We start from the raw sequence: 1,153,433 nt of genomic DNA, 5'->3' as shown, positions 1-1,153,433 counted from the left end.
AAGGTCAAGGTCACAACCATCCAAGATGGCCGCCGTGACGTCACAATCCAAGATGGTGGTCGCGCCCACAGGCTCCACACCCAGGACCCTTGTCCCCGGAGCCCCTAAACTATACTACTATTATACTTTTTTAAATATAAATTATTCATTTATTTTTCAATTGTTTACACATGATAGTTAAGCAAATGATTATTATTTGTAGCCAGCTTTCCGCAGTCTTTAAGTATATGTATGGACGATACTTCCTCGATATGCGAGTAGTTTCCTCTACGAACAGATGTCACAATCAGTCTTAGCCTGACAACCAATACGTTTGGATCTTTCCCAGATATGTAATCAATCTCTTCTGCTACCATCTTCCTTGCACGTTTATAATAAATATAATTATCTCCGTTGTCTTCCGTTTTAACACCAACCTCAGGGTTACTTTCATTATCGAGCCAGAGATCATCACAAGCTTGATCAGATTTATTTATTATAACACATCATTTCCATCGTTTCCATCGTTTCGGTCTCAGTACACTATCACAGTCTTCGATCTTGTCTGCTTTAGATACTTCAGCACAGTCTTCGATCACGTCGAAAGTTTCAGAGTCACTGTAGCAATCACCACAGAAGCATCGTCTTCAACCAGATTTCCGTAAGAACTCGAAATCGTTGATGTTGAAGTGTCTTCATCTTCTTTATGCTTCCCTTTCATGTGTCCATCATTTTTACAAAGTATGAAAGATCTACTGAATATAGGCTTGAATGTATTCTCACATTTCACAGTGTTGTTACTTCCATTAGTTTCAGTCTTCCCGAAGCCATCATAATCCTTCAATTTATGTTCTTCGTCACGATCGGGTGAGATAATACCATCACGCTCAGGACAAGGAAAATTATTGTCATAATGCAGATCACTCTTCTTTAGTCTAGTGGCATCCATCATGTCCTCTATGCCGTAAGTAGGCTTGACTTTACATGTTCTACCATGTCTTTTTAAGCTGTCAATTCGTGTTATCAACCTGCTACATCGATTACAGCTTAACATTTTGCGTAGTGAGTTTTTAGCACAATCATTCTTCTCATGACATCTAAAAATCCTTCTCATTTCAAAATCCTTACCACAGTATCTACAGCGGCTTCCTTCCGATTCAGCTGCAGATAAAAAACCATGATCCATGATAGCTTCTTTGACTAATGTTAGATACAACTGTCAGTTTTTCTAATTGGAACCATTTCTAAATAGAATTGTTTAAATATTTCATCAGCGAGAGTTAAGTTATCTAATGCAAAACAAATTGATGCAAGTAGTTCTGGCTGTCATCAAATGATGTCGACACATTTAGCTTGCAGTTAAATATTATTTTATTTGGGATGCGGGATGCTCACTAACGATCGCAAAAGAAGGAAGGCTTCGCTAGACATTAACGAGCAGGAAGTTCGTCCTTCGTGATAGTGTTTCTCAACCGTATTATCAGATATTTTTGGACTGAGTAATGTATTTTTTTAAATCTACATTGTGATAATGTTGACAGTTCTGATTTAATACCAGCAATTATCAATTTAATTGCATCACAGGATAAAATGGCATAACTCATTAGGTAAAAAGTCCTTCATGCAGTGTTCTTCAAGAGATGTGGTTTACTACCAGTTATACACATACAAATCCGTCCTATCAATAATTTGTTTACACATTAGGGAAAAAAACCTTCACGTTATTTTTACGTGTTTTACTAAAATATCACTTCGACTAAAATAATTACCACACATAGTAATTTCTACAAAGGACTCTTTACCCATGTCATTTTAACCAACATCTGTGAAAAAATCCATGACCCATCTATATCTCATAGTAAAAGAGGGTTAGAGGAGATATGTCAAACGACAAGTGCTAGTCACCCAAAGGGTAATAACCATGAGTTCGATACCTACCTCAGTCAATGTAGCATCTATGTATTTTTCTTACCTCGTGTAGAAAAATGTCTTATAATGCATACGTATTTAAACTTATTCACGTACGACTAGGCAAAGAATTTAAATTAAAGCTCGTTAACTCCAAAGATTTTTAAAAATTCTCGAGACTAGAGACAGAAGTTGTCGAATGAATTATTGAGACAAGCACCTGCAAATTAACATTGAAACTTTGCGTGCGGGGAGAGACTTGCAAGCCAGCAGACTGTCACGGCAGGCAGATGTTCGCACGAGACACACAGCCCTACTCGCCTAGACATGACGCCATTCCGTAAAATAAACACATGGTCGAAATCATAATCATGCTCATGTAAAGTACTTGTCGGAATCAGTTTTAAGTGCAAATCACGTCACAAGTCTGTTAGTTTTATTTCAGGGAGTAATAAATTATTTCTCAGAAATAATAAATCAAGTTTCTATCAGATATTCTCTAATGTTACGGTATTACATGCACCAGCACTTTACCAAAACCTCTCCCATAAAAAATCCTAAGAATGCAGATGTCATACTCATTCAAAAATAATTTTAGCAAAATAAACTGTCTTCAGCATTATTGGTAAAAAAAATAATACACACAAACAAGGCAAAACGTGCATTCAAACTCCATCCCAAATTTTGTGACACATGTAGTTTATTACATTAAGTTATAGCGATGTAGGTTAAGAAAAATAAATAAAAAATTCTTTAATTCTATAATTTATTTAAAATTGTATATTTTTACACATAGAAATCTGACACTGTATAGATATATATCGTATACATTTCTCAGTCCAAGCGACATTCAATTTTATTAAAATAAATTATTAAAGTTTGTTTAAAGAGTGAAAAAATACAAATAATTCATACAGATCCCAATACATCAGTTAAGGAGTGTAACACCTTAGAGGACCAGAGATGTTGATGCTAGAAACCTTCCTTTACAAAATTTTTAATGTTTTTTTCAAGTAAATTTTCGTGTAACCTGTACACCGCACTTCTGACACAGAAATTTTACACGGTCAAGATTTCTTCTGCATCCATGCTTTTAATGGATGCATGTACTTCGTAACCGTTCAAATCGTTTACCACAGTAGCGGCACTGATACAGATATTCATCACAATTACCATCGTTTCCCCGCTGTACAACATGCAAATGAACTTTGCTTTTAAAATGCCTAATCAAATTACTTTTGTTTGTGAAATGTACACCACATGGGTCACACGCAAATGTCACACGATTAGCGTTTCTTCTACAGACATGATTTTCATGTCTTCGTGCATGTTGACGGTATTTAAAACTTTTGTCACAGTACGTACACAAATGTCTCGTCGTTAGACCATGAGTCACTGACGGCTCGGAAAGTATATTACTTTCATTGTACACTGCTGTTGTAGGCAACGAAGTCCCGTATGTTGCATCAGCTGGAGATTTCCAAGTCGTCATTAACAGATCATCTGTACTGGATGTCAAAGAATCTGAAGTACACACGACTGATGCAGAAGCTGGGAATTGCTCACAAAATGTTTTATTTACCAAATGCGGTGTAGTTGCAGGTATCGGAGTCTCCTCTGCTGTCGATGATGCACACATTGAAGTCTCTTGGAGTGAAGAGACAGTAGATACAGCCATCATCGGGATCTCTGGAGATGGTAGTCTCGTTACCATTGGAATCTCTGGAGCTGTCCTCATCGTTGTCATCGGGATCTGCTTCGTCATCATCGCCTCCGTCGTCAGGGACCCCGGTGAAGACGCGAGACCCTCCGCCAAGATCTTTGCAGCCGTTGACTCCACCGCCATTGGGATTTGTACCGATGTCGACGTTGCTACCATTGAGTTCGGATACACATGAATATTCATATACCAGACTTATATGCACTCAACTCAATCCATCAGATCTGCACTGTACCACTACAAGAGGTGGACTGAGGGACCTGCTGTCCAAGACTCGCTTAAATAACAGTGTCCGCTTGTATAGTACGCAAGTAAATACATCATCCATTGTTATTACTTAAAAAAATTAGGTCTTTCAAGGAATACAAGTAGTTTCACTACCCACCTTCATATATCCTCATGCGATGTGTTGTAAAAGCAACCGATGTTGGTCGTAGGTTGTGGAATGATCACTCACGAACTGTTGAAAAGGTGTGCTTCCCTAGATCTCAAAAGGAAGAACATTTATCTTATTTGTAAATTAGTGAATAATATCAAGAACCTGCGAGAATAACAAGATAATCTTTTCACATTTAAGCATCCAGCATGTATCAGTTGTCTGTATAAGCAGTCTCTGTTGTCTGTATAAGAAGTCAATGTTTTGTGTGTGATGCGGGATGCTCCCTAACGATCGCAACAGAAGGAGGGCTTCGCTAGAACTCAAGGGGAAGGGAAACCTTCGTGTGTGATAGCGTTTCTCAGTTGTTTCATGACGCAGTATTCGTCTGATTAATGAACTTTTGTTTTTGCCTGATTTCCACCTGATAAAAAAAAAAATTTAAGTACTGATTTGATAATATGAATTCGGAAATTTATACGAAACTCTGATTAAAATTACCTGTCTTATACACCAAGGACAATGCAGTTTGTCTTACATGTTAATGCTTCTAAGCTGTCTCATAGCATATTATTTGTCTGAGCAAGGTTATTTTTTTAAAATCCACCTAATAAAAATATTGTAAGTGCCAATTTATTAGCACAATTTCACCTATTAAATGTAACTCTGAATAAAATGACATGACTCATTTAGTAAAAAAAAATCCTTCATGCAGAGATCGATTTCTCACAAATAATCAGGAGCACTCGGAGAAAACCATCAGATGTCTAGCCATAAATAATCAGAAGTATTTGGAGATAACCATTAAAATATTGACAAGAATAAACAGGAGCACACGGAGAAAACCACCATAATATTGACAAGAATAGTCATAAGCACACGGAGAAAACCAGCAAACGTTTCCTTGATATCATAAAATTACAGAAAAAAATATTTTAAATAAAAATAAATTATTAAAAAAATATATAAACAATTCTGGCTTGTACTAGAACTCTATCTTTGCTCAACAATGAGAAGTTCACAAGCTAACAGAACATATTTATGTACATAAATCGAATGCTATTGCTCTGATAATATTTTGGGTTATTTACGAAGATAGTTATCGATGTGTGTTATTACATGCATAAAAATGTCCAGTAAACTTATTGAGTAGGTCTCTTGTTTCGGAGACTATTGTCGTAAGGCTTAGGATTTTGAAAATGCGTGGAACTGAGCATGTCTTGGTTGTATATATCAGGACTGAAGGACCCTTGAACTGTAGATGAGAGTTACAAAAAATAATTGTCTTTGGACATAGCCTGGTTCGGATAAAATATTTTAGTCGTGTGTTGTAGACATTTGGAGTCAGTTGGAGGATATGTGTAGCTGTACATAATAAAATTCATTTTTGAGTAGTTTAAAATTTATGTTTGAATTCTGAAAGTTCCATTGATCATCGACTCTTGGTCCTCTAGTAAGTTTAAATGAACCGTGTATGTATGTATAATGTGCGATTAGTTGTTAGAATATGTATTTTAAACTTGTATTCCTTGAAAGACCTAATTTTTTTAAGTAATAACAATGGATGATGTATTTACTTGCGTACTATACAAGCGGACACTGTTATTTAAGCGAGTCTTGGACAGCAGGTCCCTCAGTCCGCCTCTAACGAGGCTACCATCTCCAGAGATCACGATGATGGCTGTATCTACTGTCTCTTCACTCCAAGAGACTTCAATGTGTGCATCATAGACAGCAGAGGAGACTCCGATACCTGCAACTACACCGCATTTGGTAAATAAAACATTTTGTGAGCAATTCCCAGCTTCTGCATCAGTCGTGTATACTTCAGATTCTTTGACATCCAGTACAGATGATCTGTTAATGACGACTGGGAAATCTCCGGCTGATGCAACATACGGGACTTCGTTGCCTACAACAGCAGTGTACAATGAAAGTAATATACTTTCCAAGCCGTCGGTGACTCATGGTCTAACGACGAGACATTTGTGTACGTATTGTGACAAAAGTTTTAAATACCGTCAACATGCACGAAGACATGAAAATCATGTCTGTAGAAGAAACGCTAATCGTGTGACATTTGCGTGTGACCCATGTGGTGTACATTTCAGAAACAAAAGTAATTTGATTAGGCATTTTAAAAGCAAAGTTCATTTGCATGTTGTACAGCGGAAAACGATGGTAATTGTGATGAATATCTGTATCAGTGCCGCTACTCTGGTAAACGATTTGAACGGTTACGAAGTACGTGCATCCATTAAAAGCATGGATGCAGAAGAAATCTTGACCGTGTAAAATTTCTGTGTCAGAAGTGCGGTGTACAGGTTACACGAAAATTTACTTGAAAAAAACATTAAAAATTTTGTAAAGGAAGGTTTCTAGCATCAACATCTCTGGTCCTCTAAGGTGTTACACTCCTTAACTGATGTATTGGGATCTGTATGAATTATTTGTATTTTTTCACTCTTTAAACAAACTTTAATAATTTATTTTAATAAAATTGAATGTCGCTTGGACTGAGAAATGTATACGATATATATCTATACAGTGTCAGATTTCTATGTGTAAAAATATACAATTTTAAATAAATTATAGAATTAAATAATTTTTTATTTATTTTTCTTAACCTACATCGCTATAACTTAATGTAATAAACTACATGTGTCACAAAATTTGGGATGGAGTTTGAATGCACGTTTTGCCTTGTTTGTGTGTATTATTTTTTTTACCAATAATGCTGAAGACAGTTTATTTTGCTAAAATTATTTTTGAATGAGTATGACATCTGCATTTTTAGGATTTTTTATGGGAGAGGTTTTGGTAAAGTGCTGGTGCATGTAATACCGTAACATTAGAGAATATCTGATAGAAACTTGATTTATTATTTCTGAGAAATAATTTATTACTCCCTGAAATAAAACTAACAGACTTGTGACGTGTTTTGCACTTAAAACTGATTCCGACAAGTACTTTACATGAGCATGATTATGATTTCGACCATGTGTTTATTTTACGGAATGGCGTCATGTCTAGGCGAGTAGGGCTGTGTGTCTCGTGCGAACATCTGCCTGCCGTGACAGTCTGCTGGCTTGCAAGTCTCTCCCCGCACGCAAAGTTTCAATGTTAATTTGCAGGTGCTTGTCTCAATAATTCATTCGACAACTTCTGTCTCTAGTCTCGAGAATTTTTAAAAATCTTTGGAGTTAACGAGCTTTAATTTAAATTCTTTGCCTAGTCGTACGTGAATAAGTTTAAATACGTATGCATTATAAGACATTTTTCTACACGAGGTAAGAAAAATACATAGATGCTACATTGACTGAGGTAGGTATCGAACTCATGGTTATTACCCTATGGGTGACCAGCACTTGTCGTTTGACATATCTCCTCTAACCCTCTTTTACTATGTGATATAGATGGGCCATGGATGTTTTCAGAGATGTTGGTTAAAATGACTTGGGTAAAGAGTCCTTTGTAGAAATTACTATGTGTGGTAATTATTTTAGTCGAAGTGATAATTTAGTAAAACACGTAAACATAACGTGAAGGTTTTTTTCCCTAATGTGTAAACAAATTATTGATAGGACGGATTTGTATGTGGAACTGGTAGTAAACCACATCTCTTGAAGAAAACTGCATGAAGGACTTTTTACCTAATGAGTTATGCCATTTTATCCTGTGATGAAATTCAATTGATAATTGCTGGTATTAAATAAGAACTGTCAACATTATCATAACGTGGATTTAAAAAAATATATTACTCAGTCCAAAAATATCTGATAAGACGGTTGAGAAACACTATCACGAAGGACGAACTTCCTGCTCGTTAATGTCTAGCGAAGCCTTCCTTCTTTTGCGATCGTTAGTGAGCATCCCGCATCCCAAATAAAATAATATTTAACTGCAAGCTAAATGTGTCGACATCATTTGATGACAGCCCGAACTACTTGCATCAATTTTTTTTGCATTAGATAACTTAACTCTCGCTGATGAAATATTTAAACAATTCTATTTAGAAATGGTTCCAATTAGAAAAACTGACAGTTGTATCTAACATTAGTCAAAGAAGCTATCATGGATCATGGTTTTTTATCTGCAGCTGAATCGGAAGGAAGCCGCTGTAGATACTGTGGTAAGGATTTTGAAATGAGAAGGATTTCTAGACGTCATGAGAAGAATGATTGTGCTAAAAACTCACTACGCAAAATGTTAAGCTGTAATCGATGTAGCAGGTTGATAACACGAATATACAGCTTAAAAAGACATGGTAGACATGTAAAGTCAAGCCTACTTACGGCATAGAGGACAACGATGGAACCACTAGACTAAAGAAGAGTGATCTGCATTACGACAATAATTTTCCTTGTCCTGAGCGTGATCGTATTATCTCACCCGATCGTGACGAAGAACATAAATTGAAGGATTATGATGGCTTCGGGAAGACTGAAACTAATGGAAGTAACAACACCGTGAAAAGTGAGAATACATTCAAGCCTATATTCAGTAGATCTTTCATACTTTGTAAAAATGATGGACACATGAAAGGGAAGCATAAAGAAGATGAAGACACTTCAACATCAACGATTTCGAGTTCTTACGGAAATCTGGGTAAAGACGATGCCTTCTGCGGTGATTGCTACAGTGACTCTGAAACTGTCGACGTGATCGAAGACTGTGCTGAAGCATCTAAAGCAGACAAGATCGAAGACTGTGATGGTGTACTGAGACCGAAACGACAGAAACGAAGTGTTATAATAAATAAATCTGATCAAGCTTGTGATGATCGCTGGCTTGATGATGAAAGTACCCCTGAGGTTGGTGTTAAAACGGAAGACAACGGAGATAATAATATTTATTATAAACGTGCAAGGAAAATTGTAGCAGAAGAAATTGATTACACATCTTGGAAATATCAAACGTTTTGGTTGTCAGGCTAAGACTGATTGTGACATCTGTTCGTAGAGGATACTACTCGCATATCGAGGAAGTATCGTCCATACTTATACTTAAAGACTGCGGAAAGCTGGCTACATACAATAATCATTTGTTTAACTGTCATGTGTGAACAATTGAAAAATAAATGAATTATTTATATTTAAAAAAGTATGATTTATTTATTTCATTCTGATTTCCAACTAAGCATTGTGTTTCCGCTACTGTATGTGTGATCATTCCGTTTTTTCCTGTGTGTACCATGTGTATGTTCCGATTTCCTGTGTGTACATTACATTTTCCTGTGTGTACATTCCGTTTTCCTGTGTGTACATTCCGTTTTTCTGTGTGTCAATTTCGTTTTACTGTATGTACTGTGTGTAAATTCCGTTTTCCTGTGTGTACTGTGTTCTTGGACTATATGACTGACTTTGTTCATGACCCGGTCTTGTGGTCCGAAGACGTTTGGTGTATATGTATGTATGGTTTTGTACATGAACATTTTAAAGGTTTTTCTAAATTACAAAAAACTAGACTTTCATTTTATGCATAGTGGCACTGTATTTATTTAGATGGTCAGGTATATTGACTTGAGTTGTTTTTCGTAGAGTGAATGATTAATAAACTCCACGAAAGGTAATAGAAAACAGAATCTAAAATTTATTTAATATTTAGTTACAACTGTTACTGTTCAAGAATCGAACCAAGGACAGGAACTGATAAATCAATTTGTAAATTAATTATTTGTTTTTTTGTGACTTTTGGAATTTTTCCCGCATTTCTAGCTAAATAATTACATGATTTCTAGTTGGCGTTCAAATTTCAAGATGGTAGGCACCTCAGTAATATATTATTACTGCACTGTATCGGGTAAGAATAAAACTAGCAAGATGGTAAGACGAGTACAAAACAAGATGGTGTTCTCCAGCAGACGAAAACAAAATGGTGGCAATGACCACTAGCAGGTGGTAGCTCCTGGTAGCATGTACTGAACATAAAATGATGTATTCAAAATGTACGTCAAGGTCAAAGTCAAAGATCAAGGTCAAGGTCAAATTTCAAGGTCAGGGGTCAAATTTCAAGGTCAGGGGTCAAATTTCAAGGTCAGGGGTCAAATTTCAAGGTCAATGTCAAATTTCAAGATCAAGGTCAAAATTCATTTTCAAGGTCAAATTTCATGGTCAAGGTCAAAGTTCAATGTCAAGGTCAAAGTTCACGGTCAAGGTCATTGACAAAGTTTAATGCCAACAGTCGAGGTTAAAGGTACGGTGAACAGAAAATTATATTAACATGTTGCCAGCACACTTTAGCAGACTTCATCAAGATGACTGTCTTCTGCAGACGAAGACAAGGTGGCGGACATGACGTCATACCAGATGACGATGTATACCTTGGTATTGGTGGTGTGAGGTCGGTCTAGGTAGCTTCTGTGGAGGAAGGATCAGTTGTTTGCTCTTAACGGTTTCGAACCAAGGACGGGAATCGTTTGAATCAATCAGAATTCAATAAGATAATTTTTTGATGAATTTTGGAATTTTTTCCCGATTTTCTAACATAAAAATTACAGATTTCCAAGATGGCGTCTAAATTTCAAAATGGCGACCATAATGGTTATTGCAATATTAAAGGATCAAATATGACGGACGCAACATAAAGTGTAACGATGACACTGTACTCAACCGAGATGACGGGCGTAATAAAACATACATCATTTATATAATCCAAGATAGCGACCGTACCGATCAGTGCAACAGTGGTTTTTAGATTTTTATTATTTAATTCGATTATTTAATTTCTTAAATTATTTTTAAAAAATTTCCTGATTTTCTAACATGAAAATTGCGAATTTTAAAAATGGCGACCGTAACATTATTGCAACAGTGACCTCATACTCCATTATGGCGGTTCTGTCTCGAACAGGCAGTGCTATTACTTAAAATTAAAAAAATTTGAAGTACGGATTTGCATGTTATTTTTTTATATACCTTATTTAATTCTCAGTCTGGTAAATGTTTCGATAGCCGAGCGGTTAAAGGTGTATGTTTTCCAACCTATCGATCAGAGATGCGCTGGTTCGAATCACAGCGCTTTCAATGTATTTTGCATAAAAAAGTTAAAATTAATATGTCGATAAGGATCATAATAGCTATGGTAGGTAATTGAACATCGACGCTATGTGATGAGACAGAGCGACGTTGGTGCTTTCTAGGAACAAAAAGCAGAAACAAAGTCGACGGTATCCAATATGGCGGCCTCCAGTGGAACAGAAAAAAATCAAGAGCGACGCTGTCGCTATCTTGGAACAAACAACAGAAACAAAGTCTGCGGTATCCAAGATGGCGGCCTCCAGTGGAACAGTAAAAAATCAAGAGCGACGCTGGTGCTATCTAGGAACAAACAACAGAAACAAAGTCGACGGTATCCAAGATGGCGGCCTCCAGCGGTACAGAAAAAATCAATATGGCGACAGAGACGAAAATTTCATCGTAATGAGTGGGGCGCTCGATTTTAAGATGGCGGATCCAAGATGGCCAGTGTGATCTACTTGTCCCATTATGCTGTGTCGTTACGCCGTGTCCCGTTACGCTGCATCCAAGATGGCGGATTTAAGATTGTGAATCCAAGATGGCGGATCCAAAATGGCCGCTGGGGTCAAGGTCAAGGGTCAAGGTCAAGGGTCATCCAAGATGGCCGCCGTGACGTCACACTCCTATATGGCGGACCGATACCACAACCACCGCCTGGCACCTGGCGCCGGAGCCCCTATTACATACTACTGATTTATTTTAAATTTTCATCAGCGAGAGTTATTTATCTCATACAATAAACTTTTCGCAAGTAGTTCTGCTTTTCAACAACCGATGGCGCAAAATGTTGCATAGTGGCAAATATTGTTCTTTTTTATGTGTGATGTGGGATGCTCTCTCTCGACTGCAAGAGAAGGAGGGGTTTGCTAGACATCAAGGAGAAGGAAGTTCCTCTTGCATTATAGTGTTTCTCAGCCATCTTATCACATATTATTTGACTGAGTAATGATAATTTTGTTTGAATTCCTCCTGATAAAAATATAATAAGTGCTGATTTAGTAGCAGAAATTCACTAATTAAATGTAACACTAAATAAAATTGCATATCTCATTGAGTTAAAACTTTTCATGCAGAGATCTATTCCTCACAAATAACCAGAAGCACTCGGAGAACATCGACGTATGTCTAGCTATGAATATTCAGGAGCACTAGTAGAAAACCAATAATATATTGGCTGGAATAATCAGGAGCGCACAGAGAAAACTAAAGAACGTTTTCCTTAATATATTAAAATCGCAGAAAAACAGAAAATAATAAAAAATTAAAAAAATAATAAAACATTACAAACATGTTTTTGCCAGCTTGTTATCTTCTCCTTGCTTAGCAACAATAGAGTTCTAGTACAAGGCGGAATCTACTAGAAAAGTTTTTAAAGAGGGTTTTTATCATTACAGTTTTTACGACAAGATTATACATAACTAAAAGTATAAAGTAAAAAGGAGACATTCTCAGGATGCACTGTTGAGGAAAATACTCAAAACGTAAGGATACAGAGAAATAGTTGAATTTGGGCTAAACATGGACCAACTGCATCACAAATAATGCAGTATCATTAGCAACAACAAACACCAAATGATCTTCGAATCAAGGTCACAACTTTACAAATATTTAAAATGGCATAGAGGTTTATAAAAAAATTTAACTTACCAATTATGTAGGTAGCTTAAGAGTGATCAAGATATGATGAGAAGACGAAGAAACACCACCAGAGTCCATGCTCAACCTTGTAGCATGACACATGGGTAGAATACCCAATAACAAACTTAACAGAGACAAGTTAAAGGAAACTACATTTTGAAATAGATGTAAATTTTGGGAGTTAATACCGTAGTTTTCCGACAACATATCGTACGTGAAGAGCAATTCAAACCATAGCAGCGGTAACATGTAATCACACGTTAGGCGCGGACGAATCTCCCTGAAATCAATGAGAGGGCCGATAGGAATAGCGGGCCTTGCGTATCACTTCAACTGAAGGCGAAAGCAGTTCTGGAGTGCAGGACCTACACGCATTGCCAGTTAGTAGGCCCCAAAAAAAGGGTGAGGCCAATTTACATAGAAGTTAGTCCAAAAATGTATATAAAGTGTGCTGGCCAGAAGAATGTCGAGTAGCGAAAAGGAAAATTATGTGTCAGAATAAGAGGGGATTTGTGGTACCAAGAAGCTCAATGTCATAAGAGCATTTTTGGGGGGTTAACCGAAGGAATGTCTGTGAAGTGGTGCTCGGTGTCAGAGAATTTGAACTAAAATTAGTAGCGCCAACTGTATTTGGCTACAGTGCTGCTAGAGAATGCTTAGAGATGTCATGGTATATCATACTGCTGGAACATGGGATCTAGGGAATGGTACTGCCAGCGAAGTTACATTCTGCCACAGCCCGAGAGTTAGCACAAGATGGGGCTGCACTCAGGGGAAAATTTGGGCGGAGGTAAAACCCACCTACGGAGAGGAAAGTTGGGGAGGGTTGTAACGCCCCTCGTGCCCAAAAACTATATTATTTTAAATTAATTAAAAACACCTTGGAAACTGCTGGGCAAAATATTAAAGAAATTAAAGTTAATTAATTACCAGAGGGGACACGAGGCGGTGAACAAGACAAAATTTACACTCCCTGCACACTAGTAACTTGGGAGTTCGTGGATCGTTATGTAGAAGCAGGTATATGATAAATAAATACGCTTTATAAACAGCTTGGTCTATAGGTTTTTCTGGTTTACTTTTAGGAGGTGTTGTTTTAGCATTATTTCGACATGAAAATAAAAATCTTAGTAATTAACAAAGATAAGGGGGCGCCCCTACATTATTTAAAACAATACATATTACACCTTGACAAACAAATGATTACATAACAAAATTTCAGCTATACCACCAAAATTTGATTCTCTCAACGAACACATAAATATTAGTTAGCTTGATTTTACATGTTCTTGAGGATTACGTTCTTAAAGCACTGCTCGCTGGTATCTTTTTTAATGAATTTAGTTCCTTCTATGCAAGCGGAAAATATATATAGCTCATATCACCCGGGTCTTCCCAGGATGACGTCGGACAGAGAGGAAAAATCTTCTAAAGGGGGAAATCAACCGGAGGTCCCGTAGATCATGCGGGGAGCAATTTCTCTCCCCAGAAACTTGGACCCTGTCTGCGAACAGTCCGAATCAAAACTGATCAGAACTAGAACACATACAGTATAAACTGGGCAGAGAATACCAACAAAAGTTAAGGGGAGGTTGGGGAAAGTCGCGGATCGTCACTCACCAGACAGGGAAGTTGGCTTCTATTTGCCAATGCGTCGCCAGCCAGGAACTGGATCCCGCGAATACGCGGCTGGGCGCGGATTTTTCTCCAATTTCAAAAAAAAAGATTTAAAAGAATACTAACTATTATGTTTCTTATTGTGCAGACGGGCTAAACTACATAAAGAAGATTTCAGGGATAGCATCCCTTATTTAAGCGACTACATAGTCGGTTGCGGCCGGATGGAAGTCTTGCAGTGTCTCGTCGACACGCCGATAATCACACACGGTCCGTCTGCCGTCGCGACGCGAAGTGTCTCGCAAAGAACCGCGTCTCGTAATTAAAAGTAAATGCTTTATCAAAAGTGGAGGGGGGACGAGGGAGACTGGAAGGTTCGGATCGAAAGGTTCCGAAGTTCCCCGAGTGGGCGTCATAAAAAACTCTGACTTCGATGTCTCGAAGTTGGTAGCACTGGCCGACCATAGCGCTACCTGTTGAGGGGTGTCTGAAATAAAACAGAATCGACTCGCCCAAGGCATCTGCTTAAACCAGGGGTTAAAGGGCGCAGTCAGGAGCTGCACTCTGGCGGCCAAGATAATAAGTTACTGTTTCTGCCGCTAGATGTCGTGGGGTGGTCCATCTTTGCACACACATTTTTGATGGAAGTCGTTCTTGACGCCGGCCAACACTTGGCGGGGTTAACGGCAAACAATGCTCCGAACCTGAATTCTCAGAACTGTAGGGGGGGAGTGAAGTAAGTGGGGGGCAGAAAATGCAACGACGCTGGGAACGCGCTTCCATGACGTGCTTTTCGAGGAGAGAACCTAAGACGTTTGCGTGACGGTAAAGGCTACGGTCAGCTCGTCTCTGAGAAATGGTATCAACTCGTCCAGAGTGTTTGTATGCAGTTTTAGTCATGAAGTGAAGTAACGTTACAGGCCTGGGACGTGCCTGTAAGCGAGGGAAATTTCAACCGGGCTGCCCACTTCTCCATTAGACAGCAAAATATCAGATAGGCCCCCTGAGAAAAGGGGCTTCGGTCCACTGGCACAAAGTTTAAACACGTGGCGTACACCGGCCTAACAAAAAGTATCTCACCCCCTTAACAACCAGATAAATAAAAAAAATAAGACTTCCAAAAAAAATTTAAAATTATAGAAAAATTAAAAAGGTAACGAAATGCATAATTTCCGCACATACTCCCCCACTTGAATGCGGAGCATATAGGGAAAATAAAAAACAACACTTACATTTCTTAGTACAACTAGTACCAGTTTCGCCTGTATCCTACTACTTATAATAAAAAAATATTTTGATCAAATCGTAGGTATATTATAATTGTCTAAATTACCCTTAATGGTGAATGATGTAATGAGGAAAGTTGATCTCAGATGTTGGGAATGGTGTCACGTGACAAAACTCTAAACATGGGCGCTGTGAGGCGGGCCGAAACACTGGGCCGAAACCGGAACTTGGTCCTTTGGGGGCCAGTAAGGAAAGGTGGGGATTTGTGAACCCCTGGAAATAATGAAAGTGGGAATGTTAACCCTTGTACAATAGTCTTTCCATAAGAAGCAGAAGGCGTTGGAACTCAGCCCTGCATAGCCAGGCGATGGAGAAGACGGTTGAATTTGCTGCTTGCCCGAAGGCGAAACAGAACTTCAGTCCCAGAGTGACACAGGACCTAGGGGTGGAATTCCCTTGGCGTAATTTTAATTGACTGGGGATGAAAACCCCAAAAGATCAACAATCCGTGGAATGAATGAATTAAAAAATATTAAATATTCGATAAATTAAGATATTTCAGCGCATACCACTCTGATGTTTAATATAATTAACTAATATTTATTTTTAAAAGTTTTCTGCAAACAAAACGATAAATTAACGACTCTTCGCACTCATATTTAAATTATTTAAAGACATGTAAAATGCAATAAACCTACTGTTCTAAATCAAAAAGGGGATAAATTATAATGGAGCGGTTAGATCTTTCATGACTGCTGATAGGCTTCGCACTGCCTGAGAGGGGGTTTGAACATAGGCCGTCCAAAGATGAGTGTTGGGAATGTAACCCAAAGAAAACTCGAAAATGGTCATGAGATATTTCACCCAGAGGACATGGTCATGGCTCGTTGGCTCAGATGACCCTTAGTTTTGCGCCGCTCGTCGGCTAGCTTGACCTAGCTCCTATTTTAGAAAAACACATAAAAGAAACCAATTTGCCGTCTGGAAGTCATGTAGCTCTTACTTAAATAAAGCATCTCATCGATAACGATGTAAAAGAAATACAAGTTTGGGGTAGAATGCAAAAGAAAAAAGAAAAATGGCTAGATGTGACAGCTTCTGTGCTCAGAATCTATGTACGTCGCTGTACATCACCTTTACATACGAGGAAAATAAAAGAATAAACAAGTAAAAGTACTAACGCAAAATCAATACAAAAAAACTACAAACATTATGCTTGCTTACTTTACGAATTATGATTATTAAGAAAAATTAATGTAATCAGAAATTAAATAGATAAAATCGTCAAACAAAATTCATGAAGATTCAAATAAAAAACATCAGAGAGGTATTATTACGTAAAAAATTAAAACTATTTGCGTCAATTAGCTAGTTAAAGACTGAACTTACGTATGTAAAAATTAAAAATTAAAGTATTTTAAATTACCTAGAGTGTGCTAGCTTAGAAACGGGATGCTTAAACAACCAAATTAATTCAGTGGACCTCTCGTTGGAGGTTGAAAGTATTTCACCACTCTCGGTGATTGCTATAAATATTAAAATGAGAATAGTCACCTCGTAGGTGCTTAATTTCGGAGAAATGCTATTTTAGTATGCTTGATTATATTATTATTATTAATGAGCGAAAAGAAAAGAAAGATACCTGTTGCCCTACTACTTGTAATAAAAGCAGAATTAATTCCATGACCTTTGACTGTAACCCCTTATGAGTCAAACACAAGGTTTATAATTAAATAGGGTCCATTTAAACTTGGTTTGAATTATTTGAAATAAATCCTTAAAATCATTTAATAAATAAAAAAAAATTCAAAACTTAAATTAAAAGTACCTGTATGCTTACAACTATTTATGTCGTTGCTATATTAATGAAATGAAATTCATCCCGTTGATCTCAGATTTTGGATATCGTGTAGGAACACAAAATGGGCGCTATGAGGGAAGCCGAAAAGCACTGAGGCCGAAACAAGGGAAATGCGTCCTTGAGCACTCAGTGACGAATGGGGACTGTAACCCCTGTAAATGGGTATGGTAACCCGTAACTTACAAAACTAAATTGGGAATACAACCCCTGTACATAATTGTTTCGCTGTCCATAAGAAGTCGAAGGCATTGAGTCATAGCTCTGCACAATCTGACGATGGATCAGACGAAATTCATGAATTTGATACTTTCTTAAAAAGCGAAGTACACCTCGGTCCCGGATACCTACATTTATTAACTTACACAGGCTCAATATGTTCAAGCTCTGACGGTTGATCAGACTATCAGGCTGAAGCAGAGAGACCTATGAGGGAATTTCACTCCTGAGTTAGTTCGGGTTCGAAACCCGAAAGATCAACAAATTTGGATGAAAAATGGATAATGAAAACAGATTTAGATTATAAGAAATAGACTGATATTGTAACACCCCTCGTGCCTCAAAATTGAATTATTTTGAATTAATTAAAAGGAGCCTTGGAAACTTGCTGGATAAAAACAAATAAGTTAAATAAATTGATTTACCAGAGGCGACACGAGGTGGGGAACAAACAAATTTAGGAACTTCCTGTAACAAGCAAGGAGGAAGTTGGGGGATCGTTAAAATCAATAAATAAAAACTACACGATTAACTTGATCTATAGTTTCCCTGTTTTATTTGCCCTGATGAAGTATTTTGTTTCCATTATTTTACACACAAGAGGTTTTAACAAGTTTCAAAGATTAACAAAAAGAGAAACGAAAATGGGCTAGCCCGCGATTATTTGAAACAATTTACATTCTTAGTTTGAAGTATAAACATTTGCATTATGAGTTTCACACTCAAAATTGGAAGGATGCGATGATTACATTGATAGTTAGTTCTATTCGTTCTTGAGAAAAACACTGGTCGCTGGTGGGTTGGTCATCCGCTTAAGATAGTTCGTAGCTAGGTGAAGGGGAAATGTTGAATTTACATTACCACCCGGGGTTTACAAACGATCACGTCGGGTAGTCGAAACGTTTCTTCTAATGTGACCCACGGAACAGAAGGGGGAAGGGGTGGGGCCACGAGATGGGAGCAATCAATCTCTCCCCGTCATCGACCCTGTCTGCAACAGTCCAAATCAAAACTGATTAGAACTTGTATACAGGCAGTCTATGGGGCAGAAAATGCCCAAAAAAAATTTAAGGAAAAAAAAGGGGGGTCGCGAATTATCACTCACCAAAACAGGGGAGTTGCCCAGCACGCTGTAGTCGTGGAGTCAGCCAGGGTCTGGAGCTCGCGAATTGCGCGGCAGGACGCGGATGATTTCTTCATTTCAAAAAGAAATTAAAAGCTAAAAAAAATAACTATTACATTGCAGACGGACTAAATTACTTGAAAAAGATTATAGGGATAGCATCCCTCAATTAGGCGAATACATAGTCGGTTGCGGCCGGATGGAAGTTTTGCAAAGTCTCGTCGACTCGCCGATAATCCAACTGTCCGTCTGCAGTCGCGGCACGAAGTGTCCCGCGGAGAAACGCGTCTCGTAATTAAAAGTAAAACTTGAATCAAAAGTGGAGGGGAGGACTGGGAGTCCGGACCGAAAGGTCCCGAAGTTCCCCGAGTGAGGGCCATAAAAAAAAAACTCTGATTGAAGTCTCGAAGCTGGTAGCATTGCGTCGACTTTAGCGCTACCTGTTGGGGGCTGTCTGAAATAAAAAAGAATCGACTCGCCCAAGGCGTCTGCTTAAACCAAGGGTTAAAGGGCGCAGTCTAGTGCTACACTCTGGCGGCCTACAGGGCAAGTTGGCTGGGTGGTTAGCGAGTTTGCCGCTAGGTGTCGCGGGGTGGTCCATCCTGGCACACACATTTTTTTATGCAAGGCATCCTGGGAGACGGTCGCTGTCTGCTGGGGTTTCTGACCTGTCATTGGCCTTAGGCGAATTCTTAGAACCGAAAGAGAGGGGGGGGGGAGGAAAGTGCATCGACGCAGAAAACAAGCGTCCATGACGTGCTTTTCGAGGAGAGAACCTAATACGTATTCGTGACCAGACTTACTTCTCTCAGCAGCTCTCTGAGAAGTAGCGGCTTGCAGCCCAGAAGCTGCTCTATGCAGTTAGGGTCACGAAGAGAAATGATATTACAGGCTTGGGGCGTGACTGAAGGCGGGGGAAAAGGTACGCTGTCTGCCAGTCAGGGATTAGGCCAGCAAAATATCCGATACGCCGATGGGAAAGGTGCTTCAGAGCACTGAGACAAAGTTTAACTCAGAGGAGTACACCAGACTAACAAATTAAAATTACACTATAGTAGAGCAAATAAAATTTCCACACAAAATAAATTTAAAATCATAATAAAAATTTAAAATATATCGTGTCGAATTTACTAATTAACGGCACAATAGAATATTATAGTTATAATATAATTTTAATGAATCATAATTCTTGCACTCAAATTTAACAAAAACAACTATAAGTAAAATCATAAAATGCTATACTATATCCTAAAAAAGCTAATTTTAAATTAATTATAATTTAGTTGTCGGATCTTCCATGGCGGGCACAAAAGTTCACATTGCCTGAGAGGGGGTTTGAACATAGGTCGTCCAAAGGGTGAGTGTTGGGGATCTAACCCAGTGACACTCGGTGGTCATAGGATATTTCACCTACAGGAGCAGGTCATGGCTCGTTGGCTCAGAGGACCTCTCGCGATTTAACGCCTGAATTTAGTGCTGCACTGTGACTAGCTTGACCTAGCTTGACTTTAGAAATACACGAAATTAAACCTTAATGCCACCTTGGAAGTCACAGTTGCAAAACACTGTAAAATAATAATGAACATTAAACTAATAATTTTAGGTAGAGAGCAAGAAAACAATCAAATTTAGGTGTACGGTGATGTACGAACTACTGTGCTCTGTTTTAAATACGTAGCTGTACACCACGTTATAAAGGAAATTAATACCGATCCAAAAAAATATTAAAGTTATTAAATTGTTTACTCAAAATTCATAATTACAAAAAATATTATTTATCCTTTCATTGCATTCTTAGATTAATTGGTAAATTGCTCATAGAAAACTCGATGTTAAAAAAGTGTATAGTACTCTATCATAAAATAAATTCCTCACCTCATGGCTAGCGTAAATGTATTGGGGATTCAACCCGTGTATATAAACAATTTAATTCAGTAACCTTTCCTTAAAGGCACGAGTGATTGCACCTCTCGTTGGGTTATCACGAAATAAATCTAAGCAAAAGCTAGGCACATGGGTGTGTATGGTAACACACTGAAATGATACGCCGAAGAATATTCACGTTGCTTGTGAATGACGCAATTGGATTAGAGTACTAGTTAATTTTACTTAGGAGCATATTCTTATTTTATATTGCTTAATGAATGGACCCTTTTTAAATTTATTATATGTTCTATTAAAAAAAATTAAACGTTAATTTTAAGATACTTAGAAAATGTAAACAATGGCAGTTTCTTAGCATTAGCTAAAACAAAAGGTTTATATTATCATATTATTTGTATAGTTAATATTATTATAAGGTATATATAAAATTATTATGTTATATTTTAGTACCCCTAGATTAGAGAAATACTTTGCTGCTAGATTTAAAGCAGTATAGATTATTTATAGTGCGTGTCTTGTGACATAAAAATTATATTATTAGGACATACGAAGCATGGGTAGTTTGTTTACAAAATACGTGGCACGTGGGTGGAGTAGAGAAGAGTTCCGCCCGATTGGCGGCCCTGTCATGTGGAGAGATAACATGACGGCGCGCGCAGGCGCCGTGAGACAAAAAATACAACAATGTCCGAAAGGACTTCTATGATCTGTTTTCACAAATATGGCCTGGTTTGCAGGCGGATGTGTTATAAAAAACACAGATAAAGGGAGGAATTTAGACAAACTCAGGGCACTGTCGGCCATGAGGAACAAACTATATTGCAATGCTTTATTTACGCTGCTGGACAGGGGTCAATGGCATGACCTTGCCTCCTACAGCCGGTGAGGCGTGAATGGGAGGGGCGAGGTGGTGACAGTGAGAATGACACGCGCCACTGATAAGGCACGCTACCTCCACGGATGTAGCGCCGACGGGGCCGTGCGGTGTCTCACCGCGCGCGAACACAAGTCACAGCGGGACGTAAAACTCAATATAAATTTTAAAATAGAAAAGCAATATAACTACAGGATGTACCAGCGATCAGTTTACAATGTTAAAATTACAAAATTAGTTTCACAAAAAAATTAATGAATTTTTTTTTATATTATATTTTAGGTATGCCTACTTGATTTAGATATGCCTATAGATCAAACCACGCTCTGCTACCAATTGTAACGCCCCTCGTGCCCAAAAACTATATTATTTTTAATTAATTAAAAACACCTTGGAAACTGCTGGGCAAAACATTAAAGAAATTAAAGTTAATTACCAGAGGGGACACGAGGCGGTGAACAAGACAAAATTTACACTCCCTGCACACTAGTAACTTGGGAGTTCGTGGATCGTTATTTAGAAGCAGGTATATGATAAATAAATACGCTATATAAACAGCTTGGTCTAAAGGTTTTTCTGGTTTATTTTTAGGAGGTGTTGTTTTAGCATTATTTCGACATGATAATAAAAATCTTAGTAATTAACAAAGATAAGGGGGCGCCCCTACATTATTTAAAACAATACATATTGCACCTTAACAAACAAATGATTACATAACAAAATTTCAGCTATAACAACAGAATATGATTCTCTTAACGATTACATATATATTAGTTTGCTTGATTTTACATGTTCTTGAGGATTATGTTCTTAAATCACTGCTCGCTGGTATCTTTTTTAATGACTTTAGTTCCTTCTATGCAAGCGGAAAATATATATAGCTCATATCACCCGGGTCTTCCCAGGATGACGTCGGACAGAGAGGAAAAATCTTCTAAAGGGGGAAATCAGCCGGAGGTCCCGTAGATCATGCGGGGAGCAATTTCTCTCCCCAGAAACTTGGACCCTGTCTGCGAACAGTCCGAATCAAAACTGATCAGAACCAGAACACAGACAATATAAACTGGGCAGAGAATACCCACAATAGTTAATGGGAGGTTGGGGAAAGTCGCGGATCGTCACTCACCAGACAGGGAAGTTGGCTTCTATTTGCCAATGGGTCGCCAGCCAGGAACTGGATCCCGCGAATACGCGGCTGGGCGCGGATTTTTCTTCCAATTTAAAAAAAAAGATTTAAATGAATACTAACTATTATGTTTCATACTGTGCAGACGGGCTAAACTACATAAAGAAGATTTCAGGGATAGCATCCCTTATTTAAGCGACTACATAGTTAGTTGCGGCTGGATGGAAGTCTTGCAGTGTCTCGTCGACACGCCGATAATCACACACGGTCCGTCTGCAGTCGCGACGCGAAGTGTCTCGCAAAGAACCGTGTCTCGTAATTAAAAGTAAATGCTCTATCAAAAGTGAAGGGGGGGGGGGAGACTGGAAGGTTCGGACAGAAAGGTTCCGAAGTTCCCCGAGTGGGCGTCATAAAAAACTCTGACTTCGATGTCTCGAAGTTGGTAGCACTGGCCGACCATAGCGCTACCTGTTGAGGGGTGTCTGAAATAAAACAGAATCAACTCGCCCAAGTCATCTGCTTAAACCAGGGGTTAAAGGGCGCAGTCAGGAGCTGCACTCTGGCGGGCAAGATAATAAGTTACTGTTTCTGCCGCAAGATGTCGTGGGTTGGTCCATCTTTGCACACACATTTTTTATGCAAGTCGTCCTTGACGCCGGCCAACACTTGGCGGGGTTAACGGCAGGGCAATGCTCCGAACCTGAATTCTCAGAACTGAAGGGGGGTAGTGAAGTAAGTGGGGGACATAAAACGCAATGACGCTGGGAACGCGCTTCCATGACGTGCTTTTCGAGGAGAGAACCTAAGACGTTTGCGTGACGGTAAAGGCTACGGTCAGCTCGTCTCTGAGAAATGGTATCAACTCGTCCAGAGCTGTTGTATGCAGTTTTAGTCATGAAGTGAAGTAATGTTACAGGCCTGGGACGTGCCTGTAAGCGAGGGAAATTTCAACCAGGCTGCCCACGTCTACATTAGACAGCAAAATATCAGATAGGCCCCCTGAGAAAAGGGGCTTCGGTCCACTGGCACAAAGTTTAAACACCTGGCGTACACCGGCCTAACAAAAAGTAACTTTCCCCCTTAACAACCAGATAAATAAAAAAAATAAGACTTCCAAAAAAAATTTAGAATTATAGAAAAATTAAAAAAGGTGACGAAATGCCTAATTTCTGGCACAGCGTAACCAGTCATTGGATGAATCTGGGTTCCGAAAAGAACAGCGAAAAACAGTGTTGTTAAATAGGTGTTGGGAAAATGCTGGCACCGACTGACACATTATGCTTGATATGTTCTGGCAGTCTGACAGGAAATCCATGCGCATGATGAAGATTGCTGAGATCAGCCAATACCTTAACGACGCCCATGTTATGGGTGCACTGAAGGTCATAGGGTTAGAATAGAGGAGCGTGCTGCTGGTACATAGGATGGGAGTAATTAAATGCTGGGATGTGTAGAAAGATGTGACAACGAAAAATAAATAGTTATCCCAGTCTGTAAATATGAAATCTCAGTCCCACAGGCTGAAGTATAAATATATGGTCCCCTTAGTATACCAAAGTTAGAAAAAATTTCATTATGAGTCTTTTTTAAAGAGCATCAAACAAACAAATATATGACTTTTCATGTTGCCAAGAAAAATGCCTAATTTGCAGCACATACTCACCCACTGAAAGGTAAAGCCTAGTTCAGTACATATACCCTGATCACATGGTAAGATAGTAAAACTCTTACATAGTAACAAAACAGCATAACCCTAATTTATATGGAGTAGTATATGAATGTATGTCCGGAAACAGGTAGTGGAGCCGAGAGCCGAGCCACATCTCTGACGTCACGTCCATCTCGCACGTCATGGCGGCCATCTTGGATGAGCGTAACAGGACACAGTGTAACGGGACATAACGTAACGGGACAAGTAGATCATGGCGGCCATCTTGGATCTGCCATTATGGATGACGTCATTGTGTTCTCGAAAATTCAGGCATTTTGTTTTTGGCCATTTTTAATTATGACGTCACCGTTGCAGTTTCCGTTAGAGCCGCCATCTTTAAAATCTTTATTTATTATCCGATTTTAATGAATTTTTTTTTTAAATTATAAAAAAATTCAAATAATAAAAATTTAATAAAAAATATTTAAAAACAAACATTTACGACACGGAGCTCGGAGTCCTCGGTTCGAACCCAGTGAGGGCAAAAAAAATGGCGACCGATCCTTCCCTCGTGGTGGATGCTGGCAGAATGACTCCCACCACTTTTTTTCAAAGCATATATATCACCAGTGAGCATGACGCCACGTCCGCCATCTTGAAATTTAGACGCCATCTTGAAAATCCGCAATTTTTATGTTAGAAAATCGGGATGGATTCCAAAATTCATCAAAAAATTAACTTATTCGAATTCTGATTGTTTATATCAATCACCATCCTAACCCGGTGAGTGCAAAAAAAAACTAAAAATGGCGACAGGCTCCTTCCTCAATGGTGGATGCAGGCAGACTGACTCCTACCACTTTTTTCAAAGCATATACATCGTCAGCTGGTATGACGACACGTCCGCCATCTTGTCTTCGTCCGCTGGAGATCACCATCTGGTTTTCGTCTGCTAGAGTGTGCTGATACCATGTTAGTATAATTATCTGGTCACCACACCTTTGACCTTGACCTTGAAATTTGACCTTGACATTGAAATTTGATCTTGACCTTGAAATTTGACCCTGACCTTGAAATTTGATCTTGACCATAAAATTTGACCTTGACCTTGAAATTTTACCCTGACCTTGAAATTTGACCCTGACCTTGAAATTTGACCCTGACCTTGAAATTTGACGTTGTCCTTGAAATTTGACTTTGTCCTTGTCGACCATCATGGATCCGACATTTTATGTTCAGTACATGCTACCAAGAGCCACCACCTGCCAGAGTACGCCATCCTGTGTGTGTGTACTTGTATTATAGAGTACATTTCCATCTGAATAATTTTATTCTAACCCGCTACAGTGCAGTAATCATTTATTATATAGGTGCCCCCACCATCTTGAAATTCGGCCGCCATCTTGAAATCATGTAATAATGTAGCTAGAAAAGCGGGAAAAAATCCAAAATTCATTAAATAAATCACTCATTAACTTACATATTGATTCGATCGATTCCTGTCTTCGGTTCGATACCCGATCGATGCAATAATGTTTAATTTTATGTAAAAAATAATAATTTCAATAAACCATGTTCAACATTCGTAAAGAGACTTTAAATCATCTACTACCATCATCCTATTAGACATCAAGACCACCATCTTGAAATCATGTAATAATGTAGCTAGAAAAGCGGGGAAAAATCCAAAATTCATTAAATAAATTTGTAATCCATATAATGATTGATTGGATCGACTAAGGTCCTTGGTTCGATCCCTGGCCGATACAAAACAACTTTAATTAAAAAAATACTAAAAAAGTGTTAGGTTTGAGAAAATAAAAACACCACAAGTTCTTTTAAAAAAAATTTAATACATAAATTCAATACACTACTACAAGTACAAAAAAAAACACTGACAAATTACCAAAGCCTTTTGGATTCCTCGATTCAAACAGTCTTCTTATTGTTCGGACTAAGCCTTTTACATGACTTTAAATGTCTATCCGATCCGGTCATCACCGCAGCCAGAGACGGACTAAAGTTCATTTCACTTACATAGTCTCGTTAGCAGGTACAACACATGAGTCAAATCAATAACCATGTAAATGATACGTCTCGGAGCATTTTTTATAATGACGATGTAAGCTATCGAGACGTGAAATTATTTATTGCACTTATTGCACTGAAATTTTTTTTTTTGAACATTATTAGAACAACCGCTTCTTTCATGTCTGCGAGCATTTGAGGTGATAGTAAATGATGCACCACAGTATTTGCACTGATGCGAAGTACGCTCTTCATTTATTGAAGTATTCAAAGCTGATGAAACTTCAGCTGATGGTGGAACAGCACATATCCAAGTCTCCTCCAGTGTTGTCAGAGGCGTTGCCAACGGGATCTGCTCCAACATCGTCGGCGCCGACGTCATGGTTCCCGTAGTCAATGGTACATCCTCCATCGAGTACGACGTTAAAGTCGGTAAAGATGCAATCGAAGTCTCAAGAACAGGCAATTACACGACATATGCACCAAAAGAAACAAACTAGGTGATCCGTACACCGTCGATGGCAGTAACAAACTGAGCGTCCTGCTGTCTAGGACTCGTTTATATACATTAACCGGTTTGAATAATACGCTAGTCAAATCAAGAACCATTTACAATAATACTAGAGTCAAATCTACAAATTAAAAAAGAGGATCATTTGATCGAAAAAAAAAATTCGATCTCTCCAATATATGCCAGGCTCCAAGAGCTACAATTTACGTCATCAGATCCATCTACATCTTGCTCCTATGCTTCAATTGACCATTAGCTCAAGTGCTCCAACAGCTCCATCAGCTCCAACACGTAATGTACGCAATGTACGCACAATACATGCAATTTACGTGCAATAAATGTAATGATCACACAGTACACACAGGAAACGGAACGTACACACAGTACACACAGGAAACGGAACGTACACACAGTACACACAGGAAACGAAACGTACACACAGTACACACACACAGAAACGAAACGTATACACACAGTACACACACAGGAAACGTAACGTACACACAGTACAAACAGGAAACGAAACGTACACACAGTAAACACAGGAAACGAAACGTATACACACATTACACACAGGAAACGGAATGATCACACATACAGTAGCGGAAACACACAGGCTTAGTTGGAAATCAGAATACAAGAAATAAAAACTTAAAATTTTTACTTTCAATATTTAATTACTTCTCAACATTACACAAATACAAGTAAAAGAAGCCATTAGTGTATGTAGCCAGCTTTTCTCAGTTCTTTGAGTATGAAGGATATTTCTTTGATGCACGAATAGTTTCCTGCACAAAGCGAGCCATGTAGAAGTCTTAGCCGGTCAACCAATATGTTTGGATCTTTCAATGTTGTTTAATCAATATCTTCTACCACCATCTTACTTGCTTGTTTATTATAAATACTTTTAATATTACAATCGCCCCGGTGATCATAATAAGCATTATCAGATTTATTTATTATAACACGACGTTTCCATCGTTTCGGTCTCAGGACATCGCCACATTCTTCGATTTTGTCAGCTCTAGGTGCTTCATCACAGTCTATGCCTTTGTCAACAGCCTCAGAGTCACTGTAACAATCACTGTAGAAGACATCCACTTCACCCAGATTACCGTATGAATTCGCTATCGATGATTTCGAAGTGTCTTCATCGTCTTCATGCTTCCTTTTTAGGAGTCCATCATTTTTACAAAGAATGGAGGATCTACTGAATATAGGCTTGAATGTATTCTCACTTTTCACTGTGTTGATACTTCCATTAGTTTCAGTCTTCCCGAAGCCATTAGCTTCCTTCAATTTATGTTCTTCCTCACGACCGGGTGAGCTAATACCATCACGCTCAGGACAAGGAAAATTATTGTCGTAATGTAGATCACTCTTCTTTAGTCTAGTGGATCCATCGGTGTCCTCTATGCCGTAAGTAGTCTTGACTTTACATGTTCTACCATGTCTTTTTAAGCTGTCAATTCGTGTTAACAACCTGCTACAACGATTACAGCTCAACATGATGCGTAGTGGGTTTCTAGCACAATTATTCTTCTCATGACGTCTAGCATTCCTTCTCATGGCAATATCCTTGCTACAGTATCTACAGCGGCTTTCTTCCGATTCAGCTGCAGATAACAAACCACGATAAATGGTAGCTTCTGTGACTAATGTTAGGTACAAACTGACAGTTTTCTCCAATTGGAACCATTTCTTAAATAGAGTTTTTGATTTATTTCATCAGCGAGAGTTAAGTTATCTAATGCAAAGCAAATTGATGCAAGTAGTTCCGGCTGTCGTCAACAGATGGCGCCACGTGTTGCTTGCAGGTAATTAATATATATTTCATTGATGTGGGATGCGGAACGCTCACTATCGATCGCAAAGGGAGTTTGTCTTCGATAGTCTCCAAGGAGAAAAAAGTTTGTCCTTCCTGATAGTGCTTCTCAGATTTCTCACGATCCGCCATCTTGGATTGCTACGTCATAGCGGCCATCTTGGATGGGTGTGACCTTGACCTTTGACCGAAACCGCAGGAATGATCGCAAGCACACCGATTAACCATCAAAATATTGATAAGAATTCTCAGGAGCACACGGAGAAAACCCTCATAATATTGGCAAGAATAATCAGGAGCACACGATGAAAACTGCCACAAGTTTTCTTTGATTTCATAAAAATACAAAAAAAATAATAAAAAATTAAAAATAAAAACGAAAAAAATTCAAACATTCTGGCTTGTACTAGAACTCTATCTTTGCTCAACAATGAGAAGTTCACAAGCTAGCAGAATGTTTGAATTATTTTCGTTTTTATTTTTAATTTTTTATAGATTTTTTTAATGTATTTTTATGATATCAAAGAAAACTTGAGGCGGTTTTCTCCGTGTGCTCCTGATTATTCTTGCCAATATTATGATGGTTTTTCTCCGTGTGCTCCTGATTATTCATATCAATATTTTGATGGTTAATCCGTGTGCTTGCGATCATTCCTGCGGTTTCGGTCAAAGGTCAAGGTCACACCCATCCAAGATGGCCGCCGTGACGTCTCAATCCAAGATGGCGGACCGTGAGAAATCTGAAAAGCACTAGTTAAAGGACGAACATTTTTCTCCTTGGAAACTATCGAAGCCAACCTTCCTTTGCGATCGATAGTGAGCGTTCCGCATCCCACATTAATGAAATATATATGATTTACCTGCAAGCAACACGTGGCGACATCTGTTGACGACAGCCAGAACTACTTGCATCAATTTGCTTTGCATTAGATAACTTAACTCTCGCTGATGAAATAATTCAAAAACTCTATTTAAGAAATGGTTCCAATTGGAGAAAACTGACAGTTTGTATCTAACATTAGTCACAGAAGCTACCATGGATCGTGGTTTGTTATCTGCAGCTGAATCGGAAGGAAGCCGCTGTAGATACTGTGGCAAGGATTTTGCCATGAGAAGGAATGCTAGACATCATGAGAAGAATGATTGTGCTAGAAACCCACTACGCATCATGTTAAGCTGTAATCGTTGTAGCAGGTTGTTAACACGAATTGACAGCTTAAAAAGACATGGTAGAACATGTAAAGTCAAGACTACTTACGGCATAGAGGACACCGATGGATCCACTAGACTAAAGAAGAGTGATCTGCATTACGACAATAATTTTCCTTGTCCTGAGCGTGATGGTATTAGCTCACCCGGTCGTGAGGAAGAACATAAATTGAAGGATGCTAATGGCTTCGGGAAGACTGAAACTAATGGAAGTATCAACACAGTGAAAAGTGAGAATACATTCAAGCCTATATTCAGTAGATCCTCCATTCTTTGTAAAAATGATGGACTCCTAAAAAGGAAGCATGAAGACGATGAAGACACTTCGAAATCATCGATAGCGAATTCATACGGTAATCTGGGTGAAGAGGATGTCTTCTACAGTGATTGTTACAGTGACTCTGAGGCTGTTGACAAAGGCATAGACTGTGATGAAGCACCTAGAGCTGACAAGATCGAAGAATTTGGCGATGTCCTGAGACCGAAACGATGGAAACGTCGTGTTATAATAAATAAATCTGATAATGCTTATTATGATCACCGGGACGATTGTGATATTAACAGTATTTATAATAAACAAGCAAGTAAGATGGTGGTAGAAAAGATTGATTACACAACATTGAAAGATCCAAACATATTGGTTGACCGGCTAAGACTTCTACATGGCTCGCTTTGTGCAGGAAACTATTCGTGCATCAAAGAAATATCCTTCATACTTAAAGAACTGAGAAAAGCTGGCTACATACAATAATGGCTTCTTTTACTTGTATTTGTGTAATGTTGAGAAGTAATTAAATATTGAAAGTAAAAATTAAATTTTTTATTTCTTGTATTCTGATTTCCAACTAAGCCTGTGTGTTTCCGCTACTGCATGTGTGATCATTCCGTTTCCTGTGTGTACTGTGTGTATACGTTTCGTTTCCTGTGTTTACTGTGTGTACGTTTCGTTTCCTGTGTGTACTGTGTGTACGTTCCGTTTCCTGTGTGTGTACTGTGTGTATACGTTTCGTTTCCTGTGTGTGTGTACTGTGTGTACGTTTCGTTTCCTGTGTGTACTGTGTGTACGTTCCGTTTCCTGTGTGTACTGTGTGTACGTTTCTTTTCCTGTGTGTGCTGTGTGTACGTTCCGTTTCCTGTGTGTAGGGGAGACCGGGGCAAGTTTACACACATTTATGTTAATGAATTTTCCTTTTTCCCCTAAATATTATTTTTACTCCGAAACTATTTACTAATATTGAGTGGTTCCTTAAGTTTGTATAGACAAATTTAGAATTTCATAAAATACAATCTGTTATAGAGAAATTTAATAAATGTATGCCTACGTCGTGTGTGTAAATGTGCCCCGCTTACTGGGCAAGTGTACACACATCGCGGGGCTTGTTTACACAACATTTCAGGCCTAATTTGGAAGTGTAAAAATAATATAAAATTTCTACATAACTGGTTTATTATGAACAGATGGCATGGTTTAGTGGTAGAACACCTTACATGTGAAACAAAATGTTTAGAAAATTTCAAAAAGTTATTCTCAACCATCCACCCGGATGGGTTGGCATCACCTTCACAGCCTACTGGGCCATCCCTCAAAAAGTGTGGCTGAAACCTGACTCTTGGAAATACAATAAACGGGGGGAAAAAAGTTCCCGGCAGCACTTACTGACAGAGCTACGGTAACTAATGATACTCGTTCTGCCGATGTCATTTTCCCAATCTGCCTAAATCCTCTGCGTGCTATAACTCTGTCCGGTCTTTGCACAGTTGTGATGCCAGTTTCGTTAACATTCCAAATATCCGCAGGACCTACCTTCAGTCTGTTTATGACAGTTGTAAGATTGTTAAAAAACACTAAGACATTTGTGTAGTTGAAACTTGTTGCCCGAGCTAAGACAGTTTATTATGTCTTTTTAAAAAACCAGTTAACCAGTCAGGACCTGTCATTTCATTTTCTGCTCATGATAGGGGAATCTTCCTGTTACAAGAAACTGCATATGTGTAAGCAAACCGCCTTACTTCTTTAGGTGTAAGATCAAAATATGTGTCGGATGCTTTCATGAGGTATTGTTTCAGCTTTTCCTCTTGGTCAGGCTCAAAAACCTACACAAATCTAACCAGTATGAAGGCTATTAGTTTTTTTTTTTACAGAAACTTAACAGACGTTAATTTAATTTAGAAAACTTGAATAAATTTTATAAAAACTTAGTACTTTGTTTAAAAATGCCAAAAGATGCAGCATAAAAATAAATATCGCTCAATGTTATGGGGTTAATTAAATTTTTCCAATTAATTTGCTATGATAAATTACAGCCAATCCCAAATAATAGCCTACCTACTATGGGAAATGTATCCGTAATGAAATAAAACGTTTTTAATAATGCTTACCTACATTTCGAGGTTTAGCATAGCCAAACATAGCCCAAGGAAGCGACTTTGGTGTCGTGGGGTGTGGTACCGCCTCAGTATGTGGTGTCGCCGCAGGATGTGGCGCCGCTTGAATATGTGGTTCCGCTTCAGGATGTGCTGGCACCTCAAGATGTGCTGCCACCTCAAGATGTGGTGAAGGTTCAAGATGTGGTGTTGGCTTAAGATGTGCTGTCTCAGGATATGGTGCCACCTCAAGGTGTGATGCAGTCACAGGATGTGGTTCTGCTTCTCGATGTTGTGCTGCTTCTGGATGTGTTGCTACCTCAAGATGTGGTGCCACCTCAATATGTCGTAGTGCCTCAGGATATGGTTCTGCTTCGTGTTGAAGTGCCGCCATGCATACTGGCACTGTACCAGATTCCCGAGTAGATTGGCTCATATTCTCACATTCCTGATATTGTTGTGCTTCAAATTTTTTTGCAATATTTAGCCACGGTTTTGAAGTTCAGGCCGAAAGCCTTGGCAGCCCCTCTGATCGAGTTATCGCCGTTTTTTACTTGCATAACAGCTTGTTCCATTATTTGGGGATCTAATTTGCATCGATCATATTTCCTTTTGTACTTCCTCACCATCATGTAAAAAGAATTTCAATTATAATTAAAATGCAGCGCTTGAAGCAAAATTTAGTCTTATACAACCGGTAATTGCTAACATACCTACTCGTTTGCCTATTGTCATTTGAAAAACACTATTGTTGAGTCTGTTGAACACAAAATGTAAATAGTTTTTTTTTAATTCTTAGATTTATGTAAGGTTTATACAATCGTTACACATTGGCCTAAAGTTTCTTTGAAAAAGGTACCTATATTAAAATAAACAAAATGAAAATCATACATCGTGCATGAAGAAAGTGCCGGGGCAAGTTCACACAGTGTGTAAACCTACCCCAATGAAGGTGTGCAAACATGCCCCGTCACCATATTTGAAGTTTAACTCATGTTACAAAAAATTCTAGGAAGTTCACAATTAATACAAGTATTGCGATTTGTTGATAAATAACAACTCTTCCAATATACATAATTACTTTTTATATTCTCTTACAGTTACAGTTATTACAATTGATGAAACTTACAAAAAAAAAATTCTTAAGTTGACAAAAAATGTAGTTATCCTTCTGAAACGAAGACGCTAACTGCGACAGCGCTGTAAAAGGTGTTATGGCATCTGCAAGGAGGCAGCACTACACTGGGCTACCGGGTAGTGCGCTCTACCGAATTCATTTGGAATTAAGGCCAGTGTGTAAACATGCCCCGTGTGTAAACGTGCCCCGGTCTCCCCTACTGTGTGTATACGTTCCGTTTCCTGTGAATACTGTGTGTACGTTCCGTTTCCTGTGTGTACTGTGTGTACGTTCCGTTTCCTGTGTGTACTGTGTGATCATTACATTTATTGCACGTAAATTACATGTATTGTGCGTACATTGCGTACATTACGTGTTGGAGCTGATGGAGCTATTGGAGCACTTGAAGCTAATGGTCAATTGAAGCATAGGAGCAAAATGTAGATGGATCTGATGACGTGAATTGTAGCTCTTGGAGCCTGGTGTATATTGGAGTGATCGAATTTTTTTTTCGATCAAATGATCCTCTTTTTTAATTTGTAGATTTGACTCTAGTATTATTGTATATGGTTCTTGATTTGACTAGCGTATTATTCAAACCGGTTAATGTATATAAACGAGTCCTAGACAGCAGGACGCTCAGTTTGTTACTGCCGTCGACGGTGTACGGATCACCTAGTTTGTTTCTTCTGGTGCATATGTCGTGTAATTGCCTGTTCTTGAGACTTCGATGGCATCTTTACCGACTTTAACGTCGTACTCGATGGAGGATGTACCATCGACTACGGGAACCATGACGTCGGCGCCGACAATGTTGGAGCAGATCCCGTTGGCAACGCCTCTGACAACACTGGAGGAGACTTCGATATGTGCTGTTCCACCATCAGCTGAAGTTTCATCAGCTTTGAATACTTCAATAAATGAAGAGCGTACTTCGCATCAGTGCAAATACTGTGGTGCATCATTTACTATCACCTCAAATGCTCGCAGACATGAAAGAAGCGGTTGTTCTAATAATGTTCAAAGAATACAATTTTAGTGCAATAAGTGCAATAAACTAATTTCACGTCTCGATAGCTTACATCGTCATTATAAAAAATGCTCCGAGACGTATAATTTACATGGTTATTGATTTGACTCATGTGTTGTATCGGCTAACGAGACTATGTAAGTGAAATGAACTTTAATCCGTCTCTGGCTGCGGTGATGACCGGATCGGATAGACATTTAAAGTCATGTAAAAGGCTTAGTCCGAACAATAAGAAGACTGTTTGAATCGAGGAATCCAAAAGGCTTTGGTAATTTGTCAGTGTTTTTTTTGTACTTGTAGTAGTGTATTGAATTTATGTATTAAATTTTTTTTAAAAGAACTTGTGGTGTTTTTATTTTCTCAAACCTAACACTTTTTTAGTATTTTTTTAATTAAAGTTGTTTTGTATCGGCCAGGGATCGAACCAATGACCTTAGTCGATCCAATCAATCATTATATTGATTGCAAATTTATTTAATGAATTTTGGAATTTAGCCCGCTTTTCTAGCTACATTATTACATGATTTCAAGATGGTGGTCTTGATGTCTGATAGGATGATGGTGATAGATTATTTAAAGTCTCTTTACGAATGTTGAACATGGTTTATTGAAATTATTATTTTTTAAATAAAATTAAACATTATTGCATCGATCGGGTATCGAACCGAGGACAGGAATCGATCGAATCAATATGTAAGTTAATAAGTGATTTATTTAATGAATTTTGGATTTTTTCCCGCTTTTCTAGCTACATTATTACATGATTTCAAGATGGCGGCCGAATTTCAAGATGGCGGGGGCACCTCCTTAATAAATGATTACTGCACTGTAGCGGGTTAGAATAAAATTATCCAGATGGAAATGTACTCTATAATACAAGTACACACACACACAGGATGGCGTACTCCATCAGGTGGTGGCTCCTGGTAGCATGTACTGAACATAAAATGTCGGATCCATGATGGTCGACAAGGACAAAGTCAAATTTCAAGGACAACGTCAAATTCCAAGGTCAAAGTCAAATTTCAAGGTCAAGGTCAAATTTAAATGTCAGGGTAAAATTTCAAGGTCAATGTCAAATTTCAAGGTCAAGGTTAAATTTCAAGGTCAGGGTCAAATTTCAAGGTCAAGGTCAAATTTCAAGATCAAGGTCAAAGGTGTGGTGACCAGATAATTATACAAACATGGTATCAGCACACTCTAGCGGACGAAAACAAGATGGTGATCTCCAGCGGACGAAGACAAGATGGCGGACGTGTCGTCATACCAGCTGACGATGTATATGCTTTGAAAAAAGTGGTAGGAGTCAGTCTGCCTGCATCCACCATTGAGGAAGGAGCCTGTCGCCATTTTTAGTTTTTTTTTGCACTCACCGGGTTCGAACCGAGGACGGTGATTGATATAATCAATCAGAATTCGAATAAGTTAATTTTTTGATGAATTTTGGAATTCATCCCGATTTTCTAACATAAAAATTGCGGATTTTCAATATGGCGTCCAAATTTCAAGATGGCGGACGTGGCGTCATGCTCACTGGCGATATATATGCTTTGAAAAAAAGTGGTGGGAGTCAGTCTGCCAGCATCCACCACGAGGGAAGGATCGGTCGCCATTTTTTTTGTTTGCCCTTACCGGGTTCGAACCGAGGACTTTGAGTTCCATGTCGTCAATGATTGTTTTTAAATATTTTTTATTAAATTTTTATTATTTGAATTTTTGTATAATTTTTAAAAAAATCTTGTTAAAATCGGATAATAAATAAAGATTTTAAAGATGGCGGCTGTAACGGAAACTGTAACGGTGACGTCATAATTCAAAATTGCGGAAAACAAAATGCCGGAATTTTTGAGATCACAATGACGTCATCCAAAATGGCGGATCCAAGATGGTCGCCTTGATCTACTTGTCCTGTTACTTTATGTCCTGTTACACTGTGTCCCGTTATGCTGTGTCCCGTTATGCTCATTCAAAATGGCCGCCTTGACGTGCGAGATGGACGTGACGTCAGAGATGTTGCTCGGCTCTCGGCTCCACTACCTGCATCCTGTTTCCGGACATACATTCATATACTACTATATGGGAAAAGTACAACAAACACTTATATGCAAACTTATATCTATAGTGGCACCTCATAAAACTAAGAAAATTCATGGTAGCATGTTTATATTTGGTACCATTGTTTTGTTTGAATTTAAGTCTATGACCTAGGATTTTTTCTGGGTAAATATCTTCTTGATGTTTAGGCATGCCAAAACTTACAATAACGTACAATAACTCATTTGGTAAGGAATGGTGGAAAGTACTTCTACTTCATGTTCGGATGCATTTTCTTTGGGTGGGATAAGTGAGATTTTGTAACATTATATCCACAACTTGTGTCTGCTAGTCCTGCAGTAACTGGTGATCAAAAATTCTGGACTTGTAATGTGTGAATACAGCAATATGTGAGCTTGGCGGACTTGTTGCCTATGGCCTTGCTCTAGGGATGTGCCTTGCACATCACATGGTCACCTCCCCTGTAAGGAGAATGTTATTTATCATACTTTTCGTGAGCATGTTTAATATATCTGTAAACTCTTTTCCAAAACTTCCATATGTACTTTGGATCATCAGGCAGAAGGTTTTGCAAAGATCAGAGGTTGGAAAGAGGGTTGTTGGGTCGATACCTGGAAATTATTTGAAAAAGGGTTTGTTTTGTCCTTAATGGTGAGGATAGTTAATTGTCATTTGTAACAACACCAGGTTGGAATCCCATGTATCCTATGTGTGCCCATGATATTCTAGGAGTGCAGAAGTAAGGTTTCTGTTGAAATGCTCTGCATGAGATGGCTTTAGGTAGGTAATAGAAGGATTTGGTGAAATTTTGGATACCATGCGAAGAACAATAATTTTTTACAGATTAAGAGGTGAATTTTGCAACATTATTCAAGACGATTATAGATGGGAAGCCAGCATTCTTAAAGATATGGTTATGGAGAGCAGAAATGGTGGTGATTGCTGTAGTTTTCCTTAAAGGACAAAAAAATTTGAATAAAAGGGTTTGTGTACATCAGTAACATGGTGAGATCATTTTTGGAGTGTGGAAATGGTCCTACAAAATTAATGAAAAGTTTTTGCTTGGGTCAATCTACCAAATTGGAAGATAATAAACCTAACTGAATTTTCTAAGCGGGTTTGCTGAGGGCACAGACTATGCAAAGCTTAACTTATTCAGCAATAATTTGATGCGTGCTGTCCCAAATAAAATGCCGGCATATACCTTGCATTGTTTTGTAGGTGCTTAAATGAGCATCAGTGGAGAGGTGTGTTAATATTGTAAAATCGTAAACTTCAAATTTTGAGATTAGGCAGTTCAATATATTTTGACTGTTTTGTATGCTGATAAAACAGTCCTTTAAATTTTGGAAAATTTTGGATCAGATCCTGATTAAACATATTCGATAATATTTTAAAAGTGGTGGTCCGATTGTTTGTGCGACTAAATATTTTAAGTGGCAAAGGAAACTGTGTTAACAAGCATTACACCAAAATTAAAAGTGCTCTGGAGATGTTTGGTCCAACAATTTCACGAACATTCAAGAAATTTTGTCTGTTACAGGTTTTTGAGAGTCTTGGATGTGATGAATTTTGAACTTGAGTGAAGAAATTTAGGCAAATTCAATGTCCGAGTTTGCCTAATTGTTTAGAAATCGCTTAAAACCACTAAAATGCTTGGTTATCTGTTTTTAGAAGAAATTTTCTATGTACTATAAAACACCTGAATTTATTATTCCAAACACAACTGCAAAGAATTCTTATTCATATAAGGAGGAAGCCTTCCTTTTTTGGTAGGTTAGTGTACGAGTGGCGAATGCGATTGGTTGGCGACAACCATTGAATTCCTGAGACAAGATGGCCCCTAAAGCTATGCTATATGCATCAGTCTGCAGGATAAATGGTTTCGTGAAACCTGCCATTCTGAGAATTTAAAAAAAGGAAAACCCTCTTCCGATTTAGGTCCCTAGTGTAATTTAATATTTTTCTTGCACAATGCATTTAGTGTGGCTGCATTTTCAGCAAAATTTGGTATATATTTAGAATAGAAATTAACCATGCCGCTGAAGCGAGCAATATCTTTCACGTCTTTTGGGGTTTGAATTCTATGATCCCCTGAGTACGCTTGGGATCAATTGTTACTCCCTTGCTGAAAACCCAAAATTGCCTAAGAAGGATATCTCTTGGACTGCAAGTATGACATTTTTAATGTTTATGGTCCGACCAGCACTATGATATTTGTGTAATACTTATATAAGTTGAGAAAAGTGATCCTCAAAAGTTTCTGAATACACCACATTTTTGTCCAAATAATTAAAAGAATTCATTTGTTTTAAATATCCCAAAATTTGGTCGAGCAAGCGATTCAGTACCTGTGCACCGGTGCCCAAACCAAAGGTACAACTTTATATAGGTAGAGGTTTCAAGGTACACAACATCTGGTAATGTGTTATGATTATTGGCAGAGAGTAATTTAATGATAAGCTGAATTTAGGTCAAACAAACTTAAATATTATGCCTTACTGCACCGTTGAAAGGCAAAATTATGATCTGGTAATGGTACAATTTCTACGTCAATCTGATGATTGACCTTCCGTAGGTCAACCCCAACGCGATGTTCGTTCCTTTTTAGAACCAAAAAGGCAGGTGAACTGAAAGAAGAAGAGGAAGTTTAAATAAATTTGTTGAACAAAATTGGTTGTGTTTTCGCATAATTTCCATCTTGCAGCCGAACAGCTGGTATGGGTGACATCTTACAAGTGTAGGGTCCAATTCATACATCATATTCAATTAAATTTGTGCATTCCAAATTTTTGTTAAAACATTAGAAAATATATTTCACAGAATATTAATGGCTGAGATGGACCAAAGTTAAGGTTTTTCCATCCTCAGTACTTGTTCTTATTGTGATGATTTTACAATGAAAAATTTATTATGCCACCACAAATGAGGTAAAAAAATATTTAAATTTAATTTTAAAAATTCTTTGTTTTAGGTCAATACTAATCTTGTTTTGGTCATAAAATCTGAGCCAAAAATGAGATCAGTGGTTTTATCATTTCACACTAAAAATTGGAATGTCCATGAAAAAAATTCAATTTTGGAGTTGTTTTAATTTTCAAAGGCTGCTCTGGGGCAGTGAACAATTTAAAATTTGTGGTTCTGTTTTCTTAATTAAATAATATATATTTGCAATATATTAAAAAGTTCTCCTGAAATAAGGCTCCGAATTGATCTAGTATCATTTAATCCTGGTATATCGTGCATACCTATTAGTGTGGATGCATATAAAGCTGTTGGGATGCTTCCAAAAATATTGTGACATTTCCGTTTGCCTGTAGTCTTATGACATAAGCAGGTTTTACATTGCCTACTGAATTTCATCGGGTAATTGATAACAGCAAAATCTATAACTCTTTTTCAAAATTTAGTTGTATTTTATTAATTTTTATGATTTCCTATATTTATTGTTTTTTGCATTTTTATGGATTTTGATCTTGTGTAATTGTACTGTTGATTCGGCTAGATAGCTGAGTGAAACGATTGAGTATAGGAAATATTCCTGATGTTTGGTGAGTGTGGTGGCACAGAAAAAAATTTTCTCGCCTTTGTTTTTAATGTTTTTGCTTTGTAATATTTTAATTCATTGTGTTTCGCGTGACATTGTTCAATTACATGGTCCTATTTTCTGCAATACCTGCAGAATTGTGTCTGCTTGTGCAGGTATTTATATCTGAACTGGGAATTACTAGGGTAATTATGTTTGGTTTAAAGGAGTTAGCTGCTTTTTGGTTAATGCGTTTTTGTTGTTTTATTAAAAAAATAAGGGTCAGTTTCTCTGATATTCTGCGAACTCAACCTTTGTGACATGTATACACAAACGGACAAGTTCGGCGAAATTATGAGGATGAGTTTGGAAAACAGAGTGATATTGCTTCGGCAAGATTAATACCAACACGTAAGTTGGTTACAATCTCACTTTCCAAAACACCTAAACATAAGACGTGAGCTTATTCTTTAATGTCAACAATCTAATGGGATAAAGCTTCGATTCTCTTTTGTAACTGGTTCACCATTCCAGTCTCATGTTTGTTAGCATTTTGGAAGGCATAAAAAAATTAAAACATCTGCATGGTACTCATCAAAAGACAAATTATTTGCTATGGCCAATGATGTATGTTCACTTATGGGGGATAGGTTATTGGTAAGATTATCTGAAACAACAATCTATCAGGTATATAACTTTTCTGGTGCGATTTGAGAAGATGCCTAAAACATTCAACCAATTTCTTGGGGTCCAACTGTTAGTTTTAGGCAGGCCTTACAATGGGCGCTCAATGGGATAGGAAATTTACCCATAAAATTGGTAATCATACCCATGTCTTGAGGTGGAATGGAGAGAGTGTAGTTGATTTTGCGGTGGATATAATTGTCGTGTGTGATGGGGTAGATTTTGTGAGCACGGAGCAGGAAAACCTGGAGGATGATAGGCGGTTGAAATTCAGGTTGAAGGGGGGGGGGGGGGAGGGGTGCAAATTGTTATTTGTTGGACGTATGGTAGTTTTCCAGTAGGGAAACACAAAATGAAACTGTTGATAAGGTTTGTAACTGGCCATAGTGCTCATGAATGGAAAATACATTGCTAGTAGCCTAGGATGAAAATGGTGTGGGGCGACTTCAGGGAATTTCTGTGAGCAGGTCAGACTGGTAACCGGTAGGTTGGTAGGGGCCATGACAGTTGCGGTAGTAAATAGCATGTGGCTGGATGGTAATGTTATGGCAAATGATAAGGGGAGAAGTATATAATAGTTCCTCCGGGGAAAGGCGCCAGGCGCTGGAGCCGGGAGCCGGTCAGCCATATTGGATTTCTGACGTCACAGGCGGCAAAAATTCCTCAAAATTCCTCAAAAAAGACTCAAAATGACTCAAAAATTCCCGTTTAAAGAAAAAAAATTCCCGTTTTCGAGGGAAAAATTCCCGTTTCGAGGGAAAATTTCCCGTTTTAGTCCTTAAAAATCCCAGCGGCTAGAAATGTCCTGATAGAGGCTTAAGCATCCTTAACTCAAGCCTCAGTTAAGCCTCTATCAGGACGTGACCTTTGACCTTGACCTTGACCCCGGCGGCCATTTTGGATCCGCCATTTCGGATGACGTCATTTCGTTTTCTCGAACATTCCGGCGTTGTGTTTTCCGCCATTTTGAATTATGACGTCACCGTTGCAATTTTCGTTACGCCCGCCATCTTTAACTTTTTTTTTATTATCCGATTTTAATGAAAAAAAATTTAAAATTTACAAAAAAATTCAAAATATAAAAATTTAATAAAATATTTAAAAAACCATACATTTTTGACACGGAGCTCGGAGTCCTCGGTATGAAACCAGTGAGGGCAAAAAAATTGAAAATGGCCACAGGCTCCTTCCTCAATGGTGGATGCAGGCAGACTGACTCCCACCACTTTTTTTCAAAGCATATATAACGTCATCTAGTATGACGTGATATCCGCCATCTTGTCTTCGTTGCTGGAAGTCATCATCATTGTCTCGTCGGCTAGAGTGCGCCGACGCCATGTTAGTTTAATTCTTACCCGCTAGAGTGCAGTAATAATTTATTATTACTGTGACACCTGCCATCTTTAAATGTAGGCGCCATCTTGAAAATCCGTAATTTTTATGCTAGAAATTCGGGTAAAGTCCCAAAATTCATTAAATAAATCACTAATTAATTAACATATTGATTCGATCCGCTCCTGTCCTCGGTTCGATACCCGATCTATGCAATAATGTTTAATTTTATGAAAAAATAATAATTTCAATAAACCATGTTCAAAATTCTTAAAGAGAATTTAAATCCTCTACTACCATCATACTATCAGACATCAAGACCACCATATTGGAAATTCGTAATTGTAATGCTAGAGATTCAGGAAAAAGTTCAAAATTCATTAAATAAATTTGTAATCTCTATACTGATTGATTAGATCGACTAAGTTCTTTAGTTCTATCCCTGGCCGATACAAAACAACTTTATTTTTAAAAAAGTACCAGAAAAGTGTAAGGTTCGAGAAATAAAACACCACAAAGTCTTTTACAAACATTATATTTATTACACAATTTCTATCCTACTACAGAATCACTTGCGAAAGCCAGCAATCTTATAAACATTATCCCTGCATAAACGCGCAACGACTACTTCTTAGCTCCAACAGCTCCAAATGCTCCAAATGGCTCCAACAGCTGCAGATGGCTCCAAATGCTTCAAACGGCCTCCAAATGGCTCCAACAGAACCAACAGCCTCCAAATGCTTAACACAGCTCCAAATGGCTCCAAATGCTCCAAACGGCCTCCAAATTCTTGACAGCTCCAAATGCTTAACACAGCTCCAAATGCTTCAAAAGGCTCCAAATGCTCCAACAGCCTCCAAATGCTCCAACAGCCTCCAAATGCTTAAGACAGCTCCAAATGCTCCAAAAGGCTCCAACAGCTCCAAATGCTCCAAAAGGCTCCAAATGCTACAACAGCCTCCAAATGCTCCAAAGGCTCCAAATGCTCAAAATGGCTCCAAATGCTCCAAACGGCCTCCAAATGGCTCCAAAAGCTCCAAATGTATCCAGCAGCTCCAAATTCTCCAAATGCTTGACAGCTCCAAATGCTTTAAAAGGCTCCAAATGCTCCAAATGACTCCAAAAGGCTCCAAATGCTTCAAAAGGCTCCAAATGCTCCAACAGCTCCAAATGGCTCCAACAGCTCCAACAGCTCCAAAAAAAAGGCTCAAAATTCTCCAACAGCCTCCAAATGCTCCAACAGCCTCAAAATGCTTAAGACAGCTCCAAATGCTACAAACGGTGAATACCACCATAATATTGACAAGAATAATCGGAAGCATACGGAGAAAACCGCCACAAGTTTTCTTTGATATCATAAAATTACAAAAAAAAATTAATAAAAAAAATTAAAAAAAAAAAAACGAAAAATATTCAAAAACTGATTCTGGCTTGTACTAGAACTCTAACTTTGCATATCAAAGAGAAGTTCACAAGCTAGCAGAATGTTTGAATTTTTTTTTTTTTTTAATTTTTTTTATTAATTTTTTTTTGTAATTTTATGATATCAAAGAAAACTTGTGGCGGTTTTCTCCGTGTGCTTTCGATTATTCTTGTCAATATTATAGTGGTTTTCTCCGTGTGCTCCTGATTATTATTGTCAATATTTTGATGGTTTTCGCCGTGTGCTTCCGATTATTCTTGACAATATTATGGTGGTTTTCTCCGTGTGCTCCTGATTATTCTTGACAATATTTTGATGGTTTTCTCCGAGTGCTTATGGTTACAGATGAGATATTGATCTCTGCATGAAGGATTTTTTTACTTAATGAGGCATGTCATTTTTTTTCAAGGTTACATGTAATTAGCGAATTTCTGCTACTTAATCAACACTTGTAACATTTTTATCAGGTGGAAATTAAAAAAAATATCATTCCTCAGTCAAATAATAATCTCTGAGAAATCTAAGAAGCACTAACAGGAAGGACGAACATCCTTCTCCTTGGAGTCTAGCGAAGCCATCCTTCTTTTGCGATCGTTGGTGAGCATCCCGCATCCCGCATCCCGCATAAAAGAACTAAATTTTATTTACCTGCAAGTAACATGTGGCGACATCTGTTGTTGAAAAGCAGAACTACTTGCAACAAGTACCTTTGAATGAGATAAATTAATTCTCACTGATGAAATAATTAAAAAATTCTATTTAAGTAATATATCTAATTTAAAACTCTTAGTTTGCGTCTGGCATTAGTCTCAGTAACTAATATGAATCCTGATTCGGGATTAGTTGCTGTATCAAAACGTCATCACTGTAGATACTGTAGCGAGGTGTTTACCTTGAGAAAGAATGCTAAACGACATGAGAGAAGTGAGTGTAATTTGGGTCCTTGTCAAAAACCATTTCATTGCAGTCAGTGTCAGAAATCCTTTGGTAAAAGATATTACTTGGATAGACATTACAAGACCTGTACAATTAAGATGAATAAAGATAACGAAGACTGGGCTACAACATCGCGGAAGAGGAACGAAGGCGAAAAAGCTAATGCTAAAATTACTGATCTAGATCAAGATAATAATTTAAAATTTAAAACAAACGAAGGAAGTTGTAACCACATTAAAAATGAAAATATATTTACTCCAATATCTAGTCGTCTCCATGAAAATGTGAAAGACGGAGAACCACCTGAAGCTTAAAAGGTCGAAGACTTTGATGAATCATCTGAAGCTGGCATGATTGAAGATTGTGGTGACACATCTGAGGCTGACATGATTGAGTACTGTACTGAAGCACCTAAAGCAGGCAAGATCGAAGACTGTGATGGCGGTCTGAGACCAAAACGATGGAAACGACGTAATAAAATAAATTATCCTGATCAAGTTTGTGATGCTGACATGATTGAAGACTGTGGTGACACAACAGAAGCTGGCATGAACGAAGACTGTGCTGACACAATTAAGATAACATGATTGAGTACTGTACTGAAGCACCTAAAGCAGGCAAGATCGAAGACTGTGATGGTGGCCTGAGACCAAAACGATGGAAACGTCGTAATAAAATAAATTATCCTGATTAAGCTTGTGATGCTGACATGATTGAGTACTGTGCTAAAGAACCTAAAGCAGAGAAGATTGAAGACTGTGATGGTGGTTTGAGACCAAAACGATGGAAACGTCGTAATAAAATAAAATATCCTGATCAAGCTTGTGATAATCACTGGCACGATGACAAAAGTGACCTTGTGGTTGGTGTTAAAACGATAGACACCAGAGATAATGATATTTATTATAAACATGCATAGATGATGATGAACGCAGCAGAAGAGATTGATTATACCTCATGGGAAGATCCTAACATATTGGTTGACAGGCTACGACTACTACATGGATCGCTTTGTGCAGGAAACTATTCGAACATTAAAGAAATATCCTTCATACTCAAATAACTGAGGGAAGCTGGCTACATACAATAATGGCTCAAATTAAATGTATGTGTATAAATTTGAAGATAAATTAATATATTTTCTTTCCAAATGGTATCTACCATTTATCGAAATCTGATTTCTAAATAAAACTTATAACTTAAAGGTGCAAAATAAGTTACCACTGCCAGTCAAAATGTATACTAATAAAGACATGTTAGTAATTATGCCAAGTTCGATAAGAAAAGTAATTAGAATCAGTTGGAACCAATTGAAGATGGAGCTGTTGGAGCAATTGGAGCCTTTTGAAACATTTGGAGCCTTTTGGAGCTGTTGGAGCCATTTGGAGCATTTGGAGCCTTTGGAGCATTTGGAGGCTGTTGTAGCATTTGGAGCCTTTTGGAGCATTTGGAGCTGTTGGAGCCATTTGTAGCATTTGGAGCTGTCTTAAGCATTTGGAGGCTGTTGGAGCATTTGGAGGCTGTTGGAGCATTTGGAGCCTTTTGAAGCATTTGGAGCTGTGTTAAGCATTTGGAGGCTGTTGGAGCATTTGGAGCTGTTGGAGCATTTGGAGCCTTTTGAAGCATTTGGAGCCATTTTGAGTTGTTTTAAGCATTTGGAGGCTGTTGGAGCTGTTGGAGCTTTTTGGAGGTCGTTTGGAGCATTTGGAGCCATTTGGAGCATTTAGAGCCTTTGGAGCGTTTAGAGGCTGTTGTAGCATTTAGAGCCTTTTGGGGCATTTGGAGCTGTTGGAGCCATTTGGAGCATTTGGAACTGTCTTAAGCATTTGGAGGCTGTTGGAGAATTTGGAGCCTTTTTTTTTGGAGCTGTTGGAGCTGTTGGTGTCATTTGGAGCTGTTGGAGCATTTGGAGCTGTCAAGCATTTGAAGACCGTTTGGAGCATTTGGAGACATTTGGAGCTGTGTTAAGCATTTGGAGGCTGTTGGATCTGTTAGAGCCATTTGGAGGCCGTTTGGAGCATTTGGAGCCATTTGGAGCTGTTGGAGCCATTTGGAGCATTTGGAGATGTTGGAGCTAAGAAGTAGTCGTTGCGTGTCTATGCAGGGCTAAATGTTTATAAGATTGCTGGCTTTCGCAAGTGATTCTGTAGTAGGATAGAAATTGTATAGTAAATATTATGTTTGTAAAAGACTTTGTGGTGTTTTATTTCTCGAAACTTACACTTTTCTGGTACTTTTTTAAAATTTAAGTTGTTTTGTATCGGCCAGGGATTGAACCAAAGACCTTAGTCGATCTAATCAATCAGTATATAGATTACAAATTTATTTAATGAATTTTGAACTTTTTCCCGAATATCTAGCATTACAATTACGAATTTCCAATATGCTGTCTTAATATCTGATAGGATGATGGTAGTAGAGAATATAAAGTCTCTTTAAGAATTTTGAACATCGTTTATTGAAATTATTATTTTTTCATAAAATTAAACATTATTGCATCGATCGGGTATCGAACCGAGGATAGGAGCGGATCGAATCAATATGTAAATTAATGAGTGATTTATTTAATGAATTTTGGGACTTTACCCGAATTTCTAGCATAAAAATTACGGATTTTCAAGATGGCGCCTACATTTAAAGATGGCAGGTGTCACAGTGATAATAAATTATAACTGCACTCTAGCGGGTAAGAATTAAACTAACATGGCGTCGGCGCACTCTAGCCGACGAGACAATGATGATGGCTTCCAGCAACGAAGACAAGATGGCGGATATGATGTCATACTATATGACGTTATATATGCTTTGAAAAAAAGTGGTGGGAGTCAGTCTGCCTGCATCCACCATTGAGGAAGAAGCCTGTCGCCATTTTTAATTTTTTTGCCCTCACTGGGTTCAAACCGAGGACTCCGAGCTCCGTGTCAAAAATGTATGTTTTTTAAATATTTTATTAAATTTTTATTATTTGAATGTTTTTGTAAATTTTAAATTTTTTTTCATTAAAATCGGATAATAAAAAAAAGTTAAAGATGGCGGGCGTAACGAAAATTGCAACGGGACGTCATAATTCAAAATGGCGGAAAACACAACGCCGGAATGTTCGAGAAAACGAAATGACGTCATCCGAAATGGCGGATCCAAAATGGCCGCCGGGGTCAAGGTCAAGGTCAAAGGTCACGTCCTGATAGAGGCTTAACTGAGGCTTGAGTTAAGGATGCTTAAGCCTCTATCAGGACATTTCTAGCCGCTGGGATTTTTAAGGACTAAAACGGGAAATTTTCCCTCGAAACGGGAATTTTTCCCTCGAAAACGGGAAATTTTTTTTTAAAACGGGAATTTTTGAGTCATTTTGAGTCATTTTTGAGGAATTTTGAGGAATTTTTGCCGCCCGTGACGTCACAAATCCAATATGGCTGACCGGCTCCCGGCTCCAGCGCCTGGCGCCTGTCCCCGGAGGAACTATTATATACTACTAAGGGGGCAGTTGAAATGTTGATGAATGGTAGATTGCTGAAGTCAAGGAAAGTGGGGAGGTTTAAAATGGCGACAGTAATGTAAAAGTGGTATGAATGTTCAGCAGCTTTAGTTCAAATGATGACAATACTAGTGGTGGATTTTTTAAAGATAATATATACAGTGGTTGTTCCTGGCATGCTACCTGCCAGGGAAGTCATTTTTATTGTATTAATAGGTCCGCATCTAACGAGGCTAACCTTTTTCTAAACTTGGAAAAAATGGCCAGAGCTTGTTGCGAACATTTGTCGATTTATTTCTGATATACTTTGTTCAGCTTTTAGCCAAAACCAACTACCGGAAAATAAATCGGCCTGTAACATGACTAAGCCGAACAAGATAGCATTAGAGATTGGTTTGAATTATTACACTTTTAATGGTACTTGCAAAAGCTATGATATCCTGATACTTTAAACAAAAAACGTTAAATTACAAGATAATATACAATTCTTATTCGTGGAGAGATGTTGATATGCTGTCTTGAACAGCTACACTTAGGCATTTTCTAAGTGCCTGTGCAATCCCTTTTTATCCAGACCCCTCAAAGATAATTCATATTAGATCTCATCTTTTCTAAAAAAAAATTACGGCTATTCATTGTGAAAGTTAATGATAAGCTATATTTATTAATTCAAAGAAACATCATGCATGACTAAAGTATCTTTAAAACCGTAATTTGTATGCTATATATATATATTTGGAAAAAAATTACAATTTATAAATAATAATTAATAAAATTTTAGTAAAATATTAATTAAAACACGCACTTACGTCCTTGGTTCGAACCTGGTGAGGTCCAAAATAAAACAAATTACATTAGATCCTTCCTCCACAGAAGCCACTGACCGACTGACCTCCCACCAAGGTATATGTATATCGCCAGCTAGAATGATGTCATGTCCGCCATCTTGTTTTCGTCTGCTAGAGTGTGCTACCACCATATTAATGAAAATTTTTATCTGCTAGAGTGCAGTTTTCATTTATTATTACTAAGGCGCCCGCCATCTTTAAATTTGTTCGCCATCTTGTATGTTTGTAATTATTCAGCTAGAAATTAAGTAAAATTTCAAAAATTCATTAAATAAATTTTAAATTAAATTACTGAATGATTCGATTGATTTTGTCCTTGGTTCGATCCCTGGATGATGTAAACAAATTAATTTTATGTAAAAAATAGCAATATCAAAAAATTATGTTCAAAATTTTAAAAGTGCTTTAAGTTCTTTATATAGAAGCCCCCATAAAGCCTAAATGTCCGACACCTTGAAAATTCGTAAATTTCTACCTATAATTAAGGAAATTTTAAAAACTCATAAAAAATTCAGTTATTAAAATATTAATAGGTGCCAAGGATTTCCGTCCTTGGTTTGATACTTGGCCAGTGATAAGGTTAACTAAATCTTAAAATCATTTTTTTATTCTATTTCCCATTATCTTTCGTGGAGTTTATTAATCATTCACCCTAAGAAAAACAACTCTAGATAAAATACCTGTCCAACGAATTAAACACAGTGTCTCTATGCCCAACATGGAAGTATAATTTACGATACTTAGACAACAGTACGACCCGTCTATTTAAAATGCTATATGTATAGGCCAAGTGCCTACGGACCACGAGACCAGATCATGAACAATGTCATGCGTATAGACCAGATATTTCCAAACCTCATGACCATATTCGTCGACAGCTAATATAACATATTTCAGCCAGTACAAAGTCAATGAACTGTCAGACATAAAGTATCGATAAAATAAATTACAAGCATTTTGACCAACGGATCATGTTTAATGCTTACAAACGGACCGAGAATACCTGAAAAATGTTTTATCAAGTAAAAGAGGTTTTTGACAAGTAAATATTCAGAGCTACTACAGATTTGTCTACGCGCGTTTAACTAAACGACACACATTCAAAAAACATAAAAGATCACAATGAAAATACAGTACACACTGTACGCACGGTACATACAGGGAACGAAATGTACACACAGTACACACCCAGGACACGGAATGAACACACAATACACACTGTACACATGATATAAACATACAGTACACACAGGAAACGGAATGAACACACAATACACACTGTACACACGATATAAACACACAGTACATGCAGGAAACGGAATGAACACACAGTACACACACAGGAAAAAGAATGAACACTCAGTAAACATGGAATGAACATGCAGTACATATACAGGAAACGGAACGAACACACAGTACACAGAGGAAACGGATTGAACACACAGTACACACGGAATGAACACACAGTACACTCAGTAAAGGGAATGAACACACAGTACACACGGGAAATTGAACGAAAAACTTAACACACAGGAAATGGAATAAACACATAGAACTCACGAAATGAACACACAGTAAACACAGTATACACAGAATGAACCCACAGTACATACAGTACGCACAGGAAACGGAATGAAATCTCAGTACACACAGCAGACACGGATTGTACACACAGTACCTACACACAATACACACACACAAAAAGGACATGCAATGGGCATGTAATGCAGACATTGAACATGCAGTAGCGTGAACTCAGGCCAAGAAATCATAATTCATGAAATAACAATTACTTTTAAAAATCTTTTAATATTATATATTATTTTTATTTAGAGAAATGCATGTAAAACTAACCATTATCAATTCTTTGAGTATTAGGGAAACTTCTTTAATGTGCGAATAGTTTCCTGCACAAAGCGAAGCAAGTAGAAGTCATAACCTGTCAACCAATATGTTAGGATCTTCCCATGACGAGTAATTAATCTATTTTACTGCCATATTCCATGCACCAGCTTCAGAGTCACTATCGCCATTTCCATAGAAGTCAGCGTCTTCACATGAATTACTGTAAGAACTCGAAATCGTATACGTAGAAGCTTCTTTACCATCTAAAAAATTAAATTTTAAGTGTCCATCATTATTCCAAAGTATGGAGGATCCACCCAATATGAGCTTCGTTGTACTCTCATTTTTCACGGTGGTTATACTTCCATTAGTTTCAATCTTCCTTCAATTTAAGTTATTCGTCACGATCGGGAGAGCTAATTATATCACTCTTCCTTATTGTAGTATCTTTATCAATGTTCTCTATCCCGTAAGTGGTTTTGGCTTTACATGTTCTACGTGTCTTTTTAAGATGTCAATTCGTGTTAAGGGGGTGTGGGGCTCCCATTTCAGGTCCAGATTTTATATTTACAGTAATTACAGATAAACTTGTAGACTTTTACAATTGTTTTACTTTCACGAAATTAAAAATATATAGAGCGCGTACGTTTTGCATAATTAGCTACCAAAGTTATATTTTTAACGTTTTTGGGGTGTGCAAATAAGGATAATTTAATTTATTTAAAAAATAAAACTTTAGGTTTAACTGCAATGCCACAGGCTACTTCAAGAAATGGTTTATATTTATTTCAGAAAATATTAATTAATTTTACCTGGCATTTCAGAAATTCTGAAATTTGTTACGATTTTGACAGCCAAGAAACACGAAATGAGTTTTTGTGATAGAAATGCAAACCATATCATGAAGCAGCCAGTGACATTGCAGTTAAACTTAAAAAGTTTAAGTTCTGCAATAAATTAAATTCTCCTTATTGGTACAACCCATAGTCCAGTCGGTATAGGGTTTGGACCTGGCATTAAATCGAAACTTAATGAAACTTGGAGGAGTTATTTATGTGTGCCATGTAGAGCTATACTCAAGTTTTCTACCAAAAAAATCCTTGTAGAAAATTGGTGGCGTCCGAAAAACTGCAAAATTTTGGCACTCGTTTCAGTTTTTTACTTATTACTTAAAAACAGTGGTTCTTAAAAAAAATTATACTCTTACCAAAATAAAAGAAAATAATATTTAACGTCGAATAAATTCTTTAAACGTCAAAATCGGTGCAGCCGTTTAGCCGCAATTGATCGTCAAATTTCAGAAATCTTGACTAAATTGGCTAAAAAGTGGGTTATGCTCAATTTACAATACCTGTATCTCAATAATAGCTACTCAAAATGAAGAATGTCACATAATGAAAGTTTTAAAGCACCAAATTCCATGTAAGAAAAGCTCCTACCGTTTCATTACGCTTACCCCAGCATTGAGCTAAAATAAAAACCCAAAAACACCCTTCTTAAAGTTGAAATAATGTGGGTTAGAAAAAGAAAAACATTAAAGAACAGTGTTTATGTTTTAACCACGTAACCATTTATTATGTGCAATAAATATATTTAAGTAAATGAAATAAAATGAAATAATTATGTACAAACTACAAAGTTTATGCTTTTAGACGTTTTGCGCCTAATGGAGTTTCCTCCTCTTCTTTTTCTTCTTCAAATAGGGATTCCACATTCCATTCCTCATCAGAATGTACATCGGCATCCTCATCTTGTAATTCTAGTTCACAATTCTCACAGGCAAGGCCTGTGCAGCTCTTGCAAAGGGTGGAGTACAGTAGTCCTGCTTTCTTGCAGCTGCAGGCTGCACTACTACAACCTTTCTTGCATTTACAAGAGATTATGGTTAGAATGTGGTCCGGGGCTGCATTCTGCGTACATAGTTCTGGTGGGGACCACCCAGCGTCTGGTCAGTGACCACCCCCACTCTGATGGGACAATATAATTCCCCAGCCATGTTTGGACCTGGAGATAAGTTCTAAAAATGTGATGTGTAGCTGCTTCTGTAGTCGGTGGCAGTCTTGCCAGTTGAAATTTGGGTTTGGGCCACTGATTTTTGGAAGAGCTGGAACCTCAGATTGTCCAGGGAATCGGTTTCGATGATCCCTCCATACAAGGCCACAAGAAACTTTATACCAGCCTCAGCAATCTGCGAGGTGGTGGCTTCAGCGTCTGTAAAAACGGCTGCGATATTTTGAATGTATGGGGTCTTATCATATATCTTGCAGACCTTCTTCTTTTCTTGGCCAAATGGTGTTGATGTCGTATCGCATCCACTCACAGCGTGTAGGAAGAGAATATCTCTTCGGTTTATGATGTTGCATGATGCTGCTGAATACAACAATGATGGTGCTTTGCCTCTACCACTCTTCTCAAAATAGATGTTTTGGGGCATATTTGTTTTTGAGGATAGACCTGTCAATATCACTAGAAGATCAAAATCTTCACCCATTATGACTATACTGTCATATTCAGAAGCTTTTGTGATTGCTGTGCGAACGACCATTACATCTGCATCTTCAGCAGCCTGTTTCACTGCAACCCCATTGGCTGTCAGTTCTGTCATCAGCATTGTTATGAGGTTCTTTTTGTTTTCATCATTTGATAAAAAATTATCTTGGGCTATTTTGACTGCAGTAGTTCCTGAAAAGATAAATTTGGTGGCTGTGTGAAGTACAGCTCGGCGAGATCTTTCTGCTGCTTTAGTGCTTTGATAGGTAATGTCGTCAGGATACCCATCGAACACTGTTGTGGTATTACGTCCAAAGTATTTCAGCACATAGTCTACATAAGTCTGGCACACTGATTGAAAAGTAGGGGTTGTGTATTTACTCCATAAAACTTTATGGAGTAGAAATCTTCCATAAATTACAGCATACAATGCTGATTTGGTTCTTTTACGCATTCCTTCCTCAGTAAAGAGTGACATGGGGTATGGTGCAAGTTCATATGCGAACAATTCCTTGAGGTCTTCCTCAGACTGCTTGGTAGTGCAGACTCTCTGAAACAATGTCAGTGGATCCACTGTGAATTTCTTATCTGCAATTTTAATGGAACAGGAAATGGATGCGAGAGTTGTCACCTTGTCCTTTCGTTTCAGCTTTAAATTGTCAAACGGTTGTCCCACAATTTCGTTCATACAGTTGATTACAATTTCCCGCGCAGTGTGACAGTTAATTTCTTCATGGCCAATTTCACCTGTGCTTTAAGACACAATCTCCTTGGTTTATAGGAATGGAGGGTGTGAAGCTAATAAAAGGGTACTTAAAATATTATACGAGCATAATAATGATCAGGGCTTTTCAGGCTGTCCGGATGTATATTGAAAAAAAAAATTTTTTGCTCGATTCCGATACACTTAAGAGGTTGATATTTAATTTAAATTTAAAACTATATTAAACTTTTGTTTTTGTCAGACATTTGTGAGGCTGTTTTAAAACGATTTCAATTATGTTTATGCCTACGGAAACCTACAAAACAGACCTTTTAAACAATAAATAAAAAATGTTAAGATCGGAGCTTTAGACGAAAACCTATAATGTTACATATACAGAGGATCGAATTTTGGCAGCTCATTTAGTCCAAAAAAAGGGGGAGGAAAACCAAAATTTATATTCAAATTGCTCAAAAACCCATAAAATTTATGAATTTTAAAATAATTGAATAATAACCTGCCAAACTCCTTTCACAGATAAAACACTGTTCTGGCCCGCTGGACGAGGAAGCCATTGCGGGTCACGCGTTCGCGTATTGACTATTATTTTGAAAAATGTCACTTCGAAACGAACGAGACCGCACCAGAAACACAACTGAAAGATATTTGAAGCTAGGATCTCATGGGGGTGGTGAAAGGAACAGTTCAGTGCTCCCGAGGGTCTGAAATGTCCCGTTAGGAATAATACAATAAGAAGGGGCTGGAGGGAACCCTCTGGCACCCCACCCTCCTTCCGACCCCCACAAAACATTATACCTACTTCATATTTACTACTCCACAAAATTGTAGGAGTTTTTCTAATATGGAATTTTATTCTCTAAAACTTTTATTATGTTACATACTTCATTTTGAGTAGCTATTATTGAGATACAGGTATTGTAACTTGAGCATAACCCACTTTTTAGCCAAATTAGTCAAGATTTCTGAACTTTGACGATCAATTGCGGCTAAACGGCTGCACCGATTTTGACGTTTAAAGAAGTTATTCGACGTAAAATATTATTTTATTTTATTTTGGTAAGAGTATAATTATTTTTAAGAACCACTGTTTTTAAGTAATAAGTAAAAAACTGAAACGAGTGCCAAAATTTTGCAGTTTTTCGGACGCCACCAATTTTCCACAAGGATTTTTTGGTAGAAAACTTGAGTAAAGCTCTACATGGCACACATAAATAACCCCTTCAAGTTTCATTAAGTTCTGATTTAATGCAAGGTACCCCCCCAAATTGCACCTCTGCCGACTGGACTACCAAAAACGTTAAAAATGTAACTTTGGCAGCTAATCATGCAAAAGGTTTGCGCTGTATAGAATTTCATTTTGTGAAAGTTAAACAATTGTAAAAGTCTAAAAGTTGATCAGTGATTAATATAAATTTATAATTATGACCTGAAATGGGAGGCACGCCCTTAACAACCTGCTACACCGATTACAGCATAACATTTTGCGTAGTGGGTTTTTAACACAATCATTCTTCTCATGACGTCTAGCATCCCTTCTCAGGTCAAAAGCCTTGCTGCAGTATCTACATCGGCGTCCTTCCTATTCAGCCGCATACATCAAACCATAATCCATTTTAGTTTCTGTGAGTAATGTTAGATGCAAATTGAGAGTTTTCAATTGGAACAATTACTTAAATAGGATTTTTTTATATGTTTTACAAGCGAGAGTTATTTATCTCATACAAGAAACTTGTCGCGACTAGTTCAGCCTTTCAACAACAGATAACGTCACATGTTGCGTAGTTTTCATTATATTTTTTTTATGTGGTTTGTAGGATGCCATTTTGCGATCGCATAAGAAGGAGGGCTTCGCTAGACATCAAGGAGAAGGAATTTCGTCCTGCATTTGTTTATCATTCGTCTTACACACATTATTGGACTGCGTAATGATATTTTTATCTACATCCCAACGAATAAAAAATTGTAAGTGCTTATTTAGTAGCAGAAATAAACTAAATTAATATAACTCTGAATTAAATTTAATGACTCATTAAGTAAAAAATATTTCATGCAGAGAACGATTTCAAACAAATAACATGATGCACTCGGAGATCATCAGCAGATATCTAGTCAGGAATAATCAGGAGCACTCGCAGAAATTCAACAATATATTGGCAGAAAAAATCAGGAGCACACGGAGAAAACTGTCGTTCTCCTTTGTTCGGCAAGGATAGAGGTCTTGTACAAGACAGAATTTTTTGTAATTTTTCATTCATTTTTTTTTTTTTGGTATTTTTGTCATTATTTTTTTCTGTAATTTTATGATATTGAAGAAAATGAGGAATCTTTTTATTTTTAAATTTTTATTTTTATTATTTTTAAATTTATTTCTGTGACTTTTTTGTTATTAAGGAAAACTTACGATAGTTTTCTCCATGTGATCCAGATTTTTTCTTACAATATATGTATGAATAGGTAAAGATGTTTTTCTCAAAGTGCTTCTGATTAAACGTGTCCTGAAATCTGATAGTGATCTCCGAGTGCTTCTCGTTATTTGTGAGGAATAAATCTCAGCATTTAGTATTTTTTACTTAATGAGTCATACCATTTTATTCAGAGTAACATTTAATTAGTGAATTTGTGCTACTAAAACTGCACTTACAATTTTTTTATCAGGTGGAATTTAAAAAAATATATAACCTTACTCAGTCCAATAATATGTGATAAGACGGATGAGAAACACTATCACGAAATATGAACTTCTTTCTCCTTGTTGTCCAGCGAAGCCTTCCTTCTTTTGCGATCGTTAGTGAGCATCCGGCATCCCACATAAAAGAAAAAAAATAATATTTACCTGTAAGCAACACATGACGACATCTGATGTTGAAAAGCAGAACTACCTACAACAAGTTGCTTTGCATGAGATAACTTAACTCTCACTGATGAAATATATAAAAAAAATACTTTTTAAGTGATGGTTTTAATTTAAAACTCTCAGTTTGCATCTGAAATTAGACACAGAAGCTAACATGTATCCTGATTCATTGTCTGTAGCTGTATCAAAACGACATCACTGTAGATACTGCAGTAAAGTTTTTACCTTGAGAAAAAATGCTAAACTACATGAGAGAGGCGAGTGTATTTTGGGTCCTTGTCAAAAAAAATTTAGTTGCAGTCAGTGTAAGAAATCCTTTGGTAGAAGATATTTATTGAATAGACATTGCAAGACCTGTTCAACTAAAGTGAATAAAGATAACGAACTGGGCTACAACATCGGGGAAGAGAAACGAAGGCGAAATATTAGGCGACAATAATGATTACGAAGTATGTAAAAAAGCTTATACTAAAAATACTGTTCTTGATCACAATAATAATTTAAAGTTTAAAACATACGAAGAAAGTAGCAACCTCATTAGAAATGAAAATATATTTACACCAATATCTAGTCTCCATGAAAATGTGAAAGTCGGAGAACCCCCTGAAGCTGACAAGGCTGAAGACTGTGATGAATAATCTGAAGCTGACATGATTGAATACTGTGGTGACCCATCTGAGGCTGACATGATCGATGACTGTGCTGACACATCTAAGGCTGACATGATTGAGTACTATGCTGAAGCACCTAAAGCAGGCAAGATCGAAGACTGTGATGGTGGCCTGAGACCAAAACGATGGATACGTCGTAATAAAATAAATAATCCTGATTAAGCTTGTGATGCTGACATGATTGAGTACTGTGCTGAAGAACCTAAAGCAGGGAAGATCGAAGACTGTGATGGTGGCCTGAGACCAAAACGATGGAAACGTCGTAATAAAATAAATTATCCTGATTAAGCTTGTGATAATTACTGGCTCGATGACGAAAGTGACCTTGTGATTAGTGTTAAAACGTAAGACACCAGAGATCATAACATTTATTATAAACATGCAAGGATGATGAACGTAGCAGAAGACATTGATTATAATACGTGGGAAGATCCTAACATATTGGTTGGCAGGCTAAGACTTCTACATGCTTCGCTTTGTGCAGGAAACTATTCGTCCATCAAAGAAATATCCTTCATACTCAAAGAACTGAGGGAAGTTGGCTATATACAATAATATTTAAAAATACATACATTTACGACATGGAACTCGGAGTCCTCGGTTCGAACCCGGTGAGGACAAAAAAATAAAAATGGCATCCGAACCTTCCCCCAAGGAAGCCACTGGCAGATTGACTCCCCCCACCACTTATGTTAAAATATATATCGTCAGGTAGTATGACGTCATGTCCGCCATCTTGAAAATCTGTAATTTTAATGCTATATATTCGGGAAAAATTCCAAAATTCATTAAATAAATATTTAATCAATATTCAGATTGATTAGATCGATTCCCGTCCTTGGTTCGAAACCGGTAAGAGCAGAAAAAAACGCCGCATTCTTCGCTCTGGTCAGCTTTAGGTGCTTCATCACAGTGTATGCCTTTGTCAACAGCCTCAGAGTCACTGTAGCAATCACCATAGAAAGCATCGTCTTCACCCAGATTACCCTAAGAATTCGATATCGATGATGTCGAAGTGTCTTCATCGTCTTCTTGCTTCCTTTTTAGGAGTCCATCATTTTTACAAAGTAGGAAAGATCTACTTGAATTCGGCTGGAATGTATTCTCACTTTTCACGTTAAGAATTCTTCCATTGTCTTCATTCTTCCATAGATCATCAATGTCCTTCAATTTAAGTTCTTTGTCGAGATTGGAAGAGCCACGAACACAATCTCTCTTAAGATAAGGAAAATTATTGTCGTAATGCAGATCACTCTTCTTTAGTCTAGTAGATCAATCGATGTCCCCTATGCCGTAAGTGGGCTTAGCTTTACATGTTCTACCATGTCTTTTTAAACTGTCAATTCGTGTTAACAACCTGCTACACCGATTACAGCTTAACATTTTGCGTAGTGGGTTTTTAACACAATCATTCTTCTCATGACGTCTAGCATTCCTTCGCATGACAAAATCTTTGCTAGAGTATCTACAGCGGCTTCCTTCCGATTCAGCTGCAGATAACAAACCTTTATCCATGGTAGTTTCTGTGACTAATGTTAGATGCATACTGACAGTTTTCCAATTGGAAACATTACTTAAATAGAATTTTTTAAATATTTCATCAGCGAGAGTTAAGTTATCTTATGCAAAGCACTTGTAAGTAGTTCTGCTTGTCAACAACATACGACACCACATGTTGCTTACAGGTAAATATTATTTAGTTGTTTTATGTGGGATGTAGGATGCTCACTAACGATCGCAAAAGAAGGTTTGGCTTCGTTAGACACCAAGGAGAAGGAAGTTTGTCCAGCATGTTAGTGCTTCACAGATGTCTCATGGTATATGTATTATTTGACTGAGTAATGATTGTTTATTTTTTGAATCCCACCTGGTAAAAAAATATTACAAGTGCTGATTTAGTAGCAGAAATTAACGAATTAAATGTAACTCCAAATAAAATGTCATGACTCATTAGGTAAGAAATCCTTCATGCAGAGATCGGTTTCTCAGAATAGACAGAAGCACTTGAAGATACCACAGGAATAATCAGGAGCACACGGAGAAATTCAACATATTGACAAGAATAATCAGGAGGAAACGATTTGACAAGAATAATCGGGAGCACACGGGGAAAACAATGACACTTTTAATTGATATAAAATAACAGAAAATAAATTTAATAAAAATAAATTAATAAAAAAAAATTACAAAAAATACATAAAATTCTGCCTCTGGCGTCATCATGAATTATAACGTCACCGTTGAAATTTCCGTTACGGCCGCCATCTTGAAAATCTTTATTTATTATACGATTTTAAAGATATTAAAGAAAAAAACTTAAAATTTATAAAAAATTAAATTACAAAATTTTAATAAAAATATTAAAAAAAACATATTTCTACTCAGAGTCCTCCGTTCGAACCGGGTGAGGGCGAAAAAAAAATTGCGATCGAACCTTCCTCCATTGAAGCTGTGGGCAGACTGACTCCCCCCACCACTTATGTCAAAGTATATATATCGTCACCTAGTATGATGTCATGTCCGTCATCTTGAAAATCCGTAATTTTAATGCGAGAAAATCGGGAAAAAATATTAAAAATCATTAATAAAATTTTTTATAAAATATTACTTAAAAACCACTGTTGCACTCATCGTTACAGTCGCCATCTTGGATTATATAAATGTGGCATGTTTCGTTACGCCCGCCATCTTGGCTGAGTACGATCTCATCGTTACACTTTACGTTACGACCGCCACATTGGATCCTATTATTGTTGTATGTTTCGTTAAGGCCGCCATCTTGAAAATCCGCAATTTTAATGATAGTAATTCCGAAAAAAAACAAAAAAAAATTAAAAAATTGCATACTACAAATGTTTAGTTACTTAATTGTTTTCGGTCCTCGGTTCGATACCCGGCGAGAGTAAACCAGTAATTTATTTATATATTTAAGAAATTCTCATTAAAACGAAATAAAAATGTCTTACGTCTTATGTCTTATGTCGTTGTTTTGAATTATGTCACCACTGTATCAATTATTGTTACGGACGCCGTCTTTAAAATCTTTATTTATTATCCGATTTTAAAAAAAAATTTCAAAATTCATAAATATTACTTTTTAGAACACTGACTGATAAGATCGATTCCCGTCCTTGTTTCGAAACTGGTAAGATCAAAAAATAAAAAACGACAGATCCTACCTCTACGGAAGCCACCTAGACTGACCTCTCACCACCAATACCAAGGTATGTATCTACAACTGGTATGACGTCATTTCCGCCACCTTGTCTTCGTCCGCTGGAGGCCACCATCTTGTTTTTGTCTGCTAGAGTGTGCGAATGCCATGTTAGTATAATTTTCTGTTCACCATACCTTTTACCTCAACTGTTAGCATTAAACTTTTACATTGACCATAAACTTTAACTTTGACCTTGACCTTGAAATTTGACCTTTACCTTCATCTTTAACCTTAACCATGCAATTTGACCTTGCCCTTGAAATTTGACTTTGAACTTAAACTTTGACCTTGACCTTGATATTTGATCTTGACCTTGAAATTTGACCTTGACCTTGATATTTGACCTTGACCTTCACATTTGACCTTGAATATAAACTTTGGCCTTGACCTTGAAATTTGAATTTGACCTTGACGACCATCATGGATCCATTATTTTGTGTTTAGTGCATGCTACCAGGAGCTACCACCTGCTAGAGGACATTGCCACTATCTTGTTTTCGTCTGCTGGAGGACTCCATCTTGTGTTTGTACTTGTCTTACCATCATTACCATCATTACCATCATGCTAGTTTTATTTAACCCGCTAGAGTGCAGTTATCATTTATTATTACTGAGGTACCCATTATCTTGAAATTTGGGCACCATCTTGGTATCGTGTAATTATTTAGCTACAAATTCGGGAAATATCCAAAATTCATTAAATAAATTTGCAATTAATATACCTATTGATTCGACGAATCCTGTTCTTGGTTCGATCCCTGGACGATGCGAAACATCTTAATTTTATGTAAAAAATATCAATTTCAATAAACAATTATCAAAGTCCTAAAAGAAGCATAGTATCCAAATCAAACATCATCCTATAAGCCATTACGGCCACCATCTTGGATATTTGTATTTATTGACCTAGAAATTCGGGAAAGATTCCAAAATTCACAGAAAAAATAACTTATTACTTTACATATTGAATCGATACTTGGATCACTCTATGGACACAGCTAAAATTAAATTTAATTAAATAGCAGTAAAGGGTCACATTCTAGAAACAAAACACCGCAAGTTCTTTTACAAACATAATATTTATTACATAATTTCTATTCTACTACAGGAACATTTACGACAGCCAGCAATCATATAATCATTTAGACCTGCATAGGCGTGAAATGACTAATTCTTAGCTCCAATCGGTTTATACTAGACGGAGACCAACCAGATCCTTTACAGACATAGTCCTCCTCTTCTTGACAGAGTTTCTGGATACCGTGTTTAACAGTTTGCTTCACATCGTCAGAAATGTAAATTACTGCAGCCGATGTCTTGAATGCACACTTCTTCACTTTGTCATCGAACGGATATAGCTTTCCATATAAACAGTCCATCCAAAAGTTTCATTTTAAAGGTCCGTTTGTTGCTACGCCATCGGTAAGCTGATTGATTATGTTCTGTCTGATATCTTCAAGAAAAATACAAATGTCTTTCGACTCACTAAGCGTATTTAGATAAAAGTAGTCTTTCAATGTTCCACGAAATGCAGACTACGCCAAGTAGAAGCCATTATCATTCACCTGTAGAGCACCGATCACAGTCTTAGGTTTAGTTTCATGTCCAGATGCCATTGCAATCGGTTGCTGCGCATCTGTTTTCTTTTGCTTGTACGCTTTTAAGTCTCCAATCTAAAGCAAGGAGTCGTAATATCTGCTGGTATTTGAGCAGTAGGCGCACGGACTTCACATTTTCAGTTTTATGCATGTCGACGCAAATTATCAATTCGAGTAAACTATTCATGACACTCATCACAGCAAAACTTCTTGCGAGAAGGATTCTTCGTACATTTACTCCTCTCATGTCTCCGTACATCATGAGCAAATGCAAACGTCATATCGCAGTAGCTGCAAGGATACCGCGGTGATGAAGACGAGCCTTTCAGACCCGATCTAGATGGCGATGTTACTGCAATTGTACCATTTCCAGGCATACTCTTATGCACATAAATCATCCGCTGTTCTATAGAAACCTTCCCTTTCTGCCGCGCAACAGGTCCTTTGCATGTCTCCAAGTGTTGCTGCAAATTAACATTTCTTGTAAATTGCTTGCGACATTTCTCACAGCCAAACATTTTTCGATAAAGGTTCTTAGCACATTCTCTCTTCACGTGTCGTCAAGCATGCCTGTTGTTTGAGAAAATCTTGTCGCAGTAACGGCACCGATGTTCGTTGGTTGTTGACGAATCACCCCACATTGAAGTCTCCATTGAGGACGAAACGAAGTTCGATGAGTTTTCCTGTGCAGCCAGCACTACCGGCATTAAAGTCTCTTCTTCTGGTGGTACCGCGTCTGTTGAAGTCTCCTCCAATGTTGATGTCATCGTTGCCAACGGGATCTGCTCCTTATTCGTCGTCGCTGGCATCAGGGTTCCCGTAGACGATGGTACAACCTCCATCGAGTTCGACGTTAAAGACGGTAAAGATGCCATAGAGTTCACAAGAACAGGTAATTACGCGACTTATGCACCAGAAGAAACAAACTAGGTGATCCTTGCTCCGTTGACGACAGTAACAAACTGAGTGGTCTGCTGTCAAGGACTAGCTTATATACATGCACCCGATAGAATAATATGCTAGTCATATAAAGAACCATTTACTATAATACAAGAGTCAAAACATCATTAAAAAAAGAAGCACATATGATCGAAAAAATTTGATGCAGAGTGATACTTTCTCGTCTCATTAATTCGATCTCACCAATATACACTAGGCTCCAAGAGCTCAAAAGCTCCAACAGCTCCAAGGCTCCAACAGCTCCAAATTTTCCAAAGCTCCATTGCTCCAATGCCACAATGCTGAAACAAACAGCTCAAACAGCTCCAAATACTTCAACAGCTCTAAAGTTCCAAATGCTCCTACAGTTCCAAAGCTCCAACGACTCCAAATGTTCCAAAGGTCCATAGCTCCAAAGCTTCAACAGCTCCAACAGCTACTAATGCTCCAACGTTTCAATGCTACAATGCTCCAACAGCTCCAAATGCTCCACCAGCTCCAAATACTCCATCAGCTCCAAATGCTCCAAATGCACCAAAGAGGGGAGAGAAGAGAGAGATGACAACGCTCTTGCCTCTGTACCTGTGATGAGAGGGGAGAGAATAGAGAGATGACCACGCTCTTGCCTCTGTACCTGGGATGAGAGGGGAGAGAATAGAGAGATAACCATGCTCTTGCCTCGCTGTACCCGGGACGAGAGAGGACAAAATATATGACCACGCTCTTGCCTCGCTGTACCCGGGTACAAATTTTAAGGTCAAGGTTAAAGTTCAAGGTCAAGGTCCAATTTCAAGGTAAAGGTTAAAGGTCAATGCCAACAGTCGAGGTCAAAGGTATGGTGAACAGAAAATTATACTAATATGGTGTCGGCACACTCTAGCAGACGAAAACAAGATGGCGGCCTCCAGCGGACGAAGACAAGGTGGTGGACATGACGTCATACCAGTTGATATATACCTTGGTATTGGTGGTGAGAGGTCAGTCTAGGTGGCTTCCGTGGAGGAGGGATATGTCGTTTTTTATTTTTTGCTCTTACCGGTTTCGAAACAAGGACGGGAATCGATCTAAACAATCATTGTTCTAATAAGTATTTTTTTGTATAAATTTTGAACTTTTTTTCATTAAAATCGGATAATAAATAAATATTTTCAAGATGGCATCCATAACAATAAATGATACAGTGGTGACATAATTCAAAACAACTGGTGTGTTGTAAGACATTTTTATTTCGTTTTAATGAGAATTTCTTCCCGAGAATCAAACTGAGTACAGAAAACAATCAAGTAACTAAATGTTTGTAGTATGCAATTTTTTAATTTTTTTCGTTTTTTTTTTTCGGAATTACTATAATTAAAATTGCGGTTTTTCAAGATGGCGGCCGTAACGAAACATGCAACAATAATAGGATCCAATATTTCGGTCGTAACGTAAAGTGTAACGATGAGATCGTACTCAGCCAAGATGGCGGGCGTAACGAAACATGCAACATTTATATAATCTAAGATGGCGACAATTACGATGAGTGCAACAGTGGTTTTAAAGTAATATTTTATTAAATTTTTGCTAATGATTTTTAATATTTTTTCCCGATTTTCTCGCATTAAAATTACGGATTTTCAAGATGGCGGATATGACATCACACTAGTGGACGATATATAGGCCTCTATACTTTGACATGAGTGGTGGGGGGAGTCAGTCTGGCAGCAGCTTCCTTGGAGGAAGGTTCGGTCGCCATTTTTTTCCCTCACCGGGTTCGAACGGAGGACTCTGAGCTCCATGTCGTAAAAGTATGTTTTTAAAATATTTTTATTAAAATTTTATTAATTTAATTTTTTTATAAGTTTAAATTTTTTTCTTTAAAATTGGATGATAAATAAATATTTTCAAGATGGCGACAGTAACGGAAATTGAAACAATGACGTCATAATCCATAATGATGTCAGAGGCTTATCGGAGCGTTTAGACATGGATGCTTAAGCCTCAATATGGACATTTCTTGCTGCTGTTATTTTTAAGGACTAAAACGAGAAATTTTTCCTTGAAACAGGAATTTTTCCCTCGAAAACGGGAAAATTTTCCTCAAAACGTTGATTTTTGAGTCATTTTTAGTCATTTTTGAGGAATTTGTGAGTCCAAGATGGCCGTCGTGACATCAAAATCCAAGACGGTGGACCGACAATCACATTCCACGTGCCAGCGCCAGGGCTAGGAGCCCCCAATACACACTACTGGCACAACTGCAGCAACGTCAGTATCTGGATCCGGACTGAAAGGCCCGTCTTCATCACCGCGGTATCCTAGTAACTAGTGCGATATGTCGTTCGAAATTCACCATGTAGTACGAAGACATGGACGGTTTAAATGCAAGAATAATCCTTTTCGTATAATGTTTCGCTCCGATGAGTGTCATGTTAGGTTTACACATACTGACAGTTTGCGATGACATGCGAAAAAATGTGAAGGTGAAGTCCGTGTGCCTACTACTGAACTACCTGCAGAAATTTCGGCTCCTCGCTTTAAATTTGAGTCACTTGAGAGTACAAGAAAAAAAACAGATGAGCAGCAACCGATTGCTATGACGTGTGGACATGAAGCTAAACCCAAGACTGCGTTCGGTGCATTATAGGTGAATGATAATGGGTTCTACTTGGATCAGTGTGCATTTCATGGAGCATTGAAAGACTACTATTATATAAATACATTCGGTGAGTCGAAGGATAATTGTATTTTTCTTGACGATATCAGGCAGAACATAATCAGCTTACTGATGACGTAGCAACAAATGGACCTTTAAAATAGAACTTGTGGTTAGACTGTATATATGGAAAGCCATGTTCGTTCATTGAAAAAGTAAAGAAGTGTGCATTCAAGATATCGGCTGCAGTAATTTACATTTCTGACGATGTGAAACAAACAGTTAAACACTGTGTCCAGAAAATCTGTCAGAAGAGGAAGACTATGCCAGTACAGGATCTGGCTGGTCTCTGTCTAGTATGAACCGATTGGAGCTACGAATCAGTCATTTCACGTCTATGCAGGACTAAATGTTCATAGGATTAATAACTTTTGCAAATATTCCTGTAGTAAAATAGAATTTATATAATCCTTTTTATTTTGTAAAAGAACTTGCGGTGTTTTATTTCTCAAACCTGTCACTTTTGTGGTATTTTTAATTACATTTAATTTTTTTGCATCATCCAGGGATCGAACCATGGACAGGAACTGCTCGAATAAATCAGTATATTAATTGATAATTTATTTAACATATTTTGAACTTTTTCCTTATATTCGTGGTTAAATATTACGAGTTTTCAAGATGGTGGCCATAACGACTTATATTATGATGGTTGGCTTGGAGACTATGCATCTTTTATGGCTTACGACCTTATTTATTGAAATTGATTAATTTTAAATTAAATTAATTTTTTTGCATCCTCCAGGGATCGAACCAAGGACAGGAAACGATTGAATCAATCAGTATATTGATTTCAGATTTGTTGGTGAATTTCGGATTTTTTCCTGAATTTCTAGCTAAATAATTACAAATTTCCAAATTGGCGCCCAAATGTCAAGATGGCGGGTGCAACAGTAATAATAAATGATTCCTGCACTTTTGCGGGTAAGAATTAAACGAACATGGCATCAGTGCACTCTAGCAGACGAAAACAAGATGGTGGTATCCAGCATACGAACAAATGATTGTGTACTTGATATAATACTAGCTGGCGGTATATATACCTTGGTATTAAAGGTGGGAGGTCAGTCTGCTAATGGCTTCTTTGGAACGAGGATCTATGGACATGTTATTTTTTTATTTTTGATCGTACAGGGTCCGTACCGAGGACTTCAAGGCATAAGTACATTTTAAAATAGTATTTTATTAAATATTTATAAATGATTTTTTTATAGTTGTTTAAAATTTTTCTTCAATTTCTACCATTAAATTTATGGTTTATCATGATTGCAGCTGTAACGAAGATTGCAACGTTCTAGAATCCAATATGGTGGATGTAATGTAAAGTGTAACGATGACATCATAGTCATCCAAGACGGCGTGCATAACGAAACATGCAAAATTTCTAGAATTCAAGATGGTGAACGTAACAATATGTTAAATGGTGTACTTTAAATATTTATTATTCTTAAATTGATTAATTTTTTTATTTCTTTTAATTTTTTCATTAAAATCGGATAATAAAAAGATTTTCAAAATGGCGGACATGACGTCATACTAGCTGGGAATATATATGTATTAGTCAAAGTTGTAAATTCCAAGAAAAATATTTTTGGTTAAGGGGTGGGAGAGGTGGAAAATTCTTAGAAACGAATATTTAGGGGAGTGGGAAAATTCCAAGAAAACTATTTTTTGGGAAAGGGGGGGTTGGGGGTCGGGAAATTCCGAGAAACAAATTTTTTTTGGGGGGGGAGGTGGATTTAAATTCCAAGAAAAAAATTGGGTAAGGGGTAGTGGTGAGAGATTGGCGAGGTGGTGAGGGGTGGGAGATATATGCATTGGTCAAAGTTGTGTGGGGGGGGGGGGGGTCAGTCTGCTGGTGGCATATGTGGGGGAATGTCCCGTCGCCATATTTTTTTGACCTCACAGGGTTCAAACCGAGCACTCCGAGCTCCATTGTGTAAGTTTACATTTTTTTCATAAATTTTTAAATATTTTTTTAAAATTTTTATTATTAAATTCAATAGATTCTAATTTTTTTATTAATTATAAATTTTTCCTGATTTTCTTACATAAAAATTATAGGTTTTAAAGATGGCGGCTGTAACAAAAATTTCAATGGAATTTTTTAAAATATTTTCAGTTAAAATTTAATTATTTAATTTTTTCATTAATTTAAAATTGTTTCAGTAAATTTGGATTATAAATAAAGATTTTCAAAATGGCAGTCGTAACAGAAATCGAAACGCTGACGTCATAATTCAAAATGGCGTAATGTTTAAGAAAACAATATGAAGGTTATGTCATCCAAGATAGCAGAAAACAAAATGGCGTATCTAAGATGGCAGCCAATGTCAAGTTCAAGGTAAAGGTCAACCACGTTGGGTGCCGTGGCTTTATAATCCAATATGGCGGTCAGCACTACGGCATCACACCCGGAACCCAGTGCCGGGAGCCCCATTCCTACACTACTTTTATATTTCACGCAAAAAACTGATTTATTACTCAGGCGATTACCATGTATTGAGACAGTTGTGAAACGCTAACATGCAGGACTAACTTCTTTCTCCGTGATGTCTAGCAGGCTTCTAGCTTCGTATCCAAGTCGCCTTTCAACCAAAGGTTGCTGGATGAGTTAAGTCTAAGACGGTAGGAGCCGATAACGTTTAGAGCCAATGATATTGGGAGTCAAAGACTGTTGAAGCCAATGATTTTTGGAGTCAATGGCTTTTGAAGCCAATGACTTCTGAAGCCAAAGACTATTTGGAGCCAAAGACTTTTGAAGCCAAAGACAGTTGGCGTCATTGTAGCCTACCATAAATAGATGATTGCATACTATTGAGTTGAAATGTCGTGCAAACGTACATCAATTCGTTAAATGTATGTAGTCAAGCTGTATTATCGAATCCAACTAATGAGATAATATCCCTCCATCGAGATCGTATCCCTGTGGTAAGGTCGTATCCTACTGAGTTAAATTAACGTCCAAAACTGCGTCCTTTTGGTTAATAATGTGCTTCCTTTTTGTTGATTAAACTTCCTTATTTTAATGTACTTTCTTTTTGATGAATGTGCTTTCTTTTTAGAATGTTCATCCTTTTTGACGAATTTTCATTGACAAGACTGTACTCAGGACATGATTGGTCTCGTGGATAGGAAACGACAGGTCTGTACGCCTAACATTGAATATAATTTTTTCAAATTTTGCTCACATATGGGCGAATAGCACATCTTGGTTCGGAGGCGCTTGGGTAATGCGCATGATTTTGTACATGATCTGTTTTTAATGTTCAACGAGTAGTAACGAAAAATACATCTTGGCTACTGACTGGATGTGTTTGACTACCAACATTCTGTGGTTGGCCACCTACTGAACATGCGTTTCTGACCAATGAATAGACGTTTCTGGCTACCAACTTGGCGTACCTTGCAACTAACTGGACGTGATAGTATTTCCAAACGACTGTTCATGCTTGTCTTTCCAACCATCTGATGTGCATGGTCACCGACTGGAAGGTAGCTGGTTAATCTACTTACATGTGGAAATGCTTGGAGAACACATGTAAAGGCATGCAAAGGACTCGCTTTGACTTCTAAGAGGAGTGTAGACATCGTAAAAGGTAATTAATTTGTTTTTCGTGTTTGTAGAATTTCTGTAATAATTTTTTTTTTTGTAATTTTGTGGTTTTTTCTCGAACCTGGCATTTTTGGTTATTTTAATAATATTATTATTTAGTATATCAAGCAAAGATCGAACCAAGGACAATAATGAATCGAATCAATATTTTAACGTGTGATTTTGTTAATGATTTTTTTTTTTTCGAATTTGTAGCTTAATAATGAGAGAATTTCAAGACTTTAGCTTAAATGACATAATTTAGGACGCTACACTAAAAAATTATTCCTGCACACTAGCAGGTAAAATTTAATATAATATGTCGGTAGCGCACTCAAACAGATGAAAACTATATTTCGGATCCAAGATGACTGCCTCCAATAGGCGAAAACAATGTGACTGTCAATATGTCATACTGACTGAGGTAATATCTGCCTTGGCATTAGTGGTGTGAGGTAAGTCTGCCATTGTCTTGTGTGGAGGAAGGATTCGTCATTTTCAATCGATCACCCTCGCCGGGTTTGAACCGAGGATGACCCGAAACAAGTACGTATTTGTATTAACATTTAATCAAATACATTTAGAAATAATTTGAAAAATTGTTTTTTTAAAATTGATTAATAATTATGGATATTGAATATGGCGATCATAACGAAAATTGCAACGATGACGTCATACACACACAAGATGGTGACCGTGACGAAAAGTGTAGCGCTCTTGAATCCACATAGCGTGCGTAACGAAACGTGCAATGTTTCTATAATTCATGATGGTGATCGTGACGTCATTATCTAAGATGGCGACCGTGACGTCAAAATCCAAGATGGCGGAATGATTTTAGTTACATTTATATTACTTAATTTGTTTTTTATAAATTTTAGAATTCCTCCAGATTTTCTAACATAATAATTACTGATTTTGAAAATGGCGTCCGTAACGCAAAGTGCCACAATGGCTGTCGAGGTGAAGGTCTAGATCAAAGCTTCCCACCAGAGGCTTATTTATGGCTTGCACAGTAGAATTTTATTCCTGAATGGGGACATTTAAATATGTTTTTTGGAATAAAAATGTAAAATTTTCCTTAAAAACTGGATTTTTTCCCTCGAAATAAGTAAATGTTTCGAAATTTTCATTTTGTTTTAGGAATTTTGATGATCTATGACACCAAAAATGGCCGCCTTGACGTCAGAGATCATTTGGTCGTTGTCACCATTACATACCACACTCCAGCTCCAGTCCCAGCTCCGTTATTTACATATTAGTTACTGATTTATATTGTTTCAAAAAATGTGTGAAATATATTTTTTATTTTAAAAAATAATTTTATTACGTTAGTAAACTTATCTTCAAGATTTGTAGATCTTGGTATTCTGCTAAATGAATTTTTGCCATTGTAAATTTAGATTAATATTCTTTTAAAAAAATAAAAAAATCAACGTATCCTATTTGTGAAAAGCATCGTGAATTTGAAGTAACGGTAGTTCATTTGTATTTTACCAGCTAATTATTTTTCAGTTCGCTGAATTTTAATTAGGAAATTTACTTTCCAGAAAAATATGTAAAGTTAAAATAAAAAGCTTCGCAGAAAATAGACTTATGAGTTAAAGCGGCGAGTACTTGTTTTATTCTAGTTACAACGTTTAATACAATATTCACTGAAAGTTAATTACCAACTTGCTTACTTCTTATCACTTTATTGCCTTCTAATTAAAATATTCAACGGTTAGTAATTCCAACATCAAACATAATCGCACACCATGAAACTACGAAACATGTACTCGTATATATATTGGCTTCAGTACATTACAATTTCTACATTTGTAATTATTCACTCAAGAGAGATTCAAGCTGAGAAAAATTTGGCCGTGGTAAAACACTGCCCACGCATGTGGCAGGAACCGGGTTACATTCCTGGTTTTGATTTTCCATGGTTTCAAAAAATCTAAAAAAAAAAAAAAATAATAATAAAAAGTTTTGTTGTTCATTTACGCAAAATGAATGTGGCAGCTGGATTTCCATCCATGTTAGTGTAATTACTAGGGGTATGCAGATTTCGCGAAAAGATTTCGAGACTAGATGAAAGTTAAAACACAGTAGCATCGTCTGTGTTTCGTGATTGGGCGAGTTTCTCCCAGGTACATATCGATTGTTACTACACCAATCACAGTGATTAAGTGCGAAAGTAAACGCGTCCTGAGTGGCACGGTCAAATAAGGCAACGACTTCTCTCGCAGACGGCCATCAATCACAAGGAAGAAACCACAGGTGCGGGTATACCTTGTTGCAGTCTAATAAGGGTTTAACGGGAAGGAAAAACATTTGCCCGAAAATTTAACTTGATAGGAAATTGCCTCGTTGGAGAGATACGATCTCATCGCGTGTCATTTGCGTGTCCAGTGTGTGTATTGTGTGTTCATTGCGTGTACTGTATGTGTATTGCGTGTTCGTTGTGTGTTTATTGCATGTGCAATGGGTGTATTTTGTTTTCATTGCGTGTTCATTACGTGTCCTATTTGTGTGTACTGTATGTCCATTGCATGTCCTTTTCTTTTGTAGATTATGCTTTACTTGTGATTCCTTTTCGTTGTTTGTGCTTTAGATTGTGCTTCCATTTATTTTATAGTACTTTCGATTAAAATGTGCTTTCTGTTATTTGAATGTGCATCGATAATTCTCTAGTCGGGCCATACTTTACCTGGTGGTTCGGAGATTCCTGGACTAAACATCTGACATTGAAAATGACCTGTTTATTATGTAGGTTGAGTATTTATATTTTCTTTTAGTTCGGAGACACGCATGATTTTGTAAATTAACTGTTTTAAATGTTCGCCGAGTACCGTGAAGAATATCACTTGTCTTCTGACAATGTGCTTGACCACCTACTGAATGCGCTTGGCTAACAACTGGAGTATATAGCTGGCTCCCTACTGGACATGCGTTAGTGACTACTGAATCGATATGTCTGGCTTACATCAAGATGTGGTCGCTGGTCAAAGACTATATGTGTCAGACCACTGACCGGAGGTGTCAACAACTCGGTGTGCCTGGTTAATCGATTGACACGTAGAAATGCCCTGAAAACACATGTCAAGGCATGTAGATGTCTCGCTTCACTTTCTAAGAATACTGTAGAAAACGAAAAAAAAAAAAAGCTTTTAATCTGCTTCCTTATTTGTACTCATAGAAATTAGATAAGAAATGTTTTTAAGACGTTATTTTGTTGTTTTATTTCTTGAACCAGTCACTTACTAGTAATTTTAATTAAAATACATTTTGTTTGCATCCTTTTAGGTTTGAACCGAGGTGATCGAATAAATAGTATATTTAATAAGTAATTTTATTTAGTATTTTTCCCGAATTTCTAGCTTAATAAAGACAGATATACAATATGGCGGATAAGACAGCCGAAAAGATTGCGGATGCTCTGGCAGTAAAGTTTTACTGCACTCTAGCGGGTAATAATTAAATCAATATGGCAGAGGCACTCTCTAGCAGATAGCATGTGTACAACATGACACTAACGGTCCTTGTATCAATTACTGAAAACAAGATGGCGGTAGTACTATCTAGTAGGTAATGTGTATTATCTATCACTCCTTTCAGCATGCATTTTAAAACAATAAAAAAAGGCAGCTCTGTCTGAAACAGGTGATGATATTTAATAATCCTTAAAATTAAAAAAATTGAAATTCCAAATGTGGGTGTTATTGTTTACATCCCTTATTTAATTCTCGTTCCGGTAATTGTCTCGTTGGTCATGCGGTTAAAGACGAAAGTTTTGCAACCCAGAGGTCTTAGCTGTGATGGATGGTTCGAATCACAGTGCTTCCAATGTATTTTGTATAAAAAATTAAATTTAATATGATGTAAAGGACCACAACATTAGCAAGTAATAAATTATTGACATAATGTAAATAAAATACAGCAATTCTGGCACTCTCTAGGAACAAACAGCAGAATCAAAGATGTTGGAATCCAAGATGGCAGCCTTAAGCAGAACAGAAAAAAACCTTGTTAGCGGCCATAACATAATCCAAGATGATGGCATTGAGCAGATGAGCTAAGAAGTCGTTTGTGACTCTAGTCGCGAAAGCCTACGATCTGCAATAAAGTAAAGTAGATATGCGTGGCTGCAAGTAAGTAACTGTGCACTTTAATTTGGACACAACCCCAATGTGTGCGTTTATCTGCAGTAACATACGATAAAGCCAAATAAGAAAATAAGTTATTAAAGAGTGCTATTCATTCCACCCCTGAGTCAGAGTAAGGAGAAACGGGTGCAAACTGCACACTTTTGGGCAATACTTGATGAGAGCGGAGGTGACAGCTATTTGACGCGCGGGGCACGCGTTACTGCTTGGTGAAACGTGATGCCGTTAAGGCCGGGAAAGGGAGGAAAGCACTTTGCCTCGTCCCTCGCTGCCGAAGAGCAGGCAAAGTGCTACCCTCGCGGGGCAAAAGCACGGCTTTCGATAACTTTTAGCTGTGTGGAACCTGTTTTTATTGTTTGTATTGTGTGACAAAACATTAAATTTCACTAAAACTTTCACGAAATTAAATTTTTCTTTGTAACCTCGGTCATTAATACTTCATGTCCACGTGACAAGGTCTTGGTTTAAATCCCAATGTCCCGTAATGACTCAGATTTATAAGCACTGAGTCTGTAACCAAGTGGTTCTGAGCCCACTAAAATTTTGGAGGTTACTTTGCTTTAAGCCTCTGTGAATTACCATAAAAAATAGAGAAAACAAAAAAAAATATATACCTAGGATAAGTATACATCAGTGGCACTCACGATACGCAGACATCTGCCAAGTGTTACAAATGCTTCAAGCTTCAAGGGTAGAAAGTTTTATGAGAAAAAACTTCTGTCGGGAAAGATGGTACAGTAAATAACTTGCTTTTAGAAGTTTAGCCGCGTCGCGGTGGGAGTTTGTACCTATGCTCTGCAATGCAGTACTCATCTTCAGGACTAAAAATCAACCGAGAACTGAAGGGGGTAGGGCTCTGATTATATATATATATATACATATATATATACATATATATATATATATATATATATATATATATATGTATATATATATATACATATATACTAAAAAAACACACAAATATTAGTAGTATAGAAATGATGTTCCTGCGCCTGGTACTGGTTCATGGAGCCAGAGCCGATGTCCACCATATTGTATTGTGACATTATGGAGGCCATCTTGTATGACCTTGACCTTCACCTTCAAATTTGCCGAAATTAACAAAAACATTACACATAATTTGCCAAAATTTGTTAAAAGTTTGCCAAAATGTACAGTTTTTTGGAAATAAATATCATCAAATATATATATATATATTTAAATAATAGGAAAAATAAGCAATTTCTTATTTCAAGGGACAAGTTCCCATTTTGAGGGTAAAATTTTCCATTTGGATCCTCAAAGATGCCAGATGCTTGAAAATTCCCCACTTTGGCATAAAATCCTCGTCGTCAAAACTCCATAAGCAACTGGTGGGGAGCTTTGACCTTAATCTTGACAACCATCGATGAAATTTTTGTTATAGCTGCCCTCTTAAATTCCATAATTTTTAATTGCTGAATTCAGAAAAAATTAATCACTAACACTAATAAAAGTACCTTTTACCATCTTGAAAAATCGTGGATATTACCAATTTTAATGGTTGTATTTGTAAAAATTTATGAAAAATTTAAATAATCAGATTTTAATAAGAAAGTTTGAGTCATCTGTTTGAACCCGGCATAGTCATTCGATTAAAAATGGCAACGGATCCTTTATCAGGGAAACCATTGGCATACGGACTTTTCACCACTAATGCATCAGGCATGTTGACATCATGGCGGCCATCTTGGATCCGACATAATGTTTTCGTCTGCTAGAGTGCGCTGTTTCCATTTTGTTAATTTTTTTACCTGCTAGAGTGAAACAGTTTTAGTTGCCTTGATGTTCACCATAATTTCGGCCTTTTTGGTTGCCATCGTGAAAATCTGTAATTATTGACCTAGAAATTGGGAAAAATTCTAAAATTAAAAAATTATCGTATACTAAAATAATTAATGATTCGATCGATTCCAGCGCATGCTTCGATCCTTGACTTATGCAAAAAAAAAAAGTTTATTCTAGGTAAAAACCACTTACTTAATGTATCATGTTCAAAATACTAAAATCAGCTTATCTTCCTCATATACCAGCCTCCAGTAAGCCAAAATGGCCGCCAAATTGTTAATTCGTAATTATTGACATAGAATATCTTAAAAAATATATAAATACTATCTAAACCCGGCCACGCTTTGCTGTGGCACAGTTTAATATTAATTCATTGTTTAATTTAATATTTTACTGTGCATGGCTGTGGAATGTAATAGAAGAAATAAAAATGTGTTAAGCTTAAATATTTTTATTGTAAAGCTAATGGAAGGACTACATTCCTTGTTTTCCCATTTTTTGCATACACATATAGATCAGATGGTTTACCGACTCTGGAGCACCCGACATATAACTGTCCATGAGAGAAGCATTCATTTTCTAAATTCAAACCGCACACTTGCAAAGATTGTCCTTGTGCTTTATTGATGGTCATAGCGAACGCAAGGCGTATTGGAAATTGAAGTCGTTTGAACTCGAACGCCATATCTGTCGGAATAAGTGGCATTCGTGGAAGTAATACGTCTTCACCTTTATGAAGTCCAATCAAAATTGTTGCTTCAATAAGATTATCCATTAATTTTTTAACTACTAATCGTGTACCATTACATAATTTAGGCTGACAGATATTTCGAAGCAATATAATTGGCACACCAATTTTCAAATTCAAAATATGTGGTGGTAATCCTGGAACATCGAGTGAATTGAGAAATTCCGTTGGAAAGTTCACTGCTTTATTTTGGTGCACTACTGAATCAATAGATTTGTATGTCATTGTTTCACCTTCGATTCTGTTTATAATACTATTGTTAATATCGTGTACGTCAACATTTTTAGCTGCTAGAATGGCTCTTTCGCTCAACCATGCATGATTTTTGAATTTTGTTTCGATGTTTTGGAATACCTTGTTTACTAATTCCTCTTTTGAATCTACGATGTTGCATAAATCAGATGATAAGCTGATTTTTCCTGTTTCTGGATTTGTAGGTACAGTGCCGTTACCAACTTCAATTAATTGTCTTGAAAATATGACTGCTGTTGGATCGTTCTGAAGTTTAACTCCCATATTCGTGGTTAAATGCATTTTTTTTACTGTGCTCCAAAAATTTGAATATTTTAAGCAGGCATGCAATTCATCAGCAGGTGTTGAGCGAGGTATCACTGGGAGCGTTTGCCTGAAATCACTGGATAGTAACACCAACACTCCCCCAAATGGATCTGGATTATTTCGCAAATATTTCAGTGTATGGTCTAATGCTTCCAATGACTTTTTGTGAGCCATTGTACACTCATCCCATACAATGATTTTGCACGTCTGAAGAACTTTTCCCATTCCTGATGTTTTTGAAATGTTACATGTTGGACTTTCTGTGCATTGCATGTTTAGTGATAGTTTAAGAGCTGAATGCGCTGTTCTACCTCCTTCCATTAATGTTGCAGCAATACCCGAGGAAGCAAGAGCTAATGCAATATGGCCATTTGAACGGATCGTAGCAAGGATTAAGGAAATTAAGAATGTTTTACCAGTTCCACCTGGAGCATCCAAAAAGTACAATCCACCGGATTGGTTGGCCACAGCTTGTATGATAGTATTATATACTATATTTTGTTCTTGAAGGAGTCTCGGTGTATTTTCCTGGACGAACAGCTGTAAGTCATTTCTGTTGTATGATTGTTCTCTAAGTAGTTCTCTGTCAAATGTCGCATTGATGGACCGGTTCGGTGCCGTCACTCCCAATTGAGTCAACGACTTACCACATATTGTCAGACAAAGATCCTCAATGAATATCAGCGCTTCATTGTATACTTCTTCTGTGAAATCCAAGTCATGATTATTTGTTTCTTGGCGAATTTTGTACAGAATATCTTCAGCCATGTAGTCTTTGTATTTCTCCCACAATTGCGCTGGTTGTGATGGGAAACATGCGGACAAAATAGTTGCGAACAGCATACGTATTTGAGATGGATGAGAAGTAGCACATGAATCTTCAATTGACTTGTCCCAATGATCGTCGTTTTCCAACAAATTAAGTGCCTCGCACGCACTCCGATACGTAGTATGTACTATTCCATTCACTGTTCGCAAGTGCATAAATGATGTTGGACCACGACATGTAATTAGAAGCAAATGTAAATAAAAGCATTCTGCATTGTTCGGATGTACAGTGTATATCCTTCCTAAAGCATTTGATGAAAATATTCCAGGTTGTCCAGTTACTGCCTTCCCTCTCTTTCTTCTTTCAAAATTCTTTTTGGTCACATTCCAAGTAAAATAAGTTGGAACATCTGCAAACCTCAAAGATTTTGCAAAATCATCTGTTTGACATAAATGAAAAAATGCTGTTAATGTTGTGTTCGGTGGATTTATTGCAATGTCTTGTAGGTTTTTCTCTGTGAAATATACCCTTTGTCCGTTTTCGAGATGAACAGCAAGGTGAATGACAGTTGGATCCCTCTCATGGATTTGAAATCCTAAAATGCGCCATACAGCTTCATTGCTGTTAATATATCTGCCGATTTGGTATTGTGAGATCTCATTTAAGTTACTTGTTGATGAAACTCCAAACACGGCCATGTCGCTGCCTTTGTTGACGTATTTACAGATGTATTTTATGGATTTCACAGAATTGCAATACTCCACATTGATATGTGCTTTAAACGTTTTTGATAAAAGTGGCGAATATGGAACAACCCAACGATTATCAACTTCAATGTCATTTCCTCTCACTTTCATAACAATTGCTTTCCCATTGTCTTCTGTACTTCTTCGTCGATATAGTGGGTAACCATCACTGCCAGTGATTGTATCTTTTAAAAACTCTCGAGGATAACGTTTAGAGCATTTTCCATCTATCATACATGGTGAATTTGTATTGATTGACCCACATGGTCCATGTATCATGTTCTTGGTCACAACATCATACAACTCATTGTCAGTTGTAGTATCTGGTATTTCAGCGGATATGACTTTATCGATTTCATTAGGCATGATCTTCATAGTAAGCCATATTAAAATGTGTGCATGTGGCAGTCCTCTTTTTTGCCACTCCACAGAGTACATCCAGCATTGTGTTTCTCCGAAAACGTGCAGTGAAGTGATGAAATTAATTAACATCTTTAGCTTTTGTTTGAAAACACGTGCTGTTATGTCGTGGCGATCAGCAGGAGATTGTCCAGGAAAAAGTAACTCTTTTATTTCATCCCATGCTGGATTACATGTAAATGTAATGAAAAGATCAGGACGACCATATTTTCGCACATATGTAAGAGCGTCCTGCGCATATTCGTGCATATGTCGTGGACTACCAGTATATGTTGCAGGCAATATTGTCATCTTGCCTATGTTACTTATATCACCATCATTTATAACAGCATCTCTCAAATGTACATATTCTTCTGATCTCAGCTTTGTTTGATTGAGCCTAATGAATAGTAGTCGTTCCGACTCTATTTTCGCGTACATGTCGACGATGTACTGGTGGAAGAGCAGACGGCATTTCAGAATATGGTTTTCTTCATTTTCACGTAACATAATTCTATAGGAATAATAATTCATAGAACTAACTTTTTTGTCAGTGTATTCGCCTGTGACTGTGTTTATCATTTTAATGTTAAAATGATAACCGTCTTGACCACTTGGAAACATAATTGGATATTGCAATGGATCGTAGCACCTATGAGTGTCAGCAATTCGTTGTAGTTGCTCATTTCTGCACTGCAAAACGATATCGCGATGATGAAATTCTTCTCCAACCATGACAATCGCTACCTCATCAATTGTTGGCGCATTATATCGCCTGACATGCTCACTTGCTGGTGTATAATCAGCATGAATAACAATTCTATGACTGTCTGATGGCATAAGATCAATCGCATTTTTGAACAATCGAATCAAACTATTATCGTCATGTAACAACTGTTGCAACGACTCAACAATGTCCCTTCTTACTCCAGCGTAGATTTGACATCGTGCATTCAACTGAGCACTTTGATCTCCCATGAAATATATTTGTAGAAATTTATGGTGATTATTGTGGAAATGAAGTAAAGAACCAGCTTTGTGGTAAATTTTACCCTGAACTTTAAATGTCGGCATATAATGCTCCGTTATAATGTTAGCGCCAAATAAAGTCATCTGAAAACATGAATTATATTTTCTAATATTTTGGAGAAAATGTTTAGAATCATCAGTAATTCCATTTAACAAATTTTTCAGTGGTTCTTTTGGCTGTTCAAGTTCAGGTAGCTTCACTTTACCGCTTGCACAACACATTTCTGGAGTTTCTCCTTTGAATTTAATTGCTCTGCAATGAGGACAAACTTTATCCATTTTTCAGATTTGAACAAATGTACATGAGGTATTGTATTGTATATCCGGTTCATATGAAAAAGCCATTCGGTGGTATGAAGCTTGGTTATTAAGATGTTGTAACTGCATTCGTCTTCGCCGTTGATCTATTTCTTCTTGGCGTTGTTGAGACGAATATGCTGCTCTTCTTCTTCTCGCTTCTTCTCGTAAGAGTTGAAGTCTCTCTTCCCTTTGATCGGCCAATTCTTCTGCTCGCCTTTGAATACTTCGTTCTCTAAGATGTTCATTATATTCTAAACGTTGTTGATCAGTGCGATTTGATAATCTCTGACGCTCTGCGTTTGCACGTCGAGTATGGCGGCCAATGTTTGAACGTGGGCGAGGCATCACACGAACGGTGATGAACTGTAAAAAATGACAATATAAATTAACCATAACAATTATTTTATAACTCATTCATTAGATATTCATAATTTTTAACGCTAATAAATAAACTCTAATTTTTTGGCATTTCTTAAGTAAAAATATACAATTTTTATCCCATTTTTACGTTAATATTTTTAATATTGTAATTAAAATTAATATTTTTATGTACAAAATGAGGAGTGGACGTAGTTATAAAATAATATTCATGGATTTTATTTTTTAAATCTTAAATTTTTTCTTAATACAATGAAATATTAGTTCTGTAATTATTGTTCCGTTCATAATTGTTTACACAGAATGTATTGAAAAAAAATTAAGTCAATTTATATAAAACCTTCTATGAAAGTTATACTGACTGTTTCATTGATAAAATTACTAAGAAATATATAAAAACATATAAGTTTTAAAAGCGAATAAAAATTTATAATTAACCAAAATAAACTCAAAATAAACAAATGTATACTTTTAAAACATGTAATTAAATTAATTAAAATGTGAAGTTTTTATTGTAAACAAATAAATATGAAAAACACATTTCCAGTGTCACATGCTGTGCGATGCCCAGAAACATAAAACTTCTGCAATATTTTATGAGAAAAAGCAGCTAATAATAGGGTAGCTCAACTCACAACGATAGAATGTGGTTAAGTGTCGAAAAACGTGTCTTAGTTAATATATATACTTTAAGAGGATTTTTCGGCCTTGACAATTTTCGCACAACACAGAAAACACGATTTTTCATACTTTGGCACCATAAGGTTTAATGATAGTAGCCTACATAATTCATATTTCCAGTGAAAAAATAAAGTTAAATTATTTCCAAGATAAAAAAACTATATGAATACAAAATTCTGAAAATATTGTTTCATTAAATCACAATTTTTTTATAAAACATAAGTTTACTCACTTTACAGATGAAATCCAACCAATTCCATTCTTTAATTAAACATTTATAAATGATACCATACACATAAACTGGTCACAGTGACACATTTTGTGCTTAATCAATATTTGGCTTATTAGAAAACAAAACAAAAGTGTTAAAAGATTATTGTTGGAAAAATCAACAAACACATTTTGCTATGACAACAGGGTTGATATGACAACCGGTTTGATATATCAACAATTATCATAACAACGTACGTGATTATAACAAATTAAAATAGCAATATATAAGATATAAGCTATAAGATAAGAATTATTTAATTTTCAAATGTATTGTACGAAATGTATTTTTTAATTTAAACGTATTTTTATCAATAGAGTCGAAAGAATATACTTTCAAATTAAATAAAGTTTTTTATTCTTTCTTGAAATATATATATATATATATATATATATATATATATATATATATATACATATTTGTGTAAATTATAGTCGTCAAGGCACAATGGTCGAGTAGCCTGATGTGCTTGAACTTCGATAATATGGTACAGCATCGTCGAGCGTGGTCACAACTAAGTTGGGTGACCATGATATTTAGTTATAGAAACTTTTTTTTCCGACTTTTCCGGTGGATTTTCCCAAACTTTTATTTCATATAAACACTCAACTGTTAAGATGCAATGTTCTGTAAAAATTTCAATACAAACCATCGTATACTTTCCGAGTTTTGCGGCCAAATACATACGGAAGCTAAATTTTTATATATATAGATTATCAAAATATCACTTATTTAAATAATAATCAAATAATTTCCGCAATTTGATAACAATTAGTACAAAGTTAATTAAATTTATTAGTTATATTAACCACTCTAAGGTCCGGAATACAATAACAAAAAAAAATATCAACATCACATAAAACAACAGAACAAAGAAGAAAAAAGTTAGCATATACAAATTGCCAGCAACTCATGGGGTAAGGGTCATGTGTTTGATACCCACCCATCAACTTTTGTATTTTTTTTTTGCCGTGCATATAAAATAATTTCCAGTACATGTGAAGTTAAAAGCATTCACGTATGACTAGTCAAAATACTAAAATTAAAGCTCGTCAACCATAAAATCTTTAAAAACTTCTCAAGCCTAGAGACAGAGGCTGCCCTGGCGAGACCCGACTGTCGCTACGTTCCGCACGCTAGGAAATATTTGCAAACTTGCAGAGGTGTCGAGTGGCAGTCCACCTGGCCGCTCGCTCGAGCCTTCGCTTCCCAGCCATCACTGCAATATTTAAAAACAAGGTTGAAATCATGGTACGGTACACGTAAAGTGCGTGTTGGAATGGCTTCAAAGTACGAAATACGGAACAAGCATATAAAACTAGCCTGCGAATGAAATATTTGTACCCCAAAAATTTTGTAGTGCTTTGACCAGAGTTTAACCCAGGCCACATGCAACCAAAAAAGACATCGCCACGAATAATATAATCAACAAATCTTCTTACTGGACAAGCGTCTACGAAACTACAGGTATTTTAGACAATGTTAGGCGAACATTTTAAAAAGACAATGTCTAATGTCAAGCGTTTAGACAACACACTACTAGCCACGAAACCAATATTGTCTTGCATACAGTCTTTAAAACGCACATTTAAAGAAACAACACAAATTAAACAAAAGAAAAGAACCAACCCACAATACAATACTGGATACCCAATTAACACATAATACAAACAATGGACAACAAGGACACGAAATACAAACAAAATAAAAATGTAATAAACAAGCAATACACACACAGAACATGCAATGAAAATGTACACGCTGGAAACACAAAGAACACACAACGAACAGGCAATGCAGACAGGACATGCAATAAAGTAGTATAGGAATGTATTTCCGGGCGCAGGGTTCAGGGTGTGGTGCTTGGTGCTAGTCAGCCATGTTGAATTCTGACGTCACGGTGGCCATCTTGGATGAGCGTAACGGGACACAGCGTAACGGGACAAGTAGGACATTGACCTTTCACCCTCAAAATTTGCCAAAATTGGGCAAAAATTGCTCAAAATTCCTCAAAAATCGCCAACATTTACATTTTTGTGGAAAAAAAGTTCGCCAAAAAAATCTCAAACATTTTGATAAATTAAAAATTACCGTTTTCAAAGGAAAAATTTCCCGTTTCGAGGGAAATTTTCCCGTTTTATTCCTTAAAAATACCAGCAGCTAGAAATGTCCATATAGAGGCTTAAGCAGCCATGTCTACAGCCTCAGATAAGACTTTGACGTCATCATGGATTATGGACGTCACCGTTGCAATTTCCGTTACGACCGCCATCTTTTAACTTTTTAATTTATTATCCGATTTTAATGAATTTTTTTTTAAATTATAAAAAAAATTCAATTAATAAAATTTTAATAAAACTATTTTAAAAACATACACTTACGACACGGAGCTCGGAGTCCTCGGTTCGAACATGACGAGGGCAAAAAAAATAAAAATGGCGACCGATCCTTCCCCCCGTGGTGGCTGCTGGCAGACTGACTCCCACCACTTATGTCAAAGTATATATATCTTCACCTAGTATGATGTCATGTCCGCCATCTTGAAACTCCGTAATTTTAATGCTAGAGATTCGAAAAAAAATTTAAAAATCATTAAAAAAATTAGTTTAATTATCTGGTCACCACACCTTTGACCTTGACCTTGAAATTTGACCTTGACCTTGAACTTTGACCATGACCTTGACCTTGAACTTTGACCTTGAAATTTGCCCTTGACCTTGAATTTTTGACCTTGACCTTGACCTTGAAATTTGACTTTGTCCTTGTAAACCATCATGGATACGACATTTTATGTTCAGTACATGCTACCAGGAGCTACCACCTGCTGGAGTACGACATCTTGTGTGTGTACTTGTATTATAGAGTACATTTCCATCTGTATAATTTTATTCTAACCCGCTACAGTGCAGTAATCATTTATTACGGAGGTGCCCCCGACATTTTGAAATTAGGCCGCCATCTTGAAATCATGTAATAATGTAGCTACAAAAGCGGGAAAAAATCCAAAATTCATCAAAAAAATCACTCATTAACTTACATATTGATTCGATCCGCTCCAGTCCTTGGTTCGATCCTCGATCGATGCAATAATGTTTCATTTTATAAAAAAAATAATAATTTCAATAAACCATGTTCAACATTCTTAAAGAGACTTTAAATCCTCTACTACCACCATCCTATCAGACATCAAGACTACCATATTGGAAATTCGTAATTGTAACGCTAGAGATTCGGGAAAAAGTTCAAAATTCATTAAATAAATTTGTAATCTATATACTGATTGATTAGATCGACTAAGGTCCTTGGTTAGATCCCTGGCCGATACAAAACAACTTTAATTTAAGTAACAGAAATGTGTAAGGTTCGAGAAATAAAACACCACAAAGTCTTTTATAAACATAATATTTATCACACAATTTCTATCCTACTACAGAATCACTTGCGAAAGCCAGCAATCTTATAAACATTTAACCCTGCATAGACGTGCAACGACTACTTCTTAGCTCCAACAGCTCCAAATGCTTCAAAAGGCTCCAACAGCTCCAACAGCTCCAAATGGCTCCAACAGCTCCAAAAAGGCTCCAAATTCTCCAACAGCCTCCAAATGCTTAACACACAGCTCCAAATGCTCCAAATGGCTCCAACAGCTCCAAATGCTCCAAATGCTCCAAAAGGCTCCAAATGCTACAATAGCCTCCAAATGCTCCAAAGGCTCCAAATGCTCCAAATGGCTGCAACAGCTCCAAAAGGCTGTAAATGCTTCAAAAGGCTCAAATAGCTCCAAAAAGGCTCCAAATGCTCCAACAGCACCATCTTCAATTGGTTCCAAATGATTCCAATTACTTATCTTATCAAACGTGGCATGATTACTGACATGACTTTATTAGTATACATTTTGATTGGCTTGTACTAGAACTCTAACTTTGCACATCAAAGAAAAGTTCACAAGCTAGCTTTTGTTTTTGTATTTTTTTTCGTTTTTAATTTTAATTTTTTTATTATTTCTTTTTGTAATTTTATGATATCAAAGAAAATATGTGGTTGTTTTCTCCGTGTGCTTCCGATTATTCTTGTCAATATTATGGTGGTTTTCTCCGTGTGCTGCCGTTTATTCTTGACAATATTTTGATGGTTTTCTCCGAGTGCTTCTGATTATTCCTGACTAGACATCTGATGGTTTTCTCCGAGTGCTTAAGATTATTCCTGACTCGAAATCTTATAGTTTTCTCCGAGTGCTTCTGGTTACAGATGATAAATTTATCTCTGCATGAAGGATTATTTTACTTAATGAGACATGTCATTTTATTCAAGGTTACATGTAATTAGTGAATTTCTGCTACTTAATCAAAATTGTAATATTTTTATCAGGTGGAAATTAAAAAAATATATTTAATTAATCAGTCAAATAATAATAATCTCTAAGAAATCTAAGAAGCACTAACAGGAAGGACGAACTTCCTTCTCCTTGGATTCTAGCGAAGCCATCTTTCTTTTGCGATCGTAATTGAGCATCCCGCATCCCGCATAAAAGAACTAAATAATATTTACCTGCAAGTAACATGTGGCGACATCTGATGTTGAAAAGCAGAACTACCTGCTTCAATTTGCTTTGCATTAGATAACTTAATTTTCGCTGATGAAATTATTAAAAAATTCTTTTTAAGTAATATATCTAATTTAAAACTCTTAGTTTGCATCTGGCATTAGTCTCAGTAACTAATATGAATCCTGATTCGAAATTTGTTGCTGTATCACAAGTCATCACTGTAGATACTGTAGCAAGGTGTTTACCTTGAGAAAGAATACTAAACGACATGAGAGAAGCGAGTGTAATTTGGGTCCTTGTCAAAAACCATTTCATTGCAGTCAGTGTCAGAAATCCTTTGGTAGAAGATATTACTTGGATAGACATTGCAAGACCTGTACAATTAAGATGAATAAAGATAACGAAGACTGGGCTACAACATCGCGGAAGAGGAACGAAGGCGAAAAAGCTAATGCTAAAATTACTGATCTAGATCAAGATAATAATTTAAATTTTAAAACAAACGAAGGAAGTTTTAACCACATTAGAAATGAAAAGATATTAACTCCAATATCTAGTCATCTCCATGAAAATGTGAAAGATGGAGAACCACCTGAAGCTTACAAGGACGAAGACTTTGATGAATCATCTGAAGCGGGCATGATTGAAGATTGTGGTGACACATCTGAGGCTGACATGATTGAGTACTGTACTGAAGCACCTACAGCAGGCAAGATCAAAGACTGTGATGGCGGTCTGAGACCAAAACTAAGGAAACGACGTAATAAAATAAATTATCCTGATCAAGTTTGTGATGCTGACATGATTGAAGACTGTGGTGACACATTAGAAGCTGGCATGAACGAAGACTGTGCTGACACATCTAAGGCTGACATGATTGAGTACTGTGCTGAAGCACCAAAAGCATGCAAGAGCGAAGACTGTGATGGTGGCTTGAGACCAAAACGATGGAAACGTCGTAATAAAATAAATTATCCAGATCAAGCTTGTAATAATCACTGGCAAGATGACGAAAGTGACCTCGTGGTTGGTGTTGAAACGATAGACATCAGAGATAATATTATTTATTATAAACATGCAAGGATGATGAACGCAGCAGAAGAGATTGATTATACCACATGGGAAGATCCTAACATATTGGTTGACAGGCTACGACTACTACATGGATCGCTTTTTGCAGGAAACTATTCGAACATTAAAGAAATATCCTTCATACTCAAAGAACTGAGGGAAGCTGTCTACATACAAAAATGGCTTAAATTAAATGTATGTGTATAAACTTGAAGATAAATTAATGTATTTTCTTTCCAGATGGTATTTACCATTTATCGAAATCTTATTTCTAAATAAAACTTATAACTGAAAGGTGTAAAAAACGTTACCACTGCCAGTCGAAATGTATACTAATAAAGTCATGTCAGTAATCATGCCACGTTCGATAAGATAAGTAATTGGAATCAGTTGGAACCAATTGAAGATGGTGCTGTTAGAGCATTTGGAGCCTTTTGAAGCATTGGGAGCCTTTTGGAGCTGTTGGAGCCATTTGGAGCATTTGGAGCCATTTGGAGCTGTTAGAGCCATTCGGAGCATTTGGAGTTGTGTGTTAAGCATTTGGAGGCTGTTTGAGCTGTGTTAAGCATTTGGAGGCTGTTGGAGCATTTGGAGCCTGTTTTGAGCTATTGGAGCCTTTTGAAGCATTTAGAGTCTTTTGGAGCTGTTGGAGCCTTTTGGAGCATTTGGAGCCTTTTGGAGCTGTTGGAGCCTTTTGGAGCATTTGGAGCCTTTGGATCATTTGGAGGCTATTGTAGCATTTGGAGCCTTTTGGAGCATTTGGAGAATTTGGAGCTGTTGGAGCCATTTGGAGCATTTGGAGCTGTGTGTTAAGCATTTGGAGGCTGTTGGAGCTGTGTTAAGCATTTGGAGGCTGTTGGAGCATTTGGAGCCTTTTTGGAGCTGTTGGAGCCATTTGGAGCTGTTGGAGCTGTTGGAGCCTTTTGAAGCATTTGGAGCTGTTGGAGCTAAGAAGTAGTCGTTGCACGTCTATGCAGGGTTAAATGTTTATAAGATTGCTGGTTTTCGCAAGTGATTCTGTAGTAGGATAGAAATTGTGTAATAAATATTATGTTTATAAAAGACTTTAAGGTGTTTTATTTCTCGAACCTTACACATTTCTGTTACTTAAATTAAAGTTGTTTTGTATCGGCCAGGGATCTAACCAAGGACCTTAGTCGATCTAATCAATCAGTATCTAGATTACAAATTTATTTAATGAATTTTGAACTTTTTCCCGAATCTCTAGCGTTACAATTACGAATTTCCAATATGGTAGTCTTGATGTCTGATAGGATGGTGGTAGTAGAGGATTTAAAGTCTCTTTAAGAATGTTGAACATGGTTTATTGAAATTATAATTTTTTTTATAAAATGAAACATTATTGCATCGATCGAGGATCGAACCAAGGACTGGAGCGGATCAAATCAATATGTAAGTTAATGAGTGATTTTTTTGATGAATTTTGGATTTTTTCCCGCTTTTCTAGCTACATTATTACATGATTTCAAGATGGCGGCCGAATTTCAAGATGTCGGGGGCACCTCCGTAATAAATGATTACTGCACTGTAGCGAGTTAGAATAAAATTATCCAGATGGAAATGTACTCTATAATAAAGTACACACACAAGATGTCGTACTCCAGCAGGTGGTAGCTCCTGGTAGCATGTACTGAACATAAAATTTCGGATCCATGATGGTTGACAAGGACAAAGTCAAATTTCAAGGTCAAGGTCAAATTTCAAGGTCAAGGTCAAAGTTCAAGGTCAAGGTCAAATTTAAAGGTCAAGGACAAAGTTCAAGGTCAAGGTCAAATTTCAAGGTCAAGATCAATTTTCAAGGTCAAGGTCAAATGTGTGGTGACCAGATAGTTATACTAACATGGTATCAGCACACTCTAGCAGACGAAAATAAGATGGTGGTCTCCTGCATCGAAGACAAGGTGGCGGTCATGACGTCATACTAGATGATATTATATATGCTTTGAAAAAAAGTGGTGGGAGTCAGTCTGCCAGCAGCCACCACGGGGGAAGGATCGGTCGCCATTTTTATTTGTTTTTGCCCTCACCGGGTTCGAACCGAGGACTCCGAACTCCGTGTCGCAAAAGTATATTTTTTATAAATAATTTATTAAAATTTTATTATTTAATTTTTTTTATAATTTTTAAAAAAAATTTCATTAAAATCGGATAATAAATAAAAAAGTAAAAGATGGCGGTCGTAACGGAAATTTCAACGGTGACGTCATAATCTATGATGACGTTCGAGGCTTATCTGAGGCTGTAGACATGGATGCTTAAGCCTCTATATGGACATTTCTAGCTGCTGGTATTTTTAAGGAATAAAACGGGAAATTTTCCCTCGGAACGGGAAATTTTTCCCTCGAAAACGAGAATTTTTAATTTATCAAAATTTTTGAGATTTTTTGGAGGAATTTTTTTTCCACAAAAATGTAAATTTTGGCGATTTGTGAGGAATTTTGGGCAATTTTGGCCCAATTTTGGCAAATTTTGAGGGTCAAAGGTCAATTTCCTACTTTCCCGTTACGCTGTGTCCCGTTACGCTCATCTAAGATGGCCGCCGTGACGTCAGAATTCAACATGGCTGACTAGCACCAAGCACCACACCCTGAACCCTGCGCCCGGAAATACATTCCTATACTACTCAATGAACATACAGTACACACACTGAACATACTATGGTCACACAGTACACACACAGGTCACGCAATGGACACACAGTTTACAATGGACACAAATAAAAAAACATGCAATGAAAACTTAATACACACATAGGACCCGCAATTTACACACCGAACTTGGACACACAGTATACACTGGACAAGCGATAAACATGAAACGAACATAAAAACACACACAAAATATGCAATTAACACACAATACACACACTAGACATGCAATAGACACAAGTAAAATAACAGAACATGCAATGGACACACAGTACACAATAAACACAAAATGGACACAGCAAACAATTGACAAACAATCAACATGTAATACACACACTGGACATGCCTTCTACACACCGAACGTGCAATGAACACGCAATGCACACATTGAACATGCAGTAGTGAGAACTCAGTCTCAGTTTAAAATATCAGCAATTGAGAAATAAAACATTCATTTTAAAATACAAAAGATAATTTTATTCTTATTACAAATGCAGGAAAAACAAGTCACTATTGTAAATAGCAACATTTTTTTCAGTTGTTTGAGTATGAAGGTTACTTCGTTGAGGTGCGAATAGTTTCCTCTCCTAACCGATGCCCTCATCAGTCTCAGGCGATCGACCAATATGTTAGGATGTTCCCATGACATATAATCAATCTCTACTGCTATCGTAATCTTCCTGGAAAGTTTGCAGTTAATATTTTTAAGAACACTATCATCCCAGAGATCCTGGTAAGCTTGATAAGAAAAAAAAATTATTTTTATCACCTCGTTCAATATCATTTTTTGTCTCAGGGCTTCATCACAGTCTTCGATCTTGCCAGTTTTAAGTGTTTTATCAAGTGGTTGGTCTTGTCACCAGTTTCACAGTCACTGTCGCCATTATCGTAGAAGTCAGTGTCTTCAACTGGATAACTGTAAGATTTTTAAATCGTTGATTTTGAAGCTTCTTCATTGTATAAAACTTCATTTTTAAGTGTACATCGTTATTGCAAACTGGTAGATCTACTGGCGATGGGATTGGATTTATTCTTACTTTCCCCAGTGATGATAGTTCCATTGGTTCAGTCTTCCTTAAACCGTCAGCATACTTCATTTAAATTTCTTTATCGAGATCAGCAGAGCTGTGAACATAATCACAACAAGGCAAGGAATTATTTTTACATTATGCAGCACACTCTTCCTAGTGTAGTGGCTTTATCAATGTCCTTTATCTCGTAAGTGGGCATGACTTTACAAGTTCTGCCACTTATTTTTAAGCTATAAAATTATATAAACAACTTGCTAAACCTATCAGAGCTTAAAATTTTGTGCAGTGGTTTTCTAAACAAAACCATTCTTCTCATGACATATAGCATTCCCTCTCAGAACAAATTTCTTGCTGCAGTATCTAAAGAGTGTCCTCCCAATACTTCTGCAGGCAATGTACCAGGATCCATGTTAGCTTCTGCGACTAATACCAGATGTAAACTGAGAGTTTTAAATTGGTTCAATTACTTAAATATAATTTTTAATATTTCTTCACAGAGATTAAAATTATCCCATACAAGAAACTTGTCCGAATTATTTCCTATTCGTGCCCACAGATCTCACCACTTGTTGTGTTGAGGTATATATTATTTATTTTTCATGTGGTATATGGGATGCTCACTCACGATCGCAAGAGAAGGAGGGATTCGCTAGACATCAAGGAAAAGGAAGTTTGTCTTTCATGAAAGTCTTTGTCAACTTTTTAAAAGCATAGTATTCAACTGAGTAATTATAATTTTTTGTTTGAATTTCACCAGATTAAATTATTGTAAGTGTTGATTTGGTACCAAAAATTCAATTAATAGGCGAAACTCTGAATGAAATTGCTTCTCTCATTACGAAAAAAAAATACATGTAGGGATTTTTTTCTCAGGAATAACCAGAAATACTCCGAGAAAACCAGTAGAAGTCTCTCTAGGAATGACCTGAAGCACACGGAGATAACCAACCAAATACACACTTAAAAATTAAGCTTTTAGACAATGAAGAAGCTTCAATGTGAACGATTACGAATTCTTACAGTTATCCCGTTTAAAACACTGACTTCTACGATAATGGCGACAGTGACTGTGAAACTGGTGACAAGACTAAACACTCTATAAAATACTTAAAGCTGGCAAGATCGGAGACTGTTTGAAGCCCTGAGACAAAAAAAATATATTGAACGAGGTCATAATATAATTTTTTTCTATCAAGTGTGGCCGGTGTGGCTACTTAGGTTTATTTATAATTTAAATTTTTGTTAAATCTCCTGTTTAAATTATTAAATTGTATTTCTTATTTAATTTCATATCCATTATAGGTTATTATTCTTTATTTGTTTTATATTAATTAGTATTACGATTTAGTGTTCAAGTTTTGCTACTTGTTTATTGCCGCTGGGGAGAGCGCTGGCGGGGAGAGGCCACCGAGGTGACGTCATGCGATGGCAGCGCCGCGCGATGTGTGGATGCACGGCGGACTGCTGAAGGCAGGGGAGTTCGTCTTGAAGTGCTGAGGGTGGAAGCACGGAGGCACGGCGGCGCCCGGCCGTGCCCAGCGCCGAGGACCTGAGTTGCGGCACCATGCACCAGAACGACCAACAGCAAAAAACTAAGGTACAGCCTTGTCCCCGAAACATTGTTTAAGGCCGAGAAGTGTGGCCCGAAGATGGTGCAAGCCTTTGTTGGTTAAACAAAAAAATTGCTAAAATTCTGAGAATGAAGCGACTGAATTTTTTGCCTTATTTGATTTGTGGTTCGGGTCCTCATTTGGGGGAACAGCGTGAGTTCATCGTGAGTCTCCTCTTGACGCTACACTGCGTATTAAGTGTGTAATTTCCGTCAGCCTTCGTTTTGACTTTATTTTGCTCAGAACTTTGTTGGTCACTTTAACTTTGAAGCGAGTTGAACATTTTGGTAGATACGCCAGCCTACATTATGCCCTTTTTGACCTGGATGGATTAGCGGGAATAGCATACGAAGTTTTAGCAGTCATTACAGTTTTCATGGACGTTTCACGAAACTGGAACATTGGAACTCTTATTGATAAACTTCATTAAATTGAAACCTCTCCCCAGCTACGCCTCTACGAAAGTATAAACCATTAATTGGTATATTATAAGCTGCGCAGCGTGTAAGTTATTCAGACATTTTAGTGGAATAGTATAAAATTTATTTATTTATATAGATATTTACTCTATTATTTTTTTTATAAAATATATTCTGTGTTTAGTTATATTAGATGTTGAGCGCCTTTTACTTGCTCTTTTGTATTATGTATTGTACACGATTACCGTACAAATAAATAAGAAGAATTTGGGGATTTTCAAAATCTTACATATTTCAAAAGCCCATTCCTTGAGGTCTGGTTTAACTTTAGTTTTAAACTTTATTTATTTTGTTTTTGTCCGACACTTCAACGGTGGACGGTGCCATCGTGCACGCCGATAAATACACGAATAAGATTTCATACTTTTTTTGCTGTTGTTTATTTTTATTTGACCGCCCACAGAGTGTCGGGGACGGGCTCTTTCCTTGCTCGCAGCGGACGGAAGATCTTCACAAGCTTATGAGGATCTCTGGGATGATAGTGTTCTTAAAATTGTTAACATAACTTTCCAGGAAGATGATGATAGCACAAGAGATTGATTATAGGTCATGGGAAGATCCTAACACATTAGTCGATCGCCTGGGACTGCTGATGGCATCGATTAGTGGAGGAAACCACTCGCAACTTAACGAAGTAAAATTCATACTCAAAGAACTGAAGAAATTTTGTTACATACAATAGTGGCTGGTTTTACCTGCATTTGTATGAAAATTAAAAAAGTTGTATTTTGAATCTTAAAATGATTGTTTTATTTATCGATTTTTGATTTCTAAGTCTGAGTTCTCAAGACTGAGATTTCAATGTGTGGATTGCATGGTCATTGCATGTTCGTTGTGTAAATTACATGTATAGTTTACTTAATGTTTATTGCATGTTATTTGCATGTACAGTATGTTCATTGCGTGTCCTGTGTGTGTCCTGTGTGTCTATTGCATGTCCATTGTATTTCAAGTGTGTTAATTACGCATCTATTGCGTGTCTTGGATGTGTGTATTGTGTGTTTATTGTGTGCTAACTCCTTTCTCGTCTGTCCGTTTGTTTCATGTGATGTTGATGTTTTATTAGTTATGTATTGTAGTGTTTAATATATAATTAATCAATTTAATTAACTCTGTTCTGCTTGGTATCAAACCAAAAACGTAAATCAATAATCAATTTAATAAGAGATTTTGATTATTCATGGAAAATTTCCCGATATTATATGTCAATAATTACGTATTTCCAAGATGGCGGCCATATAGGCTTACTGGAGGCTGGTATATGAGTATTTTAAGCAGCTTTTAGAATTTTGAACATGATTTATTAAATAAGTGTTTTTTTGCCTAGAATAAATATTTTGCATCTGTCAAGGATCGAAGCAATCACTGTAATCGGTTGACGCATTTATAATTTAACGGGTGATTTTTGATAAACTTTAGATTTTTTTCGAATTTATAGGTCAATTGTGACAGCACACTCTAGCAGACTAAAACAGTATGTTGGTACAAGATGGAGTTCTCCAGCATACAATAAAAAAAATGGCTGCCACGGTTACATACTGGCTGACCTATTAACTGCCTTGGCATTAGTGGTGGGAGGTTTTTCGGCTGGTGTCTGCACTGGAGGAAGGATCTGTCGCCCTTTCTATTCGAATGACCTCGCCGGTTTCCAACCAATGTCTATATTTTTTTTTTATTCAATTTTATCGTTTATTTTTTTATAAATAATACAACATTTCCTAAATTTGTAGCTTAAAAGGCATAGAATTTCAATATGGTGACCGTAACTAAAATTGCAACAATGTTGGTCACGGTCAAAGCTCCCTACGAGAGGGGAATTTAGACCTCAATGGAGAATTTTCAAGCCTCTGTCATTTTTTGTGGACTAAAACTGGAAATTTTCCCTCAATTAGGAATTCTTCAATCGAAATAGGTTAATTTATAGTTTTAATTTTTTGGCATATTTTTTTAAGCTGGAATTTTGGCGAATTTTGGCGAATTTTTGCCAAATTTCGAAGGTGAAGTTCTTCCAAGAATCCGCAATGATGTCATAATTCAAGATGGCGAACATCGGTTCCAGCTCCACGAATTAAAACCAGGCGCAGGACCACCATTTATATACTACTCACACTTATACACACACTTAACAGGCGTCTTCTGGTAGCAATCACGAGAGACCTACCACATTCCAAATTTCACTTAATTCTGAAACCTGAGGAAGCCTACTGCAACGCAGATAAGAAAACGTCAGTACTCACTACCTTTACTATGTGGTTCAGCATCAAAAAGCGGTCGCCTTTAAATGTTTAAGTTCTTTGTTACGATTTCCAGGAATAGTTGTCCACCTGTTCCTAGACTGGCATAGAAGCAGTCTCTGATGCCTGCAATAGCCGATAGTGGCCTACCTCTCAGGTTATCGTATATATTATAATCTTATTATTTTGAGCACAACTGGAAAATAAAAAACCGTAATTAAAATTATTAATGTAAAAAATTGGCACTCTTTAGCTTTAGGAGTGTGGGCATTAAATATTTATCCACCACTCTGTCCACCGATCTAGCGTTGCTTGCGATCAAGCTCATTATACTAGTTTTTACAGCTGATGTAAGATTTTGTAGGGAAATGTAGTTATATGCATATTTATAAGGTATAAAATCATTTCAAACATTACAGCATTGAGAATACCCGTCACTATAAATCTTCTTCTGTTTCCTACTTAAAATTGTCGTTACAACCTTAACAATAACAAATATAATTTTTTTTGGGAATGGCTGATACATATAAACATTTACACATACCGACTTAAATAACACTAATATACTAAAAAAATTAAATTAATATTGTCATATGCTGCAGTAAATACTTACGTATTGTTGGTAGAACTGGAGGCAGTAGCGAACTGTCAGACCCCCGACACTTCCTTACATTCCCGAGACAGGAACCCACTGCGCTGTGTTCTTTCTGTTTCGATGGCACGTGAGTTGGACTTTCAAAAGAATCCGGTGCCGAGTTCGTTTGTTTCCGCATGAAAAACCTTCGTCTCTTTTCAGCTGGCTTCAAAGGTATGGATATTCCCGTGTAAGAAGCTTCAGTCATTTGCCGACCCAAAGAATTTCTCACAGTTGCTGCACGGCTATCGTCCATAGACCACTGGTGCTTTAACTTCGGACGACTCCATATTTCAAACTGGGTTGGTCTCGTTGGTCCTTCAGTTATAGTATCACGATTTTCATCATTGTCGAATGATTCTGCTTGAGGTTTAGCCGTGTGCGTTGTGGCTGCATTACTAGTAGTCATCGATGTTATTTCTTTGTGTGGTGATATGGATGGTTCAGGAAAAATAAGTTCTCCTCTTATACTTAAATTATCTTTTGAAATGCATAATAAGTCGTCACTGGTTGCTGAGCATTCAACCCTCGTTCGGTTTTTTATTTGTGATAAAGATGTTTCAGGTAAGGCTAAGTCACCACAAACAATAGTCCTTTTACACTGATTTTCTAAAGATTTTGGAGAGAGAATAGGAAAATTTATAGCACTGCTGTAAGGATATGTATCTAGGAATAAATTGCTCGGCTGTTTATTTTTCGTTGGACAAGAAAGTTTTGGTGACAAAGGAGGTCCAGGAATTTTTGGGATTACTGAATTTTCAAGGAATGCATTTTCAAACTCTTTCGGTGATGATGGATTGGAAAATCCCGGGGAAACTGGAAGAACAAATAGCGAAGAATTGTTACAGAACATTGGCTCGAGAGTTCTAGGAGTAGTCGGTCTTGATGTCTTTGGAGATGGTGGTGGTCCAGGTATTTTTGGGATTATTGATATTTGGGATACACTTGGTGTCATACTTATCTGTATTGATTTCATTGGAGAAGCATCTTGAACATGAGAACCAGTTACACATGTTGTATTTGGTGTTACATTTGTAACAAAAACTGGGGAATATAAAGAATAGGTGGTTGAAGTTTCTGGTGTGGAAGGGGCAGAAACTCTAAATGTTTGTGGACCAGGTATTTTGGGAATTATGTCATTCGTTTGTAGAGTATTTTCTGAACAATACCTCTGCTCACTCACTAAAGCTGAACTAATTAACTGTGTGTTTTCTTGGCGTAACTTTGACACCATGGGGCGTGGTATTTTAACTGACAGAGAAACTTTCCTCTGAGTTTTTACGGTTGAAATTTGAAGGTCTTTCATCGTTGAAGAACTGTGTATGTTAAATGGAGCTGAGTTAAGAGAATCCAGTGATCGTGATCTCTGGGTCTGGAAGCACGTTTTCGTGTCCTTGCTGTCCCAAACCACTGAATTTTCTGATTCATCAAGTAACGAAAGCAACGACCCGCCCAAATCAGGCGAAGGCGGGTGGTCTTCATCAATGAACGCTCTTGTCGCATGGTCAGGCCAAGTGACAGAAAGCGATCTTTGGCTAGGAACAAATCGCTGTTTCAAAGCTTTCGCTCTTGAAGAAATGAATGACATAGTTCTCAGAAGTGTTCTTCCATCATGAGACTCCATTTTCTGTATCTGAAACTGAAAAAAAAATAAAAATTAATTTCGTCTTGAATTTTTCATTTTTAAAAGTGCTTCTTATAAACTAAATTCATGATTTACAATAATTTCATGGTCATATGTCATTGCTGGTTTACACTGGATGTCATATAAAAACCTCAAAAATGTGGTGATTTCTTGGAGATTTTCCTGTGACAATTGGTTTACACTAGTAATCTTGTTTCTCCATTAAATTATTTTTATTCAATATTTCGTATTACAATAATCATTCAAAGAAATGTTTTTAATACACCTTCACCAGATGGAAAATTCAGTTTTGACATGGGCCTGTAACTTGTATGCTTGCGTCAGACATGTTAAACATTTACACTGTCACAAACAAAAATATATTACTTTACATCAAACCTTACTCTAATATTCACAACAGAAAATAAGTATATTTCAGTGGTCAGCTATTTTGAAAGTAGAACGTTCAATAAGAGATTATGTCGAGGAGCGGCTTGTCTTTATTTTCTGGCTTGACAGGGTGTATGCGTTGAATTCTATGGAGTTACAGGCTATGACTTTTTTCCAAAGGTTTGTTTCAGAAATGTTTAGATAAGAATGAATGGATCGTGTAAAATTTTCATTAATCTAAATCTTCTTTGTTGCAAAAAATATTAAAATATGATTATATTTTTTGATAGATTTCAATAATGATGTTAAAAGTTTAAACAATTGGTATTTAATTCTTTTTGACTTATAGCTGTGAAAATGGTTTACCTTCATTTTAGGTTATAAGGAAATCTTATCTTTAATCAGATAATCTGCCAAAGTGGAGAAATTTGCATGTCTATTTGAAATTAAATGAAATCAATGGCCATAACACATCTCTTCTAGATCATTAATGACGATGACAGGCTATGAGATGTTAAGATAAGAATGGAGCATTGTCTGAATAAATTAGTTGGGGAGCCAGCAGTACCCCAAGAAAACCCACTTGCTGACGGAAATGTCCCCCGCGTATACCACTTGTCATTTCTAAGTTATGCAGATACCTAAGCCATGTGTTCTATACCATACTCGATTAGAGGGGGCGAGAATAAGGGTTTTAATGGTTGTCGTATATGGAAATTGTTCTGTATGGAATATAATCAGCTATTTTGGTTGCTATTTGTGGTGAAAATTGGTATGATTGATTGATATGTCCTTGATAATGAGACTCAAGTACACATATTGCCTTGCTTTAGGAGACATACTTAACTCAAGGCACAGGAATTATAATTGTAAATTTCATGACGATATGCACATCTCTCTGTATACATTTAATGACAATCTTGTGGTGAAAATACATTTTATTTGTATATTGTATCCTCTGTTGGCAGTGTATAACTAAGACATACCACAAAAACTGGTAAATAAGCTGTTGTATCACGGTGCTTTAAAGACCAATAACATTTCACCCTGGTTTCCAAGTGTAATAGTGATGTATAATTTAGACTCGGGTGATACCAGTTGTGTTAATGTATTCACAAGGACTGGGGACTACAGAGGACTCGAAATTAACAATACACAAGCTACAAAATAATAAAGATTATTATTTGCATTTATGTTACAGTACATAAACCTCTACGTTTGTTTGAAACTTCCATTCTGAACTTGCTGTCATGATCCTCCTATTTCCCCCTTATAGAGCCCACATTGTAGTTTCGTATGGCTCACATAACCTATCTACGAACCGACATCAAAAGGTCATTAATAGTAAACCCAGAATTATTTAAATATATCTAGCATTTAAAACATTTAAAAAATATATTTGAAACAAACACGCTTTGTTTTTTTTTATTAAATGATGTTACAGTTCAATTACTAGACCAAGAACAAGTAAAAGGTCTAACATAAAAGTTAAGACAAACACATTAAGTGCTCTTAAAACAGTCTCGATTAGACGATCCACAGGTTATGGCAGCACAAAGTCAAGATCAAATTCTTTCTATGGCAGTCTTCAACTAGTTTTCGGAAAATATGCCTCTTTAAAAAATAGTACCTGCTTAAAAGCGGATTTCCTCACGCCACTGGCAAATGTGGTTTAAATAAGAAATGTTACTCGCCTTTCAATGTCGTCGCCAATATGACGGATGGCTTGATAGCTTCTGCGGACATAGCGGGCAGCATCTCGAGTCGCTCGCTTCATGTGCGTAGCTTGAATCTCGTCGTGAAAGACCTACCTGGATCCTCATCGTTCCGCGGGCTAACATCTGGGCTCGCTCAGCGAGAAGTTACTTGCCCATCGAGCTGATACTTCTTTTTCAGGTAGTAGTATATAAATGTATGTATTGGTACTGGTTTCGGTGCATGGAGCTGGAGCCAATGTACACCATCATGGATTGTGATGTCATGGTGGCCATCTCGGATGACCGAAATCTTGACCCCAAATGCTATCATGGATGACCTTGACCCTGGCCACCATTTTGGATTCCACCAATATGAATTCTGATTTCATGGCCACTCATTTGTTTTCTAGAACTCGCCATTATTTTAAATTCTGCCATCTTAGATTTGTCATCATGGATTCTATCTTTTTGTTTGACAAAACTTTCCACCATTTTGAATTTCGCCAATTTGAATTATATCACATCAGCCATACTGAAGAGCCATGATTATTATCAAAAAATATAGTAAATTTTGAAAATATATACCAATTATTTTAATAGGTAACAATTTTGATAACATAAAAAAACACATTTAAGTTATTGACCTTGGAGATCTCGGTTTGAACATGGTGAGGGCAAAAATGCATAATCCTTCCATTATTGTGGGTCCTAGCAGATGAGGAATTTATATTATGCCAACCAGTATGACATAATTTCGGCCATTTTAGATCTGCCATAATGGTTTTGTCTTCTATAGTTCGCTGCCGTCATCGAGGTTTATTTTTTACTCACTAGAGTGCAGTATAGTCAATCACCAGCTCGTCAGATATCGTATCAACCACCATCATGTCGACAAACTTGACCACCATATTGAAAATCTGTAACTATCAATTAAAATATCTGGAGAGCTAATAAAAATCATCTCAAAAAGTTAACTTATAATATAAATATTGTATCGATCAATTTTAATTCCTTATTTTGGCCTTGGTCGATTCCAAAAAATGTTATTTTAGCTTTAAAATATTTATACATTTAACTTGCACTTCAGTTTCACATTTTACCACTAATTCAAAGTCCCAGGTTAAAAAATGAAACCCATTTTAAAACATATTTAATAAGATAAATTCTTCATTACTACAAGCATAAACAAAAAAAAAATTGTCATGTCCTGCGTTTGGCCTCAGCCCCTTGTGCGAGTGCTGCATGCACATCCCTGAAACGAACATGGCTGCCCCAGACACTGCAAGGTAATTTTACCTAATATCTATGCCCAAGTTAGTTATCCTGTAAGATGGTGATGCGCCCAGCACCAATAGATGGCGCCTGCTGCAGAATGTAAATAATTGGGATTCATTGTGGCATTACTCAGGGAAGGAGTGGGCTTCCGCTCGTGTTGGGAGAATCCCGAGATTCCGAAATCAGCATATTACCAGGACAGTCAGTGACATATTATAGAACATGTTACAAAGGCCAAATCTGTAAATATTGACTGTAATGATAATGTAACCGACTTGTATATAAGCGTGGCTTGCGCTGTACCATTCAGAGATCCTTACCCCAAAGAAATCTGGGGATTCAGGGTGCTATTGGTTGTGAAAGCTTATATTTACTTTTCTATTTCAGTGCGGTTTTCTGACAATTTTCTTTTGTTTCAGCATGCAGTGCAACTGCGGACTTTAGCTTAGCTGTGTTTTGTTCAGTGCTCTTGTAGTTTATTTAGGTTTAGTAGTGACTTTGTTTCTGGCGCCGAACCCTCTTCGGGTAAGGGGGCGGACTGCTTGAGGTTTGGAATGGACCCAAGCATTAGTCCGCGCCCATCCCGAGCAGGGGGAGGACCGAAGTCTTCGACCGAGGCCAGAGAATCGGATAGGTCGGGCAGATCGTCCAACCGTTCCGATAGTCGTAGTCGTAAGACCGGTGCTTTTGACCCCGCAAGTGCGCACTTGCAGTAGGGAAAAGCCTCCGCTCACAAACCCGACTAGACTCGAACCTTGTTTCACTTAATGTTCGGAAGCAACGCATGACCGGACTCTCCCCTAGTGGACACACCAGCTCTCCAGAGCTGACCAGTGACATAGATTCTGCTCGTCCGAAGCCCCAGGCTATACAGGATGCCCCTCCAGGCATATCTGCTGTGCGGCTCATCCCTGAGACGCCACCTACTCAAGTGATAGATGTCGCTCCCACCCAGGGTGATCGTACACTGCTAGATAAAACAATTTGTTGCGGGCTCGTATCCTCTCAGCCTCACCCTGTCGCTTAGTCTCACCTAGAGGAACAGATGGATGACTCCTCCCGACATTGCGCCCCCTCATCACGACTGTTCGACAGTCGGTTCAGCATCCTCACAGATTTTGATGATGGTGGCGATATGTCCACCGTAGGTTACGCAGCCGACTGGGCTTCCAGTCGTGACGATCTCAACACTGGCTCTCAGCACATCAAAAACCCCAAGCGCAAACCATCCCCCAGATAGTCATTCTCCGATGACTCTTACACGAGGGCTTCTGCCTCTCAGGGCACATCTCGTCCACTCAATCTCCAGAGGAACACCACCACTCAACCACCAAACCAAAGCCAGATAAGTCTTGGCCCTATTCGCACCGAGCCCCCTTCTCGTATTGGCCCTACTCGCACCAAGCACCCTTCTCGTCTTGGCCCTATTCGCACCGAGCACCATCATCGGCCACCGAAAATTCCCTCGATCTACTGTCGCGGGTCACTGGGCGACAAGCCCATGGTGTTCCTTCGCTCTTTGGAGCAACAGTCGGGAACTTTTCAGGTGCTCCAAGCAGGGAACAAGATCCGATTCGACCCCTCTACACCTGCAGTTCACACAAAACTTCTTCAGCTCCTTATTGATAAGGGAATGGAACCCTTTACCTATCCAATGATGTCGGCCCGAAATGTGAAGGCATTATTTCGGCTGCCCCAAGGACTCGACAGTCAAGACATTGCGGATAGCCTGGCCTCCCAGGGCTTCCGCGATGCCAAGATCCGGAAACTGGGTGACCCCAAAATCACCCGATCACCGAGATACATGCCGCTTTACTTAATAACCCTTGAGGGCCGCACACAGGAACGGGAACTACATGCCATTCGCCACATCGGCCCCTTTCTGGTGAAAATGGAGTGCTACACCCCAAACAGCCCTACTCAATGCTTCAACTGTCAGCGGTATAGTCACTCAGCCCGGGCTTGCTACAGGACGCCTCAATGTATGAAGTGTGCCGAATCCCTCCTTAGCAAGGACTGTCCTCACCCACCGGACTGCACCCCTAAGTGTCCTAACTGCAAGGGCCCTCATGTGGGTTGTGCCCTCGAAGACATGCTTGGAAACAGCCAAGCATTAAGACACCGCCACTTGCATCGAGCTCCCAAGCTTCTATCTTTAAGACCTCAGATTTTCCAGCCATACCATCAGCTTCATTCCCTGGCGAGGCACCTCTGATAACTCGCACTTCATCGCATTCTCGAACCACGGTCAAGGGACCTCCGCCACCTGAGTCTCCTGCGGTGCAACGACTTCCGTCGACTTCCGGTCTAGAGGCTCCGAAGACATTTGCCGCCAACCTTCGGCAGACCAGCAATGTACCTACCCTTGACACTACTCAATTGACTACTGCTCCGATCTCCGACATGTTTACCTTCATGCAGGAACAGTGTCAACTACTAGACACTTTCCATGTGTTCTTACCCATTGTGAGCGCGGCAGTCAACTGCCTGCACTGTGCGCGTACCACCGGCGAGAAATTCCAGATCTTGTTCGAAGTGCTGTGTTCGTTCTTTGATGGCAACACAGCTTAAGGTTGCCACCTGGAACATGTGCTCTCTCGCTTGTAAGATGGGGGATCTTCTCGAACTGCTACAAACTCGTCACCCCGACATCGTAGCCCTCACCGATACATGGCTCAGCCCACAACATCGACTGTCACTTCCCGGCTACACCATCTATCACAAGGACTGTATTGACCGAGGGGGTGGGGTCGCACTACTCGTGCGTTCCTCTCTCCGGTTGCCATGCCATTCGGCTGTCTCCTCTGGACACCGTCGAGGCTTTTGCCATCCGCCTGCTGGATGTGCACACTCCGATCACCGTCGTCACAGCCTATTTACCACCTGGGCATCGGTTTCCCATCGCGGACATGGAATCCATCCGGCACCTGGACCAGCATGTTCTTTGGATGGGGGATTTTAATCCCACACACCGCCACTGGGGCTGTCCCACAACCAACCGGAGAGGTGCCCATTTGTACTCCTACCTACGTCTCACACCGCTGTGCATATTTCCCCCGCAAGAGCACATATACTATCCAGCGGCTGTCACCCGCCGACCGAATATTCTTGACTTTTTCATTACCACCAGCAACCTCATGATCACTGATCTTACCGTTGTGCGTGTTGGTACTTCGGATCACTATCCAGCTATCGGCCACATCCACTTTCAACCTCTTTTTCATCATACACCCCCCAGGTTCAACTTCCAGCAAGCTAACTGGCGCCAATTCCAGCAGCTCATAACGCGCGAATTAATCCTGGACTTCTCCATCCGTACTCCCCGAGATCTGGACCTTCGGGTCTAACAGTTAGTGTCAGTGATCAAATCTGCAGCAGCGGCCTCCATCCCCCTGAAGGACTCTGCGGTGCACGACAACCCCCTCCCGCCTTATTTGCGAACACTACTGGACATTCGTAACTGCATTCGCAGACTCTGACAAGGCACATGGGACCTGCTCCACAAGCATGGTTACAAGATTTTGCGGTCACGCTGTCGAACTCTGTATAAGCGGTTGTGCGCTCTAGAAGAAGAACGCTGACTTCGTACTATCGCTCGCAGGGGCGATACAGTATGGGCCTTCGTTCGCCACCTCAAGGCCTCCACACCAGAGGTGCCCCCGCTTACCTCTGGCGGATGCACTGCAAACACTGCAGAAGAGAGGGCAGATGCGATTGCAGAGCATCTCGCAACCCCTTTCGTGCTGCACCCATGCCGCTTTTATAATCCTCATCATCATTGGATGATACACTGCATGCTGCCGAACCGGGGCTCTCACTTGCGCTTCCACCATTGGCCCCTACACCGGACATTAAGCTTGTCACCCCGCGCGAAGTTCAGATGGTCATTTCGGGCCTGTGCACTTCGATGGCCCCGGGTTGGGATGATATTCCCAATGCTCTTCTGGTGCATCTTCCACGGGCTGGGATTGTGTATCTCATGGAACTCTTGAACAGCCTGATAGTGCTCGCAGTGTACCCCGCTGCGTGGAGGACTGCCGTCGTTGTGCCAATCCCCAAACCGGGCAAACCCCCCGAACTACAGGACTCTAATATACCGATATCTCTTCTCTCGTGTCTCTCGAAGATCGCTAAATGGATTCTCTACAATCGTCTTTCCACCATGGTGCAAGAGAAACAATTACTGCCAAACTTTCAGTTTGGCTTCACGTCCAACCACTCCACGACCCATGCTCTCGCTCGTGTGAATAGAGTTATTCGTACCGCCTTCAACAAACAGCAGCGGTGCGGCTTAGTGCTGCTGGACCTCAAGCGTGCGTTTGATTCCGTTCACCACGGCATCCTCATTGCGAATCTGATGGCGGCAGCCATTCCCCACCACCTCCTAAGGCTTCTTCATTCTTTCCTCTACAGCCGCACCTTTTGCGTTCTAGTGGAGGACTGCATATCTCGACTGCGCCCCATTGCGGCCGGGGTCCCACAAGGATCACTGCTCAACCCGCTCCTATTTGCTCTTTTCATTCACCTCATCCCTGTCCCGAGGTTCACGACAATCACGTTGTATGCAGACGACACGGCCTTGATTGTGCGCAGCGACACAGGTGAGCAACTCAGTTATCGCCTACGCACTGCCTTCGGGACCGTCAGATGCTTCTTTATATCCATCGACATCACACTCAACACCAGCAAGTCAAAAGCTGTGTATTTCTGTCGCCTACGGGATGACCACATGCAATAGATTACACTCGGTGCTGCTGACATTCTTTGGCAGTCTACTGCCAAATACTTAGGAGTCATGCTGGACTCACACCTCCTCTACGACACCCACATCAGGATCGCAAGTGGTAAGGCGAAGGGCGCCCTCCACGCCCTCGCCCCGGTACTCAAGCCTGGCAAACCACTACCGTTGCCACTACGCGTGAACCTTCTTCTGCTTTACTTTGTACCGCTTCTCACTTACGCTGCCCACATTTGGACTACCGCCAGGCGAACTGCCTTTCACCCTCTCTACGTTTCTTTCTCTGCCACTTCGGCTTCTCCTCAGACTGCCCCAGCGAACTCCTCGGCGCATTTTGTTAGAAGAGGCGAACATCCAGTGCCTCCCATACTACCTTCGTCATCAAGTTGGCCGCTTCGCCCTCCAACTTCCTGCCCACCACAAACCCCTCATTAGGGCTTTATCCGTACCTATACCTGGCAGTAACATTACTCCGTTTACAGCGGACCACCTCCAAGAAGATTACCAGGTTCAACTACACGACTAGAAGATTGGCACTCAAAAAGCTGGAACCTCAGGTTTATCCCACTCATCAAGACACCTGATACCAGGAATATAGTGTTCACCCACGCCACCTAAAAAAGGATGAACACTGGAACCAATGAAAAATGGTCCCAATGAATTATTAAAGGATTTCCCCAACACTTTTTACAGTCCGTAGCACCATACCTTGTGGGAATGACTGACAATCCTATCAACCTTTAGTCTTAGACATAACATGCCTCGTACTAATGAAGGCAAGCCAAAACAAAAAAAGCAGAATTCTTGAATTTGGTGTGGTGCTTTCTTCTCTCCTCTCTCCTTCCTCTGGAGTGGCTTTCGGGATTACGCTCTGGAATCCTTTGCTGGAGTGGCCCAAGGGATTATGCTCTGGTATCCCTCTTCCCCTGGAGCGGCCTCTCAAGGATTATGCTCTAGGACCTTCCTCCTGGAGCAGCCTTTCGAGGATTACGCTCTAGGTCCTTTCCCCCCTCCTCTTCCTTGTTCCCTGTCCAGTAAGAGGGCAGGCTGCGGCCCCTCTTTGCCAGGCTGACTGCCCAACTACAGGAGCTGTTCGGCAGTGACGACTGAGGACGTCACACCCTGGGGGGAATTCACCCCACCTCAAGCCACTCCAGCACCAGATGCTGTTGTCGGGACACGTCAATTTTTGCGCCCAACGTGGGGCCTGTGTCAGTCGAGATAGGCTGAGGACTCCGACCTACCACAGCTAGATCTTCTCATCACAGCCATAGCAACTTCCACTTCCAGGAGTGCAGTTAACACCTGGTGGTGCCCAACCCATCTGAAAGATTTCTTCTGGATCCTGTGCAGCAACTCGCTGCAGTGCACCAGATGGACCAAGCATTCCTTGTGTATGCTGCAATGCCCAGTTTCACCTACAATGCCTTGGTTTCATGGAACAAGTCATTTAACAGGCATATATCTACATATGCCAGCCCTGCAGACAACTTATGGGGGAGAAGAAGCCAACAGTTCCAGCTCCCCGGTGCTGCATTGCGCCGAACTGCCCTGGGACAGCCCTAGTCCTCGTCATTAGCCAGGCCTGCCATCGCGACTACTATCTCGCCTGTCTAGGCTGGGAAGATACACCACTGAACCTTGCTGGGATGTCATTTACCTGCATCAAGTGTAGAGTTAATCCCACTGCACCTTCAAGTACAATATCTGCAAGTGCACCTCGGCCCTTTAGAGATCAGGTTCATGAGAACCAATGGGAGCAAGCCCTATGGGCATATGCAATCCACCCCACCGAATGGGTGGACCGGATAGGTCCATTACTACTTGGGGAAGCCTCTAGATGGTGGAATAACAATGAAGGGCTGTATGACACCTGGGAAGAGTTCACAGGGGGCTTCCTGAACTATTTTGGAAACCAGCCAAGACTGGAAAAGCTTACCGCCCAATTATATGGTACCAAACAATGGGAAGGAGAGGATGTTGAAAGTTTCTTACTACAGAAAAGGAAACTTTATAAGAGGCTACACCCAGGGAGGGACCCAAATGAATTTCTCCTTACCTTATTGGAGCTGGTGCGGCACAACCTACAGCCATTTCTGCGGCATCCGCCTCCCGAAAATTTATCCGAACTTATGGTTCAAGCCACTGCCGTGCAGCGAAACTGTCTCGAAACTAGGAGCACTGTAAAAAGTAAACCGTGGTCACCAACAACCCCGGTACAAGAATATGCTACCCCCAACAAAAGATTGCCAAAGTTTTGGCACTGTCCTAAACAACACTTTCACCAAGACTGCCCAGTGCTCCACTGCAAACAGTCTGAAAGAAATAGCCTCAACACAGTAGACCCATGGAAGGAAAAAGTGGTGCCAACGTGTCCTACCCCTACACCCAAGGTAGAAGACCTCAACTCCCAAGATCGGCACGAAAGTAGATCGACCTCGAGCATTATGTGCATACAGCACAACCCACAACAAGAACTGCCAAGAGTCAAGATGCAACTGGACTCACAGCCCCTTCAGGCCCTTGTAGACTCGGCCGCCACCACTAATTATGTGCGCGAGAGTGTTGTGCAGATACCAGGGACCCCTATTAAGTCCCAACCCCAAATGGCCCAGCTTGCCACCCAGGGATCCACCGTGACCTTACTGGGCAATGCCGTGGTACAATGCTGCATAGCCGATATGGAGATGGAGATCGCATGTCTAGTCGCAAAGGACCTTCAAGAAGAACTCGTGCTTGGCCAAGATTGGCTCATGTAGCAGCAGGTGACATTGGACTTCGAAGATAAAACAATACACTTCGGACGAATGTCCCGCCGAACTCTTAACTGGGACACCAAAGGAATGTGTGAGCCAAACGCCCCTAATCAAAGTGGTGTTAACCCTAATCCTGGAATCTGCACGGAACAACAAAGAGCCCACCCTAAGGCTGTGTTGGCGCAAGGGGACCAGCAACCCCAAGAAACTCCTTCCCCATGCTCTGCAACAACCAAGCTAAATCAAAATAACTCAGGCAGTGGTTTTCAGTGGTGCCAGAAAGGAGAATCCCCAAAGGGGAAATCGACCATGCAGTCATGGAGACAGCCTCTGAGCAGCGCCTTCATAAAGGCAAGATGCAACTTGAATAAAGAGTCCTTTCAAGACCGAGGAATATGGATTCCCCAGAACAGGATTCACCTGCAGCCATGGAGATGGAAAACTGACTTGTTCAAACCACCGAACCCCAGGAACCTACTAGCCCCTCTCCACCAGGACAAGACCTTACCTTTAGGACCCTACGACCATGGGAACAATTGGTCAGACCGGCCCGTTACCAGCTAACCTCAGCATAGTGCAGTGGCCAGTGTAGGGGGGTCAGCTCTGGGACTGAAGCCCAGGTTACTGACCTCTGGCAGGTGCGACGATCCAGGCCGAGGCCACAGAGGGAAGGGGCGAATTGTCATGTCCTGTGTTTGGCCTCGGCCCCTTGTGCGAGTGCTGCATGCCCATCCCTGAAACGAACATAGCTGCCCCAGACACCGCAGGGTAATTTTACCTAATATCTATGCCCAAGTTAGTTATCCTGTAAGATGGTGATGCGCCCAGCGCCAATAGATGGCGCCTGCTGCAGAATGTAAATAATTGGGATTCATTGTGGCATTACTCAGGGAAGGAGTGGGCTTCCGCTCGTGTTGGGAGCATCCCGAGATTCCGAAATCAGCATATTACCAGGACAGTCAGTGACATATTATAGAACATGTTACAAAGGCTAAATCTGTAAATATTGACTGTAATGATAATGTAACCGACTTGTATATAAGTTTGACTTGTGCTGTACCAGTCAGAGATCCTTACCCCAGAGAAATCTGGGGGAATAAAAGTAGAAGTCTTGAATTTGGTGTGGTACTTCCTGCTCTACTCTCTCCTCTCTCTCTTCTTCCTCTGGAGCGGCCTTCGCTGGAGCGGCCCTCGGGATTACGCTCTGGCATCCCTCTTCCCCTGGAGCGGCCTCTCAAGGATTATGCTCTAGGACCTTCCTCCTGGAGCAGCCTTTCGAGTATTACGCTCTAGGTCCTTTCCCCCCTCCGCTTCCTTGTTCCCTGTCCAGTAAGGGGGCAGGCTGCTGCCCCTCTCTGCCAGGCTGACTGCCCGACTACAGGAGCTGTTCGGCAGTGACGACTGAGGATGTCACACCCTGGGGGGAATTCACCCCACCTCAAGCCACTCCAGCACTGGACGCTGTTGTCGGGACACGTCAAATTATTGAAGTTTTTATCAATTATCGATTACTTCAGTCTTCCTGGTGTGTGATGCAAGGCCTAACTTTCCTTGGCTTTTTTTTCAGGACAGTTACACATGACAGTCTATCACCACTCATGTCACACAGCTGAGAGATTTCTTATTCGTTTAGAGGAAGTGATATTCTACACCATGTTTTGCACTAAACGTGTGCACATACATCATACAACAGAAGATACTTTTTGTTCCTATTGAATGTATAACCAGTCCTTCACAATTCTTGATATGCCTTTTCAAATTTCTGTAGTACATATACTGGCTACAACACACATTGCAATGTTATTTATCACATTTAGAGTTAGTACTAAAATCGTTTATGATACACCCACTAAATTTCAGGTTTCTGATGGTGTCACGGTAGTCACAGTAATATGATGGAACACCGCTTTATTTTCTTCCTTGGTTATCGATGTCACTACTGCTGCTGATGAAACTTTAGCTGTTCAAGTCTCCAGCACTGTTGAGATGGTAGGTTAGTTTTGAACTGTTACATGCAAGCAATCCATACTCGTCCACATCACTGACATCAGGAACTCTTTTGACGATGGAATCGACACAGACGTTGTTGTAGGAGATGGGTAAGGCTGAACCAAAGAATCTTCAATTGCTGATAGTACAGTTGCCATCGAGGTCTTCTTCGTTAATTCTACTGCAGCTATCAACTATGAATAACTGTCATGATGTCTAGCATGGACCACATTGGTAAAACGTTTTGCCGCAGAATTTACTATCTGGTAATTGCTTGCGAGTAACTGTGCCTAAATAGAGCCCAATGCATATTTCATTATTATCTTTTAAGTTATATTGGAATTCAAACATTCATGCATTTAAACAGTTTTCTTTGTAAATTATTCTAACTGTGGCATGTGCCACTTTGGTAAACATATTATTTATTTTTTTGCATTTAAATTTTTGCATGTTATTCTTCAAGATAGGCTACCATTAATTATGTTTATATTATGCAGGTTGTTTTTAATTGTATAATATTTTTATTGTTTAGTATGAACATTTAGTTTATTATTCTCGTAAATTTAGCTGTAAGACCTGGTTAGGCTGGCTATACAAATTTGAGAAAACTATAACATTCCAAAGACTTGTAGAGTTAGGATATAATTTTAGTTTATTTTAATCATTTTTATTGCTTTAGTTTTAAGTATTTTTTACCATTTTTTTAAATGGGCAACGTAAAACGTACTTTCTGGGTATGGCTTATAATACGTTGGTGTGTGGTTGAATAAAGCAAGACAGAGACTTCTTTCTGTGGCGCACGAATATAGTGCCGTGTGCAGACCGATCGGCGTGCCGTAACAGTCTTTAGTAGAGGTGGGTTGTTACAGCAATTTTCGGTATCTGTTCCAACCTGTTACTGATACAGTAATATACTAGTTACAAGTAGCTGATACTTCTGTATCAGCTAGACCAGTAAGCATTCTCGTTACAGGTTACACATCCTCCGTGCCGTCATCACCAGTGTTAAAAGGTATCGGCGTTCTCTTTCCCCATCTTACGTAATCTGCATCCCCCCTTCTCTTCGTAATTCTTCATTCCCCTCTTTTCGACGTTAAAGGAGTATTTCTCACTCTCTTCCAACCTCCCCTCCCTGTTCTTACTTCTCTCCAACAGTAAAAAAAAGCTCCGCGTACGCAGACCGTGTGACCGTAAGGAGAATCTGATACATTATTTATCACACCCGGTAATTCTCTACCTCTGTTACTCTCATGCCCGCCTAATACAGCCAGTATCAATCAGTTCAATATTCACTGCAGTTCGTCCTGGCCGTGTATTACCACCACGTTCATTGTTGCGGGCTGTCATGCTTTGTAGTTAGTATCTTTATAGTAAAATAAGGAATGGATAAGTGCAGGAAAAAGACTTTATTTGTGTGGAATTTTTTCACGGAAAATAATGAGTTTGCTAAGTGTAATAAGTTTAAACATTAACTGAGTTATAAAGCAATACTATTTGTTAAATAGTGACTGAACTTGCAAAGTGTTTGTTTTTTTATCGATATTGGCACTGCTATCTGCCTGATGTAACTCAAATGTATATTGATATAGTATGCTCACTAATGTACCTATCTGTATTTTTATTTTTAATTTTTGATCAAATTGTAATCTTTTAATGTATGAAAACACTAGTTACTAATTGTTTTCGAAAAAAGAAAGTCCATATGTTGATTACATCTGTTTTAGGGTCAACTGAGAATTTATTTGCATTTTCATTGTTGTTAGGTGCACAAATATAAATATTATATCTTTTATTAATGTACTTTTTAATATTAAAATTTCATTAGTTTTATTATTGAACGAGACGGTGTTTTAGCTTTGCTCCCTAGATCGTAGATCCACATTACTATCACCTAAGGATGATGGATCTAGAACCAGTGTCCTTGGTCTTGTATCGCTATTAGCGTACTAACTATAGTCTTCAGTCTTCGCAAGAAGCACGCACTGCGCACTGAGCGTACTTTGATTTGGGACAATAAACAAAACCCCTCGTAACAATTTCGCTCTGGGCCTCTCCTTCAACGCCTTCCCCTGCGCTTCCTCCCCTATATTCTTACCCTTCTTTATCCCTTATTCGTCGTGCCACTCCCTCCCCTTTCACAAGCTCCGCCCAAGTGACCGTCATCTGCGATCGGGTTCTGCGCACATTGGCCGTGGTGTTGTTCAAGGCGAATTCTAAACTGATACTAAAGTACTTGATACTTGTACTTGTACTTGTACTCGTTTGCAGTACCTGAAACAGGCGTGTATCAGTTACAAAGTAGCAAGTTGAGACTCTGCGACCCACCTCCAGTCTTTAGTCACCGGGAAGGCAGCAGTGAGGAAAGACCTCACGCGCGAATTGCGCGCGAATTATGACGCGTTTTATAGCCATTCCGCGGATGTATTGTTATTTTTACAGCACGTGAAGGGCCCGAGAATTACTTTGAAGTGTTTGAAGAAGTGCAGTAGATTTAAGATGTAAATACGATTTTACGAATGCACGAGGCATGTGGTGATCGGGCGTGCTACAGACAATTTGGTGGTTTGCAATTCGCTTGCAATTTCTGGGTCTGTTCGTCGTCAACCGTCAACTGTCAGCTACAAGATACTTCCTTTTATGTGAAAGGCAAGGCTGTGTTTTGTTCGGCAAGTAGTAAATTTTCGAGATGCAATTTTATGACCTACTGCATGGATCGTAAGCGCGGCACACAGCGCATTTTCAAGTAAGTCACCCGCCCAGTCGCGATAAAACATTTAGCACGACACCAGGCAGTGTGTTTATACGTCGGAATAAGAGTAACATTTTTTTACGCCCACCTATGTTCACGTAACAATCTTGTAGTGACATTTTGCCGAGGCGAACTGAGATGGTGGTTTTCGGCCGTATTATACTGCGGGACTCTTAAGTCAATTTTTAAAATGGTTATCTTTTTTACATTGACCAATGTTTGCGTAAATTTAAACAGGCTGCCCACGAAATGCATTTGAAACCATAAACTTTGTATAAGAATGATCTGAGAGGTACGTCGGAAAAAAACTATAATAAAATATTTTTTTCAATATTATTATATAATTATTGTGCTGTATGAAATGTTTAAATTTAAATTATTTTAATCATTGTATTATTTAATATATAGTTAGATAATATATATTAAGATTAGTTAAGAAACCATGCACGGAATATTTCATGGTATTTGTTAATAGTATAAAATAATAATTATTAATATTTTTTATTTCAAATGTTTGAATTTTTTTTAAATCATGGTAAAATCGTCAATTTGTAACAAACTGCAGGTTATTGCAATTTATGAAGTAAACGGTCATGTACGGAGTGAATTTAGTGACCATATTAAAAGCAGCAAAAAGTAAAACATATTTTCTTTCGCTAACACCTGTTACTTGGACCTCCTTAAATTTTGTCAGTACATTGTTTTTCTATGCTCACGGATTTGCAAAATAGTTAGCAGCTATCATGATATTCGCGATGTTTTACGAGTAGATGTTTATTGTGATTTAAGATTTCAATATTTTGGTTGCAGCGTGTAAATGTGACTGCTCCTAGCAATTCGTGGGGAATGTCACTGCTTTCTGAAATCGCGGGGGACAGTGGCTGCTTCTTTCGTGCCTGTGAGCATAAGTTGCTTTGGTAAAATAATTTCCACAGTGACTACACTGGTGTGCCAAACATGCCAGTGAACTTCCGTTGTTCACTGTTGTCACCAAGGTTGCTGTATTCGTTTCTGTTGCCGGAGACACTGCACAGTCCTCGAGCGACGGAACATGGTTGGCGATCTCTGCAGCTGGTGTCACCATTGCCATCGGGATTTCGGAAACCACTAGTGTTGCTGCCATCAAAGTTTCTCTAAAGAGATGTTAGATCTTCCATCAAAGTTGAGATTAGAAATACCAAACACCAACTAAATCTTAGGAAACATCTTAAGAAAGCCTTTCCACAATGCACAGCAGACAGTGGAGAACTCAGGGTCTTGTCATCGGGGCTCTACTTATACCTATACCTACAGTCGCTGGTGTTATATATAATTTAAAACTGTGCCTATTTTAAGAGCTATAGTTAAAAATAATTTTTAGGGTAGTTAAGACTCAAAAAATAAACATACAAAATCAAATTATTTAAATTAATAATAAACACTAGTCACACATAAATATTATATTAAGGACTTTAGCATTTTCATAAGCAGAGTATTAAACGCTGCATGGACTGTCTCGATGACTCTAGCTACTGCCTCGTCGACTCTAGCTACTGCCTTGTTGACTACAGTTACTGCTTTAAATACTTCTGTTCCAGCTGGTTTGCTGGCCTCGGGCTCAGGAACAGAGGTATCCGACTGGTCAACCTCGATAATAATATCGGTTATGACTACTTCGATGAGACATGGGCCACTATTTCTGCTACTTCTATGCGACATCGCTTTGACTCGGTGCTTCTTGGGACAGAAACACTGAGAGAGCACTCATAAAACGAATGTGTCCTCCGTCGTTTGGACATCTGTGTAGAGGCATCGCATGTCGTTGCAAAAACTCTTGACAGTACAGTTTTGTGTTTTACATGCAGACGAAACAAATTCTTCTACGATGTTTGCTGAAAGGATCGTATGTATTCTTATGTGATAAATGGCACAGTTTCCAGGTTCACATTCACAACAATCTTGCTGCTGCTGAGTTGGTTCGTTGGGCAGAGGAAAGTGCGAAAACCGCCAGTTCCCAGCGTCTCCATCGCAGGTTTCCGTATATGTGCATCAATATCAAGCATCCCATTAGCTGTACTCGACACTGTTAAAGCTAGGTCTTACGCTCACAGGCACGTTGCACGATGAAACGAAAACATATTCTTGCAGTTCGAACGACAACTTAAGACACGAACTGCTGCATGCATTTAGATATACAAGAACTGTGCAGGTTCAGACAAGTCTACTAGCACTCGGAGAACCATTTCCACATTAGCAGCGAGTTGCTTCAGGCACAGGTTCTTTCACATTTCATCCCTTCCCAAATGTGAGGTTGCTGGCCATACATTGCACTAATCTTGCGCAGGGAAGGCCAGCTTTAGTCAGTCTGCAAGTATAAAATTTATCCTGCTCCATCGCAAAACTTGTTATGTCATTTCTGTTGTTAGAGCCTGGTGATGTAATTGTTGCCACGGGGATTCTGCATTAGTCATTTTCAAGAGATTTTTCACGTGGTTGTATGGAAATTACCCTTATCCCACTTCAGTCTGTGATAATAAATACACAAAAATTCTTTGGACAGTTAAATATTTTCGTCTATTAGTTTCCCAGGATACACAGGACAGAAGGTTTGGGTTCGAGTTCTGCCATTTTTTTCGTAGGTGACAGTAATCTCCTTGAGCACAAATCTGTTTTGGCTCTGGAAATCTTGATAGTTACATTACATTAAGACACAATAAATACTAGGTAATAACTAAATTAAACTCGCAAATCAATATTTATGAGACAATTTTAACAAGTTTGTCTCAACAATTGTACAATGGAAGTCGTTTGTGAAGTATCAGAGAGAAAGCATAATTGTTTGGTGGAATATTTCCACTTGTCCATATCTCGATCCTACAGTCGATGATGTTTTAATTTATTCGATCATCCTGTTTGGAAACATCCAAAACCATTAGCGGAGCCTTCTTCTTGAAACTGTCTGAACTAGGTATCGGGACGTTTGTGACTATAGTACGTTTGCTGGAACTTGGTTAACATTTAATAGGCAAGAAGAAAAATTCTATTTTCAAAGTCCACGTTAATGCCAAATACGGGTTGCTTTCTCTGTTTAAAAATAATTTTACATTATTTTTGGCAGTTATCGAACAAAAGCAGCTCACTCCAGTCTGAAGCCCCAAGCAAAGCCTGAATTTACTAAACAGTTAAAATACTGGCTTTGAGGCAAGCCAGGATACAATTCCAGGCTCAAGGATCGGAATGGTACGTTAATGTTCTTGCCATTTTCTACGTTCAACATCTGTGTACCTTCGACTGCGCTCACTTGGAAGGAAAGTAGCTTGTAGTCTTCTGCGAATCCGAGCAGTATGGACAGTGGAACACATACTTCGAACTTTCATTCAGAGTATAGAGGTAGCTTACATTCTTTCTCGACGGCCCAGGAGATAGTTTATTTAGCGTGAGCAAAAGGTAATTTTCCATAGTGGATAATATGCTCACCTCTTTCATATTGGTTCACTCGACACCATTGAGTACATATGTAATGCGCTCGATTAGTTGAAGAATACCATTGCAGGATATTTTCCTTATAGTCGGGTGGTCTCAATCTCCCTTTTTCAGAATGCCTCTTATACATAGAAACAACTGCGAAGGCTGTACAGCGATGCATACTTGAGATGGTATCATGTACGGTCGGTGCAGGGAAGTCTGGTAGTCATGCAGTTCCATTTTCATAATAAGGTCACAAAAAATTACCAGTTCTTCCACATTGAGAATTTTGTCTTCCATACTTGTCCTATACTTATAAATAAACATTTCCTGTCAGATTGTGATGCACTGACATCTAGGATAGAACTAGTTCTATGCATACCAATGTGATTTAACATATAACTGTCGAATCTCACAAATTTAATGCCCGTAACATTAAGTGCAGATGCAACATTATGTCTTCATTTCTAAAATCAACCAAGTATGGTCATGGGTAAACAATTTTGATGACGATGCCATGTGCAATCTTCATGTCAACTGGAACATAAATGATACTTGTGGACACTTCAACCAGTTAATATCATGGTGGAACCATTTACGAAATTTTTTGTAGTATGTTGTTTAGTATTCAGTTGAGTTAGATTTTACTTGCCAAAATGCAACTTATACTTATAAAATTCACGGGTAATATATTTACTGCTCATGTATGTTTTCCTACAATGTACATCTTCGGTTCCATACTAACAATGTACCCATGGTCCCTGGTTTCATTGAGTTAACATTTACATTGCATGTTAGATTTTTTGGTGTTTGGATTTACATGCAGTTGAAAGTCTACGTGCGATGGGAACTTTTCCTTGATATGATTTTTAATGTTACCAATTTCGTAAGAGCCAATAGGTGACGTATCAATTCAGGGATCCCATCCCTTTACAGGAAGCATATCTTGGAGTTATCTTCATCGAAATTCAGCATGACATTACAAGTTTGAAAATCGGCGAGTCCAATACAACATTATCCTTCCAGTTTTAGGAGTGGGAAATGAACTGAAAAAAATTCCGAACTATGACCTCTCAAGGTAGGTGATTTAGATCCGATTGATAATTTCTCAATATTGCATATGTCTTTTTTTTTTAAGTACCCACATAATTGTAGTACAGCATAAACTTGCTAAGGTAACGACATACATCTGGCAGAGGCCTCAAATTACTGAAACTGTGGTAATACTAGGCCTTTCTTCCAGAGTTGATGAATGCCACCCAGTTCGTACTACAGCAAGCCAATGTGTCTAAATTAATAATGGCATATTCGCAAGTCTTAGGCTGTTTAGGTAAATTATCGCCCATAAACACACCTCGGAAATGTGGTGTTTTCAATTTGGAATCACATTTTACTCTATTTATATAGGTGAACAGCTCTTTTGTCAGAGAACTTAGGATCTTACCATTAGTTTCCTACCACTCGACCTATTATGTGCGGACGTCAGTAAAGTACTGTGCCATTTTTTTTACCTATCGCAATGGCTTTCATGTTGGCATTGTGTTTTTGTGCTTCCTGTAATGGCTTTCGCTCATTCTTATAAGTGTTGACTGCCCTCAATTTACCACTCATAGCATCGATGAGACAGCCGAGAACACAAAATGCAGCAAAAGTAAATGTATAAATCCACCAGTAATCTTCTTATTAAGAGTGTGTAATTTTTTCTTGTTCTTTCGCATGCCTGCACTAATATTGCGCAAGTGAGCTTTAGTATTGCTGGTCTTGACTTGATTCTGGGGAGTACTCATTCATAATTTAGTCTTGGACTTCAAGATCCATGTCGCGATTTTTTCTCCTAATTATGCATTTGGCGAGGCTCTTATATCTTCCACTTCGTGTGCCAGTATTCCATCAGCTTGGTGCCTAGATCCTTGCAATATTGTGCTGCTTGCACTTATCGTCAGGTTAATTAATGCCCACATCGTTACATTCTGGTCTTTTGGCTAATTTAGTTGTGGGACCACATAATCAGTAGCCGAAAATGTTCAGCTCAAAATGTAGTTTGTTTTTCAGTGAGTTTACTAGTCCTGTGGCGATGTATTTATTGTTCTTACCTCTTCGATAAGTAAGAACAATAAAAGAATAAATATGACTCCTTGTATAAAATTTGGTCAGTCAGTAGTAAGATTGTTTGCCTGTGCGCATTATGCAGGCCAACGAAGCTAGTGCATCCGAATCGCTACATTGATCTTTGCTGCCGTCTACCATACGAAGTAATCTCGCTGGCCTAACCAACTAAGGCAAAACATTTGTTTTACTGATTTTGCTAGAATAACCACACAGTCTTCGGTTCGAAAATGTGTACCTGAATTTCAAGCCACTGCAGCATTCAAAGTACCAATGCTTGGTTACGATTTTATGTTCGTTGGAAAGCCTGGAGTGTTTTGTAGGTATTTACTGACAATGCTGATGTAGCGTCTCCTAGCAAAGCAAGTGCCAATTCCATATTTATTTTCAAGACTGTGTGTGCGAGAAGCAAGGCCTGATTCGGGATTACTTTTCCATGGGAAAACACGCAAAAGTAGACTATGTTTACCTGTGTCAGACATACAGTAAAATAACTAATTATTTGTTGCGTGACAATGCAAATGTAATTGTGTTGTTTTGCATGAACGAACTAAATTTACATAATGCTTATGACGACCATTAGAATACCGACATTATATTTAAGGGATTCAAAATCATGAGTTCCTTTGGCTGATAAAAAGCACTGATTCCTAGTTACCATCAAGGACTGACCTTTACATAAGAACAGTTACCATCAAGGTTTCGATCAGTTTATCATCAAACATGAGTGAAAGCATTTCGAAATTTGGTCGTAGCAATCATGCTTCAAATACTTAAATGATCTGCATACTTTTCTCATGGCTCACGACACTAAAAACTGCAAAGAACATTTCGCTAATTGGCCGATAAGTAGAAAATTAAAAAAATAAATCAATACTTCTGTACCTTGTTGCCATCCAACAATGTAAGCATGGAGTTCCAGGATTCTCAAAGTCATGACATGATCGAAGTATTGAATGCGCAAAACCATGAAGATTTGAGGCTCTTCCAAATTAGCCTGAATGCGTCAAAATCTGACCTGTAAACGAAAACACATCTTGCTAAACACAGCCAGAATGTGATTGATTCGTGTATTGAAAAAAAACGATAAAGTTTATGGAGACAGATAAAAAGTCATGTCATTTTACCTATTTTTAGCTCGTTCAATGTCGGACTTGGCCAGTGACCTTCAGAGTGCTCTAGAGTAACTAATTTATAGAAGAGGCATACTTTCATGTGAAATGGAAAGTAAAAAAATTGTAAGCTAATCACGTCACCTTGAAAAACTTAACAAGAAGGAATAGGCCTAAACACCTATCACCATAAAGGAAGATAATGATGACGAGGAACCAACCACATAAAAGGGAAAATATAAACCAGCTCGAGGAAAAAACTTTACTAGTACCGAGTTTATGCATGAGAATAAACTTTGTAAACATGTACAGTAAGTTAATGTTATGGTGAGACCATACCTGACATCTTCCACAAGTCGAAATATTGACACGACCTATGCTGTATACAGAAAACATAATAAATATTTCCTTAGAAATAGAGAAATAGACTTAATACCAGGAAATGTGCAGTCAATTATTAGTGCTCTCTTAGCTCAAATTTTTATTTTTCATTTATTGGTGTTTCTGAATGTATTTAAGAGGTCCAAATTTAAATTTAGTTTTCTCCTTCTCTACTTTCTAGGGCCTTCTTGAACCTTGTCGGTTTAAACCTTTGTCTCAGCATTTCAGCCAGACACGTTACCAAGCACATGTAAAGTAGCTGCCCAATTCACATTGTTCCCGCTTCCTTGCATGATCCAGCATATTAATTCCCTCGATTAACGTAACTCCAGTGGTCCACCCATCTCGGGGCTACAGCTAACCTCAGCATGCCGAAGTCATGGGCGAAGTTGATTACAGGCTGGTCTCTGCAACTTTGGTCAGGCACGTGGCTCTAGTTTTTGTGTTCCAGAGCACACCCAGTGTAGTATGTCTGACTGCATTTGCACAGAACCGGAATGTTCGCCCGCTCCCAGCACGATCTGTCTTTCGTTGTCTCTCTGAGAACTTGGGGCATGGATAATGACCACCCCCACCCCGATCCCACCCCCTCTGGGGAATATCTCAAACCTATGCGCCCTGTCCACCCTGTCCACATGAGAGATTCCTCGATCGATTTTAGTACTATGGTCTGATTTCCCATAGGGAAATCCTCTAGGGAAATTATCCTGCTAGGGAGTGAGACCTATAAGAGCCCCTTGCTCTATGTTGCATATATTACCACCACCACTTTGCATGCTATCTAGCACCCCTCGCCGAAACTATAGCTTGGCGCAGTCCAAGATTTTTTATTTTTTTATTTTTGGTTTTGTGCCGAAATTAAGAAATTCGACACCTTTTTAAAAATTTTATTACAATTTTAAATTATTTTTGGAAATTTTATTATTTAAATTTATCTGGTTACTAAAAGGGCTATTTACACTTTGTTAGGCTGGTGTACTCTACGTACTTAAACTTTGTACCAGTGGACCGAAGCTCTTTTCTGAGGGACCTATCTGATATTTTGCTAGTCTAATGTGGACGTGGGCAGCCTGGTTGAAATTTCTCTCGCCTGCAGTCACGTCCCGGGTTTGTAATATTAATTCCCTGCATGACTAAAATCACATAGAGCAGCTTCTGGGCTGCAAGCTGCTACTTCTTAGAGGCCTGCTGAGAGTAGCGAGTCTCGGCACATACAAGTCTCCAATGGACCTCCGTTCCCAGCCTAGTGGCGTTTTCTGTCCACCCTCCCCTCTCTCTCCACCCCCCTTAGTTCTGAGAAATTAGCCTAGGAGCATTGACCTGACGTGGTCTCTGCCAGGCAGTGACCGACTCCAAGGACGACTTGCATAAAAAATATGGGTGCAAGGAAGAGCCCACCCACGACATCTAGTGGCAGAAACAGTAACTTTGGCCCTGGTGGCCAGCGAGCAGAGACAACGCCAGTGACACCTGATGGCGGTTCAGTTCACCGCCTCCCGTTTTAATTTGGAGCGTGGTCCTCCGTGAGAGGACTCTGACATTGGCTACTAACCGCGCAGCAGGTCGGGCAGGACTTCTCTCCGTCTCTTGTCGCGGCTACGACGGAAACACATTCTATTAAGAATGTAGTCAGCTGTCTTGGGGGATGTGATCCCAGTTGTACAGTAGCCAAGCAGAAGTAGTCATTAGAAAAAGTCATGCTTTAGTTAAATTTTATTATTTTTTTATTTTACTAAAAATTCGATTTCTGCCGTGTCTTCCGCGGATTTCTCGGTGCGCGCCATCCTGATGTCGACGCGAGACACCTCCTGAGCCCTGGACCTACACCCTGTTTGGTGAGTGACTTCGATTTTTTTCCTCCCCGAATTCCCGTTTGTTGGCCTTTCGCGCCGACTGTGTTTGACTGTCTGGAAGCAGGTCTAATTCGTTTTGAATTTTACTTGTGTTTCAGACAGGGTCCAAGTGCTGGGGAGACAATTTGCTACCCGCATATTCTTCGGGACCTCGAGCTCCGAGTCCCCTTAAGAAGAGAGTTTATCCCAGCCCGACGTCATATTTTTGAAGACCCGGGTGACCGCTCCGTAGCCGTGTTGTTTTCTTATGATGGCTAGAAGTTACCACCAGACTATTCTATATTATAGTGAGTAGGACCCACTAAATTCCCAAATTACACTGATTTTCAATCACTTTGCTTATTAGAACTTCCTCTTTTTTGCCCCGTTTCTTATTACTGCGCGATATTTGTTTTACAGTCGGGTCCTAGTGACAGGTCGTGACCCACTAATAAGTACCAGTTTCCGCTTCCAAATTTATTCGGGGCAGTCTTCGTATACTCTCTCTCTTTAGTGTAACCTTTGCTCCCATCACCTTGTGAAAGGTAATAATTTATCTGTCAACTCTTCAAATCTTCCAATATTAGTTTCGGACTTGTTTATAATTCAATGCACGAAATAAATATTCATATTGAGAGACTAGAAGCCAACACCATGTATATTATTTAATAATTATTATAGTTTTTGCTATTCTTAAATTATTATTGTTAAACTAATATGAAACAACTTTAACTGTGCTAATAAAGCTACTATTAAAGGTTTGTGTAGCTGGCCAATGTCCCATGATGTTCAATTTTAAATTCACTTTAACTGTTTGAATTATTGAGTATGTCATTTTAATTTCAGAAAATAACTTCTCATAAACTCATGTAAAACTGAATTGATAACCAAAAGATGCCTTCGATAAATTTGACCTCATAAAAGCAAAAGAAACAAATGTTTTTTTTTCCTTCTATTAAATGACATATCAGTAACTAGATTCCATGGTGTTTTTATTTCACTCTGACATAAAACAATCCACCTTGACAATCGGTTTTCCTAGATGATGTAAACCCAAAATTGTTTGTGATCCTTCGGTGCTCTGCCGTGTTTTTTTTTTTTTTTTTTTTTTTACCAATTTAGTGTTTGCTTCTAGTTTGTTTCCAGGACTTTTTCTTTAGTACTCAAATAAGTACTGTTGAAGGAGAACAGGGGTGGTTTCAATATGTAGCAGAATGTGGTTTATTTAATTTATAAATGCTGAATATTACTTCTATTAGCATATAAAGTGGTTCTTTTGTCTATCATAGCACATTTAGTGTAATTAAAAGTCACACATTTAACTTTTATAGCTATATAATAAGTCATAAGTATGCTATTCAAGCTGCATGCGAGCACATCTTCGTAATTTTGCAGTATGCAAGATTATTTTTTAGTCACAGAATAAATAACTAATTACACACAGTAAATATAACTACTTATTATCTCCAGTTGTGTATTTTCCCGTGGGGTTTTTTGATTAAAATTTATCCTTGGCCTTCCCCTTAAAAGTGCTGTCAACAAAACTTTTGTGTAGGTTTAGTTCCCGGACTAATGGGCGCAGCCATCTTGGCAGGGTTGACTATCATTCCACTTTCCTTTTCGGCCTGCTAGTACCGGGATAGTGGCACGCACACGAAGTTTCCCTGAGTCATTGGCCCTACTGCATTTCTGGATTTGGACCTTCTCCCCACGGCTCTTCCTGTAACCCTCGCTCGCAGACAGCCGGTCAGGCGTGTCTTGTCTACACCTCCCTCTTCTTGCTCACTCGCTACAGGCAAGCGGGTGATGACCTTAGATAGCACAGGCTGATGCTGCAGGTTGCTTGTGAAGTCAAACATAAGTGTGTTTGCAAACACAGCCGCTCGTTTACTTGCTAGCCTACTTCCAGACAATTCACGGATGCATCTATCCAGGTGTAGCATCAACTCTGTCTGCGCGATGAATAAAGTAACCTATGGTTTAATGTTAACTCAAAGAACTTGTAAAATAAAAAAATTATATTAAAATATTCCTTTCTAAACAATGGGAACAGGTGATTTCACTCAAAGCATACTCAGTATTATTATATTATATCGTAGTTTTAATATTTGACATATATTTTGTAATATTAAGAGGGTTGTGTTCATGTGTCTACCTTTAGTGTTAAGTTTAAGGCTCAGCACACACGGAGCAACGATTTGGTGACAACAGTTTGAAAACGGTTGAGCTCGAAACTGTTTTGTGACCTTGGCAGCGCATGGGGGCGGGGAACTGCACACGAGGCGATTGGTTTGAGATCAGTTTCAAACCAGTTGTATGCAATGGATCCGTGGTCGCAGTTGCATTGCAAACTTCAGTCAAACGAAACCGCGAGGTGATTATTATTTATTTCAAAGACATGAGAAATCAAGAATTTAATTTAAAATTCGTAGGAGAGGTGGAGAAACATAAAGTAATTTACAACTATAAACGTCCAAGATATTCATGAAAAGAAGTGACTGAGAAAGCATGGCAAGAGGTGGCCGCCCAATTGTAACCCCTTCTCTACCTATTACCCTTACAGCAGGGAGAACTTGGCCTAACAAATGGCCCAAGGGTACTAAATCAAAGGGAAAGAAAAGGTTACGTTAAACAAAACAAAGAGCAAAGCTCAGTGGTATAAATATATTTTAATTCTTTGCAAACAAGTTCTAATATGCGCATCTCAACAACGCTCAAATACAAACTTTACTACAACAATCAAAGTGAACTTAAAATCTCAAAATTCAGGTACAAGACAAAGACATTAGTAGAGGGGGGTAAAGTTTTCTTTTATAGTGTGGGTTCACAGGCTTCACCACAAGTTCACCATAAATGCGTGAACTCTTACTCCTATTTCATACCCTATAAACAATCACAATTTATTTTAAAATACTGTTCATTTCCATTTATCCCACCCCGAGAGTTCTCCTATAGCAAATCCCGACATTAAAAAAAAAAAATATAAATTAAATATAGAAATGTACCCACAGTATGCCTATATAGTTCTATAAAATTTAATATAAAACAGAACCAACAATATAAATATATAGTTAAATAAAAAAATTATAAAAATTCACTAAAACATCTAAATAATAATTTATATTTCACAAAAATTTATCTACACTTACAACTCATAAAGCTTCATACCACTCAAAATATCAACAAAATTAATGTATAGTTCTATGAAAAATTTATATATAATATCACTGATTAAGCATGGCAGGTTTTTCTCCAACCTACGGTGGCGGGCTGCATGCAAACAATAAAATGCCTAAAATATTTCCCACAAAACTTAAATCACCAAAAAAAGGTCTAGAAAATAGTTAAGGAATTATGTACGATTTATATCACAAAGTCACGCGGTTTCCCCTTTTTCACAACCCTTAGTCATAACCCTTTTTAATATCTCGATAATACTTTCTGGCTCTTCACCAACCACAGGAACTCAAAAAAAGTTTTCCAAGACTCACCCCTTCAGTTGCCATCGGGAACAGGACGACGCAAAGCATAAATAATTTAAAAAGGCCATTTAAAAGAAAAGATCACTACACCACCATTAACTGGACAGCTGGGACGCCGACTGCAACCACCGACTCTCGAACCAGCTGCATTCCATACGACGAACCATTAAACTTCGTGGAATTTCCTTCGCTCAGCTACTGACGAAACTTCATTTCTCCCCAAATTTCAATCCCAAAAAAAAAATTAATTCGTCGAGACGATCTGTTCTTTTCCTCCGCAATAAACAGGAAAAATCAAATCGTAGACCAAATTTAAGTTCATAACATGTTGTCCTCCTCCTGTGCCAGCTGCTCAAGTTGACTCGGAAAACTAGTCTCACACCTTCTCGCTCATTCCACAACCCACTATGTCGTGTCGAACTCCCAAAAAAAAATTACATAAAAAATTTCATAATTTCTTAAAATAATAAATTTCTCGCACGCACCGATGCTTACTCGTCTTTAGAAAAGAAAATACCACAATTATCTTGTTACAAAAATTTAACCACAGCTCATTCGTAGCTTCTTTTCTTCTCCTCGTAACTAGCCCGGGTCTATAGTGATATTTTCCTCGGCGATCGAGACCTCAACTGGGGGTTAACTCCATTCCATTTCCCCGCACGAGCCTCGCGTCGTGTTGTCCAGCATAACAGCGCCGCAATCTCTCTTCTCCCGTCGTCCACGATTGACACGTAAATCAAGTTAAGTCACAATCATTTCTTGAAGCCGTGAAGTGCATTATTCACCGGAGATACCTATCATAGACCCACTCTGACCGTCTGCTTCCACAGCTAACTCACTAGACACCTCTGTCCAGCGCAGAGCTCGACTCTCTCGCTTACCGCGCATGCGCGGTAGCTAATTCCAACAGTCACCGCCCGCAGCGCTACACGGATTAGCCCGTAGCTAGCGTACAACTCTCGACCCAAAACACTAATAGGTGGCGCGATAAGTCACACCTTCCGACAACGCGCGGACACGATCAAAACAAAAAAAAATTATTTGTGACGCCGTCACAGGCGTCACAGCCACCCCTCCTAAACCGTCCCCCCCGGCGGGACAAAAAAAAGGATGAAAACACAACATATGATCACCTTCAACAACCAGAAGAAAACTCAAACACCAGGAGAGAACAACTGCTAGGACATCAGAAGGAAAACCCTACCCTAACAACAAACACAAAAGCAAGAATCCAAAACATTGTCAAACACCAGTTACTGAGAAGAGACAAACTTCTTCACTGCAGAAACATGTGCCTTCTTAATAACGAACCCCTTATCAGGATCTCCCAAGCTCACAGTGACTGGTGTAAGGAAAGAAAGCACGCGGTAAGGACCATCATATGCAGGGCTCAACTTACTGCTAATAAAATCAACCTTTTTACTTAACACGACCTTCCTGCATACCACTAAATCGCCTTTCTTGATTTCTGACTCTATCCTTTCTTTGTTATACTTCTTCGCCATCACAGCGCGCGCCTTATCTAGAGCCTGATCCGTTTCCATCCAGATCTCTTCCAACTCCTTTCCCGAACTTTCCAAACACTCTGGGGGAATTCCCCAGATACTCAACAAGGGGTGTGGCAACTGCCGCCCAAACATCACCAAACTGGGTGATTTACTCGTAGCACCATGTATTACAGAGTTCAGGGAAACATTAAGAGAAGACAACTCTGAATCCCAGGCTCTTTGATTTCTATGGTGGAAAATGGTCAGCGCCACTTTCACCGCCTTGTTCACCCTCTCTACCAGGTTTGGACAAGGATAGTAGGGGCTTGTGTGCACCTGCTTTATCCCCCATCGGAAACACATATTTCTCATAGTTGAAGAGGTGAAGTATGTAGCATTATTTGAAACGAGAATCTCCGGAATCCCAAAAATTTTCCATACCTCATTTTCCAACTTAGTACTGACCGAAATGGCCTTCATGTCTCTTAATGCTAACAGGATCACGAACCGAGAAAAAGCATCCACCAGAATAAGTATGCAGTTCATCCCTTTGCTAGACCTAGGAAGGGGACCAAATATGTCGATAAACACCCGTTCCCAAACTCTTCGAGGGGTTTGCACGGAGTACTGCCCTACCTTGCTATTTAGCGGTTGTTTAGCTAACTGGCAGTGTTTACATTCCTTCACATACTTCCTCACCTCCTCGTGCATATCGTCCCAGAAAAACTCTTGCCTAATCTTGCTCTCAGTCTTTTTAATTCCCATGTGCGCTCCCACCACGGAATCATGAAAATAACGAAGAAGCATTTCCCTAATAGCCCTAGGTGCCCATACACTCTTCTTCCCCTTCCTATTCACATGGTGGATGATGTCTCTCTGTAAAATGTAATCATTTGTTTCTCCCTTCTCTATTTTTGATCTCAACTCTCGGCCTTCATCATCCTCCTGTTGCCATCTAGCTATATCCACAAAGGACTGGGGAATAGTATGAATTGCCAAGCACCTACCCTCTTCTTGCTTCTGCTGTTTCTTTTCCCAGACTGCACAGGCTTTCTCTACTTCTCCTTCCTCTTCCCCCTTTGTCTCAACTTTGAACTCCCCTGGATCATACATCCGTGAAATTGCATCGGCTACCCCGTTGTTACTACCCTTGACGTGTGCGATCTTAAACCGGAACCTGGATATCCGCATAATCCAGCGCCCAACTTTACCCAACTGTCTGGGGTGTGAGAATAACCAGGTAAGCGCTTGATTATCTGTAAGCAAGTGAAACTCTGTATGTTCGAGATAGTTTGAAAAACGTTCCATTCCGAAAATGCACGCGAGAGCTTCTTTTTCATAGCTACTATACATCTGTTCGCACCTGTTCAACGCTCTTCCAGCATAGGCAACTGGTCTTAAATTTCCATTCTCTTCTTGCAACAATACCGCCCCTAATGCTAAGCTACTAGCGTCTACTTGAAGCGTGAACGTCTGCTCGAAATCAGGCAGTCTGAGAACAGGAGGATGCGAAATAGCGTACTTCAAATCCTCAAAAGCCTTTTGCTGTTCACTACCCCACACGAAATCAACATCTTTTTTCTTTAATGAGTTTAAGGGAGCACATCGTTCCGCATAGTTTGAAATAAATTTCGAAAAATATCCTAGCATTCCCACAAAACGCATCACCCCTTTCACATTCTTGGGAACAGGAAAATTTATGATCGGCCCTATCTTTTCCGGATCCATCACCAGGTTACCACCTGTCACGAGAAAGCCCAGGAACCTCACCTGTTGTTTGGCCCAAACCACCTTCTCGGGGTTGACTGTAAATCCGGCAAACCGTAACTTCTTCAATACCTTCTCTACATGGACCAAATGCTGTTCAAAGGTCTCCGAAAATACCAAAATATCGTCTAGAAAAGATACAAGAAAGTCAAACTGGTACTCCTCTAGCAAGGAATGCAGAATTCTCGAGAGGCACTGTCCCCCGAAATTTACGCCAAAAGGCACCCTTTCCCATTCATAGTGTCCCCATGGAGTGACGAATCCTGTATACTTACAGCTTGCTTTATCCAAAACACATTGATGGAAGGCAAAGTTTAAATCGAAAATCGTAAAGTATCTCCCTTTACTGAGATACTGGAATAGAACTTCGATGTTGGGCAATGGGAACGGGTCTACCTTAATCTTTCGATTCAGGAGCCGGTAGTCGAGGACGAGTCTGTACTTTCCAGGCTCTTTCTTCTTGACCAAGAAGGCAGGCGATGCATACGGAGATAAAGTTCGTTTGATGATTTTCTGTTCTTCCAAATCACTGATTATTTTTTTAAAAGCCAACAACTTTGGAGGAGAACACTGGTATGGTTTGCATTTCACGGGTTCTTCGTCGCTGACTTTAATTTGGTATGGTAGCAATTCACACTTTCCTAACCTTGAAGTTAGAACATCAGGGAAAGCCTCAATAACTCTCTGGATTTGCTGTTCTTGTTTCTGGCTCAACCTTCCCTCCTCGACCTGTATTCGAGAACAATTTTCTTTCTTGGACCTCTTCTCCACGACCTCTATAACGAAATCCTTATCAAAATCAAATGTGAGCTGGTGGTTGCCGCAGTTGAGAATCGCTCGAGTCTCTTCAAGAAAATCTAGTCCCAAGATCACCTCACTAATCAGTTCAGGGAGAATCCAAAACCTCCGTGTCCAAGAGAATTTCGCGATTTTAAAATGCATTAAAAAGAAAACTTTGACTTGATAACTTTCCCCATTTGCAACCTGCAACTCGAACCCCTTTCCCACTTGCACCCGGGTCTTCAATTCCGGCATCATCCCCACAAGTTTGCTGACAAAATGTTGGCTGACAAAGCTGGCACTAGCCCCTGTGTCTACCATAGCTTGGAACTTATTCTCACCCACTTGAATATCTACCCAAAAACTTCTATACCTTTTCCCCCCAGACTTGGCTTTAATTACGGCGACTTGTCCTCCATTTTTCTTCTCCGAAGTTTTCTCTGCTTTACTTGGCTCCCTTACATTTCGATTTTGCCACCCCTTTACTACTTGCCCCTCTTGTCCACCCCGAAAGTCTCTCTTCACCTCTCCGTCCCTTCTCATACTCTCATCAGCAGACTTAATCCGACAATCCCTAACCAGATGCCCCATTTTTCCACAATGAAAACAGCTCTTAGTTTCACGTTTACGATTCCAACAGTCCCTCGAAGAATGCCCCAGTTTATAGCAATTACTACAAATTTCCCTTTTTGGATACCCAGCAACACTTTCCTGAGCACTCCTAACATCTCTTGTGGATGGAACCCTTCCCTCATTCATTCCACCAGTTTGCTCACCATAGACCCTACACGTATACACCAGGTTGTCGACTTGTATGGCCCAGGATCCCAATTCCTCATCATTTCTTGGGCGATTGAGGAAAGCACACTGTGGCCGCACCCCTGGATCCATATTATCTATAACCCACGCGATGAGATCCTCAGTACTCCTACTCACCCCCAAGGCTGTAGCATTTTCTTTAAGAGATTGGATGTACTCAACCATGCGCTCCCCCTTGCTTTGAAAGCGATGGATGCAACGATTGATGAGATCTTCTTTTTCTCTTACAGGACACATCACCCTCCATAACCTACTCTTCACCTCATTCCAAGACTCTTTCTTCTCAACCCCTTCTAGCATCAACTCCAGTACTAAACCGGAACATTTGGATAATAGACCTTGAAGCAGATCTATGTCCGACTCCCATAATAGACTGCGCTTCACCTTATCGACCTCTATGATGAACTGCAAAATGGTGGTTGGCTCGTAACTATGCAAGGAAGGAATATTTTTCATGGATGATAATGCTAACGCCAAATTTGCGTCCCCCCTCATGGACCTGCCACCCCTGTCTTCATCATCCTGCTCCCCCTTATTTCCCTTTAAATAATTAACAAACTTTTTCCTCAGTGAATCCATATCTTCTGACTCATCTACATCAAAACCCGCAGCTGTCAAATTTACCTTAAGCTCAGCCTTGCTTAACTTCTGAATCCACGCAGTAGGCATGGCGAGAGCTATGAATACCCACAACCGTAGGTCACAGAAATACCCAAAACGTTCACCACTAAGACTACTGCTCTTAAGCAGAGTGGCGCAGCCTGTAACCCCTTCTCTACCTATTACCCTTACAGCAGGGAGAACTTGGCCTAACAAATGGCCCAAGGGTACTAAATCAAAGGGAAAGAATATGTTACGTTAAACAAAACAAAGAGCAAAGCTCAGTGGTATAAATATATTTTAATTCTTTGCAAACAAGTACTAATATGCGCATCTCAACAACGCTCAAATACAAACTTTACTACAACAATCAAAGTGAACTTAAAATCTCAAAATTCAGGTACAAGACAAAGACATTAGTAGAGGGGGGTAAAGTTTTCTTTTATAGTGTGGGTTCACAGGCTTCACCACAAGTTCACCACAAATGCGTGAACTCTTACTCCTATTTCATACCCTATAAACAATCACAATTTATTTTAAAATACTGTTCATTTCCATTTATCCCACCCCGAGAGCTCTCCTATAGCAAATCCCGACATTCAAAAAAAAATATAAATTAAATATAGAAATGTACCCACAGTATGCCTATATAGTTCTATAAAATTTAATATAAAACAGAACCAACAATATAAATATATAGTTAAATAAAAAATTATAAAAATTCACTAAAACATCTAAATAATAATTTATATTTCACAAAAATTTATCTACACTTACAACTCATAAAGCTTCATACCACTCAAAATATCAACAAAATTAATGTATAGTTCTATGAAAAATTTATATATAATATCACTGATTAAGCATGGCAGGTTTTTCTCCAACCTACGGTGGCGGGCTGCATGCAAACAATAAAATGCCTAAAATATTTCCCACAAAACTTAAATCACCAAAAAAAGGTCTAGAAAATAGTTAAGGAATTATGTACGATTGATAACACAAAGTCACGCAGTTTCCCCTTTTTCACAACCCTTAGTCATAACCCTTTTTAATATCTCGATAATACTTTCTGGCTCTTCACCAACCACAGGAACTCAAAAAAAGTTTTCCAAGACTCACCCCTTCAGTTGCCATCGGGAACAGGACGACGCACAGCATAAATAATTTAAAAAGGGCATTTAAAAGAAAAGATCACTACACCACCATTAACTGGACAGCTGGGACGCCGACTGCAACCACCGACTCTCGAACCAGCTGCATTCCATACGACGAACCATTAAACTTCGTGGAATTTCCTTCGCACAGCTACTGACGAAACTTCATTTCTCCCCAAATTTCAATCCCAAAAAAAAAATTAATTCGTCGAGACGATCTGTTCTTTTCCTCCGCAATAAACAGGAAAAATCAAATCGTAGACCAAATTTAAGTTCATAACATGTTGTCCTCCTCCTGTGCCAGCTGCTCAAGTTGACTCGGAAAACTAGTCTCACACCTTCTCGCTCATTCCACAACCCACTATGTCGTGTCGAACTCCCAAAAAAAAAATTACATAAAAAATTTCATAATTTCTTAAAATAATAAATTTCTCGCACGCACCGATGCTTACTCGTCTTTAGAAAAGAAAATACCACAATTATCTTGTTACAAAAATTTAACCACAGCTCATTCGTAGCTTCTTTTCTTCTCCTCGTAACTAGCCCGGGTCTATAGTGATATTTTCCTCGGCGATCGAGACCTCAACTGGGGGTTAACTCCATTCCATTTCCCCGCACGAGCCTCGCGTCGTGTTGTCCAGCATAACAGCGCCGCAATCTCTCTTCTCCCGTCGTCCACGATTGACACGTTAATCAAGTTAAGTCACAATCATTTCTTGAAGCCGTGAAGTGCATTATTCACCGGAGATACCTATCATAGACCCACTCTGACCGTCTGCTTCCACAGCTAACTCACTAGACACCTCTTTCCAGCGCAGAGCTCGACTCTCTCGCTTACCGCGCATGCGCGGTAGCTAATTCCAACAGTCACCGCCCGCAGCGCTACACGGATTAGCCCGTAGCTAGCATACAACTCTCGACCCAAAACACTAATAGGTGGCGCGATAAGTCACACCTTCCGACAACGCGCGGACACGATCAAAACCAAAAAAATTTATTTGTGACGCCGTCACAGGCGTCACACAATTAAATATGTCAGGTTAGCAATGGTTATGTGTATCTACTATAATAAAGCTACAAGTATTACTGATTGAACTATCAAAATTTATAGGCACTTCTAGATGGGCTAGAATAGTGAAATATGGCACACTTATAAATTATTATCAAACCGCTCTACTAATAATTAATTATTAACTGTAACAGTTGGTAATAATTAACAATGTCCTCCACATCTGAATCTTAATTTGATATAGCAAACACCGGAAAACCAACTGCACTGCTCGAATTAACACCAACTGATCCACAATGTCTTTTAGGTGTGCGTACAGAAGTTTCGTTCTGGTTGAAAACTGGTTGCTACATCAACTGGTTTGCAACGTTCGTCTCAAAACAGTTGCTCCGTGTGCGCTGGGCCTAACAGTTAGGTTTATTTTTAACTCTCAGTAATTTTGCTTAGAGTATTCCCTAATGCCTATACTTTGTTTAGTTTACTTAGTTACCTAATTACTACTGCAGCTCGATCACTTAAAAGTTTTTACTTAAAGATTAATTAGTTTATATATTAGCATTTTATGGACTACCCTCATCAGCCCAGTCACTTAGGAAAATACTTACAACACCTATCAGGATGAAACACAAACATCTGTTCAGAAATCACCCTTGGATATTCTTGAGGAATTCAATGTATGTTGTGCCAAGTATCAAGACATCATAGTATTTACGAACATTGACAATGGAAATAATCAAGCTAACATTTCATGCAACCTCTTGGTGCTCGGACATGCCACTCATCAATTGAACAATCTCGCCATGCTTTCGTCAACCAAACAGAATTGTGTTCATTAAAGAGAAATTCAAATATGTCTACAACAATCATCTAGCTTAACTTATAAGTTGCGAGCCATGTTATCCTTGCTTTATGGGGTACCTCCAAATCAAGCCAAAATGATTTCCCTCCCCTAAGGGTAGATGCCAAGGATGAGTACAATATATTTTGCCAATCAAATAACCCCACCCCTGGAAGTGTCACCAGCAGGTTCAGGGCTGCTGAAAGTACACACCACAATCACCCCATGGTCGCCATTTATACAACCCCTTCTGCCATTAACCCCTACACCAGCCTCTCATCCCTCCATCACCATTGCAACTGCGATCTCATTATATGGCCCCACCTAACCCTCCAGCTCCATGCTCTTCACCACCACACCTAAATGTCCCCTACCACCCATTCCATCACCAGTGTGACCTATTCTCATCAATTTCCTGAAATCGCCAGACAACAATTCACCCTATCTTTCCAGCTATGTATTTTCCCTTCACGACCACCACGGCCAGCTTCAACCCATATTACTAATTTCACTCTGTTTTACCTTCCTGGAAACTGACCCCTATTCCCCCCTAGACCAATTCAAACCCCACCCTCCCCTAATCGATCGCCCACTGTCTTATACTTCAAATCATTTTACTCCCTCTCAGATCACCCTACAGGTCCTCTGGAATCTTTCTCTCAAAATCTACCACCTTAGCCACTACCATCACAACCACCACAAAATCAGCCACAGGCTCATCATCCCACCACAAACCATAGGTATGAATACAAATTTTATGGTCGGATTCCCCACCTCATTGAGCACCTACTGTCAGGGCTGCCCAAAACCAATAGTTTAGATTCCAAGAGAATGATTGATTTTTGTGACATCTACTCAAGTTGCATCAGAAGGTTGGTATACCCATAAACCATTTCTTTCAGTAATTTTCCCTGCAGGAAACTATTCGCACACCAATTAAATAGTCACCATACTGGAAGAACTGGGGGAAGCTGGTTACAAATTATGAGTTGAACCAGAATCGCTTGCGAACTTCACGCAAGATGGAAATACTTTAAATGCAAAGTTTCAGTGGGTAGACTTGATGATTAATTTAATATTTTACCATATCCCCGAATGAACAAAAGTTTTCTGTAAATGTTAACGGTCATCGATGTGTAAATAAAGTTCGCTAGGCAAGATGTGTAAAATTAAAGAAAAAAACTGATCTAAGCAAGGCCATGGCAGAAATTTTGCGCGATAGACTTGTACCATCTCACCTTCAAATGGATCTTGGTAAAAAATTATGCAATGTGACTTTCAAGTCTTTGATGAAGAAATTTTGCATCAAACACTACTCTACATTAAGTTATGTCAAAGCCTCTGTACTCGAAAGGTTTAACAGAACTTTGCGCACTTAGATGTAGCACCAATTAAGGGCTCATGGAATTTACAAATGGCTGGATATATTTCATAAACTAAACGGGGAATGCAATTACATGGTACACAAAGCCCAACAACATAATGGATAATCATATCCTTTGAACAGTGTTGACCAACAGGAAGAGGAAAAATCCAAGAAAGTGTAAAGATAAAATGGGTGACATTGTGTGGATCTCCAAGCAGAAATGTGTATTCTATAAAGGTTTCACTCCGAATCGAAGGCCCGAAATTTTCCATGTTACCCCGTTCGCGAATCTGAGCCTAGGACCTATCTCGAATAATTCTACCGGTGCCAATGCGTGGTGGCTTCTATGCCGAGGAGATTTCGCCTTTTATGTATCCCGACATGTATTTGGCGGAGAAGGTTCTCAAACTAAGAAATGGATGATCCTATGTCTACATGAAGGGCTTCCCACCTCACTTCAATTCATGCGTAGCATATGTGGGATCGAAAAATTCTAAAATATTTTAATAGTTTCCTTGTAGTGGTGTAGAATTTATATAATATTTTTCTACAAATTTGTGATTTTATTTTTTTAACTTGGAGTTTTAAAGTCAAATGTTAAGGTGATGGGAGATATAAGGAAATAAATATTTTAAAGCTAGTATACCTATGTTTTTTTTTCACCGAACAAAGAAATTACCAAGGACGGGAATCGATAGAATTAATCATTATTTCAAAAATTAATAGTTTTTAAAATTTGGAATTTTTTCTGAAATTTTTGGTTCATATTGAAAGATTTTCATATGGAAGTTAAATTGGTCGACAAGATGGCCTATGCTACAACAGCTGACGATCTGGTGATGGACACTACTGCACTCTAGCAGATGCGAACGATAGGAGTTTAAAACGAGATGGTGGTTCCAAGATGGCCACCACGAAGTCATACTAAATGGCATCATGTATTTTTCCTGGTAGTTGTGAAGTTGTGGTGAGGGACAGTCTGCTGGGTGCCACAGTGGGCGAAGGATTATTTATTTTTGCCCTTACTGTGTTTGTACTGAAGTGTCCCAAGTCTATGATATAAGATTTTCATTAAAAATGTATTACACTTTTTATTAAAATTTTTTTTAATGTTCTAGATATTTTGGACAGATTTTAAATATGGTGGATGTCAGATCAGATTTCTAAATGGCGATACCAAAAATAGTGGAAAGTTCTAGAAAACTAAAAGGTGGAATCCAAGATTGCGGAATAAAATATGGAAGAATTCAAAATAGAGGAAGTTTCTATAAAACCAAGTGGCGACCATTAAATCCACTATAACATGTCGTCTAATGCTTTTAGGTCGTCCGAATAATAATAGACAAAGTTCCGACCACTGTCTAGCTTTTTTAAACCTTCACCTTGTACTGATAGATCACTGAAGAGATTAGCGAGAATTTCGATTTTTTCAAGATCTTTGTATTTATATACGCCAATTTCTGGATCGTTAACGCGAAAATTTGCATTGGTTAGCTCTAGAAGTTGTTTTTTACTCTTGCACATTTTCGTTGGAATAGCCTTTAGGTTCCCTGCAAAACATCAATTCGTATAGACCTTGAGTCCCGTGTGTTTTGAACTCTTCTACACATACAATATATCCTGGGAGAAAGCATATTTCTTTAGTGATGAGGAACCACTTAGGTTTTCTGGTCGTATCATTATTCCTACACCGTGAAAGATCTCACGTATTGCCGGATCATTAAATTTACATAGTGTCCTCTTTTCTGTAAATTTGTCTTTTGCACAGACTCTGTACTTGTAGAGTCCTTTTCTTCTCTATCTGGTTCATATTTCCTAAACTTTACAGTTGACATTTCATCATCCAATTCTGTGTTCACGGTGATGGATGGTGTTTCCTTATTTTTAAATAAATTCGTTGAGACTACTAGTGATTGTTTTAAATATCTCTTAATTTTCCATTTCACGTGCTCTTCTAGCAAGTAGATATTTTTCATGAATAGACTGTATAGCACGATGATGGTCACTGGCCAAGTCAAAAATTGTTCTGGCTGAAAACGTATAGCAAGACTTCCTTTTATAATTTTTTATTCGTTCGCAGAAATGTCTTCCTTGTGGTTGGCAAAATCTGGTTTTGTTGTCAAGTGAGTAAGTAATGCATTCAGAATACTCTGGAAAGTCATTATATTATCACGCCTTTGTGCATTACATACTTGGATCATGTCACTAATTCGAGTATCCGAGGACTCCACTTGCTGGTCGATGGTAACGAGGTACACTAGTAATTCGTGTTTCGTAGTTTATACTTTTTGGCCAATTAGCAAAATGTATTTCCGGATATCGGCGTCGTCAGACTTGCGACTTCTGTGCAGTTCGGTAGCACGACTGCTACGACCGATTTTCAAATGCTATGATTTATGTTTAACTATAAACTGATCGAGACTTGTCTTTACCTGTATTTATATAGAGGCCAGTCATTGTCTATAACTAGGAATCCATGCTCTTTTTCCAGCACAAGAAAAATTGCCTTTGAATACTTGAAATGTCATGTCAATGCTTACATGATTGTCATAAGCATGACGTCAATTAAGTTCATCCATGTGAAAAGTACTGTGATGTTTGCATTGTCACGAAGCAAATGTTTGGGAATCCTGCTTGTACGTCTGATACAGGTATATGCAGTTTAGTGTGTCTGGCCATGGAAAATTACTCTTGTGTAATGACTAGCTTCTCACACACAACATCATCAAAAGCAAATAGGGAATCGGCTCTTGCAACGCTAGGAGGCATCACATCTGCATTTTCATTAAATGGAAAATACTCTAGGCCTTCCACCGATCGTAAAATCTGGGTCAGGCGCTGTTACTTTGGCTGCTGCAACCCCTTCAAATAGAGGTAAATGTTTTTGATGCTAAGACAGTTTGGTTCCTCCAGCAAACTCAGTAAAACGCATGTTTTGCCGCAAGTGGACGGGGCTGCATAATGGGGTACCCGCCAGTAGGCCTAAAATAATTTGGCCTAAAATTAGGCTAAATATTTTTAGGCCATGTGACTTTATGCCAAACAATATTATGTCAAATGACTTTAGGTCAAATATCTTTATGCCCAACGACTTTAGGCGAAATAATTTTAGGCCAAATGACTTTAAGCCAAACAAATTTATGTCAAATGGCTTTAGGCCAAATAATTTTAGGTCAAATAAGTTTCAGAAATTTATTTTATGTCACTTTATGCCAAACGCCTTTAGGCGAAATAATTTTAGGTCAAATGAATTTAGGCCAAACAAATTTATGTCAAGTGGCTTTAGGCCAAAACTGTTTAGGCCAAATGTCTTTAGGCCAAACGTCTTTAGGTCAAACGTCTTTAGGCCAAATAATTTTGGGTCAAATAAGTTTCCGAAAATTATTTTAGGTCAAATGATTTTAGGCAAAACAATTTTTGGTCATTTGGTGGAAAGTAACTTTATTTCTGGCAATAGGAATTGCTTACACATTTATCTCTCTCTATCCCTATCAATCTACCACACTCTTCGAACATACAACATGGCTAGATAACTTAAAATAAGTTTAGCTGATTAAACACTGATGAACTTTTCTGTTCGCAAGTTTTTTCTTTGCTTGTTATTTACATATTGCTTCTCTGGCGGTTATTTTAATAAGTGAAATCAGTGAATGATTATTTTATCATCTGGTTAATTCGTTTAATAAATACCCCGTCCCTGGAAAAGTTCAATAACGTGCACCAAATGTTTTATGTGAGTATCCTGTCATACTGTCATCACAATTGTGTGGTTCGAGTTGAGTGAACCAGAATAAATTAATAAATAACATGAGTAAGACTTGTTTAACTATATTTTACTTAGGTGATAGGTAAATTTCCCTAATAAAGAACTAACAGTATCAGTATCAATTTCCAGTACCTAACTGAATACATAAAACCAACTGTAAACATAACATTAATAAACAACACGGAAACTATCTTTGGTCTACCATCTGGCGATCTCGGGTTCGGTCCAGCGGGTGATCCTGTCAAGTTTAGAAGCGTATCAACTAGATGGCGTTGCAGCGCATCAACTTCTATCTTACACTGGCAGAACCATATCTACCGGGTTCTGCTAATTAGCCTAGCTATAAAATGCTCCAATCAGGCTTTAAAGCAGAAAAAATTTTTGCCACAGAAAAATGACATGCTGCAAAAAATATTTTTGAGATATCAAAAACATTTTCCAATACAAAGTCAGTAATTGTAGCCAACTTTTTTCCAAGTGAAATGCACCAACTTGTAAAAAAAACTTTCATTCATCCAGTATTTTTTTGTGTATTTCAATTTTTCGTCATACTGAGTGCATGCACTATTTGCTTAACTCGACTAATTATTTAACACCTAAATGGGAACCAGTTGTGACATGACTGGCGCTACTTTCTAAGCGACACATAGGTTTAATCAGTAGCGGTTGTTAAAATGCATGTTTCCATTATCAACTGCAGGGCACAGAAAATATATCTTGTTACTTTATGTCGGTAATCCAAATGTTCTGTGGTGCACACACTGTAACAACGATAATTGGAAGAATAAAAGACAACAGATAAGCGTAATAAAAGTCTCATCTAAATGACAGTACAATAATTAACTGCAAACATTACCAGCTATAATTTAACCCAAAGCATCTCGAAAATAATTTATTTTAGATTTATTGGAAATGTATTTTATGCACGAGCTAGTAATTTCACATCAATTTGTGTTTTCTTGTAACCAAAACAATAATAATCTATATAAACACAGTGTAGGATAGTACTTAAAAATAACAAAGAATTTGTGCAAAAAATTGCCTTCCAAAAACTGACTCAACTGTTTGCTAAATAAATTGCTTTTTGTTTAATTTATTGTTTAGTATAATTATAGTAGTTTACATACATTCTTTAATTCAAAACATAATGCTATGAGTCTGATTTATAAATGCCATTTTCCATTATCTCTACCAATATGCTATCACTTACATTGTTTTTTTTTGTAATTTTTTTTACAAACGCAAAACAAGTTTTATATAAGTGAGCAAATTTGCAATTTACAGCTATAATAATCTTGTAAACTGCAATTCTGTGTGCATTTTAGAAATTTTTGTATGTCTGAATAAAGGGTTGTATATTATTGCTCTATAAACGCTACAGCTCAACATATAGCATAGATGGAAGTAACTAAAACATTCTACTATTTGCTAGAATTACCTGTTAAAATATCAGAGTTAATTATTCTAAAAACAGTTTTAGGCAAAATACCTTCAACCTAAATTATTTATGCCAAACGACTTTAGAGGAAATAATTTAAGGTCAAATGACTTTAGGCCAAATACGTTTAGGCCAAACATATTTAGGCCAAATAATTTTAGGTCAAATAAGTGTCACAAAATTATTTTAGGCCAAGTGACTTTATGTCAAACAAGTTTAGGTCAAATGACTTTAGGCCAAATAATTTTATGCCAAACAAATTTAGGTAAAACTATTTTAGGCCAAATAATTTTAGGCCTAATGACTTTAGGTAAAAAAAGTTGAGGCCAAGTGAATGTTCTGAAACAGTTTTAGGCCAAATATTTAAGGCCAAACGACACGCTCTCTGTGTAATGAATCTAAAGCAATAACTAGTCGTGCCGCAATTCGCACTCAATGGCTTAATGGCATTGCATAATGCGCATGGGAAAACACACTTGCTGCTGGACAACTTGCATTTTACCGAATAAATTGTATAAAAGCAAACACGTTTATTCTTTCGGCTCAGATGTGCGTTATGACTCAAAGAGGTAAGAAAAAAAAAACACATCGGCGCAGTACTCTTAAACTCGCCGGTAAACAATCTGCCTTTCGGACCGCACATTCCCTGAAACATATTCTGTGGTCCAGGAACGAAACTAGCCAAAATAATGGCTCGAGGTGATGTGGGCATTAATTCCCTTGACAAAAGGTGCAAGCAGCTTGATATTGTTTATTCCTTCAGCAAGCATCTGTAATCGAAATACTAAGCTGACGAAACAGGAAAACAAGGCCATAAATGAATCACTAGACACAGGACTAGGAGAGAAAAAAGCGGCAGAGGGCCTTTTCAAAATTATGAAACCCAAGACTTAATTAGGAATAGGTACTCGTCGAACCAGGATACACAAGACCAACACTAATTTGTGCAAGACTGGTACAGGCATGCAAAAATCCAAGAAAAGTGCAGAATCTCGTCAGAAATATTAATGGAAATTTTTTTTCTTTCCTTTTTTTCTGCATTGGGTGCTCGCAGTGGCCTCATCTGGGGTACGAGTGGTATAGTGCGTGTAGTCAGCACTTTGAAAAACGAGTGCAAGCAGATAAAGGAAGCACAAAGACACAATTCCAGCATAGAAGCCATTGCATTGGTAAAAAATAAAGGCTCAGGACCCTACTTGTGGCCTCACAACATAGGTCAAAGCATGAGAAAGAAAAGAGTGAAAAAATTCCAAGTTCTCTGCCAAAATTCCGTTCATCAAAATTGATTTAATTAGTTATGCTCGCAAATTGAAAATTCCACATATCAGAGGTTGTGTTTATGATAGATAATTTACCAAGCGAACCAAAGATTCTTGAGTATGCCATTATTAATTTAGATCCGTTGACAGGTTATGGCACACCCTAGGTAGCATACATAAATTCTGGAAAAGGGCTGAGTAATACGACAGTTTCGAAAATTTGAGATTTCCGCCAGAACTACAACAATACTTGGTGGGACAACGCTGTGAACAAATACGAAATCGAACAGTTGCATATCCAAATAAACTGCTGTCAGTAGTATGTAAATGGGTCTACTGGCATATGGCTTCTGGCTGTGGTTGTGGTATCGGTGTCCGCCATATTGGATTGTGACGTCACGGCGGCCATTTATGACTAAAAAATTCCTCAAAATTCTTCTAAAATGGCTCAAAATGGCTCAAAAATTCCCGTTTCAAAAAAAAATTCCCTTTTCCAGGGAAAAATTCCCTTTTCGAGGGAAAAATTCCCGTTTTAGTCCTTAAAAATACCAGCAGCTAGAAATGTCCATATGTAGGCTTAGCATCCATGTCTACAGCATCCGATAGGCCTCTGACGTCATCATGGATAATGTCGTCACCGTTGCAGTTTCCGTTACGCCCGCCATCTTTAAATTTATTATCCGATTTTAATGGAAAAATATTAAAATTTATAATAAAATTCATTTAATAAAAACTTAATAAAAATATAAAAAACTAACTTTTACGACACGGAGCTCGAAATCCTCGGTTCGAACCCGGTGAGGGCAAAAAAAAAATAACAATAAAAAAGGTGAACAATCCTTCCTCCACAGAAGCCACCTAAAGACTGACCTACCACCAATAACAAGGTATGTATCATCAACTAGTATGATGTCATGTCCGCCATCTTGTCTTCGTCTGCTGGAAGACACCATCTTGTTATTGCCTGCTAGAGTGCGCTGACGACATGTTAGTTGAATTCTTACCCGCTAGAGTGCAGTAATCATTTATTATTACTGAGGCATCCGCCATCTAGGAATTTAGACGCCATCTTTGAATCGTGTGATTATTTAGCTAGAAATTCGGAAAAAATTCCAAAATTCACCAAACAAATTGGCAATCATTTTACAGGTCGATTCGATCAGTTCCAGTCCTTGGTTCGATACTCGATCAAAGTTATAATATTTAATTTTATGTAAAATATAATAATTTCAATAAATCATGTTCAAAATTCTTAAAGAGACTTTTAAACCTCTACTACCATCATCCTATAAGCCATCAAGACCACCATATTAGAAATTCGTAATAATTAACCTAGAAATTCAGGAAAAAGTTCAGAATTCATTAAATAAATTTCCAATAATAAACTGATTAATTAGATCGACAAAGGTCCTTGGTACGATCTTGGATGATCTGTTGAATTCTCCTCCAATGTTGACATCGTCGTTTCCAACGGGATCTGCTCTTCCATCGTCGTCACTGACATCAAGGTTCCCGTAGACAATGGTACAACTTCTATCGAGTTCGACGTTAAATTCGATAATGATGCCATCGAGTTCACAAGAACAGGTAATTACGCGACTTATGCACCAGATGATATAAACTAGGTGATCCTTACACCGTCGACGACAGTACCAAACTGAGCGACCTGCTGTCTAGAACTCGCTTATATACATGCACCGGATGGAATAATGCGCTAGTCAAATCAAGAACAATTAACTATAATACTAGAGTCAAAACAACATTAAAAATAGAAGCACCATCAAAAAGGCAACACATTTTGGACGAACTGTCAACAAAAAAACAGCACATTTGGAAGCACCGACAACGAAAAGGCAGCACATTTGGAAGCACCGACAACAAAAAGGCAGCACATTTGGAAGCATCATCATCGAAATGGCAGCACATTTGGAAGCACCGTCAACGAAAAGGCAGCACATGTGGAAGCACCGACACGAAATGGCAGCACATTAAGAAGCACCGTCATCGAAAAGGCAGCGACATCATCGAAAAAGCAGCACTTTTGGAATCACCGTCAACGAAAAGGCAGCACATTTGGAAGCACCGCCAACGAAAAGGCAGCACATTTGGAAGCACCGACAATGAAAAGGCAGCACATTTGGAAGCACCGATATCGAGAAGGCAGCACATTTGTCATTGGCTCCAATATTCATTTGGTGCCAATATTCATTGGCTCCAATATTCATTGGTTCCATCAGTCTATTGATTCCATCAGTCTAGTGACTCCATCAGTCATTGGCTCCTACAGTCATTGGCTCCAACTGTATTTTGTTTCATCAACTCCAAATATATTTGGAGAGAATTCTACGAGTCTTAGAAACTATGAGGCCAGAAGGCAACGAGTCTAAAAGGATCTAGCTGGTTACAAGTTATACATGGCTACGAGACTGCGTGGCTAAAAGAACGCGTGTCTACGTAACTACATGTCTTTGAAGCTACAAGAATACAAGTCTACTCAGCTCCTACTACTCCAGCAGCATTATGTTATTAGATTGCATGACTACTTGTTTACGTAGCTACAAGTCTACGAGTCTACTTGGCTACATAGCTACAATTCTACGAGCTCCCAAGACATCATGACTACGCAACTATGAGCCATGAGGTTACGAGACTACGCGACTACGAATCTTCATGTTTACGAGACTGCAAGGCTACAGAGATACGAAGCTTCTAGATCACAAGTTTAAATTATAATATTACAAGGCTACTTGCTTACATAGCTTCAAGTCTACGAGACTCCAATGCATCATGACTACGAGACTAGGAGCCATGAGGTTACGAGACTATGCGATTGCAAATCTTCAAGGTTATGTGATCGCGAGGTTATAGGACTATGAAGCTTACAGAACGCATGGTTACGAGACTGCTTGACTAATTGGCCGCGTTGCTTCGAATCTTCATGTCTCTAACTGACTAAAATAGCACCATTCAGTGGTGAGAGTTAATTTATCTCATGCAAAGGTACTTGTTGCATGTAGTTCCGCTTTTCAACAACATATGACGCAAAATGTTGCTCGCAGGTAAATATTATGTATTTCTTTTATGCGGGATGCAGGATGCTCACTATCGATCGCATAAGAAGTATGGCTTCGTTAGTGTCCAAGGAGAAGGAAGTTCGTCCTTCCTGTTAGTGCTTCTCAGATTTCTCACGGTCCTCCATCTTGGATTGTGACGTCACGGCGGCCATAATGGATGGGTGTGACCTTGACCTTTGACCGAAACCACAGGTATGGTCACAAGCACATGGAAAAAACCATCAAAGTATTGGTACTAATAATAAGTGCACTCGGAGAAAACCAGCATAATATTGGCAAGAATAATCAGAAGCATTTGGAGAAAACTATCAAAATATTAACAAGAATAATCGGGAGCACATGGAGAAAAACGCCATAATATTGACCAGGTTAATCAGAAGCACTCGGAGAAAACCGCCACACGTTTTCTTTGATATCATAACATTAAAAAAATTTAAAAATTAAAATATATTAATAAAAAATTTAAAACAAAATAAATTAACAAAAATTCCATAAATAGATTCTTGCTTGTACTAGAACTTTATCTTTGCTCAACAATGAAAAGTTCACAAGCTAGCAGAATCTATTTATGTAATTTTTGTAAAAAAATTATTGTTTTAAATTTTTTATTAATTTATTTTAATTTTTAATTTTTTTTTATTTTATGATATCAAAGAAAACTTGTGGCGGTTTTCTCCGAGTGCTCCTGATTAAACTGGTCAATATTATAATGGTTTTCTCCGTGTGCTCCTGATTATTCTTGTTAATATTTTGATAGTTTTCTCCAAATGCTTCTCATTATTCTTGCCAATATTATGCTGTTTTTCTCCGAGTGCTCCTGATTATTCTTATCAATTTTTTGATGATTTTTTCCGTGTGCTTGCGACCATACCTGTGGTTTCGGTCAAATGTCAAGGTCACCCCTATCCAATATGGCCGCCTGACGTCACAATCCAAGATGGCGGACCATGAGAAATCTGAGAAGCACTAACAGGAAGGATGAACTTCCTTCTCCTTGGAGACTAACGAAGCCATCCTTCTTATGCGATCGATAGTGAGCATCCTGCATCCCGCATAAAAGAAAGAAATAATATTTACCTGCCAGCAACATGTTGCGTCATCTGTTGTTGAAAAGCGGAACTACTTGCAACAAATACCTTTGCATGAGATAAATTAACACTCACCACTGAATGGTGCTATTTTAGTCAGTTAGAGACATGAAGTTTCGTAGCCACGCGGCCAATTAGTCAATCAGTCTCGTAACCATGCGTTCTGTAAGCTTCATAGTCCTATAGACTCGCGATCACGTAACCTTGAAAATTTGCAATCGCATAGTCTCATAACCTCATGGCTCGTAGTCTCGTAGTCATGATGCATTGGAGTCTCGTAGACTTGAAGCTATGTATGCAAGTAGTCTTGTAATCATACAACATAAAGCTGGTGGTGCAGTTGGAGCAAGAGAAACTTCAGTCGAAGAAAGATACGGCAATTGGAGCCTTGTAGACGAGTAGCTTCGTAGTCAAGAACTCATGCAGACTTAAAGTCATGTATCCTCGCAGTCACGTAAACTTGTGTTCTAGAAGCTTCAGAGCTCTGTAGCCTTGCAGTCACGTAAACATGAAGATTCGTAGTCGCGTAGTCTCGTAACCTCATGGCTCGTATTCGGGTAGTCATGATGTCTTGGGACCTCGTAGAATTGTAGCTATGCAGCCAAGTAGCCTCGTAGACTTGTAGCTACGTAAACAAGTAGTCATGCAATCTAATAACATAATGCTGCTCGAGTAGTTGGAGCCGAGTAGACTTGTATTCTTGTAGCTTCAAAGACATGTAGTTACGTAGACACGCGTTCTTTTAGCCATGCAGTCTCGTAACCATGTATAATTTGTAACCAGCTAGATCCTTTTAGACTCGTAGCCTTGTGGCCTCATAGTCTCTAAGACTCGTAGAATTCTAACCAAATATATTTGGAGTTGATGAAACAAAAGACAGTTGGTGCCAATGACTGTATGAGCCAATGACTGATGGAGTCACTAGACTGATGGAATCAATAGGCTGATGGAACCAATGAATATTGGAGCCAATGAATATTGTAACCAAATGAATATTGGATCCAATGACAAATGTGCTGCCTTTTCGATGATGGTGCTGCCTTTTCGATGTCGGTGCTTCCAAATGTGCTGCCTTTTCATTGTCGGTGCTTCCAAATGTGCTGCCTTTTCGTTAACGGTGCTTCCAAATGTGCTGCCTTTTCGTTGTCGGTGCTTCCAAATGTGCTGCCTTTTCGTTGTCGGTGCTTCCAAATGTGCTGCCTTTTCGTTGTCGGTGCTTCCAAATGTGCTGCCTTTTCGTCGGCGGTGCTTCCAAATGTGCTGTTTTTTTGTTGACAGTGCGTCCAAAATATGATGCCTTTTTGATGGTGCTTCTATTTTTAATGTAGTTTTGACTCTAGTATTATAGTAAATTGTTCTTGATTTGACTAGCGCATTTTTCCATCCGGTGCATGTATATAAGCGAGTCCTAGACAGCAGGTCGCTCAGTTTGGTACTGTCGTCGACGGTGTAAGGATCACCTAGTTTATTTCATATGGTGCATAAGTCGCGTAATTACCTGTTCTTGTGAACTCGATGGCATCTTTATCGACTTTAACGTCGAACTCGATAGACGTTGTACCATTGTCTACGGGAACCTTGACGTCAGCGACGACGATGGAGGAGCAGATCCCGTTGGCAACGACGACGTCAACATTGGAGGAGATTTCAACAGATGTGATACCACCAGCAGAAGAGAGCTTAATGACTAGAGAGCTGGTTGTGCAGGATACCACGACGATCGACGATACGACCTCGATGGAGAATTCAATGGATGCTGATTTGAAAACAACTAACGAACATCGGTGTTGTTACTGCGACAAGATTTTCTCAAACAAACCGCAATGCTCGACGACACGAGAAGAGCCAATGTGGCAAGAACCTATATTGGAAAATGTTTGTCTGTGAGAAATGTCATAAGCAGTTTGCCAGAAAAGATAATATGAAAACGCACATGAAGACATGCAAAGGTCCTGCTGTGCGGCAGAAAGTAAAGGTTTCGGTGCAACAACGATGTATTGATGTGCATAAGAGTATGCCTGGAAATGGTACTACTGTTACAACGCCAGTATCTCGATAAGGTCTGAAAGGCTCGTCTTCATCACCACGGTATCCTTGCATCTACTGTGATAAGACGTTCGCATTTTCCCATGATGCACGAAGACATGAGCGGAGCAAATGCATAAAGAATCCTTCTCGCATGAAGTTCCGCTGTGATGAGTGCCTTAAATGGTTTACTCGAATTGACAGTTTGCGACATCATTCGAAAAAATGTAAAGATGGAGTCTGTGCTCCTACTGCTGAACTACCTGCCTACATTTCGACTCCTCGCTTTAGATTGGAGAGCCGGAAGCGTACAACTAAAAAAAAAAAAACAGATGCGCAGCAACCGATTGCTATGACGTCTGAACATGGTACTAAACCTAAGGCTGTGTTTGGAGCATTACAAGTGAACGATAATGGCTTCTACTTGGTGCAGTCTGCATTTAGTGGAACGTTGAAAGACTACTATTATCTAAATACGTTTAGTGAGACGAAAGACATTTGTAATTTTCTTGACGATATCAGACATAAAATAATCAATCAGCTTACTGATGACGTAGCAACAAACGGACCTTTGAAGTATAACTTGTGGTTGGACTGCTTATATGGAAAGCCATATCCGGTCGATGACAAAGTGAAGAAGTGTACATTCATGATATCGGCTGCAGTAATTTACAGTTCTGGCGATGTGAAGCAAACTGTTAAAAACGGTATCCAGAAAATCTGTCAAGAAGAGGAAGACTATGTCTGTAAAGGTTCCGGTTGGTCTTTGGCTAGTATAAACCGATTGGAGCTAAGAATTAGTCATTTCACGCCTATTCAGGGCTAAATATTTATAAGATTGATGGCTTTCGCAAGTGATCCTGTAGTAAAATAGAAATTATGTAATAAATATTATGTTTGTGAAAGAACTTGCGGTGTTTTATTTTCGAACCTGTCACTATTATGTTAAATTGATGTGATATTTAATTTTTTTGCATCATCGTCGATCGTATAAAGGACCTTAGTCGATCTAATTAATCCGTATATTGGTTGGAAATTTATTTAATAAATTCTGAACTTTTTCTTGAATTTCTAGGTTAATTATTACGAATTTCTAATATGGTGGTCTTGATGGCTTATAGGATGATGGTAGTAGAGGATTAAAAGTCTCTTTAAGAATTTTGAACATGATTTATTGAAAATATTATTTTTTACATAAAATAAAACATTATTACATTGATCGAGTATCGAACCAAGGACTTGAACTGATCGAATCGATCTGTAAAATGATTGCCAATTTTTTTGGTGAATTTTGGAATTTTTTCCAAATTTCTAGCTAAATAATTACACGATTTAAAGATGGCGTCCAAATTACAAGATGGCGGATGCCTCAGTAATAATAAATGATTACTGCACTATAGCGGGTAAGAATTCAACTAACATGTCGTCAGCGCACTCTAGCAGGCGATAACAAGATGGTGTCTTCCAGCAGACGAAGACAAGATGGCGGACATGACATCATACTAGTTGATGATACATACTTTGTTTTTGGTGGTAGGTCAGTCTATAGGAGGCTTCTGTGGAGATGGATTGTTCGCTTTTTTTTTTTTGCCTTCACCGGATTCTAACTGAGGACTCTGATCTCCGTGTCGTAAAAGTTTGTTTTTCAAATATTTTTATTAAATTTTCATTAAGTGAATTTTATTATTAATTTTATATATTTTTCCATTAAAATCGGATGATAAATTTAAAGATGGCGGGCGTAATGGTAACTGCAACAATGACGACATTATTCATGATGATGTCAGAGGCTTATCGGAGGCTGTAGACATGGATGCTTAAGCCTACATATGGACATTTCTAGCTGCTGGTTTTTTTATGGACTAAAACGGGAATTTTTCCCTCGAAAACAGAATTTTTTTTCTTGAAACGGGAATTTTTGAGTTATTTTGAGCCATTTTTGAGGAATTTTGAGAAATTTTGGAGTCAAAAATGGCCACCGTGACGTCACAATCCAAGATGGCGGGGACCGATACCACAACCACAGCCAGAAGCCATGTGCCAGTAGCCCCATTTACATCCTACTGTTGTTACTTGTGCCTTCGCTTTTTACGTTAAAAAATTGTAGCTAACAAAAACCTTTTAGTGTTTAAAGACTCTAAAGTTATAAAAATAAGGCAGTCATGTCAATTGCACTTATGTTGACAGGTCACACATTAGAGCTGTGGGCAACACATTTCCTGCCTCTGGATTTAGTAGGTGAATAAAGTATTGATCTCGCAGATTTTCAAACGTATAATGCCATGACTTGATGTAAGCTTTTGGACGTACGCCATTGCTAAGCATATGTATGTCTATGTCTTCTACATACATACATGTGCTTAGCAATTGCGTATGTCCAAAAGCTTACATCAAGTCATGCACTCCCATTGCACAAATCTTTCAAAGATAGTATAATGCCATAGGTACCGAATATCGCTGAAGATATTGAAAGATCTGCTTCCTGAAAAGTAATTGGACAGCTTAAGATATACAGCTACCTGTTTTCTCTTACGAAACTGACCACTTGCAAATTACATCTGGGTAAAGTTACCAACAGATGTAGACTTTCAACTATATGGAAATCCAAACACTCGAAAAAGCATTCTAACATGTAAATGAAAATGTTGACTTTACGAAACCTTTGACCATATGTACAATTCTAGGATTAGAACCAAATGTATTTGATGCAGGAAGAATTTACGAATCTACACGTGGAGTAAACATATTGCCTGTAAATGTCATAAGGATAAACTTCAATTTGGCAAGTGAATCATACTTAAAAAAGCACTAAACAAAATGCTACACGAGTTTTCGCCAATGGTCCTGCCAGGATATACACTTGTTGAAGTGCCGCAAATTTTTATATACTTTCCAGTCGTTTTGATGTGCGCACACGAAGTCGTCGGCCAGAATCGTTGACTAGCGAGGATGCTTGGTGAGTTTTCGAAACGAATAATTTACATTACATCTTCACTTGAAGGGATGGGCATAACGTTTATGACACCAAACAATTATAAAAGAGTTCACATTGGCATGCATAAGACCATTTCCCTACCAGATGTCAGTGCATTATCACCTGACAGTGTAAAGTTTCTTCTTAGTTTAGGAAAAGTGCCGAATGAATATGGAAGACGAAATCCTTAATGTGGAAGACCAGTCGTTTTTTATGACAGCATTACGAAAGTAGAACTGCACGAGTACCAGCCTCTCCTGCTCGGTCTGTACGCTTAGCCTTCTGAAGTATGCATTGCTGTACAGCACCAACATATCTGTACTTTATGTTCGCAGTAATGTCTGTGTATAAAAAGTACGCTGATAAAGGCAGATGGCACACATACGGCACCGTCGACAATATCCTTCAATGGTATCCTTCACCTAATGGAGCATTTTACATATGTACTCAATGACGTCCAGTTAAACTAGACGAGAGATGTAAGCATACTATTCGCTGTGAAAAATTACATTTCACTGACCCCCAACGAACTTTTTGCTGCATAGATGGCTGGCTGGGGCCTGGAGTATGATTACAAGCTACCTGTTAATGCCGAAGGAAAATTCGAAGTGTGTGTTCCTCTGTCCATGCTTCTTGGAAACGATGAAGACTAAAATAATATAATCATTAATTAGAAACATGAGGTCGTACTCCTTCTAGCCATTACACACATAAATGGAAATGTCGCTGTTGCAGAAAATCAACGGTGCTAACACTACAGTCTATCGAGTGGATGTTGCTTCATGTCCAAGTCAGCACGGTCGAACGTATGAAGATGCTGAAGACCATAGAAAATGACATTGACACACCATTCCGATCCTGGAGCGTATAAATTTATCCTGGCTTGCCTCAAAGTCATCATATCAATTACATAGTTAAGTTCAGCTTCGCTTTTGAAGAACAAAGATACATCATCGTTGGAATTCAGACTAAAAGACAGCTCAATGTAGGAGTGAGCTGCTCCATGTACAATAACTACCAAATATATAACGTAAAAATATTTTTAAACGGCTAAACCAATCCATACGTTGATTTGTACATAGACTTTGAAAATGGGAGATTTGTTTCGCATATAAAATCTTTACCAAGTATTTGCAAGCATAATATGGCCGCTGTAATTTATATCGTCGATATTCAGTCCCAAATGTTTCAAGAACAAGGTTCTGTTAATGATATATGACATTTCCGAAAAGGACAATCGAATGAATTAAAAAATCAATGACTGTAGGATCGAGATTTCAACGAGTGGAAATTTTCCATCAAACAGTTATGCTTATAGTCTGATATGTCACGATCGGTTTCCATCGTACAATTGCTGGAACAAACTTGTGAAAATTATGTCATAAATATTGTTGCATTTAAGATATAGATTTATTAATGGTCCAAATTGTTAGCATCAAGATGTACTGCAAGCTGCAAGGTTTATAGAGCCAAAAATGATTCGTACTCAAGAAGATAGCCGTCACCTACAAGGATGATGGCAGAACACGAAACCGCTCCTTCCGAACACCGAATCACTTAAAAATACTAGACAAAAAAGGTAAATGCTCATATGAATGGCTAATCATATAATATCATGACTTGGAGTGAAACTAAGCTGAAATTCCATACTACCATGTAAATATTACTCTAGATGTTTTGCTACTGCATAATCCGCATGGCATCATTTATGTCGTCAGACCTGAGAAAAACATATATCTCAGCAAGTTTTGCGATGGATTCGCCGAAATTGTAGATCTGCAGACCATATATGGCTGTCCTTCCCAGCGCAAACTTAGTGCAATATATGGTGGACTGCCGCACTACAAGTTTGAACGAGTATCAGCCTGTACAAACTCACATATAAAGTGGAAATGGTTTTCTATATGTGAATAGCCCTTGTCTGAGCCTGCATATATAAAAGGCGTGCAACAGCTTGTGCCTTCAGTTGTCATCTGACCTGCAAGAAGATGTTTTCTTCATCCTGCCAACGAGTTAGCGAGCATAATACCTAGATTAAGCGGTGTTGAGTATGGCTACTGTGATGCTGGATATCTACACATGTGTATGGAAACCTGTTGACGACAGTCGTCATGCCCTCCTAGACGTAGAGGCCGTACCTGTCCACCGCCATGTGCCTAAGGGAGACACCTTCCCCACTGGTGCAGTGTAGTGGAGTGAAAAGGTCAGGGACACACCCACGTGTGTCAGACTACATGAATATAAGGACAACTCATGGGCGGCCACGTTTTAGTGTAAATATCGTATCTGTGTAATTCATGTATGCTTATTTAATAATTAACATTGTATTTGTATTTTGTAATTAATCTTATATCGTTATTCAGTGTTTGTGTAATTAATTTATAAGACCCGCCGCCTGGCCTGCCGCGAACACGTCTTCCGCGCCGTGAGTAGCAGCGCGCGCGGGCGGGCAGAGAGAGCAGTCGCAGTCGTCCAGACTCCTACTAGTCCTCCTCAGTCGGTCATCCGCCTGGAGGACCTTAGGCACAATGTCCCTGCGGAGCATGTCGATGCCATCAACAGTGTCCTCGCATCCCAACCTCAGGTATTTGCGGCTGTGGACCGGTTAAGATGCACGACTATGATGGAACACCAAATACCCATGGTAATGCACCGCCCCCCTTTTGAAAAGGTGCACGGGTTCGGGCCCCGAGAGCACGAGGCCAATCAGACCCAGGTAGACGAAATGTTGTGAGATGGGGTGATAGAACCCAGTACCTCTCCCTACAACTCGAGGGTGGTGTGGGCCACCAAAAAGGATGGGAGTTTACACTTTTGTGTAAACTTCAAAGCAATAAACAGACTGGGTATTCCCGCCCTGCCCCCTCAAATCAACATTACGGACGCTTTGGCCGAACTGGGGGACGCGACCATTTTCAAGACTCGACCTGAAATCAGGCTACTGGCAGGTGCCGGTATGCCACGCTGACCATCCGAAAACGTCGTTCACTGCGCCAGACAGACGGCAATACCAGTTCTGTGTCATGCCTTTTGGACTTATGAACGCTCCTGCCATGTTACAGACCCTGATGGTGCGTGTTCTGGATGGGTACATTGGCGTATTCGCCTGTGCCTATTTGGACGATGCCATCGTCTGGTCCAGGACATGGGAGGACCAGGTGGACGACCTGGCACTGGTCCTGGAGAGGATGGCCAGACATGGACTGACTTATGCTCCCAAAAAATGTCATATCGGGGCCACAGAGATTGAGTTCCTGGGCCACATAGTGACGGCGGAAGGGTGTCGTCCCCACCCCGAGCAGTTGGAGCTTATCGAGGGTAATGGGGTGCCGAGGACCAGGAAGCAGCTCCAGAAGCTTCTGGGCCTGCTTAACTGGCTGCGGTATTTCATCCCTGACTTCGCCATAGTCATGGCCCCGATGACGGATCTGCTGTCGCCGAAGACCAAGTTCCGGTGAACACCCGCCGCGGACGAGGCTCTGCGTCAGGTTAAGGACCGGTTCAGGAACTGTCAGACACTGTCGTGTCTGGTCCCCGACCATCCCATCTTCGTTCAGACAGATGCGAGTCAGGAGGGGATGGGTGCGATCTTGTACCAGGTGGATGACGATGGAGTGAGACGTGTGATCGAGTATGCCAGCGCAAAGTTTTGGCCAGGCTGAGCGGAAGTATCACTTGAATGAGCATGAGTGCCTTGCGGTGGTCTGGGCCCTGCAGCGCTACCGGTACCACATCGAGGGATGCTAATTCACACTGAGAACTGACAGCCAGTGCCTCTGCTGGCTGGACTCCGCTCAGGGCCGGAAGTCTAAGTTCACTCGCTGGGCCATGTTATTCAGGAATTCTCGTTCACAGTCGAACACATCCAGGGACGGGAGAATCAGTTGGCCGACGAGCTGTCCCAGAATCCAGACCCTATAAGTGAGTTCTGCGAATATCAGGGCTGTGAGGAGGTGCTCCTCCCAGAGCTTGAGCCCTGTTTAGAGGACTCGGGACCACGGCTGTGTGTGTTGTACTCACTGTCCAACTCCACTGCCCCTGAGCCAGACACTCAGCCAGAGACAATGATGGAACTGCTTGCGTGGGTCCATGCTGCGCAGCTCCGTGACCCTGACACCCAATCCCGGCAGACAGAATGTGGGGAAAAAGTGGTGCTGGGCTGCCAGAGTCTTAACGGCGTGCTCTTGACCAAGAGGGCTCACAGGTCGAGCAGGTGGCAGACTTACATGCTGCCAGTGGTTAGGCAATGGGTACTGGGTTACCTGCATAACCACCCCCTGGCGGGACACCCGGGTTCAGAGCAGACACTATGTGAGGTCCGACGGACGTTCCACTGGCCTGGCGACGCGGCAGAGGTACGGCGCTACGTAAGAGCCTTAAATGCTGCCAGCAGCGAAAGTGCAGGCGTCCCGATGGTACGGAGCAACAGGTCCCACTGCGGCCCCGAGATCCCTTCCACACTGTGGCGGTGGATATCATGGGGCCGTATCCTCGTACGTTCTGCAGCTGGCATTTTATCGTGGTGGTCATGGACATCTTCACCCGCTGGGATCCTCATAACAACAGCTGCAGAGATTCTGATGGCTACGGCGCTGAAAACTCCAGAGATCTCAATAGAAAGTGTACCATCGTCACCGGCAGCACTAGAGGAGACTTGAATGATTGAATTGTCTTTATCAGCAGTGAAATCAATAACCAAGGACGCAAGGGCTGACGGGTGTTCGATCACCAAACTGTACATACTTTGACGGCATAAAAATCTTGAATATTCGCGATTATGGAACACACTATTACAATAATAATAACTCTGAGCGCATTAAATATCAGTGCAACATGTGTCGTGTATATGCCACAGAACATTAAAAAGACACATCAGGAATTTTAGTAGATTGGTTGTGCATTATGCAGCCAAGGCATCATGAATCACTGTCCTTTTAACAAAACTGAGAACTTTGTGCTGTGTGGAAAATGTGGTAATCAACTCTCATGTGGAACTGGCCTGAATAGACATGTCAGGACATTCTTCATAAATTTATATATAAATATTTACGGATTTTCAAGATGGTGGATGTGTCATAATTTCAAATGCTGGCATTATATTCTACTGTGGAAATTGGGAAACACTAAAAACTCTATTAATTGCTTGTTTTTTGTACTTGTAGTAGTATAGAATTTATGTAATAAAGTTTTGTTTCTAAAATATCTTGTGGTGTTTCATTTCTTGAACATGTCACTATTTTGGTATTTTTAATTAAATTACCATTTTTGCATTGACAAAGGATTGGAGCAAAGACAGGAATCCATCGATTCAATCAGTAAATTAATGATTAAATTTTTTTATGATTTTTGGAATTTTTTCCGAATTTCTAGCTTAATAATTAGAGAGAATTAAGATGACAATTAAATTTAAAGAATGGCGGATGCCATAGTAATAAATTTTTCCTGCACTTTAGCGGATAAAATTTATACTAATAATGAGGCAGTGCCCTATAGCAGACGGACAAAATATGTCGGATCCAAGATGGCTGCCTCCAGCAGACGAATACAAGATGGCCGCCATGAAATCATACTATATGGCGATATATCTACCTTGGCATTAGTGGTGGCAGGTCAGTCTGCCTGTGGCTTCTGTGGAGGAAGGATTCATCGACATTTTTAATCGATTGCCCTCGCCGGGCTCAAACCGAGGTCTCCAAGCTCCGTGATGTAAGAGTGTTTTTTAGTTAAAATGTTATTGAAATTTTATTTAAATGATTTTTTATTATGTTAATTGTTTTCCTGGAATTCTAGCTAAATAATCACGCATTTTCAAGATGCTGGATGTTACCTAATAACTTTAAAATGACGGAATTGTTTTATTATAAATTTTTTTAAGTATATAATGTTTTTATTAATTTTAAAATTTTTCCCGATATTTTTGCATTAAAATACGGACTTTCAAGATGGCGGTCGTAACGAAAATTGCAACTGTTACGTAAAAATAAAATGGCTCGTATAACATCTTAATTTTCAAGGTAAAATGTCCTCACAGTATTGTTTCCGGCTTGTAGATGAGGATTTTAAGCCTCTTTTAGAACATTTCAAGCCTCTGGCATTTTTTGAGGACTAAAACTGTAAATTTTTCCTTAAAACGGAAATTTTTCCCTCTAAATACGTAAATAATTATTTTTCAGATTTTTTGAGGAATTATTTTTCTAAAAACTGGAAATTTTGTTGAATTTTGGCGAAAGTTTGGTAAATTTAAAGTAATTTTTGGCCATTTTTGACCAATTTCAAAGGTGAAGGTCAATTTCAATGTCAAGATGCTGGAGATCGCCACCACCATCACACTCAGAACCCAGTTTCCGGACATAATTTTGTATACTACTTACAGCATTAACAACTTTAAGAAAATAAGACACTAGCAGATCGATTAGAAGTGCAGTGTCGAAATGTTTTAAGATGAAGCGATGTGATGGAATGAAGGTTTATGAGGATCATAAAGAAACCCCAATTATGAGATCTAGGTTTTGAAGCCATTGGAGAAGCCTACGGAAAGATGAATTAATCACCTGGATAAGAAAAATGAAGGTACTAATGATGAAGTGTATAATAGCAAAGATTAATAAAAATGAGGAATATACATATTCGGCATATTAAATAGGTGAAAATAAAATATTGAGTAAAAACATCATAGATGTATTCAAAAATGCGTTATATTAACTGCAGTTGCAGTAGTTTTATTCTCGAGTAAAGTATAACAATAAGTGTTGAATAATATGAATTGAAGGCTTTAAAAATATAATGCCGTGACAGTTGATTAAAATCTCTCTTTCTATGTAAGCTATTATAGACATGCGCGAAAGCGTTTCATTGACTGAGGCAAGTAAACTTCCGTCCTCATAAACCGCATCACTCAGAATACGTACCTGTGACAGCAATGTGGTGGGTTCAGAGAAGCCAACAATGCTCAAAGGCGTGAAAAATGCGACTGTTCACCACCCCATTCATTGAGGAAAGTACTTTTGTGTATCGAATAAAAAAAAAGATAGCTTTAAAAAACGCGCAGCGTTACCGCTTCCTTTCTTCTTATCGACCATCCCCGGGAAACAACCTTTTTTCCAATCGGTTCTGTGGGATATTGGCATGTCTAGGTAAAAATCGTTCGTTGTCTAAAAAAAAAAAAAAAAAAAAAAAAAAAAAAAACTCAGAGCGCGCATTGATCTGCAACAGAATGTCAGATGGCATGCTCTATGCAAGCAGACAACAAAACGCGGGTAAATATATTTGCTGCTACCTACTGAAATGTCTAAAAACATCTGATAGCTTGAAAAGGCAAACTTTAATCTTAATCAAAGAGAGAACATACACTTACACCATTAACTACTCGTCACGAAATATATTAAAATTAAAATTGGTGCACCCACAACGAACAAGATCGAACGTGATAGGGTACTGACAACAAATAAATATAAACTACATAACATGATAGGCTAACATATAGATAATGTTAGTGCGAAAGATCGTATATAAAATGTTTCCTCATTTTTTTTTTTTTTTTTTTTACGTTTTTGCTAAAGGTGGTATTCTGTAGTCTGAAATCGCTACAAAAATGTCGATGTCATCATTTGTATTATAAATATTTTAAGAGAAATGTAAAAAAAGAGGTCGTATGTTTTTATAGACGATTTTTGTTATTGCAAAAAAAATATGTCGGGAGTGCACTCACGTGTATTGTTCACTGATTAGTTGATGTTTTAGAGGTTTGAATAGAACGATTCTGTAATTTTCTTTAAAAAAAAGTTATCTATGAAAGTTTTTAGGTTTGATTTGATTGTTCATACGGATTTTGTGTTAAAATTGAAATAAGCTATATTTCAATTATATTATAATATTCGCTACATACATATAAGAAAGAAATTCTAAACTCATCATACCTTTACAATTGGGCAAGAAGTTGAGGTTAGTTAAGTTTTCACAATATATGTATAATAAAATGAAAAAAAAAAAAAAACAGTCACGAAAGTTGCTAAAACTTACATCAAGGCCCAGTTTTATTAATGCATTAGAATTTCTTAAAAATTTGGGATGGGGAGGGATGGAGGGAAGTTGTCTGTGAAGGATTTAGTGCTTGTTGGTAAATGACACAAGTCATCTCACTTGGCGGTCTTGAACTATGTGCGTGCAATAAACTGAAGACTTTATTATATTCAAAATGTTTTCCATAAAGTATATTTTTTCCATCCCCGATTCACAGTTGAGATTACTTCCACAGTGAGTGTCTTTTTTATTCCGCCAGGGTGAGGGGAGTGGGGTGATCCACACCCATGTTGTTAGAGACGATTACACAGAACGACACGCACCAAAAATATTGAGTTAGGAATCGGAAATAGCCTGCAGTACGGAACCATCCCAGTGACTGGCTGGAGCGGTATTGGTGGACCACTGATAAACGAATCAGAATGACGGGTCCGTGAATACAACCTGGTAGTCTGGACTGCCAGTTCAGTGACCTACTACTGCGCCAACTCGCTCCTTCATTGCTTCTACAACAGCATTTCCTTCCAGGCATTACACGCTTGTTAAGGGGTAAACAATAGTCTTAATAGCAAGCAGTACGACCAGCTAACAGTTTTTTGATACAATTATAAAATACAACATAGTTACAATAATCATTTGACATTTAATATTGCCGGTAATACTTGGGTTTGAGTTTACAACACTCGCTCGCTTTCGTTGTGAACAAAAAAATAGTTACAATAATTTTCTTGCCGTTAGATTATCACAAATATTTCGTTAAAGACTGTTAGTAGATTATAATAGTATGTCTTGGAACGTGCGCAGGCGGTGGTGTGTGGTGTGGTCAAAGACCGACCGACCTCTGACGTCACGGCGGTCGTCTTGGATAACCGTGAACTTAACCCTTGACCTTGACCATTGCAGCCATTTTGGATCCGCCATCTTGGATCCGCCAACTTGGATGACGTCATTTTGTTTTCTCGAACATTCCGGCAATTGAATTTCACCATTTTGAATCATGGCGTCACCGTTGCAATTTCCGTTACGGCCGCTATCTTGAAAATCTTTATTTATTATCAAATTTTAAAGAAAAAAATTAAAAAATAAAAAAAATTCAATAAATAAATAAATGTTTAAAAATATTAAAAAATTCCGTTGCATTTTCCGTTGCGGCCGCCACCTTGAAAATCTTTATTTATTATCCGATTTTAATGAAAAAAAAAATTAAAATTTATGAAAAAATAAATAATTAATATTTAATTAAATATTAATTAAAAAACATACACCTACGACATGGAGCTCGGAGTCCTCGGTTCAAACCTGGTGAGGGCAAAAAAATAAAAATGGCACCCGATCCTTCCCACATGGTGGCTGCTGGGACACTGACCCCCACCACTTTGTTCATAGCATATATATCGTCAGCTAGTATGATATCATGTCCACCATTTTGAAAATCCATACTTTTTATGCTAGATATTCGGCAAACATTCCAAAATTAATTAAATAAATTTGTAATCAATATACTAATTGATTCGATTGATTCTTGTCCTTGGTTAGATCCATGGACGATGCAAAAAATTTAATTTAATGTAAAAAAATTATAATTTTCAATAAATCATGAACAAAATTATTAAAGAGGCTTAAAATCCTATACCACCACCTACAGTAAGCAGAAATATCCGCCATATTGGAAATTTGTATTTATTGACCCATAAAGTTAAAACAAAATTTTAAATTTATAAAAACAATTAATGATTAATCCACCTATTGAATCGATACATGCACAATGAACAAAATGAAGTAATTTCAGGTAAAGGTCACAGGTTTGAGGAAGTAAAAACACCACAAGTTCTTTTAAAAAACAAAAATTGTATTACATAAATTCTACACTACTACAAGTACAAAAAAAAACACAGGCAAATTACTAAAGTCTTGAAAATTTCTCGATTTAAACTGTCTTCATATTGTACGAAGTAAGTCCTTTACATGACTTTAAATGTCTATTGAGTTTACCAGGTTGACACATTGGTACACCGAATTTTTCACATAGAGAAGAATTATCGATTTCATTAATAGGACAGTGATATATTTCATGTTGTTTTGCACTTTTAATATTTTCTAATGTTTTGCCACAAAATATACAGTTTGATCCTGATGAATGCACAGCCATTCTATCACAATTCCTGAGGTGACGTTTTAGTCTTCCATAGTGTATAAAGTGGCTAAAACACCTGTTGCACTGATATTTAATTTGTTCTGGGTTAATATTGTCGCATTCCAGAATTTCTCGGTGTGGCCGAATTCAGATTTCTGTCTTTCATGGCGCGAGCTGTGGGCGGGTCGCTGCGCCCGTGCGAGAAGCGGCCTCGTTTCGTAGGCGACCAGCCGGCGGCTGCACATTCCTCATGAGTCGCGTGGGCCACTGGCCCTCGCGAAGCGGCGGTTTGCTGGCGTAGCCAGGTCGCAACGCGGTGCTCGTTCAGCGGGCTCGGGCCCTGATTGTGAAGTTTGGGGCGCCTGTGCCAGGACATACTATTATTTACTACTACTGTTCAGGCCTTGACATTAAAACAAGTGAGCCGTCACAAAAATATCAGACGTTATAAAAATATTACAATTCAACTAACCAGCTTCTTAATTTAAGCGCACTAAGCTTCAGGGTATGTTGGTACTAATAGGTTGGACTAGAACTCTATCTTTGCTCAACAATGAGAAGTTCACAAGCTAGTAGAATCTGTTTTTGTATTTTTTGTAACTTTTTTTTGTTTTTATTTTTAAAAAAAATTAATTTTTTTTTCCTGTAATTTTATGATATCAAAGAAAACGTATGGCGGTTTTCTCCGTGTGCTCCTGATTATTCTTGTCAATCTTATGGTGGTTTTCTCGTGTGCTCCTGATTATTCTTGACAATATTTTGATGGTTTTCTCCGTGTGCTCCTGGTTATTTATGAGAAACCGATCTCTGCATGAAGGATTGTTTACTTAATGATACATGTCTTTTTATTCAAGGTTTCATTTAATTAGTGAAATTCTGCTACTAAAACAGCACTTGCAATATTTTTATCATGTGGAATTAAAAAAAAAAACATTACTCAGTAAAGAAATAATAAACTCTGAGACACCTAAGAAACACTAACAGGAAGGACGATCTTCCTTTTCCTTGGTGATTATCGAAGCCCTCCTTCTTTTGCAAACGCTAGTGAGCATCCCGCATCCCACATAAAATAAATAAATAATATTTACCTGCCAACAACACGTGGTGTGATCTGTCGTTGAAAAGAACTACTTACAAGAAGTTCCTTTGCTTGAGATAACTTAACTCTCGCTGATGAAATATTTAAAAAATTATATTTAAGTAATGGTTTCGATTTAAATCTCTCAGTTTGCATATGACATTACTCTTAGAAGCTTACATGGATCCTCGTCTGTTGTCTGTAGCTGTATCAAAACGACATCACTGTAGATACTGTATCAAGGTGTTTACCTTGAGAAAAACTACTAAACGACACGAGAGAAGCGAGTGTATTTCGGGTCCATGTCAGAAACCATTTATTTGGAGTCAGTGTCAAAAGTCCTTTGGTAGAAGATATTCCTTGAATAGAAATTGCAAGACCTGTACAACTAAGGTGAATAAAAATAACGAAGACTGGGCTACAACATCGAGGAAGAGGACCGAAGGCGAAATAATAGACGACTATAATGATTACGAAGAATGTAAAAATGCTAATGCTAAATTTACTGCTCTAGATCACGATAATAATTTAAAATTTAAAGCAGAGAAAAAAATTAGCAACCTCATTAGAAGTGAAAAGATATTTACACCAATATCTAGTCATCTCCATGAAAATGTGAACGATAAAGAACCACCCCAAGCTGACAAGGATGAAGACTGTGATGAATCATCTGAAGCTGACATGATTGAAGACTGATGACACATCTGAGGCTGGCATGATCGAGGACTGTGCTGACATATCTGAGGCTGTGATGATTGAGGACTGTGCTGGAGCACCTTAAGCAGGCAACATCGAAGACTGAGATGGTGTCCTGAGACCAAGACGATAGATACGACGTAATAAAACAAATTATCCTGATCAAGCTTGTGATGATCACTGACTCGATGATGAAAGTGACCTTGTGGTTGGTGTTAAAACGGAAGACAAGATCATAATATTTATGAAAAACATTCAAGGAAGATGAATGTAGCAGAAGAGATTGATTATAATTAGTGGGAAGATCCTAACATATTGGTTGATAGACTAAGACTTCTACATGTTCCATTTTGTGCACGAAACTATACAAGCATCAAATAAATATCCTTCATACTCAAATAACTGAGGAAAGCTGGGTACATACAATAATGACTTGTTTTACCTGCATTTGTATAATTTTGAGAAATAAGTTAAATATTTAAAGTAAAAACTTAATGTTTCATTTTTTTGTTTTCTGATTTCTAAATAAAACTTATAACTTAACGGTGTAAAAATCATCACCATTGACACAAAATGTAGATAAATAAAGTCATACAAGTAATCATGTCAAATTCGATAAAGAAAGTAATTGAAATAAGTTGGAGTCAAATGTAGATGGATCACATGGAGCACTTTGAGAAATTGGAGCAAATGGAACATTGGAGCTTTGAAGCTTTGGAGCTGTTGGATCTTTGGAGATTTGGAACTTTGAAGCTGTTGGAGCTTTGGATCTTTGGAGCTCTTAGAGCTTAGGAGTTGTTGGAGCTTTGGAGCAATTGGAACATTAGAGCTTTTAGAGCTATTAGTGTCTTGGCGCTGTTGGAGCTTTGGAACATTTGGAGCTGTTCGAGTTTTGGAGCTGTTGGAGTTTTGGAGCTGTTGGATCTTCGGAGCCAAAGTCATGTGTACTTTCATTGGCGATATCAGGCAAAAAATTATAAATCAGCTACTAATGACGTAGCAACAAATGCTCCTTAACAATGTAACTCGTGTTTGTACTGTTTATATATGGAAAGCCATATCTGTTCTATGACAAAGTGAAGAAGAGTGCATTCAAGATATCGGCTGCAGTAATTTAATATTCTGACGATGTGAAGCAAACTGTTAAACACGGTATCCAGAAACTCTGTCAAGAAGAGGAAGATTATGTCAGTAAAGATACTGGCTGGTCTCTGTCTAGTATACACTGGTTGGAGCTAAAAATTAGTCATTTCAAGCCTATGCAGGTCTAAATGATTATAATATTGACATAAAATTTTTCAAAATTCTAATTTTTGAATTGTACAATTTTTGAGATTTTTCGGCAGGATTGTTTTCCAAAAAACTGTGATTTTGGGCGAATTTTGGCAAATTTTTAAGGTCAAAGGTGAAGGTCAAAGATCAAGGTCATCCAAGATGGCCACCGTGACGTCAAAATCCAAAATGGCGGATCGGCTCCCGGCTGCAACGCTTGGCGCTTGTCCCTGGCCCGCCATTTACATACTACTATTATAGTAGCGTCAATTATTTTGGTATGATATGACCCTAACATATTATTTATGTATCCATTTGTTGTACAAATATTCAATGGTTTACATAGTAGTACTTTCTTTTGTATAGAAAAAAGACTTTATTTTGATTTGAGCTTCAATGCACTCCTCAGTATCATTCCATACAATATTCAAATTAAAAGGTGGATCATCATATGTTTACTGAGACAAAGTCATCAATGATAAGCTTGATTCAGTTTCGTCTAATAACTCACATGCATCTGGAAGTGATTCATCTTCCAAAGGTGTTTCCTGCTCCTCATCATCAAGTTGTATTTTCTTATATTTTATTATACGGTAATATTGCACACAATATCAGCAACTACAATTGCAAATTCAAAGACAGTCGAAAACTCTTCAGCATCTTCATCTGATTCTATACTTTTTGGAGTACCCGATATTTTCTTTATCAATTTTGAACAAATTCAACACTTCGGATTGTTACTTTTAAACGTAGACATATTTTCATTCACTTAAAAAACCGTTAAATAAAAATAATTATTGAATCACGAAAAAAAATACGAACAAATCCTATTTTTACGTCAACGATTGATAATTAGGTTAGTGATCTAGCTGCTTGCTTCCAACTAGTAAACAATAAAAAGCAGAAGTTCTGATGGTTGTTCGTCGTAGATACAAAGTTACCAACATTAAATAACAATGCCATCTTATGGTTGCCGAACAAACTGATAATTGAGAGGAAATACTTATATACACTAAAATGTAGTTTTAATATATTAAAAAATTAAAAGTGATTTATTAAATATATTGAATAAAAATGTCTATATTGATGTTTTAAAATACAAAAAGATACTTTAAGTAAAATTCATATTTCAATATGTGTTATAATAAATTCTTGAATGTTTTTATATTTTCATAAAAAATGGTTTCCAAATTATTGTTTTGAATATTTCTTGTTATTTGCACTTATACATTAATCAGATATGCTTAGTTTCTTTTGTTTTAAATGTATAAACATTGAAATACACCCAGCCCTCGAAATAACGGCGTAATTCGTTCCATGAAAACAGAGCGCTAATCAAATACGTTTTTCTGATAATATGCCAACCAATTTTAACCAAAATAATTCGTTTTCCAATCGGTTAAATAATAGCTGACGGCGGAGAGTGGGCCTGACCCTGCCAGGAAGGTGATTGTCGTTTGAGGTGTCGGAGCTGTTGCCGGCTCTAGTATCTGAGACATGATCCTACAGGTTCACGAAATGGGTGCAAGGATGCGAACACATAGCCTCTCCGCACCAAGTGGCCATCCTCTGCCTCCACGGGGACACCACTGTTGGGGGAAAATCGTGGTGACTATGTTGGGATGGGTAGCCTCAGCCTCTAGTCATGGACTGCCTTAACTAAAAAGGACAATGCCGGGCGTAACCCTGCCGAAGTGCATATTCAATTGCATGTATGGGACCAGAAATGGTGAATTGGCTAAATATGCGAGCAACAGCAGATGCATTTGAAGCCTTTCTGGGGGGTTTGACTGCAGCTGGTCCCAAAGGGCCTCATAGTGAATGGATCAGGCCGATGGTAATGGAAACGACCGAGAATGGTGCCGGCGTGTTTGGGGGCACCCGGGATTAAAAAAGAGCTGTAAACTGCTCGACTAGGTGCGATACGTTCCCCTAGTCCAATGGTCAGGGAAGGTACCAAGGTAACCCCGAGGCCTAATTGGGCATGTCTAACCAGGGCTTTCTGCGGTCGCCGCCGGATGAGTCCAGGCACATCCGGGCCTTAACCGGCTGTAAACCTGTCGGGCCGATGTACGGCAGGTCGGAGGGTAGCCCGAAGAGACGAAGACATCCAGTGGAGTGATTCTGAAGAGCGGCGGTCGGCTAGCTTGTTTGCGAACGGTCTCATGCCGTATAGAAGCCAAGTTGGTAGTAGTACTGGAAGAATCCATGAAATATTGAATGGTGTTCCGTTGAGATTTCCTCTAGGCCCAGGATTATGATTGGGTAGAACTCGTACTTGGTAGTGGTGCTCCGACCGCTTGAAGCAGACTCCAAGGGTTCTCTAGACCTATCGACGTGGTGAGCGACGACACAGTTCCGGTACTGGCCTGGAAAGCTAGGAGAGGTTTGGATAGAACCTTCACCAGACCACGGGTTCACTAGGTGATTGAGGGGTCCCAGTGTGATGTAGTAGAACGAGGTAGGCGCCAGCAATGCTGATAACGTCTAAGGGCTAAGGACGCAGACAATTGTCTGGTTAGCTGATTGAGGCGGGGAGTTAAAGTGGTGTCTAGGCTGGGATGGGTAGCCTCAGCCTCTGGACATAGCTGGATCTCTAACACCTCTCATTTTTCGCGTATACGGCGTATTCCACATCCACGCCCGTGGGGGCCGCAGGCCGGTAGGGCTCAGGCTTAGAGGGCTGGGTCAACAAAACAAAAGGGGGAGAAATCCCTTAAGCAGTCATACAATTTCAAACAAGAGAATACTCCCGTTTAAATCAATTTATAGCACTAATAAATGTCTAAATACATTTGAAGTACATCTAGCTAAATTATAAACAATATTTTGAGATTAAATAACCTAAATAATTTTAAAAATTTACGAACCACATTGTTTACATTGTAGGGCTTTGGCATAACATTTCTAAGTAGGCGCTAACAACATTACTGAGTTACAAAATAATAATGTTAATTATATGGGAGTTATATTTCACTCTAAAAAATTAAAAAAATTAAACTTAAGATTTTCTATTATTATAAAGATTATTTAACCTAACGTAAACGTATCTGTTTTCTAAATGCGTGTCTGGATTGACATTCCACTAGTCGGCGCGAGGCAAAACAACTCTGAAAGCATCTTACTTTTCTCTCCAGAGCTGCTGCTGACATGCGGGATTGCGTAATATAAACATTGGCTGATCACTCGTCGTTGTCGTCGTCGTCGTCGACGGCGTCGTCGGAGATAAATACGAAATAAAAGAAGCGAATAGCTGTTACGGAAAGAGAAAAATATTGCTTGTTTATTTGTCACAATGGTAATCCCTTGCATTTCATTTAATGTTACAAGAAGTGCCATTGCCATTCTGCGCGCAATAAAAAATCACGTAAAAGAAAAATGTGCTTCTTCCAATATATGACCGCTCTACTTCAAATAATCCCGTTTAATGGCGTCGTTTCTTCTAAACTGCGCTATTCTTACAGCGTTATTTTGAAGGGCGCATGTAAATATATTTCTACCTAAAAAATCTGTTTTAATTTGTTTCAATATTGCGTACTTTTCAATCAAGTTATGGATTTGAGAGGTTGTTCAACATCGAAAAATATATATATAATAAAAATTATTTTTGATATTGTATGAAAACGTTATCATAAAGAATAATAATTTCGGAACAATTAATTTGTTTCAAATGGTTGATATGAAGATTATGAGCGATTATTTCTTCCGAGTATAGCGTTTATATCCCTCTATATTGTTTCCAAAATTTGCGTACTTACTTCAAAACCGCACTAATAGAACAGCGATATTTTGAGGGGTGGGTGTAAAACGATTTTTATATAAAAATATCCGTTTTTATTTTTCAATTTGGCGTACATTTTCGATCAAGTTATAGATTTGAGAGGTTATTCTACACCGAAAAAGACATTTAAAAAACTAGTTTCAAAATTATACGAAAACGTTATTATAAAAAAAAATTGTTTCGGAAAAAATAACCTGTTTTCAATGGTTATTATGAAGATACTGAGCTGCCATTTCTTACAAGTATAGCCTTTATATGCCTATATAATGTATCCAAATTTCATTAAAAACAGTCGAGCCGTTTTTAAACAAAAGATTATATTCTAATTTTTATTTTTTTTTATTTATTAAACAACCAAAATAGATAGCGTTCTAAGGATTGCACGATTAACGTATCTTATTAGTACCAAAATACTCTGAAAATATGTTCCAGATATCTTTCTGGGCCATTTAAATATGCTTCATCTTATGTCCTTTGTGTAAAAAGTGTGGCTGGCAGAATATCTCAATGGCTACCGGTGACATGGAAAAGTTTGCAAGCACAAAAAAAAAATTAAACTGTAAAACTTCTGTGAATAAGTTAAATGGCTGAAAACGCTATAAAAACTCCTCCATTAATAAATAACCTTTAACATGTACTATCGTATTTCACTATGTTGAAGCAGTTTTCATAGTAAAAAAAAACATAGTAGATATGTTATAAAATTTATTTTTCATTTGCAAGTACGTAGTACAGTTTTGTTGAACTAGAACGCTGAAAAGATAGTATATAATTGCTTTAAGAAATAATGGAGGTATAAAATAACAATACGAAACTATACAAACAAATAAATAGAGTTATATCGTAAAAAGTACTAAAGTATATAGAGTACTATATATATATGTCTATATACCAACTAGTGAAATATGCTATACTCACTAGTAAATACAGTACAATGTATGGTGTAATAAACCAGATAAATATTCATTTAAAACTTCCACAAAATTACATTTTTAAATTACGACGTTACGAGCGTCGTGAATTATTGGTTAATCTGGCAAACGACAAAATGTTTTTAACGAAATTTCAAGGCTTGTAAAAAAATAATATTTTGACAAACTATATAACAAACTTTGTATTAGCGTTAAGACGTTAATTAAAAATTTAAGTATAACATAATTATATATACTATAAAAACCCAATTATTATTTTATAGTTTAAACAGGAAGACAAGTGAATTATAAGACAAAATACATACAATAACGGAGGTCCATGGATAACTTTAACGTCTCTTTCCCACAATTTGACGGGGAACGTTTTTTACAGTGCGGGCGAACAACCAGGCTGTTTCAAAGCGTCAACGACGAATATAGAACGGCCTAGTGCAACAAGAGTTCAGGTCAGTTCTGCGAAGGGCAGCGCGGGGAACTCGTGTCGACAGACGGCTAGAGAACGCATGACTACGATCGCAGGAGACCAAGGCCGGTATTCCAAGACCCAAAAATAAGGGTTTAGGTGTTGAATATGCTACACCTGTACCCTAACCGTATTTCTAGTGCACGACAGGACACGACCAGTCCCTTATTTTTAGGGAGCGTATTTTGGTGTCCTATCCTTTGCCGTTCTGTTGCTAATATTCAGCGCAAGCAACGAGTTCACTTTCTCGTTCATTTCGTCCAGATATCGGACCAGCGTTGGGCGCCTTTAACTCGTATAGGTATAGTCATTTCTTTAATCATAGGGAAACGTTCCAAGCGTTTTGATGTGCCAAATGAAACTTTATGATAGTGAAACTATTCTGGAGTAAATTATGTACACTTTAATGGTCATAACAAGAAATAATCGCTACTTAAAAAGTACTTGAGAAAACTAGAAAAGCGGTTAAATTTTTGTGCGGTGGTGCTGTTATCTATAGTATTTTTGCCTTAAGAATTGTATTGCTGGATCTGAAACGTTCACTAGAATACGTTGAAACCAGTTTCTAGCCTCGCGCAGGTCACCGTTTATTAAAACGGTTGCCGATTTGTTCCCTTGCTGGAATTCTCTTTGGACACGTTCTGGAATACGGCCCGTAAGTTAGGTTACGGTTGTATCCTAACAAGGCAGTGCTCCCACCCTAACTGTATACGTCTCGTCAACGTAAGCTGGACTCAAATGATCCTTAGCATCCGTGCGTCACCCGTTCGTAGCCATCCGTCCGTCCGTCAACAAGCCGAGGGATTCACAATCATCCACACGTCCGTCATTAAATTTTTCTACTTGGATGCTGCCAAAAACTGTTAAGGCTTATATTTTTGAGGAAATTTATCTTTTAAAGGCTTATCAGCTCTGACGAATATGTAAGTAAGCACTTATTAATGATAAAACAAACTGCAATTTTTTTTTTCAAATATATTTTCACGAGTACCCGAGCATTATTTATTACTTTTGTGTCTCAGACAATTTTTGTTTTAAATATCAAAATTAAAACATGTTAATAAGCAAGTTAAAACATAATACAGAAGAAGCTTGACAAATAAACCAACTTAAAAACCTTTTAAACCAAGATATCCCTTTCAGACATTTTTGAGGTTATCATTTAATCCGTATGTCAAAAGTTAAAGCTTGGCAAGGTTTTGACAGACGGATTGAATTTTTCAGGCCATCTGGTTGGCTATGTGTTTCGTGATTCACGGACGGACGGGTGACTGACGGACGAGAAGGATTAATGTAAGTCCAGCAGTCGAGACGCACCTAGGAGCACACAACACAGGGTGGGGCTAGTTAAGACTCAGTCTCATTCGCCAAGTTAGTTGTTTTATTTTCTTGTCATCAATTTTACTTAAAACATATCTTGTTAATCTTCTACGATAACTATCTTGTATTTTATGTCCCAATTTATAACAGCGGTAAAAATGTCACGCAGATGTCAAAAAATATGAACACTTCCGTGACCCACTACAGTTCGACACGAACTTTTAAGTAAATATATATGGTGACCCAACAACAAATGAAACAAAGATATCTCGATAAATTTACAGGAAAGGTTTTCAAACAATAGTACTGATAGGAAATTGAAATAACTTAATTGGTATTTGAGGCCATGTCTTAAGATATAATAGGCCATAACTTACAGTACGTAACCATTCCAGAATCTGTCTAAAGCAGCGGCAGCCAACCCATTCCCAACTTGTCCTTTTAGGCCCGTCTAGGCTTGATCGGTGGCCAGCCTAACTGACACAAAACCACTACTGGTCTGCTGGTTAAATGGACCAAGCATAATGGCAAAATATACTAAATTTAAAAAGGCAAGTTTCAATATCCGATCGTAAATGTGGCCAACAGCCCACATTATGATGAAAAAACTTGCGTCCGCATGGAACCTCCATCTTGGATGTCCTAGTGTGTAATCTGCAGATATTCTGGTTGTCTGAGTTAAATTAATCTTGAAACCTTAATTGGATCGTGTTAGGCACAGTAACCTTACTGTAACGCCTGCTCATCCCGCAAAAGGTTATTTATTGTTGATACTTGAAGGCCACAAAATATGAAAAATGATCAGATATGATTTTTTATTCTAATTTTTGTAATTTGCTATAACGGTCCAGGTAGGTAAACCTTTACAAAGATTGTATTAGGGGATCTACAGGAAACAACAATCATGTCTTTCGGACTTTTACTCGAATCCTGGTTCCCCTAAATGCGATTCCATCGTCTTACATCTATACTATCTTGTTAGTTTTAAGTACTTTAAATTGTACTTCTATTCTAAATTATAAAAAAAATATATTTAAAAGTTATTTGGTTTCATTGATATTGATTAGGATGCACAGTTGTGTGTATGAAATTTTCAATATAATTTTCTAATATATATTACTTTGATCATTTTAGATATAATTTTAATCTAACGATTACCTCAATAGAACAGATACATAAAACAATTAATGTTTTTAACAATTCTTACGTGAAACAGTAGTGCTATTTATGTGTAAACATTTTCATGGACATGCAAGCATTTGAACTTAAGAACGAGTGGAATAATATTAAGTATATTTTTTAAGTTTTAAATCTTGCATGCATTCGAAAAACTGCAAAGAAATATTTTGTTACCATTTATGTGTAAACTATAAGAAATTTCAATATTTTAAAATTTTATGTATATGTGAGTTTATTAAATCAGAGTTGTATGCAAACAACTATACATTTATGTAGAAATATAAAAAAAAACCACTTGGTAAAAAAATATTACCGTCAATTGAGCTGTAACTATGAGTGAATAAAAATAATTTTTAAAATTCCTATTTTTTTCCATCCTTAAACCACTAGACGTATAAAATATCAATCGCATAAAATAATTGACTTTTAATGCTGGTCTGTATAAGAACTTTAAATTTATTTAGTGTAAGGTAAGTTTATATGCCATTCAATATAGCCAGGAACAGCATTCTTAAATTGTTGTATCTTAAAACATACCAACATTCATGAAAATGAATGTTGTGTTCAACATCGTACAGTTGCGCACAAGGCAACAGGAAGCCCCATTAATATTTCGTTCCAAATCTGCGCGCATAAAATTACGAGTCGTGCTGGGATCTGGGCTCAAACCATCGACGATCAGAGACGTATGCCTATACCATTTTGGTCATCGCTTCAAGTCCCGCAGTTCAACGCAGTGCAAGTAAAGATTTTCTACGCATTTTTTTTTTGCTCTGCTGCACACGCATACATATTACTGTCCATTAAATAACAAACGAAAAACGTAACAAATTATATGATTTAAGATATGGATTTTTGTCAGCTTTGTTCCTCGCGGGAGCGTGAATATCGGAGGGGGGAAACCTCTAATTTGTGATGGTTCTTTTTTAGCAAATAAAAGTCACGTATTGCATAGAAAACGAAGGTTGCCTCCTGGGTTCACGGTTCGTGTTTGTGTTTCGGGAAGCGTGATTGGGAAATTTGGCGTAAAACGAATCAGGCATTGAAATAAATTTGCTTGATGAAATAATACACGCGTATAAAAAATCACACCTTATGACATTTTTTACATGTCATTGTGTAAGAAAATAATAAAATAAGAGAATGAAGTATCATTTTTCTGTATTACACAGGGATCGTTTAAAACAGATGACTGAGTATTATTCCACTCTTTTCTAGTGAATCCCATTCAGAGATGCTTTATTCGATTTGGTGGCTGTGCGGTTGATGCTGTAGCGTCGTTTAAATGTGATCCAGATTCGAACTCTTTTTTTCACGATTCTGTGTTTGTCACGTGTGAGTCGTTCCCGATGATGAATGCGCTTGTTTGGGGGTTATTTGTTTGCCTTATCCTTGTGTATCTCATCGCTTGCACTGTGTGGCGTTAGTTACCATTCATTCTCTACTTGGAACCCGTGCGTTAAAGCTAAAAACGTACATACATCATGTCATTCTTTCATTTATCTCTAATCGTAACAAAAGAATTAATCTCTAGAATAATTTTGCACAGAACGCAAGAGGTGCAGGTTCAAATAAAAATATCAAATTATTTGCTAAAAATATAGATGCACATTATAGCGTGTTGGGTGTCATTTTTCAATTCTGTAAAGTTTGATGAGCAATGAAACAGTAAGTGAAAGTCCACCATTGTGTACTAACTTGTTTATGGTTTGATATAATTTATAACATGTAATTTTTTTAAGTAAATGTTTTCCTTAGTTCCCTTTTTTATTTATGATATGCCAATATGATATAACATTGTGTTTAATTTTGATAGTATATATATATATATATATACATATATATATAAATGTAAGCTACTGTATGTAAAAAAAATTTTAAACTGGTAATATTTTGTTTTAAGAATATAGAAATGAGCGTATGCAAATTATTTAATTAAAAATGCGTGAATAAATCGTTAGATTTCGTAAAATTTCGTTTTATTATTTTTAGTATATGTTTTACCGTGTTACTTAGTTATTTTTATTAGACTTTAAATCCATGTATTTAATTAATAAACTATGATATGCATATTAAAATTAGGTTTCATATCAAATTGTGTAGGCCAAAAAGTTAAATGTTTGTTTTTTTACATGTAGTCGTGGTTGTACGCCACCTAATAAAAAAATCTCTTTTTCAGCGATGTAGAATTTTACCAAAATTGGTTGACTTTATTATGTTGATTGTACAAGTGTGACGAAAATGTTAATTATGAATATTCTTAATTTTACTAAGTTTATTTTCTACCTTGTTTTAAAGCCACTGTGTTTATAAAATGAACTAAACTTTACACACAACATTGCGTATCTATGCTACGATCCTAGAACCACCTTACACCAACCATGGTTTACACTTTAGCCGTCTGCGCCATTTTTGAAAACTATTTTCTGTAGTGTTTTGCTCGTTGGTAATAAATATGATGTTATCCACATACAAATTGTTAATGTAACAATTTCATTAATTTTGTGGTTTTTTTGTGGCTAAATTTAAACGTTGCACATAGAGGTATTTGTATGATAAAACCGCTCAAAATTAATGTATGCCTTTTTTTTATAATTATTAAATAAAACACAATATATGATCAATATGCGTTGTTTATAAATATACAAATACAACCAAAATACATTTTTATAACTAATCAGAATAATCAGACTCGCTAGCTGAGAGATCTTCTTATGCTTCGACATCTCGCGTACTGTCGCTATCGCTGTCAGGAAGTAAATGTGTTGTGCTTAGAATCATAGGAGCAAGTGTATCGTGTGAAAAGGCCTTAGTTTTCTTGTGCTACCATTCCTTAAAGGCTATTTACTAATGACTGTATCGGAAATGAATAACAAAATGTTTAGTACGTCTCTGTTGTAATCAGCCCGTGAAAAATTTCGACCAAATTTTAATCGATATTCACGAAAATGTTTGTTAAGGACTTCAGCTGCCTCCTCCAATAACTGACCGATATGTACAATTGAGTCCTTTATAACTTTGGCGCCATGTATCAAAACTTTGTGTATAGTTGGTGACATGGGATACTAACCATGTAGATCGGGGGTCGGCAAGTAGTTTTAGGTGGTGTCCGGATACTGTGGGAAAATTTTAACGAGGTCCAGAAAAATCAACTTATAATAATTAAGTGCTACCTATTTATTTTATGGTTTCAAATAAATTCTGAATTATAAAACACAAGACCTAAGATTAATGTGAGAAACTGCATCGACGGTCTTGAGCCAGTTTTTTTAAAGTTTGGTTCTCGAGAAGAAAATCAAATTAGAAGTGTGTCTTCTAGGTGGGCGTCCGTTAATCTCGAACGATATTTGTTTTTCAAAAATTTCATCTTTGAGAAAGATAATTCACATACGTATGTCGAGTCAAACATAGTGGCCAAATTGATAGCTAGTGTTTTGCAATTTTCATATTTTTCTGGGACATGTTTGCCCCAAAGTTCTTCAGTGGATACAGTTTCATATATTTGCAACGACACATCTTCTTGCATATCAATTATTTCCATTTGAAGTGATGGCTTTGACATATTAAACAACTTGGCAGCCACATATGTCCATTCTGCCGCTACATCAATTTCAAATGGCGATTTAAGAAACGGAGATAGCTTGCCTATCTCTGCAAAGTCTTGGAATCTTGTAGCAAATTCGTTCCTAAGATCGGCCAAAAATTTTACTAACACTGCAATGTCTTCTTCAAAGTTATCATTTTTATATTCAAGAATTGCCCGAAAATGAATAAAGTCTTGTCTTGCAATATCTTTTTCAAAGATATCCAGCATACGTTAAACATCAGACACGCTTTGTATCAAATCACATATTAATTTTCCATTTCCTTGTATCTCTGTGTTAAGCGCATTTAAATATTTCAAAATATATTTTAGAAAAAACACAACCAGCACAATGCGCTTATTTGTTACGAACTCAAAGTGCTTACTGGCTCCCTGCGTATCTAAGTTTTGCAAGAAGGAGGTTACTTGTTCTTTTATTAGCCAGAAACGTTAAATAACTTGACCTTTACTTAGCCAACGAACATTGTTGTGTTTCAGTAAGTCAGAATACGCTGAATCACATTCAGAAAGAAACTGCCTGAAATGTTGGTGCTGAAGAGCAGAATGAGATCTCATAAAATTAATTAACTTGACCAAGCTGTCCATGACTTCTTTCAGTGTAGCACTAAGTTTTCCACAAAGGGCTGCCTGGTGAATTATGCACTGATACGATATTAGACCTGAATTTTTATCCCTGATTCTCTTTACTACACCTTTTTCTTTGCCAATCATTGCTGGGGCCCCGTCAGTTTAAAGTGACACAATTTTATCGTAACTGATGATATATTTAGTAATAAATTCATCAATGACCTTGAATAAATCTTCTCCTCGAGTGTTACCTTTCAACGGCAATATTGCTAGCAACTCTTCCCTAAATATTTGACACTCAATGTCAAGAAATCTTACGAAAATAGACATTTGTTCATCATCAACAATGTCACATGTTTCAAGTGATATGGCGTAGCCAGGTGCCTTTTGGAGAAGTTTGAGAAGAGTATCTTTAGTATCAGCAGACAAAATTTTCGTTTTCCTGTTTTACTTCTCGCTGACAATGGAATACTTTGAATTGCAGCGACATTTTTTTTTCTTCAAAAAGTGCCGTAACTATTGCCAACATACATTCCTTTACTATCTCAGAATCTGAAAATGGTTTCTGGTGTTTATTAAGCGTCCAGCACACACATAACGCTGTTTCTATGGATTTTTCTTGCTCGCTCATGCAAGGAACTAGTAATTTTGTGCTTTTATTGTAAGAACTTAGATATGCCTGAAGTTTTTCTTTACGAGCCTCACTGCCAAGAGGAAAGTTTTTGTGGAATTGCTGATGTGTTTATTCATAGTGTCACTTCAAATTTCCACTTTTAACAATAGCGACAGTTTTATTGCATATCAGGCACACTGAAACTGCTTGAGGCCTATCAGGCAACGTCAAACAATATTGTTCAGTCCATTCTGCCAGAAACCTCCTATTTTCACTGTCCACTTTTCGCTTTTCAGGATCCATATTAACGTAGGTTCAAAAAGATTTTTTAATAAACGAACGAAAACGCGACAAATCACAAAACAAATGAACGGTTGCCCCGCGGTTTGCGCTGCGACTGACAGACTGGCAGTCTGCTTTCCCCCGCCCACACGCCCGCACCACTGATTTCGATACTAGCTCGCGCTTGTTTCAACAAAACAAAACAGTCGCAAGCGCGCCGCAGTACGGTAAGTACGCGGGGCGCTGTGAAATGCTTCCGCACATATTTCCGTAAAAATGGTACGTAGTTCAATCTATGGATGTTTCGTGTGCATAACAAAGATTTAAAAATATTTACATCACATCAGTTATAACTAATTCGCACAAACACACACACTCACACACAGGCTAGATAAGAAACTAATGAAACCATATCAGTTGTAGGTACTTGTAAAACAGGTTACTAGGCAACTTAAAATAGAATAAGTACCAAGTTAAATTCTATGTGGCTTAAAATTATTATTTAAATTAATAAAGGTATAGTATACTTTATTTACATATTAATTTATACTGGGTATACAATACATTACAATATTTGGCGGTCCGAGGTTTGACCTTTCGCGGTCCACAAACGGACCGCGGTCCGCCTGTTGCTGACAGTTGATGTAGATGTACATACATTTTAGCGGTATCGTGAGCAAAAGCATTAAATTTGTCAGTATAAACGTTGTTTCTACTTCGATAAATACTTCCAGGATATTTTTAAACCGTTTTATTAAATCCAGATTGACACCAGTAATACGAGAAGAGCATTCCGTGTCAGCGAAAAATCTTCTGGACGTGTTACCATCATATTTATTGCTGACTCCGGTTTTGGGAATATCTACTAGAAGTCCCATTTGTTCTTTAAAGGCTTCTTGAAGCTTCTCTTTGGTTTCTTTTACAATATTCTTTTCTCCATCGATCGGACCTACCACTTTTACAAAGATAATTTATAAACCAAGTGAAGAAGTGATTCGAAAAAGCGAATCTTAGCATAAAGAATCGAGAGTCCAAACTTCATAGTTTCCACATTAACTTGCTGGGTTTCGATTTTGTAAAAATCTTGAGAAGTCGGTCCACAAATATAACGTATCATGGTAGAGGCAATCTCAATGGCAGAATTTCAGAGTTCCCTTTTATGATTGTTAACATCATGGCATGATTTATTTTTCCGTTTCCATTAGAAGCGGACACCTCTCTCTCTCTCTCTCTCTCTCTCTCTGAGGTGCACAATATGATCTTCAAAGTATGATATTTCATCTTTGGTTACTTATTTAGATTCACTAATAAATCGTATGTGTATCAGCCTACAGAACCTACAGTAAAAATGGAATGGGTTTTGCAGTATAAATGTTCTCTCTTCCCCATCAATAATAACTACGAGTCCCAGAGGAACAATCGAGCTTTAATAAATACTTGCGTCACTATCAGTGCTGTTTTGAAATTTTTGTTTGAATTGTGTCAGCTGTGATCAGTCACAGCACCATTTTGAAATTAAAAATATGTTTTGCTTCTCTTCCTTTGAAAACATCTCTACAACTTCTGCAATTTATTTATATAGACTTAATCAAGTGTGGTCAAAAAGTGCTTGAAGTTTTATTTCGGCGCAAGTTTCACTAAAGTGAATCGATTCCTTATCTGGATAACTTTCTTCTTTGGCCTTTTTTTATCAACCAGTAACAGGGGTAGACACTCTTGCTAGCATTTCGTATCACTTCCCATTGTCAATTGTAAAGTCACCTTCCACAAATATTGCAAATGCATATTGAGGTGTAAATATTTTAACTGTCACTTGCTTCACAGAAGAGGAAATTATTCTACGAAATTTCTTAGCTTTATTTGGCAAGCAGATAATTTCTTTTATTATTTTTGACGCATCAGAATTACCTGCAAACATCAAATCTTCGACAGGAACTTGCTTGCGTAGATCTTTAGTTCTCTGACACTTACTGCAGTCACTAAGCTGTTCAAACGATTTCGATGGTAGTCCCGGTTTCCGATCGCGATCCGTAAAGCAGTGAGGTATTTTTATACTTCATTTAAGACACTATTCATTGCATTTTATGAATCTCTAGTCTTTTTTTATTTGCAGCTTCCCTTTTTTTCTTGAAATGGCACTTGAAAATCTTCAAAACACTATTAATATCACTTTATTGCTAATTGGACGTTTTATAATTTTAATTAGTTTTTTTCCAATAAAGAATACTTTTAGTCCAGTTTCTTCAATTTGAAATCTTTTACTATATCATATAGTTCTCTTCGAGTATAAAACGTGAAATTAACTGAAGAATATGCAAAACAAACAGCAAAACATTACTGAATGGACATAATTCACGATTTTATACATAATATTTGAAATTGTGTATGCATGGGGATATTTTTTTTTTTGGTGGATATGATTTCCAATATACTGAGGTTAATACCCATGAAAGAGTCTTAGCTTAACCATACTTAACACATAAATAAAAACAATCCTATATAATAAGATTTTGATCCAAATTAATACTTATATCGTCCTCAATATACACCTTTAGTAAACACACTTTTAAAGCTGCAAAATAATTCAAATGTATATTAAAGCACAGGACGTAGGCCTACCTGTCACTTCCATAATCTAGCGTTTCGTTTTCAAAGTGTCACCACACAAAAACACAAAACTTACTCCAATCATTATAACCATCGACAACGGCGAGAACAAAGACACAACTGGCTTCCGTTGGCGTGAAATGCAACATTAGGAAAAATGGAGGGGATTTCTCGTGACGTCACGCGGCTATAATGTTATCAAGCCACTGGTTGTCAAGCTTGAAGAATAACTATTATAATGAGAGAATTTTTTTTGGTAACTTCATTTTTTTTAATTTTTAGTGGTTTTATCATACAAATAAATACCTCTATGTGTTGCAAAGTTCCACGCATGCTTTATTTGTGTCTAGAATCCAGAATACGCTTCACTGAATGCCGAAGTGCATTCAACTGTATTACGGATGTCGGCCAATGAGGCAGGCTCATTAGTAGGTATATGTGCTTTATGTACGCAAGAATTAGGTAAATATAGTGTATCTTTTAATTGGTAAGTATATTTTTTAAACAAAATATGTGTGCTACTTGTTTAAATTTAATTGACTAATAACGCAAGAAAGTTTACAGTTTTAAATCTCAAAATTTCCTACTTTTTCTTAAAAAATAATAGCTATATAAATTCATCAGCCTTAAAAATCACTTCCTAAGAAAACTCAGAAAACTCGGATTCACGTTATAAATGTTTCATCTAAATCCCTAGTTTTGAAGTTACCAACAATTTTAGTTACTTCGAAAACATTTACATACAGTTTTCAATACAAAATTTTGACCAATACAGTATTTAGACGGTATTGAGATCAGTTCGGTTCTCTATGTTCGCGCTTACGCTTGTTTTTGTCTGTTGTATATGCTTATGTGTTGGGCATTTAGTGATTTAAAATAAGGAATTATAATTTTTTTCTTTGCACGTGGGGAAATTTGGGTATTCAGAAACTGAATACCAGCGCCCGTCTGGTTGTTGAACTTCTTGTTGTCCCAACCCATCTCATTGAGTAACGCAAGAGTAAAGCCCGGTTTCCCGTTAATTCCTGATGATTGTTTTTTTATGTTTCGCTTACTCATGTAGTTTAAGGAAGGTTGTAAGAAAATTATAAATAAGTAAGTAATGTTTTCATTTATTTGTTATTGTAAAGATTATTGATCTGAAAACATTAGGTCAGTAATTGTTTTTATTTTTTTTATTTCTTGGTTTGTATGTGAAGTTGCCTAAGTAGAACCATCCCATATAGTTTCGCTTATCGTACAAGTACAATTAAGGCCACTACTAAAATAGGAGTCAGTAAAACACACGTTAATTGCAGTTCACGTAAAATTAATGTATGCTGTTTATAAAATAGGCCCACCTTTTAACCATAGATATTTCAAGCATTTAAAAAGTAGTTTCTGATTGATCTCGAGTTGAATGTTAAGCAGTTTCAGACTACCCAAATTGTATCTGAGATCTGCATTAAGTCTGCAACCATTCAAAACGCAAAAAAAAAAAAAAAGTATTACGTGCAAAAGTTTTATTATGCTTTTAGAATTTCAACGATAAATATTACATAATATTTTAATCTAACATTGCTATGTCAATTAGTCTAAAATATTTTGACATAGTATTAGCATCACTTTACTAAACATTTCGCCAAAAGCTGTTAAATAAACAGTTTCTTGCCTAGATTTTTGTCTTTAAGTTATTTGGCTTGAAAAATCATAGTGGCATAAAGCCTTTAAACTTTAAAACTAATGCAAACAAGTTATTAATCCAATTATTTGCTAAAACTGGTCCAAATTGTTTGGTTCTCAAATTATTTTGTCTAAACAGATTTTTTTCATAAGTTCTACTTTTAGCTCTTATCTTAGTCTTAAATTTTTTTTTTAATTAACTGACAAAACATATTGGGACTACAAACAATTTGGCATAATTATTTTGTCTAACTTAAGGCCAAATAATTTTAAGTAAATTGATGGTAAGTCAAAAATCTTTCGTGAGTATCTTCTTGTTTAAAAATTTTCCTTAGACGAAGACATTAATCTTCTCGTGGTAAAGACATGCCGTTCGTGCCAATGTTATTTCACGTGTGTCACGTAAATAAAATCATTTGAATTAATAATAAAGACTAAGATATACATAAAACAATGTTATAGTTCATACTGTGAATGCAGTATAAAATCTGTATTTTTTTTTTTGTAGATGTACAATTTACGACATCGCTGGTACAATTTAGGATACGGTTTTACTGTACGGGACCGATTAGAGCAAATAAAAAAATAATTGCTGCCAATAATTTCTGCCAACTATAAATGTTTATTTTACTATGCAACTCTAAAAGTATGATTTCTACGTGGATATGATATTTGTGCAGTCAGCTTATAAGTGAATCAAAAATTGAGAATGTTTTAAAAATGGTAGGCAACATTTCCTATATTCTTAGGCTTTATTTCAAAATTGTTTCAGATGTTTAGTTATAAGTCAATACTGGGTATTTTTATGTTTACCTTGACGTGTTTCATTTCTCACGTCGTATTCTGTGGCCATACGTGAATCGTTAGGTGCTTATGAGTTGCAATAAGATGCATGGCAATTTTATTTTAATCTCGTGATGTCAATGAGAAATTAGGTTTGGAGCGAATTTGCTAAAATATGTCACTATAAGTTCACATGACTACGGGTTCCTTGTTCGAATCCTTACAAGTCATTATTTTATGCGACGACTTCATGCGTAAGGCAAAGCAAAATTTGCAACTGCGTTACGTATGATATTTGCTTTTACTAGACATTTGAATATATAAAGAACCGAAAATTACAACATCGTTTTAAAAATAGAACGGCAAACATTATGAAATGATGTGCGCTGCACTACAATGCACGTAAATGCCTCAAGTCTCAAATATTTTACTCTGATTTACTTGCATGTTGACTAAGAGCTCGTGAAATAATATGCATAATAAATAATTAGCAACAAAACCATTAAAAATGTACACATTAATTTTTTGTGCTGTATTTTTATTTAGATCAGACTATATTCAGAAAATCCTAAAAACCAATTTCAGCACAATTATCATTCATTTTTACCCCAATAAATAATCTTTAATTTCCATTTTTTGCAAATCATAATTCGGTAAGCAATAAAACAAACACTTTCACAATACTTGCTTTCAGTAACAAGATAGTTGTAGACAAACGGATAAAAGACACTAGAAGTTTACCGTGCCCATTACCGAATATGATATAATTTTTACATAAATTTTGGGTAAAGGTGACGCAAATATTTAAACAAAAATTGTATTAATTTAAATAATTATAGTAAATGCAAACTTGTTGAATTAAATAAAATTTTAAAATAGGAAGCAAGGTATTTAGATAGGCAATTTACAATATACATGGTAATGATAAAATTAATAACTTTAGAGATATTAACTAAATTTTAAGTCTTTTACTAACTCAAAAAACAGTCCCTTGTATTTTTTGAGGTAAACATACGTATCTAAAAATATAAAACTTATACTATGAAAATATATTTTAATTGCTTAGAACCATAATAAAACTTAATTACATAAATCCTTTATAAGAGAATTATTTTAACAATCCAAACATATTATACATACATAGTGTATGTGGGTTATTTAACTGTTACGGAGTATAAAAATTGTAAATTATATTTGAATAATAGCCATTAAATTGTTATTTGTAAATCATGTTTGAATAACAGCCATTAAATTTTTATTTGTAAAAATAAAGTAGCTACCTAATTTGAAATAAGTAAAATTCAATGGGATCAACAATAAAAATTAAAATAATTGGAACGGTCTTTAAATATAAACAACACATTAAAAGTAGATATGCCGTTTTTGTATAAAGTTAAAATTATTCTTGGCCTGTCACTTCAATATACCATCGTCAACGAATGAATTTACATTTAATCCATTTCCGTGTTCTTTTACAAAGTAAACAAAATAATTAGACTAAATAATTGAAATTCCCTATCTGGTGAGGAATTGAAAAAGATAAATATATATTTACATTACTTACTTAGTTAGAACAAGACGATAGATGACATTCTCGACTACGATTGTTTATTTAGTTATTTTGGTGGGATACCACGAAATGAACAAAAGGACACGAGTGCTCAGCTGGGCTTAAAGACTTAGCAGCTACAGTGTGTCACGCGCCGAGGAATCAATAACACGCGCGCATAAACGGTTCGGCGAGCGCATTGATAAGCGGCGCTGCCCGGTGCGATAGCGCCCGCTGAGCTGTAATCCGGTGCCACAACTGAGGCTGCGGCGCCTCATCCTGGCGGGCCGACTGCGCAGTTCTGGCTGCGCCGAGGGTGTGGCGCCACCGCCGTGGAGGGGGAAGGGATGGTAGGGGCGGCGTGCCGCTTCGCGCAGGGAGATCCATAACACGCCGCCACGTGGGCGCTACACCTGGCCCGAGCTGCCGCGGACACACAAGGCCCTTCCCCCCCTAACACCTACCGACCCGTTAAGCCCACTATTCACTGAACCACGAGCAGTACCGAGCGCATCCGAAGTTCGCTGCTAGGCTCGTGCAACTTCACGGTCGCGATGTTGCGAAGATTCTTTACGTTATTCCGATTTTAAATTATTTTCCAATGACGCTCACCTAACCCAACCAAACTTTCCTTTAAGTTACGATCACATAGAGGTACGAAAACATTTCACCCAGGTGAAAAACATAAACTTGGGTGCGTGGTCGCCATGCGCGTTAGAAATGAAACTTCACAAGACAGAAGTATGAGAATGCGTAATACGTAAGTACGAAAGTAAACAAGTATGCAAGTAGCAATTATGCGATTTTGCAAGTGTACAAGTATGCATATGCTGGAAGTGCGCAAATATACAAGTGTGCTTTAATGGAAACATGCCATTCAGCACCCCACTCCAAACTTTTCCTTACGCTCTGATGATCTTATTTCCTTACCCTACCGGCTTACTTTCTGTAAATAAGTTTCACAAAATAAAAATCAGTCTTATTTGTGCCTAAATACTAGAAGATCTTAATTTTATAGAATATATGGTATTCGATTAAAAAATTGCCTAAAATTATATTTTTGAATACTTACCACTCGTCCAAAAAAAAACTTAAGTATTTTAAAATTAGCTAACTTTACTGTACCACTCTATCGCAACATTTAAAATAATTTTTGTTGAAGCCTACCTTACCTAACAAAACGTTCACGCAATTTAACTGAGCGTAGGAGAAGCATTTTAAAATAAGTATTTACCATATAAAGAATTCACACAGCCATACTTTATTGATGTGTAAAGATATTTGCTCTCGGTACGTAACATTTGGTACGAGTCATTTCGTGAAAATAAAAAGATAATCTTAATGGAAAAGTGACACAAAGATGGCGGATCAACGTGTAGTAACATAAACCCTTGCATAGTCTTTTTTAGTAAATATTAGGGTACATAAAAAGGTATTGGTGTGCCAAATGAAACTTTATAATAGTGAAAATACCCAAAGATATAATTGGTAAACGAAAATAGTCATAACAAAAAGAAATCAAGTTTTAAAAAACCTAATAAATCTGGAATTTAAAGATAATACAAATTATTATTCAACTGTGTCAACCGTCTCGGTAGTACAGTGGTAGAGCGCGCTAGTTATCCTCAAGGGACGTGGTTTAAATCTCGTTACCGGATTTTTTTTTTACCTTTCAATAACTTCACAATATATTAAATAATAATAACTTTGAAGTAGAACAAAAAGGTTAAAGTTTGTTTGAAGTAATTATTTGCATTCTGATTTCTGTAGTTTAAGCAAAAAAAAATATAAAAATGAAAACTTAATTTTATATGTGTTTTAAAAAGTTTCTGCTTAATATTTTAGAATTGTTATAGAAGTATAACATCTAACGTTGAGACACTTCGGGTGTCTCATGTGATTATGTTTAGTGTTTATTATGTTTAATTATAATTATTACATAGTTTTTTTAATGAATGATTTTATATTTATTTTTATATACGTCTTTACTAGTTTTAGTTAATATTTAATCAAGTACTGTGGTTTACCGTGCGGCCATTGACCCCTACTGAATGGACTTGTCCACGCATGAGAGAGGGGGAATTTAGCGGAGGGGGGTGGCTGACGTCACATGAGTGTGACGTATGCGGCGAGCGGACAGTTTGGACTGTGTGCAGTCGAAGTTGAGAGAAGCTTGCGGGCGGGTCAGTTGTGAATATGACATCCCAGGGTAACTCCGTGCTCGGGAGTTGGGACGCGACCCACACTTCGGTATGAACAGTTAACCATGGACACTGCTACGCGGAGTTATCGTTGCCGCGGCCCGCATCAGCTGCATTATATTTTGGATAACCTGTAATGTACGGCAAAGTATTTCGCATCAACGTTTTTAAACTTTTTCGCAAGTCGCGAGTGTTAATCCACTACGCCCCGAAGTGCGTCGACCGGCGCCATTTGACTGTGCAACATGGTCATCTACGCCCAGTCTACAGCCCGGGTACCCGAGGCGGTACAGTTTGGTAAATTTCTACGGCACGGCGAGCACCAATGTAAGTAAAACTTTAATTTTATTAATGGTGAAAGAAGAGGTTGTTTTTGGGACGCAAGCCGAGATTTCGTGTGGACTCTCCCTCCCCTCCCTCGCGCGGTGATGGACAAATTAGACTTACGCGATGGCAAGGTTTTTGTGCCGCAGCTAACGTGATCGCTACGGCCGGGCGTCACGTATAGCATTTGTAAATTTTATGTCGTTTTCTATATATTTTATTTCACTTGTTTGTACTTCATGAATTCTAATTTATCGGGAATAAATTTAAATGTTTGCATATAATGTAATTGTCTTGAACGCTGCAATAACCTACTGCACACCCAATCAAACTTGTAATTTAGTTTTGCGTCTCTACTGCGTTTACGCAAGTGACCTTGGCGAAGTCAAGGTTAGCGGGGTTGAAAAATAATGCTTGTAACTGGCGGTGCAGGTAGAGATGGACGTGGGCTGTTTGCCCCCGCACGGGGTAATTTTTTACACCCCACAAGTGCGCCACTCTGCTTTTAGAGTTGCAGTGGTTATTGCAGTTGCAGTAGTTTTACATTTATCATTGATTCGGTCCACCCTAGACATGGCGAACAGCTGGGTATTCAACTTAGAAAGGGAGCAGTTAATTGCCAATTTGCATGCCGCAGGGCGAATGGTAGAGAACGATGATGACGTGCACTTACTACGTCTTAAATTAGTCGAAAACCTAAACGGGAGAGACGAGTGGTCATTTGTGGAAAGCCCTGAGAATACTCGTGAACGGGATTTGGCAGCCGATGTACTGGCAACTATTGGTGTCAACATGTTGAAAAACTTGCCGCGATTAGAGGCAAATAATGGTGATGAGTTGAGGAAAATATGGCTTGAAGTCGAAATGTTGAATGATACAAAAAATTTTTGTGATGATTATAGTATGTTGAGGTGTCTTTTGGGGAAAAGTACTGGCATAATGAGGGAAATTATTGCGCGTGGATTGGTAGAAAAGCGTAGTTGGCCGCAAGTTCGTGAGATGTTGTGGGAGAATTTGTGCCCGAGGAGAGTTAAATTTGGTTTGATACACGAGTATGTGAGTCGTGGCGTGGAGCGTGGAGCGTGGAGCGTGGAGAAAGTACTGCGCAATTCGTGGTCGATGTCCTTAGGCACATAAAAATATTTGGAGTGAGATTTTTGGATCACGAAGTTATTTCTATGATTATTGAAAATATGGTCCCTGAAATACGAGTGGAATGTTCGTTTGTTAAGAGGCCGGCAAGTATTTCGGGATTAATGGACTGGGCGGTGAAAGTGGATAATGTAAATTATGCTAGCAGGAGGTCCAGCGAAGGGGAAGTTAGTGCGGCCGCTCAGGAAATAGAAACCGGGAATGCCTTAATGGAGGTGGGAGGCAAAAATGGTGGTGTAGAACTTTCTAGTGAAAGGTCCATTGAGGAAAATTCCCAGCTTAGGACGACGCCCTTAATATGCGATTTTTGTAAGAAAAAAGGTCATATAAGAGATACGTGTTTTCGTAGGAATGGTTATGTGGGTACTTCTAATAAAATTTGTTTTTGTTGTGGTAAGATGGGACATGTACAAAAATGGTGTAAGCAATGGAGGAGTGGTAAGAAGCGTTGCGGTTTTTGTGGTAAAAGTGGTCATTTAACGAGTAGATGTTGGCAGAAGATCAAACTTAATCATTTTCGATTTAAAGATAAGCACCATATGTTAGTGATGCGAAGTGGAAATAATTTATGTGTGGAGGTAGAAGTGGGTAAGAATACAGTCAAAGCCCTTGTAGACACCGGGGCGAGTAAGAGTTTCGTGAGCGAAGAATTTTTTGAGCAATGCCTGAAACAAGGGAAACGAGTTGGGCATATTGTAGAGAGAGGGGAAGGTATACAGGTGCAAACAGCTGACGGGAAAATTTATAAGAGTGTTGTGAAAGTAATTATGCATATAAAAGTGGATAAATTCTCGTGGGATCGGGAATTTTATGTGATTTCTAATTTGGTGTATAAAATGATATTGGGAATTGATTTTTTGAGTGATACTCGAGCGGTTATTGATTGCCGGACTCGTAGGTTAAGTTTCGGTTTTGCACCAAAGTATCGAATTGTATTGGAAAAACCCCAGGGTAGCGAACAGGTAATTTGTGGAGGGATAGAGGGGTGCCGAGAAAGATTGAGTATAAGCGAAGTTGAGAAAATTCAGGGAGTGATTGATGAATTTCAGGATTTCATTACCAAAAGGGTAGGTAAATGTGTTTTGGACCCCTATAAAATTCAGTTGACGGACGATATCCCCATTAAATGCGTACTGTACCAGTGTTCGCCCCCAAAAATGAAAGCCTTTAGGGAAATTATTCAGGATTTGCAAAAAGAAGGTATAATAACTGCCTCAAAGTCGAATTATGCATCACCCGCATTTTTAGTAAAGAAGAAGAAAGCTGGCGAATTTCGTATTGTTTTGGACTACCGTCTTTTGAATCAAAAGATTAAGCTTGATCCGTTCCCATTACCAAAAATAGATACTATTTTTCAATACCTAGGAAAGGCTAAGTTTTTTACCATCTTGGACCTAAATGCTGCATTCCATCAATGTATTTTAGATGAATCGAGCCGAAAATATACTGGTTTCGTCACCCCTTGGGGACATTATGAGTGGACCCGTGTGCCGTTTGGGGTGAATTTTGGAGCTCAATGTCTGTCAAGAATCTTAGGAAAAATTTTGCAGGACATGCAATACAAGTTTGCTCTGAATTTTTTGGATGATATTTGCGTATATTCAAATAGTTTGGAGGAGCACATTGAGCATTTACGCATAGTGTTAGGTAATTTGAGAGAGGCTGGGTTTACCCTAAATCCTGAAAAAATTTGTTGGGCAAAGCGGCAAATACATTTTTTAGGTTTCATTATAGGTGAGGGTAAATTAGTGATGCATCCTTTGAAAATCTCACCTATTGTGAGTTACCCTCCTCCAAAAAATGTTAAAGGGGTTATGAGATTTTTGGGGATGATTAAGTTTTTTAGCCGGTTCATCCCGAATTATTCGGAACTTTGTGCCCCCTTAAATAACTTAAAAAAGAAAGGGATACCCTTTGAGTGGGGGGAGGAACAAGAAAAGGCGTTTAAAGCACTCAAAATAGCAATTTCAAGCCCGCCTGTTTTATCCTTGCCCGATTTTTAAAAGAGGTTAGTGGTGCAGGTTAATGCCTCGAGTTTGGCTTTGGGAGGAGTATTATTGCAGGAAGGCCCCCTGGGAATGCAACCTATAATGTACATCAGTCGTACCCTAAACCAACATGAACAGAAGTACAGTGTGTATGAAAAGGAGGCGCTGGCCTGTATTTATGCCTTGGAGAGATTAGAGACGTTTTTTAGAGCACGCAGAGTTTGATTTGTGCACCGACAATCAGGCATTGACGTGGCTGTTTACCCACCCCCGTCAGTTGGGTAAGATTGGGAGGTGGGTAATGCGCTTAAGTAGATTTAATTTTAAAATCAAGCATGTCAAAGGATCGGAGAATGTTGTAGCGGATGCGCTATCGCGTATGTATAATGCCGAGGAGATTGAAGAAGTAGGTGAAAGGTCATACGAAGAGAGTGAGGAGAATTTTGATGTTTGTAATGTATTAGGAAATTTCCCAGAGGGTTTTGTTGATTTAAAGGAATGGCAAGATAAAGATGAGGAGGTAAGAAAAATCCGGGAAAATATTCAATCCCCCAATACAAAAATTTTGAGATTCACAATGAAAAACTGCACTACAGTAAAGGGGGAAAGAGGAGGTTGTATGTGCCACGTGCGTTGGTCAATATGTTGATGCGTTATTTTCATGACTCACAAGTTGGAGCTCACAACGGCGTCGAAAAAAACCTTAGACAAAATTTCTGATAATTTTTATTGGCCTACCATTAAAGAGGACGTAAGAAAATACGTTAAAGGATGTGTCTCCTGCCAGTTGGAGAAACAAACTCAAAATAGTAAAGTTGGGTACCATAGTGTGGAGAGTATTACGCGCCCCTGGCAGAGGGTATTTTTAGATGTTTTCGGTCCATTACCCAGGTCAACGAAAGGGAATAGTTGTTTGTTAATTTTGGTTGATGGTTTTAGCAAATATTGCGTATTTTGGCCGTTGAGGGATATGAAAAGTAGCCAGATTATAAAAGCCCTTGTGGAGAAGGTGTGGAGTTTGTTTGGTGGGCCCGAACAGGTTGTAACGGATAACGCCAGTTATTTTTGTAGTCAGCTGTTTCAAAGCATGTGTCTTAATTGGGGTATTAAACACATTAAAACGAGTCCTTATTATCCGAACCCAAATCTTGTTGAAAGGGTAAATAAAAATGTGAAAATAGCAATGACCATCTTTAGTGAGAAAGACCATCAAAAATGGGATGAGCCCTTAATTTTTTTAAATATGGCTTTTAATATGACCAAGCATGGGGCTACTGGATTTACGCCAGCATTAATATTCTTGGGGCGAGACATCTGCCATCCCCTATTAAATGTGTGGGGCATTTCGCCAGGGAATTTGTTAATTCATATCCCACGTAAGTTGGAAGAAGTGTGGGTAGATGTCGCCATGAATTTGGAAAAGAGTAAGGAAGTACTTAGGGGTCAGTATAATAAAGGGCGGTTGCCGAACCCGTTTACTGTAAACCAGGAAGTTTTGTGTAGGGAGCACCATATCAGCGATAAAGGAAAGCGTAAGACGGCGAAATTGATGTATGCCTTTGGGGGTCCTTATGTAACTAAGAAATTTTTGGGGCCCGTTACCGTTTTGTTAGAAGAATGCGGGAACCATTTCCGGGTGAGAAAAGCTCACCTTTCGCAGTTGAAGCCCTATTGTCGGGGGTAGTCCGAATGCAATTTGGTTTCCAATTGATATAAAAGAATTGTGATGTAAATAAGTGAGAAAATTTATATACTTTCATATTTATATTTATATTTAAATTATGATTGTAAGAATATATTTCGTAATTTTTGAAAGTGTTTTAGCGAGTTTTTTATATTTACATATTGTAATGTTTGCCGTGATTTTGGCAGGTAGCTGGATTTTTGGACTCTAATAAATTTAGTATGTATTAGACGTTTATCTAAGTTTCCTATAGCCATTTGTAGAAAATTTGTTTTGGATAGAAAGTTTCATGGTCGCTGTATTTTTTTTTAATGGTTAAATTTACATCCAGGATTAAATTATTTCAGTTTAGTTGAATTTTTTTTGTAAAACCTTTGGAGAGTTTAGCTATGGGTCGCGCTTTACAGTTAATGTTTGGTGCTATTTCGAGTTCGCTATCTGTGTCTTAGTTTTGTGTTTTTCTCTTTCGCGGCTCTTTTGAGTCTTTCTTACTTCGTCTTCTACGTGTTGCTTTTAGTGTTACTTACTTTACGCGGACCTAATAGTTAGATAACTCAAAGGGGTATTATATTTTTTTTTTATTTTTTTTTTGTCGGGGAGGTTGAGACACTTCGGGTGTCTCATGTGATTATGTTTAGTGTTTATTATGTTTAATTATAATTTTAACGTAATTTTTTTAATTAATGTTTTTATATTTATTTTTATATACGTCTTTACTAGTTTTAGTTAATATTTAATCAAGTACTGTGGTTTACCGTGCGGCCATTGACCCCTACTGAATGGACTTGTCCACGCATGAGAGAGGGGGAAATTAGCGGAGGGGGGTGGCTGACGTCACGTGAGTGTGACGTATGCGGCGAGCGGACAGTTTGGACTGTGTGCAGTCGAAGTTGAGAGAAGCTTGCGGGCGGGTCAGTTGTGAATATGACATCCCAGGGTAACTCCGTGCTCGGGAGTTGGGACGCGACCCACACTTCGGTATGAACAGTTAACCATGGACACTGCTACGCGGAGTTATCGTTGCCGCGGCCCGCATCAGCTGCATTATATTTTGGATAACCTGTAATGTACGGCAAAGTATTTCGCATCAACGTTTTTAAACTTTTTCGCAAGTCGCGAGTGTTAATCCACTACGCCCCGAAGTGCGTCGACCGGCGCCATTTGACTGTGCAACATGGTCATCTACGCCCAGTCTACAGCCCGGGTACCCGAGGCGGTACAGTTTGGTAAATTTCTACGGCACGGCGAGCACCAATGTAAGTAAAACTTTAATTTTAATAATGGTGAAAGAAGCGGTTGTTTTTGGGACGCAAGCCAAGATTTCGTGTGGACTCTCCCTCCCCTCCCTCGCGCGGTGATGGACAGATTAGACTTACGCGATGGCAAGGTTTTTGTGCCGCAGCTAACGTGATCGCTACGGCCGGGCGTCACGTATAGCATTTGTAAATTTTATGTCGTTTTCTATATATTTTATTTCACTTGTTTGTACTTCATGAATTCTATTTTATCGGGACTAAATTTAAATGTTTGCATATAATGTAATTGTCTTGAACGCTGCAATAACCTACTGCACACCCAATCAAACTTGTAATTTAGTTTTGCGTCTCTACTGCGTTTAAGCAAGTGACCTTGGCGAAGTCAAGGTTAGCGGGGTTGAAAAATAATGCTTGTAACTGGCGGTGCAGGTAGAGATGGACGTGGGCTGTTTGCCCCCGCACGGGGTAATTTTTTACACCCCACAACGTGTGCAGAAAATTTGTAGTTTTAACTCTTTAATGAATTTTCACATGATAGACATTATTTTAATATAATTACTTGTCGAAAATCTGGTCCAAAACTGTGGTTTGGAATTTTTTAAAGTTTTTTTCGATTTCATTGGAGCTGAATAGAAAAACATAAACATTTAAGTTTGTTTCGTGCTGCCATCTAGTTTGATGGTGGCAAGCAAAGTTTACAATTCAGGCAGCGAATTCTAGAGGATATTTAACACGTTCGGCGTTATTTTAAAGAATTCTACTCTAATGTCGTGTCCGAGTTTCGTATTATAAGTTTATTTTTGCAACAAGAACAACACAAGAACACATGCATTTTCTCATTACCAAGGTTAAATGTTTACACATCACTAGTGAGTACTGGAAGAATCACTCACAATTTTATTATTTTTGTCGTTTCTTGTACAGATTCCTGTCACACGTTAATTTTAACACTACTGCCATATGTGTTCCCAACTGTAAAAAAAAGAATAAATTAAAAATATTCAGATAGATAAAATTAAGGACGAAATTCTAAAAAAAAAGTAAGTTTACAATAGACGACAAATCACTGTTAGCGAGTAAGAAAAAGTTTCATTTCAAAATATTTAACTATTCAGTTGATCGATGAATTTAATACAATACATCATAAATGTATACAACTGTATTAAAAATGACGACGAAAAACCTGCAGATTTCCATATTTATCTTACAATCTATTTCGTTCGTTGTTCTCTCTACTCCCACCCCTTACCTTCTTCGGCCTCCCTAACCACTCAGCCTGCTTTTCAAACCCCGCTCCATCGAGCAACATCCGCTAACTCCGTTAACTCCGTTACCTCCGTTAGCTTACCTCCGTTAGCTACACTCGCTTCCGCTCAACTTACTCTACCGGCTGTAAAAACGTTTTGCTTCAAAACACAAAGTACACATTTTATGAAAGATAATTTTATGTAAGTATGTAAACACACGTAACATAACATGCCTTTTTATTTTACTGCAAAAAAAAAATCCGTTAATGCAATAACGCGGAGACACTGAGCTGAAATACCATTTGTAAATACAACTTCATTCCATTTAATTTCTTGTCCAAGATTCTGCAAGATAAACCAACAGACAATTTAAAGCAATCTTCGGCTAAATAAATTCTGTATAATGCAAGACTTGAGCCCTATAAGTAGTAGTATGTGAATGTAAGTCAGTTGCCAGGAGACAGGTAGTGGAGCTGTGGAGCCGACCGCTATATTGGATTGTGACATCACGGTAGCCATTTGGATGACGATGAACTTTGACCTGGACATTGACCTTCAAAACATGTCAATTGCCAAAAATTACTTAAAATTGACCAAAATAAGCCAACAATTCGCCTAAACACGTCCAAATTTCCAGTGTTTAAGAAAAAATTCCGCCAAAAAATCACGAAAAATTTAATAAAATTACCTTATTTCGAGGGAAAAATTTCTGTTTTGAGAAAAAATTTCTCGTTATAATCCTCAAAAAATCCAGGAGGCTTAGAATATTCTCAAAGAGTCTTAAATTTCTTATCTTCAAGCCTCCAATAAACTTTTGATACATTTGACCTAGACCAATAGGATTTCATGGCTGACATTGAGTAATTATGACGTCATCTTTTAGATTTCGCTAACGACCGCCATCTTGAAAATCCGTAATTATTAACGGAAAAATCTTAAAAAATTAAAAATTATAAAAAAATAAATAGTAAAAAAATCATAAAAAACATTCCGCCATTTTGAAATAATGATGTCACACCTGCAATATTGGAAATTCGTTGTTATTTAACTAGAAATACAAGAAAAATTAATTTAATATTAAATAATTATTTCAATTCAATTTTAATAAAATGTTAATTTAAAAACCTCTTATGTCATGGAGCTTAGAGTTCTCGGTACGATCTCGGCGAGAGAAAATAAAATGGCAATAGTAACTTCCTCTGAGATAGCCAATGACAGACTAATCTCCCACCACTAATGCCAAGGTAGATATATCGCCAACTTGTACGTCGTAAAGTCCGCCATCTTGTTTCTGTCTGCTGGCAGCCGCCAACTTGAATCCGAAATATGTTTTTCGTCCGCACGAGGCCACTACCGACATGGTCGTAATTTTTTTCCTACTAAAGTGCTGTAATTGTTTTTTTCTAGGGTACCAACCATGTAGTCGGTCATCTTGGCCGCCATCTTGAAAATCGGTTTTTATTAAGCTAGAATTTCACAGAAAATTCCAAAATTAATTTTATAAATCACTTATTAAACTAATTATTGATTCGATCGGTTTATGTCCTTGGATCAATACTTGACCAGTAGTGTAGAATAGGGCATCCGGGGAAATGGTGCTGGCTCGTGGCGCTGGTGCCGGTCCGCCATCTTGGATTTTGACGTCACGGCGGCCATCTTGAATGACTTTGACCTAAAACTTTGACCTTGACCTTGAACTTAGACCTTCAAAATTATCCAAAATTTGCCAAAATTCCTCAAAATTCTCCAATATTTCCATTTTTTTTGAAGAAAAAAAAATCCGCCCAAAAATCTCCAAAAATTCCACAACTCGAAAATTAGGATTTCGAAAACCTCAAAATACTTTTTGCCTTAGAAAGAACAAAATTTCCTAAATACGGCTTAAGAATCCATGTCTAAAGCCTCTGATAAGACGTTTCTAGGAATTAGGATGCCATGACCACCATATTGGATTATATCGTCACCGTTGCAATTTAATTTACGGCCGCCATCTTGAAAACCCGTAATTTTTATGTAAGAAAATCGTGGAAAATGTCAAAATTTATAAAATAATTAAAATATCCAATTTAATAAACAAATATTTAAAAAAATTAAATGTACACTTACGCCGTGGAGCTCGGAGTCCTCGGTTCGAAACCGACGAGGTCAAAAAAAAAGTCAGTTCCTTCCTCCACGGAAGTTACCGACAGACTTACCTCCCACCACTTATGTCAAGATATATATCGTCATCTAGCATGACGTCATGTCCGCCATCCTGAAAATCCACATTTCTTATGTTAGAATCCAGAAATAATATTGAAAAATTAAAAAAAATATATTTATTAAAATTTAATAAAATATTACCTAAAAACCACCGTTCCACATATCGTTACAGTCGCCATATTGGGTTATATAAATGTTGCATGTTTCGTTATGCCCGCCATCTTTGTTGAGTACAATGCCATCGTTACACTGTTCGTTATGTCCGCCATATTGGATTCTATTAATGTTGCGTGTTTCGTTATGGCCGCCATCTTTAAAATCCACAATTTTAATGCTAGAAATTCCGAAAAAATTCCAAAAAATATTTTAAAAATTGCCAACTTGAAATGTTAAGTTACTTAAACGATTTGCTCCGCAGTTCGATTCCCGGCGAGGGTAAACCAGTAATTTTTTAATATATATATACATAATAAATTCACAATAAAATGTAATAAAAATATCTTACGACACACCCGACATTTTTAATTATGTCACCACTGTATAAATTATCGTTTAAGGCGCCATCTTGGAGAATTCAATTTATTATCCGATTTTTATAAAGAAATTCAAAAAAACACCTAAAAGTAACTTATAAATTAATTGATTTATTAGGCTGATTCCCGTCCTTGGTTCGAAACCGGTAACAGCAAATAATAAAAAGACTGATCCTTCCTCCACAGAAGCCACCTACAGACTGAGCTACCATCACCAATAACAAGGTATATATCGTCAGCTGGTATGATGTCATGTCCGCCATCTTGTCTTCGTCAGATGGAGGCCACCATCTTGTTTTTGTCTGCTAGAGTGTGCTGATGCCATGTTATGTTAGTATAATTTTCTGTTCACCATACCTTTGACCTCGACTGTTGGCATTGAACTTTGACCTTGAACCTTGACCTTGAAATTTGACCTTGACCTTGAAATTTTACCTTGACCTTGAAATTTGATATTGATCTTGAAATTTGACCATGACCTTGAAAATTGACCTTGACCATGAAATTTGACTTGGACATTGACGACCATCATGGATCAGACATTTTGTGTTCAGTAAACACTACTAGGAGCCACCACCTGCTAGAGGACATTGCCACCATCTTGTTTCCATCTGCTGGAGGACACCATCTTGTGTGTGTACTCGTCTTATAGAGTACATTACCATCATGCTAATTTTATTCTAACCCACTAAAGTGCAGTAATCAATTATTATTATTGAGGTGCCCGCCATATTGAAATTTGAGTGCCATTTTGTAATCATGTAATTATTTAGCTATAAATTCGGGAAAAAAAAATTCATACAAAAATACACTCATTAAAGTAATGATTGATTCGAAACTTGGTTCGATCCCTGGTCGATACAAAAAATAATAATTTTATGTAAAAATACCTCAAAAATGACATGTTCGAAAATAAAACACCACACGTTCCTTTACAAACATAACATTTATTACTTAATTTCTAGTCTACTACAGGAACACTTGCAAAAGTTAGCGATCATAAAATAATTTAAGTCTGCATAGGTGTGAAATGACTAGTTCTTAGCTCCAACCGGTTTATACTAGACATAGACCAGCCAGAACCTTTACTGACATAGTTCTCCTCTTCGTGACAGAGTTTCTGGACACCATGGTTAACAGTTTGCTTAACATCGTTATAACTGTAAATTACTGCAGCCGACGTCTTGAATGCACACTTCTTTACTTTGACATCGAAAGGATATGGCTTTCCATATATACAGTCTAACCACCAGTTATATTTAATGGACCGTTTGTTGCTACGTCATCAGTAAGCTGATTGATTATGTCCTGTCTAATATAATCTAGAAAAGTACAAATGTCCTTCGACTCACTTATCTTATTTAGATAATAGTAGTCTTTCAATGTTCCACGAAATGCAGACTGTGCCAAGTAGAAGCCATTACACAGGGAAACTAAATTTTTGTTGCATTGGTAGAAACCATTGTTTTTTACTTATTTAGGAGTGCTGATTTCATATCTGAATTTATTTTTTCTCTGTACGGTACGGTTTTTTTAAAAACAGGTGTTAAAATATTTTCACATAAAATAAAATGTTCAAAATATTTAACTTTTTTTTAAACCTGCAAAGGTTTGCTATTATATTATAACACCATCATAGTGATTTATTTTGTACATTTGCGCACAAAAAACACGCAATTGCACACGGTTTTTAAATTTTTTTTACATAATGTAAAATTAAAAAAAATTATCTTTTAATTAAAACTACAAATGTTTGTTATTATCTTGGAACAACATCATAGTAATTTATTTGTTACATTTACACACAAAAAAATGCGATGGCATACGATTTTTTTACAAACAGTTTTTAAAATGTTTTTACATAATAGTATAAAATGTTCAAAATTTTTATCTTTCTTTTAAACCTACAAATGTTTCTTATTATCTTGGAACACAATCATAGTGATTTATTTTCACATTTACACACAAAAACATGTAATCGCATAAACACATGGATACAGTTTTGGAATGAAAATACATAAATACTCTTATTATAAGCATAAATATCGCATAAAGCACTGTCAGGTTCTAATCAGACAAGAGTTTGCGCTTGTAGCACTTGCGTTTGTGAATTTGCTTGGGACAATCTCGTTTGATACTCCAGCAGTAGTCAGCCATCATATTCCTGTCCCATCGCTCTTGGTAACGCTGTTCCATCGTCTTCAGGTCTTGATGGAAACGTTCTCCCTGCTCATCGCTAACAGCCCCAAGGTTTTCAGGGAATTGATTCAGGTGACTATTCAGGAAGTGTATCTTAATGCTCATTTTGCATCCAATATCTCGAAATACAATTAACATCCTTTGAACCAAAACTTCATAATTTTCTGTTTTTTTTTTACCAAGGAAGTTCTTCATAACTTCTACAAAAGACACCCATGCTGCTATCTCCTTTTCATCCATCTTCATGACAAATTCCTCGTCACGCACAAATGACCTAATTTAAGGTCCATCAAACACACCTGCTTTTATTTTCTCGAATGACAGACCAGGAAAATCAAAAACAATGTGTTTGAAACAATCACTTTCAGTTTGCAATGCCTTTACGAATTGCTTCATCAAACCAAGCTTGATGTGAAGCGGGGGGAAGACGATTCTGTCTTGGCTAACAATAGGTTCATTTATAATATTTGGCATACCTACTTTCAGAGTTTTATGTAGGGGCCACTCCTTTTGTTTCCAGTGTTTCTCTCGAGCACGGCTATCCCACATGCAAAGGTAGCAAGGATATTTTGTGAACCCTTTCTGTTGTCCAAGGAGGAAGTTTACCATTTTAAGATCCACACAAATGATCCTGTAATGGTCATGGTAGTTAAGTAAGCTGATCATAGATTTAACATCATTGTATTCTTCTCCCAAATGAACTGAATGACCAATTGTAACTGTTTCATAAATATTCCCATTGTGCAATAGAACACATTTCAGACTACGTTTAGATCTATCAAGAAAGAGGCGCCATTCTGTTAAACTATAAGAGGTAAAACCTAACAGACTAAGAAGACCTTTGATATCATGGCAGTACACAAATTGCTTGTCTTCAGAAAAGAATTAGACAAAAATTTGTTCCCGCTTTATGAAATAAGAAACTTTAGCTGAGCGTTGAATTAGATCCTTCTCTTGCAGCCTGGAAGCTAATAACTCAGCTGCTTTCTTAAAGAGGTCCAGATCATGCACTAAGTCGTTCAATTCAGATTGACTTAACAGCTGGGGGGTTGATGACTGTCTGGAGTCAGAAGAAGATCCATCAGATTCTGCAATCATTTTGTCATACATCTGATCAAAAGCCTCTTGATCACTTTCGCTTTCTTCGTCCTCAAAAGAAACAAATCCATTGAAAACTGGAACCGGGAGTGTGTGAGAGTGTCGGACAGGTCATATTGCTGACGGAATACTGGGATATAAAATACCATTCCTGTTTTTCTTGCCGACACCCTTAGTATTGGTAAGGCAAAAATAGCAATCACAGATGTGGTCTTTCGGTTCTCGCCAAACCATGAGAACACCAAAAGACATGCCAGTAGTATGTTTTGGGGGCTCCGGGCACAGGCGCTCGCAGGAGGAGCCAGAAGAGCCGTCCGCCATATTGGATTGTGACGTCACGGCGGCCATCTTGAACTCAAAAATTCCTCAAAATTCCTCAAAAATGACTCAAAATGACACAAAAATTCCTGTTTTGAGGAAAAAATTCCCGTTTTAGTCCTTAAAAATCCCAGCGGCTAGAAATGACCATATAGAGGCTAAAGCATCCATGTCTACAGCCTACGATAAGCCACTGACATCATCATTGAATATGTCATCTTGGATAATGATGTCACCATTGCAATTTCCGTTACGCCTGCCATCATTTATATCTTTAATTATTATCCGATTTTAATGAAAAAAAATTTCAAATTTATAAAAAAAATCAACTAATTATATTTTAATAAAAAAATTAAAAACATACATTTACGGCACGGAGCTCGGAGTCCTCGGTTCGAACACGGTGAGACCAAAAAAAATGGTGACCGTACCTTCTTCCAAGGAAGCCACCGGCAGACTGACCTCCCACCACTTTTTAATAGCATATATATAATCAGGTAATGTCCACCATCTTGAAAATCCGTAATTTTACTGCTAGAGATTCGGGAAAAATTTCAAAATCCATTAAATAAATTGGCAATAAATATACTGATTGATTCGATCGATTCTCATCCTTTGTTCGATCCTTGGAAGATGAAAATTAATCTTATGTAAAAATAATAATTATAATAAATTATGATCAAAGTCCTAAAAGACACTTAAAATCATCTACAACCATCATCCTTTAAACCATTACGACCGCCGTCTTGGAATCGTTTAATTATTTAGGTATAAATTGTACCTTTTTACCTAATGAGTTATTTCATTTTATCCTGTGATGCAACTGAATTGATAATTTCTGGTACTAAATCAGAACTGACAACATTTTTTTATTAGGTGGATTTCAAAAAAAAACATTACTCAGTCCAAAAATATCTGATAAGACGGATGAGAAACACTATCACGAAGGACGAACTTCATTCTCCTTAATGTATAGCGAAGCCTTCCTTTTTTGCGATCGTTAGTGACCATCCCTCATCCCACATAAAATAAATAATATTTACCTGCAAGAAAAAAGTGTCGACATCTGTTAATGACAGCCAGAACTACTTGCATCAATTTGCTTTGCATTAGATAACTTAACTCTCGCTGATGAAATATTTAAAAAATTATTTTTAAGAAATGGTTCCAATTGGAAAAACTGACAGTTGTATCTAACATTAGTCACAGAAGCTACCATGGATCATGGTTTGTTATCTGCAGCTGAATCGGAAGGAAGCCGCTGTAGATACTTTGGCAAGGATTTGGTCATGAGAAGGAATGCTAGACGTCATGAGAAGAATGATTGTGCCAAAAACCCACTACGCAAAATTATAATCTGTAATCGATGTAGCAGGTTGTTAACACGAATTGACAGCTTAAAAAGGCATGGTAGAACATGTAAAGCCAAGTCCACTTACGGCATAGAGGACATCGATGGATCCACTAAACTAAAGAATAGTGATCTGCATTACGACAATAATTTTCCTTTTCCTGAGCATGATGCTATTAGCTCACCCGATCGTGACGAAGAACATAAATTGAAAAGAGCTGATGGCTTCGGGAAGACTGAAACTAATGGAAGTATCAGCACCGTGAAAAGTGAGAATACATTCAAGTCTATATTTAGTAGATCCTCCATACTTTGTAAAAATGATGGACTCCTAAAAAGGAAGCATGAAGACAATGAAGACACTTCGACATCAACGATATCGAGTTCTTACAGAAATCTGGGTGAAGACGATGCCTTCTACGGTGATTGCTACAGTGACTCTGAAGCTGGCGACGTAATTGAAGACTGTGCTGAAGCATCTAAAGCAGGCAAGATCGAAGACTGTGATGGTGTACTGAGACCGAAACGATGGAAACAACGTGTTATACTAAATAAATCTGATCAAGCTTGTGATGATCGCTGGCTCGATGATGAAAGTTACCCTGAGGTTGGTGTTAAAACGGAAGACACCAGAGATCCTAATATTTACTATAAACGTGCAAGGAAGATGGTGGCAGAAGAGATTGATTACACACAAATAAATGTCCAAACATATTGGTTGACTGGCTAAGACTGTTGGTGGCATCTGTTCGTAGAAGAAACTACTCGCATATCGAGGAAGTATCGTCCATAATTAAACAACTGCGGAAAGCTGGCTACATACAATAATCAATTGTTTAACTGTCATGTGTGTACTATTGAGAAATAAATGAATTATTTATATTTAAAAAAAGTTTGTTTTATTTCTTGTATTCTGATTTCCAACTAAGCCTGTGTTTCCGCTACTGTATGTGTGATCATTTCGTTTCCTGTGTGTTCGTTCCGTTTCCTCTGTGTACTGTGTGTACATTCCGTTTCCTGAGTGTACGTTCCGTTTCCTGTGTGTACTGGTTGTACGTTCCGTTTCCTGTGTATACGTTCCGTTTCCTGTGTGTACCGTGTGTACATTCCGTTTTTTCCTGTGTGTACTATTTCTTCATTTCGTTTCCTGTGTGTACTGTGTGATCATTACATATATTGCACGTAAATTGCATGCATTGCGCGTACATTGCGTACATTGCGTGTTGGAGCTGACGGAGCTTTTGGAGCCGAGTAGACTTGTATCCTTGTAGCTTCAAAGACTTGTAGTTTCGTAGCCACGCGGTCTTTTAACCATGCAGTCTCGCAGCCATGTATAACTCGTAACCAGCTAGATCCATTTAGACTCATAGCCTTGTGACCTCATAGCTTCCATTTTATTGACGTTGCGTCCAAAATGTGCTGCCTTTTTGTTGATTGTGCTTCCAAATGTGCTGCCTTTTTGTTGATGGTGCTTCTAAATGTGCTGCCTTTTTGTTGATGTTGCTTCCAAATGTACTGCCTTTTCATTGATGGTTCTTCCAAATGTGCTGCCTTTTTGTTGATGGTGCTTCTATTTTTAATGTTGTTTTGACTCTAGTATTATAGTTAATTGTTATTGATTTGACTAGCGTAATATTCAATCCGGTGCATGTATATAAGCGAGTCCTAGACAGCAGGTCGCTCAGTTTGTTACTGTCGTCGATGGTGTACGGATCACCTAGTTTGTTTCTTCTGTTGCATAAGTCGCATAATTACCTGTTCTTGCGAACTCAGTGGCATCTTTACCGACTTTAACGACGAACTCGATGGAGGTTGTACCATCATTTACGAGAACCTTGACGACAGCTACGACGGAGAAGGAGCAGATCCCGTTGGCAACGACGACGTCAACATTGGAGGAGATTTTATAAGACGTGATACCACCAGCAGAAGAGACTTTAATTCCTGTAGTGCTGGCTGTACAGGAAACCTCGACGAATGCTGTTTCGCCCTCGATGGTGACTTCAATGGATGGTGATTCGTCAACAAACAACGAACATTGGTGCCTTACTGCAACAAGATTTTCTCAAACAACAGCAATGCTCGACGAACGAGAAGAGAGAATGTGCTAAGAACCTTTATCGAAAAATTTGGCTGTGAGAAATGTCGTAAGCAATTTACAAGAAATGCTTATTTGCAGTAACATTTGGAGACATGTAAAGGACCTGTTGCGCGGCAGAAAGTAAAGATGTATATACAACAGCGAACGATTGATGTGCATAAGAGTATGCCTGGAAATGGTACAACGGCCGAAACGTCAGTAACTGGATCGAGTCTGAAAGGCTCGTCTTCATCACCACGGTATCCTTGCAGCTACTGCGATATGACGTTTGCATTTGCTCATGATGTACGGAGACATGAGAGGAGTAAATATACAAAGAATCCTTCTCGCATGAACATAATCAATCAGCTTACTGATGATGTAGAAACAAACGGACCTTTAAAATATAACTTGTGGTTGGACTGTATATATGGAAAGCCATATCCGTTGGATTAAAAAGTGAAGAAGTGTGCATTCAAGACATCGGCTGCAGTAATTTACAATTCTGACGATGTGAAGCAAACTGTTAAACACGGTATCCAGAAACTCTGTCAAGAAGAGAAGGATTATGTCAGTAAAGGTTCTGGTTGGTCTCTGTCTAGTATAAACAGATTGAAGGTAAGAATTAGTCATTTCACACCGATGCGGAACTAAATGATTATAAGATTGCTGGCTTTCGCAAGTGTTCGTGTAGTAAAATATATATTTTGTAATAAATATTATGTTTGTAAAAGAACTTGTGGTGTTTAATTCCTCGGACCTGACACTTTTCTGATATTTAAAATAAATTTATTTTTAGCTTCGTTCAGAGATCGAACCAAGTATCTATTCAATAAGTAAAGTAATGTGTGATTGTGTGATTTCTTCGGTGAATTTTCGAATTTTTCCCGAATTTCTAGCTAAATAATTAAACGATTCCAAGATGGCGGTCGTAATGGTATAAAGGATGATGGTTGTAGATGATTTTAAGTCTCTGTTAGGACTTTGATCATAATTTATTATAATTATTATTTTTTACTTAAGATTAATACTTTTGCATCATCCAATGATCTAACCAAGGACGGGAATCGATCGAATTATCAGTATATATATTGCCAATTTATGTAATGAATTTTGAAATTTTTCCCGAATCTATACCATTAAAATTACGGATTTTCAAGATGGTGGACATTACATCATACTACCTGATGATATATATGCTATTAAAAAGTGGTGGGAGGTCAGTCTGCCGGTGGCTTCCGTGGAAGAAGGTACGGTCACCATTTTTTTTGTCTCACCGGTTTCTAACCGAGGACTCCGAGCTCCGTGCCGTAAATGTATGTTTTTTCAATTTTTTTATTAAAATTTTATTAGTTGAATTTGTTTATAAATTTCAAAAATTTTGTCATGAAAATCGGATAATAAATAAAGATTTTAATGATGGCAGGCTTAACGGAAATTGAAACGGTGACGTCATAATCCAAGATGACATATTCCATGATGACGTCAGAGGCTTATCGGAGGCTGTAGACATGAATGCTTTAGCCTCTATATGGACATTTCTAGCCGCTGGGATTTTTAAGGACTAAAACGGGAAATTTTTCCTCAAAACGGGAATTTTTGAGTCATTTTGAGTCATTTTTGAGGAATTTTGAGGAATTTTTGAGTTCAAGATGGCTGCCGTGACGTCACAATTCAATATGGCGGTCAGCTCCTCTGGCTTCTCCTGCGAGCGCATGTGCCCGGAGCCCCCAAAACATACTACTCATGCCTTTTCGTTTGCCTTTCGTCCAGTCACGTAGCATTTCTTCACAGTTATGACACACAATTTGCGAAGCCCATTTCTTGTCTTGATCGCCTAGTGGAACCTAAAAATATGTTGCGTACACACGTCTGACAAATGATGAAAAATTGCGTCTTTGACGTTTAAGTGTGTAACAGCCACATATGTAACAGAAGGCATTAGGACTATTTAAACTTTTATGCCGACTTGAGGAGGCCATTATCCAGTCGGAAAAGAACAACATAGTGATATATATTAATATTTAACAAAATATAATTATTAATTTTTCATAATTTAAAATTTTAATACAAATATAATATAATAATATTTGTGAACCATTAATTACCCTTGTAATTATGATAAATATACGAGTAGTAGTCCTCTAACTTGAAGGTAAGATCAGAAATCTACAAACAAAATTGTATTGCATGAAATATATAGCATGCACAAGAAAACGGATTTCATATTTGGATTAGGCAGGACATAAATACATAGAATCAGTTGAAAAATCTCATGCAACAGACAACAAAAAAATTTGCTTTGCAATTAATTTTTGTTTGTATTTTATTGTTTTATTTCTCGAACCTGTTACTTTTCTGGTATTTTAAATAATTTACATTTTTCGTATTGATCAAGGATCGATCCAAGGATGGATATCGATCGAGTCAATCATTATTCTAACAAGTAGTTTCTTTGATGATGTTTTTTCCTAATTTCAAGCTTAATAATTAGAGAATTTCAAGATATTTTCAATGCCAAGATTGTGGATTCCACTGTTATAATTGTTTCCTGCAATCTAACTGTTAAAAATTTAAAGTAAATCGCTGGTGACGGCACTCTAGCAGACGTAAGCAAAAGGAATATTGGAACTAATATGGCAGCCTCCAGCAGGCTAAAACACGATGTCTGTCATCATGTCATACTGTTTGGTTTAATATCTACCTTGGCATTAGCGATAGGTAAGCATGCGAGTGTTTTCCGTGGAGGAAGGATCTGTCGCCCCCCCCTTTTTTTGCCCTCACTTTGTTCAACCGAGGACTCAATGATGCAAGTACGGTTTTTAAATAAAATTTTATTAATTTTACTATTTTACAATTTTAAATTATTTCTATTTCAATTCGGATAAAAATTATGGTTTTCCAAGATGGCGGGTGTTACGAAATTTGCAATGTTTTTCAATCCAAAATGGTGCCTGTAAAGATCAGTGCAACTTAGACACCATGCACATCTAATATGGTGGGCATGACAAATAATGCATCGTCCAATATGGCTACAATAACAGAAAGTGAATCACTGACATCTTAATTCAAGGTGGCTGAAATAAATTTTTTTCTTAATTTTAATTTTTTTTTAAATCGCATAATTATTATGAATTTACAAGATGGTGGGCATAACGAAAATTGCAATGTTATAGAATCTAAGATGGTGGCCATATTGAAAAGTGCAACGATGACATCATTCACATCCAACATGGCGAGCGCAACTAAAAGTAGGTACAATATTTTTAGAATCTAAGATTGCGACCATATCGAAATTTGAAACGGTAACATGATAATTCAATATAGTAGAATTATTTAAATATTATTAAATCCATTTTTTATTAATTTTAATTTTTCCTATTAAAATCGTTTTATTATAACGGATTTTCAAGATGGAGTGCATAATGAAAACTGCAACATTTCTATAATCCAAGAGACAGATGTAATGTAAGCATTTTTTTATATTTGTTAAATTTTAAAAATTTTTATCAATAAATTAAACATTTTTTGTTTATGGTAAGGTCAAGGTCAATGGTTATGTTCAAAGTTAAGGTCCAAAATCAGCCTTTTGGAGGCTTATCCATTAGCAATTTAAACATCAAAGGGAGCATTTACAATTTTTTTATTTTTCTGGAATAAAGCGAGACAAATTCCATAAAAATGAGAATTTTTCCCTCAAAATAGGGAATATTTGAGACCTTTTGAGGAAGTTTAAAGGGATTTTGAGTAATTTTTATGAATTTTGACATGGAAAATGTCCGCTGTGATGTCAGATGTTTGTCGGTCACTGACCCCACCACACACCACACCCAAAACCCAGTCCCTGGAGCCCCTTTAACATACTACTAGTATAAGTTCCTTGTCTACCAGCCTCTAGTAAGCCGATTGATACATTTTGGAAATTCGAAATAAATAACATATATATTCGAAAAAATTCTAAATTTCAACAAACAAATCGTCGATTAATGTAAGATTCCGTCCTTGGTTTGATTCTTGACCGGTAATAAGAGTAACTCTAGTTTAAAACAAATTAAAATTCAGTTTCCATTACCTTTCGTGGTGTTTATTAATCTCTCTCCATGCGAAAAACGAATCTATACAATATACCTATCCGACGAAATAAATAAGTTTTTGCTGTCTTGCCATAGATGTAATTCTTTGATACATGGAATATTTTTCAAACAGGTATTGTACAACATTAGGCACTAGGCCAAGAATCTACGAACCACCAGATCAGGCCATGTGCAATGTCAGGCTCATAGACCAGTCATCTCCGAACAACGAGGCCAATCATGTCCTTAGGGATACAATTTCATCACAGGGATACGATATCATAAGAGGGATACGATATCATCGCAGGGATATGACCGCATCACAGAGATACGATCACATTAGAGGGATACAATTTCATCAGAGGGATACAATCTCTTCCAAGGATACCTCAGGATATAATCGGTAGGATCGTAGGTACGAGACGTTAAGATACTACAAGAACTAAGACTTAATTTAAAATCATATTACAAAAAAATTATTTTCAAATATTAATTATTTAATTATTTTTCAATATTAAACGTTTGCAAGTATGTATGTTGCTAGCTTCCCTCAGTTCTTAAACTATGGAGGCTACTTTATCAATGTGCCAGTAGTTTCTTCTTCTAACCGATGCCACAAAAAGTCTCTGATGATCGACCAATATGTTACGATCTTCACATTACTTGTAATCATTATCTTCTACTGCTGCTTCCATTTACTATGCACGTTTATTCTTTTTTAAAATTTCTGAACTCTCCTATTTTAACACCAGTCTCAAGTCACAATCATAATCGTTACAGTGACTATTATAAGCTTGATAAAACAATTTAGTTTAATGTATCGTCTCCATCTTTGGGCCTCAGTGCATTATAAAAACCTTCTGTTGTGGTAGCTTCAAATTCTTTTATATTATTCATATTTTCAAAAATTCTTTGTTGCTGTCAAGGTTTCCAATAATATAATTTAATCATTTAACCCGAGTAACACAGAATCCACCAGAAAATGATGTATGAAGATAAAAACTTTCCTGACTCTTCTTAAGAAACTTGTCATATTATTTTTCCTGTAATACGTTATCTTGTTTCCATTTATTCGATGCTGGGATCTCATTACATTTCAATGCAGGCAATGTAAAAGCCCAAGTGTGATTATATATGCCAACTTCACACACATTTCGACCAAACACTGACTGGTCTCAGTAGACGAAAAAATAGTAGCTTTACAGGTTTCGATGTGTTTTGTTTTTAATATAACACTTCGTCCAAACTGAAAGCCACTTTTTTCGCAATGTAATATTTTCCGCAAAGGAATCTATGCACAATTGATTTTCTCACTATGTATTTCAATGTTGGATTAAGTGAACAGAATTCACAGTTACGGTACATACATACCGACGATGACATTACTGCTTTTAGAACTACGCTGACAGTTCTTTATTTTAATCAGGTGGAATTCAAGCAAAAAATAATAATTTCTCAGTCCAATAGTTTGCCTTTAAAAAGATATGAAACACTACCATGCGAGACGAACTTCCTTCTCCTTGATTTCTAGCGAATTTTTCCTCTTGCGATCGTGAGAGAGCATCCCGCATTCCGCACTAAAGATAAATAATAAATACCTCAACACAACATGTTGCGACATCTGTTGGCAGGAATAGGAACTACTTGCAACAAGTTTCTTGTATGAGTAAAATTAATTCTCACTAATGAAATATTGAAATACATACACATAAGAGCCATAATATTAGTAGAACATGAAAATTCCTCCGGCACCAATGTTCAGGGTGTGAAGCCGTGAAGCCATCCGTCATATTGGATTTTGGCATCACAGTGGCCATATTGTATGACCTTGACTCCGACGGCCATCTTGGATCTGCCATCTTGGATACGTCATCTTGAATCCGCCATCTTGGATGATGTCATCGCCGCCATTTTGTTCTCTCGAACTTTCTGCCTTTTTGTTTTCTAGTACATTCCGCCATTTTGTTTTCTATAACTCTCCGCCATTATGTTTTCTACAACTTTCCGCCATTTTGAATCAGGATGCCACCTTATCCATTTCTGTTATAGCCGCCATCTTGAAAATTTTTATAATCTGATTTTAATAAAAAACATTTCTAAAAATTTATAAAAAAAATAAACAGATTTAAATAAACAATATTTTAAAAACGCACTTACGTCATGGAGCTCTAAGTCCTTGGTTCGACCACGGTGAAGGCAAAATAAAAAAAATTGCAACATGTCCTTCCCCCACGGAGGGTACCAGCAAACTGACCCCCCACCACTTTTACCAAGGTATATATATTCAGCTAGTATGGCATCATTTCGGCCATCTTGAAAATATATAATTATTATCCGATTTTAATAAAAAAATTCTAAAATGTATAAAGAAAATTAAATAATTAAATTTAAAAATTGAAAAACACTCCTACATGTTCGTTACGTTCGCCACCTTGAAAGACTGTAAATATTATTATATGTTATTGGAAAAAAATTAAAAATTTACAAAAAAATTATAAATCAAATTTATAAAAAAATATATTTAAAAACACTGTTGCACTTTTCGTTGTGGTTACCATAATATAAATCGGTAATTATTATCTTATATTTACGAGAAAAATTAAAAATGTATAAAAAATAGATTACCAAATATTAATAAACATTTATTCAAAACATGGAATTATGTATTTCGTTCGTACTCGGCGAGGGTAAAAAAAAAAGGATAACAGATCCTTCCTTCACGGAAGCCACTGGCAGACTGACCTGCCACTATTAATGCCAAGGTATATATTGACAGCTAGTATAACATCACTTCTGCCAAGTTGTTTTATCCTATTGACGGCACCATCTAATCATGTTAGTTTATTATTCGTTTACAAAACCTTTAGCCTTGACCTTGAACTTTTACCTGACCTAGTACCTTCAACCATGACCTTGACCTTTGACTCTGACATTGAAATTTGACCTCAAACTTGAACTATGACCTTGACCTATATCTTTGACCTTGACCTTGAACTTTGATCTTGACCATGCTGACCATCTTGGATACACCATTTTGAATTCAGTACTCACTACTGGGAACATTAGTTAACACATATGACATCTGCTAGACAGCACTGTCGACATCTTGTTTTCAGTAATCAATACAAGGAGCACTAGTGGCACGTAAAACATAATATGCTATCTGCAAGAGTGCGCTAGCATTCATATTAGTTTCATTTTTACTTACTAGAGTGCAATAATCATTTATTATTACTATGACATCAACATCTTGAAATCTGGACACTATCTTGGAAATTCGTTATTATTTAACTATAAACTCGGGACAAAATCCAAAGTTCATCAAATAATTCAATTATTAAAATAATGATTGGCGCGATAGAATTGCATCCTTATTTGATATTAGGTCGGTGATAAAAATAACTAAAGCTTGAAATAAATTTTATATTCTGTTTACCATTAACTTTCGTAGAGTTTATTGATCATTCACTCTACGAAAAACATCACTAGACAAAATACCTGTCCAACGAATTGAATACGTTGCCACTATGCCTTACATGGAAGTCTAATTTTTCGATAGTTAGATTATATTCCGTCAAGTTCATGTTAAATTATATGCATATGGGCCGAAATGCTACGTACCACGAGACCAGGTCATAAACTATGTCAGCAGTATAGACCAGACATTTACAAACTTCATGGCAGTTTTCGCCGATAGCTGATATAACATATTTCAGCCAGTTAAGACAAATTCTCCAACCTGTCATACCAAAAGTATCGATAAAATCAATTACAAGCATTTAGACCAACGGATCATGGTTTTATGCTTATAAGAGAACCAAGAATCCTTGAAAAATATTCTTCCCGTTCAACCCTTCCAGAAAAATACGTACGAGGGTACGGATTCTTTATTCTATAAACACTAAATAATTCAGCAGTCCAGTTTCCTTTATAGGGATATGAAATATTTCTCGATTTTTTTAAATGAGCAAAACGTCGGCGACATTGGCCTTCTTCTTTCTAGGATCCAGTCTCTTTACATCAAAGTACACGGTTCGAAGCAGGCGATTGTCCGTTACGTTCTTTGACATTATTTTCGTTGTATAATGCACTGTAGAATTGTACCCACTGTGCCGTTTCATGTTTCGGCACTCGTAAAATAGTAAAAATATTTTTGTTTTCTGTACCTAATAATTATTTTATATTGAGTCTTATAATGTTTACTTGTGTTTAATTACATTTTAAACCTAATTTAGTTTTTTTTAATTTAATTTTATTAATGATATTTACTTTAAATTTTTTTATTATATTCCATTAAGCACACAATTCTATTTTTCGTTTGGCTTCAGTCAAAGCCTTCCATTTGTTCGCCGGATGTTCTGTGCTAGCCTAAGAGTTTTTAGTAACGCCCGCCTGTCCGCCGTGTCCCGGCGTGCTGTCCACGTGATTGTCAGCAGTTGCTTGCAGTTTCTCCTCGCTTCTTCACGTGATTTCATATAAAAAATCTGTACTCTAGACCATTTTTTTTCCTAGAGCATTTTTTTTAGTACCATCCACGCAACCTGGTGGCAGTTCGGTAAGCTTCCGATGCTCCATTGTTTTAGAATTACTTACACGTTTCGTCCGTTGTTCTCGGCATTCGTCAAGATGGCTCCGGTCAGTGATGGTGGTTGATTAATGTACCTTTTCGCACCATAGTTTTTTTTTTGGTAGACATCTCACGTAGAAGTGGTGTTTTTATTTGGTTTTAAAAGATGACGTAAAGTCAGTGTAAATTTCTTCAGCCTCCGATTTCGGTAAGTCACGAGAAAGCATGAGAGAGAGTGAGAGTATTTTTTTGTTGTTGCCTTTTTGATATAATTTTTGTTTCTCTGCAACCTTATGTTGCAGGAGGTTAACGTTTTGGATCCTCTTCAAGTTCTTTAAGTTTGGGTTATTCTTTAACCTACCTTCAAACATTATGTATTGAATCTACGTCCTGTCGGCCCGGGAAGCACGGTTCTGCGCCGGCTGCTGTACAAGTTTTCGTCTTGAACATGTCACGGATATTTATCATCTTCAGCTAAGTCCGTTCTTTTTTAATGAATTATTATTATTGTTTGTCGTCTAAACGTTTCGTCACCTAACGCTTACAAAAGAAAAAGACTTTCGTCGCCTAATGTTGGGCAAAAGATTTTAATTACCTAATTTTTCCAAAAAAGGACTTAAATTACTTAAATGAAGTATTTTTGTATAATGTTTTGTTTTGTTCCTGAAGAAGTTTTTAATCTACATTTAAAGTTATAGACTCAATTAGTAAAATCTTAATTATGGATATAACATGATATTTAAATTTATTATAAAAACTAAATAACTAATATAAAGTAATTTTTAACATTATTAGCCTGTAATTTGGGTGCACCCTAGGTTTACTATTGATAACAAACATTCCATTTTAATGATAATTGTATGACTTTTGTTTACCTCTTCAGATGAGTCATTGTTTTTTTTGTTTAGCTTTAAATGTATTTTCTAGCTAAATATATCACCACTAATAGATGAAGATACGTATGTTGTTGTCATTTACTAAGCTAAGTTCCTCTGGACTTACGTAATTATAATTGATAAGGTGTATTCTGTTGTGAAACTGGTTTACCCTGACACGTTTCCAGTCAAACATTTTACTTACATAAACAAATAATTTTATAATATCAATATTTATTTAATTATAATTTGGTAGCAGTAACAAGTCAAAATCATCAAATAAATAAATAATAAACAAACAACCAGTTGTCACAAGATGGTAGCAGGAGCCTGGTTACTTTCTACGAGTCTATAGATAATATTATTATTTTGAAAGAAATAAGTTTTATGATGTGAGTTAATTGTTTTTTTTAATGTTTGATATGTTCTATTAACCTATAAACAAAAATTCATTATAATATATATTGACTTTATTTTTATTGATAATTGAAGGTTAAATGAGTTTTTTTTTTAAGTTATTGTTTTCCACATATATATATTCGTGTAAAGGTGACGAAATGACTCGTTAATTATGTCTTTATTAATTCAGTAGTATGTGGTACGAGTGCTTTGTCTTGCATGTTGAAGTGCTTTGGTGCAGGTGTTTATCTTGTGGCGTCACCAAGGTTGCGTCACGTCTTCGCACACGTTTTTTTTTTTTTATTCTTGTCAGTCTATGTTGCGTTTCAGTCGCTAGTGTAATGAGTTAATCGAGTAAGTTTATTATTTAAATTATGAGTTTTAGAACGATCGTTTGTATCTTGCGTTTGACACAGTAATATAACAGATTTTTCCTAGTGCTTCTCTCGTGACTTATTGTATCGGTGTTATTCCCAACTATTATGTGGATTTTAATATTGTTTTTTAAAAGAATTACAAGGTATGGTAGAGCCTCTTATTTTTCTCTCCAGTGCATATGTTGAGAGTTGTCATTTTTTTTATCTGTCTTGATACGTCGTTTTGTTTACAGTAAGCCATTTATTTAATAGGGGAACTATAATTATTTAATAGCTAATATTAAGATAATCTGTGATTTGGTCTTCGTTCAATATGAATTTTACTTTCGTTGTTTGAACTCCTGGAGTTTGTTTATAAAAAATTTCCCAGCCAAGATGGAGTCTTTCGTAGCACAGTGCTGCCAACTTTGAATGTAGTACTTTCATACTGACCCAATGTTGTGGTGTGTTTACTTCTGACATTATTAGTTCTCGATTCTTATTTGTCATTTTCATTTTTGTTTTGTTTTTGTCTTGACTTTGTTATCCAGGTTAGACATTTTCGGAAAATAAGTTTTCTTACTTTTTCGTGTTTTAGTAAATCATGAGTATATGTATTTTTTTTGGAGGGTTTTATATTTGTAGTTACCTAGTATGTTATTTAGGAGTTAAGGTGTGGAGAGTTATTTTGTTTTAACACTTTATTCCTGCTTTCAGTTGAAGGTCCACCATTCGGGTCCACTGTTAGCGAATTAGTGACTTTAGGGTCCTTGACTCAGTTGATCGTGGACTGATCACCCACGTGTCCTAGTCTTTGAGTCCCTCGTAACTTTTGTACTCGAGTCATAAGTAAATAAAAAACCATGGTACCTAGTTTTAAGTTGTCGCGACAAGTCTTAATTGTTTGTATGTTAAGTAGTTTTGGGAAGTAAGTTTGATTGTAGGGTTTTCCTAGTTGGAATTTTCATGTGGTTAGTAGTTTGAATTTGGGGTATGTATTTTCGTATATTTTTTTTTGGAGTCATTTGTTATCTTCATGTTTTATTTTCATCAGTTTTTTGTGTCCATTTCACATAATTTAGGGTTTGGTGTAACAACTAGATTAATTTCAACACTGATATATTTTGTTTTAGTTAACCATGTAAGATTGAGGTTAAGTTTGGTAATTGTCGTTTAATTTGTCGCAAGTTATTTTAGAGTTTTAAAAATTTTTATTCCTTTTAACCTATAAATTGTTATAATTTCATAATTTGCATATTCTTTATTAATATAATTCTAAATGATATTTCAATTTTATAAGATTGTAGGTTTTGTTCGTGAGAGAACTGTTTAAGCATTATTTCTCGTTTTCATAATAATTCCATTTTTCTGATTTTTTTTGCAGATTGCCATATGTTGAAAAGTCTGTGGTTTCTTCAGTAATATTTAATTGAGGTGATGTTTGTTTACTTTTCGTGTATCATCATTTGGGGCACGTTTTTCATAATCTAACCATGATAGGTATATTTTCTTGTTTTGTTGCCATCGTTTAATAAGTTCTTTTTTTTGTAGCAGGTGGTTTTAATAATTTTAATGTTGTTTCCTTGCCCATGTTTTGTTGTAGGTCATCTTTGGTACCGTATGTGTTTTATCTAATTTCTTACAAGAGACATTTTGCCGTTTTCCTAATAAGTTCATTTAATGTGTGTTCTAGTGCTTTTCATTGCACGATTTAATTATTGAGGTTATGGTAACCTAAATTTCATTAATATTATGGTATTGTCTTATAAGTATTTAATTTCCAGTAAACTTATATTTGAATAAAGTATTTGAGTAATTTTTTTTTAGGTTGTGTTGATCTTCACTTGAAATTTTTCCTCTTGAGCCTATTAATTTTTTATTTTAATTTCACTATTTTGCATTTGTTTTGTTTTAATTATTTTGTTTCAGTGAGATGCAGTTAAAGGTCAGTGGTTGTCTTGTTAGAATTTTGTCGTTTTCTCTTTTGAATCTTTTCTTTAAGCACTATTAAAGGGTTTTATAGTTTTAATGTATACAATTTTGTACTGTGGGAGTAAGTGACTTCCAGACGATATTTGGGTTGTGTTTTAATTGTGTTGTCGACTTTGGCAAGTTTAGCCAGGAGAGCAAACTTTTTATTTTAGGCAGGTCCTCTGAGCCAGAGCCAGTGAGCCAGTGCCAAGTCCTGTTGAGAAGTGTTTAGGCTTCACCAGCACTTTTCATTTTTGCAGGCCTCAGTCATTTTTTTTATCAAACCATATATCTGCCATGGAAGATCCAATCACTCATTTTTAATAATAGTTTAAATTTAGATTAATATATTTTGTGATTTTATTTGTTTTTAAATAATAATTAATATTTTTTTTGGGTGCTAACTTTGATTCAGTGCTTTTCTATGTTGTTTGTCTTGCTAGTGTCATCTTTTAAAATAACATTTTAATACATCCGTTTTGTTTCTTGTCTTGTCATCCAAAACATATATTTTTTTGAAATTTCTGTTTTATAGGTCATGTGTGTGTTAGTTCATGTGGGGATGTGGTGTGTTGTGTGTTTACACAGCTTTCCACACGATACAGCATTTGCACATGTGTTCCACACATTACACCGTGTAGTGTCATCAACTTAATCATTTTTTCAATTTTTTTGTTTTGCAGGTTTTTTTGGTTTTGAATTTAGATGTTCCTTCTTGTTTTGCTTTGTGTACTAGGGTTGTTGCTGTATGACATCTCTCCGGTGGGGTGTCTGCTGCATGGAGTTTGCTAGGGTGGTTGCAGCTTCGGCTCGGTGTTGCTGCGACTCACCGTTTCAGCCATCTCTGGTGAATTTCGTGTAGTGGAGTTCTGCTTGGTGGGATTGTCGTATAGTGACACATTCCTCATTCTAAGGTATGGTTTCAACTGGTTTCTTCTCAACAATTTTTTCCTTTTAATACATTGCAAGCAGTTTTTTTTTATTCACTACACCTTTGCTGAATCGTAACTTTATTCATGTTATATTTTGTGTTAGTGGTCAAGCTTGCTTTTGCAGGTACTAAATTATCTCTTGAGTGCCTAAGGTATGGGACTTAGTCATTCATCTTTGGACGACCGTTTTCTTCGTTTTATTTTCAATTTTGTGTTGTCGCTAAATAAGCATTTTAAAGATTTTTGTTTCCTTTCGTTTGGGCTCATGTTTATCTTCATGTGTTGTTTGAGCTGCAGTCTTCAGAGCGGTATCATAAGATCAGGATTTTAGTGACCAGGATTTAAGTAGGGGTAAAGAATCCCCAAGTTTTTTTTTATAATAAGAAGGGGTAGAGAATCCCCAATTATGTCATGAGTCTAATAAAAATTATCAAGTTTATGCTCCCTCAGAGCCCACACACGATAGCGGAGCACTAAGGCAAACCCCCGACATACTAGATATCGTTTTAAATAAGAGAGTCCAAACGGGATTCGAACTCAGAGTCGTCCATGAACTGTCGTCTGACCACTTCCCAGTACATTTAATATTCGATGACGCGGACACTGACACCAATCCGCCGAGAAAAATCAAAGACTATAAAAAAGCTGACTGGCGAGGCTTTCAGACGCATCTATTAGATAACGTGCCCGCAGCCGATGCTGCCAACCTAGAAACTAAAGAAAGTATTGAAACAGCAGTAACAGAACTCACAGTAAATATACAAACTGCAATAAACTCGTGCATCCCAGTAAAGGAGGTTAAGTTTAAGCAGGGAGAGCTGCCGGCATACATAAGGGACTTAATATCACAGAAAAGTAGACTAAGGCGCGAACATACTAGGCGTAGACAGCGTGACATTAAAGCGCGTATTAATGAATTACAAAGAATAATTTCCGATGAGATAACTCTGTGGAGGGACAGCCAATGGGAGGCGAAAGTCTCCCAGCTCCAGGTGCAAGATGGTAGCACCTGGAGTATGACAAAGCGGTTCCTCCACAAGACAGATAAAATTCCTCCATTACAAACCCATACTGGAGTCGCTTATACACCAATAGATAAAGCACAGGCATTCGCGGACACATTAGAAGAAGCATTTAAACCTAATATCGAGCCCTGCGACCCAATATTTAATGCAATGATATATAGGGAATTAAGAATAAAACTAAATCAGCCTTTAACTTCAGAGCCTTATCTAACTCAATCGCAGGAAGTTAAGCAGGCTATTAAACGTATGAAACCGCGTAAAGCTCCGGGAATAGATGGCATACAGGCAGTTGTCCTTAAGAAACTGCCTGATGAAATTTTAGAGTACTTAGCTGAATTAATAAATGCCATGTTTAAATTGCAATATTTCCCTTCACAATGGAAACAGGCCAACGTAATGGTATTTCATAAGCCTGGTAAAGATAAAACAATGCCACAAAACTATCGGCCAATTAGCTTACTAAGTATAATGTCAAAGGTAGCTGAGTACATAATTTTGCAACGACTCAATACTCATATTAAAGAACGCAACATATTGCCGAATGAACAATTCGGATTTCGCAGCGCGCATTCCACTACGCAACAACTAGTACGCATGACGGAAGAAATAGTAACAGCGTTTACATGGAACAGCTATAATGTAGCAACGTTTCTAGATGTAGAGAAAGCTTTTGATAGAGTCTTCCACGCAGGCTTAATCTATAAACTATACCAAGCCGATTTCCCCGACTGCTATATAAAATTATTAGCCTCGTATTTAGCCAATCGCTCGTTCAGAGTCACTACAGAGGGGGCACTGTCAGACGAGAAACGAATCAGAGCAGGCGTTCCGCAAGGTAGCATACTGGGGCCCGTTTTATTTAACATTTACATACACGACATGCCTAAACCTGAGCATCGCCTAGTACAGTTCGGCCTATACGCCGACGATACAGTATTGTTTAGTAGGTCACGCAACTTAAATCTTGCAACAGAAAGGCTTCAAACTGCGTTAAACTCACTAGAAAATTGGTGCACGAAATGGCGAATTAAAGTTAATCCTACAAAGTCCGAAGCCATTGTTTTTACGCGGAAACATCTCCCGCCACTAGAAAATAGGCCGCAATTAACGCTATTCAATGCAGAAATACCGCACAAAAACGTAGTAAAATATTTAGGCGTACATATGGATCGTAAATTACTATGGCGCGACCATATAGAAGCAAAAAGAAAGGCGGCATTCACGAGATTAATGACACTCTATCCAGTCATGAGTCGACGACGAGGTAGCTCAGTTAAAAACGGATTAACCATATATAACGCGCTAATTAAACCCATTATTACCTATGCGGCACCAGTGTGGGCAACAGCAGCAGAATCCCATCTGAAAAAGCTACAGAGAATACAGAACAAGAGCATTCGTATCGCGACTGAAGCACCTGTGTATTGTCCCGTCAGGGCCATGCATAGGGAGCTAAAACTCGAATTATTAAAGGACTACTATGTTAGGACTACTCAGAAATTCTATGATAAATGTAAATTAAGTGAAAATCCGTTTATTTCCTCCCTTGGCGACAAAGATCCGGATTTGCATCGGAAATATAAAATGCCGGTTTCAATCCTGGCTCACAGGCCCCCGTAGCTGCGCTGTGGTTGGCCGACTCGTCCGGCCAATGAAAATACTACTCGTGAATTAAAATGAAACTTCAAGTTAATTTATACTTAATTACAATAATAAATAGTTAGGCTACCAAACGTAGCGACAAAGAGTGTCGTACTGCATTAAACCTGCCCTCTGCCCTCGCATTCAGTGAAAGTAAACACCGATCGAGCTGGGGATGCCGATACGAGTGGCATGCTGCTTGCTGCCGGGCATGGTAGGCCTGTGGTGCGTCGCGACGATATAATTTAAAATTAGTGGTAGAAGTCGTGTCCTGTGATACGTGTTTGCCCGGATAGTTAGTGCAAATAAACACCGATCGAGCTGGGGTTGCCGATACGAGTGGCATGCTGCTTTCCGATGGGTACCACTGCTGCAGGGCATGACTACTTAAAATTTTGAATATTTAAAACAATACGAGTGCTCTGTTCCCATTCGCCTGTGACTTTATATGTTGGCAGTTCTACCACTATATTTAAGTGCGTAGATATTAAGATACTAAATAAAGTAATATAATATATTAGGCTAAGAGAGAAAAATTAAAAATAATAAAAACAAAAAAATAAAATAAAATACCAAAAATATAATAGTTTAATTCATATTAAGTTATTAGCTTTAAGATATCTTAAATAATGTAGCCTACGCTCCGCACTAGCAGAGCGTACACATAGTGAAATATGTTCTGTTTGTGTATGTTTAGTAAGTAAGGTGTTCTAATTTTCTTCTTTTAGTTTAGGTGCTACTGGAGGCGGAGTGGGTGGCCCGGTGTGGCCAGCCACCACCAGAGGCGCTCGCGTCCCTGGTCAGAAGATCCAGAACTGCAGAACAACAAACAATGTGGACATTTAAGTCCAAGCGCCCAAACCCCGCATGGTAGACTCTTTCTGCACTGACCAACTCTTCTTCCTGAACCATCCTTCTTTCTCCCGTATTGAACCTGCCTGAAATTAATGCATGAAATTTGGCATCCCGCATGAAAGTGCCCAGGGTTTTCCCTGTGTCTATGCAGGTTTTACCTGGGCCCAACTTATCTAGTAGTTTAGTCTAGATTTAAGAGTGAGGGGAGTTAGTCATGGCGCCAATCGCTGCCATGGCTGGCCAATCCCCTCCTAGCACACGATGCATGCGACCCTCTCCCTGCATGGCTAATCCCAGCATGACTAAGGCGTATAGGCTTCGGCCTGAGACGCACTTAGGTCCCTCCCTAACCCGGACCCCTCCCAAATACACTTAGTTTTAGTTAGGTTAGGAAAAAAAAAAAAAAAAAAAATAATATGGAGGAGGTAGGAGAACCCCCCATTAAGCTGAATAAGTAGGAGGTAAGGAGTCCCCACTATTCTGAATAAGCCGACGGGCATTTTATATGAGGTATGGTCCTCTTTTAAATATATAGTATGTAACTGGTTGTCCTGGGTACTTGTACCACCATTCTGTCCTGTTTGTTCTACAATCACACATTAAAAAAAGTTTCGGTATTTTGGTAGTCTGATCTTCGATTAATTTACACTTTAGCTTTGAGATTTTTCTCTCGCAGGTATGTGAGCATCCTACGTTCAGCTAATTGATGTTGATGTCGAGACCAAGTTTTCTATAATTTTCTTGAGCGAGCATTTAAGTATTTTTTTTTATGATGCAGGGGTGAGTAGTCCCCATTTTGATGTAGAGGTGTATATTCCTCATTGAGTATTGAGTTTCTAAGGATAATATTCTATTGTTTCTCAGTAATTAACTGGGTTTTATGCTCGTGTCTGTGCTGTTTGTTTTTTTAGCAGTATAATGATTTATTTTTGATTTCTATGTTTAATATAGACTTTTATTTTTGACATTATTAATGCTTATGTCTCTTTTCTTTTGGGTAAATTGAATTGTTTTTGATGGCAACTTTTAAAACTTAAAAATTTTTTTTAAGACGGTAGCGTCTGTTTTGAGGGGAGGAGTCTGTGCCGTTTCATGTTTCGGCACTCGTAAAATAGTAAAAATATTTTTGTTTTCTGTACCTAATAATTATTTTATATTGAGTCTTATAATGTTTACTTGTGTTTAATTACATTTTAAACCTAATTTAGTTTTTTTTTAATTTAATTTTATTAATGATATTTACTTTAAATTTTTTTATTATATTCCATTAAGCACACAATTCTATTTTTCGTTTGGCTTCAGTCAAAGCCTTCCATTTGTTCGCCGGATGTTCTGTGCTAGCCTAAGAGTTTTTAGTAACGCCCGCCTGTCCGCCGTGTCCCGGCGTGCTGTCCACGTGATTGTCAGCAGTTGCTTGCAGTTTCTCCTCGCTTCTTCACGTGATTTCATATAAAAAATCTGTACTCTAGACCATTTTTTTTCCTAGAGCATTTTTTTTAGTACCATCCACGCAACCTGGTGGCAGTTCGGTAAGCTTCCGATGCTCCATTGTTTTAGAATTACTTACACGTTTCGTCCGTTGTTCTCGGCATTCGTCAAGATGGCTCCGGTCAGTGATGGTGGTTGATTAATGTACCTTTTCGCACCATAGTTTTTTTTTTGTAGACATCTCACGTAGAAGTGGTGTTTTTATTTGGTTTTAAAAGATGACGTAAAGTCAGTGTAAATTTCTTCAGCCTCCGATTTCGGTAAGTCACGAGAAAGCATGAGAGAGAGTGAGAGTATTTTTTTGTTGTTGCCTTTTTGATTTAATTTTTGTTTCTCTGCAACCTTATGTTGCAGGAGGTTAACGTTTTGGATCCTCTTCAAGTTCTTTACGTTTGGGTTATTCTTTAACCTACCTTCAAACATTATGTATTGAATCTACGTCCTGTCGGCCCGGGAAGCACGGTTCTACGCCGGCTGCTGTACAAGTTTTCGTCTTGAACATGTCACGGATATTTATCATCTTCAGCTAAGTCCGTTCTTTTTTAATGAATTATTATTATTGTTTGTCGTCTAAACGTTTCGTCACCTAACGCTTACAAAAGAAAAAGACTTTCGTCGCCTAATGTTGGGCAAAAGATTTTAATTACCTAATGTTTCCAAAAAAGGACTTTAATTACTTAAATGAAGTATTTTTGTATAATGTTTTGTTTTGTTCCTGAAGAAGTTTTTAATCTACATTTAAAGTTATAGACTCAATTAGTGAAATCTTAATTATGGATATAACATGATATTTAAATTTATTATAAAAACTAAATAACTAATATAAAGTAATTTTTAACATTATTAGCCTGTAATTTGGGTGCACCCTAGGTTTACTATTGATAACAAACATTCCATTTTAATGATAATTGTATGACTTTTGTTTACCTCTTCAGATGAGTCATTTTTTTTTTGTTTAGCTTTAAATGTATTTTCTAGCTAAATATATCACCACACACAGCGGATTTTTCCGAGCGGATCTTTTACCGTCGCCGCCGTTCCACTAGTAGCCCACTGTAGTACATTGGAGCTTGCACATTCGACGGAAAAAAAAACGATCGTTAAGTCTAACGTTGGCGTTATCTGAGCAGCCGCCCGGTGCCACTGGAGCCGACGGAAGTTTTACCGTCGCTTCGAAGTAGTGGCCTACGTGATAAAATGCACGTTTGCACACACAGCGGATTATACCGCTCTTGTTTTGGGCAGTATGATTTGAACTCTCCTGCATGCACCGTACTGTTTCTGTTTCCGCATCGCGTATCCTCTTCCCCGTGTGTTTTGTTATAATGAGTGACGAAATTGATAATGAAATCCTTATTTCATTAGTGGAAGCAAAGTCTGTGCTATGGGATAAAACTCTAGACATTTTTAAGGACCGAAACGCCACGAAAATCGCTTGGCATGCTGTGTGTGTGGAATTACGAAGTGATTTCGACCAGATGCCAGAAAATGAAAGGAACAATTTTGGTAAGTCAAGTCCATATTCCTTCTATAATTCAATTCACTAATAATTTGTGCCATTCTATCATTTTGGAATGGAATGGAATATATTAAATTGTAAAAAAGTGAAGTTATTATTTTACCTTTTTTATTGAAAATATTACATTACATTATTCAAAAATTTCACAAATTAAACACAGTGTGACAAGAAAAATGTTTAAACAATTTACACTTTGGACATCTGCCAGGAAATCCTTCCTACACTTGAAACAAAATATTTACAGAGAATGTTAGCTATCAGGCCTCCTCTTATCGTGTTCTCTCCTGGTATTTCTTCCATCCCTACAATTGAGGTTGCATCCTCAACTATGTAACCATCTCTATCCCTAACATAATTGTGAAGAACAATGCAGGCTTTAACAATATCATTAGCTAATTGTGGTTGAACATTTAAAGGTCGATGGAATATTCTCCATTTGTTGCTGAGAATACCAAAAGCACACTCTATGTACCTTCTTGCTCGACATAATCGATAGTTAAAGATTCTCTTTTCCTCTGTTAAATGTTTCCCAGCATATGGCCTTAACAGGTGTTTGTGTAGTCCAAATGCTGCATCACCAACAAAAAAATATGGCACTTTCGGACATCCTGTACCTGGTAGGCACTTCTCATCAGGTAACATTTTTGAACTGCTTTCTATTGATTTCCACAGCTGAGTCTGTTTGAAAATTGACGAGTCACAGTCCTTACCATAACTACCAACATGCACAAAAATAAATCGGTACTTACTATCTGCAATGCCCATCAACACAATTGAATTATAGTCTTTATAGTTAAAATACATAGATCCACTTTCTATTGGACTCACGATGCGGACGTGTTTTCCATCGACTGCCCCAATACAATGAGGAAAGTTTGCTATTTGTTCGAAACCGTCTGCTACTGATTCCCACATTTGTTTTGTAGGGGATGGTATGCACTCACTTTTCATGTCCCTCCACACTGCTTGACAAACATCTCTAACTAACACTCTTGCTGTTGAGATTTCTACTCTGAAGGAATAATGAAGATTGGTGAAAGTACATCCACTTGCTAGATACCTGAAAAACGTACAAAAAATCATCACAAAAGCATAGTTTATATTATTTAAGAAGACATACATTTACTATAAATAAATTAGAGTGTTTTTTCTTTATCACTTCCGAAAGTAAAAAAGCCTGGAATTCGTTCATGAATTCTAACCTAATAGAAACATTAGTAGTTTTTGCACATGCGCAAACAAATGTCACTCAAATTTTGCTAGGTACCAAACTATTCTGTACAACAGAGAAAGTAATTTATTTTATTTTTGCTTTTTCCCCAGGAAAGGAAGTGATGAAGCGTTGGAAACATCTACGTGACGCTTTTGCCAAGGCCGAGAAGAATATTAAAGAAAACAAAATCACTGGTTCCGGAGCTACCAAAAAAAGAAAATACGTATTTAATGACGAACTTTAGTTCCTGAAGAAAATATACACTAATGCAGACACAGCAGAGAGTTTTATTGAAGAACAGAACAATGATGACAACGACGGTACGTTGCAAACTGAAAGCACTGAACAAGAATGCGGAATTACAGCAACATCAGAATCCGCTCCTCCTTGTCAACCACGGAAAAAAAACAAACAAAAAAAGATGGATGAAGTAGATTTGAAAATTTTGAAGATTTTAGAGAAAAAAGAACAACCTGACCACCAAATGTCCTTCTTTAATAGTCTACTTCACCACACACAAACTTTCAATAACAATGAGTGGCTTCAATTCCAAGTGGAGGTTCTTCGCCTGATTTCCAATATTAAAAATCAAAACTTTGCCACGCCTTATTATCAGGGATGCTCTACGCAACGCTTTTCTCACCAGCAGCATCATATCCGCCCACCACACTATGATCCCCAACCTCAGACATTTCCACAGCCAACTCAGCCACATTTTTCTATGAACCCACAATATTCCCATCCTCCACAAGTGCCACCTTACGTTCCATCATTAATTCCCCGACAAGACGAACCACCTAAACCGCCATGCCAGCCGAGACAAACATCTCGAACTATCACAGATCTGGCTCCCTACCCATCACAACAGCACAAACCACAAGCCTCAGCAGCTGAACATTTTGCCGAGTTCGTTGGCGATGAAGATTGTGGAAGATGTTCTACACCAAGTTCACTTTCTTCAAATACAATGGACATACATTTCTAATTGCAAATTGATGTACGTTTATATAATTTATACTTACATATTTATTCTTTACATTATACTGTATGTTTTTTATTACAACAGTTTATACAATCACTGGCACAGATTTATTTATATTTAATTACCCCGTATTATTATTTTTAACTCTCACATTTAAGAGTTATTTTCACTTACCTTAGTGTTATAGCCAGCATTTCTACTGGTTGAATACAGTTTCTCATTTTTGTATTTCTGCGCTGAATGGTATCTTTTAACCGACCATGTAGTTCGTCAAAGGAAGTGATTGACATCCTGAAATAGTTGAAGAATTTCTTGTCATCTTTCCTCAACTCTTCGAACAATGTGTAGAATGCGCCAACCTCATTTCTTCGTTCATTAATTGGATGAACCCAAAATAGTCGAAATTTTCTTCGTCTTCTCATTCGACGACGGAATAACAACAATGCTAGGAGCTGCTCTTGGTTCATTTCAGACTACACAACTGAACTGAAATTAGTTCCAGAACTACAACTGCTGGTACCGACGTATTTTTTTCCGTCCATTGCCGGCGGTGAAATATCCGACCATTAGCGACGGTAAAATATCCGACCATAAGCGACGGTAGGGTGTCCGCTCGGATAAATCCGCTGTGTGTGCAACGGGCCTAACAGTACGACTTTTCGTGCACGCGAAGGCTACCCCAAGCCCACCTCTAACAACTTTCATTTCTCGGAGGCAAGCATAGGTAAGCTGTTTGGCAGCACGTCGAGGAGCATGTTACAGTCCTCGGCGACGCCTCGGGACGGTCCACACGACACCTTTCCCAGGCGACATAGCAAGTTCTGACCCCCTTCCCTCATCTCCCACCTGTGGCTTCCTGGGAACTTCAACCCAGAGCATCGACCTCCAGTGAACCCACGCAGGGTACATGGTCTCTTCAAGGACATCTGCCCTTGTCCAAAAGAGCCATCAGCGAAGCCTAGCAGCAAGAAAAATCCCTAACCTTGCTCTGTCCACTGGTCGCGAGTGCGCCCACTGCACTCTAGCGGACGTTTCTGTGACCCTCCAGCCAGTTTCTCATCTTGGCCGCCAGAGCGCACTACTCATCCCTCCCATAAGAGACAGCTTGTCACAATCGACTTTGGCAGCAGTCACGGTGCGATTGCGACCTTAATCCGCCTGCGACTCGGATGAGCGCGTGACGAGCGTTTTGCAGTCTGCTTCGCCCCTTTGGGCATTTTCGATTACCTTCGGGCAATCACCACCCCCCTCCCTCTTTGGATGGGGGCAGTTACTTTCTTTAATTAGGCGCGCCGACGCCATATTTTGAACATTCGGTGGGCAGCATCTGGTTAGTACGGACCACGCGTCGCGATTCGCGAGAGTACATCTCTGTTGTACTTCCAAGACTCGACACTACGTCATGTAGTCTCCAACATCAAGGCATAGATGCCTTAATTTTCTTAATTTTAAATTTGGCTGCCTGTGCTAGTTTTTGATTTAAATTATTTTCTTCTCCTTTCTCGTCATTGCTTCCACGAACTTCCGCGCCGGGAGTTGCCTACACTACTCCTGGAGCCAGCCTGTTAAACACTCTAAGCAATTTGGAACTTTGGTTACAGGCGGGGTGCAAGATTAACTTCAAGAATTGGACACCAAATTAGCATGGAACTTCACTGCCAAAAATAGCAATCCGTGATTGGCCTCATGCAGTCACAAGTTTTCTCCCCTCTCTTGTCGACATACAAGTTTCTACATATAATGAATTCTTCTGGACTTTAATCTACAGAAACCTCCGGTGTCAGGACCGCCAGTTTTCAGGACATAGGATTTGGTTAAATTCATTTCAAAAGCAAATTAAGAACAAAATGTAATTGTCTTTCTTTTGAGCCTGCGAGCTCACATAAAACCAGGGTCAAGTTTAAGAGATATGGTTGTTTTACTTTTATATATATATTGTTGCCCCGGGGCTCCCTCCTGTTTGTAATTAATATATTTTAATACATGTGTACCTAAAATATGAAGATAAAAGAAAAGAAAAAGCTAAGTAAATTATTTTAGTAAAAGGGCAGTTACATAAATCAAACCAGCATTCTTATTATTTATTGATTACTCATCCCCGATCCACATAGCCTCCTAGAGTTGCTAGTAGGTTATAAGTAAATTCCTTTGTAGGATGTCTGGGCACCTCTGTGTTAATTATTGTTGTTTGTTTTGTTTACTGGGCTGACACTTCTAAGGCCTTATTTTTTTACTTATTCATGTTTTGAGTGTTTACCTGCAGCCCAGCATACGTTACAGTATCCATATATTTCTTGTCAGAGATTTACCACAATCTATGAACTTGTAAGCTTCACATTATTATATATTCTTTTCAAGTTCATGATAGTGTCTTTCTCATTTTCTGTAAAAACAAAGTGTCCAGTATTATTATTTAATTTTTCAACCCAACATCCCAGACACAATTGAATCATCGAATTATATAGAAAACAGCAAAGTACCATACTTTTAATCTTAGGAACCTCATCATCCTTTCCTTCTATAGTATAGTTTCTTGAGTGCAAGAGACTTTCATTGCAAACCATGTAGTGTTCTTCAAGAGATATGGTATACTATCAGTTTCACATGCAAATCCATTCTGGCAATGACTTCACTAGAAACCAAAAGTAAATAAAAATTCTTTCACGATTATTTTCGTGTTTTTTTTTTTTAATTATCACTTCGACATAAATAATTACCACACTTAGTATTTTATGCAAAGACATTTTAACCATAATCTCTGAAAACAATCATGTCCCATCTACATCACAAAGTAAATGCTGATCAGAGGAGATAGGACAAATGACAAGTGCTCGTCACCCATTGGGTAAGGACTATGTGTTCGATACCAATCTCAGACATTGTAGCAACTATGTATATTTCTTGCCTCATGTGGGATAATATCTCCCAATACACGTGAAGTTAAAAGTATTCACAGAAGATTAATCAAAGTACCCAAATTAAAGCTCGGTAACCTCAAAGAATATTAAAAATGCCCAAGGTTAGAGGCAGAAGTTGTGGAACGGGACACGCCTACAGACAATTAGCACTATTCACCTAGCCATCACACCATTACATAAAAGGAAGACGGTTGACATAATCAACCTCATTTAAAGTAATTTATGACATCAGTTCAAAGTAAAAAACGCAGAACCAGAACAAAAAATCAGCCTACGAATGTATACCTTGCTTTCCAAAAAAAAATTTGGAGCGCATATACTAGAGGAATGGAACCCACTACCATACTGCGAATGTCAACACTCTGAAAAGTATAAGCAGCAAAAAAAATTACAATAAGTCACCTGCCAGTATACATTTTTTTCATGTTGACAAAATTCTTGTTAGTTATAAGTAACGAAAGAGTGTAACTTGGACGAAGAACCGCTTACCAGTTATTCTGAATCTTACTGATGCAGTCCATCCAGTGCACCAGCTTATTCCGAAGTTTGGTTACTTAATTAACTTTTTAAATTTTTAATATCACAACTGTTGTGTACAACAATATATGACAGGTTATAATTTTAAGACCATAAATTTCCCACAAGTCTGTTAGTTTTATTTCGTGGAGTAATAAATTATTTCACAGTAAAAATAAAACGTTCATATCAGATTTTCTCTAATGCTAAGGCATTACCTGTACCAGCACTTTACCAAACCATCTCCCATAAAAATTTTAAGAATGCTGAAGACATACTCATGCCAACATCTGCCTCCAGCATAGTTGTTAAAAACAATACCCACAAACAAGACAAAACGTGCATTACTGACCTGACTTTAATTATTTATAACCCGTAGTTTATTACATTCAGAAAAATTAAGTAGGTTAAGAAAAATAAATAAATTTCGTTAATGGTATAATTTATTTTTAATTGCACATTTACACACAGAAAAATCTGACTATATATATCACATACATTTCTCAGTCCATGCGACATTCATTTTTCTATTAAAAAATAATATAAGTTCATTTGAAGAGTGAAAAAATACAAATTATTCATACAGATCATGGTAGAAATTTTCAGGAGTGTTACACCTCAGAGGACCACAGATGTTGAAGCTAGAAACCTACCTTTACAAAATTTATGTTTTTCAAGTAAAATTTTCGTGTAACCTGTACACCACACTTCTCGCACATAAATTTTACTTGTTCAAGATTTCTTCTGCAGCCATGATTTTCATGCATGCGTGTACTTCGTAGTCGTTCAAAACCTTTACTGCAGTAGCGACACATACAGATATCCATCGCAATTACCATCGCTTCCCCGCTGTACAACTTGCAAATGAACTTTGCTTTTACAGAGCCTAATCAAATTACTTTTGTTCGTGAAATGTACACCACATGGAACATACGGAAATGTCACACGATTATCGTTTCTTCTACAGACATGATTTTCATGTCTTCTTGCATGTTTACGGTATTTAAAACTTTTGTCACAGTTCCTACACAGATGTATCGTTGCTAGATCCTGAGTCATCTAAGGCTCGGAAAGTATACTACTTTCAATGTACGCTGCTGGTATAGGCGACGAAGTCCCGAATGTTGAATGAGTTTGAGATTTCCCAGTCGACATTGACAGAACATCTGTCGTGGATGTCAAAGAATCGGAAGTTGACACAACTGATGCAGAAGCTGGGAATTGTTCACAAAATGTTTTATTTACCAAGTTCGGTGTAGATGCAGGTATCAAGGTCTCCTCTGATGTCAATAATGCACACACATTGAAGTCTCTTGGAGTGAAGAGACAGAAGATGCAGCCATCATCGGGATCTCTGGTGATGGTAGCCTCGTTACCATCGGAATCTCTGGAGCTGCCCTCATCGTTGTCATCGGGATTTGCTTCGTCATCGTCACCGCCGTCGTCAGGGACCCCGGTGAAGACGCGATAACTTCCACCAAGATCTCTGCAGCCGTTGACCTCGCCACCATTGAGATTTGTGGCGATGTCGACGTTACTACAATCGAGATCGGATGCACATGAAAATGTCATGTACTAGACTTATATGCAGGCAAATCAAACCAGACGATCTGAACTGTATCACTACCAGAGGTAGACTGAGGGTCATGTTGTCTGAGACTCGCTTGAATAATACACAAGTCAAAACAACATCAATTGATATAAATTTAGTAGTATATGAATGGGGCTCCGGAAACAGGATTCAGGTTGTGGATTGTGTGGATTGATGATTGTCGGTCCGCCATCTTGGATTTGTGACGTCACGACGGCAAAAATTCCTCAAAATTCCTCAAAAATGACTCAAAATGACTAAAAAATTCCCGTTTTGAGGAAAAATTTCCCGTTTTATTCCGTAAAAATCCCAGAGGCTAGAAATGTCCTAGAAGAGGCTTAAGCATCCTTAACTCAAGCCTCAGTTAAGCCTCTATCAGGATGTGACCTTGACCTTTGACCTTGACCTTGACCCCGACGGCCATTTTGGATCCGCCATATTGGATGACGTAATTTTGTTTTCTCGAACATTCCGGCATTGTGTTATCCGCCATTTTAAATTATGACGTCACCGTTGCAATTTTCGTTACGGTCACCATCTTTAACTTTTTTTATTATCCGATTTTAATGAAATATTTTTTAAAAATTATAAAAAAAATTAAATAACAAAATTTTAATAAATTATTAAAAAAAATATACTTTTACGACACGGAGTTCGGAGTCCTCGGTTCGAACCTGGTGAGGGCAAAAATAAAATAAAAATGACGACCGATCCTTCCCACGCGGTGGCTGCTGGCATACTGACTCCCAACACTTTTTTTTTTTCAAAGCATATATATCGTCACCTAGTATGACATCATGTACGCCATCTTGAAATTTAGACGTCATCTTGAAAATCTTTATTTATTATCCGATTTTTATGAAAAAAATTCCAAAATTCATCAAAAAATTAACGTATTTGAATTCTGTTTGATTATATCGATGTACGTCCTTGGTTCTATTCCTGGCGAGAGTAAATGGTCGATCCTTCCTCCATGAAAGCTACCTTGACTGATCTACCACCAACAATACCAAGGTATATATCGTCAACTGGTATGACATCATGTCCGCCATCTTGTCTTCATCCGCTGGAGACCACCATCTTGTTTTCGTCTGCTAGAGTGTGCCGATAACATGTAGTATAATTATCTGGTCACCATACTTTTGTCCTCAACTGTTGACATTGAACATTTACCTTGGCCTTTGACCTTGACCTTGAACTTTGACCTTGACCTTGAAATTTGACCTTGACCTTGACCTTGTAATTTGACCTTGACATTGAAATTTGACCTTGACCTTGAAATTTGCCCTTTACCTTGAAATTTGACTTTGTCCTTGTCGACCATCACGGACCCGACATTTTATGTTCAGTAGATGCTACCAGGAACTACCACCTGCTGGAGTATGCCATCTTGTGTGTGTACTCGAATTATAGAGTACATTTCCATCTGGATAATTTTATTCTTACTCGCTACAGTGCAGTAATCATTTATTACCGAGGTGCCCCCGCCATCTTGAAATTCGGCCGCCATCTTGAAATCATGTAATAATGTAGCTAGAAAAGCGGGAAAAAATCCAAAATTCATCAAAAAATTACTCATTAATTTACATATTGATTCACTCAATTCCCGTCCTTGGTTCGATACTCGATCGATGCAATAATGTTTAATTTTATGTAAATAATAATATCTTCAATAAACCATGTTCATCGTTCTTAAAGAGACTTTAATACTCTACTACATTCATCCTATCAAACATCAAGACCAACATATTGGTAATTCATAATTATAATTCTAGAGATTCGGGAAAATGTATAAAATTCATTAAATAAATTTGTAATCTATATACTGATTGATTAGATCGACTAAGGTCCTTGGTTCGATCCCTGGTCGATACAAAATAACTTTAATTTTAAAAAAGTACCAGAAAAGTGTAAGGTTCGAGAAATAAAACACCACAAAGTCTTTTACAAACATAATATTTATTACACAATTTCTAACCTACAGAATCACTTGCGAAATCCAACAATATAATAAACATTTAGCCCTGCATAGATGTGCAACGACTGCTTCTTAGCTCCAACAGCTCCAAATCCTCCAACAGCTCCATCAGCTTCAATTGCTCCAAACGTCCTCCAAATACTTGACAGCTCCAAATGGCTCCAAATGCTCCAAACGGCCTCCAAATGCTTGACAGCTCCAAATGACTCCAACAGCTCCAAATGATCCAAATGGCTCCAACAGCTCCAAATGCTCCAAACGGCCTCCAAATGCTTGACAGCTCCAAATGGCTCCAAATGCTCCAACAGCTCCAAATGCTCCAAACGGCCTCCATATGCTTGACAGCTCCAAATGACTCCAACAGCTCCAAATGCTCCAAATTCTCCAAATGGCTCCAACAGCTCCAAATGCTCCAAATGGCTCCAACAGCTCCAAATGCTCCAAAAGGCTCCAACAGCTCCAAATGCTCCAAATGGCTTCAAAAGGCTCCAAATGCTCAAAAGGCTCCAATTGCTCCAACAGCCTCCAAATTCTCCAACAGCCTCCAAATGATTAAGACAGCTCCAAATGACTCCAAATGCTCAAAATGCTCCAAAAGGCTCCAAATGCTCCAACAGCTCCATCTTCAATTGGTTCCAACTGATTCCAATTACTTTTCTTATCGAACTTGGCATGATTACTGACATGACTTTATTAGTATACATTTTGACTGGCAGTGGTAACGTTTTTTTACACCTTTAAGTGATAAGTGTTATTTAGAAATCAGATTTCGATAAATGGTAGCTACCATCTGGAAAGAAAATATATTAATTTATCTTCAAGTTTATACACATACATTTAATTTAAGCCATTATTGTATGTAGCCAGCTTCCCTCAGTTCTTTGAGTATGAAGGATATTTCTTTAATGTTCGAATAGTTTCCTGCACAAAGCGATCCATGTAGTAGTCGTAGCCTGTCAACCAATATGTTAGGATCTTCCCATGAGGTATAATCAATCTCTTCTGCTGCATTCATCATCCTTGCATGTTTATAATAAATATTATTTTCTCTGGTGTCTATCGTTTTAACAGCAACCACAAGGTCACTTTCGTCATCTTGCCAGTGATTATCTCAAGCTTGATCAGGATAATTTATTTTATAACGACGTTTCCATAGTTTTGGTCTCAATCCACCATCATAGTCTTCGCTCTTGCTTGCTTTCGGTGCTTCAGCACAGTACTCAATCATGTCACCCTTAGATGTGTCAGCACAGTCTTCGTTCATGCCAGCTTCTGATGTGTCACCACAGTCTTCAATCATGTCAGCATCACAAACTTGATCAGGATAATTTATTTTATTACGTCGTTTCCATCGTTTTGGTCTCAGACCGCCATCACAGTCTTCGATATTGCCTGCTTTAGGTGCTTCAGTACAGTACTCAATCATGTCAGCCTCAGTTGTGTCACCACAATCTTCAATCATGCCCGCTTCAGATGATTCATCAAAGTCTTCGACCTTGTAAGCTTCAGATGGTTCTCCATCTTTCTCATAAAATAAAATTAAAAAATACATAAAATTCTGGCTTGTACAAGATCTCTGTCTTTGTTCAACAATGAGAAGTTCACAAGCTAGCAGAATATATTTATGTATTTTTTTTTTAATATTTTTAATTTTTTATTAATTTATTTTTATTTTTTATTATTATTTTTTCCTGAAATTTTATGATATCAAAGAAAACTTGCGGCGGTTTTCTCCGTGTGCTCCTGATTATTCTTGTCAATATTATGGTGGTTTTCTCCGTGTGCTCCCGTTTATTCTTGACAGTATTATGGTGGATTTCTCCGTGTCCTCCTGATTATTCTTGACAATATTATGGTAGTTTTCTCCGTGTGCTCCTGATTATTCTTGACAATATTTTGATGGTTTTCTCTGGGTGCTTCTGATTATTCCTGACTAGACATCTGATGGTTTTCTCCGAGTGCTTCTGGTTACTGATGAGGAATTGATCTCTGCATGAAGAATTTTTTTACTTAATGAGTCATGTCATTTTTTATTCAAGGTTGCATTTAATTATTGAAATTCTGCCAATAAATCAGCACTTGTAATATTTTTAACACGTGGAAATTTAAAAAAAAAATATCATTACTCAGACAAATAATCTCTGAGAAATCTAAGAAGCACTAACAGGATGGACGAACTTCCTTCTCCTTGGAGTCTAGCGAAGCCATCCTTCTTTTGCGAACGTTTGTGAGCATCCCGCATCCCGCATAAAAGAACTAAATATTATTTACCTGCAAGTAACATGTGGCGACATCTGTTGTTGAAAAGCAGAACTACTTGCAACAAGTACCTTTGAATGAGATAAATTAATTCTCGCTGATGAAATAATTAAAAAAAACTATTTAAGTAATATATCTAATTTAAAACTCTTAGTTTGCATCTGGCATTAGTTTCAATAACTAATATGAATCCTGAGACGGGATTGGTTGCTGTATCAAAACGTCATCACTGTAGATACTGTAGCAATGTGTTGACCTTGAGAAAGAATGCTAAACGACATGAGAGAAGCGAGTGTAATTTGGGTCCTTGTCAAAAACCGTTTCATTGCAGTCAGTGTCAGAAATCCTTTGGTAGAAGATATTACTTGGAAAGACATTACAAGACCTGTACAATTAAGATGAATAAAGATAACGAAGACTGGGCTACAACATCTCGGAAGAGGAACGAAGGCGAAAAAGCTAATGCTAAAATTACTGATCTGGATCAAGATAATAATTTAAAATTTAAAACAAACGAAGGAAGTTGTAACCACATTAAAAATGAAAATATATTTCCTCCAATATCTAGTCGTCTCCATGAAAATGAGAAAGATGGAGAACCATCTGAAGCTTACAAGGTCGAAGACTTTGATGAATCATCTGAAGCGGGCATGATTGAAGATTGTGGTGACACAACTGAGGCTGACATGATTGAGTACTGTACTGAAGCACCTAAAGCAGGCAAGATCTAAGACTGTGATGGCGGTCTGAGACCAAAACGATGGAAACGACGTAATAAAATAAATTATCCTGATCAAGTTTGTGATGCTGACATTATTGAAGACTGTGGTGACACATCAGAAGCTGGCATGAACGAAGACTGTGCTGACACATCTAAGGGTGACATGATTGAGTACTGTGCTGAAGCACCAAAAGCATGCAAGAGCGAAGACTGTGATGGTGGCTTGAGATCAAAACGATGGAAACGTCGTAATAAAATAAATTATCCTGATCAAGCTTGTGATAATCACTGGCAAGATGACGAAAGTGACATTGTGGTTGCTGTTAAAACGATAGACACCATAGATAATAATATTTATTATAAACATGCAAGGATGATGAATGCAGCAGAAGAGATTGATTATACCTCATGGGAAGATCCTAACATATTGGTTGACAGGCTACGACTACTACATGGATCGCTTTGTGCAGGAAACTATTCGAACATTAAAGAAATATCCTTCATACTCAAAGAACTGAGGGAAGCTGGCTACATACAATAATGGCTTAAATTAAATGTATGTGTATAAACTTGAAGATAAATTAATATATTTTCTTTCCAGATGGTAGCTACCATTTATCGAAATCTGATTTCTAAATAACACTTATAAATTAAAGGTGTAAAAAAACGGTACCACTGCCAGTCAAAATGTATACTAATAAAGTCATGTCAGTAATCATGCCAAGTTCGATAAGAAAAGTAATTGGAATCAGTTGGAACCAATTGAAGATGGAGCATTTTAAGCATTTGGAGCCATTTGGAGCTGTTGGAGCCATTTGGAGCTGTCTTAATCATTTGGAGGCTGTTGGAGAATTTGGAGGCTGTTGGAACAATTGGAGCCTTTTGAGCATTTGGAGCCTTTTGGAGCCATTTGAATCATTTGGAGCTGTTGGAGCCTTTTGGAGCATTTGGAGCTGTTGGAGCCATTTGGAGAATTTGGAGCATTTGGAGCTGTTGGAGCCATTTGGAGAATTTGGAGCATTTGGAGCTGTTGGAGTCATTTGGAGCTGTCAAGCATATGGAGGCCTTTTGGAGCATTTGGAGCTGTTGGAGCATTGGAGCCATTTGGAGCTTTCAAGCATTTGGAGGCCGTTTGGAGCATTTGGAGCTGTTGGAGCCATTTGGAGCATTTGGAGCTGTTGGAGTCATTTGGAGCTGTCAAGCATTTGGAGGCCGTTTGGAGCATTTGGAGCCATTTGGAGCTGTCAAGCATTTGGAGGACGTTTGGAGCAATTGAAGCTGATGGAGCTGTTGGAGCATTTGGGGCTGTTGGAGCTAAGAAGCAGTCGTTGCACATCTATGCAGGGCTAAATGTTTATAATATTGTTGGATTTCGCAAGTGATTCTGTAGGATAGAAATTGTGTAATAAATATTATGTTTGTAAAAGACTTTGTGGTGTTTTATTTCTCGAACCTTACACTTTTCTGGTACTTTTTTAAAATTAAAGTTATTTTGTATTGACCAGGGATCGAACCAATGACCTTAGTCGATCTAATCAATCAGTATATTGATTACAAATTTATTTAATGAATTTTGTACATTTTCCCGAATCTCTAGCATTATAATTATGAATTACCAATATGTTGGTCTTGATGTTTGATAGGATGAATGTAGTAGAGAATTTAAAGTCTCTTTAAGAACGATGAACATGGTTTATTGAAATTATTATTATTTACATAAAATTAAACATTATTGCATTGATCGAGTATCGAACCAAGGACGGGAATTGATTGAATCAATATGTAAATTAATGAGTAATTTTTTGATGAATTTTGGAATTTTTCCCGCTTTTCTAGCTACATTATTACATGATTTCAAGATGGCGGCCGAATTTCAAGATGGCGGGGGCACCTCGGTAATAAATGATTACTGCACTGTAGCGAGTTAGAATAAAATTATCCAGATGGAAATGTACTCTATAATACGAGTACACACACAAGATGGAGTAGTGTTTTTATTATCTCAAACCTGTCGCTTTTGTGGTATTTTTTAAAATTAAAGTTGTTTGGTATCTGTCAGGGGTCGAACCAAGGACGGGAATCGATCTAATCAATCATTACTTTAATGAGTGAATTATTTAATGAATTTTGAACTTTTTCCTGAATCTCTAGCATTAAAATTATGGATTTTCAAGATGGCGGTCGAATTTCAAGATGGCGGGTGTCACAGTAATAAATGATTACTGCACTGTAGCGGGTTAGAATAAAATTATCCAGATGGAAATGTACTCTTTAATACGAGTACACACACAAGATGGCATACTCCAGCAGGTGGTAGCTCCTGGTAGCATCTACTGAACATAAAATGTCGGGTCCGTGATGGTCGACAAGGACAAAGTCAAATTTCAAGGTAAAAGGCAAATTTCAAGGTCAAGGTCAAATTTCAAGGTCAAGGTCAAATTTTAAGGTCAAGGTCAAAGTTCAAGGTCAAGGTCAAAGGCCAAGGTAAATGTTCAATGTCAACAGTTGAGGACAAAAGTATGGTGACCATATAATTATACTACATGTTATCGGCACACTCTAGCAGACGAAAACAAGATGGTGGTCTCCAGCGGATGAAGACAAGATGGCGGACATGATATCATACCAGTTGACGATATATACCTTGGTATTGTTGGTGGTAGATCAGTCAAGGTAGCTTTCATGGAGGAAGGATCGACCGTTTACTCTCGCCGGGAATAGAACCAAGGACGTACATCGATATAATCAAACAGAATTCAAATACGTTAATTTTTTGATGAATTTTGGAATTTTTTTCATAAAAATCTGATAATAAATAAAGATTTTCAAGATGGCGTCCAAATTTCAAGATGGCGTACATGATGTCATACTAGGTGACGATATATATGCTTTGAAAAAAAAAAAGTGTTGGGTGTTAGTATGCCAGCAGCCACCGCGTGGGAAGGATCGGTCGTCATTTTTATTTTATTTTTGCCCTCACCGGGTTCGAACCGAGGACTCCGAACTCCGTGTCGTAAAAGTATATTTTTTTTAATAATTTATTAAAATTTTGTTATTTATTTTTTTTATAATTTTTAAAAAAAATTTCATTAAAATCGGATAATAAAAAAGTTAAAGATGGTGACCGTAACGAAAATTGCAACGGTGACGTCATAATTCAAAATGGCGGATAACACAATGCCGGAATGTTCGAGAAAACAAAATTACGTCATCCAATATGGCGGATCCAAAATGGCTGTCGGGGTCAAGGTCAAGGTCAAAGGTCAAGGTCACATCCTGATAGAGGCTTAACTGAGGCTTGAGTTAAGGATGCTTAAGCCTCTTCTAGGACATTTCTAGCCTCTGGGATTTTTACGGAATAAAACGGGAAATTTTTCCTCGAAACGGGAATTTTTCCCTCGAAAACGGGAAATTTTTTTTCAAAACGGGAATTTTTTAGTCATTTTGTCATTTTTGAGGAATTTTGAGGAATTTTTGCCGTCGTGACGTCACAAATCCAAAATGGCGGACCGACAATCATCAATCCACACAATCCACAACCTGAATCCTGTTTCCGGGGCCCCATTCATATACTACTAAATTTAAAAAAAAAATATATATTTTTTTAGGAATTTTAGGGAAAGATAAGTTCTACCTATATATTCAAACAACTAATCGCAAAACATACATACCCATTTCATTTAAGCTTGCTATAGGGCAAAGAGTATCCGAACCTTGAAGCCTTCAGAATTCAAACATAATTTAGTCTACTCAAATATAAATTTTATTATGCACAGCTACTCATAACCCCCAACTGACATCAAATGGCTACAACACATGACTTCAATATTTAATCTGACTCCAAGCTAGGACCAAAGTCAATTATTTGTACTTCTAATCAATAGTTCAGGAGACTTTCTGTGTTGATATAGCTACAGTTAAGACATGCTCAGTACCAAGCATCTTCAAAACCCGTAGCCCTGTGTCGATCCTTGTTAAGCCTTACGACAAATGTCTCCGAAACAAGAGACCTACTCTTTGAGTTTACTAGAAATTTTTATGCTTGTCATAGCACACATCGATAAATATTTTCGTAGATAACCCAAAATATTATCAGGCAACTAGCATACGATTTATGCACATATAGTAGACTACCAAAATATCCATCAACACAAGTCCATTCTACATTCAGATCCGAACTTACTTTCATCAATCTACGTTGCTACACTCAGCACACAGACCACCACTGTAAGTTAACTATCAAACTATCATTTCTTTACATTCGGACATTCAACAGCATACTGACTGCTATTTGGACGGACCTGACCATGAAAATATTAAGCAAAGTTTACACTCATATAGGACCAGGGGTCTATAATCCATTGAACCTTCAGAACCCAGCTAAACATACCCAATGCAGGATGCAAGTAATTCTATGCTCATCCTCCATCATCGACACTCAATTAAACACTCATTTTCTATCATCAACACTCAATTAGACACTTATTTTCCATCATTTACACTAAATTCGAAACTCATTTTCCACATCGACACTCAATTCGACACTCATTTTCCACAATCGACACTCAATTCTACACCATTTTCCCATCGTCAACACTTATTTCGACACTCATTTTCCACCATTTGCACTCAATTCAATAAAAAATTTCATTTATAAACACTCATTTTCCATCATATTTATGCAAAAAAGGAAACTATTATCATCGACAGACACGCACACACACACACGCACACACACTCAGAGAGATAGAGAAAGAGAGAGAGAGAGAGAGATACTAAAATATCCATACTCAACTCAATTCTTTAAAGTAGCAAACATGTTGTAGACACATTAACTTCATTAGGGAATGAATAACGACACTTTTTAATACCAATTTTTAAAATTATATTTATATAAAAAATACAAAAGTATAAAAATTCATTAGGCAATACACATTAATAACATATTCTATGTACCATGAATTTCTAAGTTCGTTAAGAATAGTCCACGTTTCTTTGATAACAGACACATTTTCGTCATCTTGCGAAACAAGTAAAAGTCGCAACCTGTTCACCAAAACGTTTGGGTATTTCCACGATATATAGTCGATTTCGCTTGATGCCACTATCTTCTTCAAGTGTTTGCTGAACATTTTCTGGAAATCGTTGTAATAACGATATTGATCATATGCAACATCATCATCTGTGCTGTCTACATCTTTATCAAACACACTGATATCTTCATCTTTCTTATCCCGGAATTTCGACTTTTTTGACATTGGATTGCCATCATTGACATCAAGATTACTTATTAATTGCCCAAAAAAAATTCCAAAGTTCGTAAAAGACTTCTATAAGACGACTTGTCACTTTTTCTGGTAATGCTACTTTCATTATCTTCTACATTCCTTAAATTTTCAACATCCTTTAAGCTATTTCCTTTTTCAAGACCTGGAGAGATTTTAACAAAATCACTTTTAAGACTAGGTAGATCTAAATTCATTGTAAGGCATACTGTACCCGAGCATAGTGTCGCCATCTATGTACTTTATCTCCTGCACGAGTTTAGCTTTACAAGTATTTTCGTGTCTTTTTTAACTCTCTCTTCATGTCAACCGCCTACCACACTTGCCACCACTTAGCATTTCGCGGAATGGGCTTACAACACAATCGTTCTTTTCATGTATACGAGAATTATAGTTTTTATCAAAGTATTTGCTACAGTATGAACAACGTCGTTAAGATCGAGATTGATATTTGAGTGTCATGACTTCACTAGACTGTACATACTCCATAATGGTTAATTAGTAACTAAAGTGTTTTTTAGGAACATCGTATTTTCATGTATCAACATTCGACAATTTTTTCGACAATAGTTCTTTTTATTTTGAAAAAATCATGCCCCAAATAGTTTCACTTCTTACCATCATATTTCCCCATGCGATGTGTTGTAAAAGCAACCAATGTCTGTTGTAGGTTGTGGGATGCTCACTCACGAACTGTAGTGAAGTTGTGCTTCACCAGACCTCAAGAGGAAGAACATTGACCTCAGTTAAAAATTAGTGAATATTAACCTGGCGAGCAAGAATCACAAGATCATCTATTTACATATTAGCAACCGTTATGAATCATTTGTCTGCTGTATAAGCAATCTCTGTTGTCTGTATACGCAGTCGCTGTTTCTTGTGGTATGCGGGATGCTCCCTCACGATCGCCACGAACAGCGAACGGAAATTACAAGTGGTTGGATATCTTACCGAAAATTGTGAGCGAGTACAATTCTACAGTGCATTATACAACGGAAATGATGTCAAAGGACGTAACGGACAATCGCCTGCTTCGAACCGTGTACTTTGATGTAAAGAGACTTTATCCTAGAAAGAAGAAGGCCGATGTCGCCGACGTTGTGCACATGTGAAAAAATCGAGAAATATTTCATATCCCAATTAAGGAAACTGGACTGCTGAATTATTTAGTGTTTATAGAATAAAGAATTCGTACCCTCGTACGTATTTTTCTGGAAGACTTGAACGGTAAGAACATTTTTCAAGGATTCTTGGGTCTCTTATAAGCGTAAAACCATGAAATATTATTGCACTCTAGTAAGTAAAAATTAAACTAACATGATTGCTAGCGCACTCTTGCAGATAGCATATTATGTTTTACGTGCCACTAGTGCTCCTTGTATTGATTACTGAAAACAAGATGTCGACAGTGCTGTCTAGCAGATGTCATATGTGTTAACTAATACTCCCAGTAGTGAGTACTGAATTTAAAATGGTGTATCCAAGATGTAAAGCATGGTCAAGATCAAGGTCAAGTTTGAAAGTCAAGGTCAAGGTAATATGTTCAAGGTCAATGTCAAAATTCAAAGTCATGCTCAAGGTCTTAGTTCAATTCTAAAGTCAATGTTTAAGGTCAAGGTCAAAATTTAAGGTAAAGGTCAAAGTTCAATGTCAGAGTTAAAGTTATAGTAAACGAAAATCAAACTAACATGATGGTAGTGCTCTCTAGCAGATTTAAACAATATGGTGTTCTCAATAGGCTGACACAAGATTGTGGATGTGATGTCAAACTTTCTGTCGATATATAGTACCTTAGCATAAGTGGTGGCAGTTCTGTTTGCCAGTGGCTTCGGTGGAAGAAGGACCTGTCGTCTTTTTTTTATAATTTTTTGCCCTTGCCGGGTTGGAACTAAATACATACGTCCATGTTTAAAATAATTGTTTATTAATATTTGATTAATTACATCTATTTTTAAAAATTTTAATTTTTTACATTAAAATTGGATAATAAAAACTGATTTACAAGACGACAACCCCAACGAAATGTGCAATGGTGTTTTTTATAATATTTTATTAAAATTTGTTTGATTATTTTTTTATATAAATTTTAGAATTTTTTTCATTAAAATCGGAATATAATTACAGATTACAAAAGGGTGACACTACCAAAATATTAAATGGTGTTTTTCATAATATTTTATTAAAAATTGATTAATTATCTTTTTATAAATTTTAGAAATTTTCATTAAAATCGTATAGTAATTACAGATTTTTAAGAAGGTTGATATTACATCATACTAGCTGACAATATATATACCTGCTGTTAAACTCCGTGGGTGAAGAACCTGTCACCAATTTTTATTTTGCCCTCGCCGGGCTTGAACCAAGGACTCCAACCTCCATGACATAATTGAATTTTTTAAATATTTTAATTACAATTTTAATAATACATTTCATTATAATTTTTTTTCTACTGGTATCGTATAATAAATAAAGATTTTCAAGATGGCAGCCGTAACGGAAATTGCAACGGTAACCTCATAATTCAAAATGGCGGAAAGTTATAGAAAATAAAATGGCGAAATTCAAAATGGCAGGAAGTTTGAGAAAACAAAATGGCAGTGATGATGTCATCTAAGATAGCATTTTCAAGATGGCCGCTGGGGTTAAGGTCAAGGTCATCCAAGATGGCCACCGTGATGTTATAATCCAATTTGGCGGATATTTCCACGGCTACACACTCTGAACCCTGGCGCCGCAGGAACTATTATATACTACTAATATTGGTGACATTTTTTCGAAAGTGAGTGTGTTCAACCCTGGTTGGATGATTTTCTTTTTGAACTATGGAAGACGATTTTGATGACATATCAAGAACAGTTATCGTGGTTCCAAAGGCAGTAGTGTTATCGTCGACATATGTGTGCCGGAAATGTGAATTTCGTTCACTAAATAGAACAATTAAAGATGTTATGGGAAAGGTAATTGTGCATAGAGTATTTTGTGGAAAATTTCACATTGGGACAATTGTGGCATTCAATTTCGATGAATTGATAAATTAAAAATTAAACACATCAAATGCTGTGAATGTGCTCTTTTTTCGTATACTGAGATCAGTCAGTGTTTGGACCAAATGGTGGGGAGTTGGCATAAATCATCTAACTTGGGCATTTACATTACCTGCATTGAAATTTAGTGAAAGTCTAGCATCGAAAAACAGAAACAAGATATCGTACTACAGAAAGAAAATGAGACAAGTTTCTTAATGAGTCATGAAGGATTTGATCATTCTACAGAATTCTCTGATGGATTTTCTCTTACTTGGGCTGAAGGATAAAATCATACTTCTGGAAACTATGACAGGAATAACGATTTAACGGAAAATGTGAACAACATAGAAAAATTTGAAGCTCCCAGGACAGACGATTGTTATAATGCACTGAGGCCAAAACGATGGACACGATGCAGTAAACTTATTTATTTTGATACATTTTATGATGGTCATTGGAATGATGATGATGGTGACATTGAAGCTGGTGTTAAAATGGAGGACGTCAGAGATCTAAAAAATAATAAACATGCATGGCAGATGGAGCAGTAGTAGAAGAGATTGATTACAAGTAATGTGAAGATCGTAACTGATTGGTCGATCATCAGAGACTTTTGGTGGCATCGGTTAGTAGAGGAAACTACTGGCACATTGATGAAGTAACTTCCATACTTAAAGAATAAGGTGAAGCTGGAAAAATACATCCAAATGCAAATTAACAAAAAAAAAACAATTATTTAAATTTCAAAATACACATTTTAATTCTTGTAATCAGATTGGTAACTAAGACAGAGTTTTCGTAGAATCATATCGAATTGTACCAGTCGTATCCTGCCGATCAAAGCCTACCATATCCCTGCGATCGTATTCTAAGGTTTCTTTCGAGAGATCGAATCCCAGTGATGAGATCGTTTACCTCTGATGAGATCGTGTTTCTTCGATAAGATCGTATCCCTGCGATGTGATCGTATCCTTGCGATTAGATCGTATCCCTGCGATGATATACCCCACTTATGAGATCAGATTGTGTCCCAGTAATAAGTTTGTATCCTTCTAATGAGATCTTATTCCTGTGATTATTTAGTATACCTACTGTTAGATCGTATCCCTGTGATGAGATCGTATCCCATTGATGAGATTTTATTCCTGTGATGATATATTGCTGCGATGAGTTCGTATCCCTCTGATGAGAGCGTATCCCTGCGATAATATTGGATTCCTGTGATGAGATTGTATCCTACTGAGTTTTAATTTCGAACAAACGTGTGTCCTTATGTTAAATGTTCTTCCTTTTTGACGACGAATGAGAATCGATAAGTCTGTGCTAAGAACATGATTGCCTTTGTGGTTTGGAGTCGACTGGTATATACGCCTGACATTGTACATGGCCTGGCCTGGTGGTCCGAAGACGCTTGGCCTGTATGACTATCTTGTACAAGACCTGGTTGGAAGGTATTCCAAGTATCGAAAAATTAGCCTTATAGTATACACAGCAGCAACGTATTTATTTCGTCGAACAGGTACGTTCTATACAATTTTTGTTTTTCGTAGAGAGAGAGAGAGAGAGTGATTAATAAACACCACAGAAGGTAATGGGAAACAGAACCTTAACTTTTTTTTGAGCTGAAGTAACTTCTACTGTTAGTCAAGAATCAAACCAAGGACGGATATCTATCAAGTCCATCTTACATTTATAGACGATTTTTTGATGATTTTTAGAATTTGTTCCTAATTTTTAGGTTAATTATTACGAATACCAATGATGGTGGCCAATACGGCATCATCGACTTACTTAACCCTTAATTGCATGAATTTTTTTATCTTTATGGAAAAAATATATATGTTTATCATTTACACCATGGAGATTACAGGAAAATTTTTTTTAAATTTTAAACTAATTTTTTAAATTTTTTACTTAATAAAATATATTTGTGCCATATAAGGCACAATATGCAATAATCGGAAAATAAAAATAATTATAATATAAACATATCTACAACTGAATATTTTCGCACAGTAAATAATATTAATTAACATTAGGTAATATACACCAAACCCTTATATTTGGTTTATGTAATGGTCATCATTTACCAGAACAAAGCATAGGTATAACCCTTTTTTGTTAGCAAAACACTGACCAAGTTTTTTCTTGTTTTTACAAAGTTTTTATTCTGACCATACAAACACAATACATATTCAGTTTGCTGTATTCCCTCCACAATTTATTTTATTGGTCCTGATTATACGAGATGTGAAACCCTAGGAAACTATTCCTGTATTTGTTTATGCAGAGAGAAACCTTACATTTCTGGCACGATACAAACGATTTACCACCGCACTCTGGATATTTACATCTGTTACGTGATTCAAGCCATACCGGCATGTGTGCAATGTTATCTTGTCTGGCGTCAGCTTGGGGAACATCAGCTGTATGTTGTGTATGTACCTGAATGTGATTTTAATATCGGGACAGTTAGACATCGGTTTCCTAATTTTAAGTTTTTCCAGGTTAACGAGTGGTTATAGAGAATTTATAGTCCAAAATTTGCATGTGTAAGCAACTATATAATTCAGAAGCCATATTTAGTTTGCGGCAATATTCCAGCGATTCTTGTCGTAGTTTGGGAACTAAATGATTGAACAGGCTCACACTTTCTACTTCAATTTATCAGGAAATTATTTTTTTAGTTGATGAAATGTATTTATTCTGTCCTTTACTGCACTTACATTATCAAAAAATTTATATTTTTTACATTTATTTTGAAACTAATTTTTTTGACTAAGCACAGTTGTATGACAAAGGATTTTAGTTTTTCACATTAGTTTAAAACTAAAAATTACAATTATTTACAAGGTTTATGAAATTGAAGGCCCATTAGTTATTTAATTATTACCCTTGTTTAGTGAGTATAATCAATTTAACTATTGATAGCATTGAAGTATTAATTTTTTTTGTTCTTATTTGTTAACCCCAATGAATTAAATAAAAGTAATATCACTAATGATTTCTTTTGAAACAAATGTTTTTTATAGGTTTTTAAGAATGTGTTGCAGAATTATATGTAGGGAAACATGATGCTGGGACCATAACCAATTCATCTTAGAACGTTTCATTGTGTACTCTAAAACCAGATCCGACAGTTTAAGGTATATTCATCTGAGCAGCGTATGGTGATTGAAATAAGCTTGGGACATAGTGTTGTAACAACAGATAAACTGTCAATGTGGCAATGACTAATAACATTTTTCCGAATAAGAATGGACTGATTGATAATAAACAATTTATTATTCCACTGCGAAAGATACATTACGGGCAAAAGTGCATAAAAAAACTTCTGTCGTTCTGAATAGGTGGAAAAAATACGGGAATAAAATATTTTGTTAAAGTTGCTTGTCTTCTGGGTTGTAGCAGCATCTAAGGAGAATATATCACCAACGTTTCAGTCGACGTTGTAATCGCCATCATCAGGGTAGAGTTACCTAATAATGTTATTACCGTCGATCCATCATACTGCTATCCGGGGCATTTAGTGTGTGCGAGACCTGAAAACGAGGTTTCTATAACTCGCTTGGTGCATTGTAAGGCACGTGCAGCCCACACTTTTGTTAGAACCACTTGGATCAACGGGCGGGGTGCGTGTCTTGTGGGATAGGTTTGGCACACGGGCCTGTGTGTGCGCTGGCTTGTAGTGTAATGCTAGAAATGTTACGTGTACCTGTCGTCGGCGGGGGAGAGGAGCTCCCCACCAGTTAGCTCGGCTAACTGGCGTGACGTGGAGTCGAGATGGTGGGCTTTAGAGGCTTGTAAGTGTGCTGAAATGTCAAGTGACATAGTTAAACTCGGGTGTTGGGTTGTAGTGTAAAGCTGTGCGAGCCGCTCCAACGAGGCACCTAGAACACAGGACATGCATGGGTAGTTAGCCCATATGTGCAAGTCACGGGTGACTCAGGCCGACACTCGCTCAGGCATATAATCGTGTGGTCGTATTGGTGAGCGGTAAATAAATTAACATGGGTTAGTACACTGCTGGCTGCCTTATGGACCGAACTTTTGCGTTCCAAAACAGTTTCGGTCAAGAACCACAGAAGCCATGTTATTAGTTATCCTTCTACAGGTAGTAAATTGTTTGTATTCAGGCAGAAATCCGTCGTTCATTTTTTATTATTTTTTTCATTTAATTCTTTTTTTTTACATGTTGTAAATTTTTGTTTGATGTTATCTTTATTTGTTTGTGTGTGTGTGTTTTTTTTTTTTTTTTTAGTTTCCTATTATCTATTTCCTTAAATTGACTGTACAAACCCCCAGAGCCCTGCCCTGTCAGGCATGCATGCCTTTCGGGAGTTTGGGGAAGTTTTCCTGCATAGCCCTGCCCTGACAGGGTGCGAAAACGTGTGTGTTTGGGAGGAGGTTGTAAGCTCCACGCGCATGTTAGCGCGTCCGGAGCTGTCGGGTGACTGAGCTGGTGAGGGACTGCCAACCAATTTTGTTTGGAGGCGATCGCGCTGTGATTGGCCGGCAGGCTACTCGGCCAATCGCGTGTCAGGACGGTGTTTGCTCGTTGTGGATGAAGTTTTCGCGGCCTCGGGGAAGGAGATATTAAATTTTAAAAAATGGTGGATTTACTAAATTTGCTTAGAAGTTTAAGGTTATAATTGAAAATCCCATGCCTTTCTGAAACTAAACCGGCACTGGAGGTGAAGCCTGCCAGGCGGGTGCTGCATTCGGACATAGGGAGGCAGCCCTAACACAACAGGCAGAGAGTCCTACGGGGGCCAATCATACACCTGCGTGCTTCGGACCATTTTGAATTACTTAAACAGGATAAAAAAATTAATGAAACAATTTTAAATAACTTTTTTTTTTTTTTTTTTGTGTTTTCATTATTTGGACTGGTCGTAAATCGCTATTGAATTTATAAAGATGTTTTCATGTTGTGGTACATCAAGGTAAAATTTATTATTATTCTTTGCGATTATTTATTTAATGTACGGAATTTTGAGTGCATTGTGTATGGCTTCATTGCTGGTGTGTCGAATGTAGTTTAAGATATCTCTTAAGAAGTTATTTTGCATTACCTGGAGTCGTTTGATATAGGACTGGGCAGCATAGCCCCACACCTCACATCCATAGAGAAGCTGCGGGCGTACGATTTGGGTGTAAAGCTGGAGCTTTTTCCGGTGTGGTAAATTTGGAGCTTTAAGCATCGGGTATAGATTCCTTAAATTTCCTTTTGCTATATTGGTTGATTTTTTGATTTGTTTATTCCAGAGAAAAGATGTGTCTAGTATGAGACCCAGGTATTTGGCCTCAGTGACTTTGGGAACAGCCTGTTGAAAGAATTGCAGTTCTCTATCGGCTCTGTCTCTGCGTTTTGTTATTATTAGTGTTGATGATTTAGTTGCGTTTATTTTAATTCGCCAGCGAGTGTAGTAATATTCTAGAGCGGTTAACTGTCACTGAGCATATATTATGGCATATTTTAAATTACCAGATTGCTTAATAATTGCTGTGTCGTCCGCGTATATTTGCACAAAGGCGTTTTCGTGCGGGATGTCATCTGTGTATATATTATAAAAGAAAGGGGAGAGTGGAGAGCTCTGAGGTACCCCAGCAGTTAGGTCTCGTGTGGTTTATTTAGTCCCGTCCAGAGCAACATAGAATTTACGATGCCATAAATAGTGGGCTACCAGGTAAATGTATGAATCGGGAAAAATTCAAAGTTATGAGTTGTATTAAGCTCGGGATCCACACCTTGTCAAAAGCCTTTTCCGCATCTAGCATGGTCATTACTGTGTATGATTTTGAATGATTATTAAAACCGTCAGTGGCGTCTTCAATTATTTTGATTAGAGTGTGAATTGTGGAATAGCTTTTTCTGGAGCCAAACTGGATGTTAGGAATAATGTTGTTTTTATCTGTATGATTTTTTAAATCCCAATAAAAGTTCTTTTTCAAAAGACTAATAGGGCATCGGTTTTCTGGGAGTCCTGTATTCTTCCCTGGTTTGGTATTGTTTTTATTTTTGCGAGTTTCCAGTATTTTGGGTAAATTTTATGAGTGAGAGTAGCATTGAATATCGCCAGTAAATATTCAAGCGTTTCTAGTGGAAGGCTTCCAAATTGATTAATTTTTTTTAGTTTGATTTTTACTAAATTATTAAGTCGGCTGTATTCAGCTTTAGCTGCGGGGGTGCGGAGCCTTTATACTCTGTCTAGCATGTCGTCTGAGGGCTATGTGAAAGTCCAGTTTATACTGATAAAATGCCTCTTTGTAACAAAGCGGTAGTATTTTTTTATTGCTTGTTTACTGTATCGGCGAAAAGTTTTTATATTGTATATTGTGGATAGCACTGAATTTTAGTCGTGTTAATATTGGTAGATGGTCGGAGTTTAGTTCATCTTGTGTTTCCATATTTATTTGAGTGTTTGAAATGTTCGTTAATGCTATATCAAAAATGTCCGGAGCCCCCAGGTTTGGAGAGCCTGTTGGAGAGTCTGGGGCAAATATTACATAGTTTGTTGTGGATGCATGGTCGTGTAGAATCCTACAATTTGCATTTGTTTGTGTGCATCCCCACTCGGTGTGTTTACTGTAAATGTCTCCTGTAATGAAAAAGTGTTCCTCGACCTCCATAAGTTTATCTAAGTCTTTATTTATGATTTGGGCCTGTGGTGGTTTATATACTGCAGACATACAGACATGTGAATTATTGTTACTGATATTTATACTAGAAATATATATGTATTGTAAATAATTAACAGTAATCGTATGATGTTGAATTCCATGATGAATTAAAATAGCTGTACATCTTTCGTGGGTGGGTCGGTCGGTTATATAAATTGTGTAGCCACATATGTAAGATCTTACATGTGGTTTGAAGAATGTTTCTGAAATGAAAGCTACATCAATCGCGTACAAAAAAAGGTACTGCTCTCATTCGTACATTTTATGCTGTAATCCTTGTGCATTAAAAATTAAAACCTGTAGTGACTTCCCCGGGTTTTGAGCCATTTAAGGTGTAGCGAGTTCTGCAATGGCGCTCATGAGAATGAATTGTCTTACCAAATGGTCTGCTTTGGTTCTTATGTGTGTAATACCCCAAGTGTCTTAAAGAATAATTAAGTAATTAGATAAAAAGATTTGGAAACTCTGAATACTGGGGCCCTCAATTGATAACGATAAAAGTCAACAACAGAGGCGACACTAGGAGTAAACAAAGAAAATTTAGAGACTCCCTACGAACACTTGGGAGAAAAAGGATCGTTATTATATATTTAATAAATAAAAACAACTGTTACGTCTATAGACTTCCTTATTTTATTAATCATTGTTCTTTCTTTTTTTTATAGATTAAATTTTCCTTAGTAACATCTGTTTTTCATTGATAAGTGATCTTATTTAAATTCCTCACAATTACAATTATTATATTATACTCTTTGAACTTATTTACTATCGGGCCGGCCCTGAATGTTTAACAAAAATAACAATATTTAAAAACATGACTGAAATCAACATTGGTAACTTTAAAGGTTGTACTTATAGTCCTTGCAAAACATAATATAAATGTCTTCTCCTCGAACTGATTTTACTGTCCGCTGTCTTAACTGGGTGACACTATTTTTTTTTTTGAGTTTGTGAATAGAATAATAGAATTATGCGGGTATCACCCGGGGCTGTAGGTAGACGGTGATCGAGGTAGTAGGCCTAAAGATGGTGGATTCTGCGCAGGAACCGACTCCAGAGGTCCTGGCAGAGGATTTTGGCTGCCCCAAACTTGGAACCCTGTCTGAAACAGACGTCCAAATTCCAAAGAATTAGACCTGTTTCCAGACAGTATACTTAAATGGCGCAAAAGGCCAATAGAGGGAAATTAAAGGGGGGAATGACGTCAAGACTTACCAAAACAGGGTGTTGGTCCTGGCGCTCAGGAGAGGGCGTCTCGTCTCCGCAAACTCGAACCACGATTCGCGGTAGCCACGGAAGTCATCATGATTAATTAAAAAATAATTTATATAAAAAAAATACTAAGTTTCTCTACTTTGAGTTAAACTACTGACTGGTTAATAATTTAGCTAGGGACTCCATCCCTTTAGTCTGAGAAGACTACATAATATATGATGTCGATGATTCGCCGAAGATCGCAGATACAAACGGTACCAGTCAGTCAGGAGGCGCGCACCGAAGTAAGTTCAGAGCGGGATATCACCAGAATATCATAAGCGCGGGATCTCTAGAGAATGGGACGGGGGGGAAGGCTCTGAACCGAAAATTACCGAGCCCACCCGAAGGTGTCTGGCATAAAAAAATTAGATCTTACTGGAGTGACTGCGCGACTGAGGCGCTATCTTTTGGTGGCGAGCAGAAGTACTAATAAATCGACTTGTGGCCGACGAGTGTGTCAAGCTAGGGGGTAATGGAGTAACCAGTGGTGCCACCTAGCGGCCTGAAACATAAGGGGGAGAGAGGTTGTCGTTACCTCCGCGCGAGCGCTGGTGTCGGCGCTGCCGATGCCCACAAGTGGCGTTAGTGACCACAGCCGTCGCTAGGTGTCGTTAAAGTCCAGAATCGTAACTGCGGCTGTCAAGCCTGAGATGGCTTTGACTTCCGTTAACGTACCCGAGCGGTCGTGGCTCCTGGCTTCTCTTCTGAGAAGAAAGGGTGGGTGAGCAGGAGGGGGCTTCAAAAAACGCATGGTCTGTGGGACGCAAGGCCCACGGGATCCTCCTGTCGTGTCTTGCTGCTAGTGAACCTTATACCGATTCGTGACAGAGTTAGCAGGGCTCAGCACTGCTTCACAAGCTGCTCTAGGCAAAAGGTAGTCATGCGAAGAAATAAAGTTACCGGTCCCGACGTGCCTGGAGGCGGGAGAAATATTAGCCAGAATGCTAGCCTAGCATGAGGCTGGGAAAGAAAATCAGCTCGCCTATGAGAACAGAGGCTGATGGCCTGGCCATAAAGAAAATAAGATGAGAGAAAAAAAAATATTTCCAAAAATATTTAAGATTACAAAATTTTAAATAAAACATGCCTAAATCCCTAATACACGGCACATGTGGTTGAAAAATTGGCTGCGTTTCGCTAGGAGTTGTGTGAAATTACATAAATGAACAATATCTGCGATCTCGAAGAACCCTCTGAATATGCTCCCGTCGATCCTGTCTTGCGCCGGGGTGTGTGTGCGGTTTTGTGAGGCTTGTGCGGAGCCAGCTACAGCTTGTGAGAACGCTTGTCTTGTGTGGACGAGCTCTGTTGTTGTTTGTGGACGCAGTTGGGGCTTGTTTACCGCAGGGCTGGGGGGAATTCCATCTGGCAGCTCGCTGCTGGTGCCTGATGTGTGATCGGTCGTGTCTGGGGTTGTTGTTTGATTGGCATGTTTGCAACGATCTTCTGATATACCGGGCATTGTTTCCAAGCTGCGGTATGTCCTCCGGTTTTACAGTTTATGCAAAATTTGTTTTCTTCGTCTGTCTGCGTGCATTGTGCCCGTGTATGTTTACTGCCACATCTTACACACACTGGTGGGTTACTGCGGCGTGCCTGAGTGTGGTTGAACTCCCTACAGTGTTTACATTGTACGATGTCCTCTGGGCCGGCCTTATAATTTTGAATGGTGACGGAAGTGTAGTAGATTTTTTTTGCATCTAGAATACTTTCGTCTTTGGAAGGCGCGATGGTCATGCAAAATGACCCTGTGCGAGTTGGCTTCAGTGTCCCTGTGTGATCCGGTCACATGATTTGGAAGTTTCGCACATATATCACCTAGAAGCCTTTTTCTGACAGCTCTGATTTTATGTCTTCCTCCGAGACTTCGGCGTATAGCCCCTTAATGACCACTATTGTGTTCCGCTCGTTCAGATGCGCAAAAGTGTGACGATCAATGTTTCACTCCTTCAGGTAGTATATCGCCAGTATGTATCCCTCCCTGTTTTCAAAACTGAGTTGCAGTTTCCTCCTACGAGTGATGGCGTTTCTGAACTGTACTCTGTGTATATTTATAAACTGCGCGATGTCTTTGAGCCTGCAAGTTTCTCGAACACTGATTGGAACGCCTTTTTACCTGTTTGTAGTCTGATGTGGCTGTGGCGGTGCCGGTGTGTGTGTATCTGGTTTTGTTTGTTTCAGAAGGTCAAAACTGTTTGTGGTGATTATGGACATTGGGCCTACTACCTGCCTCGCTTTTAGCGCTCGTTTGTCTGTGACGTAACCCTCGCTGTCCTTGAAGGAGTAACATCGCCTTTCTCTGTCTCCTACGGCATTCCAGATAGGCCTCTTGCCTTTTGGTCCCTCGCTTGCGTGTGAATCCTGGTCGTCTCACTCACGTTTTTTTTTTTTCACACTGTGTGTCCATGGCTGTCTCCCTTCCCTGCTTATGGATGTGATTGTCCGCCTTTTTCCCTGTCACTATGGGAGGGCTATCCGACCTATAGGTCGCCTATTACCCAAAGCAGTGATGGCTGACCAATACTTTTATGACAAAGTACAGCTAGGCCTTAGAGAGGCTGTCCTCTCTGCACCACTGTTCGGTGCGCACTGTACTGAATTAGGTTATTATTATTATTATTTCCTAACCTAAATTAAATCTAAGTGTGTTGGGGAGGGTTCCGGGTTAGGGAGGGAGACTAAGTGTGTCTCAGGCCGAAGCCCATATGCTCTAATCATGCAGGGTATTAGCCATGCAGGAGGGGTAGCATGCATCATGTGCTAGGAGGGGGATTGGCCAGCCATGGCAGCGATTGGCGCCATGACACTCCCCTCACTGACTATACTAGACTAAAACTAGATAAGTTGGGCCCAGGTAAAACCTGCATAGACACAGGGAAAACCCTGGGCTCTGGCATGCGGGATGCAAAATTTCATGCATTAGTATCAAGCAGGAGGCTTACGGGAAAACAGAAGGATGTATCTGGAAGAAGAGTTGGACAGAGTAGAAAAGAATCTACCATGCGGGGGGGGGGGGGGGGTTGGGGGCTTGGAAATTGCTGTCCGCATTGTTTTGGGTGGCACTGGTTGTTTCGGGGGCGACTTTAGTCGTTTCCCGCCAGGCTGCCAGCGAGCCTACTTAATATTACGAAGAAGGAAATTTTAGTTAATTTATTAAAGCTGCAATTCAAAATCTCATGCCTTTCAGAACACAACCGGCACTGGAGATGAGGCCTGCCAGGCGGGCGATGCCATCAGACATGAGAGTCAGCACTAACATGACAGGCAGATAACCCCATTACAAGTTCTTCTGCCTTTTAATACTCTCACCTAAGAAGGAATTATTTCCCAATTGGCTGCAGCTATGGGCCAATCACTGCCATCCTTTCGTCTAGTTGGCCTTTTGGTTTGGCCAATCGAAGCTAGGCTTCTGTGATTGGCTGGAGGTGCTGGCAAATCAGTGGAATCTTCTCTTCTGATCAGCTGGGTTGTTTGGACAACCAGAGTTGACCAGTATTTTGTTAGATGCAGAGCTAGGGTTTAAGATTTCTGAAGAGAGGATCTCATATTCTGCTTAATTTGAACCCATCTTCTCTATTTATGTTTTCTAGGTTTTTTAATGTTTCTACTGATTCTCGAATGTATATATTCTTGTATTGTCAGATGTTGCCTATGGTGTGGAATTGGTCGAAGAAACATACTTTCTCTGTTTTCCAAGGAGTGCTCTGTTATAGCTGATCGTGGTTTTCCATGTTTATTGTCGCTGATATGTTCTTAAACCCTTTTGGTTATTCGTCTACAGGTTTTACTGAGGTGTACTTTGCCACTAGAACACCAAAACTTGTTCATGCCAGCTAGGTTATCGGCTGGAGTTTTATCTTTCATTATGTTTCAGAACACTCAATCTTGTTTATAGGTTTAAAGATAGTATGAATTTCATTTTTCCTAATTATTCTTGCCACTTGGGTGGAAAATCAAATGACATAAAAATAAGGGTTTATTAAGAAGATTCTGTTTCATTTGCTGTTGAGGTGGATTCTTGGCTTTCTTAATTTTTGATTTTGAATAGTTATTTAATTGAAGAACACTCGCTAGATCTTTCATATCTTCCCCAATATTTACCTTGTCACAAATTCTCTAGCTGTGTTGACCAAATTTGAGATGACTGTTCTCTTATGAGATGGAGGTTGGTGTGAATTCGCCTGTAGATACCTGTTTGTGTGTGTTGGCTTTCTGTAAACACTGTAGCCGATGTGGTTATGCTCTCTTGTGACCAAGACATTAAAAAAAGGCAATTTTCCTTCTACTTCCACCTCCATGGTTAATTCTATGTTTGGATAGATGCTGCTCAGGTGTTTCAGGAAGCCATGCAACTTATTTTTGCCATGGCTCCAAATCACAAATGTGTCATTTGTATACCTGTACCCGCACTTGGGTTTAAGCTGGCTCGTACTTACTGCTTTCTCCTTAAATTCGTACATAAAAATATAAGCTAAGAGTTGGAGAGAGGTGAGCCCATAGTGGTACCTTCATATTTCTTGTAGATCTGCCCCTTGAATGAGAAGGTAGAAGAAACACAGTGTTCTGTGAGCTTCATATTGTCTCTTCTCGGCGGTCTTCTCCCAGATGTGAGGAGAATTTGAAGGGCTTCTGGGACAGGCACTTTAGTGAAGAGCGATACCACATCAAATTTGACCAGAAGATCGGTTGGTTGAAAAGAAAGTTACTGAAGAATATAAATAAAATGTGCAGAATTTCCAACATGAGAGGCTAAAGTTTGGATTAATCCGTTTAAGTATTTGGCTAGTGCATGGGTACGAGAGCCGATTGCACTAAAATATTTTACGAAGAGGAATGTCTGAAGAATGCATGACCACTGTTGCATTTCCTTTGCCTGCCTTCAAAGTAACAACACTTTTGTCACTGCATATTTCTTTCAGTGCCATTGTTTCTTCCCTGCTAATGTTTTGTGTGGGAGGCTTGGCATTGCAAATTAATCTTTTTCTCCAGGCGTGTATCGTCTGCTGTGGTTGAAGGCAGGCAACTGATGACATATTTTACTCCAAAACAATTTATTCTTTGGGGATTACCTTAGTTCGACTGCGAAAAGAGAAAAAAGAAACACACGATTCATCCAGATATTTGTTAGAGATATTGACAACCACTTTGACTTTGTCCGAAGCAGGTGAAATATTTTTCTTGTGGAGCTCTTAAAACTTTTTAATGCACACGCTGTGGAATGCCACAGAATTGTTTAGGCTTGTTAAACTGTTATTTTGTTCAGAGTATCCCAAGTTGCAGCTGATAGTTGACTGGAAAGTTTCAGGTGCAGGTCAAAAATCTCCTTCGCATTAAAATGCTAATGTCTTATAGTTTGATGTATTCTTTCTCGCCGAAAAGCAGTGCTGGCTGTATGGTAAATTCACTTGTCTGCTAAGTCAAGAAGTTCTGGTGGAGTTGTATGAACTTAGGAAGCACCTTATAGTCTTTGCATATTTTCACGAAGGCCAGAGAACTGCGAAGTTTTTACTTCTATTGCTTCAGCTGGTCAAGTATTCTGGCTAAGAGGTTATAACAAGTTTTCCTCCCTTTTAATACTCTCACCTGAGAGGGTAGTGTTTCCCGATTGGCTGCAGCTATGGGCCAATCACAACCTTCATTTCGTCTGGTTGGCCTGTTGGTTTGGCCAATCGAAGCTGGGCTTCTGTGACTGACTGGGGAGTGCTGGCAAATCAGTAGCCTCTTCTCTTCTGATTGGCTGGGCTGTATGGCCTAACAGAGGCGACCTGTCTCTGTTAAATAAACAGCTAGTTTTTAAAGGTTTTCTGAAGAATTTATCCAATTTTCTGCTTAATTTGTAGCAATATTCTCTATTTATGTTTGCAAGTTGTTTTAAATTTTCTACTGATTCTCGAATGTATCTTTCCTTCTATTGTTTAATGTTGGCAAGAAGCCATTGTCATTAGTTTTCTATGTGTGCCTGAATGTCGAGATTTCTGCTTATGTTCTTCGAGTATTTATGGTTATTCCTGAGACAACAATTTCTGCAAAACAAATTTTTTCTTAATGAAACATGTCATTTTGCAGAGGTGCGCTGAATAAGTGAATATCTGTTATTAAATCAGCAATTACAATAGCTTTATCAGGTGGAATTTAAAAAAAAACTAGATTTATTACTGATTCGGTCACTATGTTTTGAGATGGATGAGAAACAGTATCATACAAGATAAACTTACTTCTTTTTGATGCCTAGTGAGACCCTCCTATTGCGATTGTGAGTGAGCATCCCACACCCCACATGAAAAAAAAAATTTACCTCCATTCAAAATGTGGTGACATCTGTTGTTAAAAAGCAGTATTACTTGATCACGAGAATTTAAAAATTCAAAATTAACTGAACTTGCCAAATCAAAATATTAAATGTTCTATTTAAGTAAATGTTTCTAATTAAAACTCTCAGTTTGCATCTAAGTCGCAGAAGCTTACATGGATATTGGCTCGTTATCAAAAGGACACCACTGTAGATACTGCAGCGAGGAGTTAAACTTGAGAAAAAAACTAAACATCATGAGAGGAGCGAGTGTATTTTGGGTCTTTGCCAAAAACCATTGAATTGCAGTCAGGGTCTAAAATCCTTTGCTAGAAGATATTTCTTGAATAAAAATTGCAAGACCTGTACAACTGAGCTTACTAAAGATAAAGAAGACAGGTCTGCAACACCAAGGAAATGGAATGAAGGCCAATTATTAAACAATATAATGATGAAGTGGAATTTAAAAATGGTAATGCTGAAAATTCTATCCAAGATCATGCTAATGATTTTTAATTTAAAGGCTAACTATGAAAGTAACATATTCTTTGGAAATTAAAAAAAAAACATATTTACATCAAATGCTAGTCGCTTCATTGAAATTTTGAACAATAGAGAACGACATGAAAATGATAAAATCGAAGACAGAGATGAAGCCCCTAAAGTTGGCACATTCAAAGACTGTGATGAAATCCTGAGACCAAAACGATGGAAACATTGAGATAAAAATAAATATTCAGATAAAGGTAACGATTATCACTGGGATGATAATTATCTTAAAAAATATATATTAAACATGGAAAGACAATGACAGCTGCAGAAGAGATCGATTACACATCATGGGAAGATCCTAACATATTGGTCGATCCTTTGAGACTACTGATGTCTTCGCTTAGGGCAGGAAAATACTCGCAACTCATCTTGTAGCCAAAATACTCAAAGAATTGTGGGATGCTGGCTAAATACAATATTGACATTTTTACTTGCATGCAAAAATGTAATAAAAAATATGTATTTTTTTATTTTAAAATGGTTTCTTTATTTCAAGAAATCTGATTCTTGGAGCTGTTGGACTTGGTGTATTGGAACATTGGAGCACTTGGAGCAATTTGAGCTATGGATCACTTAGAGATATTGGAGCATTGAAGCTCTTGGAGCTTTTGGAGCACTGTAACACTTGAAGCATTTGGGCATTGGAGTATTTAAAAATTGTTGTAAGTAGTATAGGATAGCCGGAACTGCGGCAGGCTTCAGGCTGTGGATTGTGTGGATTGTGATTGTCGGTCCGCCATCTTGGATTTGTGACGTCACGACGGCCATCTTGGACTCAAAAATTCCTCAAAATTCCTCAAAATTCCTCAAAATTGATTAAAAATGACTCAAAATTTCCCGTTTTCGAGGGAAAATTTCCCGTTTTCGAGGGAAAAATTCCCGTTTCGAGGAAAAATTAGGATTTCGAAAAACCACAAATGTCTTGCCTTAGAAAGAACACAAATTCCTGATATAGGCTTAAGCATCCTTAACTACAGCCTCTGATAAGTCTCTTTTAGGATTATGACGTCACCGTTGCAATTTTCGTTACGCCCGCCATCTTGAAAATCCACAATTTTTATGTTAGAAAATCGGGAAAATTTTTAAAAATCATTAAAAAAATTATTTGATCGAATTAAATAAAAATCTTAAAAACCACTGTTGCAGTTATCGTTACGGTCGCCATATTGGATTATATAAATTTTACATATTTCGTTACACCCGCCATCTTGGTTGAGTACCATGTCATTCTTACACTTTATGTTACGACCACCATATTGGATCCTATTAATGTTGCAATTATCGTTATGGTCGCCATCTTAAAATTTAGACGCCATCTTGAAAATCCGTAATTTTAATGCTAGAGATTCGGGAAAATGTTTAAAAATCATTAAAAAAATTAACTAATCGAATTAAATATTAAAAAATCCTTAAAACCACCATTGCACTTTTTCGTGACGGCCGCCATCTTGAAATCACCCGCTGGAGGCCGCCATATTGTTTTCGTCTGCTACAGTGTGCCGATACCATGTTAGTATAATTATCTGGTCACCATAATTTTGTCCTCATCTGTTGACATTTAAAATTGACCTTGGCCTTTGACCTTGACCTTGAACTTTGACCTTCACCTTGAACTTTGACCTTGACATTGAACTTTGACCTTGACCTTGAACTTTGACCTTGACCTTGAACTTTGACCTTGACCTTGAACATTGACCTTGACCTTGAAATTTGACCTTGACCTTGAAAATATGACCTTTACCTTGAAATTTGACCTTGAACTTTAAATTTGACTTTGTCCTTGTCGACCCTCATGGATCCGACATTTTATGTTCAGTACATGCCACCAGGAGCTACCACCTGCTGGAGTACACCATATTGTGTGTGTACTTGTATTATAGAGTACATTTCCATCTGGATAATTTTATTCTAACCCGCTACAGTGCAATAATCATTTATTATTACTGAGGTGCCCAATCATCTTGAAATTTGGTCACAATCTTGAAATATTGTAATTATTTAGCTAGAAATGCGAGAAAAATTCCAAAAGTCTCCGAAAAAATCAATTATTAATTTACAAAAAAAATCGATGAATTCCTGTCCACGGATCGATTCCTGACCAGTGAAAGTTTTAACTAAGTATTAAATAAATTTTATATTCTGTTTTCCATTACCTTTCGTGGTGTTTATTAATCATTCACTCTACGAAAAACAACTCAAGTCAATATACCTGACCAACGAATTAATACAGTGCCAATTAGCCTATTATGAAAGTCTTATTTTTCAATAATCTGAATAACCTATAAGCCGTTCATGTACAAAGCCACACATATAGATCAATTGCCTTCAGTCCATGAGACCGAGTCATGTCATTATCAGAGGTAAAGGCTAGTCATTTCAGGACCGCATGTCCTTCGTCGTTAGCTAATTATATTCAATTAATCCATCGTGACATTTTTATACATTCTAAAGGACCAAGTAACCTTGAAAAATATTTTAGAAACACCAAGAGGTTTTAAACTAGTAAATATTCAATCACTACATTTTGTACTACGCGCAATCAACAAAAAGGAAGCACCGACAAAGAAAAGGCAGCACCATCAACGAAAAGGAAGCACCATCAACGAAAAGGCAGCACCGACAACGAAAATGCAGCACATTTGGAAGCACCGACAACGAAAAGGCTGCACCGGCATCGAAAAGGAAGCACATTTGGAAGAACCGACAACGAAAAGGCAGCACCGTCAACGAAAAGGCAGCGCATTTGAAAGCACCGTCAACGAAAAGGCAGCACATTTGAAACCACCGTCAACGAAAAGGCAGCACATTTGGAAGCACCGACAACGAAAAGGTAGCACATTTTTGAAGCACCGTCATCGAAAAGGTAGCACCATCAATGAAAAGCCAGCACATTTGGTAGCACCGACAACGAAAAGTCAGCACCGCCAAAGAAAATGCAGCTCATTTGGAAGCACCGCCAACGAAAAGGCAGCACTGCCAACGAAAAGGCAGCACATTTGGAAGCACCGACAACAAAAAGGAAGCACCATCAACGAAAAGGCCGCACCATCAACGAAAAGGAAGCACATTTGGAAGCACAAGTTACGAAAACTTAGTCTTAGAAATCTGAATACAAGAAAAATAAAACATTAAATTTTTATAATTGCAATTATTTATTTCCTCACATTATACAAATACAAGTAAAACAAGCCATTATTGTATGTAGCCAGCTTACCTCAGTTCTTTGAGTATGAATGATATCTCTTTGATGCACGAATAGTTTCCTGCTCAAAGCGAGTCATGTAGAAGTCTTAGCCGGTCAACCAATATGTTTGGATCGTTCCATGAAGTGTAATCAGTCTCTTCTACCATTATCTTACTTGTTTGATTATTATAAATATTATTTTCTCTGGTGTCTTCCGTTTTAACACCATCCTCAGGGTAACTTTCATTATTGAGACAATGATCATCACAAGCTTGATCCGATTTATTTAATATATCACGATGTTTCCATCGTTTCGGTCTCAGGACACCACCACAGTCTTCGGTCTTGCCTGCTTTAGTTGCTTCATCACAGTCTATTCCTTTGTCAAAAGCCGCAGAGTCGCTGTAGCAATCACCGTAGAAGGCATCATCTTCACCCAGATTACCGTAAGAATTCAATGTCAATGATGTCGAAGCGTCTTCACCGTCTTCATGCTTCCTTTTAAGGAGTCCATCATTTTTACAAAGTAGGAAAGATCTACTTGAATTCGGCTGGAATGTATTCTCACTTTTCACGTTAAAGATTCTTCCATTGTCTTCATTCTTCCATAAATCATAATCGTCCTTCAATTTAAGTTCTTTGTCGAGATCGGAAGAGCAACGAACATAATCTCTCCCAAGACAAGGAAAATTATTGTCGTAATGCAGATCACTCTTCCTTAGTCTAGTAGAACCATCGTTGTCATCTAGCTTGTACACAGGCTTGGCGTTACAAGTTCTGTCATGTCTTTTTAAGCTCTCTCTCCGCGTAAACGACTTGCTACATCGAACACAACTAATCATATTACGTAGTGGATTTTTATCACAGTCATTCTTCTCGTGTTGTCTTCCATTCTTTCTCAAGATAAATTCTTTGCTGCAAAACTTACACCTGTGTCCTTTCGATACAGCAACAATCACCGAATCAGGATTCATATTAGTTACTGAGACTATGGTCAGATGCAAACTGAATTAATTAAATTAGATACATTACTTAAATATAATTTTTAATATTTCATCTGCAAGAATTAAGTTACCTCATACAAAAGAAATTGTTACATATGGTCTCGATTATTAGCATGAAATGTCGCCACGTGTTGTGTTGAGTCATAATTTATTTAGTTGTTTTATGTGGAATGCGGGAAGCTCACTGTCGATCGCAAAACAAGGATGGCTTTGCTAGACATCAAGGAGAAGGAAGTTCGTCTTACATGTTAGTACTCCACGGATGTCTCATGACATATTATTTTACTGAGTAATGGTTGCTTAATTTTTATTTCCACCTGGTAAAAAAAATTGCAAGTGCTGATTTAGTAACAGATATTCTCGAATTAAATGTAACTCTAAATAACACGTCATGACTCATTAGGTAAAAAATCCGTCATGCAGAGAGCGGTTTCTCATAATAGACAGAAGCACTTGAAGAAACCACAGGAATAATCAGGAGTACACGGAGAAATCTTCCATAATATTGACAAAAATAATAGGGAGCACACGGAGAAAACCATCTCACGTTTCTTTGCTATCATATAAATACAGAAAAAATATTTAATAATAAAATAAATTAATAAAAAAATTTAAATTAAAAAAATTTAAAATGAAAGCAGAAATAATCAGGAGCACACGGAGAAAACCATCATAATATTGACATGGATAATCAGATGCACTCGGAGAAAACCACCACACGTTTTCTTTGATATCATAAAATTACAGGGAAAAAAATATTTAATAAAAATAAATAAAAAAAAATTTTAAATGAAAAAAATTACAAAAATACATAAATAGATTATGCTAGCTTGTGAACTTCTCATTGTGTAACAAAGATAGAGATCTAGTACAAGCCAGAATTTTATGTATTTTTGTAATTTTTTTCATTTTAAATTTATTTTTATTTATTTTTATTAAATATTTTTTTCCCTGTAATTTTATGATATCAAAGAAAACGTGTGGTGGTTTTCTCCGAGTGCATCTGATTATCCATGTCAATATTATGATGGTTTTCTCCGTGTGCTCCTGATTATTGCTGCTTTCAATTTAATTTTTTTCAATTTAAATTTTTTTATTAATTTATTTTATTATTAAATATTTTTTCTGTATTTATATGATAGCAAAGAAACGTGAGATGGTTTTCTCCGTGTGCTCCCTATTATTTTTGTCAATATTATGATAGATTTCTCCGAGTACTCCTGATTATTCCTGTGGTTTCTTCAAGTGCTTCTGTCTATTATGAGAAACCGCTCTCTGCATGACGGATTTTTTACCTAATGAGTCATGACGTGTTATTTAGAGTTACATTTAATTCGAGAATATCTGTTACTAAATCAGCACTTGCAATTTTTTTTTACCAGGTGGAAATAAAAATTAAGCAACCATTACTCATTCAAATAATATGTCATGAGACATCCGTGGAGTACTAACATGTAAGACGAACTTCCTTCTCCTTGATGTCTAGCAAAGCCATCCTTGTTTTGCAATCGATAGTGAGCTTCCCGCATTCCACATAAAACAACTAAATAAATTATGACTCAACACAACACGTGGCGACATCTCATGCTAATAATCGAGACCATATGTAACAATTTCTTTTGTATGAGGTAACTTAATTCTTGCAGATGAAATATTAAAAATTATATTTAAGTAATGTATCTAATTTAATTAATTCAGTTTGCATCTGACCATAGTCTCAGTAACTAATATGAATCCTGATTCGGTGATTGTTGCTGTATCGAAAGGACACAGGTGTAAGTTTTGCAGCAAAGAATTTGTCTTGAGAAAGAATGGAAGACAACACGAGAAGAATGACTGTGATAAAAATCCACTACGTAATATGATTAGTTGTGTTCGATGTAGCAAGTCGTTTACGCGGAGAGAGAGCTTAAAAAGACATGACAGAACTTGTAACGCCAAGCCTGTGTACAAGCTAGATGACAACGATGGTTCTACTAGACTAAGGAAGAGTGATCGGCATTACGACAATAATTTTCCTTGTCTTGGGAGAGATTATGTTCGTTGCTCTTCCGATCTCGACAATGAACTTAAATTGAAGGACGATTATGATTTATGGAAGAATGAAGACAATGGAAGAATCTTTAACATGAAAAGTGAGAATACATTCCAGCCGAATTCAAGTAGATCTTTCCTACTTTGTAAAAATAATGGACTCCTTAAAAGGAAGCATGAAGACGATGAAGACGCTTCGACATCATCGACATCGAATTCTTACGGTAATCTGGGTGAAGATGATGCCTTCTACGGTGATTGCTACAGCGACTCTGCGGCTTTTGACAAAGAAATAGACTGTGATGAAGCAACTAAAGCAGCCAAAATCGACGACTGTGGTGGTGTCCTGAGACCGAAACGATGGAAACATCGTGATATATTAAATAAATCGGATCAAGCTTGTGATGATCATTGTCTCGATAATGAAAGTTACCCTGAGGATGGTGTTCAAACGGAAGACACCAGAGAAAATAATATTTATAATAATCAAACAAGTAAGATGGTTGTAGAAGAGACTGATTACACTTCATGGAACGATCCAAACATATTGGTTGACCGGCTAAGACTTCTATATGACTCGCTTTGTGCAGGAAAATATTCGTGCATCAAAGAAATATCATTCATTTTCAAAGAACTGAGGAAAGCTGGCTACATACAATAATGGCTTGTTTTACTTGTATTTGTATAATGTAAAGAAATAAATAATTGCAATTATAAAAATTTAATGTTTTATTTTTCTTGTATTCAGATTTCTAAGACTAAGTTCTCGAAACTTGTGCTTCCAAATGTGCTTCCTTTTCGTTGATGGTGCGGCCTTTTCGTTGGCGGTGCTTCCAAATGAGCTGCCTTTTCTTTGGCGGTGCTGACTTTTCGTTGTAGGTGCTACCAAATGTGCTGGTTTTTCATTGATGGTGCTACCTTTTCGTTGTCGGTGCTTCCAAATGTGCTGCCTTTTCGTTGGCAGTGCTGCCTTTTCGTTGGCGGTGCTTCCAAATGAGCTGCCTTTTCTTTGGCGGTGCTGACTTTTCGTTGTAGGTGCTACCAAATGTACTGGTTTTTCATTGATGGTGCTACCTTTTCGATGACGGTGCTTCCAAAATGTGCTACCTTTTCGTTGTCGGTGCTTCCAAATGTGCTGCCTTTTCGTTGACGGTGCATTCAAATGTGCTGCTTTTTCGTTGACGGTGCTTTCAAATGCGCTGCCTTTTCGTTGACGGTGCTGCCTTTTCGTTGTCGGTTCTTCCAAATGTGCTTCCTTTTCGATGCCGGTGCAGCCTTTTCGTTGTCGGTGCTTCCAAATGTGCTTCCTTTTCGTTGTCGGTGCTGCCTTTTCGTTGACGGTGCTTCCAAATGTGCTTTCTTTTCGATGCCGGCGCTGCCTTTTCGTTGTCGGTGCTTTCAAATGTGCTTCCTTTTCGTTGGCGGTGCTGTCTTTTCTTTGTCGGTACTTCCAAATGTGCTGCCTTTTCGTTGACGGTGCTTCCAAATGTGCTTCCTTTTCGTTGGCGGTGCTGCCTTTTCGTTGTCGGTGCTTTCAAATGTGCTGCCTTTTCGTTGATGGTGCTTCCTTTTCGTTGATGGTGCTGCCTTTTCTTTGTCGGTGCTTCCTTTTTGTTGATTGCGCGTAGCACAAAATGTAGTGATTGAATATTTACTAGTTTAAAACCTCTTGGTGTTACTAAAATATTTTTCAAGGTTACTTGGTCCTTTAGAATGTATAAAAATGTCACGATGGATTAATTGAATATAATTAGCTAACGACGAAGGACATGCGGTCCTGAAATGACTAGCCTATACGTCTGATAATGACATGTCTCGGTCTCATGGACTGAAGGCAATTGATCTATATGTGTGGCTTTGTACATGAACGGCTTATAGGTTAATCAGATTATTGAAAAATTAGACTTTCATAATAGGCTAATTGGCACTGTATTAATTCGTTGGTCAGGTATATTGACTTGAGTTGTTTTTCGTAAAGTGAATGATTAATAAACACCACGAAAGGTAATGGAAAACAGAATATAAAATTTATTTAATAATTAGTTGAAACTTTCACTGGTCAGGAATCGATCCGTGGACAGGAATTCATCTATTCAATTTGTAAATTAATAATTGATTTTTTCGGAGACTTTTGGAATTTTCCTCGCATTTCTAGCTAAATAATTACAATATTTCAAGATTGCGACCAAATTTCAAGATGGCGGGCACCTCAGTAATAATAAATAATTATTGCACTATAGCGGGTTAGAATAAAATTATCCAGATGGAAATGTACTCTATAATACAAGTAAACACACAATATGGTGTACTCCAGCAGGTAGTAGCTCCTGGTGGCATGTACTGAACATAAAATGTCGGATCCATGAGGGTCGACAAGGACAAAGTCAAATTTCAAGGACAAAGTCAAATTTCAAGGACAAAGTCAAATTTAAAGGTCAAGGTCAAATTTCAAGGTCAAGGTCAAAGTTCGAGGTCAAGGTCAAAGTTCGAGGTCAAGGTCAAAGTTCAATGTCAAGGTCAAAGGCCAAGGTCAATTTTCAATGTTAACAGATGAGGACAAAATTATTGTGACCAGATAATTATACTAACATGGTATCGGCACACTGTAGCAGACGAAAACAAGATGGCGGCCTCCAGCGGGTGATTTCAAGATGGCGGCCGTCACGAAAAAGTGCAATGGTGGTTTTAAGGTTTTTTTATTATTTAATTCGATTAGTTAATTTTTTAAATGATTTTTAAAAATTTTCCCGAATCTCTAGCATTAAAATTACGGATTTTCAAGATGGCGTCTAAATTTTAAGATGGCGACCATAACGATAATTGCAACATTAATAGGATCCAATATGGTGGTCGTAACATAAAGTGTAAGAATGACATGGTACTCAACCAAGATGGCGGGTGTAACGAAATATGTAAAATTTATATAATCAAATATGGCGACCGTAACGATAACTGCAACAGTGGTTTTTAAGATTTTTATTTAATTCGATCAAATAATTTTTTTAATGATTTTTAAAAATTTTCCCGATTTTCTAACATAAAAATTGTGGATTTTCAAGATGGCGGGCGTAACGAAAATTGCAACGGTGACGTCATAATCCTAAAAGAGACTTATCAGAGGCTGTAGTTAAGGATGCTTAAGCCTATATCAGGAATTTGTGTTCTTTCTAAGGCAAGACATTTGTGGTTTTTCGAAATCCTAATTTTTCCTCGAAACGGGAATTTTTCCCTCGAAAACGGGAAATTTTCCCTCGAAAACGGGAAATTTTGAGTCATTTTGAGTCAATTTTGAGGAATTTTGAGGAATTTTGAGGAATTTTTGAGTCCAAGATGGCCGTCGTGACGTCACAAATCCAAGATGGCGGACCGACAATCACAATCCACACAATCCACAGCCTGAAGCCTGCCGCAGTTCCGGCTATCCTATACTACTGTTGTATCATTTGATGCATTGGGCCATTCTGAGCTGTTGGAAAATTGGAGCATTCGGAGCAATTGGAGCAATTGGATCTTTGGAGTCTTGGAACTGTTGGAGCATTATAGCACTTGGGGAGTAAGTGTTTTTCGAGCTGTTGGAGCTGATGGAGCATTAGAGCACTTGAGTAATTTAAGATGTTAACCAGCCACATCCAGTTGGTAGCCAGTTGCATACAGTAGGACATCGAACCAGGATACATGTTAGCTTGTACGACTAATGTCAGGTGCTAATTGAGAGGTTTCAATTGAAACAATTACTTTAATAATATTTTTTTTATTTTAATCAGCGAAGAAGCTTGTCACAAGTAGTTCTGCTTTCAACAACAGATGATGCCACATGTTGTGTAGCTGCAAATATTATTCTTTTTTATGTGGGATGCGGGATGCGCTCTCTCGCAAGAGAAGGAGGGCTTCTCTAGACATCAAGGACAAAGAAGTTCGTCTTGCGTTACAGTGTTTATCAGCTGTCTTATCCCATATTATCGGACTGAGTAAGGATATTTTTGTTTTAATTGCACCTGATGAAAACTTTTTAAGTGCTGATTTAGTAGCAGAAATTTACTAATTAAATGTGACACTGAATAAAATTATATGACTCGTAAGTAAAAAATATTTCATGCAGAGACCTATTTTTCACAAATAACCAGAAGCACTTGGAGAAACCACAGGAATTAATAGGAGCACATGGAGAATATCATCAAAATATTACCAGGAAAAACCTGGAGCGTAAAGAGAAAACCAACCCTTGCTTTACTTAATATCAGATAATCACAGAAAAAAATTAATTAATAAAAATAAAAATTACAAACTTATAATTTATTTTTTTTTGAAAAATTACAAAATCATATTTTGCCAACATGTGAACTTCTCTTTTGTTGAGCAAGAATAGAGATTTTTTTTGTAACTGAAAAAATTTTGTTTTTCAAAATGGCTGCCAATTCGACTAACAAGATGAAGGGTGCCCTGGTAAAAAGAAATTATTGCACTCTAGCAGGTAAAAATTAAATTAACATGTCATTAGCGACCTCTAGCAGACGAAACCAGTGTATCGGATCCAAGATGGCGGCATCCAGCAGACGAAAACAAGATGGTGGATGTAACATCATATCCTAGCTGGCGATATATATACCTTGGCATTAGTGTTGGGAGTCAGTCTATCGGTGGCTTCTGTGGAGGAAGGTTCTGTCGCCATTTTTTTGCTCTCGCCGAGTTTCAACCGATGTTTCCAAGCTCCATGATGTATGTGCGTTTTAAAAAAAAATGTTATAAAATTTAATTTAAAATATTTATATTATTGAATTAATTTCTTTTCGAATTTCTATTTAAATAATTACGGATTTCCAAGATGGCGGGTATAACATAAATTCTAAATGGCGGAATTTTTTTTGTTAAAATTTTAATTATATACATATTTATATATATTAAAATTTTCCCAAATTTTTCCGATTATAGTTATGGAATTAAAAAATTGGTGGTCGTAACTAAAATTGAAACGATGACGTCATAATTTAATATGTCGACCATGTCAGCCTGTTGGTCTTGTTCAAATGTCCTCAGAAGTTTATTGGAGGCTTGTAGATGATTAATTTGAGCCTCTTTGAGGATATTTCATGTCTGTGGAATTTTTTGGTGGACTAAAACGGGAAACGTTCTTTAAAAACGGGACTTTTTCCCTTTAAATATGGAATTATATATTTTTACTATTTTATGTGATTTATTAGTAGATTTGTTTTTCATAAAAACTGAAATTTTAACAAATTTTGGCGTTTTTTTGGTCATATTTTGAGTATTTTTCTGGCCATTTTTGACAAATGTTCGTGGTCAAGGTTTAAAGTAAAAGTTCAGGGTCATCCAAGATAACCCCCGTGACGTAATAATCCAAGATAGCGGTTGGCTCTACAGTACCACCTGGCTCCTGGCGCCGGACCTACATTTACATACTACTCCTATGTTTTGGCTGTATGTAGGTAACCTAAATGTTACAGCATATCGACCCGTCCGAAAGGGGGAGGGGTGTGGTTCTGTCCCGGGGTAAATGAGTTTTAGATTTCTCTTCCAACCCTCCCGCCCCTTGAGGGAAGGTTTTCTTTACAAACCACGGCGACGTCCACCACCTGGTCGCACGCCATTTTCACACTCCGGAAGCCCCTTTGTCTCAGTCCTCACGGCGCCACCGAGAGGGTTGCTTCTGATTGAATCCGGGCTGGAGGCGACAGCGGCACCAAATACACTGGAGACTACTACCGGACAGCTCCGAGAATCCCGTGTGCAAACTTGGCGTTGTTATCAAGTCAGTCCGGTAGATGGCAGAAAAAAAATTTGTATATGTCTAAAACATATAATACTAACATTATTAAAACGAAAATAACTTTATTCTTTCTGAGAATATTGGTTTTTAATTACTTTACCGGCTTAGCTATGGGTGAAATAAACCTCCAGTGCTACAAAATTCTTGGAAATGAGTTAATAATGTTTAACACCTGATTATGCACCATATTTTTGTACTCACACCTCTTGCCGGTAGGTTATTTTTCACCCTCTGGCCTGTGTTGTTAGTATAGAGCTGTTCCACATTAGTCTCTAGTCAGTTTGTCATCAGTCTGGCGCGGCGTAGCCCCGTCGAAAGTGTTACTAGGACGACTGACAAGCTTCCACCAAGCGCAACTTGGCCTTAGTGACTGGTGCTTGATATCAGGTTCCCGCTCGAGCCTCTGATTCCCGAGAGAATATGAGTGTGGAGCGTAGTCTTTAGATCTAATGGGGCTGGAATCGCGGTGAGAGATGGTTTAATAAAGCTTACGAGAGCCATAATTAGCCAAGAATTAAAAAAAAAATACAAATTTAAATTTTGAATACAAAGAACAGTAAGGGCGAGAGCTAAAAAGTATGACCTAGGTTTCATATACTTGACCTGTGATATGATTATTTTTGAAAACTATATACGACAATGAGGGTTTCAAGACCACATCTACGTTGCAACGAAGCGATAAAGTATCTCCTGTATGTTCTCATTTATTTGCCAATGCTTACTTTTGTCTTACGCGACGCTTCGAAAACGATAAAAAACATTATTATCGACATCTTGTGACCGTGTATAAGAGACCTTCCACACGGGCAACTTAGGCCCTCCTCACACGGGGATACTGAAGTTGCCTACAAAACGATCGCTGGTAGCCTGGAGACTAGGCAACTGTGTGACTGGGTGACTCTAGTCGCCCGTTATCTTCACACGACGCTACTAAAATATCAGAGACTGGGAGGAAAAAATGCATCGTGAGTACAGCCCGAGTATCTTGTGGAACCGTGAAGTGCCTATATATTGTATGTAATGTCCAGTGATAACAGCAGTGACGATAGTGATATTGTTATCCAATATTATCAACATTATAGAAAACGAAGTAGGAAAAGATTGTGGGTTCATCCATATATAGAAAGGAACATTAATTGTAGATTATTTGTCGCGGCCAAAGAATTGCAAGAGACAGACTCAAAATTCATCGCTTTCTACAGAATGACGAAGGAGACTTACCAAATGTTAACGGAAATTGTTACACCTGCGATGTATTATAGGGATACCACTATGAGGGAATGCGTGAGCCCCGGTGAACGATTGCTGATAACTTTGAGGTAAGTAAGTTAAGAAATACAAATTATTACGAATTTTTGTTAAGGCACTTCTAAATGTTTCCCTTCAACACAAATCTATTTCTTTCCAAGTATTTTAACGTATATACTGATGCTTGGCGAATAAAAACAATGTATGCATTTTAACTTGAGGCCGCAATTACTTATTTTATCTGTGGAAAAAGGCTGTTGTATGGATCTTAAGAATGTGCACTTTAACGTTAACAGGTTAAATAATCTAAAGTTATTTATACCCAAGTATTCCAGTCAACTGAAAGGTGAAAGTATAAACATATCTTATGCATAAATTCATTCCAATGTTTAATTCAAATATACCTAAGAAATACACATTCAAATAATGTACTGCAAAAGAAAAAATGTATATATATAAACTATTTAAAGAATACCCATTACACAAACATTCAAATCATGACTGTAAACACAAAAATAAACAACATAATAGAGATAAAAACACGTACACCAAAGTTATATGTTTACACACCCAACAAAACATCACATCACATTATGTTCCTGCTCATATTGTAAAGTCTCTTGGATGACTTCAAAATACTGTTGCGTTTCAGTATCTTGTACTTTCTGTGGAATAGTTTGATTTCCAGGCGACGAACAAATTGAAGCATTATCTGTAGCCAACGATGAATGCGTGGAAACACTGTAGGAGTAAGTTGGGGTCTGTTGGTAAGCTGGTACGTGTTGGTGCATGTCTTTTGGATTCGTGATGTCATCAATAAGCTGCAGAACCCTACGTCGGAATGATTTCATTTGTGCATCTGTCAAAGGTTCGATTTCTGGTAAAAGGCTTAGAAGAAACGACTTTTTTACTTGCCTATCATCGTTTGAATTCGATTCAAGTTTCCTTTTCTTTGCATTCATGTATTCCATAAAGGACTTGTCCACTTCCGTCACTGTTTGCTTTTTACGCTTTGATAAATTATCTTTTGGGTTGGAAAAGGGATCATGAGTCATTTGTTGGGAATGATGAGCATGTTCTTGCGAGAAGTCAGTATTTGGCAGCATAGGTGAAGGAAGGGAAAGTTGTGGTGTTGTAGTTAGTATTGCGTTATCTGAGATATATTCCTCCTCTTCAGCCGCAACGTCTTCCGTATTTTGTGTTGGGTCAGATGAACTGTGTTCCAGGTTTTGTTCATTGATGACTTCTGGCAAATTCCCCGATGGTGTACCAAGCGTTTTTATGAATGGTAGGGTAAATTTCATTGCCTCCGATAGATAATATGGTTTCTTATTTTTGGAACTTGAACCACTTGGAGGTGGCTTTATGTGACGGACAAAAACTGAACGGAGATTTTTCCATTTTTCTTTGCATTCGTTAACTGAAAACAAACAACATTGTTCACATAAATATAAATCGTTGCAATGGATGAATTCCTAACTAATTTACAGTAAACAAAAAACAAATACAAAAGTGAAGTAGTATTAAGTATAATCCAGATATATACAACATATGTTTATTATTTGAAGAAAAAATATATAAATGGTACATGGGGAATGTATTATGAAGTAAAATTTAATTTAACTTTGTTGCAGGTATTTGGCAACAGGAGGTACATTTGTATCGCTGTCGATGTACTTTGCTAGAGGAGAAAGCACAGTTATCAACATCATACGAGAAACTACCAAATTAATTTGGGAATCGTTGAAAGAGTCCTACATGCCTGTCCCAGGAGAAGAAAAGTGGAGAATGATAGCACAGCGTTTCTATTCACTGTGGAATTTACCCAATTGCTTGGGTTCATTGGACGGTAAGCATATTCGAATAGAAAAATTACCTGGAACTGGCTCAAGTAACTTTAATTACAAAATGTATCACTCAATAGTGCTGCTGGCTAGCAGTGATGCAGATGGTTTCTTCACTCTTATTGAAACTGGCTATGCAGGTAGAAACAGCGATGGAGGAGTGTTTCGCGCATCAGCTGTCAAACACTGGATTGCAAATGGAGGACTAGACATACCACCGCCTTCACGATTACCAGATGACGACAATGAGATTGACTTTCCTTTTTACTTTGTTGGAGATGAGGCCTTTCCATTGTCACAATATTTGCTGCGTCCTTACCCTCAGAGAACACTTGATGATGTTAAAAGAATATTCAATTACAGATTGAGCAGAGGACGGAAAACAGTGGAGTGCGCTTTCGGAATGATGGCAGAAAAGTTCCAAGTGTTGAACACTGCTATTCGCTGCCGAACTACGGAAAGAGTGGTTGATGTAATAAAATCTGTCTGCATTCTTCACAACTTCATTCGGAAAAGTGAAGGTATTAAATATTTTGCTGGTGAACCATTTGGCAACTCAGAAACGCCCAACATCAATCCACAGCCACTAGAAGACCTAACGTTACATGATCGGTCTACTGCTCATGAAGTGCGGAATTACTTGGCAAACTATTTTCTAACACCCCGGGCTTCTGTTCCATGGCAGTGGAAATACTGTTACAATAACTAATTAGGTATTAAAGTATTTCATGTGTTTTTGTAGGTTACTGTGAGTATGACAACAACTTTGAACATGTGGTAAGTTTTATCGAAGTTCGTAAAAACCATGCGTAATTCCCTTGGGAACCAAGAAAAGATATCAATAGAAAGTAATTTTTATACGTTACAAACGTTTTAGAATAAGGTATTTCTTCGAAGGACGAATAACCATTGTATAAAAACTATATTTCTTTTACTAATAATGTATTTGTGAGATACTAAATATAAAACATGCTGTTTACATATACATTTTGGTTTTTCACAAGTTAGTTTATTATGATAGATATTTTATATCTAATTATTGTTGTTTAAGATATTGTCAACTTACCTGTGAGTTGCACTTCTTTTGCGACATCATTCCATGCTTTGTCAGTCACATCCTTTTTTGAATACCCTTTCAACTTGTAGTTATAGAGTTCTGGGTGTTTCTCAACTTCGTTTACAAATTTGATATTAAACGCCTGCTCGCCCATTGTTCGCTACAATACAGTATCGCGCCGCGTAGGCTACTGGAGTAGCGTGGAGACCAGCATGCTGAGTCGCCGGGATTTACGTTGCTTACGACTTCCAGTCTCCGCCACTCCAGTATCGCCGTCTGAGTGACGCCATGCCTATCTACATGACGAGTCGCTCGGTCGCCGAGTCTCGCGGTATCTAAGCAACTTCAGTATCCCCGTGTGAGGAGGGCCTTAGTTGCCGGCTATCGGTCGCTCACGAGTTTCCGAGACCTGGCAGCTGCAGATGCCACGCCTGAAACTTTTTAAAAAATAGTTTCCCGAATGCTAAGGAGATCTCACTCGATATTATCCAGTGTTTAACTGTTCGCTGAAGTGAGCGCCACGCTCTTGTGCTACGGGCATTAAATCCATTTTAATTGCATTGATATAGGGCGAATGTGTCCATAGGAAGAAAAAAAAAGTGAGCAAGTCTTTCGGTACTGCCAGAGATGTGTGACATCTAACCCCTGTAAAAAGCAAATTCATGTGTTCTCATGTTGTAAATACACTTATAAAACGAAAACCGGGCACAACATTTAATGTAGAAATCTTTAAAATTATGTTGAACTTGATAAGTAAACGAAAATTGTATTTAAAATACTTTTCTGGGCGCAAATCACAAGTAGTTTCCATACCGCCGCTAGAATGTTTTGCCGGAGCAGCTACGTCGACTATCAAATGAATCGATTTTCAGAGTGAAATGTTAAACTTTATAATTACACGGCTCCGACTAAAACGAAGAAAAAAAAACCTGGATAAATACTAAACCCGTTTTTAGACCTGAATTTCGACAAGAAATTTTATAAAATACGGCCCAACTTGTTAAAATGCACTAAACTGTTGATATAATAAAGGTTTCCTTTGTCTCTATGAACTTTGGTTCGTGCCATCCGCCACAAATGGCAGCACCATGGGTACACATTCCCGTTCCATGCGACTTCCAGTACATTCACGAAATTACTCCTACCAAATGCCGTATACCGAGAGCTAAGATAAAAAAGTAATCAAGAAAAATTTATCCTATTAATGCTGCCAGACTGAAAGAACGAGACTTCTCTTTCATATTTCCCAATTTTTTACTGCATTTTTGAATCAATTTTAACAACTACTTTATAATGTCTCTAGGGAAGATACATGAACTGAGTCAAATTTTGAAACTCGTGTTGAAGTAGTGTTGATGTATACCTGTTGAGGAATGAGTTGCAGTCACAATAAGGTGTTAATTATATGAATGACATGAGACAATATAATGTATAGACAAATGTGCAAAACTTAATAAAAAATAGTTCTTTAGAAAAATATATCATCAAGAATATTTTCTGATTATTATGGCTTTATAATAACCAATTAATACTAAGTTGATGATATTGTACTAGGTTCGTAAATTTTGTACCACATATTTTTCCCTAAGTTTATTAACGTAATCAACATTAAATATTTTTCACAGGGCTGGCCACTCAAGAGCAACTAAATTAATGTCTCGGTATCAAACGTAGAATACATTTTTACAGTAAAAAAGAAGGAAATTTGACGAGACACAGTTGCCGTGTGAAAGCTTTTACTTAACTGAACGTACCATTGGTTGACATCGGTGGCGGGCAATGTCTGGGCAACTCACGGGGAGAGAAAATTCGAGCAACTATCCCTCTAGATTTTCCAATAGTTGACGAGACAGTATTCCGTGTGAACGCTCGCAGGAAATCCCTATCAAGGCAATGATTCAGCAGTTGACAGTGACTCGCTCACCACTCAGTTGCTGGCGATCGAGTCTCCTGTGTGAAGGGGCTCTAAGGTCACTTTCTTACTAAAATATGGTAAGGACCAGATAAAATAAGTATCTTCAACTTTAACTTTGTTGCCATGATGGAAACGACTGCCAACAAATCATTTATAGGGCAACTGCTGTGTGCTGTTAAAACTGTAAACCTTTGTATCAATCAAATAATTGGGTAAACTGGTGGAGTAAGCTATCTTGATTTACGTCAATATAAAAGATTCAGAGGTGCCAATCTGTCAGGTAAAGAAATAGGAACGAGAAAGAATATGAGCAGAAGTTTCATCTGAAAAAAAAATCACAGATTTCGCTTGGAGTGATAACGGAATGACATGGAAAATGTAAATTAGAAAGTCTTGACTCGGAATTCGAACCTGGGTCCTCTGAAATGCAAACGCATTGTCTCACCAGTGCGGCAAAATAACTCCCTCGTGAGTGAAAAGATATCTAAAACCGAAAGATGGGTACATGTGATTGCAAACGTGGTGGTAAATGTGAAGAGCTTTGTTCAGTTGACCGAGCAATGCAGCACAGTGGCAAAGCAATCGCATCCAATCCCATATCAGTGATAACAAGTTTTATTGCCATTAATTTCCGCCAAATTCTGAGAAATTTCTGTGTGACATGTGTGGCCAATTGCCAAGTTCCCATCATTTTGTTTTATGAATCTAATTACCTCACGAATGACGAAATATAAAGTCAAGATTTAAAATAAATTTAAGATTTTTATTCTACTAATCAAAATTAATCAACATTTTACTTGCCTCATAACAGTGTCACTTTTCTAAACACGCACTATAGGGTTTATCATAGAATGTATTGTTTAGTTTACTTAAATGCAAGTAAAATTACTTTAAGCAATTAAGTGATTGTTATTGTGTCTTGGATGTACATTTTATAAGTTATACATACTTGAGGCGCGTTCAGGATGAAATTTTCACTTGTGTCGGAAATCTAATTAATTGCGCGTGCACCAAGGAGGGAATTTGAACATGAAGTCTATATAATACGCATGCGCCACGAGCCGACGTCGTCCAGATAGCCCACCGCTTGTGGCTGCATTAACCTTTATATATTCGCTTACGTGAAAATCGGGGGACGTAACAAGCGTATCTGTGAGCCAAATATATCTTTGTGATAGCAAAACTATCCTGGAATACATTTTTCAACTGTAATACCCACAAATATTTGCAAATTTTAAAATAAATAATAATCCTTTGATTATGTATTGATAAACCATTATTTTCAATAAATATTTTGTGTTTATGTAGCTCAGTGCTTAAGTGCATGGTTTCGAATGAGAATTTTGCAGGTTTAAATACCGTTACTGAAGTAAACTTTCTTTAGTGTTTCTTTTACAACTTATTACATTTTAGCACTATATTGTAAAAAAATTATATTATTACTTGTTGAACTAATTATTATAATAACTTAAATTACATGGATCAGTCCCTAGCGTTGGTTTCATAAATTTACTTATGGTAGGAAAATACTGTACTGTTTCATTCTAAGTGATTGATTAAGAACATGTGAATGTATACGTACACATTAAGGACCATTTATGTTGTTTTTTTTTTCTTTACATGCTCGTTGTTTAGTACAAATCTACAGTTTGGTCCCAAGCTTGATGATATTTTGCACACTTCACCTTCAAAACAAGGGAATTGTCACTTTCAAGTTCAAAAAACCACTTTGAATCCCCTTTCTTACCCCCATAAAGTGAAACTTTATTACTTCTTGCTTAAATTTTGCATAACTGACATTCAAACTAAGAAGAAAATTACAGTCTACATCTGATTAAAAAAAAGTAATTCCACTGTTCACATAAAATTTCGCAAAAAAAAAAAAAAACACTTCACCACCCTTCCCTACCCCATAAAACAAAATTTTGTTACTTCTAGATGTTGTCGAGCTAACGATTAAAGTAAAATGAAAATCATTGTTTTCATCTGTTTGAAAAAAAATAGGAAGATCACTGTTCACATGATATTTCCATCCCGTAGTCTATAGCTGTAGCTCTTGATGAAATTTTGCACATTTGACCAAAGAATACTGTTTACAACTGATTTCGAAAACCAAGTAAAATAATTATACACATGAGATTAAGAGAAACCACCCCATCATATTTTCCCACCCCTTATAGCAAAATTTTTGTTCTTCTTGATTAAATGTTCCATACTTGACATTAAAAATAAGACAAAAATATCTGACTACATAAAATTTCCAATATATGTGTATATATGTATATATTAAAATCCTATATCCACCCCAGTTTCAATTTATGAAATAAAATAATACATTTTTATGAATTACTCCATCAAAATAAAAAAAACAACTTCACACAACGTTATGCCTGGGCAATACCACGTACGTCAGTGTATATGTATATAAACATATAATTAATAATGTATACATAATTTTTGTAGCCAAAAAACTATGTAAATTAATTTTGAGTCTTTTTGCAACAATTTTTTTTTTTTTTTTGGTATTTTATCAAAAATGAGAATAACTTCTACGTGCGCTCATAAGCAACATTTTTTTTTGCCTTGATTTTATTGTGTTTCTATTTTACGGGGCATTTCTATATCTTGAATTTGTATGCAATGATGCACTTAATTACAAATAAATTATTATAATAGTACTTTGGTCTAGATTGTTATAAAACTAACAACGATATAAAAAATAGTAGTGAGAGTCTCTTTACAATTATCACTTTATCATCACATTCAAGAATTTCCAAATCTTGAAATTAGCAATAAAAAAATTGGAAGACCAAAGAAATAATGGTCATACAGAATATTTTATAACATTTCTATTATGTGTATGGTTCTAAGATTAAACCGTAAGGAAATAAATGTGTATGATAGCATTGTCTACAAGATTTTATAATTTTGCCACCTAAATGTGTGTTCAGGAGAAAAGAGTACGTATTAAAAAAAAGGGGTTCGGTTCTGCACTGTGATTAAGGATTAAGCCATCAGTAATTATGCTATCATAGAAATTTTTTCTTTACTTATTGGAGAACATTTAGAAATACTTTGAGCATGTTGAAGCTATGCTAGCGTTTGCTAATAATTTCAAATGTCTAATATGTACAAACGTCAGTATAACTGCCTTGACCTCAGTTCATAACTCTCCTAAGTGTACTTAGGCGAGCAGCTTTCCGGGATGGAAGAATGTTCTCGGCCCAGTTAACGGCTGTGCACAATGGGTATAAAAAAAAAACCTGTAACCACCTACTGAGAACAGAGGTTCACCAACGACCACCAAGGAACATTGAGCTGCACTTAAGCTCCAGCCCGCTGCCGCCCCACGCCGTTATGCTTCCCGAATCGCCACCACGGACTTCGGAAAAATTATACTAAATCACTACCTAATTCAAATTTGCTGATAGAATTATTTTTGCGGAAACACACAGAAGGTGACCGAATATTTTCGAATAGTCACTGCGGGTGATTTAAAAATTGATAATTTCAGGTTTGTACTTAGTCATTTTAAGTATCTGCACTGTAGCAACGAAATTTACATAGTGGAGACGTACTGGTGTGGGCAGTGGTGAGAATGTTGAGTTCCAGTCTAAAATTTAAGTTTCAACTTAACCTATTCGAATGGGCTTTAGCTAATTTAGGGAAGGTACCCGTCTATTCTTTTGTCTACAAATATAACTGACGTAAGGAGTCTTACGCTTACGTACCGTAGGAAGTAGACACTACCTGTGTAGTGAAGAAGCTCTTATTTGCCCATAGCGAGTATTCATTTGAGTGGATTTGGTGACTGCTCCAAATATACGTACGTAACATGACGTAAGTTACGTATGAACAGTTTCTGAGGTTAGTGGAAACATTCGCAGAATACGTGATAGTGCAGGAGTTTGTGTGCAGGTGTGCAGAAAAAACGTTATGCACGCCACCGGGGCATGTAATGTCGTGGAGTTGTGCCCAAACGGAACTTGAGTGAGTTGAAGACAGGCTCACTTACGTCTATGGTAACACCGTGCTAACACCGTCGCAGGGGACCGATACAAAATTAGACGGTGCCAGAACTTCGATGCAGTCCGTGGCGCAAGGGCAAGGTAGCTGGTAAGCAACAGGCGTTTGACGACCCTGCTACTCGCTACGAGGGCGCTCACTTAGGGAACAAGTCGCGCAGCTATGCGGACCTTAAACCCTGGGCCGGCGAAAGAGGACTCGCTGTCGGCCCTGACCAGTTGATAACCCGTCGATACCACCGCAGTAGTTTAGGAAAGTATGTCCGGGGACAGGCTGTGGTGATTGGTGCCGACAGAGCTCTGACATCACGTCCATCTCTGACGTCACGTCGGCCATCTTGGATGGCCTTGACCTTGACCTTTGACCTTGACCCTGGTTACTATTTTGGATCCGCCATCTTGGATCCGCCATCTTGGATCCGCCATCTTTAAATGGAGTGCCCGACTCACTCATGATGAAATTTTCGTCTCGGTCGCCATATTAATTTTTTTCTGTTCCGCTGGAGGCCGCCATCTTGGATACCGTCGACATTGTTTCTGTTGCTTTTTCTTAGAGAGCGCCAGCGTCGCTCTGTCTCATCACATCAGTTCGATGTTCCATTACCTACCAGAGCTATTAAGTCCTTATCGACATATTAAATTTAATTTTTTATGCAAAATACATTGGAAGCGCTGTGATTCGAACCATCGCAGCTCTCATTTCTAGGTTAGAAAACATACGCCTTTAACTGCACGGCCATCGAGACATTTACCAGACTGAGAATTAAATAAGGTATATTATATAAAAATAACATGCATATTCGGACTTGTATTTTTTTTAATTTTAAGTAATAATAGCACCACTTGTTCAAGACAGAACCGCCATATTGTATTAAGTCACAATTGTTGCATATTTCGTTACGGCAGCCATCTTGAAAATCCGTAATTTGAATGCTAGAAATTCTTAAAAAATTCCAAAAAATATTTAAAAAATTGCCTACTTGAAATGTTAGGTTTTTTAAACAATTTCGGTCCTGGGTTCGATTTCCGGCGAGAGTAAACCAGTAAATTATTAAAATATTTAAAAAATTCTCAATATAAAGTAATAAAAATGTTTTACACCACACGCGGCATTTTAAATTGTCACCACTGTATAAATTATCGTTACGGACGCCATCTTGGAAATATTTATTTATAATTCGATTTTAATGAAAAAAGTTAAAAATTCACCAAAATAATTTTATTAGAATACTGATTGATTAGATCGATTCCCGTTTTTGGTTCGAAACCGGTAAGAGCAAAAAATAAAAAAAAAATGACAGATCCTTCATCCACAGATGCCACCTACAGACTGACCTACCACCACCAATAACAAGGTATATATCGTCGACTGGTACGACTTCATGTCCGACACCTTGTCTTCGTCTGCTGGAAGTCACCATCTTGTTTTCGTCTGCTAGAGTGTGCTGGCAACATGTGTGCCGGGAGTTAGGAATTTCGACACTTTATTTTAAATTGTTATTATAATTTTAAATAATTTTTGGAAATTTTATTTTTCCTTATAACTTAGTTACAAAAGGATGATTTACACTTTGTTAGGCTGGTGTACTCTACGTAGTTAAACTTGGTGCCAGTGGACAGAAGCACCTTTCTCAGGGGCCAATCTGAGCTTTTGCTAGTCTAATGTGGACGTTAACAGCCCGTATGACATTTCTCTCGCCTGCAGTCACGTCCAGGGTTTGTAATATTATTTCCCTGCATGACCAAAACTGCATACAGCAGCTCTGGACGAGTAGTTACCATTTCTCAGAGACGAGCTGACCATAGCCTTTACCATCACGCATACTTATTAGGTTCACTCCTCGAAAGTCACGGCTAGAAGGCTCGTTCCCAGTCTGTTTGCGTTATCTGCCCCCCCCCCCCCCTTTAACCCACCTACCCCCTCCCCCTTGATTCTAATAATTTAGCCCAAGATCATTGCCCTGGCGTGAACCCCGCCAAGGCAGTGGCCTACTCCAAGGACATTCTCCCTTGCACTACAGAGCCCTCCACGACACCTAGTGACAGAAATAGTACCTTCGGCCCTGGTCGCCAGCGTGAAGAGCCCACGCTCGTGACACCTGGTGGCGATTCAGCTCACCGTCTCCGTTAGTTCCCCTTTACGCTGCTAGAGAGCAGCTCCGCGGCGCCATATGCCCCTATACTTTCAAATAGCGACCCGTAGAAGTCGATTGTTTGTTGCTTCCTGTGCCCGCCAGTAGAGAGAGCGGCAGTCGCTCTTCGGCGCAAACAACTGAAGTCGTGCTTCCAACCACTCGGTCACCTCTGGATGTCTTCGGCCTAGAACCGAAACTTCCCCCTCTTTTTCCCTAGGGCCCGACCGCCCGTTTTAATTAGGAGCTTTGTTCGCCACCGCAGCACTCAGTACTCTGACTTCAGATACTAACCGCGTCATCTCGGAGTCCTCTGTGTTAAGAGGCTAATCGCGGCAACGGTGAAATCGTGTGAATAAGATGGGGCCGCGGCAGTAGGCCGAAAATCACTAGGCCGAAAGGCACTAGGCCAAAGGCACTCGGCCGAAAGGCACTCGGCCGAAAGGCACTAGGCCGACAGGCACTCGGCCGAAAGGCACTAGGCCGACAGGCAGTAGGCCGAAAGGCACTAGGCCGAAAGGTACTAGGCCGACAGGCACTATGACGACAGGCACTAGGCCGAAAAATTGAAAATTTATCTCGCTGAAAATATGTCTTAACTCTGGCAACAGGCACTAGGCCGACAGGCACTAGGCCGACAGGCACTAGGCCGACAGGCACTAGGCCGACAGGCACTAGGCCGACAGGCACTAGGCCGAAAAATTGAAAATTTATCTCGCTGAAAATATGTCTTAACTCTGGCAACAGGCACTAGGCCGACAGGCACTAGGCCGACAGGCAGTAGGCCGAAAATTGTAATATTTACATCACTGGGTATATGTCTTAACTCTGGCAACAGGCACTAGGCCGACAGGCACTATGGCGACAGGCACTAGGCCGAAAAATGGAAAATTTATCTCGCTGGAAATATGTCTTAACTCTGGCAACAGGCACTAGGCCGACAGGCAGTAGGCCGAAAATTCTAATATTTTTATCACTGGGAATATGTCTTAACTCTGGCAACAGGCACTAGGCCGACAGGCACTATGATGACAGGCACTAGGCCAAAAAATTGAAAATTTATCTCGCTGGAAATATGTCTTAACTCTGGCAACAGGCACTAGACCGACAGGCACTAGGCCGACAGGCACTAGGCCGACAGGCACTAGGCCGACAGGCACTAGGCCGACAGGCACTAGGCCGACAGGCACTTGGCCGACAGGCACTTGGCCGACAGGCACTTGGCCGACAGGCACTAGGCCGAAATTTCGGCCAAATGACTTTCGGGTTAGTGACTGCTACCCCCATATGCGTGTGTTGTGTCGGTTGACTCTTCCTGAGAGATGAAAAGTGGCTTCGTCACTGAAGATTAATTTGCTTGCAAAGTCATCGTCTTCAAGACGGTTCTGCATGGCAATGCAGAACTGCAGTCGGAGAAATTTTTCATAGTGGCTGATGGCTTGCAGAAGCTGCAATTTGTACGGCTTCACTCTTAATCGCTTACGAATAATTTTCCACACTGTTGGCTGAGGGAGGTTCAATTCTGCATTAGCCCGATAAGTTGACTTCTTGGGACTCTGCACCATCATGTCCCGTACACAATCCACTGTCTGTTGTGACATGCCTGGCCGACCGGACCGTTTTGCGTCGCATAAACAGCCGTCTTCCTCGAATTTCTTGTACCACTTCATTATGCTATTGTAAACTGGTGGTGTTTTGTTAAACTTGCTACGGAAAGCTTTTTGGACACTCACTACCGATTCGCTACGGGCGTATTCAAGCACAAAAAAGGCTTTCTCTGCCTGGTTCTCAGCCATTTTCAGCAACTACATGCACTAGCGCCCCTGTCGGTTGTTTTTTAAAATAGCTTTTTGGCGCTACATTCAAAAAATACTTTGAGAGTTGTTCTATCACGGGGTATATAATTTGTTACGTTATTCTTTTCCATTTCACTGTACCGATTTTATGAAATGTTTCACGGACTTTATAATTGGACCACTTTTTGCAGAATGGAACCAACACACACAACATAAGAACTGAGATAATGATAGTCAAAGTGTATCTTCAATAAACAATTCAGAAGGATGTGTAGAATGTCAATATTCACTACTACAGCTCTTTTATTACTCCTGCAGCATCCCTCCAAATATCAGTAAATAAAGTTTATTATTTAACACTTAAAATAGTTTTTTTGGTTTATTGGTTCCTTTATGCAGAATAGAATAATATTGTTATTTAATTTGTTGGATGATCCAAGCTGCACTATTAGTGTTTCTGATTTTATAAATTAATAGTTTTTAATACACTTGATTAACAAAAATAAATACGACAGAAACTTTTAGTAAATACATTAGTAAACATTTTGTAGTTTTTTTAATACAAAATATATTTACATACAACTACTAATAAAATAAAAGTTTTTCCTTGATAAACCTGTTTTATAGTAACATTTTTTATTAAAATACTTACTACTAGATACTTCAAAACTATAAGTAGGTAGTTTGTTAGTAGTTTAAAACCCACAGCTATTTGCTACACTTCGTCAAAATGTGGTACTCCTTAGATGCCAGCGACATCATCTTTTACATGTACAGCTACGAACAACGCTTTGTATAGAACTGTTTGTCATCACCAAGTATTACAATCATCACTGATTCTATTTAAAAATTTGGTTTTGTAGTCTGAAAAACAGTAACATCTGCTACACTATTCCACATCAAAATCTGGTGCTCCTGAGAAGCCATCAACATCATCTTCTACTTGTGCAGCTCCAAACAAGGCTTTGTAGAACTCTTTGGCATCACCAGGTATTAAATCCATTACCGATTCTATGTCACGAAGCTTTGGGATGGCTATTGGTTTACCATTTTCCCACAGAGGTATTAGTTTATCACGGAAACCGGTTAAAGGTCGGCCACTTTGACGTTTTTTGATATCAATTTCTGAATATTCACTTACAAAGTCTTTTCTCAGAAAAATAGAAAAAGGCTTGTTCTTCTCTAGCATTATTTCTCTGGTTTGTAACCAAGAAACCTTTTCTTTGTTCACATCTATCTTCCTATTGCTAACCATCTGTTCCAGCTGGGATGTTCCGATGAATTTTTTCATTTCAACCACTTCAAGAGGATTTCTTTTTCTGCATGTCTTCATTACTTCTTTGTAGTCCTCGGGAAGGTAAAGACGCTGCTGATGTTTGAGAGCAGTTTCAATATCAGAAAAGTCAGCATCGTTTGGTAAGAAACTGTGTCCTGATACAAGAAACCGTAAGTGAATTTTTGTCAACGAGGGATGAGATTCCAAAGCAGCTTTCAAAATGAGCGTCAATTTTATGTTTCGGTTTTGGCCACCACAGCTATCAGACCATAAAATAAGTGTCTTTGTGTCTTTCTCAATCTTATTTTCAATATGGTGGAGTAAACATGATCCAACTTCTTGTGCACCACGACCTGCCTGACCTTCAACCCAAACGTAGCACAAACCTTTGCTGTATTTTCCAGAATGAATGCCACAGTTATACAACCACAACTGTCTCTTGTAAAACATGACATTGGTAGGAATCCTGGGTAGTGGTAACGTTTTTTCCATGTCGAATGTCAAACATTCCATTGCAGGTTGGTCTTTTGCATCCTTCATGTTAGTCCTCATAAGTTTTTGAGCCTCTTCTGCAATATCAATGTGTTTGTCGTGATCCTGCTTTATTTTCAATGTCTCTTCTTCAGAATACGGAGTCTGCAATTTTGCTGCGTAGGTATCACACGAATTGCATGTGTCTTTTTTCAATGCTTTAAATCTCAGATTGAAGTCATTTAGAAAGATGCGCCTATAAGTGGAATAACTAACAGGCTCAGAAACTTCAGTTTTGTAGGTTCCATACATATCTTGTAAGGTCATGCCTGGGGGAAGAAATTTAGCACCAGTTTGTTCCCGTCTGTAATGAGATTTATATTTTGGTATTTTGGAAATCTGTCTCACTACTTCTTGTTTCTTGCCATCCGATATCTTGTTCTTCCCACTTAGTGTGTGGCCTCTTTTGTCAGTAATGGAAGAAGTCCTTAACTTTTTTAGTGCGGTATTAACTCTTTTAGTTGAAATTCCAAGAGTAATGACAAATATATCCCTACATACATTTTCACTGCCAAATCTGTAACGTCTTGAAAAACATCTCTTTGCTTCATTTTTTCCTTGGCTTCTTTTCTTTGTATTTTCAGACACATGAGCAGCAATGAAATTGGTTTGTGCATCATAAGAACCAAGCTCCCAGTATTTAATATACTGTTCTTTTCGCACTTCTACTGAAAGTCTCTCGTGACACATTTGTGAGCAATTGCATCGGTAATCTTTGAAAGATTTTACAACTTTTACACCTTTGTTGTTGTAATGTTCTTCATTTCTATTTCGTTTTGCTTTGTTTCCTTCTCTTGAAGTTTCATGCTTCCTCTTTCGCCCTCGCTTTGGCCGCGGATCACATCCTTTCTGCGGAGAGTCGGGTGGTTTAGGTGCGAAGTCTGAATCGGTATCAGCATTTTGGTGAACTAACATTTCCTCCTGGAACAAAAAATTTATTTATAAGAACTTAAGTTTCCAAGCACTTTTTGAGTTTGTTGCATGAATAAAATTGTATTTACACTAACCTCACTAATATTTTCTTCTCCCTGAAGAATATCATGGCTTGTAGATGCTACAATGTTTGCATTTTTTCTGGCTACTTCTAAACTAGTTTCATCAGCAGGCAAAAGTTGTACACTCTCGATGGGATCAGTATCCTAAAATAGTTAAATTGTTATTATTAAAATGTGTACTTATATTATTTTTAAACAAATAGGCCAAGAATAATATTAATAATAAATTTAAGGTACTAACGTGTATTTCAAAGCCAGTCCCATTTATCTCTGTAGTTAGGTTTCCAGCCAGGGATGTGTTTGTGAAGTTAGCAGTAATGAACTCTATTTCAACTCCTGGTACTGGCAACAGTACTGAATCAAAGTCATTTTGCCAGAGAGTTACTACTGGAAGTCCAGTACATTCAGGGTCCTGAAATAATAACATATAATTGAATTTAAAAATCTTTATTTCCAACCAATAACTTATATCAATATTAAATATAATATATGTTGCACACACCTGTACATTATTCTCTCTTCTATTTCCCTCTTCTTGTTGGAGTATTATATCAATGTTGCTTTCAGTTGTTGGATTGCTAACAGGATTATCCAACAACATTTTATTTCCAGGCCAAACATCACATGTTTTATTATCCTTGGAAGCATCCTAAAATAAAATAACACATTTATATCATGATAATTACTTACATCGACCAAATAACTAGATTATTATTTTTGTTATTAAAGTCTGCACTTACCTCAATACTCTGAACTTGCCTCAAACTCTCTCCTGCTTCACAATCACTATTGTTAGCTGGGTTTTGTAATATACAAAGCTCTACCAATTTTTTACCCCTGCTAAAAATGTCCATATTTTTTAGACACTAACCACATTAAGAATCTGTAATAGCTATTTGAAATCTATAACTAGCATTATTGTCTGTATCTGCACTCTGTAAACATCAATGTTTACTTTAAACAGATCATAGAACAATAGGTATACATTTCTACAAAAGGAACCAACTCACATGGTTCTGTTCTGCTGAAAAAAATTTCCATTATATGTTTTCTGCAAAGAAGAACCAAACAACATGGTTCCTTTTTGCAGAATGTAATACATCCCAAGTAACTTTCAGTCCTTCTTTAAAAATCACATAGATAGGTGCACAAAATAGTTAGAGGTTGGTTTCTTTCTGCAGAATGTAGAATGAGATATAATTTTTCAAGTAACGAGGTTGGCTCATTTTTCCCATTTTTGTGGGTTGGTTCCTTTCTGCAGAAAGTGGTCCAATTAGCCTGTTTATATAGATAGGCCTAATAATACAACCCAGCGATAGGCCTAACTTTAATAAAATACAAACAATATACTGCAACGTTACTGGTCTTTATTAATAGTATTGCTAAGGTTTAACAATACTATATGAAGGCTTATTAGTGTGATAGGTACACATAAATAATCATTAATCTTACAATTACACACACAGAGGTAGGAAGAATAGAAGTAATACTTTCTATGTAATTTCTATGATAACATATTTATTTATTAACGTAACACATAATATACTTCATTCCATATAATGGTTAATTAAATTATTAATACGATTAACCTGAAATTCGTAACATGTGTCTGATTATCCGCTGGATCAATTACAGGAAATAAGCTTGGCACAGAAATACACTTTCAAGAGTCTATTCGTCAAAATTATTTAATACTATTACTTCCATTCACGGTGTACGTTGTAGAGATATAAATGTTATTATTTTACTTGAGGGTTCAATGACAATTAATTATTATCACCACGGCTAAAACTCAGGGTCAGCTTCGAGAAACTATGAAATCGGACCACTGGTTTTCGAATTCTAATTCCATACTAAAAAGTTCGTGTTTTAGATAATTTAAATCGTTTTGCTCAAAGACATATAATGTTTCGAAATTGATTGTAAATTCTTGTGAGGACTAAATGAATTAACATATATCAATATCCGGGATGATGTTCCAAGTCGCGTCCTTTACAACGCGAAAACGTATTTGTTAAATACGTGGCCAAACTGTCAATTAATGTCATATTTAATACTCACAAACCATATGTGAAGTCTGGTGAATTATTTTATATATAGATATAAACACTGAAGCTAAAACTCACATGTTAAATCACCAAAATAAGCGGTGTATTGGTAATAACCATACCACGATGACGCCTTATTTTACATTCTCTCTTTAACAATTAAAATTTAATTAATCTCCTGACCTGAACCGGCTGCTGATTGGCTGAAGAACATATAAAACATATGGCCTTCAGACAACAACCCGCGGCAAAGAACCAGGTAAGATATAATTAAATTTAAAAGAAAAATAATTAAATTTAACAACAAACTTGAACCAAAGAGATTACAAACATATAAAAAAGTCCGTGCTGAAAACAAAGAAAATAACAAACAATATTATAAGTTAATGTTCGAAAATATATTCAACTGTTATTATATCGTTGGACTGAGAAAATAAGTGTTTGTAAAATATAGTCTGCAGCTGTAAACATCAAAGGTGGAAAATAAATATAACATAATTCAATACTCTTAATTAAAATAAACAATAATAAACCTAATTAATGTGTGGGAAATCTTGTTACCGCACAATACGACACAGCAATAGGTCTACATGTATTTAATTAAAGAAAAATAGAATATACGACTCACCGATAGACCTGCCAAAATTATCACATTACATAATTTGTAATGAAATGTCGCGGCAAAGAAGCATTTTGTGTGAAACATTAAATCAGTTATCGAAGTTTGCATTAAATTATACTGGAATTTCGGAAATAGTTATCCTCACTATCACTGTCAACAATAACCCCGCCTTATATCTCGCCATTTTCTTTCCTGGTACTTGCTAGCTCTCAGGTTAACTAGCTAGCCATCGGTTCATCCACGGGATATGTTAGCCGAAGGGTTATCTCGGAGTTAGGCGCTAACTAGGGGTCGTAAAACGAAAATAAGAGGTATCCTCCAGTTCAATTGTAGCCATAGGCTTAGCCAAGGTTCATATAACTGGCCCTTAAACTCGTTATGTTTTACAAACACTATATTTTTAGCCATAGGAAAGTTAACTGGAATTTAACTTACATACCTGCCCTTTTATACTAACACACCAAACCTAATTCATAAAACCTACAATCTTTGAGCCAAAATCAATTTAGTCGAAAATAAACTCAGCTAAACCTTTATACTTAAAATAACTCAGTATGAAAATGTTGGCCTAATACCGTTCGGTCTTAAAGCACTCAAAGTAAAATCGTTTAGTGTGTAATCGTTCATACTGTCATTTTCCTGACAAGCAGTGAGAGGAGTTTTGATGTGTTTAGTATATGTTATTTGAAAAAAAAATTCTAAGTAGTATAGTTTGGGGGCTCCAGGGACAAGGTTCCAGGGTGTGGTGACTGTGGTGCCAACCACCATATTGGATTGTGACATCACGGCGGCAATCTTGGATGCCCGAGACCTTGACCTTTGACCTTGACCCCGGGGCCATATTGGATTGGCCATATTGGATCCGCCATCTTTAAATCGAGCGCCCCTTTCATTCATGATGAAATTTTTGTCACGGCCACCATATCGATTTTTTTTCTTTTCCACTGGAGGCCGCCATCTTGGATACCGTCGAATTTGTTTTCACTGTTTGTTCCTAAAGAGCACCAGCATCGCTCTGTCTCATCACATAAGGTCGATGTTCCATTACCTACCAGAGCTATTATGGTCCTTATCGACATATAACATTTAATTTTTTTTATGCAAAATACATTGGAAGAGCTGTGATTCGAACCATCACAGCTCTGATCTCTAGGTTGAAAAAACATACGCCTTTAACTGCACGACCATCGAGACATTTACCAAACTGAGAATTAAATAAGGTTTATATATAAAAATAACATGCATATTCGAACTTGTAAGTTTTTTAAATTTTAAGTAATAATAGCACCACCTGTTCGAGACAGAACCACCATCTTGTATTAAGATGCAACTGTTGCAATTATGGATAACGGCCGCCATCTTGAAAATCTGTAATTTTAATGCAATAGATTTAAAAAATATATATATATATTTTAAAAATTGCGTACTTCAAAATGTTAGTTACTTAATTGTTTTCGGTCCTCGGTTCGATTTCCGGCTAGAGTAAACCAGTAATTTATTAATATATTTTAAAAATTCTCAATAAAAAGTAATAAAAAACATCTTACACCGCACCCGACATTTTGAATTATGTCACCACTGTATCAAAGATCGTTACGGACGCCATCTTGAAAATCTTTATTCATTATCCGATTTTAATGGAAAAAAGTTATAAATTCATTAAAAAATAACTCTTTAATATACTGATCGATTATATCAATTCTTGTCCGTGGTTCAATCCCTGGGCAATACAAAACAACTTTAATTTAAAAAAGTGCCAACAAAGTGACATGTTTGAGAAAAAAACACCGCAACTTCTTTAAAAAATATATATATATATATTACATAAATGCTATACTACTACAAGTACAAAAAAACACAGACAAATTATTAAAGTCTTGTGGATTTCTCGATTTCTGCATATGCCACCCACGAATTAAAGCGAGGTAGAAAGTCCCACCACTTGACGTAGGATCGTCCATTTCTTCGTTTTATAATCTTCTCCACCAAGTATGTATCGGGATACAATGTAGGCTGTACCTCTTCGGCATAGAAGCTGCCACGGATAGGTTTGTGGTCCAAATCTTCGAGGTTGTAGGTCCTAGGCTCTGATTCACCTACATGTGTCACACGGAAAAGTTCGGGACTCCAGTTCGCAGTGAAACCTTTCTCGAAGATACCTTTCTGCTTGGAGATTCGCACAATGTCACCGACGTTAGCTTTAAGCTTTCGTGGATCTTTCTTATTCGTGTTGGAAAACACTGTTCGAAGCAGGCGATTGTCCTTTACGTCCTTTGGCTTCATTTTCGTGGTAGAATGGACCGTGGAATTAAACTCGCTTATTAGTTTTGGCAAGATGTCAAGCCACTCGTAATTTCCATTAGCCGTGAACTGTCGCCACATCTTGGAACGCAAAGTTCTGTTAAACCGTTCGACAACGGAGGCTTTGACATTACTAAATGTAGAAAAGTTTTGATGTCATTCTTCTTCATCAAAGCCTTGAAGGTTGCATTGTAGACTTCTTTCCCGAGGTCCGTTTGCAGGTGCGACGGTACACGACCATCACGCAAAATATTATCCATGGCCTTGTCTACTTCAGTTGCAGACTTTGATTTTAAAGGTAAAGCCCAAGCGAACTTGCTATAAACATCGATGACTGTCAACATGTACTTGAAACCTTTATTCAATCGGGAATATGGAATCATCTCAACAATGTCCGCCTGGAATAAATCATCAATTCTGTGAACGATGACTTTGCGACGAAGTTATTTTCGTCTAGCAGGAGCATGAAGTTAGTGAGCTATTCCTGTTCGACTCATTGTATGTAGCGGGCTTCCCTCAGTTCTTCAAGTATGGAGACTATTTCGTTGATATGTGAATAGTTTCCTACACTAAGCGAAGCATGTAGAATTCTAAGGCGATCAACTAATTCATTGGGGTCGTCCCAATATACATAGTCAAATATCTGACCACTTTCTAGCTTTTTTAAACCTTCACCATGTATTGTTAGTTCACTGAAGAGATTAGCGAGAATGTCGATCTTTTCATGATATTCGTCTTTATATACACCACTATCTGGATCGTTATCGCGAAAATGTGCATTGGTTAGCTCTAGCAGTTTTTTGTACTCTTGTAAGTCTTTGTGAGAATATCCTTTAGGCTCCCTGCGAAACAGCAATTCGTACAGACCCGGAGTCCCTCGCGTTTTGAACTCTTCTATGCGCACGATATTTCCTGGTAGAAAGTCTATTTCTTTAGCACCGAGGTTCCACTTATTATGTTAACTGTACACTCCATAGGTCATGTCTTTATTCCGACTCGTAAACGATATCAGGTATTGTCGGACCATTGCATTAACTTGGTGTCCCTTTTTCGGTATTTTTTTCTTGTGCTGAGACACTTTTGGTGTCTCATGTTATTATGTTTAATGTTTAACTATGTTTAATTTTAATGTTAACTTAATTTTTTAGTTAATGCTTTCATATTTATTTTTATTTATGTATTCAAAAGTCTCAGTTAAAATTAATCAGAAACTTTGGTTTTCTGTGCAGCCATTTACCTCTGTTGAATGGATTTGTCCACGTATGAAAGAGGGGGAATTAGTTGAGGGTGGTGGATGACGTCACGAGTGTGTGACGATTGCGGGGGAGAGACTGGTTGGACTCTGGCGAAGACAGTGGCTCGCGGGCGTTGACCGACGACGGAACAGCTGATAGTTCCATGAATATGGGGTCTCGGTGTAGCTCCGTGCATGGGAGTATGGACGCGACCCACACGGCCGTTGTTAGCTGTTAACCCTGGAGACTGCTATGCGGAACTATCGTGGCCGCGGCCTGCATCAGCTGATTTTTATTTATAATTTGGCAGGAACGGCAACGTATTTACCGTAAGCGATTTTAAACTTTTCGTGAAACGCGAGTGTTAACGCACCTCGTCCCGAAGTGCGAAGACCGCTGCCATTTGACAGTGCTACATGTGTCACCTATGCCGAGTCTACAGCCCGGGTACCCGGAAGCGCTACAGTTTTGGTAAATCCCTACTACACGGCGAGAATTACTGTAAGTAAAACTTTAATTTGTTATTGGTGGAAGAAGAAGTTGGTTTGGGACGGTAGGCAAGCTTTGGTGTGGACTTCCCCTCGCCCCCGCGTGTTTCGAGTACGGTCTTAGACTTATGCGAAGGCAAGGCCTTGGTGTTGTAGGTAACGTGATCGCTAAGGCCGGGCATCACGTCAGGATTGTAATTTTTTATATCTTTTTTATGTATTTTATGCCACTTGTAAGTAGTCCGTGTATTATAATTTATCTTTTTTTATGTGTCAGAATAAATTTACGAATGATGCAATAATCTACTCAACGCATAAGCAAGCATTTTATTTTAGTTTTTGCGTCCCTGCCGTGTCTACGCGACTAGCCATGGTAAAGTCAAAGTCAGCGGAGTTCAAACAGAATGATTGTAACTGGCTGTCCTGGTAGGGACGGACGTGGGCTGCATGCCCCGGCACGGAGGAGCACGCTACAGTGCATGGACTCTGTACTCGTTTATTCCTCTTCTTCACGATCTAGTTCATACATTCTCTTCTTTACAGTTGGCATTTCATCTTCAACTTCTGTTTTCACATTGATGACTGGTTCTTCGTTATTTTTTATATGTTCGTCAAGGCGACTAGAGATTGGTTTAAATATCCCTTAATTTTCCATCTCACGTAGAAATCTGGTTCGTCTAGCAAGTATATATTTTTTACGAACGGACTGTATAGCTCGATGAAGGTCACTGGCCAGGTCCGACATTGTACTGGCTGGAAACATATTGCAAGACCTCCTTTTATACTTTTTTCTTCGTTTGCAGAAACTTCTTTCTTGTGTTTCACTCAATCTGAATTTGTTGACAAGTGAGTTAGTGATGCTTTCAGACAACTTTGAAAAGTCCTCAAATCGTCACGTCTTTGTGCATTCTATGCTTCTATCATGTCGCGAATTCGAGAATCCGAAGCTTCCACGCGCTGGTCGATGGCAACGCGATACTCTAGTAATTCGTTTTTCACACTTTCTACTTTTGAGCCAGTAGAGCAATGTATTTGCGGATAATGTCGTCATGAGACTTGAGAGCAAAACATAAGTCTAGAATGCTACGACCGAATCTTGAAATGCTATGACTCATGTTTGACGATAAACTGATCGAAACCTCGTCTTTATCCGCCCTTACATAGAGGCCAGTCTTTGGCTATAACTAGGAATCCATATTCGTATTTCCAACACAAGGAGCACATGTCTTTGAATTCCTGGAATGTTATGTTGGTGTTTACGTGATCGTAATAAGCATGACATAAATTAAGTTCATTCATGCGAAAAAGCACTATGACATTTACGTTGTCTCGTGGGAGATGTTTTGGAATACGACTGTACGTCTGACACAGGTAAACGTAGTCTACTTTGGCGTGTCTGCCCATGGAAAAGTACTCTTGTATTATGCCTTGCTTCTCGCACATTTCATCGTCGAAAACAAACACGGAATTGGTTTTTGTTTCGCTTGGAGGTACCACATCCACATTATCATTAAACGGAAAATACTCCAGACCATCCACCGATTGTATAACTGTAGCTAGTCGCTGGTACTTTGGCTGTTGTAACGATTTGGAATAGAGGTAAACAATTTCAAACCTAAGACCGTTTGGTTCCTCTAATAAACTCAGTAGAACGCACGTTTTACCGCAGTTGGACGAACCCACCATTAGTCATCGTTCGGCAGAAGGCAACAGTAACCCATGTCGTGATTTACGTGCACTAAATACATCGTCTTACGTAATGCACACGGGCAAACACACTTCTTGCTTGACGACTTGCATTGTACTGAAAAAAAATTTATTGAAAGAAGCATTATTATACTTTCTGGTCAGTTGTGCGCAATTACTGAAAGAGGTAAGAACAAAAAACACATCGGTGCAGGACTCGTGAACCTGCTGATAAACAATCTGCCATTCCAGGTACACATACCCGGCTACTGATTCTGCGGCCCAGGCACTAAACTAGCTAAAAGGTTAGCTCTCGACGAAAAGTGCAAGCAGCACGATATTACATATTCATTAAGCAAGGATCTGGGATCCAGACACCGGGCCGACGAGATATTGGCACAGGAAGCCGAAGATATAAGTAAATCGACGAACGCGGGACTAGGAGAGAAAATCGCGGCTTGGGGCTTTTCCAAAATCTTGAAGGCAAAGACCAAATTAGGACTAGGTGCTCGTCGAGCCAGCTACATCAAAACAAAGACTAACTCATGCAAGACAAAACGCAAGACTGATGAAGGCGTGCAAAAAGACAAGCAAAAATTAAGACTCTCGACAAGAAGATTGTAGGAGGATTTCTTCCTTTGCTTTTGCCTGCATTGGGTGCTCTCGGCGGTCTCATCGGTATAAAAAGCGGTATAGTGCGGGCAGTAAACACTTCGAAGAATGAGCGCAAGCAGTTAAAAGAAGCACAACGACACAACTCCAGCAAGGAAGCCATAGCCATGGGTAAATAAAAACAGTGGACTCTACTTACGACCTCACAAATCAGGTCGAGTCATGAGAAAAAAAGGAATGAATAATCCTTAGTTCTTTGCCGAAAAGTCCGCTCACCAATATAGATTAAATCAAGTATGCACGCAAAAAGAAAATACCAAATTTCCGAGGCGTGTTTATGCGAGACACATTACCCAGCAAGCCAAAGACACGTGAGCGCGCCATAATTAATTTAGACACGTCGTCGGGTCGAGGCACGCACTGGGTGGCCTATGTAAAGACTGGAAACATGGCCGAGTAGTACGACAGTTTCGGTAATTTGAGGCCTCCGCCAGAACTGCGACAGTACCTGGGCTGGTCCACTACGGTGTTTTACAATTACGAAACGGAACAGAGGCCTAATCAAACAAACTGCGGACACTTGTGTCTTCGCTTTTTAACAAACAAAAATTAGCTGGCAAATATAAATTGCTATTTAAAGGTTGTGCAGTGATGTTAATTTATTAGTCATGTCGATAACACTTACCTTGACAGGTCACGCATCTGAACTGCGGGCGGTTCATTTCCCGCCTCTGGATTTAGACGGAGAATGGTGTATCGGACTCGTAGACTTTCAAACGTATAATACCATACCTAATATCGACGAGGAAAACTGCAAGATCTGCTTCCTGAAAAGCGATGGGACCGCTCATGAAATACAGTTACCTGTTGGCTCTTACGAAATTGACGACATTGCAAATTACATCAGGGATATGTTACCACAGGATGTAGACTTTCAACTGCGTGGAAATCCAAACACTCAAAAAAGTATTCTAACATGCAGTGAAAATGTCGACTTTACGAAACCTGGCACCATAGGTACCATGCTCGGATTCGAATCAAAGGTGTATGATACAGGAAGAACGTACGAATCTACGCGCGCAGTAAACATTTTGCCTGTGAATGTCATAAGAATAAACTGTCATTTGGCAAGTGGAACGTATCTCAACGGAAGACTAAGCAACATGCTGCACGAGTTTTCGCCGATGGTCCCGCCAGGATATAAACTGGTCGAAGTACCGCAAAGTATCATTTACGTTCCAGTCGTCGTGAAGTGCGCACACGAAGTCGTCGTCCGAATCGTTGACCAGCGAGGACGATTGGTGAATTTTCAAGACGAAGAAATTACATTACGTCTGCACTTGAAGCGATGGGCATAAAGTTCATAACACCGAATAGATATAAAAGAAATCGCATTGGGGTGAATAAGAACAGTTCTCTACCAGACATCGGTGCATTAACACCTGACAGCATAAAGTATCTTCTTAGTATTGGACAAGTGCTGAATAAATATGGAAGACGAAATCCTCAACGTGGAAGATCCGGTCATTTTTGAAGAAAGCATTACGAAAATGGAATTGTACGAGTACCAGTCTTCCTTCTCGGACCGTACGCACTACCATCAGAAGTACGCATTGCTGTACAGCACCAAGATATCTGTACTCTACCTTCGCAGTCATTTATATGTATAAGAGGCACGCTGACAAAAGCGGATGGTACGCATCCGACAACGACGTCAATATCCTGCAATGGTATTCTTCAACTAATCGAGCGTGTTACATATGTACTCAATGGTGTCGAGGTAGACCAGACGAGAGAAGTATGCATAACATCTGCTACGAACAATTACCTTTAGCTTACGCCAAATGAACTATCTGCTCAAAGATGGCCGGTTGGGCTCCCGAGGATGAATATAAGCTTCTGGTTTATGCCGAAGGGAAGTTCGAAGTTTGTGTTCCTCTGCCCATGCTTCTTGGATTCGCTGAGGACTACAAGCATATAATCATTAATTCGAAACAAGAGCTCGTACTGCTTTTAACCAACATGCACATTAATGCAAATGTCGCCGCTGCAGAAAACCCTTAAGATGTCTCGCTAACACTACAGTCTATCGAGTGGATACTGCCCCACATCCAAGTGAGCACCGTTGAACGAGTCAAGATGTTGAAGAACATAGAAAATGGCAAGAACTTCGGTGTGTCATTCCGATCCTGGAGCCTGGAAACGTATCCTGGCTTGCCTCATAGTTAGCGTATCAATTGGATAGTAAAGTCCAGCTTCGCTACGGAAAAACCAAGATACATCATCGTCGGGCTTCAGACTGGAAGACAGCTCAATGCAGGAGTAAGTCGCTCCTTATTGGATGAACATGGAGTTTGAAAGTGGAAGATTTCTTGTCGCATATCAAATGTATGCCAAATTTCAGCAAGCTTACTATGAGCAGAGACAGTCACCGATACTAAGTCCCGACAGTTCCAAGAATGGTGTTTGACGTTTCCAAACAGGATGAGAGAATAAATTCAAACATCATCGACTGTAGGATCGAGATAACGACTAGCGAAAATATTCCACCAAACACCTATGCTTTTTGTCTGATACTTCAAGATCGGCTTGCACTGTACAATTTATTGTCGAGACAAACTTGTGAAAATTCTGACATAAATACAATATAGTTATCGATAATAATTTAATTATAACCGAGCATTGCTAGCGACAAGATGTACTGCAACCTGCAAGATTTCCAGAGTCAAAATGGATTCGTGCTCAAGAAAATTACCGTCACCTCCGGAGACAAGATTCGAACTCGCACGTTCCGACCTCCGTATCCTTGGAAACTACTAGACGAAAAAAGCAATTGGTCAAATGATTGGCTACGTAAATATTATCACGGACTAGAGTGGGACGAAGGGAAATTCTGTACCACCAAGTCAAAAACACCATTGAAGATTTATTATTTCAAAACCAAATAATTTTCGTTGCTGGACCTGAACAGAAAAAATTTAAGTTGTGTGAAGCTCCTGTTGAAATTGTAGACCTACAGACCGACTATGGTTGTCCTTTCATGCGCAAGCTTAGTGCAATATATGACGTGCAGTCATGTGACAAGCTTGAACGAGTATGTGCTGGTACAAACTCGCAGTTAATGCAGAAATGGCACACATGGTGTTAGTAGGACCCTTCATATATAAAAGGCGTACATTCGTACGTGCCTTCAGTTGTCGTTTGACCTGCAAGAAGAGGTTTACGTTTCATCCTGCTAACGTGTACGTGAGCGTAAGAACTAGCTTCATTAGTTTCGAGTACAGCTACTGGGATTCCGGGTATCTACGTACATATACAGAAACCTGTGATGGAGGCGCTCAGCATTGGTGGTTTGCGCACTTTCCTGTGTCCTACAAACCGACTCAGCAGCTATTAGATTGTTGCGAACCTGGAAACTGCGCCGTTTATCACATGAGACAGCACACAATCCTTCCTGCTAGCATCGCTGAGGTAGTCGCCTCGTCTGCACGTGCAACACCAAACATGAGCGTGTTGCAACCTGTTGCGGCTTGTGATGCTTCTACGCAGACGTCCAAGCGACTTTTGTCTCGTTATCGAAGTTCAGGCAGTGAATCTGTCCCAACTAGCATTGAGCCAAAGCCCAGGCGCAGACGTGGTCACAGATGTCACCGACCATGTCTCGCTAGAGATGTCGAAGTCGCAGAAGATGACCAGCTGGAAACATGTGCCCCTGATCCCGTGACCTACGAACCAGTTGGAACCGGAGTCGACGCACCAGTTGTAACCAGAGTCGACGAGGCAGTTCGTCCATCATTAAAGACTTTTTTTGTGAAAATGCTTAATTCCTTAACGGAATATGTATTTGTGTAATTTTTATAAATAAAACTTGAACTTGTGTGTTTTTATTTCTATAATATTTAGGTAACTAATAAAAAAATAATTTAAAAAACAGACAATATTTTGACACATGTAGTATTGCAGTAAACCGCGGGTATATAAGCGAGGTTCAGACGAGTGGACCCTCAGTCCACCTCTGGCTGTGGTGCAGTATGGACCTTCTTTATGCAGTAAATTTCACGAGATTTAGTTACTGCTTCAATGTCGACCGGGCTAGACTGTTTACCGACAGCAGCGGGGACCTCGATTAGAGCAACAATGATGGTGTGTCGGAGATCCCGATACCAGCTGCAGAGGAGACCACATTAACAGGAGAGCTCAATGGCTGCGGTGTCGACAGCTGTGGAGATCCCGATACCGACTGCAGAGGAGAAACGATACGTGCTGTTCCATCATTAGCTGAAGTTTCATCATCTGCATTCCAGACTTCAATTAATGAAGAGCGTACATCGCTGTCAATGCAAATATTGTGGTGCATCATTTAATAGAACTTCAAATGCTCGCAGATATTCAAAAAGCAGGTGTCAAAATAATTTACTGAAAAGAACAGAGTTTCAATGTAACAAGTGTGGCAAACAATTTGTACGACATGATAATTTGAAAAGACATCTAATAACCTGCAGTAGGTCTCCGACAATCTCGAGAGACATATAAGTGCGACAAATGCGATAAGGTTTTTTCGCATTGTAACAGTATGGATAGTCACAAGATTAGGTGCATAGGAAAATAATCAAGTGCTTGTATGCTTCCATACCATCAGACATCCTCATTTATTGCTTTACCTGAGACAATAGTCAACAAAAGAGCAGTAGTCAATTGCCAAAACTTGAAGGATCAGTTTTGTATTAAATGGAATGTTTTGGCAAGATTTTGTAACATACGCTTGGCTTCAGATAAACACTCAAAAAATGAATAAGTAAAAAAAAATGCCTTGGAAGCTTCAGCCCACAAACAAAAACAACAATTTTTATCACAGAGGTGCCCAGACATCGTACAAAGGAATTTACTTATAACCTACTAGAAGCTCTAAGAGGCTATGTGGATCGAGGATGAGTAATAATGAAATAACAAGAATGCTGGTTTGATTTATATAACTGCCCGTTTACTAAAATTATTTACTTAGCTTTTATTTTCTTTTATCTTCATATTTTAAGTACACATGTATTAAAATACATTAATTATAAACAGAAGGGAGCCCCGGGGCAACAAAACACACATAAAAGTAAGACAACCATATCTCTTAAACTTGACCCTGCTTTTACGTGAGCTCGCAGGCTCAAAAGAAAGACAATTACAATTTGTTTTTAATTTGCTTTTGAAATGAATCTAACCAAATCCTGTGTCCTGAAAACCGGCGGTCCTGGCACCGGAGGTTTCTGTAGATTAAAGTCCAGAAGATTTCGATTTATGAAGAAACCGATATGTCGACCGGTGTGGGGAGAAAACTTGTGACAAAATGAGACCAATCATGGACTGCTAATTTTGGCAGAGAAGTTCCATTCTAATTCTTGTATCTAAATCTTGAACCCCGCCTGTAACCAAAGTCCCAAATTGCTTAGACTGATTAACAGGCAGCTAAGGCTGGGCAAGACTACGCCATGGGAAAGGCAAAAAAGAAGAGGGGAGATATGACGACCACTTACACATAACAGAGGGGTGAAGTGACGTTCGCTGGCTCCAGGAGTAGAGTAGTTAACTTCTGGCGCGGAAGTCCGCGGTAGCTATGACGAGAAAAGTGAAGAAATAATTTAGATTAAAAAAAACTATTACGAGCAGCCAATTTAAAAAAAATAAATTAAGCATTTAAGTCTTGACATTCGTGACTACATAACGTAGTGTCAAGTCTTAGAAGTAATACTGAGGTGGACTCTCGCAAATCGCGACGTTTGGCGCGTACTGTCCAGAAGCTGCCCTTAGAATCTTCAAAAATGGCATCGGCGCACCTAATTAACTAAGTTACAGCACCGATACAAGAAGAAGGGGGATGGTGGTGACCTGAAGGTATCCGAAAATGCCCGAAGGAACGAAGCAGACTGCAAAAGCGCTCGCCGCGCTCTCACCAGGGTCGCGGGCGGACTAAGGTCGCAATCGCACCGCGACTGCTTCCAAAGTCGATTATGACAAGCTGTCTCTTATGGGAGGGATGAGTAGAGCACTGTGGCGGCCAAGATGAGAAACTGTCTGGAGGGTCACAGAGACGTCCGCTAGAGTGCACTGGGCGCACTTGCCACCAGCGGACAGAGCAATGTTAGGGATTTTTGCCGCCGCTAGGCTTTGCTGAGGGCTCTATTGGACAAGGGAATATGTCCTTGGAGAGATCATGTACTCTGCGTGGGTTCACTGGAGGTCGATGCTCCGGGTTGAAGTTCCCGAGAACCCACAGGTGGAAGATGAGGGAATGGGAGTCAAAACTTGCTAAGTCGTCTGGGAAACGGGTTGTGTGGACTGTTCCGAGGCGTCGCCGGGGACTGTAATATGCAACTCGACGTGCTGGCAAACAGCTTACCTATGTTTTCCTCCGAGAAATGAAAGATGCTAGCACGGGGCTTGGGGTAGTGTTCGCTAGCACAAATAATCATACTGTTACAGGGAGAAAACGTGATGCAAACTGCGGCCGAGATGTTGCGATAACCAATCGTTGACAAAAGTATCTAATTGGGCCTGCGAACAAGCGCAGGTGCAATGGGTTACACAAGATTACGTCGGAGAGTACAGTAATAGAATAAAACTGAAATTAAATTAAAAATACAACTATTTTTTGGTTTCCTTCTTTAAAAATAAAAAAATTAAATTTAAAATTCAAAACTTGTGCCGGAAATTAGGCATTTCGAAACCTTTTTAAATTTTCATTATAATTTTGAATTAATTTTGGAAATTTTATTTCAATTTATTTGGTTACAATAGGGCGAATTACACTTTGCTAGGCTGGTGTACACCATGTAGTTAAACTTTGTGCCTGTGTACTGAAGCACTATTCTCAGGGACCTATCTGATATTTTGCTAGTCTAATGTGGACGTGGGCAGCCCGGTTGAAATTTCTCTTGCCTGCAGTCACGTCCCGGGTTTGTAATATTAATTCCCTGCATGACTAAAATCGCATAGAGCAGCTTCTGGCCTGCAAGCGGCTGCTTCTTAGAGGCCTGCTGAGAGTAGCGAGTCTCGGCACGAACGAGTCTCCCGTAGATGCTCGTTCCCAGAATCGTTGCGCTTTTCTGTCCACCCTCCCCTCTCTCTCCACCCCCCTTTGTTCTGAGAAATAAGGCTAGGAGCAGTGACCTGACGTGAACCTCGCCGAGACGATGGCCTACTCCAAGGACATCCTCCCTTGTCCTACAGAGACCTCCACGACATCTAGCGGCAGAAACAGTAACTTCGGCCCTGGTGGCCAGCGAGCAGAGACAATGCCAGTGACACCTGGCGATGGGTCAGTTCACCACCCCCGTTAGTTCCCCTTTAGGCAACCAGAGTGCACCACCAGCTACGCCATAAGGCACTATGCTTTCTAGTCGCGTCCTGTTAAAGTCGATTCTTTGTAGCTTCCTGTTACCGCCGGTAGAGAGTGCGCACATGTTGTGTTGTTGTCACGCCCGCCTCGGACTCCTTCGGAAATTTTCGGCCTAGAACCGAACCTTCCCCCTCCATTCCCCTAGGGCCTTAGCGCCCGTTTCAATTAGGAACTGTGTCTGCCATCGCGGGGACTTAGTACTCTGACCTCGGTTACTGACCACGTCTTCTCGGCATACTCTGCGCTAAGAGGCTTTTCGGCAACGATGTACGCGTTCGAATTAAGATGTAGTCAGCTGTGTTTAGGGATGTGATCCCAAAATCTAATGTAGCAGTAGCCGGTTAGTCGCGGCATTTCGGCAACGAATAATGGTTTAGTTTACATTTTGTTAATTTCTGTATCTTCCTAAATCATGGTTTCTTTCGCGTCATCCGCGGATTCCTCGGTAGGTGCCATTTGGATGTCGGCGCGAGATGTCTCCTGAGCGTTGGTTCTACACCCTGTTTGGTGAGTAATTCAGCTTTTTTCCCTCCCGAATTCCCATTTGTTGGCAATCGCGCCGACTGTGTTTGACTGTCTGGAAGCAGATCTAATTCGTTTTGAATTTGACTTGTGTTTCAGACAGGGTCCAAGTGCTGGGGAGACGAAATTGCTCCCAGCTTGTTGTCCTGGACCTCGAGCTCCGAGTCCCTTTAGAAGATATCTTTCCCGGCCCGACGTCTTACCTTGAAGACCCGGGTGATAATGTAAAATAAACATCTCCCCCTTTCTATCTATGAACTACATTAACCGAATGAATAGCCTACCAGCGAGCAGTGACTTAAGAAACTTAATCCTCAAGAACATGTTGAATCAAGGAAACTAATTATCTATGTAATCATTGGACGAATCAAATTTTGGTGTGTTACTTCAAATTTTTTTTATGTAATCGTTCGTTTGTTAAAGTTGAATATGTGTTGTTTTAATAATATCGGGCCGGCCCATTCTCAAATAACTTAAATATATTGTTAATACCCTTCAATGGGAAACTTACAAATGCCAAAATAAATGGAAAACCGAATTAATTAGTTACATTTTTAAATAAAACAGGGAACCTATAGACGAAGTTACTTGTGTAGTGTTTATTAATTTGTTATATACCTTATTCTATTTGACGATCCACTAGCTCCCAAGTTGCTTGTGAGCAGGGAGTCTAAATTTGTCTTGTTCTCCACCTCGTGCCCCCTCTGGTAAATAACTTTAATTTTCTTAATATTTTGCCCAGCACTTTCCAAGGTTTTTATTATCAAGTTAAAATGATATAATTTTGAGGCACGAGGGGCATTTCAAACTTGTGCCCAAAATATTATGATAAACGTCACAATTTGTCGAGGGAAGTCATCAAAACCGTGTTGATAAGAGGTATTATGCTTTGGAGAATAAGTACAACTTTGATGGTCTGTACTATCCGCCACCATTAAATAAGATAAAAAAAATTTGAGAGAAATAACCCTTAAGTTCAGTTAATGTGTATGCACTAAATGAGGATAATAAGGTGTGTCCGATTCGGATAACCAAAAAAAAAAAAAAATCATTTCGATTTGTTGCTTGTGACAAATGAAAGCGGTGCTGCACACTACTGCTACATCAAAAGTTTCTTCCGACTTGTGAGACCTCAGGTTACAAAACATCAACATAAGAATTAGTGTGTAAGATGTGCTTTAAGTGTTTCGCTAATCGACCTCGGAAAACAGGTGTAACTGCTATACAGTATCTTGAATGGCACATAATTAAATGTGAAAATAAATCATAACCAAGACTTTCGTATATTTTCTGTGTTTTTTTTTTACTTGTAGTAGTGTAGAATTTATATAATATAATTTTTGTTTTTCAAAACAACTTGTGGAGTTTTTATTTTCTCAAACCTGTCACTTTTGTGTAATTTTTGCAATTAAAGTTGTTTTGAATCGAGCAGGGATGGAACCATGGACAAGAAACGATATAATCAATCAGTATATGAATAAGTTATTTTTTAATGAATTTTGAACTTTCTTTATTAAAATCGGATAATAAATTAAAAAATTCAAGATGGCGACCATAATGGAAATTGTACAAGTGGTGACATAATTCAGAATAACGTGTGTGGCGTAAGGCATTTTTATTACCTTTTATTAAGAATTTTTTAAATATAATCATAAATTACTGGTTTACTCTCGCCGGAAATCGAACCGAAGACCGAAATAGTTAAAATAACTAAACATTTGAGTAGACGATTTTTAAAAAAAAATTTGGAATTTTTTTGGTATTTCTAGCATAAAAATTAAGGATTTTCAAGATGGCAACCGTAACGATAATTGCAACAGTTATGTCTTAATACTAGATGGTGGTTCTGTCTCGAAATTGTGGTGCTATTATTACTTAAAATTAAAAAAATTACAAGTCCGAATATGCATGGTATTTTTATATAAGGGGATTCGCTACTGAAAATAATGAAAAATTTGTAAATTTTAAATTTTTTGAAATAATTTTTTTTAGCTTTTATGGAATGTAATTAACAAGGTAATTATGTTTAAAAAATATATCCTAACATTGTAAGAGTCAAATTTATTACTTTTTTTCAACACTACATAATCCCAAAGTCTGCATTTCACAAGTAAATTGCATTTATTCAAGAATGTTCACAAGCTAGACCTAAATTCTTATGGAACATGCTAAATTCATGTTTATGAACTAACAACTGTCTACTAATATAGTTATCAGAGCAATAAGATTCATGGAAAAGAAGAAGTAAATAATCAGCTGACTTGTTTACTCTATGATTCTATTTCTATAGTTGTGCTCTCTGATGTTGAATAAAACAATGAGTTTGTAAAGTTAGATGTTATAATTATGAGCAGACCATCGAAAAAAAGGCAAAACATCAAACAAAGGAATTCAAGCAATATAAATAAGCGATATAAAAAGGATGTCAGCGAGGTGAGTTCCAACCAAAACATTGATGAAGTACAAAGTGAGGTTAGGTTACCTATACCTTCAAACAATCAAGATTTTTCTCGAAGAAATGAACCTAGTCTAAGTGTATCAAGTGAGGGTACTGTACCAGACCCTGTAACAGGGTTTGCTTTGTACAATAACTATGGTGAACAGGTGGAAATCGACGAGTCAGCAGCTAGTTACTTGTTGGTTGATAAGAATCTTCTTGTTGGTTTTATCTCTTTGTTTCCATGCCCAGAGTGTTTCAATAAGAACTTGCAGGTTAGTACTACATCTACTACATCTTCTAAAGGGTTTGCATCTATTTTGAAAATAGAATGTTTTACATGTTCCTATGAGACAAGTTTCGTAACATCGAAACGGTCAACCTATCTCAATCTGATTCATCTCGACCTCCCTATGATGTCAATCGTCGAATGGTACAGGCTTTCTCATCAATTGGCAAGGGTCATAGAGCATTAGAAACATTTGAAATGTACCTAAACATGAAAACACTGCAAAGTAAAGCCTACAGTTGGCACATTGGAAAACTGCACACAATTTACATTGAAGCTGCCAAGAAAAATTTAGAAGCTGCTCGAATTAAAGTTCGTAAAGCATATTGTCAACTTTATGGCAGGTCAATGGATGATGAAGGTCCCTTCAATATCAGCGTAATGTATGACGGAAGTTGGCAAAAGAGAGGATTCACGTCAAAAAATGGGATTGGCTGTTGCGTGGAAGTTCTAAAAGGACTTGTTATTGATTATGAGGTTCTTTTGAAATACTGTAGGGTATGTGAGAAGATGAAAATCCAGCTGGGAAAAGACTCTGTAGAATTTCAGAACTGGTTTGACAGTCATAAAATAACAGATTGTCAACAAAATTATGAAGGGTCCTCTCCAATGATGGAGGTTATTGCAGCGGAACGGCTTTGGAAAAGGTCAGAGGAACATTGTTTTTGGTACACTACCTTGGTATCAGATGGGGATTCAAAAACATTTGCTCACTTGAATTCTATAAAGCCTTACGGGGAGTTAGCAATAGAAAAAGTTGAATGCTTGAATCATGTGGCTAAAAGGTTAGGGACAGGCCTCAGAAAAATAGTCTCCGAGAACACAGGGAAAGGTGATCCACTTGGAGGGAGAAAACATGGAAGTTTCAAGGCTACAACTATAGACAAACTTACAGGATACTATAGAAATGCTATCCAGAACAATCTAGGAGATACTAAAAAGATGAAAGGTGCAATTTTTGCTACATTACATCACTGTAACTCAACAGACCAAAATCCCCAACCTCAGAAATGTCCCGAAGGAAATAATTCTTGGTGTGTCTTCAACAGAGCATTAGCAAAAATGGAAAAACCTAGACCACATAACCAAATGATTAGAACACCTATTAGTGACAAAGTATTTGATTAAATACTTCCCCTGTATGAAAGATTATCTTCAGATGACTTACTAAGAAAGTGTGTAACAGGAAAGACACAAAATGCAAATGAATCACTCCACGGTGTTGTATGGTCGAAATGCCCAAAAACCACTTTTGCTTCAAAGAAGAAATTGGAAATTGGAGTCAGTGAGGGCATTTGTCAATATAACACTGGATGCATGAAGTCTGTGTCTGTTTTTCAAAAGGAAGGTGGCATTAGTCCAGGACCACAGACAGAAAAAATTGCAAAAAGCTTTGATCGGAAACGACTCTGCCTTGCTAGGGTCCGAAAACACAAAAAATATTCAGAATACAAAAATAAATTAAGACAAGCACAACTTCAAGAAGAAGAAAGAAAAAAACAACAGGAGGGCCTAACTTATGGTGCTGGTGAATTTTGAAGCCGTTGCAAAACTTATTTCTTTCCAAACAAACTTTCTCTCAATTTTCATTTTTCGGAGTAAGTTTTGTCATTTTTTTTTATAAAAATATACAAAAAAAATGTACAAGAAACTCTTATAAGAATTTTATTATGTAAAATAAATCAGGCTCATAAACTAACAAAAGCAGAGACATCAAAACAAAATTTTGTTGGCCTATTGAACTGAATTTGTGCAAAATATTAGGTACTATAACTTTCAACAGGTGATTCCTGCAAATCATATATTTTGTGTTTTTAAATTTGAATTGATATAACTCAAAAAGTAATTGTAGCACGGGGATAAAAATTTTACAGTGCATTCTTCAGTATTTGAACTAAGTATTTAGGTTGATTTATGAATGTAACTTTTGTATTAATTGAGATTTAATTTTTTTTGTTAATGTAAATATTTATTATAATAAAAACAAATAGTTATATTTGTATTATATCCACGTTTTTAAAAGTACAACTATGAATCTACCTTATAATTAAGAGGACATCATCAGCTGCAAAATTACACTTGGTTCATGAAAATCTAATAAATAGTTCCAGAGTTATAAAAAAATTTGTACATTACATATATATTACATAAAATTTACAAAAAAAGCCTTCGCCGTACACATTTTAATTTTTTTCTTATTTTATGTATATGTTTTTTATACACTTAAAAAGGAAAAAAATATATCTGAATGCCTCACAAGATAAAAAAAAAAAGTTAACATTTTCAGTAGCGAATCCCCTTTTTCAGTCTGGTAAATGTCGCGATGGCCGTGCGGTTAAAGGTGTATGTTTTCCAACCTAGAGATCAGAGCTGCGATGGTTCGAATCACAGCACTTCCAATATATTTTGCATAAAAAATTAAATTTAATATGTCGATAAAGACCATAATAGCTCTGGTAGGTAATAGAAAATAGACCTTATGTGATGTGAGAGAGCGACACTGGCACTCTCTAGGAACAAACAGCAGAAACAAAGACGACGGTATCCAAGATGGCAGCCTCCAGTGGAACAAGAAAAAAATCATGAGCGATGCTGGTGCTCTCTAGGAACAAACAACAGAAACAAAGTCTACGACATCCAAGATGGCGGCCTCCGGCAGAACACAAAAAAAAAAATCGATATGGCGACCGTGACGAAAATTTCATCATGAGATAGTGGGGCACTCCATTTAAAGATGGCGGATCCAATATGGCGGATCCAAAATGTCCGCTGGGTCAAGGTCAAAGGTCAAGGTCACGGTCATCCAAGATGATCGCCGTGACGTCACAATCCAATATTACAGTCGGCACCACAGTCAAAACACCCAGGACCCAGTGCCTGGTTGCCCTATTATATACTACTATTTTAAAAAAAAAAAAAATTTAAAAGCCTTCAAATTATTTCATTATTTCAATTACATTTTACTCTGCTCAGCACATTATCAAGAAATTTCCTTTTTTCTACTAAGAAAATCGGACATAAAACCTACACGGTCCATTATCTTAAATTGAAACTCACTTGACTGAAATAAATGAGGAAGGGGAGGAAATTGATCACATTTTCCTGTAATCCTCTAAGCCTGAAGCATACACAACGCACGGAAAGTTCTAGCTGAACCGCACTCTGCTTTGACTCAGACCATAACATTTCTCCACCGTAGCCATAGCTTAGACCTCACCTTACCACACTCAAAACTTAATCTTAATATAATCATATCAGTAAAGGAACCTATATTAATCACAAAAATAACACTGAAATACATTTTTGCATCCCTCAACAACCACAAAAAGTTGTATTAAAAAAGAAATAAAATTATCTATAGAAATAATTATTTTTTGTATTTTTCCTTGCTCCTTTTCTAACTAAAATCTTGGTCAAATAATGCAAAGGTCTTATATATATGAATATAACAAACACGTAATTGATTTTCTTAAAACAACAAGTTAAACTGTAATTTGCTACTGAAAAACTACTTAAGTAAAAAAAAGATAATAAATTAACCTTACCATAGTAGGATTAAAATTGCGTAATAGTTTCAGGGCCTTAATTTGAATTACCCTCCAGAGACAGTGTTTTCGAAACAAGTTGTACCCCACTTAGAAGCTGCACTAGCTCCATGTGTGTGTGACTAAATGAAGAAGAAAAACAAAATAAATTACTTTTGTTTCACTTCAAAATACGCAACAGGCAGTAGGCCGACAGGCACTAGGCCGACAGGCACTAGGCCGACAGGCACTAGGCCGACAGGCACTAGGCCGACAGGCACTAGGCCGACAAGCAGTAGGCCGACAGGCACTAGGCCGAAAAATTGAAAATTTATTTCGCTGGAAATATGTCTTAACTCTGGAAACAGGCACTAGGCCGACAGGCACTAGGCCGAAAGGCACTAGGCCGACAGGCACTAGGCCGAAAGGCACTAGGCCGACAGGCACTTGGCCGAAAGGCACTAGGCCGACAGGCACTTGGCCGAAAGGCACTAGGCCGAAATTTCGGCCAAATGACTTTCGGCCTAGTGACTGCTACCCAATAAGATATGTAGTCAGCTGCCGTAAGGGATGTGATCCCAGCTAAATTTCAGTAGTAGCCAGTCAGTAAAAACAATTAGTACAAGTCATGTCTTAGTTTATATTTTATTAATTTTTTTTATTTTCTAAATGACGATTGCGGTCGCGTCATCCGCGCTATTTTCGGTCCGCGCCATTTGGATGTCGGCGCGAGAAATCTTTTGAGCCCTGGAGCTACACCCTGTTTGGTGAGTTACTTCGATCTTTTTCCTCCCCGAATTCCCGTTTGTTGGCCTTTTCGCGCCGACTGTGTTTGACTGTCTGGAAGCAGGTCTAATTCGTTTGGAATTTGGCTTGTGTTTCAGACAGGGTCCAACATTTGGGCGGCGAAATTGCACCCATCATGTTGTCCTGGACCTCCAGCTTCAAAATTCTCTCTAAGAAGAGCTTCCTCCCGGCAAGATGTCCAACTTGAAGCCCCCGGGTGATATCTAAAATTAAACTTCTCCCTACCGCCAACGAAACAAATTATTTAAGAATTACCAGCGAGCAGTGCCATAGCGAACTTATAAAATAAAAATATAAAAAATTGTTACAGTAATGAGTGGACGAACCTAACCTACTATAAAATGTCATTTTTTTTTGTTGTTAAAAGAATTGAATGACTTGTTTTAATAATATCACGCCGGCCCTCCTTTTTGTAACTTATTAATAGCATGTTATTGTGAAACCAAAAAAAAATTGATTCATTTAATTATTTTAAAATAAAACAGGGAACCTATAGACCAAGGTACTTATGTGGCTTATGTTTTTACTTATGTATTTATGTATTTATTTATCTCTTACCTATATATATTTAAAAGATCCACTAGCTCCCAAGTTGTTTGTGTGCAGGGAGTATAAAATTGTCTTGTTCACCACCTTGTGCCCCCTCTGGTACTACTTGTATTTTTCCTTATAATTCTGCTCAGCTATTTCCTAAGGCTTTATTTAAAATTAAATTAAAATAATTTAATGTTAGGGCACGAGGGGCGTATCGCATGTTAGTATAATTTTCTGTTCACCATACCTATGACCTCGATAGTTGGCATTGAACTTTGACCTTTGACCTTGAAATTTTAACTTGGCCTTGAAATTTGAATATTGACCTTGAAATTTGACCTTGATCTTTAAATTTAACCTTGACCTTAAAATTTGACCTTGACCTTGAAATTTGTCTTTGACCTTGACTACCATCATGGATCCGACATTTTATGTTCAGTACATACTACCAGGAGCTACAACCTGCTAGAGAACATTGCCACCATCTTGTTTTCTTCTGCTGGAGGACACCATCTTGTGTGTGTACTCGTCTAAGAGAGTACATTACCATCATGCTAGTTTTATTCTGACCTGCTAGAGTGCAGTAATCATTTATTATTACTGAGGTGCCTGCCATTTTGAAATTTGGGCCCCATCTTGGAATCGTGTAATAATTTAGCTAGAAATGCGGGGAAAAATCCAGAATTTACCAAAAAAATTTTCAATCAATTTACAAATTGATTCGATCAGTTCCTGTCCTTGGTTTGATACTTGAGCAGTGACAAGTGTAACTTAATATTAAATGAATTTTAAATTTTGGTTTCCATTACCTTTCGTAGAGTTTAATAATCATTAACTCTACAAAAACAACTCAAGACAATATACCTGACAAACTAATTAAATATGCTATCGATAAGCCTAACATGAAAGACTAGTTTTTGATACTTAGAATAACCTTTAAAATAATCATGTACAAAACCATCCATACATATAAACCAAGCGTTTTCGGACCGCAGACCAGGTCATAAACAATGTAAGACATATATACCATGAACACACAGTACACACAGGAAAAGGAATGCACACACAGTATACACAGGAAACTAAATTAACACACGGTACACACAGGAAACGGATGAACACACAGTACACACAGGAAACGGATGAACACACAGTACACACAGGAAACGGAATGAACACACAGTAAACACAGGAAAACACAATTAACACACAGTACATAAAGGAAACGGAATGAACACACAGTACATACAGGAAAAGGAATGAACGCACAGTACACACAGGAAAACAGAAATGTACACACAGTACACACAGTAAAAAGGAATGTACACGCAGTACACACAGGAAAACGGAATGTACAAACAGTACGCACAGGAAAACAGAATGTACACACAGTACACACAAGAAAACGGAATGTACACACAGTATACACAGGAAACGGAATGAACACACAGTACACACAGGAAACGGAATGAACACACGGTACACACAGGAAACGGAATGAACACACAATACACACAGTACACACAGGAAACGGAATGAACACACACAGTAGCGGAAACACACAGGCTTAGTTAGAAATCAGAATACAAGATATGAAACATTAAATTTTCACTTTCAATATTTAATTTATTTCTCGACAATATAATAATACAAGTAAAATAAGCCATTATTGTATGTATGAAGGATATTTTTTTGATGCACGAATGGTTTCCGGCACAAAGCGAGCCATGTAGAATTCTTAGGCGGTCAACCAATATGTTTGTATCTTTCCATGATGTGTAATCAACCTCTTCTACCATCATCTTCCTTGCATGTTCATTATAAATAATTTAATATTACAATCAACCCAGTTATCATAATAAGCTTTATCAGATTTATTTATTATAACACGTTTCCATCGTTTCGTCAAAACATACTGAACTTGTATTTGCCACTGTGGTCGTGCAAACATGCATTTTTGTTTTCGTTTTGCGACAGCCATTATTTGTCGAAAGGTGTTTTAATAATTTGAAATCCTATGAATCTAAAATTTGTTTGATTCAAGTAGGGGAAGGCTGGGGTTCAGGGGCGCACAAAGGATATGCAAATTAAGTAATTAATCACTGTCAACCTTCCTCCTCACCATCTCTCTCTTCTCGCCACCACTCACTTCGGCCTTCCTGTCAGTCATTAATCAAGAATGTATGACTGTTTTATGTGTCATCTTGAATTTTCGCAATTCAAGTATGTTATTCTTATTCGTATCGACACGATGTTCCAGTTCAGGGAATACTCATATGTCGAATATAGCTTTATATAATGTACCCTCCTACAATATTATTTCCATGCTTATTTTGTTTTTATTCCTGTTTCAAGTCTCTTTATTTTCTCCGCTGTTACGTTGATCGTGTAGCGTGCGCTTTAAGTCGGCCTTCAATCTTACATTCGGTTTATTTTATTTTTTCTAGAGCAATTATGTTAATTTGCATTTGTGTCATATTGGTTTTATGATTTCGATTTGCAGTCACCGGTATTCATATTGTTACAAAGGCAAGCAGGGCCGCGACGCGCACCGGGTTCGGAGCTGGTTGGCGTCAGGGGCATGTCACGTGGCCTCCACTGACGTAAGACGTGCCATGCGTTCCTGACCGGATTACAAGTGTCGTCGCTACCCCCTTCCACCCTCCGCTTCCCCCACCCTCGTCCTGCCCATTGCGCCGTTAGCTGTCGCTGAGCGGCCTTGGGATTAACGCGGGCCATCGCGTGAGCTAACGACACCCTTCTCAAACGTTCGGGCGTCGGCTCGGCCCGGGATGACGTGGCTCGTCATCGGCCCCTCTCGTCCCTTCGAGAAGGATACTCCTAGTTACTTTAGCCGCGATGGTGGCCTTCGCGACAGTTCCGAGCAGATTCCGAGCTAAGGGAAGTGCGACAGCAGCGAAGAGGGTGAGAGTGGCGCGACGCGGAGTTTGACTGAGCGATGGAGTTCGGTGACAGAGTTAGGGACTGAGTTCAGCGACAGGTGCAGCGTGAGTCCCGCGAAGAGTCCCACGACGGTGAGTGCCGTGAGGATTGCGAACTGCGGAACTTGCGAACATTGAGTAACTTTATAAAAAAGTTTTGTCAGTGATTTGTGTTTAGTGTAAATATTAGTAATCAATAAAACTGCAATAAAATTTAATTGGGCTATCCATTACGAACCCAGTTCTCCCCACATTGATAAATTGTAACAATATTCTTCTCATCAAGCCGGTTGTGGCCGGCAGGGCCACATTTTTACTTGTAATTTATTTTTGTTGCTGGTCTCTAGTTTTATATGGTTTTTTATTTCACGTATTTTTACGCCTTTTTTAATTAATGTTAATTTATCTGTAAATTTTTTTTAAATTATATTTGTTTCTGTTAATTAGTTATACGCCTTTTGGTAGCTATCGATTATGAGTTTAAGAACATCGATTGTGTTTCACGTAAATACCACTTGGCGAGCGCCCGGCGGTTGGCTGATGACGTCAGACATTCGGCTTGCCGGGAATAAAAAATCAGCTGGGGCGGGAGTGCGTGCCGAGCGACCGTCGAGGACAGAGCCATGTGACGGCGAGACTGGTGTGCCGGGCGGCGAAGAGTATGGGGGTGGAGGCTCCACGCTGGGTGACAGGGCAATGGTTTGCCCTGTGATACTGAACTTATTAAGGTAAAGAGAGGCCGCAATTTTGATTTTTACCCTCGTGGTGCTGCACTGGTTTTTGGCAAACCTAGTGAACTGTGTATTTTCCCATACTAAATTTTATTTGGACGGAACTTTTATTAGCCAGTTTGGTGAAGAGGCCCATTTGTTTCACACGTTGTTCCAGTGTGGGATTTTTTAAAAAAGGTCGCCCGTTTGCCTGTAGTTGTAATAAAAGTATAAGTTTGGAAGAAACGAACATTTTGCAATTTGTTTTTGAGACTTTGTCTTCGGAATTTGCATACTTAAAGTTGCATTTAGCTAATATATCAGCTTGTTCAGTATAATTAAATGTATGCGATCGGTATTGGACTACATGCGCAGCCGGATGTTGGTTGGTTGGTGCGGCCATTCTACGTTTTTATGAAATCATTGGCAAGTTAATAAAGAAGTAAGACTTTGTTTGAAGTATATGATAAATACTTCTGTGGTAACATAGTTATGTTACGTGAAGAGTTTTTGCTACATTTCCCTTAAAAATAAGATAATTTTTTTTTGATCATCGTTCACGCCTTTGTGAATTCGTACCTATGGCCCGGCGTGGCATTAGACTCTGGAGTTGGTGAGGAAGGTCAGGAAGCCAGCGCACGCCTAGGATATTAACTTTGTTTTTTTGGCAAGTCTTTAGCAACGAACATCTGAAGAAAGACTAAACCGTTGATTGAGAGTTTAAGAACTTTATTTAAATAAATTTTTTGTACTTCAGTTTTATTATTGTAGAATTTTTTATATATTTGTATTGATTGTCTTGTTTGATTTTTGGTATTAGGGCAGTCAGTAAATTTTGATATTTTATAGTGGCCACGCCTCACGCCCTTATATATTTTTATACTTGTTATCAGTATTTATATTTTTACGATTTTTTAAAGGTTATTGTTAGTATCGCAAATGGGGATAAGATGCTGCCATTATTAACGTCAGCTTTTGTAACTAAGCTTGTATGGTTATGTATAGTAAAAATTATTTTTGCAAATTTCTATTTTTTAATAACATACGTCCAAAGTCTTGCCTCTTGTTTGTTTAATGGTTACTCTGCTATTATATCCTTTGAATTTTTTGGCCTGACCCCTGGGCAGTGGTGTGGGGAATTTATATTGTTTAGCTTTTTATGCCTGGTTTTAATAATTATTTTTTCCCTTCGCGCCCAGAGTGAGTCGGGGACGCAACCCCTCTTCCAATTAAGGAGGAAGAAGGGTTACACGGTTACAACGAGCACTCGCAAGACATAATTATGTTAAATATTTTTCTGGTCATAATTTTTTGTATAAAGTAAGATTAAAAATAGTTTTTTATGTGTAAATTTTTTTATTATACGTGTACTTAAAAACGTGGTATATATTTCTTGTTGATAATTATATTTTTCCAGAAGTGTAAATTATTTTATTAGGATTTTTGTGAATTTTCATTATCGTGCTATCCTTGGTTGAGAGGTTGCTTGAAACATATATTTTAGAAAATATCAAATTGCGACCATGATTTTTGGCTTATGCATATTAATGATCTCCTGTTTACTTGAATGTAGTAATATCGTGCGTGTTTTGCTTGTTTCCGAACAGAATATGTTTCTTCCGAATTATTTAAGTTATTTCAATGATTATCTAAAACATTTATCATTTAATATTTCGGTATGTTTACAAAATATGCAGTATATAAATAAAATGGCATAGATTTGCATATATTTTAATGTTGTAAATAACACATCATTTGAAAATACTTAGGATTTTAATGCCGTTAGAGTTAAAATAAAATTGTTATGTATTTTTCTCTCATTTGAGTTCAATAAGGTAAGTATTCTTTAGTAATTGCTTCCTTGTGATAGGTAATTGCCTGCAAGAGAAACCATAGAGCTATTTGGTCTGGAGACATACAGGATGACTTTGCTTTCGCTTTGGATTGTTGGTTGCTTAGGCTTTAGAGATGTGGCTGAAATATTGGTTTTTGTAGGGAATATTTTAAAATCATGAATGTCGTATTGGGATTTGAACTCGTGTACTTTGTATACCAAGTTCTGCATTTTACAAGTGGGACATTTTGCTCTGGAATAAATGAACGTTATTTCTGTACTTGATTTTTAATATGATTTGTTGACCTTTTTTAATGGTAGTAATCCATATGTTTCCCATATTTTAACTATTTTAAATAAAATTATTATGTTCTTTCACAAAAAAATCGATGTGCTTCAAATAATACAATTTTAACTTTATTTTTAAAGATTCCCATTGGAAACAAAGTAATATGTACCTTTAAAAGGAAGACAAGTTTTATTTAACACGAAAAAAAATATTGTATTGGTAAATTTATCAAGATTAGGGTGTATATTAAAGTAATTATGATAAATAAATACTTTAATGAATGTAACAGGAGTTTGCAAGTAGGATATGAGAACGTTAAACCGTAGAGTACTTAATTATCTTCCTAAGAATTTTTGGTTTGGATGAGTTGACTGGCGTTTCGGTCCGCATTACAGAGTGTATCTTCAGGGATGGTTTATTGGGATTTGGTCGAAACTTGAATAGCTTCATCTACTTTCGCGTGGGTGAGGTTTTATGGGTGTCAGGCTTTTAGTATTGAGACTCTTGGTTCGAGTTATGGGAGGGTATGTCTTCCATTTAATATTGGTAGCTTATAAAACTTTTGGTCTTATTTACAAGTGTACGATGATGGGTGAAGCTGGGTGTAGTGTACATGCTACTTGCTTACATTAAAAATAAATTTTACTAATAGGTATTTACTTTATTTTTAAAGGTTAATTTATAAATGAAAATGCTAACGTATTTTTTTATCATTATTGACATCATAGCTGGTTTTGTGTCGTTTTGATCAGTATAAATATATTTTTTAGTAACAACATCATTGTTTCTTGTGCGTTGGGGAATGTCATTTCGTAGATATTTTACTTTTATTTTTATATGAGAGTGGTATATGGGAATTTGTTGCTGGAGTACTGGGTATGTCAGTAAGTAGAAGCTGTATAACGAATCGGTATATTAGTTAAATATTCTTACCAAATTTTAATTTATAATGTATTTTATTATATCAGCAAGGTTGGTATCTTAAAATATAGCAGACTGAGTGATGGCGGACATTTCTCTTGAAAGCAGAGAGCAGGTGTAGTGCGTTAGCGAGTAGGGGAACGGGTGAGTTGAGGCAGGTAATGATGGTGCATTATCCCCTCAGTTTATTTTCTTTAAGTGCTACTGGGGCTGGAGAGGCTTTGAGAGCGCCCACATTTCTTAACGATGTTTTTTTTTTGTTGGAGTGAATGTAAATTATGTCTCCTGTGTGATTTATGGGCGAAGTTGTTATAGGGGTATTCTCTGGTGGTCCATGAGAAAGATTCCGAGGGCGTTTGAATGCAGAAGCCGGACTCTGACGTATGGGGATGGAGAAAGCCGCACCTGCAGACGAGTTGCGCCGACTGTAGTATTTATCAGTGGAAAGCGTGGTCTCGGTGGGAAAAGGTCGTCTATTTTCCGACTATTGAAACTAGTATCGGGATAGTGAAAGAGTTACGTGAAATTTATATTAGTGGGATTAGGTAGATTGTGGTTTTTATTTTTACGATATCTTTGTAATTATTTTAAAATTTTTCGGATTGTTTTCAAGGGTTTTGTAGATTTTTCCACGTTAATTTTCATGTTGCGTGCCTGTTAATGTGAAAACATGCATGTTTATACTACATTTTCCCTTCGGGCATGTATCCTACCGCGCTCGTTTTCGGTGCAAAATATCGTGTTGACATATGATGACAGAACATTTATTGAGGTAAGAATAAGTTTATTTCGCTTTGCATGTTTTCTAAGGCCTCTTAAAGTATGTGTTACCCACCAAATAGTAAGTGTTATGCATTTTTTACTTTGGCTTTTTTGCATCTTTTGGCTTCTTTCTCTTTTATTTTCCATCTAGACTCACTCTCACAGCATAAGTCGAACCGCCTCTCATCTTGATGTCGCCTGCCGGCTGTGTCAGCTTTATGAACACGGGTTTTCCCTCATAAATTTCACATCTGGCAAGAAGACAATTTTAAAAGAAAAACTAGGCAAACTAAGTATTAAGACATTCTAGCGTCTTTAACCACCTATGATTTCGGTAAGGTTAATATTATAAAAATAAAGACAATGCCACTGCGGCCAGCCGACAGCTTAATTAAATGTTATAGCATTATCTTTGTAAATTTCACTTCGTAACTCCTGTGTGTAATGTGAAGTGTATTTTATCACCAACTCATGGCGATCTTGCTCTTGCGATCTTCAAGTTTATTTTAAGTCACATAATGTGCTTGCCATAAAGCTGCTGCAAGAAAGAGGATTAATAATAATTAATAATATAAAAAAAATCAAATCCCAACATTTGGTTGTTTTTCACTTACATAAATACCTCTTACAGTTGTTTACCCATAAAGAGCTTTATTTCTGTTTTTTTTTCTCTCTTAAAACAACATAATATACCATGATCTACGGTAACTCTGCAGGTAACGCTTGTAGGAGTTCAGCTAAATTTATTTTTCACTCACTCCGCCCTTATTTTAGGTTTTCTGCACACTACCGAGTTTATTTTACATAGGCAAGCACAAGTTTCCAAACCTTGTTTGTTATCAATGATAAGTTTGGATTAATTATGTTTGAGTGTGTGAGGGAGAGAGGGAAAGAGAGGAAGGATAGGATTGGGTAGGGGAGGAATATAGGAGAGGGGAAGCGGAAATGTATATTTGTTGGAGAGAAAGAGAGAGTGTAAGAGAGAGGCGAGGGAAAGAGAGCATGAAAGAGGGCGAGAGGTTGAATAGTGGAGGAAGAGAGGAGATAGGGAGAGGGGAAATGTGTGTTTGTGTTTGTGTGTGAGAGAGAGGGATATGGTAGTTGAATATGTAGAATTTACAAGTCGTTATGTGCCCATCAGGTGCATAAATAGGAACTGTTCCATCATTTTTAATTGTTGACGCCATTTCCTTCTTTACATTCAGCGCGCCATTTTTTGTTACCCTACCGGCGAGTAACACAGCTGAAAACGGCGAATGTAGCACGCTCTGGCCACCATATTTGGAAATATAACCTATTAGTAAATAATGCAACTAATGATTGCAACTGTAGTTCGCTCTTCCCGCAATTTTTGACAACAGAAATCCTGGTAGCCATATTGAAAATTAAAGATGGTGGCATGCTCTCCCCACCATATAGAACATTAAATAAAGCGGTGAACCCAGTAGACTTCTATACCCTGCCGGTGATATCCACATCATTAATTCATACTTAAACATTTCATCTTACCCTCCCCTCCCTTGACTACACCCTGCTGCCTCCCTCGTCCACCCCTCTGCCTCCTACACCTTTCCCTCCTCCTCACGATTAATTTGATTAGCCCCATCAATAATTTCCCCCAATTTTATTTGTTAAGTACTCCTCCATTCCTATTTCATTATATATTTTTTTACTTCTCTACTCTTCAACTGAGTCAGTGGTCGAGTGGATAAAGTTCTTGCCTCCCAACCTCGAGATCACAGGAGTGATCATGGATCGAGTACCATCCTACGCACTCAGATTACAAAAGAAAAATAACTCTCAGCGACTGTGGCACTACTTACCTACCTGTTACATCATTCAAGTTGGCTGACATCCAAGATGGATGACAACTGCGACATCTACCTCCCAATGTCTCAACTAAGTCTAGCAGTATATTAAAAAAAATGTGATGAAAGTAAGGGGAAAGGGGGAAATGGAGAAGGTTGAAGGGGAGAGAGGAAGAGGGGAGTGAAATTGGGAGGAGGGGAGAAGTACACATATCAAAATAATACTTAAACTAAAAACGATTTCATAAATAAAGATTAAGGGGGTAGCCACCTCTGAGTGGGGAGTGGTGAGTGGTGATGGGGGTAGGGGAAGTTGGTAGGGGTATGAGTAAAAGTGATTAATCACCTAATTTCCATATCCTTTATACGCCCCATAACACCTGCCCTCCCCCTACTTATTAATTTGCTTAAATTGTTATCACATGTGCTAACTGATTTGTGCTCGTGGCTCTTTCGCCAAATGTAGTATATTAATGTATTTGTATTTTATGTTGTTAGTAATTTTAAAAGTCTAGGTTGTAATTCTCATACATTCTGTTTTTTTTTTTTGTTTCGGTATGAACATTTTCGTGCATTAAAATTTTGTAATGGGCTTTGCATGAGTTTGTGTTTGGACATAATGCCTAGTAAGGATGGTTTAGGAATGGTTCCAGAAAAGGCAACATGCTATAACCACATGTTTCATCTTTGTCATATGCAAAATACGTGGACGTCAAGTGCCTGTAAACTCACAGAAACAGGAAGACTTCATTGTGGTAGGAGGATGAGTTGTCATTACTTACCAAAATTAATACCACATCCTCTGGTCGCCTGGCGACAGGTTCGAACTCGTAGCCCATAGCTGTTTGAGATTATCTAGCTTTTAAGACTCACAACTTAGGGCGGTATTCGGAGATGTTAGGGTAAGGTATCGAATAAGCACTGCAGTATTATAGGAATGGGGCTCCGAGCCCAGAGTTCAGGGTGTTGTGCTTGGTGTCGGGTCAATGACCGACCTCTGTGACGTCACGGCGGCCATCTTGGACTCAAAAATTCCTCAAATTTCCTCAAAAATTACTCAAAATGACTCAAAAATTCCCGTTTAGAGGGAAAAATTCCCGTTTCAAGGTAAAACTTCCCGTTTTTAGTCCTTAAAAATCCCAGCGACTAGAAAGTCCTAAAAGTGGCTTAAATGTCCTTAACTCAAGCCGCCGTTAAGCCACTATCAGGTCATGACCTTGAAAATTAGGATGAAATGGCAGACATTTTGAATTATGACGTCACCGTTGCAATTATCGTTACGTCCGCCATCTTGAAAATCCGTAATTTTTATGTTAAAAAAACGGGAAAAATTATAAAAATCATTAAAAAAATTATTTTCATCTGCTGGAGACCACCATCTTGTTTACGTCTGCTAGAGTGTGCGGATACCATGTAAGTATAATTGTCTGTTCACCATACCTTTGTCCTCAACTGTTGGCATTGAACTTGACTTTAAAATTTGACCTTGATCTTGAAACTAGACCTTGACCTTGAAATTTGACATTGACCTTGAAATTAGACCATGACCTTGAAATTAGACCTTGACCTTAAAATTTTAACTTGACATTTGAATTTTACCTTGACCTTGAACTTTGACCTTGACCTTGAAATTTGACCTTGACCTTGAAATTTGACACTGACCTTGAAATTTGTCCTTGACCTTGAAATTTGACTTTTACCTTGACGACCATCATGTATCAGGCATTTTGCGTTCAGTACATGCTACCAGGAGCTACCACCTGCTAGAGGTCATTGCCACCATCTTGTTTTTGTCTGCTGGAGGACACCATCTTTTGCGTGTACTCGTCTTATAGAGTACATTACCATCATACTTGTCTAAGTTTTACCCGCTAGAGTGCAGTAATTATTTATTATTACTGAGGTGCCTGCCATCTTCATATTTGGACGCCATCTTGGAAAGGTGTAATTATTTAGCTATAAATTCGGAAAAAATCCAAAATCCATCAAAAAATTCACTCCTTAAAGTAATGATTAATTAGATTGTCTAAGGTCCTTGGTACGATCCTGGATGATGCAAAAACTAAATAGAACAACAATTTAACATAATAGTTACAGGTTCGAGAAATAAAACGCCTCAAGTTCTTTCACAAACATAATATTTATTACATAATATATATTTTACTACACGAACACTTGCGAAAGCCAGCAATATTATAAACATTTAGGTCCGCATAGGCGTGAAATCGGTTTATACTAGACAGAGACCAACCAGATCTTTTACAGACATAGTCCTCCTCTTTTGACAGAGTTTCTGGATACCGTGTTTAACAGTTTGCTTCACATTGTTTAACTGTAAATTACTGCAGCCGCAGTCTTGAATGCACACTTCTTCACTTTGTCATCGAACAGTTATGGCTTTCCATATATACAGTCTAACCACAAGTTATATTTCAAAGGTCCGTTTGTTGCGACGTCATCAGTAAGCTGATTGATTATGTACTGTTCGATATCATCAAGAAAATTACAAATGTCCTTCGACTCACTAAACATATTTAGATAATCGTAGTTCTCCAACGTTCCACGAAATGAAGACTGCGCCAAGTAGAAGCCATTATCGTTTACTTGTAATGCACCGAACACAGTCTTAGGTTTATTTTCATGTTCAGACGTCATAGCAATCTGTTGCTGCACATCTGTTTTTTTTTCTTGTACGCTTCTGAGTCACCAATCTAAAGCGATGAGTCAAACTTTCTACAGGTAGTTCAACAGGAGACCCACAAATCTTTACAGTTTTTCGCATGTCGGCGCAAACTGTCCATTTGAGTAAACCATTTATGACACTCATCACATCGAAACTGCATGCGAGAAGGATTCTTCTTACATTTGCTCCGCTCATGTCTTCGTGCATCATGGGAAAACGAAGGAAGTTGTAACCACATCAGAATTGAAAATATATTTACTCCAATATCTAGTCGTCTCCATGAAAATATGAAAGATGGAGAACCACCTGAAGCTTACAAGGTCGAAGACTTTGATGAATCATCTGAGCTGGCATGATTGAAGATTGTGGTGACACATCTGAGGATGACATGATTGAGTACTGTACTGAAGCACCTCAAGCAGGCAAGATCGAAGACTGTGATGGCGGTCTGAGACCAAAACGATGGAAACGATGTAATAAAATAAATTATCGTGATCAAGTTTGTGATGCTGACATGATTGAAGACTGTGGTGACACATCAGAAGCTGGCATGAACGAAGACTGTGCTGACACATCTAAGGCTGACATGATTGAGTACTGTGCTGAAGCACCAAAAGCATGCAAGAGCGAAGACTGTGATGGTGGTTTGAGACCAAAACGATGGAGACGTCGTAATAAAATAAATTATCCTGATCAAGCTTGTGATAATCACTGGCACGATGACGAAAGTGACCTTGTGGTTGGTGTTAAAACGATAGACACCAGAGATAATAATATTTATTATAAACATGCAAGGATGATGAACGCAGCAGAAGAGATTGATTTTAACTAATGGGAAGATCCTAACATATTGGTTGACAGGCTACGACTACTACATGGATCGTTTTGTGCAGGAAACTATTCGAACATTAAAGAAATATCCTTCATACTCAAAGAACTGAGGGAAGCTGGCTACATACAATAATGGCTTAAATTAAATGTATGTGTATAAACTTGAAGATAAATTAATATATTTTCTTTCCAAATGGTATCTACCATTTATCTAAATCTGATTTCTAAATAAAACTTATAACTTAAAGGTGCAAAATACGTTACCACTGCTAGTAAAAATGTATACTAATAAAAACATGTTAGTAATCATGCCAAGTTCGATAAGGAAAGTAATTGGAATCAGTTGGAACCAATTCAAGATGGAGCTGTTGGAGCAATTGGAGCCATTTGGAGCATTTGGAGCCTTTGGAGCATTTGGAGGCTGTTGTAGCATTTGGAGCCGTTTGGGGCATTTGAAGCTGTTGGAGCCATTTGGAGCATTTGGAGCTGTCTTAAGCATTTTGAGGCTGTTGGAGCATTTGGAGGCTGTTGGAGCATTTGGAGGCTGTTGGAGCATTTGGAGCCTTTGGAGCATTTGGAGGGTGTTGTAGCATTTGGAGCCTTTTGGGGCATTTGGAGCTGTTGGAGCAATTTGGAGCATTTGGAGCTGTCTTAAGCATTTGGAGGCTGTTGGAGCATTTGGAGGCTGTTGGAGCATTTGGAGCCTTTTTGGAGCTGTTGGAGCTGTTGGAGCAATTTGGAGCTGTTGGAGCATTTGGAGCCTTTTGGAGCATTTGGAGCTGTTGGAGCCATTTGGAGCATTTGGAGCTGCTGGAGACATTTGGAGCTGTCAAGCATTTGGAGGCCATTTGGAGCATTTGGAGCCATTTGGAGCTGTTGGAGCCATTTGGAGCATTTGGAGCTGTTGGAGCTAAGAAGTAGTCATTGCACGTCTATGCAGGGCTAAATGTTTATAAGATTGCTGGCTTTCGCAAGTGATTCTGTAGTAGGATAGAAATTGTGTAATAAATATTATGTTTGTAAAAGACTTGTGGTGTTTTATTTCTCGAACCTTACACTTTTCTGGTACTTTTTTAAAATTAAAGTTGTTTTTTATCGGCCAGGGATCCAACCAAGGAACTTAGTCGATTTAATCAATCAGTATATAGATTAAAAAATTTATTTAATTAATTTTGAACTTTTTCCCGAATCTCTAGCATTACAATTATGAATTTCCAATATGGTGGTCTTGATATCTGATAGGATGATGGTAGTAGAGGATTTAAAGTCTCTTCAAGAATGTTGAACGTGGTTTATTGAAATTATTATTTTTTTCATAAAATTAAACATTATTGCATCGATCGAGTATCAAGCCAAGGACTGGAGCGGATCGAATCGATATGTAGGTTAATGAGTATTTTTTTTGATGAATTTTGGATTTTTTCACGCTTTTCTAGTTACATTATTACATGATTTCAAGATGGTGGCCGAATTTCAAGATGGCGGGTGTACCTCAGTAATAAATGATTACTGCACTGTAGCGGGTTAGAATAAAATTATCCAGATGGAAATGTACTTTATAATACAAGTACACACACACAAGATGGCGTACTCCAGCAGGTGGTAGCTCCTGGTAGCATGTACTGAACATAAAATGTCGGATCCATGATGGTCGACAAGGACAAAGTCAAATTTCAAGGTCACAGTCAAATTTCAAGGTCAAGGTCAAATTTCAAGGTCAAGGTCAAATTTTAAGGAGCAAGGTCAAATTTCAAGGTCAAGGTCAAATTTCAATGTCAAGGTCAAATTTAAAGGTCAAGGTCAAATTTCAATGTCAAGGGCAAATTTAAAGGTCGAGGTCAAATTTCAAGGTCAAGGTCAAAGTTCAATGCCAATAGACGAGGTTAAAGTTATGGTGAACAGAACATCATACTAACATGTCGTCAGCACACTCTAGCAAACGAAAACAAGATGGCGGCCTCCAGCGGACAAAGACAAGATGGCTGACATTATGTCATACCAGCTTATGGTAAATACCTTGTTATTGGTGGTGGTAGGTCAGTCTGTAGGTGGCTTCTGTGGAGGAAGGATTTAATATGTTTTGTTTTATTTTTTGCCCTCGCCGGTTTCGAACCAAGGACGTACATCGATATAATCAAACATAATTCAAATAAGTTAATTTTTTGATGAATTTTGAAATTTTTTTCATTAAAATCGGATAATAAATAAAGATTTTCAAGATGGTGTCCAAATTTCAAGATGGTGGACATGACTTTGTTACCGTTTCCGGTAACTGTTTTTGTTATTAATAATTTAATTATTTGGTTATTGTTATTTCATTATTCACAGTTATGTTTATTAGTTTTTTTTATTTAATTGCATTAGGAGGACTCTAAGAACGTGAAACCGTTTGCTCAACGGCCGTCTAGTCATGTGTGGATGTCGTTGTTTCGAGTGTAACCGAGGACGGCCGAAGAAGCTCGATGGTGACGTAGCCGAGTGACGCGCTCAGCGGTGGCGCGCGAGTGTGCGGTACGGGACTTGCAAGCCGGACTCGACAGCAGGAGGATGGTTAGGTGCGACCGTCTGGCCCGCGGTGTGGCAGCGGCGCGGAGGCGCGTTGACCACCAGCTGGGGCCCCACTCAACATGCTCAAAGTAAGGAGTCGACGCTCATACCATGTTATGGCCAGAATAGGCGAAGGTCGGGGCTGTGAAATACTAAATGCTAAAATAGACTATGATTCGCAACATAATTTGACTTTCTTCAGGACCGGCAATAATTTTTGTAGTGGATGAATGAACTTAAAGAAGTTAATGAACTTGTCACTCGGGCCCACATAGTCATAATTTGGATGTAGTGCACGGACACAGTTCAAGTGCGTTTACATATTATCATGAAGACTGCCGAATGAGCCGCGAGCAAACGGGAAAGTGCGCGCACAGGACAAAATAAAAAACTTTAGATTTTTTTTTCAACTATAGTTATATATATATATATTTTGTATAGGGCATCTTTGTGTTTCATGCAATGTATACATGGAGGAGGTTGTAATCCTAGGTAGGTCTGATAGTAAATGTTGACTGCACTTAATTTTTTGTGTTTTTATAATGGTACTCACACATTGCCCGGGGAATAAGGGAATAAGCTATTTACCTTTGGTTGGCCTTGGGGCATGAGTGTGGGGAAGAGTTGCTAATCGCACTGTTGCGGGAGTTACGCAGCAGCGCAGTTGCAACTTCATGCACACTGTCGATATATATGCATTGAAAAAAAGTGGTGGGAGTCAGTCTCCCAGCAGCCACCACGGGGGAAGGATCGGTCGCCATTTTTTTTTTGCCCTCACCGGGTTCGAACCGAGGACTCCGTACTCCGTGTCGTTAATGTTTGCTTTTTAAATATTTTTCATTTAAATTTTATTAAGTGAATTTTATTATAATTTTTAATTTTCTTTCTTTAAAATCGGATAATAAATAAAAAAGTTAAAGATGGCGACTGTAACGAAAATTGCAACGGTGTCGTCATATTTCAAAATGGGGGAAAACACAACGCCGGAATGTTCGAGAAAACAAAATGACATCATCCAAAATGGCGAATCCAAGATGGCCGCCTTGATATACTTGTTCCATTACAATGTGTCCCGTTACGCGGTGTCCCGTTACACTCCTCCAAGATGGCCGCCGTGACGTCGGAGATGTACGTGATGTCAGAGCTCGGCCAGCTCCTCGCTCCTCCCCCTGGACCCTGTGCCCGGTCCGTCATTCCTATACTACTGATTTAAATCCAACCTCAAGAATTCTATAGAAAAATTAATTTACAAAATATGTTATTGTTAAGGAAATATCTAGATAATAAATTATTTGATGCTTTCGTTACAGAATTGTTTCTTTTCTCTAAGTGCATAAGTGCCTTGCGCTGTAGGTACAGTCTGGTTTAATGCCAAGGTCAGAACAACCTTCTTTTTGTAACCTCGCCATAATGTATCTTCTCAATTTAGTTCGTCGTCTTTTAATTTCAGCAACCTCGTTTACCGCCGTAAGTCCGGTCCCTATTACTGGCCATGCGGTTCACTATGTGAATACCTGTTAGCTGTCTGGCGTATGAGGAGTGTCCTCACCTTCCCAGCAGCCATGGATTGACCGCACCATTTCAGGAAATCTTTCTTCTCAAATATTTTTGGCATGTCCAATTCACTTCGGGAACAAAAAACAGCAAGAGAAGCTTTCGTTATGTGACCTCAATTTTATTTTGTTTACCATCGGACTGCAACTTGTAAATTATTTACTATCTTTGGAATGTAAATTAATTTTAAAACCAAAAAAAAGTGTTACATTTACAGATAATGTATCAAATGTCAATTAAATGTAAAAGTTCACTTCATTTGCCTCCAATGATCATAAATAAGTATAATATAAGTTTTAACTTAATTTTTTTAAATTATCAACAAATTTAAGAAATGAATTTATAATACTCTGTAGAAAAGAAACTCTCGTTGAAATATTTTTAAACTATTAAATGGTTAAGGCATAATAATATCTATAAAAGAAAAAAACATAAAATAGCTTTAATAAAACTTTCAGGTTTTAAATTATTTACTGATTTTTGTTTTTTAAAAGTGCATGACCAGTCAACCTTTTGTGTCTAAAAATAACCCTTTCACTAAAACTAAGATTTTATTGAATTTCGGTCCTTGGTGGCATTACCTACTAGCCCTACTTCTGGTAAATTCTTTATCAGTAAGAGTAAGCAGTAGATGTTGGTAGCAGAGCAGGGTTCTGGAATTTTGTTTTGGTGTATTTTGCACATGTTCAGAGTTTTTTTTTACCTTGAATGTGTCCCTACCTCATTGTTTGCATGGCTTGTAAGTGGCTATAGTTTTTTTATATATTTTTTGTGTAATGTGTTTGTTTGAATCATGCCATCAACTGTAATCCCAGAATTTCTCTTAAAGAATAAGCAGTTGTTTGACTTCCAATTGCATGGTATTTTCTGTGAGAATGCCACGGCAGAATTCAAAAACAGATTCTGCTATCCTGTGAACTTCTCATTGTTGTGCAAAGTTAGAGTTCTAGTACAAGCCAAAATTTTTGTATTTTTTCGTTTTTAATTTAAATTTTTTATAAATGTTTTTCCTGTAACTATATGATATTAAAGAAAACTTGTGGCGGTTTTCTACCTGTGCTTATGATTATTCTTGTCAATATTATGGTGGTTTTCTCCGTGTGCTCCTGATTATTCTTGTCAATATTTGAATGGTTTTCTCCAAGTGCTTCCTATTATTCTTGTCAATATTATGGTGGTTTTCTCCGTGTGCTCCTGATTATTCTTGTCCATTTTTGATAGTTTTCTCCAAGTTATTCCGATTATTCCCGGCTAGAAATCTGATGGTTTTCTCCAAGTGCTTCTGGTTACAGATGAGAAATCAATCTCTGCATGAAGGATTTTTTACTTAATGAGTTTTACCATTTTATTCAGATACATTTAATTAGTGAATTTCTGCTACTACTAAATCAGCACTTACAGTATTTTTATAAGGTGGATTTCAAAAAAAAACATTACTCCGTCCAAAAATATGTGATAAGATGGATGAGAAACACTATCATGAAGGACGAACTTCCTTCTCCTTGTTGACTAGCGAAGCCATCCTTCTCTTGCGATCGCGAGAGAGTATCCTGCATCCAACATAAAAAAATGATATTTGACAATACGCAACACGTAGCGTCATCTGTTGTTGAAAAGCAGAACTACTTGTGACAATTTTCTTGTATGAGATAAATAACTCTCACTGGTGAAAAATTAAAAAAATTCTATATAAGTTATTGTTCCAATTGAAAACTCTCAATTTGTATCTAACATTAGTCACAGAAGCTACCATGGAATCCGGTTTGTTGTCTGCGGCTGAATCGGAATGATGCCGCTGTAGATACTGAAGCAAGAATTTTGACCTGAGAAGGAATGCTAGACGTCACGAGAAGAATGATTGTGCTAAAAACCCACTACGCAAAATCTTAAGCTGTAATCGGTGTAGCAGGTTGTTAACACGAATTGACAGCTTAAAAATACATGGTAGAACATGTAAAGCCAAGCCCACTTACGAAATAGAGGACATCGATGGATCTACTAGACAAAAGAAGGGTGATCTCCATTAAGACAATAATTTTCCTTGTCCTGAGCGTGATGGTATTAGCTCACCCGATCGTGACGAAGAACATAAATTGAAGGATGCTAATGGCTTCGGGAAGACTGAAATTAATGGAAGTATCAACACCGTGAAAAGTGAAAATACATTCAAGCCATTATTCAGTAGATCCTCCATACTTTGTAAAAATGATGGACTCCTAAAAAGGAAGCATGAAGACGATGAAGACACTTCGACATCAACGATATCGAATTCTTACGGTAACCTGGGTAAAGAACATGCCTTCTACAGTGATTGCTAGAGTGACTCTGAAGCTGACGACGTGAACGAAGACTGTGCTGAAGCAGCTAAAGCAGGCAAGATCTAAGACTGTTATAGTGTCCTGAGATCAAAACCATGGAAAAGTCGTGTTATATTAAATAAATCTGATCTAGCTCGATGATGAAAGTGACCTTGTGGTTGGTGTTAAAACGGAAGACACCAGATATCATAATATTTATTATAAACGTGCAAGGAAGATGGTGGCACAAGAGATTGATTACACATCATGGAAAGATTCAAACATTTTGGTTGACCGGCTAAGACTTCTACGTGGCTCGCTTTGTGTAGGAAACTATTCGTGCATCAAAGAAGTATCCTTCATACTCAAAGAACTGAAGGAGGCTGGCTACATACAATAATGACTTGTTTTACCTGCATTTGTATAATGTTGAGAAATAAAATAAATAATTTAATGTTTTATTTATTGTATTCTGATTTCCAACTAAGCCTGTGTTTCCGCTACTGTGTGTGTTCATTCCGTTTCCTGTGTGCACTGTGTATTCATTACGTTTCCTGCGTGTACTGTGTGTTCATTCCGTTTCCTGTGTGTACTGTGTGATCATTCGGTTTTCTATGTGTACTGTGTATTCATTCCGTTTCCTGTGTGTACTGTGTGTTCATACCGTTTCCTGTGTGTACTGTGTGTACATTTCTGTTTTCCTGTGTGTACTGTGTGTTCATGGTCTATATGTGTGACATTGTTTATGACCTGGTCTGCGGTCCGAAGACGCTTGGTGTATATGTATGGATAGTTTTGTACATGAACATTTTAAAGGTTATTCTAAGTATCAAAAACTATACTTTCATGTAAGGCATAGCGGCACTATATTTATTTAGTTGGTCAGGTACATTTTCTTGAGTTGTTTTTCGTAGAGTTAATGATTAATAAATTCCACGAGAGGTAATGGAAAACAAAATATTAAATATATTTAATATTTAGTAACACCTGTCACTGGTCAAGAATCGAACCGAGGGCAGGAATCCATGGATAGAATATGAAAATTAATGAATGATTTTTTAGGTGACTTTTGGAATTTTTCCCGAATCTCTAGCTAAATTATTACATGGTTTCAATATGGTGTCCAAATTTCCGAATGGCGGGAACCTCAGTAATAATAAATGATTACTGCACTCTAGCAGGTTAGAATAAAACTAGCATGATGGTAATTCACTCTATAAGACGAGTACACGCACAAGATGGTGTCCTCCAGCAGACGAAAACAAGATGGTGGCAATATCCTCTAGCGGGTAATATATGTTAACTATCGTTCCTGGTAGCGAGTACTAAACACAAAATATCGGATCCATGATGGTCGTCAAGGTCAAAGTTAAATTTCAAAGTCAAGGACAAAGTTCAAGGTCAAAGACAAATTACAAGGCCAGGGCCAAATTTCAAGGTCAAGGTCAAATTTCAATGTCAAGGTCAAATTTCAAGGTCAAGGTGAAATTTCAAGGTCAAATTTCAAGGTCAAGGTCAAATTTCAAGGTCAAGGTCAAATTTCAAGGTCAAGGTCAAAGTTCAAGGTCAAGGTCAGAGTTCAATGCCAACAGTCGAGGTCAAAGGTATGGTGAACAGAAAATTATAATGAAACTAAATCTACAAGTCATGCCTATGCAAAATCTAGATGCTCTTCGACTATGTAATGGAACGAGGCTTCGAATCATACATTGGGATAGAATATAGACTACTTGGTGCCACCATTTTAACAGGAGTCTGTAAAGGGGAAAGTGTATCATACCTCGAATTCCAATCATCCCCAATGATTTACAGTTCCAATTCAAGAGAATTCATTTTCCCGTCATGCTTAGTTTTGCTGTTACCATCAACAAAGCGCAAGGACAAACATTGCAGCTAGCCGGGGTGCATTTGGAAAAGCCGTGCTTTTCCCATGGCCAACTATATGTAGCCTATTCGCGTGTGTCCAATGCCCGAAATCTATACATGTTTGCACAGGACAGAAAATCTTATAACATAGTATACAGGAGCATCCTAGAATAATACTCTAATTTGAACTCTTTTAAATAACAATTGAATTATTATATGTTAATACTTTGAAATTTTAAAAATGTTATTATTTCAAATTTTTTTTGTAGTAGTGAAACATATTTTAATAAAGAATGTTTTCAGTTTTTTAAGCTAAATTGTATGTAAAAATTTTTAATACTGATGATCCCAGTCAAGCAATAAAAAAACCAATTACCATATTATTATTTTTTATTTGCAATGATCTTTGATACTTATTTAAGGATATCAACGCGAGCGAAGCCGTAGGTAAAAGCTAGTATTTTATAATTCAAACTCCCTGTAAGCATATTCCAGATCTGTTATGTAATGTTAGTTCCCCTAATCTTGTGGAAATAAATCCTGTACCAGTTCCCTGAATAGAGGTGTCGTAGATTCAGGTTCCACATGTTCCATAATTTCGTATGATTTTTTCACAAAATTAAAGGAGGCAGATCTTGTAAAATCAATTGTAAATGGTGATTTTAAGTACACTGCTTGAAATTAAGTCTTACCCATAGTTTGTAGTGCAACTATTAAGTTATAAATATCAAATTTTACCTGGATGTTTCCATGTCTAGTTTTCAAAGATGTAGGTTTGGATTTCATTCTTTGAGATGATTTCATGAAAAAGTTTGGACTGTTTCTTGAAATGCAAGAGAAATATTTTTTGACGTGACAACGTCTCATAAATCTATGAACGCCGGCTGCACGCACGAAAAAGTGTCCCGTTACGCACATGGTCCCGTTACGCACATGGCCCCGTTACGCACATTGTCCCGTTACGCTGTGTCCCGTTACGGTAATTGTACGCTTGCGCCGCATCTATCTCTCTTCCACTCAATTGGAACAACAATCGATTTGACTTTTTTGAGGCACATTAAACTTCAAACACTCCCAATCGTTTGCTACTTTTCCTATCATCGTCCTATCCTTAACAGAATAACACAGATTGGAAGAAGTTAAATAGCAAACATGTATATAAGTTATAGTTAAAATAATCTCTTCGTTAAAGTAATAAACATATTTGAATTAATAAGTGCAAATAAAAGTAAATTTATCAATTAAATTGTAGATTTCATTTCACTCCTTCTTTGTATCCCTACAAAATAGTGATAATTAAATAAAAATGATTCAATTTTATTCATAAAAGTATGCAATCATTTCATAAATGTTTTGTTATGACGTTGTCACGTTAAACTATCGTCTGTAAACCGACTGCACAGACAACCAATTTTTTATTCAATTTCAAACTAACCTTTAGATACATTTTGCAGATGATAATCAAAGTCATAATATGTTTGCAATAATTTTTTTGATAAAAATAGTAATAATGTATGTGATCCTTTGAGTCATATACCCGCTAAACAGTATTGTGCTATTTTAAAAAAAATTGTGAACAATTTTCTAAAGTTCTCACTTCTGAATTAGGCTCTACTGAACTTCTTGAGTATGAAATCAATTTACATGACAATGGCTTCTTCAGACGTCATCCTTATCGTTTGGCTCCTCCTCAGATGAATCTCTTCAGACGACGTACAACAGTTGTTAGACAAAGGTGTCATAGAGCAGTCTACTTTACAGTGTGTTATTTACGGATTTTTGTTTCCTAAACCTAATGGTAAATAGCGAATAGTCGTTGACTTTCGTCGCGTTAATAGTAGATTGAAACTGAAACTGTGCATTTGCCTGATTTACATTCAGCTTTTTACTAGTTTTACAAGGCTAAATATTTCACGACTATTGATTTGAATTCAGCATAAAATCACATTCCCTTGAAAAAAGAGTCTAAACCAATCAAGAGTTTATGTGTCCCTTGGAATCTTTATCAGTTCACAAGTGTGCCGTTTGGTCTTGCTACAAGTGCCCAGGCATTCGCATGATAATTAGATCAGATTTTTAATGATATAAAAATTAAATATGTTTACAATTCTTTGGATGATCTCATTGTATACTCTAAAATATGTTTTATGAACATGTACAGCATTTAAAAGAAGTTATGTCTCGTTTAGAAAAGTCTGGCTTGACCATAAATCCACAAAAGGTTAAATTTGCCATTCAGGAGATATAATTCTACTAGGTGCCCGACCCGGCTTCGCACGGCCATACTAATGGAAAAATATTAAGCCACATCTCCCATTTACAGTAATGGTAAATAAAAAAAATTCAGTGAAAATTTATTACAATGCTGTATAATGTACCGGAGAGAAAATTAATAGCACCGATGGTTTCCCGACTCGTGCACGCAACGTTCAACTGATGTACCCGTACTTCGCTACGGCAGTCTACAGGCAGATCACTCTTGCGCCGCTCATTATACATGCCCCTACTTGTGGGTACGCCACTGCCGCGCGATGCCCGTTGCCATGGAGACGCAGAAGGCATGAACAATGCAAAATCCTGTTCTCATGCAGACAAAGTACCCACTGTTGCCTGGTTTTAACCACCCATGGGATCTAATTTTCGGAAAATGTCATCCTGCGTAACATAAGGAACATTACTGTGAAGTTTCAAGTCTGTAAAATATATATAGGCCTACTTGAAAAAAAGGGCAATTTTTTATATTTAAAGTACCCGCAAAATTTCAACTGTGATGAGGACTGCACTAACAATGAAATAGGCGTTGCCATAGAGACGAATGAAGCAGCAACAAAGCAACAGCCGTTGCCATGGTGATTTCCTACCCAAAAACTGGAAATTTTGATATATTACGCCCCCGAAACTCCCCTTGAGATCGTATTTCCGCAGAATCCGTTCTTAGTGAGCGTCTACATCACAAAATGAGTAACTATGCTAAATTTCAAGTCAATCGGGTGTATAGTTTTAGAGATCTCGCGATGAGTGAGCCATTGAGTGGTATTTCGCTTAATAAACTTCTAGCGCCTGCGGCATTGTCAACACACACTTCGTATGTGTACTGCATGTTGTATCTACCCCCCTCCAAAGCATTTGATTCTAAATTTTGACTTTTAGTAAGGATCCCTAATGTTATCGATAATATAATATAGCCTATAGTTTTCCTCGAAAATGTACTATCCAACACTGAAAGAATTTTTCAAATCGGACCAGTGGTTCCTGAGATTAGCGCGTTCAAACAAACAAACTCTTCAGCTTTATAATATTAGTATATATTCTACAGAATTTCTCCTCAAGGCATCTCTATCGATCCTAAATTCACTGAATCCATCTGCGTATTTTCTCCGCCACGGGATGTTAACGGCATAGCCTTGTTAATTGGCATAATACAATTTTTTTGGTAAATTTATTCCAAAAATGCCTGAAAAGGCAGCTCTTCTAAATCTTTTACATAATAAAAACATCAAGTTTGAATAGGGAGAAGCACAGCAAAAGGCCTTTGAAACTTTAAAATGGGATATGAGAATTCATCCCTAAAATTCAAGGTTCAACACATCATAGGTACTCAAAATGTCGTTGCTGACACACTTCCACATATATATTTGATGATAAACAAACAAAACCATTATTCTAAAACTCTTGTAATGTTCTTCTGGCCGAATTCCCTGTGACTTAAAAAAAATTCAGTCCCATCAGGAAACAGATGAAGAATTGCAGAAAATTGTCCAGAACTTTAAATCTGATATTCTACAAAAACCTTATTTTTTGTCGAAAGGTATCCTGCATTTTAGGATTCTGAATAATGAGAAACAAATTGTGCTACCTAAAGTCTTAAAACCCCTTGTTTTTGAATATTTTCATTCCTCATCTATTGGTGCGCACCTAGGTGTTTACAAAACTATTAAGACTATTAGAAAACATTTTTACTGGAAATGTCTGTATACTGAAATTTTTGAAAAAGTAAAGCTGTGTCATGTTTATGCACTTAGCAAGCCTTCCCAAAACAAAAATTTTGATTTTTTGTTATCAGAGTTATCTGAAAAATCCATGCAAAATTTGTTTATCGATTTTTTGGTCCTTTGCCAATAAGTACAAATAGAAATAACATGTTCATATTTTGTGTTGATGCATTTTATAAATTTGTGTGGTTGATTTTATTAAGGAAAGCTCGTGCACATTCTACAATCCGAGCTCTTCAGTCTAACATTTTTCAAAATTTAGGCATCCCCTCTTCCATTGTTTCAGATAATGGATCCCAGTTTACCTCCAAATAGTTTTAATATATAAATATAGGTATATATATATATATATGCCATGTCACGTTTTCTCCATACTACCCTCCGACTTTGCGTGATGAAAGGTTTAATTGTAACATTCATTTAGCGTTAATCGCTTTCCATGCGAACTACCAGTCTAGTTGTGACAAAAATTTAGTTTGGCTTCAAATAGCTTTCAATTACACACATCGTGAATTGCACAAGTATATTCCTTATAATCAGATGTTCACATTTACTCCAAATAATCATTTGTCCAATCTTTGGTGTTTAAATGACCTATTGCCGAATGATTCTAAAAATGTATAGGATGCTTAGGCACCTGCCCTAAAGAATTTCAAGTGGTATCATTAGAAGAGCCGCGTCGAATAAAACAATAATCGCATTGATAATCCTTTACTTTGAGGTGATCTCAAAGCACATCCTACCAGCAAAACTGTAAACAAGAAAATGGCTAAATTGTCTTTCCGTTGGTCAGGTCCTTACCAGATCCAGCATTTTCTCACTCCTGTCACGGCTAGCCTTGCTAACCCTGACACTAGACTGGAGTTTAAAACATGAGAGCTCACATTTCTCAATTAAAGGAATATTTTTCTCTGCCTTCAGCGAGTGTGTCCATTGTTAAGGAGCTACAGAACCTAATTTTGTGTCCACTGTTGGTTTTAGTTTCATTAGGGTTTTTTACTCAGTTGATTGTGGCTTGATCATCCACTGGTCCTAGTTTTGGAGTACCTGGAAATTATTAATTGATTCACATTTTTATAGTACTAAGCTTATAAAATAAAATTACATGGTACTTATGTTTAAGTTTTGTTGCAACCAGTTTTTCATATTAAATTTATTTCATAGGGACCAGTTTTTGTATCGGGATAATGTTCATGGTTTAGTTGAATTTATGGATTAACGAAATAATATTAATTTATTTTAAGGTTTGTTTTGGTGATATGTGTTGAAGTGGATATAAGGTATTTTCTTTTCTTTGTTTTTCAATGTTTAACCACTCTTTATTTTTTTTGTGTGTGTTTCAGTGTAACCATGTTTTCGTTTTGCTCTGTCCCAGTTCTTTGTGGTAGGACATGATTTTCGGGGCGTGGTGCCTTCTTCTGTGTATTAACACTTTGGTTTACGGCAATTTTACAGTAACTCATCTTAGTACTGGTGTGCTATTTGAAAAATAAGACACACTTATTTTTTCTGATGATTTCTATTCCATTGTTTTGAGTTTCGATCTGATCCACGTAGTAACTAAGAGTAAGAATTTGGAAGTAACTCTAAATAACATTATCACGGTGAACAAGTCACAACAAAACGAAAATATTTAATAGAATTTGAACTTTAATCTCGTAGTTAACCAACTGAAAAAAAAATATTTCCTACAAATCTGAGACTTTGGCTTTAACTACCCCTCTACCCCAGGAAAATTTATGACTGAACCAAAGTGGTATTTTTAATTTGGTGGGTTTGGTGGAAAAATTTAAAAAACAGGGTTCGGAACCCTTGACAGTGATGATCTTGCTAGTTTGGAACAATGTTTAAAACAAGTTACCGAATGACTTACATCGTATGATCTTTGTAACGAACTTAGAAGATAGAGTATTGAATAACACAAAACGTATAAAGAATCTAGCAGAAAATTATTCAGACAGTCACAATGAATTTTATAAGCTTATGAATTAAACCATGCACAAGGTTTGGGACAAAATTATGTTAGTAAGTTGGAGAGTCGATTTGAATACTCTTCTTTTCAGAAATAATGAGTGACTCTCTAGTACGTGTTTGGAAATTTCTGATTTAAGACAAGCTATAGATAGTAGTGTTCATGGAAAATTAAGTTCTAGATTATTACAGCCCAATGTCTTCATTGATCTGTTAGACAAAATTCAACATTCGGTTTTTTTAACTTTGAGCATGTTGGTTCCTGTTTCATTTGAAAATCTTTACGCGTTTTATGGTCCCAGCACCATCAAATCTGTTGAATATCATAATTATTTACATGTCTTTGTCAATGCACCCCTAGATAATTAGGAGAGCAGTTTTGAATGTTACTATATATTTACCTTTCCTTTTTTCTTTCCTAAATGTAATCATTATTTATCGCCCAAAGTACATTATACCCTTTTTGTTGGTCCTGATTGAAAACCTTTTGAGGTCATCAACTCAAATCCTTTGCTAGCTGTAGAAAGAAGGGTGCCCTTCTGAATTCCTGTTTTTGACTTTCGTGTGAATAGTTGTGAATTTAACATTTTTCTTAGTAAACAATTCTTTGAATTTTGTGATAACTCTGTTGTGTCTTTACACCTTCCATTTCATTCAAAAAAATAAGTTAATATGGATTTTTGCTAGTAACTTTTCCATTTACATTAACCTTGTATGTAGATCAACCTTGGAGTCGGGGTAGCATTCCGTACTAGCTTCAATTATGGTAAATTATTTATCAGTAAGAGTAAGTAGTAGACAGTGCAAATGTTGTTTTAGCAACGCCTATTCTGGAACTGATATATATACTTATCCCGAGAGGATATACATATTTTCGTTTTGCCTTTCCTTCAAAGTAATTCCCTTCTAAATCTGAGGGGCTTACTTACTGCAGACGTAGCGTGCACACTGAACTCAGGCAATGATGAAACACCTCTCGAAGGGGCAAGGTGATACGACTGTGTTTGCACCGGAGTTTATAGCTGTGAATGTCATGTGTCTCGACTGGAGAGCGTGCATAGTAAAGTAGCGTGTTGCATATAACACGAGCATGATCCTGGACGCTACCTACCCCTGACAGTGGACTGGACGCGATGTGTTAATTACACGGCTCGCTTGGTAGCCTGGCCTAAATTCTATCGATTTCACCTGTGAGGATTACGTCGAAGCGTTGGTTCACACACAGTGCTCGTGTAAGGTAATTAGATATACTTCAGCAGAACAATGTGGTTTCATTAAAAAAAATTATGTGCCAAATGCAGCATTTTGCAAATTTGTGATCTCACAGTGAAGTCTTTGTTTATCTTCATAGTGCATATTCTGAACAATTCCTGAAGCATGACACACACTTTCCAAAGTGTACCACAACTAACTTATTGTCAAATACACTTTGTTTGCCTTAGCAAATGCCCTTATCACGGGACGTTTATTAGTAATAAATTAAGAATCGCCCTTTAAGCAGCGAGTTCTTGCATTTTCGTGCAACCTGTGTTCATAAATGGCTACATAAACGTATATAGGATATCAAAGAACTCAACTTTAAGCTGAGGACAGTTGATAGGCCAACTTGTTACGGTTCTCATTAAAAACAAAACTAAAAAACTGTCCATGTGTTTCAATTATATGCCTTTTTCAGAAGTTTGATAGTCCCCATCCTCCACCAAATTATTATTTACTGTGAGTACACATTTTTGCTTTGCAATCATGAATAATCCTACTTCTGGGAACAATTCAAAATAAGGTTAAACACGTTATTTTTGGGGAAAAGTACGTTTTTCATGCCTTATATGAATACCGTAAAATTTTTGACTATATTTACTTACAAAGTTATTTAAAAATATAGTTTATTTAAGCAAATAATCTGCTTATTCAGCATAGTCATTTTTCTTAGAGTATGAATGGTCAAAGTAACCCGATTAATTTTTTTCTGCAGAGTTTTTCAAACAAATGTTTACCAAAATATATGGTAGGTTTGATTTTTATTTCGAATTGTTATCAATGGTATGGTTGTTTATAATTGCGTAATGAATTTTTAAGTCACATTATATAATAGTTTGGTGCAGACTTGGGATTTTAAAACTTCTGAAAAAATGCATGTAGCTTAAAAACTACGCCACTTTAAATTTAGTTTTTTTTTTATTCATAGCCGTAATAAAGTAGCCTATCTGCGTGAAGCTGAGTTTGTGACATTTTACACAAACAAGAGTTGCTCCAGGAAGACTTCTTGGGATAAGCTAACATACAAAGAAAGGATGCAGTTGCAAAACGACATTAAGGCTCCCTTCACACTGGGCCATAGTGAGCCCGCCAATAGTAATGCGCCACACTGTGGTAACGTGAAACCATACAGAACTATTCACACCGCGTGGCGCATTCACGCCAGCAGTGGCCGGATGTAGTGTATACACTGGCGCGTTTTTTATCAAGCCACTTCCTGTAATATAGCTGTTTCTTGGATTGTTTGCGGGATCAAATTTCCACACCTAAAGGTTTGTTTTAGAAATGCAACAGGGAATTGAAATCTTGGATATACCTGCAAAAATACACATATAGTTTAAAAAATGTGTGCGAGTCTTTCAGTACTCGCCAGAAATATGTAACATCTAATCTCGGTGACGAGAAAATTAATTTGTTCCTATATTGAAAATACACTTGTAATACTGAATAGGACAATATATTTAGCGTAGAATTCCTAAAAATAATGCTGAGCGTGATAAATAGATGCAAACTGTATTTTCAAGTGCATTCCTTGACAATAATCACATTATTTTACGTACCCGCCGCTTGAATACGCTGTCGGATCAGCTACGTAAAATATTAAATCATTTAATAAGCAGATCGAAATTTTAACTATGGAATGAAATGGAGTAGTGTAGGATAGCCGGTCTTGCGCCAGGATTCTAGGCTGAGGATGGTGAAGATGGGGTCAATGACCGACATCTGACGTCACGGCGGCCGTCTTGGATGACCTTTGCCTTCAAAATTCCGCAAAAATGACTCATAATGACTCAAAATTCCTAAAAATTACCCTATTTTGTGAGGAAAATTCCCGTTTTGAGGGAAAATTTACGGGTTATGGCCCTCAAAAATTCGTAATTCGAAAAACCTCAAGAAACCTTTGCCTTAGAAAGAACCAAATTTCTTGAAGGGGCTTAAATTCCCCAACGACAAGCCGCCCTATGACTCTGTCGGCCATCTTGGATAACCTTGACCTTGATGATATGATTAATATTCTTTAATTTTTGACCAAAAGTATTAAAAAAATTTTTAAAAAATTGTTTACTTTAAATGTGTAGTTACTTTATCAATTTCGGTCCTTGGTTCGATTCCCAACGAGAGTAAACATACAATTTATTAATATATTTAAAAAATTCTTAATAAAAACCTAAAAGTGATAAATAGTTCTTACGTCATACCTGCCATATTATATTCTTGATCATTGCAGTTTTCGTAATTGCCGCCATCTTTAAAAACCGTTTTTAATGCTAGAAATTTAGCAAAACATTAAAAAAACTAAAAAATAATCAAAAAAATTAAATCACTCCGTCATATTGGTTTATGTCACTGCGGATTTCTGAAAATCCATAATTATTATTAGATTTTATTAAGAAAATATTTAAAATAAATAAAAATTTCAATTAAAAACATTGAATAAATATTATTTAAAAACGCATTTACGTCAACGAGCTCGGGGTCCTCGGTTCGGACCCGGTAAAGGCGAAAATAAAAAAACGGCAACCGATACTTCCTCCACGGAAGCCGCCGGCAGACCGACCTCCCACCACTAATGCCAATGTATAAATCATCAGCTAGTTTGACGTCATGTACGCCATCATGTTTTCAGTAATCGATACAAGGAGCGCTAGTGTCATGTAGTACACATCCCATCTGCTAGAGTGCATTACCATCATTCTAGTTAAATTTTTACCTACTACAGTGCAGTATTATCATTTATTATTACTGTGGCACCCACCTCCTTTCATTTTGGTGCCATCTTGGAAATCTGTAATTTTTGAACTAGAAATTCGGGATAAATTACAAAAATCATCAAAAAATCACTCATTAGTTTACTGATTGAATCGATGGTTTCCTGTCCTTGGTTCGATCTTTTGTCAATGCAAAAAAATATTAATTAAATTAAAAATACTACAAAAGTAACAGGTTCGAAAAAAAAACCTAAATTCTTTTAAAAAATACATTTTATTACTTAAATTCTACACTACAACAAGAAAAAAAGATAAACACATCATTAACATTTCTTGATTTGTACAGTCTTCTTAGAGAACGAAGTAAGTCCTTTACATGTCTTGACAGGTCTTTTCAGAGCATTTCCACATGACAGTTGATTACTACATTTTTCACACAGAGAAGAATTTTTGATTTAATTGAAAGGACAGTTGTATATTTAATGATGCCTAGCATGTTTTATGCATACAAATGTCTTGCCGCAGTAATTACAGCTTGATTCTGATGAATACGCAACCAGTCTGTCACAATTCCTGATGTGTCTTTTAAATTTTCCGTTCTGTATAAACTGGCTACAACACCTGTTGCAGTGATATTAAATGCGTTCAGAGCTATTATTACAATTTTGTAATACATAATCACGTAATTTCCAGTTTTTTATGTTGTCACAGTACGCACAGCTGGGCGATGGAACATTGTCAGATGCTGCTTCCTTTATCGTTGTGAGTGACACCGTTGACAACCATTGTAACACCGCTGAAATGGTAACTTCGGAAGTCTTCAAGGTCTGCTCTGTGGAAGATGTAGCTAGCGTTGAAATCTCCTGCTGTGCTGGGAGAGTAGATGTATCTGTTTGTCGGCGTTGCCATCTATCTGCACTGTTGATTGTACGCCTTCTATCAAGGTAACGTTCATAGTGGTAATGATGTCATCGAGTTCTCAAGAAAAGCCAAGTCTAACTATCCGATCCGCACAGCAACGCAGCCAGAGACGAACTGAAGTTCTCATCGCCTTGAAGCCGCTTATATTTTTATTGGATGGTTCAATACATGTGTCAAAACAACAACCATGTTCATTATGCCTGCACATAAATTTGTCGGAGCATTTTTTATAATGACGATATAAGCTGTCGAAACGTGGCATTAGTTTCTTACATTTGTTGCATTGAAATAGTATTCTTTGAGAATTATTCGAACACCCGCTTCTTTCATGACTGGGCGCAATTGAAGTAGCAGTGAATGACGCACCACAGTATTTGCACTGACGCGATGAACGTTCGTAATTCTTTGAAAACTGCAATGTTGCTGACGAAACTTCATCCGATGGAACAGCACAGTCGATACCGGTATCACAGATTGCATCGGAATGTCTGCAGTAGTATAGGAAATATGTTCGAGCACTGGGTTCTGGGTGTGGAGAGAAGTAACGAGCCATATCTCTGATTGTGACGTCACGGTGGCCATCTTGGATGACCTTGACCTTTGACCTTCAAAATTTGCCAACATTTGTCAAAAATTTGCAAAATATGTGTCCAAAATTCACCGAAATTCGCCAAAATTTCCAGTTGTTTAGAAAAAAATCCCGCCAAAAATCTCAAAAAATTAAAAACATATAAAAATTCTCTTTTCGTGGGAATAATTCCCAATAAAGGGGAAATATGCCATTTTTAGTCCTCAAAAATACCAGCAGCTTGAAATGTCCCCATAGCGGCTTATGCATCCATGTCTACAGCCTCCGATAAGCCGCTGGTAGGGAGCTTTAACCTTGAAATCGACAGTCATATTGTATTCTAGATAGTTGCACTTTTCTTTACGGCCGCCATTTTGAAAATCGGTTATTTTTATGGTAGAAAATAAGATAACTTATCAAATCTAAATTTAAAAAATGTAATAAACGCATTTACATCATGGAGCTTAGAGTCCTCAGTTCGAACATGCTAAGAGAAAAAAATGCCGACCGATCCTTCCTCCGCGGTAGCCGTCGACAGACTGATCTTCCACACTTTGACCAATGCATACATATCGTCAGCTAGTATGAAATCATGTCCACCATCATGAATACCTTTATTTATTATCCGATTATAATGGAAAATATTAATTTAAATATAATAAAATATCTACTATTTACAGGACTACGAAGCTTCCAGAACACAAGGTTACGTGATTGTGAGGCTACAGGACTACGAAGCTTCCAGAACACAAGGTTACATGGTTGCGAGGCTACAGGACTACGAGGCATCCAGGACACAACGCTACGTGGCTACGAGACTACTTGACTCTAACTGACTACAATAGCACCCTTCAGTGGTGAGAGTTAATTTAGCTCATGCAAAGTAACCTGTTGTATTTAGTCCCGATTCTTGTCAACATATGACGCCACGTGTTGCTTGCAGGTAAATAATATTTAGATTTTTTATGTAGGATGTGGGATGCTCACTAACGATCGCAAAAGGATGACTTCGCTAGACTACAAGGAGAAGGAAGTTCGTATTTCCTGTTAGTGTTTCTCAGATGTATCAGAGCTTATTATTATTTGACTGAGTAATGATAATTTTATTTAACTACACTAGATAAAAATATGACAAGTGCTTATTTAGTAGCAGAAATCAACAAATTAAATGTAATCGTGAATAAAATGACATGTCTCATTAAGAGTAAAAATCCTTCATGGAGAGATCTGTTTCTCAAAAATAACCAGAAGCACTTGAAGAAACTACAGGAATAATCGGGAGCACACGGAAAAACCATCATAGTTTTGATAAGAATAATCGGGAGCACACAATGGAAACCATCACACGTTCTGTTTGACGTAATGTCATACTGGCCGGTCTAATATCTGCCTTAGCATTAATTGTGAGAGGTCTGTCTATCAGTAGCTTCCATGGAGGAAAGATCCATTGCAATTATTTTTTGCTCTCACCTGGTCTGAAATGAGGACTCCATTGCGTAAGTGAGTTTTTAAATTAAAATTTTATAAAACTGTATTAAAATATAAATTTTTTTAATTGAATTTTTTTGAAATTTTTTTTGGATAGTAATTACAAATTTTCAAGATGGCAGATATGACATCATAAATTCGAAATGGCGGAGTATTTTACTAAAAAAAATTGTATATATATATAAATTATATTTATGTTTAATTTCACGATGGCGACCATAACGATAATTGGACATTTCGGGAAAAACTTGAGATTTTTTCCTTCGTTTTTTTCTAATACGAGTCCGAAGGTTAAGTCCTGCACGATTTATGTTACCGATGGCAATGGCTTCCATGTTATCATTGTGTCTTTGAGCTTCATTTAACTAGTTTTGGTATTTCTTGCTATTGTTGACAGCCCTAGATATGTTCGCAGCAGCAGCAGCAGCAGCGATTCCGCCGAGTGTTCCAAGGGCAGGTAACAGCAGAGGCAGGAAACCAAACTTCATCTTGTTATTTCGAAGACTACATACTATAACCCATTCCTAATTTAGTCTTTGCCTCCATGATTTTGGATACGCCCCATGCCGCAATTTTCTCTCCTAATCCCGCGTTTCACAATTTACTTATATCTTCGGCTTCATGTGCCAATATCTCGTCAGCTAGGTGCCTGGTTTCCAGATCTTTGCTGAGGGAATAGGCAATATCGTGCTGCCTGCACTTTTCGTCGAACGAATTAATGCCCTTGTCGCCTCGAGCTAGACATTTCGATAGTTTAGTGCCGGGGCTGCGGAAACTGTAGCCGTGAATGTCAGTGCGCCAGGGATCACGTTCGACACAATTATGAAGGAGACGTGAGTATGGCTGGAATTGATGACCAAGAACGATATGTATTTGTTAATTGAATCTGGGATAAAGGACGGGGTCGCTCATGTCGTGAAGCATCACTGCAAGGCGAACAACACCTGCCTTCCTCGCACCTATGATCCCAGACAGTCGTTAAAATATATCATGTATTTTAATGCCAACCATTTGTATGGATGGGCCAGGTCGTTGCCTCTACCGACCAGCAGCTCCAAGTGGGTGGGCACAGATGTTGACGTGATGTCGATTCCTAACGAGGGGAGAATGGGCTACATCCTAGAAGATGATGTAGAGTACCTGTCCACTCTCCACGAAAGACATAAAGACCTGCCCTTCCTGCCCGTCAGCCAGTGCACACCCGGCATGCATCAGGCAAAATTGATGATGATGCTCGAGCAAAAGAATAAGTATACAGTAAATTACAGGAACTTTAAGCAAGCTCTCCAGCACAGTCTGAAAATATAAGAAAATACATAGAGTCCTAAAATTTCAGCATTATGCCTGGGTGGAGCCACTTATTGTGAAAAATACATTGAAAGACAAGCAGTTATTAAAGAATTTAAGGAAATAATTTTTCTATATTTCCAATAAAGCATCATTCGGAAAACTTAAAAAAAAAAAAAAAAAAACGAATTTAAGAGGCAACATATGGAACTCATGTGCAATGAGAAAAGGCTCAGAAAAGTAATTGCCAAGGCAGTGTTCCAGGACCAAACAATCTTCAGCGAAAAACTGACATTAGTTAAACTTCAACATGAGAACATATTTCTTGATCGTCCTATATATACAGGCTCTTCTGTTCAGGACTGATCAAAGACAATAAAGTACAATTTCCACAACGATGCGATGAAGACCAAATATAAAGACAACATAATGCTGGCATACATTGATACGGACAGTTTCATATACGAAATACAGACACGCAATTTCAATCGGGACCTGGCCGACGACGCTGAATTCATGGATATATTTGACACGAGCAGCTATCCCATTGGCCACCCCTTCTACTCACCTACGAACAAGAAGATTGTGGGTAAATAAAAAGACGAGTGCAATGGGACGGCAATGGAGGTGTTTGTTGGCCTGAGAGCTAAATTATACACTTACAGATGCAATAATAATAATAATACGTAGAGAGCAAAAGTAATTAAGGAATGTGTGGTTAAGAATAAAATAACATTTGGAGATTTTTTAGAGGTCATGGAGAGCCATGCAGTTAAGGACGCAAATGTCCGTACAATAAGATCGCTCCAAATTACATTATACACAGAATGCATTAACAATGATTAAAGAATGATGTGTGAAGATGGTGTAAATTCTTTACCATTTGTATATATAGGGAATGAATCATATATAGTAATACATACAAAATATAGCTTGAAATTAGTGCCCATACTCGTATATTTCGCACAGTATTCCCTGTCGGGGTGATGCACTGTGGAGACTTCTTGGGTCCCGGGCCACTAAGGTAGCCAAGGAGAGGTCCTTCAGGAATATGAACCACAATGTACGAGTATGGGACTAGTGTTTGCCACTTGGTAGCCACCCCTGTCTCTGTTGATTTGCTGTACAAAGCCTTCGTCGATGTATTTACATCGAATGAGTTTTCGATGTTCATCCGTTATGTTTTTTTTTAATTAAGCATCCTCGTTGTTTGAGATACCATGAATTTATCATCGACACAAGTTGTTGTTTGGTGGTGGTACTTTTCTGCATTGTGCATATGACGATGAATGTGGTGTTTGTGGTTGGGAGTCAGTTTCTGCACTATACATATGATGCAATATGATTTGGCGGCAGATGTGGTGTTTGTGGTTGGGAGTCTGTTTCTGCACTCTTCATATAATACAATATTAAATGATGATGGACGTGGTGTTTGTAGTTGGGAGTAAGGTTCTGTATTGTACCTATGACACAATATGATTTGGTGGCGGACGTGGTGTTTTTAGTATGCCGGTAATTGGTATTTTTGGCACAATTATAAATTTGAATTTTTTTAAAAATTCTGTCTCAGTTCTTTTTTTGCTGCAAAAATTTAAACTTTTTCTGCCTCTTGTATACTCCCGTTTAATCTTTGTCAGACCTGTCTTCCCAAACTTTCCCAGCAGAAATATAATTTTGCCAACCATCTAATGACCCAACAAGTTCTATCGTCTTATCCCCACCTTGGGGCACGTCCATCGCCTGTAATTCTCCTCCGAGCCATGACAATAAGTGCTATGTCCTGCAAGCTATTAGAGCAGCTAGGTTCTGAGAGCCAGCTTTACGCGAGTGATTTCAGGCATGAGCACAGGTCATTTTGCTCGAGCCATCGACATGTCGCCAACTGCTGCCGAGAAAATTTCCCACTGGCAGCAGCACATTTCACATCATCCCACCTTACAGCCTTTCCAGGGTACCAGGCCCAGTACTATGGCCGGGCATCAACCCTGAGCCTGTCTCAAGTCCACGCCACCTGTTTCCGAATATATCGCATCCACACTCTCGTGGCAGAGTTGCGAGCTATTTCCCCTGGGTGTTTGAACGAACACTAAACGCGTGCCCACTGGCACCTCACACAACAAACAGTGCCCCGTTGTTCATTTCCAAGCCACCAGAGCGCTGCACTAGCCCCCTCCATAATCCCAATGCTTTAGCAGTCGCGTCATGTGAGTCGATTTCTCCTTGTTTCGGACACCCCTCAGTAGGTCGCGCTGACATCGGCCAGCACCACCAACTTCGAGATATCGAAGTTAGTATTTCTCGACCATTCCTTCGTAAATCTTCAGAACCTTTCGGTCCAGAAGCCGACGCCTCCCCCCTTTTTGATTTACTTCGTCTTTTAATTACGAGTCGCTGCCGCCTCAAACTTACTTCTACAGCAGACTGACCACACACATGGTCGGCGAACCGCACATCAAGACTTCACTCTGGTCGTTGTTTAATGATGTAATCATCTAGGCAAGGGATGTGATCCCTACAACTTTAGTAATTAGTAATTAGTCAGTCTACGTACCTCTTGGAAGTAGTCATGCTTCATTAATAATAATACATAATATTTTCTATCTTTTGAATTATGGAAACGTCCGCGGCAACCGCATGTTCGCGAGCACAGCGCCCTGGCTAATGCTAAAAGCCATCTATCTGTATGGTGAGTTTTTGAAAAACCTTATTCCCCGACCACAATCATCTTTGTTAGTAGGCATTTTCTGCCTATTTTGCTATCTGTGATCATGTTATGATCATGTTTGATTCTGACCTGTTCACAGATGGTCCAAAAGTCGGATGCGGACCTAACAACACCACCCTCGAGTCCTTCCTCCAGCAATCAGGACGACTAAGGTGCCATGACGCCTCGTTAGCAGCTCAACTTCAGCCAAAGAACATCAAACATCCAGTCCTTCAGCTTTTTTTTATATGTCTTCAAAATTACATTAAATCACGACGTTGAAAAGATCGGGACACCAGAAATTTTTCTTTTGGGACTTTAATCGCTCTAAGTGTACTGGGATAGTAAAAAAAAAACCTGTTTATTGTTTCTGATTCTATTTTAATTAAGTCCAATGATTAATGGTAGTTTTCTTATTAGAACCGGCCCATTCTTAAAATAATGTATTTTAAATCCATGATAATATAATTTAATAATATTAATATATTTGTAAATTAATTTATCAAGTTTATTATTCTATGTGAAAGTAATCAAAAGTTAAATAAACAAAGAAGTACTTAATGCTTTATATAGACGAAATCATTATTTTCTCGTAGAAACTAAAAGATCCACCAGTTACACAAGTAATCAAGAGAGAGTGAAGTGTAACAAAATGATAGCAGAGCTTAGGATTACTGTTTACTCTGTTATTACTATGTGTAACAGTAGTTAGGAGTCCGTTTCTGCACTGTACTTATGGAACAATATGATTTGGCGGCAGACGTGGTGTTTACGGTTGGGAGTTATTTTTTGCATTATACTTATAATTCAATATGATTTGGTGGCTGACGTTGTTTGTGGTTGGGAGTTTGTTTCTGCATTGTACTTACTATTTGGTGATGGACGTAGTGTTTGTGGTTGGGAGTCCATTTTTGCATTGTACTTATGATTTGTTGGTTTTCCATGATACGACTGATGTCATCAGAGTATGTCAGCTTCGCTGCACTGCGATAGAGCATTTACGGGCGACAATCATACTTTGGTTGGTGGTGGTGTTGTTATGCTCTACTGGTTTGTGGCAAAATGTAATTATTTTTACACTGATGCATTTTACACTGATGCGTTTTACACCGATGCGTTTTAAACCGATTAATTTTACACCGATGTGTTTTGCATCGCTTTTTTTATTTTACATCGTTGGGCATTTATTCTGCTGGAGTTTTTTCATCGGTGGGCTTTTACACCGCAGTAGTTTTTTCATCGGTGGGTATTTTACATCGTTGGGCTTTTACACCACTGGGTTTTTCAAGTCACTGTTACACACACAATAATTCAATGTTGTTCCTTTATTGTAGACAAGATTTTAACATTGATTCAATGTTGTTGGCACGATTTTCAGCATTGCTATGTGACAATGTATCATATGTTAATGAAAAAACTTTGCTATGTGTCAATGTATCATATGCTAATTGTCTCTGGTAAGCTTGCATCGTTGTAATGCGGCCTGTAATACTAGAGTATGGCTTACTCTGGTATTACAGACGAACCCAAGCTCGTGAAAACGCAGAGGGTGGCGATATAGAAGGTTTTGTTTACGTTTATGACATGGTGTTTAGATATTTGACAGGAAAAGTCGGTGAGATGGAGAGCCGGTGTTATAGGTGTGCCGGTGATATGGAAAGCCGATGAGAGAGATGGAGAGCCGGTGGGGCCTGCATGACCAGTGGGGCCAGAATGGCCGGTGGGGCGAGCATATTCGTGAAAAATAACACATCATATTTTGAAATGTATATTAATGAAATTTATATATATATACAATTTTACAAGAACTCTATCTTTGCTCAACAATGATAAGTTTACAAGCTAGCAGAAACTGTTTATGCATTTTTATTTTTTTTATTTTTTTATTAATTTATTATTATTTTTTAATATTTTTTCTTGTAATTTTATGATATCAAAGAAAACATGTGGTGGTTTTCTCTGTGTGCTTCCGATTAATCTGGTCAATATTATGATGGTTTTCTCCGTGTGCTTCCGATTATTATTGTTAATATTATGGTGGTTTTCTCAGTGTGCTCCTGATTATTCTTGACAATATTTTGATGGTTTTCCCCGTGTTCTTGCAATCATTCCTGTGGTTTCTTCAAGTGTTTCTGACTATTCTGAGAAACCGCTCTCTGCATGGATTTTTTTTGGTCTAATGAGGCATGTCATTTTATTTGGAGTTACATTTAATTTGATAATTTCTGCTACTAAATCAAAAATTGCAATATTTTTATCAGGTGGAATTAACAAATATCATTACTCAGTCAAATTAATATTACGCCATGAGACATCTGTGGAGCACCAACATGCAAGACGAACTTCCTTTTCCTTGGAGTCTAGCGAAGCCATCCTTCTTTTGCGATCGTTAGTGAGCATCCCGCATCCCGCATAAAAGAACTAAATATTATTTACCTGCAAGCAACATGTGGCGACATCTGTTGTTGGAAAGCAGAACTACATGCATAAAGTACTTTTGCATGAGATATATTAATTCTCGCTGATGAAATATGAAAAAATTTCTATTTAAGTATTGAATCTAATTTAAAACACTCAATTGGTATCTGGTATTAGTCTCAGTAACTAATATGAATTCCGATTTGGGATCTGCCGCTGTATCGAAAGAACATAGGTGTAAGTTTTGCAGTAAAGAGTTTATCTTGAGAAAGAATAAAAGACAACACGAGAAGAATGACTGTGTTAAAAATCCACTGCGCAATATGATAAGTTGTGTTCGATGTAGCAAGTCGTTTACGCGGAGAGAGAGCCTAAAAATACATGGCAGAACTTGTAGCGCCAAGCCTGCGTACAAGCTAGAGGACAACGATGAATCTACTAGCCTAAGGAAGAGTGATCTGCATTACGACAATAATTTTCTTGGTTCTTCCGATCTCGACAAAGAACTTAAATTGAAGAAGGTTGATGATTTACGGAAGAATGAAGACAATGGAAGAATCCTTAACGTGAAAAGTGAGAATATATTCCAGCCGAATTCAAGTAGATCTTTCCTACTTTGTAAAAATGATGGACTCCTAAAAAGGAAGCATGAAGACGATGAAGACACTTCAACATCATCAACATCGAATTATTACGGTAAATTGGGTGAAGACGATTCCTTCTACGGTGATTGTTACAGTGACTCTGAGGCTGTTGACAAAGACATAGACTATGATGAAGCACCTAAAGCTGCCAAGATCGAAGAATGTGGCGGTGTCCTGAGACCGAAACGATGGAAACGACGTGATATATTAAATAAATCTGATCAAGCTTGTGATGATCACCGTCTCAAACATGAAAGTTACCATGCGGTTGGTGGTAAAACGGAAGACACCAGAGATCATAATATTTATTATAAAGGTGCAAGGAAGATGGTTGTAGAAGAGAATGATTACACATCATGGAAAGATCCAAACATATTGGTTGACCAGCTAAGACTTCTACATGGTTCGCTTTGTGCAGGAAACTATTCGTGCATCAAAGAAATATCCTTCATACTCAAGGAACTGAGGAATGCTGGCTACATACAATAATGACTTGTTTTACTTGCATTTGTATAATGTAAAGCAATAAAATAAATAATTTAAATTATAAGAATGTAATGTTTTTATTTCTTGTATTATGATTTCTTACTAAGACTTAGATCTCGTAACTTGTGCTTCCTTTTTGCCTTTTTTAGTTGATGGAGCTTCCAAATGTGCTTCCTTATTCGATGATGCATCCAAAATGTGCTGCCTTTTCGTTGGCGGTGCTTCCAAATGTGCTGCCTTTTCGTTGTCGGTGCTTCCAAATGTGCTGCCTTTTCGTTGTCGGTGCTTCCGAATGTGCTTCCTTTTCGTTGGCGGTGCTGCCTTTTCTTTGTCGGTGCTTCCAAATGTGCTGCCTTTTCGTTGTCGGTGCTTCCAAATGTGCTGCCTTTACGTTGTCGGTGCTGCCTTTTCGTTGTCGGTGCTTCCAAATGTGCTGCCTTTTCGTTGTCGGTGCTTCCAAATGTGCTTCCTTTTCGATGCCGGTGCTGCCTTTTCTTTGTCGGTGCTTCCGAATGTGCTTCCTTTTCGTTGGCGGTGCTGCCTTTTCTTTGTCGGTGCTTCCGAATGTGCTTCCTTTTCGTTGTCGGTGCTGCCTTTTCTTTGTCGGTGCTTCCAAATGTGCTGCCTTTATGTTGTCGGTGCTTCCAAATGTGCTGCCTTTACGTTGTCGGTGCTGCCTTTTCGTTGTCTGTGCTTCCGAATGTGCTTCCTTTTCGTTGGCGGTGCTGCCTTTTCTTTGTCGGTGCTTCCAAATGTGCTGCCTTTTCGTTGTCGGTGCTGCCTTTTCTTTGTCGGTGCTTCCGAATGTGCTTCCTTTTCGTTGGCGGTGCTGCCTTTTCTTTGTCGGTGCTTCCAAATGTGCTGCCTTTTCGTTGTCGGTGCTTCCAAATGTGCTGCCTTTACGTTGTCGGTGCTTCCTTTTCGTTGTCGGTGCTTCCAAATGTGCTGCCTTTTCGTTGTCGTTGCTGCCTTTTCGTTGTCGGTGCTTCCAAATGTGCTTCCTTTTCGATGCCGGTGCTGCCTTTTCTTTGTCGGTGCTTCCGAATGTGCTTCCTTTTCGTTGGCGGTGCTGCCTTTTCTTTGTCGGTGCTTCCAAATGTGCTGCCTTTTCGTTGTCGGTGCTTCCAAATGTGTTTCCTTTTCGATGCCGGTGCTGTCTTTTCGTTGTCGGTGCTTCCAAATGTGCTTCCTTTTCGTTGGCGGTGCTGCGGTTTCTTTGTCGGTGCTTCCAAATGTGCTTCCTTTTCGTTGATGGTGCTTCCTTTTCGTTGTCGGTGCTTCCTTTTGTTTTTCCTTTTCGTTGATGGTCCTTCTATTTTTAATGTTGTTTCGACTCTAGTATTATTGTAAATGATTCTTGATTTGACTAGCGTATTATTCCATCCGGTGCATGTATATAAGCGAGTCCTAGACAGCAGGTCGCTCAGTTTGTTACTGTGTAAGGATCATCTAGATTATTTCATCTGGTGCATAAGTCGCGTAATTACCTGTTCTTGAGAACTCGATGGCATCTTTACCGACTTTAACGCCGAACTCGATGGACGTTGTACCATCGTCTACGGGAACCTTGACGTCAGCGACGACAATGGTGGAGCAGATCTCGTTGGCAACGACGACGACGTCAACATTGGAGGAGATTTCAACAGATGTGATACCACCAGCAGAAGATAGCTTAATGACTACTGAGCTGGATGTGCAGGAAACCACGACGATCGACGATACGACCTCGATGGAGACTTCAATGGATGCTGATTTGACAACTAGCGAACATCGGTGCTGTTACTGCGACAAGATTTTCTCAAACAACAGCAATGCTCGACGACATGAGAATAGAGAATGTGCCCAGAACCTATATCGTAAAATGTTTGTTTGTGAGAAATGTCATAAGCAGTTTGCCAGAAAAGATAATATGAAAACGCACATGAAGGCATGCAAAGGTCCTGCTGTTCTGCAGAAAGTAAAGGTTTCGGCGCAACAACGATGCATTGATGTTCATAAGAGTATGCCTGGAGATGGTGCAACTGCAGCAACGTCAGTATCTGGATCGGGTCTGAAAGGTTCGTCTTCATCACCACGGTATCCTGGCAGCTACTGTGACACGTCGTTCGCATTTGCTCATGATGCACGAAGACATGAGCGGAGCAAATGCACGAAGAATCCATCTCGCATGAAGTTTCGATGTGATGAGTGTCATGAATGGTTTACTCGAATTGATAATTTGCGACGACATGCGAAAAACTGTAAAGGTGAAGTCCGTGTGCCTACTGCTGAACTACCTGCAGAAATTTCGACTCCTCGGTTTAGGTTGAAGGCTCGTGAGCGTACAAGCAAGAAAACCGATGTGCAGCAACCGATTGGTATGACGTCTGAACAGGAAAATAAACCTAAGACTGTGTTCGGCGCATTACAAGTGAACGATAATGGCTTCTACTTGGCGCAGTCTGCATTTCGTGGAACATTGAAGGACTACTATTATTTAAATACGTTAGGTGAGTCGAAAGACATTTGTAATTTTCTTGATGATATCAGAGAGGACATAATCAATCAGCTTACTGATGATGTAGCAACAAACGGACCTTTGAAATATAACTTGTGGTTGGACTGTATATATGGTAAGCCATATCCGTTCGATGACAAAGTGAAGAAGTGTGCATTCAAGACATCGGCTGCAGTAATTTACAGTTCTAACGATGTGAAGCAAACTGTTAAAAAAACGGTATCCAGAAACTCTGTCAAGAAGAGGTGGACTATGTCTGTAAAGGTTCTGGCTGGACTCTGTCTAGTATAAACCGATTGGAGCTAAGAATTAGTCATTTCACACCGCTGTGGAACTAAATGATTATAAGATTGCTGGCTTTCGCAAATGATCCTGTAGTAGAATAGAAATTATGTAATAAATATTATGTTTGTAAAAGAACTTGTGGTGTTTAATTCCTCGAACCTGTTAATATTATGTTAAATTGATGTTATATTTTTTTTGCATCGTCCTAGATCGTACCAAGGACCTTAGTCGACCTAATCAATCAGTATATAGATTATAAATTTATTTAATGAATTTTGGAATTTTTCCCGAATTTCTAGCTAAATAATTATGGATTTTCAAGATGGCGGCCAAATGACAAGATGGCGGGTGTCACAGTAATAAATTATTACTGCACTCTAGCGGATACGAATTAAACTAACATGTCATCGGCGCACTCTAGCCGACGATATAATGATGATGGCTTCCAGCATCGAAGACAAGATGGCGACCATGACGTCATACTAGATGATGATAAAAAGTGGTGGGAGTCAGTCTGCCAGCACCCACCACGAGGGAAGGATCGGTCGTCATTTTTATTTTTTTGCATTCGTCGGGTTCGAACCGAGGACTCCGAGCTCCGTGTCGAAAAAGTATGCTTTTTAAATATTTTTATTAAATTTTTATTATTTGAATTTTTTTAATAAATTTTCATTTTTTTTATTAAAATCGGATAATAAAAAAGTTAAAGATGGCGACCGTAACGAAAATTGCAACGGTGACGACATAATCCAAGATGGCGGTCATGGTATCCTTATTCCTAGAAATGGCTTAACTGAGGCTTGAGTTAAGGATGCTTAAGCCAGTTTTAGGAATTTTCAGCTGCTGGGATTTTTAAGGACTAAAAACGGGAATTTTTCCCTCGAAACGAGAAATTTTTCCCTCGAAATGAGAAATTTTTAATTTGTGGAATTTTTTGAGATTTTTTGGCGGAACTTTTTTCCACAGAAATGGAAATTTTGGCGATTTTTGAGGAATTTTGGGCAATTTTGCCCAATTTTGGCGGATTTTGGCGATTTTTGAGGATCAAATTTGTGGCCGGCAGGGCCACATTTTTACTTGTAATTTATTTTTGTTGCTGGTCTCTAGTTTTATATGGTTTTTTATTTCACGTATTTTTACGCCTTTTTTAATTAATGTTAATTTATCTGTAAATTTTTTTAATTATATTTGTTTCTGTTAATTAGTTATACGCCGTTTGGTAGCTATCGATTATGAGTTTAAGAATATCGATTGTGTTTCACGTAAATACCACTTGGTGAGCGCCCGGCGGTTGGCTGATGACGTCAGACATTCGGCTTGCCGGGAAGAAAAAATCAGCTGGGCCGGCGTGAGAGTGGGTGCCGAGCGACCGTCGAGGGTGAGAGCCATGTGACGGCGCGGACTGGTGTGCCGGACGGCAACGGGCGACGAAGAGTATTGGGTTGGAGGCTCCACGATGGGTGACAGGGCAAATGGATTGCCCTGTGGTACAGAAGAAATCAAGGTAAAGAGAGGCCGCGATTTTGATTTTTACCCTCGTGGTGCTGCACTGGTTTTTGGCAAACCTAGTGAACTGTGTATTTTCCCATACTAAATTTTATTTGGACGGAACTTTTTATTAGCCAGTTTGGTGAAGAGGCCCATTTGTTTCACACGTTGTTCCAGTGTGGGATTTTTTAAAAAGGTCGCCCGTTTGCCTGTAGTTGCAATAAAAGTATAAGTTTGGAAGAAACGAACATTTTGCAATTTGTTTTTGAGACTTTGTCATCGGAATTTGCATACGTAAAGTTGGCATTTAGCTAATATATCAGCTTGTGCAGTATTATTAAATGTATGCGATCGGTATTTGACTACATGCGCAGCCTGATGTTGGTTGGTGCGGCCATTCTACGTTTTTATAAAATCATTGGCAAGTTAATAAAGAAGTAAGACTTTGTTTGAAGCTGATGATAAATACTTCTGTGGTAACATGGTTATGTTACGTGAAGAGTTTTTGCTACATTTCCCAAAAAAAAATAAGATAATTTTTTTTTGGTCATCGTTCACGCCTTTGTGAATTCGTACCTATGGCCCGGCGTGGCATTAGACTCTGGAGTTGGTGAGGAAGGTCAGGAAGCCAGCGCACGCCTAGGATATTAACTTTGTTTTTTTTGGCAAGTCTTTAGCAACGAACATCTGAAGAAAGACTAAACCGTTGATTGAGAGTTTAAGAACTTTATTTAAATAAATTTTTTGTACTTCAGTTTTATTATTGTAATATTTTTTTATATATTTATATATTATATTGATTGTCTTGTTTGATTTTTGGTATTAGGGCAGTCAGTATATTTTGATATTTTATAGTGGCCACGCCTCACGCCCTTATATATTTTTATACTTGTTGTTATCAGTATTTATATTTTTACGATTTTTTAAAGGTTATTGTTAGTATCGCAAATGGGGATAAGATGCTGCCATTATTAACGTCAGCTTTTGTAACTAAGCTTGTATGGTTATGTATAGTAAAAATTATTTTTGCAAATTTCTATTTTTTAATAACATACGTCCAAAGTCTTGCCTCTTGTTTGTTTAATGGTTACTCTGCTATTATATCCTTTAAATTTTTTGGCCTGACCCCTGGGCAGTGGTGTGGGGAATTTATATTGTTTAACTTTTTATGCCTGGTTTTTAATATTTATTTTTTCCCTTCGCGCCCAGAGTGAGTCGGGGACGCAACCCCTCTTCCAATTAAGGAGGGAGAAGGGTTACAACCTGCGCCACTCTGCTTGGCAGAGACTTTGGACTTTTGCGATTTTGCTGACTTTTTTGATTTTTTTAATAATGGCAGTTTCTTGGATTTATAAACTTCCCAAAGAACAGGTTTACGCTAATTTGCAAGCAGCGGGAGTAGAGAGTGGTCTGGAGGATGACATTGATACCTTACGCAGGAAATTAAGTACCCACATTAAAGAAGGGAGGAAAAAACCTGTTGAGGAAAATGTGGAGAATTCGGAGATCAGCCAAGTAAATTCATTGAATACTGCTATGCAAAGTAAATTGCTTTTTAAAGAACTGGATAGGTTGCCATCTTTATGCTCCGGTGGGCCAAGAGATTTAATAAAGTTTTGCTTGGGGGTAGATAGTTTGAAAACTAATTGTTGTTTACAAAATGAGCAAGAATTGTTAAGGTGTATTTCGACTAAATGTAGCGGGATCGCTAGAGACGTGATTACGTCAGGTATAAATAAGTCTGTTGGATGGTCGGTAGTGAAAGAGAATTTGTGGGAATATTTGTGCCCTAAGAGGGTGAAGGACGATCTAATTAAGGAATTGATTTTCCGTTTTCAACGGGAAAATGAAAGCACCTTAGAATTTATACAGGATATTAGAAATCACGTTAATGTATTTGGTCTGCAGTTAGATGATCACCGTTTTGTAGCTATTATTTTGGAAAATCTAAATCCTGCCATCAGACACGAATGCGCATTTATTGGCAGACCTAATAGTGTGGAGGAACTCAACACTTGGGCTATCCAGGTTGATAATATTTTTTACGCTAAATGTGAATTCGATAAGTGTAAAGGCAAAATCAATTTTAAACCGGTTTGTTTTAAAACGCCGGGTAATGAAAAAATTGATAAGACTTGTTTTAAGTGTAATAAGGTAGGGCATTTTGCTAAGGATTGCTCGGTTTCGGAGGTTAATAAATTTGTTTGTGGTTTTTGTGGCAAATATGGTCATTTAGAAAAATTTTGCTTTAAAAAGAAACCGGAGCAGGAAAGACACAAGACATGTTTTAGGTGTGGCAGCATGGACCATTTGATAAAAAAATGTAATCGCAAGAAAAAATTAGTTTGTGGTTTTTGTAATAAAGATGGTCATAATAGCGGGAAATGTAATTTCCGTAAGGAAGTTAAGAAATATCGATTTAACAATAAGCATAGTTTGGCGGTCATTCAGGCAAAAAGAGGTTTATGTGTCAAAGTTTGGTTGTATGATCGTGAGATAGAAGCTTTACTTGATACGGGGGCTAGTTGTAGTTTCATCCAGCAGAAATTTTTGAGTAATTTGGTGCGCGATCATAAATTTTTGAAAACTAAGATCGTAAGTAGTCAAGGCATTAATGTGGCCATGGCGGACGGGCAAAAGGTTCAGGTAAAGGTAAAAGTATTTTTACATTTTAAATTGGAACATTTATCTTGGACACGTGAATTCTGGGTAATGCCCGATTTGATCCATGAAGTAGTTTTGGGAATGGATTTTTTAAATGATAGTAAGGCTATAATAGTGTGCGGCGAGAAAGTAATGAGGTTCGATTTTAATGATAAAATTAAGATAAAATTGTGGGAGAATAAAAAAAAAAGAAAGGTGGTTTGTGGTGGTATCGAAGGGTTAGAGCAAAGGTTGGGTGAGAAGGAAAAATTGCAGATACAGCAATTAAGCGAGGAATATAAGGATGTTATCACTACTAAAATTGGCAAATGTACGCTAATGCCATACAAGATCGTGCTGGTAGATGAAACCCCTATTAAATGTGTGCCGTATCAATGTGCCCCGCCTAAAATGAAAGCCTTTCGAGAAATTATTAATGATTTACTTGATAATAAGGTAATAGTCCCTTCTAAATCCAATTTTGCCTCACCTGCCTTTTTAGTAGATAAGAAAAATAAGGGCAAATATCGTTTGGTCCTTGACTATCGCCTCCTTAATGACAGGGTAAAACTAGATCCGTTTCCCATGCCTAAAGTTGAAATTGTTTTGCAATATTTGGGAAAAGCCAAGTTTTTTACGGTGCTTGATTTGAACTCGGCGTTTCATCAATGTGAATTAGAAGCAAGTAGTCAGAAATTTACCGGGTTTGTCACTCCTTGGGGGCACTTTGAATGGACTAGAGTGCCTTTTGGGGTGAATTTTGGGGCCCAATGTTTGTCACGAATTTTAGGGCACATATTACAAGAATATCAGTATAAATTTGTAATAAGTTTCTTGGATGATATTTGTGTTTTTTCAAATAGTTTTGAAGAACATATAGAACATATAAGAAAAGTACTTGAGAAACTAAAGGGAGCCGGCTTTACCGTAAATCCGGAAAAAATAGTTTGGGCCCGTAGCGAGATAAAATTTTTAGGATACATAATCCGAGAAGGTGAATTGGTCATGGACCAAGATAAGATAAACCCCATAGTTAATTTCCCGGCCCCCCGTAATGTTAAGGGAGTGATGCGCTTTATAGGAATGCTTGGTTATTTTTCCCGTTTTATACCGAATTACGCTAACCTATGCGCGCCTTTAAATAATTTGAAAAGGAAAGATGTTAAGTTTGTATGGGGGGAAGAGGAAGAACAGGCCTTTAGGAATTTAAAGAAAGCCATAGCTCAACCCCCCATTTTAATACTTCCGGATTTTGAGCAAAAATTTATTGTGCAAGTGGACGCTTCGGGAGTAGGTCTGGGGGCGGTTTTGTTGCAAGAACGTGAGGGAGGTTTAAAACCGGTTATGTATGCTAGTAAATCACTAAATAAGCACGAGTTAAAATACAGTGTATATGAGAAGGAAGCATTAGCGTGCATATTTGCGTTGGAGAGATTTGAGAGTTTTCTTGAACATGAGAAATTTGAATTATGGACTGACAACCAGGCTTTGACATGGCTTTTTTCCCACCCGCGGCAACTAGGGAAAATAGGGCGGTGGATCATGCGGTTGACGCGTTTTCGTTTTGACCTCAAACATATGAAAGGACAGGATAATGTAGTGGCCGATGCCTTATCGCGCATGTTTGATGAACATGAGTTTCAGTGTAAAGACGAAATGAGAACTGAAGACAAGGAAGAATGTAACATCCTGAGGGAATTCCCTCAAGGATTTATTGATTTGCGCGAAATACAAAAAGAGGATCCTGAGACTAAAGATTTAATAACGCGTTTGGGACAGGATACTACTATAGACTTAGGAATGAAAGACGGGCTTTTGTGTTGGATGAAAGATGGAGAACATAAAGTTTTTGTTCCTAAGGGGGTAAGGAAAATGATAATGCGGTATTACCATGATTCTAATATAGGCGCGCATGGCGGAATCGAAAAAACTATAGATAAAATCTCTAAAGAATTTTTTTGGCCAGGTTTGAAAAAAGACGTAAAAGATCATGTTTTAAGCTGTGAAGATTGCCAGCGCGCTAAGCAATCTAGACATAGTAAGATAGGTAAATACTCTGTTGAAGCTCTGACTAGACCTTGGGAAAGGGTTTATTTGGACATTTTTGGGCCCCTACCTAGATCATTAGGGGGGAATAATTGCTTACTTATAGCGGTAGATGGTTTTTCTAAATTTTGTTTTTTTTTGCCTTTGCGTAATATGAAAAGCGAGAATATTATTAAGGCTTTAGAAACTAAAGTGTGGGGTTTGTTTGGTAGCCCGGAGCAAGTAGTATCAGATAATGCTACATATTTTAAGAGTAAGTGTTTTGAAGTGATGTGTTTAGATTGGGGTATAAAACATATTACTACCAGCCCCTATTATCCCAACCCTAATTTGGTTGAAAGGGTGAATAAAAATGTCAAAGTGGCCCTCACGATTTTTCATCAACGTAACCAACGGAAGTGGGACAGTGTTATCCACGTATTAAATTTAGCTTTTAACATGACCATACACAGTGGTACTAAATTCACACCATCGGAAATTTTTTTGGGAAGAAATGTACCCCATCCTTTACTAAATTGTTGGGGTTTGCGTCCAGCCCTTTTGGAAACCCGAAGCCCCCGTTTGTTGGAAAAAATGTGGGAAGAAGCAGCCGAAAATCTGCAAAAGGTTAGAAAGAAAATGAGTAAGTTTTATAATAAGGGGCGAGTGGATAATGTATTTAAAATTGGTGATGAAGTGCTATGCAGACAATTTGTTTTGAGTGACAAAGTAGGGTATCAGAGCTCTAAGTTAGAGAATAAGTATGATGGACCGTATAAGATTGTAAAGATTTTAGGGCCGGTTACTGTCTTGTTGGAAGAAGTTGAAAGAAATAATAAGGTAAAAAAGGCCCATGTTAGTCATTTGAAAATGTTTGTAAGGCGGAGTTCCTAAAATGAATGTGGATGACCCTTTTAGGGTGAATATGGCTAAATATTTTTATTTTTATTTTATTTGGAACTTACTCTGGTATGTTTTTTTTTTATATAATTTGTAGTTGTGGTTATTTTTAAAATTTTCTTTGCTGTTTAAATTTTTTTTTTGTTCAAGGCGGAGGTTGTGGCCGGCAGGGCCACATTTTTACTTGTAATTTATTTTTGTTGCTGGTCTCTAGTTTTATATGGTTTTTTATTTCACGTATTTTTACGCCTTTTTTAATTAATGTTAATTTATCTGTAAATTTTTTTAATTATATTTGTTTCTGTTAATTAGTTATACGCCGTTTGGTAGCTATCGATTATGAGTTTAAGAATATCGATTGTGTTTCACGTAAATACCACTTGGTGAGCGCCCGGCGGTTGGCTGATGACGTCAGACATTCGGCTTGCCGGGAAGAAAAAATCAGCTGGGCCGGCGTGAGAGTGGGTGCCGAGCGACCGTCGAGGGTGAGAGCCATGTGACGGCGCGGACTGGTGTGCCGGACGGCAACGGGCGACGAAGAGTATTGGGTTGGAGGCTCCACGATGGGTGACAGGGCAAATGGATTGCCCTGTGGTACAGAAGAAATCAAGGTAAAGAGAGGCCGCGATTTTGATTTTTACCCTCGTGGTGCTGCACTGGTTTTTGGCAAACCTAGTGAACTGTGTATTTTCCCATACTAAATTTTATTTGGACGGAACTTTTTATTAGCCAGTTTGGTGAAGAGGCCCATTTGTTTCACACGTTGTTCCAGTGTGGGATTTTTTAAAAAGGTCGCCCGTTTGCCTGTAGTTGCAATAAAAGTATAAGTTTGGAAGAAACGAACATTTTGCAATTTGTTTTTGAGACTTTGTCATCGGAATTTGCATACGTAAAGTTGGCATTTAGCTAATATATCAGCTTGTGCAGTATTATTAAATGTATGCGATCGGTATTTGACTACATGCGCAGCCTGATGTTGGTTGGTGCGGCCATTCTACGTTTTTATAAAATCATTGGCAAGTTAATAAAGAAGTAAGACTTTGTTTGAAGCTGATGATAAATACTTCTGTGGTAACATGGTTATGTTACGTGAAGAGTTTTTGCTACATTTCCCAAAAAAAAATAAGATAATTTTTTTTTGGTCATCGTTCACGCCTTTGTGAATTCGTACCTATGGCCCGGCGTGGCATTAGACTCTGGAGTTGGTGAGGAAGGTCAGGAAGCCAGCGCACGCCTAGGATATTAACTTTGTTTTTTTTGGCAAGTCTTTAGCAACGAACATCTGAAGAAAGACTAAACCGTTGATTGAGAGTTTAAGAACTTTATTTAAATAAATTTTTTGTACTTCAGTTTTATTATTGTAATATTTTTTTATATATTTATATATTATATTGATTGTCTTGTTTGATTTTTGGTATTAGGGCAGTCAGTATATTTTGATATTTTATAGTGGCCACGCCTCACGCCCTTATATATTTTTATACTTGTTGTTATCAGTATTTATATTTTTACGATTTTTTAAAGGTTATTGTTAGTATCGCAAATGGGGATAAGATGCTGCCATTATTAACGTCAGCTTTTGTAACTAAGCTTGTATGGTTATGTATAGTAAAAATTATTTTTGCAAATTTCTATTTTTTAATAACATACGTCCAAAGTCTTGCCTCTTGTTTGTTTAATGGTTACTCTGCTATTATATCCTTTAAATTTTTTGGCCTGACCCCTGGGCAGTGGTGTGGGGAATTTATATTGTTTAACTTTTTATGCCTGGTTTTTAATATTTATTTTTTCCCTTCGCGCCCAGAGTGAGTCGGGGACGCAACCCCTCTTCCAATTAAGGAGGGAGAAGGGTTACAAATTCAAGGTCAAGGTCAAAGGTCAAGGTCACAACCATCCAAGATGGCCGCCGTGACGTCACAATCCAATATGGCGGTCGGCACCACAGCACCACACCCTGAACCCTGTTTCCGGAGCCCCATTCATATACTACTCAGAGGGTGGCGATATAGAAGGTTTTGTTTACGTTTATGACATGGTGTTTAGATATTTGACAGGAAAAGTCGGTGAGATGGAGAGCCGGTGTTATAGGTGTGCCGGTGATATGGAAAGCCGATGAGAGAGATGGAGAGCCGGTGGGGCCTGCATGACCAGTGGGGCCAGAATGGCCGGTGGGGCGAGCATATTCGTGAAAAATAACACATCATATTTTGAAATGTATATTAATGAAATTTATATATATATACAATTTTTCACCACGACTTTTATTTCTAGAATAATAATATTCTTGAGAATTAAAAAAAACATTGGAATTCCGTATTTGTTTTCTTGGTTGATTAAAATATGTTTTATCATGTATGCTTGAAATTAGTAGTTATTAATATTTAAATAACTGAAAAGTTCAATTTTATTTTATATTATTATATTTTAATTAACTTTGAAACAGTAAATAATAAACTTTTGCAATAGTGATTATTTTTCTGTACACACAAACGTTTTTAAAGAATATAATTAATAAACTTTACATCAAACAAAACTGCAATAAAATTAAGGTGAAAAAAATACATTCATATACATTTTTTTATTTAAACAATTAATTATTCTACAAAAAAACACTCATTTACAGAGGAATAAAATTTTTAAACATTTTATACATGTTTAGTTGTAGTAGAATGTAACTGGGTATTACAATGTGCAAAGTGAAACCTTTATAAAATTTATCACACTTTTTAATTTAGCTTTAATTTATCTTGATAAGTCCGTTGAAGGAAAAATAGTTTTTTTTTGTTTACGTAAATTAATGCTTTTGGCATTACACAGTTTGCTCACAAAAACTTTCTGTTGGTTTCCGAGGACGTAGACTACGTCGTCTTCAGGGTCGACGAGATTCGACAGCATCGTTTTCACTGGTTCATAGTCAACATCACCATCATTCCATGATATCGAATGCACTTCAAAATTCAGTCTTCGTTTATCTCTTTGTGATTGTCTAGATCAGATGACTCGCACGGTCGTTAAAAATGTATTCGCAAGATTTGGTTTGGTCACCACCGATGACTAACATCACGGAAAGTTGCTTCACTACGTGACCCTCTTGGTGCATAAGACAATGGATGTCGCACAGAAACTAGGTCATTCTTAGTACTCACAGCTTCACACACATACAGCGAGGCTGGAGTGACAAGGCTACGAGGCTGACTCTGCGTGACCGTGGTTTTGACGCTGCGAGGCTGGAGTGCTGACTCTGCATAGCTGCATGGCTGACCTTGACGGAGTCGGGCGCCTGGATGCTCGTGACGGAGGTGGTACGACACTCAGGAGTTTCTAACTTCTTTGTGCTTCCTGCACCAAGACCTCACGTGTGGTGTGTCTGGTACGGAAGACATACCTCTGTCACACTCTATACATAGAAAGCAGTCTTCAATGTCCTCATCCTGCTGTATGTACACTGGCAGGTATTTGTAGACATATCTAACTTCTTGCGGTGCGTAAACAAGCAGAAACTCTTTCGGCAGGTATGCTAACTCCTTCTCCTTGTTCAGAGCTGTTAGTGTACGGACATTACAGTACGCAACGATCGCCGAAATTATCTTGGCGCCGCTCGCACAACAAGCAAACATTGAATCCTCGGTAGACGACTGGTGCGGGCGAGGAATTGCAGGTAACTGAAGCCTTCCGGGTTATCAGGTCGGTATTTATAGTCCAAAATAATGGTGAGGGGGGTAGGTGGTCAGAAAATTTGGTGGCAATATGGTTCAAAAGAGGGGGAAAGGCAGGGGTGGCCATTTCTTGGAGAAAAATGGTGGGGATAGTAGTGGGTATTTATTGCGAGAAAATAAATTATTTTAGAGAAGGAGAGGGGGTAGGAGGTTGCGGGGGTAGGAGTTAGGCGGAATATTACAAGAAAAAAATAATCGGTAGTGGAGGTGGTAGGAGATGGAGGGGGAGAATTCAAAATATATATTTTTTTTGGCGATGAAGGTTTTGGGAGGGGGGTAAAGGTGAGAGTGTATTTCATATATGCAATGGTATTAATGGTAGGGGTCAGTATGCCAGCAGCCACCATGGGGGAAGTCTCAGTCGCCATTTTTATTTGGCTCTCGCCAGGCTCGAACTGAGGACTACGAGCTCAATGACATAATTGCGTTTTATAAATAATATTTTATTAAAATTTTAATAATTAATTTTTTTAATACTTTTAGTGTTTTTCCCAATATGTAGCATACATTTTTATTGATTTTTAAGATGGTGACCTTAACGAAATTTACAACAGTGACATAATTCAAAATGGCGAAAAGTTCAAGAAACCAAAATGGCATGATACAAAATGGCTGAAGGTTATAGAAATCAAAATGGCAGATCCATGTTGACAGATCCAAGATGGCCAACATTATCAAGGTTATGGTCATCCAAGATGGCCGGCATGATGTCACAATCCAAGATGGTGGTCGACTCCTCGGCTCCTCAGCCTGAAGCCTGGTGCAGGAGCCCCTTTTTTATACTACTGGCATGGACATGATGATACAAATGTGTGCACTCGCATTTTCGAAATCATTGAATAGCATTCACTAAGTCATGTACTCTTATTCACAAGGGAATGAACTCTAATTCACCATTGCATGTGATATCATTCACATGGGCTTTCGCTTACATTCAAACGGGCATGATCTTACATTCACATGGGCTTAGATTTGCATTTTCAAAGGCACATTAAAATACATTGAGTTGCATTCACAAAAACAGTGACTCACATTTACAAAAAGGGAACTTGCATTCACAATTGCATGGACTCAAATTTACTAGGGCACGCACTTGGATTCACAAGGTATGAAGTAGCTTGGCTTCTGGGTTGTAGCCGTGTCCTTGGCGAATAATTCACCGACGTTTCAGTCGACATTGCAGTCGCCATAATCAAGGAGCAGATACCTACTGAGGTTCTTCCCAGTTATCCTGCCTTTATATACTCTCGCCTGAGGGGAGAGCCAATCTGGAAGCACCTTCCCCTCAGGCGAGAGTATACAAAGGCAGGATAACTGGTAAGAACCTCAGTAGGTAACTGCTCCCTGATGATGGCGACTGCAATGTCAACCGAAACGTTGGTGAATTATTCGCCATGAATAAGGCTACAACCTAGAAGCCAAGCTACTTCAGACAATGGCCGTGAAAGCCTACGAACATTATTCACCAGGGATGGACTTTCATTTAAAAATTTGTATAATTGCATTAGTAAGGGCATGAACTTGCTTTCAAAAAAGCGTGGACTTTCTTTCAAAAAAGCTTACCTCACAGTTTCAAGGATATGTACTCGCATTCACAAGGGCCTTGACTAACCTTCACAAGGGCCTGGACTCCCCTTCACAAGAGCCTGGAATTGCATTCAGAAAGCCATGGAATGGCATTCCAAAGACAATAGATTCACATACATGAAGGACTTCCATGCATATACAAAGGCAAGGACTTGAATTTATAAGTGTTGGCTTCGTTTTCCAAGGGCATGTACTCGCATTTACAAATACATAGCTTTAAATTTACAAGGTTTGGTTTTCAATCAAAAGCGCCTGTACTCGCATTCACCGGGGTGAGGAATCACATTTACAATGGCTTGTACCTACACTAACAAGACTTTAACTAGCTGTCATTAATATTTGGACTCTCATTTAAAATGTGTAGAATTGCATTTACAATAGTGTAAAATCTCATTTACAAGGGAATGGACTCGCACTCAGAAGATTTTCATTTACAAGAGCATGTATTCGCAATCACAAGGGCTTGGCATAACATTCACAAGGGTATGTACTATCATTCTCAAGATAATAGTTTAGTATTTACAAGGGCTTGGACTTACATCTCTCAAGGCATATTCTCAAAGGCATGGACTCAATTTACAAGGGCGTAGACTTTCATTCACAAGGACAGAATTTGCATTCACAAGATTACGAACTCGCATTTACATAGTCTGGGATTACATCCATAAGGTCTTGGACTTGCATTTACATGTGCGTATACTCGTATTCTCAAAGGCATAGACTATCATTTACAAGGGCGTGAAATTGAATTAACAAATGCCTGGACCTGCATTTAAAATGGAAGTAACCCACATTTTAAATAGCAAGTACTCTCATTCACAAGGGTATGTACTCGCTTGCGCTTTCACAAGGACTAAGACTTGGATTTACAAGGGCATGGACTTTCATTTATAAGAACATGAAATATCATTAACATTTGCAGGGACTTAAATTTACAAGTTTTTGGATTTAATTTTAGAATTGTACGGACTAGCATTTGCTAGGCTATGGACTCGCATTAAAAAAGGCATCTACTCTAATTCATAAATATTTAACTGGAATTCACGAGGTCTCGGATTTGCATTTACATGGGCATATTCTCTTAATCTAAAAGGTGTGGAAATGCTATTTACAAGGATATGGAATCCCATTGAATTTGATATTGAACTTCTATTTACAAGTGTTTGGACAACCTTTTACAAGGGCATGAACTAGAATAAACAGGGGCATGAAATGGCATTCTCAATCCAGTTGTCTCGCATTCACAAGGTTATGTATTTACCTTCACAAGGGAATGGATTGGCATCAACATGGGCTTGGAATTGTATTTACAAGGTGGCATGCTTACATTCTAAAATGAGTGGGGTGGCATTCACAAGGGCTTATAATAGCATTCGTAAAGACGTGGATGTGAATTAACAAGGACATAGAATTTCATATACAATGGTAACATCCCGCATTTTTAATGGCATGTTCTTTCACTTACAATTGTATCATTTCGTATTCACAGGGCTTGTAAATACATTTATAAGTACATGGACTTGTAATCTCAAAGGAATGATAATACATTACATATTGAATTGGGAATAGACTTGCTTTTACAAGGCTTTTGCCTTGCTTTTAACTAGGCATATAATTGCATTATCAAAGGCGTAGACTTGAATTGAAAAGGCTGTGGACTTTGAATTTACAATATGTGGAATTGCAATAACAATCACATGAACCCACAATTTAAGGAGCTTATATTGGCATTCAAAAGAACATTTATACTCGCTTTAACAAGGGTCTGAACTTCATTCACGAAGTCATGGACTCGCACTAACATGGTCCTGGACTTGCAATTAAAAGGGCGTAGACTCGCAATCAACGACCCATTATCGCATATCACATGGGCATGGACTGACATTAACAAAGGTGTTTCATGCATTAAATGGACTTGGACTTCCATTAACAAGGTATTTTACCAACATTCTAAATTGCATAATCCTGCATTTACATGGGTGTGGGCTTGCATTCATAAAGGTTTGTACTCTCATTCACCAGTGCTAAACTTGCTTTCGAAATGGTGTGGACTTTCATTTACAAAGGTCGTTTACTTAATTCAAAAAGTCTTGGACTTGCATTCACATGACATGGACTTGCACTTACAATGGCGTGGACTTACATTCACAAGGTCGTGGACTGGTATTAACAAGGTCATAAACTCGCCTTTTCTAGGTAATGGACTCACATTTGGAAGAGCATAGACTCACATACACTAGAGCATGAACTTGCATTTACAAGGGCTAATAGTTTAATTGTCAATGTCGTAGACTTGCATTTACAAGAGCATGAACTTGAATAAACAAGGGCGTGGATTCGCATTTCTAAGGGCGTGGACTCGCATAAACAAAGATATGTAATCTTAATCACAATGGTCAGACTAGAATTCACAATTGCGTGGACTTTCATATACAAGAGATTATACTCTCATTTTAAAAGCCAAGACTTGCATTGAAATGGGCAGGGAATGAATATGTAAAGGTTGGGAGTTAAAAAAACCATGTCTTGGAGTCGCATTTACAATGGAATATACTCGCATTTACAATGGCATGTACTAGCAAAGGCTTTCATTAACATGGGCATGACCTTACATTAACCAGAGCATATATTCTATTTTTCAAATGTGCAGGCATGCATTTACAAGCGTGTAGACGTACCGCAAGGGTTTAAAACTTATTCACCAGTGCATTAAATTGCAATTGAAAGGGTATGGACCTCAATTCACAAGGGCGTATCCTCGTATTCAAATGTCGTGAACTTGCATTAACAAGGGCTTGGACTCGCATATAAAAGATAGTATACTAGCACTGAAAAATAGTGGACTTGCATTTACATAGTTGTAGACTTAAACTCACAAGAGCATAAACTTGCATTTACAAGGGTAAGGACTCGCATTTACTCTCATTCACAAGAGCATGGACTTGAATACTTAAAGACTTTAATTTGAATTCACAAAGAAGATTAAACACATTCTCTAATGTATACGAACTTACATTCACAAGGCCGTGAACTTGCTTTCACAAGGGCAAGGATTAACATTGACTAGGGCATGTACTACCATTTGCTATGCTGAAACGTGTGCTTCATGCTTTGGCAGCATAGCCCAGCGATTGCTTCCCCTCTCCTCGTTGTTCCCCCCTCCCCGCTGCCTGTTAGGTTGGTTGATTTCCCCTCCATATCCCCTCTTCTTCCATAGTAATTTGTTTCTCCGCCATAGCACTAGCTCTCTGTGCTACTTGTATTTAAGGGCTGGTCAGCCCTAGCCTCAGGCCTGTTTTGTATGTCTGCCTGTTTCTGTCTTCGCGATCCTTTGTCTGGGTCGTTCGGTAGCAGTTGGGTGAGGCGCTTCAGCTCTGGCCAGTATCGGCGATAACGTTAATTTTCATGGACGACATAGTAACTGTAAGTTTGTTGCACGATGTGGCCATGCTCATCTTGTAACATATTTGCTAAGCCCTTTAGTTTTCAGCTTGTCACGCCACTGCGTAATTCTGCATGAGCCTAACTGCCTTTGGCTCTTTGATATAGGCTGTAATTTTGTGTCACACAATGCTGCCAGTCGGGTTTAACTGTGGTTTTCATTGACACTTTTATATTTTATTTGCTTTCTTGTAATGTTCTTCTCATGCCGCACCGATATATGTTTTTTTTCGCTTGTTTTTGTGGAAATGTAATCATTCTTCCTTAATTTTATTGTTTGTCTCATGGCCCTGTAACTTTAACTTGCCCTTTTATGCGAGCCTATATCATTATTTGGGCAGAATGTATGCCACCCGACCACTGCACCGAACCACGTCGTTAGGTTTTTTATGACATGTCATGTTTATAGTCTCGTAATTTTTTGTAAACACTGTAATGTAATTTTATGGTATGCGTGGTCTGTGTAAATTGCATATCTATATGGCTTAAACATTATATTTACTATGGCATTTGTAGCCCGTATAACTCCACATAACTTATTGTTCACCCTGTGTTTTTCATTGATGGGTGTTACTCGCATAGCCTTGCGATTCTTGTTGCAGTTAATATGTGCAATCATGTCTTGGTTTCACTACACCTGTCTCTTGTACTATTAAAATCACACTTTCATGCTTGTACGTATTCAAATTGTTAAAACACTTGTGTGCTAGATAAATTTTTCCAACCGTTTAATTCTCTCATGGACGTACTATCGTAAACTTATTATGCCTCGTGCCATGTCTAATATTGTTAACGTATTTGTAAACCTTGTTAAACTGTTGTGCTTCGTGGTTTGAATACCATATTAAAGTATTTAGTCATGGCCTTTATATATCACCTTTTCATTTTTTAACTACTTCGATATGTACTTGATAAGTCTATACTGAACCATTTATTAAAGTTTTCAGTTGTCATTAGCTTTTAGGTACTGGCATGTTTACTGGTACTTTTTTAAGTTTGTTAATAACATTTTATATGAATAAAATGATATTTTTTGCTGAACCATGTTCATATCGTGAAAACACTTTAGTTCTCTGCCATTTCCCTTAATTGAAGGGGAATACTCATTTATTTTGTGCGCGTCCATCTTGCGCACTAATATTCGTTAATTTGTAGTGTGTTTGAACTTTTTGTCCATTCAGGCTGCAAGGTTATGGACTCGCATTCAAAAAGGCATGTACTCTCATTTTCAAAACTTTGACTGAATTCTTTACGGCTGTGATTTGCATTTACGTGGGCTTATTCTAGCATTTTGAAAGTAATGGACTTGCATTTAGAAGGTCATGTACTCGCATTTACGCGGATATGACTTTTATTCTCAAGGGCATTGACTCGCATTTATAAATATAAGTACTATTATGTACAAGGACATGAAGTTGTATTCACAAGGACAGTGAGTTGTATTTACAAGATATTATAAATGGATTCTTAAAGGGGTCAACTTGAATTCACGAGGGGATTGACTTGCATTCACAAGAGTGCGACCTCGGATTTTAAAGAGCAAGGAATCGCATTATCAAGGGCATATTAACTCATTCGCATTTCCCACGGAATTCATTTACAAGGGCTTGGTAGTTCATTCATTTAGAAAAGCATTTACATTTAAGTTAATGGGAGTTTAATTGCTTTCCCAATGGCGTGGAATTTTCTGCAAAAGTGCGTGATCATGCATTAACAAGGACATAAAGTCGCATTTACAAAGGCATGAACTTACACTTACATGGGTATTACATTGTAATCCCTAAAGCAAATATTCTCAATAACAAGGTCATAGACCAACATTCACAATGACTTGGCCTTGCATTACTACAAGCTTGGACATGCATTCTAAATTGCATAGCTTCGCATTCTTAAGGAATTATACCTGCATTATCAAGGGAAAATACTCCCATCGTTAAGGGCTTAAGATTGTGCTCACAAGGCTTGGATTTGCATTCAAAAGGGCATTTACTTATATTTACAAGGGGATGGATATGATATCACAAAGCATTGACATATATTTACAAAGGTATAGCCTCACATTTACAAGATCATTGACTCGTATTCACAAAGGCATGGACGTGGTTCAATGGGGCCTATACTTGCATTTATAAGTCCGTGCATTTGCAATATCAAAGATGTATACTTGTATTTACCCGTGCGTGAACAAGAGTTTAAAAAAAGTCGTAACATGTACCCGCATTTTCAAGCCATGTATTCGCATTCATAAGGTCATGTATACATGCATTAACAAGAGGCTTAACTTGGTTTTGCAAGGACATGGACTCGCACTCATAAGGTCCTGGACATGTAATTATAGAGGCGTACACTGGCATCACATTCACGAGGGTATGTACTCTCATTCTCAATTGCTTGGTTTTGCAGTCACAAGGACTTAGACTTGCATTTTACTAGGGCATGTAATCTCATTTCCAATGGCATGGATTTTATTTCACGAAGGTTTGGACTTTTATTAATAAGGGCGAAACTTGCACTCACAAAAGCATTAACTCGTATTTACTAAGTTATGGACACGCATATTCCCAAGGCCCGGAATTCGCCTTCAAAAAATTTGATTGCATTTTAATTTATGTGGACTAGAATAAACAAGGGACTGAACTTGTATCCAGTAGCCAGCGGTGTTACAATCACAAGGACATGTACTCATATACACAAGTGCTTGTGTTGCATTTCCATTCGAATGGACTTGCATTATAAGGGTGTATACTCGTATTTTTAAATGTGTGGAATTGCATTCCCAAGGGCGTGGACAAGATTCAACAAGGGCTTAGACTATAATCAAGAAAGGCGTGACTTGCATTTAGAGGCCCGTGGTGTCTCATTCAGAAGGTAATGTGTTCACTTTCAACAGGGCATGAGATTGCATTCACCATAGGCTTCGCTTTGCATTTACAAGGACATAAGCTTGTATTCTCAAATGCTTGGACTTGTATTAACAAGTGCGTGGACTTACATTCACAAGGGCGTGGACTTGCATTCACAACAGCGTATACTTGCTTTCTCAAAGGCATCGATTTGCATTTAACAAGGGCGTAGACTAGAGTAAACAGGAGAATAGTCTTTCATTTACAACCCCCTGGTTTAACATTTTCAATTGAATGTACTTACATTCACAAGGGCATGGACTTGCATTAAAATTAGCTTGGACTTACATTAAAAAGAAGGTGGACTCGCATTTACAATGGCGCGGACATCGATTTACAAAAGCGTGGATGCGCATTTACAAGTGGGTGGAAAAATATAAACAAGGGCGTGATCTTGCTTTTTTAAGGGAATATACTCTAATTAACAAGAGCATGTCATCGCTTTCACAAAGGCCTCGAGTCATATTCATAAAGGCATAATCTTGCATTCACAAGGGCAAAAACTAGCATTCAGAGTGATATAGTCTTGCATTAAATAATTTATTGAGTTGCATTCACAAAAATCATTGACTTACAAATACAAAGCAGGGACTTTTTGACGTGATAACGTCTTATAAATCGATGAACGCCGGCTGCACGCACGAAAAAGCATGACTCATTGTTACGTTCCGCCTGAGCCGAGCGTGCAAGCGAGAGCGCGGAACAAGCGATAGAGAGGCACGATCGGCGTTCGGCGTTCGGCTTGTGACGCATCTATCTATCTTCCACTCCTTCGGCCAATGCGTCCGAGTAGAAGAGAGACAGTGGCAGCACACAACCAACACGTGAAATGTTTTGTCAACTGTTTGTAAAGTGAAGTGAAAAGTTAATGTGGTTTACATTGTTTATTACAACAACAATTGCTACAAAAAAGGTAATTAATTCTTGATTTTAAGAATTTGATTAGCGATATAATCTCATATATATGTTCTTTGAATATTTAAAAAAAAGTAACATCGGTCGGCGAGTGCAGTAATAATGAGTTATGCCACAATTTTGACTAAAAATTTATTATCTCATATAAACGATCCTATAAAAAGTCAACTGCTTTTATTTAGTATTCAATGAAAAAATGATCATGCGTAGCTATTAATGTAAGATTAAAAATTATTGTTTAACCTCACACATGTCATAACAGTGTGTCTAAAATGACAAGTTGAACCGGCCAACCACCGTGCGAGAAAATCTTCTATAATATAAAACAGGTTAAGGCGGGCTTTTTAAAGGCAGCAATTTAAAAATTTTGATTTATTTGTCCAATTTCGTCATTTAAAATTAACAATTTATTGACATTTATTTGATTTCAGTTTATTTCTATAACTAATTGTTCGTGGTTATATTTAAACAAATTATTTAAATTAAATTTGTAATAACTGTACATAATACTTGAAAATTAAAAATTAATGTTTTTAACCAGAGTTTTAAAAATATTTATGTTTTAATGACAATTCAATGCAGTGCAAGGGAATATATTATTGTATCAAGCAGGTTTTGGCGGGCTTTTCAAAAGCATCAGTTTCATGAATTTGATTTTTGATTACAATTTCACCATTTTAAATTAACACTTCATTAACATTAATTTGATTTAAGTTTATTTAAAAAAATCGCTCATAGCTATTTTCAAACAAATAATTCACATTAAACTTGCAAAAATTGAAAAAATCTAATCATGAATGAATTTAATTAAGTGTACTGATTCATATTTAATGACACGTATTTTCATCTAGCTAAACAACGATTTAAAAAATCACAAGTTATCAAATTTTAATTAACAATGTATTAATAAGTACTTTTTCATCAATGTTTTCTTCTGACGTTATCACGTAAAATTATCGTCCGTAAACCGACTTTACAGACAACCCCCTATTTTTTTTACAGTGACATTGACTCGCATTTACTAGGGCAAGTATTTCCATCAACAAGAGATGGATTTTAATTTAAAAAGATGTATAATTGTAAAAGTAAGAGCGTGAACTTCCATTGACTAGGGCGTGTAACTTATATTCACAAGTGCTTAACTCATATTTTCAAGGGCATGTACTAGCATTTACAAGTCCTTGAACTCCCATTCACAAGAGCATGGACTTGGATTCACGATGCTATAGAATGGCTTCCCGAAGGACATGTATTTGCATACACAAATGCGTTCCAAGTATTAACAAAGGCAAGATTTGAATTTATAAGTGTATGGCTACGTTTTCACAAGATCGTGTAGTAACATTTACAAAGGTATGGCCTCACATTCACGAGTGTTTGGACTTGAATCACAAAGGCCTGCACTTGCATTCACAGGGGCGAGGAATCGCATTTACAATGGCTTAGACATTCACTAACAAGGACATGAAATAGCATTCACAATTACTTGGACTTGCATTCACAATGGGCGGACTCGCATTCGCAATTGTGTGAAAACGCATTTACAAAGGCATGAACTCGCACTCAGAAAGATATGGACATGCAATTACAAGGGCGGGACTCGCAATCAAAAGTATCTGGCCTCAAATTCACAAGGTTATGTATTCTTAATCTCAAGAGGATGGTCTAGCGTTCACACTGGCCCGGACTTGCATTTACAAGGACTTATAAATGCATTCTGGCAGGCATTGAACTGCATTCACAAGTTGTTATTTTATTTACAAAGGTTGGGAATTGCATTTTCAAGGGTTAACTGGCATTTACAAGGACAAAAACTGGCATTTAGAAGGGCATGGACTCAAGTGTACTCTTATTGACAAGAGTATGAAGTTCAGTTTACAAGGGTTTGGACTTGCATTTACATGGGCATATATTGGCATTATCAAAGGCGTAGACTAGCAATGAGAAGGGTGTGAATTTTAATTAATATAGGTATTGACAGGAATTTACATTAACATTAACCCACTTATTCAAGAGCATGTACAAACATTCACAAGGGTAGGTACTCGCGTTCACAAGGGCCTGGACTTGAATTTGCATGGGCATGGACTAGTAATATCAAAGGATTTTAATCTCATCTACATTGTGTATTGATTGTATGTGCAAAGGCTGGGTCTTGCTTTAGGATTGGTTTATAATCATATTATCAATAGTTTAGATATGCTTCGAAAAATGCGTGGACCTAAATTAACAAGAGTTTATATTTGAAGTTATATTGGAAAAAAATCGCATTTTCAAGGACATGTACTCGCATTTACATGGACCATGATGTCCCTTCAAAAGGGCATGGAAAGTCTCGTACTCACAAGGACCTGAACTTGCAATTACAAGGTCTTGGTCTCACAATCACAAGCTTTTGGTCTTACGTTCACAAGAGAATATACATTCACAAGTCATGGAATTGCTTTGACTTGGGCTTAGACTTGCATTAACTAAGACATACACTCTCAAAAACATGGTCTTGCATTTACATCGGCATGGACTCGCAATCACATGTTCTTGGAGTTACATTTAGAACAGCATATACTGCATTCTCAAAGACCATTCACAAGGGCGTGTACTACAATTAACAAGGGTATGGACTTTCATTCACAAGCCCGTGGTCTCGCATTTACAAGTGCATGTTAAAATTCACATGGGCATGGACATGAATTAACATTGGCTTACTCTTACATTTACATGAGAGTAGGCTATAATTTACAAGAGAACTGACTTGCATTTTACAACCACGGGTCTCGCATTCACAAGGGCATTAATCACATTCACAAAGGCATGTACTGCCATTTGCATTGGCGTTAGACTTACATTTACAAGTGCATATACTCGCATTCTCACTTGCACGTAATTGCATTAACAATGGTGTGTACTTGCATTTATAAGAGAATTGACTCTCATTTATAAGTGCATGAATTGCATTCGCAAGGGCATTTACTTTCATTTATAAAGATGTATATTTGCATTTAAAAAGTTTTAAGTTTGCAATTACAAGGGCATGAAAATAAATTTTCAAGGTCATAGACTTGCATTTTCGTAAGCATTAACTTGTTTTATACTACATGGATTTACTTTTAGAAGGCATGAACTCGCATTCCCAAAGGCATAGACTTGAATTTACAGAGCGAGAACTTGAAATAACAAGGGTGTTCACTATAATTTACAAAGGAATGAACCAGTATTTTCAAGGGTATTTACTGGTATTCATGAGGGCATATATTTGCATTTATAATAACCTGGACTTGCATTTACAAGGGCATGGTCTTGTAATCTCAAAGGAATATTATCTTGCATTTTAAAACGCATTGTGTCAATAACGTCCGTTTAGCATTGATTGTAAACACTATTTTGCTCTTGAACATTTTTGCATGAAAATTAACCATAGAGAGGGACATGTGCTTAAGGCTTGTAATCCTCTTTACATTCTTCAAAGAGTTTTAAAGTAATATTTTTATCCAATGTATTTTGTCATCTCATGGTTTATTTACGTGCCTCTTTATTTTGGAATAAAAATTTGTGGTCACCCTTAAATTTCCCATTTATGCCATTAATTTGCTTTTCAATTTTTTTGTTAAAACGTTCAGAATTGAGTTGGGCTTACACTTAATCATCTAAATAGAGTTTGAAATGAAGACCTTAATTAGAGAAGTTTATTTATCCAGTTACGAGGGAATATGTAATTATCAGGAAATTGCCAAATTCATTTTGACTATAGCATTAACAGCTACGGCGTATATTTTGAAAGCCCAAGGTGTCACATTGCGTTTCCCGAAGTCATTCCAGGCAATGACTGGGGTGGTTTCTTACTAGAGATTCTGATTTATTTTAAATTATATTTGAAATTTATGTTACAAATTTCCGTCTCTAAATAACCTCTCTGAACGCCAGAACAGCTCATTAAAAATTTCATACCCACATTTACTAACAATACCGATACAAAAAAAATACACCTGCCAACCGCAATTGCAACAAAGAATTTAAGCCAGTGTTACCTACATATTTTAACAAATGAATTTCTAAAACAATTCTACTTGTAATAATTAATATCTATTCATATGTTCTCCGTGATACATGAAATATGGTATCAAATGTTTGTTAACTTACAAGTGTGTAAGTTCTTTAAATGATTCGTGCAATGGGGATTTTTTATTTAATGTAGTTTTTTGGACATACGCCATCATCAGTGTGTTTGTGCCTGATGACGGGAACAGATGTCAGTTCCCGAAATGTCGCAACTTCTGTGTTCGTCAGTGCTATTATCGTTGTGTTGTCCTCAGTACTTGTTTATCTTCATCGCTGTGTTTATATGTTTGCTGCGTTGTTCAGATTTGTTGTCTGCCTGCATTTAACCTGTCTCCTCGTTGTAAGCTCATTGTGTTCGTCTGTGTTGTTGTATTATTTTTTCCAAGACTATATTCCTTCAATGGAATTCTTGTGTTATTATGATATTTATGTTGCACTTTTTTGTCTGTACTGTTGTCGTTGTGTTGCCCATAATACTTGTATAGATTAATCGTTGGTTCCGTTTGTCTGACATCAACCGATCCAGTCTTGTTTTCTGTTTTTTTATGTTTGTATTTTTAGTTATTTTTTTGATTTTCGGAATTTTTCCATTATAAATGGTGCAAAACTGCAATGGAGTAAGTCAATAAAACAACATTACATAACAAGTGTTTAGTTTGATTTTTGGATAGTTAAATACAATATTTTCTAAATCTATGCAAAAATTATATATATTTATGTTTTATTGTATAGAAAACAGTTTTTTCAAGGAACTACTTTTATGAGAGCTTATTTTTGATGTAAAATCAACAAGGAATGTTCCAGAACAAAATAAGTCTATAAGAAACCATCCTGTAGTTCAGAAGTAAATTTTGACGATTGTAAGAAATTGTGATAAACGTTATTGAAAGATGAGTGAACTATTCAAAACATGTTCAACAAGACTAATAAAGAATCCCATGATAATTAGTGAAACATTTTATTATTATATTTCATGGATTGTAATGAGATAAAAGAACAATTGGATCATCACATGAATTTGTATGATATTATAGTTAACGACAATATACGATATAAACTAATATCCTACAAGTGAACTTAATGAAATACACTAAAACCTTAAGATTAGTAGTGGGTTTAGAAGAATAACTACAACTTCAAATTAGTTAAGAACAAGTCCATTAAGTCGACTAAAGGAAAGAAGGAACCGACTTCATGTGACCTCTATATATACATCTACAGCCGAGCCCTAGGATGAAGAATAGTATCGTGGTTCGTAAAAGGGTTAACTGCCGCTGGAAGCTGGACGATACATCGACTATGCTTTAGGAGTGTTGTTCGATATCACAACGCTTAAGGTACGGTCCGTTTCTTAAAGGTAATATTACACCACTGTCCTTATGTCTAAGCTAAATTAAATTCATGTCTTTTAATTATAATGAATTTTTAATTTGTTAACTTTTTCTTTGAATCAAATATTTTTGATATTAATCGTTGCCGACAAATTCAAATAAATATTTAACATAACGAGATTAGCATATCTTGCTTGAATAACACACTGTTTAATTAACTTGTTCAAATAAATTTGAGTAATTTATGCTCAGAATCCTGCTCTTCAATCATTTAGCTAAGCCAGTGCATTCAATTATATTTACTTTAGAATACAGTTTCGGAATAATTAAAAATATTTTGAGATTAAAATTAAAGAATTATCTATCTAACAAAATCGTGCAACGCTTGGGATCATTTGTATTTTTGACATAAGCTGCATCTAATTACAATTTAATACGTTGTATTTTCTGTTGTAAATCCCTTTGTGAATCATTGAATGAAAAATACGTTGTTCACAAAATAACATTAAAATACGTTATTAGTAATTTCGTATCTGAATTATTTGAGATAATTTTTCATGTTTCGTCAATAAAAGGCGTCCATTCCGAGTGAAACTTAGTGTGATAGACCTCAGAGCTAATTGTGGAAATAAATTTTATCATTTTCTTATGTACACACTTTAGTTTGGTACATTATTATGTTTTAAATACACTTATCAAACATTATAATTAATTACAATAGATTATTCAAACAACGTGTAGGCATATAGAGTTGTGTCACTACACTAGGCTAAAAACAAACTGAGTGACTAAAAATAAATTTAGAATTATTTCAAAACATTGTAAAGAAGAACTCTATGAACAAGTTGTTTTGTTCAAATACAACTGTATATTTTGCTTTTTGGTGTATTTAAAATTTTATTAAATAAAAAATTTTACTTCTTAAAATGTTGCTTCCATAAAGTACTTCGTGCCAACCTCACAAACATTTCACTCCCTTTTGTTGTCATTTTCTGTGTGAGAAACCTTCGCACCCAATTTTTAAACGAATGCTTTTTTATTGTGCATTTAATGGAATTTAAACTGAAGGGATTGCAGCACGTGAAAGTGCATTAATTAACTTAAATACAGTTCTATTAATATTTTATTGATAACAGTATCTTAATATCACATCAAATGTAATCCTTAAGACGATTTTTCCGTACACTTACGAAAGTCTTTACATAAATTTTCTGAAAGCTATTAGTTTGGTGCTTATTCTTTTTACGTGCATCTACATTGTAATCCATGAAGCTAATGTAAATATTCCAGAAAGACCTAAGTTATTTTAATTATTGATTAAAATAAACTTTTCATGGCACATAAATCAGAAATGAAATAAGCACTTATGAAAGATTTTCCAAACATAACTTCACATGAATATTAATTTACAGCTTGCCTCTATGGTAACAATATTCGTAATGAAACACACAATTTACCAGTAAAATATATATATATATATTACTACGGCCAAAATTGGAATTTTCTTTTGTATGTGAACTTAGATCGATTTTTAAGTGATCCAACAAGGTACTTTTTCTTTAGATACAGTAAACACGTACAAAGTTTATACAGCAGATTTGATTATAAACATGGCAGATGAGAATTTTAAATAACGAAAATAATTAGATACATAAAACATCTGGTAAGATAAAAGGATATTTTTGACAGTGTAAGTAAATCAAAGATTTACTGATGACTACTTTCACATGATAAAATTAATTTATGATTGAAATATGGCTGATGTAACAATTATTTAAAACGTTCTCCACAAGAGTGCTTACTTTTATAAATCTTAAATTATTAATGATTTTAGCTCTAAATAACGAAACTGACAAAAATACAGCTCGTTCACTCAGATAAAAATTTAAGATGCAATTATATTTATTTAAAAGTTGTTTTTCACAAGAATAATAAACATATTGCCTTAGGATTCTTGCCGTATATATTTATGTATGACTGTTTGTAGGTAAACAACAAAATATGTAACACTTATTAGCCACAGATAATAAAATTAAAAATACAATTTGCACAATCTACAAAATACATTATTCATCACAATATTTGTTAGGATAGATAAAGAACATTATAATTAAATGAATGAACGAGGATTGAAAAAAAAATTAATATTTTCATAAACGATGTAAATGTAACTACTTTGATACTTAGTTTAATTTGAACGTTCGCTTTATTTACAACAGAACACTTATATAAGTTATTAACTAAGGAAGTTTAAATTTCCGGACTATCAAATAAGATTTAATAAATAAATATATTCTGGTCTAAAAACTGTATAATCAAAATATCAATAGACTGATACTACTTTTAAAATAAGTTATGATTTTCTCATAAAAACACCAATACCTGTCGTAAAATTGTATTTTATCTGAATTGATAAACCTTTTGCATTAATCTAAAATCTTATTTCTCAAGAAGAAATTGTAAGAGTAAACTGTTGTGTCCTTTATACTACATAACAATGTTCTTCGAACTCTCTATTATAAGATGCTATTCATTTTTAGATTTTTAAAACTAGATTCATCAAGTATTGTGTAACAAGAAACCATTATTTTTATCATGCTACAAGAATTCATTACTGAAATGTCTAAAAAAAATATCTTAATTATCTCTGAGTCAACATAAACGTCATCGAGTGCTCTGCTACCACAAAAAGAAATACATTTACGTTCTTGTAATACCATTTTATGGAATTTGTTGTTCATCTTGTATGGACATGACTTAGTGTGATTATGGTTTGTGCATGCATGGTTACATTTGCTTTAAATAAGGGATAAAAACTGCTATAAAATCGACTGTTTTTTTTACAGCAAATTTTTAAAATAAGTCCCGGAACAATTAACTGCTTTACCGTGGTGTCTCACAACAAGAACCTATTCCACACGCGACAGAGTAATTACTCGGAGCCGGCCCGACGCGGCCATCTGTGACGACTGGCCAGTCTAGGAGTATGCGTCGAGGAAGTCTCGCAGATTGCTCGGCACAGCCATCTGTGACATCTGTGATCACATGTGAGGCTAGGATTACGCGTCAAGGAAGTCTAGCAACCTGCTCAAGGCAGCACACTCTAACAACTGCCAAGGTTGAGCATGCATGTCTGGGGAGTTTTGCAGCTTGCTTGGCACGGCCATCTGTGTTGACAGGCGATCCTGAGCATGCACGTCAAGGAAGTCATGAAGTCTGCTGGCGCGGCCATTTGTGACGATTGGCAAGCAGGAACATCCATGTTGGAGTAGTGTTGCAGTGTGCTTGGCATGTCCATTTTAGACATCAGGCAAACGGGGGCATGCTCATCGGTGGATTGTTGCAGCCTTCTCAGTGCAGCCACCTGTGATGACTAGCGAGCCTAGACATGCACATCGGGGGAGTATTGCAGCATGCTGGCATGTCCATCTATGACGACTGGCGACCAGGAGCATGAATTTTGTAGAGACTTGCAGCTTGCTGGTGCAGCCATTAGTGGTGACTATCGAGTCTGCTCATGCACATCGGGGGAATATTGCAGCAGGCATGCACGGCCACCTGCGACGACTGGCAAGTGGGAACATGCATGTTGGGGTAGTCTTGCAGCCTGTTTAGCACGGCCATCTGTGTTGACAGGCGATCCTGCGCATGCATGTCGGGAGAGTATTGTAGCCTGCTGGCACGGCCATCTTTGAGGAGTGGTGAGTGAGATCATGCATGTCACGGAAGTTTGCAGCCTACTGGGCATGCACATGTGCGACATTAGGCGAGTGGGGCATGCACATCGGGGAAGTGTTGCTGTCTGCTCGGTGCAGCCATCTGTGATGACTAGAGAGTCTGGTCATGCACATCGGAGCAGTATTGCAGCAGGCTGGCACGGCCATCTGCGACGACTGGCAAGTGAGAACATGCATGTCGGGGGAGTCAGCATGACCATGTGCGACATTAGGCGAGTGGGGGCTTGCACATCGGGGAAGCGTTGCAGTCTGCTCGGTGCAGCCATCTGTGATGACTAGAGAGTCTGGTCATACATATCGGGTGAGTATTGCAGCCTGCTGGTATGGCCATCTGTGGTGACTGGCAAGTGGGTACATGCATGTCGGGGGAATCTTGCAGCTTGTTCAGTGCAGACATTTATGTCATCAGGTGAGCGGAGGCATGCATGTTGGGTAAGTCTTGAAGCCTATTCGGCGTGGCCATGTGTGACATAGGGTGAGTGGGGGCATGCACGTCGGGAGATTGATGTAACTTGTTCAGCGCAGCCATATTTTATGACTAGCGGGTCTATGCATGCATGTTGGGGGAGTATTGCAGTCTACATGGCACTGTCATTTGTGACGACCAGCGAACGGGAACATGCATGTCGGGACAGTGTTGCAGTCTGTTTGCACAGCCATCTGGGACGACTGGCGAGCGGGAGCATGCATATTTGTGGAGTCTTGCAGCCTGAGAGACGCGGCCATTTTTGTCGACTGGTGAGCGAGGGCATGCAGGTCAGGGGAGTCTCAAAGCTTTCTTGACGTGGCCATTTGTGAAGACTAACAAGCCTGGGATTGCACATCACAGGGGATTCTCGCAGCTTACTCAGCATGTTCATCTGTGGCGACTGGCTAGCCTGGGCATGCGCATGATGTAATCCTCTTAGCCTACTCGACGCGGCCAAATGACTAGCTAGCCTGGGAGTCTTTCAGTCTGTTCGGCGCGGGCGAGCCTGGGCATACATGTGCACGCGCGCTCACAGCGTGGAAATGCGCACTGCAGAGTGCGCGTCGGGCGGTGTGGCCGGCGATGCGATGGTGGAAGCCGGCCCCACCTCGGAGCCAGGGTAGGATGCGGGCAGGTTCACGAACACGCTCGCAGTCATGGTGGACGATGTGGTGGAGTCGGGCTTGCTGAGCTGGTCGCCCACCGCCGAGTTGGTCTGGTTGAGGCTGGCGCGCGACAGGCGGTCCACGGTGTGCTCGCTACCGGCGGGCGACCGACTGGTTGGCGCCACGCGCGTCTGGATGTCGTTCATCTCCTCCTCATGGGGTGGACTCTCGGGCGTGGCGCCCCTCTGCTGCTTCTGGACACACCGCCACAACCCGGCGAGTCGCCACGAGCATCCTCCGCTGCATAGACTAAAGATACGACATAGACTGCTGCTTATCTTCTGCGCACTAGGCCATCAATGGCTTACGATTTTCCAACAGAAGTGCCGAAATCAGCTGACTTAAACGTTAACGTTAAATCATCATGTAAATGTACTTTAATATAAAATTATTGAATTTTAAGTAATCACTTTATGCTAAAATTATGTTATGGTTTTGTAATGAATTAGTAAACATTTACGCAATTGAAACTTTGTGATATGAAGTGACACGAAATTTGATAACCTCGACAACGAACCAATTGTCGTCCACCATGACACAGTTTCTGACACGGTTTGGCAATTTAAGCCGTCCAATGATAAACTGAATATTTTTCTACGATGCTGTTTGCGCATGCGGTCTACATCCATACTTAGTCTATGGCAGGGAAGCAGTCAGTTTCCATTTTATGGAGGCATGTACAGGGTCGTAGCAGGGATTTCATTCCGCAAGGAGTTTGGGTGATAAAATATATGTATAAGCAATTTATTGTTTTATCAGACCAATTGTTTTTCGATATCATAAAATTGTTATTTTAACTATAAATTAAATAAACTTCATAAATTTAAGAAAATTATATTATAAATAAAAAAATTATAACTTTTACACGGAATTAAAGGGATGCTGATAAGTGACACGATAGCCTCCCTCTTGGCTACGCCCCTGGCCATGTACAGATTATTCAGAACAAATTTCCATTTTAAAGTTATTTCTTTGGGAACTTGCTGCCAAAATGTTTTCTTTTTGCAGTACTTTAAGTGTGCGGTGATTGGTCACCTGGAAAACCGAATAGAAGCTTGGCCCCTGGTTACGGGTTCAGAGCAACACACTCTGAGTATGCTCATTGAAAGTTACTTTGACGTTGGATAGAGCAACTACCAAGATACGGCTACAGATAATTCTTAATCTGTTCTCATCAGTTTCTTTCTATGTCACATACTTAAGATACTATAGATAAAAATTATTAACTTGGAATTTTCGACACAACAAAAATATTTTTTACAATAAGTACTAAATAATTTGTTTCTTTAAAGTTTTTTTTGTGTATTAGCAGTAGTATAAAAATGAAAATAATACAAAATTATGTTATTTAATGGGTACCGGTGAAATAAATTGGGCTTTAAATAGAAACGCATTTAACTCCAATACATGCTATACTGAAAATATGATAATTTTTTAAGGCCTGTATTGACATAACAAATTATTTTCCGGTGCAGTGTATCGTGGTACAGAATACATTTTGGCAACTATTTTTCAATTAAGTTGTTCAAAATATGCAAATACTTTTGCTGCAATGTGAACCAAACCCCATCGCAGAAAACAGAGCTCTGGTCGGCGCATAACATGTTCGACTGACATGAGTGGCTGAAACCGCAAAACTTAATTTGGAAATGTGACTGTTTTCGATGTCTGCTGTGCAGAGAGATTTTCCGGGTTGCTTTTGCGCACACCAAGTTTGATCTTCCCGCTCAATTATGGCACACCTACTATGTTTCATTAAGAGAAATTGGAATGAGGCAGTCGATGAATCGTGGGGAAAAAAATGTCGTGGAACCCTATTAACTAATGTTCACGTATATTAAATAACGATTACTTGCTTAGTGTTTGCAATTGGGTCTGGTTCATTGATGTTAATTAATAAAAATATCTTACTCAAAATATATTAAAATAATGTTTGCTATTAAAACAGCTATAAAATACATACTCTACATATAATTTACATAATAATCTACTGAAACTTATTAAATTAAAAACTTTCTAGCTCCATGTATAAATTAATCTACCGCTATTATGTAGCGGTTGTAAGCATTGTCTATAAATTATCATTAGAGCTATATCTGCATGCAAAAAAGCTTTCAAAATGTGCAGAGTTATGTTTAATACATGTGCATAATTCATGCATCAACAAAATTAAATTGTAAAAATATGCATCGAATTGCTATTCATTGTTATTCTACACAGTGGCTTAGTTTACTCCCTGTAGGTCTCGGGCAATAATGTTAGAGTTATGCATAATTTACTTAAATTTTATTTACAATTAAGGACTAACACAAATAAAAAATAGAATGTTAAATGTAATGCTTTGCAGTTGAATAAATTACTTATCTTTAGCTGCATTATATCGAAAAACCATTATTTAAAATTTTAGGCTTAGAATGACTTTATCAAGTATTTCTTTACATTGGTTTTCATTTTTTGCCATAAGATTACTCAAATAAACAGGTTTGATTTATTAAAAACACTACTTGAATAAATTGAAATAACACAAAAGAAACATTTTCAGTGGGATATTTTTACTCCATATATTACTTTAACGTTCAAATTTAATTTAAACAGATTGTTTTATTAATTCTGGTTTAGGTTGTTAAAATCCATGTTTGTTGCACATTTATTAAAGAAATATAAATTTGTTAAAAATTTTCGTAATGTGCTCAAACTTAAATTGAGAATATTCGTCAGGATTTTTCTGAATTCCAAAGAAAAATCTGCCTGAGGTGATTCCTTGAGCGATATATGGTAGAAAAATATAATTGGACCTTTAATTACTAAGGAAGGTTCTCTATTTAAAAAAAATCCCAAACGTTGAAAATAAATCTATATTATTTTAATTGCTTTAGTTTGAAATTATATCTGGAATCTATAACATTTTCGAGTGTAATGAAATTCCTTCCAGGAAGAAAAAATGGCTATTCTTGTGCTACATTATATAACTAGCTGGTGTAACATCGTCAGTTAAACTAATGCCGAGGGAAGCTGGAACAAATTAAAAGTTTGCGTTTATTTACCTGCCAGTCATGCAACCTGATTGCGTACCGGTGGGCAGGTCTGGCAGTCAGACTGTAGCCTACGTGTGAGTACTTGTGAGGTAAGTACTATTATACGTATCCGTATAGCAATTCAACAATACAACATTTTGGCATTCAACGCGGTGGAACAATATGCGTTCCCCGAAATGGCTGATTTGCAATTTGTTTTATAGTGCATCTGGCAGTAATGCACGTTCGGCGCAATATTTCTGAACGAACATACATCCAGACATCACACTACATCTTCCAATGTTTTCTGCTCGGCAAAGATATTTTCGCGAGAAAAGCCAGCCAAATGCGCCATGAATGCATGACCCATGCATGAGGCACGACGTCAAGACACCTATATTTAAGAAGACAGAATTGTAACTAATCACCCAGGTTGCATACGATGTTATAGGCGAGATCGTCCACTCAGAACTCGGCAGTCGACCGAGTGTTTGGGAGGCTTTCTTGAGCAACTATTACAACTGTAGCCTATATCTGCCCACCATTCAGCCAGTTTACTTACAGGCAAGAGCTGGCATTGTTGTTCGGCTTCGCTTTAATGACACTCCTGACCCTCCTGCTGGTGGAAATATCTCCAAACAAAAACACTCACTGGCTAAACGGTCCTCCTGTCTACATCGGTTTTTTTTTTGGGGGGGGGGGATTACATTGGAACGAACATTGGGCTGGATCGCCTGAATCATCAAGTTCATTTGACAGGATTTGGATCACACCATTACCATTATAATGAAAGATTTTGGTTTTAATCAACAACGGCACGTGTGGTGAAGGGTCCGTGAATTTTTTCTGTTTACAGACGCGTCATTGTTTCTGCTCTTAGTGACTGATAGCTGGGCTGATATAGACAACTAATGTGATCACTACATTTCACAGTTGGTACGTCAATTGATTATGTTATTTGGATTTGTCTCAAGACATTGGTTAAAGAGGCACCACGCAAACAACAATGGAACTGAGAGAATTGATTACCGACACATCTTTTACAGTAAAATAAGAACTAACGTTAGTTTGGGGATATTTGAAAATGAAAGATGGTGGTCGAAATATTCAGTAGTTAAATAAAGTAAACTATACGAGTTGTCATTTATAATTTTCCCCAGAACTGTTCATTATTTGAGAGAGCTGTATAAACGTTATAATATATACTCCATTTCAATAATCTAAAACCGTCTTATAGCCAATTACATTATTATTGCGGAACAACACTATGTTTCAAAATTTCTCAGACTGTAGGTTTCAATATAAGAAATAGCTTCATAAACTTGCTTTTGCCATCTTTAAAAGTAATATCAAACTTTGAAATGAACGTCTCTTCCTCATTTGAATCTAATCACCTCACTGAGTTTTTATGTGGAATTCAGGATAATCCAATGTGATATGGCACCACCTGTCTAAAACAATAAACATTTGAATTTAAGTTGTCTCGTGAAACAAGCGTGAAATAAGACATGTGATCTAATAATAACTATGTCACACAACTTTCAGTTATTTATTACATTATATATACAGCATGTAAAAAGGCTGGTACAAAATGTCGAAACACAAAAATCATTTTCCTATTGATAACTGTAAATTCTCAATTCATACAGCTCACAGCGAATATGATGTAACGGTGCAAATAATTTCTTCAAAATAATAAAACAATACCAAAAATGATTAACATAGGGGCGATTGAAACATAAAATGACTACAGATTTATGAAGTTTATTTATAGAAAATGCTACTTTATTATGAAAACATTAAAGACACTAAAAATAAGCGTAAAAGTATAACCCCAACTCGCATGAACAATAATATGCTATGCTATATGCTATGGGCCCGCCAATATTTAAGTAATCGTAGAGCTGCCTGCTCGTGACGTCAAAATAATGATTACAATTTGCAATGATTTTGTTTAAAACATTATTAATTTGACAGGTGTAAACTTACATTCTCGTCAGTGGTAAAATACAACATGTATGCGTGGTCTTAAATATTTTCAGAAAATAAATACTTAAGTTACAAAATGCATACATACGTTGTTTACCTCATTAATGTGTAACATATTTTTTATACAATTTTTATTCATATTAGCATATTATTCTACCATAATGTCCATTATACCGTACAAAATTTCTTCATGTAAATAAAAAAATGTTTTTTCGTTAAGACCCAACTTATTCACTCTGAAAAAAGGTTTGATAATTTGCACAATCACATGATGATTATAAATATCAAGTAACTCTATTTTGTTTCTAATGATTCATTCAATTGTCTGAATTCAAGCTTGGTACTCTTTCATCTTATCTTGTAGGAGGGCATCATTTCAGTAATGGTGACTCCGTCAAGAAACTGGTGAGCACAGCAGCATATTATAACTACTATTCACTGCGTGGGACTTTTTAGCACACTTCAGAACAAGTAATATATCTGTACCAAGCATTGATAACATTTCTCTGAGAGGTTTGCCACTTGTCGGAATTCATCAGGAGCTGCACCCAGAACAGCTGCAAGGAAAAAAAAAAATTCCTTCATTAATTTCACTCTTTTTTCTTCCCTGTTTTGTTAAAAATGATATCTAAATCATGCGCAGTTATATGTGAAAAATTAAAACTTAATGCTTAGTGACTCACCTTAGAGAGTATGTTTATACAGGACAGGTGCTTCATTTCACCTGCGGGAAGGTCATTTCAATGTTTATCTGATTTAAAAAATAAACATTTACACATGTTTGCTGTTTGTTGAATGATGGTGGGTAAAACAAAATTTCATTATTGATACAATTGATTGTTAAAATGCTGTTTAATTTATCGTAGAAAATTAGAATTTGCATATTTCGCCACTGTTAACTGAAAATATTTTAATTGCGCCTACTCGTCGTATGAATGTTTTTATACCACTGTCTCTGGAACAACTGTCATGGTGTAATGTTATTTACTAAACTAGTGTAATTAAGGAATCCTTTTTTTCAACTATATACTTCCAAGAGTGTTATAAAAATAGTTGATTGTGATTATCGTCATAAAAATAAATGATATTCTGTGCTTTAGTTAGTCATCATTTAAAGTAGGTGTATTTACTATGTATGGGGGCAGGGGCTGGGGGCTAGGGATTCAGGGGTTTCGAGGCAGCCATCTTGGATTAAGTCGGTTCCGGTGGCCATCTTGGAACACGTCACTTACGGCGGCCATCTTGGATTCCGCCATTTGTTTTCTAGAACATTCCACCGAATTATGATGTCACGTCCACCATCTTGAAAATCCTCAAATATAAACTAGAAAATAAGGAAAAAAATTTTAAAAATTTATAAACAAATATTAATTCAACTTTAATTTAAAAACTTGATGACTTAGTCATCGAGCTCCTCACTCCTGTGCGTTGCACTTTTCGTTACGGTGCCATCTTCATCGAGCTTCTCACTCCTACCTATGCATATTAGTCTGCTGGAGGCAGCCATCTGGTTTAGTGGAGACCGCCATCTTGATTTCATCTGATGGATGTCGTCATAGGGTTTAGGTTTCTAAAGTATGACCCTAATAGACCAAAAAATTCACAAATTTTGTTAAAATAAATCACAAAATCCACAGTCATTTGTTGTTATGGCCACCATTTATTCTTAAAGACATACAATGTATGTAGGAGTGTGTTTATATTTCCCACCATTTATTCTATGAGCATTATAGACTAAAATATCCTCAAAATCCACAGTCATTTTGTTTAAGACCGCCATTTTTGTTAAAGACATAGTCATTCATGATGCTTAATTTTATAGTCTGATATATATTTTCATTTATCAAAAGAATCGTCTCATCGTTGCGGATGCGATAGTTATAGTAATGATAATTTAAAAAAAATAGTTAATTTAATTTATTTACTCCATCATACAAAGTTCAGAATCAGGAATTTTTCAGAGTCCTCACTCACAAACAATATTTTTATTGACGTATCTTCTAAGCAGTAACATGTTTGCGTACTCGTGTTTAAAAAGCTACACGGAAGCAGATATTTTAATGTTTTCGTAAGTATATATTTTCTTTTCTCAGAGACAAGTTTAAATAAGATTACCTTACCTACGGAATGTAGGTGTTATGTTAAAATAATAAACAATTGTAGGTAAGATCATATTTATTGAAATAAAGCCAGGCTTTTCAAAACATTAAAAACTTCAATAAAAAAAACTATACAATCAAACAAAAACTATACACGAAAAAACGGAAACTATATACAACACAGTCTCAGCGTTGCGGAAGCGATGGTAATAGGAATAATACTTAATTATTTTTTCTTCCATCAAATTAAATTACTTACTACTTCATAGTCGTCACAGGAACCAGAAATTTTTCAGAGTCCTAACCCACAAGTAGATAAGTATCTCTTCTAAGTAGGAACATGTTTGCGTATCCGCATTTAAAAGCTGCATGGAAGCAGACATTTTAATGTTTCCGTATATATTTACATTTCTCTATTATAAGCAGGAACCTGTTTATGTACACGTGTTTAAAGAGTTGTATGGAAGCAGATATTTTAAATGTTTGTGTAAATATCCACCCCCCCCCCTTTTATTTTTAATGAAAGAAAAAAACACATGCAGCCTTGATCGTGCGCGAGAACATTATGCTAGAAACAAAAATGCCGATTCACATTTGTACAGTATTAGATGTGCTCCCTCTTCACGAGAGAGACCACATCCAACACATAACATTTTAAGTTTCAACTTAATGGCTGATTGCTATAGTGTATACGATGCAGTTACAACACTCACCTCAGCCATTACCTACTGCTGCTACGAGATGGACTTCATATCAAATGAAAATAGTATATTTTTTAAGTCGTGGCAAGAAGTCAAAGTAAATAAAAAATAAAAAAATAAAAATTTAACTTTATTTAATTAAAAAACCCACACTCCTTCACACCATCTTCTCCCCTCTGTTAACACAATACCATTCAGAGGGCGTTATCGACCCACTTCACAACTCCCCGCTCCGCAGTACTTTCCATACTAGCCATCAATTACTCTGTCCACACAACTATACAAGCATCACACAGCTCCAAAGTCGATAGTTGAGGAATAAGTGCCTAATATCCCCCCTACAGCAGCAATATCCTCCACAGTCAGGGTGGAGGTGTTCACAGGTAGCCTACATCTGCGATGTCTTCCCTGGACTCTTCGTCTTCGTCCATCGCAAGAGCTTCTTCCTGGCCGCTAGCCTCCTGACAGCACGCATAGAACTCCTCCTCAACAATCTTCTCATCGATGGCAAGACACATCTTACTAGCTCTGTTGATAACTACGAATGATACATCCTAAGGGTGCAATGGTTCAACTGTCCCCACCCCTCTACCCTTTCTATTCCAGTCCTGTCCATGCATGCCAAGCGCACGCACCTCTGACGCACGACTCTTGACGTCAGCAGACCTATCCCCTCCCCCCTCACACTGAACCATCCACATTCCAAATAGCTTCGTCATTTAGACCTGTCGCCACATGTCCCCAGCCTCCTAATACCATTACAAGCACCTTCGATGAGCATCCCCGCCTCTGGTAACTAGTGAAAAGTTTCAAACAGTACATTAATTAATACATTTTTATTTATTTTAGATTTCCATTTATTAATATAAAAATTTACAACATTACAAAACATTAAAATTTATATGACATCAGTAGATTTTATCCAACTGATTTTCACATTTATTGAATCCTAGCCACTTCACAAACAAGGGATCATCTTTCTTTTTTATCAATTTTTCTACTTAATAATCGCTTGGGTACTTGGTAGGCTGAATTTCTTCCTCATAGAATCCGCCACGTATCGCCGAACCTCGTAAATCTTCCAAGTAGTAACATCTCGGAAGGTAATTACGTATTTTAACAACACGGAATATTTCTGTAGAAAATTTAGAAAAAACATACAAAATCTTCAATTTTAGCTGTAAGTTTAATTACGTCTAGTTTATTTGCATCGCAATAAACAGTTTCCAGGAGTAAGTTATCTTTTACATTAAAAGGCACCATGACAATTTTTCTGTGTTTTCTGTAACATATAAATCCACTTATTACTCCCTTTTGCTACGAACTCCCTTCACATGGCTTCCTTTAGAGTTGGATTAAATCATTCATCCACCCATCTTTTTTCTCTGTGAACATTGTTTAATTTTTTATTCCGAACAAGGCTACAAGACTTCTTGGCGACAAAGCTCCAAGCTACAAGGTTCCAATCGGCTACAAGTCTACAATACTACCAGGCTACAAGACCACGAGGCTACAAGGATAGGTACATCAAACACATAGAAAAAATCTTTGTATAATAATACCAACTCAGCAAATTTAAAGCTTACTGTAGAGCCGAAACATCCCTAAAATATGTATTTTATGCTTTCTACAAGACCAAGGGGTTTTTGAACCATTAAATATTCAGCCCTGGCTACAGAATTGACAACAAACATTCAATGAAACGGACACACATTTGGATAAAACTTTCAACTCAGTAGGATACGATCTCTAGGATGCATTAGCTAAAATACTAAAGGAAACGAAAGTATCCAGCTCAAGCCGGCTACAATGCCTCCATCCACATTTGGCTCCATTTGATTTTAATTACAATGTAGCACGTACATACCCGTCACAATTGCTGGAAATACGTTATTATGATTCTCCATTTTGTTAGTCATTTAGTACGAATTTTATATCTTTAAGCTAGAAGTTGTACTACGAGAACCTAACCCTAGCTAGAAATTAGATTACACTTAATAAAACAAACTTTTTTTTATCCAAAATAAAACTTTTTTTACTTTTATACACATGCAGACAAAACAAGTTATTATTGTATGTAGCATGCATTTCTTATTTCACGAAGTATATACCATATTTGTTTGGTATTGGATAAATTTTCTTCATTTTTGCGAAGCAAGTGGAAGTATTAACCTATCTGCCAATATGTTAGAATATTTCCATGTGGTGTAATAAATCTCTTGGGCTGCTACCATCTTATGTAAATTTTCATTACTAATACTTTTAAATCCTATGAAGTCTCCTTTTTTAATACCAGCCTCAAAGTAAGTTAAAATTGTAATCGCCCCACTGACCATCATAAGCCTAATCTGAATAATTTAGTTTAATAAGTCGTTTCCATCATTTTGGTCTCAACACTTTATCACAGTATTCGATCTTGTGAGCTTCAAGTTCTTCATCATATTCTTAGTTCTTGTAAGCTTCAGGTGATTCATCGCAGTCTTCGACCTTTACAGCTTTAAGCTGTTCTAATGTGCTCTCAATTTCATGCAGGCGACTTGAACTTGATGTCATTTTTTTTAAATTAAATATGCACTTCCAGTTTATCGCTAAAAATAATATTATCCATATAACTGATTATGTATTTTCCCAGGAAAGGTTCCAGGACAGCAGCTAGTGCTTTGCACAAGGTCTGCGCACCGAAATACGCACCAAAATGTATCTTATAACATACGAATAACCCCCATAGTGTAACAAAGGCCAAAACGTTTTTACTTCTCTCGGCTAGTCTGCATTGGTCATATGCATATTTAAGATCCAATCATATAGTATTTCTCGCGACTTAGGTGTTGGAAGATAGTTTCCAATTGGCTTACCGGATATGGATATACTAACATGTGTTTTCCGGCCTTTTTATAGTCAATCACTAATCTGAATTTACCAGGCTGGTTTTTCTTATCTACGATGAAGCAGGGACTAGAATACATACAATTTGATGGAAGAATAATTTTCTCAGCTTGTAATTTATCCAAAATGTCATGGAACATTTCCCTTTTCAGACCCAGCACAGAGTAAGGTTCAAACCTAATGGGGCAATCATATTTCATAGGCACAACCTGGGGCATGGTCTTACAGCTACCAATCTTATCACAATTCACATCCTGAAATTTTTCTGATATTTGTTTTATATCTTGTTCATTCATTGGAAACACTGTGGGTCTGCCTCTAAAAAGCGATGTCTTTTTCACAGAAGCTCAGATACAGTTTTATATTCTTTACATCTATACAATCACCTAATGTTTTTAAAAATCAACGTGTAAAATTATGTAAAAATTTAAATCAGCTATAATTACCAAAACCGAAGTGCCCGCGAAACTCACCAATCTTAAAGAGGGTGTGCATCCCCTCACTCGCTTCTACTATACCACTATTGGCTAAGCTGCGATATTTCTGGGCAACTGTCTACTGTTACAGTTTCGAATCCACGCCCTTACTTATCATATACTCATAACATTCGTGGCTCATAAGAATAGCACTTCCGCTGGTATTAATAAGTACAAACTTTTTTTCTTCCCATATGTTTATTTATACCCAAGGCAGCGCCATCTTTTCGTATTACTGGACTTCACTTCGGTACTTCAAATCGTCTTGCGTTCTTCCTGCCTGCCCTCGTGACTCGCCATTTTTTTCTTTTTTGTTTATCGTCACCACCATACCAAAAACATTTTTTTCATTTTTTTTTTTTCACTATCCCTAACACTTCTTTTATAGAAACACGTACGTTCCCGGTGGTCCCACCTTCCACAAATAAAATCGCCTTTACCTTTATTTACCTATGCGATTATCGATTGAGATCTGTTGCCAGTTCGTCGTATTTATTATTTCTGCTGTGATGCTACTCTCGGCTCTTATTCCCTCGTCCTTACACATCAAGCAATCTTTATTCTATCACCTGCTTATGCATCCTGTCTGTAAAAACATGTTTGAGCTAAGTTTTTATTATGCCTGCAAATAAAACACTTTTTTTACAAAAAAGTTATTTCCTTTGGATTTTTTTTATTCTTTTCCATCCTGATTTTGACTATTCCTAACTATAGATTCAATTTTAACACTCTTTTTTCAGATCTATGAGAGAACAAAGATATTATTCTAAACAATACTGTTTAAACTGTGGTTCCAGATCATAAATGACTATCTCTACTACTTCAAAAGTGGGCTATGTATTAACTAACACTTCCACGTAAAAGATTATGTAATTAATGTAACCTAGCGTTGTTTCCCCGCTACTCTGTTTGCGACATAACCATTTTTTCTAATGCAACATCTTTTAAATTGGCTCACTGAAATTACAGAATTTCCCCTGCGCTTCATCCCATTTAGCATTCTGACCATTAACTTCAAGTAAAATGTGTAGAAGCTCACTCAGTACATTAAAAATAAATACTTCAAGCATTGCACTGTCACTAATTACATTATTTTTCTATTTCCTGTAAATAACTTAATAATTGCACTATGTTTGAGGAGCATTATCATTCAATATTTGCAACTTCTAAATAAGAAGGTTCACCAAAACAGTAGTGATGTTAATGTCAGAAAATATAAGACAGCCGGTCTGATCATTAAAGTCATTATTAGGTATTTCGTCTTTGTAGCATTTATGCACTATTTGTCTTAACTCATCCAGTGTCAAAGTCTTGGCATCGAACTCGCCAATGCCTAGGTCGCCTAGTAGTTATGACAGTGTCTCCTCGGGTACTTGTTGAATCCAGATAGATCCTGAAAATGTCATATCGTGAGATGGAGTTACAAATTTACACCCAGAAAATTATTATGACAAGTATTATATTTTCCGTTGACTTTAAAATAAGAGAACATGAGAAAATTACTCGTGTGGCACACCCCCTTGCAAGCAGAGTGGGACATTTTTTTGTTACACCCTGGAAGGAACAACAAGAAGGATATTCTTGTTTAACAAATGAATGTATCCAAGCAAACAAATTAACTAACAAAGTCCAAGTTAAACAACCAAAAATGTAAGTTTTACACTGCACATGCTCTCTGGTCACTTGCTTCCACACAACACTAGTGAATAGGTTTCTCGTGAAGACAGGCAAATGTCAAAAATAATAGAAAGCATAAAAGTAATATTTATACTTATCAGATTCAGCTCAATTACAACTGCTATGACCATCACAAAGAATTATTGCCTGTTCTAACCTTGACGCAATAAAAAACACAAATAACATATCATTCTTACAAAGATTATTAAAAATACACAATATTCATCTCTGCTACAGAGTGATTCGATGTTCAGATTAAAAATCGGAAAATATTTAACTAGTGATTTGCTTCAATATATTACTATATTATTCAACATGACAAAAAAAAATTATCGCAACTTTTCAAAGTAGTGATTTCAATGATACTTTAACTCGTAGCATCATAATCTTAAGCAATGCTTTCACAATTTAAATTTACAATTTTAAAATTGCTGCTCGGCAAATTATTCATTTTGTGATCTAAGTCTTTAGAATGGCGACAGTATAGTATTGCTGCGGATAGCCCCCACTGTATTTCGGCATTTACTGTTGTCACACTCGCCTGAAAGCATGCACCGACTTCTCCCACGGCGAAGTGCACCAAGACATCGCCACTAATAAATTCGCAGGCCAGCACCTGCCCTCCTTCCATTTTTAAAAGACTTCTGGATTTTGATAACGAGAACTCCAGACGAGACGACCCGGGAAACACCACGAAGCCGTTCAGTTCCAGTTTATAATTCGCAATATAGAGATCAGGCGTCTTACATAACATCAGTGGTTCTACAGTACTAAATCCTTCACATTTCACTGTACGAGTTTTCAGGCTTTACTCACTCAGCGAGTCGACTATGACAGGGTTTGCGGTCTTCTTCCCCCTCGAACTAATAATATTGTCGTTACGATTACCTCTGGCTGCTTATTTTTATCGGATGTTAATCTGTCTGAACCAGGTATGTTAATTGCATTTAGTGCTGTAGAAGCTAAATTCATTCATCGGCTGGAGCTATACTTGGAGAGCACGACTTTCACCTGGAAGGCGACAGTTGGGCGACATATTAATGGCTTCTTCGGCAAGCAGCTAATCATCGAAGCTAGTAGTTTATGACTAGACTTCCAGTAATATACTGCACCCCCAGGCCTTCAGAGTCTTTTGAACTTTGACTTCCAGAACAAGTAAGAACAATATACAGAAGTCTCGCTTGAAAGAGATCGGAAGTCAGGTGTTCGTCACTTGCTGGCAATGAGGACTGACACTGAACATCATATTGAACCCAAACCAGTCAGGATTTGAATAAAAACAAGGTCCGAAGATTCTATGTTCGGCAGGAAATATGCTTACAGATGGCATACATTTTCAAGTCCAGGAGGAAAGAAGGAGTGTTAATAAGCACAAAAAAAAATCTATAAAAAGGGAAGGTGGCTAAGGTCCTCGCTGGAGCACACTAATGTTGTGAGAGAGAGGCCCTGAAAAGAACCAGCCAACAGTAAGACGATCGTACCAGGGAAGTGGGTTAGTCCCCATAGGAGCACACAAGTGTGGTGAGAGTAAGGCCTAGGTAGTGACAGGCTGACAGTGGGGCGACTGTACCAGGGAAGGTGGGTCAGGTCTACACAAGAATATGTTGGTGGATGAGAGCGAGTTTCAAAACGCGACCAGCTGACAGAGGGGCAATCATACCAAGGAAGTTTGCTTAAGTCCCCGCAGGAATGCACTGGTGTGGTGTGAGTGTAGCCCAAGAAGCTACAGGCCGACATCACTGTCAGAGGGATTGATCCCCCTTTTATTTGTTAACCTGGCACTCTTAGCATTAGCCTTTCCAGCCCGGGGCCCCCACTGACATGAATACAGATATGCAGTATACATGAATTGGGAGAGATGTTACAGCTTTGGATGTGACAAGAGGCTGAGGCTACGCATCCCTGCTTGGCCAATCCCCCTCCCCGCCTGAAACAGCTAACCAAAGAGTTGGCTGTGTCCTTATCCTATATAGACTTTATCAGCATTGCTGGCACTTACCCCGATCTACCATATCACACTAGGACTCCTCAATCAACCAGTGAACCCGAGGTCCGGTGGAGGCCTAACCAACCTCTCCTAGCTGTCCAGGCTAGTAACCAGAGCTGTATCGCCAATAACTGTGTCGATTCTTCAGAGAGCTAGGGAACCCTTAGACTCTGCTCCAAACGATCGGAGCACCATCACCAAGTACGAGTCCTACCCAATAAGATCCAGGGCCTAGAGTAACCTCAATAGGGGACCTTTAACTTTCAAGGATCTTTCCTGTACTACTACCAACTTCGGTGTTTGTACTGGGCACCTACAGCTAGCCGACCAGCCATTTTTCGAGGTCACTCAACTGGATCTACCTCATTTCCTCGGATGATCCTCTGGCCTGCCATGTCTTAGCAAGCGATCTTACAGCCGATTAAGGCCCGGACATGCTCGGACTTCTCCGACAGAAACCACGAAAGTCTTATCTAGAACTAACCACTTAGGCCAAGTCAGGAAGCTGGAGGGCCTCGGAGTTGCCTTGGTACCTCACCCGACCACTGGGCAGAGCTCCGATTGTTTACAGCCCCTTAGGTCTAGGTGCCTCTGACCATGCCGACGGCATTCTCAGTCCTTATTATTACCATGGGCCTTGTCGTCAATCACTATGAGAGACCTTTGGAACCCAGGCACTGGAGATTGGCAGTCGAACCCCCAGGAAAATTTCAATTTAATCTGCTGTTGCCATCAGATTCAGCCCATTCACCATTTCTGGTCCCAGCCAGAAAATTGAAGATACTGTGAGGTGGGGTTACACATGGAAGAGTTGTCTTAAGTTTAGGACGCAGCTATGAACAGGGACTGAGGATACCCATCCCAGCATAGCCACCACCAATGCCCCCCATCAGTGGGGTCACATGGGGGCAGAGTATTGACATAAAGTGCGGATAGGCAATGTAATCGCATCCTTACACCCATTCCATGGATCATGTCTCATATAACTAGAACCGGCAAAAGCTTAGACACCTCAAGTGACAATCACATTCCCCACAGGTTCAGGTTTACTCCCGCCCTACTGGCCGACAGTGAGGTCAGCAGTGGTCCCTGCAATAGTGCACTGGAGTGGTGAGAACGAAGACCAATAAAGAAAATGCCGAAATTGGGGTGATCATGCCAAGGAAGTTAGCTCAGAACCCTGCAGGAGCCAACTGGTGTGGTGTGAGAAAGGCACAGTGAGTGACCGGCCAACAGTTGTTATAAATGATGGTAGGTAAGATCCGAACTGGAATGTGCTGGTGTGGTGAGAGCAAGAACCAGGAAGCAACATGCCACAGAGGTTCACCCATGTAAAAAATGTAGGTCAGTTCCCATATGAAGTGCACTGGTGTTATGTGAGAGTGACCAAGCGCGCGACTGGCTTAGGGAGGGGCGATCATGACAGGTAAGTTGAGTCAGGTCCCCCTGGAATGCGCAAGTGTGGTAAGAGAGAGAGCCAGGGAGCGATCGGGCGAAGTAAAAGGGCTATAGTGACAGGGAAGGTGAGTCACATCCCAGGTGAAATTCACTGGTTGCAGCAAATGAGACGAATGGCTAACGAGAGGCAATCGTGCAAGGGAAGGTGGGTCATGACTCACCTGACATGCACAATTTGGTGAGAGCAAGGCCCAGAACTCAAAATGTTGATGTAATGCCATTGTGCAAAAAGGTTTGGGGAGACAGAGACCCAGAGATTGACTGGCCGACAGAGTGGAAAAGGTGTCAAAGAAGATATGTCAAGTCTATGGAGAAACATTCTAGTTGGTGAGAACAAGGCCTGGGGATCGACTAGTTGATAGAAGGGTGATGGTGCCAGGGAAGGAATTCAGATCCCAGCTGTAATTCTCTGGTATGGAGAAAGCGAGGCCCACATAATGACAGGCTCACAGAGGGGTAATATGACCAAAGGAGGTAGGATTAGTTCAAGTGGTAGATAGCAGGTGTTGCGAGAGTGAAGCCCAGGAAGCAGCTGGCCAACAGATGGGCGATCATGCTAGGATGTAGATAAAATAAATGCTGGTGTGCTCTGGTGTGTTGAAGGCGAGACTTGGGGAACCACTGGCCCACAGAGTAGCAATCATGCCAGGAAGGGTGGGTCATGTCCCTCCTGGAGCATGTTAGATGGTAAAAGTGTAAAAATCAGGGAGCAACTGCCTGAACAAGGAATGATGGTGAGAGTAAATGTGGGTCATTTATACACTGGAACCTGCTGGTGTGTTGACAGCGAGGTTCAGTAAGCGACTGGGTGATGGAGGGGTGATCGTGTCATGGAAAATAAGTCAGGTCAATGCTGGAGCACACTGGTGTGGTGAGACCAGGACCCCGAGAAGGACTGGTTGATGGAGGGGCGATCGTGCCAGGGAAGGTGCCCACAAGGGCACACGGATGTGGTAAGAGCGAGGCCCAGAGAGCTACAACATACCAGGGAATGTATCTCATATAACCGAATAGCGCACTGGTGTGATAAGAGCAGGGCATAGGAGGTGACCGAACGACAGTGTGTCGATCGTACCAAGGAATAAGGGTTTCATCCTCGCATGAAGGCCCTGTTGCGGTAATAGTGCAGCCCAGGAAGCAACCGGTTGGCAGTGGGGAGATCATACCACAGAAGTTTGCTCAGGTCCTCACAATAGTGCAATTGGTGTGGTCAGTGCAAGTCCCAGGAAGAGACTGCCAACAATATGGGGATCGTAACATGGAAGGTGGTTCAGGTCCCTGCAGGAGTGTACTAGTGTGGTAAGAGGAAGGTCCATGGAGTGACTGACCAACAGTCGGACGATTGTACCAGGGAGGGTAGGTAAGGTCATAACTAGAATGCACTGGTAGGTGAGACTAAGACCCAGGAAGCAAATGCCCACAGAGGTGCGATCCTGTTAAAAATGTAGTCAGGTCCCATATGAATTGTGCTGGTGTGGTGAGAGTGAGACCAGGGGCATGACTTGCCCAAGAAGGGGTGATCTGACAAGGAAAATGAGTCAGGTGCCCGTTGGAATGCTCTGGTGTGGTAAGAGTGAGAACCGGGGTGCAAACAGTCCAAGGAAATAGCTATAGTGACAGGGAATGTGAGTCACATCCCATGTGTAATTCTCTGTTTGAAGAGTATTGGTGTGGCCAGAGCAAGGTCCGTGGTTCATCCGATTGACGGTATGGTGATCGTGTCAGAAAATGTGGGTTAGTTCCACTCAGGAGCGCACCTTGTGGTGAGAGCGAGTCCCGGGGAGTTTCGGGCTGAAAAGGTGGCATTCATGCCGCTTGAGCGTGCTGGCATGGTGAGAGTGAGGCCCGGGTAGCAAACAGCTACCTTTATCATGAAGAAAAGTTTTATTTGGAATAATGTGTTTTGTAAATTTACATGTTTTACATAAATTATAGTGTACTCGTATACATGTGTCTACTCTACAATCACAAGATTAGTAACAGTAGTATTACAAAAAAAAAACAGAATTTCTGTAAGTTCTTATACCATGATCAAAGAACTTGGGAAGTTTCACCTACTGGCGATATGTGGCACTTAATGTTATATACGATGGTGACAATTGGATTGTAATTTGTTGTGTTGTCGCCATCCAAACTAAAAGTGTAACTACATGTTAGTTTCGTGTACTTAGCATATTTACTTTGCAAGTTAATTCGTTTTTCGTGGAAAATGTCATTTTAATTCCTCTGTTGTGTATGTAGCAAACAAATGTGAGTTGTTGAGGTACATACTCCCACGGCGATCTCAAAGAACATTCTCCCAGTTAATACTAGGGAAATAAATAATTTAAAGTGATAATCCGGTCATTCCCAGGTGGGAGAGCACACTCTCTTGAGACGCATTAAGCCGTTTCTTGTTACATCACAAGACAATGCGTGCAGAACGTGCAAACAACTCTGTATAAATCCAGCATTTTCCACGTATATTTCCCATATATATGCTGTAGATTAAACTTAATATTTCGTATACTTTTATATGACAGCGTGATTCCTGTGCTATCGGCAAGGCGGGAGCCACTGTACGTTGTATTGCCGTGGGCGTTTGTTCGGTCATGAGTTTTGTTATTAAAATGTTACACAGAAAATAACATTAAAATTATAAATTAGGATTTGTGAGTATATCAAAAGTATTTCATTTGTCGAAATAATAACAAAAACAAAAAAGGTAACAAATAAAACGTTATTAATTTTTATCGAAACCAGGTTTTAACTTAAGTGGCATGTAATTTTGAAGTACCACCAACCAAACATACTTAACACAGTAGTGATCAAGTAACAGTATGGTCGTAGCATTTATCTCACATAATCTTAGAAATTTATTATGTGGAATAGACAAAAACTTCAAGAAAATATATTAAATGGGAAAATACATACAGCAAATGTAGCCAAATACTATAAACCTAAAGTTATTAAATGTATGTAATTACACATTAAATTTATAGCTTGGTTGAAAATTTACTTATTGTAAAATTACTTTATTAATCTATAACTGCTTTGGTCAATTAAAAAACATTTATTATTTACCTGTTAAAATGTTGACACCAAAGCACCGAGTACCTTATAAATAATATCTTCTCAAATCCTTATATCTGTTCCAATTTTTCAATCGTACGTGAAACATGCAAGTGGCGAGTCAATTTATTTTCTTTCACAGAAGATTTTTCTCCTATATTGTGGTATGTTGTACAAAAATACTTTTTATTTCCATGGTTCATTAGAAAATGACAGATGATGCGTAATAATGAATTTATATTCATCCAACAATATTAAAAGGAAATAGCCTAAATAAATGCAAATACACTTTAAATATGAATGGCCAGACTCCCTTAACCAATTAAGGCCACCTATGAGGATCAATGATTTTTAAGTTTTATGTCACTGAACATGAAAATATTCGCTATAACATGCACTTACTCCTACTTATGTGTGCAAACTGATTCCACTTTAAAATGAAAAACAATTTTAAATGTATCCTTTGGTAATAATGCTAAGTTTCTGAAAATCGTCAGACATTTTTAAGTCAATGCCATCAAAAGTTGACGTAAATTTAATTAAATGTGTAAAAAAAACGATTCTTAATAAAACCCTATGCTAACTATACAGACAATAGAATTGCTACTAACGAAGACCATGTTAACACATCAAAATATTAATCAAAATCTTTTTCATTTGATAGAATTAAAACATAACTGAATGTAATATGAGTCGAAGAATTTTCTATAATTTTAAGTGTACGTTTAATTTTACAATAAAACTGAACATTATATCAAAATTTCAGACAAAAAAAATTAAGAATGCTTGAGATTTTATCATGTCCAATAAAACTACAACCATACCATATTCTGAAGCTATCTTTATGTAGACCTTAATGTATTAGGTATAATGAAATGTTCGTACCTGCTTCCATAACAAACCTATTGAGCATTAAAATAAGCATAAGAAGCATGTCCGAAAAGTAAGTACCAATTGGTCATTAAAGAAAATTAACTCATGAAAAAATCGTTTTATTGAAAGTTTTAATTTACTACATATCTACATCACATTTTCACATATTCGCCATTCAGTTTCAAGCACTTTTCGCTTAAAAGACTAAATTTAAAAAGAAAAAAATACGTCTGATTTTACTGTACGCAGAGTGTAGCAGCTTTCTCTATATACTATATACTTACTATTCAAGATTAAATTATTTTTCTAAAAATAAAGTAACACCAGAAGACTTTACAAAACAAACTTTGCTTGTAGTAGCCATGTTTCCCTCACAAAATATAAGCATATGATTAGTAAAAAAAATTAATGGTGTAATGGTACAGTTTAATTTAGCTAAATACTTTGGTATATTAAACGCCCCATCGCAATCATGTTTACACAAAATGGACTAGTGCGAGATTGTAATTTCATGTTACAATTTAAAAGTTTCAATATTAAAAATCTTTATGACACATTAGTTTAAGATATGATTTTAATTTCATTAACAAAGCACACAAATGCTTTACCTAAGCAGGGTAAGTAAACAGCAGACTCATTTCTAATGCAGCTCGTTACTATTTTTGACTCCTCCAGACTGAATTTTTTTTAAATATATGAATCACTATTAGTTAAAATAATATTTACCACTTAGAAGAATGTTGCCAAAACAAGAAAATCTAATTTTAGTGTAATATTATTATACCATCATGAAAAATTAATATTAAGTTCCCAAAAACAACAAAAAGAAACATGAAAATGATCAAAATTGTGGCATCCTCTTTTAACTACATACGTTTCATATATTTTAAGGGCATGATTATGTTATCTATTAATTAAAAAAAATATAACTATGATTTTTTTTTAACTACAGGAGATTTGGATACTTTCATTTAAATAATAACAACGAAGAGAAATTTTATTACATTGTTTATTGTAACAAAAAAAATTCAATGTATTCATTTTAGTTAACCTTCAAAAACTATGTATGAGAAAACAAAGCCGGAAAATGACTACTGTCCTCCTGCAAATATATCAGGAGTCCGTCCTGAAATTTATGCACTGCGTTCACCAAAATGTTTTCCCGAACAGCAGCAAATGTCTTGGCAAACACACCCCTTCAGCTCCACCGTGGGTTACGGCCCATTGCATACAATTTAAATTTTAGGAAGGCCAAACGCAAAAAACAAAAGTCACGCCGAAGGATTAAGGGAGACACCGCCATAATTTGGTGTGAAATACGCGAAACAACTGCCACCGATGTTCTAGCGTAGAGTTCTGTGGCCCGATACTGTTGGAACTACACTTGTGGCATATTGATCCTATAATGCGGAGTAATTTATCGTACAATTGTTCAACAATTGTACTTTTATCGCTGAGTTTACTATAAGTACTTCCTCCTATTTTATTTAAAAAAATTGATAACCAAAATTGCCAAAATTGATGAAAGTGTACCTTACTCACTTTCGGGCTAAAATGAGGTTTTTGAAGTATCTCATGTTGGTTCGACCTGGACCAAAACTAACAGTTATTTTGATTAGTGGATCCATTAAGATAAAAATTTGGTTTATCATTCATCATTGCCACGGTATTTGCATCTTCAGGATTTGCTCATGAAGCTGCCTCCGCTGCACATCATACTGGAGCAGCTGGCATGGTCCACAGATCAATGTGCAGGAAAAGACCTACGGACCGGATTGAAGATTTCCATATGCGATGTTTGGCGCCTAGTAGAACAAGGACTTCGTATACTTTTCTCCTTCACTTCCGTACATAATGACACAGCCCAGGTGGTTTCTTTTTCATAGCAGATTATGTATTTCTATATGCTTTCACCCAGCGGAGTATAGTGTTTCGTTTGGAAGCAGTCTCTCGACGATTGATTTAGATATCAATGACGTTAGAAAAGAAGCTGAACTGTCGGAACAGATTATCTACATTTAAAAATGCACGACAGTAAACATAAGTTTCTCACGGCTGAAACTGATTTGTATAGCTCTACTGGAGAGGGGAAGGTTTATCGACCCTGCTCCCTTGCCAAGTATTGCACAAAAATCCGCTTTCCGCTATTTAACTCCCCCCCACCCCCCAAAGATAAATTTCGTTTACTTATGAAAACCCGTTTCACCGATCGCACATGTCCAATTTAATATCCAATTTAAACGTTTTCTTTTCGTTGGTACCTAATTTTAATATACATATGTAAGCAAAAAAACTGCTTACATTACCTTTTTTTGGTGTTATAATAATTATTTCATGTTGACTATTATGTGAGTTGTTAACATTTTAAAACCATCAGTTTCTTCTGAAGAAGTCTGTATAAGACCACTACTTATACGACAATAGGAGGTAGACGATTGTGATTTATCTCTCTGGCAAAGCTCACTAACTCTAACTGTGCAGTGGCCTGTGAAGTGGAACCATTCCCTTTTAGCTACCACCACAAGCTGGTCCCGAAGATGGCTACAACCACCTTGTGTTGGCAGGAAATAGAGGGGTGTTTATTAATTGGCGAAGAAGATAGGGTCGTATCACAAACTAACCACCCCCCTTTTTTTTTCAAGCGCTTAACTGCCCATGTTGACATGAGATGCAAGTAGTATATAATGGGTCATCCGAGCGCAAGTTCCAGGTTGTGGTGACTGTAGCGCCGACAGCCATCTTGGATGGTCACGTCACGGCGGTCATCTTTATGTCAAATTTCCTCAAAATTGCTCAGAAATTTCTAAAAAATTCCTAGAAATTTCCCGATTTTGAGGGAATATTGCCCATTTTGAGTAAAAAATTCTCATTTTGAGGGAAATTTCCTGTTTTATTCCCCAAAGTGACTTAAAATCCCCATGGGCAAGACACCCTAAGCCGTTGAAGTCAAGAATTAGTTTAAACAGACATCATTGCAATTTTTGATACGGCCACGAATTGGAAAATCCGTAAATATTAAGCTATGATTCAACAAAAAATTAAAATTCATACAAATTTTATCTAATAAAAATTTAATAAAAATAATTACACCCTTTTGAAATACGTCTGCATCATGAAAATCCTTAATTTTTAAGTTAGAAAATGGAAAACATTTAAAATGTTATAAAAATCCAAATAAATTTTGATAATAAAATTTATAAAAAGTTAATAGGATCAAATGTAGCAAGTTCATTCGAGTAAATATAGGCATATATTATTCCTACACGGAAGCTACCGGCAGACTGACCTCCCATTACTAATACCAAGGAATATATTATATCGGCAAATATGACATCATGGCGGTCATCTTGTAAACGTCTGCTGGAGGCCTCCATTATGGATCCAATATTTTGTTTTTGTCTGCTAGAGGGCGCTGTCGCCATATTAATTTATTTTTACCTGCTAGAATACAGTAATTATTTACTACCGTGGGGTCCATCGTTTTGTCAGCCACCTTGGCCGCAATCTTGAAAGTCAGTAATTTTTTAGGTAGAAGTTTGGAAAGACTTATGCAAAAAAAACAGTTTGATTAAAATAAGCGTATAATAAAAAAACAGGATCGAGGAAAAACAAAATAAAAAATAAAAATTTACAACATAAAATCTACTCTTCTACACGAACACTTGCTTAAAGTAATCTAATAAACTTTCATCTCTACATTGGCTTTAACTGAATAATTCTCATCGCCAAACAGTTTACTGAAGACATAGATGAGCCAGATAATTTACGAACATTGTCTTCCTCTTCCCAGAAGAGTTTCTCAATACTGTGTTTAACAGATTTCTTTACATCGCCAGACCAGAAAATGACAGTATTTATAATTTTGAAAGAGCACTTCTTCTATTTGTCCTCGAATGAACACGGTTTCCTATATACACAGTCCAGCCACAAGTGATATTTTTAAGGTCCGTACGTTGCTACTTCTTCCTGAAACCGAATGAAAATGATTTGCTTGATATCTTCAAGAAAAGTACAAATGTCTTTCGACTCACTAAGTGTATTTAGATAATAGTAGTCTTTCAAAATCCCACGAAATTCAGATTTCGACAAGTGGATTAAATATTCATTTACCTTTAATGCACCGAGCACAGTATGAGGTTTAGTTTTATGTCCAGGCTTCAATGCAACCGGTTGTTGCACAACTACTTGTGTACTTGTACACAAACGAGTCTCCCACTCTAAAATGAGGTGTCCAAATGTCTGCATGTAGTTCCACAGTAGGCACACAGAAGACACCTATACACATTTTCGCTTGTAGTCACAAACTGTCAATACGAGTAAACCAAAAATTGCAATTATCGCATCAAAACTTCATACGAGAACGATTCTTCGTGCATTTACTCCTCTCATGTCTTCATGCAACCTGGAAAAATGCAAATGACATATCTCAGTAGCTGCAATTATGTATAGTCGATAAAGACGAACATTTCAAGCTCAACCCAGATGATGATGTAACTGACGTAGTAGGCCTATAAATTTCTAGTGTACTCTTTAGCGCGATGATACATCGTTGTTGCAGCGAAACCTTTACTTTTGCCGAACAGCAGGGCCTTTGCATATCTTTAACCATTTTTTCAAAATATCATGACTTGTTAACTGTCTATGAAATATTTTACAGCTAAACATTTTGCGAGAAAGATTATTAGCAAATTCTTTCTTCTCGGGTGACGAGAATTACTGTTGTTCGAGAAAATCTTGTCACAGTAATGACAACGATGTTAAGAAGACGCCGATGCACCTTCAGTGGACATCGTTGATGGAAGTGGTACTGCAGCTATTAAAGTCCCCTTCACTGGCGATACTTCATTCATCGAGGTTTCCTCTGCAACCAGCACTGCAGGTATTAAAGTCTACTCAGCTGGCGGAACCGTGCGTTTTGTAATCTCTTCTAGTGTTGTCGGTTTCGATGATACATGATCTGCGTGATCGCTGACGAGATCTCCGCTTTCGATGTTACACAATTCTTTAAGGTTTGCACAGTTTTCATCGATGATGTCAATGAGATCTGCATCTCGGTCTTCGTCGTCGTTACCATCATCGGGATCCCCGACATCGATGGTAAACGTTCCATCAAGTTCGACATTATAGACGGTAAAGATGTCATTTAGTTTTTAATACTTGTATCAGACGAGTCAAACTAGATGATACTTACACCGTTGTAGCCAGTAATAAACTGGTTTCGTATCATCCAGTCCCCACTTATATACCTTTATAATATGTGAGTCAGAACATGAACTATTCATCTTAATACACAATTAAAAAAAGAAGATGAAGCACATTTGGTAGCACATACAATGAAAGTAGCATATTCTGAAGCCCACACAAAAAAGAAAGCACATTCGGAAGCACATTTAACGAAAATGACGCCCCTTTTGTTAAAAACTTTCAACTCATTAAGGATACGATCTCATCAGAGGGATACGATCTCGTCACAGGGATATGATTTCGCCCAAGGAATACGATCCAGTCACATGTATACGATCTCGCTATAGGGATACGATCCAGTCACAAGTATATGATCTCATTACAGGGATAGATCTCATCACAGGGATACAATCTCATTACAAGAATACGATTTCATCAAATGGATAGATCAATCGTGGGATATGGTAGAATACAACAGGATACTACGAGAACTTACTCTTAGAAATCAGTTTGTGTTAAACCAAATTTTTACAAACTTAATATTTGATTTTTTTTTTTTCAATTTTATACACATGAAGGTAAAACAAATCATTATTGTATGTAGCCTTCACGTCTCAGTTCACGGAATATGTTAACTACTTTGCTGAGGTTCGAAAAGTTTCCTCCACTAAGCAAAGCAAATCTAAATAATAACATGTCGACTAAAATATAAGGATCTTCCCATCACTTGTAATCAATCTCTTTTGCTGCTGATTGCCTATTCAAAGTATGTTTATTATTTTTAAGTTCTCTGAAATCTGCCGCTTTAACACGGAGCCTCAAAGACACCTTAAACTATATCAGAATAATTCAGTTAAATGCATCGTTCCCATCGCTTTTGCCTCAGTGCATCTTCGCAATCTTCCGTCTTGGTAGCTTCAAATTCTTCTTTATTGTTCTAATTTTCTGAAAAATCGTTGTTGCTGTTATGGTTTCCAGTAATAGTGTTTACTCTTTCAGCCCGAGTAACAGAAAATCCATCAGAGAATTATGTAAGAAGATCAGATCTTAATGACTCATCTTAAGAAACTTGTCATCATTTTCTTACTGTGGTATGATATCTTTCTGCTGCTTTTTCGATGCTGGAATCTCATTACATTTCAATGTGTATGATGCAGATGTCCAAGTGTTTAAATGTGTTACTTTTATTACTTGGTCCAAACTGAAAGCCACGATTGTCACAACGGAGCATATTTCGCAAACGACTCTTTGCATAGTTGTCTTTCTCATGACTTCTAGCACTGTTAATTTTAGTGAACGAAATGCCTCAGTACGGATACATAAATTCCGACGACGACACTGCTGCTTTTGGAACCACACTGACAGTAGTATAGAACAGTTCCTCCTGAAACAGGGTCCAGGGTGTGGTGCCGAGTGCCGACCTCCATCTTGGATTTGTGACGTCACGGCGGCCATTTTGGATTAGAGTGACCTTGACCTTTGACCTTGACCTTGAAATTTGACCCTCAAAAATTGCCTCAAGTTGCCAAAATTAGCCCAAAATTCCTAAAAAAAATCGCCAAAATTTCCAATTTTTTTGGGAAAAAAACCGCCAAAAAATCTCAAACATTTCCTTAATTCAAAAATTAGGATTTCGAAAATCCTCAAAAGTCGTTTTGCCCTAGAAAGAACCCAAATTCCTAAAAACGGCTTAAGCATACAAAACTACAGCCTCCGATAAGCCATTTCTATGAATAAGGATACCATGAACGCCATCTTGGATTATGTCGTCACCATTGCAATTTCCGTTACGTCCGCCATCTTTAAAAATCTTTATTTATTATTCGATTCCAATGAAAAATAAATAAAAATTTATAAAGAAATTCAATTAATAACATTTTAATGAAAAATTTTAAAATTTTACTTTTACGATACGGAGCTAGAAGTCCTCGGTTCGAACCCGACGAGTGCAAAAAATAAAACTGGCGACTGATTCTTCCTCCAAGAAGCCGCTGGCATACTAACCCCCGCCACTTATGTCAAAGTATATATCGTCACCTAATATGACGTCATGTCCGCCATCTTGTCCTCGTCTGCTGGAAGCCATCATCATGTTATCGTCTGCTAGAGTGCGCTGACACCATGTTAGTTTAATTCCTACCCGCTAGAGTGCAGTAATCATTTATTATTATTGCTGTAACACCCACCATCTTGTCATTTAGCCGCCATTTTGGAATTGTGTAATTATTTAGCTATAAATTCGGGAAAAAATCCAAATTTCATTAAATAAACCACTCATTAATTAACATATTGATTCGATCGATTCCCATCCTTGGTTCGATACCCGATCGATGCAATTAAATTTAATTATATGTAAAAAAATAAATTCAATAAACCATTTTCAACATTCTTAAAGAGACTTTAAATCCTCTACTACCATTATCATATCATACATAAAGACCACCATAATAGAAATTCGTAATTTTAATGCTAGCAATTCGGGAATAAATCCAAAATTCATAAAAAAATTCACTCATATGGTAATAATTGATTCGAGACTTGGTTCGATCCCTGGCCGAAACAAATAATCTTAATTTTCATGTAAAAATACCTCAAAATTGACAGGTTCAAAAATAAAATAACACAAGTTCTTTTACAAAATAAATTTTATTATTTAATTTATATTTTACTACAGGATCACCTGCGAAGGTTAGCAGTCTTACAAACGTTTAGGTCCGTATAGGCGTGAAATGACTAATTCTTAACTCCAATCGGATTATACTAGACAGAGTCCAACCAGAACCTTTACTGACATAGTCCTCCTCATCTTGACACAGTTTCTGGATACCGTGTTTAACAGTTTGCTTCACATCGTTAGAACTGTAAATTACTGCAGCCAATGTCTTGAATGCACACTTCTTCACTTTGTGATCGAACGGATATGGCTTTCCATATATACAGTCCAACCACAAGTTATATTTCATAGGTCCGTTTGTTGCTACGTCATCAGTAAGCTGATTGATTATGTTCTGTCTGATATCGTCAAGAAAATAACAAATGTCTTTCGACTCACTAAACGTATTTAGATAAATGTAGTCTTTCAATGTTCCAGAAATGCAGACTGTGCCAAGTAGAAGCCATTATCATTCACCTGTAGAGCACCGAACACAGTCTTATGTTTAGTTCCATTTCCAGATGCCATAGCAATAAGTTGCTGCTCACCGGTTTTTTTGCTTGTACGCTCACAAGTCACGAATCTAAAGCGAGCAGTGGTAATGTCTGCAGGTAGTTCACCAGTAGGCGCACAGACTTCACCTTTACATTTGTTTGCATGATGTCGCAAACGGTCAATTCGAGTAAGGCATTTAAGGCACTCATCACAGCGAAACTTCATGCGAGAAGAATTATTCTTGCATTTACTCCTCTCATGTCTTCGTGCATCATGGGAAAATGCGAACGACGTATCACAGTAGCTGCAAGGATACCGTGGTGATGAAGTCGAGCCTTTCAGACCTGATCCAGATACTGGCGTTGCAACAGTAGTACCATTTCCAGGCATACTTTTATGAACATCAATACATCGTTGTTGTATAGAAACATTTAATTTCTGCCGCACAGCAGCGCCTTTACATATCTTCAAGTGCGTTTACATATTATCTTTTCTGGAAAACTGCTTATGACACTTCTCAAAACCAAACATGTTGCGAGGAGGATTCTTAGCACATTCTCTCTTCTCGTATCGACGAGCATTGCTGCTGTTTGAGAAATTCTTGTCGCAGTAACGACATCGATGTTCGTTAATTGTTGTCGATTCGCCATCCATAGAAGTCTCCATCGAGGGTGAAACAGCGTTCGGCGAGTTTTCCTGTAATCCCAGCACTACCGACATTAAAGTCTCTTCTGCTGGTGGTATCTCGACTGTTGAAGTCTCCCCCAGTGTTGATATCGACGTTGCTAACGGGATCTGTTCCACCATTGTCGTCGCTGACGTCATGGTTCCCGTAGTCGATGGTTCAACCTCCACAGACTTCGACGTTAAAGACGGTAAAGATGCCATCGAGATCTCAAGAACAGCTAATTGACACGACTTATGCACCAGAAGAAACAAACTAGGTGATCCTTACACCGCCGACGTCAGTAACAAACTGAGCAACCTGCTGTCTAGGACTCGCTTATATACATGCACCGTATGGAATAATATGTTTTTCAAATCAAGAACCATTTACAATAATACTAGAGTCAAATCTACATTTAAAAAAGAGGATCATATGATCGAAAAAAATTCGATGTGTTATGGTATGTTCTCGTCACATTAATTCGATCTCTCAAATATACGCTAGGCTCCAAGAGCTACAATTCGCATCATCAGATCCATCTACATTAGGCTCCTATGCTTCAATTGGCCGTCAGCTTCAAGTGCTCCAACAGCTCCAAAGCTCCAACACCTAATGGACGCAATGTGCGCGCAATACGCGCAATTTACACGCAATATATGTAATGAACACACAGTTCACACAGGAAATGGAACGTACACACAGTACACACAGGAAACGGAACGTACACACAGGAAACGGAACGTACACACAGGAAACGGAACGAACACACAGGAAACGGAATGATCACACACATTCAGTAGCGGAAATACAGGCTTAGTTGGAAATCAGAATACAAGAAATAAAACATACATTTTTTAAATATAAATAACTCATTTATTTTTCAATAGTACACACATGAAAGTTAAACAATTGATTATTGTATGTAGCCAGCTTTCCGCAGTTCTTTAAGTATGAACGATACTTCCTCGATATGCGAGTAGTTTCCTCTACGAACAGATGCCACCAACAGTCTTAGCCGGTCAACCAATATGTTTGGATCTTTCCATGATGTGTAACCATTCTCTTCTACCACCATCTTCCTTACAAGTTTATAAAAATATTATGATCACTGATGGCTTCCGTTTTAACACCAAGCTCAGGGTAACTTTCATCATCGAGCCAGCGATCATCACAAGCTTGATCAGATTTATTTATTATAGCACGTCTTTTCCATCGTTTCGGGCTCAGTACACCATCACAGTCTTCGATCCTGCCTGCTTTAGATGCTTCAGCAGTCTTCGATCACGTCGCCAGTTTCAGAGTCACTGTAGCAATCACCATAGAAGGCTTGTACTAGAACTCTAACATTGCACAACAATGAGAAGTCCACAAGCTAGCAGAATCTGTTTTTGTATTTTTATGTTTTTATTTTTATTTTATTAATATTTTTTCTGTGATTTGATGTCATCAAAGAAAACTTGTGGTGGTTGTCTCCGTGTGCTTCCGATTATTCTCGTCAATGTTAAAGTGGTTTTCTCCGTGTGCTCCTGAATATTCTTGTTAATATTATGGTGGTTTTCCATGTGCTCCTGATTATTCTTGTCCATATTTTGATGGTTTTCTCCAAGTGCTTCCGATTATTCTTGACAATATCTTGATGGTTCTCTTTTACTGCTTCTAATTATTCCTGACTAGACATCTGATGGTTTTCTCGGAGTGCTTCTGGTTACAGATGAGAAATTGATCTCTGCATGAAGAACTTTTTAACCTAATGTGCTATGTCATTTTATCCTGTGATGCAATTAAATTGATAATTTCTGGTACTAAATCAGAACTACCAACATTTTTTTATAAGGTGGATTTAAAAAATTTACTCAGTCCAAATAATATCTGATAAGACGGATAAGAAACACTATCATGAAGGACGAACTTCCTTCTCCTTAATGTCTAGCGAAGTCTTCCTTCTTTTGCGATCGTTAGTGAGCATCCCGCTTCCCGCATATAATAAATAATATTTACCTGCAAGCAAAATGTGTCGGCATCTGTTGATGACAGCCAAAACTAGTTGCATCAAATTGCTTTGCATTAGATAACTTAACTCTCGGTGATGAAATATTTAAAAAAATCATATTTAAGAAATGGATCCAATTGGAAAATCTGACAGTACGTATCTAACATTAGTCATAGAAGCTACCATGGATCATGGTTTGTTATCTGCAGCTGAATCGGAAGGAAGCCGCTGTAGATACTGTGGTAATGATTTTGTCATGAGAAGGAATACTAGACGTCATGAGAAGAATGATTGTGCTAAAAACCCACTAAGCAAAATGTTAGTCTGTAATCGATGTAGCAGGTTGTTAACACGAATTTACAGCTTAAAAATACATGGTAGAACATGTAAAGCCAAGCCTACTTACGGCATAGAGGACATCGATGTGACCACTAGACTAAAGAAGAGTGATCTGCATTACGACAATAATTTTCCTTGTCCTGAGCGTGATGGTATTAGCTCACCCGATCGTGACGAACTACATAATTTGAAGAATGATGATGGCTTCGGGAAGACTGAAACTAATGGAAGTATCAACACCGTGAAAAGTGAGAATACATTCAGTAGATCCTCCATACTTTGTAAAAATGATGGACTCCTAAAAAGGAAGCATGAAGACGATGAAGACACTTTGACATCAACGATATCGAGTTCTTACGGAAATCTGGGTGAAGACGATGCCTTCTACGGTGATTGCTACAGTGACTCTGAAACTGGCGACGTGATAGAAGACTGTCCTGAAGCATCTAAAGCAGGCAAGATCAAAGACTGTGATGGTGTACTAAGACCAAAACGATGGAAAAGACGTGTTATAATAAATAAATCTGATCAAGCTTGTGATGATCCCTGGCTCTATAATGAAAGTTACCCTGAGCTTGGTGTTAAAACGGAAGCCATCAGAGATCATAATATTGAATATAAACTTGTAATGAAGATGGTGGTAGAAGAGAATGGTTACACATCATGGAAAGATCCAAACATATTGGTTGACCGGCTAAGACTGTTGGTGGCATCTGTTCGTAGAGGAAACTACTCGCATATCGAGGAAGTATCGTTCATACTTAAAGAACTGCGGAGAGCTGGCTACATACAATAATCATTTGTTTAACTTTCATGTGTGTGCTATTGAAAAAAAAATAAGTTATTTATATTTAAAAAATGTATGTTTTATTTCTTGTATTCTGATTTCCAACTAAGCCTGTGTTTCCGCTACTGTACGTGTATGATCATTCCGTTTCCTGTGTGTTCGTTCCGTTTCCTGTGCGTACGTTCCGTTTCCTGTGTGTATGTTCCGTTTCCTGTGTGTACTGTGTGTTCATTACATATATTGCGTGTAAATTGCGCGTATTGCGCGCACATTGCGTCCATTAGGTGTTGGAGCTTTGGAGCTGTTGGAGCACTTGAAGCAGACTGCCAATTGAGCATAGGAGCCTAATGTGGATGGATCTGATGATGCGAATTGTAGCTCTTGGAGCCTAGCGTATATTGAAGAGATCGAATTAATGAGACGAGAACATACCATAATACATCGAATTTTTTTCGTTCATATGATCCTCTTTTTTAAATGTAGATTTGACTCTAGTATTATTGTAAATGGTTCTTGATTTGACAAACATATTATTCCATACGGTGCATGTATTTAAGCGAGTCCTAGACAGCAGGTTGCTCAGTTTGTTACTGACGTCGGCGGTGTAAGGATCACCTAGTTTGTTTCTTCTGGTGCATAAGTCGTGTCAATTACCTGTTCTTGAAATCTCGATGGCATCTTTACCGTCTTTAACGTCGAAGTCTGTGGAGGTTGAACCATCGACTACGGGAACCATGACGTCAGCGACGACGATGGTGGAACAGATCCCGTTAGAAACGTCGATATCAACACTGGGGGAGACTTCAACAGTCGAGATACCACCAGCAGAAGAGACTTTAATGTCGGTAGTGCTGGCATTACAGGAAACCTCGCCGAACGCTGTTTCGCCCTCGATGGAGACTTCAATGGATGGCGAATCGACAACAATAAACGAACATCGATGTCGTTACTGCGACAAGATTTTCTCAAACAGCAGCAATTCTCGTCGACACGAGAAGAGAGAATCTGCTGAGAATCCTCCTCGCAACATGTTTGGTTTTGAGAAGTGTCATAAGCAGTTTTCCAGAAAAGATAATATGTAATCGCACTTGAAGACATGTAAAGGCGCTGCTGTGCGGCAGAAATTAAATGTTTCTATACAACAACGATGTATTGATGTTCATTAAAGTATGCCTGGAAATGGTACTACTGTTGCAACGCCAGTATCTGGATCAGGTCTGAAAGGCTCGATTTCATCACCACGGTATCCTTGCAGCTACTGTGATACGTCGTTCGCATTTTCCCATGATGCACGAAGACATGAGAGGAGTAAATGCAAGAATAATCCTTCTCGCATGAAGTTTCGCTGTGATGAGTGTCATTAATGGATTACTCAAATTGCCAGTTTCAGAAATCATGCAAAAAAAATTTAAAGGTGAAGTCTGTGCGCCTACTGGTGAACTACCTGCAGACATTTCGACTCCTCGCTTAAAATTCGTGACTCGTGAGCGTTCAAGCCAAAAAACCGATGTGCAGAAACCGATTGCTATGGCATTTTGGAAATGGAACTAAACATAAGACTGTGTTCGGTGCTCTACAGGTGAATGATAATGGCTTTTACTTGGCACAGTCTGCATTTCTGGAACATTGAAAGACTACTATTATCTAAATATATTTAGTGAGTCGAAAGACATTTGTAATTTTCTTGACGATATCAGACAGAACATAATCAATCAGCTTACTGATGACATAGCAACAAACGGACCTTTGAAATATAACTTGTGGTTGGACTGTACATATGGAAAGCCATATCCGTTCAATCACAAAGTGAAGAAGTGTGCATTCAAGACAACGGCTGCAGTAATTTACAGTTCTAACGATGTGAAGCATACTGTTAAACACGGTATCCAGAAACTGTGTCAAGAAGAGGAGGACAATGTCAGTAAAGGTTCTGGTTGGACTCTGTCTAGTATAAACAGATTGGAGCTAAGAATTAGTCATTTAACGCCTATGCGGACCTAAATGTTTCTAAGATTGCTAACCTTCACAGGTGATCCTGAAGTAAAATAGAAATTAAGTAATAAAATTTATTTTGTAAAAGAACTTGTGGTGTTTTATTTTCGAACCTGTTATTTTTGAGGTTTTTTTACATAAAAATTAAGATTATTTGTTTCGTCCAGGGATCGAACCAAGTCTCGAATAAATCATTCATTAATGAGTGAATTTTTGTATTAATTTTGGATTTTTTCCCGAATTGCTAGCATTAAATATACGAATTTCCAATATGGTGGTCTTGATGTATGATAGGATGATGGTAGTAGACGATTTAAAGTCTCTTTAAGAATGTTGAACATGGTTTATTGAAATTATTTTTTTATATAAAATTAAACATTATTGCATCGATCGTTTATCGAACCAAGGATGGGAATAGATCGAATCAATATTTAAATTTATGAGTGGTTTATTTAAGGAATTTTGAAACTTTTCCCGATATTATAGCTAAATAATTACACAATTCCAAGATGGCGGCCAAATAACAAAATGGCGGGTGTCACAGCAATAATAATAAATGATTACTGCACTCTAGCGAGTACTAATTAAACAAACATGGTGTCAGCGCACTCTAGCAGACGATAACATGATGATGGCTTCAAGCAGACGAAGATAAGATGGCGGATTTGACATCATATTAGGTGACGATATATACTTTGGCATAAGTTGCGGGGGTTAGTATGCCAGCGGCTTCCTTGGAGGAAGTATCAGTCGCCATTTTTATTTTTTTTACACTCGTCGGGTTCGAACCGAGGACTCCTAGCTTCGTGTCGTAAAAGAAAAATTTTAATATTTTTTATTAAAATTTTATTAATTGAATTTTTTTATAAATTTAAATTTTTATTCAATAGAATGGGAATATAAATAAAGATTTTTAAAGATGGCGGACGTAACGGAAATAGCAACGGTGACGACATAATCCAATATGGCGGTCATGGTATCCTTATTCATAGAAATGGCTTACCGGAGGCTGTAGACATGGATGTTTAAGCCAGTGTTAGGAATTTGGGTTCTTTCTAGGGCAAAACGACTTTTGAGGATTTTCGAAATCCTAATTTTTGAATTGAGGAATTTTTTCCCAAAAATATTGGAAATTTTGGTGATTTTTGAGGAATTTTGGGCAAATTTTGCCCAATTTTGGCCACTTGAGGGAATTTTCGAGGGTCAAATTTCAAGTTCAAGTTCAAAGGTCAATGTCAGACTCATCCTAGATGGCCGCTGTGACGTCACAAATCCAAGATGGAGGTCGGCACTCGGCACCACACCCTGGACCCTGTTTCAGGAGGAACTATTCTATACTACTACTGACAATTCTTGATATGTCATCAAAATCGATTTCAATAATTCAAACCGAAAATGATCCAACCAGCCTCGTACACTCTTACATTCGAAAAATTTTCGCTAATATTATTGCTTTTATAAGTATGCATTTAAATATTTTGTCAGCGACAGTTAATTTAACTCATACAACAAACTTGTTGCAAGTAGTTCCAATTGTTGCCAACATAAGTCATCACGTGTTATTTTGAGTTAACTATTATTTTTTTATGTGGGATGCGGGATGATTTCACACGGTTGCAAGAGAAGGATGGCTTATGTAGACTTCAATTAGAAGTAAAATCTTCTTGGATTATCTTTTTTTCTCAGCTTGGTGAAGGCATATCAATAAATTGTGTAATGAGTAATGATTGAATTCCACCTAATTAAAATATTATTAGTTTTAACTTGGTAAGAGGAATTAACTGATTAAAGGAAACTCTGAATTCAATTGCATGTCTCATATCAAAAATAAATTGCATGCAGGAATAACCTGGAGAACACGGAGAGTAACAGCAGTAATTTTGCCAGAAATAACTAGGAGCACACATAGAAAACCAATAGAAGTCTCGCCAGGAATGACCAGAAGCACTCGGAGAAAAAACAACAAAATATTTACAGTAATAATCAGGAGCATATGTAGAAAACCGATGAGCTTTTTTCTAAATGAAGATCAGTAAATCACAGAAATTATATTTTAAAATACAAAAAAAAATATCTGGCTTGTGCTACAACTATCCTAATGATTAAGGAAAAATTCACATAGTATCACTCTGATGAGATCGTATCACTGTGACTAGTTCGTATCCTTGCGACTATATTGTATCTATGTGACGAGATAGTAGCCATCTAATGAGATCGTATATATTATGAGTTGAATTTTTTTTTTACAAAATGGGCATCCTTTAAGTTCAATGTACTTCCTAAAGTGCTTCATTTTTTTAATGTGCTACCAAATGTGCTTTATTTTTTCGTCAAATGTGCTTCGTTTATTGAGTGTGCTTCCGAATTCGCTTCCTCTTTTGAATTTATTTTGACTTTCATATTAATATAAATGATTGTTATTTTGACTCGCATATTATCCCAGCAACCACAGCCATATAAGTAGGGACTGGATGTTATGACTCTCAGTTTGTTACTGGCTACGATGGTGTGAGTATCATCTAGTTTAAATCTTCAGATACTATTCGTAAGATCTTGATGCCATCTTTACCTTATCTAACAATGCACTCTATGGAAGTTGTGCCATTGACGTCTGGGACCCTGATAGCAGAAACGATGATGATGGCAACGCAGTCCCATTGGCATCATCAAGGACAACAACGCAGATCTTAATGGATTGTGTACAATCAACCGTAGATATATCATCAGCGACCACGCACATCCAGATGGAATGTGTCTCATCGCAAGGAATACATTAGAGGTGATTTCAACACGCGTGGTTCAACCAGCAGAAGATGCTTTAATACCTGCAGTGCTGGTTGCAGAGGAAACCTCGATGAATGACGTATCACCAGTGAAGGGGACTTTAATAGCTGCAGTACCACTACCATCAACGATGTCCACTGAAGGTGCATCGGCGTCTTCTTAACAACGTTGTCATTACTGTGACAACATTTTCTCGAAAACCATTAATTCTCGTCACCCGAGAAGAAAGAATTTGCTAATAATCTTTCTTGCAAAATGTTTAGCTGTAAAAATGTCACAGGCAGTTAACAAGTATTAATATTTTGAAAAGATAGTTAAAGATATGCCAAGGCCTTGCTGTTTGGCAAAAGTAAAGGTTTCGCTGCAACAACGATGTATCATCGCGCTAAAGAGTACACTAGAAATTGGTAGGCCTACTACGTCAGTTATATCATCATCTGGGTTGAGCCTGAAATGTTCGTCTTCATCGACTATACATCATTGCAGCAACTGGGATATGTCGTTTGCATTTTTCCAGGTTGCATGAAGACATGAGAGGAGTAAATGCACGAAGAATCTTTCTCATATGAAGTTTCGATGCGATAATTGCCATGTTTGGTTTACTCATATTAACAGTTTGTGAAAACACGCGAAAACGTGTCTTCCGTGTGCCTTCTGTCGAACTACGTGCAGACATTTGGACACCTCAGTTTAGGTTGGTGGATCCTATGCGTACAAGTACACAAGCAGTTGTGTAGCAACTGATTGCGATGACTTCTGGGCATGAAACTAAACCCCTGACTGTTCTGTGTGCATTACGGGTAAATGCGAAATCTGTATTTCGTGGAATTTGGAAAGACTACTATTTTATTAACACTCCAAGTGAGTATAAAGGCATTTGTAATTTTCTTAAAGATATCAAGGAGAACATTATCAATAAGCTTACTGTTAAAGTAGTAATGTACTGACATTTAAAAAATAACTTGTTACTGGACTGTGCATATGTTAAACCGTATCCATTTGAGGACCAAGAGATGAAGTGCACTTTCAAAACTATGAATACTCTCATTTACTGTTCTGGCGATGTAAAGAAGTTTTTTAAAAACAGTATTTTGAGAAACTCTTCTGGGAAGAGGAAGACTATTTTAGTAAATTATCTAGCTGGTCTATGTCTTCAGTAAACTGATTGGCGATGAGAATTATTCAGTTAAAGCCAATGTAGAAATAAAAGTTTATTAGATAGCTAACGTAAGCCGGTGTTCGTGTGGAAGAGTAGATTTTATGTAGTACATTTTTATTTGTAATTTTGTTTTTTTTTTAATCCTGTTTTTTTTATTATAAGTTAATTTTCATTTAACTATTTTTTTGCGTTAATAAAGGTGTGAACCGAGGACAGAAATCAAATGAGTGAATCATTTTTAACAAGCTTTTTTCTCTCAATTTTTTGGAATCCTTCCCGAATGTATACCTAAAAAATGACTGAATTTCAACATGGCTGCAAAGATGGCTGACAAAATGTCGGAAAATATGATAGTAAATATTTTTGTACACTAGCAGGTAAAAATAAACTTATATGGCGAGAACGCCCTCTAGCAGACTAAAACAACATATCGTATCCATAATGGAGGCCTCCAGCAGACGAAAACAAGGTGGCCGCCTTGATGTCATGCTTGCCGATGTAATAAATTCCTTGGCACGAGTTGTGGAAGGTCAGTCTGCCTGAGGCTTCTATGAAGGAAGGTTCTGTCACCATTTTTATCGAACGACTTTGCCATGTTTGAACATAGCATATTTTTATAAACTTTATAATAAAAAATATAAAAAATATTATATTAATATTAAAATTTTACACGATTTTATAATTTAAATATACTTTTTTTAAAGAAATTAAAAAATTTTTCCTTAATATCTAGTTTAATATGTATGATTTTTCAAGATGGCGGCTGTAACGAAAATTGCAACAATGGCGGTTGATGACAAGTTCTGATCTCAACGGTTTAGGACGGCTTGCCAATAGGGAATTTAAGCCACTATGGGGAATTTTCAAGCCCTTGGCATTTTTGGGAAATAAAACTGGAAATGTTGCCCTCGAAACCGAATTTTTTCCTCAAGATAGGAACATTTCTATGAATTTTGTTGAAATTTGACACCAAATGGCCGCCGTAACGTCACAAACCAAGATTTCGGTTGGAACAACAGATACCACCACCTGGAACCTGTTCTCGGAGGAACTATTTTATAAATGCAGTTTGGCTGATCGGCAGGGCGATATCATAAATCGTAATTCTACGTAAAAGAATGTGTTTTCTTAATATTTATTTAAAAACAAAACTCACGCATGTCCACCTCCCTCCCCCCAACCAAAATATAGAACATACGTTTTACTTTACCACACGTCCACTGCACATCTCTTCACACAAATAAAAATCATGTACTCGCAAGGTCGTGTGTGGCAAGAAGGCTGTGTTGGTGATTGTCCTTTACAAACATAAAGTCTATTAAATACAGACAGGGCCGCCGAGAGGGGGGGGGGGCAAAAGGGGCAAATGCCCAGGGGCCCGGTAGCCTTAGGGGAAGTGGCTGGGAAGTGGAAAATAAATGGCTGGAAAAACCTTTTTCCCCTGCTATTAAAACATCTTGTAATATATATACACCTACATGTATATGTTTTGTGTGTTCCTAAAACTACAGTCGATAACCAATAACCTAACCGAGCAGTACTTGTAACATTCAGTTCATACCAAAATACTTGCGTAGTAGCAAAAATAGGAACGCCAGGTGCGAGCACAATAGGTTTGCTTGGTCCCGTACACCCCTCCACTTGGGGTCAATGCCATTTAGATTCCCCCTTCTGAAGTAAAGAATGCGGTGATCGGCCCTGGCTGGAGGGGGTGTCATGGAGATATCTTATGAAATGAAACATCTCAAATCAATTCATGTTTCAAATATTGGTCCAAACCAGTTGAAACCAATCCAGCTTTTAAATACACTACGGAGATTAAAATTGGATAGTTTATTTCCAAACGAGTGTATCGCTATTCGAGTGTTCTGCACAATTCCCGTGACAGTTGCCGAAGCCTAAAGGTCCTTCAGCAAAATGAAGCAAATAAAAAATGTACATCGCTCAACCATGTCTCAGGAAAGGATTAGTGGGCTCACCTTGCTTGCCTTAGAGCCTGATCTCGCTCGGTCATTGAAATGCGACGATGCAATTAACGATTTTGCTTTGAAAAAGGCACGGAAAACAGATTTGTTGTGATTACTTCTGAACTATTTAATTGTTTGTAAATCAATATTATTGAGTAGCATAATCCTTTCAAATTCATTATATGTTTAAAATTTTAAATAACATACTACAGTGTATGATTATTTTGAATGTAGTGATTCGATATGAAGTAATGACTGTTCTGTTGTAAAACATTTTGAAGTGTCATTAAATTTAGACATTTTTATATAGTATATGACATTTGAATTGTGTTTTAGTAGGATGTAAAATATGTATCATTGTTATTAAAAATGCATGTCATTTATGATTTTGCATCGAACTAAGGGTATTAAATTAATTTGTATAAATTATTGATATGTATTAAAAAAATTTCAATGTAATGAAAGTGGGTTCAATGTGTTTGATGTTTTCGAAGTAATAAAATTTATTATTACTTTAAGTTATATTAATAATATTTATATTCAGAATTAATTATTATACTTATGTATTTTAAACACTCATATAATAATGCAATTTTACGATACCATATATATTTATGGTCTACGTAGTACGTAGTAGTGGTATGCAAAAAAAAAGGAAGGGGGGCCTACTACCCCTGCTGCCCAGGGGCCCACAAATTTTCTCAGCGGCCCTGAATACAGATACCCGAGATACTGAGGAACTGATTTAACAAACGATGTTCATGCCTGCTCTCAATCAATAGAAATATGGTCTGTAAAATAATGTTAAAAATAAGAACCCTTTCACATTCATTAAATAACAGAATAAATCATTAATTCCGCCCATGGTCAAAAAAAATGCATCGTTCAAATATGATTCCAAAACTATTTTTATGACTACACAACCTATTAACCATTATTAAAAACAAAATACTGTTAACTTTTATGCTCACTGGCTTTTTTTTAATACCAAGATTTGTGTGTGTAAAATATTTTATATATTTATTTTACAAAACTCACTGCGTGTACCTAATTATTTGCAAACTTAATATATAATGGGTTAGGTTAATTTTGTACGGGGCGGAATTTAGAAAAAAAAAATAGCTTGTGTTACGATTAACCACATTCATAGTTTTTTCAGTTTACTCTTCGATTTTTTTTATATATATGCATGGCGAATCAGACGGCAAATAAATGTAAATTAAAAATATATATATTTTTTTTCAAGCAAAATATTGAACGGTATTGAAATGACAAACTACAGACATATATGCAAACAGCCAAGCATATTAAGTAGGAAATATTAAAGTAAATTATTAATGTACATAACATAAACTGATACTATTTAGTTAAATTAATGTTAAAAATAAACATAATATAGTTAAATGTCTGTGAATAATTGCAGGCCACAGGAGAAAATCTTAAAAATAATTTTCGCTAATTTTAAATATATTAATTTTATTATTAATCTTTAATCTTTTAAACTCCACATTAACTTTTATTTAAGCCTGCTTGGTACTTTAAACCTGTTTAAAGGTTATGGTTTAACTTAAGTGGTCTTACAGCTTATTATATATTTTGGTGCAGTCTTTAATATGTACGATTAAAACTTGGTTTATATTTGTGACTAAAATATAATCACTAGAATATTTATTTCTTAGCATTTGTTTGGATTACCGCTTACGATGGTAGCCAGGATATTATGTAATCCTACTCACTTGTACATAATCGTCAGCTTGACTAATAATTTATGCGCTCCCAGAGGTTTGTGTAATCAACTTTAACATTTGAAATACCGTTTTCGTAAGTATCTCTGTGCCAAAATATTAAAAGAAATTATCTTTCTGCACTAATTCTTGTATAAAATCAGGCCGCAGAAATATAAATGTAAATAATATAAATGTAGGGTTCATTTATAATATAAAAATTCCTTATCAATGATAACCTACAACTTTCACATTTTAACACTTTCGAAGTGAATCTTTTTTTGCTGAGGGGGTACCATTTTCGTGCGTTACGAAAATTCCGATTACATGTGGAGAAATAGCTAGGTATGATATGGGGGAACTGGGTGAGGAGGGGAAATAGTTAGGTACATGGTGGGGAATCCGGCAGTGGAGGAGATGGCACGGCACACTTTCACACACACATTTTCACACACTTTGACAAACACTTGTACACATACTTTTACACACACTTTTACACAAACTTTAACACAGCCTGTTAACACACACTTGTAAACACACTTTTACACATCCTTTAACTCATACATTTACACACACTTTTTCACATACACATTTACACACACTTTTATACACACCTTCCTTTACCCACACTTTTAGACACACTTTTACACAGAATTTAACACAGCATTTAACACATCTGTTAAAACATATTTTACACATACTTTTACACGGCCTTAGACTCACACTTTTCACATACTTTTACACAGACTTCTACATAGCCTTTCGTCTTCAGAAATAGAGATGTAACCACGCAATTGTTTTAAACTAAAAATGTACATAAACATTTTAACAGCTTGCAAACAACGTTTACTAAATATCTGATTAGAAAGCTGGCGACAAAATTACAGTTGCATAAAAAGGAGTCTTAAACCATAACTACGAGGAAGCTTGGCAACAGAAGCCACGGCGTGGCAAGCAAAGCTTCCCAAGTAGTGGGTGGATATAAAACTTTTCTGCGTCCAGTTACTAGGTGTGTATTATCCGCTTTACGGCATGACGTGGCGCCGAGGATCTTTGCTGACTTACAGAGGTCTCCTCTTCTCCGTTTTCAATGGCATTCGCAGCCTCGTTCTCCGACTTCTTCCTTCCCCCATTCCTCTTCCGCGTCGCGTCCGCATTCCTCTGCCGGGCAGCCCTCTCGTTTCACTTGTCCCCTCTCGCGCGACTGTCGACCCGCGGACGGAAGAAACAGCCCTCGGAGATTATTTTCCTTCAAGCGATACACTGGACCACAGGGTGAGACTGAACTCGACCAACAACTTCAGCTGCAGGCTCATCAAGGAAGTTGAAAGCGTATTGCAACTAATGGACTGAAGTGCATCGCCAACGCTACAAGGTTTTGAAGTTGAATATGGAAAAATGGTTTAATGCAAATAAAAAAAAAGTATTTAGGATGGAACGCTAGTGTCTAAACGATATTTAATAGAACCGAGTTCTACAACCACACCAATTTTTGTCCTTTTTCATGGAATTGTTTTAAAAAAATAATATAAATTGTCTCGTATGTCATCCTAATAAGTTTTGGGACATCATTGTATATTTTTTTAATTGTCTTCAATGTAGAAAATATTGTTTTGCAATAACTTATCAGATATAAATACTTAAATATTTGCAACGGATCGCAACAGGCATAGGATCATTCAATTCGAAGTTGTTACTTAGATGTTGCTGCGTGTCATGCATTTGCATAAGCTTGAGCTGGGAGATCCAGAAACAGTGTGACTCCCATGTCCACAATCTGAAAATTCTTTGCATAAATAAAAATAATAATAAATTACTTACACTATCATTAAACATAGTTTTTAAACTTTAAATTTCCTTGGTTTCACATAGTTCTTCAGGTAAATTCACTCTCTTCATAAAAAAAACTTCAGAGAACATTCCATATTCCCCTACTTGACGAATTTTCTATGGTGGCTTTAGAATTTCTTGGATGCATTTTTAAGCTTTCCATCAGAAGCAAAAGTCTATTATATCTATAATTTAGCTGTAATATTAAAAGTAATCTTGGACACTCCCACGGATTTGAAATTTATATATTTTCCATACCTGGTTATAACTCTACCAAGAGATTAGAAGAATTAAAAATACTCTCTAACTCAGGTAAAAAATAAATTAGTTTTAGTAGTTAGTATAAAATACAATGCGTGTCTGATATTCAAACATTGATTAAGTATACTAATAGATTTTTCAATTGAATGCTAATTATTAGTTTAGAAACAACACATAAACAATGCCATGTAAATATTCTAAAGGTGCCAGTTGTGGACGAAAACATAACAAATAAACCTTAAGTCAAAGTCTTAACACCAGAAACACAAAAAATTCTTCAGACTTTCTCATAAGCAGCAAAATAGCCCAGATTTACTTAATCTGATTGATCATTTTGTGTTCGTCACATTCTTCTCTGTTTCAAGTTCTGGAAAACATACTTTTTTCTGAAATTCTCCTGTAAAATAATTAGACCCATTTCAAACAAACGTGAGCGTTTCTATCGATACGTCGACAGCATATTTGATTGATGCAATAATGACGAAGATAAATGATAAATCTCCAACAACTTCCTGGATATTATCAGCAGCTGACATTAAAAAAAAATTTTCACCAGAAAATTATTAAAACACTAGCTTTCCCGGACATACTGATTTCCAGAATACTGAATCGAAAGCTGGGGCATACGGTGTATTACAAACCCAAACACACAGACAGGTACTTCTGCCCACTATACACCTTCAAAAAGAAATGAAAACACGTTCACGCTTGTCTTCAGAGCCAATAAAGCATTAATAGTTTGTTATTATTCTAACACGTTGTTGCCAATGAGCAAGTTGATAGCATTAGCGCAACAGTATGCAGTATCTATCCCACGCCATCGCAATACGCGCCCCACTGACAAAGTGACAGTAGTGTGTGCAACGTGCACATTCAGTCGTATTTGTGTGAACACGTCAGAATGCTAGTAGCTTGTGCTTTCTATTGTCCAAGTGTCCCGTCGCCGTTCAGGACAGTTAAAAGCAGTAGGCAGTATCTCCCCGATAGCTAAAATTGCTCATATCCATTAAAGAAACTACTGTCGCAGTGTATGTGCGATTTGCAGAGTCGATAAGCCACTTACCTCTCTTCTGTATTCTAATCGCAAGTTGATCTCGCCAGTGCACACTCTAGAGAGAACCGGTCATTTTGCACCTACCTTTACGTCGAAACCACTGATGGAGGTATAGTCCGGTAGATAGTACTCCAGCATCGCTCGATCTCACATCTTCGAAGCATGCATGTTCCCGTGAAGCATGATATTTGAACTATAAGCATTATTACGAATGCTGGAGAGAATAAAAATATATTATTGCAGAGCCTCTGCGCGGCTGCCGCAAGCGTTGTTTTAAGGTGCGTTCGTGCAAATTTTCAACTGTGCTTTAGAAGCTGTATTGACGAATTGTCTTATAAGTTAAGCCTTTAATGATTGATATTATTTGTTTATCCTTAAAAATGTTTAAAATATTAATATTTTATGAAGCAAACTATAAACCTTTTAATTATTAAAACTACCTAAGTATAAATTGACAGACAATTTATGATGAGCAACAATTATTCTAATGTATTTGCTGTTAATTTATGATAAATGCATACGTGTACCACTTAGAATTAGTTAACAAATATATGTAATTTTTGTCATTTCATGCCCAACATGTATTTATTTTATAGTCGTTTGATTCCAACATGTAAATTAGTTAACTGTTTAACATTTTCACAAATTTTATTATCCACTAAACCACCTGAATGTAATTTCGCACCCATATATTATACACATTCTACAATGATTTCCACGCTTCATAAACTCCATACTTATCGAGTATTCGCTACACACGGATGTAAAATAATTCGTTTCTCGCACCTCAAAGTAGGGTCTTTATAACAGATGTGTCTTCTTGGTAAGCAATTTCTGTGCATTCTGTACTACAAGTTGTAAAACTCATGTGTCTGCCTCCAAAGTTAACTTAATGGAGTGGGTACCAACTATTTTACACTCAGTTTGAATGTTTATGACACACAGGTCATAACATCTGGAAGCTGACGTAAGTCCATCTTTTTGTAACTCAGACTTCCTTGCTGGACATGCAGAAGTGATACACGGGTTTATATTTTTATGACTTTGACTTCATTTATTTTTTACTATTAATAGTTTTGTTAACTAGATAAATGATGGGGCTAATCACTAGATTTTTTTTTCAGATCAACTGTGGCACAACATGATTTTTCTTGTTTGAGGTATTTTCCAATTAAACATTCTTACTTTTACCAAGATGGACCTTCAAACAGCCATTGGGAAAAAAATTAATACATCCATAATAATAACTGAGAAGAGTACTATGTGACTGACAGTCCGGATACTGGAGTCGGAGTGAAATACGAAGTGCCGACAGCCATCTGATGTCACAAAGGCCATCTTGATGTCAAAAATTCCTTAAAATGCTTCAAAATTCATTAACATTTCTCAAAAATTCCTAAAAAAAATCTGCAAAATTCCTAAAAATTTCCTTACTTCGAGGGAAAAATTCCAGTTTGGAGAGAAAATATCAGGTTTGAGTTTTCAAAAAATTCTGATGGCTTGACAATTCCTGAAAGCAGCTTAAGACACTTCAAATATAGTCGCTTATACGCCACTTAAATCATTAATTTGATCCCGGGAGCCACCCTGTATGCACCATCTTGGAATTCGCCATCTCGGATTATAGAACTTTCCGTCATTTTGAATTATGATGTCACGTCCACCATTTTGAATTCTACAACATAATACCATTTTGTTTTCCCTATTTTGAAATATGTCATGTCCGCCATTTTAAAATTCGTATATATTATCAAAGAACTGGAAAAATATATAATTTAATACAAAAATATTTAATAAAAATTTAAATTAAAAACTACATAATTGAGTACTGGGTTTAAACCCTTCGAGGGCAATAAATGGCGATACGTCTTTCTCCCACAGAGGCTACCAGCATACCGGCCTCCCACCACTAATAGCCAGGAATATATCCCGCCAAAGAGTTTGAAGTCTTGGTGGCCATCTTGGCCGTTATCTTGAAAATCAGTAGTTATTAAAATAAAGTTCGGAAAAATTCTAAATTTCATCACAAAACCTCCCATAAATATATTAATTGATTTGATTTAGATCAGTGCTTAGTTTGAACCATGGTAAATGCAAAAAAAAAATTGTTAATAATGTAACATAAATTTAACATAAAAGTAACGATTGCAAGAAATTAAACAACTCATTATTCATGGCTAAATCTCAGCTCCATTCGGATAAATGAAGCAAAGGTCCAAAAAGATCCCTTGCTGACATAATCTTCCTATACCCAACAGTTTCCCGATATTGTGTTTAAAAGACTCTTCTACGTCATGCGATAGGTAAAGAGCATTATTCATAACTTTGAAAGCGCACTTTTTCACTTGATCCTCGTACGGATATGGTTTACCATATACACAGTTTAGCTACAAGTTATATTTTAAAGATACGTGCGTTGTTAATTCAAAATATGCTGAAAGATTATATTCAGCTTAATATCGTTCATAAAAGTACAAATGTATTTTGACTGATTTAATGTATTTAAATAATAGTAGTCTTTGCTCATACCCCGCAATGTGGATTTAGCAAGTTTGAATCCATAAAAATTTACCTGAAATTCAAAGAGCACAGACTTGGGATTTGATTAATGTCTAGACGTCATAGCAATCGGTTTCTGAACACCTTTTTGTGTGCTTGTATGCATACGAGTCCCTAACTTAAACCCAAGAGTCGAAATGTCTGCAGGTAGTTCCACAGTAGGTACATGGACTTAAACTTTACAGTTTTCGCATGTCGCATCAAACTGTCAATAAGTGTGAACCAAACATGGCACTTATCGCAGAAAAACTTTGTACTAAAAGGATTCTTTAAGCATTTACTCCTATCTTGTCTTCGTGCATCTTGGGAAGATGCAAGAATGCCTAAATTATGAAGACGGACCTATCAGAGCCGAACAGGAGGCTGATGTAACTGCAGTTGTAACAGTTGTGCAGGTGTACTATTATACACATCGATGCCACGCTGTTGCAGCGAAACATTTACTTTCTGCCACCCAGCATGGCTCTTGCTTGACTTACAGAGAATTTTCATGTTATCTGTCCTGGCAAACTGCTTATGAAATTTCTCACACCTAAACATATTGCGAGAAAGATTATTTGCACATTCTCTCTTCTCATGTCGACGGGGATTACTGTTGTTCGAGAAAATATATTCACAGTAACGATACCAATGCTGGCAAGATCTCGATGCACCTTCAATGCTGGTGGTATTACAGCCATTTAAGTCTCTTTCGCTGGTGAAATGTCGTTCATCGATCATTCTTCTGCAGCCAACACTACAAATATTAAAGTTTATTCTGCTGGTTTGAACTATGTAATACCCCAAGTGTCTTAAAGAATAATTAAATAATAAGGTTAAAAGATTTGGAAGCTTTGATTACTGAGGCCCTCAATTAATAACTATAAAAGTCAACAACAGAGGCGACACTAGGAGTAAACAAAGAAAATTTAGGGACTCCCTACAAATACTTGGGAGTAAAAGGATCGTTATTATATATTAAATAAATAAAAAAAACTGTTACGTCTATAGACTTCCTTATTTTATTAATCATTGCTCTTTTTTTTTGATAGATTAAATTTTCCTTAGTAAAGACTGTTTTTCATTGATAAGTAATCTTATTTACATAACTCACAATTACACTTATTATATGATATTCCTTAACGTTATTTACGATAGGGCCGGCCCTTAATGTATAACAAAAATTAAAATATTTAAAAACAAGAATGAAATTAACATTGGTAACTTTAAAGATTGTACATATAGTCCTTCCAAAACATAATATAAATTTCTTCTCCTCGAACTGCCTTTTACTGTCCGCTGTCTTAACTGGGTTACACTAATCTTGGGTTCGTGAATAAAAAGATAGAATTATGCGGGTATCACCCGGGGCTGTAGGTAGACGGTGATCAAGGTAGTAGGCCTAATGATGTTGGATTCTGCGCAGGAACCGACTCCAGAGGTTCTGGCAGAGGATTTTGGTTGCCCCAAACTTGGAACCCTGTCTGAAACAGAAGTCCAAATTCCAAAGAATTAGACCTGTTTCCAGACAGTATGCTTAAATGGCGCAAAAGGCCAATAGAAGGAAAATTAAAGGGGGGGATGACTTACCAAAACAGGGTGTTGGTCCTGGCGCTCAGGAGAGGGCGTCTCGTCTCCGCAAATTCGAACCACGATTCGCGGTAGCCACGGAAGTCATCATGATTAATTAAAAAAAAATTTATATAAAAATACTAAGTTTCTCTACTTTCAACTAAACTACTGACTGGTTAATAATTTTAGCTAGGGACTCCATCCCTTTAGTCTGAGAAGACTACATAATATACGATGTCGATGATTCGCAGAAGATCGCAGATACAAACGGTACCAGTCAGTCAGGAGGCGCGCACCGAAGTGAGTTCAGAGCGGGATCTCACCAGGATATCATAAGCGCGGGGTCTCTAGAGAATGGGAGGGGGGGGTAGGCTCTGAGCCGAAAATTACCGAGTCCACCCGAAGGTGTCCGGCATAAAAAAATTAGATCTTACTGGAGTGACTGCGCGACTGAGGCGCTATCTTTTGGTGGCGAGAGGAAGTACTAATAAATCGACTAGTGACCGACGAGAGTGTCAAGCTAGGGGGTTAATGGAGTAACCAGAGGTGCCACCTAGCGGCCTGAGACATAAGGAGGGGAAAGGTTGTCGTTACCTCCGCGCGAGCGCGGTAGTGTCGGCGCTGCCGACGCCTCACAAGTGGCATTAGTTACCACAGCCGTCGCTAGGTGTCGTTAAGGTGCAGAATCGTAACTGCGGCTGTCAAGCCTGAGATGGCCTTGACTTCGGTTAACGCACCCGAGCGGTCGTCGCTCCTAGCCACTTCTGAGAAGAGAGGGTGGGTGAGCAGGCGGGGGGTGGCTTCAAAAAACGCATGGTCTGTGGGACACAAGGCCCACGGGATCCTCCTGTCGTGTCTTGCTGCTAGTGAACCTTATACCGATTCGTGACAGAGTTAGCAGGGCTCAGCACTGCTTCACAAGCTGCTATAGGCAAAAGAAGACCCGCGAAGAAATAACGTTACCGGCTCCGACGTGCCTGGAGGCGGTAGAAATATTAGCCAGAATGCTAGTCTAGCATAAGGCTGGGAAAGAAAATCAGCTCACCTCTGAGAACAGAGGCTGAGGGCCTGGCCGTAAAGAAAATAAGATGAGAGAAAAAAAAATATTTCCAAAAATATTTAAGATTACAAAATTTTTAAATAAAACGTGCCTAAATCCCTAATACACGGCACATACTCCCCCACGTTAAAGCGGAGCTTAGGGGAAAGCAAAAACAAGAAACCAAAAAATTCAGTAGGACTAGTTACCAGGTTCGCCTGTATCCTACTACTTACATGCTAAAACACAAAAAAAATATTAAACACTCTTATGAACTAATGTGCACATTCTTAATGACTAACATGATTAAATTCATTATCTTAAATAAAATTATTAACTTAAGTGGCCACTTAAACTAACACCTTATATTAAGTTTTCTTACAAACTAGTACCATGGATTTTTATTGTTACTTAATGTTACTACCTAGGTTTTGTATTCTTCAGTTAAACTTCTTATTGAGTCTTAAATATATATAACTGTATGGCATGCCAAGGCTTAGAGAAAGTAATCGCTCCTATTTTAAATTCGGATGCGCTTTCTTAAGGTGGGAGATGTGCGCTCGTGTCACATACTCTCCGGAACTGGGGTCGGCTAGACTCACAGTCACTGGGGTTAGAAATCGTTGGATCTGTAATGGTCCAGTCCAGCGATACAATAACTTGGCCGATCGCTTATCGATGGCCTTACTCTGCGGGTGTGCTTTGCACATTACCGTGTCACCTACCCTGTAGGGGTTAGGGGAGCGGTACTTATTGTACCTTCTCTGACTTGTTTGGTGAGCCAAATTTAAATTCCTACGCGCCTTTCTCCAAATCTCCGTGATGTCCTTGGGATCATCCGGCAGTAGGTCTTCGAGAGACCAAAGATTTGAAAGGGGTGTGTTGGGCTTATAAGTAAACATAATCTCAAATGGGGTGGATTTGTGTCCTTCATGTCGGGCATAATTAAATGCCATCTGTAACCACACCAAATTACTGTCCCATTTTTCCTGCGCATTCGCGTGGAACGCTATGAGCGCCGAACGAAGATTTCTATTAAATCTCTCCGCGTGCGAGGGTTTAGGGTAGTATGGCGATGTTGTCACATGCTGTATACCATGCGAGAAACACATGTTCTTGAAAGTTCTGGATGTAAACTGTGTTCCGTTGACGGATACAATTATGTTCGGTAATCCTGAAGTTTTAAAAATATGATTTTGTAATGCACGCACAGTGGTGTCAGCTGTAGCCTTACGGAGTGGAATAAGCCAAACAAATTTCGAAAAGGCATCTATGCCCACAAGAAGCATAGAGTGTCCGGATTTGGATCGAGGAAATGGCCCTACAAAATCAATAAAAAGTTTTTGCATAGGTCTTTCGGCTACTTCTGAGGCAAGAAAACCGTACTGTGTATTTTGTGCAGGTTTACTTAGTGCACATAGCTTACATAACTTAACTCGCTGTGTAATGTCCCGGTGCATTCCTTCCCAAATAAAATGGCGTCGGATACCTTGAATGGTTTAATAAATACCTAAATGGGCACCGAGAGGTGAACTATGGTAATATGTGAAAATCATATCACGCAGATTTTGTGGAAGAACAATTTTAAAGTGCCTTGACTGTTGTGTACGTTTTTGTAGGAGACCTTTAGCTAACTTATAAAATTTCGGAGCTATACCCGCTTTAACTTGTTCAATTATTTTTTCCAAATATGGGTCGGCTTGTTGATGTGTTTGTATGTCCTGAAAAGCTAAGGGGAAATCGGTTAGGAGTGCCTGACACGAAATCTGAGGTTCCTCCTGAGATATTGTTTCGGAGGGGTTCTCGAACATTCGAGAAAGTGTGTCAGCCACAATGTTTTGAGTACCGCGAATATGTTGAATATTAAATTTGAGAGAAGAAATTTTGGTGATCCACCTTCCAAGTTTTCCTAATTGTTTAGGGTGAGCTAACAGCCAAGCGAGCGCCTGATTATCAGTTTCCAATAGAAATTCCCTATGTTCCAGAAACTGTCGGAATTTATCAATACCAAAAACTACTGCTAAACATTCCAATTCATACACTGAAGATGCTTTCCTTTCCTGAAAAGTTAATGTACGTGAGGCGAAGGCAATGGGTTGCCTGGCGCCATCTATTTCCTGAGACAATACCGCCCCTATAGCAACACTTGAGGCGTCCGTTTGTAAAATAAAGGGTTTACTAAAATCTGCCATGCGCAGAACAGGTGGATTCGCTATAGCTTCTTTCAAGAAATTAAATGCCTTGTCTTGTTCAGGACCCCAAATATATTGTGTATTTTTCTTACGTAATGCATTCAAAGGTGCCGCATGCTCGGCGAAATTTGGTATGTATTTGGCATAAAAATTAGCCATGCCAATAAAACGAGCTATGCCCTTTGTGTCTTTAGGTGGTTTGAATTCCCTGATCGCCTGTGTTCGTTCTGGATCAATTGTAACACCTTTGTGTGATACCAAATGTCCAAGAAAAGATATTTCAGAAGCAGCAAATTTTACCTTTTTTGTATTTACAGTGAGGCCTGCCTTGCGCAGTCTTTCAAGGACAAGAGTCAGATGCTGGATGTGTTCCTCAAAACTTTCTGAATAAATTACAAGATCATCCAAATAATTGTAAACAAATTTAAATTTAAAATCTCCTACTACTTGTTCAAGAAGTCGTGTGAGTACTTGAGCACCTGTGGCCAAGCCAAAAGGTACCACATTATACTGGTAAAGATTCCAAGGTACGCAAAATGCGGTAATAGGTTTTGAGTCTTGCGTGAGTGGGATCTGATGGTACGCCGAATTGAGATCGAACACACTGAAATACCTGGCCTTACTAAACCAATGAAAGGCTGAGTTCAAATCTGGGAGGGGTGTTTGCGGTATTTTAATCTGTTTGTTCAGTTTTCGATAATCAGTGACGAAACGTTGTTCCGTGCCCTTCGGTACTAGAAATGCAGGTGAACTGAAAGGAGAATTAGAAGGTTCTATTACCTTATTATCTAACATTTTCTGTACGTGTTTTCTCATAATTTCCATTTTGGGACCTAAAAGTTGATAAGGGTGACTTTTGACTGGCGTGGTATCAGTCAATTCAATTTGATATTCAATAAGGTTAGTTCGACCTAATTTCTTAGTTAGCACATCTGAAAATTCATTACACAAATCTCGAATAGCAACTTGTTTACTGGGCTCGAGATGATCCAGGGACAAAGAATTTCTCTCGTCAGTGTTGGTAGAAACATTAGTAACTTGTCCTGACCTTTTATTTTCAGGTTCCACGAATGATATGACAAAATTTTTACTAAATTTAAATACAAAACTTCCTGCTTGTAGATCAATTAAAATACCTGTTTTAGCGATGAAGTCGGAGCCTAGAATAAGCTGCGTGGCTAAGTTTTCTGCCACAAGAAAAGGGAAATTCCAAGTGAATAATTCTATACTGATTTTCACTATAGCCACTTTGGATATACTAATTGGTTCGTCCGCTGCAGTAAAACAGCGCACATCCGTGACTTCTGTTTTCAGAACCTGCTTGTTCTTCTGTAATTCCCTAAACAAATCGCCTGAAATACAACTACGAGTAGCTCCTGTATCAATCAGACCAATAATTTGATTTTTGCCAAACATTGTTTTAGTGTATGGTAATACAGTTCGGACGTGACCGAAAATGTTGTGACACTTACGTTTTCCCTTGTTAGTCAGGCTAACACATGTTTTGCAAATTCTTGTGAATTTCTCAGAATTTTCTTTATGATTAATTTGCTGTGTTATAATCTTCTGTTTGTGTTTTCTGTCTTTTTCTGTGTATTTCTTTCGTTTATTTTTCTTGTGTTTTTGTTTTCCTGTGTTATGCCTTTTTTGATTTTTGTTTTGTTGTTGTGATTCGTTAGTATGCACATTATGCACTGAAAAATTCCTCTCGGATGAAGTTTTAGGTGGACCAGGTAGAAATTTGCCTGGCCACCGCCTTACGCGTTTTTTGCCTTGTTGAAATTTGGTTTGAAATTTTTGTGGTTACATTGCTCAATGTAATGTCCTGTTTGCTTGCAATAATTACAGAAAGGTGTTTGTTGTTGTATGCTCTTGTTTGAACTATACTTATTATTTCTGTAGTAGTTTGTTTTCTGTTGTGGGTGGCTATTTTGTTGTTTCGTGTATGGAAAACTATTTGCAGTTTCTGCCTGAGAATCATGCTTATCCACGGACTTCGCTGACCTGTTTCTCTGAGTGTCTGCATATTCGTAACTCATGGCCTGTATACAGAGTTGATCTAGTTCTACAAAACTCCGTGGCCTAGCCTGGAAAACAGCGCGTGAGCGCTCTGCCTGATTTAGGGCGCGGTTACACGGGAGTCTGAACTACTTCAGGTGAACATGTTCAGCTGTTGAGTGCGGTTACACACAGTCTGAACATGTTTCGTTCGAGGCCATTTCTCATTTAACTTAAACAGGTTGGCAAAGTAGTTCAGATCGACATATCTTCTACATTAGCCTCTGATTGGCTGTTTAGAATATAAACAGTTCTTTCCAGAAATTCAAGATGGAAAGTGTTCCTGGCACAAGTTAGAGTAATATTTTACCGAATGCAAAAAAAAAATATCAAAAGGTAATTATATACTTTTTTAAAATTGATCCTGACCTTAATTATCTTAAAACTTAACACTCTCGCTCAAACAATAATAAAAAATAAGTTTAAATTGTTTTACTGTGCATGTTGTTTGAATTCCCGATTTGTAAAAAAGTGTTGAGCAATATGAAAACACATTCAATTTCTGCTGATAATACTGTATAAACAAGTGTGAAAATCCCGCGTTTTCTGGATACAAAATAGAGATCAACAACAGACATTCGTTGACAGTAGACAATCGGTTTTAGAGCTGAACACACTTTTCAGCAACTACCGTGTAACCGTACACTTTCGCGTTTGTAAACGTGTTTACTTAAACATGTTCACCTGAAGTAGTTCAGGGTCCCGTGTAACCGCGCCCTTAGTCCGTCTACTATGCAACTAACTATTTCGCTCTCTGATACGCCCAATCTCAGAACCGCCGCGGCTTCTCTGATTGATGCTACATAGTGCGGCAATGCTTCATTACTTCGCTGTAGCCTGTTGTACCATTCCAAACGGTAATTTGTCAAAAGTCTGGCAGGTATAAAAAAATTCAAAATTTCTTCGTGGTATTTGTCAAAAGAGTAACTATTTTCTATTGCTTGACTCGTTCTTTCACTCAGTGGTGGTTGGGTGTAGGGAAAAACTATCTCCAACAACTGTTTGTCAGGAATGCCCCCTTTCTGTCTGATTTTAAGTAAGTGCCTTATGAATTCGATTAATTTATCTGGGTCAAGACCACTTGTTTCTGGAAAACCAACAAGTAATCTCTCGACTGGATGGGCAATTTTCCCATAACAGCTATACTCAGCCGCCCTTGGCGTAACTGGTAATGTTGTTTCTGGTTGATTCTGCGTTGATGGCGGAGGTGGGGGTGAAGGATGTGCAATTTGCGCGGTGGGGATGGTAGGGATTGGAGTTCCTTGCCCGGATGTCAATAAAGAATGAAACTGGGAATATGGATTAAAATATGGCTGGTTTGTGGCGAATGGGAAAAACAAATTTTGTTGTGTTAAAGGATGTGGATTTGCAGGCAAGTTACCGGAAAATGTGACACTGGTGATGGGAGCTGTAGAAGCATGCATGCCTGAGGGAATTTGAATGGTGGCTGCTGGGATGGGAGGGGTTGAAACCGTGATGAGTGATTGAGATGTTGATGTTGATGAAATGGGCGGAACCTGCCTTGTTTGACACAAAGATACTTGTGTGTCGGGTTGCCTTATTTCCTGAGGAAATTCCAGACTTTCACTCTCTACATTTCCTAGTGTTTCCATTCCTAGGTTCTCTGCCTGGGCAATGTTGGCCCGGAGGTCCTGTTGAGTTTCTAATTGGGCTGCCCTAGCTTTCAATTTAATTTGGAAGGCGTTTGTCTGTTGCAGACAACGATTTAGCTCTGTTCGATAAACACCATTGAGCACATCTGCGAAAAGTACCACAAGATTTTCCAGTCGTCTGGTGACATGCTCTAATCGCATAATGTGTCGCTTTACATTGGGCAAATTCTCTTCCACATCTGAATAACTTACGAAAGCAGCTATGTCGTAAAATTTGGAGCAAGCTATGTTGAATTCCTCGAGTATTTTTAAATTTAGATTATGTACTGAGATAGGTAACTTATCACGTACTGCGGCTCGAAGCCTTTTTCGCAGCTCTTGCGCATTTCCAGTAGTTGGTAAATTACGCAACTGCAACTCGTAACTTAATTCATCTACTAGTAATAGCTCCGGAGTAATCATCCTGTCCGGATTCATAGTATTACACAAAACAAAACACTACCCTCTTAAAATTATCTCTTAAACTTTAAACTTAGGTATACACTTAAATCTAGCTTATGATTAAAACAATTGCTTTATTGCGTGGGAAGTATGTGCCTTCATAATTTATTATTATTATTACTACCCGCGTCGGGAAATGAACAGTGTACTCGGGTGTAACAAGCTGTCAGGTTAGCTTGCACAACAGGGTACCTACAAGGAACGTCACGTCAGCCGGCAGGACTGACCTTGGCGCGCAGCGCCTTTAACTAGTGGTGTGGGGGGGGGGGGGGAGGGAGTATCTTGTCCAGCGGACATGTCTCTGTTGATCTGTTGATAAGCCACGCGCGCGGCCCGAGTGGCGTGGGTGGGCAGCCAGCCAGCTGCTCACAGTGCGCGCTCAAATGTAAACACACAAAACTTATGATAATTTTAAGATTCAAGGGTCAATTTAGCTACTACGTGTATCAGCAGACAGTTCACAAATTACTTACTACAAAAAGATTCTAAGTGACAAAAAAAATATAAAAAATTTTTTTATTCAATTTTTTTTTTAATTTTAATTTTAGGTATGACCTTTCAAATTAGGTATGCATATAGACGTAACCATGCTCTGCTACCATTCTGTAATACCCCAAGTGTCTTAAAGAATAATTAAATAATAAGGTTAAAAGATTTGGAAGCTTTGATTACTGAGGCCCTCAATTAATAACTATAAAAGTCAACAACAGAGGCGACACTAGGAGTAAACAAAGAAAATTTAGGGACTCCCTACAAATACTTGGGAGTAAAAGGATCGTTATTATATATTAAATAAATAAAAACAACTGTTACGTCTATAGACTTCCTTATTTTTTTAATCATTGCTCTTTTTTTTTTGATAGATTAAATTTTCCTTAGTAAAGACTGTTTTTCATTGATAAGTAATCTTATTTACATAACTCACAATTACACTTATTATATGATATTCCTTAACGATATTTACGATAGGGCCGGCCCTTAATGTATAACAAAAATTAAAATATTTAAAAACAAGAATGAAATTAACATTGGTAACTTTAAAGATTGTACATATAGTCCTTCCAAAACATAATATAAATTTCTTCTCCTCGAAACGCCTTTTACTGTCCGCTGTCTTAACTGGGTTACACTAATCTTGGGTTCGTGAATAAAAAGATAGAATTATGCGGGTATCACCCGGGGCTGTAGGTAGACGGTGATCAAGGTAGTAGGCCTAATGATGTTGGATTCTGCGCAGGAACCGACTCCAGAGGTTCTGGCAGAGGATTTTGGTTGCCCCAAACTTGGAACCCTGTCTGAAACAGAAGTCCAAATTCCAAAGAATTAGACCTGTTTCCAGACAGTATGCTTAAATGGCGCAAAAGGCCAATAGAAGGAAAATTAAAGGGGGGGATGACTTACAAAAACAGGGTGTTGGTCCTGGCGCTCAGGAGAGGGCGTCTCGTCTCCGCAAACTCGAACCACGATTCGCGGTAGCCACGGAAGTCATCATGATTAATTAAAAAAAAAATTTATATAAAAATACTAAGTTTCTCTACTTTCAACTAAACTACTGACTGGTTAATAATTTTAGCTAGGGACTCCATCCCTTTAGTCTGAGAAGACTACATAATATACGATGTCGATGATTCGCAGAAGATCGCAGATACAAACGGTACCAGTCAGTCAGGAGGCGCGCACCGAAGTGAGTTCAGAGCGGGATCTCACCAGGATATCATAAGCGCGGGGTCTCTAGAGAATGGGAGGGGGGGTAGGCTCTGAGCCGAAAATTACCGAGTCCACCCGAAGGTGTCCGGCATAAAAAAATTAGATCTTACTGGAGTGACTGCGCGACTGAGGCGCTATCTTTTGGTGGCGAGAGGAAGTACTAATAAATCGACTAGTGACCGACGAGAGTGTCAAGCTAGGGGGTTAATGGAGTAACCAGAGGTGCCACCTAGCGGCCTGAGACATAAGGAGGGGAAAGGTTGTCGTTACCTCCGCGCGAGCGCGGTAGTGTCGGCGCTGCCGACGCCTCACAAGTGGCATTAGTTACCACAGCCGTCGCTAGGTGTCGTTAAGGTGCAGAATCGTAACTGCGGCTGTCAAGCCTGAGATGGCCTTGACTTCGGTTAACGCACCCGAGCGGTCGTCGCTCCTAGCCACTTCTGAGAAGAGAGGGTGGGTGAGCAGGCGGGGGGTGGCTTCAAAAAACGCATGGTCTGTGGGACACAAGGCCCACGGGATCCTCCTGTCGTGTCTTGCTGCTAGTGAACCTTATACCGATTCGTGACAGAGTTAGCAGGGCTCAGCACTGCTTCACAAGCTGCTATAGGCAAAAGAAGACCCGCGAAGAAATAACGTTACCGGCTCCGACGTGCCTGGAGGCGGTAGAAATATTAGCCAGAATGCTAGTCTAGCATAAGGCTGGGAAAGAAAATCAGCTCACCTCTGAGAACAGAGGCTGAGGGCCTGGCCGTAAAGAAAATAAGATGAGAGAAAAAAAAATATTTCCAAAAATATTTAAGATTACAAAATTTTTAATTAAAACGTGCCTAAATCCCTAATACACGGCACAACTACGTCTGCTGAACTCTTCTCTAGTGTTGTCGGTGAAGATGCTACACATTCCATCGAGTTCTTCCTTCACCTTCGTAGTCGTTACCAACATGGCCCCGTCGACGATGGTACAAATTCCTACTTGTTTATCATTAAAGATGGTAAAAACAACATTGAGTTTTCAAGAATAATATCATACAAGTCAAAATAGAGAATTTTTAAACCGCCGCAGCTAGTAACAAACTGAGAGTCGCGTCGTCCAGTCCTCAATTATATTCTCACGGTTGTTGTTTTAATAAGCGAGTCAAAACTAGAAACCTTTTTAATAATACATAAGTCTAAACAACAACATTTATTTATTTGATTATAATATTTTATTTCATTTAAATTAAAAAAAATAACCAATCAGACTTGAACAGCAAGTCCCACAGTGATCAAAACTTAATACACTTTGGACATGCTAAATGATTAAGAAAACCTGAAAAATGTATTTTGCATACTACAAGAGCAAGAGGTTTAGGTCCATTAAATATTTAGTCCTTACAACAGACTTAACTAGAAATATTTAATGAAAAATAAGTACATCTGTACGAACATTCAACTCAGTAGGGCACATTTTCATCAAAGGGATACGATCCCATAATGTTATGATACCATCAGTTGTATAGGATCTCATCAGAAGGATACAATCGCATTAAATGGGTACAGCCGTTATGATACGATAAAATCAAAAGGATCGATCATATCAATAGGGATATTATATCATTAAAAGGATACGATCCTATCAGAAGGATACAACCACATCAAAAGGGTACGAACTCATCAGTAGAGATGCGATCTCATCAGTAGGGATACAATCCAATCAGTAGGGAAACGATCCCATCAACTGGATACGATCCCATCAGTTGGATACGATCGACAGGATACGATAGGAAATGATCTCATTAGTAGAGTTACTATCAACATGATACAGTTGGATATCATCCCAACAGTAGGATACAATTGACAGGTTATGGTAAGATACGAGTCCATCGGTCGGATACGATCAAAGATACGACTGGTAGGATACGATAGGATAGGTCTCAATCTGGCTACAATTTCTTCAACTGCTCCAATTGCATGTGGTTAAATCTGGCTACAACATCATTCGGCTACATCTGGCTACAACAGCTTTTAGTTTAACGACATTTAGCTACAACAGTTTTTGGCTACAATGACATATTCGCTTCAACTGATCCAAGGTTATTTTGGCTACAACTGTTCAAATTGCATTTTGGCCACATCTGGATCGGAAGACATTTGGCTACAAGACTACATGTCTGTAAGACTACAATGCTACATGACTACAAGGCTGCAAGGCTACAATGCTGCATGGCTACAACTGGCTACAATTGCTTCCTTCAGCAGCGAGAGTTATTTATATCATGAAAAATATTGTTGCAAATAATTCCTATTATTGCTATTAGTTGTCGCTACATGTTGTGAAAAGGTAAATTATACTTATTTTTTTATGTCGGATGCGGAATGCTCACCCACGATAGCAAGAGCAGAAGGGATTCGCTAGACTTCAATGAGACGGGAAATCGTCTTGCATGGTAGTGTTTCTCAGCTCTCTCAAGGCATAGCAATCGACTGAGTAAAGAATTATTTTTTGTTTGAATTTCACCTGATTTTAAAAATAATTTTACTTTTAATCTGCTAATTCGCCGATTAAAGGAAACTCTGAATACTATTTCATATCTCATTTTTAAACAATGCAAGCAGCGATTCTTTTCTTATGAAAAACCGGGCGCACATTGAAAAAAAATATATATATTGCCAGGAATAACACGAGGACACAGAGAAAACCAACAATGTCAGGTTTTAAGAAGAGCATATGGAGGAAACATCTTGCAAATTCCAGCTCACTTAATACATTTAAACATATTCATGCATATTTTAAATAATTAGTCTATATACCTTGCATAGCGATATACGTTTTATGCCTATTTAAATTTGTTACCGATGTATTCTATGCATATAATTAAATATATTATATTTTACATCATATATATTAATCATCAAAATTTTACATTCGCTGAGCTGGATTTTTCTAAACTTCTGTAGGTTATCGCCATGTGTTCGTGATAGTACCTGATATTATTTTGTTGGTTTTCTCACTGTACCTCTGGTTATTCCTTGCAATTATATACAAGTTTCTCCGTCTGCTCTTGGTTATTCATAAGAAAACAATCATTCCAGGCATTCTTTTTTTTTCAAAATGAATTATGCAATTGTATTCAGAGGTAAATTCCTGTTAGCAGATTAAAATTAATTTTAATTTTTTAAAAAGGTGTAGTTTACACAAAAAAAAAATCTTTGCTCAGTCTATTACTATGCCTTCAGATAGCTGAGATACACTATCTGCAAGACAAATTCACTTCCCCTTGAGTTCTAGTGGAGCCCTCCTTCTCTTAAGATCATGAGTGAGCATCCCGCATCTGACATAAAACATAAATAATATTTACCTCAAGAAACATGTGGCGACAATTGTTGACAAGAATCGGAAACACTTGCAGCAAGATATTTTTATGAGATGAATGAACTCTGTCATTTAATGGACAAATATTAGCCACTTGTAGCCATGTAGCCTCGTAGCCTTGTAGCTTTGTAGTCTTGAATACTTGTTACCTCGTAGCCAAATGTCGTTGTAGCCAGATGTACCCAAAATACAATTGGAGCTGTTGGAGCCAAAATGCAGTTGGAGCAGTTGGAGCCAAAATAGCACTGGAGCAGTTGTAGCAAAATGTTGCCAAATGTCACTTTAGCCAACAGCTAATGTAACCAGAAGTCGTCAAATGCTGTCATAGCCATATGTAGCCAAATGCCACTGTATTCAGTTGTAACCAAATGCAGTTGTAGCTATTGGAACAGTCGGAACTATTGCAGACAGCTGGAGATGTATCCAATTGTATCTTATCACTAGTATCATGCTATTGTATCCTATTGATATGATCATAACCTTTCATATCCTACCAATCATATCCCTACTGATGGGATTGTATCCTACTATATATTTTCTTTTATATTATTCTAATGAGATCGTATTCCTTAGATAGGATCCTATCTCTACTGATGGGATCATCTTATACTGTATCCTGTCTTTCATATACTACTTATGGGATACTATTCCTACTGAGAGATCATATAGCTTTGATGGAATATTATCGTCCTGATGGGATAGTTTCATTATAATGATATCTTTTGCTACTGATGAGAATGTATCCTTTTTTGGTATTATGTATTGATGGGATCATATCGCTTTGATGGAATCGTGTCTTTATGATGAGATTGAAGCATGTAATTCATGCTTTGGCAGCATAGACAAGCGATTCCTTCCCCTTTCCTCATAGTTCCCCCCTCCCCTCGGCCTGGTTGGTTGGTAGATTTCCCCCTCCACATTCCCTCTCCTTCCCCAGTAGTTCTGTTTCTTCGCCGCAGCACTAGCGCCCTCTGTGCTACAGGTATTTAAGGGCTTGTCGGCCTTTGCCTCGAGCTCTTCCTGTTTTGTCCGTCTGTCTGTCTGTCTGTTGCTGCCTTTGCAGTCTGTTGGCTGGGTCGTTCAGTTGCAGTTGGGTAAAGCGCTATAGCTCTGGTCAGTATCGGCGATGACGTTATCATCATGCACGACACAGTAACTAAATTTGTTGCATGATATGGCCATGCTCAGCTTGTAACATGTTTGCTAAGCCCTTTAGTTTTCAGCTTGTTTCGCCACTGCGTAATGTTGCACGAGTCTTAACTGCTTTTTGGTTCTTCGATATGGGCTGTAATTTTGTGTCATGCCATGCTGACAGTTGCATTTACCTGTAGTGTGTATTGCAACTTTGATGGTATTTTATATGCTTTCTTGTAAGCTTTCTTCTCATGGAGCACCGATATAGGTTATTTTTGCTTAAATTTATTGTTTGTCTCATTGCTCTGTAATTTTAACTTGCCCTTTTGTGCGAGCCTATATCCAGTTTGGGCTGAATGTATGCTATCTGCCCACTGTACCGAACTACCTCGTCAGGTTTTTCATAAAACGTCATGTTTCTATTCGTAATTTTTTTGTAATCAATGAACCTCGTAGCATGCTTAAGTTTGTTAACGTATTTGTAAACTTTGGTAAACTATTGTGCCTTGAGGCTTGATTACCCTATTAAAGTATTTTGCCACGCCGTTTATGTAGCACCTTTTCATTTTTAAATATGTTGATATTTACCTGATATGTCTGCTGTACTCAATCATTTCTTAAAGAATTTAATTGTTATCAGCTATAAGATATTACCATGTTTATTGGCACGTTTGTTGAACCTTGTTAATAAATTTTATACTAATAAAATAATACTTTCTGCTGACCCATCTTCTTCATATCTTGAAAACACCTTAGCTGATGTTTGGCCATGGCACCGCTGATTGTGTCTAGCCGCACGTTGAGTTTAATGACAGGCAGTTCTTCAGATGTAAGGGATTAGGGCACTATAGAGCTTATTGCCCTAGGAAACGGGAAGTGTCGGGGCACTAAATATGTCGCTTTTGTCGTTTTCTAAAAAAATCCTCTGTCCTTGAGTATTTGCACTACGTGCCTGTCACCATTCACGAGTGCTCTTACCCCGCCTTAGTGGATACTGGAGCCACTTGTTCCATGATTAGTGGCCGTTGTCTTCAGAGCCTCGTGGAGAAATTATCCGATATTGCCCGACGAGACAGGAGTGATGACAACGTCAATATCTGCGTCGTTTATGAAGAGCTCTTAAGTGCAGAAAAATATGTTGCCATGCACTTTAAAATCAAGCACTTATCTTGGGATTGGAAGTTCGTGGTGGTCCCAGGTATTACGCCAAATTTCATCTTAAGGCTTAATTTTTAAGTAAATCAAGTTGTGTTTTGAACATTGCTCGTTACGAGCTATGCTTCGATTTTGATTCTTCTGTTATTGTTCCCCCGAAGTTCGTGTCTTGGGACCATATTGTCTTGAGCTATAGTGACAGCGACGAGTCCGCGCATAAGCCGGCTATCGCTAGGCTGGTTGACTCTTTCCCTAATGTCATTACTACCAAATCGAGAAAGTATGACATCATGCCTTACAAATTTTACCTGAAGGATGAAACACCAGTGTGAAGTAACTACCACAAGGCATCCCCGCCCAAGTTGCAAGCTATGCGTAGCATTATTAACAAACTGTTATCAAATGACATAATCTCGCCCTCCACGTCTGACTTTAGCACTCCGACTTTTTTCGGCACGTTATTCACTCGACACAAAAAATACCTCAAAGGTACGAGTTAGAGTTACAGTGTCCCAAAAAAACAGGATTGCGCATCATATCTACCATGGATTTACATTATCTAGCTTCTACAGTACAACAATCTTCAGGTGGTCTTACCTCATTCTTTGCCATGATTCATTTATAACTGACATTAGTCGAAAAATTATATTTTCGCTGTAACCACCAAAAAAAATCATGGTGTTTCCCATCACCACGAAAAAAATTATGATCGATTGTAAAGTTTTCAAAAATCCAGCCACATACATTGCAGTACGATGCGCAGAAATTTTTTGTTTGTACTTCATTGGACCTTTACTACACATTTGATGTGAAACGACATATTATTCAATTAAAAAAAAACTACGAAAGGTTCTGAAGAACGAAGTGAAATGAACTGAATTAAAACTATAAAATGAAACAAAACTTTCGAAAGTTAACTACAAAGCAGAAAGATTTGAAATATATTCATTAATAATAAGTGAAATATCACGTGGACACAGCTACTAGCTGAAAAAATTATTAAAGTACAATGAAAAAAATTAAGACGAATTCGTGAGTTTTAATTAAAGAAGAATGACTGCATTTTTTGTGCGAATGTTTTAAGTTGGTTATGGTATTTAATATGAATTTATTAATTTTTTTAATGAATTTCTGTAGGTTTATACAAAATATTTTTAGAAAACGGACACAACCTGTTGTACAAATTTGTATAAATAATGAAAAGTTCGCAAAACTATGATTAAAATTACCTTTACAAATCATAAAATGTTGTAAATTAATACTTAAAACGAAATGTATTTCGTTATTCCTATCCTTCAAAAATTATTTTAGAAAAGTAATCGTTGTGATAACAAAAAAACTAATATTTTAGACGGGAGTATTGGCAGAATTTTGAAGTTGTTTAAATACAAACATTTACCAGTTGGCTCAAAGGTTAATACATTTTGAGAACCTGTAGTGTTCTTGGAAACGACACAATAGGTCACATGTGTATAAATTTATATTGTGCATTTTTAATATTCATTTTTATTTAAAAAAAACACTAATTTTTATTGGTAAAACGTAGTAGTGAGGGTGGAGGTTTTCCCACATTTGCCAATAACGTATTCTGTTTCACTACTGCCCCACTCATTCCTTAGTCATTACTCCTATCACATACTTAATGGCTGAAATAGTGATAAAGTAAGCAGTATATAAATGTATTTCCGAGCCCTGGGTTGAGCGTGTAAGGTGTGTGTCAGGGACCACCATATTGAATTATAACATCACGGCGTCAAACTTGGATGACCTTGACCTTTGAACTAGACCTTTTTCTTTGTCCTTGACCCCAGCGGTCATCTTGTAATCCGCCGTCTTTGATCTACCGTCTTGGATTCTATCATTTTGGATTAAGATATCTCATCCGCCTGGGATTCCCCTATTTTTAATTGTAACATCACCATTCTAATTTCCGTCACGACCAACATATTGTTTTTCTGTTCTACTGTAGGACGCCATCTTGGATAACGCTATCTTTGTTTCTACTATTCGCGCCTAGAGAGCACCAGCATCACTCTATTTAAACCATGCACATAAGATCAATGTTCCATTACCTACCAGTGTTGTTATGGTCCTTATCGACATATTAAATTGAAAATTTTAAACAAAATACATTAGAAGCACTGTGATTCAAATCATTACAGCTCTGGCCTCAAGATTAGAATATATACTCCTTTAACCGCACGGACATTGACACATTTCCTAGACTGAAAATGAAATAAGTAGTACTTATAAAAAATAACATACACTCAAATACGGACTTTTAATTTTTTTTTTATTTCGAAGGAATAATATTATCACCTGTTCGAGACCAGGCCGTCATGTTCAATTTTTCAATATTCGCATCCTAATTCACATGTCTGCTAGAGATCATTGCCGCGAAATTGGATTCTGCCATATTGAAAATCCATGTATATTTTCTAAAATATATTGGGGAAATATATAAACTAATAAAAAATTATAAATAAAATCAAACAAATGTGATTCCGAAATTTTCAAATTATAATTGAACATTTTTCATCTTAAAAATCCATAGTTATTATCCCAAAATATCGGAAATTTTTTTTAATTAATAACAAAATATTCAAAAAACAAATTTATATAATTTTAACTTAAAACGCACTACACCATAGAGTCCTTGATCGAATTCGATGAGAGCAAAAAAAATTGCGACAGATCCTTCTTCCACGGAAGCCACCGACAGACTTATCCACCCACCACTAATGCCAAGGTAGATATATTGCCAGCTAGTATTATATCTCACCCACCATCTTGTTTTCATCTGTTGGAGGCCAATATCATGGATTAAGACATCATAGCCACTATCTTTTTTACATCTGCTAGAGGCAGCAATCTTTATATTTAGTACCTGCTACCAGGAGTGCTAGTTTACATAGTACACACATCGTCTGCTAGACAGAGCTGCCACCATCTGGTATTCAGTACCTTATACAAGAAGTCCTATATTCAGATATTATAAACACCATATGTCAGAGTGCACTGCCATCAAAATGCTTTAATTTTTACCCGCTAAAGTGCATTAGTATCTTTATGAAGGCGCCCGCTATTTCGTCAATTGACTTGGCCGCGATTTTGGAAATTCGTAATTGTCAAGCTAGAAATTCGGAATAAAATCTTAAACATCATAAAATTTTTTACTCATTAATATATTGACTGATTTGATATAATTTCGTATTTGGTACAAACCTTGCACGATGCCAAAAATACAATTTTTAGGTAAAAAACTATTTAAAGAAAAAACTAAATATTACAAATAAAAAATTTATTTTGTAAATTATAAAAGTACAATAAACAAAGCAAATAACTATTGTTTCTAGATTTCTGTAGTCGTCATAGAAGGCAAATTGAGTCATTTGCATGTGTTTTCACGTCAGTTCGGAAAGTTTATTAACCAGACATATCCAGTCATCAACAAAGCATGTTCAGTTAGCTGACCAGACTCGAACAGGTGCTTGGTGAGACTAACACGGTCAGTCGATGGCCAGACACATCCATTTGGTGATTAGGTACATATAGTAGGTAGCCAAGATGCCTAATTTTCGATACTTAGAATAAATTTAAAACAGTAAATGTAAGATGTAAAATGAATAGACCAGACGTCTCCGAACCACGATGCCACTCACGAACTGACTACAGAATGGACTATTGACAATCAACGGAAAGGACGTTAGTACTCTAACAGCTCCAAGTTCTCCAAAAAACTGCAAGTACTCCAATTGCTCCAAGTGCTCCAAAGCTCCAACTACTCCAAATGTCCAACAGCTACAAGTGTTTCTAAATTCAAAATGCTCAAAACTTCAACTGCTCCAATTAAACAATTGCTCCATAGCTACAAGTGCTCCAAGACTCCAAATGTCCAAAAATTCAAGTATTCAAATGCTTCAATTGCTCCAAGTGCTCCCACAGCTTCAAGAGCTCCAAATGCTTCAGGTGTTCCAAGGATCCAGTTGTTCCAAGTGCTCCAAAACCTCCAAATGACCAAATGATTAAATTATACATAGCTCACATTTCTCTAAAAGCTCCAATGCTACAGCATGTCCAAGTGCTCCGAGTGTTTCAATTGCTCCAAGCCTCCAATTGATCCACGTGCCCCAACATCTCTAAATGCTCCAAGCCTTCAAATGCTCCAAAACTTAATAAGTACTCCAAAGCACAAAATGCTCCAAAGATCCAAATGCTCCAATTCTCCAATTGCCCCAAGTGCTCCATTCGCTACAAGTGCTCAAATGCCACAGTTGCTCCAAATGCTCCAACTTCTCCAACTACATTTAGGTACAGATGATTCCAATTGCATTTTGATCGAACTTGCCCCCTTTGATGGAATTACTTTATTATTACTGTCTATTTTGTTAGTCAATGGTGATTATTTTTACATATTTGAGTTACCTAATTGTTGTATTACGAGAACTCTGTTAGAAATTAGATTTCGAGAAATGAAACAATCTCTTTTGAAATTCAAAATAAAATTTCATTTTAATTTCATACACGTGCAAGTGAATCAAGTCATTATTTTATGTAGCCAGCTTAGCTCAGTGTTTTGGTATAATGGCTACTTCGTTGATGGACGAATAATTTCCTGCCCTAAGTAAAGGAATCAGCAGTCTCCGACGATCCATGTCGTGTAATCAATCTCTTCTGATAATGTCATTTTTTCTGTTTTTTAATATTAATATTTTAAGATCTTTGACATATTCTGTTTTAACACCAGCCTCAAGGTTACCATCGTAATGGTCCCAGTGATTATCACAAGCTTGAAGAGAATAATTTATTTTAACAAATTGTTTCCAACATTTGGGTATCCGCGCTTCACCACTGTCTTCGATATTGTGAGCTTCAGGTACTTTATCACATTCTTCGATCGTGTCAGCCTCAGATTTGTCATCACAGTCTACGATCATGTCAGCTTGAGGTGTTTCATCAGTCTTCCACCTTTTCAACTTAGGTCGTTCTCTGTTGTTCAGAATTTCATGGAGGTGACTATAATTTGATGTAAATATATATATTTTTTAAATTTCTCATGAAGTTGCTACTTTTTTCGTTAGTTTTAAATAACAAAATTATTAGCGAGATCTGGGATAGTGGTTTTACCATTACAATTTTACATCCTTCATGATGATTAAAGTCGAATAATATATTTCCTTCATTCCACTTAGTGGGTGTTGTAGACATTATCTTTAGTCAGCCTATTTGAATAGTACTTGCGATGTTTATTAGAAAAAATATCTTCGGCCAAAGGATTTCTGACTTTGAATACAACTAAATGGTATTTTTGAAAGGTCCTCTCATTACGTTTAGCATTTTTTCTCACGGTAAACTCCTTGCTGTAGTATCTACAGCGTTGTCCTTCGATAATGCTATAGGCATCGAACCAGTATCCATATTAGCTTCTATGGCTAATAGCAGAAGCTTACTGAAAGTTTTAAATTGGTACCATTACTAGCATATAATTTTTATTATTTTATAAAGAGGAATTAATTTATCTTGTACATGAAACTTGTTGCAATTAGTTCCAATTTTGCCAACCAATGTCGCCACGAAATATGTTGAGGTAAATACAATTTTTTTTTAATGTGAAATACGGATTGCTCACATACGATCGCAAGAAAAGGAGGGCTTCGCTTTACCTCAAGGGATAGGGAAATTGGCTTGCATGATAGTGTTTCTGAGCTGTCTGAATACATAGTAATTAACTTAGGAATGTATCTTATTTAGTTTGAATTTCACATGATAAAAATATTATAAGTGCTGATCTGGCAACAGGAATTCAGAAATTAAAATAAAATCTGTTACAATTGCATGGCACATATCGAAAAAAAATGCTTACAACGCGTGTTTTCTAAGGAATAATCTTAAGCACACGTAAAGCATCAGCAGTTTTTTTGCCAGAAATAATCAGAAGCACACGTAGAACACAATTTGCGATCTTGCCAGAAATAATCAGATGCACACGGAGAAAACAAGTAGATATTTTGAAAATTAAGTACAGTGAATTTGAAATTTAGACTATATGTATACATAATTTCTTGCATAATATTATATTTAGCATTTATCTGTTACAAATATGCATATGCATAAAATGTATATAGCTTTGCTAAGCATATAACATTAAATTTGCAAGCATACACATAATAGTATTCAGGCTGACATGATGGAATTGTGATAAAGTACCTGAAGTTTACAAGATCGAAATCTGTGATAAAGCACTGAGACCAACAAGTTTGAAACGAAGTGTTAAAATAATCTGATCAAGCTCGTGATGATCACTGGGACGATTACGATAGTAACCTTGAGGCTGATGTTAAAACATAATATGTCAAAGTTCTTAAACGTATTAATAATAAACATAGAAGAAATATTACCACATGAGAAGAGATTTATTACACATCATGGATCGTCGGACACTGCTGATACCTTTGCTTAGGGCAGGAAATTATTCGCACATCAGTGAAGTAGACATCATACTAAAAAAATGAGGGAAGCTGGCTAAATAAAATAATGAATAATTTTACTCCCATGTGTATGAAATTAAAATTAAATTTTATTTTCAATTTCAAAAGAGTTTGTTTCTATTCTAGAAATCTGATTTCTAGTTGAGTTCTCATAAAATAACAACTAACTTAAAGATGTAAAAATCATCACCATTGACTAACAACACGGAGAGTAATAATAAAGTAATTTCATAAAAGGGGGCAAGTTCGATCAAAATGTAACTGGAATCATTTGTACCCAAATGTAGTTGGAGCAGTTGGGGCACTTAGAGCTCTTGTAGCATTGGAGCACTTGAAGCTAATGGAGTACTTGGGGCAATTGGAGAATTGGAGCATTTGGATCTTTGGAGAATTTTGTACCTTGGAGCACTTATTAAGTTTTTGAGCATTTGGAGGCTTGGAGCATTTAGAGATGTTGGAGCACTTGTATCAATTGGAGGCTTGGGGCACTTTAAACTGTCGGAGCACTTAGAAATGTTGGAGCATTCAAGTCTTTGATCATTTGGAGCTGATGGAGCACTTTGGAGTAAATGGATCCTTGGAACACTTGGAGAATTTATAGTACTTAAAGCTGTTGGAGCACTTGGAGCTTTGGAGCAGTTGTATCTTTGTAACACTTGGAGTGATTGGAGATTCGGATAATTTGGAGTCTTAGAGCATTTGGAGCTATTGGACTACTTGTAGCAATTGGGGCCTTTGATTACTTGTATCCATTGGAGCACTTGTAGCTGTTGGAGTGATTGAAGCATTGGAGCATTTGGATATTTTGGAGCATTTGGATCTTTGGAGCACTTGAATCTTTGAATGATTTGAGGCAATTGTAACTTTGAAGCATTTTAGCCTTGAAGCATTTTGAGCTGTTGGAGCACTTGGAACTTTTTGATCACGTTCGTCCGTTTCGTTGATTGTATATCCTCATTTCTGTAGTTAGGTCATGATTTTCCTCGTGGTACAGAGAAGTCTTGTCTATTAAATTTGTACCTTACATTAACTGATTGAAATGTATTCTAAGTATCGAAAATAAGGCATCTTGGCTACTGACTATATGTACTTAACTAACAAATGAATGTGGCTAGCTACTAAATGACTGGGTCAGTCTCACCGTGAGGCTGGTCGTGTCAGTTCATCTAAATTAATGTGCCTTGTTGCTTACTGGATGTGTCTGGTAAATCAACTGTCATGTAGAACTGCCCTGAGATCACAAGCAAAGGACTCGATTCGCCTTTTGTGAAGACTACAAAAATTGAGAAACACTAGTAAAATGCTTTGTTTCTTGTACTTGTAGAATTAACATAATAATTATTTATTTGTAATATATTGTTTATTTTCTTGAACCCTTCACTCAATGTAAAAATTTAAAAAAAATATATTTTTTAACTAAAATTTATATATTTTCATTGAGCAAGGATTCTGCAAAGGACGAAAATCAATTAAGTTAGTCAGTATATAAATAAGTACATTTTGTAATGTTAATTTTTTTCCAAATTTATAATTTAAGAATTATGAATTTTAAAGATGGCGGGTAAGACGATCGAAAAGATGGTGGACGCCTTAATAAAGATAATAATTCACTATGGTGGGTAAAACTTAAAGCAATATGGTGGCAGTGACCTCTGCAGATGGCGTTTGTACTACATAAAACTATCACTCATTGTATCGAGTACTGAAAACAATATGATGGCATCACTGTCTAGCAGACGATTTGTGGTAGCAAGCCATAAAAATAAAGATGGCTGCCTTCAGAAGACGAAATCAATATGGCCTCCAGTGGATGAAAACGTGATTGCAGCGGTTATGTCTTAATCCTAGATATTGGCATCCAGCAGATGAAAACAAGACGGAGGTTGTGACGTCATACTGGCTAACGATTTATCTTCCTTGGCATTAGTGTTCAGTCTGTCGGTGGCTTCCATGGTGGAAGGATCCAGTGCCATTTTATTTTTCTCTCGTTGAGTTCTAACTAGGACTTTATAATGTATGAGAGTTTTCAATTAAAGTTTATTAATTTTTTTAAAATTAAATTATATAAATTTTTCAAATATTTCAAATATTAACTATAGATTTTTAAAATGGCAGATGTAACATTGTAATTTGAAAATTGCAGAATCAATTTTGTTTGATTTTATTTATTAATTTTTTTATTAATTTATAATTTTTCCCAATTTTTTTTAAAATAAAAATGGATTTTCAAAATGGCGGAATCACATATGGCGGCAGCGATCTCTAGCAGACATGTGAACTAGGATGCGAGTATTGAAAAATAAAAGATGATGACCTGGTCTTGAACAGGTGATACTATTATTCCTTCAAAATAAAAATAATAATAGTCCGAATTTGAGTGTGTTATTTTTTTATACACCTTATTTAATTTTCAGTCTGGGAAATGTGTCAATGTCCGTGCCTTTAAAGGCGCATGTTTTCCAACCTAGATTCAGAGCTGTCTTGAGTCAAATCACAGCACTTTCAAAGTATTTTGTATAATTTTTATTTAATTTAATATGTTGATAAAAACCATAACAACACTGGTAGATAATGGAACATTGATCTTATGTGCATGAGACAGAGCGATGCTGGTTCTCGCAAGGAGCAAAAAGTAAAAACAAAGATGGTGGTATTCAAGATGGCAGCCTCCATCAATACAGAAAACCAGATGGTGGTCGTGACGAAATTTGTAATGTTGATTTCACAATTAAAAATGGTGGAACTCAAGATGTTGGAGAACAAAATGGCGTATGTGATATAATCTAAAATTATAGAATCAGGAATGGTGGATCCAAGACGATGTAATCCAAGATGGTTGTCGGGACAAGGTCAAGGTAAAAGTTTAATGTCAGGGCCGTGGTTAATTTATCCAATGTTGATGCCGTGATGTCATAATCGAATATAGCGGTTCTAGACACACACACGACACCCAGAACTCTGGGCTCGGAAATACATTTATATACTACTAAAGTATATATTGCCAAATCATTTCATGCTTACTGTAGTGCCTAAATTGTTTAATGTCTATCCTTGTAATTTATTTATTTACATGCACTTTTTATTTCTTGCTACTTGCGAAACAACACTAAGGCCAAGCCTGCCCCTCATTTGGTCGTACTAGATGCTTTATTAATGAGTGAAGTGGTATGAAAAGCAAGTTCTATTAATTAAGTTGCCATGTGAATTTTAATTGATAAAAATCCATTGCCAAACATGAAACACAGCAATTAAAAATTACAAGAATTTCCAAACAAAAAAGATAAAACTCACATATTAAGGCAAAAAAGATAATCCTCGCAATGAATACAAAAAATCGGGGAAAAATAGAAGAACTGAACATAAAAACTAAACTTAGCATAACAGCTCAGTGGACGGATTATGTTCAGTAATTTCTGTCAAAATTAAAAAATTATAAAAATTAACATTTCATTCAAACGATCGTGGTTGAAGAAGATATCAATTACCACCTATAAAATTGACATATAATTACAGCAAAGCAAAATCATAACTAGAGGACCCAATGAAAGACAAACAACAAAAATATGACAGAAAAGGATAAAAATCAATACCATCCGACATTTAAGGACTGCTACCAGCCTTCTCCAAGCCGGGGTTGGAAGTAAACAAACAATCATGTAGATTTATTATCAGGTTGGCGAAATGATTGTAACAATCTCCTGGGCACACCAATAGGAAGGTCGAAAGAAATAGTGCCCGATAATTGGGGAAATGGGCAGTCACTAAGGTTGCGGAACTGTTATATGATAATAAAGGCATTAAAAAAATTAAATTAAATTTTCTCTCTTTAGAGCTTTGGTTTTAATTAATAATGACCATAATAACTGTAGTTGTTTTATTTTTGCTACTGGATTTGACTATTTTGCTACAAGTTTTCATTATTGTTGTTTAGAAGATTTCATTATTGTTGTTCAGAAGATTTCATTATAGTTGTTTAGAATATGTTATGTTTCTCTTAATTCCTCTGTTCACATTTTTTTTTGTTTTTCTTGCTCCTCCACGTGCGTAGATAATGGGTGGCTCGTTTCGCCTTATCTACTCATTGACGCCTGACATGGAATATGTAGGAAATAATATGGTTGTGTTTTTGTTGGCAGGTTTATTTTTCAAATCCTTACTTAATTAATTATATTTCCGAAAAGTTATACAGCTGTACAGTTTATTACTCTGTCGATCTTGTTAAAGAGAAGTTTTACTTTTGGTATACCCCTAGTAGACAAAAATTAAAATAACTATAGGTGCTATTTATCAAGGAATAAAACTATCCAGCTAGGCAAAACTTACAGTCTTATAATTTTCCATGGCATTTTAAAGTTTGATAAACATAAAAAAATTCTAAAACTTTGGTAAAACCTTTTAATGTTACCGGCCCTACAACAGCAAACTTATTGATTATCGTGCCAGTGATTGGACAAGCAGTCATCAGGGCGAATTTTCGCCCTCACCATACAACTTTTTAATTGCCAATAGATTTATCGACTATAAAACTATGGTATTTTGGGCATTAAAGTCGAAGTGTTAGACAGAATACTTGATACTACTCGTGTTTCTCATGATTTCGCAGTCCATGAGAGATTAAACATAAAAATAGTGTTACTGCACACGGTGTTTGGAATCTTTTTGACGGATTACATTTCCTGACAGCTTGGAAGATCATATATAGTAAATTGACTAATATAGTTCTGCCATTTAAAATGTTTGTCAAAAAATATTTAATCAATCTTCCTCATTGAAAAAATTATTTAAAGAACATACAGCTTCGTTAGGTTAATGTAAGTTTGAGATGTTTTTTGACTTGTCGTCTAGAGTTTCTGTGATCATATTGGTCACTATTTTGGTATCATTGGCAGGTATGTTCACTACGTCTCAAAGTTTGTTAGTTTTAATTATATAAAAAGAATGGTAATTACCTCTCTTGTAAGGTATTGTAAACTGTCACTATGTTTGCCTAAAATGACTTAAAACTTACTCATTTTTGAAATGAGCAAAATAAGTTGTTACCTACTGTTTTTCGTATGGACTTCGCAATCAATGGCTAATAAAGTTAAATAATTTCAAAATTGGTCTGTTACGTCTGTGTAATTATAACTTTAAAATCAATTATTATTTCGTCTTTGAAATTAAATTAATATCCTATATTCTGTGGTTATATGCTTCATCCTTAAAGTATCCTAGTTATTTCAAGTGCGTCCCAGTGCTTCTAAATATCAGAGAAACAATTCTGAAAAAGATAAATACCCTGAACTGCTGGCTTGATTGTAATTTCGTGTGTTTTCGTTCACTTTTTGTTTTGTTCTTTAACAGTCAGAAGAACGAAACTGTAATGCTGAGTTTCCGAGCAAAATAAACCTTCACTAAGTTTTTTAAACGCAAGGCCAAGTTATTATATATATTTATGAATATGTCGAGATTAATTGCGGAATCTTTACGACAAAAAGTAATAAGTAATTAGTGTAGTTGGCTGTAGAAAAAGATTAGTAATTAATTATCACAATATGTAAAAATAAATTTACATTGTTTTAGGCTTCTAAAAAGTACTAAAAGTTTGGTAAGGTAAAAAAACTTTTAAGAGTAATTTAAAAATTAACAATGAATATTCACAGGTGAAAATAAAGGTCATGTAATAAAGCAAACACCTGTTGTAAGAGGTGGATTGTGTGCTTATAGACTCCAGACTATTTAGTAATGCTTTCAGGGTTGCACGCATGCTATTAAAATATTTATAGCATTATGTTAAGAAATTCCATATATTTAAGTTCTATCCACACAGGTTTAATTTAAAAATATATATATAATTTAACACATAGGATTATAAATTCATCGAGCCAACATGCAAAACAAAAATCATTCTTACGCTATCGGAAGCCAACATGAAACCAGTCATACACATACATAAATGGCCTATTTTGAAAAATAGTTTAAATATTTATATTATAAAATATAATCGAAAAATGGGTAAAATATCTGTCCCCCTAAAAAAATTACTAAAATCAGAGCCACTTAAGAGCGTTATTAAATTAACAAAAGTTTACTAAGTTTCACATCATTTGTTATTTACCTATTTCTGTGTTTCGACTTTCTGTTCATAATAAACTTTGTGAAAAGTGTGAGTAAATGACATGGATAGTACATTTTGAAAATATTTGTCATTTAATTCTTGCTTATTTTTTTGTTTGCTAAAAACAAAATCCTTACAGGGCTTGATGCATGTTTCTGGGCTCGAGATCCGAGTTGTTAGATGTCAAGAAGTACGAGGAGTAGTTATTCAAATATCGATTCCTTGTATATTAGTTGGCCATTGATCATCATCATGAGTTAGCTATTTTGTTTAAGCCCCTCAGCGATATCAACATTCCACTACATTATAAGTATCAAACCACTCGAAAATTATACGAACATAAAACAGAGTTATACATGTATACTTAATCTCGATACAACATAAAAAGCATAAGTCTCAGAGGTAAATATAAAAGTTATCTTTACTAATATGTTCATAATTATCTTTCCCAATAAACTTTGCAAGTAAGCACATACTATACAAAAAAGGCAAATTTCAAGAAGCAACAAAAAAGATATGACAATAACTAAGAATAATATAGCTCATAGAAAAAAGCTTCACACATATCACTAGGAATAAGAAAAAAGCTTAAAGTTTTTATTTGTTTCAATGAAGTATTTGTACGTTGAGGTTTACTAAAATTATACAGGATTTTAGCGCCTCGAATATCATTCTTACCCTAGCAAAAAAATCTCTTCAAAGATACACTATATTCTTCATTGAAAGGCCGAGTTCCGTAATATTCACTAAGGTACTTCATTAAAACCTATGTAAGTTGTTCCGTTAGTGGTGTAGCTTGGTTTCTCCGAGCTCTGGGTTCTGGGTGAGGAACTGGAGCCGATGTCCACCAACATGGATTGTCATGACACGGCGGCCATCTTGGATGAACTTGACCTATTACATTGACCCGTCCACCATTTGGATCCGCCAATTTGGATTCCGCCATTTTTACTTCACCGTTTAATTTTCTTTACGGCCACCATCTTAAAAGTCCATAGTTTTTAAGCTAGAAAATAGGTGATAATTTTAAAATTAATGAAAAAATTTAATAATAAAATTATAATATAAAAAGTTATCTTTGATTATGATGCAAATGTAAAATTTTTTGTTATGGCCGCCGTCTTGAAAATCTGTAATTTTCATTTGAAAAATTTAAAAAATAAATAAAATTTGTAAAAAACATTTATACATAAAATGTTGATAAATGAGAACTTAAATCATAGACTCCTCGGTTTGAACCCGGTGCGAGCAAATATTTTGTGACAGATCCTTCCTTCACAGAAGCCACCGAAAGACTGACCTCCCACCATTAATAAAAAAATGTATATATTATGACAGCTAGTGCGCCATATTGTCATCTTCTGTTGGAGGCAACCATCTTGGATTATGAAATCATAGCTGCAATCTGGTTTTCGTCTGCTAGAGGCCGCAATCTTGTTTTAAAACAGCAGAGTCGTTATGTTTTCGTCTGCTGGATGCAGCCATCTTTATTTTCAGTAGGTGCTACCAGAAGCTCTTGTGTCACGTAGTACATACGTTGTCTGCCAGAGTGCACTGCCGTCATGTTGGTTTAATTTTTTTCCACTAGAGTGCATTAGTGTTTATTGCCAGGGCGCCCGCAAACTTGTCAGGCTTCTTGGCAGCCATCTTGAAAATCTGTAAATTTTGAGCTAGAAATTCGGAAAAATTTCAAAACTAATCAAGAAAATCACTTGTTAAAATAATAATTGAATCATCAATTCATGACCTTGGTTCGAAACTTGATCGATGCCCAAATCTAATTCTTAAAAGTATCTTATTCGTTTACCATAAAAGTGTTAAATTTCAAGAAATATAATACCACAAGTTTTTTATAAACAAAACATTTTTTACATAAATTCTACATTACTAAAAAACGAGAAAATTAATAGTTATATTCATAAATAATTTTGTTCAACATTAATTTCCACATTTCATATTGGTAGTTTAAGAAACAATATATAGCTGTAACCCTGTAAGGCTTGATCTTCGATGTTGATCAACGAAATACTCAAAGCACATCATACACATACATTTTGCCTGATGTATTGTAACTTGAGGTCTCACAAGTTAGGAAAAATTTTTGATGTAACAGTAGTGTGCAGCATTGTAATCAATTATCGCAAGCAATAGACAAAAATAATATTTCATTTTTGGTTTAGTTACACGAATCAAACACACCTTATACTGACACTTCAAGATTGTTTTTCTCAAAACGTTTTATCTAATGTAATGGAGATGGAAAGTCCAAACAACTGAAATCGTACTTATTCTCCAGAGCATAATACCTCTTATGAACATGATTTTGGTGACTTCCCTCGACATATCTTGCCAAAATAATCATTTAAAACAAAACTGATTATGCAGATTCCGACAGTTGACTACTGCTCTTTTGTCGATGATGGGCTCAGGCAAAGTAATAAATGACGATGCCTGATGGTATTGAAGCATACTGACAATAAATTGTTTGTATTCCTGTGTACATCTTCTGGTGACTACCCAGACTGTTACAATGTGAAAATACCTTATCGCATTGGTCACACTTATATGTCTTCCAAGGCAATAACAGAGATCTACTGCAGGTTATAAGATACCTTTAAGAGTTATCATGATATCCACATTGTTTATTACACTTGTCTCACTGAAACAGTGTTCTTTGAGTATTATTCGGGCATACATTTATTTCATTTTTACGAGCACTTAAAGCTGTGATAAAAGATGTACCACAGTATTTTCCTGGAGCGATGAACGTCCATCGTCAATGAAGTCTTCGAGGTTGCTGGCGAAACTTCAACCGTGGAAGTCTCCGCTGCTTCCTCTGCAGCCCTCGACGTCGCTGCCATCTGTGTCACCGGCATTGCTGCCACCAAAGTCTCTGTAGTTGTTGGCGTAGCTGCCATCGAGGTCTCCGCTGCAATCTGCATCGCTGCCATCAAGGTCTCCGCTCCATCAAGGTCTGGCGCTGCCATTGGCGTTGTTGTCATCAGGGTCTGCACTGCTGAAGGTAGGCCTTCCATCAAGGTCGACATTGGAACAGCAAATATATCTTACAAAACTTAATAAAATGAGCCTTTTCGTACTGCACCGTGGTCAGAGGAGGACTGAGGGTCATGTCAACTGGACCTCACTTATATACCTGGGGTTGCGATTACACCTAAGTATTCAAAACAACTAATTTATTTAATAATTTTTAATTGTGTTAAAAGGCAGATAGCTCAAAACTCTAGAAATAAAAACACAGAAAGTTCAAATTTTACAAATTTATTTTAAAACACATACAAATATATTTTAGGTTAAGCTATTAAGTAAACATTTTTGTAAGCAAAACCTTAAACTCTGCACAGACTGCTTAGTCGACACTGGGTATTGTCTCATAGATTCTGGATCCAAGTGGTTCGCCAGTCTCGGGCACAGGACCACATGTGTCCGACTGGTCATCTTTCTTGACAATATGTTCGGTGATTACTGCTTCAGTGAGACAAGGACGACGATGTCTGCGACCATGGCTGTGACAGCTTTAATCCAGAGCTTGTTGAGACAGGATCACTGACAGAGCTACGACAAGATTCATGTCGTTTGGAAGTCTTGTAGATGCATCAAAGGTTGCGACAGGTTTGAACAAGTACAAATCTAATGTTGCATGTGCAGACGAAGCGACTACTTCCTCGATGTTGCCTGAAAGGATCGTGTGCGGTATCATGTGATAGACGCCATTGGCGTAGCTGTGTTCATAGAGTTGGGGGGGACAAATAATGATTTTGATGTCATGTAAACCCATTTCCTTCTTACTAATACGGGGGAGGGGGGTCCGGGGGTCCTCCACAGGAAAATTTTGATTTTAAAAGTGCAAAATAGCGCTTTTTAAGCAGTTTTTGTATCTAACCATTGGATACATCGATGTTAAAATTATTATTGTTTCCTTAAGATAAAATTTGAGAGTGAAGAAATTACAAATAAAGTTGGGCAGAATAATATTATAAAATAAAAATATCACGGTCTAGAAAGTTGGGGGGGACAGTCCCCTGCACCCAAAAAGTTCAGGGGGACACATCCCCCCTGTCCCCTCCGGTTCCTACGCCCCTGGATAGACCGACTAGTTTCCCGGTACGCAGCAATCTTTAAGCTGCTAAGTCGATCGTAGAGCACATGAAAATGCGAAATCGCAAGTGCTGAGCAACCTCCAGCACATGTCTTCATATATGTGCGTAGATATTCGGCATTCCAGTAACTGTACTCGGTGCTGTTTAAATTGGTATTACACTAACATACATGTTGGCAGGTTAAAACGAAAACATCTTGCAGATCGGACGACGACTGAAGGTACGAACCGTCACACGCCTTTTATATATAAATACTTTACTCACACTGCGAGTGTCATTTCCACATTAGCTGCGAGTTTCTACAGACGCAAACTCGTTCAAAATTTTTGTTTGGTTGCTCCCAATACATTACACTAAGCTGGCGCAGGGAAGGACAGCTGTAGTCGGTCTGCAGTTCTACAATTTCAGTGGCTCCATCGAAAAACTTGCTCAGTGAATTCTTCTGCTCATGTCCAAAGACATAAATGATGCAATATAATGGAGTTTTTTGAACATACGCCAGTGCAGTTTATCACTGTTGGTCATGGAAAAATTCCGAAAATCAGAAATAAATAAAAATATGAAAGTAAAAAATCCATGGAAAACAAGACTGAATCAGCTGATGATAAATAATCAGACAACAGCCAGTCGGTTTGTACCTGATGACAGGCACAGATTCAGTTCCCGAAACGTCGCCACTTTTCTCATTGGAAATCTGTGTTTGTCAGTGCCATCGTCGTTGTGTTGTTCATAGTACGCGATTATCTTCATCCATGTGTTCATATGTTTGCTGCTTTGTCCATTTTTGCTGTCTGCCTGCATCTATTCTATCTCGTCGTTGTTAGCCCACTGTGTTCGTCAGAGTTGTTATATAATTTTTTCCATGATTAAGTCCCTTAAACGGAATTATTGTGCTGTATGATATTTATATGTTTATCATTTTTTGTCCGTTCTGTCGTCATTGTGTTGTTCATAATACTTATTTAGTTTCATCGCAGGTTCCGTTTGCCCGACATTAGCTGATTCAGTCTTGTTTTCTGTGAATTTTTTATCTTCATATTTTAATTTATTTTTGATTTTCGGAATTTTTCCATGAGAAACAGTGCACAACTCTAATGGCATATGTCCAAAAAACTGCATTAAATCAAAATTCCCCATTACAAAAATCATTTAAAGAACGTAAATGATGCCACATAGATTTTGCAGTAACAAATAATATAGAGTGTTTTTCACTAGGTGGTACAGAATTTTACCTATGTCCCACTCCAGGCCATGGTAGTATTTGCATACCAATAAATTTTAGCGTTAACTTTTATAGTCCAGTAGTTTCCAAGGAAAAGGAAGCAAGAAGATGCGGGTTCGAGTCCTGCAGTCGGAGGTGATGGAAACCTCGCAGATTACGGTACATCTTGACGCTAGCAATTCTCGGTCATAACTAAATTAATCTTGCAAAATGCGCTATTATTTATAAGAGAATTTTCACAAGCTAGTCTTGGCAACTGTACGATGCAAGCCGATCGTGAAGAATCAGACAAAAAGCATGTGTTTGGTGGTAATATTTTCGTTCGTCGATATCCCGATTCTACAGTCGATGATGTTTGAATTTATTCGCTCATTCTGTTTGTAAATGTCAAACATCATTAACGGAGCCTTGTTCTTAAAACATACGTGGCTCAGTATAGGCAACTGTCCGCGGCCTTAGTACGCTTGCTAAAACTTAGCATACATTTGATATACGGGAAGAAATCTCCCATTTTCAATATCGATGTTCATGTATATATATGGGTAGTGTTAGCTGATTAAATATATTTTCACATTACGTATTTGACAATTATCAAATACGGAGAAGTTTATTCATGCATTGAGCTGTCTTCCAGTCAGAAGCCCGACTATAATGTATCTTGGTTTTTCCATAGCGAAGCTGGACTTTACTATCTTATTTATACGCTGACTTTGAGGCAAACCACGATAAGTTTTCGGGCTAAAGAATAGGAATGGTACGTTAATGTTCATGCATTTTATACGTTCTTCAGCATAATGATACGTTCGATCGTGCTGACTTAGATGTGAGGCAGAATCCACTCGATAGACTGTAGTGTTAGCGAGACATCTTGTGGGTTTTCTGCAGCAGTGACAATTTCATTAATGTGTGTGTTGGCTAGAAGCCGTACGAGCGTTTGTTTCGAATTAATGATTATATGCGTGTAGTCTTCAGCAAATCCAAGAAGCATGGACAGAGGAACACAAATATTAAACTTCCCTTCGGCATAAACAGGTAGTTTGTAATCATCCTTGAGAGCCCAACCAGCCATCTTTGCAGCAGACAGTTCATTTGGTGTGAGCGAAAGGTAATTTTTCATAGCAGATGTTATGCCTACATCTCTCGTCTGGTCTACCTAGACGTCATTAGGCTCATATGTAATGAGCTCGATTAAGTGAACAATACCATTGCAGGATATTGTCTACATTTTCGAATGCATGTCATCTGGTTTGATCAGCATGCTTCTTATACATAAGAATGACTGCGATGGTAAAGAACATACAGATATCTTGGTGCTGTACAGCGATGCGTACTTCAGAAGGCAGTGCGTAAGGCACGAGCAGGAAAGGCTGGTACTCGTGCGGTTCCTTTTTAGGAATGCTGTCATAAAAAAGGACTGGGTATTCCACATTGAGAATTTCGTCTTCCATATTTGATGGGCACTTTTCCTATACTGAGAAGAAACTTTACACTGTCAGGTGTTAATGCACTGGTAGAGAACTGGTCGTTTTCACACCAATGCGATTTATTTTATAACTGTCCGGTGTCACAAACTTTATGTCTATCGCTTCAAGTGCACACGAAGTGTAATTTCTTCCTTTCGAAATTCACCAAGCGTACTCACTGGTCAACAATTCTTACGACGACTACATGTGCGCTCTTCACGATGACTGGAACGTTAATGATATGTTGCGGCACTTCAACCAGTTTATAACCTGGCAGGACCATTGGCGAAAATTCATTTAGTATTTTGTTTAGTCTTTAACTGAAATATGTTACACTTGCCAAATTTCAGTACATTCTTATGACACTCATGGGCGAAATGTGTACTGCAAGTGTAGATTCGTATGATTTTCTCCTGTATAGTAAATATTTGTTTTGAATCCTAGGATCACATGTATTAACCCAGGTTTCATAAATTCGACATTTTCACTACACGTCAGAATTCATTTTATATTGTTTGGATTTTCACACAGTTGAATGTCTACATCTAGTGGTAACATTTCCTTGATGTAATTTGCAATGTCGTCAATTTCGTAAGAGCCAACAGGTAACTGTATTTCTTGAGTGGTCTCATTACGATTTTATAAAGAAGATCTTGCCAATTTCTGTACCGATATTCAGTTTGGCATTAAACATTTAAAAATTGGCGAGTCCGATACACCATTCACCTTCCAATTACCATAGGCGGGAAATGGACTGCCAGATGTCCCGAACTATGTGTAACCTATCAACATAAGTGTTATAGTCTTGTTTATCATCGAATTCACAAACCCTGCACCAATGTGTTTTTTGTTCTTACCCCTTCTAGTCATTACGCACAACTGAGCCAAAAGTATAAACGTGTTTGTTTTTATAGAATTTCGCCAGTAAAAGTCGTCAAGCAGGAAGTGTATTTACCCGTGCGCATTACACAAGACGATAAAGCCACTGCGTGCGAATTGTGGCATGGCTCGTTTTTGCCTTCTACTGTACGATGCATTATGGCAGGCCCGTCAAATTGCGGCAAAACAAGCGTTCAACTGACATTTCTGGAGGAAATAAACGGTCTCACATTCAAAATGTTTACCTCTATTCGAAGACGTTGCAACAGCCAAAGTACCAGCGCCTAGAAACGATTCTATGATCAGTAGAAAGCCTGGAGTATTTTCCATTTAATGATAATGCATATGTGGTGCCTTTGTAGTAAAGCAAAAGCCAATCCCATGATGTTTTTGATGTCGTCGTGTGCGTGAAACTAGGCATAATACAAGAGTGCATTTCCATGGGCAGCGATACGCGAAAGAAGACTGTGTTTACTTGTGTCAGACATACAGCAGGATTCCAAAAATTTGCTCCGTGACAACAAGAATGTCATAGTATTTTCCGAATGAACAAACTAAATTTACATCACCCTTATGATCACGCAAACACCCACATGGCATTTCAGGAATTCAATGATATGTGCTCCTCATGTTAGAAAAACGAGCACAGATTCCTAGTTATAGTCAAATACTGGCCTCTATATAAAGGAAGCTACAGACAAGGTTTCGATCAGATTACCGTCAAACACGAGTCATAGCATTTCAAAATTCTGTCGTAGCAGTCGCACTAGCGAACTGCAAACTTTTCTCGAGTCTCAAGATGCTGATCCAAAAACACATTTCGCTACTTGGTCAAAACTTACAAAGTACGACAAATGATCTATAGTACCTCGTTTCCATCGACCAGCCAGTTGTCTCAGATTCTCGAATCGCGACATAATCTAGGGATCGAATGCACACAGACGCGACGATTTGTGGGCTTTTCAAATTAGCCTGAATGCATCACCAACTCGCTTTGCGATGTAAAAAGATCTTGCTAACCACAGGGGAAAATTTTCTGCGGACAAATAAAATGTATAAAAGGAAGTCTTGCAAATGTTATCAACCAGTACAATTGCTGACTTGGCCATGGACCTTCATCGTGCTATACATTTGGTTCGTGAAAAACATCTACTTGATAGAAGAGCCAGACTTTCACATGAGATGGAAAGTAAAGAGATATTTAAACCAATAACTGGTCGTTACGACGAACTTAAAATAAGAAAGAGCTACACATCATGGTGAAGACAGAAGGGGATGATGAAATGCCTACTGCAAAAAAGAGGAAATAAACCAGCTCCAGAAGAAGAGATATTTACAAGCACGGAGTCTATGCACAAGAAAATTTACGGAAATATGGATATCAAGTTAATGCAATGGTCAGGCCATACCTAAGATCTTTCGCAAGTCGGAATAATGACACGACCTATGGAGTGTACAGAAAACATAACAAGTGGTTCCTCGGTGCTAAAGAAAAAGACTTTTTCCAGGAAATATGGTATGTGTAGAAGGGAACAAAACACATGGGACTCGAGGTCTATATGAATTGCTCTTTCGCAGGAAACATAAAAGCTATTCCCGCGAAGATTTGCAAGGGCAAGAAACATTATAGAACTAACAAATGCGCATTTTCGCGAAAACGACATGGAAAGTTGCTTATATAAAGACAAAGATCATGAAAAAATAAATATTCTCACCAATATCTTCAGGACATGTTGAAGGTTTAAAAAAGCTAGAAAGTGGTCACAACTTTGATTAAGGGTGTTGGGACGACCCAAATGAATTGGTCAGCAGGTTAGACTTCTACTTGCTTCGCTTAGTAAATAAAACTATTCTCATATCAAAGAAATAGTCTCCATACTTAAAGAACTGAGGGAAGCCGGCTAAATACAATGAGTCAAACAGGAATCGCACATGAACTTCATGCTCCATCAAGACAAAAATACCTTCGTCGCAAAGTCGTAGTTCACGAACTTAATGATTTATTCCAGGTGGACCTGTTTGAGATGTTACCATATTCCCGAATAAATAAAGGTTTCAAGTATATGTTAACAGTCATCGATGTCTAGAGCAAGTTCGCTTGTGCCAGACCTGTGAAATCGAAGAATTCTAACGATGTAAGCAAGGCCATGACAAGCATGTTGTGTGATGGGCGTGTAACATTGCACCTGCAATCGGTTCTTGGAAACAATTTCTGCAATGTGACTTTCAAGGATTTGATGAATAAGTTTGGCATCAAACACTACTCTACATTTAGAAGTGTCAAAACCTCTATTGTCGAAAGGTTTAACAGAGCTTTGAGCACCAAACGTGATGACAGTTCATGGCTAACGGAAATTACAAGTGGGCTGATATCTTGCCTAAACTAATAATGTAATACAATTCCATGGTGCATTTTACCACTAAAATGAAGCCAAAGGACGTAAATGAAAATAACTTGTTTCGAACAGTGTATTCAATACAACGAAGAAAGATCTACGAAATCCTAAAGCTAAAGTCGGTGAAAATGTGCGGATCTCCAAGCAGAAAGGCATCTTTGAGAAAGGTTTCACTGTGAATTAGAGTCCCGAACTTTTTTCGTGTGACACAAGTTCACGAATTGAAAGCTAGGCTCTACTATCTCGAAGATGTGGAACAGAAGCCTATAAGTGGTTCCTTCTATGCCAAAGAGATTCAGCCAATGATGTATCCCGATACGTACTTAGTGGAGAAGATTCTCAAATAAAGAAATGGTCGCTCCTATGTCATTTGGTGGGGCTTTTCACCTCGCTTTATTTCATGGGTAGAAGATGCAGAAATCGAAAAATGTTAAATACTTTAGTAATTTGATTGTTTTTTTTTTTTTTGCAGTAGTGTAGAATTTATGTAATACATTTTTTTGTAAAAAACTTGTGGTATTTTATTTCTTGAAACTAACATTTTAATGGTAAATTAATGTGATATTTAATCAAATTAGATTTCAGCATCGATCAAGTTTCGAACCAACGACATGAATCTATGAATCTATTATTATTTTAACAAGTGTTTTTTTTATTAGTTGTGATATATTTCCTATTTTATAGTTTAAAATTTACATATTTTTAAGTTGGAGGCCAAGAAGATTTACAACTTGGCAAGTGCCCTGGCAATAAATACTAATGCACTCTAGTGGATAAAGATTTAACCAACATGACGGCAGTGCACTCTGGCAGGCGACATGTGTACTACTTAACACAAGTGATCATGGTAGCACCTACTGAAAATTAAGATGGCTGCCTCCAGCAGACTAAAACAAGATGGCGAATCTGCTGTCATAAACCAAGATTGCGGCCTTCAGCAGACGAAAATCACATTGCAGCTATGATTTCATAATCCAAGATGGTTGCCTCCAACAGAAGATAACAATATGGCGCACTAGCTGTCGTAATACTAGTTGTCATAATATATAGGGGAGACAAGGGCAGGTTGGCATCAGGGGCACGTTCGCACAGTCTCTGTAGGTGTCTAATCAGATGCAGGATAGAACCACCAGTACCACGCGAATTGCGTCAGTCAAGTGTCTTGTCCCTCCGTTTACGGTACTGAAAATAGTGACTGTTACAGCGGAAGAGAGAACTTTTTGTGTTTATTGAACATGTAAATAAATTGCATTTTAACTTAAAATCCTAAATAGCATTTTATACATAACATAATTTTTTGTATACATATATTCAGTTTATAGACTACTGTTTAAGGTTTTCTTTTAGCTATCAAGAAGAGCTAATTTTGTTGTGTTGATTTATTGAGGGTAATGGAAACAAGTAACCAAGGAATGGGGCACATTGGCACAATGAATATGGGGTAGGTTGGCACTGTAACGCTCCTTGTGCCTTAAAATTATATTATTTTAATTTAATAAAAAGGCCTTGGAAACTGATGGGCAAAATATTAAGAGAATTAAAGATATTTACCAGAGGGGGCACGAGGCGGTGAACAAGACAAATTCCACACTCCCTGCACACAAGCAACTTGGGAGTTCGTGGATCGTTATATAGAAGAAGGTATATGATAAATAAATACATTACATAAATAATTTGGTCTATAGGTTTCCCTGGTTTATTATGAAGAGGTTTTGTTTTAGCATTATTTCGACATGATAATAAAGATCTTAGTAAGTAACAAAGTTAAGGGGGCGCTCCGAAATTATTTAAAACAACACATCTTCAAATTTTAAAATGAACAATTACATTAAAAAAATTTAAAAATTAGAAGTATCACACCAAAATTTGATTCGTCCAATGATTACATAAATAATTAGTTTCCTTGATTCTACATGTTCTTGAAGATTAATTTCTTAAAGCACTGCTCGCTGGTATATTTTTAATGAATTTAGTTCATTCTATGCAAGTGGAAAATATATTGCTCGTATTACCCGGGTCTTTCCAGGATGACATCGGACCGGGAGGAAAACTCTTCTTAAGGGGAAAATCATCTGGAGGTCCCGAAGATCATGTGGGGAGCAATTTGTCTTCCCAGAACTTGGACCCTGTCAAACAGGGTGTGCAATCAGGGCTCCCGAGGTGTCTCGCGCCGACATCAGGGTGGCGTGCACCGAGATACTGCGGATGACACGGTCGAAACAAAAATTTTTAGTAAAACAAAGAAAATTTAAAATTTAACTAAACATGAATTTTTTAAATACTACATCTGACTGGCTACTGTACCACTGGGATCACATCCCTAAAGCTAGCTGACTACATTCTTGTGCACACGATTTCGCCATTGCTGCGAAAAGCCTCTTAGCACAGAGGACGCCAAGAAGACGTGGTAAGTAGCCGAGGTCAGAGAACTAAGTGCCGGCGATGGCGGGCAAAGCTCCTAATTAAATCGTGCGGTCGGCTTTAGGAAACAGGAGGGGGAAAGTTCGGCCCAGGGCCGAAAACATGCGGAGGTGCCCGAGTGGTTGTAAGCACAACTTCAGTTGTTCGCGCCGAAGAGCGACTGCTGCGGTCTCTACTGTTAGGTACAGGAAGCTACAAAGAATCGACTTCTACAGCCCGCGAGAAGGAAGCGTAAGGCCTTATGGCGCCGCGGCGCTGCTTTCTAGCGGCGTAAAGGGGAACTAACCGAGGCGGTGAACTGAACCGCCGCCAGGTGTCACTGGCGCGTGCTCTGCACGCTGGCGACCAGGCTTGAAGTCGCTTTTTCTGCCGCTAGATGTCATGGATGTCTCTGTAGGACCAGGGAGAATGTCCTTGAAGCAGGCAATTGTCTTGGCTAGGTTCACATCAGGTCAATGCTCCTGGCTTGATTTCTCAGAACTGAGGGTAGAGAGAGAGGGGAGGGTGGACAGAAAACGCCACTTGGTTGGGAACGGAGGTCCACTGGAGACCCGTTCGTGACGAGACTACCTAATCTCCGCAGGCCTCTAAGAAGTAGCAGCCAGCAAGCCAGAAGCTGCTCTATGCGATTTTGGTCATGCAGGGAATTAACATTACAAACCCGGGACGTGACTGCAGGCGAGAGAAATTTCAACCGGGCTGCCCACGTCCGCATTGGACTAGCAAAATATCAGATAGGCCCCTGAGAAGGTGCTTCAGTCCACTGGCGCAAAGTTTAAACACGAGGCGAACACCGGCCTAACAAAGAGTAAATCACTCCCTTAACAACCAGATAAATTAAAAAAAAAATTTCCAAAAAAAATTTAAAATATAAAAACAAAATTTAAAAGGGTGTCGAAATGCCTAATTTCCGGCACAGCACACTGTTCCAATGTGCCCCATAACTCAAAAATTTATTGAAATCCGACTTTTATATCCCGAGAATGTATATGCAATATTAATAATAAATATAATTTATTTACAATATATTTGCTATATTTTACAAGTCTATTCAATATTGCTTACAAAAACCGAGGATGCATACTAGAAATAACCGTTTGTTTGTTCCTTAGATTTCACAATGGTGCGCACATACAAGAAGAAGACTACCAGGGACCAAGTGTCAGCTGAAACAATGGAAGCAGCTGTATTTGCTGTAAAAAGAACGAGCCGTTCAATAAGGGGAGCAGCTCAAGATTTCGGCAATCCACATAGGACACTGGCTAGATATCGTGCTAATTATAAAAAACATCCACTAGCTGGCCAAGCATCACCACATCCTCTTACATCCCCACAGCCTATGGCAGCACCACCACAGCCTATGGCAGCACCACCACAGACTATGCCAGTACCACCATTACAGCATCTGGCGAATGTTCCTGTATCTTTGGCCCGGGTGCAATTTATCTATGCTAAACCATGAAAAGTAAGCCTACAATTTTAATGGACAATTTTTTTGCAGGTTTTGAACGTGAATAAGAGAAACTGCTTATGGAATATCTGGTGAAGGCTTCAGATATTTATTTAGATTTGACACCTAGAGATGTAAGTAGATTCGCCTACACCTATGCTGTTGCATGTAATTGTAAGGTTTCAGACTCTTGGACCGAGCGTGAAATGGCAGGCCCTGAATGGTTTACATCTTTTTTTAAAAGTCACACAAGTCTCTATATTAGGTCTCCCCAAGCAACAAGCCTTGCAACAAGTTTAAATCGTACTAATGTTTCTCTTTTCTTTGACGACCTTACAACGGTTTACAAACGATTGAATGTTGGTCCTTCTGATGTATGGAATGTCGATGAAACAGGAATTACTACGTTTCAAAAACCAGACAGAATAGTAGGATGTCGAGGCATTAGACAACTAGGAACGATGACGTCAGGAGAAAGAGGACAAATAGTTACTTTACCTGTAGCAGTTAATGGTGTGGGAAACCGCATTCCCCCCTTTTTTTTTTTTTCACTTCTTTCGCGTTGATCCTGTAGGAAGCGGTGGCGATGCTCACCATTCGGGGTGGATGACAGAGGGCAGTTTCAGTAAGTATGCGAGACATTTTGTTGCCCAAGTGCGGTGCTCTGCTGAACATCCCTGCCTGCTTCTACTCGATAATAATGAATCTCATCTCTCAGCAGACGTTATAGACTATTTTAAATATAATGGTGTAACTATTTTGTCATTCCCTCCCCATTGCAACCACAACCTACAACCCCTTGATAGAACTGTTTATGGCCCTTTGAAAAAGTATGTCAACACAGCTTGTGACGCGTGTATGTCCACTAAGAAACGTCAAATGACGATTTACGACATTCCAGCTATTGTAGCTTCCAGACTTCCATTAGCCACAACACCTTGCAACATTATTTCTGGTTTTAGAGTCACCGGGATTTTCCCTTTGAATCCAGACATCTTCACCGATTCTCATTACATGCCATCTTATGTCACAGACATACTTGACCCTACTGCCACCAATAATTATAGCACATCTACTTCATCTGTATCCATCCTGTCTCTTACACCGACATCTACTCAGATTTATTCGTCTCCATTACCTACTGCCCAGACTTCGTATCCTTCCCTAGAGTTGGTAAGGCCATTCACCAAAGCAGGACCAAGAAAAGAAACTGGCAAAGGCCGAAAGAAAAGGTCAGCAATTTTGACAGACATTCCAATAAAGAGGGCTTTGTCAGAAACGAGAGGCTTCAAAGAAAAATAAAGTAGGCTGTTTAAGAAACGGTAAACCGTCAAATAATCTTTTTCCTTTAGAACGCACTTCAAAGGAAATTTGCAATCCAAAAAGCTCTTAGCCTTTGGAAAGTGATGGTGAAGATAAGGACTGCCTTTGTATTTGCTTCTTAGGTGCATTTAGCAATTCAGAATGCGGTCAAGAATGGGTGAAGTGTACCAAGTGTCATAAATGGGCACATGAAGACTGCATTTCCGGTGACACTCTATTTTATGTGTGTTTAAGATGCGAGAAAAACTTATGAAAGTGATACTGTTTACGGACGTATATTGTTTAAAGAAACAAGTCAGTTAATTTTTATTTTTGTGCTTATTTTATATTGATATATTGTTATGGATTATTTTATATTACCAGATTATTTCTTACAAGCTTTTGATATTTGTGTGTTGTGACAACTTTCTCCAATAGTGGGGCATGTTGACACGCTTGTCTTTACTTCAATAAAAGTTTTATTGAAAATTTGATATTGAAATTTACTTAAATCTTGTAATTCCAATATGTGCTTTAAGGTGTATTCTTTTTACTAACGCCAAGAAACTTGAATGTATGTAATATAATAGCTTTAAAAAATAAATTAACTAAAAGTGTTCCAACCTACCCCGGTCTCCCCTACATTTTTATTGGTGGTGGGAGGTCAGTATTTCGGTGGCTTATGTGAATAAAGTATCTGTCAGAACAATTTTGCTCTTACCGGGTTCGAACTGAGGACTCTATGTTTCTAAGTTCTCTTTTATTAAAATTTTATGTATAATTTTTTTACCAATTTTAAATTTTTTAAATTTGTTTAATGAAAATTACAGATTTTCAAGATGGTGGCCGTAACAAAATGTGCTTCTGTTACATGATCATCCTAAAAATATTTTTTATTTTTAATAAAAATTATTAATAATTTTTATTAATTTTAAAATGTTCCCTGATTTTCTAGCATCAAAATTACCATTTTCAAAATGGCGGCCGTAACAAAAATTGTAACGTTGATGTCATAATTCATAACAGCAGAAAACAAAATTGTGGAAAACCAAATGGTGGAATCTAAGTTGGTGGCCTGAGTCAAGGTCAAATGTCTAGGTCAAGGTCATCCAATATGGCCACCGTGACGTTACTATCCAAGATGGTGGCCATCGGCTCCAGCTCCATACCCAGAACCCATGGCTCGGAGGAGCCAAGCGGTACTACTTCGGTTATTTTTTGCTTTTATCTACACAGTAGCAGAACAGCTATTATGTGTTTTGTAAATAAAACGCTGGATGCATGTGATCAAGAACATTCCTTGGAATATGTCATATAAATAACTTTAACCCTCTTTAGTTTTCTTAGCACTTTATGGCAAAAATTTTAAAGCCAATAAATATATTCAATTTCCAGTTATCAATTAATGTAAACTTGCCACTATCAAATTTATTTTTGACGATCCATTAGCTTGTTGACTTAAAAATTGGTAACTTGATGCAAACAGTCTACGCCTTAAAACATCAGTGCAGTTGATGCACTGAATAAGCCAGAAGGAAAATGACAAGATGCCTCTGAGTAGTTTATGGTTAAGGAATACTAAACTTAAAGAAAATGCGAGACGAACAAGGTTAATATAAACCCAAGTTTTCTACATCTATCTCTGTTAGGGTATGCCCTACCTCTCTAATAATAATTTTGAAAAGAATATCATGAGATAATCTGTTCTCTAAGTCCTTTCATTAGAACTTAAATCGTATTCTGATGATTTTTAATAGTGTTTTTATTTAGTGCCACCTAACACATAATGTGCTTAAGAATTTTTATACTTTATTTTTTTGACTGATGCACTCTATCTTTCATTTCATTAAACCAACTTCTAGGATAAGACTTTACAATAACACACATAAACATGGACGCCACCGAATTGGGAACAGTAAGGCAGATATAGAATAACAAATAACACAGTGACGATTGAAAGAATAATTTGTGTGGCCCTTAGGTCACAGCGAAGGTAAATTTAATTACTTTTGCGCTGTTAAAGTTTTTATGAAATTTTACGTCACTTATGCATCAAACGTATTTTCTAATTTAACTTAACGGTTTGGTTTCTATTTAATTTTTCTCTTTGCATTAGAACTGTTGTTTCTAACCTTTATATGTTTTATATAATTTTTAAAAGTGTTAGTTCCGTGTAAAATTATACCGTTTTAAATAAACTATTTCATTGCGCGATTGCTGGGAGCGCGTCCGAAGAAGATGACGTCACGGTAGCGACAGTGGAGCGGAGTTCGAAACACAAGAGTCTAGCGGCAGTAACGCTACTTCCTGCAACTGGCTGCAAATGCTGCACCGCTCACGTTCGTTCCGGGGCCGGAGGCGTGATCTCGCAACGGGAAGCCTTCTTTTCACTGACGAGAGAGCAAAACGTCCGATCATGGTCAATTTAGTTAGGTTAGCTACATTATAAATACTTTAAAATATTGTGGACGGTTGATTTGGTTAGGATAGCTACATTAAAGATACTGTGAAATCATGTAAACGGTTTCCTAGCGCTGGATAGCTACATATTAAAAAGTTATTTGCTAAGCAACCATACAATGATTTTACAGTATTTTTAATGTAGCTATACTAACCTAATATAACCAACCATCCACTGAACAGTCTGTGTGGCTTTTTTTATACTGGAGAGAAAAATTCGCGCTCGTAAAAATAAAAAAAAACATCCAGGGGGTAGGCGCTCCCGATCGGCCAACTTCGGAAAGGTTCGGCATTTGCAGCCAGTTGCAGGAAGTAGCGTTGCTGCCGCTAGACTCTTGTGTTCGAAACGAGCCGCGAGTTGTTTGAGAAATTATTCGGACCGGTGATAGTTGACGAGGGCAAGCCGTTGCCCACTTCATGCATGCAATTCATCCAAGTTTTGAAGGATCCACCCGCCCTTTGGTGGAGGCAGCTGCTACGTTTAATAAGGTAAACCATCGATCCTAGAAACTCAGTTTTGCCCCTTGGTCAAGAAACTGTGATAAGTCAGTGTGAAAGAATTAAAAAAGGTTTTTGAAGTTTTGCAACATAAACCTTACTAGACACACGCACCGTGTTATCTATGTAGGAAGTATACGTATTTAAACCCTGTCTTAAACTATGCTGTATGCTTATAGAGTTGATTATGCAGCAATTTATTTACCGCATCCAAACAGGCTTACCCGAAGTTTCAATGTTTGTAGCCTTTTCAGTAAATAGTAGGTGGTAGTAAAGTGACCGAACGAAACAACGGTGGTGCCAATTTGACCGTGTGCTTACGTCACGCAAAGTGGTGCATTAGCGAGTCATATAGTTAACTTGTGGAACATAGCTGTTATTTAAAAAGTCTTTTTTAACACAATCCAGAATATTTTTAAATACTACTCCCATTTTGGTCGCACAGCTAATGGTACCAAACTTTCAAAATACGTTTTAATTGAATTGTATTAAAGGTGTTGTACACAGGAACTTAAAAATTTTTTGAAGCACACCCACAATTTATAAAATATTTTTTATTAAAGTATTTATAATGTTATTCTTAGATTAACGTTTTATTGTAATTGAGTTATTATTACCCGCAGTATTAAGGTTCCTGGTCATCTTACAGACTCAGTTAACATTAAATAATATCTGTAAGATTTAATGGGGTTGCAAATTTTGGTGCTTATAAATAAAAAATAATTATATCCCCTATGTCTTTTGCTCCTAAATACAGTTCAGTTTGTGTTTAACCGCTGCTATTTCTGTTTATTGCTAGACACCGTAGATCTGGGATAGGTTGCGATTAAGTTTGGGTAACATTTTGTTCGCACTTAATTTGTCGTTGATCTTTACTGAGCCCACCACCAAGCGAGCATCAGGGAATTGGGCGCTTGTTAAAAGTCTTGTAACGAGAGGCTAAAAATGTTAAACTGTCAGGTTGAAATTGAGTACAACACGGCAGATATTGTATATACAACAATAAAACTCTAATAATGCGGCAGCAAAAATTGAAAACTAAAACGCATTAATTGGAAAATCAATGTTATAGTAATAGTCTAGAGTAACGTTCTTACGCCACTTCTGGTGCAGGTGTGGATGTGAATAGAGGTCAGTGAACAACCACTATATTAGATTTTGGGGGCCTGAGACTTTAAAAAGGCAACCAATTGTATTAAAATTCCCCAAATAACTTGAAATTTCCCATTCTTTAATGAATAAATTCCTGCTTAAAAATCAATACTTTACGTTGTTTTTACCCAAAAAGGTATTTTAGCGCCAGGCAACTGTAACCACAATTTCAACGAGCAGTATCTTCCCCAAAACAATAAAACACTACAATGGCAGAGATGGCTACCCTGTCCCTGAGAATGTCTATGAGAATGTAAATTTTAATTTTTCCCATTTGGCCTCTTAAATTTGCATGCTTGCCGGAGTTGGTGATTGAGGGCTTCTAAGGGTCTGTTAGGATTGACAGCACTGAATAACCCTCGCTGTAAAGTTCCACGTGCTTATTAATAATATAGCGGAAGAAAGAAGCATTACGATCAGTCCCACTTATAAATTTGAAAAACATTTTCGCTAGAATATATGTATATATACATATGATAGTAGTATAGGAATGGGGTTCCGAGATCAGGGTCCAGGGTGTGGTGTCTGTGGTGTTTTCCGCCATCTTGGATTGTGACGTCACGGCGGCCATCTTCGATGGTTGTGACCTTGACCTTTGACCTTGAACTTGACCCCGGCGGCCATTTTGGATCCGCCATCTTGGATCTGCCATTTTGGATGACGTCATTGTGTTCTCGAACATTCCGGCGATGTGTTGTCCACCATTTTGAATTATGATGTCACCGTTGCATTTTTCGTTACGGTCGCCATCTGTAACTTTTTTATTTATTATCCGATTTTAATGAAATTTTTTTAAAATTCATAAAAAATTCAAATAATAAAATTTTAATAAAAAATATTTTAAAAATATACTTTTACGACACGGAGTTCGGAGTCCTTGGTTCGAACCCGGTGAGGGCAAAAAAAATTTAAAATGGCGACCGATCCTTCCCCCATGGTGGGTGCTAGCAGACTGACTCCCACCACTTTTTTTCAAAGCATATATATCGTCATCTAGTATGACGTCATGTCCGCCATCTTGTCTTTGATGCTGGAAGCCATCATCAATGTATCGTCGGCGAGAGTGCGCTGAAACCATGTTAGTTTAGTTCTTATCCGCTAGAGTGCAGTAATCATTTATTACTGTGACACCCGCCATCTTGAAATTTGGACGCCATCTTGAAAATCCGTAATTATTTAGCTAGAAATTCGGGAAAAGTTCCAAAATTCATTAAATAAATCACTCATTAATTTACATATTGATTCGATCTATTCCCGTCCCCGGTTCGATACCCGATCGATGCAATAATGTTTAATTTTATGAAAAAAATAATAATTTCAATAAACCATGTTAAACTTTCGTAAAGAGACTCTAAATCCTCTACGACCATCATCCTATCAGACATCAAGACTACCATATTGGAAATTCGTAATTTTAATGCTAGAGATTCGGGAAAAAGTTCAAAATTCATGAAATAAATTTGTAATCTATATACTGATTGATTGGATCGACTAAGGTCCTTGGTTCGATCCCTTGTCGATACAAAACAACATTAATATATTTAAAAAGTACCACAAAAGCGATAGGTTTGAGAAAATAAAAAACACCGCAAGTTCTTTTAAAAAAACTTTTATTACATACATATTACACTACTACAAGTACAAAAAAAATACACAGCCAAATTACTAAAGTTTTGTGGATTTCTCGATTGAAACAGTCTTCTTATTGTACGGACTAAGCCTTTTACATGACTTTAAATGTCTATCCGATCCAGTCATCACCGCAGCCAGAGACGGACTGAAGTTCATATCACTTATATAGTCTCATTAGCTGGTACAACACATGAGTCGAAACAATAACCATGTTCATTAAACGTGAACTAAACTTTCTCGGAGCATTTTTTATAATGATGATGTAAGCTGTCGAGACGTGAAATTAGTATATTACATTTTATACACTGAAACAGTATTCTTTGAGCATTATTCTGACAGCTGCTTCTTTCATGTCTGCGCGCATTTGAAGTTCTAGTAAATGATGCGTCACAATATTTGCATTGATGCGATGCACGCTCTTCATGAATTGAAGTCTGGAATGCAGATGGTGAAACTTCAGCTGATGATGGAACAGCACGTATCGTTGTCTCCTCTGCAGTCGGTATCGGGATCTCCACCGCTGTCGTGGTCTCCTCTGCATCCGGTATCGGAATCTCCGACTCCATCATCGTTGCTGTCATCGAGGTCCCTGCTGCTGTCGGTAAACAGTCTATCCCGGTCGACATAACTAAATCTCACGAAACTTAATGGAGAGAGCACGTCCGTACTGCACCGCGGCCAGAGGTGAACTGCGGGTCCAGTCGTCTGAACCTCGCTTATATACCCGTGGTCTTCTGGTATACTACATGAGTCAAAATATTGTCTGTATTTAAATTTTTTTATTAGGTACCTAAAAATTGTAGAAATAAAAACACACGAGTTCAAGTTTTACACATTTATTTATAAAGAGTACACAAATACATATTAGGTTAAGGAATCAAGCAGTTTCACAAGCAAAGTCTTTAATGCCGCACGAACTGACTCGTCGACTCCGGTTCCAACTGGTTCCTTGACTCCGGTTCCAACTGGTTCCTTGATTCCGGTTCCAACTGGTTCGCCGGTCACGCGATCAGGAACACAGGTTTCCAGCTGGTCATCTTCTGCGACGTCGACAACTCCAACAAGACATGGTCGGTGACGTCTGTGACCACGTCTACGCCTGGGCTTAGGCTCAGTGCTAGTTGGGACAGATTCACTGCCTGAACTGCGACGACGAGATGCACGTCGTTTGGAAATCTGCGTATAAGCTTCACAGGTCGCAACAGGTTGCAACACGTCCATGTTTGGTGTTGCACATGCAGACGAGGCGACTACCTCAGCGATGCTAGCAGGAAGGATTGTGTGTGGTCTCATGTGATAGACGGCACAGTTTCCAGGTTCGCAACAATCTACCAGCTGCTGAGTCGGTTCGTAGGACACAGGAAAGTGCGCAAACCGCCAATGCTGAGCGCCTCCATCACAGTTTTCTGTATATGTACCTAGATACCCGGAATCCCAGTAGCTGTACTCGACACTGCTGAAGCTAGGTCTTGCGCTCACGTACACGTTAGCAGGATGAAACGTAAACATCTTCTTGCAGGTCGAACGTCAACTGAAGGCACGTACGGATGTACACCATTTATATATGCAGGCTCCTACTAACACTGTGTGTGCCATTTCTGCATTAACTGCGAGTTTGTACAGGCACAGACACGATCAAACTTGTCACGTGACTGCACGTCATATATTGCACTAAGCTTGCGCAGGGAAGGACAGCCGCAGTCGGTCTGTAGGTCTACAATTACAACTGACGCATCACACAACTTGCTCAGCCATTTCTTCTGTTCAGGTCCGACAACGTAGATTATTTCGTTTTGAACTAGTAAATCTTCAATAGTGTTTTTCACTTGGTGGTACGGAATTTTTCCTTCGTCCCACTCTAGTCCGTGATAATATTTACATAGCCATTCATTCGACCGTTAACTTTTTTCGTCTAGTAGTTTCCACGGATACGGAGGTCGGAAGCTGCGGGTTCGAGTCTTGTCACCGGAGGTGACGCTAATTTCCTATAGCACGAATCCATTTTGACTCTGGAAACCTTGCAGGTTGCAGTACATCTTGTCGCTAGCAACGGTTGGTCGTAACTAAATTAATATCGAAAACGAAACGGTATTTATGTCAGAATTTTCACAAGTTTGTCTCTACAATTGTACGATGCAAGCCGATCGTGAAGTATCAGACAAAAAGCATAGGTGTTTGGTGGAATATTTCCGCTAGTCGTTATCTCGATCCTACAGTCGATGATGTTTGAATTTATTCGATCATCCTGTTTGGAAACGTCAAACACCATTAACGGAGCCTTGTTCTTGAAACTGTCAGGACTCAGTATCGGTGACTGTCTCCGCCCATAGTAAGCTTGCTGAAACTTGGCGTACATTTGATATGCTAGAAGAAATCTTCCACTTTTAAAATCCATGTTCATGTCAACGTACGGATAACTTTCGCTGTTTAAAAATATTTTTATATTGCGTATTTGACAGTTATCGAATACGGAGCGACTTACTCCTGCATTGAGCTGTCTTCCGGTCAGAAGCCCAACGATGATGTATCTTGGTTTTTCCGTAGCGAAGCTGGACTTTACTATCCAATTGATACGCTGACTATGAGGCAAGCCAGGATAAGTTTCCAGGCTCCAGGATCGGAATGGCACATCGAAGTTCTTGCCATTTTCTATGTTCTTCAACATCTTGACTCGTTCAACGGTGATCACTAAGATGTGGGGCAGCATCCACTCGATAGACTGTAGTGTTAGCGAGACATCTTGAGGGTTTTCTGCAGCGGTGACAATTGCATTAATGTGCGTGTTGGCTAGAAGCAGTACGAGCTCTTGTTTCGAATTAATGATTATATGCTTGTAGTCCTCAGCGAATCCGAGAAGCATGGACAGAGGAACACAAACTTCGAACTTCCCTTCGGCATAAACCGGAAGCTTATATTCATCCTCGAGAGCCCAACCGGCCATCTTTGCAGCAGACAGTTCATTTGGCGTGAGCGAAAGGTAATTTTTCATAGCAGATGTTATGCCTACATATCTCGTCTGGTCTACCTCGACGCCATTGAGTACATATGTAATGCGCTCGATTAGGTGAAGAATACCATTGCAGGATATTGACATCGTTGTCGGATGCGTACCATCTGCTTTTGTAAGCGTGCCTCTTATACATAGAAATGACTGCGAAGGTAAAGTACAAATATCTTGGTGTTGTACTGCAATGCGTACTTCCGATGGTTGTGCGTACGGTCCGAGCAGGAAAGGCTGGTATTTGTGCAATTCCATTTTCGTAATGCTGTCATCAAAAATGACCGGATCTTCCACGTTGAGGATTTCGTCTTCCATATTTATTCGGCACTTGTCCAATACTGAGAAGATACTTTATGTTGTCAGGTGTTAATGCACCGATGTCTGGTAGAGAACTGTTCTTAGTCACGACAATACGATTTATTTTATAACTGTTCGGTGTTACGAACTTTATGCCCATCGCTTCAAGTGCAGACGTAATGTAATTTCTTCGTCTTGAAAATTCACCAATCGTCCTCGCTGGTCAACGATTCGGACGACGACTTCGTGTGCGCCCTTCACGACGACTGGAACGTAAATGATACTTTGCGGTACTTCTACCAGTTTATATCCTGGCGGGACCATCGGCGAAAACTCGTGCAGCATGTTGCTTAGTCTTCCGTTGAGATACGTTCCACTTGCCAAATGACAGTTTATTCTTATGACATTCACAGGCAAAATGTTTACTGCGCGCGTAGATTCGTACGTTCTTCCTGTATCATACACCTTTGATTCGAATCCGAGCATCGTACCTATGGTGCCAGGTTTCGTAAAATCGACATTTTCACTGCATGTTAGAATACTTTTTTGAGTGTTTGGATTTCCACGCAGTTGAAAGTCTACATTCTGTGGTAACATATCCCTGATGTACTTTGCAATGTCATCAATTTCGTAAGAGCCGACAGGTAACTGTATTTCATGACCGGTCCCATCGCTTTTCAGGAAGCAGATCTTGCAATTTTCTTCGTCAATGTTCGGTATGGCATTATACGTTTGAAAATCTACGAGTCCGATACACCATTCTCCGTCTAAATCCAGAGGCGGGAAATGAACCGCCCGCAGCTCAGATGCGTGACCTGTCAATGTAAGTGTTATAGACATGACAAATAAATTATCGTCACTGCACAACCTCAAGTAGCAATTTTTATTTGTCAGCTAATTTTTGTTTGTTAAAAAGCGAAGACACAAGTGTCCGCAGTTTGTTTGATAAGGCCTCTGTTCCGTTTCGTAATTGTAAAACGACGTAGTTGACCGGCCCAGGTACTGTCGCAGTTCAGGCGGAGGCCGTAAATTTCCAAAACTGTCGTAGTACTCGGCCATTTTTCCAGACTTTATGTACGCCACCCAGTGCGTGCCGCGACCCGCCGACGTGTCTAAATTAATTATGACGCGCTCACGTGTCTTTGGCTTGCTGGGCAAAGTGTCTCGCATAAACACGTCGCGGAAATTTGGTATTTTAAGTTTGCGTGCGTACTTTATTAAATCTACGTTAGTGAGCGGACGTTTCGGCAAAGAACTTAGGATTTTCTCTTTACTCGTTTCTTTTTCATGCCTCGACCTGTCTTGTGAGGTCGTAAGTACAGTCCTGCGCCGTTTTTTTTACCGATGGCAATGGCTTCCATGCTGGCATTGTGTCGCTGTGCTTCTTTTAACTGCTTGCGTTCATTCTTTGAAGTGTTGACTGCCCGCACTATACCGCTCGTTGCACCGATGAGGCCACCGAGAGCACCCAATGCAGGCAAAAGCAAAGGAAGAAATCCTCCTATAATCTTCTTGTCGAAGGTCTGTAATTTTTGCTTGGCTTTTTGCACGCCTGCACCAGTCTTGCGTTTGGTCTTGCGTGAGTTAGTCTTTGACTTGATGGAGCTGGCTCGTCGAGCGCCCAGTCCTAATTTCGTCTTTGCCTTCATGATTTTGGAAACGCCCCACGCTGCGATTTTCTCTCCTAGTCCCGCGTTCGACGATTTACTTATATCTTCGGCTTCCTGTGCCAATATCTGATCTGCTCTGTGCCTAGATTCCAGATCCTTGCTTAATGAATATGCGATATCGTGCTGCTTGCACTTTTCGTCCAGAGAATTAATGCCCACGTCACCTCGAGCTAACCTTTTCGCTAGTTTAGTCCCGGGGCCGCAAAATCTGTAGCCGGGAATGTGTAGCTCGAATGGTAGGTTGTTTATCAGCGAGTTTACGAGTCCCGCACCGATGTGTTTTTTGTTCTTACCTCTTCGAGTCATTACGCACAACTGACCAGAAAGTATAAATACGCTTCTTTTATACAATTACTTTAGTACAATGCAGGTCGTCAAGCAAGACGTGTGTTTGCCCGTGCGCATTACGCAAGACGATGTATTTAGTGCGCGTGAATCACGACATGGCTTAATGTTGCCTTCTGCCGTACGATGCATAATGGCGGGTCCGTCCAACTGCGGTAAAACGTGTGATTTACTGAGTTTACTGGAGGAGCCAAATGGTCTTCGGTTCGAGAACGTCTACTTGTATTCCAAGTCGTTGCAACAGCCAAAGTACCGGCGCCTAGCTACTGTTCTACGCTCGGTGGATGGTGTGGAGTATTTTCCGTTTAGCGATAATACCGATGTTGTACCTCCAAACGAAGAAAAGCCTAATTCCGTGTTTGTTTTCGACGATGTAATGTGCGAGAAACAAGGCATAATGCAAGAGTACTTTTCCATGGGCAGACACGCCAAGGTAGACTGTGTTTACCTGTGTCAGACGTACAGTCGTATTCCAAAACATCTCCTACGAGACAACGCGAATGTCATAGTTTTGTTTCGCATGGACGAACTTAATTTACGTCACGCTTATGACGATCACGTAAACACCGACATGACATTCCAGGAATTCAAAGACATGTGCTCCTTGTGTTGGAAAGAAGAACACGGATTCCTAGTCATAGTCAAAGACTGGCCTCTATATAAGGGCAGGTACAGACGAGGTTTCGATCAGTTTATTGCCAAACATGAGTCATAGCATTTCAAAATTCGGTCGTAGCAGTCGAGACTTACGTACTGCTCTCAAGTCACTTGACGGCGATATCCGCAAATACATTTCGCTACTGGCTCAAAAAGTAGGCAGTGTGAAAAAGGAATTACTAGAGTATCTCGTTGCCATCGACCAGCATGTGGAAGCCTCGGATTCTCGCATTCGCGACATGATTGAAGTATCGAATGCACAAAGACGGGACAATCTGAGGACTTTTCAAAGTAGTCTGAAAGCATCACTATCTCACTTGTCAACAAATTCAGATTCAGCCAAACACAAGAAAGAAGTTTCTGCGAACGAATAAAAAAGTATAAAAGGAGGTCTTGCAATAAGTTTTCAGCCAGTACAATGTTGGACCTGGCCAGTGACCTTCATCGAGCTATACAGTCTGTTCGTGAAAAATATCTACTTGCTAGACGAACCAGACTTGCACATGAGATGGCAAATGAGGAGATATTTAAACCAATCACTAGTCGTCTCGACGAACTTAAAAACAAGGAAGAACCGGCCTTCATTGTGAAGACAGAAGTTGAAGATGAAATGCCAACTGTAAAGAACAGAAAGTATGAACCAGATCGAGAAGAAGAGGAATTAACAAGTACAGAGTCCATGCACAAGAAAAAAATACCGAAAAAGGGACATCAAATTAATGCAATGGTCCGACCATACCTGATATCGTTTACGAGCCGGAATAATGACACGACCTACGGGGTGTACAGAAAACATAATAAATGGTTCCTCGGTTCTAAAGAAATAGACTTTCTACCAGGAAATATCGTGCGCGTAGCAGAGTTCAAAACGCGCGGGACTCCGGGTCTGTACGAATTGCTGTTTCGCAGGGAACCTAAAGGATATTCTCACAACGACTTACAAGAGTACAAAAAACTGCTAGAGTTAACCAATGCACATTTTCGCGATAACGATCCAGATAGTGGTGTATATAAAGACGTAGATCATGAAAAAATGGACATTCTCGCTAATCTCTTCAGTGAACTAACAATACATGGAGAAGGTTTAAAAAATCTAGAAAGTGGTCAGATATTTGACTATGTATATTGGGACGACCCCAATGAATTAGTTGATCGCCTTAGAATTCTAGATGCTTCGCTTAGCGTAGGAAACTATTCGCACATCAACGAAATAGTCTCCATACTTGAAGAACTGAGGGAAGCCAGCTACATACAATGAGTCGAACCGGAATCGCTCGCGAACTTCATGCTCCTGCTAGACGAAAATACCTTCGTCGCAAAGTCATAGTTCGTGGAATTGATGATTTATTCCAGGCGGACCTTGTTGAGATGATACCGTATTCCCGATTGAATAAAGGTTTCAAGTACATGTTGACAGTCATCGATGTTTATAGCAAGTTCGCTTGGGCTAGACCTGTAAAATCAAAGACTGCAACTGACATAGTCAAGGCCATGAACAGTATTTTGCGTGATGGACGTGTACCATCGCACCTGCAAACGGACCTCGGGAAAGAATTCTACAATGCAACCTTCAAGGCTTTGATGAAGAAGTATGGCATCAAACACTACTCTACATTTAGTAACGTCAAGGCCTCCGTTGTCGAAAGGTTTAACAGAACTTTGCGTTCCAAGATGTGGCGGCAGTTCACGGCTAACGGAAATTACAAGTGGCTTGACATCTTGCCGAAACTAATAAGCGAGTATAATTCCACGGTGCATTCTACCACGAAAATGAAGCCAAAGGACGTAACGGACAATCGCCTGCTTCAAACAGTGTTTTCCAACACGAAGAAGAAAGATCCACGAAAGTGTAAAGCTAACGTCGGTGACATTGTGCGAATCTCCAAGCAGAAAGGTATCTTCGAGAAAGGTTTCACTGCAAACTGGAGTCCCGAACTTTTCCGTGTGACACATGTAGGTGAATCAGAGCCTAGGACCTACTACCTGGAAGATTTGGACCACAAACCTATCCATGGAGGCTTCTATGCCGAAGAGATTCAGCCTAAGTTGTATCCCGATATGTTCTTGGTGGAGAAGATTATAAAACGAAGAAATGGACGGTCCTACGTGAAGTGGTGGGGCTTTCCAACTCGCTTTAATTCGTGGGTGGCTGATGCGGAAATCGAGAAATCAACAAAACTTTAGTAATTTGTCTGTGTATTTTTTTTGTACTTGTAGTAGTGTAGTATGAATGTAATAAAAGTTTTTTTAAAAGAACTTGCGGTGTTTTTTATTTTCTCAAACCTATTGCTTTTGTGGTACTTTTTTAAAATATTAATGTTGTTTTGTATCGACAAGGGATCGAACCAAGGACCTTAGTCGATCCAATCAATCAGTATATAGATTACAAATTTATTTAATGAATTTTGAACTTTTTCCCGAATCTCTAGCATTAAAATTACGAATTTCCAATATGGTAGTCTTGATGTCTGATAGGATGATGGTCGTAGAGGATTTAGAGTCTCTTTACAAAGTTGAACGTGGTTTATTGAAATTATTATTTTTTCATAAAATTAAACATTTTTGCATCGATCGGGTATCGAACCGGGGACGGGAAACGATTGAATCAATATGTAAATTAATGAGTGATTTATTTAATGAATTTTGGAACTTTTCCCGAATTTCTAGCTAAATAATTACGGATTTTCAAGATGGCGTCCAAATTTCAAGATGGCGGGTGTCACAGTAATAAATTATTACTGCACTTTAGCGGATAAGAAATAAACTAACATGGCGTCAGCGCACTCTCGCCGACGATACATTGATGATGGCTTCCAGCATCAAAGACAAGATGGCGGACATGACGTCATACTAGATGACGATATATATGCTTTGAAAAAAAGTGGTGGGAGTCAGTCTGCTAGCACCCACCATGGGGGAAGGATCGGTCGCCATTTTAATTTTTTTTTGCCCTCACCGGGTTCGAACCAAGGACTCCGAACTCCGTGTCGTAAAAGTATATTTTTTAAATATTTTTTATTAAAATTTTATTATTTGAATTTTTTATGAATTTTAAAAAAAATTCATTAAAATCGGATAATAAATAAAAAAGTTACAGATGGCGACCGTAACGAAAAATGCAACGGTGACATCATAATTCAAAATGGTGGACAACACATCGCCGGAATGTTCGAGAACACAATGACGTCATCCAAAATGGCAGATCCAAGATGGCGGATCCAAAATGGCCGCCGGGGTCAAGGTCAAGGTCACAACCATCGAAGATGGCCGCCGTGACGTCACAATCCAAGATGGCGGAAAACACCACAGACACCACACCCTGGACCCTGATCTCGGAACCCCATTCCTATACTACTTATGATGTAGGCAATTTTTCTTTTTTGATTCCCATAATTGAGTATGGATCATTAATTTGTGCATATCTATACTAATATAATAAAGCTGAAGAGTTTGTTTGTATCTTTGTTTGAACGCGCTAATCTCAGGAACCACTAGTCCGATTTGAAAAATTCTTTCAGTGCTGAATAGTACATTTATCGAGGAAGGCTATAGGCTATATTATATTATCAATAACATAAGGGATCCTTACTGAAAGTCCAATTTAGAATCAAATGCGTTGGAGGGGTTAGATACAACATGCAGTACACGTACGAAGTGTGTGTTGACAATGCCGCAGGCGCTAGAAGTTTATTAAGCGAAATACCACTCACTGACTCACTCATCACGAGATCTCTAAAACTATACACCCGATTGACTTGAAATTTGGCATAGTTACTCATTTTGTGATGTAGACGCTCATAAGGAACGGATTCTGCGGAAATCCGATTTCAAGGGGAGTTTCGGGGGCGTAATATATCAAAATTTCCAGTTTTTGGTAGGAAATCACCATGGCAACGGCTGTTGCTTTGTTGATGCTTCATTCGTCTCTATGGCAACTGCTATTTCATTGTTAGTGCAGTCCTCATCACAGATGAAATTTTGCGGGTATTTTTAATATCAAAAATTGCCCTTTTTTTCAAGTAGGCCTATATATATTTTACAGACTTGAAACTTCACAGTAATGTTCCTTATGTTACGCAGGATGACATTTTCCCATGGGTGGTTAAAACCAGGCAACCGTGGGTACTTTATCTGCATGAGAACAGGATTTTGCATTGTTCATGCCTTCTGCGTCTCCATGGCAAAGGGCATCGCGCGGCAGTGGCGTACCCACAAGGAGGGGCATGTATAATGAGCGGCGCAAGAGTGATCTGCCTGTAGACTGCCGTAGCGAAGTACGGGAACATCAGTTGTACGTTGCGTGCACGAGTCGGGAAACCATCGGTGCTATTAATTTTCTCTCCGGTACATTATACAGCATTGTAATAATTTTTCACAGAAATTTTTTTTATTTACCATTATTGTAAATGGGAGATGTGGCTTAATTTTTTTTCCATTAGTATAGCCGTGCGAAGCCGGGTCGGGCAGCTAGTATATATATAAAAACATGTATGTATTTTGAAGCATTTTTTTAATACAGTAATAGAAAGTATTCGTACAATAAAGTTACATGTCAAAATCTTGGCTAGAATAGACCATGCAAAGCATGGCAAAGACTATGAGCATTAATATATATCTCATTTGTGTTTTGTTATTAAGTTTGATGCTATGACCATTTTTTTTCTGTTATTTAAGTTAAAACAATTGTTGAGCATGGTTATATGTTGGGCCATTAAGAATGCTAATTCGGAACTTGCATGTAAAGTAAAATTATATTCGGAAGGGCCATTATGCTGTCAGGCTTACATACTATACATAAAATATAACTGGGAATAAATATACAAACATACAGTTTTATAGAAAACCGAAAGTAAAGACCACTTAAATGTAGTTAAATTCTCTAATATATTTACAAAAGAAATATTTGTAATATTATTTATTTGTGTAAGAAATCCAATTTCACTTAAGTGTATCAGTTAGTTCATAATCACACTTAAAACTCAAGTAAATGATAAAGCAAAATATTTTGTGTCATTACAATGCAAAAATAATGCAAATATATAGTTTTAAAGATAATATTTCAGTAATAATATCCTTTTGAAAAATTTATTATTTTAGAATCAATATTGCAAAATTTTACTAATATAAACTTTTCAACAGCCATAAATAAATGATTTTACCATTAAAAATATTACGGTGTTTTTTTTAGAAAAAAGTTACCCGAAATTTTTTAATTACTGGAAACTTAAATTCCCGGTCATGGTTTGTAGTTTGTTTGTAACCTTCCTAGAAGGCACATAAATATTTTGATGCATAATTATCATATTTATATAATTTTTTGACTTTAATAGAGTGAAATAAAATTCTATCTAGAAGCTGTTGCACTGAAGAAATAATTGCAAATTAAAGAAGCGTAACCTTAAAATATAATTATTTGAATACACTTGTTAAAATTATCTGTTACAGTGGAGTGCAAAAAAATTCTAGGATTTTAAATGCCCTTGAATTTTTAATGCGCAAAACCAAATTAAAAATTAACTCTAGCACAAAAAATATGGAGTTAAATCGAAGGAAATTTCTAAACTTTAAAGTAAGTAAACCAACTGTACCATGTCCACTTTCACTCTGAGATAATGCACTTCTTGGTGAAAAATTTTTAGTATCAATATTACAAACCATCTTTGCATGAAAAACAGATCAAACAAACATCGGCTCATTTGATCCTTAATTTTCAAACCACATAAGTTTGCTCACCTCCTTCACAATGACCAAACTTAATCAGTCTTCTCATCATCTCCACAATTTCCAAGCCACCTTACTTTGTTTATCTCCTCCAAAATTACCAACCCCCTCCTCAGTCTACTTATCACCTCCTACAATTACAAAATCTCTTAGTGTGCTTATTTTTAAAATGACAAAACCTCCATAGATATCTCATCTCCTCCAGAATTTTAAAGTCCCTCAGTCGGCTCTTTACTTCACAATTTTCAAGCACTCCGTCTGCTCTTCTACTCCACAATTTCCAAGCCCCGTAAGTTGGCTCATCACCTCCCCAATAAAATATGCCCTTTATTCTGCTTATCTTCTCCACAATTTACAAACCCTTCAGACTGCTTACCTAGTCAATTTCCAAGCCCCTTCTATCTGCTCATCTGCTCTACAACTGTCTCACTCCTCAGTCTAATGATATCCTCCACAATGACCAAACTTTCTCAGTCGGCTTATCTCCTCAAGCATTTCGAAGCCAATTAGCTGTTCATCTCCTCGAAAATTTCCAAGCTCCTTTAGTCTGCTCATCATCTCTCATTTTGCTAGCTCTCTCACATGGCCCATCTCCTCAACAATAACCAACTGCCCCCCACAGGTTGCTAATATCCGCCAATATTCAAGCCCACTAAGTTAGCACATCTCCGCCACAGACTTCAAGCTCCCACAGCCATCGATCTCGTGTGTGCAAAACTTTTATGCAAGTTCAAAGTTCGCAAAAATGGGTTTGTTGAATTTTTTTAGATAAACGGTTAGTTTTATTATACAAATAGCTCAGACAAACAATTGAGATCATTCAGTTGTCTACATAAATGGTCATTACACTTTTTTTTCCTAAGATTCACTATTTGTGAGAAAAAGCTTTCTAAAGTTATATTCTCCATAATGTGCATACGTTTCCACGCCACCTTCCAGGATCTTGAATCGCTCTTCTTTACCAGTAATTTTTTTTTCACTCCAAACTTGATTAAAAATATTATGATGATTATCAATGAAACATATAATTGTCAATTGTCCCGGTTTTTCAGTGATAATCACTTTATCACCATAACGTAATTTCAATCGTAGTTTGATAGTTCCGTTATTAACATTTAAATTTTTACATACATTTTTCAATTCTTCCAATGGAAACTAACAGTCATCACTATTTTCAATGTATGTATATATTTCTTCCATGGCGAGATTTAATGCTTCATCTCGAGGATGACCGACTTAGTACCACTGGTCGGTTTTAAAAAGGAAACATAACAGTCATTATGATACCTGGCTTCAGCAGCAACTAAATCATGTTTGTACCCGATGCGAGAAACAATAGTTTTTACTGTTTCATGAGAACGAGGCTGAGCTAATTTCAGAACTGCTTCTTTGAATGAAAGTTTAGTAATTTGACAAATTCTACGCCAAAATTTCTGTGCTCGTTTCTTTTTATATCTTCATTCAATTCATCTCCGCAAAAGAAACAACAATTTTTAAGGCAGAATGCTGATTCACTTACGCGTGCTCTAGTACGAGTAGGACTTATTTGAGAAAAACTGGCTAATTTCTCTTCACGTCTTTTCACTGCAGCAATAGTACTCTTCCGAGTGTAATTTTTACGACACTGCACATGAATTTTCACCGATTTTTGGTCCTTTAGGTAGGTAGTCGGTAAATTCATCACCTCTTTCAACACTTAAATCAACCAAGTCTCATGCCACGATCAAAACTAACAAATTCACTTGCATGCAGAGATTTATTACAAACGAAACAAATTTGCGACAAATTTAAAAAATTGAATAAAGCACAATCTTCAGTTTAAAAAATTTGCAATAACCACGTGTTTTCACTACGGGGGAACGTTTAAGACTAACTGTATTTCGTAGGGATCTTAGAAAAAAGAGCAGGTAGACGGACACTGCCATGTAGACAATTTATTGAATAGCAGAAAGATGTTGCTCAAGGCCACATGGTCACATAAAAGTAGCAGCTGGGTTTCTTTTCACCTCATATTCTTAGAATTATCATTCAATATTAATGTATTAGTCACTCAGACTAATAGTTTTACTTTTATTATACGTCCAATGATGTACATAGACAGAGTAGTCATGCATATTATGGAGAATATAACTTTAAAATGTCATTTTCTCAGAAATGGTGAATTATAAGGGAAAAAATGACTATTTTTGTAGAGAACTAAATTATCTAAACTTTTTTTCTGAGCTATTTTTATCGTAAAACTAACCGTTTCGCTAAAACATAAAAAAAATTGGTTGTCTGTAAATTCGTTTTATGGACAATAGTTTAACGTGACAACGTCATACCAAACATTGAAGAAATAATTGCATACTTTTATGAATAAAATTTAATCATTTTTATTGAATTATCACTATTTTGTATGGATACAAAGAAAGAGTGAAATAAAATCTACAAATTAATTGATAAATTTACTTTTATTTGCACTCATTAATTCAAATATATTTATTACTTTAACGGTGAGATTATTTTAACTATAACTTTTATACATGTTTGCAATTTAACTTCAAGATCGTCGAGAATGTTTTACGCTTTTTCTCAATTACACTTTTAACGACCAAGTTTGATCGTCGTGAAATTAAACGTAGAATTTAATTTAAATGCCCTTGCAGTTAATAAAATAAGTATTAGTAAGTTTAAGAAAGAATTTCGGCCTTAATCTCCAACCCAGACGCTCGTGGTGCGCTGGGGCCGAGATTAAAATTCGTCGAGAATATTTTACGTTCTTATGTCTTCCAGTGCTCAAAATGATATGCAATTGTGGCCCCGGGCACGAAATTTTATTTATAATTCATTAATAATAACGCCCCTCACGATAAACAAATGAAAATATGTATTAACGAGTGCCTGGTTGCCGTGGAAGCGGATAGATAGCGCGATTCGCTCGGTTCGCGTCCGTCACCGTAGATGACTGCACCGTAGGGGAATATTATTATTATTTAGTATTTATAATACGATTTTATAACAAATACGCATCCCAAATACACCAAACCTATTTATTATGTGTTACAATATTTTTTTTAAAACATTGTGCAAAAGATCCCGGGTGTAATGTGTAACTGTAAAACACCATTGTTCGTACAAAAACGTATTTGATAATTCAACATTACTTTTAAATAACCGTACCGATTGTGCTGAAAATCGGTGGACGATCGTTAAATTACATAATATTAATAATTCAAACGACGAAAACATGATTGAAAAGTCAAATCGATGGTTGTTCCAATCGAGTGGAAGAGAGATGCGGTGCAAGCGTACAATGAGCGTAACGGGACACTTCGTAGTGGGACAATGTGCGTTGCGTGACACTTTTTCGTGCGTGCAGCCGGCGTTCATCGATTTATTAGACGTTGTCACTTAAAAAAAACTTTTTTTGCGAACTTTGATCTTGCATAAAATGTTTTGCGCACACGGGAACGATGGGGACTTTTCACAATTTCATTATAATGATATCCCTAGCGTTCATGTAAATTTTCAGCTTCTTGGGAATTTATGCAAGGGTGCCCCTATTTTTGGGCTAATTTGGCCGTACAAAAGGTACTACAAAATATTCTACTAATGGAGATTATATGTAAAATTTATTTCACATTTGTATTCTTATTCTTACATATTCATGGATACGGAAGTGCACACAGTACATCAATTCAATTAATACAATTTGGTTTTCAAACTAGGATGTTTTTATAGAGAAAATATGCTATAAAATTCTCAACATTCTAAGAAGCCTACAGGGAACATAGTGTTTAAACCTGGCATGTGATAACTAAATAAGACTTGTCTCTGTAATACTAACTAAATAATATATTAGGTAGTCTTGGCTTGAATAAAAAAATAACATAGCATATTATCTACCCACGTTACCTAATCTTACAACTTTATGTTCCTTTTCTTTTATGTTTGATTAATTTAAATTTATGTTGCTGTTATATCAAACCTGTAATAACCCTAACCATACCGACTTATTTCACTACAAAACTATTTAAACCTGCTTTCTAAGCAATGTTGTTTATTTACTGTATTTTAACTGAGTATATTAAGAACTGCTTTCTTACCATTATAATGGAGGGATATTTAAAAAAGGCATCACAGTCATGCCAGAAAGTATTATTACTCAGCAACCAACTTTGATGATGCTCACAATTTTATGAATTAATTTTTATGGTGTATGATAACTGCATTCTGTACACAAAAAAGTCAGTAATTCATTTCCTCTTTGTTTTTATGTTCATTTTTTGAATAATATTCATTTCCTCTTTGTTTTTATGATCATTTTTTGAATAATATTCTGTTTTAATATGTCTGAAGAGTATTTACTTGCTAACTAAAGCCAAAATATTTATAACTTCAAAAAATGTGTATTTCGTCACATTGGTGTGGCATCACATGACATCAGTCAGTTTAGGAAAACTAATAAAAACATTATTTCATTTGGACTTAATATTTTGTTCACAGCGCGGTTTTTGATACTAATTACCTCAACGACACAGTTAACGTAAACTAGGGAATAAAAAAACCATAGCTTGTACCATGGAACCATCCTAGAGGATGGAGCCTGGGGGATTCAGGGAAATCATAGGAAACCGAACTATAATGGTCGAACCCGTGTCCTCTGGACTGCAAGTCCCATGGTTTACAGCAAGTTACGTCACTCCTTTACATTACTTTTAGTTTTTTTAGCAACTAGAGGATGGCTAGCAATAACTACTAGCATCACAGGGTTTAAAGAATTTTTTTAAACTACAACCATAAAAATTATTTATAAAATATAATTAAATTATCTTAACAGCAAATTTCTTAGAAGCTCTGTCAAAATTTTAATTATTTAAGGCAACGTAAAGAGAGACGAAACTGAGATGAAAATAAAAGCTAGATGTTTAGACGAAGATACAATAAATTAATGTTTGATGATGAAATAAAAAGTGAAACAGTCTATATTGGCGTGTAACATGTTCATAACAACTTTTAGGCTAATATTTTATTATTTTACTATTAAATATCTTTCAGTTACCCCTAAAGAAATATTATTTTTGCATATTTCTCTTAAAAACCAAAAACCTTTAAGCCAAGCAATAATACTAAGGTAAATTGGGTTTCACAATATGGTTAAAAAAAACATTTCTACAAAATTATAGTGTGAAGGGAAAACACCTAAAAACCAGCTGAATGTTTAGAAATTTAAATAAATGACATATATTTAAAATTTGTTACCAATACTTGCACCAACACTTAATTAAGATAAATAAATTATATTCTAGTAAGTACCAATTAGGTACTATTTGTATGTAACCAGGTGCATATTAAACTTCAAAATAAATCATTTATAACTTTTTTTTTTTTCAAAATTTCTTTTTTTTTTCATTAGCCATGTATTTCAAATTTATTTTTAACTAAGTAAGAATAGTATCCTCACAAAGATTACAGTTAATAACGGAATATTGCAGCCAAAGTTGACAAATTAAACTGAATGGGACGTATCCTGGGCTCAGTTTTCAACGATACCTTAACTGGCATATTTTTACTTCAAATTATTTTCAAGTGGAAAAAAATTACTGGAATTTCATCATTTAAATTATTTTACTTATGGCTCGAGCCATACACTTTACTTGAAAAAACAACTGTTTTCCTGCCCAGTTTTAAGCATATATATATATATATATATATATATATATTTTAAGTTTCGGGAGTAAAGTTAGGAATCAAATTGGTTTTAAAAGTTTCGCACTTTGAATTCAAGTAACAGAGCAATAAACAGATAGATAAAAATCAGGATGGTAACAGTTCTTCTACGGAAATGTAGCCTCGGGAGAACAATATAAAATATTTTTAATCTTAAAAATTTATTTTACATTTCTTTGTCTATTCATCTGGCAGGTTTTAATGAAAAGACTGTTTGTATTCAAGAATTAATATGACGTAAAAAAATAACCATAAATGCACTTATAATTTTATTTGCAATTTATATTTGTTTTGTAGAGTACCTATTTTCTACTATTTTTTGTTTCTTTAATGCACGCTGCAAGTAAAAAATTGTATTTAGAATAAATGATTGCTCGGGCAGGGGACAGTTTATGATAATTGCAGCTTTAAGTTTTGAACACGCTTTAAGACTTGCTACATTTACTTGAAAATAAGTGTGGCAGAAAAAGTTTAATAACTAAGTTTCTGCGTAAATTTGTTACGAAGGCAACAGAAAACAAAAGAGTTTTAATTGTTGTATTAGTGAAATCTGTAAAAAAAATTGATGAATTAAGTGTTGGTTCTTTTGGTTGGATAAAGATTTAGTGATACCAACAATTTCCGAACGTTTCTGTTCGATTACCTATTCGATCTTATACATGGCCAGAGCCCATAGATAACGGAAATCTTATATTTCAATAGATTTTTAAAAACGTATGATTTAAACCATTTTTAATACAATTTTATTCATGAAAACCAGTTTAGGTAAAAAAACTTACTAACATTAGATAAAAAAATACACCAATGATTAAAATCACTAACTGATTTTATTTTATTGCTCTATTGCCTTAGCAAAACTGTTTCATCCCAATTTTTATTCCTCGATTTATTTCTTTGTTTTTTTTTAATTTAAAGCACTAAACTTTTAAAACAAATTTGATTTATAACTTTATTCCCGTAAACCTTAAATTTAAAAAAAAATATGCATAAAACTCAAAAAGAATATAATTTTTTTCACGTAAGGTGTAGCTCAAGTCTTAAGTAAAAGTGATTTAAGTGATAAATTTCATGTTATTATTTGCATCTGAAAATAATTTGAAGTAAAACTATGCTAGTTAAGCTAACGTTGAAAAACTGGGCTCAGGTTATAGTCCCATTCAGTTTCCTGAGTCAATACCTGTTGCAATATCATTTTATTAACTGTAATCTTTGTGAGAATTATTTTCATAGGTTGGTAAAAAAGCTGAAATACAAAGCTGAATAAAAATTTATCTTTTTTAAAAGCATTGCAATGCAAGCTTTACAAATGTTTCATATAAACGTTTCGCATATTTTACTTATAAATAGTGTTCGGGTACTTACAAGAATATAATGTATTTCTTTAAATTAAGTGGTGGTGCAAAGATTGATGAGAAACTTTCAAATAAAAAATGAAATAATTTGTGAGCATTCAGATGGTTCTATGTGTTTTCCCTGCACGATAAAATGTTGTAGGATTTTTCATTTTAACCATACTGTAAAACTCAATTTCTTAAATATTAATCGTCTAATTTTTTTAATATTTGGCCACATAACCTCATTTATTTAATGTACCGGTAACAGTTATTATTGTTTATTTGTAGCATTAAATTGCATATGATTCTTGTACATTTCTTTATTTTATTTTAAACAAATAGAGGAAGAACAAGGCTTAAACAACTTTCTAGGGGGAAAATTAATAACCTTGTAAAAATTACCTAACTAAAATTTAAGCTAAGTAGAACATTAGTTGTTAACATTAGGTGTCAGCGACAAGATGTCAATCTACAGACGTCATAACACATTTTACGTAGCCTACAAGTAAACATAAATGCAAACTTGAAAAACTTTACTTGTCATGAAAAACCTACAAAAAAGATTTGTAAAACGCTTGTAACCGAATATTTTCACAAACATTTTACTTAAAAAAAAAACTTGTACTTTTGTGAAATGGCCCCATGTTTTGCAGTTGTTTCTGTTACGTTTCATCATTTTTATTTCTGTATATTCAGTTATTTCTATCGAACTCATTTAAGATTTTTTTAATTACGTTTCATAAAAATATATTTATTTATGCTGCCCTAATTCGTTGTTCCCCTGGAATTTTAGCGACACCCCCTTCCCACCCGAGATGCATAGATTTATGTTTTCAAGACACATTGTGTTCTTGGAAGCGATTTTATCTCTACATTTTAACCATCTCCGCCAGTTTATATTTTGAAAGGACCATATCAATTTTGGGTGATAACTCCCTTTCAAATACCCGAATTTATATCTTTCTTTTTTAGTCATACTAGGTTTATTTGTCATATGTGAGTACATGGACAATGACAGTAATCTATTTTTTCAAGAAATGCTTAGTTGATATTGCTCTTACGTTAAATAGAACTACAAAATGTTTATAAATGTGTTGTTGTGTGTTGGATATTGTTGTATAGTAATACGATAATATATGTTATGCTTAAATGGTTCAACTAGGTTTTTTTTATTTCTGTTATGTTTCATCATATTTATTTTTGCAAATTCTGTGATTTCCATCGAATTAAATTAAGATTTTTTGAATACAATTTCACTGAAATATGTCAATTTACGCTGTTTTCAAACCATTTAATGTAAAAATATATTTTAGTTTTTGTTGTATAGTTGTGTGTTGATCTCATTTGTTCCTTAAGTATTTTAATTTTTTTTTTCCAATTTTGATAAATTCTGCTGCTACGCACTCGGTATTTTATGATTTATTTTTGAGGTCACCATTTTGTTCCTTTGATTTTTAGTTTCTGATGCCCTGTATTGATTTTACTTTGCTAAATTTCTGTGTGATAAATAGGAGTATTTTTTTGGTGTTTTGTTATATTATATTGGTATATATTGTACTACAAGTAGATGGATGGTACAAGTAAAATTACTGTGAAATTCAATGGATTTCTCAGTATTGTAGTATAAAGAAAAGAAAAAAAGCCCACATTAATGACATATGAACCACTGCAATGCAAACGAAAACCAAATGACAACAGCATAACCGAAACTAATCCATCCAAATATAATGTACTAAAATCCCCTATCACAAACAAAAAAAAAGTAGAATAAAAACCAACAAAATTCAAAAGAAACTAATAAAAAATACCAGAATACAGCTACAAATTGACTGCAGTTAATAAACATCGAAAACTAATCATAAAACAGTTTAAACGTATTTTTAATACAACAACTCACAAACACCAAATTAATTCAATGAGAACCTCTAGAAAGCTATGTAAACCAACTGACTGCATCCTAACAGAAACGATAAAAAACGTATTTAAATACATCAATATCACTAAAATACCTACATAAGAAACAGACTGTAACACATCATAAATCATAACACTAAAAAAATTTAACCCTTAAAGTACAGCAACTAACAAAATCCACAGGAAATATATGATTACAGTAAAACAGAAACAAACAAAACACAACCTAATCCAACGCAAGCCACTAAAATACAACTGAGATCATCAGATTTCAGAAGTAACAGAAAATTAAAAAAAAAAAAACATTTAAAACACAATATATTACAATGAGTGTTTATTTTTCTAATAAACAAACATATGACAGAAAGCCACTCTTAGTCCGGCCTGCACAGTCATGATTTAAGTCGAAGGAATCTACCTACTCCACTTGATTAACCTGCTTTGTCTTTACTTGGATTTTTCCCACCCAACTGTGCAAGCGGGCATTGGACTATTTTACTTAAAGCTAAGTCAGTGATGGTCATAGTTTGAAACCAGAAATAACACATTTTTAAAACAAGTACTTCATAATATTTTGTTGTGTCCACGAACTTCGGGCTGCAGTGCATTTATGGCAGGCAACTTTTGCAAAAATTTAAAATTATATTTTATATTTGATAAAATATTTTTTTTTCAAATATGAATAAATATTCTACAGCTTGTACTCATTCATATACAAACTTCTGTTTCCTTTATTTTTGCCTTAAGACTATTGAAAATAACATATTCCTCTTTTCGTTACTATGCCTTAAAAGCTTAATAATATATATACATTTTTTCTCTTTTAATAAACAATCTCATTTTCGTCCCAAAAGGGCTTTGCTTTAAATATATATTTTCTCTTCAGACATAAAGTTCAGATTTAAGTTTTTTGACTGGCACATGCACTTAAATTAGCTTTAATGCAGTTTTTTTGTCCGTGCTGTCATCGTTGTGTCGTCCATAATACTTGTTTAGTTTCATCGTTGGTTCTGTTTGTCCGACATCAGTTGATCCAGTCTTGTTTTCTGTGAATTCTTTTCTTCGTAATTTTTTATTGATTTTTTATTTTCGGAATTTTTCCATGACAAACAGTGCAAAACTGCACTGGCGTATGTCCAAAAAACTGCATTAAACCTAAATTCACCATTGCATGAATCATTTAAAGTACGTTAAATAACTTGTTCTTTACACGTTTGCTCTAACATTTGAAAAATAGTCTGAAAGCAAACGACTTAAGGCCATGTGCTAACAAAAAATACATTTATTTTAATTTTTCGGTTAGAATAAATGTTTTCGTTTGTAACATTTATACTTTTAAATTCTGCACATCACTGGAATCAACATATGTTACGCATTCATTTTTTGTCTGAAGACTTTGTTTACTGACAGTGTCGGTATGAATCTTATGCATTTTTCGATCACTTCAAAAGTTTTTCAGGCGTTACTGCGATAGTCGTAACAGATATTTAGAAAGATATTTAAATATTTTAATCAGTCATAAATAAAATAGCTGCAAACATGGGCTTAACAATGAAACCAAAATTAAAAATACACATTGTAAAAAGTGACAGTTTTAATATCCACCATTGTAGGTTAAAATAATGTTTTCACTAGAGAATAGTATTCGTATTTAAAAGCGTAAGCCTTAGGTACAGCAAAATTATAATTAAATATAGTGCCATATCAACCTAAATATTGCTGGATATTTATAAGTGTAAATTTGTATACAGTGTAAGACAAAGTCTCAATATTTACAGACACTGGCATTTATTCTTTTAGATTTCTGTAGTAATTTTTTTTAATAAAACATATATTATGTTTATAAGATTAATTAAATTCTCCGAAGTCCTATCAATTGAGCTTGCAATGTCACCTACATTTTAATCTTGGCAATGAAAAACCGACCAACATTCTTCTTATATAATAAAAATGTATATTATTAATTTTATTATATTTACTTCTTGATGGTTTCAGTATTATTTCACTGAAAAGAACTGGAATCTTTTGAATAACTACACCCTTACCTCTATCACCTAATAAAACTTTCTGTATCAGATAAAAATGGTTTCATTTATAGTGCAACAATACACACATCATTAGAACATATACGAAAACTATGACTCCATAAAATGAAAACAAATTATTTTCTTAGTTATAAATAATTGATTATTTAAATTTTTAAAATTATAATTTAACATGCATCATGCATAAAACCAAATCGCACGTGAGCAGTGCTAAGAGCTATTTCTATGTCGTGGTTAAGTGCCTCATACTATCAGAATTTATCAGCAAACAATTTTTGTCAGCCAAATTCGTAATGGAATTTCTTTGACCCAAAAGTATTCATTCATGTTCATTGTTAAGAAAATAAAATAGTTAAGAATAAGCAAACGGACAAGCTAGTGAATGAAGGGTGGAGTTACCTTCGTCCGTACTTCTATCTTGTCGCTATAGACTAGGACCACTCGGTCCTTCCCCGGGCTGGTCGCGAGAAAAGGTATGCTCTTCACGGTGGGCGGGGCGCAGTGAAGTCGTGGTCACAGCACAGTCATCGCATGCAGAGGATTGGAGGGTTGGCGGGCCATGCAGTGGCGGGCATGCAGGCAGAGAGCACAGCGGTGGCTGATCAGCACGAGAACAACAGGAGAGCAGAGACGAGAAGAGACGGCAGAGCAACATGAACAAGACAAGTTGGTCCGGGCGCCGCGCTCTGCAGGGGCCGCTGCAATGTACTGGTCACCGGCCCGCTGAAATACAGCGACGATCAGCGCCGGCCTCTGCCTGCACACACTCTTTCTCTCTCTCGCGCTCTCTCTCGTCTGGTTCCACAACAAGCACACTCCAACTGTCGGCACACCTCATTTCCCCGGCTGCACAACCTAAAATAAAAACTTCAAATATGGTTTTGCAAATGCTGACTACTTCAAACAAATATAATTTTTTATTGTTTATAAGAGAATTTTACTATCTCAATGAATTTATAGCTTTTTTTCACAACTTAGATTTTTTAACAAAAACGACACAAGTAAACAATGCACAATCCAATCAGTTTTCCCTATTTGTTTTCTGAGGAAATGATACACTGGCAATTTTAAGGATGCGAAATGGTATATAAACGAATAAATCAGAGAAAACCACCGTAAAAAATTTAAAAATCTTAGTCAATACCGGAATACGTTTAATCTTAAGCTTTAAATTAAAGGATACTTAGCGATCCAAAATACTAAAAATAATTTAGATATTTCATAGTATCGTTGTAAGAAAAAAATGTAAACCATCCATAAATATAATAATTATATAATACATGCCTTGCTCTAATTACTTTGTGTTTGTCACCATAGCTTAAACAAACTAGGATTTTTATGCGAATACGCTACTGGCTAATTTAGATAGTGGTGTGATAAACTGATGTTTGTATTTCAGTTACGTTATACACGCACAAATTTTTTTAAAATCAAGTCATTGGACGGGAGCAATTTAACGTATAAATAAATATGAAAAGAAAAAATAAGAAAAACAATTACATCTGATGAAACAACCAATATATCGAAATTTAATAAATCAAATATCCATTGCTTTTATACTTTTCTGGCATAATTATTATGCGATTCAAATTAAATTCTTACAGACATGGGCAATGAAACCGTTTTACTGAAGGCTGTAGAAAAATTATCAGTTAATTATTTCTTTATAGGTGACATTCGATCCTGAATTAAACACTTCATAACTTAAAAATAATAAAATTTATTTAAAAATATTTGTATATTTATATGAATCTCAAGGAAGTTTATTAAAATATAAATATGATAACGCTAGCGTTTAATTTATGTAAAATTAATTAAAAATATTTATAACTAAAATTTTAAGCATTAAATATCAAATTGTTTCTTAGATAACATAACTCGTATGACATGTAAATATTTTATTCTTACATTTATTGTTAAATTGTTCATTATAAAGGTGTGTTTGATTAGCATGTTGGCTGTCGTGTCAGTAAATTTATATATATTTAATAAAATTAACTATTTAAAAAAAATAATACACAATACTTTCTGCAATCTAATGCAAAAGCAAAATCTATGTCAACAATCATAAAAAAGTGAACTGTAATATAAAAACACTGACATAAAAATTGCAGAAATTTTAAACACGTTAATACAGCCATACATTCCGTTCATTTATTTTATTAATTCCAGCCTATTTTCCTACTGTTATTTTGCAGTAGTTTTTCCGTATGAATATCTATATTAAATTACGTACATACAATCGTATGCTCTTGTTCAAAAATACTCATTTATATTATTGTAATGTGTTCCATAGTAATATGTATCTGATAAAATGTTTTCAGTCTTATTTTATTAATACATTTTCTTAGTCAAAAATAAAAATGTTTCTACTAATATCAAAACATAATATATACCTAAAGTGGCTGCAACAGGAACATTTCGCCATAACCGTCGATTTTATGCCCACATCTCTTAACCGATGCCAAAAAAAATTCAATTTAGTCAAAAGATTACTTCCTCACTAAAACAAATAGTTGAATACAACTAGACAACCATAAGCACTTCAATAAGTCCCTTGAAGAATAATCTGCAATAAACTCACAATATTTGCATTACATTAAAATATTTAAAAAATGTTTTCTTGTCTAATGAACTAAGCGTATTTTTAAAAACATCATTTATATGAAACCAGTACCCTATTTTAATTAATTTATGTCATGAAGCAAGTACTATATTTAAATATATTAAGTTCAAGTGAATTAACATACCTGTTATTTTATTATTATTTATTGTTTAGTCTTGTAAGAAATGTCAAAAATTCCTAAAACTGTGGAATACTGGTTGAGAATAATTAGTATATAGCTTTATTTCTTTAATTTCATAATTATGATACCGAATATATACATTACTTTAAAAATTGTAATTAATTTAAATCTCCAGGTTTTAATTATTATAAGTTATTACAAATATTCTTTTGGGAATACAACTCATATAATTTAAAAAAAAATTGATTTATAAAAGGTTCTGAATACCATTTATTAACTGTATTAAGAGATTTTAGTTTACAATGCAAACACTAAACCATATTAAGACGAAATTATTAGTGTTTAAGTTATAGAACTTTAGGATAAAATATTATTTACTCTACGTAAATTGTACTCATAATTTGTTAAATTGTCAACATTATATTTTATTACATAAAATTCATGATATATTTTAGAAATAGATTAATTTAAACATAATATCATTATTACTTTTTAAAATAGAACCAACATTTTTATAACAAAATAAATCAGTATTAACATTTTTTAGTTAGAATAATTGCGCCATTGCACTGCCGTCATGATAGTTTATTTTTTTCGCCCGTTAGAGTGTACTTATAATTTATTACTGTGGCGCCGTGGCATCTTGGAATTCCGTAATTATTTAGCTATAAATTCGTGATAAATTCAAAAATTCATAAAAAAAATTATTAAAATTAAAATTGATTAGGTATATCAAATCCTGTCCTTGGTTAGATACTTGATCGATCCGAAAAAAAATTTATGTAAAAATACTTATTCAATGAATATGACAAATAAGTCCTAAAAGCAGGTTAAATTCCTCTACTACCATCTAGTAAGCCGATGTTGACCAAATGACCCCAATTTTTAAAATTTGTAACGATTAAGCTATAAATTCAAGAAAGATTACAAAAATCTTCAAAAATCACTCATTAATTTAATTATTGATTCGATTGATTTATGTCCTTGGATTGATTCACAGTCTGTAATAAGAGTAACTAACACTTAAATTAAATTTTAAATTCTGTATCCCATTACCTTTAGGGGGGTTATTTAATCATTCTCACTATTAAAAACGATTTTAAACAAGAAAACTGTCCGATGGTTTGAATACATTTTATCAATGCCTAACATCGAAGTCTAATTTTCCGATACTTAGAATACCTTCCAACCAGGTATTGTAAAATGTTGGGCGTATAAACCAAGTTTATTCGGACCTCGAGGTCAAGCCATTTACAATGTCAGGCTATAGACCAGGTGTCTCTGAACTACGAGGCCAATCGACCTGACTACAGATATAACAATCCAGAATAAAATGTAGTATACGATCGGTCAAAACTATGATTACACATCTGAGGCTGACATGAGCGAAGACTGTGATGACGTACCTGAAGCTCACAAGATCGAAGATTTTCATGAAGCGTTGAGACCAAAACATTGGAAACGACACGTTATAATATATTATTCTGATTAAGCTTGAAATGATTACTGAGTCAATGACGAAAGTGACCTTGAAGCTGGTGATAAAACAGAAAATTCCAGAGATCCTAATAATATGTATTATAAACATTCAAGGAAGATGATAGTAGCAGAAGAGATTGATTATGTATCATGGGAAGATCCTAACATATTGGTTGACAGGGTAAGACTTCTACATGCTTTGCTTTGTGCAGGAAAATATTCGCACATCAAAGAAGTATTCAAATAACCGATGGAAGCTGGCTTCATAAAATAATGACTTGTATTACTTTCATATGTACCAAATTTAAAAATATATATATATATTTGGAATTCCAAAAGCGATTGTTTCACTTCTTGAAATCTAATTTCTAACAAATGCAGAGTTTTCGTAATAAACTTTTAACTTAAATATGAAAAAATCAATACAATTGACTAACACAATGGATAGTAATAAATAAGTCATAACAGCAATAGTATCATTTTGAGCAACTGGAGCGGCTGTAATTGTTTGAACAGTTTGAGAACTTGGAGCAATTGGATCAGTTGTAGCTAATGGAGCAATTGGAGTAATTGGAGAATTGGAGCTCTTGGAGTAATTGGAACTTTGGAGATCTTGGTGAAATTGGAGCATCGGAACACTTGGAGCTTTACAGCACTTGGAGCAATTAGAGCAGTTGGATTTGTTGGAGAAATTGTAGCATTTGGAGCTTTGGAGCACTTGGATCGGTTGACCAATTGTAGCAATTAGAGCATTGTTTCTCTTGGAGCAATTTGAGTTTTAGAGCAATTGGAGCACTGTTGCACTTGAAGCTTTGGAGCACTTGAAACTGTTGGGACAATTTTGAGCTTTGGAGCATCATCTTTTGGAACCAATGTCTGTTGAAGTCAAAGACAGTTGGAGCACTTGGAGAATTTAGAGCTTTTGGAGCCAAAGACGGATCCAAAGTCAGTTGGAGCCAATGAATTTTGGAGCCAATGATTTTTGTAGCCAAGAATTTGAAGCCAAGGACTATTGGAGCCGATGACTGTTTTAGCCAAAAGAAAGTTGTAGTTAAAGATTGTTGGAGCCAAAGGCAGTTGGAGCTAAAAACTCTTGGAGCCAAAGACAGTTGGAGCAAAAGACTGTTGGACTCAAAAACAGTTGGAGACAAAGATATTTAGAGTCATTGTATCTTACTGCATCTTGGGACCGATCGTATCCTAGTGTTGATTCTAGATCGTTATGTCTGTAGTCAGGTCGATTGGCCCCATGGTTTAGAGACATTTGTCTATAGCCAGACATTGTACATGCTCAGGCTCGTGGTCCGAAGACACTTGTTCTTTACGCCCAACGTTGTACAAGACCTGGTTGGAAGGCATTTCTAGTATCGAAAAATTAGACTTCAATTGTATGCATAGCGAAAATGTATTTATTTCGTCGGGCAGTTATCTTTTTAGAGTCGTTTTTCAGTAGAGGGAATGATAATAAACTAAATATAAGGTAATGGGAAATGAATTTAAAATATGTTAGTTACTCTTATCACTGACCGTGAATTGAACCACGAACGAGAGTCGATCGAGTCAATCAGTAAATTAATGAGTTATATTTTTGATGATATTTGGTAGTTTTCCCGAATTTATATCTTAATTATCACGAGTTTTCTATACAGTGGTCAATATGTCATCATCAACTTACTAGAGGCTGACAGTAGAGGAACTTAAGCTGCTTTTAGGATTTAATGGTCATATTTATAGAATAGTATTTTTACATAAAATTTTTGCATCGTTTTAGTATCAAAACAAATACACGAATTCATCTTATCAATCTTTATTGTAAAAAGGAATTTTTTTATGAATTTTGGAATTTTTCCCGAATTTATAGCTAAATTATTATGGATTTCCAAGATGCCGTTTCGATATGTTGGGTGCCACAGTAATAAATTATTAGTACACTCTAACTAGAAAAGAATAAATTATCATGGCGGCAGTGCACTCTAGCAGAAAAAAAACACGTTGGTGGCCTCAAGAAATTGAAAACATGATGCTAGCCTCCAGCAGACAAAAACAAGATGTCGGATGTGACGTCATACTAGCTGGCGATAAAAATACCTTGAATTTAGTGGTGGGAGCTCAGTCTGCGGTGGCTTTCATGTAGGGAGGGTCTGTCGCCATTTTTATCGAATGATCTCGTCGGGTTTTTACTGAAGACTCCATTTTTGATTAAAATATTATTTATTAATTTTTTTATAAATTTTAACATTTTATCTATGAAAATCATATAGTAATAACGGATTTACAATATTGAGGACAATAATTTTTAAAAACAGGAAGTTTTTTATATTAAAATTTTCTTAATAGTACTATAAATTTTAAAATATTTTATGGTTTCTAGCATAAAAATGACTAATTTTTAAAATGCTTTCCAGAACTAAAAGTGAAATGTTCCAGTAACCAAGATGGTAGGTGTGACGTAAGAATGGATATGTCCCATCGTAATTGAACTGTTATTTAGATATTTAAAAAATTTTTATTAATAAATGACATGTTTAGTATCGCAAGATATTAAGTCGAGCACCGAAATATATTTAGTATTTTAAAATTTGAAGTGAGCTATTAAATGAAAATTCTTTTTAATTTTTCAGTCAAAAATTAAAGAATTTCAAGTTACTGTTCAAGGTTAATGTCATGACCTTGGCAACTTAGAGAGGCTTGTCGTCGAAGAATTTAAGCTACTTTGTGAACTTTTGGATCTTTCAAAGGAAAAATTCTTTTGAGGTTTTTGGAATTTAGACTTTTGAATTTTTTGAGGAATAAATCGATAAGTTTTCCTTCAAAAAGTATTTTTTTTTAAAGGGAAAATTTTATTTTTTAAATTTTTGAAATATTTTTAGAGCATTTTTTCAATAAACTGGAAATTTTGGCTGAGTTTGGCGAATTTATGTTAAATGTTGGCAAGTTATGTGTAATATTTGGCAATTTTGGGCAAATGTTTAACGTAAAGGTCAAAGGTTAAGGTCATCCAAAATTGTTGCCGTGACGTCACAATCCAAGATGGCGATGGGCTCCATTGCTCCTCAGCCTGAAGTCTGGGCTCGGACGCCCATTAGTATACTACTAATTTAGAAACTAAAAATTTTTCATCTAAATTTAATTATTGCTTTTTTTCGGTTTGTTAAAATCCTTTTTTAAATAGAGGTGAAAACGGGGTAGGTCTGTAATTAATAAAAATATATATCTCTAAACGTTTTAAGTTAGATACATATTAATGGTAAAAATAATAAACTATTTATTTATTATTGATATTATTTGTAAGACTCCGCCCCTAAGGGTTGTTAAGTTTGGTTTAATTAAAAAAGTCAACTTGGTATAAGGGTAAGAAATTAAGAATGAACATTAAGCATATAGAGTTACAAAGTTGTAATTTTAAGTCATCCGAATTTCGTCTTTTAAAGGTGTGAAAAGGTAGTATGTTATATATTATCATAATAAATTCATATTTTTATAGAAAACAAAGCTATATGTAAATATCTAAGCATAAACTAGCTAATACCCCAGGTCTTCACTCACGCAATTTCTGGGTATTGCTAAAATCTTACAATTGAAAAAATGTAAATTATTCAAAACATTTTTACTGAATAAATAGACAAATTAAATTCAGATGCATAAAATTTTAATTTCATAACATAATTTTTAAGAATGATAATTTCTGAAGAAGTAATGCGTAGTCTATTTTATTTTAGTATAGATTAACCATCTCATTTTAAAACTTCTTTACAGAGTGTTCGATGATGTACTTTACCTTGATGAAATCACACTTATTTCCTTTACATTTCATGAGGAAGAAACTTTAAAAATATTCTTTGACTCACACCTTAAATATTTTAACAAAGTTTATGTCAAAGTTTACACTGAAATAGCCATTTACTATGTTTAGAGATATTATAATTATTAAATTATTTCACTTATTTACAAATACCGTCCATTATTTAAGTATATGTGATATAATCACATTTTTATTTGAAATGTAAAATACAGATATCAAATTTATTACATAACATATTAATTGACTATTAGTTTTCTTAGTATTACTTAAACAAAATACCCTAATTTTTTACCCCTTGCCACCTTTCCCAAAGGGAAGCAAATGTAAAAATTAAGAAATAAGAAAATGTTACAGTATCTATTAACCAAAAAAAAAAATCAAACCCTTTTATTTTTTTAACGTAGGTGAAAACCCCAAAATAAGTATAATAAAGTTATATTTACATTTAATTTAAATTAACTTTGCCAATTTATTTTTATGGATTCCATAATTTTTTAAAAAAATAATATTAACCTCTTTTACAAATTAAGAGGTAATATTTCGGAAAATTTTGAATAAGAGAAGGTAGCTGAATGTATGTTTATTTAGCATTGACTATATCTTAAATTAAATTTGATTTGTTTAGATGATAGGAAGTATAAAAGGTTATATAAATTTTTTTCTCTTTTTTAGCGGTGGAGGAAGCGTCTACAGGTTTTCAAAAATATAAAAATTGGTTGTCTGTAAAGTCTGTTTACGGACGATAGTTTAACGTAACAACGTCATTACAAAACATTGATGAAATGATTGCATACTTTTATGAATAAAATTGAATCATTTTTATTGAATTATCACTTTTTTGTAAGGAAACAAAGAAGGAGTGAAATGAAATCTACAATTTAATTGATAAATTTACTTTTATTTGCACTCATTAATTCAAATATGTTTATTACTTAAACGAAGAGATTATTTGAACTATAACTTTTATACATGTTTGCAATTTAACTTCAAGATCGTCGAGAATGTTTTACGCTTATTCGCAATTACACATTTAACGACGAAGTTTGTTCGTCGTGAAATTAAATGTAGAATTTAATAAAAATGCCCTTGCAGTTAATAAAATAAGTATTAGTAAGTTAAAGAAAGAATTTTGGCTTTAATCTCCAACCAAGGCGCTCGTGGTGCGCGATTAAAATTCGTCGAGAATGTTTTAAGTTGTTATGTCTTCCAGTGCTCAAAATTATATGCAATTGTGGCCCCGGGCACGAAATTTTATTTATAATTCATTAATAATAACGCCCCTCGCGATAAACAAATGAAAATATGTATTAACGAGTACCTGATTGCCGCGGAAGGGGATATATAACTCGATTCGCTCGGTTCGCATCCGTCACCGTAGAGGACAGCACCGTAGGGGAATAATATTATTTTGTTTTAATAATATGATTTTATAACAACTACGCATTCAAAATACACCAAACTTATTTATAATGTGTTACAATATTTTTTTAAAACATTGTGGAAAAGATCCCGGGTGTAATTTGAATTATTATGTGTAACTGTAAAACACCATTGTTGTACAAAAACGTATTTGAAAATTCATCATTACTTTTAAATAACCGTACCAATTGTGCTGAAAATCGGTGGACGATCGTTAAATTACATAATATTATTAATTCAAACGACGAAAACATGATTGAAAAGTCAAATCGATGGTTGTTCCAATCGAGTGGAAGAGAAATGCGGCGGACACATCGTAGTGGGACAATGTGCGTTAAGTGACACTTTTTCGTGCGTGCAGCCGGCGTTCATCGATTTTTTTTAGACGATTTTTGTTACTTCGGCTTGTGGAAATCGGCAGATTACATTTTTACCGTTATTTTTGTATTATTTCATTTTAAAAGATGAACTACGCTTGAGAATGTCAAGACGACCTTTTTTTTTGTTACAAGTTTGTGACCCTCCCACTTCCTTACGTTACGCTCAAATCGTCAGACTATTTAAATGCATACTTTTCAGTTAGTAATTAACTCACCTTACCTTAATCTGACGCGCTTCAGTATTTCCAACTTCTAACGGTGATTTTTTTTTCTAATGGGTTGCCCTAGACGCACGTTTCTATATAAAGGGCTTATATATGGTGGAGGTACTCAACAAAATGCAAGTTATCCTCCCTTATGTTCATCTGTCGCGCTAGAGTAAATCACAAAATCCCCTATTGGGCTCCACTACTATTACAATTTTTGATATTCGACCCCAAAAACATTGAAACTGGGGCACTTTAGTGTTTACAGATACAAAATCATGTTTTTTTAACCTTTATAATTTTTCCATATTAGACCGCAAAAAGGGTGAAAAGGCGGTCAATTTGTTTTATTATAAAAGATATATTTTTAAAGTTAATCAAAGAGGATGTAACTTAAGTGGAATGTTTTATGAACAAGAAAAATCTACTAACACTTTTATACAATTATCTGAGGTTCAATTTTTAACATGTAAGATACTGTTAATATACTTAAAACACTAAAAAAAAAATTATATCTTCTCACCGAATCAACTCAATTAAGATATTGGAAATGATAAATAAACATACCTTCAGCTACCTTATCTTATTTGACATTGTCCGAAATATCACCCCTTGATTTTACAAAGGATCAATATTTATTTTTAAAAAAAAAAGTTATAAAAATTCATTTAATCAGATTTGAGAAGATAAATTTAAATTTAATATAAATATAAGTTTACTTTAATTATTCTGGAATTCACATCTAAGGTAACGGATTGAGTTTTGGTTTTTGTTTGGTAAATGGATACTGCCATATTCAGTTATTTCTAAATTTTTATATTGTCATTCATGTGAGAAAAGAGGAGAGGTGTAGAAAATTTGGGAGTTGTATACAATAGGGAATCCGAGCCCTGGGTTATGGGTCAGATGACTGTTGCCTGTCTGCCATCTTGGATTGTGAAGTCACGGCAGCCATCTTGGTGTCAAATTTTTACAAAAGTCCTCAAAAATAACTCAAAATTCCTCAAAATTCCTAAAAAAATCGGTTGCTTCGCATCTGCTTGTGTGCTTGTATGCATATATTTATCCTCCAACTTAAGCCGATGAGTCGAAATGTCTGCGGGTAGTTCCCCAGTAGGCACATTGATTTTCCCTTTGCTACAGTTTTTGGCACGTTGTCTCAAACTGTCAATACGAGTAAAAAATACGCATGACATATACGCATAAAGAAATACGCATGACACTTATCACAAAGTAACTTCATACGCGAAGGTTTCTTTATACTGTAACAAGTACAACTAGGGCCACGACAAGCGCCGGGTTCGGTTCTGGCTGGCAGCCCCACACGATCACTAACGTCATGCGCCATCTATTGAAGTAAGACATGACATGCGTGCCTGCGCGGATTACAAGGGTCATCGCTACCCCCTCCTCCTCTCCACTCCCCGCGCGGCACCCTGCCTCGCACGAGCTGTCGATGCCCTTCTCGACGCTTCGGGCGTCGGGTCGGCACAGGATGACGCGATTGGCCCCAGCCGCGCTCGTCACTTCTGGAAGGGCGCCAGGGTATATGTAAGCCTGGACGCCGGCCTCCGCGACAGTGGCTCGGCGAGTTGGAGTGAGCTCCTCGGCGAGGGAAGTGCAACGGCAGCGACGGAGTACGACGAGAGTTCAGCGACGGAGGTCCACGAGGAGTGCTGCGGCGAGAGTTGCGCGAGGGGTGCGACCCAGTGAGGTATGTGGTGTTTAAGGACTTGAGATACTGAGTGCGAGTAATTGATTAGTAGGCATTGTAAGTAAGATTATGTATTAGTGTTTTAAATATTAGCAGTCAATAAAACTGTGCAATAAAAAATAATTTGGTTATCCCTATACGAACCCAGTTCTTCCCACTCAATGCTTAATAAAATCGTAACATTTTGGTGTTAGAAGTGTGATAGCCCTAATTAAATAATTTACAAATAATTAATATTAATTTAAAAAATTAGAATTTTGATTTTCGGTATTAAAATTAGTGTTAAGAACTGTAGTTAGTTTGGAATGTAGTAGTTTTAAAATTAGTGTTAGTGTTTAGTAGTGGATTAGGTTAGCCTTAGGGGATATTACAGTGAAGTCATAAGATAGTAGTGTTAGAAGTGTAGTGTATGTTGACAAGGAAGTTGGCCACCGATGAACTCAAAAACGTAATGACTTTCTTGGCCGAAACAAATAATAAAATAAAGAAGGGCCAAGAAGAGATGAAGAGCTAAATGAAGAACTGCCAATAAGAGATTAAGGATAAATTTGATAATAGCCAAGAAGTGATGTAGAGCCAAATGAAGAACTGCCAAGAGGAGATGAAGAATAAAATTGACAATAGCCAAGAAGTGATGAAGAGCCAAATGAAGAACTGCCAATAAGAGATGAAGAATAAAATTGATGCAAAGAAGAGATGAAGAGCCAAATGAAGAACTGCCATAAGAGATGAAGAATGAAATGAAGAGTGAAATGAATAAATGGCAAGAAGAGATCGAAGACATGAAGAGGGGTCAGGTAGATATGCGTAATGAACTCGTGGCTGCTCAAGAAGAATTAAAGAAGAAGATGGATTAAACCAGTATTCAGTTGGAAGGGAAAGTGCAGTGTTTGAGCAGCATCCTGCAGAACAAGAGCAACAGCTAGCCTAACATGAAGAAATGGTAGCACAACAGCTAGTTCAGCTCAAGCAGACCACCGAAAAGCGTGTAGCGGCTATAAATGAAGAGTGCCGTCGAATGATCAAGGATGCTACATCGGCTACGAAAAGGAGCAGTTATTCTGGAGACGTGAAGGTGGAAGGCACAACTGATCACCCAAAATTTAAGCCAGCCAACTTTGATGGCCAATGGTTATGGGCTGTCTACAGGCGACAGTTCGAGGAAGCTGCTGAAGTGAATAACTGGGACGAGAAATAAAAGGCTACGGCACTCGTATTGGCCCGGCGAAGATCACCACTAGAGCTGCTGCAGAACATACCAGTTACAGAGCAGAAAGACAATGAAGTATTGGTAGAGGCCATTGAGCTGAGGTATGACGACCGACACATGGACGAGGTGTATAGAACAGCCCTCAAGACACATCAACACAGTTATTCAGATACCCTCAAAGAATTCGAAGCCGACATCGAGCGGCTCGTGCACCTTTCCTACCCAGAAGCACCAACAGAGTTCCGCCAGCAGCTAACCACTAGTGCTTTTATAGACGGGCTCAGAGATGCGGAGGATCAGAAAACTATTCGTTTGGCCCGAAACAAGAAGAGTTGCGAGGCCTTGGTCCATGCCCAGGAAATTAAGGCAGCAAGCAGTGCCTCAAGAAACATAAGCATCAGGACAAGACGAGCTGGGCTGGAACCCTACGATGCAGCAAATGCTAGAAATACCAATAATGAAGTATATATTCTCAGGGCATTGAAGAAGCTGCTGAACGATACTCCAGGTAACCATAACAGGAGAGCAGGATGACGCCCGCGGTGCTTCGTCTGCAGTGAACCAGGACACATCCAATGGAACTGTCCGACAAGCGGGAAGACAACACAACAGGAAGAGAAACAGGAAGATCAACAGGGAAATGAGCAATATCTGATGTGAGGGGTAGCATTCCAGCTCTACAGGAAATTGTAGTCCCTAGGGTTTTTCCTGTATCTGTATTTCGTAGAGGCCATGACAGTTTGTTTCTTAATGGAAGGATCAATGGCAGACAGTGTTTACTTACTGTTGACACAGGGGCATCTGCATCCATAATCCGCACAGACATTGTAAGTAGTGAAAAGCTGAAGAGAACACTCATTCCATATAGACTCAAAACAGCCACCGGATATAATTCACATGTGCATGGACAGCTAGATTTGGAGGTAAGGATTAGAATTTGGACATTATCACAGACCTTTCTTGTTGCCGATATCACCTATGAGGTAATATTAGGAGTGGACATCATGAATCTATATGGATTCGTTTTTCACATATAAGTACAGGTACTGCGTATTAAAATTGAAGAGGTGGCATTATTTACCCCCAACCGATTTTAAGTTCCTGTAATGCAAGTGGTAGTTAGCGAATCTGTTTCTATTCCAGCAAACCATGAGCAGATAATATCAGCTAGGATAATGAAAGACCCAAGGGGCAACATTAGCTACCTGATAGAGCCAGATTTGAAGTTAGAAATGAAGACACTCCTGGTCTTTTGAAGCATTACAAGGGTCGGCGAGGTTATACCAGTCAGGGTGGCCAACCTCGACTTTTGAACAAGGGTTCTTAAACCTGGAGACCAATAGCTAGTTGTGAACCAGTCTCTTGGTTAGGCCAATGTGAGTTATACTTACATATTAGACATGATGTGCAAACACTGGAGACAAATCTAGAGCATCTACTAAGGTGATGCCAAAATAATCTAATAGATGGGGAAAAAGAAGAAGTCACAGTTTTTCTGGTAAGCAATCAAGATGTATTATCCTTAGGGGCTACTGACCTTGGGAGAACAATCCTGGTCTATCCTCGCATCAACACAGGTGATACAGAGCCACGATGGCTGCCTCTAGCAAAACAGGAAGAAGCTGAGAAGTTGGTCGCGGGTATGATGGAGGGTGGTGTAATAGAACCATCACAGAGTCCTTGGGTTTCCCCAGTTCTAGTGGAGAAGAAGGATGGCCAACTGAGGTTCTGTGTGGACTATCAGAAGATGAATGACATCACCAAAAAGGACAGCTACCCCTTCCCATGTATCGATGGCACACTTGATAAAGTCTTTGGCACCAGATTGTTCTCTACATTGGACCTGAAAAGTGGTTACTGGCAAGTGGAGCTACACCCAGAGGATAAGGAGAATACTGCTTTCACGACAGGTAGTGGTCTATTTCATTTCACTGCGGAATGTAAGGACTTGAGATACTGAGTGCGAGCAATTGATGAGTAGGCATTTTGCGTAAGATTGCGTATTAGTGTTGTAAATATTAGCCGTCAATAAAACTGCAATAAAAAAAACTGGCCTATCCCTATACGAACCCAGTTCTTCCCACTCAACGATTATTAAAATCGTAACAATACATTTACTTCTTTCGTGTCTTCCTGCATCATTTGAAATTGCGAACTACATACTCCAGTAGCCACAATAATGTCTAGTCGATAAAGATTATCCTTTCAGACCCGAACCAGATAGTGTTGTTACTGCAGTTGAACGATCTCGCCACAGAAATACGATCGGTCACAGGATACGATAGGATACAGCCCCAAAAGCTCCAGCGACATTTTTTCTACAATACAAAAAAGCTACAAGGTTACAAGGCTACGAGGCTAAATAACAACGAGACTCCTTGGCCACTAGGCTACGAGTCTACAATGCTACAACTTACTACAATAGCTTCATTCATCAACGAAATTGAGAAATTCGTCCTGATTATTGGAACCGTTGGCGCCACATTCTGTGTTTTACAGACAGTCACTGTTTTTATGTGGGATGCGGAATGCTCACTCAAGATCTTAAGAGGAGTGCTTTGCCAGATATTCAGGAGCAAGTAGTTTGTCTTGCATGATAGTGTTTCTCAGTCGTTTTAAAGCATATTATTTGACGGATTATTATATATTTTTTGTTTTCATTCCATCTGATAACAATATTGTAAGTGCTGAATAGTAACAGAAAATTACTAATTAACTGTAACTCTGAATAAAATTGCAAGTCTCATTACATAATTTTTTATGCAGAGATTTATTCCTCATAAATAATCAAAAGCATTCTGAGTACATCAGCAGAAGTCTCACCAGGAATAATCAGGAGCACATGAAGAAAAACCAACAAAATATTGAAAGGAATAATCAGGAACAATCGGAGGAAACTAACGCAAGTTTTTAAAATGAAGATTAATGTACTAAACAAATAAAAAATTAAAATTAAAAAAAATACAAAAACAGCTTCTACCATGTTGTGAACTCCTCCTCTATTCCGAAATGATAGAGTTCTAGTACAAGCCAATTTTTTTTGCAATTTTTATTTTATGTTTTTTCATATTCTATATTTTTCCCCATTTTTCCCCACTAATTTTGATTCAGGAAAACTTGCGTTAGTTTTCCATGAATGCTCCTGTTGAGTACATCTTGTAACCTCGTGGCCAGTTGGAACCTTGTAGACTCGTAGCCTTGTAGCCTTGTAGCCTTGTAGCCTTGTAGCCTTGTAGCCTCGTAGCCTCGTAGCCATGAAGCCTCGTAGCCTCGTAGCCATGGAGCCTCGTAGCTTTTTAGTCTTGTAGTGAAATTTCACTGGAGCTGTTTCCTATCGTATCCTGTGATCAATCGTATCCCTGTAGCGAGATCCTATCCCTGTGATGAGGTCATATTCCAATTTGAATTTTATTCAAAATGTTCCAATTTTAGTTAAATACGTGTCTTGTGTGTGTGTGTATGTATTGCATGTCGTTGCGTGTGCTGTGCGGGTTTTGCGTGTTCACTACGTTTCCAGTGTTTTTATTGCGTGTACAGTGTGTGTGTGTATGCCTTTCCAGTGTGAGTACTGCATTACCATTGCGTGTACAGCAAGAGCATCGCGTGTCCGTTTATTTTGTCGAATGTGCTTCGTTTTTGACGAATGTTCGATCTAATGCGTTTTTTAATGTTGTTTTGATTCGTGTATTAATGTAAATTGATCATGTTTTGACTTACATATTATTCCGCCGAGTGCGGGTGTATACAAGCGAGTCCCAGACGACTGGAGTTTTAGTTTGTTACTGGCTACGGTGGTGTAAGGATAAACTGTTTGACTCGCCTGATACATAAGTCTGGCAAATGGATATTCTAGAGAGTTTTATGTGATCATTAATGCCGAACTCGATGTTAGTTGTACCACTGACGGAGCAGAACCTGATAGCAGCGACGACGACGGCCCAAATCACGTTGACATCGTCGACGACAACCACGAAGACCTCGATGGAAAGTAAACCATCGTCATCGACGACGCAGATCTTGATACAGTAATGCCAACAACACTAGAGGAGACTTCAACAGGTATGGTTCCATCAGCAAAAGATACTTTAATGGCTACAATGCTGGCTGAAGAGGAAACCCCGAAGATTGGCGTTTCAACATCGATGGAGACTTCAATGGCTTCAGTACCACTAGAATCAACGATGGCCACTGAAGGTGCATCGGCGTTTTCCCAGCATCGGTGTCATTACTGTGACCAGATTTTCTCGACCAATACTAATGCTCGACGTTACGAGAAGAAAGAATGTGCTAGGAATCCACCTCGCAAAATGTTTGGCTGTGAGAATTGCCAAAAACCGTTTGCCAAGAAAGATAATATAAAAACACACTTGAAGACAAGTAAAGGTCGTGCTGTACGGCACAAAGTAAAGGTTTCACTGCAACAAAGATGCATTGATAGGCATAAGAGTAGACCGAGAATTGGTTCAACTGCAGTTATAAAACTAACTGCTTCGGGTCTGAAACGTTAATCTTCAACGACTAGACATTATATTGTCTACTGCAATATGTCGTCGCAATTCGACATGATGCACGAAGACATGACCGAAGTAATTGTATGAAGAATCCCTCTCGTATGAGGTTATGCTGTGGTTAGTGTCATGCGTGGTTTACTCGTATTGACAGTTTGAGACGACAAGCGAAAAACTATAAAGGTGAAATTCATGTGCCTACTGTGGAACTACCTGCAGACATTTCGACTCATCGGTTTCGGTTGGAGACTAAATATGCGTACAAGCACACAAGCAGATGGGCAGCAACCGATTGCGATGACGTCTGGTCATGAAACTAAACACAAGACTGTACTCGGTGTAATACAAGTAAATGATAATTTATTCCACTTGGTTGAATCTGCGTTTCGTGGAATTTTGAAACACTTCTATTATTTAAAAACATTTAGTGAGTCGAAAGACATTTTTACTTTTCTTGACGATATCAAGCAGAACATAATAAATCAGCTTACTAATGAAGTCGCAACGTACGCACCTATTTAATATAACTTGTGGCTGGACTGCTTATATTGTAAACCGTATCAGTTCGAGGACCAAGTGAAGAAGTGTGCATTCAAGACAGTGAATACTTCCATTTACAATACCAAAGATGTGAAGCAGTCTGTTAAACACAATATCGAGAAACACTGTAAGGAAGAAATGGTCTATGCAGGAAAAGGACGTGGCTGGTTTTTGTCTTCATTTAACCGATTGGAGCTGAGAATTAGTCAGTTCAAGCCAATGTAGAACTAAGTGTTTATTGTCTTCAGTAAACCGTTTGGAGCTGAGAATTAGTCAGTTCAAGCCAATGCAGAACTAAATGTTTATTATATTGCTAACTTTAGCAAGTTTTCCTGTAGTAGTGTAGAATTTCTTTGATAAATTTTTCTTTGTTTTTTCGTTATTTTACTTATTTTACCTGTCACTTGTATGGTATTTTAATTAAAATATATTTTTGTATTGAGTAAGGATCGTAATAATTTTATTTGTCGATAAACAGGATAGGAGCCGATCGAATAAATGATTATTTCAAAAATATATTTTTTGTTGAATTTTGGAATGTTTTCAAAATTTCTAGTTAAAAAATTACAGCATTATATTTTGGCAGCCAAAATGACCGACAATATGGTGGGTGTTTCGGCAATATATGATCCAGCACTCTAGAGGGTAAAAATTAAACTAATATGGTGACAGCATCATCTGGCAGATGTGTGTACTACGTGACACTACCGGTCCTGGTATCGTGTAACGAAACCTAAATGGTGGCAACGCTCTCTAGCAGACTATGTGTGTTAACTAGCTCTCGTAGTTACAAGTACCGAAATAAATGGCTCCCTCCCGCAGACGAAAACAAGATGGTGGCAATCATGTCATAATCCCAGATGGCTGGCTCCAGAAAACGAAAATAATATTTAGGACGTGGCATCATAATCCAAAATAGCGTCCTCCCGCAGACCTAAACAAGATGCCACCAGTGGCATTAGTGATGTTAGGTTAGTCTACTGGTGGCTTCCACGGAGAAAGGATCCTTCGCCATTTTTAATCGATTGCCATCGCCGGATTCAAACTGAGGACTCTGATCTCCATTATGTAAGTGTGTCTTAGTTAAATATTATTATTTTTTTTACAAATGTTTACATTTTTCTTTATATTTTGGGATGAAAATTAATGAATTTCAACATGATAAAATGACGGAGGATTTTTACATTCAAATTTTATTAATTATTAATTTATTATATTTAAATATTTTTTTTTAATATAACTTAATTTACGGATTTTCAATATTTGCAAAGTTGATGTCATAATTTTCAAAATGGCTGCTCCAAAATGACGGTAATACCAAATGGCGGATCCGATATGGCGAATCCATGATGGCTGCCGAGTCCAAGGTCCGGATCTCAGCGTCTTAGAACGGCCTGGTCTCTCGCCATGGCCTTCTCCGACGCCTCTGGGCTGCGATGAACTGGTGTATCCGTTTCCCTTGCCTTGTTCCGTCTGAACAGCCCCACTGGGGCGTAAATTCCGGCCCGCAAGGGTTTAGGAACATGCGCGTTATAAATTATGCGGAGCAAAAGCTTTTTATATATGTTCATGGGGAATCTAAGCTGCTATGAAGAATTTTCGTTTTTTTTTAACTCTAAAGTCTTTTGAGGCACTTCGAATTTGAGACGTTTTGAGTAATTAAATGGGAAATATTTACTCAAAACGGGAATTTTTCCCTAGACATAGGGAAACTTTGAGGAATTTTGAGTAATTTTTTAAGGAATTTGAATAATTTTGACACCAATATGGCCACCGTGACGTCACAATCCAAGATAGTGGAACGGCACCAGTCATCTCTCCCAGAACCCAGGGCTCGGATGCTCCACTATAAACTACTTTTGGGGATTTTATTTTATTAATACTAAGGAAATTAAGAATCTACTAATACGACGGATAAAAATTTTGAAATCTGTACTCTATATTTCAAATAAAGTTGCGATTTTATCCAATATCCTTAAATAATGGGAGGTATTTGTAATAAGGTGAAATTATTTTATTATTTTAAGCATTACTTTAACTAAAGTAAATGAGAGTATTTGTTTAAACGATGGCATAATTTTAGTTAAAATTAAATATGTGAAGGTTTATTAACTTTTTAATTGTCTATCTTATGAAATGTAAACGTGGTAGATGTGATTTCATACGGCAAAATATATACTAGAACACTCTAAAACCGAAGTTTTAAATCAGATACTTGAACTATACCAAAAATCAAAAAGCCCTACGCATTTCCAAGTTAAATAATATAATTCTTAAATGGTTTTGTTATTTTAAATAATTATTTTATTCACCTTACAAATTAATGATTTCTATTTATTTGGTTAAAAATATTTGGAATTAATCACATGCTTTTTTTTTAAATGGTAAGATTGTAACAATTACCTGAATTTGCGTGAGCGAAGCCGCGTGTTTTAAGCTAGGGTATTATATAGCTATTAAAAACGGTGTACACGCTTTAAATGCTCCAAACGAAGAACAAAAATTAAAATAACTAAATAATTAATTTTTATTTAAAGAAATGGCAATATATTGATGCAGTAGCTTTTCCTTCTAAACAGATCTTATAAATGCAATGACAAATTCACTACATTAAACAACTGTAATACGCCAAGAAGTACCAATAAGGTAGCTAAACGTTGCCCAGAATAAGAAATAGCCTATGTTTTAAAACGGCAAAGAAACAAAAAGCATTACTGAAAACAGGAATTACAAATAACATTTTGTAACACTACCCATACATCAACGTGAATACATAAAAAATGCCTAAGGAACCATAAACACATCAAATCAAAACAGTTTAGAAGACACTCAATAAACTTTAAACATTTACAGTCACCGTTAAATATAAATAACCTGCAAAGAACCTCCCAGGTGTTTGTAAAAGTATAATGCTTCTGTAACAAAACATATGCAGTACAGCCTGGCTGAAGTATTAACACCCATCGAAAAAACATGTGGCAGACATAAAGTACAAGATGAATCGGTATCACACCACAACGATGACACAGAAAAAGAAATTTGGTTGTAACAACCTCAACAGACTGTCAATATTTAAACAATAGTTACAGAATTGTCAGAGACATTGCAGGAATAAAACTACTCCCCAATAACATCACAAGGGAAGATGGGACCCAGAATAAGTGATATTTGGAATTCTTTGTTCTACTACAACCATTACAGGCACCAATCCAAGATTTAGACTCAGACAATGCTGTTGCTAAGCATTCTGATTGGCCTGTCCCTCCGCCAATGATGGTCTTATAGAAGTAGCATTCAATATTATGAGTGCATGTGTCAAAACCTCTAAGAAGTGTTATTACGATTTATTCTGTTTTAATAAATACAATGTGTGATTTGAAGTATCGTGGTTTATGTGTCATATAAAATAGTATTATTAGCATTATTAGTATTATTAGTATAGTATTATTATAAAATAGTAAATATATATATAAAATAGTATATATATATATATATATATATATATATAACAGTGACGTTCCCAAAAGAGAACTTATTTCCTGTGTTAAATATTACTTTACCTATGTTGAATGTGTCCTTTTTTAAACTATAAAACAATACTTACGTGTTTCACAGCTTCCGATAAAATTTTTCTCAGTATAAAGATACTTCATTTAACTATTATAATTCCTAGCGGGAAATAATCCGAAATTGGGAGAGTTTGTTCTTAGTTTAGAGTATCACCATTTTTTTTTGTAGACAGTAAAATTTAATACGTTCATTATTGGATGAATGGCAAATGCAGTTAAAGTGCTTTGTTACTTTTGTAAAGAAATGCTTTGCCCTCAGTTGCAGTGAATGACCAATCCAAAACTGGCATGCCTTTTATCAACACATATGAAATATTATTTTAATTTCTCTATTTATTTCCACTGGCAAATTCATTTTGTTTTCTGGTCAGTAACATTTTGGTATTGCCATCTAAATGTTATTTATATAACATAACTCTAATTTATGTAAGATATTTTCGTGGTAGTATTATTAATTTGATACCCTTTTATATAATATTATTTTTAAGTTTAAGTATTGATGTGTACACGAACTAACCAGACTTCTAATTACATATAATCGTCATGGTTATAAAATAACAAAAATTGTATTTAATGTATTGCTCGCAAGTAGTTGAAAGTTATTTATTATAAATTAAATGATTGTGAATTATTTTTTTTAAAATAAACCATATTTACCAAAATTAATCACTTATCACGATTTGATAAATATTTAAGGTGGCACCAAAATATCTTCTTACTACAAAAATTAACACAGAAAAAGGTTTGTAATGATTTATAAAAGAAATATTTTTTTTGTTTCAAAATAATTTACGGTGTTATTAAAGCTATCGGTTTAATTCTCACAATATTAATTTGTAAAAGCAACAGTAAATTTTTCTCATGTGGTTTTTTAAAATATTTTTTTATAAAAATAGCTTACATGTTCTGGGAAATATTTTAGTAAAAACCTTGTAAGTAAATGTTTTAAATTAATCATGAAATTCAAATTCATTTTTAGCAAACTGAGAATTTGTTTTTAAACCAACCAAATATTTTTTTGGTATCCACAAAATGTATTCATGAATGTATAATTCTGTACAACCAATGTTTTTCAGATAAACTTAATAACCGCATGTGCTTGCGCGCACACAAAATTCAAATAAAATTTACATTGAAAAACGATCAGGCTGGGAAAAGTAGAATAAAATTTTTGTTTTTATAAAATTCATTGATACTAGGCTAAAAGATACTCTCAGCTCGCGAACCTTTGCGATATCTGCTTCGGCTAATGAAAAATATACGAGCAAATTTCTACATAGAAGCTTTATATTTGTGTCCGTTTAAGTGTTAAAATTAAGGCTGGATGACTTTTATCACGTAGTTAAAGCCATTTATAGAGGGTAGAGTTTAAAGCACAATAATGATGATAATGCTTTACAATGTCGTCTTCTCAGTTACTATAAAATTTCTTGCAAAGGACATGTCTATAAACGTACGTATCAACACTTTACTCTAGACACGCATTTTTATTTAAATGGCTATGTAACTTATATTTGTTTGTTACTGTTCAAATATCCCTGCATTAGCAATGAAACAGGAGAGAATGTTAGTAACACTTAAACACATAATTTTTTTGTTTTTAAATAAAATATTAGGCTACGAGCAGTTTTGAGAGTTTTTTTGTTATCAATGGTATTGCGAATAAATAACTTAAACAAACGTATTGATTATCACTTCAAACTAATAAAACTATTAACTATATAATGTACAGCAGTAAATAACCATATATTTGATTCATTAAAGAAAGAATTATTGTTGTCAAAGTAATATCTATGACAGATATTTTAGTAGAAAAAGTTCTCTTTATTTCATAAATATTTTAAAATATTTTTTACCCGCGGTGGTATTCAAGTTTTAAAAAGTAATTACTTATTATTCTCTTGGAGTTTCATAACTATTTATTTACTGGAGATTATTATTTTAAATTTTTATTGATACTTTAATAAAAAGTTTAAAAATTGCAAAACAATGTCTAGAAAACTTAATTAAGTACTGACCTCATACTTACACTTACGTCATGCTTGCGTTATACATAAAACAATCAATAAATTTCACACCATATTGTAGCTTCTAGATACGATAAGTATATGCTAAAAACAAAATAAATACACATCTTACAGTGAAGTGGAAGTTTTACACCAAAATGCATGAAAGTATTTTAATGTAACAAAGTAACTCTTTTAACAGTAAGTCACTTTTATATTAACGGAATATGAAAATATAGCTTTATTCTACTCAAAATTCCACAGGCATACCTAAACATAAGAATAAAACATATCGTACATATCATAAATTGTTATTACTTAATTTTACTAGCACTAAGTGTAAACAACACCACAATTTTATATGAGATTATACATACACATATAAATTAATAATTTAAAACAAATTTCACATTTAAAATCACAATTAAATCAAGATATCTGCAGGCTGAAATAAAATTTGGTTAGCTCTTCACATTTCACCAAACACCATAAATGTAATCATGTCATAAAGTACATTTAGTAGCATTAAAGCTGCTGGAAAATATAATTTATACACATAAACATCTGTGGCATTCAATTATTTAACACACTACACACAAATGTAATTTTAAGTCTTGACTAACTCTATTTAAAAAATGGTCGTATATGACTAATTATGCATCACTAACATGTTACACATACATAAAATAATTTAAGCGCTAGGTGACTAATAAGCAGTGAGTCAGTAGCTAATCATATCAAATTGAAAATTAAATTTTAAATACCTTAATATTCGCCTCCACAAAATAAATTCTGCTGAATAACTAAGAAGCAAATATGGCAATAAATTTTACGTGAAATTAGACAGGCATTTTGTAATATCTTAAAGAAAGCCAACACACACACACACACAAACACTAACTCACGCACGCGCGCGCGCGCAAAATAACAGAGATATTTAAATCCAAAAGCTAAATACACTCATAGCTTTATTTCGTGTTTTTTATGTCAGTAAGAACATTTAAAGACTTTTATTTTTATCACTTATGAGATATTTTCATATAAAAATAAAAATTTTAGGGTAATAAAATATTAAAATCAATATTTTAGTAATAGCGCATAAGAGCATATAAATTAAATAAACGTGGTTACTAAAACATATTTTTTTATAAAATTCTGCGTTAAATATTGACAGCTAATATTTTATTTGAAAAAAAAAGTACCATTTTTTCTATCGAGTTACTTTCCTCACCTTCTAACTTCATTTAAGGTCCTATTAAATAAGTAAATAAATTTGATGTTCACAATATTTAAAAATAAAGAGTCGGTGTATTTAAAATAATCTAATAATTATCAAAAATGTTAAAACTTCTCAGGTTTTAAATACAACTATACAAAGTACCCTTTACACAGGCTAAATGTTAATCATTATTATAAAATCAAACAAAATTATTGTGAGAATCATTCTACACACATAAAATTTATATAAATGAACGAAAATAAACATTTAATAGAATTTCTGGAACAAAAGAATATTAAATTTACGTGCGAATATCAGTGAAACAATGTTTTCTAATAGTTAAAGTAATGACTAAATCAACATAGTTAATTTTAAAAGATAAGAGCTTTTGCTTTATTTCTGATAGTAGTATATAATAGTTCCTCCGGGTACAGGGTCCAGGGGGCGGTGCCGGTGCCGGTGTCCGCCATGTTGAATTGTGTCGTCACGGCGGCCATCTTGGATGAGTGTAACGGGACACAGCGTAACGGGACAAGTAGGACATTGACCTTTGACCCTCAAAATTTGCCAAAATTGGGCAAAAATTGCCCAAAATTCCTCAAAATTCGCCAAAATTTCCATTTCTAAAGAAAAAAATTCCGCCAAAAATTATAAAAAAATTCCACAATCCAAAAATTAGGATTTCGAAAATCCTCAAAAGTCGTTTTGCCCTTGAAAGAACCCAAATTCCTAAAAACCGCTTAAGCATCCATGTCTAAAGCCTCCGGTAAGCCATTTCTAGGAATAAGGATACCATGACCGCCATCTTGGATGATGACGTCACCGTTAAAATTTCCGTTACGGTCGCCATCTTTAACTTTTTTTATTTATTATCCGATTTTAATGAAATTTTTTAAAATTTATAAAAAATTCAAATAATAAAATTTTAATGAAAAATATTTAAAAATCGTACTTTTACGACACGGAGTTCGGAGTCCTCGGTTCGAACCCGGTGAAAGCAAAAAAATAAAAATGGCGACCGAACCTTCTCCCGCGGTGGGTGCTGGCAGACTGACCCCACCACTTTTTTTTTCAAAGCATATATAACATTATCTAGTATGACGTCATGACCGCCATATTGTCTTCGATGCTGGAAGCCATCATCATTGTATCGTCGGCTAGAGTGCACCAACGCCATGTTAGTTTAATTCGTATCCCCTAGAGTGCAGTAATCATTTATTATTGCTGTGACACCGCCATCTTGAAATTTGGGTGCCATCTTGAAAATCCGTAATTATTTAGCTAGAAATTCGGGAAAAGTTCCAAAATTCATTAAATAAATCACTCATTAGTTTACATATTGATTCGATCGATTCCCGTCCTCGGTTCGATACCCGATCGTTGCAATAATGTTTAATTTCATGTAACCAATAATAATTTCAATAAACCATGTTCATCATTCGTAAAGAGACTCTAAATCCTCTACGACCACCATCCTATCAGACATCAAGACCACCATATTGGAAATGCGTAATTTTAATGCTAGAGATTCGGGAAAAAGTTCAAAATTTATTAACTAAATTTGTAATATATATACTGATTGATTAGATCTACTTAGGTCCTAGGTTCGATCCCTGGTCGATACAAAACAACTTTAATATTTTAAAAAAAGTACCGCTAAAGTGACAGGTTTCAGAAAATAAAAAACACCACAAGTTTTTTTAAAAAAACCTTTATTACATAAGTAGTACACTACTACAATGACAAAAAAAATACACAGACAAATTACTAAAGTTTTGTTAATTCCTCGATTCAAACAGTCTTCTAAATGGACGAAGTAAGTCTTTTACATGTTCGTAAATGTCTATTCAGTTTATCAGGTCGACATATTGGTACACCACAGTTTTCACACAAAGACGAATTATCGACTTCATTAAAAGGACAGTGATATATTTCGTGTCGTTGTGCACTTTGAATATTTGCCAATGTTTTGTTACAAAATATACAGCTTGATTCCGATGAATGTACAGCCAGTCTATCACAATTCCTGAGGTGCCGTTTTAATCTTCCATATTGTACAAATTTGCTTAAACATCTGTTTCACTGATATTTAATGCGTTCAGAGTTATTACTACAATTGTGTATCACATAATCACGTAATTTAAAGTTTTTGATCTTCTCGCAGTACGTGCAGCCGGGTGATGGAACACCTTTGGATGCACCTTCCTTCATCAATGACACTGGAACTGTTGACAACCATTGTAACACTGCTGACATGTTTACTTCTGAAGCCGTTGAGGTCTGCTCTGCAGAAGATGTTGCATGCGTCGAAATCTCCTGCTGTGCTGAGAGAGCAGGTGTAGCTGTAGACATCGTTGTCATCGTGCTCTGCACTGATGATGGTAGACGTTCGATCCAGGTTGGTGTTGATACTGGTAATGATGTCATCGAGTTCTCAAGAATAGCTAGATACTGGTCTATTATGTTATACAAGTCTAATTATCCGAGCCGTTCATCACCGCAGCCAGACACGGACTGAAGTTCATATCACCAGGGTCTCACTTATATAGTCTCATCAGCTGGTACAACACACGAGTCAAAACAATAACCATGTTCATTATACTTGCAATTAAATAACTCGGAGCACTTTATATAATGTCGATGTAAGCTGTCGAGACGTGAAATTAGTTTATTGCACTTATTGCACTGAAATTGTATTCGTTTAGGTATATTATTCGGACAACTGCTTCTTTCATGTCTGCGCGCGCTTGAAGTGATAGTAAATGATGCGCCACAGTATTTGCACTGATGCGAAGTACGCTCTTCATTAAATGAAGTCTCCTCTGCAGTCGGTATCGGGATCTCCACAGCTGTCGACACCACAGCCATTGAGCTCTCCGCTGTCGTGGTCTCCTCTGCAGTCGGTATCAGGATCTCCGACTCCATCAAGGTTACTGCCAACGAGGTCCCCGCTGCTGACGGTAGACAGTCTATTCCGGAAGACATAACTAAATCTCACGAAACTTAATGGAGAGAGCACGTCCGTACTGCACCGCGACCAGAGGTGAAATGTGGGTCCAGTCGTCTGAAGCTCGCTTATATACCCGTGGTCTACTGGTATACTACATGAGTCAAAATAATGTCTGTATTTAAAATAATTTTTTTCCTATTAGGTACCTAAAAATTGTAGAAATAAAAAACACACTAGTTCAAGTTTTACACATTTATTTATAAAGAGAACACAAATACATATTAGGTTAAGGAATCAAGCATTTTCACAAGCAAAGTCTTTAATGCCACACGAACTGACTCGTCGACTCCGGTTCCAACCGGTTCGTTGACTCCGGTTCCAACTGGTTCGCAGGCCACAGGATCAGGGACACAGTTTTCCAGCTGGTCATCTTCTGCGACGTTGACAACTCCGACAAGACATGGTCGATGACGTCTGTGACCACGTCTATGCCTGGGCTTTGGCTCAGTGCTAGTTGGGACAGATTCACTGCCTGAACTGCAACGACGAGACGCACGCCGTTTGGAAGTCTGCCTAGAAGCATCACAGGTCGCAACAGGTTGCAACACGCCCATGTTTGGTGTTGCACGTGCAGACGAGGCGACTACCTCAGCAATGCTAGCAGGAAGGATTGTGTGTGGTCTCATGTGATAGACGGCACAGTTTCCAGGTTCGCAACAATCTACCAGCTTCTGAGTCGGTTCGTAGGACACAGAAAAGTGCGCAAACCGCCAATGCTGAGCGCCTCCATCACAGGTTTCTGTATATGTACGTATATACCCGGAATCCCAGTAGCTGTACTCGACACTGCTGAAGCTAGGTCTTGCGCTCACGTACACATTAGCAGGATGAAACGTAAACATCTTCTTGCAGGTCGAATGTCAACTGAAGGCACGTACGGATGTACACCATTTATATATGCAGGCTCTTACTAACACTGTGTGTGCCATTTCTGCATTAACTGCAAGTTTGTACAGGCACAGACACGATCAAACATGTCGTTCGTCCCACTATAGTCCGTGATAATATTTACATAGGCATTCATTCGACCGTTTACTTTTTTCGTCTAGTAGTTTCCACAGATACGGAGGTCTGAAAGTGCGTGTTCGAGTCTTGTCTCCGGAGGTGACGCTAATTTCCTTGAGCACGAATCCGTTTTGGCTCTGGAAACCTTGCAGGTTGCAGTACATCTTGTCGCTAGCAATTCTCAGTCGTAACTAAATTACCATCGAACACGAAACGGTATTTATGTCAGAATTTTCACAAGTTTGTCTCGACAATTGTACGATGCAAGCCGATCGTGAAGTATCAGACAAAAAGCATAGGTGTTTGGCGGAATATTTCCGCTAGTCGTTATCTCGATCCTACAGTCGATGATGTTTGAATTTATTCGATCATCCTGTTTGGAAACGCCAAACACCATTAACGGAGCCTTGTTCTTGAAACTGTCGGGAGTCAGTATCGGTGACTGTATCCGCCCGTAGTAAGCTTGCTGAAACTTGGCATACATTTGATATGCTAGAAGAAATCTTCCACTTTCAAAATCCATGTTCATGTCAACGTACGGATAACTTTCGCTGTTTAAAAATATTTTTACATTGCGTATTTGACAGTTATCGAATACGGAGCGACTCATTCCTGCATTGAGTTGTCTTCCGGTCTGAAGACCGACGATAATGTATCTTGGTTTTTCCGTAGCGAAGCTGGACTTTACTATCCAATTGATACGCTGACTATGAGGCAAGCCAGGATAAGTTTCCAGGCTCCAGGATCGGAATGGCACATCGAAGTTCTTGCCATTTTCTATGTTCTTCAACATCTTGACTCGTTCAACGGTGCTCACTTGGATGTGGGGCAGCATCCACTCGATAGACTGTAGTGTTTGCGAGACATATTGAGGGTTTTCTGCAGCGGCGACAATTGCATTAATGTGCGTGTTGGCTAGAAGCAGTACGAGCTCTTGTTTCGAATTAATGATTATATGCTTGTAGTCCTCAGCGAATCCAAGAAGCATGGACAGAGGAACACAAACTTCGAACTTCCCTTCGGCATAAACCGGAAGCTTATATTCATCCGCGAGAGCCCAACCGGCAATCTTTGCAGCAGACAGTTCCTTTGACGTGAACGAAAGGTAATTTTTCATAGCAGATGTTATGCCTACATCTCTCGTCTGGTCTACCTCGACGCCATTGAGTACATATGTAATGCACTCGATTAGGTGAAGAATACCATTGCAGGATATTGATGTCGTTGTCGGGTGCGAACCATCCGCTTTTGTAAGCGTGCCTCTTATACGTAGAAATGACTGCGAAGGTAAAGTACAAATATCTTGGTGCTGTATAGCAATGCGTACTTCCGATGGTAGTGCGTACGGTCCGAGCAGGAAAGGTGGTACTCGTGCAATTCCATTTTCGTAATGCTGTCATCAAAAATGACCGGATCTTCCACGTTGAGGATTTCGTCTTCTATATTTATTCGGCACTTGTCCAATACTGAGAAGATACTTTATGTTGTCAGGTGTTAACGCACCGATGTCTGGTAGAGAACTGTTCTTATTCACGACAATACGATTTCTTTTATAACTGTTCGGTGTTACGAACTTTATGACCATAGCTTCAAGTGCAGACGTAATGTAATTTCTTCGTCTTGAAAATTCACCAATCGTTCTCGCTGGTCAACGATTCGGACGACGACTTCGTGTGCGCCCTTCACGACGACTGGAACGTAAATGATACTTTGCGGTACTTCGACCAGTTTATATCCTGGCGGGACCATCGGCGAAATCTCGTGCAGCATGTTGCTTAGTCTTCCGTTGAGATACGTTCCACTTGCCAAATTACAGTATGTTCTTATGACATTCACAGGCAAAATGTTTACTGCGCGCGTAGATTCGTAAGTTCTTCCTGTATCATAAACCTTTGATTCGAATCCTAGCATCGTACCTATGGTGCCAGGTTTCGTAAAGTCGTCATTTTCACTGCATGTTAGAATACTTTTTTGAGTGTTTGGATTTCCACGCAGTTGAAAGTCTACATCCTGTGGTAACATATCCCTGATGTAATTTGCAATGTCGTCAATTTCGTAAGAGCCAACAGGTAACTGTATTTCATGAGCGGACCCATCGCTTTTCAGGAAGCAGATCTAGCAGTTTTCCTCGTCGATATTAGGTATGGCATTATACTTTTGAAAATCTACTAGTCCGATACACCATTCTCCGTCTAAATCCAGAGGCGGGAAATGAACGGCCCGCAGCTCAGATGCGTGACCTGTCAAGGTAAGTGTTATCGACATGACTAATAAATTATCATCACTGCACAACCTTTAAGTAGCAATTTATATTTGTCAGCTAATTTTTGTTTGTTAAAAAGCGAAGACACAAGTGTCCGCAGTTTGTTTGATTAGGCCTCTGTTCCGTTTCGTAATTGTAAAACAACGTAGTGGACCGGCCCAGGTACTGTCGCAGTTCTGGCGGAGGGCGTAAATTACCGAAAATGTCGTAGTAAGTAGCTTTTTTTCCAGACTTTACATAAGCCACCCAGTGCGTGCCTCGACCCGTCGACGTGTCTAAATTAATTATGGCGCGCTCACGTGTATTTAGCTTGCTGGGCAAAGTGTCTCGCATAAACACACCGCGGAAATTTGGTATTTTCAGTTTGCGTGCGTACTTTATTAAATCTATATTGGTAAGCGGACGTTTCGGCAAAGATCTTAGGATTTTTTCATTCGTTTCTTTTTCATGCCACGACCTGTCTTGTGAGTTTGCAAGTAGAGTCCTGCGACGTTTTTTTTACCGATGGCAATGGCTTCCATGTTGGCATTGTGTCGCTATGCTTCTTTTAACTGCTTGCGCTCATTCTTCGAAGTGTTGACTGCCCGCATTATACCGCTCGTTGCACCGATGAGGCCGCCGAGGGCACCCAATGCAGGCAAAAGCAAAGGAAGAAATCCTCCTATAATCTTCTTGTCGAGAGTCTGTAATTTTTTCTTGGCTTTTTGCACGCCTGCACCAGTCTTGCGTTTGGTCTTACGTGAGGTAGTCTTTGACTTGATGGAGCTGGCTCGACGAGCACCCAGTCCTGATTTCGTCTTTGCCTTCATGATTTTAGATACGCCCCACACTGCGATTTTCTCTCGTAGTCCCGCGTTCGACGATTTGCTTATATCTTCGGCTTCCTGTGCCAATATCTCGTCGGCCCGATGTCTGGATTCCAGGTCCTTGCTTAATGAATATGCGATATCGTGCTGCTCTCACTTTTCGTCAAGTGAATTAATGCCCATGTCACCGCGAGCTAACCTTTTCGCTAGTTTAGTGCCGGGGCCGCAGAATCTGTAGCCGAGAATGTGTAGCTCGAATGGTAGGTTGTTTATCAGCGAGTTCATGAGTCCTGCACCGATGTGTTTTTTGTTCATACCTCTTCGAGTCATTACGCACAACTGACCAAAAAGTATAAATGTGTTTGATTTTATACAATTACTTTAGTACAATGCAGGTCGTCAAGCAAGACGTGTGTTTGCCCGTACGCATTACGCAAGACGATGTATTTAGTGCGCGTGAATCACGACATGGCTTACTGTTGCCTTCTGCCGTACGTTGCATAATGGCGGGTCCGTCAAACTGCGGCAAAACGTGTGTTTTACTGAGTTTACTGGAGCAATCAAATAATCTTCGGTTCGAAAACGTTTACTTGTATTCCATGTCGTTGCAACAGCCAAAGTACCAGCGCCTAGCAACTGTTCTACGCTCGGTGGATGGTCTGGAGTATTTTTAATTTAATGATAACACCGATGTGGTACCTCCAAGCGAAACAAAAGCCAATTCCGTGTTTGTTTTCGACGATGTAATGTGCGAGAAACAAGGCATAATACAAGAGTACTTTTCCATGGGCAGACACTCCAAGGTAGACTGCGTTTTTCTGTGTCAGACGTACAGTCGTATTCCAAAACATCTCCTACGAGACAACGCAAATGTCATAGTACTTTTTCGCATGGACGAACTTAATTTACGTCACGCTTATGATGATCACGTAAACACCGTCATGACGTTCCAGGAATTCAAAGACATGTGCTCCTTGTGCTGGAAACACGAGCACGGATTTCTAGTCATCGTAAAGGACTGGCCGCTATGTAAGGGCAGGTACAGACGAGGTTTCGATCAGTTTATCGTCAAACATGAGTCATAGCATTTCCAAATTTGGACGCAGCAGTCGATATTTACGTACTGTTCTCAAGTCTCATGACGACGTTATCCGCAAATACATTTCGCTACTGGCTCAAAAAGTAGACAGTGTGAAAAACTAATTACTTGAGTTTCTCGTTGCCATCGACCAGCGTGTGGAAGCCTCGGATTCTCGCATTCGCGACATGATAGAAGCATAGAATGCACAAAGACGTGACGATTTGAGAACTTTTCAAAGTAGTCTGAAAGTATCACTATCTCACTTGTCAACAAATTCAGATTTAGCCAAAAACACGAAAGAAGTTTCTGCGAACGAATAAAAAAAGTATATAAGGAGGTCTTGCAATAAGTTTTCAGCCAGTACAATGTCGGACCGGGCCAGTGACCTTCATCGAGCTATACAGTATGTTCGTGAAAAATATGTACTTGCTAGACGAACCAGACTTGCACGTGAGATGGAAAATGAGGAGATATTTAAACCAATCACTGGTCGCCTCGACGAACTTAAAAGCAAGGAAGAACCAGCCATCATTGTGAAGACAGAAGTTGAAGATGAAATGCCAACTGTAAAGAAGAGAAAGTATGAACCAGATCGAGAAGAAGAGGACTTAACAAGTGCAGAGTCCATGCACAAGAAAAAAATACCAAAAAAGGGACATCAAGTTAATGCAATGGTCCGACCATACCTAATATCGTTTACGAGCCGGAATAATGACACCACCTACGGAGTGTACAGAAAACATAATAAGTGGTTCCTCGGTGCTAAAGAAATAGACTTTCTACCAGGAAATATCGTGCGCGTAGAAGCGTTCAAAACACGCGGGACTCCGGGTCTGTACGAATTGCTGTTTCGCAGGGAGCCTAAAGGATATTCTCACAAAGACTTACAAGAGTACAAAAAACTGCTAGAGCTAACCAATGCACATTTTCGCGATAACGATCCAGATAGTGGTGTATATAAAGACGAAGATCATGAAAAAATCGACATTCTCGCTAATCTCTGCAGTGAACTAACAATACATGGCGAAGGTTTAAAAAAGCTAGAAAGTGGTCAGATATTTGACTATGTATATTGGGACGACCCTAAAGAATTAGTTGATCGCCTTAGAATTCTACATGCTTCGCTTAGTGTAGGAAACTATTCGCACATCAACGAAATAGTCTCCATACTTGAAGAACTGAGGGAAGCCGGATACATACAATGAGTCAAACCGGAATCGCTCGCGAACTTCATGCTCCTGCTAGACGGAAATACCTTCGTCGCAAAGTCATAGTTCGTGGAATTGACGATTTATTCCAGGCGGACCTTGTTGAGATGATACCGTATTCCCGATTGAATAAAGGTTTCAAGTACATGTTGACAGTCATCGATGTTTATAGCAAGTTCGCTTGGGCTAGACCTGTAAAATCAAAGACTGCAACTGACGTAGCCAAGCCCATGCACAATATTTTGCAGGGTGGACGTGTACCGTCGCACCTGCAAACGGACCTCGGGAAAGAATTCTACAATGCAACCTTAAAGGCTTTAATGAAGAAGTATGGCATCAAACACTACTCTACATTTAGTAACGTCAAAGCCTCCATTGTCGAAAGGTTTAACAGAACTTTGCTTTCCAAGAATTGGCGACAGTTCACGGCTAACGGATATTACAAGTGGCTTGACATCTTGCCGAAACTAATAAGCGAGTATAATTCCACGGTGCATTCTACCACGAAAATGAAGCCAAAGGACGTAACGGACAATTGCCTGCTTCAAACAGTGTTTTCCAACACGAAGAAGAAAGATCCACGAAAGTGTAATGCTAACGTCGGTGACATTGTGCGAATCTCCAAGCAGAAAGGTATCTTCGAGAAAGGTTTCACTGCAAACTGGAGTCCCGAACTTTTCCGTGTGACACATGTTCGTGAATCAGAGCCTAGGACCTACTTCCTCGAAGATTTGGACCACAAACCTATCAATGGCGGCTTCTATGCCGAAGAGATTCAGCCTACGTTGTATCCCGATACGTACTTGGTGGAGAAGATTATAAAACGAAGAAAAGGACGGTCCTACGTCAAGTAGTGGGGCTTTCCACCTCGTTTTAATTCGTGGGTGGCTGATGCGGAAATCGAGAAATCCACAAGACTTTAGTAATTTGTCTGTGAATTTTTTTGTACTTGTAGTAGTGTACTACTTATGTAATAAAAGTTTTTTTAAAGGAACTTGTGGTGTTTTTTATTTTCTCAAACCTGCCACTTTAGTGGTACTTTTTTAAAATATTAAAGTTGTTTTGTATCGACCAGGGATCGAACCTAGGACCTAAGTCGATCTAATCAATCAGTATATATATTACAAATTTAGTTAATGAATTTTGAACTTTTTCCCGAATCTCTAGCATTAAAATTACGCATTTCCAATATGGTGGTCTTTATGTCTGTTAGGATGGTGGTCGTAGAGGATTTAGAGTCTCTTTACGAATCATGAACATGGATTATTGAAATTATTATTTTTTACATAAAATTAAACATTGCAACGATAGGGTATCGAACCGAGGACGGGAATCGATCGAATCAATATGTAAAATAATGAGTGATTTATTTAATGAATTTTGGAACTTTTACCGAATTTCTAGATAAATAATTACGGATTTTCAAGATGGCACCCAAATTTTAAGATGGCGGGTGTCACAGCAATAATAAATGATTACTGCACTCTAGGGGATACGAATTAAACTAACATGGCGTTGGTGCACTCTAGCTGACGATACAATGATGATGACTTCCAGCATCGAAGACAAGATGGCAGACATGACGTCATACTAGGTGACGATATATATGCTTTGAAAAAAAGTGGTGGGAGTCAGTCTGCCTGCGTCCACCGCGGGGGAAGGATCGGTCGCCATTTTTATTTTTTTCACTCGTCGGGTTCGAACCGAGGACTCCGAACTCCGTGTCGTAAAAGTACAATTTTTAAACATTTTTCATTAAAATTTTATTATTTGAATTTTTTATAAATTTTAAAAAAATCATTAAAATCGGATAATAAATAAAAAAGTTAATGATGGCGACCGTAACGAAAATTGCAACAGTGACGTCATCATCCAAGATGGCGGTCATGGTATCCTTATTCCTAGAAATGGCTTACCGGAGGCTTTAGACATGGATGCTTAAGCCGTTTTTAGGAATTTGGGTTCTTTCTAGGGCAAAACGACTTTTGAGGATTTTCGAAATCCTAATTTTTGGATTGTGGAATTTTTTAAGAATTTTTGGCGGAATTGTTTTTTTTTAGAAATGGAAATTTTGGCGAATTTTGAGGAATTTTGGGCAATTTTTGCCCAATTTTGGCAAATTTTGAGGGTCAAAGGTCAATGTCCTACTTGTCCCGTTACGTTGTGTCCCGTTACACTCATCCAAGATGGCCGCCGTGACGACACAATCCAATATGGCGGACACCGGCACCGGCACCACACCCTTAACCCTGTTTCCGGACATACTATTATATACTACTTCTAATCCTTAAGCAATATGAAAAAAATAAAACATTGAGTTAGTTACTTAAGGTATAATAGTACTTATTTGACCCTTTTTATTTCAATGGAAAAATAATTTTCTTAGTATTTTAATTAACAAAGTTAACACGCGTAAATTTTAAATGGAAATTATATATTGTGAGCTCTGTCTCTTAGTGATCGATGCAGCGCTTTAAGAATTAATGTTTAAAACTTTAGCGAACTTTTATTTAATTAAGTATATATCTATTCCTTAAAAATATTCACACTAATTCAAATAATGGGTGTTCAAACTAAAATATCTAAAAAAAAAAAAAAATACAAATACGAAAATGAACTAATAAAATCTATTTTTTTAAATCATGATTATATTAACTGTAATAAAAAATATTGCCAAAATAGTAGTTATAATAGTGTTAAAAATTTAAAAATACTGGTCATAATTTTAATTTAAAGATATACGTTTATAATGATGGGTAAACATTTTAATCAGCGATAAAGTGACTGTTACAACTTTCCAACCATCAAATAGTTTAGAGCCTGGATTAGTAATATATGGTACATCTTGTAGGTGAATATTAAATTATAAACTATTTATATAAGTGTAATTGTAAACTTATTGCATTCATATCAATTTACAGCAGTCATGCCAAGATTTTTCTAACTCATAGCCTAAGTGTTTTATTGTTATTATAAATAATTTCATCTTTGTTACATTCTAAAGTGTAAAATTTTTATACATATGAAGTTAATTAATCCAGTCAATATGTTCTCAAAAGGGCCCCTAGCAGGAAAGTATTGGGGAAGTTTTGATTTCTTCCATGCTTATGTTTTTTGGAGTGCTGAATCCAAATTTGAGGTTTGCTAACATAATTTCGTGACGCAAAATTAAAATAGACTTAAAAAAGGTAAACAAATCTAATTTTTTGGCAAATTGTTTGCTTATGACTCAATAACTATTAACTTATCGTAAATAACATTGTTATTAAAAATGAAGGTAAATTAATTTCCTAAAATGTTTCTTTTTTAGGTTTTTTTCTACGACTAACCGTTTGGGCTCAAGCGCTACTTGCAAATTGGTGTATTTTGGCCGTGACCCCACAATTCAACTTCTTCCACCCAAAAACTCTAATTTATTATTAACGGGTGTCATTTAGTGAATCCCTCCTAGTTTTAAGTTTAATACATTGAAGCCGGGTTCCAATTGTTATGCCATCTACAGTACTAAAAAGCACTTTTAAAATCATATTGTATTTAAATTCTGTGCAAATATAAATCCATCTTGTACATTTTTTTTATATTTTTTGTTCTCTCCTGAACTCCCAAAACGATTATATAACTGCCACATCTAGTTTAAAAGTGCTCTTATTTTATATTATTGTTTTATTATAATTTATTATATTATTTATCTCTTGTTGCTGTGAATCACCTTATTACTTTAACACTTTAAATTCGGATCCATTACTCGTCTTTACTGTGAAAATACTTCACACGGTTAGTAATGCACAATTGGAAACGGAATGTCTCCACTGCAATCTGTAAATCTCAAACGAAGTGAAAGTGCAGCCTCTTGCGATCATGAACAGATACAAGACAGTGGCTGTAATCATCAATCCAACCATACTTTTCCAACGAATGGCCATCGTGGTACATTCAGATGAAAATCTGCGAGAATTTTTGCGTTACGAACTTAGCCCCTACCCTCTCTCTCTTTTCGATGAGCATGGGATGAGAAAAGGAACAAAATCGAGCTTTTGCTGGGCTTTTGCGCCGATTGAACAGGCAGATTTGAAAAATAAAAAATATCTCTTCGATGGAGGGGTTTTGTTACACCGGGTCAAAAGGCACTACGGCCAGACATATGCAGAAATTTGCAGAAGTTATGTATCATATGTCAAGTCAAACTACAAATCAAATGCCATTGTCATTTTCGATGGCTACCCTGACAAAGCTTGTGAAAGCACCCAGTGCATAGAACGATTGAGAAGAGCACAGAGAAAACTATCTCCTGCAATATCATTTACAGAATCGATGGTGTCCACTGTCTCACAGGAGAGTTTCCTTGCAAATTCAAAAAACAAGAGCCGGTTGATATCTATGTTAATGTAAAAATAAGATGATGCAAAAATGTATTCACAGCAAGCTGTAGAGGATGCTGACATCCTAATTATCACAACAGTTCTTATGTTCGCCCCTTCAAATATATATGTGACAGTGGTGAGGAAAGATGTAGACCTTTTGGTGATTTTGATTGACCTGTGTATCCCAGACATAAAAAAAATGTCTTTTTTTTCGAAACCAGGAAAAGGAAAGGTGTCACAAGTGCTCTACAATCATAATCTGGCCACCTACGAAATCCTATCAGAACACATATTTTTCCTGAAGCGATGAGTGGTTGTGACACTATCTCTGCTATTTTTAACTAGGGCAAACTGAAATTTCTCAAAGTCTGCAAAAGAAAAATGATCTGCAACCAATCATTGATGCTTTCAAAGACCCTCATGCACATCAGGACGAGATTGCCGAAGCAGGAAATGTGTTTGTCGTGAATCAGTATGGGAGAGGATATGTTGCTAGCCTGAACGATTTCAGATACAGGCAATATGTATCTTCATCGTACAAAAGTAAAACGAACATTGCCTCACTACCCCCCCCCCCCCCCCGAAACTGCTGCACGACAACATTCACTGAGAGTTTACTTTCAGGTGTAGCAATGGTTATCCAGTCAAAACACACTCGAGGAGCAACAAAGACACCCGAACGAGTGGGGATGGAAAAAAACAAGAAGTGGTATCGTGCCAGTGCTAACCACTTTGAAACCTGCACCTGACTCGATTCTTACGCACATTTAAAGTAAATTTAAAAAAGGCTGCAACGCAATTGTAGATGCACGAAGGCAGGTCTTCATTGCTCTCCTATCTGCACATCGTGCAAAGGGCTGTGTGATAACGTCGAGCCCCCGGGAGGAAAGAGATCAAGAACAGACTGAAGACAGATGCTTGCACGATGTGCAAGGTATGTCTAATCTCACAATCTATTTCGTAATCATTCATGTCTCCTTGAGATATGGTCACAAGTTGTTTTATCACCACAGTAGTATAATTTGGTTCCTTCTGGGACAGGGTTAAGGGTGTGGTGCCGGTGCCGTGGAGCCGGCCGATTGCTCTTACGTCACGGCGGCCATCTTGGATGACCGTGACCTTGACCTTGACCCCGGCGGCCATCTTTGATCCGCCATCTTATATATGCCTTCTTGGATCCGCCATCTTTAAATCCAGCGCCCCACTCACTCATGATGAAATTTTCGTCATGGCCGCCATAGTGACTTTTTTCTGTTCTGCTGGAGGCCGCCATCTTGGATACCGTCGAAATTGTTTCTGCTGTTTGATCCTAGAGTGCCAGCGTCGCTCTGTCTCATCACATAAGATCGATGTTCCATTACCTACCAGAGCTATTATGGTCCTTATCAGCATATTAAATTTAATTTTTTATTCAAAATACAGTGGAGGCGCTGTGATTCGAACCATCGCAGCTCTGATCTCTAGGTTGGGAAACATACGCCTTTAACCGCACGGCCATCGATACATTTACCAAACTGAGAATTAAATAAGGTATATATAAATAGCATGCATATTTGGACTTATAAATTTTTTAATTTTAAGTAATAATATCATCATCTGTTCGAGACAGAACCGCCATATTGGTTCATATTATTGTTGTATGTTTCCTGATGGTCGCCATCTTGAAAATATTTATTTATTATCCGATTTTAATGAAAGAAGTTCAAAATTCATTAAAAAATAACTTATTAATATACTTATTATTTATATCGATTCTTGTCCTTGGTTCGATCCCTGGATGATGAAAAAAAAATTAATTTTATATAAAAATAATAATTTCAATAAATCATGTTTAAAATCCTAAAAGAAGCTTAAAATCCTCTACTACCAGCCTCCAGTAAGCCATTATGTCCGCCATCTTGGAAATTTGTATTTATTGACCTAGAAATGTGGGAAAAATTCCATAATACACCGAAAAAATCACTCATTAATTTACATATTGAACCAATACTTGGTTTGATCTATGGACGAAGCTAAAAATAAATTTAATTTAAATACCATAAAAGTGACAGGTTGAAGAAAATAAAAACACCACAAGTTTTTTTAGAGAACAAATAAGTTACTACATAAATTCTACACTACTAGAAGTACAAAAAAAACAGACAAATTACTAAAGTCTTGATTAACCTAAACAAATTCTGCTCAAGATTTATTTTCACATTTAATTTTGTGCCGTTAAAGATACTGTATAGCTGTTAGTCCTGATTTTCGAGGTTGATTAGCGAAATACTTAAAGAACATTTTACACACATAAATCTTACGTATATGTTTTGTAACCTGAGGTCTGACAAGTTGGGAGAAGTTTTTGATGTAGCAGTAGTGTGCAGCAACACTTTCATTTGTCACAAGCAACAAATCAAAATTATATTTTCTTTCTAGTTTGGTTACCCGAATCAGACACACCTTACTATCCTCATTTAGCGCATACACATTAACTGAAACTTCAGGGTTATTATTCTCAAAAATATATATCTGATTTAATGGTGGTGGATAGTACAAACCATCAAATTTGAACTTATTCTCCAAAGCATAATACCTCTTATCAACACAGTTTTGATGACTTCCCTCAACAAATCTTGCCAAAATACTCCATTTAAAACAAAACTGATCCTTCAAGTTTTGGCAATTGATTACTGCTCTTTTGTTGACTATTGTCTCAGGTAAAGCAATAAATGAGAATGTCTGCTGATATGTAAGCATACTAACACTTGTTTCTTTACCTATGCACATAATCTTGTGACTATCCAGACTGTTACAATGCGAAAAAAAAACTTATTGCATTTGTCGCACTTATATGTCTTTCGAGAGATTGTTGAATACCTAGTGCAGGTTATAAGATATATTTTAAAGTTATCATGTCGTACAAATTGTTTATTACACTTGTTACATTGAAACTCTTTTGTTTTCAGTAAATTATTCAGACAACTGCTTCTTTCATGTCTGCGCGCATTTGAAGTGGTAGTGAATGATGCACCACAGTATTTGCACTGACGCGATGAACGCTCTTCATTAATTGAAGTATTCAATGCTGTTGTTGAAACTTCAGCTGATGGTAGAACAACACATATCGTTGTCTCCTTGGCAGCCAGTAACGTGATCTCCGACACCATCAACGTTGCTACCATCGAGGTCCCCGCTGCTGACGGTAAACAGTCTATCCCGGTCGACATTGGAGCAGTTACTAAATCTCGCGAAACTTACTGAAGAGAGCCGGTCCATACTGCACCGCGGTCAGAGGTGGACTGAGGGTCCAGTCGTCTGAACCTCGCTTATATACCCGCGGTCTACTGGTATACTACATGAGTCAAAATATTGTCTGTATTTAAAAATAATTTTAAAATTGTAAAAATAAAAACACACAAGTTCAAGTTTTACACATTTATTTATAAAAATAACACAAATGCATATCATGTTAATGAATTAAGCATTTTCGCAAGCAAAGTCTTTAATGACGCACGAACTGCCTCGTCGACTCCGGTTTAAACTGATTCGCAGGTCACGGGATCAGGAACACAGGTTTCCAGTTGGTCATCTTCTGCGACGACGAAACCTCCGGTGAGACATGGTCGATGACGTCCAAGACCACGTCTGTACCTGGGCTTTCCCTCAGTGCTAGTTGGAACAAATTCACTGCCTAAAATTCGACGACGAGACGCACGCCGTTTGGACGTCTGCGTAGAAGCATCACAGGTCGCAACAGGTTGCAACATGCCCATGTTTGGTGTTGCACGTGCAGACGAGGCGACTACCTCAGCGATGATAGCAGGAAGGATTGTGTGTGGTCTTATGAGATAGACGGCACAGTTTCCAGGTTCGCAACAATCTAATAGCTGCTGAGTCGGTTCGTAGGACACAGGAAAGTGCGCAAACCGCCAATGCTGAGCGCCTCCATCACAGGTTTCTGTATATGTACGTATATACCCGGAATCCCAGTAGCTGTACTCGACACTGCTGAAGCTAGGTCTTACGCTCTCGTACACATTAGCAAGATGAAACGTAAACATCTTATTGCAGGTCGAACGGCAACTGAAGGCATGTACGGATGTACGCCATTTATATATGCAGGCTCCTACTAACACTGTGTGTGCCATTTCTGCATTAACTGCGAGTTTGTACCGGCAGATACTCGTTCAAACTTGTCACTTGGCTGCACGTCATATATTGCACTAAGCTTGCGCAGGGAAGGACAGCCATAGTCGATTTGTAGGTCTACGATTTCAACTGACGCATCACACAATTTGCTCAGCAATTTCTTCTGCTCAGGTCCCGCAACGTAAATTATTTCGTTTTGAAATAATAAATCTTCAATAGTGTTTTTCACTTGGTGGTATGGAATTTAACCTTTGTCCCACTCCAGGCCATGGCAGTATTTACATAGCCATTCATTCGTGCGTTTACTTTTTTCGTCTAATAATTTCCAGGGATTCGGAGGTCAGAACGTGCGGGTTCGAGTCTTGTCTCCGGAGGTGATGTTAATTTCCTTGAGCACGAATCCATTTTGGCTCTAGAAACCTTGCAGGTTGCAGTACATCTTGTCACTAGCAATGCTCCGTCGTAACTTAAATAATATCGCAAAGGAAACAGTATTTATGTCAGAATTTTCACAAGTTTGTCTCGACAATTGTACGATGCAAGCCGATCGTGAAGTGTCAGACAAAAAGCATGTTTAGTGGAATATTTCCACTAGTCGATATCTCGATCCTACAGTCGATGACGTTTGAATTTATTCGATCATCCTGTTTGGAAACGTCAAACACCATTAACGGAGTTTTGTTCTTGAAACTGTCGGGACTCAGTATCCGTGACTGTCTCCGCCCATAGTATGCTTGCTGAAACTTGGTGTACATTTGATATGCGAGAAGAAATCTTCCACTTTCAAAGTCCATGTTCATATCAACATATGGATAGCTTTCGCTGTTTAAAAATATTTTTGCATTACATATTTGTTAGTTATCGAATACGAAGCGACTTACTCCTGCATTGAGCTATCTTCCGGTCTGAAGCCCGACGATTATGTATCTTGGTTTTTCCGTAGCGAAGCTGGACTTTACTATCCAATTGATACGTTGACTGTGAGGCAAGCCTGGATAAGTATCCAGGATCCAGGATCGGAATGGCACATCAAAGCTCTTGCCATTTTCTATGTTCTTCAACATCTTGACTCGTTTAATGGTTCTCACTTGGATGTGGGGCAGCATCCACTCGATAGACTGTAGTGTTAGCGAGACATCTTGAGGGTTTTCTGGAGCGGCGACAATTGCATTTAAGAGCTTGTTGGCTGGAAGCAGTACGAGCTCTTGTTTCGAATTAATTATTATATGCTTGTAGTCCTCAGCGAATCCAAGAAGCATGGACAGACGAACCCAAACTTCGAACTTTCCTTTGGCATAAACCGGAAGATTATATTTATCCTCAAGAGCCCAAACAGCCATCTTTGCAGCAAACAGTTCATTTAGCGTGAGCGAAAGGTAATTTTTCATAGCAGATGTTATGCCTACATCTCTCCACTGGTCTACCTCAACGCCATTGAGTACATATGTAATGCGCTCGATTAGGTGAAGAATAAAATTGCAGGATATTGACGTCGTTGTCGGATGCGTACCATCCGCTTTTGTCAGCGTGCCTCTTATACGTAGAAATTACTGCGAAGGTTAAGTACAGATATCTTGGTGCTGTACAGCAATGCGTACTTATGATGGTAGTGCGTACAGTCCGAGCAGGAAAGGCTGGTACTTGTGCAATTCGATTTTCGTAATGCTGTCATCAAAAATGACTTGAACTTCCACAATGAGGATTTCGTCTTCCATATTTATTCGGCACTTGTCCAATACTAAGAAGATACTTTATGCTGTCAGGTGTTAATGCACCGTAGTCTTGTAGAGAACTTTTCTTATTCATGCCAATGCGATTTCTATTATAACTGTTTGGTGTTACGAATCTTATTCCCATCGCTTCAAGTGCAGACTTAATGTAATTTCTTCGTCTTGGAAATTCACCAATCGTCCTCGCTTGTCAACGATTCTGAAGACGACTTCGTGTGCGCACTTCACGACGACTGGAACGTAAATTATACTTTGCGGTACTTCGACCAGTTTATATCCTGGCGGGACCATCGGCGAAAATTCTTGCAGCATGTTGCTTAGTCTTCCGTTGAGATACGTTCCACTTGCCAAATTACAGTATGTTCTTATGACATTCACAGGAAAAATGTTTACTACACACGTAGATTCGTACGTTCTTCTTGTATCATACACCTTTGGTTCGAATCCGAGCATCGTTCCTATGGTCCCAAGTTTCGTAAAGTCGACATTTTCACTGCATGTTAGAATGCTTTTTTGAGTTTTTGGATTTCCACGCAATTGAAAGTCTACATCCTGTGGTAACATATCCCTGATGTAATTTGGAATGTCATCAATTACGTAAGAACCAACAGGTAACTGTATTTCATGAACGGTCCCAACGCTTTTCAGGAAGAAGATCTTGCAATTTTCCTCGTCGATATTCTGTATGGCATTATATCCCTGATGTTATTTGGAATGTCATCAATTACGTAAGAACCAACAGGTAACTGTATTTCATGAACGGTCCCAACGCTTTTCAGGAAGAAGATCTTGCAATTTTCCTCGTCGATATTCTGTATGGCATTATACGTTGGAAAATCTACGAGTCCGAAACACCATTCTCCATCTAAATCCCAAGGTGGGATAATAACCGCCCGCAGCTCTGTTGCATGACCTGTCAAGGTACGTTTTATCGACATGAATAATAAATTATCAACACTGCACAACCTTTAAGTAGCATATTTTAGCAGCTTAATTTTTTTAGTTAAAAAGCGAAGACACAAGTGTCCGCAGTTTGTTTGCTTAGGTGACTGTTCGGTTTTGTAATTGTAGAACAATGTAGTGGTTCGGCCCAGGTACCACCTAAGATCTGGCGGAGGCAGTAAATTTCAAAAACAATCGTAGTACTCGGCCATTTTTCCAGACTTTACATAGGCCACCCAGTGCGTGCCGCGACCTGCCGACGTGTCTTAATTAATGATGGCACATTCGTGCGTTTTTGGCTTGCTGGCTTAAGTGTCTCGCATAAACACGCCTTGGAATTTTGATATTTTCGGTTTTCGAGCGTACATGATTAAATCTATATTGATGAGCGGACGTTTTGGCAAAGAACTTAGGTTTTTTTCATTCGTTTCTTTGTCATGCCTCGACCTGATTTGTGAGGTTGCAAGTAGAGTCCTGCGCCGTGTTTTTACCCATGGCAATGGCTTCCATGCTGGCATTGTGTCGTTGTCCTTTTTTTTAACTGGTTGTGCTCATTCTTTGAACTGTTGACTGCTCGCACTATACCGCTCGTTGCACCGATGAGGCCGCCGGGAGCACCCCATGCAGGTAAAAGCAAAGGAAAAAATCTTCTTATAATCTTCTTGTCGAGAGTGTGTAATTTTTGCTTGGCTTTTTGCACACCTGCACCAGTCTTACGTTTGATCTTGCGTGAAATACTCTTTGACTTGATGGAGCTGGCTCGACGAGCACCCAGTCCTAATTTGGTCTTTGCCTTCATTATTTTGGGAAGGCCCCAAGCTGCGATTTTCTCTCCTAGTCCCGCATTCGACGATTTACTTATATCTTCGGCTTCCTGTGCCAATATCTCGTCGGCCCGGTGTCTGGATTTAAGGTCCTTGCTGAGTGAGTAGGGAATATCGTGCTGCTTGCACTTTTCGTCGAGGGATTTAATGCCCACGACACCGCGAGCTAACCTTTTCGCTAGTTAAGTGCCGGGACTGCAGAATCTGTAGCCGGGAATGTGTAGCTCGAATGGCAAAATTGTTTATCAGCGAGTTCACGAGTCATGCACCGATGTGTTATTTGTTCTTACTTCTTCGAGTCATTGTGCACAACTGACCAGAAAGTATGAATGTGTTTGATTCTATATAATTTCGTCAGTACAATGCAAGTCATCAAGCAAGAAGTGTGTTTGCCCGTGCGCATTACGCAAGACGATGAAACTAACGGTCGTGAATTACGACATGGCTCATTGTTGCCTAATATTGTACGATGCATAATGGCAGGTCCATCCAACTGCTGAAAAACGTGCGTTCCCTTGAGTTTATTAGAGGAAACAAACGGCCTTAGGTTCGAAAATATGTACCTCTATTCCAAATCGTTGCAACAGCCAAAGTACCAGCGTCTAGCTACGGTTTACGATCGGTGGATGGTCTGGAGTATTTTCCATTTAATGATAATACGGATGTGGTACCTCCAAGCGAAACAAAACCCAATTCCGTGTTTGTTTTTGACCATGTAATGGGCGAGAAGCAAGGCATTATAAAATAGTACTTGTCCATGGGCAGACACGCCAAAGTAGACTGCGTTTACCTGTGTTAGATGTACAGTCGTATTCTAAAATATCTCCTACGAGACAACGCAAATGTCATAGTACTTTTTCACATGGACGAACTTAATTTACGTCACGATCACGTAAACACCAAAATGACATTCCAGAAATTCAAAGACATGTGCTCCTTGTGTTGGAAAAAAGAACACGGATTCCTAGTTATAGTCAAAGACTGGCCTCTATATAAGGGTAGGTACACACAAGGTTTCGATCAGTTTATCGTCAAACATGAGTCATAGCATTTCGAAATTCGGTCGTAGCAGTCAAGTTTTACGTACAGCTCTCAATTCTCATGACGACGTTATCCGCAAATACATTTCGCTACTGGCTCAAAAAGTACAAAGTGTGAGAAACGAATTACTAGAGTATCTCGTTGCCATCTACCAGTGCGTGGAAGCCTCGGATTCTCAATTCGCGACATGATCGAAGTATCGAAAGCACAAAGACGTGACGATTTGAGGAATTTTCAAATTAGTCTGAAAGCATCACTAACTCACTTGTCAACAAATACAGATTTTGCCAAACACAAGAAAGAAGTTTCTGCGAACGAATAAAGAAGTATAAAACGAGGTCTTGCAATATTTTTTCAGCCAGTACAATGTTGGACCAGGCCAGTGACCTTCATCGAGCTGTACAGTCTGTTCGTGAAAAATATTTACTTGCTAGACGAAACAGACTTTCACGTGAGATGGAAAATGAAGAGATATTTAAACCGATCACTAGTCGCCTCGATGAACTTAAAAATAAGGAAGAACTAGACTTCAATGTGAGACAGAAGTTGAAGATGAAATCCCAACTGTAAAGAAGAGAAAGTATGAGCCAGATCGAGAAGAAGACTTAACAAGTACAGAGTCCATGCACAAGAAAAAAATACTGAAAAAGGGACACCAAATTAATGCAATGGTCCGACCATACCTGATATCGTTTACGAGTCGAAATAATGACACGACCTATGGAGTTTACAGAAAACATAAGTGGTTCCTCTGTTCTAAAGAAATAGACTTTCTACCAGGAAATATTGTGTGCGTAGAATAGTTCAAAACGCGCGGGACTCCGGGTCTGTACGAATTGCTGTTTCGCAGGGAGCGTAAAGTATATTCTCACAAATATTTACAAGAGTACAAAAAACTGCTAGAGCTAACCAATGCACATTTTCGCGATAACGATCCAGATAGTGGTGTATATAAAGACGAAGATCATGAAAAAATCGACATTCTCGCTAATCTCTTCAGTGAACTAACAATACATGGTTAAGGTTTAAAAAAACTAGAAATTGGTCAGAAATTTGACTATGTATATTGGGATGACCCTAATGAATTAGTCTATCGTCTTAGAATTCTACAAGCTTAGCTTAGTGTAGGAAACTATTCGCACATCAACGAAATAGTCTTCACACTTGAAGAACTGAGGGAAGCCGGCTACATACAATGAGTCGAACCGGAATCGCTCACGAACTTCATGCTCCTGCTAGACGAAAATACCTTTATCGCAAAGTCATAGTTCGAGCAGTTCATGATTTATTCCAGGCGGACCTTGTTGAGGTGATTCCATATTCCCGATTGAATAAAGGTTTCATGTACATGTTGACAGTCATCGATGCTTATAGCAAGTTCGCTTGGGCTATACCTGTAAAATCTAAGACTGCAACTGAAGTAGCCAAGGTCATGGTCAATATTTTGTGTGATGATTGTGTACCGTCGCACCTGCAAATTGATCTCGGTAAATAATTCTACAATGCGAACTTCAAGGGTTTGATAAAAACTATGGCATCAAACACAACTCTACATTTAGTATTGTCAAAGCCTCCATTTTCGAAATGTTTAACAGATTTTTGCGTTCCAAGATGTGGCGACAGTTCACGGCTAACGGAAATTACAACTGGTTGGATATATTGCCGAATTTAATAAGCGAGTATAATTCCACAGTGTATTCTACGACGAAAATGAAGCCAAAGGACGTAAAGGACAATCGTCTACTTCAAACTGTGTTTTCACACACAAAGAAGAAAGATCCACAAATGCTTAAAGCTAACGTCGGAGACATTGTGCGAATCTCCAAGCAGAAATGTATCTTCGAGAAAGGTTTCACTGCGAACTGGAGTCCCGAATTTTTCCGTGTGACACATGTTCGTGAAGAGCCTTGTACCTACTACCTCGAAGATTTGGACCACAAACCTATTCGTGGCGGCTTCTATGCCGAGGAGATTCAGCCTACGTTGTATCCCGATACGTACTTGGTGGAGAAGATTATAAAACGAAGAAATGGATGAACCTACGTCAAGTGGTGGGGTTTTCCACCTCGCTTTAATTCGTGGGTGGCAGATGCAGAAATCGAGAAATGCTCAAGACTTTAGTAATTTGTCTAAGCTTTTTTGTACTTGTAGTAGTGTAGAATTTATGTAATAAAATTTTTGTTTTTTAAAACAACCTGTGTTTATTTTTATTTTCTCAAAACTGTCACCTTCGTGGTAATTTTTTAATTTAAGTTGATTTGTATCACCCATGGATCAAACCAAGTATTGATTAAATATGTGACTTAATGAGTGATTTTTTCGGTGTATTATGGAATTTTCCCTGCATTTCTAGGTCAATAAATACATATTTCCAAGATGGCAGACATAACGGCTTATTGGAGGCTGGTACTAGATGATTTTAAGCCTCTTTTAGGATTTTGAACATGATTTATTGAACTTATTATTTTCACATAAATTACATTTTTTCACCATCTAGGGATCGAACCAAGGACAAGAATCGATATAAGTAATCAGTATATTAATAAGTTATTTTTTAATGAATTATTAATTTTTTTCTTAAAAATCAGATATTAAATAAATATTTTTAAGATGGCGACCATACGAAATATGGAACATTAATATGATCCAATATGGCGGTTCTGTCTGAACAGGTGATGATATTATTACTTAAAATTAAAAAAATTAAAAGTCCGAATATGCATGTTATTTTTATATATACCTTATTTAATTCTCAGTGTGGTTAAAGGCGTATGTTTTCCAACCTAGAGATCAGAGCTGCGATGGTTCGAATCACAGCGCTTCCAATGTATTTTGCATAAGAAATTAAATTTAATAAGTCGATAAGGACCATAATAGCTCTGGTAGGTAATGGAACATCGACCTTATGTGATGAGACAGAGCGACGCTGGCACTCTAGGAACAAACAGCGGAAACAATTTCGACGGTATCCAAGATGGCGGCCTCCAACAGAACAGAAAAATCAATATGGCGGCCGCGACGAAAATTTCATCATGAGTGAGTGGGGCGCTCGATTTAAAGATGGCGGATCCAACATGATGGATCCAATATGACCGCCGGGGTCAAGGTCACGGTCATCCAAGATGGCCGCCGTGACGTAAGAGCAATCGGCCTGCTCCACGGCACCAGCACCACACCCTGAACCCTGTTCCAGAAGGAACCAAATTATACTACTCACCACCTATTTCATTTTCCATATGTACAAGCCCCGACAATGGCGATAGAAAATCTATGTGATAACCTGCCGCCTTCGAAGAACCTCAGCCAGAAACCTCTAATAATAATATTTTGCTCATATAAAGATGCTTTTTATAATCATATGTAATAAAATAAAAAAGAAATAATATTTTAAAATTTTATGTTGGTATTTCAGCTTTTTTGTAATCGAATTTGTATCATTTCGGACTTATTTAATAATTATGTAATTTTTGAAAAAGGACCAGAATCTACCTTTACATATACGATCTAAGTAAGTTATGTACAGATAACTGAAAATAATACACAAAATTAAAGCTGATAATAATAAATTAGAGTTTTGGAGTGGAAGAAGTGGGTTTTTGGGGTCACAGCCAAAATACACCAATTTTCAACTAGCGCTTGAGCTGAAACGGTTATTCGGAGAAAAAAAACTTAAAAAAAATGTAGTAAATGTAAGACACTTTCGTTTTAAATAGAAATCTTTTTACGAAAAGTTAATATTTTTTCGAGTGATAAGCAAAAAACTGCCAAAAAATAAGATTGTTTAACTTTTTTTAATTTCTTTTAATGTTGCGTCACGAAATTTTGTTATCAAAACTCAAATTTGGTTTCAGCGCCCCAAAAAAACATAATAAATAAAAAAAATAAATTCTACCCCACAACTTTCCTAGTAAAAACACAATTTGACTGGACTAAATTTGATATTATTAAAACCAAGATAACTTTATTCTAATGGTATATTCTTATGGTATTCTTTAGTAAATTTTTATTGGTTTTGTGTATTTATATCAATAATTCCAATAGGATTTAGAACATTTATCAAGCTATAAATAATTTTAAATAATTTAACCCTTTAAATTAACATATTTTTTTACCAAAGACGTTTTGTTATTGGAATTATGCTAAGTCAAATATGTGCTGGGTAGTTAATTGCTTAAAATATACTACCAGTATATGTCACATTTTTATTAAGTATTTTGTTCAGTGTATTACATGTGTGTATATATGTATGTTAGCAACATAAATGTGCCCTTACTTCATAGATTGATTCCTAATCGAATTATTAATATCATTACATTTAATTTTTTCATCTATTTATAAATTCATAAATAAAAATTTTACTTACATGCATGTGCTGTTAATAAATTTTAGTGAAAATTATAATAATTGTTGGCCCCTTAAATGTATTTTATTCTGTAATATATAATAAAAATTTAAAAAAAAATTATGCTGTCCTCTAGAGGATGTTAATAAAACTTTGTATATATTCAGTAAGGTTTTTCTAATTCTTTACAATTTCAACATTAAAATACAAATTATTTAAGTTCATAAATAAAAGTGGTTGAAATTTTTTAAAATCAAATTCATAAAACCAAATTAATGGTCAATTATTTAAAGTAATAGCATTTGCCATTGCTATATGTTTACTTAATTTTTGTAAGATTTTCATTCTTAATTTATACCACGTAACATTTTTTTTTGGCAACCATGATGACAGTTATTTAAGTAACAGTTAAAAGAAAAAACAACATTAATTAAACTATCCCGTACTTTAAAACCATTTGTTGGGTCTGGGTTATCTTAACATAAAATGTTCATAATTTAGATGTGTTTTTTTGTATGCGACAACCAATTTGTCGGTTAATATATTTTGGTAAAATAACTTTAATCACTTTTAAGTGTTATAGTATTACTAATTGTTATATTGAAAGTAACTTTAAATAATAAAAAAAAAATTACAAGAAAATTACTTCACTTAGATAAGAAATCCAAGCTTATAAATTTAACTGTTGGTCTATATGTGAATATAAATTAACATTGCAATTGGATTTATTAATATTAGTGGCAAGTTTTTTCTTACAAACTTTCTCTGCTGAAAATGTAAAGAACCGTCATTTAGTTTTATTTAACAATAAAGTTTCAGTTTAAAGGTAATTCATTTTACTGATATTTGATTTCCATTAAATTATTCCCTTTCATTTTCAAATTTATTTTACTTTAAGGCGTGATTAAAGTCTCATTTTTAGTTCTACTCTTTCTTGCTCCATGAATCCTTAAAACATTTTTTTTGTTTTCTATAAAGTAAATAATTAGTGGTATAAAAGAATATTTCCTGCTACTGGAGCCAGTGTGAAGTGTCTGGTGCCGGTCCGCCAACTTAATTGTGACAATGCTGGCATCTTGGATGACCTTTACCATTTAATTGGACCTTGAACTTCAAATTTGGCCAAATATTGCCAAAAAAATCCTCAACATGTGTCATAATTTTACTAAGATTTACAAGTTTAGAAAAAATAATTTGCCAAAAAATCTAAAAACTCAAAATGCCATTTACAAAGGGGAAAAAATCACAAATTTAAATACAAAATGCCTCAAAATAATTTTGTCTTTGAAAAAACGAACATTCCCCAAAACCGGCTTCAATTAACCGTCGACAAGACACCCTAAGACGCTGAGGTTATGACCTTGACAAGCGCCGCCATCTTGAAATTATGACACTATGACCGCCATCTTGAAAATCCCTATTTTTATGCTGGAAATTCGAGAAAAAAATAAAATTATATAATAACAATTTATAAAATAATAATTAAAAAAATCTCATACATAATGAAGTCATCGGTTCAAACCCTGTGAGGGCAAAAAAAAAAATTGCGACGGATCCACCCTCCATGGAAGCCACCGGCATACTGACCTCCTAACACTAATGCCAAGAATATATTACGGCAGGCTGTATGTACGTTTACTACAAGAACAAGAGGTTTTGGTCCATTTAATATTTATTCCTTACTAAATTATTTAACGATAAGAACGTATATTTGTACAACAATTAACACAGTAGGATTTCGATCGTATCAGAGCTATATATTCTTATCGGAGGGATACGATGTCGTGTAAGGGATACGATCTTTGCAGTGAATACATAAGGAGATATATTCTTGTCACAGTGATACGTTCTTACCAGAGGGATAAATTTTTGTGAGAGGGAACGATCTCGTCAGAGGGATACGACCTCATCAGAGTAAAACAGTAGGGACACCATATCAACAGGGTGGTACGATCTCATCAGAGGGATAAATCTCATTAGAGGGTTACGATATCATCAGAAGGATACTATCGGCGGGATACGAATGGTAGGATATGATAAGGTATTAGGAGAATGCAGTCTTGGTTAGAAAAAATATTACGACAAATTAAACATATATTTTTGTAATAATCCGAAAATTGATTTTTTTTTAATATTTACACTTGCAGGTAAAACAGTTCATTATTGTATGTAGCCTGCATTTCTTAGTTCATGGAATATGGTGGCTAATTCTTTTAGTTCTGAATAGTTTCCTCCACTAAGGAAAGAAATAGTAGTCTTAAATGTCGAATAATATGTTAGGATGTTCCCTTGATGTGTAAACTATCATTTCTGCTGCTGTCAACTTCCATGCCTGATTATTATTAATATTTTTAATATCCCTGAGGTCTTTTATCATAACACCACCTTCAAAGTCACCATCGTCATCGTCCTAGTGACTATCATAAGCTTGATCAGAATTATTTAGTGAAACACCTCGTTTACATTGGTCAATGTCATTTAGACGATTAATATATATATATAGTGTTATTTGCATAATTATATGCTTAGCATCTGTCTGAAACATATATGCATATGCATTAAATATATATAGCTATTCTAAGCATATGGTCATATTAAAAATGCAAGCATACATTTAAATGTATTCAATGAACTGGTTTATCAGGACTTAACTTTAATTATTTTCTCCATGTGGTCCTGATTACAACGACATACATGTTGGTTTTTCTCTGTGTGCTCCTGATTATTTCTGGCAAGAATACTACTGGTGCTCTCCGTGTACTTCAGATTATTTCCGAGAAAACAATCGCTGCATTCATTGTTTTCGAAATGTGACATGCAATTTTATTCAGAGTTTCGTTTGATTGACGAATTCATGTTACCAAATCTGCACTAACAATATTTTATATCATGTGAAATTCAGACAAAGAGATTCATTATTCAGACGAATACTTTGTCTTAAAACGACTGAGAAACACCATCAAGCAAGACGAATATCCTCATCCTTTATGTCTAGCAAGGCCCTCTTTCTCTTGTGACCGTGAGAAGGCTTCCCACATCCCACAAAATAATAAATAATATAAACCTTAACACAGCAGGTGGCGTCATCTGTTTGCAAGGTTAGAAACTATTGCAACAAATTTCTTGTATGAGATAAATTAACTCTTGATGATGAAATATTTAAATCAATTCATATAAAAGCGATAATATTGGCGAAAATTTTTCTGGTTGTGAGAATGTTGGACCCTAGTTGTATCATTTTCTGTTTGTAATATTTAAGACGATTTTGATGGCATATCAAGAACAGTCAGCGTGTTTCCACAAGTAGTAGTGTCATTGTCGGCATATATGTGGCATTAATGTGGCATTTCGTTCACTAAAACATACACTGCTAGACATCATGAAAAAGGCAATTGTGCGAAGAGCCTTTGGTGGAAAATGCTACGTTGCGACAACTGCAGCGTTCATTTTATACGAAGTGATAAATTAAAAAAAACATTAAATCCTGCAAAGGAACAATTTTTCCGTCTGCTGAGAAAAAGTCTGTGTGTGAACCGAATCTATGTAGAATTTACATAAATAATCACACTTAGACATTTGCATCGTCTGCCTTGAAGGTAATAAGATTCCAATATCGAAGAAATGGAAACAAGATAGAGTACTACAGAAATAAAATTATAAAAAAAAATTTAATATGAGTCATTAAGGATTTGATCTTCCTACAGAATTATCTGAGTGAGTTAAGGTTAGTCAAGCATATGGATAAAATAATATTACTGGATAACACTGCAGGAACAACAGCTTCACAGAAAATGAGAACAAAATAGAAGAATTTTAATCTACCAAGACAGAATATTGTGATTATACATTGAGACCAAAACGATGGAAACATTGTGTTTAGTTAAATTATTCTGATCAAGCTTATTATATTTACTGGGACGATGAAGATGGTGACTTTGAGGCTGGTGTTATGACGAAAAACTTCAAGATCTTAAAAAAATATTAATAATAAACACGCATGGGAGTTGACCGCAGCAGAAGAAATTGTTTACATATCATGGGAAGATCCTAACATATAAGTTGACAGGTTAAGACTTCTTCTTGCTCTGCTTAGTGGAGGAAACTATTCACACCTCAATGAATCAGCCACCATACTCCATGAACTAAAAGTTCAAGCTACAAACAATAATGACCTTTTTTACCTGCATGTGTAAACATTTGAAAAAATTAATAAATTTCCGGATTTCAGAATATTATTCTTTATTTCTCGTAATCTGATTTCTAACTAAGACAGGGTTCTCGTAGTATCCTATCGTATCCTAATAGTCGTATCCCACCGATCGTATCACTAATGATGAGATCGTATTCCTTTGATGAAATCTTAAACCTCTAATGATATTTAGCCCTCTGATGAGATCTTATCACTCTGATGGTATGGTATACCTACTGATAAGATAGTATTCCTCTGAATAGGTCGTTTCCCTCTGAAAAAAAACTATCATTCTGACAAGATCGTATGAATATGACGTAATGGTATCCCTCTGATGAAATTTATCCCTCTGATGAGATCATATCACTCTGATGGTTTGGTAACCATAGTGATAAGATCGTATCCTTCTAATGAGATCGTATCCCTCTGATGAGATCATATCCCTATGACAAGAATATATAGTTCTGATACGATCGAAATCCTACTGTGTTGATTTTTGTACAAAAATACGTTCTTATCGTTAAATAATTAATCAGAACTAAATATTAAATTGATCAAAACCTCTTGTTCTTGCAATAAACGTAAATCATGTTTCAGGGATTCTTGGTACTAAAATAAGTGTAAAAACACGCTTAGTCCTTGGTTCTATTTTCTTGTAATACGAATAGGATATATCAATACTATAGTTCTGACAGTTCAGAGACTCTTTTCTTGTCAGCTTTAAATATGTCATTTTTTTTTTTTTTTAATTATACATGTTTCGACAATGTAGGCTCTTGGTTCGGACATTTTTGGGCGATACGCCAGAAATTGTACAGGACTTAGTTGACATGTATGCCAAATATTGAATAAGACTTTCTTTGTAGGCGTAGTGATATCGAGTAACATATTTATTGAGCCGACAGGAGTGTTTGTTTGCAGTTGAGGATGATTAATTAAATAAATAGTAGAGATCATAAAATGCTTTTTGTATCTTCCAATTATCGAACTTATCAATTTAATGTATCGAATTAATCATTACATTAACATATGATTTTTTTTGATGATTTTTAGAATGTTTTCCGATTTTAGATAAATAATTGCAGAATTTATAGATGGTCGTCAATATGTCATCGGCAGCTTACTGACAGCTAGTGAATGAGGAATTTAATCAAATTATAGTATTGCACCATGTTTTATTTAGTTGATTTGTTTATCTATTAATCCTTTTATTTTGCACCGAACAAGGACCAAACCAAGAACTTGACACGATCGAGTAAATCAGTATATTAATTGATGATTTTTTAAAATATTTTTTGGAGTTCAATTCAATTTTGTAGATAAATAATTAAACATTTTTAATATGTCTATCAAGATAGTTGACAAGATTGTAGATGCCACGATAATAAAGTAATTGGCACTCTAACATATAAAAATTAAACCAATATAATGACAGCGACCTCTAGCACACATCGTGTGTACCATTAGATACTAGCACTCCTGGTATCATGTTCTGAAAAAAAGATGGCGACAGTCTCTCTAGCAGAAGACGCGTGTACTATGTGACACTAGAGCTTCTGGTAGCGAGTATTGAGAACAAAATGGCAGCTATGATGCCATGTCATAATGCATGATGGTGACCTCCAGCAGACGAAAATAGATGGTGGTTCCAAGATGGTGGATGTGACTACATACATGCTGCCGGAATATATTTTTCCATTAGTGTTGGGAGGTCAGTATGCCGGTGGCTTCCGTGGAGGATGGATCCGTCGCTATTTTCTGCCCTCAAAGGGTTTCAACCAATGACTTTATTATGTTTGTGCTTTTTAAATCATTTTTTATAAAGTTGTAAATATATAATATTTTATTATTTTAATTTTTTTCTCGAATTTATAGCATAAAAATTGGGATTTTCAAGATGGCGGTCATAGTGTCATAAGTTCAAAATGGTGGCGTAGGTCAAGGTCACGACCTCAGCGTCTTAGGGCGTCTTGTCGACGGGGATTTGAAGCTGCTTGGGGGAATTTTCGTTTTTTTTAAATGACAAAAATATTTTCAGGTATTTTGAATTTCAAATATATGATTTTTTACGCTTTTTTCCCTCGAAATTAAATATTATAAACCTATGTATTGTTTGGAATTTTTGCGGGATTTTTTCCCTAAAAACTGGAAATCTTGGTGAATTTCCACGACTTTTTTTTGCTAATTTTGAGTCTCTTTGGCATTATTTGGCCAATTTTCCGTGCCAAAGGTCACGGTCAATTTCATCTAAGATGGCTACTGGGAAGTCACAATAAAAAATGACGGACCTGAACCAGCACTTCACTCTGACTCCCGTAGATGGAACTACTTTTATATACTGCTGTAATAATTGAGTAAATAACTCAATTTTTTTTTAGATTGATAGTTAACATTATATTTTTAATTTTAAATATTGTTATCCTAACAAGCTTAAGTGGGCTACTAAATAATGACAAAATAACATTATTTATGTTTTAGTTTTAATATAAAATGTGAGTAGTGACGGAGTGTCATAAATGAAAGAGAAGGTGACTGTTATTTTCTAAATGATAACAAAATTTTACAGTGGATGTTTGAACTCACCACCTTCAACGGCATTGCATAACGCCGCAAGCATGTGAACTGCACACGTTGTGGTGCTGCCGCGACTACCACAGGTCCAATTCTGTGGGTCTGTGTGTGTGTCTATGTGTGTGTGTGTGCGTGCTTGCGAGCGTGCGTGTGCGTGAGTTTGTTTTTTGTGTGTGCGTGTGCTTGTGCGTGTGCGATGTGTGCGTGCTTCGCATATATTCTGTTTTTTTTCGCATAATTGTATTTTCTCCATACATGTGGCTATTACCCACCATGTAGATAAAACTTTTTTTTTACGCCAAATGAAGTCAGACACAAGCTCCTGTGTTTATTCCACTTCGCACCACTCACCTAGTATTTGTTGTGAACTTCGCTGGTATGACGGTATGAGTTTCCTGCTCATTTGGTTACTTGTGCGTCGTTGACTCGACCGCAACGTAATAGTATTTGACGTCAGAGCAGCACAGTCGCGGAAGGGTATTGTCAAAAATGGTAGTAGAACAATATAGGGAAGTCGTCAAAAATCGGGAGACACGCTATGCACTGCATTCAAACGGCAGGGCCTGGTACTACGCCGTTAGCGCATTTGATGTAAGGGTATTTGGGCCTTTAGAATGTACTTTTGAATCAAGTTATCTGCAATTGTGGTTATTTATTGCCGGAAAAGTTCGTGCAATGTTTGGTTGTAACTCCTCGAAGTCGTTTTTGAAGTTAAAACTCCTTAGACGCGTTGGTGCCGAATTCATCTGCGTGTGGCGGCAATAACTGATATATATATATATATATATATATATATATATATATATATATATATATATGTACAGTGCAAACTCTTTATAACATCACTCGATTTAACGACAAACTCCTTAAAACGTCGAAATTGCTTGACTTTGGTTGGTTTACCTTGTTTTCTATACAATAATACACTCTATGTAGCGTCACGCTCTCTCTATTTAACGACAACAATACGGCATTATAAATCATTAAGCAGTACTTTCTAAGTTGCCGGAGTTGATAAGAACTGCAGCTGTGTACTTTCTTTTGTTTGTTGGTTTGTAGTGTATTATATAGCACGTGTTTACTTCGACTGACGTACCGGAGATTCTAAGAAATTTGGTCTTTTGTTTTTGTATGATGATCTTGCACATGTTTACCTAGGTCACTAGACTTTTGTCAAGTTGTTACACTTTTATCATTATCGCAGTTGCTTACAGACTTTCGAACTGTAAACATCTTTGTGTATTGACGAAAAAGTTGTATTAATACGCTCAATAGAGGCGGGAGAAAAGATCAGTGAATTTGGAAGACACTTTGGATTTAGCCGCTCTACCGTGTCTACAATATGGAAAAACAAAGAAAAAATAACAGACTATACGCAATAAGTGTTGTTATTTGTATGAATATTAATGTTCGTGTGTAAAATGTGTAGGCCTACTATATTAGTAAATACATATTATTATAGAATAGTAAATTGATATCTTATATTTCTCTCAATTTAACGACCTCTCTCTATAACGCCGAAAAATGCTCAGTCCGTTAAGTGTCGTTATATAGAGTTTACACTAGGTATATATATATTTATATATATACTCTTATATGAACACCGGGAGGCATATAAAAATCATCGGTGTGCCAAATAAAACTCTGTGATAGCAAAATTGTTCTGGATATAGTCACAACTGAAAAAATTAGTAATATTTTTGAGATTGCACTATGGATAGCATAGTATTTTACGTCTATTTAAGTATGTATATGCGTTTAACACTGCGATATTATGCGTGATAAGCGATGGGAACTTCTTAACTCGATCACGTTCGGTTAAATTTATTTCTTATATATTCTTATATGATTCATTATTAAATTTTAACATAGTAGTTAAAGAATATCATATTATTACTGGTTATTGTTAAGTAAGTGTTATAATAGTATTTTTAAAAATGCAGCCCAGTCCGTTGGTTTTGTAATTATACATTAGGTTGGCATATAAAATTTGTTGATTACTTACAATAAAAATAAATCTTATAAACATAATCGTAATTATTGATTGGGTAAACGTGAATGTGTGCGTGTACCTAAACAGAGTTAATATTGTTTGCATGTTTTAATACAAATTTAAAGTTTTATTCCCAGCTTGATGAAATTTTACATACTTGACCATCAAAATAAGTAGAATGTCATTGAGTATATTAGAATCATAAAAACCACCCCATTACTCTTTCCCACCCCTTAAAGCGGAATTTTGGTAATACTTAGTGAAATTTTACATAACTTGCGTTTAAAATAAGAGGAATATTATTTTCTTCATCTTATTCTGAAAAAAGTGTATCTACAAGCTTTATGGAAACAAATCACAGTGAGTATGAAATAAGGAAGTGATATTGACAACATTTAATGCTTTTAAATGTTCATTTTTTTATACAAATTAATGTTTTAAAAACATTTTTGTGAATATTAAATGGTGGGCACTGAAAAAATTATATAATATTAGGAAAATTTTATTTTTGAGTTTATTTCAGTCTAGTTAATGACTGCTAAACACCATTGCGATATTGCAAGTAGTTTACCAATAGTTCACTGTTTTCAACAGTTGATACAGTTTGGTTAACTGCATTTAAATGATTCTACATTTAAAATTCTGTAAATTTTTATAATTGGTGATTAATTTAAGTTAGCGACATTAAAAACACTTAACGGTGGTTTTCGAGATAGTAGTACTCAACTATACCATTTTCGGACTTTCCTTTTTTTCAAATAAGCACCTATTCTAGGAATGTTTCACAGAATTATTTACTAAAAAAAAAAAATAAAAAAAATATAAGGTTAAAAGTTAAGTAGGTTTCATTGTTAAAAATTCTATGTTCTTTGTCCTTTTGTTGTTTTGTTTAAGTTAGGTAATTTTTCATGATCTGTAACTCAAAATATTTTTGTGGATTGCGAAAACGTGTTTCGATTATGAATATACTGCTTTCATACAAACATACGGAGTGTTAATTCATACTCTACGACAACAACATTTCAAACGAGAGAAAATCCGTGCTGAGTTCGCACCTTGTAATACACGGGAAGTTTAAATTTTTTGGGCGTTCTGAAAGACAAGCCGCTAGAATCACTGCAGTCGCGTGTCGCCAGCGTTCGCCATGTTAAAAGGTCTGAGTTTCCTATATTGTTCTACTATAATATTTGGTGTTTTTTGTTCGGGACACGCTGGGAGCGAAGACAGAACTGGGTGGTCAGTTGACAGCGATAGCGCGCGGAGGACTTCGTTGCTTCGGCAACGAGTTCTAGAGGCGGATGTGCATATACTACGTGTGACTCGCGACAAAGAAATATCGTTGAAAACACACTTTAAGAATATTTATCATGCTCGGCAATATTTTAAAAAAATGTACGTTAACTTTTGTGTCCGAGTTTCATATTATAAATGTATTTTAAAGATGTTAACAGATGAATTTGCTCGTTACCGAGGTTATATCTTACTCATTACTGGTGAGTACCGAAATACTCGCTCACTTTGTTTTTGAAATATCGTCAGTAAAATCCAAGCGCAGTTGTTATTTTACCAAGTTCGCAATTTTACCACACCATCCAGTCTGCATTCTAAAAAAACGCAAGATTTCGAAGAGGAATTTTCAAGAACGCGCATTATTTTTTACCCTCTAGCAGGTTGTTAACATGTGTGAAGCCAAGAGGGGAGAAAACCACAGCTGACTGCACCATATTGAATACACCTGTTCATTTTTTTTTGTTCATGAAAAAGCACATTTCCCAGTTTTGGTTTTCTAAACAAATTATTTCAGTAAGATGTGCACAAACTGGAACCAGTTTTTCATGACCTAAAAATAGGACGATTAAATTGTAAAAACCGCCCTGCGTCCATCTAAAAAAAGGGGCTGTAGAAGAACTTAAAAGTTGGGAGTGAAAAGTGTATGTTGCAGAATATAAAATGATACATCGTAAAATACAAATTAAAAAAATCAACACGAGTTTTCCTTTGTGTTAATCAAATCAAAACCATTGCATAAAACAAGGTAGCTACTGAATGAGGCACACACCCACAGTATGAATAATATAGGTGTCAGCATCCGTATTTGGTTAGTGATTGTGCCCTATAAATTAAGACACGTGAGTAATAGGTTTAAGTAGTAAATAATAGTAGAACCGGCGCCTGGGCTTTGGGTAAGGTACCTGTTGCCGGTCCACTATCTTGGATTATGATGTCACCACAGCCATCTAGGATGACCTTGACCTTTCCCCAGCGATCATCTAGAATCCGCCATCTTGTATCCGCAATTTTGGATTCCGTAATCTTGAAATCGAGCGCCCCACTCACTAACATTGCACTTTTCGTTATGCACCTCATCTTAGATGTTTATGATGTCATGGTTGCACTTTTCATTACGCTCGCTATTATTTTATTTTATAAAGTCACAATTTTCTTTACAGCCGCTTATGAATTCTTATATCATGTCAACCATCTCGGCTATGACATCAATGTCTCTTTTTTTTTTAATTCTAACATTATGTGTGCCATCTTGCTTTCGTCTGCTGGAGGTCACCATCTTGGATTCCTCCATCTTTGTTTCTGGTGTTTGTTCCTAGAGAGTACCGGCATCGCTTTATCTCATGCACATCGGGCGATGTTCCACTACCCTTCAATGCTGTTGTGTTCCGTGTCGTAATTTTATATTTAATTGTTTTATAGCAGGTAAAAGTAAACTAACACTGTATTAGCGCACTCTGGCAAACGACATGTGTACTAAGTGACTATTGCGCTCCTGATAGCATGTACTGTAAACAAAATTGTGGCGGAGCTCTCTATCCGGTAATGTGTGTGCTGCATGACACTAACGCTCCTGGTAGCGAGCATTGAAAAATTAAATATGGTGGTCCTGTCACGAAATGGTGATGAATTCCTTCTAATTCAAAAAAATTTTCAAGTCCGAATATGTACTTGTTATTTTTATATAACTATTTTAATTATCAGTCTGGTATTTGTCTCGATGGCTGTGCGGATTAAGGCTTATGTTTTCCAACTAACAGGCCAGAGCTGTGATGGTTCGAATCACAGTGCTTCTAATGAATTTTGTATAAAAAATTAAATTAAATATGTTGATAAGGACCACAACAGCTATAGTAAGTAGGTAATGGAACATTGACCTTATGTGCATGAGACAGAGCGATGCTGGCGCTCTCTAGGAATAAACAGAATAAACAAAAAAGGAGAAATCCAAGATGGCGGCCTCCAGCTGATGACAGCAAGATGGCGCACATGATGTCTGAATCAAAAAAGTGACTGTAATGTCTGTTCCAAGATGGCGAACATGATATCAGAATTAAAAATGGTGGCCATAACGAAAATCACAACTATATAAAAATATAATTTTGAGACCGTAATGAAATGTGCAACGACAATGTCATACACATCCATGATGGCATGCATAACGAAAAGTGCATTGTTGGTCAGTGGGACACTCTATTTTAATATGGTGGAATCCAATATGGCGGAAATAAGATGGTGAATCCAAGTTGGCCAACATGATGTCAGAATTCCAGGTGGCGGACCGGTACCAAGCATCTCACCCGGAACCCAGGCACCGGACCTACTATTATATGCTACTGATCTGTCTAAATGGTTAATATCAAGCGTAGTATTTCTCTTTAAACTACCATGTACAACCCCCTTGAAAATATGTATTCGGGCGAGTTACAAAATATAATAATTCTTATATAATTCTGAGGGGCATTTGATGTGGATAAATTAAAGTGTTTTGTATACTGTCATAAATGTAAAAACATTTCATCAATAGTTTTTTTCTATGATAAAAATAACATTAAATGTAAAGTGTGTTGGCAATATTAAGTATGGGCAGGTAGGTTCTCAACTACTTTGAAGTTTACTACAAATATTACTGCTTTTTTTTATAACATATTATTCTCATTTGTTTTTTTTTTGTTATATAAATGTTAAAACTTTAAGTTCAACAAATATATACTATATTATTTAGGGATAAAAAATTATTTTAGAAATAAGTAAAAGTATAAATGGATTGTGCAGTAAAATTATAACTATTTTTGCACTAAAATATAGTTATATTTTGTTTATTAAATTCTTATAGAAAACTTTATAGGATGTATAAAATATTCAGAAAGCTAAATTAAAAATTACATTCTATATTTTGAACATATTGTTGCGATTTACCGCGGGTTCGTAAATGATAGCCCAATTAAAGATTTTATTTCATTACACAGTTTTATTGATGGCCACTACTAAAGTCACTTACAATTAATCTTCTAAAATGAAAAATAATCAATTGCACTTAAAAATGTTGCTTCCCCAGCCACTCGTATTCACACACCGCACACCTCGCTGGTCCGCACCTCTGGCGCAACTCTCGCCGCAGCACCCCTCGTGGGTCTCCGCCGCGGGACTCTGTCGCCACACTCCGCCCCCGCCGACGCACTTGCCTTCGCCGAGGATCCGCTCGACGATTCGCTCGGAACTTCGCTCGGGACTCCGCCGCACCCATGACACTATCGCCCGGAACTGAACACACTGCCCTGGAACCTTCGTCCAAGGACTTCGCCAGTCTGCTGCACCCGCGGCACTATCGCGCCGGATACTCCGCCGCGGGAATGCTCCCGCCTAAAATCTCACTGTCTTAACTCCACTGCCTCTCGGCCAGCGTCCCGGGCACATATATATAGGCCCAGACACCTTCCAGAACTCCCGAGCGCGGCTGGAGCCAGTCGCGTCATTCCACGCCATCCCGACGGCAGAAATCTCTCGAAACACGTGTCGGCGGCTCGCATCACTCCGCAGCTGTCAAGTGTCAGTTACGTGTCACAGGCAGGGCGCCACGCGGGGTGAGGTGGGAAGGAGGGGGAAAGCGACAATCTTTGTTATTTTTCTAGGCGCGCACAGTGCATCTCATGTTGCGGCAGCCACCAGCCAGCTCTGCACCTGCACGTGTCCCAGCCTTGCTCACTTTCGTAACATTGCCCCATCCTTAAACCTGTTCTTCCCGAACAAGTAACACTGCGCTGTTGTGAGACATGTGGCGAAGCCATCCTACACAGCGGGCAGGTGTACTGAATATGGCCCACTTTCTGACAGATGTAACATCGCGGCCATCCTCCGACTTTTCGGGTCCATAGGCCAGCTTTGCGGTGATTATGGGTCTCGCTCTTCCGCACCTGCTGCTTTGGCGCTTCCCTTTCCACCAGGCAACCCCGCTGAACACGTTCCCATTCCTGGCACCTCCCTTGAGAATGCCCTTGTCGGCACGCAGAAACAGAACACCGTAGGCAACTTCCCGTTCCTTTAATCAGTGAGTTACCACCCTCCTTAATCCCGCTATCACATCGATGTCCTTCCTCCTTCGGTTTCATCACACTATTCGGGCAGTCATGTTGGACGTGCCCTCTTTCTCGACACGCGTAACATCGTGGACGACCTCTTCTCTGTCGGACCAGTAGACCCTTCTCCTGTTCGATCGTTGTTTCACAGCATTGTACTTCTCCCTTGGGCTTCCTACCACGATTCGGACACTCGCGCCGGATGTGTCCTAGTTCTTTGCAGATGAAGCACCGCTGTCTTCCCCTTGTTTTCCGAAACTGCGATCCATTTAACAGCTTCCTCAGTGTTCCAAGTATAATCTCTTCGTTAGTATCTGAGCGGCTATTCGCTTGATGGTAAGGTTCTATAATGGCCCGTCTCGCTCTGATACTCATGTTTCTTGAGGCAATACAGGCACCTTCGATTTACAGGGCGTGAACAAGAGCATCGTGTATGTTTTTGTGGCGGGCCAAACGAAGAGTTTGCTGAACCTCCGCATCTCGGAGCCTATCTATAAAAGCACTAGTGGTTAGCTGCTGCCGGAACTCTGTTGGTGCTTCTGGGTAGGCGAAGTGTACAAGTCGCTCGATGTCGGCTTCGAACTCTTGTAGGGTTTCCGAAGATCTCTGTTGACGTGTCTTCAGAGCTGTTCTGTACACCTCGCCCATGTGTCGGTCGCCATACCTCAGTTCAAGGGCCTCTACTAAAACTCCATATTCTTTCTGGTCTGTAACTGGTATTGTCTGCAGCAGCTCTAGTAGAGATCCTCTCAGGGCCAATACGAGTGCCATTGCCTTTTCCTAATCGTCCCACCCATTTACTTCAGCAGCTGCCTCAAACTGTCGCCTGTAGACAGCCCATGACGATTGGCCATCAAAGGTGGGTAGCTTGAATTTTGAGTGACAGGTTGCGCCTTCCACCTTCACATCTCCAGCATAACTGCTTCGTTTCGTAGCAGATGTAGCTTCCTTGAGCATCGGACGCCACTCTTCGGTTACCGCTGATACTCGCTGTTCAGTGGCCGGCTCAATTTGAACTAACTGCTGCACCATTCATTTTTCTGTGGTGTGCTTAAGTTGGGCCAGCTGTTGCGCTACTAGTTCTTCATGTTCTGCTACATGTTGTTCCAAGCACTGTACTTTTCCTTCCAACTGGATGCTGGTTTCATCGATCTTCTTTTTCATTTCTTCTTGGTTTTTCTTGATTGTCTCTATCTCTTCCTTCATAGCATTCTTCATCTCCTCTTGGCAGTTATCAATTTTATTCTTCATTTCTTCCTGGCCACTCTTCATTTCATTCTCATTTCTTCCTGTCTACTCTTCATCTCATCCAGCCTATTCTCCATTTTCTCCTGATTATTCTTCATCTCCTCCTGGCATTTATCGATTTTATTCTTCATCTCGTCCATTTTCTCGTGGCTACTCTTCAGTTCATTCTTCATTTCTTCCTGGCTGTTATCAATTTTAGTTTTCATTTCGTCCATTTTCTCGTGGCTACTCTTCAGTTCAGTCTTCATTTCTTCCTGGATGTTATCAATTTTATTCTTCATTTCGGCCAAGAATGCCAGGACATTCTTAAGCTCGTCGGCAGCCATCTTTCTTGTCCACATACACTACAAGTCCAACACTAATGTCTTATGAAGACACTGCAATTTCCCCTATGTGCTAACCTAAACCCATACTAAACACTAACACTAATTTAAAACATATACACTCAAAACTAACTACAGTTCCTAACACTTGTTGCGATCTCGAAAATATAATTAAATTTTAATCCACTATAAACTAATCCTAAATTCTTTAAATTAGGGCTAACTCACTTCTGACGCCATAAATATTGCTATTTACCGCGGGTTCGTAAAGGATAGCCCAATTAAAGATATTATTACACTACACAGTTTTATTGATTGCCACTAATAATGTCAATTAAAATTAATATTCTAAAATGGCAAACAATTAATTGACTTAAAAATGTTGCTTCCCCAGTCACTCGTTTTCACACACCGCACACCTCGCTGGTCCACATTTATGGCGCAACTCTCGCCGCAGTACCCCTCGTGGGTCCCCGCCGCGGGACTATGTCGCCACACTCCGCCCCCGCCGACGCACTTGCCTTCGCCGAGGATCCGCTCGACGATTTGCTCGGAACTTCGCTCAGGACTCCGCCGCACCCGCGACACTATCGCCCGGAACATAACACACTGCCCTGGAACCTTCGTCCAAGGACTTCGCCACTCTGCAGCACCCGTAGCACTATCGCCCCGGAAACTCCGCCGCGGGAAATCTCCCGCCTGAACTCTAACTGACCAAACTCCACTGCCTCTCGGCCGGCGTCCCAGGCACATATATATAGGCCCAGACACCTTCCAGAACTCCCGAGCGCGGCTGGAGCCAGTCGCGTCATTCCACGCCATCCCGACGGCAGAAATCTCTCGAAACACGTGTCGGCGGCTCGCGTCACTCCGCAGCTGTCAAGTGTCAGTTACCTGTCAAAGGCAGGGCGCCGCGCGGGAATTGGTGGGAAGGAGGGGGAAAACGACAATCTTTGTTATCTTCCAGGCGCGCACGGTGCATCTCATGTTGCGGCAGCCGTGCACCTGCACGTGTCCCGGCCTTGCTCACGTTCGTAACAATATTTTTACATTAAAATTACAATCAGTTAATTATACTTATATAAACTGTATTATATTTGCCAAACATTTTTCTATTAACACGAGAGACACTGAGGCGTGCAGCTCACAATTAAAGTTTAGTTCAGTAATCTTAAACGCAAAAATAAACTTTTATATGACATAGACCATGTGTGAAAATGTTTAAAATAAAAGTTTATTTTTAGATAAAAGTATTAATCTAAATGTATGAGTACTTTTAAATACACTGCTAACAATAAATATTTTTTAATGATTTTTTTTTACTTTAAGGCGTTGTGTAATTAGTATATTTTTAGTAATATAATCAAGGTAATTATAAAATTGTTCAACATATTTATTTATCTTTAATACATTGAAACCAATATTTATCTTTGAATACAGAATTAAGAATACACAATCTTCAACGACCTCATATAAATTACAACTTATCATCAAATTAGTCTTATACCTAAAAATAACTATTTTTTAAATATAGTTTATAGGGTTTTTCACTATTCTAACATGAAAAAATTTAAAACACCAGAATAGAATATAAATAATTTATTTTGTATCTATCTAAGATATAATAATAATATAAATGTTAAAATTTGTGATAAAATATACATACGAATTAGATAAAATCATAAATAAAAATTTATTTTCTTAATTTTGGGAGGAAATTTTCAAATTCTTCTTTATTTACTGGTTTACATTAAAACATTAAATAAATAAACATTGAAGTTTTAATGAACTAAATATTTATTGAATTCGGATATTTTCCAGCATAAAGCTAATATATACAGTAACAAAACTCAACATTTTGACTCATTACCATAAAATAACAATTTTTTTTAATAACACGAAATTACAATAAATATTATTGTTAGTTAAATTTGTAAATGCTTTGTGATCATTGTAATATTTTTAAAGCTCTCATTATTACCTATATCCTGGGAAAGCATATTTTGAAAAGGAGATAATTAATGATTTCTTATTCGATAAACATAGAGAAAAAAAACAATAAAATAATTTGGGTAGTTTCAAAGGTGTCGGGACAATTTCGGACACCGAAAATTCCGGACAGCGACAATTCCGGCAAACAGATAATCATAATCTCAATGACAAACACACGTCCTGTGACAATTCCGGACAGCTAAATCATCATCTCACCGATTATTAGGATATAAAGTAATTGGGGGGGGGGGGGGGGACTCTGACTTCTCTCACTTTTAAGTCAAATCTACTTTGGTGTATTAAAAAATGTTTTATTTTTTTATTTGTCTTCTAAATTAAGCTCCATCCTCATGTACATAATGTTGGCGTTTTCCGCTTCATTTTTCAGGCAAGAAATAACGTCGTGTATCTTCGGGTGGGGTTTACCAAGACACGCATTTATTTTACTGTTCCAAACCTCTACTGCATTATTGGTTCGGTGCCTTTGCTTATAACAGGTCCACAGATGCTCAGGTTTGATATCATTTTCAAGCCACTGGTCAATGAAGTAATCGAAGAACTCTTCTAGTTTTGAGTTTGAGGGTGCTTCTCCGTGGATTATGAGCCACCCTTCGCATACATCTTCAGGTTTTAGGAAAGCCAGAGCTGTACACATCCTGATGCTAAGTCTAAATTCTTCGTTTTCTTTATACTCATTTGTTAAACCTACGCTTTATACCTCATGTGGAAGAAACAACCAATGATATCAAAAGAAGGAAACACTTCTTTGAGTTCCGATATGGCCGCTGACTCGAAATCCGTGTTATATCTGAGGATTCCACTCTGGAATTCTCTCCATCACCAACCGAAACACACGAATGTAAGTTTATTTTATCTTGTTGGGAAGCAAAGCAAAAAGAACAGGAATTACGTTTGTTTCTTTTTCATTGCTTCCTATATCTACATGAATAGTATAGATCTGTGCGAACTGCTTGCTGCAGCTCCGAAATGTACCATCCATGAAAAAGTGGCGTTGAGTTCTATGGCACTCTCTCCCCTTGTCACCAGCTAAAGCAATGATTCTGTCTTCTCTCCCGTTATCTGTTAAAAGGAAGTTACTGCCATCGCTCATATTTAAACCTTCTTCCTATAACACAACATCCTGACGTTCAGTAGTTACTGCTAATGACCCATGTGCCTGGTATTTATGTCGGTAAAAAGTCTGCTTAACTGACGACGCATTTGGTAATTCAGTCACGAATTCGTATCCTTTATCGTGTAAAGTGCCCAATTCGTCAGAGTACACTTTTGCCACGGTAACACACTCTTCTCGTACTCTTTTCTTGGCTCTAAAGACAGATTTCATCACGTCAAGTTTAGCAATGTCTGGAATACGATCTGACACATTTAAAACTTCCATATTTCTACTAACTAAAATTCCCTTGCAGTTTTTAGTCCTTTCTTGTAAGCATACCAACGTAACCGCACCATCATCATTGACAAGCTTCTTTCGGTAGGCATGTACACTATAAAGCACTGCAGGCTTCCCTTTCTCGGTTTCAATAACTTCCATCACAACGTTGTGGCGCGTCAACAAAGAAAGAGCAGCGTAGACTGACTGATTGGTAAACAGTCTTAACGCTTGATGTGGGTTGAGGGGTGAGTGAGGGAGGGGGAGGGGAGAGGGTTTTAGTGCGTCAAAAAACCATCAACATGTGTACATGTCCGCAATTGTCACTGACTGTATACAAATATTAAAGCTATGCGAGTCGGTGGCCGGAATTGTCACGAATTTTCCCTTTTCCGGAATTGTGGCAAAACCAGTTTCAAACTCTTTCCGAATAGATATAGCTTTTTTTAAAAATCCAAACAAATATCTTAACAGTAACAATTCTTTATTTTAATATATAAACATAAATCACAGATAATTTAAAATAAATAAATGAAGTTCTATTATGGATTATTTGCTGATATTCAAAAAACCATTTATTATTATTGAAGAAATTGTGAGATAATGCTTTGTTTCAGTACAACATTTAGGTTTAAAAATTTATCTATTTAAACATTAATTAAAAAAATTAACAACATTTTATTCGGCATAGTCTTAGCTGTTTAAAAATTTATACATGTTTTGAAAATATAAATGTATGACCTAAAACATATTAAAGAAACAATTATATTTCGTTTTTAAATGCATTTACATTTCTTTATATGTATTCTAAAAGGAGTAAAGAATTTAAACAATATATTGTTTTATAATCAATTTGAACTTGAACTTACGTTAAGAGTTGTATGTATGTATTGTGGCCTCCAGGGACTTGTTCCAATTTGTGGATTTTAGATGGAGTCTGCCATCTTGGATTGTGACATCACAGTGGCCATCCAAGGTGACCTTGACCTTTGACATTGAGCTTAAGGTTGACCTTCAAAATTTGCCAAAAATTACTCAAAATTTGCCAAATATTCACCACAATTCGACAAAATATTCAGTTTTCAGAAAAAATATTCCAAAAACAATTCGGAAAAATAAATGTTTCCTATTTCGAGGAAAAATTCCCGTTTTCAGCAAAAGTTTTCCGTTTTTTTCCTCAAAAATGAAAAAAATTTGGCATTCGTAAAATATAAAAAGAATTTTAAAAAAAAATCAAATTTCCCTTAGAGGCTTAAATTCCCCGTCGTCTAGCCACCGCAAGCAACCGGGGTCATGACCTTGAACATGACTATAATCTAAATATTCTTCAAGTTTTTACCAAAAAATTCCGAATCAATTCCAAAAATATAACAAAATTGTTTACTTCAAACGTTGCATTTTTTGTTATGGTCGCTATCTTAGTTTCTAGAACGTTACATTTTTCGTTACGCTGTTTGCCTCGTGGTTTAGAGACGACTTGTGTATATGCCTGGCAATGTACATGGCCTGTCCTCGTAGTCCGAAGACACGTCGCCTATATGCCTAACATTGTACAAACCTTGTTGGAAGGTACTCCAAGTATTGATTATTAGACTTCCATGGTAAGCACAAAAACCACGTATTTATTTGGTCGGAACTTTATCTTTTATAAAGTCATTTTTCGTAGAGAGAATGATTAATAAACCCCACTAAAGGTAATAGGAAACCAAAAATGTAAGTAGTATGTATTGTCCGGTACTGGCGCTAGAGATGAGGCCAGGATTAAAATGGGGTTAATGACAAAAACCCCTGACATCATGGGAGGCCATCTTGGATTACCTTGACCTTGACCTTTAATCTTGAACTTAACTTTTTACTTGGACCATCAATTTTGACCGACAACTTTGACCTTGTCCTGGATCTTTCAGGAACGTTGGTCGACTGAAAATTGTGCCGGAAATTAGGAATTACGACACTTTTTTTAAAATTGTTATTATAATTTTAAATCATTTTTGGAAATTTTATTTTTCTTTATAATTTAGTTACAAAAGGATGATTTACACTTTGTTAGGCTGGTGTACTCTACGTAGTTAAACATTGTGCCAGTGGACCGAGGTACCTTTTCTCAAGGATCAATCTGAGGTTTTGCTAGTCTAATGTGGACGTTAGCAGCCCGTATGACATTTCTCTCGCCTGCAGTCTCGTCCGAGGTTTGTAATATTATTTCCCTGCATGACCAAAACTGCATACAGCAGCTCCGGACGAGTCGTTATCACTTCTCAGAGACGAGCTTACTGTAGCCTTTCCAGTCACGAATACGTCATAGGTTCACTCCTCGAAAGTCACGGCTAGGAGGCTCGTTCCCAGCCTGGTTGCGTTTTCTGCACCCCCCCCCCCCCTTAATCCACCTACACCCCCCCCCCCTTGATTCTTAGAATTTAGCGCAAGATCATTGCCCAGGCGTGAACCCCGCCAAGGCAGTGGCCTACTCCAAGGACATTCTCCCTTGCCCTACAGAGCCCTCCACGACACCTAGTGACAGAAAAATTAACTTCGGCCCTGGTCGCCAGCGTGCAGAGCCCACGCTAGTGACACCTGGTGGCGATTCAGCTCACCGCCTCCGTTTGTTCCCCTTTACGCTGCTAGAGAGCAGCTCCGTGGTGCCATATGCCCCTATACTTTCAAATCGCGACCCGTAGAAGTCGATTGTTTGTTGCTTTCTGTGCCCGCCGGTAGAGAGAGCGGCAGTCGCTCTTCGGCGCAAACAACTGAAGTCGTGCTTCCAACCACTCGGTCACCTCCGGATGTCTTCGGCCTAGAACTGAACCTTCCCCCTCTTTTTCCCTAGGGCCTACCGCCCGTTTTAATTAGGAGCTTTGTCCGCCACAGCGGCACTTAGTCTTCTGACTTCGGCTACTTACCGCGTCATCTCGGCGTCCTCTGTGTTAAGAGGCTAGTCGCGGCAACGGCGAAATCGTGTGAATAAGATATGTAGTCAGCTGTCTTAAGGGATGTGATCCCAGCTAAATTTCAGTAGTAGCCTGTCAGTATAAACAATTAGTACAAGTCATGTCTTAGTTAAAATTTTATTATCTTTTTTTATTTTTCTTATCGATGATTTCTGTCGCGTCTTCCGTGCTATTCTCGGTCAGCGCCATTTGTATGTCGGCGCGAGACATCTCCTGAGCCCTGGAGCTACACCCTGTTTGGTGAGTTACTTCGATCTTTTTTTCCTCCCAGAATTCCCGTTTGTTGGCCTTTTCGCGCTGACTGTGTTTGACTGTCTGGAAGCAGGTCTAATTCGTTTGGAATTTGGCTTGTGTTTCAGACAGGGTCCAACATTTGGGCGCCGAAATTGCACCCAGCATGTTATCCTGGACCCCCAGCTTCAAATTTCTTTAAGAGGACCTTCCCCCCGGCCAGATGTCCAACTTGAAGCCCCGGGTGATACTTAACATATAACTCCTTCCTACCGCCAATGAAACAAAGACCAGTGAGCAGTGACATAAAGAACTTAACCAATAAAATTATGTACAGTTATAATAATAACTATACTATGTCAGGAGAGATACTTCAAATTTCTGTATCTGTGATTATCTAGTTGTTACAAGTATAGTATGACTTGTTTTAATAATATCGGGCCGGCCCTCCTTTTTGTAACTTATTAATAGCATGTTATTGTGAAACCAAAACAAAAGATGCATTTAATTCATTTTAAATATAACAGGGAACCTATAGACCAAGATACTTATGTAGTGTTTATTTATTTATCATTTACCTTTATCTATTTAAACGATCCACTAGCTCACAAGTTGCTTTTGTGCAGGGAGTTTAAAATTGTCTTGTTCATCACCTCGTGCCCCCTCTGGTAATACTTGTATTTTTCTTTATTATTTTGCTCAGCTGTTTCCTAGGCCTTTTTTTATTAAATCTAAATAATATAATTTTAGGGCACGAGGGGCTTATCAAAATTATCTTTAGGTTCGGAGACACTCGGACAATTCACATGATCTTGTACATGAAGATTTTAAAATGTTCGCTGAGTATCGACGGAAAAAAAACCTATTGGCTAATACTGAATGTGCCTGACCACCGGAGGTGACTGTCCACCTACTGGACTAGCGTTCCTGGCCACTGAGTATACGTGCCCTGCTACCGACTTGGTGTACCTTGCCACTAACTGGACATGATAGCGTTTCTAACCGACTGTTCGTGCGTGTCTGGCCAACCAACTGATGTGCATGGTCACCGACTGGGCGTGCCTTGCCACCAACTTGATGTGTTAGCCTAACCAACCCACTGAATGTACCTGGCCCCCAACTGGGTGTTCTTGACTACCGACTGGACGTGGCTGGTTAATCGACTGTCATGTGGAGATGCCGTGAATACACATGTCGAGGTATGCAAAAGACTCGCTTCGCCTTCTAAGGAGACTTTAGACACCGAAAAATGCTTGTAATTTGTTTGTTTTCTTGTTTTTGTAGAAATGTCATATTTTTTATTTAAATTTTGTTGTTTTTCTTGAGAACATATCCATTTTTTTTGGTAATTTTAATTAAAATACATTGTATTGCATTAAGCAAGGATTTAACAAGGGATGGATATCTGTTGAATCAATTACTATTTTAACAAGTGATTTTTAGAATTATTTCAGAATTTCTAGCTTAAAATTTACAGAATTTAAAGATGACGGCCAAGATGGACCTCCAGATAGAGGACTCCACGGTAATAAATACGACTGCAATCTATTGGGCAAAAATTAGACTATTATGGCAACAGCGCCCTCAAGCAGACGAAATTAAGATGGCTACCGCCACAGGATGACATCAAGATGGCGAACCCAAGATAGCTGCCATGGCCTCATACTGAATGGCGTGATATCTGTCTTGGCATTAGTGGTGGTAGTTCAGTCTGCGGGTGGCTCCCGTTGATGAATTATATGTCGCCATTTTTATTCGAATGACCTCGTCGGATTCCAACCTAAGACTCCGTGTCGTTAATACTTTTTTATTAAAATTATATTAATAAAATTTAAAAAAAAATTAAAAACTTCCTAGAATTTGTAGCCTTAAATTTTCTGATTTTTATTATGGTGGCCATAAAAAAAAGTGCAAAGATGACATAATGTACAAGATGGCAGCTGTGTCTTAATAATCTAACAAAGTGGCTGTGACATCAGATCTAAGATGGCAGACATTTTTATATAATTGAAGAAGGTGAACGTAACGAAAATTGCAACATTCGGGGTTAGGGGCACTTGATGTTCCAGATGGCGAATGAGATCAAAGGCCAAGGTCAATGTCAAGGTCAAGATCACAGTTCATGGTCAAGGTCAAAGTTCAAGGTAAATTTCAAAACTAAAGGTCAATGTAATCCAATATGGCTACCGTGGCATCAGGGCAATCAGTCATTGGCCCCATCCTAATCCGGGCTCCAGCTTCAGCACCAGTAACAGTCAATAAATTTATTTTGGGATTTAGATACTCTTATCACTTGCAGAGAATCAAACCAAGGGCGGAAATCTAGCGAGTTAATCTTACATTAAAAGAAGATTATATTTTAGAATTTTTTTCATAATTTCTAGTTTAATTATTACGAGTTTCCAAAATGGCAGCCAATTGTCATCATCGACTTACTGGAGGCTCGTATACTAGGAACCTAAACTGATTTCAGGATTTGTGTCACATTTTATTGAATAAATATTTTTTTATATAAATTATTTTTTTTTCATCGAGGAAGTATCGAACTAAGGAGGGGAATCAAAAAATCAATTATTATTTTAATAAAACTTTTATGAAACTTGAAATGTTTCCCGAATTTCTAGCTTAGGGATCGTCCATTAATCACGTGAGTCTCGAAAAGGGAAGAGGGGGGGGGGGTGTCGGGAAAAATCACGAAATATCACAAGGGGGGAGGGGGGGGGGGTGTAGAGAGATATCACGTGTATTTATTTTTTCGCGTGATTTCTACTAAACCGAAAAGGGACGCGTGACCTTGACTCGCCGTAGCCAAGCAACAATATCCCCGCCCGGCTCGGCTTGCCAGTCGCCAGTAAGACTGTGATTTTGGCGCCGAATACATGCGTATATTAGATTATACTTATATTTAAAGATAATATTCTGAAATTTTTAAAAGTATTTTGTACCAAAAAAAATACACGTGATTTATTGGGGGGGGGGGGGGGGTAGTCTGAAACCTCACCACAATTCACTAGGGGGGAGGGGGGTTAAAAATTTGCTAAAAAAACATCACGTGATTAATGGACGACCCCTTAATAAATACAGATTTTTAAGAGGGCATCCAAGACAACATACAAGATGGCGGGCGCCCTGGAAATAAATAGTTAAAGCACTCTGACAGATAAAAATTAAATTAACATGTCATGAGGGCCCTCTAGCAGACGAACAGTGGCGAGGCGTGAGGTTTACATGAGGGGAAGCAATAACTCCGTTCACACCAAAACATGATGAGGTTGGGGGGGGGGGGGTCTGGGGGCCCTCCGCCGGGAAAATATGGATTTCAAGGTACAAAATGATGGTGCTATTTAAGTAGTTTTCTTAACTGAACATTGACTATTCCACAGGTAGAAAAATTGACATTTTTTTTAAATACATTATTTTTGAAAAATAATGATTGACTTAGATTATTCTGATAGTAAAATACCTACTCTACATTACTTATATACTAAGTGAGAGTGTAGTATCATCGTACGCCCACAAATCCCCCACGCACTGCCAGCCAACAGCCCGCGGGAGAGATGCGCGCGCCCCGAGAGACGACCGCCGACTGAAACGCGACATCGCCACCTGCCGTGCCGAACTGTACCGGACATAGCCGAAGCAGTCGGCGGAAAAATTCCACCGTCTGCTTCGGCCATGTTCGCTCCAGTTCGGCAAGAAAGCGTTACCTTCGTAGCTTCTACCGCGTATTTTTCCAGCCAATCCCCTCCCTGAACCTTTGTACCATGCCACCCCCCTTCCGAAAGGAAACTACTGCGGCAGCCTTCCTGCTGAAAGCGATCCTACCAGCGCTTCTAAACCTAGCAACGCTTCTAAAACAGCATGTTTTTGTGTCAACGAGTTCTTTTTTTATAGCGCACAGCGCACAGTATTGGGTCCCAAGAAGATAGTGTAAAAAATACATACACCTAACTGCACGAGCCAAAGTAAAATACTATTCTGAATAAAATATTTATTTAAAAAATACAATGTCTGGAAACTGCCTGGGCAAGCACTGCTTGCCTTGCTTGCCCTGACGAGACGCCACTGCAGACGAAAACAAAATGTTGGATCCAATATGGCGGCCTTCAGCAGAAGAAAAAAAGATGATGGACATGACGTCACACTAGCTAGCGATATATCTCCCTTGTCATTAGTGGTGGGGGGTCATTCTGTCGGTGACTTCCGCTGAGGAAGGTACCGTCGTCATTTTTTTTCTCGCTGAGTTCGAACCAAGGACTTTTAGCTGCATGGAGTAAGTAAGTTTTTAAATTAAAATTTTATAAAAATTGTATTTTAAATATTTTTTAAATAAATTACATTTTTTCCCCGAATTTCTAGATAAATAATTACTAACTTCTAAATTGTTGAAAGTGACATTTTTTAAAATGTTGCCATGTTTTTAATTACAATTTATATTATAATTTTTTTTATAAGTTGTAAACTTTATCTTTAATTTTTCCGATGATAACTACGGATTTTCAAGATGGTGGTGTAACGATAATTGCAATGGTGACGTCATAATTTAAAATGTAGGCCATGTCATCCTATTGGTCTATGTAAAAGGTCCTCTTAGAGGTTGATTGGAGGCCTGTAGATGAGGAGTTGAAGCCTCTTTACGGACATGTCAAGCCTCTGGCAATTTTTAAGAGCTCAAACAGGAAATCTTTCCTTAAAACGGGAATTTTTCCCTCGAAATAAGGAAATGTTAATTTTTCAGATTTGTAAGAATTTTTGGCGGAATTTTTTTTCTAAAATCTAGACATTTTGGCAAATATTTGGAAATTTTGAGTAACTTTTGCCAATTTTGAAGGTGAAAGATAGAGGTCATCCAAGATGGTCGCCGTGACGTCACAATCCCAGATGGCGGAACTCATTCATAATTCATAACCTGGAACATTTCCTACGAGCCCCCTTTATATATTACTATTAAGACAAATTCAAAATACAATTTATATCTCTGAAAACTTGTATTTAGTATTACAGAAAACATTTAAGAAACCATAGAACAAAATACGAACATCTGCATGACATAGGATGGTACATCATATGACAATAATAACTTGTAAAATCCCTACATTTGGCTACCATGTCTATACGTTTTCAATTAGCGAAAAGTCCGGTATTCGACCCTTGGTGCGAGGCAAGTGATTTGACTTATGTTCGCACTAGCTTGGATTTGGATTGCAATGATATATTTTCATTTAAAATAGAAAAATGAATACATGTAAATTTCAATTACAAAAAAAGTAGAAATTAAAAAAATGAATATCAAGAATAAACCCAAAATGATAATAAACTAACAAACAAGTATTATAGTATTGACTGAATTAATGTTGTGAAAAACTTTGTTTTGGTGTGACCAGCAGCACCACATCCATAGCCATTTTACAGACTCCTGGTGGCGAATGAGCGGCATCCTTGATGAATAGGCAACTAGTGCAGTTACAACCGGCGAAACGCCCACGAGTTATGCAACCAGCCACACCAATATCTTCAAGGCAGATATTTTTGAATAAGACGTTCTGATTGGTTGTGACGCATTGCGGCACAACCGTCCACGGACACAACTCACCGACTCCGAGTCTCTGCAGAAGGACGTCAGACAAGACACCCGAACGAGAGAGACAGAACCAGACTTAATAAAGTGCGGTTTACACGGAAGCGAAAGACGCATCGGTAGATTTACGCAGACGTTAGTATGAATCAGTCAGACGCCGAGGAACGAGAGACGTTAAGAAGATTACTTATAGACGTAAGACGTAACGCCAGAGCATCGTAACCATCAGCGGGCTGCTTAGTATCGCTGACTGACAGGGAAGAAATCGGCACTAGACTGTTCGGCGCTAGAAAACGCCCGGTGACGTCAGAACATGCAACGAGGTGCCGCAAGCATAACTTGGCCTCGGATGACGAGTTTTGCAGAAACGCCAGGAGACGGAGATCCAAGCGCTGTAACGAGTGAGAAGCAGTCTCAACAAAACAGACGTCGCCGGCGAGCCGGCCCGAAACAGCGCGTGTCAAGCAGCGGCTTCACCAGGGGAGAGGCGGCACCGGCTCGTTCCGAAGAGGGACGCCGGCGGACGAGTGGATTGCAGCCGCCCAGCTCCAGAGGTGCAACACGTTCTGGGGGACCACTTGGCGCCTCTGGATAATGAACGCCTTCGGATTCTAGGGGGCTGTAGACTACCATTAGCACTATCCTTGTTTTTTTCGTGCGCTGTTGCCAGATATACAAATGTAAAATTGAATTGTTTTCAAAGCGTTTTGGCATATTGTATAGCTTCGAAATACGCATCAGGTGACATAAATTTTACATTCTTAATGGCATTCAAATGGGCCAAAAAAAATGTTACTTCCTCAAAAGCAACTGTTTTAAAATATTCAAAAAATTTATCACATAAAAAAAACTTTACCTACAGGTGTATTAATTATATTCAGCTTTTCTGTTAAAAAAATACCTGTTTTGGGACAAACCGAATTAATATCAAGACAAAACGCTCCATGTTTCAGTTATACATATATATATATATATATATATATATATATATATATATATAAAGTAATCCTACAATGCATTTCCTCAGAAACTGACACATAAAAAAGTTGATCAGTGGGTACATATTTGTTATATTAAATCTAGACGGGGATAGAATGCATTAAAGGTATTTACAACGAATGTAATTTGTTTTTAAAAGCAACACCAACCCTATTGATTCTATAGTCTTCGTGCGTATACCTGTGAAGACTTGTTTTATCAGCGCAATAGCGCGCTGTAACAGAGGGTCACTCGAAAAATGCAGTCGTAAGCGGAAACAAAACCTTGTGTTTGGAGAAGTGAGGTTTAGTCCTGCAAGCAAGTTCAAAGATAAAGGCTCCTTAGTTCAGTATGGTTCAGATATTTCCTTCGACACCCATTTCTAAATACTAACCTGCCAGTTAGTGCCGTGTCTCGACCATGCTACGTGTTGTGTCCGATAACTCGTTACAGTTGCAATTTTGACGGGTTATTTATTCAGATATGTGATTTTATTTTCTCCCTTTATTTGTAGTACATAAACTATAGAAGCTATATAACTACATTGGTAAGCTACGAGAGAGATGGCGTAATATTTTGTTGAAAGTATTTGAGTATTTAAAAAAAATCATAAGTGTAAACAATGGAATTAAGAAAACCTTGGTCAACTTTGGTCAGTGGTAGCGACAATCATTAAAAGATATATGTATCGTGAATTTCTTTATCAAGTTCACTTTACTTTTATCGTATGAATTCGTACCAATGAATATGTGTGACCGGTTTTCGTGTTGTAAGTTAATGTACAAAAAGTGGGGAATGCTCTAAATTTATAAGCGTGATGGTATTAAAATTCATAAAATATAAAATGAGTTCTAAATTATTCTTGTACTATCACAATTCCAATGAAACACATCTCCTGAAATTTGTTGTGTGTTATAGATTTGGCAACAGCGCGCGCAATAAGCCGTGTACTTCAACCTTAGAGTGAGAGGATATATAATAATAACAATATTAAGAATTTAAGAATGAAAAAAATTAAATGATAAAATTCCTGCTTTTTTAATACTTTTCCAAATTTTTTTATACCGAGCGTTTATGTTCAAGTGTTTCTTCCTGTCTTTGGTGATGTCGAAGCTGTGCGAGTACTGGGCAATGCTCGTTATATGCTAGAAAACGAAAATTTTATGTACGGTCATGCAGAGAAAACATTTCCCCTCCAGAAGCTTCGAATAATGTCAGATGGGAACTGGGATGTTCGACGAGGTTTGTGGTGCATCAGGGACAATGAATAAATATTTTTCTGATTTTTCTAGGCATTTAGAGACATACAGGAGTTAGTGAAATATAAGTATAAAAATCGAATATCCGAACAAAAGATAAGTAAATTCGTGGCTACCAATTGAGTAGTGTATTTGTATTGTAGAAATATTAAAATTTAAAGTTTAATTTTTTCAAGTAAAACTAAATTAATGCAATAGTTTTGAAAAAATAATAGTATAATTTTTCTTTACTGTATATTATATTTGCAATATGTTTAAAAGGACAATTTTCCCCCATTCTTAATACTCCTACGTGAATGGTCGAGTATATTTTCATACAGGGCTCCATCCAGCAATACAAAATGTGCATAACTTATCAAATTCAACTACAGCAACTGCTTTAAATGTCTAACTGAAAATCTATTTTTTTTGCATAAGAAATTTTTGGTAACGCAGAGTTTTTAAAGTCAAACCTAATATTTTTATGGTACTAGATATCAAATTGTGATTGTCAAGCAATTATACCAGAGTTGTTTTTCATTTAGTAAATAAAAAAAAATATTTACTCCAAATATCATTCATAAATTATATACAAAAATGTTAAATTTATGTTACACATGGTTTATTATAATTTAATGCAGATTCAGAAATAAATAAATCTTTTTAAGGAAGTTTTCCTATATATTGCTTATTTTTTAAATCAAGGTTGCAACATAATCTATTTTAGGCCTGAGTAGAGCTCAATGGTTTTTCTTTTAACATTAACCGAAATCGGATTCTATTAAGAATCTAACAAATACGCATAAACAATTAGTTTCATTAAAATATGCTAAGAAATAAATGTAAGATAAGTATTTAATATATGTTAATGCGTTCAGTGCTGAAAAGTAGTTTATATTATAAAAACAAAGTAACAGAATAAAAACTTTGTGTGTTCAATGTTTATTGTAAAACATAATTATGTAAAAGGTAGATTGATATGTAGATTAACACCTATGTAATAATAATAATCTGTTTTTAAACTAAACTAAATATGCATTAATTGATATCTTCTAAACGGCTATAGACCTTTATTCATTCAAATCGGGTTTATGAGTATAAATAAAACCTCTGACAAAAATTAGTTTATGGTTAATATTCTCAAAATGTATTAAATTAATCTTACTAAAATTCACAGAAAATAAACATTCAGTTATTTTGGGAGTTATTCCGCAATGTTCCACGTTGGGCTATTGGATATGCTACTGTTTATCAACTAAATTTTATCAAATATACAATAGCTAAAATATTATATTTAAAACGTGTAGTAACATAAAAAAATATGTTGTATGAGCAAAGTTAAAATCGAGGACCACACACATCCACACCACGGACACACAGATCAGATGATACTATAAGCGTTTTTCCCATTTTAAAAACCCATAAATTATTGGTCTTAGTATATTTGTCTACTGGGTACTTTAAATACTTTGCAGGATGTTATAAATTAGACATCACATGTTTGTCATTTGTTTATACAGAAACTAAAACACACTATAATTGACTGAGTAGTGGTTTCTACGTTTTATATGTTACACATATATGCAAAACATCATTTTTTTACCTTTCAACATGGGTGAACATTACTTTTCCTGATACGAATATATTTAAATGGACCAGTTAGATGCATAACAATTGCAGGAAAAGTACTTGGTATATGTTACATATATGAAACATACAAATTATTTTCTCCTTAATTTTGGTACCATTCCTACACAGTATTCGATGAAACCCTGTGGTTATTAAGAGCCTTGTGCCTAGAGGTGATAACGCATTAAATATGACAGGAAGTATCGCACTAATATTTTAACCTTAATAACAAAATTTCTTTCATTTGTAAGCACCTTAATTTAGTAACTTACTTAATTGTTTTTTCTATTTTAAGTTAAAGTACATCATTTATTTTATTACTTTTTTGTTTAATGTTTATTTCAAATTAAATCTTAATACCATAAATTTGTTCTCTAATTTTACGATAATCTTTGGAGAAGGGCAACGGGAAGTACTAATAGGTTCATCACTATTATCAATGTTTGTTATAACTGAAATAAATTTTAACGAAATTTTATCTACAAATTATAACTCTTATTTTAAAGTTTACAGTGTTTCTCTATTTAATATCACACCAAAAACTATTCAATTGTAATTTTGTTTATCTAAAAATATAATATAAAAATTTGTCTATTTATCTATAATTAGTACTATGGATTCTCATGAAGAAGGCATGATTAATATTTATTCCATATATTAAAGTATATTACCATATTACCATAAATATTAAGATAAAAATAATTTACATATTTTTGCAACATCTATTTACAAAAAGGAAGAATTATATTAATTTTTTCAGCTCCAGGAACAAATAAGATAAAATTTTCAAACCTGGGGTTTGTTCCATTTATTCTGTATTATTTTATAACGGTGTGGGTTTATTTTATACTTGTGGTCCCTCATTACAAAATGAATCAAAACTTTAATTACGATGTTTTTGAATGAAATATTTTGTATGGATATCAATGCCTCAAAACCAATTTTTTTGTCTATTTATTTTTTAAAAACAGTGAAATAACATTTAACTACTTTAGAATAAGTGACGGTAATTCAATAATGTATAGTGAAAGGATAATTCATCAGAGAAGAAAAATTATTAATAATGTCATCCGCATCCCACAATGTAAATGAAAGTTACCACAAAATTTTTACGGGTGCTTTAGTGAAAAAAATTATCTTTAATTTTTTTACTAGGACGTATTTATCTGCACGTAAAATTTATAACAAATATTTATCAAAAATCTTTCGTGTGAAAGTTTTGAAAAATCTATTGGAAATTAAATTTAAAATATATTGTGTCGGCGCTATAACAGCTGTTATACCCATGGGAATAAAATGTGCACAAAAGTTTGTATAGCAGAAGAGAAGAAAGAATTCTTAACTTCGTACACACGATACCTAGAATGTTGACAGAAAAACCAGACGACGCAGTTGCCAACCAAAGCAAGCATATCGGGAAAGGAAAAAGCACGTTGTTGTCAATTTAAAAAAAAATGCTAAAAAGTGTATAAAAAATTGCAGCTGTTAATATAAAAATTATGTTACCTGGTGAATTATTTTTTGATATTTTCTATACCATTTGAAAAAAAAAGTTTGACGTTGTTTGAAATTTTCCATGGTTCTTGAAATAAAATTTTAGAACTTTACTGATGGGACTCTGGGCTGGCAGCTCTGTTCACTCGCCGCACGGGTGGCATGACTGGTAATTGGGGCACCAGGTGTGAGCGGTGCGCGGCTCGCATGTAGATTGGACATATTCTTCTGTAGTAGCTTGCTCAGCTGTCCTAGTTAGTGGTTTGTGAAATTTGGGTTCAATAACCATGGATTGTTCTGGTAGGCTCGGTGGTGCTCGGAGATTTAAGCGCGAGTTAGAAAATGGTGAGGACTCCTCGGGCGGAGGCTATGCCTCTCGCCAGTAGGAACGAGTACCTTAGTTCGTGATGTAGTCGTGTTTAGGCTCACTCGGGTGGAGACTATGCCTCTCGCCCTAGTTCTGAAGTAGATAAGTAATTATCGTGTTAGGCTCACTGGTCGGGATGTTGCCCGACTTAGTACCGAGTCGGTAGAGTTCGAGACCGAAAATGTAGAACTCGTTCTGGTTAGTGTTGGATCAGGAAATGTTCTGCTACTAATTATAAACATGAATACAAATCTATATTTACTTAGTTGTAATGATAAATTATGTGGTTTTATTTTCTTAAGTTAACATGTCGGAATAGATTAGGGTAGAGCTTGGTGAAGCTCTCTTTCTCTAATTAATTATCATACCATAATTAAAATTTCTTGAGTCTTTGCACATGGAATATTATTGCAATTAATTATTGAAGGTTTATATTTATTTTTTAAAGACTACCTGTTCCTTAAAAGTGATTTTACTCGTTTTAAGTTTTGAAAATAAATGTCTTTTTTTTAAATTCGTGTTAGGTTATTTTTAAGAATATTCTTTCATTTATCTCTAACCAGAGCCTGGAATGAAAAGTTTTTTTTTTTTTTTCAGTTCTTCTTGCTAGCCTATGCAAGTGTTCTCAGGGCGGGATTCATAGTCGAAGGCTTGTTTGGCGAATAAGTAATACTTTATAAAGTAGTGCTTATTCTTCAAGTAGTACTTATTCCAGCAATGAATTCATAAACCTATACTTGACGAAGTAATACTTAAACAAGCACTACTTATATTGGCCATGGTGTACTTCATGACGTATCTCAAAAAGTAAAGGACGAATTTTGTGTCAACGTAACGCAAGCAAATATACCGCTGTAAATACATATTTACCTCTTTGAAAATAAAAATGCCCACATTTCAAACCATATATGCGATTAAAATAATGAAATTAATACGTAAGATGATATTTATACTTTATTTGATAGTGAACTTGAATAACATAAATATGAACATGTATTAAAAACGAATTTTCAACAACATAAATATGTTTTGAATGTTTGTGTTGTTAAATTATGCTGGCCATCTTGTGTCTGTGATCTATAAGCGGGTGAAGTTAACAACGTGGTAGCGAAACAACACGCTAGCTGCAGAAGAGGTTATGTACGTAGCCTGTATTGTTTACAAAACTAAGCGGCAACGATTTGATTAGTTTCTTTTCCCCAAATTAAATTTGTTTACTCTCTCAATTTTAATTTAATATATGGAAAAATTAACGGGAAATAATACCTTACATAACCTATTCCTTACAACAAACAAATCCGTACCAGTACTTGAGACACCTAGATAGCCGACTTCATGAAGTATTACTTATATCAATGAATAAGCATGGCTTATTTGATTATGAATACTTGCGAAACAAGGCAAACTTATTTCATGACTGTGAATTCATATTGAGCAGTACTTCTTTGACGCAGTGCTTCGTGAAGTATTACTTGAAGTAGTCCTAATAAGCGGTGCTCTTTTTGTTCGCTATGAATTTAATGCCATACTTAAGCATGCATATAAGCAGTACTTTTTTCAATTATTGCTTATATCACCACTATGAATTCCGCCCTTAGAGTTACAATAATTCCTAAATAAAGTTAAAGACTTTCATCATAAATTTATATTGACTGATTTTATTTAAATTATTGCTATTATTAATTATCATACCAAAAGAGAGCCTATTTGATGAAAACCCATTTTTATATTTGGTGTTTCGGCCTTTTTTGCCACAATATAACAAATACAGAGCAGTTTTGGTATTATTTTTTATCCGTAGGTTAGATTAGAATCTAGTAATATAAAATTCAAAGGATACAAGGGACATTGGGTTTGCTTAAATGTAGTTTATTTATGAAAGATTTATAATATTACATTAATAAGACAGTTGATTTTGTTAATTCACAGTATTATCTGTGCTAATTTCACTGTAATAGAAAAAATAATCTACCGATTCACATATTTTATATATGTAACTGGATTACTTAATTATGTTAGTACATACATTGAGGAAATGTAACAAAAAAAATTTATAACCTAGTTAGACAAAGAAACCCGCATAGTTCGCATAGTAAACTTAAAACCTAAAGTGAAGGAATATCATTTCGCTTTTTTTATTTAGGCTAATAGGTGTGGGTTTCTATGAATAGTTAATTTATTCATTAATAATTTATTAACAGTCGTTTCCTAATAAACGTTGGAGTTTTAATTATTAAATTTGTTTTGTTTTATTTACTTGTTAACATATAATTTTATTATATTTTAAGTAAAAATAAATCTTTCTAGAATGAAATAAGTAGTATACGAATGTATTTCCGAGATCAGGCCTCAGGCGGTGGAGCCGAGAGCCGGCTCCGCCATCTTGGATTGTGACGTCACGGCGGCCATCTTGGATGGTTGTGACCTTGACCTTTGACCTTGACCTTGAATTTGATCCTCAAAAATCGCCAAAATCCGCCAAAATTGGGCAAAATTTGCCCAAAATTCCTCAAAAATCGCCAAAATTTCCATTTCTGTGGAAAAAAGTTCCGCCAAAAAATTTCAAAAAATTCCACAAATTAAAAATTTCTCTTTTCGAGGGAAAAATTTCCCGTTTCGAGGGAAAAATTCCCGTTTTTAGTCCTTAAAAATCCCAGCGGCTGAAAATTCCTAAAACTGGCTTAAGCATCATTAACTCAAGCCTCAGTTAAGCCATTTCTAGGAATAAGGATACCATGACCGACATATTGGATCCTATTAATGCTGCAATTTTTGTTACAGTCGCCATCTTGAAATTTGGACGCCATCTTGAAAATCTTTAATTATTATCCGATTTTAATGAAAAAAATTCCAAAATTCATCAAAAAATTAACTTATTCGAATTCTGATTGATTATATCGATCATCGTCCTCGGTTCGAACCCGGTGAGTGCAAAAAAAAACTAAAAATGGCGACAGGCTCCTTCCTCAATGGTGGATGCAGGCAGACTGACTCCTACCACTTTTTTTTCAAAGCATATATATCATCACCTAGTATGACATGTCCGCCATCTTTTCTTCGTCCGCTGGAGATCACCATCTTATTTTCGTCCGCTAGAGTGTGCTGATACCATGTTAGTATAATTATCTGGTCACCACACCTTACACCTTGACATTGAAATTTGACCTTGACCTTGAAATTTGACCTTGACCTTGAAATTTGACCTTGACCTTGAAATTTGACCTTGACCTTGAAATTTGACCTTGACCTTGAAATCTGACCTTGACCTTGAAATCTGACCTTGACCTTGAAATTTGACCTTGACCTTGAAATTTGACCTTGACCTTGAAATCTGACCTTGACCTTGAAATTTGACCTTGACCTTGAAATTTGACCTTGACCTTGAAATTTGACCCTGACCTTGAAATTTGACCTTGACCTTGAAATTAGACTTTGTCCTTGAAATTTGACTTTGTCCTTGTCGACCATCATGGATCCGAAATTTTATGTTCAGTACAGGCTACCAGGAGCTACCACCTGCTGGAGTACGCCATCTTGTGTGTGTACTTGTATTATAGAGTACATTTCCATGTGGATAATTTTATTCTAACCCGCTACAGTGCAGTAATCATTTATTACGGAGGTGCCCCCCCGCCATCTTGAAATTCGGCCGCCATCTTGAAATCATGTAATAATGTAGCTAGAAAAGCGGGAAAAATTCCAAAATTCATTAAATAAATCACTCATTAACTGAAATATCGAATTGATCCGCTCCAGTCCTTGGTTCGATCCTCGATCGATGCAATAATGTTTAATTTTATGAAAAAAAATAATAATTCCAATAAACCATGTTCAACATTCTTAAAGAGACTTTAAATCATCTACTACCATCATCCTATCAGACATCAAGACCACCATATTGGAAATTCGTAATTGTAATGCTAGAGATTCGGGAAAAAGTTAAAAATTCATTAAATAAATTTGTAATCCATATAATGATTGATTGGATCGACTAATGTCCTTGGTTCGATCCCTGGCCGATACAAAACAACTTTAATATTTTAAAAAAAGTACCACTAAAGTGGCAGGTTTGAGAAAATAAAATACACTACAAGTTCCTTTAAAAAAACTTTTATTACATACATACTACACTACTACAAGTACAAAAAAATACACAGACAAATTACTAAAGCCTTTTGGATTCCTCGATTCAAACAGTCTTCTTATTGTACGGACTAAGCCTTTTACATGACTTTAAATGTCTATCCGATCCGGTCATCACCGCAGCCAGAGACGGACTGAAGTTCATATCACTTATATAGTCTCATTAGCCGGTACAACACATGAGTCAAATCAATAACCATGTTCATTATAGGTCTCGGAGCATTTTTTATAATGACGATGTAAGCTATCGAGACGTGAAATTAGTTTATTGCACTTATTGCACTGAAATTGTATTCTTTGAACATTATTAGAACAACCGCTTCTTTCATGTCTGCGAGCATTTGAGGTGATAGTAAATGATGCACCACAGTATTTGCACTGATGCGAAGTACGCTCTTCATTAATTGAAGTATTCAATGCTGATGAAACTTCAGCTGATGGTGGAACAGCACATATCGAAGTCTCCTTTAGTGTTTTCAGAGGCGTTGCCAACGGGATCTGCTCCAACATCGTCGGCGCTGACGTCATGGTTCCCGTAGTCGATTCTACATCCTCCATCGAGTTCGACGTTAAAGTCGGTAAAGATGCCATCGAAGTCTCAAGAACAGGCAATTACGCGACTTATGCACCAGAAGAAACAAACTAGGTGATCCGTACACCGTCGACGGCAGTAACAAACTGAGCGTCCTGCTGTCTAGGACTCGTTTATATACATGCACCGGATGGAATAATACGCTAGTCAAATCAAGAACAATTTACTAAAATACTAGAGTCAAAACAACATTAAAAAAATAGAAGCACCATCAAAAAAGGAAGCATATTTGGAAGCACCGACAACGAAAAGGCAGCACCGGCATCGAAAAGGAAGCACATTTGGAAGCACCGACAACGAAAAGACAGCACCGGCATCGAAAAGGCAGCACATTTAGAAGCACCGACAACGAAAAGGCAGCACATTTGGAAGCACCGACAAAGAAAAGGCAGCACCGCCAACGAAAATGCAGCACATTTGGAGGCACCGACAAAGAAAAGGCAGCACCGCCAACGAAAAGGAAGCACATTCGGAAGCACCGACAAAGAAAAGGCAGCACCGGCATCGAAAAGGAAGCACATTTGGAAGCACCGACAACGAAAAGGCAGCACATTTGGAAGCACCGACAACGAAAAGGCAGCACATTTGGAAGCACCGACAACGAAAAGACAGCACATTTGGAAGCACCGACAACGAAAAGGCAGCACATTTGGAAGCACCGACTACGAAAAGGCAGCACATTTGGAAGCACCGTCATCGAAAAGGCAGCACATTTGGAAGCACCGACAACGTAAAGGCAGCACATTTGGAAGCACCGACAACGTAAAGGCAGCACATTTGGAAGCACCGACTACGAAAAGGCAGCACATTTGGAAGCACCGTCATCGAAAAGGCAGCACATTTGGAAGCACCGACAACGTAAAGGCAGCACATTTGGAAGCACCGACAACGTAAAGGCAGCACATTTGGAAGCACCGACAACGAAAAAGCAGCACATTCGGAAGCACCGACAACGAAAAGGCAGCACATTTGGAAGCACCGACTACGAAAAGACAGCACATTTGGAAGCACCGACTACGAAAAGGCAGCACATTTGGAAGCACCGACAACGAAAAGGCAGCACATTTGGAAGCACCGACAACGAAAAGGCAGCACATTTGGAAGCACCGACTACGAAAAGGCAGCACATTTGGAAGCACCGACTACGAAAAGGCAGCACATTTGGAAGCACCGACAACGAAAAGGCAGCACATTTGGAAGCACCGACAACAGAAAGGCAGCACATTTGGAAGCACCGACAACGAAAAGGCAGCACATTTGGAAGCACCTACAACGAAAAGGCAGCACATTTGGAAGCACCGACAACGAAAAGGCAGCACATTTGGAAGCACCGACAACGAAAAGGCAGCACATTTGGAAGCACCGCCAACGAAAAGGCAGCACATTTTGGATGCATCATCGAATAAGGAAGCACATTTGGAAGCTCCATCAACTAAAAAAGGCAAAAAGGAAGCACAAGTTACGAGATCTAAGTCTTAGTAAGAAATCATAATACAAGAAATAAAAACATTACATTCTTATAATTTAAATTATTTATTTTATTGCTTTACATTATACAAATGCAAGTAAAACAAGTCAATATTGTATGTAGCCAGCATTCCTCAGTTCCTTGAGTATGAAGGATATTTCTTTGATGCACGAATAGTTTCCTGCACAAAGCGAACCATGTAGAAGTCTTAGCCGGTCAACCAATATGTTTGGATCTTTCCATGATGTGTAATCATTCTCTTCTACCACCATCTTCCTTGCACCTCATGGAAAGATCCAAACATATTAGTTGACCGGCTAAGACTTCTACATGGTTCGCTTTGTGCAGGAAACTATTCGTGCATCAAAGAAATATCCTTCATACTCAAGGAACTGAGGAATGCTGGCTACATACAATATTGACTTGTTTTACTTGCATTTGTATAATGTAAAGCAATAAAATAATTAATTTAAATTATAAGAATGTAATGTTTTCATTTCTTGTATTATGATTTCTTACTAAGACTTAGATCTCGTAACTTGTGCTTACTTTTTGCCTTTTTTAGTTGATGGAGCTTCCAAATGTGCTTCCTTATTCGATGATGCATCCAAAATGTGCTGCCTTTTCGTTGGCGGTGCTTACAAATGTGCTGCCTTTTCGTTGTCGGTGCTTCCAAATGTGCTGCCTTTTCGTTGTCGGTGCTTCCAAATGTGCTGCCTTTTCGTTGTCGGTGCTTCCAAATGTGCTGCCTTTTCGTTGTCGGTGCTTCCAAATGTGCTGCCTTTCTGTTGTCGGTGCTTCCAAATGTGCTGCCTTTTCGTTGTCGGTGCTTCCAAATGTGCTGCCTTTTCGTAGTCGGTTCTTCCAAATGTGCTGCCTTTTCGTAGTCGGTGCTTCCAAATGTGCTGCCTTTTCGTTGTCGGTGCTTCCAAATGTGCTGCCTTTTCGTTGTCGGTGCTTCCAAATGTGCTGCCTTTTCGTAGTCGGTGCTTCCAAATGTGCTGTCTTTTCGTAGTCGGTGCTTCCAAATGTGCTGCCTTTTCGTTGTCGGTGCTTCCGAATGTGCTGCCTTTTCGTTGTCGGTGCTTCCAAATGTGCTGCCTTTACGTTGTCGGTGCTTCCAAATGTGCTGCCTTTACGTTGTCGGTGCTTCCAAATGTGCTGCCTTTTCGATGACGGTGCTTCCAAATGTGCTGCCTTTTCGTAGTCGGTGCTTCCAAATGTGCTGCCTTTACGTTGTCGGGGCTTCCAAATGTGCTGCCTTTACGTTGTCGGTGCTTCCAAATGTGCTGCCTTTTCGATGACGGTGCTTCCAAATGTGCTGCCTTTTCGTAGTCGGTGCTTCCAAATGTGCTGCCTTTTCGTTGTCGGTGCTTCCAAATGTGCTGTCTTTTCGTTGTCGGTGCTTCCAAATGTGCTGCCTTTTCGTTGTCGGTGCTTCCAAATGTGCTTCCAAATGTGCTGCATTTTCGTTGTCGGTGCTTCCAAATGTGCTTCCTTTTCGATGCCGGTGCTGCCTTTTCTTTGTCGGTGCTTCCGAATGTGCTTCCTTTTCGTTGGCGGTGCTGCCTTTTCTTTGTCGGTGCTTCCAAATGTGCTGCCTTTTCGTTGGCGGTGCTGCCTTTTCTTTGTCGGTGCTTCCAAATGTGCTGCCTTTTCGTTGTCGGTGCTTCTAAATGTGCTGCCTTTTCGATGCCGGTGCTGTCTTTTCGTTGTCGGTGCTTCCAAATGTGCTTCCTTTTCGATGCCGGTGCTGCCTTTTCGTTGTCGGTGCTTCCAAATGTGCTTCCTTTTTTGATGGTGCTTCTATTTTTTTAATGTTGTTTTGACTCTAGTATTTTAGTAAATTGTTCTTGATTTGACTAGCGTATTATTCCATCCGGTGCATGTATATAAACGAGTCCTAGACAGCAGGACGCTTAGTTTGTTACTGCCGTCGACGGTGTACGGATCACCTAGTTTTTTTCTTCTGGTGCATAAGTCGCGTAATTGCCTGTTCTTGAGACTTCGATGGCATCTTTACCGACTTTAACGTCGAACTCGATGGAGGATGTAGAATCGACTACGGGAACCATGACGTCAGCGCCGACGATGTTGGAGCAGATCCCGTTGGCAACGCCTCTGACAACACTAAAGGAGACTTCGATATGTGCTGTTCCACCATCAGCTGAAGTGTCATCAGCATTGAATACTTCAATTAATGAAGATTGTACTTCGCATCAGTGCAAATACTGTGGTGCATCATTTACTATCACCTCAAATGCTCGCAGACATGAAAGAAGCGGTTGTTCTAATAATGTTCAAAGAATACAATTTCAGTGCAATAAGTGCAATAAACTAATTTCACGTCTCGATAGCTTACATCGTCATTATAAAAAATGCTCCGAGACCTATAATGAACATGGTTATTGATTTGACTCATGTGTTGTACCGGCTAATGAGACTATATAAGTGATATGAACTTCAGTCCGTCTCTGGCTGCGGTGATGACCGGATCGGATAGACATTTAAAGTCATGTAAAAGGCTTAGTCCGTACAATAAGAAGACTGTTTGAATCGAGGAATCCAAAAGGCTTTAGTAATTTGTCTGTGTATTTTTTTGTACTTGTAGTAGTGTAGTATGTATGTAATAAATGTTTTTTTAAAGGAACTTGTAGTGTATTTTATTTTCTCAAACCTGCCACTTTAGTGGTACTTTTTTTAAAATATTAAAGTTGTTTTGTATCGGCCAGGGATCGAACCAAGGACATTAGTCGATCCAATCAATCATTATATGGATTACAAATTTATTTAATGAATTTTTAACTTTTTCCCGAATCTCTAGCATTACAATTACGAATTTCCAATATGGTGGTCTTGATGTCTGATAGGATGATGGTAGTAGATGATTTAAAGTCTCTTTAAGAATGTTGAACATGGTTTATTGGAATTATTATTTTTTTCATAAAATTAAACATTATTGCATCGATCGAGGATCGAACGAAGGACTGGAGCAGATCAAATCGATATTTCAGTTAATGAGTGATTTATTTAATGAATTTTGGAATTTTTCCCGCTTTTCTAGCTACATTATTACATGATTTCAAGATGGCGGCCGAATTTCAAGATGGCGGGGGGGCACCTCCGTAATAAATGATTACTGCACTGTAGCGGGTTAGAATAAAATTATCCACATGGAAATGTACTCTATAATACAAGTACTCACACAAGATGGCGTACTCCAGCAGGTGGTAGCTCCTGGTAGCCTGTACTGAACATAAAATTTCGGATCCATGATGGTCGACAAGGACAAAGTCAAATTTCAAGGACAAAGTCTAATTTCAAGGTCAAGGTCAAATTTCAAGGTCAGGGTCAAATTTCAAGGTCAAGGTCAAATTTCAAGGTCAAGGTCAAATTTCAAGGTCAAGGTCAGATTTCAAGGTCAAGGTCAAATTTCAAGGTCAAGGTCAGATTTCAAGGTTAAGGTCAGATTTCAAGGTCAAGGTCAAATTTCAAGGTCAAGGTCAAATTTCAAGGTCAAGGTCAAATTTCAAGGTCAAGGTCAAATTTCAAGGTCAAGGTCAAATTTCAAGGTCAAGGTCAAATTTCAATGTCAAGGTGTAAGGTGTGGTGACCAGATAATTATACTAACATGGTATCAGCACACTCTAGCGGACGAAAATAAGATGGTGATCTCCAGCGGACGAAGAAAAGATGGCGGACATGTCGTCATACTAGGTGATGATATATATGCTTTGAAAAAAAAGTGGTAGGAGGCAGTCTGCCTGCATCCACCATTGAGGAAGGAGCCTGTCGCCATTTTTAGTTTTTTTTTGCACTCACCGGGTTCGAACCGAGGACGATGATCGATATAATCAATCAGAATTCGAATAAGTTAATTTTTTGATGAATTTTGGAATTTTTTTCATTAAAATCGGATAATAATTAAAGATTTTCAAGATGGCGTCCAAATTTCAAGATGGCGACTGTAACAAAAATTGCAGCATTAATAGGATCCAATATGTCGGTCATGGTATCCTTATTCCTAGAAATGGCTTAACTGAGGCTTGAGTTAAGGATGCTTAAGCCAGTTTTAGGAATTTTCAGCCGCTGGGATTTTTAAGGACTAAAAACGGGAATTTTTCCCTAGAAACGGGAAATTTTTCCCTCGAAAAGAGAAATTTTTAATTTGTGGAATTTTTTGAAATTTTTTGGCGGAACTTTTTTCCACAGAAATGGAAATTTTGGCGATTTTTGAGGAATTTTGGGCAAATTTTGCCCAATTTTGGCGGATTTTGGCGATTTTTGAGGATCAAATTCAAGGTCAAGGTCAAAGGTCAAGGTCACAACCATCCAAGATGGCCGCCGTGACGTCACAATCCAAGATGGCGGAGCCGGCTCTCGGCTCCACCGCCTGAGGCCTGATCTCGGAAATACATTCGTATACTACTGAAATAATAAAACAAACGGTTTGAGCTTTGTATTTAATAATATAACCACAAGATAAAATAAATGGATTCATACATATTTTCCAGAAGCACAACATGTATAATCTAGTAATGTTTTTTTTTTTAAATTAAAAAGGAAAGCTTTTTTTCAGTCTCGTGGTGTTCAACCACATAAAAAATTGCCCCTCAAGCATCAAAACCGCACACTATACTACTATGCTACCGAGACTCACTTACTTTCAGGTGGAGACTTGTTGTTATTGACATCGTAATGCATTTTCATTATTTATTTTCAAACTTACGATTACTTCTTTCTACGATGATTTTAATTTAAAAAATATATTTAAAGGGTAATCTTACATTCATAAAGTTTAATTTGGCATACCATTATGTTCATTACGTCCCCTTATGTTTACAAATGGGTATATATAAAGGTTTATATTGCTACACGTTGGTCCACTAATATGACAATTTCCGCTCGTGGATATACCAGAATAATATAACACGTTCTATTAAGGTTTTGACTAAGACTTCGGGTATGAAAACATATATACCCAGATTCAGACCCCTTGGAAGGGTGCTAAAATGTTACCTACACGAGAGCATGCGCGCTAACAGAAAATAGGTTTGAAAACTGCTAAGGTAATGGGTATCGTGTGGGGCTGGCTTAAACGCCACCACGCCTAACCAGTGTTTTGCAACTCATGCGTCATCGGATCGCGGGTGACACCACACTCGTTATGCAACGTTTTCGGCAGATTACTAGATATTACGAAGAACTTGCGCGGAGGATATATAAGGCCCTGGCCGACAAATGCGGGAGAGTTCTGTTGAGAGGCTGGTGATACCAGATACGAGTGGGTAAGCAATACCAAAGAGTCTTCGGAGCAATAACAGTGAGGATAGGTGGAGTTGTTGGTTTTGATACCAGCGAGTTCTATGTCTGGCGAAAATCGTGAGAGGTGTGAGTTGGGGCTGCGAGCGACGGTGCGGCAACTTCAGGTCGAACAAGAAGACCAAAAGTGATATCTGCGATGTGGAGTTTTTGGTGCCACAAATGTGAGAATTGTCGGACTGGCGTTTGTGGACAGTGGTGTGTGAACACGAACCTACAAGAAGTGTGCGCATTTAGTACATAAACTAGGTGTTTTCATTTTTCAGACAGGCTTTAAGCAGACATAAGTGTAGTAAATAAAGAGACATTGAATTTTGTTATTATTTTGGGGCTATTCTTTTGAACACGGTGGTTTTTAATTCGTAACGATATGTTTATATTGTAAATATGGGTTATTTTCTGTGAGCAAAAACATCTTAAAGTAAATTTTCTGGGATACATCCCACAGTTCATAATTTATTGCACAACGTGTGTCTTTTTTTTTTGCGACATAGTCATTCTACCAGTAATCCAAGGTAAGTAGCTGTTTTGAACTAAATCATTTTATCTTTAAACTGACTCATTTGAGTGAGCTTCACCTAAACGGTCCTTTGTGTATCTTTTTACGTTAATATTAATGTTTTTTTAAACATGTATTAAATTTAATAGGTTAAAATTAAACCGGCAATAACATAGTGTAAATCTACATTTAAATAGTGAGGCGTGGATTATATTACCCATCAAAGCATCATTTTAAAACGTTCCTTGATTGCACAATAATTTTAATTAATTAATTTCAAACTGAAATTTTCACTGAACATAAAAGTAATACATATACTATTTTACATTTTATTTTACGACCTCCTGTATTTATAAAATATAAGTATTACATACTGACAACCAGTTAAAGCAAACAAAAAAAAACAATACAATAATTCTATACTACATGAGAAAAATTCTAGCACATAAAATTGTATTTTAAACAAATCCCATTGGCAGATATAACTTTGTTTTTTTCCAGATTTTAAATCAATTGATGCGTAATTTTTGGTTACTTTAATCTTAAAAATAAAATTTAATATGGTTTGCAAGTCCTTGTTTTATTGTTAGTAGATGATAGAAGCAAATGTTAAGCTCATTAAAATTATTTCCTTTTATGAAAGTTCCCTTTTTATTAAGTTTCTTACAACTACAGCTATACATGGACATCTTGAATAAGAACTTAATAAAAACTAAAACGTATAAAAAGTACACGTTTATGTGAGATTGTGCGGGATAGCGAAAAATTTTCGAACAATTTGTTGTCAATAAAGATTATTTTACAACCCTAATCTTTTAAAGAAGTGACTGTAAATCACAAATTTGTATTTATTCAAACGAAGCATTACACTTTTTAATATTTAGGTCTGTTGCGAAATGTGCTTTGATTTAAAAAAGTTAAAATACTTTATTGAAAATGGAAAAGAATAATTTAAGTATGCGTTGAACCTATTTGACTGGAAAATACAGAAAATATGAAAATACTGTAGTTAAAACCCAAGGTTTTTTTAGTATTAACATAACCATTAACATTAAGATAATTTAATTAAAATTATATTGAGTTAGTGCTGAATGAAAATAGTTGATAAAGTTCTAATTTCATAAAAATTATGTTTCAATAATTGTATTATATATTTATAATCAAATAAAAGGATCGTATTCAATTCTTTCCAAAGTGTGAAAAATATAGGTACTCTTTAATGGACGTGGCAGTAAACTTTTACACAGATTCAATATACTTTAATTATTATATTCATGCAAGATTACAAATAGTATTTTATGCCTACTGATTCAAATATAAAATAGTATTCTAACATTATATAGTAACTTGTTTTTACTTTATTGAAGCTTATATCACTATTCAGCTTAAATACACAGACAGTTTTAAATAAAGTAGCTCATATGAAATATTCTCTTATGAGAGAAAGGCTGTCAAATATTACGTAGAATTTAAATGACGAATAATTATTTAATGTTTTTCTATATGAAATTTTTTCAATGATGTTTTAAAAATCATTTATTTAGGTACTTTATATAAGAATTAATTTTTTAAGATGTATGTTTTCCTGTAAAAATAAATTGTTGTGAATGCATGGTTTATCAAATCCAAGCATTCCCATGTTTATGAACAAACATGGCTATTTATACAGTAAATATTGTTTTACCATAGGTAATTACGGATGTGTTCAGATTTTTCTTCATTATTGTAAAAATAACTAACTGATCTGTTTTGTACGCCGTATTAATTTATTTCTGAATGAAATTTGAAATTTCGTTGCAGTGGGGTGAGAAATTGCATAATTGAACCATATCAAATCTTTGCATAAGTGTCTTACCAATGTATTAAAATAACATTCACGAATTTTTTTTAAAAATAAAATAAAATATTAGTAGTATAGGAATGTATTTCCTGGGACACGGGTCCGGGGCGAGGAGCAAGGCGCCAGGTCAATGACCGATTGCCCTGACGTCACGGCGGCCATCTTGGATGAGTGTAACGGGACACAGCATAACGGGACAAGTTTGACCTTGACCTTTGACCTTGACCCCGGCGGCCATTTTGGATCCGCCATCTTGGATCCACCATTTTGGATGACTTCATTGTGTTCTAGAAAATTCCGGCGATGTGTTTTCCACCATATTGGATGATGACGTCACCGTTGCAATATTCTTTACTGTCGCCATCTTTAACTTTTTTATTTATTATCCGATTTTAATGAATTTTTTTTTTAAAAATTATAAAAAAATTCAAATAATAAAATTTCTGATATAAATATTTAAAAAAACATACTTTTACGACACGGAGTTCGGAGTCCTCGGTTCGAACCCGGTGAGGGCAAAAAAAAATTAAAAATGGCGACAGGCTCCTTCCTCAATGGTGGTTGCAGGCAGACTGACTCCCACCACTTTTTTTTCAAAGCATATATATCGTCACCTGGCTTGGACTAGAACTCTATCTTTGCTTAACAATGAGAAGTTCACAAGCTAGCATAATCAGTTTTTGAATTTGTTGTGTTTTTTTATTAATTATTTTCTGTAATTTTATATTAACAAAGAAAACTTGTGGCGGTTTTCTCCGTGTGCTTCCGATTATTCTTGTCAATATTATGGTGGTTTTCTCCGTGTGCTCCTGAATATTCTTGTCAATATTTTGATGGTTTTCTCCGTGTGCTCCTGATTATACTTGACAATATTTTGATAGTTTTCTGCAAGTGCTTCTGGTTACAGATGAGCAATTGATCTCTTAATGAAGGATTTTTTCTATTTAATGAGTCATGTTAATTTATTTAAGGTTATATTTAATTAGTGAATTTCTGCTACTTAATCAACACTTGTAATATTTTTATCAGGTGGAAATTAAAAAAAAAATCATTTCTTAGTCAAATAATCTCTGAGATATCTGAGAAGCACAAACAGGAAGGACGGACTTCCTTCTCCTTGGAGTCTAGCGAAGCCATCCTTCTTTTGCGATCGTTAGTGAGCATCCCGCATCCCGCATAAAAGAACTAAATATTATTTACCTGCAAGCAACATGTGGCGACATCTGTTGTTGAAAAGCAGAACTACATGCATAAAGTACTTTTGCATGAGATATATTTATTCTCGCTGATGAAATATGAAAAAATTTATATTTAAGTAATGGAACTAATTAAAAACACTCAATTGGTATCTGGCATTAGTCTCAGTAACTAATATTAATTCCGATTTGCGATCTGTCGCTGTATCGAAAGAACATAGGTGTAAGTTTTGCAGCAAAAAGTTTATCTTGAGAAAGAATAAAAGACAACACGAGAAGAATGACTGTGTTAAAAATCCACTGCGCAATATGATAAGTTGTGTTCGATGTAGCAAGTCGTTTACGCGGAGAGAGAGCCTAAAAATACATGGCAGAACTTGTAACGCCAAGCCTGCGTACAAGCTAGAGGACAACGATGAATCTACTAGACTAAGAAGGTATGATCTGCATTACGACAATAATTTTCTTGGCTCTTCCGATCTCGACAAAGAACTTAAATTGAAGGAGGTTGATGATTTACGGAAGAATGAAGACAATGGAAGAATCCTTAACGTGAAAAGTGAGAATATATTCCAGCCGAATTCAAGTAGATCTTTCCTACTTTGTAGAAATGATGGACTCCTAAAAAGGAAGCATGAAGACGATGAAGACACTTCGACATCATCAACATCGAATTATTACGGTTAATTGGGTGAAGACGATTCCTTCTACGGTGATTGTTACAGTGACTCTGAGGCTGTTGACAAAGACATAGACTGATGAAGCACCTAAAGCTGACAAGATCGAAGAATGTGGCGGTGTCCTGAGACCGAAACGATGGAAACGACGTGATATAATAAATAAATCTGATCAAACTTATGATGATCACCGTCTCAAAAATGAAAGTTACCCTGAGGTTGGTGGTAAAACGGAAGACACCAGAGATCATAATATTTATTATAAACGTGCAAAGAAGATGAACGCAGCAGATGAGACTGATTATACCTCATGGGAAGATCCAAACATATTGGTTGACCGGCTAAGACTTCTACATCGATCGCTTTGTGCAGGAAACTATTCGTGCATCAAAGAAATATCCTTCATACTCAAGGAACTGAGGGAAGCTGGCTACATACAATAATGGCTTGTTTTACTTGCATTTGTATAATGTAAAGAAATAAAATAAATAATTTAAATTATAAGAATTGAATGTTTTTATTTCTTGTATTCTGATTTCTAACTAAGACTTCGATGTCGTAACTTTTGCTTCCTTTTTGCCTTTTTTTTTTGTTGATGGAGATTCCAAATGTACTTCCTTATTCGATGATGCTTCCAAAATGTGCTGCCTCTATGATGGTGCATCCAAAATGTGCTGCCTTTTCGTTGTCGGTGCTTCCAAATGTGCTGCCTTTTAATTGTCGGTGCTACCAAATGTGCTGCCTTTTCGTTTTCGGTGCTTCCAAATGTGCTGCATTTTCGTTGTCGGTGCTTCCAAATGTGCTGCCTTTTCGTTGTCGGTGCTTCCAAATGTGCTGCCTCTTCGTTGTCGGTGCTTCCAAATGTGCTGTCTTTTCGTTGTCGGTGCTTCCAAATGTGCTGCCTTTTCGTTGTCGGTGCTTCCAAATGTGCTGCCTTTTCGTTGTCGGTGCTTCCAAATGTGCTACCTTTTCGTTTTCGGTGCTTCCAAATGTGCTGCCTTTTCATTTTCGGTGCTTCTAAATGTGCTGCCTTTTCGTTGTCGGTGCTTCCAAATGTGTTGCCTTTTACATTGTCGGTGCTTCCAAATGTGCTGCATTTTCGTTGCGGTGCTTCCAAATGTGCTGCCTTTTCGTAGTCGGTGCTTCCGAATATGCTGCCTTTTCGATGGCGGTGCTGTCTTTTCGTTGTCGGTGCTTCCAAATGTGCTGCCTTTTCGTTGACGGTGCTTCCTTTTTTTTTCCTTTTTTTGATGGTGCTTCCAAATGTGCTTCCTTTTTTTTGTTGATGGTGCTTCTATTTTTTTAATGTTGTTTTGACTCTAGTATTTTAGTTAATTGTTCTTGATTTGACTAGCGTATTATTCCAACCGGTTCATGTATATAAACGAGTCCTAGACAGCAGGACGCTCAGTTTGTTACTGCCATCGACGGTGTACGGATCACCTAGTTTGTTTCTTCTGGTGCATAAGTCGTGTAATTGCCTGTTCTTGAGACTTCGATGGCATCTTTACCGACTTTAACGTCGAACTCGATGGAGGATGTACCATCGACTACGGGAACCATGACGTCAGCGCCGACAATGTTGGAGCAGATCCCGTTGGCAACGCCTCTGACAACACTGGAGGAGACTTCGATATGTGCTGTTCCACCATCAGCTGAAGTTTCATCAGCATTGAATACTTAAATTAATGAAGAGCGTACTTCGCATCAGTGCAAATACTGTGGCGCATCATTTACTATCACCTCAAATGCTCGCAGACATGAAAGAAGCGGTTGTTCTAATAATGTTCAAAGAATACACTTTCAGTGCAATAAGTGCAATAAACTAATTTCACGTCTCGATAGCTTACATCGTCATTATAAAAAATGCTCCGAGACGTATAATGAACATGGTTATTGATCTGACTCATGTGTTGTACCGGCTAATGAGACTATATAAGTGATATGAACTTCAGTCCGTCTCTGGCTGCGGTGATGAACGGATTGGATAGACATTTAAAGTCATGTAAAAGGCTTAGTCCGTACAATAAGAAGACTGTTTGAATCGAGGAATCCAAAAGGCTTTAGTAATTTGTCAGTGTTTTTTTTTGTACCTGTAAAAGTGTAGTATGTATGTAATAAAAGGATTTTTTAAAAGAACTTGTGGTGTTTTTATTTTCTCAAACCTAACACTTTTTTAGTATTTTTTTAAATTAAATTTGTTTTGTATCGGCCAGGGATCGAACCAAGGACCTTAGTCGATCCAATCAATCATTATATGGATTACAAATTTATTAAATGAATTTTGAACTTTTTCCCGAATCTCTAGCATTAAAATTACGAATTTCCAATATGGTGGTCTTGACGTCTGATAGGATGATGGCAGTAGAGGATTTAGAGTCTCTTTACAAAGTTGAACGTGGTTTATTGAAATTATTATTTTTTACATAAAATTAAACATTATTGCATCGATCGGGTATCGAACCGAGGACGGGAATCGATCGAATCAATATGTAAATTAATGAGTGATTTTTTTAATGAATTTTGGAACTTTTCCCGAATTTCTAGCTAAATAATTACGGATTTTCAAGATGGTGGCCAAATTTCAAGATGGCGGGGGCACCTCGGTAATAAATGTTTACTGCACTCTAGCGGGTAAGAATTAAACTAACATGGCGTCAGCGCACTCTAGCCGACGATACAATTATGATGGCTTCCAGCATCGAAGACAAGATGGCGGACATGACGTCATACTAGGTGACGATATATATGCTTTGAAAAAAGTGGTGGGAGTCAGTCTGCCTGCATCCACCATTGAGGAAGGAGCCTGTCGCCATTTTTAATTTTTTTTGCCCTCACCGGGTTCGAACCAAGGACTCCGAACTCCGTGTCGTAAAAGTATGTTTTTTTAAATATTAATATTAGAAATTTTATTATTTGATTTTTTTTATAATTTTTAAAAAAAAATTCATTAAAATCGGATAATAAATAAAAAAGTTAAAGATGGCGACCGTAAAGAATATTGCAACGGTGACGTCATCATCCAATATGGTGGAAAACACATTGCCGGAATTTTCTAGAACACAATGACGTCATCCAAAATGGTGGATCCATGATGGCGAATCCAAAATGGCCGCCGGGGTCAAGGTCAAAGGTAAAGGTCAAACTTGTCCCGTTATGCTGTGTCCCGTTACACTCATCCAAGATGGCCGCCGTGACGTCAGAGCAATCGGTCATTGACCCGGCGCCTCGCTCCTCGCCCCGGACCCGTGTCCCAGGAAATACATTCCTATACTACTAATATTGTGAAGAAAATATTGTGCTACAGCCATTCTTTATCTGCTGTGATTCTGGTAAACATGCATGGAGTTATTGGAAACCCGTTCTTTTCCAGCGCGCTATTAAACGCAGTGACTGGCGCAACTATTCGCGGGAGCAGACAGCTTTAATCGCAAACCTCCTCAGTGGTATCATTAGGAAACGCATAATTTACTCTTAGTACTATGATAAATTGGTAGTTTAAAACCGTCATACTAGAATACTGTCCAAATCTGAAGCAACTTGAAAAAGTAACTTGATAGACTTAATGACTTAGGTTTATAAAGCACGCACTTTAGCTCGGTACAATATTTTGGCGCCTTTCTTTAATGCCCGATATGTGTAACTTATTTAGACTTACGTTCAAAAAATAACTATAGGCATGAGCATTTAAATTTGTGTTTTGTAAATACCATTGCAATTAGTAAAGTTATGGTTTGCAAAATAAGTTTTGTAACAAATATTGTTAGTAGAACTAAGAAGTCGTTTCAACTAACAGCAGCCAGATTAGGTGACCTATGTGCATGAAATCTTAACTTAGATTCATGAGTTCGAACAATTTGACATTGCCCTTGAGTTAAATTGATTTTTCAAGTGAATGAAATATATATTTTTAAAATTTACAAGCAGAGTTAAATTACATGTATGTACCAATTTTTACTTTAGACTAAGGGTTTAAAATGTTAGAGTTATCATATAATTTACTAATAGCGTATGAACAATCACCTCATTTAAAAAATAGCTGGCTTGTTGAAGGAAATCTCCACCTATCACAACGGAATACTTTCCGTATATTTTTGAATAAGTGTGCTAGAAAGCTCTGTAAACACGGCTATGATTATTATTTTCATGCAGGGTCACCGATAAAACAATGTACAATCCATTAAATATAATGTTTGAAATAAAATTCCTACGTATATTTATTAATCTTATAAAGCACATCTTTATTCATATGTAGTAAGCAAATATATAGAGCGTTTTTTTTTCTAGATAATTAGTGTTTATTGTGATATTGTTATGATTTGCGGGGATACCGAACCCTATTTTAAATAGTTGAATATGGAATAACCCTGGTAAAGTATTGTCGCTGAGACATGATTCACGCTAAAGTATATTAGGCTAGTTTGGAAATTGCCTCGTCTGTGTAAAATTATGGACGAAATCTAGCTTAAAGATACAAAATAAAAAGCTACGAGTAATGACAAAGTAAAAATCTATACAATGCAAGGAAACGTGATCTGTGGGTAACATCTGCACGGAAGTGTCTCGAATACAAAGGTATCACTTTCACATCCATACATTTATTCCATTTTTGGCTATTCTTAAGTCGTTTAAATATTTGTAACAGTCTGAGTTTCAGGATTACCATTAGACATACCACCTATTTCCAGGAAAATAAGAAACGCGACAGATTATTATTTGGCTCAAATATTAAATGATGATTTATCTTTAAAAAAATATTTGGCATGGAATGCGTATGCTTTGATATCAGTCGTTAATTTTACTACTGTTACTTAACTCTTTGTTCTTTGATAAAAATATTTATATCGAACGTACAAATATATTTTAATGAATGTTTTTGTTTAGCAGTAGTTGTCCTCTGGCGTTCTAGCTGATAATGATTATTGTTACAATATTAATACTGCAGAACGTGTATGAACTAAACCTTTTTCCAAACGCATGGCTATGCACGACACCAAAACAAGTGAGAAATACCAACAAAGGCCGGAAACGCTCTCGTTTGTAAAAATGAATGACGTATTTGGCTAGTGACGGATGTGTGCATAACCTAAATCTCATATTCACTGGAATCTTTCCGCATTTTTATATTATTCAGTAATACTCTTAGAGAGCACAGGAATTTTTTAAAATTTATATATGTAATTGCAATGCCATTATATTTCTTTTCAAAATGACTAACTTAAATTTAAATTTAATATTAATAATTAAATGTTAATGGATTTATTCGTACGAACCTATTATAATTATGATAGTAGTATATTAAAGTATTTCCGGCGGCTGGGTTCTCGGTGTGGTGCTGGTGCCGGTGTTCGCCATTTTGGATTGTTACGTCACGGTGGCCATCTTGGATGACCTTGAAATTGTTCCACTACTGCCATATATATGTTTATATATTTATTTACATTTATTTTATAAACTGGAAGGAAATATGTGCTAGTTATAATACACAAATAAACCTCAGAGGTGGAAGTAATGAAACAAAGTAAAATTTCAGCTGCCGACTGTTAATTAGGTCAGCAACTTGTGGGTCGTAAAACTGGAAGGATAAATGGACTAATAGTAAATAACAACTGGGTATAACTCATGGTATATCTGTTACCTTTTAATAAGTAAAGTTTTCAAACATTTCTTAGCATGTTACTTTGAGATATAACAATCATATGGTAATTAGGTAAATTATTTAAGTAGATTCCATTAAAAAGGTCATGTATTTTGGTACTTATTAAATATCAAATCTGGCTAGTTGCAGTAAATTTAAATTTTAAAATGGACTAAACAATGTCCTTGCTTAATGTCCTGAGCCTATAATATCTGTGAGTCCGAGATTTATTTTAAATTTTTTTTAAAGATTATACAGAAATCACATTCCTCTGGGACTTAGCAGCTGCGCGCCGGTCAATGTGAGGGTATCCTCACCGTGGGCCTCAGAGTAGTGCACAGGCAACCGCGGACAGTAGAGAAGACGCGCATCTCAGGAGTCCGTGAAGGAGACACAGGAAAGGCAGCTCAGAAGGGAAGAAAGCTCAGGCGAAAAGGTGCTGCCATCTCCCATACCGCTAAACCCCATTGCCTAAAACCAAACCTAGCAGTTGTAGAAAGCAAGGAAATTAACGAATAAACAGGAGTGGCAAAAGGAGTAGAACAAGCTAGAAGTCTGGGGTTTAGCTTAGAGAGTAAAGTTCCACTTAATGCTGTGGGGAAAAATCATGAAGCTACATCCCAGGTAGGCCGAGAAAGCACTGTATCGTAGGCAACAAGGTGAAAGACACCGCCACTCAAAATTACTCTAAAACACTACATTTTTATACGGAATAAAATAAAAAAGGGAATTAAGCTCCATTTTTCTCTCGGGACTACATACCTTGTTTTCTTCAGAGACAGAGTTCCGAAGAAAAAAAAACTGCAAACAAGAAACGCAGTTCTGACCTTCCGTGAGGTTACCGAGAGACTCGCTGGGGTGGGGATGGTTGCTCGCGTCGTTAAAGACGGTTCCAGAGCCAGGTAGAGGGGCTTAATAGTTTCATCTTTGGCCGACAGAGAGGGCGTTGGGTTGGAGAGAAGCGCAACATGGCCAACAGATGGTAAGTTGCGGGGAGGGGGAGGTGCCGAGAGGTGTTGCTTCCTGGTGGCTGAAACCAGGACTACCACAGGCAATAATTTAGTTCGTGAACAATCCGACCGGTGTCGCACAGAGCCGCGCATTTTGCGCTGGCGTTGGATTAGTAGGGGTTGGGGTTACTGGTGACAAAATGGCGGGCGACACTAGGGCATGAGTTGATGAGAGGGAAATCATGCCAAATTTGTGGCGACAAAAGCTTAGATGGATAGGGAGGGGGAGAAAATGCCAGCGTGTCTGGCGCGACGGGAATGGAAGCCGGGCGCTTGAGGTCGTACATGATTGCAGGCGAGGAAAACCGACATGCTGCCAAGGAGGCGTGAGACGGCTAGACGCGTCAGGCCTTAGCAATCGGAACGACTGGTTAAAGTTTAAAATGTAAGGGCTCCATGGGGTGCACAAACTAAATAAAATTGAAGATGAGCCTCTTGATGCTCATCAAAAACATTAATAACTTAAAAATGTAAAACTGTGCCAAGAAAATCACTAATTTGTGGCAAAAACACAAACTTTTAACCTTGACTTCGGCCGCCTTCTTGGATTACCCCATCTTATATTCCACATTCTTGAATTATGATGTCACATACGCCATCTTGTATTCCGCTAATTTATATCCTTGAACTTTCTGCAAATTTTGTTTATGTCATTTTAAATTTTGACATAACCATTTAATTTTCTTTATGGATGCCATCTCTAAAATTCGTAATAATCATCAAAAACCGGAGGATATTAAAATTTATAAAAAAATTAAAAACAAAATTTTGATAAAAATGTCCCGCCATTATGTTTTCTGCCAAATTATTATGTATTAATTACACAATTTTCGTTACGGCTGCGATGTTAAAAATACGCAATTATTAAGCTAAAAAAAAGTGGAAAATATTTTAAAAATTATAAAAAAATATGTAAACAATTTTAATAAAATTACGATTATAAACCACCTTTACATCGAGAAATCCTCGGTTCGATACCTGGCGAGGGCAAAAAAATTTCATTGTATCCTTCTTCCACGGAGGCCACCAGTAGACTGACCTCCCATCACCAATTTTGAGGAATATATTACTTCAGCCATTATGACATCATGGTGGACATCTTGGAACCGCCATGTGGTTTTCGTCTGCTAGAGTGTGTTGCTATAGTATTAGTTTAACTTTGTATTTATTACCTTCACATCTGCCATTATGTTGGCCAGCTTGGCCGCCATTTTGAAATTCTTTAATTATTAACATAAAAAATCGGGAAAAATGTTATAATTCTTTAAAACATTTACTCGTTAATTAACTGATTGAGTAAATATATTTCTGTCCTTGGTTCGATACCTGGACGATATAAAAAAAGATGAAATTAGTTTTTAAAAAATTGATTAAATATCACAGCAATTTAAAATTTCAATATAGTATTTATTACCAGACGGTCGTCAAATAAGCCATCTTGTTAGTTATCATGACTGCTGTTGTTATTAACTTACAAATTCGGGAACAAAATCCAGAAAACCTTTTACAATAAAGATTAATTTAATTATTGTTTCAGTGGATTCCTCTCCTTGATTTTATCCTTGGTCAGTGCAAAAAAGACTAATTTTCCATTAAAGTGACAGGTTCAATAAATTATATACCACATTTTCTTTACAAAGAAAAAATGTACATATTAAATTATTTATTTTCTACAACAATAAAAAAAAACAAATCATTAGTGTTTCTTGATTTCTTCATACTTCCTGCAGTGCGAAGCGAGTCCTTTACATGTATTGACATGTCTTTTCAGGGTAGTTCCACTTAACAGTTAATTACCACATTTTTTTCACACAGCAAAGAGTTCACAGATTCGTGAATGATATATTAAATGATACCTTGCATGTTTTATGCATACAACTGTCTTGCTGCAGAATAACATTTGATTTTGATGAATACACAACCAGTCCATCACAATTTCTGATGTGTGTTTTTAATCTTCTGTATTTTATAAACTGACTACAACAACCGTTGGGCTAATATTTAATGTGTTCACATAATAACGAATTTTCAGGTTTTTGAAGTTGTCACAGTACATACAGTTAAATGATGAACAAACATTATATTCAGCATTTTTTATTGATGCCACTGGCACTGTTGATATCCATTGTCCTGCTGCTGACACACTGCACACATTAAAACCTCCGAGGTTGCTAGTAAACACTGGAGAAACTTTAACCATGGAAGAATACAAGGTCTGCCCTGCTAGAACAGTAGGTGGAACTGATGATGTCATTGCCAACAGTACCTGTGTAGTCATCGCCGCCGTCATCACCATCGAGATCTCTGTAGCTGTCAGCCATGAGGCCCTTAGGGTCTGCACTGTGCATGGTAGGCCTTCCATCCAAGTACTCCAATTCCTCCTAATGCTCCAAGTGCTCCAAGTGCTCCAAGTGCTCCAAGTGTTCAAATTACTACAATTGCTCAAATTACTCCAAGTGCTCAAGTCACTCTAAGTGTTCCAAGAGCTCCAAGTGCTCCAAATTCTCCATTTTCTCCAATATGTCCAAATTCTCCATTTTCTCCAAGTGCTCCAGCTGCTCCAATCACTACAATTGCTTTAAGTGAATTTTGCACCAGCCTCAAGGTCACTTTCGTCATCATCCCAGTGATTATCACAAGCTGGATCAGAATAATCTATTTTAACATGCCGTTGACATCGTTTTTGTCACGGTGCTTCATCACAATCTTCGATATTGTAGCTTCAGATACTTTATCACAGTCTTCGATCGTGTCAGTCTCAGATGTGTCATCGCAGTCTTCGATCATGTCAGCTTCAGGTTGTTCACTACTGTTCACAATTTCATGGAGGCGACTAAAATTTGGTGTCATATCTATTCATTTCCCATAAAGTTGCTACATTCTTCGATAGTTAACAATTTGAAATCATTAGCGAGATCTGCTATGGTATTTTTGGCATTAGATTTTTCACATACTTTGTGATCATTATACCTAGTTGTCGTCTAATATTTTGCCTTCATCACACTTCCTTGGTGTTGCAGCCCCCTCCTCGTTAGCTTTAGTTAGATTAGTTGTACAGATCTTGCGATATTTACTAAAGAAATATCTTCGACCAAAGGATTTCTGAATTTCTGACACTGACTGCAAATGAATGTTTTTTTTTTGGCAAGGATCCAAAATATAATTGGTCCTCTGATGATGTCTAGCCTTTTTTTTTTTATCAAGTTAAGCTCCTTGCTGCAGTATTACAGCATTGTTCTTTGGATGATTCTTCAATCATCGAACCAAGATTCACATTGGCTTCGTGATTTATACCAGAGGTTGAGAGTTATATATTGGAACACTTATTTAAATATAATTTTTAATAATTCGTCAGCGACAGTTAATTTATCTCATACAAGGTACTTGATATAAGTTGTTCTGATTCTTGCCATTAGATGTCACCACATATTGTGTTGAGGTATATTTTATTTTGTATGTAGAATTAGGGATGCTCTCACACGATCGCAAGAGAAGTAGGGCTTCGCTATACCTCAAAGGGCCTGCATGATAGTGTTCCTCAGCTGTCATAAGGCATAGTAGTCGACTCAGTAATGTATCGTATTTCGTTTGATTTTCATATGATAAAAATATTGGAACTGCTGGTTTGTTTACATTAAATGTCAATTAAACTAAACTCTGAATACAATTGCAAGTCTCAATTTGAGAGAAAAAATGTTAGCATTGGTTGTTTTCTCTTAAATATTCTGAAGCACATAGAGGACACCAGTAGTATTCTAGCCAGAAATAACCAGAAGTACACGAAGAACAGCAACAGCAGTGTTGCCAGAAATAACCAGAGCTCACAGATATCACTAACAGCAGTCTTTACAGGGGTTCAGGAGCACACGAAGAACACCAATAGAAGTCTTGTAAATCTGGCTCAGTGAATACATTTAGATGTATGCTTATTTAATATAATCATATCCATAGGATAGATACATATATTTTATGCATATGTATATTTGTAACATATATATGCTAAGAATATTATTACGCAAGGCATACTATATATAATCGTCTAAATGTAACATTATCTGAGTTGGATTTTCAAGACTTCTGTTAGTTTTCTCCCTGTTCTTCTGATTTCACCTGTCAAACTGTTGTTGGTGTTTTCCGTGTGCTCCTGGTTATTTCTGGCAAAAATTCTAGTAATGCTCTCCGTTTTCTTCTGGTTATTTCTGAGAAAACAATCGCTGCAATTTTTTTTTCAATAAGAGTAATGCAATGTATTTAGAGTTTCATTTATTTGACGATTTTTTGTTACCAGATCAGCACTTACAATATTTTTTATCATATGGAATTCACAATAAATAGGGTACAATACTGAGTATATTACTGTACCTTCAGAAATCGGGAGTGGGCCTGACTCCTGCGTGGAAAAGTGACGGTCGTCCAAGGTGTCAGAGCTTTTGCCAGCTCTAGTTATCACAGAGTCTACAGGGATAATGACACAGCCAACTATCTGGTTAGCTGAGTGAGCAAGAGGGACGAGTTGGTGGTGATGCTGGGATGGGTAGTCTCAGATGCTCATCATAGCCAACTCTCTAATGGCTTTCCTGATTCGCGTATATCGCGTTTATGTTTCCATGTCGTGGGGGCGCCAGGGCGGAAAGGCTTATGCTAAGAGTGCTGAGTCAACCAAAAAAAACTGGGAGAAATTACTTGGCCTGGCCTAATTGCCTTGAAAAATTGAGAAACACTATCATGCAAGCCGATTTCCCTTCCCTTTGAGAGGATGGTTCCAGTTTTAGGTGTGAGATGAGGTCAACGACCGAGCACATCTCACATCATGGTGGCCATCTTGAACTATGATGTCACCGTTGCACTTTTTGTAATGGCCGCCACATTGGATTTTGTTGTCATGGTAGCCATCTTGGATGACCTTGTACTTTGAACTTGACATTTTTCCTCAGTTGCTATCTTGGATTCCACCATCTTGTCATAGAGCATCTCAATCACCGAACATTGTAATTTTCGTTATATTCACCACCTTGAATTTTAATAACTTGTCCAACATCTTGTTTTCGTCTGCTGGAGGCCGCCATCTTGGATGATGCCAATCCATTTTTTTTGGTGTTTGTTCCTAGAGAACACCAATATAATTTGGTCTCATGCACATAAGGTCGATGTTACATTACCTGGCAATGTTATTGTGGTCCTTATCAGCACAATACATTTTAATTTTTTTACAAAATGCACTGTTAGTGCTGAGATATGTACCATGACAGCTTGGACCTCTGGGTTGTAAAACATACACCTTTGACTGCGCGGACATCCAGACATTTACCACATGAGAATAAAATAAGATATATAAAAATTACACACATTTGGACTTACAATTTTTTTAATTAGAAGGAATAATAAATATTATCACCTGTTCGAGACCGATCAGTCATATATATATTTTTCGATAAATTCTACCAGGAGCGCTAGTTAGCACACATTATGTACTAGAGAGTCCTGCCACCATCCTATTTTCAGTAATTGATACAAGGAACACTAGTGTCACATAGTAGTCGTGACATCTGCTAAGAGTGCATTGCCATCATGTCAGTTTAATTTTTATCCACTAGAGTGCAGATATCATTTATTACCTTGGCATCCATCATCTTGTAGGCCATAGTGGCCGTCATATTGAAAATCTGTAGTTATTAAGATAGAAATTCAAGAAAATGTAAAAAAACATAACACAATTACTTGTTAATTTACTGATTAGATCAATATCCATCTTCGGTTCGATCCTTGATTAATATGAAAAAGGTATTTTGAATTAAAATTGCCAGAAAAGTATCAGGTTAGAGAAATAAAAACACCACAATTTTTACAAATAAAAAATTCATTACATATTTTCTACTCTGCTATAAGTACAAAATAAATTTCTACTGTAACAGTATTTCAAATTGACCGCCAATTAGTCACAACCTCGGTACACCACACCAACTTTATCGCATTGTGACAAGTTTAACAACATGGTCATTGGTCAGTTACAGTTTTCATTACATCTAGTATGCTGTGCTAGCATAAAGGTTCTACCTCAGTATTTGCTTACAGGTTCTTACTTGCGCTTACCTGGCCCAGACAGGTTTTATAATGTTGATGTAAGCTATCTTCGCCTTTAAATATATTATTACATTTAATTCATTAAAACAGTGTTCTTTGCAGTTCATTATTCGGGCAGCCACTTCTAACATGCCTGTGACAGTATTTGCACTGGTGTGATAAACGTATGTCGACGTTGAAGTCTCCGAAGTTGTTGGCTATACTTCAACCCTAGAAGACTCCATTGTCTCCTCTACAGTTTGTAGCACACATGTCTCTGCCAGTGATGAGACAGTAGGTACAGGACCTCTGCAGGTTGCAACACATCCAAGTTTGGTGTTGCATGTGCAGACGAAGCGTCTATCTTATTGATGCTCACTGGAAGAATCGTATGTGGTCTCATGTGATAGACTGCACAATATCCAGGTTCGCAGCAATCTAACAGCTGCTAAGTCAGGTCTTAGAACACAGGAAAGAGCGAAAAACACTAGTAATGAGCACCTACATCACAATTTTCCATATATGTGAGCAGATATCCGGCATCACAGTAGCTGTACTTGATAATGCTGAAGCTAGATCTTACATTCACGTACACATTGGCAGGATGAAACGAAAATATGTTTTTTCAGGTCGGACAACAACTGAAGGCACGAATAATTGCACATATTTTATATATGTAGGCTCAAAACACAAATTTCGGCTTTAGCTGCGAGTTTATACAGACACATACTCGTTAAAACATTTCGTGTGGCTGCCTGTCATATATAATATTAAGCTTGCGCAGGGAATGACAGTCAAAGTCGGTCTGCAGGTCCACAATTTCGGTGTCTCCATCTCAACATTTGTTCAGCCATTTCTCCTGTTCAGGTCTGGTAACATAAATAATGCCATGCGGATTTTACATTAACAAATATTCTAGAGTGTTTTTTTCACTTGGTAGTAAAGAATTTTACCTTCGTCCCACTCCAAGCCCTGTTATTATTACGTAGCCATTCATTTGGGCATTTTCTTTTTTTTGTCCAGTAGTTTCCAGACATACGGAGGCCGGAAGGTGCGGGTACGAGTTTTGTCGTCGTCCTCATACATGATAGTAATTTTCTTGAGCAAGAATCCGTTTTGGTTCTGGAAACCTAGTAGGTTGCATTAGTATTAATGAGATAATTTCACAAGCTTGTACCGACAGTTGTACGATGCAAGTCGATCATGAAGTACCAAACAAAAAGCATTGTGCTGTCTTCCAGTCTGAAGCCCGACAGTGATGTATCTTGATTTTTCCATAGCGAAGCTAGACATTAATATCCAATTAATACGCCAACTTTGAGACAGGTCAGGATATGTTTCCAGGCTCCAGGATCGGAATGGTACATCAATGTTCTTGCCATTTCCTACGTTTTTCAGGATCTTGATAAGTTCGATCGTGCTCACTTGGACATGAGGCAGCACCCACTCGATAAACTGTAGTGTTAGTGAGCCATCCTGTGGGTTTTCTCCAGCAGCGACAATTGCGTTTATGTGTAATTTGGCTATAAGTAGTACAAGATCTTATTTTGAATTAATGATTATATGCATGTAGTCTTCAGCGAATCCAAAAAGCATGGACAGAGAAACAAAAACTTCAAATTTTCCTTTGACATATACAGGTAGCTTGTATTGATCCTCGAGGCCACAGCCGGCCATCTTTGTAGTAGTCTGTTCATTCGGCGCGAGCGAAAGGTAGTTTTATTTTTCTTTTCTTTATTCGGTGTGGCACTATACGTTTGAAAATTTTGCGAGTTAGATACACCATTTACCTTTCAACAACAGAATTGGGACATTGTCCACCCGCAGCTCCGAAGTGTGACCTGTAAACGTAAGCGTTATTGACATGACTTACTAATTTAAACAACAGTGGATTTATTTTATGAGCAAAAAAAAATATTTTAACTATTTTTTTTAATAATAGACCGCAAGCACAAGTGTCCACAGTTTTCTTGGTTTGACGACTGTTCCATTTCGTAATTGTAGTACAGCATTGTCCCATGCAGGGTACCATCTAAGTTCTGGCGGAGGTCTTAAATTACCGAATTTGATGAAGTCCTCGGCCTTTGTTTCAGACTTCACGCATGCTAACCAGTGCGTGCCATGTCCAGTCGATGAACCTAATTAAATAATGGTACACTCGCAAATCTTTGGCTTGCTAGGTAAATTGTCTCACATAAACACCCCTCGAAAATGTGGTATGTTCAGTTTTCGAGCTTACTTGATTACATCTATATTGGTGAGCGGATGTTTTGGCAGAAAACATAGGATTTTTTATATCGTTTCTTTCTCATACCTTTATCTAATTTATGGGGTCGTAAGTAGAATCCTGAGCCTATTTTTACCCATGGCAATGACTTCCATGCTGGCATTGTGTCTTCGTGCTTCCTCCGACTGCTCGCACTCATTCTTGTATAAGTTGTCTGCCCGCACTACACCACTTGTAACAACAATGAGACCGATGAGGGCACCCAATTAAACTAAAAGTAGAGGTAGATATCCTCCAATAATTTTTTTGTCAAAAGTCTGTCATTTTTGCTTGGCTGTTTGCACACCTACACAAGTCTTTGACTTTTAATTTTTTGTACCAGGCTCGGCGAGCACTTTCCTAATTTGGTTTTTGCCTTCATGATTTTGGATACACCCCATGCCTCGGTTTTTCATCCAAGTCCTGCGTCTGGTGATTTACTTATATCTTCGGCTTCCTGTGCCAATATCTCGTCAGCTAGGTGTCTTGATTCTTGATCTTGCTGAAGAAATAGTGCTGCTTGCACTTTTCGTCAAGAGAATTGCCACGAGTAAGTCGTTTGGCTAGTTCCGTTCCTGGACCACAGAATCTGTAGCCTGCAATGTGTAGCTCGAAAGGCAGATAATTTATGAGCAAGTTTACGAGTTCTGCGCCGATGTGTTTTTTGTTCTTAACTCTTCTAATCATTATGCACGACTGAGTCTTAAGAATAAAAGGTTATGCTTTTATAAAATTTCGTCAGTACAATGCAAGTCGTCAAGCAGGAAGTGTGTTTGTCCGTGCACATCACGCAAAACGACAAAGCCAGTGTGCGCGAATCGCGGTACGGCTCGTCATTGCCTACTACCGTATGATGCATTATGGCAGGTGTATCCAATTGCTCCAAAATGTGCGTTATACTGAGTTTGCTGGATGAACCAAACGGCCTTTGTTTCGAAAACATGTGCCTCTATTCCAAGACATTGCAACAGCCAAAGTAACAGCATCGGGCCACGATTCTATGATCGGTGGAAGGCCTGGAGTATTTTCAATTTACCAATAATTCTGATGTACTGTCTCCTAGTGAAGCAAGAGCCAATTCCGTGTTTGTTTTTGACAATGTCGTGTGTGGGATGCAGGAAATAATCCAAGAGTACTTTAATATGGGCAAACACACAAAAGTAGACTGCATTTTCCTTTGTGAGAAGTACAGCAAGATTTCGAAACATTTTCTAGGAGACAATGTGATAGTCATAGCACTTTTCCGTATGGATGAACTTAATTTACATTATGCTTATGACGTTCACGGAAACATTGACATGACATTTCAGAAATTAAAAGACATGTGCTCTTTGTACTGAAAAAACGAGCACGGATTCCTAGCTATAGTCAAGGATTGGCCTCTATATAAAGTCAGGTACAGAAAATGTTTCGATCAGTTTATCGCCAAACATGAGTCAAAGCATTACGAAATTCGGTCGTCGCAGTCACATTGTCAAAATGCATACTATTCTCAAGTCTCACGAAGCAGATATCCTGAAATACATTTCGTTACTGGCTCAAAAACAATAAAGTACAAAAAAAGATTTAATCGATTACCTGCTATCCATGACCAGCACATGGAAGCCTCAGATTCTCCAATTCGCCTCATGATTGAAGTATCAGAGGCACAAAGATGCGACGATTTGAGGACATTTCAACGTAGCCTGAATGCATCACTAACTCATTTGGCTTGCTACAGGGAAAATTTATCGGCAGACAAATATGAAAAGTATAAAAGGCAGTCTTGCAAAATGTTTTCAGCAATTACAATGCCAGATTTGACCAGTTACCTTCATTGTGCTATACATTCGGTTCGTGAAAAATATATATTTGTTGGAAGAGCCAGACTTTCACATGAAATAGAAAAAAGAGATATTTAAACCAATCACTAATTGTCTTGTTGAACTTAAAAATATGAAAGAACCAACCATCAAGCAAGAACTTAATGGCATGATGCCTACTGCAAAGAAGATGAAATATGAGCCAGATAGAGAATAGGAATTTAAGAGTACAGAGTCTATACACAAGAAAAATTACGGAAATGTGGACACCAAGTTAATGCAATTGTCTGGTTATACTTGAGATTTTTCACGAGTAGGAATAATTACACGACCTATGGAGTGTACAGAAAACATAATAGGTTGTTCCTCTGTGCTAAATAAATAGACAGTTTACCAGGAAATATTGTATGTGTAGAGTAGTATAAAACAATTGGAACTCCAGGTCTGTACGAATTTTTCTTTCGGAGGGAACCTAAAGGTTATTCTCATGAAGATTTGCAAGAGTACAAGTAACTTCTAGAAACTAACTCATGAGTATTTTCGTGATAAAGATCCATAAAGTGGTAGCTATATATAAAGACGAAGATAATGAAAAATCTGAATTCTAACTATATCTTAATTGAACTAGCAGTACATGGCGAAGGTTTAGAAAAAAATTAGAAAGTTGTCAGATGTTTGACTATGTATAATGGGACGAACCCAACAAATTGATCGACAGATTAAGACTATTACTTACTTTGTTTTATGCAGAAAATTATTCGCACAACAACAAAATAGTCTCCATACTCGAAGAATTGAGGAAAGCTGGCTACATTCAATGTGTCGCCCAGAATCGCTCGCGAACTTCACACCCCTGCATGACGAAAATGCCTTCGATGCAATGTCGTAGTGCGAGGACTTGATGATTTAATCCAGTCGAACCTTGTTGACCTGATACTATATTCCTGAATCAAAAATGGTTTTAATTACATGTTTACGATCATGATGTGTATAGATAGATAGTGCGCTTGGACCAGACCTGTGAAATGAAATCGATGTAACCAATGTCATGATGGATATTTTGCTTGATGGACGTGTACCGTCGCAAATGCAAACGGATATCGACAAAAATTCTACAATGCGACTTTCAAGGCTTTGATGAAGAAAATTGGCTTAAACACTACTCTACATTTAGGAGTGACAAAGCCTCCAGTGTTGAAAGGTTTAACAGTATTTTGCGCAAAAAGATGTGGTGACAGTTAATAGTTGACTAAAATTACTATTGGCAAGATATACTGCCAAAACTAATAAGCTAATACAATTACACGATGCATTTAACAACAATAATGAAGCCCGAAGACGTAAAGTACAATTACTTGCTTCGAACAGTGTTTTCCAACACAAAGAAGACAGATCCACGAAAGCCTAAACATAATGTCAGTGACATTGTGCGTATCTCCAAGCAGAAAGGCATCTTCGAGAATGGTATCACCGAGAATTGGAGTCCAGAACTTATCTATGTGACCCATGTTCGCGAATCAGAGCGTAGGACCTACTACCTCAAAGATTTGAACCAAAACCCTATTCGTGGTGGCTTCTATGCCAAAGATATTCAGCTTATGGTGTATCCTGATAAGTACTTGGTGGAGAAGATTCTCAAATGTATAAATGGACGCTTCTATGTCAAGTGGTGGGACTTCCCACCTCACTTTAATTCATGGGTAGCTGATACCGAAATCGAGTAGCGCTAGTGATTTGTTTTCACTTGTAGTAGAGTAAATATTAGGTTATAAAATTATTATTTTTAAAAATTGTGGTGTTTTTATTTCTCGAACCTGACACTTTTCTGGCAATTTTAATTAAATTCTTTTTTTGTATTAATTAAGGATCGAACCTAGGGTGGATATCGATTGAACCAGTCAGTGAATCAACAAATGATTTATGATTTTTTAAATTTTTTCCTCGAATTTCTAGCAAAATAATTACAGATTTTCAATATAATAGCCACAACAACAGTAAAAATTTCTGACGTCAAGGTAGTAAATGACACTTGCTCTCTAGCGGGTAAAAATTAAACTCACATGATGTAAATGCTCTCTAGCAAATGGCATGTGAACTATGGCACACTAGCAATACTTGAATCAATTACTGAAAACAAGATGGCAGCAGCACTCTCTAGTTGATAATGTGTGTTAACTAGCACTCCTGGTAGCATGTATAAGTTTGGTGGCTGGGTCTCGAACTATATATATTTATTATTCCTTAAATTAAAAATATTAGAAGTCCGAATGTATGTTATTTTTATATAACTTATTTTTCCTCAGTCTGGTAAATGTCGCAATGGCCTTATGGTCATAGGGGTATGTATTTTGTAAAAAAATTATATTTATTGTGCTTATAAGTATTACAACAAAATCGGCAGATAATGGAACATCGACCTTATATGCCTGAGACAGCATGATCCTGGTGCTCTCTAGGAACAAACAGCAAAATCAAAGATATCAGTATCCAAGATGGTGGACTCCAGCAGAGCATAAAAACAAAATGGCTGTTGTGACATCATTCAAGATGGCGGCCTCACGCAGACGAAAACAAGATGGTGGACATATTATTAGAATTCAAGATGGTGACCGTAACAAAAATTGCAATGTTCGTGGATTGGTATATTTGATGACAAGGTGGTGGAATTCAAGATGGCGACTGAGGTCAAAGGTCAAGGTAAAGTTCAAATTTAAAGGTTAATTTTTTTTTCGTCTGCTGAAGGCCGCCATCTTGGAATAAATCATTGCTGCCATCTTGTTTTGTCTGCCCAAGGCAGTCATATTTATTTTTAGATGGTGTTAATAGGAGCGATATTTTCATTTAGTAAACACATCGTCAGCTAGAGAGTGCTGCAGCCATCTTGTTTTCAGTACTAGAGACCAGAAGCGAGCTTGTGTCACTTAGTACATGCTTCATTTGCTATTGGGTGCTAATGCCATATTGGTTAAATTTTTACCAGCTAAAGTGCATTAGTATTTATTGCCAAGGTGCATACATTTTTTTAAACCCATAGCTGCCATCTTGGATATTCCTAATTAATTAGCTAAGATATCAGAAATAATTCCTTAATTAATAAGAAATATGCAATTAACATACTGATTTACTCTATTGGTTCATGTCGGTTCCAAACATGATCAATGCAAAACAAAAATTGCATATAAAAACACTTATTTAATAAAACATGGCTAGAAGTTCCTAACAGATGCTTACATTTATCATCTACCAGCCTCCGGTAAGCCGATGATGACATAGTGATTGACCACATATTGATATTTCATAATTATTTACCTATAAATAAAGGAAAAGTTTCAGAATTCATCAAAATATTCACTCGGTTCGATCCTTGTTCGATGAAAAAAAATATAATTCCAAGTAAAAAAAATATTTATTTCATTAAATAATGTGAAAAATCATAAAACTGTCTTAAAATCCAAGTTTATCAGCCACGAGTAGGCAGCTATCATTCATCTTCACCTTCATCCTGAAAATCAGTAACTAATGAACGAGAATTCCAGAAAAAACTTTTTTTTATCAAAAAATGCCTTTTAATGTAATAATTACTATGGAATACAATATTTTTACCTTGGTTTGATTACAGCCAGTGATAAGAGTAACTAAGACTTAAAAAAAATTCTAAATTCTGTTTCTTGTTAGCTTAAGTGGATTTTTTTAATCACTCTCTTTAGAAAAAAACTACTTTTTACACGATACCTGACCGACTAAATAAATATGTTTATGTTGCGCTTCCCATGGAATACTAACATTTTTCATAATTGGAATCCCTTCAACCAGGTCTTAGGCATATAGACCAAGTGTCTTAGAGCCAAGAGGCCTTCTTCTTCAAAATTTGTTTAATATTTCAAATAAATATATAACATCTTTCAAGCAGACAACAAATATTCTCTGAACTTTCATACCTACAGTACAGATAAAATCAATTACAAGAAAATAGAATAATGTGGCAGGTTTCCAAACACTTACTAAATGAATAATTTTTTATAAATGGAATAATGTTTTATCAAGACCAAGAGGTTCATAACCAGTAAATATTCAGAGCTGACAACAGACTTGACTACGCCATTTAACAAAACGACACTCAATTGACACACAAAGGAAATGCAATAGACACTAGTCATGCAATGGACACACTGGATCTGTAATGGACATGCAATAGACACACTGGACACACACTGGACAAGCATTGGATGCACTAGATATGCAATGGGCATACTGGATACGGAATATTAAGCTATTATCGGTAGAGCAGGTTGTTTACATGTATTGATAGCTTAAAAAGACATGGCAGGACTTATAAACCCATGCCCACTTACAAGATAGACATGATACGAACCATCGATAAAGCCAATAAACTAAAGAAGAGTGTGCTGCATGACGACTATAAAGTGTTTTGTTTGAATGCGATTCTGTTCATAGTTTTTCTGATCTCGACAAAGAACTTAAATTGAAGGAATTTGATCATTTAATGAAGACTGAATACAATGGAAATGTAATTATCATGAAAAGTAAAAATACATTCAAGTCCATCTCAAGCAGATCCTCCATACTTTGTAAAAATGATGGAAACTTAAAAAGGAAGCTTGTGAACGATGAAGAAGCTTCAAAGTCAACAATTTTGAACTCTTACAGTAATCAAGGTGAAGATGCTAACTACTATGATTATGGTGACAGAAAATAAAGCTGGCGACAAGACCAAAGACTGTGAAGAAGCCCTTAAGCTGGAAATCACGAAGAAAAATATGAAGCTATGATACCAAAACGGTGGAAATTATGTGATAAAGTAAATTATTATCAATCTTACGATGATCACTATGATGATTGCGACTTTGAGGCTAACAATATAAGAGAAGACTTCAGAAAAATTAAAAATATTAATTACTAGCATTCCAGGAAGAGAGCAGCCGCAGAAGGGAATAATTACACATCAATAGTAGATCATAACATAATGATCGATCGTGTGAGACTGTTGGTGGCATCGATTAATGTAGAATACTACTCGCACATAAACGAATTAACCTTCATACTTAAAGAACTGAGGAAAGCTGTCTACATACAATAATCACTTGTTTTATTTGCATGTGTATAAAATTGAAAAGTTATATATATAAGTTGGATTTTAAAAATGATTGCTTTATTTCTCCAAAAACATATTTCTAATTAGGACCGAGTTCTTAAGACTGTAATGACTTCGTCTTCACGAGTTCATAATTTGCCGTGGCGTGGGTGTCACCCATCCCTCCCACTTCCCCCTCCTTTGCCCTTAGAGACGTCATATTCCTCCTCTCCTTTCATTTTTTGCTGGTCGTTTTCCCTCCCTTAAGCTTTGTGCGCATGCGCATTCCCTCCTGGGGCGCTGCATAAAATACCTTGCAGAGCGTTTCTAATTCTTCTTAGTGATTGTAATGTTAATCAGGTCACTTCATCAGAGCAGCTATGGGTTCTTAGTTAAAGAAACTTAATTCTTAGGTAAACTTTGGAGCTAGGTAGCGACGTGGACGTCCGACCGACATGGTATGTTTTTTTCTTCTGAAGTTTGTCGAGTTCAGTAGCAGTTTGTGGCACTGTTAAGTAATCTAAAGTAACGACTATATGAAATAGTTATTTTAAATTGTATTTCGGCCGCCACTTCTAAATGCCCTTTTCCTTTGAGTTTTTCCTTGTTCGTATTTTTGGTGTTTATTACTATGTTGAATCGTGTCGTGTCACGTGCGCGGTTTGGGACCTCATGTTTTGTATATTGCCTTTCAATTTAAATTCATGTTGAGGGCTTCAGCTTGATATTTTTTTCTGTATCATGTCTTGTTTGCTGATTTTGTCTTTGACTACGATTGCATTAGACTGTCTCGCCTTGAGAACGCGCGTGTTCATTATGAGGCCTGTGTCGCCTAAGGCGGGTTCACTTATTTTATGGTTGTTGCCATTTGCGTATAGCTAGGATGGCTAGATACGTAAAATTATAATCTGTGTTAATGGTGTAATAGGCACGTATACTCACATGTAAACCAAAAATAATAATATTATGGTGTAGGTCTCTTTCTCTTTTTGTTTATGAGGGTTTATAATATGATAATTATATATAAGTTTTGAAATACATTTACTTGATAAATTGTTCATTGAAACGTAACAACAAATAAGGAAATAATAAATGTAACATTGTGATGCTATCTTGCTTTATCGATCTTGCGTTAACACACCTAAAATTCCACATTCTGTTTTAGCACAGAACCCTTTAAGTGTCTTCTGAGCGCCGTTTGGAGGTTTGTTGGAGGACTGACTCCAAAAACCCCCTTCAACTCTGCGCTACTCTGCTATTGGGCTTTGTCTGGTGTGTTTGTTTGCTTGTTTCAAGTATGACCATGGCTTCTGCGACAACGTCTTGGATACATCGCTTGAAGCGCAGTGAACTCCAGGAGCACCTGGAGGACAATGGTGTGGAGTCCACTGAGGCTGATACCATCGCGGACCTCAAATCTAAGCTGGTTGGCTATGTTCGAGAGTTCTGGGAGGCGTCAGAGACCCTCCAATCCCGGCAACCGCCACCTGAAGTGAGTCCATCTAGTAATCATTTTAATCACAAATTTTTCTTCTTCATTGCGCACTCTGCCCCGTTTGGAAATTCATCAGCCAAAATCTGTCATGGATTTTCTTGTGGCCGCGCGCCGCATTGCCAAATTGCACCTGGTTAGCGAGGCTGAATTTTTAAAATCACTTTTGAATCTATGTGGTGACCCGTACTTGCAACTTCTTACGGACGCCATTGCTAGAGGGGAAACATTTAATCAGTTTAAGAAAGCTGTTGTGGAAATTGTATGCCCGCCAAGAGTACTTGAGACGTGTAAGCGGGATTTAGTTTACCGTTTTCAAGGCCCCAACGAGCCCTTGCTTCAATTAATAAATTCCGTGTCTTCATATGCTGATGTTTTGGAATTAGGTTTAGGTGAAAGTGAGTTAGTCTAAGTCATTTTGAGTAACGTGTCTCCCATGGTAATTCAAACTTGTGCCATGTTGAGCCCCCCCCCCCCTTCCCGCCCCGTGACCTTGGAGGAGTTGAGAAAATGGAGCGGAATTGTGGAAAATAGATTATTAGCTGTAAAAGACTACCGTAAAAAACACCCTAGTAGTGCTGCTATTAACACCCCAGTATTTAAAGATAACGAAAATAAAAGGGTAGGTAATAAAGTTTTTGTTACATCGCAAAATCAGAGTAAAGTTATTCGAGCTGAATCCAGCTTAACGTCTCAGGTAAGGCAGCCCGTGCAGGGAGGTGCGAGTTCGCATGACACGTCACGGGTTAATGCCGCCGCTCCCGACTCCGCTAGGTAGGTGTGCCAACTGTTGTGCGTACGGCCACTCCGTCGCGGAATGTAATCAGCCCGTTTTGGAAATATTGCAGCGGAAGTGTTTTCGTTGTAATAAACCGGGACATTATCGTGTTAATTGTCAGGGAAACTGAAATCGACCGGGCGTATGGATGGTCGCCGCGGCTGTAAATTACGTAAATTCATCCAAAGGATGTTTCACAATTACGTTCAGGTTTCTGTATTTAAAAAGTTATTCCCGGCTTTGGTAGATACCGGTGCTACGCGCTCTTTAATAAGTCAAGATTTTTTTAATAATCTTATAAAGCAGTATCCCCAGCTTAAATGCAAAATAAGTCAGAATGACAAGGATATTGCGGAACTTGTTAGGGAATTTCCGGAAGTTGTGATTAAACGTCTGGGAAAATGTGACGTGTTACCACATAAGTTCTATTTGAAAAGTAATGAACCCGTAAAGGAAAAATTTATGAGAGTTCCTCCTCCTAAAATTCAGGCTATGAAAGCCATTATTTACCGTCTGTTGAAGGGTGGAGTTATTTCGCCGTCAGTATCTGGTTTTTGTTCACCAACATTCTTGGTTGCGAGGAAGGAAGTAGGCGAATGGAGGCTCGTACATAATTTCAAGCCACTCAATGATCGTATTTTGGATGAAAATGTTTTGCTCCCCCCTGTACAGAGCGCCCTTTAGCATTTGGGCAAGGCGCGAGTATTTTCGGTCATTGATTTGAACGCGAGCTTTCATCAGTGCTTATTGCACCCTGACTGTCGTAAATACACCGCTTTTTCTACCCCTTGGGGCCAGTATGAGTTCAACCGGATCCCTATGGGAGTGAGCTTCGGTAGTCAGGCTACGAGCCGCGTGCTAGAATTTATACTGAGTGACTTAAAATTTATGTTCGTGTTCAATTACGTGGATGATAGTATCGTCTATAGTGATAGATGGGAGGAACACCTGGTCCATCTGCGTGAAGTTTTTGAGCGACTAAAAAAGGCAAACTTAAATGCGAATCCTAAAAATATTGCCCTAGGGAAAGATCACGTTAAATTTTTAGGATATGTGATTGCTAAGGGCCGACTGATCATGGACCCTGATAAGATCGCCCCCATTGTAAATTTTCCTGCTCCGAAAAATCTTAAGGGTGTGCAAAGATTTTTAGGAATGACAGGCTATTATGCGCGGCTTGTGCCCGATTACGCCACTGTGCGTGCTCCCCTTAATTGTTTACGTAAAAAAATGTTGACTTTACCTGAGGCGAGGAGCAGTAGAAGGCGTTCGATGTTTTAAAGGGATTGATTTCTTCACCACCGATCCTTATTTTGCCTGATTTCGACCAGCGGTTCGCCCCTCAAGTAGACGCATCCAGTCTTGCTCTCGGCGCCGTTTTGGGGCATATGCAAAATGGTGTTTTACGTCCCAGTGCCTTCGCAAGCAGAACTCTTCTTGATTCTGAAAAACGCCTTGGCGTATATGAAAAAGAGGCCCTCGCCTGTCTTTTCGGCGTAGAAAAATTTAAATCCTATTTAGATAGTTTGTGTGTTTGACCTTTATACCGAAAATAAGGCTTTAAGCTGGTTTTTTAATCATCATCATCAAATTGGTAAGTTAGGTCGCTGGGTGCTACGACTGTTACGATTCAAATTTAAATTGCATCGTATTAAGGGTAGTGAAAACTCCGTTGCCTATGCCCTGTTTCGTATGTTCACCCCTGATGAATTTGAGTCCGTAGAGCCTGAATTAACATCTGAGCCTGTTGATCTTGCTGTTTGTAAAGTGTTTCCCGAATCTTACTTTAATTTGGTGAGTTTCAGAAGGAGAACCCCCTCTGTAAGGACATAGTTCGTGATTTGCGTGCCAATAAAATTATTCCCTACATTTTGGAAAAGGGTATTGTGTATTACACAGTAAAAAATGGGCGAGCACGTAAGGTTCTTGTTCCTCTAGTTTCAAGACCTATGGTGCTTAATTATTTTCATGCATCCCTAGTTGGAGGACATTTAGGTATCGACAAAACGTTTCGTAGAATTGGAGCCCATCTTGCCTGGCCTGAACTTCGCAATGATGTGCGCAATTATGTCCGCACCTGTAAGGATTGTCAAGATTCAAAGCCGCCCCAAAATACGAAAGAAGGGTTATATTGCGCCGATCCACCTGTGGCGCCGTGGCATGTGTTGCATGTAGATATCTTTGGTCCCCTCACCCGCAGTAAAAAGGGTAACAACTGTATTGAAGGCATCCATGATCATCAAAGCCTTACGTGATCAAGTTTGGAAAATTCTGGGTGCTCCAGCTATGATTGTCAGTGACAATGCGCGTTATTTTCAGTCTAACCTCCTGAAATAGATGTGCCTAGAGTGGGCTATCAAGCCTATATATAGTAGTGCGTATTGTCCGCAGGGAAATCAAAGCGAAAGAGTACATAAAGTTCTTAAATCCATTTTGATAGCGTTTTACAGGGATGATCATAGTTTGTAGGATTCAGATCTTGATTTTATTAATTTTGGGTTGAATAGTGCTGTTCATTCATCTACAGGTTCCCCCCTTCCTCGGTCCCCTTCTTGGGCCGTGAATTGACCCATCCCCTCTTAAATCAATGGGGATTGTCGCCCTTCGACGTAGACGGCCCCTCTCAGGACGAGGTTATGGAGAAAGTTGTAAAAAACTTGCAGAAAGCAAGATACGTTGTTCGAGACTTATATAATGCAGACCGAAAGGCCCATCAGTTCAGGCTCAATGACAGTGTTATGTCGTAATTATCTGTTGCCATCTTTGGCAGATAACATTAATAAAAATTAAGCGCCCCCTATGTCGGGCTGTATATCATGAACAAATTTTTAGGCGAAAATACCGTGTTGCTGGAAAATTGTCATAAAAAGGGCAAGTTCCACAGAGCCCATATTAAACAAATAGAATTGTATCATTCTTGATTTCTATATTTAAAGTAAACTCCTGACCTGTTTTGTTTTTATTTTTTTATATAATAATTCTAGTAGACAGTTATGTACGTTTGGATGCTCTGCGTTTGTATATATTTTTTGTTACAGTGGTATGCCTGTCTTGGCCCCTTTCCCTGACGGGGTTGACACCACGCCCAGAAGAGAGGCCTGTCGTCACTGCTGCATCTGCGAGCCTGTCTGAACCCTGCCTGACTGCATGCCCCTGCCTGCCATCTATGTGTACGAGGAGAACATGGATCGACTGCAGCTGTTGTTGCTGATATGCCTGTCTGCACACCTGTCCGCACGCCTGTCTACCACGCGCGCCAGTCAGCCAGCTAGCCTGCCTGCCCGTCTACGTGTTTATCTGGCCGGCCGCTTGCTGTTTGTCGGCCAGCTGGTCGCGATGACACGTGCCAGCCATCACCTGTCTCGTGACCTTGGTGCGTGCCGTGCCGTGCGCCCAGCTGCCCGCCTTCTTCACCCGTCTGCTGGCCCGGCCGTGGTGTGGTTGGCTCGTCCAAGCCCCAGTGCGTGCGTGCGTGCACGCACGCCAGCCTTGCGTGTCATAGAGGACACCTGTTCGTCTTCGCCCGTGGCCTTCGCCCTGTTCAGGGCATGCCAACCCGATTTGACGTCAGTGGGGTGTTCTACTGGATCGTCGTGACTCCCGCCCCATGGCAAGGCCCGCCATGGGGGCGGTGACGGATGATTGGCCCGGAGGCCAGTTTAGCCCCGGTCCTATGAGCTTCTAGACTCCATGACGTCTGTTGTTGGGCGCTGCTGGACTGGAGTGTTGGCTGGCGCGGCATGGCGAGACGTAAGAGGCTGCTCGGCGCGGCCCCTTGTTGCTAACCACCCGCTCTACACGGAGGCGCTACTGGCTGGCACGACTGCAGGCGTCGACACATGAACATTTCACCGAGAATGCTGAGCACGGATCTACGTTCTCGACGTGGAAGTTTGGCTTGAAGATTACTCGTACCAACATTCAAAAAATATATATATATAATAATTATAATAAAGGAATATAAGAGGTGTTTATGTAATAACAAGTGAAATTATGTGTTACGTGATTCACAAAATTGTTTCTCCAGCGCTGGGGAGGACTAGCTAATTTTGCTAAATTTGTACTGTTCGTACCTCTTGTTTCGGAACTTTCTATAATGGCAGGGGTACAGAAAGTCAAGCGGTGGGAAGTTGTAATGACTTCGTCTTCACGAGTTCATAATTTGCCGCGGCGTGGGTGTCACCCCTCCCTCCCACTTCCCCCTCCATTTCCCTTAGAGACGTCATATTCCTCCTCTCCTTCCATTTTTGCTGGTCGTTTACGCTCCCTTAGCTTTGTGCGCATGCGCATTCCCTCCTGGGGTGCTGCATAAAATATCTTGCAGAGCGTTTCTCATTCTTCTTAGTGATTGAAATGTTAATCAGGTTAATGGGTTCTTAGTTAAAGAATTCTTAGGTAAACTTTGGAGTTAGGTAGCGACGTGGACGTCCGACCGACATGGTATGTTTTTTTTTAATTTTGAGGTTTGTCGAGTTCAGTAGCAGTTTGTGGCACCGTTAAGTAATGTAAAGTAACGACTATTTTAAATAGTTTTTTTTTAAATTGTATTTCGGCCGCCACTTCTAAATCCCCTCTTGCTTTGAGTTTTTCCTTGTTCGTATTTTTGATGTTTATTACCATGTTGAATCGTGTCTTGTCGCGTGTGTGGTTTGGGACCTCATGTTTTGTATAGCCTATTGCCTTTTAATTTAAATTCATGTTGAAGGCTTTAGCTTAATATTTTTTTCTGTATCATGTCTTGTTTGCTGATTTTGTCGTTGACTACGCTTGCATTAGACTGTCTCGCCTTAAGAACGCGCGTGTTCATTACTAGGCCTGTGTCGCCTAAGGCGGGTTCACTTCTTTAACGGTTGTTGCCATTTGCGTATAGCTAGGATGGCTAGATACGTAAAATTATGATCTGTGTGAAAGGTGTAATAGGCACGTATACTCACATGTAAACCAAAAATAATAATTAATATTATGCTGTAGGTCTTTTTTTGTTTTTAAGGGTTTATAATATGATAATTATATATACGTTTTGAAATATATTTACTTGATAAACTGTTCATTGAAACGTAACAAAAATAAGGATATAATAAATGTAACAGTGTGATGCTATCTTGCTTTATCGATCTTGCTTTAACACACCTAAAAGTCCACTCTCTTGTTTTAGCACAGGGCCCTTTAAGTGTCTTCTGAGCGCCGTTTGCAGGTTGGTTGGAGGACTGACTCCAAAACCCCCCTTTAAGACTATATTCATATTGCGTGTCCATTGGGTCTATTGCATGTCCAGTGGGTCCAAGGTGTGTCCAGTGGGTCCAATTCGTGCCCATTCCTTGTTTTAGTGAGTCCATTCCGTGTCCATTTCATGTCAATTTCTTGGCTAGAGTGTCAATTGCGTGTCCAGGGTATGTTCAGTGTGTCTATTGTGTATACGGTGTGTCCATTTCGTGTCTATTTCATGTCCAGTGTGTCCATTGCATGTCCAGTATGTCCATTGAGTTTTAAGTTTTCCCAAAACATGTCCAGTGTATCCAATTCATTTCTAATCCGTGTCCAGTATGTGTCTAGCATATCCATTGTATGTCAAGGTTGCCCATTGCGTGTCCATTGCGTGTCCAGTATGCCTCCAGTGTGCCCATTACATGTCTAGTGTATCCATTGTGTGTCCAGTGTGTCCATTGCATGTTCATTGCATGTCCAGTGTGTTCATTGAGTGTTCAGTATGTGGCCATTGGGTGTCGTTTCGTCATTCCTGCATAGTTTTCATAAAACATATTTAAGAGAGTCTGGATCCATTAGTAAGCATTTAACCTCCTCCGTTAGACTATTTGCTTGTAATTGATTTTATCAACACTGTAGGCCTGACAGTTCGGAGACTGTCTTGTGTGCTTGAAATATATTATGTTCGTATGATATATATATATATAACTTGTTTCACGATGAAGGCCTCTTGGTCGGAAGACAGTTGGTCTATATGCCTAAGACCTGATTGTAAAGTATTAGAAGTATCGACATAATTAGACTTCTATGGTAGGCATAGTTACAAAATATTTATTTTGCCGGACAGGTATCTTGTAAAGAGTATTTTTTGCAGAGAGAATAAATTAATAAACTCCACGAAAGGTAATGGGAAACAAAATTTAAAATTCATTTTAGGCTTTAGTTAACTCTTATCACTGGCTGGAATTGAACCGAGAACGTAAAGTTTATCGAGTTAATCATTACATTAATAAGTTTTATTTATTGGTTTTTAATTTTTTTTTCGAATTTATAGGTCCTTAATTACAGATTTTCAGGATAACGGAAAAGATTATTATAGAAGCTTGCTGGCAGATGTTAAATTATGAATTTAAGCCACTTTTAGGATTTTTCTCTATACTTAATGAAATAAATTTTTCTTACTGTTTTTTTTTTGTTGTTAGCAAGAATCGAATCGAGAACTGAGAACGATATAATAAATAATTATTTTGATGATTTTTGGAATATTTCCCAGAGACCTAGCTAAATAATTAGGAATTTTAATATGGTGGTCAATGTGTTATCATCGAGATGGTTGATGATAAATTTAAACTTTTTTAAGGACTTTCCAACATGTTTTATTAAATAAAATAATTTAACATGTAATTATATTTATTGCATTGATCAAGTTTCGAACCAAGGATTTGAACCGACCGAATGAATCAGTATTTTAATTGCATATTTTTTTAATGAATTTTGGAATTTTTTCTTATTTTCTATATAAATAATTAAGAATATCAAAGATGGCGACTAAATATGGTGGCAATGTGGTGGGCGCCTTGACATAAATACTATTGCACTCCAGCGAGTAAACATTTAACTAATATGACAGCTGCGCCTTCTAGCAGACGACTCTGTACTAAGTGACACTAGCGCTCATGATATCGAATACTGAAAACAAGATGTCTTCGGTGCTCTCTAGTAAACGATGTGTGTACTACATGACACTATCGCTCCTAGTAACAAGATCTGAAAATAAAGGTGGATGCTTCCAGCAGACAAAAAAAATGGCAATAATGATATAATCCAAGATGGCTGCCTTTGGTGGACAACAACAAGGTGGTGGATACAAGATGTCGGGCGTGATGTCATACTGGCTGGCGTAGTATCTACCTTGGCATTAGTGGTGGGAGGTCAGTCTGTCGGTTGCTCCTATGGAGGTAGTATGCATTGCTATTTTTTCTGCTCTTACCGAGATCGATTCGAGGACTCTATGATTTAGGTGCGTTTTAAAATTATAATTTGATTAATTATTATTTTTAAATTGAATTTTTTCAAAATGTTAACATAAATGTAAGTATTTTTAAGCCAATATAGCAAAATGCTATTATTATTATAATTTTATTATATTTTTATAAATATTAATTTTTTTTGATAATACTTACGAATTTTTAAGATGTTGACCATAATGCTGATTGTAATGGTTATGTCATAATTCAAAATAGCCGCCATGACATCCTAATGGTCGAGGTCGTGACCTCGGCATTGAGTCGTCTTGTCGACGGGGGATTTAAGCCACTATGGGGAATCTTTAAGCCATCAGCATTTGTTGAGGACTAAAATGAGCAACATCGAATCTAAAAGATATTTTTTCCTTAGAAAATAATTATTTTAGTTTTATATATTTTTATTTTTTGGCGGATTTTTTTTTTCCAAATCTGGTAAACTTTGAATTATTAATGGAAATTTATGAATTTTTGGAGGGTTAAGATTAAAGGTCAAGATCATCCAATATGGCCACCGTGACATCAGAATCCAAGATGGCGGCGGAAAATCCAACCCTAATTCTGACTCCTGTAGCCGGACCTACGTTTATATATACTACTGATGATAAGTGGGACGACGACGATAGTAACCTTGAGGCTGGTGTTAAAATTGAAGACTTAAGAGATAAGAAATATATTAATAATAACCACACAAGAAAGATGGCGGCTGCAGAAGTGATTGATAATATGACATGGGAAGATCCTAACATATTATTATATTATTCGATCGTCTGAGATTGTTGCTGGCTTCGCTCAGCGCAGTAAACTCTTCGAGCGTCAACGAAGTAGCATCCATACTCAAAGAACTGATGGAAGCTGGCCTCATATAATAGTGACTTGTTTTACTTGCACGTCTATTTCACGAAATCTAATTTCTAACTAAGACTGGTTTCTTGTAATACCACTTATAACTTAAAGAATTAAAAGTCGACACCAATGACTAACAAAATGGAGAGTAATCGGGGTAAGTTCAAACAAAATCCACTTGGCGCAATGGGAGCAGCTAGAGCTGTTGCAGCAATTAGAGCAGTTTGAGCTAATGTAGCAGTTGGAGCAATTTGAGCATTTGGATAAATTGGAGCCATTTAGCTTGGTAACCTTGTAACTATTCGCGCCTTATACCAGTCGCTGCGAGTATTTATGTGATGTTCAGTCGATGGTGCCCTCAGTCATTCTCTGACTGCGATTTAGTCCGAATAAAATCTTATCTGAAATTGAACAAAAAGGTTTCTTATACTAAAAAAATCGAAATTTTTTGTATAAATTTGTTGAACTAAGATCGATATTATCTCTTGAAGGAAATCGAATGGTTTACTTTGGTATTTTTCATTCTCTTCTACAGGATGGCATGTGAAGAATGAGCAAAAAGTAAATTAAACCACTTATTGCAATTAAAAAACGTATTCTTCGAGTCACTAAAAAAATACCATACATACCCTTCCAAAGAACTTTTAAAACTTTTAAGAGTATTTTGTTAAAATATTGTATAATAGAACTGCAATATCGTGCATGTGTCGAATGAAAAGTCAGTTAAACTATGTAAATCATAATAATCCTACACAACATAGATGAAACATAAATTTACATATTCATGTATTTCATAAAACAATTTTACAGAGATATTTAGAATTTTTGCTTTATAAAATTGTAGTTATTGTTCTTGAGAAATTAAAAGCAAATAAATATTTTCAAATAAATAATGTCAATCTTTGGCTAAAGAATTCAATAGATAAAGTCTGTAATATTTAATTTAGGTTTCATATACTGTACTAATTTATCTACTTTAACTTTTTCTATAAAAATTAATTTTTGTATTTATTATATATATATATGTTTTAAAACAATGTTGAAACTTATCTTATATATAATTAAATTCCTCTTTTTAACTTTAAACTTTATAAAAATTATGTATGATTTCTTAAGTATTTTTATTTATTTGTAAATTGTTACAATTTTCAAAATATTTTCATAAGTCAAAATTCTTTACGTAGATTAAAGTAACTAGATGCACACACACACACAATCCTAGTTTTGTGAGTGCTAAATATTCTGTTCAATTGTATAATAGAGCTGCAATATCGTGCATGTGTCAAATGAAAAGTAAGTTAAACTATGTAAATCATAATAATCCTACACAACATAGATGAAACATAAATTTACTTATTCATCTATTTCATAAAACAGGTTTACAGAGATATTTAGAATTTTTGCTTTAAAGGTGTTATGTTACAAAACTATTGTTTTGAGAAAAAGGCTCCGAAAGTAATTTGTTTGCTACTTGCTTATGTGTACATAGCACCTTTATCAACTCGTAACTATGTTATTCTTGAAGATAGAGGGAAGGTGTCTTTACCATTACATAGAATGCATCATAACACCTTCATCCCTGGACTTAGTGCAATTTTTCAAAAAATTAAACATAACACCTTCATCCACAGTTTACAATTAGCAACAGAGTACTCGATAGCAACGTCGCCGCCGGCGACGCAGATTCTAATGGCATCTGTGATACCAACTGCGGAGGAGAAATCAGCAGTCGCTGTTCAATAAGCTGAAGTTTTGCCAGCAACCTTGGAGACTTCAATGAAAAACTGACTTTTATTGCGCCAATGAAAATACTGTGGTACATCATTCACTGCCATTTAAAACGCTCGCAGGCATGAAAGAAGTGGATGTCAGAATAATGCACAAAGAATCGCTGTGAGTATATGTAAGTGAGGACTGGACCTCTGGCGTGGTGCAATGCGGATCGTCTTGATTGACTGGCCTGATGCATAATCCACATTCTTGTGAACTCAGTGGTATTTTAACCTCATTTAACTTCACCTGTATGAAAGGCCTAACATCACCAGGATCAGACCTTGAACACTTCCATTGTTGAAGTTTCTCCAGTGTTTCCGGCAACCTCTAAGATTTTATTGCGTGCAGTGTCTTCAGCTGTAGGATAATGGATGTCAACAGTGCCAGTGACATTAATAAAGGACGCTGAAACTAACGGTGTTCCATAATCTTACTTTATGTACTATGACATCAAAAATTTGAAAATTATTGATTATGTATGTAACACATGATTGTTATAGGCCTAATAACTCTGGATGCATTAAATATCAGTGCAACAGGTGATTTAGTCAGTTTATACACTACAGAAGATTAAAAAGACATATTACGAATTGTGACGGACTGGTTGTACATTCATCAGAATTAAATTGTATATTCTGCGGCAAGACATTGTATGCATAAAACAAGCAAGGCATCATTAAATATATCACTGTCCTTTAAACGAATCTGAAAATTCTGTGCTGTGTGAAAAATGTGGTATACAACTGTCATGTGGGACTGTCTTGAAAAGACATGTCAAGACATGTAAAGTACTCGCTTCACACTCCGGGAGTGATGCAGAAATCGAGAAATGCTAGTGATTTGTTGGATTTTGTTCTTGTAGTAGAGTAGAAAAATATGTAAACATTTTTTTTTATTTGGGTAAAAAAACTTTTAATATTTTGTTGCTTAATCCTATCACTTTTATGGTAAATTGAAGTAATATTTAATTAAAATATTTTTTGTTTGCATTGACCAAGTATCGAAACGACAGGATTCCACTGAATCAATCAGTAAATTAATTTGTAAATTGTTTAATGATTTTTGGGATTTATTTTCCGAATCGCTAGTTTATTAATTAGGAAATTTAAAGAATTTAATCAGGATGGCAGATAATATTGCATTTGCCACGACGGTCTGGTAATAACGAGGCGTGCTCGCCTCAGTTGAATAATAATTTATATTATTTTATAGTGGTTAGTTAGCTGTAGTTTTTTTTTTGTTTAGTTTGGCTTAGCAGCTAGCGAGTATCACGGACTTTGAGTGGTGTGTCAACCCTGCTTATGCTAAGCGTATACTGGGCTGTTATGTTTCCTGCGAACGACGCTTGGCGCGCGGCAGTCGACTGCGGCCTAACGCCGGCGCACGAGCGGAGTGTGAAGCGATGCAGCTCAGCGATAACATCGGCGGATGGCGTGCTCGCAATAGCGTATGTTACGGGAGTCGTCACGATCGAGGCCTGCACTGGACAGCACCCAGAGAGCGGCGCTGTGGCCTCCAGACCTTTGTAAAGTAAGTTCATTCTATCGCGCCCCTCTTGATCCTATAGATGCATTAACTGTGATTAACTGTGTGGAATAACTTTGGCATGGTGTTACTAAGTGTGTGTGGGCCCTAAGTTACAGTAGCACTGGGAAATGGCCGGAATATTGAAAGATTTCGGGATTGCTGCCGAAGTTTGAATTTGTTTTGATATAATAAATTTGGCGTGCTATGCGGAGCCAGTCAGTTTGTTTGAGCACCGTCATACAATTACGTTTTCGTCGTATGCACTGACCCGGAGATTTTACTGACTGTGAGATACATACTGTGCTTAACAAATTTGCATGTTCATAGATATTTATGGTTTTGGGCAAATTACTGCATGTGGGAATTTGAAAATTTTTTGGTCGTCAGTTAGTTTGTGTGGAGGCCCCACAAAGCTATTGAAAAGCATGTTAAATGGTACGTATAATGCATCCGACTGGTTTTTTACGCTACGATAAAAACTTGGGTGCCGCAGTGTACACTCATTGAAGTGCCGCGTTTACAGTCTGCTATGCACCTGTTTAACTGTCTGTGTCACTGCGGACTGACGATAATCAAAGTATTTTGTGAACTGCTATCTGCCCAGACTGTGGAGAAACTGTGTTAGTACTTTTGTGAACTATTTAATGTAGGTGATTTAGATATTTTTTGTAACTATGAATAAGTTTGTTGTTACTATTGGTATTTCATATGTCGTCTGCAGTCGTATTTTTGTTTTGCTTTTGGAGCAAGTTAATATAAAAAGTAATATTAACTGGTGTGTTCATTTTAGTATGGTTGTCAACAGCAGTAATAAATCTTCGTTTACTTATTTTGACGCGCGCGGTATTTTTTACTTGTATCCAGGTAACCTGTCCCTACCCACTTCGTTAGTTTTGTGTTCTGTGGGTTATGCTATTTTGTTTATGCTAACCGCAAATGCACTGCACCTAACTAGGCCCAGCGTCTTCGGTTAGTTGGAGTATCTGGAAGCCAAGTATACTCCTATATGGGTAGTGAGTTTGCCGCGCCTCCCCCACTAAGAGAGGAGGGTTTGCAATCAATAATAAATTGATTTAATACTTAAACACATATATATATTTTAACAAAATATTGTTTTTTTTTTCACAGCATCCATATATCTAACCAAAGACGGAAATCAATTAAATTAATCAGTAAATTATTGATTAATGATTTTATTAATTAAAGACTTTTTCTAAGTTAATAATTAAATAATTTCAAGATGGCGGCCAAGATAGCCGACAAATTGGTGGATGTATAGGTAATAAATATTGTTTCACTCTATTCAGTAAAAACTAAACTAATATGGCGGCAAAATAGTCTAGAAGACGAAAACATGGCGGTGGCCTCTGAGAAAGGAATGATCCGTCGCCATTTATTTTCCCTCATCGGGTTCAAACCGAAGACTTCATGACGTAATTACATTTTTAAATCAAAACTGTTTTAAAGTAATTTTTGTATGGTTTTAAACATTTTTCAAATTTTCTAGTTTAATTATGTATTTTCAATATGGTGGCCGTAACGAAAATGGCAACGGTTTAAGCATAGTTCCAATTGGAGAAACAAAATGGCGGAAAATAATAGAATCTAAAATGGCAGAATCCAAGATGGTGTATGTGACATCATAATTCAAGATGGCATAATTCAAGATGGCATCTGGGGTCAAAGTCAAAGTTCAATGTCAAGTTCGAAGTTAAAGGTTAAGGTCAAAGGTCAAGGTCATCCAAGATTTCCGCCGTGACATCACGATCCAAGATGACGGACACTGGCACCAGCACCTGACCCAGAACCCAGCCACTGGAAATACTTTAATATACTGTGATGATATTATCTGTTTCCATTAAAAGAGTTATAGACATAGAACATTTAAATCAAATACCTCACTAGTGTTCTGTTTAACTTATGGCGTTAGTTGTGATGTGATACAATGACGAATTTAACAGAGAATAGCATATTATCCTTTATAAATTGATTTATATTTATGAGGACGTAGTCCTAAATTTGAGGACTGTATAGGAGAAGAAATCAATGAAACATTTAAAACTATTGAAAATAAGGTATATTTAAGGTTTTGTATAATATATATATTTACTTAAAACAATTTTCTTTAAAAGAAACCAATATAATGTTAAATGTTACTCACTAAAACACTAAGTAAGGTAAAACATTTTTTAAAGGATTTTAGTAATGGTGACATACTAGTATTAAATAAAAATCATTGTTACAAAGTCTTATAAGCTGTAATCACTGACAATATCTGAGTTGCTACAGTTTAAGTAAACCATACCACACATTAAAATAAATACTACAAAAACATTTACTCTGGTAAAAAAAAATTGTGAATTGCACTACGTGAAACCTCAAGAATTACTTGTTCGAAATAATAAATAAATGACGATATAATAAATGATAATGGTTTCTTAAATTAGAAACACAGACGAAGAAGTAGTGTGCAACCCACCTTCGTCACTACAATGTGGGATGCCGCTAAGCCGCGAGCTGGGACAGCCCCACCTCACGTGGGATGACATTATTATGGAACACACTGAACCTACTGGGAGAAACACATCTGTCGGTGGTTCGTACAAACTAGTAAGCACACATGTTCTTTTCTTAGATTGCTTATTGAAGACGTAACTAATAATCTCACTTGAAATTTCATTCATGGATCTTGGTTGGTGAACCGGCGAGTTCTGCCAAAGAATTTTCTTTTTAAGTGGAAATGTTTTTTTTTATCATCATCTTTAAATAATTTTTTTCACGTTTGTCAGTGTACACGTCACAACAAAGATGTTACAATTATTTTTAAAAGTTGAAACACATGAATGATTATTTTTCGTGGGTTGGCAGGCATGTGAGTCAGAGACGGTGCGAAACCAGTTATACCTGATAGCGCTGGCCACAACATCGACCGCAGCAGGCATGCAGGAAACCTGGGTGGCTCGCCGCAGAGTGCGCCGGACTGGCCAGCGGCGAGGGCGAGCCAGGGCGCTTGGGCTGCCCGTTGTACGGCACCTCCATCTCCACGAACTCGCGGTCCTGCCAACACCCACACCACCAACACATCGCATGTGTTCCTGGGAGATTACATGAGTTTATACTTTTCGAAGTTCCCTGACTTACGGCCATTTGCACTAGAAATGTGGGTATCCTTATGTTTATTGTTATCCGTTGCATGGCATAACGTACAACCCTGTGACACGACACAGTGCTGCGATGTTGGAATTCCCACCGTGTCATCCATCCGTATCAAAAACAAATGTTACGTTTCGTATATACACCAAAAGGGAAGTTTATCAGTAGCCACGAGCGCAGGTCAGCTTACAGCGGCTGTCATCAATTTCATACACCTCACGCTTAAGAGAAGAAAGAAGAAAGAGTCACCTCGTTTGAGGATGTCTAAATTATTTGTAAGTACGGTGGTTCGAGTTTGTTGGCTGATTGTAAGTTTCATTATGCAGTGAGTAGACCACAAGAACTTTACGAGAATGCAGCTGATGGAATTGGAATTTTTTCTGTGTTCAATTGGGCTGGAAAATGAACAAGAATGGCATACCATCCGTCCACGTTGTTTCTTTCGTCGAGATATAACTTCATTTTATGTGACGGCGAAAGACCAACAAATTACTAACCAATCCCGTCGCGTATATTCGTGTCAAGTTTTGATCCACAACGCTGCAACTAGTACCGTCTACACGTGCACATTTGGTTAGGCAAAGGGGTTTACGTTACGGTGGTTTGCAACATATAGATACCCCCATTTATAGTTTATACATGATCATGAATTATAAGATAGTTGGATCATCGTTCGACCACATTTTCTGTTGCACCACTGTGTAGTGAGCGCTAAGCCAAGATCATTGGGAACTTCGATGTGAACCGACTCTCGGGTCGGTTCATAACAATGATCTATGTTACAGTATTATTTACCAAATTTCAGATAATATATAATACACATATAAAACATTATATTTATTTTAGTGTTACAGCCTCTTTTCACGCCAAATACCCATATTTTAAATGTTTCTAAATGCTTGTTTTTATTTAATTTAATGTTTTAATATTTTATTTTGTCCTGATTGACTTCCATATTAAATATGAGCATTTTTTAGTGTAAACCTATTCATATTTCGGACTGCTTCGTTTTTAATTAAATTTTAATTACCATTATTAAATAACAAAATTCAAGGCAGTGACCATATATATGCTGATATCTTGTGGCAATCGCATTAAACTTTTGCTCGCCGTGTCACAATCGATTGTAGCGACTTCATATCGTTCCAGCCCACCAATAGAAATGCACCTAACATTTATTCGACACTGCTGCTGCCTGATGACGCAGATTGTAAATTTATGAACTTTCACGCGAAGGTTCACGCGAACCAAGATGTAGTCGAAGAGCAGAATGGTGCTACTGGCCATTGCAGGCATGGCCTATTGCACCATTAGAGTTCAGGCTTGAAACTGTTTGATTCAATTTGTTTATTTGATCATACGCCATTGCTAGATTGTTGCACTCTTTGTCGCAGAAAAAAACCGAAGAACTCACAAAGGAAGACTAATACATTAACACACAGAAAAACAAACCAAAATAAGCAAATGCCAAATGTTATATAGGGCTTACTTAAATTCTCTGCGCTGTATTTGCATTTAACATTTCACAGGGGCTGATATTGGCTTGTTTTTTATGATTATGTGTATCTTTTTCCGTTATTCGGGTTTTCTGTATTGCATACAGTGCCAACTAGCAATGATGTATGTCAAAAATAATGGTTGAATCAACCTCTCCCATTACAAGATTCATTCAAAGAACGCGATCTTGTTTTATTAACTGAATAGATTAAGTTTCGATTGAATTTTTTCTTCCATTGTTACATTTTGAGAGCCGATAAAAGATCACTGGGAACCACGGGATGATAACTATAATCTTGGATCGACATAACATAAGGAGGGATTTATAGAACTTTACGGGTTTTATTAAAGTTGTTTTTTTTTGCAATCAGAAGTAAATATACGAGCAGGTCTTAAAAAATTTCGGATTGGTTATTATATAAGTACGATCTATGATTCTCACATGAAATACTCGTATATTATAGACAGTTGCACTATTCTGCGCTTCAAACTGCGATCCAAAAAAATTAAGATAATTTCTGTCAACGTTGCGTCAACACATACTGGGACAACACGATCTTCGCTCGTGTGAAATGAAGTTCATACATTTCCAATCCACAACAGGTAGCAGCAATGTCGAAGTAATGTTAGGTGCGTTTTTATTGGTTGGCTGGAACCGCGGTCATATAAATAGGTCTGGCAACTTCCTATCATTTGCCTTGGCGTGTCTCGTAAGCTAAGAGAAGCTCGCGACGGCCTGCGTACTTACGGTGCTAGTAGTAGTTGAACCCATCATGAACATTGTGATGAATGAGAGTTTCGTATGAATATGATATTATTCCTTATTCCGTCTCAATTTTTGGATTGTTTCCATGTTCCTATTTTTTCATTCGTATGGGTGCTTGGTAAAAGCCTAATCTGTACCAATGCCTTAAATTAATTTCCGAATTTGTTAGTTAAGTTGAATGAATGTATCAAGAATATGTTTATTAAGTCAGGTGGATGGCGCAATGGTCAAGCGCATGGTCTGGCTATTTACCCGCTCGGGTTTGATATCCTACTGGTACTGAATTTTTACAATAATTTTTTTTTTTCGTTGTGTTGTCCATAGTACTTTATCTTCATCGTTGTGTTTAAATGTTTGCTGTGTTGTCCAGGTTTGTTGTCTGCCTGCATTTGATCTGTCTTGTCGTAGTTAGCCCAATGTGTTCGTCTGTGTTGTTATATTATTTTTCATGACTAATTTCCTTCAACGGAATTATTGTGCTGTCTGATGTTTAGAGGTTGAAAATTTTTGGTCCGTGATGTCGTCGTTGTGTTGTCCATAATACTTGTTTAGTTTCATCGTTGGTTCTGTTTGTCCGACAACAGCTGATTCTGTCTCGTTTGCTGTGAATTTTTTATCTTCATATTTTTTAATTATTTATTTTTCTTATTTTTGGAATTTTCCATGACAAGTAGTGCAAAACTGAATGGCGTTTGTCCAAAAAAAACTGCATTAAATAAAATTTACCCATTGCATGAAACATGTAAAGAACGTATTAATAATTTTATCTTCGAATATAATAAAAAGTGGTAAATGATTTTAAATACCAACCGCAAAATTTAAATTTTTTTTAATTCGACCCCTTAGGGATGAAAAAAGGATAAGTATGTTCTTGGGAATAAAATCTCCGAATTTTATTTAGAGTAATAAATGATATTGTTAACAAAAGTAAAGAGACGAAAAACTAACATGCACAAATTTTATATTTTGTGAAATTTAACATTTAAGGGGCGAAAAATAAGTATGTATGTTATTAAGATTAATAATTGTATCTACGAATTTAATAAAGGTAATAAGTAGTGTAGAAAAGGGGCTCTGGCGCCAGGCTTCAGGGTTGTAGAGCCGGAGCCGATGTTCGCCGTCTTGAATTCTGACGTCACGGTGGCCATATTGGATGACCTTGATTTTGAAATATGACCTTGACCCTGGCGGCCAACTTGGATACGCCATCTTAAATCCAACATCATTAAATCGAGCGCCCCGCAAACTAATGCTGCACTTTTCGTTACGCACACCATCTTGGATGTGTATGATGTCATCATTGGACTTTTCTTTACGGTCACCATCTTTGATTATAGAACTTAGAAATTTTCGTTACAGTCACCATACTGTGTTATAACAATATGTACGCCATCTTTGATATTATTCCACAACCATTTTATTCGATTCTGACATCAGGTCTGACAGCTTTTTTTCGTCTGCTGGAGGCCGCCATCTTGGATACTGACAACTTTGTTTCCTCTATTTATTCCTAGAGAGCGCCAGCATCGCTCTGTCTCATCACATAAGGACGGTGTTCCATTACCTACCAAAGCTAATATGTTTCTTATCGACATATTAATTTAATTTTTTTTTGCAAAATGCATTGGAAGCGTTGTGATTCGAAACATGGCAGCTCTTACCTCTAGGGTGGAAAACATACGACTTTAACCACTCAGCCACTGAAAAATTAACCAGATCAAGAATTAAATAAGGCATATAAAAATTAACACTCATATTCTGACTTGTAATGTTTATATAATTTGAAGGAATAGTTGCATCACCAGCCCCAACACAAAATCGCTATATTCTTTTCAGTACTCGCTACCAGGAGCGCTAGTTAAAACATGGCGCCTGCTAGAGGACATCGACGCCATCTTGTTTGCAATACTTGTTACTAGTAGGCTATTGTCAGGTAGTACATGTGTCATCTGATAGTGTTTTCCCACCATATTATTTTAATTCTTAGACCCTAGAGTGTAGTAATTATTTATTATTACTGTGGCATACGCCATCTTGACATTTTGATGCCATCTTGGAAATTCGTAATTATTTAGCTAGAAATTCCGGAAAATTTCCAAAATTCTTAAACAAAATATGCAATTAATTTATTGATGGAATCGATGGATTCCTGTCCTTGGTTCGATACTTGAAATGCAATAATTCTTAATTTTACGTAAAAATTAACAATTTCAATAAATATGATGGACAGTACTAAAAGAGGCTTAAAATTCTCGACTACCAGCTTCTAGTAAAAATATATGTACACCATCTTGAATATTTGTAAATATTAACTCGAAAGTAAAAAAAAATTCCAAAACCGATCGAAATAATTTGCAATTCATAAAATGATTGTTTCGACCGATTCCTGTCCTTGCTTCGATCCTTGGTCAATGCAGAAAAAAAGTTTAATTTAAGGTATAAAAACCCTTATTATTAAAATATGAGGAAAAATCCTGAAAAAAGGACTAGGTCCATCATACACCTGCCTCATATAAGCCGATATGGTCGCCATCTTGAAATTATGTAATAATTAACTTCGAAATTTGGAAAAAATTCCAAACTTCATTAAAAAAATTACTTATTAAAATAATGATTGATACAGAAGATTTCCATTTTTGGTTTGATTCTCAGCCAGTAATAAGTATAAATATAGCTTAAAATAAATTTTTAATCTCTTTCCCATTTCCTTTCATGGAGTTGATTAGTCATTCACTCTAATGAACAACAACACTAGACAAGATACCCGTCTGACGAATTACATATGTTGACGTGCTACCTAACAAGGAAGTCTATTTATTTTCGATGCATGAAATACATTCCAACCTGTTCATGTACATTGCTATACGTACAGACCAAGTGCCTTCGGACCACACGACTAGATCATGGAAAATGTCAAATCTATAGGCAAAACATTTCTGAACCACAAAAATTTCATCGATAGCCAATATAAATTATATCAAGCAGTCAAGATAAAGTCTTCGAACTGTCAGACCTATAGTATCGAAAAATCAATTACAAGCAATTCTACCAACAGAACATGTTTTACGCTTACTAAAGGATCAAAAATCCAGTAAAAATTGTTTTATCAAGACCAAGAGGTTTTTGAAACAGTAAGTATTCAGAGGTACTTCAGATTTGACTACGCACATTTTAACGAAACGACACACATACAACAAAATAAATGAACAAACGGTACACACACTGGACGCAATGAACACAAACAGTACACGCACTGGACCCACAGTACATACATTACACACTGGACGCACAGTACACACTGTACAAAGACTGAACATACACAGTACATATACCGGACGCACAGTACACACACTACATGCACAGAACACTAACTGGGCATCCAGTACACACAGTACAGACACTGGACGCACAATACACACACACAACAAATACACACTGGGCATATAGTTCACACATTGGACGCACAGTACACATAGTACACATACTGCACACAGTTAACACACTGAACAAACATTACACACACTGGATGCACAGTTAACACACTATTTGCACATTGCACACACTGAACACGCATTGGACACATAGTATACGAAATGGACACGCATTACACACAATAAACAAACAGTACACTCACAATGGGCATGCAATATAAACACAGTATACGCAATGAGCACACTCAACACACACATACAGGACACATATTTGACTAAAAGAAAACCCAATTGTAAGTACAATCAACGAAAAGGAAGCACAATAACAAAAAGGAATCACAATTGGAAGCACAGAAAACGAAAAGGAAGCACAATCGAAATCACATTCGACAGAGGAGCACAATAAACGAAAATGAAGTACAAATGGATGCACGATAAACGAAAAGGAACCACAACTGGAAGCTCAATCAACGAAAGCGAAACACATCCAAGAAAAGGAATCACTTCCGGAAAATCAATCAACAAAAAGGAAGCACAATTAGAAGCACAATTAGAAGCTCAATCAACGAAAAAAAAGAACTTTCAACGAAAAGGAATCCTTTTCAAGAAAAGAAATCACATCCGGATGCACATTCAACAAAGAGGAACAACAATCAACAAAAATTACCCACATTTTGAACGTAAATTCAACAAAAACTAAGCACATTTAACGAAAAGGTACGTTCTCAGCAGTAAGATACGATAATACAGGCTTAACTACGTAAATTTAACGAAAAGTACTTACATTTTTCACGAATATTCCACTCAGTAGGATGCCAACGCCAATTTACGATAGGATATAATGTATCAATCAGTCATTGGCTCAAACAGTTTTTTTTATTCAAAATGTCATTGGCTCCAGCAGTCATTGCCTCCAACAGTCATTAGCTCCAACAGTCATTAGCTCCAGCAGTGATTTTGGTCCAAACGTCATTGTCTCCAACAGTCACTGACTCCAACAGTCATTGGCTCTAACTGTCTTTGACTCCATTCAGATGCCAGAGTTAATTTATCTCATGCAAGGGAACTTTGTGTAAGTAGTCCCGATTCTAGCCAACAGATGACGCAACGTTTTGAATGTGGGTACATATTATTTATTTCTTTTATGTGGAATGCGATATGCTCAGTAACGAACGCAAAAGAAGGAAGGCTTCGCTAGACATCAAGGAGAAGGAAGTTCGTCTTGCAAGTTAGTGCTTCTCAGCTGTCTCGAGGCATAATATTTTCCTGAGAAATGGATGATTCATTTTTGAATTCCACCTGATAAAAATATTTTTAGGTAGGTAATTTGGTAGCAGAAATTCACAGTTTAAATGTACCTCAAAAATAAAATTCCATGCCTCATTAAGTAAACAATTTTTGACGTGACAATGTCTAATAAATCGATGAACGCCGGCTGCACACACGAAAAAGTGTCCCACTACGGATGTCCCACTACGGATGTGTCCTTTTTGCTCATTGTACGCATGCGTGGCATATCTCTTCATGCTCATCGTACGCATGCGTGGCATATGTCTTCCACTCGATTGGAACGACCATCGATTTGACTTTTCAATCATATTTTCGTCGTTTGAATTATTAATATTATGTAATTTAACGATCGTCCACCGATTTTCAGCAACAATCGGTACGGTTATTTAAAAGTAATGTTGAATATTCAAATACGTTTTGAACCAACAATGGTGTTTTACAGTTACACATAATAATTCAAATTACAACCGGGATCTTTTGCACAATGTTTTAAAAAATATTGTAACACATTATAAATAAGTTTGGTGTATTTGGGATGCGTATTTGTTATAAAATCTAGTTATAAAAACGAAATAATATTATTCCCTACCTTGAACAAAATTATTATAAATGTATATATGACATCTGAAACTATTACTTATCAAATATGGCCTCGTGGCTGAGCGGTCAGCGGTGCTCTCGTCGCTGAATGGGTGTCGGCGAACGAAGTAAAGAGGCTACGTGCACTGTCGCTTGCGAATGGTTCGGTGTGGCGCTTTGCTCGCAACCTACGCTCCGCCAAGTCTGCGATCCCGCCTCTTGAGGCGGCCGGTGGCATGGCGGAGTCGGGGAGTGACAGAGCTGAGTGCTTGGCTGACCACTTTGCAAACTCATTCACCCCGGCACCAGTTCCACCCCACCAATCAAAACTCCCCACTCACTACCACCCCCCTCCTCCACCACTACCTGGTGCCCTGAAGCTGGCCACGCCCAGGCAAGTCAGGAAGGAGATCGACCGTGTACGAGCCAACGCCGCCCCAGGCCCCGATGACATCACACCACGACTTCTCAAATCCATATCACATAAAGCCCTCATCTACCTCACCAACATCATCAACTCCATCCTCATTACTGGTCACTACCCACTTCCATGGCGCGAGGCCACGGTAGTGCCCATCTTCAAGGGGAAGGGCCCCGCCGATCGACCAGCATCGTACCGCCCCATATCGCTGCTATCGGTGACATCCAAGGTAGCGGAGCGCATTTTCCTGTCCAGGTTGGAGGAGGAGGTTGACCGCCTGCAGCCGCTGCCAGAGTTTCAGTTCGGCTTCAGGCGGCGACTGTCCACGCAGCACGCACTGGCTCATGTCACCGACCAAATCACCCTCAACTTCACCCAAAGGAACCATGTTGGCATGGTGTTGCTAGACCTGAGTCGTGCATTCGACACTGTCCATCACCAGGCCCTTATCCTCAAGCTAGCATTCCTGGGAGTCAACCCTGCACTTCGCTCCATCCTTCATTCATTCCTAGAAGCCCGCACGTTCCGCGTGCGAGTGGAATGGTCCACCTCATCCTCACGAGAGATCACTGCAGGAGTACCCCATGGGTCTACGCTCTCGCCCCTATTATTCTCCTTGTATACGCACGACATTCCTAAACCCCCCGAATGCACGATTGTCATGTACGCGGACGATACCGCGCTGATGGTCAACCATCATGACCCCCTGCTAATAAAAGCCAGGCTGACCTCGGCCATCCGCACTGTCACAACTTTTTTTACTTCCTGGGGCATCCTCCCTAACCCCTCCAAAACTGAAGCCATCTTTTTCACCCGACGACGCCCCCGTCTGCCCCCAGCACTGTTCGTGGGAGGCGCAGTGATCAAGTGGAGCGACTCAGTGAAATACCTCGGTGTCACACTGGATCGCACACTGCGCCTCTCACCGCACTTCTCGTCTGCCATGGCCCGGGCCCACCGTGCATACAACTCTCTGTCCATCATTCTCCGTCCCCACAGCCCCCTGCCAGATATGGACAGAGTGCACCTCTTCAAGGCGTACATAGTCCCCATCCTGTTGTATGCCTCCGTAATATTTGCCCATGTACCCGACTTCCGCTTCCACCAAATAAATACATGTTTTAACAAACTCCTAAGACGCACACTCGGGAAATAAAAACATGTCACCAACACACAGCTCCATGATCTCGCAAACACTCCATCACCACGCGCCCTTGTAATGCAATACGCGGACACTTTTTTCCACAAAGCAGCACAACACCCGTCACCTCTAATCAACAGCATCGGACAACACGACATCCAACACCCACACCCACACAAATTGATCACAGACTACCACCCTGGCAGACCACCGTGACTGGGAAACACTCAAGCAGGAAGATATTAAGGACCACCAACCATGGTGCAAAAATGTTATATATATGGACACCAACCATAGTGCCATAATTCTATATATTCTTATTGTGATTTTTCTGTTGTAAATAGTGTAATATATATTCTGTGTAAATAAAAAAGTGCCAATTGTGGAAAAACGTGTGCATCAAGATCAAGAGACCATAGAGCCAGATAGCTCCAACCGCAGGACTGAAGGGTTTTTCAAACTTTTCCCTTTAATGTAAAGTATTCCTCTTTTGTAAATAAAACATACAGTTTTGTAAATAGCCATGTAATTAGCTGGTAAAAGAGCACTGAGTGCTGGGGTGCCAAAAAATGAATGTAAAAACAATGTAAAGTGCAAAAAATGTAAAATAAAAAGCCTTTTTCAATCAATCAAAATCTTCAAATTGTAAGGTTGTCGGTTCAAATCCCGGCAGGTGCGAATTTTTTTTTTGTACTTGTAAAAATAAATACGGCGCACGTAACATTTCAAAAGTAATAAATATATTTGAATAATGAATGCAAATAAAAGTAAATTTATTAATTAAATTGTACCTACATTTCATTTCACTCCTTTGTATCCATACAAAATAGTGATAATTCAATAAAAATGATTCAATTATATTCATAAAAGTATGCAGAGGTAGATTTTATCAAACAAAAGATAGAAAAATTAAAAAAAAAATTATTCCTCAAAGAATATAATATTTTTAATGCCTAAATGGTTTGGTTGCAAAAACCTATTATGGCTCAGTTCTCAGGCCGAATATGATATTTCCTTTTCTTCTGGATCAATCATTTCATCAATGTTTTGTTATGACGTTGTCACGTTAAACTATCGTCCGTAAACCGACTTTACAGACAACCAATTTTTTTTATGTAGAGATCGATATCTCAGAAATAACGTGAAATACTTGGAGAAACCACAGTAATAATCAGAAGCACAAGGTGAAAACTAACGTACGTTTTCCTTAACATAAGTAAATCACAGAAAAAAATTTAAAACATAAAAATTATATAATAATGCTAAAAATAATAAAAAATGAATGAAAAAAATTACAAAATATCTTCTGCCAGCTTGTGTATTGCTCCTTTCTTTAGCAACGATAGAGTTCCAGTACCAGCCATAATTTTTCATTCATTTTTGAGCGGAAGACATGGAGGCAGGTGAAAATGTAAAAACGGACACACTCAAATTGACAAAAAACAGCGCACGAGATAAACGACCGCACGAACGAGACATGCGAACCGGAAGTAAAAGCCCAGCCATGAAATCAATGGCAATGTCCAAATCGGAACAACCAGAGCAAACGTACCGACGGGAATCCCTAGAACATGCCAAATCAGTTATTGAAAAAATGCGTAGTTCTCATAACCAAGATCGTACGGAAATTTGTCCCGCGGACAGGCATGACTTACAAGCATTGTGGAGATAAACAAGCCAATACAACTCCTTCCTTAAGTCTGCCGGAATATTAAATGTTTACCTCGGTTGTAAGGTGGTTTTGTGTGTGTTTACGGATATAGTGTATTTTTCTTTCATTAATGATTACAGTCCTCACCATAGTGACGTTAAATATTTGTGCGGTCTCAGTCCCTGCACGAATATCGGCTTTAGAAACATTTCTTAGAACCCAGGCAGTCGATATTGCATTTTTACAAGAAGTTGTGACACACGATTTTTGTGGCTTTCAAACTTTCAATGTATACACCAATGTTGGTGATCGGGGACGGGGAATGGCGATAATAACTCGCTCTGGACTGGAAATTCAAGACCTCCGTTGCCATCCATCAGGCCGGGTGATGGCAGGACGTATCAACGATGTACTGCTTCTGAACATTTATGCGCCCTCCGGAACTCAGGTGAGATGGGAAGGAACAACCTTTTTCGAAGTAGATTTGGTACCTTTCTTTAACACTGCTTGCAACCAGATAGTTTTTGGTGGCGATTTCAATTGCATAACTCAAGCAGATGACCACTAGGGAGGTGTGTATAAAACAAACGCAGCTCTCTCTACATTGATAACTCACCTGGAAATGAGTGATATAACTGGCGGCAGGTTAAACAGACAATTGACTTTTTTTACGCCTCATACACGATCACGGATTGACCGATTTTACTTCAAAACATGCATCGATACGAGGTACTACCAGTAGCAATCATGACCATTGTGCGGTTATTGTCACGTATGAAAAATTTTCCGAGGTTACACTGTATGGGCGAAGCACGTGGCGTCTCAACACGGAACTGCTACAAGATACAGAAGTGACAGCTGACTTCACAGAACAGTGGCAACGATGGCGAGGAAGGAAACAGCAGTTTCCTTCGGTAGCCATTTGGTGGGAGCAGTGTGTAAAACCGAACGTCACCAGGCTTTTCAAACGGCATGCATATCGACTGGCATAGGAACGACGGGGGACTTACAACTTTTACGAAACCATGCTGCACGAATTACAGCAACACACAGAGGGGGAAATGTAATAAACAATATACGCGCCACCAAACAAAAACTGTTAGGTTTACACACTTAAGAAATGCAAAATCGTCACATACTGTTAACAAATAAGAGCCTTTTTGACGATGAAAAAATCAGCTTATTTTCCATAATTTAAGAGCAAAAGCAAGTACGTCGTAGAGCCATTACCAGAATCCTGAATGACGATGGTATAATACTGCACGACCATTTCGAGATAGTGAGTGTACAATACTTGTCACAGCTGTACAAGAAACATGAGACCGAACCACATATGATTCCGAAAGTGCTGCGGGAGTGTGAAAATAAACTCAGTGATTATGTTAAGGAAGTAATGGAGGCGACATTTTTGGACGCGGAAACTACTAAAATACCTAATACAGCAATTTCCGACCAAAAGATCGCCAGGCATAGATGGGATACCCTATGAGATCAACAAGGTCCTCTGGGATATTATTGGTCCCGACTTTTGTGATGTTGTACGTGACATTCTTGCACGAGGGGAGCTCTGCAAGTCCCACAAAGAAGGCATCATTGTTCTCATTCCAAAATAGCAACATGCAGTGAAGCCAATAGACTACAGGCCAATAACGCTTGTTTTAACGGACTATAAAATAATAGCGCAGATGTACGCACAAAGTTTAAAGTTAGGACTGAGTGATGTAATTGGTCCTGGTATGACATGTACGGCTCCAGGAAGATCTATTATACAGGGAGTAGTTGCATTGCGTGATGTGCAACTACTTTCTTCCTTAGAACAGAATAAAACTGCCTTGTTAAGCATCGACATGGAGAAGGCTTTCGACCGGGTTGATCACAATTATTTATTTCAAATAAAGACCCACTTTGGATTCCCATACAATACCTTTTTACTACAATAACTTTGGTAAAAATGGTATGCACCGGAATATCCTCTCGGCTGATTGTAAATGGTTTTCTTAAGCACCCTATACCGATTGAGAGCTCTGTCAGATAAGGTTGTCCATTGTCAATGGTTTTATTTACAGTTTCCATCGAAACCTTATGTCGAATGTTAGAAATCAAAATTCAAGGCTTTCCTGTAAACCGCATGTCGTTTAAACTTAATGCGTATGCCGACGATATCACATGCATCATTAGATCCGAAGATAAAATAAAAACAGTTGCAAATTGTCTAGAAATTTGCCGTCGTGTATTAAATTTGAGAGTAAATGCTACAAAAACAGCGGTGTTGCAGCTGGGTGGCACAGACGTAATGTTTTAAGATATACGCCCTTTTCGATCCATGGATAAGAGTAGTAAAGGATAGTATTTTCTGCGGCAGGATTCAGATTGCGGAGCCTGTGGAGCTGCACGCTCGAAAAAATGTCACGTTCCGGCGGCCATCTTGGATGAGCGTAACGGGACACAGTGTAACGGGACAAGTAGATAACGGCAGCCATCTTGGATCCGCCATTTTGGATGACGTCATTTTGTTTTCTAGAAAATTCCAGCCTTCTGTTTTCCGCCATTTTGGATGATGACGTCACCGTTGCAATTTTCGTTACGTCCGCCATCTTGAAAATCCGCAATTTTTATGTTAGAAAATCGGGAAAATTTTTAAAAATCATTAAAAAAATTATTTAATCGAATAAATAATAAAAATCTTAAAAACCACTGTTGCAGTTATCGTTACGGTCGCCATCTTGGATTATATAAATGTTGCATATTTCGTTACAACCGCCATCTTAGTTGAGTACTATACCATCGTTACACTTTATGTTACGACCACCATATTGGATCCTATTAATGTTGCAATTATCGTTATGGTCGTTATCTTAAAATTTAGATGCCATCATGAAAATCCATAATGTTAATGCTAGAGATTCGGGAAAAAATTTAAAAATCATTAAAAAAATTAACTAATAGAATTAAATAATAAAAAATCCTTAAAACCACAGTTGCACTTTTTCGTGACGGCCGCCATCTTGAAATCACCCGCTGGAGGTCACCATCTTGTTTTCGTCCGCTAGAGTGTGCTGATACCATGTTGGTATAATTATCTGGTCACCATACCTTTGTCCTCAACTGTTGACATTGAACTTTGAATTTGACCTTGAACTTTGACCTTGACCTTGAAATTTGACCTTGACCTTGAACTTTGACCTTGACCTTGAACTTTGACCTACACCTAGAACTTTGACCTTGACCTTGAAATTTGACCTTTACCTTGAACTTTGACCTTGACCTTGAAACTTGACATTGTTCTTGTCAACCATCATGGATCCGTCATTGTATGTTTAGTACATGCTACCAGGAGCTACCACCTGCTGGAGTACTCCATCTTGTGTGTGTACTCGTATTATAGAGTACATTTCCAACTGGATAATTTTATTCTAACCCGCTACAGTGCAGTAATCATTTATTACCGAGGTGCCCCCGCCATCTTGAAATCATGTAATAATGTAGCTAGAAAAGCGGGAAAAAATCCAAAATTCATCAAAAAAATCACTCATTAATTTACATATTGATTCAATCAATTCCCGTCCTTTGTTCGATCCCTGAATGATGCAAAACATTTAATTTTATATAAAATATAATAATTTCAATAAACCATGTTCAAAATTCTTAAAGAGACTTTAAATCCTCTACTACCATCATCCTATCAGACATCAAGACCACCATATTGGAAATTCGTAATTGTAATGCTAGAGATTCGGGAAAAAGTTCAAAATTCATTAAATAAATTTGTAATCTATATACTGATTGATTAGATCGACTAAGGTCCTTGGTTCGATTCCTGGCCGATACAAATCAACTTTAATTTTAAAAAAGTACCAGAAAAGTGTAAGGTTCGAGAAATAAAACACCTCAAAGTCTTTTACAAACATAATATTTATTACACAATTTCTATCCTACTACAGAATCACTTGCGAAAGGCAGCAATCTTATAAACATTTAGCCCTGCATAGTCGTGCAACGACTACTTCTTAGCTCCAAATGGCTCCAAATGCTCCAAACGGCCTTCAAATGGCTCCAACAGCTCCAACAACCTCCAAATGCTTGACAGCTCCAAATGGCTACAAATGCTTCAAAAGACTCCAAATACTTACACAGCTCCAAATGGCTCCAAATGCTCCAAACGGCTCCAAATGCTCCAAATGTCTCCAAAAGGCTCCAAATGCTTCAAAAGGCTCCAAATTCTGCAACAGCTCCAAAAAAAGGCTCCAAATGCTTAACACAGCATCAAATGGCTCCAAATGCTTCAAACGGCCTCCAAATGGCTCAAACAGCCTCCAAATGCTTAACACAGCTCCAAACGGCTCCAAATGCTCCAAATGGTTCCAAAAGCTCCAAAAGGCTCCAAATGCTTCAAAAGGCTCCAATTGTTCCAAGAGCTTCATCTTCAATTGGTTCCAACTGATTCCAATTACTTTTCTTATCGAACTTGGCATGATTACTAACATGTCTTTATTAGTATACATTTTGACTGGCAGTTGTAACGTATTTTGCACCTTTAAGTTATAAGTTTTATTTAGAAATCAGATTTCGATAAATAATAGATACCATTTGGAAAGAAAATATATTAATTTATCTTCAAGTTTATACACATACATTTAATTTAAGCCATTATTGTATGTAGCCAGCTTCCCTCAGTTCTTTGAGTATGAAGGATATTTCTTTAATGTTCGAATAGTTTCCTGCACAAAGCGATCCATGTAGTAGTCGTAGCCTGTCAACCAATATGTTAGGATCTTCCCAAGAGGCATAATCAATCTCTTCTGCTGCGTTCACCATCCTTGCATGTTTATAATAAATATTATTATCTCTGGTGTCTTTCGTTTTAACACCAACCTCAAGGTCACTTTCGTCATCGTGCCAGTGATTATCACAAGCTTGATTAGGATAATTTATTTTATTACGACGTTTCCATCGTTTTGGTCTCAAACCATCATCACAGTCTTCGCTCTTGCATGCTTTTGGTGCTTCAGCACAGTACTCAATCATGTCAGCCTTAGATGTGTCAGCACAGTCTTCGTTCATGCCAGCTTCTGATGTGTCACCACATTCTTCAATCATGTCAGCACCACAAACTTGATCAGGATAATTTATTTTATTACGTCGTTTCCATCGTTTTGGTCTCAGACCGCCATCACAGTCTTAGATCTTGCCTGCTTTAGGTTCTTCAGTACAGTACTCAATCATGTCAGCCTCAGATGTGTCACCACAATCTTCAATCATGCCCGCTTCAGATGATTCATCAAAGTCTTTGACATTGTAAGCTTCAGATGGTTCTCCATCTTTCTCATTTTCATGGAGACGACTAGATATTGGAGTAAATATATTTTCATTTCTAATGTGGTTACAACTTCCTTCGTTTGTTTTAAATTTTAAATTATCTTGATCTAGATCAGTAATTTTAGCATTAGCTTTTTCGCCTTCGTTCCTCTTCCGCGATGTTGTAGCCCATTCTTCGTTATCTTTATTCATCTTAATTGTACAGGTCTTGTAATGTCTATCCAAGTAATATCTTCTACCAAAGGATTTCTGACACTGACTGCAATGAAATGGTTTTTGACAAGGACCCAAATTACACTCGCTTCTCTCATGACGTTTAGCATTCTTTCTCAAGGTAAACACCTTGCTACAGTATCTACAGTGATGAGGTTTCGATACAGCATCAAATCCCGAATCAGGATTCATATTAGTTACTGAGACTAATGCCAGATGCAAACTAAGAGTTTTAAATTAGATATATTACTTAAATAGAATTTTTTAATTATTTCATCAGCGAGAATTAATTTATCTCATTCAAAGGTACTTGTTGCAAGTAGTTCTGCTTTTCAACAACAGATGTCGCCACATGTTACTTGCAGGTAAATAATATTTAGTTCTTTTGTGCGGGATGCGGGATGCTCACTAACGATCGCAATAGAACGATGGCTTCGATTGACTCCAAGGAGAAGGAAGTTCGTCCATCCTGTTAGTGCTTCTTAGATTTATCAGAGATAATTTGACTGAGTAATGATATATATTTTTTTAAATTTCCACCTGATAAAAATATTACAAGTGATGATTAAGTAGCAGAAGTTCACTAATTATATGCAACCTTGAATAAAAAATGACATGCTTCATTAAGTAAAAAAATCCTTCATGCAGAGATAAATTCCTCATCAGTAACCAGAAGCACTCGGAGAAAAACATCAGATGTCTAGTCAGGAATAATCAGAAGCACCCTTAGAAAACCATCAAAATATTGTCAAGAATAATCAGGAGCACACGGAGAAATCCACCATAATACTGTCAAGAATAAACGGGAGCACACGGAGAAAACCGCCATAATATTGACAAGAATAATCGGAAGCACACGGAAAAAACCGCCACAAGTTTTCTTTGATATAAAATTTCAGGAAAAAATAATAATAAAAAATTTAAAACAAAAAAAATTACAAAAAATACATAAAATTCTGGCTTGTACTAGAACTATATCTTTGCTCAACAATGATAAGTTTACAAGCTAGCAGAATCTATTTATTTATTTTTTGTAATTTTTTTTTTAAATTTTTTATTAATTTATTTTTATTTTTTATTATTTTTTTTTCCTGAAATTTTATGATATCAAAGAAAACTTGTGGCGGTTTTCTCCGTGTGCTTCCGACTATTCTTGTCAATATTATGGCGGTTTTCTCCGTGTGCTCCCGTTTATTCTTGACAGTATTATGGTGGATTTCTCCGTGTGCTCCTGATTATTCTTAACAATATTTTGATGGTTTTCTCTGGGTGCTTCTGGTTACTGATGAGGAATTTATCTCTGCATGAAGGATTTTTTTACTTAATGAAGCATGTCATTTTTTATTCAAGGTTGCATATAATTAGTGAACTTCTGCTACTTAATCATCACTTGTAATATTTTTATCAGGTGGAAATTTAAAAAAATATATATCATTACTCAGTCAAATTATCTCTGATAAATCTAAGAAGCACTAACAGGATGGACGAACTTCCTTCTCCTTGGAGTCAATCGAAGCCATCGTTCTATTGCGATCGTTAGTGAGCATCCCGCATCCCGCATAAAAGAACTAAATATTATTTACCTGCAAGTAACATGTGGCGACATCTGTTGTTGAAAAGCAGAACTACTTGCAACAAGTACCTTTGAATGAGATAAATTAATTCTCGCTGATGAAATAATTAAAAAATTCTATTTAAGTAATATATCTAATTTAAAACTCTTAGTTTGCATCTGGCATTAGTCTCAGTAACTAATATGAATCCTGATTCGGGATTTGATTCTGTATCGAAACGTTATCACTGTAGATACTGTAGCAAGGTGTTTACCTAGAGAAAGAATGCTAAACGTCATGAGAGAAGCGAGTGTAATTTGGGTCCTTGTCAAAAACCATTTCATTGCAGTCAGTGTCAGAAATCCTTTGGTAGAAGATATTACTTGGATAGACATTACAAGACCTGTACAATTAAGATGAATAAAGATAACGAAGAATGGGCTACAACATCGCGGAAGAGGAACGAAGGCGAAAAAGCTAATGCTAAAATTACTGATCTAGATCAAGATAATAATTTAAAATTTAAAACAAACAAAGGAAGTTGTAACCTCATTAGAAATGAAAATATATTTACTCCAATATCTAGTCGTCTCCATGAAAATGAGAAAGATGGAGAACCATCTGAAGCTTACAATGTCGAAGACTTTGATGAATCATCTGAAGCGGGCATGATTGAAGATTGTGGTGACACATCTGAGGCTGACATGATTGAGTACTGTACTGAAGAACCTAAAGCAGGCAAGATCTAAGACTGTGATGGCGGTCTGAGACCAAAACGATGGAAACGACGTAATAAAATAAATTATCCTGATCAAGTTTGTGGTGCTGACATGATTGAAGACTGTGGTGACACATCAGAAGCTGGCATGAACGAAGACTGTGCTGACACATCTAAGGCTGACATGATTTAGTACTGTGCTGAAGCACCAAAAGCATGCAAGAGCGAAGACTGTGATGGTGGTTTAAGACCAAAACGATGGAAACGTCGTAATAAAATAAATTATCCTGATCAAGCTTGTGATAATCACTGGCACGATGACGAAAGTGACCTTGAGGTTGGTGTTAAAACGATAGACACCAGAGATAATAATATTTATTATAAACATACAAGGATGATAATCGCAGCAGAAGAGATTGATTATACCTCTTGGGAAGATCCTAACATATTGGTTGACAGGCTACGACTACTACATGGATCGCTTTGTGCAGGAAACTATTCGAACATTAAAGAAATATCCTTCATACTCAAAGAACTGAGGGAAGCTGGCTACATACAATAATGGCTTAAATTAAATGTATGTGTATAAACTTGAAGATAAATTAATATATTTTCTTTCCAAATGGTATCTACCATTTATTGAAATCTGAATTCTAAATAAAACTTATAACTTAAAGGTGCAAAATACGTTACCACTGCCAGTCAAAATGTATACTAATAAAGACATGTTAGTAATCATGCCAAGTTCGATAAGAAAAGTAATTGGAATCAGTTGGAACCAATTAAAGATGGAGCTCTTGGAACAATTGGAGCCTTTTGAAGCATTTGGAGCCTTTTGGAGACATTTGGAGCATTTGGAGCCGTTTGGAGCATTTGGAACCATTTGGAGCCATTTGGAGCATTTACAGCCGTTTGGAGCATTTGGAGCCATTTGGAGCTGTGTTAAGCATTTGGAGCCTTTTGAAGCATTTGTAGCCATTTGGAGCTGTCAAGCATTTGGAGGTTGTTGGAGCTGTTGGAGCCATTTGAAGGCCGTTTGGAGCATTTGGAGCCATTTGGAGCTAAGAAGTAGTCGTTGCACGACTATGCAGGGCTAAATGTTTATAAGATTGCTGCCTTTCGCAAGTGATTCTGTAGTAGGATAGAAATTGTGTAATAAATATTATGTTTGTAAAAGACTTTGAGGTGTTTTATTTCTCGAACCTTACACTTTTCTGGTACTTTTTTAAAATTAAAGTTGATTTGTATCGGCCAGGAATCGAACCAAGGACCTTAGTCGATCTAATCAATCAGTATATAGATTACAAATTTATTTAATGTATTTTGAACTTTTTCCCGAATCTCTAGCATTACAATCACGAATTTCTAATATGGTGGTCTTGATGTCTGATAGGATGATGGTAGTAGAGGATTTAAAGTCTCTTTAAGAATTTTGAACATGGTTTATTGAAATTATTATATTTTATATAAAATTAAATGTTTTGCATCATTCAGGGATCGAACAAAGGACGGGAATTGATTGAATCAATATGTAAATTAATGAGTGATTTTTTTGATGAATTTTGGATTTTTTCCCGCTTTTCTAGCTACATTATTACATGATTTCAAGATGGCGGGGGCACCTCGGTAATAAATGATTACTGCACTGTAGCGGGTTAGAATAAAATTATCCAGATGGAAATGTACTCTATAATGCGAGTACACACACAAGATGGAGTAATCCAGCAGGTGGTAGCTCCTGGTAGCATGTACTAAATATAAAATGATGGATCCATGATGGTCGACAAGAACAAAGTCAAGTTTCAAGGTCAAGGTCAAAGTTCAAGGTCAAGGTCAAATTTCAAGATCAAGGTCAAAGTTCTAGGTCAAGGTCAAAGTTCAAGGTCAAGTTTCAATGTCAAGGTCAAATTGCAAGGTCAAGGTCAAAGTTCAAGGTCAAGGTCAAAGTTCAATGTCAACAGTTGAGGACAAAGGTATGGTGACCAGATAGTTATACCAACATGGTATCAGCACACTCTAGCGGACGAAAACAAGATGGTGACCTCCAGCGGGTGATTTCAAGATGGCGGCCATCACGAAAAAGTGCAACGGTGGTTTTAAGGATTTTTTATTATTTAATTCTGTTAGTTAATTTTTTTTAATGATTTTTAAATTTTTTCCCGAATCTCTAGCATTAAAATTATGGATTTTCAAGATGGCGTCTACATTTTAAGATAACGACCATAACGATAATTGCAACATTAATAGGATCCAATATGGTGGTCGTAACATAAAGTGTAACGATGGTATAGTACTCAACCAAGATGGCGGTTGTAACGAAATATGCAACATTTATATAATCCAAGATGGCGACCGTAACGATAACTTCAACAGTGTTTTTTAAGATTTTTATTATTTATTCGATTAAATAATTTTTTTAATGATTTTTAAAAATTTTCCCGATTTTCTAACATAAAAATTGCGGATTTTCAAGATGGCGGACGTAACGAAAATTGCAACGGTGACGTCATCATCCAAAATGGCGGAAAACAGAAGGCTGTAATTTTCTAGAAAACAAAATGACGTCATCCAAAATGGCGGATCCAAGATGGCTGCCGTGATCTACTTGTCCCGTTACGCTGTGTTCCGTTACGCTGTGTCCCGTTACGCTGTGTCCCGTTACGCTCATCCAAGATGGCCGCCGGAACGTGACATTTTTTCGAGCGTGCAGCTCCACAGGTTCCGCAACCTGAATCCTGCCGCAGAAAACACTATCCTATACTACTGATAAGATTAAAATACTAGGTGTGTATTTTCAGGCAGATATAGCTCGTACCGTGCAACATAACTGTGACGTCGTCACAAATAAATGGCGCACTAGTAAAATCAACATGAGCTATCGACGAACATATTGCAAAGGGTATCGCTAGTAAATACTTTTTTACTTGCAAAGATGTGGTATGTGTCACATATTTTCCATCTACCAAGAGAATATAATGCTCGTGTTCTATCCTACGTCAGACATCTTCTGTGGAACTCGTATATCTTTAAATTAGCCAGGTCACAACTCTACCTACCTACAGACCAATGGTGGGGGGTGGGCTGGGACTTGTTGATCATGGCGCAAAAAGCGAACCGCTATCACGCAACAGCTATCGCCACTGTATGACGGCAGACGGACATGTACGCGTATCTCAAAAAACAGTCTGGGCGGAAACAGGGCGACTACCGCTCATATATCGAAGAGCCCAAGAGGCGCTCGCTACTGTCGTGCAAGCCATGCCTGAAGACTCAACTGCCTCAGTCAAAAATCTGTACCTCAGAACCGTACACTCCCGAGAGACGGTGCCAGCTATAGTAAGTCGCATACCAAGTATACACTGGAAACGCGGATTTGGAGAATTATTGCGGTCATCAATATTTCTACAGATTTACGATTGGCAGCGTACAGTTTCTATAATAACATCACAGCCACTGCAATGCGAAAGTACAGGATTCATCTAACATACGACCCTACATGCGCGCTATGTGGTAGTATTGATACAGCCTTGCACAGAATAAGTGACTGCACGTATGCGGTGCCGATATGGCACTGGTGTCCTCAGAGTGCAACGACTAATCAACGATGGTCCAAGTCTCGTCAGCGACGAGCGTCTAATAAACTGCGACTTCTTCGTGTTCCTGTCAGTGAAGAGAAGAGCGGCGGCTTGGTTCATCCTGCAAGCTATACACTTTCTGAAGGACGTCACAGCGCCGGTGACTGCGAAACTTCGTGCAAGTCCTGCGACAGGAGCAGTGGAACATGGCCCGCCAGGGCACGCTCCGAACATGGTTTGGAAGATTCTTATTTTCGTTTTGAAAGGACACAGTTATATCTGGCTTGACTTCATAATGAACTGATAAAAATAAAAGTATATTTTTATATGTATGTGATTCCCTTTCACTTTTTATATTTAATTTTTTACTAAGGAACTTAGATGGATTGCCATTTAATTTTGTATGCTGTGTATAAATCTTTGGACTGAAGGTATTTAAGTTTTGATGTGTTTGTTTTTAACTTGTATAAACGATCGTTGTTATTTTTTTGAACACAGGAAAAGCATGTTGTATGAAGTCCAACGTGTAATTGACTTTATTTTTACATTTGTTTTTGTATGTATTATATGTAACTAAATATAATAAGTTAGTAAGTTAAAAAAAAAAGTACAACGGCAGAGTGGTCGTTTGATAATATTAACTTCTGTGGTTCAAATCTCGGCACCAGAATTATTTTTTTCCGTCCCCTTACTCTAAGTCAGTCTCAGGCGTTAAAACAATATAAGCTTGCCTAGTGTTTAAATATATAAAAAAAACGGATAAAGCCGTATGTTTTCTAAACTAGAGGTCAGAGCTGCCATGGCTCGAATCACAACGCTTCCGATGTATTTTACATTAAATATTAAATTTAATTCGTTGATAGTTTTATGTGTCCAAGTTTCTGGTTATGGGCCTAGTATAATTTGTTGAGCCCAGCTAATATTTATATTATTTATTAACTGAACGAACCAAGCCGCGGCGCGGTATGGTTCAAGTTGCTATGTGTATGTCATTATTTGTTAATGGTTTCTTTCCTGTTAAAGATTTGCGTTTAATTACATTTGAGGGGCTTTACCTATTCATAGCTACGCTCTAAAATAACAGTGTAACTGGTGAAACCGCAGCTTGTTTCGCACTCATACACACAAACTCTGCACAAGAAGGTTAAGGGTAATCACTTGCTGTTAGCCCTTCTAATATCTCTCTGTCTTGTGTTTGCAGAGAGGTTCCGCCTTGCACAGAGCAACACTTCTGTATGAAGCCACTGTCATTTATAATACGAAGAGTTCACTTTTGTATCACCAAACTGCATTGTTATTTTAGTGTTAATAAAACTAGATATTGCTCTGTACCTCTTGCATTACACTCGCTACTATCATTAAATAAGTCCTTGTAGGGTATTCCTATTAATAATATGGGCCCTCATTACACAACAAACTAACAATTTTTATAGTTTGAGAAATTCGACTATTTAGAGTTGAACTATCTGTAAGTACGTTTTTAAGTTTATTAATTATTACTCCTAATTTAACTAAGCTTAATAAATTTTATTGGTTACCAATAACAAACATACGAACACAATAAGATCACAAGCTGGCAGAATCTGTTGTTGTGACTTTTTTTATTTTATATTCATTAATATTTTTAATACAAATTTTATTACTTTATACTTTTTGTTTATATTTATGTTATTATTTAATTTATTTTTCTGTGATTTGTTGATATTGATTAAATAAAACGTGCGTTAGTTTTCCCGTGTGCTCCTGATTATTCCTGACAATTTTGATGGTATTCTTCATGTGCTCCTTATTATTCCTGTCGAGACTTCTGCTGACGATCTCCGAGTGCTTCTGGTTATTTCAGAAAATGGATAACACGAAAATTCTTTTTACTTAATGAGTTACGCTATTTTATATAGAGTCACATTTAATTTTTGTATTTCTGCTACCAAATTATCACTAAATATATATTTTTATCAGTTGGAATTCAAAACAAAATCATCCATAACTGAGTCAAATAATATGCCTTGAGACAGCTGAGAAGCACTATCATGCAAGACGAACATCCTTCTCCTTGATGTCTAGCGAAGCTTTCCTTCTCTTGCTACCGTTAGTGAGCATTCCGCAACCCACATTAAAAAAAAAAATAATTTTTACCTGAACACACTATGTGACGACATTTGTTAGCAGAAATCAGGACTACTTGTAACAAGTTCTTTTGCATGGGATAAATTAACTCTCGCTGAGCAAATATTAAACATAATATTTAAGTATTGGTTACAATTTAAAACTTACAGTAAACTTCTGCTATTAGTCTCAGTAACTAATATGGATCCCTTTTCGATGTCTGCAGCTGTATCGAAATGACACAAGTGTAAGTTCTGCAACAAGGAATTTACATTCAGAAAGAATGGTAGAAAACACGAGAAGAATGACTGTGTTAAAAATCGGCTACGCAATATGATAAGTTGCGTTCGTTGTAGCAAGTCGTTTAAGCGAAGGGAGAGCTAAAGAATACACTACAGAACTTGTAACCCAAATCCTACTTACAAAATGGAGGACAGTGATGGAGCTATTATTCTAGAGAAGAGTAATGTGCAATACATGAATAATTTTTCTTTTCTTGAACGAGATTATTTTCATAGCTATTCTGATCTCGAGAAAGAACTTAAATTGAAGGACGTTGATGAGTTATGGAAGACTGAATAAAATGGAAGTATCCTTAACATGAAAAGTGAGAATACATCCAAACCGAATTCAGGTAGATGCACCGTACAATTTAAAAATGATTTCATTAAAAGGCAGCTTGAAGACGATGTAGCAGCTTCATCGTAAACGATTTCGAAGACGCTGTCTTCTACGATGATGGCGACAGTTACTCTGAAGCTGGTGACATAATCAAAGACTGTTATGTAGCACCTAAAGCTGGCAAAATCGAAAGCTGTGATGAAGCCCTGAAATCGAAACAATGAAAACGGCGTGATAAAATAAATCGTTCAGATCAGGCTTTCGATGTACACTGGGACGATGGTGATCCTAAAAATTAATAGCAGAATTCCACGAAGATAACGAAAGCAGAAGATATTGATTTTATGTCATGGGAATATTCTAACATATTGGTTGATCGCCGGAGACTTTTAGTGACATCGGTTCGTGAAGGAAACAACTCTCACATCGACCAAGAAGCTTCCATACTTAAAGAACTGAGGGAAGCTAGCTACATACAATAATCACTTGTTTAAATTGCATGTCATTAATATTGAAAAATTAAACTAGTAGTATACGAATGTATTTTCTAGCACAGGCTTCAGGCTGTGGTTGTGGTATCGGTGTCAGCCATCTTGGATTGTGACGTCACAGCGGCCAACTTGGAAGAGCGTAACGGGACACAGCATAACGGGACAAGTATATCACGGCGGCCATCTTGAACGACCTTGACCTTTGTCCTTGACCTTTGATCTTGTCCTTGACCCCGGCAGACATATTGTATCCGCCATCTTGGAGACCGTCGACTTTGTTTCTGTTGTTAGTTCCTAGATAGCGCCAGCGTCGCTCTTGATTTTTTTCTGTTCCACTGGAGGCCGCCATCTTGGATACCGTCGACTTTGTTTCTGCTGTTAGTTCCTAGATAGCGACAGCGTCGCTCTTGATTTTTTTCTGTTCTACTGGAGGCCGCCATCTTGGATACCGTTGACTGTGTTTCTGTTGTTTGTTCCTAGATAGCGCCAGCGTCACTCTGTCTCATCACATAAGGACGATGTTCCATTACCTTCCATAGCTATTATTGTAATTATCGACATATTAAATTTAATTTTTAATGCAAAATACATTGGAAGCGCTGTGATTCGAACCAGCGCAGCTCTGATCGCTAGGTTGGAAAACATACACCTTTAACCGCTCGGCCATCGAGACATTTACCAGACTGAGAATAAAATAAGGTATATAAAAAATAACATGCATATTCGAACTTGAATTTTTTTTTTAATTTTAAGTACTAATAGCACTGTCTGTTCGAGACAGAACCACCATCTTGTATTAAGTCGTAACTGTTGCAACTATCGTTACGCCCGCAATCATTAAAATCCGCAATTTTTCTGTTAGAAAATCGGGAATTTTTTTAAAAAACATTAAAAAATTATTTAATCGAATAAAATAATAAAAATCTTAAAAAGCACTTTTGCAATTACCGTTATGGTCGCCATCTTGAAATTTAGACACCATCTTGGAAATCCGTAATTTTTATGTTAGAAAATCGGGAAAAATTCCGAAATTCATCAAAAAATTAACTTAATAGAATTCTGATTTATTATATCGATTCCCGTCCTTGGTTCGAAACTGGTGAAGGCAAAAAATAAAAAAAAACATCAGATCCTTCCTCCACAGAAGCCACCTACAGACTGATCTACCACCAATATCAAGGTATATATCGTCAGCTGGTATGACGTGATGTCCACCATCTCTTCTTCGTCCGCTGGAGACCGTCATCTTGTTTTCGTCTGCTAGAGTGTGCTGGCAACATGTTAGTATAATTTTCTGTTCACCATACCTTTAACCTTGTCTGTTGGCATTAAACTTAGTCATTGACCTTGAACTTTGACCTTAAACTTTAACCTTGACCTTGAACCTTGACCTTGAACTTTGACCTTTACCTTGAAATTTACCTTGACCTTGTTCTTTGACTTTGACCTTGACGTCCATCATGGATCCGTCATTTTATGTTCAGTACATGCTACCAGGAGCTACCACCTGCGAGTGGTCATTGCCACCATCATGTTTTCGTCTGCTGGAGGACACCATATTGTGTGTATATTCGTCTTACCATAATGCTAGTTTTATTCTAACCTGCTACAGTGCAGTAATCATCTGTTATTACTGAGGTGCCCACCATCTTTAAATTTGGGCGCCATCTTGAAATAATGCAATTTTTTAGCTAGAAATGCGGGAAAAATTCCAAAAATCTCCGAAAAAATCAATTATTAATTTACAAATTGAATCGATGGATTCCTGTCCCTGGTTCGATTCTAGACCAGTGACAGTTGTAACTAATTATTAAATAAATTTTAGATTCTGTTTTCCATTACCTTTCGCGGAGTTAATTAATCATTCACTCTACGAAAATCACCTCAAGTCAAAATACCTGACCAAAGAATTAATACAGTGCCGTTTAACCTATTATGAAAGTCTAATTTTTCAATAATCTGAATAACCTGTAAGCCGTTCATGTACAAAGCCACACACATAGAACAATTGTCTTCAGTCCATGAGACAGAGTCATGTCATTATCAGATGTATAGGCTAGACATTTCAGGACCGCATGACCTTCTTCATCGTTAGCTAATTATATTCAATTAGTCCATCGTGAACATTTTTAGACATACTAAAAGACCAAGTGATCTTGAAAAATATTTTAGTAACAACAAGAGGTTTTGAACTAGTAAATATTCAGTCACTAAATTTTGTACTACGCGCAATCAACAAAAAGGAAGCACCGCCATCGAAAAGGCGGCACATTTGGAAGCACCGACAAATAAAAGGCAGCACCATGAAAGAAAAGGCAGCACATTTGTCATTGACTCCAATATTCATTGCTTAAGTAATCATTTGCTCCATTCATTCGCTCGCTCCAAAAGTCATTGGCTCCAATATTCATCGGCTCCAATATTCATGGGCTCCAATATCAATTGGCTCCAATTGCTCAAAATACTCCAACAGGCTCCAAAAGGCTCCATCAGTCTTTTGGATCCAACAGTCTTTTGGCTCCTATATTCATTGGCTCCAATATTCATGGTCTCCAATATCAATTGGCTCCAATTGCTCCAAATGCTCCAACAGGCTCCAAAAGGCTTCATCAGTCTTTTGGCTCCAACAGGCTTTTGGCTCCAACAGGCTTTTGGCTCCAATAGTCATTGGCTCCAATAGTCATTGGCTCCAATAGTCATTGACTCCAATAGTCATTGGTTCCAATATTCATTGGTTCCAATATTCATTGGCTCCAATATTCATTTGCTTATCAGTCATTGACACCAACAGTCTTTTGGTTCCAAAAGTATTTTGGCTCCAAATATTTTGTAAACTTATCATTGTTGAGCAAAGATAGAGTTCTAGTACAAGCCAGAATTTTATGTATTTTTTATTTTATTTTTTATTAATTCATTTTCATTTTAAATATTTTTTTCCCTGAAATTTTATGATATCAAAGAAAACAAGTGTCGTTTTTCTCCGTGTGCTTATGATTTTTTTGTCAATATAATGGTGGTTTTCTACGTGTGCTCCCGATTATTCTTGTTCATATTTTGATTTTAATACGTGTTATTGCGATCATTCCTGCAGTTTCGGTCAAAGTTCAAGGTCACACACATCCAAGATGGCCGCCGTGACGTCGCAATCCAAGATGGCGGACCGTGAGAAATCTGAGAAGCACTAGCAGGAAGGACGAACTTCCTTCTCCTTGGAGACTATCGTAGCTAACCTTCTTATGCGATCGATAGTGAGCATCTCGCATCCTGCATAAAATAAATAATTATTATTTACCTGCAAGCAACACGTGATGTCATCTGATGTTGAAAAGCGGAACTACTTGCAGCAAGTACCTTTGCATAAGATAAATTAACTCTCACCACTGAATAGTGCTATTGTAGTCAGTTATAGACATGAAGATTCGAAACCACGCGGTCAATTAGTCATGCAGTCTCGTAACCATGCGTTCTGGAAGCTTCGTAGTCCTATAGCCTCGCGATCACGTAACCTTGAAAACTTGTTATCGCATAGTCTCGTAACCTCATGGGTCGTAGTCTCGTAGACTTGAAGCTACGTAAGCAAGCAGCCTTGTAATCTTATAACATAATGCTGATGGAGCAGTTGGAGCAAAAGAGAAAATTCCTTCGAAAACAGATGCGGCAACTGGAGCCTTGTAGACGAGTAGCTTCCTAGTCAAGTACTCATGCAGACTTGTAGTCCTGTATCCTCGCAGTCACGTAAACTTGTGTACTAGAAGCATCGTAGCTCTGTAGCCTCGCAAGCCATGAATAACTCGTAACCAGCTACATCATTTTAGACTCGTAGCCATGTGACCTCATAGTCTCTTAGACTCGAAGAATTCTAGGCAAATATATTTGGAGCCAAAAGACTTTTGGTGTCAATGACTAATGGAGCCAATGAATATTGGAGCCAATGAATATTGGAGCCAATGAATATTGGAGCCAATGAATATTGGAGCCAATGAATATTGGAGCCAATGAATATTGGAGCCAATGAATATTGGAGCCAATGAATATTGGAGCCAATGAATATTGGAGCCAATGAATATTGGAGCCAATGAATATTGGAGCCAATGAATATTGGAGCCAATGAATATTGGAGCCAATGAATATTGGAGCCAATGAATATTGGAGCCAATGAATATTGGAGCCGATGACTATTGGAGAAAATAAATATTGGAGCCAATGAATATTGGAGCCAACGTATATTGTTGCTAATGACTATTGGAGCTAATGACTATAGGAGCCAAAAGACTGTTGGAGCCAAAAGACTGATGGAGCCTGTTGGAGCCTGTTAGAGCATTTGGAGCAATTAAGCCAACTGATATTGGAGCCCATGAATATTGGAGCCAATCAATATTGGAGCAAATGAATATTGGAGCCAATGAATACTGGAGTCAATGAATATTGGAGCCAATGACTATTGGAGCCAATGACTATAGCAGCCAACAGACTGAGGGAGACAAAAGACTGATGAAGCCTTTTGGAGCCTGTTGGAGCATTTGGAGCAATTGGAGACAAATGATATTGGAGCACATGAATATAAGAGCCAATGAATATTGGAGCCAATGAATATTGGAGCCAATGAATATTGGAGGCAATGAATTTTGGAGCCAATGAATATTGTAGCCAATGAATATTGTAGCCAATTAATATTGGAGCCAATGAATATTGGAGCCAATGAATATTGGAGCCAATGAATATTGGAGCCAATGAATATTGGAGCCAATGAATATTGGAGCCAATGAATATTGGAGCCAATGAATATTGGAGTCAATGAATATTGGAGCAAAAGAGAAAATTCCATCGAAGAAAGATTAGGCAATTGGAGTCTTCTAGACGAGTAGCTTCGTAGTCAAGTACTCATTCAGACTTGTAGTCCTGTATCCTCGCAGTCACGTAAACTTGTGTACTAGAAGCGTCGTAGCTCTGTAGCCTCGCAAGCCATGAATAACTCGTAACCAGCTACATCATTTTATACTCGTAGCCATGTGACCTCATAGTCTCTTAGACTCGAAGAATTCTAGGCAAATATATTTGGAGCCAAAGGACTTTTGGAACCAAAAGACTGTTGGTGACAATGACTGATGGCGCCAATGAATATTGGAGCCAATGACTATTGGTGCCAATGAATATTGGAGCCAATGAATATTGGAGCCAACGAATATTGTAGCCAATGACTATTGTAGCCAATGACTATTGGAGCCAATGACTATAGGAGCCAAAAGACAGTTGGAGCCAAAAGACTGATGGAGCCTTTTGGAATCTGTTGGAGCATTTGGAGCAATTGGAGCCAATTGATATTGGAGCCCATGAATATTGGAGCCAATGAATATTAGAGACAATGAATATTGGAGTCAATCAATATTGGAGCCAATGAATATCGGAGCCAATGACTAAAGAAGTCAACAGACTCATGGAGCCAAATGACTGATGAAGCCTTTTGGAGCCTGTTGGAGCATTTGGAGCAATTAGAGCCCATAAATATTGGAGCCAATGAATATTGAAGCCAATTAATATTGGAGCCAATGAATATTGGAGCCAATGAATATTGGAGCCAATGAATATTAGAGCCAATGAATATTGGAGCCAACGAATATTGGAGCCAATGAATTTTGGCGCCAATAAATATTGGAGCCAATGAATATTGGAGCTAATGAATATAAGAGCCAATGACTACTGGAGCCAATGACTATAGGAACCAAAAGACTGTTGGAGCATTTTGGACCCTGTTGGAGCACTTGGAGCAATTTGAGCCAATGAATATTGGAGCCAATGACTATTGGGGCCAATGACTATAGGAACCAAAATACTGTTGATGCCTTTTGGAGCCTGTTGGAGCATTTGGAGCAATTTGAGCCAATTGATATTGGAGCCCATTAATATTGGAGCCCATGAATATTGGAGCCAATGTCTATTGGAGTCAATCAATATTGGATCCAATGACTATTGGAGCCAATGACTATTGGAGCCAATGACTATTGGAGCCAATGACTATAGAAGCCAACAGACTCATGGAGCTAAATGACTGATGAAGCCTTTTGGAGCCTGTTGGAGCATTTGGAGCAATTAGAGCCATTTGATATTGGAGCCCATGAAAATTGGAGCCAATGAATCTTGGAGCCAATGAATATTAGAGCCAATGAATTTTGGAGCCAATGAATATTGGAGCCAATGACTATTGGAGCCAATGACTATAGAAACCAAAAGACTGTTGGAGCATTTTGGACCCTGTTGGAGCATTTGGAGCAATTGGAGCCAATGAATATTGGAGCCAATGACTATTGGGGCAAATGACTATAGGAACCAAAAGACTGTTGGAGCCTTTTGGAGCCTGTTGGAGCATTTGGAGCAATTGGAGCCAATTGATATTGGAGCCCATGAATTTTGGAGCCAATGAACATTGGAGCCAATGTATTTTGGAGCCAATGAATATTGGAGCCAATGAATATTGGAACCAATGAATATTGGAGCCAATGAATATTGGAGTCAATGAATATTGGAGCCAATGAATATTGGAGCCAATGAATATTGGAGCCAATGAATATTGGAGCCAATGAATATTAGAGCCAATAAATATTGGAGCCAATGAATATTGGAGCCAATGAATTTTGGAGCCAATAAATATTGGAGCCAATGAATATTGGAGCTAATGAATATTGGAGCCAATGACTTTTGGAGCCAATGACTTTTGGAGCCAATGACTATAGGAACCAAAAGACTGTTGGAGCATTTTGGACCCTGTTGGAGCATTTGGAGCAATTTGAGCCAATGAATATTGGAGCCAATGACTATTGGGGCCAATGACTATAGGAACCAAAAGACTGTTGGAGCATTTTGGACCCTGTTGGAGCTTTTGGAGCAATTTGAGCCAATGAATATTGGAGCCAAAGACTATTGGGGCCAATGACTATAGGAACCAAAAGACTGTTGGAGCCTTTTGGAGACTGTTGGAGCATTTGGAGCATTTGGAGCAATTGGAGCCAATTGATATTGGAGCCAATGAATATTGGAGCCCATTAATATTGGAGCCAATGAATATTGGAGCCAATGAATATTGGAGCCAATGAATATTGGAGCCAATGACTATTGGAGCCAATGAATTTTGGAGTCAATGAAAATGTGCTGCCTTTTAGTTGTCGGTGCATCCAAATGAGCTTTCCATTTCGTTGGCGGTACTGCCTTTTCGTTGTCGGTGCTGCCTTTTCGTTGTCGGTGCTTCCAAATGTGCTGCCTTTTCGTTGGCAGTGCTGCCTTTTCGTTGGCAGTGCTTCCTTTTTGTTGATTGCACGTAGTACAAAATGTAGTGATTGAATATTTACTAGTTTAAAACCTCTTGGTGTGACTAAAATATTTTTCAAGGTCACTTGGTTCTTTAGTATGAATAAAAAATGTCACGATGGATTAATTGAATATAATTAGCTAACGACGAAGGTCATGCGGTCCTGAAATGACTAGCCTATACGTCTGATAATGACATGACTCGGTCTCATGGACTGAATACAATTGTTCTATATGTGTGGCTTTGTACATGAACGACTTATAGGTTATTTAGATTATTGAAAAATTAGACTTTTTTAATAGGCTAAACGGCACTGTATTAATTCGTTGGTCAGGTATATTGACTTGAGGTGATTTTCGTAGAGTGAATGATTAATAAACTCCGCGAAAGGTAATGGAAAACCGAATCTAAAATTTAATTAATAATGAGTTACAACTGTCACTGGTCTAGAATCGAACCATGGACAGGAATCCAGCGATTCAATTTGTAAATTAATAATTGATTTTTTCGGAGACTTTTGGAATTTTTCCCGCATTTCTAGCTAAATAATTACATGATTTCAAGATGGCGCCTAAATTTAAAGATGGTGGGCCCTCAGTAATAATAAATGATTACTGCACTGTAGCAGGTTAGAATAAAACTAGCATTATGGTAAGACGAGTATTCACACAAGATGGTGTCCTCCAGCAGACGAAAACATGATGGTGGCAATGACCACTCGCAGGTGGTAGCTCCTGGTAGCATGTACTGAACATAAAATGACGAATCCATGATGGACGTCAAGGTCAAATCAAAGAACGAGGTAAATGTCAAATTTCAAGGTAAAGGTCAAAGTTCAAGGTCAAGGTTCAAGGCCAGGTCAAATTTCAAGGTCAAGGTCAATGAAAAAGTTCAATGCCAACAGACGAGGTTAAATGTATGGTAAACAGTAAATTATACTAACATGTTGCCAGCACACTCTAGCAGACGAAAACAAGATGACGGTCTCCAGCGGACGAAGACAAGATGGCGGACATGACGTCATACCAGCTGACGATATATACCTTGATATTGGTGGTAGGTCAGTGTGTAGGTGGCTTCTGTGGAGGATGAAGCTGATGGTTTTTTTGCCCTCACCAGTTTATAACCAAGGATGGGAATCGATATAATCAATCAGAATTCTATTAAGTTAATTTTTTGATGAATTTTGGAATTTTTCCCAATTTTCTAACATAAAAATTATGGATTTCCAAGTTGGTGTCTAAATTTCAAGATGGCTACCATAACGGTAATTGCAAACGAAGTTTTTAAGATTTTTATTATTTCAATTCGATTAAATAATTTTTTAATGTTTTTTAAAAAATTTTCCCGATTTTCTAACATAAAAATTGCGGATTTTAATGATTGCGGGCATAACGACAATTGCAACAGTTACGACTTAATACAAGATGGTGGTTTTGTCTGGAACAGACAGTGCAATTAGTACTTAAAATTAAAAAAAAAATTCAAGTTCGAATATGCATGTTATTTTTTTATATTTTATTTTATCAGTCTGGTAAATGTCTCGATGGCCGAGCGGTTAAAGGTGTATGTTTGTCAACCTAGCGATCAGAGCTGCGCTGGTTCGAATCACAGCGCTTCCAATGTATTTTGCATCAAAAATTAAATTTAATATGTCGTAAATGACAATAATAGCTATGGAAGGTAATGGAACATCGACGTTATGTGATGAGACAGAGCGACGCTGGCGCTATCTAGGAACAAACAACAGAAACACAGTCGACGGTATACAAGATGGCGGCCTCCAGTGGAACAGAAAAAAATCAAGAGCTACGCTGTCGCTATCTAGGAACATAAAGCAGAAACAAAGTCGACGGTATCCAAGATGGCGGCCTCCAGTGGAACAGAAAAAAATCAAGATGATGCTGGTGCTATCTAGGAACAAACAACAGAAACAAAGTCGACGGTCTCCAAGATGGCGGATACAATATGTCTGCCGGGGTCAAGGACAAGATCAAAGGTCAAGGACAAAGGTCAAGGTCATTCAAGATGGCCGCCGTGATATACTTGTCCCGTTACGCTGTGTCCCGTTACGCCCATACAAGATGGCGGACACCGATACCACAACCACAGCATGAAGCCTGTGCCTGAAAATACATTCGTATACTACTTTAAATTATTTTTAAATTTCAAAAGTTTATTGTTTTATTTCTTGCAATATAAATTCTAACTAAGAATGAGATCACGTAATACTGCTTCCTGTTTTTGATTGTGCTTCCAAATGTACTTTCCTTTTTTTTTTTTGATTGTGCTTCCTATTCGTTAATTGTTCTTCAAATTGTGCTTCCTTTTTTATTGTGCTTCAAATTGTGCATTTTTATAGTGCTTTCTTTCTTTTATTGTGCTTCCGATTATGCTTCCTTTTTTATTGTGCTTCCTTTTCGTTGGTTGTGCTTCTAATTGTGCCTTCAATTATGAATAATTTTCGTTGATTGTGCTTCCTCTTTGTAGAATGTGCTTCCAATTGTTCTTCCTTTTTTGAATATTTTTCTTTTTCGTTTCTTTTGGATACAAATGTGCTTCGTTGATTGTGCTTCCTTTTCATTGATTGTGCTTCCTTTTCAATAATTATGCCTCCTTTTCGTTGATTGTGCTTCCAATTGAGCTCTCTGGTCGATAATTGTGGTTCCTTTTCGTTTTATTGGGCTTCCATTTGTGCTTTCTTTTTTTATTGTGCTTCCTTTTCATCGATCGTGGATTTTTAAGTCTGTTCGCAGGACATGATTGGTATCGTAGTTCTGAGATGTCTGGTTTAAACGCCTGACATTGGAGATAGCCTGTTTAACATGTTTTTCTAGTATCATCGAAAAATACCTCTTAGTTCGGATACACTTGGTCTCTACACCTAACATTGTATTAGACCCGGTTGGAAGGTATTCGAAGTATTTAATAATTAGATTTTAATGGTAGGCTTAGCAACAAAGTATTTATTCCGACTGTTAGGTATCTTGTTTAGAGTTTTTTTTTGTAGAGAGATTTATTATTAAACTCTACAAATGGAAATAAGATACAGTATTAAAAATATTTTTTTTTATTTATTCTTATAAATGAATGTGAATCGAACCAACTATGGAAATCGATCAAGGGAATAAATTTTTAATAATAAATTTTTTGATGATTTTGGATTTTTTCCAGAATTTCTAGGTTAATTATTACAAATTTTCAAAATGGCAGCCAATATGTTATCATCATTGGCTTACTAAACGCTGGTAGTAGTGGAATTTAAGCCTTTTTCTTTAGGACTTTCCATCATATTTTATTTAAATAAGAGTTGTTTACTTCTTTTTTTGTAATTGAGCAAGGATAGGAAAATCTCTATAATCGATCAAATAACTCAATTACTTATTTGCTGATTTTTTTGATGAATTTTGTTTTTTCCCCGAATTCCTAGCTTAATAAATACAAATATCCAAGTTGGCGGCCAATATTTTATCATCAGCTAACTAGACGCTGGTAGACTATGAATATAATCTGATTTTATTGAATAAAACATTTAATGTAAAATTATTTTTTTTTCATAGATAAAGTATTGACCAAGGAGATGACCTGATAGAATCAATCAGTATATTATATGAAAATTTAAAATGAATTATGGATTTTTAACCGAATTTTATCTAAATAAATACATATTTCTATGATGGCGACCAAATGTCAAGGTGGCGAGCATCCTGGCAATAAATAATTACTGCGCTCTAGTGGGTAAAAAGTCAATTTAATGACGGTAGCACCCTCCGGCAGACGAAAACAATAAATATGTCGTATCCAATATATTGGTCTCTAGCAGACGAAAACGAGATGGCAGGCGTGATGTTATACTAGCTGGCAATATATCTACTTTGGCATTTGTGGTGGGAGGTTAGTCTGTCGGTGGCTTCAGTGGAGGAATAATCTGCTGTCATTGTTTTCTCTCTCGGCTGGTTTTAACCGACAGTTATTTAGTTATTTTTTAAATTACTATTTTTTTTAATTTTAAAAAATTATTATTTTTTCAATAATATGTATGAATTTTCATGATGGCAGCCATGACGTGAGTATCCAAGATGGGGGAACTATTTTTATTAAAATGATTATTAATTAATTTTTTATTAATGTTCCAATTTTTCCCGATTTACTAGCTTAAAAAATATAGATTTTTTGATGGCGGCCGTAACGAAAATTGCAATGGTTACATAATAATTCAAAATGGTATCCATGGCATTATAACTGTCAAGTTCATGACCTTGAAGGCTTAGGGCGGCTTGTTGCGCAGGAATTTAAGCCTCATTGCGGACTTTGAAGCCACTGACATTTTTGAGGACTAAAATGGGAAATTTTCCTTTAAAAATGAAATTTTTACCTCGAAATGTAGAAATTGTTATTTTTCAAATTTTTGAGTTTTTTCTGGCGGAATTTATTACATAAAAATGGGAAATTTTGGCGGGTATTGGCAATTTTTGGGCAAATCTTGTCAATATTTGTGCAAATTTATCCAATTTTTGAGTCCTTTTGACAAATTTTGAATGTCAAGTTCAAGATCAAAAGTCAACGTCATATAAGATGGCCGCTGTGACTTTAGATTTCAAGATGGCGGGCATCGGCTCCAGCCCCCCACTCCGACTCAGTGTCCATGTACAGGCTATTAATTATGTACTACTATTGTTCAATTTAAGGCTATGTAAATTATTAATTATTTTTGTATGTTCATAAAAGACTTCAATTATGCTCCGAAGTTAGTTGCGTGGAGTGCTACCCGAGGAGGGTAACTGGAGGAGGAGTGACTTCAGAAACGGTCAGCTGGTCAGGAGTGTGAGTTGCACTGTGGACAGAGTCATGTGGGGTCGGCGCCGAAAAGGCGTATCCTGAAAGTGAGTACGGGGTGACGTTTACAAATATGTGTGGGATGAGTCCAGTTTTAAAAACGCCTACGAATTTATGAAAATGTTGGCAATTTCCGTGTGTGTGTTTAGCATACGTTGGGCTGCTTGTATGTCTGCCAGACACGCACTGTGTTTGGGGATCGTGCGAACTTAACGCACCAAATTATGCGTTTACTGTACACGGACTTAGCAAGTAAGTGGCATTGTCCCTATAATCTGGCTCCACTGAATATTTAAAATCCCCGTAGTCTACGTAGAAATTACAGCTGGATGTTGCAGTGTTAAAAGCAGGTCAGAAATGACGTGAGGGTTTGAGATTGATTTTTTTTTACTTTTATTCATGATAGTACCTCGAGTGTTAGATGCACCTCCCAGTGGGTTATCTGAGTTGTGTTCGCTGACTCGCAGTGCGAATGGTGAACACAAAGGTACGATCCTAGTGTTTCGGAGATTCGTGAAAAACATGAGGGAAAGAACATCAGAGCCTCTGGACTGCGATTCAAACTCAGGTGCTTCCGAATGGAATCTCTGTCCGGGTAATGAGGCCTTACCCTCGGAGAAAGGGGGAGGGTGTGGGGGACGCTGTGCGCAACGTGGGTTATCGATCTGAGCCGCTGTGTCTGCCCCGGGCTCTCTGCGCCAGCTCCAGCAGGATGATCTGCGACGGAACCAGTAAAGTCGAGTCAGTTTCAAAAAGTAGGCCAGCGAGCTAGCTGACTTAACATCACACTCTGTCCATGCTGTGCTTACTTTTGTACTAGAAAAAGCAATACACTTTCACAACCTAATGCTAGGTAATGTTTTATATTCACAAGTCCAAGCATTCAAGAATTTTTTTAAATTTATTAATCAAAATACATTTAAGTACAACATTTATTTGGAAGTTTCTGATTATATAGATACTTGTATATATTCAGGGGGAAAGTAAAAAACCAAAAGACGCCATATTAGTCTAAAAATTGTTTGTACGAAAATAATTTCGTATCGTAAAATATGGAAATTGGCCTTCGTTCTGGCAGTGATCAAACGTCAAGATACGTAATTTGAAAGACGTTACCATAATATCATTTTATAGTCTTATTACATTTGAAGTCATTCATGTAAATTTAATTAGTATTAAATACATTTGACTTTAGTGACATATAAGAGTATGTCCGGCGCCAAGTTCAGGTTCGTGGAGCGAGCGCCGATGTCGGCTAGATTTGGATTGTGATGTCAAGGTGGCCATCTTTGATGCCCTTGAATTTATCATTTGACACAGAACTTGACCATTGGCCTTAACTTTGACCTTCACCTTGACTTTGACATTGACCTAAACTTTGAAATTTACCTGGACCTTTCACCTTGGTTGCCATCTTGTTTTCCGCCATTTTAACATCGAACTCTTCACTCCGCAAATATTGCCCTTTTTATAAGATACAAATATCCGCCATTTATAAATATTGTGACATCATGTTGGCCATCCTGTTTTCGTCTATTGAAAGTTGCCATCTTGAAGGACATCACATACGCTATTCGTTGTCGTCTGCTGGAGGCCACGATCTTGAATGACATCACAACCACCATCTTGTTTTTTGTTCTGCTGCAGGATGAAATCTTGGGTACCACCATAATTTTTTTCTGATTATTGTTCCTAGAGTGCGCCAGCATCGCTTTGTCTCATGCACGTAAGAACAATGTTCCATTACCCACCTTATCGACAAACTAAATTTAATTTTTTTTACAAAATACATTGTAAGCGAGGTTATTCAAACTATGATAGCTCAGACCTCTGTGTTGGAAAACATTTGCCTTTAAGCCCATGATCATTGAAACATTTACCATACTGAGAATGAAATAAGGTTTATAAAAAAACACTTACTCAGGATTGTAATTTATTTTTTTATTTTGAAGGAATATTATCACCTGCAAGAGGGCGTATCCAACGTACCTATTTTCAGTATTTGCTACTTAGAAGTGCTAGTGCAAACGGCATCTGTAGAAAGCGCTGCCGTCAAATTTTTTTCAATAGTCGATACCAGGAGCGCTAGTGTCACTTAATACACACGTCGTCAGATAGAGGGCACCGCTGTGATATTGGCGTCTGTCATTTGGAGGCTGTCTTGGCCACCATTTTGTAAATATGTAATTTTTTTACCTATAAATTCGGGAACAGTTCCCAAACCTAGAAAAAAATTCGTTTATTAAAGTTATGATTGATTTGATCGATTACAGTGCTTGGTTCGATCGATTCTCGATGCAAAGATTGTTTATTTTAGGTAAAAAAAAATACCTATTCAATAAAATATGGTGGAAATTCCTTAGAGAGGCTTAAATTCCTCATTTGTCAGCCTCCAGTGATTCGGTGATGACATATTGACAGCTATCTTGGAAATTCGGAATTATTACCTAGAAATTAAAAACAAAATTCCAAAAAAAAAAAAAATATATTTATAAAATAATTATTGATTCGATAAATTCATGTCCTAGGTTTGATAAAATGTAGTACAGAGTTAACAGATTTGTTTAATTATATGTTAAACAGTCTAAGGTCGAGGTTACAAGGAAAAAAAGGACAAAAATCATCACATGAAACAGCAGGAGAGAGGAGATAGGAGTTAGCACATGCAAATTGACAGTCACTCTTGGAGCGTGGGTCGTGTGTTCGTTACCTACCACCAGCATAGCAGACCCTTGATAATGTTATTTCTTCATGTAGGAAAATGTTTACAAATATACATGAAGTTAAGTGTAGTCATTTGCTATCATCCTAAACACCTACATTCAAACTCATTAAACACAAATTTTTTAAAAATATTCATGAGGCTGGAGAAAGGTTCCTTGCACCTCATTTGTCGCTGCGAGCAGGAAACTTTGACCAATCTCACGCGGGGAGAATTTGCAAGCTTGCAGAAGCGTCAGGAGGCCAGCCAGCTGTTGGCTTTAGACATGCAGCACACCGCTTCCCAGCCATCCCGCTTACAGTAAAATCGTCGTTGAAATCTTAACCTGGTACATGAAAGTTACTTCTTGCAATAGCTACAAAGTACAAGAAAAGGAACGCGATTATAAAAACGAATGTAACATTTGCACCCGAAACTAGTTTGTAGTGTATGTGGCTAACACAGATATCGAACCCACGTCAAATGCCTCAAAATAGACATTGCCACGAAGAATAAGAAACAACAAATCTTCATATAGGCAAAGCATATCCGAGCCACAAAATCTTCTTTGATCAATACTCGGCAAAAATATTGAAAAAATCATGTCTAATGTCAGATACATAGGCCAGGCGAATCTGAACGAGACCCTCTTTTTTCGATACTTGTCATATCTTTCAAACCGGTCATGCGCAATGTCAGTAGGCCAAGTGTCTCCAAACCAAGCGGCCTTATATTTGATACTTGCCGAAAATTTTTAACCGGTCATGATTTGTACAATTGCATGCGTATGGACCAGGCATCTCCAAACCATGAAGCCAAACATGATCTGACTACAGACTTGACACTACACAATCAACAAAAAGGAAGAACAAACGAACAAAGAAAAGCACATTTGGAATGATATTAAAAAAAGAACATTAGAAAGCATATTCAAAAAAAGGAAGCATATTTAGAATATCACTCAAAAAAGAAGTACATTTGAAAACACATTCAACAAAAAGGAAGCACATTTGGAAGCTTACTAACAAAAAAAAAATTTTTGAAGCACATTTGACACAAGGGAAGCACATTTTAAAGAACACTTAAAACAGAAAACACATTTGGAAGCACATTAAAAATAATGATGATAGCATATTTGGAGGCACATTTTATTAAAATAAGAACATTTAGAAGCACACTGGACAAAACAGAAGCACATTTGGAAGAATACTTTAAAAAATGAAACATTTTAGAAGCACATTTACAGAAAAGAAAAAACATTTGGAAGCACATTTGACAAAAAAGAAGCACCTTTGGAAGCAAATTCAACAAAAGGGTTCACTATTTGGAAGAACACTAAAAAAGCAAGCAAATTGGGAAGCACATTCGACAAAAATGAACAACATCTGAAAGTTCTTTCGACAAAAAAACCCTTATGAAGCACATTTATCAAAAATAAAGCACATTTGGAAGCATATTCACGAAAAGTAAGCACAATTGTAAGCACAATCCACAAAAAGGAAACACATTTGTATGCGTACTCAAAAACGGAAGCCCATTTTGTAGTATATTCAAATAAAAATGAAGCACATTTGGAAGTACATTCACAAAACAGAAGATTAAAGACAATGAATACACTTCGACATCAAATATTTCGAAATCATACAGTAATTAATCCAGGTGAAGATGGAAATGTGTTGGTTGTCGATTACTGTAATGATGATGAAGATATTGACTTCAGGCTGGTGTTAAAGAGGATGATTTCAGGATCTTAAAAATATTAAAAATAAACACACAAAAGAAGATGACAGCAGCAGAAAAGATTGATCACACAATATGGGAAGATACTAACACATTGATCGATCGTCTGAGACTGTTGCTGGCTTCGCTTAGGGCAGGAAACTATTCGCATATCAATGAAGTAGCCTCCATACTCAAAGAACTAAGGGCAAAGGGTTACAAACAATAATGAATTGTTTTACCTGCATGTGTATAAAATTGAAAAATAAATTATGTTTTGGATTTCAAAATGGTTGTTTTATTTCACTAATTCAGATTTCTAACTAAGACTGAGTTATCATAATACAGCTTATTCTTTAATATGCTTTTAAAAGTGTATCATTTGTGAGTGTGCTTTTTTTTGTCGAATGTGCTACCAAATGTGCTTCCTTGTTTAATGTGCTTTCAGATGTGTTTCCATTTGTCGAATGTGCTTAAAAATGTACCATTTTAGTGTGTGCTTCCAAATGTGTATGTTATTGTGCATGTGCTTTAAAAGTGCTTCATTTTGTCGAATATGCTACGAAATATGCTTTCTTTTTGTCGGATATGATTCCAAATGAGCTTCATATTTCAGTGTGTTTCAGGATTTTACTTTTTTTGTCGAATGAGCTTTAAAATCGGATTAATTTTTTTATGTACTTGCAATTATTCTTCCTTTTTGTCGAAAGTGCTTCCAAATGTATTTCCTTTTTTGAGTGTACTTCCAAATGTGCTTTTTTTTATTGTGATTTCAAATGTACATTTTTTTTTATGTGACTCTCAGTGTTTCCTTCTTGAGTTTGCTTCCAAGAAGCTTCCTTTATTGAGTGTTCTTCCAGAAGTGCTTACTTCCTTTTTGTCAAATGTGATTCTTGTTTGACAGCGCTTCCAAATTTGCCTTCTTATTGTAGAATTTGCTTCCAAAAGAGTTTCCTCTTTTGAGTATGCTTCCAGATGTGGTTCCTTTTTTAAAGTGCTTCTAAATGAGCTTTTTTTTTAATGTTCTTCCAAATGTGCTTCCTTTTCTGAGTGTGTTTCCTTTTTGGATAATGCTTCCAATTGTGCTACATTTTTGTCTAATGAGCTTCCAAATTATCTTTCTTTTTGTGAATGTACTTCCAAATGTCCTTTTTCATGAATTTACATCCAAATTTTCTTCTTTTTTGTTGAAAGTAGATCCAACTCTGCTTTTTTTTATGAATGTGTTCCCAAGTAGGTTTTTCCTTTGTCGAATGTTTTTCCATATCTGATTCATTTTTAATCGGCTTTCAAATGTTCTTCATTTTTGTGAATGTGCTTCCAAATATGTTTCTAATTGTGCTTCCTTCTTGAGTTTGCTTCCAAATATGCTTTATTTTTGTCTGGTGCTATTTCAAAAGTGCTTCTTTGTTGTTAGTGTACTTCCAAAAGTGCTTCCTTTTTTTAATCTGCTACCAAATGTGCTTTCTTTTTAATTTGTTTACAAAATATACTTAAATTTTTTTATGTCCTTCCAAATCAGATACCTTTTTGTTTAGTGAAGGTTATTCTCTTTGATTGCGCATCCGCAATTTTTTCTCAAAACCGATGACTTCATGGTCCAGCATCTCATTATTCTGTTCTAATCATTAAGCATTTTACAGGTATTGGACATAATACATGACCTTTATGAAAGATATGACATGTATAGAAAAAGAATGCCTTGTGGTTCGTATACACTGGGTCTATATTACTGACTTTGGATACAACCTGTTCAAAATTTTCGCCTAGTGTCGTAAAAAGAAGGTCTCGAGGTTCGGACTTGCTTGATCGATATGAAGATTTGTTGTATATTATTTTTTGTGGTGACGTTTATTTTTGTGGCATATGGCTTGGGTTCGACTCACTGTGATATTACGTGCACTAAAATTTTTTCACCCGCAAATGATACATTTGGAGAGCAGTTTTCTAGTCTTGTTAAATTATTCGTATACGGAAGCGATTTAACAAGTACTTTTAATGTACTGGGTTAAAATTTCATTATAATTTTACAATAGCGAGATGGCAGGGAAGCTGTGTGCCGCGTGCCTAAAGTGAACTGTTGGCTAGCCTCCCGATGCTTCTGCTAGTTTGCAAATTCTCTCCACATGCGAGGAATCAAAGTCTTCCTGCTCGTAGCGATAGACGAGGTGCAAGGAACCTCCGTCCAGGCTTGCGAAATTAAAAAAAATGGTAGCTAACGAGCTTGAATTTAGATATTAAGTGTTCCGCTTCGTTACTCTACCTGATGACTGAGGGGAACGAGTGGATCTTTTAGTTCCAGAAGGTAAACATTGATTTCGTCCAGGCGTTAGTTTCTCTGTTTTTATTTTACTTTTGGTTATTTGTCAAAATATTTTTGTTACATCATTTGAGTTAATTAGCAGAAATCATATACAACATGGAATTAAGATTACATTAATACAAGATTGGGTACAAGAAAGAAACAATAATGGGATACAAGAATGGTTACAAGAATGGGTACAAGAATGGTTTCTAGAATGGGCTCTAGAATGGGCACTAGAATGGGCACTAGAATGGGCCGGCCCTTATAAGAGAATTAGCATAAGTAGATTTAACAATTTTGATTAAAGTTCTTAATATGTTACACATTCAATTATCGAAGTGAGGTTCTTGATTTCAGGTCGAAGAAAAGTCGTAATTAGATGCTAGTCCGAAAAAGGTTTAAAAAATTGAAAAGCTGGCATTTTGGAGATTGTTGGATGAAGTGGTGCAGCTGCCCCGATGGAGGCTGATCTGCTCCTTGGAAAAGTACCCAGGTTCAGTACTCGGTGCCTGGGTCCAGAACTTGTACTGTGTTACTTGGTCCCTGTCAAACAGGGTGATGTCTTCCAGGGCCTGCCCGCTGCTTGAGCAGACGAACGCGATGCGGATGATCTATGATTCACAAAAAAAAATAATCTGCGATGACTTCTACATTACTACTTTAGCTATATTTATGTGGACTGACTAACGCCTAAACACTACTTTGTTGGGAAACATCCCTTGGCTTATCTGATCACATCTAAAGAGAAACGGCGAGGCATCCCGATGACGTTTTATTCTATGCAGTCAGTCCTGGATAGCGGCGCACAGTGAGCTTGTAACAGCCGAGACTCTTAATTAAAAGCGATGTTAACGGAAGAAAGGTGGGGTGCCTTCGGCTCTCTAACCGAAAGGTTCCGAACATTACCGAGGTGCTTGTCGAGGAAAGGCAGACTTCAATACCTCGAAGTTGTTGGTACTACCCGATGTCAGCATGACCTACTGAGGTATGGCTGAACTGAGTAGAGATCGACTAGCGCGGCACAGCTGGTAATAGCATCGAGGCTTATGTAGAGGACTGAGTCAGCGCTCTGGTGGCTTGAAGGGTAACTACTTGAACTGGTTCCTGCGGGAGATACCATAGGGCTGGCATTCCACGGGCGTTCAAACTCTCAGGGGAAGGGATTCGCAAAACTGCCACTAGATGGCATGAGTATGTACTTCATGTACTACAGTCGTGGCCTTGGGGAGAAGTGGCGCCTGCCCGGAGTTGGTGGCCGGTCAAAGACCCGGGGTGTTGTTCCCAGGAAAACCTGGAGATGTGAGGGGTTAAAACTGCGATGCCAGTGGGAAAGCAGGTCTACAAGACCCGTAGACGTGACTATACTTTGGTGAAGATGATTCGCGATCATGCCAAGGAGTGCTCGGGTAAAGCGAGGTCTAGGAACTGCTCGGTCTTGAGAGTTCACAGGTCTTAGCAGTTCTCGTCACGAATTTGGGGACGAATTACAGGAAACATCCGTGCCCGAAGATGGGAATAATGGGATCGTCCTTCTGGGTCATTGAATAGTTGTAGCTGGGAAAACTTGGGGAGAGAAGTCTGACAAAGGTTGTATGGGACTGTACAGGAGGAGGAACAAGTTTAAGTTTGTGCAGCAAAGGAATGATTGGAGACATTATTTAAGTTGAAAAAAATTTTCAAAATTGAAATTGTGCCAAAAATACCAGTTGGCACTGAAAGGTGGAGCCAGGGTAAGAAACCAACACTAAGCATGTGAAGTGAGAGAAACTTTCATACTTACCCTGTAAAAGAATCGACTGAATAAACTACTTACAAAATGATAACCTTACAAGGTAACGTTTTTATACAAAACAACCTTAAGAACTAAGACACATAATAATTCATGATTTACACAGAAGTTTACAAACTAATGGGCACAGTGATTCATTCTTTACATACAACTTTAAGAACAAAACTCTCTTAAAAATGAAGTGTCATTACTCTCTTATATGTTGTTAGAACGTTAGCAAGGCCACGTCATGCGCAGGTGCAGAGCTAGCTGGGCTGCATCACATACCGCCGTAACATGAGATGTGCCGTGCGCACCTGGGTCGTCGCTTTATCTCCCTCCTGCCCTCCGCTCCCCCCGCGCGGCACTGTTAGTTTGACATCCGAAACCTGCCAGCTGCGGAGATACGCGAGCCACCGACACGTGTTTTCGATGCCAGTGGGAAAGCAGGTCTACAAGACCCGTAGACATGACTATACATTGACGAAGATGATTCGCGATCATGCCAAGGAGTGCTAGCATCAGGCTAAGTCTAGTAACTGCTCGGTCTTGAGAGTTCGCAGGCCTTAGTAGTTCTCGTCACGAATCGGGGACGAATTACAGGAGATGTCCGTGCCCCAAGATGGGAATAATGGAATCGTCCTGCTGGGTCATTGAATAGTAGTGGCTGGGAACACTTGGGGAGACAAGTCTGACAAAGGTTTTTTGGGAGTGTACAGAAGGAGGTACAAATTTAAGTTAATGCAGCAGAGGAATGTTTGGAGACATTATTTAAGTTGAGAAAAAATTCAAATTTGAAATTGTGCAAAAAATACCAGTTGGCGGCACATAAGGATAAAAGTACATGACTAATCTTAACTTCATACATTTTTGTATACATTTTTCCACTTGATGAAAGAAATAATTTTCAAGCGTCTGCTATACTTGTAGTAGGTATCGAACACACGACCCTAGCTCCATTAATAACTGTCAAATTGTGTATGCTAACTATTTTCTCCACTCCCCTGCTGTTACATATAATATTTTCTTGTTTTTTATTTATTTTATCCGAGACTGTTTAATATATAACTTAACCGATTATATATATATATATATATATATATATATATATATATAAGTACTACACGGTATCAAACAGCGACACAAATGATCGAATCTATTAATATTTAATTGCGATTTTAAATGATTTTTGGATCTTTTATCCAAATTTATATGTTAATAATTATGACTTTCCAAGATAGCAGTCAATATGTCATCATCGGCTTACTGGAGGCCGATAGATGAGGAATTTATGCCTCTATAAGGATTTTACACCATATTTTATTTAATAAGTATTTTTACCTAAAATAAAACTTTTTGCATCGATCGAATCAATCATAATTTTAATAAATAATGTTAGTTTAGAGTTTTTGGAGCTGTTAAAAATTTATAGCTAAATAATTACAGATTTTCAAAATAGTGGCCAAGACAGCCGCCTAATGACCGACGTCAATATGACAGCAGTGCCCTCTATCTGACAAGTGTACTATGTGGCACTAGCGCCCCTGGTATCGACTATTGAAAACAATTTGACGGCAGCACTTTCTACAGATGCTGTTTACACTAGCACTTCTAAGTAGCAAATACTGATAATACGTACGTTGTGTGCCGCCAACAAGTAGTTTTGGCAAAATTTTAAATTTGAATTTTTTTCAACTTAAATAATGTCTCCAATCATTCCTCTGCTGCAAAAACTTAAACTTGTTCCTCCTCCTGTACACTCCCATTCAACCTTTGTCAGACTTGTCTCCCCAAGTCTTCCCAGCCCTAGATCTGATTTTGTCTACCATTGAATGACCCAGCAGGGCGATCCTTTTATTCACGCCTTGGCGCATGGACGTTTCCTGTAATTCGTCCCCGATTCGTGACGAGAACTGCTAGGCCCTGCAAACTCTTAGAACCGCCCATTTTTTTTTAGACGAATTTTAAGCTGGCATTTTTCGTAGGTAGTTACAAGAATATTCGTAATATTTTCAGTGTAATATCTTTGCGGAATTCAGTTTAGTTTCTCGCGAGACAACTTTTCCTTCTCGTCTCTCGTGGGGTGCTTCGAGGCCTTGTAATCAGACAGCTGTGACGCGCACCCACACACGAAACATTTTCAGTCACGTCAAACCTCCACCCCCTCTCACCACCTCTCTCCCTCTCGCCCTGCCTTATCTCACGCTTGCGGCTCGCATGCTGACTCCCCCCCCCCCTTCCCCACACCCACCTGTCTACAGACGACATTGATCCTTTCTTTCCCGACGGGAATTCTACATTGCGTAAGTCTGTAACCCACTGAGCATGTAGAATAAGATATATGATAATTTAAGTTAAATCTAACAGTGTTTCTTGTATAGTGTGTAAGACTAGAATAAGAGTTGCATGCTTATTTTGAGTTCCTCAAGTAAGTTAAGATAAGTCCAATTATGATTACTCCAGAGTACCTCCCTAAGTTTGAGGTAGCATATGAGCTCGTTTTTCGTGGTCAACCCACCTCAGGGGATGCCCAAGAACTGAGGAAACGACTTAGAGCTGTTTTCCAATCGAAATTTCAGCCAGCTACTTGGAATTTTAGCTTTGACCCCCTAGAATAATTTAACATTGCATGCAGTAAATTCCAGGACATTACAACTTACGTTAATGAAGTGCACAACGAGAGAAACAAAACAAACATATTAAAAAACCTCACGCGAGCGAATACATCACGTCGCCACAAGACTCAACAACCTATCTATACTATCAGCAGGTAAATTAAACGGTGTCTACAGAAAAGAAATAGACAAGTGCCGACAAAAAATTCCCGACTACACAACTAGATTGAAAAATAAACTCGCCACACTACAAAAGACACCCTCTGACAGTGATGAAACACTTCCTGACCTCCAGAGGAAAAAAAAGTGTGGAACAAACGCTAGTCTAGCAGGCAATACCAAATACAAATACAAACACAAATATCGGAACACCAACACAAGGTCACTCTGGCACCTTCATTACCAGTATTCTCACCGCCCCCAGTTCCCTTCTCCTCATTTCCATTCCCGAGTCCTCCTGCAATACCTACTATCAGTCACCCAAATACCCATATATGGTACACTTCTAATTCTATCACGAGGCCGGTAGCCCACCCAGTCACTAATGTCAACTACACTCTACCTTTTCCCGAACTCATTGACAACCCCTCCCACCTCACCCAACCAATGTACCTTCCTCTCACTTCAGCAGCCATTTTAAATGCCTACTACCAATTCCAATCAGCATCCTCATCGCTCGAGACCACCCCAGAACTCTTCACTCCCCTGCCGCAGTTGGAACTCAAATGCCACCCCTATATCAAGACAGCACATACAATTCGGAGGCTACACCTGCACAACCCATCACCGTGACAACTATTCCCCAACCTGACCTACCAGTTCCGCAAGTCATCCCCTCAACCACCTACCTCCCTCTGGCACCTGCAGTACCCCTCCCCCGAACAACCACAATCCTGCGCCGAATCACCCCCCGAAGTAGCTGTGCAAAGTCATGAAGCACATTACTATAGCGAAATCGCCCACCCAGTGGAAAGGCTACACACCAATCTGCCAGAAACCTATGGATTGGATACGAAAAAACTAATTGAGTTTTTGCGATAATTACTCAAACTACACCTAAAATGAAACCTACCCGATAAGGAGTTATTTGAAATAGTTTTCATTTATACCCACCCACCTCTTAGTGAACGAACCTCGTTGGCCATAGAAAATTACTTAACCTTTGATCATTACCACGCTAACATATTAAGCTTTTTTATTCCAGCACGCATGCTCACAAACCTGAGACTTGATTGGTACAACAGGCTTCAAAGGAAATACGAACCATTAAGTAAATACATTGTTGACATAAATGAAGCTGCTCGAGTCCTTCGCCTAGGAGCTTCAGAGTGTGAAGTTGTTTCAAACATACTGGATATAATTAGTCCTGCAAAGCGATCCCGAGCAGTTTTTCAGGCTCGACCACAGACTTTTGCCGAGCTGGATCGTTTGTGTATTCATGCCACAAATGTAGAATTAGCCGACTACCAAAGAAACCAGTACCTGAGTTTCCCTGATAGAAACCCCATTCTTTCAGTGTCACAACCACAACAGAGAAAGGAAAACAGGAACACCAATTTCACAACAAAACAAAATTATTACAATAATCACCAGAGTGGATATAACCGTCCCCAGGGACAGAAGAAATTTGGAAATTTATTAAAAGATCCGGGCATGTAATTGACGAATGCCGCACAAAATAAAGACAGAGAAATTATTATTACAACAATAACCAAAAAAACGAGTAACCAGGTGGCCAGCGAGTGGTTCGTCTGCGCCACCTAAACAAACATCTTAACGTAAATTATGCAGTGTAATCACTACTCCGCATGCACCGAGAGAATACTGTCACAGACCCAATTACCATTCAAAAGGTAATTACACTGCACAGCAACAACAAAAACGCACAAAATATTCAAATAAATCACAAAAGTCAAACAAGTCTCGTAGAGGGCAAAAACGCAAAACGGCCACAGATTCAAATAATGTAAAAAATTCTACCGAACCTAAAGAACATTTTAAAATTGCTTGAATCCTAAAAATCCATGCAAGTGAAGTTATCATGATATTTTTGCAAGCCTACCAAAAGTATTGCCTAATGCTAGCACCTTGATTGGCAAACACGAAATTCCAGGATCGATTGAAACTGGCTCATTCCGAAGTTTTATTTCTGGAAATCTTTTTCATGTTTTACAAAATGAGAAATTATTTCATAACACTGAATCAATAAAGATATAATGTTTCACCACCTCAGAGCAACCATTAAAGATTAACACTGTAGCCTTCATTAAAATTAAAATTGAGTTATTTTCCTGGATATTTCCATTTTTTGTTTCACAGGACTTAGCCACTGACCTCATTTTAGGATCTGATTTTATATCTAAAACAGGCTTAGTAACTGATTTGCAGGCAAGAATTTTCAATTTTAAATAAAAAGAATCAATTGTGATCCCTTTCGTTTCTCCTAAAACCCAGCATCAGAGTAATGTTAATGCAATCCAGTCTGAAGTTGAGGATGGATGTGAGTTATCCGTGACACACCTCGACACATCGCAAAGAAAAGCAGTGGAAAATCTATGCCATAGCTTCCCAGACGTAATGACAAAAAAATCTAGGTCGTAGTCACTTAGTGCAATATGACAAAAACTTTTGGATAAATCCTCAGTCAGATGTCACCCATATCAATTATTAGGCCCCAAAATGGAAATAATGCGCGAACATATACAAGACCTATTGGACAGGGATGTGATTGAACCATCGACTTATAGCTTTTCCTCTCCAGAATTTTTGGTCCCTAACGGCAAAGGTTACCACTTAGTGGTGGACTATAGAAAAATTAACCGGCAAATAGACATAGAAATGGTACCATTACCTGATTTGAATTGAGCTTGTCATTGGTTTAGCAAAGCTAAGTAATTTAGCGATTTTGATCATAATTCTGCTTATCATCAAATACCACTAACTCCAAATTCAAAACCAATCACCAGCTTTTGCGTGCCCTGGAATTTGTAATCAATACAAAATAGTTCCTTTTGGCCTAGCCACAGGCGCCCAGGTATTAACTCGCCTACTTTACCAAGTTTTTGGCGGTTTAAATATTAAAATTGGTATGAAATTATCTTGACGATGTGATAGTGTATTCTGAATCTTTTGAAGAACATATAACTCATCTATCTGAAGTTCTCACCCGACTGCGTAAAGCAGGACTAACAGTCAATACAAAGAATGTTAAGTTTGCTGTTTCCGAAAATTCTTTTCTGGGACGCATAATTTCCAGTAGAGGAGTAACGATTGACCCAAGGCATACACAGGGCATCGCGTATTTCCCACCACCGAAATATCCAAAAGGAATTTCAAGATTTATTGGAATGGCTAATTTCTAAGCTAAATTTAACCCTAATTTTGCAGAACACACAGCCCCATTAAATTTCCTTCGAAAAAAAACACATCAATTGGGGTTCTGAACAAGATAAAGCTTTTAATTATTTAAAACAAGCCATGGCCAGTCCACCTGTCCTTTGACTGGCGGATTTCACTAAGCCATTCATTCTACAGACAGATGCATCGAGTGTCGCCATTGGCGCAGTTCTATCACAAGAGTTTGATGGCCACAGGCAACCAATAGCTTTCGCCTCTCGCACTCTAACTTACCAAGAGAGAAAATCGTCCTCTCTTTATGAACTCGAGTGTCTAGCAGTTGTGTTCGGAATCGACAAATTTCGACAATACCTTGAGCACAGGGAATCATTATTAGAGACAGACCATCAGGCCCTCACTTGGCTTTTAGCTCACCCCAAACAACTAGGAAAACTGGGCAGATGGATAGCAAAAATTTCTTCACTTAAATCCACAATTCAAATATCAGAGGATCACAGAATATCGTGGCAGATGCTCTTTCTCGAATGTTCGAGAATCCCTCCAAATCTTTTCTTCAGGAGAAACCTCCCATTTCAAGCCACGCCCTTCTCACAGATTTTCCTTTAGCATTTTCAGACTTACAGTCTCACCAAAATTCAGATCCTTTCCTTTCAGACATTATTCAGCAAATAAAGACAGGTTCACAGCCCAAGTATTGTAAGCTTTCAAAAGGACTCCTCTACCGACGAACAGCACAATGTAAAGCCTACAGAATAGCTCTTCCACAAAATTTAAGAGACATGGTTTTCAAATATTATGACAGCTCACCTATTGGAGCACACCGGGCACATACAAAACAATTGAAGGCATAGGCTTCCATTTTATTTGGGATGGAAGGCACAAAGACTTTGCTGAAAGAGTACATTTATGTTAGTTATGCGCCCTGAGTAAACCAGCACAGAAAACACAATTTGGATTTTTAACATCAGATGTGGCTGAAAGGTCAATGCAAAAATTGTTTTAAGATTCGGTCGGCCCCTTTCCACGATCTAAAAACGGACACACCATGCTTCTCGTAGCGATTGACGCATTTTCTAAATTTTTATGGCTTATTCCCCTCCAGAAAGCCACCGCAGAAACTACAATACAATCATTGAAAAATAACATTTTCAAAATATCAGGCTTACCTTTAATAATCGTTTCAGATAACGCATCACTGTTTACATCCCGACTTTTCAAGAATATGTTTTTTCCCATGGCATTGAGCATGTAACCACTTCTCCCTATTATTAACAGCCTTCACATGCGGAGCGTTTTAATAGGAACCTCCCATCTCCTTTAATAGTGTATCATGCGAATTTTCAGGATAAATGGGATACCAATTTGGTCTGCCTGCAAATGGCTTTTAATTATGCCCGACATGAGGGTCACAAAACCACACAATTTTAACCTATTTTCACATATAAACCCAACAACCCTCTTTCTAATCTCTGTTCACTACATGAGCTTTTCTCAGATAACACTTGCAACATAAAAGAGGTCTGGAGAAGAGCTCAACACAACCTTAACTTAGCCCACGCGGCAAGCAGGGAGAAATACAATAAGAAACGTTCACCTAATCCATACAGGGTAGATGATATGGTAATGTGCAAAGCAAACCCACAGAGTAAGGCTATCGACAAGCGATCGGCCAAGCTTGCATATCGTTGGAGTGGCCCACGGCAAATCCAACGCTTTTTAACCCCAGTGACGTTCGCACTAGCCGACACAAGTTCTGGTGCATACATAACGCGCGCACACATTTCGCACCTAAAGAAAGTGCATCCTAACGTGAATTAGGTGTTTTCTCTACTTCTATATGAGAAGTTTTATACTAATCTCCGGCATGCCATCCACAACACTCATTTTTGATAATACATTTAAAAAAAACCTAGGTCCTAATTGTAAGTAATAAAAATCCATTGTACTAGATTGTAAGAGTGTTAATGTTGCAAATATTTTATATTAAGAATGTTTTAGGTTAAAAATTTAATTTTAAGTGTCGCTACTTAATTTGTAAGAGGGTAAAGAAATTCAAGTTACAAGAGAGCTATGACATTTAGTTCACAAGAAAGAGTAATGACACTTACTTCATAAGAAAGTTGTACCACTTAGTTTATAAGATAGTAATGACACTTTATTTATAAGTGAGTTATGTTCGTAAAGTTGTATGTAAAGCATAAATCACCATGCCTATTAGTTTGTAAAGTTCTATGTAAATCAGGAATTATAATGTGACTTAGTTCCTACGGTTGTTTTGTATAATCATGTTATCTAGTAGGTTTACTATGTAATGTAAGTAGTTTATCTCAGTCGATTCTTTTACAGGGTAAGTATGAACGTTTCTCTGACTTCACAGGCTTAGTGTTGGTTTCTTACCCTGGCTCCGCCTTTCAGTGGGGGAGTATGTGCCGTCAACTAATATTTTTGGCACAGTTTAAATTTGAATTTTTTTTTTCAACTTAAATAATGTCTCCAATCATTCCTTTGCTGCATGAACTTAAACTTGTTCTTCCTCCTGTATACTCCCATTCAACCTTTGTCAGACTTGTCTCCCCAAGTCTTCCCAGCCCTAGATCTGATTTTGTCTACCATTCAATGACCCAGCAGGGCGATCCTTTTATTCACGCTTTGGCGCACGGACTTCTCTGTAATTCGTCCCCGATTCGTGACGAGAACTGCTAGACTCTGCAAACTCTTAGGACCGGCCAGTTCCTAGACCTCGCCTGACGCGAGCATTCCCTGGCATGATCACGAATCATCTTCGCCAAAGTATAGTCACGATTCCGGGTCCTGTAGACCACCTTTCCCACTGGCTCCGCAATTTTACCCCTCCCCCCTCTTCAAGCTTTCCTGGGAACACCGCCCCGGGTCTTGGTCCGGCCACTTACCCCGGCCAGGCTCGGTCTCTTCCCAAGGCCAAGACTGTGGTATATGAAGTACATACTTATGCCACCTAGCGGTATTTTTGCGAATCACTTCCCCTGGGAGTTTGAACGCCTGCGGAACGCCTGCCTTCTGGCATCTCCCGCAGGAACCAGTTCAAGTAGTTAATCTTCAGGCCACCAGAGCGCTGGCTCCGTCAGCTCCATAAGCTAAAGGCTACTACCAGCTGCGCCGCGCGAGTCGATCTCTACTCAGTTCAGCCACACCTCAGTAGATCGCGCTGACATCGGGCAGTACCTCCAACTTCGAGATATCGAAGTCTGCCTTCCTCGTCAAGTAACTCGGTAATGTTCGAAACCTTTCGGTTCAAAATCTGTAGACCCCCACTTTCTTCTGTTAACATCGCTTTTAATTACGAGTCTCGGCCGTCCCTAACTTATTGTACTGCGTGCCGCGATGCAGGATTGACTGCATAAAACCAGACATCATCCGGACGCCTCGCCATGTTGTTCTCTTAAGATTTTATCAGATTAGACAAGGGATGTTTCCCAACACAGTAGCGTTTAGGCGTTAGTCAGTCCACGTAAATCTAACTAAAGTAGTCAGGTATAAGTCATCGTAGATTTTTTTTTTTGAGAATCATGGATCATCAGCGTCGCGCTCGCCTGGTCAATCGTCGGGCAGACTCTGGAAGACACCACCCTGTTTGGTGAGTTTTTAGCACCGCCCTTCCCCCACATGTCATCGTAACTAGAAGGCATTTTCTGCCTATTCCACCTACTGTCTGTGATTTATTCCTAAAGTGTGTTTGGATCTGTTCACAGACAGGGACCAAGTAACAGAGTACAAGTGCTGGACCAAGGCACCGAGTACCGAACCCAGGTACTTTTCCAAGGACTGGATCATCCTCCATCGGGGCAGATGACCCAGGCCCTATGACATCTCGTCAGCTGTCCCACTACATCCAACAATCTTCGAAACGACAGCCTTGCTATTTTTTAAAAAAACATTTTCTAACTAGCATCCAACCACGACATTATTTCAATCTGAAATCAAGAACCTCACTACGATTATTGAAAATGTTTAATTGTCACGAACTTTCTTTAATTTGTTTGACTTGTATAATACAGGCCGGCCCATTCTTGTGTTAATGTAATCTCAATTCCATGTTGTATATGCTTTCTGTTAATTAACTCACATGATGTAGCTCTATATTATGACCAATAATGGAAAGTTAAATTGAAACAGAGATACCAACGCCTGGACGAAATCATTGTTTTACTTTCTGGAACCAAAAAATCCACTCTTTTCCCTCATTTATCAGGTGATAGTAACGAAGCGGGACAGTTGGCTACGCCCTCTTGGAGGTGATAATATTCCTTCGAAATAAAAATAATTACAATCCTGAGTATGTGTTTTTTTATAAACCTTTTTTCATTCTCGGTCTGGTAAATGTCTCGATGGCCATGCGGTTAAACGAATATGTTTTTCAACACAGAGGTCCGAGCTATCATAGTTTGAATAACCTCGCTTGCAATGTATTTTGTATAAAAAGTTATTTTTTTTGTCTATAAGAACCACAACAACAATGGTAGGTAATGGAACATTGACCTTATGTGCTTGAGAGAGAGTGATGCTGGCACACTTAAGGAACAATAATCAGAAACAATTGTGGTGGTATCCAAGATTTCATCCTGCAGCAGAACAAAAATAAGATGGCAGCTGTGATGTCATTCAACATGGTGGCCTCCAGCAGACAACAACGAGATTGCTGATGTGATGTAATTCATGATGGCGTCTTTCAGAAGACGAATACAGATGGCCGCCATGATGTCACAATTTTTATAAATTGCGGAAATGTCTACCATATCGAAAGGGCAATGTTTGCGTAGTGGGGAGTTCGATGTTGAAATGGTGGAGTACAATATGACAACCAAGGTGAAAGGTCACTGTCAAGAACATGCTAAGGTCGAGGGCATCCAAGTGGCCGCCGTAACATTACAAATAAAGATGGCCGACCCTTGCTTTTGATTCACAATCCTGAACTCGGCACCGGAAAAATTATCATATACTACTGACTTTACAGGATAAACTATTTGTAGCAGCTGTATTACTATGTACTTTTGGATGTTCATTCAAAAAATTAATTTTTATTCTTATGAAGTCCAATTTGGAAAATCAAACAATAGAAAATCGTCGTGGACTAAAAACTGTTAATACCAAGGTTTAATTTTCGGTTCCTATCTCTCCGCAATGAGGTAGCTACTTTCCCCTGATTTGTTGAATAATTTGGTTATACGAATCCCAAGCGATTTATTTTCTTACGTGGCTAAAATTGAAATGTGGTATTTTTCACCAACTACTCGCTATATCGATTAATTGTCAAAAACTTTATTAAATGTTTTTCGCTATGTAGTCTTTATCGATTTTGGCTTGTCTTTTTGTTCATTTGTAGCAGATAGAGCTCTCTTTGATTCTGCAACATACTCAAGCTGGTTCATAGCAGTTATAACATTTTTAAAGGAAAATTACCACCCCACCACTGCCCCAAAGTAATGAAAGCAAGAACTGAAGACATATCACTTTGCGTTGTCAAAAGCACGATTATTTCTCGGGTTCTCCAGGCATGACTCAAATTGTTTATATATAATCAATAATTTTTCGAATGCTCATTGGGTTCCATAGTCACATTCTTTAGCCAGTTACAAGTTATTGTTTAACCACTTCTCCTTGTTTACAACTGGCTCAGGGTCGTCAAGGGCGTGCCAACAGCACTGAAATCCATTCACCAACGTGAGGCAAATATATACTTTGCTACCCAATAATTTCGTAAAATAATTGTTGCTTTATTCATTATTTGGCTGGTACATAAGAGCCATCTAATAGCTCTAGTGTTTCAGAAGAATTTCTTAATTAAATTTGCTATTTCCTGCAGTCTGCCAAATCTTGATTTAAATCATTGTTTGGGACATATGCCATTGCTAGCAATGGCGTTTGTCCAAATAATGATTTCAATCAATCTTTCTCATTACAGGAATAATTTAAATAACCTGCTAAACTCGTTAAAGTTCCATTCATTGATTGAATGATACAAAGTCGTTATAAAACTTCCACAGTTCATTTACTTCAACCCTAACGAAATTGTAAAAGTCTTCTATAAGTTCATCACAATGAATTATAATGTACAATGGTACCTTGATATCAAATACATATATTCGAAATTTTTATAAAAAAATTGGTTCGCTTTTTTACATTTGATCATTTTTCGTTGCATTTTAACTGTCATAAAATTCAACGTTATATAAATCGGTATATCACAACGTAAAATTTTGTTTGTCTTCGCCAATCATGCTTTCATATATTGATCATCAGAACATCAGAATATCAGAACACTGTTCCTTTAAGTCAATATAGTTATCCTGCTTCCACCTCCAAACATTGTGGCAATTACTGCCACTATTTTTTGGTCCTTTACTTAATTTCTCAATACTTATTTGCTTTATGAGGTAAGAGCTTTTATTTTATTTACCTTGTTTACAGTTTTGTAACGAGTTTCGTTTGATTAATTTTGTTTTGGACTACTTTCTCAGATGTTAATATTTTTATTATTTTAAAACCGTAATTTTGTTTTTGGCTATCAAATGTTATCCTTTTCCAGTTAACTCTTTTAAGTATCGTAAAAGCAAGTTTGTAGGTTCAAACCTTTTGCGTGATAGTTCCAATGGGTTTTGTTCAAAATATTTGAGAAACCAAAATTGGTGCGACGACGTTTGTTTTTGCCTGAGGCGACGTTGGCGCGGTAGTCAACTGCGTGAGGCGAGAAAGAAGATTGGATAGCGGCCATGATGTGGAAGAAGGTGTCGAGTAGCGGACCTGTGAGCACGTTTGTTTGGAAGACGTTTGAAAATGAGCTACGGAAACTCCGACCATGGAGTTAGCCTGCTCGTCGTTCGTGCCTACCTCAGCTGCCGACTTTCAGCGGGACCTGATGCGGCGGTTCGCTTTTTGGAAGAGAAAAACGCCTCTCTCTGTTCTACAGCGCCACTTTATTGAGTAAGATTTTGCCATGCCCGACAAGGGCTTTGACCTGGGATTCATCTAACTTTTCAGATACTGTGGATTTTCTGGCGTCAGAGATAAGTGAATGACCTTTGAATAGTAAATGGTATTCGTGGGTGCCGGTAAATAAAAGCATTTTTGACTGTTTCTACGAGTGTGTCGTGCGAAAGTTTACCAGAGTTTATGGTGGTAAAATGTATCTTTATGGCAGTATGCGGAGGTTGTGTCCCACTTTTCCTGTGTTTGCATGTCGTTACTTGCACGTCTCTGGACAAGAATTTACCTTTGGCTCTGTTTATGGGGTAGTATGCAGCATAGCAGATTTTCCTGTTTGTTTTACTATTATTTTGTCGTATAATTTATCGCCAGAACTTGTTCATTTGCCATTAATGGTAGCTGTTATTTGCAGCACTAACTGCGTAACTATATAAGAAACAGTACTGTACTGATAATTTATCGTCCGTAAACCGACTTTACAGACAACCAATTTTTAATACGCCTTTGAAATTTGAGAGTTGTTGTAAATTCAGCAGCTTCAACACAACAACTGAAGCGTTCTTTATAACAATATTTATGCCTTCGTCACGTCCACCACTTGTTTCTCACAAAGCCACACACAGGTCACTGCGGTGGGACGCAAGAAAGTTCGGGATGGCGTTTGACTTCCGGCAGAGTACGGAGCACGTTAATGGCCTAATGTCTCTTTAGCAGCCAGGTCATTGCAGACGGTTACACATGGCACAGGCAAGGGCTGTTGGTAAACGGATGGACCATGGTATAGCATTCACTTGGATTGATTTCGGGAAACCAGGATGGCCGCACCTGGATTCTTATCCTGGTCCTATGAAATGCGAGTCCAATGTCTTACACAACGCCACCTAGCTCCAGGTTCAGGCTAGTGCATAGTGGAAGTATTGCAAACGTTGTTCTGGTTTGTATGTTTTTTTTATTCTTTTGCATACTTTGAAAGCTCGGGCAAAAGCCCTTCCTTGCAGACAAATTTCCACTTCTTCCGCGAAAATGGCAAACAATATAATACGTGTTCGACATGTATGAATCCAACATACTCTGTTTTCAAACGTTTTCCGGTGCTTAACTATTTTTAAGTATTTTTTGGTACAGTGAGGGTTGGAGGGACATGGTGTTGGGGCGAAACGCAATTTTTTCCCCGGGACCAAATGCATGGTCGACTGCGCTGTTACAAAGTCCCTGAAGCTTACTTTGCCCTTCGACTACATTGAACCATCTGCACTCGCTTATGGGGTTCTTCCAAAACTGCAGAGCCATTGCTCCAGTATATTTCCTGGAATAAATTTTTTACACTCGTGATTCTGGTGGGTAACACAGAATACGCAGCAGTCCGCACAGCAAATTATAATAAAATGGTTAGTTACGACATCAATATTTGCCATTGTGAAAACATTATATTTGAATATAGTTAAGTTGCGCGTTTAATGATTTGGTTAATAACATTTTCATTTATTTAATAATTTTTAATCACTATTTATTTTGCTATAATTTTTTTAAGACTATAAACAAACATGTTTTGCTAAGAGAAAACAAAGCTGCATTCATCGTCAACTTAATGGTGTCGTATATTTTAAACTAATACAGTGTTGAAACTGGACTCATCTCCAGCCAGACTGGTATTCCAATGGGCCAGAATTTCGTGCAGAAACAGAGTTAATTTTTCCACATCGGGGAGTGGCTTACCGTGGTTTTCTCGAGGCACCTCAGCAAGTGATGGTGCTGCAGCTCGAAGATGTCCTCCTGGTGGTAGGAATCGTCCAAGTCCAGGCCCGACTCTTGCGCCGCCAGTCGCACCTCCGCCGCCTTCTTCTTGCTCACGAACGCCGCCCCCGACGAGGCCTTGGCTATCCGTATACGAGCAAGACGCGCTTTCTGGAACACGCGCAGCGCCGAGCGCGTCTCTCAGCAGCCAGTCTTGCCACACACACGTGTACACGCACCCACGCACGCACGCATTCACGGAGTTAGGAATTGTCATGTCATGTGATTGAGGTCACTTTTTTTACCTCGCTATCATCTTATTATAACGCCCAAACAGTGCGGAAATGGTACTTGAACACGCCTGACGATGATTATTAAGTATGAATTAGAATCTATGTCGTTATAACACTGTCACTTTCATAAAAAAAAAAATATTGAATACTGTTTCCACATCGAAAACACGACACGTCAGCCAATGTTTTGGGCGCCTACCAAAATGGCGCCGAACATGATCTGAGGTGAGAAAAAAATTACATTACCTGACTCATTTTGAAAAAAAATGGGTGCGTGTACTTATGTAGGCCTACGCGCGTGAGAAGTTATACTTCTTTGGCATCGTTAAAAATAGTTTTTGCATGCAAATAATTAATTACAATAAAATAATAAAAGGGCTGGAAAAAGATAGTCAACACAGTCAATAAAGTTCAGTTTACATTTGAAAAATCAAATAAATTTAGAGAATAATAAAAATATGTTACATAATTTGTACTAAATATTATAAGATTCTTAATTTTAAATATTTATTATTGATTATTTAATAATTTAAAATAAAATAAATAAATTTAATAATAAATTCAAAAATTTAATGTAAGTTATTCATTTTTTAAATATTTAATATTTTCTTAATTTAATATTCTGTTTCATTTTTATCAAAAAGTTTTCATAAAATTTGTTTATTTATTTTTATAAATATTTATTATTTATTCAATATAATAATAAATATTAAAATTAATATTTAATTTTATGTTCAATTTAAATTTTTATCACAAAATTTTTATCAAATGTTTTATTAAATTTATTTCTTTATTTTTTAAATATTAAATAACCAATAATAAATATTTAACATTAATAATTTAATAATAGTTAGTATTAATTATATTAAATTAAAATATTTTAATTTATATAAATAAATAATACATACCATTAGTTGACCTCAATTATATTTGAGAACCTGAAAAGGTATAAAGGCACAATTTTTTGTACTAATATTTACGAATAGTAAATAATATTAATCAAAATATTTAATTTAAATCACTACTGAATATAATTTATTAGCATATATATAATTCGCACTTGTATGAAACTAAAACACGTGTTGTGAATGTAGAAACTAGAAACATGTGTATAAATATTATAAATATGAAAACAGTGATCAGAGGCGACGAACGTGCCAACATGCGCGACTAATAGAGGTTCTATTTCTATTTTGTTGGTAGCATTTTTTCGAGACTTAATGAGCGGTTTAGGGGGCAGCTTGAACCTGTTAATTTTGTGTTACAGTGATGCGCGCGCATCTAAAAATTTCACTCTCGTCATTTTTTCATAACGCGCCTAAAGAAGTATAACTTCAAAAATACATACGTACGCGTTTAAGAAATTTTTAAACTTTAAATAATATTTGATATTAAATTATTGTATTTTATAGCTGCAATAACGAGTATGTAGCTTATTATTATCCTACACGGCAAAGACAGATATAAAATTACCTATTCCTCTATTTCATAAAACCATTTCACAGAAATCTTTAGAATTTTTGCTTCTTAATTCTTAGTTATCTTCCTGAAAAATTAAAACCCAAAAATTATTTTAAAATAAAAATAAATATCAATCATTGGCTGAATAATTTAACTGATGAAGGGATTTCTTAATCATTTTAAAGTGAGATATACTGTACCGTTTTAACTTATGTACTTGTTCTTTTCCTTTAAATAATTTAATATTTGTCTATATCTTTTATTTAAATTAATTGCTCTTTTTAACTTTAAAACTTCATAAGAACTGTTGTAAGTTTTTTTAAGTTAATTTTATTTTTTATTCGTCATTTGTTAAAATCTTTTGAATGTTTACATTAGTCAAAATAACGAAGTGGATTTATGTGACAAGATGGACTCACACACAAGCGTGCTTTTGTGAGTGCTAAATTTTCCTGTTTAATTTAGTGAATTTAGTTTACTTATTGATTACCACGAACTCATGCCGACGATGCCATACCCTGCATGCATTAACTACATGGATACTGCGTGAAGCCGCTGTTTGTCCAACTGAAGGTCTGCGCCATATTTGCGGTACACCCAAAACATATAATGAAATACAGGTTCTACATCGTTGAAACAGTTTTACAGAATTATATTTTATGGAAGTGACTGTTAATAACTACTAAAATTCAAGTTCACTCTTATGAGCCATCACAAGTGTGGTCAAGCACAATTTCCGCAATGTGTTCGGTATTGCAATATGGCGATGGTGAGTTTAAAAGCGACTTCAATTACGTCACAGAATGCTGTCTCCTGACAATTCCTAACACTCAATGCTGTAAAGCCACGATATTTGTGACAAAGAAATGGACCAATACGAAGGGGTGGAAATGCCGACCTCCGTAGCGCAGACGAATGCACGACGGCATGATGTGCGAGGGGTTTAGGGTTCGAGTCCTGGATAAAGCATTGCCGTAAACTTCTTATCGTATGTATTCGTCACAAATATGTCAGAACCGATAAACTTTAATATTAATCTTAAAAATGGTAATAAAATATGTCAAAAGACTATATTTGACTTGTTACTGATTAAAATTAAAAACGAAACAAAAATTTTAAATAATATTCGCATTATAAATAACCTTGCCACAATTTCCGTGTATTTTTTTTAATTAAAAAAAATTGTCTTGGGGAAAAACGCAGTCAGTAAACAAATAACACTGGACCTTTAAACTTTTAACTCATGATAAGAAATGGTTAGTATAAATTCTCCACTACCATCAAAAGTTGTGTCCAGATTGATTTATCATTTAAAAAACATAAACAAATGTGATTCATGAAAAATCATGAAAGACGACTGCGCTGAACTTTGTGAGAGACTTCTTACATTTAAAAGGTAGGTTTGTCACCTAAGTGCCTACGCGCCACATTGCAGGATTAAAAATGCTGTGCACCAGTTTAAAGCTTTGCAAATAGAGGTGACACTATCTTAATTGTTCCAGGGAATGTCACCCTTAGCGCTCCATTTATTTCGTGTCTGGTAAAACAAACAAAAATCTCGTAATTTTTTCCCCGTAATTTTATTTTGCAATTTAAATTTAGAAAGATTAAACCAAAATGTTTACATGTAAAGACATAAATCATAGGTTCCTTTCCTTACAGTCTGATATTTAATAAACGGTTTCATTCTCAAACCTACAAGATGAAACAGCTGCTTATTTCACAATTTGTTAATATTCATAGATGAACACTTTAAACCTACAAAGTTTTGCCTGGTGCCCTATCCTAATACGAAGTTGTACAAAAAATGAGCTGGGAATTGATATCTGAAAAATCAAAGGCTAGTGGGGAAGCTATAAAAAGGGGTTGACAAAAAGTTTAGATTGCAAATAGTTTCGAAGCGTCACCCTTTGAGCTTTCCTCTTGTCGGCTCGCTGATTCTGGTGGTAGATGCGACTGAAGTTGGATACGATCACAGGCACCGGCAAAGCGATCACCAGCACACCGCTGAGAGAGCAGACCCCTCCTACGATCTTGCCGGCAATCGTCTTGGGAACCATGTCACCGTACCTGCAACACCACAGACACCGCAGCGCTTGCGGTGAGAGCTGACGCGCGCATCGCCGGCAACCTGCCGTTCACTCACCCCGAGGCATCCGCGTTCGTGCAACTTTGGCCTTTTTGTGCCACTAAGTTTGTTACGTACATTATGGAACTTCTTTTTCAGAAGGATAGGTTTCCGCACCTCTACGTCATCGTAACTAAGATGAAACGTTTGTAATGTTACATCAGTTACATTTGTAATACGTAAAATTGTTGCAAATTAAAAATTTTTTTGGCTAAAATTCGTTTAACTTATTTTTTATTGTAATATGGTAATTTTTTCCATCTTGAGTGCGAAGTTGCACGAGCGAGCGGCGAACTTCGGACATGTTCGAGTGTGATCGGTGATCAGTGGAAAGTAGGTTTCCATTAAGTGCTGCGACATTCACTCCCACTGCAAAAAAAAAAAAAAAAAAAAAAAAGACAGTCAAATCCCAAATAACGATGTGTGCATCCAAGGATGTTCAAGGTGACGGTTGTATACGTTACAGAAAGTGTATGGAAATCAAAATTAGAATTCTTTGCACACAAAGCTATATTTAGGCTATTCGTGTAGGTTGATCGACGTACGTTTAACGACAGTAAATGTTTATTTTCCATCGCACAGATACGATTTACTCTTTAAAATTGTACATTATACTCAGCCTAATCATTTTTGTAAATAAAAGGACAAAGCAGAATTTCCCTGATGTAACAGTTTATAAATTAAAGGTGTAACAACGCATAAAACACACTGTCTTGGCTGTCTACATCAAGATGTAGAACACAGATTAAAATTATTTTGCACTTTAGTGAGAAAGCTAAAATTATAAAACGCTTGGATTGAATGAAACTATTTTAAGAAAATATCTTACCAAAAATCCAACTCGACGTAAAAGAAATACTTCCCACTTTGCATGAAGTAAGTAGAGCACGCAAGTAACTTGACTTCATATGTTAGTGACCACGGTTTAATCCCAGGTCCTCAGGAAACCAGTTTTTCAAATGTAATTTAAGTGAAGGAAAAATTGTGTCAAATATATTGTTTTCTAGTGGTACTGTTCACTTCCTGTGCCTTCGGTCTTCCACAATCCACTTGTGTGAGAGCAGTCAGTTTAACTTGGCATTGCCTATTCTTGTTCAGCACACAAATGGCCTTACCTCCAGAGATTAAATCACTCAATTTTTTTTATATTACCCTAGCAGATATGAGATAAAAAATATTCCTTTTTTTAAGGTTCTCGTCACATCAATTTATTTATTTTGGTGGAAACCGACCTTAATCATTGTTTTCATTCTTGTTATTTTTATAAAAATGTATAAAATATTTCCTTAAAAACTAACTTAAAAACACAATATGAGCTTTTAATGAGGAATTGAATTTTAAATCTTTGCTACAACATGGCTTGTTTCCGTCATTTCTTTTTTTTAATTGTTTTCACTTCTAAACATTTATTAAAAATTTAGTATTTTTTATTTGTTATTTTACTCACCCATTTAAATTTTTTAAATTTTCAGCAAAATAATATTGAATGATAAATTATTTTTTGATAAACAAATTCTTTGTCTCGTACCTTGTATTTCTGAGTTATTTTGGTACTTATAAGTTATTTTGGTTTCACTTTAGCCAAAATTTAATTTACCTTGCATGAAAATATTTATTCTATAAAGCAAAACATGTTGCAAAAAAAACACTTATTACAGTAGCCATTTAGATTTTCATTTGTTTACAGTTCTCCGTGATCTATGTGAATTCGGACTTTATTCATTCTGAGTAATTCTTTATGATTAATTTACTCATATATTTTGACTACGACTGAACCTAGCTTATTCGTTGTGTTATGCGAATGTTCTCAGTTTTGAAGCTTCAAATTCACTGCAGTCTCGTGGAGTAATCTCTTAAATGGCAGGAATTTTGGCTGTTGCTAATTTGGTGTGTGTTAATATGGGTTTTCTTATGGTTCCTATGAAAGAAAGGTATACCACTAATGAGTTTTTTTTGGCGCAAAACCATTCAGCCTCTTGTATTTTTCTTCTTTACAAAATATAATTTAGTATTTACTTTGCACAGCGCTAGGAATTTATTTATTAAATAGAAAGTTATTTTTAAAATTATTTTAATTTTTGGTTACATTCACCTCGAGTACTATTTTTCACTTAAAGGGATGTGTTTCAAATTTTCATGTTAAAAATAGTTTTTAAAATGTACAAATTACAATAATGTATTTTCCTCGACCAAGCGCATAATAAACAGAAAACCAGCGTTAACAACTGCGGATAAAACCCGCCAAATATGAGTAGATTGGTCCCAAATATACTCGCCCCACTTACAGACACACGATGTCGTTGGGCTTTTAAGCACTGGCGTAATACCTATACACTGCATGAATGCTTACACGTATGTTCATGATATTTCATTAAAAAAAAACCGCTACCACTATCAAATTTTGCATCAAACTGCACCCAAATCAACCTGTGTAAGATAATTTTAACGCTAGTGGCGTCTTAAGAACGTCTTCGCTTTGTTATGAACTTTGATGCCAGTTATTTTCGTAAAGTTTTTTTTTTTTTAAGAAAGAAGGTGCTATATTATAACTCCAACAAAAAAAAACATTATCTGTGTAGAAAATGAACTCTAAGATGTGTTGCAGTATTTTAATTGACCTTTAAAAACAAAAAGTGTTTCATTAAAAATAGATATGCAATTTTTATACATAGGACACCAAAAATTCAAACCTTCTTTAATATTGTATTTAAAATTGGAATTTGAAATTAATTGATACTCGTATGTTGTTCAAATATATTATTTTTATTTAGTTATTTACTACTTTTTTCCGATTGGTTTGTATTTACCAGCTGCTATGTTGATGCTATGCTTTAACAGATCTTAGGGGGGGGGGGAGAAAGTAAAAATGTTGCTGTGATAAAAAAAATTAAGGTTATGCTTATAAAATCGGTTACGAAATGGTTAAAAAAATATGTTTTAAAAGTTTACAGTATTCAACCGTTCTCTGGTTGGGTTTATAAAAATCGGTAGCTCTCCAAATAGTGTTTGATGATGTGAATTGAAGAAATCCTTTTTAGTGTTGGGCTGTAGTTTGACAAAAATGTTTCAGAATTAAACTTGGATGAAGATGAAGGGCCTTGAGAGCTCTTCTGCTCAAATGTGTTCGTCTGAGCAAGGTACAAGATCAACAGAGCCCAGAGCGAGACGAAATGCTTTGTATTGGCTCTCGCAGGCTGGCTCTATGGCAAGGACGATGGAACGGTTACGGGTAATTGAGGATAAAATTCCTCTTTTTTTTAATGAAAGAGATGTTTAGAAATCATATTATTAATGGTTTTTATAGCTATTATTTATGTTTATACAAACCAAAATTGGCAAATCTTTACATACATACCAAATATCAAATTTAAAATTACACATAAAATAATTTTACTGTGTACTAAAAGCCAAATTTGCATTTTCTGTTTTTAAAAGAATTTTAAATTTTCCAGGCTATCTTTTATACAACTAACGTAAGAGGAAAACGGTAGATGGGTGAAATTTATCTTCACATAGATTTATGTAGAGGAATTCTCCCAGCTACCCCAACTGTTTCGAAGTCCCAGTCGTTAACCGAAGTGAAACCTGCGGCATTGAAACTTTCAACCTACTACTCTATAAAGTAAAAATCTACATGAAAACTAACTTCTTTTGCCTTTATTTTGGTTATTCCCGTGTTAAAATTTATAAAGTAAAGCTGTCAAAAAAAACTTTTTCAGATATGTTAGGTGGCTGAAATTTACAGTTATAAAAATACGGAACGTGTTGAACAATCGCCTACTTATTCGAAATGCAAGTGTGTTCTTTTCGTATAAAACCATGTTTAAAAATCATCTAGTAGTCTTTTGATAAACATATGTATTTTTAAAAAGAAAATTGTAGTATCACACGGTTTGTGTTATGCTTGACAAGCCCTTCTCAAGGATTAATTTAGTGGAAAAATATATTTATATATACGGCGCATCATCAAGTGAAAGTTTCGTCATGGGTAAATCATGCATAGGAGCATATAATTCGGTCATTTGCCCGTACATTGGTTTTATAAACGACTCACAGAAAATAGTTTTATTCATACCTGTTTCCAACAGATTAATGATGTTTTATTGAGGAAACGAACTCATGGCATGTGTATTATAATGGAATGAGTAAAAAGCTAACGAAAATCTATTGCAAATAGATTTAAAAAAAACATGTTTAATAAAAATATTTGAATATAAATTTATCTCTGCCACATGGGAACATGAGAAGTTTTATTCCCAAGTTGAGCAGAAATTTTAAAAAGCCCATTGAAGATTTATTAAACATAGTTACTTTTTCCGTACAAAATTTTATTTTTATCTTGGTCTGTCAAAAACAAAAATTAATGCAAATCTAACTTAGTAAAAGCCTATCTGAATACAAAATTCAGCGAAAAATATTTCTAAGGCTTTGACTTGCATACAAGAATATGATCCTTTCAATAAGCCATATTAAAAACTAGCTGCCCGACCCGGCTTCGCACGGCTATACTAATGGAAAAAAATTAAGGCACATCTCCCATTTACAGTAATGGTAAATAAAAAAATTCAGTAAAAATTTATTACAATGCTGTATAATGTACCGGAGAGAAAATGAATAGCACCGATGGTTTACCGACTCGTGAACGCAACGTACAACTGATGTACCCGTACTTCGCTACGGCAGTCTACAGGAAGATCACTCTTGCGTCGCTCATTATACATGCCCCTCCTTGTGGGTACGCCACTGCCGCGCGATGCCCTTTGCCATGGAGACGCAGAAGGCATGAACAATGCAAAATCCTGTTCTCATGCAGATAAAGTACCCACGGTTGCCTGGTTTTAACCACCCATGGGAAAATGCCATCCTGCGTAACATAAGGAACATTACTGTGAAGTTTCAAGTCTGTAAAATATATATACTTAAAAAAAAGGGCAATAAAAAACAAATTAAACACAGAGAGAGGAAAAAAAAAACAATAGTTTAGGTTTGCGATTTAAAGTGATAAAAAGTATTTAAATACTAATTGAACTCTTATGAGGGTACTGATTGATTTGTTGTTAATATCACACGGGTGTTTTTTACGTGCATGGGAAAATTAAGAATGATAAGGCATCTATTGCGTGGCAACAATGTTAATAGGCAATAGGAAATAAACTTCTAGCGCCTGCGGCATTGTCAACACACACTTCGTACGTGTACTGCATGTTGTATCTAACCCCCTCCAACGCATTTGATTCTAAATTGGACTTTTAGTAAGGATCCCTAATGTTATTGATAATATAATATAGCATATAGCCTTCCTCGATAAATGTACTATCCAACATTGAAATAATTTTTCAAATCGGACCAGTGGTTCCTGAGATTAGCGCGTTCAAACAAACAAGCAAACAAACTCCTCTTAGTATAGATTAAAAAAAGACCAAGTTTAAAACCCAACAGTTACCAAACGCGTAAGGGTTTTAATGTATTGTTTTAATCTATTTCTAATGTTAGTACATGTTTATGTTAGACAGAATGCAAGAAGAAACCTTTCATAATGTAAATAATTATTTTTGACATTCACACGATGATATTTATTTTGAATGAATGTACAATTTATTGTAGACACACAAGTAAAATGGAGGTACAGAACTGAATGAAAACATTATTTTATGCATGATAAAAATAACTATAGGACATTTATTTCATTTGCCGTCACAGTTCAGTGTTCACTGTCTTATCCTAGTTTCACCATTCGCCTATATAGCCCATAAGTCTTTCAAAATTGTCACTCTCCAGTAAATTATATAAGTTAACGAATTGTTATTTAATTCACGCTGTCTACCACATTTGCTTTAATTTTCCATCAATTACTTAAGCTTCTTTAGACAATTATATGTTAAATAGTACATTTTACCCACAATATGTATTTATTTTTTTTAAATTTACAGTTTTAAATATTTCTGCTAAACGCTCCCACAGTGTTGTACTCAAAGCACCTTCTCTTACTACTGATATAATCCACAAGGCCGACTGACATTGTTTCTTGAATGTGAGCAATTATGGTTTTCGCGTTTTTAAGAAGGCATTAATTCCTATGAAATTTAATGCAAGTTAAAAAGACTTAATACAAATGTCAGTCCTCAGATTTTTACCATTAGAAAACAGCCAATAAATATTTTAAACAAAGTGAATATGGAAATTTTTGAATATTAATTGGAGTAATAAATGCAGCATTTTATGTTTTTTTATATATATATTTCCCAATCGAAAATCATATTACAATTTAGCCAATTACATGTTTTACACTTTTTTCCAGAAACACTTCAATCTTGATACCTTTCGTTTTTTGCTGTAAAAAGCAGAATTGGAATACAGGTATGTCATTGTCATTGTCTGTGTCATTGTTCTCTACATGTCACTACAGGAATCAAAATTAACTAATTTAAAGTATTAAAATACGATATTAGAATCTTAACTATGACTTATTTAGACCAGTTTAGTAGTAATATTAATTTAACACGTTCTGTGCTTTTTAATTAAATGCGTTATTTGGAGAAACGCATGAGTTCACATGTACCAAAAATATGGTCTCACTGATGTCAGATAATGAATGGTGTATTTTAATATGTTTCAAGTAACACGTTATGAATTTTTGTACAGAATTCACGTTATAATTTATGTTTTCACACTTGAAATGAATTTTGTTATCTATTTGCTTTTGTACTGGAGTTAGGAAACGAGTTAAAAACTGTAGAGATAAGAGTGTACTCGCGCTGTAACGAAAGAAAAAAAAAGGTTTGAAGTCAACCATTGAATGGCACTGTAATTTACTGTGAATAAGTGAACCTCTACATCGTCTGTTTCACGGGATTTTTATTTGGTAGCAAGCAGTATATATATAATCACTTTAAGCGCCTTATTAAAAGTATAAATTTTGGTCATGACTGGCCAATGTAATGGGTTGATATTTTAATTGTATACAAGTAAGATGAGAATTTGACGAAGTAAGTGAACACCTATATGTAACTACCAATTTATCGAGTTCATGTGATACACGCACAAAAAAATCCTTATACACGTTCAGAAATGAATTCGACATTTAGAGACAAGCTAGAAAAAGTTTAAAGTAAAGCGTTTGCGAACCAAGGATACGTTTCAGGGCTAAGTTTAATACATCACATAATTTATATGAAAAAAGCAAGGAAACTGGCAATACTGACCGTTGGCTACAAGTACGCGTAAACATTCCACACAGAAACCTGCAGAAGTAATAGGTATAATTATGCTAAATAAATATGACAAATCCAACACCGGTTGAAATCAAACTGAAAAACACCGAAGAATCAACGATGTCAGCACAGTTTCGAAAACCAGTATGGACAGAATCATAGAGTGAAAATAGAGGTAGTTCGTGCGTTGAGCTGTGCAGTAAATTATTTTTGTGGCCAGCATCTACGGTGCCTAAAAACACGTGATACGTTTGCTTGTCCAATCAGCATTCAAGATACACATTAAAAATACGACACATGTATGACTTATATATTAGATTTTTAAACTCAAAATATTATTATAATTTTGTATTTCATTACCAAAAATAAAGCTATAGAAACAGAACAAAACAAAAGTCATGCCTACTTAGGAAAGATTTTAATCTATCGTACATTGGCTCGGATTTTACTACTGTCATTACCAAAATAAGGAATAACCAATATTTGACCTACACGGTGACGTATATCGTGTAGCGTTGCGCAGAAGACCAACTCGCTGTCTCTCTATATTCTCTTTGCAGACTGAAGAATAAGATTTTTGTCGCATACGTTTTCGATAATTGGCATAGTTCATTTTGCACGATTCTGTTTGTGTTTTATACATACACAAATTAAAATGCTTATTTTGGCTTATTTTGGTTCTTTTTAACATAAGATTGTTCCTATATTAGTATAAATTTATTATGAAGCATTACTTCGTGCCACCAAATCCTCACTTTTGCGCTTAATCTTACGCTGGTGTACAAGTGTAGAAAAACATGTGTTAAAGGTCAACCTATTAGAATATTTTTTTTCCCCTCATTTGCTTTCAACTTGCCGTAGATATCAATCACACTATCTTTTTTAAAATTTTGAATGACAGAAAAATGTATATTAGATACACAAGTAAAATGAAGGAACAGAACTGAATGAAAACTTTATTTTATCCAGAATAGTTACAAAATTCATTTTTATATTTATTTATTAATTGGTCTTGACATTGTTCCCAATACCGTGAGTGCGCTTATTTATTAAGTCCTGCATTTTCTATGACATTCAACATAACTCATTATTTTCGTAAAAAGAAAAACCAAATATAATTATTTGGTTAGGGTAGGAAGGGAGTGGTGGTAGCCCATTAACTTTTTAAAACATTAATCAAAAGAGCTCGTTAGACTTTATGTGAATTACCAGCAGTATTATGTAATCGATTAAAATAATAAGCATTGATCACCTGAAATTAGATTTAAACTTATGCCTAAGAAACGTTTTTCAACAAATTCTCTAAAATTTTGTAAGTGAGTGAGTTGAATTGGTTAAAAACTCAAATGACAGGATCAGATGTTTTGTTATCATTTAGTGTACTGTATAATACAATGTATTTTGGAAGTTAAATTGGCAAGAACGTAATTGAGGTTTTAATGTTACAGGCCAAGGAGATGTTTACAAGTCACAATGGTTTGGATATACATTGTTTGACTTTCTTTCTGATAAGGACACGCCAAATGACACATTCGATACAATGGAGAATGTAAGTACATTTACAAAACATTTCTGTAGTTGAAGCTTACAAAATAAGGATGTAACAACACACATTAATAGGTAGTTATTTTGCTATAGAATTGAGCCATTAGTGGCAAAGTCCTCAGACAGATGGTTCATATTTTTTCAAGCCACCGGATTCCTTGTTGGTCTTCCATGTTCCCGGGAAACATTAATAGTCATTTTGCCATGGAATTGAGCCATTAGTGGCAAAGTGCTCAGCCAGATGGGTTCGGATTTTTTTGGATGTTAGATTTGCTCTTCGAGGTGTCTGTCCAATTGGGATCAAGCCACCGTATTCATTGTTGTTTCTCCATGTACCTGGAATAAGTTGACCATTTTCTTCTCTGTCTAAGAAACCAGGCGGTGTGTAGATAGGATTTGTGATAGATCGTTTTCGCAAAAAATTGTGTAAATATACAACTACTAAAACTACTTTCTTAGCCTTCTCGGGTTGTAGTAGTATTGGTTTTCTCAAAACCCGAAATGCAGAACTAGCTACTCCAAAAGCATTCTCTACGACCCTACGTCCTCTGGATAGGCGGTAGTTAAAAATTCTTTCAATAGAACCAACTGGTGGAGTACCTTTAAATGGTGTCATAGTATATTCATTTAACTCAAATGCTTGATCACCTAATAAGAAATAAGGAACGTTAATACTATAAGGAATTTGCACTGCTTTTGGTTTCGGTATGTTCAGTTCCTTGTTTTCTAACTTTTTGTACAATTGGGTATGTTTGAAAACGCCTCCATCTGAAAATCTACCAGGGCAGCCAACATCAACATACAAAAAATTGTAGTTGGCATCAACTAATGCAAAGAGCACAATACTAAAGAAACCCTTGTAATTGTAATACTCAGTTCCACTGTTCCATGGTGCTTGAAGCTGGACATATTTCCCATCCATTGCACCTATAACATGAGGGAAGTTCCACCTTTCTTCGAATTCCTTTGCTACAGCTAACCATTCTTCATTAGAAGAGGGTACCTAAAAAAAAAAAATACATTATCAATTTAAAAGAACAGGGATACCTGCTAGTGGGTAGTATTTGAGTAGACCAATTCCAATATGTCCCTTGTCCATGTCGCAAAACTTGTGGATAATCACACAAAACGTATTAGAAAATAATTTAGATCCTGGTAACATTTAAATCATGAACAACATTGACATAGGTTGTAATACTGTTTATATTTACAGTGATAATGTATTACGCTCAAAACTGTGAGTGTAAAAGGAAAAAATAGGTTGGACATAGGACATTTTGTACAAGTAAATAGGACGAGAGACGTTTTGTAAAAGTATATAATGAGGATAAGAGACATTTTGGCATTGTAAACAGAGGACAAAGGTCACGTTGAATCACTTAATACGTAAAGCATAACAATTCAACATGGAAGCCGTAATGACAAAGAGGACGTTTTGTTTATGTAAAAAGCTACATTTCTTCAACAGCCATGTTTGTTTTGGCCATATGGAGAAGAGACCCTTTGGAACAGTACACAGCTTTCACCATTAACAATAGCAGGGAAGAAAGACGTTTTGGAAGCAAATTATTGCAGAATCATAGATGTAATAGTATAATGACTTGAATAGAACCAAAACATGTAAAAGCATTATATTATGTGCTCTTGAGTTTAAAAAATTATACTTTATTTTAATTAGACTATTCCTTATTAGCTTTGCTAATCGGGGAGTTCATTCTGCCGCACCCTATCCAACATTGTATTTACAATTTTTTTTTTGGTTACAGGCTAATACGCAAAGGGGTCCTGAGGAAAATCGAGAAGAATCATACAATGATGAATCTATTGTCGATGAACCCGCAACGGTCGAAGATGAACCACCGGCGTCTACAAATACAACAATGGCGTCTGTAACTGCAACGGCGGCGTCTACGAGTACAGCGACGGCGCCTACTTCTAACATTTCCCAAGCTAGGAAAAGAAAACGTCGTAATGATGCTGACAACGCACAAAATGAAATGCTACTTGATGCATACTCCATTTTGAAAAAGACATCGGCTACTCCTACTGACCACTATGAAACCTTTGGAATGCATGTAGCAAGTGAACTGAGGAAATATGACTCCAACACTTTACCTCATGTGAAGAGGGCAATATCAGATGTGTTGTTCAGAGCAGATATTGGAGAATTTACCCCCAATCACAACGTCCTTAATACTTATGGGTACTACAGTTCTTTCAGTACGCCCACACAGCGTTCGTCTGGAAGTACCTACCATCCAACTCCTACGCCTCCACCTTCCGATGCTGTACTTGAAATTGAATCAAGGCCTCCTCAACAAGAAGACACTTTACTACACTACCTGACTGACGAAAGATAATAACATGAAATGTTGTAATATGCAAGCTACATTGTTAAACATTACAATATATTGATCTTTTGAAGTACCTAAATTGTTTTCTTACCTTTATGTAGTCCCTTAGGGCTTCAATCAGTGCATCACATACTTCTGGAACAATCACAGATATTGGTTGTTTGGATATACGAAAGAGGTATTGCAAACTTGTAAATGAATCTCCAGTAGCTAAGAATCTCAGAGTAAGAGCTAATCTTTCCTTGGTGGTAATAGCACGTCGCATGTACGTGTCACGTTTTTTCACGGCAGGCTCTATCAATGTAAGTAAATGGTCAAAATCTTGCTTGGACATTCGCAAGAAATTTGGCACGTCTTCTTCAAATCTCACGTCTTCTAGGAGTCTGTTCCCATATTCTAACCGAGTTTGATACAACTTTTTGACCCACCAACGCTTACGTCGCTTTTTCCGTTGTTTTTTTCCAATAATCGTCGCCATCACAATATAAGCAGCGGCAGCAACTTGCACATTTCTAGAACCAAGAGACATGTTGCATACTGCCTTCACTACGAATGCGGGTGGTTCGCGTGCTCGCAGTGAGCGTTCGTGGTTACAAACTAGCTGAAGAGCGTATGCCTCACCCTGAGGCAGATGGCGCGAGGCATTCGCAGCGAGCAGCCTCGCACTGTGAATACACGCCTTTAGGCTGGCGTGAGCTTGTACGTTCTTTCCGTCAGCTAAAACAAAGCAGAAAATCATATTTGTCCAGTAGCGTAATAATGAGGGGTGCTGTGAGTTCTTTTATCCTCTTCGTCTTTGTCTACTGCTAAATGTCTACTGCAAATAGCGACGTGTCCTCGGTGGCTGTGATCGCTACTGCGTCATGCTCATGTGATCGCTATTGCGTCACACTCATGTGAAGAGGGTCGCGCGTAAGATACCTGTACCCCGACAAGACTAAAATTCATAATTTGATTTGATAAGCATTGTATATAATTTAATTAAATGCCTGAAGTTCCTGAAGTAAATAATGTCTGTATAAAAATGGTTAACCCTGTGGAGTAATTGACGGTTATTGTTGAACTCAATTTTGGGAACAACAATAACTGTTATGAACTATATTGTGTTCATCGTGAACATCGTAATTTGTGACCCAAAAGAGGAATCTTTCAATACAAAAAGATAAAAAAAAATTCTTTTGGAATAAAAACTTTGAAATTAACATGGCTTCTTTGGGATTCTATCTCCCCCTTTAAGCCTATGTGTGACGGTATGAAGCACCCATTTAAGTGCAGATTCTTTAAGAAGAAATGGTAATAATCTCATAAGATAAAATAAATATAAACAAAACTGAGTCTGAAATTTATATATGGCCGCTTAATATAAATTATTAATATATTGAAACTAGATATATCTAAAGCTTCAAATCCGTTGTACAAATCTGTGTCTGCCAAATGAAATAATAATCTCCTATGAAAACCATTTGCAGTTTGCACGTTACTTAATAACGCAGTGTATTTTAATAGCCCAATGTTTGCACCAATACAAACTAAAATGAATAAGACATACACACACGTTGGTACACAGTAGAGGTCGGTACAATGGCATAATAAATGACAACGGGCAAATACATAATGAAGGCCTTCATCACTTACAAGTTAAGAGGACAGTCTTTATGGACATGTTAATCGTTTCTTTTTTAAAGTAGCCGTTTTGGACATATAAATCGTTTATTTTTGTATAAATTATGTTGCAAAATGTTATCCACACCTTACTCATATGAAGCGTTGATTTGTGTTTCAGAACGTAAACGATAATAATTAAAGTACACTCACGGATGACTCTTCAACAATGCAGCAAATATTCCACTACTTCATAGTCTTTATCTCAAAATGTTTTTGTTCCTGGGCATACCATTTTCCCCGTCATAGCTAATATTGCTGTAATTGAAAATGTGTAAAATCTCCAAAGCTTCAATTAGATAAGTATTAGCAATATCCCAGTATCCTTAGTCTTGCCTAGAATATTCAAAGTGTAGTCGAACTAAAGACACCTTTACTTATTATCAGTACTGTTACACATCAAAAAGTTATGAATATATTAAATTAGAGATACGTTCATTTTGCATTGAGATTAAGGTTTTCTCCACGTGTTTGAGTACGGTGGTGAACTAAAACAAATAACCTCTAAGGTTATAGAGGTCTCTGAGTGGCACAGACTCCTACGTAAATTCATACAGGATTTTTTAATCAAATTATATAGTAACTTTCTAACCTAATGAGCACGTGCACTTTTGGTAATCACAAATGCTGCAGACCCAAAGTGTTCAGAACCTGAATATGTTTTCAAATGTATAAATTATTATTTTTGAAATAAAGTATATGTACAGTGATTGTAGGTATGCTTGGTGCAAAAACATAAAAGTCAAAGCATTAACCGACTACGATTGGTTTAAGCTTAAAAGAACATTTTAAGGAACCCTGTTTAAAGATCTTACTTTACCCTCCCTTCAGGAAAACCACAGAGTTTACCAGTAACAAGTAACCAACGATTTTTCAACAAACACATTATAAGATTCACGTAAGTTTTGAATAAAAACTCCGCCGTAAATTTCAAATCATCTGAGAAGAAGTAAAACTATAATGGCTGGAATCAGTTAACATTTTAATGCAAAAACTTAGACATGGAAAGTAAGAAAATCTTAATTACAGTGGCCCGATGCATATGTTGCATTTCATTTAATGATAAATGATGGTAACTTGCATTTGTCAAGCTGACAAACATGTTTGTGTTTTATGCGCTATCTATGCGAATCAAATAATAGGAATCTACCGGATGTTAGGAATTTTCCATTCCTTCGTTCGAGTCGCTATACGATACACCGAACTCAGGGAATGGCCAATGAGCGCAGGTGCACAGCGCACCAAATTCGAGAGAGAATGACCTGAATACGGCCAGTCACGAGCAAGTGCGCAAAATAGGCAACAAAGCCCACACTCCATTGCCACGGGTATCGCTTCTTACTTGCACAACTTGACCAGGCATGGCACGGCAATTCAGGTCGACTGGGGACTGAGGCCGCTGCACGCACATCAAATGCGTATCCCATATCTTCTTTCACGCGCTTGTCCGTGATTGGGCAACATAAAAATGTTCCCCTTTGTAATGTCTTTGGATCGGCATATATACTTTTTAAATAACAAATTACTCGTTATACTTTAACACAGGATTCTGAGTGGGCCTGAGGTTACGTTAGTTTTGGCTAGGTAGTGTTGTGTTTGAGTACATCAAGTTAATACATAAATGCTACAGTTATATTAAACTGTGTATTATGTGTTATAATTAGTCATGATACCTTAGGTTACATTTACTTAGTTTACACGAGCTTGTGTTTAGTCAGGCTCATATAAGTGAATAGAAATAATGTTAGTTTTTCTCGATTATGTAAAATTATCTCAGTTAAGGGTGGGTTAGAGGACACCATGTGTTTAAAAAAATCAATAAAATATAAGTTTAAGTAAGGCTGTATCAAGATAGGTTAGGCTACCATAATATTTCATAATGTAAAGTTGTGTAAGAGTTGCTATTTTAAGCAATCAAAGTTTAAGTTTACTGAATCGAAAACGTTAACTTTATAATACATGGAATAATGTTATTGTTGATTGTTAGTTGTCTATAAAAAGTTTGGATATGTTCAGCATCATAGGAAACCGTCTTGAAGGAAAGATGTGTTTTCAAAGAAAGCTAATTATGTGTATTATTGTGTGGCAACTTCTTTATATGAACCTAGAAATCATACGTTGATATGTTTTGTTAATCTATGATAATTCTCTGTCATGGAAGTTCGTTGTTCGAGAGACGACTGTTTTTTTTTATTAAAAAGTGGACATGCTTCCTATAGTTTTCTGTACTGTTAAGTCAGTAAGTCCATGTCAAGAAACAGGTATGCCACTCACCCCAGCTTGTCACACATGTGGGTTATCAGGTGTGATGTAATCTGTAAAAGAGGAGAAATAAATACTATTAGATTCGAAGGGCGTAATGTAATCGTATGAATACAATGCAGTGCGAAATACTATGCTATGATTCGGAATACACGTTGATGTCAAAATTATAATGGTTTTAAAGGTTTTTCAGTAATAATTTTTATGGGGGGACAGATTTATTGTCCTAAATTTATAGTTGTGCTCTTAGGATATTGTCATCAGTGCTTCCCGGCTGGGCAGTGGTCTTGTGAGAAGTATGTCTACGCTCATATTAAGTATAACTATACCTGTCAAACATTGTTTTTCTGTCTGTAAAAAAATTTCTTAGAAATTGTTAATTTATTTTTTTTAATAAAATACTCAGATAGAAATAGGCCAATTGTTTTTCACATACTTATTGAAACAACCTACGTTTTTACAGCAAAATTTAAATGATTCCCGTAGACTAGTACCGTCCTCGTATACCCGTGTAAGGCGTTCAAGCACGTGACTTTTGTGTAAATTATTATTTTTTAATTTATGTTTTTAAATTTTAAGTCACCATATTCAAATATTTGTGTTTATACATGATACTGGTACTAAGATTAAAAAATGAAAACAATATTTTAACAAATCATCTCGAATATTTTTTAACTAGGTAACTTTACCCAAAAGTACGAACTTTTCTAGTTTCTGTGCAAACGCGCGGAAATAAAAACATAAACCACTTAAACGTTTTCATTTTATCAAAGTTATTATGTAATTAAGCCCAAGATTTGTTTTGGCCTTAATACAGATAGTAATAGCTTTGTGGCAGATGCAAAGCTTCGTGTTTCAAAATCGGTAGGTCTTGCCCGCATGTAAAAATAATTGCATATTAAAAATATTATTTCCCAGCATTTTTTTAGTTTGTATTCCTACAAAATTTAGTTATTATAACATGTGTTTACTACATCTCATTCGGGATTTTACGTTGATTTTATATGATAAAAATTATAACATCCTCAAAAATATACATATGAGGTCCCTGCATCTGCAGCGATAATATGCATTTAGGATTAGTCAGGCGAAAACAGTAAGTGCCGCCTGTAAACAACACGGAGTGCTGAGTAAACCATGAAAATGTAAGTTACAGAAATTGTTCAAAATAAAAAATTTAGTAAAATTTTATAACGTGTAAGTATTGTGCATTATTATATTGTCATCACAAATTAGCCTGTGAGATTTTTGGCACTATTTCCTTTTGTGTACCCGATTTGCAGGTTCAATTTTATTCTTCGCTGCCTTTAGCAATCATGTTCACATACGCATTCTTACTGATTGGGATAGAACTGAATACGCCTACAAAACACATTCTAAAACAGTATAACACAGCCTAAACGGACAAAGCTCAAAATAACTCGTAATCCAATGTTACCCAATGTTACCTTGCTTAAGATAGTCAAATCAGATCCAACCAAAACCTAACTCAGCACTACCTAACCTAATGTTATGTTACCTAAAGCAACCAAGAGTATTTTTTTAAATTTAGGCTTTATACACTTATAATACTGTAGCACTGAAATGACATCAAATGTAAACTACCACAACCTACTTTATGTAAGTTTACTTATCAAGATCTTTTTATCATATATATTTTACCATACAAAAACCTCATGTTATATAACCCAATACCCAAGTCTAGTCTAAACCTAGCATATTATTTTATATGATTTTTCATATCGCAGTAAAATCTAAACGAATGCATCGTAATATATTAGTCCAATAAACATGATCTAAATCATAGATGAAATAAGTGTAATATTATCTAACATAACCAGACTGTTTATTCATTAAAAAAGCCAATTCCTTCTACAGCCTAGAAAAATTTAGCCAAAGCTTATATGATGTTACTTGCAGCAATCCATGAGTCAGGATCACTAATACTTCATGTTCATGTGGCGAAATCCATAGGTTTATGAGCTTTAAGTTTTCACCTAAGTAGATTGGAGCAAACCATTATCTTAAGAGATGCCATTGCCTTAATCTTATCTGCTGATTTGTGCAGTGTAAAAAATTAATAAAACCTTTCTAAAATCATGTTAATATGTCATGGTCTAACCAAATACACCGTAACTAGGCTACCAAAATTAAGCATTCTTCGAACACATGATTTTTTTTAAAAGAAAATTCAAAACTTTCAAAACAATCTTACGTTCCTCCCTCTTAGCCTAACAATGTATTTTCTTTTCAGTTTTCCACCATCCATAATTTACATGTATGTAGTGTACATAAAGGCAGAAAATAAAATCACAAATGTGAATAAATAACGCGACAAAAGTGTAAATATAACGAGTCACCGGACACAACCCGCCACTTGGTAGTTAGACATTACATTAACTGACAGGATGGTTTTCAGAAATGCCTGTCGAAGGAAATAGCATCCTTTAGGGGGCATCCATTTATTACGTGAGCTCAAAATCTCAATCATATCTCATTTAAAGGGAAATTTTCACATTAACATTTCAATTCAAAATGTATACTTTATTATTACAGATAATAAAAAATCATTAAATTTATGATTTTAATTTTTTTGGGTATTCTATTTTGCCCTAAAAAAATTTCATGGCTACTAAAGTTTTTATTATTTCGAGAATAAATAAAAAAACAGAGTTTCTAAAAGAAAAGAAAAACTAAGAGTGTGAGCTTGGAAGATATTGATTTTGTGTTACAAAAGCAATCTCGGCTATAGACAGTACTAGTAAATATATGCTATGCCTGGGATTCTCCGAAATGAGTCACGTGGCGCACAAGTAGATATTCAGTTCGGGGAATTCCCCGCTGCGCCGTTTAAACTCGTTCAACGAACAATACAAAACGCTATGCGTGTCAGTCAGTGAGACAGTCGTGATATCCGTAATGCATGAACCGATGTGTTCAACATGAATTATATCAAAACTGTTACAATACATACGTTAAGCGGCATGCCGACAAGACGAATCAAACGTGCCAGCAACAAATTAATCAATTGTGGAAGGAGGCACAAAGCTCAACTTCACAATAAAAATGTTTTGAGATGTCATATAAATCAAGAATTTTATAAGCTGCAGAATGACACGGTTCAGAGGAAGCTACAAACAGTGTTGTCTTTTATCAGCAAGGTACGTATAAAAGGTTCAATGACATTAAATATCAGTGGAACAGTAAACTTTTCAGGAGAAGTATAGGAATGTCTTCCCTGTTGCTGGAGACCGAGTGTGCAGCTTGTAGCGGATCAATGACCGACCACCCTGACGCCATGGCCAACTTGGATAAATTATGACCTTGACCTATGACCTTTGACCCTGACATTTAACATTGACCTTAACCTTTAACTTTGACCTTGACTTTGAACTTTGACCTTGAACATTGGCCTTGACTTTGTCTTTGGCCTTGACCTTATCCTGGACATTGAACTTTTACCTTGACCTCGATCTTTGACCTTGATCTTTGACATCAGTCGCCATCTTGGATTTCGCCATCTTAACATGAAGCGTCCAAATCCCCGAAATTTGCAATTTTCGTTACGGTCACCATATTGAATTCTAATAACATGTCCGCCATCTTATATCTGATGTCCCAACCACTTTTATAGATTCTGATGACACAGCTGCCATCTTGGAATCCAACACCCCTCTCCCTGATGTTGCAAATTTCGTTACTGCTGCAATCTTGAAAATCCAAAATATTATCCTATTTTGACTGGAAAATTTTTAACATTTATAAAAAAATTTAATTCAATTATAATTTAAAACGCACTTATGTCATGGAATTCGGAGTCCTCGGTTCGAACTTGGGCGAGGTCATTCCATTAAAAAAGGGTGACAGATCCTTCCTCCATGGAAGCCACCGGCAGACTGACCTTCCACCAGTAATGCCAAGGCAGATATAATGTAAGCCAGCATGACGTCATGGCAGCCATCTTAGGTCAACAATCTTGTTGTCGTCTGGTGGAGGTCACCACCTCATTTTCGTCTACTGAAGTGTGTTGTAACCATATTAGTTTAATTTAGCCCGATAGAGAGCAACAGCATTTTATTGCCGTGGTGTCCGCCATATTGTAAACCATTTGGTCGTCATTTTGAAATTCTGTAGGTACATTTTAAGCTATAAATTCGGAAAAAAGTTCCAAAAAACCATTTAAATAATCACTTGTGAAATTTTGATTGATTTGATCGAAATCTGTACTTTGTTCACACATTGCTTGATGCAAACAAAAGGTAAATTAATTAAATTACCAAAAAATTAATTGTTCGAGAAAAACAACAAAATTACAAATAATCAAGTAATTACAAAAATTCTGCAATTACAAAATAAAGTAAATTACAAGCGCTTCTCGGCGTCCACTTAGAAGGCGAAGCGAGTCCTTTGTATGCGTTGACATATTGTGTTTTCAGGGATATCCATATGACAGTCGATTATATAGCCACGTCCAATCAGTCGCCAGTCACATCAATGAATGGCTAAGAACGTCCAATACGTCCAGTAGGTGTCATGACATATAAAGTTGGTGGTAAGGCATGTCTATTCAGTGGCCAGGCACGTAATTGGTGACCATCAACATCTTGATGTAAGCTATGCACGTCAGTCGGTTGGCCAGGCAGGTATGTCCAGTCCGTTGGTCAGGCTAACACGCCAGTCGGTGGCAAGGCACGCCACGTCGGTGGCCAGACATGTCTATGCAGTAACCAGGATTGCATGTCCAGTAGGTGGTCATACCACCTCCAGTTGGTAGCCAGTCGCTTCCTGTAGGGGGTCAGAAATATCAAGTCAGTATAGGAGAGGTTTTTTTCGTTAATACTCGGCGAACATTTTAAAAAGTTCATGTACAAAATCATGTGCAAAAACCAAGCGTATCTGCACCAGCAGATAATATTTTCAATACTCCACCAACATTTTAAACAGTTCATTTTCAATGTCTGGCGTATAGACCAGACGTCTCTGAACCATGAAGCCAATTATGATTTAAGTACATATTTATCTATGCACATTAAAAAAGGAAGCTTATTTTTTCAAAAAGGAAGCGCGTTAAAAATTGAAGCACATTTGGAAGCACATTAGAAACAGGAAGTACATTCGGAAGCGCATTAAAAAAAAAAAAAAAAATGAAGCACATTTGGAATCATAGAAGTTCACAACTAAGTTTTTTTATTTTTTATTTTTCTTAATTTTTTTCTTTTTTGTGATTTACTGATCTTGATTTAAGAAATAGAGCGTAAGTTTTATCTGTGTGCTCCTGATTATTCATTTTAAAATGTTGTTGGTTTGATCCATGTGCTCCTGCTTATTCCTTATAATATTTTATTGGTACATCGAAAGTTTTTTGGTCATTCATGGCGATGCTTTTGTTGGTTTTCTCTATGTGTTCCTGGTTATTCATGGCGAGACTTCTTCTTATGTTCAACGAGTGTGTGTGGTTATTTCTGAGATATAAATCTCTGTATATATATTTTTTGCTTAATTAGGCATACAATTTTATTCTGAGTTACATTAGTGAATTTTTGTTACTAAACCAGCACTTAAATAATTTTCAGGTGGAATTCAGGCAAAAATATTCATAACTCAGTCGAAAACTATGCCTTTAAAAAGCTGGTAAACACTACCATGTAAGACGAACTTCTCCTTGATCTCTAGCGAAGCCCATCTTCTCTTGCGATCGTGAGTGAGCATCCCCCATCCCACATTAAGAACGGGTGTCTGTACATCATGGCAAACGAAGGGGATCATTACTTAGACGATTACTATGAGTGGAGACAGCTGAGAAACATTGACATGTGAGACAAATTTCCTTCTCCTTGATGTGTAGCGAAGCATTCCTTTTCTTGAGATTGTGAGTGATCATCCCGCATCCCACATGAAAGAGCGAATGCTTGTACAACATATAAAACGAAGAGATGTATTACTTAGACGATTACTATGGCTTGAGACAGGTAAGAAATATTGACATGTGAGACGAATTCCCTTCTCCTTGATGTATAGCGAAGCCCTCCTTCTCTTGCGATCGTGAGTGAGCATCCAGCGTACCACATGAAAGCGCGACTGTCTGTTCAACACAGCATGTGGCGCCAACTTTTTGTAAGAATCAGGAATAATAATTGCAAAAAATGATTTGCATGAGATAAATTAACTCTCACTGCTGAATGGATCAATTGTAGCCAGTTGCAGCCTTGTAGACTCGTATGCTCGTATACTCAATGTTTCGTAGTCTTTTAGTCCTGTAGCCTCGTAGCCTCGTAACTTCGTAGCCAAATTGCCTTTTACACAAAAGTTACTGGAGTAGTTAGGCCAAATACAGCTAGAGACAATGACTTTTGGACCCAATGACTGTTAGAGCCAATGACTTTTGGAACCAAAGACTGTTAGAGCCACACACTCTTGGAACCAACGACATTTGGAGCCAATGACTTTTGGAGCCAATGACTTTTGGAGTCAACGACTTTTGGAGGCAAATATTTTTGGAGACAGTGTCATTTGGAGCTAAAGACTGTTTGATCCAAAGACATTTTAAGCCAATGATGTTTGGAGCCAAAGACTTTTGGAGGCATTGAAGCCTACAGTAAATTGACGATCGCATTATACTAAATTGAATGTTCGTGAAAATATACTTCTTTTTCGTTAAATGTACATAGTCAAGCCTATATTATCGGATATCACTCATGAGGATGTATCCCTGTGACTAGAACGTATTCCTATGAGGAGATGGCTGCCCTGTGGTGAGATCGTATCTCTGCTATGATGTCGTATCCCTCCGATAAAATCGTATCCTACCATGTTGTATATTCGTAGAAATGTGAGTCCTTTTCGTTAAATGTGCTATCGTTTTTGGAATGTGCATCCAAATATACTTCTTTTTTGGCTAATGTGCTTCCAAATGTGCTTCCTTATTTAATGTCCTTCCAAATGTGTTTTTTTTTCTTAATGTGCTTCGAAATGTGCTTTCTTTTTCTTAAAAATGCTTCCAAATGTGCTTCAATTTTTAAATGTGCTTGCAAATGTCCTTCCTTTTTCTAAACGTGCTCCCAATTCCTTTTTTAAATGTTATATCATATGTGCTTCAGTTTCTGAATGGAATTCCAAATGTGCTTCCTTTTTAAGTGTGCTTCCAAAAGTCCTTCCTTTTACTAAACATGCTTCAAAATGTCCTTCCTTTTTTTAATGTGCTTTCAAATGTATTTACTTTTTTGAAAGTGCTTTCAAATGTGCTACCTTTTTTGAATGTTTTTTCATATGTACTTAATTTTTTTAATGTGCTTCTTTTTTAAGGAATGTGCTTCCTTTTATTGAATGAGCATCTTTAAATCTGTACTCAGGAAATGATTGGCCTCCTGGTTTTTGACACGTCTGGTCTATATGCCAAACACTGGACATGACCTGTTTAGACTGTTTTTCGAGTATCGAACAAAATTATCTCTTTGTGCAGAGACGCATGGCTTATGCACATGATTTTGTACATTAACAGTTTAAAATGTTCGCCGAGTACCTATCGACGAAAAATACATCTTCGCTACTGACTGGATGTTTCTGACCCCCTTCAGGATGCGACTGGCTACCAATTGTAGGTGGTTTTGGCCACCTACTGGGCATGCATTCCTGGTTACTGCATAGATGTTTCTGGCCACCGACGTGGCGTATCTTGCCACCAACAGGGCGTGTTAGCCTAACCAACCGACTGGACATGCATGCCTGGCGAATCGACTGACATGCATCAAGACGTGGCTGGTCACAAATTACTTGCCTGGCCCCTGAATAGACATGCCTGATCCCCAACTTTATGTGCCTTGCCACCTACTGGATGTGACTGGTTACTGATTGGATGTGGCTGGTTAATGTACTGTAAGTGGATATGCCCTGAAAAAACATGTCCAGACATGCAAAGGACTCACTTCGCCTTTCAAGAAGACTGTAGACATCGAGAAACGCTTGCAATATTCTTGTTTTTTGTACTTGTATAATTTCTGTTATACATTTTTATTTGTAATTTTGTTAGTTTTTTTAGAACTGTCATTTTTTGGTAATTTTAATCAAATTATTTAATTGCAACAGATGAGGCGTAAACCAATGAAGGATATTGATTCAATTAATCATTATTTTAACAAATTTTTTATGCATTTTTGAATTTTCTTCGAATTTCTAGCTTACAATTAACAAAAATTTGTAATAATGGTGGACAAGATGGCTGACACGATGGCAGAAGCCAGGGTAGTAAATACTACTGAGCTCTATCAGGTAAAAATTAAACTATGTGGCGACAGTGACCTCCAGCAGACGAAAATGAAATGGTGACCTCCACCAGGTGACAACAAGATGGCTGGTTTAATATCTGCCTAGCCATTAGTGGTGGGAGGTTAGCCTATCGGTGGCTTCCGTGGAGGAAGGATCCACCGCCATTTTTAATCAAATTACCTCGCCGAGTTTGAATCGAGGACCTAAACTCTATGATGTAAGACAAGTTTTTATTTAAATTTGATTAATTTAATTTTTTATCAATTAATTTTACTGTTAAAATTTTATTATATTTATTGATTTTTTAAATGGTGGTCGTAACTATAATTGCAACATTAAAGATTGGAACATTCAAATCGAATATTGTGGAAAGTGTTTATTAAAATTGTATTGATTGATTTTTTGTTAAATTATATTTTTTCCCGTATTTATAGAGTAAAAAATACAGATTTTCAAGATGGCGAATATAACAAAAATTGCAACAATAGGGAGTAGTAAGTTCGATTCTAAGATGGCAGCTGTGTCATCAGAATCTTAAAAAGGTGCTGTGACATCAGATCCAATATGGCGGACATGTTATTAGAATTCAAGAGTGTGACCATAACGAAAAGCCCAACATTCGGGGAATAGAGCACTGATGTCAAGATGGCAGAATCCAAGATGGTGACTGATGTCAAAGTTCAAGTTAAAGGTCAAATTTTACAAGGTCAAAGGTAAAAGGTGAAGATCAGTAAAAATTCGATCAATTTCGAGGTCAAGGTCAAGGTCAAAGTCCAAGGTCAAAGTTCAAGATATAGGTAAAAGGTCAAGGTTAAATGTCAAGGTTATCCAAGATGGCCGCCGTGACATTAGGGTGGTTCATCATTGACTCGCTCCATGCTGCACACTCCCGACTCCAGCAGCAAAAAATACATTCTTGTACTACTTTCAGGGATATGTCAAATCGAAAATAACGCATAAAATTTTGTTTTCGCACACAATATATGTCTACTAAATTATTATAAAACCAAAATTGTTATTTATTACTGTAATTTTAAAAATTTCGAATACAAGGGAAAGGTTTTTCAACTATTGTAAATGCTGGCCGGGCTAGGACCTCTGCGTCATCTTATGCTAAAGAACATCTTTTAACTTCTGCACCAACTGATCTTGTACCCATAGATGATGATAAGTAAGTCGAATTTGTTTCTTGGAACATATTTACATCAAGGTTTAATTCAGGGCGACTGGTTGAAGTAGCTATGTAACATTTTCTCGTCACGGACAATTTAAAATTAACACATCAAAGTCGAACAGGCATGTTGTAACCATTCCCGTAAAGCTTAGCCTCCCATAAGCCGATCACCATAAAGCACAACCAGAGCTGAATTTTTGTGTATTCAATAAGGGTACCAGAGACAGTCCAGAGACAGTCACTTGAATTCTCGGTCCAGATAACGTGATCTATTTATCTCAGGATGATAAAGTGCGTGTCCCCATTGGACTAGCAGCAGCTAATAAACATGCACTATGGTTCATGCACGTAGAGCATAAGGTTTCTCTGCCAAATAATGACTTCGTGAATCATTCTCAACATAAATTAATTCCAAATGTGTATGCTAACTTTGAAATTAAACCAAATGACATGGGGCGCCCTGAAGCTGTTACTTACAGTGGGCCGACTTACATTGCTATCCGCAGTGCCAAACACTCTTCGTCCACGGCGACATCTCACGCTGATGATTTAAGTAGGCTATTGTCTAGTGAAACTTTTAAAGATTCTGTGAAGGACAATGAAGGCAAAGCAAAGCCTATTCTTATTCTCTCTTGCGATGGTGGGCCAGATGAATATTCCTACTATCCTAAAGTGATCCCACAATATGTAAATCACTTTAAAGGGTACACCTTAGATGGCATATTTTTAGTTACCTTTGCTTCAGGGAGAAGTGCTTTTAACTCATTATAAAGGTGAATGGCTTCTTTGAGCTGAAACATGACATGGCTAATTGTGATCTTAAAGATCTCACTTAGATAACAGCGATAAAACTATTAATCCCACCTTAGAAAGGGAGAACTTTCAGAAAGTAGGGTGTTCTGGCCGAAGTATGAAGATCAATATAAATCGACGGGCACAAAGTCGTTGTCGAATACATAAATCCGGAGGACAGCGAATCTTCAGTTTCTGACTTCACCGATGAGCAATGGTATGCAGACCATTTCAGAGAAAGCCAGTATTTGCTGCAGGTATTAAATATGTACTTCATGCTAAAATTCCTATTAGATGCATCTCAATAAATCTGTAATCTATACTGATAATTTTATTTGTATTTGCAGATGGTCAAGTGTGACAGTCGCGACTGCTGCGGGCCATTGAGGAGTGCGCTGCACACTGTGGTTCGCGGACGTTTCATGCCTCCACCTAATCCGATCATCCAAGTGACCGGAGAACCGATTGTGCCGAGGCCTGGCGAACACTATGGGAAGTCGTTCGCACCGTTCCTGCTTCGTTAATGCCTTACGGTATATCCTAAACACGCGAGCTATTATTCCGTACGATTATTACTGCCCATCTCTTTTGGTAAATGATCAGACTATCCACACCGACTCTGAGAAATCGCTTCGCATGTAAAGCTGAGAAAACACAGGTCAGCGTTGCATGCAATCCCGCGAGTATCGGTAGTCAGGGTTCGACCAAAGTGTGTAGTTACTCGTCGGGCTGAAGATCTGCTGTGCGCCGTGGACGATAGGCTGGAGTGGATGCACAGGGAGAATGTAGATACTTCTGATAACTATCTTCCTATAATACCAATAAACATGGACGTCATGTATCCTATCATTACATTAGAATAATTAAATTAATGTCCATGAAGTGAGTGAATAATTAGGTTATGTGGTGTCGTAATTTATTTTTACTTTTAATTAATTAAAATAAATTCGTTGTACTGCATCTTAAACATAGTATTATTTTTTTCTCATTCTATTCCATCAGTATTAACGCTTAGGTATTTGGTGATATGTAGCAAAATACATGAACATACATGAAAATAATTTTATTTATTGAAAAATTATGGGGTAAATCTCCCTTTGGAGTGGAGTTTCCACTACATCTCACGAAATCTCAACAAGGGGTAGGGAGGGGTACAAATTAAAAGAAATACACCTCACGTATTTCATGGACGCCCCCTATCTTTGAAATTTCTTGCAGGATAGAACCCCACTTCTCCAAACACATGCCCATGTTTCCTCTTACGAATCATTTTTCGAGCGAGCCTCTATAACAGCGCGCTCTTGCGCTGATAAGACAAGTCTTCACGGCTATAGCCATGATAACTATAAAAGCAATTGAGATCGTGTTACTTTTAAAAACAAAGTCCATGCTTTCGATTCCTATCCAGCTTTAATAGCAAAATCTTACCCGCTGAAAATTTTTTGATGAGTCATTTTTGACGATGTGCATTTTAGTATTTAAAAAAAAAATCATATAACTTAAACTTGACGCGTTTTTGTCTTAAGATTTTTTCGGTGGTGTCCTTAAACAAGTATTTATTAACAAAAAATCGGAATTAAATACCCCTGTAAGTTATTTTTTTATGTGATACATTTTGGAATACTTCAAAACAGTTCCCTATGAGAAAGGTTCATTTTTTTAATTTTTTTCGGCCTCTTAAATTCCATTAATTATGCACAATATAATTCGCCTGATGCGTATTTCGATGTTATTCAATATGCATAAATGCTTTTTCCTAAACATAGGCTACTCTTTACAATTCGTATGATATATGGAAACAGCGCACGAAGAAACAAGGGCAGTGCTAACGGCATTCGGCGTGTGTTAGAAAGAGAGAAAAGCACCCATGTACATCCACATTCTGCAATCGTATCTGCAATCGTAAGAGTGGGATACTCTATAGCAAACCACACCTTTACATAATAAAACTAAATTAATTATAAAATCACCTAGTTTAGACTATGCGAGTTAAATATATTCTCAAAAAGATAAAGCTGTCAAGTGAAGACTGATAACACTAACAATTCCTATACAGTCAAGACTAAAGTGTACTCACATTAGTAGTATGAAATAGGGGCTCCGGAAACTGGCTTCTGGCTGTGGATTGTGATTGTCGGTCTGCCATCATGGATTGTTACGTCACGGCAGCCATCGTGGATGACCGTGGACTTTAACTTGACCTTTGACCTTGACCTTTGATCTTCAAAATTTGCAAAAAAATTTCCAAAATGTTCCAAAATTTACCCAAAATTCCTCAAAATTCGCCAAAATTTCAATTTTTTTGGAAAGAAAATTCAACCAACGAGTCTCAAAAAGTTCCACAATTCAAAAATTTTGATTTCGAAAAATCGCAAAAGCCGTTTTGCTTTAGAAAAAACTCAAAATCCTAAAAAAGGCTTAAGCTTCCATGTCTACAGCCTCCGATAAGCCATTTATAGGAATTAGGATTCCATGACCGCCATCGTGGATTATGATGTAACCGTTGCAATTTCCGTTACATCTGCCATCTTCAAAATCCGTAATTTTTATGTTAGAAGATCGGGAAAAATTTTAAAAATCATTTAAAAAATTATTCAATCGAATTAAATAATAAAAATCTATAAAAACACCATTGCACTTATCGTTACTGTCGCCATCTTGGATATAAATGTTGCATGTTTCGATACGCCCCGACATCTTGGTTGAGTACGATGTCATCCTTATACTTTACGTTACTACCGCCATATTGGATCCTATTAATTTTGCAATTATCGTTATGGTCTCCATCTTTAAAATATTTATTTATTATACGATTTTAATGAAAAAAGTTCAAAATTCACCAAAAAATTAACTTATTAGAATACTGATTGATAAGATCGATTCCCATCCTTGGTTCAAAACCGGTAAGAGCAAAAAATAAAAAGAACGACAGATCCTTCCTCCACAGAAGCCATCTACAGACTGACCTGCCACCACCAATACCAAGTTATATATATCGTCAGCTGGTATGAAGTTATGTCCACCATCTTGTCTTCGTCTGCTGGAGACCATCATCTTGTGTTCGTCTGCTAGAGTGTGCTGATGGCATGTTAGTAAAATTTTCTGTTCACCATACCTTTGACCACGACTGTTGGCATTGAACTTTGAACTTGATCTTGAACTTTGACCTTGACCTTGATATTTGGCTTTGACCTTGAAATTTGACCTTGACCTTGAAATTTGATTTTTACCTTGACGACCATCATGGATCCGAAATTTTGTGTTCAGTACATGCTACCAGGAGCTACCACCTCTTAGAGGTCATTGCCACCATCTTGTTTACATCTGCTGGTGGACACTATCTTGTGTGTGTACTCCTCTTACCACCATTACCATCATTACCATCATGCTAGTTTTATTCTTACCCGCTAGAGTGCAGTAATCATTTATTATTACTGAGGTGCCGCGCCATCTTGAAATTTGGGTGCCATCTTGAAATCATGTAATTATTTAGCTAAAAATGTGGGAAAGTTTCCAAAATTCACCGAAAAAAATCACTTATTAATTTACATATTGAATCTATGGATTCCTGTTCTCGGTTCGATTCTTGACCAGTGATAGGTGTAACTAAATATTAAATAAATTCCATATTTTAATTTCCATTACCTTTCGCGGAGTTTATCAATCATTCACTCTACGAAAAACAACTCAAGACAATATACGACAATGTTAGAAGAATTAAATACGTTGCTGATAAGCCTAACATGAAAGTCTAGTTTTTGATACATAGAATAACCTCTAAACCGTTCACGTACAAAGCCATCCATACATATAGACCAAACGTCTTCGGACCACGAGGCCGGCTCATAAACAATGTCAGACGGATAGACCAGTTACTTCCGAACCTCACGACCTTCTTCATCGACAGCTAATTATACTCAATTAATCCATCGTAACATGTTTTTTATGTTTACAAGAGTACCAAGATTCCCATTAAAAAGGCAGCACATTTTCGATGCACCATAAACGAAAACAAGATGGTGGCAATGACCTCTAATAGGTGGTATCTCCTGGTAGCATGTACTGAACACAAAATGTCGGATCCATGATGGTCGTCAAAGTAAAAGTCAAATTTCATGGTCAAGGTCAAATTTCAAGGTAAAAATCAAATTTCAAGGTCAAGGTCATATTTCAAGGTCAAGTCATATTTCAATGTCAAGGTCATATTTCAAGGTCAGGGTCAAGGTCAAGGTCAAGGTCAAAGTTCAAGATCAAGTTCAAAGTTCAATGCTAACAGTCGTGGTCAAAGGTATGGTGAACAGAAAATTATACTAACATGCCATCAGCACACTCTAGCAGACGAAAACAAGATGGTGGTCTCCATCAGACGAAGACAAGATGGTGGACATAACTTCATACCAGCTGACGTTATATATAACTTGGTATTGTTGGTGGCAGGTCAGTCTGTAGATGGCTTCTGTGGAGGAAGGATCTGTCTTTTTTATTTTTTGCTCTTACCGGTTTTGAACCAAGGATGGTAATCGATCTAATCATACAGTATTCTAATATTTTTTTTTTGTGAATTTTGAACTTTTTTTCATTAAAATCGTATAATAAATAAAGATTTTAAAGATGGCAACCATAATGATAATTGCAACATTAATAGGATCCAATATGGCGGTCGTAACGTAAAGTGTAAGGATGACATCGTACTCAACCAAGATGGCAGGGCGTATCGAAACATGCGACATTTATATAATCCAAGATGGCGACCGTAATGATAAGTGCAATGGTGTTTTTAAAAATTTTTATGATTTAATTCGATTGATTAATTTTTTAATGATTTTTAAATTTTTTCTCGATCTTCTAACATAAAAATTACGGATTTTCAAGATGGCGGACGTAATGGAATTTGCAATTGTTACGTCAATCCAAGATTGCGGTCATGGAATCCTTATTCCTAGAAATGGCTTATCGGAGGCTGTTTTTAGGATTTTGAGTTCTTTCTAAGGCAAAACGACTTTGGAGGTTTTTTGAAATCATAATTTTTGAATTGTGAAATTTTTTGAGATTTTTTAGTTGAATTTTTTTTTCAAAAAAATTGAAATTTTGGGTAAATTTTGGAAAATTTTGGCAAATTTTGGCAAATTTTGAAGATCAAAGGTCAAGGTCAAGTTCAAGGTCACGTTCATCCAAGATACCGACGTGACGTCACAATCCAAGATGGCGGACCAACAATCACAATCCACATCCAGAAGCCAGTTTCCGGAGCCCCTATTACATACTACTCACATTATCTATAGATTGATTTACTCTGATTGTATCTCCTAGTATTACCCTAATTGTGATAACCTCACATAAAATAGCAAAACGAACATTTCTGAGTCTCCTTAATTGAATCTAACTTAGCATAACCTTACATAAACTAATCAAATGTGTTACCTTTTGTCTCTTAAAAGTTTAAAATACTGTGTACAAATCCAATATAACCTAATAGTTCCTAAATAAAATGTAGTTAATTAAATACATCACAACACTACGTAGACAAACCTAACATAACTTCACTTAACTTACGCCAGAAAATGCTTACGAACTTATCCCAGCCTCTCCGTCATTGATGTGGTCCAATGCACAACGTACATATCCTAACATATCATGACCTCCCTTGCAGTATTGACATGTAACAGAAATCATCGTTATATACATATACTAAAAATTTAAACACCGCCTGAAATTACGTTATCTTGCCTTTTTAATAAGAATTAAAAACACGAAGATACGCCCGACTTATCCTAACACCAGAAAAAAAAACACTTTAAACAAATTAAAACATTGTTTTGCTTAAAGCAACTCAGTTTGACATAACCTAACAGAACCTAGGTAAACGTTAGGTTAATTAATTCCTTTATATCACTTAAGATAGTTCAATGAAAACAAACCTCTTGTTAAATAAATTTATAGAACCTAATGAAAAATAAAGACACCCAAAATACATAATGCAACCATACATAGGTTTGAATGTTTCCAAATAGTGTGTTGGTAAATCACTTAACAGAGTGGTAGCCATCTTTGCATTTCTTCCGGAATCTCTCAAGTTATGCCCTACATGTATCCACTAAACTTAAGTATGAAGCACTTACATGCCCTGTTACGCACTTGCATTAATAAGCAGTTATAAACACACATCCCAAGCAAAATTTATTTTAATTTTTAGAATTATATTTATTTAAAAACATTTATAGTTAGAGTTAAAATTTAAGTACAAACAAGGTAAAATGCAAATCAAAGCAATAACTCTGAATGTACAACATTTATTAATATATTTTGCTTATAAAAAGAAGTATTAGGTTTCAGAAGTTACACCAAAATTCTAGTTTTGATTGATAGCATTTTTTATTAACATTCACGCTTGATAGTAGTACCTATGTAAATGTATTTTCTAAAACTGGCTTCTGGCTGTGGATTGATGATTGTCGGTCCGCCATCTTGGATTGTGACGTCACGGCGGCCATTTTTGACTCAAAATTCCTCAAAATTCCTCAAAAATGACTCAAAATGACTCAAAATTTACCGTTTTCGAGAGAAAATTTCCCGTTTTCGAGGGAAAAATTCCCGTTTCGAGGAAAAATTAGGATTTCGAAAAACCACAAATGTCTTTTGCCTTAGAAAGAACACAAATTCCTGATATAGGCTTAAGCATCCTTAAATACAGCCTCCGATAAGCCTCTTTTAGGATTATGACGTCACCGTTGCAATTTTCGTTACGCCCGCAATCTTGAAAATCCGCAATTTTTATGCTAGAAAATCGGGAAAATTTTTAAAAATCATTAAAAAAATTATTTCATCGAATTAAATAAAAAACTTAAAAACCACTGTTGCAGTTATCGTTACGGTCGCCATCTTGGATTATATAAATTTTACATATTTCGTTACACCCGCCATCTTGGTTGAGTACCATTTCATTCTTACACTTTATGTTACGACCACCATATTAGATCCTAATTATGTTGCAATCATCGTTATGGTCGCCATCTTAAAATTTAGACGCCATCTTGAAAATCCGCAATTTTAATGCTAGAAAATCGAGATAAATTTTTAAAATCATTAAATAATTTATCAACCTAATTAAATAATAAAAAATCCTTAAAACCACCGTTGCACTTTTTCGTAACGGCCGCCATCTTGAAATCACCCGCTGGAGATCACCATCTTGTTTTCGTCCGCTAGAGTGTGCTGATACCATGTTAGTATAATTATCTGGTCACCATACCTTTGTCCTCAACAGTTGACATTGAACTTTGACCTTGACCTTGAACTTTGACCTTGAACCTGAAGTTTAAACAAGACCTTGAACTTTAACCTTGAACTTTGACCTTGAACTTTGACCTTGACCTTGAAATTTGACCTTGAACTTTGGACCTTGACCTTGACCTTGACATTTGACCATGACCTTTAAATTTGACCTTGACCTTGAAAATTGACCTTGACCTTGAAAATTGACCTTGACCTTGACCTTGATCTTTGACTTTGACCTTGATATCCATCATGGATCCGTCATATTTTGTTCAGTACATGCTACCAGGAGCTACCGCCTGCTAGTAGTGGTCAATTCCACCATTATGTTTTCGTCTGCCGGAGGACACCATATTGTGTGTATTTGTCTTACCATCATTCTAGTTCTATTCTAACATGCTACAGTGCAGTAATCATTTATTATTACTGAAGTGACCAACGTCTTGAAATTTGGCCGCCATCTTGAAATCATGTAATTATTTAGCTAGAAATGCGGGAAAAATTCCAATAGTCTCCGAAAAAATCAACTATTAATTTGCAAATTGAATCGATGGATCCCTGTCCACGGTTAGATTCTTGACCAGTGACAGTTGTAACTAATTATTAAATAAATTTTAGATTCTGTTTTCTATTACCTTTCGCGGAGTTTATTAATCATTCACTCTACGAAAAACAACTCATGTCAATGTACCTGACCATCGAATTAATACAGTGCCGATTAGCCTATTATGAAAGTCTAATTTTTCAATAATCTGAATAACATATAAACCGTTCATGTACAAAGCTACACATATAGATCAATTGTCTTCAGTCCATGAGACCGAGTCATGTCTATATCAGACGTATAGGCTAGTCATTTCAGGACCACATGACCTTCGTCGTTAGCTAATTATATTCAATTAATCCATCGTGACATTTTTTATACATACTAAAGGACCAAGTGACCTTGAAAAATATTTTAGTAACACCAAGAGATGATAAACCAGTAAATATTCAGTTACTACATTTTGTACTACGCGCAATCAACAAAAAGGAAGCACCAACAACGAAAAGTCAACACCACCAACAAAAAGGCAGCTCCGCCAACGAAAAGATAACACATTTGGAAGCACCGACAACGAAAAGGCAGCACCGTCAACAAAAATACAGCACATTTGAAAGCACCGACAACGAAAAGTCAGCACCGCCAACGAAAAGGCAGCTCATTTGGAAGCACCGCCATCGAAAAGGCAGCACATTTGGAAGCACCGTCAACGAAAAGGTACGGACCGCAAGACCGGGTCATGTCAATATCAGACATATAGACCATGAACTCAGTACACACAGGAAAAAGGAATGTACACGCAGGAAAACGGAACGTACACGCAGGAAAACGGAACGAACACGCAGGAAAACGGAATGTACACGCAGGAAAACGGAACGTACACGCAGGAAAACGGAATGTACACGCAGGAAAACGGAACGTACACCAAGGAAAACGAAATGTTCACGCAGGAAAACGGAACGTACACGCAGGAAAACGGAATTTACACACAGGAATACAGAACGTACACGCAGGAAAATGGAACGTACACGCAGGAAAACGGAACAAACATGCAGGAAAACGGAACGTACACACAGGAAACGGAACGTACACGCAGGAAACAGAATGATCTCAGGCTCTAATATTCATTGGCTCCAATATTCATTGGCTCCAATATTCATTGGCTCCAATATTCATTGACTCCAATATTCATTGGCTCCAATATTCATTTACTCCAATATTCATTGGCTTCAATATTCATTGGTTCCATCAGTCATTGACACAAACAGTCTTTTGGTTCCAAAAGTCTTTTGGCTCTAAATATATTTGACTAGAATTCTTCGAGTATATGAGACTATGAGGCCACATGGCTACGAGTCTAAAATGATCTACCTGATTACGAGTTGTACACGGCTTGCGAGACTAGAGCTACGTAGCTTCTAGTTCACAAGTTTACGTGACTGCGAGGATACAGGACTACAAGTCTGCATGATTACTTGACTACGAAGCTACTCGTCTACAAGGCTCCAGTTGCCGTATCTGTCTTCGACGGAATTTTCTCTTTTGTTCCAACTGCTTCATCAGCATTATGTTATAAGATTACATGGATACTTGCTTACGTAGCTTCAAGTCTACGAGGCTCCAATGCATCATGAATACGCGACTTCAAGCAATGAGGTTACGAGACTACGTGAATACGAATCTTCAAGTTTACGAGACTGCGAGGCTACAGAGCTACGAAGCCTCTTGAAAACGAGTTTATGTGACTGCGAGGATAGAGGTCATCAAGTCTACATGAGTACTTGACTACGAAGCTACTCATCTACAAGGCTCCAATTGCAGCATCTGTCTTCGTCAGAATTTTCTCTTTTGCTCCAACTGCACCACCAGCATTATGTTATAAGATTACATGGCTACTTGCTTACGTAGCTTCAAGTCTACGAGGCTCCAATACATCATGGATACGCGACTTCGAGCAATGAGGTTACGAGATTACGTAACTACGAGGCTACAGAGCTACGAAGCCTATAGAAAACGAGTTTATGTGTCTGAATGGATACAGGAATACAAGTCTGCATGAGTTCTTGACTACGAAGCTACTCGTCTACAAGGCTCCAATTACTACATTTGTCTTCGATGGAATTTTCTCTTTTGCTACATCTGCACCATCAGCATTATGTTATATGATTACAAGGCTACTTGCTTACGTAGCTTCAAGTCTACGAGGCTCCAATGCATCATGACTACGAGACTACGTGCCATGTGGTTACGAGACTATGCGATTACAAGTCTTCAAGGTTACGTGATCGCGAGGCTATAGGACTACCAAGCTTCCAGAACGCATGGTTACGAGACTGCATGACTAATTGGCGGCGCGGCTACGTAACATCATGTCTCTAACTGACTTCAATAGCACTATTCAGTGGTGAGAGTTAATTTATCTCATGCAAAGGTACTTGCTACAAGTAGTTCCGCTTTTCAACATCAGATGACGTCACGTGTTGCTTGCAGGTAAATAATATTTATTTCTTATATGCGGGATGCTCACTATCGATCGCATAAGAAGGATGGCTTCGTTAGTCTCCAAGGAGAAGGAAGTTCGTCCTTCCTGCTAGTGCTTCTCAGATTTCTCACGGTCCGCCATATTGGATTGCGATGTTACGGCGACCATCTTTGATGGGTGTGACCTTGACCTTTGACAGAAACCGCAGGAATGATCCCAAGCACACGGATTAATCATCAAAATATTGATAAGAATAATCAGGAGCACACGGAGAAAACCATCACAATATTGATAAGAATAATCAGAAGCACACGGAAAAAAACGACACATGATTTCTTTGATATCATATAATTACAGTGAAACAAAATATTTAAAAATAAAAATAAATTTAAAAAAAATTAAAATATTAAAAAATACATAAAATTCTGGCTTCTACTAAAACTCTATCTTTGCTCAACAATGACAAGTTTACAAGCTAGCAGAATCAGTTTATGTATTTTTTTTATTTTTTTAAATTTTTTTTAAATTTATTTTTATTTTTAAATATTTTTTTCCCTGTAATGATATGATATCAAAGAAAACATGTGTCGTTTTTTTCCGTGTGCTTCTGATTATTCTTATCAATATTGTGATTGTTTTCTCCGTGTGCTCCTGATTATTCTTATCAATATTTGGATGATTAATCCGTGTGCTTGCGATCATTCCTGCGGTTTCGGTCAAAGGTCAAGGTCACACCCATCAAAGATGGTCGCCGTAACGTCGCAATCCAAGATGGTGGACCGTGAGAAATCTGAGAAGCACTAGCAGGAAGGACGAACTTCCTTCTCCTTGGAGACTAACGAAGCCATTGTTCTTATGCGATCGATAGTGAGCATCCCGCATATAAGAAAAAATATTATTTACCTGCAAGCAACACGTGACGTCATCTGATGTTGAAAAGCGGAACTTCTTGTAGCAAGTACCTTTGCATGAGATAAATTAACTCTCACCACTGAATAGTGCTATTGAAGTCAGTTAGAGACATGATGTTTCGTAGCCGCGCCGCCAATTAGTCATGCAGTCTCGTAACCATGCGTTCTGGAAGCTAGGTAGTCCCTATAGCCTCGCGATCACGTAACCTTGAAGACTTGTAATCGCATAGTCTCGTAACCTCATGGCACGTATTCTCGTAGTCATGATGCATTGGAGCCTCGTAGACTTGAAGCTACGTAAGCAAGTAGCTTTGTAATCATATAACATAATGCTGATGGTGCAGATGTAGCAAAAGAGAAAATTCCGTCGAAGACAAATGTAGTAATTGGAGCCTTGTAGACGAGTAGCTTCGTAGTCAAGAACTCATGCAGACTTGTATTCCTGTATCCATTCAGACACATAAACTCGTTTTCTATGGGCTTCGTAGCTCTGTAGCCTCGTAGTCACGTAATCTCGTAACCTCATTGCTCGAAGTCGCGTATCCATGATGTATTGGAGCCTCGTAGACTTGAAGCTACGTAAGCAAGTAGCCATGTAATCTTATAACATAATGCTGGTGGTGCAGTTGGAGCAAAAGAGAAAATTCTGACGAAGACAGATGCTGCAATTGGAGCCTTGTAGATGAGTAGCTTCGTAGTCAAGTACTCATGTAGACTTGATGACCTCTATCCTCGCAGTCACGTAAACTCGTTTTCAAGAGGCTTCGTAGCTCTGTAGCCTCGCAGTCTCGTAAACTTGAAGATTCGTATTCACGTAGTCTCGTAACCTCATTGCTTGAAGTCGCGTAGTCATGATGCATTGGAGCCTCGTAGACTTGAAGCTACGTAAGCAAGTATCCATGTAATCTTATAACATAATGCTGGTGGTGCAGTTGGAGCAAAAGAGAAAATTCTGACGAAGACAGATGCTGCAATTGGTGCCTTGTAGACGAGTAGCTTCGTAGTCAAGTACTCATGTAGACTTGATGACCTCTATCCTCGCAGTCATGTAAACTTGTTTTCTAGAGGCTTCGTAGCTCTGTAGCCTCGCAGTCTCGTCAACTTGAAGATTCGTAGTCACGTAGTCTCGTAACCTCATGGCTCGTAGTCACGTAGACATGATGTAATGGAGCCTCGTAGACTTGAAGCTACGTAAGCAAGTAGCCTTGTAATCTTATAACATAATGCTGATGAAGCAGTTGGAACAAAAGAGAAAATTCCGTCGAAGACAGATACGGAAACTGGAGCCTTGTAGACGAGTAGCTTCGTAGTCAAGTAATCATGCAGACTTGTAGTCCTGTATCCTCGCAGTCACGTAAACTTGTGAACTAGAAGCTTCGTAGCTCTAGCCTCGCAAGCCGTGTATAACTCGTAATCAGCTAGATAATTTTAGACTCGTAGCCATGTGGCCTCATAGACTCTTAGACTCGAAGAATTCTAGCCAAATATATTTAGAACCAAAAGACTGTTGGTGTCAATGACTGATGGAACCAATGAATATTGAAGCCAATGAATATTGGAGTAAATGAATATTGGAGCCAATGAATATTGGAGTCAATGAATATTGGAGTCTGCGATCATTCCGTTTCCTGCGTGTAGGTTCCGTTTCCTGTTTGTACGTTCCCTTTTCCTGCGTGTACGTTCCGTTTTCCTGCGTGTACGTTCCATTTTCCTGCGTGTACGTTCTGTTTTCCTGTGTGTAAATTCCGTTTTCCTGCGTATACGTTCCGTTTTCCTGCGTGAACATTTCGTTTTCCTGCGTGTACGTTCCGTTTTCCTGCGTGTACGTTCCGTTTTCCTGCGTGTACGTTCCGTTTTCCTGCGTGTACATTCCGTTTTCCTGCGTGTATGTTCCGTTTTCCTGCGTGTACGTTCCGTTTTCCTGCGTGTACGTTCCGTTTTCCCGAGTGTAAATTCCGTTTTTCTGTGTGTATATTCCGTTGTCCTGCGTGTACATTCCGTTTTCCTGAGTGCACATTCCGTTTTCCTGCGTGTACGTTCCGTTTTCCTGCGTGTACATTCCTTTTCCTGTGTGTACTGAGTTCAATGTCTATATGTCTTATATTGACATGACCCGGTCTTGCGGTCCGTACCTTTTCGTTGACGGTGCTTCCAAATGTGCTGCCTTTTCGATGGCGGTGCTTCCAAATGAGCTGCCTTTTCGTTGGCGGTGCTGACTTTTCATTGTCGGTGCTTCCAAATGTGGTGCCTTTTAGTTGTCGGTGCCTCCAAATGTTCTGTATTTTCGTTATCGCTGCTGTCTTTTCGTTGTCGGTGCTTCCAAATGTGCTGTATTTTCGTTGACGGTGCTGCCTTTTCGTTGTCGGTGCTTCCAAATGTGCTGTCTTTTCGTTGGCGGAGCTGCCTTTTCGTTGGTGGTGTTGACTTTTCGTTGTTGGTGCTTCCTTTTTGTTGATTGCGCGTAGTACAAAATGTAGTAACTGAATATTTACTAGTTTATCATCTCTTGGTGTTACTAAAATATTTTTCAAGTTCACTTGGTCCTTTAGTATGTATAAAAAATGTCACGATGGATTAATTGAATATAATTAGCTAACGACGAAGGTCATGTCGTCCTGAAATGACTGGCCTATACGTGTGATAATGACATGACTCGGTTTCATGGACTGAAGACAATTGATCTATATGTGTAGCTTTGTACATGAACGGTTTATATGTTATTCAGATTATTGAAAAATTAGACTTTCATAATAGGCTAATCGGCACTGTATTAATTCGATGGTCAGGTACATTGACATGAGTTGTTTTTCGTAGAGTGAATGATTAATAAACTCCGCGAAAGGTAATAGAAAACAGAATCTAAAATTTATTTAATAATTAGTTACAACTGTCACTGGTCAAGAATCTAACCGTGGACAGGGATCCATCGATTCAATTTGCAAATTAATAATTGATTTTTTCGGAGACTATTGGAATTTTTCCCGCATTTGTAGCTAAATAATTACATGATTTCAAGATGGCGGCCAAATTTCAAGACGTTGGTCACTTCAGTAATAATAAATGATTACTGCACTGTAGCATGTTATAATAGAACTAGCATGATGGTAAGACAAGTACACACAATATGGTGTCCTCCGGCAGACGAAAACATGATGGTGGAATTGACCACTACTAGCAGGCGGTAGCTCCTGGTAGCATGTACTGAACAAAAAATTACGGATCCATGATGGACATCAAGGTCAAAGTCAAAGATCAAGGTCAAGGTCAAGTTTCAAGGTCAAGGTCAATTTTCAAGGTCAAGGTCAAATTTAAAGGTCATGGTCAAATGTCAAGGTCAAGGTCAAGGTCCAAAGTTCAAGGTCAAATTTCAAGGTCAAGGTCAAAGTTCAAGGTCAAGGTCAAAGTTCAAGGTTAAAGTTCAAGGTCAAGGTCAACTGTTGAGGACAAAGGTATGGTGACCAGATAATTATACTAACATGGTATCAGCACACTCTAGCGGACGAAAACAAGATGGTGATCTCCAGCGGGTGATTTCAAGATGGCGGCCGTTACGAAAAAGTGCAACGGTGGTTTTAAGGATTTTTTATTATTTAATTAGGTTGATTAATTTTTTTAATGATTTTAAAAATTTATCTCGATTTTCTAGCATTAAAATTGCGGATTTTCAAGATGGCGTGTAAATTTTTAGATGGCGACCATAACGATAATTGCAACATTAATAGGATCCAATATGGTGGTCGTAACATAAAGTGTAAGAATGACATGGTAATCAACCAAGATGGTAGGTGTAACGAAATATGTTAAATTTATATAATCCAAGATGGCGACCGTAACGATAACTGCAACAGTGGTTTTAAAGATTTTTATTTAATTCGATCAAATAATTTTTTTAATGATTTTTAAAAATTTTCCCGATTTTCTAACATAAAAATTGCGGATTTTCAAGATGGCGGGCGTAACGAAAATTGCAACGGTGACGTCATAATTCAAAAAGACGCTTATCGGAGGCTGTAGTTAAGGATGCTTAAGCCTATATCAGGAATTTGTGTTCTTTCTAAGGCAAAAGACATTTGTGGTTTTTCGAAATCCTAATTTTTCCTCGAAACGGGAATTTTTTCCTCGAAAACGGGAAATTTTCCCTCGAAAACGGGAAATTTTGAGTCATTTTGAGTCATTTTCGAGGAATTTTGAGGAATTTTGAGTCAAAAATGGCCGCCGTGACATCACAATCCAAGATGGCTGACCGACAATCATCAATCCACAGCCAGAAGCCAGTTTTAGAAAATACATTTACATACTACTCTTGATTAACATATTTATTATATTTACATTGAGTAAAATGCTATAGACATCACGATTAGGAAATAGAGTTTTCCAAATTCATATCTAATAAGAAGTGAAATGTTGGCAATTGTGATCACTGAAATCGACTTACAATTGAATTTTTCACATTTGTTCAGCACTTTTATGCCATTCATTGGGCCTAAGGGGATGTTATTTGCACATGTCCATAACAGGAATTAATATTGATTTTCCAATAGTCACATAAATGTTTAGAAAAGGTGAACTGATGATATCTTACACATCAGTACAATCAAATGTATATACGTGGTGTTACGAGTAAAAGAGTTTGAATATCGTCCGTATGGTTACAGTGTGTGCGTGTTTTGACGAAAATGAATTCGTCAGAATAGCTCATGTTTGTTCGTCAGAACATAGTGTTTTCAGTGCAGGTGTGTTCTGATATGAATTTACTTCTAGCCACCAGCAAAGATGGAACCCATAGACGAAGCGTATTTACTTGAAAGTCCGATATTTAGGTATTAATAAGTTTCAAAACGAAAAATATTATTGTGTACCTATGAAAACAATATAAAATATAATAAAATGATACTTACTAACTGTGCCCATTTCTCCAGCAATTATATCCCACTTTTGCCGAGAAAGATCTCCGTTGTATTTTTCTTCTTTTATATCTCACAGACACTTGTTTTCAAATACAAGACTAATTAATTAATATACTTCCATTGTTATGACCTATTGATAAAACTACAACAAGCATGTGGACGTCCCAAATGAATGCGAAAAATCAAACTGGTTTTAACGACCAACTAGTTCTGACGTGATCGTGCGTAATCTGCATAGGCGATTGCAGGCAGTGTAAACACTCCCATTCCACTTCACATTGTTTGATTGTCTTGAAAAACTCGACAGAACCACTTTTCGTCGCAACATGCATCCCCTGTAACCGTCGTTTACATTGTAGGTGTTTTTGCTAAGGGATATAGGGATATATATGCAAAGGATGCAACCATAGGTATTAAAAAACTTGATTTTACATAATACACCCGAGTAATCATGTCAAAACCTAAACTTACTTAAAATAACGCATACTTTTCCCAATCAGTCAACTTAATGTAGCAACAATTATAGATAGATACTAATACATTTAAACATTAAGATGCAGTCAATATCTATAGGCCACTGAGATAGTACTGACCAACAACCTCTATTGGAAAATGTACTAGAAGACGCTCCCTCTACTACAATCAGGTCAAGTCAGGTTCCAGTCAAATCACCTCCTCTTTCCCTTCTCTCCCCGTAGACACCCTGGAATTGAAACCGGGCCAACCCCTTCCCCTAGCACCGAAACGAAGACAAATCAATATCAGTCTCACCCAGCCTTCCACTGCGCGTTACCAGTTAGAGTAGTTGCATCGTCTATAGCTGCTGTTATATATTAACCAAATCAACTACTGAAGAGAATTACTTTGCAAATTTTTCATGCATTAGTACATGAGCATATTAACGTCGCCACCTTATGTTCGAGAATTAAATGGAAGGTGGCATATAAAATAACCCTCTAATACCACCAAAAGTGGGAATCATACTCGATCTCTAAGTTAGAATTCTGGAATTCTGAACACTATGCCACCAAGGTCTGTATTATGAAAAGAGCTCCATTATTAATGTTTTATGAAAATGGCACTAATCTAATTGATGGCCATTGAAATCCGCTTATAATAAAGTTTTTTCACTTTTGTTTGGTACATGAACGTCACTTACTAGACCAATATAAATGTTATTTACACATGTCCCATAAGGATACTCAAATGATAAATTTTTGCAGGACTCCTTAAATTGTAAGTTAAACTTGGTAGGAGCATATTATATTACATGTATTTTTCCTAAAATACATATAGTGTTATCTAGTGATATTTTAGAATGACATTGGCAAATATCAATCAGCATAATTATTTATTACTTTAAACATTGCTAGCATTTGTGTTTCTCAATGAAAACACACCATATAAGTAAAATTTCCTTCTTTATTAATGTTTTACCACGAATTAGTCATTTATTTGTAAACAATTTGTATATCATACTTTGACACCTAGCAATAAACATTAAATGCAGATTAAAGCATAAACACATACAATTTATTAGGTTTTTATATTTATTTTACAAGTCATGCATCAAAATAAATGTGAGCAATAAAAAATGTACAAGTAAATTTTTGAGTAGCTGCCTTCAACTGACCCAGTACGCATTAACTAATATAGAAAATGCAAGTTAGTTTTCAGTTATATAAGTAACTTATTTTCTTCGGTATGACTATGCAACCTTGCAGTTATCCACATTCGCAAACACAGTAATGACTATGCGAGTTTAATTATTGTGTGATGCTCACTACACTTTTTACAATCAAATTTCACACCGACATGGTGCATTTCATGTCACCGAACTTAATATTTATAATTAGGTAAATTTTTTGTGACGGCAACCGTTCCGATGCATTGTAAAAAGTATGTAGCATGCCAGAATAGCCCAATGCCAAAACAAAAGCTAATGATTCGAAGTTCAAACACGTTGTTTGATTCTCCTTTATTCTCTGAACTTGTCACAGATGCTTCCGACGTAGTTGCAGATGTGGATTATGAAAGATCCACACCGTCAACAACTTCGATTGATTTCCGTTGCGCACTTACGGAATAAACCTTTAAATAAACTGGACCAAATAAAATTTTCGTGCTATTTTTATATGCCATTTATCACATGAAAATTATATATCGTTACAACTACTCCTAACGCTGAGTATTTTGTGTCTTCTAGTGTCACGGCTTCCTGCAAAATGCTTTCCACAATACATATGTTACTCACATACAAACTGTGATACAAACTGTGAACTTCCTCTAGTCACTTGTGGAGGATCTCCATCGAAAAAACTCAGAATTTAAACTGGGAGCTGTCCTGGCATATATTGTCATCTTGTTAGTTATCGTTTAAACAAACTGTGCTCATACTCAAAGTGTTAGTTGTTAATAAAAAATAGCAAAACATCACTGTTATAATTCTTTAAAATAACTCGTGGCACCAAGCTTTATTCTGTGGATTATAGGATACTCTGTCGCAGAGAGCATTCAGTGAACGTCTCCCGCTCAAAGCAGCATTTTAAGCAATATATTCAATATCCGGTTTTGTTAAATAAATGTCATAAATATTTCCTAGGTCATTTTAAGATGATCGTGCTTTGGTCACTGGGACTGCAATGATTTTTTTCATGGAAAAGGAAAAATTGTTGAGAATTTAATCTCAAAAATTTATGTTAAGACAAGAATTTTGACAATTTACGAAAATACGTTAAGATTATCTACTGTGTTTTTGGTTATTTTCTACTTTGTCACACAGAGTATTACCAACTTTGTTTTACCTATTGCTTGTATTATTACCACTTTAATGGGTAAGTTTAGTTTTAGAACGGAAACGAAATAAGTATTTACAATCTTCTGCTGTCGAAAGATCAACTTCTAGATTTAAAAAAATATATATTTAAGATAAAGTTTTTTTTCATTAAATCCATGCCAGTGGTTAATTTTTCTGAGCCTTATATAAAGTGTTAGTTCCGCTGTAGCCAACTATTTTTAATTTCTTTACGGAAATCGGCTTGCGTACTTACAAAAGCATACACAAAAATTTAAAAATCAGTTGGGATTTCTCTGATTTAAACCAATTTCCTTCTGGGTATTATTTAAAATACTTGGATAAGAAACTCAATATCTTCCGACGGTATAATGAATGTTTTGCTTCGATTCAAAACAATTTCATAGACATACGCATAGAGAGAAATGGGGGGTTTCATGCCAGGCGGTGGATCGTGAATCCGACCGCCATCTTGGATTACCTTGACCTAGGTGGCATCTTGAATGACCTTGACCTTGGTGGCAATCTTGAATGACCTTGACCTCTGACGTTTCAAATTTTAAATTTGACTTTTTAATTTTAACATATGAAATTTAATTTTCACCTCAGCCGCCATCTTGAATTCAAAATTTATTCAGCTATATCATTCCACTTATTCTATAGTCATATAGATGATGAAAGGGGAGAGGTATGTATGACATGTAATTATTTAAACAACTCGTGGAATGTAGGGAGACACATTGTTATAGTCTGCTTTCGGTAGCCATTTTGGATATGCATCGTCTGCTGTAGGCCGCCATCTTCGTTCCAAAGTAGGCTGGTTATGTAGTGTTAGTGGTATTATTCTGTAAAAAAGTGCACTCGCGTTGCGTAGGGAGTGAACCCAGGGATGCTGAACATGTTGAATTTTAAAGGCATAGACCTTAGCCACTATCTTAAAATCAAGTTTAAAAACAGATAAAAAGGGGATATATGCTTCCAAATAATATTTTGAAAGTATGTTAGACTCCTAGGCAGCTATATTACAAATGTTGACTGCAGGGGAGCAATAGTTCCAACTGTTGCTGGTAGAAGGCACAATCTTTAACTCCTTAACTCCACTGGTAGTTACTAGATAGTGTAGTGTCGCCCATCTTTAATTTCTGCGGTAACTACTAGAAAAGCACTAGTGTCCCTCCACCTGCCATTGTGAATTCTGAAAAAATGCATCATTTTGAATCTTAAAAAAAAATTATTGAATTATTGATATCAGGGTTTTTATTCAAGCTTCGGAGAGAGAAAAGAGTAATAGTAAAAAATAAATTTTTAAAATAAAAACCTTTAATAAAAATGTGTCATGGACTAAGGATTACTCTGGCCTATCCTGTCGAGCGTAATTTAAAAATAAAATTTCATACTTCAGTCATGGTATCCACAAGCAGCCTCAGCCTTTCCCCTCTCCAAATTTATTATGTGACATTACGGGGGCCAATATAGATACCATTATACTGTTTGGCAGTTTACCGCCATATTTAATGACATCATATGAAATATTTGTTTAATATACGTGGTATGGAGAGAAGTTATTTTTATATTTAAAATAATCCTAGAAATATATGTATATATATATAAGTAGTATAAATCCGAGGACTGGAGTCGGAGTGTAGAGGAGGGGCCAAGGTCCGCCATATTGGATTGTGATGTCATGGCGGCCATCTTGGATAATCTTGAATTTGGCATTTGACCTTGACCCCAGGGGGCCATATTGAATCCGCCATTTTGAAATCGAGTGCCCCAATCACTAATGTTGCACTTTTCGTTATGCATGTCATCTTGGATGTGTATGACAGTATCGTTGCACCTTTCGTTATGGTTGTGTCCCGCCTCGTCACTCTCACCTGATGACTGAGGGGAACGAGTGGATCTTTTGGTTCTAGAAGGTAAAACAATGATTTCGTCCAGATGTTAGTTTCTCTGTTTTTATTTTACTTTTGGTTATTTGTAATTATATAATATAGAGCTACAAAATGTAAGAGAATTAACTGAACACATATACAACATGGAATTAAGATCACATTAATACAAGAATGGGCTGGCCCTTATTAGAGAATAACATAAATTGATTTACATTATTTAATTAACGTACGTAACAATAAACATATTAAATTATCGTAGTGAGGGTCTTGATTTTAGATCAACGAAACCCGTGGTTGGATGCTAGTCCGAAAAGGATTTCAAAAAAATTGAAAGGCTGGCATTTTGGAGATTGTTGGATGTAGTGGGACAGCTGACGAGACGTCAGAGGGCCTGCGTCTTCCATCCCGTGTAGCCTGATCTGGTCCGGAACTTCTACTCTGTTACTTGTTCCCTGTCAAACAGGGTGATGTCTTTCAGGGTCTGCCCGCTGGTTGAGCAGATGAGCGCGACACGGATGATCCACGATTCTCAAAAAAAAATTATCTACGATGACTTATACATGACTACTTTAGCTAGATTCACGTGGAGTGACTAACGCCTAAACACTACTATGGTGGGAAACATCCCTTGTCTAATCTGGGCACATCTTAATAAAAAAAACACGACGAGGCGTCGCGATGATGTCTGGTTCGATGCAGTCAGTCCTGAATCGCGGCACGCAGTGGTTTGGGGCGGCCAAGACTCGTAATTTAAAGCGTCGTTAACGAAAGAAAGGCGGGGTGGCTTTGGCTCTCGAACCGAAAGGTTCCGAACATTACCGAGGTGCTTGTCGAGAAAGGCAAACTTCGATATCTCGAAGTTGGTGGTACTGCCCGATGTCAGCGTGACCTACTGAGGTGTGGCTGAATTGAGTACAGATCGACTCGTGCGGGGCAGCTGGTAGCAGCATTGGGCTTATGGAGAGGCCTAAACCAGCGCTCTGGTGGCCTAGGAAGATACTAAGGGAACTGGTTACTGCGGGAGATGCCAGAGGGCAGGCATTCCGTGGGCGTTCAAACTCCCAGGGGAAGTGATTAGCAAAACTACCGCTAGATGGCATAAGTATGTACTTCCTGTACTGCTGTCGTGGCCTTGGGGAGAGGTGGCGCTTGCCCGGAGTTGGTGGCCGGTCAAAGACCCGGGGTGGTGTTCCCAGGAAAACCTGGAGATGTGGGGGTTTAAAACTGCAATGACATTGGGAAAGCTAGTCTACAAGAACCGTAGACGTGACTATACTTTGGCGAAGATTATTCGCGATCATGCCAAGGAGTGCTAGCATCAGGCGTGGTCTAGGAACTGGCCGGTCCTGAGAGTTCACAGGACTTAGCAGTTCTCGTCACGAATCGGGGGTGAATTACAGGAGACGTCCGTGCGCCAAGGCGGGAATAAAATGATTACCTTGCTGGGTCATTGAATGGTAAGGCTGGGAAAACTTGGGGAGACAAGTCTGTCAAAGGTTGGATGGGAGTTTACAGGAGGAGGAACGAGTTTAAGTTCTTGCAGCAAAGGAAAGACTGGGAACATTATTTAAGTTAAAAAAATTCAAATTTTAAATTGTGCCGAAAATACTAGTTGGTGGCACAGTTGCCATCACAGATTCTTGTATGTTGAAATTTTTTTTATGGCCGCCATCTTGAATATGTATAACATGTATGTCATCTAGGATCTGATGTCTTAACCACTTTTTTAAGATTCTGATATCATGTCCGTCATCTTGTTTTCGTCTGATGGCGGCCGCCATCTTGGATGATGTCACAGTCGCCTTTTTTTTCTGTTCTGATCGAGGCCACCACCTTGTATTCCATCATCTTTGTTTTTAGAAGCTTTTATTTAACTTCCAATATCTGTTAATTTGTTTGTTTACGTCCAATCTTGCAAGCTAAATTAGAACCAGTTCCTCCTAACCGTTTTTTCTGAAATGCTGCATACTCCTTAAGTTCTGGTGGAAATGCAATATGCAATACCTAATATTGTAGGTAATATTTTCAAAATTGCCATCGCCACAAGAACACACTAAATTAAATACTTGTCATTTTATTACTGATGTATAGGCTGCAAGTCATCTCCCTCTGATTGAAGCCTGCTTGTCAGGGAATAAGGATGCAGTCCATAAAAAAGGCTTGTCAGAAAAAAGTGTTGCAGGTCAGAAAAAAGTGCTCCAGGAGTAAATAGTCAGCCATATTACTTCCCTAACTTCCTGTTCTGGAAGCGAAGATCCTAGTTGCCATGTTGACAATGACCATGCAGAACTCGATGTAGAGTGTTCTATCGTCTGTAAAGATACAGGTGGCAGCGAAGTCAACCCAAGGGTGAAGATCTCGATGACAGTGACATTGACGATGTAGGAGATCCCAATAATGGCTATGCTGATGACTCTAGAGGTCCCGATAGTAGCTGCACCAACCGTTCCAGCACTGCAGGAGACTTTGACACGAGCAGTATCGTCATTAAAGCAGTCCTTTTAAGCTTTGTCTGGAGATTCACCAACAACTACCGAGCATCGATGTCATTACTAAGACAAGATTTTCTCTAATGATGGTCATTTTCGTCGATATGAGACGAAGGATTGTGCTAATAATCCACCTCGCATAAAATTGAGTTATCAGAAATGTCTGAAGGAGTTTGCAAGTAATGATAATTTGAAAATACAAGTAATAACCTGCAAAAATGTAATATAAAATACTTGTGCTGGTGCATTACTGAGTAAGAAAACACCGACTAAAGCCAAATAGACATTTCTGTAACTTCTGTGGAAATACATTTGCATTCTCTCGAGGTACAAGAAGCAATGACAAAAAATAATGCCCGAAGAACCCATAATACTTGGTGTTTCGCTGTGATAAGTGTCATGCATGGTTAACTCGTATTGACAATTTGAGAACATATATAGAAAACTGTAAAGATAGGGTTCGTCTACATACTGTAATACCCCTAGTGTCTTAAAGAATAATTAAATAATTAAATATAAAGGTAAAAAGATTTGGAAACTTTGATTACTAGGGCCCTCAATTAATAACTATAAAAGTCAACAACAGAGGCGACACTAGGAGTAAACAAAGAAAATTTAGAGACTCCCTACGCATACTTGGGAGAAAAAGGATCGTTATTATATATTAAATAAATAAAAACAACTGTTACGTCTATATACTTCCTTATTTTATTAATCATTGTTCTTTCTTTTTTTTATAGATTAAATTTTCCTTAGTAACATCGGTTTTTCATGGATAAGTGATCTTACTTAAATTCCTCACAATTACACTTATTATATTATATATATTTTTTGAACTTATTGACTATCGGGCCGGCCCTGAATGTTTACCAAAAATAACAATACTTAAAAACATGAATGAAATCAACATTGGTAATTTTAAAGGTTGTACATATAGTCCTTGCAAAACATAATATAAATTTCTTCTCCTCGAACTGCTTTTACTGTCCGCTGTCTTAACTGGGTTACACTATCTTTTGGAGTTCGTGAATAAAATGATAGAATTATGCGGGTATCACCCGGGGCTGTAGATAGACGGTGATCGAGGTAGTCGGCCTAAAGATGGTGTACTCTGCTCAGGAACCGACTCCAGTGGTTCTGGCAGAGGATTTTGGTTGCCCCAAACTTGGAACTCTGTCTGAAACAGAAGTCCAAATTCCAAAGAATTAGACCTGTTTCCAGACAGTATACTTAAATGGCGCAAAAGGCCAATAGAGGGAAATTAAAGGGGGGGAATGACGTCAAGACTTACCAAAACAGGGTGTTGGTCCTGGCGCTCAGGAGAGGGCGTCTCGTCTCCGAAAACTCGACCACGATTCGCGGTAGCCACGGGAGTCATCATGATTTAAAAAATATGTATATATAATTTTAAAAAACTAAGGTTCTCTACTTTCAACTAAACTACTGACTGGTTAATAATAATTTTAGATAGGGACTCCATCCCTCTAGTCTGAGAAGACTACATAATATACGATGCGATGTCGATGATTCGCCGAAGATCGCAGATACAGAAGGTACCAGTCAGTCAGGAGGCGCGCACCGAAGTAAGTTCAGCGCGGGATATCACCAGAATATCATAAGCGCGGGGTCCCTAGAGAATGGGAGGGGGGGTAGGCTCTGAACCGAAAATTACCGAGCCCACCCGAAGGTGTCCGGCATAAAAAATTTAGATCTTTCTGGAGTGACTGCGCGACTGAGGCGCTATCTTTTGGTGGCGAGAAGAAGTACTAATAAATCGACTAGTGACCGACGAGAGTGTCAAGCTAGGGGGTAATGGAGTAACCAGTGGTGCCACCTAGTGGCCTGAGACATAAGGGGGAGAGAGGTTGTCGTTACCTCCGCGCGAGCGCTGGTGTCGGCGCTGCCGACGCCCACAAGTGGTGTTAGTGACCACAGCCATCGCTAGGTGTCGTTAAAGTCCAGAATCGTAACTGCGGCTGTCAAGCCTGAGATGGCCTTGACTTCGGTTAACGTACCCGAGCGGTCGTCGCTCCTAGCTTCACTTCTGAGAAGAAAGGGTGGGTGAGCAGGCGGGGGGTGGCTTCAAAAAACGCATGGTCTGTGGGACGCAAGGCCCACGGGATCCTCCTGTCGTGTCTTGCTGCTAGTGAAACTTATACCGATTCGTGACAGAGTTAGCAGGGCTCAGCACTGCTTCACAAGCTGCTCTAGGCAAAAGTGGTCACGCGAAGAAATAAAGTTACCGGCCCTTGACGTGCCTGGAGGCGGGAGAAATATTAGCCAGAATGCTAGCCTAGCATGAGGCTGGGAAAGAAAATCAGCTCGCCTCTGAGAACAGAGGCTGAGGGCCTGGCCGTAAAGAAAATAAGATGAGAGAAAAAAAAAATATTTCCAAAAATATTTAAGATTACAAAATTTTAAATAAAACGTGCCTAAATCCCTAATACACGGCACAATACTGTGGATCAGTTAGTGTTACATTTTTCCCTAAGAGTTAAAGTTGAGTCTTGTACAAGCAATGACTATAACAGTAAAATGTATCCGCAGCAAGCACCTTCAACATCGACTCAAAGTGCACGACGGCCTATAGCCACGTCCAGACGATGAGATTTTTCGTGTAACTTGCGCTGTGCGCTGCGCGCATGCAATAGCGCATGGCAAGAGCAAGCAGCCTGTGTGTTGAGCGCATGCCCGTTTACCTGGAAATCAGTAGCGCGTCTGGTAGCGCACGTGTTCCCGTTGTCAGTGGGTATGATCGGCCATTTCCGTGCGCTACGCCGTTTTTGTCTACACAAGTGTGCATGTTTTTGTAGTTGAGAGTTGTCAGAGTTCAGGTAATTGATACTGTGATTGTGCATAGTGAATAACTAATGTCTGATAGCCAGGAAAGCACATTGCAGTTCATAGAAGACTACCGTAAACATGAACTCCTGTGGAACACTAGCTTAAAATAATACAAAAACAAACAACTTCGAAGGGATGCCATCATTGTAATAGGGCATAAGTATGGACTAAATGTTAAATCTGTGAAAAATAAGATCAAAAGCTTACAAGCATGATAAAGTCCGTAGTGCAAAAAGTGGCATGTCAGCGAATGCAAAGGAAGTGCCGTCAATGTTTGCATACAAAGCACTGTTGTTTTTGAAAGACACGGCCGTACCATTTCAGACTGTGGACAGCATTGATGACCTCACCAACAATGATGACAACAATGAGATGAATGTTAGCATAATTTAATGTATTTGTGTTGTGATACATGATATTATATTTGTGATTGCTGACAAATATGTATCTGCACAAATATACATTGTTACATTGCATCTACCGCATGATGTGAGAATGTTTGTAAGTTAAGGACACTCTCTACTGACCTTGCAGCCACAGAGTGTAATAGGGGACTGAAAGTTGCAATTAATTATTTCTCAATGTATCTAATTTAAAGATAACTATCAAACAAAACTCATCCCATTTGTACTTTCCTGTCTGTAAACATATTGCCGTACAATAAATATTTAAATTCTCAATAATCATACTTCATTTTAAAATGTAACTTACCGATTGGTATTTCACAAAACTAAACGAGCAACATTGTGAATCATTATATCGTAAAATTGTTATATGAAATGTTACACATAATTCGCTTCGGGGATGATAAAAGTTATAGTCAGTAACTGTACATCCAGAATTTATCTAATGTAGCTAGGTAAGTAGTATGTAAAAGGGCATCCTGCGCCAGGCGTCAGGCTGTGGATTGTGATTGTCTGTCCGCCATCTTGGATTGTGACGTCACGGCGGCCATCTTGGACTCAAAAATTCCTCAAAATTCCTCAAAATTGACTCAAAATGAATCAAAAATTCCCGTTTTAAAAAAAAATTCCCGTTTTCGAGGAAAAAATTCCCGTTTCGAGGGGAAAATTCCCGTTTCGAAGGGAAATTCCCGTTTCGAGGGGAAAATTCCCGTTTTAGTCCTCAAAAATCCCAGCAGCTATAAATGTCCATATGTAGGCTTAAGCATCCATGTCTACAGCCTCAGATAAGCCTCATCATGGATGATGACGTCACCATTGCAGTTTCCATTACGCCCGCCATCTTTAAAATCCGCAATTTTTATGTTAGAAAATCGGGGGAAATTTTTAAAAATCATTAAAATAATTATTTAATCGAATAAATAATAAAAATCTTAAAAAACACTGTTACAGTTATCGTTACGGTCACCATCTTGGATTATATAAATGTTGCATATTTCGTTACACCCGCCATCTTGGATCCGCCATTTTGGATGACGTCATTGAGTGTTCTCGAACATTCCGACGATATGTTTTCCGCCATTTTAGATGATGACGTCACCGTTGCAATTTCCGTTACGGTCGATATCTTTCACTTTTTTATTTATTATCCGATTTTAATGAAAAAAATTCCAAAATTCATCAAAAAATTAACTTATTTGAATTCTGTTTGATTATATCGATGTACGTCCTTGGTTCGATTCCCGGCGAGAGTAAACGGTCGATCCTTCCTACATTAAAGCTACCTAGACTGATCTACCACCATCAATACCAAGGTATATATCATCAACTGGTATGACGTCATGTCCGACATCTTGTCTTCATCCGCTGGAGACCACTATCTTGTTGTAGTCCGCTAGAGTGTGCTGGCGACATGTTAATATAGTTGTCTGGTCACCATACTTTTTTCCTCATCTGTTGACATTGAAAATTGACCTTGGCCTTTGACCTTGACCTTTAACTTTGACCTTGACCTTGAAATTTGACATTGACCTTGAACTTTGACCCTGACCTTGAAATTTGACCTTGAACTTGAAATTTGACCTTGAACTTGAAATTTGACTTTGACCTTGAAATTTAACCTTGACCTTGAAATTTGTCCTTGACCTTGAAATTTGACTTTGTCCTTGAAATTTGACTTTGTCCTTGTCGACCATCATGGATCCAACATTTTATGTTCAGTACATGTTACCAGGAGCTACCACCTGCTGGAGTACACCATCTTGTGTGTGTACTTGTATTATAGAGTACATTTCCATCTGGATAATTTTATTCTAACCCGCTAGAGTGCAGTAATAATTTATTATTACTAAGGTGCCCGTCATCTTGAAATTTGGGCGCCATCTTGGAAATCCGTAATTTTTATGCAAGAAATGCGGGAAAAATTTCAAAATTCATTTAAAAAATAAATCATTAATTTACATATTGATTCGCTGGATTTCCGTCCTTGGTTTGATCCCCAGACGATACAAAACATTTAATTTTATACAAAAAAATAATAATTTTAATAAATAATGATCAAAGTCCCAAAAGAAGCAAAGTTTCCAAATCAGCCATCATCCTATAAGCCAGTACGACCGTCATCTTGAATATTTGTATTTATTGATCCATAAATTTATAAAAAAATCAATCATTAATCTACCTACATAATCGATACTAGGTTCGATCCCTGGGTGATAAAAATCAACTTTAATCAAAAAAAATTACTACAAAAGCGACAGGTTTGATAAAATAAAAAATACCACCAGTTCTTTTAAAATCCTTTTTATTACAGAAACTCAAAACAACTAAAAGTAAAAAAAAAAACACAGACAAATTACTAAAGTATTGTGGATTTCTCGATTCAAACAGTCTTCTTATTGTACGGACTAAGCCTTTTACATGACTTTAAATGTCTATCCGATCCGTTCATCACCGCAGCCAGAGACGGACGGAAGTTCATATCACTTATATATTCTCATTAGCCGGTACAACACATGAGTCAAAACAATAACCATGTTCATTATACTTCTCGGAGCATTATTTATAATGACGATGTAAGCTATCGAGACGTGAAATTAGTTTATGGCACATATTGCACTGAAATTGTATTTTTTGAACATTATTAGAACAACCGCTTCTTTCATGTCTGCGAGCATTTGTGGTGATAGTAAATGATGCGCCACAGTATTTGCACTGATGCGAAGTACGCTCTTCATTAATTGAAGTATTCAATGCTGATGAAACTTCAGCTGATGGTGGAACAGCACATATCGAAGTCTCCTCCAGTGTTGTCATCGACGTTGCCAACGGGATCTGCTCCAACATCGTCGGCGCTGACGTCATTGTTACCGCAGTCGATGGTACAACCTCCTTCGAGTTCGTCGTTAAAGTCGGTAAAGATGCCATCGAAGTCTCAAGAATAGGCAATTACACGACTTATGCACCAGAAGAAACAAACTAGGTGATCCGTACACCGTCGACGGCAGTAACAAACAGAGGGTCCTGCTGTCTAGGACTCGTTTATATACATGAACCGGTTGGAATAATACGCTAGTCAAATCAAGATCAATTTACTAAAATACGAGAGTCAAAACAACATTAAAAATAGAAGCACCATCAACAAAAAGGAAGCACATTTGGAAGCACCATCATCAAAAAGGCAGCACCATCAACGAAAAGGGAAGCACATTTGGAAGCACCGTCAATGAAAAGGCAGCACATTTGGAAGCACCATCAACGAAAAGGCAGCACATTTGGAAGCACCGACAACGAAAAGGCAGCTCATTTGGAAGCACCGACAACGAAAAGGCAGCACATTTGGAAGCACCGACAACGAAAAGGCAGCACATTTGGAATCACCGACAACGAAAAGGCAGCACATTTGGATGCTCCGACAACGAAAAGGCAGCACATTTAGAAGCACCGACAACGAAAAGGCAGCACATTTGGAAGCACCGACAACGAAAAGGCAGCACATTTGGAAGCACCGACAACGAAAAGGCAGCACATTTGGAAGCACTGACAACGAAAAGCCAGCACATTTGGAAGCACCGACAACGAAAAGGCAGCACATTTGGAAGCACCGTAAACGAAAAGCCAGCACATTTGTAAGCACCGACAACGAAAAGGCAGCACATTTGGAGGCACCGACAACGAAAAGGCAGCACATTTGGAAGCACCGACAACGAAAAGGCAGCACTTTGGAAGCACCGACAACGAAAAGGCAGCTCATTTGGAAGCACCGACAACGAAAAGGCAGCACATTTGGAAGCACCGACAACGAAAAGGCAGCACATTTGGAAGCACCGACGACGAAAAGGCAGCACATTTGGAAGCACCGACAACGAAAAAAGGCAACACATTTGGAAGCACCGACAGCTAAAAGGCAGCAAATTTGGAAGCACCGACAACGAAAAGGCCGCATATTTGTCATTGGCTCCAATATTGATTGGCTCCAATATTCATTGGCTCCAATATTCATTGGCTCCATTATTTATTGGTTCCATTATTCATTGGTTCCATTAGTCTATTGATTACCTCAGTCTAGTGACTCCATCAGTCATTGGCTCCTACAGTCATTGGCTCCAACTGCCTTTTGTCTCACCAACTCCAAATATATTTGGCTAGAATTCTACGATTCTAAGAGACTATGAGGCCACATGGCTACGAGTCTAAAATGATGTAGCTGGTTACGAGTTATTCATGGCTTGCGAGGCTACAGAGCTACGATGCTTCTAGTACACAAGTTTACGTGACTGCGAGGATACAGGACTACAAGTCTGCATGAGTACTTGACTAGGAAGCTACTCGTCTACAAGGCTCCAGTTGCCGCATCTGTTTTCGAAGGAATTTTCTCTTTTGCTCCAACTGCTCCATCAGCATTATGTTATAAGATTACAAGGCTGCTTGCTTACGTAGCTTCAAGTCTACGAGACTACGACCCATGAGGTTACGAGACTATGCGATAACAAGTTTTCAAGGTTACGTGATCGCGAGGCTATAGGACTACGAAGCTTCCAGAACGCATGGTCACAAGACTACATGACTAATTGACCGCATGGTTTCGCATCTTCATGTCTATAACTGACTACAATAGCACTTTTCAGTGGTGAGAGTTAATTTATCTTATGCAAAGGTACTTGCTGCAAGTAGTTCCGCTTTTCAACATCAGATGACATCACGTGTTGCTTGCAGGTAAATAATAATTATTTCTTTTATGCAGGATGCGAGACGCTCACTATCGATCGCATAAGAAGTTTAGCTACGATAGTCTCCAAGGAGAAGGAAGTTCGTCCTTCCTGCTAGTGCTTCACAGATTTCTCACGGTCCGCCATCTTGGATTGCGACGTCACGGCGGACATCTTGGATGAGTTTGACCTTGAACTTTGACCAAAACCACAGGAATAATCGCAAGCACAGAGATAAACCATCAAAATATTAACAAGAATAATCGGGAGAACACGGAGAAAACCACCATAATATTGACAAAAATAATCAGAAGCACACGGAGAAAAACGACACAAGTTTTCTTTGATATCATAAAATTTCAGGGAAAAAAATATTTAAAAATAAAAATAAATTAATAAAAAATTAAAAATTAAATAAAAATACATAAATATATTCTGCTAGCTTGTGAACTTCTCATTGTTGAACAAAGATAGAGTTCTAGTACAAGCCAGAATTTCCAAATGTGTTGCCTTTTTTCGTTGTCGGTGCTTCCAAATGTGCTGCCTTTTCGTTGTCGGTGCTTCCAAATATGCTGCCTTTTCGTTGTCGGTGCTTCCAAATGTGCTGCCTTTTCGTTGTCGGTGCTTCCAAATGTGCTGCCTTTTCGTTGTCGGTGCTTCCAAATGTGCTGCCTTTTCGTTGTCGGTGCTTCCAAATGTGCTGCCTTTTCGTTGTCGGTGCTTCCAAATGTGCTGCCTTTTCGTTGTCGGTGCCTCCAAATGTGCTGCCTTTTCGTTGTCGGTGCTTCCAAATGTGCTGCCTTTTCGTTGTTGGTGCTTCCAAATGTGCTGCCTTTTCGTTGTCGGTGCTTCCAAATGTGCTGCCTTTTCGTTGATGGTGCTTCAAATTGTGCTGCCTTTTCGTTGATGGTGCTTCCAAATGTGCTTCCCTTTTCGTTGATGGTGCTGCCTTTTTGATGATGGTGCTTCCAAATGTGCTTCCTTTTTGTTGATGGTGCTTCTATTTTTAATGTTGTTTTGACTCTCGTATTTTAGTAAATTGATCTTGATTTGACTAGCCTATTATTCCAACCGGTTCATGTTTATAAACGGGTCCTAGACAGCAGGACGCTCTGTTTGTTACTGCCGTCGACGGTGTACGGATCACCTAGTTTGTTTCTTCTGGTGCATAAGTCGTGTAATTGCCTGTTCTTGAGACTTTGATGGCATCTTTACCGACTTTAACGACGAACTCGTAGGAGGTTGTACCATCGACTGCGGTAACCATGACGTCAGCGCCGACGATGTTGGAGCAGATCCCGTTGGCAACGTCGATGACAACACTGGAGGAGACTTCGATATGTGCTGTTCCACCATCAGCTGAAGTTTCATCAGCATTGAATACTTCAATTAATGAAGAGCGTACTTCGCATCAGTGCAAATACTGTGGCGCATCATTTACTATCACCTCAAATGCTCGCAGACATGAAAGAAGCGGTTGTTCTAATAATGTTCAAAGAATACAATGTTAGTACAATAAGTGCCATAAACTAATTTCACGTCTCGATAGCTTACATCGTCATTATAAAAAATGCTCTGAGAAGTATAATGAACATGGTTATTGTTTTGACTCATGTGTTGTACCGGCTAATGAGAATATATAAGTGATATGAACTTCCGTCCATCTCTGGCTGCGGTGTTGAACGGATTGGATAGACATTTAAAGTCATGTAAAAGGCTTAGTTCGTACAATAAGAAGACTGTTTGAATCGAGAAATCCACAATACTTTAGTAATTTGTCTGTGTTTTTTTTACTTGTAGTTGTGTTGAGTTTATGTAATAAAAAGTATTTCAAAAGAACTGGTTTTTTTTTTATTTTATCAAACCTGTCGCTTTTGTGGTAATTTTTTTTTGATTAAAGTTGTTTTTTATCACCCAGGGATCGAACCTAGTATAGATTCTATAGGTAGATTAATGATTGATTTTTTTTATAATTTTATGGATCAATAAATACAAATATTCAAGATGACGGTTGTACTGGCTTATAGGATGATGGCTGATTTGGAAACTATGCTTCTTTTAGGACTTTGATCATTATTTATTAAAATTATTATTTTTTTATATAAAATTAAATGTTTTGTATCGTCTAGGGATCAAACCAAGGACGGAAATCCAGCGAATCAATATGTAAATTAATGAGTTAATTTTTAAATGAACTTTGAAATTTTTCCCGCATTTCTAGCATAAAAATTACGGAGATCCAAGATGGCGCCCAAATTTCAAAATGACGGGCACCTTAGTAATAATCAATTATTACTGCACTCTAGCGGGTTAGAATAAAATTATCCAGATGGAAATGTACTCTATAATACAAGTACACACACAAGATGGTGTACTCCAGCAGGTGGTAGCTCCTGGTAACATGTACTGAACATAAAATGTTGGATCCATGATGGTCGACAAGGACAAAGTCAAATTTCAAGGACAAAGTCAAATTTCAAGGTCAAGGACAAATTTCAAGGTCAAGGTCAAATTTCAAGGTCAAAGTCAAATTTTAAGTTCAGATTCAAATTTCAAGGTCAAATTTCAAGGTCAAAGTTCAAGGTCAAGGTTAAATTTCAAGGTAAAGGTCAAAGTTCAAGGTCGAGGTCAAAGGCCAAGGTCAAGGTCAAAGGCCAAGGTCAATTTTCAATGTCAACAGATGAGGACAAAAGTATGGTGACCAGACAACTATATTAACATGTCGCCAGCACACTCTAGCGGACTACAACAAGATGGTGGTCTCCAGCGGATGAAGACAAGATTACGGACATGACGTCATACCAGTTGACGATATATACCTTGGTATTGATGGTGGTAGATCAGTCTAGGTAGCTTTCATGGAAGAAGGATCGACCGTTTACTCTCGCCGGGAATCGAACCAAGGACGTACATCGATATAATCAAACATAATTCAAATAAGTTAATTTTTTGATGAATTTTGGAATTTTTTTCATTAAAATTGGATAATGTCGACCGTAACGGAAATTGCAACGGTGACGTCATCATCCAAAATGGCGGAAAACACATCGTCGGAATGTTCGAGAACACACAATGACGTCTTCCAAAATGGCGGATCCAAGATGGCGGGTGTAACGAAATATGCAACATTTATATAATCCAAGATGGCGACCGTAACGATAACTGTAACAGTGGTTTTTAAGATTTTTATTATTTATTCGATTAAATAATTTTTTTAATGATTTTTAAAAATTTTCCCCGATTTTCTAACATAAAAATTGCGGATTTTAAAAATGGCGGGCGTAACGGAAACTGCAACGGTGACGTCATCATCCATGATGAGGCTTATCTGAGGCTGTAGACATGGATGCTTAAGCCTACATATGGACATTTCTAGCTGCTGGGATTTTTGAGGACTAAAACGGGAATTTTTCCCTCGAAACGGGAATTTTTCCCTCGAAAACGGGAAAATTTTTCTTAAAACGGGAATTTTTGAGTCATTTTGAGTCAATTTTGAGGAATTTTGAGGAATTTTTGAGTCCAAGATGGCCGCCGTGACGTCACAATCCAAGATGGCGGACAGACAATCACAATCCACAGCCTGACGCCTGGCGCAGGATGCCCTTTTACATACTACTTAGGTATGATTACTAATTTAAATACAGAAAGCGATCATCAGAGCCCTTAATATTCAATTCTGATATATCATTACCTTCTAGTCTCATGTCTATTCTTTGTTGACAAATGTTTATACGTATATAACTATGGACGAAAACATGAATCCAAGACAATCTGCTGAAACATTACACATCATGACTGGAAACAACACAATTACTTTGCAACGATTACAAATACTGGTGTTGCCAAGAAACAGACCCCACTCTTGACATAAAGTATTCGCGAAATTCGTTCCTGATGTCGTGAGCTCTCTCAGAAGGCTTACGTGCCCTAGCCTGCCGGGGCAAAATACCGGTATCAAATGCCACTGCTTGCCTCCACAAACCCTCAACAACATTGCCGGTACTAGCATCCTCACTATCCAGGGATCCGAATGGCACATACAACGTCCGGGAAGATTTCTGTTTTCGCAGAAAGTTATGCAGATGCCCACAGCAAAGTACAACGTCTGCAACATTTGAAATAATTTTCATTTCTATTGTTTCCTAAAAATTCTGAAAACTGATGGCAGCAAACCGAAAGCATTCTTAACAGTACGATGTGCCCTAGACAGTCGGTAATTAATTTGCGAATTCCGAATGCTTGAACACGCCATCGTCTTAAATTTTCCCTTGACATCCTTCATTAAAATATATAAAGTTGTAGTCTGCTTCCACAACTCCTAACAGTACTATACTATAACATCCTTTGTAGTTGTAGTAGTCGGTTGCACAACCTTCTGGACACTTTATCACAAAGTGCTTTCCGTCAACAGCACCACAGCAGTTAGGATGGTTCCATTTTGCTTCAAAGGTACTCGCAATTTCATTCCACTCTTCTTCACTTGATGGCATCTGAAATAAATTTATATTATTTATGCTATAAATGTACATATATTGCGTATCTGTTAGTAATACTAGTTAAAACTATACACAGTAGCAAATATCCGCATGAATGTGTTGTGTTTATACTAGGTTTCGGAAGTAAACGAAGACACGAATGCAGAGGACTGTGTGCTTCTTACTTCTCATCTCAAATCTCCGATAGAAGGAACGCGTAAAGTTGTCAACACTACGAGTTCCAAATGAACATACGAAAGTGTACGGTGACCAGTGAGGAAGAAGCATTCAAGATCATGAAAAGTGTGTGTACAAACATGAAAATAAACTATGTGCATGCTTCCTTTGCAGAATTTGTTGCTCACAAGATACGGAACCTACCGTCTACTCGATTACAAAACATTGCTTACAACCGTATCACTAACATTCTCTTTGAGATCGATTCACAGGATGTTCAATCAGTCGTCTCTCCATTCCAACCACTAAATTAACCGCCAAGCACAAGTTCCACGGGTTCTTCATCGTCAGAGCAATATATAGAGCTGCGTGTGCCTAATCATGATGAAGCAGTTTATGGTTTCGGCAACAGCAGTGGTAGCAATGTGTTTGTGCCTGAGTAATATGTTCATAAATGTATTGAATGCATCCCGGTATTCTTATATTTTGTATCTCTACTTCCTTTTAATATAAAGTGTATTGTATTTAACATCGTTACATCAAACATCGTTACGTCAAAATCCTGTCGCGACATTCGCGTAAAGTTACTAAACAGCACTTCTCCGTCCCATTGAAGCTCTCGCAACATGTTATTTTGTCTGCTTTTAAAGAACTCTTTTTGCCATAGTCTTCTTTTCTTCTTCTTCTTGAACGAGACACAAACTGCAGCACAACCTGCAGCAACCACCGCACTATCGATGGACATTATTTCAACTGCGCACCTTGCATCCAGCGCAGTGTGTAGACAGTAGCGAGCATTGCGTCTTTACGCATGTGCGTCTTGCATTTTCATCGTGCAATATTGCATGCGCTAGAGGCAATAGCACACAGCGCAAGTTGCACGAAAAATCGCATCGTCTGGATGTGGCTTATGGGTGTTCGTGGTGCGTTAAGTCCGAAAAAATGGATTCCAACTATCAGAATCTGCATTCCATGGAATGTTGCAAGACTTTTATTACCTGCATTACCTCTAACTTCTTGCATTAAGAGATGTTTGTACCTTTTTAACTGATACCAATAAAGATATAGTTATTCCATTTGAAGTATTGGAACCTGATCACTATGTAAAGTTTTTTATATGGCCTGAATGCACTTATGGTAAACCTGAGAGATTTTAAGACCAGACTTACAAAAGAGGAGTCAATATTATTAATGTTGCTGTTTACCTGGACAGCAACATTGATGAATCTGTACAGCATTGAAAAAATCGGTCGGGAAGAGGAAGCTTACCAAGGAAAAGTTAGCAAATGGACACAAAGCTATGTGAATCGATTACAACTGAGAATAGCTAGACTCTGCTCACTGAATGAACAGTCTACAAAATAAATGTTATGTATTTGTATATGTAGTATAGTACAAATTATACATTAAATAATGTTTGTGACAATGTGGTCTTTCATTTCTTGAATGTGTAACATAGACTTTTATGGTAAAATGTCGAAATTTAGGTTACATTTATTAAATTTAATATTTAGAAACAAAAATTACTTTTCTGCATCGATTAAGGACCGAACCGAGGATTTGAATCGATATAATAAATTTTTATATTAATAAGTACATTTCTTTAAAGAATTTCGGATTATTTTCCGAATTTTTTGTTTAATAGTTACAGATTTGAAATATGGCAGCCAAAATGGCCAACAAGATGGCGGATGCTTAAACAGTCGGCGATCTGGTAATAAATACTACTACACTCTAAAGGCTAAAAATTAAACCAATATGGTTACACCTAACAGAAGAAGATGTAAACAAATGGCAGATCCAAGATTACCGCCATGGCATTGAAATCAATTCACCGCCTCTGCTTGAAGATGCAGTGGCATAGTCGTCACCTACCCCCCTTCACCACTTCTTTAAAACATGTCATCATCATTCCCTCCCCTTCTTCCTTGCTTCTGGCCTCCCTCCAGGGTACTTGCGCATGTGCAGCGCGCTCTAGGCACTTGAATTTAAGCCCTGCCACCTTCGTCGCGTCAATCGATAGTTTCAATGTTGGGCACAATTGGAGCAAAATCAAAAGTGTAATATCTTGTAGTATCATCTTCATATCTTTTATTATTTATTCAAAATGTCGGTTGACTTTATTTTGTTTATACCCTAGGTTATAATGAATTTTGCATCTATTTAATGCCATTAATTTTAAAATACCAATTACAACGTTTGAAAATGTCATTTTTTTTTTTAAGTGGTTAATATCGTTGTTAACTATAAAATGGTGAAGGAAAATGTAAAAGTAATAATGAAGTTAACATTTCTTTTGTTTGTGTTTACACTTTTCATTTCAATAATTGTGTAGTTAAAGCACAGGTTTTTAACATGTTCACTTAATGGTGTTAGAAAGGTTAATTCAATTATTTAAATATAAAAAACTTTACATACTGTGGGAAATTTTACGAATATGACTAAGTGTTATGTCAAAGTGGCTATGTAAAATACATTAATAACACAATTTATATATGTAAATAATAAGCAGTATGTAATTAATGTAGCTAACCTAACCTAATCAACCTTTTACTTTAGCTATTATTTCCCTTATTTACAAGAAGCCACTTTCCTTCATAAATACCATAATATTTCATACATTCTTAAATGAGGTAAAAAATAAAGTAATAAACCCAGATACTGATAAAACTTTTTGTTTTCTTTTAGCACCAATTTTGAATTACTTTCAATATTTACCAAAATATTATTATTACTTGTAAGTTTTGCAGAATTTATTTATTTCGATACTTGTAAGAAAAACCACAATTCAATCCAGTCTAAAGTTCACGTATGGGTAGAATTTAGGTTTTTAATTTAGTTTTTTTTAAATAATTTTGTCTTGGTTCCATAGTTCACATATCGCTTTGGTATACTTCGAAAAAGCTCTTTTCGCTAAGTTTCCTGGGATTTATTTGGTGTTATTACATTTCCATTGTCAATCTCGAAGAAAGGTGTCCCGTCCCATCCTCAGCAGATATCGATGGAAGCGACGCTTACGACTGCTGATATCCCGATGGAAAGTGTACCAACATCATCAAAAGCACTAAATAATACTTTAACATGTGCAGTGCTGCCATTTTAGGAGAGTTCGATGCGTACAATGACATCCACATAGGTGAACCCATCGACAATGACCACTGGAGGTATAGCGACATCTGATGCTGCCACTGTGGAAGGATGTTCTCGAATAATGATAAATACTTGATGACATGAGAAGAAAGAATGTCCCAAGTATCCACTTTGTATGAAATTTAACTGAGAGATGTGTCATAAGCAGTTTGCAAGAAACATAATTTGATAGGACACTTAAAAACGTTCAAACAAAGTGCTTCTCTCACAAAGCAAAGTAAGTTTTGGCTGCAGATAGCTTGTAGTGGCACACAACTGAGTAAGGATTCATCGACGAAAACATTTAAAAGACATCCTTACAACTTTTGTGGAAATACATTTTTATTCTCTCGAGATGTATACAGACACGAGAAGAGAGAATGTGCCATGAATTAATCACGATTGGGATTTCGCTGTCATAAAAGTCACACGTAAATGACACGTATTTATAATTTGCCTAGGCATATGGAAAATTGTAAAGGTGAAGTTTGTTCACCTGCTAACCAACTAGTGCTGCATTATGTCTCCCAATTTAAGCTTGAAGCTTATGCACATACTGTATCGAAACGTAGGAAGGATCCACAGCAAAACTGCCTTGGCTTCGTTAAAAATGCAACACAACAAACATATGTACATTATAGGTGCATTGAGACCGAATAAAAACTGATTTTTCCTTAAAACAATCGAACTTTTGTGTTTTTTTAAAAAATTATCACTAACTTAATAGTAATGTTTGGCCCAAAAATGTTTCTTCTTCTCTAGCTGAGGCTAAGAAGGAGAAGTGTAATCCCTCCCTTTGTCATGGGTGACAGGAGTGAGGTACAAGGGAGTAAAAACTGGCAGGGATTGCATACCAAGTGTTAAGTACTAATGAAATTTTTATTATAAATACCACACAACCCTTTTACACTGTGCTCTTAATGATTCTATTATTACAAAGAGTTCTTTCAACATCATAACTCCTTTCAGTTTTTTCTGTGAACATAATTTAGCAATTAATTAACAGTATTTATACTTATGTGGGGATTACCCTTAATGACTTGACTGTGTAATTCGCAAATAAAAGTAACATTTCAGCATGCAACTACAAGACACAATGTCACTGCGAAGTTAGCCTGCTTACATATCAAAAATTACTCACCTTAAGCGACTCTCTGAAAATCGTTATGAAAATCTTACTGCCTCCAATAATCGTAGAACTATACAAAGATGAATCAATACAAACACATTTGTATTTAAAGACATTATACAATCTGGAGGCCAGCAAATGTATATGATGCTTATAATAATATTCCTGTGTAAACTCTAAAACATTACTGAAACCAACATTATAATATAGACATATTTAAATTAAAATATACAACTAAGGGTGTCACATAAATGAACACTCATAGTTCTTAATTGCAATACAATGGTTGAATAAGCTTGAGATACTATTCACTGGAGTTTATCATTTGTAAGCACACATATGAAGTGAAAAATAAATCTCAGCACACAATACATGTCTCTTAGTCCTGGACAAACGGGAATTGACCACCACGAAGCTGTGATGTGTGTGATGAATGAAACTCGCCTTAGGTTATTTATTGGTGTTCGTGACCTACTATGATGGCGTGATGTCCACTTATTACGAGAGCGTTGTCAGACTTCTTACGCTCCTCAGCAACATGAGATTGGCGGTGTACGCACTCGCCTGGTTGGGAGCCGCAACTCCCGAGTGGCAGAAGGCAACTGGATGCCATGTAGGCTCCGACACTGTGACAATCGGAGAATGGGAGTGGGCCTGACCCTACGGGGAAGGTGATTGTAACCTGAGGTGTCGGAGCTGTTGCCGGCTCTAGTATCCGAGACATGATACTACAGGTTCACGGAATTGGTGCAAGGATGCGAACACATAGCCTCTCCGCACCAAGTGGCAATCCTCTGCCTCCACGTGGGCACCGCTGTTGGGGGCGAATCGTGGTGACTATGTTGGGATGGGTAGCCTCAACCTCTGCTCATAGCATCGCCTTAACTAAAGAGGACCATGCCGGGCGTAACCATTCCTCAGTTGCATCCTCAATTGCTTGTATGGGAACAGAAATGCTGAATTGGCTGAATCTGCGGGCAACAGCAGATGCGTTTGAAACATTTCTGGGGATTCGACTGCCAGGCCTCGTTGTCTTGGTCCCAAAGGGCCCCATAGTGAATGGATCAGGCCTATGGTATTGGAAACGACCGAGAATGACGCTGGCATGTTCGGAGGCACCCGGGCTTAAAAAAGAGCTGTAAACTGCTCGACTAGGTGTGATACGTTCCCCTAGTCCAATGGTCGGAGGAGGTACCGAGGTAACCCCGAGGCCCTCCAGCCCACGCATGACTGGACTGTCATGTCTAGCAAGGGCTTTCTGCGGTCGCCGATGGATGATTCCAGGCACGTCCGGGCCTTAATCAACTGTAAACCTGTCGGGCCGAGGTACGGCAGGTCGAAGGGTAGTCCGAGGAGACGAGGACATCGAGTGGAGTGATTCTGAAGAGCGGCGGTCAGTTAGTCTGTTGGCGAACGGTCTCGTGCCGCATAGACGCCAAGTTGGTAGTAGTATGGGAAGAATCCATGAAAGATTGAATGGTGTCCTGCTGAGGTTTTCTCCAAGGCTCAGGATTCTGATTAGGTAGGACTCGTACTTCGTAGTGGTCCTCCGATCGCTTGGAGCAGGCTTCAAGGGTTCTCTAGCCCGATGCGGAGTCGACATAGTGAGCGACGATACAGCTCCGGTAGTACTAGCCTGGACAGCTAGTAGAGGTTGGATAGGCCTCCACCGGACCACAGGTTCACTGGATATTTTTAGGGGTCCCAGTGTGATGTGGGAGATCGGGGTAGACGCCAGCAGTGCTGATAAAGACTTAAGGCTCAGAACACAGCCAACTGTCTGGTTAGCTGAGTTATGACTTCGGTCAAGCTGAGGCTCTAACACCTTCCTGATCAAAGAGAGTAATCCCTTGACAGCTCTGTCGTAATTATACTTGCTATGGAATTAATAAAAGGATCTGTAAGCCACTCCCGTTCTACCCTAATAGGGCGCACATATGGGAGAACTGGTGGAGGATTCCGACCAGAATGTTGGAACAAAGCTGTGACAATCTTGTCAAACTGACAGAAACGACATTTATTCCTAAGTTCAATGTCACAACTGCCAATTGGCACAGCAGTACATGTCGCCAGTTCGTTGCCCCATCAATATATTGCTTGCAGCCAATTTTCAATGTTCCTTTGTGTGTCTCTTTCACCGGTACAATGACAGGCAAAGTTATTTTAATAGCATCACAATCCTCAACCCATACTACTCCAATACTTCGTGTAAAATAAAGTCAGCAATCATGTGATCATTCGCATAGCACACTCGTCTGCTCCCAGCTTCACTGTGGCCACCTGCCAAATTAGAGGGTGGCCATGAATATGTGTTACACATTGATAGGGATGGTAGATGTAGATGTGTGGAAAACATTTTATTAAGAAACCCATGTCCGGAAATGCATCCTTATACCTGAAAACTGTGCAACAAAGTAACAGGGGTAGGTAGGCAACCTGGCAGGGACGGTGACATCGGATGTCAATAACGACACATGTGTATCTGTATTTATGCAGGTTTATTCGTATGCTTTACATTTGCTGCTCAAAATGTCCTCCGCCACACCCGATACATGCAGTGCAGTGCGGTAACAGGTTGCGTCGCACATCGGCGAAGACAGCTGGTGTTTCCTATGGTCTGAAACGCAGCATGTATCCTGCCCACCAGTTCATCCCTGGTAGGTACAGGAGTGGCGTAAACAAGGGACTTCTCATGGCCCCAAAGGTAGTAGTCCAAAGGCTAGAGGTCGGGGGAACGTGGTGGCCAGGCAATGGGACCACCCCTTCCTATCCACCGCTGACCAAATGCTCTGTTCTGGTGGTCACGAACACAGAGGGCGTAGTGAGCTGGTGCTCCATCACACTGGAACCACAATGACGCGCGAATATTAAGACTGACGTCATCCAACATGTCAGGTAAAACATCGCGCAGAAACCGTAGATACTCTGCAGCATTGAGGCGTGGTGGCTAAATGTGTGGCCCTAGTACACTGTCATTTAGTATCCCAACCCAGATGTTCACTGAAAATCGCTGTTGGTGGCGGGTTGGATACGTCGTGTGGCTGTGTTGCTCGGCCCAAACGTGAGTGTTACGGGTATTGAACAAGCCATCCCTGGTGAAGCAGCTCTCGTCTGTGCGCAGCACATGCTGTAGGAACTGTGGCACGTTTTCTCAGCACGGCAGAAACCATCGGCAAAACGCATGTCGTGCAGGAAAATCAGCTTCTTGTAAGGTCTGTAACTTCTGTACATGATACGGGCGCAGAAGTTGTTCCTTTAATACCAGTGCAACAGATTGACGGGAGGTGTGTATGGCATGTGCTATCCCCCGTGTGCTGGTAGATGGTGTGTCCTGAATTCGTTCCAGCACCTCTTCCTCAAAGCTAGGTGTCCGTATTGTCCTTCTCGAACCACTTGCTGGCTTCGTGACGCGCAGCGAATCCGTTTCCCGCAAACGGTGGTCAATGCGTGCAAACATTGTGTGTGCAGGGTGCCGTCGGTTAGGGAACCTCTCACGATACTGTCTCTCCGCCTCTCTTCCATTGCCGCCAGCTGCACCATACACTAAATGCATATCGGCTAGCTCTGCCAGTGTGTAGCCATCCATGTCGCCTCTGCAACTGCGACAATATCGAGTGTAACACACGCACGGTGACTCGTGCGGTCACTGATCATCAAATCAGGTAGTAGGTAAGACAACACAACATGTTTTCACTGGCTTGTTGTCGCCTAGTTGCCTACCTACCCCTGTTACTTTGTTGCGCAGTTTCAGGTATAAGGATGCATTTCCGGACATGGGTTTCTTAATAAAATGGTTTCCACACATCTACATCTACCATCCCTATCAATGTGTAACACATATTCATGGCCACCCTGTATATTAGCCTTACTCGCTGCGACCACAAACTACTAAGTACAAAACGAGTATCATTTTCCACTCACTTCTTCGACTCACCAATTTATTATTTCAAGTCCTCGCATCAGCACGAAGGCCAAGTCCCACGGTTTATGGCGGCTACCAAAGACTAAGGGGGCTCCCCACTGTGCAAGTCCTAGATGTGGCACTCAAGGCGACGACAACTGGTGAGCTTCTTGACGGTTTAAGCTGACTGCAGTTGGTGTCTCATGTGTCGGTCTCTCTCGGTGGTCTCGCTGTGCTACTCTCTCGGTGCTCTCTCTCCCTCTGCCTCGCCGAATGGAGGTATATATACCTTAAATTTCTCAATTGACTAAGAACTAGAATAAACCAAACTGTTCCCGTAGGAAGGAACTATCGACGGCATTTCCGGTTCAAAACGCGCCATTCCGATGGAAGCAGAAGTTGTCCGAGTCGCTCCGAGCAGCATGGTCGCATGCCGCGAATTATTGCACACTTCGTGCATTACGTGTGGTATCGTCTGGCTCAGGGGCAGACTACCAAACAAGTCAATGATGTATATTAACTATTGTTAACTAAACAGAAGTATTAAAAATTATGCTTCTTTGAAGTATAACTTATAACTGGAATGTACTAATGGAAAACACGAGCCTCAAGGAGACAAGGAGTGCAAGTAGCATTCAAGGCCATTGATAATGCACTTTTTGGATCGCACAATGTCGAAGAATCTTTAAACAACAGCATTAAAAAAATATGTCAGGAAGAAGAAGCATACAAAGGAAAAGATAGCGAATGGGCACTTAGACATGTGTATCATTTGAAAATAAAACAGACTCTGCTCACTGAATGAATAGAATTTATAATTCACTTTTGTTTGATCATGTAGTAAAGTATAATTTGTGTAATATGTATTTTTTTAAAAAAAAATTTAATGATTTTATTTCTTGTTATCTCACGTAGTACACTATTCATAATGTTAGTTTTTATTAAATAAATCACTAATATATTTTAATCTAAAATTACCTTTTGCACCGATCAAGGATCGCATCCAAATGGGTAAGAGTTCGAGTCAATAAAAATATATGTACATAGAATTTTTAAAACTAAGGGTTTTTTCTGAATTTTTAGTTTAAAATTTTAATATTTAAAAGATGGTGACTTGGGGTCAAGTACATTACCTCACAAGAGACCTTATAAGGTTTCAGGCACCACTTTGAGGAGAATGGCCCCTCTCTGAGAAAATGTTATTTTATTTTTTCAGGAAAAAATTAACATTCGTCCTCAAAAATTAAAATATTTTCTTCGATAAAGGTAAACTTTGTGACTTTTTGAAGATTACATCATTTTTTAGGTATATTGGAAATTTTGAAATCGTAATCGAATTTGGCAGCCGGTCATTGACCAACATTTGCAAACCGACCTATCCTAGAACTGGCTATTATGCATTACTACTGCTCTATCGCTTAAAGCGAACTATGTAAACGTACCGCAAACAAACATCCACTGTGGTGTACACCAGACTTCTTATTGCTACTGTGTATGGCTAACACTCAACGTCTGAGCCCCGCTCGTCACCTGCTTCCCGCAAAGCGTTTGAAATTTACTGCGATGTGATACAGCATCCTCTCAGCCACTGGTCTACAGCTTGGATGCGTGCGAAATTCAAAAATTCACACTATTGTTTGCACTTGTAAATTTGCAGGGTTTGGCATCAAAAGTATTTGGCTCCAACAGTACTTGACTCCAAACGTCTTTGTGACAAACTGTCTTTGGCTCCTGCTGTCATAGGCCTAACAGCTCCAGCGACATTTGGCTACAGGCGACTTGGCTACGAAGCTACAAGACTACAAGGCTACTTGGTTACGAAGCTACGAGACTACAATGCTACAGGACTACAATACTACGAGATGACAGGGCTACAGACTTCTTGGCTACGAAGCTACAAGTCTATGAGACTAAAAGGCTGCAAGGCTACGAGGTTACATGGCAACAAACACTACTCGGCTACGAAGCTACACGTTTACGAGGCTAAAAGGCTATAAGGCTATGAGACTACGAGGCTACAGGACTACAAGACTATGAGTCCATGAGACTGCATGGCTACAATTCTGCAAGGTTTCAAGGCTCCAAGGCTACAAGACTACAAGACTACGAGGCTACAGGAGTGCAAGACTACGAGACCATGAGACTACACGTGTACAAATCTACAAGACTTTGAGGCTACAAGTCTATGAGACTACCAGACTACAGGACTACCAGACTACGAGAACATAAACCTACATGGTTCTAACTGTCTTTGAATCCACTCAGCTGGGATAGTTAACAAATATGATTCAAATAATGAGAGATGTGACAAATTGATCGAACAAATCTTGTATGTATTTTCAGATAATTTTAAATTGGTTGGTTCAAGGTTCAACTTCCTTGATAAATTTTTGTCCTGAATTTTCTGAAAGAATGTTCCTAAAATAAAATTACGAACTGAGCCTGTTTCAATTAAACATGTTATTACTTGTTTGCCAATCAGTGTTTTCAAGTATGGAAGATCAGTGGGGCTCTTTCCGAAAATACTGTGGCAGGTTTGTTTTTCTGTCCTGTTAGGGCAAACACAATTTTTACACTGAGTCTTGTGGGGAAAATAGTGCTTACTAGTTATGTTTTTTTTTTGTTTTTTTTTTTTGGCCATCTGGTGATTTCAGTCTTTTAAAACCATTTTTTTTTTGTTTTCTGGCTACTTGGTTAAAGGTTTTTTTTTTGTTGTTTTAGTGTACTGATAATTTTTACTTTTGTTTTTTAAATTACAATCCTCGATTACATGTCCAGGTTTCTTGCAAAAGTTACAAAATGGTGTCTAGTAATGGGGGTTGATTATACCTGGTCTGGGAATTACTAAGATAATAAAGTTTTGGCTTAAAGTATTTGTTGGCTGTCTGATTTTTGTATTCCTGCTGGTCACTGAAGAAGATGCCTCAGTAGTATAGGAAAGTATTTCCGAGGACAGGCCTCAGGCGGTGGATTGAGATTGTCGGTCCGCCATCTTGGATTTGTGACGTCACGGCGGCAAAAATTCCTCAAAATTCCTCAAAATTGACTTATAATGACTCAAAATTTCCCGTTTTAAGAAAAAATTTCCCGTTTTCGAGGGAAAAATTCCCGTTTCGAGGGAAAATTTCCCGTTTTATTCCTTAAAAATCCCAACGGCTATAAATGTCCTGATAGAGGCTTAAGCATCCTTAACTCAAGCCTCAGTTAAGCCTCTATCAGGATGTGACCTTGACCTTTGACCTTGACCCCGACGGCCATCTTGGATCCGCCATCTTGGATGACGTCATTTCGTTTTCTAGAAAATTCCGGCATTGTGTTATCCGACATTTTGAATTATGACGTCACCGTTGCAATTTCCGTTACGGCCGCCATCTTTAAATTTATTATCCGATTTTAATGAAAAAAATTAAAAAATTATAAAAAAATTTAAATAATATAAATTTAATAAAATATTTATAAAAAACAAACATTAACGACACGGAGCTCGGAGTCCTCGGTTCGAACCCGACAGAGGCAAAAAAATTAAAAAATGACGACCGATCCTTCCCCCGCGGTGGACGCAGGCATACTGACTCCCACCACTTTTTTTTTCAAAACATATATATATCGTCAGGTAGTATGACGTCATGTCCGCCATCTTGTCCTCGTCTGCTGGAAGCCATCATCAGTGTATCGTCGGCGAGAGTGCGCTGATGCTATGTTAGTTTAATTCTTATCCGCTAGAGTGCAGTAATCATTTATTATTGCTGTGACACCCGACATCTTGTCATTTGGCCGCCATCTTGAAAATCCATAATTATTTAGCTAGAAATTCGGGAAAAATTCCAAAATTCATTAAATAAATTTGTAATCTATATACTGATCGATTAGGTCGACTAAGGTCCTTGGTACGATCTAGGACGATGCAAAAAAATTAAATATAACATCAATTTAACATAATAGTAACAGGTTCGAGGAATTAAACACCACAAGTTCTTTTACAAACATAATATTTATTACATAATTTCTATTCTACTACATGATCATTTGCGAAAGCCAGCAATCTTATAATCATTTAGTTCCGCAGTGGTGTGAAATGACTAATTCTTAGCTCCAATCGGTTTATACTAGACAGAGTCCAGCCAGAACCTTTACAGACATAGTCCACCTCTTCTTGACAGAGTTTCTGGATACCGTTTTTAACAGTTTGCTTCACATCGTTAGAACTGTAAATTACTGCAGCCGATGTCTTGAATGCACACTTCTTCACTTTGTCATCGAACGGATATGGCTTTCCATATATACAGTCCAACCACAAGTTATATTTCAAAGGTCCGTTTTTTGCTACATCATCAGTAAGCTGATTGATTATGTCCTCTCTGATATCATCAAGAAAATTACAAATGTCCTTCGACTCACCTAACGTATTTAAATAATAGTAGTCTTTCAATGTTCCACGAAATGCAGACTGCACCAAGTAGAAGCCATTATCGTTCACTTGTAATGCTCCGAACACAGTCTTAGGTTTAGTTCCATGTTCAGACGTCATACCAATCGGTTGCTGCACATCGGTTTTTTTGGTTGTACGCTTTCATGTCTCCAATCTAAAGCGAGGAGTCGAAATTTCTGCAGGTAGTTCAGCAGTAGGAGCACAGACTCCACCTTTACATTTTTTCGCATGATGTCGCAAACTGTCAATTCGAGTAAACCATTTAAGGCACTCATCACATCGAAACTTCATGCGAGAAGGATTCTTCGTGCATTTGCTCCGCTCATGTCTTCGTGCATCATGGGAAAATGCGAACGACGTATCACAGTAGCTGCAAGGATACCGTGGTGATGAAGACGATCCTTTCAGACCCGATCCAGATACTGACGTTGCCGCAGTTGCACCATCTCCAGGCATACTCTTATGAACAACAATGCATCGTTGTTGCGCTGAAACCTTTACATTCTACCGAACAGAAGGACCTTTGCATGCCTTCATGTGCGTTTTCATATTATCTTTTCTGGCAAACTGCTTATGACATTTCTCACAATCAAACATTTTACGATATAGTTTCTTGGCACATTCTCTATTCTCATGTCGTCGAGCATTGCTGTTGTTTGAGAAAATCTTGTCGCAGTAACAGCACCGATGTTCGTTAGTTGTTGTCGATTCGGCATCCATTGAAGTCTCCATTGATGACGAACCAGCGTTCGTCGGGTTTCCCTGTGCAGCCAGCACTAGCAGCATTAAAGTCTCTTCTGCTGGCGGTACCACGTCTGTTGAAGTCACCTCCAGTGTTGACATCAACGTTGCCAACGGAATCTGCTCCACCATCGTCGACGCTGACGTCATGGTTCCCGCAGTCGATTGTACAACCTCCATCTAGTTCGTCGTTAAAGTCGGTAAAGATGCCATCGAGTTTGCAAGAAAAGTTATTACGTGATTAATGCACCAGATGAAACAAACTAGGTGATCCTTACACCGACGACGTCAGTAACAAACTGAGCGTCCTGTTGTCTAGGACTCGCTTATATACATGCACCGTATGGAATAATACGCTAGTCAAATCAAGAACCATTAACAATAATACTAGAGTCAAAACAACATTAAAAATAGAAGGACCATCAACGAAAAGGCAGCACATTTGGAAGCACCGTCAAAGAAAAGGCTGCACCGCCAACGAAAAGGAAGCACATTTGGAATCACCGACAAAGAAAAGGCAGCACATTTGGAAGCACCGACAACGAAAAGGCAGCACATTTGGAAGCACCGACAACGAAACGGCAGCACATTTGGAAGCACCGACAACGAAAAGGCAGCACATTTGGAAGCACCGACAACGAAAAGGCAGCACATTTGGAAGCACCGACAACGATAAGGCAGCACATTTGGAAGCACCGACAACCAAAAGGCAGCACATTTTGGACGCACCGACAACGAAAAGGCAGCACATTTGGAAGCACCGACAACGAAAAGGCAGCACATTTGGAAGCACCGACTACGAAAAGGCAGCACATTTGGAAGCACCGACTACGAAAAGGCAGCACATTTGGAAGCACCGACAACGAAACGGCAGCACATTTGGAAGCACCGACAACGAAAAGGCAGCACATTTGGAAGCACCGACAACGAAAAGGCAGCACATTTGGAAGCACCGACAACGAAAAGGCAGCACATTTGGAAGCACCGACAACGAAAAGGCAGCACATTTTAGACGCACCGACAACGAAAAGGCAGCACATTTGGAAGCACCGACTACGAAAAGGCAGTAAATTTGGAAGCACCGACAACGAAAAGGCAGCACATTTGGAAGCACCGACAACGAAAAGGCAGCACATTTTGGACGCACCGACAACGAAAAGGCAGCACATTTGGAAGCACCGACAACGAAAAGGCAGCACATTTGGAAGCACCGACTACGAAAAGGCAGCACATTTGGAAGCACCGACAACGAAAAGGCAGCACATTTGGAAGCACTGACAACGAAAAGGCAGCACATTTGGCAGCACCGACTACGAAAAGGCAGCACATTTGGCAGCACCGACAACGAAAAGGCAGCACATTTGGAAGCACCATCATCGAAAAGGCAGCACATTTGGAAGCTTTATCAACAAAAAAAGGCTAAAAGGAAGCACAAGTTACGAGATCTAAGTCTTAGTTAGAAATCAGAATACAAAAATAAAAACATTAAATTCTTATAATTTAAATTATTTATTTTATTGCTTTACATTATACAAATGCAAGTAAAAAAAGCCATTATTGTATGTAGCCAGCATTTCTCAATTCCTTGAGTATGAAGGATATTTCTTTGATGCACAAATAGTTTTCTGCACAAAGCGAACCATGTAGAAGTCTTAGCCGGTCAACCAATATGTTTGGATCTTTCCATGAAGTGTAATCATTCTCTTCTACCACCATCTTCCTTGCACCTTTATAATACATATTATGATCTCTGGTGTCTTCCGTTTTACCACCAACCTCAGGGTAACTTTCATGTTTGAGATGGTGATCATCACAAGCTTGATCAGATATATTTAATATATCACGTCGTTTCCATCGTTTCGGTCTCAGAACACCGCCACATTCTTCGATCTTGGCAACTTTAGGTGCTTCATCATAGTCTATGTCTTTGTCAACAGCCTCGGAGTCACTGTAACAATCACCGTAGAAGGAATCGTCTTCACCCAATTTACCGTAATAATTCAATGTTGATGATGTTGAAGTGTCTTCATCGTCTTCATGCTTCCTTTTTAGGAGTCCATCATTTTTACAAAGTAGGAAACATCTACTTGAATTCGGCTGGAATATATTCTCACTTTTCACGCTAAGGATTCTTCCATTGTCTTCATTCTTCCGTAAATCATCAACCTTCTTCAATTTAAGTTCTTTGTCGAGATCGGAAGAGCCAAGAAAATTATTGTCGTAATGCAGATCACTCTTCCTTAGGCTAGTAGATTCATCGTTGTCCTCTAGCTTGTACGCAGGCTTGGCGCTACAAGTTCTGCCATGTCTTTTTAGGCTCTCTCTCCGCGTAAACGACTTGCTACATCGAACACAACTTATCATATTGCGCAGTGGATTTTTAACACAGTCATTCTTCTCGTGTTGTCTTTTATTCTTTCTCAAGATAAACTCTTTACTGCAAAACTTACACCTATGTTCTTTCGATACAGCGTCAGATCCCAAATCGGAATTCATATTAGTTACTGAGACTAATGCCAGATACCAATTGAGTGTTTTAAATTAGATTCAATACTTAAATATAAATTTTTTCATATTTCATCAGCGAGAATTAATATATCTCATGCAAAAGTACTTTATGCATGTAGTTCTGATTTTCAACAACAGATGTCGCCACATGTTGCTTGCAGGTAAATAATATTTAGTTCTTTTATGCGGGATGCGGGATGCTCACTAACGATCGCAAAAGAAGGATGGCTTCGCTAGACTCCAAGGAAAAGGAAGTTCGTCTTGCATGTTGGTGCTCCACAGATGTCTCATGGCGTAATATTAATTTGACTGAGTAATGATATTTGTTAATTCCACCTGATAAAAATTTTGCAAGTTTTGATTTAGTAGCAGAAATTATCGAATTAAATGTAACTCCAAATAAAATGACATGTCTCATTAGACCAAAAAAAAATCCATGCAGAGAGCGGTTTCTCAGAATAGTCAGAAACACTTGAAGAAACCACAGGAATGATTGCAAGAACACGGAAAAAACCATCAAAATATTGTCAAGAATAATCAGGAGCACACTGAGAAAACCACCATAATATTAACAATAATAATCGGAAGCACACGGAGAAAACCATCATAATATTGACCAGATTAATCGGAAGCACACAGAGAAAACCACCACATGTTTTCTTTGATATCATTAAATTACAAGAAAAAATATTTAAAAATAAAAATAAATTAATAAAAAAATAAAAAAATAAAAAAATGCATAAACAGTTTCTGCTAGCTTGTAAACTTATCATTGTCGAACAAAGATAGAGTTCTTGTACAAGCCAGAAATTTATGCATTTTTTTATTTTTTTTATTAATTTATTTTTATTTTTAAATATTTTTTCTTGTAATTTAATGATATCAAAGAAAACATGTGGTGGTTTTCTCTGTGTGCTTCCGATTAATCTGGTCAATATTATGATGGTTTTCTCCGTGTGCTTCCGATTATTATTGTTAATATTATGGTGGTTTTCTCAGTGTGCTCCTGATTATTCTTGACAATATTTTGATGGTTTTTCCCGTGTTCTTGCAATCATTCCTGTGGTTTCTTCAAGTGTTTCTGACTATTCTGAGAAACCGCTCTCTGCATGGATTTTTTTTGGTCTAATGAGACATGTCATTTTATTTGGAGTTACATTTAATTCGATAATTTCTGCTACTAAATCAAAACTTGCAAAATTTTTATCAGGTGGAATTAACAAATATCATTACTCAGTCAAATTAATATTACGCCATGAGACATCTGTGGAGCACCAACATGCAAGACGAACTTCCTTTTCCTTGGAGTCTAGCGAAGCCATCCTTCTTTTGCGATCGTTAGTGAGCATCCCGCATCCCGCATAAAAGAACTAAATATTATTTACCTGCAAGCAACATGTGGCGACATCTGTTGTTGAAAATCAGAACTACATGCATAAAGTACTTTTGCATGAGATATATTAATTCTCGCTGATGAAATATGAAAAAATTTATATTTAAGTATTGAATCTAATTTAAAACACTCAATTGGTATCTGGCATTAGTCTCAGTAACTAATATGAATTCCGATTTGGGATCTGACGCTGTATCGAAAGAACATAGGTGTAAGTTTTGCAGTAAAGAGTTTATCTTGAGAAAGAATAAAAGACAACACGAGAAGAATGACTGTGTTAAAAATCCACTGCGCAATATGATAAGTTGTGTTCGATGTAGCAAGTCGTTTACGCGGAGAGAGAGCCTAAAAAGACATGGCAGAACTTGTAGCGCCAAGCCTGCGTACAAGCTAGAGGACAACGATGAATCTACTAGCCTAAGGAAGAGTGATCTGCATTACGACAATAATTTTCTTGGCTCTTCCGATCTCGACAAAGAACTTAAATTGAAGAAGGTTGATGATTTACGGAAGAATGAAGACAATGGAAGAATCCTTAGCGTGAAAAGTGAGAATATATTCCAGCCGAATTCAAGTAGATGTTTCCTACTTTGTAAAAATGATGGACTCCTAAAAAGGAAGCATGAAGACGATGAAGACACTTCAACATCATCAACATCGAATTATTACGGTAAATTGGGTGAAGACGATTCCTTCTACGGTGATTGTTACAGTGACTCCGAGGCTGTTGACAAAGACATAGACTATGATGAAGCACCTAAAGTTGCCAAGATCGAAGAATGTGGCGGTGTCCTGAGACCGAAACGATGGAAACGACGTGATATATTAAATCAATCTGATCAAGCTTGTGATGATCACCATCTCAAACATGAAAGTTACCCTGAGGTTGGTGGTAAAACGGAAGACACCAGAGATCATAATATTTATTATAAAGGTGCAAGGAAGATGGTGGTAGAAGAGAATGTTTACACTTCATGGAAAGATCCAAACATATTGGTTGACCGGCTAAGACTTCTACATGGTTCGCTTTGTGCAGAAAACTATTCGTGCATCAAAGAAATATCCTTCATACTCAAGGAACTGAGGAATGCTGGCTACATACAATAATGGCTTTTTTTACTTGCATTTGTATAATGTAAAGCAATAAAATAAATAATTTAAATTATAAGAATTTAATGTTTTTATTTTTGTATTCTGATTTCTAACTAAGACTTAGATCTCGTAACTTGTGCTTCCTTTTAGCCTTTTTTTGTTGATGGAGCTTCCAAATGTGCTGCCTTTTCGATGATGGTGCTTCCAAATGTGCTGCCTTTTCGTTGTCGGTGCTTCCAAATGTGCTGCCTTTTCGTTGTCGGTGCTTCCAAATGTGCTGCCTTTTCGTTGTCGGTGCTTCCAAATGTGCTGCCTTTTCGTTGTCGGTGCTGCCAAATGTGCTGCCTTTTCGTAGTCGGTGCTGCCAAATGTGCTGCCTTTTCGTTGTCGGTGCTTCCAAATGTGCTGCCTTTTCGTTGTCGGTGCTTCCAAATGTGCTGCCTTTTCGTTGTCGGTGCTTCCAAATGTGCTGCCTTTTCGTTGTCGGTGCTGCCAAATGTGCTGCCTTTTCGTAGTCGGTGCTTCCAAATGTGCTGCCTTTTCGTTGTCGGTGCTTCCAAATGTGCTGCCTTTTCGTTGTCGGTGCGTCCAAAATGTGCTGCCTTTTCGTTGTCGGTGCTTCCAAATGTGCTGCCTTTTCGTTGTCGGTGCTTCCAAATGTGCTGCCTTTTCGTAGTCGGTGCTTCCAAATGTGCTGCCTTTTCGTTGTCGGTGCTTCCAAATGTGCTGCCTTTTCGTTGTCGGTGCCTCCAAAATGTGCTGCCTTTTCGTTGTCGGTGCTTCCAAATGTGCTGCCTTTTCGTTGTCGGTGCTTCCAAATGTGCTGCCTTTTCGTTGTCGGTGCTTCCAAATGTGCTGCCTTTTCGTTGTCGGTGCTTCCAAATGTGCTGCCGTTTCGTTGTCGGTGCTTCCAAATGTGCTGCCTTTTCGTAGTCGGTGCTTCCAAATGTGCTGCCTTTTCGTAGTCGGTGCTTCCAAATGTGCTGCCTTTTCGTTGTCGGTGCTTCCAAATGTGCTGCCTTTTCGTTGTCGGTGCGTCCAAAATGTGCTGCCTTTTCGTTGTCGGTGCTTCCAAATGTGCTGCCTTATCGTTGTCGGTGCTTCCAAATGTGCTGCCTTTTCGTTGTCGGTGCTTCCAAATGTGCTGCCTTTTCGTTGTCGGTTCTTCCAAATGTGCTGCCGTTTCGTTGTCGGTGCTTCGAAATGTGCTGCCTTTTCGTTGTCGGTTCTTCCAAATGTGCTGCCTTTTCTTTGTCGGTGCTTCCAAATGTGCTTCCTTTTCGTTGGCGGTGCTGCCTTTTCTTTGTCGGTGCTTCCAAATGTGCTGCCTTTTCGTTGATGGTCCTTCTATTTTTAATGTTGTTTTGACTCTAGTATTATTGTAAATGGTTCTTGATTTGACTAGCGTATTATTCCATACGGTGCATGTATATAAGCGAGTCCTAGACAACAGGACGCTCAGTTTGTTACTGACGTCGTCGGTGTAAGGATCACCTAGTTTGTTTCATCTGGTGCATTAATCACGTAATAACTTTTCTTGCAAACTCGATGGCATCTTTACCGACTTTAACGACGAACTAGATGGAGGTTGTACCATCGACTGCGGGAACCATGACGTCAGCGTCGACGATGGTGGAGCAGATTTTGTTGGCAACGTTGATGTCAACACTGGAGGAGACTTCAACAGACGTGGTTCCGCCAGCAGAAGAGACTTTAATGCTGCTAGTGCTGGCTGCACAGGGAAACTCGACGAACGCTGGTTCGTCATCAATGGAGACTTCAATGGATGCCAAATCGACAACAACTAACGAACATCGGTGCTGCTACTGCGACAAGATTTTCTCAAACAACAGCAATGCTCGACGACATGAGAATAGAGAATGTGCCAAGAAACTATATCGTAAAATGTTTGATTGTGAGAAATGTCATAAGCAGTTTGCCAGAAAAGATAATATGAAAACGCACATGAAGGTATGCAAAGGTCCTTCTGTTCGGTAGAAAGTAAAGGTTTCAGCGCAACAACGATGCATTGATGTTCATAAGAGTATGCCTGGAGATGGTGCAACTGCGGCAACGTCAGTATCTGGATCGGGTCTGAAAGGATCGTCTTCATCACCACGGTATCCTTGCAGCTACTGTGATACGTCGTTCGCATTTTCCCATGATGCACGAAGACATGAGCGGAGCAAATGCACGAAGAATCCTTCTCGCATGAAGTTTCGATGTGATGAGTGCCTTAAATGGTTTACTCGAATTGACAGTTTGCGACATCATGCGAAAAAATGTAAAGTTGGAGTCTGTGCTCCTACTGCTGAACTACCTGCAGAAATTTCGACTCCTCGCTTTAGATTGGAGACATGAAAGCGTACAACCAAAAAAACCGATGTGCAGCAACCGATTGGTATGACGTCTGAACATGGAACTAAACCTAAGACTGTGTTCGGAGCATTACAAGTGAACGATAATGGCTTCTACTTGGTGCAGTCTGCATTTCGTGGAACATTGAAAGACTACTATTATTTAAATACGTTAGGTGAGTCGAAGGACATTTGTAATTTTCTTGATGATATCAGAGAGGACATAATCAATCAGCTTACTGATGATGTAGCAACAAACGGACCTTTGAAATATAACTTGTGGTTGGACTGTATATATGGAAAGCCATATCCGTTCGATGACAAAGTGAAGAAGTGTGCATTCAAGACATCGGCTGCAGTAATTTACAGTTCTAACGATGTGAAGCAAACTGTTAAAAACGGTATCCAGAAACTCTGTCAAGAAGAGGTGGACTATGTCTGTAAAGGTTCTGGCTGGACTCTGTCTAGTATAAACCGATTGGAGCTAAGAATTAGTCATTTCACACCGCTGCGGAACTAAATGATTATAAGATTGCTGGCTTTCGCAAATGATCATGTAGTAGAATAGAAATTATGTAATAAATATTATGTTTGTAAAAGAACTTGTGGTGTTTAATTCCTCGAACCTGTTACTATTATGTTAAATTGATGTTATATTTAATTTTTTTGCATCGTCCTAGATCGTACCAAGGACCTTAGTCGACCTAATCGATCAGTATATAGATTACAAATTTATTTAATGAATTTTGGAATTTTTCCCGAATTTCTAGCTAAATAATTATGGATTTTCAAGATGGCGGCCAAATGACAAGATGTCGGGTGTCACAGCAATAATAAATGATTACTGCACTCTAGCGGATAAGAATTAAACTAACATGGCGTCAGCGCACTCTCGCCGACGATACACTGATGATGGCTTCCAGCAGACGAGGACAAGATGGCGGACATGACGTCATACTACCTGACGATATATATATGCTTTGAAAAAAAAAGTGGAGGGAGTCAGTATGCCTGCGTCCACCGCGGGGGAAGGATCGGTCGTCATTTTTTAATTTTTTTGCCTCTGTCGGGTTCGAACCGAGGACTCCGAGCTCCGTGTCGTTAATGTTTGTTTTTTATAAATATTTTATTAAATTTATATTATTTAAATTTTTTTTATAATTTTTTAATTTTTTTCATTAAAATCGGATAATAAATTTAAAGATGGCGGCCGTAACGGAAATTGCAACGGTGACGTCATAATTCAAAATGTCGGATAACACAATGCCGGAATTTTCTAGAAAACGAAATGACGTCATCCAAGATGGCGGATCCAAGATGGCCGTCGGGGTCAAGGTCAAAGGTCAAGGTCACATCCTGATAGAGGCTTAACTGAGGCTTGAGTTAAGGATGCTTAAGCCTCTATCAGGACATTTATAGCCGTTGGGATTTTTAAGGAATAAAACGGGAAATTTTCCCTTTGAAACGGGAATTTTTCCCTCGAAAACGGGAAATTTTTTCTTAAAACGGGAAATTTTGAGTCATTATAAGTCAATTTTGAGGAATTTTGAGGAATTTTTGCCGCCGTGACGTCACAAATCCAAGATGGCGGACCGACTATCTCAATCCACCGCCTGAGGCCTGTCCTCGGAAATACTTTCCTATACTACTTGCCTCAAAATATGAACCAATTTTTTGAGGTCCAAACAATTAGTTTCAGCCAGTCTTTGACCGCATGCGCTCGATGGGGGTGGGTTGTAGATTCTAAGGCTAATTCTAGGGTGGGTTTGAGGGTAATGAGTGTGGAGGTGAATTCTGCATTGAGGGTGCAGAATCCCGTGGAGGGTGGTAAGTGGACGAAGGAATTAGCTGAGAAGGTTTTCATTGAAGTGAAGCTTGGGACGGAGATACAATGGATGATGGAAGAGTGGGCTGTAGATTATTTGCTGGGGGAAGAGGAGTAGTTTGCTTTGAAGTGAAACCTAAGGGAAACTGTTGATAGGGGTTGCAATTTGCTGCAGTGGTAAGGAAAGGTAAGTACGTCATTGGAAGACTGGGTTGGAAAATCTGTAGAAAGGGTTCAGGGAAAGGATGAGAATATGTGACACTAGTAGCAGCCTGGGTGACAGGAGTCTTGATAGGGACATTTCGGAAAAATGGGATAGGGAAGGGGTGAATTGCGGGGAAAGTTGAATGTGCGGTTGACATAATTATTGTGGGTCATGAAGTGGTAGGAGGAATCGAAGAGGGGAGGGAAGATGACGATCGGGACTCTGAGGTGAAATTGGTGTGAACTTCCAGCCACTTCGGTTCAGGTGGTGTCATGACTGGTGGTGGAGTTTTAATTTGAATCCTGGTAATGTGGGTGGTCCCTGTCATCTGCTCTATGAGAATGTAACTGCAGTCCTGTGGGTTTGGAAAAGGGTTATCTAGCATGACTAACCTAGTTCTCAAATATCCAGAGAGCCTGAGCTTGTAAATATTTTTCAATCTCTCCTTTGTGTAAACCATTCAGCTTGTTAGCTGAGAGCTTACTCAAATTTGAAAACTGATGTCTAGCCTCATAAGGGTACATTGAATATTACCTTGCATTGTTTCCCTTTCAATGTTATTCGCTTGTGCCTGAATATCCTAGTACTTCGAACAAAAAACATTAAGTTCCTCTAGCACATCCATTACTAATTAATTGTGGGTTACTGGTATGCTGTTCTGAAAAGCTGCTCTGAGGCATTTTCTAAGGATCTGTGTGTCACCTTGGGTATCGAGATTCCTCTGTGCTAGTTCATAGTCCATCTCGTCCTTAAGTAAGATTTCTGGGACATACATTGTGAAAGGTGATTATCAGCAAAATTTACTATATCAAAAAACGGTAACGCATGACAAAACGATTCGGAGATCGTTAGCCGACTTTTATTGTACAAAATGAAAGAGTACTTTTTTCACAAAATTCATTTAAACATAGAACACTCTTATTTCTATGGAGCTCATAAATATTACACTTAAAAACTATTACATTCTAGGCACTGTAGTATCTGAGCCTATCTGAGCCTTGAAGCAGGGTTTCGGAACCAAAATCACATGTGTGCTCAAGAGATTAATACACAATTTAGTTACGTGGGACTTCCGGACGTGAAGATTTAATACTAAACGGTTTAAGGTAGAGTAACTAAGTAACACTAAATTTGGATTCTGGAGAGAGTGTGCCTTTAACACGGCAGGGGGCGGGCGGCAGATAGCCATGCTTATCTCAGTGGAATGCTACCGAAGGGTGATGGCTGGAAGAAAGGTATAGAGGGTGAGGCCAGGCAATCAGCTGCTGCGGTGCAATGGGATGAGAAGGAGAGGGGGTGGCAGCCTGAAGTTTGGGCAGCCAACCTTGGCTTGCAGGGGGGTGGGTTGTTTATGTACGGGAGGTGGCACGGGCAGGCTGGCTAACCCAGGAAACTAATTGCGTGCGTAGGTAAGAAGGAGGTACTGAACATAAACAATACCGAAAAACCAGGATTAGCCGCTATCACACTAAAAGAATTCACAGACACAGCTTCGTTAAAAACCAAACGACCATAAGATGTCCATTTCACAAAAAATAAAAGATCACTCAAATTAGTAGACCTAGAATTAAAGGTGCAGAGGAAAATTTATTATTATGCTTTACTCTCGGCCTTCAAAAAAGATTTTTAAAAAGGTCACTAGCAATGAAAGCAGGGAGATTATTTCTCCTGAATATCACTGCGATCGCCATAAAAATGAGGAAAATGTAAATCATAGACTGTGAAACTATGTATATTATATTTAACCAGAACAAAGGCTAACTGATTGCTTAGCTGCCTGCAAACACTACAGGTGTGACCAAAAGAAACGACAAAACAGAAAACTTACTATCTGATGCAAAGGCAAACTTGACATATTGAACTTTAATTCTGTAATAGATGTTGATAAACCACTCGTGCTTAGTGACACAAGAAACAACTGACTGAAGGTATTAATTGGTAAGTGTTATATGTGCAATGTTTGTAAATTTTCCTGAGAAATATATCCGTCGAAATAACTAAAGTTAAAGCAAATTTAATTTGTTAAGACATGCGTTGAGCTTCTTAAGTTATAATTAATAAAGCACTGAAAATCTTAAGTACAAATTTAACTACAGAAAGATATGTTATGGCCTTACCAGTAGCACAGCAAAAAACATATTAAATCATAAACAATAAGCTGACTATGGCGAATAAAACCAAAGTATACTGAAGACTCAGGTTATCTATAAGGTGAACATAGCCACACAAATGCTAAAATTTTGTCACATCTCTCATTATTTGAATTCGTGTTTATTAATAAAGTGTTGGAAATCATGCTGAGTTTCAGAGGTTTGAGAAACGTGTGACAGTTCTTAAAAATGAATGTGTTCAAAATTATCACTACTCAGTGGATCGGATAATTACATATGCCCAGCATTTGCGAATAAAGAAAGAAACTACAATTATAAATTTTACGCTTTACTTTACTGGTCAGGAGAGATTTCTTTTTTCATATTTTTAAATAACATAAAATTCATTCACAACAATAAAATTCAAAAAGAAGTTGGCATTTTAAAATTAAGTTTTTACAACATTAACAACATTTATATGGTTTATGGTCTTTTCGGTATTCTTATTAATTTTTTTGCTTCGATGGAATATATATATATATATATATATATATATATAGTTACGAGACCAGACCATGATGCCAGGTTCGGAGCTCGCTGGTACCCTGCACGGCCACTGGAGTCACGTCCCATGTCACGTCCTGTGCACTGATGTAAAGAATGCTACGCAGGCCTAGCCGGATTACAAGGGTCGTCACTAACCCCGTCCCCAATTCGCATCCCCACTCAACATCCTGCCTCGGCGCTGTTATCTACCGCTGAGCGACCTCGAGAATTCCGCGGGCCGCCGATCGTAGCAGCGTGAAAAGACGCCGCCCTTCTGGGCTGTTCGGGCATCGGGTCGGCCCGGGATGACGCAACTCGTCACTGCTGCTCTCGTCAGTTCAAGAAGAGCGCCCAAGTACTTAAGCAGAGATGCCGTACTCTGCGGCAGTTTGGCGACGAGTTCCGCGAGTGCGGCGGGAGTTCGGCGACGGAGTTCCGCGAAAGGTGCCACGTGAGTTCCGCAACGAGTTCCGCGACAGAGTTCCGCGACAGTTTCGAGCATATTCCGAGCTAAGGGAAGTGCGATATAGGTGAAGATGGTGAGAGACCCCTTCTGAGAGTGGCACGATGTGAAGTTCGACTGGATCGTGACCGTGCGGTGACTGAAAGATGCGAGACTGTGTGTATGGACATGTGCATGGTAAGAGGCAAACCACTGTTGAGCCTAGCTCCAGTGAGGAGTGCGAACTGCTGACTTGACAGACATTGAGTGACTTGAGAATAAAAATTTTTAAGTGCTATTGATTTGTTATCGGACATTTTGAAGTGCAATTATTTATTATTAGTATAAATATTAGTTATCAATAAAACTGTAATAAAATTTAAATGCGATATCCCTTACGAACGCAGTTCTCTCTACATAGGTCGTAACAATATATAAAAGAATGTTGATGATTCCCTTAAACATGGATGTTCAGCAGATGTGTCGGAAGGCTCCTGGGAGGCGACATCCTCAGGACACGCCGACCAGAGAATCCCTCAAAAGGTCAGGAAAGGGAGAGACTGTTGAATCAAGTCTAAACTTGGACCCGCTACATCACTAATAATTAAGTATGATTAGCGAAAAGACAAATAAAAATTTCTCCGACTAAAAGTCGTTACTAAACAAAATTTAAAGGGACTTCGGGGTTGTAAAAAAATTATTCCACTTACCAGTTGTGTTGGTAGCTAAACGAGTGGTCAAGACATGCTGAGGTGATGGTGAAACACAACAAAGTCCATGCTCAGCCACGTAGCACGACACGTTGGTAGAATACTGAAAGAAAAAAAATTAGCATATACCAGTTTACGAAAACTACATATTAAAATATATGGAGCTTTTGGGAGTCTATCCTGTAGTTTTCTTACTACATCTCATATCGAAACTTTTCCCTGAGCACTGATACGTGAAGAGCGGTTCCGACAAGAACGGCGGTCATATGTGATTACGATGAAGGGTTGGAGGAATCTCCCTAAGAAGGGGGGAATTAAATATAACGTATTCCACAGAGGCATAAAAGTACGCCGGCCAGGAGACTGTCGAATTGCGAAATTTATAGGGGAAGGCCCCAAGGTAAGGGTGGGATTCGTATTACCGCGGGGCTCCATGCCAGAAGGACCTTTTTTGGGGGGTTCATCGGAGGACTATCCGAGCAGTGGTGCTCGGTGGTAGAGATTACGACTTAAAATTAGTAATACCGACCGTATTAGGCAACCATGCTGCTAGGTGGCACTCAGAGCTGCCGCAGTATATCCTACCGTTGGAAGACGAGGTCTAGGGTAAGGCACTGCCTTGTGAGACAAAGCAGAATTAAAGGGCTTAACTTTAGTTCTGGAGGGCACCGAGAGATATTGTAGGATGTTGCTGCGCTCGAGTGTCAATGTGGGTAAAGGTAGAAGACCCACGGGAGGGGGACGCTAAGGAAGGGATCTGGCCATTGGCCTGATCTGGTTTCCGAGAATCACAGCGAAAAACAGCTTGTGAAAGGGTGTGGGGAGACTGCTGACACCGACAGACATGCAATGCCTGACGTGTTCTGTCAGGCTGACAGAGGATACGCGTGCCCTGACGAAAGATGCAGAGCTTAGCCTATATCTTAGCCGCGCCCATGCTCCTAGTGGGCGGATGGTCGCAGGTGCTCAAGTTCAGGAGCATGCTGCTATTGGCTAGGAAGGGAGAAATTACACCCCGGGATGTGCAGGAAGACGAGAAGAACCGGAGTCGCGCTGCAAACACAGTTTGGGAAGTAGAAAGCTTGTCGGGTCCCTGTGGTGAGACCCCCAGGCTAAAGTGTAAACTATACTATCTCTTTAGGATACATCAGTTTAAAAGTAATTAAGTGAGGGTCTATATATTGATCAAAGTACAAAAGGTTGAAATGGTGCCGAGATAAATGCCTGAATTGGCGGCACACGTGCACTCGTAGTCTTGTAACCTCCTAGATTTCTAGCTTCGTATTGTTGCATTCATGTAGCCTCGTAGTCTCGTAGTCTTGAACCCTTTTAGCTATGTAGCCTCGTAGACTTGTAGCTGTATAGCCCAGTAGCCTTTTTTGTCATATAGCTTCGTAATATAGCCCTTGTAGTCTCATAGACTTATAGCTTCGTAGTAAAGAATCCTGTAGCCCTGTCTTCTCATAGCCTTGAAGTCTTGTGGTCCTGTAGCCTTGTAGTCTCGTAGCTTCTTAGCCAAGTAGCCTTGTAGACGTGTATCTTCGTAGCCAAGTAGCCTTGTAGACTTGTAGAACTTTAGCCAAGTCGCCTTGTAGCCAAATGTCGCTGGAGCAGTTAGGCCTAACACAGCAGGAGCCAAAACCAGTTTGTAACATAAACGTTTTATAGTCATTTACTTTTGGAGTCAAAGACTGTTGGAGCCAAAAACGTTTGAAGTCAAAAACTGTTGAAGCCAACGACTTTTGGAGCCAAAGGTTTTTGGAGTCAATGACTTTTGGACCAAAAGACTGTTGTTGCCAAAATGTTTTGAAGCCAAAGACTTTTGGAACCAATGACTTTTGGAGCAATGACTTTTGGAGCCAAAGACTGTTTTAGGCATTGTATCATACCACATCCTGCGACCGATCGTAGCGTACTGTTAAGATCGTTTGCCTGTGGTTTCATCGTATTCTACCAATTTGAGTCTTCGTACAAATGTGTGTCATTTTGGCAGTGCGACTTCTTTGCTAAGGGAGTAACAATTTTTTAGCGTTACGAAAATTCTTATTGCAGTACGGGAATTTCCTAGGCACCTGGAGAGGTAGAGAATAGTCAGGTAAGTGGTGAGGCAACATGAAGAGGAGACAGTACATCTCAAACTATTGCACATAATTCCGCAAACATTTGCACATACATGCTCACACATTTGCATATACTTGCACACACTTGTTCGACTTCACACAATTTCGCACATACTTGTTCATACTTTTCCAATAGTTTGCTATACTTGCGCACACTTTTTCACATACTTGCGTAATTTTACACACATTATTGCACACACTTTTGCAAACACTTGAACACACTTAAACACACTTTTGCACACACTTGCACAAACTTGCACACACTTCTTCACACACTTGCATATACTTGCAAACACTTATGCACACACTTGCAGACACTTTTGCACACACTTTCACATACTTTTACATACTTGTGCATACTTTTTCTCACACTTGCATACATTTTCATACAATTTAGCTCACACTAGTACACACCTTTACACAAATGTTTGCACACTTCTCCAAGCAATTTAACATATATTTGCACACACTCACACAAACTTATACACATACTTTCTTACACTTTTGCATACACTTGCACACATTTTTGCACATGCATGCTGCACAACCTTTGCACACACTTGCACACACTCGCACAAAATTTCACACACTCGCACATACTCGCACGCACATTTACACAATTCGCTCATTCTGGCACACAATTGTACAGACATTTTTCACACACTTGCACACAAATTCAAATACTTTTGTACGTATTCAAACATCAACACTCTCTTTTTCACACAACTATTCACTTCTTCACACACTTGCACACACTTGTCCACGACTGAACACACTTTTGCACAAACTTGCACAAAATTCTTAACATACTTGCATATACTTTTGCACACACTTTCACACATTTGAACACTTTTTTTCACACACTTGAACACATTTCTGCACACACTTGCACACTCTTTAACACACTTTCACACTCTTCGACACACTTGCACACTCTTGAAGACACTTACACACCGTTTTGCACACACATGCACACACTTGACTACACTTTTATAGACACTTGCAATCACACAAATTTGAACACATTTTTGTACACACCTGTACACAATTCTGCACATAGTTGGACACACTTCTGCACATTAATATTTTGCACACACTTGCACACACTTTGGCACACACTTGCACACACTTTGGCACACACTTTTAAACTTTTTGCACACACTTAAAACACTTTTTCACACACTTGCATACACTTGCACACACTTTTGCACTCACATGCACACACGTTTGCACACACTTGCACACACCTACGCACACTTCAACACACTTTTGTACAACTTACAGAAACTTGTACACACTTGCAAACACTATTTAACACACTTGCATACACTTGCAAACACTTTAACACAAACTTAAATACACCTCCACACACTTGATCACACTTTTGCAAACCCTTTCACTTCACACAATTCTTCACATATTTGCACACAATTTTGCACACAATTTCACACTTTTGCACAAACATGCACACACTTTTGCACACATTTGCACATACGTTTGCACACACTTGCACACACTTTTGCACACACTTGCACACACTTTTGCACACACTTTAACATACTTGCACACACTATTGCACACACTTGCACACATTTAAAAACACTTTTGCGCGTACTTGCACACACTTAGGCACATAATAGCACAACTATTTGCACAAACTTGCCCACACTTTCACACACACTTGCATACATCTTGGCACACACGATCACACACTTTCGTACATACATGCAGGCACTTTTGCAAACACACACACTTGCACACAGTTTGTAACACACTTGCACAAACTGTAACATACTTGAACACAAGTTTGCACATACGTGCACACACTTCAGCACATACTTGAACACACATCTGCACACACTTACACAACTTGAACACAATTATGCACATACTAGCACAAACTTGCACAAACCTTTGGACACACGTTTTCACACACTTCATTCTTCATACTTACAAATACTTTTGCACACACTTGCACGTACTTTTGCACTAACGTGCACACACTTTTGCACACACTTTCACATACTTTTGCACACTCTTGCACACATTTTCAACACTTGAATATTATTTTACACACACTTGTCCATACTTATGCACATACTTGCACACAATTTTACACACACTTGCACACTTTTGCACACACTTTCACACACCTGCATGTGCTTTGGCACACATTTTGGCACAGTTTGGCACACGCTTGCACACATCGTCACACACTTGAACACACTTTTGCACATACTTGTACACGCTTGCACACACTTTTGCAAACACTTTCATACACTTTTGCACACACTTGAAAACACTTTTTCGCACATTTGAACTCACGTGTACAAATTTTTGCACACAATTTCTCACACTTGTGCACACAATTGAACACATTTTGCACACACTTTTATACATTTTTGCACACATTATTGGACATACTTTACACACTTTTGCTTTCACTTTCACACACTTTCGCACACATTTGCACACACGTTTGTACGCTTGCAAACTTTTCACACTTTTGCACACATCCGGACACATGCACACTTTTTTTTTAATTTTCATCACTTGCACACTTTTGCACACCTATATATTTGATACACTTATACACTTTTACGCACATTTTCACAAACTTGCACTCTTGCAAACTTGCACAGCCACACACCAGCACACTTGCATGCTTGAGCTCATTCCATCTAGCGCAATTGCGCACGTCCCACTCGCGAATTAGAGCATTAGCGCCTCTCCCTCTTGCATATGTGCGGTTGTTTCTTGGGGATGGCTCGTCGAGCTATCCCCACTCCGGGGCCAATGGCGTGGTCAGTGATTGCTGAAGCAGTCTCAATCTGGCTCCACGTAGTGGCGTGCGGCCTAGGTTCATCCATTTTGCTGTAGGCAAAGGCTGTTCGCGGTGGTAGGGACCCACCTGCGCCTGAAGCGACTCCGACTTACAGGAGTATTTGGGCAGACGGCAACACAACGGGGTTTGAGCTTATTGTTGTGCACTGCGCCACGGGCATTCTTCGCAAGAAAATATTGTTATTTTATATATGTATTATTAATTAAATTACTTGTATAAATCAGTATTCTTTAACAGTGTTATGTAAGTATATTTTTATTTTATCAGATCATACCCGCATCCTTACTATTCTCAATTATAATATTTTGTTGATTAAAAATAATTTAAATTAATATTAAAAATTAATAATAATTTAAAAAAATTTCTGTCGAATATGCTACAAAATGTGATTTTATAATTTCCTTCCCATTTTGGGAATATGCTTCCTTTTTGACGAATGTGCTTACTTTTTGACGACGAATGAGCACCAATAAGAATTTACTCAGGACATATTCGGCCTCGTGGTTCGGAGACGACTAGTAGTATATAGGCTACTTCTGACATTGAACATGACCTGTTTAAAATTTTGGTCTCATATCGGTGAATAATAACTCTTGGTTCGGAGACACTTAGCCTAGGCGCATGATTTTCTACACGAACTGTTTAAAATGTTTGCCGAGTATCAAAGAAAAATAACTCTTGGCTATGTGGCTGGTTGCGTTTGACCGCCTCCAGATGCGCCTAGCTACAAACTGCACGTGGCTGTCCACCTACTGGACATGCGTTCCTGACCACTGAATAGAAGTGTCTAGCTAACATTAAGACGTGAGTGGTAAAAGACTGCATGTGTCTGGCCAACAACTGGATGTGTTTGGTTAATGGACTGTCATGTAGAACTGCCCTGAAAACACATAGCAAGGCAGGTCTTGCTTTGACTTCTAGAAGACTGTAAAAGGACGAAAGACGCCTGTAATTTGCTTATTTTTTGAACTTGTATAAAGTACATCATATTTTTTTTATTTGTAATTTTGTTGTTTTATTTTATGAACCTGTTACTTTTAGAGTAGTTTAAATAAAATTAAGTATTTGTTTTTGCATTCATCAAGGATAGAATTAAGGTGATCGAATCAAATACTTAATTTAAAAATTATTTTTTGATGATTTTTGAAATATTTCTCGAGTTTCTAGGTTAATAATAACTTCAATTTGGTGGTATATTTTCAAGCAGGCGGGCGTCCTGGAAATAAATTATTCCTGCACTCTATCGGGCAATAATTAAACTAATATGGTGGCAGTCACATATAGCAGACCTAAACAATATGTCAGATCCAGATTGGCGACCTAACAAGATGACTGCCATAACGTCTAATTTGCTGACGTAATATCTGCCTTGGCATAAGTGGTGGGATGTTAGTCTTCCGGTGGCTTCCGTGGAGGAAAGATCTGTGACCATTATTAATCGATTGATCTTGCCGGGTTTGAACTCTGTACATTTATATAATTTTAACAATTTAGATTTAATTAAGTTAACAATTTTATAAATGTTAACATTTTTTTTATTTTGTCGATTAAAATTGCGGAACATTAAGATGGAGGTCGTAACTAAAATTGCAACATTATTGATTGAGGCGTTCGATTTCAAAATGACCGAATGTTCAAGAAAACAAGATGGTGGAAAACAAAATGGTGGATCCAATATGGCTGCTCAAGCAGACGGTAAAAATGGCTACGATGACGTCATACTGGCTGATGTAATATCTGCCTTGGCATTAGTGGTAGGGGATCAGTTTGCCGGTGACCTCCATGGAGGAAGGATCCGTTGACATTTTCAATCGATTTACTCTCACCGGGTGTGAACCCAGTAATTTTTTATTAAAAAATTAATTTATTAATTTAAAAAATTCCGTTAAAATTGGATCATATTTATGAATTTTCAATATGGTTGACAAATTTCAGAATGACGGACAGATATATTAATTAAAATTTTATTTTTAATATTGTTATTAATTTATAAATTTTTCCAGTTGATATCCGGTAAAAATTATGGATTTCCAAGATGCCGACCGTAAGAAAAAATGCAACGTTCCTATAATCCAAGATGGCGGGTTGACGCAACCAGGATTTTTTTATTGAAATTTTATTTCAATTGTAATTAAGAAATGTTTAATTTTTAAAAATAAATTGCAATATTACTCTCTCCGGGAATCAAAGGGATGAACTTAGTAGGTGACTAAAAATTTAAACTTAATTTTATTTTTTGGAAATTTTTTTGGATTTTTTTTTATCAAAATTTAAAGAATTTCAAGTTTATGGTCAAGGTCAAGGACATTACCTAGGTAGCATAGGGCGGCTTGCTTTTAGGAGTCTTAAGCCGCTTTTAGGAATTTTCGTTTTTTTTTTGTGGTATTCCGAAATGTGAATTTTTGAATTTTCGAGGAATAAAACGGGAAAGTTTCCTCAAAACGGAAATTTTTCCCTCAAAATAGGGAAATGTCTAGGAATTTTTATTTATTTTTAGTAATTTTTAATGAATTTTTAGGAAATTTGACACCAAGATGGCCGCGACGACGTCACAATCCAATATGACGGACGGCTCCACAGCTTTTCAACCTGTAACCTGGTGCCGGATGCCCTTTCATATACTACTTAATTCTTTATTTCAATTTCAAAATGAAATTTATCATGGCAATATAGTTACGAAACTGAAGATTTCGTAGGGATTTTTTCCCCTATTTAGCTTGTGCTTAGCCAAAATATTTATTTCGTTACAAATAGATTCAATGTTAGATCTAAAAGACCAAGTTTATGATGGTAATGGTAGCAACAAATAAAAGTACATAGCTCGCATGGAACATAATACTACACATAACTAGTTTCAATTCAGTTAAGACCCTGTAAATCTGTCATTGGAGAATGTTACTTCAAATTTTGCCTCTAGGGTTTTTACAGAAGCTAGTGGTTGATGGGTTTGTTCTGTAAAACTGTTAAGCAAACTTTATATGATGTAATTTAATTTTTTTAATTTAAAATTTTGTCAAAAATGTTTTAATAATATGGCAGGAGAATGAATTTCACCAAACCGGGTAATGAAGCACTATCACGCCAGTAACTTAATATGCATAAAAAAGCACTCCCTCATTACTTTGTCTAATAGGAAAAGTTGAATATGGGTTTCTAACTTGTGGCACGTCAGGCCTCATTTTGGATCCACAAAAGCATTTGGAAAAAAAATCTTAATACAAAATCACGAAAAATATTTCGTAGCTCGTTTACATTTTGTTTGAAGACATAATTTATTTCATGTTGTCTATAGGTTGATGTTTTTATTGTTTGTAAAATATAAATTTTTAAAAATTGTCAAATTTAACTGGTTATCTTCCAAATTAATTTTTTCTGGTAATTATGGTTTACTTTTTTTTAAATTTCGTTCTTTTACACTACTTTAGAAGATTTTTTTAATATCAAATAAAACCTTTATTTCAGCTTAACAATTAACATTATTGCATTCTTTTAGCTCTGCTCTAGTTGCAGAATTTTATGAAAATTGGCCAAATATTAAATTGCTGCCCAAAATAATGCCCAAGTTTTCCAATGTGGCCCTCGATTCCTTGCCAGCTGAAAACCTCGGAGTCCAAGAAATAAAAACAATGGTGATTACAAAATGCTCGGCTGGTTTCACTCCAGAACATTAATTTCGTAGAAACTACAGCACCACATATTTACGCCTACGAGAGTTCGTCTGATTTACCTTAAGTGCCAAAGGGTAAATTATAGCTGTTAAAAAACTTAAAGGTGACTTCTCCTAACTTTTCTCTTCGAGGGCTTCGGCAGAAACGAGGAAACGTGGCACTCAACACCACCACTCACTGCGCCGCGCCGGTTCTCGATACTTAAGTTGCTGAGTTGCCGCACGCACCTGCGAGGCTGATGCCACTTTTGTTTATGTACGTGCAACGGCTAGATACAAGCTTCTTATTCGTTCCAGATGTCTGTTTAATAATAAAAACCTTTTCTTATCCACGCAGCATTACTTATAGTTCAGTTATCCGTGCAAGAAGAAAATTCCATACGAATGCCCAGAACGTTCTCGAAATTCAAAAGTGTTGTTGCCATTCTCCCGACACGAGCTCATGTAAAAATAAATACAACCATACAATATGGCTGAAACTTGAAGACTGTAGAGTGATTGTGGATAAGAGTGATCTACGCATTCTGCACACCGTGCCAAGATATGTGCCATTGTTATTTACCTATACACGTGGTAATGAATTCCTAGCTTAATTGTGATAAATTAAGGTATTTCTCATATTTTTAACACTTCGTTTAGTAATTTGGGTGTATTTATCTTTGCTGATAATTGAAAAGCGAATATTAGACAAAATAATAAATTTTAAAGAATTTTTAATTTACATTTTGAGTTGCGTTTCTATTTTTACTAAAAAACAATAACAATTTCAATTTACCTACGTTTTCTTTTTATTGCAAAAAGTACTTGATGCACATAGGTCAAGTGAACGTTTCATGTGTTTGTAGGAACGGTAGACATTAACCATAGAAGTTCACTACTCCACAGCCACATGTTCGCTCTACCTCTATAGTCACTCTACGTCGAATTATTCTTTACCCTCAACTCTTGATATTACAAATTGCCCTTAGTCCGAAGACAAATAATTGCCATTGAGACAGATTAGGCATTTATGCATCTCGCCAATATAGCTACACATAATTTATCATGGAGTGCTGGCAAAACAAGATTTCCCTATACCTGCAATAATAACATCCAAGCCAAATAACGGGAAATGAAGGCATTTATCAGGTTCCTGATTGTTTTTTTAATGTTCGGTGTTTGTACATATTTTTGTCACGAAACACAAAAACTATTTTACATTTAGATATGAAACATTCGTGTAATAAAATTTTAGTTCTATTGTAGTGTGTCGCCGTGAGCCGGTTAACATTAAAAAAATAAAGTCAGTTAACACATCGTGCTATACAGTCTGTTCATGAAAAACATTTATTTGCTAAAAGAGCCCAATTTTCAAGTTAAATGGAAAATGAAGGGATATTTAAACCAATCACTAGTCGTCTCAAACTAAAAATAGGGAACAACCACCCATCAATGTAAAGACAGATGTGGATAACAAGGAACCGACTGCAAAGAAGAGGAGCATGAACCAGCTCCAGAAGAAGAGGTTTTTTCTAGTACAGAGTTTATGCACAAGGAAATATTGGAAATTATCAGGCCATACCTCAGATCTTTCACGAGTTGGAATAACGACAAGGTCTACGGAATGTACATTAAATATAATAAGTGGTTCCTTGGTGCTAAAGAAAAAGAATTTCTACCATGAAATATCATGTGTGTTGAAGAGTGCAAAACACATGGGACTCTATGTATTTAATAATTGCTGTTTCGCAGGAAACATAAAGGCTATTCCCACGAATATTTTCAAGAGTACAAAAAATGCTAGAACTAACTAATGCGCATTTATGCAATAACGATCCAGAAAGTGGCATTTATGTAGTGGAGGATCATGAAAAAATTGATATTCTCACCAATCTCTTCAGTTAACTAGCAGTACATGGTGAAGGTTTAAAAAATTTAGAAAGTGGTCAGAACTTTGACTAAGTATATTGGGACGACCCTAACGAATTGGTCAACAGGTTAAGACTAAAACATGCTTCGCTTGGTGCAGTAAACTATTTGCACATCAACGAAATAGTCTCCATATTCGAAGCACTAAGGGAAGCTAGCTACATACAATGATTTGAACTGGAATCACTCGCGAACTTCTTACTTCTGCAAGATGGAAATACCTAGTCACCAATTGTAGTGCATGGATTGATGATTTATTCCAGGCAGACCTTATTTAGATTATCCCATATTACCCAATTTACCAATATCACAAAACTCATTTCATGTTTCTTGGCTGTCAAAATCGTAACAAATTTGAGAATTTTGAAATTCCAGGTAAAATTAATTAATATTATCTGAAAGAAATTTAAACCATTTCTTGAAGTAGCCAGTGGCATTGCAGTTAAACCTAAAAAGTTTCAGTTCTGCAATAAATTAAATTCTCCTTATTTGTACAACCCAGAAATGTTAACAATGTAACTTTGGCAGCTAATTATGCAAAACATATGTGCTGTATATATTTTTCATTTCGTGAAAGTTAAACAATTGAAAAAGTCTACAAGTTTATCTGAAATTTCTGTAAATATAAAATCTTGACCTGAAATGGGAGGCACCCCCTTGATACTCTCTACTGCGTTAGGATTTGGATAGTATTAGCTGGTGTTAAAATGTTTAGTTCCCCTTTAAAAACAGATTTGCTTAAAAAGGTTTACTGACAAAGTAACTGGCATTATCAAATACCAGCTGCTCAGAAGCCCAAATATAACCAAGATTCTTTCAAGCAATGCTCTAATTACTTTATCGCTCTTCATCCTCGCAAGGGCATAAAAAAACAAAACTTACTAAAGCCATCAATTAAAACTAGCAGACAATTGTTTCCCGCCTTACTTCTCTGGAGAGGCCCAAAAACATCAATAAAAACTCTTTCCCGAGGCCTACATAATTTCTCTACCGAATGCCAACCCATCTTGCTAGTGCACTGTTGTTTAACTAATTCACACAAACGACAACTACCAACATACCTTTCACAATCTTTCCTCATTCCAATCCGAAAAAATTCCTCTGATATCTTATTCAATGTCTTATCTACTCCCCCGTGCCCACCTATTAGGGAATCAAGAAAATAATTTAACATACCTCTTACAGCCTTAGGTACTACTACCTTCTTACTATTACCTTGCACTCTATATAATATAACTTTTGAGTCCTCATAACACCCATTTTCCACATTATCTATCTTAGAAATAATTTTTTGGATCTCCACATCCTTTTGCTGGCAATCTTTAACACTCTCAAACATTTCAGGATAACTCCTCATTACATAACACTCCTCCAACTTTTCCCCCTCTTCCTCTGTCACAACAAAATCTTGTGGATCAAACATTCGTGACAACACATCAGCAACACAGTTTTCCTTTCCCTTAACATGCTTAATCTTAAATTAAAACGAGTGAGACGCATCACCCAACGCCCAATCTTACCCAAATGACGCGGGTGTGAAAAAAGCCAGGCGAGTGCTTAATTGTCAGTCCACAATTTGCAGCGGTCAGCTTCTACTGTCCGCGCACGTTGGCTTTCCCTCACCCTCCCTTCCCCTCCTGCATTGGTTTCCTTGTTCCTCCCCTCCTTGTTCCTCCCCTCCTTTTCCCTCCCATCCTTCCCCTTTTGCCCTCCCTCACCGCTTTTGTGCTTTTTTTTTACGTTTCTACGACGGGACGGCCAGTCGTCTCCGGGCTCGGCAGGGCGCGGGTCTCGCTTGCAGGTATGGTTGGAATTGGATTGTTGGAGCGCGGTGACAGTTCCTTTAGGCTGTGTTAGCCGTGTAGCATCTTTCCTCTCCATCTTGGTTAAATTTTTCTTTCCGCATGTCACTTCTAAATTTTGTTTATGGTAACTGTGCCTTTGTTTTCCCTTCGTGCCAACCATGCCAGTTTATATCTGCGCCTTGTACATTTCCTTTTTTTGTGTCCGTGGCTAGCCACGTTTGGCTTATGTACTGCCCTTATTTTTGTTACTGTGTTTGCCGTTTTCTATTCCCATATGAGGTTCTGCCGGGCCTGCTGATTACGGCCGGTCGAGGCGCGAAGCATAGTTTCTAGTTTAGTGGTATTTTCGTCGTGCGGGCTTGTCATTCTCTATTGTTGATAAGCATTAGTAGACACGGGTGTTTCTCTAGGTCCTCGCGCGTGTTTGTGCGGTGTTCGTTCTTGAGTTATGCAGTTCTTTGTTAGGGCCCCTTTTGCCTGACCTGATACACTTATTTCGAGTGTCGTTTGACTTTGCGTTTGCACGCGAGTTTGTTGCGTGAGTTATGTTGTGTATTTTTTTGTTTGTTTTTGCGTGCCACCCATAATTTTACGGGTGCCTATGTGACGGTACTTGGTGGTGATCTACTCGTCATTGTATGTTGAATTCGTGGTAATAAATTTAAGAATGTTACCTCCGGCACGAGGCCTTGGGACTCGTATTACTATTGAGATAGGCCATTCCAGAAGGTTTTAGTGACCTTGAGCCTGTTTGAGTTGGTTGTACATTGATCTACTCCTGGTATTGCCGATGACTGCACATACTGTCTATTCTCACTAGGGTAAATTATAATTTATTGAGGATAAGCCTCCAGTTAAGGTTGATGTGAATTGTTTGTAAATGGCCATTTGGGCTGTGGGACAGTGTGGTTTGTAATATAGGGGATATATATGCTTGTTCTTTTGTCTACTTTGTATGCGGGTTTGTTCTCCTTGCGGGGTTTGAGGCCGTGTCCTCTCTCCCATTGTATTACCTTGTTATGATTAAATGTTTTTGCAAATAAAGGGCTATTGAAATGAATATTTTGGGTGTCTCTCATGTTTTTGCTCACTTCATCCTAGCTCTGCTTTCGTCCCTAACTGAAGGGATGCACTCTAGTTTGGTATTCCCTGTGGTTCGGGGGATTTTTTTGTGATTTGCCTGGAGCGCTGAGGTAGCACGCTGTGGTGGGGGCTTTCCCCTCCCCGTTAGCCTGCAAATTCAAAAGTATCATGCTCTAAATAATCTTGAAATCTCTCTTCTGCAAAAATACATGCCAAAGCCTCATTTTCATAAATCCCATACTTCTGCTCCTGATAGTTCAATGACCTACTCGCGTGCATAACAGGTTGTAAACCTACCTCAGTTTCCTGCAACAAAACCGCTCCCAAGGCCTTACTTGAAGCATCTACTTGTACCACAAATTTACGATCAAAATTAGGTAAAATTAAAACCAGGGTGTGTGAGATGGCATACTTTAACTGCTCAAAAGCTTTGTTTTCTTTTTTACTTCAACTAATTTACTCCTTTCCCTTTTAGTTGGTTAATGGGTACATATAGGTTAGCGTAATCTGATATGAAACAGCTATAATAAACAATCATTCCTTATAACCTCATTACTCCTTTAATATTTTTTGGAGGAGGTAAATTTACTATAGGGGTTACCTGCAAAGGGTCCATCTTCATTTATCTCTTACCAATAATAAACCATAACAATTTAATTTCCTTTTCAGCTCAACAAAACTTTTCAGGGTTAACCGTAAAGCCTGCCTGTCTCAATTTATTTAGTACCAGGCCTACATGCTCGATATGCTTTTCTAAACTATCTGAGTATACACAGATATCATCAAAAAACCTCATCACAAGTTTATACTGATAATCCGTAAATAAATGACTCAAAATCCTAGACAAACATTAGGCACCATAATTGACCCCAAAGGGCATACACTTCCATTCAAAATGTCCCCATGGGGTAACAAACTCAGTAAATTTTCTGACTCTCAGGCTCCAAAACACACTGATGTAATGCAGCATTGATATCAAACACAGTGAAATATTTAGCTTGACCTAGATATTGATAAAACAGTCTCAATTTTGGGCATTGGGAAGGGGTCCAGTTTAATCTTGTCATTTAAAAGACGATAATATAAAACCCAACGAAATTCTCCAGGTTTCTTCTTTTTTACTAGGAAGGCTGGGGAGGCATACACTGATCTAGAAACCATAATAATATACTCCTGTTCCAATTCACGTATTATTTCTCCATACGCTCTCATCTTAGGTGGAGAACACTGGTAAGGGGCACGTTTGACAGGTTCATTATCAGTTACCTAAATTTTATGGGGCATCAAACTACATTTCCCCACCTCGGTACTTATCACATCCTTATACTCATTACATAACTCCTGAATGATATCCAGTTCTTCCTCGGTTAGCCTTTCCCTGGCCCCCTTAATTCCACAACACACTAACATTTTGGGGGAAAAAACTCAAGTGTCTTTTCTTACAATCAATAATGGCCTGACACTAGCCAAGAAATTTCATTCCTAATATCACATAATAAATTACCAATGGAATAACACAAAATATCTTGTTCCAAAAAAAATTTCTAATCTTAAAATGTAATATTTAAAAGATTTGTGCAATGGGAGTGCATGACTTGATGTAAGTTTTTGGACATACGCCATTGCTAAGAACTTTTTCTGTTGAAGAAAAACTAATAAATAAAATAAATAAATAAAAATAAAATACTCAAAAAAATATACAAAAAACACACAAAATTAAGCAAACAATTGCTGTTGTCAACAAGGATATGAACACCACAAAATATTCCGCAAAAGTAATAGCCCTCCAAAAATCTGGCTCCGTTATGTGGATGATACCTTCACTGTCTGGCAACATGGACCTGAAACTTTGGAGGAATTTGTGAACCACCTCAACTCTCTGAGGCCATCAATAAAATTCACATATGAAAAAGAAACCAAAGGTAGCATTCCTTTCCTGGATGTACTAGTCAGCAGAAAAAACAACAGCCTGGAAACAAAAGTATACAGGAAACCTACGCACACAGGCCAATACCTTAATTTTGCATCCAACCATCCAAAAACAACAAAAACTGGCATAATTCACACACTAACCAACCGAGCTGAGATTATTTGTTCTGATGAGAAATCTATTGCGGTTGAACACAATCATATAAAAAAAGAACTCATAGCCAATGGTTACCCTGTCAACACCATCAAACAGCATTTGAAATCCAACAAAACACTCAAATCCACAGAAACTGAGAAACCTGCAGGAACCCTAGTTATTCCATATGTTCAAGGGCTTTCAGAAAAAATAAGACGCCTAGGAAATAAATATGGACTTCAAACAGCATTCCGTTCTAAATCTACTATTAAAAGTATTGTTACCAAGGTGAAACCAGCCACAGAAAAATTACAAACTCACAACTGTGTGTATCAAATCCCCTGTGAATGTGGCCACATGTACATAGGTGAAACTGGCAGAGCTCTATCCACCCGAATCAAAGAACACAAAAACAACTGCAAGAAGGGTGAAACCCTAAAATCCAGACTTGTTGAACATACATGGGAAAATAGCCACAAAATTCTCTGGGAAGACTCCACACCACTCATACAGGAATCCGATAAAATAAAAAGGAAAATCAAAGAATCAGCCTTCATTATTAGCAATAAAAATATTTTCAGCCAGCAGAGCATTGAATTAAAAAATATGTGGATCCCTTTGATAAAGAGAGAAACATCCCTGCAGCACAAAACAATAGCCAATACTCAACCCACCATAACCAATCCGCTTTAACTACATGGTGCACAGCCAATGGGGAGACAGCTCGTCTGTCATTGGCTGAGCAAGATGTAGCCCTTTCTCTGATAAATACCCTCATTTTCCAGCCCCTTCTCAGTCGCACCTGTGTTTCCGTACCATGTGCGTCTGTGCCTGAGGACGGGAGCAGATAGCAGTTCCCGAAACGTCGCTTGTTTCTGTTTAGGTAAAACTATTGTATTTGTTTGTTTTTTCGTTTTGTCATGTTTTTTGTCTCGCTTCAACTGTTGTGCTGAATTATTTTGGGTTTCAATATTTTTGTGTTGTCATCATTTGTGGGGATTTTTTCGTTCTCTTAGTACATTTTTCTTTGTTTTTTCTTTGTTTGCTGACCATATTCCTGTTTCGGAATATTTTGTGGTGTTCATATCCTTGTTGACAACAGCAATTGTTTGCTTAATTTTGTGTGTTTTTTGTATATTTTTTTGAGTATTTTATTTTTATTTATTTATTTTATTTATTAGTTTTTCTTCAACAGAAAAAGTTCTTAGCAATGGCGTATGTCCAAAAACTTACATCAAGTCTTAAAATGTAACCAAATACTTGTCCTGGCCATCCTGGTTTTACCGTCAGCTAGCTTACATTAAATTCCTCCCTCCACCGTAATACGATGCTTTAACTCCTTCCTTTCTCACACTAAACTGCTCAAAAATCCGTTCCCAATAAAACTACGAGTAGCCCCCGTGTCAACCAGAGCATTCACATTCTTATTATACAATTCCATTTCTACAAAAAAATTATCTGCTTGTCACATTACCACTAAACTATGCTTATTTCCAAAACGTACCTTTTTGCAATTAATCTTAAACTGACATCGACGGGCAACATGTCCTACTTTACTACAATACCCCTAAATACTTTCTCTATTTTGTGATTTTCTGCAATCGCGCCAGTAATGTTCCTGCATTCCACAAGAAAAACAACCTGCCTTTTCCCTACTCACTCACCTAATTTCATTGCTACCTACGTCTCTTTTAGCAAAACAAAAATTCTCCAAATGCCCTTTTTTCTCACAAAAAAAATCAAATGTATTCTTTCCTTTCACTTTCCCCTAACCTATCCAAACAATCAATATTATGTGAACTCCCATTCTTAGTTTCCCTTCCTGACTTACTTATTTTCGCCCCCCAAAATTTATCTTTCCTGCTCCTGTCCACCTTTCCCCTTTTTTCCGCAAAATTCCTGACTAATATAACAAATGTTGTCTACGTGAACTGCCAAAACCATCACTTCATCGTTGTTACCTGGTCTTTTAATAAAAACCCCTTCCCACCTAATCTCAGGTCTTATATTCTCAAGTAAAAAATTGATAAACCCATCCTCAGTATAATCAGCTCACAACACCTTCGCACAGGTAATAAACTTTCTACAAATTAACAAACCCTATCGGTATCTTTCTGGAATCTATACACCCAATCCTTAACCAGCTTTTGCTTAACTCTTCTCGGACACAAAGTATGCCACAAAATATCCTTTACTTCTTCCCAATTCGCATGCACTTGTATTCCCCACAATAAAATTCCTCGGGCCACTCCCTCACATTTTCCTACAATACACCTCATCAATACACTATTATTTGAAAAAGATTCTGCTCCCAAATTTTATCTACATTACGAGAAAAATTGAAAAATAAGTTTTACAACTGCTCCATGAAGTTTAGGCATTTACTTGATTTGCTGTCAATTTGATTTTTCTTCAACCTTCCTACCCATTTTCTCTTTACCATTTTCCCAACAGTCACTTATCTCATCTTAAAAATCAGAACCTTTTTATATATTCAATTAATCGCAACCTTAAACATTCATCGTCGTCTTCCTCACTCATTATTAAACCTGCGACCTTCAAATTAACTATAATCTCTTCTCTTTGTATATTAAAAATCAAACCCGTTGCCATTGTAATTAAAAATAACACTCACATTTTAAGCCCAATTCGACAACCAGCAAAGTGGCACTGATTGTGGTGCCTACCCCTACACTCGGTAGATAGCACAACCTCAACACCCGACTGGTTATCAAAGAAAATAAACTGAAACTAACTGCAACACAATACGCAAAATTCGCGCAAAAATCCAGACCGTGTGTTAAGAAAAATGATATTAAAAACAGTTCCTTTAAAAGCAGAGCAAAAAGATAATGGTGTCAAAGTGTGCATTTGCTGAAATGAAAGAAAATTTTATTAATCATACAAACTTAGTTTTTATTTTACTTAATACTTAAACAGAAGATTTGATACCTATTACAAACGTAAATGCTCCAGAAAATGTAAAGTATATAATGAAAATTGAAATAAAAAATAGTAATTAAAAATTGACTACTAGCAAAACAATTCCTTATACCTATAAGGACTATCCCAACACTGCCCGGTAGTTCCTAAAACCTACAAAGATATATGACGCCATTTACATTTAAAATAAATACAAAAAATACTATTAAAAAATTACAGCAATTTGCAATATTACGAAAAACACGAGGGGAGTGCGCGAGCCTATCACTTAAAAAATGTATTCCTCTTCACGAAGAATAAGCTGTACAAGAGGGATGGAGTTTCTGTCCATTACTCACAACCAACACCCAGAATAATAGGAGCAGCTGTACTTAACAGTTTCCTTCTTGGGCGCACCAAACACACTCGTAGCTAATTCTCAAAACAGGAATTAAAATTCATTCCTGCATGCAATAAATAAGTCTAGTCTGACTCCGACAGCCAAGAAATACGTGCTCGAGGCTCGACGTCTTTAAAACCAGGTATCGTGAACTTTTCCACTCCGCGCCCGACCGTTGCTATACAGCCAACAGACGTCGGGTGAATTTCACTTCGCGCGCTCGAACGGATCGCCCGGAAGGTCTGCTCTCGACCAACCGCGTACTCCGAATGACAATGTCTTTGCAAAACACACACACGCCCCTTCTTCCAGGGGTGCCCACTCGCACTTATATAACCAATTGTCCCGTAAAGTCACTACTCGAGTAAAGTCGTTGCACACTCCCCGCGCAACTCCCCAGCGATTAAATAGAATTAATTAACAACAGGAGCATTAATTAAATAAAAATAAAATAACTTTTATTTAAAAATAAACCAGCCAATAAAAGTAAAAACAATTAAAGGTTAAAAAAAATGGGTATTTACAAAACTATAATTACAAAAACATATTTTGGCCAGAGGCCTGGCCACAGAACTTGACGCCGTTTTAAATTCCACCATTTTATTTTCTAGAACTTTCTGCCATCTAGGAATCGAATGCACCCCTTCCTAATGTTTAAATTTTTTTACGGTAGCCATCTTAAAAATCCGTTATTATTGTACTAAAAAATCGTAAAAATGTATAGATTAAAGAAATAAAAATGTTAATAAATAATTATTTTAAAATATCGTTGCACATTTTGTTATATCGCCATCTTGGATTCTAGACATGTTGCACATTTTGTTATCCCCAACATCTAGGATGAGTTTGACATCATTGCTGCTTTTTTCGTTATGGCCACCATCTTAGATTCTATAACATCGCAATTTTCGTTACGCCCGCCATCATGAAAATCCGTAACTATTATGCTAGGAAATCGGTAATTTTTTTTAAAATTTATAAAGAAATAATAAAATTTAAATAAAAAAATCTGCCATCTTTAATCATGATGTCACAGACGCCATCTTGAGAAATCTGTATCATCAGATTTTCATGGGGAAAATATTTAAATTTAAAAAAAAATATTAATCAAAAGTTTAGTAAATTTTTATTTTAAAAACGCACCTACGTCATTGAGTCCCTGATACGAACCTGGTGAGGTCCATATTAAAATAAATTAAAACAGAACCTTCCTCCACAGTAGCTACATACAGACTGACATGCCACCACTAATGCCAAGGCATATATATCAACCAGCTAATATAATGTCACGTCTGCAATCTTGGTTTCGTCTAGTGAAGGCCCCAAACTTTTTTCCGTCTTTTAAAATGCACTGCCGCCATATTAGTTTAATTTTTACCCGCTAGAATGCAGTAATCATTTAGTATTACTGTGGCGCCCGCCATCTTTAAATTCGGATGCTATCTTGGAAATCTGTATTTATTTAGCTATAGATTCGGGAAAAATTACAAAATTAATTTTTAAAATCTGTAATTAATATACTGAATTATTTAATCGATTCCTGTACTTGCTTCAATCCTTGTTCAATGCCAAAACAATTAATTTAAGGTAATAAACTTTTATCTAAAAAAAATATGGTGTAAAGTCCTAAAAGAGGCTAAAGTTTCTCATATACCAGTCTCCTATAAGCCGATATGGCCACCATCTTGGAAATTTTTATTTATTGACATAGAAATTCGTAAAAATTCTAAAACACATTAAATAAATCACTTACTAAAATAATGACGAATGCAATAGATTTCCGTCTTTGGTTTGATAATCGGCTAGTAATAAGGATTGCTAAAGCTTAAAATAAATTTTAAACCTTTCATGGAATTTATTAATCATTCACTCTAATTAAAAACAACTCTGGACAAGATACCTGTCTGATAAAATAATATGTTGACGCGCTGCCTAACAAGGAAGTTTTTTTTTTTTTCATGCATGAAATACATTTCAACCAGTTCATATACAATGATATACATATAGACCAAAAGCCTTCGGGCCATAAAAACCAGGGCATTGACAATGTCAGATGTATAGACCAAACATTTCCGAATCCCAAAACCATCTTCATCGATAGCTATTATAACATATTTGAAGCAGTCAAGATAAATTCTTCGAACTGTCAGACGTAAATTATTGAAAAATCAATTACAGGCAATTAGACCAACGGAACATGTTTTACACTTACTAAAGGACCAAAAAGCATCCCAGAAAAATTATTTTATCAAGACTAAGAGGTTTTGAACTAGTACATATTCAGAGTCACTACAAATTTTATTACGCACTTTTAACGAAACGACACACATATTCAACAAAAAAAGAACACACACGCAATGAACCCACAGTATACATAGGACACGCAATGGACCCATAGTACACACAGGTCACACAATGAACACACAGGACACACAATGAACACACAGGAACAAAAGTTTAACGAAAAGGATGCACATTTGGAAGCACAATCAACGAAAAGGAAGCACAATTGGAAGCACAATCAACGAATTGGAAGCACAGCTTAATCAATGAAACGAGGCACAATGAAAAAAGGACGCACACTTGGAAGTGAAGGCCTTTCCAATGAAGGCACATGCTAATAGAGAGGGAGGGCCAAATACTAGAATTTGGAATGACTGGCTGCTATATGTGTTCCACAAATATGCCAGAGAGAAACCAGTTTAACAGGTAGTCAATTCATTTTATTTTTAATAATTATCCAAAAATAATATCTCAACTTTATAAACAATACCAGTACTATATATAATTAATTTAATTAAGAACGTAGTAATGTTTCACGTTATTAAGTTTCAAACGCACCAAGCGTACACAAAATAAATAACAGCGCATTATAACAAACTATCGCCGCAGCGATTCAGTAATATATGAACACATTCAAATAGTTAATCTGCAAGGGGAAATTATTCCCGAGAAACAAGAACACGAATCAACAAATGCTAGCAAGCGTTACAATACAATTATAAGAACTAGAAGTATGAGATATATTGACCCCTCGCGACCAAGGTAGGGAAACGTTACATAAGACACAATGAAAGACTAAGACATCATTCACTTATGCGTTAAATAATACACGTGAATTAGAATATGCGTGTTATACGTAACTATCAAAATTACAAAGTTACTGCATATTTAACATCTCGGGGAGACCCAGAATTAACAAATATACGCGGTTAAGCAAGCCCACAAACAAAAAAGGGCAAAACATAATTTAACTCAAAGGAATTTTCAATAGGTGACATCCGAAAGAGAATTTAGAAAACAGGAGCATTTAAGAATTACGTCGCAATCTACATTCGGTAAGGGTCACCGCCCTACTTACATTTCCGTTTCCCCGAAGAAGCTCTCACTACTACATTACAGAAAGTTGACTACATGATATATATATTTGGTTCTAGCTCTCAAATGAGCTCTACCCAGACTACCTATGAGAATAAGGTCGAAAAATAGCTAACCAAGCTTTATAAATGATCGGCATGATGCAGCGCGCATGCGCCAAACCCCGGGAGGGGAGGCCAAGACCGACAATGTACTAATTAATGGGTAGGGGAAAGGGAAGAAGGAAGCGCCAACGCCCGCCGCGGCGCGCGAAGTTCAAAAGCAGCGGACCCGACTGCATCAGAAGCACAACCAAAGAAATGAAGCACAATCGGAAGCACATAAGACAAATAGAAAGCACAATCATAGAAAATGACCCATATTTGGAAGCATAATCAACGATAAGGAAGCACAATTGGAAGCACAATCAACGAAAAGGAAGTACAATCAACGAAAACGAAGCAAAATTGGAAGCAAAATCAATTAAAAAGAAGCACAATCAACGAATAGAAATCACAATAAAAAAGGAAGCTCATTTGGGAGCACAATAAAAAAGGAAGCTTATTTAGAAGCACAATAAAATGGGACGCCGTATTACAAGAACAAAGTCTTTGTTAGAAATCAGATTAAAAGAAAAAGAACATTAATTTTTTTAAATTTAAATTATTTACTTATTTCTCAATATTATACACATGCAAGGTAACAAATGTTTATTGTATGTAGCCAGCCTCCTTCAGCTATTTAAGTATTGAGGCTACTTCCTCAATGTGCTAGTAGTTTCATCTACGAACCTATGCCACCAACAGTCTCAGGCGACCAAAACATATGTTAGGATCTTCCCATGACACATAGTCAATATCTTCTGCTGTTGTCAACTCCCTGGAATATATGTTATTAATATTTTTAAGATCACTAACGTCCCAAAGTTCATCATAAGCTTGATCGGAATTATTTATTTTAACACATTGTATTTATCGTTTCGGTCTCAGGGTTACATCACAGATTTCGATTTTGCAGCTTAAGGTGCTTAATCACAGTCTTTGGTTTTGTCACCAGCCTCAGAGTCACTGTCGCCACCATCATAGAAGTCATCGTCTTTCCCCAGATTACTGTAAGAATTCTAAATCATTGACGTCCAAGTTTCTTCATCATCTTTAAGCTTCCTTCTTAAGTTTCCACCATTTTCACTTTTCATGTTAAGCATTCTTCCATTTTCACTCTTCCATAAATCATCAACCTTCTTCAATTTAATGCCTTTGTCAGATTGGAACAGCTAAGAACATATTAACGTTCAAGACAAGGAAAATTATTGACGTAATGAAGAAACACTCTTCTTTAGAAAAAAAGCTCAGTACGTTGTCCTCTAGCTTGTAAGCAGGCTTGTCGTTACAAGTTCTGTCGTGTCTTTTTAAGCTCTGTCTTCGCGTAAACGACTTGCTACAACCACCACGACTTAAAATTTTGCGTAGGGGATTTTAACACAGTCATTCCTCTCGTGTTATCTACCATTCTTTCTCAAGATAAATTTATTGCTGCAAAACTTACACCAGTCTTTTCGATACAGCGGCAGACACCGAACAGGGATCCCTATTGGTTAATGAGAGTTTTAAATTGTAAATGTTACTTAAATAGAATTTTTTTATATTTTATTAGAGAGAGTAAATCTATCGCTAGCAAAATAACTTGTTGCAAGTAGTCCGGATTCTTGCCAACAGATGTCGCCTCGTGTTGTGTTGAGGTAAAAATAATATTTTTTTTTTTATGTGGGATGGGATGTGGGATGCTCACTAACGATCGCAAAAGATGGAACGCTTTGCTAGACATCAAGGAGAAAGAAGTTCGTCTTTCATGTTAGTGCTTCTCAACTGTCTCACGGCATATTATTTGACTTAGTAATGGATTATTTTTTTAATTCCATTTGATAAAAAAATTTAGAATAATTTAAAAGTATAAATTCACAATTTTTAAATGTAACACAAACAAAATTGCGTGACTCATTTAGAAAAAAAAATTTCGTGCAGATATAGATTTCTCAGAAATAACCAGAAGCTCTCGCAGAATATCGGCAAAAGTCTCGATATAGGAATAATAGGGAGCACAAGAAAAATACCATCAAAATATTTGCAAGATTAATCAGAAGCACAGGGAGGAAACTAACGCACGTTTTCCTTAGTACCATAAAATCACAGAAAAAAAATTAATGATAATAATAAAAAAATATAAAAAAACTAATTAAATGAAAAATTTTAAAAAAAATTCTGGCTTGGGTATGAACCCTTGCTCATCACAGTAGATGTTCCACACAAGCTGGCAGAAGCTGTTTTTGTAATTTTTCATTCAATTTTATTTATTATTTTCATTATTCTTTTATTTTATCTTAGAAATTTTTTCCTGTAATTTTATGGTATTAATAAAAACGTGCGTTAGTTTTCTCCGTGTGCTCCTGATCATAACTGTCTTTATTTTGTTGGATTTCTGCATGTGCTCCTAATTAGTTCTGACAATATTTTGCTGGTTTGTCCAAGTACTTATTGTCATTCATGTAGAAGTTACTGTTGGTTTTTCTACGTGTGCTCCTTATTATACCTGTCGAGACTTCTGCCGATATTATGCAAGTGCTTCTGGTTATTTCTGAGAAATAGATGTTTGCAAGAATTTTTTTTAAAAAGTCACTAAATTTTATTTTGAATTATATTTAAATTGTGATTTTCTGCTACCAAGTTATCAATAAAAATATTTTTATCAGGTGTAATTCGAACAAGAATTATCCATTACTAAGTCTTATAATATGCCTTGAGACATCTGAGAACCACTAACATACAACACAAAATTCCTTCTCCTTGATGTCTAGCGAGGCCCTCCTTCTTTTGCGGTCAATAATGATCATCCCGTCTCTTATAAAATTATTATTATAAATGTTTATTTTAAAGGTTTATCGCTAAAACCAACCATTAACTTATGGGTTTGAAAAAAGACAGGTTTAAGGACAAAACAAGTAATAACTACATTTGTAGTGACAAACCTGTTTAGAGTTTTAGTAAAATTGCTAAGTATTTTTAAATATCTTATGCTTAAAACCATTTTTGTTACGGCTGACTCTTGCTGCAAAGATTACCTTTGGTTATAAGAGTCGTTGGCTCTTGTTGTTTCAACATGCAAAAATACAGTTTTCATAATCTACCTGCATCTGTATGCCGATCCAAAAGGGATTTAATTGATTACTTTAGTTGTAAGCATTCAACATTCACGGGTTCTTTATCGAACAAGGTGTGTGTGAATACTTCAAGAACATCTCATTCCATGAACAACGTTTTGGGAACCGAATGGCCAATTAAAGGCCCCGTATTGCTTTTCAAATCCTAAAAAAAAATTGAGGCATTATTAAAAACAATTTAAGCTTGACTTACGTTATTTAATGTGCAATTTTTTTGGGGAAATAAAATGTGTTAAGAGTTTACATCAGAAACATGTCGGACAAAAATTATTTTAATGTTAAAAATATAATAATTTTCATGTTAAAGATGACAGCTGTTAAGCAAAATATTTAAATTATTGTTAAACATATTTTTTATATTATTTTGGATATTTATCAACATCAATTTTTTCGGTCATATTTCATGGTTAAATATGGGATAACTCTGGCCAGAATGTCAATATAATGTGTGGCCTGTTATTTTACAAGTATATGTAAAAAAAATTCCATATGATTGGTCAGTATTTATCAAGCTAAAAACTATAAGTTTGAGTTGTATCCTTATGACATAATAATTTTTAAGCATCTCAATTTCTTATATTTCTAAAATTTAAATGACGCACAGCACTAGATTGGGGTATGACCATGGGAGACGTATTTATCGGGCGTGTTTCATCGCCTGGGGGGTAGAAGCTTTTTGGGGCTTACAGTGGTAGAATTATGGTGTTACTGACAGGCTTCAAACTGTGATATACGTCAATCGTCTTGGATTTGCGATGTCACAACCAACAACAGGATAAAGTGACGACTACCATGTTGGATTATATGACAGCTGCCCTTTTGCATGTCCTTGAACTCAGTCATCAACCGCATCACCCCGACTTAGCTTCAAGTTTTGATACTTCAAATTATGCACCATGTAATGATCAACAATTCTCCTTAGTTAACAAGAGCATTTCAGTAGTAAAAAAATATGAAATCGCTGGCAAAATCATCACGGATACATGTGGGTTTTCGCCTGAAAATTTACATCATTAAGAGCCATCTTGTTTCCTCAGTACCTGGAATGCTTTGTTTAAAATTCCCGGATTCTCATATTAAATACATTTTCCGATCGCGAGGTCACACCGTGTTTACGGAGCGATTGAACAAGGAAGCACTGTCTTTAGGAGATGATGAACATTGGCTCTCTAAAGACTGTGTCAGCACTTTACTTTGGGGTCATAAAAATCTAAGGCCTTCCCCAGCTGTGCCTCTCTTCGTCCACCCTAAATTTCAGCTTAAACCTTTCCACTTTTTACGTTCAGCAAACATACCGATGCTGCTCCTAATTTGAATTCAAAGAAAACAACAGCAGTATCTCGCTCTACACCTCGGTCGAGTCCAACTTGCGCCGCTGTATGTGGGGAATGAACCATTGGTATGTTTAAAAAATGTATAAATGTTTTCAATCTATCCTATTGTAGCAGTTAAAATAAACTTTTACATGACAGCTTGCTTGACGTTTTACAGGCTACCATGATTTTATGTAAAATTTACATGAAAGATTGTTCTAAAAAAATTAAAACCTAACCAGTATTACATGTGAAATTTATTTAAATTCAGGCCTAATTTCATCAAATGGTTGTGTCGTAGCGAACGCGATGCCTGAACTAAGTGATGTTTTACAGTATCTTCATGGAGACCGTACCCGACCACCCGCAGGCCGCATTATTGGAGAAGTATTTGCAAGATGCCATTCCTTCTGAGCTGGGTACATCCGTCTGGCTCGCCAGCTTGTTACAATAGCATCTTTTATGGCCACTGCCTGCTGCGCGAGGGCCGTCAACCAGCCACCGAATCCTCGTTGGGCTTACACAGTAAGCATTTAGTGGATTAAAATATATATGAACGGTGTTTACTACCTAAGTTCACGTGCATGTTGTTTTCAAGCTTACATTCTAAAGAGACTTTCCTCCACTTCAAACAAGAAGAGATTGTCTACACGATACTAAATAATTAATTATTAATATTTCAGTACACGACAACTGAAGAGAGATGTTGAAAATATGTATACTTGTAATTTTTTTATTACTGAACACAAATACTTTTATAGAGTCCCTACCTATTACAGGAGAGCTAACAGTATGTGATTTACCACTATGTACAATGTATGACTAGTACTATAGAGGTCCTATGTATGCATATAATTTTTTTTACTATGCTTATTAAAACTGTTTTCATTATTAATATGTCTATAGTATACAACACAAAAAGGGCAAAAATTGTATGCTACATTCTATTTCAAACAATGTCTATATGCATCCAAGGTCACTAATAAACATACAGGTTATACTATGCTTATATATTTATAATAACTTCTATCCCTATAGGCATATGCGTAACAAACAATATAAGGTTTTATGCTACATTCTATTTTAAACTATGCCTATATGCAGATATGGTCATGTATAAGCATACAGGTTATTCTATGCCTATAGGCTATATTTAGAATTAATTATATTCCTATAGGAATATGTGTAACAAACAATATAAGACTTTATGCTACATTCTATTTTAAACTTTTCCTATCTGCATCCATGGTCAGATGACCAATATATAAAAGCATTACATCTATGTAGGCCTTTATATATTTTATTTGTATTTTGGAAGTATTCATTTTTTATATTATTTATTATTTTCATATTTAAAATTATGAGACTTTGAATAATTAAAAATGTTAGGGAACGAATTCTTAGTTGCACTATGCCTCTCCATCTAAGATGGCGTCTTTTTTCAATCCAAGATGGCAAATATTATGTTGTGCTCTGTGCGCATAAAGGAATTAGTCCTAACTGATGACAAACACATCTAAGATGGCGGGATATAGAACATTGCTTGTGTACACTGTGCATATAAAGGGACGAGTCTCAGCAGATGTTAAAACATCTAAGATGCCGGAGGATATTTAAGGTGTTTCTTTTTCCTAGCGGATGACTCTTGCATTAAAGATGGTGGCATTCTCTGTCGACTACTTTTTGAATTTTAAATGTGCCGACCTTTGGGAGGGAGAGGTATAATTAAATATGGCGGCCCCTATATTTTATTTAAACATAGCTAGTTCTATTGACTTAAAGACATACTTTGATATATTATATTCCTTATTTATTTACTCTTCAACTGACCTCGTAGTCTAGTGGCTGAGGTCTCTGCTTTCTAACCTCAACATACTCATGTCTCCCGAATTGAATTTCCACCACCGCCAGGTGTTTTGTACAAACCACTGGCGCCAACTCCCTTCAAGCTTGGGAAACAAAATGGTAGATGTCAACAAGATGGTGACCACCACCATAAGAGGCCAGTAGACGACTTGATTGAATACCCCATGCCATATGTTTGTCAACAATACTGTCCCGTCCACTAACCCCCCCCCCCCCCCCCACCATCCCAATTTAAAAGGGGGGCTCTATTACCAATGCTGATCATTACCCTTCTGCCCCCGCAGTAGCCATAGTCCTAGGACTCCCTCGGTACCCCTACTGTGACCAACTTTCCGATTAGAAGGTTTTTCGATTCCCATCGCATTACTGAAATGCATGTCAGAATTTTGTTTTCGCTAAGATGGTTGTACTTGTATTATTATTATTATTAAGTATGTATCCAAGAACGGTGATTTTTTTTTTCCGAATGAATGATAGATTTAAAAGAAACAGGTTTCTTTCAAGCAAATGAACTAAAAAAAACTTGTAAACATGTATGTTTGGCACGTAAATGTAATGTCCAGACACATGTAATGCATACTCCAGCATGAACTACTGTAAGTAGCATCAGGGGTTCCCGTATCTGGGATCAGGCAGGTGGTCTCAAGGACGAATCTTCGCACTTCACCATCGAACCATTCTATTTACTTGGACGTGGGCGTCGACACATCTGTTATATTTCCAGGCAGCTCCGGGCACTTGAAGTTCACGAGGCGCGCGAGGACTGAGTGGCTGTGGATTGTAAGCCCGCGCAATCCATAAATGAAGTTGCATCAGTTTTCATAAATAAGATATTTTGATGGTTTTCCTTGATTGTTTTAGTTAAAAAGAAATTTACTAACCAAAAAATGTTTTTGACGTCCATGTATATTTACCATTTTATTTACAACTGCTTGAAGGAAAGTGGAAAAGCAAAAATTACAATGTATTGAAAGCACATTAAAATTAAATTGATTTTGAAACTAAACTTATAGATTTTTATTTTTATTTTATGGTAGCAATTAGTAAATATATATATTTCAACTAAGTTTCGTTTCAGAGTAAGTTGAAACTGAAATAAATTTTCTAGACAAACTCATAAGTAAGCTTGACTAATAATAATTTCACCATCATGAGTTTTACAACCGTCAAGTCGCTGTTTGTGGATTACTTATGATATAGCCCTTCAGAGACAACTATTTGCGTTTAATTTTTTTTCATCTTTTAAAATTTGGAATGAACTAAAACAGTATATATATATTTATTTTAACACAATATTTTTTATCACTGAATATCTCGTGTTCGTTCCAAAATAAATAAAGACAATCATGTTAGTCTTATTAACATTTTAGCATCTTTATAAAAGCGTTTATTTTAAAGGTTCGTTCTGTAATTCCATTTATAATTTTAGGACCAATAAAAGAAGTTATAGGGTATCTTTTTTTGTGACTAATGGCCATCTATAATAAAAGCGAATCCATTGTCTTATTTGCCATTTGCTTTCGCACAAATTTCCAACCACGAATGGTCTCCTTGGGGAGTTGCGATGTTTTGAATAAATGTTACATCAGCAATCATAGCAATTAAATGCTTTTTTTCATATTACCAACAAACAGGTTCCGGCCAGCATTTTTTATTGAGAATTAATCCATGCATTAGTTGGTAGAAAATACATACATTTTTCTTATAGTTCATTAGTGAAACGTGAACTTAGCATGCTTCAAATTTAAAATCTTTTCAATTTACCTTTTTTTCGTTTCGGAAACAGTTGATAACATACATACTATCCATATGGAATATATATAAAAAATTACACCTTAATTTTAACGGCTCGCTGAGCACATAATTACCTCCATAATTACACATGCTTAGAAAAATGCCTGTATAGTTTTCTGCAGTTAGTATGTTATTTTATTTGGAGCGAAAGTATAATTGCCGCTTGAAAGATTTTTAAAATGGCATAAATTTATCAAATAGTTGACCTACAGTCATATCTATAGACTGAAAACCAAGATTAAAAATATAACCCATTTGTATTTACAAAAAAAGTTAGTTGATACCGCGGGTCCTACAAATATTTGGTCGAAACTCCTAGGATAAAGAATTTTTTTGTCAATAGCTGAAGAAGTCAGAGACACAAAAATACTAGAGTAGTACTTTATCCCCCCCCCCCCCCCCCCAAAAAAAAAATCAATGTATCCTATATGAATTTGCAATCGTGAAAAAGAAGATCATGAACCCACCTCGTCCCCAAAGAGACATCCCACTTAAATACGAAATCACCACTGAAATATGTCCTCTGTTGTTAGATATAGCGGTGAAACTTATGGTTTGCAGAATATTAAGACAGTATGACGCATCATCTAGCTTTGTAATACAGTTTATGTAGTTTTTCTGGAGCACTATAGAAGGCATACATCAACAAGTGATTGTTCTTAAATAAAATTCACTCTCTCTTCTTCCAACAAACAGTCAGAATAGACAGAACTCTGTTACATGTTAAGGCAAGTTCGTATATGTGTTTTTTTTCAATTATTATAGCAATAGCCCTAGCTGTCATAAGCATTAAAATAATGCAGTTACTGGCACAAGCTTCAGGATGTAGTGAAGGTCCACCATTTAAAAATGTTATATCACAGAAAATGTCTTAACCTTTATTTATGACATTTATCTGTGATGCCAACTTTGATCCCTCACCTTAGATAAAACATTTTGAAAACTGCCATTTATAATTCCAAAAATTCAAGAAGCAACATTTTTAATTATTCAAAGTCTTAAATTTTAAATATGAAAATTGTAATAAAATAAAAAACTTCCAAAATAAAAATAAAAAATATATAGATTTAATGCTTTTACATAATGGTCATCTGACCATGGATGCAGATAAGCAAAGTTTAAAATATAATGTAGCATAAAGTCTTTAAAAGTTTGTTACACATATTCCTATGGGAATATAATTAATTTTAAATATATAGGCATAGAATAACCTGTATGCTTATACATGACCATATCTGCATATAGGCATAGTTTAAAATAGAATGTAGCATAAAACCTTATATTGTTTGTTACGCATATGCCTATAGGGATAGAAGTTATTATAAATATATAAGCATAGTATAACCTGTATGTTTATTAGTGACCTTGGATGCATATAGACATTGTTTGAAATAGAATGTAGCATACAATTTTTGCCCTTTTTGTGTTGTATACTATAGACATATTAATAATGAAAACAGTTTTAATAAGCATAGTAAAAAAAATTATATGCATACATAGGACTTCTATAGTACTAGTCATACATTGTACATAGTGGTAAATCACATACTGTTAGCTCTCCTGTAATAGGTAGGGACTCTATAAAAGTATTTGTGTTCAGTAATAAAAAAATTACAAGTATACATATTTTCAACATCTCTCTTCAGTTGTCGTGTACTGAAATATTAATAATTAATTATTTAGTATCGTGTAGACAATCTCTTCTTGTTTGAAGTGGAGGAAAGTCTCTTTAGAATTTAAGCTTGAAAACAACTTGTACGTGAACTTAGGTAGTGAACACCGTTCATATATATTTTATTCCACTAAATGCTTAACCTTCCGTTAGGCGCGTGGACTACCCACGTAGTCCAGTAAAATGTTGGTGCCACGAAGTCCGAGGCTAGTAGTTGCACGCAGCTGCCCTCATTAGTAGCTGCCCAGATAAGAGATCTCTAAACGTCAGTGTTGCTGTGATCTCTTAAGAGTATGTTTGTGCTCTCCGACTACACACGTAGTCCATGCGCCTAACTGTGTAACATTTAAGTGCAGTACATGAAGTCAATTAGTCTAACAGTGTAACATTTTAGCGTGATAAATGTAGTCCATTTGTTAACAGAAAAATAATATTTGGTGTTATCTTACAGAAAAATGTCCATTCCAGAAAAACGACGAGTCGAGTGTATTAATGATCCAGCTATTCTACATCAGTGGCCTATTAGTATTTTTATTTGTAAAACTGTTTGTTAAAACACTTGCTTCCATATAGTTTTATTGGAAATATTATAAAGACATCCTTAACTGAAAAAATGTAAAAGCTAGCTATCTTTTACCTGCAATCTGTATGTGAATATGGTACACTTGAAGCTTTTGTCATGTAGAACCTACAATTTCATTTTGTCATTATTTCATGGTTCCCCAATATAATTATAGAATTACTTTACATGTTTGTGTAATGTATTTATACTTTAATAATTGATAACGTTATTTAAAAATACTTGTAATAGGTAGTTTACGAAAAAGCATTATTGAGATTTTAATATAATTAGGTATGCTATTCTTAATTTCGTTAAATTGATGTAACTTATGTTTATTAATCTTGTAAAAGTTATTTTGTTTGTAACTTATATCTCAGTTGTAAATAAATGTCTACAGATTGATATAATAATTTAAAATTCAAAATAAAATAAATACAAGTATTTTTAAAATTAGAATATACTTTGGACTACAAAAGATGATTTTGTAACAGGCTGGCGAGCCAGACGGATGTACCCAGCTCAGAAGGAATGGCATCTTGCAAATACTTCTCCAATAATGCGGCCTGCGGGTGGTCGGGTACGGTCTCCATGAAGATACTGTAAAACATCACTTAGTTTAAAAATCGCGTTCGCTACGACACAACCATTCGGTCAAATCAGGCCTTAATTTAAATAAATTTAACATGTAATACTGGTTAGGTTTTAATTTTTTTTAGAACAATCTTTCATGTAAATTTTACGTAAAATCATGGTAGCCTGTAAAACGTTAAAGCAAGCTGTCATGTAAAAGTTTATTTTAACTGCTGCAATATGATAGATTGAAAACATTTTTAAATTTTTTAAACATACCAATGGTTCATTCCCCACATGCAGTGGCGAAAGCTGGACTCGACCGAGGTGTAGAGCGAGATGCTGTTGTTGTTTTCCTTGAATTCAAATTAGGAGCAGCATCGGTATGTTTGCTGTACGTAAAAAGTGGAAAGGTTTTAAGCTCAAATTTAGGGTGGACGAGGAGAGACACAGCTGGGGAAGGCCTTAGATTTGTATGACCCCAAAGTAAAGTGCTTACACAGTCTTCAGAGAGCCCATGTTCATCATCTCCTGAAGACAGTGATACCTTGTTCACTCGCTCCGTAAACACGGTGTGACCTCGCGATCGGAAATGGTATTTAATATAAGAATCCGGGAATTTCAAACAAAGCATTCCAGGTACTGAGGAAACAAGATGGCTCTTAATAAGGTAAATTTTCAGGCGAAAACCCACATGTATCCGTGATTATAAAGCCAGCGAAATCAACTTGTATTACTCCTGATATTCTCTTGTTAACTAAGAATAAGTTTTGATCATTACATGGTGCATAATTTGAAGTATCGAAACTTGAAGCTAAGTCGGGGTGATGCGGTTGATGACTGAGTTCAAGGACATGCAAAATGGCAGCTGTCATATAATCCAACATGAAGGTTGTCACTTCATCCTGTTGTTGGTTGTAACATCGCAAATCCAAAAGGATTGACGTACATCACAATTTGAAGCCTGTCAGTAACATTATAATTCTACCACTGTAAGGCCAAAAAAGTTTCTACCCCTACAGGCGAGGAAACACTCCTGATAAATACGTCTGCCGCGGTCATATCCCAATCTGGTGGTGTGCGTCATTTAAATTTTAGAAGAATAAGAAATTGAGTTGCTTAAAAATTATTATGTCATACAAAATTTGTGAAATGATACAACTCAAACTTATAGTTTTGAGCTTGGTAAATACTGGCCAATCATATGCAATTTTTTTTACCTATACGGTACCTACTTGTAACATAACAGGCCAGACATTAAATTTACATTCCGGCCAGAGTTATCCAACACTTTTTCCATGAAATATGACCGAAAAAATTGATGTAGATAAATTTACAAAATAATATAAAAATATTTTTAACAATATAATATGTTGCTAACCAGCTGTCATCTTTAATATGTAAAAATGATTATATTTGTAACATTAAAATAATTTATGTCTGACATGTTTCTGATGTAAACTCTTCACACATTTGATTTCCCCAAATAATGCACATTAAATAACGTAAGTCAAACTTAAAATGTTTTTAATAATGCCTCAATTTTTTTTTTTTAGGATTTGAAAAGCAATACGGGGCCTTTAATTGGCCATTCGGTTCCCTAAACGTTGTTCATGGAATGAGATGTTCTTGAAGTATTCACACACACCTTGTTCGATAAAGAACCCGTGAATGTTGAATGCTTACAACTAAAGTAAACAATTAAATCCCTTTTGGATCGGCATACAGACGCAGGTAGATTATGAAAACTGTATTTTTGCATGTTGAAACAACAAGAGCCAACGACTCTTATAACCAAAGGTAATCTTTGCAGCAAGAGTCAGCCGTAACAAAAATGGTTTTAAGCATAAGATATTTAAAAATACTTAGCAATTTTACTAAAACTCTAAACAGGTTTGTCACTACAAATGTAGTTATTACTTGTTTTGTCCTTAAACCTGTCTTTTTTCAAACCCATAAGTTAATGGTTGGTTTTAGCGATAAACCTTTAAAATAAACATTTATAATAATAATTTTATAAGAGACGGGATGCTCATTATTGACCGCAAAAGAAGGAGGGCCTCGCTAGACATCAAGGAGAAGGAATTTTGTGTTGTATGTTAGTGGTTCTCAGATGTCTCAAGGCATATTATAAGACTTAGTAATGGATAATTCTTGTTCGAATTACACCTGATAAAAATATTTTTATTGATAACTTGGTAGCAGAAAATCACAATTTAAATATAATTCAAAATATAATTTTTTGCCTTTTTAAAAAAAATTCTTGCCAACATCTATTTCTCAGAAATAACCAGAAGCACTTGCATAATATCGGCAGAAGTCTCGACAGGTATAATAAGGAGCACACGTAGAATAACCAACAGTAACTTCTACATGAATGACAATAAGTACTTGGACAAACCAGCAAAATATTGTCAGAACTAATCAAGAGCAGATGCAGAAATCCAACAAAATAAAGACAGGTATGATGAGGAGCATACGGAGAAAACTAACGCACGATTTTCTTAATACCATAAATTACAGGAAAAATTTTAAAAATAAAATTAAATAATAATGAAAATAATAAATAAAATTGAATGAAAAATTACAAAAACAGTTTCTGCCAGCTTCAAGCCAGAATTTGTTTTTAATTTTAATATAATTTGTATTTTTTAAATTTTATATTATTTTCATTAATATTATTTTAATTTTTTCTGTTATTTTATGGTACTAAGGAAAACGTGCTTTATTTTTCTTAATGTGCTTCTCATTAATCTTGCAAAAATTTTATGGTATTCTTCTTGTACTCCTTATTATTCCTATATCGAGACTTCTGCCGATATTCTGCGAGAGCTTCTGGTTATTTCTGAGAAATCTATATCTGCACGAAATTTTTTTTTCTAAATGAGTCACGCAATTTTGCTTGTGTTACATTTAAAAATAGTGAATTTCTACTTTTAAATTATTCTAATTTTTTTTTAACAAATGGAATTCAAAAAAGAATCATCCATTACTAAGTCAAATAATATGCCGTGAGACAGCTGAGAAGCACTAACATGAAAGACGAACTTCTTTCTCCTTGATGTCTAGCAAAGCGTTCCATCTTTTGCGATCGTTAGTGAGCATCCCACATCCCATCCCACATTAAATAAATAAATAATTTTTACCTCAACACAACACGAGGCGACATCTGTTGGCAAGAATCCGGACTATGCAAAAAATTCTTTTGCTTGCTCTCTCTAATAAAATATCAAGAATATTCTATTTAAGTAACGTTTACAATTTAAAACTCTCATTTACCAATACGGATCCCTGTTCGGTGTCTGCCGCTGTATCGAAAAGACACAGGTGAAAGTTTTGCAGCAAGAATTTTATATTGAGAAAGAATGGTAGATAACACGAGAGGAATGACTGTGTTAAAATCCTCTACGCAAAATTTTAAGTTGTTTTGGTTGTAGCAAGTCGTTTACGCGAAGACAGTGCTTAAAAAGACACGACAGAAATTGTAAAGCCAAGCCTGCTTACAAGCTAGAGGACAACGACGGAGCTTTTTTTCTAAAGAAGAGTGTTCTTAATTAGGCAATAATTTTCCTTGTCTTGAACGAGAATATGTTCTTAGTTGTTCCAATCTGACAAAGAAATTAAATTGAAGGAAGTTGATGATTTATGGAAGATAGAAAATGGAAGAATCCATAACATAAAACGTGAGAATACATTAGTAGTATACGAATGTATTTTCTGGAACATGGCTTCTGGCTGTGGAGCGGGGAGCCGAGCCACATCTCTGACGTCACGTCCATCTCTGACGTCACGGCGGCCATCTTGGACTCAAAATTCCTCAAAATTCCTCAAAATTGACTCAAAATTCCTCAAAATTGACTCAAAATGACTCAAAATTTCCCGTTTTAAGAAAAAAAATTCCCGTTTTCGAGGGAAAAATTCCCGTTTCGATGGAAAATTAGGATTTCGAAAAACCACAAATGTCTTTTGCCTTAGAAAGAACACAAATTCCTAAAACTGGCTTAAGCATCCTTAACTCAAGCCAGCGTTAAGCCATTTATAGGATTATGACGTCACCGTTGCAATTTTCGTTACGTCCGCCATCTTGAAAATCCACAATTTTTATGTTAGAAAATCGGGAAAAATTTTAAAAATCATTAAAAAAAATCATTAAAAAAATTATTTAATCGAATTAAAAAAATATTAAAAACCACTGTTGCAGTTATCGTTACGGTTGCCATCTTGGATTATATAAATGTTACATATTTCGTTACACCCGCCATCTTGGTTGAGTACCATGTCATTCTTACACTTTACGTTACGACCACCATATTGGATCCTATTAATGTTGCAATTATCGTTATGGTCGCCATCTTTATATTTAGACGCCATCTTGGAAATCCGTAGTTTTTATGTTAGAAAATCGGGAAAAATTCCAAAATTCATCAAAAAATTAATGTATTTAAATTCTGTATGATTATATCGATGTACGTCCTTGGTTCGATTCCCGACGAGAGTAAACGGTCGATCCTTCCTCCATGAAAGCTACCTAGACTGATCTACCACCACCAGTACCAAGGTTTATATCATCAACTGGTATGACATCTTGTCCACCATCTTTTCTTCATCCGCTGGAGTCCACCATCTTGTTTTCGTCTGCTAAAGTGTGCCGATACCATGTAGTATAATTATCTGGTCACCATACTTTTGTCCTCAACTGTTGACATTGATCATTGACCTTGGCCTTTGACCTTGACCTTTAAATTTGACCTTGACCTTGAAATTTGACCTTGACCTTGAAATTTGACCGTGACATTGAAATTTGACTTTGTCCTTGAAATTTGACTTTGTCCTTGTCGACCATCATGGATCCGACATTTTATGTTCAGTACATGCTACCAGGAGCTACCACCTGCCAGAGTACTCCATCTTGTGTGTGTACTTGTATTATGGAGTACATTTCCATCTGGTTAATTTTATTCTAACCCGCTACAGTGCAGTAATCATATATTACCGAGGTGCCCCCGCCATCTTGAAATTCGACCGCCATCTTGAAATCATGTAATAATGTAGCTAGAAAAGCGGGAAAAAATCCAAAATTCATTAAATAAATCACTCATTAACTTACATATTGATTCGATCCGCTCCCGTCCTTGGTTCGATACCCGATCGATGCAATAATGTTTAATTTTATGAAAAAATAATAATTTCAATATACCATGTTCATCATTCTTAAAGAGACTTTAAAACCTCTACTAACATCATCCTATCAGACATCAAGACCACCATATTGGAAATTCATAATTGTAATGTTAGAGATTTGTGTAAAAGTTCAAAATTCATTAAATAAATTTGTAATCTATATACTGATTGATTAAATCGACTAAGGTCCTTGGTTCGATCCCTGGCCGATACAAATCAACTTTAATTTTAAAAAAGTACCAGAAAAGTGTAAGGTTCGAGAAATAAAACACCTCAAAGTCTTTTACAAACATAATATTTATTACACAATTTCCATCCTACTACAGAATCACTTGCGAAAGCCAGCAATCTTATAAACATTTAGCCCTGCATAGACGTGCATCGACTACTTCTTAGCTCCAAATGGCTACAAATGCTTCAAAAGGCTCCAAATGCTCCAACAGCTCCAAAAAAAGGCTCCAAATGCTCCAATAACCACCAAATGCTTAACACAGCTCCAAATTGCTACAAATTCTCCAAACGGCCTCCAAATGCTTGACAGCCTCCAAATGCTTGACTGCTCCAAACGCCTCCAAATGCTCCAAATGTCTCCAAATTGCTTCAAATGCTCCAAACGGCTCCAAATGCTCCAAACGGCTCCAAAAGCTCCAAATGTCTCCAAATGCTCCAAACGGCTCCAAATGCTCCAAATGTCTCCAAAAGGCTCCAAATGCTCCAAACGGCTCCAAATTGCTCCAAATGCTCCAAACGGCTCCAAATGCTCCAAATTGCTCCAAATGCTCCAAACGGCTCCAAATGCTCCAAACGGCTCCAAATGCTCCAAATGCTCCAAATGTCTCCAAAAGGCTCCAAATGCTTCAAAAGGCTCCAATTGCTCCAAACGGCCTACAAATGCTCCAAATGGCTCCAAATGCTCCAAATGGCTCCAAATGCTCCAAATGGCTCCAACAGCTCCAAAAGGCTCCAAATGCTTCAAAAGGCTCCAATTGTTCCAAGAGCTCCATCTTCAATTGATTCCAACTGATTCCAATTACTTTTCTTATCGAACTTGGCATGGTTACTAACATGTCTTTATTAGTATACATTTTGACTGGCAGTGGTAACGTATTTTGCACCTTTAAGTTATAAGTTTTATTTAGAAATCAGATTTCGATAAATGGTAGATACCATTTGGAAAGAAAATATATTAATTTATCTTCAAGTTTATACACATTTAATTTAAGCCATTATTGTATGTAGCCAGCTTCCCTCAGTTCTTTGAGTATGAAGGATATTTCTTTAATGTTCGAATAGTTTCCTGCACAAAGCGATCCATGTAGTAGTCGTAGCCTGTCAACCAATATGTTAGGATCTTCCCATGAGGTATAATCAAACTCTTCTGCTGCGTTCATCATCCTTGCATGTTTATAATAAATATTATTATCTCTGGTGTCTATCGTTTTAACACCAACCTCAAGGTCACTTTCGTCATCGTGACAGTGATTATCACAAGCTTGATCAGGATAATTTATTTTATTACGACGTTTCCATCGTTTTGGTCTCAAACCACCATCACAGTCTTCGCTCTTGCATGCTTTTGGTGCTTCAGCACAGTACTCAATCATGTCAGCCTTAGATGTGTCAGCACAGTCTTCGTTCACGCCAGCTTCTGATGTGTCACCACAGTCTTCAATCATGTCAGCACCACAAACTTGATCAGGATAATTTATTTTATTACGTCGTTTCCATCGTTTTGGTCTCAGACCGCCATCACAGTCTTCGATCTTGCCTGCTTTAGGTGCTTCAGTACAGTACTCAATCATGTCAGCCTTAGATGTGTCAGCACAGTCTTCGTTCACGCCAGCTTCTGATGTGTCACCACAGTCTTCAATCATGTCAGCACCACAAACTTGATCAGGATAATTTATTTTATTACGTCGTTTCCATCGTTTTGGTCTCAGACCGCCATCACAGTCTTCGATCTTACCTGCTTTAGGTGCTTCAGTACAGTACTCAATCATGTCAGCCTCAGATGTGTCAACACAATCTTCAATCATGCACGCTTCAGATGATTCATCATAGTCTTCGACCTTGTAAGCTTCAGATGGTTCTCCATCTTTCTCATTTTCATGGAGACGACTAGATATTGGAGTAAATATATTTTCATTTCTAATGTGGTTACAACTTCCTTCGTTTGTTTTAGATTTTAAATTATTATCTTGATCTAGATCAGTAATTTTAGCATTAGCTCTTTCGCCTTCGTTCCTCTTCCGCGATGTTGTAGCCCAGTCTTCGTTATCTTTATTCATCTTAATTGTACAGGTCTTGTAATGTCTATCCAAGTAATATCTTCTACCAAAGGATTTCTGACACTGACTGCAATGAAATGGTTTTTGACAAGGACCCAAATTACACTCGCTTCTCTCATGTCGTTTAGCATTCTTTCTCAAGGTAAACACCTTGCTACAGTATCTACAGTGATGACGTTTCGATACAGCGTCAGATCCTAAATCGGAATTCATATTAGTTACCGAGACTAATGCCAGATGCAAACTAAGAGTTTTAAATTAGATATATTACTTAAATAGAATTTTTTAATTATTTCATCAGCGAGAATTAATTTATCTCATTCAAAGGTACTTTTTGCAAGTAGTTCTGCTTTTCAACAACAGATGTCGCCACATGTTACTTGCAGGTAAATAATATTTAGTTCTTTTATGCGGGATGCGGGATGCTCACTAACGATCGAAATAGAACGATGGCTTCGCTAGACTCCAAGGAGAAGGAAGTTCGTCCATCCTGTTAGTGCTTCTTAGATTTCTCAGAAATTATTTGACTGAGTAATGATAATTTTTTTTTTTTAATTTCCGCCTGATAAAAATATTACAAGTAATGATTGAGTAGCAGAAGTTCACTAATTATATGCAACCTTGAATAAAAAATGACATGCTTCATTAAGTAAAAAAATCCTTCATGCAGAGATAAATTCCTCATCAGTAACCAGAAGCACTCGGAGAAAACCATCAGATGTATAGTCAGGAATAATCAGAAGCACCCAGTGAAAACCATCAAAATATTGTCAAGAATAATCAGGAGCACACGGAGAAATCCACCATAATACTGTCAAGAATAAACGGGAGCACACGGAGAAAACCGCCATAATATTGACAAGAATAATCGGAAGCACACGGAGAAAACCGCCACAAGTTTTCTTTGATATCATAAAATTTCAGGAAAAAATAATAAAAAATAAAAATAAATTAATAAAAAATTTAAAAAAATAAAATAAAAAATACATAAACAGATTCTGCTAGCTTGTGAACTTCTCATTGAACGATATAGTTCTAGTACAAGCCAGAATTCTGGCTTGTACTAGAACTATATCTTTCAATGAGAAGTTCACAAGCTAGCAGAATCTGTTTATGTATTTTTTATTTTATTTTTTTTAAATTTTTTATTAATTTATTTTTATTTTTTATTATTTTTTCCTGAAATTTTATGATATCAAAGAAAACTTGTGGCGGTTTTCTCCGTGTGCTTCCGATTATTCTTGTCAATATTATGGCGGTTTTCTCCGTGTGCTCCCGTTTATTCTTGACAGTATTATGGTGGATTTCTCCGTGTGCTCCTGATTATTCTTGACAATATTTTGATGGATTTCTCCGTGTGCTCCTGATTATTCTTGACAATATTTTGATGGTTTTCACTGGGTGCTTCTGATTATTCCTGACTATACATCTGATGGTTTTCTCCGAGTGCTTCTGGTTACTGATGAGGAATTTATCTCTGCATGAAGGATTTTTTTACTTAATGAAGCATGTCATTTTTTATTCAAGGTTGCATATAATTAGTGAACTTCTGCTACTCAATCATTACTTGTAATATTTTTATCAGGCGGAAATTAAAAAAAAAATTATCATTACTCAGTCAAATAATTTCTGAGAAATCTAAGAAGCACTAACAGGATGGACGAACTTCCTTCTCCTTGGAGTCTAGCGAAGCCATCGTTCTATTTCGATCGTTAGTGAGCATCCCGCATCCCGCATAAAAGAACTAAATATTATTTACCTGCAAGTAACATGTGGCGACATCTGTTGTTGAAAAGCAGAACTACTTGCAAAAAGTACCTTTGAATGAGATAAATTAATTCTCGCTGATGAAATAATTAAAAAATTCTATTTAAGTAATATATCTAATTTAAAACTCTTAGTTTGCATCTGGCATTAGTCTCGGTAACTAATATGAATTCCGATTTAGGATCTGACGCTGTATCGAAACGTCATCACTGTAGATACTGTAGCAAGGTGTTTACCTTGAGAAAGAATGCTAAACGACATGAGAGAAGCGAGTGTAATTTGGGTCCTTGTCAAAAACCATTTCATTGCAGTCAGTGTCAGAAATCCTTTGGTAGAAGATATTACTTGGATAGACATTACAAGACCTGTACAATTAAGATGAATAAAGATAACGAAGACTGGGCTACAACATCGCGGAAGAGGAACGAAGGCGAAAAAGCTAATGCTAAAATTACTGATCTAGATCAAGATAATAATTTAAAATCTAAAACAAACGAAGGAAGTTGTAACCACATTAGAAATGAAAATATATTTACTCCAATATCTAGTCGTCTCCATGAAAATGTGAAAGATGGAGAACCATCTGAAGCTTACAAGGTCGAAGACTATGATGAATCATCTGAAGCATGCATGATTGAAGATTGTGTTGACACATCTGAGGCTGACATGATTGAGTACTGTACTGAAGCACCTAAAGCAGGTAAGATCGAAGACTGTGATGGCGGTCTGAGACCAAAACGATGGAAACGACGTAATAAAATAAATTATCCTGATCAAGTTTGTGGTGCTGACATGATTGAAGACTGTGGTGACACATCAGAAGCTGGCGTGAACGAAGACTGTGCTGACACATCTAAGGCTGACATGATTGAGTACTGTACTGAAGCACCTAAAGCAGGCAAGATCGAAGACTGTGATGGCGGTCTGAGACCAAAACGATGGAAACGACGTAATAAAATAAATTATCCTGATCAAGTTTGTGGTGCTGACATGATTGAAGACTGTGGTGACACATCAGAAGCTGGCGTGAACGAAGACTGTGCTGACACATCTAAGGCTGACATGATTGAGTACTGTGCTGAAGCACCAAAAGCATGCAAGAGCGAAGACTGTGATGGTGGTTTGAGACCAAAACGATGGAAACGTCGTAATAAAATAAATTATCCTGATCAAGCTTGTGATAATCACTGTCACGATGACGAAAGTGACCTTGAGGTTGGTGTTAAAACGATAGACACCAGAGATAATAATATTTATTATAAACATGCAAGGATGATGAACGCAGCAGAAGAGTTTGATTATACCTCATGGGAAGATCCTAACATATTGGTTGACAGGCTACGACTACTACATGGATCGCTTTGTGCAGGAAACTATTCGAACATTAAAGAAATATCCTTCATACTCAAAGAACTGAGGGAAGCTGGCTACATACAATAATGGCTTAAATTAAATGTGTATAAACTTGAAGATAAATTAATATATTTTCTTTCCAAATGGTATCTACCATTTATCGAAATCTGATTTCTAAATAAAACTTATAACTTAAAGGTGCAAAATACGTTACCACTGCCAGTCAAAATGTATACTAATAAAGACATGTTAGTAACCATGCCAAGTTCGATAAGAAAAGTAATTGGAATCAGTTGGAATCAATTGAAGATGGAGCTCTTGGAACAATTGGAGCCTTTTGAAGCATTTGGAGCCTTTTGGAGCTGTTGGAGCCATTTGGAGCATTTGGAGCCATTTGGAGCATTTGGAGCCATTTGGAGCATTTGGAGGCCGTTTGGAGCAATTGGAGCCTTTTGAAGCATTTGGAGCCGTTTGGAGCATTTGGAGCCGTTTGGAGCATTTGGAGCAATTTGGAGCATTTGGAGCCGTTTGGAGCATTTGGAGCCTTTTGGAGACATTTGGAGCATTTGGAGCCGTTTGGAGCATTTGGAGACATTTGGAGCTTTTGGAGCCGTTTGGAGCATTTGGAGCTGTTTGGAGCATTTGGAGCATTTGGAGCCGTTTGGAACATTTGGAGCAATTTGGAGCATTTGGAGCCGTTTGGAGCATTTGAAGCAATTTGGAGACATTTGGAGCATTTGGAGCCGTTTGGAGCAGTCAAGCATTTGGAGGCTGTCAAGCATTTGGAGGCCGTTTGGAGCATTTGGAGCCATTTGGAGCTGTGTTAAGCATTTGGTGGTTATTGGAGCATTTGGAGCCTTTTTTTGGAGCTGTTGGAGCATTTGGAGCCTTTTGAAGCATTTGTAGCCATTTGGAGCTAAGAAGTAGTCGATGCACGTCTATGCAGGGCTAAATGTTTATAAGATTGCTGGCTTTCGGAAGTGATTCTGTAGTAGGATAGAAATTGTGTAATAAATATTATGTTTGTAAAAGACTTTGAGGTGTTTTATTTCTCGAACCTTACACTTTTCTGGTACTTTTTTAAAATTAAAGTTGATTTGTATCGGCCAGGGATCGAACCAAGGACCTTAGTCGATTTAATCAATCAGTATATAGATTACAAATTTATTTAATGAATTTTGAACTTTTTCACGAATCTCTAACATTACAATTATGAATTTCCAATATGGTGGTCTTGATGTCTGATAGGATGATGTTAGTAGAGGTTTTAAAGTCTCTTTAAGAATGATGAACATGGTATATTGAAATTATTATTTTTTCATAAAATTAAACATTATTGCATCGATCGGGTATCGAACCAAGGACGGGAGCGGATCGAATCAATATGTAAGTTAATGAATGATTTATTTAATGAATTTTGGATTTTTTCCCGCTTTTCTAGCTACATTATTACATGATTTCAAGATGGCGGTCGAATTTCAAGATGGCGGGGGCACCTCGGTAATAAATGATTACTGCACTGTAGCGGGTTAGAATAAAATTAACCAGATGGAAATGTACTCCATAATACAAGTACACACACAAGATGGAGTACTCTGGCAGGTGGTAGCTCCTGGTAGCATGTACTGAACATAAAATGTCGGATCCATGATGGTCGACAAGGACAAAGTCAAATTTCAAGGACAAAGTCAAATTTCAATGTCACGGTCAAATTTCAAGGTCAAGGTCAAATTTCAAGGTCAAGGTCAATTTTCAAGGTCAAGGTCAAATTTCAAGGTCAAGGTCAATTTTCAAGGTCAAGGTCAAATTTAAAGGTCAAGGTCAAAGGCCAAGGTCAATGATCAATGTCAACAGTTGAGGACAAAAGTATGGTTACCAGATAATTATACTACATGGTATCGGCACACTCTAGCAAACGAAAACAAGATGGTGGACTCCAGCGGATGAAGACAAGATGGTGGACAAGATGTCATACCAGTTGATGATATAAACCTTGGTACTGGTGGTGGTAGATCAGTCTAGGTTGCTTTCATGGAGGAAGGATCGACCGTTTACTCTCGTCGGGAATCGAACCAAGGACGTACATCGATATAATCATACAGAATTTAAATACATTAATTTTTTGATGAATTTTGGAATTTTTCCCGATTTTCTAACATAAAAACTACGGATTTCCAAGATGGCGTCTAAATATAAAGATGGCGACCATAACGATAATTGCAACATTAATAGGATCCAATATGGTGGTCGTAACGTAAAGTGTAAGAATGACATGGTACTCAACCAAGATGGCGGGTGTAACGAAATATGTAACATTTATATAATCCAAGATGGCAACCGTAACGATAACTGCAACAGTGGTTTTTAATATTTTTTTAATTCGATTAAATAATTTTTTTAATGATTTTTTTAATGATTTTTAAAATTTTTCCCGATTTTCTAACATAAAAATTGTGGATTTTCAAGATGGCGGACGTAACGAAAATTGCAACGGTGACGTCATAATCCTATAAATGGCTTAACGCTGGCTTGAGTTAAGGATGCTTAAGCCAGTTTTAGGAATTTGTGTTCTTTCTAAGGCAAAAGACATTTGTGGTTTTTCGAAATCCTAATTTTCCATCGAAACGGGAATTTTTCCCTCGAAAACGGGAATTTTTTTTCTTAAAACGGGAAATTTTGAGTCATTTTGAGTCAATTTTGAGGAATTTTGAGTCAATTTTGAGGAATTTTGAGGAATTTTGAGTCCAAGATGGCCGCCGTGACGTCAGAGATGGACGTGACGTCAGAGATGTGGCTCGGCTCCCCGCTCCACAGCCAGAAGCCATGTTCCAGAAAATACATTCGTATACTACTTACATTCCAGCCGAATTCAAGAAGAACCTCCATACTTTGAAATTGTTTGGATTTAAAAACATTTTTTAAAAAGGGTATAATTTGAAATTATTGTGAGAACGTCTATTATGGGGGGCACAAACAATATACAAATTAGGTAAGTAACCACAGTGGCACCCTCCCTATCCATAAAAACACCCTGTCGGTCATAAAATGTTTTGTTATTCTTCTCTTCCACCTCCTGAAGCAACACCTTCACCCACCCTCCGGGGTAAGTGACAAAAATTTAAATATATATATTACACCTTTTAATAATTGATCTAATTTCGTTCCAAAATAAATTTAAAAATAAATATATTAACTGGATATAATATAACCTATGTAACTAAATAGTGGCATTGAGACCTTCGTTTAGTTGTGCAGCAGATAAAAGTTAAATTTAATAAAATACTGATTTTTAAAACTGAGATACTCTTTCACCATAATTTTAAACATTTTTCTTGATTATCATATCAATATTAAACTTGTAATTTTGAAGGAAAAAACACGAAGGACTCAATAATCGCAAGAAATTATGACTAAATTAATCAATCACTAAATAAAATGTTAAAAGTATAGATATACAGGCATAAAAAATCTTGAGCCCAGTAGCTTCAGCTAGATTCGCTTGAAAGTCGAAGTCATTGTACTAGACCACACGAGACCTAAACGTATTTTTTTTTTTCTGGCCGTATATTGAACAAGTTCAACGGACATAAATTCACGTATAAATATTGTGCAAATATTTTGCTGTGAAACGTCGTACTAACGTTCTTGCTAATTATGTTTACCTGGCATTTTTTTAAAGTATGGTGTATTTTACATTCTTGAAATACCCGGAAAACGTGTAAGCTGCTATTTCCAACTCAAAACACTAGAAATTGACACCATTCTAAAATGAAATGTCAGCAGAATTCCAAATATTTGCAACACAGCATATAATCTCTTTAAAAATGTATTTTTAAAAACTTGATTTTCAAGTTAGCATTAGTAAGTATTCCATCTGTACCCGTGCGAAATATTCGCACGGTATCGTGATAAAAACAGAATAGTAATATAATAATATGGAATTAAATAAATGTAAGCATTATAATCGAAAGATATAGTAATTTAAAAATAAGTAATAAATATTTGTAAAACGTCGAATCTATTCATATAATATGTTTAATAATTGTAAAACATTATAAAGAATACATTTAATAAATAGATATTGCTTTGACAAATGTGATTTTTTTTAACAATTCATTTCACAAAACGTTTGTGCAAACAATGTTTGCAATTATTATTTGATCATCGTTGACTTTTTATGAACTCGTAAAAAATTGCACGTTTTCGTAAATACATTGATTTATAACGCCTTATGTTGATTTATTTCATTGATATGTGTGATAGACACACAGATAGAATAAACAGATGGCATTTCTAAATAAAATATGCTTTTTATAAAAAATGTTATAATTATTTTAACAAAACCATTAATTTTTAACTATTTGTCTATTTTTCATCAATAGCGAGGAACATAATCTTTAAAATGGTGTTTAAATCATTAATTTTGATGAAGAATTAAATGAGATAGAGCGTTGCCACAAAAACAACTTTGATAAATAATATATATTATGTTTGTAGGTTATTCATGTGATATAAAATATCAACAGTAATTTCAAAAGTACATTTTTTATAAAAAAAAAAGTCTGACGTGCCGAAACATTTGGTTAAGTGTTTTTTTGTTGAATGTTTTGGATAATTTGAAGGATCCTCTAAGATTTCTATATCATGAGTTATTTTTATTATGTTGTTAGTCAAATTTAAAAAAAAATATATGCAAACGCTGATGTTTCAAGTGGATATCCGATTCAATAATTATCGAATCCGATTCGGATATTTCGAAAAATCGATGCATCCATTAAAATATCTCTTCTTAGATGACTTTAAATCTCAAAGTTAAGAGAAGCGGTACATTTTTAGACCGTGGGTCTATTTTTTGTCATTAACCGGCACGATAAGCTTTAAAATTAGGGGAAAGTCATGTAATTTTACAAAGGAATAAGGAAGATCTTGCGGACCGACAGAAAGACAAGCTAGAGAAATGATATACAAGATGTAAAATGCCATAAACTGACCTTAAACTTAAAATTAAAGAATTTGTCTTTAAATGTCTTAAATCGGTAAGATTTAGAGAGCAACTTTTCTAACACGCAACTACACTGGTCAAATGTTTTTGTCTACATATGTATATCTCACTCTCTCCTGCCCCCACGCACTACTTTCCTCGTTTCCCCATACCAGGTTCCATCCTTGACTTCCCCTCTAGTGCTGGGATGGCTGAAGAAACTAAAGCCAGCACTCGTTTCCTTTACGCTCTATGACCCGCATGGCCTAGACCTGCGCAGGGTGCCTAGCTGGCGGTACTGGGGCGGCCCGAACTCCCGGACAAAGGTAGTGGCCGTCACTCCGCTACATGGTGATCCGATTAGCAGCAGCGACTCTCGAGTGTTCGACATGTATCCAGAGCCCTGTTCACTTGAAGTGGCGTAACTAAACCACCACAGTTCTCGCAGCTTCGAGTGTGAAGTCGACTCTAATGAGATGATCTTCCAGGGCAGAACTTCTGTAGGTATTTAAGATGGCGCTGACCTCTGGCGAGGGTGACAGAGGCTGGATGTGATGTGCACTTGGGCTGGCAGGAGAAGGGAGGGGCGAATAGCAAGTGTTGGCAATACTGACGAATCCTCAGAGTGAGATGAGAGAGTAAAGAGAAGAAGGTGAGTAACCTGTTGGTGAGCGGTAGTGGGCAATGAGCGGTGTGCTTCGTGTGTGAATATCAGGTCATTGGGGTCAGTGTCGGGAACGGTCGAGTGAGCAGTGCGAAGCAGTGTAGGGTATACTGGGGACAATTGTAACATTTTTTTTTAGTATTTTTGTTTTCGCCACTATACATCATTAGATAACGCTGATAGTTATCCGGGACAGTACTTTGATGGTCTATGGTACTAGTAATGCAGTTAAAAAAAATTATATATATATATATATATATATATATAGATTATGAAACACAGGTGTATTTACAGTTATGTGTTCTGTTACAATCGACCTCATTTGAGGGTAATTTGTAACACATATAGGGGTCGTTTGTAACACACATAGCCTACACGACATTAACTGGAAATTAGTAGCATGTTTAATTCATAGCAAATATAAACTTTTATGCCCTATACAAAATACTTTCATGACATATAAAGTGTTTGTGTCCTTAATCTGACAAACAGTTGTGACACAAGTAACTTAATTCCCCTTTAGTGCAATGCACATGATCCCATTTACTACATGACATACATTGCACGCACTCTTCATTGGGACGACTGTCTTTGTAGCTGTCTGAACATACTACACAAGAATAATCTTCTTCGTTTAACGTACTCTTTGAAATGTTTGTTGAGTTCTGTGTTTTCTGAGTGGTTTTATTGACTTTTTCAGTTCTGCTCTTCACTTTTCTCGTGCTCTTGACTTTGCTGGTGGCCGGAATTCTTTTTGTGCAGCATATTCCAGTGCTTCTTTCTCTGGTGTGCTGGTAAGTATGGCTGGTTTCCGTTTTCTCTTGTTAGGTAAACAAGCATTCTGCTGACTGGCTTTAGGAAGTGGCTGAACTACCTCTGGGGAAAAATTCAAAACACCAGCATCTCCAACCACTTCGTCTTCCATAACTTCCCCAGTGGTAGGTATGAGACCTGTTTGTTGATCTGGTGAATACATTAGACTGTGGTCTGGTCTTTCAGTTACTTCACATGGAGCGAAATCGCTGTCATCGAAAATGTTTTTGTTAAATGGCCACATTCCAGTGGCAGAAAACCCTGACATAATGTTTTTCGGTGTTGTTGCTTGTGGTAGAGCAGTTGCAATGATTTCAGGTATATTGTAAATAGTCATATGCTTTCCTGGACGAATATTCATCCATGCATCCATAGATGTGTTCACGAAATTTTTAAAGGGAACGTAAACACTTACGTCAAGTTGCTGTAACTTGTGAGAATAATGAGGGGGAAAGGACAATAATACAATATAATACTATTTTCCCTGCAAAACTTTATTGTTGGCAAGTACAAATGACTGTCGTTGTCTAACAGAAGCAGCACCTTATTTTCCTTGTTTGGTTTGGCATGCTTTGCAAAATGGTTCATGAAAACTATAAATTCTTCTTTTTTCATCCAACCAGAACCATTTGCTTCACCTACACAGCCCACAGGACCACCCCGAAGAAAAAAATCATGGAATACTTTCCTTGGGAACAAACATGGACGGCACACAGTTCCCAGTTGCATTCACTGCTACACAAACAGTGACTAATGTACCTCGTTCATTAGATGTGATTGCACCTACTTGTTTTTTTCCCTTTTCTGCTATAATTTTAGTTGGAGCCTGAACTGTATGAACACTTGGCTCATAAACATTGTACACATTATGAGCCTCAAAACGATTGTCCTCCATAACGTTTGACAAATTCTGTAAACACTTCTGAACATTGGCCTTGGTCAAAGTTCATGGCTCTGGTAAGGCTGGTAGCTTCAGGTCGATGTATGGATAAGGTAGGATTTCGTTTTAAAAAGGCTTGCAACCAGTCTACTCCAGCCATTTCTTTATCGCACCAGCTTTGGTGGCACTTATTAAGTTTATAATGCACTGTACACTGGTATGCTAGACGCCTTAAATCGCGAGTAGAAAGACCATAAAAAACGTTGCCCGCTCGTTTCACATAAGCTGCCAGCACTGTTTCAAGCTCAAAATTGAAGACGCGATTATGTGGCCTGTATCCCACCTGTGGGTTCTCATTATTTGCAGTTTTCTTCCAGAATCTGTATGGAGTTACATGATAAATGCCATACCTTTTAGCTGCTGTTATAACTGATGTATTCTCTTTAACAACATCTGTGACCGCCTTTTCCATAGTTTCCTGGGAAAATTTACGTCGCTCTGTTGTCCGAATACGTTCTCTTGGCATTCTAAAACAGACAAAAATATTTTTATTAGATTGACTTAAAGAATTATTACATATTTGCTACCGGTATCAAAAATATAGATGTAAAGAAAGGCTGATTTTTAATGTAGGTAGACAGAAAGCTTTAATATGCAACCCGAAATAAATGTTTCTTTACTAAATAATTTAGCCTTAACATCAAAATATCACCTAATTTTCTACTAAAAAAAGTAAAGCCCCCACACCCCCTCTTCAATAAACTTCATAACATTCCTTAACAGCCACCGAATAATTTATGAAATTTTAAAAAAAAGATTGTTGAAATGTATAATTTACTTTTCGTATATTAAGGGGACGGTTGTAACATGTTACAAACGTCCCCATGATATTTGTTACAATCGTCCCATGGTAGCCATTTCGTGTACTTACATTTGTTAATTATTTTAAATCTCATTGATGTGGAGCCCTGACATCTTGCATGTTCCACCCTAACATACTGAAGAATTATTTATTACAATTATAGTTAATATAGTACTCACCTGTCTGAGTTAAGAAACAAATATTCTTCTAATATCAAAACTACATTTGAGCGCGGTATACAGGTTTGTCCCTCTCGTTCACGCAAATCCCGTCGGATAGCGCCACCAGCTTGTTCCAAGGTCCGGACAGTTGGGCTGCAATGCTGTGCCATATATCGGACGCTAATGAAATTTCTTGAGCTGAGCTATTAGAGTTGTTAAATTCGTGCCCTGTTACAGTCGACCCCAGTATCCCCTATTGAGACAGAGCTGCGTGAAGACACGACACATATAGAGAGCCAATGTTGAGCTGAGTTCCAGTGAGGAGAGTAAATAGGGGGCTTATGAAAGTGTCATTAAAGCATTACAATTTATGTAATTTAAGAAATATTGTACATAGTATCTTATAAATAAAACTGCAATTAATTAAATATGTTAACATTCCCGCACTTGTTTTGCCTAATTGTAAAAGTTAAATCAGTAGATGATTTATTTTCTCTGGCAGTCACAATGCAAACATATTGGATTTTTTTTTATTTAGAAGCTTTTTTATGTCGTTTAAAGCAGGATGTATTAGAATATGAAACTTTATACCTAGGAAATATACATATTTATCTCATAGCTAAATTACAGGGACTGTAAAAAAAATTTAACAAGCTTGATGCTTATAACAAGACGGTACTCTATGAAAACTAAGCATTACATAACGTAATTAACTGGAATTCAGATCTCTTGTTAACTAATAATATCACAATGATGATAGTAGTATAGGATAGCCGGTCCTGAAACAGGGTCCAGGGTGTGGATTGAGTGGATTGTGACGTCAAGGCGGCCATCTTGGATTGTGATGTCACGGCGGCCATCTTGGATGGTTGTGACCTTGACCTTTGACCTTGACCTTCAAAATTCGCAAAATATTTTTATAAATTTAACCAAAAATCCTCAAAAATCACCAAAATTTCAATTTTTTTAGGGGAAAAAAAATTTGCCAAAAAAATCTCAAACAATTCCACAATTCAAAAATTAGGATTTCGAAAATCCTCAAAAGTCGTTTTGCCTTAGAAAAAACGAAAATTCCTAAAAGCGGCTTAAAACTCCTAAGAGCTGCTGCCGTTAAGCTGCTATCAGGCCATGACCTTGAAAATTAGGATACAATTTTCCGTCATTTTTAATTGTGACGTCACCATTCCAATTATCGTTACGGTCGCCATCTTTAACTTTTTTATTTATTATCCGATTTTAATGAAAAAAAATTAAAACTTATAAAAAATTTGATTAATTAAATTTTAATAAAAAATATTAAAAAACATACATTTACGACATGGAGCTCGGAGTCCTCGGTTCGAACCCGACGAGGACAAAAAGCAAAATGGCGACCGATCCTTCTACCCCGTAGTGGGTGCTAGCAGACTGACCCCCATCACTTATAGTAAGTATATATATCGTCAGGTAACAATGACATCATGTCCGCCATCTTGTCTTCGTTGCTGGAAGCCACCATTACGTTATCGTCGGCTAGAGTGCGCTGACGCCACGTTAGTTTATTTCTTACCTGCTAGAGTGCAGCAATCATTTAATATTACTGTGACACCCGCCATCTTGTCATTTGGACGCCATCTTGGTAATCTGTAATTATTTAGCTAGAAATGCGGGAAAAATTCAAAAATTCATTAAATAAATTTGTAATCAATAATAGATCGACTAAAATCCTTAGTACGATCCTTGGGTAATACAAAACAACTTTAATTTTAAAAAATACCACAAAAGTGACAGGTTTGAGAAAATAAAAACACCACAAGTTCTTTTAAAAAACAAATAATTTATTACATCAATTATACACTACTACAAGTACAAAAAAACACACAGACAAATTACTAAAGTCTTGCTCAACCTAAACAGACTCTGTAAAAGATTTATTTCCACATTTAAACTTGTTCTGTTCAAGACACTGTATAGCTGTGAGTCCTGATTTTCGAGGTCGATTAGCGAAATACTTAAAGCACATCTTACACACATAAATCTTACATCCATGTTTTGTAACCTGCGGTCTCACAAGTCGGGAGAAGTTTTTGATGTAGCAGTAGTGTGCAGCACCGCTTTCATTTGTCACAAACAACAAATCAAAATGATTTTTTCCTTCTTGTTTGGTTACCCAAATCGGACACACCTTATTATCCGCATTTAGCGCGTACACATTAACTGAAACTTCAGGGTTATTTTTCTCAAAATTTTTTATCTGATTTAATGGTGGCGGATAGTACAGTCCATCAAAGTTGTAATTATTCTCCAAAGCATAATACCTTTTATCAACACGGTTTTGATGACTTCCCTCGACAAATCTTGCCAAAATACTCCATTTGAAACAAAACTGATCCTTCAAGTTTTGGCAATTGACTACTGCTCTTTTGTTGACTATTGTCTCAGGTAAAGCAATAAATGAGGATGTCTGATGGTATGGAAGCATACTAGCACTTGAATTTTTTCCTATGCATACAATCTTGTGACTATCCAGACTGTTACAATGCGAAAAAACCTTATCGCATTTGTCGCACCTATATGTCTCTCGAGAGATTGTCGAATGCCTACTGCAGGTTATAAGGTGTCTTTCCAAGTTACCATGTCGTAAAAATTGATTATTACACTTGTTGCAATGAAATTGTATTTTTTAACATTATTAGAACAACAGCTTCTTTCATGTCTGCGAGCACTTGAAGTGGTAGTAAATGATGCACCACAATATTTGCACCGAAGCAATGAACGCCCCTTATTATTTGAAGTCTGGAATGCAGATGATGGAACAGCACGTATCGATGTCTTCTCTGCAGCCGGTATCGGGATCTCCACAGCTGTCGACACCGCAGCCTTTGAGCACTCCGCTGTCGTGGTCTCATCTGCAGCCGGAATCGGGATCTCCGACTCCATCAACAGTGTTACCATCGATGTCCCCGCTGCTGATGGTAAACAGCCTATCCCGGTCGACATTGGAGCAGTAACTAAATCTCACGAAACATACTGAAGAGAGCCAGTCCGTACTGCACCATGGCAAGAGATGGACTGAGGGTCCACTCGTCTGAACCTGGCTTATATACCCGTGGTCTACTGGTATACAACTTGAGTCAAAATATTGTCTGTATTTAAAAAAAAATTATTATGTACCTAAAAATTATAGAAATAAAAAACACACGAGTTCAAGTTTTACACATTTATTTATAAAAATTACACAAATACATATAAGGTTAAGGAATTAAGCATTTTCGCAAGCAAAGTATTTAATGCCGCACCGCACGAACTTCCTCGTCGACTCCGGTTCCAACTGGTTCGCAGGTCACGGGATCAGGAACACTGGTTTCCAGCTGGCCATCTTCTGCGACGTCGACAACTCCGGCAAGACATGGTCGATGACGTCTGTGACCACGTCTGCGCCTGGGCTTTGGCTCAGTGATAGTTGGGACAGATTCACTGCCTGAACTTCGACGTCGAGACGCACACCGTTTGGACGTCTGCGTAAAATCATCACAGGTCGCAACAGGTTGCAACATGCTCATGTTTGGTGTTGCACGTGCAGTCGAGGCAACTACCTCAACGATGCTAGCAGGAAGGATTGTGTGTGGTCTCATGTGATAGACGGCACAGTTTCCAGGTTCGCAAAAATCTAACAGCTACTGAGTCGGTTCGTAGGACACAGGAAAGTGTGCAAACCGCCACACTCCATCACAGGTTTCTGTATATGTACGTAGATACCCGGCATCCCAGTAGCTGTACTCGACACTGCTGAAGCTAGGTCTTACGCTCACGTACATGTTAGCAGGATGAAACGTAAACATCTTCTTGCAGGTCAAACGTCAACTGAAGGCACGTACGGATGTACGCCATTTATATATGCAGGCTCCTACTAACAATGTGTGTGCCATTTCTGCATTAACTGCGAGTTTGTACAGACACAGACACGCTCAAATTGTCACGTGGCTGCATGTCGTATATTGTACTAAGCTTGCGCAGGGAAGGACAGCCGTAGTCGGTCTGTAGGTCTACAATTTCAACAGGTGCATCACACAACTTGCTCAGCCATTTCTACTGTTCAGGTCCAGCAACGTAAATTATATTGCTTTGAACTAGTAAGTCTTGCAGTGTGTTTTTCACTTGGTGGAACAGGATTATACCTTCGTCCCACTCTAGTCCATGATAATATTTACATAGCCAATCATTCGACCGTTTTTCTTTTTTCGTCTAGTAGTTTCCAAGGATACAGAGGTCGGAACGTGCGAGTTCGAGTCTTGTCACCGGAGGTGACGCTAATTTCCTTGAGCACGAATCCATTTTGACTCTGAAAACCTTGCAGGTTGCAGTACATCTTGTCGCTAGCAATGCTCGGTCGTAACTGAATTAATATTGCAAACGAATCAGTATTTATGTCAGAATTTTCACAAGTTTGTCTCGACAATTGTACGATGCAAGCCGATCGTGAAGTATCAGACAAAAAGCATAGGTGTTTGGTGGAATATTTCCGCTAGTCGTTATCTCGATCCTGCAGTCGATGATGTTTGAATTTATTCGATCATCCTGTTTGGAAACGTCAAACACCATTAACAGAGCCTTTTTCTTGAAACTCAGTATCGGCGACATTCACCGCCCATAGTATGCTTGCTGAAATTTGGCAAACATTTGATATGCGAGAAGAAATCTTCCACTTTCAAAGTCCATGTTCATATCAACATATGGATAGCTTTAGCTGTATAAAAATATTTTTACATTACGTATTTGACAGTTATCGAATACGGAGCGACTTATTCCTGCATTGAGCTGTCTTCCGGTCTGAAGCCCGACGATGATGTATCTCGGTTTTTCCATAGTGAAACTGGACTTTACTATCCAATTGATACGCTGACTATGAGGCAAGCCAGATTAAGTTTCCAGGTTCCAGGATCGGAAGGGAACATCGAAGTTCTTACCTTTTTCTATGTTCTTCAACATCTTGACTCGTTCAACGGTGCTCACTTGGATGTGGGGCAGCATCCATTCGATTGACTGTAGTGTTAGCGAGACATATTGAGGGTTTTCTGTAGAGGCGACAATTGCATTAATTTGCGTGTTGGCTAGAAGCAGTACGAGCTCTTGTTTCGAATTATGATTATATGCTTGTAGTCCTCAGCCAATCCAAGAAGCATGAACAGAGGAACTCAAACTTCGAACTTCCCTTCGGCATAAACCAGAAGGTTATATTCATCCTCGAGAGCCCAACCGGCCATCTTTGCAGCAGACAGTTCATTTGTCGTGAGCGAAAGGTAATTTTTCATAGCAGATGTTATGCCTACATCTTTCGTCTGGTCTACCTCGACACCATTGAGTACATATGTAATGCGCTCGATTAGATGAAAAATACCATTGCATGATATTGATGTTGTTGTCGGATGCATACCATCTGCTTTTGTCAGCGTGCCTCTTATACGTAAAAATGACTGCGAAGGTAAAGTACAAATATCTTGGTGCTGTACAGCAATGCGTACTTCTGATGGTAGTGCGTACGGTCCGAGCAGGAAAGGCTGGTACTCGTGCAATTCCATTTTCGTAATGCTGTCATTAAAATGACCGGATCTTTCACTTTGAAGATTTCGTCTTCCATATTTATTCGGCGCTTGTCCAATACTTAGAAGATACTTTGCGCTGTCAGGTGTTAATGCACCGATGTCTGGTAGAGAACTGTTATTATTCACGCCAATACGATTTCTTTTATAACTCTTCTGTGTTACGAACTTTATGCCCATCGCTACAAGTGCAGACGTAATATAATTTCTTCATCTTGAAAATTCACCAATCGTCCTCGCTGGTCAACGATTCTGACGACGACTTCGTGTGCGCACTTCACGACGACTGGAATGTAAATGATACTTTGCGTTACTTCGACCAGTTTATATCCTGGCGGGACCATCGGCGAAAACTCGTGCAGCATGTTGCTTAGTCTTCCGTTGAGATATGTTCCACTTGCCAAATTACAGTTTATTCTTATGACATTCACAGGCAAAATGTTTACTGCGCGCGTTGATTCGTACGTTCTTCCTGTATCATACACCTTTGATTCTAATCCGAGCATCGTACCTATCGTCCCAGGTTTCGTCAATTCGACAATTTCACTGCATGTTAGAATGCTTTTTTGAGTGTTTGGATTTCCACGCAGTTGAAAGTCTACATCCTGTGGTAACATATCCCTGATGTAATTTGCAATGTCGTCAATTTCGTAAGAGCCAACAGGTAACTGTATTTCATGAGCGGTCCCATCGCTTTTCAGGAAGCAGATCTTGCAATTTTCTTCGTCGATATTCGGTATGGCATTATACGTTTGAAAATCTACGAGTCCGATACACCATTCTCCGTCTAAATCCAAAGGCGGGAAATGAACCACCCGCAGCTCAGAAGCGTGACCTGTCAAGGTAAGTGTTATCGATATGACTAATAAATTATCATCACTGCACAACCTTTAAGAAGCAATTATTTTTGTCAGCTAATTTTTTAAGTTAAAAACCGAAGACAAGTGTCCGCAGTTTGTTTGATTAGGCTTCTGTTTCGTTTCGTAATGGTAGAACAATGTAGTGGTTCGGCCCAGGTACTGCCTAAGTTCTGGCGGAGGCCGTTAATTTCCAAAACTATCGTAGTACTCGGCCATTTTTCCAGTCTTCACATAAGCCACCCAGTGCGTGCCACGACACGACGATGTATCTAAATAAATTATGGCGCACTCACGTTTCTTTGTCTTGCTGGGCAAAGTGTCTCGCATAAACACGCCGCCGAAATTTGGTACTTTAAGTTTTCGAGCGTACCTGATCAAATCTATATTGGTGAGCGGACGTTTCGACAAAGAACTTAGGATTTTTTCATTCGTTTCTTTCTCATGCCTCGACCTGATTTGTGAGGTTGCAAGTACAGTCCTGCGCCGTTTTTTTTTACCGATGGCAATGGCTTCCATGCTTGCATTGTGTCGTTGTGCTTCTTTTAACTGCTTGCGCTCATTCTTCGAAGTGTTGACTGCCCGCACTATACCGCTCGTTGCACCGATGAGGCCGCCGAGAGCACTCAATGCAGGCAAAAGCAAGGGAAGAAATCCTCCTATAATCTTCTTGTCGAGAGTCTGTAATTTTTGCTTGGCTTTTTGTACGCCTGCTCCAGTCTTGCGTTTGGTCTTGCGTGAGTTAGTCTTTGACTTGTTGGAGCTGGTTCGACGAGCACCCATTCCTAATTTGGTGTTTGCCTTCATGATTTTAGATACGTCCCAGGCAGCGATTTTTACTCCTAGTCCCGCGTTCGACGATTCGCTTATTTCTTCAGCTTCCTGTGCCAATATCTCGTCGGCCCGGTGTCTGGATTCCAGATCCTTGCTAAATTAATATGCAATATCGTGCTGCTTGCACTTTTCGTCGAGAGATTTAATGCCAACGCCACCCCCAGCTAACCGTTTCGCTAGTTTAGTGCCGGGATCGCAGAATCTGTAGCCGTGGATGTGTAACTCGAATGGCAGATTGTTTATCAGCGAGCTTACGAGTCCTGCACCGATGTGTTTTTTGTTCTTACCTCTTCGAGTCATTGCGCGCAACTGACCAGAAAGTATAAATACGCTTCTTTTATACAATTTTTTGTCAGTACAATGCAAGTCGTCAAGCAAGTAGTGTGTTTGCCCGTGCGCATTACGCAGGACGATGAAACTAGCGGTCGTGAATCACGACATGGATTACTGTTGCCTTCTGCCGTACGATGCATAATGGCGGGTCCGTCCAACTGCGGTAAAACGTGTGTCCTACTGTGTTTATTAGAGGAACCAAACGGTCTTAGGTTCGAAAACGTGTACCTCTATTCCAAATCGTGGTACAGCCAAAGTACCAGCGACTAGCTACGGTTCTACAATCGGTGGATGGTCTGGAGTATTTCCCGTTTAATGATAATGCGGATGTGGTACCTCCAAGCAAAACAAAAGCCAATTCCGTGTTTGTTTTCGACGATGTAATGTGCGAGAAGCAAGGCATAATACATGAGTACTTTTCCAAGGGCAGACACGCTAAGGTAGACTGCGTTTACCTGCGTCAGACGTACAGTCGTATTCCAAAACATCTCCTACGATACAACGCAAATGTCATAGTACTTTTTCGCATGGACGAACTTAATTTACGTCACGCTTATGATGATCACCGACATGACATTCCAGGAATTCAAAGACATGTGCTCCTTGTGTTGGAAAGAAGAACACGGATTCCTAGTTATAGTCAAAGACTGGCCTCTATATAAGGGCAGGTACAGACGAGGATTCGATCAGTTTATCGTCAAACATGAGAGTAGTATGTTTTGGCCGGTACTGGCACAGGGTCCAGGGTGAGGTGCGAGGTGCCGAGCCACATCTCTGACGTCACGTCCATCTCTGACGTCACGGCGGCCATCTTGGATGAGTGTAACGGGACACATCGTAACAGGACACAGCGCAACAGGACACAATGTAACGGGACAAGTAGATCACGGCGGCCATCTTGTATCCGCCATTTTGGATGACGTCATTGTGTTCTCGAACATTCCGGTGATGTGTTTTCCGCCATATTGGATAATGACGTCACCATTGCAATTTTCGTTACGGTCGCCATCTTTAACTTTTTTATTTATTATCCGATTTTAATGAAATTTTTTTAAAAATTATAAAAAAAAATTAAATAATAAAATTTTAATAAAATTTATAAAAAATATATATTTTTACAACACGGAGTTCGGAGTCCTCGGTTCGAACCCATTGAGGGCAAAAAAATAAAAATGGCGACCGATCCTTCCCTCACAGTGGACGCAGGCATACTGACTCCCACCACATTTTTTCAAAGCATATATAACATCATCTAGTATGACGTCATGACCGCCATCTTGTCTTCGATGCTGGAAGCCATTATCATTGTATGTCGGCTAGAGTGCACCGAAACCATGTTAGTTTAATTCGTATCCGCTAGAGTGCAGTAATCATTTATTATGGAGGTGCCCCCCGCCATCTTGAAATTCGGCCGCCATCTTGACATCATGTAATAATGTAGCTAGAAAAGCGGCAAAAAATCCAAAATTCATTAAATAAATTTGTAATCCATATAATGATTGATTGGATCGACTAAGGTCCTTGGTTCGATCCCTGGCCGATACAAAACAACTTTAATTTAAAAAAATACTAAAAAAGTGTTAGGTTTGAAAAAATAAAAACACCACAAGTTCTTTTAAAAAAATTTTATTACATAAATTCAATACACTACAACAAGTACAAAAAAAAACACTGACAAATTACCAAAGCCTTTTGGATTCCTCGATTCAAACAGTCTTCTTATTGTACGGATTAAGCCTTTTACATGACTTTAAATGTCTATCCGATCCGTTCATCACCACAGCCAGAGACGGACTGAAGTTCATAGCACTTATAAAGTCTCATTAGCCGGTACAACACATGAGTCAAATCAATAACCATGTTCATTATACGTCTCGGAGCATTTTTTATAATGACGATGTAAGCTATCGAGATGTGCAATTAGTTTATTGCACTTATTGCACTGAAATTGTATTCTCTGAACATTATTAGAACAACTGCTTCTTTCATGTCTGCGAGCATTTGAGGTGATAGTAAATGATGCACCACAGTATTTGCACTGATGCGAAGTACGCTCTTCAATAATTAAAGTATTCAATGCTAATGAAACTTAAGCTGATGGTGGAACAGCACATATCGAAGTCTCCTCCAGTGTTGTCAGAGGCGTTGCCAACAGGATCTGCTCCAACATCGTCGGCGCCGACGTCATGGTTCCCGTAGTCGATGGTACATCCTCCATCGAGTACGACGTTAAAGTCGGTAAACATGCCATCGAAGTCTCAATAACAGGCAATAACACGACTAATGCACCAGAAGAAACAAACTAGGTGATCCGTACACCGTCGACGGCAGTAACAAACTGAGCGTCCTGCTGTTTAGGACTCGCTTATATACATTAACCAGTTTAAATAATACGCTAGTCAAATCAAGAACAATTTACTAAAATACTAGAGTCAAAACAACGTTAAAAAATATAGAAGCACCATCAACAAAAAAGGAAGCACATTTGGAAGCACCTTCAAAAAAGGAAAAACAATAGGAAACACCGACTACGAAAAGGCAGCACATTTGGAAGCACCGTCATCGAAAAGGCAGCACATTTGGAAGCACCGACAACGAAAAGGCAGCACATTTGGCAGCACCGACAACGAAAAGGCAGCACATTTGGAAGCACCGACTACGAAAAGGCAGCACATTTGACAGCACCGACAACGAAAAGGCAGCACATTTGGAAGCACCGACTACGAAAAGGCAGCACATTTGGCAGCACCGACAACGAAAAGGCAGCACATTTGGAAGGACCGACAACGAAAAGGCAGCACATTTGGAAGCACCGACTACGAAAAGACAGCACATTTGGAAGCACCGACTACGAAAAGGCAGCACATTTGGCAGCACCGACAACGAAAAGGCAGCACATTTGGAAGCACCGACAACGAAAAGGCAGCACATATGGAAGCACCGACAACGAAAAGGCAGCACATTTGGCAGCACCGACAACGAAAAGGCATCATATTTGGAAGCACCGACTACGAAAAGAAAGCACATTTGGAAGCACCATCATCGAAAAGGCAGTACATTTGGAAGCTCCATCAACAAAAAAAAAGAAAAGGCAAAAAGGAAGCACAAGTTACGAGATCTAAGTCTTAGTTAGAAATCAGAATACAAGAAATAAAAACATTTAATTCTTATAATTTAAATTATTTATTTTATTGCTTTACATTATACAAATGCAAGTAAAACAAGCCATTATTGTATGTAGCCAGCATTCCTCAGTTCCTTGAGTATGAAGGATATTTCTTTGATGCACGAATAGTTCCCTGCACAAAGCGAACCATGTAGAAGTCTTAGCCGGTTAACCAATATGTTTGGATCTTTCCATGATGTGTAATCATTCTCTTCTACCACCATCTTCCTTGCACCTTTATAATAAATATTATGATCTCTGGTGTCTTCCGTTTTACCACCAACCTCAGGGTAACTTACATGTTTGAGACGGTGATCATCACAAGCTTGATCAGATTTATTTAATATATCACGTCGTTTCCACCGTTTCGGTCTCAGGACACCGCCACATTCTTCGATCTTGGCAGCTTTAGGTGCTTCATCATAGTCTATGTCTTTGTCAACAGCCTCAGAGTCACTGTAACAATCACCGTAGAAGGAATCGTCTTCACCCAATTTACCGTAATAATTCGATGTTGATGATGTTGAAGTGTCTTTATCGTCTTCATGCTTCCTTTTTAGGAGACCATCATTTTTACAAAGTAGGAAAATTCTACTTGAATTCGGCTGAAATATATTCTCACATTTCACGTTAAGGATTCTTCCATTGTCTTCATTCTTCCGTAAATCATCAACCTCCTTCAATTTAAGTTCTTTGTCGAGATCGGAAGAGCTAAGAAAATTATTGTCGTAATGCAGATAACTTTCCTTAGGCTAGTAGATTCATCGTTGTCCTCTAGCTTGTACGCAGGCTTGGCGCTACAAGTTCTGCCATGTCTTTTTAGGCTCTCTCTCCGCGTAAACGACTTGCTACATCGAACACAACTTATCATATTGCGCAGTGGATTTTTAACACAGTCTTTCTTCTCGTGTTGTCTTTTATTCTTTCTCAAGATAAACTCTTTACTGCAAAACTTACACCTATGTTCTTTCGATACAGCGTCAGATCCCAAATCGGAATTCATATTAGTTACTGAGACTAATGCCAGATACCAATTGAGTGTTTTAAATTAGATCCAATACTTAAATAGAAATTTTTTCATATTTCATCAGCGAGAATTAATATATTTCATGCAAAAGTACTTTATGAATGTAGTTTTTGCTTTTCAACAATAGATGTCGCCACATGTTGCTTGGAGGTAAATAATATTTATTTATTTTATGCGGGATGCGGGATGCTTACTAACGATCGCAAAAGAAGGATGGCTTCGCTAGACTCCAAGGAAAAGGAAGTTCGTCTTGCATGTTGGTGCTCCACAGATGTCTCATGGCGTAATATTAATTTGACTGAGTAATAATATTTGTTAATTCCACCTGATAAAAATATTGCAAGTTTTGCTTTAGTAGCAGAAATTATCGAATTAAATTTAAACCCATAAAAATACATGTCTCATTAGACAAAAAAAATCCATGCAGAGAGCGGTTTCTCAGAATAGTCAGAAACACTTGAAGAAACCACAGGAATGATTGCAAGAACACGGGAAAAACCATCAAAATATTGACAAGAATAATCAGGAGCACACGGAGAAAACCATCATAATATTGACCAGATTAATCAGAAGTACTCGGAGAAAACCACCACGTGTTTTCCTTGATATCATAAAATTACAGAAAAAAATATTTAAAAATAAAAATAAATTAATAAAAAAATAAAAATAAATAAAAATAAATGCATAATCAGTTTCTGCTAGCTTGTAAACTTATCATTGTTGAGCATAGATAGAGTTCTTGTACATGCCAGAAATTTATGCATTTTTTTATTTTTTTATTAATTTATTTTTATTTTTAAATATTTTTTCCTGTAATTTTATGATATGGAAAACATGAGGTGGTTTTCTCCGAGTACTTCTGATTAATCTGGTCAATATTATGATGGGGTTCTCCGTGTGCTCCTGATTATTCTTGCCAATATTATGATGGTTTTTCCCGTGTTTTTGCAATCATTCCTGTGGTTTCTTCAAGTGTTTCTGACTATTCTGAGAAACCGCTCTCTGCATGGATTATTTTTTTGTCTAATGAGACATGTCATTTTATTTGGATTTACATTTAATTCGATAATTTCTGCTACTAAAGGAAAACTTGCAATATTTTTATCAGGTGGAATTAACAAATATCATTACTCAGTCAAATTAATATTACGCCATGAGACATCTGTGGAGCACGAACATGCAAGACGAACTTCCTTTTCCTTGGAGTCTAGCGAAGCCATCCTTCTTTTGCGATCGTTAGTGAGCATCCCGCATCCCGCATCCCGCATAAAATAACTAAATATTATTTACCTCCAAGCAACATGTGGCGACATCTGTTGTTGAAAAGCAAAAACTACATTCATTAATTACTTTTGCATGAAATATATTATTTCTCGCTGGTGAAATATGAAAAAATTTCTACATAAGTATTGGATCTAATTTAAAACACTCAATTGGTATCTGGCATTAGTTTCAGTAACTAATATGAACTCCGATTTGGGATCTGACACTGAATCGAAAGAACATAGGTGTAAGTTTTGCAGTAAAGAGTTTATCTTGAGAAAGAATAAAAGACAACACGAGAAGAATGACTGTGTTAAAAATCCACTGCGTAATATGATAAGTTGTGTTCGATGTAGCAAGTCGTTTACGCGGAGAGAGAGCCTAAAAAGACATGGCAGAACTTGTAGCGCCAAGCCTGCGTACAAGCTAGAGGACAACGATGAATCTACTAGCCTAAGGAAGAGTGATCTGCATTACGACAATAATTTTCTTGGCTCTTCCGATCTCGACAAAGAACTTAAATTGAAGGAGGTTGATGATTTACGGAAGAATGAAGACAATGGAAGAATCCTTAACGTGAAATGTGAGAATATATTCCAGCCGAATTCAAGTAGATCTTTCCTACTTTGTAAAAATGATGGACTCCTAAAAAGGAAGCATGAAGACGATGAAGACACTTCAACATCATCAACATCGAATTATTACGGTAAATTGGGTGAAGACGATTCCTTCTACGGTGATTGTAACAGTGACTCTGAGGCTGTTGACAAAGCCATAGACTATGATCAAGAACCTAAAGCTGCCAAGATCGAAGAATGTGGCGGTGTCCTGAGACCGAAACGGTGGAAACGACGTGATATATTAAATAAATCTGATCAAGCTTGTGATGATCACGTCTCAAACATGAAAGTTACCCTGAGGTTGGTAATAAAACGGAAGACACCAGAGATCATAATATTTATTATAAAGGTGCAAGGAAGATGGTGGTAGAAGAGAATGATTACACATCATGGAAAGATCCAAACATATTGGTTAACCGGCTAAGACTTCTACATGGTTCGCTTTGTGCAGGGAACTATTCGTGCATCAAAGAAATATCCTTCATACTCAAGGAACTGAGGAATGCTGGCTACATACAACAATGGCTTGTTTTACTTGCATTTGTATAATGTAAAGCAATAAAATAAATAATTTAAATTATAAGAATTTAATGTTTTTATTTCTTGTATTCTGATTTCTAACTAAGACTTAGATCTCCTAACTTGTGCTTCCTTTTTGCCTTTTTTTTTTTTTTTTTTGATGGAGATTCCAAATGTGCTGCCTTTTCGATGATGGTGCTTCCAAATGTGCTGCCTTTTCGTAGTCGGTGCTTCCAAATGTGATGCCTTTTCGTTGTCGGTGCTGCCAAATGTGCTGCCTTTTCGTTGTCGGTGCTTCCAAATGTGCTGCCTTTTCGTTGTCGGTGCTTCCAAATGTGCTGCCTTTTCGTTGTCGGTGCTGCCAAATGTGCTGCCTTTTCGTAGTCGGTGCTTCCAAATGTGCTGTCTTTTCGTAGTCGGTGCTTCTAAATGTGCTGCCTTTTCGTTGTCGGTGCTGCCAAATGTGCTGCATTTTCGTAGTAGGTGCCTCCAAATGTGCTGCCTTTTCGTAGTCGGTGCTTCCAAATGTGCTGCCTTTTCGTTGTCGGTGCTGTCAAATGTGCTGCCTTTTCGTTGTCGGTGCTTCCAAATGTGCTGCCTTTTCGTAGTCGGTGCTTACAAATGTGCTGCCTTTTCGTTGTCGGTGCTGTCAAATGTGCTGCCTTTTCGTAGTCGGTGCTTCCAAATGTGCTGCCTTTTCGTTGTCGGTCCTTCCAAATGTGCTGCCTTTTCGTTGTCGGTGCTGCCAAATGTGCTGCCTTTTCGTAGTCGGTGCTTCCAAATGTGCTGCCTTTTCGTTGTCGGTGCTGTCAAATGTGCTGCCTTTTCGTAGTCGGTGCTTCCAAATGTGCTGCCTTTTCGTTGTCGGTGCTGCCAAATGTGCTGCCTTTTCGTAGTCGGTGCTTCCAAATGTGCTGTCTTTTCGTAGTCGGTGCTTCCAAATGTGCTGCCTTTTCGTTGTCGGTGCTTCCGAATGTGCTGCCTTTTTTGAATGTGCTTCCAAATGTGCTTCCTTTTTTGTTGATGGTGTTTCTATTTTTTTAATGTTGTTTTGACTCTAGTATTTTAGTAAATTGTTCTTGATTTGACTAGCGTATTATTCAAACCGGTTAATGTATATAAACGAGTCCTAGACAGCAGGACGCTCAGTTTGTTACTGCCGTCGACGGTGTACGGATCACCTAGTTTGTTTCTTCTGGTGCATAAGTCGTGTAATTGCCTGTTCTTGAGACTTCGATGGCATCTTTACCCACTTTAACGTCGTACTCGATGGAGGATGTACCATCGACTACGGGAACCATGACGTCGGCGCCGACGATGTTGGAGCAGATCCCGTTGGCAACGCCTCTGACAACACTGGAGGAGACTTTGATATGTGCTGTTCCACCATCAGCTGAAGTTTCATCAGCATTGAATACTTCAATTAATGAAGAGCGTACTTCGCATCAGTGCAAATACTGTGGTGCATCATTTACTATCACCTCAAATGCTCGCAGACATGAAAGAAGCAGTTGTTCTTATAATGTTCAAAGAATACAATTTTAGTGCAATAAGTGCAATAAACTAATTTCACGTCTCGATAGCTTACATCGTCATTATAAAAAATGCTCCGAGATGTATAATGAACATGGTTATTGATTTGACTCATGTGTTGTACCGGCAAATGAGACTATATAAGTGCTATGAACTTCAGTCCGTCTCTGGCTGTGGTGATGAACGGATCGGATAGACATTTAAAGTCATGTAAAAGGCTTAATCCGTACAATAAGAAGACTGTTTGAATCAAGGAATCCAAAAGGCTTTGGTAATTTGTCAGTGTTTTTTTTTTGTACTTGTAGTAGTGTATTGAATTTATGCAATAAAATTTTTTTAAAAGAACTTGTGGTTTTTTTATTTTCTCAAACCTAACACTTTTTTGTATTTTTTAAATTAAAGTTTTTTGTATCGGCCAGGGATCGAATTAAGGACCTTAGTCGATTCAATCAATTATTATATGGATTACAAATTTATTTAATGAATTTTGGATTTTTTGCCGCTTTTCTAGCTACTTTATTACATGATTTCAAGATGGCGGCCGAATTTCAAGATGGCGGGGTCACCTCCATAATAAATGATTACTGCACTTTAGCGGATACGAATTAAACTAACATGGCGTCGGTGCGCTCTAGCCGACTTTACTATGTTGATGGCTTCCAACATCGAAGACAATATGGCGGTCATGATGTCATACTAGATGATGTTATATATGCTTTGAAAAAAAGTGGTGGGAGTCAGTATGCCTGCGTCCACTGTGAGGGAAGGATCGGTCGCCATTTTTATTTTTTTGCCCTCACTGGGTTCGTACCGAGGACTCCGAACTCCGTGTCGTAAAATTATATTTTTTATAAATTTTATTAAAATATTATTATTTAATTTTTTATAATTTTAAAAAAAAATTATTAAAATCGGATAATAAATAAAAAAGTTAAAGATGGCGTCCGTAACGAAAATTGCAAAGGTGACATCATCATCCAATATGGTGGAAAACACATCACCGGAATGTTCTAGAACACAATGACGTCATCAACAATGGCGGATCCAAGATGGCCGCCATGATCTTCTTGTCCCGTTATGTTGTGTCCCATTACACTGTGTCCTGTTATGCTGTGTCCCGTTATACTCATTCAAGATGGCCGCAGTGATGTTAGAGATGGACGTGACATCAGAGATGTGGCTCGGCACCTGGCACCTCACCCTGGACCCTGTGCCAGTACCGGCCAAAACATACTACTACATGAGTCATAGCATTTCCAAATTTGGACGCAGCAGTCGAGACTTACGTACTGCTCTCAAGTCTTATGACGAAATTATCCGCAAATACATTTCGCTACTGGCTCAAAAAGTAGAAAGTGTGAAAAACGAATTACTAGATTATCTCGTTGCCATCGACCAGCGTGTGGAAGCCTCGGATTCTCGCATTCGTGACATGATAGAAGTATCGAATGCACAAAGACGTGACGATTTGAGGATTTTTCAAAGTAGTCTGAAAGCATCACTATCTCAATGTCAACAAATTCAGATTTAGCCAAACACAAGAAAGAAGTTTCTGCGAACGAATAAAAAAGTATAAAAGGAGGTCTTGCAATATGTTTCCAGCCAGTACAATGTCGGACCTGGCCAGTGACCTTCATCGAGCTATACAGTCTGTTCGGGAAATATATCTACTTGCTAGACAAACCAGACTTGCACGTGAGATGGATAATGAGGAGATATTTAAACCAATCACAAGTTGCCTGGACGAACTTAAAAATAAGGAAGAACAAGCTATCAATGTGAAGACAGAAGTTGAAAATGAAATGCCGACTGTAAAGAAGAGAAAGTTTGAACCAGATCGAGAAGAAGAGGACTTAACGAGTACAGAGTCCATGCACAAGTAAAAAATAACGAAAAAGGGACATAAAGTTAATGCAATGGTCCGACCATACCTGATATCGTTTACCATTCGGAATAATGACACGACCTACGGAGTGTACCGAAAAGATAATAAGTGGTTCCTCGGTGCTAAAGAAATATACTTTCTACCAGGAAATATCGTGCGCGGAGAAGCATTCAAAACCCGTGGGATTCCGGGTCTGTACGAATTGCTGTTTCGCAGGGAGCCTAAAGGATATTCTCACAAAGACTTACAAGAGTACAAAAAACGTCTAGAGCTAACCAATGCACATTTTCGCGATAACGATCCAGATAGTGGTGTATATAAAGACGAAGATCATGAAAAAATAGACAATCTCGCTCATCTCTTCAGTGAACTAACAATACATGGTGAAGGTTTAAAAATGCTAGAAAGTGGTCAGATATTTGACTATGTATATTGGGATGACCCCAATGAATTAGTCGATCGTCTTAGAATTCTACATGCTTCGCTTGGGAAACTATTCGCACATCAACGAAATAGTCTCCATACTTAAAGAACTGAGGGAAGCCGGCTACATACAATGAGTCGAACCGGAATCGCTCGCGAACTTCATGCTCCTTCTAGACGGAAATACCTTCGTCGCAAAGTCATAGTTCGCGGAATTGATGATTTATTCCAGGCGGACCTCGTTGAGATGATACCATATTCCCGATTGAATAAAGGTTTCAAGTACATGTTGACAGTCATCGATGTTTATAGCATGTTCGCTTGGGCTAGACCTGTAAAATCAAAGACTGCAACTGAAGTAGCCAAGGCCATGAACAATATTTTGCGGGATGGACATGTGCCGTCGCACTTGGAAACGGACCTCGGGAAAGAATTCTACAATGCAACATTCAAGGCTTTGATGAAGAAGTATGGCATCAAACACTACTCTACATTTAGTAACATCAAAGCCTCCGTTGTCGAAAGGTTTAACAGAACTTTGCGTAAAAAGATGTTGCGACAGTTCACGGCTAACGGAAATTACAAGTGGCTTGACGTCTTGCCGAACCTTATAAGCGAGTATAATTCCACGGTGCATTCTACTACGAAAATGAAGCCAAAGGACGTAACGGACAATCGTCTGCTTCAAACAATGTTTTCCAACACGAAGAAGAAAGATCCACGAAAGCTTAAAGCTAACGTCGGTGACATTGTGCGAATATCCAAGCAGAAAGGTGTCTTCGAGAAAGGTTTCACTGTGAACTGGAGTCATGAACTTTTCTGTGTGACACATGTTCGTGAATCAGAGCCTAGGACCTACTACCTCGAAGATTTGGACCACAAACCTATCCATGGCGGCTTCTATGCAGAAGAGATTCAGCCTACGTTATATCCCGATACGTACCTGGTGGAGAAGATTATAAAACGAAGAAAAGGACGATCCTACATCAAGTGGTGGGGCTTTCCACCTCGCTTTAATTCTTGGGTGGCTGATGCAGAAATCGAGAAATCCAAAAGACTTTAGTAATTTGTCTGTGTGTTTTTTTGTACTTGTAGTAGTGTAGAATTTATGTAATAAATTATTTATTTTTTAAAAGAACTTGTGGTGTTTTTATTTTCTCAAACCTGTCACTTTTGTGGTACTTTTTAAAATTAAAGTTGTTTTGTATCACCCAAGGATCGTACTAAGGATTTTATTCGATCTATTATTGATTACAAATTTATTTAATGAATTTTTGAATTTTTCGGCATTTCTAGCTAAATAATTACGGATTTACAAGATGGCGTCCAAATGACAAGATGGCGGGTGTCACAGTAATAATAAATTATTACTGCACTCTAGCGGGTAAGAATTAAACTAACGTGGCGTCAACGCACTCTAGCCGACGATAACATGATGGTGGCTTCCAGCAACGAAGACAAGATGGCGGACATGACGTCATGTTACCTGACGATATATACACTTACCATAAGTGGTGGGGGTCAGTCTGCCAGCACCCACCACGGGGTAGAAGGATCGGTCGCCATTTTTATTTTTGTCCTCGTCTGATTCGAACCGAGGACTCCGAGCTCCATGTCGTAAATGTATGTTTTTTAATATTTTTTATTAAAATTTAAATAATTAAATTTTTTCTAAGTTTTAAATTTTTTTCATTAAAATCGGATAATAAATAAAAAAGTTAAAGATGGTGACTATAACGATAATTGCAACAGTATGTCATAATTCAAAATGGCGGAAAATGGAATCCTAATTTTCAAGGTCATGGCCTGATAGCGGCTTAACGGCAGCTGGCTCTTAGGAGTTTTAAGCCGCTTTTAGGAATTTTCGTTTTTTCTAAGGCAAAACGACTTTTGAGGATTTTCGAAATCCTAATTTTTGAATTGTGGAATTTTTTGAGATTTTTTTGGCAAATTTTTTTTTCCCTAAAAAAATTGAAATTTTGGTGATTGTTGAGGATTTTTGGGTAAATTTTGGAACATTTTGCGGATTTTGAAGGTCAAAGGTCAAGGTCAAACGTCAATGTCACAACCATCCAAGATGGCTGCCGTGACGTCACAGTCCAAGATGGCCGCCGTGACGTCACAATTCACACAATCCACACCCTGGACCCTGTTTTAGGACCGGGTATCCTATACTACTGCTGATTATAAGCAAGATTTAAATAGAAAACACAAGTACACGTTTGGGCCGCAACACGTCTGCGCTGCAAACTGTGGTTTCAGCGGTGAATGACTAGACCAACACATTGTTCAGTGAACGCACTGTTGTAAGATTATTAGTTGATACAAATCTAGAGCTACGAAGCACTTGCATTTTTCCTTGCAAACATTTTTGTTATCAATTTGACCGTGGAGTTGTAGCCCTGCCAAAAAACAACTTTTACCCAATTATACCACGCATTACACACCGCCCTTCATCCATTACTTTGACATCAGCAGTTATTTTATAGAGTTAAAATTGTTAAATACGTAGATGAGGAAACAGTAAAAATTTGCTTCGCTGGCCATTTCCTTCACCATAAAAAGGAATTATTTTCTAAGTGGAGGCCCATTTGATATAAATATTACTGTAACTAAGAAGTTATATTGTAATATTACAAAATATTAAATGACATTTTGTGTATAGCCCTGCTAACTAGTCGCTTTCGGTATCCCTTCATTGTACCGGCGACAAATGATCTTCTTAGAGGGATAGGCGGCTTCTAGCCGCTCGAGATTGAGCAATAAATGTGTGTGATGGCCTACGATGTTCTGGGCCGCACGCGCGCTACACTGAAGGAATCAGCTTATCCTCCTAGCCTGAATGGGCCGGGTAACCTGTTGAACCTCCTTCGTGCAATTGTTCCTCATGTATGAGGAATTCCCAGTAAGCGCGAATCATACGCTCGCGTTCATTACGTCCCTGCCCTTTGAACACAACGACCGTCGCTAATGCCGATTGAATTATTTAGTGAGGTCTTCGGACCGGTTCGCGATGGCTCCTCGCGAGTCGCTGATGTTTCTGGAAAGATAACCAACCTTGATCATTTAGAGGAAGTAAAAGTCGTAACAAGGTTTCCGTAGGTGAACCTTCGGAAGGATCAAGTAAAATACGGAAAATGAGTGTGTGATTCAAAAGTGAACTTCATAATTGTTTATGGAATATTTTATAAAATTAAATCATCATATCTGTTCCGAAACTACCCGAAGCGCATAAAAAACCGTTTTTGAGTAAAATTGTAGGAAATAAATAAAAATTAGTCTAGCCCTAACCTTGGTTTTTTTTTAGTTACGTTAAGATCAGTTTAGAAAGGTTATTATAAACTTGTTAAAAGAATTATAGCTAGAATTTAAAAAAAAAAACAGTTTTCCTATTTTCTTAAAATGATACATATGAACATTTATCACGCTCCTCATTATTTTTAAAAATTTTACGTATAATTTCGTGTCTCAGTTTCTTCTTACAAGTGCATTCACGACATAAACAACCCCTACAACACTTTCCATGTATAGCAATAGTACAATAGTAATCTAAACCTGGGTAGCTCAGAAATACTATTTTCTGACTAATTAAAATCAGTAAAAAATTGCTGCACAAGCAGGTTTGAATTGGACGAAAACACAAAGGGCCTAAAATAATCCTTCTTTAAATTCTTTTTTTTTATGTTCATTAATACATATAGATCATCTCATAACTATGCAGGTTACAAGATTTTGTGCTTACACATCTTACTTGTAACACACATAGTCAAAACATTATATTGCCGGAATTTAAATAAATACGCATTAAAATGCTCGTAGAACCATATATATTAAATATTATACAATTTCGCAACCAACTTTTCACATAAATCAATTTTGACAGTTATACGCTTGAAAGAAATATTGTAATAGAGACAATATGGGAAAAATGAAACAGAGTACCTATTGTTGCTTGTGTTAAAACAAAAATATTTATACTATTTCATCCAAATTTTTGCAAACTATACACAAAATATAATTTAATATTTTGTAATATTACAATATAATTTCTTAGTTACTGTAATTTTTATATCAAATGGGCCTTCACTTAGAAAATAATTCCTTTTTATGGTGATGTAAATGGCCACCGTAGCAAATTTTTGCAGCCTTAAAACATTCTAATTAATATATTTCAGAAATAAAATAAATACCAACGATGTACTTTAATTATGATTACTAACAATAGCACAAACATAGAAGCCACACACCAGACAAAATGCACCAAAAACTACTAATTTCAACCTCATGGCCTCCATCAGGAGCAGAGAAGACTGTGTACAGAAACAGAAACTGAAACAGTGTTTAGACATATTGTGTTCTAATTTCTGTACGATTTTATCACACATAAAATTTACTTAAATGTTATTTGTATTTGTGCAAAGCATTTATTATTTTTTAATACGATTCACACCAAATAATTTTACACCTACCAATGTATTCACTGTATTATTAATGTATATTGTTCATACAGAATAGTGTGTATAATTTTTTCTGTTACTCATCTATGTATTTAAATATTTTAACTCTATAAAAGATCTGCATATGTCCAAGTAATGGCTGTAGGGCGGTGAGTAATGCGTGGTATAATTGGGTAAATGCTGTTTGTTGGCAGGGCTACAAGTCCACGGTCAAGGTAATAACAAAAATGTTTGCGAGGAAAAATGCAAGTGCTTCGTAGCTCTAGATTTTTATCAACTAATAATATTACAACAGTGCGTTCACTGAACAATGTGTTGGTATAGTCATTCACCGCTGAAGCCAAAATCTGCAACGCAGACGAGTTGCGGCCACAACGTTTACTTGTGTTATCTATTTAAATCTTGCTAAACAAATCAGCATTGTGATATTATTAGTTAACAAGAGATATGAATTCCAGTTAATTACGTTATGTAATGCTTAGTTTTCAGAAAGTACCGCCTTGTTATGAACATCAAGCTTGTAACATATTATTTTACATTCCCTGTAATTTAGCCATGAGATAAATATATATATATATATATTTCCTGGGTATAAAATTTCATATTCTAATACTTCCTGCTTTTAACGACGTAAAAAAGCTTCTAAATAAAAAAAGTATTCATTATGTTTGTATTGTGACTGCCAGAGAAACAAATCATCTTCTGATATAACTTTTACAATTAGGTAAAACAAGTGCGGGAAGGTTAACCTGTTTAATTATTTGCAGTTTAATTTATTAGCTACGATGTACAATATTTCTTAAATTACATAAATTGTAATGCTTTAATGACACTTTCATTAGTCCCATATTTGCTCTCCTTACTGGAACTCAGCTCAACATTGGCTCTCTATACTTGTGACTTCACGCAGCTCTGTCTCAATACACTGCTTCACACTGCTCACTCGTCCGATCCCGACACTGACCCCAATGACCTGATATTCACACACGAAGCACACCGCTCATTGCCCACTACCGCTCACTAACTTGTTACTCACCTTCTTCTCTTTAATCTCTCATCCCACTCTCAGGATTCGTCAGTATTGCCAACACTTGCTATTCGCCCATCCCGTATCCTGCCAGCCCAAGTGCACATCACATCCAGCCTCTGTCACCCTTGCCAGAGGTTAGCGCCATCTTAAATACCTACTGAACTTCTGCCCTGGAAGATCTCGTAGCCCTCTGAGATATCATCTCATTAGAGTCGACTTCACACTCGAAGCTGCGAGAACTGTGGTGGTTTAGTTACGCCACTTCAAGTGAACAGGGCTCTGGATACATGTCGAACACTCGAGAGTCGCTGCTGCTAATCGGATCACCATGTAGCGGAGTGACGGCCACTACCTTTGTCCGGGAGTTCGGGCCGCCCCAGTACCGCCAGCTAGGCACCCTGCGCAGGTCTAGGCCATGCGGGTCATAGAGCGTAAAGGAAACGAGTGCTGGCTTTAGTTTCTTCAGCCATCCCAGCACTAGAGGGGAAGTCAAGGATGGAACCTGGTATGGGGAAACGAGGAAAGTAGTGCGTGGGGGCAGGAGAGAGTGAGATATACATATGTAGACAAAAACATTTGACCAGTGGAGTTGTGTGTTTGAAAAGTTGCTCTCTAAATCTTACAGTTTTAAGTTTTTTGAAGAAAAAATTCTTTAATTTTAAGTTTAAAGCCAATTTATGGCATTTTACATTTTGTATATCTTTTCGCTAGCTTGTCTTTCTGTCGGCCCGCGAGATCTTCCTTATTCATTTATAAAATTCCATGATTTTCCCCTAATTTTAAAGCTTATCGTGCCGGTAAATGACAAAAAATAGACCCACTGTCTAAAAATGTACCGCTTCTCTTAACTTTGAGATATAAAGTCATTTAAGAAGAGATCTTTTAATGGATGCGTCGATTTTTCGATAGACATAGAATCGGATTCGATACATATTGAATCGGATATCCACTCGAAACATCAGCGTTTGCATATTTACCTTTTTAAATTGGACTTACAACATAATAAATATAACTTATTATATAGAAATCTTAGAGTTTCCTTCAACTTAACCAAAACATTCCACCAATAATACTTAACCAAATCTTTTGGCACGTCAGACTTTTCTTATATGTAAGTCCTTTTGATATTACTGTTGATATTTTGTATCATATAAATAACCTACAAACATAATATATATTATTTTTCAAAGTTTTCTTTTTGGCAACGCTCTATCTCCTTTAAACTTCATACAAAATTAATGATTTAAACATCATTTTAAAGCTTATGTTCCTCGCTATTGATTAAAAATAGACAAATAGTTAAAAATTAATGGTTTTGTTAAAAATAATTTAAAATTTTTTATAAAAAGCATATTTTATTTAGGAATGCCATCTGCTCATTCTATCTGTGTGTCTAACACACAAATCAATGAAATTAAATCAACATAAGGCGTTATAAATCGTTGTATTTACCAGAACATGCATTTTTTTACGAGTTCTTAAAAAGTCAACAATGATCACATAATAATTGCAAACATTGTTTGCAAAGACGTTTTGTGAAATCAAAAGTTAAATAAAATATTACATTTGTCAAAGCCAATATCTATTTATTAAATGTCTACTTTATATTGTTTTACAATTAAACATATTGTATGCATAGATAACGACGTTTTACAATAATATTGATATTTATTACTTATTTCTAAATTACTATATCTTTCGATTATAATGCTTACATTTATTTAGTTCCATATTATTATATACCTATTCTGTTTTTATCACGATACTGTTCGAAATATTCGCACGGGTCAGATAGTATACTTACGACGGTAATGCTAACTTGAAAATCAAGTTTTTAAAAATACATTTTTAAAGAAAGATTATATGCTGTGTTGCAAATCTTAGGCATTTGCTGACATTTCATTTTGGAATGGTGTCAATTTCTAGTGTTTTGAGTTGGAAATAGTGGCACATGTTTTCCGGGTATTTTAAGTATGTTAAATTCAGCATTTTTTAAAAAACTGCGTAAATTCCAGGTAAAAATAATTAGCAAGAACGTTAGTACGAAGTTTCACAGCAAAATATGTGCACAATAGTTATACGTGATTTTGTGTTTGTTGCACTTGTTCAATATATGACCAGTTAAAAAAAAATACGTTTAGGTCTCGTGTGGTCGAGTACAATGACTACGACTTTTAAGCGATTCTAGCTGAAGCTACTCAGCTCAAGATTTTTAATACCCGTCCATCTATACTTTTAACATTTCATTTAGTGATTGAATAATTTAGTCATAATTTCTTGCGATAATTGAGTCCGTGTTTTTTCCTTCAAAATTACAAGTTTAATATTGATATGATATTTAAGAAAAATGTTTAAAAATATTGTGAAAGAGATTATCACAGTTTTAAAATCAGTATTTTATTAAAATTAACTTTTATCTGTTGCACAACTAACTGATTTTATTAATTCCACTATTTAGTTACATAGGTTATATTATATCCAGTTAATATATTTATTTTTAAATATATTTAGGAACGAAATTAGATCAATTATTAAAAGGTGTAAAATATATATTTAAATTTTTGTCACTTACAGCGGAGGGTGGGTGTTGGCGTTGCTTCAGGAAGTGAAAGAGAAGAATAGCAGAAAATGTTATGACCGACAGGGTGTTTTTGTGGATAGGGAGGGTGTCACTGTGATTACTTACCTAATATGTATATTGTTTGTGCCCCCATAATCTATATTCTCCCACTAATTTCAAATAATACATTTTTTTAAAAAAAAATTAAATCCAAATCCTGCATATTTTAGGCTACGGTGAAAAAAAAAATATTTGCTACGCTATCATAAATAATCATACTAAAACATATCTATATATATAAAAATTTAGCTTCCGTATGTATTTGGCCGCAAAACTCGGAAAGTATACGATGGTTTGGATTGAAATTTTTACAGAACATTGCATCTTAACAGAAGAGTGTTTATATGAAATAAAAGTTTGGGAAAATCCACCGGAAAAGTCGGAAAAAAAAGTTTCTAAAACTAAATATCATTGTAACCCAACTTAGTTGTGACTACGCTCAACGATGCTGTACCATATTGTCGAAGTTCAAGCACATCAGGCTACTCGACCATTGTGCCTTGACGATTATAAATTACACAAATATGTATATATATATATATATTTCAAGAAAGAATAAAAAAACTTTATTTAATTTGAAAGTATATTCTTTCGACTCTATTGATAAAAATACGTTTAAATTAAAAAAATACATTTCGTACAATACATTTGAAAATTAAATAATTCTTATCTTATAGCTTATATCTTATATATTGCTATTTTAATTTGTTATAATCACGTACGTTGTTATGATAATTGTTGATATATCAAACCGGTTGTCATATCAACCCTGTTGTCATAGCAAAATGTGTTTGTTGATTTTTCCAACAATAATCTTTTAACACTTTTGTTTTGTTTTCTAATAAGCTAAATATTGATTAAGCACAAAATGTGTCACTGTGACCAGTTTATGTGTATGGTATCATTTATAAATGTTTAATTAAAGAATGGAATTGGTTGGATTTCATCTGTAAAGTGAGTAAACTTATGTTTTATAAAAAAATTGTGATTTAATGAAACACTATTTTCAGAATTTTGTATTCATATAGTTTTTTTTATCTTGGAAATAATTTAACTTTATTTTTTCACTGGAAATATGAATTATGTAGGCTACTATCATTAAACCTTATGGTGCCAAAGTATGAAAAATCGTGTTTTCTGTGTTGTGCGAAAATTGTCAAGGCCGAAAAATCCTCTTAAAGTATATATATTAACTAAGACACGTTTTTCGACACTTAACCACATTCTATCGTTGTGAGTTGAGCTACCCTATTATTAGCTGCTTTTTCTCATAAAATATTGCAGAAGTTTTATGTTTCTGGGCATCGCACAGCATGTGACACTGGAAATGTGTTTTTCATATTTATTTGTTTACAATAAAAACTTCACATTTTAATTAATTTAATTACATGTTTTAAAAGTATACATTTGTTTATTTTGAGTTTATTTTGGTTAATTATAAATTTTTATTCGCTTTTAAAACTTATATTTTTTTATATATTTCTTAGTAATTTTATCAATGAAACAGTCAGTATAACTTTCATAGAAGGTTTTATATAAATTGACTTAATTTTTTTTCAATACATTCTGTGTAAACAATTATGAACGGAACAATAATTACAGAACTAATATTTCATTGTATTAAGAAAAAATTTAAGATTTAAAAAATACAATCCATGAATATTATTTTATAACTACGTCCACTCCTCATTTTGTACATAATAATATTAATTTTAATTACAATATTAAAAATATTAACGTAAAAATGGGATAAAAATTGTATATTTTTACTTAAGAAATGCAAAAAAATTAGAGTTTATTTATTAGCGTTAAAAATTATGAATATCTAATGAATGAGTTATAAAATAATTGTTATGGTTAATTTATATTGTCATTTTTTACAGTTCATCACCGTTCGTGTGATGCCTCGCCCACGTTCAAACATTGGCCGCCATACTCGACGTGCAAACGCAGAGCGTCAGAGATTATCAAATCGCACTGATCAACAACGTTTAGAATATAATGAACATCTTAGAGAACGAAGTATTCAAAGGCGAGCAGAAGAATTGGCCGATCAAAGGGAAGAGAGACTTCAACTCTTACGAGAAGAAGCGAGAAGAAGAAGAGCAGCATATTCGTCTCAACAACGCCAAGAAGAAATAGATCAACGGCGAAGACGAATGCAGTTACAACATCTAAATAACCAAGCTTCATACCACCGAATGGCTTTTTCATATGAACCGGATATACAATACAATACCTCATGTACATTTGTTCAAATCGGAAAAATGGATAAAGTTTGTCCTCATTGCAGAGCAATTAAATTCAAAGGAGAAACTCCAGGAATGTGTTGTGCAAGCGGTAAAGTGAAGCTACCTGAACTTGAACAGCCAAAAGAACCACTGAAAAATTTGTTAAATGGAATTACTGATGATTCTAAACATTTTCTCCAAAATATTAGAAAATATAATTCATGTTTTCAGATGACTTCATTTGGCGCTAACACTATAACGGAGCATTATATGCCGACATTTAAAGTTCAGGGTCAAATTTACCACAAAGCTGGTTCTTTACTTCCTTTCCACAATAATCACCATAAATTTCTACAAATATATTTCATGGGAGATCAAAGTGCTCAGTTGAATGCACGATGTCAAATCTACGCTGGAGTAAGAAGGGACATTGTTGAGTCGTTGCAACAGTTGTTACATGACGATAATAGTTTGATTAGATTGTTCAAAAATGCGATTGATCTTATGCCATCAGACAGTCATAGAATTGTTATTCATGCTGATTATACACCAGCAAGTGAGCATGTCAGACGATATAATGCGCCAACAATTGATGAGGTAGCAATTGTCATGGTTGGAGAAGAATTTCATCATCGCGATATCGTTTTGCAGTGCAGAAATGAGCAACTACAACGAATTGCTGACACTCATAGGTGCTACGATCCATTGCAATATCCAATTATGTTTCCAAGTGGTCAAGACGGTTATCATTTTAACATTAAAATGATAAACACAGTCACAGGCGAATACACTGACAAAAAAGTTAGTTCTATGAATTATTATTCCTATAGAATTATGTTACGTGAAAATGAAGAAAACCATATTCTGAAATGCCGTCTGCTCTTCCACCAGTACATCGTCGACATGTACGCGAAAATAGAGTCGGAACGACTACTATTCATTAGGCTCAATCAAACAAAGCTGAGATCAGAAGAATATGTACATTTGAGAGATGCTGTTATAAATGATGGTGATATAAGTAACATAGGCAAGATGACAATATTGCCTGCAACATATACTGGTAGTCCACGACATATGCACGAATATGCGCAGGACGCTCTTACATATGTGCGAAAATATGGTCGTCCTGATCTTTTCATTACATTTACATGTAATCCAGCATGGGATGAAATAAAAGAGTTACTTTTCCCTGGACAATCTCCTGCTGATCGCCACGACATAACAGCACGTGTTTTCAAACAAAAGCTAAAGATGTTAATTAATTTCATCACTTCACTGCACGTTTTCGGAGAAACACAATGCTGGATGTACTCTGTGGAGTGGCAAAAAAGAGGACTGCCACATGCACACATTTTAATATGGCTTACTATGAAGATCATGCCTAATGAAATCGATAAAGTCATATCCGCTGAAATACCAGATACTACAACTGACAATGAGTTGTATGATGTTGTGACCAAGAACATGATACATGGACCATGTGGGTCAATCAATACAAATTCACCATGTATGATAGATGGAAAATGCTCTAAACGTTATCCTCGAGAGTTTTTAAAAGATACAATCACTGGCAGTGATGGTTACCCACTATATCGACGAAGAAGTACAGAAGACAATGGGAAAGCAATTGTTATGAAAGTGAGAGGAAATGACATTGAAGTTGATAATCGTTGGGTTGTTCCATATTCGCCACTTTTATCAAAAACGTTTAAAGCACATATCAATGTGGAGTATTGCAATTCTGTGAAATCCATAAAATACATCTGTAAATACGTCAACAAAGGCAGCGACATGGCCGTGTTTGGAGTTTCATCAACAAGTAACTTAAATGAGATCTCACAATACCAAATCGGCAGATATATTAGCAGCAATGAAGCTGTATGGCGCATTTTAGGATTTCAAATCCATGAGAGGGATCCAACTGTCATTCACCTTGCTGTTCATCTCGAAAACGGACAAAGGGTATATTTCACAGAGAAAAACCTACAAGACATTGCAATAAATCCACCGAACACAACATTAACAGCATTTTTTCATTTATGTCAAACAGATGATTTTGCAAAATCTTTGAGGTATGCAGATGTTCCAACTTATTTTACTTGGAATGTGACCAAAAAGAATTTTGAAAGAAGAAAGAGAGGGAAGGCAGTAACTGGACAACCTGGAATATTTTCATCAAATGCTTTAGGAAGGATATACACTGTACATCCGAACAATGCAGAATGCTTTTATTTACGTTTGCTTCTAATTACATGTCGTGGTCCAACATCATTTATGCACTTGCGAACAGTGAATGGAATAGTACATACTACGTATCGGAGTGCGTGCGAGGCACTTAATTTGTTGGAAAACGACGATCATTGGGACAAGTCAATTGAAGATTCATGTGCTACTTCTCATCCATCTCAAATACGTATGCTTTTCGCAACTATTTTGTCCGCATGTTTCCCATCACAACCAGCGCAATTGTGGGAGAAATACAAAGACTACATGGCTGAAGATATTCTGTACAAAATTCGCCAAGAAACAAATAATCATGACTTGGATTTCACAGAAGAAGTATACAATGAAGCGCTGATATTCATTGAGGATCTTTGTCTGACAATATGTGGTAAGTCGTTGACTCAATTGGGAGTGACGGCACCGAACCAGTCCATCAATGCGACATTTGACAGAGAACTACTTAGAGAACAATCATACAACAGAAATGACTTACAGCTGTTCGTCCAGGAAAATACACCGAGACTCCTTCAAGAACAAAATATAGTATATAATACTATCATACAAGCTGTGGCCAACCAATCCGGTGGATTGTACTTTTTGGATGCTCCAGGTGGAACTGGAAAAACATTCTTAATTTCCTTAATCCTTGCTACGATCCGTTCAAATGGCCATATTGCATTAGCTCTTGCTTCCTCGGGTATTGCTGCAACATTAATGGAAGGAGGTAGAACAGCGCATTCAGCTCTTAAACTATCACTAAACATGCAATGCACAGAAAGTCCAACATGTAACATTTCAAAAACATCAGGAATGGGAAAAGTTCTTCAGACGTGCAAAATCATTGTATGGGATGAGTGTACAATGGCTCACAAAAAGTCATTGGAAGCATTAGACCATACACTGAAATATTTGCGAAATAATCCAGATCCATTTGGGGGAGTGTTGGTGTTACTATCCGGTGATTTCAGGCAAACGCTCCCAGTGATACCTCGCTCAACACCTGCTGATGAATTGCATGCCTGCTTAAAATATTCAAATTTTTGGAGCACAGTAAAAAAAATGCATTTAACCACGAATATGCGAGTTAAACTTCAGAACGATCCAACAGCAGTCATATTTTCAAGACAATTAATTGAAGTTGGTAACGGCACTGTACCTACAAATCCAGAAACAGGAAAAATCAGCTTATCATCTGATTTATGCAACATCGTAGATTCAAAAGAGGAATTAGTAGACAAGGTATTCCAAAACATCGAAACAAAATTCAAAAATCATGCATGGTTGAGCGAAAGAGCCATTCTAGCGGCTAAAAATGTTGACGTACACGATATGAACAATAGTATTATAAACAGAATCGAAGGTGAAACAATGACATACAAATATATTGATTCAGTAGTGCACCAAAATGAAGCAGTGAACTTTCCAACGGAATTTCTCAATTCACTCGATGTTCCAGGATTACCACCACATATTTTGAATTTGAAAATTGGTGTGCCAATTATATTGCTTCGAAATATCTGTCAGCCTAAATTATGTAATGGTACACGATTAGTAGTTAAAAAATTAATGGATAATCTTATTGAAGCAACAATTTTGATTGGACTTCATAAAGGTGAAGACGTATTACTTCCACGAATGCCACTTATTCCGACAGATATGGCGTTCGAGTTCAAACGACTTCAATTTCCAATACGCCTTGCGTTCGCTATGACCATCAATAAAGCACAAGGACAATCTTTGCAAGTGTGCGGTTTGAATTTAGAAAATGAATGCTTCTCTCATGGACAGTTATATGTCGGGTGCTCCAGAGTCGGTAAACCATCTGATCTATATGTTTATGCAAAAAATGGGAAAACAAGGAGTGTAGTCCTTCCATTAGCTTTACAATAAAAATATTTAAGCTAAACACATTTTTATTTCTTCTATTACATTCCACAGCCATGCACAGTAAAATATTAAATTAAACAATGAATTAATATTAAACTGTGCCACAGCAAAGCGTGGCCGGGTTTAGCTAGTATGTATATATTTATGTAAAACATTTCAAAATTAAATCAATCATGATTTCCTTTTAGGGGGAAAAAATTATTTGTAATTCTTAAGTAGCAAAGTATTCTTAATTATGTAAATTTAAATGTAAAAAAACTTTGCTTACTTAACAATTTATTTTAAAACATGGTGAATTAAAGCAAATATTTTGCTAAGTTAGCAATGTATTTTTTTTACAGTGGTATAAACAAAGTAACCTGATTACAAATTGTTGCTGATTATGTCGTGCAAAGAATGTTTCCCCCGAAAAGTATAAACGGTTTGATTTTATGTTAGATTTTTAATCAATCGTAGGGTTATTAATAATTGCATCGAAAAAATTTTTACTTACACTTTCTTTAAATTTGGTTCTAGGTGGGAGGGTTTCAAAACATTGTTAAAATGTTTATACCTAGACAACTATAACTTTTTTTAATTTTGACTTTTTTTTAGAACCGTGATTAATTGGCCTATTAATTGTATCCTCAGCTTGGCATTTAGTTATGGGAAATTCTGTATTTGTACTTAGTATTATCACATTCTATTTGGGATGAGTTCCCGACGAACGTGAATACAATCTCTATGGTACCTATCTAACAATCAGACTGGTATCCTTACGCTCCTTTTAAAAAACTATCTATGTTTTATTTACGTAAAGTACAGTTTACGTGTGCCTAAATATTTAGAGGTGTTGGGTGAATATGCTTGCAAACGTATTCGAGAAGTTACTCAAATTCACCTAAGGGACGGTGCCAGGCATGGGCTCAAATCTTTAGGATTTGCAAGGGGGTCCGCGAAAATTTCCAGGTGGGGATCGCTCAGGCCGAGAATTTTTGCACGTGGGTTCGACCGACATGTCGTATCTGGATACGGTGCTTGTATGCTGATACTGCCCATATTTTGCCTACATGCATGCAACTTCAAAATACATTTACAGAAAATTTTCTCATTAGACTTAGTTTTCACATCAAACTTTTTTGAGTCACGCTTTTGCACATGCAGGTAGGCCCTCTCAGTGAGGGGCTTCCTAATTCGAGGGGACCCGGGCCCCACTGCCGCCCCCCCCCCCCCTTCCCCGGTTCTACGCTCAAGGTGCCAAGTATCGAATTTGTAAGCGTTTTGTTTTGGAGACGAGAGGTTGCAGGCTTGAGATCGTATCTAGCACATGTTGCTTCAACGATCCTTTATGAAATATACAGCGTGCTAATTTTCAGCTATTAGAGATCTTGCGTACGAAAAAAAATAAAAAATCTAGATATAAAGCTGGCCAAGAATGATACCATCTATGCCTGGGGGTTTGACCTGTATGAAAGAAAAAAATTGTGGCAGGCTCTCGTAATTATTCCCAAGTAGGCTTAAAGCATGCCAATTAAGTATTACAAATAGGGTTATATGAGTTCAACGTCATTACGTAAATGTTCCTCTTAACAAAGTTTGAACTGATTGCTCTACTCAATTTTCAATCATTTTTGTTCAGTAGTTTTATTAAATAGATTGGAATTAGTTTTTATACATAGTTATATATACTTGTATATGTTTAGCTTTCAGGACAAATTTGCTTCGATATTTCTATATTTTCATTAATTTTTTAGGGTTTTAAGTAAAAATGAAACATTTGTGTAATATTTTACTCAAGGTGTCATATTTCAGCGAAAGCTTAAACTACTACGGAATACTTCTTTATTTATTTAATGAAAGTCCTTAAGGTAAATTTTGGTCATGGCCGGTTCGTTAAATACTCCGGCTAAAACCTATTTTCATGTTGCTGAATAGACTATGATACTGTCAAAATTTCTCAACTGTAATGAATTTTTTTTTGTAATGTATTAAGACCAAGACCAAACCATACGATCAATTAATATATTTGGCGTGATAAAATACAGTAGACTCCCGATTATTTGGGTGCGGATTATCCGGTTTGCGGATTAATCGTGTCATATTTCAATTTCATAAACAATAAAGATAATTTTTTTTTTACTTTTTATTTCCGTGCGCGAACAATGGCAACGACACTTCTGTATTATTTAATACAATGCAAGGAATCAGTAATTAGTAATGCAACGAATTAATAATGTAACGAATAAACTAACAATATTATGCTTTTCCTCAATAGCTATTCGCTAACTTCATTGCATAATTATTTCTGTCGACGTCCAAGAGTTTATCAAACGTTGATATTCCGCCATAAGGGAATGTAAACAGCAGCTCTGGAGACTGGGGAGAAAAAGCCAGAAGCTTTCAGGGATAGTTTAACTTGCGCCTTACTAGGATGCGCTAGTGGCAAATGTGCTAGTGGCAAACTTCTATTAAGAAACAACAGTCTCGAGAATTACGTTAACAGTTTAAATAATCTTTCTGATCATAGAATAAGGTTAATTTTATGCTTTTAAATTTTTATTAGAACTGAAATATATATCCCCTATTTATCATTATTATTTTGTAACTCGAAAATGGTAGTGCCTACATAAAAAAATTTTAATCCAATGCCCTATTATTTAAACAATGCTGTACGTGAATTTAAAATAATTTTGGGTTGTTTAATTTAATTATAGACTGTTTAATATTTGTGTTATTCAACTTTAATTTAAATATACTTCAAATGTATTTAGATACGTATTAGTACTGTAAATTAATTTTAACGAAAGTAGTGTCTTCATTAAAATGGTGGTCAGCAATCACGCTTCCTATTTGGAAACCGAATTAACTTTATTAAAGTACTTTCTTACGGAAAAAAAAAACATAAGTGACTACCGCTGTTTTTATTAACGCTCTGTTTTACTGGAACGAATTAGGGCGTTACATTGAGGGATGGGTTTTAACAGTGCTTGTCTAGACAGTCGGGATTAAAGAAATTCCATTTTTTTCGACATTGCTTTAACAGTGTTTTTCAATTACCCGTAGACCCCTGGCCATTCATAGCCCCGGATAATCAGGAGTCTACTGTATATCTAGTGGAGTTTTTTCCATACATTATCCATAACATTTTTTTTTACGATGAATAATTTTTAAAGCTAAAAATAAGGTTTAGGAAGTATACTCACCATACTTGAATTCGAGTTTGAAATTACAAAACCCTGTTCTGTGTATGTTTTTCTTTTTTATAAATGTATACAGGTGAAAAAAAGCATTAGCATATCGCAGGAATTTTTGTATACGTGCAATATCATTGTGTGTTTCGTCAAAGAAGTCATTCTTCTATTAAAAAGTAAAGAAATAATGTTTGAAATAATCCCTTGAAGGAAATCAACTAACTGTCAGGGCAACCCACTGAATAGATGTAGTCCATGAGGCGTAGTGGACACGAACAAAACCTAGAACACTTGCCACATGCTGCTTCCGCTGACGAAAGTGTGTTTACACGATGAACTATTTTTACGCGGCCTTCGTAAAACTGGCGCTTTCTCTGCGGATACAAGATGAACTAAAGTAGAAGCACGTAAAAACTATTTATAAAAGAAAACAAGTTGTGTACGTCTACGCAGTTATTTTTCCCCCCTACGAGCAGAAAATAACTTTTAGTTTCGTCATTACAGCGAAGTGGAAACGTTTCATAGAAACGCATCCAAATGACCTGGGATTGAATTTCTGACCGGCCAATCCGATGCTGGGGTGGTTTCTTACTATACGCCAGGCTCAACAATTACTTTCTCAATATCTGTGTCTGTTTCTCGTTGTGTCATACCGTCTATTGTGACCTCGCTGACTGTCAAACGTTAATCCCAAATAGAACTTTAAAACTTTTTAATTTAATATTTATTTGCTTAATTTTAATTGGTATTATTGTAATAAAACTAAAAAAAGCCGATTGTTTTGTTTAGTAAGATTTATCTCTCTAATTGTTTAACGATCTGTTTAATTGAAATAAAACTTAAATAATTACAGAACTGAAACTTTCCAGGTTAGAATTCCGTGCGTCTCTCTTCAGCTACAAGATTTTTAAAAAATTTAAAAGACTCATATTTGGTGGGTATATTCATCATTAAGGATTAAGAAACTTAAAAAAAATAGTTGCATGTTTTTTTTTTTGGAAAAAAAGGAAAATAGAAAAGGTATTTGTCAAAAAATTGTTTAAATTATCTATAATATTTTAACATATACAGCGAATAGATTCGGGGACGCCCACTTTCTCATATTGACCCACCTACATGGAGCAATGTTTCGCTTTAAGAGTCCCAGTAGCAAGGGACATATAGGGGCGACAACGGTGAGCGAATCAAGGGTGACGTCGCCTTTACGCGCAATGCAAACAAATGATGCCCAGTATTTTCATTGTGCTGAATGAAGCTACGAGAGACTGTTGCGACATATAATTTTCCCCATGCGGCATATGACAAAGTTTGCCCTTACATACACATACCTTTAGCATCGTGATGTTCTAAAATCTGACTTCTCTTGTCGAAACATTTAGCCAAAATTAAACGTCTTAAAATGTTTTAACTTGCATAAAGATGATATCTGACACGAATTTAAGTCACTGATACATGTCTATGTACGCTTTACGTTCTTAAATGCATTTACAAGCCAGTCTCATTATCATAATGCATAGATATTTATCAAATATTATCCACAGACTTACAAAACGCATATATGAATTTAATAGGCGGGCGTTTTATAGTATCTGTAAATATTATACGATCTCCATTGGTAATAAAATATAAATTTACTTTGAACGTTTTTGATGCAGAAATATTTGAGCAAATAAAGTAACAGTTTATCATAAAGTTTATTTATGGAGTAACGTTTGTTAGTAGTTATTTTGAACTGAATGAATTTCATGGGGTAAATTACTTCATACGGAATTTTATTTAGAATTATTTATTGAAGATTATTTTCTTCATTTCAGCAATAATTTGAAGCAAATAAATAAATCGATAAAACAAGCAACACGAGAAAATAATATTTTTTCTAAGTGAAACTTTATTCAACAAACAATTTAAAACAGCTAGTGTGTTAAGTTTGGAAATAAATTTTATAGTTTAAAAATAAAATTTTTGTGCTTGAAACAGTATACGAAATCATACGTTTAAACTCCTTGTTTCATATATTGCACCGTTTAAAGCAACATATTTTAAAACAAATATATTGATACGAGAATAGATACTGATTTGTTACACATATAAAAACAATAATTTCTTCGTTATTTAGCTAACGTATTATCCAATAGCTTTTTATATCACACGAAAGCAACCATTCCCTATTTCGCTGCAAATAACTCTGTTATAAATCGCACGTTCTATTTATATCAGGACGCAATTGGCTTGCTTCCTCGACAGGCAGCGACACTCCTCCGTCGTTAAAATTCTTCTCATATCTCCCCAAACGTAACATTATCTTCAAAAATACAATGCAGAATTATTTAAAAAGAACTGAACGAAATTATTTCTGGTTCAAAATATCCCATTTTTTTAGTTAATTAAAAATGTTGCTGAGTTATTGGACGTCCATGCAAAACAACCTATGTGTAGTAAGCTTTCTGTTTAACATTTAAACGGCAAACTAAATTTCAAGCATGCTTTTCCTTCCGAAGAATACATTTTTGTTGTTGAACTTTCTAGACACCTTAATCATGATTTTAAACTCTTGAAGATTTAATTTGTCAGTGATTTTAGTTGCAATTTAAGATTTACTTACTTAAAAATAATTATCCATCTCCCCAAAATAAAGTTTTAATAACTATATATATACAGGATTACTCTTTTAAAAGAGGCCCCGTGGAAAATGTATGAAAATAATGAGGGATTGAACACATACAGTACAGTGTGAAGACAAACTACCTAGAGGGGTGGACATGTCCTGCACCTCCTCTAGGTTAAATTATTCTCACTCGTTCTTTTCGCAGATTTTCCGAGGGACCTCTATTTTAAAGATCAACTTTGTTTGTGTAAACAGATAACTGAAGCTGGAGATAGAGGAAGAGGGAAGTTTTAAGATCACTTGAACGGTACAGGGGTAAATTGCGTGCTTAGACACGTTTATATTTGCAAGACGGGTGTAAACAAATACTTAGCATATTGCTCCTTGTTATGTCATGTTAATTCTGTCCTGTTTCAAAAACTCACTGCACAGTGCTTTATCTCAGCTGAAATAATATACAATGCTCCTAGTTTGGCTGGAAAATACAAGGTAAATGTGTAGAATTTCAGCTGTGCGGTGTGAAAAATAGTTCCAACATGCCTGCAAGTGTTAACTTGGTACCCTGAACCAGGCACATCCGCAAGGGATTTCTGCGCAGGAGCAAAGAATTTAGGTTAAAAAGTTTCAAAAACATTAAACATAATTGAAGATTACCCACATTAATCAGGATGCTATTTATATTATCTGGGCTGCGTCTCCCCAAAATGCCGAACAATTTCGTAAAACAGCATTCGTTTAGTACACCTAGTGATGCGATAAAACTGATTTTTTTTAATTGTTCATCGGGATAAAATTATTGGGAGTAGCAGTAATTTTTGTTTCTTGTTAAAACTAATAGAAGAACTTGAAGTACTAAGAAGAAGAATAAGTAACGTTCAGATAAAATTAAAATTAATTCTTAGGTGACTGAAATCCACCTCAGAATAATCTTAGTAACTACATGACTCCTACAAGTTTTATCACAAATATATAGCCAGGTGAAGGGCTATATTTTGCCGGATGAATTTTCGTACACTTACTCCGTGATTTTATACAGGTAATTTTGGGCGTTTTATAAGTTCGGTACTTACAATAAGTTAAGTAAGTTATGTGCCAATAGTAGTAGCTTATGCAACCAAAAAAAAAAATAATGCTTCAGTTTCGAGCCGGTTTTGTAGCTAGGCATTTTAGTTATGTGATTATTGGAATTGAATATTACATTTAAGAGAGACTGACAAGAAAAATCTATTATTTTGTCCAAAAGTTAGTTTGTGAACACAGATGTCGCCATATGTGCGCAAGAGTAGTATACGAATGACGGTACTAGATCTGGCTTCTGGCTGTGGTGTCTGTGGTGTTTTCCGCCATATTGGATTGTGACGTCACGGCGGCCATCTTGGAGGAGTGTAACGGGACATAGCGTAACGGGACAAGTTTGACCTTGACCTTTGACCCTCAAAATTCGCCAAAATTGGGCAAAAATTGCCCAAAATTCCTCAAAAATCGCCAAAATTTACATTTTTTTGAAAAAAATTTCCGCCAAAAAATCTCAAATAATTCCACAGTTCAAAAATTAGGATTTCGAAAATCCTCAAAAGTCGCTTTGCCCTAGAAAAAACGAAAACTCCTAAAAGCGGCTTAAAACTCCTAAGAGCTAGCCGCTTATAAGCCGCCGACCTTGAAAATAAGGATGTCATGGCAGCCATATTGGATGATGATGTCACCGTTGCAATTTTGGTTACGGCCGCCATCTTTAACTTTTTTATTTATTATCCGATTTTAATGAAAAAAATTTTAAAATTTATTAAAAAATTCATTTAATAAAATTTTAATAAAAAATATTTAAAAATCATACAATAACGACACGGAGCTCGGAGTCCTCGGTTCGAACCCGGTGAGTGCAAAAAAAAATTAAAAATGGCGACCGATCCTTCCCCCGTGGTGGGTGCTAGCAGACTGACTCCCACCACTTTTTTTCAAAGCATATATATCGTCACCTAGTATGACGTCATGTCCGCCATCTTGTCTTCGATGCTGGAAGCCATCATCATTGTATCGTCGGCGAGAGTGCGCTGACGCCATGTTAGTTTAACTCTTACCCGCTAGAGTGCAGTAATCATTTATTACTAAGGTGCCCGCCATCTTGAAATTTGGCCGCCATCTTGAAAATCCGTAATTATTTAGCTAGAAATTCGGGAAAAGTTCCAAAATTTATTAAATAAATTTGCAATCAATATACTGATTGACCCGGTCAGTTCCTATCCTTAGTTCGACCCCTGGCCGATACAAAAAAATTAAATATAACATCAATTTAACATAATAGTAACAGGTTCGAGGAATTAAACACCGCAAGTTCTTTTACAAACAGAATATTTATTACATAATTTCTATTCTACTACAGGATCACTTACGAAAGCTAGCAAATTTATAATCAATCATTTAGTTCCGCATCGGTGTGAAATGACTTATTCTTAGCTCCAATCGGTTTATACTAGACAGAGTCCAACCAGATCCTTTACTGACATAGTTCTCCTCTTCTTGACAGAGTTTCTGGATACCGTGTTTAACAGTTTGCTTCACATCGTTAGAACTGTAAATTACTGTAGCCGATGTCTTGAATGCACACTTTTTCACTTTGTCATCTAACGGATATGGCTTTCCATATAGACAGTCCAACCACAAGTTATATTTTAATGGTCCGTTTGTTGCTACGTCATCAGTAAGCTGATTGATTATGTCCTGTCTGATATCATCAAGAAAATTACAAATGTCCTTTGACTCACTTAACGTACTTGGATAATAGTAGTCTTTCAATGTTCCACGAAATGCAGACTGCGCCAAGTAGAAGCCATTAGCGTTCACTTGTAATGCTCCGATCACAGTCTTATGTTTATTTTCATGTTCAGATGCCACAGCAATCGGTTGCTGCACATCAGTTTTTTTACTTGTACGCTCACGAGCCTTCAATCTAAAGCGAGGAGTCGAAATGTCTGCAGGTAGTTCAGCAGTAGGCACACGGACTTCACCTTTACATATTTTCGCATGTCGTCGCAAACTATCAATTCGAGTAAACCATTCATGACAATCATCACATCGAAACTTTATACGAGAAGGATTCTTTTTGCATTTGCTCCGCTCATGTCTTCGTGCATCATGGGAAAATGTGAACGACATATCACAGTAGCTGCAAGGATACCGTGCCGATGTAGACGAACCTTTCAGACCCGATCCAGATATGGACGTTGCAACAGTAGTACCATTTCCAGGCATACTCTTATGAACATCGACGCATCGCTGTTGCACCGAAACCTTTACTTTCTGCCGCACAGCAGGACCTTTACATGTCTTCATGTGCGTTTTCATATTATCTTTTCTGGCAAACTGCTTATGACATTTCTCACAAACAAACATTTTACGATATAGGTTCTTGACACATTCTCTCTTCTCATGCCGTCGAGCATTGCTGCTGTTTGAGAAAATCTTGTCACAGTAACAGCACCGATGTTCGTTAGTTGTTGTCGATTCCGCATCCATTGAAGTCTCCATCGAGGACGAAACGAAGTTCGTCGAGTTTTCCTGCACAGCCAGCACTACCGGGATTAAAGTCTCTTCTGCTGGTGGTATCGCGTCTGTTGAAATCTCCTCTAGTGTTGTCGACGTGGTTGTCAACGGAATCTGCTCCTTCTCCGTCGTAGCTGTCGTCAAGGTTCCCATAGACGATGGTACAACCTCCATCGAGTTCGACGTTAAAGTCGGTAAAGATGCCATCGAGTTCGCAGAGTACTGTGTGTCAATTGCGTGAATATTACGTGTTCGTTCCGTTTCCTGTGTGTACTGTGTGTACGTTCCGTTTCCTGTGTGTACTGTGTGTCAATTGCGTGAATATTACGTGTTCGTTCCGTTTCCTGTGTGTACTGTGTGTACGTTCCGTTTCCTGTGTGTACTGTGTGTACGTTCCGTTTCCTGTGTGTACTGTGTGTACGTTCCGTTCCCTGTGTGTACTGTGTGTACGTTCCGTTTCCTGTGTGTACTGTGTGTACGTTCCGTTCCCTGTGTGTGTACTGTGTGTACGTTCCATTTCCTGTGTGTACTGTGTGTACGTTCCGTTTCCTGTGTGTGTGTACTGTGTAATCATTACATTTATTGCGTGTAAATTGCATGTATTGCGCGTACATTGCGTGTTGGAGCTTTTGGAGCATTTGGAGCTTTATACACTTGAAGGTAGTTGGAGCAGTCTTGTACACTCGTAGAATTGTAGTCTCATGGTCTCTTAGACTCGTAGCATTCTAGCCAAATATCATTGGAGCTGATGAAGAAAATGACCGTTGGTGTCAATGACTGTTGGAGTCACTAGACTGATAGAATCAATAGACTGATGGAACCAATGAATATTGGAGCCAATGAATATTGGAGCCAATGAATATTGGAGCCAATGAATATTGGAGCCAATGAATATTGGAGCCAATGAATATTGGAGCCAATGACAAATGTGCTGCCTTTTCGTTGTCGGTGCTTCCGAATGTGCTGTCTTTTCGATGGCGGTGCTGTCTTTTAGATGTCGGTGCTTCCAAATGTGCTGCCTTTTCGTTGTCGGTGCTTCCAAATGTGCTGCCTTTTTTTTTATTGTGCTTCCAGAATGTGCTTCCTTTTTGTTGATGGTCCTTCTATTTTTAATGTTGTTTTGACTCTAGTATTATTGTAGATGTTTCTTGATTTGACTAGCGTATTATTCCATACGGTGCATGTATATAAGCGAGTCCTTGACAGCAGGGCGCTCAGTTTGTTACTGACGTCGGCGGTGTAAGGATCACCTAGTTTATTTCTTCTGGTGGATTAATCACGTAATTACCTGTTCTTGCGAACTCGATGGCATCTTTACCGACTTTAACGTCGAACTCGATGGAGGTTGCACCATCGTCTATGGGAACCTTGACGACAGCTACGACGGAGAAGGAGCAGATTCCGTTGACAACCACGTCGACAACACTGGAGGAGATTTCAACAGACGCGATACCACCAGCAGAAGAGACTTTAATCCCGGTAGTGCTGGCTGTGCAGGAAAACTCGACGAACTTCGTTTCATCCTCGATGGAGACTTCAATGGATGCGGAATCGACAACAACTAACGAACATCGGTGCTGTTACTGTGACAAGATTTTCTCAAACAGCAGCAATGCTCGACGGCATGAGAAGAGAGAATGTGTCAAGAACCTATATCGTAAAATGTTTGTTTGTGAGAAATGTCATAAGCAGTTTGCCAGAAAAGATAATATGAAAACGCACATGAAGACATGTAAAGGTCCTGCTGTGCGGCAGAAAGTAAAGGTTTCGGTGCAACAGCGATGCGTCGATGTTCATAAGAGTATGCCTGGAAATGGTACTACTGTTGCAACGTCCATATCTGGATCGGGTCTGAAAGGTTCGTCTACATCGGCACGGTATCCTTGCAGCTACTGTGATATGTCGTTCACATTTTCCCATGATGCACGAAGACATGAGCGGAGCAAATGCAAAAAGAATCCTTCTCGTATAAAGTTTCGATGTGATGATTGTCATGAATGGTTTACTCGAATTGATAGTTTGCGACGACATGCGAAAATATGTAAAGGTGAAGTCCGTGTGCCTACTGCTGAACTACCTGCAGACATTTCGACTCCTCGCTTTAGATTGAAGGCTCGTGAGCGTACAATCAAAAAAACAGATGCGCAGCAACCGATTGCTATGACGACTGAACATGGACCTAAACCTAAGACTGTGTTCGGAGCATTACAAGTGAACGATAATGGCTTCTACTTGGCGCAGACTGCATTTCGTGGAACATTGAAAGACTACTATTATCCAAGTACGTTAAGTGAGTCAAAGGACATTTGTAATTTTCTTGATGATATCAGACAGGACATAATCAATCAGCTTACTGATGACGTAGCAACAAACGGACCATTAAAATATAACTTGTGGTTGGACTGTCTATATGGAAAGCCATGTCCGTTAGATGACAAAGTGAAAAAGTGTGCATTCAAGACATCGGCTACAGTAATTTACAGTTCTAACGATGTGAAGCAAACTGTTAAACACGGTATCCAGAAACTCTGTCAAGAAGAGGAGAACTATGTCAGTAAAGGATCTGGTTGGACTCTGTCTAGTATAAACCGATTGGAGCTAAGAATAAGTCATTTCACACCGATGCGGAACTAAATGATTGATTATAAATTTGCTAGCTTTCGTAAGTGATCCTGTAGTAGAATAGAAATTATGTAATAAATATTCTGTTTGTAAAAGAACTTGCGGTGTTTAATTCCTCGAACCTGTTACTATTATGTTAAATTGATGTTATATTTAATTTTTTTGTATCGGCCAGGGGTCGAACCAAGGATAGGAACTGACCGGGTCAATCAGTATATTGATTGCAAATTTATTTAATAAATTTTGGAACTTTTCCCGAATTTCTAGCTAAATAATTACGGATTTTCAAGATGGCGGCCAAATTTCAAGATGGCAGGCACCTTAGTAATAAATGATTACTGCACTCTAGCGGGTAAGAGTTAAACTAACATGGCGTCAGCGCACTCTCGCCGACGATACAATGATGATGGCTTCCAGCATCGAAGACAAGATGGCGGACATGACGTCATACTAGGTGACGATATATATGCTTTGAAAAAAAGTGGTGGGAGTCAGTCTGCTAGCACCCACCACGGGGGAAGGATCGGTCGCCATTTTTAATTTTTTTTTGCACTCACCGGGTTCGAACCGAGGACTCCGAGCTCCGTGTCGTTATTGTATGATTTTTAAATATTTTTATTAAAATTTTATTAAATGAATTTTTTAATAAATTTTAAAATTTTTTTCATTAAAATCGGATAATAAATAAAAAAGTTAAAGATGGCGGCCGTAACCAAAATTGCAACGGTGACATCATCATCCAATATGGCTGCCATGACATCCTTATTTTCAAGGTCGGCGGCTTATAAGCGGCTAGCTCTTAGGAGTTTTAAGCCGCTTTTAGGAGTTTTCGTTTTTTCTAGGGCAAAGCGACTTTTGAGGATTTTCGAAATCCTAATTTTTGAACTGTGGAATTATTTGAGATTTTTTGGCGGAAATGTTTTTCAAAAAAATGTAAATTTTGGCGATTTTTGAGGAATTTTGGGCAATTTTTGCCCAATTTTGGCGAATTTTGAGGGTCAAAGGTCAAGGTCAAACTTGTCCCGTTACGCTATGTCCCGTTACACTCCTCCAAGATGGCCGCCGTGACGTCACAATCCAATATGGCGGAAAACACCACAGACACCACAGCCAGAAGCCAGATCTAGTACCGTCATTCGTATACTACTCGCAAGCAATATTCAACTCACACGAAGTGTTGATTTTTTTTCTTTTCCTCGACATTACTACTAGTTCAGGGCTATTTCTGTCACAAAAATTAACAACATTTATCCAAAACGTGTAATATAATGGGTATAAAATTTCGCGTAAATGTTCGTAATCTAATATTAAAAAAAAGTAAAGTATCAACACGGCATGTGACATAGAGCTTTAATAAAAGGATAAAAATAATAATTCACACTTTTTCAAAACAGCTTATCTAATAAATATTTTTGTTATGAAATAAACTAAAACGTAACCTTTAATTAAGTTCCTTTTTGCAACAATTTGTATATACGTTAAGTTTAAAGGCTAAATAAAATGGTACGCAAATACTGAAAAGTTATATTTAAGAAAAGATTTTATATTACTGAGCATTAAAGTCAAAATAAACAAGAATAATTTCAGCTCGGCCTGCGGGCGCAGGTACGCAGGTATCGTCCTTCAGTCCGAATGAAGGTTTTTGGACCCGCGTGGATCATTCTGGAAATTTAAGGCACCTGCAGTATACAATGGGATATTGTATATGCAGCTGGAACATTTTGAAACGTTCAACTAAAACGTTCTTGAACAGTCTATGCAATTTATAAATATTCTGAAAATTTTTGCACAAAGCACATTATATGTTGCGAATATTACAAAACGACCAATAAAACATTTTCTCATAAGTAGTATGCAAATTTTCCCCCGAGCCCAAGAGTAGGAGTGAGAAGCCTGAGCCGATGCCAGCCATCTTGGATTGTTATGTCATGGCGGCCATCTTGGATTACTTTTATCTTCACTTTTGACGTTGACAATAAAAATTTGTAAAAAAACTCTAGATTTTCCCAAAATTCGCCAAAATTCGCAACATTCTAGTTTTAAAAAATTGCCAACAAATTTTGAAAAATAAAAATTAATTCCATTCAGAGGGCAAAAATTACGCTTTGAGAGAAAATTTCCCGTTTTAGTATTTTAAAATGCCAGTAGCTTGAAAAGTCGACAAAGAGGCTTAAAGTCCACATCTACAAGAATACTCCCTAAGCCTCCGAGGCCATGACCTTGAAAATAGTAATGCCATGAACGCCATTTTGAATTATGGCGATTCCGTGAAACCTTTCGTTACAGCAGCTATATTGAAAATCCGTAATTTTCATGCTAGAAAATCGGGGTAAATTTTAAAATTAATATAAAAATTTCAATAATAAAATTTTAATCAAAAGTTACATTTTTAAAGTTATCACTTCACATACGCCATCGTAAAAATCCGTATTTATTATCAAAAAATAAAAAAATAAAGGAATTAATAAGTAAATACATTTGAATAAAATTTTAATAAAAAACCACATATAAGTCATGGAGTCCTAAGCTCTAACCTGGTGAGGACAAAATAAAAATGACGGCAGATCCTTCCCCTGCGAAAACCACCGTCAGATTGACCTCCCACCCCTTGTGCCAAGGTATATCTATCACCGGCTAGTATGATGTTATGTCCGCCATCCTGTTTTCGTCTGCTGGAGGCCACCATCTTTATTTTTCAGTTGAAGGCTGCCATCTTGTTTTCATCATCTTGAGGCCGCCATCTTTTTTTCATATACTGGTTACCGCCATCTGGTTGTCGTCTGCTAGAGACTGCTATCACCATGTTAGTTTAATTTTAACCTGCTAGAGTGCAGTAATTATTTATTTTCTGGGCATCCACCATCTTGTTGGATGTATTGGTCTCTATCTTGGAAATCTATAATATTTAACCTAGAAAATCGGGAAAAATTGTAGAATTTAAAAAAGGTAATTAATAAAATTTTAAATAAAATATTACACTATTTAATATTATGACATCACGTCCTCAATATAGAAAATCTATAATTATTATATGATTTTAATGGGCAAAAATTTAAAATTTATAAAAAAAGAAATTTATAAAATTTTAATAAATTAATATTTAAAAAACACTTTATCGTGGAGTCCTCGGTTGCAACCTCGTGAGGGAAAAAATAAAAATAGCAATGGATCTATCCTCCAGAGAAGCCACCAACAGACTGATTTCCTACAACTATTTCCAAGGTAGTTATAACTCCAGCTAGTATGGTGTCATGTCCGCCATCTGGTTTTTATTTAGTGGAGGCTGTCATCTTGTTTTCGTGTGCTGAAGGCCGCCATCTTGTTTTCGTCTGCTAGAGTGAACTACCACCATTTTTGTTTAATTTTTACCCACTAGAGTGCAGTAATCATTTATAAACGTGTTGCCTGCCATCATGAAATTTGGCCACCACCTTGGAAATTCGTAATTATTTACTAAAAATTCGGGAAAAATTTTATATTCCATTAAAAAACTGAAATTAATGAACTTCTTGATTTGATAGAATCCTGTAATTGATTCGATATTGGAACGATGCAAAGTATTTAATTTTATGTTAAAAAATACTATAATTTAGTAAATTATGGTGACAAGACCTTAAAAGGAGCTTAGATTCCTCGTTAACCAGTCTAAGGTAAGTTGGTGAGGACATGTTTGCCTCCATCTCGGAAATCCATAATTTTTCACCTATAAATTCGGAAAAAATTCAAAAATCTAGAAAAATACCACTCATTAAAATACTAATTTATTTGTTAAATATCGTTAATTGGTTCAATCCTTGTTAAATGCAAAAATAAAAAATAAATTGAATTAAATATCACATAAATTTAACATATAATTGAAAAATACGAAAAAACAACAAAACTTATTTTACACACACAATTTATTACATAATTTCTACTCTACCACAGGAACACTTGCGAAAGTTACTAATCCAAAAAACATTGAGTTCTGCATCGGCTTGAACTGAATAATTATTAGATCCAATCTGTTTACTGATCTTGATTTAGGTCAATTTGCGTTAGTTTTCTCCGCATGCTCCTGAATATTTCTGTTCATATATTGTTGGTTTTCGTCGTGTGCTCCAGGATATTTCTGAAATTACTGTTTTTTGTGTTCCTGTGTGCTCCTGATAATTCATGACCAGACTTCTGCTGAAATACTTTGAGTATTTCTAGTTATTCCTATGAAAACAATTCCTGCATGTATTTTTTTTTCTTTTTTAGATTTGCAGCAGTTTTATTCAGAGTTTCTTTTACTTAATAAATTCCTGTTACCAAATCAGCACTTACAATATATTTTTATATTATACAAACAAAAGAGAGTCATTACCAGACAATTGCAGTCTTAAAACAACTGAGAAAAACTAACATGTGAAACGTACTTCCTTTTCCTTGATGTCTAGCAAAGCCCTCCTTTTCTTGCGATCGAGAATGACCATCCCTCATAAAAAAAGAATAATATATGCCACGATGCAACACGTGGTGCCATCTGTTGATGAAAGACAGAAATACCTGTGACAAGTTTCTTGTATGAGATAAATCATTCTCGCTGATGAAAAATTAGAAAAAGTAGCCTATATAAGTAATTGTTCCAATTTAAAACTCTCAATTTTCATCTTGCATTTGTTGAAGAAACTAATATGTATCCTGAGTTCGTTGCCTGTAGCTGTATAAGAAAGATATCGCTGTAGATACTGTGGCAAACAATATACTTTGAGAAAAAAATGCTAAACGTTATGAGCGAAGCGAGTGTATTATGTTTCCTTGCCAATAACCATTTAGTTGCAGTCAGTGTCAGCAATCCTTTGGTCGAAATTATTTCTTGAAAAAACATTGCATGACCTGTACTACTAAGCTGACTAAAGATAAAGAGGACTGGTATACAACACAGAGGAAGTGGAACGAAGGCAAAATATTAGACGACTATAGTGATTACGAAGAATGTAAAAATACTAATGCTAAAAATACTATCCTAGATCTCGAAAATAATTTCAAATTTTGAAACTAACGTAGAAAATAGCACCTTTTGGGAAATGAAAAGATATTAACACCAAATTCTAGTCGCATCCAAGAAAATGAGAACAAAGACGAACGACCTGAAGCTGACAAGATCAAAGACTGCGATGAAACATCTGAAGATGAGATAATTTAAGACTGTGATGATATACCTTTAGCTCACAAGAACAGACTGTGATGAAGCGTTGAGACCAAAACATTGGAAACGTTGTGTTAAAATAAATTATTCTGATCTAGCTTGCAATGATCACTTGGTCGTTCAAGAAAGTGACCTTGAGGCTGGTGTTGAAATGGAAGACTTCATAGATGTAAATATTTATTATAAACATGCAAGGAAGACGATAGCAACTGAAGAGATTGATTATGAATCATGGGAAGTTCCTAACATATTGATCGACATGCTTCGCTTTGTGCAGGAAACTATTCGCACATCAAAGAAGTATCCTTCATACACAAAGAACTGAAAAATCCTGTTTGCATAGAATAATGACTTTTATTACTTGCATGTGTATAAAATTGTAAAAAATAATAATATTTTGGATTTTAAAACTTTTTGTTTCATTTCTCAAAATCTGATTTCTGTCTAATGCTACATTTTTATAATACAACTTCTTGCTAAAAGATATAAAAAAACATTAGCTTTGAATGACAAAATGGAGAGTAATAATAAAGTAATACCAGCAATAAGGCTAAGTTCGATCAAAAATACAATTAAAATCAGTTGGAGCCAAATGTAGATGGAGCAGTTAGAGCACTTAGAGCAATTGGAGCACTTGGAGCAGTTGGAGCTGTTGGAGCTGTTGGAGCTATGGAACAATTGGAGCTTTGAAACTCTTCGAGCAATTTGAGCCTGGGAAAACTTAGAGCTTTAGAGCACATGGAGCTGTTGGAGAACTTAGAGCAATTGGAGCACTTGGAGCATTTGGAGCATTTGGAGCATAATATATCTTGGATCTGTGGAGAAATTGGAGCATTGGAGCAGTTGGAGCTGTTGGATCAATTTGAGCTTTGGGGCTTTGTATCACTTGGAGCTGTTGGACAACTGGATCAACTGTAGTATTGAAGGTTTAAGAGCAATTGAAACTTTGGAGCAACTGTAGCATTGGGGTACTTGGAATTTTGGAACACTTGGAGCTTTTGCAGCATTGATTTATGGAGCCAATGACTGTTGAAGCACTCGAAGCATTTGGAGCTGTTAAGCCAAAGAGAGATTAAAAGACTGTTGGAGGCAATGACTTTTGGAGTCAGTGATGTTTGGAGCCACAGACTAGTGGAGCCAATGACTTTTGTAACCAAAGACAGTTGGAGCTAAAGACTGTTTGAGCCAATGACATTTGGAGCTAAAGACAGTTAGAGCCAAAAAAACAGTTGGCGGCAAAGACATTTGTACTTTTCTTGACGATATCAAGCAGAACATTATAAATATGCTTACTGATGAAGTTTCTAAGTACGACCTTTTAAAATTTAACTTGTGGCTGGACTGCGTGTATAGTAAACCATATCGGTTCAAGGACCATTTGAAGGGCTCATTCAAGGCAGTAAATATCCCACTTAAAATTCCGACGATGTGAAGCAGTCTGTTGAACATTGTATCAAGAAACCTTGTCCGGAGGGAAAAAAACTATGTACGAAAAGTATCTGGCTGGTCTCTGTCTTAAGTAAAACGATTGGAGCTTAGAATTAGTCAGTTCAAGCCGATGCAGAACTCAATGTTTTTTTTTAGATTGGTAATAGAAATTATGTAATAAATTGCATTTGCAAAAATTTTTTTCCATATAATGTCAATTTTATGTTAAATTTATGTGATATTTAATTTATTTTGATTTTTAATTTTAACAAGGATTGAACCAAGGAACTATGTTTATCAAATAAATTAGTATATTAATGAATGTTTTTTTTTCATGATTTTTTGAATTTTTTCCCAATTTCTAGGTCAAATATTGTGGATTTCCAAGATGGCGGCCAATATGACCTCATCGACTTATCATAGACTGGTTAACTAAGAATCTAAGCTTCTTTTAAGGTCTTGCCACCAAAATTAATTCAATAATAGTATATTTAACCTAAAATTAATTTTTTTTGCATCGTCCCAGTATCGACCAAGGACAGGAATCTATCAAATCAATAATTACATTAATTTCAGTTTTTTTAATGATATATAGAATTTTTCCCGAAGTTTTAGCTAAATAATTACTGATTTCCAAGACACTGACCAAATTTAAAGATGGCACGTGCCACAGTGTACTCTAGTGGGTAAAAATTGAATTAATATGGCAGCAGTGCATTTTAGTAGACGAAAACAAGATTGCTGCCTCCACCAGACAGAAACAAAATGGCGTGCTCCAGGAGACGAAAACACTATGGCCGTCTCCAGCAGACGAAAACAAGATAAAATGTCATACTAGCTGGTGATATATTTACCTTGGCATTAGTGTTGGGAGTTCAGTCTGCTGGTGGCTTCTGTGGAGGAAGGATCTATAGCCTTTTTTATTTTACCCTCACTGGGTTCGGTACCGAGGACTCTTTGATGTACCTAAGTACTTTTTTAAATAACATTTTATTAAAATTTCATTCATTAAATTTTTTTATTAATTTTTAATTTTTGCCATTAAAATTATATAATATTTACAGATTTTCTATATTGAGACCGTGAAATCATAATATAAAATATAATATAATGTTTTTTATTTAAAATTTTATTATTTATCTTTTTTAAAATTTTTAAATTTTTCCCGATTTTCTAGGTTAAATTCTACAGTATTTCAAGATGGCGACCAAGAGTCCAACAAGATGGTGAACGCCCTGTAAATAAATAATTACTTCACTCTAGCGGGTGAAAATTAAACTAACATGGTGATAGCAGTCTCTAGCAGACGAAAACCTGAAGGCAGCCATAAGGCAGTTATGAACCAGAAAACCAGAAGGCAGTATATGAAAACAAGATGACAGCCTCAAGTAGATAAAAACTAGATGTCAGCCTTCAGCTGAAAAAATTAAGATGTTGGCCTCCAGCAGACGAAAATAATATGGCGGCCTCCTGTAGACGATAACTAAATGGCGGACAAGACATCATACTAGCCGGTGATTATAGGCTAAATCTTGGAATTAGTGGCGTGTGGTTAGTCTGACAGTGGCTTTCGTGGAGGAAGAATCTGTCAACCTTTTTTTTTTAAATAATAAATACGGATTTTCAAGATGGCAGAGGTAAAGTATTGATTTTTAAAATGTATTTTTTTTAAATTTCATTAATTAAATTTTTTATTAATTTTAAAATTCAACCCAATTTTCTAGCAAACATAATACGGATTTTCAAGATGGCGGCAGTGATGAAACGTTTAATGGTGTCATAATTCAAAATGGTGGCCATGGCATCCTAATTGTCAAGGTCATGACCTCGGAGGCTTAGAGAGGCTTTTAGATGGGGACTTTAAGCCTATTTGCGGACTCTCCAAGCGACTGGCATTTCAAAATATTAAAATGGAAAATTTTCTCTTGAAACGGGAATTGTTCCCTAGAAGTACAAAAGGTTTATTTTTAAAATTTTTGAGATTTTTTGACGGAATTTCTTTTCAAAAAAACTGGAAATTTTGGTGGATTTTAACGAATTTGTGCAAATGGCACATTTTGAGTTTTTTTTTGTTGTTGCAAATTTTGAAGATCAAGGTCAAAAGTAAAGACCATCTAAGATGGCCGCCGTGACATCACAATCCAATATTACGGACATTGGTCCAGGCTCCACACTCCTACTCCTGGGCTCGGGGGAACATTTGTATACTAATCTCAAATTCCATGCATCCAGTGTTTTCGCAGAATTTATAGAATATTCTTGATGAGAATGACAGGCTGTAAACTTGGGATTGACCCCGAGAAGGTACACTCTGTGCTGTGTTGCTAGTGAAAACTCTGAAAATATCACAACCCTTATCTGAGCAATAAAAAATAAGCAAATTTATTTTATTTGTCCTTTGCGCTAAGAGTTGCATTTATAAAAATATGTTCAAACCAAATTTGGTGGTTCTATTTAAAATTAATATGCAAGGAATTTGAACGGGATCGATATCGTGTGTACTAAGGGAGTAAAGAATTTTTTGTTCTGTGACCTAATTTTGATCAATCCTTGCAGTCAGGATTTGTCGTGTCGAAAAATGTTTAAAAAAAATTAAGATTACTTTTTTAAGGTATAGTACTTAAATTAGAGTTTTTTTGCAATACTCTTAGAAGGCAAGACAACCTAAAATTAATGCAGAATTTTTCACACTAAGAATATTTTTAATTTTTTTTTTTTTTTAATCTTATTTCTACTCCTATTTTCCGGTTTTTCCTACTAACGAACTTGACCTTGATTTTACTTTTTTTGCATTATGTAACAGTCTAGGAGTAATTTGTGCAAAGTGACTTCAGTTATCTTGTCAATAAAGAAATAATAGTTCTATATTTTATTTGAAATATGTTTGTGGTGTAGGGACCATGAAACGAAATACTAGGTAGAACATTTCTGGAAGTCGCACCATAAAACGGCTGCAAAAGCTACTACCTAACACAGGACCATGCTGCCTACCACTTAGGTGCTGTAAAAAATTAAACTATCAATATATAGCCATTTGAACGTCATTTACTGTGTTTAAACCGACCAGTTGTTATGCAGTGAGTGAAAATAGGCGATTAAAGGTAATTAACTTTCGTCACGTAAATTATAGTGCTTCAAATTATAACTATTTTTACCAGTTCTGCTAAGCAGGGTGCGTAGTCCCAGATTCCAACTCTGTTTGTGTTTTCATGGAGACCTCTTGCCCGGGAAATATAACATTAGTGCCAACTAATTTGTAAGTTATAATCAGTCAAAAAATTCCGTTACAAACAGCAGTGAAAATATAAGACAGGCGACCCAATTATAGGTCTTTGTATGAGAAAATGTTACCAATATATATATTTTTTCATATTTTTAATCTTCATTGAAAAACCACTAATTCAGGTGTCCAATATTTAATGTCAAGAAGTATCTGATAACGTTAGTCTAATTAGCAAACCTCTTTACACCCTGAGGACAAAATCTATAGGATACATAAAAAACTTGGAACTTCAAATTTACTACTTGTTACAATATGCGTACTTCACACCTTAGTTTTAATGTTAAATAAGGTATGTAAACAACACTACTATAAATATTTAAATAATTCAATAAAACGGTTCAATGAAATTTACACGAAATGTTTACGTTAACAGTTGAACTAAAATTAAAAACAAATAATAATTAAGTTTGGAGATGTAATGTCTGCTTTCCAGATCTTTGAATTAGAGGTTTTGCTTAAATGTAAACTGTGTTCCGTAGAACAATTTCTCGGCTATGCGTTTTGGAGAGGAAGTGAAAAACATAATTTTGAAAAACTTAATGCAAAAAAATAAAATTCAACCGAAATTGGAGTTACTGGGTTTGCTAATAAGTTCGGCCATAAATAAAAATATTTTTTTTTTTTAAATTAAGGATGCTTACCTTCCTTCATAATAATTGTAGACCATGGTAAAGTTAATTTTGAGTCTTACTTTGCATTTGGTATCATTTTTTTATGTTGTGTATCAAAAACATTGTAAACCATTGTTGGAATTCACATCTATGAAGCGCGTTGTCAGAGAAATAAAGAATTGTTGCACCTGCAGCTAATGGAGTGATGAGTTTGACAGTAGCTACTGCTTACGAATTGTTTCATGTCGACGATGTGGGGCCAAGGTGATTGAGTGGCCACTCAATCTACCTACACCAAGGCGATCATAATCCTAGTCCCGGAAGGATTAAACCCAGAGTTTTTGCGAGTTGTAAATGAGGTGAAGAACGCGATGCGATTGCAAAATATCGCATTATAGTGGGCGTGCGGTAACTAGTCGCACAACTAGAGGCAAAATCTTTGTACCACAAAAACGACAGCCGTCAATTTAACAAGTTAGTTTTAATGGACTTTTTAAGAAAAATTTGTTGAGTAATAATTTAATCTTTTCCTCGAAACGCATTTAAAATATTTCATCAACCAAACTAGTAAACCGAGCCTCAAAAATGTATTAATAATAATTGTGTTACGCCTTCACCAATTTAACCAATATTCTAAAACGTAAGTCAGAGGTTCTTTTCAGTAACATCCCGCCCGTGACACGATGAGAATACAAAAAAATATATTTCATTCGTGAAGTCTGTCGCGTTCGCCATTTTTGTTGCACTGATATTATGGATGTATCGAACGAGATTGGTTGGAAAAATATTTTATTCGCATCGAGTCCATTGCATCGTACCCATCGCGCTGTAGTGATTCCAGTGTGAACCATTAGGTTTTCTCAAATATATCCCGGTTTTACACTAATGATGCATTCCTTCGCTGCTCCGTCTTATCGTTTCACCACCGACCCCCTCCCATGACATTGATTCCAACAAGACGTTACAAATAAATTTATGTAGGCAGAGGTATGGCACTAACAAGATATAATTACAAGTTTTTAGTTTATTTTTGAGTAATCAGTATACCATCGTTCCATTAATAGCTTATAACAGTTAATCTATTTTTTCAAGTGGTTCATGAATTGGTTCCATTCAACAAAACATAGTTTTTAGTCTATGTGGTAGTGTGCCTTGGCTTAGTAGTGGTCAGCAAATATAACTTTTAGTACTGGAGAAGTGCGTTTGGACCCACGTTGCGTATTGGTGTTACATAAAGGATACGTTTGTTATACTTACACTAAAGGCTTCTAGTTTAACCCAAGGACGTTTGTTTATATCAAACACATAAAATCTGTCATTTTTCGTGGCTAGTTCAAACGTTTGCTTATGGGCTCCACTTTTTTACTACCAACAATAGCTCATAAATTGAAAAAAACCGTAGTTTTACATACAGTTTTACTAGATTTAATTATACTGTGAAGTTATTACCATTTAAATATACTTATATCATAAATTTTCAACGGTATCATTTTAAATTAAGTGTTTTACGGTTATTTTTACGATTTTGTTTCATGGGTTTTTTTTGCAACTATACTCAGTTAACTCAATGTTTGAGGTATGACATTGAAAATTTTGGAGAGTTATTTATTAGAAATTCGTAATAAAATTGTACGGTAAATTGTAGTAAATTTAGAGTTTATTTCATTTCTACCATATAGCAATTACTACAACAGAATTTAAAGTAATACACATTAAGTTTTTCAGGAAAAAACCAAACCACTGAATAAAGTAATGATCCTGGTTTAGGAGCATTCGTTCTTGATAATCACCTCAATGCCTTTTGAAGCAGTGGTACGCATAAAGTATCAGTTATAAACATTTAAATTACAAGAGATTTTTTCCCATAGAAAGTAATAAATGTTTTGACTCCAAACAGAATATGTATATATGTAATATCTAACTAGATTTAGTTTCGATATGTTAGCGTTAGCATTTACCTAAACCTGTCTTCCTCTTCAGAGAACACATTCACAAACCGCTGATAGTAATCAAACAGGGGTGGCGAGAGGTCATCTTAGTAATGATTCGAAACAAATTTCGGTTTCAATCATCATAGTTTATTAGCGGTGATTCGTAACCAAGTGATACGGCATATAACTATATCTAACCATCAAGGATATGTTTGTATGAACATTATATTATTATTATTTTTCACAAGGAATTTAATGTAGACTATATTAGATATTTATAGAGATGATGGTAATAAACAAACATAATATAATTAGAGAAACAGAACACTTTATAATTACGAAAACAATTTCAGACTTATATGAAAGCGCAAAAATAATTATATCTTAAATGATTTAAAATATTTTTTAAATAATCCTTTTTATACAGGCGAAAATATTAAATTATACACGTCATCCAAATAGTCTTTATTATGTCTCCTGGATCACCCAAGATCTTCTAACATGGTTAGCGAGATCAAATGGCATGTTAATAGCTTATCAAGGGTAGTAACATGTTTTATTTTATTTATTGAGCACAGTGAAATTAGTGGATATACAGGTAGTTCGAAAATCCATCCACAGTAATTCGGTAGGTGATTCCTGATATAAATATATAAATATATAAATATATAAATATATAAATATAGGAGCTACTTATAAAGTAACTCAATTCTGAAACATTAATATTTGCCCACAGTTTGAGGAATGATGTTGTACACAATATCGAAAACTAATTTAGCTACTATTCTAAGTATATTATTTATTGCTACATAGTTATTCGCCCTATTAAAAACATTTAATAATACCACATTTTACACAAGAAAATAAAGTGTTGGGAATCGTTAAATTGCATAATATTATTTTTTACATGCTATAAACAATTTTTTTTAAATTATGGCCCAATGACTCAAAACACCACTCTTGTTGCAATTGCCTAGAACGCTACGTTACTGCTCACCACATCTGAATGTCACAGCGGCAATGTTACAATGCCTGGAAGTAGGCCATACTTTTTACACGCAGAGGTAAGCACAGTATTTACGACGAGGAAACGCACATCGAGTGACTATCGCCAGGAACACAACCGATAGAACGGAAAACAAATAAGTTATGTAGCTTGTACATTTTATGTCCATTAGGAGTCACATGCTTTCGGTACCTTCGTCGCTGCACGTGTTTAGCTGTCGGGAAAATTCAGCCCACTTGAACTTAAGCCCCGTTTACACGTTGCCAGTAACTCGCACAAAATGGTCGAGTAGTAACTGGTAGACAGTTGCTTGACTCGTGTAAACGGGTAGGGCGAGCTACTCGTACAGGCCAGTTACAACTTGCATGCCAGTAACTGGAAGGGCGAGTTACTACAAAAATATTTGTTTCACTGGCGCACTGGCCTTCCCCCACCACGACAATTCTTGGTATCTGCGAGATACTTGAAGCGTGTAAACGCGCATACTAGCAGCTAGTTACTCGACACATGTAAACGCTCCTGATGAGCTACTTATACAAGTAGAGTAGCTGGGTTCTAGTGACCAGCTGGAATGGTCGAGCTACTGACCCACTGGCATGAGAGCTACTAGCAACGTGTAAACAAGGCTTTAGTAATGCTCGCTCCACTGCTGCATAACATAGGCGTATGGTCAACGATGAACAAATACCTAAAGCTTTGGCGTGTTTAAGTTGTTGTCAGTGGATACTGGCTGTTAACCACGTGGTACATCTGCGTGCACTATTGCCTCCTTCCAAGAAGTGAAACTTTAGCATGCGTGCTAAGCAGAGACGGTGCTTTCTAGGCAGTTGCAACCAGCGGGGCGTTGTCGTGGTTTCATACATCAATAACCTTGGATGGTAAAATCATTGTATGTAATATGAGGGCACAACCTTTTATTATTTTTATGAAAGAGAGGACGCTTCAATAAAATTTCCTTAAAGAATTGAGCTATAGGCTATAAGTAGAAGCTTACAGAAAATTGTAACAACTCCTTTAAAGAATAAACCAAATTTTTTTCGTAGGATTTTTCTTAAACTGAGTAACTAATCAGACATAGTCAAAAGACATGGCGGATAAGTTTTCTGGAAAATACAAAATTTTACTTTTTAACTAAAACCCAAAAATATTAAATAATGGTGGTTGTTTAGTGTTTTATGATAGTTTTTCAGGTGTTGTGCGATATCCGCCCAAAATATTTGTGCATTAAATATTTTTTTTTGTTTAATTGTGTAGTATATTACAAATCTGAAGTTTAAATTGGAGCCAAAACATTTGTTCAGAACACTTTACTTAGCCTCATATGCACGTATGTTTGCTGTTTGTATAAGCATTTATTGTGTAGTATGTGCGTATTATATGAATTACTATCGTCTCTTACAAGCATTTCTTTAATTGTATAGAAAGTGAATATGCAAAATTTAATTTTTTAAGTACCAAATATTAATTTATTTCCTTTAAAATGATAGCCAGAACATAATCTGGTTTTTTAACGTGCAAATAAAACCGCCATTGTTTTTTACGACCCTGCATGGTATTGTCATGCTGCCTCGTATTTGTATAAGAACGCTTACGAACGTTCTATGAATTGTTCTTGCAATGTGGAAGATTTATTCAAGATTATAATTTGGACTAACGCAATTTATGGTTACATTATATGTCATAAGAAACCTCAATAATGGACCAAAAAGATTAAAATTACAAAAAGTATGAAAATCAAACATACAGAAAACAACAAAAAACCGCCAGTATCAACGAGTTTAAAACATGAGTAACACAAAAAATTCCGTGGAAGGAATTAGTCAAATAACTATCACAGATTATACGGACACAGTGGGCTAAAACGACAGGAGAGCAGTAACCACGACAGTAAATAAAAACAAAAAAATTACATCAGACGACACAGCGAGCGACGAACAGACGAACAAATAACATGGACAAATTAACTACAACACAAAGGCGCACAGGTGAACCCAGCAATGTGACAAAACTGATACTCTGGACATCACAACGACGACATCACAGATGAACACAGCATTCTTCTAAAGACAAAACAGTTGCTACGTTTCGGGAACTATGATCTGTTCCCGTCTTCATGTGGAATGTTTTGCGTGCTCTATGAAATATTTAAAGACTAAAGTTGTTTCCTCGATTATTTTTAAATTATTTTTAATATTAATTATAAGCTTTATTTTGCATTGGGGTTATTTTATATATTTTTTAGATTTTATTTTAGCTTTTTAATAGTTAAGGCATTTTTGTTTTTATGTTGGCATAATTTTGTTACTATTTGTATTGTTCGTTTATTTAGTTATTTTTACATGAATTAAGTTTATAAGTCTTTTAGTAATTTATTTTTTAACCTTATAAACGATTTTTCGAAGACTTTTTATTTTTGAATTTGTGTGTGAGAACTTAAAAGAATGTTAAATACGCTTCTGGAACTGCATCGCAACCGAGTTTTCCTTCCATGCCGCTGGAGGGGGTAGTGGAGCAGGGGGAGTGGTGACGTATACGCCGCGGGCAGTGTTGTGGATTGGCTGGCGACGGCGAGTCTGACCGGGGCGGCCGCGGACGTAGCTGAGAACCGCGCGTGACTGTTTCTCGGACTTAATCCGCCGGAGTTTTCAATACGAAAACTGCATCGCAAAACGGGCGTGGCAGCTGTTAAACTGTGGTACGCGACTGAAGAGGTGTGCTCGTGTGTAGTCTGCGCGAGACGGCCGCGAAGGTAGCGGAAAACCGCTCGTGTAAATTTCGCGGTGATAGTATTTTCGCGATTTAAACATGAAAACTGTGTCGCCGATTTTAACATGGTGCTCTACATCTTGGAGAAATGTGTGGGTGCCTACGAGCCCCCGCGCCGGTGGTCTTAAGCGGATCTACGGTGTCTTTCAAGACATCGCTGGGTTCGATTCTGTCCAGGACCCAGATTTATGGCACATGTCATTGGAGATGTGTGTTTATTCTCCAGGGAGCTAAACTCAAGTAAACGTTGATCTGTTCAAGAGGTCGTGTCCTGGATAAAAACTAGGCGTGATCAGCTGAAGTGATTTCCCATTCTACTGCAAGCAGCACACGAGATGTAAATGAATATTGCGTACGATCATAGTGAATATATATGATAAAAGAATCTTGCTGTGTTTCTCGGACGTGAATATATATTGTATTTCAGTCTTGAAAATGTTTTGGCCAAAAACCTTATGAGCATAAACTAACACCACATCTTCTCAAAATGACTGTGTTAGCGATTGTAGTCAGCCATATTTTTATGCCAAGCATACGCTTTAGTGAATGACCCGGGTCGAATAACTTTTTGAATGGCACTTTTTAACATATATATTTTTTAGAATTTATAAAATAGTTTTTAACTTTTTATGTATAATTTTTGTAATAGGCCGATGTTTACCTGGTTGGTGGCATTTTAGTTTTGGAGTGTGGCTTGGCGAAGAGATATGTAGTTACTAAGATAAATCATGTCAGGTTTTATTTGCTACGTTGTCTCTGCATATATTATATATAAAACTAAGAAGTAAAAGAAAATGTTCGCCCAAATGTTATTTTTGTTTGTATGTTAATGCGAACGCCTGGTTTTGGGTATTGTGTTCAAAGGATAAATAATTTATCATAAATAAATCGTTTGAAAATTTTATTAGTTGTTGTGTATTTTTTGGTAAGGCCTTCAGGATTACCTCTTCCTTAATTATTTTTGGAGTAATACCAGAAACATTTTTTAAGGGCACTTGCGTTAAGTAATATTAACTTTGGAAATTTGTATTTAACCGAAAAATATTTTTAAAAAAAATTTTATTTTTAAAGTCAGTGAAGGCCGTTTCCAGTGACGTGAATAATATTGCATTGGTTTAACATAAGTGGGAAAGCAAGTGCACTGAGGCACAAACAGTCTGTCTTAGGAAGCCTACTATGTTCATCTGTGCTGTTTTCGTTGTAGTGTACAGAATATTGGTTTTGGCACATAGCTGGGTTCGTCTGTGGGTCTCTGTGTTGTCATTATTAAATCCATATTATCTGTTTAGTATCATCTTAGGGTTCGTCCGTTAGTCACTCTGTTGTCCAAAGTCATTATTTTGTCTTTATTTACGACCTTATTTTTTGGCATCGGATGATTATAGGTGTTTTCTGTGTGTTTGTTAATATTTTTTGTCATTTTTCATTTTTTGTCCGTTTTTGGGGTTTCTTATGACATGCTGTGTAACCAGCATTGGTGTATGTCCCAAATATTATCTTGAATCAATGATTACCAAGTTAAAGCGGTAAATTAAAATGTAAATTGCTCTTCGTGAAATTATTTTTATACTATTGTGTAGTGGTGAATTTAATTATTTAGAATTTTATATTTATTTTTAAAACTCGATCAGTGAAAGTAAAAAAAAAGTATTCGAAATTTATGATAAACAAGTTTGAAAAAATATCGATATTGCTTGGCCATGGCTTTAATGATTTACAAAACCATTTCGAATTAAGTATTTGAACCTATTAACTTTTAGCCCAAACAATTTATTCCTAAGATACCAAATGATTAACATTAGAGTAAATTATAACATTAGTAAACAGTTATCAATGAAGAATTGATAGAAACACGGAGTTTTATGGTAAAAAAGTTAACAACTAGTTAAAGATAAAACATTTCACAACAGCACTTATGTTGTACTGTTAGCGCAAGCTCAAAAGTGTCGTCACTTATGTTTCACTTTGACACGTGATTCATACTAATTGTTGTTTACAATCAACAAATTGCAATGTCTGATGAAGCAGTTATGTACGAAATGATAACTTAATGCTTTTATGGAAATAACATACCTTAGTTCTTTAAAATATAGTCGACATATTTAAGCACCATTTAATTCTTTTAACAGAAGCCTTCATATATTTGAAGTGTAATATTTTTTCGGTATTCTTTTTTTTTTGCAACGGAAATTTATTAAACGAATGTGTCCTATTAAAAACCTTTTATATTACACTTCAATTTTTGATTCAATTATTTGAAAAACATAATACATATTAATGGTAATCCCCCTTTCAGCTGATAACAACGAGGTGTAATTAAGTTACAAAACGCTTACTAGAAAACCGTCTCTACTGTCATAGGTCTTATAATATTTATATTCGGCGTAAAGAATAATTTAAATAATGTTACTTATCACTCATGTACATATATATATATATATATATATATATATATATATATATATATATATTTCTAAATGATATTACATATTCGCGATATTTCCTTGTGTACGTGTGTGATAAGATTTTTATCACTAGAAAAAAATGTTCACTTGTTCACTCCAATATTTCAAACTCATTTGGCGTATTGTTTCTTTTTTCTTTTCCCCCCGGTTTACAAGTGTAGTGCACTTCTACTAAGACCAAGTGATTAAATATTTGGCGAAAATTGAAGTAATATTTTATCCTTGTATTTAAAAAAAAATACATAGAACGAGCTCGTATCACCAACATCAAATGTTTTCTATACATGTGCTAGCTTCATTTACAATTTTTCACATTCATAATTCCAAAAGTTTTTGAAACGTGCTTTGTCGAAAAAGTAACATAGGTACTATGAACGAAATCGCAAGTTTCACACATTATGGTATGGGAATTTTTCACAACTTTCTTTAAACTGCTAGATGTCTAGAACCATTACAACCAGATGAATACAAATATTGTACAAAATAATTAATTTAACTGTTAATAAAGACCGTTTGCTGGTTTCCCAGTGGCTAATTAGGCACGATAAAGGTTCTAGTTACTATTATTTATCTCTATATATATATTTTTAACTTTAAAGGAAATTATCATCCCCTTCTTACAGCGGAAGGATTAGCAGAGGACAGTTCACAAAATAATTCTTACAACTAGTTCTAAAACCAACCATGCTGGAGATAGACCTCAAACTCAAACGCTAGAAACCTTATTAAAAATAAACAAATAATAATACCAGTCTAATCAAAAAGAAATCCTGACGTGTATTTCAGCAACGTCACGCCCGCAACGCGATGGAAATTGAAAAATCTTTACTATAGTAAATTCTGTCACACTTGCGAATTTTGTCGCGCTGACGTCACGTCTGCCTGTCTGTTGTGATTCCAGGCATTACTCTACGCCTGCTGTGACAGACAGTGTTCTCTGTGTTTCCCCACAACCTTCCCCGGAGCAGCCGCGCGCATCACCCCGATCACTCTGCAAGCTGATCAGGACCGTTGTCTCTCCCCACTCGAACAGAGCAGCGAGCGCCGATGGCAGGCACAGCCGACGTCATATCGTGCATGTCGATCCTGCCTCAAGCAGCGCAAACACGCGATACGTATTTATTTTTCAGCGTTTAAAGTCTTCACGCGATGGATAGCGTGTAGATCAGACCTCGCTCTCCTCTGTGGGTCGAAAAAAAAAAGTAAACCCCTCCCGGTATTCGGAATCCGCTAAGATTCACCGGTGAATGTTGAAACCGTGTAATTAGTTGATGAGCGTATATTTTTGAATCGCCATGCAAATAGAAAGACCGAGCAATGGATACGCATACACACTCGCATTCTAGTTCGAACCCTGGTCCGGCCATCCTATAAGACAACACGCGGTGCTGCAGGTACATTCCATGAACGTGTCGTTACCTCACCGAGACATTTCAATATATCTGCAACGTTACATGTATGTTTCTGGTACTGTGTGTGGTATACCGATTTCGCTATCTCGTGGTTTCCCTCAATAATTATAGGCAAATTCTAGAATAGTTCCTTGATATGAGCCACCGTTGGTTGATCCCTTTCCAAATTTCCCTCGAGCGTGAAGCATGTGTCCGCGTCTCATGACCAAGTTTTCAACGAGACGTTAATAAAAGAAACCGATACTTTAAGTAAAAATTGTGACATCCAGTGGCTCGCCTTCTGGAGATCATGAATTCTACCTGGCCATCCACACTGGGGGTGGTTATTTGTATCCCAAAGTGGTATTCCGTCCCCACTTGCATGTCAATGCTGGTGCAGTTCCTCGACTTAAACATTCCTAATTTCCAACCCTTTACAGCACTGGCCATATATTGGAAGCGCTCTGTTGGTCAACAGCCTAAGCTCAAATGAAATAAATATAAAATAAATAAAACGATACATTGTAATAGGCAATAAAAACCACAGGCGTTATTATGGGCTTCACATTTTTTTTAAATTGGAACATTTAGGATTTTGGGCTTCACGTTTTTTAAATTGGAATATTAAGGTTCGTATAAACACAGCCTTGGCACATCTTGTCAACAGCTTGAAAGACGAAGACCAAAAAAAAAAAAAAACGGCCAAGACAATTGTTTTAAAAACCATTCCGGCTCTTGCCTGAGGAACATTTCAGGGTAAACCGTGGGAAACCTCGCACGTAATGGCCGGGCTGCGGTGATTCGAACCCGCGGTCCTCTTAGTGCACAAGTCCAGTGCTTTAGCGCTGCGCCAACTCTCTTGCAGTGCGCAGGTTGTGACCGCTACGAGATCCAGCCGACACGCCACGCCCACGAGTTAAAAGCTGTTCCTGTTTGGAATGTAACGGAATGAAACTAAATGGAATGGAATGAGCAGATCAGGAACAAAAATGAGTGCTTTGGGCAAATAGAAAAACTGATTTATTAAGTTGCTACTTAAGCCCCTGTTGTTAACGCTGGTTGACAATAAATTGTAACTAGGCGTGTGAACTTCAGCATCACCAGCTTTCTACGAAGTATAAGACACAGGAGTATTGACTTTACAATAAATATGTCCCTATCCATCATGGTAAATAAGAGTGAATGGCATGTCATACTGTTAAAATAAACTAGCATTTATATTAGTAGTGTGTTCAAGTAATGGATGTGCACATCATTACGGGATATTGACAGAAAATAAATTCGTTTACATTGCAAGAATTTCTATTAAATGGTAATTTCAAATGTTCACGGGACATTCGAACAATGTATAGGGTTTAAAAACTGCAAATTCTTCCTTGAAACTTCTTGCAGACTTGCCGGTTTTGTCTTTAATTGGTATTTGTCCGCAATGTTTACATAATTTGCGAACACACGATGAAAATTAATTATAATTTTCAATGCAAATTCGAAAAGAATTATGTGACCTCCCGTGGCTCTAATTATAAAGTTGATTAAGTACGCGGAGTGAATTAAAAATTTTAATTTTTTTTATTATAAAACGTGTTCATGACTAGAAACTGTTTTTGTCACATCAACACTACGTTTCATCCGTAAATTTTCAGCATGCAAATAATACTTATTTATCTATAATAGTCTTACAATTTGTACTATTGTCTTCAAGATATGTTACAACACATGCCGGAGCTATTTAGCGTTCTACTTATAGTATTAAAACATCTTAATAAGTATTCTTTAATTTTTCACATTATTTGCAATTTTGAAGAAATTTCTACCTGATACAGGACACGTGTAGTTATGTTTCTTTGTAAAGTTTAAACGATTTATTCTTAATATATAATTGGAATAATGATTCCCTTTTTATTCAACATAAATTATACTTTTGAGTTACATATTTTTGACAGCAAATACCTATATTTTAATATATTATATTATTTAAAAAAAATGAAAAATGTTCGAAACAAATTTAACTTAAAATATTTAATTATGTAAGTAAACGGCTATATATTTTACTGTAAGATATTTTTGCACACTAAATTTAGCTATATGTATGCGGGAGCCAAACAAATTTGATGACAAATTAAAGCAATTTAGCAGAATAGGTTACAGCAACCTGAATTTGTGGGGTAATAATGGATATTATTGATGGAAAACCGTCAACAGCTACTGTATTGATCGACCCACCGCTAGAAGTTCACCGTAAAGAGATGCACCTCACAAGAATTTAATTGCATTGTAGTATATTCTGATGTCTAAATTAAGTTACAAAATGTAATATTTATGAGGGTAGCAATGATTCTAAACAAAACAACTTTATATCCAGCTAACTTTTAAAAATGTTTTAGCCATACTTATTTTGACTGCAGGATATATTTTACTGCCTCTATGCTCCAGAAAGGACCATTTGGGCAAGTGCTCTGACCCTACAGTCAAATTTTACACACGAATGAAATCAAATCATGACTTACGTTTTCTGCAAATAATTTTCTTTTTTAAATTTCAATTTTCACGTCGTAAGATAATCGGCTATAACTCACTAAAACAAAACGTTACAAATTGTAAGACAATTCTTTGTTATCTTAGAAAGCATGGTGTTTAAATAACAGCTTCATTCGCCGTATATAATAACGAATACGGAAACGTACTGAATGGCATCCAATCGAACAGCTCGCTGTTTACACAAGTCAACACTTGCCAGTTGAACAGATTTTACTTACCCTAATGTTGTCATGGTCACTATAGTGTACCAGAAAGCAGCGGGAATGGAGGTGAAGTTCGTCTCGTCTACGTTCTTTTCCGCGTAAAACATAACCGTGGCGAAAATAATAATTGCCATGGCAAGTGAGAACACAAGGAAGCCGAGTTCGGACGCACACGATTTCAGTGTGTAACCCAATATGCGCAGGCCCTGGGAATGCCTGGAAAATTTAAAAATTCGGAACACCCGAAACACCCTGAGCGTGACGAACGCGCCGGACACGTCGTCATTGTCGGTGATGCCCAGTCCAATGTAGTAGGGGAGGATAGCAACCACGTCGATGATGCTCATCACACTGCGGACGAACTTGCACCGGTCCGGCGCGGCGAACAGCCGCAGCAAGTACTCCGCCGTGAAGATCATGACGCAGGCGGTGTCGAGGCAGAAGAACACGATTTTGTACCGCTCGCCGCAGGGCAGCGTGCCGGCGCGGCCCGGCCGCAGGCCGCACGGCACCGTCTCCACCACGTTCGCCATCACCGACACGGCGATGAAGAAGCCCGTCACGTAGTAGAACACCAGCGCGGCCGTCGACGTGTGCGGGTTCTCGAACGCGCGCCACATCTTCTGGCGGATGTTGGTCAGCTGCTGCAGGTTCTGGTCGCCGTTCTCCGACAGCTTGTCGTCCATCAGCCGCTCGGCGTTCTCGCGCTTGCGGTCGCGGTAGTCCTCGTAGCAGCAGTCGCCGATCACGTCCGGCAGGATGCCGAAGAACGCCAGCTCCTCGTCGTAGCTGGTGAGACATTCGTGCTTGGGGTAGTGCAACTTGCCCGTGCGGTAGTAGTTGAGTATGTGGCGGAATATGTCCGGGTCGCGGTCGAAGAAATACTCTTTGCACTCCTCGTCGTAGAAGAACTCGCGCTCGTTGGAGCCGAGCAGGGTGTCGGGGTACTTCTCGAGCGTGTTCCTCCACGTCTCGAAACGCCGGCCGGACACGTTGATCAGCAGCTTCTCGTCGTCGGCCTTACGCCGGTCCTTGGGTATGGGCGGCGGTGGGAGCGGGTGCGTGGCGATGGGGACCCAGCCGATGGCCGCCGCCCGCGCGAACGGCAGCCAAGCGGCGACCGAGGCCATGCTGTGGGGCGGAATGTTCCGTCAGGCCGTGCACGCCGCCAGCAGCACGACGCACCACGCCGGGCCGGCCGCCTTCACGCCCATGGCGCCCGCGCGACGCTCCTCCGCGCCAAATCTAGCATCGGGCGTCGAGCGTCCACCGCGCGCCGCTTCCACCGACTATTTCTGTCGACCTGGATGCGCGGCCATCTTGACGCGCACTACGTGGCGACCCGACTCGGGGCCTACCAAATTGATTTTCCGCTGCGCATACGTGCCGGCGCCGCCAGAGCCACCTAGCGACCTGGCCTGGATACTGTCCCGTCGCCTAGGCAACAGTGACGTCACGGCCACATGACCAGTCAAACGCAGCGCACGAGCCTACAGAAAACACAGAATTACGTAAAAAAAAATACCACGAAATTTCCTTCGTTGAAATTTTATCTTTGAAAATTTTCAATTTATTTTGATGAATGTTATAAATAAATGCAAAGAAATAGTTCCCTAAAATAATGAATTATTCTGAACGACAAAATGATTATCAGCAAACGTTTATTTAATGGTAAATAAAGTAGGATTTTGTTTAATAAAGTGCAAAACAATACATTTTATTTTTTTTGTTTACACTAATTTATTTTAAGTGAAACTTCTTTGCTGAGGGGGTAACAATTTTCGAGCGTTACGAAAATTTCAAACGCCTGGGGATAAATAACTTTTAAAATAGGGGGGGGGGGGGAGGAGGGGAATATTTTGGTACGTGGTGGGGGAACCGGCAGAGATAGAGACGGCATGGCTTGCTTACACTTTTGCACATACTTGCACACACGTTTGCACACACTTATGCACACAATTTTACACACACTTGCATACACTTTTGCAATCACTTAAAAACACTTGAACATACCTGAACATACATGAACACACTTTAAAACACCTGAACACATGAACGCACTTGATTCTAAACTTGAACACACACTTGAACACACACTTGAACACATTTGAACACTATTGAACACTCTTTAACACACTTAGAGACACTTGAACATAATTGGACACACCTGAACACACCTTAATACACCTAAAACACACACCTAAACATACAACTAAACACACTTGATCACACCTTAACACACCTGAACGCACATGAACGCACCTAAACACACACTTGAACACACACCTGAATCTACACCTCAACACAATTAAACAAACTTTTACACATTTGAACACACACCTAAACACACTCTTGAACACACAATCTAACACACTTGAACCCACTTTTGAACACACAATTGAACACATTTGAACACGCTTTAGCACACTTGGACACACATGAACTCATACATGAACACACACATGAATACAGACATGAACACACTCTTGAACACATACCTAAACACACCTGAACACACATTGAATATTTTAATACATTGGAACACACTTCAACACACCTTTGCACACATTTTTTCACACACTTTTGCACACATGTCTGTACACAGCATTGCACACACCTTTACACACACTTTTGCTTACACTTTTGCATTCACTTTTGTACACACTTTTGCATACTTTTGCTTAAATTTTGCACACAATTTTGCACACACTTTCACACACACTTTGCACACACACTTTTGGAAACACTTTTTTTTGCTTATTTGCGCACTCTTTTGCATATTTTGCATACTTTCTAACTTTTGCACTTACTCACTTTTGCACACTTGCGCACACGTTTTCACACTGACACTTGTGCAAACACTTTTACATACGTTTGCTCAAACTTTTGCACACACTTTTGCACACTTGCACACTTTTGCACACTTGAACACGTTTGCAAACTCGCACACTTTTGCACACTTGAACACATTTGAAAACTAGCACACTTTTGCACACTTTTGCACACCTGTTGCTTGTACACACTCGTGTACACTTGAAAAAAATTTCACCTTTACTCACTTAAATACAAATTTTCACAATTTTGCACACACTGCACACTTTCCACACACTTGCTCACGCTTTTGCACAAATTTGGAAATTTTTGTACGCTTTCGCATAATTTGCGCACTTTTGCACACTTGCACACACACTTTTTCACATGCTTTTGCACATATGTACGCATACTTGTGCAAACTATAGCACATTTTTGCACTCTTGCACATCTTTAGAAAATTTTGCAGTCATTTGCACACTTACATATCTTTGGAAAATTTGTCACACTTTTGCACACTTGCACACTTGTGCTCTTGCTATTTTGCACATTCGCGTACTCGCGCTTTTGCGCACTTGCCCACTCGCACATTTGAGTATTTACGCCCTCGCACTCTTGAGCTCTCGCGTACTCGCGCACTTGCATATGTACGGTTGTTTCTTGGGGGTGGCACATCAGGAATTATGACGGATCGGTAGTGCATTTATTAGGACCAAAATGTATCTTCTGTGGCAAGATGTTTGCGCGCATGTTCAGTGCAAGGCATTCTGAAATATATCACTGTCCCTTAAACAAAACTTCTATGCTGTGTGAAAAATGTCGTATTCAAACGTTATGCGAAGCTGCCCTTAAAACACATGCCAAGGTATATAAAGGTCTCTTTCGCAATCTAGGAAAACTGTAGAAATCTAGAAATGCTAAAGACTTTAATAATTTGTTTGTTTTTACTTGTACCTAATATTTATGTAATAATTGTATTGTTTTGTCAAAAATGTGTTTTTTATCTTGAAACTATCACTTTTATGGAAAATTGAGAAGATATTGAATTAACTCTTTACCGCCTGATATAGAACGAAGGACATAAATCGTTTGAGTGAACCATTATATTATTTTCTGATTTTTTGACGATTTTGAGAATTTTTTCCATATTTATAGGTTAATAATAAACATAATTTAAAGATGGCGGCCAAGATGACCGAAAAGATATTGGATGCTATGGTTATTTAATACGACTGCACTCTAGCTGGTAAATATTAAATTTAGTATGGCGGTATCGCTATCTAGCAGATTGTGTGTGTACTAGCGCTCCTAAGTATCGAGTATTGAAAACAAGATGGCTGCAGAGCTCTCTACCAAATCATATTTGTTCTACATGGTACTAGCGCTCCTAGTAGCAAGTATTGGAAATACAGATGGTGGCTTGGTTTCGATCAGTTGATGCTAATATTTATTCAAATTAAAAATAATACAAGGTAAAATATGTGTGTTATTTTTATATACCTTATATAATTCTCAATCTGGTAAATGTCACGATGGCCGTGTAGTCAAAGTCGTATATTTTCCATCCCAGAGGTCCAAGCTATCATGGTTCAAATCACCATCTATTCCGATGTATTTTGTATAAAAAATTTAATTTAATATGTCGATTAGGGCCATAACATTGGTAGGTAATGGAACATATACCTTACATGCATTAGACGGAGCGTTTCTGGCTCTCTGTAGGAACAAACAGCGGAAGCAAAGATGATGGTATCCAAAATAGGGGCCTCCAGCAGAACTAAAATGATGGAGACTATGACTTCATCCAAGGTAGAAGCCTCCCGCAAGTCAAAGGTCAAGATCAAAGGCTAAGGTCAAAGGTTAATGTCTAAGGGCCGGTTGCACCATTGAAGATCACTGATCGATCTGAGATCATACGAGGTAATGAACCAGGATCGACACACAAACGGATTGCACCATTCGAGTTCACCTTCTGACATAGGATTGAGGTGAACCTCTGTTTGAACCACCGAAATTGATGGTTCAGAGCATTTGGATCCGAGATCTTGTGTATTTTTCGTTGGTTTGTTGTGTTTTGTAGTCGTGTTCGCATAGATACTGGTTTGTTTACAATTGATATTTTGATGGGCTACAATAGTTTAGACGAAATTTAGGCCGATATATTTTTAGGTATGCCCGAAGTACTGTAATTGTCATCATAATGTTATTTAAAAAATTATGCCAATTCTTGCCAAGATTCTTCCTTCTGCTTACAAAACACGCCATCAGTTCTCTTACACTCTAAAATATCGTCTTTCTTGCAACAAATCGACAAGGATGATTTTTTCTTTTTCAGATAAGAAACCCTTTTTTAGGTACTGAAATTTTCTTTTCCATCGTCATGTGTACCCGCGTGTACCCTAGTCAACTCACAACCGACCACAAGTTTGTAATCAATAAACAAAAAATAGGCTTGTATGTAAATATCACGATGCCAACATTTACAGCAAGAACTTCAAACATACTAAAGAAAATTCTCTGTGACTAGACGGAATTCAGTAGCCAATAGAAAACTTGCTTTCATTTTACAATCGATATTTACCAACCTAAACCTAGATCGTGAGATAGAATGTCTGAACTCGTAAGTTCACTTTGGTGCAACACATATACACTGGATCTCAGATTCGACTTGAGATCACACTGAAACAAAGTTCTTACGATCTCGGATCCGAACATTTATTGGTGCAACCAGCCCTAAGTCATCCAAATGACTACCGTGATGTCATACTGGCTGACTTATTATATTCCTTGATATTAGTGGTGGGCGGCCAGTCTGCTGGTAGCCTCTGCTTGACAAATTTTGATGGTTAAGGTCAGAGTCAACGGCAAGTCACGATCATCCAAGATGGTCACCATGACGTCAGATGGCAGTCGGCTTCTCGGCTTCTCGTCCTGGAACTTGCTGCCAGAGCCCCTTTTATAAAGTACTAAGGATAATAAAATATATTAGGCACCAATATTAAACATACAAAAATTAACAACCAAAATTTTACCATTTTTTCCGAAAATAAACTCTAAAGTGGTGAAAAAAGTGTTATGGTTTTCAGATAAATAGTTATAATTCCGAATATAATCAAGCATAATACAAGATATTGGATACCAAAATGAACATCCTAAAACCAGCATCAAGATTTGTAACATTTTGCGATGTAAGTATGTTTTAAGGCATGTTTTTGCGAGTTTGTAGATATGACATCCAAACGAAGACGTCCGAATCAATAAGAAATAGAAGTAAGAAACTAAAAAAAACCACTTGCCTGTAAAGTTACAAATTGCATTTTTTTTTTTTTTTTCATTTATGTAACTTCACCTTTTAAGGGGTTAAATGTTTTGATTTCTTTTAAAAGGTATTATTTCCAAAACTAATTATGTAACTCTAAATTTGGATAAAAAATTTAAATAATAAACTAAAATTATGGTTTTACTACTTTGCAAAATTCCTCCCGTAAGGGTTACAAAAGATTTAAGTTCGGTTAAAATGAAAATAAATGCGTATTTACGAATATACTAGATCTAAGGGTAAGAAATTATGAATGAACAATCAGCATATAGAGTTAAGAATTGTATTTTTAATTTTTTTCTGATTTCTACATTTAACTTCCTTCCAGGAAGAGTCCAGTTTATCAGAAGTGTATACCTGTGGCTTTTGCACTGAGGAAAAGGGTAAGTGCAAAACTGGACCATCTAGTGCAGCAAGGTGTGTTTGAACCAGTATCTCAAGGTGAGCTACACGAGTGTTGCCAATCGTAAAAAGTAATGGTTCGATCAGATTGTGTGGTGATTACAAGAGCACGCTGAACAGTGTGTCTGCAACAGAGGTATTGTGCCGCTTATTTGCAAATGTCACCTTTTTATCATTTGTTTATTTAAGCTAATTATTGGTTATTATTTATAGGGGAATATTTTATTTTTTCCTTGGGACCATTTTTGCCAGGCCACAGCCTCAGGCCTTCCTGCGTAGACAGTTGGCTACGCAAACTTCCTGGCTCTACTTTCCACGCAGTTCTAGCAACGACCGCCATTTTCTCTCGCCTTCAGTCACAGACAGACGTGATAACACCTGTACCTCAGGGCTGGGAGACCACGTCTCTCATCTCAGATCCAGATACTCACCGTGGCTGAGAGTTGCCCTTTTGTAATCACACCCCTGTCTCGTATAAAAGCCCGTTCCAACACGCCCGACGTAGGATCGACTAGTTGTGGCCGGTCCGGCTACTTAGGCATATTTATAATTTAATTTTTTGTTAAATCTCCTGTTTAAATTATTAAATTGTATTTCTTGTTTAATTGTCATATCCATTATATGTTTTCAATCTTTATTTGTTTTATATTAATTTGTATTACGATTTAGTGTTCAAGTTTTGCTACGTGTTTATGGCATGTTTATTCCAACACACCCGACGTAGGATCGACTAGTTGTGGCCGGTGCGACTACTTAGGCTTATTTATAATTTAAATTTTTGTTAAATCTCCTGTTTAAATTATTAAATTGTATTTCTTATTTAATTGTCATATCCATTATAGGTTTTAAATCTTTGTTTGTTTTATATTAATTTGTATTACGATTTAGTGTTCAAGTTTTGCTGCTTGTTTATAACCGCTGGGGAGAGCGCTGGCGGGGAGAGGCCACCGAGGTGACGTCATGCGACGGCAGCGCCGCGCGATGTGTGGATGCGCGGCGGACTGCTGAAGGCAGGGGAGTTGGTCTTGAAGTGCTGAGGGTGGAAGCACGTAGGCACGGCCATGATGTAAAGAAGATGAGGTGAAACCGTCCGGCCGCCCAAACGCGTCCTCCACTGCGCACTACTTCACCTTGGTCGCACCGCCCGGTCTACACGCAGCGCGCTTACGGGAATACGACGCAGAGACAGTTCATTTACAATCGTTTGTATAGTAAGAGTTACCACGAAGCGTAAAAATACTTTGCTATGTACATTGTATAGCATGCATTTAGAACATACAGTTTAAATAAATGTATTAGCATCCAAACGCGGGGTTTCTATTAATAATAAAATCAACGAAGCAATATTTTTCTGCTGTTTCATCACTTCAAAATGTTGATTGGGTCTTCTAAACACAGAATGGTAATGGTAATTGGAATGAATATATTCGAAAATATTTATTATGAATATTAATAAAATAGACATAATAAACAATCAGGATGCAGGCGACAAAGAATAATACAAACATATTACAAAAAATAAGCATCTGACAGCAAAGTTTCTATAAATACGTATTTGTAATTTACATAAACATAAGCACTTTTGATTTATTTACTAATTTTAATTTTATTTAGTTACAAACAATAAACAAAAGGATAAATAATGATAGAAAGTATATTTAAAAATATATTTAAAACATATTATTAAACCAAATAGCTCTACAATCTTCAACAAAAAACAGCTTGCAGGCATTACAAAATTTTTAGGTACAAATATATTAGTAGAATGTTTTTAAACTTACTTATATCAACTTAACATATTATATAATGTGATAGTAATTTACATTTATAAATTGTTATATAAGTAGTATAGGAATGTATGTTCTGGCACTGGGTTCTGGGTGTGGATTGTGATTGTCGGTCCGCCATATTGGATTGTGACGTCACGGCGGCCATCTTGGATGGTTGTGACCTTGACCTTTGACCTTGACCTTGACCCCGACGGGCATTTTGGATCCGCCATCTTGGATCCGCCATTTTGGATGACGTCATTGTGTTCTCGAAAATTCCGGCAATGTGTTTTCCGCCATTTTGGATGATGACGTCACCGTTGCAATTTCCGTTACGGCCGCCATCTTTAACTTTTTTATTTATTATCCGATTTTAATGAAATTTTTTTTAAAATTTATTAAAAAATCCATTTAATAAAATTTTAATAAATTATTAATAAAAAATATACTTTTACGACACGGAGTCCGGAGTCCTCGGTTCGAACCCGGTGAGGGCAAGAAAAAAAATAAAAATGGCGACCGATCCTTCCCCCTAGGTGTCTGCAGGCAGACTGACCCCCACCACTTCTTACCATGTACATATACGAACTTACACCCCCCTAAAAAATTATTTTTTTCGCACATGACGACCATCCCCTCCTCTTGTTTATTTTATTATTATTTTTCTTCGTAATAACCACCCTCCTCCACCACTACTCTAGTTTTATCCCTCCCTCCCTCAATTTACCGTCATTCGCACCCCTACCCTCCTCCTCACCCCTATTCTACCTTTTAAAGTATAAATACCGGCCGCAGGACCCGGGAGCCGTCAGTTTTTGCCTCAGTTCCTCCTCCTCCGCTACCGAGTACTTACTTCGTGCCGCGGAGACGTCCGTCGACGCCGAGTACTTACTTCGTGTCGAGGAGACTGATGGTTATTTTTTTTTTTTTTTTCACGTAATAAGTGGGGTCCTATCGGTATAAATTGAGGTCAACATCCTAGACACAGCAGTCAACAAATAGTCGAGTGGGTATAGAGCTACTGCTACAAATTCAAGCAAATGCCGTTCGATCTGTCTGCAAAGTACGCGGAAGTAACGCCGGGATTCCGCCGTGTGAACTACATCACCAAGGATGGATACTTCCAACTAGAGGTCTGCAACTTCGGTCATCACTGGACCAGTGATTGTGACGAGGAGGCTCCGGACATCATCGAGACATCCTGCAACAAGATAGATTGTGTCGTCCAATATCTAAGACCTGACAGTACATTCCCTACAACATTCGAAGCACTTAAGGCTGCATCAGCGACTGAAACTATAAGCTCGGAACCAGACTACTCCTCAGTAAGGTGCGAGTTGCGGCGCAACACCGATCCGGAGGCAGTAATTAGTTGGAAGGAACAGTGTGACGGGTTTATTCACAACACCACCTACGTTAACCATCATTGGTACACATCCTGCAGCTTTCTACTGTGTAGACTCTACCGCTTCACACCCTTCAGTTAAATTTGTAAGCTAAGAAGAAATTTGAAGGGCTCGTGCGGTTATTATGTCTTCGCGCAAATGTCATTGATTTCAACAGCTTGTGGTGTATTAGGACCATACCCTTAGAGGACATACCAAGTGAAGCAGAGGATGAGGAAACATACCTTCACAACTGGTATGACATCGAGTGCTGCAGACGACAGGGACGTCGCTGGTCGCGAGACGAGCCACGGGGTCGATCCCCCGATCGTGTCCTCTCACCAGTGGAGTCTGCCCGTCAAGTGTTTGGAGAGGCGGGCTCTCGTCAGTTCGTGAACCATGGACCATCACGTGAGGCGCCATTGTCCCACACAACCATTGCTGGTGCTGCCCGAGAGCCTGGTACATCTCGTGACGGATCTCCATCTTTGTCATCTCCCACACCGTCGAGACCATTAACGCCACTATCGTCAATTGCATCACGCCGAATGTCAAGTTCTACAATGTCTACACCGTCGTCATCGCTACCTCATCATCATCCCGTGTCGAAGTGTACTGATAGTCATCGCTCCATACCAGAGTCCACAGAAGAACAATGATCTGCGTGACGACAAGTATAGCGTGAAATATTTACAGTGTTCAAGTTTTGTCACTCCTGTTGCGTCAGTTATTGTCCCGTAGCTATATCAAAACTTTTTATTTGAATCAAGTGTGAACTAAATAATCATAATCATCAGTGACTCAAAATTACATGTTATATTTTTTATCACCCATAAAAATTTATATGTGGTGTGTAAGACTATAAAGAAAATATACAATCAGAACTATATGTAATGAACTACACTTCATCATTGTAATGCGTCCTCTGTAATCGTCTGGTACCGGACGGGGAATTGTTGGAAATAAAATAAATCCAATTTATGTGTGTATGTTATATTAATCCGCAATCACTATACTAAATTAAAGTTTAAAAAAAAATATTAAATATTCTTGTTTCACTTTAAATACTATTAGTTATAAAAAAAAGTAGCAGGGAAAAAATTTACAATTTAAAAGTTATTTACATTTATAAAAAAAAAAGCTGATACTTGAAATAACACTAATGTGTTACATTTATAAAAAAGTTGATAATTAAAATAATAATGCGTTACATGTATAAAAAGTGATATTTAAAATAAAAATTTTCTACATTTATAAAAAAATTCAATATTTCAAGTTTAATGAAAAATCTTTCATATTAGATACTGAATAATTTTTTCAAAAAGCCAGCACAGAGGCGGCGAGAGATCGCTCGACCGTGACGAGGTACCAGCACGAGGTGGGAGTGGAGCAGGGGAGGAGGGAAAAATTTGCAAGCGTGCATGTCCGCTCACCGGCGGAAGCGCTAGCCCCGCCTCCACCAGGGCCGCATGGAGGAGGAAATCTACCATCATTCCTCCGTTGGACGCGGCAGAGAGCGCTGCGCCGAAGACACCGCTCCGAACATACACACAATATACAGCAATTAAAAAATTTTACTACGTACATTAAACAAAGGAAACACATTCAACCATAGAAGAAAAAAACAGAAAAAAAAACGGAATGTACACACAGCACAAACAGGAAACGGAATGAACACACCGACACACAGGAAAATGGAATTTACACACAGGAAAACGAAAAGTACACACAGGAAAACGAAATGTACACACAGGAAATCGGTACGTACACACAGTACAAACAGGAAAACGAAATGTACAAACAGGAAAACGAAATGTACACACAGCACAAACAGGAAACGGAATGAACACACCGACACACAGGAAAATGGAATTTACACACAGGAAAACGAAATGTACAAACAGGAAAACGAAATGTACACACAGGAAAACGAAATGTACAAACAGGAAAACGAAATGTACAAATAGGAAAACGAAATGTACAAACAGGAAAACGAAATGTACAAACAGGAAAACGAAATGTACAAACAGGAAAACGAAATGTACAAACAGGAAAACGAAATGTACAAACAGGAAAACGAAATGTACAAACAGGAAAACGAAATGTACACACATGAAAACGAAATGTACACACAGGAAAACGAAATGAACAAACAGGAAAACGAAATGTACACACAGGAAATCGGAACGTACACACAGTACACACAGGAAACGGAACGATCACACATACAGTAGCGGAAACACAGACTTATTTGGAAATCAGGATACAAGAAATAAATCATACTTTTTTAAAATATAAATAATTCATTTTATTTTTCATTAGTACACACATGACAGTTAATCAAATGATTATTGTAAGTAGCCAGCGTTCCGAAGCTCTTTAAGTATGGTCGATACTTCCACGATATGCGAGTAGTGTCCTCTACGAACAGATGCCACCATCAGTTTTAGCCGGTCAACCAATATGTTTGGATCTTTCCATGATGTGGAATCAATCTCTTCTGCCACCATCTTCCTTGCACGTTTATTATAAATATTATGATCTCTGCTGTCCTCCGTTTTAACACCAACCTCAGGGTTACTTTCATCATCGAGCCAGTGATCATCTCAAGCTTGATCAGATTTATTTATTACATCACGACGTTTCCATCGCTTCGGTCTCAGGACACCACCACGTTCATCGGTCTTGTCAGCTTTAGGTTCTGCATCACAGTCTTAGATCACGTCGCCAGCTTCAGAGTCACTGTAGCAATCACCGTAGAAGGCATCGTTTTCACCCAGATTACCGTATAAGAACTCGTTATCGTCGATGTCGAAGTGTCTGCATCGCCTTCATGCTTCCTTTTTAGGAGTCCATTATTTTTACAAAGTATGGAGTATCTGCTAAATATAGGCTTGAGTGTATTTTCACTTTTCAAGGTGTTGATACTTCCATTAGTTTCAGTCTTCCCGAAACCATCAGCATCCTTCAATATTTGTTTCTCGTCACGATCGTCGTGCTACGGCTTCCATCATTTCTATATTAATAATATTATTTGTCTTAAAATCTCCGCGTCCGTGTCACTATCACAGACGTAAAGACATCATCTTCGTAGCTGTCATCAATATTGCCATGAGCTGCATCAATATCACTCATTTTATGATATCGTTTCCACATTTCAGTTGTCAGTGATTTACCCGCAATCTATGATCTTGTGAGCTCCATTCTCTTTTTCTTTAAAAGCCTATGTGTCCAGTTTTATTATTTAATCCTTCAACCCATCATCCCAAACCCAATTAAATCATCTTAGTATATAGATAAAAAATCAACAAAGTTCCTTTCATTTAATCTTAGGAACCGCATCATCCTTTCCACCTATATTTTAGTTTCTTGAGCCCAAGAGTCTTTCATTATATATACCATGCAGTGTTCTTCAAGAGATGTGGTATACAACCATTTCTACATAAAAATCCATCCTATCGATGATTTGTTTACACATAAAAAAACCTTCACGTTAGTTTTACATGTTTTATTAAATTATCTTTTCAACTAAAATAATTACCACACATAGTAATTTCTACAAAGGACACTTTGTCCAAGACATTTTAACCATCATCTCTCTGAAAACAACCATGTTCCATCTATATCACAAAGTAAACAAGGGTTAGAGGAGATGGGACAAACAAGTGCTAGTCACTCATAGGGTAAGAACCATGTGTTCGATACCTATCTCAGTCAATGTAGCATCTATGTATTTCTCTTAGCTCATGTAGAAAAATATGTTCCAATGCATACGAATTTAAACTTATTCACGTACGACTAGTCAAAAGTACATAAATTCAAGCACGTTAACCTAAAAAAAAATTCTCAAGGATAGAGGCAGAGACTTCTCGATCGAGACATGCCTACCATCACCTGCAAATGAACATTGACCCCTCGCGCGGGAGTTGCAAGCTTGCAGAATGCTGCGACACTCATATGTTTTGCTCGAGACATGCATACATCACGCCGCTAGCCTTCCAACTCAGTGCACGTAAAACTCCAGTGAAATCGTAATCAAGCTCATGTAAAGTACTTGACAGAACCACTTCAAAGTATACATCACTGAACCAGAGCAGAAAATCAGCCTACGAATGTATATCTTGCTACCTACAAAAATAAATGTGTAGCACATATACGAGAGGAGTCGATTCCTACATAGCATACTCCTTACGCTGATAATTATAAGCGGCAAAATACTTCAAATCATGACCCCGGCTAGTATACATTTTTTTCGTGAACCCTAAATTCATGTTAGTAATCGGTACAAATGTGTGAGTAATTCGGACGAATAATCGCTTACCAAGTATCCAGAATCTTACTGTTACAACCCAGCCAGTGCACCAGAGTACCCCGAAGTGTGGTCAATTGATAATCATTCTTTAATTTTTTAATATCACCTCCGTAGTGTACACCGATATATGACAGGTTACGATTTAAGACCATAAATTTCCCACAAGTCTGTTAGTTTTATTTCGGGAAGTAATAAATTATTTCTCAAAAATAATAAATCAAGTTCTTAGTCAGATTTGCTCTAATGCTACGGTATTACCTGTACCAGCACTTTACCAAAACATCTCCCATAAAAATCTTAAGAATACAGATGGCATACTCAGACAAAAATAATTCTAGCAAAAAAAAAAAAACAGTCTTCATCATTATTGGTAAAAAAAATAATACAAACAAACAAGACATAGCGCGCATTACAAATTCGACCAAAATTACGTGTCACATGTAGTTTATTGCATTAAGATAAACGATGTAGGTTAGGGAAAAATAAATAAAAAATTCTTTAATTCTATAATTTATTTAAAATTGTACATTTATACACAATAAAATCTGACATGGTATAAATATCGTATACATTTCTCAGTCCGTGCGACAGTCATTTTTATTAAAATAAATTATTATAGTTCGTATTAAGAATGACAAAATACAAATAATTCATACAGATCACGATACATCAGTTCAGGAGTGTAACACCTTAGAGGGCCTGAAATTATGCTAGAGACCTTCCTTTACAAATTTTATAATGTTTTTTCAAGTAAAATTTTCGTGTAACCTGTATACCGCACTTCTCACACAGAAATTTTACACGATCAAGATTTCTTCTGCAGTCATGCTTTTCATGGATGCGTGTACTTCGTAGTCGTTCAAATCGTTTACCACAGTAGCAGCACTCATACAGATATTCATCACAATTACCATCGCTTCCCCGATGTACAACTTGCAAATGAACTTTGCTTTTACAATGCCTAATCAAATTACTTTTGTTTGTGAAATGTACACCACACGGGTCACACGGAAATGACACACGATTAGCGTTTCTTCTACAGACATGATTTTCATGTCTTCTTGCATGTTGACGGTATTTAAAACTTTTGTCACAGTAACAGCACCGATGTTCGTTAGTCGTTCTTGAATCACCAGTCATTGAAGTTTCCATCGAGGACGAAACGAAGTTCGTAGAGTTTTCCTGTGTAGCCAGCACCACCGGCATTAAAGTCTCTCCTGCTGACGGTATCACGACTGTTGAAGTCTCCTCTTGTGATGACGTCGTCGTCGTTGCCGACGGGATCTGCACATTCTCCGCCATAGCTGACGTCAGGGTTCCCGTAGTCGATGGTACAACATCCATCAAGTTCGTCGTTTTAGATGGTAATGATGCCATCAAGTTCACAAGAACAGGTAATTACGCGTCTTATGCACCAGAAGAATCAAACTAGGTGATCCTTACACCGTCGTCGTCGCCAGTAACAAACTGAGCGACCTGCTGTCTAGGACTCGCTTATATACATGCACCGGTTTGAATAATACGCTAGTCAAATCAAGAACCAATTACTATAATACTCGAGTCAATACATCATCCATTGTTATTACTAAAAAAAAAATTAGGAATTTCAAGGAATAAAAGTTTAAATTATATATTGAAACAACTAATCTCTCATCCTACATACACGGTTTATTTAGACTTACTAGAAGGATTAAGAGTCTCTGAACAATGGAACTTTCAGAAACCAAACATAGTTTCAACTACTCAAATTTAAATTTTATTATGTACAGCTACACATAACCTCCAACTGACTCCAAATGTCTACAACACATTTCTAAAATAATTTATACGATACCGGGCTAGGTCCAAAGTCAATTATTTTTGTACCTCTCATCTACAGTTCAGAGGACCTTCAGTGTTGATATAGCTACAGCCAAGACATGTCCAGTACCATACATCTTCAAAGCCTTCAGAGTCGATCCTTGTTAAGCCTTATGACAAAAGTCTCCGAAACAAGAGACCTACTCTATAAGTTTACTATACACTTTTATGCTTTATATAGCACACATCGATAAATATCTTCGTAAATAACCCAAAATATTATCAGACCACTAGCATTCGATTTATGCACATACAGTAGGACACCAACATATCCATCAACACAAGTCCATTCTACATTAAGCTCCTCACTTATTTTCATCAGTCTACACTCAGCACACAAAAACTAAATGAAGTCAATTAACAACCTAGTATTTATATACATCCAGTCATTTAACAGCATACCGATGGCTAGTTAAATAAGATTGACAGTGAACATGTTAGCAAAGTTTAAATTTATATAGGACCAGGGACCCATTGAACCTTCAGAACCGAGCTACACATACTCAGTGCTGGATGCAAGTTAATTCTACACTCATTTTCCATCATCGAAACTCAATTCGTCACTCATTTTCCGTCATCGACACTCAATTCAACACTCATTTTCCGTCATCGACACTCAATTCAACACTCATTTTCCGTCATCGTCACTCAATTCTACATACTCTTTCCTTCTTCAACACTCATTTTCCTTCATCTACATAAAATAAAATGTAAACTTTCCAACACCCACCCACACACACACACACACACACACACACACACACACACACACACACACACATAGATATATATTAAAATAGTCATCCGCAACTCAATTCTTTAAAGTAGCAAACACATGAACTTTATTAGGGCAGGAATAACGACACATTTTAATAACAATTTTTAAAATTATAATACAAAAGTATAAAATTTCATCAGTCAATACACATTACTAACTTATTATATATACCCTGAAATTCTAAGTTCATCAAGAATAGTCCACGTTTCTTTGATAACTGATACAATTTCGTCATCTTGCGAAACAAGTAAAAGTCGCAACCTGTTCGTTAACACGTTCGGGTCTTTCCACGATATATAATCAATTTCACTTGATGCCACCATCTTCTTCGAATGTTTGCTGAACATATTCTGAAAATCGTAATAATGATTATGATAATTTGTATCAACATCATCGGTGATGTTCACATCTTTATCAAACACACTGACATCTTCATCTTGCATATCCCAGTATTTCGAATTTTTTGACATTGGAGTACCATCATTGGCATCAAGCTTACTTGCTAATTTTCCAAAAAAATATTCCAAAGTCCGTAGAAGTCTACTATAAGACGACTTGTCACTTTTTCTGGAGATGTTACTTTCATTATCTTCTACCTTACTTATATCTTCAACACCAGTTAAGCTATTTCCTTCCTCAAAACCTGGAGATATTTTAACACAATCGCTTTTAAGACTAGGTAGATCAATTTCATTGTAAGACATACTGTCCCCGAGCATAGCGTCTCCATCTACGTACTTTATCTCCTGCACGAGCTTGGCTTTACAAGTTTTATCATGTCTTTTTAAATTATCTCTTCGTGACAACCGTCTTCCACACTTGCCACAAATTAGTAATTGACGGTATGAGCTTTTAACACATTCGTTCTTTTCATGTCTACGAGCATTATAGATGTTATCAAATTATTTGCTACAGTATGTACAATGTCCTACAGATCGAGATCGATATTTGTGTATCGTACCTTCACTAATCTGTACGTACTCCATAATGGTTGAATAGCAACTAAAAGTATTTCTTAGGTACTTCGTATTTTTATGTATGAACATTTATCAATTATTTACGAAAAAAGATTTTTTTTTTCTCTCATTTTGAAAAAAAAATCATGTTCCACGCAGTTTTACTACCCACCTTCATATTTCCTCATATGTTATGTTGTAAAAGCAAACAAAGTTGGTTGTAGGTTATGGAATGCTCACTCACGATCTCTTGAAAAAGGTGTACCTCCCTAGATCTCAAGAGGAAGAACATTGACCTTATTTAAAAATTAGTGAATAATATCATGGTCTAGCAGGAATCACAAGATAATCTATTCTCATATTAGCAACCATCATGTATCAGTTGTCTGTATAAGCAGTCAATGTTTTGTGTGGGATGCAGGATGCTCCCTTACGATCGCAACAGAAGGGAGGCTTCGCTAGAACTCAAGGGGAAGGGAAATCTTCGTGAGTGATAGCGTTTCTCAGTTGTTTCATGACGTAGTGATCGTCTGATTAATGAACTTTGGTTTTTGTGTGATTTCCACCTGTTAAAATTATTTTTTAAGTGTTGATTTGATAATATGACTTCGGAAATTTATACGAAACTCTGAATAAAATTACCTGTCTTAGACACCAAGAACAATACAGTTTGTCCTTCATGTTAATGCTTATCAGCTGTCTCAAAGCATATTATTTGTCTGAGTAAGGTTATTATTTTTTAAATCCACCTGATAAAAATATTGTAAGTGGTGATTTATTGACAGAATTTCACTTATTAAATCTAATTCTGAATAGAAATGACATGACTCATTAAGTAAAAAATTCTTCATGCAGAGATAGATTTTTCACAAATAATCAGGAGCACTCGGAGAAAACCATCAGATGTCTAGCCAGGAATAATCAGAAACACTTGGAGAAAACCATCAGATGTCTAGCCAGGAATAATCAGAAACACTTGGAGAAAACCATCAATATATTAACAAGAATAATCAGAAGCACTCGGAGAAAACCATAAGATGTCTAGTCAGGTATAATCAGGAGCACACGGAGAAAACCATCAATATATTAACAAGAATAATCAGAAGCACTCGGAGAAAATCACCATAATATTATCAATAATAATCGGAAGCACACGGAGAAAATCACCATAATATTGACAAGAATAATCGGAAGCACACGGAGAAACCACCACAAGTTTTCTTTGATATCATAAAAATACAGGAAAAAAAATTTAATAAATAACAAAAAAATTAATAAAAAATTTTAAATGACAAAATAAAATACAAAAAATACATAAACAGATTCTGCTAGCTTGTGAACTTCTCATTGTTGAGCAAAGATATAGTTCTAGTACAAGCCAGAATTTTATGTATTTTTTGTATTTTATTTTGTCATTTAAAATTTTTTATTAATTTTTTTGTTATTTATTAAATTTTTTTTTCTGTATTTTTATGATATCAAAGAAAACTTGTGGTGGTTTTCTCCGTGTGCTTCCGATTATTCTTGTCAATATTATGGTGATTTTCTCCGTGTGCTTCCGATTATTATTGATAATATTATGGTGATTTTCTCCGAGTGCTTCTGATTATTCTTGTTAATATATTGATGGTTTTCTCCGTGTGCTCCTGATTATACCTGACTAGACATCTTATGGTTTTCTCCGAGTGCTTCTGATTATTCTTGTTAATATATTGATGGTTTTCTCCAAGTGTTTCTGATTATTCCTGGCTAGACATCTGATGGTTTTCTCCAAGTGTTTCTGATTATTCCTGGCTAGACATCTGATGGTTTTCTCCGAGTGCTCCTGATTATTTGTGAAAAATCTATCTCTGCATGAAGAATTTTTTACTTAATGAGTCATGTCATTTCTATTCAGAATTAGATTTAATAAGTGAAATTCTGTCAATAAATCACCACTTACAATATTTTTATCAGGTGGATTTAAAAAATAATAACCTTACTCAGACAAATAATATGCTTTGAGACAGCTGATAAGCATTAACATGAAGGACAAACTGTATTGTTCTTGGTGTCTAAGACAGGTAATTTTATTCAGAGTTTCGTATAAATTTCCGAAGTCATATTATCAAATCAACACTTAAAAAATAATTTTAACAGGTGGAAATCACACAAAAACCAAAGTTCATTAATCAGACGATCACTACGTCATGAAACAACTGAGAAACGCTATCACTCACGAAGATTTCCCTTCCCCTTGAGTTCTAGCGAAGCCTCCCTTCTGTTGCGATCGTAAGGGAGCATCCTGCATCCCACACAAAACATTGACTGCTTATACAGACAACTGATACATGATGGTTGCTAATATGAGAATAGATTATCTTGTGATTCCTGCTAGACCATGATATTATTCACTAATTTTTAAATAAGGTCAATGTTCTTCCTCTTGAGATCTAGGGAGGTACACCTTTTTCAAGAGATCGTGAGTGAGCATTCCATAACCTACAACCAACTTTGTTTGCTTTTACAACATAACATATGAGGAAATATGAAGGTGGGTAGTAAAACTGCGTGGAACATGATTTTTTTTTAAAAATGAGAGAAAAAAAAATCTTTTTTCGTAAATAATTGATAAATGTTCATACATAAAAATACGAAGTACCTAAGAAATACTTTTAGTTGCTATTCAACCATTATGGAGTACGTACAGATTAGTGAAGGTACGATACACAAATATCGATCTCGATCTGTAGGACATTGTACATACTGTAGCAAATAATTTGATAACATCTATAATGCTCGTAGACATGAAAAGAACGAATGTGTTAAAAGCTCATACCGTCAATTACTAATTTGTGGCAAGTGTGGAAGACGGTTGTCACGAAGAGATAATTTAAAAAGACATGATAAAACTTGTAAAGCCAAGCTCGTGCAGGAGATAAAGTACGTAGATGTAGACGCTATGCTCGCGGACAGTATGTCTTACAATGAAATTGATCTACCTAGTCTTAAAAGCGATTGTGTTAAAATATCTCCAGGTTTTGAGGAAGGAAATAGCTTAACTGGTGTTGAAGATATAAGTAAGGTAGAAGATAATGAAAGTAACATCTCCAGAAAAAGTGACAAGTCGTCTTATAGTAGACTTCTACGGACTTTGGAATATTTTTTTGGAAAATTAGCAAGTAAGCTTGATGCCAATGATGGTACTCCAATGTCAAAAAATTCGAAATACTGGGATATGCAAGATGAAGATGTCAGTGTGTTTGATAAAGATGTGAACATCACCGATGATGTTGATACAAATTATCATAATCATTATTACGATTTTCAGAATATGTTCAGCAAACATTCGAAGAAGATGGTGGCATCAAGTGAAATTGATTATATATCGTGGAAAGACCCGAACGTGTTAACGAACAGGTTGCGACTTTTACTTGTTTCGCAAGATGACGAAATTGTATCAGTTATCAAAGAAACGTGGACTATTCTTGATGAACTTAGAATTTCAGGGTATATATAATAAGTTAGTAATGTGTATTGACTGATGAAATTTTATACTTTTGTATTATAATTTTAAAAATTGTTATTAAAATGTGTCGTTATTCCTGCCCTAATAAAGTTCATGTGTTTGCTACTTTAAAGAATTGAGTTGCGGATGACTATTTTAATATATATCTATGTGTGTGTGTGTGTGTGTGTGTGTGTGTGTGTGTGTGGGTGGGTGTTGGAAAGTTTACATTTTATTTTATGTAGATGAAGGAAAATGAGTGTTGAAGAAGGAAAGAGTATGTAGAATTGAGTGACGATGACGGAAAATGAGTGTTGAATTGAGTGTCGATGACGGAAAATGAGTGTTGAATTGAGTGTCGATGACGGAAAATGAGTGACGAATTGAGTTTCGATGATGGAAAATGAGTGTAGAATTAACTTGCATCCAGCACTGAGTATGTGTAGCTCGGTTCTGAAGGTTCAATGGGTCCCTGGTCCTATATAAATTTAAACTTTGCTAACATGTTCACTGTCAATCTTATTTAACTAGCCATCGGTATGCTGTTAAATGACTGGATGTATATAAATACTAGGTTGTTAATTGACTTCATTTAGTTTTTGTGTGCTGAGTGTAGACTGATGAAAATAAGTGAGGAGCTTAATGTAGAATGGACTTGTGTTGATGGATATGTTGGTGTCCTACTGTATGTGCATAAATCGAATGCTAGTGGTCTGATAATATTTTGGGTTATTTACGAAGATATTTATCGATATGTGCTATATAAAGCATAAAAGTGTATAGTAAACTTATAGAGTAGGTCTCTTGTTTCGGAGACTTTTGTCATAAGGCTTAACAAGGATCGACTCTGAAGGCTTTGAAGATGTATGGTACTGGACATGTCTTGGCTGTAGCTATATCAACACTGAAGGTCCTCTGAACTGTAGATGAGAGGTACAAAAATAATTGACTTTGGACCTAGCCCGGTATCGTATAAATTATTTTAGAAATGTGTTGTAGACATTTGGAGTCAGTTGGAGGTTATGTGTAGCTGTACATAATAAAATTTAAATTTGAGTAGTTGAAACTATGTTTGGTTTCTGAAAGTTCCATTGTTCAGAGACTCTTAATCCTTCTAGTAAGTCTAAATAAACCGTGTATGTAGGATGAGAGATTAGTTGTTTCAATACATAATTTAAACTTTTATTCCTTGAAATTCCTAATTTTTTTTTTAGTAATAACAATGGATGATGTATTGACTCGAGTATTATAGTAATTGGTTCTTGATTTGACTAGCGTATTATTCAAACCGGTGCATGTATATAAGCGAGTCCTAGACAGCAGGTCGCTCAGTTTGTTACTGGCGACGACGACGGTGTAAGGATCACCTAGTTTGATTCTTCTGGTGCATAAGACGCGTAATTACCTGTTCTTGTGAACTTGATGGCATCATTACCATCTAAAACGACGAACTTGATGGATGTTGTACCATCGACTACGGGAACCCTGACGTCAGCTATGGCGGAGAATGTGCAGATCCCGTCGGCAACGACGACGACGTCATCACAAGAGGAGACTTCAACAGTCGTGATACCGTCAGCAGGAGAGACTTTAATGCCGGTGGTGCTGGCTACACAGGAAAACTCTACGAACTTCGTTTCGTCCTCGATGGAAACTTCAATGACTGGTGATTCAAGAACGACTAACGAACATCGGTGCTGTTACTGTGACAAAAGTTTTAAATACCGTCAACATGCAAGAAGACATGAAAATCATGTCTGTAGAAGAAACGCTAATCGTGTGTCATTTCCGTGTGACCCGTGTGGTGTACATTTCACAAACAAAAGTAATTTGATTAGGCATTGTAAAAGCAAAGTTCATTTGCAAGTTGTACATCGGGGAAGCGATGGTAATTGTGATGAATATCTGTATGAGTGCTGCTACTGTGGTAAACGATTTGAACGACTACGAAGTACACGCATCCATGAAAAGCATGACTGCAGAAGAAATCTTGATCGTGTAAAATTTCTGTGTGAGAAGTGCGGTATACAGGTTACACGAAAATTTTACTTGAAAAAACATTATAAAATTTGTAAAGGAAGGTCTCTAGCATAATTTCAGGCCCTCTAAGGTGTTACACTCCTGAACTGATGTATCGTGATCTGTATGAATTATTTGTATTTTGTCATTCTTAATACGAACTATAATAATTTATTTGAATAAAAATGACTGTCGCACGGACTGAGAAATGTATACGATATTTATACCATGTCAGATTTTATTGTGTATAAATGTACAATTTTAAATAAATTATAGAATTAAAGAATTTTTTATTTATTTTTCCCTAACCTACATCGTTTATCTTAATGCAATAAACTACATGTGACACGTAATTTTGGTCGAATTTGTAATGCGCGCTATGTCTTGTTTGTTTGTATTATTTTTTTTACCAATAATGATGAAGACTGTTTTTTTTTTTTGCTAGAATTATTTTTGTCTGAGTATGCCATCTGTATTCTTAAGATTTTTATGGGAGATGTTTTGGTAAAGTGCTGGTACAGGTAATACCGTAGCATTAGAGCAAATCTGACTAAGAACTTGATTTATTATTTTTGAGAAATAATTTATTACTTCCCGAAATAAAACTAACAGACTTGTGGGAAATTTATGGTCTTAAATCGTAACCTGTCATATATCGGTGTACACTACGGAGGTGATATTAAAAAATTAAAGAATGATTATCAATTGACCACACTTCGGGGTACTCTGGTGCACTGGCTGGGCTGTAACAGTAAGATTCTGGATACTTGGTAAGCGATTATTCGTCCGAATTACTCACACATTTGTACCGATTACTAACATGAATTTAGGGTTCACGAAAAAAATGTATACTAGCCGGGGTCATGATTTGAAGTATTTTGCCGCTTATAATTATCAGCGTAAGGAGTATGCTATGTAGGAATCGACTCCTCTCGTATATGTGCTACACATTTATTTTTGTAGGTAGCAAGATATACATTCGTAGGCTGATTTTCTGCTCTGGTTCAGTGATGTATACTTTGAAGTGGTTCTGTCAAGTACTTTACATGAGCTTGATTACGATTTCACTGGAGTTTTACGTGCACTGAGTTGGAAGGCTAGCGGCGTGATGTATGCATGTCTCGAGCAAAACATATGAGTGTCGCAGCATTCTGCAAGCTTGCAACTCCCGCGCGAGGGGTCAATGTTCATTTGCAGGTGATGGTAGGCATGTCTCGATCGAGAAGTCTCTGCCTCTATCCTTGAGAATTTTTTTTTAGGTTAACGTGCTTGAATTTATGTACTTTTGACTAGTCGTACGTGAATAAGTTTAAATTCGTATGCATTGGAACATATTTTTCTACATGAGCTAAGAGAAATACATAGATGCTACATTGACTGAGATAGGTATCGAACACATGGTTCTTACCCTATGAGTGACTAGCACTTGTTTGTCCCATCTCCTCTAACCCTTGTTTACTTTGTGATATAGATGGAACATGGTTGTTTTCAGAGAGATGATGGTTAAAATGTCTTGGACAAAGTGTCCTTTGTAGAAATTACTATGTGTGGTAATTATTTTAGTTGAAAAGATAATTTAATAAAACATGTAAAACTAACGTGAAGGTTTTTTTATGTGTAAACAAATCATCGATAGGATGGATTTTTATGTAGAAATGGTTGTATACCACATCTCTTGAAGAACACTGCATGGTATATATAATGAAAGACTCTTGGGCTCAAGAAACTAAAATATAGGTGGAAAGGATGATGCGGTTCCTAAGATTAAATGAAAGGAACTTTGTTGATTTTTTTTCTATATACTAAGATGATTTAATTGGGTTTGGGATGATGGGTTGAAGGATTAAATAATAAAACTGGACACATAGGCTTTTAAAGAAAAAGAGAATGGAGCTCACAAGATCATAGATTGCGGGTAAATCACTGACAACTGAAATGTGGAAACGATATCATAAAATGAGTGATATTGATGCAGCTCATGGCAATATTGATGACAGCTACGAAGATGATGTCTTTACGTCTGTGATAGTGACACGGACGCGGAGATTTTAAGACAAATAATATTATTAATATAGAAATGATGGAAGCCGTAGCACGACGATCGTGACGAGAAACAAATATTGAAGGATGCTGATGGTTTCGGGAAGACTGAAACTAATGGAAGTATCAACACCTTGAAAAGTGAAAATACACTCAAGCCTATATTTAGCAGATACTCCATACTTTGTAAAAATAATGGACTCCCAAAAAGGAAGCATGAAGGCGATGCAGACACTTCGACATCGACGATAACGAGTTCTTATACGGTAATCTGGGTGAAGACGATGCCTTCTACGGTGATTGCTACAGTGACTTTGAAGCTGGCGACGTGATCTAAGACTGTGATGCAGAACCTAAAGCTGACAAGACCGATGAACGTGGTGGTGTCCTGAGACCGAAGCGATGGAAACGTCGTGATGTAATAAATAAATCTGATCAAGCTTGAGATGATCACTGGCTCGATGATGAAAGTAACCCTGAGGTTGGTGTTAAAACGGAGGACAGCAGAGATCATAATATTTATAATAAACGTGCAAGGAAGATGGTGGCAGAAGAGATTGATTCCACATCATGGAAAGATCCAAACATATTGGTTGACCGGCTAAAACTGATGGTGGCATCTGTTCGTAGAGGACACTACTCGCATATCGTGGAAGTATCGACCATACTTAAAGAGCTTCGGAACGCTGGCTACTTACAATAATCATTTGATTAACTGTCATGTGTGTACTAATGAAAAATAAAATGAATTATTTATATTTTAAAAAAGTATGATTTATTTCTTGTATCCTGATTTCCAAATAAGTCTGTGTTTCCGCTACTGTATGTGTGATCGTTCCGTTTCCTGTGTGTACTGTGTGTACGTTCCGATTTCCTGTGTGTACATTTCGTTTTCCTGTTTGTTCATTTCGTTTTCCTGTGTGTACATTTCGTTTTCATGTGTGTACATTTCGTTTTCCTGTTTGTACATTTCGTTTTCCTGTTTGTACATTTCGTTTTCCTGTTTGTACATTTCGTTTTCCTGTTTGTACATTTCGTTTTCCTGTTTGTACATTTCGTTTTCCTATTTGTACATTTCGTTTTCCTGTTTGTACATTTCGTTTTCCTGTGTGTACATTTCGTTTTCCTGTTTGTACATTTCGTTTTCCTGTGTGTAAATTCCATTTTCCTGTGTGTCGGTGTGTTCATTCCGTTTCCTGTTTGTGCTGTGTGTACATTTCGTTTTCCTGTTTGTACATTTCGTTTTCCTGTTTGTACTGTGTGTACGTACCGATTTCCTGTGTGTACATTTCGTTTTCCTGTGTGTACTTTTCGTTTTCCTGTGTGTAAATTCCATTTTCCTGTGTGTCGGTGTGTTCATTCCGTTTCCTGTTTGTGCTGTGTGTACATTCCGTTTTTTTTTCTGTTTTTTTCTTCTATGGTTGAATGTGTTTCCTTTGTTTAATGTACGTAGTAAAATTTTTTAATTGCTGTATATTGTGTGTATGTCCGGAGCGGTGTCTTCGGCGCAGCGCTCTCTGCCGCGTCCAACGGAGGAATGATGGTAGATTTCCCCCTCCATGCGGCCCTGGTGGAGGCGGGGCTAGCGCTTCCGTCGGTGAGCGGACATGCACGCTTGCAAATTTTTCCCTCCTCCCCTGCTCCACTCCCACCTCGTGCTGGTACCTCGTCACGGTCGAGCGATCTCTCGCCGCCTCTGTGCTGGCTTTTTGAAAAAATTATTCAGTATCTAATATGAAAGATTTTTCATTAAACTTGAAATATTGAATTTTTTTATAAATGTAGAAAATTTTTATTTTAAATATCACTTTTTATACATGTAACGCATTATTATTTTAATTATCAACTTTTTTATAAATGTAACACATTAGTGTTATTTCAAGTATCAGCTTTTTTTTTTATAAATGTAAATAACTTTTAAATTGTAAATTTTTTCCCTGCTACTTTTTTTTATAACTAATAGTATTTAAAGTGAAACAAGAATATTTAATATTTTTTTTTAAACTTTAATTTAGTATAGTGATTGCGGATTAATATAACATACACACATAAATTGGATTTATTTTATTTCCAACAATTCCCCGTCCGGTACCAGACGATTACAGAGGACGCATTACAATGATGAAGTGTAGTTCATTACATATAGTTCTGATTGTATATTTTCTTTATAGTCTTACACACCACATATAAATTTTTATGGGTGATAAAAAATATAACATGTAATTTTGAGTCACTGATGATTATGATTATTTAGTTCACACTTGATTCAAATAAAAAGTTTTGATATAGCTACGGGACAATAACTGACGCAACAGGAGTGACAAAACTTGAACACTGTAAATATTTCACGCTATACTTGTCGTCACGCAGATCATTGTTCTTCTGTGGACTCTGGTATGGAGCGATGACTATCAGTACACTTCGACACGGGATGATGATGAGGTAGCGATGACGACGGTGTAGACATTGTAGAACTTGACATTCGGCGTGATGCAATTGACGATAGTGGCGTTAATGGTCTCGACGGTGTGGGAGATGACAAAGATGGAGATCCGTCACGAGATGTACCAGGCTCTCGGGCAGCACCAGCAATGGTTGTGTGGGACAATGGCGCCTCACGTGATGGTCCATGGTTCACGAACTGACGAGAGCCCGCCTCTCCAAACACTTGACGGGCAGACTCCACTGGTGAGAGGACACGATCGGGGGATCGACCCCGTGGCTCGTCTCGCGACCAGCGACGTCCCTGTCGTCTGCAGCACTCGATGTCATACCAGTTGTGAAGGTATGTTTCCTCATCCTCTGCTTCACTTGGTATGTCCTCTAAGGGTATGGTCCTAATACACCACAAGCTGTTGAAATCAATGACATGGCGCGAAGACATAATAACCGCACGAGCCCTTCAAATTTCTTCTTAGCTTACAAATTTAACTGAAGGGTGTGAAGCGGTAGAGTCTACACAGTAGAAAGCTGCAGGATGTGTACCAATGATGGTTAACGTAGGTGGTGTTGTGAATAAACCCGTCACACTGTTCCTTCCAACTAATTACTGCCTCCGGATCGGTGTTGCGCCGCAACTCGCACCTTACTGAGGAGTAGTCTGGTTCCGAGCTTATAGTTTCAGTCGCTGATGCAGCCTTAAGTGCTTCGAATGTTGTAGGGAATGTACTGTCAGGTCTTAGATATTGGACGACACAATCTATCTTGTTGCAGGATGTCTCGATGATGTCCGGAGCCTCCTCGTCACAATCACTGGTCCAGTGATGACCGAAGTTGCAGACCTCTAGTTGGAAGTATCCATCCTTGGTGATGTAGTTCACACGGCGGAATCCCGGCGTTACTTCCGCGTACTTTGCAGACAGATCGAACGGCATTTGCTTGAATTTGTAGCAGTAGCTCTATACCCACTCGACTATTTGTTGACTGCTGTGTCTAGGATGTTGACCTCAATTTATACCGATAGGACCCCACTTATTACGTGAAAAAAAAAAAAAATAACCATCAGTCTCCTCGACACGAAGTAAGTACTCGGCGTCGACGGACGTCTCCGCGGCACGAAGTAAGTACTCGGTAGCGGAGGAGGAGGAACTGAGGCAAAAACTGACGGCTCCCGGGTCCTGCGGCCGGTATTTATACTTTAAAAGGTAGAATAGGGGTGAGGAGGAGGGTAGGGGTGCGAATGACGGTAAATTGAGGGAGGGAGGGAAAAAACTAGAGTAGTGGTGGAGGAGGGTGGTTATTACGAAGAAAAATAATAATAAAATAAACAAGAGGAGGGGATGGTCGTCATGTGCGAAAAAAATAATTTTTTAGAGGGGTTTAAGTTCGTATATGTACATGGTAAGAAGTGGTGGGGGTCAGTCTGCCTGCAGACACCTAGGGGGAAGGATCGGTCGCCATTTTTATTTTTTTTCTTGCCCTCACCGGGTTCGAACCGAGGACTCCGGACTCCGTGTCGTAAAAGTATATTTTTTATTAATAATTTATTAAAATTTTATTAAATGGATTTTTTAATAAATTTTAAAAAAAATTTCATTAAAATCGGATAATAAATAAAAAAGTTAAAGATGGCGGCCGTAACGGAAATTGCAACGGTGACGTCATCATCCAAAATGGCGGAAAACACATTGCCGGAATTTTCGAGAACACAATGACGTCATCCAAAATGGCGGATCCAAGATGGCGGATCCAAAATGCCCGTCGGGGTCAAGGTCAAGGTCAAAGGTCAAGGTCACAACCATCCAAGATGGCCGCCGTGACGTCACAATCCAATATGGCGGACCGACAATCACAATCCACACCCAGAACCCAGTGCCAGAACATACATTCCTATACTACTTATATATAATATATATATTATAATAATAAATATGTTACCCCCTTTATTAATAGTACACAACCTAGTGTTTAGGTTAGTTCTATAAAAAAACAAGAAAAAAAGTTAATTTGAAATAAATTTGGTAGTTCTCGCTGATGCCCGAACACACAAACATTTTAAAAACAATTGATTTGAGTTTTTATTAATACGTTTAAATTTCATTTTTAATAAATTAATTCAATAAATAACCTTTTTAACGCGAAAGACTTTATTATTATAGATAATAACTCAGTATTTTGCAAGAAATATATTCCTTGACCTAACATTAACCTACCGTCAATCATATAAAAAATTAAAAATAAATACTCGTATTATAAACCGTGACATTTCTACTTAAAATCACGTTTGTTTAAACTTACCTCTGCTAACACAGAATGTGTTCTTCCTTTTGCATACGTTCACCCACTTATTGCAAAGATCTTCATTTTTTGGAAAAGAAAAATATTTTATGCCAGAATCTCGAGTCTTTTTGAAATGATTGTGACATCCGAACACTGCACAATCTGGCATTTCAACTACATAGAACTACGTTCGCACGAGACGCAGATGAAATGGATGGGAAGCGCCTGGAAGAAGAGCGCTGGCTACAACCAAGGTGACGTAGCAAGGGAGTGCGTGGAGGGGGAAAACCTGCGCACGGTTTCACCTCCTCTTCTTTACATCATGGGCACGGCGGCGCCCGGCCGTGCCCAGCGCCGAGGACCTGAGTTGCGGCACCGGGCACCAGCACGACCAACAGCAAAAACTAAGGTACAGCCTTGTCCCCGAAACACTGTTTAAGGCCGGGAAGTGTGGCCCGAAGATGGTGCAAGCCTTTGTTGGTTTAACAAAAAAATTTGGTAAAATTCTGAGAATGAAGAGACTGAATTTTTTGCCTTATTTGAGTTGTGGTTCGGGTCTTCATTTGGAGGGAACAGCGTGAGTTCAGCGCGAGTCTCCCCGTAACGCTACACTGCGTATGAAGTGTGTAATTGCCATCAGACTTCGTTTTGACTTTATTATTTTGCTCAGAACTTTGTTGGTCACTTTAATGTGAAGAGAGTTGGACATTTTGGTAGATACGCCAGCCTACATTATGCCCTTTTTGACCTGGATGTACTAGCGGGAATAGCATACGACGTTTTAGCAGTCATTACAGTTTTCATGGACGTTTCACGAAACTGGAACATTGGAACTTTTATTGGTAAACTTCATTAAAATTAAACCTCTCCCCAGCTATGCCTCTACTAAAGTATAAACTTTAAATTGGTATATTATAAGCTGCGCAGCGTGTAAGTTATTCAGACATTTTAGTGGAACTGTATAAAACTTTTTTATTTGTATAGATATTTACTTTATTATTTTTTTTTATAAAATATATTCTGTGTTTTGATATATTGGCTGTTGGGCGCCTTTTACTTCCTCTTTGGTACCTATTATGTATTGTGCACGGTTACCGTACAAATAAATAAGATTAATTTGGGGATTTTTGAAATCTTACATATTTCAAAAGCTCATTCCTTGAGTACACGTCACTGAGCCTTAAATTTTTCAGCCTAAAATTAGGCTGGATGTATTTTAGGCTGAGTGACTATAGGCTATGTTACTTTAGGCTGGATGTATTTTAGGCTGAATGACTTTAGGCTGTACGACTTTAGGCTGAGTGACTTTAGGCTGAACGATTTTAGGCTGTGTGACTGTAGGCTGAGTTATTTTAGGCTGAATGACTTTAGGCTGTACGACTTTAGGCTGAGTGACTAGGCTGAGCGACTTTATGCTGAATGACTTTAGGCAGAACGAAATTCTGATCTTGGCTGTTAATGTATGTGAGTGGTTGTATTTTTAGGCTGGACGATTTTAGGCTGAATAATTTTAGGCTGAGTGACGGTTCTGATACGCAATGGCATAAAAGTTTAAGTTTTGTGCGCTTCGCATCTCATGTAGTAACATATTTTATTCCTAGGTGGCAGCACTGATACGATATATCGTAGAGGACGGTAGTGTCAGATTTCACCTGAAGATGGTGACATGAGCACTACATTTTCGACCTTTTCATTCAGCGGCAATAACAGCTAAAGCCACAGAAATTAAACTTAAATGTATAATGAATTGACAAGGTGAACACAACAAATATGTTGCAAATACTAAAAAGAATAATAGTAGTAATACGTTGAGAATTGCCATAGCGTTATGAAAATGTAATAATAATATGCAAAACATTTCACTTAATTGGTAGAGGTCGATTCTAAATGAATGTGTGCATTAATTACAAAAATAATCTATTACCTATTTTTAATAAATAAAAAAAAAACATTTTGGCAGTTCAGTTATTTGTAGACTCAGTGCTATTTTGTGCCAAAAAATTAAAACCATACTGAACGGCTTGAAATTGTGTTAACAGACACATTTAGAATAAATTGTGGACGTTATATCCACCACGCTACATTTGATACTGGCGTCCTTTTCTTTCTTAATATGTTTTGTATGTGTACCTATAATTCAAAGTTTTGTAAGTATTCTATGACATGTTTAACAACAATTTTTCTTGAAGAATTGCACTAATAAGTTTTAGGGTTCGCATTGGTATATTGTAGGAAGATGTAACTTTCTTGCGACGCGATATGTGTGTCATATTACAAAAATATTAAATTCTTTTGAATAATTGTGAAGTGTGTGCATTTTGCATGGTTTTTTCCAGTTCAAGTTCAACAATGTCAGAAAATTTGTTATCTGTGAGATTTTTTGAGTACACGTCACTGAGCGCTTGCCTAAGAATACAACTTAAGACGGTACAATAATCACTGCAATACGAAATAATTAGCAACTAGACACATTTAATAATAAATTTAATAAGTCTTGTGGCAAGAAAATTCAATAACAATGTTCTTGTCACCATATCACATAATGTGAAAATAAAATAATGAAAGACTTAACGTCCAAGGAATGAACATTGGCTAACATAAACCACACATATAACAGACACAATTACCATTAAAATTGCATAGCTTTGTAGAGATTTACAATAAATTCTTCACTAGGACTTTTACTTTTGTGAATAGTACTTGAATTATTCCCTGGGTAAATCAGTAAATAGATCAACTGAAATTCATTTCTCGGGACCTCTGGGCTAGTACATTTTAAGATATATTCGATTATACGTCAAGCACGAGTTCAGGAATACCAGTAACGTTTGAGCGATGACGTGAATTAAACTCACATATTTTAGTACAAAATACACTTCCGAAAAGTATAGGTTGACAATTTGATTAAACGAATTTTCCATTCCATGACACCCTCGTAGGCTTCTCTTGTGGTGACGCTTGACATCGTGCACTAAAGAAACTATTTAAAACTGAATTTTAAACCAATTAACACTGTATTTTTACCTCAAACTGTAGAAAACTTGTTTACTGCCAAAACTATGCTGATAATAGAAGATTAAGGGCCGAATTTATAAACGACATTCGAATGACTGCCGGCAAGCCGCCGGCTGTCACCCACCCAGCGGCTTACTGGCAGCAATCCACCCTTTCCTAGTTATAAACATCTGCCATTTGACCGCCCGAAGAATGAGAATTGGATGGCTCTTCACCTTGAAATGTGGCAACGTTGCTGTGATTTTTGTGTTTGAAATACTTCCGAACCACACTTTTTCGATATTTTGGAAAACGCCTTCGAAAATCATTTGCATTTTGCTTGTTATTGTTTTTGACTGTGAGCTAGGTGGCTCGAAAGTCGGAAAATAGTTTTAAGGTTATAAAATGTAAATACTAGAGTATGTGTTAAACATACTGTCATTTTGAAGAAATAATGCTATTTACTTGAATACAAATAAGCGTGACGTGACGGAATACAAGAAACTTGAGGCAATTTGAATTAAGAAATTTAAACATGTAAAAAGGTTAGGGTGCATTAGGATTTGTCATATTTCTACAAATTGCTTTCGTCCTATTATATATGTCCTAAAAAAATTTAATTCAACAACACATATACAGTAAAATTGTAGTTTGGATAATAAAATATTATGGTACACAGTCAAATGACTTACTCAACTCACGCATATTTGCTTGGATAAAGTTGTTAGTGTTAAATGAATTTAAAATCATGTTGACTAGAGATCTAAAAGCAGTTGTATCTTTACCTGTTCTAAAACAAAATTGATTTTCTGATCTTTAAGATGGGGAGGGAAAATCAAATAACTACTACCCTGCGTTTTTTTTTTTTTTCAGCAAAAACCAAGCATAGTGGCAATGTCAGTTCAGAGTGTATCAGAAAATATAATCCATAGGCCACTCACAGTACAAAGCTCTGTTAACTCTGAACGTGCCATTAGCACAAACAACTACACAACTTAGGTCAACTACCCCATAAAGAATTGTAGTTCAACTTATGGTTGCATGTTGGAAATCTTGCACAGTAGACCTAAAATTAAAACAAAAAAAACGTGCTTTCTATCATCTGTAGCACCAAACCTAAGCAATAATGTCAGTTTTTTTTTTTTTTTTTTGGTAGAGAGGTTTAAAAATCTTCAAAAGACACCAACAGGTGGAATTGTTGGTAGTGTCAGATTTTTACGGACTAAAAACATTCTTCTCTTTCTACCCTTCTTATAGGAAGGGGGCCAGACCGGAAACCGCTTTCGCATTACTTCAGCCTGGCCCAGGTTACGCGACTAGGCGCTCTTCTTGATCAGTTCTCAAGCTTCTTTGCTCTCAGTACTGCTTCGGCGTAGCTCATTATTGTCTCCCAGTTCCGCGGAGAGCTGCTCATAAGGGAAATTATGTTTCCTGGGCTCAATTTGGCTCCGATTGTTTCTTCGGCCGCTGTTCTTTCTGTCTCCCATCTGCCGCAGTGGAAGAAGGTGTGGCAGGCATCATCAGTGTTTGCTGGGCAGTATTTACACGCAGGGCTGTCTGCTAGCCCCATGCATGTCAGTAGGTAGTGTACATAATAACCTAGTTACAGTAACGGGGTAGGATGGTTTAGGAGAGGATTGGATCCTCCCAATAAATTGTGATTCATTAACCTTTCCTAATAATTCTTCTTGTACCATTTTTGTTTTGTCCTACTGAGCGAAAGTGGCATTTGGAAAATAATGGTTTTTATATTAGTCATGTATTTAATCACATGGTTGTTGTATTCGAGTTTTGCAAACACTACTGATTTGCAAAACACCACCAAGAAAACATCACATCCATTGTACAATTACTTGCTTGTTACCACAATTATATTAATCGCAGTTTGACTGTCTCCAAGTTGGGTTAGCCACTCTATAATTGTACTCTGTGATTAAATCATTTGATCATGTGTTATACCTATCATATATGTATAGCTTCTATGACTAGTCTGTATATAATTACTATTATTTCATGAATGAATTGTAGTTGCAATAGGTAATAGGACAAATATTATTATTATTTTTATATGGGCGCCACACTTTAATATTACTATATTACTCATAAATATTTCCACTGCTATAAGTGGTGTTTCAATTGCGGCTTATGCCCAAAGTTACCCATTTCAAATATTAATACAACTGAAAATAATCACTTTTATTTATTAAAATTATGAATAAGTGTAAACACAATAACATTAAAGCTTATTTTGACACACATAAGGTGATTAACACTGGGAAACAAGGTTGCTTACACATAACTCATATAAAAATTAAATAAAATATAAGTTATCTACATAGTTATGTTGGGCACAACCGAAAGTAAAAGTTAATTTATGGTAAATAATAATACTTAAAGTGAATTAAAAATCAACTAACTCAGTTCCCTCGGATCACACAAGAATCTTTAAGTCGAGACTACTGGGTGAAAGTTAAGATAATTAGGTTGTGCCATGACGAAAACCAGAGGCATTAACAGGAACAATCAGTTACTAGGCCGAAACAGTTAATATAAGGGGCTCGCGGAACACAAAACTTCAGGCCTAAATACATTAAACTTTCGTACCTTATATTTCCATGGATAAAGGTAGCCCCGGTAATTAAATATTACCGTAACATTCGCCCCGGCTCAGGGGCGCAACAGCTCACTTATTCAGTGAAATATCTGCTGAAAATATAGCTGAATTCCGCGTCGGAAATGCCCGACGCGGCCACACACACCAGCCACAAAAATGGCACACGAAACCTTCCTCTTCATTATTCTCTCCAAAATTATATCGTCAAAATTCCAACAATGCCTAAATTTTCCATTTTAATGGTCCGCCGATCCATAGACCAATCACCTTCTCTTAATCACGTATCTTTTTCAAACATTAGAAAATTTTGTCAAAACATAGAGACATTGCTACTGCTCTGAGCAATAAACAAAACAAACTCTGGAGATTATTACAATTGAAAGACATATGAATTTGACATAAATAAAATTACGTGAATTAAAGTAAACAAACACTGAAAAATATAAATAAACGATTTAAACTAAAGTTTCAGTGTTCTGTGATACTTAGTATTATCACACCATGTTATATGGTTTTGTGAAAGTAGCATTAACATCTTCTTTAAAAGATTGCACTCTGATGTTAGGTTTTGTTTACAAATACCGATACACACATATTTACAAACTGTACGACTATTTAAATTTATCATGTAGCAGTAATCAACGGGTCTGCCATGTCCCAAAAGTATCTTTTTCGTACCAGCAATTATACCGTTTACTCGATTTTTTTGTAGAAGCTGAAATTATTTTGCATATGCCACCTAACCTCATCAGATATGTTGCCATTTTCACAAATCGAGATGTCGGATGTCCGCTGGAGGACCGCTGGCAGAGCGCCAGACCTCATCCACCCTGGAGTGGAGGTCGGTTGTTCGCCGGCGGTCAACCGACCTCCGGAAGAGGACTATAATCTACGAAACTATCGATTGCGCTGGAGGGCAGTTGGTTTGGTTGTCATTCGAATGACGTTTATAATTACGGCCCTAAGTTTATAAACTATTAATTAGGATGAATTGAGACATGACTACGCCTCAGTCACGTCTTCATCGGACAAGGTTCGAATCAGCAGCACGGAATTTTTGCTAACAAAGCCAAAATCTCATTTTAACTGTGCACCAAAGATATAAAAATATAGGTGACACTCAGTAAGGAAATATTTCACAAAGCAGTAATAATTCAACTGGCATAGTGATATGAGAATGTTCTAGCATAGAGAAAAACAAATAAAATATTAAATGAAATAAATAGCGTTATTTTAAAGAAATAAATCAATTAATAATTCTTAAAATAAACAAACAAAAATATGTTAATATTGGTCAGTGGGTAATTAGGCTATAAGTAAATAAACAAAATCTTAAACAGATAATTTTAACTAGACAAATATCAATATTACTAAACCGGATAAATAAACAACTTCTGTGAATTGATTCTTTCACAATAATTTAATTGAGTAGCATAAGTTTTAACACTACATATAGCACTTGAAGTGCATGATTATATGCCATTTGTGTTACATACAGAGATAGTCGAATAAGATTGTATCAAATCAAGATTTCCAAACTGACATGTTTCCCCCCGGAAAATTAACATATTATGGCAAAGATGATGAACATATAAATCTTTGTTTAAGTGTTGGTTTATGAAACTATAGCGTTTGCACATTAATTAGAGTACTAATCAGTTATGAAAAAGCTGTTCACGCAAAAATAAGAAATTCCATCTCCAAAGGTATGGGAGTTGGATGAAATATGTTTTCAATAACTGGTTCAATATTTTTGACGCGTTATCGATACGTGATTTAAACTTAAATTGGTCACTCCAAATAATGTCATAAGATCAGTTAGTTTTATGAGTTTTTTTTTCGAAATTCAACGTATTAGGAAGTGAAACTACTAGTCATTTTAATCTACGGTCCGAAGTTCGCACCGATTAAACGTGGGGCATTTAAAATCAAATTTTAAGATATTATTCCAAGGCAAAACATTATTACAAATTGCTACGAATATTTAACGCCAGCAAAGCCGTGGGTGGACGTGCACGCGCAGGTAGTATTCTAAAATAGGAACCGAGTTTATCTAAGTTCCCATGCAGCAAACTACAGATGTCCGTTTGCACGTTTACTGCTGGCAATGCTGGGTACCTTCTGGCTATGATAAATAATGGCTCTGCTAGCTTGTTAGCTATGGCCGACTTTCAAAAATACAACACTCGAAATTTCATTTATGACCCATTGGTAGAACTCAGATTGCTGTGGCTGTGAGCTGCTGCATCGGTGACGGCACACATGCTACGCATCATGTTATAAGTGGTCCAATTTTTTTTGTGTGTACTCATGAATATATATTTACTTATCCTGCCTAATTTTTTAATTAGCTCTCCAATGTAGTAAAATCATTTTAACCGATTACACAGCTGCAGGCCTAAATCAGGTTCGTGTTGAACTTGAACTTGAGTTACGTGGCCAGCACACTCGTGTGAATATTGTTCATTGAACTTGTTCAAGGTTGCTTTAATTTAAATTTAGTGTACGTGCATATTAAAAAGTTATATCATCTCACATGATACTACCAAACATGTATGAAATGGGGAGGGTACCCGAGGGCAGGTATTGTACACCGAATGCAGATTTCTGTCTGGGAGCCCGGACGCAACTACGTGCCTTGAAGGATGATATTAAATTAGGCCGTACAGCGGAGAGTTGACGGAAACAGAAGATTCCCTAGAAAACTAGCCCGCCAACGGCAACGTCCACCACGGTTCCCACTTGCGAAAAATCGGGGGCTGACTCCACCGGAGATCGAACGTGAATCGCCTTTGTGGGTGTCAAGTGGTCTGACCACACTGACACTACTATCACCACTCACAAAATACTATTACGATGCTATGTATGAATGCATAGTAAGATTATATTTATTTTAACTACAAAGCTATGTACAAAATGGGAATGCCCACAACTACATCTATAAACTAATCGCAAACTATTATTTTAAATTATTGTTCACTGTTAGCATGCCTGCATATTAATTTTAGGACCGGAGGTTCGAATATTGGCACTGCTTTGAAAGTTTGAAACAGAAACAAATGGTAAGCACAACAAATAGAAAAGTAATTAAAATAGAGGCAAATATGTTGTGGGCATAGTATAGCATTGTTAAAGTTACCAAGTTCGTTTGCAAACTTAACAGAATCAGATGGTAGGCACAACAAGTAGGAGAGTATTTTAAAATGAAGCAAACGTGTTGCGGGCATTATATAGTACTGTTAAGGTTACCCAGTTTGATTGTAAACTTTTAACAGAATCAGATGGTAGTCACAACAAGTAGGATAGTATTTTAAACCGAAGCAAGCTTGTTGCGGGTACGATATAGTACTGTTAAGGTTACCCAGCTAGTTTACAAACTTTTAACAAAATCAGATAGTTTCTAGAACCAAGTTATTGTAACTGTAACGGAAAGTGATTGGTGCTGCTTGCGAAACAGTTTGTTGGCTCAGCAGTAACATGTTTAGTAATTTTTACAATACTTCGAGACAGTATTTTTAATCATTTATACATTTGTAACAACAAAACTGTCTGTTCTGTCTACAGAGAATATAGTTCCTCCAACAGAAAACGCGTTACAAGATTTGGATTGTTCCTCAAACGATAGTTATTGTAATGAAGTAGGAAACAATCTGTTAATATTACTAAAGTCTTGTTGCAGGTACCATTTAAACGGATTACAGAACAGTTTAGTTGATATCTCAGTGACTATTTTTCTCAGTGGATATTTACAGACATTTTTACTGTGAGACAGTTTAGTGAAAAAAAACTTTCGGGTTCTATTTTATGTTTTTTCTCTCCTAACGGATTTTTAAATTATCTACGTCTCATTTGCACCATAATAGTAGACATTTGTTTCAAGTATGCAGTTTCAATTGTATAATAGATGGTCTAGCTATTTAGACAAAATAATATAAATGCATATGAAGGAGAGCAAGTTTATAATACAAAAGTAAGTTCAATTCGCAGCTTTCGCTTCCTATTTTCAGAGACTAGGGATCAGTGACATCGTCGTACAGGTAAAGCGAACCATACGCTACTGAAGTCGTCTTCACGAGGTATTCCAGTGCACAGCAATTTCGGAGCTAAACAACTCGTTCCTATGCAGTTGCTATGGTAAAATAGTACTGTGCTTCGTTGAAAGACGTTTTCGTAGACTTTTTTCATTTACCTTTATCGCAAAAAAAATTTTTGTTATATGATAACTTATTAGAAGAAGGCTATACGTAAAATTACTCAAAAATATCGTGGGTATTTGCTGTTTTGGGTAACGCATAAACATCTCCACTTTGCTTATATTACGAATTGACCACAGTTAAGGAAGATGGTTTTGTGAATATTATATTTTATATTTCTAAGATCGTAGTAGCATCTGTCTCTTACCTTCCCCCCGCAAATAACAAGGAAAAAATTATAATCACAGAAAGGTAGGTTATGAGCCTCATTACTGCTGTCAATCAATGCATTTCGTACAACAGTGTGCACACAGCAGACGTGAATTATTAACAAGTATAAAGTCAAAGTATTATAAATTACATTTTACAGCTACCGTTCATTACTTCAATGGCTGTTATTGTTATAATGTTTGAAGTGCCGACCAGCATTAAAGTTTACAAGAAACGATTTTATTACTAGAAAATTAATTTTAATTTATAAAGTTTGATTAGCTACGCAGATATGAACGCAACGAGAAAACTTACAATGTAATATCTAATTAGGCCTTATGACGATACATTTCGCGAAAAGTCGCATTGTCATATTCCATCCAGCATTTTCCCCCAGATTCGACTCGAAGGTTACATTTGTAGGGTCATCACATTCAGCTTGTAAAGTTTCATGAACAGTAAAGTTGTAAACGTAATTTTACCGAAACATTTATAACATAATGGCTATTGTAGACATGATTACAATATATTTCGTGAAGCCCCATATTAAAATGTAATTCAAAATTTCCCTTAGATTGGCCCTTAAATATTCCTGGGAAATACCTTGCCCTATGCAAACATATAATTGGTTTCTATCGGCTCAGGAGGCCAAAAAATTGTATTGTAATACTATATATTAGGATAGTTAATTGTGTGGTTATTACCTAGTATTTTCTTTGAGCTATTTTCTCAAAACGAGAGCTACGTATAAGCACACTGACATAATTGTTTGTTCAAAGTTTCTCTTCGGCAGTTACAAACAACAATTGTCTGTATGCAAGTTTGTTTTCCACGATGATAATAATAATTTGTTTTTGAGGGAGCCGCTTGGCATGAAGACAAATACTCATTGCAACGTAATTGAAAACACGTTTTGTTCGACAGAACTATTTCACGTGCCTACATTTTGTTTACCTACAAAAAGAAAACGCACTCAAGACGAGGGCAGAATGTAACTTTGAAGACGACACGCATGCTAGAAATATCATTTTGGAGCGCTGCAACATAGTCAAACAGGGCTTCTTCACACTGAAGTATATTTCATAAATACCAACCGGGCACAAGCAAAACTTAGATTGAAGTATGCGTTAAAGTTTGCTACAAATTTTTCACCAATAACATTTTACGTTAACGAATGAACGTCCCATTACAAAATGTGTCGGTCATTCCGCATACACGCCAGTTGGGAGCATTGATAACACTCAAAAGTGCTAGTGCACTCGGTACTCATAGCCGGATCAACCTTATCGCCCCATTTATTCCGAGCCTCGGAGCCCCAGCCAGGCGGCTGCCTTTAAAGTGAACAGTATATAGGTCTAGTGGACGTTTAGTAATTTTAAATTAATGTTGCCCTTGCTTTCAGTAGCCCTACTTTTTCCATCCATCTATAATAAAATATATAAATGAAAACGTGAAGAAAAAAAAATCAAACACAATGTTTAATTGAGTAGGTTTAAGAAAACTGTATTTAACTCATATTTCCATATTGAGGTTCATTAGTCAGGTAGTTGATAGCTTACATTTTCTATAGATGATAGACGAGATAGAAATAATAATATGCAATTTCGGTAGACATGAATGCACAATGTGCATCAATAACAACTTGTCATGCGATTGGTATGCAAAGCGAAACATTGTGCACGTTTCCCTAGGAATATTATGATTTCAGCGAAGCATTAAAACGTAACTTAACCTTTTTTCTTCCAACTAAATATGGCGTACAAAAACAAAATGCAACAAATAACTGGTCCCATTACCATTAAGAAGGTTTTGTTTACATGGATGCTAGGCCACTGAAACGGATATAACATCAGCTTCAGCATCGTTTTTCCTTTGCTGGTCTCTCCCTTCCCCACAGTTAATCATATTTAAGTTTCCCGCACCCCTTCTCAAAACTAGTGGTACACGAGCTATTGCCTGTCTGTAGCATGAAACAGGCTGGGGAAATTCCAGTGTCACTAATGTGTTCCTAAATGCCTTATCCTTTCCGGTCCAAATCACCTGCTAATCCCCCCCCCCCTCCACGGAACTTATACTGTCGTCTTCCTACCTGAAATTTTCAGATGAGTGAGACAACACGGCACCACTAGAGTGGCGGGTTGCATTTGATATATTTGAAATTTCAGGGGATACATTACTTCCGTTGGAGCTTACGATTTTGATACAGTAAAAGTCACATATTTTATTTTAGATGAATGTATATTCAGATAGGTATTTCGTAATATTGTATTATTATATGTTTTATACAAATTTTTTTGGTTCCAGAAAAAAGTGAAAATTTTTCATATTCTGGCTCAAGCACACGAATAACTTATTATTTTTAAAAATTTTTAAATATATCTCTCAATAGTATGCATAATGAACTTGTAAACTACCAAAAATGACTAAATTACATCGATCGGCTACTGAAATAATACCTACAAGAAATGTCATATATTTCAACTTTGAGTGCCTGTTATGAGAAAACTATAAGTTATAGTGAAAATCGGTTTTGCAGAGAAACTTGTACGTATGAGGCCAATATAAAGACAAAATAATATGATATAAATGAATTTGGGCCTAACACCCTTAATAATCCTGCCAACTAACCATTCGGAAAAGTATCCGCTGAGTCCGTGCAGTTGACTCATTTACTCGTCACTATACTTATGGCAGATGTAAATCTTAGCTGTATGCGAGTAGATGCGGATGCAGATGACGTCCTCGCCAAAACCATATTTCCCCCCTGACACGAACAAGCGCCACACAACATTACATATTTCTCAATCTCGCTGGTAAAAATGCTCCAATGTGAGTGTTGCTGGAGACGGCCAGTGATTGTATCATAATTAAAACACATCCGCATTGACTGGCTGCGACGCCTGACGTAATGGCTAGCAGTCGTAATCAGGTGAACTGTATTAAGGCGGGTGGCCTGTGCGTTGGCTGATAGCTTGTCCCAGATATCCTGGTTACCGCGGTCAGCTATTTAAACTTGAGATATTCTCACTATATTTGCGAACACAGTGCGTAGCTCTGTACCTAGGAAGCCCGGATATGTGATGGCTTGTCTGGTATCGTATGAAGTATGCAAAAAGTGCTCTATTTTTAAATATAAAAGTAAACCAATAATAAATTATATCAAATAAAGTGTATGACCTATAGTAATTTGTTAATTTGTTTAGCTCGCCGAATATACTACTTCTTATACTCTAGAATATAGTTAAGGAAGGGATTTTGATCGTATTGAGCAGAACATACTTATAGTTTGTATTGCGATATATCTTGTATGAATTACTTACAAATTATTTCAACAAATAAAGAAAGACATACAAATAATTACATTTTCCGAATATTCTTGTCCGTTTGAGTGTATTTGTTTCTGTTTTAATACCTCAGCAGTATAGCAAATGCATAGTTCGATATATATATACTATATATTTAATTAAAGGAAACAATAACCACAAAATAAGATTGTCGAATGAATATTGATCTCAAGTGATTTCACATAACATATTGTTCGTCAGGATCTGAAAAGCAGCCCATTAATATTACCTTTCCAAGTGGTTGATATAATTAGATGAAATCGGAAATCAGCGTACACTAAAAATGCCAATAAATCTAGGCTTTTTTAGATGATTTCAACCAAATACTACTCGTATCACCAGAAATTCTCAAATGTTGTGACACTATAGTTACTTATTGCTGTCATGTGATTATTTCATACATGGACATGGTAAAAAACAAACCCTTACTTTATTTAAATTACTTTAAACTTTCACTCGGCTGATGCCAAGTTATCATTACATACGTCGGTCAGATACACATTGAAACTATCATCATTTAAAACACACACCGTGTTTGAATTATTATTTTTGTAGACTAGTACATTCATATTTAGAAGCGTTCAATTGGGAAGTCACAGGCCTATATCGTCATTTGTTCAGCGATGGTTGCGATGTGGTCATTAACTTAATTCTGAAATACACAAAAAATCGTACAGCATTTTTGCCGTACACACCACCGTTTTCGAAAAAATTAAAGCATTTTGTTCGCGTCGTGAATTGTCCATACTTTTGTAATTTAAATGATAGAAACAAGCTTTTTCGGTGTTTTAATATTCACATATTGTTTTAAAATATATTTTCATTTCAAATTAAAAATTTAACTATTATAGGTTTTTATTAATTTTTTTAAATGTTTTTGTAGGTTTTGCGTGCTTTCCGGCATTCTGGAGCGTTCAATACTCCACAGCTTTGGTTCAAATAATGGAGATTTTGTGCTCCACAAGTCGTTCAAAATCGTTGCACTTGCCAACATCCATCGCAAAGCAGACATGAAAAAGGTTATGTAGGGTGATGTTCTGATTACAAACTAGCTGCAAAGTTATCTTTTTAATTAAGTTTTCATGAACAAACTGTTCTAAAAATGTGAAATCTGAAATTTAAAAATGGGCTATGTCTATAGAAATAATAACTGAACAATTACAATCGGCTTTTGCATTTAACAACATATGCATAATAAACAAACTTGACGAAGAACGGTTTATACAGTAAGTAGGTATTGCTTATTTGTTTATGAATACTTGAGAAATAAGTACTTATGTCTTATAGTGACTATGAAATCACAATAAGTTGTACTTCAACAAGTATTACTTCATTAAGTATTACTTTAAAGCATTCGAATAAGTAATACTTATTTATTGTACTGTGAAATGAAAACAACGCAGTTCACTATGAATTCCGCCCTAACTGTCCTAGGCGCGAATCCCGGTTATTGAAATGCGTTGCAATCGGACATTGCAGTTCTTTCTTGAATCAGGTAAACAAAATTGCTTCCTCCCGCCACCCTCTCGTTTCTCGGAAAATCCACAGCTATGGCAAGCGTTAACCTTTCTTCCCCTTCCTTTGTTAACATTCCTCAGAGAGCGAAGCCAAGATTAGCCTTGACTTCGTTCTATCAATCCCCTGGCATCATTTCGCATTATTTGATGGCAAGAGTGCTATTTCCTTATTTCGTGATCTCGCATTCTGAATTGGGACAATGCGATATCTAAGCAATGTTAGTATGCATTTAAAACACATGATACGCGCAAAAAAATGTATGCACAAATTAATAAATTACAACTGCAATGCTTTGTTTCATTGAAATATTGTGATGTCTCAGCACCATTTTTAACATATCCACCGTTTGCAATAACCACGTTCTACAAATATAAACAATATAGCGGATGGCAGAGAGTACGAGAGTGCAGCAAGTATATAGCATCGCTTTCTCTGGTACTCTCGCTCTTTCGCACTCTCTCAGCGCATTATCGAGACGGCCAGAGTGCTCTGTACGATGAGTAAATGTCGTAGAAACCTGAGCACGACAGAGCACTCTAAACCAATTGAGACACGACCTGACACACGCCCTAATATATGCAATTTGCTTGCTCACTAAATAATTGACAAAATATCCGGTCATTATCAAGTTGTTATATAGTCATTAATATAATATTGTTTATCGTACTACCAAGCAATGTTATATTTATATGCACTTTTCATATTATCACATTTAGAAAACGCAGATTTTTTTTACATGTATAACCCCCAGTCTTTTCGTCCTTACAGCTGCAGCTTTTTGTGAAAAAAAAATTGTTAACATGTTTACCACGTGATTTCTCATACTATGCAGCCCTGCCATATTCAGTAATTTATTTGGTTTGTTGTTAGTTAACAAATTTCGGTTCAACGTAGCTGGAAGAATGTTAGCTCTACTATGTAAATAGCTAATACTAGCCGTGCATGCTACCCTTGATAGCAACCCAGAGGTATGCGAGTCAGATACCGGCCTAGCGTGGTAGATAACCTGCATAAAACTAAGAAACGTAATACATCAACGTAACAATTTATTTACAGTAGCCTATGTGACGAGAGGCCGCGGTTGGTTACAGGATACTGCGCCCATCTTCTGGCACGTTTTGTTGTTGACTGCCTTACATTAACGTTTTCTATATATCAATGATCAACGAATACTACACTAAAATAGTCTTGATTTTGCTTTGCTTAGCTGTTATCACCATCAAACAACTGTACTCCATCCCATACTTTTACGTTTCCGAAATCTTGTAGAATTATATAGGCTGTAATATATATTAATCTTGTAGAAATTATATATATATACATAAATAAAATTAATCCTTTACAGACAAATGCGTACTAAGATATGCTGTAAACGTAAAAAAATACTACACTCATTGTCAGTGGCCTGCGCGTAGACGTGCGAGGCACTCAGTACGGATGTATAGCGTTTGTGCGCCTGAAGGTCTCGAATATGCTAAATAATTCTAGCCGGTTGCTTTCAAAACAGTAAGAAAATACTTATGTTACTCCCCTACCACTTCGTTTTCTCCATAAATAATGTTTAGTAGTACATTCTTGACCTGTTAGTGAAACGGTTTTCGGTTTTATATTTGTGTGATTTTACCAACGTCTGTATCATTTCGACGGTGCGACTTTAACAACATCTTAAATTTTTATTATAATTTTTTTAATTTATGTTTCTTTTAATAAGCAATTATACATTAAATGTTGGCACATTGCATTTGCTTCCATCTATCAATAACGGTATCTTCTATTTTTACATAAATACTGCCAACAGTATACACATGAAGCCACCACCTACCGTGCTTTTATGAACACGATGGCATGGCACTTGCCATCAGAATTATAAATAATCAGACAGTTTTGTAGGAGCAGAAAATTTATAGTGTGTTAAGTTAGTTTGACAAGCAATAACGATGTCACAAATCTATGCTTGTACTGTACAAATGAAACGATATTCTTTACTTCAAAAAGCTTAAAAAAATTGCCATAACTCTGACATAATTTGCAGTTCAAAAGAATTCTGTCAAAAAATCGTTTTATATTCACTATGATAGTAACAATGGGAGCAGAGATAAACATAACAGTTACAATGATATAATTGCACACAAACCATGTTCTAATGAGAAAAACAATATTTATTGATTTCGTTTAATATATTGATTTATTTTGCTGTTTGCTACAAAACACGTGGACAATAAGTTACATGAACAACAAAAGAGTTACCACGAATTCAATCGTATCCTGTATCTTAGCAACAATTACTCACTTTTTTAAATTGATACCTTCTGAATAACGATTTTTTTTTCTCTCGTGATGTATTTCAAGGCCATCTTTTTATTTACTTCGTATTTATATGCAAAGTGATGTGGTAATTTATCCAGTTCCTAGACAGTATCATTATATATACACGCAGAATAAAAATTAAATAGTCACATAATTTGCCTTGGGCTTGGATGTACAAGTATAGTAGAATAACAGCTTAAAAAAAAACTAAAGGTTTACTAGGAATTCCCCCGGCCAAGCTGTTATGTAGAATTTCTGCTGTATTGACTAGCTGTCAAAGGGAGGAATGGCCGGGGACCCAGACGTTATTCTCGACTTTTACTGGCTTTAAGCATGGCAACATGGTAGGTCGCGAAATAAGTTGTAGATCTCATCGCACCCTTGACATTGCCAACACGCCCCAGCGGATTTTTCCGAAGATGGCAGGTACCTAACGCCATTAATGTTTGAAAAATGCCGAAAAACTAATAGCGTCACATACACATGCCATCAAAAATAGGAAATAACAAGTAGGTATCCATCATACATTATTAATGGCAGGGATTCGGGAAGTTGCAAATCATTCGAAATACTAATCCCGGACTTCACAGCTCTATAACTGGCGTAATTTGTGCCATAACAAAATTTAAGTATGGTACACAAAGCATAGAGGTAATATACATGTGGATGATATCAAGACAACTTTTTATCAAAATGTTAACATAGTTGTGTCGTAATAAAAAATATTTAACATAAAAAAAATTACGTAAATAGGATAATAATGAAAATCGAGAAATTTTAAAATTTTACATGTTGCATTACGTTCATAAAAATATATATTTCAGAGCGTACGATCTCAGTCATGGTTTCGTTTAAGTAATGCTATTAATAGCGATATAAATACAACATATTTTTACAATAAAAATCCCAATATAAAGTGTCAAAAAATCCGCAATTATACAAATGAAAACTTACTCGAAAAACTGAGAAACAGATTTGTGATATGTAAGCGATTAATCAGTGCTTACAATAAGAAGTTTATATTAAATGCATTTGCAGGCAACATATTCTTTGTTCTACTGTTCATTTTTGATGTTCTTCGTTAAGAGATTCTGTTAAGAGAAGAAAAACAAAGAAATTTTACTTCTATGCGGTCCATCGTTTGCCATATTAAAAAGGAACACAGTCTGTCGCCCAAGGTACTCACTTGCTATCATGTCGGAATTTTTATATGTAGGCTACGATAAGTATAATAGTAATGCCTAAAAGATAACAGTACGACAAATAATATTGTTTTAAAAATTTAGTGTACAGTCGTACTAAAATAGAACTATGGCCAATACCATAAAAACTCGTCCACGTACCAAAGTTTTCGTACAGTATATACGCTGTCATGCTCTTTACTTTGTTACCGAATTTGTGATAAACTTGATTATTTGTTAGTTCTTTTATTGAGTTACCCCTATATATTATTATGTATGTGTAAAGACGTGGAAAAATTTCACAAATAAATTGTGCAAAGCTTGTGTTCACAGTTCGATATTGACTGCTTCCAACGTTATTATTTTAGGTTTAAGAAAATATAGCTGCTAAATACAAATTTTTAGTGATTTTTATATATGGTATATTATACTGAAGTGTCTCCTGTCATTATTTCTTCGGCTCGAATTTAATCCTATTTCATGCATGCAAACATATGAGCACATGCTGCTTATCATCATTCTGTAGGTTCCCCAATCCCTTACCAGATGTCAGACATTTTGCTTTGCATCTCGAGAGTTAGGTTTCGAGAATAGTTCCAACACTGCTTCCTAGATGGCACTACAATCACTGAGCGTTTGTAATAAAAAATAACGGTTTTACAGCAGTCAGATACTTAAAACATAAGACTTAAACATTTTAGGCTGAACAACTTTAGGCTGAACGACGTTAGGCTGAGTGACTTTAGGCTGAGTGACTTTAGGCTGAACGACTTTAGGCTGAGTGACTTTAGGCTGAGCGACTTTATGCTGAATGATTTTAGGCTCTACGACTTTAGGCTGAATGATTTTAGGCTAAGTGACTTTAGGCTGAACGATTTTAGGCTGTGTGACTTTAGGATGAATGACTTTAGGCTGAATGACTTTAGGCTGAATGACTTTAGGCTGAATGACTTTAGGCTGAGTGATTTTAGGCTTAATGACTTTAGGCTGTGTGACTTTAGGCTGAATAGTGTTTCAGAGAGGGTTTTAGGCTGAACGATTTTAGGCTAAGTGGTGGCAGTCCCATTCCTTGAGGTCTGGTTTAACTTTGGTTTTAAACTTTATTTATTTTGTTTTTGTCCGACACTTCAACGGTGGACGGTGCCATCGTGCACGCCGATAAATGCGCGAATAATTTTTCATTATTTTTTTTCTGCTGTTGTTTACCTTTATTTGACCGCCCACAGAGTGTCGGGGACGGGCTCTTTCCTTGCTAGCAGGGGACGGAAGGGCTTCAACGTGTCACGCCAGGAGTTACTCCAGCCCCTTCCACTCTCAACTATTCTGCTGCATTTATTAGAACACCGATGCCCAAGTTTTCCCCTCAGTAGTTTATATTGGCCGGTACTGGCACTGGGTTCTGGGTGTGGAGCCGTGGAGCTGACCACCATTTTGGATTGTGACGTCACGGCGGCCATTATCGGTATCAAAATTCTACAAAATTCTTCAAAAATGACTCAAAATGACTTAAAATTTCTGAAAATCTCCACATTTCGAGGGGAAAATTCCCGTTTTATTCCTCAAAAATTCAAAAATTAAAATTCTAAAAACCTTAAAAGACTTTTAACTTAGACAGAAAACATATTCCTTATTGAGTCTTAAGCATCCATATCTACAGCCTCCGACATGGGCGCAAATATGTAGGATTTCCAGGGGGGGCCCGTGAATTCTGTGGTTTAAGAATTTTGCGCTAGAGGTCAACCGAAACAAGTCTTCTCTGGATGATAAGCTCGTATGTTATACACTTTATTTTTACGTAAGTGATATTAACAATAAAGCAGAGCAACATATGTTTTAGTAATTATTAATTAATGACTATAAGAAATCATCTCTCAAACATGTTTGAATAATTTTCTAACCTAAATACATCAAATATCCATGTAAACATCTATTATAATAATATACGTGAATATAACGCTGTCCGTCCGTCTGTCTGTCCGTCTGCCACCAGGCTGTATCTCATGAACCGTGATAGTTAGACACAAATACTAAAAACATAGTAAAATAAATATTTAAGGAGGCTCCCATGCAACCAACGTGATTTTTTGTTCGTTTTTGCTCGATATTGAAAACGGCAACAGGTAGACACTTGAAATATTCACAGAATATTTAGTTATATATTCACTTTAAAATAAATGATTAAATTAAAACAAAACAAATATTTAAGGGGGCTCCCATACAACAAACGTAAAAACAGAATAAAATTTCACAAATGATGTATTTCTGTTGCCGCTATAACAAGAAATTCTAAAACAGAATAAAATAAATATTTATGTGGGGCTCCCAATCCCATTCAACAGACATGATTTTTTTTTGCCGTTTTTATAGATAATGGTACGGAACCCTTCGTGCGCGAGTTCGACTCGCACTTTGTCGGGTTTTTTATGCCACATCACATAATTACTGCGATTCAAATGCTGTTCGTGAAATTCTTTGTTCACAAATTTTTGATGCGCCCTAAAAACCCGAAGCTCCAAAGCTAATAAACGGATCAACATCAAATGAACGATCGAATCATATTAAAACCCTTAAAGACTATTTTATTTAGTAAAGGCATCAACCAGGTAAAAAAGAAAAAAACTTAATGACACAAATTAAAAATCTCGGAGATAGAACTATGAAATTTATCCTACAGCTAATTGAACCACATACCTACATTTCTCGGCTTATTTTTAATATAATCAGTATTTTGGCAGTGAATATTATTTAGTTAAAATATACCGCTTGATTAGTTATTAAAGAGACGCGTTTGCTTCCTTATTAACTTAAATACGGATGTGTAACGTTTAAATACTTCTTTCTCAATCTTACTTCTGTATACTCGTGCAGTGTTTCAGTTATCAAATAAAAAATGTTATAAAGTGATTTTCGGCCATGAATTGTGAAAATTATCGTTTGATGATAAAAGGGGAGTGATTTTAAATTCCATATTGACGAGGAAAAAAATTATTCCCTGTATATTCACATGTAACGTACAGAGCAGCTAGCCTTACAGAATGGAGATGAGCTAAAAAAATTCCAGAAAATGGTATATAAGTTTCAGTTCGTAAATAAACTAAATTCTGCTATAATTACTGTTAAAGTATTAAGTTGTTTATTTACTGGAAAAAATAACGTTACATAATCACTCAAATAAAATATATTACCTAAATAATAGTCACTACTTATAAAGCAATCAAGCTTACCAGGTGAGAATCAGATTCTGTTTTCCGTTTCTTCCGCGTCACAAAATTATCCATGTTGATGTTTGCCAAGAAAGCAGAAGACTGGCGCACACGAGAGCAAAACCACTTTAAAAACAGACTACCTGAAACCTATAATACTGTCGTTTCAGAGGACAAGGTAGTGCGGGTAACAATGGGAAGGAAATGCTAACGGAACCCTACCCTAGCTTCGTCCTTTGGAATGAACGGTTTCTAGGAATTAAGGGTTTCAAAGTTCTCACTGGAAAACTCCATACCATGGCTTTCGCAGAAGGGGTAGGGGAAAATAACTACGGAACTCGAAGGTAGGAATGTAAAGCATGTCAAAGTGTCTGTCGTCGTTGTAAATAATAATCTGATATATATATGTTGTGTACACCATTAACTTTAAAATCACGAAGTGGGCCCCCCGAAGGAGGGGCCCATTAATTCCAGGGGGGGCCCGGGCCCCCCTGCCCCCCCCCCCCCCCGGGATCTACGCCCATGGCCTCCGATAAGCCTTCGACGTTATCTGGGATTATGACGTCGCTGTTGCACTTATCGTTAAGCCCACCATCATAAGGCTGTATGACCCAAAAAGTTTTATTATTGATTATAATCTGAAAATATTGTTTACATATAAATGAATTTTAACGTGTGAAGAATTTACTCTTAAATTGATAGTTTTTGAGATACTTGAGCTCAAAGTTTAGTTTTGTAACACTTCTTGCGGTATGGATATCCAAACCTTTTTTAAGAAATTTGCTCATTTTTGGTATGGAGCGAGTTATATATGTGAACTACTGAATAATATCATTCAAAATTTTAAAAAATTGACGAGTGGTATTTGTGCATTGTCATTAAATTAGCTAATTTAATTTTAATATAAAAGCTCCAAAAATTCACTTAAAATAAAATCCAATATAGTTGTGCGATACCTACAACCATATACTTTCATAAGAAACAATTAAAAGTCTGATATTCGTAACAGTACTGCAGATCCATAACACAACGTGAATGCATGTTTTTGTGTGCCTGGAATTCCAAAATATATCGGATGCAACCCGCTACCCACTTGGCGCCGTGAAGTCTGGCTGAGCATTAGCTTTCCAACCCCACCACCCTACCCCACTCCCCGAGCGAGCAGGTAAACAGCCTGGCCGCCAGCCGCATGTTTGCGGGACCTCAGCTGCCCTCCGCCCAGGGGGGTGACAGTAGATAGGACAAACTGAATCCTTAAAAATGAGATCATACCATGTTTCACCAACATCGGAAAAAAAAAATTACAAGTTTTGATCTCTTTAGTTTATTACATATCCAGTTATTATAATTATATACGGCCATCTTTGTATTGTCTCGTGGTAATAATGGGATTTGAAAGTAAAAGTATATATTTTTTAAATGTCACTGAAAACTAGATGCTGCGTGGCATATTGCCGAAACCGAAAATTAGAGCACGTTGGCCTGTCGTTCTCCATATTACCTGCTAGGGCTGCTACTGTAGTTTTTGGAGTTGAAAATTAAAAAAAAAATTAAAAATGGAATGGAAAATAAATATAATAAACAGAAATAAAATTAATTACTAAACGATCATCAGTTTCAATCTGACTGTATATAATTAATTTGGACTTTACTAGTGCAGAAAAATATTGTATAAGTAGATACACTTGTTATGTCTATTTGAAGATAGATTGGTGGTCTTGTGGGCAAAGGCGTCATAACTCGAAACTGACGATTGAGAGTTCGAAACTACCTAAGATCAAAACTTTTTTTTTCTTTTGCGGAAATAGTTTAACGTCCTATTATAAGGACTAACATAAAGCAATTTTACAATATCAGTAGCCTTTATCGAAAAAATATAAAATATGACGACTACAAAGGTGCCAACGGTGCCAACTATCACACGCTAAACCTTTCTCAGGTTGTATCTGGCTGTAATTTTTTCGTTGTCAAGTTGCAAAGAAATGGTATGATCGCAAGGGTTTTGTTTACAAATTTAAGCAAACGATCATTACTATGGGAGTGGCGCCTCTCCCTTTACTTACTCTATGCCTCCGCCCTGGGCTGGCTTCGCCTACCTGACTCGCGTTCGCGTTTTGAACAAATGACAATACGTGGATGGCGAGTTTAGTACAAACAAGTGCTGGTTTTAGATGCAGGCTTTGTCAGTCTTGGGAAATTAAGGCCAAATTACCTGCCCGCAAGTCTGGTATATGCCCGGCCACAATGTTCTAGGCGCGACTGTACTCTCCCTAATGCCGTCCTCTTCCACCCCGCCCCCCTCCACCGAAACCCACACAACCATCATCCGCTCACACCCTTCCTCCAGGACTACCTGCAGAGTTTCTAGGAACTGAGGGACAACCGAAACGCCAAAGCGAAGAGGACAGAGAAAATATGGCACGCGATCACTTCCTTGACAAGGAGTCCCTTAGCTCCATTGGCGTTTCCTTTGAAAATCTCAGCTGAATCACAGCATCGCGCTGGGCAGCCCCATCATCTCTGTATGAAATATAATGTCTCCAGCATTGTTCATAAAAATTTGATGTGTATATATATATATATATATATATATATATATATATATATATATATATATAATTTTGAGTTGACTATGGTTTTGGGGTCTGTGGACCATAAAACGAAAAACTATGTAAAAATTTTCCGGAAGTCGCACCGTGAGAACGGCTACAATAGGTAGCCTTTATTCGAAATCTATCTAATCATGGCAGGCGGGTAATATCAATGATACAATGTCATACTAAGTAATATGGACAAATGTTAAATAATGACTTAGAAAATATATTTGAAATATTATTATACAATTTAAGGCAATGTTATATATATGTTTGTTTATTTTGAGAAAATAATTTATTATATTGTGAAACTTTGTGCGTTGAGTTTTTTGGAGACTCGTAAAAAGCACTTGGCAATAAGGCTTGACACTATGAATGTATTCAGAGCAGGAACTTGATGCTATAGTATTTCTATACTTCTAAATACAGTCCCAGTTATATGATTTATAATTTTACTCACGCTGTGATTGAGAGAAAAAAAATTAATTAACTAAGTTAAATGTACTGCTCAAAAGCTATAAAAACAGTATAGAAAATTTCCCGCGATATGTACTAACATAAATAGCCAGATTGTTTAAGCATAACTGAAATCAAGATTCACCTGACCTTTACATTTTCTATCTGTAATACTTGGGTTTATAAGCTGCATTGCTAATGGGAACGGCTAAGGTAACTTAAATTTATGACCACAAAGAACTAAACCTGGCCGTTGTTCAAACCCGCAACTTCTTGCACCATTAGCTGGCAATCTACTGAGTATGCCATGATAGCTAGTTTCAGTACCAATGTTTAAAAAATTGCGTTTATTAAATGTAAAACTGAACATACATAACTACCACAAAAAACAAAGTAAAATACCAATTAAAAATTATAATTGAACACTTTTTAAAATCCGTATGGGAAAATAGGTTTCCACCTTTAAGTTTGAAGCAACATATTGCAATACTCAATTTGCAAAAATATGCGCTTAATTTTACATTTTCAAATCAAATTCGCAATGGGGCTGACATGAAGCGCGTCGTTTGGCCTAAAATATTTGGCCTAAAACTGTTTGAGAACATTCACTTGGCCTAAACTTTTTTGACCTAAAGTCATTAGGCCTAAAATTATTTGGCCTAAAGATGTTTGGCCTAAACATATTTGGCCTAAAACCATTTGACATAAATTTGTTTGGCCTAAAGTCATTTGACCTAAAATGATTTGGCCTAAAGGCGTTTGGCATAAAGTTATTTGACCTAAAGTCATTTGACCTAAAATTGTTTGACATAAAGTCACTTGGCCTAAAATAATTTTGTGACACTTATTTGACCTAAAATTATTTGGCCTAAACTTATTTGGCCTAAAGTCATTTGACCTAAATGTATTTAGCCTAAAGTCATTTGACCTAAACATATTTGGCCTAAAGTCATTTGACCTAAACGTATTTGGCCTAAAGTCATTTGACCTTAAATTATTTCCTCTTTAAGTCGTTTGGCATAAATAATTTAGCTTGAAGGTATTTGGCATAAAACTGTTTTCAGAATAATTAACTCTGATCTTTTAACAGGTACTTCTAGCAAATAGTAGAATGTTTTAGTTACTTCCAGCTATGCTATATGTTGAGCTGTAGCGTTTATAGAGCAATAATTTACAACCCTTTATTTAGACATACAAAAATTTCTAAAATGCACACAGAATTGCAGTTTACAAGATCATTATAGCTGTAAATTGCAAATTTGCTCACTAATATAAAACTTGTTTCGCATTTGTAAAAAAAAAAAAAAAAAAAAAAAAAAAAAACAATTTAAGTGATGGCATATTGGTAGAGATGATGGAAAATAGCATTTATAAAAAAGACTCATAGCAATATGTTTTCAATTAAAGAATATATGTTAAATACTATAATTATACTAAACAATAAATTTAACAAAAAGCAATTTATTTAGCAAACAGTTGAGTCAGTTTTTGGAAGGCCATTTTTTTGCACAAATTCTTTGTTATTTTTAAGTACTATCCTACACTGTGTTTATATAGAATATTATTGTTTTGGTTACAAGAAAACACAAATTAATGTGAAATTGCTAGTGCGTTCATAACATACATTTCCAATAAATCTAAAAGAAATTATTTTCGAGATGCTTTGGGTTAAATTATAGCTGGTGATGTTTGCAGTTAATAATTGTACTGTCTTTTAGATGAGACTTTTATTACGCTTATCTGTTGTCTTTTATTCTTCCAATTATCGACGTTACAGTGTGTGCAAAACAGAACATTTGGATTACCGACATAAAGTAACAAGATATATTTTCTGTGCCCTACAGTTGATAATGGCAACATGCATTTTAACAACCGCTACTGATGAAACCTACGTGTCGCTTAGAAAGTAGCGCCAGTTTGTTCTCCATGTCACAACTGGTTCCCATTTACGTGTTAAATAATTTGTCGAGTTAAGCAAATAGTGCATGCACTCAGTATGACGAAAAATTGAAATACACAATAAAATACTGGATGATGAAAGTTTTTTTTTACAAGTTGGTGAATCTCACTTGGAAAAACGTTGGCTACAATTACTGACTTTGTATTGGAAAATGTTTTTGATATCTACAAAAAAAATTTGCAGCAAGTCATTTTTGTATGGCAATCAAATTTTTCTGCTTTAAAGCCTGATTGGAGCATTTTATAGATAATTAGCAGAGCCCGGTAGATATGGTTCTGCCATTGTAAGATAGAAGTTGATGCGCCGCAGCGCCATCTAGTTGATACGCTACTAAACTTGACAGGATCACCCGCTGGGCTAATCTGAAGATTGCCTGAAAATTTTTTTCAAAATCGGTCCAGCCGTTTTGTGTTCCATAGGGAACATATGGGTGCGTATCGATTTTTATTTATTAGAATATAAACCACATTGTAGTATTTAATAGCTTATAAATCACTTTGTAGCATTTTATTGCACCTATATAATTAAACTATTATCCATCATCTCTCTAGCTATTTGGCATTCATAATTGAGAATGTTGCCTTGTACTACTAGTCAATACATCGTAGTGCACTCAATGAAGTATATTGCACATACTAAGAAGCGATGTTTGAAAATTTATATTAATTTGGCTTGGGGCACTAAGCATCCTATATATTTATAGTTAATAATTGTGCTAGCTGGCAACGAATGATTTTTGTCGATGTCTCGGAACATTGAATTGCGATGGCTTACCATTTTTTTGGCGTTTAAATTATTTTGTTCCATAACTCAAAATTCTGATGCAGAATGACGAAAATGTTTTATTGTACCAATTTTAAGGGTTTTCACCATATTTATGAAAAATTTGCGGTAGATATTTTAAGCTAAATTTTTTCCGTGTATGAAATTTAGTGCATATGTGTAATATTGACAAACGTAAAAATTTAATTTAAAATATATTTAATGGTCTGAATCTGCGTTGGTGAAATAATTATTATATAGTTTTTGTACGATCTTTAAATGATTTATGCGATGGGACTTGGTAATTTAAGATAGTTTTTTGTACATACGTCATTGCAGTTTTGAAATGTTTCTCATGGAAAACTCAGATATGTAAAACCAGAAATGCAAAATGGAAACATAAACCATACAAGTTAAAATAGCTGATGTCAAAAATATTGATCAAAGATGAAACCAAGCATGTAATAAAAAAAAACACAATAATCACAGCACAGACGAACACAGCCAAACTTAAAATAATCAGACAACACAATAATTCCGTGGAAGTAATTTGGTCATGAATAATAACAGCACACACGGATACAGTGGCCTAACAACGACGAAACCTTATCAACAACGAGAAATGCAGACAACCCACAAACTGGGCCATACAGAAAACACAACAATGGAGACAAACATATATTATGGACAACACAATGACGAAAACACCGAGAACACAGCAGGTTACCAATGACAAAAACAGTCTGGTAGGTTCACTATTAAAACAATACCTCTACATATTAACCTTGTGCTTTCATAAGATAGCAATCTGTAGAGACCGTAAAAATTCGCAGATTCATTCGGCGATATGATAAAATTCAAACACATATACATTTTATATGATTTTGCTATTGGCTTACTGTTCGTCTTGACACTTGACAAATCTCAACCAGTTATAAAACCTCAACCAAAGAAGGATCGAATCACGGACAAACCAGCTGAGACGACTTACAAGTTGGCAGCCAATGAACTTGCGTTACTTGCCGAAGTGTACAGGGGAATGTGCAGTCTATCCTGAAGGCTATCGAAACCGCGAATTTTTCCGGTCCCTAGCAATCAGTCAAAACCAATTACATTTTAATTTACTGTATTATTCTTGATTTATTGCAGTTTTTTGGACATACGCCATTGCTGCAATGGCGTATATCCAAAAAACTGCAATAAATAAAAATTCCCCATTGCATGAATCATTGAAAGAATGTATTATTCTTTTATTTAAGTTAAAAAAATCATGTTTAAATTTAACTTATCTAGTTTAGTAAGTTGTTCAAGGCTTCATCACATAATTTCATAAACATTTGATATGTAAATACTAGCTCGAAGTTTGCTTCTATTTAGACTTTCATAAAAATTGTTTCTAGTATTCATATTCACAAGCATCTAAGCACAAATTTACTTTTTATTGGTTGTTTTGATGATTAAACAGAAGAAAATAAAAGAGTGTTGATTACAACGCATAAGCTGCAAAGTGCTGACTGGTATGCTGAGGAGAATGCAAAGGAATGGAGCTGTACCCAACATGATTTCAATTCATAATAAGGGGCAAAATAAATCACGTAAATCAATATTATTTCCTGAATTATGAAATACCTAGATGTATGCAATGTGTGGCATTAAAGTTAGTTTTTACTTGTCTCATCCTTGATAAACATAATAATATAACATCCTTTCTGACAATAATAAAAACTATTTTTTCAAACTTTTTTCCATTGTCCAAGTGAAGCAATGTCTATGCTGTATACAAATGTTGGTTTTCCTGTGCCCTTCAATCTGACTCTTCCTACTTCGGGGTGTGCCCATGGCCACAATAGCAGCCGTGGCACCAGGCAACCCTGCTGCAGCCGCGATGCATGCGACTTTTTTACAATAAAAACCCTGACTGGAGCGTATATGGCTTGCCCTGAAACGCATCCATACTCCAACCGCTCTTAGCTACTAACATGCATGCTGGAGGGCCCACAGGGGTTCATGCTGGTGGCATAGCGGGATATGGGAGCTCGTCAGAAGAAAAAAAACACGGAGCGCTCATTCGAGAGCCAGCTGTCGAAGGAGGAGGATCTATCGTTGCTGCGCGATAAGCCTTGCAGATACCCGCGTGCTTAAGAACTTCCCCCACCTGCAGCGTCATACAGCCGCAGCAGTGTTGCCAGATGTACTGACAGTCGCCCCCATACCTCGTGGCTGTGACTTGGTCGGTCGGTCCAGCGCAGTGGAGGCAAGTTCGCTGGCTTGCTGTTACTCTTCCCACGCGTATCCATACCCACAGTCATTCAACCACCCAGTCAACATATGCACTGATCTATCTTTATTACTTCTACAATTAGTCATGCAAGTTAGCAATAATTGTAAACTGATCTACGGAGACCCTATTTATTTGTTGGAAGTGTAAATACATGTTATATAATAGCTCTGAAAAGTCTTAAAGAGATTGCGTCTTTGCATGATAATTTCTCCCTTCATAATCACAACTAAAATGAATTCAAACCGTATGTTATTGTTACAGTTACCAAACTTAAATTTAAGATGCAATGATACTTGAAGTGTTCTTTAATCTCCTGCGTATAAATTGGATGGTACTTGTCAGAGTCACGGCAGACTGAACTACCATAATGTCCTGTTGTCCTCTAGGCAGCCGATGCAAGTCGATACATAATAAACGTGGCCCAATTTAAAATGTAAAAAGATGTGCAGCCGCCACAAAATGTTTTTTTTTAACAATGCTACAATGCTGTCTTTACGAGTGCCTAGAAGTTATTCTATTCAGCACTCTTCTAAATTCGTAACTGCAGAGGTTCCAAAGATCCGAAAAATGGCGTTTTAACTTTTTATTGATGTGTAACATCTAAGCTCTCGGCATAAGGCAATAAGGTGGAAGTAATTTCGTGAATGGAACGGAAATGTGTTACCAAGGTGCTGCCATCTGTGGTGGATGGTGCGATCTAAAGTTCACAAATCCAAAGGAATACTTTTTATTATTTTACTATAAACACGGTTTTCCTAAATAATCCATATTCTAAGTCTGTGAATAGGCAAAAATAACTTGGCAGTGTTAAATAATATCATTTTCTAATAACAAAAAAAAAGCATCTTGTAAAACTTTGACTTAATTGCAGTCTAAGGAACTCAAAAATTAAGATTTTGGGACAGTGGAGTCTCAATTTGAGTTCACAGAGTATGAATATAATTACAAAGTTCTACAATGATTATCAATTACATTTAAAGTTATTATTCAATGATCTAAGTTAAGGAGTAAAAACAGGTAGTCAGTTAACACTAAAAAATTTTGTGTTACATATACCGGCTGTAGAGTGAATGAATGCACTCAACTGACGAGAAATAATAATCATTTTATCTACAAAACAAAAATACTCAAACACTTTTCTTAAATCAGTACCTTAACTTACTTAGATTTTTGAAAAATCACTGACAAATAAAATCAGTTACTTCTAAAATCAACCACCGATTCACCTTTAAGTAATATTACAAGAAATATTCTGATATTGTGATCTCAAAATGCAATGAGTCTACAAGGTAACCTTAACCTAACTGTCATGTAAGTTATGTATGTTTTTTGTACTGAATTATTATTTACATACACTTTTCCCCTCATTGACATGGAGTTTATTCTTCTGTTCTACTGGCGCTTTTAATATATATTCAGGTTCACGAATAGGTTTACCTTGGCTCACATTTGGTTCAACAATCTCCGGCAACAAGCAGTGGATATGGACTCGACGAAGTTTCGGAACCATTTATCTCTCCAAATAGATATACATCCTCTGTAAACCTTTTCAATATGCAAATTTTCTTTTAGGTCACTCATAACTTTCAAGTAGCAAGCTTCTCGTTCTGAAATTTTCAGTGTCCCTTGAATTTGATAATAATAATTATGTGTTATCCTCAGCGTTAGCTTGCCTTCCTTTTCTTCTAAATAGAAACTTTTCTACTGTTTGGCCAGTTCTTTGAGAACTATTCCAATAGCTGAAGAAACACACATCACTTCGATGATTGAATTATCAGTCCTCAATAAGCCATCAGGACTTGCCCCTAGAAACCCGTATGTCAAGTCAACAAATAAACCACATTTTTTCAACAAATAAACCAGAGTAGTATGTAAATGGTGGTACTGGGACAGGCACCGCAGGGAGAAGCTGAGGAGATGACCGCCATCTTGAATTTGTGACGTCACGGTGGCCATCTTGTATTACCTTGACCTTTGACACTGACCTTCAAAAGTAGCCAGAACATTTCTCAAAATTCCTCAAAATTTACAAATATTTTAGAAAAAATTCCGCCAGATTTCTCAAAAAATCTGAAAAATAAAAAATCCCATTTTGAGAAAAAATTTCCCGTTTTTATTTCCGAAAAATTCAAAATATCGAAATGTTTCCATTGCGGCTGAAAGTTCCCATGGTCAGGCCACTCTAAGCCACCTTTGCCAACACCGTTGTACTTTTCTTTACGGCCAACATCTTGAATTATGTCCGCCATCTTTGAATTTTTGATGTATTATCTGATTTTATTGAAAAAACTAAAATTATAAAAGAAATTACTTAATAAAATTTTAATAAAAGTTTAATGTTGCAAATTTCGTTATGCCTACTATCTTAAATTTTTTTTATTATCTAATAGCGTAAAAAATTTAAATTTTATATAAATTTACTTTATTATTATTTTAAAACAACTTGAACGTCGAAATTTTCGTTACAGTCTCCATCTTCAAAATTCATAAATATTATCAGACTTCAATGGGAAAAAAATTTTAATTTATCAAAATAAATAAAAATTATTAATTTTAAAAACTTGCGCCATCTTTAATTTCGTACGCCATATTGAAATTCCGTAATTTGAATGCTAGCAATTTGGGGAAAATTTTAAAATGTATAAAAATAATTAATTAAATTTTAATTAAATTTAAATTTAAAAAAACGCACTTATGTAATAGATTTCTCGCCCGGTGAGGTCAATAATAAAAAAAATGGCGACAGATACAGATCCTACCTCCACAGAAGCCACGGGCAGACTGACCTTCCACCACTAATACCAAGGCTTATGGGCAAGGTTCAAGTCGAAAAAATCTTCTCCTTTCCGAAACATTAATTTTCTGTCGTGATGACATTTGGGGGCTCAAAGCGATGTCCCCCACTACTCCGCGCGCTTGTATTTAGGCTGGGGCCGATCCCAGCGCGGTTCAGTCGTGAGAGAGTCGTCCGGCGGGGAGCTTATGTCGCTCCGCGCGTTGGCCTTGTAACGGGAGCTCGCGTACTCAGGGAAATCTCCCCTCTCCCTTCGCCCTGCAATGCCTACCCCCTCCGCGCAGCGTTGCCAGCTCGCTCCTGCCCATCCGCGGAGCGCGCGGCTGTCTAGCCCGGGCGCTCGCCGTGGCCGCCGCGGTCCGTATGGTGGAGCGAAATGATAATGCTTTATTTGGATCCCAAACTATAATCAAAAGCATTCTATGAAAGACACAGTATCTTACACTTTGATTATATTCTCATTATCCTTTTATGTTGATTTGCAAGTAACTAGACATTTCAAAGCCAAATATTCGTTGCGACGTCCATTATTTCACTGCCGCTCACTGCTAGTAATTCTGATGGTGAATAACCATCCTAAATAAACTTCACGCAGGTTGTTAAGTTAAAATTACTTTAATTGCTTTACAAAAATTTTACATATATTTGGCGTCACATTTTATTTAGTGTCAAGTCATGAAACAACATAAAAATGCGCAGAAACCAATTTGCGAATTGAACTGCCTCATAAACATATCTTCTAATACAGTTAGATGTTACATAAATATTCTATTAGACATGTTTTAAATTGAAATACCTCTTGAGGCTTGTATAAGTACACATTCAATAGGTAGTAGGCCACATATGGGAATTTTGCAAGACCATCATGTCAAGATCCAGTGTGTGTGTATATACATATTTTTACACTATCATACATGATTCATGAAATGATCACTGTGAAAAGAAGGTGCGATTTTGATAGGATAAAATAATTGTATAAAACATACTTAGTATTATAGAAGGATATAAAATATATATATATGTCACCATCATTTACTAAAGACTCATATGCCAACTCAATTCAAATATATAACTAGTTGCAATTTTGCAAAGTAACATTTTGGTGGTGTGACAAAACTCTTCGCGGTACATGACATATCACTAATTAATTATAAAAAAACTTGATTGTGACTACATAAAAATTATAAAACATTGGTGGGTAATGGAGCGGTTCAAACTGAAATTATTAGTTAAAAGAATGTATGTTACAAGCATTTTACCACAAAATTAAGCAGTAAAAAATGAAATTTAAAAAAATGCAACTTAAAATATATTTGAATTAAATAAATACAGTACATAAAGTTTGTTTAATAACAGTTAAATATTTAGGTATTGCTGCTGTTCCTAGAATCTTTTTTAAATTTACATTTTATTTAAGTCAAACGATTTTCACTCACTGTCAACTTCAGTGGCCGTACGCAAATAATATATTTTATATTAAAACCACGATAATAATATTCACAGGAATAGAGAAATTACAATGGTGTGCCAAAACATAGGCCCAGATTGTTTATTAATATTTACGTGTGCAAACATTCAACTAAATATTGTGAATTAATACATAACAATCACGAGTGACAATGTTATTTGGTTGCAAACAGAAAAACATCTCTCTATGTGAATGCGCTCTATGACTATGAACCGAGTCGTTTGCAACAATACATTCAAAAACTTATTTTTTTATTACAATATTTACTAACGCACATTTTACTCTGGTTGTTTTATTTTGTAAACATTTAATGTTCGGATATTGTTGTAATTGTGTGTAATTATTTTAGACTTTAACGACTAAATTTTACGTTTCGTACGGGCCAATAGGAAGGCGCCATACTGACGTTTTTGAACGGCCCGGCAACGAACAAGGAATGTTCGGAACTTTTTAAGAAAGAAGGACGCTCAAAAATTGTTAAATAAACATAAATTGAATTTAAATAGGGTTATGTCTATTTACGACAGAAATAGATGTGCTAAGTGACGTGTATATATATTATTTAGAGAGATAAGTAAACGTATTTATTGTGAATAGTAATTACGTGTGTCACGGATACATTAAGTTATGCCATTGTGGCGCTTGTTACTTTCCCTAATTTCACCGTTACTCAAAAGTTAAACATATCTGGTTTTTATGACTCCATAGACAAACGAACTTTCATCGCCTAAAGGACTTAGTATAAATTCGTGACATATTTTTATAAACATTTATTTTTAATTTATTACAGACTTCATCTCTTCCAACCCAGCGGTCCGCGTTCAAAGTTTCTCTGCTCGCCCTGAACTAGTTAGCCGGCGCATTATAAATAGACTAACCAGTTAAAATAATACTTTAAAGTGGTGAAAATAATTTATGACGCTAAATCTACCGGGACAAACGAACTATTGGTTTATGTGTGTGCCCTACATACATCCGGAATTTAAGAATTTAAGATGATCTGTTAAGCTAATCTACCACTGCCTGATTTTTTTATTCTGAAACCCAAACTGCCTAATTGTTGTAACAAAATTGGATTTGTTTATGTGGGATATTTGTTTAACAGTGAGGGATAAAGTTATTAAAAATATTTTCAGTTTTCCATACAGCATAAACTGTACAGTATGTTTTTATTTGTAGATTGCCATTGCTGTCCCATGTTTTTATGTGTTCAAAATTAACTGTCACAAACACCTCTTTTGAAAAGCAAAACAAAACAATTATATTTATTATTTATATTAATATTATTATTAATATTTTCCACCACTATAAAGACTTCGTTAATTGATACACTCTGTTGTCACTACAATGGATAAACAAGATATGACATAATTCTATAATTTATTTCATTACATATCAAGAAATGAAATTTTGAGAAACATAAATGATAAAAATGAAGTTGCTACAAGTGTTGACTTTGAAGCAGAACTTTTCAGGAGTGTCGGTATTCATTTTTATTTGTATACTACACTAGAATGACATTAATGATACTTATTGTCTTGGCGAGTGCTATGTTATTGAAAAGTAGAATGTTTGGTATAATCATTAGTTATTATCAATTAATCACATTGTTGGATTTTATAGATTTCTCTTTGCACAGTAATCCTACTAATATTATAAACGTTAAAGTTTGTAAGTATGGATGTTTGTTACTCTTTCACGTAAAAACTACTGAATGGATTTTAATGAAACTTTACAATAATATATCTTATACATCAGAATAACACATAGGCTACATGTTAATATGAAATTCCATCCTTAAGGGAGTGAATAAGTGAAAATTTCATTTTATAACAGAAAAAATCATAGGTCATAGACAAACAAATAGTGAGTGAGTGTAATTTCTCTGTGTCTGCCACACGATCATACACATAGTAAGGTCTTTCAAATTCATATTATTCTCCTTGGTGAGACCAGCCCGCTTAGTGGAGCTCGCAGCGGCTAGCAAAATAAAGGTGCTAATAACAGTTTGGTTGTTAACTTCGTCAATATATAGAGTTGCCTTGAATTTTAAACGCACCTTCGTTCGATGCGTTTGTCATGTCTTTAATTTTCGTTTGTTTGTGCCGTATGCGTTTCTGTACCATTTATCCGATTGCGATTAAATTTTGGTGAGTTGTTATGCGGATGCCCGTGAAGGTTTCTGAGACGGTATAACAATTTTTCAATAGTTGGAGCACGAATCGTTTCAAAAAATGTGTTTATTTCATATTATATAGCGGCACTTCGTCTGTTTTTGTTGTCTAGAACGTCTGTCGGGATCTGAAAGTGATATAAATTATTTTGCACACTTGACATTTAAATTAAGAATACAATTACTAACTACATCTGATTTCGTAAAAGGTCCCATTCACCCTGTTTCCATCCCGGGCAACGCCGGGTACTGCAGCTAGTTATTAATAATATCCAATAACCATATATGTTTTGTAGGTAAATGACATATTTAATGAAATGTAAACAAAAAAACACTAATTCGTTTCAATATCATTGAGATGATTTATATTTGACTACAAGTCGTAATTTGTCGCAAAATTTTATATTAAGTGTGTATATTTTGTGACTAGTGCTGTACGTCACGGTTTTTTTTTAGTGAGCAATTTCTTCTGAGCATTCAAAATATGCTCAGGCTCTCTAATACTCTTCCCTTTTGGAATGTTTGGGTCAACTATCTCTGGCAACAAACATGTAACATAAAATTTGTGCAATTTGCTGACCATTTATTTTTCCCAGAAAGCGCAGTCTCTCGTAATTTCTTCAATGTGAAGTTTCTCATTCAAATCTGACATTACAATCAAGTAGCAAAGGGTTCGTTGTGTGATGTTCAGTTCTCCCTGAATCTGATAGTAATAGTTGTGATTTTTTTTCAAAGTCAGTTGGTGTTCTGATGAAATTTCAAGGAAAAAGTTTTTGTTCCTTCTTGCCATTTCCGTTAGTCCGATTCCCCTGGCCGACGGAACACATTTAACTTCAACTATGGCATCTTCTCCTACTAAACCATCTGGACTAGCTCCTAGGAAGCCATAGTTTAAATCTACGAACAAGCCACATTTTTTCACATGAACACCCTTATATTTTTCAAATTCTTTAACTGCTACAAACTCATTCCGACGTCCATATTCCATAGACGCAGTCATCACTTGAGGTTTGTACAGAAGCTGTTTGACAAGGTTCCGGCAGGAAGTTGTATCTTTCCTCTTACAAACAACGCCGAAATTGCTGGCGGTGAGACGTACGCGCCTCATTTCATGCCACATCTCATTTTCTGCCTGTCCGATAGTCTCGTGGATGATCCTCTCTCTTTCTGCCTGATTCACCTGAAGTTTCGAAGAGAATTCTTCGCATTTCCTCTGTAGAGTTTCTTCGTCTTCTGGTTGGTCACAATTCGGTCCATAATCTTCATCTGGAGGCATTACTATTTTCCTGTGTTTAAGTGCATGCTCTTTGTCTTTGCATGGAAGTTTACGTTTTGTTGAGGACGTACTAGCGGCTTTCTTGTACATTAATTTTTTGTGTGTTTCTCCTGGGCTCTTGCCGGTCAACTGCTTGAACGGACTTCTTTCCCATTGGTGGCCTTTTTGAAAGTGCAAACCAGCAACATTGCAACGTCGCTGAAACGACCCTCTCTGAGAGTAATTTATTCTTTTTCCACCATCATATTTTGCTACCAAACTCATGTAATGTTCAGCAGAATTGCTAGTCATGTCTTGAATAAGTCTTGGTGCCTTAGCAGCTAGCCTGGCAACTAGACTGTTAATTTGATCCATTAAGTGATGATCATTGAGTATTGCCGATTTTTCACTACTCTTATCTTTAGGACAAAAGTAATCCCTGCAATTTCTATGGTCACCGAGCACATGATATGGTCCATTTATCAGATCTCGGGCAAGATATTCGGGGCTTTCTTTTTTCCCAGCACAATATTTAACAGCTCCCCGAGCTGCTGAAGTCAGGTGTGGAATCAAAGATTTCAGACTTTTTCGATTTTGTACGGAGAAAGTTTTGTCTGAGGCTAACTGATGAAGGTGACCTGTATAATTTCGAACGCAATGATTTGCGCACTCAATTTTGTGTATTGACCGGCCATACGAAACTTTCTCCATTAACCGTGCATAAACACTAGCATCCCCATCACCAACAAAGTGTTTGTATCGTAGTCCATGCATTTCTTCACTTTTCTTAAAACCTTCAACAATGATGTCCTGCTCCATGGCTGTTGAAGGACGACATTTATCCCAATTTTTGTAGCAGAGATGGGGTTGAACTTCAACATTTTTGTTGATTGCTCTCTCGCAAATGCAGCAGTACTTATTGCGTACTCCCACGAAAAGAAACTTCCCTGTACGCTGGCCAATGATGACTGCCTGCAAAGAACGAATAATATGAAATTGCAACAATGTAATATCAATGCAAAATGTTTCCAGCAATCTAGTCATATAATGATAAATATCAAAAACACAACATGTCTAGTTTTAGTTTCCTGTTTATCCCAATCCCACACTGTTTAATGTAATTGGTGGGTAACACTTACTTTCAATACAATACCACAAGATTTCAACAGTGAATCCATTTAAGATCCAGAGTGCCTTGTTGAGTAAATATTGTGCAGGAATTCGATTAGTAATATGTGCTAAAATCGACAAGACAATGGAGGTGGCAATGATACAAGGCAGTAATTCATGTCAAGGCATACACGCAGATCATAGGCCCGTTGAAAGTAGTAGTAGTTACCAAGTTACCCTATATTAGTTTGCAAATTTTGGAACAATAAATGTAAAACATTGGAAACATATTAATTAATCTACAAAAAACCAACCTGTTCAAAATACTCACATTTGCAAAAAAAAATGTTTGCTCTAAAAGTGTCATAGAACGTGTGCGAAACAGACATTGGAAAAATGTATACACAGCACTTAAATTATTGTAACACGCAAATCATGTTTTGCAGGGGACCAACATTTGTAGGATGCAATGTCTTAGTATGCATTGGCCAGCCCGTACCATGGAGTCAGATGGTATTACGATCTCACATGGAAGCATACATAAGTTGGATATTCTCCTGAATAAGATCATGCTACAGCTGGTACTACTGGCCCTCCCAATACATAGTAGTTGTCATTGGCCATATTTGCGGACCCACATAATGGTTTCAAACGTTCTAGTTGAACGCACAGTCTAAATGCCTTGCGTGTTCACTGGACTTGGCTCGGAGAGTCACTGTCCTCATTTTGCAACTATGACCCTACTCTGTGTCTTTCAGCTATAAATGATTGAGGAATACGTAAGTCCGAAGCGGTATATTCGCGCATGTATACTGCATAAAACGCAAATGGGACACATGTTAGGCTACTGCGATACAGTGTGACAACCTTTGTTGTACGAATACTAACGACATTCGCTCATGCTATTCTATTTTTTGTATGTTTTAGGAAATGAGTTTATTTTAACTACTTGAAATAAAGGCTAATAAATAAATTACAAAAACAAACTTTTCAACATTACAGAAACACAGAACAATTAAAGTTAATTATTTTGGTGACTTTTTATCTTGTAGGCAGATAGTGTATTTCACTTCATAGGCCGTAATTTTTAACTTGATATCCGAATATACGAAAAAAGTGATTCTCTAACGTAACATTGATTATCATTATACAAAGTAAAAAGAAAAAGTTCTGCATGAAAAATGTTTTTAAAACTGTTATATTCCAAATGGTCAAATGCCCATAATCTTGATAGTAATGAGCCAATGTCAAAGGTATCGCGGTAATTTATTACGACTGAAGTAAAAAGTATTTCACAAACATCAGCAGATATATAAAAAATCCATGCCCAGCCTGCTACTAATAAAGTGTGTAATATAGTAAATGCTACAGGAAAACGAACAGAGCCATTTGGAAAGTGGGGATTTCATGTTAAAAAAAAAAAAAAGGTACATCCCCGACACTGATCATTGTCACATTATTGCTCATCCAAAAATCGGATGCTTAGCAAGTGATATTTTACGACTAATTTTAGAAACTGAAGCCAGTGGTATTTTAGTGTTATTACTTTCCCTTGTAGTCATGGAAACATTTCCTTAGTTTCAATTACAGTATCCTTCAAAAAAAATTACTACTCATTTTTGTATTTTAAACACATTTCCTGCAGAATTTTTTTCAACGAAAATCGTGAATCATTTAAAACAGTACCACTATAATAGCAGTGTGTGGAGCAACTACTGAGAGGTACCTTGCTGTGAAGGTGATACGGGTTGGATTCCGGGTCGGGCAAACCAATTTTTTTAATTGTCCTAACAAATATTTTGGTCGGCTGGTTTTCTCAAGGATGACAATTATTTTCTCGCCCTTTCGTTAAAGTATTCCATATTTTCCCCATCCACCACACATCTTAAATAATATAGCTGCTTGTCCCTTCTGACTTCCAATCAAAAAATTACTGCTTCCTGCCAGAGCTACAGAAATTTATGTTACTTTCAATTGCATATCATGACAGTAATAGTTAAAGATAAAAATAACTTGTATCGCATGAATGAAATTATATATATATATGCTATGTGTGTACGTATGCTCAATTATAAAAAGATTGCCTGTTGCTGTAATCGTGAGGGAGGAAACTGAAATGCCATGTACGTGCTACATGTGGTGAAGCGCGGAAGTGCTTCATAAAATTCAAACCAAACAATATAGAATTATGTACATATCATACTAATGAGAAAAAATTACAGAAAACAATGTTTCTGTAATTTTAAAACATACGAAACTGATTTACAAACAAACTAGACATTTAACAGAAAGTTACAGTTTCAAGTGACAATTAAAATATTTGCTTACCACTCCAGAGGACGCATTATAATTGTGGCCATAGCTTCTTTTGCTCCAGCCACCATCAACTACAACAGTGATAAATGGAACACCATCACTGTCGACATCACCGCAGTCAATCGCTAATTTCATCTCTTCCATTCCCGCCTCTTGCATGGATTTTTGTAGATGTTCCTCCCATATCTGCAATTCGATAACTCACGCCATAATATGATGTTTTTACAATAATTGGGTGAAGGTGAATGTAAAAAAAAAATTACATGGTTACCTTTTCAGCTTTTTCCTCATTTCTGAAGAAAGTATTCTTACACATGACAGGCACATCTAGAACTGTTAGAACATTTTCAAACTGAGAAAATCCTATCCCTGATGTGACTGCAGCCCAAGATGCGGCTACATTAAGTTTATCATCATTTGGATCTGCGTTGTGAATGACAAACTCCTTTTGACATCCATTACATTTCAGAGTCCACTGACAAGACAAGCCTCTCCTGAACTCTTTTCGGAAATGAATAGTGCCAGAAGTGCACTTCTGCATGTGAATACTTTGCAAATGTAGTAATTTGGGAATGAGGTAGGCTGGATTAAAAATCCTGTTGCCTTGAAGATGACTCCATGAATTCGGCTCGTTTCCAGCTTCTACTATTAAATCAGGCAGGTCATCATCCTCGAAAAAGCAAGAAAGATCTGGTAGGCAATCTTCGTGGCTGTTATCACCATTTCCGGAGCATTCAGGCCTGTAAATCAAACAGTTCATTTTTGTACAATAACGGTTTCATTGCCATTTAACACCACACAATCACATAACGATACTGTTATTCAATATCAGATTAAAAAAATAAGTAACGGGGGTGCTTAGCTGTAACCACGGAAACATTTTATAGACAAATATAAAGTCTGTCTGGGTAACACATTCAACAACTTTTTTGGGTATTATTCAATGCTAGTATCTACTTACGATACCATTCTCATTTAATGTAATTACCTATATAAAAGTTTGCTGTGCCGGGAACCGAAATTTTATATTTTAAGGTCCAAATAGGGAGATTTACATTGCTTTTGAAATTACTTATTTAAAATCAACACTGTGTCTGTATTATAAAAATATGTTCATTGTTTTAACAATACTAATGTATATATTGGACTCAAATGTTTTTAAATAGTCAGTAACTTACCGCAGTTTCTTCGTATTTTGCACTCAACACGTAGGTACAACTTTTAGATGGTACAATTATAAAAAAATTAGTAAAATAAGCTTTCGTAGCCAAAGAATACATCAGTTTGCAAAATGCTTACATAAATTTGTGCATGGTAGAACAGTACACAGTTTTTTTCTAAGTTTTCAGTTATAAATTATCTGAATACTTTGCACCAGTTAAAAACAAACTCCCTATCACGGCCTTGACCCCTCCCCCTTCGGCAAATGATATTACCATACTATTAATTTATGAAAGCGTGATCCGCCACGAAGGCAGGTATCGACCCGAGAGGCGTCTGGGAGAGAACCACTGCCCTCCAAGGTTCTCTACGTGACTTGTTTCTGCGATGGTTTCGCTATTGCTGAAGATCACCACAACAGCTACGCCCCGTCCAGAACTCGATCCCGGGGTCTCATGCACTGTAGACCGGCGCCTAGCCGACAAAGCTACGGAGGCTAGCCGCTGCCATTCAAGTGTTAAAATTTCGAATAGTTCTGGAATTATTATTATCCTGTGGTTAGAATTCTGGATGAAATACAATTTACAAACAAGAAACGAAGGTCTCAGTTGAATTTTGTGTTCATCGCGAAAACAATAACTACTTGGAATATTTAGAGCAACTGCAATTAACTTACATGAAAAAATATGAAACAAACACTACGTTTCCTAATTCTATGTTAGCGTTACAATAAACATTACTAACAAAACTATTTATAACTTACATTGACGCAAGCGGCGATTGCTCAACATCTTCAGTGTTTTCGTAATTTGATTTCTCAATTTTCTTCTTCCGAAAGTACAATCTTCTTGCGACAGCTTTTTTTGATTTCTTCAACCTATGATAAGAGTTTTTCTTTTTGCCCATTCTCGTGAAGGTGAAATAGTTTTTACATTATTAATTAAATCAGAGACTAAAATTGCAAAGCTTGTTTAGTCTCCCTCACAAGGTAACTCTATTCAAAACACGTTATTTAACGATATTATGTTAAAATAATAACAACAGCAGCATTAAAACTGTGCTAAATATCACATTTACTGCAAAGCAATACAGCAGCAGATATCAAAATTCTCGAACTTCTCTCTCTACGAAGACACAAACATGGACTTGGCAACGCGGAGCGCGGCACTCCCCGTTGGCTACTCGTGGCGCTTTCTGTTGGCGCATTTAGAACTACACCGGGACGCTGCCACGCGCGGTGCAGAAGTATTTTACATACCATTCAAAATCTATACGGGCTACGTAAACCGCAAGCACATATTTCAAATCTACGGAATTTCCTCTTTTAACAATGATAAGTATCAAGTGTGTAAAATGTGTTTTTTCGTTCAAAAACGGTAGTTTTCAAATTTTGCTTAAATGCTATTACAGAGAAATAAATTATTTTAAAACATTAATGTACTTTTCCATACAAAGTTAAGGTTTAATCCCGGACGGAAAAGTGATTACACTTATAACATAATATTTTTTTATAGTTTCATTTGTTATATAACAAGTTTTCTTCAAATTTCCAATGTATTACATCACATATGTTGCATTATAAATTATGGCAAATTTTTCACATGAAAAAAAGATCAGCCTTTTGAAATCCTATTATATTTTTTAAAAGAACCCTTAATTAATCTATATACATGAATACCTTTTTCAGTAAACATATTTTAACGCCAGAAGTTATAGCTTAAATGGTGCCAAATTGAACATTTTGTTCAACCGTGCCCTTATATTACATAATTTGGTATGAGGTCATGGCAGCCATCTTGTTTTCGTTTGCAGGATGCCACCATATTGTTTACATCTGATGAAGGTCGCCATATTGTTCTTAGTGTAAATTTTACTCGCTAGAGTGCAGTATTAATTTATTAAGTGACAGTGAACTGTCATGCCACCCGCCATCCTATAATTAGGATGCCATCTACAAAATTTGTATTATTTAAACTATAAATTCGGGAAAAATTCCAAAATTCATCAAAAAAATCACTCATTAAAATAAATATTGACTCGATCGTCTCGGTTCAATACCTGACTGATACAAAAATATTATTTTTATGTAAAAATTTACTTTTTCGATAAATACGTTAAAAAGTCCTAAAAGAGGCTTAGGTTTCTCGTCTACCAGCCTCAAGTAAGCCATCATGGTCACCAGTTTAAAATTATGTAATTATTTAAGTATCAATTCAGGAAAAAATACAAAATTCTTTAAAAAATTACTTATTTAAATAATGATTGATTCAATAGATTCCTGCTCTTGGTTAGATTCCCAGTCAGTGATAATAGTAACTAAAATTAAAACAAATTTTAAATTCTGTTTCCCATTACCTCTAGTGGAGTTTATTAAAAATTATCTACAATAAATAGGCTACTACTCTAAACAAGAAACCTATCTGACGAAATAAATACGATGTCGCTGTATCTACAATGAAATCTAATTTTTCAAAAATTGGAATACCTTCCAACCAGGTCTAATACAATGTTATATGTATAGACCAAATGTCTTTGTACCATGTGACCAGACCATTTTTAATCTCAGGCATATATACTAATAATCTCTAAACCACAATAACAATGATGTCATGAGTACAGACATATCGATGCTCATTTAAAAAAAGGAAGCACAATAAAAAAAGGAAGAAACGAAGCACCGGAAACACTGGCAGCACCGGGAGCAAAGGAAGCACCGGAAGCACCGGAAGCAAAGGAAACACCAGAACCACCGGAAGAACCGGAAGCAAAGGAAGCAATAGAGCACCGGAAGCACCGAAGCAAAGGAAGTAACGGAAGCACAGGAAGCATCCGAAGCAAATAAAGCACCGGAAGCAAAGGAAGCACCAGAAGCACTCAAGAAAAGGAAGAACAGGAAGCACATTAAGCACCAGAATCAAAAGAAGCACATTAAACACCGGAATCAAAAGAAGCACATTAAGCACGGGAATCAAAAGAAGCACATTAATCACCGGAAGCACCATAATCAAAGGAAGCACAGAAAGCACCGGAACCACATAAGCACCGGAATCAAAGGAATAACCGAAAACACCGGCAGCACTGGAAGCTCTGGAATCAAAGGAAGCACCGGCAGCACATAAGCTCCGCCAGCAAGGGTCAGTCTTATTTCCGTCTCTGTCCTGCGTGGGACCTCTCTTTCTATGAGGCTTGGTCATTCCCCTGTAAGATAATCTCCGGAGTCCCGTAACAGGAAGGGGGGTGGGATGCCATATCGAAAAACATAAACCTAGCAGGTAGGGACATTCTTGGAAGCGCGGTCACTCATCCCTGCCTTATTTTTGAAGTCTTCAGCTGCCTGCTTTTCCTCTTTTACAGCTAGACAAGCCAGACAGTGGCTTTCAGTGTGAAGCGCAACATCTCGTGGAAGAGTGGTGAACATGTACCTAAGCAACAAGAAAATGGTTTTACTCTTTATTATAATTAAATGTAATCATTTACGAAAGGCGCAACTTTAAAAGAATACAAATCAAGAGCAAATCGCCAAGATTCTTCAATTTAACCAATAGCCTTCGGTGAAATATATTATTGGCCAACGATTTAAATGGAATTTTTAATGATAATTAATGAATGTTATCTAACAGAATACTTTAGCCACGCAATTAGTTATTATGTCAGTAAAACAAGTTTTTAAAATGTTTCTTTGGTGACATGGCTCTTGAAAAGGGTTTACGTTAGAATAAAGAAATACAGCAGTATTTTTTAAATAAAATAATTTTCTAGAAGTTAGCGTACATAATTCTAAAGCTGAAATAGGTTATTTGATTTGATTAATATCAGGCCTACCGATAAATCATATGCATATGCTAAAAATATTGGTTTGAAATAAATTTTAAGAAAAATAGTTATAGGCAAGTAATGTTTTTGTGATGGCAGACCAATTTACATTTTTGAAGTTCACCCTTTAAGAAACACCTGCTTATAAATGCATATAATTTAAAGTTGTTAAGTAAATATCCGGTTAAGTTAGCAATGAGAGCAGAGAAGTACAGTTTAGTGCATTAACGTCTTATAAAAAGTATAAATTTTAAATTGCTTGCTCCTGTAATTGGTTTATGTTTGCTTTATGTGAACAAGAGTAATAACAATTAGTATGTCAACCATTTTGATGTTTGTAATATTTTCACATTTGTCCGCGATAGTGCATGGACACGAGCCAGTACGTGAAATACGTAAGTTTTTTTTGAGGAGGTGTTGGGTGTATGTTTGCTTAGATAAACTGTTGCTGGTTTTGATGGATAAAAGTATTAATTCTAAGTCGTTGAAGGCAACAAGGGCGTTCCAGAGGCAATCCGTCAGCTCAATTCTAGGAAAGACTCGAGTGTCGAGTCCGCCGGTGTTGCAGTATGGATTCTGGTACCATCCAATCTTCGCAAAATTTAAATATTATGTGAATTAATCTGTTGCCTTTCTAATAATTTCTAGATGCAGTAACAGCATTCTAGGATTTATGAAATTTCTGCCGTAAGGTTTAAGGAAAGTATTTTGTTTTTTTGCTCTTACAGAATTTTAGTATGATGGGCGAAGCTGCATAATTGTAGGAGGGGGGAGAGGGGGAGATTTTTTAGTTGACCAATGATAAGTTAGCTTAAGGAAAGTCTCCTTAAATGGTTGTAAAAAAAAAGGTTGGTTCCAGGAACATCGGCAAAATGTGTCAGAATTGATATGTATCATCCTCTGAATCTTCCTACACTTTTAGTTTGGTTGAAATGATGAAGTGTGTTTTGCATGATAAACAGTAAGTCTCGAGTTTTACCGTACTTTGTCTGTAATGACGTAAACTACTCATTGATATGTTATTTTTTTAAAACTAAGGCTTGGAAATGAGTAACTTTTTTGATCATTATTTGTGATTTTATTTAAAATACCAGTGTGTGATAGTTTTATAATGTTACAAAAAAAATATATTCCCATCCAAAATAGCATAAATGGTCATGTAGCTGATTCTCGTCTCTCATTGGCTAAAGGATTTTTAAAATTGAGGGTTCGAGAGTATAAGATTTCACAATGTTTTGATGTACTACAAGAAATATATTGTAAATTTGTTCAATGCATGCTATGGTTATTTTAGCATCTCTTATATGTGCCGTTAATTAGTAAATTCGACACGATATATTTTAAATTTTTATTATGATTTTAAATTTTTGTGTGGAAATTTTATTTGCTCTACTATAGTGTAATTTTAATTTGCTAGTCTGGTGTACTCCTCTGAGTTAAACTTTGTCTCAGTGCCCTGAAGCCCCTTTCCCATCGGCGTATCGAATATTTTGCTGGCCTAACCCCTGACTGGCAGACCGCTTACCATTACCCCCGCCTTCAGTCACGCCTCAAGCCTGTAATATTATTTCTCTTCGTGACCCTAACTGCATAGGCAAGCCTGTAGCTTGCAGGCGACCAGTTCGCAGAGACGAGCTGAGATTCGCGTTTTTCATCACGTATTAGTATTGTGTTCGCCCCTCTGCAGCCACGACGGGGCGTAGTTTCCCATCAGCGTTGCATCTTACCCCACCTCCCCCCCTTCTCAGTTCCAAGTAAGACCAATGACCGGTCGTAACCCCCTGGACACCGGTGACCGTTCTCAAGGTCTACCCGCAAAAACGAGTGCGCCAAAACTGATCGCAAGAGCCACCTAGCGACCAAGTCGCGAACTTCTCTGCTTGCCTGCCCGCTAGGGCGCCAGAAAGCAGCACCTGCTTTGCCTTGAGTTATATGGACGCCGTGGTCGAGTCGATTGTTTTCAACTCAGACCTGCTTCGACAGAGTTCTCTACGGTCGCCCAGTGTGGCCAACTTCAAGACTCCTGCTAGAGTTTTTTTTTTCCGCCCGCATTCGGGCAACTTCGGTATTTTTCGGCGGCCCAGACACCCCCTCTTCCACCTGTTAGAGCCGGTGGGCACTTTTAATTACGAGACGCGGCTTCCCGCGACACAGACCAACTCGCGTCGCGTCTGCAGACAGACCTCCATCGAGTATCGGCGAATCGGCAAGACTTCATCCGACCGCTAACGACTATGTAGTCGCTTCGTATAAGGGATGCTATCCCTCAAGTTAATTCTAGTAGATTAGTCTGTCTGCATAGTTTAGTTATTTGCCTTAGAAATTTTTCTCTTTTAAATTTAATAATGAAGAAATCATCCGCGTCCTGCCGCGCTATTCGCGAGCTCCAGACCCTGGCTGACTCCACGATGGCAGCGTGCTGGGCAACTCCCCTGTTTTGGTGAGTGATAATTCGCGACCCCCCCTTTTTTCCCTTAAATTTCTTTGGGCATTTTCTGCCCCATAGACTGCCTGTATACAAGTTCTAATCAGGTTTGATTTGGACTGTTGCAGACAGGGTTCGATGACGAGGAGAGATTGATTGCTCTCATCTCGTGCCCACCCCCCCCCCCCCCTTCTGTTCCGTGGGTCACATTAGAAGAAACGCTTCTACTACCCGACGTGATCGTTTGAAGACCCCGGGTGGTAATGTAAATTCAACATTTCCCCCTTACCTAGCTACGAACTATTTTAAGCGGATGACCAAACCACCAGCGACCAGTGTTTTTCTCAAGAAAATGTAGAGCGAATAGAACTAATTATCAATTTAATCATCGGATCCATACAACTTTGGGTGTGAAACTTATAATGCAAATGTTTATATGTCAAACTAAGAATGTAAAGTGTTTAAAGATTCGAGGGCCGGCCCCCATTTTCGTTTTTCCTTTTGTTAATCTTTGAAACTTGTTAAAACCTTGTGTGTGTAAAATAATCCAAACAAGATAATTCTTCAGGGTAAATAAAACAGGGAAACTATAGATCAAGTTAATCGTGTAGTTTTTATTTATTGATTTTAACGATCCACACCAACTTCCTCCTTGCTTGTTACAGGAAGTTCCTAAATTTTGTGTGTTCCCCACCTCGTGTCGCCTCTGGTAAATCAATTTATTTAACTTATGTTTTTTTTTTTATCCAGCATGTTTCCAAGGCTCTTTTTTAATTAATTCCAAATAATTCAATTTTGAGGCACGAGGGGTGTTACATATATATTAATTTCGTGTTCGACTTTCATAAGTGAATGCATTGGAAGATATATTCAATACATAACTTGCCAGAGTTTTAGTGTTTGCACAAGTTGAAACACTTTTGTTTCATTCATGGGGAGTTTGGTCCTGTATGGAATTGTAATCTCACCCCCAGCGATGTGAGAATTCTTCCCCAGAACAGTGAGGGCTCTCTCGCCACCATGCACTGACGGGTGTGCGAGCAGGACGCTCCGTCTCTGCTATGTTTATTAGCCATTCAGATCGTGCATGTGGTTACTGTGTGATGGAGGGGTGAAAAAGTTGTGCCTAGGAAACAGGTTTGTTAAGCTTATTTCTTTCTAGTCAGAATGCGCGGCAAAGTGCGTTGCGGACCGATCGCCTCTGTTGACTTGCATTATCGCGTTTAAATAACACGTATTACTGTTTTTTAATATGTTGCATGTAGATTTTAAATAAACTTATTCGATAAATAATCCAATATATTTTTTTGTGCATGTTAAATCTCTTAAATTCTCTTGTGTACCCAAATTTGGTCTTGGGGAGGTGGCTGTGCTTGTTTGCGTAAATGTTCACTTTCAATTCAATTTTTTTTAGATTGCTTAAATACTGAGAGGAGGAAATTATTATTTTTGTTGCTTGTTTGCTCATCTGACATTGACCCGTGTGTACGTCTGCTTGCTGAAATGATAGTGTGTGTCACCGTTTCCAGTCTGCTTGTGGTAAAATATTTGTTTCGAAAATGATCTAGAGCTGCATAAGACAATTTTTTATGTTATGCTCGGATGTGTCAGCAGAAATCATTTTTTAGAATGTTCGGGGTATGTTGCAACAGAATTTTTTCTAAAGTATGCATGGGCGTTGGTGTATATTTTGACATTGTGGAATTGTTGGCTTTTTTTATCTAAGCCTTTTATCGATATATATAAAACCTAAAAAAAACTGTTTATTAGCAAGCATTTATAGGGACATATGGTTTATATACTCCCGTCGTTTGACTCATATAACTGTTTCCTTAAAATTTTTTTAAATTAGTAGTCTGTAAAGATGGATTTTCTTGTAGCTTTCTTTTAATTTTATGTTAATGGTTTTCATACAACAGCCGGGAGACCTCCAGACATTATGAAAAGCATGCAGCTATGCACCACGTATTACATCTGATGGTATGCATCGATATGTTCAATCATGTTTACATTATGATGGAGTATAAATCTGGGGGGCTGAGCTTTCAGAGCACACAAGTTGACTGGCAGATCATAACGCACACATATAACCATTGTATACCAACGAGATTCTAGTTAATTAATACCGCTCCCCACAGAGGGACTGTTCGAGCTGTAGATTCGTATAAAATCATATATTTTCTCGGAGTCTGCAGTGAAACGGTACAATGATAATAATGCTAAACATTTTTTTCCTTCACTGCTTGAGGTTGAGCGAAGCCTTCCTTCTCTTGTGGCTGTGAGAAGACATCCTACATTCACATATAAATTAAATAGAAATTTACAACGACACATAATGTAAAGATAACTGTATTATTTAATGCTAACTGTTGAAATAAATTTATAACATTCAAAACAACTCTAATTTTTTACGCACTTATACTGTGTCGTGAAGGAGTGCTTGGATTTTGTGACTTGTTTTACACCTTTTCTGTCTTTTTGTTGAATGTGGCTGGCATTTTTTGAGATATTTTGTTCAAGAAAGTAGAATATTCATGGGGAAATTAAAAAAAAAAATACATTAAATTATACTTGTCTCCGTGAACTTGTGAACACTGAATGAATACGATAAAGCTCTGAAACTAAATTGTTGGAAACATTGAGTTAAAAAAAAAAATAATTATGAAACCACTTGTAATGGATGGGTAATTATGACAAAGATGAATATAGTCGGGATTTTTTTCAATTGGTGAGACTGGTGCTAGCGATGAAGACATTTGAGATTATGCAAATATTGACAGTGAAAATAAGATGGGAACAGCAGCAGAAGAGTTTGATTTCATGAGACTGGGAAGATATCAACATAGTGGATGATATGTTAAGACTTGGTTCACAAAAAAAAAAATGATGAAAATTCATACTTCACTAAAAAAAAATTACATGTACTATACTTTGTGAACTAACAAGTAGAAAGTTACATGTGGTAATGATTTTTTTTAATCTGTGAACTTCTCATTGTTGAGCAAAGATAGCGTTCTAGAACAAGCCAGAAGTTTATGTATTTTTTGTAAATTTTTTCATTTTTAATTTTTTTAAATTTATTTTTAATTATTAAATTTTTTTCTTCACTTATATGATATCAAAGAAAAGTGTAATGGTTTTCTCCGTGTGCTCCTGATTATTCTTGTCAATACATTTGCTCCTGATTATTCTTGCCACTATGTTGATGGTTTTCTACGTGTGCTCCCGATTATTCTTGTCAATACGTTTGCTCCTGAATATTCTTTTCAATATGTTTATGGTTTTCTCCGTGTGCTCCTAATTATTCCTGTGGTTTCTTCAAGTGTTTCTGTCTATTCTGAGAAACAGCTCTCTGCGTGAAGGAATTTTCACCTAATATGTCATGACATTTAATTTAGAGTTACATTTAATTTGTTAATTTCTGCTACTAAATCCGCACTTGCCATTTTTTATACCAGGTGGAATTTAAAAAAAACAACCATTACTCAGTCAAATAATATACCATGAGACATATGTGATGCACTAATGTACAAGACGAACTTCCTTCTCCTTGGTGTCTAGCGAAGCCACCCTTCTTTTGCGAACGTTAGTGAGCATCCCGCATCCCACATAAAAGATCTAAATAAATTATGACTCAATACAACACGAGGCGAAAACTCGTGCTAATAATCGGAACTACTTGTAACAAGTTCTTTTGTATGAGGTAACATAATTCTCGCTGATGAAATATGAAAAAATTCTATTTAAGTAATGGATCGAATTTAAAACACTCAGTTTTGCATCTGGCATCGGCCTCAGTAACTAAAATGAATCTTTATTCGGTGTCTGACGTTGTATCGAAAGGGCACAGGTGTAAGTTTTGCAGCAAAGAATTTATCTTGAGAAAGAATGGAAGGCAACACGAGAAGAATGACTGTGTTAAAAATCCACTACGCAATAAGATAAGTTGTGTTTGATGTAGCAAGTCGTTTACGCGGAGAGAGAGCTTAAAAAGGCATGACAGAACTTGTAACGTCAATCCTGCGTACAAGCTAGAGGACAACGATGGATCTACTAGACTAAGGAAGCGTTATATGCATTACAATAATTTTCCTTGTCTTGGGAGAGATTATGTTCGTGGCTTTTCCGATCTTGACGAAGATCTTAAATTGAAGGACGATTATGATTTATGGAAGAATTAAGACAATGGAAGAATCCTTAACGTGAAAAGTGAGAATACATTCCAGCCGAATTCAGTTAGATCTTTCCTACTTTGTAAAAATGATGGACTCATAAAGAGGAAGCATGAATACGATGAAGAAACTTCGACATCATCGATATCGAATTCTTACGGTAATCTGGGTGAAGACGATGCCTTCTACAGTGATTGCTACAGTGACTCTGAGGCTGATGAAAAAGGCTTAGACTGTGATGAAGCACCTAACGCTGACAAGGTCGAAGAATATGGTGGTGCCCTGAGACCGAAACGATGGAAACGACGTGTTATAATAAATAAATCAGATAAAGCTTATTCTGATCACTGGGACGATTGTGATATTAAAAGTATTTATAATAAGCAAGCAAGTAATATGGTGGTAGAAGAAATGAATTACACCTCATGGAAAGATCCAAACATATTGGTTGACCGGCTAAGACGTCTACATGGTTCGCTTTGTGCAGGAAACTATTCGTGCATCAATGAAATAACCTTCATACTCAAAGAACTTAGGAAACCTGGCCACATACATTAATGGCTTGTTTTACTTGCATTTGTATAATGTTAAGAAATAAATTAAATATTGAAAGTAAAAATTTAATGTTTATATTTCTTGTATTCTGATTTCTAACTAAGACTTAGTTCTCGTAAATTGTGTTTCCAAATGTGCTGCCTTTTTTGATTGTGCTTTCAAATGTGGTATCTTTTTGTTGATTGCACGTAGTAAAATCTGTAGTGACTGAATATTTACTAGTTCAAAATCTCTTGGTGTTACTAAAATATTTTTCAAGGTCACTTGGTCCTTTAGTATGTAAAAAAATTTCACGGTGGTCTAATTGACTGTAATTAGCTAAAGACGAAGAAGGTCATGCGGTGACTGAAATGACTAGCCTATACGTCTAATATTGTCATGACTCGTTCTCATGGTCCGGAGACACTTGGGCCTGTATGTGTGACTTTGTACATAAACGATTTATAGGTTATTCAGATTATCGAAAAATTCGACTTTCATGTAAGACATAGCGGTACTGTATTTAATTCGTTGGTCAGGTATATTGTCTTGAGTTGTTTTTCGTAGAGTGAATGATTAATAAATTCAATGAAAGGTAATGGAAAATATATATATATTTAATATTTAGTTACACCTGTCACTGGTCAAGAATCTAACCGAGGATAGGAATCCTTTCGATTCAATATGTAAATCAATGTGTGATTAATTTAATGAATTTTGGATTTTTTTTTCCGAATTTCTAGCTAAATAATTACACGAATCCAAGATGGTGACCAAATTTCAATATGGTGGGCACCTCAGTAGTAATAAATGATTACTGCACTCTAGCGGGTTAGAATAAAACTAGCCTGATGGTAATGATAGTAAGACGAGTACACACACAAGATGGTGTCCTCCAGCAGACGAAAACAGGAAGGTGGCCTCCAGCGGTCGAAGACAATGTGGCGGACATGGTGTCATATCGGTTGACGATATATATATATATATACACACACACCTTGGTATTGGTGGTGTGAGGTCAGTCTGTATGTGGTTTCTGTGGATGAAGGATCTGTCGTTTTTTTTTAATTTTTTGGTCTTACCGGTTTTGAACCAAGGACGGGAATCGATCTAATCAATCAGTATATAGATTAAAAATTTATTTAATGAATTTTGGAATTTTTTTCATTAAAATCGTATAATAAATAAAGATTTTCAAGAAGGTGCCTTTCACGATAATTGAAACAAGTGGTGACATAATTCAAAACGACGGGAGTGGTGTAAGTAATTTTTATTACTTTTTATTCAGAATTTTTTAAATATCATAATAAATTACTGGTTTACTCTCGCCGGAAATCAAACCGAGGACCGAAATCGTTTAAATAACTAAACATTTAAAGTAGGAAATTTTTAAATTATTTTTTGGAATTTTCTCGGAATTTCCAGCATAAAAATTACAGATTTTCAAGATTACGACCGTAACGATCATTGCAACAGTTACGTCTTAATACAAGATGGTGGTTCTGTCTCGAACAGGTGGTGCTCATTATTACTTAAAATTAAAAAAAAATTACAAGTCCGAATATGCATGTTATTTTTATATAGACCTTATTTAATTCTCAGTCTGGTAAATGTATCGATGGCGGTGCGGTTAAAGGCGTATATTTTCCAACCTAGAGATCAGAGCTGCGAGGGTTCGAATCACAGCGCTTCCAATGTATTTTGTATAAAAAATTTAATTTAATATGTCGATAAGGACCATAAAAGCTATGTTAGGTAATGGAACATCGACCTTACGTGATGAGACAGAGCAACGCTGGCGCTCTCTATATTCAAACAGCAGAAACAAAGTCGACGGTATCCTAGATGGCGGCCTCCAGGGGAACAGAAAAAAAATCAAGAGCGACGCTGGCGCTATCTAGGAACAAACAGCAGAAACAAGGTCGATGGCATCCAAGATGGCGGCCTCCTTCGGAACAGCAAAAAAATCAATATGGCGGTCATGACGACAATTTTATTAAGAGTGAGTGGGGCGCTCGATTTAAAGATGGCGGATCCAAGATGGCGGATATATAATTGCCACCGGGTCAAGGTCAAGGTCAAAGGTCAAGGTCACACTCATCCAAGATGGCCGCCGTGATGTCACATTCAGATATGTGGCTCGGCACCTCGTACCTCGCCCCGGACCCGTGTCCTCGGAGCCCCTATTATATACTACTCTTATTCCTTGTGTTAAACCCATGAAACCAATCTTTCCCTGCTCTGTCGTTTTGTCCAATTTGATGGCGTATTATATTGCGCACAGCTAGCTGAAATGATAATACAAAAACATCTTTGCGGGTATGGCCATAAAACATAGCTTCCATTTCAACTAATTAAGTCCTCCAACTCAGGAGTCAATAATGGTTTACGACAAAGTTTTGTAGATGCAGCTTTCTTGGTGTCAAGCTCCTTAATGTTGGCAAGTCTAAAGAGTGTATCCCTTGGTACCTGAAACACTTTAGATGCATTGAGGTATTTCATCTTCTCCCTAACAGCGCGAATTGTTTTTGCCATTTCATCCTCCTAACATAGCTTCCTTTTCTTAGTTTTGTCTTATTTATTTTTATCCATCTCTGGAAGAGAGAAAAAAAAACAGACTGTAGCTTATATAACCCCTTGTGTTGTAATGGTCGTCAAAAGAAGTTAAAAACCTGGATTTAGGCTCCACAACAATTTATTTAGCATGTACACAGATAATGTATTAGCACAAGGTGACATGTACAATGCCTAAAAGTTGCATTCAAATTTGGCACATGCACAGAAAAACATTGCATAAGCCTAATAGGCTACTTTAGGTGACTTCTTTTCTGTCAAATGTGCGAACGTGCATTGGCAATATTGAAAAATTAAAACTCCCTAAATAATACGCTGTAACGAGTGCCATTAGAATATTTAATTTGCATTCTTTGTGCATGTGTTATTTTTAGCGCTATAGCAATAATTGTTTTTTTAAGTGGCCTTACATACAACGATATTAAGCTTGAAAACAATTTACACTTACCTAATTCCTAGCTATTTATTATTTGTAATTACACTAATTTCTTACAATAACTGGAATATAAATATTTCTATTTGTTTTCTTACACGTTAAATAAACATTCATAGCATACATTTACTTTTTTATCAAATGTCGGTCAATATGGAATTCCTACACTTTCGTCAGGTAAAATGTTATAGAAGGTATTCCATATTACCCGACTCGCCATGTTTAAAATTTGCCTTATCCTATACTAGATGAAAATGAAAGACTACATTCTTGGAAATAACACTGCGGTCTCTTACTCTTAATCATACATCATGATTAACAGTGTTAAGAAACTTCTAAATACTGTTAACATGTTTGAAACATTCACCTGCACAAACTTTCCAATTGCAAAAACCAAACAATTGATTATAAAACTGCCCATACATGACCGACGTTCATGCGACAGAATACATGGCCTCTAGCGAACACAGGGATGTAGTTCGACCGCTCTCTCACAGGTTTCAGCACCTTACAGCTGAGATATACACCTATTCCATATTACCCGCCTACTCCATAATACCCTCACTCGGAACCAGACGGCACCACTGTCGTTTTTATTTTCTCCAAAATCTCTCTCAGCCAAGTATAAGGACCGAATCCGAGATCGCCAGATGGTAGACCAAAGATAGTTTCTGTGTTGTTTATTGATGTTATGTTTACAGTTGGTTTTATGTATTCAGTTAGGTAGCCTACTGGATACTGAATTTGTTAGTTATTTATTAGGGAAATTTACCCATCACCTAAGTAAAATATAGTTAAACAAGTCATACTCATGTTATTTATTAATTTATTCTGGTTCACTCAACTCAAACCACACAATTGTGATAAGGACAGTATGACAAGACACTCACAAAAAACATGTGGTGCACATTATTGGACTTTTCCTGTAACTGGGTATTTATTAAACGAATTAACCAGAAAATAAAATATTCATTCACCAATTTCGCTTATTAAAATAACCACCAGAGAAGCAATATGTAAATAACAAGCAAACAAAAAACTTGCGAACAAAAAGGTTCATCAGTGTTTAATCCGCTAAACTTATTTTGAGTTTTCTATCCATGTTGAATGTTCGAAGCATGTGGCAGTTAGATAGAGATAGAGAGAGCTAAAAGTGCAAGCACTTCTTATTGCCAGAAATAAAGTTACTTTCTACCAAATGACCAAAAATTGTTTGGCCTAAAATCATTTGACCTAAAATAATTTTCGGAAACTTATTTGACCTAAAATTATTTGGCCTAAAGACGTTTGGCCTAAACAGATTTCGCCTAAAGCCATTTGACGTAAAGTTGTTTGGCCTAAAGTCATTTGACCTAAAATTATTTCGCCTAAAGGCATTTGGCATAAAGTGACATAATATAATTTATTTAACCTAAAATTATTTGGCCTAAAGATGTTTGGCCTAAATTTATTTGGCCTAAAGCCATTTGACATAAATTTGTTTGGCCTAGTCATTTGACCTAAAATTATTTCGCCTAAAGTCGTTTGTCATAAAGATATTTGACCTAAAGTCATTTGACCTAAAATTGTTTGGCATAAAGTCACATGGCCTAAAAATATTTAGCCTAATTTTAGGCCAAATTATTTTAGGCCTACTGGCGGGTACCCGCTGACATTAACTTTAATATATTTCCAATTCTAAATTTCGACACAACTCTATTCAATAGAAATGTATTTATTACTTCAAATATGTAACTATATTGTTTCATGTTAAAGTAATTGTTATTCTATTCCGATTAAACTCAGATTATTAATATCTTTATATATATATTTCTTGTGTGCGTGTGTATGTCACTGAACTCCTCCTAGACGGTTGGACCATTGAATATATATAACTTATAGAAGTCGCGAGGGGATAGGATTTATTATTCCAATTTTCGGATCCAAAACTGAGGTAGTTGTTAGCTCCGCCGCTAGACAGCTCTTCTTTCCACAAGAGGGTACTCGTAGTTACCAGCTTCCACGCCAGAGCGGTGTAGCGTCGCTTTTTTCAAGGTCGTGCGCGTAATTCTCTGTCTCACTCTATCGAGAGGCGGTGCCTTTTGTTGAAATCCGAGCGCTTAGATACGGGCGGGCGCAACTGAAATGGAGTACGGCCACCGAAAAAAAATGTGCGGTTAAAAGATGCCAACATCAAAAATTAAGTTTTGATTATAAGAAAACTACAGAAGTTTCTTAAACGTAATAACGTAAAAAAAAAAAAAAAATACTGACCTTCGTAGTTCAGAATTTATAATATGTTGTGTTAACGGAGTGGCGCATTGAGTAATATGGCAAAACATAATTTGGAATAATTCTTGACAACGTTGAATGATTTTGGTAGCTATGAAACAACTATGGCTGCGATGACTGTTCAAACGCGTGCACGTGTTGTTATTAGTAACTGAAACTAATGTTATGATGTCATACTTTGTGGCTATGCAGTTTATAATTTTTTTAACATAAGATGAAGCATTTTTACATAATGTTTTGGTTGTTTCGTAATTCAAAATAAATAATCTTAAACGTTATATGGTGAATATTCCCAGTAGCGAATGACCACAAAAAAAATCAATTTTGCCAACATAGATCTGAAAAGTTAACGATTTACTATGTTAAGTTGCTTATAAATAACGCACATTTCCCGGATCTCCAAAGAAAATAAGAGTGTTTGTTATAGCATTGAGTTCCCACTCTTTATATTCCTTGCTTTGAGGTTAGATACACAAGTTAAGCCCGGGCTACATTCGCAATAGCAAGCAAACAGCACAGACGCACAGAAGTTCAACATACACTATTAGATATGAGCTGCCACATTGGCAAATAGCACGCGCACAGAAAAATAGCACAGGATCGGCGCACAGAAAGTTCATTAACTTTTAATTTTTAGGTTATTTTCTGTGCGCGACTATGGTGGTAGCCAATCAGCAAACAGTTTAAGTACTACTCTAGTGGGCTTATAAAAGAACAATTGTCACGAAAGTATTGGTGCTGTTGACTTGAGTAGTTTGTTATTGTTTTCAAACACACGATAACATAAAAATGAAAGGCACATTTGATAGCTTTTTGATAGTTGTAATCATAGGCGTGCGCAGAACTTCAGTATTGGTGGTGCCAGATTACAGAACAGACCTGTCATTCACGGACCCCGAGCCTAAGGAAAAATTTGGATTTGAAAGCGCAAAATGGTGCTATTTAAGGTGTTTCCGAACAAAAACATTAAATACACAGATGTAAAAATATTTACATTTTTTATGACAAATTAGGGCTTTGAACGTTATAATCACCAGGAAAACTACTAAAATATTTACAGTTTTAAGCTTTGTTGAGCCATAAAGTAAATTGCACAAATTGTTTGCACGGAGTTCATGCTGGTGGCTTTGAAAAACCGTACTTACATGTTTTCTGTGGACGCCAAATAAATGCTAGAAAAAACATCCTCAAATGTTAAGTTTTAAAATCAACAAATCAAGGGAGTTTTTTTAACACACCTTAAATATGTAAAATATTAAAATATTAAATATACACAAATAAGAGTGGGCAAAAGTTTTAACTTTTGGAATACAACAAAAATATTTTGTCGGCTACTGCATAGGATAAGTCATCGAGTAAACCTATCCTTTTAACTAACTAAACTCTCTCTCTTTTTTTAAATAAACCCTGGCGGACGGCGGCTATTATTCCGTGCGCCTGCCGAGTGGAGTGAACAGTGGACACCGAGCGCGCATGGTGCCAAGGCACCTGTGGCACCTACCGTGCGCACGCCTATGGTTGTAATAGAAAGTAAAAATATTTTGTATAACAGGGAATCCGCAGGATACAAAAATGAAGAAGCTAAATTAAATGCTTGGAAGTCTGTGTCTGAATGTGTTAAAGAAGCCGGATTTGAAATAAACAGTGATATATATTTTTTAATGCTCATTGTGTTTTGTACGTAAACTTTGAAATATTTAAAATATTTCTGGGTTTAACGAAAACCGTACCACAATAACAACACACGAATCTAAACAAACGTCACGTATGCCAACTTCAGTGACCAAAATTGTGAACGGGAGTTTTACATTTAAAAAACTTTTTTGAATGCTTCCGGTATTATTTTGTGTTGTGTTGTGCGTGAATGTAGCATCAAGCTCTGTGCTATCTCTGTGCGTGTGTGCTATCTGTGTGCTGTTTGCGTGCTATTGCGAATGTATCCCGGCCTTTATGCTCGTAAAAACGATGCGCAAGTATTTTGAATACAAATATATTTTCTTTTAATAACCGAAAGGTAAATATTATTTCCATGAAATATAATACAATTCTTTAAACACAGACAACATATAAGAGCTATTTTTTGTTTATTATTCCATCTGGCGTGATAAATATTATATTTTAAAAACTGTTTGTGGATTTTTAATATAAAATAAATATTTATTTATGATATCAATTTAAGTTGTTCAAAAAATTCACTTTGGTATGAATTAAACCAAATTCATGTTATCCAGGGCACAAAATTAGAAACTACCAAAAAAGATTATTTACATTGCTGTTTTGTGTAAATCTGTGCACGGACTTAGTAAGTGACATATTTATAATTCCTCATTTTAGCAACCCATTTTAACACAAGAGAAAAATGATTTTATACTAAAAAATTATTATTTTAAACCATTAATTAGCAGGAAACATGTATGAATAATCTATTTAAATTTGCATTTGAACAGTGAATATTATTTTACAATAATAAATATTTTTATCATCGTATATTACTGATGAAAAATTTTATTTCCATCTAATCAGAAGTACCTATTATGACACAGTTAATTAAATTGCTTTACAAGTTTTTATTCACATGAAAATCATTAAAAATTGGTTGGGAAGTTATATAAATATACAAAAACAAATCATTATACATACAATTTTATTATCTTAGTGGATTTAAATTAATGGTGTCCCAGTGACTACTGCGAAGAAAAAAGTCTTGCGAAAGGTTTCCTCGTAATTGAAATTCGTCAAAAAAAATCTATCTCTCATTTTTGGTGACATTTCTGACAAGTGGTACGATGAAATTTGAGACTGGTAAATGAATGTTGTGAAGCAATAAACAAAATATCACATTCGTGAACTACAAATGCATAATTGTTTTTATTTTATAATAAAAGTGTATCTAATAACCCGTGGCTTTGCTCACGTAATTTCCGGGTATTGCTGATATTCTACCATTTTAAGAAAATATGTATTAAATTTCAAAGATTTTTGAAGAATTATACACAAAGAACTGTCAAGTATAGAACATATTTAATAAATAAAAATATTTTTACGACTTATTTTTAATTGGTTTAGCGTAAGTCTATTTTAACTTTTATTTAAAATTAAGTACTTACCTTATTTTCTATCTCCCGGTTTAGTGACTTTGAGAATATATTTTTCCTTGATGAAATCTTAACTCTTTTCCATCTGACGAAGAAGCCAATTAAAAAATAAACTAAGACTCGCGCACTTATTGTATGTTAAGACTGCCATCGTTTTAAATTACTGTAATTTTTTTAGTTATAGTCATGCTTAGTATAATAACATAATATGCTTTATTACGCATACATTTCAGTATTCATGAAACCAATGCATTTTAATTTGAAATGTAGAGCAGTTACCAAATTTCTTGTCTCGCATATTGATCTTTTGGTATGGCTAGTATTACTTAAACTAAATTTTTGAATTTTCACTGATGCACTGTTTTCCCTTTTCTATGTGATTTAGAAAATATAGCAATATACGTAAACCAATTAAACCAAAATCATCCTGAATTTTTATTACCGAAAAAAGTTAATTACAAAAAAATTTAATGTGCGTATTTTAATATTGAATTTATATATATATCTTGCCAATACTGATTTAGTGGGTTACATTTTTTTTATTTTTAAAAATAATATCTACCCCTTTTACTACTTAATAGATAACGTTGAATAAGAGAAGGTTGTTTAAGGTATGTTGATTTTCCTTGCCAATATCTAAAAGTAAATTTGTACAAACGCGAAATATAGTTTAAATAAGTATTTTACTTTTAAAATAAAACCATATTTTGAACGTAACACTGACTATTGGCCCAATACAAAGTTTTAATAGCTAATTTTCATCTCACTCGGGTACAGAATCCCATCATTCAGTGATTTCCGTGGCTAGCTTCTTTTGGGATTTCATCATTCTCAAACGACGGTAAGGGAAGCTCCTCTTCAAGGTCGCCTAACGATGCTGATAAGACCTGCCGGGTAATTTGAATCGTTGGTCTGGGATTTTCGTTGGGGGAGGGGGGGGGGGGGGTGAAGGATGATGTCACGACTGGGCTGGTTAACCTAGTTCTGCCAAATACCGCCAGGGGCGTATACGGCCGATACCCAGCGATGAAAGCGATCGCAGCGGCGGAGCTTGGAACTACAACAATTCTTCTAAGAAACCGGACAGAAAATTTAACCTGGGCTCGCGACTTCTATACATTATATATATTCAATGGTTGGACCGATTTTGATGAAATTTTTTGTGTGAGTTCACGGGGATTCGAGGATGGTTTAGATTCACAATTTGGTCCACTGGAAAATTTTTACTTAATTAATTTTTTATTTATAAATTGTTGTTGATCTTTGAATGGTTTAGGTTTACAGTATATAGGCCTATGTGTGTGTTGTGTATTTATTTATGTGTTGTTGTTAATCTTTGGATGGATTTTATGAATTGTTGTTATTACATTAAAATTAAAATAGAATTGGTTATTGAGATTATTATATTATTATTTATTGAAATAACATTTTAAAGTGTAATTAAAAATATAGGTGCAAATTTGTGAGGTGCAGTATTGAAGTGAGTATTTTACATGATTTTTCGTGATTTTAATTATGTATACACGTGAATTCAATACCAATCAACTTAACCTCCAAATTTAAATTGTCAGTTCTCATTTTATTCTACATATTAAAATGTAATAAAAAATATACATTGTGCAAAATATGTAAGGTCCAGTATCAAAGTGAGTATTTAACACGATTTTTCATTACTTTTAATTATGTATAGACATGCATTCAATAACAATCAACTTAACCTACAATTTTAAATTGTTAGTTCTCATTTTATTCTATGCAACATATGACGTATTGATGTCTCTTTGAAAATAAAAATACAAGTTTGTAAAATAAATTATAACATTATAACATTTATAGTATCTTATAGTAATTATAGTAATTTCAGTTCGACCCGGCAGATGACGCTGCGATTAGATTCAGGGAAATTTCCTGTAAATTTTCGAATTTAAAACATTTGAACAGAACAACGTCGGTTGGGTCCGCTATATATGTAGAAATATATAAATAGAAAGATAGAGAGAGTTATAGAGATATACATAGAGAGATAGAGAATTAGAGAGATAAAGAGAGATGCTTAGTATACGTTTAAAAAATTACATTATTAATAAATTAAAAAATTGATTGAGGCATTGCAACGCATGCCGGGCATTATCTAGTATATATATATATATATATATATATATATATATATATGCTTGCCCCTCTTCCTCATTATCAATGTTACTTGCTTTTCTTCTTTTCCTCCATATCTCGTTCGCAGCTTTCGCGTGTTTATTTCGTTTCCGTGGACGAGAAGCCCGAGGTTTGCCCGGAATTTGTTTGCCCATCAATATTAGCATTTTAAAAAAACTCGATGAGCAAGTTTAATACATAAAGCTAAAATAGTATTTATTTCCACAAAGTTCACTTCACTTTACGTCTTCCAGCTGATGCTCACTCTGCCAGTTGAATCTTGGAAAGTGTCCTTTTTTGTGTGACTAATCTTCAAGGTCAAAGACCAGCCTACTTCTGCCCGAAGGGGGCAGACAGTTCCGCGCGCCATGGGTGTCAGCGGGTGGCCGGGTGCGTGCAACACAGGCTCAACTACTGTACAGTCCAAGAGAAGAGTGTTGAAGACAACTGACTTATAACAAATTCAGTGTTGCAAACGGGATGTTTTTTGGGAGCTACAAATTACTAAGAAATTCAAAACAGAATTTATTTCACAGATTAAGTTTCAAACTATCGATTAACAAAATCTGAAAATTTTCCGATGAGAGATAAATGGTGATTTTACCAAAATATTTGCGCTTATTTAAGCATCACTTATGACTACAACACACATTCGGCAACTTGCTTTATCGCTTTCATAATATGTTATTTTGTTGTGCAGATGGTACGGATCACATCAAATACAATTTAGTAGGGAAAAATGGATAGTCAATTAAAAAAAAACGGTACACAAAAACCCTAAATTATCAACTTAGAAGTGAAATATATTGAAAATTATGGTTCTTAAACAAAAAACGACTACAGTTTTGAAGTATCCATGCACAACTCTTTTACATAGAAAAATAAAAAAAATCTGTGAAATATGGCCTTAATCGTACCGTTTTACATTCACTGATTTTTCTTGCAACAATGGCTCCCCAGAAATTAAGGAATGGCAAACTATATTTAAAAACTAAAAGAAACATGTCATAAGCAATAAAACAATACCAAGCTGCTCAGCGATTATTGCTTGAAAATGCAGGTGGTTTGGAAGAAATCCGGCCAGATTCATCAATTAGTTCGGCAGAATCTGGCCATCAAGTCCGGGAAGAATTTCAGAAAGTGTATTTTATTTACAGTATGGGTGAAATAAATTTTTGGTTGCATTTTAGTACAATTTTATAACAGCTTAATGAAAATGCATATATATGTAGGCATATTTTAATGTGTATATTTGTTTAAAAATATGTTCTCATGCATATATGGTGTGTGTAATGTAGGCGTGAGTACGTATGTGTATGTTTGTTTGTCCAGTCGTGTGGTCTGTGGTTAGAACATCCCAACTTGCTTACTGCCTGAGTTGAAAATGTTTTCGATTGAGATTTGGTGTTATATCCTTTCATTCACGTGTCACGTAAGGCAATCGCAGGATCACCTTATCAAGAAAACCTGAGGTGTTTTTGCGGTTTCAACCACGCCCTTAACTGATGTTACCAAGCTCACAATTCAGCTAAGGATATCATCATCTTCTTCATCATGATATTCATCATCATTAATTTAATAGTCATCTGAAAGTAAAACGCTCTCATGAACTCATGTTTGTATTCATATAGTATACGAGTGTACGTTAATATTTATAGTATGTTATTTATTTCTGTAGTACGTTGATATTTATAAACATGTGTATAGGTTACAAGTAGGCCTTCATTCAAATATGTTGAAGAGTGGAATTTTGTACAAATAGGGGTATATATGTTTGTTTATGTGTATGCATGTACATATGAATATTTTTGTATGTGTCGGGCATGAATTATTACTTCCAAATGTGTTTGGAAAGTAATTAATTAGGCTAAACTTGTTTATCTGGTAAATGTATAGATGATAGGAAACAAATATTTTATTTTGTATGTTAAACGAAGGGTTGCAACAAAAACATGGGAGATAAAGTAAGTTTATCAATTAGCAGAGTTTCTCACAGAAATATTTGTGACGACGAGACCTCCATGATTATAAAGGGCCTGGGAAAAATTTGCTACTGCTTGGTGCTAATGAACGATAACAAGTCTGAAAAACTTATTGGTGTTGATTCCTCGGGATATAGCGTAATGTACTTGTCCGGTTCAAACACCGAATACAAAGTTTAAGTGACGTTAACACAAAAACTTCAAACAAATGCAAACCTTTTAAAATTTTAAAGAATTAGGTAATACTTCCAACACAAAGAGCACTTAACTTAAAATTATAAATTTACACGTGGTACTTGGTTCATCCCGCCGTATTTAAAATCCTCGGGTGATCCCTTATACAACCAATCAAAAATTATTTTTAAAACTAATTTTTTAATAGATGCAAATTTTTTAATTACATAATTTAGCAAAAATAATTTTGTTATAAGAACATGAAAGTTTGTATATGATGATAATACATTGGTTTATCTCGTACATTGGTTTACATAAATGTTTTTAAAATCGTTAGGAGCAATAATGACTAAGTTTTAAATATTCACATTAAAACATGTAGATTTTTATTAATAATAATTAGTAGTGGCACAATGAGAAAGACAAGAAACTAACTACGCATCTGTGGCTGTGACGCACAGTGAATTATAGGGTTTCAGAGAACCAACGTCAACATATTTGTGTTATGTCAGCTACTTTAAGTGACATTGTTATTCTAAAAGCATGCATAGATTTTAACTGGCTATTAAAAATTTGCATAGGCGCCAGCGTATGTATTAATTTTCAAATAATTATATTCAAAATTAACAAACCACCACGTGCTCAACCAGCATTCACTATAGAAAGGAAATACAGTAGTTTAGTAGATGATTTCTAAAGAAAGCATTGAAAATCTTAGCTAAACAGTTTATCTAGCACATGCATTTAACTCTGTTGTCACAACTACTACATGCAAAAACCTCAACAAATATTTTAAGAATTTGCTACTCGAGTGATGTTAATTAATATGTATAAGTAACATATGAGTATTTTAAAATGTAGCATTCCATACTTGGGGTAGAAATAATGTGTCTAGAAACAATAAAAACATCACGGAAGCTGATAATTTTAGTTACTTCATATAGATTCACCCTTGCTGGATTTTATTATGAGTATCAGAAAACATGATTATGTGTTACACCGAAGGAAGAAAGAAAAAAAATTATTTACATAGATTAAGCTTTAATTCTTTGAGACAATTAACATAATAATGTAATGTAACTGAAATTTTCAGTTTTTAGGTTCGCTGAATTTGATTTCAATCAAAGTTAGTTCATTGCTTTATTTAAATTTATATTTTACTCTCCGCGGATGTATAGAGATAGTCGTAAACAACAAATATTTACCATTATAAAATTATTTTAAAATACTCACAAAATGGTTATATACGAAGCTTTATAAGATACTAAATTGTTTAAATAGTTTATACAGTAGAGATATTACATAACAGGTGGACACGTAACTGTACATGTTAAAAATATTTTTTTCCATATTTATGAATATTAAATGGAAAAGAAATTAGGTTTTTTAAATTTATATATAGTTGAATATGTTAATAAATCCTTCATAAAACACAGAAAGAGCAAAAACTTAATTATGTTGTAATATTAGTTCGATGTGATGTACAACAAAATAAATATACAATGTTATCTAGGTCTCAAGTTAAATGCTAGTTTGCCAACCTGTATTTACCAAACACTATCTTTTTCATAAACGGCTAGACTAAAATATTTTTTTTAATTAGTTTAAGTGGAAGCGATTAAAATAAATATTTTACCAAAATGTGTTTCAAAACATTAGTAGATCAAGTTTATAGAATTAAATTCTGCTCATAGACTTATACTTGCATGGACAAGCTGAAAGGAATTTTCTCGTTTCCTTTATCTTGGAAGTAAGCTCAAAAGAGCGCGGTTTATTCTTCACGGCTTATGGGCTGGATAATATGTATATTGAGTGCTCACGAACATTTCAGAGAGCGAAAAGTTAGTTCGTAGCATATTAGTTTTTGTGTTGTGCTGTTCTTGTGGTTAACCAACAATTTTCACGGTGTTCTTTTCTAACTAGTATTGATATTTTGAATGCAATTGATTTATGATAAAATATAATTAAGAAGTACCAATTACATTACCAATTACCAGATAGGTTTGGGATTCTGTACTTGATGATCTTTCTGCTTTATACTGTCGTGGACATAAGGGGGACCTAAGATATTGTTACGAACGTGAGCAAGGCTGCGACAAGTGCAGGTGCAGAGCTGGCTGACATCATGTGGCCGCGCAACATGAGACATTCCGCGCGCACCTGGGTCGCCTCTTCCCCTCCCTCCAATCATCAGCTCCCCGCGCGGCGCTGTTAGTTTGACATCCGAAACCTGACAGCTGCGGAGTAACGCGAGCCGCCGTCACGTGTTTCGAGAGATTTCTGCCGTCGGGTCGGCGCGGAATGACGCGACTGGCTCTTGAGTTCTGGAATTGCACCTGGGCCTATATATATGCCCGATACGCCGGCCTTGAGGTCAGTTCAGTCGGGAGTTCTCCCGCGGCGGAGTTTCCGGGGCGATAGTGCCACGGGTGCGGCAGAGCGGCGAAGTCCTTGGACAAAGGTTCCAGGGCAGAGAGTTCAGTTCCGGGCGATAGTGTCGCGGGCGCGGCGGAGTCCCGAGCGAAGTTCCGAGAGAGGCGTTGAGTGGGTCCTCGGCGAAGGCAAGTATGTCGGCGGCGGTGGAGTGCGGCGATGCAGTCCCGCGGCGGAGATCCACGAGGGGTGCTGCGGCGAGAGTTGCGCCAGAGGTGCGGCCCAGCGAGGTGTGTGGATTGTAAGAAACGAGTGACTGGGGAAGCAACATTTTTTTTTAAGTACAATTGATTATTTGCCATTTTAGAAGATTATTTGTAAGTGACATAAGTAGTGGCCATCAATAAAACTGTGTGTGATAAAAATCTTTAATTGGGCTATCCTTTTACGAACCCGGTAAATCGTAACAATATTAAGCTAAATACTAGCTTTCTTCCACAAAATAATTTGTCGGATTACTTCTGAAGCTCCAAAAAAATGAATTTATTCGAACTGTTACTCTGACAATCTGAAAGGATTTGTTTTATGTGTCTTATAATTATAGTTGCCATGACTTTTTCTCACTAAATAAACACTTCAGTTATGTTAAAATCTTTTTGTTGGGGCGATATATTTCTATGTCCATTGTGCACCTTAGGTTGCCGAAAGTTGCAAAATGGAATCTCGTACAAAAAAACCTCTATCTTGACATAATTAATAACAGCTGACCTGTGTTTTGTAGTTAATTGTTTCTTAAAAATTAGTAGGGGCATGCATATGGTACATGTCTGTTGCAATACCAATCACAGTAATCTAGTGCGGAAGCAAACTTGTCCTCAGTAGTTCGGTCTTCTCTTGCAGACGGCCGCCAATCACGAGGAATTAACCGCTGGAGCAGGTTTACCTTGTAGCTGTCTGATCGGCGTTCCATTTTTTTTTTTGCGTAAAATGCTTGCCATAATAATGAGTTTAAAAGCTGGTTTTATGCCCTGAGTAAATAATATTTTAGATTTTTAATTTGACATTCGTGTGGTTTTAATACCGGCCAGACGTGACCCCTGCAATTGCCCATTAGAGATTTTAAAAATGTGTGTGTACGAGACCCCGTGCAATTCTGGTTTTGTTGTGGTGTAATGTGAAATGAATTTTCATATTCATAAAGATTTATTTCAAAACCTGTAAAGTCAATTCTGGAGACTTACTAATAAAATAATTCATTTGCAAGCAGTGTTTGATATGAAGTTTTTTATTTTTAGATGCGATACGAGAAAATTGCTTATAGTAAATGTTATTCCAAAACTTATTTTCCGAAACGATTTAAATCTTTGCATGGAAACAAATAAGGAAAAATTTCACGCCGTTTTAATCTATAAGTCAACGACTAAAACCTTACAAGTAGTATAGGAATGTATGTCCGGCGCCAGGCGCCAGGCGCGTGGTGCCGGTGCCGGTGTCCGCCATCTTGGATTGTGACGTCACGGCGGCCATCTTGGATGGTTGTGATTTTCCCTTTGACCTTGACCTTGACCCCGGCGGCCATTTTGGATACGCCATCTTGGATCCGCCATTTTGGATGACGTCATTGTGTTCTCGAACATTCCGGCGATGTGTTTTCCGCCATATTGGATGATGACGTCACCGTTGCAGTTTCCGTTACGGCCGCCATCTTTAAAATCTTTATTTATTATCCGATTTTAACGAAAAAAAATTAAAAATTATAAACAAATTTAATTAATAAAATTTTAATAAAATATTTATAAAAAACATACATTAACGACATGGTACTCGGAGTACTCTTTTCGAACCCGGTGAGGGCAAAAAAAAAAATGGCGACTGATCCTTCCCCCGTGGTGACTGCTGGCAGACTGACTCCCACCACTTTTTTTCAAAGCATATATATCGTCACTTTGCTCACTAATGATAAGTTTACAAGCTAGCAGAAACTGTTTATGCATTTTTTTATTTTTTTTTAAATTTTTTTTATTAATTTATTTTTATTTTTTAATATTTTTTCCTGTAATTTTATGATATCAAAGAAAACATGTGGTGGTTTTCTCCGAGTACTTCTGATTAATCTGGTCAATATTATGATGGTTTTCTCCGTGTGCTCCTGATTATTCTTGCCAATATTATGATGGTTTTCTCCGTGTGCTCCTGATTATTCTTGTCAATATTTTGATGGTTTTTCCCGTGTTCTTGCAATCATTCCTGTGGTTTATTAAAGTGTTTCTGACTATTCTGAGAAACCGCTCTCTGCTTGGATTTTTTTTTGTCTAATGAGGCATGTAATTTTATTTGGAGTTACATTTAATTCGATAATTTCTGCTACTAAATCAAAACTTGCAATATTTTTATCAGGTGGAATTAAAAAATATCATTACTTAGTCAAATTAATATTATGCCATGATACATCTGTGGAGCACCAACATGCAAGACGAACTTCCTTTTCCTTGGAGTCTAGCAAAGCCATCCTTCTTTGGCGATCGTTAGTGAGCATCCCGCATCCCGCATAAAAGAACTAAATATTATTTACCTGCAAGCAACATGTGGCGACATCTGTTGTTGAAAAGCAGAACTACATGCATAAAGTACTTTTGCATGAGATATATTAATTCTCGCTGATGAAATATGAAAAATTTTCTATTTAAGTATTGGATCTAATTTCAAACACTCAATTGGTATCTGGCATTAGTCTCAGTAACTAATATTAATTCCGATTCGGGATCTGACGCTGTATCGAAAGAACATAGGTGTAAGTTTTGCAGTAAAGAGTTTATCTTGAGAAAGAATAAAAGACAACACGAAAAGAATGAATGAGTTAAAAATCCACTGCGCAATATGATAAGTTGTGTTCGATGTAGCAAGTCGTTTACGCGGAGAGAGAGCCTAAAAAGACATGGCAGAACTTGTAGCGTCAAGCCTGCGTACAATCTAGAGGACAACGATGAATCTACTAGCCTAAGGAAGAGTAAACTGCATTACGACAATAATTTTCTTGGCTCTTCCGATCTCGACAAAGAACTTAAATTGAAGGAGGTTGATGATTTACGGAAGAATGAAGACAATGGAAGAATCCTTAACGTGAAAAATGAGAATATATTCCAGCCGAATTCAAGTAGATCTTTCCTTCTTTGTAAAAATGATGGACTCCTAAAAAGGAAGCATGAAGACGATGAAGACACTTCAACATCATCAAGATCGAATTATTACGGTAAATTGGGTGAAGACGATTCCTTCTACGGTGATTGTTACAGTAACTCTGAGGCTGTTGACAAAGACATAGACTATCATGAAGCACCTAAAGCTGCCAAGATCGAAGAATGTGGCGGTGTCCTGAGACCGAAACGATGGAAACGACGTGATATATTAAATAAATCTGATCAAGCTTGTGATGATCACCGTCTCAAACATGAAAGTTACCCTGAGGTTGGTGGTAAAACGGAAGACACCAGAGATCATAATATTTAATATAAAGGTGCAAGGAAGATGGTGGTAGAAGAGAATGATTACACATCATGGAAAGATCCAAACATATTGGTTGACCGGCTAAGACTTCTACATGGTTCGCTTTGTGCAGGAAACTATTCGTGCATCAAAGAAATATCCTTCATACTCAAGGAACTGAGGAATGCTGGCTACATACAATAATGGCTTGTTTTACTTGCATTTGTATAATATAAAGCAATAAAATAAATAATTTAAATTATAAGAATTTAATGTTTTTATTTTTTGTATTCTGATTTCTAACTAAGACTTAGATCTCGTAACTTGTGCTTCCTTTTTGCCTTTTTTTTGTTGATGGAGCTTCCAAATGTGCTGCCTTTTCGATGATGGTGCTTCCAAATGTGCTGCCTTTTCGTTGTCGGTGCTTCCAAATGTGCTGCCTTTTCGTTGTCGGTGCTTCCAAATGTGCTGCATTTTCGTTGTCGGTGCTTCCAAATGTGCTGCCTTTTCGTTGTCGGTGCTGCCAAATGTGCTGCCTTTTCGTTGTCGGTGCTTCCAAATGTGCTGCCTTTACGTAGTCGGTGCTTCCAAATGTGCTGCCTTTTCGATGACGGTGCTTCCAAATGTGCTGCCTTTTCGATGACTGTGCTTCCAAATGTGCTGCCTTTTCGTTGTCGGTGCTTCCAAATGTGCTGCCTTTTCGATGACGGTGCTTCCAAATGTGCTGCCTTTTCGTAGTCGGTGGTTCCAAATGTGCTACCTTTTCGTTGTCGGTGCTTCCAAATGTGCTGCCTTTTCGTTGTCGGTGCTTCCAAATGTGCTGCCTTTTCGATGTCGGTGCTTCCAAATGTGCTGCCTTTTCGATGATGGTTCTGCCTTTTCGTTGTCGGTGCTTCCAAATGTGCTGCCTTTTCGTTGTCGGTGCTTCCAAATGTGCTGTCTTTTCGTTGTCGGTGCTTCCAAATGTGCTGCCTTTTCGTTGTCGGTGCTTCCAAAAGTGCTGCCTTTTCGTTATCGGTGCTTCCAAATGTGTTGCCTTTTTTTGATGGTGCTTCTATTTTTTTAATGTTGTTTTGACTCTAGTATTTTAGTAAATTGTTCTTGATTTGACTTGTGTATTATTCAAACCGGTTAATGTATATAAACGAGTCCTAGACAGCAGGACGCTCAGTTTGTTTCTGCCGTCGACGGTGTATGGATCAACTAGTTTGTTTCTTCTGGTGCATAAGTTGTGTAATTGCCTGTTCTTGAGACTTCGATGGCATCTTTACCGACTTTAACGTCGTACTCGATGGAGGATGTACCATCGACTACGGGAACCATGACGTCAGCGCCAACGATGTTGGAGAAGATCCCGTTGGCAACGCCTCTGACAACATTGGAGGAGATTTCAACAGATGTGATACCACCAGCAGAAGATAGCTTAATGACTACAGAGCTGGATGTGCAGGAAACCACGAAGATCGACGATACGACATCGATGGAGACTTCAATGGATGCTGATTTGACAACTAGCGAACACCGGTGCTGTTACTGCGACAAGATTTTCTCAAACAACAGCAATGCTCGACGACACGAGAGGAGCGAATGTGCCAAGAACCTATATCGTAAAATGTTTGTTTGTGAGAAATGTCATAAGCAGTTGGCCAGAAAAGATAATATGAAAACGCACATGAAGACATGTAAAGGTCCTGCTGTGCGGCAGAAAGTAAAGGTTTCGGTGCAACAGCGATGCATCGATGTGCATAAGAGAATGCCTGGAAATGGTACTACTGTTGCAACGTCAGTATCTGGATCGGGTCTGAAAGGTTCGTCTACATCACCACGGTATCCTTGCAGCTACTGTGATACGTCGTTCGCATTTTTCATGATGCACGAAGACATGAGAGGAGCAAATGCACGAAGAATCCTTCTCGCATGAAGTTTCGCTGTGATGAGTGTCTTAAATGGTTTACTCGAATTGACAGTTTGCGACATCATGCGAAAAAATGTAAAGTTGGAGTCTGTGCTCCTACTGCTGAACTACCTGCCGACATTTCGACTCCTCGGTTTAGGTTGAAAGCTCGTGAGCGTACAACCAAAAAAACAGATGCCCAGCAACCGATTGTTATGACGTCTGAACATGGAACTAAACCTAAGACTGTGTTCGGAGCATTACAAGTGAACGATAATGGCTTCTACTTGGCACAGTCTGCATTTCGTGGAACGTTGAAAGACTACTATTATCTAAATACGTTTAGTGAGACGAAAGACATTTGTAATTTTCTTGACGATATCAGACAGAAGCTAATCAATAAGCTTACTGATGATGTAGCAACAAACGGACCTTTGAAATATAACTTGTGGTTGGACTGTATATATGGAAAGCCATATCCGTTCGATGACAAAGTGAAGAAGTGTGCATTCAAGACATCGGCTGCAGTAATTTATAGTTCTAACGATGTGAAGCAAACTGTTGAAAACGGTATCCAGAAACTCTGTCAAGAAGAGGTGGACTATGTCTGTAAAGGTTCTGGCTGGACTCTGTCTAGTATAAACCGATTGGAGCTAAGAATTAGTCATTTCACACCGCTGTGGAACTAAATGATTATAAGATTGCTGGCTTTCGCAAATGATCCTGTAGTAGAATAGAAATTATGTAATAAATATTATGTTTGTAAAAGAACTTGCGGTGTTTAATTCCTCGAACCTGTTACTATTATGTTAAATTGATGTTATATTTAATTTTTTTTGGATCGTCCTAGATCGTACCAAGGACTGGAATCGATCGAATTAATATGTTAATTAATGAGTAAATTATTTAATGAAATTTAAATTTTTTTCATTAAAATTGGATAATAAATACAAATATCTAAGATGACGGTTGTACTGTCTTATAGGATGATGGTTGATTTGGAAACTATGCTTCTTTTAGGACTTTGATCATTATTTATTGAAATTATTATTTTTTACATAAAATCAAATGTTTTACATCGTCTTGGGATAAAACCAAGGACGGGAATCGATCGCATCAATCAGTATATTTATTGCTAATTTATTTAACGAATTTAGAAATTTTTCCCGCATTTCTAGCATTGAAATTACGGATTTTCAAGATGGCGGACATGACGTCATGCTAGGTGACGATATATATGTTTTGAAAAAAAGTAGTGGGAGTCAGTCTGCCAGCAGTCACCACGGGGGAAGGATCGGTCGCTATTTTTATTTTTTTGCCCTCACCGGGTTCGAACCGAGGACTCCGAGTTCCATGTCGTTAATGTATGTTTTTTATAAATATTTTATTAAAATTTTATTAATTAAATTTTTTTATAATTTTTAAAAAATTTTTCTTTAAAATCGGATAATAAATAAAGATTTTAAAGATGGCGGCCGTAACGGAAACTGCAACGGTGACGTCATCGTCCAATATGGCGGAAAACACATCGCCGGAATGTTCGAGAACACAATGACGTCATCCAAAATGGCGGATCCAAGATGGCCGCCATGACCTACATGTCCCGTTACGCCGTGTCCCGTTACGCTCGTCCAAGATGGCGGATCCAAAATGGTCGCCGGGGTCAAGGTCAATGGTCAAGGTCACAACCATCCGAGATGGCCGCCGTGATGTCACAATCCAATATGGTGGTCATGGTATCCTTATTCCTATAAATGGCTTAACTGAGGCTTAAGTTAAGAATGCTTAAGCCAGTTTTAGGAATTTTCAGCCGCTGGGATTTTTAAGGACTAAAAACGGGAATTTTTCCCTCGAAACGGGAAATTTTTCCCTCGAAAAGAGAAATTTTTAATTTGTGGAATTTTTTGAGATTTTTTGGTGGAACTTTTTTCCACAGAAATGGAAATTTTGGCGAATTTTGAGGAATTTTGGGCCAATTTTGCCAATTTTTGTTGGATTTTGGCGATTTTTGAGGATCAAATTCAAGGTTAAGGTCAAAGGTCGTCACAACCATCCAAGATGGCCGCCGTGACATCACAATCCAAGATGGCGGACACCGGCACCGGCACCACGCGCCTGGTGCCTGGCGCCGGACATACATTCCTATACTACTCTTACATTTTTCATTTCTGGAATTTCGTATATTCTTTACGAAACTGGCACTTCTTCACATAACCATAACATAACAATACAGTAGTACAAAAATATTTTCGGAGTGACTATTTACACGCAGAACAATTACATTCATTTTTGGTCACCCAACGAAGCTTAGAGGTTTTAATGACACACAACATGCAATTGATGGTGAACCTCTTTAAAACAATATATGTTTGGGGTGTCACACATAATTTTGTTAGAGATTACTTCTGGCGATAGTGAAAGTTCATTCTATCCTCTAGGCTATTGATGAGATTACAAGGTATTCAAATAAGTCTCGGAGGCTATTCTTTGTCTCAGAATTTCACAACAAAAATTATTTTATGGAATTAAAATACAGTTTGCAACAAATGCAAGACGTCTTTTTCAGCATAGGTATTATATTTCTATGTTGGCGCTTAAAGCGACTTATACGCCATTAAATTTTCCTTTTAACAAAAAAGATATAATATTTAGTATAAAATTAACATTGGTAGTCAACTATTTTTCTTAAAATTTATTTTAAACTAATATTTTTAGCATGTGCATATGATTTATCGATATATATTAATCAAAACATATAACAACGTTCAGATGTTCAATTATGTACAGAAACATTATTTCTGAAATATATATTATTTTAAAATTCCTACTGTGCGTCTGTATTCCTACTATAGTTCTTTCCAAGAACTATGGTATCTCAATAAAACATTTTAAAATTTTGTTTGATAGAAATACAGGTAAATTTCTTGAATAGTATTCTGTTAGGTAAAATCAAATCATTATCTTCAAATATATCACCGAAAGACAGAAAGACAGGAATGAATGACCTCACTTCCAAGAATGTCTTTACCTGCTAGCATTTTAGTTTGGCAACATGGCAGCCCGCCCCCTTTCTGTCAAGGGACTTGGGAGATTATCTTACCCGGGAATGCCCAAACATTATGGAAAGAGAGGTCCCACGCACGAGAGAGACGGAGATACGAGCGCTCCTTGCTACCTGAACAGTACCACTCGCGCAGTCATGCGGATTTCTTCAACAGTCCAGCCAACCCCGCGCCGTTAAATATCTTTATTTATCATCCACTTATTAAACAAAAAAAAAAAATCCATAAAAAATGTAATTAAATTTTTTTTAATAAAATATAACTTAAAACAACGCCGTTACACTTTTCGTTAATCCCGCCATCTTGGATTCAATAAATGTGGCTTGTTTCGTTATGCCCGACATCTTAGATGACTATGACATTAATTTTACACTTTATGTTACATCCACCATATTGTATTCTAAATCGTTGCTGGCAGACTGACCTCCCACCACTAATACCAAGATATTATATATCCAGCTAGTATGATGTCACATCCACCATCATGATGGCATCTGCTGGAGACCGCATCTTCTTTACATCTACTAGTGAGCTACCATCATATTAGTTTAAGTTTACCCTCTAGAGTGAAGTAATCATTTATTTACTGATTCGTCCACCATCTTGAAATTAGGATGCCATCTTGAAATTGTGTAATTATTTAGCTATAAATTCGGGAAAAATTCCAAAATTCATTAAATAATTAAATAATAAATTCAATTATTAAATAATTCAGTACATTAATTGTACTGAATTATTCAATCAGTTCCAGTCCTCAGTTCGATCCTGGGCGATGCAAAAAATTACTTCTATGTAAAAAATTAACTTTTTCAATAAATCATGTTCAAAATCCTAAAAGAAGCTTAGTTTCCTAGCCAACCAAATTCCTATAAGTCGTTTGTGCGACATCTTGAAAATTCATATTAATTAACCTAGGAATTCGTGAAAAATTCCAAAATTCATTATATGAATATGCAACCAATATACTGATTGATTCCATCGATTACTGTCCTCGGTTTTATCCCTGTACGATGCAAAAAAAAATTTAATTATATGTAAGTAGTGTATATTGGGGGCTCCGGTGCCAGGATTCGGGATGTGGTGCCGGTGCCGAGCCACCATCTTGGATTGTGACCTTACGGCGGCCATACAGAATGACCTTGACCTTTGACCTTGACCCCGGGAGCCATTTTGGATCCACCATCTTGGATGATGTTATTTTGTTTTCTCGAACATTCCGACGTTGTGTTTTCCGCCATTTTGAATTATGATGTCACCGTTGCAATTATCGTTACGCCCGCCATCTTTAACTTTTTTACTATCCGATTTTAATGAAAATAATTTTAAATTTATAAAAAAATGCAATTAATAAAATTTTAATAATAAATTAAAAAAAAACAATCATTTACAACACGGAGTTCGGAGTCCTAGGTTCGAACCAGACGAGTGCAAAAAAAATTAAAAATGGCGACTGATCCTTCCCTCAATGTGGCTGCAGGCAGACTGACACCCAGCACTTTTTACCATGCTTATGTGTCATCAGGTAGTATGACCTCATGTCCGCCATCTTGAAAATCCGTAATTTTTATGTTAGAAAATCGGGAAAAAAATTAAAAATCAATAAAAAAATTAATCAACCAAACTAAATCATAAAAATCTTTAAAACCATAGTTGCAATTTTCGTTTCGGCAGCCATCTCGAAAATCCGTAATTTCAATGCTAGAAATTCGGGAAAAATTCCAAAATTCATCAAAAAATTCGCTCATTATGGAAATTATTGATTCGAAACTTGGTTCGATCCCTGGCCGATACAAAACAACTTTAATTTAAAAAATACCATAAAAGTGACAGGTTTGAGAAAATAAAAAACACCGCAAGTACTTTTAAAAAATTTTATTACATAAATTCTAACCTACGACAAGTACAAAAAAAACACAGACAAAGTACTAAAGTATTGTGGGTTTCTCGATATCTGCAACTGCCACCCACGAATTAAAGCGGGGTGGAAAGCCGCGCCACTTGATGTAGGACCGTCCATTTCTTCGTTTTATAATCTTCTCCACCATGTACGTATCGGGATACAACATAGGCTTAATCTCTTCGGCATAGAAGCTGCCATGGATAGGTTTGTGGTCCAAATCTTCGAGTTAGTAGGTCCTAGGCTCTAATTCAAGAACATGTGTCACACAGAAAAGTTCGGGACTCCAGTTAGCAGTGAAATCTTTCTCGAAGATACCTTTCTGCTTGGAGATTCGCACAATGTCACCGACATTAGCATTAAGCTTTCGTGGATCTTTCTTCTTCATGTTGGTAAACACTGTTCGAAGTAGGTGATTGTCCTTTACATCCTTTGGCTTCATTTTCGTGGTAGAATGCACCGTCGAATTATACTCGCTTATAAGGTTCGGCAAGATGTCAAGCCACTTGTAATTTCCGTTAGCCGTGAACTGTCGCTACATCTTTGAACGCAAAGTTCGGTTAAACCTTTCGACAACGGAGGCTTTGACATTACTAAATGTAGAATAGTGTTTAATGCCATACTTCTTCATCAAGGCCTTGAAGGTTGCATTGTAGAATTCTTTCCCGAGGTCCGTTTGCAGGTGAGACGGTACACGACCATCACGCAAAATACTGTCCATAGCCTTGGCTACTTCAGTTGCAGTCTTTGCTTTTACAGGTATAGCCCAAGCGAACTTGCTATAAACATCGATGACTGTCAACATGTACTTTGACGCCGTCCCCGTTGCCTGATCTGAATTTTACGTGAATTAGAAATGTTTTGATTAATTTTGATCTCAAGGGCGGGGTTCCTGGCCTCGTGGCTGCAGGCAGGGACGCGTCGACAAAGGACTCCCCGGGCTGTTATGGCCTCCCAGGACGCCTTATTAATAAAAACACACACGTACTTTTAGCTGGTTTATTCCGTCGCACACTTTACACGTTACACGCTCACGTAACTGGCCGCTTCATCGTCGACCTAAGCTCCACGCACGCCACCCTCTATTGGCGGACTTGTTACGGCCACACGGTAACCCGGTGGCAAGTACGTTGATAGGGGCTGTTCCCGGCGAGTTGTGAGTGGGATGCTCTGGCGAACGGTAAGTCTGTTCCTACCTACGTGAAAGTCTGCGGAACGCAACGTGAAATGCGTGGGCGACTGGCCATACAAAATTACTTAATACAAAACACTACACTACAGTCACTGTGGTTAGTCCCGGGTTCGGACCAGGTCCGGGTGTCCCACACAGGTGGTTATACAATGGCGGCTACTCCGCGTGGTGGCTGGGGCCACGTTACGCTGGGTACGGACGCGGCGGAATCTGGCGCAGTGCCGCCCCGCATGGGTGATGAACTAATTTCCGAGGTGGGATTTCACTAGCGTGAGGCGCAGGTGCCACGGGGGTCACCTAATTAATTACGTGGCACACGAAAAGCCCGGTATCGGGCTACACATTATATTGAAGGACCGTGCGAAACCTCGAATGGCCGATTCGGGCCAACCGGGGAGCTGAGTTAAACGGTTTGACTATAATTACCTATTGCAGTGACTGGTGACGTTGGCGCGAAAGTTGAAAGCTCCCCGGGCGCGGGCTGCCGGCTCTGGCGAGTGCTAGATGGCGACTGACTAACCTCCCTGGCCGCCGGGGCCAGGGAGGGGGGAAATTCCGCGGGAAACTGCGGAGCGCGGGAAGATGATTTCGGCCAGTTTTGTGAATGATCCCAGTTTACAAAATGATTATTAAATTAACATTAATTATTAGTTATTTTACAAGTATTAGTTTTTGTTTGTCTTAACAAATGCATGAACAAATTATTTAGTTGCGCAGTGCCACACCCGGCCGGGCGCTTTGCGCACGTAGGGGGCCGTAACTGACGTCACGCCGTTCGGGCACTGCACTACATTGCACGCACGGGCGTGCTCGAGGCACGGCACTGATCAGGTGTTGAGGACACATAACGGCCTGTGCTCTCAGAGGGAGCACCGACGACGGCGTCAACTTGAAACGTTTATTCAATCGGGAATATGGTATCATCTCAACGAGGTCCGCCTGGAATAAATCATCAATTCCGCGAACTATGACTTTGCGACGAAGGTATTTTAGTCTAGCAGGAGCATGAAGTTCATGAGCGATTCCGGTTCAACTCATTGTATGTAGCCGGCTTCCCTCAGTTCTTCAAGTATGGAGACTATTTCGTTGATGAGCGAATAGTTTCCTACACTAAGCGAAGCATCTAGAATTCAATGATCAACTAATTCATTGGGGTCGTCCCAATATACATAGTCAAAGTTCTGACCACTTTCTAGCTTTTTAAACCTTCACCATGTATTGTTAGTTCACTGAAGAGATTAGCGAGAATGTTGATTTTTTTCATGATCTTCGTCTTTATATACACCACTATCTGGATCATTATCACGAAAATGTGCATTCGTTAGCTCTAGCAGTTTTTTGTACTCTTGTAAGTCTTTGTGAGAATATCCTTTAGGCTCACTGCGAAACAGCTATTCGTACAGACCCGGAGTCACGCGCGTTTTTAAATCTTCTACACGCACGATATTTCCTGGTAGAAAGTATATTTCTTTAGCACCGAGGAACCACTTATTACGTTTTCTGTACACTCCATAGGTCGTGTCATTATTCCGACTCGTAAACGATATCAGATATGGCCGGACCATTGAATTAACTTGGTGTCCCTTTTTCGGTATTTTTTATTGTGCATGGACTCTGAACTCGTTAAGTCTTCTTCTCGATCTGGTTCATACTTTCTCTTCTTTACAGCTGGCATTTCATCTTCAACTTCTGTCTTCGCAATGATGGCTGGTTCTTCCTTATTTTTAAGTTCGTCGAGGCGACTAGTGATCGGCTTAAATATCTCTTCATTTTCCATCTCACGTGCAAGTCTGGTTCGTCTAGCAAGTAGATATTTTTCACGAACAGACTGTATAGCTCGATGAAAGTGACTGGCCAGGTCCGACATTGTACTGGCTGAAAACTTATTGCAAGACCTCCTTTATACGTTTTTATTCGTCCGCAGAAACTTCTTTCTTGTGTTTGGCAAAATCCGAATTTGTTGTCAAGTGAGATAGTGTTGCTTTCAGACTACTTTGTAAAGTCCTCAAATCGTCACACCTTTGTGCATTTGAAACTTCTATCGTGTCGAGAATTCGTGAATCCGAAGTTTCTACGCGCTGGTCAATGGCAACGAGATACTCTATTATTTCGTATTTTGCGCGTTTTATTTCTTGGCCGAGTAGCGAAATGTATTAACGTAATTCAGCATCGTGGTTCACGGCGCATATTAGGTACTTGGAGCTCGACTGCTACGACCAAATTTAGAAATGCTATGATTCTTGTTTGACGATAAACTGGTCGTAACCTTGTCTGTGCCTGCCCTTATATAGAGGCCAGTCTTTGACTATAACTAGGAATCCGTGTTCGTCTTTCCAACATAAGGAACACATGTCTTTGAATTCCTGAAACATCATGTCGCTGTTTACGTGATCGTCGTAGGCGTGTCGTAAATTAAGTTCGTCCAAGCGAAACAAAATTATAACATTCGCATTATCTCGTAGGAAATGTTTTGGAATACAACTGTACGTCTGACACAGGTAAACGCAGTCTACCTTGGCGTGTCTGCCCATGGAAAAGTACTCTTGTATTATGCCTTGCTTCTCGCACATTACATCGTCGAAAACAAACATGGAATTAGGCTTTGCTTCGTCGGTAGTCACCACACCAGTATTATCGCTAAACGGAAAATACTCCAGACCATCCACCGATTGTAGAACCGTAGCTAGTCGCTGGTACTTTGACTGTTGCAACAACTAGGATAGAGGTAAACGTTCTCGAATCGAAGGCCATTTGGCTCCTCTAATAAACTCAGTAGAACGCACGTTTTGCCACAGTTGGACGGACCCGCCATTATGCATCGTACGGCAGAAGGCAACAGTAATCCATGTCGTGATTCACGACCGCTAGTTTCATCGTCCTGCGTAATGCGCACAGGCAAACACACTTCTTGTTTGACGACTTGCATTGTACTGACAAAAAATTGTATAAAAGAAGCGTATTTATACTTTCTGGTCAGTTGCGCGCAATGACTCGAAGAGGTAAGAACAAAAAACACATCGGTGCAGGACTCGTAAACTCGCTGATAAACAATCTGCCATTCGAGCTAGACATCCACGGCTACAGATTCTGCGATCCCGGCACTAATCTAGCGAAACGGTTATCTGGGGGTGGCGTTGGCATTAAATCTCTAGACGAAAAGTGCAAGCAGCACGATATTGCATTTTCATTTAGCAAGGATCTGGAATCCAGACATCGGGCCGACGAGATATTGGCACAGGAAGCTGAAGAAATAAGCGAATCGTCGAACGCGGGACTAGGAGTAAAAATCGCTGCCTGGGACGTATCTAAAATCATGAAGGCAAACACCAAATTAGGAATGGGTGCTCGTCGAACCAGCTCCAACAAGTCAAAGACTAACTCACGCAAGACCAAACGCAAGACTGGAGCAGGCGTACAAAAATCCAAGCAAAAATTACAGACTCTCGACAAGAAGATTATAGGAGGATTTCTTCCCTTGCTTTTGCTTGCATTGAGTGCTCTCGGCGGCCTCATCGGTGCAACGAGCGGTATAGTGCGGGCAGTCAACGCTTCGAAGAATGAACGCAAGCAGTTAAAAGAAGCACAGCGACACAATGCCAGCATGGAAGCCATTGCCATGGGTTAAAAAAACGGCGCAGGACTGTACTTACGTCCTCAAAAATCAGGCCTAGGCATGAAAGAGAAACGAAAATCCTAAGTTCTATTCCTAAATGTCCGCTCACCAACGTCGATTTAATAAAGTACGCACGCAAACTGAAAATACCAAATTTCCGTGCCGTGTTTATGCGAGACAGCAAACCAAAAACCAACGAACGCACCATCATTAATTTAGACACGTCGGCAGGTCGCGGCACGCACTGGGTGGCTTATGTAAAGACTGGAAAAATGGCCGAGTACTATGATAGTTTTGGAAATTTACGGCCTCCGCCAGAACTAAGGCGGTACCTGTGCCGGACCACTACATTGTTCTACAATTACGAAACGGAACAGAAGCCTAATCAAACAAACTGCGGACACTTGTGTCTTCGCTTTTTAACTAAAAATATTTAGCTGTCAAAAACAATTGCTACTTAAAGGTTGTGCAGTGATGATATATTATTAGTCATGTCGATAACACTTACTTTGACAGGTCACGCATCTGAGCTTCGGGCGGTTCATTTCCCGCCTCTGGATTTAGCCGGAGAATGGTGTATCGGACTCGTAGATTTTCAAACGTATAATGCCATACCAAATATCGACTAAGAAAATTGCAAGATCTGCTTCCTGAAAAGCGATGGGACCGCTCATGAAATACAGTTACCTGTTGGCTCTTACGAAATTGACGACATTGCAAATTACATCAGGGATATGTTACCACAGGATGTAGACTTTCAACTGCGTGGAAATCCAAACACTCAAAAAAGCATTCTAACATGCAGTTAAATTGTCGACTTTACAAAACCTGGGACCATAGGTTCGTTGCTAGGATTCGAATAAAAAGTGTATGATGCAGGAAGAACGTACGAATCTACACGCGCAGAAAACATTTTGCCTGTGAATGTCATAAGAATAAACTGTAATTTGGCAAGTGGAACGTACCTCAACGGAAGACTAAGCAACAAGTTGCACGAGTGCATCCGACAACGACGTCAATATCCTGCAATGGTATTCTTCACCTAATCGAGCGCATTACATATGTACTCAATGGTGTCGAGGTAGACCAGACGAGAGATGTAGGCATAACATCTGCTATGAAAAATTACCTTTCGCTCACGCCAGATGATATGTCTGCTGCAAAGATGGCCGGTTGGGCTCTCGAGGATGAATATAAGCTTCCTGTTTATGCCGAAGGGAAGTTCGAGGTTTGTGTTCCTCTGTCCATGCTTCTTGGATTCGCTGAGGACTACAAGCATAATATGCTATAATCATTAATTCGAAACAAGAGCTCGTACTGCTTCTAGCCAACACGCACATTAATGCAATTGTCGCCGCTGCAGAAAAACCTCAAGATGTCTCGCTAACACTACAGTCTATCGAGTAGTTGCTGCCCACATCCAAGTGAGCACCGTTGAACGAGTCAAGATGTTGAAGAACATAGAAAATGGCAAGAACTTCGATGTGCCATTCCGATCCTGGAGCCTGGAAACTTATCCTGGCTTGCATCATAGTCAGCGTATCAATTGGATAGTAAAGTCCAGGTTCGCTACGGAAAAACCAAGATACATCATCGTCGGGCTTCAGACCGGAAGACAGCTCAATGCAGGAATAAGTCGCTCCTTATTCGATAACTGTCAAATATGTAATGTAAAAATATTTTTAAACAGCGAAAGCTATCCGTACGTTGACATGAACATGGACTTTGAAAGTGAAAGATTTCTTCTCGCATATCAAATGTATGCCAAGTTTCAGCAAGTTTACTATGGGCGGAGACAGTGACAGATACTGAGTCCCGACAGTTTCAAGAACAAGGCTCCGTTAATGGTGTGTGACATTTCCAAACAGGATGATCAAATAAATTCAAACATCATCGACTGTAGGATCGAGATAACGACTAGCGGAAATATTCCACCAAAAACCTATGCTTTTTGTCTGATACTTCACGATCGGCTTGCATCGTACAATTGTCGAGACAAACTTGTGAAAATTCTGACATAAATACTGTTTCGTTTGCAATATTAATTCAGTTACGACCGAGCATTGCTAGCGACAAGATGTACTGCAACCTGCAAGGTTTCCAGAGCCAAAACGGCTTTGTTCTCAAAGAAATTAGCGTCACCTCCGGAGACAAGACTCGAACTCGCAGCTTCCGACCTCCGTATCCTTGGAAACTACTAAACGAAAAAAGTAAACGTACGAATGAATGGTTATGCAAATATTATCACGGACTAGAGTGGGACGAAGGTAAAATCCCATACCACCAAGTGAAAAACACACTGCAAGATTTACTAGTTCAAAACGAAACAATATATGTTGCCGGGCCTGAACAGAGGAAATGTCTACGTGATCTGTGTGAAGCTCCTGTTGAAATTGTAGATTTGCAAGATGAATATGGCTGTCCTTCCCTGCGCAAGCTTAGTGCAATATACGACGTGCAGCCACGTGCCAAGTTTAAACGTGTCTGTGCCTGTACAAACTCGCAGCTAATGTAGAAATGGCACACACAGTGTTAGTAGGAGCCCGCATATATAAATGTCGTACATCCGTTCGTGCCTTCAGCTATAGTTCGACCTGTAAGAAGATGATTACATTTCATACTGCTAACGTATACGTGAGCGTACGACTTAGCTTCAGCAGTGTCGAGTACAGCTACTGGGATGTCGGGTATCTACGTACATATACAGAAACCTGTGATGGAGGTGCTCAGCATTGGCGGTTTGCGCACTTTCCTGTGTCCTACGAACCGACTCAGCAGCTATTATATTGTTGCAAACCTGAAAACTGTGCCGTCTATCACATGAGACCGCACACAATCCTTCCTGCTAGCATCGCTGAGGTAGTCGCCTCGTCTGCACGTGCAACACCAAACATGAGCGTGTTGCAACCTGTTGCGACATGTAATGCTTCTACACAGATGTCCAAACGACGTTCGTCTCGTCGTCGAAGTTCAGGCAGTGAATCTGTCCCAACTAGCACTGCAGTAAAGCCAAGGCGCAGACATGGTCACAGACGCCATCGACCATGTCTTGCTCGAGATGACGACATCGCAGAAGATGACCAGCTGGAAACCTGTGTTCCTGATCCCGTGACCTGCGAACCAGTTGGAACCGGAGTCGAAGAGGCAGTTCGTTCGGCATTAAAGACTTTGCTTGCAAAAATGCTTAATTCCTTAACCTAACATGCATTTGTGTATTTTTTATAAATAAATGTGTAAAACTTGAACTCGTGTGTTTTTATTTCTATAATTTTTAGGTACCTAATAAAAATTAATTTTAAATAAAGACAATATTTTGACTCATGTAGTATTCCAGTAGACCGCCGGTATATAAGCGAGGTTCAGACGAATGGACCCTCAGTTCACCTCTGGCCTCGGTGCAGTACGGACCTGCTCTCTTCAGTAAGTTTCGTGACATTTAGTTACTGCTCCAATTTCGACCAGGATAGACTGTTTACCGTCAGCGGCGGGGACCTCGATGACAGCAACGATGATGGAGCCGGAGATTCCGATACCGGCTGCAGAGGAGACCACGACAGCGGAGAGCTGAATGGCTGCGGTGTCGACAGCTGCGGAGATCCCGATACCGACTGCAGAGGAGACTTCAATTAATGATTAGCATTCATTGCGTCAGTGCAAATACTGTGGCGCATCATTTACTATCACTTCAAGCGCGCGCAGTCATGAAAGAATCAGTTGTCCGAATAATTTACTGAAAAGAATACAATTTCAGTGCAATAAGTGCGGTAAACTAATTTCACGTCTCGACAGCTTACATCGTCATTATATATAATGCTCCGAGAAAGTTAAATGCAAGTATAATGAACATGGTTATTGTTTTGAATCTTGTGTTCAACCAGTTAATGAGTATATAAGTGAGACCCTGGTGATATGAACTTCAGTCCGTCTCTGGCTGCGGTGATGAACGGATAGGATAGTCAGACTTAAATAATAGACCAGTATCTATCTATTCTTGAGAACTCGATGGCATCATTACCAGTATCAACACCGACCTGGATCGAAGGTCTACCATCATCAGTGCAGAGCACGATGACAATGACGTCTACAGCTACACCTACTCTCTCAGCACAGCAGGAGATTTCGAGGCGTGCAACATCTTCCGCAGCGCAGAACTCAAAGGCTTCAGAAGTTAACATGTCAGCAGTGTTACAATGGTTGTCAACTGTTCCAGTGTCATTGATGAAGGAAGGAGCAACCAACGGTGTTCCATCACCCAACTGTACGTACTGTGAGAAGATTAAAAACTGAAATTACGTGATTATGTAATACACAATTGTAGTAATAACTCTGAACGCATTAAATATCAGTGCAACAGGTGTTTAAGAAAGTTTATACACTATGGAATATTAAAACGACCCCTCAGGAATTGAGATAGACTGGGTGTACATTCATCAGAATCAAGCTGTATATTTTGTACCAAAACATTAGCGACTATACGAAGTGCAAAACAACATGAAATATATCACTGTCCTTTTAATGAAGTCGATAATTCGGCTTTCTGTGAAAATTGTGGTGTACCAATATGTCGACCTAATACTCTGAATATACCTTTAAAGTCATGTAAAGGACTTAGAACTTACAATAAGAAGACTGTTTGAATCGAGAAATATACAAGAATTTAGTACTTTGTGTTTTTTTTTGTACTTGTCATAGGTTAGAATTTATGTAGGTAATAAAAAAATTTTAAAAGTACTTGCGGTGTTTTTTATTTTCTCAAACCTGTCACTTTTGTGGTATTTTTTTAAATTAAAGTTGTTTTGTATCTGCCAGGGATTGAACCAAGTTTCGAATCAATAATTTCCATAATGAGCGAATTTTTTGATGAATTTTGGAATTTTTCCCGAATTTCTAGCATTGAAATTACGGATTTTCAAGATGGCTGCCGTAACGAAAAGTGCAACGGTGGTTTTTAAGATTTTTATTATTTAATTCGGTTGATTAATTTGTTTTAATGATTTTTAAATTTTTTCCCGATTTTCTAACATAAAAATTACGGATTTTCAAGATGGCGGAAATGACTTCATACTACCTGATGATATATAAGCATGGTAAAAAGTGGTGGGTGTCAGTCTGCCTGCAGCCACAGTGAGGGAAGGATCAGTCGCCATTTTTAATTTTTTTTGCACTCTACAGGTTCGAACCGAGGACTCCGAGCTCCGTGTCGTAAATGATTGTTTTTTTTAAATTTATTATTAAAATTTTATTAATTGAATTTTTTTATAAATTTTAAATTTTTTTCATTAAATTTGGATAGTAAAAAAGTTAAAGATGGCGGGCGTAACGATGATTGCAACGGTGACTTCATAATTCAAAATGGCGGAAAACAACGTCGGAATGTTCGAGAAAACAAAATGACGTCATCCAAAATGGCGGATCTAAAATGGCCACCGGGGTCAAGGTCAAAGGTCAAGGTCATTCAAGATGGCCGCCGTAACGTCACAATCCAAGATGGTGGCTCGTCACCGGCACCACATCCTGAATCCTGGCGCCGGAGTCCCCAATATACACTACTTATGTAAAAATTATAATTTTAATATGTATTGTGGAAAGTCCTAAAATAAGCTAAGTTTTCTTACCAACCAGCATCCCATAAGCCATTATGTCAGCCATCATGAACTGTCTAAAATGTTGATCGATTATCGACGAAAAATACCTCTTGACTGATGATTGGTTGTGTTTGACCACCTACTGGAAGCATCTGGCTACCAACTAGATATGACTTGACACCTAATGGTCGTATGTTCCTGAAAGTTGAATAAACATTCCTAGCTATCAACTAGGCGTGTATTTCCACCTACTGGACGTGCCTGACCGTCGAATACATGTCTGACCACTAACTGGTCGTGCCTTGTTGCTGACTGGTCATGCCTAGCTGATAACTGGACATGTCGACCACAAAAAATGCACCTGGGCACCGATTATGTGCCTGGCTATTGAATAGATAGGCTTAAATACCAACTGGGTGCGTCTTGTTATCTACTGGAATTTTTCTGACCACTGAATATAAATGCCTCGTCACAGACTAGATGTGTCTAGCCAACAACTACTGGATGTGCTTGGCCACCGATTGGATATGTCTGACCACTAACTCAATCTGGAAGTGTCTAACCACCAACTGGACGTGTCTAGCCAACAACCTGAATACGACTGTACGCTAAATACATGCCTGACCACTGAATATATACATGATTGATCACCGATTAGACGCGACTTATCTCCTACTGGATTTGCCTGACCATCAAATGCGTGTCAGTCCTTGGAACGAATATGCCTAACCACAGACTGGATGTGTCTGACCACCTTTTACGTGACTGACTACCGAATAGACATGCTTGTTTAATCAACTGTTAAGTATAAATGACTTGTAAGGCCAGCAAAGGACTCGTTTTTCCTTATAAGAAGACTGTAAAAATCTATAAACGCTAGTAGTTTACGTGTTTGTATTTGTAGAATTTATGTAATAAATATTATGTTTGAATTTTATCTTTACTTCTCGAACCTGTAACCTTTACGATAATTTTAATTAAATTAGTATGCTTTTGCCTGAAATTACATTGTTTTTGCATTGATCAAGGATAGGAATCCATCTATTCAATCACTGTATCAATTAGTGATTTTTTTGATGAATTTTGGAATTTTTCCCGAAATCTAGGTTAACAATTGTGAATTTTCAAGATGGCTGAGATAACGGCTTATAGGATGCTGGTTAGTAAGGAAACTTAGCTTATTTTAGGACTTTCCACCATATATATTAAAATTATAACTTTTACATATAATTAAATTTTTTTTGCATCGTCCAGGGATCAAACCGAGGACAGGAATCGATCGAATCAATCAGTACATTGGTTGCATATTCATTTAATGAATTACTAGCTGCCGATATATATCTTGGTATTAGTGATAGGAGGTCAGTCTGACGGCGGCTTATATGGAGGAAGTATCTGCCGCTTTTTTTTATTTGTTGTCCTCGCCATGTTCGAAGCAATGACTTTAAGACATAATTATGTTCTTTAATATTATTTTATTAAATTTTGATTAATTAAAATATTTATAATTTTTTTCCCGAAATTCTAGTATAATAATTACGATTTTTCAAGATGGTGGCCGGAGCAAGAAGTGCAACGATCTAGAATCTGATATGGTGGACGTAACGTTAAGTGTAACAATAACGTCATAGTCATCCAAGTTTTCGGGCATAACGAAACAATCTACATTTCTAGAATCCAAGATGGCGGGCGTAACGAAACGTGCATCGGTGTTTCTTAAGTATTTTTTTAAGTGGAAGGCCTGAAGTATTTTGCGTTTAATGATAATAAAGATGTGCTGCCTCCTAGTGAAGCGAGAACCAATTCCATAATAGTTTTCGACAGCGTCGTGTGCGAGAACAAGGCACAATACAAGAGTATTTTTCCATGGGCAGTCACGCCAAAGTAGACTGTATTTACCTGTGTCAGACGTAAAGTCGTATACCGAAACATTTGCTATGAGACAACGCGAATATCATAGTACTTTTTCGCATTGAACATTTTAATTTACGTCACGCTTATGAAGATCATGTAAACACCGACATGACTTTGCAGGAATTAATAGACATGTGCTTCTTGTGCTGGGAAAACGAGCAAGGATTCCTATTATAAGTGCAGGACTAGCATATATATATATATATATATATATATATATATATATATATATATATATATATATGTGTGTGTGTGTGTGTGTGTGTGTGTGTGTGTTGGTGTGTGTGTGTGCGTGTATGCATGTATGTATGCTGGTACAGACAGGGTTTCGGTCAGTTTATCGTCAAACATAATTTATAGCATTTCGAAATTAGGTCGTAATTGTCGCACTACCGAACTGCATACTGTTCTCGAGTCTCACGACGCTCAAAATCCGAAATAAATTTCGCTATTGGTCCAAAAAGTAGAAAGTGTAATAAACTAATTACTAGAGTACCTGTTATCGACCAGCACGTAGAAGCCTCGAATTCTCGTATCCGCAACATGATCGGCGTATCCAACGCACAAAGACGAGGCGATTAGAGGGCTTTTCAAAGTAGCCTGAATGCATCACTAACTCACCTGGCAACTTAAACAGATCTTGCTAACCACAGGGAGAGGATTCTGCGGACGAAAAAAGTATAAAAGAATGTTTTGAAATATATTTTCAGTCAGTAAAATGTCTGACTTGGCCAGGTACCTAAATCGCACTATACAGTATATTCATGAAAAATATCTTCTTTGCTAGAATAACCAGACGTACACGTGAAATGGAAAATTAAGAGTTAATTAAACAGAAGTATAGAAAAGTATTACCTGGCCCAGAATCCAGGCTGTGGATTGATGATTATGGTTGAGTCTGTGAATTTTGCATTCACGGAGGCCATCTTTGATGACCTTCACCTTGACCTTTGACCTTGACCCTGGGAGCCATATTGTATCTGCCCTCTTGGATACACCAATTTTTTTTCTAAAACTTTCCAACATTTTGAATTCATACATTTTGTTTTCTAGAACTTTCTGCCCTTACTGGAATCGAATGCCCCACTCCCTAATGTTTCAATTTTGTTATGGCTGCCATCTTAAAAATTTGCAATTTTTAGGCTAGAAAATAAGGAAAATTTTTAAAATTTATTAAAAATTTTAATAATTCAAATTTTAATAAAATATTATTTAAAAACACCATTGGACATTTCGTTACATTCGCCATCTTTGCTTCTAGAGATGTCGCATTTTTCGTTACACCCGCAATCTTGGATGTGTATGACGTCATCGTTGTGCGTTTCGTTAAATACACCATTTTGGATTCTAGATCGTTGCAAATTTGTTGTGGCCACCATTTTCAAAATCAATCATTTTATGCTAGAAATCGGGTAAATATTATAAATTCATAAAAATATTAATAAAAATTATAATAAAAACATGTTATCTTGGATAATTATGTAACGGCCGCCATCTTATACATCTGTAATTATTACCAATTTTAATAGGAAAAATTTAAAACTTATTAAAAATGAATTAAACTAAGTTTAATAAAATTTTATAAAAAAACTGTTACGTCATGGAGTCCTGGGTTTGAACCTCGTTAGGGCCAAAATAAAGAAAAATGACGATGGATCCATCCTCCACGGAATCTGCCGGCAGACTGACCTCCCATCACTAATCCCATGATAAATATCACCAGCTAGAATGACATCACGTCCACCATCTTGTTTACGTCCACTGGAAGCCACCATATTTTTTTCGTCTGCTAGAATGCGCTACCAACATGCAGGGACGTCGGAACGTTTCCATGAGTGTGGGGGGGGGGGGGGGGCGAAAATATGTATCACACTTACCTCAGTCCTAGAGCGGGGGGTCCGGGGGCCCTCCCCCGGAAAATTTGGAATTTTAGATGCAAAATTGTGCTATTTAATGAGTTCCCGAACCAAATTATTAAATATACCATTCCAGGAATTTGATGACGTAGTATGTATTAAATATGGATTAAAATATCGTGGGTAGTGAGTGACAAATAACCTAACCCATGTGATCTACCCCTTAGCTTCGGTCTTGGAATTTAATGTCAATAGATATTTTTTTGGTTCCTTAACCCGTGAACATTGGTAGCTTGAACAATTTATTTCTAGGAATTTTCAAAATTCATTTTTTACTGAATTTTTATTTTTCAACTTAAATAATATGTTACTACATTTAAAACTACTACGATATGAGTTCCAGCGGACTGAAATCCAAGTGTAGTTAAGTTTATCAACTGCTAAGAAATAAATTTAAGAAATTAATCTTGGAAAGCTTAAAAATAATTCATTTCATTATCGTAATTTGAACATTTAAAGCAAATAATAATCTTATTATGTACGTATGGCTCTATTTCCAGGAAAATACTGCAATGTTTTATCCCTGAAAAATTAGATCTGAAAATTGAACTGATTCGTACTGGTTCTTGAAAATATTCAGATACAGACATTGTTAATTTTTGAAATACATTTCTAATTATATAACTCTAATCAATTACTGTCCTCACTTTCACTAATTCATGACAACTATAGCAATTTCACACAAAACCACTATTTACAAAATAATACAATTTAAAAAAGTATACTAGTAATATACAAAATTTTTAGTGAGATATAGGGCCTACTTCACAGTAATTAGACATTCATATTTTCAAATTTCACTTACATAAATTCACTTTACAACTACTTTTCACTTTCACATTGCTTCTGTCATATAAAAATAATACATTTCTGTAAATAATTTTAAGGTTCAAAACATTATGTGTTAAATATTATCATAAACTAACATGTTTTATATCTATTTTCACCATAATAATTACAAACCTAATATAACATTTCACAGTTATGTCCACTTTTTTTGTTATGAATATAGCCTTTAGCCTTTACAGTAGGTCCTACTTAAATGTCACACACCATACAGAGCACTGCAATCATGTGTACAGAATGTTATGCTTTCTGGAACTCAACTAACAAACTTCGGCAGAGTATTTTCTTTGTAAACATGAAACCAAAATACAATATGTATAATGTATGTGTAAAAATATTAGTGCCTAAATTATATTTTTGAAAGTGCATTATTCTCTTAATACTTATTTATGGAGAAATGGTATTTTAATCTTGAACTTTCGTAATTCATACCCTGCCGGAGTTTGATGGTTGAGTTGCGTAACCATCTGTATGATCACTATATTTCACTCAAAAAATGAATATCGAACTTGAGAAATTAACGCACATAATAACAACTATGACAATCTGCATTTCTTTTATAATAAAGTAACTTGTATTTGTCTTACGGTAAACCGAACACAGACTTCCTTTCGGCGGTTTTAACAAATGAATTCTTCCATTACGGTTTCAAGTTTTAAGCAGCTTGTCTTGTCACTGTGAATGTGCAAAAGCAATAAATGTGTTAATCTCTTTTGTGACATTACCGAGCATAAATATGTTGTCACACGTCGCAGGGCACTAAAAGATCTCTCCGCTGTAGCTGATGATATGGGAACCGTCAACAACAAAGTTAACAAACGCGTGACCTGATCAAATAGATTCCTTACAGCTTCTGGTTGAGTTTTAAGTTTTTTCACAATACTAGTCGCGGACCTCTCAATTTCATCGACAATACTTGACAACATTGTCAACTGAGCGCACAGTTTGTATAAATCAAAATCGTCTTCGTATAACTTTAGCTTATGTTTTAGTTCTGTTTTACTTAGTGAAGGTGATCTTGCTTTCAAAATAGATTCAAGCTGAATCATAATATCTATACTTTCCTGGCAAAATCGACGACGCAGTTAAGATGTAAGGCAGTCAATCACCTCATAGTAAGATTTGCGCATTTTACATTTTACACTGAGTTCAGCTGGGGCAGATGGGGATTCAGAATGCTCTAGTCTTTTAGGTGGCCACCTGGTCCGTGGTTGAAGAGGAATATTTAAATCAAGTTCGTTTCGGTAGATTCCCAAAGTATGTTGAACTCCTCCTCACTGCGCTTATGTTCAAGAGTAGTAATCAAAACTTCAGCAGCTCTCTTTGCTCCAGGTGCAGTAAAACTTGAATTCTGGAGTGATATATTTACACCTAACACAGTTTCAAATTTCTTCATCAACAAAATGTATCCCTTTACTGCTGACCTTCGCTCATCTCTGAGAAAACTTGATTCTTCCAAAATGCGAACTAATGTTTCCTCCGTCCGTTTGTAGTTGTCCAAATATCTCTGCATCGACTTGCATCGAACTGCCCATCTTGTCGGACACAAAGCCAATAAGCTGCTGAACTCTTTTCTTTCAGTCTCTACGTTTACACTATTTTCATCACTGGATGCTTGGTACAGCACGATGTTTTCGTAAATTTGTTTCCTCTTAGAAGATTCCAGTATGATGGTGGATACATTTTTTATGATACCCAATGCGTCACAGATAATTTCCGATTGTCTTGCCAATTCTTGCAGAGCTAAATCCAATGAATGATTTGTGCAATGTATAAACATGGATTTAGGATTTTCAGCAGAAAGTTGTTTTTGCACACCATTTATTCTTCCTGACATGTTTGCAGCGCCATCCAAACAGTGTCCTCTTAATTTTGTTATGTCCAACCCTAATCTGAGAAACATATCTTTAATTGAGGAGTACAAAGTGTCGGACTTGCTGTCTGTCAATGAATGCATACCAATGAATGTTTCTGATACAGAAAGTGCATCGTTTTCAGTATGCCGCAAGCATATAGAAAACTGCTCATGTCCTCTTACATCGGTTGTGCCATCAGCAATTAAACCCAAGTATTGATTTTTTTTTCAGTTCTACTAAGTTACGCTCCAAAGAATGAGCCATGATTTCAATCATTTCATTTTGAATGTCACTGTTTAAAAACTTGTCCCTCTTTTCTAACCATTCCTTAAGACCAGGGACATCATCACATCTTTCTTGTAGCAGTCTGTATAAATTACCTGTCTCAGATTCCGATCTTCCTCTCAAAGCTTGGCCACTTCGTGTTAGGTATCTTATTGAGCTGATAATTGTTTTCAACACAGAGCGGGCTTGCCTCTGTTATGCTTCTGACTTGGCACTGATCAAGTTGATTGGTGTGCCTTTTTCTTTCTGGATCATGTAGTGAATTAATTTCAAATGAAAAGAGCTCTTTTCAAGTGATCTAAACCTTTCAATTGCTTTTTTCCAGTTTTTAAAGCCATTGCAAATAAATGTGGTTTCAATTCCTCTAAACTATGAGTCTGGTAGTTTCTGAAATTTAACTGCCTGAACACACATGGAAAAACCCCAACCTTTTCCCACATCGTAATGTAGCCACTTGAATGTGTCAAACCATGAACTTAGGCACGGCCTGTTATTTGTTCTTGGGAACTTATATCCTGAGGCAGGACGAAAATGTATGATTTCAGCTGCAGATTTCGAGTGGAGACAGTTATCGTGCGAAGCACAAGGATTTTTAAATCCAACATCACTTTCGGGCGAGAAATGCACATTTTTAGGTGATGCACTGGCAGTAGTTTCGATGACTTCATCTTTCGAATGAAGATCAAGAGCTGTGTCAGTGGGGTGGCACACATTACCAGGGAACAAGTTGTGCTCTAGAACAGTTTCATTAACTTTGGAAGAGCAACTTGGAGATGGAGAACTTTGACTGGAATTTAAATGTTCATGACTGTTACCATGGAGCTGTTTAGTCCTCTTTGGGTTTGACAACCATGAATCGAGCGTGAGCCGTTTTCCTGACATCTGTAAACAATTATAAATATAATTATTTATTGCAAATTATTGAATTGATTGTAATAAAATAGTATATTTATTATTTTTTGCTTTTTAAGTACGTAGTAAATATAAGCCTAATACATATACCTACCTACAAAAAAAGAATAAATGACAAGGCGAGTAGTATAGGAATGTATGTCCTGAAACAGGGTCCAGGGTGAGGTGCGAGGTGCCGAGCCACATCTCTGACGTCACGTCCATCTGTGACGTCAAGGCGGCCATCTTGGATGAGTGTAACGGGACACAGCGTAACGGGACAAGTAGGACATTTACCTTAACCCCGGCAGCCATTTTGGATCCGCCATCTTGGATCCGCCATCTTGGATACACCATTTTGGATGACATCTTTTTTTTCTAGAAAATTCTGGAAATGTGTTATCCGCCATATTGGATGATGACATCACCGTTGCAATTTTCGTTATGGTCGCCATCTTTAACTTTTTTATTTATTATCCGATTTTAATGAAATTTTTTTAAAATTCATAAAAAAATTCACTTAATACAATTTTAATAAAAAATATTTAAAAAATAAACATTTACGACACGGAGTTCGGAGTCCTCGGTTCGAACCCGGTGAGGGCAAAAAAATAAAAAAATGGCGACAGGCTCCTTCCTCAATGGTGGTTGCAGGCAGACTGACTCCCACCACTTTTTTTCAAAGCATATATAACATCATCTAGTATGATGTCATGTCCGCCATCTTGAAAATCCGTAATTTTTATGTTAGAAAATCGGGAAAAAATTTAAAAATCATTAAAAAAATTAAATAATCGAATTAAATAATAAAAATCTTTAAAACCACCGTTGCACTTTTCGTTACGGCAGCCATCTTGAAAATCCGTAATTATTTAGCTAGAAATTGGGGAAAAGTTCCAAAATTCATTAAATAAATTGGCAATAAATATAATGATTGATTCGATCGATTCCTGTCCTCGGTTCGATATCCGATCGATGCAATAATGTTTTAATTCCATGTAAATAATAATAATTTCAATAAACCATGTTCAACATTCGTAAAAAGACTTTAAATACTCTACTACCGTCATCCTATCAAACATCAAGACCACCATATTGGAACTGCGTAATTTTAATGCTAGAGATTCGGGAAAAAGTTCAAAATTCATTAACTTAATGTGTAATCTATATACTGATTGATTAGATCGACTTAGGTCCTAGGTTCTATCCCTGGTCGATACAAAACAACTATAATATTTTAAAAAAGTACCACTAAAGTGGCAGGTTTGAGAAAATAAAAAACACCACAAGTTCTTTTAAAAAAACATTTATTACATACATACTACACTACTATAAGTACAAAAAAAAAACCACTGTCAAATTACTAAAGTCTTTTGGATTCCTCGATTCAAACAGTCTTCTTATTGTACGGACTAAGCCTTTTACATGACTTTAAATGTCTATCCGATCCGTTCATCACCGCAGCCAGAGACGGACTGAAGTTCATATCACTTATATAGTCTCATTAGCCGGTACAACACATAAGTCAAATCAATAACCATGTTCATTATACGTCTCGGATCATTTTTTATAATGACGATGTAAGCTATCGAGACGTGAAATTAGTTTATTGCACTTATTGCACTGAAAGTGTATTCTTTGAACATTATTAGAACAACCGCTTCTTTCATGTCTGCGAGCATTTGAGGTGATAGTAAATGATGCGTCACAGTATTTGCACTGACGCAATGTACGCTCTTCATTAGTTGAAGAATCCATTGCTGATGATGAAACTTCAGCTGATGGTGGAACAGCACGTATCGAAGTCTCCTCCAGTGTTGTCAGAGGCGTTGCCAACGGGATCTGCTCCAACATCATCGGCGCTGACGTCATGGTTCCCGTAGTCGATGGTACATCCTCCATCGAGTTCGACGTTAAAGTCGGTAAAGATGCCATCGAGGTCTCAAGAACAGCTCATTGACACGACTCATGCACCAGAAGAAACAAACTAGGCGATCCTTACACCGCCGACGTCAGTAAAAAACTGAGCATCCTGCTGTCTAGGACTCGCTTATATACATACACCGTATGGAATAATACGCAAGTCAAATCAAGAACCATCTACAATAATACTAGAGTCAAAAAAACATTAAAAATAGAAGGACCATCAACGAAAAGGCAGCACATTTGGAAGCACCGACAACGAAAAGGCAGCACATTCGGAAGCACCGACAACGAAAAGGCAGCACATTTGGAAGCACCGACAACGAAAAGGCAGCACATTTGGAAGCATCGACAACTAAAAGGCAGCACATTCGGAAGCACCGACAACGAAAAGGCAGCACATTTGGAAGCACCGACAACGAAAAGGCAGCACATTTGGAAGCACCGACAACGAAAAGGCAGCACATTTGGAAGCTCCATCAAAAAAAAAAAAGGAAAAAAGGAAGCACAAGTTACGAGATCTAAGTCTTAGTTAGAAATCAGAATACAAGAAATAAAAACATTAAATTCTTATAATTTAAATTATTTATTTTATTTCTTTTCATTATACAAATGCAAATAAAACAAACCATTATTGTACGTAGCCAGCTTTCCTCAGTTCCATGGATCTACGAAGCTTCTAGAACATAAGTTTACGAGACTGCGGGAATACAGGACTACAAGTCTACACGAGTACTTGACTACTTCTTAGCTCCAACAGCTCCAAATGGCTTCAACAGCTCCAAATGCCTCCAAATGCTCCAAACGGCCTCCAAATGGCTCCAACAGCTCCAACAGCCTCCAAATGTCTCCAACATCTCCAAATGGCTCCAAATGCTCCAAAACGGCCTCCAAATGGCTCCAACAGATCCAACAGCCTCCAAATGCTTAACACAGCTCCAAATGGCTCCAAATGCTCCAAACGGCCTCCAAATGCTTGACAGCTCCAAATGTCTCCAGCAGCTTCAAACGGCCTCCAAATGGCTTAAACAGCTCCAACAGCTCCAAATGTCTCCAACAGCTCCAAATGGCTCCAAATGCCTGACAGCTCCAAATTTCTCCAGCAGCTCCAAATGCTCCAAATGGCTCCAACAGCTCCAACAGCTCCAAATGGCTCCAACAGCTCCAAATGGCTCCAAATGCTCCAAACGGCCTCCAAATGCTTGACAGCTCCAAATGCTTCAAAAGGCTCCAATTATCGCATCTGTCTTCGTCGGCATTTTTTCTTTTGCTCCCACTGCTCCAACAGCATTATGTTATATGATTCCATGGATACTTTGTTACGTAGCTACAGGTCTACGAGGTTCCAATGCATCATGTTTACGAAGCTTCCAGAACACAAGGTTACGAGACTGCGAGGCTACAGGACTACGAAGCTTCCAGGACACGAGGCTACATGGCTACGAGACTACATGACTCTAACTGATTACAATAGCACCACTCAGTGGTGAGATTTAAGTTATCTAATGCAAAGCAAATTGATGCAAGTAGTTCTGGCTGTCATCAACAGATGTAGCCACGTGTTGCTTGCAGGTAAATATTAATTAGTTATTTTATGTAGGATGCGGGATGCTCACTAACGATCGCAAAAGAAGAAGGGCTTCGCTAGACACCAATGAGAAGGAAGTTCGTCTTACATGTTAATGCTTCGCTGATGTCTCATGGCATATTATTTTACTGAGTAATGGTTGTTTATTTCTTTAATTCCACCTGGTAAAATTATTGCAAGTGTCAATTTATTAGCAGAAATTCACTAATTAAATTTAACTCTGAATAAAATGACATGACTCATTAAGTAAATATCCTTCATGCAGAGATCGATTTCACACAAATAATCAGCAGCACTCGGAGAAAATCATTAGATGTCTAGCCAGGAATAACGAGAAGCACTTGGAGAAAACCATCAAATTATTAACAAGAATAATCAGGAGCACACGGAGAAAACGTAATGACAAGAATAATTGGGAGCACACGGAGAAAACCATACACATATTGAAAAAAATATTCATAAGCAAACATAATAACAAGAATAATCGGGAGCACACGGAGAAAACCACCACACGTTTTCTTTGATATCATAAAATTACAGGGAAAAAAATATTTAATAAATAATAAAAAATTTCAAATGAAAAAATACAAAAATACATAAAATTCTGGCTTGTACTAGAACTCTAACTTTGCTCAACAATGAGAAGTTCACAAGCTAGCAGAATCTGTTAATATATTTTTGTATTTTTTACATTTGAAATTTTTTATTATTTATGAAATATTTTTTTCCCTGTAATTTTATGATATCAAAGAAAACGTGTTGTGGTTTTCTCCGTGTGCTCCCGATTATTCTTGTTATTATGTTTGCTCATGAATATATTTTTCAATATGTGTATGGTTTTCTCCGTGTGCTCCCTATTATTCTTGTCATTACGTTTTCTCCGTGTGCTCCTGATTATTCTTGTTAGTAATTTGATGGTTTTCTCCAAGTGCTTCTCGTTATTCCTGGCTAGACATCTAATGATTTTCTCCGAGTGCTGCTGATTATTTGTGTGAAATCGATCTCTGCATGAAGGATATTTACTTAATGAGTCATGTCATTTTATTCAGAGTTACATTTAATTAGTGAATTTCTGCTAATAAATTGACACTTGCAATAATTTTACCAGGTGGAATTAAAGAAATAAACAACCATTACTCAGTCAAATATTATGCCATGAGACATCAGCGAAGCATTAACATGTAAGACGAACTTCCTTCTCCTTGGTGTCTAGCGAAGCCCTCCTTCTTTTGCGATCGTTAGTGAGCATCCCGCATCCTACATAAAATAACTAATTAATATTTACCTGCAAGCAACACGTGGCTACATCTGTTGATGACTGCCAGAACTACTTGCATCAATTAGCTTTGCATTAGATAACCTAACTCTCACCACTGAGTGGTGCTATTGTAATCAGTTAGAGTCATGTAGTCTCGTAGCCATGTAGCCTCGTGTCCTGGAAGCTTCGTAGTCCTGTAGCCTCGCAGTCTCGTAACCTTGTGTTCTGGAAGCTTCGAAAACATGATGCATTGGAACCTCGTAGACCTGTAGCTACGTAACAAAGTATTCATGGAATCATATAACATAATGCTGTTGGAGCAGTGGGAGCAAAAAAGAAAATGCCGACGAAAACAGGTGCAACAATTGGAGCCTTTTGAAGCATTTGGAGCTGTCAAGCATTTGGAGGCCGTTCGGAGCCTTTGGAGCCATTTGGAGCTGTTGGAGCTGTTGGAGCCATTTGGAGCTGCTGGAGAAATTTGGAGCTGTCAGGCATTTGGAGCCATTTGGAGCTGTTGGAGACATTTGGAGCTGTTGGAGCTGTCAAGCATTTGGAGGCCGTTTGGAGCATTTGGAGCCATTTGGAGCTGTGTTAAGCATTTGGAGGCTGTTGGAGCTGTTGGAGCCATTTGGAGGCCGTTTGGAGCATTTGGAGCCATTTGGAGCTGTTGGAGCCATTTGGAGCTGTTGGAGCTGTTGGAGCCATTTGGAGCATTTGGAGCTGCTGGAGAAATTTGGAGCTGTCAGGCATTTGGAGCCATTTGGAGCTGTTGGAGACATTTGGAGCTGTTGGAGCTGTTTAAGCCATTTGGAGGCCGTTTGAAGCTGCTGGAAACATTTGGAGCTGTCAAGCATTTGGAGGCCGTTTGGAGCATTTGGAGCCATTTGGAGCTGTGTTAAGCATTTGGAGGCTGTTGGAGCTGTTGGTGCCATTTGGAGCATTTGAAGCTGCTGGAGACATTTGGAGCTGTCAGGAATTTGGAGCCATTTGGAGCTGTGTTAAGCATTTGGAGGCTGTCTGAGCCATTAGGAGGCCGTTTGGAGCATTTGGAGCCATTTGGAGCTGTTAGAGCCATTTGGAGCTGTTGTTGCTGTTGGAGCCATTTGGAGCATTTGGAGCTGCTAGAGACATTTGGAGCTGTCGAGCATTTGGAGGCCGTTTGGAGCAATTGGAGCCATTTGGAGCTGTTGGAGCCATTTGGAGCTGTTGGAGCTAAGAAGTAGTCAAGTACTCGTGTAGACTTGTAGTCCTGTATTCTCGCAGTGTCGTAAACTTATGTTCTAGAAGCTTCGTAGATCCATGGAACTGAGGAAAGCTGGCTACATACAATAATGGTTTGTTTTACTTGCGTTTGTATAATGTAAAGAAATAAAATAAATAATTTAAATAATAAGAATTTAATGTTTTTATTTCTTGTATTCTGATTTCTAACTAAGACTTAGATCTCGTAACTTGTGCTTCCTTTTTGCCTTTTTTTTTTATGGAGCTTCCAAATGTTCTGCCTTTTCGTTGTCGGTGCTTCCAAATGTGCTTCCTTTTCGTTGTCGGTGCTTCCAAATGTGCTGCCATTTCGTTGTCGGTGCTTCCGAATGTGCTGCCTTTTCGTTGTCGGTGGTTCCAAATGTGCTGCCTTTTCGTTGTCGGTGCTTCCAAATGTGCTGCCTTTTCGTTTTTGGTGCTTCCAAATGTGCTGCCTTTTCGTTGTCGGTGCTTCCGAATGTGCTGCCTTTTCGTTGTCGGTGCTTCCAAATGTGCTGCCTTTTCGTTGATCGTCCTTCTATTTTTAATGTTGTTTTGACTAGTATTATTGTAGATGGTTCTTGATTTGACTTGCGTATTATTCCATACGGTGCATGTATTTAAGCGAGTCCTAGACAGCAGGATGCTCAGTTTTTTACTGACGTCGGCGGTGTAAGGATCGCCTAGTTTGTTTCTTCTGGTGCATGAGTCGTGTCAATGAGCTGTTCTTGAGACCTCGATGGCATCTTTACCGACTTTAACGTCGAACTCGATGGTGGATGTACCATTGACTACGGGAACCATGACGTCAGCGCCGATGATGTTGGAGCAGATCCCGTTGGCAACGCCTCTGACAACACTGGAGGAGACTTCGATACGTGCTGTTCCACCATCAGCTGAAGTTTCATCATCAGCAATGGATTCTTCAACTAATGAAGAGCGTACATTGCGTCAGTGCAAATACTGTGACGCATCATTTACTATCACCTCAAATGCTCGCAGACATGAAAGAAGCGGTTGTTCTAATAATGTTCAAAGAATACACTTTCAGTGCAATAAGTGCAATAAACTAATTTCACGTCTCGATAGCTTACATCGTCATTATAAAAAATGATCCGAGACGTATAATGAACATGGTTATTGATTTGACTCATGTGTTGTACCGGCTAATGAGACTATATAAGTGATATGAACTTCAGTCTGTCTCTGGCTGCGGTGATGAACGGATCGGATAGACATTTAAAGTCATGTAAAAGGCTTAGTCCGTACAATAAGAAGACTGTTTGAATCGAGGAATCCAAAAGACTTTAGTAATTTGACAGTGTTTTTTTTTTGTACTTATAGTAGTGTAGTATGTATGTAATAAATGTTTTTTTAAAAGAACTTGTGGTGTTTTTTATTTTCTCAAACCTGCCACTTTAGTGGTACTTTTTTAAAATATTAAAGTTGTTTTGTATCGACCAGGGATAGAACCTAGGACCTAAGTCGATCTAATCAATCAGTATATAGATTACACATTAAGTTAATGAATTTTGAACTTTTTCCCGAATCTCTAGCATTAAAATTACGCATTTCCAATATGGTGGTCTTGATGTCTGATAGGATGACGGTAGTAGAGGATTTAAAGTCTCTTTACGAATGTTGAATATGGTTTATTGAAATTATTATTTTTTACATGGAATTAAAACATTATTGCATCGATCGGATATCGAACCGAGGACAGGAATCGATCGAATCAATCATTATATTTATTGCCAATTTATTTAATGAATTTTGGAACTTTTCCCCAATTTCTAGCTAAATAATTACGGATTTTCAAGATGGCTGCCGTAACGAAAAGTGCAACGGTGGTTTTAAAGATTTTTATTATTTAATTCGATTATTTAATTTTTTTAATGATTTTTAAATTTTTTTCCCGATTTTCTAACATAAAAATTACTAATTTTCAAGATGGCGGACATGACATCATACTAGATGATGTTATATATGCTTTGAAAAAAAGTGGTGGGAGTCAGTCTGCCTGCAACCACTATTGAGGAAGGAGCCTGTTGCCATTTTTTTATTTTTTTGCCCTCACCGGGTTCGAACCGAGGACTCCGAACTCCGTGTCGTAAATGTTTATTTTTTAAATATTTTTTATTAAAATTGTATTAAGTGAATTTTTTTATGAATTTTAAAAAAATTTCGTTAAAATCGAATAATAAATAAAAAAAGTTATAGATGGCGACCGTAACGAAAATTGCAACGGTGACATCATCATCCAATATGGCGTATAACACATTTCCAGAATTTTCGAGAAAACAAAATGACGTCATCCAAAATGGTGTATCCAATATGGCGTATCCAAGATGGCGGATCCAAAATGGCCGCCGGGGTCAAGGTCAATGTCCTTCTTGTCCCGTTACGCTGTGTCCCGTTACACTCATCCAAGATGGCCGCCGTGACCTCACAGATGGACGTGACGTCAGAGATGTGGCTCGGCACCTCGCACCTCACCCTGGACCCTGTTTCAGGACATACATTCCTATACTACTAAGGCGTTACTTTATATCCACATCATGTCACCACTCATTGCTCTATTGCCTGATCACCCACTGATCCTAGTCTTGGAGTCCTGAGCAATTCTTAACACTATTTATGATTTTCATAGGCCTATGAAACACAATCCATGACGTGTAATTTATATTATTATAATGTACCTTGCTATGTTACATTCTCACGTTTGATGTGTTTTGTCAACACATTTTATATCTGCAAAAATCCATGGTAGTAATATTAAGTATGTTGCAACAAGTTTGAGCTCATGATTTTATGTTTATTCATTTGTTTGTGTTTCTTTAAAATTTTGGGGAAATTTGGGAAACTATGTTGATTTCATTGCTTAGCTCCATTTAATAATGTAATGTTTTTATTATTTTGTAGTAGGATCCTAATGCTTGTGGGTTAGAATTTTTTCTTAACACTGATTATTTATCTCTGGTTTTGTTTGATTTTTGTATGTTCTAGTGGACCTGTGTGTTCTAACGTCTTCCTCCAGTTCCTTGTCCACATCATGCTCGGAACATGGTTTCTTCTTGTTGGGGTCTTCTACTGGGTTTACGGCAACATCACGGTAAAACCTCTCAATTCGGGAGTCCTTTTTGAAAAGGGTGATAGTCTTCTTTTTTCGGACAATTTCTACACTTTGGTCTTAAGTTTTGATCTATTGAACCTGGAAAATGAGTGCAAACTTTTAGAAGATACTTTGAATGATGTGATCTCAGTTAATAAAATTCAACAGAAGGAAAATGTTACCTTGAATCAGAACTTCGGCTTTGCAGTACAACAACTCCATGAAAACTTTATGGCTTACAAGTCTGAAACTTTAACTCTAACTTCTCTTTTACCACATGAACACTCACGAAGAATAAAACGTGGTTTATTTAATTTTGGTGGAAAAATTCTGAAAACTGTATTTGGAACTCTAGACAGTGAAGATCTTGCCGGTTTGGAACAACGCTTAAGACATGTTTCAGAAAGTCAGGATGAAATTTCGGCTAGTGTCTTAAATCATATGATCATGGTAAAAAATTTAGAAGAAAGAGTGCTTAACAATACTATACTAATAAAAAACCTTGCAAAACATTATTTGGACAGTCATAATGCCTTCTATAAGCTAGTGAATACCTCTCTACATGAAATTTGGGACAAAATTCTGTTAGTGAGTTGGCGAGTGGATTTGAACACACTTTTGTTTCGAATAAGTGAAGCTCTCTCTAGTGCACGTTTGGAACTCTCTGATTTGAGACAAGCTATAGAAAGTAGTGTACACGGAAAATTAAGTTCTGTCTTGTTACAGCCTAATTTCTTTATTAATTTGTTAAACAATGTTCAACACTTGATATCTTTACCTTTGCACATGATAACTCCTGTTTCTTCTGAAAATCTATACGTATATTATGGCCTTAGTACTGTTCAAGCAGTAATATTTAATTATTCTTTTAATGTGATTGTTAATGTACCCTTGGCAAATAAGGATAGCAACTTTGATCTATATAATGTTTTTGTTTTCCCCTTCTTATTCCCTAAATTGAATTATTATCTGTTATTAAAGGTTCATAATATCTGGTTAGTCAGCCCAGATAGAAAACTTTTTGCACCAATTACATCCAGTCAATTGGCAGGTTGCAGGACACACGGCATCACCCTATGTCCCGCTACTTTCCCATTCTTTGATTCTCATATCAACAACTGCAGATTCAATCTTTTCTTGGGTAAACCATACTTTGAGTTTTGTGACTCATCTGTAATTTCTCTACATCTCCCTTTTGTTCAGAAAACTAATTCACTATGGATTTTTACCAGTAACTATTCTATTGACATCACATTCCTATGCCGATCCACCACAGAAAATTTTGCTCCATACACAATCTCATTAAGTGGTAGTGTAATTGTTAGCAATGCCACCCATTGTGATATTGTTGGTCCTTTCTTTAAGACGTTTGGTTCTGTAAGTTCAACCCTTATGTCAAACTTATCTTTACCCACCATACACCTCCCAAAGGTTAATTTAAACTATAGCCACCTAACGTTTTCAAACATTGCTAATCTGTCTCTTAATACGTCTATTATTCAGGATATTGATAACTTGTTAATATCTCAACCTAATGGTGCTCCTTTCCATGATGTAGTAAAACTTTTGCGGCCACACCAACCTGTTGAATCACCCTCTCAGTTCAATCTTGTTGCCGTATCTTTATCAGTAGTCACCTTCATTGGTATCCTAGTTCTTGGTCTGTTCCTTTGGTTGAAGTTGCGGTCTCTCAGAACCCCTTCTACCAGTCCTCCTCCTCCTATACCTGCAGGTACTGTTCTTATTCCTTTAGCCTCCTCTTCCACTGTGGAGTAATGTTTATTTTGTAATCGTTGTTTCAGTTATTCTAGGTAATATTAATATTATTGTTGTTGGTTTAATTGTTGGGATTTTTGGTGTAGTTTTTTATATTGAGGGTACGCTTGCCACCTTCCAGCTATGGCGCGCTTTGAGGGATGGAGTGTGTGCCGTTTCAGCATTTGCTGGGCATATGCTCATTTCATTTTTTTTTAAGGCAAACTGAAGAGCTGCTTAATTTTTTTATTATTTATATTTACTATTATATTTCTTACTTTCAATAAATTAATATAACTATATAATAAAATAATAACGTAATATAATTATAGTGGATTGTTTGTAATCTTTTACTTTATTAAATATGCAATATATAATGTATTTCTGAACTTACAATATTGTAACGAACTATCAAAAGCTAATTATTTAATGTATTTCTTTGTAAGGCATTATGCCATAGGTATTTTGGAACTCAACTTTTGTTGGCACTGTTCTATACAGTGGTGACTCTTTGGTCACGGCTAAATTCCCAGCAATTTGCTGTCGCTGCCTTCTTCATCTCGTGGCAGCCATCAAAACATGATTTAGTTGTAGCTTCTGGTGTATCGTAGTATTATGGAGTAACTTAAGACCATCTACCCGCCTAAAGGGGTGAGTTATTTCACGATTCCTTTGAGGATCATGTTTAATGTATTATTTTCTTGATCCATTTATTATTTTTGGAATTGCCATCTGTTGTTTAGCGGTGGGCGTCCTGGTGTGACGAGCCGTATCCAAAATGAAATGAATACCTGATTTTCAACTAGGAGTGGATTTCCCTCCTCTCTTCGACGGCCTCAGGATGTGCTCCAGATAAGAGTTACTCTTCTGTTCTCCGCATGTAGCATGAATTCATCGGACAATTAAATTTCTCTTTTGGACACATTAACCTGCTAAAGTAAAATCAAATTCAGATATAACAAAATGTTTAAATGTATTGTAACCTATTATTAATTTTTTTGATTTAAACCAGTTGTGGCCCCAGAGATAAATTTATTATCAATTGTGAGATTTAATAATACTCAAAAAGGTCACTTGTTTTTTTTTTAAGAGTTTATATTTATAAATGTAATTTGTTTTTTGTAATTCATAATATTTATATAAAAAAAAATAAAGTAAAGTGTGATATGGCTGCCCTCTGATATATGTCTAACTAATTCATTGTTCATACCTTCTAACCCTCAAAATTTCTTGACAGCATAAAGTTTGTTTGATCTTTAATATATATACTTATATATATACTTAATAAGCGCCTATTATTCTTAGGCGGCATATTCAGTCGGCCCTTTTGTGCTTAAACTTGACATTACAGGATGACACATTGTTGAGCCCATGTTCCTCGGGCTTCCTCTGCTCACTTTGAACCAAGGGTTAACCTAACCTAAGGCGAAAGGTAGAGCAGTAGACACCACGTTGTTAAAAGGCCGTAAAACAATCTTCACTTACAGGTAAAAAAAAGTAAAGTGAGGGTTTTACTTTTCACGGTTGTACACAGAAAGCTTAAGGCGACGGAACTTAAGGCTAAGATCCTTAGTTTTGCAGCCTCCAAGAAAATTATTTCTCCCATGAATATCGTAGTAGATAAAAAATACATACTAGACAGAATTGTAAATAAAACTTTGAATTTTCTAAATATGACGAATAAATTTTGTTCAAAAAATGCTTTCTTATTTAATTTTAATTTTGAAATTTTCAAAACTAAATATTAGGTATATATTTTAACGGTACACGGCTGTTACTTTGCACACAACTTAAAGGAGGTACAATGAACAATTCTGTCTAGTAATTTTTTTAATACAACGTACAGAATTTAAATAATCTGAGTATTAAATACTGTGATTTAACTGTCACTTGCCGCTGATGAAAGGAACGAGTTAAACAGTTTGCCGCTAGAGCTCCGATTAGTTCCGAGTTTACTCACTAGATGGCTCTAATATCGCAGGAGTTCAGGCGGGAATATTATCGCTTCGAAACGGTCAAAACACAACACTAGTATCAGCAATAGTAATCAATGAATTGAAAACCGTCTCACGTTGTCGACAATTTCTATAGATATATTTGTCAGCTTTTTAGTGATGTAAATTATTATTAATATGCTTCACTTGTCGTGACAAATTTATTCATAGAATATTTTTTTATTTAAAATCATCTAACTACAATTACTGAATTGTTTTAGTAGATAGAGATTTATTATAATAGTTGGGCGTCTTAAAAAAAACTTATTTTGGAAATACTAAAGTGCTAAATATGATTATAATATCTAACCTGTTTCGTTTACGTGAACGTCGCACATTACATTTTATTACAACATTATTTCACATATTATCTTAGTGACTTCATTATGTATTTTGATATGACTCTTTACCTTAACACATGAATGAATCCTGCAATCACGGTGTATTACAATAATAGCAAAATGGTTTCATATAATAATATAACTACCAAAATCAATTTAAATTATTAAATTATTATTTATACTTCTATTCAAGAATCGTACATTCAAGACAAATAAATAATGTTTAAGATTTTATTAGAATATTTCAATTATTGTAAAAAAATTTATTTGCAAAATAACAATGATTTTCTATAAATTTATTTAATTATATTTCTTTAGTTATATTTATTTAATTGTGTTTCTTTAATTATATTTGTACCTCGACTTAAGCTCTGGTAGAATGGGCTACACCTCTGGGTGTAATGTTACATAAATGAGTTATGATCAAAATATTAATAGTTACTATTGCAACTCTATAGAGATGTTTAAAAAAAAATAGTAACTGAAGGACCAGCCGCCTATGGCAACTTCCTCCCGTAATGATTTAGTTATGTATATAACGATACAAAAATAATGGTCAATCTCTCGATGCTGTCGTTGAACAATGGTTAACTAAAAGTCGTTTAAAATTACCTTTGGTTTTTAACAATAGATTTTTCACTACCCAAGCATTTATTGTATCACTAACCTTGAGCAGTTAAACATTTTCGTTAGTTACACAAGTTCGTTAGAAACACAATTACAAAGCAGTGGCGATTCTTTTTTTTAATTTTTCTTCTGGGGTCATGTAAAATTATGTTTGTAAACAAATATTGGCCAGAAAGAATTATATATTTTTCAATTTAACTTCCGCTACATTATTCGCAACTATAAATGATCAAAGAAACATAAGTTCCAAGTGCGCGCATACACGCACGCATATGTATACATGTAAATACTTTTGAACAAGTGAAATGAGGAGTTTTAGCAAATAAACATTCAGGTAATTTTCCAAAATACAATTTTAAAGACCTTTATATTGTGTTCTTACATTTTCAGTTAGATTTATTTAAATTATTTGGCAAATATTACAATCTAAAAACTTTTGTAAGTATGTCCAGTAATTTTTTTAGGTAATTTTATTTGTGTTACAAGAAACCGAAGACCTTGCTGAAGTAAAATTATTATGTATATAAAATGTGTTTAAATGGGTGTGTTATACTTAGATGAAATTGATCTAGAATTATATGAAATAAAATTGTATTGTTTTACCAGCCTTTGAGCTTTCTAGCTTACGTGAAATTGTTATAATTAAACTTTATTGCCTAAGTTTTGAATTGTTCGAATATGCAAAAAGTAATTCACTCGCTCACACACTGGCCTATAAAAATTCCAACCCACTACAGAGAACCACCAAATATATTGCGTAAGTGTTTCTGAAATGGAGTTAAACTTTAAAATTGCCTTTATTATTTCAAAAAAATAATTGAAAACTCCAAGCAAATGTAAGAACACGTCTTCTAGATATAATGGAAGATTATAATGCCGTGTCAGAATTCGCCTGAAGAATATACTTGTAGAAGATACTTTGGAAGTGACTTCGCAAGGCTGTCAGAAATGGACGTGAAGTATGCTATGCAATACGCAAGTAAATGAATCTGTGTAATTCTCGCGTACTTCCAGTTGAAAATACGTCTTCATTTGAAAAAAATTTGGTCATATTTTATATATCATTTAAATAATTTAAGAGGTCGTAAAATAAATATCATTTATTTTGTATTTTACTGGTATCAATAAATAAATTGACAAAATTAATTTATGGATGTTTAAAACGAAGTTTCAACAAACACATGTATAAATTTAGCCTACCGATCGTTACTACAAAACAAAAGTACAATCATAATGTAAGATGCCTTAAATTCACGTGACAGCGATGAAGTGTTAAAAGAAAGGACTAATTTCACATGTGTTTAAAAATAAAATCCAAACATCCTTTTCGGCTGGCTAAACATTGAACATATCCGGATTCGTCAAAGGCAAGTGAAGTACGCAAGGTTGTAAACATGTAACTGCATTACTTTCTGATTAATTTTAATAAAATTATGCATACCTCCAAAAAAATGTTCAGTTAAAATTAGTATTGTATTGGTGTTTGTATTAAAATATAATGTATACCGGGCATATTTTTATTGTGTTTTAAGGTTTGTTGACTTTTGTACCTCATGTACTTTTGGTGAAAAGTGAAAATGTAATTATGTAGGTATTATTTATTATCAGGGCCCAAAGCCTAACTTTATGTTCGTTGGCCGAAAATGAATTGAAGTTATACTTGTATATCTAAGAAAAATATTTGTATTTTGTATTAATGTAAGTATTTTATTATGTAAATTGTTATTACTTACAAATATTTTGTACTCATAATATCTAGTTTCTATTTGTATTAAGACATAATCAAATTATACACTCAGCAAAAAATATTTATTTATTCGCAATTTTTCATTGTTACAATATTTTAAAATGTAAATTTGCTATTCAGCAATATCAAATTCTAAAACGTGAGTAAAAATTATCATTAAATTATATCAATGGCATATTTATTGGATTAGTATTCCTTGCTCCTAATCACTTACTCTGGTGGATTACCTTCTGTATAACCTCAGTCAGTGATCGTAATTTATGTACACCTTTTCCCCACTAAGACAATTCAGGTGCAGATTCTGGAGCAGTGTTTTTTTATGTACGGATGTGTCAATAAATCCGTCAGTTTGTGGGTGGTGTTGGGGGGGGGGGGGAAATTACTACTCTTAAAATATCACTTTATCTGTATGCTTGATAAAATATCCTTTGGTTAGCTCCCTCCGAAATATTCTTATACAACCTATGACGTGTAGCCTACTCCTTAGATATTTTACTTCCAACACATTTCATTGCGTAGAGAAGGCGATTCTTCGAGTATGTGGCCCTTTCAGAATTAAATTATTATTATTATATACAACTGATATTTATTTCGAGCCTCTTTGACTTCCAGTTCATACATAAAATACGAACTACCAGTGATGCTTGACGTCACCAGTAGGGATAGCGTGAAGGAGCTCCTCATTTCGCCAGACGCGACTGGCATACACACGTATTTATATTGCAATAATAAATTACTAAATGATAGCTTATTTTTCGAAAATATTATTATGTTTTTTACAAGAAGTACGAATGCCAGGACATTTACAAATAACATCGTTTTTAAACATCACATATAAAAAAAGGAAGTGTAATCAAAAGCCATAAGCTGCAGGTCAGCTAAAAACGGAAACCAAACATTTTTCTAGCTCTAGCCTCATGTATACATGCTTAAAAACATAATACATTTAAAACACTAATATTAATGCAATAACCTGCAATATTTTGAAGACAGATATTCAGCTACAAAATATTCTCCGATAGTATAAAAAGTTCACCTGTATATATAGTTGCAAAGAAAAATACAGTCCTAATGAGATATCAAATATAGCAAATAATACCGCTTTGCAACATAACGTCATGCTATTAGATGGTCAACGTTCAACTGTTTGTGTAATACACATACGCACACACCTGTGACAAAATGTGTAAAGAAATCAAATTTGTAGGAGCGCAAAACCTTTGTAGTACACAGTTAAAAATTATTATTATATTTTTTACGGGGGCAGGAAAACTGCATTACTGGCCAACTTATTTGAATGTAGCGGTTAGCTGTGAACGAGCGTTCTTGGAAAAGAGACCAAATCTTGATAGTTTTGGCCACATAATCACCGCAGTAAAACATACAATTTGTATATCGTATATGTGTAGTGCACCAAATTAATATTTATTATAATTACCTTGGGTTGCACTCGGTTTCGTACGGGTTTCTAACTGAAATGTACCAAAAATAGTAATATTTATTCTCTTGCGCTTTGTTGAGGATCGAGTAGTCTTGGATCAACCTTGGTCTTGGATGGGTGTATGGGAAAGGGACAGAGGCAAAGGGATTGGAAATCTAATGCTAGCCGAGGAAGAGTACACCCTTCCCCATCCCCCTCTCCCAGACCGGTCGTAAACATGACACCCCGCTGGGCGATAAGAATTCTGAGAACAGCGTCCTCTTGCCCCCCCCCCCCCCTCCTTTTGCCACGCGTCGCTACATCGTTCAACAGCAAGACTGGCAGTCTTGGTTCAACAGTACTGCTAATGCGCTCTGTTGAGGACAAAGATAACTACGCGTGTCTTTGCCCGCTCGCGAGAAACTCAGGATCTTAGCCTTAACGATTATATGGTAAGGTGGGGGTCTATTTGGATCATTTCAAGTTTTAAGCCTTATAATAATTCAACATTTTAAGCGATCAGATACAAAAAATATTGGTTGTCTGTAAAGTCGGTTTACGGACGATAGTTTAACGTGACAACGTCATAGCAAAACATTGATGAAATGATTACATACTTTTATGAATAAAATTGAATCATTTTTATTGAATTATCACTATTTTGTATGGATACAACGAAGGAGTGAAATGAAATCTACAATTTAATTGATAAATTTACTTTTATTCGCACTCATTAATTCAAATATGTTTATTACTTTAACGAAGAGATTATTTTAACTATAACTTTTCTACGTGTTTGATATTTGACTTCTTCCAATCTGTGTTATTCTGTCAAGGATAGGACAATGATAGGAAAAGTAGGAAACGAATGGGAGTGTTACAAGTTTAATGTGCCTCGAAAAATTCAAATCGATGGTTGTTCCAATCGAGTGAAGAGAGATATTTGCGCCACGGACTCTGCAGCAAAGGTAGGAGGAACGGGTTAGCAAAGAGCAATTAAAAAATTAAAATGTTACATTGAAATGCATGAAAACAGAACTACGCCACGGACTCGGTCGCAATACTAGGAGGTTCAGGTTAGAAAAGAGCAATATAAAATGAGTGTAACGGCACACAGCGAAACGAGACAATGTGCGTAACGGGACACTTTTTCGTGCGTGCTGCCGGCGTTCATCGATTTATTAGACGTTGTGACGTCAAAAAAAAAGTTAAATTTTTTGCATAATATTAAATAAAAAAATTTAAGTAAACTCGTTTCCTGATAAATAATTATTAACGAAAACTGCGCCAGCATGAAAATCCATACATTGTGGGGCTATTTGGAGCACGTATTTTTTTTTGCTTAAACAAAAATAAAGTAAGAAATAGTGATTGGAAATTTTTAAAACGTATCTACCACAAATATTTTTTTTTCCATAAGCACCAACATGTGTTCTGTACCTTACTGACGCATTACTAGGAGATTCTTCCCAAGGAGTATTCCGATCTTAACCACAATAACACAAATAAAAGAAAATTAGCGTCAACCTCATAACAAATCTCAGTAATCTCACTCACATTGGCTAGGTCGTATACACAGAAAATGAACAAATGAAACCTTTGCCATTGCAGCGCCAAATAATGGCATGGTAAAGCGAGGAGCGATAGCGCGGGAGGAGAGATGGCGCATTAGTTGCATTAATAGTCGAGAGATAGCGCAGTGTGCAACTGCTTGTTGGAGGGCCGAAAAAAAAGGCAACTACATGGATCTCGTAGTGGTGATCTAAATGGTTATTACTCTGTAAAGCCCGGGCTACATTCGCAATAGCACGCAAACAGCACAGACGCACAGAAGTTCAACATACACTATTAGATGAGCTGCCACATTGGCAAATAGCACGCGCACAGAAAAATAGCACAGGATCGGCGCACAGAAAGTTCATTAACTTTTAACTTTTAGGTTATTTTCTGTGCGCGACCCTGGTGGTAGCCACACTGTAAAAAAAAATTTTGTAATTTTACCCGAAAGTACGTGGCAGCACAATCTCCACGCATGTTCATGTATTTTAACACGTACATGTGTACGTGTATTTTACAGTACATAAGTATAAGGTATTTTTACAACTGCAATGATAGTGTAATTTTAACAAACCTGTTAGAACTTTTACTAACCAAGATAACATAATACATGTACTCAGTTCATGTAATGTTACTATAATTGCTGACATTTTTCCACAACGTTATAGTTAATTAACATAAACATTGCTAGGGTAGTTTTACCTAAGTAGTTAATAATTATTTACACATCATGTAAAAATACATGTACAATAAGGGTGTAATTTTACCATACCAGTTAGTAGTTTTGATTGATAACCATGTTAAATAACACGTACATCGTAGGTGTAATTCTACCATACCAGGTGGTAATATTAACTGATCATCAAGTTAAAAAACATGTACTTTGCAAGTGTAATGTTACCATACCAGTGAGTATTTTTTATCGATAACAATTTTAAATAACACGTACTTTGTTGGTGTAATTCTACAATACCAGTTGATAATATTAACTGATCATCAACTTAAATAACACGTACTTTGCCAGTGTAATGTTACCATACCAGTGAGTATTTTTCATTGATAACCATGTTAAATAACACGTACTTTGTTGGTGTAATTCTACCATACCAGTTGGTAATATTAACTGATCATCAAGTTAAATAACACGTACTTTGCAAGTAAAATGTTACCATACCAGTGAGTATTTTTCATTGATAACCATGTTAAATAACACGTACTTTGTTGGTGTAATTCTACCATACCAGTTGGTAATATTAACTGATCAAGTTAAATAACACGTACTTTGCAAGTGTAATGTTATCATACCAGTGAGTATTTTTCATTGATAACCATGTTAAATAACATGTACTTCGTTGGTGTAATTCTACCATACCAGTTGGTAATATCATTGAATATGTATATGGATAGAAGTTGCTTCCTAATGGAGAAATACTTTCGTGATTTTGGAGGGTTATTCAAGTAGTTGGCCTAACAGCCACGAGATGGCAGGGCTTGCGGGAGTGCGAGGCAGTGGAGCTCGCTGCGGCGAGTAGGACAACTACAACACTTTATCGCCATCCTTTTCTTTCCAAAATGCTTGTCCTTCATGTTTGTGTGTATGTGTGACGGCAAGCGTTGGGAAGCGCCTAGGATATCGGGTCTCTTCCCGCTTATCGCTCTCTTTCCCCCCTCCATCATCGCGCGCTGCTGACGTCATGTGGAACATTCAGACCTAGCTTGCCGCTTGCTAAGCCGCCGTACACACTGGCAAAGTGAACTCGTCATTGTCAAGAAAGTAATTAACCAAACTGCACGAAATTTTTAGTTTATATTTCTTAATATCCATAGCCGCCAATGGTTCAGTTGTTACGACCTTAAAAACTTTAATACGGCAGTAAAACATATTACATGAAAAAGTGTTTTTAAGGTCTATGAAAAGTTTTAGTATCTACAATTTTGTTACAAAATTATTATGTATTCCTGATTACTGTAATTATGTAATGCAAGAAAACAAAATGTGCATCAAGGGTCAAATATCAAATCGAAGTTTACTAAATATTGATAAACATAACTATTTCCTCGTAATTGCCTTGTATGTTTTCAGGTTCCATTCGCTCTCGCACATGCACAATGAAAAATACCTTCAAAATTGTAGTAGTCCCAGTATTTCATACGATTATTCCACCAACGGAACAACATGCACAAGTCCAATATCACTAGAAGCGATCAATAATCTGGAAGTTTGCAGTAATTCAAAATACTTGGATACTCTTCAATATAACTCTTGATATTCAAGGACTCAAAAGAATAATTATATAAACCAATATAAATTGACAGTCCTTTTCAGTCTGGTTCATGTCAATTTTTTTTCTTTGCCAGCTAAATCGTTCTTAATAAACTTTTAGTTTTTTTTTACGTCGGACTGCGCTTGTTTTAAACATAAAATATTTAATTACAAAAAATATTTAGTCTATAGAGAAAACCATTAAAATTTCCACAGATATGCTATGGACAAGCATAGAGTAATGGTGTAATTTACCATTAAATTATAAATGGTTTTATTAAAGCAAATATACTAATTAAATGGTCTATACAAACAAATTAAGTGCAATTTCATGACAATTTCTTAGGAACTTTGCTAAAAGGCATATTTCGTGAGTTTTTGTAACGTCTTTTTTGATATTTGATCCTTAATGCACATTTCGCATACTTTTATTACATTTCTAGTGTAATCTGGAAAGAAATATCATTTCATAACGAACTTTGTACCAAATCACCTGCCAAACCTTAAAATCACTGTGTGATGCATTATTTTTTTCTGCCGTATTATATTGTATGAGGCATTAAAAACTTACCTAGGCTATGTACATTAAGGAATAAAACCCAAAAAAAAAAAATGAATTTGTTTGGACGTTTACTTCTTCACAATGACGAGTTTATTTTATCGCGGCATACTGCTGCCTTGGCCGGGCAATACCAGCCCTATCTCAATCCTCCAAGTTACGTTCGACGCCTTCAGCCAATGAATTCCAATGAATGCCAATGAATACCTTGGACAGTTGGCATATAGCTCCGCTCCGCTTCTCAGACAGCAGGCAGTAGCTTAGTAACCTGGTCGGCTGGGGATGAGATTTGCCAACCAGCCTGCTTACCAAGAACCTTGACTCTCGACACATTGATAGAATCTTTTCTTAATTAGTCCATCAAGTATCACACCAATTCATTATTTTAAATTCACACCACGTATTGTAGTTGGTTCCCGGTGAAAGTAAATGTCAATTTTCATAAAGGCAATTTAAATTTTTTGTAATATACACTTCTCTGACTGATTCAGCTTAAGCGCAGTTTACCTTATGATGTTATCTATTTTTATTATTATTATTTTAAATAACTTTACATCACATCTTGGCAACTGATGCATAATTGTAATATAAATAGTTACGGTTATTCGATAATTGTAACTGTGCAACCACTTAAGGTTAGTTTACGATTGAGCAATGAAAATTTAAAACTTGTACTTGACCCTGTAGGTACACGGAAAATTATTTTAACAGTTTATTATTGACGTAGGTCTAGCCAATAATAACCGATGTAAACAAAAGCAGACTGAAGTCATATTAACTGTCTTTTTAAATAAATTTTCGTAGCAAAGATTGTACGTGGTATCACCCTATTATTACTTAAATAGACAATATAACACGTAAGATTTCAATGCATCATTTAGGAAATATAATAAATGCCAGTCTTTTTTTATTATGTTATCGATTTGTTTTCCGTTTATCGAAATTCAATATAGGCCTAATTTTAATGTGACCTTTTTATAATCATTAATATTACTATTCAAATACCGTACACCAAGATTTAAAGATCTGTACTACTACTGAAGTACCGGTACGCTAGTAAAAAAGGGGAGACTTTTAATTTTTTTTTAATTCTGATAGTAACCTAAAGGCGACTCATATTAAATTGCATAGTTGAGATATCAGCAAAATATGTGCTCAGTTCAAAAATTACAAGACATCTGAATATATAGGTAATTACTCGCAGGATACAGTGATACATAAGCTTGGACGTTTTTCAAATACCCAATGAAATGTTCAAATTATACAATTATTTACTTTACAATACATTGTGTATTGTACAACATTAAATTTTGACATCATTAAAGTATGCTATATAATTTAGATAACTTTTTTACACAAAGTGTTGCGGTGTCATTACAGTTCTAAAAAATATGTTATTATTTCTAATATTTTGCTATCATCTAAATTAAAACATTTAAACATGTCGCATCTTCTTTGTTTTTTGGTAATGTTTTGATTTGTTGTCCATGTTACATCTTTTAGCGTCTCTTTGGCACCAGGAAGCCCACTTTACACCATTAAAAAGTCGAGCATTAATTAATGTTCTTAAAAGATAAATCCTGTGGTTTTTACAGGTTTCCAGCCAAGAAGTAAACAAAGTGGAAGTAACATTTAAAATATGCTGTTCCGTTAAGCGTGACAGATTTTTCTTATCACAAATGCCTTCATATAAAACAGAATATTCTTGAAGTTGACGCAGTGTAATACTCTGTAACAACTCAGACGGTGATACGAGGTACCCTCCATGAACAAAGTCATCAGGTGAATTTGCGGGCACATAAGTTCTGTAATGTTGAAGTGTTTAATTTTGAATCGACGCTGTTGGAGTGGTAGTAAGAGTTGTTTTACACATTTCACACTGAAACTTCTTCAGACATTTCATTGCTGAGTATCCGGCAAAATGTATTGCATTATCCTCAAGCGTTGTTCGGCTTGCAGGTCTAGGTGTCCTCAAATCATTTGTAGGAAGACAATCTGAAATGAAAAACATATTTTTATTTCTTATTAAAGGTAGCTGATGATTATTTATACAACTGTTACGTTTACCTGAAGATATGGTCGTATTGCATTGAGTTCTCACTGACACTGTCATCGTTGAGGAACATGGTACATCATTGTTTAATGTCACATCTCCTATCTCGGAAAATTCATGAGTCTCCCCCGTGAAAGAGAAATCACACTTCCACATAAATGAGATTGTTGTTATTTTTTTTCCAAGAGATATTTAAACAATAGTTAAAAATTTAAGTAATTTATAAATCTGATGCTATACTTAATTATATACTTCGAGAAATATCGATATAATAAATTTTTAAGTTGTGAATTATTGCTGGCAACAGCATAATGATGGTAGTATGAAACCTCTGTGAATCTGGAGGGGGGGGGGGGAAACTTTGTGCTGAAATCTAAAATATAAACACGCTCATCAATGACTTACACACTGACTCTGTAATGCTTGCATGGAGGTAAGAAGAGGAGTATGCATGCAGTGTCTTGTGTCCGACAAAGAGTTACAGTCAAGTAAAGCTCATTAACTAAGTAAGTTTTGTGTGTGAAGGTAAGGGAACACTGTAATTTTCGACAAAAAATTAAATTTACAGATTTATAGATTTTTCTATTAGCGCCTTAGGCGACTTACAAATCTAGTGTTGGTGTCAAGAACCATTCATATCAAACATTTGAGTGTAAGCCAAATGCGCAATGCCTTCTCCTTGGTATCTGGAGACTCAAAAGTATTTATTATTTTTATTTATATAAGAATGTACAGTTAAATTCCATTACAACATTTTTATATACCTACTATCAGAACCGTTTTGCATTGTTGGGGGGAAAGATGCTGACTTGAAATGCATAACACAGTCATTATTGATGATTTTATTTGATTTTAGCACTCAAAGAAATAATTTATCACACAAAAATAATATGCAAAGTAATTACCTGGACATACACCACGAAACTCCATGTTCATGTCATCAGTCACTAGTTGTCAACGAAGTTATTTTTCCATCTTCTGGTGGAATTAAATTTTCGTCTTCATCAGGCTCGCAATTGGCTGAAGAAGGTAACATCAACAGTCTGACAGACATGTTGTGCTGCAAATTTATTCTAAATTGCTGGGCAGATGGATTTGAACCATGACCACATCTCTGGCGAATAACATAAAATAGGTTTTCAAGTGGATCCTGTTGTAGCCTTGACGTCAAGAGGAAATGTATGCCCTTTTCTTTCAGATATTCCCACAACAATAGAACACAGTTATTGTTAATTGAAAGTTGTTAAATGTTGGAGGTGATTTTTTTTCTTGTTTGCAATTTACCAGCCTGCAATCCACTTCAGCGACATGATTAAAAAAATTTTGGGCTCCGGATTAGACTCTGAAAGTGGTTTTCTTTGGGGATTTGGCTCAGTTGTTGATTTACTGTTTAAATTGTCGAACAAATTGATCATCTTGCAGACAAACTTCGCTGTTTCTTTAAAATTTGTACATTCAGCCGTTACTGAATGTGCCATTAATGCTGCGTAAACCGAATGGCTGAACACCTGTGCAGCTAATTTTACACTTAATTTGTCGAAAGCATTAGGATGATAGCGCCTTTCACTCAACTTAGGAACTGCTCTCGCAGTTTGCGGCAGCGAATCGCTGCATGCCAATTTTTCAATAGCCCTCCATCATCCATGTTACAATTTCACCATCCACTATAAAATCATTTTTCATCAAACAATTTCTGACACATTTCAGAAGATGTGATGTGTCGTAAATCACATATATTTCATATATTTTATGTTCTCCGAACATTATGTAGGGGCAATGTTTTGTGACTCCTAAACACTCTATAGTCTTTTGGTTGGATGAACCCTGGTCACTGCGAGACAGCCGAGCGCGAAGGTGTTATCAGCCAGACAGCGGCTCCATTACTAACCCCCTCCACTTCCTGACGCGCTCATCATGTGACCGTCTGCTGGCGTGTGATCTGCGCAGGTTCTTTTCCTTGTTGTCCTACTCGCCGCAGCGCGCGCCACTGCCTCGCACTCCCGCAAGCCCTGCCATCTCGTGGCTGTTAGGCCAACTACTTGAATATCGCTCCAAAAACACGAAAGTATTTCTCCATTAGGAAGCGACTTCTATCCATAGGCGTGCGCAGGACTTCAGTATTGGTGGTGCCAGATTACACAACAGCCCTGTCATTCACGGACCCCGAGCCTAAAGCGGGGGGTGGGGGGGTCCTCCCCCGGAAAATTTTGGATTTGAAAGCGCAAAATTGTGCTATTTAAGGTGTTTCCGAACAAAAACATTCATAAACACAGATGTAAAAATTTTAACATTTTTTATGACAAATTATGGCTTTGAACGTTATAATCACCAGGAAAACTACTAAACTATTTACAGTTTTCAGCTTTGTTGAGCCATAAAGTAAATTGTACAAATTGTTTGCACGGAATTCATGCTGGTGGCTTTGAAAAACCGTAATTACTTTTTTTCTGAAGACGCCAAATAAATGCTAGAAAAAAAACATTCTCAAATGTTAAGTTTCAAAATCAACAAATGAAGGGAGTTTATGTAACATACCTAAAATATGTAAAATATTAAAATAATAAAAATACACAAACAAGAGTGGGCAAAAGTTTTAACTTTTGGAATACAACAAAAATGTTTAGTCGGCGACTGCATTTAAGTCATCGAGTAAGCCTATCCTTTTAACTAACTAAACTCTCTCTCTTTTTTTAAATAAACCGTGGCGGACGACGGCTATTATTCCGTGCGCCTGCCGAGTGGAGTGAACAGTGGACACCGAGCGCGCATTCTATGTAATTCGAGGAGAACTAGGAGAAGTATTTACTTTTCAGAAGTTTCGTAGCCACGGCCCGCGTGTACAACACAAGTAATTGCAACTGGCTTGTTTCAGTGTGTATAGTTGGTTCGATTGATAATTGATATACTGATAGTGTTATGACTCGACACGATTGGAAAACATATTTTTTTGGAAATAATACGGATTTTTGGAAGTATGTATTATTTCTGCTTGTAAAAAAGTAAAACAAAATAATGTTAACCCTAATGGTGGTGCCAAGGCACCTGTGGCACCTACCGTGCGCACGCCTATGCTTCTATCCATATACATATTCAATGGTAATATTAACTGATCAAGTTAAATAACATGTACTTTGCAAGTGTAAAGTTACCATACCAATGGGCATTTTTCATTGATATCCATGTGAAATAACACGTACTTTGTTTATTGTAATTCTATCGTACCAGTCGATAATATTAACTGATCAAGTTAAATAACATGTACTTAGCAAGTATGTTACCATACCAGTTAGTAGTTTTGATTGATTACCATTGTAACATTACACGTGCTTTTTAGGAGTAACATTACCATATCGGTAAGAAATTTTGATTAAGCATAGTGTTATGTCCCATGCTCTCTATGAACAAAATTGTAGTTTTACTTAACATTTGTTATATTGGTGTTAAGGCCATAATACTGGTCCTTGCTCCAATATATACACCATTTTGAATTTTACTAAAATGTGTATGTTGCAAGTGTCTCGCATGCACAGCAAGGCTGTGTGCACAACACCAAAGCACGATAAGCAAAGTAGCAAAAAAAATTTCAGGTCAATTGCCATTGACCTGTCACGCCCATCTATTAAACACAAGATGTTCCACCAATCACAAGTATAAAATATGTAAAATACGTACAGTTGTCACTGAAAGCTTGCCACACTAAAACTTTCAGAGGGGGAATGGATAAAATCACAAATGGCAGTGGTTTCAAATATTTCATTAGAGCACGAAGTTTGTTTGGTTTTAATTTTTTGTTCATGTTAGTAACACAATACAATTTCCAGAACGTTTAGGGGTTTTGTGAATTAATTAGGTACCAAGTATTTTCCAACAGAATATAACTTCGGCCCAAAGTTTGTTGTCATAAAAGAGTATTTTACTACTTGTGGTCTGACAAAGAAAAATAAACTTGTGAATTATGTTAAAAAGTATTTTTCTATGCATAAGTTGGCTGCAGTACAAAAGCATGATTTATAATGGATATACATCCTAATGTAATTGATTGGCAACGACTGGACGGATGCACCAGGTCATTGGAATTCTGACTTAACTGTCCACAGACTATCAATTTGTATGGCAATGAGAATAGATACTATTAAGTTTTTACAAATGAATTTGAAGAAATGTCAGTAATCAAATATTTGTAAAAAAAACTTCATTAAAAAATGAATGTTTACATCAACATCAAAAGATGACCTTACAACTAAATATTAAACCTCCAGGAAGCATAATTTATATAAAAGTATAAGCCCAGCTCATGTCTAAGTCAAGTCCTCACACACTTATATATGGATACATTCATAAAAAAATTGATTTTAAGTGATTGCGTTCATATAACCACAAACTATCAAAACTTTACCGCAGAAGCTACACAACAGGCAGGATCTGTGGATTTGTTTACTAAAAGTGACGTCTATGCCATTAGACAAAAATGTTAAATGTAAATCAGAATGTATTTTCAAGTTCTCAAATGCCTACATTATTAAATATGGGGTCATAACATTCAAATTATTTTTTCATACCATAGTTTAATAAATAAGACTGTCATTTCACTCCACAATACTACTAGTTGCTCACTTTGTATTTAATATAGTTTAGAAATGAAAAAAGGGTATGAATAGAGACAAGTGCTTTCCGCAGTGCATGAAGTAACTGTACAAATATATACAAGCACGATATAATAGGGTATTTGACAGATGTTAGGTAAATGTCTGAAATTGTTCATTATGACATAATACCTAAGCAATTTGACTAATTCTTTGTGAAGTTATCTATTTTCTATGAAAATCACCATCAAAGTTTAAATGAATAAAAAAGCCGCCAAAACGGCGAGACGCCATGTTTGCAGGCCACCTGATGTCATGACGTCACATGCTTGTAAACAAACTGTCAGCTTTCACGTCGCAATGCGGCTAGTGAGAACTTTGATATTCTTACTGTTATGTGAAATTGCTTACAAATGGTGCGTAGTGCCACAATTCACTAACACGTCCGTTAAAACACCGGAGAAAATATTTGTGAGCATTCCGAAGAACTGTAAGATCGTACAAAAGTGGTTAATGCTCGCTCGCAGAGACCCGAAAGATATAGCAGCAAGTACTAATAAAGGCCCTACACGCGCTCCGACACGACTGCCCGACACGACCAGTTGGTCCCGACCGTCGTGTCGGGGCCTCCCCCACACACGCACCAGCCAAACAAGGTCGCTCTGGTTGACGACCACCGCCAGACCACTCTAGAACAAGTGCTTGACGTGTTAAGTTCTCTTTCGATGGCTCCTTATCTATCTAAACATAAAAAAAATTGGTGTAGCTTTGTGTGCGGTGATTTTTACAGATGAAGGACGTAGAAAGAAGAGAAGTGTGTGGTCTAAGGTCTGCTTGCTAAAGAGGAAGTGTTTCACCCATATTAAACTTGTGAAGGAGTTAGGTGCAGACGATTATCGTAATTTTATGAGGATGGATGAGGATTGTTTTATGGAGCTCCTTGGTAAGGTCAGACCCTTCATAGGAAAGAAAAATACGGTAATGAGAGAATCCGTATCTGCTGAGGAGAGGCTAGTTGTAACGCTCTGTTATTTATCTATGGGGAGATCACTAGAAAACCTTAAGTTTAGTGCTGCAATATCTCCACAACTATTGTCATCTATCATTCTCGAAACTTGCCAAACCATATACAACACCTTAAATGAATACATGAAGGTAATGATATACAGTAACAGATATATTTCCAAATGATAACGACATAATAAATACATAAATCATGGTGATTTTTACTGTTGGGGTATTATGAATAAATGACCCACATATGATTATTTGACATAATATATTTGAAAAACTAAGGTAATACATAAAGATTACAGCTAAAAAAATAATAAAATACACAAATACATTGATAAATTTGTGTTATTAAATCAGATAGTAAGAAAGTTGTTCATTAGTTTGCACAGTTGAATTAAGAAGTAAGTGCAAAGGTTTCACAGTTATTTATTTCATGTATAATAACCGAATGGTTGGTTATCCACTGTGGGGTTTGAAACATTAGATGCTTGTTGTGTTGCTGCTGTTACATGTGGTGTAGTCATCATAGATGAAGCAGGTGAAGGAGTTGATGAATACGGGTACTGACATCGAGAAGGGGAAGTTGAAGGAAAGTGTTGGGGTAAATTATTGAAATGATGGGGATTGCCATTTTTAAAGGGCTGGTTAAAAATATCACGCTATGAATTAATTTTCAAATTCATAAATAATATTCGTATAATGATTTGTAATTATGATAGAAATATTGACATTTTGTTAATGTTTATTCTTTTATTAAATTTCAGATACCATCGTCTGAAAATGGGTGGAAAGAAATAGAACGAGACTTTTCAAACGGGTGGAACTTCAGTCAGGCTATTGGTGCTGCAGATGGAAAGCATGTTGCGATCGTAAAGCCAACAAAAAGCGGAAGCTTGTACTACAATTACAAGAAATTTTTCAGTAAAATACTTTTTGCATTTGTCAACGCAAAATACGAGTTCCTTTATGTACATGCAGGTACGAATGGGTGTATCTCCGATGCTACAGTAATCCAAAACACTCTTTTCTACAAGAAACTGTTAAAAAATGAACTAGGCTTACCACCCCCTAGCCCACTGTCTGGAACTAATAACAACGTTCCCTATGTATTCCTGGGCGACAGTGCTTTTGGCCTCAACAAACATTTTCTTAAACCGTAACCCTTGAAAAACATATCACACGAAGAGCGCATTTAGAATCATAGACACTCTCGTGCGAGAAGAGTTGTAGGGAATGCCTTCGGCATTTTAGCTACTAGATTTAGGGTGTTCCATACCACAATCTCGTTAAGCATGGAAAAAGTTGACGATCATTTTAGCCTGTTGTGTTTTACATAATTTCTTGATAAAGAAAAACACTTGTTTATGTAACTGAGTCGTCATTTGATCGAGAGGATACTAACAACTGTGCATGTCATCCGGGCGAGTGGCGAGAAGTGGCACCAATGGTGTCACTATCTCAGTCTAACTCCAGGGATTGGTATGAAGAAGGAAAGGAAGTGCGTCAAATCTTCACTAACTACTTCAGTAGGTATTGAGGGGAGTGTGCCCTTCCAAGAAAACATGATTAGAGTTCTACAATAAAAAAACAATAACAAGTTACTTACATTCTCCTCAGTGTCTTGCAATGATTCGTCTTCTAAAGTCTCTGTTCCCCCGGTAACAGTTGCCGTTTCATCAAGAAATGTCAATAGATCGAAATACCATAGCTTTGGTGTGTATACTTGGTTAGACCCAGATCCGGTAGTTTCACTTGCCGTGACCTGCACCAAAAAGTGAACTGTTTTATTCTTCATGTTTACAATAATGACCCCTGGTTTTGGGTAATTTGAAATTCCAATGCATGTATTTAAAATTTCACTTACAATTAACTATGTGAGTACTTTTTAATGTGTTACTTATCAATACATAGTTATGAAAATATTCAAAATTCAGTTTACAGTAGTTTTTCAATAGATATATATCATGTGGTACATCATCATGACATTTAATTGTATATTGGTTTATTTAACTATCGTAAATAAGGGGTTATTAAGTTACAGATGTCTGAAGACATTTGTTTTATATGGAATTTATAAGAGTATTAAAAAAAGATGCCAAAATTAATTTGTTTGTTCTCATTTAATTCCTAGGCTGAAAACCAGCGATAGTTAATTGCACAAAATTAATTACTACCTAAAGATAAAACCATCTGTGTATCCAAGAAATTTTAATATACTCGTAAATTATACATATTTATTCTGCAAACTACACTTTTGTGATCTTTAGGAAGTCATATGTAAATAAAGGTATAGGGAATTATAGGAATGGTTTTAAAATGTTATAATAAAAATGCTGATTTATGTACTTACCTTCCGTGCTTCTCTTATGTAAGCAGTTCGCATGTTTTCCAATTTCTTCTTGATAGTACTTATTGTTGCTTCCGGCATACATTTCTTATATATTTGTAATAATGAATTATAACAGTCATTTCTCCGGTCCCTGTTTGAATAATTTTTGTCTTCCAAGTCCCATAGACATCGGCAATCTTTCCAGAACTCAAGAAGTTCCACAATCACAACTTTTTCAGATTCCGTAGACATCGCGTGGGGACACTATGACTTCTAAAAGCAGACTGAAGGGTCGGGTCGGCTTGCAAGTCGGGACAACAACACTACACACGCTACAACCTGTCAGAGATAGGGGTGGGGCGGTTGGAGGTTGGATGGTTCGCCCGACACGACCGCCCGACCGTTGGGTCCGACAGTTTTCATGACACAACGTCTCTACACACGATCCAACCGGCGCAGCCGACAGTGGTTGTCCCGACGGTTGGGCTGTCGTGTCGGAGTGTGTGTAGGGCCTTATGCTTTCATGTGTTCCGTATCACGTATCCAGGTTTATCCCTTAAGCTGGAATCACAATGCCCCGACGGGTCCGACACGACAGGCCCGACAAACTGTCGTGCAGCATCTCAGCACGACCGATTTAAAAGCGTAGGGTCACAATACCACGACAAAAATAACCCGACGATTTTCAATTTGGCCTTCGGCAAATCGTGCCAAGCTAAATACTTCAATTAAAATGCATTATAGAATGCGCTAAAAACAAAGTAGGCTATTTTATTTATTATTGACAGTTGAAGTGCAAAAAAACATTTAGTCGTCTGCGATACGAAGTAAGGTTAGGTTGATTCGTAAAACAAAGAGTAGTTTATTATAGTTACGAGGAAACAAGATAAAGATATGTCAGTGAGGGACAGAAAAATACTCCTGATGTTAGCTGCGCGAAGAATTAAAAAGAATCTAAATGTTAAAAGATGGATTCTAAAATAACGTATTTAACCATAAACACGATGATATCTGTTTATGTTTATACAAACAGACTAAGGCAAGCTACAAATTTTTCAATTCACCCACACGTAAAACGAAATTTCACTTTTCAGCAAAAAGATTTACCAAGTAGGTAAATATTTTTGAAATATAGTTCTGTACTGTTTCCTTTCCGTTGCCGTTTTCTTTACTGTCGGGCCCCGACACGACGAAATTAGAAATAGAATCTGTTCCTTGCGGGCCGTCGGGGTGCGTATTTTGTCGGGCTGACGTCACGGCGAGCTTGTATTTCATTGGCTATTGAACTTGTCGGGCCTGTCGTGTCGGGGCCGTCGGGGCATTGTGATTCCAGCATTACTCCTAATGGCATGATCCTATAATTATTGATCCTGTGGTAAATGATGCTTGCTGTTTAAATTTAGTACGTGGAAATATACTGCATAAAACAAAAACTTGTGATCTACCAATGAATTATGATCTTGATTTGAATAAAAAGTGAAATGTATCGTGCATTCAACTTACGACCATAAGTAATTATTTTACCACAAATGTTGATTATATCCAGGATCTTTCGACGAACTAAAACAGAAAAATTATATACCACAGTAACAAAAATGTACAGGGTCATGCCATCCATAGCAAGAGACCAATTTGGATACGCGATACGAACTCTTACCTATTAAAGTAATGTTGGCATAACTGGTTCACAAAACGATAATTTGGTGAATAATTTTATATCTATGTACATTGAAATACATACTTCATTTCATTTTTATTCGCTTTAAATTAGTTCTAACTGGAGCCCTACTTTTGTTATTGAATGGTCACACCAATAAATCTGTCAACATTATATAAAATGTTTACAACAATAAAATGTTTTTAGGCTTTTATAATTTACTTAATTATTTAAAAGTATATTTTAATCATTTATAATAACACTTACAACGCTACTTTCACGTTCTTTAATTCTGCAGCATAAAAATCGGGATTGTTTTTAAAAAATAGTCCGACCATTATTGCGTCTATTCTTGGGAGGTTTCCACTGTCAGCTTTAATGAAGTTGGTCTCCATCATATTTTTTCTAATAATTACAATAATTTATTTTTTTTAGTCAGCATTAGATAAGAATACTAGTTAATATGACGAAAAAAACCTTGAAGAAAACACCGATGCACCGTACAAAACTTCGACTGGCATTTACTGTTTACAAGCAAGTGACGTCACGCCAGATTCAGCCAATCCCGTGCATTTTCAATCACGTGGTCAAACATGAGAATTTAATTATTTTATTAATGATTTCTTATAATAATCATATATATTTCTGAATAATGCGTTGGCTAAATTGGTTTTGAAAAATGTTTACTGTCAAGCTAACAACATTTAAATCAATATTTTAACTATAATCAAATACCCTATTTACTGTTTATAGGCATCGTACAAAAATTGAGACTTGACATATAGATAACAATGTGTTTGCATTTCAATTAATTGGTAGTAGCAGCTGGTGTATATATCACTGATTGTTGAGGACTCGCAATAAAATATCCGAGGTTGAGCGCTTGCTCAGCAACAGAATGATTTACAGGGAGAAGTATTGTTTGCGCCCCTACAAATTGTGTTAGTTCTACATATAGGTACTTATATCTTACTACCGTAATATTAAAACATGGATTAATACCTACATTATGTTGCTTTTATACCTCATAGTCATCTTATACCAAAACTAGCTGCCCAGCTACGACTTTGCCCGCGTGGAATAATGTAAGGTAAACAGTTGGGCAGCTGTCTTTAATACACATGCCCTCCCCCACAGCCCTTTTCTGAGGAAATCCTTTGGAGGTATTCTTTTTATATTAATCAGTATTTTCCCATGTGTGAATTGTGCTTGAATAATGACATTTGGAGAGCACAGTTTCCCCCACCCTTCATTCCATACACTGCTCTATATCCAACCCATGTTGCCCTTATCGGCTCTCAAGTCCTAAGTTAATCAGAGCAGTTAAAATTAATCCAGTGTTACATCGCTATCTTCTGGCTGTCGATAATATTTGTGCACATATCACAGTAATAACTTTCGCAAAGTATTATGTGGATACGACCCCCCCCCCCCTTCCCCCACCATAGCATAGCAGACTTAAATACTCGACAATGCTTCAAGGAGATCGTTAGAATTTTTTCTCGAGTACAGGCCCACACCAAAGAGGTTTATCTCTGAATATGGCAAAAAGTAACTGCTTATTTCTCCATGGTCATGCTCATTTTACAGGAGTCTTAACATTTTACTGCTTTTCACATCATTAAGTTTCAAATTTCATAAAATCCAGAAACTTATTTTTAAAAATGTTCACAACCTTAATTCTTATCAAGACATCATCTCAACAAATTTAACAGATACATATTATTAATTAGAAACCTATTTTGTTTTTTTAACGGTTTAAAAGTTAGAATTTAGAAAAATTCTGAAAATACTTTAGATATTTACATAAGCCTCCTACTTAAAAAAATAACACCTCGATACATTAGGTAATTTAAGGGAAAGAAAAGAAAAAAACATTCTACTGCCTTTCACCCTCTTATCAAATTTTGCAAAATTGAAAAATTTGCTAAAAAAAAACCCATTGGTCTAGATCCAACGATTTGGGCTGTGCGTTGATGAATTAATTATTGAGTAAATGAGTTTAACACTTCATTGTATTACAATAAACCCATCAAAGATGAAAATTAAAAAAATCTGAAATTGTCATTGTAAACACTTGTATCTAGACCATTGTCTTCAGGAAAAGTGTTCCTATACCACGAAACAATATTTCATGTTTAAAAAGTGACTGTTTTACGCTATTTACAGTTAAGCACAATCTTAAAGAAAAACAATGCAACAAAGGCAAGTTTCTTGAGGACATGGCTTGTCGGTATGGGCATTGACTGTAAAAGGTTTCAAAAAAGTTAATCTCTAGAAAATAAATACTTGTTATAAATAACTAACATCACGCATAAATTATTATCCTATTATCAATAGAAGCACAGTACCTTTACAAATTTAAAGTTTTAAACCCCAAATAATAATTGCAAATAAGAATTTATTGGTAACACACTAACAATAATACAATAAACAAGTCCGAATACACCACAATTTACATAGTATGCTCCGTTACCATCAAACATATTAAAAATAGCTCAACTAAAAAAAACAGCTTAAAATTTATAATCACAAAGCTGAAATAATACAAAATGGCTATAACAAATCACTAAATCTTTTTTTATAAACAATAAAGAAATGTGACACAGGTTTACATTCATAGGTGTGCATTATCAACATTAAAACTTACATTTATAGAGGTACATATCAACATTTAAAAAAAATCATTTTACTATTTACAATCTCCACATTTCTTTAAAATGAGTCAGAGCCTCTATTAATGACGCCACTCTTGTGTGTACAGCAGCTGGTTGTCGTTTGACTCTTTTAACCTTAGATCCTTCTCCATTTATATGGAACACAAGTCTGTAAAACATAAAAAAATGAATATTAGTTTAGTGCACTGTAAATAAAAACATTTTATCAAGCCTTCACTTACCACTGAATATTATATTTTAACTCTACAAATAAAATAGCAAATTGTCATCTACAAGTACAATTTGTCATATTTTTTAAATTTTATTACCATTGGCGATTAACCCTAATGCACCTTCACATCTCAATTTAATAGTTACGAACTTCATTTAAATTAATTATTCTATAAGTTACTTACTTTTATAGCCTATATTGATATGTACTCTGTTAGAAATGTATATTACCATTCATATCATTAGTATTAGTACAAAAGCAATTTATGTATTTATTGTATGCAGACCTTAATTTTGGTATTCCATATTTATAGTAGATAGTATCCGATGTGGTTAAAATATTAAGATTTCTTTAAAAATTTATGAGAGTATTAAACAAGAAAAAATATATTATATCTCTGAAAAAAGATAAATTATGTATGATGCAACATTTGGCAAACTTTAAACTGAAAACTGAAATTTGAAAGCAACACCCAAAAACTGAGAAAGTACACTGAATATTTTTTTTTTCCGGATGAGATTTGCTTGGGAAGTAGCTTAAAGTTGTAATAGGTGGGGGCCTATTAGGGATTGAAGGAAGACCAGAGCCTGGCTAGGACTGCGGATTACGTGATTGGAGCAGTTGGGTAATCAAGGTTAAAGGTTTCAGGTACACAGACGTTTTATTCAAATTCAATATTAATTCATAATCAATATTACGTTAATATTCAGATACAGTTACGTTTAACGCAAGAACAAATTCAATTTTAATACATAATAAATATTACGTTAACATTTCTGACAAAACGAGTTAGTTGACAATTATAATTTGCATGGGTAAGCCGGCTACACAGTGAACGATCCAATCAACGATCGTCAAAAAGGGACATAATTTCCTTGTCTGAAGTTATATTACAAAAAATGTTACATTTACAAAACTACTGCAAAGTGCAGGTACACAAAAGAAAAAAGTTACATTATTCTTTGAAAAGCAGTACCAAACAAATACGTGCGAAGACGTCTCAGGGGGAGACAGGTAGAAACAGAAAAACGGAAGCGAAGGTTAAGTTAAATTTACATTTAAAGCATTTTTGATGGTGGCGGCCGAAAAGGAATTTAGACAGAACAAATTTAAACAATACTGATTCTACATTAGGGTGAGGGCCACCGCCTCACTAACGACTCGATTCAACTTACATTTCTCCCCTGAGGTCGCACACGCACGAACACTAAGTCGAAGCTCTCGGACTACATGCTAGTGAAATTAACAACTGGTCAGCTACTGCTGACAACCAAGCCTCACAAAGGCTACCAGTAGAAGAAGACCCTAATCATGTCTGCAGCAGATTTTATAAACTCGCGCCGCAGCGCGTGCATGCGCATATTGAAAGGGTGGGGGAAACGAGTACAAATTGAACAAACACTAGGAGGGGGAGAAAAGGAGGGAGAAGGATGAGGGGAGCGAAGTGCCGGAGGCCCGCGATGACGCGCGCATTTCAAATCGCTACAACTCCCCTGCCCTTAAACCACGGTACCCGCCGCCCTTTTCCATCTTCTCCATCTTCATAATGTTACTGTAATTTTAATGATAATGTTTATTTTCATGACGAGCACAATTTCAACTGTCAGTCTAAGTCTAAACATACAAAGTTTACACGCCGTATAAATTGGCCAAAGATTCTTGAAGGATTACATAGGTCTAGTACAACGACCAATGGGAGCATCTTCAGCGCTGAAGACTTTTCTTGATCTTGAGGGACGTCCCAGAAAAGTTCATTTTTGTTACAATTTGTAGCAACGAGCTCTCAAGCTCGTTCGTCGACAGCCAGACGCAATTCCGGACGTAACCGAAGCAGGCGTCCCCGCAACAGCTGATGCCGATGGCGCCTGGCAGGGTCGACTCTTCGCCTCGCTTCCCTGTCGAGCGGGTTGCATGCTCACAGGGGACGAGGGCTTCTAGGTGCCATTGCCATCGTACAGGCTCGCATGCGGCATGCATCATGGCTCCAGGCTGGCGGGACAAGTCTCACGCCAACACGCCGGCACACCAGCACGGCAGAGCAGCCGGCCGCTCGCTCACCGAGGGGCAGCATCCCTCAACCGCGGCGACTCAGAGCGCCTCGGGGCGAGCCAGGGAAGAGCCGCACAGCATCATGCTGATACGGAACTCCAAATGACGGAGTCGCATGGACGCATCCACGGACTCGGACAGCGAAAGAGGCGGGCGGCCTCGTAGACGCAGCGAATAGCGGGCGGACACCAGTGACCACGACGGAGCGGGCAGGCGGAGGAGCCTCAGGTCCGTAGCTGCGCAGATCCTCTTGAGGGCACGGCATCCGCGACGCGGAAGGAGGGGGGAGGAACGATAACCAAACCAAACTGAAAAAAAAAGAAACACAAAACCAGACGCGCACGCCAAAACAACAGCAAACCCTTTAATTATGCATTAAACTTTTTCAATTGCCACACATGGGCCTTTCTAAATTTTTTAGATCCAGAAGTACTATACATCAAGACAGTGTTCTCACCAAGAAATTTATTGATAACAAACGGTCCCACATAAGGTGGGATTAATTTAACATTAATCTTTTCAGCTAAATTAGGTAGCACAAAATTCTTTACAAGGACCAACTGTCCAACAGAAAAGCCATGGGGCTTCTGGGAAGCGTTATATGAACTAGCCACGGCTTGACGAGCCTTCGTGAGATTGCAAGCCACACTATCCAGCACGGCCTCCAGTGACTCGTCATCCGAGGCAGCCTCCAGGGGCGGCAGTCCCCACAGGTTAAGGAGGGGGTGGGTAAGCTCCCTACCTAGAAACGGAATTGAAGGAGGGAATCGAGTAGCGGAATGCACAGCTGAATTAAGGCCTACGTTGATAAAATCAAGATCGCTGTCCCATAGCGACTGATCATCCCTGTAGAAAGCAGTAAGAATGCTCTTAAGCACTTTATTGACTCGCTCGGATTGGTTTCCCTGGGGACAGTAAGGACTACTGTAAATAGGCTTAATGGCCCATTGAAAACACATGTCTTTGAACAGTACAGAGCGGAAGTAACGTGCGTTATCACACGTGATCATGGCAGGAGCACCAAATAATTTCCATACCTGATCTCGCAAGGCTTTAACAATACTGTTTACTTTCATGTTCTTTAAGGGGATTAGCAACACAAATTTCAAAAAAATGTCCAGAATAACCAAAATACAATTGTTACCCTTTTTAGAATGTGTTAGGGGACCAAAAATGTCAATGTGAAGCACATGCCAGGAGGCAACAGGAGCATCAGCACAATACAAGCCGACTTTGGTACACTGCGGCGGTTTTGAGACTTGACAATCTCGACAAGTTCGCACGTGTTTTTGTACATCAGCTCGCAATTCAGGCCAAGCTAAATGTGCACTAATTCGACGGAACGTTTTGTCGATGCCCAAATGTGCACCCAATAAGGAATCGTGAAAATACTTTAGAACCATAGGGCGTAGGGATGCAGGAACAACAGCCTTCCTTTTTCTACCAGTTGTCCCGGTATAGTAAACAACACCCTGCTCCTCAACATATGGCACGGCTTTACCGGCACTCAAATCCTTCTTGATTTGAACACACAAAGGATCCTCCTGTTGACACTGACGAATGCTAAGGAATGATTCCGGAAATATTTTGCAAACAGCTGCACAAATCGGCTGTGTTTAATCCGCGGACGAAACACGAGTCGCAAATTCATCGGGCGAAAACATTCGCGAAAGCGCATCTGCCACAACGTTGTCACTACCCTTAATATGATGCAGTTTGAATTTGAAGCGGGACAGTCTTAACACCCAGCGCCCTAGTTTACCGAGCTGATTCGGATGGTTAAACAGCCAACTAAGCGCTTGTGTCCGTAAAAAGATCGAACTCGTGACAATCGAGATATGACGCGAATTTCTCGACGCCAAACAAACATGCTAAGGCTTCCTTTTCATAGGTGCCCAGACGTCGTTCCCCGTCAGTAAGTGTTCTACTGGCATAGGCAATAGGGCGCAACCTATCGTTTTCAATATGCCCCAATACAGCACCTACCGCGATGCTTGATGCATCTACCTGGAGGGCGAATCTGCGTTGAAAATCAGGTAGAACCAAGACAGGGGGGGAAGAGATTAAGGCCTTAAGACTGTCAAAGGCCTTCCGTTGAGCGTCGCCCCACTCAAAAACAACATTCTTTTTACGTAAATTATTAAGCGGACCACATACTGCGGCGTAATCGGGGATGAAACGAGAATAATATCCCGTCATGCCGAGAAATCTCTGAACTCCTCTGACATTCCTAGGAGGAGGAAAGTTTACGATGGGGGAAACTTTATCGGGGTCCATTATGAGTTTGCCTTGTGAAATAATGAAGCCTAAAAATTTTACGTAATCTTTTCCCAAATGAATTTTGTCGGGATTAACTGTCAAGTTAGCGGCTCTGAGACGATCAAACACCTGACACAAATGTTGTTTGTGTTGTTCCAGGTTATCACTGTAGACGATAATATCGTCGATGTAATTGAAGACTGATTTAAATTTTAAGTCACCTAGAATATGATCTAGCACTCGGCTCATAGCCTGGCTACCAAAAGACACACCCATAGGCACACGATTAAATTGAAATTGCCCCCACGGGGTAGAAAATGCAGTATATTTACGACAGTCAGGATGCAACAAACATTGGTGGAAACTAGCATTTAGATCAATGACGGAAAATATTGCGGCTTTCCCTAAATGTTGAAGGGCGCTCTCTACGGTCGGCAACTCGTAGCTGTCCTCCTTAATTTTGTCATTCAGTTCCTTGTAATTGTGTACCAGCCGGAATTCCCCCGCTTCCTTTTTAGGGACTAAAAAGGAAGGCGAACAGAAATCGGAAACAGACGGAGCAATAACTCCTGCTTCTAGGAGTCTATCGATAATGTTTTTCAACTTTTGCAATTTAGGAGGAGAAATTTTATGTCCTTTAGCCCTAACAGGAGTCGTGTCCTTTAAATAAAATTTATAGGGCATGACGTCACACCTGCCTATCCCGTTGTTAATTACGTCAGAATACCTGTTCATGACGTCAGCAATGACCGCGTCCCTACTTATGACGTCAGACTTGTCGGCGCACGACATGACGATAGGAGCGGAGTCATGAGGAATAAGTTTAATTTTACGTTCAGGATGAAAACCAAAAACCAGTTCCTGGTTCGCGACGTCTAACAAACATCGCGTCTTTCCCAGAAAATCTAAACCTAGAATAAGCGGGTGACATAACCCGGGAACAACATTAAAGTGCCAGTTCCAAGAGAAACCCGCGATCTTAATGTGCATTTCAACTTCGACGTCTGACGTAACAATTACGCCGTTGGCTACACAAATTTTCACGTCAGAGCCGGTACAAACACGGCTTAACAAATACGGATGTTTGATGCAACATGCATCGAACAATTCGGAACTAATCAAGGAACGGGTAGCACCGGAATCAATTAAGGCCGGAATATTATTTCCAAACAGACGAACGTGTACAAAATTATTGTACGAGTAATGAGCGGCTTTCCTCAAGCGACGACCGTGGCGACCACTCGCACGCCCGGTCAAGACCCGTTTCCCGGACATTGATTTCTGTAATGCCCAGTGCGCTTACAACGAAAGCATGTTCGCTGCTCACGGCTCACAGCGGGCTGCGTGCACTCAGACACCGCGTGGCCGTAAGTACAGCAGTTGGCACACCTGGGACGGTTGGAGGACGGGCCGGGCGCATTAGCAGACTCATGACGTCTGCCGGCGGCAAAACTCGCCCCGACAGAGGGATCACTTACACTAGCCGCACACTCAACGGGCCGCGATGCGCGCACCGCGCGAGCGGGTACGGTGTTGACTTGAGACGTAAACTGAACATTAGGAGAATTGCATTTAGGAGAATTGAATTTAGAATTAGAATTAAAATTAGAAACAGGAACAAAACTACCTGGCGAGGCCTTTGAGTGAAAATCCTCGTGGTATTTTTTGACAGTTAGCAATCTATTTTCCACTTCTGCGCTCCACTTACGGAGAGTACTCAGATTGGAGGGAGGGCTAAGCATGGCGCTATGCTGTAAGACCAGTGGAGACACGTTGCTAACAATAGATTGCGTTAATTCCGCCTCAGGGAGGTTCAACTCCAGTACCTCAGCATAGGCCGCAACAGAATTGATGAATTGCAACAAGGGCTCCTCAGGCCTCTGAAACCTGAATACAAGTTCACGTTTACACGTTTCTAGCACACGAGGCGGACAGGCAAACTGTAGCACAGACGTCTTGAACTGTGCGAAGGTCTGATTCTGATTCATGACGTCAGTGAGCAGTGGCAAAAATGCCGGCCCACACAGGCTCAGGAGAGCTTTCAAAAACTCCGCCTCACTGACTAACTTTAAACCAGCTAAACGTGCCGCGGCACTCAGAAAATCAAGAACTGCACACGGTTCACAACTATTAAGACGTGGGAGAAGTTTCAAATTAGAAAAAGAAATCTTTTCATTAAATCTGGAATTATTCTCAACTGGATTAGCGGGGGTGGGGACTTGCCGAAACTGTACCTCGTCTGACGACTCCCAGGCGCCGCGCACGTGCCTGACCAGCAATCCACGAAGGGTCGCCACATTTGCGTCCTCCTCGAAAGGAACGGCTTCCTCAGTCAAAACCTGGATGAGGTCGTCTCTCCGCAAACGGTAAATCCACCCAGTTGCCGGAGTCCCCATAGTGCATGAAAAATAGAACAGAAACACGTAAGTACACACAGTCCTGCAGCAGAGTTTCGCAGTTGCAATAGGTGGGGGCCTATTAGGGATTGAAGGAAGACCAGAGCCTGGCTAGGACTGCGGATTACGTGATTGGAGCAGTTGGGTAATCAAGGTTAAAGGTTTCAGGTACACAGACATTTTATTCAAATTCAATATTAATTCATAATCAATATTACGTTAATATTCAGATACAGTTACGTTTAACGCAAGAACAAATTCAATTTTAATACATAATAAATATTACGTTAACATTTCTGACAAAACGAGTTAGTTGACAATTATAATTTGCATGGGTAAGCCGGCTACACAGTGAACGATCCAATCAACGATCGTCAAAAAGGGACATAATTTCCTTGTCTGAAGTTATATTACAAAAAATGTTACATTTACAAAACTACTGCAAAGTGCAGGTACACGAAAGAAAAAAGTTACATTATTCTTTGAAAAGCAGTACCAAACAAATACGTGCGAAGACGTCTCAGGGGGAGACAGGTAGAAACAGAAAAACGGAAGCGAAGGTTAAGTTAAATTTACATTTAAAGCATTTTTGATGGTGGCGGCCGAAAAGGAATTTAGACAGAACAAATTTAAACAATACTGATTCTACATTAGGGTGAGGGCCACCGCCTCACTAACGACTCGATTCAACTTACATTTCTCCCCTGAGGTCGCACACGCACGAACACTAAGTCGAAGCTCTCGGACTACATGCTAGTGAAATTAACAACTGGTCAGCTACTGCTGACAACCAAGCCTCACAAAGGCTACCAGTAGAAGAAGACCCTAATCATGTCTGCAGCAGATTTTATAAACTCGCGCCGCAGCGCGTGCATGCGCATATTGAAAGGGTGGGGGAAACGAGTACAAATTGAACAAACACTAGGAGGGGGAGAAAAGGAGGGAGAAGGATGAGGGGAGCGAAGTGCCGGAGGCCCGCGATGACGCGCGCATTTCAAATCGCTACAAAGTATAATAGCACGAAATCAGAGCAAGCATTTTAACTGGGAGAACATTTTTGAGGAAACACCAAAAATCTGTAAAATATTCCACCAAAAATTTAAACCTATGATGTATAAAGTTTTTATGACAGTGACACAGGCTTCTATAATCTATATGCAATAACTCCAATATACTACTACTGCCTCTACCATGTGTCACACTCTTCTCCCTTGAACGTAGCTGATGATAAGTAGGAAGAACATGGATCACAGAAATCAGAAGGGGAAGGGGAATTGTAGAAAGCATACTATACAACACGTAAATTTTTGTTTGGGTAAGTAGCTGCGTGAAACTGAAGGTTTAATTATATTTTCGTTTTACCTCAATGTAATTTCTTATGTGCAAGCAAAAATATAAACGATGGAACAGTGTGTGTGGCAGTTTTTGGCGTGTATAATCATGATGGACACGCAGTTTTTGATTAGAATAGAATATGTACTATTTGCAAGGTGAATGAATAAGAGCCAGAAAAAGATTGACAGAGACAGTGAGAGAATAAGTGGAGCTAAGAGGATGGACCTGGGAGGATGTGGAGAGGGGGGAAATGTACTAAGGCAGGATGACAAGGAGACTTGTAAACAACATGGTGAACAGGAGTGGAACATTGATGATGATGTTGATGATAACGATGAAGAAGAATTAACACATACTTCTATGCAGTTACAGTTTGATGACTGATCCACTTACACATCTATACATTCCATTATCAATGTACAGCCTAAATTTATGGACACAACAGTATGAAATTAAAAGGAAATTCTCCCAAAATAGTGCATCAGTACACTAACTTCATACGATGAAGATAAACTAGTTAACTTAAATATATTTTGTTTTGTAAAAATATTGGTAAGTAGCAAATTTAGTACATTAACATATACAATTTTTAAAACTAATGATACCCTTATTTTTTTGTTTGCTAAAATACTGAGAACTGCAGGTTACATCGTATTTATGAAAAATTTTAATAATTTAAGCGGTGGTATTTTCTCTACTTTATTAATGAAGCTTTTCATTAGGCTCCATATGTAATCATCCCTATTACTTAATTTAGATATTTTCTCATCTCACAAACTCGTGCGTCTAAAAGCTGCTTCGTTAAAATTATGCTATTCAATTAATTCTAGATTAAAAGCTATTATTCGTTATCGGTGCCTCAAGCACCACCTACGCAAGTGTTTATTATAAATGTTCAAATCTTTAATGTAAGCCCTACTGCGGAAAGAGTCAAGTTTGTGTGTAATTTTTTCTTATTTATACTATTATTAATTTATATTTAATACAAATTTTCACACTATTCTTAATTGAAACCTATTAAAAAAAAATTAATTTTTTTTGTTATAATTTATATTTACTAGTTTGGTTTTTTATACAAAGCATGTTTTTTTAGTTTTTTGAACTATTAATTATTTTCAACTATTTAGTTTAGTTTATTTATAAAAGTGTATTTTCTTTTTTTTAAACTATTATTTTTATTAGAACAAAATTAATAGGTAACTCAATCACCATTCATTACAACAGCAAACAAGGCTCTTTCCTCAAAAAACTGTAAATTTAAATTCCTGCTTATTTTGTTGAATTGAAAATTCTCTTTGGTATTCGGAAATTTATTAATATTAGAGAAATCGGCTAAAGATAATGGTTGGAAATTAATTTTAACATAAATTCCTGCCTTATCGACTATAGATGAAAATTATATAAATTGACAAAAATCTTATTTTGCAAATTAAATAATGGAATAATCTTATTAAATTAGTGTATTGTCATCGGTCCTCGATAAATCTACAAAGTTTGAATTAAATCTGACCGTTTAAAGTGGGTCAAAATCACACCCAAAGGAGTCGGTTACAAACATACAATCATACAGGTGAAGCTAATATAAAGCGTGGTTGAGGTTTTCTCTGGTAATAACTGCCTGAATCCTAGAATTTCTTACCAAATGGCGGCTCCAGGAAGACCTCTCGGGCAGGGCTCTCACACACACGAGGATGCAGTTAATAATCATGACATTGCCCTTGGGATATTCACCAAATATATGGTCTCAAATACTGAAATGTAGTATTTTCGTACAAATTTTGATTGAAAGAAGAGTTTAGCACATTTACGAAAGTATTTAAGTTAACATTAATATTCCCTACAAAGAAATAAGAAGTAAAATTTGGGCTCGGAAGAGGCTATCGCCCCCTGCGCCCTTCCTCTGGAGCCGCGTTTGTTTATTACTTCCCGACTAGGTGGCCTCAGCGGTAGACACTTTTCCTGCGAACACATGTGCTTATCGCGATATCCGATACCCCGACGCGCTGATAAGGCGACCGAGCAGCCGTCAGACGAACTTCCCCTCCGCTGCCTTCACAGCAGCCGCTCGCTCCACTCCTCGGCTTCAGTCGCCGGCTGAAGAATACGCCGCGCGAGGGAGACACTTCGCGGCAGAATAAATGTGCGGAAATGCATTTCGTTGAAGAAGAATTCTGGGAGATTTTCAGCGGTGACCTATGTACTTTTTTTTTACACCATTTTAATCAACGACTAATACTCTATCGTTGTGTGAGTCTACTTTTTTGTATGCATTACACACGATACATAAAACAGCTGCGTAAAACCACACATTCGGAAATAGTTTTACCTATGTTACGAATTTTAAAAAGCATTATAAAAATTATAGTTCGACCCATTCATCCTTTCTCTATATACAAAAAACATGACAGTTTTATCTGTAATGAGAAGCTGCAAATTCTTCTTAAGAAAAGGCCCTACAATCACGACCTGAAGACTGTCTGTATAGGCCTCTTAATGGTCGGCCATGACGGCCATGATTGACAAAACACAGACGAAACCTTTTCTTTTAAGATGAAGGTGGAATGTTTATCTCGGTGGTGAAATTAAAGATTTGGATTTTCTGAAGAAATTGATTATTCAATTAATTTTACAAAATTTACAAAATGTCAGTTTACATTATTTTTGAAGCCACGACTGAACTCGGTTTACAAGACGTCAGATAATTAGTAGATGCTTCGAACTGAGAAACTAGGAAATTAAAACATGAAACTGCACGCGGTACACAGACTCACGGCGAAAAACTTTACGAAGTGGGGTGGGAGGCTTGGGCCTCCCTCACCCAAACGGCCTACGGACACGGGCGGGAAAAAAAAATTAGAAAAAAAGAAATTTAAGTGAACCGAAAGAAAATAAAATTACTTGTTATTAAAAAAGCGTTATAAGGCCCGGGTGCTGTCTGTGTCCGGTAAATTTAGTCACTCGCCAAAACTTTTACATTTTATATCGCTATTTGGGCCGCAGCCCCGCACCCAACCAGCCTCACTGCCGGCACAATTATTACATTCACAGTGACCTCGGCCCACGCAGCCCAGCACTGCCACACTTACCCACGCCACTCGCTTCCTCTGGAATCGAAGAAGGGAAACGTCGCATATCGCTTATCAGACCATGATAGGGATGCCTTTGTGTAAACGAGAACCCGAAAAACTAAAAACTCCTCCACACACACAGCTATCGAATTAAAAGTTGTAGGATTGTACTTCGTCTTGCTCGGAGACATATACAAGCAAAAAGATAACGGGAATGGGGTGAGTTCAACGAAAAGGAGGGCTAGTAGAGGGAGCGACTTGAGCGAGGGTCATATAAACACGTCCCGGTGATATCCTTTGCAACCAAGCTGCGAAGAAATGTGTCCTCGTTTAGAATGTTAAAATTGAAGACGTCCATATATTCACTGTAATGCGTGCAGTGTGTGATATTAAGTCCTCGCAAACGCCTTAAACGCACAAGGTTACTAACACACATGTGTAAGGGTCCTCGTTTAGACTGTTACAATTGAAGACGTCCTTATATTCACTGTAATGCGCGCAGTGTGTGATATTAGAACCTCACTAACTCTTCAAATACACAAGGCTTACTAACACAAAATACAGCAAAAATAAATACGGTAACAAACAAATTTATTGTTCGCGACACTAAAATGTGTTTGGAAATAATCTGCCTCTATTCATTCATGCAGCATGTATTTCGTGTTTTGATTATTATAACAATGTACATTAAAATAGTCTTAGCCAAAGGCGTAACCAGGATTTTAGTTTGGGGGGGGGGGGGGGGAATTAAACATTTGGCTATTCACCCGTCCTCCTTATAAAGCGGGTGGTCCGGGGGTCCACCCCCGCAAAAATTTTGATTTTTAGCTTAAAAATGGGTCTATTTTAGCAGTTTTAATGATATAACATTGAATATTGTACTGCTATAAATATTATTAATTTTTGAATGCTAAAATAACAAACGCAACTCGAGTAAAAAACATTCCAAACATTTGGGGGGGGGGGGGGGAGGAATGGATTCCTACAACCCCCCCCCCCCCCCAGTTCCCAACGCCCCTGGTCATAGCTAATGAATTTAAAAATCCATCATACTTTTACATATCTGGCAATTTTCGCAGGAAATATTTCTTTGTCACGCATATTTACTTGCTTTGGACGTTCGCCACAACCACCTGTAAGACAAAGCTGCGAGACTGTTTCCCCGCTTAGCAAAGAATTTATTTTCAATCTTGTGCAAGCGATAATACACAAGTGTTTCCCGATTTCCATTATACGACTTTAGATATCATTTATAAAATACAAAGTTTCACATTATAGATGTTTTAATTTACCAATCTAGGATTAGGCCTAAACAACTTCTGGGAATATTTATATTATATTAATTGAAGAAACAAGCCAAAAGTGTGCAATTTATTTTCTTTCTTTATAGGCCAAAGAACATGAATTTGCATAATTTATTAAAATACTTTTAATTCACACGTGATTACATAGTACTAAAAACAAGGATTATAAAAACTTTATTTTAGCAAAAATATAGCATTTATTCGGTAATGATAAACTGCATTTTTCCTGAAATCGCAAATAAAAAAATTTAAAAAGTGTATATTATTGACAAGTGAAACGATTAAACCAACAATGGTACCATTCGAAGCCACACTGCAGTAGGTCCTCGCATTGAAAGGTCCTCTCGTTCACTTGTTAAGACGATTGTCCTCGCAAACACTGTCTCAGGTCAGTTGCTTCCGAGTCCTCTGATTCACCTAAAGGGAGTAGGTCCTCGAATGGGGCCCTAGCCACGTATAAGTGTGTGTGTGTGTGTATATGTGTGTGAGTGTATATATATATGTATGTGTGTATATATACACACATATATGTGTATATACAGTGGCGTAGCCAGGATTTGCGTATGGGGGGTGTTAAGAAGCATGCGCCCCCCCCCCCCCCCGTATTAAAGCGGGCGGTCTGGGGGTCCTCCCCCGGGAAAATTGGGATTTTAAGGTGTAAAATAGTGCTATTTTAGCAGTTTTCGATACTTAAATTTAAATATTGTAATGGTAAAAATTTTTATTAATTTTAATATGAAATTTGTTTGAGTGATGAATAAGAAATTAATTAAAGATTTGGTGCTAAGGGGGGGGGGGTTGAACCCCTAAACCCCCCCCCCCCTGACTACGCCCCTGTGTATATATACACATCTAAATATATATAGTACCATTTACCATTAGAACACCAAGTGATTGTATATTGTTGCAAGAAGATATAAATAATGTAACTAAGTGGTGTCAAACTAACGGAATGAAATTAAATCTTAAGAAGATTAAAATAATATCATATTCAAGGAAAACATATACAGAAAATTTTAACCATGTATTAAACATAACATGATACAGAGAACTTATTGTATGCGTGATCTAGGTATTCTCCTAGATTCAAAATTTTACTTTCATCACCACGTGGATAATTTAATTGCAAGTGCAAACAAAATAATTGGGCTTATAAAATATTTTACTTATTTGGCTAGCTCTTCTGATTCTGTAATTAGTCTTTATTTTACCTTAGTAAGATCGATATTAGAGTATGGCTCTGTCATCTGGAACTCTATAACTACCACTGACTCAAATAGACTTGAAAATATACAAAATAAATTGTTTAGATACATTTATAACAAACATTTAATACATGATAATTCAGAGAATTTTAACTTCGACTTAACCCTTGAAATCCTGAACACGCATACACTGCAGTTTAGAAGGAAAGTTTCTGATACTGTTTTTGTAATAAATTGTTTTATAAATGTTTACCACAGCACTGAAATATTAAACAAAATTGGTCTTCGAGTTCCTTCATTCAATCATAGAACAATGCGACCCTTTCGAACGTATCACATAAAAAATGAACTATCAAAACGGTGTACTGATAATTGCAATGATATTTTGAAAGATTTAGACCCTTTCCAAAGTGCAAAAATCTCAATGAAAGACATTTAGAATTATTAATTTTCTTGCAGTTAAGATAACTTCTGATGTAAATAATGTTTTATTGTTATTTCATTAATAAGAATTAATTAAAAATTGACAAATTTAGCTATTATAATCTTATATGTGTCTTTTGTCATGTGTTTATGTTTGTGTTGTCCCATTTTATTGTTGTGTTTATTATTGTGTTTTGTGTATGTTATTGTTATTTATTTATGTAATATTTGTTAAGTGCCCACCTGTTAAATGCTTTGACTGTTGGTAGGCACTCAAATAATAATAAATAAAAAATATATATACATATACATATATAAAACCCAACGTTTCAGTAGTAAGTTAAACTTGTTTAATTAAAATACAATGCTATATTAAATAATTGTACTACATATTTTGGAAAACATTAGTATGTTTAATAATAATATTTTTAATATTCTAAAATCATTAGTCCTATAGACTGGTAAATAGCAAATGCAATAGGTCAAAAGTTTTTGCCTAAATATTGAAGGATTCATTCGTTATCTTAAATTTTCATATTAAGTATTTGTTGTGCACTCATTTAAAGCTATATACCTAAATTAAAAGTGTGATTTGAAAAGTTATCCCCGCATTAGAATTTTTTGCACAAAATGCTCTGTAACTTATTTATCGGGCAAAGTATTGCACACCAGGACATTATTAGACTAAAAACCTCGTACCTAGCTTTCGGTTTGCATTCTTAAAATTATTTTAACTAAAGCCCCTTTATCACATTTACCAACAATATAATTGCTTTGCAAAGCTTTATTGCCAGAACCAAAATAAAATGACGAATAATTATTATACAAGGCTTATTTATAAAGAAGCCAAATGCTTCTCGTCGCAATATCAATTACGAAAAAACAAAATAAACTAGCAAACAATGTAGTTACAGACCTTCAACACATAGTGACCACTATACTACGTACCCAAATTATTAAAAAAAAAAAAAAACAGGAAATTGATACATACCTTATGCTGCCCCACTTCACAATAACTCGTGCTACAAAAAATATTCACAACACGTACACGTGACCGGCGTACACGAGACGCATTGTTACTCTTGGGCTTCAATAATGGAAGGAAGAATCTTCCTCTTCCACGGCGACAATTGCGGCAGCGTTTAGCGCTCCAAACGGTACCACTCGGAACTACCGCAGAGAGCTCGGTGTAATAAGAGCAGTAGATAACACAGTTTCGGTGCTAAATGCAAGGACTGGGATCTCTGATTACACAGCCACACACACTGCTATCTTTCAGCGACGTCTTGCTCAAGCATGACCATGGGAATTATGTGTTCAAGGCGCTCCCTCACTTCGCTCTCTCTCTGTTTTGTCCATACCTCATGCCAATGCTGATGCAGAGAGAATTTTTTTCCAAGTTAATGACATGAAAACTGCAAAGCCCAATCGCATGATTACTTCCACGATTAATGGAACACTTCAAGCAAGACAAACAGTGAAGATGTCTGGATGCTGTACAGGCTTCACTCCAACCAAAAGCATGGTTGGCCGCATGACAAAGACATCTTTGTATCCCAGGACCAGTACTTTGACTTCTGCGAATGTGCTAAATTCTGCTGACGACAGCAGTACAGAGGATGAAGCTCTTCCTTAGCTGTATTTGGCTATTAATATGTGTGTGTGTGTGTGTGTGTAAAGAAAAACAGCTTGGACTATAAAGCAAATGGATATTAATTTATAATAATACATATTATAATAATTGATGTGCTATATTAAGTTTTAGCAAATTTTTACAGCTTTATTTAATACAATGACTGTTGTGGTTTTGAATTAAATAAATTTGTGTAATATTACTTATTCTAAGGATATTTTTACCCGTACTTTCGATTTTTTTACATCAATTTTACGGTTAAATACCACAATTCTTGTGTTATTTTACACTACGTGTGTACCACTTTTTAAGTGTAACAGAATAATGGGTAGTTTTGAACTGATGTACGTGTTTTAACAAATACTGTTGTGGTTGTAAAATTACATAAATTTGTGTAATATTACTTATTGTTAGGGTATTTTTACCCATACTTATATTTTGTAATTTTACACACTATCTATGGTTATTTAGTAGTACTTCGGGTGTTATTTTAGACTAAGAATGTACCACTTTTTATGTGTAACAGAAAAATGAGTAGTTTTCCACTGATGTACGTGTTTTAATACAGTAACTGTTGTAGTTGTAAAATTACATACATTCGTGTAATAATACTTATTGTTATAGTTTCTTACCCGTACTTTCGATATTGTATTTTTACACACATTTTATGGTTATTTAGTAGTACTTCTTGTGTTATTTTACACTAAGAATGTACCACTTTTTAAGTGTGACAGAATAATGGGTAGTTTTACACTGATGTACATGTTTAAACACAATGACTGTTGTGGTTGTAAAATTACATAAATTTGTGTAATATTACTTATTGTTAGGTTATTCTTACTCGTACTTTCGATTTTGTATTTTTACACCATTTTATGGCTAAATACCACAATTCTTGTGTTATTTTACACAACGAATGTACCACTTTTTAAGTGTAACAGAATAATTGGTAGTTTTACGCTGATGTACGTGTTTTAACACAATGACTGTTGTGGTTGTAAAATTACATACATTCATGTAATAATACTTATTGTTATAGTTTTTTACCCGTACTTTCTATATTGTATGTTTACACACATTTTATGGTTATTTAGTAGTACTTCTTATATTATTTACACTAAGAATGTACTACAATTTAGTGAAAAAAATAATGGGTAGTTTTACACTGATGTACGTGTTATAATATAATGACAAATGTGACTGTAAAATCACATAAATTCATGTAATAATACTAATTCCTGGTGTATTTTACATGTACATATAAATATGTATTTTTACACATTTTTGAAGTAAATTTTCCTGTATATTTGTGTTTTTTATCTTGTTAATGTACTATAATATGTATAAATATGTTCATTTCTGTAAAATTACACGCACAATGTACATGTATTTACAAGTTACAGGAATTATCAAATTACCTGATTTTTGTACGTGTATTTTTACTATTTTTTTTACAGTGCAATCAGTAAACAGTTTATGTACTACTCTAGTGGGCTTATAAAAGAACAATTGTCACGAAACTATTAGTGTTGTTGACTTGAGTAGAATGTAATTGTTTTTAAACAAACGATAACATAAAAATGGAAGGCACATTTGATAGCTTTTTGATAGCTGTAATAGAAAGTAAAAATATTTTTTATGACAGGGGATCCGCATGATACAAAAATGAAGAAGCTAAATTAAATGCTTGGAATTCTGTGAGTGAATGTGTTAAAGAAGTCGGATTTGAAATAAACAGTGATATGTATTTTTGAATGCTCATTAGTATGACGACAGTCGTCGTACCCTCCCAGATACAGAGGCCGTACCTGGCCACCGACGCGGGCCTGAGGGGGCCTGTTTCCCCCCCAGTGAACCCCCAGTGTGTGCATCGGCTAGGGACGCACCCGTGTGTGCCCTAGCACGCCAGTGAACCAGTGTCAATGTGTAAATGTTTCTGTGTGTATATATTTCTTTCCAAATGACAGTGACTTTGTTTTAAGTGCGTAAGTAATGTAACTGTAATGAATTAACTATCATATAATAATCGTGTAATTCTTGTAAACGTGTCGCAGTGTCTGTATGTAAGCGCGGCCTGGCGCTCATCCGCGTCGCGAGGGGTGGCGCTCTCCCACGCCGGCCGATTTCCCCTCCCCTCCCCCGCAGCCCGCGCGCGACGGCCCGCGGGCGGGCGGGGAAGAGCAGTTGAACTCAGGACTCGAGCAGCGGCGGACGTGCGCTCCGCTCCGCGCTGATCGCGAGACGGGTTGTCGAGCTCACGGTCCTGCGACTCCGCCATAGGACGAGCATTTTGGCAGCAGCCGTGCTGCTTACGACGTGCCGCCCACGCGATTGGGTGTCCGAGCTGCGAGTACGTAAGTTACGTCACGAGTCGGTCTTTATAGGACGCGTAAGACTTGTTACGCTTCGCTGAACTTTCGCCGACGTTACGAGTCAGTACGTAAGAACCGCGCACGCATCACGTGTCTTTGAGGGACATAGTTACTCACTGCCGAACCATCGCCGACGTTACGAGTCAGTACGCAGGGACCGCACACGCGTCACGTGCCTCCGCGAAGCAGTTGATTATCTGGAACTTTGTTACGTGGGAGAACCGCCAGTACGCGTCGGAACGACTGGGCCGTACGAGACGGTCATCGGGAGTCCGGGTCATCGTGGGAAGGGCGCGCACCCCGCGACTGATCCGCCAGGCCGCGACAAGCTCTCTGAACACAATAAAAGAGCTCGTGAACTGATTAACGTCGAGTGGTCCTTACGATCTACCTGTCATTCTACCTCACCATCCCTCCAGGTCCCGCATTTCCAGGTCCCGGCCACGTCGGCCTGGACCCACACCTCTCCGACGAGAGCAGTACGGGCATAACAGACATTTCTAGCAAACAGGGAAATAGAACCAGAAGCCGAGGGACGTCATTTGGCGCCCAACTAGTGTGGCCGTAAGCATACGCAAGCGCATGCAAGCGCGCAGGTGCAGGACAGGACAGAAGCAGGTGCGGCCGCGCGATGTGGGAGCGGCGCGAACTCGAGACGTCGCGCCGGCGCGCCGGCGGGAGATAACGCAGCGCGGGAACGGTGCGAACACGAGACTTTTCGGCGAGAGATATCGCGTCGTGGGGGCGACAGAAATACAAGACGGCGGCGCAGCGGTATCCTGGACTGAAGATAACGCGCCGGGTAGGATCGTATTGTGTTACCGGGGAGATTGTGATCACGATCCCGGATCAGTAGCACGGAAAGGACAGGATGGCGTGGAAACAGGCGGGACAAGGGAAAGACGATCTAATAAGTTTCGAAACAGACTTGCATGGGGAAGGAGGCTCCGCGCAAATGGACGTAAAATACGAAGTGTGCGGGTCCGGCGGCGCGGCCGAGGGCGCGAAGAGCACGGACAGCACGGACAAGGACTGTAAAAGGGAACAGGGGGACAGGCCCGCGGACATGGAGGGGCCAGTAGTGCGGTACGTGAACACGCAGTTCGAGTTGCCAGAGTTTGCGGGGAGAGACAACGAGGACCCGCGGGAGTTTTTGCGGGAGTGTGAACACCTCCTAAAACTGTACGAAGTGCGACGGGCGGAGTGGGCGCCACGAGTGGCGGGACAGCTCCGCGGCGAGGCAAGGAACTGGTGGTCAATGGCCGGGAGTTTTGATACCGAGTGGGGACATTTTGTACGCCAAGTCAAGACTAGGTTTGATAACGATCAGGCGCGGGCAATGTGTTTGCGGACATTTTATTGCCGAAACCAGGAGGAGGACGAGAGTGCAGAGCAGTTCATTTACGAGAAGTTACGCATGTTCCGCCGATTGGGGACGAGTGGGGACGTGAGTGCGGCGTTGCCAACCATTGTCGAACAATTGCTACCAGAGTTTCGCCCCTTCATGAGAACGGCTGCTGGTCGAGACACAGAGGAGTTCGTGGCCCTCGCCCGCGTGATCGAACGTGACATGTCGCTGTGGAGGACGGCGCTCAGGGGCGCGAGAGCTCCCCGTGCCCGATCGGGGCCGCGGGGGGTAACCGTCACAGAAGTCACGGACAGTGACATGGCCGTGGTGAGCTACGCCGACGGCGCGGGACCGCGCAAGACAACAGACCGTGGTGGCACCAGGGAACGTCCGGGGTCAGCTGCAGCAGGAGGGGGACGTCACGAGCGGACAGCTACGCGGGAGAGGGATGAGCGTCCGCCGCGATGCCGATTTTGCCCGGACGTGTACCATTGGCATCGCCTCTGCCCCACCAGAGCCGCGTGGGAGGAGGCGCGCGAAGGCACCACGTCGCAGGCGGGAAACGCAGGACCGGGGGCGGAGGGACAACTGGGTGCTGCTCCCCGGCCCGCCAGCCACCGGCAGACCCAGTAAACGACAGGAATCGTCGACCACCACCGGAGCCTACCACAACAACACCGCGTACGCCGCCAGGGAGCGAGGGGCAACGGACCCGCTCCTCGTCAGCTGTCCCCCTGCCGGGGCAACCTCAGGGAAAGCCGGATGTCGCCACCACCACCACGGCCCCGAAGCCGGTTATACCGGGGCCGGACCAGCCGCCTCGTCGACATGCCGTCGGCGAGGTGGGCCACCGGAGCATCAACCAAGGAACCCCGCCAGCAGTCCCTGTGCGGGGGCAGCTGGAGGCCACCAGGCCCCCGGGGCCGGACCAGCCTCCTCATCGACCTGCCGTCAGTGAGGTGGGCCACCGGAGCATCAGCCCAGGCACCCCGCCAGCAGTCCCCGTGCGGGGGCAACTGGATGCCGCCAGGACCACAGCGGCCCCGACGGAGGTTTTTCCGGGGCCGGACCAGCCGCCTCGTCGACCTGTCGTCGACGAGGTGGACCACCGGAACATCAACACGTCGGCGCCAGAGCGAGCCGCGGACCTCGCCGCGAGTTTCCCATGCCCGGACGGCCAGGCGGCCGGGGGCGGTGGGGGACAGACGACTGCACAGCTGGGGCAGGTCGGCCCCGAGGGGCCGGAGCTGCTGCGAATTCCTGTCCGCGCTAACGGGCGGGAGATGCTGGCCCTGGTGGACACCGCCGCCAGCCGAACCTACATCGCGGCCCACCTGGTGGGAGCGGAGGCAGTGACACCGCGGAGGGAGCTGGTGCAGCTGGCCACCAGGGACGCCGTCGTCGCAGCAGGGGGCATCACTCAGGTAACATTGAGCATCGTTGGTCACGTTAGCCACATCGAGGCCTGGGTGGTCCCCGAGCTCCGCGAGGGGCTGATCCTGGGGGTCCCGTGGCTGCACGAGGTCGACGCCACCGTGGAAGTACGAGCCGGCCGGATGCACTTCGGCACCCGGGGGCGCTGGATGGTGTACGGCGTGCACCAGGTTCCCCCCAGTCCCCCTCAGTCAGTCATCCGCCTAGAGGATCTTCAGCACGGTGTCCCCAAGGAGTACATCGACGTCATCAACAATGTCCTCGCCTCCCAGGCACAGGTATTTGCGGCCGCGGACCGGCTACGACGGACGAACGTGACTGAGCACCGGATACCAATGGTACCGCACCGCCCCCCCTTTGAGAAGGTATACGGATTTGGCATCCGAGAACGGGGGGCCATACAGACTCAAATTGACGAGATGTTACATGACGGGGTGGTTGAACCCAGCACCTCCCCGTACAACTCGCGGGTGGTGCTGGCCACCAAGAAAGATGGAAGTCTACGCTTTTGCGTAAACTTCAATGCGATAAACAAACTGACCATTCCCGCCCCGCCCCCGCAGATCAACATCACAGACGCTCTGGCAGGACTGGGGGACGCTACTATCTTCACGACACTTGACTTGAAATCGGGCTACTGGCAGGTGCCGGTGTGCCCGGAGGACCGCCCTAAGACGGCATTTACAGCACCAGACGGCCGATGTTACCAGTTCTGCGCCATGCCGTTTGGTCTCATGGACGCCCCTGCCACGTTCCAGGCACTGATGGTACGTGTTCTGGATGGGTACATTGGTGAGTTCGCCAGTGCCTATCTGGACGACGTTATCATCTGGTCCAGGACGTGGGGGAAGCACGCGCACCATCTGGCACTGGTGCTAGAACGTATGGCCAGACACGGACTGAAGTGTGCCCCAAAGAAATGCCACATTGGGGCCACGGAAATCGAGTTCCTGGGACACATAGTGACGGCGGAGGGGTGCCGCCCCCGACCTGAGCAATTGGAGCTGATTGAGGGAAAGGGGGCACCGAAGACCAGGAAGCAGCTCCAGAAGCTGCTGGGGCTGCTCAACTGGCTGCGGTCCTTCGTCCCCGACTTCGCCACGGTGACGGCCCCGATGACGGACCTACTGTCGCCGAAGACTAAGTTCCGGTGGACCCCCGCCGCGTACGAGGCCTTGCGACAGGTAAAGCACCGGTTCAGGAACTGTCACACGCTCTCACGCCTGGTGCCCAGCCGCCCCATCTTCATCCAGACAGATGCGAGTCAGGAGGGGATGGGGGCGGTGCTGTATCAGATGGATGACCAGGGCGTGAGACGCGTGATCGAGTACGCCAGCGCCAAGTTTGGGCAGGCTGAGCGGAGGTATCACGTGAATGAGCAGGAGTGCCTGGCGGTGGTCTGGGCACTGCAGAGATACCGTCACCACGTCGAGGGGCGCTCATTCACGCTGAGAACCGACAGCCAGTGCCTCCGCTGGTTAGACTCCGCTCAGGGCCGGAAGTCTAAGTTCACTCGGTGGGCCATGCTGATCCAGGAATTCTCGTTCACGGTCGAACACATTCCTGGACGTGAAAATCAGCTGGCCGACGAGTTGTCCCGGAATCCGGATCCTGAGAATGAGTTCCACGACGATCAGGGCTGGGAGGAAGTGCTCCTCCCTGAGCGTGGGCGCGGGGTAGAGGACTCGGTGCCGCGACCGTGCCCGTTGTACGCGCTGACAAGCTCCACTGCTCCTGCACCCGACGCGCGACCTGAGACAATGACTGACCTGCTCGCGTGGGTCCACGCGGCACAGCTCCGGGACCCCGACACCCAGACCAGACTGACAGAGTGTGGGGAGGGGGTGGTACCGGGCTGCCGAAGTCTGAACGGGGTGCTCCAGACCAGGGGGGCTCACAGGACGAGCGGGTGGCGGACCCACGTGCCGCCCAAGGCGAGGCACTGGGTCCTGGGCTACCTGCATGACCACCCCCTGGCAGGACACCCGGGTGCGGAGCAGACGCTGCGTGAGGTCAGACGGACGTTCCACTGGCCTGGCGACGCGGCAGAAGTGAGACGCTACGTGCGGGCCTGCCTGCGTTGCCAGGAGCGGAAGTCCAGGCGACCCGACGGCAGGGAGCAGCAGGTCCCACGACGGCCCCGGGATCCCTTCCACACTGTGGCGATGGATATTATGGGGCCGTATCCTCGCACGTCCCGTGGCCGGCGATTCATTGTTGTGGTCACGGACGTCTTCTCCCGCTGGGCGGAGGCGTTCGCAGTACCAAACGTGAAGGCCGGCACCGTGATTGCCCTGCTCGAGCGCGAGTTCTTCCCGCGATACGGGTACCCCGCGGTCCTGCTGACGGATAACGGGGTGCAGTTCACGGGGAGAAGCTGGCGAATGTCCTGCGCGGGGTGGGGGGTGGAGCATCACACGACGCCCACCTACCATCCGCGTGCGAATCCGACCGAAAGGCGGAATCAGGACATTAAAACTCAGCTGCGCATCCGGTTGGACGAGGACCACACCAAGTGGGACCTGCACCTGCCGACGCTGCTGTTTTGCCTGCGCCGTCGGACGAACGCGGTCACGGGCCATTCCCCCGCAAACTGGTGCAGGGCCGAAACCTCGCCCTGCCCGGGGAAGCGCGTACAACCCCCGACTCGCCCGACGTGACCGCGCACGATCTGCGCGAAGATGCCCGACGTCGCCAAGCTGACTACCTGACTAGACGCACGCCGCAGACGCACCAGCCCCCAGCATGACTAGAGCCTGGCCAGCAGGTGTTTGTTAAGTGTCACCACCTGTCGGCGGGCGAGAGGGGTTTTTGCGCCAGTCTGGCCCCGAAGTGGGCAGGACTGCAGGAGATCGTAGACAGACTGGGGACCACCTCGTACCTCGTGCGTCGCGCCGACTAAGGTACACAGGGACGACATCCGACTGATAGGCGACCCGCACGACGAGTACGACCACGACGACAGCGGACCAGTGGTCGGTGACGGGGTCGAGGATGACGTCACCGAAGGTGTACTGGCCGACCTCGGCGCCCCTGTCGTAGCACCACCGGAGCCGGATCAGGGACGACGACGGGGACACGCCCACCCCAGGTCACTGCGGGGGGTTGGCAGGAACGTTGACGGGGACGACGACATACGGGACAGGACCGATGACAACGTCGCAGTAGGAGTCCTGGTCGACCTCGGTGACCCCGTGGTGACGCCACCGGAGCCGGACCAGGGACGTCGACGGGGACACGCCCACCCCAGGTCACTGCGGGGGGTTGGCCGGAACGTTGACGGGGGCGACGACACACGGGACAGGACCGATGACAACGTCGCAGTAGGAGTCCTGGTCGACCTCGGTGACCCCGTGGTGACGCCACCGGAGCCGGATCAGGGACGTCGACGGGGACACGCCCACCCCAGGTCACAGCGGGGGGTTGGCAGGAACGTTGACGGGGACGACGACACCTGGGGCACGACACGTGAACGGGCCCACACGACGACACCGACTCAGCCTCCTATGGGGGGACAGCAAAGGGGGGACGGCGGTTGGCGACTGGCGAGAGGGGGCGGGGAAAGGACGCCCGCCAGAAGGGGCGTAAGGGGTCCGCGTGGCGCAAGCATGGCAGAGCTGGAGCGCTTCGTGGACCGGGTGCTCCCGCCTGATGACGTCATCGCCTACGCCAACGACACTGACGGACCACTCATCGAGGACGTGACGCATGACAACACTGCACAGGGCGACCTGGTCGACCTGAGTGAACCAGTGGTGACGTAGCCGGAGCCTATCCAGAGACGTGGACGGAGGTATGTCCACTCCTGGGAACGGCGGGTGACGGGGACAGACGTGAGCAAGGACGTGACAGACGGGGTAACGGTCCGGCTCCTCAGTGGGGAGGGCGATGTCGACAGGGCCCAGCAGGTGGTCCTGGACTTGCCTTCCGGGGAGCCGATGATGACCGCTCATGCGGGGAGGGGACCGGCGTTGCGCCGGTCCACGCGTGAGAAGACGGCCCCCCACTACCTCCGGGACTACGAGTGGGGGAGTCAGCGCAAACCCCGAGACGTAAGACAAACGACCGACGGGGGGTTACGCTGCAGCGTGATGCAGCTCCTGCCCCAGTTTGCCCGACCCAGACGGAATGACGTGACGAGCTCCAACGACCAGACAAGTGGCCGGACGCGGACGCGGCTGCCGGTCTAGGTCGGCGTCGGGGGCCAGGACGGCCTCGGGAGAGGGGGGGCATATGACGACAGTCGTCGTACCCTCCCAGATACAGAGGCCGTACCTGGCCACCGACACGGGCCTGAGGGGGCCTGTTTCCCCCCCAGTGAACCCCCAGTGTGTGCATCGGCTAAGGACGCACCCGTGTGTGCCCTAGCACGCCAGTGAACCAGTGTCAATGTGTAAATGTTTCTGTGTGTATATATTTCTTTCCAAATGACAGTGACTTTGTTTTAAGTGCGTAAGTAATGTAACTGTAATGTATTAACTATCATATAATAATCGTGTAATTCTTGTAAACGTGTCGCAGTGTCTGTATGTAAGCGCGGCCTGGCGCTCATCCGCGTCGCGAGGGGTGGCGCTCTCCCACGCCGGCCGATTTCCCCTCCCCTCCCCCGCAGCCCGCACGCGACGGCCCGTGGGCGGGCGGGTAAGAGCAGTTGAACTCAGGACTCGAGCAGCGGCGGACGTGCGCTCCGCTCCGCGCTGATCGCGAGACGGGTTGTCGAGCTCACGGTCCGGCGACTCCGCCATAGGACGAGCATTTTCGCAGCAGCCGTGCTGCTTACGACGTGCCGCCCACGCGATTGGGTGTCCGAGCTGCGAGTACGTAAGTTACGTCACGAGTCGGTCTTTATAGGACGCGTAAGACTTGTTACGCTTCGCTGAACTTTCGCCGACGTTACGAGTCAGTACGTAAGAACCGCGCACGCATCACGTGTCTTTGAGGGACATAGTTACTCACTGCCGAACCATCGCCGACGTTACGAGTCAGTACGCAGGGACCGCGCACGCGTCACGTGCCTCCGCGAAGCAGTTGATTATCTGGAACTTTGTTACGTGGGAGAACCGCCAGTACACGTCGGAACGACTGGGCCGTACGGGACGGTCATCGGGAGTCCGGGTCATCGTGGGAAGGGCGCGCACCCCGCGACTGATCCGCCAGGCCGCGACAAGCTCTCTGAACACAATAAAAGAGCTCGTGAACTGATTAACGTCGAGTGGTCCTTACGATCTACCTGTCATTCTACCTCACCATCCCTCCAGGTCCCGCATTTCCAGGTCCCGGCCACGTCGGCCTGGACCCACACCTCTCCGACGAGAGCAGTACGGGCATAACAAACATTTCTAGCAAACAGGGAAATAGGGACCAGAAGCCGAGGGACGTCAAGTCATTGTGTTCTGTATGTAAACTTTGAAGTATTTAAAATATTTCTGGGTTTAACGAAAACTGTACCACAATAACAACACACGAATCTAAACAAACATAACATAAACAAACGTCACTTATGCCAACTAGTGACCAAAATTGTTAACGGAAGTTATACTTTTAAAAAACTTTTTTGAATGCTTCCGGTATTCTTTTGTGTTGTGTTGTGCGTGAATGTAGCATCAAGCTCTGTGCTATCTCTGTGTGTGTGTGCTATCTGTGTGCTGTTTGCGTGCTATTGCGAATGTAGCCCGGCCTTAACAGTTATTTCCGTAAAAGTTCTTAGTGAATAACAGGACATTTAAACCGTTATTGTATAACTGTTATTTGAGAATTCTGGGAGAACTCATATTAAAAGTGAATGTTGTTATTGTGTTATAACAAGACGAAGATATGTTCTTACTAAACATCGAGTGTTAATGCTATAATATATAATATATAAATAACTTAACTAAGTACAAACATTTTAATTAAAATATAGAGATTATCTTAAAAAATAATATTTACAAAATGTTATACAATAATGTAACTGCTATTGTTTGATAACGGTTAAAATATAACAGCTACGTTAAATAACGCTCATCCCTAGATCTCGACATATCGACAATCGCCGCTCTGTTGTTCTGGGCCATGGAATGGTTTGATATTCTGACAGTAGATGTAGTATAATTTAAATAAAATACCATCTAGGAATTTGCAATCATTTAAGAGTATATTTACAATCATAAATTTGATTTTCTAATCAATGTGATCACCAATGCAACGTTTGTAACTACTGGTTCAGAAAAATATTACTAGGACCAAACATTTATTCTGGGAAAAGGAGGGGGGCGAAATGCTACTCTCGCCCCCCCCCCCCCCCCCATCCATGCATAACAGCACGGGGGCGACTCGAACCTGCTGCCCCCCCTGTTCCGACGTCCCTGCCAACATGTTAGTTTATTTACTACCCACTAGAGTGCAGTCATTATTTATTATTACTGTGGCACCCGCCATCTTGAAATTTTAACACCAATTTAGAAAATCGTAAGTATTTAGATATAAATTCAGGAAAAATTACACATTTCATCAAAACATCACTTCTTTATACACTGAATGATTCGATCGATTTCCGTCCTTAGTTCGATACTTAATCAATGCAAAAATATTATTTTGGACAAAAAATACTTATTTAATAATTATGTTCAAAATTCTTAAACAGCTTAAGTTCATCATATACCAGCTTCCTATAAGTTTATATGACCGCCATCTTAGTAATTTATATTTATTGACCAATATTTCTGTCTTTGGTTTGATTCTTGATCAGTGATAAGGATAGCTAATACTTAAAAAGTATTTTAATTCTGTTTTCCCTTTCGGGAAGTTTATTAATCATTTACTTTACGAACAAAAACTAGACAAGATACCTGTCCGACGAAATAAATATTTTGTCGCGCTGTCTAACATGAAAGTCGATTTATTTCAATTCATGAATTACATTCAAACCATTTCATGTACAATGCTATACGTATAAGCCAAGCATCTTCGGACCACGAGACCAGTTCATGTACAATGTCAGACGTACCTATAGACCAGATGTCTCAGAATCACAAAAACGTATTCTTCGTCGATAGCTAATATACCATATTTAAAGTTATCAAGACAGAGTCTTCGAACTGTCAGACCTAAAGTATCGATACAATCAATTACAAGCAATTAGATCAACGGAACATGTTTTACGCTTACTATAAGACCAAGAAACCCTGGTAAATGTTTTATCAAGACCAAGAGGCTATGAACCAGTAACTAATTATATATACTACAGATTTGACTACGCGCACTTAACGCAACGAAACACATTCAACAAAATAAAAGAACACACTGTGCAGACTGGATACACAGTACACACACTGGACATACCGTACACACACAGAACCCACACTGGACACACAGTAGACACAGTACACACACTGGACACACAGTACACACACTGGACACACAGTTCACACGCTGGACACACAGAACACAGGGTACACATTGGACCCACAGTACACACAGAACACGGAATGAACCACAGTACACACACTGGACATACAGTTCACACACTGGACACACAGAACAAAGGACACACTTTGGACCCACAGTACACACAGGACACTGAATGAACCACAGTAAAACACACATTGACAACACTGGACACACAGTACACACACAGTACACACACAGTACACACACTGGACACACATTACACACAGTACACAAGCTGAACAAACCGTACACAACCTGGAAACTTAGTACACACTTAAAACACATAATACACACATGGAAACTTAGTATACACTTAAAACACACAATACACACATGGAAACACAGAACACACATTGGACCCATAGTACACACACATAACACTGATTTAACACACAGTACAAACACAGTGAAAACACAAAACACAAAGTACACACACTGTTCGCACAGTACACACAGTACACACATGTAACACAAGTAGTATAGAAAAGGGGCTCCGAGCGCAGGCGCCAGGGGCTGGTGCCTGGTGCCGGGTCAATGACCGATTGCTCTGACGTCACGGCGGCCATCCTGGACTCAAAAATTCCTCAAAATTCCTCAAAAATGATTTAAAATGAATTAACAATTCCTGTTATGAGGAAAAATTTCTCTTTTCGAGGGAAAAATTCCCATTTTTAGTCCTTAAAAATCCCAGCGGCTAAAAATGTCCATATAGAGGCTTAAGCATCCATGTCTACAGCCTCCGATAAGCCTCTGACGTCATCTAGGATTATGACGTCACCGTTGCAATTTCCGTTTGCCCGCCATCTTTAAAATATTTAGTATCCGATTAAATGAAAAAATTTTAAAATTTATAAAAAAGTACAATTATTAAAATTTTAAAAACATACTTTTTCGACATGGAGCTCGGAGTCTTCGGTTCGAACCTGGTGAGGGCAAAAAAAAATAAAAATGGCGATCGATCCTTCCCTCACAGTGGACGCTGGCAGACTGACCCCCACCACTTGTTACCATGCATATATATCATCAGGTAGTATGACGTCATGTCCGCCATCTTGAAAATCCGTAATTTTAATACTAGACATTCGGGAAAACTTTCAAAATTCATTAAATAAATTGGCAATAAATATACTGATTGAATCGATCGATTCCCGTCCTTGGTTCGAAACCACTAAGAGCAAAAAAAACAGATCCTTCCTCCACAGAAGCCACCTACAGACTGACCTACCACCACTAATACTAAGTTATATACATATATAAATCGTCAGCTGGTATGACGTCATGTCCACCATCTTGTCTTCGTCTGCTGGAGACCACTATCTTGTTTTAGTCTGCTAGAGTGTGCTGACGGCATGTGAGCATAATTTTCTGTTCACCATACCTTTGACCTCGACTGTTGGCATTGAACTTTGACCTTGACCTTGACCTTGAACTAGGACCTTGACCTTGAACTTTGACCTGGACCTTGAACTTTGACCTTTAACTTGAAATTTGACATTTGACCTTGACGACCATCATGGATAAGACATTTTGTGTTCAGTACATGCTACCAGGAGCTACCACCTGCTAGAGGTCATTACCACCATCTTGTTTTCGTCTGCTGGAGGACACCATCTTGTGTGTACTCGTCTTATAGAGTACATTACCATCATTCTGGTTTTATTCTTAACCGCTAGAGTGCAGTAATCAATTTATTATTCCTAAGGTGCCCGCCATCTTGGAGTTTGGGCACCATATTGAAAACATGTAATTATTTAGCTAGAGATTCGGAAAAAAATCAAAAATTCATTAAATAAATCACTCATTAATTTACATATTGAATTGATGGATTCCTGTCCTCGGTTCGATTCTAGACCAGTGACAGGTGTAACTAAATATTAAATATATTTAATATTTTATTTTCCATTTCCTTTGGTGGAATTTATTAATCATTCGCTCTACGAAGAACAACTCAAGACAATATACCTGACCAACGAATTGAATACAGTACCGCTATGCCTTACATGAAAGTCTAATTTTTCGATAATCTGAATAACCTATAAATCGTTCATGTACAAAGCCGCACATACTGGCCAAGTGTCTCCGGACCATCAGATCGAGTCATGACAATATCAGATGTATAGGCTTGTCATTTCAGGACCGCATAACCTTCTTCGTCTTTAGCTAATTACAGTCAATTAGACCATCGTGAAATTTTTATACATACTAAAGGACCAAGTGACCTTGTAAAATAGTTTAGTAACACCAAGATGTTTTGAACTAGTAAATATTCAGTCACTCCAAATTTTATTACGCGCAATCAACAAAAAGGGAAGCGCCATCAAAGAAAAAGCAGCACATTTGGAAGCATCATCAACGAAAAGTCAACACATTTGGAAGCACCATCAACGAAAAGACAGCACATTTGGAAGCACCATCAACGAAAAGGCAGCACATTTTGGAAGCAGGATCAAAAAAGGCAGTACATTTGGAAGCACCATCAGCAAAAAGGAAGCACATTTTGGAAGTACGATGAACAAAAGGAAGCACATTTGGAAGCGCCATCAACGAAAAGGCAGCACATTTGGAAGCACCATCAACGAAAAGGCAGCACATTTGGAAGCACCATCCACGATAAAGCAGCACATTTGGAAGCACCATCAAAGAAAAGGCAGCACATTTGGAAGCACCACCAACGAAAAGGTAGCTGATTTGGAAGCACCATAAACAAAAAGGCAGCTCATTTGGAAGCACTATCAACAAAAAGGCAGCACAACTGGAAGCACCATCAATAAAAGGCAGCACATTTGGAAGCACCATCAACAAAAAGGCAGCACATTTTGGAAGCACAGTCAACAATAAGGCAGCACATTTTGGAAGCACAATCAAAAAAGGCAGCACATTTTGGAAGCACAATCAAAAAAGGCAGCATATTTGGAAGCACCATCAACAAAAAGGAAGCACATTTGGAAGCACCATCAACAAAAAAGGCAGCATATTTTGAAGAACCATAATCAAAAAGGCAGCACATTTGAAAGCTCAAAAATCAAAAAGGAAGAACATTTTGGTCGCACCGTCAATCAAAAGGAAGCACATTCTACAAAACGAAAGATCAATAACTAAAAGGAGGTACATTCTCACGTACATTCAACTCGGTAGGATAAAATCGTCAACGTTAAGTTAAGATATAATATCGCCATCAGTCTATGAATCAATCAGTTTTTAGTTCCATAAGTTATTGGCTCCAATAGTCATTGGTTCCATCAGTCATTGACTCCAACGGTCATTGGCTCCAACTGCTTTTTGCTTCAACTGCTCCAATGATGTTTGGCAAGAATGCTACGAGTCTAAGAGACTATGAGGCCACACGGCTACGAGTTACCAAGTTAACGAAACTGCGAGGATACAGGACTACAAGTCTACATGAGTACTTGACCACGAAGCTACAAATCTACATGGCTCCAATTGCGACATCTGTCTTCGGCTGAATTTTCTCTTTGCCTCCATCTGCTCCACCAGCATTATGTTATAACATTACAAGGCTAATTGGTTACTTAGCTACAAGTCTACAAGGCTCCGATTGCCACATCTGTCTTCACCTGAATTTTCTCTTTGGCTCCAACAGCTTCACCAGTATTATGTTATAACATTACAAGGCTACTTGGTTACGTAGCTACAAGTCTACAAGGCTCCAATTGCGACATCTGTCTTCGGCTGAATTTTCTCTTTTGCTCCAACTGCTCAAACAGCATTATGTTATAAGATTACAAGGCTACTTGGTTACATAGCTACAAGTGTACGAGGCTCCAGTGCATCATGACTACGTGACTACGAACCATGTGGTTACAAGACTGTGCGATTGCAATTCTACATGGTTACGTGATCGCGAGGCTACAAGACTACGAAGCTTCCAGAACACAAGGTTACGTGATTACGAGGCTACAGGACTACGAAGCTTCCAGAACACAAGATTACAAGACTGCGAGGCTACAGGACTCTAACTGACTACAATAGCACCATTCAGTGGTGAGAGTTAATTTATGTCATGCTAAATAACCTGTTTAAAGTAGTGTCGATTATTGTCAACAGATGACACCACATATTGCTTACAGGTAAATATTATTTAGTTCTTTTATGTAGGATGCGGGATGCTCACTAACGATCGCAAAAGAAGGATGGCTTCGCTAGACACCAAGGAGAAGGAAGTTCGTCTTGCATGGAAGTGCTTCACAAATGTCTCATGGTATATTATTTGACTGAGTATCTGAATAAAATTACCTGTCTTAGCCACCAAGTTCAATAAAGTTTGTCTCAAAGCATATTATTTGACTGAGTAATGGTTGTTTATGTTTTGAATTCCACTTGGTAAAAAAAATTGCAAGTGCTGATTTAGTAGCAGAAATTCACGAATTAAATGTAACACCAAATAAAATGTCATGTCTCATTAGGTAAAAAATCCTTCATGCAGAGAGCGGTTTCTCAGAATAGACAGAAGCACTTGAAGAATCCACAGCAATAATCAGGAGCATACGGAGAAAACCACCATCATATTAACAAGAATAATCAGGAGCAAATGTATTGACAAGAATAAACGGGTGCACACGGAGAAAACCATCTTCATATTAACAAGAATGATCAGGAGCAATCGTATTGACAAGAATAATCGGGAGCACACGGAGAATACCATCACAACTTTCTTTGATATCTTAATACAACAGAAAAAATATTTAATAAAAATAAATAATAAAAAATTTAAAATGAAAAAAAAAAATTACAAAAACACATAAACAGATTCTGCTAGCTTGTGAACATCTCATTGATGAGCCAAGAGAGAGTTCTAGTATAAGCCAGTATTTTATGTATTTTTGTAATTTTTTTTCATTTTAAATTTTTTATTATTTATTTTTATTAAATATTTTTTCTGTTATATTAAGATATCAAAGAAAGGTGTGATGGTTTTATCTGTGTGCTCCCGATTATTCTTGTCAATACGATTGCTCCTGATTATTCTTGTTAATATGAAGATGGTTTTCCCTGTATTGCTCCCGATTATTCTTGTCAATACATTTGCTCCTGATTATTCTTGTTAATATGATGGCGGTTTTCTCCATGTGCTCCTGATTATTCCTGTGGAGTCTTCAATTGATTCTGTCTATTCTGAAAAACCACTCTCTGCATGAAGGATTTTTTACCTAATGAGACATGACATTTTATTTGGTGTTACATTTAATTCGTGAATTTCTGCTACTAAATCAGCACTTGCAATTTTTTTTTACCAGGTGGAATTCACAACATAAACAACCATTACTCAGTCAAATAATATTCTTTAAGACAAACTGCATTGAACTTGGTGGCTAAGACAGGATACTCATTCAAATAATATACCATGAGACATCTGTGAAGCCCTAACATGCAAGACGAACTTCCTTCTCCTTGATGTCTAGTGAAGCCATCATTCTTTTGCGATCGTTAGTGAGCATCCCGCATCCTACATAAAAGAACTAAATAATATTTACCTGTAAGCAATATGTGGTGTCATCTGTTGACAATAATCGACACTACTTTAAAAAGGTTATTTAGCATGACATAAATTAACTCTCACCACTGAATGGTGCTATTGTAGTCAGTTAGAGTCCTGTAGCCTCGCAGTCTTGTAATCTTGTGTTCTGGAAGCTTCGTAGTCCTGTAGCCTCGTAATCACGTAACCTTGTGTTCTGGAAGCTTCGTAGTCTTGTAGCCTCGCGATCACGTAACCATGTAGAATTGCAATCGCACAGTCTTGTAACCACATGGTTCGTAGTCATGTAGTCATGATGCATTGGAGCCTCGTACACTTGTAGCTACGTAACCAAGAATCCTTGTAATCTTATAACATAATGCTGTTTGAGCAGTTGGAGCAAAAGAGAAAATTCAGCCGAAGACAGATGTCGCAATTGGAGCCTTGTAGACTTGTAGCTACGTAACCAAGTAGCCTTGTAATGTTATAACATAATACTGGTGGAGCATATGGTGCCAAAGAGAAGTTTCAGCGAAGACAGATGTGGCAATTGGAGCCATGTAGACTTGTAGCTTCGTGGTCAAGTACTCATGTAGACTTGTAGTACTGTATCCTCGCAGTTTCGTAAACTAGGAGACTCGTAGTCTTGTGGCCTCATAGTCTCTTAGACTCGTAGCATTCTAGCCAAATATAATTGGAGCAGATGAAGCAAAAAGCAGTTGGAGCCAATGACTGTTGGAGCCAATGACTTTTGGAGCCGAAAGACTGTTGCAGTCAATGACTGATGGAGCCAATGACTATTGGAGCCAATGACTTATGCAACTAAAAACTGATGGATTCATAGACTGATGGCGACATTATATCCTAACTTAACGTTGACGATTGTATCCTACCGAGTTGAATGTACGTGAGAATGTACCTTCTTTTCGTTATTGAGCTTTCGTTTTGTAGAATGTGCTTCCTTTTGATTGACGATGCTACCAAAATGTGCTGCCTTTTTGTTTATAGTTCTTCCAAAATGTGCTGCCTTTTTCGTTGATGGTGCTTCCAAATGTGCTGCCTTTTCGTTGATGGTGCTTCCAAATGTGCTGCCTTTTTTGATTGTGCTTCCAAAATGTGCTTCCTCTTTTGATTGTGCTTCCAAAATGTGCTGCCTTTTTGATTGTGCTTCCAAAATGTGCTGCCTTTTTGTTGATGGTGCTTCCAAATGTGCTGCTTTTTTATGGTGCTTCAAAATGTGCTGCCTTTTTGTTGATGGTGCTTCCAAATGAGCTACCTTTTTGTTTATGGTGCTTCCAAATGTGCTGCCTTTTCGTTGATGGTGCTTCTAAATGTGCTGTCTTTTCGTTGATGGTGCTTCCAAATGTGCTGCCTTTTCGTTGATGATGCTTCCAAATGTGCTGCTTTTTCTTTGATGGCGCTTCCCTTTTTGTTGATTGCGCGTAGTAAAATCTGGAGTGACTGAATATTTACTAGTTCAAAACATCTTGGTGTTACTAAACTATTTTACAAGGTCACTTGGTCCTTTAGTATGTATAAAAATTTCACGATGGTCTAATTGACTGTAATTAGCTAAAGACGAAGAAGGTTATGCGGTCCTGAAATGACAAGCCTATACATCTGATATTGTCATGACTCGATCTGATGGTCCGGAGACACTTGGCCAGTATGTGCGGCTTTGTACATGAACGATTTATAGGTTATTCAGATTATCGAAAAATTAGACTTTCATGTAAGGCATAGCGGTACTGTATTCAATTCGTTGGTCAGGTATATTGTCTTGAGTTGTTCTTCGTAGAGCGAATGATTAATAAATTCCACCAAAGGAAATGGAAAATAAAATATTAAATATATTTAATATTTAGTTACACCTGTCACTGGTCTAGAATCAAACCGAGGACAGGAATCCATCAATTCAATATGTAAATTAATGAGTGATTTATTTAATGAATTTTTGATTTTTTTCCGAATCTCTAGCTAAATAATTACATGTTTTCAATATGGTGCCCAAACTCCAAGATGGCGGGCACCTTAGGAATAATAAATTGATTACTGCACTCTAGCAGTTAAGAATAAAACCAGAATGATGGTAATGTACTCTATAAGACGAGTACACACAAGATGGTGTCCTCCAGCAGACGAAAACAAGATGGTGGTAATGACCTCTAGCAGGTGGTAGCTCCTGGTAGCATGTACTGAACACAAAATGTCTTATCCATGATGGTCGTCAAGGTCAAAGTCAAATTTCAAGGTCAAGGTCAAAGTTCAAGGTCCAGGTCAAAGTTCAAGGTCAAGGTCCTAGTTCAAGGTCAAGGTCCTAGTTCAAGGTCAAGGTCAATGTCTAAGTTCAAGGTCAAGGTCAAAGTTCAATGCCAACAGTCGAGGTCAAAGTTATGGTGAACAGAAAATTATACTAACATGTCGTCAGCACACTCTAGCAGACTAAAACAAGATAGTGGTCCCCAGCAGACAAAGAAAAGATGGTGGACATTACGTCATACCAGCTGACGATTTATATATATATATAACTTGGTATTAGTGGTGGTAGGTCTGTCTGTAGGTGGCTTCTGTGGAGGAAGGATCTGTTTTTTTGCTCTTAGCGGTTTCGAACCAAGGACGGGAATCGATCGAATCAATCAGTATATTTATTGCCAATTTATTTTATGAATTTTGAAAGTTTTCCCGAATGTATAGCATTAAAATTACGGATTTTCAAGATGGCGGACATGATGTCATACTACCTGATGATATATATGCATGGTAACAAGTGGTGGGTGTCAGTCTGCCAGCGTTCACTGTGAGGGAAGGATCGGTCGCCGTTTTTTTCCCCCTCACCGGGTTCGAACCGATGACTCCGTGTTCCATGTCCAAAAAGTATGTTTTTAAATATTTTTTAAAAATTTTATTTATTGAATTTTTTTATAAATTTTTCAAATTTTTCATTAAAATCGGATACTAAATATTTTAAAGATGACAGGCAAAGGGAAATTGCAGTGGTGACGTCATAATCCTAGATGACGTAAGAGGCTTATCGGAGGCTATGCTTAAGCCTCTATATGGACATTTCTAGTCGCTGGGATTTTTAAGGACTAAAAACGGTAAATTTTCCCTCGAAACGGGAATTTTTCCCTTGAAAAGAGAAATTTTTCCTTATAACAGGAATTGTTAAGTCATTTTGAGTCATTTTTGAGGAATTTTGAGGAATTTTTGAGTCCAAGATGGCCGCCGTGACGTCAGAGCAATCGGTCATTGACCTGGCACCAGGCACCAGCGCCTGGCGCCTGCGCTCGGAGCCCCTTTTTTATTCTACTAACACACAGTACACATAATGGACATACAGTTCACACAGTATTCGCATTGGACACACAGCACACACCGAACTCCCAATGTACACACAGGACACGCATTTCACTAAAAGGAAGTACATGTGGACGAAAATTTAACTAAGTCTTGAACGATCTCATCAGTAGGATACTATCTCATCAGTATCATACGATAACACAGGCTTGACTACGGACATTTAACTAAAAGGACGGACATTTAACTAAAAGGATGGACATTTAACTAAAAGGACGGACATTTAACTAAAAGAACGGACTTTTAATTAAAAGGACGCATATTTTCACGAACATCCATTTCAGCGGATTGTTACAGCACTGCGCTCTGATTACCATTTTTGTTACATTGAGGCAGCGTAGGTAAATCAGATTAAGTACATAAATTCTACCATAAATATTATACACTGCCGTAATGGTGGATCTTTTAGTTTCACAAGGACATGATGAATGAACAGAAACAAGGTGTGATTCCGTCTGAATATAATTACTCCATATTTATTTAAAGAAACTTATAACAGATATTAAAATGTCTTAAAATACAATTTCAATTACATAATTAAAAGAGCTCTCGGATAGGTTTAAAAAAATATATGGGCCGGCCCTAAATTAGATTATAAAAGGTTTCATTAAACATAAATAAACAAATAAAAAAATACAAAGAGACTTAAACCATCCCAGTGTTAGTTCTTAAAGTCCAGAACGAAAGTTTTATATAATTCTTATTTCTTCGAACGTAGTAATTTAAAGGTGGTTAAAAAAAGGTTCATAAATACTGTAGCACCAGAGGTTTGATGTTTGCTGGCCGGAGTTCAGCAGTCAACATGGTGCCAAGGGTGCCTGTTTGTTGAAGAGGAAGTGTTTGAAAATGCGACTAAGTCCACATCCGGCTCTTGGACCCTGTCTGTGAACAGTTCGAATCAAACATGATCAGAATTTGTACACAGACAGTTAGCAAACTGGGCAGAAAATGCCCGCAAAAAGATAAGGGGAGGTCGGGGAATAAAGCTGATAGTAACTCACCGCACAGGGAAGTTGGCTTCTAGCTTCTGAAGCGTAGCAAATCCGTATCTGAAGATCGCGAAAACGCGGGAGGCGCGGACGTTTCCATTATTTCAAAAAAAAAATTATTTAAAAAAATAACTACTATGATATGTACTGTACAGACAGACTAAACTACTTAAATAATTTACAGGGATAGTGTCCCTTGTCTAATCGACTACATCGTCGGTTGCGGCCGGACAGAAATCTAGTGGTGCGTCTCGCCGATCTGCCGATAACCTAAAACAGTCCGTCTGGAATCGCGAAACGAAGTGCCCGCGGAAGGGCCACGTCTTGTTATTAAAAGGAATGGCTCAAGCCAAAGGTGGCGGGGGAGCCTGGGGCATCCGGATCAAAAGGTTCCGAAGTTCTCAGAGTGGGAATCACAAAAAACTCTGACTTCGATATCTCGAAGTTGGTAGCACTGGCCTATGTTAGCGCTACCTGTTGAGGTGTGTCTGAAACAATAGGGGATCGACTCGCCCGAGACGTCTGCTACAGCCTGGGGCTAATGGCACAGTCGGTGCTGCTCTCTGGTGGCCTACAGGGGAAAAAAAGAGGAAGGTTAGCAATTTCGCCACCAGATCTCGCGGGCGTTAGCTCCACTCGCTGGCGACAAAAGAAGAATTTACTCTTTCTGCTGCTAGATGTCGTGTGTGGTCCATATTTGCACATATTTTTTCTATGGCAAATCGTTCTTGAAGTAGGCTACTGCCTGGTGGGTTCACGTCAGGGCAATGATCCTGGGCTATATTCTGAGAACCAAAGGGTGGGGGACTGGGAGGTGAGGGTGGACATGAAACTCAACGAGGCTGGGAAAGAGCATCTAAACCTGACCTTCTATGAGTGAACCTAAGATGTATGCATGACGGGAAGAGCTATTGTAAGCTCGTCTCTGAGAAGTGGTAACAACTCGTCCAGAGCTGTTGTGTGCAAATTTAGTAATGCAGGGAAATAATGTTACAGGCCTGCGGGCGTGACTGCAAGCGGGAGAAATGTCATCCAGGCTGCTAACGACGTCTTAGACCTGCAAAAGATCAGATTGGCCTCTGAGAAAAGGTGCCTCCTTCCACTGCAGCAAAGTTTAACTAAGTAGAGTACACCAACCTAACAAAATGTAAATCACTTTTTTGTAACCAAATTATATATAAAATAAAATTTCCAAAAATAATTTAAAACTATTATTAAAAATAAATAAAAACGTGCCGAAATACCTAATTTCCGGCACAGGATTTGATCACCTATTTAGAATAAGATATGCCTCCAACAGTCTTTTGGCTGTTTCAGACATTGGCCCCAATAGTCTTTGGCTCCAACAGTCTTTGACTCCAAAACGTCATTGACACCAATAGTCTTTCGCTTCAAAAGTCAATGGCTCCAAAAGTTTTTGGCTTAAAAAATTGCTTTTGGCTCCAAAAGTATTTTGCTCCAGCTGTCATTCGCTCCAGCTCTCTTAGGCTTAGCTGCTATTTGACTACGTGATTAGGAGGCTACGAAGACTACAGGACTACATGACTACAAGACTTTAAATTTCTGCGAGGCTACAAGGCTACAAGGCTACAAGTCTACGAGGCTTCGAGACTACTTTGCTCTAACTTTCTTTGACTCCATTTAACTGCGAGATTTAATTTATTTCATGCAAAAGAACGAGTTTTAAGTAGACTCTAATCTTAATCTTGCCAACTGATGTCGGCACGTGTTGTGTTGAGGTAAAAATTATTTATTTATTTTATGTGGGAGGCGGGATGCTCACTAACAATCGTAAAGAACGAAGGCTTCGCTAGACATCAAGGAGACGGAAGATCGTCTTGCATGATTGTGATTCTCAACCATCTTTTAAGATTTATTATTAAACAGAGTAATAATATTTTTGTTTGGATTCCACGTGACAAAAAATATTGTATATTCTTGATTTCGTAAAGGCAATACACTTTTTAAATGTAACTTTGAATAAAATTGCATGTCTCATTATGTAAAAAACATTTCATGCAGATATCGATTTCTGATAAATAACCAGAGTAGTATGTAAATGGGGCTTCGGGCCCTGGCGCCGGCGCGTGGATTGTGATTGTCGGTCCGCCATATTGGATTTGTGACGTCACGGTGGATAAAATTCCTCAAAATTCCTCAAAAATGACTCAAAATGACTCAAAAATTCCCGTTTTAAGAAAAAATTTCCCGTTTTCGAGGGAAAAATTCCCGTTTCGAGGGAAAATTTCCCGTTTTTAATCCATAAAAATCCCAGCGACTAGAAAGTCCTAAAAGTGGCTTAAGCATCCTTAACTCAAGCCTCAGTTAAGCCGCTATCAGGACTTGACCTTGAAACCGACCGCCATATTGGAGCCGTCATCTTGGATCCGCCATCTTGGATGACGTCATTGTGTTCTCTAACATTCCGGCGATGTGTTATCCGCCATTTTGAATTATGACATCACCGTTGCAATTTTCGTTACGGTCGCCATCTTTAACTTTTTAATTTATTATCCGATTTTAATGAAAAAAAAAATTCATAAAGAAATCCATTTAATAAAAATATTAAAAAAAAACTTTTACGCCACGGAGTTCCGAGTCCTCGGTTCGAACCCGGTGAGGGCAAAAAAATAAAAATGACGACCGATCCTTCCCCCGAGGTGGCTGCTGGCATACTGACTCCCACCACTTTTTTTCAAAGCATATATATATCGTCACCTAGTATGACGTCATGTTCGCCATCTTGTCTTCGATGCTGGAAGCCATCATCATTGTATCGTCGGCGAGAGTGCGCTGATGACATGTTAGTTTAGTTCTTATCCGCTAGAGTGCAGTAATCAATTATTGCTGTGACACCCGCCATCTGGAAATTTGGACGCCATATTTAATTTCCGTAATTATTTAGCTAGGAATTCGGGAAAAATTCCAAAATTCATTAAATAAATCACTCATTAATTTACCTTTTGAATAGTTACTTGGTTCGATCTAGGATGATGCAAAAAAAATTAAATATGACATCAATTTAACATAATAGTAACAGGTTCGAGGAATTAAACACCGCAAGTTCTTTTACAAACATAATATTTATTACATAATTTCTATTCTACTACAGGATCACTTACGAAAGCTAGCAAATTTATAATTAATCATTTAGTTCCGCATCGGTGTGAAATGACTAATTCTTAGCTCCAATCGGTTTATACTAGACAGAGTCCAACTGACATAGTTCTCCTCTTCTTGGCAGAGTTTCTGGATACCGTTTTTAACAGATTGCTTCACATCGTCAGAACTGTAAATTACTGCAGCCGATGTCTTGAATGCACACTTCTTCACTTTGTCATCTAACGGATATGGCTTTCCATATAGACAGTCCAACCACAAGTTATATTTTAATGGACCTTTTGTTGCTACGTCATCAGTAAGCTGATTGATTATGTCCTGTCTGATATCATCAAGAAAAGTACAAATGTCCTTCGACTCACCGAACGTATTTAGATAATAGTAGTCCTTCAATGTTCCACGAAACGCAGACTGCGCCAAGTATAAGCCATTATCGTTCACTTGTAATGCTCCGAACACAGTCTTAGGTTTATTTTCCTGTTCAGACATAATACCAATCGGTTGCTGCGCATCTGTTTTTTTGATTGTACGCTCACGAGCCTTCAGTCATAAGCGAGGAGTCGAAATTTCTGCAGGTAGTACAGCAGTAGACACACGGACTTCACCTTTACATATTTTGGCATGTCGTCGCAAACTATCAATTCGAGTAAACCATTCATGACAATCATCACAGCGAAACTTTATACGAGAAGGATTCTTCTTGCATTTGCTCCTCTCATGTCTTCGTGCATCATGAGCAAATGCGAACGTCATATCACAGTAGCTGCAAGGATACCGTGCTGATGAAGACGAACCTTTCAGACCCGATCCAGATACTGACGTTGCAGCAGTAGTACCATTTCCAGGCATACTCTTATGAACATCAATGCATCGTTGTTGCACCGAAACCTTTACTTTCTGCCGCACAGCAGGACCTTTACATGTCTTCATGTGCGATTTCATATTATCTTTTCTGGCAAACTGCTTATGACATTTCTCACAAACAAACATTTTGCGATATAGGTTCTTGGCACATTCTTTCTTGTCATGTCGTCGAGCATTGCTGTTGTTTGAGAAAATCTTGTCGCAGTAACAGCACCGATGTTCGTTAGTCGTTGTTGAATCATCACCCATTGAAGTCTCCATTGATAACGAAAGAGCGTCCGTTGAGGTTTCCTGTACAGCCAGCACTACCGGCATTAAAGTTTCTTCTGCTGGTGGTATCACATCTGTTGAAATCTCCTCCAATGCTGACGTCTTCGTTGCCAACGGGATCTGCACCTTCTCCGTCGTAGCTGTCGTAAAGGTTTCCGTAGTCGACGGTACAACCTCCATCGAGTTCGACGTTAAAGACGGTAAAGATGCCATCGAGGTCTCAAGAACAGCTAATTGACACGACTTATGTACCAGAAGAAAAAAACTAGGCGATCCTTACACCGCTGACGTCAGTAACAAACTGAGCGACCTGCTCTCTAGGACTCGCTTATATACATGCACCGTATGGAATAATACGCTAGTCAAATCAAGAACCATTTACAATAATACTAGAGTAAAATCTACAAATTAAAAAAGAGGATCATTTGATCGAATAAAAATTCGATCTCTCCAATATACGCCAGGTTCCAAATGCTCCAAACGGCCTCAAAATGGCTCCAACAGCTCTAACAGCTCCAAATGCTCCAACTGCCTTTTCTTTCAACAGCTCCAATGATATTGGGCTACAATGCTACGAGTCTAAGAGACTACGAGGCTACAAGGCTACGAGTCTAAAAGGATCTAGCTGGTTCCGAGTTATACATAACTGCGAGACTGCATGACTAAAAGACCGCATGGCTACGAAACTACATGTCTATGAAGCTACAAGGATACAAGTCTACTCGGCTCCAACACGCAATGTACGCAATGTACGCGCAATATATACAATTTACACGCAATAAATGTAATAATTACACAGTACACACAGGAAACGGAACGTACACTCAGTACACACAGGAAACGGAACGTACACACAGTACACACAGGAAACGGAACGTACACACAGTACACACAGGAAACGAATCGTACACACAGTACACACAGGTAACGGAACGTACACACAGTACACACAGGAAACGAATCGTACACACAGTACGCACAGGAAACGGAACGTACACACAGTACACACAGGAAACGGAACGTACACACAGTACACACAGGAAACGGAACATACACACAGTACACACAGGAAACGGAACGTACACATAGTACACACAGGAAACTGAATGTACACACAGTACACACAGGAAACGGAACGTACACACAGTACACACAGGAAACGGAACGTACACACAGAAAACGGAACGTACACACAGTACACACAGGAAACGGAACGAACACGTAATATTCACGCAATTGACGCACAGTACACGCAAAGTACACGCAATTTACGCAAAGTACACGCAATGTATGCAATGTACACAATATATATGCAATGTACACACAATGACTATGCTTCGTTCGCGCAGGACAAGCATTTAATGAAAACGAAGGACGTTTGGACGGAAATTCTATAAAACGAAAGCTCATTTAACGAAAAGGAGGCGAATTCTCTCGTACATTCAACTTGGTAGGATGCGATCGTCAATGATAAGTTAGGATATAATCTCTCCAGCAGTCAATAAATTCAACAGTTTATATTTCCATGAGCCATCGACTCCAACAGTCATTGGCTCCAACTGCCTTTTGGTTCATCAGCTCCAATGATATTTGGTTAGAATGCTACGACTCTAAGAGACTATGAGACTACAATTCTACGAGTGTACAAGACTCCTCCAACTACCTTTAAGTGTACAAAGCTCCAACTACTTCAGCAGCATTATGTTATAAGATTACATGACTGCTTGTTTACATAGCTACAAGTCAACGAGGCTACTTGGCTACGTAGCTACAAGTATACGAGGCTCCAAGACATCATGACTACGCGACTACGAGCCATGAGGTAACGAGACTACGTGACTACGGGTATTCAAGCTTACGAGACTACGAGGCTACAGAGCTACGAAGCTTCTAGAACATAAGTTTACGAGACTGCGAGAATACAGGACTACAAGTCTACACGAGTACTTGACTACGAATCTACAAGTCTACATGGCTCCAATTGCGGCACCTGTCTTCGGCCGAATTTTCTCTTTGGCTCCAACTGCTACAGCAACATTATGTTATAATAGTACAAGGCTACTTGACTACGAAGCTACACATCTACAAGGCTCCAATTATCGCATCTGTCTTCGTCGGCATTTTTTCTTTTGCTCCTACTGCTCCAACAGCATTATGTTATATGATTCCATGGATACTTTGTTACGTAGCTACAGGTCTACAAGGTTCCAATGCATCATGTTTACGAAGCTTCCAGAACACAAGGTTACGAGACTGCGAGGCTACAGAACTACGAAGCTTCCAGGACACGAGGCTACATGGCTACGAGACTACATGACTCTAACTGATTACAATAGCACCACTCAGTGGTGAGAGTTAGGTTATCTAATGCAAAGCAAATTGATGCAAGTAGTTCTGGCTGTCATCAACAGATGTAGCCACGTGTTGCTTGCAGGTAAATATTAATTAGTTATTTTATGTGGGATGCGGGATGCTCACTTACGATCGCAAAAGAAGGAGGGCTTCGCTAGACACCAAGGAGAAGGAAGTTCGTCTTACATGTTAATGCTTCGCTGATGTCTCATGGCATATTATTTGACTGAGTACTGGTTGTTTATTTCTTTAATTCCACCTGGTATAATTATTGCAAGTGTCAATTTATTAGCAGAAATTTACTAATTAAATGTAACTCTGAATAAAATGGCATGACTCATTAAGTAATTATCCTTCATGCAGAGATCGATTTCACACAAATAATCAGCAGCACTCGGAGAAAATCATTAGATGTCTAGCCAGGAATAACCAGAAGCACTTGGAGAAAACCATCAAATTATTAACAAGAATAATCATGAGCACACGGAGAAAACGTAATGACAAGAATAATTGGGAGCACACGGAGAAAACCATACACATATTGAAAAGAATATTCATGAGCAAACATAATAACAAGAATAATCGGGAGCACACGGAGAAAACCACCACACGTTTTCTTTGATATCATAAAATTACAGGGAAAAATATTTAATAAATAACATATAAATAAAAAATTTAAAAAAAAAATACAAAAATACATAAAATTCTGGCTTGTATTTGCTCAACAATGAGAAGTTCACAAGCTAGCAGAATCTGTTTATGTATTTTTGTATTTTATTTTTTATTATTTATTTGTTATTTATTTAATATTTTTCCCTGTAATTTTAAGATATCAAAGAAAACGTGTGGTGGTTTTCTCCGTGTGCTCCCGATTATCCTTGTTATTATGTTTGCTCATGAATATTCTATTCAATATGTGTATGGTTTTCTCCGTGTGCTCCCAATTATCTTGTCATTTCGTTTTCTCCGTTAGCTCCTGATTATTCTTGTTAATAATTTGATGGTTTTCTCCAAGTGCTTCTGGTTATTTCTGGCTAGACATCTAATGATTTTCTCCGAGTGCTGCTGATTATTTGTGTGAAATCGATCTCTGCATGAAGGATATTTACTTAATGAGTCATGCCATTTTATTCAGAGTTACATTTAATTAGTGAATTTCTGCTAATAAATTGACACTTGCAATAATTTTACCAGGTGGAATAAAAGAAATAAACAACCATTACTCAGTCAAATAATATGCCATGAGACATCAGCGAAGCATTAACATGTAAGACGAACTTCCTTCTCCTTGGTGTCTAGCGAAGCCCTCCTTCTTTTGCGATCGTTAGTGAGCATCCCGCATCCCACATAAAATAACTAATTAATATTTACCTGCAAGCAACACGTGGCTACATCTGTTGATGACAGCCAGAACTACTTGCATCAATTTGCTTTGCATTAGATAACCTAACTCTCACCACTGAGTGGTGCTATTGTAATCAGTTAGAGTCATGTAGTCTCGTAGCCATGTAGCCTCGTGTCCTGGAAGCTTCGTAGTCCTGTAGCCTCGCAGTCTCGTAACCTTGTGTTCTGGAAGCTTCGTAAACATGATGCATTGGAACCTCGTAGACCTGTAGCTACGTAACAAAGTATCCATGGAATCATATAACATAATGCTGTTGGAGCGGTGGGAGCAAAAGAGAAAATGCCGACAAGACAGATGCGATAATTGGAGCCTTGTAGACGTGTAGCTTCGTAGTCAAGTAACCTTGTACTATTATAACATAATGCTGCTGTAGCAGTTGGAGCCAAAGAGAAAATTCGGCCGAAGACAGATGCCGCAATTGGAGCCATGTAGACTTGTAGCTTTGTAGTCAAGTAGCCTTGTACTATTATAACATAATACTGCTGTAGCAGTTGGAGTCAAAGAGAAAATTCAGACGACGACAGATGCCGCAATTGGAGCCTTGTAGACTTGTAGCTTCGTAGTCAAGTACTCGTGTAGACTTGTAGTCCTGTATTCTCGCAGTCTCGTAAACTTATGTTCTAGAAGCTTCGTAGCTCTGTAGCCTCGCAGTCTCGTAAGCTTGAATACCCGTAGTCACGTAGTCTCGTTACCTCATGGCTCGTAGTCGCGTAGTCATGATGTCTTAGAGCCTCGTATACTTGTAGCTACGTAGCCAAGTAGCCTCGTTGACTTGTAGCTATGTAATGAAGCAATCATGTAATTTTATAACATAATGCTGCTGAAGTAGTTGGAGCTTTGTACACTTTAAGGTAATTGGAGGAGTCTTGTACACTCGTAGAATTGTAGTCTCATAGTCTTGTGCCGGAAATTAGGCATTTCGTCACCTTTTTTAATTTTTTCTATAATTTTAAAATTTTTTGGGGTTTCTTATTTTTTTAATTTATCTGGTTGTTAATGGGGGTGATTTACTTTTTGTTAGGCCGGTGTATGCCACGGATTTAAACTTTGTGCCAGTGGACCGAAGCCCCTTCCCAGGGGGCCAATCTGATATTTTGCTGTATAAGGTGGACATGGTCAGCCCGGTTGAAATTTCTCTCGGCTGCAGTCACGTCTCGAGTTTGTAATTTTAATTCCCTGCATGACCAAAACTGCATAGAGCAGCTTCTGGGCTGCAAGCTGCTACTTCTTAGAGAGCTGCTGAGAGTAGTAAGTCTTGTCACGAACGCGTATCCTATGGACGGTTGTTCCCAACTTCGTTGCGCCTTTTGTTTCCCCCACCCTTCCCCCTTAGTTCTGAGAAATCCAGGAGCTGTGACCTGATATGAACTTAGCCAAGAGACCTAAAGAGACCTCCGCGAAACCTAGCGGCAGAAAAAAGCAACTTCACCCATGGTGGCCAGCGAGCTGAGACTACGCTCGTGACACCTGGCGGCGAGTCAGTTCACCGCCTCCGTTAGTTCCCCTTTACACCGCCAGAGCGCAGCGTCGCTACGCCTTATGGCCCTATGCTTCTTCCTCCCGACCTGTAGAAGTCGATTGTTCGTTGCCTTCGTTTTGGTCCGGTAGAGAGCGCGCATGTCGTGTTCTTGTCATGCCCGCCTCGGACTCCTTCGGAAATTTTCGGCTTAGAACCGAACCTTCCCCCCTCCTCCCTAGGGCTTTGGCGCCTGTTTTAATTAGAAGCCTCGTCCGCCCTCGTGCACTCAGTCCTCTGATCGCGGCTACTGACCACGTCTTCTCGACGTCCTCTGCGCTAGGAGGTTTTTCGCGGGGAATTGCGAATTCAGGTGCAGAAGAGATGTAGTCAGTTGCTCTAAGGGATGTGATCCCATTTGTTCAGTAGTCGGTCAGTAGTAGTAATTAGTTCAAGTCATGTCTCTAATTTTTAAGTTTTAGTATTTTTTTTCTAAATTTTCGACTTCGTTCGCGCATCCGCGTCTTCTCGGTCCGCGGCATCCTGATGTCGGTGCGAGACACCTAGTGAGCTCCGAACTCTACACCCTGTTTGGTGAGTAATCCGGCCTTTTCCCCCACATTCCCGTTTGTTGGCCTTTTGCGCCGACGGTGTATGACTGTCTGGAAGCAGGTCTAATTCATTTTGAATTTGGCTTGGTTTTCAGACAGGGTCGAAGTGCTGGAGAGACAAATTGCTCCCAGCTCGTGGTCCTGCACCTCCACTGCGGGTCACGTTAGAAGAGATGTTTCCGCGACCCGACATTATCTTTTGAAGACCCGGGTGGTAATGTAAAATCAACCCCCCCCCCCCCCCCCCCACTTTCTAGCTACGAACTACATTAATCGAATGAATAGCCTACTTGCGAACAGTGCTTTCCTCAAGAATATGTAGAATGAATAAAACTAATCATCGATGTAATAATTGGATGAATCAAATTTTGGTGTGATACTTATAAATTTTTGTTTATGTAATTGTTTGTTGTTAAAGTTGAGTATGTGTTGTTATACTAATATCGGGCCGGCCTGTTCTCGTAAAACTTAAGTAGATAATTAATATCATTAATTGGGAAACTTATAAATGCCAAATCAAATGGAAAACAGAATTCATTATTTACATTTTTAAATAAAACAGGGAACCTATAGACCAAGCTACTTGTGTAGTGTTAATTTTTTTACGATTTACCATCTTCCCTTAAACGATCCAACAGCTCCCAAGTTGCTTGTGTCAGGGAGTTCCAAATTGTCTTGTTCTCCACCTCGTGCCACCTCTGGTCAATAACTTTATTTTTCTTATTAAACATACCCAGCAAGTTTCCAAGGCTCTTTTTAATTAAATTTAAATAATTTAATTTTGAGGCACGAGGGGCGTTACAATTGAAAGCGGAGCATGGTGTGGTCTATAGGCATACCTAAATAAAGTAGGCATACCTAAAATAAAATATAAAAAAAAATAATTAATTTTTTGTGAAACCAATTTTGTATTTTTAACATTGTAAACTGATCCCTGGTACACCCGGTAGTTATATTGCTTTTGTATTTTAAAGTTATGATTGAGTTTTAAAGTGCCGTGCGGACTTAGTCTGCGCGCGGCTCAAAAAGTCGCGGCGTCCTGTCCGCTAGCGGGCCGGCAGCGAGACGTGTCTTATCTCTCGCCTCAGCTGGGGTTCCCCTCCCCCCCCCCCCCCCATTCCCCGCTCGAGCCAGCGACACGCCCGTAATCTGAGGGCGACGACACGGCCCTATTCCTCCCGCACACCCCTCTACCTTGTCCGTCGTGGCAGACGACCTTGCGAGCGGCAGGTCAGACCCCCTGTTGAGGTATAGAGGTTGGCAAGTCAAACTGACAGGGAAAGTTCGCGCAGTTGTCTGAGTAGTACGGCGACTTTATACGCAAATAAGTTTGGGCACACACCTCCCCCACCTTGAAAGTGTGACTTACTCCCCGCGCATTGGGGCTAGTTGGTATTTGATATTAATATAGGAAGCCTTATGAAGTATTATAAATTAAGATAGTTGTTAAGAGAGGAGTATTTATGGTGTATGTTTGAATCGTACATGTGTGTTAAATTTTTGTTTTAATTAGCAGTAATTTACGTCCGAGCAGTATGTTTAAGCCGGAGTTATTGCTGTCAGATTAGCTGACCTATGAGTTACAGCTACGCAATTTGCCCTCCAGTGGCAATGTCCAAGTCCTCAGGAAGAGGCTCAGGGCCGCCCTTCATGATGGCGTGCCCACTAGTGTATCGAATTTGGATTTAGATGTAACTGAAGAATTCAACCTTGCTTGCGCCAAGTTTTATGATATATCGGCTTTCGTAAGCTATCTAGATGTGGAGGAAAATTTACCCAATGTCGAGCGACATATAGTCAGGCTAAAACATGTTACCCGACGTTTGCAAAACCTGAAACAGCTTTCGGCAGACCTTCTCCATGGAATTTATATAAAAGAGATAGAACGATGTTTGCAACAGACGGCAGGTTTCCACATAAAATTGGCGACGAGAGCAGCCTTTTTGGAAGACACACGACGCAGTCAGCATTATGTGGCTGAGGCACAGGCTTTAGGCATCGATTGTCCCGCCTTCCCGGAAGGGGACTCTACTAACTTGTCCCTAGGGGTAGAGCAACCCAACACGCGACCATCAGGAGTACGGGCGACGGTAAACAGACAGGAGAGGGAAACAAGCCGATCGCCAAACGCAGCCCCAAACCAACCGATACCCGTATCTACCACTCATTCTGAGCCGCTTGTGCAGTTGACGACAGCGGCGACAAACATTACAACGGATCACGTGACAACCCACCCCGTCACTAGCGTGACATTTTCACAGGGATTACCAACCTTGGCACACCACATGACGCAACCATACCCACCAAACATGTTTGTCCCATATCCGACCGCTCAGGGCTATTTTAACCCTTATGCTTAATTTCAGCCACAGTTTCCTTCATGGCAAACCACCCCACTTCCGAGTGCTGGTATTCTGCAGCCGCCACTCACAACGCCCCAGCTCACTCCACCACAAATCAGCCTCTCGGGTGCGACTCGGGAACAGACTCAGTCGCACCCGGTGCCACACCAGCCTTCACCTCAGCCGGCAGGAGCCGCGGCTCAGCCCCACGACTCAGAATTGCGGAGCACGACAGCCCCAGAAACTGGCTACAGTTTCTACGGAAAAATCACCCATCCTGTAGAAAGGCTACTCAAGGAATTGCCAGAGGCGTCGGGTCTGGACGCACACCAACTGATTGATTTCCTTCGAGTCTTGTTAAAGCTACGGCAAAAGGGAGGGATTCCCGACAAACAAATTTTTGAAATTGTTTACCCATACACCCAAGCTCCCTTAAGTGAGCGGATCATGGCAGCCATTGAGAATGACCTCACTTTCGACGAGTTTCATGAATACGTGTTAAATTTTTGTATACCGAGTAGGCTACTCACAAACATCCGGTTGGAGTGGTTTAACCGCTTGCAGCAGCGTAATGAAGCCTTGCCGAATTACGTTGCAAACATACGGGAAGCCAACCAGGTACTCAGGCTAAAGGTTTCAGAGAGAGAGGTCGTGAGTACGATCCTAGACGGTTTGAACCCAGTGGAGCGCTCGCGCTCAGTGTTCCAGGCACGCCCCCAAAATTATGCTGAGCTAGATAAACTTTGCGTACACGCCACAAACATAGAATACGCTGATTTTCAGCGAAATAAACAAGCCACATTCTCTAGTCAACAAGGTAGCAGTGTGGGAACGGAGCGCAGTAATTCGCAACATAAGAATGCAGCACAGAAACATCAGGGCAATACATTTTTCTCTTCAAGGCCACAAGGGAGATATCAACAAAATGCACATTGTAATTTCTGTAAAAGAGACGGACATTCCCTGTCCCAGTGTTACCACAAAAACAACAAACAAAATGGCGACACTCCAAAAAACGCATAACGCGGTGGCCCGAAAAACCTTATTTAGGGTCACCGAAAAATTCTAGTGTTAAAAATCTTTCTTATAATTGGGAAGTTCAAGTTGCGCCAAGTAATGGCAGTACACAAGAAACACCATTACACAAAAACAATAATCCTAACAACAAGGAGTCCAGGAATAAAAGTAACAAGCGAGGTCACAAACATAAACAAAGAAAGCACAATAGCAGGAGAAATAACAAAAATAAGGGAAATGGTAATTCAACGCACACGTACTCATGTAAAATGTGTGTTAATCCTACAAATAAGGGCAAGAGAAAATTCCACCAAATTTTTGGCAATATTCCTACAGTAATTCCGTATGCAGTAACAACGATTGGCGAACACACTGTACCGGGACTAATTGATACGGGATCAGCGCGCAGCCTAATTTCTGGGCAGTTGTTTGATAAGTTAAAACAGAGCAAATTAATTCTAAGGACTGAGACCACTAAGTTACAATGTTTCACAGCTTCAGAGCAGCCATTAAATATTACGTTAGCAGTTGTTATCAAGGTGAAGATTGATTTATATTCATGGAATTTCCCATTTTTGGTGTCTGATCAACTTGCCACAGACCTAATCTACGGGTCTGATTTCATTGCCAAGACAGGTCTAATCATTAATCTTCAGGCGAAGAATTTCGTTTTCAAATTCAACATGGGTAATCCTATTCCTTGTGGGACCCCTAAACAAATAGTTTCGGTTCCGGCCGAGCCAACGGCAGCCATCTTGGATCAGGGTAACACCACTTCACACGAGAACCTTAATACACAGCAGCGGGCCGCCATTGATAAATTATGCAGTAGTTTTCCAGATGTCTTGACTAGTAAACTAGGTCGCACAAATTTAGTCGAGTACCAAATTGAGTTAGCGGATAAAATACCAGTGAGATCTCACCCTTATCAATTTTTAGGCCCTAAGATGCAGACGATGCGCAATCATGTTCAGGAGCTTTTGGAAAAAGGGGTAATCGAACCCTCAACCTTCGCCTACAGTTCCCCAGCTTTTCTGGTGCCTAAGGGCAAGGATCAACAACGATGTGTAATTGATTACAGAAACGTTAATGAGAAAATAGTCATACAAAACATACCTTTGCCAGACCTAAACACTGCTTTTCATTGGTTCAGTAAGGCCAAATATTTTAGTGTGTTTGATCTAAATTCTGCTTACCACCAAATTCCCCTTACTGCGGATTCAAAACCCATCACAGCCTTCTGTGTCCCTTGGAACTTGTACCAATACACGGTAGTACCTTTCGGACTGGCCACGGGAGCCCAAGTACTAACTCGACTCCTGGATCAGATACTAGGAGATCTAAAATTCAAAACAGTGTACAACTATCTAGACGATGTCGTCGTATATTCAGAAACATTTGAAGAACACATCAAACATTTAGAGGAAGTCCTAAGTAGATTTCGTAAAGCGGGGTTAACTGTCAACACAAAAAAGGTTAAGTTTGCAGTCCAAGAACTGTCTTTTCTAGGACACCTGGTTTCTAGCAAGGGAGTCACCATTGATCCTTCACGTACACAAGCTATTCGTGATTTTCCGCCTCCCACAAACCCTAAGGGTATTTCACGTTTTATTGGTATGGCAAATTTTTACTCAAAATATATTCCCAATTTCGCTGAGCACGAGCACCACTAAATACTTTGCGCAAGAAAAACACACCTTTCACATGGGGTCCGGAACAAGCAAAAGCTTTTAATTTCCTGAAACAGGCGATTTCTTCCCCGCCTGTACTCCGCATGGCAGATTTCACCAAACCTTTCATTTTACAGACTGATGCGTCCAGTGTGGCTATTGGCGCAGTACTGTCACAGGAAGTCGAAGGCTGCAGACAGCCTATTGCGTTTGCATCGCCGACACTTACCCACGCCGAGAGGAAAGCCTCCTCGATCTACGAATTAGAATGCCTCGCCGTGGTATTTGGCATTGACAAATTCCGCCAATTTATAGAACACAGGGAATTCCTGTTAGAGACAGATAATCAGGCATTAGCCTGGCTTTTGGCACACCCTAAACAATTAGGGAAACTCGGGCGATGGATTGCAAAAATTTCCTCCTTGAAGTTCAAAATCCAACACATTCGTGGCACACAGAATATAGTAGCGGACACACTGTCTCGCATGTTCGAAAACCCAACTCAGACTCCGCCCGAAGGAACACCACTCTTATGTCAAGCCCTATTGACAGAGTTTCCGTTGGCATTTCAGGATTTACAGAGCCAGCAGGAAGCTGATCCCCACATTTCCAGTATTATTAACCTTTTTAGTTCAGGAACTGCGCCAAAATACTTTAGGATGTCTAAGGGGCTGTTACAAAAACGCACCCCCCAAATCAAAAACATACAACATTGTGCTCCCACAAAATCTGCGTAATATGATTTTCCATTATTATCACACCTCGCCTGTGGGCGCACACCTCGGTATATATAAGACCATTCAGGCTATCCGACGTCATTTCGTGTGGGACGGCATGCACAAGGACATCACCGAGCAGGTGAAACTATGCAAAATCTGTGCGCTGAGTAAGCCAGCGCAGAACACTCGTTTCGGTTATTTAACTTCAGATGTGGCCGAGCGCCCCACGAAAAAGATGTTTATCGACTGTCGGGCCTTTCCCACGCTCAAGAACAGGAAACACTATGCTGCTGGTGTGTATCGACGCCTTCACAAAATTTGTCTGGCTCATCCCCATGCGAAAAGCCACCGCAGAAAACACTGTATCTGCGCTACGTAATCAGATCTTCAAGACGTCGGGAGTCCCGTCTATAGTAGTTTCAGACAATGCAACCCAGTTCACGGCTAGGATTTTTAAGAACATGTGCTTCTCACATGGCATTCTGCACGTCACAACCTCGCCTTATTATCCACAGCCCTCACATGCTGAGAGATTCAACCGCAATCTCCGGTCTGCTCTAATAGCTTACCATGCGCAGAAGCAGGATAAATGGGATTCGAATTTGGTGTGGCTGCAAATGGCCTTTAATTATGCACATCACGAAGGACACAAAAGTACTCCTTTCGAACTCATGTTCACTTACCGACCTAATACCCCTCTTTCAAATCTTTGGACTTTGGACGACCTATTGCCCGATGATCCGAGAGACATCAGGGAGATTTGGAGAAGAGCTCGTAAAAATCTTAATCTGGCTCATGAGAGCAGAAAAAAGAAATACAACGAAAACCGATCTCCTAACCCTTACAGGGTAGGCGATTTTGTGCTTTGTAAGGCACACACACTCAGCAAGGCAGTGGATAAGTTTTCCGCCAAGCTGGCGTACCGCTGGAGAGGTCCCTTTCAAATACAGCGATTTTAAACGCATGTTACAATTAGCCTAGCTGACCCCAGTTCAGGAAAATTCGTGACCAGAGCGCACATCTCTCATCTAAAGAAAACACAGGCTGACTTAAAGTAGATGTGTTTAATTTCTTTCCTCTAACATAGGGGACTCTCTAATATTAGGCATGCCAGAAATCCTCGAGGTCTTAAAAATCCATGGTACTAGAAATAAGAATGCTAGCTTTACGTTGTATTAGTTTTAAGTGGCCACTTAGTTAATAAGCTCTTAGTAAATAAGTTTGTTTAAGGGTTATCGATATATTGTGCCTGAGAGGCGGACGCGTCTCAAAGGTGTTAGAATTTAAGTAGTAGGATACAGGCGAACCTGGTACTAGTTTTACTGAGCAGTGTAAGTGTTGATTTTTTATTTTCCCTATATGCTCCGCATTCAAGCGGGGGAGTATGTGCCGGAAATTAGGCATTTCGTCACCTTTTTTAATTATTTCTATAATTTTAAAATTTTTTGGGGTTTCTTATTTTTTTAATTTATCTGGTTGTTAATGGGGGTGATTTACTTTTTGTTAGGCCGGTGTATGCCACGGATTTAAACTTTGTGCCAGTGGACCGAAGCCCCTTCCCAGGGGGCCAATCTGATATTTTGCTGTCTAAGGTGGACATGGTCAGCCCGGTTGAAATTTCTCTCGCCTGCAGTCATGTCCCGAGTTTGTAATTTTAATTCCATGCATGACCAAAACTGCATAGAGCAGCTTCTGGGCTGCAAGCTGCTACTTCTCAGAGAGCTGCTGAGAGTAGTAAGTCTTGTCACGAACGCGTATCCCATGGACGGTTGTTCCCAGCTTCGTTGCGCCTTTTGTTTCCCCCACCCTTCCCCCTTAGTTCTGAGAAATCCAGGAGCAGTGACCTGATATGAACTTAGCCAAGAGACCTAAAGAGACCTCCGCGAAACCTAGAGGCAGAAAAAAGCAACTTCACCCATGGTGGCCAGCGAGCTGAGACTACGCTCGTGACACCTGGCGGCGAGTCAGTTCACCGCCTCCGTTAGTTCCCCTTTACACCGCCAGAGCGCAGCATCGCTACGCCTTATGGCCCTATGCTTCTTCCTCCCGACCTGTAGAAGTCGATTGTTCGTTGCCTTCGTTTTGGTCCGGTAGAGAGCGCGTATGTCGTGTTCTTGTCACGCACGCCTCGGACTCCTTCGGAAATTTTCGGCTTAGAACCGAACCTTCCCCCCTCCTCCCTAGGGCTTTAGCGCCTGTTTTAATTAGAAGCCTCGTCCGCCCTCGTGCACTCAGTCCTCTGATCGCGGCTACTGACCATGTCTTCTCGACGTCCTCTGCGCTAGGAGGTTTTTCGCGGGGTTTTGCGAATTCAGGTGCAGAAGAGATGTAGTCAGTTGCTCTAAGGGATGTGATCCCATTTGTTCAGTAGTCGGTCAGTAGTAGTAATTAGTTCAAGTCATGTCTCTAATTTTTAAGTTTTAGTATTTTTTTTCTAAATTTTCGACTTCGTTCGCGCATCCGCGTCTTCTCGGTCCGCGGCATCCTGATGTCGGTGCGAGACACCTAGTGAGCTCCGAACTCTACACCCTGTTTGGTGAGTAATCCGGCCTTTTCCCCCACATTCCCGTTTGTTGGCCTTTTGCGCCGACGGTGTATGACTGTCTGGAAGCAGGTCTAATTCATTTTGAATTTGGCTTGGTTTTCAGACAGGGTCGAAGTGCTGGAGAGACAAATTGCTCCCAGCTCGTGGTCCTGCACCTCCACTGCGGGTCACGTTAGAAGAGATGTTTCCGCGACCCGAAGTTATCTTTTGAAGACCCGGGTGGTAATGTAAAATCAACACCCCCCCCCCCCCCCCCCATTTTCTAGCTACGAACTTCATTAATCGAATGAATAGCCTACTAGCGAACAGTGCTTTCCTCAAGAATATGTAGAATGAATAAAACTAATCATCGATGTAATAATTGGATGGATCAAATTTTGGTGTGATACTTATAAATTTTTGTTTATGTAATTGTTTGTTGTTAAAGTTGAGTATGTGTTGTTATACTAATATCGGGCCGGCCCGTTCTCGAAAAACTTAAGTAGATAATTAATATCATTAATTGGGAAACTTATAAATGCCAAATCAAATGGAAAACAGAATTCATTATTTACATTTTTAAATAAAACAGGGAACCTATAGACCAAGCTACTTGTGTAGTGTTAATTTTTTTACGATTTACCATCTTCCCTTAAACGATCCAACAGCTCCCAAGTTGCTTGTGTCAGGGAGTTCCAAATTGTCTTGTTCTCCACCTCGTGCCACCTCTGGTCAATAACTTTATTTTTCTTATTAAACATACCCAGCAAGTTTCCAAGGCTCTTTTTAATTAAATTTAAATAATTTAATTTTGAGGCACGAGGGGCGTTACAGTCTCTTAGAGTCGTAGCATTCTAACCAAATAGCATTGAAGCTGATGAACCAAAAGGCCGTTGGAGCCAATGACTGTTGGAGGCAATGACTGTTGGAGCCAATGACTGTTGGAGCCAATGACTGTTGGAGTCGATGGCTAAAAGAAATATAAACTGTTTGATTCATAGACTGTTAGAGAGATTATATCCTAACTTATCATTGACGATAGCATCGTACCAAGTTGAATGAACGAGCGAATTCGCCTCCTTTTCGTCGAATGAGCTTTCGTTTTATAGAACTTCCGTCCAAACGTCCTTCGTTTTCATTAAATGCTTATCCTGCGCGAACGAAGCGTAGTCATTGTGTGTACATTGCATATATATTGCGTACATTGCATACATTGTGTGTACTTTATGTAAATTGCATGTACTTTGCGTGTACTCTGCGTCAATTGCGTGAATATTACGTGTTCGTTCCGTTTCCTGTGTGTACTGAGGGTACGTTCCGTTTTCTGTGTGTACGTTCCGTTTCCTGTGTGTACTGTGTGTACGTTCTGTTTTCTGTGTGTACGTTTCGTTTCCTGTGTGTACTGTGTGTACGTTCCGTTTCCTGTGTGTACTGTGTGTACATTCAGTTACCTGTGTGTACTGTGTGTACGTTCCGTTTCCTGTGTGTACTGTGTGTATGTTCCGTTTCCTGTGTGTACTGTGTGTACGTTCCATTAGTAGTATAGTTTGGGGGCTACGGGCAGAGGGTCCAGGGTGTGGAGCCTGTGGAGCCGACCGCCATCTTGGATTGTAACATCACGGCGGCCATTTTGGATGGTTGTGACCTTGACCTTTGACCTTGACCCCGACGGTCATTTTGGATCCGCCATCTTGTATCCGCCATATTGGATGACGTCATTGTGTTCTCGAACATTCAGGCGATGTGTTATCCGCCATTTTGTATGATGACGTCACCGTTGCAATTTCGTTCCGGCCGCCATCTTTAACTTTTTTATTTATTCTCCGATTTTAATGAAATTTTTTTAAAAAATTATAAAAAAAAATTAAATAATTATAAATTTTTAATAAATTATTTATAAATATCATACATTAACGACACGGAGTTCAGAGTCCTCGGTTCAAGCCCGACGAGTGCAAAAAAAAAAATATGATGACCGATCCTTCCCCCGCGGTGGCTGCAAGCAGACTGACTCCCACACCTTTTTTTTTTCAAAGCATATATATCGTCAGCTGGTATGACATCATGTCCGCCATCTTGTCTTCGTCCGCTGGAGATCACCATCTTGTTTTCGTCCGCTAGAGTGTGCTGATATCATGTTAGTATAATTATCTGGCCACCACACCTTTGACCTTGACCTTGATCTTTGACCTTGACCTTGAAATTTGACCTTGACCTTGAAACTTGACCATGACCTTGAAATTTGACCTTTACCTTGAAATATGACCTTGACCTTGAAATTTGACCTTGACCTTGAAATTTGACCTTGACCTTGAAATTTGACCTAGACCTTGAAATTTGACTTTGTCTTTGAATTTTGTCTTTGTCCTTATCGACCATCATGGATCCGACATTTTATGTACAGTACATGCTACCAGGAGCTACCACCTGCTGGAGTACGCCATATTGTGTGTGTGTGTACTTGTATTATAGAGTACATTTCCATCTGGATAATTTTATCCTAACTCACTACAGTGCAGTAATCATTTGTTATGGAGGTGCCCCCCGCTATTAAAATTCGGCCGCCATCTTGAAATCATGTAATAATTTAGCTAGAAAAGCGGGAAAAAATCCAAAATTCATTAAATAAATTTGTAATCCATATAATGATTGATTGGATCGACTAAGGTCCTTGGTTCGATCCCTGGCCGATACAAAACAACTTTAATTTAAAAAAAAATACTAAAAACGTGTTAGGTTTGAGAAAATAAAAAACACCAAAAGTTCTCTTAAAAAAAAAAATTTATTACATAAATTCAATACACTACTACAAGTACAAAAAAAACTGACAAATAACCAAAGCCTTTTGGATTCCTCGATTCAAACAGTCTTCGTATTGTACGGACTAAGCCTTTTACATGACTTTAAATGTCTATCCGATCCGTTCAACACCACAGCCAGAGACGGACTGAAGTTCATAGCACTTATATAGTCTCATTAGCCGGTACAACACATGAGTCAAATCAATAACCATGTTCTCTATACGTCTCGGAGAATTTTTTATAATGACGATGTAAGCTATCGAGACGTGAAATTAGTTTATTGCACTTATTGCACTGAAATTGTATTCTTTGAACATTATTATAACAACCGCTTCTTTCATGTCTGCGAGAATTTGAGGTGATAGTAAATGATGCACCACAGTATTTGCACTGATGCGAAGTACGCTCTTCATTAATTGAAGTATTCAGTGCTGACGAAACTTCAGCTGACGGTGGAACAGCACATATCGAAGTCTCCTCCAGTGTTGTCAGAGGCGTTGCCAACGGGATCTGCTCCAACATCGTCGGCGCCGACGTCATGGTTCCCGTAGTCGATGGTACATCCTCCATCGAGTACGACGTTAAAGTCGGTAAAGATGCCATCGAAGTCTCAATAACAGGCAATTACATGACTTATGCACCATAAGAAACAAACTAGGTGATCCGTACACCGTCGACGGCAGTAACAAACTAAGCATCCTGCTGTCTAGGACTCGTTTATATACATTAACCGGTTTGAATAATTCGATAGTCAAATCAAGAACAATATAAAAAAAATACTAGAGTCCTAACAACATTAAAAAAATAGAAGCACCATCAACAAAAAAGGAAGCACATTTGGAAGCACGTCCAAAAAAGGAAAAACAATAGGAAGCACCGACTACGAAAAGGCAGCACATTTGGATGCACCGACTACGAAAAGGCAGCACATTTGGCAGCACCGACAACGAAAAGGCAGCACATTTGGAAGCACCAACTACAAAAAGGCAGCACATTTGACAGCACCGACTACGAAAAGGCAGCACATTTGGAAGCACTGACTACGAAAAGGCAGCACACATGGAAGCACCAACAACGAAAAGGCAGCACATTTGGCAGCACCGACAACGAAAAGGCAGCACATTTGGAAGCACCGACAACGAAAAGGCATCACATTTGGAAGCACCGACAACGAAAAGGCAGCACATTTGGAAGCACCGACTACGAAAAGGCAGCACATTTGGAAGCACCGACTACGAAAAGGCAGCACATTTTGAAGCACCGACAACGAAAAGGCAGCACATTTCGAAGCACCGCCAACGAAAAAGGCAGCACATTTTGGATGCACCATCATAAAGGCAGCACATTTTGCAAGCACCATCGAATAAGGAAGCACATTTTGGAAGCACCATCGAATAAGGAAGCACATTTGAAAGATCCATTAATAAAAAAAAAGGCAAAAAGGAAGCACAAGTAACGAGATCTAAGTCTTAGTTAGAAATCAGAATACAAGAAATAAAAACATTAAATTCTTATGATTTAAATTATTTATTTTATTGCTTTACATTATACAAATGCAAGTAAAACAAGCCATTATTGTATATAGCCAGCATTCCTCAGTTCCTTGAGTATGAAGGATATTTCTTTCTTGCAAGAATAGTTTCCTGCACAAAGCGAACCATGTAGAAGTCTTAGCCGGTCAAGCAATATGTTTGGATCTTTCCATGATGTGTTATCATTCTCTTCTACCACCATCTTCCTTGCACCTTTATAATAAGTATTATGATCTCTGGTGTCTTCCGTTTTACCACCAACCTCAGCGTAACTTACATGTTTGAGACGGTGATCATCACAAGCTTGATCAGATTTATTTAATATATCACGTCGTTTCCACCGTTTCGGTCTCAGGACACCGCCACATTCTTCGATCTTGGCAGCTTTAGGTGCTTCATCATAGTCTATGTCTTTGTCAACAGCCTCAGAGTCACTGTAACAATCACCGTAGAAGGAATCGTCTTCACCCAATTTACCCTAATAATTCGATGTTGATGATGTTGAAGTGTCTTCATCGTCTTCATGCTTCCTTTTTAGGAGTCCATCATTTTTACAAAGTAGGAAAGATCTACTTGAATTCGGCTGGAATATATTCTCACTTTTCACGTTAAGGATTCTTCCATTGTCTTCTTTCTTCCGTAAATCATCAACCTCCTTCAATTTAAGTTCTTTGTCGAGATCGGAAGAGCCAAGAAAATTATTGTCGTAATGCAGATCATTCTTCCTTAGGCTAGTAGATTCATCGTTGTCCTCTAGCTTGTACGCAGGCTTGGCGATACAAGTTCTGCCATGTCTTTTTAGGCTCTCTCTCCGCGTAAACGACTTGCTACATCGAACACAACTTATCATATTGCGCAGTGGATTTTTAACACAGTCATTCTTCTCGTGTTGTCGTTTATTCTTTCTCAAGATAAACTCTTTACTGCAAAACTTACACCTATGTTCTTTCGATACAGCGTCAGATCCCAAATCGGAATTCATATTAGTTACTGAGACTAATGCCAGATACCAATCGAGTGTTTTAAATTAGATCCAATACTTAAATAGAAATTTTTTCATATTTCATCAGCGAGAATTAATATATCTTCCATAAGTACTTTATGCATGTAGCTCTGCTTTTCAACAACAGATGTCGCCACATGTTGCTTGCAGGTAAATAATATTTAGTTCTTTTATGCGGGATGCGGGATGCTCACTAACGATCGCAAAATAAGGATGGCAAGAACTCTATCTTTGCTCAACAATGATAAGTTTACAAGCTAGCAGAAACTGTTTATGCATTTTTTTATTTATTTTTTTCTTTTTTATTAATTTATTTTTATTTTTAAATATTTTTTCCTGTAATTTTATGTTATCAAGGAAAACATGTGGTGGTTTTCTCCGAGTACTTCTGATTAATCTGGTCAATATTATGATGGTTTTCTCCGTGTGCTCCTGATTATTCTTGCCAATATTATGATGGTTTTCTCCGTGTGCTCCTGATTATTCTTGTCAATATTTTGATGGTTTTTCCCGTGTTCTCGCAATCATTCCTGTGGTTTCTTCAAATGTTTCTGACTATTCTGAGGAACCGCTCTCTGCATGAATTTTTTTTGTCTAATGAGACATGTCATTTTATTTGGCGTTACATTTAATTCGATAATTTCTGCTACTAAATCAAAACTTGCAATATTTTTTTTATCAGGTGAAATTAACAAATATCATTACTCAGTCAAATTAATATTACGCCATGAGACATCTGTGGAGCACCAACATGCAAGACGAACTTCCTTTTCCTTGGAGTCTAGCGAAGCCATCCTTCTTTTGCGATCGTTAGTGAGCATCCCGCATCCCGCATAAAAGAACTAAATATTATTTACCTGCAAGCAACATGTGGCGACATCTGTTGTTGAAAAGCAGAGCTACATGCATAAAGTACTTTTGCATGAGATATATTAATTCTCGCTGATGAAATATGAAAAAATTTCTATTTAATTATTGGATCTAATTTAAAACACTCAATTGGTATCTGGCATTAGTCTCAGTAACTAATATGAATTCCGATTTGGGATCTGACGCTGTATCGAAAGAACATAGGTGTAAGTTTTGCAGTAAAGAGTTTATCTTGAGAAAGAATAAAAGACAACACGAGAAGAATGACTGTGTTAAAACTCCACTGCGCAATATGATAAGTTGTGTTCGATGTAGCAAGTCGTTTACGCGGAGAGAGTTTAAAAAGACATGGCAGAACTTGTATCGCCAAGCCTGCGTACAAGCTAGAGGACAACGATGAATCTACTAGCCTAAGGAAGAGTGATCTGCATTACGACAATAATTTTCTTGGCTCTTCCGATCTCGACAAAGAACTTAAATTGAAGGAGGTTGATGATTTACGGAAGAATGAAGATAATGGAAGAATCCTTAACGTGAAAAGTGAGAATATATTCCAGCCGAATTCAAGTAGATCTTTCCTACTTTGTAAAAATGATGGACTCCTAAAAAGGAAGCATGAAGACGATGAAGACACTTCAACATCATCAACATCGAATTATTAGGGTAAATTGGGTGAAGACGATTCCTTCTACGGTGATTGTTACAGTGACTCTGAGGCTGTTGACAAAGACATAGACTATGATGAAGCACCTAAAGCTGCCAAGATCGAAGAATGTGGCGGTGTCCTGAGACCGAAACGGTGGAAACGACCTGATATATTAATTAAATCTGATCAAGCTTGTGATGATCACCGTCTCAAACATGTAAGTTACCCTGAGGTTGGTGGTAAAACGGAAGACACCAGAGATCATAATACTTATTATAAAGGTGCAAGGAAGATGGTGGTAGAAGAGAATGATAACACATCATGGAAAGATCCAAACAAATTGCTTGACCGGCTAAGACTTCTACATGGTTCGCTTTGTGCAGGAAACTATTCTTTCAAGAAAGAAATATCCTTCATACTCAAGAAACTGAGGAAAGCTGGCTATAAACAATAATGGCTTGTTTTACTTGCATTTGTATAATGTAAAGCAATAAAATAAATAATTTAAATCATTGGAATTTAATGTTTTTATTTCTTGTATTCTGATTTCTAACTAAGCCTTAGATCTCGTTACTTGTGCTTCCTTTTTGCCTTTTTTTTTTATTAATGGAGCTTTCAAATGTGCTTCCTTATTCGATGGTGCTTCCAAAATGTGCTTCCTTATTCGATGGTGCTTCCAAAATGTGCTGCCTTTATAATGGTGCATCCAAAATGTGCTGTCTTTTCGTAGTCGGTGCTTCCAAATGTGCTGCCTTTTCGATGATGGTGCTTCCAAATGTGCTGCCTTTTTGTTGTCGGTGCTTCCAAATTGCTGCCTTTTCGTAGTCGGTGCTTCCAAATGTGCTGGCTTTTCGTTGTCGGTGCTTCCAAATTTGCTGCCTTTTCGTAGTCGGTGCTTCCATATGTGCTGCCTTTTCGTTGTTGGTGCTTCCAAATGTGCTGCCATTTCGTTGTCGGTGCTTCCAAATGTGCTGGCTTTTCGTTGTCGGTGCTTCCAAATGTGCTGCCTTTTCGTAGTCGGTGCTTCCAAATGTGCTGCCTTTTCGTTGTTGGTGCTTCCAAATGTGCTGGCTTTTCGTTGTCGGTGCTTCCAAATTTGCTGCCTTTTCGTAGTCGGTGCTTCCATATGTGCTGCCTTTTCGTTGTTGGTGCTTCCAAATGTGCTGCCATTTCGTTGTCGGTGCTTCCAAATGTGCTGGCTTTTCGTTGTCGGTGCTTCCAAATGTGCTGCCTTTTCGTAGTCGGTGCTTCCAAATGTGCTGCCTTTTCGTTGTTGGTGCTGCCAAATGTGCTACCTTTTCGTTGTTGGTGCTTCCAAATGTGCTGCCTTTTCGTAGTCGGTGCTTCCAAATGTGCTGCCTTTTCGTTGTCGGTGCTTCCAAATGTACTGCCTTTTCGCAGTCGGTGCTTCCAAATGCGCTGCCTTTTCGTTGTTGGTGCTGCCAAATGTGCTGCCTTTATATTGTCGGTGCTTCCATATGTGCTGCCTTTTCGTAGTCGGTGCTTCCAAATGTGCTGCCTTTTCGTAGTCGGTGCTGTCAAATGTGCTGCCTTTTTGTAGTCGGTGCTTCCAAATGTGCTGCCTTTTCGTTGTCGGTGCTGCCAAATGTGCTGCCTTTTCGTAGTCGGTGCTTCCTATTGTTTTTCCTTTTTTGAAGGTGCTTCCAAATGTGCTTCCTTTTTTGTTGATGGTGCTTCTATTTTTTTAATGTTGTTTTGACTCTAGTATTTTTTAGTATATTGTTCTTGATTTGACTATCGTATTATTCAAACCGGTTAATGTATATAAACGAGTCCTAGACAGCAGGACGCTCAGTTTGTTACTGCCGTCGACGGTGTACGGATCACCTAGTTTGTTTCTTCTGGTGCATAAGTCGTGTATTTGCCTGTTATTGAGACTTCGATGGCATCTTTACCGACTTTAACGTCGTACTCGATGGAGGATGTACCATCGACTACGGGAACCATGACGTTGGCGCCGACGATGTTGGAGCAGATCCCGTTGGCAACGCCTCTGACAACACTGGAGGAGACTTCGATATGTGCTGTTCCACCGTCAGCTGAAGTTTCGTCAGCATTGAATACTTCAATTAATGAAGAGCGTACTTCGCATCTGTGCAAATACTGTGGTGCATCATTTACTATCACCTCAAATTCTCGCAGACATGAAAGAAGCGGTTGTTATAATAATGTTCAAAGAATACAATTTCAGTGCAATAAGTGCAATAAACTAATTTCACGTCTCAATAGCTTACATCGTCATTATAAAAAATGCTCCGAGACGTTTAGTGAACATGGTTATTGATTTGACTCATGTGTTGTACCGGCTAATGAGACTATATAAGTGCTATGAACTTCAGTCCGTCTCTGGCTGTGGTGTTGAACGGATCGGATAGACATTTAAAGTCATGTAAAAGGCTTAGTCCGTACAATACGAAAACTGTTTGAATCGAGGAATCCAAAAGGCTTTGGTTATTTGTCAGTTTTTTTTGTACTTGTAGTAGTGTATTGAATTTATGTAATAAATTTTTTTTTTAAGAGAACTTGTGGTGTTTTTTATTTTCTCAAACCTAACAGGTTTTTAGTATTTTTTTAAATTAAAGTTGTTTTGTATTGGCCAGGGATCGAACCAAGGACCTTAGTCGATCCAATCAATCATTATATGGGTTACAAATTTATTTTATGAATTTTGGATATTTTTCCCGCTTTTCTAGTTACATTATTACATGATTTCAAGATGGCGGCCGAATTTTAATAGCGGGGGGCACCTCCATAATAAATGATTACTGCACTGTAGCGAGTTAGGATAAAATTATCCAGATGGAAATGTACTCTATAATACAAGTACACACACATAATATGGCGTACTCCAGAAGGTGGTAGCTCCTGTTAGCATGTACTGAACATAAAATGTCGGATCCATGATGGTCGATAAGGACAAAGTCAAAATTCAAGGACAAATTCAATTTTCAAGGTCAAGGTCAAATTTCAAGGTCTAGGTCAAATTTCAAGGTGAAGGTCAAATTTCAAGGTCAAGGTCAAATTTCAAGGTCAATGTTAAATTTCAAGGTTAAGGTCAAATTTCAAGGTCAAGGTCAAATTTCAAGGTCAAGGTCATATTTCAAGGTCAAGGTCAAATTTCAAGGTCAAGGTCAAAGTTCAAGGTCAAGGTTATATTTCAAGGTCAATGTCAAATTTCAAGGTCAAGGTCAAAGTTAAAGGTCAAGGTCTAAGTTGTGGTGGTCAGATAATTATACTAACATAATATCAGCACACTCTAGCGGACGAAAACAATATGGTGATCTCCAGCGGACGAAGACAAGATGGCGGACATGATGTCATACCAGCTGACGATATATATGCTTTGAAAAAAAAGTGGTAGGAGTCAGTCTGCTTGCAGCCACCGTGGGGGAAGGATTGGTCATCATATTTATTTTTTTTGCACTCGTCGGGTTTGAACCGAGGACTCTGAACTCCGTGTTGTTAATGTATGATTTTTATAAATAATTTATTAAAATTGTTTTCTTTAATTTTTTTATATTTTTTTAAAAATTTCATTAAAATCGGATAATAAATAAAAAAGTTAAATATGGCGGCCGAACGAAAATTGCAACGGTGACGTCATCATACAAAATGGCGGATAACACATTGCTGCAATGTTCGAGAACACAATGACGTCATCCAATATGGCGGATCCAATATGGCGGATCCAAAATGACCGTCGGGGTCTAGGACAAGGTCAAAGGTCAAGATCACAACCATCCAAGATGGCCGCCGTGACGTCACAATCCAAGATGGCGGTCGGCTCCACAGGCTCCCCACCCTGGACCCTGTGCCCGGAGCCCCCAAACTATACTACTTCCGTTTCCTGTGTGCACTGTGTGTACATTCCGTTTCCTGTGTGTACTGTGTGTTCGATTCGTTTCCTGTGTGTACTGTGTGTACGTTCCGTTTCCTGTATGTACTGTGTGTACGATTCGTTTCCTGTGTGTACTTTGTATACGTTCCGTTTCCTGTGTGTACTGTGTGTGTACATTCCGTTTCCTGTGTGTACTGTGTGTACGTTCTGTTTCCTGTGTGTACTGTAAAATCATTACATTTATTGCGTGTAAATTGTATGTATTGCGCGTACATTGCGTACATTGCGTGTTGGAGCCATGTAGACTTGTATCCTTGTAGCTTCATAGACATGTAGTTTCGTAGCCATGCGGTCTTTTAGTCATGCAGTCTCGCAGTTATGTATAACCCGGAACCAGCTAGATCCTTTTAGACTCGTAGCCTTGTAGCCTCGTAGTCTCTTAGACTCGTAGAATTGTAGCCCAATATCATTGGAGCTGTTGAAAGAAAAGGCAGTTGGAGCATTTGGAGCTGTTAGAGCTGTTGGAGCCATTTTGAGGCCGTTTGGAGCATTTGGAACCTGGCGTATATTGGAGAGATCGAATTTTTATTCGATCAAATGATCCTCTTTTTTAATTTGTAGATTTTACTCTAGTATTATTGTAAATGGTTCTTGATTTGACTAGCGTATTATTCCATATGGTGCATGTATATAAGCGAGTCCTAGACAGCAGGTCGCTCAGTTTGTTACTGACGTCGGCGGTGTAAGGATCGCCTAGTTTTTTTCTTCTGGTGCATAAGTCGTGTCAATTATCTGTTCTTGAGACCTCGATGGCATCTTTACCGTCTTTAACGTCGAACTCGATGGAGGTTGTACGGTAGACTACGGAAACCTTTACGACAGCTACGACGGAGAAGGTGCAGATCCCATTGGCAACGACGACGTTAGCATTGGAGGAGATTTCAACAGATGTGATACCACCAGCATGTGCCGTTAATTAGTAAATTCGACACGATATATTTTAAATTTTTATTATGATTTTAAATTTTTGTGTGGAAATTTTATTTGCTCTACTATAGTGTAATTTTAATTTGTTAGTCTAGTGTACTCCTCTGAGTTAAACTTTGTCTCAGTGCCTTAAGCCCCTTTCCCATCGGCGTATCGGATATTTTGCTGGCCTAACCCCTGACTGGCAGACCGCTTACCATTACCCCCGCCTTCAGTCACGCCTCAAGCCTGTAATATTATTTCTCTTCATGACCCTAACTGCATAGGCAAGCCTGTAGCTTGCAGGCGACCAGTTCGCAGAGACGAGCTGAGATTCGCGTTTTTCATCACGTATTAGTATTGTGTTCGCCCCTCTGCAGCCACGACGGGGCGTAGTTTCCCATCAGCGTTGCATCTTACCCCACCACCCCCCCTTCACCGTTCCAAGTAAGACCAATGACTGGTCGTAACCCCCTGGACACCGGTGACCGTTCTCAAGGTCTACCCGCAAAAACGAGTGCGCCAAAACTGATCGCAAGAGCCACCTAGCGACCAAGTCGCGAACTTCTCCGCTTGCCTGCCCGCTAGGGCGCCAGAAAGCAGCACCTGCTTTGCCTTGAGTTATATGGACGCCGTGGTCGAGTCGATTGTTTTCAACTCAGACCTGCTCCGACAGAGTTCTCTACGGTCGCCCAGTGTGGCCAACTTCAAGACTCCTGCTAGAGTTTTTTTTTTCCCGCCCGCATTCGGGCAGCTTCGGTATTTTTCGGCGGCCCAGACACCCCCCCCCCCCTTCCGCCCGTTAGAGCCGGTGGGCACTTTTAATTACGAGACGCGGCTTCCCGCGACACAGACCAACTCGCGTCGCGTCTGCAGACAGACCTCCATCGAGTATCGGCGAATCGGCAAGACTTCATCCGACCGCTAACGACTATGTAGTCGCTTCGTATAAGGGATGCTATCCCTCAAGTTAATTCTAGTAGATTAGTCTGTCTGCATAGTTTAGTTATTTGCCTTAGAAATTTTTCTCTTTTAAATTTAATAATGAAGAAATCATCCGCGTCCTGCCGCGCTATTCGCGAGCTCCAGACCCTGGCTGACTCCACGATGGCAGCGTGCTGGGCAACTCCCCTGTTTTGGTGAGTGATAATTCGCGACCCCCCCCCCCCCCCCCTTTTTTCCCTTAAATTTTTTGGGCATTTTTCTGCCCCATAGACTGCCTGTATACAAGTTCTAATCAGGTTTGATTTGGACTGTTGCAGACAGGGTTCGATGACGGGGAGAGATTGATTGCTCTCATCTCGTGCCCACCCCCCCCCCCCTTCTGTTCCGTGGGTCACATTAGAAGAAACGCTTCTACTACCCGACGTGATCGTTTGAAGACCCCGGGTGGTAATGTAAATTCAACATTTCCCCCTTACCTAGCTACGAACTATTTTAAGCGAATGACCAAACCACCAGCGACCAGTGTTTTTCTCAAGAAAATGTAGAGCGAATAGAACTAATTATCAATGTAATCATCGGATCCATACAACTTTGGGTGTGAAACTTATAATGCAAATGTTTATATGTCAAACTAAGAATGTAAAGTGTTTAAAGATTCGAGGGCCGGCCCACATTTTCGTTTTTCCTTTTGTTAATTTTTGAAACTTGTTAAAACATTGTGTGTGTAAAATAATCCAAACAAGATAATTCTTCAGGGCAAATAAAACAGGGAAACTATAGATCAAGTTAATCGTGTAGTTTTTATTTATTGATTTTAACGATCCACACCAACTTCCTCCTTGCTTGTTACAGGAAGTTCCTAAATTTTGTGTGTTCCCCACCTCGTGTCGCCTCTGGTAAATCAATTTATTTAACTAATTTTTTTTCAGCATGTTTCCAAGGCTTTTTTAATTAATTTAAAATAATTCTATTTTGAGGCACGAGGGGCGTTACAAGCAGAAGAAACATTAATGCCGGTAGTGCTGGCTGTACAGGAAACCTCAACGGACGCTGTTTCGTCATCAATGGAGACTTCAATGGGTGATGATTCAACAACGACTAACGAACATCGGTGCTGTTACTGCGACAAGATTTTCTCAAACAACAGCAATGCTCGACGACATGACAAGAAAGAATGTGCCAAGAACCTATATCGCAAAATGTTTGTTTGTGAGAAATGTCATAAGCAGTTTGCCAGAAAAGATAATATGAAATCGCACATGAAGACATGTAAAGGTCCTGCTGTGCGGCAGAAAGTAAAGGTTTCGGTGCAACAACGATGCATTGATGTTCATAAGAGTATGCCTGGAAATGGTACTACTGCTGCAGCGTCAGTATCTGGATCGGGTCTGAAAGGTTCGTCTTCATCAGCACGGTATCCTTGCAGCTACTGTGATATGACGTTCGCATTTGCTCATGATGCACGAAGACATGAGAGGAGCAAATGCAAGAAGAATCCTTCTCGTATAAAGTTTCGCTGTGATGATTATCATGAATGGTTTACTCGAATTGATAGTTTGCGACGACATGCCAAAATATGTAAAGGTGAAGTCCGTGTGCCTACTGCTGAACTACCTGCAGAAATTTCGACTCCTCGCTTTAGACTGAAGGCTCGGAGCATACAATCAAAAAAACAGATGCGCAGCAACCGATTGGTATGACGTCTGAACAGGAAAATAAACCTAAGACTGTGTTCGGAGCATTACAAGTGAACGATAATGGCTTATACTTGGCGCAGTCTGCGTTTCGTGGAACATTGAAGGACTACTATTATCTAAATACGTTCGGTGAGTCGAAGGACATTTGTCCTTTTCTTGAGGATATCAGACAGGACATAATCAATCAGCTTACTGATGACGTAGCAACAAAAGGTCCATTAAAATATAACTTGTGGTTGGACTGTCTATATGGAAAGCCATATCCGTTAGATGACAAAGTGAAGAAGTGTGCATTCAAGACATCGGCTGCAGTAATTTACAGTTCTGACGATGTGAAGCAAACTGTTAAAAACGGTATCCAGAAACTCTGCCAAGAAGAGGAGAACTATGTCAGTAAAGGTTCTGGTTGGACTCTGTCTAGTATAAACCGATTGGAGCTAAGAATTAGTCATTTCACACCGATGCGGAACTAAATGATTGATTATAAATTTGCTAGCTTTCGTAAGTGATCCTGTAGTAAAATAGAAATTATGTAATAAATATTATGTTTGTATAAGAACTTGCGGTGTTTAATTCCTCGAACCTGTTACTATTATGTTAAATTGATGTCATATTTAATTTTTTTTGCATCATCCTAGATCGAACCAAGTAACTATTCAAAAGGTAAATTAATGAGTGATTTATTTAATGAATTTTGGAATTTTTCCCGAATTCCTAGCTAAATAATTACGGATTTTCAATATGGCGTCCAAATTTCAAGATGGCGGGTGTCACAGCAATAATTGATTACTGCACTCTAGCGGATAAGAATTAAACTAACATGTCATCAGCGCACTCTCGCCGACGATACAATGATGATGGCTTCCAGCATCGAAGACAAGATGGCGAACATGACGTCATACTAGGTGACGATATATATATATATGCTTTAAAAAAAGTGGTGGGAGTCAGTATGCCAGCAGCCACCGCGGGGAAAGGATCGGTCGTAATTTTTTTTTTTTTTGCCCTCACCGGGTTCGAACCGAGGACTCGGAACTCCGTGTCGTAAAAGTTTTTTTTTTATATTTTTATTAAAATTTTATTAAATGGATTTTTTTATGAATTTTTAATTTTTTTTAAAATCGGATAATAAATAAAAAAGTTAAAGATGGCGACCGTAACGAATATTGCAACGGTGATGTCATAATTCAAAATGGCGGATAACACATCGCCGGAATGTTCGAGAACACAATGACGTCATACAAGATGGCGGATCCAAGATGACGGCTCCAATATGGCGGTCGGTTTCAAGGTCAAGTCCTGATAGCGGCTTAACTGAGGCTTCAGTTAAGGATGCTTAAGCCACTTTTAGGACTTTCTAGTCGCTGGGATTTTTACGGACTAAAAACGGGAAATTTTTTCTCGAAACGGGAATTTTTCCTTCGAAAACGGGAAATTTTTTCTTAAAACGGGAATTTTTGAGTCATTTTGAGTCATTTTTGAGGAATTTTGAGGAATTTTTGCCGCCGTGACGTCACAAATCCAATATGGCGGACCGACAATCACAATCCACGCGCCGGCGCCAGGGCCCGGAGCCCCATTTTCATACTACTAACCAGAACCTCTCACAGAATAAAGACAGAAGTCTTGACAGGAATAATAAGGAACACACGAAGAATACGATTAAAATATTGGCAGCAATAATCAGGAGCAGACTGAGGAAACGTACGCACTTTTTTCTCGATATCATCAAATCACAAAAAAGTATTTAAAAATAAAAAGTTCCAAAATAAAGAATATAAATTAATAACAAAATATTAATAAAAAATTACTAAAAATTCTGGCTTGTCTAAAACTCTATCCTTCCACTACAAAGGAGAATTTCACAGGCTGCCAGAAGCTGTTTTTGTAATGTTTTACTAATTTATTTGTTATTTAATTTTTATTATGTTTATTTTGTAATTTTTTTTTTTTTTAATACTTTTTTGTTGTGATTTTCTGATATCAAGAAAACATGCGTAAGTTTTCTCTGTGCTCCTGATTATTACTGCCAATATTTTGATGGTATTCTTTTTGTGCTTCTTATTATTCCTGTCGAGATTTATCTCGATATTCTGAGAGAGCTTTTGGTTATTTCTGAGGAATCGATCTCTGCACGACATTTTTTTTTACTTAATGGGTTACGTAATTTTATTTTGAGTTGCCTACATTTAAATTGTAAATTTCTGCTACCAAATTTATCACTAATAATATTTTTTATCCGGTAGAATTGAAAAAAGTATCAACCTTTACTAATTCAAATAGTATGCCTTGAGACAGGTGAAAAGCACTAACATGCAAGACGTACTTCCTTGTCCTTGGTGTCCAGCGAAACCTTTCTTCTCTGGCGATCGTTAGTGAGCATTCTGTATCCCACATAAAATAAATAATTTTTACCTCAACACAACCCGTGACGACATCTGTTTGGTAAGAATCGGGACTACTTACAACAAGTTAATTTGCATGAGATAAATTAACTCTTGCCGGTGCATGGAGCCAAAGGCAGTTAAGAAACATGTAGCTTCGTAGACTTGTCGTCTTGTAGTTCTGTAGTCTCGTACCTTCATAGCCTACTAGTATAGTAGCTAAATAGCAGCTAGGCCTAAGGCATTTTGGAGCAAATACTTTTGGCGTCATTGACTGTTTGAGCCAAAGACTGTTGGAGCCAAAGACTGTTGGAGCCAAAGACTGTTGGAGCAAAAGACTGCTGGAGCAAAAGACTGTTGGAGCCAATGAATGTTGGAGCCAATGACTTTTGAAGCAAATGACTGTTGCAGCCAATGATTTTGGGATGCAATGACTATTGGAGCCAATGACTGTTGGAGGCATTGATCCTATCGTAAAATTGACGAACGCATCCTACTGAGTTGAATGTCGTGAATGTACGTCTTTTTCGTTAAATGTGCGTAGTATCATATCGGGTTGATGGGAAAGGGTCATTCTTATGAGATCGTATTTTACCAAGTTGATTTTTTGACCAAATGTGCGTCCTTTTCGTAAAATGTTTATTTTTATTTTTTGCCGAATGTGCTTTCAAACGGGCTTCCTTTTTTCTAATATGCTTCTGGCCAAGTTCGATCACAAAATTCAAATGAAATCAGTTGGAGCCAAATGTAGATGGAGCAGTTGGAGCACTTGGTCAATTTGAGCACTTGGAGCAATTGTGGCAGTTGTAGCTGATGGAGCAATTAGAGCATTGTAGGTCTTGGAGCATTGACGTAAGTGCGTTTTTTAAAAATATTTTATTAACATTTGATTTATTATTTTTTATAAATTTTAAATTTTTTCCGAATTTCTAGCAAAAAAAAATACGGATTTTAAAGATGGCAGCCGTAACGGAAGTTTCAACAGTGACGACATAATTCAAAATAGCGACCATAACGAAACGTGCAACGGTGTTTTTAAATAATAGAGGAAACGGTGTAAATATGGGCACCGTCTTTTATTATTGTCTTAAAAATACTTAATTCTGGAAAAGTCTAGATTTTTCACTTTCATTAACAACTATAACAAGTTTACTAAATGACAGGAGGCCAAACAATGATTAATATCAATTATTTCAATTCGAAAACAAAGATCTACAGAAAGCTTTAAAAAAAAACTCTGATAAATTGGGGTGTAAATATTAGCCCTCCCCAAAAAAGTCACAAAAATCGTTTTAAGTTTTTTTAATTGGATAAAAAAATTCAGACTGGTACGAAGATAAACTTGTGTAATTAAGAACTTTAAATGAACATAACACAAAATATTATATATTTACAGAAATCTCAAACATAAATGGCTCTTTCAGCCCTAGCACAATGTAAGTGTGCCCACATCTGGCACACAAAACCTTTAACCCACACTTCTCCACGAGTATCTTCAAAGAACTTTTCACCACAGAAGATGCAAGTTGTATCACTCGAGTCTGGTATATGCCCATCGTTTTTATTCAAGTCGTCATTGCGGTCGACAAGGGGAGGGTCGCAAGAGTCTGAGTCCGATGCTGAAATGTATTGTTTCGTGGGTTGAATTTTCTTTTTTGGAAGGCCTTTGGTCTTTCCACCCGTACCTCCAGGGCGGTCTCCAGACCCGGAATAACTCAACCACCTCTTCTTGAGAGCACTTTCGCCAAGCGATTTGGTCAACTGCATCTTGTATGGTGTTCCAGTGATGAGGCTGGCACTTGCTGATTTGCGCCCCCGGTGGTGGTTCTCCTCTTAATGTTGGGGACAGGAGATATGTCGAACAGTGAAACTGTATTTGAAGTTCCGGTGAAATATTGCGGTGTTTCAAAAGCCTCATCAGTTGGCATATCAGGAGCCTGATGTGCTTGTATATCAGGATAACTTGAAAGAGAAGCAAATTATATCGATGGTCCAGCGAAAGCAAGTGGAGCAGCACA

The 1,153,433-nt window shown here is 37.7% G+C and overlaps 4 protein-coding genes and 2 long non-coding RNA genes across 9 annotated transcripts; 2 read left to right on the top strand and 4 right to left on the bottom strand.

Moving 5' to 3' along the window:
* Positions 1-91,784: 91,784 nt before the first annotated feature.
* LOC134528903 (mucin-2-like) lies at positions 91,785-183,143 on the bottom strand. Its single transcript, XM_063362569.1, has 3 exons — positions 182,899-183,143; positions 95,924-96,962; positions 91,785-91,915 (listed from the first exon to the last, which is right to left on the bottom strand). Exons 2-3 carry the CDS (start codon positions 96,945-96,947, stop codon positions 91,785-91,787), a joined length of 1,155 nt encoding a protein of 384 aa, XP_063218639.1. The 5' UTR covers positions 96,948-96,962; positions 182,899-183,143.
* Positions 183,144-271,173: 88,030 nt separating this feature from the next.
* Positions 271,174-274,010, bottom strand: LOC134529360 (uncharacterized). Its single transcript, XM_063363340.1, has 2 exons — positions 273,657-274,010; positions 271,174-272,166 (listed from the first exon to the last, which is right to left on the bottom strand). The coding sequence occupies exons 1-2, from the start codon at positions 273,799-273,801 to the stop codon at positions 271,328-271,330; spliced, it is 984 nt and encodes a 327-aa protein (XP_063219410.1). The 5' UTR covers positions 273,802-274,010; the 3' UTR covers positions 271,174-271,327.
* A 107,176-nt stretch (positions 274,011-381,186) lies between these two features.
* Positions 381,187-917,557, bottom strand: LOC134529356 (potassium voltage-gated channel protein Shal). Of its 4 annotated transcripts, XM_063363335.1 has the most exons (6): positions 916,215-917,557; positions 708,988-709,150; positions 705,309-705,497; positions 644,414-644,566; positions 505,584-505,664; positions 381,187-385,146 (listed from the first exon to the last, which is right to left on the bottom strand). In XM_063363335.1, the coding sequence occupies exons 1-6, from the start codon at positions 917,327-917,329 to the stop codon at positions 384,817-384,819; spliced, it is 2,031 nt and encodes a 676-aa protein (XP_063219405.1). In that variant the 5' UTR covers positions 917,330-917,557; the 3' UTR covers positions 381,187-384,816. The 4 variants fall into 4 exon arrangements, with proteins under 4 accessions (XP_063219405.1, XP_063219406.1, XP_063219408.1 ...); XM_063363336.1 differs by lacking the exon at positions 505,584-505,664 and having other exon boundaries at positions 916,215-917,509; XM_063363338.1 differs by lacking the exons at positions 381,187-385,146; positions 505,584-505,664 and adding an exon at positions 643,570-644,081 and having other exon boundaries at positions 916,215-917,533.
* LOC134529359 (uncharacterized) lies at positions 641,233-700,944 on the top strand. The gene is made up of 2 exons (XR_010074547.1): positions 641,233-641,512; positions 700,361-700,944. It is a non-coding gene; the product is annotated as an uncharacterized LOC134529359 (long non-coding RNA).
* LOC134529357 (uncharacterized) lies at positions 717,755-720,919 on the top strand. Its single transcript, XM_063363339.1, has 2 exons — positions 717,755-717,968; positions 719,731-720,919. The coding sequence occupies exons 1-2, from the start codon at positions 717,960-717,962 to the stop codon at positions 720,322-720,324; spliced, it is 603 nt and encodes a 200-aa protein (XP_063219409.1). The 5' UTR covers positions 717,755-717,959; the 3' UTR covers positions 720,325-720,919.
* A 160,224-nt stretch (positions 917,558-1,077,781) lies between the features above and the next one.
* On the bottom strand, positions 1,077,782-1,093,591 carry LOC134529355 (uncharacterized). Its single transcript, XR_010074546.1, has 2 exons — positions 1,093,320-1,093,591; positions 1,077,782-1,078,226 (listed from the first exon to the last, which is right to left on the bottom strand). It is a non-coding gene; the product is annotated as an uncharacterized LOC134529355 (long non-coding RNA).
* Positions 1,093,592-1,153,433: the final 59,842 nt, after the last annotated feature.

The sequence above is a fragment of the Bacillus rossius genome, chromosome 2 (assembly GCF_032445375.1).
Source record: "Bacillus rossius redtenbacheri isolate Brsri chromosome 2, Brsri_v3, whole genome shotgun sequence".
NCBI classification, from domain to species: Eukaryota; Metazoa; Arthropoda; class Insecta; order Phasmatodea; family Bacillidae; genus Bacillus; species Bacillus rossius.
This window is presented reverse-complemented; position numbering and strand designations above follow the sequence as displayed.

Bases quoted from the DNA above. Each gene is read 5' to 3' on its own strand.
- LOC134528903 (XM_063362569.1), bottom strand. From the start codon at position 96,947: ATGGAGTCTCATGATGGAAGAACACTTCTGAGAACTATGTCATTCATT. The intron at 91,916-95,923 runs GTAAAAGGACTA...GCCGCAACTCAG, and splicing joins AAAATCTTTAGAAAATCAGT to GTCCTCGGCGCTGGGCACGG.
- LOC134529360 (XM_063363340.1), bottom strand. From the start codon at position 273,801: ATGGGCGAGCAGGCGTTTAATATCAAATTTGTAAACGAAGTTGAGAAA. The intron at 272,167-273,656 runs GTAAGTTGACAA...GTTTGTTTTCAG, and splicing joins AAAAGAAGTGCAACTCACAG to TTAACGAATGCAAAGAAAAA.
- LOC134529356 (XM_063363335.1), bottom strand. From the start codon at position 917,329: ATGGCCTCGGTCGCCGCTTGGCTGCCGTTCGCGCGGGCGGCGGCCATC. The intron at 709,151-916,214 runs GTAAGTAAAATC...GTGGTGTTGCAG, and splicing joins GTGACCATGACAACATTAGG to GTACGGTGACATGGTTCCCA. The intron at 505,665-644,413 runs GTATAACTGGTT...CCCACCGTGAAG, and splicing joins GTTGTGGCCAGCGCTATCAG to AGCATACCTTTTCTCGCGAC.